Source organism: Aphelocoma coerulescens, chromosome 3 (assembly GCF_041296385.1).
Source record: "Aphelocoma coerulescens isolate FSJ_1873_10779 chromosome 3, UR_Acoe_1.0, whole genome shotgun sequence".
NCBI classification, from domain to species: domain Eukaryota; kingdom Metazoa; phylum Chordata; class Aves; order Passeriformes; family Corvidae; genus Aphelocoma; species Aphelocoma coerulescens.
In genome coordinates this window covers 41,408,047-42,454,861 of record NC_091016.1, presented here as the reverse complement: position 1 = coordinate 42,454,861, position 1,046,815 = coordinate 41,408,047, and the positions used below count along the sequence as shown (strand labels likewise).

At 39.8% G+C, this 1,046,815-nt stretch overlaps 10 protein-coding genes and 2 long non-coding RNA genes across 26 annotated transcripts; 7 read left to right on the top strand and 5 right to left on the bottom strand.

The window, feature by feature from the left end:
- Positions 1 to 7,551: 7,551 nt before the first annotated feature.
- Positions 7,552 to 36,690, top strand: MEMO1 (mediator of cell motility 1). Its single transcript, XM_069009951.1, has 9 exons — positions 7,552 to 7,691; positions 19,593 to 19,674; positions 21,764 to 21,832; positions 23,730 to 23,842; positions 25,163 to 25,274; positions 26,231 to 26,373; positions 27,512 to 27,588; positions 33,045 to 33,149; positions 34,443 to 36,690. Exons 1-9 carry the CDS (start codon positions 7,631 to 7,633, stop codon positions 34,572 to 34,574), a joined length of 894 nt encoding a protein of 297 aa, XP_068866052.1. The 5' UTR covers positions 7,552 to 7,630; the 3' UTR covers positions 34,575 to 36,690.
- A 41,098-nt stretch (positions 36,691 to 77,788) lies between these two features.
- SRD5A2 (steroid 5 alpha-reductase 2) lies at positions 77,789 to 103,073 on the top strand. Its single transcript, XM_069009950.1, has 5 exons — positions 77,789 to 78,072; positions 98,400 to 98,563; positions 100,329 to 100,430; positions 101,410 to 101,560; positions 102,115 to 103,073. The coding sequence occupies exons 1-5, from the start codon at positions 77,789 to 77,791 to the stop codon at positions 102,179 to 102,181; spliced, it is 768 nt and encodes a 255-aa protein (XP_068866051.1). The 3' UTR covers positions 102,182 to 103,073.
- A 23,308-nt stretch (positions 103,074 to 126,381) lies between these two features.
- LOC138107982 (protein ELYS-like) lies at positions 126,382 to 170,267 on the top strand. Its single transcript, XM_069009946.1, has 36 exons — positions 126,382 to 126,467; positions 131,482 to 131,608; positions 132,743 to 132,996; positions 136,592 to 136,772; positions 137,554 to 137,761; positions 138,602 to 138,718; positions 139,435 to 139,519; positions 143,867 to 144,017; positions 144,736 to 144,868; positions 144,956 to 145,137; positions 145,602 to 145,663; positions 146,417 to 146,545; positions 148,567 to 148,657; positions 148,744 to 148,833; positions 149,020 to 149,160; positions 149,932 to 150,036; positions 150,498 to 150,591; positions 150,880 to 151,003; positions 151,106 to 151,162; positions 152,164 to 152,310; positions 153,030 to 153,217; positions 153,394 to 153,538; positions 153,634 to 153,765; positions 154,295 to 154,442; positions 154,528 to 154,678; positions 155,236 to 155,343; positions 155,806 to 156,001; positions 156,877 to 157,071; positions 158,275 to 158,704; positions 159,234 to 159,336; positions 160,258 to 160,364; positions 161,539 to 161,699; positions 162,740 to 164,540; positions 165,317 to 165,450; positions 165,879 to 165,985; positions 166,491 to 170,267. Exons 2-36 carry the CDS (start codon positions 131,488 to 131,490, stop codon positions 166,678 to 166,680), a joined length of 6,768 nt encoding a protein of 2,255 aa, XP_068866047.1. The 5' UTR covers positions 126,382 to 126,467; positions 131,482 to 131,487; the 3' UTR covers positions 166,681 to 170,267.
- A 3,664-nt stretch (positions 170,268 to 173,931) lies between these two features.
- On the top strand, positions 173,932 to 194,771 carry LOC138107983 (protein ELYS-like). Its single transcript, XM_069009947.1, has 24 exons — positions 173,932 to 174,052; positions 175,121 to 175,374; positions 177,255 to 177,435; positions 178,217 to 178,424; positions 179,583 to 179,699; positions 180,336 to 180,420; positions 181,866 to 182,016; positions 184,309 to 184,441; positions 184,529 to 184,710; positions 185,176 to 185,237; positions 185,986 to 186,114; positions 187,428 to 187,518; positions 187,605 to 187,694; positions 187,881 to 188,021; positions 188,793 to 188,897; positions 189,359 to 189,452; positions 189,741 to 189,864; positions 189,967 to 190,023; positions 191,065 to 191,211; positions 191,931 to 192,118; positions 192,295 to 192,439; positions 192,535 to 192,666; positions 193,794 to 193,941; positions 194,027 to 194,771. Exons 1-24 carry the CDS (start codon positions 173,932 to 173,934, stop codon positions 194,176 to 194,178), a joined length of 3,237 nt encoding a protein of 1,078 aa, XP_068866048.1. The 3' UTR covers positions 194,179 to 194,771.
- Positions 194,772 to 196,488: 1,717 nt separating this feature from the next.
- SCCPDH (saccharopine dehydrogenase (putative)) lies at positions 196,489 to 207,003 on the bottom strand. Its single transcript, XM_069009949.1, has 12 exons — positions 206,718 to 207,003; positions 206,430 to 206,542; positions 205,512 to 205,592; positions 204,934 to 205,063; positions 203,360 to 203,409; positions 201,771 to 201,901; positions 201,076 to 201,193; positions 200,013 to 200,132; positions 199,840 to 199,896; positions 198,774 to 198,885; positions 197,853 to 197,934; positions 196,489 to 197,406 (listed from the first exon to the last, which is right to left on the bottom strand). The coding sequence occupies exons 1-12, from the start codon at positions 206,986 to 206,988 to the stop codon at positions 197,301 to 197,303; spliced, it is 1,371 nt and encodes a 456-aa protein (XP_068866050.1). The 5' UTR covers positions 206,989 to 207,003; the 3' UTR covers positions 196,489 to 197,300.
- Positions 207,004 to 212,397: 5,394 nt separating this feature from the next.
- On the bottom strand, positions 212,398 to 222,528 carry LOC138107212 (uncharacterized). 2 transcript variants are annotated; one of them, XR_011149320.1, is made up of 4 exons: positions 222,406 to 222,528; positions 217,862 to 217,933; positions 215,006 to 215,674; positions 212,398 to 212,653 (listed from the first exon to the last, which is right to left on the bottom strand). It is a non-coding gene; the product is annotated as an uncharacterized lncRNA (long non-coding RNA). The 2 variants fall into 2 exon arrangements; XR_011149321.1 differs by having other exon boundaries at positions 215,044 to 215,674.
- A 12,991-nt stretch (positions 222,529 to 235,519) lies between these two features.
- Positions 235,520 to 280,698, bottom strand: CNST (consortin, connexin sorting protein). Of its 3 annotated transcripts, none has more exons than XM_069009944.1 (13): positions 280,509 to 280,698; positions 278,759 to 278,855; positions 276,467 to 276,488; positions 266,345 to 266,782; positions 260,206 to 260,411; positions 257,247 to 257,277; positions 254,637 to 254,723; positions 254,053 to 254,167; positions 251,538 to 251,559; positions 251,268 to 251,364; positions 245,401 to 246,272; positions 237,761 to 237,896; positions 235,520 to 236,115 (listed from the first exon to the last, which is right to left on the bottom strand). In XM_069009944.1, exons 2-13 carry the CDS (start codon positions 278,759 to 278,761, stop codon positions 235,910 to 235,912), a joined length of 2,235 nt encoding a protein of 744 aa, XP_068866045.1. In that variant the 5' UTR covers positions 278,762 to 278,855; positions 280,509 to 280,698; the 3' UTR covers positions 235,520 to 235,909. The 3 variants fall into 3 exon arrangements, with proteins under 3 accessions (XP_068866045.1, XP_068866044.1, XP_068866046.1); XM_069009943.1 differs by having other exon boundaries at positions 280,553 to 280,698; XM_069009945.1 differs by lacking the exon at positions 276,467 to 276,488 and having other exon boundaries at positions 280,553 to 280,698.
- A 74-nt stretch (positions 280,699 to 280,772) lies between these two features.
- TFB2M (transcription factor B2, mitochondrial) lies at positions 280,773 to 291,290 on the top strand. The gene is made up of 8 exons (XM_069009942.1): positions 280,773 to 281,102; positions 281,953 to 282,041; positions 282,982 to 283,135; positions 283,538 to 283,686; positions 285,284 to 285,373; positions 287,613 to 287,675; positions 288,879 to 289,030; positions 290,363 to 291,290. The coding sequence occupies exons 1-8, from the start codon at positions 280,802 to 280,804 to the stop codon at positions 290,547 to 290,549; spliced, it is 1,185 nt and encodes a 394-aa protein (XP_068866043.1). The 5' UTR covers positions 280,773 to 280,801; the 3' UTR covers positions 290,550 to 291,290.
- Positions 291,291 to 296,847: 5,557 nt separating this feature from the next.
- SMYD3 (SET and MYND domain containing 3) lies at positions 296,848 to 696,034 on the top strand. Of its 11 annotated transcripts, none has more exons than XM_069009930.1 (12): positions 296,848 to 297,056; positions 343,226 to 343,292; positions 350,318 to 350,425; positions 351,517 to 351,574; positions 355,877 to 356,013; positions 615,621 to 615,688; positions 618,125 to 618,227; positions 625,031 to 625,141; positions 645,989 to 646,076; positions 649,398 to 649,572; positions 690,049 to 690,157; positions 695,861 to 696,034. In XM_069009930.1, the coding sequence occupies exons 1-12, from the start codon at positions 296,893 to 296,895 to the stop codon at positions 695,960 to 695,962; spliced, it is 1,290 nt and encodes a 429-aa protein (XP_068866031.1). In that variant the 5' UTR covers positions 296,848 to 296,892; the 3' UTR covers positions 695,963 to 696,034. The 11 variants fall into 11 exon arrangements, with proteins under 11 accessions (XP_068866031.1, XP_068866041.1, XP_068866038.1 ...); XM_069009940.1 differs by having other exon boundaries at positions 296,858 to 297,056; positions 343,229 to 343,292; XM_069009932.1 differs by lacking the exon at positions 296,848 to 297,056 and adding an exon at positions 324,787 to 325,048 and having other exon boundaries at positions 343,229 to 343,292.
- Positions 696,035 to 708,536: 12,502 nt separating this feature from the next.
- KIF26B (kinesin family member 26B) lies at positions 708,537 to 993,737 on the bottom strand. 2 transcript variants are annotated; one of them, XM_069009928.1, is made up of 15 exons: positions 993,422 to 993,737; positions 992,765 to 993,166; positions 906,305 to 906,838; positions 878,824 to 878,990; positions 816,606 to 816,789; positions 775,561 to 775,767; positions 773,950 to 774,043; positions 771,570 to 771,832; positions 768,697 to 768,880; positions 764,739 to 764,898; positions 735,968 to 736,130; positions 731,361 to 734,793; positions 717,660 to 717,862; positions 716,524 to 716,674; positions 708,537 to 714,971 (listed from the first exon to the last, which is right to left on the bottom strand). In XM_069009928.1, the coding sequence occupies exons 1-15, from the start codon at positions 993,482 to 993,484 to the stop codon at positions 714,823 to 714,825; spliced, it is 6,357 nt and encodes a 2,118-aa protein (XP_068866029.1). In that variant the 5' UTR covers positions 993,485 to 993,737; the 3' UTR covers positions 708,537 to 714,822. The 2 variants fall into 2 exon arrangements, with proteins under 2 accessions (XP_068866029.1, XP_068866030.1); XM_069009929.1 differs by lacking the exons at positions 992,765 to 993,166; positions 993,422 to 993,737 and adding an exon at positions 951,102 to 951,151.
- LOC138107977 (uncharacterized) lies at positions 993,048 to 994,472 on the top strand. Its single transcript, XR_011149806.1, has 2 exons — positions 993,048 to 993,106; positions 993,731 to 994,472. It is a non-coding gene; the product is annotated as an uncharacterized lncRNA (long non-coding RNA).
- Positions 994,473 to 1,013,069: 18,597 nt separating this feature from the next.
- On the bottom strand, positions 1,013,070 to 1,043,836 carry EFCAB2 (EF-hand calcium binding domain 2). The gene is made up of 7 exons (XM_069008488.1): positions 1,043,738 to 1,043,836; positions 1,025,855 to 1,025,939; positions 1,020,592 to 1,020,664; positions 1,016,505 to 1,016,584; positions 1,014,818 to 1,014,860; positions 1,014,651 to 1,014,717; positions 1,013,070 to 1,013,640 (listed from the first exon to the last, which is right to left on the bottom strand). Exons 1-7 carry the CDS (start codon positions 1,043,760 to 1,043,762, stop codon positions 1,013,504 to 1,013,506), a joined length of 510 nt encoding a protein of 169 aa, XP_068864589.1. The 5' UTR covers positions 1,043,763 to 1,043,836; the 3' UTR covers positions 1,013,070 to 1,013,503.
- Between the last annotated feature and the right edge of the window lie 2,979 nt (positions 1,043,837 to 1,046,815).

The following is a 1,046,815-nucleotide window of genomic DNA, read 5'->3' as shown; positions in this document are numbered from 1 at the left end:
TCACCTACAGACAGTGTCCAGTGTTTCACACAGGTACATTAATGAGGTGTGCTGCTCAGCATTTGTCATTGATCTCCTATGACTGGTGTACTGGATTCAGATGAAACACAGAATAAATTCAGAAGTGATGTACAAAGGTTCTGTAATTCAGTGCTCTGTACTGCTACCCTTAGTTGGAATGTTCTTCTCTATCAGAGATAGAATCATCAGGTTGGAGTGAATCCATAAGGAATATCAGGTCCAACTCCCTGCTCCTCACAGGACTACCTGAATCTAAGCCATATGACCAAGAGCAGCAGCCAGATGCTCCTTCCTGGAATTCTCACAGGCTTGGGACCGTGACCACTTTCATGGGAAGCTTGTTCAGTGACCAACCACCCTTTTGGTGAAAAGTTTTTTCTGATGTCGAAGATAGCCCTAATCTCCACGGTAAAATACCAAGTACTCTGATTTTTTTTTTTTCCCATAGGGTTTACTAGCATGTCTTCTGTCTTGTTATTCCCATGCTTAACATCTTTTTTTGACCCCTTGTTTATTTCTCCTGTAATCTCAGTAGAGGTAAGGACCACAAACCTCTGGGTGCAATATAAGAAGTTGCAACAGAAGATGAGATCAGAAGAAAAATAATTAAGATAGAAAACAACATATTGTGAAATGATAGTACAAAAGCTCTGAAACTATGAATATTGGGGACTCACTACATATTGGCAATAGGTACAGGCACTAGACACAGCCCTCAGAATTCCCATTTTTGTTTTCTGATACTTGTAATAAGGAGCATAATCAATGTTCACTTGATACTTGAATCCAGATTATGCATGGCCCCATTTCTCACAGACTGGGAGAATAACTAGAATTTGTGTGACAGTCACAGAAATGGTAAAATTGGCCTCCAAGAGTTGCTAAATTAATCAAAATCCTAAATTCTTTTTTAAAAAACCCACTTTACTACTGCTGTCTTACCATTCCCATCTCCATTCTGTGTTTCTTAGCTAATTGCTTTAACATAGCAAGCAATTAAAACCTTTAAATTAAATTCTCTGCTGAAAGGATTGGGGTCTTTTCTGTGTGATGTGAAAAGACTGCATATTTTTTGGTAATTATGCATAAATTCACAAAGAGACTTGGATCTGTCATTTGATTTGTTCTTTAATAACTTAAAGATACACACTGTATTTGCTGTATATCAAGTGTCCCACTGCACAAATAGTATTTTCCCTTAGTTTGCTGACATTTAGTTTACTTTCCTATGGTAATCTGAAGATTTTTTTTTTTAACAGTAATAGCTTACATAGGGCTAAGAGTAGTCAGAAGACAGATCCTTCAGAGGAAAAAAAATTAACTTTCTAATTTTCTACAAACTTGCAGGGACTGAGGTCTTGCTGTTACTCTTGGTAGGAAGGTTCTCACTATTTTACATATATCTTAGTATCTTAAAACAGAAATATTGAATTAATACAGTCTAAGAGCAGTAAGAGTAGGGAACAAAAATTGAAAGAAACCTGCAAACCCAAAATCAAGCCTAAAAGCTGCCTTTTGGAAAATGTACCAAAATTTGGAAGAAGATTACTGATTCTATTGCATTGTGGTGAACAGAGTCTCCATCAAACACTGACACTGAAAGGATACTGAAAGGATTTTAACAACAGTGTTTTGACTTTCTGGAATGAGTAATAACATTTAAGTGAAGAGAAGGAGACACCATAAATCTTGGTACTGCTATTTTTGTTGCTAAAATGGCATTCCAAAGTTTCATAAGTAACAACTTCGCAAGACTGTAAGAACTGCTAAATGCAAGAGGAATCTATGCTGCTCCCCAGCTTCTATGTTAAGAATTTGTGCAAGACCATACAAAAATAAGGAGTTCATTATTAATCTTCCCCAGACAGAGCAATTTTCTTAGATTGTTGTACCTGAATTCAGAATACAATCAGATTTCTTACACAGTAACACCTGTCAAGCAGCTGCACAAAACTTGACACACTCTGGCTTTCTGCACAGCTCTTGCATCAACCTGGAATCTCAAAACACCAGTCCCAGTCCTAATGGAAGCTGTCCCTGCCAGCATTGTGCCATTTATTCAGCTGCTGGTGTCACTGGTTTGTGGTGTCATCTGTTGTTGTTTTCCCATCTAGGCTAGAGATTTAATTCAAGAGAATGAAGAAGCCATGTTCACACAGTGCTGATGTTAGAAGATTTACTACAGCAGCTTTTCTGGGCAGTCTCTTTTGAGAAATAAATTGAAATGTGACTAGCAGCAGTGAACTCACCAGCTCTAAGAATTAAATCTTAGTGATTCCTGCAAAGGTATGATAAGTCAACAGGACAAGCACAACCATTTTCCTTTTCTTGCTAAATTGGCTTCAGCAATTGAGATCTTCTGCATAGAAGATACTCTGTAACAGGAATAAGGAGCAAGTTACTATTGAATTATCTAGTCTGCTATCTACTACTACTGAATTATCTAGTTCTCAGTTACAAAAGTAATGATAAAGTCCAAATTTTCAAAGCATTTACTTGTTTTAAACTCTCCACTACAAAACAATGAAAATTCTGTGAAGAGACTTGACAGATGCTTGCTATCCCAATTTAATCTAGAAAGAAAGTGGTACTGTTTTTCCACAGGAAGTAACAGGTCTGAAAGCTTCAAGATAAATTGTATTTAATTTTGAAGTACAAATACATTTAGAGTAAAAGCTTGAAGAAATACTTGAAAATGGCAACTTTAGATGAATGACAAGCCACTGCTAAGTAGCTGAAAGCCATTATGTCTTGGTTTTTAAAAATTTTTTTTAGTGTTCACTACCCCAGGTAACTGAGTCAGTATATGCTCCAAATGGCAGTAAAATTGCGTAGAAAATAAAATGGAATACCTAGTTTAGTTGACAACGTGCTTTTCAAGATGACTATTTTAGATCTCCAATATCCAGAAGTCACCATTCAGTAACTGTGAAAGAATTATATATGAGTCATATGCAGTATTTTGAAGTGTGCCTTTTTCTTTGCTTCCACCGAGAACATTATGTTTTACCTGGAAGGGAACAATGACAGATGAACGGATTTCCCACTGAAAGCAGTTCTGATCAAAGGACTCTACATCCTTGCGTCCTTGTATTCTGAGGCCTGTTACCAGCTAAAATTACAGTTTGACTTGCCAAATCCCTTTTTTTTTTTCTTCTTTTTCTCCTCTGATTTATCAAGGACTTTCTCCAAAATCAGTACATGTCTTTGAGCAATCTATTTTATTTTTTGAAGCGCTGTCACCATTGTAAATGTGGTCTGATCAAAAGAACTTCTCTCTCCCCATCAGACTTTCTAGAAATAAAACAGCTGCTTTCAAACAAATGAAAAATCTGAAAAATTCTAAAAGATACAAGCAGTTGAAACCCGTAGGTTGGAAAGGAAACATGAGAAGAATTCCTATGCCTACCACGCTTCATGGAGTGGAGGTTTTGATACATTCTTACCATTGTACTAATTACATAACAAATTATTCTTAGCCAAGCCTTAGCTTGTGTTCCCTATTCCATTTCATAGTCAGGATTCATTTTAAGAGTGACTACATGGCCTAGATCAAAGAAGTACAGAATGCCAGCTATTACAGAAAGAGGCATTTTACCATGATGAAAAGTCTTTATCAGCACCATTTCTGCCAATGTTCCCATTCAAATACAGTTTTAAGCAAGGACTTCAAATGTAAATGCGCCATGAATAATTATGGAGCAGTTTACATCGGTGCTAGTGCAACATGGCTAGGAATGTGTCATATTCCTATTCCAAATGTGCTTTTAGCTCTCTTCTCGAAGTCTGCTTTGCAATTGTGTGTAAGAGATCCATTTTCCAAGAGGAGCCTACATTGATAAAAGACTGCTAGGTGGTTGAGAAGTATTTACAAGATGGATAATTATCCACTGATACTATCTCAGATGCTCTTAGGTTACACAAGAAGTGAAGATATTTCCCTTGTAAGGACTGTGAAGCTGAGGGGGAGGCAGGGGTGTCTGCTTTTAACAGTAGAAGGAAGGACTGGTGGGAACAGCAGGTTCCTCAGATGCAGAAAAACAGTTTGTAAATAGAAACACCTAAAGTAACAGTGAATCGCTTCCTGAGAAGGGAGGGGACAGGAAGCAGGCATTGTGAAAAACACCATAGGAAAGAACCAGGTGCCAGAGGACAATGAGAGCAAAAACCAAGAAAGCAACAGACCTTTAAAGCTGGGCCAGCTGAAAATGTCCCATCCTAGCTGGTCACAGGGTGTTACTCAAAGGAAATCCTGCATGCTAAGGACACTTTTGCCAGTGCCTTCATGCTTTTCTTCCAGGTAAGGGATAAACTGTCAACAGACATACAGGTGCAGCAGAAGTCTGTGCTTTAAGGGTATGCAGACTTGGGAATTGTCCATGTATTGTGTCAGCTCTCTCCTGCATATCAGAGAAAAATGACTGGAATAACAGCTCTGAACTGTTAAGTGCTCCTGTTACTGCTCCCCATACAAACAGCGCTTGGAAGAATTGTAGACAAAGCAGGAGCATCTCCCAACCTAACCCAAGCTTCACAGCATTCCACTGAAAGATCAGCCTAGTTTCTCAGTCTGTGGCTAGAACATTTCCATACTCTGTGTCCTGAGCATCAGGAAGCCCAGCACTGCCATCGGTGGGATCCTGCCCTGTGGGAAGAGACCCACAAGGATCATCAAGTCCAACTCCTGGCCCTGCGCAGGACACCCCAAGATTAACACTGTGTGCCTTAGGGCATTTTCCAAACACTTCTTGAAGAGCTGGCTGCTTTTTTGTTTCTGCCTCTTCCATTTACATGTGGTACTGAGGGAGCACATCACCAGCCCTTACACAAACAGTTCATGATCAGGAGAGGATACTTAAAAGTTTAACAACAGGAACCCACAAATCACTAAACACTCCTCAATGGTATTTTGTCCACCTGTGATAGGATACAAATTAAAATCCTACTGTCACCCTTACCAGTGAAAATGGCAGAAATGCCTTTTGTAGTGTTACAGCTGACAAGCTTTGTCAGGAGCAAGCAAAAACTGGGGAGGACATTCTCCAGCTTCCACGAGCTCTGAATTGAGAGTGCTAATTGATAGCAGAGAAGGGCAGAGATTCACCTGGCTGTCATAGTGTTTGTGGCATATACCACAATTTAAGGATTAGCAAAAAGAAAGCCTGTACTTTCTGTGACCTGCTAACACCGAGCTGTAGTGTTTCTCTGCATCTACATGGATGCTGTGTTCATGTTACACCCAGTAAAAACTTCATCCTAATCTGCACCTAGTCTAGAAGAGATAAAACTACACACATGGAAAGAAAGGTTAATGAGGAAAGCAAGGGAGAAGGAAGCTTCAAAAAAAGAAGCACAAGGAGAAAAGGAATCCAGCCTGTTATACTGCAACAAAAAGAAGAAATATATTTAAGAAATTTTAAAAGGCAAGATGAAGAGGCAAAAAACACTACTAAAGAAAGGTAGTACACCCAGAAGAAAATACTTATGTTTTTACTTACTAAACCATCTGGATTACCACTCAGAAGTTCTTATATTTTAATTTAATTGAAAGAGAAATGCTTAGAGAAAATGAAAGCTGTTCTTCTAAATGATAGGAAATAATACCAGATAATTAAAAATTATTTTAATTTCCATTTCCTCTAAAATGTGCCTCCTAGCAGCCTCCTCTAACTGTTGGTGATGGACTGTGGGACAATGGTGTATCAAAAACTTGAATATACCCTGATGTGACCCATTTTTAAAGTATATAAACACAACATTTATTCTTCTCCATGCAGTAAAATTTATCCTCTGCTACATTTAGTTAACTTTATTGAAGGATTAGTTTATTGAAGGATCACTTCAGGAACTATTCTTACTACTGAAGTTTATGTAAACTATTTGAGACATGTAAATGGGTATCACAACTACCAATGTAGTTTTATCTTAAAGCAGTCAGGTAGGGTAGTTCTTCCAGTCTAGGCAGCAGTTATAATCTGCATTAACCTTTTTCAAGACACTGTAAAATAATAGAATACTGTAAGGATATGTAGAGCAGTGAAGGCTTTGTAAAACATTAGACATTTCCTGGGACAGTCGGGCCCCGTTTCCTCATGACCTCCTATTGGAAATATTAATTGAAGGCCCCAGTCCATACTGCCCCTCAGCTGCATTGGTAGGCCAGTGGCATGGGTGCAGAGGAGGATCCTCACTGGTAAGAAGGACAGCAGCCATATCCGCACCATGAGCCTTTCTGATCTCCAAGACATACTGCAAATAATGCCTTTGTCCCCTGCTTCCTTTGTTTTACTGTAAAAAAAACATCAAATCCAAAACAAAACCAAGCAAACAAAAACAAAACAACCCCCAAACCTCTGTATTTTGCACGCATTTATAACGGCCTGGAGGACTTTTCGAAGAATAAGGTGACAAAGAGAGAGGAGGAGAATGTGTTTCCTGAGCTGGCCATACGTGCTCCACCTCACAAAGCCCCAGCCTGCCTGTAAGGCCTTAATGTCTGCATCCCCTTATCTCTCCTGTTGTGGTTTCCTCTCCACTACTTGCATCTCTCACGTCATCGGCTGAAATTGCTTTTTCCCTTCCCCCTTCTGTACCGGCCATACTCCCCTTTCCAGTTCTGCCTCGTTAGCTATTTTGAGCCACGCTTGATGTCTCCATGGCAGCAGTCCATTCACCCAGATAATAAAAAAATTAAATAAAAATTAAAGGGGTGGGGAAGTATTAAGCAGAGAAGAACCGGAGACTTTCATACAGCTGTACACCCACGGCCCTCGCTCCCTGCCACGGTGCCATGGACGTCACGGCACGGGCAGGGAGGCGTAGGGAAGGATCCTAGTTCGGAAACACGAAGCCCCAGCGTGGCAAAATCCCTGTTCCCAAAGACGCCTTTGGGAAACAGTGCTCCGTCCCTGAGTCCTCAGTATCCCAGCTGCTCGCACTGCCCGTGCCGGGCGCGGGGAAGCCGCAGAGGCAGCGGATAGCGGGGCTCTCCCGGCCCGTCACCCCCGGGGGTCTCCCCGGCCCCCCCACCCCGTTCCCCTCGGCTGACCCGCGCCCGGAATCTGCCCCGCCACCACGGAGACACGGCCCGGCCAATCAGCGCGCACAGCACCCATCGCCACGGCAACGCGCTGGCCAATCCGCGGCGGGCTGCCCCGCCTGGCCCCGCCCCCTACTCACCTCCCCCGCGGGGCGGTGCCGCAATTGTCAAAGCGGTGGGCGGGGCCGGCGGAGGGCGAGCGGCCAATCAAGGCGAGGCTTTTGCTTTGGTGCCCAATGGGGGCGCGGCGCCCGCGCGGCCCTTAGTCCACGGGAGCCGAGCGGGGCCAAACCCAGCTGCGGCCGCGGCCTCCTTCTCTCCGCGCCCCCCCCACCCGCCGGCGCGGAGTTGGCGGCGGCGGCTTCGGGCTCTGTCCCCGCGTCCCCCCTCCGCGACCCCGCCCGGCCCCGCGCCCCCGGCCCCCGCCGCCCCGGCAGCGCCGCCTCTGCCCGCGGGGCCCGGGCCGTGCCGGGGGAGGAGGGGGAGCAGCGCCGCCGCCGCCGCCGCCGCCGCGGGCGGGCCCGTCCCCCACCGCCCCCCCCGAACACCATAGGCGGCTCCGGCTCCAAGATGTCCAACCGGGTGCTCTGCCGCGAGGCCAGCCACGCCGGCAGCTGGTACACGGCCTCAGGTACCGCCGCCGGGAGCGGGGAGCGGGCGGCGGGGCTGAATCAGCACTTTGGGGCCGCCGGGGCCGGTACCGGGCGCGGGGAGGGGCTGCCGGCTCCGCCCCCGCCGGCACATGGCGGGCGGGGGGGTCTGGGGGCCGCCGGGCCCGGCCGCCGGCGGGGAGCGGGCAGAGCCGGGGAGGGGGTACCGCGGAGCCCCCCGAACACGCCCGCCGCTGTCCTCCTCCGGCCCGGGTACGTGCAGCGGGGCAGCGGCGCCTCTCGGCGGAAAGCGGCGTTTGATCGTGCCTGGGGATGGATCGGGCCCTCCTCTGCGCCTCGTGTGCCTGCCCTGCCCGGCAGACGCTCCTCGCCGCAGCTCCGGCAATGGGGCTAGAGTCAAGCCGTGGCGGCTCTTCGTACCGAGCGCTGCGCTTCGTCAGAGCACGCGAACGGATTTCAGTATTTTCAGCTGCTCCTGGGCGCTTTTTGTTTTGTTAGTTCCATGAGTAAATACTGCCTGTCTGGGGTTAGAAGGCAGGTGAAACGAGGGATGTTTATTTTATTTCTTGTCGAGGTGTGAAAAGAGGGAGATTTATTTCTTTTTTTGTAGTCTAAGAAGACCTTCTATTCTTCCTTCCCAAGCGCTTTCTTTAGTGGGCGTGAAAAGTTACTAAGCAGTAGTGCAGACTGGTTCTGTCCATATAAAGATGTGGTACTTGCAGAAGAATAGAAGAAAAACGTGGTGCACTGAAGGGAGATCTACTGCTCCCCTTGCCCACGCCAAAAAGACGGCAGAAACCTGTAATAATGGCTTGGTAGCACACATGCTTGGAAATAAGTTTTGTTCGGTTTTGGGGCAGAACAGCTTTTATGAAAGGGATGCACATTTGTATTTTCAGAGCTGGTAATGAGATTTGTAAGGGATGTGCTTTTACTGGCCTCGAGAGTAAAGATGATTACAAAACTGCAGGTGAACGAGCTTAGATGAACAAGTGGCTGTCATAATGAGCAGTTCAGAGGAATAGAAGGATGCAGTTGAAAAAAACCCAAACATTAAAGTGTTGCATTCAGGATCCTAAATTAACGTCTAAGAATTAGATGTGAAAAGTCATACACTTCTCTCCTCCATAAATTGATGAACGAGGTATGAGGCAAAAAATGAAAGGGAAGAAAAGAAATACAGGGGGGAGGGTAACACAGGAAGAGGTGGATTGTGTGATAAGTAGCTGGGCTTCAAATGGTGGGTAGGCAGTTTCGAGATAACAATAGAGGACAATTGTTTTCCTTCTGAGCTTAATATTCTAAACATAATTCTTGTATCCATTACAAAACTGGCCTCAAATCTTCATGCAGCTTGCAATTACATTTATTTCCAGTGATCTAGAAAGGTAGGTAGTTCTCTGTTTAGAGAAAATATACAAAATTATGTCAAGGGTATCGATTTAAACATGTGCAAAGATATCAAAACACTGAAGCTTTGTGGTAACCACGTTGGTTGTTCTATTTATATTTTCATTTATGAGTAAGGCAGAAAACTGATCTATGATATGGAATGGCTACGTGACCTTACACACAAATTTTGTAGTTTGCTTGGTATTGGACTTAATATCGAGTTATTACTGGATACTTGCAAATAAGAATTTTAATTTTTAAAAAAATAATTCAAGAGGCATGGATACTGTCTTTGATTGTTTTCTTTTCTAGAAAAATTCAGTACATAATTTAGTTAAGACTACAGCTTGGTAAGTGTGTGTGACTAGTTTGGCCAGTACTAGCTGTTTGTAGTAGGACATCCAAAAGCATGTTATTGCCATTGCTTTTGGGCAGCCGTCTGGCAATTGCTTATTGAGGAGATGTGGGATGGTTGCCCAGACACACTGCATGAAAAAAAAAACCCCGAAACTGAATCATGTTGTAATAATGAATTATGACAGCTGTACTTGTGACAAGTTAAATTGTTACAGTGTTATGGTGGGGGTAAGTGGTTGATGTTGCATAAGCTGGGGATTTTGGAAATATGTCTTTCCTTAAATGAGCAAAGAGTATTATGTGTCTTGCTATAGAACTCTCTTCTGCTGTTTACACTGGGTATGTGAGAGTGGGAATTCTGCCTGTTCAGCAAGGACTACCTATAATTTGTTGCTTGAAAGCTAATTTTTGTGTTCCATTTAGGAAGGTCCATCAAAACTCGAGGGAAAACAAACAAGGACTACAAGGCTATGTGTTTGTCATAGACTTAACTTAAAATCTTCCTGTATTTCAGGCCAGACTCACATGTCAGCTGCTACATCAAACTTGTAACACAGGCTCCTCAATTGTACTGCTTGAAGAAAGTGGGTTTTACCATGTGTTTTCAGCCTACATAGCTCCAAGGCTGGAACTGAGGCAGGGATTAGTTTGAATTGTGATAGTTCTTCGGTGTGTTCCCATGGTTCTCCGGGGATTGTCTTTTCAAGTCCTCCTACCTCCTCTGTTCTTGGCGCTCCTGTCTCGGCCCAGAAGCGATTTGCTGTGTTATATATAAACTGGTTAGCATTTAAGCTTCCCATTTCCTCCCAGCTGCTCTCTTTCTACAGAGCTGAGTTTGATTACACAGGGTGAGTGGATGTCCTGGCTACCCTCATCCTACTCTGTAGTTAGATTACCCATCTGAAAGGGCAATGAGGAATGTGATTTTTGACAGATATGTTCAAAATCATTACATCTGAAAACATTTTTGAAGGGGCTGAGTGAGGATAAGGTTTTTAAGCGGCAGTTTATCCTGAGGTGCCTGGTACCTAGGGCTAAAACATCAACACACCATCCAGGATGATGCATGGCATCGTGGACTTGGGAGGGTGTGTACTGCAAATGTGAAGCACCCGTTGCTATTTTTTTTAAAAAAAGTCTCTGAAATCTGGCTGTGGAAGACAGCTCTGGGAAAGAAGGACCAAAGCCAGCTGAGGGGGAAGAAGACAAAGGGTGGATCCGTAATACTGTCTAGCTTTTGTGGTCAGAGGATATTCTTAAACTGGATTAGCAGTCTCCTCTGCACTCCAGGAGTGGAAGTAATATCAGAGGTGAAGCCACAACCAAGAGGGAGGTGTTATCCTTCATGGATGATCAATGCAACACATATTAGAGGGTTTAGAAGAAATACCACTTTTTGTCTTTAGAGGCTGCTCATTCCTATGGGACAGCAATTGCTTCAGCTGAAAGTAGACCATTGCTCCATTATTTTCTCCAGCCATTGGATATGCACTCCTTAGGTTCTGCCCTGGAAAATGTAAACATGCGCTACATTCTAGTATGAATAGGCCACCTACTTGCATGATGCTAATGAATGCTGTAGAGCAGGTGAGACTGGCTGTTCAATTATGCATATCTAGGCACCTTCACATGTTAGAATGTTGCATCTAAGTAAACAACTTGGTATTAGAGGGTAAGTTAGGTCCCAGGGAGAAAGCTCACTGCTTCTTACTCAGTAGAGGTGAAAAGGGGGCAAGAAGTGGAAGAAGGACTTCACTGTGATGTGAGCATTTAACTTCCCATGTGTTCTTCATTGTGCACTGTTGTAACAAAAAAAAAAAATCTAAAAATTAAGTTCTTCAAGAAGTTTGGCAGGTGAGTTCAGTATGAAAATTTTAATCAATGCAGTTGTCATCTCTTTTCTCTAGAATTCTCGGCGTGGGTAAGTTAATGTTCCTTCCACACCAGTCAATGCAGCACCTTAATGACCTTCAGATGTGTACCTCTGGAACATTTGATTGGCAGCAAACAGAATAGTGAAGTCTGGTCAGTTGTTCCTCCTCCTACTTAGCAGCACCACTGAGTATGGGAAGCTTTACAGCCAAGCTTCCAAACTGAAATGGTGCGATGCCCATTGCTGATAGTAGGCCACTGGTCTAAAAAAACCTCATTCTTTACTTGTAGACCTTGATCTACATGTCTGCTTTTAAAAAAAAAGTTAATGGTATATGACATGCCATTGCTTTTGTGGACTAGCAGCCTGGTGCATGCTGGCCACTGAAAACACTTGCAACATTTAGATAAGAGCATACACTGTAAATAAAAATATCACCCTGTTGCACTGCTGTCATATAGATTGTTTAAAAAAAAAAGAAAATATCACTGTTACGTGGTGAAGAATAGTACACTCATATTTATTTTTGGAAGAAAGTCCCAGTCCTGCTGTGTTAATTCAACCACCTAGTATCCAGACCTCTTGAGAAATTGATTTTTAACCAGCAGGGGGAAGAGGAAGATTAAGGACAGCTTGAAACAAAAACGGCATAATTTTGAGTGTCTTTGAATGCAGGCAGATGCATTCCTAGATACAAAAGGAGCAGATGCAATAGAATGGAAATGACATGCTATCCTGAGCATGGACAGTATGCAGGATAGGATGTTTATTCTTTGATGTGAGTAGATTCAGTAAATGCTGGGCAGTTAGTGCTGTGGGAAATTAATCCATATGCTCCTGAAATGGAAATAAGCATTAGATTTGTGCATCATTTTTCCCTCTGTAGCATGCCATGACAAGTGGGATGTCACACATTAGGGTGCTGAACATGGCTTATTGGCTGGCAGCTGGCCTCCCTCATCTGGCCCCTGGAAGTGCTAACTGAATACTGCACTGCTCTTTATTAAAGTGTGTGATAAGAGTTCTTGTTTCAGCTCTTCCCCAGTTAGTGGCATGGTGATACATGTAAAGAACGAAGGTTTTTAGTCAGCTCTTCCAGGTCACAGGAGTAAAATCAAATTGAGAATGTCTGTGAATAACAATACTACATGTGAAACTTGCCCTGCAAAACAAGTTTGTTGTTCTGTTAATTAGGGCTTATTTCTCTGCTTTCTCTGACCAAAATCATAGTGGCCAGAGGTGTGCTATTAGCCTGTGCCAGCTTGTTTGAACTAGGAGAACTTTAATTTCCATAAGCTTATTAATGCAAATGTGAGTTGGCGGAGTAATTGCTGTGTCGACTTGAAACACCATTGCACTTACTGTCTTCAAAGCTCTTTTTTTCAATGATGAGCCAAGTAAATGGTCAGTAAATATCTGAAGAGGCTTTAAACTTAATGGTGCACTTGTGTTCAGAGTTTTCTGCTGCCATAGCTGCCATACCCCAAAGGAGGTGGGCACTGACATCTTGTTGCTACCATTTGTAAGGATTACACTTCTAAGTTGTTTGGACAAGAAATGCCAGAGCTGTCGTATAGCTGGCTGTCTTACGGCCAGGGATGTTTCAGCCTTATGTTTTGGGGGGAAGTCTTCATGATGGTGTGTAGATCAACTGGAAAGTATAATGTTTTGAAGAACTTGAGCAGATCAGAAAATAAATGAAAAGGCAACTGTGTGCTATGAATGATCAGTTTAGAAGTTGCACTTCCCTCAAAGTTGGCCACTGTTTTCACACGTTTGCAGCCTCTTCTATTCCTTTGTAATCCCCAGTAAGATCAGCATGAATTCTTTTTTACTGCCTTTGTACCAAATACTGTTTTTTCTGATGCCAAAACCCAATAACTCTGTTAGTAGCTCTGCGAGGTAGGCAGCTTCAAGATGCAGTAGCAGTGTGATTCTAAGATAGTAGAACTGCTCTCATTTGTGCCTTCTGGGGCTTGGGGGCCCTGAAGAGTGATGTGAGAATGACTGTTCATTTTAATGAATAGTGCTGTAATCCCAGCATTTATGTGCTTCTTGGCATGAGCTGGAACTTCTCATCAGCATTAGCAAAAGAGTGTACATCAGTTACAGCTGTTTCTGCTCTGCTGTGATGTTGCTGAATATGTGTAATCCATTCACCAGGCCTGCTGCCCACAGTTTCTGAGTGCTGCTATGTTCACTGACCTGCATGGCTGTATCCCACCTTAACTTAGGGCAGAAACTCTTCTCTGTAGTGTGTTGGATATGGGTTTCTGCAGCAGCTGAAGAGGTCAGAAGGGAATCACATGTGACTCTGTGTGTGGTGTAGACTAGGAATGCAGACGAGGGGTTGAGAAAGATGTTCTCTGTCACTAGAGTCTATGAAAGTGGTTTACTGTGGTGTGCCAGGAATCCTGGCATACTCCTGAAAATTGGAATAACTCATCACAGCTTGTTCATAAATGTAATGGAAAGTAATGAATCATTGTGTTGTTTGTAGATGGTCATAGACGAATAGATCCAGGAAAACATGGAAAAAGCATGGGGGGGGGAATCACTGAAATGAGGCATGGTTTAGTGGTAGACTTGGCAGTGTTAGGCTTATGGTTGGACTCTATGATCTTAAAGGTCTTTTCCTGTTTGAATAATTCTAAGATCTCTTGTAGTGAACAGAGCTTTCTGCAATAGCAGGATAATTAATGTACTGATCATGAAATCTTAATGTTGTGACATTAGCTGAAGTATTGCAAATACAGCTGTTAACTTAAGTTCTTACCTTGCAATCTGTGAACAACTAATCATAGTGTCTTACAAATTCATCAAGTATTTGCTTTGCAGTGTTAAATACCAAATGTAATATCTCTCTGCCTTTGGTAGTTTATCTTTTTTTAGGCTTTTTATGGAGAAACTGGATGTGTCATTACTGACTCTTTTATGAATTAAACATGGAAAACAGCAATAATATGCAGACTGTATTATTTAGCATTGTATACTGAAAAAGTGTACTGGAATAATTTGAAATACAATTTCTAGGCTATTATTTCTAGCTGAATCACTTAAATACAGTCAAAATCAAAATACTTCAAGAAAAGAATGTAGATTCAACTTCCACTGTACAATTGGAATTGAAAAAGAGCTTTACATTTGGTGCAGTTCTGGTATCATTAAAACAGGCCTGCAAGTATCATTTAATGAATACTTTCACAAATTTAATTTACATTTAGTGTCTATTAGAGCCAAAATCATTCTCAGAGGTATGGAGCAGAAGGTAATTTGTTTGGATCTCTAAATGACCTGAGTACTAAGGTTTTTTTATTAAGCTAGGTAGCTACATGTTGGTTGATATTCTTAATGAGTAATGTTATAATTTGATTTTTTTTTTTTTTTTAATTCGTACCAACTTTCAGTAAAGGAAAATCAAGAACTAGTGGAATACTGGAGAACTGAGGCATGCAAGTAAGAACTGCCACCAAAGCAGATTTCAATATCTGTTTTAATGTTTCTGTTGTGGCTTCAGTTTTATTTTTCCTCATTCAAGCATTACTTGCAGTGTATAAATAGGAATTTATGTGGCATTGGTGTAATCTCTATTTGTGTCTTAATTTTTCCCCTGGTTCTTGTTTGCATAGGTAAATTTCTGCATCGCTTGTAATCTGATTTCACCATTTAACCAATGTTGGAGGAGCGTATATGCTAGCAGTGGAGAATGTGCCCATCAACATGAGTTGTTGGAAATCACCTTTTATTCCTGACAAATCCTAGTCTTTGCATAGCTAAAACTTATCTATTCAAGGATTTGGCTTTTGTTGCATTGAGAAACAGATTTTTTTTTTTTTTAAGTGGTGTTTGTGTTTTTTGAAAAATCCTTACACTTTCTGCAATTTTAACTGTTAGTTAGTCCTCTGTCATGTTTCAGATTGGAGTTTGCCTAACAATTTGTTTCAGAGTCACCTTCAAAATTGTGGAGAAAGGAGTTCCCTTAGTTGCAGTTACTAAACTAATTGTATGCCAGCCCCCAGGGTTTCACTATTACTTCGATTTTTCTAACACTCTACAAGACTTATTCACTTCTTACCACACATGTTGTAATATTTTAGAAGCATTTTTAAGGTGTAGACCTTTTTCATCAATAGGAAAAGTTAGTTAAAAGGAGGAAGACTCAAAGGCTCCTATAGGCAGGAGACATGCTTGGATGAGTAAAAGCTGTCAAGTAGAGCTGTGAATGCTGGGGACTGCAGTGTTGCTGTTGTGCTCCAGCATTACTTGACTTGCTGCAAGTGCTGTACACAACTGGCCAAGGGAGACCAGAGCAGTTTTCCCTGGTGCTGCTCTAAATTTTGGTTGAGGTTTATGCTCTTCCAGTAAAAAAAGCATTCACCAAGACTGAGGATTCACTGAGCCTTCCCTACCAATCTGAAAAAGTACATTTTGTATGTGTAATGGTGGCTGCAGGAAAAGGAGCAAAATGCCATTACATTGTGTAGACACTTGACATATAAGCACTTCAGCCTCACCAACAAGGTGAGGTTGGCTGTGGAAAGAATGGCTTAACCCACAAAGTCTGGACCATGACAGCTGTAAACTGGGGTGATTATCTTAGCTGAGTCACTACCAGATGTTGTTCTGTTATTACTCCCTGGGTAACAATGACATGCAAGTAATGTGGAAGGATTCTTTCTTGCTCTACTCTAGAGCTTTCTGGTGGGGATAATGTTGATTGTTAAAATAAGTTATCCTTTTAGGCAACATAATTGAATAAATGCTGCCTGTATTTGTATCCATAAATTTGTCTGGTGGAGACTTGGTCTGTGCTTGCAATTGTTTTAAACTTTGGCATAACTTCTACTGGATTTCAAAACAAAACAGGATGTGAAATATCCACAGATAATGTCAGGAATCTTTAGTTAAACACCTGTATTTATACTTGACTTCATAGGATTAAAATGCAGATCTTAATGTTACATACTTCAGTGAAGCTCATATTTTGCTGCTTAACCTTCTTTTGATCAATAAAAGGTCTGATCTTACAGTATTAATGCTAAAGTATATTGATTGTTGCATCCAGAAATTGTATCCATAAGGTTTTCTGCCCTTCTGTCTGGGTTAGCCTTAAAACCTGTCTTGCTCTCATCCTGCCATCTTTCTCAAGATGAGCTTTGCACCTGAGGCTCAAGGAGCTGGGACCTGTTGTACTTCCCACCACAACAGCAAGAGGATACATGGGTGGCAGTGCTGTTCACTGCCCATGCTGGTCATGTAAGGAGATGCATATTTATTGCAGCTGTCTTGATGACTGTTTTTCCAGTTAAGCTTCATTTAAATATGAACAAAATGTACTTATAGAACACTTTATGAAGAAGTTACTCATCTACTATAATACAATTCCATATGGCAGAGCATAGCTACTGTGATAGTGTGGGTTTATTTATATTTTGTGTAACCAATTCAAATATTTTGACTTTAGCCTTAAGCATCCTCATGTTTGAGAAATTGGGAGAAAAACTTCTCTGATCACTTCAAGAAAAAGTTGGTGCTAATTTGGTAACAAGAAAATTACAGTTCTAAAGTATCCCCCTTGAAGTATTTGTAAGCATAGGAAGCTGCAGGTAGGCTCTACTTATCTCAATTCATGTGGGTACTGAGTGATTTTTTTTTTTTTTTCCCCTTTGACTAAAAGGTCATGGATATGTTGTACTCTCCATTCTCTCTCTCTCTCTCTCTATTAGTCCTCTGGAGAGAGAAATTTGATTGCATGTTTTATTAAAATAGTGCAGTTAAGTTGAAATGAAAGTTTACATTAGGTCAAAATTAATTATTTGAATGGGCACCTCATACTTGGCATTAAAGGGAAAAAAATCTCAAAGCAGATGTGTTACTTGGTCCTTAAGTAAACACTGACAGAAGTTTTATCCCTTGGGTTGTACAGATCTGTTATTTTACTGCCTCTAGGAAGAAAATGTTACTTTGTTAGTGTGTGTGTCTGTAATAGCAGACTAAGCAAACCTGGCCATCTTACCCTGCTACTACACTGTGAGATCAGGAAGTTCTGGTCAGATTTGACCAATCATGAAATTTTAGGATCTTACCAGGTGTTCTGACTTTTTTTAAACCATTCAGCAGGTTACCTGATTTATCTCAACCAAAGACAAATCGCCTTAACCACCACCTTAGTGAAAAATCCTTGCTAAAGAAGGGGTGGAGGAAGGCTAAGCACAGTGCTTTGCTGGGGAAGAGTTTCCCTTTGCTTAACGAATGTTGGCCCTTTTGCAATTGTGCTGCTTATGGATCCACTTCTTTGAGGAGAAGGGGTCAGGTGGGGCAAAGTAATGTTTAAATCTGGGTAGTCAGTGTTGGGGGAAAAAAAGTGTCCTCCTAAAGAGCTTCATTCAGAAAGTATTTTGTCTTTCTACATATTTTGGGAGAATTAGGGAGTAGAAATTTTTTTAGGTGATTTGCTTCTTCACTCAAGTATATAACAAATAAAAGTGGTAATAGTGTAAAAGAGTACTGTTTTGTTGGTCTTCTAGCAGCTTAGAAGGAGGATGGAAATAGAGACCCATTTATTTTTGCTTAGCTTTCCCAACAGCCTCCATTTTCTAAGATATCATTATCCTTATCTCTACTGCGGCTATGTTGGCTGCTTGTAATTTCCCAAAGCAACAGAAGCAGCAGAACAAAATTGGTATGTGGTGGTATTTTTATAACAATTTCATCATTTCACAAAGTCAGTATATTACATGAGTGACAGCAGCTAATCTGTGTCACTCGAAATTTCACCTTGTTAGAGTTGTAGACAGTAACTAAGGCTTTCAAGGTGTATTTGAAGGCTTAGGAAAATGGTGCTGCTTAGGAAAATGGTTTACTTTCTTCATGTAAGAAGGTAGGGTTCTTCACAACTATGGAAGCTGTCCTTTTTTCAAAAAACAGATGGATTTAATTTTGTATAAAAACCAGTGGCTTCAACACCTCCCCTTCACCCCTGGGTTTTCTAGGGAAAGCTTTTTGACTATCCCTGGTCAGGAGTTGATTGGATTCTGCAAAAGTTGACATCTTTTCTTTCGTTCTCTGTGGTTCTTGTCAGCCTTTTGGAGAGCTGTCAGCCCTTGTTAGGGCTGTTTGGAATCTATCTGTGAAATGGCTTCAGATACTTAATTTGGTTTTGACTTACACTGGCAGTTGGTAGTTCAGCACCTGCAGGGGGAAGATGCAAAAATCTACAAGGTGCATGGAAGAGGAAAAGCAGCTTGCTGCATCATACTTTACAGATAAACTCTGCTGCCATAGAGTACTGCCAAAAGCATAGTATCAGCTGAAAATAGTGCATCTATTTTCTTTGTTATTGGTATGTTACTTGTAACAATAGCAACTGAATGAGTTTTACTTGAAAGCTTGTTTAGTATTCATTAATATGAAAGAATGTTGTGCTGTATTTGCCAGACTTGCAACATCAGAAAGTTTTCTTGTGATGGGAAATAATCTAAGTATGGTTTGTTTGGTTTTGGTTTTTTTAATGTTGTATTTCTAGAAGGCTTTTTTATCATCTGTCAGGTGATTGAATTAAGAATATTTGCTACTTGTTGAGGTACAGACCTTAGTTTAAAAAAAATTTAATTCTGGATTGGCCAGTTATCAAGGTTGACAAAGTGTTCATGTACTTGTAGTATATGTTGATTGATCAGAAGTTAAGGTGTTAGGATAAGCATAATGTCTTCTTACTTTTGGCTTTTTCCTGTGGATTTACAGATTTTCCAGGTTACAGTGTGTTTTGTATTATGCTCTTGTACTTGCTTAATAAATTATTTATTACCATAACTGTTGGCTATCATGCAAATCTCAGGCCTTTGTCTTATGTCATCTTCTCATTTTGGTCTCTCTTGATAAAGATCATAACTTTTTACTTCTGAATTCTGCAAATATGGTAACAAGGGGAAACAATCATCTGTTAGTGATTCTTTTGAAATCAGCAGCCATCCTTTCTAATGGTGAAGTGGTGTGTTCATTAGTCCCCACAGAGAAAGAAACAATAAGTGTGTGTTTAGATGTGCAGTAAATGAACTTCCTGGACCAGGTTGAAACTTCCCTGCTGTAACCTTCAACATTACGTGGTTGGGGTTTCTTTTTGTTGTTGCATGGGGTTCTTTGGGGGGGGTATGTTTTCTTCTGTTTGTTTTTAGATTTAAAGCCAGCCTTTAATGTTTAAGATGACTTTTAAATCAGCTGGACTTTTGAACTTTATTTGTAAGTTCTTGAGATGTATTAGGTTCTTTCATGGCTTCAGTATTTCTGTGTCTCTTCACAGGACCCCAGCTGAATGCACAGCTAGAAGGTTGGCTTTCTCAAGTACAGTCCACAAAAAGACCTGCAAGAGCCATTATTGCACCGTAAGTCTGAAATAGAAGTTCAGTATATCTAATATTTGATTGGTTACATGCTTGTTTTCTTTTTTTGAGTGATTTTGATAACTGGTAAAAGCTGGTATTTAGCTGAAAGAAGTGTTGTGTGGTTTCTAAATAACTATTTTGGATATAGCATAGAATGGCAGAAATCTATGCACATTTGGATGTGTGATTAGCTTCCTTTTGCTGATGGACTGCACACATAATATTTGTTTGTGATCCAGTAAGATGGGTAAGAGTTGTATTAATGAAGAAAACAACAAAACCTTTCCAATAACAGGAAAAAACCCAACCGCAAAACAAAGTAAGCAACTCTCCTGCATCTCTCCCACCTCCTAAATAAAATTTAGCAAAGCTTAAAAACAAAAAGTAATTAAACACTATTCAGCTATCCAAAATGGTTTACTTTTGTTATATTAGTTGGGTTTTATTTGTCCACAGCTGAAATAGGGATCATCTGAATATTTAGGGAGAATTCAATTTCTGGAAGATAGCTGAGACATATCATGACAAAAATATGTTGGTCATTCCAAGTAATTATGATTTGGAAGGAAACACTAGGAAAACCACCTTAAGTATATTGTTTTTCCTGTGGTAACATAGCATTGTCATAATGTTTGAAGTATTGCATAATAGTATTGCGTGTGCAGAAGAAATTGTCCCACATCTGCCTTAGTCTTTCTTGCAGGAATGTCAGGAAAGAGACCTTTCAGCTGCAGATTATGGAGTCTAGTTCTTTTTCCAGGATTGCTGGAGGTCTTCCTGTGATCTCACCACATTTTTTTGTTAACTGTGCCCTTTTTTTGCCACTGGTGAAGTGAGATATGTCTAATATTTTTATGGACAATGGAAGAAGCCTGTAGCAGTGGGAACATTTCAGCAGGCTCTCCTGACATTGTCTAATAACATACCTTGCCCGTTCGTGAGGTCTCGGTCTGCTGTTTCTCTCCTTAGTATGTATGTTAGTACCTTTTTGAGCTCTTCAGAATGAGTGGGGTAAGTGATGTTGAAGTAGAATCCCAGGGTCATTTTGAAGATGACTTGCTCCAGGTATCAGTCTGTGGATGAATACAGATGTGTGTGAGCATACATAAATATAAGCACATATAAAATCCTTCAGTGCTGTCAGTGGGAACTTGTACCTTCAAACATCCTGTGAATCTCAAGGCTTGCAGCATGCATCGTTCTCAGTGTCATTGTGTAAAGCTGTGGTGTGGGCATACTGCTAAGTGACCAGGAGCCATTTTCTACCTCTTGACCTGGGACTCTGGGAACAAATGGTCTCTGAAATTAATGCTTTTAGTGGTGTAAAGTGAATTTTCACCCATTTTAATGGTCTTGAAGAGAATGGGCCTTCAGATTTGAAGGCAGTATTTGAAACAACTAGTCAAAATGATTATAAATTGTTTTGGAGCACACACATAGGAACAGAGGTCGAGAAAGGACCAGGCCAGAGTGATAGGAAAGGAAGGTGAAGCATGTAGCTCATTCTCTGCAGTAAAAGCTAGCATGATGCCACCTTCTCCTTTCCATGTGCACATTCATTCTGTCACTGGGATATTCTTAAATGACAGAGCAGTTTTATTCTCTCTTTATCTGCTGTAACATGTACTTCTCTTTTTGCCAAGGCCTCTCTACTGTTGTTATATTCAGTTACTGGAGTGTGGTTAGAAGAGCTTTCTCCAGTAGTTTGCCACTCCCTTGTTCCCTGGCTGCTCTGTTGGCATTATCATGAGCTTCTCCTAACAGGTGGCTGTGCAGTCTGCATGCATCCTTTACAAATAAGGGAAGGTCCTTTGATCTGGAGCTTTCCTAACTCTTCAGTGGTCATTGATAGTTTTTTAATCACTCAGTAAATGGTTACTGCCAGTTCTTCAACAAATATGTGTCTTGTGTGATCAGTACTGCAGCAGTGCTTTCCTGCTCTTTCAGGAGTTGATTTTTGGATCACTCTTACAATTTCTAGCTCACTGGGCACAAATAATAAATTTAAGAGATTAACATTTAATATCAACATATTTAAGATGTTAAGTAGTATTTAACATCTTAACATTTTGTACACTTTGATTTGCAGCCATGCAGGATATACCTATTGTGGATCTTGTGCAGCCCATGCTTACAAACAAGTGGATCCTAATATCACGTGAGTGTTACAGCTTTCTTTACAAAGCTTAGGGCCCTTGCAATTAGCTGATAGTGGAATGTTCTTGTTACATTCTTACAGCTTGAAGTACTGAAATTTTAACTTAGTATTCTTTTTGGCCTTCTATGCATCACTTCTGTTTGAACATTGTAAATGTTCAAATTGGATGTTACAAAAGGGGGGAAAACAGTAATATTGTTAAAATTATTGCTAACTAATTTTTTACAAGGGAGGGATTAAAGATGTTCTTTCTACAGTTTATTACTGATGTTCCACTGCTTTTGTAAAAGCCCAAGCTGTTTTTGTTGGGGTTTTTTTGGATTTTGTTTGGGTTTTTTTTGTTATTGTTGTGAGGTTTTGTTTGGTTTTTTTTAAGTCTATTGAAATACTTCACCATGATTCTGCATTGGTTTTTCAGTGTAGGATTATGGGCTGAATACTGCCAGGATTCTCTTCTGCTGTGGAGAAAGTGACCAGTGTGTTTATATAATATGTGAAGTCAGTGAAAGTTAATCATTCCAATAATTTTAAATGAACTTTTGTTTCTAACAAGTTTAAAAAAAGAAATATTAAAAAAAACCCCAACATGCTGTTGTAGTCTGTGCCTTCCCCTAAAAATATGAATCTAGTTATTTTTGAGTAAAGGAATATAATTCTTGTTATATTCTGCTGACAGCAGTGTTGTTTTTTTTAAATGACAAAAATTCAAAACCTCTCCAGTGTATACTCAAAGTATGTATTTTGCAATGATAAATAAAAACTGGCTAGGCTTATCAGTTGTTCATAAGATAACATGCTGTAACACTTTTCAAAGGCAATGGTTTTAGTTCTTTCTAAACTATTGCAAATGATCTGAAAATAGCTCATGGTATGACAGACACCTAGTTTCTCTAAAATTTCCTGAACAAGCTGCATTCCCTAGGTTCTCTGATATGGAGTTGGTTGAACTTGCTGGATCATTTGCTATTTTACTGCATGGGATGTTTAGAATTCAGCTTTGAGCTAAACTGTTGCATGTTTGGATATTTATTTTTATTAGCTTTGCAGAAAGTTTGTGTTTTAGTATACCTTGTTATGGCATTCCCTGTGTAAGGGGTTAAAAAAAACCCCTCAAAACTTTACATGTCTCTCTCACCCCTTTAATTCAGTGCCAGAAACAAGATGATGTGATCCTGAATCTGAAAAGCTGAATTGCCTATATTTTTTTTTTCTTTTTTCTTGTAAGTCCTGTGGCAGGAGACCCTTAACATCTAATCAAGAGCCAGGAACTGAGGACTTGATGAAATAACATCATGATGACCTGTAAAAGGTTGCAGTATCAGCTAAAGCTGTGAATGTGCAGGTCCAAGTCCCTGTTGTTGATGCAACAACAAAAAAACCTTAACATATAACAACATAAACCCAGCATTTGAGAAGGATTTAAATTTTAATTTAGTGAAACCTAAGTAAGGCTAATGAAGTAAATAAGTGAAAAACTCTGAATAGATGACAAACCCATAATCATTATTTGATCATGTATTTATTGAAGGTGGTGCATAGCCAAAGGTTGTGTTGATTCAAGGAGAGAATTCAAAAATCTGTTCTAAGTGACTGTAACACATCATTTGGTCTCCAAATGAGTGCAAATTTCTAGCTGATGAGTACCCTCTGATAAATAACCTGCTTAAGAGATTTAAGGCTAGAGGAAGTGTTATTGAACTGAACTCATGATAATTTCTGGGATACCGAGCAAGGCTGGGCCACGGATTGATCTGTGATCTTACTGACAGCAGAGTAAAACTATTGTAGCCATGAGAAAGTATCACTTTGTACATTTTTATTTAACTTGTTGCTCTAAGCCAAGTTGCTGTACAATTGCAGTTGTCTGAATTGTGGCCTTCTGTGTTAATTGTTGTAGCCGAAAAATTTTCATTCTTGGGCCTTCCCATCACGTGCCCCTCTCCCGATGTGCACTTTCCAGTGTGGACATTTACAGAACACCTCTGTATGATCTTCGAATTGACCAAAAGAGTAAGTGTGTGATAAAGCTTGGACTTAACTGAGGCTTGAGTATTGACTGTGGTACTACAGTGATGAGGATTTTCTTCTTGTTGGGCACTTCCTTGCTGTAAGTGGCATACAAGTGCAAATCTGGTTTTAGTGCAGCAAAAACTAAGTTCTGAAAGGTCCTGGTTGTTTCAGACATGGTCACATTATAACTGTAACATCTCTTTTCCTTCTGGCAAGTAAAGAATTCTACGTTTTTGCTTATCTTTTCTATTTTGAGTGTGTGCCACAGGGTTTTAAAACTAAAAACGCTTTACATCAAATAATAGCTCACTAAACACCTTCTCCATTTTCCTGTGAAGTATTCTTGCTGGAAAGAAAGGTTCCTTAGTTAGTTTGAATTTGATTTCTGATAGAGGAATAACAGAGAAACAAAATATTGCTTTTATTTGGATGCATTATTGCATGTGACTTTTTAACTTGTAGATTTAAATACTGTTAGTCCATGAAATACCAGTCTTTTGAACTAAGTGCAGTGAAGATAAATTTGATATTTTGAAGTATACCTAAGTGATACAGCATCTTTTTCAAAAGTGCTAATTAGCACAGATGTGTTGTGTTTCACTGTAACTGTGATTAAGCAAGCAAATTCAGGCTTTCTACATAGTGCCTGCAGGAATTTCCATAGGTAGGAAATGTTTTGCTTTCTGTAGAACTCCTTTATGGAGCTGAGAAGGGGGCACAGCCCTATGTCAAATTCTTCATCCAGTGGAGAATTTTCAAAATGTAGAGATGACTCTGCATGCTCTCAAGTACACTTGAGAATAAAGATAACTGACAAATGTTGATTACTTAATCAGTTGTGGCTGTCTCTAGATTTCATGATTCAGTCAGTAATAAATTCTATTAAATAGTAACACATCCAGCAATGGCTCAGCTGATGAATTTTTATTAAAAAAAAAGGTCAGTTTATGAAGATAAAAGTTCATTGACTGGGGAAATGGTTGTATATTTTCAAATGTATTTTATCTGTGTAATTAAATTTTGTATCATAACTGAAAATCTTATTCAATATACTGATAAGGTCACTGATTTAATACACTTATTTTGTAAACTGAATAAATTATGTTTATTTTTAATGGCTTCAACATAATTTTAATCCTGAATTTATTTAGAAACAAATTATTTATGATGATAGCCCTTGGAGTCCTTGGCAAATAATTTTTTATAGTGGTTATGTTCTGATAAAGGTACACTGTAGCTTGCTTTTTGCACCTTTTGTAGTGGTTTTCAAAAATAAGCAAAAAAAAAAAGTAGTAAAAACTGATCTTTCATTCATTTCAGTTTATGGAGAATTGTGGAAGACTGGAATGTTTGAGCGTATGTCCCTACAAACAGACGAAGATGAACACAGTATTGAAATGCATTTGCCTTATACTGCTAAAGCCATGGAAAGGTACTAGGGCTAATTACTTCTACAAGAATGAACATTATGTGCATTAAATGTTTGAGCTACTGTGAAGTCCAGTAGGAAATAATACATTTTATGGCATAGAAGGCCTGATAGTGTATATAATGCTCATAGTCCCCCATCCCCCAATAAAAATTTTTGTAAGGAGAGGGTCAGAGACTAGGATAAGCTGCTGTAATTGAAACTGTGAGCAGAGCAAACATATGAATGATGAAGTTATAACACCTCTTATAACAGGTTGCCTTAACAGAGTTAATATTAGACATGTTTTCATGAACTTTTCTCAACAGCTGATTTTTTTTCCCCACTTTTGTAAGACAGCTCTGAAAGAAGTTCAGGTGGTTTTCTGTGGGATTTTAAGTTTCTTCGGAGCCTTAATACTAATTTTGAAATTAAGGGTGTGTTTATAGCTACTGTTTCAGATGTTTACTTTAAGTAAAAATTGTCATCTTTAAGGAAAAAATGTCAGTCTGTGTTGGGGTTTCTTCCCTAACACATGCCCCATCCCCCCTCCCCCCCCCTTTTTTTTTTTTCTTACTTCCATTGTGTTTTGAATTTTCCCTAGAGTATCGGTATATACTTGGGTACTATGTTGAGCATTTTCATATACGTTTTATATACTTTGGTGAATTACCCAACACACAGCATCTGTACAGGGAGAATTTAATTCTTACTTCATTCCTGATTTCACTGTGTCTTTTCTTTTTGTTTGCCTGGTGTTTTCACTTTGCAGCAGGGAGAAATACTGATTTTGGGGGTGTGTGTTTTCTGAAGTTGAAGTACTTTGAGGTTCTAAAACCACATCCTACTATGACCCTACCAAATTACTATCGTCAGATAAACATTTTTAACTTTTAAACATTCTGCTGTTTCAGTTAGCAAGCCCTAAAAAAATCTTCAGATGTTACTTGAATTACAACCTTTTTTCTTTTGCTTATAAGCCATAAGGATGAGTTTACTATTATTCCTGTGTTGGTCGGAGCACTGAGTGAGTCAAAAGAGCAGGAATTTGGAAAACTCTTCAGTAAATACCTAGCTGATCCTAGTAACCTCTTTGTGGTTTCTTCTGACTTTTGCCATTGGGGTAAGTTTCATGTCTCATTATATATTGAATATTTGTAGATATTTTAAAATAACGTGTTTTATTAAACATTGAACATTTAAACTTCTGGTAAATGTATTTTTGCAACTTAAATGCCTTTGTAAAGTTAAAAAAGACTTTAAAGTCTGGAATAATAGGTGAAAAATATTGATGTGGTAATGTGTTTTCAGTATAGTGGAGGAAAAAAATGGTGAAGGTGTGTGGGTTTATATACATCTCTTTACTGTTGCAATGAAATAATTGTCTGAAGTTACTTGCTCTTTTTACTCTTCTTTTAAGCACCTCAAAACAACTTTCAAAACAAATTAGCTAAAAATTCACAGGGCATGGCCACATTCCTCTGCTAGAAATAAGTTTTGTATGTTTTACTGCTGGGTAAGATAGCAGATGGATTATTTATGCCAATTCACCCTAGTTCATCTTGGTGGCAGAGCTATAAAGACTCCAGAAGCCTTGACTTCTGTCCTGCTTTATAATTTTATTTTTCTTTTAAATGTGATAGTAGCTGAAAAAGGGACTGCTTCAGAAAGATACGTTACACAACAGACCTTCTTCCTTTTTTTTCCATTGTCATCTTTGGTCAACTTAATTAAGTGCAAGTTTTACTTGTCTTTGAATTGTGGAGTAGGTGGAAGTATATATAAAAATGACCTGGTCCTGTTGTGGCTAATGATCCATCTAGAACTGCTCATTGAATTATCATGAATTTTTTCTTTTAACCTTCATTTACTGTGGGTATTGTTGTGCAAGCAGAAGTAGCCTGACTCCATGGTTGACTTTGTCAAGAGAGATAGCAAAATGAAATGTTGCTTTATTTCTTAATTGGTAGAATTGGATTCCAAGGCAATAACAGGCAATTAGTGAGTGATACTTCAGTGTCAGTTCTACATAGTAGATTTCTCTTTAGGAATATAGCCACCCATCGTGTATTTTTTTTACTTTGCTTCTGGGCTGCTACTTCATGATTGCCCTAGAATTTCCTCAATGGAGCTAAAAAGTATAAAATAAATGAAGATTACTACTTTGCAAGTATTATACTTTCAAATATTTAGTAAGTATTAGGGAGTGTTTTAGCTACAATTTTTCCCTTTTTTATTTTATACATGATTTTTGTTTCAAGGTCAGAGGTTCCGTTACAGTTACTATGATGAATCCCAAGGAGAAATTTATAGATCCATTGAGCACCTAGATAAAATGGTAAGTTTTCAGATTTGGTGGAACTAACTAACAAATTTCTCCTGTACATTCCATTTCTTTGAACACTTCAGAAATTTCTCTAACAAGATATTATAGATCAGCTATTTTATTGAATGTATAATTTTCCTTTGTTTACCACAATAAGAATTTAGCTGTTGGTTTTAGCTAGCATCTTCCCTTCTACTGACTGCGCACAATTATATTGCAGGTATAAACTAGTAAGCATAATTAATGAGAATAAATGCATGTTCACCTACCTAAAAAGCTCTAATGTAACGTAATTTCTGTCCATGTACCCTCTTGTGTATTTGGAAAGCAATAAAAATTATGCATGGAGAATTGTGGTAGTTCCAGCTTGCTAGCTGTGATACCTGCATATAGAAACAGCATTGTGATTATGCAAAGGGTTTCAGCAACATCCATTTGGAGGAAGAAAGGCTGTAGGGCATTGCACTGGTCAGGAAAATGAAAGCCACCGTTTCCTTGGCAGTAGCCTTCCCCATGCCCCTTGCTGTGTAGTAGATGGTGGGGAAAAAGCAGTAGACTATACTTCATTTTGGGTTTGGCCAAAGGCTGAAAGGAATGCTACATACAGAAAGGTCCTATGCCAATTATGTTGCATTTTCTTTGCAGTCACAGGAGCCAAGGATTTCTTTTTAAATTAAAAAGAACCCCAATAACTTAATGTTCAAGACTATACTTAAGGCACAGAATAGCAGTAATTTTTCTGGAAATATGTAACCTTAAAATTTGTTTTACAGCTGTTTGCATCATTTATGTAAATTCTGTAGAATCTGTTAGAAGAGAGAACTGTTCTTATTCATGGCATGTTAATTTTTTCCTTGTCTTGAAGGAATAAATCCTATCTGTTGGAGAGATCTCTAGACTTTTTTGCTTTGGGTATCCATATTAACCTCTTTGTTTTTCTTCTATTCATCACTGGAATAGTAAGAGTAAATAATTTGCCTTCATTCTGTTTCTCCCACCTTTAATAAGGCTTTTAGTCAGTTGAGAGGCTTCTCTGTCAAGACAAGTGTTTTTCTACAGAATCCCAGAATCAGCAGCAGTATTTTTGCAGGAGAGCAGATTATGGTGCATTAGCAAACATTAGTTTCCCCTTGTTAACTTCTGTGGTGAAAGCTTGAAGGAAGACTGGACTTTGGCATTTAATTACTTTTAGGGAATATGTTGCTGCACCAACTCTTTCTTTTGTTATTCAGCCAAATGGAAGTGACATTTTTTGTAACATGGAAAATCATATCTACTGTTTAATAACTATAAAAATACTTTTTTGATCTTCAGTTTAACTGGAAAACTAAACATGCTGTATAGCAGTGTACTGTGGTTATTTTTTGCTTGTTTATATAATGCCATATCTAAACACATGACTCCAGACACTGTATGGAGGAGGTTTTGCTTTGGGTGATTTTTTTTTTTTTTTTTTTTGGGTGAAACAAGATGTCTTCACAAAGACACAAAGATCTCTCTGTTTTCCAGTTCTTGGAAGTTTGTTCAATTTTATGTCCCACTTGGGTAGTTCTTGTTTCCTTAGATAATTATTGAATTTTTTCATATGATTTGATGTGCTAAACAAACTTGTACTGTTGTAACCAGTAGGCCTCTACACAGACAAAATAGCATTAAGATAGAGACAAAACTGTACTAAAACTGGCTTAATTTTATTGGACCTAACAAGGAAAGCAGTCAGCTGAGCACATTGTTAGCAGGAAGGTATTCTGGGGTAAGATAAAATCATATTTCCTTAGAAATGCCTTTGGGGAGGATGATGGCCTCTTCCTTAATTGGACTGGACTTTACATATAGATGCATGATGATTTTCTCATCTAGTGAATAAAAACTGCTGAACGCTTTGGGCATTGAAGTTTTACTTGCTGTGGTTCTAAGTTAGAGCCATTAGACTCCAGCATAAAACAAATAGAGTAGTAAATATTGCTGGGCAGGCATCAGTTTCTCCATGGTAATTGTTGATCTGACCGCTGTCACCACAGCGCACTTTGTGATGTAATGGCAAAAGGAGGAAATAGCCTCATGGTGAGAAGGGGTGTCTTAGGGGAGAATCCTCAAATGAAGAGTTATAACTCAGCAGCTGATGTGCAGTAGTTTGTGTATCATAACCTGAAACACGCTATCTTTTTAAGTAAAAGTGGGGGAAGTATTTTCTAAGACATTGTTGAAGTGTAATTATTTTTGACTGACTAGCCTGAAAATGCAGGCTGTCCACTTCAATCTTCACTGCCGGATTGCTCATTTTATACGAGTGTATATTTGGTATGGGATACTTTCCTCCTCACTTGAGTCAACGGGAGGACTGTGTTACCCTGAATGCTGATGAGGGAAAATGCAGGCACTGAGGAGTGCTGTGCAGGAACAGCCAGTAGTTGTTGTCCAGGAAAAATGCTCAGCACCGATGGCTTCTCAGGTACTTCTAATGACCTGCTGAATTCTGGTGGCTTTTGCAGTGCTGCTGCACTGTTGCAGGACCTTCCGCAGTGCTCCAGCCTGGGAAAGCTTCTTAGGTTGGGCATCATGTAAGACCATGGCTCTCTGCCTGGGTACCCAGGTCCCTGTTCTCTTCTCTGTGCCCAGACAGTAATTTTCCTGGTGGTTACTTGTCATCTAGTCTGAGTGACTCACACATGCAAAGATAGTTGGGCTGGATAGTAATAAGACCAAATTTGTTTCCACTTCTATTGGAGTGCTATTAGTTTAGATCTTTAAGTGTGAAGAAATAGCTGGAATAACTGATAAAAAACTTTAGCTCGACCAGCCAAAGCATTCTTGGCATATAGTATAATATGAGCCTATAGGTTGTTGGAGGGGATGTTTGTTTGTTTGGGGTATATGTGTATAGGGTTATTATTTTTTAAAGTTTTTTTGCAGGCTTGTACATGATTCTATTAAGGGATGGTATTTAAAAATGTAAAGTTTTTAATCATACTGAGTGCACTGTGCTAGGATACTGTAGATGCCATTAGCAGTATCTGGCTAACTGAAGGATGCAGTTTTTATGTGATGGCATAATTACCATGTGATAAACCATGGAACTGTGGTTACACTTTTATCATGTGGGTTTTGTTACGTGCTTTAACTGTTCTAAGCCATGCCTGGCTGAGTTGTTTTGAATACTGAAAATTATTAGCTTCATACTTCTGCTTTTTAGAAAAATAAAGCAACCTGGCAAAAATGTTTCCTTTGTTCCTCAACACTGTTTTAGACTGAGAAACAAACTTGGTAGTCTTTGCTCCTCTGCCACAATGATTTCTGAATCCAAAAGATTGAAAAATTGAGTACAACGTAATGCTTATAGGATATCTGTTCATACCAATTCCCTATGGATTTTCTCCAGTCTGTGATGTATGGCACTCTGTTAGCATTTTCTGGGATGAACTGCGTAGCTGTAAGTGTTTTGCAGTGCTGAATTGTGCATTGAAATAAGCTTACTAGGCATTCTCATAAATCCATCTCCATTCATTTGAGACAAATGCTCAAATGCCTTTGCCCAGTATGTTCCAGTGACTTAAAACTGTAAAACGAGTCTCTCAGTTGAGCAGCCATTTTCATTTTTTTAAAAGTTCATGAAAGGGTTTTACAAACAGATAAAATGTGTTCTCGTGAACTGTTCAGTATCTGAGTAAGTGCTTTATGCATCTTCAGTTTCACTTGAGTATGTAGTCAAATTTAGTTCTGCTTTCTTTAGCTGTGTATTGACATGTACAATCTACAGGTAAATGGATGGTTCAAAGATATGCTTTGGAAACTTTGGAAATGGTTTCTATGTAATCACTGCTAGTTAGAGAATAGCTACAATTTTTTTTTTTTTTGGCACTCATTTAGGCTCTGTAGATCTGGAGTGATTAACAGCTGTAATTACTGGCCAGGGGTCCAAACACCCTCTCCATGACTCCAAAAGAACTGAGCTCTTACCAGCAATTAGCTAGCTTAGCTTGGTTTTGTTTTTCCATAAAATGTATTTCTTTATGAATTCATCTTATGTCTGTTTCTATTTAAAAGTACACAAGGGTAGTGATTATCATTGCTGTTTTATAATCCTCCCAGCTCTCCTGGGAATCTTCTGCTCCTCCATTGTAAGCTGTGATCCAGTCTGAATAATTAGCTGATATCTGCCAGTTCAGCCAACACCCTTGCAGAGTGTTCTGGAGATTTCACTCTTGACATGGAGACTTCAGACTGACTGCTTCCTGCATTGTGGCTTTTCCTTTTATCACCCAAAAGCAGGGGAAAGAGCTGAGACAAATGCAGAAATCTTAGAAGAAATTATCTCCTTTCCTGGTATCAACCTCCAGTTGTTTCCATGCGAAGTATATGTTGTTTTTCTCGTCTCTAAGGAAGAACTTACTGTTTCACCAATAGAAGCAACATAACTATGTATTTTATTGAGTTAGTGAGTGTCTGGAGCTCATTTCCCTGGTGAAGGGAATTAATAATTTTCAGAGGAAGGAAAAAAAGAGAGTGGAGTCTAATACAGGTGAAAGAGCAAAGCCATGATGAAACTAAGACAATAATTGATTTAGACTCGTTTTTAAACTACTTTCATGCTGTTTGATCTGCTCTATGGGATGGGGTAAGAGTAGGCTATATCTGGAGTTGTAGGAATTTTTTTGCCTTCAATAATGCAAACGTTTGTATATGTGGGAGGTTTTGTTTTCCACACATGTACTGTATTCTTAGCATGACTCCATGGGCCCATGGGTCCTGCTCTGAATGGAGGAAAGGATGCATACATGTGACTGTCTCATGTAAAGTGGAAGCACCATTTCCTGGTTCTTACATTTTTGTTGTGCACCAACTTTATAGTGCTTTAGACGTTTTCTGGGTCTGTTTTTTATGCTCTGAGCAAATGGCCAGCCCATGCCCAGATCAACTGCCTTGCATGCCTGATGTATCCAGGATACATCATGCTTGTTACACATGTGAATTGCATATGTGTAGTAATGGTTTTATCTAGGGTTTTTGGACATCCAGAAGTCCCAGACAAGTGCTTGGCCCTGAACTCTGTTACCACAGAGAGCAGGTGGCGGCACAACTTCTTCCTGCTTTGCCCTTTTAGTAAATTTGTCTGGTTATAGCTGTACCAAATCTTACAGAAGTAGGGCACTCTTGGATGGCACTCTTGGATGGTGGGGATCAACTAGTCTGCTGGAGGAGCTTTTTTAACATGAGCTTCACTGGTGTTTGCAAAGATAACTTCACAGATCTGTGGGTTATTGACAGCTTTGGAAGAGCTCCTGCACTTTTAGTTTGGCAAGGAATGGAAACAAGATGACTACAAGGTAGAGCTCACATGCTGAGATTCCCTTGATACCCTTGGTACAAAGTAGAGGGGTTTTCCTCCTGCTCTGTGGTAACATATAGGTGATGTATAAACACCTGCTTGTGAATGTGTAATGTAATTATTGCTATTGATTATTTTTCAGGGTATGAGCATTATAGAGCAGCTAGATCCTGTATCTTTTAGCAATTACTTGAAGAAATACCATAATACAATATGTGGAAGACATCCGATTGGAGTGCTATTAAATGTAAGTAACTTTTGATTTGTTGAAGAATGTAACTTTTAGAAAAATGTTTGCATTTATTAAAACACAATATTGCTGCAGTATTACTTGGTTCTGAAGTATCAAGCCTTGAATGAACACTTATTTCTAAGTGTTCTCAATTTGGTCTCTGATTTTTGTGTCTTGCATATAGGCAAATGTAAGCTCTTAAAAGGGCTGAGGGTTTTCAGTTCCCTAAGGGAGATGAGGGACCACATTCCATTTGAATTTCAGTGAAATGCAATCATTCACTTTCTCTTGGCCCTAAATAAACAAATAAATCCATGTCCCTGAAGAAGTATGTAGTTACTCTTTTGAATCAGTACTTACAAACATGTATATATTTTCTCTATGTTGCTATTAGCTAGCTATTGTGAGTGCCTTGTGATGTCTGGCAGTGTTTTTGAGTTTTGCAAATATGAGAAAGGGCCTCTGTAAGTATTAGAGCAGTGCACCATTAACTCATAGATTAACAGCAATTAGAATTCAGATTGCTTTCTGGTTAATATATTCTGCTTTGGTGATGCAGTGCGGACATAAACCTGGCTTAACTTAGTTGTCTAAATTTGGTTGCAGCTGCTTTACAGCACTGCTGGAGTGCTGCAGATTTGTCATATTGCTTGAGTGAATCTCACTGTATTTTTATTGTAATCCAAATCTGAAACAGGAAGCATGTTAACTTTTTTAAAAGGGAAAACTAAATTCACTGGGAATGTAGTCTGAATGGAGAACATACAGAGAAACCTTTTAAAGTGGAGTCTGTAAAAGTTTGTATGAGCAATATCAATACTGGAGATGCATGTAGCGAAGTTCAGTACTATGACAACTCTGCAAGTGTACCCAACTCTTACTCTCAGATAGTTAGTTAGTTTTGCAGTGAATCTCAGCTAAATTTTGTTCATTTGCTTTTGCCAGTTGTCACACTTTAATAAATTATCCTTGTACCTTCTTTTTCCTTAATGGAAGAAATAGAATGTGAAAAGTGTTAATGGTGTAGGGTTTTTACCTGCTGTATCTGTGTTTCTGTATAAATTCCCCATGGAACTGGGGAAGCATTGTTTCTAAAAGATTGTAATGAAAAGCTTAGTGTTGCTTTAGAGAAGTGCATGGATAGTGCATCAGTGAATGAAACAGCACAGAAGTGGCCTGGGTCCACTCAAAACTGGGAGGTGCTTATATAATGAGCTTGTGAGAGACGGTGCAAGGACCTTTGAGAACTAGGAAATGCAATTTCACTGATATTCACCTTATTTTGAACAGCTCTTTTTCTCTCTTCAGGCTATCAACGAGCTCCAGAAGAATGGAATGAATATGAGCTTCTCATTTTTGAATTACGCTCAGTCAAGCCAGTGTCGAAACTGGCAAGACAGCTCAGTGAGTTATGCAGCTGGAGCACTTATGGTCCACTGAACTGCTGAATGCTCAGGGATGGCACCTGCACACACTCTGTATACGGGGTCCCAGCCTAGCCCTTACAAAGATACAGTCCCTGGTCTTTGGGTATACTGAAACCTCAAACTAATAGAACTCTGTTCTTTTCTAGTAGGTGTAGTCCTTCCTTAGTTTCAACTCATTTAAAAATGCTTTCTTGTTTAGGACAATGGAAGAAAGGCTGGTATCAGAATTTTTGTGAGATTTTTTTTTCTTTGGAAAAGATAATGGCTATGAAGGCATGGTGGTAGACTGTCCTTAAAAATACAACATGTAAAGCATTTACCATATCCTAAATTTGCACTCTTTGCAGACCTGTGCACATATACTCAGCTTTCAGAATAGTTTTGCAAGTTGTAAACGGAAAAAGGGGGAAAAAGGGGGTGGAAGCTTTTTAATAAAAGAAAAAAAAAAGGAAAACAACGCATTTATAAATGATTCTGTATTAGAATATAATAAAACTCCAGTATAGTCAGTTACTACCCGTGATGTACAACAGATATCTTCTATTTTAGTTGCTAATAAAGGGCTACACAAACCAAAATAGTCTGATTTAAACTTATTGCTTTGTGTTCTGTATGTGGCTGCTTGTCATTAACATCCTTTATCCTCAGTTCTTATGCTTGATAATTCAGCCATTCTGTAAAATACTTTAAAATGTATTTTGTATTCAACATTTGTTGACTATTTCATTTACAGATTTTTTTATCTTAAACCTGCACTGAGTTCAGCTGTGCAAAAGAATTCGAAAAACTTTTTGTATAATCTTTTTTGTTTCACAGTTAATCTATGAAGTAGTGTCTTTTAGTATGTGATACAAATTTGTATCAGCAATACACTTTGAATGATTTTTATGCTCAGTTTGATTATTCAAGAGAAATAGATGAAGTATTTTTGTTTCAAATGACTAAAATTTGAAAACAAGCAGTAGCTTGAAAATGATAATTCTTAGAGTATCTGGCATTCATAGGCCACAGAAGCCATACAATCTCAAGCAATTATTCCTCAAAGATTATTTGGGAGGGGAAGGTAAGGCTTCTCTCTTTTTTTCATTTTTATTTTTTTACTCTTTGGCCGCGGGTAGAATTGTGTCATGTTTTTTAAACATCCCATGTTAAGAGTTCTTGAACTTTCTTCCAGGCAAAATAATGATGTAATTATTTCAGTTGTCATTCCTGAAGACTTCCTTTTGTTCTAATAAATGCAAAGTAGGATGCAGTATTGGCTCATTATCTAAATGGAGATCTTATTCCTTGATATTTCACCTGCTTTCAAGAACCCTCCTGGTACATTCAGCTTTTCTAAGTGGCAGAGGGGAATTTGAGAATTCAATTTAGATTATCTCTGAAAGTTGTGGGAATTGCTGCATGCAAAGTCTTAGCTGAAAGCATACCAGACATCTTGTTTATTCCTATTAAAATACCCTCTGCTTGCATCACTTCTATTTTCCTTATCACAGTTGGCCACCATTTAAGTAATAGCAGGTGAATGCTCCATTTATAAAATGAACTACTTTGCAGATGTTCAGAATCCATCCCAAATGCCAAACTCCTGTGCATGCCTGTTCTTTTAGTTGCCTTACTGCTCTGCCTTGTTCTTGGAATGTCTCAGCAGCAGACAGGGAAAACAACTTTCAGATTACTGTTGACAGACCAGCAAGAAGGCTGTGCAGGTAAAACTGAATTGGTAGCCAGTCTTTGTAAATACGTGTCTGACTGTGCCTTATTAACAAAGTAGTTTGATCATGAAGTTTTTAAAAAAAATCTTTGGTGAATACAAGTTTAATTAGGACTTGGGTTTCTTTCAGTCTTATGCCAAATGTTTAACATCATTATTGAAACATACAGTTAATTGGAGCAGTTAAGTATATACTTTATCCCTAAGGTAAACATAGTAATTAGCTCCTGAATACAAATGCCTAAGTTGCATCTTAGCTCTGTAAGCTAGTTTTAATGAAAAAAAGCCCATAACTGGAAGAGCTTTGAGGAAATTGGTCAGCCATTTTGCTCAGCATAATGTTATTAAATATCTTACATTGAAAGCACTTCACATGTAAACTGTATAATGTATTTCAAAATAAAGTTTCTAATTAAAATGGGAGTTTGTGCCTACTAGTAATAACCAGCAATGACAGTTCAGAAACCCACTCAGAAATTTAAAGCTTTGTGAAACCTGCTCTAACTTTAAAAGCCCCCCCCCTTTTTTTTTTAGCAGAAAATACCGGATTTCAAAGAACTCAGATTTTTTTTTTTTTTTTGGCCTTTGGTGGGCTTGGAAGGAGTTGACTTCAGTGCTCTGTTTCGTGGTGTGTTTGTTTAAGATGCATCAGGAGGAAAAGCAGAATCTCCTGAAAAATCGTCACTCAAGGCTATTAATTCATTATTTTAGCTTTACCACACATTTTATTCTTGTTTAAATACACATTTGATTATAGCCTATTGGGACAAAGTGTCTGGTTTAGACAATACTGAATATTCAGTCCTGTTCACTTTTCTGGAGGCTTCTTCTATGCATAAAATGACTGAGCTTTGACTGCTCTTTCGGTGCAGGAAATCCAGCCAGGGACATGATTCCCATTTTTAAATTTTGGCATTTTAGAGAAATGTTCAATGTGTGAAAATGTTGATTAAAACATTCCTCTGTTTTTCTGTTCTCATGTTGTTCACAAAGGAGCTTTGTGTATTTTGTTTCCCTTAAATACTGCCTAAAAAGTTCTTTCCAAGTATTATCTACTGAGTTCTTAGTTCTTCAGTTTAATGATTTTGACATGGAAATGTCACAATAGGTCTTTCACTGCTTTGTGTTTAGGTCAGCAGAAGGAAGCAGAGGCAGAAACAGCATTGCTCTGTGGGGCAGTGAATGCCTCTGTGGACATTGGGAGCCACCTTCTGCTTTGAAACCCTCGTGGCATGGAGCGAGTTGGGTGTAGCTGCTCCAGCTCTCAGCCTTTGTCAAGAGATAATGACAGTTTGGCTGTATTTGTTTATTTTAAAGATCACTTCTTGAGTGGCTTTGATCCAGTGTTATTATTTAAACTGGACTTCTACTCCAGTGCAGTTCTCCTTTCTCAGTGCCTTCAGAAATGTTGAGTTTGCCCTTGCTTTTTTAGACAGCTCTTGCTCTCACTGGTTCCCAGTCAGGGGCTTGTTGCTGTGTCTGAGGAGTCTTGCATATTGCTTTAGGCTTCACTTGGAAATTTTGGATTGATATGTCAAGTAGTGAAATGGGGGGAGAGGAAGGAGGGTGTCTGATACCTGCACACAGTCTGACAACTTCAGCATGTTGTTTCTGTAGTTGTAGGGTTTTTCCATTTCCTGTTTGTAGTGTTCCCTTAATTCCCTCAGAAGAAAACATGCTCTTCTCTGCATCAAAAGAAGCTTGGCTCTGAAATGGTATCAGTCACCATCATTTGCAGTTGCTATTTCCTCAGGCTGAGTTGTGCTAACTAACATCTGATCCACTCTCAAAAAATTCCCAGAACTATTGTGTTTCTGAAGAAATGTTTAAAGTCCCTTTGCCTTCCTACATCAGTGGTAAAACTTCCTTTAGTGTGATCAAGTAATGAATTTTGGGGTCCAGTGTAGTGCACATCAAAGCTGTGGGATGTTTTGGGTTGGGACCCACTGCAGCCAGATGGCCTTTTCAATAGATGGTTGCAAAACATGACTTGGAATTAGTCTGTAGGGGTGAAATTACTTTATTCTCTCAGTAATGCACAATCTATTGTCTCCAAAGCTTTTTTTTTTATTATTATTATTTTCTTATTTGATTTTGCCTAATTCTGAAAACAGTTTGTCCCTACAGACAACTTCCAGATACCTGATGTCATTTGGGGATTATTTTAGGCCAGGATTAGCTGAAAACTCAACATTTGTTTCTTCATGTCTTTTCTGGTGCCTGTTTAGTATGTGCATTCCCTACTGCTGGGATCTGAGGCGTCTCTCCCCTTGCTTATGCCCCAGGGATGAAAATGCTGTGGTACTGATATATGCAAATTAAGAAAGCAATTATGTCAGTTTGTTTGTTTTCTTGCAGGTTGCAGGAGGGTGTGTTGGTAGAGGCTTGGATCTTTTTGGAAAGGGCAGAGAAATGAGGAGAATAATCATAGATGGGGAAGAAAATGGTTGCTTTTCAAGTTTGATGTCAGCAACTGTTGTGCTATCCTGTTTAGGAGCTGACATGCTGCCAAGTACTGCCCAGTGCAGCTGCCAGCCAGGTGCACTGGTGGGCAACCTGTTACTGCTACTTCAAAGGGAAGAAATACTGGAGGTATCTTGTCAAGAGGAGCTCCGTTTGTTGAAATTCAGGGGTGAGAATCCTATGCTGAAATCTTTAAGTTATAAAGGGAAATAAAGGTGTCTTGGCCTTTCTGCAAAGGTGACAGATGGACCTCCATACCCCACAGTTTTCTACGGTGATGTGTTTGGTTCTTGGTGGAGTTAAGAGAAGATAATTTAAATAATTTTCTCAACCCTGTCATCTCAATTGATATAAAAATGTAGTCCCTATAAACACTTCTAGATATCTTTTTCAAGCTTGTGGAGCCCAAGTTATTAATTTCAAACAAAAATATATTCTAATTCTAGTAGTTGTGCTTAAATCTCTTTAAAAGAATTACCCAGGGCCTCAAATTCTGCAGTGAGTGAAGCCAGTAATGAAACTTTAGACTTCAGTGATCTAATACCTGCTCTGTATATGGCAAAGACCTAAATGACAAAAAGAATAAAACATTGTGTTAAGCATCAAACTAGAAACTCTATGAACCTAAACTTCTCTGATTTCTTTTTTTCTCTAGTGAGTTTTAAAAAAGTGAGAAATTACTTTCCTGAGCCTGTTGACTGTAGCTTCACAAGACTGAAAAGAGCAGTGCTCTTGGATGATGTCCCTTTTTTTGGTAAAAGATGTTTATTTTCTGCTGAGCTCTTGCAGCAGGAAGTGAAGTGTTGGTATGTTAGTGCCTGGGCTGCATAGGCTTGTCTGAGCTGCTGATCTGTGTGGGCAGATAGAGAAAACCATCCCCTGGGATTTGTCGGCTAAGACTTAAATTACTTTTCATTTATCTCCAGAATTGTTATAAAGATTTTGAAGTGTGAGCCTTTAAGCTCAGCTGTGATGAGTAAGTGTTGAACTCCTGCATACTTTTTACTGATAAAAATTTATTTTTCTTTATAATCACAGTCCAAAGAGCTGGTGTTACAAATAATCTGTCAGTAAGATACCTGCTGTGAATGGGTGGTCTGGAAGTGTGGACTGGCCTCACAACTGCTTTCAGAGAGTAAAGCAGATTTCTGCATTGTAAGGAATGATTTTCTGTTTGCAGAGCTGCGATGTAACCAGATGCTGCTTTCAAGCTGTTCTGAGATAAACTAACTTGATTGTTGTATGTAAGCACGTAGCTCTGGTATGGGCTCAGCCTTGCATCCATCAGATGGGCGGCAGAGCAGCGGGATGCATTGCTGACGAGTAAGGCCCCACGTATCTCCAAGCCGACTGAAAAACACTGGGCTGATGGGGGGAAATAATTCCAGTTAAGTGGAAAACAGGTGTGTTGTGGCAGGTGTAAATCTCTACTTTATAAAGACTACGCGAGTAGTGTCATGTTCATTTAAAGAAAAAAAAAAGCAAACAAACAAACCACACCCCCGGAAACCAACCAACTCCCACGCCTTAAGAAAAGGAGAAGCCCGGGCGCTGTGTGTCAGTGCGAGGGGCAGGGCGCAGCGGGCCGGGCCGGGCCGGCCGGCGCTAGGTGTCAGTGTCGGAGCGCGGCCGCTCGGCTCCCGCCGCAGCCCCGGCGGCAGCGCCGCTGGCCTGGGGCACGAGCAGCTGCCGTGAGGTCTGATACTGCACCCGCAGCCTGGCCTTTTCTACTTTGTCCTGAGCTTCTTGGCCATATCCAAAAGCTCCTTTTGTGTTTTAAATGCGAATCCTTGTTTATAAGTTAGTTTGGAGACCATCACCTGCTGAGTTACCTCTGTCACAAACTACAGGAAAAATGGTAACAGCATCTATTATGTACAAATATTTTCGCTGACAAAGCTCATAACCAAACACGCCAAGAGAAGCGATGGCACAGCTCCCACTGTGCCTCTGGGCCCAGGCCTTCCTGCTCTGCTGTAACCAGTCCGTGTTTTTTGAGTCCTGCGCAAATTACTGCCTTTGATCTGTGTGGTGTTTCAGGAAGGGTGTTCTGCAGTCCAGGACAGGGTGGCAGCCTGGGTTACTGTGTGAGGGAAGGGTTTCTCCCAAGCTTTGCTGCAAGTGGCACTGCAGTTGGAAAGTTTTCAACACATGTTCCTGCTGCTGTAAAAGGTGGTGGTGAAGGTCCCGGGGGTTTTGGCACCATGGGCTCACAGGGGCAGATGGAGCTGTTGCCCTGCCCGAGCTGGGGACAGCAGCAGGGGTGCAAGTATCCTCTGTGGCATCTCCCACCCTTACACCCCAAGGCCTTGGTCCCTGTGTTTGGTGTAGCCTGGCAAGTGGGGGGTTCCCACCCGTGGAGAGGGGAGACACCCATTGAGCCGCATTTCTTTGAGCATCCTACCTCTGCACAGATATTTATTTTTTCAAAGCTTGAAAAAATACGTCTGCGTCTGACCGAGCTCTCACTGAAGTCAGTGGGAGATATAGCAAACCTCACATTCCTAAGGAGATTTGGAACTGCTTGAGAAAGTGATGAGGGAGCCAGGCCTCAGCTGTCGTAACCTGGGGAGGGGCTGTGGGAGGAGGGATCTGGCAGTTCATGCAGTGGAACAAAAGCAGAGATTAAGAAGATGCCCTCAAATTGTACCTGGACATAAATGTCCATGCTTTCTAGCCCTAAGCAGAAGTTTTGTTTATCTGATCTTCTGTTAATTTTACAGGATTATTCTGTTCATTATAAAAGGAATAGGAGTCAAGCTGCTGGGGTTTTAAAATTTTTTTAAAACACTGCTAGCTTTTCTTGACATATGAGCTTTTCCATGACTGGAGTTTCTTTTAACTAACCTTGGCTTTATCTGAGACAGAAATCTCAGGCCAGATCCAGCTTAATTTATACTTAAGCAGCATTCCAGAATGAAGTCAGAAGGTGAGGGCCTAAAAAGTCATGCTGCAGAAGACAAAAATAGGAAAGAAAAAAGAGAACATCAATTTCTTTTTCCTCCAACTGTCTCTAGCTGGAACAGGGTTGGGCCAGTGAAGAAATTTTTAAATTCATATTTTTCCCTTTCCATGCTGTGTTGCTTTTATCACTGGAGAGCATCTGGGCCCTGGCACCTCCTGATGTGCTGGAGTGTGCTATCACTAGTCCTTACCAAGAAATGCCAGTGAAGGCCTAGCACTGGTATTGCTCTCCATCCAGGAGCAGGAAGCTGTGTGCTGAAATGGGCACTGTAGCTACTGTGTCTGTGTTTATATATTTTCTTGCATGGGTGTAGCTGACAGGATGCTAAAGATGCCCTTGTCCTGCTGGCTGTTGCTAGTGCAGAGCTGTACCCTCATAGGAGGACAGGTAAAACAGAGGTAAGAGACAGTGTCTCTTGGACTCTCCAGCATCTTGCTGTACTGAGAGAAACAAAAACTGAGGGGGGAAAGCCCAGCTTGACCAGAACCAGAAAGGGTGGCTGGCCCTGCATATGTTGGAAGCAAGGCCTTAAGTGATCCGGGGCATTGCCTGCGTGTTTCATCTAGGGAAATTTCACCACACCTCCTGGCAGCCTGTCCCAGCCTTTAGTTGGTCTCACTGGAGAAGGTTTTTTTTGTGTCTGGAGACAAAATTTGCCCTGAAGTGATTTAACTGTCCATCACAGTGAATCCTCATGAAGAGAGTGCCTTCATCATCTCTCAATATCTAACATGGGAAGGCAGGAATGGAATCCCCCTGAGCCCTCACTTCACTAGGCTGAATGAACCCAATCCCTTCAGCCTTTCTTCATGTGCCAAGGTCTCCATTCCTATAACCATCCTGGGGCATTTCACCCCCCATCCCCACCCCCAAAACTGCTGGATGGTCCTCAGTTTTTTAATGTCCTTCTTGACCATGGGGGCAATACTGGGTACAGTGCCCAGATCTAATATGGGATAGCTGCAACCCTTGACCTGCTGGGTTCAGTCTCGCTGGTACAGCACAGGTACTGGTACAGTCACTGCCGTGGGGTATTTTTCATCATGAGCTTTCAAAATGCTTTGTAAGGATGTTTTAGGAGTAGCTCTCAGTTTTGGTCCTCCTGAGATTTTTCAGAGTATGTTAAAACTGCTTAGCCCTCCCATCTACAGATCAGAAGAATGAAGTCTTATTTTAGCTGCCCTCTTCCTTTTGGCACAGCAGACAAATACCTTCTGCAATGTGTAACTCTAGGATGAAATTTACCAGGGGAAAAAGACCCCCTTAAAGAGTAAGAAGAGTACATCAATTTTACGTGTAAATGAAAGACAATGAAATCTTCCAAGTTTCTCTTACGTATGCATCTCATGGAAGGGATTAAACTTTTTCTAAACTGTTCTATAAAAAATCACCATGTTTTTCTTAAATATTTCCCTGAGTAACATAACATTGACACAAAAATAAACCTTGATTCTAATACTGATCATTTTATCCAGAGGTATATTCCAGCTGGGCAATTGCTCCACCAGATCCCTGGTGCTGGGGTTGCATGCTCTGGGTGAGACCTCCCTGGCCTTCTTGCCCAGCTCTGTCCTTGACCAAATGTTGAACTTTCATCCAAGCGAGGATATATGCCTGAGGTTCCTCATCTTTATAGCAGAAACCATGGTACTCGACTTCCTTTTGATAGCAGCAGGACATTAGTGACCTCCACTCTATCTGTCAGGGTCTTTACACAGAATCACAGAATTAACTAGGTTGGAAAAGACCTTTGAGATCATCAAGTCCAACCTATGACCTAACACCACCTTGCCAACTAAACCATGGCACTGAGTGCCACATCCAGTCTTTTTTTAAACACCTCCAGGGACAGGGACTCCACTACCTCCCTGAGCAGCCCATTCCAGTGGCCAATCACTCTTTCAGTGAAGAATTTTTTCCTAATGTCCAGCCTAAACTTCCCCTGGCGCAGCTTAAGATGTGTTGTCTTGTGCTGTCGCTGGTTGCCCATGAGAAGAGACTGAGCCCCACCTGACTACAGCCTCTTTTCAGGCAGGTGTAGAGAGTGATTAGGTCTCCCCTGAGCCTCCTTTTTTCCAGGCTAAACCACCCCAGCTCCCTCAGCTGTTCTTCACAGGGCTTGTGTTCCAGACCCTTCACCAGCCTTGTTGCCCTTGCAGGCATTTGGAGAGATAGCAGTGTTGCATCATGTGACATTTGGGAGGTCCACCACCCATCTCTCATTCAGGATACCCAAGCTTAAATTGCCCGTGGCAGATGTTTCTCCACTGTGTTTGTGGAAAACCATTGGTGTGGTGATCCCCAGGCCCCCCAGCATGGTCTTGCCAGGGCTTTGCTGCTGTTCCTGGGAGGCAGAGTTCAGCTCTCTTCTCTGCAATTTAATCCCATTTGCTTTCCTCTCCCAGCAGACTTGTTAAACTCTTCCATCTCATTTGCAGCTGCTGGTTTTGATCGTGAAAACCTTATTGTATCTCTTCTCATTTCTCTCTTCCCTGTCAGGAATAGCCTTAATTCTCTCCATTCTTTTGTACACCATGACTAGTTGCTCTTGATGCTTTCCTCCGGGCTGCTGGTCAACACTTCCTCAGACTGGAGCATCCAAAATGACTCATTTATGCAGAGACCAGAGCGGTGCCAAATGTGGGGGAGTGTAACTTCATGTTTTCACATATGTCACCACTGCATGATGTGACCCAGGATGATGCTCCCCCTTCCTTAGCAGCAAGTCACTGTGACACACTCTAACACCTAAATTGAGCAGAACAACTGTATAGCCAAGTGTTGCCTTGTTAAAATGTCTGCTCTTCTGGAAACCCAGGTCAGGTTTGCACTTGTCCTTATCAAACCACCTGTTTTTCAGATACTTTCTCCTGTTTGGCTAGATCATTTTGAATTCCTAGGCTGTCTCCTGTATACCAGAAGTCCTACCCCAGCCATCATCTTCAAATTTATCAGTAGTATTTCAGGAACTCGGTACCCATTAATGAAGATACAGGGTAGCACCATAGACTGGCTTCAGTGAAATCCATACTTAATGCACCCTTCCAGTTTGACAAGAAGTTTACTGACAGCGACTCTTAGAAGCAAGTTTTCTAACCAACTCTGAACTGTCCTCGTAATGGTGTCACATTGACTCAAGTCACCTCCCCCTATAACACACCATGTAAGAAAATGCTAAAGCTTTGCTGTAGTCAAAGCACATCTGTTGCTTATGTAGAATGACAGTTTCCATTTCTGTCCTCTCACAGAAGGAACCTGAAAAGGTTTGAAGTGTTAGTTCCTCATTAAACTCTTTGCCATCACTCATCTGCTTGGCACCTTTCATGTATTTGCAAGTAGCCTGGTTTGTTCTTACAGTGTTTTTCTGGGTACTAAAGGTCAGCCAACTGGTCTGCAGTTGTCTCAGTTTTCTTGCTCCTCTGTCCATGCTTTATTAAGCTCATCACTCCACTTGCCCTTGATCAGTTTTGTGGGACCTTGGTCACCCACCCCAGATTCTCAGGAAACCCCAGCCAGCTCTCAGATAGTTTCTGCCAGAGGTGGAAATACCTATGGGGAATTTCATGAGGTGCAACCAGTTTGAAAATGTTTAATTTATTGAAATGGTCATTTTAAATAAGTTTAGGTAGCTTACTTGTTTTTTAGTACCCTGAAATCTCAGTCTTTTGGTGACAGTTCTGTCAGCTGTCCAGTCACAGCTTGACCCTTCCAGTGGAAACAGAAAAAAATTTAGACACAATTGACATTGATAGATTTAAGTGATAGAAACGTGGGAAGGAAAGGACAACCTGCTTCAGTAAGTCTTGTCTCCAGTGCTCATAAAGTGTAACATCACGCAGAGACTACACAAATCTCTGCACCTAACAAGCCAAAGCTGCTTTAGCATGTTCCTGCCAGGAAGCCCTTACCCTGGGCTGCTAACACTGCAAAAGCAGGCTGAGCCTACCAGGGGTAAACCTGGGGGTTTACCTCTTGCCTTCCCCTTTAAAGAGGATAACGTTCCTACTCCTGGCTGCAGCACCAGCACGCCCGTGCCGCCTTGCTGGGTGGGCAGTTTCTGCAAGCAAGACCCCAGGCACACTGCTGAGGTGGCAAAATGGGCTGAGGCTGGAAAGGGAGGCCTGGGGGAACAGTCCCCAAGGCAGGAGGGGGCTGCAGTGGCCCAAGGAGTGTGGCCCCAGAGTGGGCTGTGACAGCCAAAGGGCCTCTCCCTCAGCCCTTGGTGCCAAGGGGGAGAGATGCAAGGCTTGGACCTGTGATCCCTTGGTGCAAAGCTTTGGCTGATGGTGGAACAGCGAGGAGAAAAAACACAAACAAGAACTCCAGGAGAGAGCCTGGGAATGGCAACGCTCATCATTTAAACAATATTTTTGCTAAGTTTTATACAGGTTCTTCTTCTCGTTTCAAAGGGAAAGAGACTTTATTCAGGGCTTCACTCTTTCCTGCAGCAATCCACGACTTGCTTATGACTTGCCTATGGCTTTATGCTGGCTGTACAGTTTCCAGTTCTCCAAATTTTAATGCATCATCATCCCAGATCAGATACCCTCAGAAATGTCCCCAAGCTGTAAAAATGGGTTAATCATCCAACAGCCTCTTGTTTCAAATTCAGTAAAGTATTATACAAGCATTCATAAATGATGATCTTTGAAAATAAGAGCAGCTTTACATGCAATTGTTTGTTCAGGCAATGTACAAAGCAAAGATTTTTTGGAATGCTACATTATTGTTATTTTTTTAAAATACTAGTGGTCCTTTAGTGAGCGTTAATCTCTGACAGATGGCTATGTCCATCTGGCACTACTGAAGAGTGTAAAAGTCTAATTTATGTGGAAAATTTATTTAAAATTGTATATTAATTAGAAACAACTAAAACAATTGATCTTTTCATCCTGGGAGAGCATGATGGTGCCAAAGCACCACTAATAAATTCCACTGCCAAGAAGTGGGAGAGAGTTTGTAGACAGAACTCATGGCATAAATACTTTTTCTTCTTTCTTAGATGTGAAATATTTCTAAGGAAAAAAAATCCTATGAACAAAGTGCAATGTCCCTCACAGACAAATTCACACAGGCTCTGGCTCATGTTGAAGGAAGGTGTGATATCAGCCTGTTCCTCATTCTCGGGTATGAGGGAGGGCATCCATGGGGAAAAGGCAGACTTGGATATTCTGGATCCGGATGTGCTTGGCTCAGTACAACACCTGAAGGGATGTTGATTAACCACTATTGCTGCTTCTAGCACCAGACAACAACTTTATCCTCATCCTGCTTGCTGAAAAGCCTGCAGCTCTTGCTGGCTGCCCCAGCAGTTTGGGGTGCTGAGGATGTTGCCAGGAGAAGGCAGTGGGGGAAAGCTGAGCACAATGTCTGCAGTGTGGGAGAAGAGGAAGGAGGAAGAGATGAGGGTCCTCTAGAAAGTCTGCAGCATGGCTCAAGTAAGGAGGTGGATCCACATGAAACCAGGCTTTATCAGTCCAGCTGATCATGGAGCAGTGTTAACTGTGCAGGCATCAGCTTCAGAGAAGTTAAAAAGGCAGGAGAGGCCCTGCAACTACCAGTTGCACAGAAACTTATAATAAAACATAGATTTTACTGTCTTCACAGCATAATCCCACTACTATGGTGAACTGTCTGCTGAATACACTTGAACTGTTTTGGACCTTGACTGGCTTGCTGCATTGCTCAGGGAATCTGAAAAGTTATTTTGATGTGATGTCATACTCAGAGAATAAAATGCACTTTGACCATGACAAGATAAATGTTTATCTGTTATATTTTCTTCTTTTAGCATCATCAAGAACTCAGTTTGAAGAGAAACACCATTCTTAAATTTGTCCTGAAATGAAAATAACATTCTTCTAATGTTGGTTCAGAAAAGTTCTTTCTGTCTGCAATTGTCAAGATGATTGTCTTACCTTGGACTGTGAAAGGGTTGAGTATTGTTTCATGCTGAAGTAAAAATATTATTTTGTCCTGAAGATCAGAACAGATTACTCAGTATTCTTCCAGCAAGCAGATTTATATTTAGAATGACAATACATAAGGTTGTCTTAGCAATGGTAATTTTTTTTCCCTACAAAAACAGTGTTCTGAAAGTAAATCCTTAGACAAGACTGCTTTGCGTTAAAAACATGTTTTGTCTTTCGTGACTGCCAGGTCAGGTTAGCCTCTTCAATCTGTGTGGAAAATTCTTAGGTGATTTATTAAAAAGGAAACAAATCGGAATTTTGCTATGCAATAGCAATCTACTAAAATGCATAATTTCAGTAAACATGTATTTTTTTCTGGTGGTGTTACAATCATGAAGTATCTACACCAGAAGCATCATTTCTATCAAATTTCAATTGCATCGTTTTGAAGGCTCTAAACCACTGCTTATTTCCTTTTAAATGCTCTATTATTGTTTCCTAGCAGCAAGAGGTAATACCTCCAAAGTTCAAAGCCAAGCTTCAGTCTGCTTTGGGTGCTGGGGGAAAGCCTTCAGGTGCTGGTCTGTGAACCTGAGGAGCTGAAAGTGGATCCATGGTCCACCACACTTTGCCTGCACAGCTATCTCTCAGCTCCTGAGTGTGTCATGGAACTGCAGGGCTGCAGCAGTCCATCAGGGCCACTGACATGGAAACCAGAACCTGAAGCTCATACTTGTGATACAGGAGACAGAGGAAGTTTGGCATCCTTTAAAGAGGATTAGAAACCAGGCATACTGTGGGTTAGGGTGCCTCTACAGTCTGCCATCAAGAGACATATTGAGAAAGGTCAAGATCCAGTCCCTTTCTCCAGACTGTGGTCACCCAAACTTGGGTTCTCTTTTGAGGGTTAGTTATAACAGGTTGCCTTTCAGAACCAAACAAGTTCTTCGCATCTTCAAAATAAGGAAAAAAAAAAAAGGCATTGGTGGTAATGCTTAAATTTTTATATTAGTGGTTTGAACACGTGCTCAGGAAATGTGACACATGCTTTTTAAACTTTTCTCAGCTGGAGGATGTTCAAACCCACATCAGAGAAAATCAGCAAGAAAGAGCCTGTAGCTGAGACAGGAGAGAGTGCTCTTGGGGCAGAGGGCAGGTCTGCTTACACATTGCACTCTAGTCTTTGGACAAAAAACAAGAATAATTCTGGGAACACAGACTGGAGCTTTGCTGGTCTTCTGAGTTGTAATTCCTCTATCCTGGTCTCTTCTTCTGTGCTCTGGAGAGCTGCACTTGTACTGCCTCTGTCCAAGGGTCCTGGCCCTGTGACAGATACTTAAAATTATTACCTTGGAATAAAACTGCCCTGATAGAAACCTCACAGAGGCAGGGCACAGGTGCTTTGTAACTGAGTGCTGGTTTTTGAGGTGATCACATGCTCCCAGCCTACATGTTACCTTTATCAACTTTATGATAAAAATTACCAGCACTTCACCTCCAGTGAAACACAGGTCCTGAGCTCAGTGTCTCGATCGAAAAACACAAGTGGTGGTCACAGCATTGGCAGGCTTTCATTCCCCACACACTGAATTCAAGGCTGACTTGCAGTTCTTCTCTCTAGAAATACCAGCTCGAAAGGGTTGCAAAGTACCCAGATATTTTAAAAGACAGTGGCCCTGTTGGAAAAAGGTCCTGTGTGAAAGCTGCACTGTCAGCTTTCTGCACCTTCCCAAGTGCAAAGACAACAGAAATGTAGTGGGTACAAAGCCCTCTCAGGGTTTCCCATGGCCCTTGCTGGTCAGGCTGAAAGCCAGACTATCTGTGCTGGTGGGAGAGGCCTGAGCCCATCCCTGGAGAGGCACACATTGCCTGAATGTAAATAACTGAAGCAGAAGAGAATTAAATCCAAAAGCTATTTAGAATGAAATTCACAAACAGATCTGCCCTTCCAGTGCCAAGGGTGTGCTCTGTGGAACAGAGGCATTTTATTGTAATTATCATGCTACCAGAGGGTCTCTTAGAGCCCCAACTCCCACAGCCCAGGGAACACAGGACAATCCCAGAATTGATTTCAAGTAGTAATTCAGATTCTAGCTGTCATGAGCTAGAGAGAAGCTTGAAATTGTTACTTGTTTTTTATTAAAGGGTTCAAAGAAGCAAAAAGTCATGGGTATTTTTTTTCTAATGTATTCATTTTCAAACTAACCCCTTTATACAAAGAAAGAGCCTGATGTGCAATTTTTGGACATGTGTAGCTGGCAATTTGGTGAGTGGGACTACCGTGCATTTGCTAGGTCACTTCACATGTGCTCTGCCATATGCACATATTAGAAATTAGGACCCTGAGGTTCATCTGCCAGCTACCTGGCTGTTTGTGTCTGTTCTGGAGGTGCTGCCCAACATTACTTAGTGTTTGCACTGCAGCATCTGATGCTCTCTGTGGTGCCCCAATAGCAAGAAACACTTTTCCAGAGGTAGCATTCACAGTCAGGTTTGTCACCAGGGACTTGACAACCACAGCACCACAAGGTAGTTTTAAGTTCTGTTCTTTCCTGTAGATGAAGCCCTTTGGAATCTGTGGAAGAACTGCCCAGAATAAAGTACAGGTAAAGAAGGGCTGCCCAAGAAACAGCTGAACTTCTGCTTTAATTGTTCTGCCATGACAGGAACTATTTCAGATAGATTAAGATAAGTAGCAGGTAAGTGGCACTGCATGGAAATAATGCTTCTCCCACAACAGCAGGATTTTTGTGCTAGCTTTGCAAGACTTGACATGCAGACATGGGAAAGCAGTGGGAAAGTTCACAGAGCAACTAGAGCTCCATATATAACACACTTGTTCCTCTTACCCCTAATCATAAAAGGAGGAGGCAAGACTTGTTTTCTTCTTCCTGCCCTTTTCTTCCTTTTTGCAGAGAAAGCAAGTTGACTGAGCCAGTCTGATCAGGGAGCAGTTGGAAAAAAAAAAAAAGAAAACAAAAATGGGAAAGTTTATAAAAACTGAAAGCAGGCTTCTTTCCCAGAAGAAAAGAAATGGATTTTGAGAAGATAACCAGTTCTTGACACGGGAAGCTCATTCCCCAAAGCCAGTACTCAAGCCAAGAGGTCAGGTCTTGTACCTTGCTGTTTGCTATTATGTTTGCATGTTACTAAGCTGGAAGGTTTGTGGTTTATGCTGTGTCTATGAGGGAGTGCAAGCTTTCAGCCACACAAACAAACCCTGAGGCTTTAACACAAGCTCAGCTTGTCAGTACAAAGTAACTTTAATTAACCTAGAAACTGTTACCCAGGAGTTTGTCTGAGCAACAAATGATCAAAGAAGATGTCTCTCCCCCGTTTCGTTGGTCTGGTTTGACTCCCTACAAAGGGATGTTTTGCACTCTGAGCGTGGAGGGGGGATGTTCTTCTTTGAAGTTGTTTTCAAGTGCTTTTGGCAAAGGTGGTAAGAAGCGTGATGTTTTCAATCTCCTTCTCTTTGCAAAAAATTTACCATCTGCAGAGGCCAAAACCTTTCCCCTAGAACTGAAGAAGAGTGCAAAAGGCTGCTCCTCCAACAGGTGGTGAACGTCTTCCTGATAAACCTCCTGTACTTTCATACTGGCTTTTTTAGAAGCCAAGTAAAGGCCCTCTTGCTCAAGCACGGCAAGTGACGGATCAAAGGACACGTTGCCTGATGGGTCTGCAGTAAGCTGGGACAAAAAACTGGATGAGAGCTGAGCCTAAGACAAATTGTTGAAGTTTTGCTCTTGGCAGCACTTTCAGCCCCAGCCAAACCTGAAAGGAAGCTGAGCTGGAGCTTTATGCAGCTCAACCCCCTGCTTAACACGCTGTTCCCAAAGTGAAAGGCAGCAGGCTTCAAACGGATCTTTTAAGTGTCACATAGTTTTATTGAATTCTGTTTCCTGATCCAGAGGGGAAGGAGCAGCAGCAGGGAGAAAAGGGGAGACCATCCTCTTCAGTGGTGTCACAAACTAATTAAAGTGATTAAAGTCATGCTGTATCCATGACCTTAGAGGACCTGCAGCAAAGACACAGCAGGGCATGTGGCTCAGTGGGTAACTATTTACATAGAGCCCCGTACAAGGGCTCATAATGTATTAAATCCAGCCTTCTGTCAGGAACAAAAAAGGCAAACACACACACAGACCCCCACAAAATTGACTTATTTTGTATTTTTAGAAGAGATTTATGAAGAAAATGAAGATGCTGTTTGATAAGGAATTAAAAAGGAACTGAGGACAATATGCTTATTGGAATCCCAGAGGTTCTTTAAGGACACTATTTTAGAAATTGAGAATAAATGCATCTCTCAAGTGAATAAAAACTCTGAAAGACCCCTGACAAGGCAAAGAAGTCAGTGTGGTTAACCAGCAGAAGCTAACAGAAGTTTACAAAAAAAAAAAGAAAAAGGTTGTTTCAAGCAAGGAATAAAGATGGTGTCTGTCAAGTTAAATGTGAAAACATAAAAAGGTTGGACCAGCTAAAAGACTTTCAAGAGCAAGTCACCAGAGGCAGAAGCTAATATTAAATGTTTTTAAACACATCAGAAGCAGGATGTGTTTGTAAACGCATCAGAAGCAGGAAATTGTTAGGTTATGTAATGAAAGCTCATTTGCACACCCAGAGAGGAGCACAGAGTGGGGGGGGGGGGGCATGTAACACCCTGCCCAGGTCCTCCCAGACCCATCACAGGGACTATCAGACCACCAAAGGTCCATCTCCAGAAGCCAGAGGAGCACAGAGGCCCAAGGACAAGTGGGAATCCAAATCAAGGATCCTCGAAGAATGAAGGAGGAACTTCTCCAGGCTCCTCCCTGGGCTGTCCCTAGAGGACTTCAGCCCCAGTGTCCAGACTTGAAAGCCATCGTGAGGTGTCATCGTGAGGTGTCATCGGGAGTAGCTCTCCAGATCTCCTTTTGATCTGTGGGCTCTTGAGCTCTAAGACTCATTATGGGAAAAGCAGTTTGGAATTATTCATGCCTTATGGCAAGATGCTTAGAGGAGGAACCAATGGAGGGTAAAGGCAGGGATTTCAGTGACTTGGAGTGCTTTGTGTGCCTGGACCTACTGGGAATGCACTTCCAGTCTCACTACTGGCTTGAACTGGGGTATGGAGCTGTGGCAGACTTGCTTCTCTTGAGCTGTCAGGTCCAGCATGACGTATTTTACCCTAACAGAAACCAGCCAAAAGTCTGTGGGAGTAATATGATATTGAGGTGTAAAATGAGCAAGACAGTTAATGGGCCCAGGCAAAAATGTTAGCAGGAAAGTTTTGGTGCTCATTGTGTTGGACTTTAGCCTTCCTTTATGGAAAAAAAAAAACTTCCTAAAACTAAAGAATGAGTAAATGAGACTTCAGAGGTGCTGATATGAATAATGTCTGGTTATCAGGGCCAGAAGCTATTCAGACCACGTTTCTCAATATAGCTGTAACTCAGATATTGAGTCATGAAGCTACTGTTGGATATATAATCCATCTAAGCATAGTACCTCAGCTGTGGTGCCATAGGAAGGGAAGATGATAGATGTGACACTAATTTTTAATCCAGGAAACAGATGAGCAATCCTGACTTCCACTCAGGGTCATGGCACAGACTAAGACTAGTAGTCACAGAGATAAATGTGGTATGTTGGGAAATGTTTCATACTGTGTAGGGAAAAGTCACAATGTGTGTTGGATTCCTTTGAAGCTTTTCAAAAAGAATTAAATTGCCAGGGGGCTGGAAGGAAGATAATTTGTGTATCAATAACTGGTTGAGTAATAGAAAACAAGTTTTCCCAGTGGAGAAAGGGCTTCAGTGGAATCCCTAAGGAATCAGTGTGGAGTCTGTGCTCTTCAACATGTACATAAAAAAATCAGACACATATGAACAGTGAGGCAACAAAGTTTGTTGACTAAAAAACCTGCTCAGATGTATTATGCCTATTTGAGTTCAGCCAAGGTTTTCAAGTCACATAGTAATTTACAAGCAGATCAGTAGCAGTAAAAATGGACAAAGCCACAAAAAGTCTTAAGACATGACTGAAATTTAACCCAGGTGTAAATGTTTTATATTTAATACTGGGCCACCAGGGGCTACTCTGTAGCCGTAGGTGCAACCAGTTTTGTGCTGGGGCTATGGTAGTTTTGTGTAAACCAGTGATTGGGAAAGCATTGTCTTTAGTCTTTGTGATGTGCTGCCTTTAAGGGGTTTCTGAAATGTAGCAAAGAGAAGTAGGTGTATTTTCAGTAATCAGAATTTACTGTGGAGCACTGTGAGCTTCCTCATGGTTCTACATTAGAAAAGACAGAAAACCAACCATCCAAACTGTGCTCCCTAAACTGTAATATCAAATGAAATAGTGCTAGGGAAGGCCTGGCTAGAATCATGGGATGTGGAAACTCCTGCTTTTACCCTGTCCACAAGATGTATTATCCCTGTTGCAGAAGAAAAGCAAACCAGTTTCGCATTATTTATACTTGACAAACCTATCTTAGCCAATACTCATCTTCTTTGTCTTCCATATATAGTTTGTTCATTTTTTTCCATCAATATTTTTTCAATGGAAATTTCCTTTCATCAGCTGATAATTTCCATCTCCATTCTACACTTTTTAAAGTTATCCCCTGTGATTTGGTTTTGCCATCTTCAGGCCACCTTGTTTGCCCTCTGTGGGTTTGCTGAGGTTGCATCACTCTGAGGTTATTTCCACCCAGCCTTCAGGATGTCAGGCTGAAGTTTATTTGTTGTAGTCCCCTTGAAAACTTCTAAATTATCTGAATAATTTCCATGTCAGGCTTTGCATATTTTCAAGTGAAAACTTTCATTTGCATCTGATTCCAATTTTTTCAGATACCTGCTTCAAATATTTTTGCTCACTCAGATGCAGCCAAGAACAAGCAAAATGGAAAGGCCAGAAAGACAATTTCACAATATTCTTAACTAAGCCTTAGTTAAAAAGAGACTCAGGGAGGGCCAAGCCCTGTCTCATTTTCTAGGCATTTTATAATAACTGAACACAGGAGACAAATGCAGATGTTACTCCAAAAGCACCTGGAGTACAGACGGAGAACCCTTAATCCTAATATTCAAAAGACATCCACTATCAACAGAAATCAAACTGGTGGAAGAACCTCATGTATTTTGGGCAAAAGTTGAATGCTCCAGAGACAAAACCCCACTGAGAACAAAAGAGGAATGATGAGGATTCACAGCCAAACCACAGAGTTTGCAGTCTATTTGTCAGATTCTTGGCCTAAAGTTGACAGCCAAAGAAGGGACAAAACCCTGCACTGCCTCATTCCCTAGAGGTTTGCCCATCTGTCCTCAAGCCTCAGGGTAAAGGCCTGGTGATAACTAAGTAGCAAAAGTTTTCCCCAAGTGTCTTTCACATGGCCTGAAAAAAGAGACTAACAGAGCTTGTGAATCTCAAGTGGCAAACCTTTAGCACTGGTTGCCATCCCCAGGAACACAGGTGCTCGAGACAAGGGTCACTGTGGAGAGAATCAGCTCCTGACAACCATGCAGATCCAAAGGTGAGATACTGTCAGGATCTTGATGAGATCTGATGAGGCACCACTGAACACTTGTTCTGCAAAATGTAATTGTTGGGAGGATAGGGTTAAAACTGGAAGATTTGATGAGGAGGGAATGGTTTTTGCTCAGTGACCTTGCAGATGGGAATGCTAAGAAAGTCAGTGTGGGGAAACTCCATGTATTATGCCTAGTGTTGTTCATCCTCCGCCTGCTTCAAGAAGTAGAATTCCTGTGTAGAGATGACACTCTAACAGACATACTTCAGCCTCCTGCTGGGAGAGAGTGAGATCATAAAACCACAGCCCTGTGATAAACTGCGTGTGCACAAAGCCTTTTGGGATGAACTGAGCCTGACAGAGCCTGACAGAGCCTGTGTCCCTGTGTGCCTTTGGTCTCTAGGATGAACTGAGCCTGACAGAGCCTGTGTCCCTGTGTGCTTCTGGTCTCTAGGATGAACTGAGCCTAACAGAGCCTGTGTCCCTGTGTGCCTTTGGTCTCTAGGATGAACTGAGCCTAACAGAGCCTGTGTCCCTGTGTGTCTCAGCTGCCTGGCACTGTTAATGAGGTAATGCAGTCTGTATGCGTCGATTCACATGGTAGGTCAAAGAAGATCTCCCCAGGCTCCTGACACTGCCACTTGCTTTCTGTGTCCCACACTCCAGCCCAAAGCAAAGCAGAAGGGAGCTGGTGCAAAAATTTGGCAGCTTAGGAGCCAAGTCCACACCACTTACCCCAAACTTGGTCATACCACACCTCCTATAAGACTGTTTTTTGCTATTTACTCTTGGTAGTGCCTAAGGCTCATCAAAAGACTGATTTTGACAGTTCTGTGGATCCAAGAACTTCCATGTGCTGCTTACAGAAAGTCAATATTCACTTTCCTACTTCCCAATACTGCTCAAATGGAGAAGCCATGCCTCAAATCCATCTCTTTAGGAGAAATTCCAACTGTAGCACAATTACATGCTTTATATAGGGTGAGTCATAGAAAGTCATGGGAGGAAAATGTTTGAAATAAAACATGTGCTATGAAGCATCAGTTCAAATTCTTATCTACAGCTTTGTTAGAGACAATAAAGATGGAAAATAAATTATCTACAATAGTAATAAAACCTGTCAAATGGGCCACAAAGAGCATGGCACCAAAATGCCGTGAGTTATAGTCTCTTCCCTTGAAATGGAAATGTTACCAAACATCAGCCAAGGCTAAATTACTGATGAGAAAGGATGCAATTCCAAATGTTTTCCATGTAGCATCTAGCTAAGAGTGCTTCAAATGACTCCCCCAGAGTAAAAGGTCAGCCATTAAACAAATTGCCAAAAGAACAGATAATGTCTGTGGAAGAAACATAAACATTAATTAAAGAAGGGATTATATTGATCAAAAGAGGCACTCAAAACACCAATAAACAACATGGAATAACTTCCTAAACAGAAATAAAATCAAAACAGAGCTGCAAGCTCTACAACACGACCCAGGAAAACTTCTCTTTCCTGCTTAGTAAAACAGTCAGTGTAACTGTGTGTACCCAAGAGCACCTCTGGCACAAAACATAAACCTATCAGCTCTTGGAACATGCACTGTATAAAGAAGAGACCCACACTTTAAATAGTTCACAAAACACTTTACAGAAACTGAAAAAAGCCAACTGTTGTGCCTCAGACAAACTACTGAAACTAAAATGGTTGATAGTCACTGATCCCCAGCACCATCACTGGTCCAACCTGCACAGCAGTTTTCATTCTCTTTAGCCTGTATAATTTCCACTTGCCAGGCTTTAGGTATAGAGATGTGCACCTCAATACATTGATCAGGCATGTAAAACAAGGCAAAATCCAGAAAAAAGATCACCCCTATCCCTTCTTCAGATCCATCTGTAAAACCAACTGAGCATATCCTTCTCAGGGCATGGTGAGAGCAAAACCATCCCTGATTCTCTGCTCCCAAGCTTGGAACTGTAATTCTCTGCCAAGATGGTTGTCACTCAGGCCAAAACCCCACAACTCATACACAAACTAGACACTGAATAGACACATATGAAGAACACTTCATTAACATAAATCACAAGAGAAGTTAAAGCAACATCCTTAGGTTTTGCCATTAAAATCAGACTTCTCACAACTCGTGTCTAGAGAAGCCCTATGTAGGTGCCAAGAGTGCCAATAGCAGGTTCTCTGATGCACCCAGAACCAGATGCTGTTGAGGGACTCTGGACATTCGTTTATGTAGCAATTCCTTCACTCCTAAATAATGTGCTGGAAATTTGCCTTGGAGATCAAGGTAAGACATGGCACCAGCTTTTGGCTAAAACATAATGCTGGCACCTCGGTACAAGAATGTGCTCGAGCAAATTAATTTTAAATCTCATCATTTCAGCATCAAGTAAATGCATAGCTCTTAAACCCATGCTTAATGCAACTTTTTTTTTTCTGAAATAGGCTTGAGAATAACCCACATACATTGAGGTGGGCAATCAGAAACACTGAGGTGAGTTGGAAAGAGAGAAATGCAAGTGGTGTCACCAAATGCCATGCTTTGTTTCAGCCATGACCTCTGTTTGTCTTTTGGATGATGACCCTTGGCAGACAAGCCATGAAGTGGAAAGGCAGGGAGAATATTGATGAGCACCTGAGCTGGTGCATGAGGAGGCCATTTTCACTGACTGGGAACTCATGCTGTGAAAGTGTGACAGATGGCATGTGGCTGGAGTTTGGTGCAGAAGGATTAAAGCCACGTGGGATAGACAGGCACATTAGAGGGGGAGAGGCATCCAGTGTGTAAAATGGCAGCAGACACCTGTGTTTAGGGACTTGCCTCCTGCCCTTCCTGTACTTCCTGGGTTCCTCTAACTGCAATGGTATCCTAACTTGAAGAGAAGGCAAAGGGCTATGAAATGTTGACACTCATGTTACTCCACCTCTGGGCATGGGCGGCCCTCCAAACAACCCAGTGTCACTGTGGCTGCATGCTGTGGCAGCCCCTACTGTATTCTCATTAGTATTTATGGCAGCTGCTGTATCTAAGGCTGCAGCTGTCAGGACAGCTAACAAGGTACGTCTCACAGTGTTGCTTTCATGAGACTTTACAAGGTGTTGTTAAGAGTTGTTTGCTCTCACAGAGCACAGAGTTTGAACAAGATGTAAACTCTTCTGTGGAAACCCAGCACAAACTATTGAGATACTGAGATGCCAGTAAAAGAAGATTTGCAGGACACAATCAGACCCTGAGGTTCTAGGGAGGCACTGCAGAACTGTGTTTATTTTCCAGTGAGTTTGTGCATATCCAGAGGGCATATCAGTGGGGATTACAGTGCAGCAAGGTCTCCATCACAGCTCTTGCTGTGTCTGCTGTCTCAGACTCACAGACAGGAATGAGACTGGCTGTGTGCACATCACAGCTCAGGGTACTTTTGTGTATAATTTCCTAGGAAATTGAAGTGGCCTTGCATTCTTTTTTACTCTTTTACCCTGGAGAAAGTAAGTGATGAGATGAGAGTTCCCAAGCTTAGGTGGACCTCCAAGAAGTGAGACTGGCCAAGAAGGGCACTGGGTGACCTGTGCCACTAGTTTCAGTACCTGGAAGAGCTTGAATATGGGGGTTTGCATCCTAATGAAAGGCTGGCAGCAGGCGCCCTAGAGCTGAAATCCCTGAGGAGCTACAGCTGCACTTCATCTGCCTAGAGGCATGTGAGCCCCCAGTAAAATTGGGTACTTACCCAGGTTCAGACAGCCTGGGATGAAGATAGTGCATCTGTCTGCAGATGGAGATAAACTGCAGTCAGTTCTTTGGGATCTGATGTGAGATACGGGACCTGTTACTGAAATGATTCAGCTGTGATCAAATTCTGAGCTGGTGAAAAACATAAATAAATCCCAAGGCAAATTCTTACATTTTGAATCTTGTAGACACAGAAACAGCAACACAGACATAGACAGGCATAGACAGCAACATTTCTGACATTAAAAATTGCAATGTAACAGTGAAAGGGAAATGGGAAGGCTGAAAATAAACTGAAGGAGTTGGATTGCAATCTCCCATTTTCGTTTTGAGTAATTCAAATGTTATTATTTTGAAATTTTGTTTTAGAATTGATACAAATGAATGAAATTTTAGGGAAATTGATTTTCCATCTGTTTTTAAAATAGTGGAGGAAATCAACCTTTAGTTGGTAATAAGTGATAACACAGAGTTCTTACTGATTTTCAAACTTGCATTAAAAATATTGCATGGATGAAACAAACTCTTTAGAAGGAATGGATTTTCATTGAGCAAATTCCTGTTCACGCCAGCTGAAGCCATAATTTGGGTCAGATGTCTCAGCAATTCACAGCTTGTAATAGATGAAGAATTGTCGTGATTTGCTTTGAAACACATGATGGGGTGAATTTCAATTGTCAAAATTCTTGTAAAATTGAAGCAGGGTAGGTTCCTGCTGACCAGAGATATTAATGAAAAATAGCTAGCAGCAAAAGAATGGAAAAAACAAGTGGCAAAATGCAAACCAGGGAAAATAGCAAAAGCTTGAACAGGAAGCCCAGTCCTTGGGAAACATTTTGACACCCAGAGCATGAACCTATCTTCAGTGGCATCTGTTGTCCCCATATTTCAGGCCACGGGTGCTTTCAGAGCAGCAAGGGTTTCACACTGTAACGCACCAGGAATGCGTCGTCGCTCCTTGAAGCAGCAGTGTTCCCAAGTTAAAAAGAGAGACAGTCTGGAGCCTGCAAATGAGAGACATACAGCTTTTGCTGGAACGTGGAATGACAGCTGGAAGTTGCTTGGTTTCATAAGTGTCTGGGATTTTCCAAGGCACCTCGGGTGCTTAGGTACCCACTTCTCACTGGCATCCATGGAGACTACGGCGTGTGGCTTTCCTGCATTCCTTACAACGTCTTTAGCAGTGATGGCTGGAAAGAGGCCATTCATTTTTGGGGGTAACCTGCTTGCTTCTGGCATGGAAAGAAAGATAAACGTAAAAATATTCTCATCAAAGGAGGACAAAGCTACATGGGCCTGGGAGAGCTCAGCTGCCAGGAAGCCCCAGATCCATGAGTACCCAGTGTCCATTAGTCATCATGAGGGGCTGTGGCATTATCCCACGTTTCTCCCTGTACCTCAGGTCTGAGCATCCCCTTGGCAAGGCCATCCACTGAGATGCTCGCAGGGAGGGAGCCAGCAGGAACCAGCATGTTGTAGGTACATGTATTTCATGAGCCACTGCTCCAGGCAGCAGGAATACAAAGCTGGAGTACGCCAAAGCCTCCTCCCACACAGGTATCCCTGCTGGACACAGGTCAGAGTTTCTTAGACTTCTCTAAGAATCCAAAAAGAAAATACTTTTAAAAGCATTGTAATTTCAGAAACAGACTAAAGATGCAAAGTCATCCTATGCTTAACATCTGCTAGAACTAGGAAATCTTCTCCAGCCTTACCTCAGCATCCTACCACACACACCAATTAGAAAAATTAAGCTTCTCTGTGGCAGTGAAGTTTGCTTAACATTTGACTTGTAACAGTGACTGCTAAGGTGCCAGTCTCTCAAGAAATGACAATTTCTTTGGCACATTTCAACTGAGTGAAGAGGATGGAAAAATACAAAAGGAAACCCTATTCAGTCCAAACTGACAGTGCTATGGTAAGGAAAAAGCCTTCACAAACCCAAAGAAAACTCGAGTTGATGTCCCCAAAGTAAAACTCACTATTACTAGCCACTGTCGCATAAAGCAAAGAAACTCTGTCTTGAAATTGCAGTTAAATTTAAAACACATTTTAAATTTAAAATAAAACCAAGTTAGATTACTTTTTTGGTACAATGATAGTCTTGGTTTTCATCCAGCTCTTATCTTGTGAACATTTCTGCTGCAACATTCCTTCACTGCCAAATCTGCTTTACTCTCTTCCACAAAGACAAAATGCAAGAATGTGGTGATGTTTCAATTGATTGTACAGACAGAAGTGGAAATTCAGTGACACCATGGCTGAACATCTGTACAGTCTGGCCTTTAGGAAATGAGGACAAGTCTTTGAATGTAATTGTGCTAACAAAGAAATGTTAAGCAAGTGCTTAGGTCTAACACAATTTGTTCTTACTAAGTTTTGCATAGAGAAAGATAAAAAGGTAATTGGCCAACTGATCCACATTTCTAAATTAATAGATCAGTGGTAATATATTTGTCTCTAATATGTTTTGTGTACTTTTGTCACCTTCAAAAGCTTGTGCCATAAAATGAAAAGCCCATGCTGGCTGAAGTTATTCACCACAATAACTTATTATAGAATAGGCTGTTGTGCTTTTAAAACTTGGTTTTGGAAATGTAGAATTAATTTTCAATACCAACTTTTATGTTGCTTTTTTACACCAATTCTTGATTGGGAGCTGTTGTTAAAGAACAGAGCTGAGAATGTGATCTCTGCTGTTCAAGCAAACAAACAAGCACATTTATATGAAATATCTTCGTCTTATCATGTTTCACTGCTAGATTCAGAGTACCTAAAAAAAATTGTGTTCTTTTAACCTAAAAGGAAAGGTGCAGAATGAGATAGAGATAGTAAGATAGAGTGTAAATACAAAAAAGAAATTAAAACTAAAGAAAGAGAACAAGAAATGCCATACAGCAGCCAGCCTCAGGCAGAGATAAAGAAATAACTGATTAGTGACTTTTCTTTTTCAACAAAACAAAAACTAGGTAAGATAGGATATTTTTACAATTTTGAATGATATATTGTTTTACAGATCTAAACGGCTTCAGCATTTTTTTTACATTTTAAATTAAAGCATCCTTTTAAAATGCATTATTGACTTATACTAATTTAATTTTTTCTCTTTATTTGCTTCTCTTCTGTTGAAATGTTGAACTGAACTTGAAAACACATTTCCATATTTCTGTCCCTGAATTGCTTTAGGTTACATGGTCTACAGAGTACTGGAACAGCTTCTCATGCCAAGATGATTCAAAACCCATTTGGTTGCATATATATTGCATCTCCCTCACTTTCCACAGCCTCACATTGCAGACATTAAATGGTCTGCTAGTACTACTGTTATTTTGATTTTATCTGCTCTCACGGTGATAGGCTTCTCAGTAAGTGGAAATTTGAGAAAGATATCTTCTGAGCTACAGACAATTTTTCGAATAAGAAGCATGAACTCTGGAAGGGGGAAAGGAAAATGGAAACATGTCAGGACATGGCTTGAAGCATTTGAGAAATTTCTGCCTTGTATTACCAACACACATTGTGTTATAGAATTTTCTAGAGGCAAATGCCTACTTGGTGGGTGGCAGGATAGCAGAAAGTTCCTCTTAGCAGAGTGCAGAGGAGAGAAGGGGAGGTGACTGCTCAGCACCTCTGTCAGCTGGACAAGTGTGTGGAGGCACTTCTATCTTCAAAAGCAGGGTGCAGGGGCACTAGGTGTGACCCAGTACTTCTTCATGCACCGATTCACAAAAAGCCCCCAACCCTTTTGATGAACTTTAATAGCTCGTTATGGCACACTATCAACGTTGGAGCTGCTCTACATGTGTTGTCAATATGCTATGGTATTTGTAATTGAATACAACCTTCTGTGACATTGAAAATTTGCTTGTCCATCCCAAAAGACATCCACATGTTTTAGGAAGGACAAGTGTGCTTCAATAAACCTTTTAATCAAGAACACATGCTCAATTAAACAAAAAAGCTTTTATTGATTTCATAAATAGCAAGACAATGTCAACCCTGTGCCAAGCAAACTATTGCACAGCTTGCTAAAGTCTGCAGTACGTGTGTAATGGAGAATGGTAGTTGTGTGCCAGAGGGACCATTAGTGGTCTCCTTGTCTTGGGGTTGGGACCAGTGAGACAACTGCCTTTTCCCTCAGCTCTCTGTGGGATTGCAATGGACTCCTTGCACACGAGCAGCAGCTTTGGAGGACAACAGGAGCAAAGGGTACTGTGATCCTGTTCTGCATCTTTCCTTCATGTCCATTTCCTTGCACAGCCTCTGTATAGTTAATCTCTTGACCGCTTTTTAAAAACCCTCCAGCCCTTTTGGTTTTCATCCTGCAACATGTGTCTTGTATTCCAGTCTTTTAGTCATGTTTGCCATCTCCTGGGAATGACTCATGAGATCAACACACATTTCTATGCAGGCCATGCTCAGGCAGGGGTTACCAGAACAGAGAAACCACACAGCTACATGGCACAAAAATGTTAGCCAACTGCCAGCAGAACTGCCAGATAAAATGTTTTTTTCCCATAATTTTTTTCAGTTTTTGAATTTAATTTCTTTTTGCTCTTGCCATTGTGGGGAGTGCCTGAAAACGGAAAGGCATTTTTCCAGTTAAATCTCCTGGCAAATTTCTGGTACCATTGTTATGTGTCCTAACGTAACACTCCTTTGTCAGATGAGTTCTACTGGAGATGTTTTGATGATTATGAATAGATGATATTATCCTTTTTTTATTTTTTTGTACAGTCCTAATGCAGTTCACTGTTTTTGTCACAATACCAGGTACATTTCAGGAGTGGATGTTTTCCCACCACTCTTGATATATTTTAACATTCTGTGATTGCTGGGGAGAAATCAGTGGGGAGGCATGGCTCCATGGCAAGACCCCTCAAGGTCGTTAGGATAGAGTTTGATTCTCCACCAGGCTTTCCACGAGCTCTTTGGCATATGTTAATAACTTTCAGAGAGATGTGGGACATTCAGCCCAGGCTGTGATAGGACAACGTATGTACATCAGCAGGACATTTTTACATATTTTGCTTTCAACTCCTGACAGAGCAGCAAAATTCTTTCCAATTATTTTGAGGAAAAAAAAAGTGTTAAATTGAAAAAAAATTACAGTATCAGTAGAAGTCTCTTTTTTTCCTATTAAAAATAAATCCTCAGTTACTACAGTGTTCTGTTGTAGTTGCCTGTAACATTTCAACAGCATAAACTTTTTTGTTCAAATGATCATATTATAACATAGATGAAGAAAATTAAATTGCCTAAGTAAAATTAAAAAAGCATAACAAAAAAGGGCATAAATAGACCCCGCCTAGTTTTATTATTCCAGAAGATATTGTAAGCACTGACAATAATCATGCCTCTCCTTAATGTTACTGGCACTTGCCTATTTTCTTTCTTGCTGTATTTTCCTGATTGGTATCTGCCTAAGTCATATTAAAAGAATAGGTAAAATGTTCAGCACTTTTGGTGACATCAACCATATGGGCAAAATATTGTATTTCCCTTCATTTTTAAGAAAACAAAAAAAAATTCATTAAAATACAGTAATTTAAAGTCATTCAAAAATTAATTCTGAGAAAGATACCAGCCTTTCTGAGGATGAGGTAAAAGGAGAACGAATGTCTTTTCCCTCATAAAAATTTTTTAAAAATTGTTTGTAAATTAGAGGAAAACCCTCCATGCTCTAGAGCTGGCAGTTTTCCCTTGGCTGTGATTTATCCTGGTGCTCCCTGGCAGGCAGAGCAACCTGATACTTGTAAAACTGGTTCCATCGACTCAACTCTCAAAGGCACATTCAGTTACTGACAGACCCTGACTGTGCCCATGGCCTTTGAGGCAGCTCAGTTACTTTCAGAGGAAAATGTTTGTCTTTTTCAGTGCTCAGGTTAGAATGTGATGGTTAAATTAGACTTTTTTCCCATAGGCTTCCAATCCTAGTCTTTTCATTCCAAGAAAAGTAAATGTTTCTGTATGCAGGTCTGTCTTGCAGCAAGGAAAAGGCATGGCTTTGTACTGAATCAATACAGCAAGTCAACAGGTCAGTCAGCCACTCACTCACTTGATAACAGAAATCAAATAGATAAATTCCATTTGACTGATGGAATTTATATTTAAAGCATCATGTAGAAACACATATTTACAATTTCATTTATGTTGAATTGCCTAGGTATTTGTAAAAACACATGGCACTTTGATATATAATACATCAATTTAGAATGTTTCCCTAAGAGGCCCCAAAATTTATTTTGAGTTGTTCCTAGGTATGCATTAATTTAAATACTCATTCTAGTTTTAGAAATTTAGTTTTAGCTCATTTCAATTAATATTCCACTTGTTATCACAATTAGACATTTTTAGAAATTCTATAAAGTTTAAAGTAGACATTTGCTAAGTTTTAAAAGTGTAAGAGTTCTGTCTGCTTGCCAATATGTAGAACTTCTTAAGTTATGGGATTTGGCGTACGGCTAAATGCAGGCAAAGTTGTTTCTCTGCTGTCGTTGATGCCAAGTGAAAATGTTCACAGTTTGTTCTTTTTCTTTATGTAGGTCAGCATTTAGCAAGACTTGTCCTCTAATTCTGCCAAAACCATGTTGATCTTATTCTAATTCTCTTAATAAAAGCCATAAATTTTAATTTTAGCTCTAGATAATGATAACAATACTTCTAACTTGAACAAATTTACGTGGGTCTTCAAGAGACTGGCAAATGCCACATTTCTGAAACAGAGCCTAGATTCCAGTACTCCCAAACAGCAAGTCCCTGTCTCCAACCATGCAGGAGGCAAAACTTAGAGGAAATGTCAGCATATCCCCACGAAGAGGTTATTCCCCTACTCTTCCTCCAGTCCATGCCAAGTCTCAGTGTGCTGTTGAGCTGTGTTGGCTTCGGACCAGGCCTGTAAGCTCACTGTGAGAGGACAGCGTAGCTGATAGTGAGATGATGGAGGAAAGCCACACATTCTGCCACTGTGACCCAGGAGGAGACTTGGCAGGAAGGGCCTCTCTGCTCTGCTCAAGTGCTCAAGCTGAGCCAAGCCTCTGGAAAGGGCTGTTGGCAACCCTGCTTTACGTGGGAGGACATCTGCTTACAGGGGACGATATGGCTTTAGAGCTACTACTCCAGAGATGCAGTTTTTGGTTCACATGCTTACCCTCTCCTGCTCCCTTCCACTCACTCCATCTTTGCTCCAGGTCCTCAGATGTTCCCAAATGGACAGCAGGATGTATGGTGCCACTGGAGACCCTCATGAGACACAAAAGAAGCACAGTTAACAAAACAGCAATCCAAACCAGTCAGTGTAAGCTTCATATATCTCTTAGTACAGCCAGTCCTTTAGGAAGCCATGCTCAGCAGTCTAGAAAGGAAGTAGTCAAAAGCCTGAAGTATTGAAGATAGAGATTTGACTTCTGATATGATGGTCAGAGCAGCATGGCAAAACAGAAATAAAGAGAATTATGGCCCCTCCCTTATCACTACTGGTATACCAGGCTTGCCAGTACACAAAAAGGAAATAGAAGAATAACCAAAGATGCTTGTAACTTAAGCAAGAAAAATTACAAACTATTCCTAAAAGAATACTGCCATGAGTAAAATAAAAGAAGCACATTTCAATAGCAGAGTCATGAAGCCAGTGTGGCCTATGCTGTTTAAGGTTGTGCCAGGAATGTGTCAGCCTCGCAGGCTGGGAAGTCAGCAGTGCTCCGTCGCAAGTGCAGCTCGCTTTGTGCTCCAAGCACACTCACGGGCTCCGTGAGGAGCACTGCTGCCAGCAACGAGGTCTTGCAGGGCTCGTGATGCACACTCCCCTCACTTCAGTTCCTTGAGGTCTATTTTAAGCAGGCAGCTTGCAGCACTGAAGTGTTGAAGAAAGTGATAGTCCTGAACATGCTAGCCTTCTCACCAGCCAGGGAACTGTGACTTAACGCAGTGCTATAATTGCCATTCCACTGAACAGGCACAGAGGGGAAAACTGACTGAAGAGCTTGCTCAAAACTACCTGGGGAGTTTCTGGAAGATCTGAGTAGTGACCATAGATCTCCTGAGTGCTGGGTAAAACATTGAAACACTCTTTCTCCTGTAAACTTCTGTTCTCTCCTCAGGCGTTCACTTTAGAGCAGCAAAATCTGAAGAAACAATATAAGAAAATACACATCCCCAGGATCTCCTCTTGCATGATACTGATGAAATCTGACACAAAACAGTAGCCAATTACTAGCAAAATATTCTCTTGAAATCTAAGAAAAGCTCACGTCCAACCTTTCTGAAGTCAAGAGGAGTCTTGTCAAGTAATCTCAATGCATTTACGATGAATTTAGGGGGGCAGGGAGGAGGCATGTAGCAAACAGAAAATAAGTGTATGTTAATCAGATGCTATGCTGGTTAAACTATGAAAACCACAGGTGTGTACATAAAAAAACCACCAAGCCATAGCTTTTGGTGTTAGCTTACAGTTCAGAGAACAATCCTTTTTTCTACATCTTGTCACCTGAAAACTCTGCACTGAGCAGTTCATACTTGAGGTACTTCAAACATTCTGCTTGAATCCACAAACATATTTAATCATATGTTCAGTACACGTGCCCTGCCCCACATCACACACCTGTCCTTCCTCACATTTACCCCTTGCAGATTTAGCAGCCACCACACTCTGCTCAATCCACGACCAACCCTCCTTGTGTCTCCCCTCCAGCTCCTGCTGGCACTTCAGGCGCTGGACTTGAGATCTTTAGCTGTAATGACAAATATAAATGCTGCGTGCCTTTCATTATCCAGATGGCATTAGCCTGATTCTTACTGTAACTGCCAGACACGACTGATTCTCCTTCTGCACAATACTTTCATAAGGGTGTATCCACTATTTATTATATTGTTAGAAGTGGAAGTTAGTAGACATTGACAAATAGTGATTCTGCAGCCAGGCTTTCAGAAGTTACAACACAGAGACGTGGTTTCCTGTTGCCAGATCAGTGCCAAAGAATAACTGAGCCAAAAATTAAAACAAACTGTGAAGATAAAAAAATACACTAAGAAACAATTGGAGATATGATCAAGAATACGAACTTCTAGCAGACCAAGCCTAAGGAGACTGATTTTCCAGCTTCTACGTTGCACGATCTTTACTGTCATCCCTTCCCTATTTAAGCTAAACACATTGAATGATTTACAAGAAGGTATATAAACATAAGCAACATATGCAACAATCCACCTGACTACTCAATCACATAAAATTTGTTCCTTAATCTAATATCATATTAGTTTTACTATTGCTGCAAATCTAATTGAACCATTTAATGCAGTACATGAAAAGCTGAACTCTAAAGGCTGAGCTGGTAAGTCTGTGTGTTGGTAGCTGTGTTGGTGGCTTTGTGATTCTGTTTATTTTCTCTGGCTTCTGTTAGAGAAACTCACCCATGCTCCATATGACAGGTGGAAGTGGCTGGGTTACTGTGTCACACTGTTCTGGAGAGCTCTTTACTGCTAGGCTCTTTGCTGACTTCTTGAATGGTCAAAGAAGTGAAGAATATTTCTGGTATGAGCAGCACAGCTTCATAATCTCATGCTTATAACCTGAACAGAAGTGGATTTAATAGACCCAGTAATGATTTCTTCTTGTTTCTCATAGACTCGCACATTTCGGGGCCAGAAAGAACGTAATTCATCTTCCCTAAGTACCTAACAGAGGCCACTTCATTTTATCCAGCTACTCATGTATTGCATTCAGTAATTATACTCACCTGAAGTACACCCCCTGGAAATGCAGCCAGTCTTAACTGGAAATCACATTAAGCAACAGAGAACCAACTACTTCTCTTTGAAAGTTTATTCTGTGATAGTCATCTCCAGCTTTAAAAATCATGATTTTTTGATTGACATTGTCTGGTTTTTAATTCCAGATATTGGCTTTTGTTACACATTTTTCTGATAAGCTGGACAGTCAGCATCAAGTATTTTACCTCTATGAAGGTACTTTCACATGTATAAAGTCGACTTTCAATCTTCATAAGCAAGTAATCTTAAAACATTGATTAATTGGATTTTTTTCAGTCGTGGAGTATTTTATAGTTCATTCCAGAGCTTTTGGAAACATTCTTTATAACAATATTAATGGCAAATCTGGAAACAGAATTCCTCTCTTAACTGGCACCATAACTTGTAAAAAACATATGGATTTAAAAGTACCTGAAGTAACGGCAGAAAGTGGAGACAGTTGAGAAGGTGAAAACACAACTCTGCTCTGTTTCATGTGAGGTCAGGAAATAAAGGTCCTCATCTTACAAGACATCCCATTAGGACCCACCTAAGTATATTTATTTAAGACAGTTGTTTATATTTTCTTTAGAGAAATAAATGAAGTGCTGATCTCTTGCAGTTTGTGAAGACCAAACTTCCACAAGATTATAAGCAAAAAATCAGCAAGGAGCTGTCCTGCCAGATAGGAGGGTGGATATCCAGGCTCCAGGAGTCAGCTTAACAGATGGGGCCTCAATGGCTATGCAGATACTGAGACTGGAATGACAAACACCCATAATTACTCTTCTTACTCAGATGTATGGCTCAAGGAAAAACTTCTCTTTCATTATTTGCACTCTGCTGATTGCCTTACAAAATTGCCAATTGTCCCGCCTCTTGAAAAACATAACAAAAAAAAGTGTCGAGTTGTGACTATGAAATTTATTTTAGAAGCTGCTAATGGCTTCAGACAGATGTAGAGGAATCTAGTCTTCCATTAAAAATAAATACATTCTGACAAACTTTGGCTGCATCTACTCTGCTGACTTGGATGATGGCATGAATGGCACTAGAGGGCAACTGCTAAATTGCTGGAATGATGCTTGGCACAGTTTTGGCCTAAACCAAATAGCTCTCTGTTGGGATTATAATGCGTGTTTTGGCACTTACTGTTGGCAAGGATTTGTTCCCTGTAAACAGCTTACATGAAAAATAGGTCCATGAGTCTATGGACTGCCTGGAGTATTGTCAGTGACCTGTTCCGTTCCTCTCACTGGGATAGGTCACAGTCCAAGACACGCTTGCAATTCGCATGCCAGTTATTCTCAGCTGTGCTGGTCCTGGCTTGGATGAGGCTTATGCACTTGCCCAAACTAAAGTTGTACCCATGATCCAGCATCATCATTTTAGTATTATTGCTACTTTAAGGTCTACTGAATTTTGCCATAAAGCCCTAAACACAAGGATCAAACGATCACATGAAGATGTTAGATCCATTCACTTCTTGTAATTCTGGCAGAGTAAACAATTGGAAATGGAAAACAAAATATTACAAAGGACTAGCAATATTAAATACAGATGTGATTATATATATGTGATGATAATCACAAAATCTGTGATAAAATGAAAATGCACTGAAAGCACAAACAAACACATCCAGTTACTGAAAGAAATGTGTTACCATCATTCAAATGGTAAATGGTCCACTCGGTAACTTCCCTACCTCAATTTAAAAGAAGCTGCCAAAGAATCTAACAGAATCACAGAACAGCTGAGGTCAGACGGAGGTCATCTGGTTCAACACACATGCTCAAGCAGGGTCACCTAGATCAGGCTGCCAAGGATCGTGTCCAGACAGCTTTTGGATATCTATCTCCAAGGATAAATATCTCCACAACCTTTCTGGACAGGCTGTGCCTCTGCTCAGTCAACATAACAGTGAAAAAGTGTTTCCTCATGTTCAGTGGGAGCCTCCTGTGTTTCAGTGTGTGCCAGTTCCCCCTGTTCCTGTCACTGGGCACCACTGGAATGTTCCTGGCTCCATTTTCTGTACACCCTCCCTTCAGGTGTTTTTGTGCATTGATGAGATCTGCCCTAAGCCTTCTCTTCTCGGGGCTGAGCAGTGCCAGCCCTCTTGGCCTTTACCCACATAGGACAGGTGCTCCAGGCTCTTAATCATCTGAGTGACCCTTTGCTGGACTCTCTCCAGTAGTGCCATCTCTCTGTGGCAGCTGGAGTGCACAGCCTGCACTTCAGCTGTGGCCTCACCACTGTCTGAGCAGAGGGGCAGGATCACCTCCCTCTTCCTGCTGGCAATGCTCCTCCTAGTGCAGGTATCACAGTTCTGACAGTTCAAGGCAGTATATAACACAAACAGATGATCATATAGAAATGTTCATGACAATGGATAGCACTGTGACACTGTTCGTGCTGTAATTATGCCTCTCCTGATGGGAGAGATCCTTAAAGTCCTTGCTAGGAGTTTGAGAGACAAACGGGACTCTCAGCCTTCACTGCTTCTAGATAGTTGTTTAAGTCTTATCAGAGAAAAAGAGTCACTAGTGTGATCCAGACATAGCACAAAGCAGAGAATGCAGGAGAAAGCCCAATTATCAAGATTACATGGCCTTTCTAAAGGTGAATCAACCAATGATTACTAAAAATGTACAGTGTTTTTACTTTTCTACCAATTACTCAGTAACACAGCCAGGAACTGCGGAATTCTTTGTCCAATCATCCCAAATGACTTTTACTGCAGAATATGGAGTAGTAGAAGAAGAAGAAGAAGAAGGTTTGGAGAACAACAACAATCCTCCATTTTCATGTTTTTTGCTTTTATCTGTTTACTACCTTAACAAACCCAAAACCTCTAAATTTTTCACCCTGTGACAATCTTACATAGTAGCCTATCACCTAATTTACACCAGTGTAGTTTCTAGTTCTTCTCTAAGAGTAGGCAATTTTTTCCAAGGATGGAGGTCAAAAACAATGTTGTTCAGGGGGGTAAAATTCTTCAAAACAGGCAGAGAAATATTTTCTGCACTCTGGGTTCCCACACACTGAATTATCCCAAACATCCCATTCTGTCTTTTTTTTTTTTTTTTTTTAAGTAAGGGCTTGGGCTACCCTGGTTTGTTGCAGGACACTTAGAGTTTTCTAGCATCTGAGGATTGCTGCAGGTCAGCAATCTGTAGGTCTACCATCTGTAGAGTCTCCCTTCAGGAGATAATTTGGGTACTGGAGTGCTCAGAGGAGCCCAAGTGGGACCAGTGCCTCAGGGCAGAGCAAACAGGCAGAACAAAGCAGCACAGCCAGCTAGGAAGGTGCATGCTTGTTGTTGGGAAAACTTTCCATGCCTCCCTGTTACAGAAAACAATTGCTAGAAGTTTAGCAAACCACAGACCTAAAGTATTCATCAAATTTCCTGTTTCTGAACTCGCTAACCACCACGAGAGCTCAGAACCAATAGACGATCTAATTTACATGGTTGGAAACAGATTCTACACCGGCAAATGAAGTATAAAAATGTGTCTGCAGAACCTGGATACTCCGAAGTTATGACCCAGTCAACTCTATATAAGGACACCAGACCTAACCTGTCCACATCCTGCCCCCTTCCTGGACTCGCCATTTCCATGGAGGAGAAACCCAGGAGCATCAGCTGGAAGCTGTGGCGCAGCTCCAGGAGGGTCCCTGATTCTATCTGGAAAGAGCTGAGGTTCTCCAGGGAAGGCATCTGGCCTGCAACCCGGCACAGCCAGAGCTTCCACAGGGCACCTGCAACTGCTGGCTCACTCTACCCGTGCCACCAGTCACAGGCTGGGCAGGCAACAGCAGTGCTACAGTGGCAAACCCTGCTGCTGCAGCTCAGGCAAGGAAATGTGGCAGCATAGGGGCTGCCCTACCTCATTTGCTACTTCCATACATGGCAGGTAAGGGAAAAAATACCAAAAATCATTAAGGATGCCTGGCATTTCCCATAGTTAGGCTCTGTCTTATGTTTATAACTTTTCCAGCTCTAACCATACAGTCTGTCATTTTCCAAGCTTGGTGCCTGCTCAAAGTTTTGGAAAAGGTCAGCCAACAATTCAACTGTTTCTGAAAAGAAAATACTAATCAAGCTAAAAAAAATAGTGACATTTTCTTTGAGCTGCTCTAGCACCCCCCAGCTTTGGAGCATTCACATGAAATCTGCCAGGAGGTGGTCTCCCCATCTGGGACATGCCAAGAAAGAAGTCTTTGAAAATATGTGGTTTACAATGATCGGGAGAAACATATTAGAGTTTATAACTAATTTCCCCAGAGAAACTGTCTGCAATGACAATGTCCCAGCTTCTGGCGAGCACAGAAACTGCAGTTCTGTGCTGTGCGGGCTCAGTGCTTTACACCAGCCATGAGATGAGGAAGATTCTCTTGTGCTCCTCAAGCTCCCCCTGCTTTTCATTCTGTGATTCTCTGGCTCAGCTTCAGTGAGCTCAGACAGTTAACCCGAGTGTGTTTCCTCATCTTCTTGTACTATTGAGTGGGTGGGATGTTTTAGTGCTAACAAACTGGAATAGGTGGGGCAGTGTGGGTGTAAAGGTACTGTCCTCTGCTGAAAGAGCTGTGCAGAGATCAGAATGTGAAAACCATAAAGTGTCACCAGATAAAAGACAATTAATTAAAGGAGAGAACTGGGCATCAGATTCTGATCTCATGGCTTTTCTATATAGATATAGTTCAAGAAAATCTGAAGTAAAAGGAAAGCCTTTAAAAGTTTTAAAATATTAAGCCTCTACCTATAGTTTGTGGGCTTTTTTTTTGTCATAGGTTTTATATTTTTATATTCATTCCAGTAAGGATGTTGAACACACTAATAAAAATAACTTGCTGTAAAACTCTGTGTGCACTAGGTTAAAGTTAATCCTGTAAAAGATTTATTCCTCCTTCTTCACACACACTGAACTAATCTGTCCTGTCTTACTCAAAACCTATTCTCACACTTTCGTCAGTGTTAGGTGGACAAGTAACAGTTGCTTATTAAATTTCACAGAGTTAATGCCCACTTGTACTGTTTTAAATGCTTGCACAACTCGAAGGAGAGGCCCTTACAAAGACAGTTTTTCTAACCACATGTTGTTTGGTTCCCGCTCTTCCTATGCATGAACGTCTTTGAAGGAAAATGAAAATAATTTCCTCTTTTTAAAAAATGTTCCAAATTTCACCTGCTGAATCTAACATGCAATGCAAAGTGACAGTCATGCAGCTTCTAATGCCAGTGGATGAAAATTCCTGCTAAGTAGTTAAAGACTACTTGTGACTGAGAGGGAAATATCTATATTGGATTATAAACTCTGTGCTCTTACGGAATTAAAAATTTTATGAGAGCAGCACAATAGCAAATTAAGCAAGAGGAAATGGAGAGTACCTTATCCAGCACAGGATATGTATGATGCAAACCAAACAGTGAATGGCAGTTGATGGTTCCCAGTGTTTCCTAACTTCAGTCCAGCTACATTCATGTCAGCACTGGAAAGAGATTTGTTCAAAATTGCACCAGTGCACAGGGAGATCTGAGGAACTGCCTTATGCAACTGTTCACCTTATTGAGTGTTCTCATTCAAAAATTAATCATGAGCCCTTCCTAAAGATTATAGCTATGCAACTGTGTTGTGGTTTAACCCCAACCAAGGATTCTTGGCTACTTCCTGAACTTAGGGAAAGAGACCCGCAGTAGTACAAAATTACCTTGATTTTCATCTATAATTTTCTTCTGAAAAACCTCCACAGGCCTCTAGATTTATAAATGACCCACAGTTTTTCTCCAGATGACTCCTATGTATAAATATATACCTATGACATATATAATTTTGTACCTCCCATACATTTTGTACAATTCAATTCTTCAGAAGAGTTGGATTTGTCTTTTTAAAGATAAAATAAGCCAGGAGTTCTGAAGACCTATCAGATATGCAAACAGGGCTTAGCCTGTACATTTTTCCCTTCTCCCTTCAAATTCAGCAGGCCTGCAAACACTTTATTGGTGGAGTATTTTTTTCAGCAAATACTCCCACTGAATTATTCACTGTTGAGACATAAAAAGTATTCAGAATATCTTTAATTTACTGGAGGGGAAAAAGTCTGAATTAAATGGTCTGTGTTCTGTAGCTTGATCACGCTGACTCGAGATAATTTCAGGGCAGGATTTATTACTATCTGGTGCTCCTTTGGGCTGGTGAAACAAATATCCATAAATGCTTCCATGGAAAAAATAAAGCTTGGTTTAAAAGAAAGTATTTGGTGATCCTATACAAACCACTTTCTTTCAACACTGGACCTTGCCACCTTCTCAAAACCCCTGATGAATACAAAGAATGCTTTTTCAGCATTGCTTTCACCTTTCTCATCACTATCCATCATGTGGTGCTTAGGCAAGAAGAAGGAATTCTTGGGGGAAGATTTGTGCACTAAGATGAAACATCATGCAGCGTTTGTTTCCAACAATGAACATGATGCCACGGTACTTAACTTAGAGGAGTGTTAGTCCATAGAAATTGCTTCTGAACTGTAACTCACAGAGCAAGAGTGGGATTCAGTTCTCCTGACACTGTTCTCTAGACATCTTTTAGAGCCAGTGGAGAGAAACAAGCTTTTCTACATTGTGATTCATTGATCTGTTTCATTACCTCTTTGGATGAGATGAATCTCACCTTCAAAGTGCCTCCTTTTCTCCATGGACTGGAAACGGTTTCTATGTGAGTAGCTCACTGCTTCACCACTAGAAGCATTTCTGTTCATTAGTCTTTCCCTGTAAATAAGTACAGCGAGCCCCCTTCAGCTTGAATCCAACCAACTAGGATGATGAACAGGGGACTGCCTGGAGCTACCAGTGCTGTTTGAGATCACACCCCTCTCTAGTTCTTACGATGTGCCTCTTTTACGGCTTTACTTTGAATACAAAGCATTCTTTTGAAGTCATCTCGCAGTCATCCCCAACTAACTACTGAGCTTTGATATGCTTTGTGAAAGTCTGAGTCCATCACTGGTTCTCCTTCAGAAGGTACTACGGCAGAAGATGCACACCATAAATGCCCCTAATATGCTTCTATTGCTAATGTGTCTTCAATTCACAGGATCAGGGTAGATGCAGTTTGAAGTAATTCCCCATGAAACTTGCATATTATGGTTGACAAGTTCTCATATTCAACTGTTTTACTGCACAACCATTTCTTTTCGATTCCACTTCTTCGTAATTAAGATACAGATGCAGATTTCCAAAATCTTGCAGGCACCTTCCTCTGCTGATGGTTCACAGCCAGGAACTACTGCTTGAACTGAGGTACCAATGCTGCTAGCCTGTGATCATCTCTACTGCTTTATGGCTGGCAGAGCTGGCACAGTTCTGGTCCTGCCCTCTTTCATACACAGCTGGGAGATGCCATGTACCAGAGACTGCAAGCAGCAGGCAGCTTGCAAGCAGACAGGCATCTTCTGTGGGGGAAGAGTGCTCTGGCATGTGGCTGACAGCCATAACATGTCACACACCTTGGAGGCCAAAAAACCTTGACCTGTTTTACTCACTGCAACAAACATGACCTTAGCGACGACAGCACTCTATGAGGACCAGGGAGAAAGTGTCTATGACTGAAAGAGTTCTGCTCCCCTAAGTAGCTGCCCCAAAGAATAGGCAGCATAACAGAACAAGTGCCTTCCCTAAACTACAGGATAGACTACAGACAGTGGTTTGGTTTCCCTCTGCAAAAAGAGAATCCCCTTAAGCAGGAGACGCAATTGAACCCAAGTCTCCCACATCCTAAATCGGTGCACGCACCACTCAGACCCTGAATAAAAATCAATTACCACCTCTGCTCCAGAAGAGTAGTTTTGTGTGGCATCCAATCCTTTGTGGAGCTGCATCCAATTGCTTTCTCAATGAAACTGCAAAGTGACATGGATGACACTGTAATTTATGGCCTTGAGGTGATATGCTGTAATGGCCAGAAAAAAATACAGTCTAATATTCTGCTAGTCCTCCTGCTATAATTCAGCATCCCATTAATTCTTACCAAATGAAGGTCCCTGAGGAAACAGGCAAACAAAACGACTGTCGTTTTAGGCAAACTGTTATCAAAACTACTTCATGTGGTTCAGACCGAAGGGTTTCTCAGCACACCCCAAATCTAGCACTTACATTAGGACCACCTTCACTAAAACTTGGGTCACTTAAAAAGTTTCAGCATGCCCTGGTTATGCCAAACATGACCTGGCCTCGTCAGACTCGTAGGTCTTGGACTGTGTTTTCCTAGTCCTACCACGACCATCTACATTTGCTCATTTCCATCTGACCTTTGGCATCTCTCTGCCTTTACTCTTCACCCGGCAGTGGAACGGCACTGCCTGGCACCAGGCGGTGCTCAGCCCTGGCAGCACAGATGGCCGGGCAAGCCGCGGGCACGGTGACACGCTGGGGCAGCGGAAGGGAACTCCGGCACTCGCTCCCACCTGGCCGGCAGCGATCGCCTCCTGCGGGAGTCACCCCCGCTCACCTCCGGGCCGCGCCCCGCTCGGTGCCGACCGTGCTGCCTCGCCGCCCCCGGCCCTCCCTCCCTCCCTCCCTCCCTCCCTTCGCCTACCGCCGCTGCCCTCACCCCCGGGAGGGACCGAACCGGACCGGCGGCGGGAGGGGCCGGCGCGGACCCCGACAGTGTGGGGGACGGGAGGGAGGGAGGGGGACGGGAGAGAGAGGGCAAGAGAGAGAGGGCAGGACAGGGAGCTGCTACCCTCCGGGCGGGATGTATGGTAGGGATGGAAGGGGACAGCTCCCCTGCGGGCGGGACGGATGGCGGGGATGGAAGGGGACAGCTTCCCTCCGGGCGGGGCAGGAGAGAGGGATAGAGGGGAACAGTTCCCCTCTAGATGGGACGGGAGAGAAGGGTGGAGTGGGACAAGCTCTCCTGAGGACGGGCCGGGCCGGGCCGGGCCGGGAGGGAGGGAGGGAGGGAGGGATTGAGGGGGCCAGCTCCCCTCTAGATGGAACGGGAGGGAGGGCTGGAGTGGGACAGCTCCCCTCTGGACGGGTCGGGGCGCCTCGCCCGCTCCGGCACGAGGGGCTGCGCCCTGTGACGAGCCCGGGCGCGGGGAGGCAGCGCGGCGGGGCGGGGTGACGGCCGCGGCTCTAATAAGGCCGGGGCTGGCGCTGGCCAAGGGCCGTTCGCCCCCGCCCGCCCCCCAGCATGCAGTGCCTCCCCGGGCTGGTGCTGGCGCTGAGCTCGCTGCTGGGCGCCCTGGCGCTGCTGCAGCTCTCGCTGTACCTGCGGGTGCCGTCCCGCTACGGGAAGCACGAGGAGCGGCTGTGCCGGCCGCGGGGCCGGCTGCCGGCGCGCTGCGCCTGGTTCCTGCAGGAGCTGCCCTCCTTCCTGGTGCCCGCGCTGCTGCTGGCGCTGCGCAGCCCGCCGCGCCTCGAGCCGCTCGGCTGCCGCCTCCTCTGCTGCCTCTTCTGCTGGCACTACTTCTACAGGTACCGCCGCCGGGCCGGCTCCCTGCCGCCTCGCCTCGGGAAACTAAACCAAGGGGAGCCGCGGGAGCGGGCGCAGCCGGAGCCGGGCGGGCGGCGGGGCCGGGGCAAGTCCTGGCTGCAGCATCGCTCCCTCCCGCGTCCGCGGGCCATCCGCGCCCCTGGACTCCGCTCGAAGCGCAGGGACCGGCCCGGTGGGCATCTCTGCCTCGGCGCGGCCGCCGGGGGAAGGAGCAGGTGGTGCTCGGGTGCTTGAAGCAGGGAAAAGGATGGATGCTTTGAATTGTTCTCTTAGGGGGAGAAAAAAAAAAAAAAAAAGAAAGAAAAGAAAAAAAAAAAGGTGTCTCTAAGGTGGAGCAAATGTTTGGATTAAGCTCATCCAAATATTATGTAAAGGTACATAGGAAGAGCTTGTTGCGGGCAGGAGAAGCGCCGCATGTGCAGCGCCGGGAGCAGCGCCGGCCGCCAAATCCAGCCGTGGGAATATGCGAGAGGATGGCCGAGAGCAAAGCCACAGCAGCGCGGCAGCGCACGGCTCTGCCCTCAGCGCGGGGCAGACAGAGGCGCTGCCGGCTTGCTGAGCCACGGCACCAAAGTTGGTTCTTTAGGCTCAATTCGTCATTGTCGCTTCACTATCGAACCTACCAATTTATGTAGGGTTTTGGTTTTTTTTGTTTTTCCTTTTAATATCTTTTCTTTTAAGAAATCTGGTCTTAACAGAGTCAACGAATGCTGTAACTCTAATTAATTCCGTATTTACTAATCAGGAGCTCAAAAAAAATAGTAGAGTTTTCATGCTGTGTAATAATTTTGAAGAGACATAGCTCTACAATTGTCACCTGGTTCTGCAGTCAATGGGACTTGTTTCTGGAGAATATCACCAGAAACCATCTTCTGCTCCACTTCCATTTTCTGTGGAGCTCTTTTATGAGGAATTTGAGTTTTGGTTATCTGTTTATGGAAACAAATGGCTTTTATTCACATGTGGCAAGTGCAGGTGAAAATGCTATGCCATTATGTAGGAAAGAGGTATGTAATTTCTGAGGCAAAACCTTGACTTGATTTGCCATTTTTCACCACAATTCCTATTTCTGTTTTCTTAGTTTGCTTCATAGGAATAGAAAACATTCTTGTAATATTTGATCAGAAATTATGATTTGCTACTCAACCAAAATCAATATATTGAAAATCCAGTTGCAGTATCTCTACAGAGAGTTTAGGGATAGAAACTCTAGGCTGTTGTTGAGAAATTTAAAACAGAGAATGGTTTACTCTACTAAAACACTAGTTTAGACATGTATTTGTTATCACTACCATTGTGTTTGCTGGAGGAGTCAGCTGGAGGACACACCCCTGACATATTTGGCTTCCAGAAAGCTAGATGTACTGATTATATGTCATTATACAAAATTTAGTTTCATGCATTCTGTTATTCTCAAGAATTTTGATTGTTTGAGAAACACAGCTATCAATGAACACCACTAGACAACTGAAAGAAATGTTACCCTACCAGTATGCATACATCTATTGAGCCTCTGGCTTCTTTTCCAAATTTACTGCTGGACTTAGGCAAAAGCACTCTGTTTGCATATGTTTTCTTTCCCAGACAGTTTGGGAATCTTCTCATCTGTCACTGGAGTATACTTTTTTAAACTCACTTTTTGAAGTGAGTAAAAGCCCTCACTTCAACCAAATCTGTATAAAACCTTTCTTTCTAATACAGCATGTTACTTGAATATTATTCTCACAGTCTGCAGCCCCTTCTCACACAAGCCATTCTGACATTCTACTGAATCAATTAATATTTGAAATGTTGTATTAACTATTACTACTCTACTGTTATCTAAAAGAGCAGCAAAATCACAAAATAGAAGTTTTTCTGGGTTTCACCTGACAATACTATGGTATAGGCAGGTTCTTTGAGGGATCCTTGGCAGAATCACCTGTGGGCACACAGTTGTGGTTATGATTAGAACTTTATTGATAACATTAAAGTTTTAACAAGCAGCACAGATAGTTGTTATCTACAATTTCTAGCAGGTAGGATAATTTATTGTTACAGACAATTTTTTAGCCATTAGCATAGCTTACAGTTAAACAGAATTTGTGCAGCTTTCTTCTTTTCTAGACTTTTTAGCTACCTAGACTTTTTAGATACTTGGACCCTCTGAAGGTTGGGTCAAATTCTTAGCAATCAGTAAGTGACAAAACAACTGTAATCTGGATTAAGTCTTTGGGACTTATTCAGTTCTTGGAGGAAGAAGACAACAGTGGAGGAGACATCCCTGACCACCAGGGATTCACAGGTTTTGCCATCCAGCATCAGCTCCAGTCTAAGCCCACTTGCAGCTCCTGGATTTTGTAGGCAGTATCTCATGGGATAAATAGACTTCCCTGTTCCATACTGAGTGCTACCACATCCTGGTGACAAGGCTGGTGGGCAAGCAGTCTTATTGCAGTGCTGAAAATGGGGTAGAAAGAAGTGCACTTATGTATTTTGTGCGCTTGTGTATTACAGCTGTTTGCCGATAAAATGATGTTGGATAAATCATATTACCAAGGGGCACTGATCACACTGGATTAGAACACTTCATTGCCATATAGTGTTTGAAAAGAGGTTTGGTAGTTTAACATAACAGTCAGGATCTAGCTTGATTTTTTTGGTTTTGTTTTGTTTGTTTGTTTGTTTCAATTTATTACCTTTACTTGGAATAAACTAACAACAGTTTTAAATACTTTTGTTATTAAGCTTGCCTGCAAGGATAATGAGTAAAGCATTAAAATTGCATTTACCTAATGGATGTAGCCTACTGCATTTTCTAACTTTAAAATTTTGAAATGAATAAAGGTGTTCCACCCTTAACTATGAATGTATTTTGTTAATCCACTCCTACTTTTACTACTGATCATCTGATATCTGTACTTAAGCATTCCTCTCTGTTTGTATGAAACAGTTTCTTTGTATATTGTTGCAAAATTTCATGAATTCTTTCTCTCCATGGGGAAGATTTTATAATTCCTACTTTTGTCTCATCTACTATAGCAACCATACATGAGGAAGTTTTCATTAGAGGTATGCTCAGAAGGACATTATACTCCATAAGGGAGAAACACAGATTTCCAGAAGACTACAGTGCTTAGCTATTCTACCTTCCTTTGTGTTCTAGCCAGCTGTGTTGCCCCAGTAGCTTCTTTTAGACTGAAGCACATATTTCAGAGTAACTTCAAGTCTTCTTCTCAAGATGCCAGAAAACGAAAAATCCATCATTTTTTTAAGTGGAGAAATCCAGCGTTTTCTTTGGTAGTGTTATCTTCTGAATCATTTTACCCTTACTTAAACATGTTTAAAATATCTTGCTTAAATTTGACTGGTCTTGTTTTTCTCCCAGTGGGCCTTGCTCCTTCTTTCCACCCTGTGCTAATTTAAAGCACTCTGTAGTATCCTTCAGTATTTTCTTACCATGATATCACTTACACGGTACTGGATCATGTTTTAATTTGCTTGTTACAGAGCTGTCAAGTCCTCTGTCAGCATCAGTTTGATCTGGATAATATAGGGGCACATGATCGTGTTTCTGGTGCATTAATTACTCCACATGATATGGTATATATGCTGAATTTATGGGTTTGTAGTGGATTTATGCCAGATATAGGGGAACAGACATTACTCTAATTCTGACACAGAATTAGAGTAGTGCAGACACATGATACTTCATCCAATGTGAAGGTGGTCAGGATAAAATTACCTTTTCATAAATTTAGGAACAGGTTTAAGCCAGCATAATTAACTTGTCCTGCTTTTGGACATGGTGTCAAATAGCTACAATATTTTTTATTTGAACCGAGATATCCTAAACTAGATTTATAACGTCACTCAACCACAGCAGGCAGCCCTCAATGCAAGACTTTTTTCCCCCCTCTAAGTCCTCAGATAATTTCTGCGGCTTTTTTTCCCCTCTCCTCTTTTTTCTATATCCATTTTAAAATGAAGACATCAGTGTGTGATGTATAATACAGTACCAGAGTTGTAGTAGCATGTCTGGAGAGAGCATTGCTTTCCTGTTCCCCCATGCTACTCCGATGTTTACAGACTGGGAAAGCGCTTTTCTGTTTAGAGTCATAGAGGGACATCCTGTGTTTCCACACTACTTAGAACACTCCGGAGCTAGTGTAACCATGATTGTAACCAAGGTTACAATCTATCACTCCTTAGGAGTGGTTTTTGTTTGTCACTGTATTTCTTTGATTTTAAAGTAACTTTTTTATATGGGCACACTGCTCAGAAATGCTGTCCTGCCCACATTAATATGCACAGCTGTCTAGAATTTGTGCTGTGGGCCAGCTTAATCAGTGGTAATTTTGCATTTATTGTCAGGTTCTTGAGGAATATGCTGGAGTGTTGAAAGGACCACCCTAATCCTGTTCTGGAAACTGGTTAATGCCGATGGTGCCTCATTGACAAGGACTTTAGAGGACCTCTCTGCTTGCCTACAGGAGCCTTGTGAGCCAGTTCTGGCAGGTGCCATGTCCCATCTAGCCCACTGCTGGCAGAGAAAGGAGAGGGTCACCTGGGTACTGACTGCTGGCCACAGAGCCAGCCCTCCCCTAGTGCTGCCCAGAACGGAGATTTGCTGCCCGAGAGGATTCAAGAGGGAGGTGGCTGGAGCCAGGAGACCTTCCCTCCATCCTGCTTGTCCAGTGCCCCGTGGTGAGCCGTGACAGCAGGATGCTTTCTGCCTTTCTCTGCCACCGCTAGGCAGCAGCCTCTCTCTTCGTGGCTTTCAGGAAGGGCTGAAGGCAGGCTGCTGCTGCTACTGCTGAGGGGAGGAGGAGGAAGGGAGGAATCCCACCCCCAGCCGGTTTGGCTGCTCTCCTTAGCCAGCTCTTTTTGTCTCAATGTGCACTTTATTAGCACAGCATGGTGTGAATTTCATCAAATTCAAATGTTCTCTGGTGCTAAAGATAACATTCTTAAAATCTGAATTATTTGGAATCTGAACAAAATCTAAATCGGAGTTTTCACGTCTGTGTTAAATAGCCTCATAGCTTCTTCACTTTCACAAGGTAGGTTCTGTGATGGTAGGGGCCTCCAAAAGTGATGGGGTGGGAAGGCAGAGAAAAGGAAGAAGAAAGTGAGAAAAGAAAGGATTGCCAAGTCTGCCATCTGTATATGCAATCTCTGTGGAAAGCTGGTTAGGAGCTGAAAATGATGAGTGGTGTAAGATGTACGTACAGGAACACTTCTTGTGATAAATGACTTACAAAGTATTTTACTTTGAAAAGTGGTTTGTATTACAGCCTTTCCTGCTAGAGGGGCTGTGCTGGGAATGCCAGCGGAAGCCCTCAGGTGGCGGGGAGAAACCCGTTTGCTGCCTTTCCATTTCGCAGTGCAACTTCAAAAACCAAAGGTGGGAAACATAACACGAGGCGATGAGAGGAAGCCTTTGCAATCCAATTCCATGTAAATCTTAATGCTGCATTTCCCTTGCCAGTGAGGAAGGCAGGGTGGTGAGGCAGCAGAGGAGATGCCACCATGTGCAATGGCAGCAGGGAAGGCCTTGTTCCTCTGACTTACAAAGCCAATCCTGAAGACAGAGGTGTAAAAGACAGGGTGCTGCATTTGCCCCTTCTGTGCTGCCCTTAACAGCTGGGGCACAAGCAATTTAAAGAGGCATTTCAGTTTAAAAGACCACCTAGAATTACATTTACTTATTTATTTTCTTCTCTTGCAACTTTGTTTTCAATCAAATCAAATCTTTGTTTTCTATTTTACTCTGTTGATATATTAACAAACCAAACTGCTGTTTTCATTTCTGAAGTGCACTGAGGTGAATCTGAAAGACATTAAGTAAGGCTGCTCTTTGAGATGTAGCTTTGATTGGAGGTGACCCATTTGGTGTACTTACTTTTCTACAAATTGAGATATTTATAAAAAGATCAGGGAATGCATAATTTTGTGGCAAGAGAATGAGAAATGAGGAGCATTTGAAAAGTGCATCCTTGCATAAGTTTTTAACACTTCTTTTGGCCAGTTCCCCTCTCTCTGAAACTAAGCTGGGTGGAGAAAGAAAAAGGCACTCCCTCTCCCCTGGTGCTGCAGAATGCGGTGCCTGCCGGTACTGCCTGGTTGGTCAGGCAGGTGCTGTGTTTACCTGTACATACCTGGACTGGCCTTTTTTTCAAAGAGGAGTACCTACTTGTGATCAATAAGAAAAGCAGCTCAAGCCTCCAGAGAAATGCAGATGGATGGAGGCTCCAAATGAGTAAGTCATTTATAAATTAATTTTCTCATAATTTTAGAGGTATTGTGTATTGGTACATATAGAGCTTTAGTTATGTTTTTTGAAACATGAAGTGGATAAACAGAAATTAGAGTAAGTTTGAAGGATATTTATGTAGTTAAGTGGTACTCTCCTTGCTAGTAGTGAATATAACCAGACCAGATAATAACCCCCAGATCCAATAGATCCAATCCAGAGATTATTTTTTCCCCCCATAGAAATAGCTATTTTATCCTTTGGTCTTAGAAAGTCACCATTATTAAGGGTCAATAACTAAAAGCATTTTTACTGTTGGCCTCTTGAGACCTCTGTCATTAATCTCCCAATAAAAAATATGCAGGTATTTGGCAAGTAACAAATCCTGTTCTCTTTTCCTTCACCTTGATGCTTTGGAATAGACCCTGACTAGATTCCTTTTGGCCTTCACCAGTAACACATTTGCATCCTCTCTCCTGCTGTTTGGACTTGGCAGTAATTCTAGATCTGTCAGCAATATCCCTAACAGAGGCTGGCCATTTGCTCTGCCTCTTCTACGTATTCCTTGCTCCCCAGTCATCCCAGTGCATTTCAGTAATGCTAGTATACAATTTCTTCTCTTCCATGAAAATACTAGATTCACTGCTATTTTTATCCAGTTTCCTCAAATAATTGTATTAAAAGCCAACAAAAGTGTCTCTTTATATGCTTTGCCTCAGAATTGTAAAATGCTCATGTACCCAGTGCTGGTGAGGAGTTTGCTTCCTTGCAGTCCTCTCTAGCATTATGAAATACCTTCCTAATTCTGCTCTCAAAGTAGAACACTATCTGATTGCCTTCCTAACAATTAGCACAAATAATCCCATCTATACTCTCCTTTCCCATTGGAAAGTGGCTAACATTACAGAAACCTGTCATTTTGCCCAGACCAAATTGTACCCATGTGATTTTTCCTTTTGTCTCTTGGTCTGGAAGCTTTTCTAAGTTACGACTTTTATCTTTCTTCACGTCTTTTCAAGACAACATGCCTTTCAGGAGTATCTTTATATCGGATACTAATTTGTTTGTGCCATTTTGTTAGTAGAAAGCAGCTTTAAATGCACTAAAGGAGTATTCATGCCTTCTTTGAGACTTCACTGTCGATGTCAAATACAAAATGCTTTGGTGGGTGTCAGTCCACCATCAGTCTGCTCTGCAGAAAACTGTCCAAACTTCAGTCCCAGGGCAGAGATCCAAGTCCCAGCCACCAGGACATCACCAAGGCAGAAGAGGGCTTCTCTGATCTCACCCGTGTGAGGCTTGAGCCCACTGAGGAAGTTAAAACACTCGCTATCGTGTGAGCTTAAATCCTTACAAGATGGTAACATTCTGAGCTCCAAACTCCACTGGGCCTCGGTAAGACTGGCGTGGATGTAAAGATCTGGATGTGCATTACCACATTCCTCCTGTTGATATCAGAAAAACAGAGTTGTAAAGGGTTATACTGAGACAGAGAGAGAAAAAAATTAAATTATATACAAGCATTTCAATAAATGTTTTTACATGAAAATAGTAATATTTTTACCAAACAAGAAAATGACTTGTTTTAATTAAGAGATGTCTGTAGTATTCCCTTATTGGGGCTACTCTTAAGTAGGACATAAAAAGCAAGAGAGAAGTGTTAAGGTTCACTGTATAAGGCCAGTAGGAAATTTGTGATGGATCTTGCTCCTTCAAGATCCACAAATCTGGGGTTTTTTTTATTTCTTATCATAATAGAGGCAGCCATTATGGAGGAGGTAGGACTTTTTTACCAAGCCAATAAATATTGTTTGACAAAAGGACACACTTTAATAAGCCCCTTTGAGTACTCAAAACCTTATTTAATTAGGTTATTTGCCAGTTTTATGGTGTTCAGTTAAGAAAAATAAAATAGTGAAATAACCTCCTAGTAGTACGATTACAAATCAGTGCCCATCCCAGACATTGCATATTTCCCTTGATGTAAGCTATATTCTTGGTATCTCCTTCAAAATGAAAGTCATTTTGGTCAGGATGGATTATGATAAAGAAATACTTTCAAACTTAAATCAAGAGACTATTCTTAAGTTATACACCTCAAAATGTCCTTCTATGTCTAGAAATTGATTTAAATGTGGCAGGTGAATTGGTCAGTAAGGTGATCCTTACTGAATTTGGTCAAATAATTAAATACACGTATACCTACACCCATTTGAATGTAAAAGCTGTGTTACTCTTTGCTGACCACTCAGCTGACATTCTAATTATTTTTGCAACATCTCATTGTTACAACAATAGCAATGAGATTATTTTGTTAAAAAACTCAACAAAACAAAACCAATTAAAACTGAGTTAAAGTATTTCATGCAGGAAAATGGGAAAAGTCAACTCATAAGAAGAAAAAACAGTATCTTTTCCTACAGATCCAAATTTAGTTTAAGAGCCAGCTAAGTTCTACCTAGCTGTGAACTTTTGAAGCACCGGTTGCTACCGTATTAATACCTAAGGATGGGCAGAAAGTTTCACCATTCCTAGAAAGGTGTAGCCACATGTGACCTTCAACAACAATGAAAAAAAGCTCCTGTTTGAAGGAAGCTGGGTTTGACTTCCTCCTTCTTAATGACTCTTTATAAACATGTAGTAGAGTAGCAACACCCACAGTCAGCTTTAGCCAGACATAAGATACCATTTTGCTTACAACAGTGCTAGACCAACTCAATCCAACACCTGCCATGCTTGGAGAGTGCCTCACAGAAATGGCTCTGGAAAATGTCACCTTAGCAAGGCTGTCTGCTAGAGAAAGAGGGTTAGCCTAGGTGAGATGCTAAGGAGCAGATCAGTTCCCAAGCAGGGAAGCAGATCGTGAGTCAGAGTGACAGCCTGCAGCACCTTGACGTACTGTAAAGATGGGCTGGGTGACTTTCCTACAAAGCCAAGTCTCCTTGGTCTAGGTTGTCATGCCATCCTTCAGGGTGGGCAGGAAGGCTACAGAGAGCTCTGAACAAGTTAGCTGGGCTACCCAAAGAAGTATAGTCACGTTAGCAGGGTCTCCTGCTAGAGATGCACATGGAAATACCTCTAGACAGTGTGGTCCTAAGAAAACCTTCCAGTGACTCCTGTCACATGTCTGGGGTAGGACAATGTGTGGACCTCTAAATAACTTCTGTTGCTCCTGAGAACAGGAGAGGAAGAAATGTTGAGAAATGACAGAGAGGAAGAAAAGTACTTACATTATGCTATTGAGGTGTTTTTTGCCTGTTTGCTTCTCTTTAGGACCTTTTTTTAAAAAAAAAATTATTAAAGCTTTCACATTTTAAAACTTGGCCCAGATTAAGGTTACTAAAGTGAGACACGTCTCTGGCTCTTCCTAGGGAAAGCATTTAAACTTGGCAGAGTTGTCTGAGAAATGCATTTGTATCTGTTCAAACATAAAGGTTGTCAGCTAACATTTTTAGAGTCTGTTCCTCTGGTTCATCTGAGGCTGTAAGCAGGACCACAGCGTACAAACCTGCAATCCAGACAAGTATGGTCCAGGCTGGCACCCTAGGGACAGAACAAGGCTTTTCTGGCTGCTAGGATAATCAACAGGGAAGAAGTGGTCTCCTAGCTGGAGTTCTGGCAACATGGATTAGGAAAAATAAAACCTGTCTTGAATGCAGGGAAATAAAAACCACTATGAGGTTTACAGTCAGGGCTACAAGGTGGGAAGAGATAGAAAGGTCAGGTGAAAGAGCACAGGAGGGGACAAGTAGGAGAGTTGTTAAAAACAGCTAGGGCAGTAGTGGGGCAGGAGTGAAAAGAAATGGAAAGGAAGAGGTCATGATGTGAGAGGACAGTATCCAGGTATCAAGAGATGATACTCGCACTGTGCTGAGTGATTCACTCAGCAGCTTTCAGTGTTAGGAAATCTTTTGAGATATTTTGCGAGGAAACAGAGATGATTGTGACTCAGAGTCAGCCCATGGCAGTTCTTCCTTAGGAAAAAAACTGGCTTCTAAGTCCTCTGATCATTTTAATGCAAGCAGAAACTTGGGACTTGACCTGATCACTTCAAAATTTTCCTTTCATGAGTGCCATGAGATCATAGAGGTACAGACATTGGCTGGATATAATCTGACCAAGACTTAATGTTGAATAAAGACAGATTACCAATTGTCTGTCTTCCTTTGGTCATTTCTCAGGCCCACATGGACAATATATGGAAAATAATGACACTTTATCTGGTAAATGCAGTTGTAAGAGCACAGATACGTGCATCCTTGGATCTTGTGCCAGTTTTCATGTAGATACATCCTTCTGTTCTGCTCACGGTCTCAACCACTGTGAACTCTTAGAACTCTCTGCTCCAGTGGAGCAGGGAACTTTTTGAAGTGTGCAGTGTAGTGTCTGATTAAGTTACTCTGGCATGTATTTCACACTTTTGGCAGACTCCCACAGTTTAACAACAGGAACAAAGTGATCTGTTTTCATAAATATCAAGTGATTATTTCTGAAGAAGAAAAGAGGGAGATGCCTTTGCTGGCTAAGGCTTTGACACACTATTGCTTAGATAAAAACAAATATTCTCATAATCTCTAAGTACTGTTGCCCTTTAGATACTATCAAGTAGTAGAGGTAATCATGAAGCACTATGAGATCTGCACATTTGTCATCACCACAGCCCATCTAGTCAAGTTGATCTTTGATTCCCGTACAAGTAATCCTGTCCTCTAATCCCCACGAAAGTACAAATGTGGACCAAGTTTAATTAGGGTTTCAACTGTGATAGCAGGCCTGGTGCTGAGTCCATCAGAGCCTCTCTCTGACCAAAATAACACTAAGTTCCCATTCCCAGGCAGTTCCTGGCCACATACAGTCCTCAAATTTTCTTCTCATTCCTGATGGACATTTGCCTGGTCTGTCCTTAACAATTGCTGCTTATTGAGACTCCTGGTATGTTCCAATGCTTCAGTGTCTTTCCCTAACATCTAAGCTGCATTTTCTATACACCTCTTCAGGCCTATCGCTTCTTATTGTATTCCCAGTAGACAAGGAGAATGTTTCACTCCTTTCTTCTTTGCAGAAGCTTTTTATACAGTTGCAGATCATTATAAAGTCTTCCAGTGGTTTTCTCTCAGTTATTTTAAAAAGCCCTGAGTCCTTCAGTCTTTCTCCATGTCACACTTCCTAGACCACTGTTGTTTTTCTTTGGGCTGCTTCCATTTTGTCTTTTATAGAGTGCTGAGTTCAGCTGGACAGAGCATCATTTAAGTTCCTACTAATGCCATGAGAAGGGGAAAGATTACCTCAGGTGTCTCCAACAACACGCCCATTCCCACAACAAATTTTAGCCTTTGCCTTTATCACAATAGCCTGACATTATTGGCTCATGCTCAGTTTGCCACCTACCAGCACGCCCTCTCCTATCCAGCCCATTTTTCAGCTTGTTGTTTATGTTTGGTCTTAGTTAACTAAGTGTAGTATTTTGCCATTGTATTTATTGAATTAAATCAACTGTTTTAAAACTATCAAACGAGTATTTCAAGACTATTCTAAACTCTGGCCTTCATTCTTGGTGTGCTCAGCATCTCTCAGAGCTGTGTCAGCCACGAACATTGCAAATATTTTTTCCCCCAGGGCCATAATATTAATGAAAAACCTCCTGAGTAGTACCAGAGAAGTCTTTTGCAAAACCTCCCTCAAAAGATCTTTCTAGTTTGATAGTAAACAATTGTTAACTATTCCTTGATACAATTTTTCAATCAGTTTGACACCACTTAACATCCTCTAACCCAGGAAGCCCCAAGTTACTTATAAAGTTGACATGTGAGACAGTGCAAAAATATAAAGTCAAGACATCGTCTGCTCCTACCATCCCTCTCCTATAACATACCCAATTTATGTCAATTCCTTCGCTCAACAAACCTTTTTCAAGAAAACAGGGTTACCTGAGTTACATACAGAAATGAGTCCTGTCTCCTGCTGTTACAGATACAGACGACTTGGAGTCAAAGAGGCTGCTACAAGTATCACTGTTTAGACAAGAAGTCTATCAGGCTGCACATTCTGCATCCACTAACTTGGCTGTGTAGTGTCTGAGGGCAAACTGTGAGTTTGTAGGGGATGGTACTGATTTCAGCAGGGATCTGTACAGGGGATATATTTCCTTTGCACTATTAGCTCCACTTTACCTTCTTTGGTGATGAAAGAGAAAAGTACTTTAAAAACAAATCCCCATCTTCCCAACAAATATGCCAAATTCGACAAGGGATGGTGAGAAGGTATTAACTTCTGTTTCCTCTGGCTCTTGTTTCAGTTGCCTTTGGTTATGGTCAGTCAATCAAGTCTTCCCTTTGTTTAGTTCAGTGCTCATTCTGATCTCCTTTCCACAATACAAATGAAAAGGAAAAAAAATAAGTGGCTAGCTAATAGCAAATTTAAAAAAAAGAGAATATTTAAAATTAAAAATATTTCAAACCTATTTGGTGTTTATACCAAAATGGAAACATTTGAGAAACGAATATGCTGGTACAAATGTATACTGAGTGTAATTTGCTGATGGATTGGGACTTGCTGAGGCAGCTTGTTAGTGCACCAAACCCAACAATTCTGTTCTTGGTGTCCTTTTACAAAATGCATAATAATTGAAGTACAGTGTTTTGTTCCTATATCTGCAAAACCAGGAGAAAAGATCGATGCTTTTCATGATTCAATGCCTTTTTACCAGAAGAATTCTCCTTTGTTGGTTCTGTCTGGATGCTGGTAGTCACTGTGAGATTCCAGATTTTCTAGTGACATTTTCAGAAATAATGGAAGAAAACCAAGAGGGGTAATGAAGTAATTTATAAACAAAACTGCAAAACACTTTTGAAACCTGGCTGCTACTGCAGTGAATTTAGAAGAGCAAAAATTTTTGCCTTGCAGTCAAGCCTACACAAGTCTTCTCTACTAATTAAAACCAAATACACTTTTTAAGGTCCTATTCCTTTCCTTTTTCTTCCTTTGCTTTCCAATCACTTTTATGAAATATAGCATGTCTAATAATATCTGTATGCAATGTGAAGAGGACTAAGCTTTATTCCTAAACTGTATTTATCCTTCTTATTTTGCTAACTGCATAGCATGCTTAAGATTTATATCAATCAATGAGGCATTACTGACTAGTTCTAGATGGTCAGAATGACTAGTTCAGGTGTTTATAATGTTGGAACTGAGTGTTAAACAGCTCAGATTCCTTAAATTTATCCAAAGTTAAATGCATCATGGTTTTGGGTTTTTTTTTTCAGCAATGATTGACAGTGATGTAGAAGCAGCACTTTATTTTTAGCTTTTCCCATCAGATATACATACTTCTGAAAATATTTTTTCCTATAACCCCCCTATATTCAAATGCAGTTGCAAGCAATTGAGCTATTTTGACCTGTCACCAAGGTTTCAATCTGAAATCTGTATTTAGCTCTGTGGCTGCAAGTCAAGTGCAGTTGCTGATTCCTTTGACTGCTCTGCAAGTGCTGTCATCCATGGTGTCAGCCTTCCTGGCACAGCAAGTACCACTCTGGAGCTTTACTCATAAATGCTGGTGTTAAGCAACTGCTAATCTATTCTAGGGAGTTTATCATCTTTGAGATGTTCAGTTTGTATAAAATGTTAGATGAGTCATGAGACATTATGAAACCCTGAAGGCATCACGCTGGATTAGAGCAGAGGTCCTTCACAGTCAGCAGTCTGTCTTGGCAGAAGCCAGTGTCAGATCATTCAAAACAAAATGCAATAAATGATGGTCAATTGTCCTCAGCAGCTGCTACTTTCTGCCTCTCTTCAATGGAATATAATTTATCCCCTGAAATATAAAAATTAATATTAATTCCAAACCTTTGTCTTCTCTTTATTAAAGAACCTGCCTTTGTCTGTAATTTCTGATTATCTGCCTTCTCTCAGTCCTACCAAGCTCTGTACTTGAGTGTTTTTTTTTCTATATTACCTTTAACAGAAATGTCATTGCATTCACACTAACTCCTCTCAGTGTTATGACAACTGTTGATCACAGCTATTCAGCTCTCCCAAATAAATTATTTTCTAGTATTGTGAGTTATTTTTTACCTCAAATAAGCTTATTCTTATTAATCTTCAGAATAAATTCAGCAGCCCCCATGGTATAGTATGGCAGTCTCTTACAAGTCTCTTCTCATTTTGCCACTGAATCCTACTGCATTTCTGATGCTTTTGGCATTAAATCACTAAATCTGGCTGCCCAGACATTCTCTTTCCCATTGACCTTCTTCTCAGGAACTCCTTGAAACCCAATTATGGTGCCCTCTGTCTCAGGGTTTCCTCAGTCCTTCTCCCATCCCCTGATTAGATGTGTGCCTCTATCTCTTGCCCAAGAAAGATGAGTTTGCTCCTGCCAGAAGTCTTCATCCCGCCCTGGACCTCATACTAAGAGACCACATGGAAAGACTGTCCCTACAAACAGGCTTCAGGTTGGATGAATCTTGGAAGCGAAACACAAACATCCCAAGGGTTGTAGATTGAGCCAATTTTTTTAGACAGTACCCTCAGAAATGAACCTGATATGGCAGGTTTAGTATCATTTTATACAGCTGAATCATAAGATTTTAAATAATATATCTTTCTTGTTCCTTGAATTAGAGCCATCAAAAGTTTGTCCAAAGATCTTTATAGGAACATGGAAGCAGGGTATTTTGCATGTAGAAAAATATTGCTCTCTTGGAAAGGAGACCTCATTCCAACTTTGTTTTTGTCATCACTAGATAAATAAACCTTCATGATTAAAATAAAAAGGTAGTTCTCTTGCTCCCCTCACTGACTCTGTTCAATGATTTAAGATGAGCTTACAAACTGGGCCACGGTCCAGGAAGTGATTACAGTTATCTGATGGTTTCACATTGTCCCAGTGATGCAGGAATGAGGACCATTCCTGCCCCCACCAGGAAGATGTGCCCTGCAGCTGGGGTCACCCAGTGGCAAACACAGCCACTACACACCCCTTGCACTGGCGGCTCCTCAGGCAGCTGTAGCTGGACATCAGCTCCAGAAAAAGAGCTCAGCTCCTGAGCTTGTGGCTTCCTTACATCAGGAGATGGAATACAACAGCAATACAGGAGATGAGACCTGCTGTCTGTCCTACAGCTGCAGTGGGTGTTGCCAGAGGCTTAATGGGCAGTCCGTGATTGCTGCCTGCCGGCACTGCTGGTGTGTCACCTGCGTGTAGCCCACATTCTGTTCCCGAGTCTGTGACAGAGCATGTCTCACTGTGCAGACCCTAATAAAAGGGACACGGTCCACCCTGCACAGTACAAATAGCTGCTAATAACTTACTTTTTTCCGAATATTCATGGCTGATGACCTTCTCAGGCTGTTGCAGAGTAAGTGGGGAAGGGAAGGGCAAAGCATCTCAGGGTAGGATGTTTGAGGAAGGAATATGATAGGTGAGGAGGTTCTACCTGCATTGTGATGCTGGGGCATCTGTAGATATCATAATGAAGGAAGGTTAAAATGCTTCATTTCACTTTTGAAAGTATTTTGTAGTCTTTTGTTTTACGTTCCCTTTAAACTGATAGCAAATTAACCTGCTGCCTGGAACTGAACATTTACCCATTACATTTGTTTAAACCCAGTCTGGGGTAACTGAAAATTTTTAATTTGCCACAGAAAAATTAGGTGCCAGATTGTGTACTGGTGTGGACTTGACAGTTTTCTCCTATAAATGTTCAATGAGAATTCGTGTAACACAACTCAAAAATTGTAAAAGTTTAAAATTACCTCAGAGTGCAATTCACAAATAACATACAGGATGGGGCTCAGAAAATACGTGCAGACTTCAGCAGCAGATGTCTTTGGGACATGTAATTTGACATCCATAACTCTCCAGAATAATTAGAGGCTTTGTGTAAGGCATCACAGCCACCCCAAATAAAAGTCCATCATGTCTGTGAACAACTTGAGCCTTTGTCCAAGTGGTCAGGTATGCCAAGGGTGCCAGCAGCCCCCTGGTGATGTGATTCCAGTGACAACCTATGGCAAAGACTCCTATGATGTTAATTGTTGGCGCAAATAGAACTGGTCTGTGTAATCTCCCCAGGTTTGGACATCAATCTTTTCAATCTGTGCACAAGGCAGATTGAAAGTAAATCCATGGTTTGATAGCAGGCAAATCCTTTCATGTCTGACTGGTCAGTAGTTAGTGTAACACAAATCACATAGTTTCTCTTATCACCTGAGATACATGTATTTGTACAAATAAGAAAATGAAAACACCCCCATAAGGAAGGAGGGGCAGCAGTCTAGAGAGCTGTCCTCTGACTTAGAGAGGTCTTTGTTTGAGAAGGTACCAATAATGGGGTGAGAACTGCAGACAGCACCTCAGCAAGGAGTTTTCAGGGAGTGAGAAAAGGGAATGCAACATGGGCCCTCGATGGAGCAGGGTGTCTCACCTACTGCATGACCTCTGCAGCAACTGCACAACACCCACCAGTCTGTGGAGTGTTTTCAGTGAGCTGGGAGGCCCCTGAGGGCATTACCCTCACAGGAGGGCCTGGCTGCCTGCCCTGACCTGAGCCACCGGCCCTCCTCACCTTTTGTATGTCTGGGTGGGACAAGAGGAACCAGAGCATGTGGAGCCCAGACTGTGGGGAAGTGGTTCTCGGGCACTGTTTGGCATGTTGGTTCATCCTCACCAGGGATTCAGGGCAAGCCCTGCCCCACATTGTCCAAGGAGAACAAAATATCCCTGCAGGGACTCAAAGCATTCCTGGTCAGGAGAAGTCCATAGCTCTCTTCTGGAGGCTGGCCAGGATCACAGGGGATGGGCCAGGGCATTCAGACCATGCCCCAGCATGAGTAGGACAAAGGTGGGTTATGGCCAGCACCTGCCTTCAAGGAGAAAAGCACCACATCAGGCCTGCCCACCTTGCAATCTTTCTGATTCCCAGTCCTTTGTTCATCCTGGTTAAACCCAGAAGAAGGCCTGGGGGCAGAGGCATAGATGGGCAGACACAGCAGGAGGCTGGTGACCCACAGTCTTGGAGGGAGCCAGGTGTGCCCCATCCTTGGCACCCTTGACTCAGTTGCCCCAGGTGTAAAACACCCTGAGTTTCCAGAGTGAAAAATGAGCTGCTACTGTCTGACCTACTGCATCTAGACCCTGGAGAGGAGAAGACACAGCAGGAGCATAAACATCTCTGACTGACAAGCTGTTGGAGGACTAACAACCTACTCTTAGTGTATTATAATAACATTTGTGAAAAGATTTCCACCTTCTTTGGAAAGAAGAGCAAACCCATAGTACTTTCCCTTGGTTTAGGTGAGAGTCTCCAGAGTTTTCAAGAAGCTGGACTAATACCTTTAAGATGAAAATTGATGCAATGACAAATGATTTTCTCTTCAAAACCTGCTCTTTTGGAAAATAAATGATGGGGAAGAAAATGAATAATTCATTATTCATTCATTTAAAAAGAAGCTGTTGGCAATGGTTTAGTCAGATGCAGTGCCTTTGGCTGGTAAAGATAATAAAGGAGTAATGAATTAGTCATCAATACTGCACTGAAAGTAAAAGGTCAAATTTGTCATTGGACTAAAACTAAAAGGCCAGATTTGTTCTGTTATTCTAAAATGGTGGTCTTCAGGCCCTCTTTGATTTTCACACTGCAAAATAGTTCCAGCAGAGTTGCAGACTCTTCCATTGAATATTTAAACCTATTAAATGCCCCTGCTTTATGTCTGTTGATTTTTCAAATCTCATCAGGAATAGTTTGTGCACCCTCAACTAGCCATGTAGCACAACCTGACAAGTGCTGTAGTAAAATAAATACTCAGGGCATTGTTCTGATACAGAGAACTGAATCTGGCCTCTGGTTTTACAGACCCACGGAGATATCCTTTGGGAACATGTTCCACAACAAAGATTCTTGGATGAAATCCTGACTTGGATTGTCCAAACTGCTATGAAGCAGGACCACAGTGATACCAGGATTTTACTGCCTCAACAACTAAACAAAGCTGATGCCTCCTGGCTCCCCTGCCACTGTACTTTTACTTTGCATGCAGATTCTTTCTGTCCTGCATCCACTCCATGCTAGAGAGGTCTGTGACCTCCTGTTACTGCAGGATAAGCCACCTTTCAAGGGCCTATAACCTCTATCCTGCAACAGCAGCATCAGGAAGCAGCATGGAAACAATCAGCTTTTCTGGGACCTGAGAAACTTCTGTTTGCATCAGCTGTAAAAACTCAGAGTCTCTTAAACCTAACTGGTTTTGACCAAGGACAAAGCAGCGCCAGTCCTACTCAAACCTGCTGTATAAATTCACCTCCTAAACCCACTTTGTGTGGTTTGCATCATTCCCTCTTCTATACAAGTTGCTGTCTCTGAGCCTGTGTTTGCAAGTTTCACACTTTTTCTCGTAACTGTTCAGGTCCAATTCGTCAATATGACTTCCACAGCCGATCAGAATGCTAAAGCTGGCCTTGCCTACTCACAACTGCAGCATCACATTCCCAAAGGGCAAACCCAGTGATTATTGGTAACATTACTCCAAAGAGCATTCCTTTCTATTCTGTAATAAATATGACAAATGTGATACCACTATCTGAAGAATATTTTCCATACCTCTCATGTTTCTCTATATTTAGAAATACTGAGCACTTTTGCATCACAGCTGCCTTAATTGCTGGAAATCTATCTTACTTTGCTTTGGAAAGCAGTGAATACATTAACATGTTGCTGCTTGTACTCTGCTTACTCACTTGCAGACATAGTATGATTTAATCTAGATTTATAATATTATGACATTTTATGCCTCAGCTTGCTTAAATTGACACTGGCAACATGGGATGTGAATTACTTATTAGCAATGCTTATATACTGGTATGATGAGCAACATCCAAAGGCCAAGAGGGCAAAAGAAAGAAATTGAGAGTGTAGATTTTACCATTTACAGAACCTAATTACCAATTACAGAACAGTAATGAGTATTTTAGCCCAAACCACTACAGCCAGGTAAGAAAGCACTTACTAAATACGAATATAATGTCTTTGTTTTACTCTCCCAGGGATGATGTAGATTGTCCAAAGTGTCAAGAGGGATACTCCCACCTGAAGCAAACATATATAAAAATTAAAATTGTACAAGCACCAATTATTTGCTCCCACAGATGTTAATGCTACTGTTAGCACAGCTTTTGTCTAAGAAAGACCTAGGTGCTGTAGCTGCATGGAAATCTTGGTGTTTAGCATATTAAACTTAGGGCTTTAGCTCTTCTTATTTTAAAGAAAAGTTTGAAAGCATGGAAGGGAGGCAGGGACTGGAGGCAAAGCAGCTCCCCAAGCAGGCAAAAGCATTGCTCTGCCTCTGCATCAAAGTGTCCGAGCAGAGCAGGGCAGAGCTTCTATGAGTTAGAAATCCATAGGGTTCTCTTTCTGAGTGAAGTGGGAGAGGCTGGGAAAGGGAATTGCATCTTAAGCTGTATACTGCAGGGGGTCTCAACACTACCTTCTACTCTATCTGCCACCATAGGTTCAAGCCCTCAGAGATTGGTCTTGTAGTGGGATCAGGAATGTCTTCTCCATAACAAAGCTCCTCCTTGATGCTCATGGCATAGTATTGCTTGTTTGGAGAATCAATATTGCAATTGGTACTGCCCCTCACAAACATCAGTGATGTCTGAACATCATTGTGCCCCTGTCCCTCCACAGCAACCAATCTTCACTTGGCCCACCGGAGCATTAAATCACGTCTTAAAATGAAAATGTTTGTGGGCACAAATTCCTCATTTTCACCAACAAGCGTGGAGGAAGATACAGAGACATTCTCAAAGCATCAGTGAATCTGGATGAGCTTACTAATTTCCCACCTTGTGTGCAGTCCTGAAGGACCAGAAAAAGACACATATCTGTAGTACTTCATGTTCCCATTAATAACTGATCTTATATTGCTGCAGTTCTTTTCAATTTTTTTGTCTTTATTGACCTATTTTCTACTTTGCGCTTTGTTCAAGTTTTCTCCCTACAGCAGAGAAATTGCAAATACAATGTTATCATGAGCAATGTGCTGACTCTGTTTTCTTATCTACCTTAGGACATTTATTTACCCTTTCTTCACTAGAGGCAGACCTTTCCCACTGCAATTGCTTTTCTTTGGCATGTTATTCTGTATCTATAATGGCTTCCTCCAGGGGTACTACCTGATTTACTGCGCTGAATATCCAAACGATTGGTGCACCGACATCAGATTTACATCAGGTAATTACAGCTGCAGAATTCTCAAGATCTAATCTCCAAGCAATTTGTAAGCATTTTGAATTATGTCTTAATCTTCAGTGAACATGTGAGTCAAATCTGTTGTGATGGAAATCAGCATAATACCTGCCTGCTGGCCCAGATAAAACAAGTAAATGTGCAGCAACCTTTTTTTTTTTCTGCTAGGCATCCACCTTTGAAGGTATATGATGTGTTAGTCTCAAATCACAAGCCTTGTTTTACTGACACCACTCCAGAGCCTGCTGCTGCTAGGGGCCATGGAGATGCAATCTCAGGCCCCAGGTGCATGGGGCCGTGCCCTTGCTCAGCCAGAAGCGTGCACCCAGCAGTGGCTGTGTGCAAGAGCAAGCTGTGGCTTTCTCTTCCCTGCCAGGGAGCTTTGCACTTGATGCAGCTATTCTGAGTGGGAGAGAAAAGGAGGGCAAAATCCCAGCATGAATGAGGCTTTAGGGACAAAGAGCTCTTTTTTCTCGTGTAAGGCACAGGGGAAGATTAGAGATCACGCACAGTCTGGTTGTATGTTAATACAATTCCTTTATATTCCGTAACTTAATAGCCTAGCTGAATTTCACCCTGTAAAATCCCTCAGAGAATAACTGAACAAGAGCAGTTGGATGGCATTACAGATTTGGTACTGTAGAGACAGTGTTTTTTAAATGTAAACATAGAAATGAGGATTAATGTGGTGGTCGGAGGAAATGTTTTGGATAAGACAAGTACAAACTAACCATGTCTGTACCCTGTTTCAGACCATGGATGAAAGTTCAGTCTTTTCAGACAGCATCACATATTAAAATTCTGGACATTGTTTAGAAAGACCTCCCATACCCAACAAAGAAAACACCACATCACTTAAATTGCATGATAAATAAAATATATATTTAATGTGGAGAAAAAAAGAAAAAAGAAAATCAGCATTAGCAGTGCTTGAAATATTAAAGAAAAAACAAACAGTATATTCTTCCTCTACAGATTCTTACCAACTTTCTGTTGCTACTGGAAGTGTTGAGGTTTTATTAGTACTTAGTCTTTTATCTATACATTGTAGTGCACATACTATTTCTTTTCTTGCTTTCCAGTCATTGTCAGAGGTGGTTTTCTCAGTGTCCAACATGGCATGAAATGTAGGGCAAGTCACCTGCAGAGTTTCTCAATCCAATGGCCCTAGTTTTTCAGTTAAATGGAATCTGGTCAATGGATCAGTCTGGCCAGATAACGTCAGCATCCTTCAGCAAGTGCCTGCTTTCCATCCACGCCCATAGCTCTGTCCAAGCAGCCTCACTGGCAGTGGACTGAGAGGTGCTGAGATGTAGGTCCCTTTCCCGGCCACAGAGAGGTGCTGGATAAGTTTGTGTCTCTGCGCTCCTCTTTCCCCAGCAGTAAAATGTGACTATTGGTACTTGCCCACAGCTCAGTGGTAACTCTGCAGTAATGTCCACAGCTGCGGCTGGTAGTCATCAGACAGCAGTGTCCACGGGTACTTTGTGTCCCCCCTGAGAGTTCAATAAATGGTGACTATGGCCACCTGGGAAGTACAGATGAAAGCGCTCTGGTGTCACCAGTCACCTCTGCTGCCCCCGTTCAGAAGCTTTCTTGGTAGCAATGGGTCATCTGACTTCAAAAAGAATCCACCCACCTCACATTATGACCCTATCTGTCTGTTGCGAAGACAAACCTCACTCATGAGCTTGAGTAGGCATGTCTAGGCAGGGCTGTCTTTCTAATCAATTTCTTGTTGGTTTCTCAGGCCTCCTCTTATTTCTGCTGGGAATGGGAATCAACATTCACAGTGATCTCCTGCTGCGTCAGCTGAGGAAACCCGGGGAAGTCACTTACAAGATTCCTCAAGGTATATTCTTATCCCCCACTTCCTTGAAGGAAGTAGAACAGCAAAATAAATAATGTTTTCTGACTGAATTCACAGGAAAGTGACAATAATAGCAAAGAAGCTGGTCTTGCACAGGTACTTGGTCCAGGTGCCCCTCTCAGCTGCAGGGACTGGTGTGAGCTGGCTGCAGACAGTCCAAGGGAAGAAGCAAGAGTATCTGGAAAACATGAAGTGTCAGGAGAGGTTTTAGGAAATGGGCTGGTAGTTCAGAGAAGATTGAAGTGGGACACAGGAAGAGGATTTTTACTTTGTAAAAGGCAGCTGCAAAGAAGGAAACAGTCTTCTCCTTGCCCAGAAAGAAGTAGTAGTGGACTTCTTACTGTGCAAAAGGTGAATTCAAAGTGTAAACTTTAGGGGGAAATAGTAACACCAAGGGTGCAAGGTGCTGAATTGTCTTTCCAGGAAATGTCTAGCTCTGTAGAGCAATATGGATGGGGATCCAAGAATTTCTTGGGCTTGGTGTTGACTCCTTGTGCTGGCTTGTTATGGATGGTGATATGTCTCTTCCAGAGTTTCTCACCTTCAATACTTACCTGCCTCTTGTAAATGTTGTGAAAATCTGAGATCCAGATTTTGCATTCCCCAAAGGTAGTAAAGTTGAAAAATATTTTTAGGGCATACAAAGAATTTAGTAATGTTAATTATTGTAAGTTAAATCTAAAAATGGTCTTTCTTCAGTATTTTCCAAATGAAAATAAATGATTGTGAAAGTGCTGGAAGCCTCTGAGTCAGAACCATCCTTGATTCTTGAATTCATATGAGAATTTTGAGCAAGATCCCCCTTTGGCATGGCTCCACTGGCTTCAGGGAAGTGAGTTTAGGTTGCTGCTATGGGCTCTGAATAATAAAGGGAATGCATTCTGCTGCTGACTTTATGTGAAAAAACCTTCCATGTGCAGGAGATGACTGTAAAAATTAAATATTTTGTCTGTTGCTGCAGGGGGACTGTTCACCTATGTTTCTGGAGCCAACTACTTTGGAGAAATTGTGGAATGGTTTGGTTTTGCCATTGCAACCTGGTCCCTACCAGCCTTCGCCTTTGCCTTTTTCACTCTTTGCTGCATTGGTCCACGTGCTTATCATCATCACAGGTATCAAACTGTTCCTTGCCATATGCTGCTACTTCCTCTTGGAAGGCAGTTTGCAAAATGCCAGGGGAGAGCAGAGCCAGGCTTTGGGATAAAACTGACATGTAATACTATGTAAAGGAGGTGTGCTGGCTTATTTGTGTAAGGCAGGCAGTCAGCTGGAGCCCCTGTCAAGTGGGCCTGGCCTGTCATTTAATCCGACGTGAGCTGCGTCACTGCTTCCGCCGTGTTAAAGCCTCTTTTTACTGAGCCTCATAAATGTGAGCCTTTCCTAGGGTTTTCCTTGCAACCTCTGCAGTCCTTTGGAGTAGATATAGTCCCCTGCTCTGAATTCCTAAAATTTCTACTTTAGGCCTGTTAGAACCCTAACAGTATTATCAGTTAATTAAATAACTAGGTGTAAATCGTTTCTGAACTGCTCTTTTGCAGAGTAACACACTGAGATAACAAAGCAGGGCAGTTTGGAACAGTTTTAAGGTTCCCCAGCAGAGCTGTATTGAAACTGTGCAGTTTCCCTCTATGTATGCAGGTTCACTGTCTTGCTTATTTTCTTTCAGGTACTATCTCAAGACATTTACGGACTATCCAAAATCAAGGAAAGCCTTGATTCCTTTTATTTTTTAATGACTGAAATATGGACTCTTTGTTTTGTTTTTATAGGATTTTTTTTTTCAATTCCCAGTTTTAATGCTAGGTCTGACTATAATTAATTGTATAGATGATAACCCAGGATTGTAACAGACAAGATGGTAATTTGGAATGGAAGTTCTTGTTTTTATTTAGAGGGGAAATTGCAGATAGCTGTGGGCAAAAGGACTCCCCAAGAAACATATCTGCTTCTCAGTTCAGCTCTATCTATGAAAAATAAATATGTAAGTGCATTGACATCAGAGAGAAAACATTGGCTAAATGTTGTTGCAGAAAAGTAGAAAGTAAGCCCATTACTCTGGAGAAAGTTTTCAGCAGCCACTCCAATTTATAGCACTTCTGCTACTGCTTCTTCCTGCCTCCATGCTGTAGCCCGTGCCCTCGCTCTGCTGGCAGTACCCTACGTGTTGCCACACTTTAAACCAGAGAGGGGGGTCTCATTTGCCCCGAAAAATTACTCAGCCCATTATTTTTCATCTAAAAGCCATCTTAACTCCCAGAAACACCATGTAACGAGGGAATTTGTGCTGGCACAAGGCTGGGAGCAGTGTGCCATGGCACAGAGGTGAGGTGAGGTACATGAAGATGGAAGCTGGCACTCACAAGCACAATGTCTGTGTTCCTTCCTTGAGCAATACTTTCCTCACTGTCAGATGATTAATCTTCAGCCATCAGGGTTTGTTTTTTAAATGTACTTTGTTATAGCAATTGCAGCTCCATTAGCATTTCTTTTCTCTTGCAAATCCAGATCTGTTTTTCAGAATAAAAATTTTACCACTCAAAACCACTCAGTTGTTGTTCATAAAAAGATTTGAGATGGTGATGTATGACAAAAATTAAAACAAATAAAAAGCTCTGTGTTGAAGAACACATTCTCTGACACTGGAAGTACATTTTGTCTATGGAGAATATTTTCAGATACTCTTATTAGGAAATGATGCAGAGATATTATTGAATTTTTACAGAAAAACAGAATACCCCTTCCTAATTTCAGGGTAGTTAGGAATTTTCCAAAAAGTGTCATTAACCTCAATAGGAAGAGATGTCCCCTTGGATGCTGATAGTTTTAGTTACCCTTTAGAGCATAAAATCCTGCTAAGAATTATGCTGAGCAGCTGAAAAGAAAAAGACCAGACTACACACATGAAGCATACTACTGCTGCTGGAGTAACCTGATTGATTGTATGCAATTTCCTCCAAAACACAATAAAATTTATATGAAACATGGAGCAATGTTAGCCTATAATTTACTGTTTGCAGAAACAAGTCTCTGTGACATTGCTTACCAAGTTCTGCTCACACTGGCTTCCTCCCTGTGGACAAACCCTCCCTTCTTTTCTGATATTATTAATCGTCTTTACCACAGAGCAGAACAGCCAGCTGAGGCTGGGTCCCACCATACCGTCCCTCTACAGCCCACAGGGGAGCCAGACCTTTGCCATGTGTAGGCAAAAGTGAGGGAGAGAGAAAATGAGATGCAAGTAGAATTGTTGCTGCATGGGATGAGAGTTTCTACATTAGCGCCACAAACTTGTTTTCCTTTGGTTACCTCATTTAAAGCAAGGTTGGAGGAAATGAGCATACCAGTCTGGAGGGTATGGCCTCTTCCCCAGGGAGTGGATGCTGACTGTGAGCAGCAGCCATGCTCCCCAGAGCTCCTTCCCTCAGCATATCCTCCTTGATGATTCCTCCTTGCAATTTTTCCCTCCAAAGCCTCACAAGTGATGAGAGAGCAAATGGTCCATGAGTGCCAGTGTTCCTAGCTGCTGTCTTCTCCATCTATTTCTGAGCTGGGGGAGAGCAGGGACCATGCTCTGCCTCACCCTTTTGACCAGAACAGGACTTGTGCAGACTTCTCTGTCCCCCTCATCTACCCCTCAAATCTGAACAGGACTGTTTCCTGCATTTATTTTGTCTTGCTTAATATGTGCACCTGAGAGACTATTACTGGCACTGTCAGTCCCAGATACCACTGCACAGAGCTGGGGGTCACAGTGGGAGAACTGGTGCTGGTCCAAGGTAGGAGACACCTGCCTGCAGGCTGGAGGCCCCCACAGCCTGGCACCCGTGCACTCGCTGAGCTCAGGGTGCCTCCAGGTGCTGGATGCCTTGCAGAAGTGACTCCATCCTCTCTGTCATGGGCCTTGGACATGTTGCATGGAAAAAGGTTGGTTGCAGGAAGGAAAGGAGCACAGTTTCCTTCTGCCCAGTCCTGTGCCATTTTTGGACAGCAGGAGCAAGATATATGTGCTTTAAACTCCCTATAAGCAATGATTGCAGTTAATTGTCATGGAGAGGAGACACAGGGTCTCCCCATGTGGAGATCCCCTGTGGAAGTGCACCAGGGCAGCATACCTCCTGAGAAATTTCTTTCATAATCCCTCACTTTTATAAGGAAAAATATATTCCCCTTGTCTGTGGGAGAAAATGCAGCAGACATTTTCATATCCTTCTGCTCAAGCCTCTGGAAGTTATGTACACATACCATTTCAGAACTGACTGTAGAATATTTTGCGAAGCAGCACTTCTCTGACTTTCTTTGCAGTGCCCTTTTGTTCTGCCAAAACCCAACAGATGTGGCCTCTGCTGGTAAGCATTTTAAATAATAGCTCATTTGTTCCCCCCTCCCCTTTTGCAATGCTGTTTTTCTGTTTGGTTTCCTTCCATCATTCACATCACAGTCTTCATTAATCTTTGAGGAACATTTATGTTTGGGTGCTGTTCGCCTGGAGAGAGCCTCCCTCAGAACAGCTCTTAATGCTGCTGCTCTGCCAGAAAGACCTTTCTTACGGAGGGCTGGTAGCCCAGCCTTCATCCCTGCTGGCAGTCTGCTGGGAAAATGAATCCTTTATCCCCAGGAGTCTTGTTAATTTAATTATTTTTGTACCGTTTGAGTGGTTTTTTCAAAAGCTGACTTCCTGCAAACATGAGCTATATTGCTGTGGTAACACACAAATGGTTTAATCATGCCACTGACAGTTTCTGCTGCAGAACGTGTTTTCTGCACCTAAGAGATCAGACAGACCACTCATGGACTCCAGAATTTAGATATCTAATCTCTTCTGACAACCAAACCCAGAATTAAATGCTGTTCACTGGGAGGCAAAGTGGAGAACAATAGCACTTGCCAGCCCTCATTCCCATCTCAGTGTGCCACACACACTTCAGCCTTCGCCTGGCTTTAGTCCATGCTTCAGATGAGAGGTCACTCAAGACAATAGAAACTGGTTCCAGGCAATGCAGGGCATTGATAGTTGTTGTTTTAAAGTATGTATTTTATGTAACATATTTACACAAAAGGACACCTCCCCCCCCCCCCCCCCCCCCCCCCCATTTTGGCCCTTGAGTGATGTCTTTGGGACAAGCACTCATCTGAGAGCTGCACTCCTGCTCCCATTGTTCTCCTGGAATAGAACATCTTATGCTTGGACAGAAGCTCTGAATAATTCTGCAGAAATATCAAAGCATGGTGTAACCTGAAACAACTACTGAGGAACTCTCCCTAGGTAGACAGAGTGCTCTAATGGCTTAGGCTCAAAAATATCTGTTTTGTACTGTTGACTGTGTCACTGACTGACGAACTCCACCCAGTTCCTCACCACTTTCGGGGCCCTTCCCTTCCCTTCCCTTCCCTTCCCTTCCCTTCCCTTCCCTTCCCTTCCCTTCCCTTCCCTTCCCTTCCCTTCCCTTCCCTTCCCTTCCCTTCCCTTCCCTTCCCTTCCCTTCCCTTCCCTTCATGAACCCATTGGACCTTATGATCACCTGCTGACAGCAGAGGTTTTGTCTGCTTATATTTGATTTGCTTGTCCAATTAACAAAATCCTTTTTAATGCATATCATCACAGGGTCTCATTTAAATCCAAGCATAGTTCTGGAAGCCTCATATCCTCTCTTCTGCCACCTCTGGGTCCTCCTGAACTGGTTTAATTTCTCAGAGCAGGCATTAGAGATGGCTCCTGTCAGACTCAAACACCACTGTCCCCGTGTGAGTAATGTGATCTAGGAAACTCAAACATCCGATACGGATTCAGAGCCAGGGTCTGCCAGCTCCTCACGAGTAGTAGCATGCTCTGTGAGTAAAGCCATTGACAGCCACTGAGCTGCTCGGGAATGTGCCATTATTCACCTCAAAAAGAGTTAGCAAGTTTGATCTCTGCAGGAGCAGAGTTGGGAGGCAGACATCAAGAAGTGCCTAATAGCAACACCTGGAAATGTAAAGGAAGATACTTGGATCTAGTTCTGGTCTATGTTATCACAAGTTACAGCTGCCTTTCCAACAAACCTACCTTTAGTATGCTAAGTGTAAAAGGTTAAAGACAGTTTTCAGAAGTTCATTATCACAGAATCACAGAATCACAGAATCACAGAATCACAGAATCACAGAATCACAGAATAGTTTTGGTTGGAAGGGACCTTAAAGATCATACAGTTCCAGCCCCCTGGCTGTGGGCAGGGACACCCTCCAGTAGATGAGGATGCTTAAGTTAGTTCCTTTGCATATTAAGAGAGGAGACTGATCTTAACTGATTCAGTGTTTGGAATAATCCCGCCAGCATGCTTTTCAGGTAGGTGTCGAGGCCTCCCCCCTCCCGATATTAGCTCCTCCAGGCAGTCATTTACAACACCCAGGCTGGAAGGATACAATCTCACAGAGGAGACAAGAATGCTAGAAGTACATCCCAGTAAGCCCACATCCATTCATTTAATGGCATATGCATTGCCTATGATCAGCTGGGAAACGGCTATGTCTGGCTCCTCTGACCAGCAGTGTCATTCCCAGAACCTGAATTATCCTATTTGAACAATTCTCACACCAGCTCCAGCATCACAGGCACCTGACAGGCTGCTTTCCAGTTTACTTTTGCCAAGTTTGCCATGTAAGATTACACATAATATTGTCCCAGCCACACTTCCCTACCATACCAAATACACTATGTCTGTTCAGGCTGAATATCCCCCTGCCTGGCAGTGTTGCTGCTGTAAGTGGATATGTTGCATTTTTATGCTACATGGTAAAAGAGGAGGTGGCTGCTGAGGGGTTCACTTCAGGGAGTTCACAGCAGTCTTGCCTGGGCCTGAACTAAAATCTGTGTGGGGTGAGTTTGTTCTGCCTGAATGGTGAGAGGGGAAACAGCTCCATGAGCCCCCTGTGCCCCTATTCTGTGCCCACCAGACCTTGGGAGCTGGCCATGGGCTCCTTGTGCCCACAGGGCACTGGGTATCACACCTGTGAAGGGGAACTCAGCTTTCTGGCAACCTTGGGAGAGTCCTGCTCTGCATCCCCATCTTCAACTTTCTCATCCTCAATCCTGCCTAATAGGGGGCTGCCACACCTGGGGATGTTACACCACAGCAAAGCCCTCCTTGCCCAGCGCAGTCAGGTACATATGTGCAGACCTGAGTGAATCTGTTTTCTGTCATGGAAACTCTCAACTGACTCACATCTCCCCGGCAAGAGAGCAGCTCACAGATGATTTGGAAATCAGTCTCTGCCAAAATAGTATCTCTGCCATTTGACCAGAAAATCTGTGTTTCAGATCTCTGCAGGAAAAGAAACCCTGTCCTTTCACCAATTAGAAACTTGGAAGGCATTCAAGTAAAGGAAACCAAGAAAATTATGTTCACAGGGGATGTTCTGGAGATGGGGGAAGCTGGCTCTGGCAGGCCTACAGGCAATTTTAAAATACCAGCAAATATCACTCTTGGGATAAAAAGCTGGAATTAAAGTACATTTGCATCAATGGAGTCCCCTGATCTAAATCCTTTCTTCCCTCTGCTGGTAATTTATATCTGGTAGTAAATAGGAAAATGTGTTTTTCAGCACTGAATGTATTAATCCTGCCTTCTGCACAGTGGGGTGAAACTTTACCCTTGCACGTCCTGGCAGGTTTGTACACTGAGAAATAATTCTGGGGATGGTAACTGAGCTATGCCAGGCAGTCCTCTTACATGTGATACAACTTTTGCTTCACAGCCAGCAAGCCAGAGCCTGATCCCAAAGGGCTACAAGCATATCTGCAGATAAAGTCATAAACAGAAAAATGAGGACTCACAAAACTCAGCTGGACACCCTAGAGCTGTGCTGATGACATTGGGCTGAACTCAGGCTTGGCAACTGGCACTTTGCAGCATGTCAAATGGTGAAAATCTCCCTGACTTCAGCAAGGATCTGGTTTCACGTGTGTTTTCTCTGTTCAGATGTACTAATGGCCTGTAGCCAGTGATTTTCAGCTCTGTTTCTGCCCAGCATGTGTTAACCCTGGCAACCCAGGCAAGCTTTTTTTCATAATAACAATATTGCGGTTTTCCCTCATTTTCGCTGAGATGCTTTTTCATAGGCATTTCAGAATTTCTTCTCTCCCTAGGTCTTGGGCTCTTAAACATCATCTACAAGGAGGAGTAGGATAAACTGAGTTTGTATACCTATGCCTTCCCTTTCTTTTCCAGGCTGGTTTAGCCACCAGCTCAAGCAGAGACTGCCATTCCTGCAGCCCAGCTGAGAGCATCTGTCCTTCTGGCAGGATAGAGGCCAGCCCAAAGAGCTCTGCCTCAGCATCCCACAACGGCAAAACCTTGCACCATTTGATTCACTTATGGTTTGCCTTGGTTTTTGGCTTTTTTTGTTGTTTGTGGGGGTTTTTTGTTCGTTTGCCAAGAAGAATATCTTTGAAGAGTTTCCTCTCCTACAGTCCCCTCCAAGGTTTCTGAAGCCTTCTGAATTGTGTAGCATGCTCTTTGGGTCTGTGTGAGCAAGTTCAGTGTTGCCCTTCAGACTCCACTTGAACTGGCAGTACCTGAGCCATGTCTTGGCTCTGTGGGGTTGATGCCCTTCCATATCTTACTTTTCCTCTTGTCCATCTCCTAGGCTTTTCCTCTGCTCTTTTTAAACTGGATCTGAGCATTTGAGGCTCTGGGCTCTATGTGCACTTGGGATTTTGCCAGCCTGGGAGATGCAAGCCTGTACCCTGCATACTGTCACTATGCACCTACCCAGCATGAAGCCTAAACTCTCAGGTGGCAAAGAGAAGCTAGTAGAGGCAACAAAATGGAGTTTCCTGCCCTGAAAACAAATGAAGTTGGAATAGACTAGAAGACTGCTGAATTTCCACTCTTCAGCAGGTCCTGGAGGAGGTGAACACAGAGGCCTTGTACTCCCTGTGAGGGACAGAAGGGTCAGTTCCTGGACTAAGGCAGGGAGCCCTTGGCAGGACTGGCTTGTTTGGGAGGTCAGCCCAGATCAGATGAGGAGCTCTATAGAAGGCTCAGTGACAGTAAGAAATGGGAAAGCTGTTGGCTGGGAAGACCACTGGGAACTTTGTGGATGAAGTTCAGCATGGCATGAAGGCATCAGTGGGGCCAACGTTCTCTGCCCAGACAAGTCATTCCCAGTCTTAGCACTTCAGGCTAAGGATGAAGGAGCATCTCTAACATCAGCTCTGATGAGTGTCAGTGGACAGGCCTGCAGGTTCAGGGTGCCATCCTTGCTCTGAGCATGGTGTTATGTTCTCTGAAGCGGGGTCGTGCTAGTTGTTGATGCTGGGCTGTGAGTCCCCTGGGACTCTCTGTTGACCAGGGCTCTGTTTAGAGCCCGTCTATCTCTGGCTTATCCCAGACTGGATGAATGGGTCCTGGCTAGAAAGGCTACTAATAAGTTTATTAATTGGGCTTCCTTTATTAGAAAGATAGATTCTAATGCTGCCTCAAATGTACCCATTTGTGCAATGTTGTCTGGATGATGTCTAGATATCCTTGTAATCCAGACATCACCTGGTTATATCCAAGTAATTGTCACCACTAATTTGAAACCAATATACAGTGAAACTGACCCACAATTTCTGGTTGAGCCCTTGCTTTGCAGGGCAGCTGGTGTCATAACACCATCTCCTCAGCTTTTCTTGCTGTGAGCACATCTCATTAGAGGTCTACTGACAGTGTTGCTTTTGCTTCTTAGAGGACATGATGAGCTCTTGCCAGCCTCAGCCATCCCTGCTCCCCTGGTTGAAGCAGTGACTGGGAACTGAGTGAACTGGAATTTGAGTAAATCAAAGGAATGGGCTTGATTACACCAGATGTCCTGGGCAATTAGAGTGTTACAGAGAGGAAAATATCTTAACCACAGCAGTGGGTCTGCCTTGGCATCCCCCAGGAGGGCAGGGAGTGCGTGACGGTTTCTGACAAGAACACCATGCTTCCTTCACCCAACACAATTTTGTTTGGGGTTTTCTATTGTGCTTTAACTGTGAGAGGAGGAACAGCCAAGGAGGGATGATTCACAGCTGTGCTGGAGGCACGGCAATGACTCAGAGGTGGACCTGGCCTGCAGTCCAGGGCTGTGGCGGGGCTGGAGAGGCTCCCAGCATGCTGTCCTTACTAGCAACCCTGACAAAAGATGCAGTGACTTCTTCTTGGCATTTTTTAGCACATTATCCGCCAAAAATTACCCTATATGTTCACCTGTTTCCACCTGACTTAATCTTCTCTGAACACAAGTGACCAGACTTAGTCCCGGGATTGCAGGCAAGGCCTCAACCTCTACCTTAATGCAATAGCAATAAAGCCTACTGCAAATGCCTGGCCTGACACATCTGACAACTGTCTTTACCTTGGTTTACATCGGCATCACACTGGGGACTCATCATCCCGGGGTTGATTAACCCACAGTGCTCACCCATGACACCTCCTCAAGTGATGTCTGTGTAACTTGGAAGGTCTCCTATGGAGGCTTCATCCAGCCTGGAGAACTTCTCAGCTTTAGCAGGTGATCCTTTCAAGAAGCAGCTTGTTAGCACTGCCCAGCCAGATCTGTTGTAAGAGGCAGGTGCATGCTCACTCTCATCAGGTGGATGCTATGCTCTCCCATCCTGTTGTCTGAGAAAGTCCTTCAGTATGACAACATGTTGCCCAGCTGCTATCATGGGAAATGGCAGAAAGGGCTAAGAAAGGTATGCAAAAGAGCTCAAGGAGTAAAGCAGATTCCTTCCCCAGAAAAAAAACAAAGTATGCACCCAAGACGGGACATGGATTTATTCCCCCACTTCCTTGAGTTGACAAAGGTAACAGAAGCAATGATGCATTATCTTATGTGGAAGTGGTGAAAACAAAGGTGTTCCGGGCCTGCTCATCTCTGAGGAGCAAGGAGTGAAGAAGGCAGGTGGCTGGAGGAGCAGCTCATCTGTAACACTGCCTGAGCTGGGCTGGGCACTGCACGTCACCTGCTCGTGGTGTCAGGCTCAAACCCCTTTGGTTTATTGTCTTTTATTTCTCTTCACTGGAAGGATTTCTCAATCACAGCAAAGTGTGTTGTGGTGGTATTTTTGTCCCTTGGTCCGAGGACATGTTGACAGTCTCACTTCCTACCAACTGCAACACTGCAATTGCTTAATGCAGAGTGTTGTCACATTACTAGTTCCTCAGACAGTGCATTTCAAGTTTCTAACCTCTCATTCAAATGATTTGATGAAAATTTCATGAGAATTTTATTGCTATAGCCATAAACATCAGATGCTGTGCAAGTTTCAGTCCAAACAGCCTAAAAACCCATTTATTTCAATAAAATTACTATTGGTAATTTGTATCTTTTCATTTAAGAATGTGTTCACACATGTAGGAAATTAACTATTTTCAGATAAAATTACTTACTGCCAGTAAATGACTACTATTTTGACTTGCACTAACAGTTGCTAATAATGCAAGATGGGGAGGGAGAGGAACATGTGTCTGTACCAGCTGTTGTCTCACTCTTACCAAAAAGCATGAAGAAGTTGCTGGCAGTAATCACAAAAAGATTTTCTTTCTTCCTCCTCAAGCACAAGTATAACAGCTGTTGCCTCTAGCACACATAATGTTTGCCCTATTGATGCTCATCCCATGCAGAGTTTTGTAACAGACTAAAGAAAAATAACTCCCAAAAATGGTAACAGTTGTGCAAGGAATCAAACTTGTTTCCTATGGTTGGCACTCAAACAAGAAAAAAAAAAATCTGGCCACATGAAGATGTAGTGACCATAAGCCCAGACTTGTCCAGAAGAAGGGCAGTAGCAGCAGAAGTTATCACCCTGGTCTCCTGGTGGGGCACTGCCTCAGATTTCCCACAAGTCCTTTTCTGTAGCTCTATCAACAACTGCATTCCTTCTCCCTCTGGGCAGCAAGTCTCTTTCTTGATAGAAACTTTATTTTCTTGTTCAGCCTTGGGCCACGAGAAAGTGCTGGCCTTGTGACAATGAAGCAGCACTGCCGGGCTCCCCCGGTGAGGCTGCTCCCTGCTCCGCTCTGCTGCCAGCGGACACTTGCAAGCTGTGGCTGCTCCAGTAGCACAACAACCCCTTACCTGAGCTGATGAAGTAGATGGAAACATATCATTTTGGGGGTGTACACTGCTTTTTCTTCTAATTATGCAGTGTCATGGCCACCAGAACAGTTTTCCCAGGCGAATCTCTGTAAAGGCAGCCTGGGTACTACAACAACCAGCAACCCATATAGTGTTAGCTCTGCAGGGCAGCTAAACCTTTGCTGGGCAAACCCAATCCCTACTAATATGCATCACAGAAAGAAAAAATCACCTTCTCAGTACAGGCAACTCCTGGGTTCTGAGGGTTCTGAATTTTCTTTCTTTTTTTTTTTTTTTTTTTGGCAGAAGCTGCTTACTTACTGTCATCAGCATCACCCCTGCTTTCCCTCCACTGGCTGTGGGGTTTTAACACTGTACATAGCCTGCACAGTTGCTTGTTTGTCTCCCTTTCATTCTGAGGACCTCCCCTTTGCCCCTCTGTCAGTCTCACCAGTACATTGCACTGTATTCTGGTACTGTCCAAAAAAGTTTCAGGCCGAGGTGAAATAACTTGGGTCAACTCACTGCAAAATATTCTTAAAAGAGATGGACTAGTATTGAGAACTTGTAATCCCCTCTTTAAAATCCAGCAGGTTAACCACAGGAGAACTTACATAACTCTAAGTGCATGCTCAGGGATCCAGTGTCAATCTCCAGGGTCATGTTTCTTCAGTTACAGCACTACTTTTTTTTTGGCAGACCTCATGGGCAACACAGTCAAAAGCAAATTCTAATTACCTAATACTCCTTCACAGGCAGCTGCTTTTGATTAATAAATCAAAAAGCGCAGAGCAGCTAAAATCTGTAACATATGCAAGGAGCTAAAATAATTTGTGATACTTTGGGACAAACCTCATTCATTCAGGGCAGTGGGCTGGAGAGGAGGATACTTATCCTACGATTTAATTTCAGCTGAAGTGAGAGGCGCTCAGCTAGCATACAAACTGCAGCAGCATAATTTGTCATTCGACCAGAAGTCATGATTTGGATGTGGAAATAACTAGGTAAAATCCAGTGATTTGTTCTTATGCAGAAAGAGATTAGAATACTGAACCAGCTTCTTAACTCTTGAAAAAATCTGTGCATTTTTATTCTCCAAAGCCAGGGCCAAGTCACAGCAATTATTTTTGGGTAAAATTATCTGATGTGATCATGGGCACATGTGGACTAGAAGTCAATGGTGCCATTTGGCTCTTCAATAGGTCCTTGTCTGCTGTTAGCTCTACAAAATTCAGGGAAGGTAATGTTCATCATTCAGCACGAGCAGCTGCTGCTGGAGCTGTTCCTTGGCTAAAGTGCTGGTCAGCCAGGGGCCAGCAATTCCTCAAAACGATATTTAATTTTGCAGTGTAAGTTTCTGAGCATATTTCTTAGGAGGCGGCAGCCACTGGTATGAATAAATACACAGATCCACCTGCTAGCCAGTTTGAAGCAGGTCTACTCAGATGCCAGGAACTGGGGTAGCTGGTTAACGTTTCTGGCTCAACTTTTGATCTGTTGCACAAATTTTGGCAAGGCATTTCTCACTGTAGCTGCTTCCCATCCAGTTTGTCAAGGTGCAAGCACTTTGTGTGACAGGATAAATTGTCTTTATATGAAGCCTAATGAGATGGGACTCTGACCTCAGCCAGTGCCCCTAGACGAAAGTTGCTGAATTCAGATTTTTTAGTTGGGTACATCTGAAAAAAACCCCAAAAGACTCAGGAGCCTGTTTGCCAGCAGTAGCAGATCCAGGGACCACAGTGAGACTGCAAGGAAATCTGAACTCTCCTCTTAAAGGATGAGTCACATAGCAAAACCAGGCAAAAGTTGCTCTCTGCTTCTCAACTGTACTCCTGTCACTGACTGGTGTTGTAATATCAATGATATTAAGTGAATTCAGCTTGCTCACAACTAGTTTTGGATCAGCTGGTGAGGTGTCTGACAGGACACACACACTGGCTTCTTTGCTCTGGAGATCCCTGGCAGCTTTTAAGTGTTCAACCCTTTTCCAAATCTTATGAAATTCTAGATGAAAATAATCCTTCCTGGGAAGAACCTAGACACCACGTAGTTTCCTGGCACCAGTGTGCCAGCCACGCAGCGTGCAGCTGTGGCACCCAGGAGGAGGAGCTGGCTCTGCGGCTGGCACTGGTGGCAGGGAGGTGGTACCTTGCCCTGTGTCCTTATTGAGCTATTGAAATCATTCCTACATCCATCCATTGTTTGAGGCTCAGCATCAAGAAAATATATTGCTTCTTTGTCAGCATTTTTTCAGGGAACTCCATGTTTTTCCCACTGGCTGATGTTGGACGCCATACAATCTGCAGCACAAATGTTTGCTAGCAGAAGGGAGAAGATAGCAAATATACCTCCCGCATTAAAAGGAAATCTTTTCCTACAATTATCAAGCAACACAAGTTGGCAAACAAACTCACCTTAAATGCTTGTTGTAGGGAATCACCATCCATTTATTTTCTGAAAGCCCCACTGTGTTGTATAATTAACATGGTACAAGCTGCTGGTGTAGTTTCTAGTGGAGATGGGGAAACAATCCAGCTGATCCCTGCCTAGGGTGATGTGTTTCAACAGAGTTGGTGTTACACAGAAGCCGGGTCTCTCTGGCAGGAAAAAGACCTCTGCCCAGAAAGCCTCTTGGAGCCCCAGGCAAAGAAGTGAAGTCTCATACAGGTCAGGTAGTACCAATTCTGGGAGCTGTCCCAGCCATGCCAGGGACATGATCCCAACACAAACCAACCCAGGCACTGCAGGCACGGGCAGTTGGGCAGGAGGGAAAATCATGGGGACTACCCTCCACAGGCTCCCTTGAAGCCTGGCTGGGCATTGTCCCATGCCTGAGGCTGCCAGGGAGAGCCTCAAGCTGGTGCCACTCAGCTAATTTCCATTATGCCACTTCCAGAAAAATATTTTTTAGCTTTCAAATGGTGGAGTAGCGGAATCTAAAAGGACTATTTATTCACAGTAATTCTTTGTTCCAGCAGCTAATGAGCAGATACAGCAGACTGAGTGATGTCTCCTCTAAATTGCTCAAACCAGAGGTCACAGTGGCTCTTTCAAGGGCACTGGCTTTATGTTAGCTGTCTCTGTTTGCAGAGGATGGATCACCTTAACTTTTCAGGACTGGTGGGTCACAAACCCAACAAGGCTCTGATCCCTTTCAGCAACACACCAAGCACACCCTGACAAATGAGATGTCTTAGCACTTCTCAGGAGGTGATCAGCATCTGGAAAAATAAAAGGCTGCAGGGCTGAGCTATCCAGACAGCCTACACGACAATAAATTACACATCGAAGTTGCTGTGCTGGCAAATGTATTAGTCACTCACACTCAGCAGCGCTTCTCACACAGCTGGGCACATCGACATTAAACCTCACCTGTGCTGGGAAATGACTCTTTCTCTCAAATATTTTCAAGAGCCAGTCTGTTGCAGATTGTTTGAGGAAACACAGATATCCTGAGCTCTCCTCCACAAGGCCATGAACAAGTTCTGTAATTCGCATTCTCTGCTTATAAAGGAACTGCTGGGTACTGTGCGCTTTGCAAAAATCTGTCCTCGATGGTCATTTCAACATATACAGACACATTCCTTACGAAAAGAAGCCAGTCTAAACTTTTTTTTCCAGGTTGCATTTTCTGGCATTTGGGGTTTTGCTACCTAAGTTTAGATTTGATTGCCTCCAAGTTTTCTAGTTAACACCTACTGTTACTTTGCCCTGAGGTCACACATGTAGAGTTTAATCACCAAAGAAAATGTCTAATACCAATAATCTCAGTGATACCCAGCTCAGCTTGTGTTGAATTAGGGCATTCCAAATTTGAACATGATATAAACCACCTTACACATGCAGTATTTGCACAGTGATAATGAACTGTAGTCAGCAGAGTTGTTTCGGTGCAAGTGGAACTGGAGTGTTTTTATTTTAGACCTCAGAAAGCATCTTGAAGGCTAGTTTGCAGCACCTCAGCATAGCAACCCACTTCTTCAGTTCAGTGCAGTCTGTTGCTATTGCACTGCATCTACTGAGTTCAAAATCCCCCTGCACCTGAAATCACAGGGAAACTATATTTCCAAGTCAGATTTTAAGATCTTATTCTTTAGGATTAATTTGTTATTTTCCAAATGTGCAAGCTCATTATTCCTTTATTAAGGGTGATGGGGATTTGTCAGAGCTGGAAGAGAGGCCAGAAAAGCAACCTCAGGTCTGCATAAATTATCAGTTTTTATTTCAAGGGAAAATCTTGGTATTGGACTACTGATCATTGGGATTTATCAAAAAAACCATAGGCATAAAAACCATTGCGCTCAAATAGTACAATTAATTCAGCCAGATTGCACATGTGCTGTGCAGGGAATTCTAATCCTTTCCTGTGTAAAGGAGTGTTGTTTGTTTAGGCCACTGAGCATAAACCCCACGTTTCTCAAGATGTGCAATGCAGCCCAGGTGCTCCAGAACATGAAGGTCTTTCTTTGTTGCCTGGTGGATACCCTCATTGTATGACCTTCATGCTGCAGAAGAAGGAATATCAGTTACCAAAAAGGCTGGGCAAGTGAAACACTGCTGGTGAACTCGGGAATTTCTTGTGTGGTCAGCTAACAAAACGACAGAGAAGAAAGAAACTTCCTGCTCTGCATGTCCACATCAGCTCTGCTTACCCTTGGTTTGCTTTGATACGTTGGTTTTTTTAGACACATTGAAGCAACCATGTACCTTTACCTGCACCAACGTAAAAATAAACATAAAAAGAGGGAAAAGCAAATGCAAGCCATGGACTTCCCTATAAAGAACTGTGCTATAGAGATTCCTGCATCTGGGGAGTTATTTGCCTTTCATTTCATGATCAGCATGGATAATTGGAAGGTTTTAGAGCAGTCTGATGAGCACAACACATGGGAGAAGCTTGCTTTACGGGAATTTAATTGGCTATGCACTAAACAAGGTATAACCACAGCTGCTTCCCAGCTCTTGGTGAACAGAGTGATTCCTCCCAGCCATAGGTAGCTATCTAGAACTGAAGCAACCTTTCCTTGCCATTTTTCTAGGCTCTCCCTAATGTTAGAGGGAGAACCAGGCACCCCAGAGGGTCTGACTTATCCAGGTGTCTCTCCTACAAAGGGACAAACAAGGTCTGCTAAAGTGCATACTCTTTCCTCCAGCTGAAAAGGGAGCCAGGATGGCTTCCTTAATTTATTGGCAGTGGTGCTGCAGGTGAGATAGGGTAAGGTACAGGGCACTTGCAGGGCTGTAAGCAAGGGAAATCTGATTTAGGCATCAGTCAGCACAGTTGCATAAAAACAGTCTAAGGGCACACTTAAAGTAGATACACTCGTCTTTCATACAGCCGAAGGCAGATGAGATAAATCCTATCATAATGACCAGTTTGTGTCCAGAAGAAATCATCTCCCTTGAAGATACATCTGCATTCCTTCTCAGCCTTGCTATTGACAGAACCATATTAATTTTGGGTTAACATGAAGGTTATTGCACTGTGAAGAAATGCATCGACTTTAGGGGGAAAACGCTTATGTGAGCAATGTGAAATATTTGAAATCCCTCATTTCTTCACTTCTGACTGCTTTGTGCAGATTTCAATAAATGACATGATGCCCATAAATTATGAAATTAAAAGCCTGAATGGCATTAGTCAAGCTACTAATACTACTCAGAGGTTCCCTGATGCGGTTTGACGCTGGCTAAGCACCAGGCACCCACGAAAAAACCATCTACTTATTTCCCTCTGCTACAGCTGAGCAGAGGAGGGGGAATTAGAAATTTCATTTTTATGAGTTAAGGATTATTGAAAAAAAAACTTTAAGTCAAAACAGGTTCAAAACTTAAACAGTATTGAGAAGATTTATTATTAACAGAATTAAAAGTAAAAAGGGTAATGAGAACCAAAACAAACCTTCAGAACACCTTCCTTTCCCAGTCCCTCCCTCTTTCCACTGACTGTACAAGGAAACAAAACATGGGGTTTTGGTCAGTATTTCACTTCCTAAAAATCTTTCTTCAGTATGCTTAAGGAAAAGAGTTTCTTCTGCTGTGCCATGGGATCCTTCCCATGGGAGATAGTTCTCTGCGAACTTTTCTAGCGTGGTTTAACTTCCACAAGCAGCAGTCCTGCCCAAACCTGCTGCAACATGAGTTCCTCCCACGGGCCAAGCAGTCTTCCCACAACTGCCCAGCGTGAGTCATTTTAGTTCATGGGTTTAGTCTTTTAAGGATGAGCTGTTCTAGTTTGGAAGTGCAGGCTCTCTTCCTCTACTGCTAAAAGCAAGGGTCACCTCTTTCTGTTCGAGTTCGTCACGGGATTACAGCTTTTCAGCATCCATGTGCTCCAGTGTGAGTACTCTTCCTCACGGGCTGTGCTTGGATCTCTGCAACCCCCCATGTATCTCATGAATCACAGGGAAACCGTTTGTTGTATTACAGTCCTCACCATGGCTTGCAGGAGAATCTCAACTCCAGCGCTTGGAGCACCTCCTCTCTCTCCTTTCTTTCACTGACCTTGGTGCCACCATGTTGGTTTTCCTCACGTGTCCCCACTTTTCCCTTTCCTCTGGCTTGGAAGAAAGTTGGTGTCTGTAAGTTGCAATGAAGAGGTTGATCTCGTCCGGGCTCTGGATCGGGGCATTGCTCGCCACGTCTCTCGCTGCTGGCCACCCGGTCCCTGCGGGCACCGCACAGCCGGCCCCGGCCTCAGGAGGGCTCCAGCCGCGTGGTCCCTGGCGGCCACCTCACACCCCTCGGGAGAAAAAAGAGAGGACTTCCCGTGGTTTTTCCTGTCTTAAATATGCAATCACAGAGGTGTTACCAACTTGTCTAATTGGGCTAGCAACCTGCCCATCGTCAGAGCCTTCAGCAACTGACTCTGTGCCGGACATAGAAGTTTTGAGCAGCTTTTCTCCCGCCCCCACCAAAAACCAGGCTGTGTTAAACCAACACATTCCCACCAGCCTGAAGGCAGACCTTGCAGTGTTTGTCTTCTCTCTTCTGCTCGTTTAGGAACACAAGTGTGCAAACTATGTGTTGGTGCAAGGACAGGTCTTCCCAGTGTCACAGCTCACACCAAACCCACTAACCACAGTACTTACCCAATGGCTACACACAGCGGAAGGGTGACAGAGGACCAGACCAAGAAAACACCTTCCTGTCCTAACATGATTTAAGGGAAGAAAAGCCATGTTTTCAGTCTGCAAGAGAAAGATGTCTAGGCTTCAGATTACCACAATGGAAAGAAATCCAACAATAACAACGAAACGTAAGAAAAAGCAATTCCCAAACTTAGTAGTATATAATGCTGTAATGCATAAAACACAGCTGGGAGTAGCTCTGACAATCAAGCTGTAACATTTTCTGCAGGAGAAACGGAGATGTGATAATACTCAGTATGCTGCTCAAGAATGCAGTTTTCAAGGTCTCCTAAGGTCCCTCTTTTTCTGTTAAAACTGAAATGCAGACACTTCTGTCCCTCCTTTTTTTTGTGACTGCATGACTCTTAAGCAACCACAGTTCCAACCCAACCACCACTTAATTTTCTCTTTCTCTGGGAAATTCTGGAGTGCCTCTCTTCATATTAAATTATTGCTGCTCTAGTGGAGAATAGAAGAGATCCCGTTGTATTATTTTCGGCTCATTACGTTTCTAATTACTTTGATTTTGATGTTGAAAAGCACTAATTAATGCTTTTAATGTGTAATATTATTAAAGCCCTACAATTGAATTTATACAATTTTAAAGGAAAAATTGTAAATATTTATTCCCAATGAAATATATAGTAGACTTAAAGGCTGAGAATACTTAAAAATTACTTAAGAGTAAAAAATGTATAGAACTAATTGCTAGTATCGCACAACCAGACATTCTGAGTCCAGAAAATTAAATTAAGATCATACTTTTAAACCTTACAAAAAATCTCAGCTGAAACAATTCCTCAGTTGAAACAATTCACAGGGAAAACCTCTCAAAAAGCCCCAACACCTGTCTGTTGTGTCTGAGTCTTTTTAATATTTGGGTTTAAAAACACCACATACCTTTTCCAAATCAGTTCCTTCTATGTAATTACTGAAAGGCAGTAATTAATCCTTGTTTTTAAACTTGTACCCTTGTAATTTGGATAAGTATAGCCACATTGCTGAGTAGCCTGTCCCTATAAACAATCCTGTTCTTGACAGGATTATTATTACCCCACTGCAGCATTTTCTTCTTTGTTTCACCTTTACATCTCTGATACATCCTGACAGAATGAACTTCATTAACAGTAACATTAACATTCATAAACAGTAATGAGTATTTTAGACCAAACCACTACACACAGGGCTTTCTTCATCTGAAGATTTGCTTACTTTTGGTACAGCTTAGTGAAAATGTCAGACCATGAGGACCAAGAAGTGCTTGTAGAGGATGCTACTGTGTGCTCTTCACAATTATTTGAAAAAAATATTATCAAGCAAGGCAACACTTTCCATTTTAACTTTTTGAGGCAGAATCACAGATACTCAAATGCAACACAAAGGCAAAAGTGGATGCCAACTGGATGCCAAGCGGAGCAACAGCTGCACAGCAGTGCCGCACAGCACAAAGCAGCAGAGAGCTCGTGAGTCTCACTCGTAATTAGATATTGACTTATCGACCTGGAAGAAAGGTTGTGCTGCCCAGAACGACACTGGGGACCCTGAACACCACCTCCAGCTCCCTGTAATGCAAAAACTGCATTTGGGGTCTTCTCCCAGCTTTCCCAAAGCAGAGGGTCTGACTCAGTAGAGCCCTTCCCTGCACCCAGCGCTGTGTTCCAAGCTTCCCAATCCTCTGGGGAGGGATATTGCAGGGCCAGGTACCCTCATAGGTGCATCAGGATCTGGTGTCCAGGCACCTGCAGCTGTACAGCAGCTGAACTGGTGCATGAGTCTCGGGAGCTCCATTTCCAAGCTGCTGTGCTGCTGCAGCTGTGACTTCACTGGTTCCCTACCCAGCCTTAACAATTAGACTTGGCAATCATTAACTTAGCTGAGTAAGAATATTAGCTTTGTAATACAGCTTGTCCATCAGGTTTTCAGCAATCTTAACTGCATGAAACCTGACGACATCTGGTACACCAAGCAGCCTAATTTTTCCAGCTCAGCTGAGCATTTTCTATTTGCATACACTTGGCATACAATTTCAGCTGCAGCATCTTCCCTCTTCACTGCATCTTCCTTCCTCCTTCCTTCTCTATTTGCACAAGATCTCACTGCTTTCTTCCTGTGTTTTGACTTTGTAATCCCTTCATCTCAAACCCACTTCCACTTATCTTTCTCCCAGTCTTCGGGGGTGCCACAGGCACAGAGCTCTCTCCTTTGGTTTTGTCTTCCTGATCCTTTTCTTGCTGTTCGTTCCACTTTCTCTCATCTCCTTAATTGCCTTACTCTCATTTTACCTCTTTAATTGCTCACTCTTCTCTGGCTCTTTACCATTTCAATAAATGCATATATTAATACTCTTATTGTTTACAAACCACCAACTGCTCCATCATTCCCCTTCTCAGCTGGACAGGGGAGAGAAAATACAATGAAAGCTCATGAGTCGAGATAAGGACAGGGAGATATCACTCACCAGTGACTGTCAAGGGCAAAATTGATTCGGGGAAAAGGAATTTAATTTCTTAAAAATTACATCAGAGTGAGACAATGAGAAACGAAAGCTAAATATTAAAACACCTTCCCCGCCACCCCTCCCATCTTCCAGGGTTCGACTTCACTCCTGATTTTCTCTACTTTCTCCCTTTCCTGCAGCACAAAGGGATGGGGAATGGGGGTTGCAGCCAGTTAATCACATATTGTCTCTGCTGCTCCTTCCTCCTCAAGGGAAGGACACTTCACTGTTCCCCTGTTCCACTGTGGAGTCCCTCCCAGAGGAGACAGTCTTCCAAAAGCTTCTCCAGTGTGAATTCTTCCCATGGGCTGCAGTGCTTCATTAATTGCTCCAGCGTGGATCCCTTTCCAAGGGATGCAGTCCTGCAGGAACAGGGTGCTCCAGCATGGGTTCCCTGCAGGATCACAAGTCCTGCCAGCAAACCTGCTCCAGTGTGGGCTCTTCTCTCCATGGTCCTGCCAGGAGCCTACTCCAGTGTGGGTTTCCCACGGGGTCACAGCCTGCTTTTGGACAATCACCTGCTCTGGCATGGACCTCAGGGGACTGCAGGGGAACAGCTGCCTCATCATGGTTTTCACCATCGGCTGCAGGGGAATCTCTGCTCCAGTGCCAGAAGCACCTCCTCCCCCTCCTTCTGCACTGACCATGGTGTCTGCAGGGATGTTCCTCTCACATGTTCTCACTGCTCTCTCTGGCTGGAATTGCACCTTTTTTAACTTCTTAAATCTGTTATGCCATAGGAGCTACCACCATTGCTAATGAACCTGGCCTTAGCAGGCAGCAGGCTGGCTTGGAGCTTCCTGGCATTGGCTCTGTCAGACACGGGAAGCTTTTGGCAGCTTCTCACAGAAGCCACCCTTGAGGCTCCTCCACTACCAAAACCTGGCCACACAAACCCAGTACAAACATGCACCTCAATTCTCTTTGCTTTGTAAGCTCAGTGAAAAACTGGACTCCTCCTCATGAAACTCCTCCTCCCTCATCTGGCCTCTGCCCCCACATTCAGTCAGCACTGTTTTTGTGGGAGCCTCGAAATGACCTCCTCTTAGGCAGCTCCAGCTCTCCCTTACGTCTCCATTCACCTGTCAGGCACTTGCCACGAGTCAGCTTGCACTTCTCTCCCTGAGAGATTATTCTCTCCGTCTTTCAAAGCTCTACCCTCCCCTTTCCCTTCCCTCACTCAACCACCACGTCTTCTGGAGGTTCCTCTTTATCTCACTCCCCTGACTCCAGCATGGGTGGTGTAAAATTCTGTTCTTGTCCTCTTTCTCTTCTGTGACTTATCTCTGTGTCATCCCTACCACAAACATAAATTTGCTGGCCGAGCAACTTAAAAATCCAGTGCTCTATTCAGATGAATCTCTAAAAGAGTGATCAATCTAACCAAAAGTAAAAGGGTACAGCACGGCTGTCTCTACCTACAATGCCATCTAGGTTTCCATTACAGCTAATCTTATAGGAGGAATCTAAAGCTAGCCAGATGAATGGCACTCAGGAAAAAGCGGTTTCCTTTCCCTACCTAAAAAGGGAGTCTAGCTGAATGGACTGATGACTGCACTGTAGACACTTAAAACTGGGCAGGATGAGTCATAGGCCTTTTTTCCAAATACATCCTTGCCCAGCTCCCTGATGTCTGCTCAGATTAAGCTTTGCTGTCAGTCGAAGCTCAAGCTCAGCTGAACCAGCCCACTTCATTCCACTGCCCCTTGGCTGCTGTTTAGGCCAACGTTCACATATGCCTATGATGGGGGGGGGACACCTTTGATCCAGACTTCTCCTCCTGTCCTTATTCAGACCATGCCCAAGCCTTTCAAGCACTGTTCTACAAATAATTCCTGACATGAAGCCCTTCCTTCTCCAAGCATGGAGCTAAGCCTCTCATCCATGCTGAATTGCCACTTTGAATTGTTCTTACTGCCAAAGCACTTGTCCTTCCCTTAATAAATGTAGCCCTGTCCTGCACATAATCACTCTAAATGTCTTTGCAAAGGATATGTGTCTAGCTGGTCCTTTGGTGCTGTCGTGCCTATCTTTGCATTCTTCTCTTAGCTCCTTACTGTCACATTAGATGAGAGCTGCTTGTTCTCACTTTCAAAACCTTCCATAGTCCACCCCAGATCTGTCTCTCTCCAAGCACTGCCAGGTTTTTGCCTGCTAGCTCAAAGAGAGCCCAGAGGTGTAGCCGCAACCTGACTGCACTATGGCAGGCACAGCCACACACAAAGGCGCAGGCGGACGGGGGTGTGCTCCTCACCCGAGGGAGCCGTCCCTGAACTGATGGGAAGGCACGCAGGCAGAGGCAAATAAGTTGAGAGAGGGGACTCTCTGTATAAATTTCACACAGAAGGTTTACGGAGGCAAAACAATGGCAGGAAGAAACAGAACCGAGGGGCTGAGGTGTTCAGGGACTTTATAGTGGGGATAGGAAAGGCGGGGATAAGGGATACAGCAAATGGGATACTTGACAGGAGCCAGGGTTGAGGACAAGGGAACCAATGGAAATAACACAAAGGAAGGATTTAGGGAAGGAACCAATGGGATGTCGAGTACTACAGAACTTTCTAGAATTAATACATATTAACTCAGGGGAAATGAATATTAACAAACTTTTACATAAAACAGGAAGGGGAAAACATGAACCTATCACATAAAAATATGTAAACTGGGAACCAGAGGATTATGGTCTCTCACCCTAACCACGAGTGAGGTATTAAGCTTTTGTACCTGACCACCACAGTTTGGTGTTTGTTGGCTTTTCAGGGGCCAGAGTGGCTGCAGCCACTTGCACCTACTATAAAGCACAACCACTCATCTGTAACAGAGACAGTCCTGCCATCACATATCAGCTGATGACGAGGGCCAGGCTTCCTTCTTTGCAGGCAAATACTGTCTCACTGACACCCTGTGACTTGGGCACAACCTCCCCTTAAGCTCAGCAGCTGGGCAGCCCCCTGCAATCTTCTTGCCTGGTGTGGTGGGTTCCTTTTCCATGACCATGCTCTTGTATGATACAAATTAATAGATCTAAAATGGAAACAGCAGCCACCAAGTCACAATAAAGATTTGCATAATAATATAAAGAATGGCAGATTCAACATTAAGAGGCATAGCTCTAATTTAGAAATAATGTATGCTGGGAGAAATTAAATTTCTTTGTCACCCCTTTGATGGTGCTGCCACTTCTTAGAAGTATTGCAAACTTCATAGAATCATAGAATGGCTTTGGTTGGAAAGGACTTTAAAGATCATCTAGTCCCAAACCCCCTACCATGGGCAGGGATGCCTTCTACTAGACTATATGTTTATTAATACCTGAATTTTTTTTTTAAAGTCAAAGAATGTTTTGACTACATTACAATATATATAGTGAAAGGAGTAGCATCTAGCACTTTTGACTTAATACTCACTTTTTCTCCTTTCAGTGACTAACATAAATTTTGTATTAATTTGTTGGGATTTTACATATACTTTCTTATTAGAAATAACAGAAAAACTGCAGCTAAATAGCCTACCCCTTTAAAATCCTTTTAAATGGGTGACCTATTGACTGGGCTTCCAGTACCTGAAGCGAACCTACAAGAAAGATGGACAGGGACTTTTTACAAGAGCATGTAGTGGCAGGAGAAGGGGGAATGGATTCAAACTAAAAAAGTGTAGGTTTAGGTTAGATAGTAGGAGGAAGTCCTTTATTGTGAGGGTGATGAGGCCCTGAAACTGGTGGCCCAGAGAGGTTGCGGATGCCCCACCCTGGAAGCGTTCGAGGCCAGGTTGAAAGGGGCTTTGAGCAACCTGGTCCAGTGGAAGCTGTCCCTGCCCATGGCAGAGGGGATGGAACTAGATGATCTTTAAGGTCCCTTCCAACCCAAACCATTCTGGATTCAGTTAAATCCAGATAGACTGGGAGGAAAGGGGAGAAGGGGGTGAGCGGCTCCTGCGGTGAGATGGACACAGGTAGGCAGGGCTAGCTTTCTCCCTGCCAGGGGGTTCCCCCTTGGCGGTGCAGGGGAGCAGAGCCGTGCCCACGAGGTGCGGGGCGGGGGCAGGAACGGGCTCTGCAGGGCGCTGGTTCTGCCCGGGAACTACAGCTCCCGGCGTACCCCGCGAGAGACAGCAGTCGACGGGGCGGGACCGGAAGCGGGTAGCGCGCGGCTCGCCGGGATTCGTAGTTGGAGGCGGCCGCCGCCATCGCCCGGGGCCGCGTCCCGCGCATTTGAAAATTCCCGCGGAGGCTACGGCGGGTCTCGCGAGAACTCCGCCTGCCCCCCCATCCCGTCCCGCCCCCCGCGCGGCGGGTGAGCGAGCGAGGTGGGTACGCGGGCGCGCGGGGCCGGGCCGGGCCGGGCCGGGCCGTGTCGTGTCGTTGTCGCCGCTGCGGGAGGGAGATGCCGCCGGTACCGGCACGTACCAGGAGCGCGGGCTCGGCTGGGCTGGGCTGGGGGCAGCGGCGCAGACAGGAGGAGGCGGCGGAGGTGGCGGCGGCGACCCCCGCCCGCCCGTCTGCCTTCGTTCCTCCCTTTCTTCCTTCTCCCCCGTACCAGCGGGTACCGGGCGCTCCCGAGCCGCAGAGGCCGGCACCGCTGCTGGCGCAGCGCGGGCCCGCGGGGGCCTCGGGCGGGCCCGGCCGCCCGTCCCTTATGTAAGTGACCCCCGGGCTGCGGCGCCGTGTCCGCCGCACGTGCCCCGGCCCCCGGCGGCGGGGGAGGCCCCGGCGGTGCGGCCTGGGCAGCGCACATGGGAGGCTCCGCAGCCGGGAGGCTCCGTCAGCCTGGGGGGCGTGGGAGATGCGGCGGCTGCCGCCGGGAGCTCTCGCTACTGCCCGGCCACCCGCGCACGCCCTCTGTTCTCGCCCCTTCGGTCGTGTTTTTGGAGGGGTTTTCATTACTTTCTTCTAATTCCGCCTCCCCCTCCCCCGCCGGGCTTCGGGGTTGTATTCCATGAGGAGGCGGGAAATGCGCTCTGTGCGTAGAGCGGCGATTGCGGGACGAGGGATGGGTGCAGTTGGGAGGCCACAGCTTTAGAATAATCCAGTGCGATTTGTGGGGGTCTTTGGGTCTTTGCATGAAGCAAAACATCGCGAAGCAAAGTTGCTGCTGGCTTAAACAAAAGTGCTCCGTGTTTTCCGTAATAAACTGTGAGTCCGGGTGTGGAGCTTCTGCTGCTAGAATGCTTGGTGTCAGTCTTTCAGGTCTAGCGATTGCTTCCTGATCGTGTGTAGGGGAGTTAAAGGAAATTGAGGGACTTGATTGTGTCGGGATGGCTACACCCCGTTCGGGGTACAGGGCTGAGCGTGGCCGTGCTGGTGCCTTTGGAGGGCCCGTCAGTCTGGGTGGTTGTGTCAGCCTTGGCTGGCAGCTGTCCCATGCGTTTGGGCACATAGCTTTGGATCCTGGGGAGGACAGCTCCTCATTCACGTGCTGCCTCAGCTCTCCTTCCTCGATTTGCCTAGTGTTGGCTTTTACAAGCGTGATTAAGCTTCTATTAATTTTGTGTCTTAGGCCTAGTAAGGTGTTGGATATAGTTTTGGAGAAACAGTGGTGACAGGCCTTTCCTGCTGTGACACCCTTTTACTGGTGTGGTGGGGAGAATAGAATCCTTAAGTTGTTAGGAGAGAGTCACCGACCACCAGGGCCTGTTGCATGGGTTGCAGGTGTTTCTGCAGTTGATCTTGTCAGCTTGCTGGCTGTAAAAGCCTGTTGGAGAATAACGTGTTCCAAACCCATCTGGATACAGGCTTGGGCATCCTGCTGTAGAGGGTGGCTTGAGCAGGGGGTTTGGAAGAGGTTGTGATTCTCGCAGGTCTTTCTCTTCGATGTGATTCTGGAATTTGTGCTGGAAGGGGCAAGTGGTGTGATGGCATACCAGTGTGGTATGCTGGAAGTGTCTTCCAAAATGCAGTAGTAGAACAAAGGAGCAAATACAGAGATGAGAGATGGCAGCAAGGTCTCTCTTTGACGTCAGTGAAGTCAACGTGTCCTATGAAATCTTGTCTTCAGCTGTGACTGACCATATTTCTAGCGTTTTCTTCAGTGAGCCCATAACATTGTTGAGCTTTTAAACTGATTTTCATGTAACACCATCAGTCAAAACTGACATCTCAGAACTCTGACTTGGCTGTATGTAATTCTGCTTGAACATGCAATTTCTCTTTCTTTCTCTTTTCCCTCCTCCCAAGCTTTCTAATCCAAAACCTATGATATTCCTGTCTTTGGAAATAGTTCATGATGTTTGGAAGTTATAAGTACCTAGGGTGAAGAAGAATGGTCATTTTGGCAGGTTGCCCACAGACTGCATTGCTGTAGGATACAGCGGGGAGGTTGAATTCTGGTTTATTCCTGAAAATGGAGTAAGCATGTGACATTTTACCCTAATCTGATTTCTAACAGGCAGAAATAGGAATGTGATTGTAGTTATTGTTTCAAAGAGAGCAGAAATGCAGTTGCTGTTGGATATATCTCTTAAAGGAAAGGCTTCATGCCTTTAATCTAGATCTAATTATTCCCCCCCCCCCCCCCCCCAGTTTTGATTTCCTAGTAATTCTTGGTTTAACTTAGCAAAGTGATGCAAGGAAACCATCCTGATAGACAGGTCACTATATATTGTTCATGATTTGTTACGAAGTTTATCAGTCTTCTTCTGTGTCCTATTAAAAAAAGTATTTAAAATGATCATTGCCTTACTGGAGGAAACCTGAGCATGCCTGATGCTCTGGTATTTTTATTTTTTACAAAAATGGTTCAAGTCTTTGAGTTCTACTTATTTGATGGTTCTTACTGGGGTTCGTGCACTGATAAGCACAATTTTTTAATATTGAGGGCAGGAGTATACTGTGTCAATGTATGAGCTTTACCTCAGGGAAGAATTCTTTTTGAGATGGTGGGGAGTTTGGGATGGTGAGCAGTTTGTTTTTTAAACTCAGATCTCCCCAGTAGAGGATGTTTTAATTTGATTTCCAATTTGGGCACACAAGTTTCTGTGCTCTTGGCACAGCAGGTAGGCAGTGACCCAGGCAGGGTCACTCAGGGTGACTCGTGGAGAGCACAGAGCTGAGAAGTTTCCTTGCATGCTCTTACCTGCCCTACTGGAAGATACTTGTTCACTCTTTTCTTAAAGCTATCTTGCTGTTATTGTGGTATATTTTATTAACAATCATATACTTACCACACAGATGTTCTCCATGCTTATTTACAAAAAAAAAAAAAAAATTATCCACTACAATAATTCTGGAATTTTGTGCACTTTTCTAAAATTCCTTAATATATGTTGTCAGAGTCAGTGCTTTGTCAGGTTGGAGAAATGGGCTGACAGGGACCTTAAGCAGTTTAATAAGGGGAAGTGCAAAGTCCTGCACTGGGGGAGGAACGACCCCAGGCATCAGTATGTGCGGGGGCCTGCCTGGCTGGAAAGCAGCTTGACTGAAGGGAGTCCTGGTGGACACCCAGTTGACCATGAGCCAGCACTGTGCTCCTGCAGCAAAGAAGGCTGGTGGTATCCTGCCTGGGCTGCATGAGGAGGAACCTTTGCTAGCAGGTGGAGGGAGGTGATCCTTCCTCTAGTACAGCACTGGTGAGGCCTCATCTGGAGTGCTGTGTCCAGGTCCAGGCTCGCCAGTCTCTCAGGAGAGATGAAGGTACTGGAGAGACTGCAGCAAAGGGCTGCAAAGATGGTTAGAGGAGATTGGAACAGCTCTTCTCTGAGGAAAGGCTGGGAGACTGGGACCGTTCAGCCCATCAGAGAAGGGAAGGCTCAGGGGTCCTCATCAGTGCACATAAATACCTGAAGGGAGGGTGTAAAGCAGATGGAACCAAGAACATTCCAGTGGTGCCCAGTGACAGGAACACAAGCACACACTGAAACGTTTCAAAGGTGCTATTCACCAACCAGATGTGTCTGAATTGGTAGTTGGTGTTATGGGTTACTCCTAAAATATATCCACTAAATTGCAATTAAACTAAGCAAGAATGCTGGTCAAATTGTGAGGCCTTTTTCTCTCTGGAGCCCCTGGATACAGTGCAGAAGTTGTCACTTGAAACTGATGGCAAGTACCAAAAAAGAAACTCAGCAGAACTACTGCAAATAAGTTGTCCCACTTGGAACCTGATCTGTGCTAGTAGTGAATGCTGGCAGAGTGGTCAGGCTGGCTGGCTGCAGCAGCATCCTGCAGTACTGGCTTTGCCATCAGCAACATTTTTGTCAAAATGTTGACCTGTGCTTAGTGCAGGCCCCTGACTTATCCTTCCTGTGCTTCACGTGCTCGTTGTTGTCCTGCTGGCAGCAGATCCAGGGATGCAACCCAGCACTAGTGACCTGTGTATAATACCTTGAGATACCATGAAGAAAGCAGTACTGTTTGAACAAGACAATTGAATTTGTCTTGTCTTTCAGAGGCCTTTTCTATAAGCCAGATGACTTGCAAAACATAGATACTTAAAGTAATTTGTATTCCATGCATATGGATTATCTCATATTTAGCCACCTATTTAATCCTGTAAATCAATTCAGCTCTTCAGTTTTTCCACAAGAAAAAAGTCTGTCTTGACACACTGAAATGTGAACTCTTGTGGAGTACCTGTATGGGTGTGAAACTGTCTGAGAGGCCTAGAAATTTTTTGTCTAATACTGCAGAGATGTGATAAGGAAAGGCAGTAGGAAGGAAGGGACTGGAATAAAGAATATGATGATTTCAGTAGAGAAAAAACAAGTAGTTTGAAGTGCTGTGTTACATTTACCTCTTAAGTGTATGGAAAAGTACTTCTAATTGATGTGCTATGAAAGTCAGTATTGCTTGAAATTAACAGCAGTATGTTTTCTGGAAGAATTTGAGGATGAATTTAGTAAAGAACTTTGTATTCCTGAATGTCAAAACTAAAGCATGCAAAAAGTAAACAAGACATGGCTGATCTGTGACATCTATTAGAAGACAATTGACAGCAAGTAATAAAGTATTACATCAAGGGAAAGGGCAGGGAGTTATACCTCTTACTGAGAAGCTTTTTAAAATGCGATTTTTCTGAGATCACAGCTTGCTAACCTGGATGAGTAAGCTTGAACTCGGTGTGTTGTTCTCTTTCCTATTATTTATCTTGTCCATCCTTCTATGTCACTTTTTGTTGATCTCATAGGCATCAGAAAAGCACAAGATTCTCCTTTTGCTCTGCTGTGAGATGAAAAACTGTCCTGAGTTCCATTTTTTTTAAGCAGAAAGAGCTACAGATGATGTATAGGAGATTTGTCACTGCATACTGATGAAGCTTGGGTCACTCTCAAAGATATTTGTGGCTGACATGAGTCTTTCTTTTTGCCTTTTTTTCTTTATTTACAGTGAAGAATGCGAGACCTAACGGCTCAGGTAACGAGCAGTCTGCTGCAGTTTCCAGAGGTGACTGTTCAGGCACTTGGGGAAGATGAGATCACCCTAGACTCTGTGTTGTGTGGGAAGTTTTCTGGAGGTGAGCATTTTCCTTTAAATTTTGTTGTGGTATAAAGGGTCATAACATCAGGTTGATTCTGTTAAATAAAATGCATCAGATTCTGATAGCGCTAAAAGGATATTTGAGCAGTTAGAAATGGTAAGCATTGAAATTGCAACAGCCTGCTCCAATCTATTGAAGTAGATTAGTGTGCAATTAAAATAATTTGGCTGACCATGCCCTCCTCAGTTGTGAATGAAATAGAAGGCAGTTTTCAAAGAAGAGATTTTGGGATGGATTTCTTTCTTCCAGGTCAAGCGTCCATCATAACATCCCATGCAGAAATAGTTACAGAGATGCAATATGCTCCTTTTTCTTCTCTAGTCTAAATAAAAGATGGGAAGAAGAGGACAGCTCTGTTAAGCGCTACCCATGTATTTCCAAGGTATTTAGTAGAATGCAGATGAGGACCCAGTGAGAGTTGCTGAAAGCAGCTAAGCAGATTAGCTAGTTGACTTTCTAGGTGATCTGAAGGTAGAGCTGGATGCCTGTCTGGATGTCTGGGCTTGTGTTAAGACCAGATAGAATCTTACCTACCTGACTGTAAGTGCAGTAATGGAGCTGATCCTTCTTTTGAGCTTGACGTTCTCCAGTGAAGGAGCAAGTGTTAAATTCTTCAGTCAAACAACACTTGTTAAAGTGTGAAAGTTGAAATGCAGTGCCCATTTGAAGATAATTTCCTGTCCAAATCCCTGCCCAGAGTAGTCATGTGTCAAGCAAAATTCTTAAACTGGAAATGAATTGGTTTAGATGGGCTGTATTTGAAGTGTGCTTTGAGACTTGTGTTCCTGTACATATGTAGGTGTTTTCTAGCAAAAGCAAGGCAAGTATGATGTGCACACTAGAGATCAGTCTATTGTAATCTTTATCCCAAACAGTCAACGTTCTTGAGTGCAGGAATGACAAGTACAAATGCAAAGGAACGGGGTTATTAATTTTAGGATGTACTGGTTGAGGGCTGCACTGGGTGATTTAAAAGCATTGTCCAGAAGTGGGCAGTTCGGTCTTCTTCCCTTTGGCGCGTTTGAGGGAAAGGCGCAGTGACAGCGGCCTGGCTGTTGTTGCAGTTCCTCTGCTGGGGATTTGCTCAGTCGTGTTTCTTTTCCCTTGCAGGCAGAAGTGGCCTGGCGTGGCTGGCGTGTGGCCCTCAGCTGGAGGTGGTGAACTCTGTGACGGGAGAGCGGCTCTCTGCGTATCGCTTCAGCGGAGTGAACGAGCAGCCTCCCGCTGTTCGCGTGGTGACGGAGTTTTCTTGGCAGAAGAGGACTGGACTCCTGGTTGGGTTGGAGGAAGCAGAGGGAAGTGTTCTCTGTCTCTATGACCTTGGGATCTCAAGAGTGGTTAAAGCAGTTGTTCTTCCAGGAAGGGTATGTATCTTTTTGAGGAAACGAAGATTTTGTGTTGTTTGGTGCTGCATAATCCTGTTTGAGGAAAAGGTCTTGTGCATCGCTTTGTAGGACTTACACTTTTATATTGCATTAACATATTGTCAGTTCGGTGTATCCAGTCAAGAGAGCCTTGATGTAGAATCTTGGACTTAGCAATAGCATTATCTTTTGAGTTTACTGATAGTAAAAAAAATGCTGTAGAGCCCATAGTGACTTAATTCTCTACTTTTACAAAAAAAGGCATTGCAAGCTTCTTTTTTTGTCAGAGCAAAAAAGAAAACCCCAGTTAGGGTGTCTGTAATATACCTTTTCTAAATGGCTAATTTCTGTCAGAAATACTGTCTTTAAACTATCTCAGACTCCCATCTTTGTGCTGTTAATGAGTTTGACACGTTCCCCTCAATCTCAGACTAGGAAGCAGAACAGATTTTTCTGTTAATTTAGGATTGGAAGAAAGAGATTTTAGTGAGTTATCTGTCAGATTGTTGGCAGATATACTTTGTCTGCAGTCCTTGAATCTCTGATTATTGAGTAAAGTGTTTGTGTAGATGAGCCTTCTGTAACCCTTGAACTCAAATGATGTAGTATCCCTGTGTCTCGTTATTGTAATGGAAACAAGTATCAGATTAAGTTATCAGAACATTAACATTCACTGTGTTTTCATCACCTTAATCTGCTACAAATAAATACTTATTTACTGCTCAGCTTTCCCGAACATTATTTGGTTTGACTTGCTAGAATACAGGTGGAAGTGTGCTTACTAGTAGTAAGCATTTATGGTGTGGTAAGTTTAAAGATACAAGTCGGGTCAGTGTTTCAGTGTGTTGTTTTGCTATCTGCACGGGTTTTAGATGGAGAGGCAGGCTGTGTGGTAGCATAAACATATAATCAGTAAGTAAATTATGTTCTGATAAGTGATGTTGGTGTGTTAGATTTTATTTCTTCTATCTAAGTAAGCTAGGAAAGGTTAAGAAGTAAGGATTATGTCACGTGTCAAATCTGTATCTACAGAAGTGTTTTGAAATAGAAGCTATTTCCAACAATCAGTTGTATTAGAGTTCTGTACCACAAAAACTGGTTCAGGAGCAAAGATGATGAAGCCCTGCAGGAAAGAGTTGGCTGTTGTGTGATGAAGGGTATGAATTTTGAAATAAAGCCAAAGCTGCTCTGAAAGTTTTGCTCTTATGCCCTGAAAGCTCTTGATTACAAGTGTGCTTGGTCTGTTGCTTTTGTTTTGCTTCCTATGTCTTTGATATTGCATTAGTTAAGTCAGCATAGTCAGGTCACAGGTATTGCTAATTGGACTGTCAACTCTCAGACTGTGAGTGGGAGTAAGGGTAAGCAAAAACAAGTAGATAAAACTTCCACTTGGCTGCTGTCCATATGTTTTGAATTCTTTCAGAAACTCATATTTGCATATTATGTAATTTATAGTTTGGGTGGGTTGATCTGCCTGAATGTTTCTCTGCTTTTGAGAATGATTATTTTTAAAGGTAAAATGTGGATCTTAACGTCACTTTCTGCAGTTTTGTCATTACTCTTTTAAACCTTTAATGAGCAGCATGTTTTCAGGACTGTTTTCTCAATGGGTATAACTGTGGACAGCTAAGTTGTACAGTTTAACACTAACTTAGGGCAATTCTGCTCCTAGGTGTCAGGTTGTTAGTATACTAATACAGGGTGCTTTTTGTGACGGTGTGACTGCCTTTTAGTGTAACAGTGGATGTTGAATCATTCAGAGAATAAAGAAGTGAGTTAAAAAACCCAAACTCAGGAGCTTAGAAAGAATTTTAGCATAATGGCTGTGAGTGTCTCTCAGTGCCCTCTGGATATATAAAATGCAGCAGAAAACTGAAAATGTTGATGAGTATGATTTGAACTGGATTCTGAATTAAAAACATGAATTACATTGTACTGGTTTATAACAGTTGCATGTTTAAGAACTGTTGCGTGGTATTTTCCCAATTTTTCCTGGTTTCTATGAGGCAGAAGGGCAGCATTCAGATTCAGTGAGCTGAGAAAAGTTTTCTTTGTTCTTTCCCAGAATGAGCTGGCAGTACACTAGGAGAACAGGAAAAAGCAGTGCATAGCATAGTGGAAAAATATGTCATTTCAGGAGCTTCTACATGGAAAATAGAAGTAACCGGGGAACATTTTTGGAAGACTCTATGCAAAACTAGTAAAGATTCATTTGGAGGCCAGTTGTACAATGAAAAAAATATCCTAAACAGAAAAGTTAGAAGCAGCAGCACTTGAACCTTGGCTAATTGTGCAGCAAGATATGTTCTGTATTTTCTCATCACAGTCACCAGGACTTGGAGCTCAAGAATCCAAGTAATCAAAATACTTTTGCTAGTCCTCTGAGCAGCAGAGAAGACTGGAGATGTCATTTGAATCATAAAAATTCTGAAAGAAAACCGAGTTTCCTAAATAACTATAGGTACTTCTAAGATTGGAATTCTTGTGTCCAAGGTAAAAGGTGGATTGTGTAGCAGATGTCCAGGCAGCGCAGTCATAAGCAAAAGCTTGATAGGGGAGAGGAGAAAACTTCAGGGGGCTTAAGGGTTTGGATATTTTCCCCCACTTCTGGGGGGTAAATAACCTCCCTAAAAAGATGGACCACCTTGTGATGCTCACTTCTTTGCTTTGTTTTCAGACAAACCTTTGTTGTTGCTGTAAAGGTGCCTGTTTTCACGGTGCTGCATTTGTAAGAGGCCAATCGATAGCCCCTGTTCTTCTGTTGTCCAGCTTTAGTGCAGGAGCCTTGGTGTGCTTGGGTCTCTGCTGGAGCAGTCAGTATTGTGCTGGGTGTGCTGTGGGTGCTGAAGGGTCTGTCTTCCCGTTGTCCTGAGGTTGTAGGGACTGCTTGTCCTGTCAGGGAGCAGAGAGAGCTCGTGCCTCAGGCTGAGCAAGTTCCTGTTTGGTCTGTTGCTGTTGGTTTAGGCTGCCTTCTACAGCTTTCCTTACCATCTGTAACAGTGCTGGCACGCATTTAAAATTTTTGTTGGATATTATGAGTCCAAGTGAGGACCAGCATAGATTTTACTAAGCCAGCATCTCCCTCCAAGCCTTTCTAGGAATGTTTCATTCCCATGGAAATGGTGTGTCTGCTGTGCCCCACTGCCTTGTTTGCCTTGCAGCCCTGATTTATCCTATGAAATGTTTGGTAAAGAGGACCTGGACTGTATCACAGTGCTGATGGGCTGTGAGCAGTGGAAGGACTAGATTTAGCTTTGTCTTTCTTACTTAAGTCCCGTGCTAAAGCTTCTAGCATGTAATTGATTTCATGTGTCTTCTCAGCTGTAATTATTTCCAAGTAGGAAATGGAAATTGGTAAGCTGTAAAGACAGAATGGGCCATTTAAGTGGAGAGAGCTTTCCTTCTACAAATTTCCTTTTTGCTTGGTATAATTGGGAACAATGCTTTGTTTTTAAGTCTTATGAACCTGTGTTTACTTTCTTATTTCTGATGTGCTAATGCTGGCTTCACTTCTGAGTGAATTGAGCTTCCCTTCTGAGTGATTACTCTTGAGCTTGTCAAAAGAGCTTTGCTGTTGACCTGCAGTTTCCCGCAGGTGACTGCCATCGAACCCATCAGCAGTGACGGCGGAGCCAGCGTGAGCACCCGGCACCTGCACCAGAGCCTGCGATGGCTCTTTGGAGTGGCAGCGGTGGCTACAGATGTTGGCCATGTCCTTCTGGTTGACCTTTGTTTGGATGATTTATCTTGCAGTCAGAATGAAGTAGAAGCATCGGGTAAGCTGCAGTTTTTAAACTTGAATTTAGAAGTAAGAAAATTTGTTTCTTTTCAAAAGCCAGCATGTATCCCAGTGAAGATCCCAGCGTGTTGACTGACTGTTGACATTTCTGACGCTGCTGATTGCAGATGGCAGTTTGGCATTGTGTGGTCCTGAACTGATCAAAAATTGGGAGTGGCTCAATACTCCTCCTGCTGCTAAGAACACCTCTTGCTGCCCAGATGTCTTTGTCCCTATGATTCTTACCAGTGGGATGTAGGAATTTTTCCATCTGAGTCCATGCAGCTGCCTGATAGGAAGCTGTGTCGGAGGTACCATATTTCTTGGGAGCGTTCTCCTGTTTCCATTAATGACTTTGGGCAAACTTTAGGCTTGTGTTCTGAAATAAATCTGGTTTATCAAAACCCCTGCATTTGGGTGAATGAATACTGCAATTTGTGTTTTCAGATTGCACCCACTGTTTTGGGTGTTGTAAGAGTGGCTTCAGGAGTTCATGTCCCTTCAGATAGCTTCATCATGAAGCCCAAAAAAAGAATTTGTCTAGAAAGGTTACAGTTGTACCCAGTTTTGAAATAGGAGTGAGAATACCTGTCCCATTGGAGAGTCCTTCTTTTCTCTGAATAGGTGCAGAAACAGAAATAGCAAAAAAGGTGTTGCAGAAATGGGTGTTTTGCCTGGGACAGTAGAATTAGATTATACACACTCTATAATCACATCAGTTTCAAATGCAACTGAAGGGGCATAATACATTCATTTCTTGCCTGCTTTTATGTGTGTAGATCTAGAAGTTGTCACTAGAATTCCTGCTGAAGTTCCACAGAGAAGAGAAGCTGTGACCAGAGAAGGGAGGCATCTCTGTTTTCAATTACGAAGTCCTTCAGGAACAGCAGTATCAACCCTGTGCTACATAAGCAGAAGCAACCAGCTCGTTGTGGGTCTTTCTGATGGCTACTTGTCACTATGGAATATGAAAACTTTGAAGAGGGAGTAAGTAATACTTTCCACTAGGTCACACTTGGAGGTGCAGTGGTCTCAGTTTTTTGTTTCAGGAAGTGCTGCAGTAGGGCTGTGATAAAACTGGTTTTTGTAAGTCAGTGTGTTCTGTCCAGGAGTATTCAGTAAAACCTGGCACTGTGTGTATTTCCACATATTAGAAAGGATTTTTCAGAACCAGGTACTGCAGTTAGGCTGAAGTTACTGAAAGCCTTCATTATGTAAATAATGTGATTTTGGTGATGATATTTTTTGAAGTGTCCGTGATGAAACTAGTGCAACATGGTAATTCAATAGCTGATCTGTGTCTGAAAGCATGTTCTTTCCTACATTTCAGTCTTAATGGAAATTGGTGGTGGATTCATTCCAAGGCAAGGGTACATGCAAATGAAAAATTGTTTGGAAGCCTTTGAGTCAGTATAAGGGACATGTAATTTTATAAGCAAAAGTAAAATTTAGAGGTGATTTTAAATCTGCCACTTGAAACATCTGACCACATTCAGATAGGGGTTTACGTAAGGAAATTACGGCGCTTCACCGGAAACTACATATGTGTTATGGATGAATTATGGATGCATAAATAGACAGTGGACCATAATTAGATGCCAAGAAAAGATTGTGAAGGTACAGCTGAAGTTCAGAAGTTGGGAAGACAAATACTTAAGAAGTAGTGTCTTGTCAGTCATCAGTTATTTAAGATGGAAGTACAACCTTCTGCATTTTGAGGATAAACATGCAAGGTGCTTTTTTCCCCAGAAGATGCCTCTACCCTTCTACAAACAGCTAGAGCCAGCAGGCTTTTTTCTTTATTATTTTTTTCTTTTAAACGTGTAGGCACCACTCTCAGCTTGAAGGAGGAAGGATTCCTGTCTATGCAGTTACTTTTCAAGAGCCTGAGAATGATCCTCGCAATTGTTGCTACTTGTGGGCTGTTCAGTCTACACAGCAAAGGTGAATAAAATCTTGCCATAAGTCACAGATCTTTTTTTATAATACTTGTTCACATTCAGTTGATATCTGTGTATTCATTTTGTTCATTTAACTGTACAGGAGATGAAAAGTATTAAGCTTACAGTGCAGTTTTTTCAGGATTTTTCACTTGTAGAGAGGGGTCGACTCACTCCTACCTTGTGAAAGAAGGCAAAGGAACAGTGCCTATATTTTTGTGCTTTCAGTCTTAAATGGTTTCCCTTGTTTCTTGATGACTGCTTCAAGATTTGTTTGGTATTCCCATCATGATATTCAATACCATTTAAAGTGGTTTAGGCTGCAGATGCAGAACAGTAAACATCATCAGCAAGCTACTTAATCAGCCCAGCTGTTCATAGAGTGGTAGTCTTCTTAAGTTTGACTTTAAAGCAGTTTTCATGGAGAATGCTTTACTGTTGTGAGCTATTTCCAGCAATTCAGCAGTTTTTTTCTCCATACTGCATATTAAAGCTTTCCAATGATGTAGTTAGCATTGGCCCCTGAAGCTGTTAGTATCAAAATTTCCTGCTTTCTGTTTTACTGGCTAAATGTGACCAATTATCATGTTTTGGGAAGCAGTGTTTTTCTTTTCAGCAAGAGCATGCTCTTAAGTAAGTTTCAGCCTAGATCTAATAAACTGATAATGAGGATTGTAAAGCCGCTTTATAATCAAATCTCCTCATTCATACCTTTTTCAGTGAAGGTGATGTTGTGAGTTTACATCTGTTGCAGTTAGCATTTGGTGACAGAAAACGTCTGGCATCAGGACAAGTCATGTACGAGGTAAGACAGGCCTGTATGTGAGAAGATGAAAATAGTAGTTTTGTCTAAGTGAATATCAGTTAAGTTGACCAGGTTAATATTTACGATGACAGATCAGTGAGACTAAAGAAAAAAGCCTTTTGGTGAGTTTCTGTAGGCATTGTTTGGTCCATACTTTTCAAAGCAAGTCATAGAATCATAGAGTAGTTTTGGTTGGAAGACCTTAAATATCATCTAATTCCAATCCCCTGCTATGGGTATGGATGCCACCCACTAGATCAGTTCACTCAGGGCCCCATCCATCCTGGCCTTGAACACTTCCAGGGATGGGACATCTGTAGCATCTCTGGGCAGCCAGATCTCCAAATCCTCACCACCCTTACAGTAAAAAATTTCTTCCTAACATCTAATCTAAATCTCTCTCCTATTTTAGTTGAAAACCCCTTCTCCTTTGTCCTATCACTATCTGCCCTTGTAAAATGTCAGTCTCCCTCTTTTTTACAAGCTCTCTTTAAGTGCTGAAAGGCTGCACTGAAGTCTCCCAGCATGAGGTTGGACTTCTGGGCTGTGAGTGCATACTGCTTCTTGTCCACTAGCACCCCCAAGTCCTTGGCAGGGCTGCTCTCAGTCATTTCTCCTGGTCTGTAGTCATGTCTGGGATTGCCCTGTTCCAGGTGCAGCACCTTGCACTTGGACTTGGAGACCTTCATGTCACGAGATTCTCATGGGCCCACCTCTTAGGCTTGTTGAGGTCCCTCTGGATGACATCCTGGCTTTCTGTTTAGTCAGCTGCACTTTTCAGCCCTGTGTAATCTGCAAACTTGCTTACGGTGCACTTGCTCTCACTGTGTCATTGATGAAGACACTGCAGCGCACCGGTCCCCACACAGGTTTCTGAGGGACACCACCCAACATTGCCATATGCCTGGAGACAGAGCTGTTTCCTACAACTCTTTGGCTTGTTCCATCCAACCAATTCCTTATCCACTGAATAGTCCACCCTTCAAATCTGTCTCTTCAATTTAGAGATGGTGATGTTGTCTGGGATTGTGTCAAAGACCTTTTAGAAGTCTAGGTAGGTGACATCAGTCAGTCTTCCCTTGTCAACTCTTGCAGTCACTCCATCACAGATGATGACCAGATTGGTCAGACACAATCTGTCTTTACTGAAGCCATACACTTTTATACTGCAGTGTCGTGTGTTCCAACTAGATTCATCTGCAGAGAGCCCCTATACATTCAATTCCTGAAGAGGAAATGGCTGTTACAAATGAAATTACTCAATTTAAACATCACATGAATGGCATCTAGGAAGAGAAGACAGGGCTTTGTTGAATAGCTTTGTGTTACCAAACTGTAGATTTGAGGAAGCATCTGTCTGTCTCCCTTTCTTAAAATATGGTCATGTATACGTCTTTATAAATTTCTGATCTTTGTTTTATAATCTTGTTTTTCTTTTAAGCTCTGTCAGCCTGACTTCAAATACACCTACAAAAATACCTACAATGTCTCTTCAGTCTTGATTCTGAAACTCAGTAGTTTTAAGGATGATTCTTTTTTACTTTTTGGCTGGGTTGTCTCTGAAATCTACTCTTAAAGCCAGCAAAATATATAAATGCAATGTAAGGTGGTGTGATTTGGTCAGAAGAGTCTCTGTAAATTTTTAGAACTGGTTCCAGAGATGCTGTGGTATAGAATAGATAAAATATAGAAGAGGTGTTACTAGGTCTCAGATATCTAGCAGAGATGGGAGGCACCTGTAGAATTCTAATTCCATTCAGCAGTATGCACGAAACTCTTCCAAGATCTCTTTACTGGGAAAGTAATCTTAATTCAGAGTAAATTCTTTCCTCCTATTTGGCACTTGCTCTTGTATGTTCTCAGTAGTACAAAATGAAATTGAGGTAATCCTTGGACTGTGGTTCAAAGACTTTTTTATGGGGACTTTGAGTTTTGAATTTTTTGGAATGAGTTTAAATTTTGTTATTTTTTTTCCTTTTATCTATAGGAAAGCGCCTTCCTCATTTGGAAGTGTTGCTTTTGAACAGATAGCGGTTAGGCGTTTGGAGAACGTAGTGTTTCTTTAAAATCTGTCCTCTGTCATGGTGATGAAATAGAAATACCTTCAAGTGGTTCAACATGTCTGAATATGCATGTCATATCTTCGTGTGCAGTTTTTTAATGACAAAAATATGCAGTGCTCTAGAGGAACAGAGCACCCTGTTCGGGGGTTTTTTTGTGTGTGTGGTGGTTTTTTTTTAAAACAGCTTTCATTGCAGTTCATTCCTGCATCTTGTGCTCTAAGCACTTTGGCAGGTTGATAGGAGAAAGTTTCTTTAATCTCAAGATTCATTTTTGAATTTCTGTTTTGTTTTATCCTCTTTAAAAGTTATTTTTAGCTACAGTCTTAGCAGTGACAAAGACAATACCTTTTCCTGTGTGCTGCATTGGGAAAAAAGCAATTGTCTATTTCTCTTGTGGCTACTACTTTTTCCATCTGAACAATTTGATGTTAAAATGTGGGACCTTTAACTATTTGGTGGTTATTCATCTTGGTTGTCTTACTTTTCTGAACAAGATGTGACAAATGTCAGTTTGTACCTCAGAGGGTTGAAATATTTCATCAGCCTTTAAAAATGGATCTACTAGAAATTCCAGTTGATACTCTTTAAAAAAAAACCACACAAGGCAATTAAAAAATGTTACTGTGTTTGTGACTTGGAAAACCTGTGGTGTAGTTGAAGTAAGACTTGGAACCCTCTACAGGCTATACAACCAGTAGTACATTCACAGGCTCATCAGTGGTGTCAGGCACCATTCCCTGGATCTGAGATGTTTTGCTTCCCTGTGATGAGTGTGTTGAAAGATTGCAAGAGGAGCCAATCTTAGAAGGCTGTTGAGGAGAGCTGAACATCTGCACCCTCTGAGGAGGAAAGACAGGTTCTTCAGCTGGCTTCCAGATAAAGCACTTGCATGTATAGTTTCATGCTGAGATCTGATAGCATCTACTGCCAATAGTCTCTCCCCAAAGGATGCATCAGGACAGGATCTGTGCTCTCCAGTAGACACTTAAGTCTTGGATTACTTCTTGTGGTCACAGATTGGTCAGTATGACATGATGGCTCTCTGCCTACATGACTGAATCAAGCTTCTTGTTGGTCTTCAGTGACAGCAAATTTCAGAGTTGTCCCATTCACCAGGCCAAGCCTGAGTAAATGAGGAGAAATTAATCTACTGCTGCTCCTTGTTCACTGAGTAGAAGTCACAGTATCTTGAAACACTTGTCCCCTTACATCAGTGCTTTACATCCCAGGAATCAGACTCGAGGCCATGAAAGCTTGCACTTCGTATTACGGTAAAAGTCACAAATGGAACTTCTGAAACATGTGGCACTGTGTTTTTATAAACGTGTCCAACTTGTGTCTCCATTGTCTTCAAGGCTTGTTTAAATCTGCCCAAGTAAGAAAACTGAAAGATACGCTGAAATTAGGCTTTCAAAGGCCTTTTTTTATATCATCTCAGCAGCTGCTGTATCTTGTGGATCAGTTCATGGTCATGGAGCATATCCTTAACTCTGTCCTGCACAAGGCTTGTGTATAGTCTCTACGTTGATACCAGAGTGTGACCAGTTCAACTCCTTTGAAAACTGTCCCATTTAACTGGTCTGGAACATCATAACTTAGTATCTTCTGTGCACTAGAGTTCCTTAACTTAGATTTGCTTGCCCCAGTGTGGAAAATTTAAAATATGCGGCTTTGGTTAGGAAATTGTCTTCAGCAGGAACTATTTGGTATTATTTTCTCCTTCCTCTCTGCACCAACTTTGTGTGGGTGTGCCTCTTGTATGAACGAAAGCTGAAATTTCTAGTCATTAAAATTAATGCTGGACATGTTTATGGAATTTTCATTCTTTATCTTGTGGAACTGTCCTTTGGAATGGTGAATTTCTTGTTCAGGACATGATCTCTTTTAAAATGGGTTTTAGTGATTAGTTATCCTACAGTGAAGGTGAGGTTCTTTGCTTAGGCTTCATGTTAGTTTTTCAAGGAGATAGTTTGGATTTTTCTTGTCTACCCTGCATATATGTGTTACTTCCAAAGTTCCTGAATAAGATAGCGTGGACTGTGCATGCAAAGTTTTGCTAAGGAATTGATAGTTTTTGAAAATGTGCAAAAGCTTTTTCAGCCAAACTTACCTGTTCCAGTTTGACACTTAATTCTCTTGAATGTCAGAAGTAGTATTTATTTGCTATCAGAAATAAGTTCATTGGAAATAAACAGTACCATATACATGTTAGATATATACTTTCTTTCATAGTAGATCTAATGAAAATTACCTTCTTTTTTTTTTTTTTTTTTTCCCCACCCAGGGTTTGGAATATTGTGATGAAAGGTACAGTTTAGACCTCACTGGTGGAATCTTTCCCTTGAGAGGGCAGACCAGCAATACTAAATTACTCAGCTGTCAGACCATAGAAAAATTTCGCAACCATGCTGACAGAGAGGATAGTGTTAATGAAGGTTTGTTCTGATGTCCCTGTTTGGTTATTCTAAACTGCATGATTTGGGAATCTAAGCAATGAATGCTGTTCTATACTCAGTCTTAAAGTCTTAAATATTTGTCTAGCTGACCATGTTGGGTTTATTTAAAAAGAATTGCTTGCTTAAGTTATGTGGGACTTTTTTATCCCTCTGGACATCATTCTTTAAGGGAAAAAATAAGTTTTAATTTATGTTTGCTGGGATGCTAGAGCAGTGTATGGGGTCATCTGCATAATGCTGGTCAGTCAGTTTGTTCTGGCAGTTGTCTTCATTGCACAGTAAGATCAATCTGTCTATTGCTTAGGAATGTTACCTGATTTTTTTATTTTCTCCCTGATCAAACATATGGCTTGGCTGCATCCATTTAGCACCTGGTCACTAGTGGTGTTCCCCAGGGCTCAGTACTGGAGCCAGGTCTATTTGATATCTTTTTTTGATGATCTGGATGAAAACCTTGATTAGCTAATAATTGTATGTTTGGTTTAGAAAGGATACAATTTGAACAAGAAAAAGAGGCAGTATGACTAAAACCTATCACATGGATGTTTGCTATTCTGTATATTGTTTTTATCATTGTTAATAAAGTATTATGTTTCATGGGTGAAATAACAGAATTAAGCCAAAACAGAAAGTTATATTTTAAAAACCCCAGATCTCATATTTTCTATAGTAAGAAACAATGTCTTCTCTTTGACAGTAATCTCTCCTGACACCAGTGTATCAATCTTCAGTTGGCAAGTGAATACCTATGGTCAGGGAAAACCATCTACTTACTTGGGTGTGTTTGACATCAATCGCTGGTATCATGCTCAAATGCCAGACTCACTGAGGTAGGTTTTAGTTAAGTTGCTTTCAATATCCCTACAAAGGATTAATTTGAAAGTCTCTGTTGAGCTTATGCACTTGTTTTCTTTAAGGCCAGAAGAATTCCTTCATGATTGCCCCTATTTTGCACTGTGGTCACTGGATCCTGTAATAAGCATGACTTCTCCAAACCTCATTTTGGATATTCTGGTACACGAGCGTAGTCTAAGTCGGGGGGTTCCTCCTTCTTACCCACCACCTGAACAGTTTTTCAATCCAAGCACCTATAATTTTGGTAGGTATTTCAATGCTTTTCATTTGAATAGTGACAAGCTTCAGTTGAGGTCAAATGCCACTTAGGGGTTCTCTTTCTTGTTCATTGTTTGTCACACAAAACCCAAACCAAACAACCCCCACAAACCTTCTCCAACCTGGTTACCTGTCCTGACAAGGTATTTAGCTTGTGCAACATACCTGACAGGCTGCTGACTTTTGGGTTTTGGGGCTTCTGTAACACAGCCTGGGAAGGGGTGATGGTCATAAAATGAAATAACTTGAGCTGAGGCCCAAAGCACAGCACCTGGGTAGCACTGGAGCCTAAGATTCTACAGACAGACAGTAACTACTTTTTAAAGAAAGTTTGTAGGTGATGTGCTGAAGGCAAGGGCTGCTCGAGGTTTGTCTTTCCAGATGGCACTATTGGAAAAGCACAAACTGGTGATAAGGTAACAATGTCTGCAAACGTTCTTGTTTCTGCAGATGTTACGTGCTTGCTCAGCTCGGGAGTTGTTCACATGACTTGCACCGGCTTCCAGAAGGAGGTGACTTTTTTTGCTGTATCTCTGTTGAGACTGTCAAGAGATGAACTTTTCAAGCTTCTCTCTTGCAGTGCTTTGAGTGTCAGAGGCCACTTTATGCTCACACTGCCCATCCACATGCATAACTGCAGTCACATCCTGCCAGTTTCATGCAAACAGTGCTGTTCTAGGGAGGCAGAGCAGGGGTTGAATGGCTGGAAAGGAATGCAGCATTGCTGTAGTAGGAAGAAGGGGTGTGGTGGAAGTTGGGGAAAGCGTTTACTTCTTTGTACTGTCTGCACAGTGTGGAGTTAGGGTTTTGACCCCGATGAACTTGAGAAAGGAGGACAGCATGGAGAAAGGGAGAAGTTATTTAACTGTTTCAGAATTATTAAGGAAATGCATGTTTTTTCTCCCAACCTTGGCCAAATTATAACTTCTGAGCCACTGCACAGCTTGTGACAAATCCTTTCAAATTAAGTTGCAGCTCACTAAATATACCCATGTAAATCATCTTTGGCACAAACAAGCACAGAAGTGTGATTTAAAGTTGTGTGTTAGTTTTAATTTCTACAGAATATAATTTGTGTCAGGGAAAGTACCAGGGCTCAGGTATTGACAGGCTGGAAAATACTTCCTTTAGCACTGAAAGGGTTAGTATTTTCTTTTACAGGATATTGTCTATAAACTGAAACTGTTAGTTTGGCTGTTGTTTTTAAGACAGAACCCTAGTGATTGAATGCTGTCTTAATCTGTGTGTTTTGATTGATGTTTCAGACCTTGAAGTTCTTGAAGAAATCTGGTCCTTTAATAAGTGAAGCCATCCATGACAGCTACACTCGGTGTCTTGTAGCTGGCTTGCTGTCTCCAAGACTGGTTGATGTCCAGCCATCCAGTTTGAGTCAGGTGAGTGTACACTGGGGAATCCAGGGGGAATACATCCATCTTATCTGAAGGCTCTAGAGGCTATAAGACCATGATTTTTGATTACAAGTTGCTCTGACAGGCAGGTTTTGACATTAGTTAGCAGAAGTAATAATATTCTTAGATCCAACCTTCTGACTGGGATCAGCCCTAAGAGGTCTGTCTTTAGTGACCCGTGTGTTAATTCCGTGCCCCACGTACTCACGCGGAAGCACGCAGTCAGTGCTGGGCATGTGCATCAGAGAGCAGCTTTCCCTGGGAACAACCTTCATCCTCTTCATGTCTCAGAGCCTTGGTTGCAGTGTACTAGGTGGCAGTGTGGCCTCCCTCAGATGTGCACTATTGCAAACACCAGCTTGCTGCTCTAGACATCATTTGCTTCCAAGGAGGTGCTGACCAATTACAATTGTCATCTTACCAGACAATATCATTGCCAGTTCCCCTCATTTTTTCTTCATCAGTAGGTTTTTCTGCACCCTCTCAAAACTGATCTTCATCTCTGTAGCCTTTGTCTTCAGCTGTGGTGGCTTGATTTCCTCCTCTTAGAGTGCCCTCTTGCTGCAACACCTGCATCACCTGTATCTTTCAACACTGCTGCATTCTGTCTGCCACCACAGCGGTTTCACACCCCTCTCTCATGGGTTTTCCATTTGTGGTGCAACGAACTTTGTCTCATCTGAAGAGTTTCCTGAAAGAAGGAGCCTTTGTGATGAACAACCCATCTTTCTCCAGGCAAGGGCAAAGCTAAAGGGTTGGATGGTCATCATGGAGTGGAGCAGTAAGCATTAGGAAGGGGAGAGCAGTCTTCCCCCTGCCTTCATCTTCCTGTCTGTGGGCTTCTTCACCAAATGTGGAAATGTGTTAGGGAAAATAACGTTTCTGCATAGTGTGGTGGCCAAAACAAATTTGGCAAGCTGACACAGCCCATAGAATGTTTATTTTGCATGCCTGATGTAGGCTCTTACATTCTGATTAGATGTTCTGATGTCAACTCTGGTGTGAAATGACTAGGGAAAACAAGACATTTTATGATGACCTTTGCTGAACTGTGATTATATTGTTCAGCGACTACATTAAGCAGGGATTGCTTTTGTATTCTAGAAACAGAAATTTCAGAATTAGGGTCAAGAAGCTTGGAATTTTGTTTGGTACCCTAAGAGGTATTTGGCATGTTTTCTTGCCTGAAATGCATTTTCAGAAAACAATGGAAATATCTCTGTCTTTTAATATGTAGAAATTGCTCTTAAACATAATGTTTTTACCTAGAACACAAACTTTTTGATTTGTTTAAAAAAAATAGAGGGAAGAAAAAATGAAAAATTGTACGCAGGATCATTTCACCTGAAAGAAATGTCTGAACATCAGCTGAAATAAGCTACTACATTATTTGCCATGTTTGTGCATGCCTGTGCATTATCCTTCTCGAGGATTGCCATGGCATTAGAATACAGAATTTGAACAGAAATTTCTGCCTATTAGAACTGAAATGTTTCACTTCTTTATGGTACTTGAACAAATTGTAGCTTAATGTTTTGGCTGTCAAAGCTGCTTCATGTCTTGCTGGTCTTGGGAGCTGCTTGGCCTCAGCTCCACTGTTTCCATGCAAACACAGTCGTGTTTGCCCTGTCCCCTTCACGTGTTCCTGATGGCAAAGGGGGGTGCCCAAAGTGCATAATGGGTATGAGCAGAGAATGTTACTGCAAATAGTTAACTGAGACTCAGTAAATGGAGACTGAAACCCCAAGGCACAGAAATAGAGGTTAACATTAGCCTGTGTGAGGTTGAAATGTCAGAGGAAAACTTTCCTGTGTTCCTCAAACCAGCAATCAGTCCAGCCTGTGGCTAGAATTAAGAAAGAATCAAGAATTGGGAATTAGTTGCGTTTGCACCAGTGGAGTTTGTGATGTGTGAATGAGTATCCAGTTAGAAACAAACACTTCTGTCGATGGCTTGGGAATGCAAAGTAGGTGAGGTTGTGATTTGCTTTTGTCTGTTGTGCTTAGGAGGAGCAGTTAGAAGCGGTGTTGTCAGCTGCTGTGCAGACAGGTTCTTTAGAACTTCTGACGGGATGCATTAAACACTGGACTTCTGAAGGTAATGCTGCTTCCAGTGTTTTTATGTTCTGTCTGTTTTGGTGAGAAATTGTGGCTTCACATCTTTTTTGTTTTCTCTTTCTAAAGAGCAGCCAAGTTCTGCTGTAAATTTACGGTTTGTTCTTGAGTGGACGTGGAGCAAAGTGATCTGTACAAAAGATGAACTGGACCAAATATGTGAGTACTGCTGTGGTCGTTTTTGAAAGCTCCGGTCATTCTTTGTAGAGGATTCTATTCAGTAATCTGCTGGTATATGGTACTGGTTCTTTAAGTGTTCTCTAAGTGTTGTGTGGTTGTTGAAGTGTCCTCTGGAAGTCTGCAGTTGCTCTGCTGACTGATGATTTGATATTCATCCTTGACAAGGTGTTCCGCTGTTTGACGGCTCCTGCAACTTCATTGACCCCCAGACACTACAGTCCCTTCAGCACTGCCAGCTGCTTCTGAGCAACCTCAGCACAGTCCTGAACTGTTTTCTAACAGAAGCCCGAGAGCTTACTGAGAAAGGTTGGTGAAAGCCCTGCTAAGCCTTGGGTCTGTTTGTTAAGGTTTGGAAGGATGCTTGGGTTGTAACTGTGGAGACAGGAGCTGCTGTTGTTTGGGATGGTTGGGAGAGTGTCAGATTGAGCTGGGAGGAGGGGCTTAAGTCTGAGAAGCTGGGACTGTGATTTAAGATGCTTTGAGTTCAGGGCAGCAGCTTGTTGTGGAGGTCATGATGCTGGGTAGGGGAGGCTACATTGCTTCAGCAGTGAGCTGAGTAAGCACCTGGCTGGCACTTAGAGCAACTGAGAGTGGCAATGCTGAGAAGTGTTCCTAATTCTTAGCTGGTGATCGATAGCTGTGTGCAAATTGCTAGAAAATATAAAGGAAGCTGAAATGAGTAATGTGTAAAGCAAGTTCCTTGAGTTATTTTGGCTTCTGATTTTATTAATTGTTGTTGGCATATTGTGGGCAAAAGGAGACGCTCCCTTTGCTAAAGTAATAATCTCTGCTACACGAGAAACAAATGCCTTTTTCCTGAGTAAATCTAATTGATAAGGTTTGGTTTTTTTTAAATTTTAATTTTTAGTGAGTCTGTTTCTTTGTAGTGCTTGGTTTCTTTTGGGGGTGGGTGAATGGTGTTTTGTTTTTTCAAATTCAGAAGTGGTCTGGGGGGACAAATACAAGTAAAAAGAGTTCCACCATGTTTTTTTATGCTTTCTATTTGTTCTGCTGAAGGGAGTTTTGTAAAAAGGAGAGGAATCGCAATATCCAAATAATCTTTTGCCCTTTTTTCAGGTTTTACAGACTTGACAAATAAGCAGGTGGTAACCAGCCTCATTTCTTTGTATGCACAAGTGGTGATCTGGTTCTGTCGATCCAGTCTCCTGCCTGAGGGTTTAGGTAAGCAGAACCTGTATTGCCAGAACACTTGTTTTGAGAGTAAAAGCAGTACCTGCATGTTTTGAACCTTTTGTGTATTGCTGGAGGTGAAAATACACCTTGGAAATGCTCTGAAATTAGACACCTTATTAATTCCATTGTCAGCCTTAATTGTCTGACAGATGCTCACATGACGCATTCAAAAACCATTCCAAACTCACAAAAGAGTTGTTTATTTAGGAGTGACCTGAGCTTATCTTGTGTGCTCTGAATGCTGCATCAACTGCAAACTTGAAACTGATCTTGAGACAAGAAGTAGTTGAGCCTTTTATCTCAGTTCTCTTTTAGCAAAGGCAGAAACATGGATTCTTTGAGAGTTGGAGGTTTCTTGAGGTTGTGTGGTTTCTGTCTGTCTAGTCCAAAGTTGTAGTTGAAAAAGGTGGTCTTACTTCTTTAACTTGCTTTTACTTTATCACCTGTAGATGACCATATGCATTTGTCCAGACCTTTCTACAATTACCCTCTGATTCAGAGCTACTATACGGGTCACCGACAGAAACTCCAGCGCTTATCAAGGTAAGACTTACAGGAAATCTCTAGGAAGCCTGCACTGTTAGTTAGGCTGTGTGAGCGTGGTTACTTTTGCAGTTAAAACCCTTTGTCTGCGCTTCTTGGCATTCCACGTAACCGAGCAGGAAAGCAAACCTGGAACCCAAACAGTCACTGCAGCTCTTCTCTTTTGGACTGCCTCATTAATTCCTTGTGACCTAAGGAGCATCTTTGCTCCGAGTCAGAAATCTGTGACACTGAGAGGCTGGAATGAGTGTTTTCCTCTGCCCAAACCCTTGCTCTCTTTTGTTGCAGAGGAAAGTGGGATTCTGACTGCTTGATGATTGATGGAATGGTTTCCCAGCTGGGAGAGCAAGTTGAGAAGTTGTGGCAGAGAGATGAAGGCGGCACTGGGAAATACCCACCTGTCAGTTTACACGTGAGTGCTCTGTTCACTGAAAAGCCCAGCAGCAGCAGTCCCCTAAAGCCAGTGATTCTGAAAGACAGGAGCATTAGAAAACCTTTTCATCTTTCATTTCAGGCGCTGCTGGATCTCTATTTGCTAGAAAGCATTGAAGAAAGTGACAAACATGCAATTGTATCCTTTGCAGATTTTGTTGGTACTTCTTCAGTGTGTGCACATGAATGTTCTTCCATGTTTGTCACCTATGTGTTTTTTGCAAAGTCTTTTCTGATACAAGAAAATATGTTCCCTAAAATATTCAAGATAAAATCCTCCCTTAGTTTTTCTCAAAATTCATCACAGTTCATAATTTTTTAAAGCACTCCTATGTGTAGCAAAGGACTGTGAGTTAGAATCATGCCCTGAAATGTGCTGCTTCAGAGCAAAAGGATTTGTAACAGTGGTTTTCCAATAGCTGATTTTTGCCAAAATCATTTGTTTGCCAGCCCAGCTAACAATGTTTGCTTTTTTGTGTGTGTTAGAAGTGCAGGCACACAGAATATTCATTGGGCAGAAGCCTAATTTTTGAGCTGCTGGAACATGCAGGCTTGCCTTTGTTGTTTGTTGGCTAAACCATGAGGGGAGCCTGGAGAGCAAGGGGGTTAAAAATGGTTGTAGTATTACAGGGCTGCTTTACTAGAATACATCCTTAACAAAGGATGTCAGAAAGGGAAAATGAGACTTTGAGTGATAAGTCCACATACAGTTTTAAACAGAATTTCAATCACTCGGTGCTAAGTTGTATTGTAAGGGCACTAAAATTTCTGTTTTATTAAGAATGAGGAAAACAAAACAGCTGTAGAATTTGGGTTTTTTTTAATAATTAAGCATTGGACATTGATTGCTTTGAATGTTCAACAGGAGGAGCCTGAGTTTATAACAGCAGTATTTAAATATCCAATATATGATTTTTGATTTCCTTACAGAAATCCACAAGTGTTTCTCTGGCTGTTTATTCAGAATGTTGATTTGTGGTTAGGACGTGACTATCGATACAACAGGCTGCAATACCTTAAAATGGCGAGATCAATACATTAGGGTGTTCTGCTTCCTACCATTTTCATATTAGTATGTTTTGCTAAATGTGATAAATTTTTGGCCTTAGCAATTTATTCACCTTAATTAGATACTCTCAGACAATTTACTTGCTGCTGGACATCATGCATTCCTTTCCAAATAAAACAGAAACTTCGATCGACTCCTTTCCAACTGCCTTTGCTATCCCTTGGGGTCTTGTTAAGCTTATTCAAGGGTTTTGGCTTCTAGATCACAATGATTATGAAGTAAGTATGAAACAGTTGAGTTGGACATTGCAGTGCAGAGCTGTAATCAATAAAAGTATTTTTAAAGATTGGTACTTAGGAGCTGTTGAAGCATTAGAAACTTTTTTGTAACACTGCTCTGACATCTTGGGCAATAAGTTATGATTTGAAATTTTGCTTGAACTACTTTGACAGGAAATTGATTAAAACAAAGGCATAATCAACTTTATTGATTTTAATATTTAAATTTTCAAAGCCATCTCTGGTTAGGTTTTCAGCAGACTGGTTGGGCACTGTTTCTAAAAGAGTGTTTTGGGTACTTTTAACCGTGGAAACTGTGCTGCAAGTAGCAGCAAGATTTGAGACAGAAGACTGCAGAAGTGACTTTTCAAACCGTTCTTCTGATGCTGAAGGTTGTTCTTTACTTGTCACCATGTCAATAGAATCAATTTGTTGGTCGAGTAACTTATTATTTAATATATTTATAAAAAGCAATGTTTGTACACAGACTTTTGTTAACTTAGAAAAATCTGAATGTTCCTCTTAAATCATTCACTATGGCTGACTCCTTTTTTCCTGCAAATACTGAAGAACTTCTATTGATGTGTCCTGGATCAAGCATTTTGTTAGACATCTAAGTTTGTTTAACCCCCCTCCAGCCTTGCTGAAGAAAGCTTTGACTGTGTTTGTTGCATGGGTTTGTGTGTCTGTGGTAGTGAAGCTGCTCTCAACTTCTCCAGAATTCCCTGGCCCTGCTCTTCCATCCAGCTACAATCAAGACTGTGTCGTGGCAACACATGAGGATAATTCAATCCCTCATGTGCCAGGGAGAGCACAGGCGAGCCCTCAGGTACATCCAGATGATGAAGCCGTCGATGTCCAGCAGCAGTGAAGTGCGGCTGCTCCTCACCGTGTTGTTGTCCAACAGGTAAGGAAATCTCTCCTGCCATTTTGGCATTCACATGTTGGGAACTGTGGAGAAGTGATGCTACAAATGGGGCTTCCCTCCATTTCCTTTGATCTTTGAATGAATAGCATCACTGTGGGGCATCTTGGTGGCTCTAGTGTTCCTATTCCTTTCCATGTCCAAAAACTTACCTCCAGGTGCATGGTGGAGGCTTGGGGTCTGTTGCAGCAGCACACCACGAAGTTAAACATAGAAGAGCTGCTCAAGCACATGTATGAAATCTGTCAGGAGATGGGGCTCATGGAGGATTTGCTGAAGCTGCCCTTCACAGACACGGAAAAAGTGAGTTTGGAGAAGAAACAAAAAAATGTTAATCATCTCTGGCAAGAGAAGAGGCAGAATTGTAGTAGATGTTTGAAACGTGTTATTTTTCACAGGAGTGTTTGGAGAAGTTTTTACAGACCAATGCTGGTGTTCAGAATCGTGAATTCCTTTTAGTTCACCATCTGCAGCGTGCCAACTACATCCCAGCACTCCAGCTGAATCAGTCCATGAAGGCCAATCTGATGGTAAGGGTAGACATCCTGCTTTGTGAAATTACGAATTAAATGTTACAGACCATGGTTGACTCCAGCTAAAAAAGTTTGTTTGCATCTAAGGAATAAATATGTATCTTGTCTTTCATTCAGTTCCTCAGATCCCTCTGTTATGTATGGTTTAGACTATGGGAGTTGTGTTACTTGTTTGTGTGTAATGAAGAGTATGTTGTATGTCATGTCCTGTATCTTGCTTTTACCTGAGAGCAGTCTAGATGCTCCACAGGTAAAATTTGCCTTTTGGATTTTAGCTGTGAGTTTCAGAGTTGTTTGGGATTTTTACATTTTGTTTTTTTTAAACTAGTCTTTCTTGGCACTTTGCCAAAACTGAAATTGGTGAACTTGATGTGTGCTCCTGGGTGGAACTTGCTGTGTGCAGCAGAGGTGTTCTCCTGTAGCTGTAGAGCAAATGTAGGCCCTAGTTAGAACGAGCAGAGATAGTTCTGTGCAATGAACTTCTTGTAAATTGTTAACGTCGTGCTTTACACGTTTCCTTTGTCAGAATGATCGTGATCCTCACCTGAGAGAGAGAGCAGTTGCCAGAAATTCTCTATTAGACCAATATGGCAAAGTGCTTCCCACAGTTCAAAGGAAGCTGGCAGTAGAGAGAGCCAAGCCGTACCGTTTGCCTTCATCAGTCTTAAGAGAAGGTAATTTTAGAGAAGGGAAATACGATGTACAGCCAGCCATCACTTTGATTACACAAGGCTGATATTTTTCCCTCTTGCTTTACAGTGCCAAGGCCAAAGCCTTTATCAACAGTAACAAGGCAGGGTAATGCAGGAAATGTGCATACAAGAGCAACTTTCATCAGTAAAGTGTTGTCCAAAATTGGGGAAGTATGGTTAGGAAATGAGCAGAAAACAAATATCTCACAATATGATAGGTAAGCAGCTTTTTTACAAAGTTAGTCTTTAGCTACGTGTTTGGAGGGGGAGGGAGGAGGAGGTGGAGAGAGAGAGTGAGTGGGAGGGGGTGAGAAAGAGAATTCTATTTGAATTGTGTTAGTATTTTGGTGGGAAGATGCATGTGAATAAAGCTTTGTTTTGCTTTTTTGCACATATAGTATATAACATTTAAGAATCAATCGTATGTAGTGTTTGGAGAGTTTTTCTGCTATGGTAATCTCTGTACAAATACATGTATTTACATTATGGCACATGTGTTTACAGTGTTTAAGACAGCTGAAACTTGAGCTGTTTGTCACTACCATGAAGCTGTTGGTGTACTGACTTTTACAGACTTTTGTGTGATCACGTAGTAGTCTTCTACCACTTCCTGCTTGGTTATTTAAAAATAAGCAGAATCTTTACAAAGAGTGGAAAAGAGGCTTGTAATTGTCAGGTGATTGTCTTACATGGGATATGGACAAATAAAGTTGAATTCTGGTATAGCTGGACTTGGAGGGAATGAAAATCAGTTACGTTTTCATTTTCCTTCTAGTCCTAGAACTACAGAGCCAGCAGTCAGTACCCATCCTCTCCCTGCTGCAGAGTTGCCTGATGCGTTTCTTGGGACACCTATTACAAAACTTTCTCAAAAATGTTCAAGGTATAGTAGAGCTACAGACTTTATATTTCAGAAAGGTGTTATCATGTAAATACATGTGCATGAGTGTATACTTCTTTGGTTTACCAAGGATTCTGTTGCTTTTAGTTTTGTATCTCAAAAGTCAACTTAGGGTCAGAATTAAGTGGAGAATTTGAAATGGTCCCTGCATTGAAATGTAGATTAGTTTTCTCCACTGCTGAGAATTAGGTCACTTGTGCAGCTTAGAAGTGGGGTATTCTTATGTCAGAGGCAGGGATTTAGGAAATTAGATATGAAATGTAACGATATAATGAAAAAATGCCCCAATGTGCCTGTCACTTGTTTGTGGGACTGATAGATCACCCCCAGCGGTGAGGTTGTATTTCTTGTTCATCCAGTGTTTTTGTTCTGCATCATCTGAGATGATCAGAGCATGGTAGTTTTCATTTATTTGTGCTCCTAGTTTAACTTGTGTTTTAACAGGTTACTGGATTTGGTGGTTCGTCCTGTTCCTTCCCACTCTGTGGCACAGGATGAGAGCCAGCAGTCCCCATGCAGAGCTTCTACTTCTTCCGTGGCATCCAGCCCCCTGAGATCAACTACACATCGCTCCAGCTCCCAAAAGAATCCTCCCAGAGCATCAGAGCTGAATTTACTGGAAACTCCTCTTGTGGTCAAGGTTTGTATTTTAAGAAGTGACTAGCAACCAACCAAACCAAAAAACTTCTTAGGTTTGTTTTAAGTGAAATTACAAAAGTATTTAGCAGAAGCACTTCTGCATGGAAATTTTCAGTATGCATGTGGTTATTGTATACACAGTCCTTTTGGAAGCAGTAAGCTGGGAATGGTTTTTAAGCAGGAAACTTTAGTTCTCAGTTGATCACAGTGGACAGCCTGTCCTATAGCTTTGTGAAATAAATTTATTGTATGGAGCAATTCCATTTTCCACCTTTTTCTTATTAAGTACCATCCATACCAATGAACTAGCTTCATCCTCTTTTGAAACCCTTTCAATACTGTAAAGTAATCTGAGTTAAGAACACCTGAATGCTTCTACATGAAGATACGTAGATATTTTTAAAGCAGTGTTACTTCCTCTTGTGTGCAGCTGATAAATTAGTAAAAAAAAAGCTGTGACTGTTGCTTTGCAGAATTGCTGTCAAATGCAGCAACTGAAAACGCTGCAGTACAGAGGAAAGTTGAAGTTGTGTGGCTTTTATAAGAGCAGCATAGAAATTGCAAAAATTACTGGGATAAGAGATAACCTTGCAGAAAACAAGATGTCATATCCTTATTTCTTGAAGAAGTAATTTTGAAAAATAACTTCTATTTGGTTGGCATTACAAAGACAAACCAAGAGAAATATAAAAAGGATACTTTTTTTGTCTTTAAAATGTTGGTATTTTTGGAAAAAACAGTGCAGAGGCAAAACTTTCTGCTGCTATAAACCCAGTTCATAATTTAAGGTAATTTAATTTTTGTAATGTAAGCACAGTCTTCCCGTTTTGAAGGTATAACTGGTTTTAAATTAAATGTTTTTATTTCTTTTCCTAGAGAGCTAAAGTTTTGGCCACATCTTCTGGTTTTCCTGGGTTTACTCCTCAGTCTATTCTCAGGTCCAGCCTTCGCACTACACCCCTAGCAACTCCCTCTGCATCCCCAGGACGATCAGTTACTCCTCCTCTACGAGCAAAGGAACCTAGAATATCTTTCAGGGAAGAGAGCTCGAATGCAAAGTGGGCTGTTGGGGTAAGCTGGGCTGCAGTTAGTGAGTTTTGCAGATAACGCTGTGATATTTTGACTTTAAAGTTTGCCAAAACTCCTATACTGAGAATCTGGATTGTGAATTTGGTCAATAAAAGACTGTGTTATGCTAGACCTTCTGTAGTATCATGTTCCTGCAGGAACATATTCTTAACAAACATCAGGGACCTTGGTGGCTTTTATTCAGATGTTCTTAGGACCTCTGGTTGTTCAGAATGTTAGTTCAGCTTTCAGCTGTAACTTTTCAAATGGTAGTGTTGCAGGAAGGTAAGGAATATAGATGGAGCCTCTTGTTCGGGTTTGTTAAATTTTGCAAATTGAATATCTGGGAAAGCAACAAGTCATAAAGCTGCATTGACTTTCAGCCTGTCTTTTTGCAATGTTGGGTTTACTTAAATGATTTTAAAAAGAGACTCCTGAAGAAGAGAACTATAGTGTTTTCTGTTCTCTGAGCCCTAAAGTTCTCGGGTTTGCTTCTTGCCTTGCACCCCAGGTAGCATCCATGTAGTTTCCAAATGCAGTGGGTCCATCTGACTAGCTGTGGTCCCTTCTGCTCCTGCAGTTGTGTAGCTGGATTCTGTGGTTCAGCTCATCAGGCAGTTGCCAGCATAATGTACTGAAATCAGGGGCACATCAGGGGCACAACAGGGGCATGTGCTGCTATCCCATGTGTGAGTAGCTCATGTATGTTACAAGGAGCTACTCAATTGTAAAAAGAGGTGCTCTCTCCTGTATGAAATTCTTACTAATAGTGGCACTATGGCCAGATGAATTTACTTGTTCCATGTCACAGCCAAAGTTGAACACCAGCATATTTTAGTAGTGCATATGTGTTGAAAGGGCAAGCATAAAATAGAGAAATCTGGAGTTAAGATTTTATTAGGCAAAGCTTTGTCTTCCTGAAAACACACTAGTAAGTAAGCCCAGTGAAGAGCCTTGAGATGGCATTATGAGCAAGACTGACTTCATATTAATTCTTCAATGTCGTGGAAACTCAATAAGCAATCTAAAGTGTGATTAATTCTTACACCTAGCCTTAAATCTAAGATAGTGCTAGAATGAGAATTAATTTTTTATTGCCTCTCTAAGGGGACATCTGTAACTTAGAAATACCAGTATTTGTTCGGGCTTTTTGTTTTGCTTTGACAAAAAGCAGACTCCTGTTGCTGATCTGAACTTGTGTTTTAGGTGACAGAAGATGATAAAGCACTATTTGGAGCTTCATCTGAGCATCATCATGGCTTGATGGAGGATTCTTGGTCTGAAAGTAGAGAGAAACCAACTCTGTTTACTCTGAGCAGTCCTGGGGGTGATCGTGCTGAATTGCTGGAGTCTTTGGAAAGCTTACCTGGGGATGATTTGGAGAAGATGGATGTCAGCAAAGAAAATAGTAACTTCTCTGTCAGATCAGACCAGACTACTTTGGAGTATCATGATGCAAAATCACCTGGTGATTTTGAAGATGATGTCATCTTTATAGCTGCTAAACCAGCTAATTCTTCCACTGAACAAACTGGTGATGATCACGAATGGGAGAAGGAGGAAGAAACTGAAATGGTCGAAGATAAACCTTTGCAGATGAAACAACCAGATCCTTCAGAACGAAGAAAAGAAGCAGGTCTGTTTCATCCTGTGATAACCTAAGTTTCTGAATTTTTCAAATGTCTTCAAAAGATTAAATTACTGATGAGTGCAGCAGTTTAATGATGAGTTTTCACAAGTGCCCTATGCTTTTAAAATTACCTCTTATGTTTTAAGTCCTTTTTTAAGTATCCTAGACCTATGAATGTATACTTCCTTGGCTGGCATTTTTTTTGTGTGCAGTGGCAGTTGAAAGGCAGCAGTGATTTGTGGGAATTTTAAGAGGGATACATGTTTAAAGCTTGGGCTTCTGGTTATGTTTTAGGGGTACTTCTGTAGTTTGCAGGTTTTTTTACGTTGGTTGACTGAAATTGTGCATCAGGCTTCTTGTTCTGCTGCAAAGAAGAACTCAGACCTTCTGTGCATTTGAAGTCTCAGTAGCATTATTTTGCTAAATGCCTGTCCTAGATGAAATGCATAAAGGATCACTTTGAACTCATATGAGCAGTTTAAAAGAAGTGATGTTGAGTGGAACGGGGAAGTCATCCATCTCTTTGTTTTTGTAGGATTTGTGGAAGAACCAAATGCTACATGTCATACCCTTCCTGAGGGTGATAAATCAGTGTTTAAAGCTGCTGAGGCTGCTACTTCAAGGGCTGGAAAAGAAGGGTGAGCTTATGAAGTAGATACATCTTTGGGTTCACACAACATTCAGCTGCTGGCTTTTCTGTGTTTGAAAACTGATTTTGACCTGGGATTAGTTCCTTCCTGTGTTCTTATATAAGGGCCTGTCTATTCCATTCTGTCTCTGAGCAAAAGTAATCTGGCATGAATGTAATGCACATTGACTAGCTGTCAATTTGAGCCTTTTTTCTCAAATCATTGCAGATCCCAAAGTATGATGATAAAGACTCCATTCAAGAGTCTATACAGACCTTGTTACAGTTTGAGAGTTACTAAGCAGATACTGTGAACATAAGCCCTGTTTTTTTATGAAAATTGTATAGTTAAAAATTAATCCTGAGATTCCTGTAACTTCCGTGGGTTTATTTTGGAATTTGAATGCTTTCTGACAGTATTTTTTACACTTAACTTCTGTTTTCTGTATGTGCTCAATTAGCATCTATTTGTTTATGGAAAAGGAAGCCTTTTCTCACCAGGTACTTTAAAAGCTGCAACTGCTTATTCATAAAGACAGGATGTCAGCAATGAGAGAACCCTTAATTTCAAGTGGTAACTTTCACCTGTACAGACTTCTGTTCGGTTGGTTCTGAACCTTTGTTATTGTAGTTGTCCTCTTTCTACAGAAGACAAATAATACATTATTCTGTAACACATATCTGTTATGTTACTAACTAGTGTTAGATAGCTGGAAAGAATGTCAAGTACGTGGTTCGTTGCATAAAGTGAGTTAGAAAGTGAATTACAAATTGAGTCACAAATTGAATATGTTGAAAGAAGAATTTCTAATTTTCTTGTATTTTTTCTGGTTTGAAACTTGAAGATTTTACAGTGAACAAGTAACTTGTAAAGCTCTTAAAGGTTTGTTTTCAAGCTTTATGATGAATTTCTCTCTTTCTGTTCATGAAGTGAAACAACCTACCAGGAGTCTGAAATGACCTCTTCATCAGAAGAAAAAGCCATACTGGTTGCAACAAATCCACAGCTCTCTGAATCCCCAGAGGCAGACAGTGAACGTATGTTGGAAATGTTCTGTGTGTTAAAGTAGCAGAGCTCCTCAAGTGAAGTGTGTAGTTTGCCATACCACTGTAGGTGTCTCAGATTGAAATAGTAGTAGCATGTTACTGCTAACTTTCATTAAACTATGGAGAAAATACACTCCTTCAAGAAAGTCCTTGTAAAAAGTGCATAGTGAATCTTCTTGTTCTTGATCAAAATATTTAGATGCTGGTAGAACTCAAATTATTCTAAGGAAAGACCAGTATTTATTTCAATGTTGTACACCACTACACCATGGGATCTGCTGTTTGATTTACTATTTTAAAGGTGATACATCCTCAGTATTCAGACTGAAGAAATTATCTACCATGCTTTTCCAGCCACATTTTCTTCTTTTATTTTCCCTCTATGGACTTGACAGCTGATTTTCTCCTCCTTCTTTCTTGCTGTGGGGCTGCATCCTTTAGCAGATCTGTAGTTGTTGCAGTTTAAACCCAGTCAACAACTAAGCCCCACACAGCCGCTCACTCATTTCCCATGGGTGAATGGGGGAGGGAATGGAAGAGCTAAAGGTGAGAAAACTCACGGGTTGAGATAAAGACAGCTTAATAGGGAAAGCAAAAGTCTTGCATGCAAGTCAGGCAAAACAAAGAATTCATTCACCACTTCCCATTGTCAGGCAGGTGGTTCAGCCATCTCCAGGAGAGCAGGAAGATGAGTCATGGGAAGACAAACACCATAACCCGAATGCCTCCTGCTTCTTCCTTCTTTGCCCTGCCTTTTATGCTGAACATGATGCCATATTTTATGGGATGTCAGCTGGGGTCAGCTGTCCTGGCTGTGTCCCTTCCCATCTTCTTGTGCAGCCCCAGCCCACTCACTGCTGGCATGGTGTGAGAAGCAGAAAAGGCCTTGGCTCTGTGTAGGCTCTGCTTAGCAGTAACTAAAACTTCCCTGTTACCAACACTGCCTTCAGCACAAATCCAGAATACAGCAGTACCAGTTCCTATGAAGAAAATTAACTATCCCAGCCAAAATCAGCTCAATAGTCTTAGCTTTTGGGGAAAGCCCAATATATGTGGCAGGATAGAGAACCATATTGTTGGCTCTTGCTACCTCTTTTACTTCTTTTTGCTTAAACTTGTGTCATTTATGTAACAGTTAATGTAAAATTATGTAAATCTCTTCTAGCTGTGATAAGTATCCTTGACAGTGAGGACATTGTCAGTACTCCATCTGAAAATCGCCTTGAGGGCAAGTGTGTGGATTTACCTGAAGAATGTAACCCTAAAGCAGCTGAAGTTGAAGAAGACCATGTTTCTAACAATCCTCCTAAAACTGAGGAAATTAATGTAAGTAAACTATTTTCCCATTTTCTACAAAATGGAAAACAGTTTGCAAATTGAGGACAGACCTGTTCTACTGACAATTAGGAGACACTAAAAAATGTGTCCATTTCTTGAGCTGCTTAACACAAGTTAAAACCTTGATGTCGTAAGGGCAGATATGTTTTTCTCTCCTGCATTTTATGTTCCTATAACATGAATAGGATCTGTCTAAACTTAGGCATTTGACAGCAAACAAAACCAAAATAAATGCCTAAACTATTTTTTTAAATAGCTAGGCATTAATTTGATTTACTTGAATTCAAACTTTTTTATTTGACTTTAAAAAATAGTTTTAATGTTAATAAGAAAGTTACAGGAGTGCAGCTTCTTTGTACTGGGAATCATTTACCAAATGACAAAAAGATGTGGGAACCAAACTCAGAATTATTTAGGTGCTTAAGGTCCTTTATTGTTTGTTCCTTCTTAACACAAACAGAATTTCCAGTAATGAGCTCATTTTGGTGTCAAGATATTTCTTCAAGAGATGGAGGTATTTAGAAAGTATGTGTTATCTCATGCAATCCAAGTGACTCCTTAAAGTGCAGTGTTGAGTTGTTGGATGTGATCCCTGGCCAGTCTGACTAAGTGCTGCAGTCACAACTATCATGACTGAGGCTTTAAGCATTGGGGAGCCAATTGTATTTTACCCTGGCCGAGGCAGAGTGGGGCACTCTGGCTGTGGAGCAGTGCAGAGGGCACTGCACTGTGATGGTCACTGCTGGTTGCATACAGACCTTGTGCTGGAGAACTGCTGCCTGGTCATGGGCAGTGGGAAATGGTCAGTTCTGAACAGAAATACCAGAACCAGAGCCTGTGAACTGCACAAAGGGACTGCTCTGATCTCTGTGCCTTAAACACACAAACTCTCATCTGTTGTACAAAATCACATTGTTTCACATTTGGGGTGATCTTAAGGGAAATGTCCTCAGTTTCATCTAGCTCAGTGTGAAATTAGTCTGTTTGGTAATGAGTAAAGTATTAACAGACTTTTTTTTTAACTTTAGGTTATAGAAGATACCTCAGAACCAGCACCTGAAACATCTCCATATAGTGAACTAGATCCATCAAGTGATCTTCATTATAGCTATGAAAATATAGAGCAACAGTTTGCATGTGATTTTCCTGATAATAAAGATAGTGAATGCGATGCAGCTGAGGGAGATGGAGACCTTTTTCTATCTCAGAGTAATTTTACCTTAGTTTTGGAAGGAGAAGAAGGGGAAGCAGAAATGGGAGACCCTACATCAGTAGATGCTTCTAAACCAGATGAGACAACAACAGAAGAGCAGGTCAACCCTGTGACCAATTTAGGAAATAATGAAAGCCAGGAACATGTTACAAACTCAGTGTCCACTGTAACTGGTGATCAGGAATCTCAAAATATTGCAGAGTCACTCCCATATGTGCCTGAACCTATTAAGGTTGCCATTGCTGAGAACTTACTGGATGTAATTAAAGACACGAGAAGTAAAGAATTTACATCTGAAGTTGTAGAACAATCTATTCATGAAACCATAGGGAAAAAGGTAACTAGATTCCAGAAGGCAAAAGCTCCCTTAACGCCTGTGCTGGAAGCAGTGGGAGAGGAAACCAGCAGACATCATTATGGCATTGCTCCAAGAACACGCACAAGGGGACAGCTGAGTAGAAGTCCAGGTGTTCTGTCAGCAGGCACTCAGCAGCTGCTGAAGACAGACAGCCCAGCTCTGCTTGGACTGTCTCCTCGGAGAAGTACCAGGCGAACAAAAGAAGCGCCTGAGATTCCCAGTCTCCAATCAGAGGAAAATGCTCAAGAGGAGCAAACCCCTGTGACACCTGTTACTCCTAGGAGAGGCAGGAAACCTAAAGTGTCAAATTCAGAAAAAACAGAAAGCAGCCATTCTGATGGACAAAACGTGTCTGACAGTATGCGGCCTGTTACTCCCAGAAGAGGACTAAGGAGAGCAAAGGAAGCTGCGCCTGAACTCCAGGAAGAGGCTACTAATGAGGAAATGCCTCTTGCTGAAAGTAGCATTATTACTTCTTCCGCTTCCAAAAGGACTAAAGGAGGAAAAAGTTCAGCTGGAAATCCAGAAACTAACAAGAGTGATACTGATCATAAGGTAAAAACAGCAGTCAGTCCCAGTAGAAGTGCAAGAAAATTGAAAAGCTTTAATTTACAGTTTACTGAAGATACTGTTAAGGATCAACAGGTGCAGCTTAGTGACCAACTCCTTTCACCTGTGCCAAGTAAAAGAGGCAGAAGAAGAAAGATTAGTTCATCAGAAGTTTCAGAAAATTCTGATCTTGATCTGTCTAAATCGTTGCTTCCTCAAACAGAATTTAAACTTCCTGTCACACCTAGAAGAAGTGCTAGGAAGGCAGCACAAAACCTCTTGGCAGACCCAGAGTCTACCTCTGCTCAGGAAGACATACATTCAGGTGGGAAAGTAGAAGTCCTTGATACTCCTAAGAGAAGAACTAGAAGAGTGCCACATGAGAATCCAGAAAAAGTGGATACTCAGGAGCAAACACCTGCAGAGCCAAGCGAGGAGCCAACCACACCTAGGACTACAGTAAGGACAGGGCGTCGGGGCAGGAAGAGGCGATCAATGTCCGAGGAGACCTCCCAGGGACCTGGTGGCAGTCCTTTGCTGCTTGAAGACATAAACCCCTCAGGACATGATCAGACATCAAGAGCTCTGACAGATCGTGTTACAAGAACCAGATCCCGCAGAACTGCCATCCATCAGAAACTGTCTGCTGAGGAAAATGAGGCTTTCCTTTTCTCTCCTCCTCTCACAAAGCTGACTAAGAAATTTGAAGGTAGGTGCATTATGTTTATATGCAAAATAGGGCATATTTCCTCTTTTTTAAACCACAGAAAACAAACCACAAGGATGGCTTTAAGAATTGTAAAGAATGGAAGCATGCAAAAGAAAAAATTTGCCAAGAGGCAATTAATCTTTTGGCTGAACTCTGCGTGACTGCCTGCTTAGTTCTGGTAGAAACAGATTATGAAGCCAGTCTAAGCAGTGAAATTAAACTTAGCTATATTTTTGTGAGGAACCTAATTTCTATCACATTTTGAAAACCAGAGATTATTTGTGAATATGCCATCCCTTCCCCCCCCCCCCCCCCAACAGAGAAATAAAGGATGTGTGCTTCCAAATTCTGTTCAGTTTTCAAGTTCAGATGAGCTGCATCTTGCAACAAACTATACATCTGTTTAATTATGTGATTATTTTTCATGGGTGTATACTTCGTCAGTGAAATCGGTGTACACGGGAGTCTTTTAATTAGAGTACATGATAAATTTTTTTGAGATGTTTAAGGACTGTTGATGCCTCTGGAGTATAATATCTTTGATTCGGTAAGTGCAGGTAAAACCACTACACTGGCTTAGTTTTGTTTCACTATTTATGGTAAAAGAAAAGAAGAGGCAGTTACTAGGGGAAAAATGCTTTTGCATGAGGTGTTTATGAAGCTGATTGGACCTTTATTTCAGGAAGCTATTGTGCTCTTATTTGTCAGCTGTAATTTAATATTATTGTCCCTCATGTGTAACGTGTGTGCATGCTAACACTGCATTGTCATTACAGGTGGAAAAACAGACCATCCTGTACAGTTTAACGATTTAGACCCGGATTTGTCTTCTCAATTTGTCTTTTCACCCCCTCTTTTGAGGTCAAGGAGAAAAACTGTAGCTAGCATTTCCCGAATTGTGAAAGAAGCAGTAAGTAAAAACTCCAGTTGTCCCATGTTCTTGATTTTAATTCTGTACCATTTTTTGAGATCATGCTTTTCCTTTTTCGTTGGAAACATATCTAAAAAGAGCTTCAAATGAATCAGCTAGAATTTTTTTTTTCTTCATGAAAACTAGCTACAAAAGTCAGTTTTGAAGCTCTGTAATTCAAGAATTGATAAATACTGTTTTGCCTTTAACAAAAGGCACAGTGGCTTTCTTTAAACTTACTTGGTATGTCATCTGTTAATTTCAGAATTTGAACTTTTGGAATGGTAAAAAAAATTGATGTGGAAGATTTGTTTTTGCACATGCTTTGGGATGTAACTTTGGCATGATTTCTTAATGAAAAAAACATTATTATTCTGTGGAAGTGTAAGAACTTGTTCATGGGTAACATTTTTGTTGCCTTAACGTAGGAGGTTCCAGCTAAAGAGGAAGAGGATACCAAATCCATAGAGTCTGGGGGAAAGCAAAAATTGAAGAGAGGTAGAACTCCAAAATCAAAAATGAAGAAAGCAAGCAAGTATGAAATAAGTTTTGAACAGTTATTTGCATTTCTTAATGTGATGGTGATTCAGCTGTTAAGCACCTAACTACTTCTTCCTCACTTGGCTGTGCAGGTCTTCTCTCATTCTATCAGCCTGTCCAGCTTGCTGGTCTAATAGGCACCTTTTCCCCATTTAAGGGTTTGGTTTTCTAATGGAAACAGAAGAGGGAGGGGATAGAAGAGGGCAGGTGGATACTTACTGCCATGGTGACATTGCAATGCTCTTAACATTATCTTACTACACCTTGTGAAACCCCACTCTTCCAGTTTAGTTTCTCATACAAGGCCGGGAAGTGGCCAGACAATGAGTAAAGGGAATAAAAACAAAGCAAATCTTATTTATGTGCCTTTTCTGCCTTAATTCTGTCTACAAAGAAGCCCATGTGTTTTTCTTGGGAACTGATTTTGTAATGCCAGTTTTTTCTTTGATTAAATACTGTTAGTAATGAATAATTGATTTGATGCCTATCCTTCTTTTCAGAACCACAAAAGAAAGTTCCTGGTCACCTCCACCAGTGGAAATAAAATTCATCTCTCCTTTTGGAAGTCCGGTGGATGGAACAAAAACAAAACAGAAGGAAACTCCAGATGCAGCAGGGAAGACCCTAAGAAAGAACAAAAAGAGACTGTCTAATTTTCCAAAGCCAGTTGTGCGCCGGAAGATGCTGTAACTGTTTTTTTAAGTTTATAATGTACACCACTGTTTGTAAAGTCATCAAAATTGTGTGAATTAGTAAAAAGAAGAAAAATCATCTAATTTGGAAGAGATAATTTATATAAATTATTGTAAAATTTCATAAAAAATGGTCTTCAGTAAGTAACTCCATATGGAGTGTGATTTCCTCAGTCAATGCAGTTTTCTATTTTATATTAAGACTTCATACATTTATATAATATGTAAATACAGGTTATTTTAGGAATGTTAAATAAAAATGTATACTTCCCAATGTGCTTACTGTCTGATAGCTTTTTGAGGGAATATTGGGTTGAATGACCTGTATTGCTCAGAACTTTTAATGTTGGTTTGCGGGAGTTACAGACTCTCAAAAGTGATTCCAAAAGCTTTTTAAAAGTTTGTTTAGAATTCCTATAGCAAGTAAACATTTTAAATATACTAGTTTTAATTTTAAAATTATGTTTTACCTTCTGGGACAAATAATTGGACTTAAAATACAAACTGATAATTCCTTACATTCACAGTTAAGTTGTACTGTATTGAAGTCAGAATGTAAACAATTGTGTTTTAAGCTGTGCAATATTTTTTTTTGTATTTTCTTAAACTTTGGGAAAGCTGCTCTTTAGTTCATAAAACCAGATCACACCTCAGATGTGTCATTTTTTCTTAAAATTTGTTGTCAGCAAAAAGTTAACTGTACAGATGGTGTGATGCTTACAATAGCATATCAGATTTAAAAGGATACTACCCAGATACTTTGAAATTTGAGCCAAAATTATTTTCTTAATATGACTGCTACTATAATTGCAATACTTACTGTCTGTAAACATGCTTTGCAGTATTTGAAGCCTGCATATCACAGCACTGAAAACCTGATGGTGAAGCTAATGTAATAGACTGAAAAAGGTACAAAAATGTACAGAAATCTTAGTTACAAACCGTATTTTTGAATAATTATTTCATTAACAGTCTTGGGTTAAGGAGTATATGTCCCTATAAAGTTTCAATTTGTATAAATAAAGTCACAAACCTATTCTTTTAAAAGCAGACATGGAAGTACTATTTTGATGTGCAGTCTTTTAGACAACGGATTATTTTTCTGTATGTTAATTTATATATGGATGCAACTTTGAAGACTACAGAATGGTGGAACCTGATATTAAACTTTTCCATTAGTAAAAACTACTACAGTTATTTTAAGACATAATTTATTTATTAACTAACAGTTTGTACATAGTGAATGAATGTATTCATAACAGACTAAGCTTGTGAAAGAAGATTGTTCTGGGGCTGTGATTTTTCTATCTCAGAACAGATCATTCTAGAGAAGCAATTGCATGTACTTGGATATTTTTCTCCTTGGGGAAGTATTCATTACTGAAAGAAAGCCTAAAAAAAAGTCAGATGTTTAAAATGTGAAAGTGGCAGTTTGACTGAGACCTTTGAGTCAAGTTAGTAATCATTTTCTCTGTATATTTTGTACTTGAATAACTATAAATACGGTCAAAGAGGAAAGGGGAGGGAAGTTCTAGCAATATTATTTTATATTCACATTGCACAGAAGTGCAGTGAATAGCTCAGAAAATGGAGTAAAAGGTCAAATTTTCAAAATTGAAATAGAATACAGATGGCACATCTGATTGTTTTTTGTAGTGTGCAAGAATATTTGTAAAATACTTTGATTATTGTCAAATGGAACTGACTGATGAAATGCTAGTAAGGATTGCTTAATAGGGTTTTAACACATTTCTGTCATTTATACTTATATGTGTATATTTTTTGGTATGAAAATTAATTGGAACAAATGAAAATACAGCATTAGCTGATTTTATTAATTTTTAGTGTCTATTTTATTTACACCTCAGCTAAAATATCCTCATTTGGCTGTGCTTAAGAAGAAAGCAAGCACTAGCAATAAAAGACAATTGGCATTAGATTCAATAACTTCCTAAAGGTTTGCAGTTTTCTAGTAATTTTTTACTTAAAAGGAGTTTTGATTACATGTTAAAATGTTTTACTCTTTTCTTCCCCTTTTTTGTAACTTGGATTCAGTGCATAGTTCTCCAGTCTGACCAGTTTCCCCGAGGAGCAGTTTAAAAAGGAATGTGAGCATAATGTGTAACCAGGAGTGGGAGCTGAGAAATTTAAAGGACATAGAAGGAAATGGAAGCAAAACCAGACACTGTGACTTTCTGTTTAGAGCCTGAGAAAAGTAAGAAGCTGGAGAACAGTGTTAAGGCATGAACTCCGTCATCCTCAGTCAAGGATGGGTTTATAATGAAGTGAAGAAAACAGATTTTATGTGGGTGCTTTCTGTGTAGGCTTGCTACACGTGTGAAGGATGAGTGGAAAAGATGACTTGCAGCTGTTTGCACATGTATCTGAGAGGGAGAGAATTGCAGTGGCAGGGAAGGACAGGAGGGGCCTGTGAGAGGAGGTGGGATGCATCATGGATGGATGCAGGAGGCTGTAAGGGCATAGAGCTGCAATTTTCTTGAAAACAAGATGGGAATTTCACAGGAACTACAGCTCATCACTAAATAGAACATCCTGAAGCTCTTCTATAGGAAAGTAATTGCTTGAAGGGTGTATGTTTTTATCCCCTAAAGAAAGGCTAGAATTTCTCAGGAGTGTAGTAACATATCTGCTTTAATCCACTGTTGGATGGCCAAAAGCTGAAGCTGGATTGTGCATCTGTACCTCTGGGGTGTAAGCCCAGAGAAAACTCCACTGGAAGGTTGAATGCCTTGGGACAGCAGAATCTTACCTTTCAGAAAGAGTAACATGGGGTGTAATGGAAGGTTTTATTTCCAGGAAACACACAGGAGGAGATATTAGTGATGGGAGTATGAATAACATTAAGGACTGTTGTTAGAAGGTATTTTGTAAAGAAAAGAAACGTCACAGTGGAAATGGTTCTCTTGAGTTACCTCAGAGGGTTAACATAAATATTCCTAAGACTATTTTTCTTCAATTGTTAGCTAAGGCTGATGAAAGTATTCATTCCAGGTTATAACACAAAGGAGATTTAAACCTATTTTACCTTCAATAGCCAGTCAGTGCTTGAAGTGCTAATTGATTCACATTGACTTTGTTTATTTGCCTTAATATTTGTACATGCCCAGTGTGCAAGTAAGGGCACAGATAACTATTTTAATCCCCCACCAGAACTTCCTCTCATGGAAGACTACTCTCAGGGTTGTCAGTGCAATGAATTTATTTGCTGCAATTTCATTACTTCCCATGTAACTAATATATAGCAAAGTTGTTGATTTCTGGTGAAAAAAGCTACAGGCAGAAACCAATCTATAGGTTCTCATGAATAGTTAGACAATGCTTGCCCCCAATTAGTCTAGGCCATTCTGAAAAGACTGAAATAATAGAATTTTAGGCAATAGGACAGTGTTTGTTTCTTTTGTTCATACTTTTGTCTTCTGTGCAAGCTTCTGGGTTTCTGTTCCAGGAATGCTTTTTTCACCAAAGTAGTCATGATAATGAGTCTCTTTGATATGCTTGAAGATAAACGTTCTGTGGTTCCTGTTGAATTAAAGCTGTTGCCAAAATAAAATGCATTTTCCAGCACTGGGCTGTGTGCATGACCAATATGTGAGGTAGAGGGAAAACTGCAAATTATGGTTACTGATAATGTCCGTTTGTTCAGGTCAGTTTCTCCTTGGCTGTGTCATGACTCAAGAGCAGGCTCATCCCACGGCAGTCATTGATGTGCTGTGCAGAACTTGGTTTAAATCTGAACTAAATTGAAACATCAGTTAGTAGTGAATGACTGCTTGCCTGTATTTTGATACTACAGCTGGGATTGTAGTAACAATAAGAGAAGGATGCAGGAGATGGGTGTGTGATTTCTGTGAAAACCAACAGCACCAGCATCTATGACCGCAGGCTTCCATCGCACAGGAAAACCTTTGCTTTTGATCTGACCTGTTGCAGCTTCCGACCACGGTGTCTTCCTTAAAGGACAAGAACAGTGTGCTCATCTCAGCAGGACCCAACAGTTACACAGGCCAGGTAAGATTTTATTCAAAGAAGCAACTAAAATCAGTTTTTGCTAATACACTGTTGTAGAACGGTCAGGTTTTTTTTATCTACCTAGTAACATTCACTTCAGTGTAAGGCACATGTCTGGTGGTGGTTTGAAGTGTTATGTAGTGTCACCTACACTTCTGTCATCCTGGAACTCTGCTGCTTTCAAGCATGTTTACAAATCTTGCTTCCTAATATGAACTGTTAGTGGGGGCACTCCTACTGGACAGCAGAGCTTGCACACCTATGAAGAGGATGCACTTGGTTGTTCTTTTAGAGAGGGATCTTGTGTGGTCTTGGGCAAGGAGTGCTGGAGGACACCTGGCCAGGCTGCAATGCAGCTCTGCTGGCATAGAGTCAGAGCAGCCCAGGGAAGAGCTACTTGACAATGATCAGTTATGGTGCAAGCAGAGGCCTGGCACCTCTTGTGTGCAAAGAGCTCTTCAAAACTGCACAACTCTGGAAAAAGAACAAGTAATATAGGATTTGCACAAAGTGTCATTTATTTCCAAGACCTTTCCAGGTTGTACTGTAAAGGACACGGTTGCTTTCAAATTGGCAAAAACAGTTGCTCCATATACTCAGTTTCTAAGAGTACAAGACATAGTGAATCCTATAAACTAGTACTGAACAAAATGTTGATGTATTAGAGCTAGATTTACAGATAAACCTTAAAATAATTTTAAGTTAGTGAATTTATTATAGCCAAGCTTAACATTTGATGTCAGTGCCTGCCTAAGTAGTGGCAGGATGTTACAAATCTGCTAACCCAGGGCATCTTCCTTCCTGTCCCAGGAGCCTGTCCTGGTGCAGTCCATACCTTGGGGTGTTTCTGTGCCAGACCCATGGATGTGGGTGCTGCTTTCCCCATGGCAGGTTCAGTGGGTAGCAAGGCTGAACATGCACCATGCACAGGCATGACAAGAGCATGCGTGGCTCTACAGGCTGCTGGAGACAGGGCTGTGCCTCTAACACCTGCCTTCGAGCAGTATGGCAACTCACCATAATTCCCCTCCCTCGCCTGTAGGTTCCCACCCCACCATGTCTACAGAGCTCCAGAAGATCAGCACAGCTTCAAGCCTGGCAATTTTCTGTGCCCCCACCCTGGGCTGCCTCCCTGCCTTCTGGCTGAGACACTGAATCATCCCAGAGACAGGTTTTCCTCCTGTTCACTGGCTAGCCCACCTGAAGTCTGCTAGCAATTTATGTATGCACATCTGGCTAGGGAAAAATGCAACCACCTGTAACTGTGGTCTCCAGCCCAGCTTCTGGCACTGAGACCATCACTGCCCCACTTCCTGACACTGCAGACCTGGACCTGAGGTCACCTGGGACCTGACTTTGGTTGCTGGCACTCACACAATGACCTGTGGTCCCACCAGTTGCTGGCACTGGGACCCTTGTATGATCTGAGCACTATAATGTAGCACATGTTCTCACACAGACTCACAGGATCATCGAAGTCCAGCTCCTGGCCCTGCACAGCACCATCCCCAAGAGTCACACCATGTGCCCAACTGCATTGTCCATTTCTTGAGCTCTGTCAGGGTGGTGCTGTGACTGCTTCCCTGGGGCACCTGTTCCAGTGCCCAGCGACCCTCTGGCTGAAGAGCCTGTTCCTAATATCCACCCTAAGCCTCCCCTGACACAGCTTGAGGCCTTTCCCTCTGTGCCCTGTCACTGGTCACCACAGAGAAGAGCTCAGTGCCTGCCCCTCCTCTTCCCCTCATGAGGAAGTTGTAACTGCCATGAGGTCTCCCCCTCAGTCTCTTCTTCTCCAGGCTGAACAGACCAAGTGCCCTCAGCCACTCCTCCATACAGCTTCCCCCCTAGACCCTTCACCATCTTCGCTGCCCTCCTTTGGATGGTCTCTAACAGTTTAATGTCTTTCTTACAGCGTGTCTCCCAAACCCGCAGGGTACCCTGCTGCAGGTGATGGATACGTTGTTTCTGGAAGCAGCCAACACGACCTCTCCTCAGGGCAGGCCCGGCCGGTAGAGGCTGAACTGCGCCCTGCAGTGCCTGGCAACAGCATGGCTGCTGCTTAGCCAGGCAGGGGCGTGTCTGCGGGAGGCCTGGGGGATGACAGACAAGGACTGCGTGGCTTGCTGCTCTGGGAATTAAGGTGTCACATACAGTTTTGGAGAAACAGTGGTGACAGGCCTTTCCTGCTGTGACACCCTTTTACTGGTGTGGTGGGGAGAATAGAATCCTTAAGTTGTTAGGAGAGAGTCACCGACCACCAGGGCCTGTTGCATGGGTTGCAGGTGTTTCTGCAGTTGATCTTGTCAGCTTGCTGGCTGTAAAAGCCTGTTGGAGAATAACGTGTTGAAAAACCCATCTGGATACAGGCTTGGGCATCCTGCTGTAGGTGGTGGCTTGAGCAGCAGGGCAGTCAGACAAGGTGACTGCCAGTGGTTCCAGAAGGCCTTTCTAGAATTTCGTTATGAAGCCAAGATTCGAGAACTCGCGCTGGGAGGGACAAGCAGTGAAATACCGCTCTGCAGAGTTCTGTACTGAGACCCTTGGCACCTATGTCTCTCTGTCCGGGTAAAGCAAACAATGTAGAGACAAGATTGGCACAGCACAGGCTTCAGGAACTTTTGCTTACTTAGCTATCTTAGACAGACTGCAGCTCTTGGATGAAAGTAGAGTTATGTCAGACATGAACCACAGCAGATAGCTGGGTAAATTTGCTCTAATGTCCAATTCTGATCTGTGTTAGTTTTGTTTGTTTTCTCACTTAATAGGAAGTCAAACCTTTGGTCTGCGTCTGATACAGAATCTTAGCTGTTGGGGCTATTGGGATGGAGTGCTGAAATCCCTTCTACTTCTCATTTTCTGCTATAGGTTTGTGCTTCCTGGAGAGCACAAACTTTTTGAAATACAATTTTTCTGAGATCACAGCTTGCTAACCTATATCAGTAGACCTGAACTCAGTGTGTTGTTCTCTTTCCTATTATTTATCTTGTCCATCCTTCTATGTCACTTTTTGTTGATCTCAGAGGCATCAGAAAAGCATTAGATTCTCCTTTTGCTCTGGTGTGAGATGAAAAACTGTGCTGAGTTCCATTTTTTTAAAAGCAGAAAGAGCTACAGATGATGTATAGGAGATTTGTCACTGCATACTGATGAAGCTTGGGTCCCTCTCAAAAATATTTATGGCCGAGTCTTTCTTTTTCCCTTTTTTTATTTACAGTGAAGAATGCGAGACCTAACGGCTCAGGTAACGAGCAGTCTGCTGCAGTTTCCAGAGGTGACTGTTCAGGCACTTGGGGAAGATGAAACCACGCTAGACTCTGTGTTGTGTGGGAAGTTTTCTGGAGGTGAGCATTTTCCTTTAAATTTGATTCTGGTAGAAAGTTGTTACTGCCTGAAGCACAGGGTCATAGAATCAGGTTTGTTTTGTCAAGATGCATCAGGTTCTGATAGCACAAACAGGATGTTTTAACAATTAGAAATACTAATATTAAACCATTCATAGAATTAAACACAGAAATTGCAACAGCCTGCTCCAATCTTATGCTATTAAAATAATTTATCTGACCATGCTGAGTCAATGAGCCTTCCTCAGCTTTGAATGAAATAGAAGGCAGTTTTCAAAGAAGAAATTGTGTTGTTTTGGGATGTATTTCTTTGTACCAGCTCAAGCACTGCCCATGTATTTCCAAGGTATTTAATAGGATGCAGATGAGGACCCAGTGAGAGTTGCTGAAAGCAGCTAAGCAGATTAGCTAGTTGACTTTCTAGGTGATCTGAAGGTAGAGCTGGATGCCTGTCTGGATGTCTGGGCTTGTGTTAAGACCAGATAGAATCTTACCTACCTGACTGTAAGTGCAGTAATGGAGCTGATCCTTCTTTTGAGCTTGATGTTCTCCAGTGAAGGAGCAAGTGTTAAATTCTTCAGTCAAACAACACTTGTTAAAGTGTGAAAGTTGAAATGCAGTGCCCATTTGAAGATAATTTCCTATCCAAATCCCTGCCCAGAGTAGTCATGTGTCAAGCAAAATTCTTAAACTGGAAATGAATTGGTTTAGATGGGCTGTATTTGAAGTGTGCTTTGAGACTTGTGTTCCTGTACATATGTAGGTGTGCAAAAGCAAGGCAAGTATGATGTGCACACTAGAGATCAGTCTATTGTAATCTTTATCCCAAACAGTCAACGTTCTTGAGTGCAGGAATGACAAGTACAAATGCAAAGGAACGGGGTTATTAATTTTAGGATGTACTGGTTGAGGGCTGCACTCAAAGCATTAAAAGCATTGTCCAGAAGTGGGCAGTTCGGTCTTCCTCCCTTTGGCGCGTTTGAGGGAAAGGCGCAGTGACAGCGGCCTGGCTGTTGTTGCAGTTCCTCTGCTGGGGATTTGCTCAGTCGTGTTTCTTTTCCCTTGCAGGCAGAAGTGGCCTGGCGTGGCTGGCGTGTGGCCCTCAGCTGGAGGTGGTGAACTCTGTGACGGGAGAGCGGCTCTCTGCGTATCGCTTCAGCGGGGTGAACGAGCAGCCTCCCGCTGTTCGCGTGGTGACGGAGTTTTCTTGGCAGAAGAGGACTGGACTCCTGGTTGGGTTGGAGGAAGCAGAGGGAAGTGTTCTCTGTCTCTATGACCTTGGGATCTCAAGAGTGGTTAAAGCAGTTGTTCTTCCAGGAAGGGTATGTATCTTTTTGAGGAAACGAAGATTTTGTGTTGTTTGGTGCTGCATAATCCTGTTTGAGGAAAAGCTTTGGAATGTCTCTTTGTAGGACGTATGTTTTCTGTATTATATTAACACATTGTCAATCAAGAATACCCAGCCAAGAGAGCCATTTTCTCCACACCCTTTTCTGCATTTTCTGTTTTAAGGCTATAAGGAGCACCATGTTTCTGGTATTATTTTCCATGTGGATATATAACGACTGCATATTTCAGAACTGTCGCATGGTATTTTCTGAATTTTTCCCAGTTTCTATGAGGCAGAAGGGCAGCATTCAGATTCAGTGAGCTGAGAAAAGTTTTCTTTGTTCTTTCCCAGAATGAGCTGGCAGTACACTAGGAGAACAGGAAAAAGCAGTGCATAGCACAGTGGAAAAATATGTCATTTCAGGAGCTTCTACATGGAAAATAGAAGTAACCGGGGAACATTTTTGGAAGACTCTATGCAAAACTAGTAAAGATTCATTTAGATCTAGTTGTACAATGAAAAAAATCCTAAACAGAAAAGTTAGAAGCAGCAGCACTTGAACCTTGGCTAATTGTGCAGCAAGATGTGTTCTGTATTTTCTCATCACAGTCACCAGGACTTGGAGCTCAAGAATCCAAGTAATCAAAATACTTTTGCTAGTCCTCTGAGCAGCAGAGAAGACTGGAGATGTCATTTGAATCATAAAAATTCTGAAAGAAAACCGAGTTTCCTAAATAACTATAGGTACTTCTAAGATTGGAATTCTTGTGTCCAAGGTAAAAGGTGGATTGTGTAGCAGATGTCCAGGCAGCGCAGTCATAAGCAAAAGCTTGATAGGGGAGAGGAGAAAACTTCAGGGGGCTTAAGGGTTTGGATATTTTCCCCCACTTCTGGGGGGTAAATAACCTCCCTAAAAAGATGGACCACCTTGTGATGCTCACTTCTTTGCTTTGTTTTCAGACAAACCTTTGTTGTTGCTGTAAAGGTGCCTGTTTTCACGGTGCTGCATTTGTAAGAGGCCAATCGATAGCCCCTGTTCTTCTGTTGTCCAGCTTTAGTGCAGGAGCCTTGGTGTGCTTGGGTCTCTGCTGGAGCAGTCAGTATTGTGCTGGGTGTGCTGTGGGTGCTGAGGGGTCTGTCTTCCCGTTGTCCTGAGGTTGTAGGGACTGCTTGTCCTGTCAGGGAGCAGAGAGAGCTCGTGCCTCAGGCTGAGCAAGTTCCTGTTTGGTCTGTTGCTGTTGGTTTAGGCTGCCTTCTACAGCTTTCCTTACCATCTGTAACAGTGCTGGCACGCATTTAAAATTTTTGTTGGATATTATGAGTCCAAGTGAGGACCAGCATAGATTTTACTAAGCCAGCATCTCCCTCCAAGCCTTTCTAGGAATGTTTCATTCCCATGGAAATGGTGTGTCTGCTGTGCCCCACTGCCTTGTTTGCCTTGCAGCCCTGATTTATCCTATGAAATGTTTGGTAAAGAGGACCTGGACTGTATCACAGTGCTGATGGGCTGTGAGCAGTGGAAGGACTAGATTTAGCTTTGTCTTTCTTACTTAAGTCCCGTGCTAAAGCTTCTAGCATGTAATTGATTTCATGTGTCTTCTCAGCTGTAATTATTTCTAAGTAGGAAATGGAAATTGGTAAGCTGTAAAGACAGAATGGGCCATTTAAGTGGACAGAGCTTTCCTTCTACAAATTTCCTTTTTGCTTGGTATAATTGGGAACAATGCTTTAAGTCTTACGAACCTGTGTTTACTTTCTTATTTCTGATGTGCTAATGCTGGCTTCACTTCTGAGTGCATTGAGCTTCCCTTCTGAGTGATTACTCTTGAGCTTGTCAAAAGAGCTTTGCTGTTGACCTGCAGTTTCCCGCAGGTGACTGCCATCGAACCCATCAGCAGTGACGGCGGAGCCAGCGTGAGCACCCGGCACCTGCACCAGAGCCTGCGATGGCTCTTTGGAGTGGCAGCGGTGGCTACAGATGTTGGCCATGTCCTTCTGGTTGACCTTTGTTTGGATGATTTATCTTGCAGTCAGAATGAAGTAGAAGCATCGGGTAAGCTGCAGTTTTTAAACTTGAATTTAGAAGTAAGAAAATTTGTTTTTTTTCAAAAGCCAGCATGTATCCCAGTGAAGATCCCAGCGTGTTGACTGACTGTTGACATTTCTGACGCTGCTGATTGCAGATGGCAGTTTGGCATTGTGTGGTCCTGAACTGATCAAAAATTGGGAGTGGCTCAATACTCCTCCTGCTGCTAAGAACACCTCTTGCTGCCCAGATGTCTTTGTCCCTATGATTCTTACCAGTGGGATGTAGGAATTTTTCCATCTGAGTCCATGCAGCTGCCTGATAGGAAGCTGTGTCGGAGGTACCATATTTCTTGGGAGCCTTCTCCTGTTTCCATTAATGACTTTGGGCAAACTTTAGGCTTGTGTTCTGAAATAAATCTGGTTTATCAAAACCCCTGCATTTGGGTGAATGAATACGGCAATTTGTGTTTTCAGATTGCACCCACTGTTTTGGGTGTTGTAAGAGTGGCTTCAGGAGTTCATGTCCCTTCAGATAGCTTCATCATGAGGCCCAAAAAAAGAATTTGTCTAGAAAGGTTACAGTTGTACCCAGTTTTGAAATAGGAGTGAGAATACCTGTCCCATTGGAGAGTCCTTCTTTTCTCTGAATGGGTGCAGAAACAGAAATAGCAAAAAAGGTGTTGCAGAAATGGGTGTTTTGCCTGGGACAGTAGAATTAGATTATACACACTGTATAATCACATCCGTTTCAAATGCAACTGAAGGGGCATAATACATTCATTTCTTGCCTGCTTTTATGTGTGTAGATCTAGAAGTTGTCACTAGAATTCCTGCTGAAGTTCCACAGAGAAGAGAAGCTGTGACCAGAGAAGGGAGGCATCTCTGTTTTCAATTACGAAGTCCTTCAGGAACAGCAGTATCAACCCTGTGCTACATAAGCAGAAGCAACCAGCTCGTTGTGGGTTTTTCTGATGGCTACTTGTCACTGGGGAATATGAAAACTTTGAAGAGGGCGTAAGTAGTCGTTTCCACTAGGTCACACTTGGAGGTGCAGTGGTCTCAATTTTTCTGCTTCTGAAATATATTAATTTCAGGAGACCTTTTTTCTGTGAGTAGGATGTTGGCTATAACCTTGGAGTGTTCAGAAATCCTATTCTGAAATAACTCACCCATGGATTAAGTGCAGCGCCTTCTCCGCAGGGGACTGGGATTGTTTTCTTACTGTGCCTGTGGATTGAGGACTTGTGGAAAGCATTGGGACATGTCAGACAGTAGGGATGTGATAGATCTGATTTTTGTAAGTCAGTTTGTTCTGTCCAGTAGTATTCAGTAAAACCAGGCACTGTGTGTATTTCAATGAGACAGGTTTTAGAAATTATTATTCAGAACCAGTTACTGCAATTAGGGCATCCACTGAAAGGCGTCAGTATGGGAATAATGTTATTTTGGTGATTACATTTTTTTAAGTGACCAGGATGAAACTAGTGAGACATAATTCAGTAGCTGATCAGTGCCTGAAAGCATACTTCTTCCTACATTTCACCCTTGATGGAAGTAGGGGGTTGACCTATTCCAAGGCACGGACGTACATGAACCAAAGTTTCTTTGGAAGCCTTGGAGATGAGAGTAAGAAGCATGTAAATTTATAAACAATAGAAAAATTAAGAGATTATTTAAAATCTCTGAAGAGCAATCTCACCTTTAATACTTGGCCAGATTCAGATAGGGGTTTACTTCAGCAAATCTACAGTGACTCACCAAAAATTACTGATACATAAATGGAGAGTGGAGGCATAATTAGGTGTCAGGAAAAGATTGTGAAGGTACAACTGAAGTTCAGAAGTCTGGAAGAAAAAATTTGTTACAATGTCCAAGTAAAGAAAGGAGAAGCTCCTTCTGTTTGGTGCTGTTTTAAATATGTTCAGATTTACTGCATTTTAAGTTCAATATTATAGTAGGCTTCAACAATAGGAACAGTCTTTTCCCCAACAGCTGAACTGAATAATATCTGTTCCTCCTCCAGGGGCAGAGGAGGACATAAACAGAGGTTATTGCTTTGATGGACAGAAATCTCCTCACCTTGACTGCTGCATAAAAAATAGTCACTTGCTTGACTCAATTATTTGTCTTTTCTTGTCTTTTCTTTTTTTTTCCTTTTTTGCAACTCTGTAGGCACTACACTCAGCTTGGAGGAGGAAGGATTCCTGTCTGTGCTCTTACTTTCCAAGAGCCTGAGAGTGATCTTCAAAATTGTTGCTACTTGTGGGCTGTTCAGTCTACACAACAAAGGTAAATAAAAATTACCATAAGCCACTGATTTTGCTAATTTATTTTTTTTATATTTGATCACATACAGCTGTCCCTAAAGGAGGATAATGACAGTATTACTGGTTGCTTCCTAAGAGCTTCAGAAGTCTTTGGAGTCCTTGTGTGCCAGTTCAGCTTCCCTGGCAGAAAATGAACAGTGTTCAGCAAGCAAATCAATGGTTTCCAGCTGGGATAAGGAATAAGTCAGAGTGTGGAAGGGTGCAGTGCATGCAAGAGAGGGACTGGAACTTTGGTGGGAAGGGGACAAATATACCTTCCTCTCTCAGCATCAGCAAGCTGCTTAGCCCAGCTGCTCAGAGAGTGGCAGTCTTCTTAAGTTTGATTTTAAAGCAGTTTTTCTGGAGAATGGGTCCATACAGCATATTAAAGCTTTCCAATGATGTAGTTAGCATTGGCCCCTGAAGCTGTTAGTATCAAAATTTCCTGCTTTCTGTTTTACTGGCTAAATGTGACCAATTATCATGTTTTGGGAAGCAGTGTTTTTCTTTTCAGCAAGAGCATGCTCTTAAGTAAGTTTCAGCCTAGATCTAATAAAATGATAATGAGGATTGTAAAGCCGTTTTGTAATCAAATCTCCTCATTTATACTTTTTTTCAGGGAAGGGAATGCTGTGAGTTTACATCTGTTGCAGTTAGCATTTGGTGACAGGAAACACCTGTCATCAGGACAAGTCACATATGAGGTAAGACAGGCCTGTATGTGAGAGATGAAAAGATAAAGTTTCCCTGAGTATCAGTTAAGTTGGCTCTTTGTATATGAATGAAAGCTGAAATTTCTAGTTATTAAAATGAAAGCCTGATGGGTTTATGGAATTATAGTGCTTTATCTTATGGAACTGTCTTTGGTATGGTGGACATCTTGTTCAGGACAGCATCTGTTACTAAAATTTATTTTAGTCATTTTAGAAGAAAGATGAGATTCTTTGCTTAGGCTTCATGTTAGTTTTTCAAAGAGATGGTTTTGATTTTTCTTAGCTGCTGTGCATGTGTATCTGTTATTTCCAAAATTCCTGAACAAAACAGAATGGAATGTGCATGCTTCAGGGCAAATTTTACCATTTTTTCTTTTCAGTAATGAAAGACTTTTTAATCTGTTTATTTATTTTAGACACCTTTGGTTTTTATTTGTAGCATTTCCTGGAACCATTAAGAGAAAGTTTGTCTCATCTCAGATTAGATGAATTAAATGTATAGATTGAGAATGTGTGCTTTCATGCCAGTTCATTTTAGATCTCTGAAAGTTTAGGAAGCTTGTTTTTTGTTTGGTAGTGATTTTGCTGAATTTTTAGTTTGGTGTTTTGTTGGGCTTTTTTAATTGTAGAGCTGCTATTCGTCCACAATGCACACACATTCACATGTTGTATGGTAGACAGGTTGAATGAAGGCTGTACTGAAAGACAGTATTTGGGTTAATGCTTACTTAGAAAGTGGTGGTGGCAGAGGTTCAGGGCCATCCTTTCTGCATATGTGTTTCTGTATATCTCAAAGCAGTTTGCTTACTCTGTAGTAGTTTGGAATCTTTAACGCATTGTCCATGTTCATCCCACGTCCTCTCGATAAGGAATTGAGGGATATTTCACCCATGGTTGCCTACAAGATTAGAGGAGGAGTTGATAAGAGCTTCTGTGGTTTGAAAGAAGATTGTTAATCTCTAGGAAGTTCTCATCATTACTAAAGAGATGGGTGTTCACTCTATTGATGTGCCTATCGATAACGTCTCATGACAGACCTTTAGCTGCTGTAATGTCAGGTTCTGTGATCAAAACATGGAGCAAAGACTTTGTGTGTTGATGTGTTGCATTGTTTCAGATGTCTCTCTAACTATATATTCAGGTAAAGACACATGGATGATGCAAGGAATTCTGCAACACATTTTAGATCTAGACTAATGTTAGGGAAATGCTAGATTTTGAAAATGTGCAAAAGCTTTTACAGCCAAACTTGCCCATTATGACTTGACAATTAATTCTCTTGCATGTCAGATGTAGTTCCTATTGACAGGAAACATGCAGTATAGAAAGCATGTCAGAATTGCATTGTTTCATATTTATGAATTTATGTTTCATATTCATATGTATGTTGTTATTTCAAACTGACCTTTCCTCTCTTCTTCATTTTTTTCCCCCAGGGTTTTAAATACTGTGTCAAACTCTTCAGTTTAGATCTCAGTGGTGGCATCTTTCCCTGGAGAGGGCAGACCAGCAATACTAAATTCCTCAGCTGTCAGACCATAGAAAAACTTCACAACCATGCTGACAGAGAGGATAGCATTAATGAAGGTTTGTTCTGATGTCCCTGTTTAGTTATTCTAAACTACATGATTTGGGAATCTAAGCAATGAATGCTGTTCTATACTCACAGTCTTGAAGTCTTAAATACTCGTCTAGCTGACCATGTTGGGCTTATTTAAAAAAACCTGGGTGCTTAAGTTATGTGAGAATTCTTATCCCTCTGAACATCATTCTTTAAGGGAAAAAGTAGGTTTTATGTTTGCTGGGATGCTAGAGCAGTGTATGGGGTCATCTGCATAATGCTGGTCAGTCAGCTTGTTCTGGCAGTTGTCTTCATTGCACAGTAAGATCAATCTGTCTATTGCTTAGGAGTGTTGCCTGATTTTTTTTTTTATCCTGCTTAAATCTCTGGCTGCATCCAGTGTGCATCTAGTGAATCTAGTTCCCCAGGGCTCAGAACTGGGGCCAGTCCTGTGAGATGTCTTTATCAATGATCTGAATGAGGGAATCGAGTGCACCCTCAGTAAGTTTGGGATGACACCACCCTGGACAAGAGTGTTGATCTGCTGGAGGGTAGGAAGGCGCTGCAGAGGGATCTGCACAGGCTGGATTGATGGACTGAGGCAAATTGTATGAGGTTCAGACTCCTCTTGCAATGCTACAAGCTTGGGAAAAAGTGGCTGGAAATGTGCCTGGTGGAAAGTACCTAGGAGTTCTACATGACAGCTGGCTGAACATGAGCCACCCCACCACATTAAAAAACCCCAAATCCCCAAAATAACAACAAGAAGAAAAACCTTTTCTGTCTCATTTTTATCAAATATGAGGCAGGGTGAAAAACTGTTAGTTTTCTGATGGTTTCTAATTAGATTTTATTCAGAACCTGCTCAAGTTAATTTCTAGGCACACATGAGCTTCTGTTGGATGTGTGTTGAGGCTAGCAGTGAAGGTGTCTTCTGAATTGTGAAGGTAATCATTCTACGCAAAGGCAGTTTCAGCAGCTGACAAAATTGAAATGGCACAGAAGTTCACAATGAGACATAGCAAAGTGTGTGAGGATTCCTAAATGGTAGTGATGAACTGAAGAGAGAACAGAGAAACATTTTGCCCAACATACTGTCTTCTTTTTGTTCCTTGCTCTATTAGAGTAAATGATATTCACATACTTTGTTTTGCATCTAGAGAATGAGTCACGTTGCGCACCAGCTCAAAGAGAGCCCAGAGGTCTAGCCGCAACCTGACTGGTCCTAGGCGGTCCACACAAAAAGAGAGGACGCAGGAGAGAATGAGCTCCTCACCCCAGGGAGCTGTCTCCAAGCAGGGTGTGAGGGCACACAGGTGGAGGCAAAGAAGTAGAGAGAAGGGACTGCTCGTGTAGGTTCCATGCAGAAGTTTATTCACATGACAGGGTAGGGAGAAAGACCCAAAGGATCTGAGGGTGTCCAGGAATTTTATAGTGGGGATAGGAAAGGCAGGGATAAGGGATACAGCCAATGGGATATGGGATAGGAGGCGGGGTTGAGAGCAAGAGAACCAATGGGATTAACACATAGGCGGGACTAAGGGAAGGAACCAATGGGATGTCGAGTATAATAGAACTTTCTTGAACTTATATTAACTTAAGGGAAATAAATATACATAGACTTAAACATAAAATGGGGTGGGGAAAACATGGACCAATCATACAAAAATATGTAAACTGTGGAACTGGGGGGATTATGGGCTCTCACCCTAACTATAGTGAGGCATTAAGCTTTGGTCCCTGACCACCACAGCTTGGTGTCAGTTGTATTCTCAGGGGTTAGAGTGGCTGCAGCCACCTGTACTGCCACAAGAATGCATTGTCCCCAGACAACACAGAACATTCCACTTATTGGGAGGACTAGAATAGAACATTGGGAATGTTTTATGTTAAATTTTTATTCCAGTTTCCTGTTTGTATTTTAAGTATTATTTATTTAGTCTGATAATTTTGTTCTTTTACTGTGACTCGTTAGACTTTTTATTTATCAATCATGCTAGCTGAGTGATACAACTGTATAAGATAATTTATAAGTGTGCTTTCTAAAAACAGCAATCTGTGTTCCTAGCATGTTTTTACCCCAAATTAGTCACGCAGCATGTAAAAACCTAAGTAATTAATAACTGTGTATTTGATTTTGTTAGGAACAAGTATAATTTGAACAAGAAAAAGATGCAGTATGACTGAAACATTGCAGAGATGGTTGCTATTCCATATTTTTTTTTATTATTCCTGGTAAAGTGTTGTGCTTTGTGAGTTTCATGAGAGCAAATATCTCATATTTTCTATAGTAAGAAACAATGTCTTCTCTTTGACAGTAATCTCTCCTGACACCAGTGTATCAATCTTCAGTTGGCAAGTGAATACCTATGGTCAGGGAAAACCATCTACTTACTTGGGTGTGTTTGACATCAATCGCTGGTATCATGCTCAAATGCCAGACTCACTGAGGTAGGTTTTAGTTAAGTTGCTTTCAATATCCCTACAAAGGATTAATTTGAAAGTCTCTGTTGAGCTTATGCACTTGTTTTCTTTAAGGCCAGAAGAATTCCTTCATGATTGCCCCTATTTTGCACTGTGGTCACTGGATCCTGTAATAAGCATGACTTCTCCAAACCTCATTTTGGATATTCTGGTACACGAGCGTAGTCTAAGTCGGGGGGTTCCTCCTTCTTACCCACCACCTGAACAGTTTTTCAATCCAAGCACCTATAATTTTGGTAGGTATTTCAATGCTTTTCATTTGAATAGTGACAAGCTTCAGTTGAGGTCAAATGCCACTTAGGGGTTCTCTTTCTTGTTCATTGTTTGTCACACAAAACCCAAACCAAACAACCCCCCCAAACCTTCTCCAACCTGGTTACCTGTCCTGACAAGGTATTTAGCTTGTGCAACATACCTGACAGGCTGCTGACTTCTGGGTTTTGGGGCTTCTGTAACACAGCCTGGGAAGGGGTGATGGTCATAAAATGAAATAACTTGAGCTGAGGCCCAAAGCACAGCACCTGGGTAGCACTGGAGCCTAAGATTCTACAGACAGACAGTAACTACTTTTTAAAGAAAGTTTGTAGGTGATGTGCTGAAGGCAAGGGCTGCTTGAGGTTTGTCTTTCCAGATGGCACTATTGGAAAAGCACAAACTGGTGATAAGGTAACAATGTCTGTCAAACGTTCTTGTTTCTGCAGATGTTACGTGCTTGCTCAGCTCGGGAGTTGTTCACATGACTTGCACCGGCTTCCAGAAGGAGGTGACTTTTTTTGCTGTATCTCTGTTGAGACTGTCAAGAGATGAACTTTTCAAGCTTCTCTCTTGCAGTGCTTTGAGTGTCAGAGGCCACTTTATGCTCACACTGCCCATCCACATGCATAACTGCAGTCACATCCTGCCAGTTTCATGCAAACAGTGCTGTTCTAGGGAGGCAGAGCAGGGGTTGAATGGCTGGAAAGGAATGCAGCATTGCTGTAGTAGGAAGAAGGGGTGTGGTGGAAGTTGGGGAAAGCGTTCTTTGTACTGTCTGCACAGTGTGGAGTTAGGGTTTTGACCCCGATGAACTTGAGAAAGGAGGACAGCATGGAGAAAGGGAGAAGTTATTTAACTGTTTCAGAATTATTAAGGAAATGCATGTTTTTTCTCCCAACCTTGGCCAAATTATAACTTCTGAGCCACTGCACAGCTTGTGACAAATCCTTTCAAATTAAGTTGCAGCTCACTAAATATACCCATGTAAATCATCTTTGGCACAAACAAGCACAGAAGTGTGATTTAAAGTTGTGTGTTAGTTTTAATTTCTACAGAATATAATTTGTGTCAGGGAAAGTACCAGGGCTCAGGTATTGACAGGCTGGAAAATACTTCCTTTAGCACTGAAAGGGTTAGTATTTTCTTTTACAGAATATTGTCTATAAACTGAAACTGTTAGTTTGGCTGTTGTTTTTAAGACAGAACCCTAGTGATTGAATGCTGTCTTAATCTGTGTGTTTTGATTGATGTTTCAGACCTTGAAGTTCTTGAAGAAATCTGGTCCTTTAATAAGTGAAGCCATCCATGACAGCTACACTCGGTGTCTTGTAGCTGGCTTGCTGTCTCCAAGACTGGTTGATGTCCAGCCATCCAGTTTGAGTCAGGTGAGTGTACACTGGGGAATCCAGGGGGAATACATCCATCTTATCTGAAGGCTCCAGAGGCTATAAGACATTGCCATCTGAGTTTTATGTGACTTGCAAGCTGCTCTGACAGGCAGGTTTTGACATTAGTTAGCAGAAGTAATAATATGCAAACTCCAAGTTTGACTGGGAACAGCCCTCTTGGCAAGCTGACTCAGCCCGTAGAATGTTTGTTTTTCAAGCCTGATGTAGGCTCTTACATTCTGATTAGATGTTCTGATGTCATCTCTGGTTTGGAAATTACTTGGGAAAGCAAGACATTTTATGATGACCTTTGCTGAACTGTGATTATATTGTTTAAAGACTGCATTAAGCAGGGATTGCTTTTGTATTCTAGAAACAGAAATTTCAGAATTAGGGTAAAGAAGCTTGGTTTGAAATTTTGTTTGGCAACCCGAGTAGTATTTGGCATGTTTTCTTGTCTGAAACCAGATTTCAGAAAAAGATGGGAATACCGCACATGCTTTCAAATCACAGAATATGTAGAAATCTCTCTGAATGTAATGATTTTGCCTAGAAGGTAAAAATATTTTTGAAACTGTTAATTAAAAAAAAAAAAAAGAGGGGGGAAAAAAAAAAGAAACATGAAAAATTGTATGCAGGATCATTTCGCCTGAAAGAAATGTCTGAACATCAGCTGAAATAAGCTACTACATTATTTGCCATGTTTGTGCATGCCTGTGCATTATCCTTCTCGAGGATTGCCATGGCATTAGAATACAGAATTTGAACAGAAATTTCTGCCTATTAGAACTGAAATGTTTCACTTCTTTATGGTACTTGAACAAATTGTAGCTTAATGTTTGGCTGTCAAAGCTGCTTCATGTCTTGCTGGTCTTGGGAGCTGCTTGGCCTCAGCTCCACTGTTTCCATGCAAACACAGTCGTGTTTGCTCTGTCCCCTTCACGTGTTCCTGATGGCAAAGGGGGGTGCCCAAAGTGCATAATGGGTATGAGCAGAGGATGTTACTGCAAATAGTTAACTGAGACTCAGTAAATGGAGACTGAAACCCCAAGGCACAGAAATAGAGGTTAACATTAGCCTGGGTGAGGTTGAAATGTCAGAGGAAAACTTTCCTGTGTTCCTCAAACCAGCAATCAGTCCAGCCTGTGGCTAGAATTAAGAAAGAATCAAGAATTGGGAATTAGTTGCGTTTGCACCAGTGGAGTTTGTGATGTCTGAATGAGTATCCAGTTAGAAACAAACACTTCTGTCGATGGCTTGGGAATGCAAAGTAGGTGAGGTTGTGATTTGCTTTTGTCTGTTGTGCTTAGGAGGAGCAGTTAGAAGCGGTGTTGTCAGCTGCTGTGCAGACAGGTTCTTTAGAACTTCTGACGGGATGCATTAAACACTGGACTTCTGAAGGTAATGCTGCTTCCAGTGTTTTTATGTTCTGTCTGTTTTGGTGAGAAATTGTGACTTCACATCTTTTTTGTTTTCTCTTTCTAAAGAGCAGCCAAGTTCTGCTGTAAATTTACGGTTTGTTCTTGAGTGGACGTGGAGCAAAGTGATCTGTACAAAAGATGAACTGGACCAAATATGTGAGTACTGCTGTGGTCGTTTTTGAAAGCTCCGGTCATTCTTTGTAGAGGATCCTATTCAGTAATCTGCTGGTATATGGTACTGGTTCTTTAAGTGTTCTCTAAGTGTTGTGTGGTTGTTGAAGTGTCCTCTGGAAGTCTGCAGTTGCTCTGCTGACTGATGATTTGATATTCATCCTTGACAAGGTGTTCCGCTGTTTGACGGCTCCTGCAACTTCATTGACCCCCAGACACTACAGTCCCTTCAGCACTGCCAGCTGCTTCTGAGCAACCTCAGCACAGTCCTGAACTGTTTTCTAACAGAAGCCCGAGAGCTTACTGAGAAAGGTTGGTGAAAGCCCTGCTAAGCCTTGGGTCTGTTTGTTAAGGTTTGGAAGGATGCTTGGGTTGTAACTGTGGAGACAGGAGCTGCTGTTGTTTGGGATGGTTGGGAGAGTGTCAGATTGAGCTGGGAGGAGGGGCTTAAGTCTGAGAAGCTGAGACTGTGATTTAAGATGCTTTGAGTTCAGGGCAGCAGCTCGTTGTGGAGGTCATGAGGCTGGGTAGGGGAGGCTACATTGCTTCAGCAGTGAGCTGAGTAAGCACCTGGCTGGCACTTAGAGCAACTGAGGGTGGCAATGCTGAGAAGTGTTCCTAATTCTTAGCTGGTGATCGATAGCTGTGTGCAAAGTGCTAGAAAATATAAAGGAAGCTGAAATGAGTAATGTGTAAAGCAAGTTCCTTGAGTTATTTTGGCTTCTGATTTTATTAATTGTTGTTGGCATATTGTGGGCAAAAGGAGACGCTCCCTTTGCTAAAGTAATAATCTCTGCTACACGAGAAACAAATGTCTTTTTCCTGAGTAAATCTAATTGATAAGGTTTGGGTTTTTTTAAATTTTAATTTTTAGTGAGTCTGTTGCTTTGTAATGCTTGGTTTCTTTTGGGGGTGGGTGAATGGTGTTTTGTTTTTTCAAATTCAGAAGTGGTCTGGGGGGACAAATACAAGTAAAAAGAGTTCCACCATGTTTTTTTATGCTTTCTATTTGTTCTGCTGAAGGGAGTTTTGTAAAAAGGAGAGGAATCGCAATATCCAAATAATCTTTTGCCCTTTTTTCAGGTTTTACAGACTTGACAAATAAGCAGGTGGTAACCAGCCTCATTTCTTTGTATGCACAAGTGGTGATCTGGTTCTGTCGATCCAGTCTCCTGCCTGAGGGTTTAGGTAAGCAGAACCTGTATTGCCAGAACACTTGTTTTGAGAGTAAAAGCAGTACCTGCATGTTTTGAACCTTTTGTGTATTGCTGGAGGTGAAAATACACCTTGGAAATGCTCTGAAATTAGACACCTTATTAATTCCATTGTCAGCCTTAATTGTCTGACAGATGCTCACATGACGCATTCAAAAACCATTCCAAACCCACAAAAGAGTTGTTTATTTAGGAGTGACCTGAGCTTATCTTGTGTGCTCTGAATGCTGCATCAACTGCAAACTTGAAACTGATCTTGAGACAAGAAGTAGTTGAGCCTTTTATCTCAGTTCTCTTTTAGCAAAGGCAGAAACATGGATTCTTTGAGAGTTGGAGGTTTCTTGAGGTTGTGTGGTTTCTGTCTGTCTAGTCCAAAGTTGTAGTTGAAAAAGGTGGTCTTACTTCTTTAACTTGCTTTTACTTTATCACCTGTAGATGACCATATGCATTTGTCCAGACCTTTCTACAATTACCCTCTGATTCAGAGCTACTATACGGGTCACCGACAGAAACTCCAGCGCTTATCAAGGTAAGACTTACAGGAAATCTCTAGGAAGCCTGCACTGTTAGTTAGGCTGTGTGAGCGTGGTTACTTTTGCAGTTAAAACCCTTTGTCTGCACTTCTTGGCATTCCACGTAACCGAGCAGGAAAGCAAACCTGGAACCCAAACAGTCACTGCAGCTCTTCTCTTTTGGACTGCCTCATTAATTCCTTGTGACCTAAGGAGCATCTTTGCTCCGAGTCAGAAATCTGTGACACTGAGAGGCTGGAATGAGTGTTTTCCTCTGCCCAAACCCCTGCTCTCTTTTGTTGCAGAGGAAAGTGGGATTCTGACTGCTTGATGATTGATGGAATGGTTTCCCAGCTGGGAGAGCAAGTTGAGAAGTTGTGGCAGAGAGATGAAGGCGGCACTGGGAAATACCCACCTGTCAGTTTACACGTGAGTGCTCTGTTCACTGAAAAGCCCAGCAGCAGCAGTCCCCTAAAGCCAGTGATTCTCAAAGACAGGAGCATTAGAAAACCTTTTCATCTTTCATTTCAGGCGCTGCTGGATCTCTATTTGCTAGAAAGCATTGAAGAAAGTGACAAACATGCAATTGTATCCTTTGCAGATTTTGTTGGTACTTCTTCAGTGTGTGCACATGAATGTTCTTCCATGTTTGTCACCTACGTGTTTTTTGCAGTCTTTTCTGATACAAGAAAATATGTTCCCTAAAATATTCAAGATAAAATCCTCCCTTAGTTTTTCTCAAAATTCAACACAGTTCATAATTTTTTAAAGCACTCCTATGTGTAGCAAAGGACTGTGAGTTAGAATCATGCCCTGAAATGTGCTGCTTCAGAGCAAAAGGATTTGTTAACAGTGGTTTTCCAGTAGCTGATTTTTGCCAAAATCATTTGTTTCCCAGCCCAGCTAACAATGTTTGCTTTTTTGTGTGTGTTAGAAGTGCAGGCACACAGAATAATAAAGAGGGAGGAGAGAACAGTCATTGGGTAGAAACCTAATTTTTGAGCTGCTGGAACATGCAGGCTTGCCTTTGTTGGCTAAACCATGAGGGGAGCCTGGAGAGCAAGGGGGTTAAAAATGGTTGTAGTATTACAGGGCTGCTTTACTAGAACACATCCTTAACAAAGGATGTCAGAAAGGGAAGATGATACATTGAGTGAGGGATCCACATACAGTTTTAAACACAGTTTGAATCAGACAGTGCGAAGTTGCATTGTGAGGATACCATAATTTGTGGTTTTTTGTGAAGTCAGGAAGTGAGGAAAACAAAACAGCTGTAGAACTTGTTTTTTTAATAATTAAGCATTGGATATTCAAGTGTTTTGGATGTCCAACTGGTAGATTAACTGACTGAAGCAGGAGCCTGAGTTTATAACAGCAGTATTTAAATACCTAATATCTGCCTTTTTGATTTCCTTACAGAAATCCACAAGTGTTTCTCTGGCTGTTTATTCAGAATGTTGATTTGTGGTTAGGACGTGACTATCGATACAACAGGCTGCAATACCTTAAAATGGCGAGATCAATACATTAGGGTGTTCTGCTTCCTACCATTTTCATATTAGTATGTTTTGCTAAATGTGATAAATTTTTGGCCTTAGCAATTTATTCACCTTAATTAGATACTCTCAGACAATTTACTTGCTGCTGGACATCATGCATTCCTTTCCAAATAAAACAGAAACTTCGATCGACTCCTTTCCAACTGCCTTTGCTATCCCTTGGGGTCTTGTTAAGCTTATTCAAGGGTTTTGGCTTCTAGATCACAATGATTATGAAGTAAGTATGAAACAGTTGAGTTGGACATTGCAGTGCAGAGCTGTAATCAATAAAAGTATTTTTAAAGATTGGTACTTAGGAGCTGTTGAAGCATTAGAAACTTTTTTGTAACACTGCTCTGACATCTTGGGCAATAAGTTATGATTTGAAATTTTGCTTGAACTACTTTGACAGGAAATTGATTAAAACAAAGGCATAATCAACTTTATTGATTTTAATATTTAAATTTTCAAAGCCATCTCTGGTTAGGTTTTCAGCAGACTGGTTGGGCACTGTTTCTAAAAGAGTGTTTTGGGTACTTTTAACCGTGGAAACTGTGCTGCAAGTAGCAGCAAGATTTGAGACAGAAGACTGCAGAAGTGACTTTTCAACCCGTTCTTCTGATGCTGAAGGTTGTTCTTTACTTGTCACCATGTCAATAGAATCAATTTGTTGGTCGAGTAACTTATTATTTAATATATTTATAAAAAGCAATGTTTGTACACAGACTTTTGTTAACTTAGAAAAATCTGAATGTTCCTCTTAAATCATTCACTATGGCTGACTCCTTTTTTCCTGCAAATACTGAAGAACTTTTATTGATGTGTCCTGGATCAAGCATTTTGTTAGACATCTAAGTTTGTTTAACCCCCCTCCAGCCTTGCTGAAGAAAGCTTTGACTGTGTTTGTTGCATGGGTTTGTGTGTCTGTGGTAGTGAAGCTGCTCTCAACTTCTCCAGAATTCCCTGGCCCTGCTCTTCCATCCAGCTACAATCAAGACTGTGTCGTGGCAACACATGAGGATAATTCAATCCCTCATGTGCCAGGGAGAGCACAGGCGAGCCCTCAGGTACATCCAGATGATGAAGCCGTCGATGTCCAGCAGCAGTGAAGTGCGGCTGCTCCTCACCGTGTTGTTGTCCAACAGGTAAGGAAATCTCTCCTGCCATTTTGGCATTCACGTGTTGGGAACTGTGGAGAAGTGATGCTACAAATGGGGCTTCCCTCCATTTCCTTTGATCTTTGAATGAATAGCATCACTGTGGGGCATCTTGGTGGCTCTAGTGTTCCTATTCCTTTCCATGTCCAAAAACTTACCTCCAGGTGCATGGTGGAGGCTTGGGGTCTGTTGCAGCAGCACACCACGAAGTTAAACATAGAAGAGCTGCTCAAGCACATGTATGAAATCTGTCAGGAGATGGGGCTCATGGAGGATTTGCTGAAGCTGCCCTTCACAGACACGGAAAAAGTGAGTTTGGAGAAGAAACAAAAAAATGTTAATCATCTCTGGCAAGAGAAGAGGCAGAATTGTAGTAGATGTTTGAAACGTGTTATTTTTCACAGGAGTGTTTGGAGAAGTTTTTACAGACCAATGCTGGTGTTCAGAATCGTGAATTCCTTTTAGTTCACCATCTGCAGCGTGCCAACTACATCCCAGCACTCCAGCTGAATCAGTCCATGAAGGCCAATCTGACGGTAAGGGTAGACATCCTGCTGAGTGTGCAGGTTTCAGTTGGTGTGACTAGCCACTTTTGATAGTCCTCAATTAAAATCCTGCTTTGGCTTTTATACCATTCTTTGAAAGACTAGGAATAAGTTCCCATATGTAAAGTTACAGCTGAACCTAAAAGCTGTCTGAAATAATTTTACTACTTCAAACTGCTGTGTAAATTTATAAAATGTTGCAGACCATGGTTGACTCCACTTAAAGTTTGTTTGCATCTTAGGAATAAATGTGTATCTTTTCTACCATCCCATCTTTTCATTCAGTTCCTCAGATCCCTCTGTTATGTATGGCTTAGACTACAGAAGTTATTTGTGTCACTTTTTTCTGTGGAATAAAGAAAATGTTGTATGTCACTTCTTGTATCTTGCTTTTCTAGCTGAGAACAGTCTGGATGCTTGACAGGTAAAATACGTGTAGTGGGGTTTAGTTGTGGTTTTGGGTTTTTTATTTTCTCAAACCACTAGTTTCATGGTACCAATTTTATGACATAAATTCTAACCTATGTTTCTCAAAATATCCAGATTAAATTTTGTTATGTGAACTTCTCTTAGGGCTCTCTGATACATGTGTTGTTTTTTTAAAAGTGTATTTTTCCAGTAAATCCAACTTACAAGGTAGTCTTGGAAGGTTTAAGTCCTGTATGTGAAAACTGTGTTCCAGACAGAAGGTGTGTGTAGGTAGATTTTCTTAACTCATTTTAATTTTCTCATCATTTTGTCCAACATAATTTGCAGTTGCCCTGTGTATTCAGTCATCTCAGACATCCGTATTTCAGGATAACCAGGGGAAAGCCTGCTCTTCCATAAGCCATTTGAAAATTGCAGGTGTTAACAAGTGTATGAGGCTCTGCAGAGTGCCAGAGTTATTTTAACTAGGAGTTTTATGTTCTACTTTTATTCTAGTCTTCTTGCACTTATCTAAAACTACCAGGTGAACTTGATGTGTGCTCCTGGGTGGAACTTGCTGTGTGCAGCAGAGGTGTTCTCCTGTAGCTGTAGAGCAAATGTAGGCCCTAGTTAGAACGAGCAGAGATAGTTCTGTGCAATGAACTTCTTGTAAATTGTTAACGTCGTGCTTTACACGTTTCCTTTGTCAGAATGATCGTGATCCTCACCTGAGAGAGAGAGCAGTTGCCAGAAATTCTCTATTAGACCAATATGGCAAAGTGCTTCCCACAGTTCAAAGGAAGCTGGCAGTAGAGAGAGCCAAGCCGTACCGTTTGCCTTCATCAGTCTTAAGAGAAGGTAATTTTAGAGAAGGGAAATACGATGTACAGCCAGCCATCACTTTGATTACACAAGGCTGATATTTTTCCCTCTTGCTTTACAGTGCCAAGGCCAAAGCCTTTATCAACAGTAACAAGGCAGGGTAATGCAGGAAATGTGCACCCAAGAACAAGTTTCATCATTAAAGTACTGTCCAGATTTAAAGAAGCTTGGCTAGGAAACAAGAAAACCAATTTCTCAGAATATAATAAGTGAGCAGGCTTTTCACAAAGTTTAGCCTTGTGCTATGTGTTTGAGGGGACAGAGAGAGAAAAAGGAGAGAAATCTGTCTGAATTATGTTAGAGTCTTGGTGGGAAGGTACACGTGAATACAGCTTTGTTTTGCTTTTTTGTACATGAAATATATAACATTTGAGACACAATTCCTCGTAAGTACTATATGGAGAGACTTATTTGTCTCATATTATAATCTTAGTTATGCAAATACATGTATTTACATTATGGTAAATGTGCTTACAGAGTTTAAGACAGCTGAAACTAAAGCTTTGACTACCACCAAGCTGTTGGTGTATAGACTTTAAAAGACAAACAAAAAGAAGTGCCTGTCACTTCCATGTGGGCCTAATATATCACTCCAGCAGTGAGGATTCACCTGTATTTCTTGTTCACTGAATGTTTCCGTTCTGCATCATCTGAGATGATCAGAGCATGGTAGTTTTCATTTATTTGTGCTCCTAGTTTAACTTGTGTGTTTTAACAGGTTACTGGATTTGGTGGTTCGTCCTGTTCCTTCCCGCTCTGTGGCACAGGATGAGAGCCAGCAGTCCCCATGCAGAGCTTCTACTTCTTCCGTGGCATCCAGCCCCCTGAGATCAACTACACATCGCTCCAGCTCCCAAAAGAATCCTCCCAGAGCATCAGAGCTGAATTTACTGGAAACTCCTCTTGTGGTCAAGGTTTGTATTTTAAGAAGTGACTAGCAACCAACCAAACCAAGAGCTGGTGAGCTTTGTTTAAAATGAAGCCCCCCTGGATTCAAATTGTGAGATATTTTTAGTATGCATGTGGTTATTGTATACACAGTCCTTTTGGAAGCAGTAAAATGAGAACAGAGGGAAAGTTTAATTTTCAGTTATTTGCAGTGGTCACCTTGTCCCATAGCTTTGAGAAATACGCTTGTTTTTTATTGCATGGAACAAAGTAAGTTGAACGTGGACTTTCTGATCTATACTTAGCTACTTAAAGATGCAATTTGTGGCTTAACCGTGTCAGTATTTAAGTGCTGAGTAGCTTTGGATAGTTTGATGTGGACTTCTACAAGCAAGAAGTGCATGCATCACTCTTAATCCAGTCACGTGAATGGCAGCTAAGCAATGTCAGTGATCTCAGTCTCTGTCAGATTCAGTGCTGACTCTCTGTAGTTTTACTACTTTTGTGTTAAACTGTTACCATGCAAGGTGGTAACACCTGGTTCTGACCTTTTTCCCCTTGCCTACCTAAATGAAATCATTGCCATCTCCCTAAATTAAAACCTTTTTCTTGTTATGAAATATCGTCTATACTATTGAACTTCTCCTTTTTAACTCTTTCAATACTGTAAGATATTTCTGAGCTAGGAAGATCTGAACACTGCTAGATGAAGATGTGTAGGTATTTTTACAGCACTGTCCCTTCATCTTAGGTGCAGATTGATTAATTAGTGCAGAACTAAGTTGTGGCTGTTGCTTTGTTGACAGGCATCTGGAATACAGTAACTGAAAGTGCTGCCATATGGAGTAATGGTTGTGTGCCTTTTAAAAGAGTACCACAGAAATTCCAAATTACTGGGATAGGAGATAACAGTGCAGATAACAAGATGCTAGATTTTTGTTTCTTCAGGAAATTAATTTGAAAAATAACCTGTTGTCATGACTGAGGCTTTAAGCATTGGGGAGCCAATTGTATTTTACCCTGTCCGAGGCAGAGTGGGGCACTCTGGCTGTGGAGCAGTGCAGAGGGCACTGCACTGTGATGGTCACTGCTGGTTGCATACAGACCTTGTGCTGGAGAACTGCTGCCTGGTCATGGGCAGTGGGAAATGGTCAGTTCTGAACAGAAATACCAGAGCCTGTGAACTGCACAAAGGGACTGCTCTGATCTCTGTGCCTCAAATACAAAAACTCTCACGTGTAGTACAGAGCATGTACATATGTTTCACATTCAGGGGTGATGTGACCAGAAAAGCAGTGTTTCAGTGTCCTCAGTTTCATCTAGCTCAGTGTGAAATTAGTCTGTTTGGTAATGAATAAAGTAATAACAGATGTTTTTTAACTTTAGGTTACAGAAGACAGTGCAGTGACAGCATAAACTTAAGAAGCAACACCTAAACCACCACCATATAGTGAACTACATCCATAAAGCAATTTTCAATACAGCTATAACACTATAAAGCATCAAGTTGTATGTGATTTCCCTCCTAATACAAAAGGTGAATGTGATACAGCTGAGGAAGACTTTTACAACCTTTATATATATTAAGAGTAATTTTCAGAGTTTTTACAAGTTCTACTGAAACAACAACAAAAAAAAAGCACAGAAACAGAATTTAATGTATTCACACTCCTGAAAATCATGAAGGCTACCTTTCAAATATTCCTGTAACTCAAGGCTTCCATGGCCCACAAATACAAACCCAGAAATCAGACAACAGGACAAGACACTCTCATAATTCTTACGTTAACAGCAAAAAGCAGGCTCATCAACCACAGTGTCAAGTAGTGTGAAACAGGCCAGTGCAGCCAGAACCCAGATTACTTCAGGTCATATTCCAAAAACAATCAGCAGAACAAGCCTCCTTCTTTACAGAAGCAAAAGCACAATACTACTACTTACCTAACTACAGAAACTACACATAGATCTGCACTAAGAACAGTTATTAAATAAAGATTCATTGAAGATGTTAATGAAGACATATGCCAAACACGTGAGGAATAACTAGTAGTTTCATCTGCTAAGGCACTTGTGTTCCCAGGCTGCCTGCTTCACAGAGTTGCAGAATGGGGCAAAGCAAGGCAGCTATGGTTACTTGTGAAGCAGATACACTATAGTGAGTCCATTAAGCAGGAACTTGAACTTAGATGAATAAGATTAAAATTCCCAAATTAGTACCCAAGAAGTTACCAATTTAATATGTCTGTGAATTAACACTCAGTACCCACCCTTTAGGGGGTTGCTCACTATAGCAAATAGTATTATAGCTTTTAACTCAAATTTTCTTCTGTTTCTGCTGCAAACAATAGCACAGTGAAACTGTTTTATGATTAGGCTTTTGCAGCCAAATGAGTTTTATTAGAGTTAGACCCAGGAAAGGTATTAGTTCATACAGTTATGTTTTGACTTCAGACTTCAGGCTTACTAATAACAGAGAACTCAACACCACGGTTGTTGAGGCGATCAATCAGTTTTGTTTTGGAGAAGGCAGCTCCTGGAGAATATACGCCACCCCTGTTGGTGAAAATCAAAAAAGAAAAACATTAGTGGCACAGTGAGTGAGGGACACCTTTCTGTGAAGTTAAAGATGTGCTTCCCTGACTAAGAAAGAAAAAGCCACTTTGTCCCAGAAAAGAGTGGGTGATTAATGTGGCAGGGTGGTTATAATCATAGGTTCATTTCTGCATCCAGCAAACTCTACAGAAACCATTCCATTAACTGACGATAAAGACATTGATGCAAAAGCCTGACTAAAAGCCTGTGCGTACATCCTTTCATACTGATTGGCTGGTGAAGAGCAAGTGGCTTTAAATCAGCTCATGGTGAAATATCTCCCTTGCAGAGCCAGTTGGATGAGGTAACACAAATCCACAGGGCTCTTAAATGGATTTTCAAAGAGAAACATTCGCACACAGTAGCTTTAAGGGAGAGCAAGCTGCTCAGCCTGGAAAGGTACTTACCGTTTAGGCAGAGAAGCTGCATCTTCCAGAAGAGATACAGCTGCTTGAACCATTGCAATTGGTGTAGCAATATATCCAGGCTCTGACAAAAAAAACAAAACAAAACAAAACCCCCCCCAATGAAATACAGTGTGGTGAAATGTAGAATGTAATCTTGCTCTCCCCTACAGCATTCTGAAGAATAGTGTCTTTGGCAATGAAAGCCTTCTCCACGTAAGAACAGCTTTTCTTACACCTAGTAATCAGACCAGGTAGCTGGTGAAGTCCTTAAGATCTAATCCAGACAAATAACTGCTTCACATAACTGCCTCTAACCACACAACCGTGACCATATCATGGTGAAAGAGGGCTCTGTGACACAGCAAGAGCTTTTCCCATCCTGTGCCTAAATTCAGAGTTTTGCTGTGAGACACTTGCATTATGCCGCATCTCTAGTTATTTAAAGAAGCTATACTTTAGTAACTCCTTCCTGAATGTACATTCTTGCTCCCTCCAAACTTCAGGTATCATCTCCTCTAAAGGAATGACCTGATCAGAAGTATGTGATAGTTAGAAATTATACCACACCAGACCTGTTTAAGTTCACTCTCAGGGAACTGGGAATAAACAAAGTACTAAGTCCAGGCTATAACAACTAAAAACTATCCTTTAAAGCCCCCTTCCTTCAGTAGGTCTGCTCTGCAAAAATGAAAATTAGAACTGGGAAAGTCAGAGGAAAGAGAATGACAAGAATGCAAGTGAACTGGCTATTTCAAAAACCAGGTCTCAAATTCTAGTATCCAAGTTAATACACTGTAAAGGCTGTTGACTGTTCATGTTGCAAGTGCTTCTCAAGGGTGAAAAGGGACAGCAGTACAATCATAAACCTATTTTAGAGCAGGGAATGCTAGGCAAAAGCAGTCAACTGCTACTAACACATACCTGGTCCTTTCACTTCAGTGCAGATCTTCACATTTGGTTTGCCATTCTGGGGATCCTGTCCCTCACTGTAACCCTCACCAAAAAAAGTCATTGTAAAAGAGGTTCCATCCATCTGTAGCGGACAAGACAAGCATGGTCACCAAAACAGAAACTGATTGCTACCAGGAAAGCACAAGTATCCCAATTCTATATATAGAATCCTGCCAAATACTATAATCCATTTAAACACAAGAAGAGTTATTTTGGATTACTGCTTAAAAGATATAATCTAAATTTTTAATTCCTTCCGCTTTGTTGGAATTGTCCTTGTACTAAACTCTGTTTGTTCTCTCAGTGCTTTCAGTCCTGAGTTTTTTCTAATCAGTCTCCCTTGGTCATCACCTTTGAGAAGAGTGCTCTGAGCCATCCACAGAAATACATCAGGCCCAGCAACATTACCCATTTATTTCTCATAGGAGTTACACATACTTTGATGTCTAAGAGCAAAAGGCACGATTATTTAAATATCCAGTAACTATCTGAACAGGCACACACAATGTGAATTTTGGCCTAGAGGGGTAGTTGTGTGAGGAGTGGCTGAAGTTACTTGGTCTGTTCAGTCTGGAGGAGACTGAGGGGAGATGTCACTGCAGTTACAACTTCCTCACGAGGGGAAGAGGAGGGGCAGACACTGATCTCTGCTCTCTGCTTACCAGTGACAGGACCAGAGAAAATGGCCTGAGGTTGTGCCAGGGGAAGTTTAGGGTGGATATTAGCAAGAGGTTCGTCACCCAGAGGGTGGTTGGGCACTGGAACAGGCACCCCAGGGAAGTGGTCACAGCACCAAGCCTGACAGAGTACAGGAAGTACTTGGACAATGCACTTGGGCACTTGTGACTCTTGGGGATGGTGCTGTGCAGGGCCAGAAGCTGGACTTTGATGATCCTAGTGGGTTCCTTCTAACCCAGAATATTCTGTGATTCATTTAGAAATTATTTCTTTGAGTCTAAGCAGTTGACTCTAAATTACTATTCCACCATTACCACAACAATGTATTCAATAACTGTGGTATAAAACTGTCAGTTACCTGTTTCTGGGTTGGCCCTTCCTTTGTGAAGCGTCCAGCAGAGAAAAATTCCGGGTACTATATGAATAGAGGAGAGGAAAAAAAGAAAGACAACAAAAAAAAGACCAACAGTAAATTAGAGGGGAAAAAAGGTATCTCCAAACACTAAATTATTCTGTGTTTTGAAAACTTACTTTTGTCAGAAGTTTTCTTCCAAAGTTAAACTTCACCAGAAGAAGAAATAACATGCCCGCAAACATCAGCTTGATAACAGAGCCGAGACCACCTACATTCACATAGCCACCATACTGGACCTGAAGCAAGAATATATTTTCAGTGATAAGATTTACATCAATCTTTCCCATCAATTAATTTTTATAAATCAATTTACCCCCAAATTAAGATGCAGTTGTTTCATACAGCAGATATCAGTTTAAATAGGGCCTTAAACAATTATCTTAGTCCTAAGGAACTGTTTGAAGAATGCTTCACTTTATCATTCATTCTGGAAAGACAATGTAATTACAGAGTGACGAGGGAGCAAACATGGTAAACAAGAACAGAAAACCTTACAGAAGATGTGTTTTGGTAACCAATTTCAGCCTTTTTTCCTAGATCTTCATTTTCTCCTCCTTGTGCTTTTCTTTAAGAGAAACTGAAATAGCAATGGCAAGCCTTTCTCATTTGTAGCTTCCAAGTATATTTTTAAAGCACCATCTCACCCTCATCTCTTAACTGATGCCTGTGACCCTGCACAGCAGTTATACAGATTGTTGGTGCTTGTCTCCTCTCAGGAAGCCATGGAAAACAAAAATTAAGCATCCTTTCCACCATTATGTCACACTGCCTTTACTCTGCACACTGGAGACCCAAGCATCAAAGAAATCTAAAGATAAAAATTAGCAGCCTATGAATTCTTTATCAGACTATTTACTACACTATACTGAACTGGCTGTAGCTACACAGACAACAGTTATGATCCTTTTAGAAGCTCTGTTGACACAACAAGAAAAGGCTCTGCACAGAAACAGAATTTTATATATTTATCATGAAAGCTACCTTTCAAATATTTCTGTGACTCACGATTTCCATTCTCTACAAATACATACCCAGAAATCAGCAGCAGGAGAACCCTACAAGACACTCTCATAACTATCATGCTAACAGCCAAAGGCAGGCTCATCAGCCACAGTCTCAAGTAGCATGAAACAGGCCAGTGCACCCAGAAGACACAATGTACAAATAACAGTAACGTACAGGTGTTTCCTGCAACTCGGTGTGCAAATAACGCTGAGTCCTTTTCACAACAGAACCATCAGATCCCATGAATGGAATGCAGTACTCCTTGAATTCCTGATTGTAAAACAAAAACCCTCTGCAAATGAAACAAAAATTAAGTCAGAAAAAAAAAAGTTCCAATCTTCACACAAACTGAAAGAAACTGACCATAATGGCCTTACCATTACCACTTTTCTCTCAAGCATTTCTATGACATTATCACTTTTCACTGAAAGCAAGCAATTCCAAATACCTCCCTGCCTCACTCAAAATTCACTACATATATGTATCACTATATATACTTTGCTATATGCACTATATCAAAGCTGTATTTGATAATCAATATAACAGTCTTTTCATTTTTTTACCTCCATTCTACTAATCACTTCTGAAAGCAAAAGTTTGCCATGTCACTAGAAGTCCTTTAGAACATGTTAACTTTGAAACTCAGTAAATGCTGGGACGTGTTCTCTTTTCAGTAAGATATATATAAAAAAAAAAAAATCAGTAAAACTGAACTTATCTTCAATTCTACTACATGAGCATCTACGTGTTCATACTCTACTAAAGGCCTAAATGCATCTTTTTAGTATTTAATGCTGTGTTCGTAATCTGTATCATAAATACTGAAACTATTAGGAGACTGCATATTTTGCATCTTATGCTTCTTATACCTTTTCTTAAGCTTTGCACCAACTACTGGAACAGGGGCGTATCCTATCTTTTTTCGAAGCTTCTTCAGGTTGCCTTCATCTGCAAGGCCATAGACAGCTGACTTCCAGGTCCCATCATGTACACAAACACCCTTGTGACACACCATGAAACAGTAATTAGTTCAGTATTTAAAGGTTTCATGTATTATTTTAATAATGACATTAGAATCACTACATGTATTACAATTATTACATATAAGTGTTATGGTGACAGTATACTGAAATGGTGTGGATTGACTTTGGCCAGGTGTTCACCAAGACACTCTTATCACTCTCCTCCTAGCTAAGATAGGGAGAGGAGAAAATAAGATAGAAAAATCCCTCATGTGTCAAGATAAAGGCAATTTAATAAAGCAAAAGCTGCACATGGAAACAAAGGTGTCATAGTAACAAATGCCTCCCCACTCTCCTACCTCCACCCTTTTTCCTCCTTTCCCTTAGTCTTTATTGCTGAGCAGAACTCACACAGTTTATGGAATATCCCTTTGACATCAGTTTGGGGCAGCTGTCCTGGCTATGTTCCCTGCCAGGACCTTGCCCACCCCAGCCTACCAGGTGAAGGGGGAATGTTGCAGAGACAGCCTTAGTGCTGTGCCAGCACTGCTCAGCAGTAGCCAGAACATGGGTGTGTTACTGACACCATACAAAGCACAGCACTGAGAGGGCTGCTGTGGGGAATTAACTCCAGCTCAGCCAGACCCTATGCAATCTCCATGCCTCATTCCATGTGATCTGCAACATACTCAGGGCCCACAGAATTGAATACATATCTGTATCTCTTCTAACCATCTCAGTGTAGTTAACTGTCATTATTGAAATCCCTTCTTACCAATACTTTGAACTTATGCTATTTATTTAAACATCTTCATACCCAACATACAGATTTATATATTCCCATTAACTACTCTGTCCCCTTCCTTAATGGACAGATATTACTCTCCCATTCCATGGGCTTCCTCCACTCCTCCAGATGTTTGTAAGAACAAAGATGGTTTGTAAGGCAAGATGTGTGCTCATGCCAGGGGCAGCAGTGTTTGGTTGTTGGGGATCAAGACTGGCTTGGATCGTTGCTGCATTGTTTTAACAATGACATTAGAATTATTACATATATAACACATTATTACAACTCCTACCTACAGGTATTACGATTACATGCATTAAAGTACATTGAAACAACTCTTCCCCCCACCAACAAACAAAAAACCCAAACAGCAAAACACTAAGCTTACTGGCAACACACTATGGACCTGTTACAGTTTCACTTGTGTAGGAATCCTTCCCACATCTCTGCAAAATAATTCTTAAAACAGCTTACCTGAGCAAAGTGTAGGTAGACAGCTCTGCAAACAGACCTTACAAAAGGGTGTTTGCTTGGGATACTTTTAGTAGCTCTTAAAGAATAAAGTTCTTAGACATCGTCAAAGAACTGCCAGCTTGCTCCTTGGTCTGACTTAATGTAGCAACAGTTATTCTGATGGGCTATGGTGATGTTATCATAAGATTTTAAGAAGGTCGAATACCTGAGTTTAAGAAGGTAGAAACCAACTAACCTCAGGCCCAGACTTCACTGACAGGAAACTCTCAACAGCAGTTAAGGTACCTGTAAGAAAGGAGAAAACATTACTTGGCATATGCAGTCATTAGTCTGCAAAGCCAGAGAATGCTCCAGTAGACTCAAACAGCAGGCCACTGACACTATCAGCTGAAAAAGCAGAGTTATGTCTTTATCTCAAAACAAAGTAATATAACATTAAGATGCACAGCTATTTGAGTTAGCAAGTATTACAGGTCACTAGTATTACCTCTATTCATTAATTTTTTATTTATCTAATTAATGAGATAATATAAAAAAATCATTGAAAAAAGGAAAGTTATATTAAGAGCTACATTTAGTTTTCCTCCAAGTTTCAAAATAAAGGATGATGTAGGCTCTGAAAGCAAATATGGACTTAAAATTTTGGTACGCCTGAACTACAAAAAACCCGCCACCAAAACAAAGCAACCCACAAATTCCCCCAAAAAACCAAAACATACAAAATATCCCAAAACATTTAGTTTTAGCACAGCTTGTGTTTTGCAAAGAATGCTTAGTTTGATGAACAGCAGAACAACATAACACCTCCAAATTCTGATTTGTTTTGCTTAGTTTCTTCTGAGATTGGAAAACTGTGTATGGATAAGTTTTGGTACAGCAAGCAACTGGATAGACAGGTGGTAATGCCATAAAGTCAAAATAGGAAGAGATAAAAGACATCTTTATTCAAAACAGGTATCAAACATCAAATTACAACCTCACAAATATCCAGATACTCATTTCCATGCCCTGTTTCTCCCTCTAGTCAGATCTGAATTGAGGTTTTTTCAACTGAATGCTCACTCCAATTTAAACCACTCCCATTTAGCAGCCTTTTTAATAGTCCATAAAAGCAAAACATTTGGATACTCTTTATGGGCCCTCCCAACTGAAAGTCAGACCTGATGAACAGAGTATTCTTATTTGAGATCAGGATCAAGTACTATTTATACAGAATTAAATCCTCTCAGATCTTTTCTCAAATATATTTCTCATCTTTCAGTTACCCTCTAGCTGCCATTAAAGTAAAAGGCACTGTAGGGCACTGTCCTGCTACTTACACTCACACAACAGCTTCTTGGAGCTTGCAGTTGAAAATAAAACTTGGGAAACCTGATTACCCACCAATCTGTGGGCCCTTTCCCACAGTCTCTTCCCTACAACATTCTCACTGTACAAGAGGCAGTGTGCTGAGGCTGCCCAGGGACATCCACACACTGGCTGAGCAGCCTGCGCCTCGCAGCTGAACATTCTGTCCTCTCAGATTCACAGAATATTCCGAGTTGGAAGGGACCCACGAGCATCATCGAGTCCAACCCTTAAGTGAATGGCCCACATGGGGATCAAACCCACAACCTCAGTGTTATTAGCACCATGCTCTGAACAACTGAGCTAACCATAACCGCATTTGGTTGAAACTGGTCACCTGGTAAAGGCAGGCCAAGAGAGACACTGAAAGAGTTTCCATGGGAGCACGGCTGCTTTAGGAAACCAGATAACAGCATCATCTGCATTTCTTTTTCACCATAAAAATACACTTATTCTAGTCACCTTTCAACTTGTCTCTGGTGTATATTACTCCCATATCCGCTGGTATGGAGTCAAAGCCACAGCTTCCAACAATATACACTCCCTTTTCCGCAGCTTTTTCATTGTATTTCAGGTACATTCCTTCCAGAAACTGAAACACAGTCAGAACAAATATTTTAAGCTGAAATTCATTCTTAGCCATACCCAGTATTAGCCATCAGCACTTCACAGTCACATCATAGCACCCTCCATGCTTCAAACCACGTACAAGTATCTTTTTATAGATCTATATATAATTCCTGGTCTATAGTACGAAAGTTTCACAGCAGTCAAAAGAAATGTACAAAATTCCTATGTAGAATCACAACAGAGGCTTGAAGCAGAATTCAGCAATTTGGGACTTCCAGAGAGAACCAAAGAGGCTCTTGTCATAAAAGCAAAAAAAGTAAGTATAGTGTACTTTAAAATAATTACTGCACCTTAGAATTACAGATCAGGAGGCAGAGTTTGTCTTCATGTTAAGAAACATGAAACATACTAAACAAACACTCCTTTTGCATAGCCTTGATATGAGGTAGCAGTTTTTTACTATCACATACCTGGGGTTCTCCACTAATGTCAATGCAGCTTGCACCATTTTCAACACAAGCTTGTACCACAGGTTCTCCCAAGAATCTATACTATAGAAGGAAAGAACACCAGATGTAACAGAAGAAAACCCACACACCACAACTCACCCAATGTGCTTTACCTAAAGTACATCCCTACAATGAAAAGGAACTTGGTGGCTATTGATTTTTTTAAGTGGGGCTAAAATGCAATAGCATTTCTATTTCTTGGGAGTATGGGGAGAAGAAAGCATAACAAACTTCATTGCTGATAACGGAGTTTGCTGCAGACTGCTGCATCTGATTCCTCTCATAGATCAGATCACCAAGACCATCTGAATAGTGCCACTAATTTCACTTTACAATTTCTGCACTCTTATTATCAGCATATTCTCTACTTAAACACTCTTAATTTCAAAGACATGGTCACGACCCAACCTTCAGCTTGCACACTTTGATGCTCTCTGAATGCAGTGGAAATACTGCCACTGTAAGTTTTAAAAGGGCCAAGTGCTTATGGCAGCAAGCCTGTGGGCCCCTCTTCCAGTTCCTTATTTAACCCTAGCACCACTGACTTTTTGGACCAACCCAAAACGCCGGGCCAAACTTTACCATCAGTATCTTAGGCTGCCTGTGAAAGACTGAAAACAAACCCCGATGTATTTCAGTGCGGAGACCTGTCCGTGAACCGCACCGCCTGCGACGGCGGTGGGAAACCCTTCGGCCACTGCACTACACGGCTGCACCTGGAACTCCGGGGTCGAGTTCCAAGAGCTGTGCTGTCCCTGTGCGGCCGCGGCAGCTCTCCGTGCCCCGCTGAGGCGCAGGCAGCCCGGCCGCCCGCAGCCGAGGCGCGGCCCCGGGGAGGAGGCCGCGGGGGCACCGCCCTGCCCGCATCCCCGCACTCACCGGGCCCACGCAGCTGAGCACCAGCCGGGTCTGCCTCGCCATGGTGGCCAGCGAGCCCGCGTCGCCCACATCGCAGAGCAGCACACCGACCTCCTCCCCGAACGCCGCCTTCCCTGCGCAGCGGAGACCGCCGTCACCGACATCGCCCTGCCCAGGACGAGCCCCTTCCTCCCCGGCGCAGCGCCGGAGCTCGCCCCGCTTCGCCCCTCAGCCCTTCCCCGCACACCTGACCCGCTGGGCCTCCCCAGGCCGCGGCGCTGCGCCCCCCGCCCCGGCCGTGGCCCGTACCCAGCCGCTCGGCCGCCCGCTCCAGCACCGCCCGCAGCTTCTCGCGGCTCCGCCCGGCCACGGCCCAGCGCAGGCGGCCGCCGCACAGCTGCCCCTCGCCGGCGGCCGCCGCCGCCCGCGCCACCTCCTCCACCACGAACTGGCCGGTGAAGCCCGAGGCGCCGAACACCACAATGTCGTAGAGCCGCCCGGCCGTCTTGCTGCCGTTACCAGCCGCCATGGCGAGAGCACCAATCGCACTGACGGCAGCACCGGGCACCGCCGGGATCATGGGCCCGGCCCGGCCCGCCCCGCCGGCCCCCGTGGGCACGGCCCCGCCCCCCGCTCCGCCCGGGCTGCGCCGGTGCCCGCCCGGCCCGTGAGGGGCCGGGGTGGCCTTTGCTCGCCTTGCGACAGCTGGGAAGGGGGAGAGGTGCTGCTTCCCGGGGGTTTGTCAGACCGTGAGGAAGTAGAAGTGTGCCATGGTACGGCCGAGGGGCCTTGGAGCCCAGCGGCGTAAGCGACGTTTATAGCGAGAGGCCACCGTAGAATCATAGAATGGTTTGGGTTTGAAGGATTTGGGTTAAAGATCATCTCATTTCAAGCCCCCTGCCATGGCACTTTTTACTTGATCAGGTTGCTCAAAGCCTCATCCAACCTGGCCTTGAACCCCGTCAGGGATGTGGCATCTACAACCCCTCTGAGCAACCTGTTCCAGAGCCTCACCTCTTTTACAGTAAAGGGGTTTTCTCTAATATCTAATCTAAACCTACTTTCTTTCCATTTGCACCAATTCCCTCTTTTCCTGTCACTACATGCTCTGGTAAATAGTCTTGCCCCATCTTTCCTGTAAATTCCCTTCAGATACTGGAAGGCTGCAATTAGGTCATGCTGAAGTTGTCTCTTTTTCAGGCTAAACAGTCCCAGTCCTCTCAGCCTTTCCTCATAGGAGAGGTGCTCCATCCCTCTGATCAACTTGTTGGTCCACCTCTGGGTCATCATTGTTTGGTCCCACAGTAGACATCCTCTCTCATGATGAGCATGGCTCTTTGCTACAAGCTGCTTTTGTAGGCATTTCAGCACAGGTAACACAGGTGGTCAGAGGACTGTTACTAATAAAAGAGAAAAATTTAATGACCTAGAAGTAAAATGAAACACTGTTCCCCCACAACTGCAGCAAACATTTATGTTCCACTCACTGACAAAAGCAGAACAGCACAAAATGTGAAATTCCTGTTGTGGCAGGGGCAAGCAGTGGCCCTGCAGAGATGCTTCGGTATGGAGCGTCCCTGATTGCATGGAGTGGTGAGGCCATGTTTTCTGTGCTTTTCATGGCCAGGCTGCTCACCTGAATTCCAGAGGCTTACATGGGAAGCAGCCTCGTTAATCCTGCTCACTGTCCCTTTTTCCCAGAGAACACCTACCACATCTGGATTGTTCCCAACAGAGGCCCGTCTAACCTGTTTTAAAACCTCCAGTGATAGATGCTTGCACACTGTTCCTCAGGCAGTCTCCTCCTGCATTTGTTATACATATGGCAGGAGACAAGAAGCTAAATCTTCTAGATCTTCTACAGCTAGAAGCTGTAGTTTTAGGTCCATACTATTTCTTCTGTTTCTTGAGGACATTGACAAAAGAATTAATCCTTGAAGAGTGTATAAAAAGATGGTGCAGAGCTGGAAACTGTCATGCATCTCCTCAGTCCTTCCTATAATAAAAAGATTCCTTGGATTTTTCCCTTACAGGCCACTTCGAACATATATTTCTCCTGTTCTCTTCTGAACTATCTCCAGCTAATTTACTTTTTTCTGTAACTTAATGTTTGTTCACTACTAGACCTCACATTCAGACTGTCAGTGCTAAATCGATTGAGAAGGTTATGTGATATGTTGGATTTGCATCTGTTTCTACATGACTCAAACATTTGCCTTCTTTTTTTTCTTTTGCAAGTGTCACATTGTTGCTGCACCTGCAGGTCATGATCTGTTTCACCTCAGAGGCTTTTTCAAATTACTCCTACCTAGCCAGTCTTTTCCCCTCTCAGATTTGTACTGAAGAGTAGTGACCTTTCTGAATACATGCTAAACATCTCATCTCCAAGGCAGCAGATCCTCTCCTCTAAGCATCAGTATCAACTCCTTGAGTAGTGCTGAAGCAGTTGTTTGTAGGCCTACACCATCAGCTGTGTCAGTGAAACAACTCAGTCTAACAAAAAACAAAGAGTGGGGGAGGGAAGGACAAAGACTTTTTTGTTCTCCTTTTTAATTCAGATAATTTTGTTGATCTGATTTACAGAGCAACCCTGCAAAACCAGTTTCTTGTGCTTGAGGTCACTGACATCTCTTAGTCAAGCTGTCTCTACTACCTTCCTCCCCTTCCTACACACCAGGATAATTTCCACCTGCACTCACAATGATGTGGAACTCTGAGCTACTTTGCTCTTACACTCAATTTTTCTCTTCTGTCACGAATTGCCAAAGCAAAGTCTTCTTTGAGGCCACTGATTTTGGTCTTCATTCTCCTTTCTCTTTTGCAAAAGCTTTGAAAAAACACTGCAACAATAAACATTAGATACTTTCCCCCCATTTTGAAGTTAACAAAAATAATTATTTTTTAAGACTTTTAAAATTATGCTGTGATAAATTATATAAATAAAATTATACAGGAGGCTGTAATAATTCTGCACACTTGCAGAGGGATTCTGACATAGCTTGCAGGGCTGGCTGGAATCCTCAGCCTGCTTTCTTCACCCCTTTGCTTCAGATGTTTCTCTCTCTTGCCCACTCTCCCTCTCCACATTATCTCCCAGAAAGCAATGCAGTTTATAAACCTATGATTCTGACTCAACCATTTGTTAAGCATTGGGACTGCACAAGCCTCCTCGGACCATATGTGTTTGATAAGACTTTCATTGTGTAGTTAGGCAGTGGCTTGGCAAGCACAAGCTTGCATGCAGTGCTGAGTGCCCTGTCTCCTCTTGATGACTGAAACATTTCACTGGATTGGGCAGAGCTACCCTGTTTATCAATCTACAGCTCTCAAGATTTCACCTGCTCTTTCAATGTCAGCTCTGTCAATGTTTCTTTAAAACACACTGCTGGAGCAAGAAAATTCATGTAAATTGCAGCTTACACAAGCAAGAAATCAAGCTTTAAGAATTGCAGAAGGACACCTGAGAAACTAGCAGAGGGCTATCAAAACATGTGGCAAACCTAGGGTTTTTTTCCTTTTTGCTTACATAAATATCACTATGGTAGCTCCAAGTAATTTTTTCTTGGGACACCTCTGTTTGGCAGGTTGAAAATTCTGTATGCAGTTTCACTCCAGCTCTCTGGATAAAAATAGAACAAAATTCAAAGTCTCTAAGCCAGTTTACATTCCTGCCTGTGTAACTAATAAGTAGGCAGGTAGGTTTCAAAATAGCAAACATCAAGGTGATGTCAAGGCTCTGATTTTAAATGGGAGACTTAGAGCAGGCTTGACTAAAGGCAAAGGTTAACCTGTTTTCCTAGTTAGTGCTACCAATGCAGGAGTGTAAAAAATATTCTGTGGGAAAGCAGTGGGATGATTTACAGTTTTTCCTTGTCCAGTAGGAAGACAAGAAATGTCAGATCTGCTGCCAAGTGCAGTTCTGCAAAGGAGGTTCCAACCTGAATCAGCTTTAGAAACTCACCAAATAAAGAGATACTGCTGTTTCTTTTAAAATCTTGTTTCTCAGATTTGAAGGTAGGGGTTTTTTCCACATGTATCTGCATACAGATAATTCAGGATTTCAGTACTTTAAATCCTCCTTTAGCTAGACTGATTCTGTCTAAAATAACTTTGACTACTGTAGGTCCCTGCTGAGTTCTTTGGGATAGAAAAGCACACAAGTGAAGATGCACACACAACACTCCCGTGCTGCATCTTTTCAAATTCCTGAAATTAAATGGGCTTGCCTCCCTTTGCTAGCTTCTCCTGTTCCATCTGAAGCATCTGGCAGGGTCCGAGGAATCTGTGCAACCATTTACAAAAGCACCCATATGCCCCTTCATTTCATGCAGCAGTTAATAAAGGAGTTGATAAACTCCTTTATATTAATATTTATATATTTATTGGACAACAATATTTGTGGTAAAGTTTTTTATACTCATAACTTTAGGGCACTTTTTATTTATTAAAGTGGAAATGCTGGTGTTCTATTACTACAATTTTAAATTAAAATAATAACAAGGTAGCAGAAAGAGTGCTATATGATGTCAATTACACAATGCTCTGTGAAGGCAATTTTTTTAAACCCAACATAGTAATTGTCGTGTACCTCCAAGGATGAAATAAGATCGTTGACTTGCATAATTGCAAAAGTTACTATGGAACACAAGAAAAATAGACCGTAAGAGTAGGCAGAGGTGTTGGGAAATAAGGTTGATTAACAATGCATGGGTAAATCACTGCAGGGTATGAAGAGTTATATGGGTGAGTATAAAAGGGATTTAGAAAAAGAAAAAGCAAAAAGGCAGGCATCTCTGTACCTGCTACACTTGCTAGAGTTACTCAGTACTCTAAGACCGTGAGAACAAAAGATTCTGGAAAAAAGCCCACAGTTTTTAGTGCTGTCTTATCCTTAATTTGTGCAGAATATTACTTTATAATCAAGAGGCAATTGGCTCCAAAATGCCAACCCATACAGAAGTTAAAAATTTGTAATAAACCGAGCCATTTAGACTGGGACAAAAAAGAGGAGCTTGAACTAAAAAACTGTGGGCAACCTAACAGGCAGCTGCTTGCTACATGTGGCAGTTCAGTAATGCTTTCTTTATTTTACTTTAATTTTATTTTAAAATTAAAATGTCATCTAACCTTAAAAAAAACCCCATCCCAATCTTGAATCATAAAATCATTTAGGTTGGAGAAGACTCTTAAGTTCACTGAGTTCAAATATAAGTCTAACATTGCCAAGTCCATCACTAAACCATGTCCCTAAGCACCACATCTACACATTTTTTTAAGTATCTCCAGGGATGGTGAGTCCACCACTTCCCTTTGCAGCCCGTTCTGATGCTTGGCCACTATTTCCATGAAGAAATTTTTCCTAATATCCAGTGTAAACCTCCCCTCATGCAACTTGAAGCTCTCATCCTGTCACTTGTTCCCTGGGAGAGGAAGCCAATCCCCACCTGGCTGCAGCCTCCTTTCAGGCAGTTGCAGGGAGTGACAAGAGCCTGAGCCTTCTTTTCTTCAGGCTAAACACCCCCAGCTCCCTCAGCCATTCCTCACAGGACTTGTGCCTCAGACCCTTCACCAGCTCCGTTGCCCTTCTCTGAACTCATTCCCATACCCCAACGTCCTCCTTGCAGTGAGGGGCCCAGAACTGGACACAGCACTCAAGGTGTGTCCTTGCCAGTGTCCAGTACAGGAGACAATCCCTGCCCTGGTCCTGCTGGCCACACTATCCCTGATACAGGCCAGGTGCCATTGGCCTCCTTGGCCCTCTGGGCACACGCTGGCTCATGTTCAGGTCCTTTTCCACTGGGCAGCTCTCCAGACACTGGGCCCCCAGCCTGTAGTGCTGGATGGGGTTGTTGGGCCCCAAGTACAGGACCATCTTTATCTGTATGTATGTATACATATATGTAATACATATATCATATACATATAGATATTCAGCCAAATATATATCTAGACAGGTAATAATAATACATTAACAAAGTTTCATCTACCTATTTTGCTTATTTCTAAATTGGGAGATTACAAAACAACAGATGACAACCTATAACACTTGCAGATCCCATCCTTTTATTTTTTAGTAAGCTCTGTGCACATTTCCATTCATACAGAGCTCTAAACAATCTCTTGAGAAAAAGAAATGAAGGCACAATTGATGCATAGAAGTACAGCAGAGATTAAAACTTTTGATTTTCACTGGAGTTCAGGCTCTTCCTTCCATATTTACTGCAGTTGCCACTTCTCACACTGAACTGGGAACACAGATATGAAAAAACTGATTAATGTATAATTTTTCAGTTTAGGGAGACCAAATAGGACAATGTAGAGGAAGAGCACATTTTCTCTGGTGACATTAAGTAATAACCAGTGCTGCATTAGAATGCTCTACAATAAAAGTGGCCACACAGTAAATTAAGACATAAGGAGTTAAATGTCAGAGTTTTCTTGCTGAGGGCTCTGCAGTACCTCCCAGCTCAGTATTCATTTTGATGACAACAATTAAAAATTTGGAACTTTCTCCCATAGTTGCAGAGAAATAATTTAAAGACTGGTAAGAAATGAAAAGTGAAAATATTCAGAAAATGCAAGCTAATCTATACTAGAGAAGTTAAAACCAGGAATGCAGCTATGCTAAAAGAAACAAAGATAAATATTTTGCCCAGAGGATGATAAATGTGGAAGACATTAGCAATGCAGAGCATCAGATTGCATAGAAAGAAATAAAAACCTGTCTCTATTTGAAAGTGTCATTTAAAACACTGCATTCCAGTTCAGCCACTTTGTTACAAATTGAAGACAGTTGCATGAAAATCACCCAGGAAAGAATGAATTATCCTGGAATAGGAATGGAGACACCTTCCAGGAAAAAAATCCTAAGTTCAAGGTATATATTGTTAAGCTAAAAATAGCTACAGAGGCATGATAACACTTTGGAAATATCTGAGGATGTAACTTTTAGGGATGGAAGGTGAAGGACTTGGAGTACAAGAAAAGGTGCCACCTGAGCAAACGTGGCTGACAGAGGGATCAGCACAACCCACTCCTCACAGCAAGGGAGGTGTCGATAGGAGGACAAGTCCTGTGATTCCACGGGTGCCAATGGACAGGACATCTGAAACTGACACTGTAATTTTGTGGCAAGGCACCAGAATGTTAACTGTGAGGAAGCCTTATGCTGCAGCAAGAGGAAGTAGATGGCTGGATAGATCTCCTGTTATTTACTGTCTGCACTCTTTGGTGTTAGACTGAATTGTAAAATTCTCTAGCCACTTTTCCCCCAAGTATGTTGTGAATATAAAACCAGAGTCTAATAGTCCTTGAAATGCTCCTTGCATCTTACTTGAGCAAGGTCATTATAAAGGGAAAATGTCCGTATGCTCTAATTAGCTAAAACTGCTCACAGGCAAAAACCTAGAGTTCCTTGATGTTATTCTCTGTACTCCACTGACTTTAACTGCCTACAGAACTCCTTGGGGGCCCGTTCAGTGCCTGGTCCCACACCCAGTTGCTTCTGTTCAGTGCATTTGAATGATCTGTCAGTGTTCATGCAGGGTATCCACAGGTACTTTTCTTCTCTCAGGTTAAATACTGTCTGTTCACAGACAAAGAAGGACTATCAGATTATCCAGTTTACACACTGGCAAAACCACAACTGCTCATTTTTTGTTACATTTAAAAATCAAAGCTGAACTACACATGTATAACTGTTCTCAAAAACCTTGTAGCTGCCTTTAAAGTGGTAATACATTCCATCTTTTGACCTCCAAAGACTTTGTTTTTTCTCACTGCTATCTTGAACAGCTCTGGTGGGATGCCCCCTATCCACAACACCTGTTTCCTTTTGGTTAAGGGTTGGGAAAGATGGTCCTTCACAAAACTCTGCTCTTCATCCCAGAAACTACAGCAACTCAGTGCAAATCTCTCTCTCTCTCATTCTTCAAGCAGAGCACATAGTTAATTCTTCTCTTCCTATAGTGGTTTTAAAACCTTTGTGCCATCATGACTTCCCTGGAAGCCACCCTCTCCCACTGAAGTTTGTTGCAAATGAGTGGTCTGAGCTGCTTACAGAATTACTGGCAAAGGTATCAGCAAAAGCAAGATAAATATGTATCTTTTAAATTTATAAATTTATATGTATCACATAAATTTGCAAAAGCACAGTAAAGTTCGATGGCAAGGTTCACTCTACCACTGTTACTCAGATAAAGCACACAAAGGAAAATCAGAGTAGAACCAATCTAGAATGATTTATGCATAGACTGGGGATCCAAAAGTGTAAGGATGGAGAAAGGCAAGGGTGCCAAAGGGAAAAGGGGCCTCTTTTGTTGAGTCATGAGGTTCAGAGTCGATCCCCTTGCTAAACTTAGTATCAGACTTGATCAATGGTTTATGTCCCAGGAATGTAGCACAACCTAATCACTGATTAATTTAACATTTACAAAATGATCCTATAGGATTTTCTGTAAGCACAACAAGAACTTAATTATGAATCTAATTTTACTCTGAATGTGGAATGGCAACACTCATAGTATGTTTGCTGTACCGCATTAAAATCAATTCACATGTGCACGCACACATACAAAGAAACATGTACAAAGGTATACCTGTGAAAAATTCCCCTTGAGTTCAGTGGAGTACTCACATCAGATGCCTTCACATCTCTCAACAGCTGAGGAGTTGAGCCTTGAGGAGTGGGGGTATCAGCCCAGGCCCTGTCATCAGTGGTCCTCTGAGTATTGCAAACTTGCAAGTTGTTGAGCTCTAGAGATGTCCCACTCAGAGCAAGATGTGCTGCAGCCCAGGGGATCCCAGAGAGTTTCACTTAGGGCCACTCTTTATAGGATTGCAAGATGATTGAGTCTGGTCATTTGTAAATTTCCACTGTGGCTACAATCCAATCTGGTAGTTGCTGGAATTTTCCTTGAAAATCTAATAGTAATATTATTCCACTTAGGCTGTTATTCAGACAAAAATAAGTTTTCAAGGCTGTTTGTTAGAAAGCAGGAGCTTGTTAGGCAACAGAAGTTCCTGGGGACAGACAGTGTTTCTGATAATCTCAAGGGAAGCTGACTGCCCATGAGCCAATAATCAAGGCTGAGGCCTAAGGAGTGTCCCTGAGATCCTAAAGAAGCCAGAGAGGGGTAAGGGGGCAGATATTGCATCACCACAATGCTACTGCCTCATGAATTGTCAGAGATTGAAGGGCAGGGAGTTCCTGATAAGGGGAGAAGAACTGGTGCAGTGGTGGAGATTTTCTTTTCTCCCTCCTGTTCCTGTGAAAGAAAGTGGGAGAAGAGAGCACACCATTCAGTTTTGTGCAGCTGGCTTTGTTCTGTGTGGATGTTTTGTGCAGCAGAATTGCTGCAGAGTTTTGGGGTGAGAGCAGAGCTTCAAATGGTGCTCTCAGGCAGCGTATCCTGACTTAAGTATTCCTATGCTGAAATAAGGGCCAGGAGCAACACGTCAAAGCTGCTCCGTCTGTGTCTCCCATGTAGTTAATATTCAACAGCCCCTAACTGACCTTGGCACAGCACAGCTGTAATTGAATTTAGGTCTGTCTGTAGTATGGACAAAGGCAAGGTGTCTTCCATCTCCTCTTAGCAAAGGTCCTAACAGATACCTATTGTCTGTAATGTTGGAATGGGACACATTTTTCAAAATCTTCTGCTCACAAATACATTTCATAAGGAGGTTTTCTGAGAATTGCCACAAGTTTAACCAACTGTATAATTTTGTTCATTCTGTAGAAAGCAGAAGTTCAACTTTCAGACCACTGCCTTGCCTCACAACTGAGTTTAGTCCTAACATGAGCAACCAGTGCATGGAGCATTTACTGTGAGGATGGAAAGAACAAAACCACAGAATGTAATTCAGAGACAGCAAATTCCCCTCATTTTGTAGAACTGGCTGCTCAGCAGCATGAAGGACCGGTAACTGAAATCTGAGAATTCCTAAAGAACTAAATAGTCTTACAACATGAGGAATATCTGCTGTGCAGCATGTTTTGCCACGTTCTTGAGAGACCTGCAACACACCAGATAACTCTGCAAGGCCTGTGAAGAGCCCTGCATTGGTTTGTGCCAATGAGAGTCTCAGTGACCAACACAGAGACAGTTCTCTCCCACTTTTACGAATTTCTGGGATATCATCAAGGTGTTTAACCTGGACTGAGAATCAGTTATTTAACACTTTACTTGAATAATAACTTCTTATTTGTCATCTACTGAAGCTGGCTCAACGCATACAAAATAAGGAATTGACCTTATTAACAATTTTCACTATGACCTGAACATGTGTGGGGTGATAAGGCTAAAAGTCCCCTGTAGCACCTCCCCTCTAGCAGAGTGCCCAAGACTGTCCTAAATGTTTCAGATGATTTTTCTAACTCTTATCAGTATTTTAGTCTTCTCCAGCAAAAAAGGCTCCCAAGGTGTGGCAGACAAACTTTTTTACAAGTGTTTTTTAAAGAAAAAATCAGCTAGCATGGCTCAGCAGTGGATCCCAAGCCTGCCGCGTGCTGACTCTTTCCTGAATGAGAGCAAAGGCTTCCACGTGAGCAGCGACTGCATGACATGGGGAGGACTGCCTGATGGCAGATAATACCTGACCACATTGTTAAAGGTCTTTACTCCTTAATCACTTCTGCAAGAGCAGATAAACACTTTCCCAACAGCAGTTACCGCGAGCCAACAGAACCTCGATGCTGTACAGAGTGCAGTCGACTGCTCCTCTCAGAGCGCCTCCAGCAGCAACACAAGTGGTGCCCAAACCTGCACTTGCAGCTCACAGTGGTGGGGCAAGGAAAGATAAGCATAAGATAAAGACCTAATGTGAAACCTAATGTGCTGTACATGGGTGAATGGGTTAGGTCGGGGGCAGAGGCCAAAGGTTGGGCTCTGGCTGAGGTGTGTTACACTGCCAGGAGAGGTAGGTACACTGGTTTGTAGGAGCAGGAGGTGCAGCAGAAGGATGTCGGTACATGGATCTGACATTCTAGTGAAGGGGAAGGAAAGCACTAGGAGGAATAGGCAGGCAGGAAGTGAAACAAAACTCTTCTGACACATTTTTATGGTTTCCAAAAAGGTATTCTGGTAGTATCTACCAGTGCTCACAAACAAATTAAAATCTGAGACTTCCCTGCCCACTTCAGTATTGATTTGCAAATTATCTGCAATTGAAATCTCAGGGTACTTTTCATAATGCAGGCTATGTAGTTGCCACTCGGGAACTGTAAGTTAATCAGCTGGAGAGATTTACTAACAAAACACATGGCAAGTAACACGGTGAGTTGTAATAGCTCCTTGCTAAGCTCAGAAATTGTGTCTGGGCTCCCTCTAGTGAATTGTGTTGGTTTTCTATGCTCAGAGGTCACCACTGGCTATAATATACCTATTGATTGAGAAGCTAAATTCAAACACAAATTCTTTCAAAACAAATAAACAGGCAAAGGATCTTTGTACCTGTATGGTAACAGTTCACACCACTTCTGCTTCACAGAGCTAAGTTCTTCTTTTCAGAAGTTTCTAGAAAAGCTAAAAAGATCAAATGCAGTTTTAATGGTGCTAGAGACAGATTGGAACAAAACTGTTTCCAAACCACTTGCGAAATGAAAGCAGCAGGATTGTATGAATTCCTGCTGTGGGTAAGATAAATGTTCTCTAAAACATGGAAGGGAGAGTAATAGAGGGTTTTGCCACAATGAATGAATTCAAAGCAGTTGTCAGAAATAAGGCTGGCGTACAAATCAGCTCACTTGATAGCTTATGGAATAAGCAAATGGGTGCATCCCTAAATTTTTTAAAATTCAGACTGCTCAATTTTCTACATGACATATGAAATCTAAGACATAGCCACTGTTAGCCTAAAGAGGAGATTTTGTAATTCATTAAATCCCCCCAGGATTTTGGGTCCTCCCACAAAAACATCCCATTTGCCATGTTTGGAAAAGATTTAAATTTGTTCAAAATTTACAGTAACTTTTAAAAAAATCTGAAATAGAAAAAAAAAATTCTCATGGAACATGCAGCTTAAGACATGTTTGTTTTTCCTAATGTAATTTCTCTACCTGCCAGTTTAATTATTTCCTCCTGGAATGAAGAAAGGAAGGGACCTTTTTGTATACAATGAGCTTAAGCTACAGAGGAATGTGGAACCCCTTGTCTTAGTTATACTCTCTTGTCTAGGCACTACTGGCTGCTACAGCAAACTGTGAGCACCAGCAATACTGTTCCCAGCTGCTGATATCTCTGTCTTGTTATCATTTTTTCTATGATCATGAGACTGCATTTTACTACATTACTCAGCCACAACCACAGATTAGCTTCTGTTAAATAAATTCTTACTTTTTCAAGATTCTTGTTTCACCAAAAAAACTCTTGTCTCCTAGATATATGCCACTAACAACTTTTTACAGTCCTACCCTCTTCTGGGTGCAGCAGAAGTAGTTCCCACATAGCTCCTGTGTTCACACTGCCTTGCCTCACTGAGAGCTCATTTCTGGAGTTCTCAAATCCAGATATGCGTTTAGGAGTGGGCAAGAGAGCAGCCATGAAGTTAATCAGAGCAGCATGAGAAGTATTATCCCACCAGCCAAGCATGAGTGAAAGCTGTAAAGTTAATTTGCCCAAATGAGGAAGAGGATGAAGAACTGGAGCTTTGCATTTGACATTACCAGGCATTTCCCTGCTCATCACATCAGGCTTATCACAGGCCCATCAACAGGAGTTTTGCTTGCTTTTTTTTGCAAAAGATCCTAAAAGAAGGGGAAACACCTAAAGGCTGTGGTAGTAGAAACCACTGCACTGTCTCCACACACCTCCCAGGCTAGTTTACCATTTAATCATGCACTAAACATTGAAATGGAATTTTTCAAATCAATTGCTCTACCCTGTCCTACAAGTCCAGTGGCAGTTGAGGCTTCCCAAGAGAGTAAAACTCCCATTGACAGCTGTGCTCATTCACCAGCTCTACCTGCTGCCTAATTCCAAAATGCAAAATTTCCTAGGTTTGGCTTATGCTGAAATGACTAATGCTGAACACACAGTGATACACAACAAAATATATATAGCATGTGGAATTAAGGTAATTTGGAGCACTGTGATCAGCTTTCACATTAGAGGAAGAATGTAATGCTGAAACCATCTGGCCTGTGGCTATGAACACACCAAAGAGACATAAAACCAAGTTAATGGCAGCATGCCAGGGCCTTGTTAAAAAACAGCACATCACTAAAACAAAGCAAGTGCTGATGTAGCACCACCAAAAGCTCATTAATGGGCCTGGAGACAGAGTGCTCTTGTATTTCATTATGTGCTTAACAGCAGTACCTGCCTCTGCAGAAGAAAGGTAATTTCTAATGAACACTTTCTCATGTCCTATAATGATTCTATACCAGAGGTAAATACTAAGAGCTCTGGTTGTCCTGCTTGCTCTGTATTTTTTTTACACAACAATTTTAATTTCTATTTTTTTTTAATTACTAATCTTCTTTAGAGGAATAAATAACAAGATGCATCAGGTGAAGCTGAAACTGAAACTAGAACATTTTAGCTTAAAAATCACTCATTAGGATCTAGACAGGCCATGGATGCTCAAGTACTGTGTTCTGGGTGCTGGTATATAAGATATAAAGTTATTAGAGAGCATCTAAAGGAGGGCTGTGAAGATGGTGAGGGGCCTAGAGGGGAAGCCATGCAAGGAGTGGCTTTTTCAGCTGGGAGACTGAGGGGAGACCTCATCGCAGTTATAACTTCCCCCTCAGGGGAAGAGGAGGGGCAGGATCTCTTCTCTCCAATGACAGTGACAGGACCAGAGGGAATGGCCTGAAGCTGTGTCAGGGTTGGGTTAGGGTGGATATTAGCAAGAGGTTCTTCACCCAGAGGGTGGCTGGACCCTGGAACAGGCTCCCCAGGGAAGTGGTCACAGCACCAGCCTGACAGAGCTCAAGAAGCGCTTGGACAATGCACTTGGGCACATGGTGTGACTCTTGGGGATGGTGCTGTGCAGGGCCAGGAGCTGGACTCGATGGCGCTTGTGAGTCTCTTCCAGTTGAGGATATTCCACGGCTCTGTGCTCACCCGGCCCGAGGCAGGAGGCGGGAGGATCCCACCGGCACCAGCAGGTGGCACCGCCCCGCTCTGCTCCCCGTCTCCAGGGCTGGGACCTCACAGAGGGGGGATTCGATTTGATGTCGGCAAGGAGGGGATAGGAAAAACCCAAAGAAGGGCTAAGTGTGTAAAAGGTTCTATTTTGTAAAAGGTTCTATTTTTGAAGCAGCAGCCTGCAAAGTACTTGCTGCACAGAGGTCAGCATTTGTTTTGAAATAAAAATCTGGATGCTTGTTTGGGTTTGCAAACAAGCTTACCAGCATTCCCAGAGACTGACTAATTTTCTTTTTGTGGGAATTCTCAATAATCTCTTCTCTCAAATCATCAGGCCACACACTCCTTGTTTTCTCTCGCTTGCAGGGACCGTGGAGAAGAGTGAAGGGGTGAAAGTGAAAATAATAATTTCTGCCAAAAATAAGACTGGGGATGTACACACAACTTAGACTACACACAACGAGGGGCACTGTAATATCTGGCCTCTGACATGAACCTAGATTTCCATGTCCTTCCTTCCAGTGTTTGGAAGCCATCAAGCTGTGCCCAGAGCTCGCTCCCTCTGTCTCCATCCTCCACTTGTGTTCTCTTCTAATTTACGTCCTCTTTGCACTGTCTCTGATGCATCTGAAAGTGCCAAATGCATGCAGAACACAGGCCACATGACCTCACACTTACCTGCATTTCACTGACAGACAAGAAGGGGGAGGACACCTCCTCTGTTTGATGAGGCAACATGTTACCAAGAACTCATTTTGATTCTGCACAGATGTCTATCAAAAATTAGAACAACTTCTTGCATATAAGTAACTAAGAAGTCCTCCTTTGTACATGGCATTTATCTCCCTCAGATCCTCCAGGTGGAGGATCTTTCAAGGACTTTGGGGTTAGAGTTGGTTGCAAAACATCTTAATAACCTCTTAATTTTTGCAGTATCTGTTTTTCTGGGTAAGAGATTGACACTGGTCTATGGATATAAACAAGTAGTATCTGTGTACACTGTGATGGACAATAAATACTGACCTTGAAACATTTGAATACAATGAATAGGTAGTAAAAACAGTCTGGTGAAGATAAAGCTTTTTATATGTAAGTTGTTGCTTGTAAGGTTTCAATCTTCTTAAAATATTTGTTTCTCCATAGCCACAAGGGAGAAAAGTTTTAAATTTAAAAATTCAGATTCTAGTAAGGATACACACTAATTAGCTGAGACTACAAAAACACTGTTGGACCTGGGATAAAACACAAAGGTTTGAAAATACAACACGCAGAGGAAGCCTTTGCCTCTGATTATTAGTCTCCTAGAAACCACTGATTGCATAAAATGTCTGAAATCTCAGTTAACACATTGTGTAATCACTTAGCAGCAGGTAAGGATTCTGGACAGCATAGAGGATACCCCTAAAGGACCCTTACAAATAAGGCTCATGAGGAGTTTCTCTCTCAGTCAAATCCAAAAACTGTGGCTATAATGTTTTCAGTTTTATTCCCTCCCATTCCCCTGGGCCCTTTTACTTTCTCCCAGGCTGAGCTAGCATCACTATTAAATGCAGCTGCATCTCTCCTTCACTCACATAATTCCCTATGGCAGCTGGAAACAGAAGGGCAGAGGACTCTGGTGGGTATGGAGGGCACAAAAGTCTCCATGGACTATTTCTACTTCCATACTTAGAAGGGAAAACAGCAGAAACATTAATAGTGAACATGTTGTTAGAGACTTCCGCTTTAATCATGGAGCACTTCCAGGAATGTTGCTCTGCAGATCCTACCACCCTAGAAACCTCCTGGAGGCAGTTGGGGAATTTGCCCAAGATTCCACCAAACTCCTGGCCAAGCAGCAATACCTTGGACCTGCCTCCAAATCTAAAGCATAGTCAAAACAAGAAAAAGAAAGCTGAGCTTACCTTAACTCCACTGGAAGTTATAATTACTAACAACTGCATTTTCCTTACGTACACCAGAGATTTATGTTGACTTAGATGTCCAGGAAATGAGTCATTCATTGATGGAACTGGGACAAATTCCCATTCTAGGTGGAACCAAAAAAAGTCATAGCCATTACCCTCACAGCTGCAACCTCTTGTCCAAGGTCAGTTTGATCCAGCTCCTCCCCAAAACCTGTTAGAAGTGAGACAAATTGCCAAAAAGCTTTGAGAGAAGTGATTGCTCCTCGCAGAACTGCCAAAGTGAGAGCAAGCAAGCAAGAATGAGTCACCTAGAGGGGATGGCAAGTATCAGTCAGATAACCTGCTTTTTAACCTGCTTTTCTGCCTTCTTCCACTTTTAAACAGGGTCACTCATTCTGCCCAGTGTAGCAGAACCAATTACACAACGCGGGTTTCAAACCTCTAATTACAGTGGCTGCTTCTGCCTCAGTATTGCTGGAGGGAAACATCCGTGCAGTGAAACTGTGGTGTCCGTGGCAACTATGTCATGTGCCATGCTGGTCAAATACTAGTCCGTGACTAAATTTGAGTGTCACCCTTCCTGGCAGTAATTACACCTCTCAATTGAAAAGGAATCATCATCAAGGCTGTGTACAAAGAAAATGTTTTCATATGAAACAAGGGACTCAATAAGAAAAATATTGTAACATAAAATAGTTGATAGCATATATTTTTTAAAAGTCTCATTAATTTAAGGACCAAAGGATGAAGCTTTTGTGATAATGAATAGTCTAATTTTTCATAACCGGAACTAGGTCAACAACAAATTAAATTACCAAGCCAGCATGAAAAAGATGAATTACAGGAAAATAAAAACCTGCCATTAAAATAGATTTCCAGTCTCTCTTGTTAACCTGGAAGGAAAAAACAGTAATTTCAAGATGTCAGTGTCATGAAAAGGAATTAGGCAGTGTCATGCTACTTTCCAGTTTATGAAGTGCAATGTTACAAAAACCAAAGAGGTAAAATTTATACCAGGGTAGTAACATATAGAAAACAGAAAAGTGATAGCAGTCAGTTATGGGGTTCTTTCAGTATATCATTTATTGAAAAAATAGGAGATCAATAGCTTCAAATTAAATCACGGTGTCAAATCGTAACAATGAGATATTTTTCTCTTTTTTAGCATTAAAACAAAAAAACTCAAGAGTGTCTCAAAGCATTTTCACGTGTCAAATGTACATGAAATCAAATTCCTCTGTGGGGCTCACTGCAGTGGTGGGAGGGAAATTAAGCACTGGTGTGGCAAAGTATGGGGCAGGAGTGCTGCTGGGGCCTGGGGAGCTGGGCTGCTCTTGCACTGGTGTTCCCGTGGGTCAGTACCACATTCTGAGGAGACAGAAGGAGGCAGAGCGAGGTCTGCCTGTGCTCTCAGTGGCTCTTGTCTGGGGAGATGCAGGCCTGTCCTAGAAGTGAAGTGTATGCAGAACCCTCATGATATCAGGACCTGTGCACTGCCAAGCAGTATGACACATAATATGCTTTAAACACTACTTATAATAGCAATAAAAGTTATCTCCAAGACTGAAAGGTCAATGACAAATATCTACAAGAATATCTGTGTAAGAACAGTTGTGAGCATATAAAAATCTGGCTTTGCTCTAGCTAGAGATGATGTTGTAAGACTATCAAATGGCTTTTTCCATTTTGCTGTGATCTGGTTTTGGAAGAAAATAGCCTAACACTCAGAAGTGTTCTGATTTTCATTGAGCTGAATATTTTAAAGCAATGCAGCTCTGTTGCTGCTTCTCCAAAGAGCACTATTTATTAAGATTGTAAAGCCAATGCCTCAAATCCCGGAAATAAGACTGCTTGAACTTTGTTATTTGGGCTTTTGGTACCAATGTATTACGATGTTGTCTTTAATTACATTAGCATATCCTGTTGTTTCAAGGATTCCTGTTCTGTAGTCACTAGGAAGCTATTCAGTATTCTTTTTCCATCCTTACTCAATGAGTGGTTTCAGGTCTTAGTTAAGATGCCTCCCCCACATCAGGTTCTGCTTATGGAACTTCACTTAAGGTGATGGATTAGCGCTAATTTAACTACGGTGTTTGAAGGCTTTCTTGTAAATACTGAGGCGTTGCCTTAAAAAGATAGAAGGCTTGATCTCTGCCAACAATTTTGCATAATTTGAGAGAAGGCTGCTCCACAATGCACATTAAGCTGGTGCACGCTGGGCCAAGTATAGAGACCATGCATGGGCCGTGTGCTGGTTTGAAGTGAATTTGAAATTCAAAGGTAGTTACAATGGAAATTTGCAGTATACCTAAATTAAATTCTTCTTCTAAGGGAGGAGAACTCAAAAGGAAGCAAGTAACTTATCTTTATGATACTATGCATTTCTGGTGACAATCAGTAATTTACTTTAAGAAAGCAGTGCTCCTCACAGTAACAGAAGCAGCAGCAGCAGTAGGAGTCTGAATTTTTTTTTGAGAAGGAGATACTTGAGGTCAAGAGACAACGAGAAACAAGAAACAGCCTGAAGAAAGGACAATACAGTTGTATCCCATGCTCCCCTGTCTCTCTCCAATTTGAATAGATTGGCAGCAATGAGTATTTCATCACAAGGAAAATCCCAGTCATATGGCCTACTTTCATCTAATTACATGACCTACCCTTCCCCTCCCCCTCCTAAACCTAAAGGGTTTTTTACCATTTACTCAAACGTGCCCTGGAAATCATGAGGTGCTGAAAAGCAGCACCTCGGTGAGATGTGCTGAGATAAGTACCTCAGCTCACAAAGATCTAACAATGAATTTTAATATGGGCTGGTAAGATTATTCATCTAACATCCATTTCTGGTTTTCCTGTGTGACACAGGAATAGACAGCAATAAATGGTGGCTTCTCTGTATTTAGTACTCCCAGCATCAGCTGAAAAGAATCGGATATGCAAGGTTCTGAAAAATGGGCCCACAGAAATGTTAACAATAGCACCAAAAAATGGGTGCTACCTGCTGTGACCATAATCTTTTTCTATTTCAGTAAGAGATTATGATAGCATCACTCTTCTCTGCCACCACCTGGGTACATATTTGGAAGAAAATGGGCAAAACCTCTACCTTCTGCACAAAAACCTACAAGGAAGTCACTTACACAAAGGGAAAAAACCCCACAGAACCAACAAGATGCCCAAATTTCTCTGCAGTCAAGGGCAGTTTCCACAGCTAGTATCTGTGACAGAAGGGTGCTTCTGGAGGCAGCTGCACCAGGGAATTTCTAGGTTGTGTTTGAACTGGAGGTGTAACTTAATTTGGCTCATTTCTTCCTTTATATCAGCCTCCCACATTATTTTCAAGAGTTGCAGTGAATAGCTTATGATGGGCAATTTCTCGGTGAACTTGAGAATTTAAATCACTAAATATATCTAAATCACTAAATCCCAACTAATCCTGTCACTACAGTGAGTTACACATAGCAAAAAGCTTAATTGGTATAAATGTGAAAAGGATGGGGGACAGACTTCCTCATTCTCTTTCAAAGCTTTTAGTATTAATACTTTAAAAAACAACCTGTTTGTATTTTCCACAGTTTGTTTCTGCCCACAGCCCCCCTCCTTTCCCCACTCTTTGCAGAGACCACCAGCAACATTAAGCCCATTAAAAGCTCTGTTCCACTGCAGATGCTATAAAGTGGGAAGGACCAACAAGTCTGTGCACTGCAGATACCAGACTGAAATCCATCAAGTAACTGGCTTTACCCCTCACTCCCACAGGGCAATGCAGGGAGGCAAAAGCAGTTTTTATTTCTACAGGTAGCTTAAAATAACTGTAAAATCTCACAGTATAGTAATTATGATGCTAAAACAACTCACAAAACCCCCCCTAAAACCGAATTCAATTTATTCACCTGATGGCACAGCACAAAAGCTGGCAGAAATACTAAAGTGTATCTCCCTATTTTTCAGTACTTCTTTCCTACAGCCCCTCTGAAACAGCTTTCATATTCATAGAAAGCTCAAAAAGTGAATAACAAGAAGGGTTTTCTTCCCTTCTTTTCTCAGATGCAGGGTTCATTGCAATTACTTGTGACAATGCAGGGTAACCATTTCAGTCAAAGCGTGACTAGCAAGTTGCTGATATTGCTTAAAACGTTTTACTTCTGAAATTACCATGACTCCACTCGCTCTAAGGATCATTAGAATGAGTACTGCCACAGGGAGCTTCAGAGAATTGTCCCTGTTACATATGCAGTGTACTGAAACACAGTGATGTGCTTAAGACCACATAGGAAATTCATGGAAGAGCAGACAATTAAAGTAAACCCTCCCAAGTTCCAGTTTTGTGTTCTTACCACCTCATCAACTCTTCCTCCCAACTACTTCAAACCTTGTCACAGAACAGCCTTTTTCAGCCACAGCCATTTTCTTCTCTGGCCATATAAAAAAAATTACTGAGCCAATTAGTGAAAAAGGATTTTGTTCAGAGGCAGGAATGAAGATTTGAGGAAAATAAAATGGAAAAGAATATAAGGAGTATAAAAAAGCCAAACCTGGAAAGAAAGTGGTTTTCTGTTTAACAGTGTGGTTCAGAACAACAGCCAGAAAAAAAAAAATTAAACTTGCCCTGTCTCTGTCCTGCTGAACCATATTTAAATTAATGATTGTGATGGTAAGTGTTCTGTGATGGTTAATGCCACAGCGTGCAGCCTTTTTACCTTAAGAAACTTGTTCATATTTGAATGATATTGAAATCACAAGGCAGTCTCAGCAGCGCTGCTTCTACTCAAAACTTTCTACAAGTGTCTTTAGGGTTTCCATGATGCTTTTGTTCAGGGATCCCAAAGTTTTCAATCCCTCATACTGCATATATCTATCTACTTAATGAATATCAGCAAGTTTAGATCCTTACAACTTTTTTGGGAGTTCTCAGGATAGCAATTACTTTGAACTACTTCTGAAGGTACCATAGGACACCCTGTGAAGTCTCTTCTATGCTGGACTGTAGGCAAAACAATTTCAGGCTCAGTCCTAAAGGACACTGCTTGATCTCCTGGGAGCAGAACATTTGATTCACAGTTTTGGGGTTTCATTACTGAAACTGTAGGTGTCTTTACAGACGACTATTGGCTGTTCTGTTCAGCTTTGAGAGATCTGGTCATGTTTGTGGTCAAAGGACCAAAAGGGAGAATATTTGCCTCCCTGGCTGCTCTGTACTGGGAAATTGTAGCCATGAAAGATCCCAGCACAAATTTGAACAAAGTGTCAGACTGAGCTGGCAGTGTGGGTGGGCTGTGCAAGGCTTGCTGTGCATTGCAAAATTCAGCTTATTCACTGAAAATATTGTTTCATCATCCTACTGCATGACTTGATAGGAATGGTTCCTTTTAATGGGGCTGTTTTATAATACATGAGTCATTATTGCTAATGGCCATCTACTTTGCTTTTGTAGGTAAATCACAGGCTATTACCCAGTGAATTGACTCAGAAAAGTAATGCTCTGTTTTTAGAAAAATACAAGAGACAGTACACACCAAAAAACCCCCCAAAAAACATTGTGTAATTTTCTGTGCCTTCAACTAAGGGAAAGCTTTCAGTAACACAAAAATTGAAATGAAAATAGGGTTATTAAAGTCATTTTGAGGGATGCCAAGAACATTCGAAATTATTTTCATCTTTCACATTTGCAGACAGTGATGACAACATCCACTCCATGGTCAAAAACATTTCTGTGCCTCACAAGAACTTCATTTCTGCCGGGAGGCAGAATCTGGTGACTGTGGCTTCTTTCCACATCGCTTTGTTTCCTCCCTCTTGGCACAGTGATAGACATTGTGTGAAGCCCAGCAGAGCTGCGAGATTGTGGCTTGATTAGGATTCTCAGCAGGGCCCCCCTCTTCTGCTCAGAATCGTTATTTTCCTGGTACTTAACAGAGCAAGAGCAGTAAGGGTTAGATGGTGAAACACAAAGTAACTACAGACAGCCTGAGCCTCTTTTTTTGATGATGGAAATTGCCATTATATTTTGTGTTCCCACAAGTTTGTGGTCTGTTGATACCATTTGTTTTAATACATGTAAATAGCAACCAGCTACCATGGCTATGATGATATCAAGTACTAAAAATACGCTAAAAGGGCATTTGCAGTTTGTCTTGCATACTAGAAAGGAAATTCATCCATTGAATAAAATTGATTCCTTAAGATCACCACAAAATTTATAAGAATATAAAAATATCTTTAAAGAAAGTCTTCAAAGCTGTGTGAAATCAAAGAGACTATGAACAAGAGAGTACTCATTTATCTTCCCTAATCTGTGTTGTCCTAGTGGAGACTGGGAACAGACAAAAGATCATAAAATAGGATTTTTAAGCTCTGATCCTGCTCCTGTTCCTGCTATGTGACCTTGTACAAACCACTTAAATTGCTCCTAAGAAGTCCTACAAAGAATTTAACAGTATTTCAATCCTTAGTCTCTTTTCCTCCCTGATGTCATTAAACTATTGCACATCTTTTATCTGTTTCTGTAAAATCTGATGAAAAAAACCCCATCACTGATATCTTTATCAGAAATTTTTTTCTTTTCCAGTAAAAAATTACCATAGTTGATCTAAGATCTTTGCTACATTATTTCTGCAGCCCTTTTGCCCATAAGATACTTCATCTTTACCTTTGTGTAACACTGAGAAGTTCTTCCCCCTTATTTAATTTACCAACTTCTACATAAATCTTCAGATCTTTGAAAAAGTTACTAGAAACCTCAGTATGTATTTTTTCTTTATAACTGTTTTCAAACATACTCTTTTCTATTATTTATGGTGGGTTTTTTTAAGCAACCTTGATGGTAGATACTGATATTTTGTCTTGCAGAAACTGACTGTGTGGATCCTTAGTGATTCAAGTGTTCCACTCCCTTTTTTCTGCAAGTCCCTTCTAGAGTGCATTGAATTCAGCTGCCTCAGGAAAAGTAGTGTGAAAATATTCTCGCTGCTCTCATAGCCTCAGAGCCTATCTATCGATTTCATTACAAATTCTGGCAGAAGAGCTGCACAAGCACGAAGATTCTCAGCATCATGTGGCAAGATGCATGTTCTCTCTGGCAAAAAGCATCAATTCCTATTTCAGGAAAAGAAACAGAGGAATTTGCTTAATGCTGCATTTCTCTAATAAAAAGACAAGAAAGAAAACCGATGAATAGTTCCTAGATAAAGTTAAAAAAACCCAATACCAGCACCTCTATTTTTAGGTGTAAGGTTCATGTGGAAGGAACATCTCACCTTGCTCAACTTCTACCGCTTCTGGTTCTTCACCACTTCTGATGAAACCACCACCTTCTTGTGCAAGGCTGCCAGCTCAGGAGAACAGAATGAATCCTGGCCAGCTTAAGGGGTGCACTGTTGGAAACACAGCATGGGCACTGCTTCCATGCATTGCAAACAGCAACTGTGGAATCTGGATGTGTTATGGCAAAACCAGTCAGGTTTTCTCATTGTAGTACTTGGCACATGGCACCTTCTTAAAGAACATTTAGCTCTCACTCTGAAAGTTGTTTTTGGTAACAGCTTTGAAGTTGATCAGTCTATGAAAGCACAATAGTGTGGCTTAAACTCATTTTCAGTGCCAGGCAATGAAATGGGACACGATCATTAACTGGCACTTGACAGAAGTGTTACTGGAAACTTCCCAGCAGCCTAACAAATGAGTGTTACATCAGGGGCCCAACTTGGCTAAAGATGACACATTGCTAGACAGTTCCTTGGCAAAAAGCAGAGGGAGAGAGCTGATGGATCTGATGTCATGTGAAGATGGATTCAAACTTGTTTTCAAGAAAGAGCAGCTTAACAATTTTAGATTAATGGAGGACTTTGGACTATTGGACATGTCTTAGAAATTTTGGGTGTGCTTCAGTGCTGTCTCTATATTTTCCATTTTAGCCTGTTTGCCATATTAAAAAAAAAACAGGATGAACCCAAGTGTACACCTTTGGCTGAAATTCACTGGTATCAATTCAGTAACAGCTGACACAAAGCAACTGTGAAACAGCATGCATCTACTCCCCACCATCATTTTCTTCAGGAGATGACCACAACTTTTGGACATCACTGAAATCAGTAAACCCTAGGCTCATGTTATGACAAACAAGAATTACTGTGACACTTAATTCAAAGTAATACAAATCACAAATGATAAAAAGGAGCCTTAAAACACCAAAGTTTAGAAAATTCATTTTTAAAAAACGACTTCTTCATTAAATATTTTATGACACTGGTGACCCAGCAAGTCACCCAGAGTTTTTATTGCAATAGTAGTTGTAATTGCTATTTCAGCTTTGCCTGTGGCCTCATTGCTGATTTCTAAATCTTAATATTGAATTTCAGAGTCTAAGGTGGAAGAGGAAAGGGATGCAGGATCCCTATTCTAATAGAAGAATTCTGGACCACTGTCAGGAAAGATACTGTGGACAAGAAAGTGAGAAGAATCAGAGGGACAGTGGTAGAAAATACTGTATAGCCTGGAGAAGAGATGATTTCTCTGAGGAGGTTACTAAGATGCTCCCTCATAGCATTGTGTGTCAGGAGGATGAGAGACAACAAATTGAAAGAGAGATGATACAGGGTATAAAGAAGAACTTTTTCACCCTGAGGACAGCCAGGCAGAAGAATATGCCCAGGGAGTTTGTGCAGTCTCCATCCTTGGAGGGTTTCAAGACCCGACTGGATAAAGCCCTGAGCAAGTGGTCTGATCTCAGTTGACCTTGCCTTGAGCAGAAGTTTGGACTAGAGACTTTCTGAGGCCCCTTCCTAACTCAATTCCTAACACTTATGGTCCTGTGAATGATAGAACATGTGCTATTAAATACTGGGAAAGAAATGGTAAAGTGGGAAGGAGACAGAAGGAATAAAAATGGGTGGAGAAGTGTCGCAGTGTGAAGCTACTGGCATACTCCTGGATCAAGAGGCTTCTGGGTTGGATTGACTTGCAACTGTGGGTTTTTATTTATTTAACGGAGTTCAGAGAGCAGAATGTCTTGTGATCACTATGCAGGTCACCCACCAATTACTAGGAATTCTGAAACTCACCCTCTGTCAATTTGCTTTCACAATGATGCAGTAAGGCAACATTTTAGTACTTGAAACCCACCTGTCCGGTGGCACCAGGCTCTGTGAGGAAGCTGGGTTTTTGTTTAACTATTGAAACAAAGACAAATCAGCCAGGAAAACTACACCAACCACCAGACCAAACCTTACATGTTTTATCCTCATTTTCCATTCTGGTTTGGGCTTGACCATGAAATTCTTATTGGAAGTACTGCTCATTTACTTGAATTTCACAGAAAATCATCACAGTCTTCTCTGACATTTAGAAATCACAGTACCCAAAAAAGGTCATGTATTTTCTTTGGGACAGTTTTTATTTTTTTTTTTTTTTGCTACAGTATGTAAATTACAAGCTTGGGTGACTTTCAAAGACAGTTATTTACTCCTTGTCCTAAAGGAAGCTTAAGATAAATTTGTTACAAATAACTTTGATTCCTTTCATATGTTCTTGGTTTTACATTACAGTACAAAGTAGGCAAAGAGGTCTCCTTAGGAGGGTAACATCCCTTTAGGTTACTGAATGGAACAGTACCCAGTCACACAAGAATTTGGACTTCCAATGTTTACTTGATAGTTCAAACTTGCCCTTTACTACCAAGAACCCTAAACAAGAGTTTCCCTTTGTGTTACAATACTTCCTACTGCTTGTCACCAGGGCTACTATGCATTTTCCATGTATGAAAGCAAAGATAATGGAAAAGAAAATTAAATCACAGGCTGTGTCTAGATCACAAACTTCTGCTGGCATATCTGGGCTGTGGAATATCCGCTTCCTTCCGCTGTCTTGAGAAGAAGCCTGTGGTATAGGGTGGCTATGCTACAGCACACTGCCTTTCTTGGTGTAGTGTGGGCTGTTTGGGGTGAGGGTGTTAATTATGTGGCCAGATTTTTTGTCAGCATAATGCTGAATCTACATAAAAAGCCTTGTTGGCTTTTTCTTTATCACAAGAATCTCTTTGCAAGAATTATGCTCAAAGAATAAACAGGAAGGTGGGGGTTTCTAGGAGAGTGCTGCAGGTGATTAAGTGGCCCAACTTCTCTGAAGGTACACTAGCAGCCTGAAATCCAGTCCTATTTTATGAAAATATTTTTAACTACTGTCAAGTATGGAACCATTCCCTGAATTTTTGTACCAATTACAAATGTTTTTAAGTCAGCACAGTATGTTTCCCCTACTGCCAAGCAGAATAGCCATAAGGACAGTGGCAGGGAAGGAAACAGAATAAATAAGTTATACACAAAAGGCTTTAAAATGCACCAAGTGCGTGTGTGAAGGGGAAGCCTTTTTCCACTGTTTTCTTCCTCCTGAAACAATCTTAGCTGTTGCTTGGTATTATTTTACCTCAAACACTCAGACAAGAGTAGTAACTGTTCAAATCCACTACTTCTTCTCACTTTGATTTACCTCTCTGTAAATCCTAGCCCCTCAGGTCACCCAGGTGGAAGCAACGTCACCAGTTCTCCGAAGAGAACAGAACACACAGGAAGGCCAACATCAGGCCTACCCACACACTCTTTGGAGTTCCAAGGCAAAGCAAATTTTGTTCTGTTGGTAGCTGCAAGTTTGATAATGTACCATACACCATGCAAATGATTTGCACTGACAGATTTGTCACACGAAGCAAGAATCTGCACCATCAGCTTTTTGTAAAGGAATGCCAACAGAAATTGGATCCAGATTCGAGCCCTCACTTGCAACTGAGGAGTGAGCAGCTCAGAGCGGGAGCTGGGCAGCCTGTGCACGTGTGCCCTTTCTGCTCCCTCAAATCCTGAGAGACTTTGCAGGTGTGGTACCTTGGCATAGCTTGGGAAGGCTGAAGAGATCCTCCAAGTTACAAGTGTTGGGTATCTGAGTTACACAGAATGGCTGGCTGCTCATTCTTCAGTGGGTACGTGTTGGTGAAGTGCTGCCCAACCTCCTCATGACCTGTAGGCAGTTCTGCTGATGCTAGTGAGTCTTTGCACCAGGAATATAGCACAAAGAGAACATACCAGGATTTGGGCCACTGCTTTGAAACTGAAATACTTATTAAAAACTGCTTTGACTTTAAATAGCTTTATTGTTTAAAATAAAATAATTATTTTAAAATAGTTTTAATTAAATGAACCTAGAAGGTGTGGATCTTTGATCTCCATGTCTGATATACTTTTGAATAAATAGATCTATAAATACCTCTCAATCTTTTTGGTGATGAAGTGCACAAAAGTTAAAAATATATTTTTTAAGCTGAAATCAACAGTTGTCTCTTTAGGAATAAACTTAATATTCTGAAACATTCAATGCAAAGTTACAGAAACCCAAAATATATTCTAACTACATAGTCACTATAAATACATACTTTAACTGAATGCATGCTTTTTAATTATTCTGCGAGTAAATTGCCAAAAAAGAAAATTAAGCTTCTCTTTAAAAGAAAAACTAAATAAATAAACAAACAAACAAACCCAGAATTCAAATAATAAACTGAACCAGCCAGTAACACTTTAAAATACAAAAGTGTCTTTCCCTTTCTCCTTTAGAGTAGCCCAGCATTATGATACTCTGAGGACAACAAACAAACAAAAAAAACCCCAAACTACTGTTCTCAAGTTTCATTCTAAAAGCAAAAGTTTTCATTAATTTGGGCATTTAAAATTTGCTAGTTTAATATAAAGCTGCACATGAGGCTCCCTAGGGTATAAATGAACTAAGCCTCCACAGTGAAAACCAAAAGAGAAATCATACATGCAGTTTATTCCAGAAAAAACATGATTTTAACTTTCGCTTTAAAAACCCGTTAAGTGTAACAGTGCATTAGGAACAATCAAGCTCACTAGAGGGACAATTTGCTTGCAAATGTCAGAAAGCATGATCTTTAATGTTATAATTCTGAGCAGTATCTCAAAGATTTCACTTCATAGCATTTTACAAAATAATATCCTAAACCTGAACACACTGCATCATACAAGGTTAGTAAGCAGGAAATCACAGAGTGGAGTGAAGTGGACCCCTCGAAAATGCTGTTTCCTGAGGTGTAAAGGAATTGTTTCACACTCACACCATCAGCAGGGCTGGACCATTGTGCTCTGTACAAGAACAGCTGCCACATCTTGACCAGAGTGTGGCCCAAAGGCCTGTGTATCTAATTCTCACCTTCACTGTCCTGTCAGTGTCCCTCTCACCACCACACAGGGAGGGCTGAGCACCAAGTGATAGAAATACCCATTTAAAATGACTCTTTGTACTGATCTAAATTTGTAAAGCTGATAGAGAAAGAACAGGTTTTACAATACAGGTCTCAGAACTGCAGGGCAAATAGATGCAAATGTGCTTTATCAGCTGGAACAAGTGCCCTGGACTACTAAGGTGCTGTGGATCTGCAGTGAACCTCTGAATCTCTTCTGTTGGATCAGTCCCACTTTACATAACTTTCACTCATTGTCAGAGGCTGCAGCCACACAGTTCTGTGATCCTGTGCACTCATTTGGGATCAATCAGACATGAGCCCTAATTCCAATAAATATTCATAGCTAAAGGCAAGGATCATTATTCCCCATTTATGGAGGAGAAATTGAGGCACAAAGTGATTACTCCAAGTCAGTCACATAGCTGGAGAAAAACCCAGTTAGCCCCACACCTTCTACCAGGTGCTTTAAGATTGGCCAAAGCCACTTGATTATTTAATATGAGTAATTTACTAAACATCTTTTGTTTCTGTGTTTAGTGAGACCAGTGATTTCTTTTTTAACCTTCCATTTCTAGAACAACCCACATGATACCGAGAGTAAAGGTCCAAGAAATTTAGTGAAATCTGCCAGCAGATTTATCCCATTCATGATATTCACTGTAAGCTATAAGATACAAGGTCAGCCTGGTAATCACCAAATGAGGGCTCCTTGAATGCCACTGCACTCTTCTCACTCCACCCCAATAATTACATGGCTCACCAGGAGAAATAAAATGGATAAAACCAGTAAGACTTAGAAAAAAAAAAAAGTTTCCATAAAACAGAGACTTATTGCATGATAGCTGGAGGCAACACCTTTGCACAAACAGCTGTAAATTAAAGCTGTCCTTTTACTAAGCTTCCAGAGATTGCTTACACGATGTGTGGCAATGGGAGAGAATATAGAAGACAGTTAATTTTCTTCCTTCTTCTTCGCTTGCTCAAGTGGATAAAAAGCTACTTGCCTACTCTCAAAAGGATGAAGATAATAACTTTTTATGCTCCCATACCACGCTGCTACAGTTGTGAACAGATGTGAACATTTTGCCACCTGATTGCTAAACTAAAATTTTCTTGATTTCTAAGTAAATGTGAAAGTATATTGTCAAATACACATCACCTGCAGGTGGCAAGTGTTAGAGAACTTGAAATCACAATTTTGTTCTACCCTCTCCAGTAACCACTGGTGAGCTGTCAACGTGCTGTGTCCACTCCTTCCAGCTATGAGAAGGCTATCCAGTGTTTAAGTTCTTCCACACGCTGCAGTATCTGTGTATAATAGAAATCCATGTTGGCTGCAAAATCAGTACACACAGGGGATTCCATGTCACCAAAGGTGCAGTACAGTGCAGTTCCTCCAATGCTAAGGAAAACAGTTGCTATGCACAGCAGGATCAGCAAAATACAGGAGCCACCAGCCACTTCATCTGTAAATAAGAGCAGAAAAGGTGAAAAAGAATGCTATACAAAGCAATACAAATGCATGTGAGAAAACCTGAGATGGGTTTTTATCATGAATGGGTCAGGAGGTAAACACACTTAATAATGCTCACCATATCAAGGTGACCACAATGCATACGAGGAATTTTGTTTCTCAGTCTTGTCAGAAACCTAAATAATTATATTGCTTCATTTCTGCAGTCTGTGTACCTGTCCTTGCCGAGATCCCTTGTGGAGTCATTCCACACTGAAGCAAAATAAGCTTACCTGTGAGAATGCCCCACAGCCAAAGCCTTCCTTCATAGAATAGTTGAAATGAAACAAAGGCTTTGAAACTAAACCAAATGGAAACATTCTTGCTTCATTTGTAATGACACTACAACGAACTGCTTGTGTTTACTCTCACATTTTAAGTACAGAGACAAAACCTTCAGAGTAGGCTAATGTGAGGGGTTATTATACATTTCAGTTATTCTCTACTAATTCTTTGCAGGATTGTTTATTCGAAAGTAGGAATAATACAGAGGTTGCAGAGGTGCTGCTACGTCCTCATAACCTCACCTGTCCTTGCTAATCTGTATGCACGAACAACATCTGCATCTTGTGTCAGACTGGTGTGGCTCTAAGAAAATTTCTATACTCCCTTCACTCTACACCAGGGAGAAGAAATGGGTTAAAAAGAAACATTCAAGTGATTTTTTTATGTGTGTTTGAAATCAGATTTAAAGTAGTAATGATAACATCATTATTATTATTATTATTATTATTATTATTATTATTATTAAACCACTTTCCTTTTGGATCACTAAATCCTTGGGGAAAATCATAGAAAAAACTCTAACTGGAATTTTAAATAAAACATGAATACTTTTAACGTAATTTTAAGAAAAAGATGGGATAGGGTCTCTTTTAGGCTGCTAATGCACTTTTCAGCACTAATTTATACCATTTAGTGGCTGGCATACACAGTAGATAGCACTTTCTGTATCATTAACAACTAAAAGTATTTTTCTTAATATCTCTTCAGTTTGAATAATAGAGATCTTAAACTCCAAAATAAAAGCATAACAAAATAACATTGTACTTCTCATGAGGCTATTTAGCCCATCAAAAAGACAGTAAGGTGTAAAGCTGGATTTAATGACAGCTAGCAAATATGTATGGATCTTAAATTATAAAGCAAGGTTAAAATCTGACATCTCCACTCCCATGGGCTCCAAGAAAGGGTTGGAAATGTACCCATGGACAAAGCACAACAGACTTGTTTCTTTTGCATCCCTCTACCTAAATGGATTTAGGGAGAAAGCCTACACCACCCACCTCTAAGCAATGAACATTAATGAAAGGCCTTCAATTACCTGTCACTTGTATATCATTCATCTAGAGGAAAAAAGCAGTGACTTCATTTTCAACCAACCTTTAAAAGAGAAGTGTGCTTATTGTATCTTTCTGTACTCTTGTTACGCAAACCTGGTACAGATTAACAATCTTTGTTCAATCACCTTTACTTATTAAGTTTTAAAAAACCAAGAGAGTATATTCAATAAATGCCTGCTTTGCTGCTATGAACAAAAAGATTGACAATATTTGCACCCCAAGAGGGCAACCTATGAATTAACAGCTTTAAACTACCTTGATCCAATGTGTCTTCCATTTCTTGGAATCTTACTCTTCTCTTTGTTTGCTTTTGCTGGACTTGAGCAATTGTTTTTCCATCCCTGTCATCTCTCTTCTTTAGTATAGACACCAATCCTTCCACTGGGGCAATCTATCAGGAAAGTCAGTGAGTGGCACAAGAGATGTTAAATACAGCTCATGCTTCGATTTCTCACAATGACTCAGGGAGGACACAAGCTAAACAGTTAATAAATGGTTTCCAGTCTACTTTTCTTAAACATTGCAGCACTTGTGAAACCTCCTTCTTGAAGACATGAAGTCCTGAACACACAGGACAGCTGCAGGGTCATTCTGCTGCTTATTGACACTGCTTGTCCTTAACTGTTATCAAAGTTAAATACACACACATTTACTGCTTGGATTGTACTTTGTGTTCCTTTGTAAGCTCCCATGGGCTGGGGCAGTGGTGAGGCAGATTTGTGTCAAAATCACTATGATCAGAGGGCAATAAAAAGTCAATGACACACTGCTGCTGCTTCTCCAAAGATATAATCCTGGAGAGACCATCAAATACTTACTGTGAGATTAATTTTCCAGCACTGCAATTGGTTCCCCAGGGGGGACAAGCAGCTACAGCAGGGCTACAAAACTAAAGAGAGGGAACACTAGGGAAAAAGAAAGCTTCAGTGCTCTGGATAGATTCCAGCTCCACATTTTAATAAGCTCTCTGGACACAGCAGCAGCTCAAAAATCCTTCCCTACAGGCTGGTCACCCAAACAGCTTGCACAAACAGAAATATGGTCAACAAGTCAATAAAGTACACCTTCTCTTTTCTTTGCTATAGCATTTGGATTAGTTGCAAGAATATACGCTAAGCCATACTGGGATGGCTGAGCAGTCTGTAACTTCCTAGTTATTAATGAAATGAAAGTAGGTGAAGTATCAGGAGAAAAAATGCTTTCCTAAGCAAGTAGTTTCTGGTGTGCTAGAAATAAACAGAAATTAAAATAGAAAGTATGTTTAGACATGCCCTTTTTTTTTACCTTGTGAGCATCCTTGCCTCAAAAAAAGTCATAATTATTTCTCCCTAGATCTTAGTAGGACTTTTAAAAACTAACTCTATAGATCAGCAGTAGCATTTGTTAAATTGAAAAGTAATATGTACACATTTGTGCTACAGATAAAACATATCACATTTACAACTGAGTTTGTAACTCATCTATTAGACAACCCCACATGCCTCTAATTTTCACAAAAGCTCAAAAACCCCCAGCTTTCCAAGTAACACTGTAGTTGCAGACAAGTGACTGCTTAAGTCTACTGATAACATAAGTTAGAGACCACCCATAAAAACGTGTTTGCATTGCAGTTCCAAGAGCTGTAGATAACCAAAAAACAAACAACTTCGTAACTTATGTCCTTAAGCTTGCCTCATGCTACGAGCTTATATAATGCATCGATGCATGCTGTAGTCAGAGAGACAGTGCATTGCACACAGCCAGAGACAGGCACAATCCAATAGGCACTGCAGCAGCCTTGGCCTTTGCAACATTTAACTGAGAAATGTGGCAATTACACTTGCAGGTCTCTGGTCTGGCAGTATTTTATAGCTCTCGAATGGACAAATAACGTTCCCCTGCACAGCTCAGAGCTGGGCACTGTGGGTGTATGCCTACAGTCTAATAACTTCTCCAAAATCACAGCTGAGAGGATAAAGTTGATCTCTGCCACGTTACCACTTTTCATACTCACTTTTCCTTCTGATTAGCTGCTCAAGAACTCGAATGGATTATTTAATGAAACAATGCAAGGAATTGCTTGGAAAATAGCGAAAGGGTGGAGGCGATGGAAATGAATTAAGTCAACATCCACAGGACCAGTAGCTGGCACAAATGACCCAGAAATAATAGTCTGCAAGTGTCTCATCACAACAGACGAGTGCACTGAGGTGAAGTTTCTACTGGTAATGTTAAATTGGCCTTGCAAAACTGCCACGAAAATTTAACAGGTCAGCAGAAAAATTAACACTTATGTTTCCTTGTTGTGACAAGGAAGGGGGATTATGCAGGAGCGCTTTAATTTGACTTATTTATTTGAAAGGGTGGAGATGAAATGATATCCTTTAGAAGAGTAGATTATTTTAAGCTTCTGCTTACAGCATTGCTTTCATAAAAGAGGATCAATGGCTCCTCCCACACCACCCACACAGCAGGCTGGCTGCTGCCTGGAATGCTTATTCCCAAGTGGCTTGGACTGCACAAGGTGGCAATGTCACCCGGAGATGGCAGGGCATTCCTACCAGTCTGCCCTAAGATTAGATGTGGTGGTCTGTTCTGCAAGTTGTCATTCCAACCTGAGGCACTTAATTGTCTCTGTTGGCTCTTGGTTGTTTCTGAATGACTGTGTCACAAACTCAGGTCTTCTCCAAGCTTAAAACCAGAGGGCTATCCTTGACAGGATTATGTGGAAATGTGTTTCAGTAATTACAGTTACATAAAAGGCTTTGTGGAGGAAAGTCTTGCTACAATGAGGCTCATTTACTTTCCCTGTCAGCCTACATGGCTACATTTCAGGATTTATTTTAAATGTATAAAGGACTAATTTGACACAGCACAGGTTCCTCTATTCTGAGCATCCTCTTTTGCTTAAAAAGCAAGTGCTTTTGATTTTGCAATAAAATCAGTGTGGCTAGTGTTACTTCCCTACCCCAACAAAAGCCACAAACTGTACTTTGAAAAATGGCCCCTTTACATGACATGTAACTCATACCTAGAATAGAATCATAGACTATGCTGAGTTGGAAGGGACCCACAAGGATCATTGAAGTTCAGCTCAGTCCTGCACAAGACACCCCAAGAGTCACACCGTGTGCCCGAAAGCATTGTCCAAATGCTTCTTGAACTCTGTCAGGCTGGTGCTGTGACCACTTCCCTGGGGAGCCTGTTCCAGGGTCCAACCACCCTCTGGGTGAAGAGCCTTTTCCTGATATCCAACCTAAACTTCTCCTGATTCAGCTCCATGCCATGACTATACTTCATCTTCCATACTTCATCTGCCCTTGAATTTCATGAGTTATGCAGTTAAGGTTTTTTGTCTTTGTCTGCAATATACACAGTGATGAGATCCACCTTCCACTAATTAAACATCCAAGGAGAAGGACTTAGCTGCCATACAAGACAAAGTTTTACATGCCAGTCTTCAGGAGGCAGGAGGAATTAAAAAAGGCAGAATATATTATTTAAATTGGAAGTTAACGAGGGAACTGTGGTTAATACAGTTGACCACAAGTCAAGCAGAGGGTTGAGTTGAACCACTGAAAAATACAGGCTTGCACCATACTGCTCTGCAAATGGCTCTTACATGAAAGAGGACCCTATTGAAACATCAGATATTTTTTTAATTCTAAGATGGATAATTAAAAAAAGATGGTCTTGGAGCATCTATGTAACTGAGCTTAGTCTCTGCTGGCCTTCACAAAATCTTTTGACTGGAGCCTTTATAATCACTGTACAGGAACTGAAAGTGGCATGCAGATGTGTGGTGGCATTTTCAAACAGTCAAAAAAGAAAGCAGCAATGACTGTTGGTTAATTGAAACTCTGTTAAATAAAGTTTTTCTCTTTTCCCCACCATTAGCCAAAAGCAAATCTGCTTCAATGAAAGCTTTTACACTTTTCAGATAAATTTTAATAACCAGGTGGCAAAATCAGAAAAAATAAACTTAAACTCAAATTACCTGCCTCTTCTATGTTTAAAACAGTATTTGCTAATAAAATATCAAAAAGCTTCTTACACTGTGCTTATTTTCAACAAATATTATGTGTGTGTGTATATATGTATATAAAAACATACTGGACAAAACTATGTAAATAAGGCCTTGTACTTCAAGTTCTTAGAGAAAACAGATTGAACTTGACAATTAGAATTAATTGTACCATAGAGACATAAATAACAACCCCAAGATGGAGGCACTACAAACTGGGAACTAGGGAAAAAAGCTCATTATATGAAGTATTTTGGTCTGAATGCAAAGAACCACTCAAGAAGTTTAATTTGTGTCTTCTTCTGTGGGCTGTATTCCTTATTCAGTTACTTGGCAAAGAACTATAATTTTATTACAAGCAATACCAGATTTTTTTAAAGCAGTAATCCACAAAATGATAAAACACAAGACTGCCCTGTGTTGCAATAAAAGCAGCAGACAAACCCCTTTGCTAATAAAATACATAAGATATGTGAGTAATTTGAGTTTGAAAAGGAGCTAGCTTAGCAGATTCAGTATTCATACCACAGCTACAGACAGTAACTATTTTTCCTGCTGGTAACACTTCCCATGCAAGTACCTGAGCTCCTTGATACAGCAACAAATCCCTCAGATACAGTGTAAGCACTTCACATGGAAGCACAGTTCTTGCAAACTCAAAGCTACAGGACCCAAGCCACAAAAGAGAACAGGGGATCCAAAACTCCCTCCAAACCTAGTACAGATAAGTGGAGACTTCATTTCTTGGTATACAAACTGCCATCCAAAAACTTTGGTTTTGGTAGACAGTCTCACTATCTTTGCTTTCTAAAAAGAATTTTCCAATTATAATTTTCTAATAAGGAGGAACTTTAAGATTTTACTCACTTCCCCGGCATTCACATAAAAAGTTGATGCTATAACCTTTTATTTTATATGGCAAAATAGAACTTTACTGAGGTTAAAATTTGTTTTGCCAGTGGTGTGTCATTTCATTCTCATAGAAATGATAGCAAAGATATTTAGGAAGAGCTATATACTTCTGATATCTGTTGCTGCCAACTGCTGACTGTGCTTCAAAGCTCTTTGTTAGCTGTATGAATCTTGTTTCTATAAAATGACTGTGGTTTTCCATCATTTGCATGATGTTGTACATGGTTTGTAGTAGTGAAGAAATACCCAGTATAAGGGCCTGTACAATATGGAAACTACTATTTCAGTTTTGCAATTACTTAAATCCAGAGTCAGAATTTGGTGAATTTTCACTCCTGTAATTAGTTATTGTAAATTATAAACTAAAAGAAAGTGACAAAGTATCTAAATTAGAAAACTACATTAGATGATTCTTGGATCTCAATACGGAGCCAAGCAAAACTTCCTAACTGTAAATACATACACAGGTATCCACCCTTCCCCATTTTCAATAAATTATTATTACATGTCAAATGAAAAACATTAATGAAATTTTGTCCTACCATATGGGTTTTGTCCCCATGTTATTTCAAAATTATCTTTACTTCCACCTTCCATTCTAATTTGTTTGTGGTAGTTTTGTAAATACTCACTCCATGACAAGTTTTATCGCAGTCAAATTGATTATTCTTTTCTTTTTTACTGCCATGTTGGTACATTTCATGCGATTAATTTCATTTCAGTCATGTGGTTACCAATGTATTTTCTAGATAACTCACTAACAACCACTGTATGAAAACACTGTTATCTTCTTAGGTTGCCATAGCCTGAACAATGCAATTTCAAAGCCTTCAAGAGGACAAGAAAGGAAGAAGTGTTACAGTTGGGTGCAAAGATCAGCCTGCTTGTCCAAACTTCAGTGCAATCTTATTTTAGCACTAAAACAGAATCAAGGAACGCAAGTTAACAATGCTGCTTTCTCAGGGGTGCCAAACTCTTTCAAATACGTCTTCCAAGAAAGCTGTAGGTGTTCACCACTTCTGAAAACCAACCCCTAGGCTACTGATGGGTGGTAAGATTAACTGGAAAAACATAGGTATATAGTGAAACATTATAAACTGGTGTGCTTAACTCACCCTGCTGCACCTAGAAATTTCATGTATTGCGAAACAACCCCAGATGCTGCATATTACAAATTTTAATCGGTACTGACGTTAATCCTTCTTCTCTTCTCCCATTTAAGCCCCTTGACTCACACAAAACTCAGGCCTCTTGCTAAGAATGATTTAAGTGGCCTCTCACCAACGCAGCCAACATTATGCCTTATATGGCCAGAAGAAGTTCTACGGAAAAATTCAAGGTACTTTTTCCGCTGCAGAGACTCAACTCTGCCATCAGAGTACTGGCAGTCCCAGCATCAGGAGAGCAAACTAGAATTGAAATTAGATGCCCTGTAAAGCATCATCATCAGTCACAGGGACAATCAATACAAGCATAATTTTTCTAACAGTATCAATACGCTGCTTCCTATCCCATCCTCTGAAACACAAATGGCACAAACATAGCTTTTTAAAAATAGATGCTATTGGATTAATTTAGGCTTTTTCTATGTGAAACAGAACAGTACTCCTCTGCTAAAATGCTGAACTTTCAGTGGGCTCAAAATAAATTTAATGCTGAGGGATGTCACTTAAATTTCTCTTTTGTTATACGTGTATACGGGCTTAGCACAGACTGTCAGCAAAATACTCTTTTTCAAAACCACCCTCTAAGTGAACACAAGCCAATGGATTTAGCTGAAAATTTGGGATACATATATGTCACCCCAAGACAATATATTAACATGTATGTGCATTTCCACATCTGCTTGTGTACAGCTTTGTGCACATGGCTGTCAGTCCTGGTATGTGGCATGCTTCCTGAGAGCCCACAAAAAGACAAGAAGCATGACCTTGGAAAGGACGTAAGGAACTGTTTAGGTGGGGAGAAAACCCAAAACGCTCTATTTTGGGCTCTGGAGACTTTACCAAACATGTAATAACATCAGCATCGATCTCCAGTATTTAGCTCCCTGCTTGGCCACTGCCCCTGAGCAACTGTGGGGGTTCTTGGTCTCTGTGCATTAGCTTGATCTGTAGAGAAGTACTGTAACTTTATCGCCAAGGGAAAGTCTATTGTTAAATATCTTAAAACTGGAGAAGAACTAAGAAGATATCTTTATACAAGTCTTCCCCCTCCAGCATCTGAAATAACATCATTTCACAATAAACTCATTTTTTCATTTAAAAAAAAGCTCTTAAGGTCCCATGGATGTAAATACAGCAAAACCAGAAGACAAATAAAACAAAGATGTCATCATTACACTCTCCAAAAAAGTCCCAAAGCAATAAATCTTCTCTATTTTCAGAAGAGCAATTTAGCTTATGAAGCACTCACCCTTGTTACAGGCCTATCAGCAGTGCTTAAAACAAAGGTGGGTTCAGGGTTAGAAGCTCTTTACCTTGGGTTGAACAACAAATCTGCTTAAACTTGACAAAATTAGAAGCCCATTCATTCATATACAGAATTTATACATATGTAGTTCTCACTTATATGGAATAGGCACAAAAAAGCAAACTTTGTTCTATGCATAGAAATGAACGACGGTGCATCACAGGCATTATGTAGATCTCTGACACAAAATTTGATTTAACAGGAGTTGTGAGAACATCTCTTAACAGTCTCTGTCAGAATAAAAGAAAATTAATACCTCCAGGTATCACACTTAGATATAAGATCAAGCTAATTTTTAGAAACACAGTGCACTGCTAGTCAAGAAGGAGAGAGAGGCAAAATAAAATTTTTTTATGAGTAACTCAGAACAACAAAATAAGTATAGATTTCAGATTTGAAAAAGTGATACATAAAGGAATATTTAACGCATTTTGAAGTTGGCATTATCTAAAATACTTTAACTGAGATAAACATGAAAGATTTTATAGGATTCACAACATTTATTTACCTCAGTAATCTCTATCCTTCTTGTAAGTTCATCAAGAGAAGAAAAGCTGTCATCTAGTGATAAAGCTTCCAGAGAGTTGTGAGACGCTCGTTCGGGTGAAATATCTGGAACAGTGTCAAAGTCCTCTTGGTTTGCTAAGTTTGCAGATTCTTCAGTGTCTATTATGTTACCATTCAAAAATCTGAGAAATAAATCTTCTTGTTCTTCATTACTGACCCTCTCCTCCTGTCCTGCTGCTCTCTGTATTTCCTCACACACTCGTGAATGGGCAGTACTCTCATGCTCAGACACTTTATTACACCCAGAGCATTCATCTGATGCAGTTCTGTGCCATGAAGACTTTTCATCATCGTCATCAGGCTCTATCTGTTGCTGCTTTACATCACTGTTTCCAAGCTGGTCACTAGCAATTTCTGAAGACCCAGCAGCATGTTTTGATCTGAGCAGACTTCTATCAGCTGGCACATCTTTATCAGAAGGAACCAAATCAGTTGGTATATAATCAGCATCTGTTAAATCCAAAGCATCTACCATTGGCTCAAGAGGGAGTTTCACTCCAGGCTCCCCAGCCCCTTCTATTTTCACTGCATCCTTGGAGAGCTGTTTTTCCCTCAGCTGCAGACTGTTATCTTTACTGGCATCCCCAGATGATAAACAGCCCGAAGAAGGCCTGCCCACTGTCCCTGTGGACTGGGTGTGTGGCTTCAATGTTGATTCAGCACTGCAGTGCTGCTCCTCCATGTGGTCCTTTCCTGTAGCTACCCGAAGACTCGCTGCCTCTGTCTGTCCCTCAGTTTTGTTTTCACCTGGGCAAACAGTGCTCAGCTGTTTATCTTCTTTCTTTGGTCCAGCGCCAGGATAAGTTTCAGTACCTAAGTGCAATAGGAAAAGCAGTTCCAGAGTTTTTAAATGATTCAAAGCATCAGCCCAGGGGGGAAAGAGTATACTGTGATTTGATAACATTGTAACCTAATGCTTCAAAATGCACTCCCATAAAGGGCAGGTATTTTATGCTCCAGTGAGGATAACTTTTGTTAGTAGTCTCTGACTCCTAATTCAGGAAAAAAAAAGTATTTGCACACATTTTTGCAGGCAAAGCACATGATTTAGTGTCCTGAAAAAAGTTGCTCCCAATATGTGAGTATTTTTCTGAACAGTCACTTTTCTTCTAATGGATATTTTACGTGAGTCATCTCATAGAGGCCTGGAGTTCAGGCAAATGCATTTAATTACAGAAAGCTGTATCTTGATGCCAGGGTATCTATCACATAGGGAGATATTTGCATTTCCTTTAAAGAAGCTGAAATCATACTAATTTAATAAATTTAAAATTCACAGATCACTAGCTCCTTTGGTTAACACTAAATTAAATAGAAATTACATTTCCCATAAATGGACAGCATAAAAAGATGTTGCTTTTTGGATCAGTACGTTAGTTTACATATTAAAAATGTAATTTGATGCAGCTTATTTCTGTATTCATATTTACAATATATATGAAAATTATATTTTCTTATCTGAAATTTCAGAGATGCACAAGGAGTTCTACATAGGCTGTGAATTCACCTACTATTGGCATGATCTGCTGATGAAGGAGTAGATGGTTAGCCCAAGTTGTCTATAAAATTATTAGCTATTAACCATTGCAAGAAACTCAAAGTCAAGACTCTTGTTTTTAAGCTTATGAAGAGAGAAAAGGGCTGTTAATTTAATATCAAAGTAAGCTAGCAATGACAGAAACTGCCTTTTATTCCATACTTAAATAAAAACTAAGTTAAGACTATGTTATAATAGGACTACTGTTGCAGTAACAGTAATAACCTCAAACAACAAATTAATAACTTTAAATACTAATGTGCATTTTTTGGTCATAGTGAAGAGCAGAAAGGTCTTATGAACAGATTAGTTAAGATATCAAACAATACCCTTCTTAACTGAGCTCTCACAAGAATGACTGAAGATGTCTATGCCAATTTCATCCTTCCTCACCAGTTAAAACCCCACTTAATATGTGAGCAATTTCCCAAACTTATTACATGAAATAGTCACATTCCTTAAAATAAACGTTTGCATTAATTCGCTGTACTGGACAATTTTATTAAATTCCAAACTATCCCCCTTTTAATGGATAATGAAATTCAAGGTAGCACAGAAAAGACAGACTTGAAAATTGAAAAAAAAGTCCAAGCAAATCAAAATACGGAAAAAGTATCAGAATGACATTAAGAGAAGGAAAGAGTACAAGGAACCTAACTTCTGTAAAACACTGAAAGAAGAAATAGGTGTGAGACAGGGACTTTTTAAAAATTAGACACAGATGAGTAGATAGCTCAAGGGATTTGTAACAAGATACTGAGCCCTTCACATACAGGTCATGAGTTCAAACACAGCCTGGATTATTGGTACAAGATTTTGTTACCATCTGTCAATTTTTCCTAGTGGATACATCCACATTACAACAGGCATCTTTGTTGGCAGCTCCAACTGCAACAAAGATGAAATGGAATTGGAAATTAAATCAGATTCTTTACGGTGAAAGGTGTCCCCTGAGTTCAGGACATTGTTGCTCAGAAAGTAATAAATGATCCTAGCACTGTTATCTAACCACAGATGTACAAGAACTGGGATGCAGTGATCATACACATCAAGTTTTCAGCAGTGTTCAATACTTACAACTACTTCAGACAACCCATGCCCACTAAAGACTGAAGGCAAGTGAAGACAAATACTTCAAGACTTAATTAGAAAAGATGCCTTTGCCTATACTAAATTAAATAAAGACATATCCACCAGGGGCAGTAATTTTTACGTGACTGACAGGTACAACAAAGTGTCTACCGAAAATTTTTTAGCAGCAAAAGCATTTAAGGTAATTAAAAAAATGTTTCTTTTCTTTTTTTTTTTCCCCCTAACAGAGTTGCACTAGAATCGACACGTGCTTTGTTCATCACAGAAACTGTAGGCACCACTTGGTCCTGTTAATCCAAGACAGCCTAGCAGAGTACTGATCTACAGTAATCTACCAATGGAGAATTCACACTTCTCTATCCTTTTCCTTTTTCCCAATTAAAAACAAATCCCATAAGACCTAAAAGAAAACAGGGCATAAAGAATTCCTCCCCACCCTGGAAACAGGTCTGTATGTACACACTGCAAATTTATGCTAAGGGTTTTGTTTTGAAATTCAGTATTTCACTAGAAAAGTCTTCATGAAATACATTAATTTATCTTTAGTTAACGCTAAGGCTGTTAAGGCTTTCAGTCAGAAACTGAAGAAATTCATGGGTATAGGATGTAACAAATCTCATCTTTTAATATACACACACACATAGCTTTAAGGGCCAAATTCTCTGTTGGTAGATTCAGAGTGAAAATCTGCCAGAAAGTAAAATGTAATAGAACAGATCATTCACAGTGCTTGCTCAGAAGGGCAGAAAACTAATTTAGGTACTGTCCCAGGAATCCTGACTGGATGACTTCTTATGAAGCTGTTTCTTGTTGCTGTATCCCCAGGAGAGAGGAATTGTGAATTCTTAGGATCAATTGCCTATAGAGGCTCAAACAATGTTCCCATATACCTTCAGCAGATCAATGGAGTAATTTTTGCTTTAGATTAGCACAGAAGTTTGAGTTCACTTCAAAGATGCTACTATAGTGCAGTGCAACAACCTCTCCAATGTAATATAGAGGTTGCTACAATTCATTTTATAAATTCTTATTGATAATTGCTACATACATTCTTATTTAATGTGAATCCATATGAAGGCCAGTTCTCAAAACTCTTGAGAGTTTCCTTTTCCTGTCTTACTGTAAGTCAGACTTCTACTACAAGCAGCTAAATGAGTTAAGTAGCTCTTCCTGTGGTTTGGCAGATACATATATAAGAAAAGTAATAGTTTACACATTTACTTCTCATTTTTCATTTCATTTTTCTTTTTTTTTTAATAGACAAAAAACCCACCCAAAAAGCAGAAGTCAAGCATTGTAAGTTTTCAGTGAGAAGGCCCATGCATTTAGGCTACTGTTGAAAAGGTTAAATATTAGGAACTGTAAGTTTATTATAATATAGGAGGCAAAATCAAGAGGCAGCCCCAAATGATCATATTGCTTCTAGTCCTGAGCTGGATCACTAGGGCACAGCTTGTTACCTGAATGTTATTTCAGATAATGAATCACCTTTGTCAAATTTCTGTACTGGTTGATATTAATGCCTTCCCTACCCAAATCCTTCTAACTGCAACAAAACCCATTCATCCCCACGCTACTGATGCATTGACACTGAGGGGCAGCAGTAGCTAATGACCACATGCTGCCTGAACAGCTGCTCATGCTTGTCAAGGAGAGAATTCATTGCTTCCTCAACAATGCACAAATCTTGTGAAAAGCAACTTTTGCAAATCTCAACCATTTAAACTTGGGTTAGGGTGGAAATATTCCTATCTTTGTATTGAAAGTACTTAGCACTACTGAAAAATACTCAGCAGAACTGCTTTTTATTGGATGACATAGCTTTATTAATTTACCAACATTTCACAGGAACCCAAAGATTTTGATGAAACTTTGACAAGATTTGCATTAAGAGAAAGGCATGAAAAAATCCATTTACACCATTAATTCCTTCCACATTAAGTCAAGATGTTGTACTATAGTATTTCGACATTGAAACAGAATGCTCCTGAATTTAGAACATTCAAATATTCAGAAATTCTGCTCCAGAAAGCTTTTGTTCCCATTTGGAATAAAATCAGAGGAAAAATTGTAATCATCTAATTTTTTCCCATGGGAAATTCCAACCATCCAAGAATAAAAAGCACTGTGTTCTTTTGATCTGCTTTCTGAGCTGTAGAACATGTTTCATGTTTCTAATGTTTTATATTTAGTTAGGTTACAAGAATAAAGGTAGACAAAAGGCAGTATAGGGGTCATGGCGAAAGAGGATGGCTATAAGGAGGATCCACACATGTAGAGAACTGTGACTCTGTATCTTCATTAATTTCTGATTCTCCTGAAGATCCTGGCTGATACACACTTGTAGGATAGTTTAGGTTGAAAGGGACCTCCTAGGATCACTCAGGCCACTTCTCATCTTATGAGGAATTCTAGCTGTTTTTGAGGAAAGGTACTCAGCTTAGGCCAATTTTGGCAACTGGAATATGGCAAAAAACCTGAAACTTTTTGCTCAGCGAGAGAAAAGATAAAGCACAGCCTGGTTGTCTACCAATATTCTCTCCCACTGTCTCCATTTTAACAATTCATTAATTTTTAAATGTTTCATAAGAACCCAAAGATTCTAACAAATTACTCTAACGAAACGGCCACTGCCCCAAGGCAGAAAAAGGAAAATGAGACTGACATAAAAGGATGCACTGAAAACAATTAACTGAATTATTTTCTCTTCAAGACCCCCCAAAGGTTTCAAAGCTTTCTGTGTTGTTTCAGAAAAATGCATCTCAAAATCAGCACACTGCATGTAACTTAAAATAGTTCCTAATACTCAATTGCCACACCTCGGAACGTTTGTCATCAGGTCGATTACCTCATATGTATTTGTATACATACAAATTCTGCATCTTATCTCTAGTTTTATACAATTTTGTAGCTTATGTAAGCTGCTATAAATGCATGCACATTTAAGACTTTTTTGATGGAGGCTACAATTACTTCACAATTCTGAATATCAGTGACTAATTAAAACTGCATTATTTACCCATTGTGCTGAGAAAAAAAAATTTAATCCATTTGTGCATCTGCAGAAATCCAACAAATGCTGTAGCTTCAAATGGAATAACTTCATTGTATATATAGGAATGTGTCGTTACAGTGTAATATTTAAAACAAATTATGCACATATACATACATACACATACCTGATTTAAAAGCAGTAGCTTCTCTTTCCTTTAAGTTTCTGGATTCCATTAACTGAGATAAACAACTGCTTTCCCATGTATTTTCTGCGGCTACTAGCTGTAAAATATGATAGTATTGCCTGTAATTTTTGGAATTAAACAGGAATGCTGTGACTTTTTGAGATATTCAAACTTCAAAAAGCTTCTAAACTTGAAAAATTTTATCTAATATTTAAAATATATTTATTGCCAATTTTTGACAAAGCAGAATTCAATTAAACGGCTGCTTACCTTACGTTTGGATGCCTGTGGCCTGCAGCAATAAAGGAAAAAAGAATAAATTAAACAACCTAGTGGCAACATTCTTCATAATAAATGTAATTGAAATCTTAGAAACCTTTGCTCTGCTCTAAAATTAGCATAGAACTTTTCTTCCATTGAAAGTGTCATCCTGATAGCATACTTTCAAGCACAAATCTGTACTTGCATGAATATCATCAGAAGACCACTTAGCCCTAACATTGTTCCACCCAATTGAGAAAGCAGCTGGAAGAAAATTTACTGCAACATATCAAGCAATGTAAATTCCTGTAAAAGGTTATGCTCAGAAGAAACTCTATCAACTTTAAAAATCATGTAAGGACTTGATACCTACTACTATTTAAAATACTGATCACTATAAGAGAGATTGAGGAATGATACACCCCCCACAAAAATCTATTTCACTCTCCACAGACTGGGACATTTTCTGGGTTCTGTAAGGTACAGCAGCTCTCACTGACTCCATTCAGATTCACAGGTGAATCAACACTGCTCACAGTCAGTGTAGACTCTGCCAGCTGGATAGAGATTCATGCACAATGTGATTTATCACACACAATCTGTCTTGCAGTTTTTCATACAGCAATGAAGATAATATGTGGAGCATTTTATTTAAAGCTACTGAAAAAAAACTGGAGAGACAAGGGAAAGGTACTGATGTTTATATTCTCTAACAAAAACTTCAAAAAGTTACATTGACTTTTAAATTTTGCCATTTAAACTTCAAATAAAGGACACTCAAAACTATCTCTAAAGAGCAAACATGTCTGTTATGTAGCTGTAAACCTTGAGTATAAGAAAACGTTACATTACTTTCAATTACAAAAGCAAGATGCTCACATTTTCCAAGACCTGCATGTGATTCATTAAAAAATAAAATGTAATTTTAATTAAAAAGTAAATTGAGTTTAAAGCTTAGGGAAAAATCCCTATATGAAACAATAAATGCAAATAGGCTTTTGCCCAGGGAGTTCGAAAGGGTAATAATATTAAATACAGAGCACTAATCATGGCAAATAAACACAAGCCTCAATTTTTATCAAATTGCAGGGTTTCTCAGAACAGGGAATGGTACTTTGTAACTGAAATGAAGGAGTAAGCAGAGTTATTCTCAACAAGGTGACAATCCAGGTGACAACAGGGAGGTGCTGCTCGTTGCAGCATACAAATCACAACAGACTTGAGTGTCAGTCTTTCTGTGAGCTGGCAAGGTCATGTGCAGGCAAATGTAGGCTGAGGCAGCCCTCAGGCACTCAGTGCAATCTCGGAGCAGCAGCACACTGCAGGTGCAAACCTGCAGCCACGGTGCTGGACCTGCCCCCTCTTCCTGTGGGAATGCTGGAATACCTTTCCAGGGGCTCCCTCCCAAAGGCATTCAGAATACAAATAAACAATTCCCACCTGGATTGTGGCAGTCAGCAGGGGTGTTTTCAAACTTTGGTACTATCACCCAGAAGAAAAAAATCTGATAGCCACATCATACTCGTTATGAACAACAGGAGTATTTTGGCTTTTGTGACATGTAGGTTGACTAAGCCAATGCAAATGTACTACAAAAAGTTCTCTCTCCCCATCTCATTGAGAGCATCTCTCCTGTCACAGTCAGGCCTTTTTTCAGCCTTTCAACGCGGTTAGTTTCCTTTTAGCTGTTGGCTGATCATTTTTCAGTGGCAGCTCGTATAATTTTTTCCATCTGTCCCTTAAAATCAATGTCTGGACAGCAGGACATTCACCCATGAAAGAACAGATCTCCTCCTCCTCCTTCCTGATGGCTACAATCCCATATGTGTTACTACCCAGAAAAGCACCCTAGGCACTGCCCACAAGTTTGTTATACTGTGATATACTGATTCGGGAGGCTGATGGATCAGGCAAAGCAGCTATGAACTGAGATTTCATTGTTCAGAATACTGTCCTGCCAGGGAAGTACAGAATCACTGCTTCATGTTAATGCAACCCATAAGAAATTAATAGAAGATAACAAGAACTACATAAAGCATTAAGGAATTGTCCTAAAATGTGGAAGTTTGGGAATAAAATCCTATAGGGTAGGTATGGGTGCTGAAGTTTGAGATGCTGGGCACTTGCATTTCGAAAGAATGATTAAACCAGTAAGTATTAGACATGAACACCATCATAAGTTCTACACTCTCTCTCTTCCTAAATTAACACTATTCAGTTTTTCCTTTGGTTGAAATAACAAAACTCAAAACTCCAGTTCTGGAAAACTGGTGATTTGCTAAAACCAGTTCAGATCTAGTCTTCATACATTCCTCAAACAATATTAAAACAATGGGAAAACTGATGGCAACGAAAATATTTTAGTTACATGTGAGAAAGAACCACCACTTTATAACCAAATTCAAGTCAGTGGGATGCAACTTTTATTTTGACAGTGACTATTTTAAAACACCCATACTGGCAAGGAGACAACAGCTGCAGTAACATATTAGTTTGAAAAGTAATAATACTTTCTTATACTCACTGTTGATGTGAAGAGCAAACTCTAGTAAGCTTTTCCAGTTCTTGGCCACTCAGTTCTTTATCTGAATTCCTCAGTGTTGTCACTGGACTGGGAACTGCTGTTTTCCATTTTCTTTCTAAATAAATCAAAATAATTTTTATTCAAATATTATAAAAGTAGCATTTGCTTCATATAAAACAACTAGGTGAAACTAATTAATGGAGAAATATTGACAACTTTTTTGTGTATGTTCTACAGTTTTGTTTCAGACTATGTAGAACAGCATCCTATTCTTTTGGAACATACTTTATTTTCATCACATCAGACTCACCAATCCTAACCCAAAAATCAGCTCGAAACAACTGTGGATCAAAGTCTTGGTGAGCAGAATAAAGAATTACAAACAATTTGCACCTTTATAATTAAAAATGTGCAAACAAATCCAAAGCAGGAATACTCTTCTTGTAACAAGCTCAGAGAAATTCTGATATAAATGCTGCTTTTGCTATATAAATTTTTTAGCCTGGCAATATGCATAACTATTATTTAGAAATGCAAACTAAAATAAGTTTTTCTTCTACCATATTAGTTTAGCTGGTACTCACCCCACTGTTCCTGTATGGAAGAAAGATTTGCAAGCAGCTGCTCATGATACAGTCGTTCAAGCTGAATGAACTTCATCGCCTTCTCATCTGAAGAGAAGGTTAAAGGCAAATGCACACATATGTGGACATGGTATGACATTTATAATTGGCACCATGTTTGAAAGGGAAGTAATTATACACTTGAAATTTGAAATAAGTGAATCAAAACGAATAATGGCTAGCATCCAGATTTCTGTGCAAGAAAGAAAAAAAATAGCAGACATGAAAACGGCAGGCAAGAAGTCAAGTAAGTTGAGAAACATTCAAAAAAATGAAAATCCTGTTCTTTTCAGCAGCTACCTCTTCCCACATGCCTTGAGCACAACAAAAGATTTTTCTAGAAAAGAAATGACCGAAATATTATTAGGCTGATAACTTTACCAAAAAAATGAAATCTCTGGGAAATGAAAAGCAAAACAATGACACAAATACCAGCAGTATCTCTCAAGAAATACAAATATGTGCCAATAACCACGACTAACTGAAAATATGGCTCCTTTCTACTGACTGGCTGGAGACAGCATTGAAACAAGTTATCCAACTTAAACTTTTGAAAAATACCTGCCCCCCTTTCAACCATTGTATACAACACTGTTGGAATGCTGAGTTTACCTTTTGTCTTCTTGAAGATTCTGCTCACTTTTCTTCTACATGAAGAACTCTTTCCCCTTGCTTAGGGTTATCAGTATATGTATAAAGGTACACTGATGGTCACGTATTTTATAACAGTCAGGATAATTCTAGTTCCACCAAGCCTGAGTTGTTAGTTGTGCTGTTTAAAGCTGTTTTACCAGCTATTTGACATGTAATTCTACAATACAATGAGGATAAAAGTACAGTGAATGAGGTTCTTAGTAAAACAGAAAAACCACTTTCCATTATTCATACTAATTAAAACACTGGAGTAATTATTACAAAAACACAACCAGTACTTGTTATTCTTGTTAGCCTCATGCAACAGCATGGCTTATGAATAACAATATTAACGGAAAGAATATTCCCTGTCTTCAGGAAATCTGTTATTAGAAACAGAATTACAGATCACAGAGAGAGCCTTAGAGGATCACAGCAACAAACCCTGAATTATTGTTAATATGAGGTTCCCCACTGGATGAATTAAAATGTCTGTCATGGATAATTAATACAGTGCAACATGATCAAGTAAGTTCTTTATTAACCTCAGGAAACTGATGGCTGGAGGTACAGTGGAGATATCCTTCATAAATATGTATTATATAGTGGTGTTGAATTCCACACATCAGGTATACATTGCATTAAAAAAATATTTCCTTTGATCACCTTTAAATACAGTGCCTTTCAATTAAAGCAACTTCAATGAAAGAGGAACTGTTTGTACCATGCTGCTTGAATTTTAAATTTACTGTATTTCCCCCTGCACCATAATTTACTACAGAATTTTTCCATGCCTTTCATTTGCACTGTGCATTTTAGATTTTCTGATAGACACTTTTGAATTAGGATGACCAAAGCAAAATGAAGTATTCTAAGATAGTGATGGATATTTTATTTTATAGATTGCTTTTATAATGTTGAAACAGTTAGTTCTCTGGTTTTATCTACAGGCTAATATAATTTTTCTATGTTTCTTATGCCTTGTTATTTAGCCTACTAAACAATAACAATTGCCTATTTGCTATGTTTTGTTTGTAACAAATTACATAATAAAGACATAATCTGTATGCACAAATTCTGTAATACATGGTGCATCTTAGTGAATCACATATACCTTAAGGGCTTACCACTGGCCTCTTCTTTTTATAATCTGATCATTTTCCCTTTAAAGCAAAGAGGAAATCCCAGTCCACCTTTTCTAAAATTGTAACTTAACTTTAAGGTTTAATATTATTATTCTCTCACACAATTACTGAAATATATCAGAGTAATTATCAGCACTTCAACTGTTACAAGTTTTTGACCAAACTTACTTGCATTATCTAGGAACAAATCAAAATAAACTGGACTATTAAACTGTTCCCAGAAGCAATTACCCATATTTTCCTAAAACAATTTCTCAGATTACCTTGATATGATTTTGACTAATTAGCATTCATCAAATACCCTTTTGCTATTGTTTGCAGGTTGCTGATCTCAGCTCTGTGTGTTTGGTATTTTTATTCCAATCTAGACATTTGTAGTACATATTCTAATCAACTGTTGTGACAATTCTATCATTACTAGTACCCTTTTTGATATAATACATGCCCTAATCTCTAAATTGGACATATTCCCAGTTACTAATACTTAGAATAGAAGTTATCCTATAAAAACAAAAATTCTTCGAAAATATTTTCTTCCTTGTTTACGCTCAGCTAGTAATGATTGCATCAGTACAGCTGTTGGAAATGAATTTATCACTTAACTCACATTCCAGTTGCTTGATTAAGGAGGATTTCCTAGCATATTGTGTATTCACTCATGGGTAAATTATGGTTGTTCACTTCTTTCTAACCCTGAGCCACAACATGTTAACAGTAAAGCATTTGCCTTTTATATTTTATAATGCCACAATATTTTAATAATGTGCAACAATTTCTGCAAGTAAAAGGATACATTCCTCCTCTTGAAAATAGGTCTCAGCTATCTGCAAAAGTGAAAAAAAAAATTAAGAATCTATAATTTTAATGACATGTAATGTAATGTAAACTTTTTATCATAGCTTTAAACATCTGGTTTGCAGGTTCCTATTTAGTTTGGGTAAAATAGGTATGTCCAAACAAAATACATGTATTCCCATTCTAGGAAAAATATTTTAAAAGAATATCAAACACCAAAGAAATATTAAGTCCTCTCACACAAAATGGATTTACCCAAATCTTAGTTGGGTTTTATGTTGCTACAACAATAAAAATTATTTCAGAAACATTTTTAGTTATACTAATAGAAAGCTTTAAAATGACCTAGAACAGAAGTACTATTTTTACTGGTACAAGTTCAAGAGTTTGAATTCTATGCCTGACCAATGTTTCCTTATGTTTGATCAAATTAAGATCATTGCTGTGCTCTCCTGAGTATTACATTGCAATGCATTAAAACAGACATGGAGGTTTCCTGACTGATGAGAAAAGAACAGTCTTTTGTCTCCCTGTAGACAAAAAATATTTGAGAATTGCAACAATAACTTACTTGTGCTTGTTACAAAACTGTGCAGGCTTTCCTAGAAAGCTGAGGAATAATGACATCTTTGTTTGTAAATGCAATGAAATACAAAAAATATCAACCTCAGAATTATTCCACAGAGCTCTACACTATCATTGACCTTTACAAGCAGCAACTAATCAGTCCTCAGGGACAGCGAATTTTGGCAGCCTTCCTATTTGCCATGCATGGTGAAGCAAGGGCAGAGCTTGCAAAATGTGTCCAGGAACTGCAGGTACCCTGATACCAGAACATTCAGGTTGAGGCACCTCATAGATGATACCCCAGTGACTTTTGTGGGAGCACACAAAAATTCAGTCTCAAAATCTTTGGGACATATCAATTTAAGTAGTCATAATATGGAGGGCTTAAATAAGCACTTCTGTAAAAGTCTAAAGATGATTGCTCAAAAAAGACAGCAACTTGATACAGGAGTCTAGATTACAAACTGTATTTCCTGGCTCTCAGCCTTACTACTAACCACTAGACCATTCTGAGCCCAGTACCTTCGAAAGACAATGAGTAAGTGACTTTTAAGGTTCTTTATCTGCATATTTTGTCTGCTGTCCACAATAGCATCCTGAGGATTTCCGGTGCTGTCAAAGCTCTACCTATGTTTTATATAAAAATACTTCTTAAATTCTGTAACAAGTCCTAAACAAACCAAATTAATCCCATTCAAGACAGGAAAAAAAATTGCATCCTATTTTAATTAAAAGTTGACTCTTAGAACAGCCCCTATTATCCCACAGGCTCTATTATCAATACGGACTTCCCACAAACACCACGGATTGTTAATACTCCAGAACATCTAACAGAGCTCTTGATTTTACATTGAATTTTGTCATAGAGAATAGAAAGAGAATGTGATAGAAGACTTTTATTTACTAGACTTGGTTTAATGTTACTGTCAGGCTGTATTAGTGATCTGAAATAAAAAAGACTGAAGGTGACAGATTAATTCATTCAAAAGGGAAAAAAGTTATTAATAGACTATGGGAATGCTAAACTTAAAATCTTTCCCTTTCCCTTCACCAATTAAAAAAAAGGTTAGGATCCTCATAAGTTCCATTAGCTTTCTTTCAAACACTCCATTCAAAATGCTTGATAATTTTTAGGAAAAACGAGATAGTGTTTGAACACGTTTCATTCTGAATATGCAGATTCTGTTCTCAGTTCTGCCACAGTTTCTGTATGACTTTCAAAAGGTTCTTCCCCTTAGGGCTTGGCTTCCTCATCTGAAAAGCAATAAATTTCACCTCCATCATGTGCAATGGATCTCCCTGATGTTTGTAAAGAATTTTAAGTTTTTGCCCTACCCTTGTTTTCCAAAAATGACCTTTGCACTGGCTCATGAACAACCACCGAATTTGATGTGGCTAAAAGTACAAATTGTTAACCCTAAAGCTAAGCTTCTCGCAAGTTAAGGGAAAGTACCAAAAAGTAAGTTAAGGAAAAGTATCTTCGCTTGAGCATAGACTAGAAAAGATAATTTAAAATTCTCTGTTAAATGTAGATTATCTATAATATGCAATCCTAAAGAGAAACGTCTTTCTCCCATAAAACCACTTATTTGTGTCAAAGAGAAGAATGCAGGACTGTCATTGCAGTTTAGAAGTTTAAAATATTAAAACCATCCAGTTTTCCAAAATAAAGACAATGCAGCTAAGTCAAATCAGACAGGTATAGTTTCTACATATGGCCCACATTAGGTATCAGAGCCAAGCAAAAGGTCTTCTAGTCTGCTGTTACTCTGATACAACTGAACTATAAATTATTACTATCAAGTTCTATCTACATATTTGTTCTGCATCATCACCTCCAGAAAAAAAAGCAACATACTGGCCAGTTTGTAAGAAAGATTGCTTTTCAAACCACCGTTTTTCCTTTGGTCTTGCAGGTGTGGCAACTGTGCTTATATAAAAGTATAAACTAAGAAACCTTGAATGCTAACATTAATGCATAAAATTTATGCTAGAAAGATGTCTGTAACAGTAAAAACAATTCCAGATTTAAAATGTTATTTAGATATCTGCTGTCCTGTAAATATACCAGTGTCTTACAAACCTTATTCAAAGTATATTAAAGAGTGATTTCCCAAAATCTTCCTGCCAAACTAATTTCCCATTTGGGGAATTAGAAACCCATCCTTAAGAGTTTCCTTTAACTACAGAATGTACAAGGCAATTTATAATTTAACAAATATTAGAAGATCTTAGAGGAGATATTTGCCTTGACCATCTGTTGTGCATCAAAATATCCTGTCCAGATATGAGTATTGGCACAAACTGCATTTATGCATATTTTTCCTAATGAATAAAGGTCTCAAATAAAAATAAAATTGGGTGCAGCACCCCAAAATCATAGAAAGTACCTGATGGAGACACAGGGGCAGTATCTTTGAATCCATCTGCTCAACCTCTTCACGGAGCAAAGAGAAAAGAGACTGCAATGTTTGCTTTTGTTCTTTTGGATGAAAGTTTTCCTTTACTTCAACAGCACCTTCAGCCTGCACAAAATCTGCATCTGTAATAAAAGTATTTTCCTCCTGGATTGCTGCGGTTCCCACTGTAGAAACTCCTTTAAAAAGGACAAATACTAACGTTAGGATTCAAAAATAATACATCAAGTTGCTTTTTTTAGGAAATTTCAATATGAACGTTATGAATAAAATCCTAGTGTAATAGTGGCCTTGTCAAAATTAGTTGTGACAGGTCTGTCTCACTGTCAGCTCACCTACCTGACAGAACACATTAACATACATCAGATATATGTCTATACTTCTAACTGGGACCTTGCTTTCACTTATGGGGGGGAAAAGAAAATCAAAACACTTAAGACTGAAAGTGTTCCACAAAGCTATTAGTAAGAGACCAGGATGACCTAAAAGTTGTTGAGAATGCAGTTTTGCTCAAAAAGGGCAAACAGTAGGTAGGTGAGGACAGTGTGAATGAGATTCTCAGTTTCTCTTTGCTCCTGCCAAAGACCTCATATTAGGAGGTGTCCTGGGGATGGAGAGACACAAGGAAGGAAGGACAATTTGACCAGTTCTTGTTCTTCAGATGATAACACAGTGACTCCTCACAGTAACAACAGGATCTTAAAGGACAGAAAGAAGCAGATGATGACAGTGTGGGATTTGATTGTAGGAGAGAGATGTCTAAGGGGGCTGTCCTGCTGAGTGAAAAGGAAGACCCCTCTAGATAGCCGGATAGTTTGTTTGAGAGTCCAGGGAATGAGCCAGTAGTGCTGATCTATGTTGGTAACAATGACACAAGGATGTGTAAACTGAATTTAAATTTCAGAACTTGCTAAACAGAAAACTAGGTTCTCAATTCTACAATCTCAATCTACATTTCCTGGCAGTTTCCTGTTGTCTCCAGTTTTATAGAAGTCAAAAAAAGTCAGGCATTCAATAATGTAAAGCATAACAGTGTAAGAACATTACATGAAAAAAACTTCCTGGGTGCAAATCCCACATCTTATTGTTAGAAATTCAAAACCTGTTGTGTATTTTGATCATGAATATGATAGTTATGAGAAAATGTTAAATGAGATTAAGGAAGAAGTGTAGAGTAGAGTAGTGACAGCAGCAGTGGGAGAAATCAACTACCCATATACTGACTGGATCAGTTTCTAACAAAGATCACAGAATAAAAGCAATAAATTACAGCTTCCTACAAAACACAGTCTTAGGAGCAACCAGAAAACTACTGCTGATTCCAACAGTTAATAAACTTCTTTTTTTTTCTCCATAAAACATTGAATTTGACACACTTGCATAAGACTGAACTTTAAAAAAATCTCATAATTATTTAAAACGATTTAGAGAATTAGGCCATAGAAATGTGCACAATAAACTCCAATAAACTCAAGTTATGATGAGTATTGTTCCCCAGCTATACCCATTTCCTGAAGACCATGTTATCATTTGAAAGACAGACAGGTGAGGGCACTGTTTCAAGTACCTTTGTGTCCTCAGCTTGGGCACTTGGTTTCAGACCCCCCCCTGTGTTCATGGCCCCTGAAACTCAGTAGTGATGATTCAGGTTTAGGATTTAGGGCCCAAGAAAGGTTTAAGATTTAGGGGCTAAGAAAATAGATTGTCCATGGAAGTCTCCACCATTTTACTAATGATTATTTTAAACTCTTTATTAAATAAACTATCCAGTTCAGGAGTACTAAATCTCTGTGGGTGGCTATTTTCACAGGGCTTACTGCCAGAAAAAACATGGGTGTAACTTAACATTGCTTTTTCAATATTAATGCACATCTCTGATTTTCCGGTATTTATTAGGGCTTCCTGTGGGCCAAAAGCAACAGCAGACATAACCAGATGCAAGATAGAAAGCAGGAAATACTTCTAGAGATGGAATTAAGGCCGTCTTTAAAAATACAGCTTCCTGTTTAGCACATTATCATGAAACCAGAAAAGAGGGTCCTCATGTTCTGGCAAACCTTTTCTCTCAGAAAAACAACCACAGAATCCAAATGTCACTTCCAACTGCACTTTATTAAGCAGTTAATAATCACCTGTCATATCAAAACATGAACACTGACTGCAACATGCTCAACAGCAACTATCATGAAAAACCTTAATTTTAATGTTATCATGATATTGTCGCTAACATGTCCTTTATAAATTGCATTCTTATTCCTACATATAGTTGAGCTGTCACTCAGAATCAAATTCTGCCCTCAAATTTCTTCTCTGATTCCAAAAGAAAGGCCTTATAGTTATTTGGATTAATTCAACCTTGTTTGATTTTCAACACAAGATAATATTTGTATTTTAGTAGCACTACTACAAAGAGCTTTTATTGTAACACTTAGTAATGCTATTTCATCATAAAGATGTGATGGGCTAGGATCCCTATTTTTTTCCCCCCCATTCTTGAAAACAGCACACAATACTACTTTTTCCAGGAATCAATCAATCTTACTGTCCAAAGCAGATAATTTTTTTTAACTAGGTACTGGTATCTCACATGTATTTCTGACTTTTTAATAAGGAAGGAATAAGTTTTTTCACTTTATAAAGCACTGATACTTACTCCACCCTAGAATGGGACCAAAGCCTTTATGAAAATGTATGTGGAAAGACACAGAAGACATCAGTGGCCAGGGCACTCAGTAAGCCCATGGCAAAGAGCCAGATTCAAGTTTTTGCTCTGCCAGGCTCACAAATGTTTCAGCTGACACCTTCTATGCCCAGCTGGGTGTGCCAATGTTTCCTAAGACATGGGGAGAAGCAAACTTTCTCTCAATTTCCACAACAGTTCACAGAAGCAGCCCCAAGTTTGCCTAAAAACCATCAAATTTTGACACACTTTGTGAATAAAACCCCACATTTTTCAGTATGTCTCAGGTTTTTTTTCTTTGTCTGTACTGCAAGTATATGAAATGAAGATGATCTTGCTACCTGCCTGAGAACGAATCAGAGATGCAAGTATGAGGGATTTGCTATCAAAATAAAATTATGGATGTTGCCCTCAGTTTTTTATGTGAATTTGAATTTTCATACTCAGTAGCACTAGCTTAAGCCATCAGGAACAGAAGTTTCTAGTACAGAAAACATATGGCAATATCTTTTTTTAAACATCCTTTGGTACTCAATACAGAAAGCTGTTTCAGACGGATTCATTCAGGAACTATTGAGGAAAAAAGAAAAAAGACCAGCAAGTATTTAAAAACCATTCATTTTTAAAAGAGCTCTTGAGACAAAAGTGTTGGTGGTAAAGATATAACTTTAACTGAGCAAGCCCAAAATCTTGTTTTGTTTGGCACAGAACCCTAAGTAACATTACTTGAATTTTCATATAATCTATCTTATATTCATATATTTTATTTGCTTCAACACCAAATCCATCCCAAACACTCCACTTTCTTCCTTCTTCCACTTTCAAGCTGCTTTAAGAAATAAGTGGAATAAATTACAGAAAAAAGCATTTGTTGCAGAATTACCTTGGCAGAAAAGATTGACTGCAGCTTACCATGCTATACCACATTAAGGAATCCTATAATGATTTTACAGCATGAAGTTACCAGTTATGCCAGGACTGACCTTTTGAAAAAAGATGAACTCATTTTCAGAGAACGTGGATAATCTGAAGTCCATATTTACAAAAATATATTGAAACAGATTAAATATAATGAATCACTACCTCTACAACACTTAAAGTTAGTACAATTAATTACAAGGAATAACATTATGAATAATCACCAAAGTTTAAATTCTTCAGTTGAAATGTACATCAGTTCTTTGGTCAACAGTCCTCTCTAACCAGACATAATCATAGTACATTAAAAACTACAATGAGTATACAAAAAGAATGTGAGAAAAAATTGGGCTCTAGAAGCTATAGACTTGTCAATCCACTCTAATAAGTCTCCTCCAGCATCAAGAGGGCTAAAAGGAGGTGCTTTTTCAAACAGTAAATATATGAAATCCTGGGACTACTTACTCCAGGACACCAAAATGGATGCAAAAAGCAACTGTAAGTCAGGTGACAAATTCACTCTAAAGTATTACAGTCTATCAGTTTCCACTTGGGAAAGTCCTGAGATTACTGCAGACGGCAAGCAGAACATGGAAGCAAATGACCACGTTTGCCTTGTCCTTATACTCTCACCTACAAATACTCTGCTGGCCTCTGTCAGGGGAAGCATTTGGACCTGACAGATCTTCAACTAGATACAGTGATTCTTAATCTTGCATTCCAGTCTACTGATAGCAGAAGCTAGGATCATTTTAGCTTCAACACCTTCCAAGTATATACAGACAGATAATAATCAAACTTACAACTGTTTATTCTTTACAAACAACTATTTAGAGGGTTTCAAACACATTGCAAGTGTGAGTACTTGCTGCTTCTTCTAAAGTAAAAACATGTTGAGAGTGAAAGACTGGCGTCTCTAATGATCCCCAATATTCTGCCGAGTCACAAGTAAACAAAAATGACTAAAATGTAATTTTCCATATTCCTCACAAATTGCTTTAGTCACTAGCAAGAAGAGGAATATGAACAATAAGCTTTTTCAGTCAAATGTCATCTTTTCTAGAATGGCAACATTTAACAGTAATCCTAACAGGTGTGCTTATAGGGAAAAAGATTCATAAATCTCTTCCTCAGTTATGAATCAAAGTAACTCATCCATGATTTCTCAACAGTTTAAAATAATTTTTTAAAAAAATCACAACATACATGCCATGCAAGTATTTAGTTTGATATTCCAGCTTATTTGTGTGGTGCTCTGCTGTCACCCACTCAGGAATCTTCCACTCTAGTTTGATTATTCTCTCCTTCAACTCTGAGTTGGTATAAAGACAAGAAAGCTAGTTTGGATTTTTAACGTAGAGGGTGTAATGAGATATTCAGGAATCATTTAAAATAGCTAGTGCTGGAAATTAAATTGAAGATTGCCACTAAAATAATGACATTTGCATCATCAAGATATTGTGACACAGTCAGCTGCATTTTGTGAAAACAGAAGAATCATCACGTGAGAGTATTGAAAAAGCTAAGTGTATATTTTTCTTTTCTAGATTTTGCCTATTTGTACAAGATATGGAATGCAAGGCTTCCTTCCTTTCCTGTCTTCACCTATTCTATAATCCCTTAAAATCATAATCAGTTTTCAGATTAGGTCACAAAAGACTTGCCATTTATGAGGAAAACTGTATTTTAAAATTATTTATTTTAAAATGCATGGAATAAAAGCACACGTGAATCAGCTGTGCTTTCAAAGAAACCTATGCATGAAACATACTGATTTTAATTAATATATACAGCACTATGACACATAAGCTTTAGAATGTATGGCAAAAACCTAATATAACCCATCATGTTACAGTAAATCCTACTCCTTCAAAAAGGGATGAAGGATCTCAAAAAAGAACATGCAATAAACATTAACATTTTTCTTATCCCACTCATATCCAAAAGATCTAAAGAAAAAGTAACATTGAAAATTGGTAAGAACATATTTTTAAAGTTTGTCACCCAAAACACACAACCTAGGACGAGCTGGTAAACTTTGAAAAATATAAGTAAATTTTACAACAGCAGGCCAAGATCAAACTCTGTTGTACTCATAACAAGATTTCAAATCTTGACATGAGATCAAGACACCAAAATCTTGCACTCAACCATGATGTTCAAATGAACAAAACCATAATGCCAGAATTTCTGTCTATTTTGATTTGGAAGCCAGCCCAATTTCCATATGACACTGTGTACCTCCCCCTACTTGTGTTTATTTGATGTGTTACATTTGCTACATAGCCACTGTTTAAATACAGAAGGTGAAAACATTTAGAGTTGAATCTCATTGAAGACTACTAGGAGTTCTGGAAAAAAAAAAGTAAAACAAACCAAAAAGCTGCCAAACCTTTAGTGAAATGCTAAAAACAATTAGTACAACAACTAAATTATATTTCTTATTAATTCACAGACTTAAACTACAGTGTTACTTCTGAAGTAAACAGAACAAAAAATTTTTAAATGAAGTACCTTTAGATTTTTTACTGGAGCTTCTTTTGCTTCTTGGACTTCTTTTTCCACCTGGCTGTTTTTCTGTAATGGGCTTTTCTTCCAGCTGAGGGTCCATATGGACATTTACAGATCTTCTCTCAGTCTCACTTTCCTTACAGCTTGGGATCCAGTCTCCACTGTCCATATTCTCATTATTATTGATGTTATCCTGTTCACCTTTATCCTGTCGTCCCATAGCAATGCTACTACTGGTCAGAACTTCATTCCCATCACTGTCAAGTTGATTTTCATTTTCATCAGCTGAAGGAATCAAATGAGATACCAAACTTTCTACCCTATAGTTAGCAGGAACACTGTCCTTTGAGTCTATTTGCAGATCATTTGGTGGAAAGTCTCTGTCATCCATTAGAGCGTTACTTGTTGAACCACTTAATCTCCCTCCAGATATTTTTAGACCTAAAATATCAAATGGAACAAAGCATTTATAATATGCATATTATAATAGATAAATAGTGCCAATGCCAGCCAATAAAGATTCACATTAGCCAGGTGATACAGCTTTTCTGTATGGGGAATTTCTTTCATTCATTGACCCACTTAAAGTCTTAAAGCCAGGGATATTTACATACAAAAAAAATCTAGAAAGTTATTTTTTTATCCAATTATAATTGTTCCAGTTACCTGAGCAAAAGCACAGCTGATCTTTACAGCAGTGCTCCCCATGTTACAGCTGAGGAAATGAGAAAAACAAAAAGATAAACAGAAGCCACCCCATGTCCCCCTCCCCCCCCTTTAAATCCATGGCTAAAACAAAAGCATTGTTGTCACATAAGATCATAGTTTGCCTGAAATAAAAATAAACCAGGGAGGAATAAAAGTAGAACAACCTTTAATTCTGTCAGTGATAGTATCAGATCAAACCTGCAAATAGATTAACTGTGTTACAAGAATTAGCTGGAAGTAAAACCTGCTTACTGACTCAATTGTCACATTATTTTCAAGAAAACATTCAACATGTCTTCAGTATACACAGAAGCAGATGGTTTGTTGATAAAAACCTAATCCCCCACCTACCCCCAGCAGGAGTCAATTTTCCCTTTTTGTGAAGATGCAACTCCAATCAATGCTGCAATTAGACACATTCATGGGAACAAAGAGTAACTTAACAGAAGACCTACATGTTACAGGATCATTATTGTATCTGCTCCTATCTTTAGCCTTTAGAAGCACGGCAATACTGCTGTTTAATTTAGCAACAATATACCTGAAATACAGCTCCACTATGTACATCTCACTAGATTTAGTTCACATTTTAAATAGTGCAGCCAAGAATCAGCAAGCACTCTTGTATTACAGGAGAGCTTAGGTAAGCCTCTACAGCAGCTACTTATACTTTCCTTCAAATGAAAATACGTTTTAGGCTACCTGTTTTCAACAGGCTTTCTTAACTCTTGGCAGACACAAGTTGAGTAAATTAAATACACACTTGCTAAATATGCAAGATCATCTTTCATTTTAGTTGCTAGAAGAATTAAAATTGCAGACAAATGGAAAAAAAAATCAAAAGAATATGTAGGCTTTCCTTCATACATAGAAACGTATTTCTAGTAAAGATTACTGAAAAGATTTTCCCCAAATTATTCCTTCATAAACTTTGTAGCTGGAAAAAGGACTGAGGAAAAAAAAAGAAAAGAAAAGATCACTCCTGTTTTAGGGATAAGAAGGAGGATTTAGGGAGCTACAGGCTGCTCTGCCTCACCTCAATCCTTGGAAGGTAATACAGCAAGTTAGCCCAGAAAGCATTTTCAAATACATGAAGGATAAGAAGGTCATCAGGAGCAATCAGCATGGATTTATGATGGGTAAGTGGTGCTTCTACAAAGAGCTGACTTGCTCAGCAGAGGAAAGGGGAGTAATGGATGCGATTCCCTGTGACTGTGGTGAGGCTTTTCACACTGTCTCCAATAACATGCTCACAGACAACCATACAAAGCACAGGCCTGATTAAATAGACAGTGAGGAATTCCAGAGAAGCACACAGAGGGCAACAAGCCACCACTAGCTGGGCAACACAAAAACAAAAGCCAGCACCACCCAGGACAACTCCATCTCTGCTTCCAACCTGAAGAACTTGCTAACCACTTCCAGCCATACCAGTCTAACAAAAATTACAGCCTACCCTAAAACATACAAGCAGCACCAGGGAAGGGTTAGACTGGACATTAGGAAGCATTTCTTTACTAAGGGTGTGGTCAAACACTGGAACAGGCTTCCTAGAGAGGTGGTCAATGCCCCAAGCCTGTCTATGAGGCACTTGGACAATGCTCTTTACAACATACTTGAACTTTAGGTCAGTCCTGAGTTGCTCAGGTATTTGGACTAGGTGATAACTGTAGGTCCCTTCCAATGGAAATATTCTATCCCAGACTAGAAGAAGAATGTATTATACATTAGAGATGTAAGTTGCATTTTCCTTTGGCAGCCACATTAGATGATAATTGGTTTTCCTTGAACACCAGAAAGACAAAGGGAACTCTAGAGGAGATACTGAGAAGTTACCTGGAGAATGCATCTGTTCACTAGAAGGATGCTGCTTAATCAAGCCATTTTCTCTCAAAGAAAGTTAAACACAAAATGAAAGGTTAAGAGGAGGACAAAACTTTAATCAGACCAGAAAGAATCAGAACTAGAAGATATTGTGACAGACACCCACACTACAGTTATGTTGATTTATTGATAACTGTTCTAAAGCACTAAAAAAATAATCCCAAATATGATGTTATATTTGAAAGGTTCAGATTTTACTCTTTCTGCCATATGAAATAATAACTACTGCTGCTTTCCCTAGCTCATCAATCAAATGATGCATCAAAAGAGGTTGAAATAAATTGCCCAAACCCAATAAAGAATTAGTTTTAACAGCAATAATTAAAAATCAGGATGTCCTACCACCACTGTCTTGCTTCTATCCGTAGAAAACAGTTTATCCTTTCAACAGCCAGCAAAGGGAAAGAGAAATATGAATGCATTTGAACAAGGCATTTCCTATTTGATTATGAAAAATGAGAAAAGATGCTTTTGACAAGTGATATTTTCTGTAGAGGAAGCTAACATTCTGATGGAAAATGTTAACTCACTTCCTCTGAACATTTGGCTAAAATGATAGTCTGTCTCTAGCTGAGAAGCTGGAGAGCACAACATTTCTTGGTTTATTGCCTGAAACTCAGTATTTCTCCAAATAAAAGTAGCCCTGAAAATCTATTCCTTTCTACAACCCTTAGGACTCCTTAGAGAATGAAAATCCAAAAAGAGCTAGTTCAAAGAATTTAGAACAGTCCTGCCCTTGATCTTTTAAATGTATTTCCCCTCCCACTCAGATGAAACTTTTTACCTTCTTCATTTTTCAATGCTGCTATTTGCAGTTCCTTTTGAGTTCACCAAGGCACTAGGCAGGTATCAAAGTGAATCTAAATCCTGTGAGAATGAACTTTAGCTCTGTCTAAAAACACACGGAGAAACACTTATTTATAAACAAAAATGGAATTAAAATCCCTCATGATTTAAACTATATTTAAAAGGCCATTAACCTGCAGTTCCTGTATTTACTGTTTTGCCACTGAATTGAATCGTAAACATAAACATGTTTAAAAATAATGTTTGTTTCTTCATAGGCCCATCTTTTCTCCCTTCACTGGTTGCCCAAAATTGAAATAAAAGCTAACACTGAATAGAACTGTGCTGACCTTTGTTAAAAGGTACCAATGAATAAATGTGCTTCAGTTGCCACACAGATTCATACAGTTGGCACATATTATCATGGTGATTATAGCCCAAATGAAAAATAAAATGGAAAATATTTGCCAAGTGGCTAAAAGACAAAGTCTGTATTGAAGAAATTATTTGTATGCTTGTTTGCTTTAGGACAAACAGTATGTACATTAGAGAAATGACCCTCACTTGTATTTTAGGTCTAATTCAGTTTTAAAAGGTCCATGCTCATCAGTGTTCTCTATCATGTACTTCATACAACTTAATAGAATTTTGACAACTTTTTCAGTTGCTCACTTTTTTCCATCTATCCTTACTATGGAAATATAACCTTAAATACAGATGTTTGGATTGTGCTTTGAATTAAAAAAAAAAAAAAGTAGTAAGAAAGTAGGTAAAAAAGTTTCATCTGACCTGGCACAGATGAAATTTGAAGAGGACATTAAAACAAAACCAAACCACAAACACCACCAGCCCCCCTAAACCTTCATACTAACACAGCTCCTCTATCCTGGACAGCTGGGGGTGGTTTGTGAATGTTTCCTGAACATATAGTGTAGTATTTAATTTACTGATCTTGGACATATATTACAGAACAATCAAGATCATAACATTGTTTCTTCTAACATTCAAAAAGTTACATCAAATTGGTTTTTTATTCCATTTGATTACCTTCATATAGCTCCTATGCCAAAGACACTATTTTCCCTCTCTCATTCTCATGCCATTTAATTATTCGGTGTTAATTAAACAGATTTAAGTCTTTTAATTCTTTGAAAGTCAGCTTCCCCACTCTATTACCCACACTGCTCTATTCAAAGTGAATGGGCATTTCAGATGGTTCCCAGTGTTGCTTCTATGCAATATTTTCATTAGCTTTGATGATAAACCATAATAGCTGTATAAAGTCTGCATTTAAAAGCAGTTATAAGCATTTTTGACGATTTAATTAAAAATTAATTATAGCAATAAGTGCTCCAAAAGGAATAACATAAAATTCACTGAGATAAACAGAATATCCCCAACCTTTTGGAATGAATAAAGCATATCTATATGCAATAGGAATTAACCAGTCAGTTTGTTATGATGAAAACCATCTCAAAGAGATACCAAATAGAAAACTGACCATGAGTCCAAGCTTTCTTCTTCTCCCAAGATATAATACAGCAAGTGTTACATGCACAAGAGAATTCATTATGTCCTGCCAGGCACTAATCAATTACAATCGGGGGTGGGGTGGGGGGGGTGGGGGTGGCATGCACAATATACACAGAACAAAATGTACAAAAGAGAACCTGGATCCCAGCAAGGTAAAAAGGTAAGAGTTTTAGAAAGGAAGGGACAGCACTACATTTGGCAACAGCAATTCAGTCTAGAAAAGGTTGCTATGTAAACAACCAAACAGGCTGTCTAGAGATGTTGTGGAATCCCCATCGTTTTAAAGAAGAAATTCAGCACGTCTCAGGTTTAAGGACAGGTAAAAAATAGACACTACCTAGTAACAAAGGAATTTAATTTTCTTTATTGTTGCTGGGGTTTTTTAATCTTCTTCCCTCCCCCCCCCTTTTTTTACTTAAATACAAGCAGCTTTACAAGTTCTAGAGGAAAAAAAAGATCAAACTGATTCCATGAAAATGAAACAAGTATTTTGAAAAACCGGTATGTTTACAGAGTTGGTGTTTCTACCATTAGAACAAAAAAAGGAAAACTGTAGAAACACTAAAATTTAAAGAATGACTAAACCTAACCCACATATTTCTTAAGAAGAATAAATCTGTTGATCTTTCTGATAGCTGGTGTGAAGATACTATAATTTAAATATTGTCTTGCAATGTCTCTCTTCATACTGATAAATAATCTTCCACAAATTAATAAAAACCAATGTGAAAACTGTCATGGCCATACACAATCAAAACATATACTGCAAATTCTTCTTACTGCCCATTAACATCCACATAGAAAGAAAAAAACTGATCTCATTTTATGAACATTTATATTTAATACCAAAATGAAGATTCAGTGATGGGGGGAAACTCAAAATGACACAGTATCTATATGTCACTATGTAAAAACTACATACAACATGGCATTACGAGTCCATTAGCTCGCAAGAAAAAGGACAATGTCTACTGTGCTGTTACAGGAGATAGTAAACAAAAAAGCCCATATGTTCTTTAGAGAAGTTCAAATGCAACTTCTCTGCAACAGTTTGCTTCTTCATCTAATGTGGAAGCCAAGATATTTTATCACCAGAGTGCCCTTGCCTTGCCACAACCAAGAAAAGTTGCTGAAGTTACCATCACAGAATTTGCTATAGAAAGAAAGAGACAGCAGACGAAGGTGGTAGGCAATTCATGTAGCTGTAATCTCACAAAGCCAGACCAATTCCAGCTAGCAGAATTATGCACTGCATTGTGTTTTATATGAAATACAACGGTTGGAATGCTGCTGATTCTAAAGAAAGGGGAATAAAGATATTTGTATGTATGCTTTCATTACCTAACCTGACACCACTGCAGAAAAAAAATCCATGCTCGTGTGCTGTCTTATAGCATGGACCCACTAGTAGTTTATCACTTCAAAAGATAGACTTATATCCCTTTACTGGACAGCCTCACCATGAGAGAATCTCATTAACATCCTCCTGACTGTTCAGTTTGCCCTGTTTGGCTTTGAAAAAAATGTTCTAGGGGTAAAAATATCTTTCTATGTGCTTTCTGCTTCTGTGTCAGATACACAGATTAAGAGGTGTATTTATTCAAATGTGTTAAGTCTGCTGTCCTTCAAGAAGTATTCAGACACAGGAGTGGTTTATCTAATTTCATTGAATTTACAAAAATGTCTGAGCATGAACACTTTGGTGCTTTGGCACTTTCTGACACTGAAGTGACACTTCTCAAGTGGCAGCGGCATTTAAAGGCGCAACGATCTTCACATCTATAAACAGCAGGAATAGTGAGGTTTAAAGAGGAAGCTCCACATGCTATTTTCAACTTCTACGCTTCCTAGTCATACTGCTGATTCACAGTTTTAATAAACAATGATAAACATACTGCCAGGCATAATCTACTATTCCACATTTAACATTACTTTAAAAATATGTTTCAGTCAGCAGCCAAATACAAGAAGTTGGTCTGGGAACAAATTGTAGCTTTTAGTAGAACACATGACAGTTCTGTCAAAAACTTCACACAAACAACTTCTTTATCAGCACTCAAAATACACAATGATGAGTCCCCCAAGTGTCTGAAAAGTTTTGGGTTTCAAGCTTTACTAGAACAAATCTGACTGAATGTTACAAGAACAAAAAGCAACCTCACCATTCTATGCGTTCCTTTTTTTTTTTCTTGTCTGCACCAAAACACCAGAATGTATATTGGGTGTATATATACATATATGGTAGAAAGGCAGTAGACCAGACTGCTTCAGGAGAATGGAGAACTCTCATCATTGCAGCTCTTTTATAAACAGTCTAGACAAATGCTGGTCAGGAATAACCTATGAGTAACTGGTCTTGCCTTGGGATGCATGAACCTCCTTTTAAGTCTTATGAGAAGTAGTAATTTGCCTTTTTTGATTTTTTAATTTTCCTTCTAATTGAAGAACTCCCAGATCTTTGTTACACTTCAGAACATGTGCACAAGTTTGATTACAAAGCATAACAAAATGAAAAGCTTCCTACTAGACAAATTTATGCATCTTTTCAAGGATAGGTACATTTTCCTTACAGGAAAAAAAAAAGTCCTGCAAATCCACAGACTGTATTTATGAGAATTAATCAGCTCAACTCACTTTTATCCAAATCTTTATTTTCCAAGGACCTGATAAAGCTGTCAGACCCTACCATCTCATAAGAGAAGTTGCTAAAAGACATACAATAATATAAAATCTCTCACGATCTCAGGTAACAGTTTTCAACATATATGAAAAAGCAGAGATGACAGAACAGATCCCTTGAAATGGAGATGCAAGAAGAATGAGGCAATTATCTAAAAGTTGCCCAACTGAAGAAAGAAGAGCGTTCAAGATTTTCTGAGAATTAGATTTCATAGTGAGACTGAATTTCATAATTTTTACATACTGATGAGGGACAAGCAAGTTTTATAGCCCTCATCAACACACAGAAAATTAGTATTGTAAAAATATTTATTGAGGTCCTAAATCATATCAAGGCCAGAAGTAACCACAAATAGAATGGAAAGCTGTCCATAAAAGTTATGAAACAATTCTCCATAAGTATTACATACTTGAGGTCCCTCTGTTATCAAGCCTGCAGGTCCAACCAGAAGGTTAATTAAGAACAGAGCTAATTGTTAGAGCTTCAATAATTGCCATCATTAGAAAATCAGAATATCCAGCAGCTCTACTAAATTCTTGCATCAATTTGCTTTATATTTCCTAAAGGAAGGATGGTCTAGTTTCTACATTATTCAGTGTCAGATACAAATGAATGAGATCAAATCCCTTCTTTGCTCTGAACCTCCTCTACGAAGTCAGTCACACTGTTACATCATCTGTATTGCATTTCTTAACCACAAAGTACTGCTATATTTCACAGGGATGTATCAAAGATGAATACAATAAAAGACTGTGAAATAAATATTTTGGTAAAGGGGACCATACAAGGACTGTAAGGAGGTACAATACATTAGATTTGGTCTTTTTTTTGGCCCTTAAATGCCTGAGCAAGAACTCAATCATATATGAACTATAAGAGACCTATGTTAAGCAAATTACAACCCCAAAAAATTAATCACTGGTGTAACTTGGCTGAAGTTAATGAAGCTGCAACCACTTAAGCCCAGTGGTGAATTTAGCCTTGAGTGCTGTTTCAACTCTGCCCCTTCCAACAGGAAGTTATCACAGTAAATTCATTTCTGCTCTAATTGTGTAAATAGATATTGGCTATATGAGCTGTCTCTAACAATTTACATGTATTTTTGACTAATAGATCTTTGAGAGGTTTTCTGAAGCACACAGTTACCAGTTTCTCCATGTAGAATTTGAATGCTTGCAATACCTGAGCCTGTAAACAGAGATCTAATTTGTTTCAGATCATCTTTTTAAAAAACTATTATCAAGGCCACTTTAAGAGGTTTCCATTAAAAAAGGATCTTTCCATTACAAAGTCGCAACTATCACAAACATTAACAAAAACTCATTACTCTAAGGTGGTAAAAACTAACTTAACTTAAAACCCAGAGTGAGATTGTTTCAATGATACCATGACAGAAGAAATTTAACAGCTCACAGAGACACTGAATGACTATTATTTCTCCTGGTGTTAATGATGTCATATTTCAGTATTAAAATAGTAGACTTCAACAGTCTCCCAGGAGAAAAAGAGAAGTCCAGGTAAGAAACTAAGCAGCTCCCAAAACAACATGGAATAAAGAGTAATTTTATATGCCAACTCTTCCTAGGATCAAATCCTCCTAGGATCAAATGTGTAAGCTCTGCACTGTGTATGTCACTTTATAAAATAAACACGAGTCAGTGAAAATGCCAACATATTACTGAACAAGTGACAAATGTATAATTTCAGGACAAGATGCACCCCAATTTGTTTATTTTACCAAACTGGGTCAACTGTAACACCGTAACAACAGAATGAACAACTCCTGAACTGTGATGCAGGTCCAGATGTAATGTTGGTCTAAAGTGATAAGATCATCATGCCCTCACTTAGAGGCTAAAAGCACACAAAATTCCAGGTTATAACCATTAAGAAAAAAACCTCTAAAGTGCACATTATGAATTTCCATATTATTTCAGTAACATATTCACCAAGTGAACTTAAAAATCTTCCTCATATCATGCTCATATTATTAAGATAAAATGAATACCAGGATTAGTTTTAGGTTCTTTCTTTTCTTAACCTAAATTTATTCTGAATTAATCTGAATTTGCCCTGCAGTGTAATATTAATGTTCCAAACAAAAATCCCAAGAAAATTAATTGCATGGACACAGAAAAGCAGTGCTAAAGCTCACATTCTAAGGCCATGCATTAGCAATTCACTTGGGACAGGTGGAGCAGCGCATTGGAACAACAGTGGAAAAAACTTCATGCTCCTAAGCAACTCGGTTCCTAAAAAGCAAGCATGCAACACAGTAGATTTGTCTACAGAAATCTCTGGCACTAACAGCATTTCACCTGTACACTTTCCTTATCAGTTAACCACACAGTTTCAAAGACATCACAGTTATATTGTAAGTAGATTAATAAGAAAAAAACAAGTAAAAAACCAAATCTTAGTGCGACAGGCTCTTGAGCAAGGCAACATTTCAAAAGCCTTCTGAATAAAGACTTATAATGAGACCAACACACAAACACATGCTGAGTGAATTTAAGTCAGCAGAACACGCTCACCAGAATTCAGTGAAGAGAAGTTCTGAGAGAAATAAACAGAAAAAGTGTCTATTAGAATGTTTTCACTCCTGCCCACAAAGTCTTAATAGTGCTTTTCTTTGCATGCACACAAAAAATATTTGCAGTAAATTTAGTGCTGATGAAAGATGCCAGATTGATAGCCCTAGGGACTGAGTTTCTCTGTACACACAGAGTGAGAAAGTTTGTAACCCTGCCAAAATGCCTCATAATACACAGCTTATGCAACCATCTTCACACTACAAAACCCTTCCCCTTTCCACTGAAAATGTTAAAAATATTGCTTAGTGTTCTTTAGAAGGGAAAAAAAACATGGGCACTGTAGTTAGCATCAGTAGGGACAGATTCAAGGCATCATATCATTTAAAAAATGTTTATTTTTCTGAATGGCTCTTTTGTCAGCTGTGAACTTTGCTGCAGTGTTCCTAAGGCTGCAAAGTCAATCTGCACCTGGTATGAAAAAGTTTTCCTATTAAACAGCATGGTATTGCATAACAAAAATAGTGAAGGAGTGGTTTAACTTTTTTATTCAAATAAGCTTATTCTAGCATACCTGACCATACACCTAGTGCTCAGAAACTATCTCAGAGGAGAACTGACTTCACAGTTTCACTTAATTGGTACCTACACAGTCACTCTCCAGTGATCTGCACAATTGATCTACCAGATTTTTAATGGACAGGAACTCCCTATTAATCAGGTTTTCAGTGCTAGGCTGGAATCTGCACTGTCACATGGAGCAGGCGAGCATCCAAGGAACCTTGGATTCTAGTTTCCCTTGCTACTAATAGCTTGGCCAAACAGCAGAACTCCCCCACTCCCTAACCACTGTCCCCCATCCAAATGTCAAGCCATTTTTAATTGTCAACAGAGGACACATAGGAAAGCAGTAAGCTAAGGTTTATAGACCATAACAGCTCTAAATACAAAATCGCTGACCTCTTTGTAAAGGCTGCCTTTCACTTCAAAGGAAGATGTCCAACACAACCCACAGGTTGCAAACTCACTGGCCTCAAACCAGATTGTGGCATAGGATTAAATGCTACTTCAGTTCTTGGGAGATTTCCTTTGTGCCATGTATGGGCTTGAGTGGGGGACAGCGATGGCTAGAAAATATGACAAAGGAATGAGACTACTCTCTGAAAGATTTTAAAATAGAATTCTTCCTAGAGACTCTTTTCCTGAGCGTGCAGTGCTTCGAGCACTTTTGAACAAATCTCTTACTACTCCTTCTACTATTTCCCTTGGTCACCAACCAAAGCATTACAATAAAATTGTTCAAGTATGCTTAATGAAATAAGTGAAAACAATAATTCTGTGGAATCCTGCATCTCAGCAAACCAGAGATGTTTCTGCCAACTCAAGCATGTAGCAGGTTATTTTATTTTCACATTACTGAAGCAAATAAGCTTAAGTGATTCTTTCAGCTCTATTTTAAGAGCTTCTTTCATTTCTGTTGAAAGCTTTTTCTAAAATTCACATTAGAGGAGGTATTTGGTAACATGTAAACTTTTCAAACTTAATCTGTATTCTGGGTCTTTAGAGGAAACTCTAATGATAAGTATCCACTAGGAGGACAAGGAAAAAATATGATCATACAAATTTCCATTCACATACTCATCAGATTATTTTTGTGCAAGATGGAAATTCTGTCAAATTTGTACATAAAATGAAGTACAGGCATAAGAGTTTGAAAAACTGAGATCAAGATCTAGGTACTTCTGCAATTTTCACCCTTACTTAGAAACGACTGTCAATATTTACTATGGCTAAGTGGTTAATACATAGAAAAATAATATTAAAAGGCTAATGCTTTAATATTAACTTGAAAAATAAGCTTTAAATTGGGCCAAATAAAGGTAAATGCAAAAGGTCTTTGGAACCATTGAAAAAAAACCCCATCCAGTCTCTTTACTGTCTTTTTGACCCCCACAACTAATGAGCTCTTTTGGTTCAAGCGTAGCCTGGAATCCAATCAAGCAGGTAACCCTTTTGATTCTCTCTGATTTATTTCAGGAAACAATAATTAGGAGGAAACAATTTCAGAGCACTCAACAATGCACATAAATTACAAAGACATAAGACATAATCTATGAGGTAAGACTGTAAATTCAAATATTTGCATGTGGTGATAGCTGGATTAAACTAGAAAACACACGCCACAATCAGCCATTGATGTAAAAATAATTGTTCAAATGTCCTGCAATACACTTCAATATAATAAACAATTTTCTACGTTGTCATTTCAAAAGCAAAAATATGTACAAAACTTACCATTTTCCTAAGGTTTCAACAGTTTGTCAAAGGTAATGACCAGGTCAGAAAGAGGTAGTCCTTTAAGCATGAAAGATTCAGCATATATCTGGCAGTTCTAGTGGGGGGGAAAAAAAACAAACCATGAGTTTAGCCCATAGAGGCCTGTTGCTCCATCCAGGCAAGCACTGAACTAAAATAAATAAACACATGAAGAAAAGTGTATCATTTCTAGTATATGAAGACTTGTCAGGGCATTTTGTCATTTGGCTTTTATTAGCAAACACTCCTTTGAATAATCTCAGTTGCTCTGAGCAGCCCATTCAAAGATGACCCTAGCACTCCTGAGTCCTCCAACTGACAACAAGAATTTCCAAAAGTCATTAATTAAGCTTAAAACTATACCTAACCTTTCTGTGGCCATAGCTGTCAATAAACTTTGATAAGGAATGCTGAATTAGGATGTTACTAAATACTTGCTCTAAGAAAATAAAGTTCTGCTTGATGTTCTAAAAGTCCTATAAATTACTGAATTATCAGACTAATTAGTAAGAGAGGGGAAAAGCTATTACAACATGAAGTCGAGTTTAAAAATGGATTGAGGTCTATCCCATCATCCAGCTGAACAATCTGTCCATTTCCCTTAAGGCACAGGGAAAATTATTATAGCACTCAGTGTGAAAAAGCAGAATATTTAAAAATAAATTGCAGATACGAAGAACTTCTGCATTTGCTAAGGCACTTTTCTAAATTCAGCCCAGCCCCTCTTCATGCCCCGTGCAGGTCTCCCAAGAAGAGAATAACAAAGCCACAATTTTCTATCCCAATTTCTGTTTTAGAGAGATATACCAAACAGAATGACTTTGTTTAGTAAGTAGGCAAGTATTAATTTCTCACTTCACAAGGAGAGAAACAAGATACAAGAAATAAAGCAATTTGCAGAAAATCATACAGAAAGTCTACTTCTGAACCATTAATTTGAAGACCACTTGTACCCTGTGGTTGCCAGATCTCCCTTGCCTTCTGCACAAACTAGACACGGAGCAAGAAACACGTTTGGGAGGATTCTCTCTCCCTTCCCCATCACACTGCGGCCACTCACCTGCCACTGACAGGCATCCCTAAAGGATGAACTCCAGTTTGGCAGAACTTGAAAATGTTTTGAAGATGGTCTTAAAGTTATTTCTCGTTCAGGCACTGGGGACGTTGCCGGAAGAACAACGTCACTGCTATCGAAAATTACGGCTTAACCTAAACCGTAATTGCAATAAGGTATGGAGCAGAGAGAAGCCGGCAAGCACCGATGCCGGAGATCCGCCGGAGCAAGATCCTGCACCTGCCGAGGGCGGCAGGGCGATACAAACAACCGAGTCCCGAAGTGACTATTTAGCTGCAGACGCGGAGATCAAAGACGCCCGTGAAACACCCAGGCAAACCTCAAACTAAATACGTAGCTCCTGGGACTTTACCGACACACGGAGCGCACATCGCTGCCCGGGCGCCCGGCAGAGCGCTTCCCGCCGGCCCGAGCCCCGCCGCCCGAGCCGCCGCTCGCCTCAGCCCTCCCCGTACCCCGCTCCGGGGGCGCCGCGCCGGGGGCAGGAGCCGCAGCGCCGGCACTTGCTCACCCCGGCCGAGGCGCGCAGCCCGCCCGGCACCGGCACCTTCCCGCCGCCCGCCCGGCGGCCCTAGCCCGCCCCTGGAGCGCCCAGTGGCGGCCGACACAAGCAGAAGGCGGCGGCGGTGTGCGGCACCGGGAAAAGCATCTCACCTTCCCCTCCTCCTCCCCCTGAGGATAAGCCGCCGTCAGCTCACCTCAGCTCCGCGGCGGCTCGGGCGGCCGGGACCCGCCAGCCGGCATGGCGCGGAGGCGCGGGGGCCGGTGCTGCCGCAGGCTGCCGGCGGTGCGGGGCGGGCACCATAGAGAGGGCGGGCGGCGGGAGGAGAGCCCTCCGACGGCGGAGCGGAAGCGCGCTGAGAGGCCGGGCAGAGCAGGAAGTGACGCCCCGGTTGCCGCGGCGATCACGCTGCCGGAGCTGGAAGCGCGGCGCGGGCGGCGCGGCGATGCTGGCGGGCCGGGCCCCGCTGGGCGCCGCCGGCTGCGGCCGCCTCCTGGCAGCGGGGCTGCGGGCGCTGCTCTGCGGGCTGCCGCCGTGCTGGGTGACGGCAGGGCGGCAGTACCCGGCCCTGCGGGTAGCGGAGCCGGCGAAGGAGAAGCGGCTGGTGCGTAAGGAGCAGCGGAGCAGCCTCGTGGTCCGCCGCTTCATCGCCTGCCCGCAGCTGGCGCGCACCGTGTGGCGCTGCCTGCAGCGCGGAGCCAGCCCCGGCCTCGGCCCCCAGCCCCTCCTGCTCGAGTTCGCGCCTGGTGAGCTGCCCCGAGGCTCCAGCGCGACCCAGTGACCTTGGGCGGTCAGTCCGAGCTGTCGCCCTCGCCACCGGCGGTGCTGGCACCCCGGCCCCGCGAAGGGCTGGTGCTGCTGCGGGGAGGGGCCGGGGCCCTGCCTCTCCCGGGATTTCGGGCGGGGGTGGCAGCTGCGTTGCGTTCCGGCGCTGCCCCGGCCGGAATCCCGGCTTGGGGCTGTCCCGGACCCGCTCCCCGGCACCTTCCCAGGAAATCTGGGTGTGGGGAGCGGGGTGTGCCTGGGGGGTCCATTTATGCAGAGCTTGGGGAATGAATGAGGGTGCAGCCTGGAGGCTCGAGTCACTCGTGATAAAACTTTGCTGTAGAGTGACCAGAGATGTAATTTTCTGTCAGGTAATACTGTAGTTTTGTAGGCGAATTTTATCAGTGAAAACACACCCAGGATTATGGGCTATAGTAAGTCCTCTTCAGTTACCTAATGGTTTGGAGGTTTTATGTGTTTATGTTATATGCAGAATGTATTTTAAAGATAATATGGGTAAGGTTTCACGGTATGTTTCAGTTGGCAAAAGAAAAAGTAGTAGAAATATTTGACATGTTATCTCCAGTGCTGCTCAGTATCTAATTGTAATGCTATGCTTAGTGTAATTCAGTGAGCAATCTCAGGCAGGCTGCCTGTAAATCATTTCTCTAACTCTTGTTTTGAAGTGTATTTAAACAAACACAAGCTGTCTCCTGCTGAAGGTGATATGTCCAAAGTGTTGTGTTGGGAAAATCACTAAAGGAAATCACTTAGAAACAAAAATGGCACTTTAATTTTTTTTTTCTTTTTTTAAAAATTTTTCTACTTCAGGTCCTGGGATTTTGACTCGAACTCTGCTTGATGCAGGTTTTAGAGTGGTAGCTCTGGAAAGTAACTCAGATTTTCTTACAGACTTACAGGTACACTTTTGATTCAGTTGCACATTTCTAAAACGTAGTTAAAGGGAAAATGAGAAATTAACTTAAATTGTTGTGTAATTATTACATCAAAAAGGAATTAGGCAGTGATTGTTACTTGCAGCATGTGAAATAATGCCTACTAACAGTAAGTAGGTTGGTATTGTACATTGCAAATGCAGAGTATTTTTTAATTAATTGATTTGGCATTTTGTGTATGTAGGAATTCAAGTTCATACATAGTCTTCCTATGCATAAATAAAATTTCATGCATAAATTTGAAACTAATCTGAGCCATTGTTGATGTTTATGTTTAAGCAAGAGTTCTGTATGAAGCTTTAAGAAATCTGTAAAAATAGTCTTAGTTGTTCTGATTATCTCACAGTGTTGTTTAATCTGTTTTCCTGCAATTGACACTTACATGTGTTGTCCTCTCCTGCTCTCCTGGGCTTTGCATGGGTTCAAAGGGGGTCAGACACAGAGCTGCAGAAGTTGCTGTAGAAGGTTTGCATTACATTGCTGGTTTGGAACCAATGACTCTCACCTGACTTAAAATATGTATAAAAGGCATTCTCTCCACAGATAGGAAGAATTCTAGTTTTAAACTGTTAAAATAAGTGGTTTGCTTAGTGGAGTATAGTTGTTTGTTTGTTTTAAAACGTTGTAGAACATCGTACTCTTTCAAGAATGTGGTTTAAAGCTCAAGTTGAGTAGCACAAAAAAATGTCAAAATGCCCTGTACAGTGAAGGGGCAGTTATTTTATCAGCTGAAAGAAAGAAGCTATTCTTTTTATCAGCTGTAAGAAGCAGCTCTGAGTTTTGACTTCTGTTGACTGGGTAACAATTTTAGGTAGTGCTTGAATGCATTTTTTGTTTGGGTCGGGTGTTTTGCAAAACCAGTTACTATATCCAGATTTGTTCAACTAAAGTTATTTTTATTCAGTCCCTAGAGAATAGCCTGGATGGGCAGTTAAAGGTGATTCATGGTGACTTCTTCAGAATGGATCCTTTGACAAAGGGAACATTGAAACCACCTGCTGTGTCTTCTGACAAACTTTTTGAAACCATGGGTGTAGTAGCAGTTCCTTGGAGGGCAGGTAAATGTTTATGATCCCACATGTTTCAAACGTGTGTTTGAAGGGTGCATAGACAGTTTGGCAACATCTTTGGGATTTGCTTGAGGTGTATGTTCTGTTTAATACACGTGCTGGATTAATGGATACTGTTTTCTACATTTCAGCTTTACTTAAGACTCGTGATAGCTTCAGGAGAACCCCCTGTGGCAATATCAGATAATTATTTGCTTGTCTATTAAAGGTTTAGTCTAATGCAAGCTGGGCTTAGCTTTGACTAAGGCTCGAATTGTCTTTAATTCTTGAACAACATGAGGTCACAGACTTTCTTCTCTTAATTGTTTGTAGTTTAGACATTAGAATTAATGAGAATGTCTAATAAGTAGTGCAGAATTTTAAAGATACTTTTACACACTGTTGAAACAGATGTTCCTTTGAAAATTTTTGGAATTGTACCACAACAGTTGGAAAGAAACAGACTTTGGAGACTTCTTTTCGCCATGTATGAATGCAGTTCCATATACAGATATGGAAGAATAGAACTCAACCTCTTTATAAGTGAAAAAGAGTATACGGTACGTGCAAGGCATTTTACAGGTAATGAAGGTGTAGTGCTTCACAGAACACAAAACCATTTATATTGTGTACTTAATGTTTTTGCTAATGAATTGTTTTTCTACCAGAATTTTAAAGTATTGTCAGTTTCGTACTTGTTCACTTTATGCAGTGATAGCATTGTTAAGAAACATTCTGTTGTCATATAACCACGGATTTTATAAATGTGAAGGCTGGTCCTTGAGAAGCGTATGCAGCAGCAGACAGCTGCTTTCCCTTGTAAATTGTGAGGTGATTAAATTCTGTACCATGCTTTTGCAACAAGTTTGTTTACTAGTTGCAGGTAATAGTTAACGAAGAGTGAATTCAAAACTCAAAAACACAAGTGAAGAGGATACCAAGTCACTAAATACCAATACAGTGAGATGCACTTGTCCTCTTGAGTTGTTTTGTATGCAGTACTGAAAAGAACTGAGGAAAAATATAATGATTTACACTCCTTTTTATTAATGCTCTGTACACTAAGGTGCAGAGCCCTTTCTGGATTACATGTTCCTAATTTATGCTGTCCCAAAACTCTAGAACTGTACTTATACTTCAAGGATGCCTTTTTTCCTCCACTGTGAAACTGGGAGGTTTCTTACAGAGCCGTAAACCATAAACCTTTAATTACTTGAAGTAGACAAGGACTTCCAGGTCTCCTTACACAACCTGTGTTGTGTCTAACACCCCACTGTAAAAATAAACATCTTAAGTATATTCTTCTGTGAAATGACAGGTTTGACACCACTGAAATACCCACTTGTATGGTATGTATTCAATGGTCAGATTTTTTACTAAATACAGGGCAGCCTATTCATTTAATGAAGTCCCTGTTTCGTGTCTGGTTTTTTAGCTTTTCTAGTTATAATAACTATAATGTGAACCCTGTTAAATGAGAGTTGTGTAGTAAAAGCTATTGGAACCTTCTTTTACTGGGCATTGTTGGCTCCTTTTTGTTGGTTGTTTTGGCTTTTTATCATATGACAAGGCTGTGTAAATCTATTACAAGAAGTTAAAGCTCCCTGCTACAATTTACTTCTTTCCTTGCTGTTTTTGGGAATGATCACAAGCTTTTTCTTGCCCTAAGAGTTGTTTGATTTGTAGTATTGATCAGGATGATGCAAGTTGCTTAATGCTCAGCAAGGTCACCTGATGTTTTACTTACTCTGCTTGTGTGTCTTCTTGGGAATATTATTTTATCAGTGCAAGCTGGTAACTCTCCCAGAGCTACAGTTTTTATATGAAATCTGATCCTTATTCCTCTTCTGTGTGAAACTTCTCTGCCTTAAAAGGGACCAGAAAGTATGTGCTGGAGATTCATGCATAGTTCAGTTATCCAAATAACTGCTGTGAAGAAATACATCAAATATTACAATGTCTTCTAGTCCTGTCTTCTGACAAGATATACTAACATAGCACAAAGCATGTATTTGAGGCATTGTGTAACTTTACCTTGGAATTTTAGACTTAACTGAATTTATTACTGTATATATATATATATGTGGATTTTGCTTAGATAAAGACACAGTCTTGGTTTTGTGCAACAAAAATACTTAGTCTTTGCCATTTTTTTAGGTATTAACAGCAAAGCCTGGGGAGTCAAAGATTTATCAAGCACTTACTGTACTTGCACAACTAGGTTATGAAATTGAACTGCTGCATAAGGTAAGAGTTTTGTACCAGCTGGTATGGCCTAATGCTATGGACATGCATTTAGAAAAGGGTTTATAGTGGTTTACCATTGTAAACTAATTGGAAGCTTGTCTTATGTTTAAATCATTTGGAGAACTGTTGAAAACTTTTGTAAAAAGCCAAAACAGTCAGGTTTTGTGTAAAACTTTTTCAATTAAGCAACATTGATATTCACTATGATGTCAGTGTTTTCTCTGCAAGCCACTGTACTCAAAAACATTTATTCTCAGAACCTGGTAGATAAAAAAGAGATATTTAGACACCAGATATATCTTTTCCATTCTGCTAGCGGTTGTGTGAAACTAGAAGTTTGCCTTTCCAATCTGTCATAGTCTGCTCTTTGTTATATCATGTAGATTTTGCCATCATGTATGCTTTGGATTTCCTAAGATGTGTTCAGTAGAAATTTTTTTGAGTCTTGGTGCTTTAATGCATACCTGCTTCTCCTACTAGTCAGTACATTCTTACCTTGTGAAACATGCTATGGGTTTAGTTTTAATTTAGTTTTAATTTTTTTTTTTATGTTGTTCCCCCCACTTCCCCATGAGCACATGGCCATCAGCGTTCAGTTAGTTTATGCTTTTCAGATTTATCTTTGTGCTCTGTTTTTCTAGGAACCTACCTTCATAGTTTAGATGCTTTGCTGATCTAAAATTAGGTTTCACTGTCTTTTGTCTTCCAAATACCTTATGCTACAAGGTATATATTAAGGTAAATATTAAGAAGTTGAAGAAGAGTACTTTTTGAAGGTGGTCATCTGACTAACCGGGATGAAGTAAAAGTGGAGGCATTTGATGTCTCTTTTGCCTCAGTCTTTAATAATACTGATAGACCTTGGGCTGCCTGGTCCCCTGAGCCAAGGACCATGAGTATGGGAACAGTGGCTTTCCATTTATGGAGGCTGAAACTGTAAGGGACCAGCTGTATCAGCTGAATGTTGTCAGGACCATGGGGCCTGATGGAATTCATCCCAGAGTACCTGAGGAGCTAGTGAAGTTATGGCAGGACCTCTCTCAATCAGGTACCAAAGGTCTTGGGAGTCTGGGGAGGACCCTGCTGACTGAAGCTGGCCAATGTTATTCCACATGCCCCACAAAGAAGGATGTGAGGGAAGATCCTGTGAACTACAGACTTTTTAGTCTAATCTCAGTACCTGCAAACATTATGGAGTACCAAATTCTACTGGGTACTATTAAAGTAATTTGAAGAACAATGTAAAATCAGGCACAATTAACATGGGTTCACAAAGGAAAGTCTCATTTAACTCATCTGACACCTTCCTATGATAAGGTCACCTGCTCAGTGGATTAAGGGAAGATGGTGGATGCAATTTTTCTGCATTCTGGGGAGGCTTTTGATACTGCCCCTCACAGCATCTCTCTGGAGAAGCTGTCCAGCTGTGGGGTGAGTGGGTTCAGGGTGTGCTGGGTGAAGAACTGGCTGAAGGCAGAGCTCAGAGGGCTGTACTGACTGGGGCTACACCTGGCTGGCCACTGGTCACCTGGGGCTGCTGGCTGGCAGCAGCTCAGTCTGAGTCAGCAGGGTGTGCCCTGGCAGCCAGGAGGGCAAACTGCATCCTGGGGTGCTTCAAAAAGGGCATCATCAGCCAGTCAGAAAAGGTGATTGTCCCACTGAATTCAGCATTGGTGCAGCCTCACCTTGAATACTTGGGCAGTTCTGGGCCCCACAATTTTAAGAAGGATGTGGAGGTCCTTGAATGCACCCAGAGGGCAGCAAAGCCAGTGAAAGGACCAGAAGGAATGTTCCATGAGGAGCAGCTGAGGGCTTTGGGCTTGTCTAGTTTGGAGCAAAGGAGGCTGAGGGGTGACCTCACTGCTCTCCACAGCTTCCTGAGGAGGGGAGAGGGAGGTGCTGAGCTCTTCTGCTTGGTATCCAGTGATAGGACACGTGGGAATGGTTCAAAGCTGTGCCAGGGGAGATTTAGACTGGACATTTGCAAGCATTTCTTTGCTGAGAGGGTGGTGGAACACTGGAACAGGCTTCCTAGAGAGGTCGTCGATGCCCCAAGCCTGTGAGCATTTAAGAGGCCATTTGGACAATGCCCTTTATAACATGCTTTAACTTGCCCAGCCCTGACGTACTCAGGCAGTTGGACTAGATAGTCACTGTAGGTACCTTCCAACTGAAATAGTCTATCCATTCTAACAAAACACTTTATTTAATTCCGTAATATATTTGCTTCCTTCCATAGGAACCTTGGTCATCATTTGCAACTAATTTGAAAAATGGGGGACTGGCAGTACCAAAAACTGTGGTAAGATTGTTGTGTACAGTTCTCTTCTTCTGAAGATGCAGCTAAATTACTTTTAATTAAAGGATAAAGTAACTTTATAGCAGCATTTACAGATTTTTTTTAGCAACTTTTCTAATTAAAATTTAAGGCAGCATGTAGATTCATCAGAAGTGAAGAATTGCTATTAGCTTAGAAACTGAAATAAACTAGTATCTTTATTGTCTGTGATGGAAAAATTATAGTGAATATATAGCATAAAGGAATATGAATAGGTATTTTTCAGAGAAAGTTACTGATGGTCACATCTACCTGCTTGAACAAAACACAGTTAATAGCACAATCAGTATGCTGCTGGTTTTGATTAAAATAGTTATTCACATGTCTATTGTAGATTTTGTGTGCAAGTTAATTGTGCAAAAGCATGAGTCTCAAAACTTAAATCTGAGAAGTGCAAAAATACATTGTGTAAAGTTATTTACTTCTCTCTTTTGGAGAAGTAATGATGTTCCTTTGTATAATAAAAGAACATCCCTATTTAATTCTGATAATATAAAAGCATGTTTACTTAATATTTTTAAGTTTCATGCTCCCCAGTAAACTGTTGTGGTACTGTATTGAGTGTAGTTTGCAATGTTTCTGTAATAGATGACTGTGTGTGCCTTACATGCTTAAATTGTGTTACTGAAAAGCCATGTAGAGAGGCACATCAGGTGGGTTATGTAAGATGTACTAGGACAGCTTTAGAAGTACAAATATCAGATCTATTGGACAATATATCTATTGCTGCCAAAACAGAAGTACATTTGTTTCAGTTGAAGACTCCACTTTGTCCCAGGTTAATAAAATCATCATGTTGTAATAGTGTCTTTAGTGTTACACTCACATAATTCCATCTTATATATAACGGCAGGTAGTAATACCTTGCATAGGAATACTATAGGCCATATAATATCTTGAAAACTCACATCAAGCCAATATTGTCTACTTCAACTAAGAAAGTCCAGTTTAAAACATAGAAATAAACCTCAAGTGATAGTATGTTTCTTTTGTTTTCTATTTCCTTTTCTGTTGGAGGCACAGGGAGGTGAAGCCTCATCTTCCAATGAAATCATCTTGTTAAGACTTTTAATAAGAAATGTTGCTGGTGGCAAACATAACTTTTAGCTTAAGATAGATACTGTCTTAAAAAGTGATTTTTTTTCAGTGACTTTGTTTTTCTTGCAGCAGGTGCCAAATGACCATTTATGTTTGGTACGACTGACTCCTCAACAAAATCTATTTACAGGAGGCTTGAAGCCCTCAAATGCATCGACCTTTATTTTCATGGTGAAACAATCTTTTGCTAAACCTAAGTCTAAACTTACTGATAGATTAAAGTAAGTAAGAAAGAATTACAGTTTTTATACTTTGGGGAAATACATGAAAATATTAAAATATGCTCCCAAAGCAGTATTTATTTGCAGATGAAATACAGCCTTTTAAAAAACTAATTAATTAATTCTTAATTAATCATGAACATGTAGAATAGAAGATTTAATTTGTGCAACCCAAAATACAGTATTTTGGGGACTGTTCCTGGCAGGAAGGTTGACAAGTATTTAGAATGTATATGTGCAGTAATTCCTGTACTTCCAATGGAGCTTAGGTCATGTATCTGCAAGAAGTTTTCACTTATTTTACAGATACAAGAATAAAGCCACCAAGCATTTTGCAGTAACAGGAATTAAAAGCTGATTAAATTAAAAGAGATTCAGCTTATAGCAGACATCAAAGTCACACTAATGAAAAGAAGCTGAAGGTTATAGAAGGTAGAATGGGGATGTCCTCAAATGGCTGTTATCTAATTAAAAAGTAAGGCTTTAGACTTTACCAATTATGCAACTTTCTTTCATACTGGTTTTGGTATTACACTGGAGCTATTTGCTTTCCTTTATGATCAGTAGATTTCTGTTTTCCAGAAATGGAAGGTGTTCACAGTCTGGAAAGCATTGGCTTCTTGCTGATGAAAATAATGAATATGAAAGTTAATTTCCAGAAAGGGGGAAAAAATAAGCTACTATATTCCAGTAACTCTTAGCAAAGAGAAGTGCAAAGAGCCTTAATGGATTTCTTTCTTAAAGCTCAGTGGTGTACCTCATCTCCACTTGATCCTTCAGCCAGGAAGTTGAAGGCTTCTAATATGCATCTTCTGTGTATTTATTCAGTCTTTTCCTGTCTGGGAAATAGTTAATGTATGTGCACATTTATAAAAGTATAGCTTTCATAGCTAAGATGTAGATGAGAGGAGGGCAGATACATCTGTTTATATATGGAAGAAAATACCTGGGAGGTGTAAGTCACTAGTTCGTGCTATACTGAGTTATCTTCTTGACGACTGCCTTGGCTTTAATTTCTCCAGCACTGAAACACCCTTTTTACATTGTAATGCCTGTTACTGACTTATGCATTTGGGATGGATGAGGGAGGGAGAACACCTATCCTGTAATGAAGAGGTTTGTGTGGTTTGGTATTATTTGCTATTTATGTGTTTTAATAGCAGAGGTTTCTTCCTGCTTGCAGTATGGATTGAAAATAACTTGTATTGCAAGAAGAGGTTAGCTTCTTCTAGAAGCTTTGAAAGAGTGAAGTGGACCTTCAGATAATGTTTCCTGCTTTTTAATTTTTCACAGAAAGAAATGCTCCATTATGATTTTGTTTGTTTGTTTCAGTTCATGGAGCTTGGACAATAGTGACACGTTACTGAAAGCACTAGAAATTCCCAAAAATGCTGCAATGTGTCACTTGTATCCAGAAGACTATAAGCGTCTTTTCGAGGCTCTGCAAAACTCTGATATGTTCGCTGAAACCTTGTTCCATGATGAAGTCTTGGCAAGTACAAGGATCATGAACTTATAAATTTAAAGCTTTTGGAAGATCACCTTTGCTTCTGGAAGATTACTTTGATAAAAAAATGATTTAAATAAAATCGGAGATACCATTAGCTAGATGACTTCCTGTCCAAACAGGAAAAATTTAGCAAGTAACAAGAGCCCTTCTACATAGGATGAAAGTAATGAATTCACGGTTATTTGTTCACAATCCTATTTGGAATGGACAAGCTTTGCAACTTTTGCAGGAGCTTAGTAGCTTGTGTTACTTTTGGATGTACACTTCAATGCAACTTTTTGTTACACTGTTGCTCTATATATACAACATTCGAAAAAAAAATAACAGACCAAATAACAATTACTTGTCTGGTTTGTATTTTAGTGCTTAATGATTTGAATGCCCTTTTGACAGATTCACAAAAATACAAAGGTCTGTACAACCAGTGTCTGCTACATTGTCCGCTTTTCTGAATTTGCAGCATAAAGTCAACATAATGCTAATAAATTAATAGTGGTTTGTTAATAGAAGAGAAGGTAATGACAGGGTGATAAAGCATTAACCGAGAGTTGCTTAAAATAAAGATTGTGTTATCCCTGAGGAAAACTTGTAGCAGTTATTTCTTTTGAAAATAATGGGGCAACCTCTACTAGTTGATAACACAGTACACAGACACCCACATCTGTATAGGGATTATTTTAGGTCTGAAAGTCACCAGATATTCAGTGCTGTATAAATGGTTTTGAAAAAATAAAATCATCTTACTTGAAACCTTTGCCAGTATCTTTCTTTAATGTGTAATACATGTACAAAAAATTACTCAAAACCATATGCTATTAAAATTCTGGTTTTAGCCATAATACTCCATAAGGCAACCTGTTCCTAATTTCTCTTTCTGTCGTGCCATGTAACTGTTTTGTTGTTGTTCAACAATGCTGAGAGATTGTACTGTTTTTGTGTTCTGTATTGTACCCGCTGGGAAGAGCTGTGGCAAAAAATACACTTCTTTAGCAAAGCACCAGTTTATAAAACACCATTTTGGTGAAGGCTGAGCTATTTTCAGGCTGTGGATAACAGTAGTGTCCAAAACAATGCAAACAGAGACTTGTATTTCTTAAGCTTAGTGTGAGGTACAGATGTGATAAGCATTCATCTCTGTGTTCCTCCTGCAGTTCTGGCTACAGATGAAAAATTGACTTTGAGCAGCCTCAGCTCACTCTGCTAGCTGGACTGCTGCTCTCTCTTGAAGCTGCTGCTAAGCTTTTCTAATGTTATGATGAAACTCCTGGAAAGGCTGAGGCTTAATTTGCAGTCTGTCTCAGAGCCTTGCTGGTGTTCTGGTGTAGGTTGTCAAGATTTGAGGCTTCATTCCTGTTTACATCTGACTACTCCAAAGCCAGTCATTGTAAATTGACAATGAATGGCAAACTTGCATTAATGGAAGCAATTCCACCTTTTTCAGTCTCATTGATGATAACTGTTTTATCTACTGGTCTACAAGACTGCTGTGTCTCTGGGACTCTGTGTCCCCTCACACCCTGAATCAAAACACCTTGCTCTTGTAGCATGACGTCTGATACATCCAACATACCAGGAGAATTATTCAATACATGAAATGTAAGAGCACCATGCCTAAATAAATTTCTTCAACTGTGTGCTGATAACATTTCAAACATGAACTGAAAAAAAAAAAAAATTGTTTTCTTTTGATGCTGTTGGAAAGCAGCATTTAATGAGCCAATGCAGAGACTTAACAGCAGGAGTCTGTAAGTGGAAGGAATATTGCATAACAGGAGACTTGAAATGAGATTTAATGCTCACCAGAAATGCACTGTTAAGGCTAAGTGTACGCAATGTTTAGCCCTGATCACAAATGTGAAATGGAAAGAGAAATGCCTGCCATTATAAAAATGAGTTTATTATTCATGGAAAAGATGGAAAAAATGAAAATTACTGCTGTATGTGAATAAATACTCAGGGAGTGAAAATTAAGTAGGTTTATGTATTTGATTAATTGGTGCTATCCACTCCGAAATTCCTACTGTTGCAGGATTATAGCTTTTGTAAGATAATGTTGAATGTAAACTTTCACTTCACTTTCAAATTTTAAATTGTATATAAAGGCTTCTCCTACATTTCTTATGATTTTTAACCAATGCTGCACTACTTGTCTTCCTTTCCTTTGCATAACTGTGGTTTTTTTTACTTCAAGACTGATTTAATACATGAACCTCTGAAATATGAACCACATGTGACGCACCATCCAGTAGAACACTTCTGGGTGTTGCTCCCACTCTTCCAATTTCTTTGAGGAGCTGCCCAAAAATGGCTTTTGGCATTCCATATTAAAGCACCAGTACATCATACTTCGTATATTGATTGTAACTTTAGAGATGTTAAATCTTTTCCCATGTGCCTCATGATTTGTGCCATCTGTCTGGGAACGAAAATTATGACTGTGCTAGCAATTGCCTAAGCTTTTCCTACTTACCTATATTAAAATCATAACAAACAAACAGAAACAGAAACTTGATCCAGTTACTGAGAACTTTTGCCACTGGGAATTACTGGGTCAGTTCAGTTGAATTCTATAGTCAGTTCACTTTAGATCTAGAAGAAGGGTTTGTGACCTTGCAGTAATTAACCCAGTAGGTGCTGTGATAAGGGGTTGTTAAGGTGGAATGTGTCTGTACCGGCTACTAAACCTGTTCAGCACTGGACATTTTAATAATTAGAGTTCAGCCTTGCAGGCTAATGATAATGTTGATGAAAATACCAGCATAAAACTTGAGAGAAACAGATTATGTTGTTAGTTTAAGATGTGCAAATGTGATAGGAAGAAACAGAGGCTTCCTGAGAAGCATGTTGAATTAATTGTTTTGTCAGCCTGAACACAATCTGTGGGGCTGCAGATTGAAAACTCCAACCTGAGCTTTGTATGACTTTAATTAGCAAAGCCATACCTTTCTTCTGTAAACATTGAGAAAACGGAAATAACAAGTAACTTTTCCAGAAAGGACAAGTCAGTGGGAGATGTTTATTCACTCACATTATATCCTTGTTTAACAGCTATTCCATCTTTCCTTGTGTAGGCTGTTTAACTTGTCACTGCTGAAAATAGGCACACTGACTGTCCCCAGCTGATAGAACACAACATGCAGCAAGCACATGAAGCCCAAGGGAAATTAGGGGTAGTTAAGATACACCAAATGAAACAGTTGATTACTCATAATGTAAGTCTTTTAACCACTGATGTAGTTGATCCTATTGATATGACCCCAAATAGACAAACATAAGCTTGCTTCTGCCGTTTGAAGGAAATGTGTTTGAGGCAGGGAAGATACAAATAAAAGTAGAAAGGTTTTGTAAATTTCCCAGTAAAAAAATCAACAGATAAAATCTATGTTACTGTGTGTGAAATTCATTATGAATTTGTGCTTAAAATGCTTCTGCAGTGATTTTTAATTTAACATTCTAGAATCAGTTTTTCACTAGCACATTGAAAGTGAAGAGACATCCTCAAAAGATATGGGTTCATAGAAGATTGGTCTCTACTTGCAAGCTTTCAACTAACTATTTAATAGCTATTCTTGCTGTTAGTGACACAGGTTTTGTACAATCCAAAATTTAACATTTTTTATTTTGAGCCATATTTTGAATCCACAAAAAATCCATTTTGTGCTGTGTTGTTTGGAATGGTTATTGCACATTTATGAGTAAGGAGCAGAATTTGAATTATTTTATTACTGCAGTTGTTTCTCTAAATTCACGTTGTAAAACATGCTGTCTTGAGATAGAAGAGCTAAAGCTCCACTACGGTGTCTCCCGGCAGTGAGGACATATGACTAATTCAGCAGCATCAGCCACAATTAAGTGATACTTCCTACAAAACTACCCTCATTACACTCCTTGACAGCTGCTTCTGTCCAGAATGTCATGCATTTCAAACAGCTGTTGAGAAGTCTGACCTGTTTAGTTTAGTGGGTGACTTGGTCATATAAAAACACCACACAGATAACAGGGATTAAATTCAACTAAATATAGTCATGGGCTAAATAATCACTTACTGGAATATATAGCCCTAGCATCATTATGCTTTTGAGAAAATTCAGACTGATGATTCCAAAAACATCCAAGTTGAGCATTCCATTGATCACCATTGCTCAGACTGTTGAATGGCCCTCCTAAACAGATTCATCCCTAACCTGTAGGTGTATATATCCAGAATCAGTTCTCTAGGCCCTTCATACAGATGTCCAAATATCTAACACTGCATGCATTAAAATGTTTAATACTGTGTTTGAAAGCTTATTTATACAGAAAATCTCCATTACTGCAATTACATTTTCCTATCACTTGACATACAATGTCAAGCTAAAAGCCAGTTTTGGGCTTCTGTGTCTTATTTTACTGTACAGCTTATGCCAAGCTGATGGAAGTCCCTTTTTTCATGCTTCAGTTTTTCCTAGAGTAGCTGGGTTCTTCAAGGTCGTGATTTTTGTGTGTCAGTGAGACAGAAGACTGTCATTCCCTCAGATGTGTTTTTGTACTTTGCAAGGTGGTTGTGTTACTGGACATATAAGTGAAAAATCCTGACAAGAAAAACTGAGAAAATAATGAAAATTACATCTGGTATTGTTTATTTATATTAGCTCTTCCCCAAATGCACTTTTTGCAGTTCATGGGTAGGCCTTTAGGTTCATGTTTTTTGTTTGATCATTAATTTCTTAAATTTAGCCACTCATAGAGATAGATGTTAACTTCTCTTATTACTGGGCTTGTTTCTGGTACAGGTTTTGGGTGATGCCTGCTTAGAAACTCAATAAAACAGCATAGACAGGGAAATGCAGAATATTTAATAGGTGAAGAAGTAAAGCTACAGGCCAAATACAGAGGTAATTGCCTAATATTTTAATAACTGTTAAGGTTAATTCTTGAGAATCTCACAGTATCACAGTAATTTAACACATTTTAAAAATTTGCTAGAAGAGCTAAAGATAAGCATAGTAACATGCATAATGATTTCACTAACAGCTAGATTGCTGTCAGTTCTTTTAGTAATGAATTACATCATTGCAGCATTTAAGCAAATGTCAAAATATATTTTTCTGTGAGAATCCTCTGGCTTGAGGTACCTTGGTTCTTCCTAATAGCAGTATTTTAGATATGCATATTGCCATTCCTGATTACCTTGTTGTAACTTGGATGAAACAATTCCAGACTGAAATAATCAGCACTGAGAACAAAACTGAGTGGTTTTTTTGCAATGCAAAGCAGCTTGGCAGAACTCGTAGGTCTCAGTGTTCTTTGACAGCACGAGTCAACACTCCTTTCCAAAACACAAGCCCTACCTCCCTCTACAGATGGGATAAGGAAAACCAGATACAGTCTGCAGTTCAGCACATTTAGCCTGCATCACGTGTATAATCTCATAAATGAATGGAAGTTATGCAGACCCGTACAGAATGCACTTATCTCATGGGCTTTGAGCACCACAGTTTCAGATTAATGCTTAATCCTGCAAGTGTTTTGCTTTTTCCATTGTCACTTATCTGGACCCTCTAACTCGAGATTCTGACAAAAAGTAATCTGGTGTATGGGGTGCATTCTCAGTGAAAAACACTGTCAGGTCTTAGGTGCCCAGCAGCTACTGGCCCAGTCATACTTTTTTGTATTCAGATCACAGTGAGACTCAGAAATACATCCAGATGCCAGCTCATAATGTCGTACTTTGGGATGTTTTTTGACAGAATCATTACCATAGCTCTTCCTTTGTAAACCAAACTGTTTAATATTTTGTGTATAAATACCCAAAGTGAGGGTGGAGGATGGAGCCAGGCTGTGCTCACTGGTGCCCAGCAATAGGACAGGAGGCAATGGGCAGAAACTGATGCACAGGAAGTTCCACCTGAACATGAACTTCTTTACTGTTCAGTGACTGAGCACTGGAACAGATTGTCCGGAAAGGCTGTGGAGTCTCCCTGACTGGAGATATTCAAGATCCCTCTGGATGCAGTCCGGTGCAATGTGCTCTGGGATGCCCCTGCTTGAGCAGGGAGGTTCCACCAGATGACCCACTGTGGTTCCTTCTCATTAACCCGACTTATTCTGGGATCCTGTGATATACATTATTAACTGTCTCTTCAGGCAAAGGGTCACCCTGTGCCCCACGCCGCTCAGCGCGGCTGTGCTGTGCTCGCCCAGGACACGCGTGTGCCCCAAGCCCGGGCTCCATCCCTGCGGGCCCAGCTCCCGCCCGCCGCGGGGACCCCCGGCCCGTGCCCTGAGTTAGGATGGCGGCGGCAGCGCCCGGTCACGTGGCGGCGGGGGGCGGCCCGCGCTCTCCTCTCCCGGTGGCGGCGCGCGCGGCAGGATGGAGCCGGCGGCGCTGGAGCGGTTCCACAGCCCGGGCAAGGGCAAGGGCCTCCGCTCCCGCCGGAGGGTGCGGCCCGGAGAGCTGCTCTACCGCGACGTGCCCTTCGCCTACGTGCTCACCAAGGAGCAGCTGGGCAGCGTGTGCGAGCGCTGCCTGCGCAGGTACCGGCCGGAACGCCGCCGCACGGCCGCCGCCAGCGCCGCCCCTTCCGCCGGGGCGGGGCCGCGCTCTGCCTGCGGGCTGGGGGTCTGTGCCCGGAGAGGAGCCGGCGGCGGCGGGGGTCTGGATTGGAGAGGAGCTGGCTGTGCCGGCCGGGGTGGGGTCGGGTTGGGTTCGGGTTCCGGAGAAGAGCCGGCTGTGCCTGGTCGGCTTTTTTTTTTTTAATGGCTGTTTTGAAGATGTCGCCTTTTCCCGGGCGCGGGGAGTTCCTGGGGAGGTTTCCCGGGCAGGCAGCAGAGCCGGCGTGGCTCGGTGCGGTGCCGCTGCTCCGCGGCGTTTTCCCGCCGGGCTGGCGATGGCGGGAGGCTCCCAAGTCCGGCGGGGGCAAAAGGGAGCCGTGCCCTGGGCATTCGCAGAGCTGAGGAGGCACCAGCCTTCATGAAATAGGCAGCGGGCCGTGTTTGAGTTTCCTGTCGCCGGCCCGGGTTTATCCCGTGTAAGGAGCACGTGGTTTTGAGTCATGCCTTAGATGAATGGCTACCTTCCTCCCGCAGATCCTTACAAGTGGAAACCGACAAACACATAGTAACTTTCTGTGTTTGTTTAAAAGGAAACAAACAAAACTGTTTTCTGACCTTGAGCAGTTTGCCAGCAAGCTGGATTGTGATGGAGCTGTTTGAAGAACATCTGTATATTTATATCTGAAATATACTGCTAGATAAGCCAAACCCCTGTATAATTGCCAAGACATGAAGAAGAGAGTCAGGACAAAGTTCGATACTGCCAACTTCTCTTTTTTTGGTTTTTGCTTTGGTTTGATTTTTGTTTGGGTTGGTTTTTTTGGGGGGAGTGGGCAAAGGAGTTATTTTGAAAATATTTGAAGTTTCATTTGTTGAAATAATCCAGGTGATTTGCTTCAGTAGTTTACAGGGCATCTCAGCTTCTGTGTAAAGATACGAGAATGTGATCCTCATTTAATCAAAGAAAAATTTATCAATGTATCTGAGGCGATGCTTGCATCTTACTTCAGCATATTGAAAAAAAATCCCAACCAAAGCAAAAACCCAACAAAAACTCCTCCAACACCCCCCCCCCCCCCCCCAATAAACACCAAACTCAAAAGATTTCTGGCTGTTATATCTGTGAAGTCTGACTCGTGACATCAGAATCCTTTGGGGTGGTGACTGAACCTTTTCCACTTGAAGTTGTGAGAGGCTGCAGACTTCAGAAGACAGGCTGAGTGCAGCAACACGTGGAATAAAAGTGAATCTGAGGTGTTTGGATGTAGATGTGTAACCAGGGCATGTTTTGTTGGAAAAAATAATGGTGTTACCAACTTGTTTATCATGAGAGGTTATTGATTTGTGTTGGTTTTTTTTTTTCCTAAATAGTGATAGCAGTTTAATTAAGTAAATAAGGAAGTAAAAAATATTTTTCCACCAGTCTGTCTTCCTTTGCAAAATATGCTGTGGCTAGACAGAGTTTATAGATCAAGACTGTCCAAGCTGACATTCATCTAATTAAAGGAGATATATACATCCATACAGAGAGCTCAAGTTCTTTTTTTTTTTTTCTTTGGTAATGTATAGAAATTAATCAAATGGTGAAGTACTGCTAAACTATGATGTGAAATAGAACTGTTTCATCAGTCTGTTTTGATCTGGTTGAATCTGGTGTGGTCATTGTTCAAAGTGAGGTATCAGAAAAACATTACTGCTCATTTCCAGGACTACAGATAAAAGTCACGTTGTCCACTGGTTTTCCTGTTTTTCACTCTGATCTTTAGGTGGCAGTACAGGAACACAAATTTAAAAGAAGTCTAGTTCTTAACATTGATTTAGTGTTTTAGCAATCCTTTTATATATCTAATTAATGTTTGAGGCTTTACACTGTGATGTGTAATTCTATACTTTTTTTTGTCTCTTGGCTTGTAGTAGTGAATGTTGTTTGATGCAGTTTCAGGCTGTATGAGAAGTGCTGGGTGAGCCAGAAGATGGGTAATGAAGTGCAGAGTATCTTCCTTATGGACTGCCTGCTGAGAGGCAGCATGGTCTTGCCAGGATTTGGGGTCACAGGCTTGTGATGGTGCTGACTTACTCTATGACCTTGGCCAAGTTCCTACAGCAATGGTCTGATGTACCAAAGCAGGGGAAGGCTGGCTGTTGTCAGTTTGCTGCTCTGTTTCAGAGAGGAAAGCTCAGATAGTGCAGTAGTTCTGCTTAGTCTTACCTCAATTAAAGTGACTGTTATTGTGGATTTAAAGTGCTGAATTATTTATATACAAAGACAAATATATATATAAATATATATATATATTTATTTATATACACATAGTGCATCTAATGGTAGAAAGATTAACAACCCATCCTTATCTTATTGGGCTGTTGGTACTGTTTTTATAATGACAATAATTTTTTTGTCAGTGTTGTTAGGTCTACACTGTAGACCAGATGGCAGATTTTTGTAACTGTCTCCCCTTTTGTGATTTCTTCTTACTCAAATAGAACCCTGTATTTTCTAATGAAGAGGTTCATGTTTTTTATATGAGGCTGGGCTAAAATACTCTGCTCTAGATGGTTTAATGTGATAGTGTAGCTGTTTGAATGGTGTTCTGTTAGCAATTATAAAAAATACTGTCCTGAAATAGGATACATAATAAAGATTTGCTCTGAAGTACAAATTTTGATAAAGAAGAGTGCTGACAGTGTGTATTTCTATGGAAGCAGTGTCTTGGGAGAACATGATGTGTTGCATGATGGTATGTTTTTTGTGGGAGTATCTGTAGTGTTCAGGTCAGTCATCTGGAAACATGCTGGTTTTACTTTTATGGAATTCTGACAAAATTTGAATGGCCAGCATCTTTTGCCAACAATTTCCTGGGGAAAGCCACAGAAAAGATTATTCTTCTCTTACTAATTAAAGGTTTTCTGTATGGCTTTCTTCATGCTTTAATACCTCTTTAATGTTCATCTGACTTTCAGATTTTGAATTGAAAACATACCCAGCCTGTTACAGATTGGGAATCAAAATGAAGTGAAGGTCATTTATTGTGGGGTATGCCCAGCCCCTGCCCTGAAGGGAGGCCTGCTGAGATAAGGAGATTGCTTAACCTCCCAGCAGAACTCCCCCTGGAAAGGCAACCACCTTCAGTTATGGCAAGACAGACCCAGAATCCTCTGGGAGACCCTATGCAGATCCTTTGTAACCCACTGGCCTTTACCCTCTGACGCCCTATACAGCTAGATCTGTATCCCTATAAGATCTAGCCCTCTGCAGAGAGGCAGAGGGATCAGAGAGAGCTCGTCCCTGGCTTCCCTTCGCCAGGTATGGACTAATAAAGCTGCCCCATGCCAAACTGCTGTACGGGTCTCTCATCTCTCTCCTCCTGGTCTGGCCTGGAGATTGCCCTGCAGAGCAAAGAGCTGAAATTACGAGCTGGCAATCACCAAAGAGCTGACAGCTTCTCTGCAAGGGCACTCTGGGTACAGCTGAGGGAAGACACCGGGCCCCAGGAAGACATTCCTGGGACCAATTACTCATGGGACCATTCCTGGGACCAATTCCTCATGGGACCATCTCTCTGGACCTGTCACAGCTTCCTGGGTCAGAGCTACAGACCCCACACCAGCCGCATCAAGTTATACCTTTGATGTTTGCTTTTTGCAAAACATTTCTGTGATGCCTTGTAGTTACAAGAACCCACTGCAAGAAAGTTTAAGTCCTGGTTGATACTTAGCAGCAAGCAAACAAAGTTTCTAGAATCTGAGTCTCAGAAAAAGTAGAAAAAAGAGGTAACACCATCCTACTTCAAAATGCTATACCACATCTGCCTTTAAGGGAAATGAATATATGAGAATAAGTAATGAACAATATTATGTATGAACTATGGAATAAAAGGCATTAGCGTTTCTTGTTTGGGTAAGGTCAGAGGTTCAGACTCTGGAAGTGGATTAACAGGAAGTATGAATGTATTTTTGAATGACTACAAGTTTTCGAAACATGTTTAGAAAGAGGAAAAGCATTAAAGAGCATTAAAACTAGGAGTGGTGATAGACAACATTAGAAGTGACAGCAAACATTATTGGAGTATGGGAAATATAACCAAAAATTGCCTGAATAGTTGGGTAATTACAAGATACTAAACACAGGCCAGCAATTGTGTGCTCCTTGCTCTATTTCAGCTGATTTAAAAATAGCCAAGTGGAAACACCTTTACATTCAGGACTGTGCATTCAGTCCTGTGTCTTCAGCATTGAGACACTCTTAAATTGGCTGCTCTGTTATTGTTATTACTACTATTATGACTACTGCTACTAATACAACATTGTGTCACTGTTATCATCATCATCATCACCATGCAAGTTGGCATACCACCGTTAAAGTATGGAATGCCTAAGATAATGACAGCCTGAAGGTACGTTAAGTTTTAACCATGGTGTGGAATTTTTTAAGTAGAGAGAAGCAGGGTTTGACTCAGAAAGAGAGGGACAAGGGAGGTGGTTGTGATTTCGTGATCCTTCCTACCACTTTGACCCTGGCTTGAAGCTGTGTGGTTCTGCCTGAGGACAGCTAGTTGTTAACTGTTCAAGTGTACCCCTTTCACACTGCAGCAGGGAGGCCAAGAGAGGAGAGGAGCTCATTATTTTGGCTCTGTAGGAATGGGAGTTTCTCCACGAAGGTTCCATCATTCACCAGTAAAGCTAAGATGCTTCCTTAAGCACCAAAGAGAGCATCTCTCTTAGCACAGCATCCAAGTTCTGCTGCTTCCAGCTTTGCTGGGTGATTAGGTGCAAGCTAATGGACACTCTTTCATTACGTGATGTTTAGCATGTATGAGACTTCCAGTGATGCACAAGGCTATAAAATCTACACTGCCTCCTCATTTATATCTGAAAAATACTTCTGTTGCTGGTTATTACAGAAATAGCTTTAAATTTATGCTAGTTTCTTGAAAACATCCTGTTTTGTCGCTCTAGGTGTTCCTAGTATACTTATATTTTGTTCTACAGGGGTTCTAAAGTGTGGAAAACTAATATTTGATGATGCATTCTTTGAGTTTTAACTTTTCATCAATTCTCAAATGAAGATAGTTAAGTATTATAGTTCTTTAGATGTGAAACAATATCCATGTTTTATGGTTTGCTTGTATGAAAAGGTGTTTTGGGTTTTTCCCCTCCTGTGGAATACTGCATTTCCATGGTTGTTTATAGAATGGAACAACAACATTTAAAAAATTCCTTAAATGTATGTAAGAACATAATTCTTAGACTTACCAGACAAGTGAATAAAGTTGGTCAACATGACTTGGTGCCATGTCAATAAGTCAACAAGGTTTTTTAGATGTGAGAAGTATAGTGTGTTTCATGTCCCTTCAGTGACAGGCAAAATTCTAGAAAGAGTTCCAGTAGTTTTTGAGATGCAGAACCTCTTATGGAGTAGAGGAATATAAAAAAAACTTATTAGTGTTAATTACAGTGTGAGTATTAGGAGCAGGTATGTTTTTGTACTTTGGGGATAGGATGATCCTGGGAATGTTATGCTCTAACTTGATGGAGCATTCTGACAGTTAGGAGTGAAATTGCAGCGCTGTTTCTTGATGTACCTGACGTGTGAAGTAAGAGCAATGCATGTGAAATAAAATTGTATGTGAGACAGGAGCTATACAAAGTATAATTTGAGGTTCCATGTACATTTCTGAGAGTGTTTCCCAAGACCTGAGAAAGCAAACACCACCACCACCAGCAGCAGTAATGTTTCTCTCTGAAGCTGAATGAGAGCCTGAAGAAAGGCAGCTTTTTCCTAAGAAGAGACTCTTCCCCCCCATCTCAATTTACTCCCATAGTGTTGAAGCAACTTTATGAAAAGCAGTAGAGAAATGCTTTTTTCTGCCCTCATGCCACTGGGACCCATAGAAATGGCTTTCAGGCTGCTGTCCCATGCTGCCAGGAAAATCCTCTGTGAGAGAGAGTGAAAACATAGACTGTGCTTTCCTGCAGCATCTCATCCAGAGAAGGTCTGTACCAGAAATTACAGTCTCCATCTCCCATCCCTTCTGTTTGGAGTCAGGTTGAAGGTGGGGAAGAGGGAAGCTCTGGCATTCAGGATAGCATTCATAAGAAGTTGTCCTGGCCTGCCTGTCTATTTGGTTTACTTTGCTCTCAGGCAGCCTTTTTTTGTGTGGTCAGGAGATTCATGTGTTGCTGTTAGGAATATCCCTTGGTAGGTGTTTTTGACTGACTGTTTATTCATCTTGGAGGCTTGTTTTGAGAGTGTAATTCAGGTTCTATTAGCTGGAAACCCTTCTTTTCATCACATAGTAGTTTGGTCTTCAGTTTGTGCCCCCTCACTGCTTTGGATACTTTGGGCTTGCTTTAGGTAATATATGGTCACTGCTAATCTTCTTCTTCCCTTCCTCCCCTGCCTTGTGGCCTCGAGACTGTTTTCTTGTCTGCTGCTGCCAACCTGGCTCTGCTCCTGTTAATAACAGGAGAAACAGAAAAGGGAGAGGCATTGTTAAAAAGAAATTCTCCCAGGTCAAGAGTTTTTATTGTCATGCCTGTCATTTATGGAAAATGAAAATTTTAGACATGCTTTAAAGGGCCCTAAAGCTATTACTGTGTTGGGATTTTGTGTATACAATTTTCATGCTTATACTGCTCTGTAATTTGAAAGTTATTATATCAAAATTGTTGTCCTGTCAAGCTGTAACTGACCATTTAAGTTGTCGTCATCTTGTCGATTTTACTCAATTTAGGTTTTACTGTGTATCTGCAATCCACACCTGATACTGTATTTCTGTTCTGCATGGTGCAGTACCTAATATTACCATTTAAAAATATTAATATACTCTGCATAAATACTCTTTGCTTGCAGTTATTGATAAAATAATGAAAATAAGTTTGTGGATTGGATTGTCTTTAATATGCATTCCCTTAGGTTGAACTGTAATTGTGCAAGTACAAAATTATAATCAGCACTATGAGGGAAAACATCAGTGATTAAAATATGGTAACTTCTAGCTAATGTAATGACACAATTAGTTCCAGATATTTCCAAAGAAAGTTTTTAATTATGAGTAAGTTGCTCAAAGTTTTGTAATGCACTAGGAATTTATTGTTTAAATTCTTTAAGAACTGTTACTGATATCTTGTCGATAGGTACATGGATTTCTTGGATTGTTAGTGGTTGCTTCCATTGTGGCTATACTCCAAAGCCACTCTGTGCTTTTGCCTGTATGGTGCATGGAATGATGCAGTTTACCATTGAAGAATCTTCTTGTCTTCAGAGCCAGTTGCTACAGCTGGTTTGAATTACCCAAAATTACGGTGGTGAGGCTGATAGAATTTTCTGCATGTCTCTCTGCCCCAGCCATTCATATTTTGAAGTGGGTTATGGATCTGCATGACAACTTACCTGATGTGCTGGCTAGGAGCTGCTGAAAGGGCAGGCATTCTTCTCTCCCGAGTCCTTTCTCTCCTTCTTGCATGCACCTTCTGCTTCTCATTTGGCACTTTGCTGCTTATGTGACCTATGATACACTGGTGCAGAGAAATAAACTGGCAGAAAACATGCTTTACCAAAATAGAAAAGTCTTAGTGCCCTTGAATCAGCTTAATGCTGGGGGAAGAGAGCTGAAGTGGCCATTGAACAGGGGTCAAGGTCTGATGGTCAGGGCTGTGCTGTCTGGTAGTAGCTGGCCTTTAGTCTGCTGCAGCTAAAAATGAAATTGTATGAAGGACAGGGGAATTTCTGAGCTCTTACGGATATCTTTAGGACAAGTAGGGCTTTCAGGTGTGCAGGATTGACTGGGTTGTTAGTGTTGAGGACAATTTTTTCTGCCTTGTAGTCCAGTCTAGTTCTGGTCTGTGAGACCCCACCCTCATTTCTTTACCAAGTCATATTTCAGTCATATTTTAATTCCTCAGAAGCATTTCCTAGCTTCAGTTTAGCAGAAGAGACATTGCAGACATTTGCAGTTGTTTCTTACCACAAGGAAAATATTTTCTCTTTGACTGAAGTCTTGGTAACATGGGAGTGTCTCAACTTTTCTGATTTCATTTTTGAAACGGATTTTACTTACTTTGGGATCTGTGCTTAATTCCAGCAATCACAATTCTCACAGCGCCTCTGTGGCTGAATGGGAGATTTTATTTAGAGGCCAAGTTGAAGTTTTGAATCATTTCCAAGGGTGTCCTATGACTCTAGGGTCAGTGTCAAGCGACACAGTTTGTTGTAATCTTGTGCTAACTCAAGCTGCAATCCCCTATTCATGCAATATTTAGCTTTCCTGTTTATCATCATAACTGCTAGCTGCCTTCACCTCAGGGCTTGCTTTGCTATTAATTTCATTGGTTAAGCTTAAGTGAAATTACAGACTGATTTTTTTTAAAGTATCTTCTTGGCCTCTGAGTACCTGATCCTGCTGTCAGTAGGTAGGAAATACAATTTTGGCTTGACTCAGGGTGGGCTTGCCCTTGGGTGTTCGTTTAGTGCTTGTGTGCTGCCTGTGTCATCAGGTTTAAGCATTCAAAGGAAAAAAGCCAGCAAGTGTGTTGAGCACTACTTATGAGGGTGTGATTAGGAGTGGGTATGATCTCAGAATCACAGAAGATGTAGAAGTGCAGAAAATGAGTAAAAGATCATCACTGAGTTAAAAGAGGAAATGAAAACGGTCTTATCAACTGTAAACCCCATCTTACAATTCACCCAAATATGGCTCATTCATACAACCTAACTGAAATGTCTCATTCAACTGCTCAGAGTGTGCACTGGTGACCTGAAAAGACGACTTCTGTGGTGATGGCATCCTTGGTAGTGGGAAGGAGCATGGTAGAATAGGGAGAAAGAAGTGGAGATGTTTGGTGAAGCATGGTCCTCAGGGAGGAGGGGTTTGTCTCAGGAAATACTGAGCATGAAATAAACTGTCTGTGTTTCCTAGGGTAAAATACTTGTTCAGTGTATTTTGTACTTCTTGGGCAGAAACTTTTTTTATTTATTAGTCAAGAAGAGCTTGAAAGCAGCTCACTTTAACATAAAGGTTCAAACTGGAGTGCTGTCTTGGTGTTTATTTATTTTTTTTTTTCCTGTTGTGTTGTTTTAAGTACTACTCCTCCCTGGTAAGATAAACTATGACACCTCTTCTTCCAGCTACGGCCTGACTGCTGTTTTCTATCACAGAAATAGAGCCTGCTACTCCTTCTGAGATAAGTGGTGTACCAAGGAAGACTTGCTGTGTATAAAAGTATATCTCATAAATTTTATCTCCTCCATTTCTATGCACCTTGTGTGTGAGAAATAATTTCCACTTTGCAGATCATTGTGTTTGAAACCTTTACTGAATATTGTATAGGATGAGAAAGTTTATGCCAGGCTAGTACACTATGGTTTAATTTCCTCTGGAAAAAAAAGTTAAGATTTTTTTTTGATCAAACTCTGGATACATATATTTAAGCATTGAGTGAATGTTGGTGTGGGTTTGTACTTCGTGTAGCTGGCTTTGATTTCTGTGGTGTATTGACTCCAAGTCCTTCAGCTGTTGAAAGTATCTTAGTCCAGATTTCTGAAAAAGCAAAAACAGATTGAAAGATTTAAAAGAAAAATTGAAGTGGGACTGAAAACCACTTCAGATTTATGGTCATAAGCATCTATGTTGTTTTAACAAATGAGACTGGCTACTCAGCTATTTATGAATTTTATCCACTTGTCATATTAAAAGAGTCATAGTAGTTGATATTCCTGCACAACAGATGGAATAGCAATGGAAACAATTTCTTGAAATACTGTATGAAACTCAACATGTGGTGATTGATTTATCTGAAGTCTTTGCCCCAGGAAAAAGAGGCTTTGCAGCAGTCCACACAAGATATGTATGATATCAGGTATAAAACAGATACAGCGATGAAATGTATTTTATCATCAGTAAGATCTTCTACAGTATTATGTTGGGTCTTTTTTTGTTTGTTTGTTTTAGTTTTGGTTTTGTTCCACAAAATAAGCACATCATACTTATGTAAGTAAGTATCTCTTATTCTAAAAATGTCGCTTTCTGTGGCTAAGTAAGTAGATGACTGTGCTGATGAGCACTAAAAAGAGTGACAGGAATAAAAATAGCAGTTATAGAGGCTCTTAGTTAGCAACCCAGTTGCTGAAAGAAGTTAATCTTGCCACTCCTAATGGATACCTAGTATTTTATTAGACATGTAGTCAGCCTATGTATTGCTTATTATGTGGGTTTTGCTGCCAATTAATAGCCTTTGCTGCTTTGGCAGTCATTTTGATTGAATTGCACTGACTGTTTTATGTGATTATTGCTTTATTCTGTGTTCTGGTAAGTTAAAACTACTTAAATTCAGTTTTTAATGAAACTCCATAAGGAGTGCAGGCTTGCTGAGCATTGTATGCAAAAGATTTATGCAAAAAGACCCCTCTAAAGACTCTGAACATTTGTTGTGGGGTTGTTTTACTGGATTCACCTTTCTACTGGAAAGTGTACTGACAGGAGAATCCTGTTGCATGTATATAAAATATGACACAGGTTGGATTCATTCGTGCTGAGTTAATGCCCCCTATGGAATTTAGGATAAAAAATAAATGAATGTGTGGAATGTGGTATGTGTGAATTACATATTCAACTAATTTTTCATTGTTTGGGGAGTTACTGGATTTTTCAAGATTTTATTTTGATGGTGTTTGTTTTATTCAGTATTTCGGGCAGCATTTACCTTTCTGCTGCTGTTGGCTGCATTTCTAGAAATACCCTTTGCAATAATACACATCACATTACTTGTGTTTGCAACCCACTTGTAAGGACTGGTTATCATTTTTCTCCTTTCTCCTTCATGGACAGTCTTTGAACACAATTTGGGAGAAGGGAGTCAATAGAATCAAAGAATCACCTCTTTTTTTGATGTCTTGCTCATGTATAAAACTGAAGATATTGTCAGCTGATGTGTATATTTTAATGCACGTATGAGGAGTGTGGCAGATGAAGGATAACCTTGTAGTTCAGATACATAATTGGAGGATTACAGCTCTTCTTTTGTCTGTTAAATTTAATGAGGTCTTTCCTTGATTATCTATTTGAGAGGGGTTTGAGGTTTATTGCACTCACCCATATATTTAGAAGTTGTTGATAGCATGTCAAATAAAAATATTTTAATTATATGTTTGTATATCACCTTAAGGGCAATATTTGACCTTAACTCACTTGAAAATCCTAAAAAGTGCTTATAGGCACCAGAAAGCCTATCTGCTGTAAATTTAACAGTACCGCTAGGAAACTGTCCAACACCAACAAGTTTATGTGCATACTTGGAATTAACACGGCTTTTTAAAATTGGTAAAATACATCCTAATTCTGCCAGAGCTGAAAGCTCTGCCATGCAAAACTTTGTGGTCCTTGCAATTTGCTGGATGATATGATTGTTCCTTTCAGTTTCAAAAGCTGTGAAAATTGCTTGTCCTTGGCAAAAAAAAAAAAAAAAAAGTTTGTGTGGAAAAAACCCGCAGCTTAACTGATATCATAGAAGGAACAGTAAAGAGGCCAGTGGAATGGGAAATACAACAGACTAAAGAAAATGTCAGTGGGAAAAATTCTTTACTTGAAATGGACTCAGGAGACATAACCTGGAGAGCTGCTCTTAGCAGAAGGGATATTAAATATTTCTGGGAAAAACTGATCATAAGGGAAGAGCACGGCAGTTTTTTAAAGTACTGGTCAGATATGGGTGATATTGTGGTATAAATCAATTACCAAAGCAAAGAAAGAATTTAGCAGATGGAAGCTAAACTTAACAATGTATTTATGGTTTAAAAAGCAATGAAAAATGCTTTCCAATTTTTGTGTAAAAATTTCAGAGATACTTGGAAAGGCAAGACCTGAAGTCCTATTTTTCCCTGGAAAGTTACATGGCTATGGCCCTCTGTGTGACTCATGGGAACAAAATACAGGACTGGGAAGGGATTCGTAATTTCTGTACAAGATTTGAATTTCCAGAAGTTGCAAAGCATCCTACAGAGAGGGTAGAAATGGTTCAAATAGACAAGATTTTTTTAAAATTTAAAAGATCTCTATGAACTTGTAGGCAAACTGGTGTGGCGGAAACTGGATTTTGAGTAGAAATTTGTGTCTTTGGTCAGGAGGGCTGTGAGATGAAAGCACCAATTCGAGGCATGTAACTGGAGGGCCTGGGGCTGTTTGCAACACGGCATCAGGCTGGTTATGCTTCCTGGTGGCAGAAAATCACATAAGGTATCACAGTCTGTGCCAATGAACATGGATGTTACCTGCAATTCTGAATATCCTGTTTCAAAGTTGGTTTTAGCTTCTTATCTTGTTTCTGAGTCTCAGGAGGAGTTGAACTATTAAAGGACATATTTTGTCTTTGAACACGTAGCTCTCAACAATGTCAGTGCTTGGTGTGCACAGAATACAGTGATGTTTGGCTTTCTGTTGTGGGGAGCTGATGTAGGGCTCTGGTCACTTCTGCAGTTTTCCTTCCCTTAATCTGCTTTGAAGCAGATGAAATTTACATTACAGATAATTTACAGAACTCCCAAGTGCTTCAGAAATTATTATGGAGCCAAAGATCCTGTCCTTAGAGATTGCCTTGGAAGCTGTGACTTTGGGAATATGTCTGTTCAGAACTACAGTACTGTAGACTTATTAATTTTTAATTTTCATATCTTCTTCTTAACCTCCCCCTATGGAGTCTTATAAGCTATATCTGTCAGTACACATACTATTTTATGACCCTTGTAGTTAGGGTTGCTTGTGAAGTACATATTTGGTACTTGTTCATATGGGCCTTGATAATAAAATTAATTTTCACTAAAAAGTACTTTACTAATAGCTGTTTGTTATTAATTGCAAGGCTATGCTTAATTTTCTGCTTATAACACATAAGGATTCAGAATCAGCTTTAAAAACTGCATTTGTTGGAACATCTCAATGTCGATCCATTTTATAGCTGGAAGGGAATGGCATTTTTAAATATTCATTTTATTTTCCTGATATAAAGTCACCTGCACTGTGTGTTTGGCTCCCTTTTGCTGTAAATTCTTTGAGGCATGAAATAGCTTGCCAGTTGTCTCTTATGCTCAGAAGTTAATGAATGGTTATCAGTTTATTGCAGATAATAACTTGGGTACAAACCGCAATGCATGCTTAAGCTCATTGTGTAGAATTTTTGCCTTAAGACAATGTTTCATCAGTGGTTGTAGGTTTAAGAATGTCATTCCAGGCTGTGCTTTCTCCCAGGACTCCACAACAGAAACCTTCTCCTATCCTGCCATCCTGGCCCATTCTGTGAGCAGAACTTTTCTTGGCTTTGAAATGCTTCCAGTTTTGTCACAAACTTACAGTAGCTTTTAATAGAGCAGATGTATTGTCTCTATCTTGTGGTGAGTCCTTAGTATTCATTCTGACTGGTGAAAATGAGTGACCTCCAGTTTTTCCTAGGCTTGTACCTATGAAATAAAGTCTGTCCTTGACATGTGTATCTCTTGTTTACTGATGCTGGGGATGTGAGTTCACAATAAGGAAGAATAAAATCTCCGTGGACTCACCCCTGCAGTTATCTCCTATTAGAATAAAGGCAGGAAAAGGTTTTAATTTTGTCCAGCTTGTATGATTCCTAGAATTGGTAATTTCCATAAATGCATTTTTTCTTTTTTGTTCAGGTGTGTTTTCTTTTTATGCATGTGGGTGCTTCTTATGCAATAAAAAAATCTGGATTAATTTTAATTGGAAGAATTATGTTCTCTTAAACTTACCTCATAGCTGAAATAAAAAATTATGTTTTAACAGTCTTTAAAAAAATTAGTTCTTAATTTTGCAAAGTTATTTCCCAATCAATTTTAGATTAAATTAATTACAAAAACCCATTCATTCCTTCTTCTTGATTTTTATTTTAAAGTTACTAAGGTTATATTTCACAAATAAATATGGTGTACATTTGAGGAAGCAAGTTTTTACTAAGGCAGTCCAGTTACTGCTGGCACTCTGTGCAAGGTAGTGTCGTGGTGGTAGGCCATTGAATAGACCTCTTAATGAGACTTACCACAAAGCTTTGTACAGTATTGGCTTCAATATCAGGCTTTTGGAGCAACCTTTCAAATAGAAGTAATATCTTTTCCTATTTTAAAAATGTCATAGCAGTTATTGGAAAAACATTAAAGACATTAAAAACATTTGGACTCGCTTCCTCTTGTGTCGTACTAGTTTTTCATCTTTTGCATGATTGTGTGTTGACAAAGTCTCATTGACAGAAAGTTGACTCTGAAATGTGTACAGTCAGCATAAACATTGTATGTTGATGTGACTGTAGTTCCTATAGAACTGTCCACGAGGAGCGATGTTTTCCAACTGCTCAGTCTAGTTCCTGAGCCTGTTTCAGCAGTGGACTTTACTTGGAAGCGAATGCCCCTTCTCCTCGTGCTCAAAGAGTGTAAACTGCTTAATTATACTGTGGGGTTGGGGGATATCAGTGCAGCTGCTGCTCTTGTGCTTTGCATTAAACCCCTCAAAGTGGTATTTAGGTGGTGCTGTGGTAGGTGCTGCTGGGTGCTCCGTGTGGAGGTCAGGTACTCCATGTTGTTTTTGGATTACCTGCTTCAAGCAGAGCCTGGCCCTGTCTTCAGGAACTGTGGTGTCCTTTCACCACTTGAATTCAGCTGTTGGGGTTTCACCAGTGACCAATGCCCTCTGTGGCTTGTTTTTTGGGGGCCTCCACAGTAAAAATGTTTTGGTAGGGAGGGCTGATGTGTCCTGGTTTGTCGTGTAAACAAAGTTGTTTCCCAATAAGATGAAGATTTTTTTCCAGGATGTTGTTGTGAAGAGAAGCTGTATCTGGTGAACACAGGTAGTAGCAGCCCAGGGAATGAACATTCAAGAGGATTAATGTAGTTTGAAGAAGTGAATGGACATGATTGGGACTTAAAAATATGCCTGGAGTAAGCCTCACTTACAATAACCTTAATTCTAGGAAAAAAGCAACAATTATCCAGAAATAAAATTGCTTTTCTATGTCATGCAGAAGCACTATTCTGTTTGCACTTTCTTTTTTAACCTAATTGACAATTTTAAGTTGCATTTGACTAACATGCTTCCTAAACTCACTTAAAATACTCAACATTTAAAAAGCTAATTTGTCTCAAAAGTCTTAAAAGTGTGATCAGGTTTTTTAATTGCATGCTCAGTTTCACTGAAAAGGTGATCATTGAAAAGATCAGTGCCAGATACAGAAATAGTGTTTAGTTAGGCTGGAAGACTTAGACAACTTCATCTTTCTTGACAGATGTTGAATTTCTCTATGTAGATAAGTTTAAAATTAAAAAAGGAAAAATTACAAGTGAAGCTTGTCTACCCACTTCCAAAATGGCCAGCAATGAGAAAAGCAAGTTAAACCCATCAAAATGAAATTAACTGTGGCTTCATGATACTTTGGTTTTGTTTTCTAGGTGGCCAAAGTACACTTGTGTACCTCTTTCCAAGAGAATAGGAGCTGGTGCTCTTCAACACTAATTTTGGTTGATGTCTTCCACATGCTTCAGCTAATGTGAAATTTGAAATTATGCTCTATTTTAAAGATATTTTGCAGTTGCAATCAGATTTCTCAGCGAGAGTTAAGTTTGTAGCTTTCTAGTCTCTGTGGACACAAGGTCTGACCTTAGGAGGTTTTTAGGTGTATCCACTCGGGTTTGAAGGGATTAGACATTGGACATAAGGTACAGGAGATGGGTCATCTTGTAGCATTGAGCTGTTTCATTTCATTTCTGACCTAATCAGTGTTTGAACTCAAGTTTCAGGAAATGAATGCTTACTCTTGCCATTTCATTTCTATAAGATGCTGTGATGAATTAGAAAATTATACTTCAAGAGTACATGAGAACTTGGAACATCTGTTACAGTACTAGTGCAATGTGCATTTCACATGCCTGGCACAAGAAAAATAAATCCTTTAGATCTCCATATATTTTGGAGTTCCTTTTTTGTTTAACCCCTTCAACATTTTTCTTTTCCCTCTTAAATTCTTCCTCTCTTATTTGCAGAAGACCTAAAAGTAAGCCTGCAGGATTTTTCAGGACTGTAGGATTTTTAAACAATTAATTTGCTAAAGTTACTTCTGATTAAAAATTGAACTGTGGATTTTGATTTTACTTAGAAAATCAAGTTTGAATTTTGAAGCCTGATTTAGGTACAGGAAGATCTCTTTGTTAGGGTTGTTTTTTCTTCCTGATTTTGTGAACTACTCTATATAACATTTTTGATACAAAATGTTGGTCACTTTTGGTACCAAAAGATACCAGACTGTTTCTCTGAATGTTGGTATATTAAATATCCTAATGCTGAGAAATTTTCAGTAATAGAAGAGATGATTTTTATCTTCAGATGTGCCCCCATTTTTTTTCATTACCAGTAGCAAGTGAAGATTTTGATGAATTGTCTTTGTTACTATTGATGCAGTTGTACTTAAGTATCTTTGTTCCTTCCTCATGGTTGATCCCATCTTATGACAGTGGATGGCTGACATTTTTCTGGAGGTTAGCTCTGCAGGATTACTCAAAAAACCCAACCCCACTGGGAAAGGAGAAGAAATTTCAAAACAGTAAGTTGAGAAGGGGTCCAATCACACTGATTATATAAGATGGGGTCAGTTCCTTGTGTTTAGACACACTGGCTTTTATCTGCAGATTCTCTCCCAGATGTAAACATAACCTCAATGCTCATGGTTATTTTTCTGGCAGATGAGGAAGCATGGTCAACACTGAAATGCAAAATTGTCTTCTAATGATAGATCTGTTTTATTGGGAATATTTTAGCAGAATGTGAGCAATGAATATGGGCCACTCTGTGACTGGAAAATACTCAGTTACTGAGGTCTTAAATCGGGAACCAGTCATTTATAGTGCTGAAATGTTTAAAACTAATGTAAATACTAGCTATCATCTAAAGCTCTGTACCTATCTGAGAAAGAATTATTTCCTTGGTCTGGCTATTGATGCTTGATGCATTTGTTGATTACTCTGCCAGCTAAGAAATGAATTTACCAATGAGAAACAAACCGACTACAAAGAACTGAAATTATGAAGGATGAGTTAGGCTCTGGAAAAGCAGTGCAGATTCTACTTACCCCCTCCAACCCACCCCAATCTGGAATATATGATATAGGATATAAAATTTACGTACTCTGTTGCTATATGAAATAATTAACAAGTAACCTGTGGCTAGAAAAAAAAGAAATTGTGGATTCTATTAAGTAAAAATTAGGTAATAGTCTTGCATGTTCAGTTGTAATTGGCTGTGTACAAAATCTATGTGAGCTGTGGTTGCTATGAATAACTGAGTATGTTTCACATAATTCGTCTCTATGTGATCCCTTTGGTGATTGTAGAATTTTCTGTGAAATGCTTTTGGTTGCTCAGAATTAATTTAAAGCATACAGAGTAGAGCAGAACAGTTGTATGATCATGTGACACACTTGTGTGAGGAAAGATTGATTTGATAAAAAAAGACTTTGCCAGCTGTTTTTCTTTCTGCTCACAGATCTCTTATATGTGTATGGATTTTAAGGGAGTTGAATGTTGCAGGAGTTCTGTCTTAACTTATGCCAGAGTCAATTCAGTGCCAGTTCCAGTTAAAAGATGTTCTTTCTTCATGATTGTCATACATACCAGATGAAAAAAAAAAAGTTGTTCATATGCCATAGAGAAGGACAGAGCTTTTATTTAGCTTCAGCTTTGCAATTCAGGACTATTTTCCTTAGACTAATTTGCATCATATATTCTTCAGCTGTTCTGTGGTAACAAGTAGCACCCTACTCTGTGAAAAAACAAATGATAAAAAAAAAAGGGTAACAATTCTGGCGAGGGACATCTGTTGCTAACTAGTAAAATATAAGGGGGAGAGTGATATCAGCTGCAATTAGTTACATTCTGTAAGTGTAGGGGAACCTAGGTTAAAATAATGCAAGAGCAATTGCTTTGGTGAGCAAAATGAAATATGTTTTTAAACGAGAATGTGCCTGGCATCTTAATGTAATGTTTGTTTGGGGTGGGGCAGGAGTCCCTAGAAGGGTGAGCTCAAGAACTGAAAGCTGAGGGGAACCACATGATACTGTTGCTGTTGCCTCTGCAGAGGATAGTTGAACTTGTTTTCTGATTATTGGGAGAATGGACCAATTTTAGTAACCAATGGGATGTTACCCCGTGTGGAGCTGTCATAATGTCCCCTCTAACATGATACCTAGGTCACATGCTGTTTAAAAAAAACCCCAAAACTTAATACAAAATAGAACCAAAAATACAGATTACATTACTTACCTCCTGCTGCACTAAGCATCCTTCTACTTCCTGCGTCCTTTAAAGGTGTTCCTTAAAGATGCACAAATCTCCCTCCCCACCCCACTAATATCTTGATTGGAAGTTGCAGGACTGCAGTGTGTCCTTCAGCCATGTGCCATTCCACTGTGCCGTGTTATTTCAGGATTGACAGGGGAAAGCTAATTCTGCTGCTTGTCTTTCAGAACAGTGTGAACATTGCATCTGTCTTGGCTCACTGCGCCAATTTCCAGTTGCTTGTAATTGCATCCGGAAATGTTTGTGAATTAGAACAGTTGATGAAGTAAAGGTAGACTCTGCATACCAAGCCTTCCCCTCTGCAGCCTGGCTGGAGTATCCTGAAATAATAGGAAGTTTCAGCTGGCCTTCAAGAGTAACACTGGGAAAAAATGCATTGCAGCAGATTGTTGCAGAAATGACACAAAGGAAATGGATGCAGGGAGGTCTAAGGAGCCCTTTTTTGTTGGCTGGTAACTAACTGGAGCTAAAGAACTGGGTACATGTGTTGTGGCTGGGACTTTGTAGCCTGGCAGTAACTGGTGGCCCAAGGGTAGGGTAAGATTGACAGCTCACTCATTCTGTTGCCTGTTCCCATCAGGTGCAATGTGGTTAAAAGCCTCAAGTTTTCCTCTTTTATCCAGAAACGTTGTCTTGCTAATACTAAAAAAGAAACAGAGCAAACTGTGCTTTTTTTTTTTCTTAATTAGTATATGAGCCTTGGAGGTTACTTTTCCATTAGATGTTGGATGTGGGCTCCATCATATGCAAATCGTCCTGGGTCTGTTTGTTAAATTGTGTTTATTTTACAACTTCCTTAGCTGTTTGTGATGTTGCATGGATCCCATTTTCCCAAGAGTCAGTTATGAATTTTAATGGTAATTTTTTACATGACTTTTTGTGGTAGTTCATGCATGTCTTGTTTTAGACACAGTAGAATTATTATCTAAGCTGATGCCATGGTTGTCCTTTCCTACAGAACAATCCAAATCAATGACAATAAATGCAAATTTATTCAAAGATTATGGGGAGTCCTCCAAGATGTGTTTATAGCTGCAAGTCATCTGTATTAGTAGTCCATCACATGCAGTGTTTCTACTGATCTCAACAATGGGAACTGCCCCATTAGAGGAGACAATTTTTATTTCTTCAAAACCCTGTGAGAAGTGAACTCTTAGTTTCTTGTGTACCTGTTATGAATGAGTAAGTGGGCTGCCTCAGGAGAAACCTGTAGGGTATTGTTTTGGTGAGAGGTCAGCAGTGGGGCTGTGCTGTTCTTTGGGTGCCAGCAGTACAGCACTTAAACCAGCTTTCGGGTGCTCTGCAGGGCACAGAGTAGTGACAAATACCTGGACTATGGCTTCCAATTATTCTTTGGTATTGGGTTTCTGTAACAAACAATAAAAAATAAAGGTTGGTATTGGAACCCGGTCTTTTGGGGATCCATCCTGTCGGATTATTTAGTGAAGAGAGATGGGACTATCGCAGTCAGACACGATTTATTACTTCAAATAACAAACAAGGCATCAGTCTCAGAGGCGTGAGATTTAGTAACAAGTTGCCATAACAAAGAATAGTCACAAGTTTCAAAGTTACATGGCAATTTGTAACTCTCTAATCCAATAGGCACTTAAAATGAACCTTTGTTTTGACTTTACGGCCTCCCACCTGTGCTACTTCTCACTGCAGTGCAGCTGTGTCTTGACCAGCGGCTGGTTAAGTCACGTCCACCCAGAGGTTTCCTTTACAACATCTAAATTCTTAACCTGTAAAATCACATTATTATACTTAAAACCCTTCACCATAACACCCATTTACTTATAACTATAGAAACATAGGTTTGTGATTCTCTTGCTTAAGGTCTATAAACCTCTGTCAATTATGCCAGGCCTAGTTTGTTCCAGGGTTGTAAATCAAACCCACCACTAACTGCAGAAGTTTTTACTCCTCTGTTTCCCACAGGTTGGGTTTCAAACTTTGTTGTCAACTTTGTTGAGTTAGGTATTTGTTAGAAGTCTACTTCTGAGCAAAGCCAATAACTTTTAAATGCATACAGATATATGTGTGCATTTTCAGATTTGTTCAAAATTCGGAATGTTTTGGAAACCAAAGAAAAGAATAACTGGTAGAAATAAACTTTAGATCTATGCCTAAGGTATGTATCTTGAGCCTGAAAACTGGAATGGTTTGGTTCCAAAAGACAAAGGGGGAAGTAGTTTTGGTAGAATAAAACTCAGATTTTAACTAGTGTGGACTGACTGAAGTTGTGTACTATGCCAAGAATAACATTTCTTTTAAAGTTGTTTGTCAGGTGTTCATGCAGTGATGCAGCCTCTATGGTGGTAAGCACCAGGCTGGGTATCTGTGGCCCTTATAGCACTGTCTGGTGGCTGACAAGGTTTGGAATCTCATGAGTATTTCCTGATTTAGAAAGGGTGGCTTTAGTGTGCCAGAGCAAATGTTGTATCCAAACATTAGAATTTCTTTTCTTGTGCAACTGATACTTTAAATATAGTACTTCATTTTAAAAAAACTAGACTTGAGACTGTTTGTCTGTGAAAAGTCATCTGTGATTACAAATGAAGACATTTTCAAGAGTGTACTTACAATAGTAGGGAAAAAAAAGATAATTCTGTTTCAAGTTAAGTACATTATTCCTGGGTAATATATTTAGTCTTGGGCAATAAATTTATTCAGATTAAGTATTCTTAATTCTTTCATTAAGAAAAATGTCTTTGTGAGAACATAATGATTGACTTCGATGTGGTCATTCTTCCTCTGAAGCAGGATTTTTTTCCTTAAAAAGCAGATTTAAACTTGTAATCAGTCTTTAGAGTATGGAAAGTACAATAATGACTGTAAGTGAGATATTTGGACAGACTCTTTCCAGGCATCCCACAGCTGCTACCATCATTGTGTAAGCTCTTCCAAACAAGTGGATAAAATTCCAAGACTCATAGGCAGTCTGAATTATTTATATATTCTTTTAAAGATTGTAATGTTTGTCATATGCAAACACTGTGTAGTTTTTCTGCCGTATGGCTTTAGTGTATTTTTAGGGGGTGTATTTTATTTTTTATTTTGATAAAAGTAGTAAGTTTTGCATGGATATTAAATATTTTCTGTGACAGAGGCTTGTATTTCATAAGTGGAATTAATAAATATTCTCTGCGGGGCAAATTTGAAGTGAGAATCCAAGTTGTATTTTTGTTTCCTTGTTTTTTAATATATGGCAGATATCTGATGCAGGCATTTTTTTAAGATTGGTCTATTAATGATACTTAAAACGATTTGAAGATATGCAAATATGCAAGTTTTTTTCTACTGTTACTGTTTTGATCTTACTCCCAATTGGTCTCAGTAACTGTACACTACATGAATTTGAATTCATGCCAGCATAGGGGCTTTAATAAATACTTCCTTACTTAGGGCCTTCATACTTTTATTTAGACTTTGAAAGTTGTTTTTTTTTCCTAGATATTTTTCTTGTTAGGCTACGGCTTGCTTGTTGGTTAAGTTTGTAGAAGGAAATACAATGACATTATGTGAAGGTGGATTCTGCCAGGCTCAGGGTGGGCTAAGCCCCTCTGCTCAGGGTTCTGCAGAGCTGTTAGGTACACAATTTGAAATTGCTGAGATGGAGCATTATGTGGAGAAATTTGCCTGGAGGGACGTGTTTGCTTTAGTTTGAGTGGGGTGGCACAGCACGCCAGCCAACAGTGTAATGGACCATGTGTGCTGCAGTTTGCTGGGATGGATGGGGCGTGGAGCTCACGGGGGTGACATCTGAGTGCCTGTACAGATCAGTTTTCCTGAGAGAGAGCAAGAGTAGAGGAGTTTGTTGTGCAAAAACATATTACAAGAAGAGGACTTTCTGTGTATGTAGCTGAAGAATGGTAACCAGCTGATCTGGTCACATCCAAGACATTTTCTTGGCATTTAAACAGCTGCATGCCACTGGAGGAAGACTAAATGTTGAATTCTTTGGTTGGGTAGGCTTATGGTCATATAGGTGCCGCACATTTTGGCTGCAAAGCTGTAAGGTTTGTTCTTAAAGAAAAACTTGCTGTAAATGTGTGGCTTTCTGACAACCAGTATGTATTTATCTGAATTTAACTTTTGCTGTCTTTAGTCCAAGTTTTAGATCAATTTGATTTAGACAGATATGTTCTGGATTCATGAAACTACAGTGAAACAAGCTTGATTGAGAGATGCATCTTGACTTTAGTGGTCAGGATAATGGCAGTAAAGATAGTTACATGGTTAATGAGCTGTGTGGATTTTTATATAATCTCCGGGAGATATTGGTTGCTCTCTGATTAAAATTAGGATGTAGCTAACATATCTAATGGAAGGATTTATCCATTTAAAACAAACCATCAGAGGGGTTCTGCTGTTATAGTGAAGTCGGCCTATGCAAGGCTCTGTTCTCAGTATCAGTTCTGCCGTATTTGCAAGTTTTCTAATCTCTGCATTGTAGGTACATCATTCCTGTGGTTGGGACTGTTCAAATTGTTCCCTTCAGTTTCTACATTGGCAGCTTAACTTTTCCAGAGCTTCTGTGTTGGTATCTAGTTCAAGTGTTTAAAGTATCTTGCTCCTTGAAATCTGGCTGTCTTTGCATAGCTTCAAATTGCTTCCAAAGTGCATTTAAACTAGCAGTGGTTAAATGTTTTTGGTTTTGATGGAGTCTGCTTATCTCTTGCATTTTGTGTTATATTGCCCTTCTGTTTTCCATATGTGTAAACATTCCTGGGAACGGTCCCTTCCTAACTTCTATGACCTTCATCAGAACCTCCTGAACTTTTAGTATGGCTATGTTCAATCATTCTCTTATTTCCACGAAACTGGTAGCTGAGGTGTTTCTTCCTTTCATTGTCCTGTGTATTAGAGTATGACGTTTGTCTAATTAAATTTATCTGCTTTTCTTCTGTACGTATGTACTTCTCATCATTTGATAATTATTTTCAGAAGATTTTATTAGAACTTTCATAATTATGAGAGCAACTTCTATACATAAAGCTACTTGGATTGTTCTTTTTAGGAATATTTAAACTGTAGAAATTCAGGAGTAAAATGAAAAAGAAATAACTAAAGTTCTGTTAGTGCCTTTGTTGTACCAGTGTTCCATGTTAGGAAGATTTTAGGTTGTTGGTCAGTTTTAATGTCTTAAAAATATAAGCTGAGCTGAGGAGTTGAACAGTGCTAAATATTTATAGCAGAGGAAAGTCAATAACTTTTCCTAATGAAGGATTATGGGCTCTTTGAGGTTTCCAAGTCTATGAAAAAGGGTTAACACAGATATTTAAACTTGCTAATAAATAGCATATGCTTTCTCAATAAATCAATCAGTTTTGCTCCTACTAGGAACTTTTAAAATCTGTAAGAGTAATGCTTCTTGCTGTGAGTAAATTTTGGAGCTATTACATTTGCATGCTATATTAGTTGTTTATGATTTTTTTTGGTGAATTATGATGCTTTTTGAAAGACCAATATTTAGACAAAGTTCTTTTGCCTTTCCCCTCCCCTTTGTTCCTGAAGCTTTTCCAGTTTTTAAACTAACGATTTAAAATATATATATATAATTTTTTAAAAAAAATTGTAGTATAGAATGGGATGCAGTTGACTTTTTTTTTAATAAGAGCCATCTCGTAGCCTCATCTATTTTATATTCTATTGACTAAAACAAAATGCTTATACATAAATCAGTATCTCTGCTCTTGATTATTGTGGGCAGTGATGCAGGGACCAATTCTAATAGAATTTGCAGGGAAGAAGTCAATTGCATTTCGACAGGGGTCATGTAGGATCCATAAACTCCCACGGGGCAGTTATCAAAGATGTAACTGTGTGCAATGGAGCAGAACAGAGCTGATGCCTTTTACTTACTGATCCTTGATTGAACAATTAGTTTGACAGTGGTCACCATGCACTTTGCCCTTATTAGATAGGTCTGATAGTACAAACAATCTTATAAGACATTGATAAGCTTCAAGGTGATTTTAAGTTCACAGGTAATTCTCCCAAAGCGGTGCTTAGGTATCAATTACCAGAGATTTTACTTTTGCCTTCCTTGGGTTTAACTCATACTCAATGTGTTTGTTCTTGATACTATCATTGCTTTATAAAATCCAACATTTATTGGTTTGCCAACTCCCATTTTAAATCTTTGTTTTCATTGGTTAGTTGGGCTGCTGCCACATGGCCCCTAGAAAAAGGAGAAAGAAGAAACTTACTATTCATATTGATGCCTGTGAGTGTGTTTATTTTTGAACAAAAATTACCCTATGATTGACTCACTTTTGGTAAGCAGAGGAAAAAAGAAATTCAGGTTGTAATTAACAGGCATATCGCTTAAAGTAATATCTCTTGTATTTTTTTTAATGGTTAAAAATAATTGGTAATTTATTTTGGGGGCATTTGCCTTAGCTATTTATGACTGCAATTAATATTTACTAATTATAATACTTTCATGATGAGAACATTACTGTAGTAATAATCCTTATGGCAAAAATAGCATACAACACACAGCTTTTATTCTGTACTGCATAAACCTCATTGAACTCATTCACTCTAAATTTACAAGTGGTATAATAATAATGTGTCATCTCATTCAGTGTCTGTGTTTTGAACCAATATTGTATTGTCTGTTTCGTGTTTAGATAGGGAAACAGGCAGGAAAACTAGAAGTTGTGTACCATTTTCAATGGGCACTTTAACAGATTGCCTTATAAATTGGTTTATAGCTTTTATGTATGTGAAGTATTTCTGGCCAAGTGTGGTTAGACAGTATATATTTGAGAGATTCCAGTACGCACATATGTTTAAATATTGAATATTAAAAGGTATTCAGTGAAACAAAGTAACTTTAGTCAGATCCACATCTGGATATATGTTCAAATAATAATTTTCCTTCTTTTTGGAGTAGGAATGTAATTATTTTGATACAGTTCTTACATTGCAGCTGAGTGCTTAATTTAGTTGCATTCAAAACTCACTTTAGTTGCAAATCATTCCTGTCCTCTACAAAATAGTCAAATTATCAACATTTTTTCTTCTGACAGAAGTATGGGCTTTATCACCTGCAGTTGTTGACTCGTCATCAGCTTCTGTGAAATCCAAATCTACATATACATTTGAAGAAAGCTGTACTTTAAAAAAAATTTTAAAAACCCCAGAAGATTATCAAAGTGAAACCAAACCTCTGCAGAACAAAAATAGGCTGTCAGGACAACCTGTTTCATAGTTAAGGCATCTGAACCGTGATTTCCCACCTGGGAGGAGCACTTCTGAATCCTGGCCGTGAGGAGGACATTGCTTGCAAACACTGAGGTGTGTGTGAGCACACAGACAGAGGGAAAAGATGTTGGAATTGTGGGCACAATAAAAAGCCAAACACCCTTTCAAAACCACAGGAGTGAAGGTCAGTGCTTCTGCCTGAGACCAGTTTCTGTTCACTGAGCAGCCACAGAAGGGCTGGCAGTATTTTGCTGCACAAGGATGGTGCTGCTCCTCTCCCTTTCTCTTTCCTTTGTGTGTGCCCACCCCCTTTATATGGAGGTGCCCTTAGGTCTCATCTGTGACCTCTGTGCAAGCTGGTGCCCCTTCACACTGGTCTCCTTTGCACTGTGGAACATCCCATTTCGTGGCACCTTTTGGAAAGCTTTTAGATACCCAGTGCTACTTAGAGGATGTTTTCAGACATGGTGACAAACACACCCTTGAAATGAGCAGTGTAGGAAGCAGTAGAAGTTATTTTTATATATACCAGGGTTTTTGAAGACATGATTTTTTTTCCCCCCAAATTTTAAGGTAAGAATGGCAGAGTATCTGAAAAATTAGAGAAGATGTAGTGTAACAGTGTGTGAAATGAATTCTTCTCTATTACTACAGCTTTGTCTGTTGTAGGGGACATTTTTGGTTCCTGGGTCATTGTAAATCATTGGATACAAATGGAATAATGTGGAAATGGCAGTGATATGTATAACAATTTTCTGTCCCTGTGATCTTAAATTTCAATTGTTTATATATTTTGTTTTATTATTAGTCATTTTGCTGCTAGATTAAGGTTATCTTTGAGAACTCTTGCATTCAACCCTCCATGCATAAGCAGTAAATACCAAGTTTTCTACTTGACAAGAGCAAAGAAATTTTACTGTGGATTAATTCTTGTTATCATTCATAGCAAATGGTTGAATGCAGACCCAGAATCTATGATAATAAGGTAATCTGTTTCCATTTGCAATAGGCTTTTATTATTCATTCCTTGTAAACCATTTAGGAAGGAGTATGGGCTAACATTGATTAGTCTGTAATTAGTGCTCGCAGGCAGTATGGTTGGAGCCATGTTGGAGGGGAAAATTAATCAGTTATTAAAAACTTCATGACTTGTGTAGAGGAACTAAAGTGCAGACTCCAAAGTGTATTAAATTGCCATGTTCATCATCTACCTAAATGCTACTGTGAGTTCTCCAACTGCTTTATGTGCAACTGTTCCTCCAAGTGAGGCAGGAGTATCGTGCATTTTATTCATAACAGATTGAACATGAGGCAATTATCAGTAAGCCATTTGATGGTGAAGCTTATTCCCCAAGTCAGGAAGCTAGAAACAGGTATTCTGTAACAGATTGGGAAAAGGCTTTTCAAAATGACCACATCATCTGTGCAGATGCGCAGTGCAGCATCTGTGCAACCTTCAGGCAGTCATTTATATACATTAGTGAGAGCATCAGTCTTTGTGTGACTCCTGTGGGGCATGCAAACACAGCTCAACTGTTATTTTGCTGGAAGATTTTCTTGCCAAATTTTATTAAAGTACATCGTGGGGTAACATACAAATGGAGATGAGATGAAATGCCTAAAAAGCCTCTCTGCAAGTCTGCTTTACTATTGTGAGTTGTGTTTATTCTAGAGTTTGTCTTCCATTAAGTATCAAACCTTCACAGGCTAGCTACAGTTATCTTTCTTCAGAGCAGTTCCCTGTGTAGCACTAAATTTAGTCAAGCTGCCTAATGTGTAATGCCAGTGCCACTGCCAAAAGTATCACTTGGTGATACTTTCGGTGTTTGAGCTCGTTGAAGCCTCCAGCTCATAAAAGAATTTTGTGGCAGCAGTGACTGGTTGCAAGAGAAATTTGGGGTGCTCCAAATAGCGCCTATGGAAGAGGGAGAGGCAGCATGTCCTTGGCAAGCAGGGTGCCTGTGTCCACCTGTGCAGTTGTGTGCATTTCTTGTGGTATTTGCTCACTACAGAGTGGTGGAAAGGCAGAGGGCTGAAGGTGGTGTTGCTCTGAGTCTGGCCACAGTGCCTTTCTCTGCAAATGCTGGTCTGCTGCCAGTGTGGGTGATCAACAGCTGTGGCTCTTCCTCTAAATTACTGCCCTGGGCTTTTTTGAACTTGGGTTTTTTAAAGTTGCATGGTTTTCTTGTTTGCCTCCTTATTCCTTGCATTCTGCTTGACGCTTTTACCTTGTTTCCTATTTCATTCTCTGTTTTGTTGCTCTCCAAACAAATAAAAGTTAAATTCCTCCTGTAATGAAAGTTCAGAATTGATATTGATGCCACAGTACTTAAAAATTTTCAAGGATTTATGACAGCGATCCAATAGCTCTTCCTGTTTTGTGGAAAATAGCCAGTTGCATGGAACTCAAAACAATGAGGTGAGTGAAATTCATTGATACCTGTTCGTTTAGAGGTTCAGCTGAACCTGCAAGTGATCAGCTGCAGGGGAGAAAATAAAGAATTCCCCCTCAGCCCCTGCAAAGTGAGGGATGGAGGAGGCTTTGGGCAGAAAACTGTCCTTCATAATTGCAAGTATTGCATCAGAAAATATAATCTTTAATGTGAAAATGTAGGTTTTCAGGTTGCATCTTGTATTTGAGCCGTCACTGAGATTTGAGCATCTATAGTTAAGGATATGTTTGTCCTCTTGTTACTGTAAATAGATACTGTCTTACAGTTATGTATTGTAAGAAAGATTTGTATAATTATAGTTTGTCTTCATAGTTTTGTATCTTGACTGTGGAAAAAACATTGATTCAGACAAATTTTCCAACAGGTCAGTGATCATTGGAAGGTATTGTGTGTAGTGGATTATCAAAGTCAATTATGGATATTCTGTATCTATTAACCTGTATAACCTTTCCTTTCCTTTTTTGGTATGATGAGTGGAGGAATCTCTGTCATAAACTCACAAAGTTATTGCATATGGATGTCCCATTCTCTTTCAGATGGATTTGCTAAATTGTTTCACCAGATGAAGAACTGCTTTATTTTTTTAACAGTATTTGTGTAGTTATTGAATGAATAGGTAATTGCAAGCACTTTGAGTTTGTATCCTAAATGTAGTAAGCTTCCTGGTGTGCAAAAAATGATGTAATTTCTGGCATTTATAGATACTGATTCAGTTTGATTAAATATGTATATTGATTTTTTTTTTATAGTGAGGATTAGTTGTACTTTTAGTTACTACTTTTTCTATCCATTTGCCCCCAACAATACAATTCTTGAATGTGTGGATATACAGAAGGAATATTTTTCTTCTGCTTCTTCTTTTGATTTTTTTGGTGGTAGTTTGTGTGTGCTTTTTTTTTCCCCTCCTTTTTTTGTGGTTTATTTTTTTGTTCGTTTGTTTGTGTTTTTTTTTTTTCTTTTATTGTATGGAAACAGATTGTGAAAATGTGTCATGTATACTTGGTAATGTTCCTTTAGAGTCTTCAGACAGTTTGAAAGAACTGGATTTTCAGGTGGTGCATGTATGACCTATGCCTATTGATGCTATATAATGACCTCTTCCAGTAGCTCTCCCAAAGAGGGATCTGCTCTGTCCCTCTGTACTCATTCTTGATTCTCTATATTTGCTCCTGGATCCCAGGAGTTGGAGTGTGTCTCCTAGATGTCACCAAAAGGAATTGGTGACCCAACTCATGTTGGTAGCTGCTCACCAGTACAAATAAATGGCTCGGACTCATCATAGAGAGATGAATACATGGATGTATAGCAAGACCAGTGAAGTTGATGATTGTGGGATTTTCATTGGCACTTAACCTTATCAGCCTCTGAAGTCAGCCCTGCTTCAGGCAGGAGGTGGGACATAGTGGCTTTTAGAGGTTTCACAAAACCTAACTGATTTTATGATTCTGTGATTTCTAGGCTGAGTTGTGGTGTAAGCATCTCTCCACAGCTGCATGCTGCTTTTTCCTTGGAGGTATGAGAGGTCCTGAGAATGGTCCCCAGAAAACTTTGTTTGAATTGAAAATCGTTAGAAATCTCCCCTTAGACTGGTCTAATCTATACTTGCATTTCCCTCATTCCCTTTGTTTTCCTAGTCCCTGAACCAGACATGCCTGTAGCTTTGCTGTTTATTGACAAATATGTCAGTGAGTCTTACATTTGGAGAATGGACTAATTTCTGGCTATCATTATGTAGGTGGTTTACTTATGAATAATGATCGCTTAAACAGCTTTCCATTAGTGCTGAAATTTTTGTAAAAGACTTTTTTTCCCCAAGGTCAGGTTTTGGGGTGTTTTTGTTACAAAATATACAACTGAATGTGTGTCTGTGCTGCAGAGTGACTGACTGGAGAGTACTGCAGGTGCCTGAAGGTTTAGATGTGCTGGGTTGACTGCTGGTTTCAGCTGGGTCATAGCACAAGGGCTGCAACTCATAATTACCCCATTTTCCCCAGCTAACACCATCAGAAAGTGGGGATTTTTTGCATTGTATTAGTGCACAGTTGATCTACTCTGGTCTGAACTGAAACCTAGAGGTTATGCTCCCAGTGTCAGTGCTAATTTACTTTTTCACTGGTCAGAGGAAAGCAGTCTTTGCTGGAAGAAACTGACCCTGCTGTGTAACTTGTTTTTCTCCTACTGCATTCATCCAGCAGTAGTGTAGTTGGTGAAAACTTTGTCAAAGACTTCAATGGTTCAATAGCAATCCATTGCTGAGCAAAGTGATGGCATTCTACTCTGTAGGTCAGGGCTTTTGGACTCAGAAATCAGCCCTGGAGAAAACACCAGTTCCAATTCCCAGAGTAGGTAGTTTTCCTCCTTTCATTTACGTAGTTGCCTTTAATCCAGTATTTTTATCTGCAGCTTTCCACTCATCCAACAAATGTGTTTTCCACTAGAAAATGCTAATGTGTAAATGTTTTTGATATATACATCCTAAGTATGCTTTCATAAGCAAAATTTTTCTTATCTTAGAAAATGTGCTTGAACAGTTTAAATCCAATAAGTATTTGGGAAATTAATTGGTTTCTTCAAGTTATAACTAGGAGAGTTGTTGTATTTTTTTGGTAATCATACAGAATGAGAAAATTTTAAGAGTAGGAGAGATCCTAGAACAAGTAATTCCTTTTTCAAACCACATGACATGAATTCAATACAAAAACGGTCATAAACTGATTTTTGGTTTATGTTTTTATAAGAATTCCAGTTACACATTATAGGGATTATAGGATGGTAGGATGCCTTATTCTGCCAGTTTCTCTGTTTGCAATTAGTTTAGGCTATACTGAATATGTTATTTTAATACTCCAGAAATTAAATATAATGAGGTACTTAATTGAGGATTTCATTTTTCTTGCCAGCATTCTCAGCACTTTGAAAAAAAAAATCTAATTTTCTTTTCAAAGTCAATGTCCCTGTGAAAATAAAAGCACCTTCTAAGGCCATGTACAAGTGTTAATAAATTGATAGTCTGTTTTTATCCTTAGCTAACAGAGTCTAGATATCAACGACGTTTTTGTCCTCAGATGTATTTTTTTGTATGTGGTGGAACTATTAAGAATATAATAATTTCACTCTAAAAGAGTTGTAGCATGTTCTTCTGGTGTCCTAAAACAACTGTTTTGGCACTGCCTAGTTTATATGAATCCATCTGATATTTTCATAGGATTTATACTTTGGTTTGGGGTTATGTGTTTATATATATTTAGTTTTAGCAGATGACTGCATATTTATTTTTTTTGGCAATATCGTTAATCGTTCAGAAGACTTTTATCCCCAAATCCCTTAGTTTTCCAGACAGACTTAGAACATCTGTTTGTAATTCTGTCTTGGAGATTGCCAACGCAAATTAGTCTTGGAAGCTCACTTCACATTTTAGCTTAAAATGTTCACAGACATTTTCAAGGTTCTTGAGTTTTACAAGAACAATTAATATCAAATATACTCTAATCCAGGTTTCCACCCAAGTTTCTTAAAAGTCATTATGAGTATGAACCTGGCAGTTCCCCTTTCCAGTCAGGTAGGTTAATGAATTTCTGCTGTCTCTTGTTGGTTGAGTCACTGCTGCTGCTCACCTTACCCATAGTTTAGGATGAAGAATGTAGAAAACTAGTGTAAGGTGGTTGTGTGTGTGATTCATCCATTAGTCCTTGCCTTATCATGTTTGGTTTTTGCCTTTTGTTTTTGGGGTTTTTTTGGCCAAAAAACGGAACTTCTGGATTTTTTTTTGTTTGTTTTAAAATGAAGGGCGTGCTCAGAGCCTTAGGGATTTTTTTTAATCTCTTGAAGAAGGGCTCATCTTCAACAGTGCAAAGACCTGGTATCATGCTGGGAACTTTTCATCCAATTAGTTGAAAAAGTAGCACTATATTAAGTACAAAATCATGGCCCTGGTTCAAGAAATTATTCTTTGCCAGTGTCTTCCATAATATGCTCCCAATTGAAAGTGGCTTAGTTGGGAAACACCTGACACACATGTATCTATATGTTTGTATACAATAACATAAATGAAATATTTTCAGTTTTGTGAACATTTCTGTTGTAAAGAAATTCTACAAAATCTGGGGGTTACTGATGTGAAGATAACCACATTTTATTAATTGCCATGTAAACAGCATGCACTTAGCCTGTCTTCAGTAACACTGGTGCACAGCAGAGGGGATGCCACAACTCAACCCTGCTGATTGAGGGTGTTCCAGGACAGCAGAAATACCTACATAGCAGCAGACTGAAAATTCAATCTGCTTTAAGGAAGAAAACAAGAATTATTTTGAAGTAAGAATACAGCTTAATTAAAACATGTAATTTCTCTAATTGGCTGTCCTGAACAAACATATATTCTTTAATCATAACCTGTTCAATGTGAAAGCCATCACACCAGTAGAATATGCACTACATGCCATTTTCAAAATACAGTTTACTTTTAAGTTAAATTACCCAAATCAGTGTGGATCACCTGTGGGTTAGGTTTTGGACTCGAAATGTGGATCACCTGTGGGTTAGGTTTTGGACTCGAAATCTGAGTGGTTCCTTGACTGAATGGAATTTTTTCCCATGGTTTGGAGCTGTGGAGAAATCTCATCGTCCTCAAAGCTGAATTTTGCCATGGTAACAGGAACTGCATTGTGCTGGATTAAAGGTATTCTTCACCTTTTTGTCATTAGTTTTATCATTCCTGTATTGGAATGTTTTTATCCTTTAAATTTTGTATTAGCAGAGTACTGCATATACAAGCAGCACTTATAAATGCATAAGCGCTGGTATTCGTCAGACAAATATTTTTGTGGTGGAACTTGTTTTTGTGTTTGACTGAGCTGTGTTCCCTTTGCTGCTTCTTTGTGATCTCTTTTTCAAATGGTGTATTCAGGTTTTGAGAATTCCACCAAAAGGAGAAGTCAAGGGATTTCATGTGGAATTCTTACATTCAGCTAAAATTGTAGGTGTAATTTGGGTTCTTTTAGCTGTTTAATAATCTATGTGAAATGAATCAGAGGCTTTAATCTAGCCAGCTGAGAAATACTCCCAGTTATTAACAGCCAGTGTCTTGATTAAAATGAAGCAAACCAAAAATCCCTAAACCCAAAACTACACCTGCATCTCCTACTGTTTATGCTGACAATTCAACTTTCCTTTTTTGGTGAGACTTTAAAAAATTACCTTCTTGAGCAAATATTTCCTGCACAGCCTTAGGAAGCAGAGTGGCAGAGATTGGGTGTTTTCCTGTCAGTTTGCAAGTTGCTTGGTCTTGCACCTGTCCTGTGGAGGAACATTTTCTCTGCATCTCTCACGTATAGCTAACACATACTGATGCTTTCATAAGAAATACTCAAATCACTTTTAACTTAAGTACCTGTTGCAGTCATGTAACAACAGTGTGGACTGAGCATAAGCTACTTAAAGCTGTTGGCACACTGCAATGTGTTCTAGAAGAACATCTGTCTCTCCCTCCATTTATAATGACAAAGTAACCAATTTGGATGTAAAGTTTGACTGGAGACCAGAATTCAAACAGTAAAATAAGCTAAATGTGGGGTTTATGTAGATCCTTCTGATACTGTACTTGCCTTCTAATGTGCACAAATCACTTGTGTGTACCAACAGAGCTATTGAAGGGGGCAGGTGCCCAAGGTGGTGAGGAACCTCTTCTGAGTTTCACTGTGTTACTGCAGGAGTGGTGGTGGATGTTCAGAAAAGGTGATGAATTAGAGTGTAACATTTTCAGGACATACAGGAGGAAATAACACATATGAGATGAAAAATCAGAATAGGAATAAAATGCCAATAGAGGTAGTATATGTATAGATGAAAACCTATTCATGTATATGCATGCACTTAAAAAACTTTTTATTTTACAATCATGATGTAGGTGAAATTTTTATAAAACAGTGTGGCTGCAATGGATCATTTCTTCCCACAAGCTTTTTCAGCTCATTGATTTGAGGCATGGTTGGCTTTAGAAATTACCAAAGGCTCATTTTTCTCAAACATGTACTGCAGGCATTTCTTTTATTCCACTGAGCAGAGCATTGCTTTTGATTATTTAGCTTTTACTGATACCTATAAGCCATATCAGCACTGACATACATTAACAAAATTTCCAGCTCTCTCCCAGCAATTGCCTATCACAATAAACCTTCCCTTTCTTCCTTTGCAAATAAGGAATAACATATTCCTCATTTTCTTGTGCTGTGTTCTGCAGAGTCTCATCCATGCTTGTTGAACTGGAACAAATAATCTGATTTCACTCATGACCCATTGCTAAAGCTATGGTATAATGATTAAAAGCTCATATTTCTTGGCCATGGAGAAAATGCAATCTAATTGAAGACTTATAAGGATGTAAAAGTAGTACCTTCTGGAACATAAGCCCCAATTTTAACTGGATAATTTGTGCAAAACCCATGGCCAATCCATATCAATTTGTGATTTTCCTTATTAGTTTAAACCTCCTTGCTGGGTCTGTGCCTATTTGAAGCTTCTTCAATACCGGTGGCAATTTTTGAAATGAAAATGTGTGCACTGATGTATTGTCATTGGGACAGATTGGCAGAAAGGTAAACAGCAATCTCTTCTCTTGTGACAGATATTATGGCTTGGCAGCTCCTCTTCTTCTAACATTTGCTATGGAATGTTGTACAAGAAACATGAGAACCAGTAGCTAAGTGTGGGGAAGCAATACTGTGTGTTAAAATTCCCATGACTTAGTTAAGAAATAGGTTTTTAAATTAAAATAATAGCTTCAGATTTTAAAAGAGCACTTGGTTGTTTCTTATGTTGATACAACATCGTTATTATATTGCCTGATAAAATGAGCTTGAAATGGAGAAGGTTTCACTTAACAATACATGGGAATTTTTATTAAAAATGCAAGATGGAACAAAAGTAGTTCAAGTTTTTTCTTAGTTTCTACAGTTCCACAAGAATTTATTAAAACTTTTTTGCAAGTATTATCTGTGCTTCCTCTCAAAAATAGTTTCTGGGAGACACTAAATTATTTTGACACTTCCGTAGTTTGAATAGGTCTCTTTTGTGAAGGTATTGACTGTAGTTAGAAATGTTGCAATATTAATTACAGAACCAGTTTGTGAGAGAGGGCTGTCATTTACAGGCATGCCTGAGCATGTGTGTGCATATCTTCAAGTATGTCAGTTAGTGAGATGGAAATTTTCAGGATTACTCCAGGGATTTGATGCCTTTCTGGTCAAACTGTTAATTCTTTGGCAGGAAAAATTGTACTGAAGCTAGCGATGACATGGGGCTCTAAAATACATTATGGAATTGGGTCAGTTTCTTTAAAAAGACCTTTTTGCTGGAAATGGGCAAATTTTAAAACTTTGAAGAATGTATAGGTTTTGTGTACTGAAAAATTATGTAGAATGGGTAGGAAGTAGACTTAAGCAAATTAACACTACTGCTCACAGCTGTTGAATTATAGCTAATTTTTTTCTTCTGAAAATATATAGGTGTCACTATAGTTAGAGGCATCTCTTTTGACACTTTTTTTGCTTCTCTACTGAAAAAAAGGGAAAAGAGAAACTTGGGTAACTCCTCTTTGAAACTGAAGAAACATCTATTACGCTTCTAGCCATCGGGTGTCACCAGAGTACAGAGAGTAAGCATTAGATGATGTGGAACTGATTTATGGCTTCCCTTGGCTGTTTATTTTGGACTGGGAAGGCTCCAGCCCTCCAGAGGCTTTCTGAGATCAGTAGTCTCAGCATCTTGGCCAGTTTCATCATGTCTGTAACTCTCTTAAACTCAGAATATTGAGCACAAAATGGGTTCAGCACCTTGTCCTGCATCTGTGGGGGCATTGACACCACTGAAGCAGGGGAGGAAGCAAACAAAAGGTGAATGAATATCACCACACACTTCAACCTTGGTATTTCTCTGCCTGTTAGAGGGGTGTACTTGGCAGAGGCCTTGAAGACAGCTTGTGCCCCACTGCACGCATTGTGCTGGGAATTACTAATTACTTCACTGTACCTCATTTGGTCCCTGCTGTTGGCTGGTGGTGCCCTGCCAGGTGTGTGGGGCGTGGCCTCTGCTCTGTCAGGTGCTTTTGGGCAGCCCTGGGCACTGCCTGGGCTTTGCTGCAAACCCTGCACCTGCAGTGGCTCAGCTGAGTTTGAGGGTGTTTGCAGGAGTTTCAGTACAAACAAGTTAATTGAAGTGCAGGAGAACCTTAGAAACACCTTTGAGAACAAGATGAGGCTCCTGTGAGTCTTTCAGGACTTTATGCTTTGAGATGTGAAAAGTTTAGTAAGTACATTTTTTAATAGTAAGATTTCTTCCAGGCAATGTGGCATTATAAATGTGCTTTAGGGCAGTTGTAAACCTTGACTTTAAGTTTTAGCTATGTATAGTCCTGCTTGAAGGTCTTGCTTTCCATCAGTAATGGTGCAATGCAGCTGCATAAAAATAACAATTTGGTTTTAACTGCCTTATAGGAGTCAATAGTAAATGTGTGTGTGTGTATACATATATATATTCTGCATTTTCTGAATAATTTCTATGTAGCGTTGCTGTTCCTATGCTAATATGAAATATCTTCATTCTTACTGGTGAACATTTCCAAAATTAAGCTTTAGTGTGGGACCTATGGAATCCACCTTTCAGTGATGCATGAAGGAAGCACACAGAAGGGAAGACATCCCTTCTGTATTGACATCCAGAATCTGTTGGAAAAAGAAGTGAGAGGTGTGACATAAGATATTTTATTTAAGCACTTGATAGGAAGAAACTTTGTAAAATGTTTTCAGATCAATGCTTGGAAGTGCCACTCTGATGTGAAATGAAAATTGCTGGAAGGAGTGTAAAGTGAAAAATGGTTTGGGCCTGATGGGGAAAAAAATAAGACTTCTTGGAGATAAAAAACAATGCCTTTGTAATCTAGAAAAGGGGAAAGAGATTCTTAAATGGAAAAGATGCTGAAATAGAGTAAATTAGAGAAAAAATAAGAACAGTGACAAACCAAAATGCCTGCAAAGATGGAGATAATGAAATGACAGGAAAAGAACTGATAAAATCCAGAAGAATTGAAGAAAAATGTGATGGAGTATGTCAGTTAATGGTAATTTAAAAGACTGTCCATCCAACTAGACTGAGAGAGAACTGGTTAGGCAGCTATTTGTGAATTTATTACAGGTGTTTATAGATTTGCTAGAGGTGATCCTTCTTCAAGTTTCCCCAGTGTCTCACAGTTGTGTAGAGTAGGTTTGGAGATCAAACAGTGGTACTCTCAGGAAGAGTCTACATTTCTGAGAGGTGAAGATGGACTTGATATCAGAAATGCTTTTGTCTGAGGGGAACTTATTTGCATTTAAAGTGCATCCTAAGTGAAACAGGTATAGCAGAAAACCGTCCTGCTCTGGAGGGCTGGATCGAAGTGGGTAGCAGAATTACTGATGTCAAGAAAATTTTCACATTCTTCTAATGCAAAAGTCTTCAGTGGGATTTTATGAGTTCATGACAAGACCACTTCAGATGCTTGCGATACCTCACAGTATCAGATTACACCTGAGCAGGGGGGAAACAAGCTGTTTCTCTGCCCTTTCTGCTGTTTGATAGAAACACATTTTTCCTGAGTTTTACTCCTGTTTTCTATCTTTGTAGGTTCTTCAGCTTGTGAGTAAGCAGAACTAACTATTCTGTTCCAGTCACCTGCATTTGAATCTTGTGTGTGATCTGACCATAAGGGCTAAGCAGGTTGAAAATGAACAGTTCACTTATGTAAACCTTTCCCAATTCTAAATCTACAGGGCAAAAAGCACTGGAATTTATTTTGAGCCTACCCATATTACTGTGTCTGTCAAAGTTTTTTGCCTGAAATATTTTATTTTTTGTTCATCACTTTCAAAATGTATTCCATAGGGAATGAAAGGACTTTTGGGCATAGACGTTCATATCTGGAAAAAGAAATGCAAGTAAATAGGCATTGCATGACCTCTAAGAAATGCTTATGCTGAAAATATAAATGTGGTCAAGAAAGGAAAGGAGCTAAGAAAGAAAAAAGCTCATGAAGATATTCTTCTCTGAGAAGGTCAGAGGGGTTTGTATTTCATTGAAAATGATACATCCATATGATCCCGGAGGTAATACTAGCAGGATGTAAATATTTACATCAGTATGATATTTTAGAGTAACAGCTTTGTTTTGGTGGAACATTGACCTGTGGGTTGAAGAAAAAACTACTTAGATATACAGTAGATTAATGAACAAATTAATCATTTTTATAGGGAAAAGTGAAAGATGGGATGTTTTATTATACTTGGCTTCATTGGATTTTAACCACATGTTCCAGAAATGAGCATTTAAAAATATTGCCTGTAGCTTTTATTTCCAGGTTTCTAAGTTATAGATATGAATGACCTTTTCATATTTTGAAATGTAATCTTGGTCTTCCACAGCATTTGGCTTTCTTCTTTGATTGAAATCCAAAGGTGGAATGAATGTGCTGTGTGACTGAAAATAACCTGTTTAAGCCTGAAATTGCTGGAGGCGTGTTGGCATGCCCACTGCAGGGAAACCCTGGGGATGGCCTTGATTTGAGGGCAGTTGTGTCAAAGTAGCTTTGCAGGGCAAGGAGATGTCAGAGGCAGTTTGTGGTGGTTACCTAGTGCTCTTGCAGCCAACTTCTGCTGTGGTTCTGTTTCAGTGCTCTCAGTGGGGGACAGCTGTGAGTTTTGCTGAGGGGATAATTGCAGTATTTTCACACTGGTGGTGTTTTGTTTATTGTGCACATTGATGAAGTGTGTGTGTCTGTACATATACCATATATGTGCTTACAACATGTAAAAGGTATTTTATTCCAAAGCCAGTCTGTCTTCTAGAACAAAAAACCACCATTTTGGGATATGCTGAGTGCTTCTCCTGAACAAGTTAAAGGGCCTTGTACTACCAAAATTCCTTCTAAGGTAAATCTTTTAGTTTTCAGTGGAGAGATTTTCTTGTGTTTTCTTGTGTAGGTTAGGATGAGAGGTAAATGTTGAATGAAGAAGTAGAATTCAAAGGTAAGATTAAATTTCATGCCTACTTGTGGGCCGTATTTTTTTGGTATTTCTTCTTATATGTTCCTTCACTAATTTTACTGGAAAGCACAGCATCTGAAGCTTTTCATCATTTGCCAGCTTGGTGGAGAGGGGTATAATTCTTTCTTGGTTGTATCAGAGTAAATACTACACTTCTAGTGTCTCTATTTTCAAAAAGTCAACATAGTTTTTTATTTTTTTCAGTTTAATCATGGGAACATCCTCTCTTTGTGGCTCTAGATAACTTTTCAGTTACAGTAAGGGATCTCTCACCATTCTGAGTGTTGGATGTTTAAAAAAAAAATCAATCTTTTCCAAACTAGTGCAAAGAAGTTTTGAAAAATAAACACTTTCTTATCCAAATTTGGCAATACTTCAATCACTGCGTGTACACAAAGACCAGTTTCTACATAGAAGTAAATGAAAATCTAGTTTTTGGATGTCTTTTTATTGTTTTTCTCCACCCTTGACTTTGGCTCATGCAACCTCCAAAAGAAGAAAAAGCTAAAATTCCAATTTAAATTGTCAGAAAAGGTTATATTGCAATGAAGAAATGACTGTAGGCCCTTACAAGTTTTACTTAGAATATGTTTTTCACAGTTTGCAGACCAGGTATTCTTCAGAAGAAAAAGTAAGGGGCAGAAAAGAATGATGAGTATTTTAACACACAAAACCAGAGAAAAAATAAGATCCAGAATGTCTTGTCAGCTAAAGTTGTATGACCCATACATCCGTTGAGTGTATAATTTAAAACCAAATACAGACAGTATATATGTACAAAATATTTTTAAGATCTGAACAGAACTGATGCCAATTCTAAGCAGAAGGATAATCTTTCTCTTCATCCATTTGAATTCTAATTTTTTCTTGTAGAATGCATGCAGAAATGTTTCAGGGTGTTAAGTAGATGTCTGGGTATAAGAAGAATTACAGACAATAACATGCAAGTATGACTTCAGAAGTCAAGATTTAAGTTACGGGGAATCATCCTGAGTGCTGAATTTTTGTTTCTGCTAGTAAGTGGTGTCCTTTAGAGTGCAAATTGTCTTAACTAACCCTTCATCACAGAGTAGGTGCTTTGGTTGTCCATGTATTCTTTTTTTTTTTTTTTTTTTTTTTAATCTGGACAATGCAATACTGCTTCTATAGAATGTTCAGGTATGAAGTAGATGATAATTTTATTTGGAAAGAAAGTAGGTGTGCTTTCCTTATATAAAAGGTCTTAGTTCTCACTTGAGTAAGTGACTGATCATTGATGGTTAGCTGTAGTTGCTATCTTTTAACACTAATTCTACCTGCCAGAAAGCTACTTCCCAGTGCTGCTCTTAGGTTAAAAAATTTTAATTCATGTACTTAACAAAATGAAGCATGTAAGTGGAGAATATGTGAGATTTTTTCACATGGAATTCAAAGGCTTCTTACCTGGTGTACTCCGGCTTGCCCAGATCCATTGTGGGACCTGAGAGCAGGGTACAGAATAACCTTAGGGCAGAAAAGCCTGGCAGCCTTATTTCAGATGAGGCCCATTGGGGTTCTGGAAGATGTCTTCTCCTCCACCAGCTCATTGGAGAACACAGAGCAGATCCAGGGTCTTGGCAAAGGAGAAGGGGAAGCCATGAGCCTGCCAAGCTGTCCCAAGTTGGCACCCAGGGCACCAGAGGGGCTGGGAACCCCTGCTGTGGGCATGGCTCACTGGCTGCAGAGTTGTTGCTGGCTTGGATTTGGGATGTTGCAGGTGCGTATGCCCCAGGGTTGTGCTGCCTGGCCCTCAGCACTGTTCATCCTTGTCCCCAGAGCCATCTTCCCCACAGTGCCTGGTGCCCACATGAGTCAGCAGTGGGGTAACAGCTGGGAACCAACTGTGTTGCTACACCTCATTATTGGGAGGGAGGTGTGGAGAGAAAGCTATAATTGCATTTAACATAACCCCTGTGCTCTCAAATCTCCCAAATATAAGATGGCTGTTTGCTATTCACAACTTTATTTTTATTATTAGAAGACAGAGGCATATTAGTTAAAATGATGAATGACTTGCTGGCTTATTGCAGGTATTGATTGCTTTCACTTTGTGACAAGTCTGAAATGCACATACTTGAGAAAATCCAAGCAGACTTTACACACTTGACAGTTTGACTGAATTGCAAAGGTCTAAGAATTTGTTCAGGAAATTAGTTCAACTTGACATACATTGGAAAGAGCTGCTCTTTTCATTCATGTATACAGGGCAGGATTATTACCTGAAAAATAATATCAACAACAAAAATGCAGTAAGAGATTTGTGTGAGATAGTCCTGTTTTCCTGCAAGATGTGGCAGAAGCTGAGGTGTGAATAAACTACATAGAAAGGCACGTTGTACACAGTCTGGTAATCAAGTGTTCTGTTATATATGACACCTTGTGAGTAGGGCTGAAAGTCAAGTGCCTGCAATCAGCAGAGAAGTGTAGATGCATTTCCATTATAAATTAAGTAGTCTAATTGTATTTGGTTGACTTTTGTTGTGGTATTTGAAATTGTATTAGGCCATTTCCTGGCAAGCAGAAGTATTATGTGTTGTTTTTAAAAGGACAAGTATTTTTTAAGTTATGAGAGTGCAGGTGCGGCTCTGATAGGACCTGATAGTCCGGGCAAACCCTTGTCAATCTCTTCACCTTCTTCTTAAGATTTTAAACATATTAAAAAAAAAAAAAACAAAATTTGCTGGGGAGGGTGTGCCCACTGGAGCAATTCCAGTTGAGCTGTCTTACTAGTTTTTTCCCTGTCTCATAGGTTTTCTTTTGTTTTCTGTCCATATCAATCTCTTGGAAATTCCTCTGCCAACCTCTGCATTTGAGGTTGGTTTTTTGCCTTCTCAGTATACATTGGGAGAGCTAGTTCTATGAATGGTGTTTGTAGACTATAATGATGAAAAGATTTAGCAATAACCAAATTCCTCAGAGGAAAGATTCTTAATCTGACTGTAATACCATGCTAGAGGTCAACTGACAACCCCTGCTTACTTTACTCATGTGGGTTTTGGTTTTGATTTTTGTTGTTGTTTTTGTACAGGCTAAGATGCTCACTTGTGCTTGTTTTATAAGGGGTTCTGGTCATTTGCAAAATCTTGTTTACACTGTGTTGGAAAATTAAGAATTTATTTTTAATTACTGAATATTTCCTTTTTTGTTGCAGCAGAAACTTTTTTAGAGATTAAAATATTACTGAACCCATTAGATCAAATTTTGTGCATTTTCTCATCCATGAAATTGGTCACATTAGGTGAAATGCAGTAGGTACCTTGTAAGGAACTTGATACTATCTCCAGGTGAAGTTTACAGGTAATAAGAAATGCATGGGAGTATCTCACAGTGACTTTAAAATTCCTTTAATAAAACCTATGACATCAATAAAATATTGAGAAGGACAGAAATAAACCAGGGAAATTGCCTTCTTAAAATGTTCTAAAACACTGAAGTCCTCTGTATACGAATACATGAATCTGAGTATAAAGGATTTAAGAGTTAGTGTTTTAGATAATGCTGTGTTACACTTAGTATGCCATGTTGCAAGATCCAGAGATGCTATAAATAAAAAGGAATTTTTTTAGTCCAGGAGGGCGAAGAAGGATTGGAAGAGAAAGCAATGACTTAATTAGCAGCTTTACTATTCAGCTCTCTGACAGGCATTCTACATCTATTTGTCATTCAAAGAAACATCAAAGATGAATGGATAATTCATTCATTAAATGGCACCAGGAAGGAGTCACCTTATTCAAATAACCTGACTGATAGTGTCAGCTTGACCAAAATTCCAATTTTGAGTGGTGATCCTTAGATTTATGTGTGTGTATGAGTGTGTTACTGCAGTGTTAACCCTTAGAGACAGAGGATACAAAGGAAATAGCCCTGTAAAGTATTGAAACTTCCTGGGATGCTGGGGGAGTTTGCTGCTTTATGGAGACACCTCTACTAGTTGTGTTACAAAAGAGAGATCGAATATGTGTCGGTGACTTGACACTAATGATTCCAGTAAATCCTGGCGTCTCTTGGAAAATTACCAAGAGGTCTACCAAGGCAAGGCATGCTTGCAGTGTGTTAGGGTTAGTGGATCTAGCCTTCTCATGGAAGAATGTGAAAACTGTAGGAAAAACTTTTCCAATTGTTGTGGGTATTCATTCATTTAAATTCAGGTTCCAAAACGTTTTAATGACTCTGCTTTGGAAATCGGCACCTTACCTGTTGCTGCTGGGACTATGTGGTACTTCAGTGTGTTTGGGACTAAAATCGCACGTGCTCCATTATCAAACTGTGAGCTCGTTGGTGTGTTTTGATGAATAACATGTAGAACAAACAAAGTCTGCCTTCAAAATGTTTTTGCTCAGTTGTTCTGTATAGGGTGAGCACTTAGACATTCAACTAATACTATGTAACAATAAAGAGGAGTTTCATAGAGGCTGCTGGCAAGAGTGTAGAATATTGAATACAAAGCAGGTATCTAGAGAAAGAGAGGCCAAAAGGACCTTAGTGACCATCTCGAGGTCTGTGGCTGTGCATATGGGGAGCTGAAGAGCAAACCAAAGTTCTACCTGCTTGGCTGTCTTTTGTTTTCTAGGTTACTCTGACATGAGCTTCTAACCTAAATTGAGAAATATATCTTCCTCTATCAGAATGTGGTTAAGGTTGTGTCTTTGCTCAACCTTGAAGATGAAGCAGCTCTCCCCAGCTGGGAAAATGAAGATTTCACACTTGTTTCTGAGTCATCCTCAGGCATTGCACCTTAAAATCAAAAACCTATTGTGCATGTATAAGATTTTAGATTCTGTTTATAGAAATCCAACAGTTGCTAGTATTTTCTGTCTCCAGGACTGGCTTTTCAGATAGGAATATAAAGAATGCTGTAGGAGAACAGGTACTTATATCTGAAATGTTTATAAATTATTTTTTCCTCCTGGTAGTTAGCATGAATACCTACGAAATATTGTGTGACAAAATAGGGATTTTTATGCAGTACAAATGAAAATATTTTTACTTGATTGTAACAATCTGTTCATAATGCTCTTCTCAGTCTTTGACCAATTCAGCTGTCTAAGTGTCCCAAATGCCTAAAAGAGTCCAAAGATAATGTATCAGCTCTTATTTTTAATAATTCAAACATAGTAGAACTTTGATATATCAGCAAAATATATCACTTTCAGGACTTGAGGGAAAGGAGAAGTTGGTTTGTGCTAGAGGATGCTCCGTGGTATTTCTGATGTTGTGCCCCCCTGCTCTTCAGTTTTGATGTCACAGCTGAAATAAGTGGGCAAGGATGTTTATCCAGAAGTTCTAGATCGAAGTTTGTGTGCATGTTGGTTCTGTCTGGTTTGCATGTGGCCTTTGGGTATTGTTCTACCTTTTTGAAGTCACCCATAGAAATTAAAATTTGGGAAGAACTGAGCGGTGTAAGTAAAAGAAATACAGGTCATGTTGCAAAGCAGTTGGTCTGGGAATCTGACTATATGGTATGCAGCCTCCAGACTGCTGACAACAGCAGTGGAGTTTTCTTTTGTGACAGCAGAGACAACAAATTACATCTTTTAATCGCATCAGTTGGGAGTGCAAGTGAAAAGAGCACACCTGGTACTGATGTGCAGACACTGGGGATCCTGCAAAGTAAAGCCCTTCATCTGATCATTTAAACTTGCCCCTTCAGTTTGAAATGGGCTGGTTTAGACACTTAGTTATCTCCCAATTAAATTGGAAAGCTGAATTAATCTGTATAATGAGATTTGAGGCAGCTAAATGTAAAACGCAAAGCAACACAAAGACACCATTACTAAAATTACCTTTAGAGGGTGTCAGTGGCATGACTGACCCTTCTTTCCTTGCCTTGTAGAAGGATGGAGAAGGGGCTTTGGAGGAATGGAGGAATAACTCCTGCTGACAGTTTGTTGGGTGTGAGCCGTGTTCAGCCGTGTGCAGCTCACAAGGGAATAGTGTCACCCAGTGAGCTGCCTGTGCTTCACTGAGGTCACAGGGGTGGCCAGGGGGAAGTCTGAGGGCAAGTAGTGAGGGCTGTGCTGTCCACAGAACCCAGATAATTGTTGTCAGAGCCCAGATAATTGTTGTGTCTCTAATGGAAATCACCTGCCTTCAGTTTTAACAACAAAAACCATATATTGTTTTCCCAGCCCAATGAATGACCATAACTCACATAAGCAGCCTTGCATATTAAGAAATGAAAGTGAACACTTTGCAGTGTTACCAGAACAATGTATCATGTTCAGTATCTTCTACAGGAAAATAAGAGGGAAGGGAAGCCTCAAAATCTGTCTCATTTCTACTCACCTGAAGTAAATATCTTTACTTATATATTTGGGGTGCAAGATTTGCTCTGTGTGTGCTTTCACATTTAATGCTTACTTACTGTCTAAAAATGTACAGAACTTCAGTGACTTTTTTTTAAGTCATATAACTAAATTAAGACAGTATCAGAAAACAGTACTACAGTCAGGAGGTGCTTTTAACCTTTGGCTTGTGATGTGTAGGTGTGAGTTCTCCTTTTAGTTTTCATTGGATTTTTATACTTCCCCCATGAATTTTTGTTTTGTTCTCATTGTCCACTGATCAGAAGTGTTTTCTTAGAATAGGAATTTTTGCTGACATGTCAACTTTGGACTCTGTTATAAAGATAAAATTTGATGTCACAGCCACAGGTTCACAGCAAGGTCTTATTTAAGACAGATAGTCATGCTTGCTTGCTTAAGACAAGACTCAGATAGTAAATATATTACCTAGCTGTATTGCACAGCTCTAATTATGATGTTATCTACAAAATCAATCTCCTCAGAGTTACAGCTACATGACAAAAACACATTTGATAACTTTCCTGTTGATCCAAAGTGGCCCCAGAGGTGCTGAGTGACACAAGTAAAGAGTTGTGACTATAGCTTTGAACATAACTATGCACAATTTCTTCTTGCATTACAGTGCATTTTAGACTGTTCTTGTTTTTAAGATATTTTTTGAGACTTGGAATATTTGGAAATTGTTAGGTAAGAAGGATAAATACGAAACTTCATCTGTATTTATAACCCTTTCTTTTTTTTTTTTTCTAAGCAGGAATGAAAATCTGCACAGGTGCTCTCAGTGCAAGGTTGCTAAATACTGTGGTAGATCTTGTCAGGTAAGATGAAAAATAACAGCTATAAAGGGTTTAAGAAAATAGGTATTTGAATACTTTTTTTACAGGATCTCCATGCATTTTGCATGTTGTCATATCTCCATACTGCAATTCATTTGTAGTTTTTGGACAGGGTGGGTAAACATGCTGCCTTGTTTTATTTGAGTGTTTTTATAACTACAAATGTAAGATTCTGACTAGTACAAAAGACAAAATGAAGTTGAAATGTGTGGTGTTTGACTGTGCTTGGTGGGAGGGGGATGAATAATTCTTAAGCTTCATTGTCTGTAGACTGAAAGCTCAAAGTCATAAAAATAATTTTGCAGTAAAAGAATTTGTATTTCAAGCATACTTTTTATAATGGTAAATTCTACATTCCAGTTTTTTAAGAGGAAATAAGGGTCAAGAGTGTGTTGAGAAGAGGAGGCCTTAAGGAAAACTGCATCTCTGAGGAAGTTTTCAAGAAGAAAACTGGTGCATGGCAGGAGGACAAGGGACAACAGGCTTAGGTTGAAAGACCAGAGGTTCACGTGGGATACAAGGAAAAGCTCTTGACAGCCAAGAGGTGGAACAGGCTGGACAGGGTGTTTGTGTGATCTGTGTGTTTGAGGGTTTGGAGACCCAACTGGATAAATCTCTGAGCTGGGTCTGACCCCAGAGCTGACCCTGCTTTGCAGCTAGAGATCTCCATAGATCCATTCAACGTGACTTATCCTGTGATTCTATCCTACGAAATAGTTCTCAAAGGTGTTCAGGCCTAAAATCTTAACTTTTATATTTGACTTGTTTTGTCACTTAGGCATGTGTGCAGCAATTGGCAGGACTTTGTAAGGTATAACAAATATGCAAGGCATAAATGACTGGGCTGAACAGAGCAGAGAAGCAGGCACCTGAGGTTTCAACCTTGGCACCTGCGGTTTGAACCTTGAAGATTGCCTTATAGAACACTTGAAGTTTGAAATCGTTCCTCATAGTTTTGCATTATGACTTCTTTTTTTGGTGGGAGGGTGAGGGTTGGTAGTGGTTGTTTTTTTGGGGTGGGGGTGTTTTTGAATTTTTTTTTTCTTTTCCTACATAGAGAAAAATGAAGAAAATAAACTAGAAAAAAATACACTAGTAGTGATAGTCTATAAAATGGAAATGAATGTAACTTTTTAAGTTAAGTCTTTGACATTCCAATGATCATGGAATGAAAGCATCATAGAATGGTTTGGATTGGAAGGGACCTTAGAAATCATCTTGTTCTATGGGCAGACATCTTCCACTAGATCAGATTGCTCAAAGCATTGCTCAAAGCATGCCATTCGACCTGGCATTGCACACTTCCAGGGATGGGGCATCCACAGCTTCTCTGGACAACCTATTCTAGTGCCTCACTACCCTCACAGTAAAGAAGTTCTTCCTAATGTCTAAGCCAAGTATACTCTCAGTTTGAAGCCATTATCCCTTGTCCTATCACTACATGCCCTTGTAAACAGTCCCTCACCAGCTCTTTTGTAGGCCCCCCCTTAGGTACTGGAAGGCTGCTGCAAGGTCTCTCAGCCTGTCTCCATAGGAGAGGTGCTGCAGCTCTCTGGTCATCTTTGTGCCCCCCTCTGGACTCGCCCCAACAGGCCCCATGGTCTTATGTTGGGGGACCCAGTGCTGGATGTAGTGCTCCAGGTGGGGTCTCACCAGAGCAGAGCACAGGGGCAGAATCCTGCTGGACACACTGCTTTGGATGCAGCTCAGGATACAATTGGCTTTCTGGGCTATGACTGCATGTTGCTGGGTCATGTTGAGCTTCTTGTCAACCAACACCCCCAAGTGTTTCTCCTCAGGGCTGAGCTTGTCACATATCATGCGCTTCTATAAATAATTCTGCTTTAGAATAATCTGTAGTGTTCTCAAGATGCCACAAATCCCTCCTTTTGGGGATTAAAACATATGGAGAGGGAAATGAGGAAGATATGTCATTTTGATTCATTGAATGGCAAATGTGTGCAACGTGCATTAGGTGCTTACTGTAGCATCAATAATAATGCCTCAGGTAGATTTATTATGGGAGATCATAAGGAAAACATGGCCGTAAAGGCTACGAAAGACCAGAGTATTTGCAAGGTAAGTTTGAAACAAATCTCTTCTAGGAGAGTCATTGGTAAAGCTTCTGTTGGCAGATCTCTAATGAGAAATGAGACTGTGCTGGCACTGACCTGCATGATCAAATCTGCAAGGTGTAGTGCAATAACTTGTTCCAATTTAGATGTAGAGGCAATGGAGGTAGAAACTGGAGCTTCCCCTTTGAGAAGCACAACTGTGTGAACATTCTTCAAGGACTCGTAAGGGATAGCCTGAAGCCATCTTGAGTATCTTTGCTTTGTGCTTCCAGCTCTGGGGTTCACATGCTTGAAGCCATCTGTAGTTGTAGGTGTGAATTTCAGTGACACAGGCTACTGCTGCTGAAAGTAATCTGCACTTAACATGCTGAGTATTTGCAGTTACATAATTTCTTGAACTGTTAATATAAATAAATTAATATTGAATTAATGTCTGTAATATCCTGTGATATTAGGTAGCGATAGAGAATAACAGGAAAAAAAAAGTTATTTTGTAGTCAATGCAGGGAATTCATTGGGGTTGATGACTGGAAACAGATGATCCAGATAAAACTGAGACCAGCCAGATGTCTTTCCTCTTGAGGACTGTCCTCTGATTCCTATTTATTCTAATAAGCCAGCTAAACTGTTGTGCTGCTCTGGTTTTATAGCAGCTGTTAGGAAAGCTAAACCAAATGCTTTGTGCCCTACTTAGCCTCTGTAGCTTAAGTGCAATTCGTTAATATGTGCACTTCTAATTGAACTAATTGATCAACAAATAAACAGCAGGGTATTGTTGAAACAGCAGTTTGCACATTAAAAAAAGTGAATATTGGCAAAGCAGGACTATTTTGGTTTTATAAATTCAGATAACTTTGAAATGCAAATTATGCAGTTGAATTTGCAGTTTACACTTAGCTGCAGAATGATTTGATTATTTTTAGATGTATGATACTGCAACTCAAAACACTTAGGCTTAAAACCTGTTACTTTTCTGGAGTTTTGTAATAAATACATTAAATGAAATCAGAATTAATATCAGAATCTGATTTTAAAAAAAAATTAATCTCAGTAGGTGTACTGGGTTTAGAATAAAGGTGGATTTTGTGAAAGAAACTTCAAAGCAAATGCAGCAGGGGATTTCTATTTCGGAGTGTACCAAAAAGAGCTATTTTTAAAGCTGCAAATATCTTGTTAACATCTTCATTTGTTTTAAAATGTCAAGTGGTACAAAAAGCTATCTTCAGGCTAACATTAAAGAGAAGAAATAGTCTTTGGAAATGTCTCTCTTTTTGGGAATTGAAGTGAGAATAGTTATCCTTTAAGGGAAAATATTTTTGCAGAGGCAGTAGTCCTGAAAAAATTCTATATACAAGTCAGAATATCCAGTTTTTACAAATCTCCATAATGTCTATATTGAAGATTATGAGTGAGTTGTTCCAAATTTCAAAAATTCCCATTATTTTTCTTTTTCAGGCCAGTTGAAGCAAGCTGTTTGCACTTTTACCACTTTAATTTCATTTAAAAAATATTAGAAATGTGGAACTGGAACTTATGACAAGAGATCCTTTGGAGTGACCTTTTTCAACTGAATTCTAATTTCAGGATCAAGTACATATAGGCTTTTTGCTTGTAATTTTTTTTCCTTTCAGTCAGACCTCATTGGTTTTTGACCCTATTTGGCATTCCCCTGTTGAAGCCCTGTTGTAGCCCCTTTCCCACTTGTTGATGCCTAATTTCATGGGCTACCTGCCTTCTAGCAATGTTATGTTGGTTGGGTGTCTCTCCAAAGGTAGTTATCACATCTGCTGCTCCTCACAATCACTTTTGTGATGTTTATTGATTATGGTGCATCCCACAGATTGGGGAACAATGATATATATGAGAATCCCTGAAAAATGGAAGAGTAATTTCAAGAGTGGCATTATCAAACGTTATTGAAATAATGTAATGAAAGTAAAATGTCATAATTTAAAAAAAAAGACATTCAGTAAAAATTCAAACAATCTTTTGGAAATTACAGATTATTTACTTTTAACAGATCAAAACATTCCAATGGAAAAATACCTGCTTTGATTTTTTTTTTTTTTTTAATCAGCTCTGGTCTTTAACAGCTTTTTATTAGCACATTAATCTGCAGGAAGCATTCTTTTTTTTTGATCTTGCATAGAAGACAAGGGAAACCTTTGTTTCATCAACACTGGTTTAGGATCTTTTGTAGATTCAGGCTCTGTGGGGAGACAGCAATAGCATACAGATATGAAAGAATGGATGTGCACTGGCAAAATCGCTCAGCTAAAAATGTGCAAGACATTGCAGGCATTTGTGAGGGGTCTTTGCCTGTGACCTGAGCCAGCAGGAGGTGATCCTGGGCCTGGGCTCTCCAGGGAGTCATTGGAGCTGGTGTGGTGCTGGAGCAGCGGGCAGACTCTCAATCTGCCGCCAGTAAAGGGCTCTGTGCTGCGCCGTCTCTGAGGCCATAAGGGTGCTGACCATTTTCACTTGGGTAAAGCCTTGGGTTTGCACTTGGGATGCACTGAGATTGAATGAGATACAATGCTTTGGGAGGAGATAAATGGAAGGATATTCTTTCCAAGTTTCTAAGTGTAGTGAAGCCTGGAGGAGGAGGGTTTTGTATTGCCCGGCACTGTTCACTTGCCATTCTTTGCCTCCTTCTATCAGTGTTCATTTCTAACAGGGGGAAAAAGAAATAGTTGCAAAATTGGAGGACCTTCCTTGGCATGGAGGAGAAGGGTCATACCAGGTGGCCATGTCTCTGCACTGCAGTGTTTATACTTCTGCTGGATATAGGATATAAAACCTTGACTGAAAGCCAGGATACACAGAATTAAGAAAACCCTCCCACGAAGAAATGTGGGACTAACATAAACCCAACCAATAAGTATTGTTAGAGACTGACTTTAAAATTAGATCTCTCCAGGGTCACTAATCTTTGTTCTCACATTATCCTGTAATTTGTATCCATGCTGTATTGGTAGTAAGAAAAAATATTGTTGAATTTCATTTTATTTAATGCATTTGGAGCTTTCCTCTCTCTCCCTAACCAGCTGGGAATAAGTGACTGGCAGTCCCCATTCCAGCTCCTTCTGCAGAGGAATCAGAGTGATTCCTTTTTGGCATCGGTTTTGGCCAAAGTGCTGTTTCATGGAAGCCACGTGTTTGAACTATTCTTATCACATGGGAATGCTCTCAAAGAAACATGGCATATGATGCTATGTGGTACAGCATATTTCATCTCATTAGGGCTTTATTGGTTGGGTAAGTTATTAATCATTTTGATATCACCTCTAACATGCTTAAAATTCTCTGCAACATTTATGTAGAGGAAAAAATTTGACAGATAAAGGCTTACTGCTAGGAACATTTTTAGTTTAAGTTGGATAAAAATGCCAATAGAACTATATTACACAGAATGATGTCTGGACATTTACAAGCATGACCTTGTTTTTCCTAGGCAAGGATAATTCTATTCAGCACTAAATACTTAACTTTTATTTGTCAGACAGCATGTGACACTAACTGTATTTGGATTAATGCCTTCTTGGTGTCATTTTTTCCCCTTGCAGAGTTATGGGTAAAAGAAATGAAATCACAAATCTCTCATGCATCTGAAAGAAATAAAAAATTCAGTTTATTTATTATGTGCATGCCACAGTAGGAAAAAAATCCTAAATTAAATAGAATAAATGCTACTGGCGCTGAAACCTAGTTACCTGAAACAATTCCTTCACTTAAATTCAGGGTAAGAATAAATCGTGTGATTGCCTTTGGAATGTTTCTAACTTGCATGTCAGCATCTCCAGGTCTGATGTGCCCTTACACATTGCTCTGCCATTTTCTGTTTTTTTTTAATTGCTGAACATGTACTTAACATTAGACAATCATTTTCTCTGTGGCACTCACCTCACAGGAGCCGTTTTTCTGAGTTCATGGTTTTTTTCCCTTACTGCATATTTGCGACAAAATGTCACCCTTCAGAAGCCCTTGGTTCTGAGTACTTGTCATTGTAGGAAATTTTTGTTGTGCCCTTTTCTTTTAATTTGCTTTTAAAACTATTTGAAACAGCTGTGTGGCTTCAAACATAAACTGTGAATATGCAAATAAAATGGATAAATATGTAGTACGTTAATGAGATGGACTTGGAGTTTTTGTAAATTATAAACAGAATTTTGTGCTTGTAGAGACAGAAGACAAGAAAAAAAGTGATCAGAAATTGTTTCTTCCAACATGTTTCTTTAGCTGAAGACTCGTTCTTGCGCCTCTCCTGCACTGATCTTGGGGTAGCAATGAATGGTAGCGAAAAAAAGAGACATAATTCAATGTATAGCAGCTTTCCTTTATCTTGTCATCCTGACTCTCCTCAGCAGTCTCTGTCTGCTATTCTAATCAAAATTGCCCCTGAAAGAAAAATGGCAGGTTTGGGTAATAGATGCAACTAAAATACTGTTGGTTCTGTCTTCTATTTTGGCTTCAGCGACCACTCCTGGTCTGAACTGTGAAAAATATCACCACCAGTCCTCCCAGCTGTGGGCATTGACCCCTCATCAGCTCAGGGATGTTTGGGGACAGTTTTTGCAGCACTGAAAACTTGACCATTGCATTAGAGCAGCTGCATTTAGTGAAATGAATGGACTCTGAAGGCCTCTGCAGTCTTGATTGCTGAGTGAACACACGCCTAGAGTTTTGTGTATGTTAGCATCCTTTCTGGTCCTCTCCAATCTCGTGAAGTAAGCAGCTGCATACTCTTGCTGCTTCATGCCACAACAAATGAGAATCAGTGCACGTTGCTTTGAGCATATCTGTGTGCATATATAGCTATAGATAACTATATGTATCAAATATGTGTGTACTTACATAAAAAAATAGGATACAGGTTATGTAAAATAAAATGCTCTTTATTTTCTTTTTCTTCCTTTTTAAAAATCCTGATAGAAAGAAGCTTGGCTGGACCACAAGCAGGAATGCAGGTGTCTTAAGAGCGTTGAGCCCAATTTTCCTCCAGACTCTGTCAGACTTGCTGGCAGGATTGTTTTTAAACTAGTAAGTGACATTCTTTTAAATTGATTCAGTGCAGCAGATTCTGATAAATGCTTTCTCACTCTACATTTTTAATGTAATTATGAGCTACAAGGCTGAAGTGACTGAGAATGCTGAAAAAAATTGGACTGCAAATTACATTACAAGTTAACTGATTATTTTGCAGAAGTGCTGAAAGGATCAAGAGATACCAAAATGGACATAATTAAGCTCAAGGGACACGTTTATTGACTTTCTTTACTTATGTCTATGTGGTAGCATTCTGAGCTTATTCCTGCCTGGAAGGAAAATGCAGGGAGACACTGCTTTCCCTTTAATACTCCTGAAGTTATTGGTGCTTTTCTATTAACTTAATGGAAGCCTCATTCAGTGTTGTTTGAATGAGTGGTAAGGACAGAAGCACTGGTAGCTAGACTTTTCTTCAGAGGGCATAATGCCATGCTGTCCATGTTGGGTTCTCTTAATCTCAGTTACTTTAAAAAATATTTTTCTAAACTCTGTTGGAAGTCCTGGGTGTTTGACATTCCCATGGTTGGATTACTTTATATGGACTAAATTTTCTGTTAGTTTAAGCAGCTTATGAATGCGTGGGATTGTAAATCAAAAGGGATTTGCTCATTTTTTTGCTGAACCTGCTGTGATACTGTCTGTGTTGGATAAAAGTGTGGACATTTGTTGTGGACTGAGGTGATAAAATATGATTTCACATTTATTTTATACATTGTTGGGAAGAGTTTGTGCATGATAGTTTTTAAAGGGCAAATATGTACCTAGTAATAATGTGCATTAATTATAGTCACATGAACTCTGAAACTACAAACCCTCATAAACTGATTTCAATTATACTCTGAAAGGCCAAAGTTACTAAATGTAAGCTGCCCAAGTGTTAAAAAAATTAAAATTAGTAGAAAGTGTTATAGCAACAAAAAAATTTAGGTTTTTAGGATAGTTTATGGAAAGTCCTGGACTTACGTTGATGATGTTGGCCTTACTTAATTGTCTTATGGGTTTGTCACATGGAATAATCAATCTTGTAGGGTGTTTTCAAGACAAAACATGCTATGTAAGTGTCAATTATCTGTTTTTCTCTACAGCTCAGACAATCAGTATGCCCTTCTGAGAGACTCTACTCTTTTTCTGATCTTCACTCGAGTAAGTAATTGCCAGCCAGATTTCAGGAAATACTTCCAAGGTCTGCTTTACGAAAGGGCCATCTGATTTTCTTGCAGCTTGCCTTCTGAAGGTTTGCTCTGTAGAGTAACAGAATCAAAGACAAAAAAGCCTCTGTGGGAAAGAACAGTTATTTCAAAGATAAAAGGAAAAACATGTCTGTTGTCTTGAAGCAAAACTTTCACCTGACGTTTTGCTTTAATATTTTTATTTTCTCATTGTACAATGCACATCTTGCCTGCTCATTTTTTAATTTACCCAGTGTCTGCCATACTACATACAGTGACAATATTTTTACATACATATACAAAAATGCATATATTTTTATGCTGAGGTTTTACTTTTTTGGTACTTATGTGCTATTGCATAAAGGTTCAAAATAACTTCCAGAAATAGGAACAAAAATTAAATTTAAAAAGATTATGTTTATATTTTTCTTACATGACTTTTCAATAGAGAAAAAAGGTGAAACTGTGCAGTTATTACTTTTGTGGCTTCACAAGTTTCAACTGCTTGGTTAGAAAAAGATGCTTATTACAATCTCTTAGTAGAGCAAATATTGAAATAGAAAATATTTTTTCCATGTTTTGTGGCATCTTGAAGACTTAGAAAGGAAGAAATACATCCTTGGTTCATTTTTGCATCTTGTTTAGAGGGATTTTCTGGAGAGTAATGTGAATATTTTGGTTACCTCAATGTTTTTTTAGTATTATTGAGAGTTTTGGCTAAAAACCAACTTGATCTATTGGTATAGTTAGTTAGAAATGAAACCCACATAAACATAAAAAATGCAATACATAGTATTAATCTTACTTCTGAATACCCTGACATTCTGCTGCCTTCTCCCAAGCTGCAAGGGCAAAGACCTTAATAAGGCAGCAGATTAAAGTAGATAGAAGGAATACATTTCAATTATTTAAAACATAATGATTTTCTGCAATGGATGTTCTCAAATCGTGTAACAAATATTTATGGAGAACATATGCTTCAAATTAAGCTAAAATGATGAAGACTATGGACTTTTATGCTTCATGACACTGCTGGGATACAAGGAAAAAAAAAATATTTATTGTACCAATGGCTGATTGCAGAGTGGCACAGGAGGAACTGGAGGGAAGAGTCTCCCTTTACAAATTAAATACTGATTACTTGTACAGCAGTTGTCTCTAGTGCAGGCAAAGATTTTTTTGTAACTGATCATTCTGTACAAACTGGGGCTCCTCAGTACCCTTCAGGAGATGATCTCAGCTTTCCTAGACTTGACTGAATACAAGGGGAATAGTGTGATAAGTTGTCTGGAGAGAAGCTTGGTGCTGAGCATATGGATAAATGGTACAAAAAGTCTGTAGAGTGGCCAGAAGCTTCTGCTAAAATTCTCATTCTGAAGGAAATGGTGATATGGCCTGTGATCCAGATGGGATCACCATCCTCTCATGATACAGAAACAACTGGTAGCTTAGGAGAAGGCAAATGACAGATCCACATTTAGTGTTTCATCTGTATTTACTCTGAGTTTTAATAACAATTCCTGTAGAATCTTCTTAACTCCCCAGCACCAAGTGTTTAGGACATTAGCACATTAACTGAAGCTGATGCTTAACAGACTACAGTACAAATGGTCTATGCATAATCTTATGGAAAGGCTTTTACTTGTGTTATTTTCCTGGCTTCCTTGTTATAGAGTGAATAGATAGTCTCTGTGGTTTTGGGGTTAAAATAATCCAAAAGTGTTTTGGTGTGAGAACTTGTAGTAGCTGTGATGCTTTTTGCTGCTTCTGTATGCTTCAAAAGCTCCTGTTATTTCATAACACTTTCCTCATTTGCTGCACAATTTTATGAATGGTGTTGATGAAGTTTTTGGTTTTTTCTGAACTTAGTGGAATCTATACAAAAGTCAGAAATGCATTTTTATTAGAGGCCTAAATATATAGGAGAAAAGATTTCTTTGAAGGGAATCACATGAACAGAATTCAAGCTGTAATCTGAAGCAAAAACATTCTCAGGAAGCTTCTTTGTAATAGAAGATAATGTTTCAACACTAATCAGAAACGTGACAGAATTCTACTTGATACTCCTTTCATCTTTTTTTGGTTTTGGTGGTTTTTTCCCCTGCTTGGAATTTCAAAATATTTTATTTGAAAATTGTTAATGTCACTATGCTCTCCTAGTTTGCTTTGCACAATTAGTTTTCAACCTTACTTTATACTGTTGGTTGATTTTTAGTGTGGGAGATATATAAACTGAATAGAAGCATATAAAGTTTTATACACTTACTGAATAATTATCTGCTTAAATACGTGATACATGAAAAACCCACAAAGCATGTGGAGGCATCCAGCCCTTTATAAAGTTATTTTCCAATCTCCATAGTTCCTTGAAATTCCTTTATATACCCTGAATTATTCCTTTATGTACCTCAGATTAAGTAGGAGGGGTATCTCTCTGAGCATTGTTACTTTTGGTAGTTCTCATTTATCTTAAGACAATTTCTTCCTTCCTTAGTTCTCTGGGTTCTCTGTACGTTACAGTAATTCAGAAGTAGTCTTTGTTTTTACCTACCAAGACTCAGTATTCAGAAAATAGTTTGTTTGCTGTACTATGGGACAGATATTTTGCTACTTTACTTGTACAAGTATCAATGTTGCATCATTAAATCCCCATGTCTTATTTAGAAAATTTTCCATAGGCCTTTTATAGAATTTTTTCTCCCACACCAGGTTTCTTAAACAATTGAAAAAATTTTCTTAAAAAGAGAAAATGAAGACATTCACAAATTTAATTTCATTTTTCTTTTGGCCTTGTTTTCTTATGTGCTTTGGAAACGAGGTCTCGATCATTTTCTATTAAGGTTCCTATGGGACTTTTTTCTGGATCACTAGCTCTGATGTCCTGGACAGATTCCAGTGTGGATAATTGCATTCTGCTCCCATCTCTGTCAGTTCTCCTTGAAGTTCCAGTTGGTTTTGGTATTCATGTTCACATCTGTCCTAAGCTTCAGTGTCCATTTATAACGTGCTTCTTATATAATTTCTCTTCTTTAGTCTAGGGTTGTTTTATTTGCCAATAGTGAAACAAGCCATGCCTTCCTCTCTTTGTTATAATACATTTTGCCATATATTATAGATAGTTTAAGGTAAATCACATGTTGTCTTGAAAAATTACATTTGAAGGAAAAAGCTTTTTTGGTTTCAAAGGAATATTATATAAGAAATGCAAGTGTGTGTTTATGGTTTTTCTTTTATATTTTTTAAACTTGATTCAGTCACCTAAAAGTTTGCTGCTTCTCTTGAAGACACCATCCTCATAGATATTATACGTTTCTATAGCAGAGATTTTCAATACATTGTGAAAAGCATGCATGTCTGGACTTCTAATGTTTATATTCATTCATGCTTGCAAAATCACCTGCAAACATCCACATTGTTAATTTCACATGGGTAGTGCTGTGGGCAGCTATAGATGTTTATAATAAAATAACAAATCACCATTATGCAGAGATAAAATTGATTCACAGTGCATAATAAATCTCTGCCTTTTGTTATAGACTGGCGCTTGAATATGTTCAGCTTCACATTCTTCATTTTGTACTAACTGGTAGGAAAAAGCAAATGTGAAGCAGGTAATCAGGCAGTGAACTTACTAGGGCACCAGCAGTTTTACTTTCCCTGTTATCAGAGACCTGATGCATGCATAATCACATAATGAGAAAATCAGGCGTGGTGATTCTATCTGCTTCAGGATTTTTATCTGTAAAACATGAATAGTTGTGCTTTATAAGAAAGTGATATTTACTTCATGTTCTTTCATATTCATTGTTTACCAGTTGCTCTGTATGAAACTCCTTTTGTTTATAAATACTTTTCTGTTTCATCTGCTAGCATAAAGTGTTTCTGACACATCTGTACAGTATGAAAGTATGTACTGCTGCTTAAAGTTCCAAGCATATTTCTAATGTGGTTAATGTTACAAACCCAGATGCCTAATTTTTGTATGTAATGTCTTACATCTGCTTACACATCTGCTTTATCTATTGGCTTTTGATCTTTAACTTGCTATCGTATTCATATGATTTGGCAGTAGCAACCTGATAAACTCTGCTGTGTGTTGATAGGTAACTGTCACAAAAAATGAGAAATGTCTGCCCTCTGTCAAAATTGCCCTCTGTCAAGATTAATTTTGGGACTGGAAATGTCTAGACTGTATGGCTGCCATTGGACATTTTCAAAATGTTGGTGAAATGTTGTGTTTATGACATGGTCTACTTTTTTTCCCTTTCCCCATAAGACACTGAACGGTTAAGTGAAGAAATGAAAGATGGCCTCAGGCACCTTGCGCAGACTTTGCAACTGTATTTGAAAACTGAGATCCAGGATGAGTCTCAATTGCCACCTGCAATTGACTTTTTTCAGATCTTCACAAAAGTAAGTGTTAAAATCTGGTTGCTTGACAACTCATAAATTATCCTTTCCTCATGTTTGCAATTTATTTCTGCGTGGGAGTTCAGTAGATACATTCAGAGTGTGATATATGACAAAGTGAATTCAAACTATTTTTTTTTTAAATTCAGTCAGTATTTAAGCAGAAGTATAACTTTTATATAATTGCAACACTTCAGAATTAAAGCAGTAGCCAGAGGATATTATTTCTTTTCTTTTTTTACAATTATCATGTTAAAGCTGTTGGGTGAAAAAAAAAGCAAGGAAGTTCAAATATAATTGAGTTAATCCACTTAAAATTTTTTTACAATAATAAAGGGCACGTAACATCACTCTTCAGTCTAGAATTTTTCTGCAAAGTGAGATATATTTGCAGATATGCTCCTGTCCTATTTTGTCATTTAGTAGTATATGCTAATGTTTGTGGTAGTACTGTATCCCACAAGCTGCTTTTTCCAGAGGCATTGCAGATTATTTATTCTGAAAGACTACATAGAAAGTATTTAAAGTTAGTTTCCACAGTATGTAAAATGTTTATTGTGTTACTAACTAAATATTGTTGGCTTTTAGTGCAGATATTTTATTCCATTTAATTCAGGAAGCTAAATTCAAACAATGCTAGCAGAAATATTTTATATGAAGAGTACTCATAGTTTTAACTCCATTTAATTTCTTTGATTCCTAATTGATTGATAAATTCTACCATAAGATTTGTCTTAAGTTATTTATGTTTTGGTTGTTTTAGTAAGTGTATTCTTATGAAGTAAGCCAAACGATAAGATTTCTTTTTCTTCTGATATAAATAAAAGAGCGAGCCTCTTTGAGAGAAATGACATAAAAATGCTATAATTTTTTTTTTTTTTAACATTTTTAAAAAATCTGTTTGCAAAGTTATGGAACCTTATTTTTTGCTGTGGACAGGAGTAGGAACAATTTTATCAACTGTGTTGTTTTTCTGTATTTTTTTTTTTAGTGGTGATTAGACTGCTGTGATGTAAAGCTGTAATTTTACCTGAGAAACCATTCAGTCTGAAATAGACCCAGTCAAAAGGTTGTATAGATAAAACCCCTTATGTAGTACCTCATCTCCACTGAAGCTGTTTTACTGTCTTTGTTGGCATGCTGGTTTGGCCTGAACTTTGTCAGATGCATTTCACTTGAAACATGCACCTTGTGTTATTGGGTGTAGAGACTTTGTGCAGCTGAAGATAAAACTGATTTTCAGAAGATGATCACTGCCTACTCAGTTTGAACTGAGTTGCAGCTTGTAAGAAATTCTTTCCGAATGTTGTTGCCTTCTATGTAATAAACAAGCTTAAGATGGAGACTGGCTGTGGTGGCTTTACAGAAACAGTGTGATGATTACTAAACACATTGGAACACTGGTGAAGAAAATACAGAAGGCTTTTAAATTTTTTATGTACACACATGCACAAGAATGTGCACATATGTGCACCTCCTCTTCCCTCCCATGTATTTTACCAAGGTGATCTAAGTGGCAATCAAAGGCAGAGTGAAAGCCAAGACTTCCCAGCTCCATATCTTGTTAACTGGAGAACTGGGAATGCTCCTGTTAATGACAACATTTGCTCCACTATAGCTTTGATATCACACAGATATTTTAAACTTGATATATTCTGTATGTTGACTGTGAATTTTCCCCCAGCCTATTGAAAAGGACTGAGTTTTTAAGTTATTGTTCTTTGGTTTGGGGTTTTTTTGTCCATTAAAGCAGGGCTCATTTCCTTCTTTTGCTCATTCTATTTAGTCTGTGTGATAGTCTGCCCTGGGAAAATGGAGAGCAAATGACATATACCTGTCATGTGTACACATACTTGATATCATTAATACTAAAAAGAGCTGGCAGAAGGGATAGGAGAATCTGACTGGACAGGTGAGTGGTTGGGAAAAAGAGCTGTCAACAGCCATGTGCTTTACATGAGTAAGATGAGTATCTCATTCAGAGTTCAATCAAGCACAACTGTCAAGCTTTTTGTAAGACCTTGTTGTCACTGTCTAATTTTCCATGTGGCATTTTACAGCCTTCCCAATTTGGTTGTCAAACGAGTGTGTTATGAAGTGTGATATTGTATTAAAATATTAATTTAGTATGCCCCCATCCATAGTGAGGTAGCAGCAGACATTTTCTGCCATTCCCACAGAATGTTTTTTGGAAGATAAACTGGATGTCCATGCAATTTTTTTTTTTTTTTTGTTTAAGCTGAATAGAGGTGCTTATTCTCAGCAGGTAAAATTTAAGACTTTGGAACTGTAAAGTCTCTGATAAGACTTTTGCAGTCTCTTCTCTGTAGTACAACTCTAAAGAAGACCAGCTGTGATGACTTCCCTGTGTGGTCATAGAATAAAGAAATACTACAGATACATGACTTCAAGATGTAATCTTGTTTTCCCAACCGCTTCCAACATTCCTTTCAAGTTCAGTAGGTGCTTATTCGAACATTGAACTTTTTTGGATCAGTTCTTTCATTGTGTGTCAAAAAAAGATCCAGTCAGAGGTCATTTTTTATTCTGTTTGATGCTGGATCCTCAAGAAGGAAAATAAACAGACTGTCAGACAAAAGAGAAAAATTATCCTGCAGTGAGGTGACTAAATTCCAGATGGTTCTTGGAAAATCTCCAACCTAATTTAGGTCAAAAGAGCTTCTCGGAAGCTCTTTTAAACAGTCCTCCTTCTCTGTTGTCCACTGCTCTTGTCTTTGTGAAAATTAATTACAGTTTTATTCACTTGCCTGTGATGATTAATAGGCAGAGAATGCCCCCGAATGCACATTTGTAGAAACTGCCCATTGAAAATCAAGACAATTTTGCCATTTCTTTCCTGGGAGCAGAATTTCACCCCAATGTATTTTTAGTTTGCATGAGACCTGTGGAAAATTCCAGCTGGGGAATGGGGAGGCGTTTCAGAAGGGTTATGTACCTTTCTTTCTGACAGTGTTGCCCTGTCCTTACTGACAATTTGCTTTTGTATCAACTGTCCTTTGAGTCGGAGTTGAGTTTTCTCATTTTTGTTATCTGATCACTTTTTGGAAGCTTCAGTTTATTTAACATGCCATTTATCAAGGTTGTGACTGTTTTAAAATTCTGATCCTCAGTATTAAACAGAATTATCTGCAGCTAATTACGTGGTAAGGCTTTAACTCCACTGAGACATTTTCTAATGTCAAGATAAATTTTTGACAGCGTGGTTTTATGGTTTAATGATGTTTCCATAACCTTGAGATAAAATCAGTCCTTGCTTTTTATTCTTCAGCTTTTACTTACATGTGTGAGGAGGTGGCCTGGAGTCCTTTGAGACATTTAATGGATGTGGGATAAAGAATTAAATTTTTTGTATACATTTATGGTTCTTTTTATACCAGCAGACAGAACCATGTGAACCACTTTAAGACATTGAATAAACTCTGTACCTGCTATGTTGACTGTGAAACTGTGACTCTACTGACAGAAATCAGGCCTAAGATGACTTCTGTTAGACAAAATGTAGGCTTGGCATTTTACATAGAATTGCAACTACTCCTACTGTGTCAGAATTGACTTTCTGAGCATTTTGAAATAGTTTGGAAATTTCTTTTCCAATTTATGAGAAATAAGAGATTCTGATGTTTCATAGAATGATAACCATTTAAAAGATCTCCTAATTTCAGGTCCTCACATTTATAAGAATAGTAAGATATATGCCACCTCTGTCATTAACTATCAGTAAGGTAAAATTCAGTGATAGTTAATGAACTGTTATAAGTAGACTTCTACTGATGCCATGATGATTTTTTGCCTTTTCTTTTATACCCCTTTATACCTTTTTATAACTTCTGTATTCTTAGTGCTTTTTGCCTACATTCTTAGACTTATTTGTCAAGCTAGGAGACCAAACATTTTAGAAGCCTCATAGTTAGAGGTCAGTGTGCCCCAGACTCCAAGGTCCTCTCCAGAACACATTCTGTAAACTGAGATAGAACCATCCAGGGGAAGGCTCCTTGGGGAGCGGGGCTCACTTGAGCCTCTCATTAGGGAATCTTTGATAGATATGCTAATTAGTAAGTCCTATAATGATATACCAGATCTTTGGTGGGTGTGCATTGCGGTGTGCATTGAAGTGCATTTGACCTGGACGTGTGCACCTAAGGATCCTTAAAATAAATACCAGTGTAAAATCCCTTTTTCCCCTCTAACTGTGTTTAACTCTTGATTTTAAGACCAGGAAAAGGCATCACTACAGCTGTTTAGTAATCTTAAAACAGAATTTTATTGGAAACAAGTTTTCTGAAGGACATTTTGATGAAACTGTTGATAAACTTTTTGGGAAAGGATGCTGGATTTAAGATTTTAGGGAACCCCATGGAGCAGAGATGATACATAACTCCTGAAGTAAGAGTCTTTCTAATTTTTCTGTTGTGCAGAATTTCTCTTTCTGGACAGTATTTTAACCACACATGGGGTGATAGGGACTAGACAAAGGATTTTTAGCTTTCTGAATTTTTCAATCTTTCCTGCAGTTCCAATCTTGACAGCTTTTTGTTATGAACAGATTCTGCTTTGAAAATAGATGTGCTGCTTTCTTTCAGTTCACTGGAGAGGTCACACACCTGTATTTGTGGGAGGTGAGTAGTCCTCTTTATGCAGGTGGTGGATGTGCTGCTCACCACCTTCCTCTCAGGTGCTGTTCTATTCTTTCCTTTTCAGATCAGTTTAGAATTGACACAGATTGAGGAGCAAAAACAGGTCTGAATGACTGTAGAGCTGTAAGTCTAGGATAGTACAAATAGAAGTATCTGTATGTATTAGAAATGTGTGCAACTTTTATATGTCAGATTAACTTCCTTTTCGTCTCACTGTTTTGAGGTTTGTGAAATTGACATTAAAGTGAAGAAGAGATGCAAGTTTGATGCTGTAGGCCAGTCTCTGTGCCCACAAAAAGTTTTAACCAAAAGACCAGTTGTCCATTTAGGCTGTTGTTGTAGTTGATTTTTTTTTTTTTACTTCAGAAGTAAGGAGGTTCTATAAAGTGCAGAGGTACATCCCTCAAGAGCCAGTGTCCTAGTCTCTTTAAAATCCTTTGTTCATTTCTCCTATCAAAACTTAGATATATTTTACTTGTTCTTCTAACTTTTCTGTACTTACTTTTTATTTCACTCAATGCTTTGAAAGAATTTCTTTTCAACATAAAAGGTATTAGTACCAATTAAAAAGAAATCTCACTGTTAAAAGGGTTTTAGTATGTATCTGCATAGGCAGAAGAGAACTAGGAGCTGAGCAGTGTCACTTGGCCTTTGTAAAGTCTGAATACTAAATTATGGTAATTTATTTATGTGTTGTTTTAGGTGCAAGTTGAAGGAGATACTAAATGATATGACTGATATAGTAAGTTTGATCTTCATGTTGCTCCTTCAGATCTTATAGGCATCAGAGAGCATGTGTTCTCTGAGAAGACCTTGGAATACAAGATACAGCTGCCTGGTCAAGATATTCTTCAGTAATGCCTTCAGTAGGTTACTCTTATTTAGGATTCACTGCTTAACATAGTAATTAATGTAATTAGGGAAATCAAAATTGATTTGTATCAAGAAAGTCAAAAGAAATACTAAGATAAAGTTATGAGCAGGTTAAGAGTTGCTAGACATACAGGTGAAGATTGCTTTCTGATGCTAGGCTTGCTAAACTAATTAACTCTGGGTGCACTTGTTCAGTTTCCCAATGATTGGGAGGCTGTGAGGTTTTTTTCCTGGAGACAGGAAAAAAAAAAAAACAACCAAGTGCATGTTTAATCCATCAGTGTTCTTTGTGTAATTCAAAGGTAATGTACCTTGCTGCCTTGTCTAATGGTAATTTGAAGACCAATACTGACAAGTTTATTTTTAGTCATGGCCCAGGAAACTATTTTGCAAAAACCTTTTTATTTTGATTGTTCTTTTTTATTATTATAACTTCCAGGAATTATTATACCTGAAACAACACTGGTTAGTCTTAGGTGCTCAACATACATTTATGTTCGTTAATCTTAACTCTTTTTGTTTTAGAGTAGTAGGAATATGTTCTTTCTCATCAAACTATATCTGAACTTTCTTCTCCAACTATTGCCATCTGTAAGTCTACTGCATGGCATTTGTGATTATCTTTTTACCTACAGTGCTATTGATTTAGTATTTCTGTTGATAAAGTTTTGTTCAGTAGGAATTTGGACATGGTGTGTCCTCTCTCCTGTACTCTTGTGTGTGGTTTTAACCTATTGAAAGCTTCACACTTACAGCTGTGAAGAACTGAGTTGCAATCATCAGAAATATTGTGTCACTGCCACTATAATTTCAGGAGAATTTTTCAGTACTCTCTTTCTGGTGTATTCTACAGGAACATAACAGAAGTCATTCTGATGGACCTTCATATTTGTCTTGAGAAAACATGAATGATCACTTGCCTAACATGTATTGTTGATTCTGGGTTGCTGTCTTACCTAGTAAGAGGGTTTTTTTTGTTCTGTGGTGGTTTTTTTTGTTTGTTTTCTTTTTTTTTTTTTTTTAATTTTTTAGTGTAGAACTGAAAAGGACCCAGGTGGCCACTAGCTTAATTACCATTGCTTTTCCTAATTCTGCTCAGAGCATATCCCCAAAAGACACTGTTTAAAAAGCCAATGGTGTCTGACATGTGATATACATCAGTCTGTTTACTGACACCCTTATGGAAGTGAACTGGAAGCAGTAATAATAAAAAGCTTTAGTGGTTGTATCAATTGGAATACACGCAAAAAAATGTGTGGGGTGGGGTACCTTTTACATTTAGGAAAAGCCAGCATGAAGCAAGGTCATGGAGATGTTTTGTAAAGATCTGAGTAGTAAATAAAAACCATTTACGTCCTCTATCAGCAATTTTAAAAGCTTCTAATTGAGGAGGATAACTGCTTGTAGTGCTGTTGGCAGCAAAGTGTTCTATCCTTGTCTTTAGGATGACCTGCAGTGGGGTTGCTTAAAGCATTTTTTGTTTGTTTTGGCTGGAGCAGAGCTAGAATTTTGTGTGGAAGGATTATTAATCAGCTCTGAGACTTGTTCAACATGTTTTATAGATGAAAAGGCAAAAAGCTCTTTTTCCTTCCAGAATGACATTGCAGTAGATTGATAGTTGAAAAATACCATGCTCTTGGAATATAGGATGGGGAGCCATGTATTTGTGGTGCTGTTGACTTGCTATATTCTGAGCTGCTTCAGAATCTCTCTGAAAATGAGTATAACATCCGTCTAAGGTATGCTGTAGAGCTAAATAGCTGTTACAGTTTAAGTATCAATTGAGGGTGCAACAAGAGCTGTCTCATGTAGGCATTTCACTGGGTGTCAATTAAATTATACCTACCTACATAAAATTCAGTCCTCAAAAGTGTGTTCTCTCCCTGTTCCTCAATATATATCTTTTTGCCTTAACTGTAATTGTGGTGTGCTGCTTTTATCCGCATGTTCCGTGTACAGTGTGCCATGTTCTATTTCATTAAAACTACTCCTAAGTTTGTTGTAGAAATAAGATGGAGAAAGAAACAATTAGCCATGATACTGGTTCAATATCATAATCGAATTGATCCTGTGTTTCAGTATGGATGAGCAGCTGTCACAACGTGGTTGTACCACTGATGCGCTGCAGGCTGGCGTGAGATCGCTTAGTTTGTGCCATAGCAACCTGAAGCTGACAAGGGCTGTCTTAAATAGTACACGTACTATTTAAGTCATGGTAGTACATGACAGTGCTTATGGATATTCTGCAATAGTGGCTGGCAGCAGATCCTGCAAGCAAGGTGCAAGAGCTCTGCCATTGACAGCCAGGATGATTTGTCACAGCTTTCTTGCTTGCCTCTCCCTATATGCCTACACTGGAAGTTCCCATGCTGTCCCCAGGTAACTTAGATGTAGATTGACTGGCAGAGTCAGATCTGGGAATATTTCTTTTAGGAGATCATCTAATTTGCCTTAGTGATTTAATTTTTTCTCCCCCTTTCCTCCTGATTATGTAAATATTGGCTAGACTTTTTTCATGCCTATAATTACAAATAAATTGTATTTCTTCTTACAGATTCTTTGAAACTTTCTGTGCTTTCTGGTTTTCTGAAATTTTAAATGTGTTCATTCAAATATGCCCCTAATGTCATAGATACTGCAGATAATGGATTTGAACTTATCTCCCTTCTGAATTTAAAGTAATTGTGGGGTGTTATTCAAGTTTTTATAATCACTTTTGGAAATCTGGAAGTATTTTTCTAGTTTAAAATAGAAATTTGCAGTAATAAAGCTTTCTTCTTTCTCCCATTCCACAAGAATATTCTTCATTCTATCAACAAACCTTGTGCTTTGCTTGTACTCACAAATACAAAATTCATCTTCTTTCTTCTTCCATTAACATCAAGGCCAAGGTTTCATTCAGCTTTCAGAGGAAAGTGGTTTGGACACCCACTCTTTGATGGGTATTTTTATGCGTCACAAGGTCATGGAAGTCAAAGTTATCTGCACTCATCATGTAAATAGATGGGATGTGGTGATATGTGGCTACTAGTCAAGACTGAAATGGTGAAGTGCTTACCTACTGCTTTATCAACATTCATTCAGTGTTGTGCGTGAAAATTACTTTGCCTGTTTGGCCCTCTTCCTCTTCTTGGAAGATAGTGAAGAAGGGTGAGTACATTGTTGTCTGTGACATCAGTGCTTTCTGCTATGCAGAAATTATGTAAACTAAGTAATGCTGACATGTTTCTCACTTTGTAGTAATTGCAGCCTTTAAGCTCATTCTCAAAAAAATCTGTATTTGAAACAGCAACTTGCACAGTGTGCATTTGTGTTCTCTAATCTTCTGAAAGAGTCACGTTTACTTTTATGAATACTTTATGAATATGAGGTAAAATTGTATGGTCTGGCTGATAGTGAGAAGCTGTTGCAACAGCACAGAATTGCTTGTTTTGCTCTTAAGCTTCCAACTTTTTCTTTGTGTTTTTATACGTTTGGGGTTTTTTTAACCTGCGTCAATATCCATCATCCTGGTGATAAATTAAATGGCAAAAATTTGAATCAAGCATCTCTCTAAATGAGAGATTTCATTTGCCTAGGTTTTATAATTAATGTTGCATGTATTGACTATTTTTTTGTGTATTAAAAAGTGAAGTACAGTCTATAGTTTTATAAAAAATTATATAGTAGCTGAAGAAGCAGCTTGTGGGAATATGATAATGTTGGAATTTTCCTAGTGGATTTGGACCAATGACAGATATGAGTCCAACATAATTTGCTGCCTTAGTTATACAAGATCATTATGTTTGTCATTCCACAGCAATTCTTTCTTCATTAAATTATCCTTTCAGGCATATCAGTTGGATTGTAATTTTTAATTTAAGTTCCAGTTTATTTGATTGGAAAGCCACAGTTCTGAAAAGCTCCGGTGATAAAGCTTAGTGGTGAAGCAGTACTTCACCAGTTTGCCCCCATTCTGTCAGTTTACTCAGGCCCAAAATTTCTACAGTTGCCTGGATGATATACCTAGGCTGACTCCAGAGCTGAGTGATGGCAGGAGTGACCAAGAGAAGGATTCAGCTGCTTGTCTTAACGTCCTTGTACCTGTTAGTTAAATCAGGAATAAGTGCATTTAACCATCTCCTATAAAAGGAATATGCTTGAGATGAATTAACAGTGGCTGCTGAGAACCGCAGCAAGATTTGTACCATCATCTTCAGCATGAGTGGACCACAAGGTATAAAAAATAAAAGCAATTTGGGTTAATTGTCTCAACCGTGGTTTTGAAAAATATCTTTTTCTGGTTAACTTTAACTTTACACAATTACCTAAAAACTTCTTGGCATAATGAAGATGTTAATGGATGTGCTTCCTATATGTTATTGAACTGTCTTTGTAATATCTTGTCATGGCTGAAATTAGAGAATATAAGAACCTGTAAACAAAAAGTACTCAGTAACAGCAGGATGTTGTACAACATTAATGGTTCTTATTTGCAAGCTTGCATCTTCTTGGAAGCAGCTGAATTTCGGTAGAGTTCTGACATCTCACAGTGGCCCTGGCTGTTGCTGGTGGTATCAGTAGAAAATACATCATAGTGCATGCTCTTGAGTCAGGGCTAAAAGTGAATCTGTGTCTGGCTACAAGACCTGAGAGATCACAAATCTCCATAACCACACAAATTGTGTAAATACAGGAAAACACTGCCAAATAAATAGAGATGTTTCTAGTAGCTTTGTATTCTGGAAGAAACTACCATCCATTGGTACAGATCTGCTGGGAAAGCAAACTGAAAGAGCTGGAGTATCCACAGCAGCAAGAGATTTTTGACCATGAAATAGCCTATTGTTGGGAGAAGAGTAGGCATCTGCTTTCCAGGCATGGTGCTGCCAGCTATAATTCTTTGAGGGCTTTTTCTTCAAATCTAGGAATTGCACTAGAGAAAAGAGAATAAATAAATTTTATGCTGGCAAACCTGTCCATGATATAAGCAAACCAAGCAGCCCAGTTTAGTAGCTCCAAAATGGTATGATTTCTAGTAACTCTTTTACTACTAAGTATTGTCGATTCACAAGAAATTAAATTTGAAATTTAATTTTCTGATAATTCAATTTCTAGATGAGATGTGTGAGAGAAATGTGAAGACTCATAACAAAGGCACAGAAAGAGAAAAACAAGCCTGCTTAGTAGGCATGGTGTTTTCTAGTTAAGCCTGAGACAACATTTGAGCACCACTGTTTGTTGCCAGAGCATGTCTTGTTTTTTTGGAATGAGCATACAGGTATTTGTAGAAATTTAAGTGAACGTGCCTAAGTGTGAGAAATGGAGGTGATGAGAGGCTGGTGAGTTCCTACTCATTTGTGTAGTTCATTGTATTCTATATTAATTGTTTTGCTAGCATTAACCTGAACACATAAGGGGAAGTGAGAAGCTGTGAATATATGTCACTATATGCTTTTAATTGTGCTGTCTTGCTGATACCCCCTTGACTGGAGTTCTGTTGTCAGTGTGCAGTTTGAGGAGGTTTCTCTGGACCCCATTTTTGCATTGCTGTGGCAGAGGGGAGAAATGGTGCATAGGCAGAAATAAGATGAAGCTTGTTGCATCCAGCTTGTTGGATCAAACAAGCATATAATAACAGTAATATGTATTTATCTGCTGCCTTCTCCTGAACTGTTTGACTCCAGACTTCTCACAGTCAGCTTTCCAAGATGGGAAGGTAGGAGTGTGTTACATGCTGTCATTCAGTGGCAATTGATATTTAGTTGAGATAGGATTAAGTGGGGAATGCTTGATTGTCTGATGATAATTCTGTAATTAGTATTCTTAGTGATTAGAAATCGCCTTGGGTCTCATGAAATTATTTTCATGTAGCAATAAGAATTAAGGTGTGTATCTGCAGCTTGGCAAGTTTTCTCCTGGTGTCTCATCTTTCCAGTTGGTAGCTGTTGTATGTCTTCTGCTGTTTCAGTGGAGATATGTTAGTTGTCTTAGTTCTTAAGGGCAGAAAAAGAAACAACTCTTTTAGATCAACAAAATTTGCTTACTTGTTATGGTGCTACTAATAAAAGCACTCAGCAAATGAGAAGCTCTGAGTCCCACTTTTTAGAATCAAAATTGCACAGAGAATTTGGAGGACCTTCAAGAGGTAGGGCAGGTGGCTATTCTAGCTCATGAAAGCAAATGATGTTGATTAAATACAGGTAATGATCAATTGTGGAATTTAGAATAGTGAGGCAAAGTGACTGTGATTTATTGTTCCAAGTAAAGCTGAGTTCTCAGAAAAAAATGATACAGTAAAAGATCTGGCCATGGGATCCTACAATGTTCACTTGATCTTTTTGGAAACTAACTAGCTTTGTTTAAATAGTCAATTTTGCTCTTCTCTCAGTAACACTGATTTTATAACTGGGTCTAAATGGAAAGAAAACCAACAGATTTTTATATCCAGAATGCCTGAAAGATTTTTAAGGCTGAAAGATAATTTTGCATTGTGATGGTGATCTACTGTTCTGGTTGAGGTTGCAGATCTGTACTGGGATCATGTGCCCAGGCATGTATGTGCTGTTTGACTTGGGTATCCATTCTAACCCTGTGACCTTGTGTTCAATCTTGTGTGTAAAGGTTCTAGTAAATTGAGAGTCCCATCCTTGATTTAATGGGATTTGGGACAAGATGTGAATATATTCATTGCTTCTTAAGAGCAAACAGGGAACAAAACTTGAATTCTTCCCATACTGATTTGTTGCCAGAAGCTGCCTGCATTCACTCACATGTCATTCTGTCTTGGTAAGTCAATCTGCCTCCACTTATCTGCCTTAGCTCTTCTGTGTTCTGGGAGATGTTGAATTATGTTCAGCACAGTGTATGTGAAATGTACACCATGGAATGATTGTTAGCACTAGCAGCATTGCACATGCTGTTTTGCTATAGGTTAGGAAGAATTAATTAGCACTGCTATTATTAAAGTGTCACTAATTAATGTTACACTGTAGTCATATGCTGTAAAAAGTTTTCAATAATCTGTTCAATAAGCTGTTTCACATATGTAACAGACATATGTTGTTATGCAAAAAAAAGGTAACTGAAATCAGGGTTGCCTGGGGTTTTACTTGATGTAGATGCATTTTCTAGAGAAAATGAAACTGAAGTCTTAGAGATCACACAAGACTTGTGTACGTGTAGGTTCTACAGAACGGAATATGTGAATCTGTGATCTTTGAATCCCTAAGAGAAGACCTTTAATGAAGCTTGACTTTATGCCAAAACACTCTGAAATGAGTTTGAAAATATTATTGATGTATTTGTTATATGTTAAGGCACTCAGCTTCGTAAAGGAATGCTAGAGAACTTTGGAAGTTAGGATGAAAACTACTTTAGAAGTATTTCCCATGAAAACACCCTTGCTCTCTGATGCTTCCATATGGCTGTGACAAATGTTTCTGCTCCTTTATTCAAACTGGCAGGGAATCTGTAATTAAAGTATAGAAAGATGCACTAGAAAAAAAAAGCAAACCACCATGTCTTCCTTTTGAGAATTCAACTGGATTTCCTAGCTATAGGGATATTTTTATTTGTAGAAAAGTAAGACATGCCTGGAAATGCAGAAGGCTGCTTTGATGCTCTCGAGACATCTGTCCTTGATTAGCTGCTTGAATCAGTGTTGTTGTGTGTTTGTGCCTCGTTGCCAGGGAAGCCATCACTGATAACTTCTTTTGAGAAAGGAAAAGCAGCAGATGAAAATGTACTCATTTGCTGCTTCATTCTGAGTTTGAAATGTTCCCCAAATTAACTCTTACACATTTCATTTTTTGAGGGCTTTGTGGTTTTGTGACTGAATAATTGGGAAATAAATTTGAAGGCTTATATGCAAAAGCATAAGGGATGGAAAAGACACTTAAAAAGATGTTGAGCTAGGGTTCATCCATTCACAACTATCATGTGATATAAAAGATACCCTGTAAACAGCTTTTGATTATGCAGTTATTTGTATTAATGGGCTTAACCCAGAAAGACTTTTTTCGGGTGTATTCCTAGTAGTTGGTAGGTTAAAAGACGCAATTACCTTTTATATCTTCGAATGTGAGACAAACTCTTTGTCTGATGTCGAGTAGTTTAAATTTCAACAGCTGTTGCCAACAGTGTACCTGTCTAAGCTAAATAGCTTTTGGATTGCACCAAAATACTGCGAATAAAATTCTTTTAAGAATGAGTGCTTTTGGGAATTTCTGAAACTCCCTTAATTGTAAGGAAATGTCAGTGCCTAGACTGAAAAAGATTGTTAGATTCAAATACAAAAAAAACAACCCAAGCCATTTTATTTTTTACTTATTTCCAAGCAAATGGAGAATTGAAATTTAATAAGTCAGTGACAGGGAAATAAATAATTACATTTTTTGAAGTAATTTTTATAGTTTTCCAGTGGTTGTGTCTTATACACATGTAGAGACAATACTAGGATAACAATACGGAGATTCTTTGAGTGGTGCATTTATTACAGAGGAATTCCTAAGGACTTTAAATCAATGTTGGTTTTCTTCCTAACCAGAATGCACCATCTTCCCAGAAAAGGGGGAGAGCCATTGCAATACTTAAAACTTCATAAACAGCTTTAGTATTGCTGTTCTTTTAGGAAAGGTGTGTCTTTCTCTTTGGATCTCAATGACTTTCTCATTGATCTGTCCAAATGAGTCTGGTAATGCCACGCTTGCAGAACTGCATCCTGTGAAAATTGCTGGCTGCAGGAAAGCATTGTTGCAAGCAGAACAGGTCTGTAGGCCTGGGTATTTTCTACAGGCTGGGAAGGTTTGAAGAGAGCAGAAGAGGCAATCCAAAGGTTATTTGAACATGGATTTTTTTTATATGATGCCAAAAAAAAAAAAAAAAAAAAAAGAGAAGGCATTTCACCACAGTGTTTATTTTCTCTTCTTGCAGTGTAACTGGATTAACAGATAATCCATACTGTAAATAATATTAGTGTTATTTGTAACTGCTTTCTGCATTTTTGGGTAATGCTACTCTATGTGTGTCATGAAACCAGTACATGGAGATAAAACAAGAATATAAGAAGTAATCAGTTTATTTTAACCATGATTTTCTATCAGCCTGCTGCTTTTGTGAAGACAGTAGCTATATTTGGACATGACATGATGTAGAAATTTTCAGCAAAATCCCTCATGAATTTTATGGTTGCAGTGGAGTTATTTCTGCCCTTTAAAAAGTATGTTGTTGCAGAAGTGACATCAGACTTAATGGGACTCTTCTTTCTTATAATTTAAAATGTATCATTGCCTTTGGTGGAAGCTGAGCTAGAAAACAGGAATGCTGATCATGTGTGACATGATCTAGGATTGAATTTCTCACGTTTTTATTCCTTTTGGCATTCAGTATTTATCTGAAATTTCTTTTTTTTAGTATTAGAAAACACAGGGAAGAATAATCTCAATGCTTCTTTATTATGATTGGTATTTCTGTGTAGGCTCAGCTTTGTTAGGAAAACCAGTTGTGACTGCTGGGTAATTATAGGGTTGGGATTGCCCTTGGAAAGCCAGATGCAGTAGGTTACTGTGCATGAATTAAAAGCTGGCAGACTTTTTGGCTTTCTTTAAAGGGATGTTGTTGTTGACAGTGACTTTTTTATTTTGATAGATTAGTTTCCAGACTCATTTATCTTTATTAAAAAGGGGCTATATCAAGCTTTTGCAGGCCAATTTGGACTGTTTTGAATAACATGCCTGGTGTTTAAAAGTGGTCTTCAGAAACTGCTTTGTTAATGGAGGTTCTATTTGTTCCTGTTCTCTTATTAAACGGTTTGAAAAGGGTGGAACTAGTTCACATCAAAGCTCCGGTTTCTCTAACAGCCTGTTAGCATCAAATAAATTAATCTGAACTAGGTTAGTATATTGTGATCTAATCATATTAAGGCAATGATTTTCTTCTTTTAAAAATACTGTTATAATTTAAAAGATTGGCATTTCCTGAACCTTGAACCTGAAAAAATAAGCTCTCGTATGTTTGAATCAACCCCTTTTATTTTCCTTTCTGTTTAAATACAGAAAATAGTAACTATTCTTATTCTTCTTAACTATTCCCAAGAAACTGCTTGACATGCCTGGAGAAAATAAGCAAGAAAGGCTGAAGTAAGGGCTTGGGTAGCCTTTTCCTATTCTCCCAATTAGCTTCAGATAGGGAGATACCAGATGAATGAGAAAAGGGCCAGAGTTTCAGTTACAGTGGCATTTTATGTAGCATATCACAGTAAACAAGCTTTGGATCTTATGGCAAATGGTTTTAATGAAGCCCTTAATAAAAGGAGTAAAACACCTAGTGTTTTAAATTTGGAGATTTTCCCTGGTTTTGTTGCTATACCAAACAGACCAAGAGATTTATGAGATTCTGAAATGCTATAGAATATTTTTAATAACTTAAAAATATTCTTGATTGGCATGATATAGAATAAATGGCAACTCATCCTTGTGGCTGAACCCTGATCCTCAATTTCCATGTTGTGGACAAAAGGATGCAGGAAAAGGGGAGGAGGAGGAGGAGTATAACAGGACAAGTAAAAGTTTTCATCTGGTGACTTTTATTTATTTTTGGTCCATATGCATTGGATCAAATATGCTGGGTAGCTACAGACAAGTTACGAGTTGGCAGGTTTGCCTTGACAGCTGTTACCTTGGACTTGGGAATATTCTCCCTCATCAGTGGTACCATCTGGCTGCTCTGACATGATATTTCTACTTCATCAGTCTTTGGTAAGTGGGGTGGAGCTGTGGGAGCCGTTTCATCCTGTGTTTCTAATACTGTGTTGCTGTAGTGCTGTTATGTGTTGGAAGTCAGAGATCAAAATGTAAGGCCTGAGGGGAGAAGAAAACATCAGATTTGTCATGTCTTAGACTTGTGTGACTGCTGGTCTGCTGATTTGAAAAGAAAGTCACTGTCAGTTTTAAAATGAATACAGCCCTTGGCTCAGGAAATTCCTAAGGCAGAGGTTGGTGGGTACTGAGATGGATATATTGGTGGAAAGATCCCCCTCTCTCTGTGTATTTACTACCCCTTTTCACAAAGAATCTGGTGTGGGGTGGTCAGAAACATGTCACTGTGCTTGCGCATCCACATTTGTGTAGACCTGGAATAGCTGTCCTTAAACGATGATTTGTTAATCCTGTTGATCAAAAGTAACCTGGTGATCTGTGACCCTACCTCTAGAATTCCTCATGTCAACTCGCCTTCATAAGAGTAAGAATTAAAAGTCCCCAACAGAGTAAAATTAAATCTTATGTGTTTCAAATGCATAGAAATCTTTTACCTAGATGACATTATTAAACTGGATGGATATTAAATTTTGTACAAAATTGTAGCAATCACTGTAAATCTTTATCCTTATAATGCACACTGCTCATTTTTGTACGTTCATATGCTCTCTCCATACCATGTGAAAATCATTTAACTGGTGTAAATTCAGATAGCTTTGCTGATGCCAGTGGAGAACATTGGGCAGTGCAGCTCTATGCTTCTTTCCAGAACCAAAGTATAATGGTCGCTAGCAAGGGGGCAGCTGATTTATAACATAGATTTTATGGTCAATAGGTGGAAATTATCTGTATTTGATTTTTATGTGGGAAAGTGAACAAATAAATTACTTTTGTCCTTTCATAGGGAAGATGTACATGCCTGCTACATTAAGAAGGTCTTTAGATGAGAATACAGAGCTGTTGGCTAAAATATTAGCAGTTATTGTTATATTTCTAAACAAAGGAATGAAACACAACACCAGTCTGTCTTTTTGCTGTTCTTTTTTAGTATATTTAATACAAAAAAAAGTGTTGTGGGAGTTTGTTTGTTTGGGTTTTTTTTGTTATTTTTATTATTTGCTTTATTTTAATGCCACAGTATCTTTTTCTCACCATAAAGATGACATTCAATCAGTATTTAAAAAGAAAAGATTCAGCATGCACCAGTTATTTTCCATTTTGTCCTGATGATAATGTTACTGTCAAATACAAAATATTCTCAATAAAGATAATATATGGGCAAAAATCAAATGTTACCAAATCAGTCTTAACTGGTTTAGTGTGTAGAAAAGGTGGCACAGGGGAGACCTGAGCAGCATGTCAGTCTCTTCCGAGTAACAGGAGGTAGGACAAGAGGAAATGGCCTCAAGTTGTGTAAAGGGAGGGTTAGGTTGGATATTAAGAATTTTTTTTCATGGAAAGAGTTGTCAAGCATTAGAACAGGCTGCCCGGGGAAGTGCTGGAGTCACCATGCCTGGAGGTGTTTACACAATGTGTAAATGTGGCACTTAGTAACCTGCTTTATTGGTGGACTTGGCAGTGTCAGGTTTATGGTTGGACTTGATTTTAAACGTCTTTTCCAGCCTAAATGATCCTGTGATTCTATGACCTTGTAGAAAATAGATCCTTCCTAAACTAATTATAGAATTTTATTGATGGGTTTACATGTTTGGTGGAGAAAGATAATACTGCTGTTAAACCAAGTTTTATCTTTCTGCTCATATAAATTAAGAAGAAAGTAGATCACATGCGAACTAAAAGCCTTGCAGAATTTTACGGTTATCATAGCATTCATTGAAAATGAGAATATTCCCTGTACGTGCTTTTTTGATGTCTGACTCACAGGAGTAGATTCTTGACCTTGTGCTATTTAACACTTTAGTCAGAGTCTTTGCAGGCGATGATGACTTTATACATTTCCCCGAGCACTAACAAAAGACTAGGCTAAACTAAAGCTGCTTGGTAAGACATTGGGATGAACCCAGACTTTTTATTTCAATACAGACAATATTTATTCCATTGTATTGTTACCCTGTGAATTGTAACGCTGTCCACGTTATTAATTGTTGTCTTCCCTGATGGGGGAGACATGTAGATTTTTGCCAGGAGGAAAAGAGGCGAAGGGGACTTCACACTTCTCAGTCTCCAGATGGGTGTTTATTAATTCTTATCTAAGGAGTACAAGCCACTGGCATGGCTTAGACATAGCACAGAGCAGAGAATGCAGCAAGACGACAACTTACCAAGATCTCACAGCCTTTTTAAAGGTAAATTACCCAATGAAAGCTTTAAAATGCAAGATATTTTCACTTTTTTACCAGTGTCCAACAAGTTCCTAAATCACGTAGACAGGAACCGCAGAATTCTGTATCCAATCATCCCAAACCATTATTGCTGCAAAATATAGAGTTAGTGAAGAAGGAGAAAGAAGCTTTTAACTACAACTTATCCTCCATTTTGAGGTTTTCTAGTTCTATCTATTTACTATGCAAATAAACCTAAAAACTCTAAATTTCTGACCCTGTGTTAATCTCACATGGTATTCTATTACCTAATTCACACCATTGTAGATTCAAATTCTTCCCAGAGGCTAGGCAAATTTTCCCATGGACAAAGGGCAAAACCAGTACTGTCCAGGGGGATAAAACCTTGCAAAACAGGCAGAGAAACATCCTCTGCATTCTAGGTTCCCACAGAATTGCATCTTCATTTGGCCAAAACCACGTATTCTTGCTGTAAGAGAAATTGTTTATGGGCTTAGAGTGACAAATTTACAGGGATTTTTAAAACATCAGGACTAAAGTCTTTATTATTCGGTTTCTGTGGTGAAAGAGAGCTGATATATTTTCATTTATTTAAAAGTTGAAGAAAACAAAAGGAATTATTTAAACCTATCAGTGTGTAGAAAACATTGTCTTCTGTTTTAAAAGCTAGTATGGCAGACAGTATTTTTCTCCCTCCATCCCACAGATTGCCACAGTAGTGTACCTTACTACAGTTGAATGTTTTCATTATGCTTGGATGACCTCTCATGTGTCTGTCTTTATTTGAGTTTGACAATGCTTTGGTTACTTTTCTCTATAAAAAGGTCATAGAGGTCAGAAGCTGTATGCTACTCACTCCGAAGATGAAATTTTAACTTAAGAGTTTCTTCAGAAAGATTTGGGAGCATTGTACTCTCTTGACAATTCTTTACCAAAATGTCACATATGCCATAGCAGAAGTAGCTGAGACACACTCCTTCTTAAGCTGTTGTCTAGGATTTAAAGATTTTAGTTTAGGTACTGGTGAGAGGAGCGGCTACTGATGAGAAGCAAAGGTGTGGGGTGTGTGTGTGTACTTTTATCCAGCTTTGTCCCCATCATGGCATGTATTCCTGATGGAAGAGCAGGAGATGGTGGTTTCATACAGTGGAGAATTGCAAACAAACATTTCTGTGGGGTTTATAGTCATAGAAATACTATGGATGGTCTTGATCTAGACATGGGTTTTACAATGACATCAAAATTTTATTAAAAAGATTTTTCCCCATGCACAATTTCATTGTACCCTTTCAGATAGGACTAGCTTGTTACTTACTTGCATGACTAGAGAAAGATGTTTTAGACTAGAGAACGATGTTTTATTTGGAATGAAGTCATATGTTCACTTCCAGTAAGTAAAAACAGCTAAAATGCTTCAAAATATTTAAGTAACTTATTTTCCAGTTATCATGGTAGCAAATCTTGGATTTATGCAAATGTAAGCCTTTTGTATTAGGAAGTCACAAAACTGATTGATAAAAAGATATTCAGTAATTATACAAAAGCTTACTTAAAACTTGCAAATCTTGGCCTCATAGAAGGAAGTAAATATGCAGAATTTTTTGGTAGACTCAAGACTTTCAGAGGGAGATACAGCATGTTAAAAAATACAGTATCCTCATTTTTTTGTGGCTTACTGACAGAATTTATGCTGAGGTCATATTTGGACATAAGTAATCTTTTGATGTTCTTCCTGATAATCAAATTGTCTGAGAAAATTCTTTGTGTTATCATAAATCTATGTCTGTGCAGTCATTTTATACAGGTGATTTTAAAAAGTAGATTTTTGGCCTGATAGAAATGGAAATGTTTCTTAGAAGTGAGAAGGAAACTTCAGTGAGGAATATATGAGATTATTATCTTTAAAATCTAACAGGCAACAATTGTGGCCACTTCTTGAAAAATAAGCTACATCTTCATGTCACATCCCAAGGAAAATCTTGACGTTCTCACTCAGTGATGCTTAACCAATTTTCATAATAAGCCCTGCAGCCTGCATTCCCTCCCATGTGAGGAGAAAAAATGCAAGCTTGATCTGGTAAAGCTGGCAGGCTCTGCCTTCTGCTCGGGAGTGAGCTCTGGAATCAAGGATTTTTTAATAGAAAACACCTGATCATTTATGCTTTTTCTTTAAAGATTATTAAGTAGAGTGTTAGCTGGATGTTTGCTGGTAAACAAATGGTACCTTGTGTAGAGCTTTAAACAGTAACTACCATCTGAAAAACAATGTATAGCTGGAGGCCAATCTGCAGGCAAGCTCTATTATTTTGCCAGCATATAGCAAAGTTAAACAAGCAGCTGTTTTCTCCACTGCCTTCAGCTTTTAGCTGGCCCTGTGTGGTCTGGCTGGATTATGTTACAGTAATCTGTTCCTGATGTGACAGTCTTTGGTAAACATGGCAATGAACATAACTTGAACTGTCTTTTCTTACATATTTCTTTAGAGGAACAGAAGAGACAAAAAAGTAGTGCTTACAACTTGTGACTCTCCATTTGAATAGGAGGATCTCAAGAATTAATGAGACCCTTGGGTGTGATCTTGTATAAAAAGAAATGCAGTTTAGCTCTTCCCTGGAACAGTTGTGTACACTTCTATCACTTGATTGAACCTTAGGCTTTTTCTGGGGATTTCTCTTTAAATTTTACTTATGAGTTTTTGTAAAAGACTCCCGGGAGGTTCTGTCCTGTTAGATTCTGTCCATTTCACCAGCTCAGTAACAGGGCCAATATTCTCTGCATTGATTTCAGCTGGCCACTGCTCCTACTAAGTTTGCCTTCATAGAAGCTGTGGCATTGTGTCTTGATTGCTCTACCTCAGAGCAAGGCTCCATACTCTTACTGCAATAATTCTGTTAGTACTGGCAAGCGAAAGTATTGAAGTAATCCCCTACTGTTCTGATTGATTTCCACAATTTTCTGGCATTAGCTCAGTTTTGCCTCAGCAGCCTTGGCCATCTGCATCTGGTCCAGCTTCTGGCTGCATTCATGCAGGGGGTCAGTAGCTCCAGTGAAAGATGTAGGTCTGATTCGTGTGCTTCGAGACTGAAGAAATGATTGCAACCCTCAGTTCTTCCACAAGTCAGTCTGACAGGACAAAGGATTATATATCAGTGTAATTAAACTATGCCTGACCAAAATTCCTTTCAAACGTACTAGTTATGTCTTTTTATTGAACTGAAGAGTGGCTATAAAATCTTTGCACTGTCCTCTTGGGGAGAAGGAATCCAATTTTCTGTAGCTAGCTCATGGGAATTTCCAAGAACAAATTCATTCACCCTCTGCTGGAAACTGTTTATATATCAACAGTTTTTTCTTTTATGGTTTCTACTATTTAATGTTTATTTTAGAATGTTGGTGCATTGTATGGATGCAGGTCAATTCAGCCTGTCCTTCTGAATCAGTGACTGCAAATGCTCTCATATTGGTATTCTTCCTGAAGTTCCTCAAATCCCCATAAGACACGACTGGTTTTGTGTGTATTATGAATGTATGTTTTGTGCATTTTTGTGACATATTATGGAGTTTTGCTTTTGTTGCCTAAACTACAGAGGGTAACTTCTCCCTGCCTCAGATTTTCTGGTGAAAGAGTGCTCTAATAAATTATGGTTTAGGAGGTAGGGTGTGAAGAATTGTGAGTATATAAAATGTGGTCAGAAGTCACAAAAAAAGAGCTGAAGGACAAAAATGATTAATATGCCAGTTTATACTTGCTGTGAGAGTTAGCCAAGTATTTCAAGTTTTGAGTTACGACAAGGTTCTACTGTGCTGATCACATGCTTACTAATGGGTTTTCATGCACTGCTTGATTACAGATTATAGAGATGAAACTTGATGCTGAAAATGGGAAATACTGAGCTAGCCTTACTTCTCCAGGATACTATTCCTTTAGATCAAGGCAGAGTAGAGTGCTGGCTGTACATGTAATATTGTAGCTGTTGGAAGTACAGTCCTTACAGTTATGGATTTACAACTTGTCTAAACCATAACATTTCTGCTTAGTAGATCTGGTCACATAGGAATGCTGCTTAATTTTTTTTTTATTGTATTTGAGGGAAGTCCTGTCTAACAACTTTATATAAAACATATGATGTAATAACTTCATAACCTTATCCTAACCCCTGTACATCTGTAAAGGTACTGCCTGTAAAGGAGGCACAGTTTGTGCCCAAATGCTCTGTGTATACATAGTATATGTAGCTCCCTCCTCAAATACTTGCAAATGGGAAACAATAAACAAAAGGAGGCAGTTAGTGTGAGCACTATAAATGATAAAATGACATTTCTTAACTTTTCTAGAAGAGAGTATTTACCATTGAGAACTTTCACTTGAGTATAAACAATTTCCCCCTCCACTAGGAAATCTGAAAATGGTACAAATGTGACCACAAAAAGAAGATAAAAAAGACCCAAAGATAAAAAACCCCTCAAAAATACCTTTCTCCCAACAATGTTTGTAATTCTCATGAAACATTTGTGGATTAAATAATTTCCATTTTATTCATTTATTCCTCTGTGTATATTTGTTTATGAAGGAAGACAATATGTATTTAACCACAGATCACATATTGTATCAAATATCTGATGTTTATAGTCATAAATAAAAATGCAGGACTGGCTTTTTATACTTTTGTGTACTATCCATCAACATCACTTAGTAACATTTAAATGATTTTTTAAATGTATGAGTCAATGTAAATGCATTTGATGGGAAGGCACATGGGAAAATATGGTATAATTGAGAAGCAGCTTATGATGGATATCAAGAAAATAATTAGAATGATAATAGCTTGAATTTTTGCTACCTCAGCAAAATAAATTGGTTCTGTAACTTTCTGAGTTCCTTGGGTGGTATATTTAAATTAAACAATGGAAGAAAGAAAAGCAAACTTTGAAAGTGAAGTAGATGCCACACTGATGCTGTATTTGAATATCTTACAGGTTTCTTAAAGGAAATTATATTTGTGATCAGGATGAGTGAGCTTTTTTGGTTAAAAAAGGAGAAACTGAAGGTTCTATACATTTTCCAAACTATTCAAAACTCACTTAAAATGCTGAAATAATTCCCTTATCTTTACCATCTCCTCCCTTTGGCAGAGACCTCTTTCATCAACATTTGACTCCTTAAAGAGAGAAACAGGTAAAATAAGACCCTTTCCCCCCAGGCTGTTGCTTCAGTCTTCCTTACCTTTTAGCATTTTTGTTCCATTCTCCATAAGAAGCTCCAGACCCATGCCAGCTTCTTTACAGATGTTATTATTTTATTTCTAATTGTTTATTTTCCCATATTCTCATTTCTTTTCTTGTTGGTGCTTCAGAAAATGTGTTGTTGCCAAAATTTGGTATTCTGAAGCATGAAATAGAGCCTGTTGTGTAAGAACAGCAGAAAAGTGACATTTCTATGGGAAAAATAGTCTATTGAAGTCAGTCCTTGGTAAACAATTGAAAGAATGTGTTCTCTCTGCCATTAAAAGTATTTCTATTACAAGAAAAGTAATCCTTGAGCTATCTGAATTTGCTTATTTCCTCTCATGAATTAAATGTATACTTCTATATTTCTAGTCTATTACAATCTATACTTGCTGTATTGATTTGTGTGTTTCTAGCAAACAAGATCAATGATTTTGATATAGCAGAGACAGCACATCACAGTCCACAATCATATTTCTAAATCTCAAACAATGTAGTGAAACTCTGTTAAAAAACACATTTTCAATTAGATTTCTAATGCATTCACATAAGAAAAGAATATGAAGAGGTTTCAGGTGAAAGCAGATATTGTAAAAAGTGCCAGTCAGCTACTAAATGAATATAATTAAACATTAGATCACTATCCAAAAATAATATCAGAGCAGAATTGACAATTATCTTGTTATAGGACTAAACCAGCTTTTGCTCACAAGGGATTAATTATCACTGTATGTTTCCATATGAACCTGTACTCAAATCACCATTGTGGCTGTCACTTCAACTTCGGTTTTAAGTCTTTTTTTAATAGGTGACTGTACAGTCATGAAGTACTGAAAGTTTGTTGAAGTTTGTCATGGAAAAATTACTTAATGTTTCTTCTGCTGGTAAATTTGACTCTTAAGGACCCTACCACGTATTGGACTGTTGCCCTGTACTGTGTGCTGTTAAACAAACATCTGGCCTGACTGTTGGCTTGGCTGTTGAGGTTGTGTACCTGATTAGCAGTACAGTATATTTGTATCTGAGTTCTTATTACACTGTGAATTTTTGAATTATAGGTTTAGTAAGGCCAGGTTGATGAGAGAGACAAGGTGTTAACTGGTGGATTTTCTGTGCCTGAAGCCCAGCTACCTATGCCACAAATGGAAATGAGTAGAAGAGTGGTGGTGCTGTACTAAACTGAGCTAGCTGTGAAATACTGCTGATAGGGAAACCTAATTCTCCAAAGGTTGGGGGGTATGTATGTTTGTGTGGGTGTTGCTAGTATCAGCCAGTGGGAATGTCTCATCTTCCACTTGCAGGGCTGCAAGAGCCTAGAGAGAGTAAAGGGGGAGATGGGACACAGCCAAGACTGGCCTACAGGACTGAGCTGGAATCATTCACCTCTTCTGACCATAAAGCTGTAGGGGCAAACTGTGTCTGAATACATGAGTCCATGACTGTGTGAGTTAGACTGAACTGTGGAGACTGTTGATTTCCCTGTCTTGCCATCCTTAACCACATAGTAGCATCTTTTTTGCCACAGGATGAGTCAGGGTCTAAAGCCAATCCAGAGAAAGTGAGTCTCATCTGTGTGAGATGGAAAAGCAGGTCATAGAATTTAGAAGTCTCAAAGTCTGTGAAAGCAATACATAAAAAAGTAGGCTTGAAGGTGGCATCATAATTATAAGTCCAGGCATAGCTGTATCTTGGTGATTCAGAATTCCTGTTGTGTTTATTTTTAGCATGTATGTTTTTCAGTGCTTTCTGCCATAATTAATTTGTGAGTGATCTTTCAGTAAATTAACTGATCTCACACATTTTGCTTTGATATAATAGAGGGTTCTTTGTGGTTTTAAAATCATTCATCAGGTATCCTACAGTATGAAAAACAAAGGATTTCAAGATCTGATTCTAAATATCTCTTGGTAAAAGTCTTATTGACCATACTGATATTTCTGGATGAAGTATAGTGGCCCAGTTGTTGAGAATTCATTCTTCCTACATCAGATTCCTTTAAATGAAATGCACTTATCAGCAATTCTGAAGTGGTATGAAAAAGGTGATACTTGCTATAGGGTAACTAGTATTTGAGTTGCTTTTTGGCTGGAGAAAGCCAAGGGAATTTTTTGAAAGTTAGGGAAAATATGTTAAGCTTTATTGTGCTTTATTGCATGGAATATTCATGGAGCAATTTAAGGTAAGACTGATGAAGTAGAAGGTTGTTTAAGCAAGACTTTTTGGTCCTATCCTGAATGTGCGTTATGGAGCCTTTGAACTGCAGATACTTCCACTTATAACAAAAAATTAAATTTAGATTTAGACATAATAAAATTATTAGTAAAAATTATTTAGGCCAGTTTTTTTCATCAGGTGGCAAGAGGTAAGTTTCTTTTTCTCTTCCCCATCCTCCTTTTTTTCAGTAACCAAAAATTGTAAGGAAACAAAATCTTGTAAGCAAATTCATGTGTGGTAATGATTATGAAGAATAATACATGTGGAGACCGTATAGTTTGTGTGTTTGCCTAGGGCCTTTGTTGTCAGAGCACCATCATATGCCAACTATAGTAATGAGTGCTGGCAAACATTTATGTTGATGGTTTGTTCTGATTTTTTTAAAATTTTATTTCAGTATGATGTAGGTAAAAGAAAATGAAAATGCTGGCTACCTTCCTTCTTGAGTAGAGCAGTTTGTCAGCTGAATACATCTGGCCTTTGACAGGCATGCTTGTATTTGATTACCTACTGAAGATGTAGTGCAGGCACACACAAGTTGGGTAAACATGCTGAGGGGCAGTTTCCTTACCTCCCATGAAGAATATTCATCTTAACTTGTTTTATGTAGAATTAAACTCATGTAGTTTCTGTTAGAAGGAACTTTTACTAAGTCATTAAGTATTTATGTGAATTTACATGCTATACTTTTGGCAAAAAAATATTTTATGATTTAATATGTTGTGTTAATGAATATACACAATAAAGCAGTGTTTTCTAAGATGCTGGATCTTAAAAGAAATAGGAGGCTTATTCTTTTGTGTTTTACCTGCACATGATGCAATTGCTCTGTGTAAGTCTACTCAGAGAGGAGAGCTAGAGAGCATGAAGTGTTTAGTGAAATATTCACTGACCTTCACCCTCAGACTGCTTACATGAACAATGTCTACAATGGGACACAAGAAAGTCTTTGCTTAACCAATACACTTCAGCAAAATATATCTGCAATATTTTTCTTTAACATTCCTCATTATGGCAGCCATGAGAGGTTTATATTGCTGCATCAGCTGTTTATCTGTTCTTCTTTTAGTTGCCATGATTTGGGTTGTTTTTTCTTTTTAAATGCAAGAAGATGCATAGCTAAAACACAATGATTTACCTGCTGAATATTTTAAATGTAGCAAAGAAATTTAAATAAGTTTTGACAATTTGACTTATGATGTATAGTAGAGAGAAGGGAAAAATGTTTTAAGGGGACTGGACTGCTCAGAAACATTCAGAGAGCTCTGCAAATCAATGCTGAGAGTGATGGACTCATATATCAACCATGACTCTGCACCAGCTAGAAAGTAATGAGAACTTCAGTAATTTGGCTCTGCTATGGTCGAATGCTGCTTCTGGGTGAAATTTCATGAGCATGTTAGAAGTGAGACCAGGTCACTTCTGCCTTAGCAGACAGAGGTAATTTTAAAAATAGTAGTACTTGCCCTGGAAATAAAACCTGGGTGAACAGTAAACTATAGGTGTACAAGTATATGAGTGTCAGTGTATGCATTACACTTCAGCCATTTATTTTCCCCCTTTCTATAGTGTTTTTGAGTTGTCATTTCCTTATCAGGTAGATTTGAGGGAAAATCTGTAAATAAAGAGGTTAAAAAATGTATTCACAGGTAAATTATGAGAGACCACTGTGGTTTATATTACAGGATATTGGAATAATTCACTCAGTGGGAGATGTTAAAAAAGAAGAAAGAAAACAAAAGGGAAAACCAACCCCTTAGTATCTTTACTTTTTCTGGTACTACTTTCTTCATACCCCCCTTGCATTAAAAAGTGGCAGTACTTGCTCTTCTTTTAGCTGGAATGGGAAACTCTGCTATAGCCTGATATATTTTAATGTAAAGAAGGGCTGTTCTTTTGATATCAAAAGGGGAAAACTTCAGGTGTGGACTAGGAAGCTTTCTTTCTGAGAATAGTTTTAGATTTCCTTCGATCTAAGAAATCTTCTAGCGTAGTAGTACACTATCATGGTATTCTGATAACGTTAGAGTGACTTTCAAGAAAGTATTTTTATTGTTTACCAAAACAGATCAGAATCAAATGAAATTTTTATGGTGATGACAGTTCATCAGGGAGCCTCTGGAAGCCTTATGGAAGAAGAGGATTGACTGCTGTTAATACACGAACAATGTTTAACTCATAATTTCCTAGCTTTTATGTTGCTTTCCAAGTTGTGCTGTTATTTACAGAAGTCAGAGGTTTGTCCAAAGACAAGCTCTATTTTTGAAAATTGTCAGAAAGTTCCATTGAGATGGAGAATCACTTGGTTGAATAATAGGAGGTATGTTGTTGTTCCCCTCTGCCCCATATTTAAAGCATCTTTCTCTGGTTTCCAAGCTATATCTTGTTCTTTTGGATTACAATTACTGCTATCAGATATCCAGATGGCTGTAAGAAGTCACAGAGTGGGTTTTTCCACTTTTTCCTGAGCTAAAAAGTAATATGGCTTCTTTCCATACCTCCATACGTGTATTTATTTAAAGTTCTGCTAGAGTAATCCATGTCTGTCCCCTCCATGGATTGCTACTGCAGTCTGGGATCATCTCAAGCACAGTAGGAAGATGAGTTTTGTCTGTGAAGTTTAGAAATAGTCAAATTTCTGAATTAAAAAACCCCCAATCCAACAAGGTTTTTCAATCCAGTTAAAAAGTAGTTTACGTTTTTCTATAAAACTGCACCTTACAATTATTTTTGAAACATTCTCTCAGCATTTAAAAATTATATTTTCAACTGTAATTCATGTATTTATTGTTTTTCCCATGATAACATTAAATTTTAAATATGCAATGATAAAAAAAAGTTTCAATACAGCATGAACAGATGGCACTTCAGTATTGAAATGACCTTTGGATTAAAAAATAAATTTTTGTACAAGAACTTTCTGACTTCTTCTTAGCTTTGAAAATAGTCCAGGCAAAAGAGTCTGTTACAGCAGAGTTTGCACTGGTCCATGAAAAGATCTGATTTAAGGCAGTAATCCTCAACTAAAAATGTGTAGCAGGGTGAAATCACATTTCTTGAAGTCTTATCTTCCTTGCTGCCTCTCTGTGTGATACACATGGTGAATATGGGCAGGATCTAGTCTGAACACGGCCCAGTACCAGGAGGGTAAGTAGGGGAGTCCTTGAGCATTGAGCTCCAGAATGACTGAAGTTCTGTTGTTTCCAGGAACATCGCAGTCTCTTGTCTAACTGATAAGCTCTTCCAGTAAAAGAATTGCAGAATAGTGATTGTAATCCTGGAAAATGCCTGATTAGATGCTCTGTCCTGTAGAGTAGAACAAGTAGAGGGGGAGGGAGGAGATGTTTTGCCTTTGTTGCTCAGTCATTTTGATTTTCAGTATGCAGGTGGCATCTTCATGCTGGAGTGATAGACATGTTAGAAAAATGCACCAGTGGGACTTTGCCCCATTTTGGTCAAAATACAGAGGGAATTAATGGTGTAAGGAGTAAATGCCACTCTGTTAGACAACTGTTCAGCACACTAAATTAAAACATTAGTCGCTTCTTTGGACACAAATAGCCATTGCAGAGGAAGCTGTTGGGCTTTGACAGCTTGGATGAAGAAGATTGTTAAAAGTCCTGAACAAGAATTTGAAATGAGGAATATGGAATATATTACCAGAATTATTCTTTCCAGGAAGCGATACTTTACATTCCGTCTTAAAATTGATATAAAGTTAAGATGTCTTAGGTATAAGAAATTTACTTTACCTTTTACTTTTCAGAATCAATCCTCTTAAATTCATTAGTTTTCCATATGTTGTTTGTAGGGCATCATTTTGTGATAACTGTATGCTCTATTTGTAATATTTGTTAGTTGTTCTTGAGGGGCACATGGGCTTGTTAGTGCCCAAAACAGTAAATGCAGTTACCTGAATGGGGCGGATTGTCTAGAGAGGTTTGGGTTTCATGTGTCAGGGTTTTCTGCCTTGAAGGTTTTTTTTCTTTCTAATTAGATATTGTTCTACAGTTTTTTCAGCTGAGAAGTATATGAAGAGCTATTTGGACCAGGCCTTCTATAATAAATCAGAATCATTAAGGCTGAAAGAGACTTTTAGGCATTAAGTCCAGCTGTCCACCTAGCACTGCCACTGTACCTCTTATACCACTAAACCATCACCCAGTGCCACATCCAGCTGCCTCTTGCACACCTCCAGGGACGGTGACTCCACCATAGCCCTGGGCAATCTATTCCAATGCCTCACCACCCTAACAGTGAAAAATATATTTTTAGTATGTAATCTGAATCTCCCCTATCTCAGCTGAAGGCCATTTCCTCTGGTCCTCTCACTGCAGGCACTGTAGAAGAAATTGGCCCCCACCTCAGTACAGCCTCTTTTCAGGAAGTTGTAGAGAGCGATGAGATCCCACCTGAGCTTCCTCTTCTCGAGACTAAACAAACCCAGCTCCCTCAGGTGTTCTTCATAAGACATGTTTTCTAGTCCTTTCACAAGCCTTCTTCCTCTTTGCTGGACATGCTCCAGCACCTCAAAGACTTTTTTAAATTGAAGGGCCCGGAACTGAACACAGCACTCAAGGTATGGTGTCCCCAGTGCCTAGTCCTGGTGGCCTCACCAGTGCCATTTTCCTAATGCTGCTGCCACACTATTCCTGATACAGGTCAGGATTCCATTGGCCTTGGCCACCTGGGCTGCAAAACTGAGCCCTGGGGAGCATCACTAATGACTGGCCCCAAACTGGATTTGGCTCCATTCACCACAACTCTCTGGACCTGGCTATCCAGCCAGTTTTTTACTCCTCTAATAGTCTTCCCAAGCCATGAGCAGCCAGTTGATCTAGTAGGATGCTGTGGGAAATGTTGTCAAATGCTTAACTGAAGTCTAGATAGACCACTTCCACAGCCTTCCCCTCATTTACTAAGTGTGTCACTTTTTCATAGAAGGAGGTCAGGTTGATCAAACAGGACCTTCCATTTGTAAATCCATATTGGCTGGGCTTGATCCCCTGTTTGTCCTGCATATGTAATGGCACTCAGGGATGATCTCTTCCATAACCTTGCCTGGAAGTGAGGTTAGGTTGATGAGCCTGTAGTGCCATGGATCATCCTTCTGATGCTAACAATGCTTCATTAATAATTTGCTTGACCTTACTACTATGACACTCCTGTTACCAACAGAAAATGCCTGGATAAGTTAAAAACTGGTGAGGGATTTCATCCATCTTGGTGTCAAGCTTATTTTTTACCAATAAGTGCCCAACCTTGAAAATTAAATTAAAGGGTCATATTGCATGCCTCTTCACTGCTATCTGTGGAAGAAGCTGTACCATCCAACTGTTGTTCATTGCACATGGAAGCCTGTGTTGGTGCTGCTGGTGGTGCTGGACTGCAGATTTTCTGTGGGTGTGGGTGGCCTCCAGAAAGGGAGGTGATATCCAGTCCAGAGGAGCACTCCTTGTCCTTGATACTGTTAGTACACTTCCCAGCGGTTAATTTATCATGAGCCAGTGCCTTGCTGACCTCTACAGAGGGCTAATATGATGTGCTTTTTAGGTTTTAGTGACAGATGGATGCCACTTTCCACAATCCTGTTCAGTCACCTGTGGTAAAACTAAGTGTGTCAAGCCAAAACTAAATGTGAGTGAGGCTGCGCTAAGGCACATGGGGGAAAGAGCTGACCTATTCCCATTTGTTTTCTTTTAAGGAACACTGGTAAGGTCTGAAAGATTGCTACTTGTCAGGAATCTATCTTCTGTTTCATCAGTTTGCAGTGGTTTGATTTCCAGTCCCTCATGTTTTGTGACAGGCTTGTAAGAAACTAATGCTGCTGCTGCGACTGCTCAGAAAGAAAAACGGAAAGGGATGTTATCTAGAATTGTATTACCAACCTGCTTTCCTGTAAGGACCCCATTCCATTGCTTACAGCTTTTATATTTCACCATATGCTTTGCTTTTTTAATCAGACCATACCTAATTCAGTTTTGGGGGTTTGTTTATTTTATTCTGCCTTACTGCAGAAGATGATTAATGAACAATATTTTTTTCTTTTAACCTGCTGTGTATGCAGTGCTGCATGCCACTGCAGTTTGTCTCTTTTGTATCCACTGGATGCCTGCTTTATATTTTTTTTTAATTTTTGGTTTTATTTTCCCCCTAGTATAAACCTATTTGGCTTGCTGATACCTCCCAGGAATATTTAACCTCTCAAAAAGTTTGTGCATAAAATACATATGCAGATGTTTGTGTATGTTTTAAATTAGATGTCTAGAGTATTTAGTATTCAGAAACAATAGTTTGTTTTGGGCATATGAAATTTAATTATAAGGCAGATTGTACTTGTCTTCAAAAATAGGGTACAAGACAAAAATCTAATGCGTTTCTTTTCTTCTACAATAACTGTTGCAGTAAAAATTCAAATTCACAGAATATTTGTCACACAAACAACTGAAGTTATAATTCATAAACTAGGACAAGAATAAATTCCAAACAGCCTCTTGGCAAATGCAACAAAAGGCAAAATGATCTAGCTCTGTAATGGGGAGTCTGTTGCCCTCTGAGACAAGCCTGAGAAGAGATAACGTGCATATGGGACTGATATGGAGGTCATGTAAGGAGGAATCTTTTAATTTAATTAAAAGCATAATTAATCCTAGAGACATTGTATAACCCTCTATGGTTGGATTTTATGTGCTTGCAGTGTTTGCAAGCCAAAAAGTAAATATATTTTTGACATTTAAAGATGAGAAAGTATCACCTTTTTTTTTTTGCCAAGAAACTTATCTGATGGTGAAAGAATTAGTGAAATATTAAATGTCAATTTGCTGGCAAACATAAAATAGGCAATGCAAACCTTTGCCTCTCACAGAAAAGATAATGATAAAACTAGCTTTTTTCCACACTGACTTGTTCTGATAAGTTCTGCCTCTAGGATTTTTCATAGTAGACTGTTACATGCCATTGTACTTGTATATGTTGCTGTTCAGTGGCCAGAAAAGCTAAGGCATTAAGCATGCATTTTAAAACAAAGCGATACATTAAGAATTTAACAAAATAGTGTTTGCATTATGATACTGCCTTCCATTTTCTGAGAACCAGCTGAACAATATAATACATTTAACTCAATTTTAACAAAAACAGTTGCCTATTGTGAAGTGAGATTCCTTTTGCTTGATGAATCTTCATTTTATCAACAGCTAATGAGCCTCGGCTGCACCTCTCCAGCTGAGAAGAGAGAAGGGATTTGTTGTTTCACATGGCTGGAACACCTTAGCTCCTGTTGTACCACTGGTTCAGCATTTCTCGTAATTGATCTGATAGCAAAGGGTCATCTGTTATGAAGCTGCTGTTCATCACCTCTGTCTTCCTAGAATGACATCAATTTATCTATCTGTCATAAAGTTACTGGACCAGCAGTCTGAGACATTGATGGCTTATTTCAATATATAGTCATCCTGAGATGTAATGCATTTTACTTCCTGAATTTTTCAGATTCAGGAATTCTGAAATAATTATTAGCAAAATTGGGATGGTGCACACATGTTTTGTAGTCTGTAACTTTTTAGAGGTGGCATCTACATACTTTGCTGTAATGAATGGCATAAAGTGTTTTTTTGAAATTCTAGCATTGCACTCTGATTTCTCAGAAAAACATAAATTTTCTTGAAATTCTCAATGGAAATTGCTAGTTATCAAGACTGTTCAGAGTAATTTACCAGGATTATAAGAAAGGCTGGATTCCTGAGTCTTTCTAGCACAGCATCTTTAACTTGTTAGTGTGACTCCACAGTAGCATTAGCCTTTTGGCAAGTCATGAATGTTAAGCCTGATTTCCTGGTATGGGGTGAATGTACTAAAGGAAGGAAAAAGTTCCTCTTGGGTCCTGAACTGATAGAACTGGGTGGCCTCTTCTCTTCCCCCACATCATGTCATGTGCTTTTCTAACTCAAGGAAATTATTCTAAGGTTCTTAGGTCAACGTAAATACAAGTTTCTCTTCTGCATCGCCTGTTTTCAGGATTTCCTGATAGCTTGTTCTGAGTTTTTGCATTTAAAACTTTTGTTCTGTGTCCAAGTATAATCTGGTATTGAAAATCATGGACATTCTCCATGGGTTACAGTAATCAGGGCTATTGCAGGCTCCTCAATTGCTATATACACCATGTAACAAATTACAAGAAATGGAGCTATAGTGTAGTTAAGTCAGTTCATCGTTCTTCTATTTTGGGCAATGTTGAAAGTGTATGTAAGAGGTTGCAAAGCCTGGATAGCTAAAGCAGACCATTGGATTTATAAAAATTGACATGTACACTTGCATAATCCTCTGTATAAAATACGTCGCAAGGAGAAAAATAGAACACAGCAGAACAAGAAGCATAATGATTTCCATCTAAGTACCAAAAAGTCTGTAGCTAAAGAAGGGCTGCTTGGTGATTCTTCTCTTTCCTCTGTCTCTGTAGGTTCAGTTGACATTTGCTCCTGCATTGCCTACTAGTTATATCTCAATCACTCTTTTCTTCACTAATTAAGCAGGAAGAGGAGGAGCTCCCTCAGGTGTAGGAAAGAGAAAGCAATCAGGAGCTGTGATTTGCTTTTAAGAGAGGTAGGAGCCTCTTCTGGTAGCTGTTGATTTCACAATTATTTTCACACGGAAGAAATACAGATTAGTTACACCAACATAACTATAATTTCTTTTCATTCAAAGGAGTCCACAGTGACACAGAACTAGATGCTCCCCTGTATATTTTGCCAAACCCAAGTATAAAGTATTATGGTACAGGCTTGGAAGTGAGCTAATTTCAACTTGGGAAAGAATTGCAAAAATAAATTGTTTTATTTTTTAACTTGCCTTTTGCTCTTCTGGTTTTTTTTTTTGGAATCTGCCTATAGTGGACTTTAGCTGGCCTTCCTCAGGTCCCTTTTCCCACTTTTTCATTCTCACCCCATATCTTGGGAATTGAAAATGAGTCTGTGTATTCAACATGCCACAAAGCTAGTATACACATTTCTGTGTCAGAGAAGAGTTTGGAAGAAAATAAGGAATGACTGTTGTGTTATAAAATGGAACTGGGAATTTTGCAGAGCAAAGCAATTTCAGTACAAAGGAAGATTGCAGGTGTCACGTTTACTGAGGTGCTGCAGCCCTGTCTGCTCTTTGAACAGACTGTATGAGCTACAATATTTTTAAACATTTAGTGTATTGCTGCAAGAATTATTATTTTAAGGTCAGGCAGCAAAGCAGGAGGAGAGCACACTGAAGTGAAGACCAGTAACAGAGAGCCAGACAAAGAGAGAAGGTTTTGAGTAAGTATTTGAAGAGGTTGCTTCCCAAGTAGAAAGGAGACCATTTAAAATATAAGTGACAGTTGTAGGGGAAACACAAACTAGCAAGTGGGCTAAGGAGAGCAAATGAAAAGCAGAGCATAGAGTGCAAAAAATGGGTAGTAAGAGGAGCTACTCATGTTGTGATTGAAGGTGTTAGAAAATAAAAGACAGGAAATAAGAAAAGATACTAGATGAAGTGGGAAAACTGGGAAGGTGGCAAGAACTGAGGTGATATATGATGTAGCTCCAACAAGAGAGGTAGTAAATATAGGAGAGATGTTCCTTGCTGGTTTCACATGGAAGTGGTAGGATTGCTTAGTAGATTTCTGTTAGGCCATCCTTCTCCAAAACACTTACTCAATTTCCTTCCTATGTAGTGTGTGTTCAGTCAGCATGGTTTGAATTATAAAATCTCAATGCCTTAATGTGTTTAGAAATGTCATTTCAAATCTTAAAAAAATCTATTTGAAAGCTGAGAAAAGTTTAAAGCTAAAAAGCACATTTTTGAGTGCAAAAATTAACTTTGCGTGTAAAATACATTAGGAGAGCTATTTTTTAAATCTCTGTGCTTTCTTTGAGCTTCATCTTTGTTCTGCCTTTATGAATTCAGATCCCTTGTGTCCGTTCCTCCTTCCTCTGTTTGGCATGCCTCTTGATTGTTTCACAATTTATCTTTGCTGCCCAGGGAGTCCAACTGTCTGGGCTAGTGGCTTTATCCCGCCTTCGTGTCAAGGTCAAAATCTTTTAATTTTACAGGTAGAGTGAGTATCGTGACCCCAGGGACTGCTGCTGTATATTTAAATGCTGTCAGTGGTCTCAGAATGACAGTGTCTGAGGTTTTATGTATGTCAGCTGCTTTATTGGGCTCTTTGGTGATATTTTGTCTAATTTCTCTTGGCAAGCATATAGGTATTTTCTTGTTAACACTAAAAGCCCGTGGCAATAAAAATTCTTAGATAAAAAAAGAGGCTTAACAACATTCTTATTGCAATTAAATTGCAGAGTATATTTACAGAAGGTAAAAACAATTTTGGCAACATAATAGAGATAAGTTTGCCTTACTACAGTTTCTGCATCATATCTTTAGTCGATAGTTATGATAAGGATGTCTTTCATATATTTCCATTCTTGGAAAAGCCATTGCAATAGGGAAGAATTTGAATTACATTTTGCATCTACAGGCTTTGGAATTTTTAACAAGAGATTGAGTTTCCTTTTGTCCATTTTTTGCTGGTATAGAGTACTTAGACTTTCTGATTGTATCTGCCTGTCTTTCAGCAATGAGGTGTAGTAGGAATATAAACTGAAACATGTGATCTCTTGTGTGTTTTCAGTATTGCTTGGATCTTAACAATGGTCCTGATCAGTATGGATTCACTGAAACAATTGCAGTAGCTTCTTTGCACAAATATATCAACACATTTCTAGATGTTAAAAAATTACAAGGTAAGTAAATTAAGGAAGGTGATATGAAAATCCAATTTACTGCAAAAGTGACAAATACAATTTCAGTTGCACATAGGAGTTGAGAGGCTAATGTGTATTTGTAGCAAAACTAGAAGATGGTTCAGCTCTAAAAAATTGGTACTGAAATCTTTTATTCTGATATTTCTTCCAAGTCTTTTAAGTTTGGTTTCTGGTGAATAAGTTTTAGACACATCAAACATTTTATTGTTGATTTAAGGTGTAGAAGTGTTACAGTAACCCAACAAAATAATTACAAGATTTCTTTTCCCTTATGGGCAAAAGAAAATATTTCTTTCAGCCCCCAACATTTTTGAGATATTATTGCCTAAATGTTTCACTTCTTCTCTCTTCCAATCTCCTGATTCTTTAAAAAAGAAAAAGAAACAAAAAAACCAACCAACCAACAACAGCAACAACAACGCCTAAATCTGACAACCTGCTTTGAAAATGTTAGCTAAAACAGATGATGGATATGGAAGAATAATGAGCCTCTGAGAACAGCTCTAACTTCAAGGGCCTCAGATCTATAGTTGCTGAGAACCTTTTCCTTTATCCATTACCAAACTATTCTTTTTCTATTAAGCAGAAGAAAAGAAAACCTACAGATTTCTTAAAGTTTTGTCATCTTGTTGATATGCTTGTTTGAACTGCAAGAAAGCACTTACTTATCCATTACATGCAGTTTAAAAATCTACATTAGTGATTTATATGTGCAGTTGACTGAATATTTTGAAAGGCTGCCCTCAAATTTGCATTCTTTCTTCTGATAGTCTTGTGACTAACAAGCTGATGTACTTGTGAAAGCTAAACAAACTTCCACAGGCAGAAATTATGAATTCACAGATCAGCCTTTTCCATTAGAAAGAAAACAAGAGAAGCCCCACCCAAAACCTGATTCTCTTATTAGATTTGATCTGTTAAAGACTTAATTTTTGGTATTGAAATGAGATGTGGCAGTCAACGTGCCAGATCAACACTGGAAACTGTAATTCTGAGAAAGGTGAAAAAGACTTTTTGAAACAGAATCTGTCGACATCCGTAAAACCCCCAAATCCGGATACCTTGTTCAGTTGAGTAGCTGTGTTGACTTTTTTAAAGAGTGTGGCATATTGTTTCTAGTCAAAAATGTTTTTGTCTGCTCATTTTGCAGTAAGATAGATTACCCATGCTGTATGTGCAAATTGTGGTTGTACTCAGTGGTCCAGGCATATGGACATTTGTGTTGACCAAGCTATTTTAACAACTCTTTTCAACTCTGTCAGCAAAGCGGTTACACATTTTAATGTGGTAGTATTCCAAGTTTCTCAGCATTCATCTACCTCTCTTATCATCTCTAAAGAAGGCTGCTGCAGTTTTTGAAGAATCATTATTTATTTATCTTAATTTAGGAAACTGCCTTATCTGAAACTGAGCTGAAGTCCACATACAAATAAGCAGGACCCAGACCGTAAAGAAAACCAGATGCAGTGGGCCTCCTACACTTCTACTGGCCTCCAAACATGTGGCCTAGTACTTCTGGCTAAATGCACATCACAGATTAGGCTTTCACCTCTGCTGTGAACAAGTAAATACCATTTCTAGAACAAAACATTGAATTTCAGTTACCAATTCTGTATGATTGCTGTATTTTATATGTATTCAGAAGTAGAGACAGAGGCATAGTTTATTAAGAAACTGTGTTTAGGATACACAGTTTGCAAGTAGTGCTCTTCTAAATGTATAGTGAAGAGTGCTCTACTTCCTTTGTCTTTGTTTAAAACAACCTTATTTGACTAAAGTTTCCTTGACACCCTAAGCAAAATACCCCTTCTGAAGAGATGAGCATTTTGGTACAGTGTTTTGCAGGCAGCTTTGAATGTACTCCTGTAAAGCTGTCAGGAGCTGCATGGGAGGCTCTGAGACCAGCGCTGTTAGCATGGAAGTGAACCCGAGCTGTTCCCTGGGTAAGCTTGGTTACCTGGGACTCAGTGCCAAGGCAGCCCTGGCTTCTGAGTCAGAATATGGGCAACCTAAGCTCGAGTTTGCTTTCAGGACAGTTTATCCTTTTGAGGAATAAGGCTGATCTATTCCAGCCAGGTGCTTAAGCTCTGATACAACTGAGTGAATAGGCAAGAGGACTTGCCTTCTCAGCTAACCAGCTGAAATACCATTTCCTCATCATAAGCAGAATTATTGTGCTTATCAAATTCATCTCAATGCCTTTTTATATGTGCCTATGATCCTATGTATGTATTTAGTCTTGAACGTTTTTTAAAATTTGTGAGTGATTAATAGAAGATGCAGGATGACAAAGCAGAGATGAAACATATGGCACTTTTTACTGTTGAATTATTTGAGATGTTTTTTGTGTCTTTAAAATGTTCCTGTTTAATTTATTATTATTGACTCCTTCAGTATTTTGCATATATTGCTCAGTTGAAAAAACGGAGGCAGAAATTTATCTGCTGAGTATATTGAAAAATCAATAATACATGCTAGAATTCTTGCTGACTCATCTCTTACTTGTTGGGTTACTCTGTTTTTAATTGTTTTCTTGTTCAAGATTTTAACCTGGAATTGAGTTTTGGTGGAGGAGATTTTTTTTTAACCATGTCATTATGCATTCCCTCTACTTTTGTTTTTTTTTTTTTTTCTTCAGCTGGAGTAGTTTACTTTAGAGTGTTCCTAACTCGTTTTCTTGTAGCATACTACATACAGTTCCACTCGAATGCTTAGAAATATATTATATTTGCCTTCTTGAAATGAGGTTGATACATGGCTGGGAGAAATTTACAGCTGGTAAGTGACAGCAGCAAGTTTGTATTACACAATTTAAAAAGGTCATAGGTTTTGTCACTATTCTCCATTAGTTTGGATTATAATATTGCAAAAACCCCAAACCCCTAGCATATGCATGAAAGGCATGTGCTTCTTCATATAATCCCTAAAAGAATTTTTTTATATAGCCTAGTCTAGTCAAGGGGCAGTTCTTGGATCGTGTCCCTTCATCAAAACAGAATGTAAATCTGAACCTCTTTGATGTTCTCAGTACTTCTGCACACTTTGCAAACAAATGACAAATTTTGTCTGGAGCAATTTGCAAAGTGGGGGATGGGAATAGATGTTTAGCCAGAAAAAATTATTAGGGTTTTTTTCCCTTGTCTTTAAATAGTTATATTTGAAGCTTTGTTTTGATTTCAGTTTGGTAGGAAGGGAGGGAATAGGTGTACATAATCATTGCCAGCTATGGGGGACATATGTCCTGTGGACATAGGGAGCACCTCAATTCCATACCTGAAGTAATGTTTTTGCCACTTTTTAGGATGTTTCTCTTCTGACTAAAAAACATAGGCTTTTTTTTCCTGTGTGTACACTGATACATAGCCTTGATAGCATTTGTATCCATCTTAAAAATAAAAAATTAAAATAATAAAAAAAATTCCTCATTTACAGTAAGATTTTTAGATCATCCTGATAATTACATCCTATTATTCCCTTATATGAAGATGTACTAACTCACTGTTGTCAATCTTAATATTTTTAAATGCTAAATAAAAGGTAATATTTCAGAATGTCCAAACCCATGTCATTACCTAAAGATAGCAACAAAAGTATGAAGAGTTGTTTTAAAACTAATTTACAGTGTTGTGACCGTATTTTGTAGTCTCTGTCTGGGAGTGCTGTAAATGCCTGGGCAATTGTTGCATTTCAGGACTGCTGATCTTGCTTTACCTAAAATACATGCATGTTCACAAATGCCACTTCATCAATCCCAGCTCTCCAGATGTTTCAGATAGGTTCTTGAAGTTTTTATAATTATATTTTCCACACATGTACATGTGACACTCAAACATGTGAAGAACAGTTTGCTTATCATTACTGGGGAGATGTGTGCATGTGTCTAGAATAATGTACTCTGAGTCTGGTGGGATAAATCTTCTCCTGTTTCTAGTTTTCCCAAAAACATCTTTGGAGAATTTTAGTTTGTACTGTCTATTAAATTAAACTTCATCCTCCATCTTGCTGTTCTCAATATTTTCTTTCCAAGCATATACAGCTTTGCATGCTACAACTTTAATTGTTTGAGAGGACTGAACTATTGAATGAGGGAAATAGATGGAATTCTTTTTGAAAGGATCAAGAAAAAACAGGTACTCTAAAAAGTAGGGTGGATTTTGACCCTATTTTCCCAATGCAGTTAATTCAATGTTTTCAGTTTCATTTTGCTGTTAGGCCACTCTCTAGTTATTCTGTCCCAAAAAAACCCCCCAAAAACCACATTACTTTCTAGCGCTTCTCTTCTGTAACTTACTTCCTTTTTCTTTTTTTGTGATCTTTATTTTCAAGTCACATTTGATTTTGGCTTGGTTTCCTCAGGGAATAGGATATGCAGGTGAGAAGGAAAGAGACCCCTTAGTGTCTTCACTAAGGAAATGGCCACCACAATATAGTAATGGACACAAGATAATAGAAGCAGGTAGATGTGAATGACAACCAAGGAGACCAGGCTTTGTGAGTTCTGCTGTTTGTGAATTCAGTCTATGTCAAGAATTTTCAGTGCAAAAACAGATATGAAGCACACACAAAATTTGTCCTGTTTGTTTCATCATGGTGACAATGTTAATTATGGACATATAGAATGAATTAGCTGCCATTTATTTTCATTTATTTTAGAAAAGGACAAACCTATATACACATACATGTGTGCATGTGAGAAGAGACCTTCTGTTAGCTGGGACTCCCTTTTCTGTCCGTCCCAGGACAGGGATATAGCAATAAAGGAAATTTGGCAGAATTAGAAATGGAGGAGAAGTGCAATCAGATCATATAACAGAAGCACTTTCAAGATCTGTAGGAAAATATGACAGTGCTTTTTCAACTTTTGCATGACCTTTCTCCTGATGAATGGTTTCATTTGCATGAGATGCTGAAGCTTGGGCCAAGCCCAGAAAATCTACTTTCCCTTCAAATTTATATTTCTGAGAAAATTCAGCCACGGGATCCATGTTGGGGGGATTTTATTGCTCCAAATAATCTTCATATTTGCATTCTCTGGGAAAAAATAACCTTATAGAGAGAAAAAAGTCTCCAAGAAAACCATCAGTTTCAACACTCGCTGTTAACAGTATAGTAAACCCCAAAAAAGTCAAGTATTTTAACCCTCAATTAATGCAACTTCAAAAATGTGTGACTATATTAATATTTTAAATTATTTTTTTGTGACATAATTTTGTTAAGAAGAGTTTTTATGTTTTTAAGGTGGGGGAGAAAATGTTATTTCGTGCACAGACTTGCTGACTAGCCACATAATCTGTCTTCTTTCATTTTTCCTCCCCATACTCTCATTGCTTCTTTCTGGGTCATTTTAGAAACTAATTTTTTGAGTTCCTTGCGTTACAGAGATTTGTAAAAGAAAATGTATTAGCACACTTTTGGGTACCATTAAAAAACTGTTTCCATCTTTAGAAATCTTTTTAAATATCCAGGTGTTTTCGACAACTACAAATCCTGCCAGCAGGGGTCAGTTTAGTACCAATGGAAATTGAAATGGCAGTCCTGCACACTTGAGGAGCCAGAACAAATGTGAAGCTTGTATAATCAGACTACGCATAAACTGTGTGTATAACTTGGTAGGGAGTGACTAAAACAATTTTTGCTATTCCTACTGGATTTGAGTCCTTTCTTAAAAGTCAATGAATGAATAGCCATTTCTGGAGTTTTGCTGATTTCCCACAATATTTTCAGTATTTTGTCCTTTAAGGGTATGTGAATGGTGTATTTGACACTTTGCAAAAAAAGTGAATCTTCTTTACAAAAATAAAAGCATAGAAACAATAGGATATGAAAAAAAGACTGATTTCTGTGATGTCTCACATTTAAACTGAAAAATTTGAACCTTAGGTAGGTACCTGAAAGTCTTCAGGTCAAGTTCTTCAAAGGCAGGAGTACTGGTATATGCATAGAGCTTGCACATCACCTGAACCTTCACATCCCTCCCACCTTCCTTCCTCCCATAAAGAAGCCTGCGTTGACTTCTTTAGGACCACTGGTGAGCTTTTGAATTTCTAGTGTTTGCCTGAGATCACGTAGGGCATTCATTAAGGTAAATGTGTCTAACATACAAAATAGAAAGCAGGAGGAGGATAAAATAGGGGGTAAAAAAAAGTGTCTGATATAGAGAGTTACTGTGAACTTTATATTTTTTGTGCAGTTGCTTTTTTCTGCAGGTATCTGGCCTTGTCCTCTGTTTGCAGTCTTTGCCACTTTGATGTGTGTAGCATTTATAGAAGAACTACCTAGGTACATCCAGTTTCAGATTCTTGCATTCCAGGAAAAGGTAAATGACAGCATATATCTTTTAGAAAGGTTTAACTCTCTTGTTAGTTCAATAGTGACACCTGTAGAAATTCTTAGTTTGCATTTGATCACTCACAAGTAGAGTTCAAATTAAGTCAAATGCCTACTTCTAATGATATAATTGATGTAATGTAATGAGGTACATGAGGCTAGGGTTACAAAGAGCTGTTTTTTAAATGAGGTATAAATATAAACTATAATAGGAAACATACCATTGAGAACATTCAAAAAATGAGTTTTTTATTCAAATTTGTTACCCAGTCAAGACTGAAATAACATATTTCAAGATTGAAAGACTGGAATGACATCATGTTATTGGAAAATTTTATGACTGTTTGTAGCAGCAGCAGCAAATATAACAGTTTTTAATTTGTCTTGATTTATTTTTAATCTCCTTTTCTTTGAAAACTGTATCCTCCTCCGGCTTTTTTCTGTTCTTCCAATTCCACTCTACCACATTCTGCATATTAGGTAACTGAAGTGGGTATGACTTTATGGATTATTAAAATTAAAGTTCAGGGCAAGGACCCATCTTCTGTTTTTATTTGTCCTCATTTCTTACAGATTTTCTGCGATGATTTTGACTTTGGTATCTAAAGCTGCGTCAAGATTCCCCAAAATATTGGGGCTTCAGGTACAAACATTAGACACTTCTGTCCATGTTTACCTTTCTCAAAGGTCTTAGTGACTTGGCCATGTTTTCTCTGGAGAGAGGTCATGACTTAGAATACAGTTTTATTCACTGTGCTTTTAAATACATAAAAGGGAAACATTTTCCCATTAGAATATAATAGTCTTTTAAATGATCTTGTGTAAAGTTTGATACAGCAAGGAATAATTAATTATGAACATCTGGGGACAAACTGTATTTCCTTTTAAAACCTACTCTGTCAATTATGCACCTGTTGGCTGACTTTCTGTTACAAAGTTATCTTTGGCCAACTGGTGAAAAATTGCTGGTTGCAAGATTGCTAATGCTTGCAGAATGTTACAAGTGTTGGGTCCCATTTTCCTTCCTCAATTAGAGAGTAGGTGCGGTGATAAATCTTAGTTCAAAAAGCAGCTGGGAGCTGTCTTTCTCAGTTGTCCCTTTTGAGCTGCCACAATTCAAAGTTGTTTGCCTCTTTTATGTGATCCCATGTGTTTACCTGTCTGCGTTGCCACCTGTGATTTTTTCCCCAGATGGACAACAAAACAATACTTTTCTTACCAGTCTAATTCCCCTGAGATGGATATACGAGTCTTGGACACAGATTATAAGTCATTCTTTCTAGTCAGTTGAACCCTTGAACACAAAAAATTGAGCTGACTTCTGCTCTTCCTTAGTATTTTATCACTTCCTTCTTCAGTTATGCTCTTGCACTCTCTAAATACACTGGGCACCAGCCTTTCAATGTCTGTCCTCACATACTGTGTCCTCATCTTTGCTTAAGTCTTAGAAACAGGATTGCTTGCTCAGAACTATTTGTGGTTCTCCATTTCATCCTCCACAAAAGACAAAATCTTTCTTTTCTCAACTGCTAGTCTTCCTTTGAAAAAGTAGGAGTTTCTTCCCATGAAGACTATTTAGATTCTCTTTACTTAGAGAACATTATGAGACTCTTGAACTAGTATGTCTTTGATTTTAAAAGTCCCAACAACAACATTTCTGGAGAAATGTCTCTTGTACTTCTGTTCATGGACCCAAAATGGGCCTGGGTCTCCCAGTATTGTGTGCTAGGGTGTTAGAGGAGGACTGCTATGTTTTCTGCAGAGGGGAAGTGGGAAGGAGCACCAAAACTGAAAATTCTTCAATTCCTGCTCCAAACCTTGCTATTACCTTCAATGTCTTGTCAATTAGTACAAAACCTAAGATGCCTCAATCAGTACTCTATTGCAGAGCTTTTATCTTTACAGAACGTGTATCAGGCTTATAGTGTCGTGCTTGCAGGATGTGGAAAATGGCTCACGAGGATAATATTGGCAAAACTCTCCATGATATGGAAGTAATTTGCTATAATCATCAGGTTTTCAGATGCAATCACTTGATAATTGCATACTTTGAGGCTAATGAAATATAGTAACAAAGAACCACTACGTCTGTAACTGGAAATGTTGCTTTAAAATGTATACAAGCCCCCAGTGCATAAATGCCCCAGAGGATGAGAGGTGGTAGGTGGGAATTTCTCCTGTTTGTTTTGAAATCAGCTCTAATAAAGTAGGTAGTCTGAGAAACCAGACACCTGCAAAGGACTCTGATGGTCAGAGGATTCTCTGAAGTTTGGTGTTTCAGTGCAAACCTTGACAAGGAAACATTTCTATGTGAAGGTACCTAGGATAGTGACAGTGTCCCCAAATTTATACTGATGGGTAAAAGAAGTGTTGCACAAGAAAACAGAATACACTATTATGCAATATTAAAAAGCCCCATGTCCCCAACAACCATTACACACCCTGACACCTTTGCAACTGAAAGATGGCTTATTTGAGGTGACTGATTCCAGCATCTGCCAATGACTGAGGCAGAAGCTGGTCTGTGCTTTTGTAAATCAGAGGACCCACAAAGCAGCAATAACAATGTATGAATTTTGTGGCTATTGAAGTTTCATTTCTCAATCTTCATCAGTTGTATTTTGGCCAGAAGCCAGGGAATTCATCTTAATAGGGAGCTGAGAAAGCAATGATCTAGTGTGGGTAAGATTCTTAGTACAGAGAGAATGTTTGTTTTGTTGAAATTATGCAGCATGAGCTTCCCTCAAAAATGCAAGGAATCTATATGCTGATGAAAACATTGAATGAAATGGACTAGAGGAAAACTAGCAAGCAAGAATGATGACAGTATTTTCCATCTCATTGCTCAATATTGTCAAATAGTCGTTCATACAAGAATAGGACAAAATATGTGCGAAATGACTCCCTACATGTGGGTAGAGCAATGGTGTTGAATGTTGACATTCAATTATGTCCATAGCCTGTCCCATGAAATAAACTTCAGCAATTCCTGCTCAAGGGGAGGACAACACAAAGATTAGAAGACATGCTGGGTAGGAGAGCATCTAGAAACAATGCAGATGGATGCTTGGAAACGGTGGGTTTCAGATATGATTTTCAGCAGTTCTGATCTGTGATTGGCAGGTTTTGTTAAGAAAGCATCCTGACTTTTGTATTCATCTTCTCTAAAACAAAGCAACATATATGGACCCTCAGAATTCAGAAGTAATCTTGATTAACTCTATTGACATAGCTTCCAGAGAGCAGTTCACTCTTCATTTCAGAGCAGGTATGGTCTCAAGAGGAGCCAGGAATTCAGTGTGGTCCTGAGGCTTTCAGCTGTGATTTCAGTCAAGAAAGAGGGAGGACAGACCCTGATTTCTCCTCTGTCAAGACCAGTGGTAGGACCCAAGGGAATGGCCTGAGGTTGTGCCAGGGGAGGTTTAGGGTGGATATTAGAAAAAGTTTCTTCACCCAGAGGGTGGTTGGGCACTGGAACAGGCTCCCCAGGGAAACAGTCACAGCACCAAGCCTGACAGAGCTCAAGAAGTGTTTGGACAATGCTCTTGAGCATATGGGGTGACTCTTGGGGATGGTGCTGTGCAGGGCCAGGACCTGGACTCGATCTATGTGGGTCCCTTCCAACTCAGCTTATTCTGTGATTCCATGGGTCAGAGAAGCTCGTTTTTTCACTAAGGTCAAGCTAAAAGTGGGCAAAAATAGGTTCTCAGGAAGTTTATCTAATGGCTGAAGACATTCAGCATGCATTTTTGACATTATATTAAGAATATTTTTGGACCTAATGGTTTAAGCAGCTATATTTTCTCCCTTGCTCTGCAGAACCAAATCTATCTGTATCATCTGTAGTACAATCTTTTGTTATGACTTCTGATGCTCTTTAAGCAACCTTAGTGAAATACGTAGAAGTAAAATGATTAGACTTGGCTTTCCTCTCCAGTTTAAGATGATGTCTAAACTAGTGATTTAAATTTGGTGCTTTTAAAATGAAAGAAAATTCACTATCTGTGCATTCTGCATGCCAGGCCATATAATTCAGAAGTGTAGCTGGAAGTGAGACAGAAGTGATAGCATCTTGTGCAGCAAACTATCTTGTGCAGAAGTGACAAAAGGGATCCTGACACACTGTACAACCTTTGGGGTAAAGTCCTTATTGAAAGAAAAAGCCTTTATAGAAATCTGTGCTTTGAATAGCTTTTTGCCCTCTGAAGAGTATATTTCCCTCCCTGCTAAACTGCTAAGAAAAAAGACTTCATTAATATGAAGCTGTACATGTGATGTGTTCTTCTTGGCTTTAGTTTTTCATTTTGCCCTTAATGTTATTAAACAATTAGTTTTATAGTAGTTTTATTTCTAAGGCAAGAACAAGGTGTTCTCAGTTTTTCTTTGTGTATGTAAAACATGTAATGGTGAAAAAGTATAGACACTATGGGAAAGGATGACATTTCTTTGTGCTGGAGGAATATTCTAAATTGCATTAGAGGAGGTCTTCAGAAGAAAATCAATAGGACACTGTTTTCTTGCTAGAGATAATTTGGATTACCTTATGTTTTTCAGCATTTGCCCATATTTCCTACAAAGATAAACAAAGAAAAGTCAAATCTGTCTTAGGCCAGTGTCACTATGCTGATTATATAAATTTGTTATTTCTAGTATTAGATTAAATTAATAGGAAAAATCCACTGGCTTGTTCTGTTCTCAGAACAAGCTATACCCAGCTATATGAATATGTGAGGAGAGAAGAGATACAAGCTCATAAAAATGAATATAAATATAACTTATATATAATAAATAGTAATAATAATAACAATATAATCTACTATTCTCTATGCAGCAGCATTTGCAGACTAGAGACACATCAAAGGGGTTGCTAGAAAAAATGACCTGTATGCTGGTTAATAAGAAAACAGACTAAAGCATTATTGATCCAGTAAACTGAAGGCTTTTTAGTTCATTCTTATCTCTCTCTGCTCTATGCCTGTTCATAGGTTTTCCAAGTATAAGCACTAGAGAATACTGAATTTCTTTTCCTTTTGAATTCTTTCTGAACTATTACATTAAGATCATCATTGTCATTCGGCAAAATCTGAAGGTGCCAGCTTTTCCTTCTCTAGTAATTTTATTAAAAAAAGAAAAAGCACAGAATTTGTTCAATTTGGCTAAAAATTGGTTTAGGTAAACTAGTAAAAAATCTTACTTGAACACATCTGGACTTGTTTAAGGTTGACATGAGCTAAATCAGTATGAACTACATTGTACTGCTTTTATTCAGATCAAGTTATTTTTCCTTCAGTTTAGCAAATAATTTTAATACTAATTTCAAACTGGTGTATTTGGATGCTGATGATGTACAGAAGCCTGGATTCAACTCTTCTATTGAAGTTTAATTCACTAGATAGGTATGTCAAGTAATGAAGCTGTCTTCATTTTCTCATGGTGTTTTTGAAGCTGAAATATCAAATTGAGTTTCATCTTAAAAAGGAAGGAAAAGAAAAAAACTCTACCAACAACGAACGTCAAACCTCACAGAGTTGTTTCAAGCTGTGAGGGTGTAAGGGTTTAGACATGTGAACAAAGTAGGTGATGTTAACTGCTCTGTGGTAGCTGTCCATAAACATACTCCAGCACTTCAAGGTAAAACACTGTTAATGAGCTCCTATGCCTAAACTGCATAGTAGTGAGGGTGTGCAGACTATTTTTTCCAGAACAAACTGATGCCCTTTCAACTTCATCTCTGGTCACTTAGCTTTGTAATGCCATCTCTAATAAACATTTTTAAAAGTGTTTGTGCTTTGAAAGAATGAAACAGATAAAGTAACTAGCTGTTCTGAAATTTGTGAAGGCATTTTGAAGAAACTGTTACTTCTGCTAAAGGTAGGAAATTGGATTTTTTGGCATCTCTTCCTTTGCTTTCTACCTGTAAGCTGTTGGAGGTCCTGCAGAGGCATGGAAATGGGTGTCTGAATCATAGCAAGAGCCAATTAATTTAGATATGGGAACCATCTACAGCAGTCACCAAATTTCAAAGGTAATCCACTCTAGCCACATTGTTAGAAGAATAGATAAGGGCTTAATAGGCAGATTTCTGGACTTATTTTCACAAGCAGTTGATTTGAGGAAGATTAACCTGTCTCCTATAAATTAACTTGGAATCATAATGGTATTACTGACAAATGCCAGAGTATCCATTCCTGCTTTGAAATATGTTAAAATTTTTTCACTTACTTTTTTGTTGAAGTGAGTTTTAAACACATAACTTGGGAAGAATATTTGATTTATCCATTTTGAATTTACTGTCTTTTGAGTGTTTGCTTCAATTTCTTAGTTCTTACATTATGAGCAGTTCATGGCTGGTTTCTAGACTATTCACAATGTCATGTGCTTTTAGGTTTTCTTTCCAAAGGTAAAAGTCATGATTTGTTTTTCATACATATGACTTAATATGATTTTCTTCACTCTCCTCTTTAATCTAATAATTCAGTATATTACTGAATATTTTAATATTTAAACCACATGGTTTCCCATACTGTTCCTTATTCATCTTTGTTGTTTTTTAAATACAGCTGCTGATTAGCTGATTTTTTTTTTCTCTACCATTACTCTCTGTGTTGCTAGCTTTCTTGAGTTGATAATTTGGATAGTCATTTTTCTCACTTATTTTGCTTTTTTATTACTCACTTATCAAATTGGAGTATATTTTGTTTTTGCTTTAGTAGTTCATTTAGTATGCTCTGAAGTGCCTTATTGTATTCTCTGGTCCTGCACAATGTAATAACTTTTATCTTCAAGTATTATTGCCATTTTTATTTTATCAATTTCCACTTCCCCCCCCGCCCCGTTCTAGGTTGCTAGTAGAAGGAAATACAAAGCATGTACTGTGTGAGCTGAAAAGGTACTGCTGTGCATCTTTCTATGGCAAATCAAAATTCAAAAACCAACAGAATTCACTGTGCTCCAAATCTGTTGGCTAGTTTCAGTGGTGAAAGGTGTGGGAGGCCTAAAAATATGAAAGAGAATAAAGCTGCCACCTTCTTGCTTCTCACTTCCAAAGTTTGAAGTAGGTAAATAAAATGGAAAAATTAGCCTAAAGATTATAGTTCCCCACATATAATTACTATATTGCATAAAAAATTTTTAAAACTTAGAAAACAGGAGAGAATTGCTTTAAACAATGTCAGTCTATGAGTTTGGACTTGAGGAACTGGTGTTTCCCATGCTTAATTTCCTGCATCCATTCAAAACCACCTACTTTTTAACATTTCATGGTCTCTGAAGCAAATAACAGTGATACCCCAATCCAGAGTAGTGAATTTAGATGAAGAATAAGCTGCAGGGACAGAAGAACTGTGAAAAAGCAGAAAAAGATTCTGCTTTGTTGTTGACATTTCTGGTAGTTGAAAAAGACAGACTAAGAAAATGATCTCTGAGCGCAACTGTCTGAAAGTAAAATATTTTTCTGAATTTTTTGAGTGGCATTAGTAGCCCTATTATAGTTTCATTTTCATGTTTCACATCCTTTTTCTACTATTTAGTGAACCCAGAAAACATTGTTTGCAAATCATAGATCAGTTTAATTCCAAGGAAAAAGCAGATAAGCATAAATGCACAGGTATATTTGCAGTGATTCAAAGCACATCTCAATGCTATAAATGTGCAGTGCCCCATTAACCTTTTAGATTGGAGGCATGTATCCACATCCAGTAAGTTTCCTTTTAAGCAACAGCTGCAAAAAATATTGCTGCTGTTTGTGTCAATAATTAGGTTCTTTTATAGATTTAATCTCTGCTGCAGTTTCCAGAAAAGAAAACTGATATATAACCTGTGAAGAGGAAAAGGGATCACTTACTTATATTTCCAAAGGTCAACTCATATGTTACTAACTCATTTTTTACTATTGTTTCTCCTCAGTATTATGAAGTTTTCCTGTTTGGTTTTTTTTGGTAATTTTCATAGCTTCTTAGATTGATAACATTTATTAAAATGCAGATTGATGACCTTCCTCAATTTAGTGAATGTCTTTCTTTGAAGATTATATAGCTTGGATGGGAGAAAATAGAAACTCTTTCTGTAAGCAGATTTATTTGCTATATCAAGATGAAATGATGGATTACTAACAGAATGTGTTTTAAAACATTTATTATATTTGAGATACTGCTTTAGTCCATGCATTTTAGAATCAGTTATAAATTAAAACATTGATGCTAAGATGCACAGAAGACGAAAGTATTATCCATTTGCTCCAAAGAGTGCAATGATTTTCAGTATTAAAAAAAAAATTTTTTTAACTGTTGAATTGATTTAGTATTTTTAAATTATATTGGTTATGAATTTTGCTAATTTTTACTATGATATTGTTGACTGTGTGTTAGCTATTTCAGGGTAGTTATCAAATAATTGCTTTTTCACTGACTTTTTGACTGATTGAAATTTCATTGGTACATCACTTCAGACCCTTTTTCTAAAGATTGTCAAGTATAGCAGTTTTCCAACTCCAGTTGTAATCAGTGATGTAGTTCTACTGAAGTTTTTATTGATAATGTTAAGGGACCTTTATCCTAAGCCTTTTGTTAGTCCTAGTGCTTTCCCTGATGCCCTTGCTAGGCTCCTGTTCTTTCTTTGCCATCCCACTGACTACAGTGAATCATGCTGTGATATGGAAAGGCAGCCACCTTCTAGAGGGTGATACAAATACATGGCTTCCCTTGATATCACCATGCCCTGTAGAGTTTTTGTAAGTTATTATGTAAATATTACATGGGTACTATAAAACTACTTTTAAGAAATTTGGTTTCTATGTTTTATGTGGGACTAAAGTTTTTTAAAAGTTGTGTCAGTGATAACTTGTGTATGTAATCTGAAGGATACCTTGAAAGGTGGGTATGCTTGGACTATGCATTTGTGTAATGAGAAGAATGACAGCATTGTCCAGAGTGGCACCGAGGTAAACTTGGTTAGGAACAAGAGGCAAAGGGCTAGACAGAGATAGACAGAGCCATAAGATATCAAAAAGAGCTTTTCTGCTCTCACATCTGCTTCTGTCACATTGCCCCTTGCTTGTACTTCAGTAGATGGTATTGTGAAGTAACTACTTTCCTCACACATAAAAAATTATAGAAAATGCAGGCAAATATGAGCAGAGTTTCTTCTTGTTTGTATTTTATAGCCTTTCTTTTACATTTTTTACTTTGTATCTGTGTGCCAGGTCTGCAATGGAAATGCTATCTATATATGCTATTGATAATGGTGGGACTGGAATAATTCTCAAGTGTCCTGTCATTTTACAGCTACTTTACCTTTTTCAAAGAGGAGTTGGTATCCAACGATTTGACTGTCTGAAGATTTTTCAAACACGCTGAAACATAAAAACGAGATGAGAGAGGGGCTGCTTTCATTGTGAGAATCAATCCTCCAATGTCCTAAGTGGCCAGCATACTTGTGTCTCTGAGCTCTTGATGTTTGGAGAGAGATGAGCACAGTTTTCTGAACTTGTTCATGGAGACTGTCATTTGTGGCCATGAATTGTGGGTCCTGTCTGCAAGTGTCGGCAAAGGTGGTAGTTAATGCCAGTAATGACAGCAGTTGCATTATAAAGTAAACTGAGATCAGCAGCTTAGAGATACATGAAACAGGTCAGAGGGTAGTGTGGGGATTTATTCTTCTTCCTTAGGGTTAATCTCTGTGATTTACACAGGGATTTTCCTGTGCCCTTTTGGAAACCACTGGTGAGATGAAAGAGCAGAAGTCAAGACAAGAAAGCTGATAAGCTCTCTTTTTCTCTGCCCTGAAGGATGTCAGCAGGGTGGGATTGGCTAGGACGAGGATGGGGCAATCAGAACAAAACAACAGCTGTACTAGGTCAAGCCAAAATCCACCTAGCTCACTCCTCTTTCTGATTGTGACCAGAAGTAAATACTTAGGTATGAATAGAAAATTGTCTTCCTTCTAAGGTAGCTTTCTAAGATGCAGTATGCTGTAGTTTAAGTCTTTCCAAGCAGAGTTGAATCTGGATTTGCTTGAGGCCTAAATTTACTTTTTTCCACTTAAAAATTTGATTCCATTCTTCTTTTCTACAGCATCCTACAGAAATACAGTCTGTAATGTGATTATACTGTATCTGGAGTTTAATTTATTGTCAAAATTCTGTTGTTGTCAAGTATAGAGTAGAATAGAATATGCTGAGTTGGACAGGACCCACAAGGATCATCGAGTCCAACTCCTGGCCTTGCACAGGACACCACAAAGATCACACCATGTACTTCAGAACATTGTCCAAATGCTTCTTGTTGGGCTTGGTGCTGTGACCACTTCCCTTGGGAGCCTGTTCCAGTGCCCAACCACCCTGTGGGTGAAAAACATTTTCCTGATAGCCAACGTAAACCTCTCCTAACTCAGTTTCATGCTGTTTCCTTGAGACTTGTCACTGATCACAGGAGTGAAGAGATCTGTACCTGTACCGCCACTTCCCCTCAGGAGGAAGTTGTAACTGCAATGAGACCTCCCCTCAGTCTCCTCTTCTCCAGGCTGAGCAGACCAAGTGACCTCATCCGCTCCTCATACAGCTTCCCCTCAAGGACCTTCACCATCTTTGTTGCCCTGCTTTGGATATTCTCTAATGCCTTAATATCTTTCTTATATTGTGGCATCCAAAACTGCCCCCAGGACTCTAGATGGGGCTGCTCCACTGCAGAGCAGAGGTGGCCAATTCCCTCTCTCACCCAGCTGGCGATGCTGTGCCTGATGCACCCCAGGACACAAATGCCAGGGCACACTGTTGTCTCATAGTCACCTGGCCATCAACCAGGACCCCTAGGTCCCTTTCCTGAGTGCTGCTCTCCAGCCTCTCGTTCCTTAGTCTATCTATACACACAACCAGGGTTGCCCCATCCCAGGTACAGAATCCAGCATTTGCTCCTGTTAAACATACAGTTTGTGATTGCCCATCTCTCTAATTTGTCAAGGTCTCTCTGCAGGACCTCTTTGCTCTTGAGGAAGTCGACAGCTCCTCCCAATTTAGTGTCATCATTAAACTTTACTCTGAAGTACCTTTAGAGTCCTGCACCCAAATTGTTAATGAAGACGTTGAAGAGTACAGGGCTGAGGATGGAGCCCTGTGGAACCCCACTAGTGACAGGTCCCCAGTCTGATGTCACCCCATTCACTGTAACCCTTTGCACCCGACCCATGAGCCAGTCTCTCACCCACTGCATGATGTGTTTATCCAGCTGTGTGCTGGACATTTTGTCCAGAAGGATTCTGTGAGAGACAATGTCTCAAGTTTTGCTGAAGTCCAAAAACATTACATCTACTGGCTTTCCTTGATAACTGGGTGGGTTGCCCTGTCGTAGAAGGAAATCAGGTTCAACAAGCAGGACTTTCCTCTCATGAAGCCATGCTGGCTGGGACCAATGACTGTGTTGTCTTTCAGGTGTTTTTCAGTACCTCCCAGAATAATCTCCACAACTTTACCAGGCACTGAAGTGAGACTGACAGGCTTATTTCTATTCTGCTTCATATTTCTCATATGTGAGAAAATGAGTGTTTGTTCATGATCGCCGTTCCATGTGTAATTTTTCTCATACTTAAGTTGGCTTTTCCAATGTGAGTCTGTTGAGCTTCTCTCAATACAGACATAGCTGCGTGACTTCCATTCACGACATTGCTCTTCTCTGTAATGTTTTCAGTTCTGTTACATTCCCTTTGAAATCAGGTGGCCACAGCTGCATGCTGTGCTAGAGAACTGGATGCTCTATGAAGTTACTTGTCACATTGACATTTTTCTGGTTTTCTTTGTTCTATTTCTAATAGCACCTACCATTTAATTTGCCATTTTCACTGCTGCTTGGCTTTCAACTAATGATATTTTCAGAGAACTTTATATAAAGTTTTTTATATAAAAAACCTCTGTTCTGATTAGTGTCATGATTTGGACTCTAAAGCACTGTATGGTGTTTGTGTTGTTGAGGTTGTTTTTTATAAATGTGTTGCTCTGTGTTTATCAAAGTAGAATGTCATCTGCTAGTTTATTTTTCAGTTGCTCATTATAGAACTTCCACAGGTCTTTGTGGTCAGTGTAGGACTTAATTATTCTGACTAATTTTATATTGTCATTAGACTTTGTGAGATCACCTTCATTTGCACAGTGTAGTTTTAAGCACAGATGCATGGGAGACTCCACAGGACCTTTCCCCATTATGAAACACAACCACTTTTACAGTAATTTTGTTTCTTTCAACTACTTAGTAGTTTGAAATAGGGTTTTGCCTCTTACTTGATGAAGTCTCAGGTTCTTGAAGGGAGAGGTTTTGGTCAAGAGTTTTGTAAAAGCCTTTCTTGGAAATTCAGGTAGGCTGAAAGCTAAATTATAGTCATCTAGTCCATAGGTTAAATGATTTCTTTGAAGAAGTCTGGTAGATTTGTGAGGTGTCATTTCTTCTAAGAAAACTGTATAGACATACTAATCTCTATATTAATTCTGTTCTCTGTTTTCTTTTTTCTTATTTCTACCATTTTGCATAATGTAGCAGTTGAAACTGGAGGTTTTAGTTTCATAGGTACCCTGTGAAAATGGTTTGAAAAACTGGTTTCATGTTTTTCACCATCAATTGAATTTTTCAGTTTTCTGATGTTAAAAATGGGTTTGTTGCTTTGATGCATTTGAGACATTTGCATTTGATGCCACAGATCACTCTTATTCCAGGATGATGTGCTGATTGTAGCTGTGTGATACAATGTTTTTTCCAACACAAAGCTTTCTGCTCCTTTTTTCTTCTGTCCATACCTGTGTTTTGTTGGAAAAGGAGTTAGTTTATGATAGAGCATAGTGATAAACAATGCTTTTTACACCTAACCAAAATACACTATTAAAAGCCACAGTGACTAATAAATGATAGTTACCAATCAACTGGATATCTTATAATTTATTAGATGTTTTGCTGTAGCAATAGCTTGAATATGCAGTTACCAGCATTATCAAAAATGAGTGTCTCAGAATGCCATAAAATACTCTGCTGAGCTCTACTATCTGGCAAACCCCAGAAAATAATTTTGCTGTTAAGATCTCTAGGTCAAATTCTAAGGCAGTTTTGGGCATGGTGACTGTCTGCTTTGTTTTCAGTGAGAGCTTCCCAATGGATGTTCTCATTCAAGAGCTGAGCCCTAAGTTGACTAAGGATCGATGTTGCTTACTTTCATATTCCCTGGGGGGTGATAGATTTCCCGTAGCTACAGTGTGGCATTTGTGCAAAGATAGATGCAATAAAGCCGGTTGTTATTGTTCTGGACAGGGCCTGAAGCTCAGGCTGCATACCAGCCACACGCACAACGCACAGCCCGCTGTAAAGCGCGGAGCAGTTTCTAGGAGAGTTAACAGGTGTGATTGACAGCTAAAAGGTAAACACTCCCCAAATATATCAACTCCTTCCATGGTGGTATTTGATTAGACTTGAGAATAGCTGTTCCTAGAAACTGCATTAGCTGACTAAAAAGTCTGCAGGTTTGCTGTTGAGCAGCACACTTCCTAAAGCACGTGGTCTGCTCTGCCTGCAGAGGCTAGCTTGGCTTTGGTACATCCGCAGTGGTTGTAGTAATTCTTAATAAATCTCCTTAAATCCGTTTCTAAGTGTATACTGGGGTTTCAGCTCCATGTGTGTGTTCTTGTGTGTGGTACTCTTTCTGCCTGCTGCTACTTATTCAGAGTAGGAAACTGTCTTGGGGTGACTTTATGATGTTGTATCTGCTATCACCTGCTCTATCCCCAGCCATGAATCCTGTGCCTTTCTGGAGAGGGGGAGAGGGGGAGAGGGGGAGAGAGAGAGACCACACCCTCAGAAAGGACTGAAATCTTCCCAGGTTTCTCTCCACAGTGGGAGGTTTTATTATTTAACATTATTATTTTGCTTGCACTGTGTTTGTTAAACAAATAGTTTTTCTTCAGTTTTCCTCCAAGGAGTTTTTCCCGAACCTGGTGGGGGAGGGGTGGTTGAAACCTGCCTCCTCTCAGAGGACTTTTTCCTCTAAATTTGTCTCAAACTGGGACAGAAATGAGTTGAAGGAACATGGGTTTGGGGTTTAGCTTCTGGTTGGATTACAGTTTGGCTGTGAAATGAAGGGAAGGATCTGCTTTCAGGTATGAAAGGAATGCTTGGATTAGATGTGTAATGTTTTGCATCACCCTCTTTCATTTATTTATTTATTTATTTTTTATTAATGTCACTGGGTGATGTGGCTCATTTGGGAGAGGTCCCCCAAGAATGGCTTTAGTCCACAGGGCTGGCTGGAGGGCTGTGGCTGGGGGCTCACAGCCACCTTGGAGATGGGAAATTGCACCTGCTGTCAGGAGGTAGGAGCTGTGAAGGACTGATTTAGAGAGAAGTAAAGGCTCCATCCAAGTTTTGAAAGCAGACCCTTCTCCTTCTTCATATTCTGGTAGGGTGCTGACTTATGAGTTGCTGTGCTCAGTTCATTCAAGAGCTCTTGTGCATGGTAATTTCTCTGCTTTTACATGCATATTCAGAACAGAAGATAGGTGGAGGAGACATTAGGGTCACATTTAGCTTCAGAAGGTGCTAAGGAGCCTTAGACCTGAAAAGATACTTTTCTTGACAAGCAGAGGCTCCCCACACTGCAGCTTATTGGGGCTCTCTGTCACTCTGCAACAGCAGCAAAAATCCATTGATCACCTGGTCAATGGAGTTCTGTCTCTGCGTGAGTTAAGTCAGAAGCAGTATTCAATTTTCTTCTTTCCATTCAATGTCCACCTTTTCATGCACTTGTACCAATGTGTTAAGATCTTGTATCCCACACCAGGAAATTTGGTCTTAGGCTATAGGGTTTAGAGCAGGTGAGCAATTCTTATGAGACTCCTGTTCTTCAGAGCAAGCACAAGAGCGTGAGAGAGAGAGAATCAAAATGAGACATTTCATGTTTTATGACAGAGTATATTCACTAATACCTTGTACTGGTATGCTGTTAGAGTCCTGTGTATTCTTTGCTGTGTTGTAACAAGATCTCTGTCCCTGGTTATTTGTTCTAGGCTGTTGACAAGGTAGCATTGCTAATGTGTAAGAATGACATTTGAAATTTTAATCATCTAATTGACAGTACTGAGATTTGATTGCTACTGGATTATGCTATGGATCCTACCAAAATTGACAAGGTTTGAGTGCAGTATTTTATAGCATCTCTTGTAGGTGGTGCTCCGTGAGAGGTCAAGGAGCAATGGCCATAAACTAGAACACAAGAGGTTTCACCTCAACATGAGGAATAACTTTACAGTGAGGGTGGCAGAGCACTGGAACTGCTCAGGGATGTTGTGGAATCTCCCTGTCTGGAGACATTCAAAACTCACCTGGACAAGTGTAACCTGCTCTAGGTAACCCTGCCTTGGCAGAGGGGCTGGACTGGATGATCTCCAGAGGTCCCTTCCAATTCTTAACTATTCTGTGATTCTGTGATCTGACAAGCTTTGTCTTTCATATAATAAAAGTGTAGTGACATAGACATGAGCACCATGATAGAGGCGTGTCATCTTGAATTGATTAGGGAGGACTCTCTTTGCTTGAAAAAGAAAATGTAACCATACCAGTATATTCCAATCATTCTATGTAGATGATTTTGTTATTCACTTCTAGTTATTTGTTTTTGGAAAGTTTTTTTCTTCTGAACCGCTGTACAGTTGTGCAAATTCAGGGACAGTTGTTCATAAACAAATACAAGTCTTTATATAGAAACCTTTTGGTTTTGTCAGTGAAGAATTGGCTTAAGGAAATATTCTGCTTTTATAATAGAAAACCTCATTTGTTCATTAACAACAAATGTCATACCATCATCCTAGATAAATTAGAAAAGATAAAACAGCATCACAGGGTAACTTGTGCTCACCAGAGTGCTGAAAGCTCTAAGGTCACACCAGGAAGCCCAGGCCCTCTCAGAATGGTGAGACTGTGCAGTCCTGCTGAGCAGCCTGAGCTGTATTCTGTAATCCTGAGTGGGGCTGCCATTGCAAACATTTCAGCTACTCTTTTATTTCCTCTTTTACTGCAGGACTGCTGTTTCCATACAGACAGTGTTACGCTGTTATGCTGCAACAGTTGCTGTGTGAGTTCGTATATGTTTTAATAAAGCTCTATTAACATCATCCTTACTTATGGCTGGGCAATACAAGTCAGAAGTGAAGAAAGCTTAACATCAAGAGACATTCATCAGCCATTGTGAGATGTGTTTCTAGCCCTTACTATATTTATGGCAAAGAGATACTATCTTGTGTAATTCTATTACAAGCTTGAACTCTACTCCTTTAAAAAGTTAAATTGAAATGAAGGATTGATCCACTGTAGAGTAGCTGAACAAGATTAATGTTAATTGATGGTTTCAGACAAACGTCAGTGCTAAATAATAGAGCTACGTTTAATGTTTAATGTGAGTTAATTTTACAGATATGGATGAGTCAAAAAAAGGAACCTGAGTAGTTTTTAACCTTGCCTGTTAAAAGCTCCTAGTTTTACTTAAATTTTAAATTTAAGAGGAAGTGCTTTATTTATGTGGGTTGTTTATTTAAAGCAAAAAAAAATCTTTAAAGTCTCCTAGAAAAAAAATTCACTTTAGAATGCCATTGAAGGGAAGGGTAAATACCAAGAACAAAAAATGGTGTTAGTGCAGTTGCTCTGTGAGAATTATAACTGGGAATTAGGAAATGAGGAATTTCGGAGTCAGTTGCAGAAAACATTAAATTAGAAAAACTAGGAAAATATAAATCATCTGAGTATCTTCAATTTCATTTCCAATGGATCTTATGCAATAAAAAAATTACTGTGAGAAAGTAAGTTTTTGTTGAATGTAGGTTAGATTACAATGACTTTTTAAACAATATTATAAATATTTTTTTATTCTGTTTGTCTCCTTATAGCCTCACTTCCAGTCAGAGTCTGTGGTTCTTAAATACCATATATATATGTTTAAAATATAATAATTGTAACCATAAGTCTGACTATCCAGCAGTTGCAATTCTCTGAGCTTTTAATAGTTATAATTTCTTATATTAGTTAACACTGCTAAGATTTGATTTATAAATATGGCTTTTGCATGTAGCATAATTTATTATTGAAATTTACACAGTCACCCTAAGCCAGAAACTGTAAAGCATGCTGCTTTGTGGTCTGTTTAATGACTAGAAGGTATTCTAAAAGTACTTGTTGCAGTGTGGCAGAAATTATGCTTAATGCTGCACTGTCCTAGTGCAGTATTAACCCCTGGCCCCATGCACAGCAGAGTCAGAGGTAGGATGGATCAGCCCAGCCACATTAAGAAAGCTCATTCTCTGCACATAAACATGCTGTCTGCAAAGTGTGAAATGCCAGAGCAAAACTGCAGCCCACCCTGAGTTCCCCTTACCTGATTTATAGCTGGCCAGTCCTTCAGATTCTTTTCTGGTTTCAGACACTGGGTTCCTTCATTCCTACCCAACTGCTAGAATCTTGGAATGAAAAGATTGATTTATATTTTCTGTATTAAGCAAATACTTCTTTCCATGAGAAAAAGCAGTGGAGGAAAGGAAAATTAAAAAAAAAAAAAAAGGTAAAAAAGATTTATTCTAAGGTAGTTACAGAGAACTACTTTTCTACAACTCTGAACATGAATATACCCAGTATCAAGACTTTAGGATGAAATACATGTATTTTGGTTTTAATAGTGACAACTTTCTGCTAATCAGAAGTGTAGTGTCCAAGGTGTTGGAGCACAAACATCAGCTACTGCTGCTTGCTAGTGCCCCAGAATATTTGCCACACTGCCATCCCTCCCAGTTCCTCTGCTTACAGAAGTCAGCTTCTGGGTTTCTTTAGCTTTTCTAATTGACTTGTTGTTTGTGGGAGTGCTAGGTCCACGCTTACAGAAACTTGTGCTTCCTGGCTTCCAGGTGCCAGTTGGAGCTCTGCAGGACCAGGGAGCTGATTTAGAAATCTGGGACAAAAATGTTTTTATTCTCTGGTTTCAGGAAGGAAACTACTGAACCTGCCTCTCACTTTTAATGCTACCAGGCATGCTACAAACATCTGTGAGACTTATCCAAGCCTAATTTCTATTAACACATACGTGCCTTTAAGAATCAAACTCAAGTTCAGAAAGGCTCTTGTGTGATACTGTAACATTTTTATGAACTGGTAGTTTTAAACCGTGTTACTGCCAAACTGCTTTCAGCATGCAAAGCAAAAAGGTCTTGGTGCCTCAGTATTTTCTTTAAAGGAGGGAATTTCTAATCCTTGCTACCTGTGACCATTATAAACTGTTGCTTTTGGTTTTTTCTCACTGCTGCTGTGCTTTTTCCTCTGCTCCATTGTTCTTTTGCTCTGCATCTTCATATGTCTCATATTTTGTGCTCTCCCATTTGCCTTTTCACATGCAAATGCAATGTTAAAATATTGAAGGTTATGTGTTCTTTCCCTTCTCATTCTCTTTTTCCAGTCTTCTGATAATTTTTCGTTCCTCTAATTCTGTCTTTGGGATTTTAATAATTTTTTTCTGCTTGTAGAGTTCTGTTTCTCCCATATTTTCTGTCATTTATGTCCTGTCAAATCTCATCCCATAATGCTGGCTGTCCTTGTTATCCTTGTTATCCCATCCCTCACAACTGCACCATGCTTTTCTAGCTGTGTTCTGATGTGCCACTTCTATGTGAGCTGAACTGTGTTGGGGCTGTGCTCCTTTAGCCCTTGTGGTTTTACCTTCTGGTTGTTGGGGTAGAGAGATGTGGTGGCCAGTTAGCCTGTGGTACAAGGGACAAAGAGAAAAGCCTTCAGCAGTGCCTGGGTCTAGTGAAGTTGGACAAATCTTGCATTTAATTGTGGTATGTGACATGTGGGCAAGAGAAAAAGATAGTCATCTGCCCCTTATCTCTAAAGAGAGGATGTTGCAGGAATTTGGGTGTAACAAACCTGAGTGGAGGATTCACTTTATAATTTACTTACTGGAGTATCAAAACCTACTGCTTTTTGTTGTTGCTGTTGTTGTTTCTGTGGGGATTTTTTTGTGTTTTTTTGTTTTTTGTTTTTTTTTTTTTTTTGTGGGGCTTTTTGTTTGCGTGTGTGTGTTTGGTTTTTGTTTTGTTTGAAGAACTATAGCTGGGAGTTGATTAGACAAAATAAGAATGCGAATTTAGGATTAATCTCTCTGATTATGCAAATGCTTGCCACGTGTTAATGGGAAGACTAAACCCTTCATTTATGCTTGAATACCAGCTCTGTTTTTTTATCCCTCAAGTTTCAGAGGTATTACAATCAAATTTTAAATGAGAATGGAAGGGATCCTTAAAGATCATCTAGCTCCAACCCCCCTGCTATAGTCAGGGACAACTAGATCAGGTTGCTCAAAGTCCCATCCAGCCTGGCCTTGAACACTTCAAAGGATGGGGCATCTACAGCTTCTCTGGGAAACCTATACCACTCTCTCACATCTCTCAGAGTGAAGAATTTCTTCCTAATATCTAATCGAAACCGACCCTCTTTCTGTGTAAAGCCATTACTCCCTTTTCTGTCACTACATGCCCATGCAAGAAGTCCCTCTTCAGCTTTCCGTAGGCCCCCTTTAGGTACTGGAAGGTGCTGCAAGATCTCTCTAGAGCCTTCTCCAGGCTGAAAAACCCCAACTCTCTCAGACTGTCTTCATAGGAGAGGTGCTTCAGCCCTCTGACATCATGGTGTCCCTCCTCTGGACTTGCCCCAACAGGTCCATGTCCTTCTTGTGCTGGGGACCCTAGAGCTGGATGCCTCATTCCAGGTGGGATGCATCACACCAGAGCAGAGTAGAAGGCCAGAATCCTCTCCCTCACCCTGTTGGCCACACTGCCTTGGATGCAGCCCAGGCTGCTGTTTCTGTCTGGGCTGCAATTGCACACTGCCATGTTGAGCTTCTTGGCAACCAGTGTTCCCAAGTCTTTCTCCTCAGGGCTGCTCTCAATCCATTCTCGGCCCACCCTAAAATAGAAATGCTGGGGAACAATTTTTTTTTTTTTTTGTAGTACAGAAAAACTTTGCCAACTCTTTAACAGTGTCTTTTATAGTGTCTCAGACACAAAATGCTTCTCGGCTGCTGTATATTCTCAGATAAGTGAAAACTGAATGTCAAACTGTCAGTAGTCCGATCAATAAACAAAAGTATCAATGATGTTATGATGCTAGTTAATTTTGCACTTTTTTATGGAACCAGGAGTAAGTGCTTACAAGTGTATGCATAAATCCTATCTAAGAATATTTACGAAGATAAATACGATACGAGGATTTATGCATGCACTTGTAATAAAGCGTTGCAGGTAATGAAGGATTATGGCTGGAATATGAATGTTCAGCACAATGAATATGGGATAAACGCACCAGTTTTGGGAAGATTTTGCCTTGATTTGCCTTGCAAGACCAAGGAGAGTGATGAATACATAGAAAGGGATGGACTGGGATTTGTTCCTCCCTCTTTGGTCTCTTCCCTGGGAGAGGATTTCAAACTCAAATGGTCTGAAGCAAAGCAGACAGAAAATACTATTAATAGTAGTCACAATAAAAGTGATTTACAACAAATAAGAGTTGTTTACAAGGGAAGAAGCTTAAAGGGGTTAAGTTTATTTAGCCTTTGTTGACAGCTACAGCTTGCTGTCCATGGGATAGGTGCAGGCTGCGGAGGGGAGCGTGGCACTTTCACCCTCGAACTGGGGTGTGTCCCAGGAAGGCACAGACTCTCATGCAGCTGTGGGTAGCTCTTCAGAAGGCTCTCCTACAAATTCCCTCGCTTCAGGCAGCTCATGGTCAGCGTGCTCTGCTGTCCTCAGGCACTTTCATGCATCCCCAAGGGAAGCCTGCCCTAGCTGCTCTTCTGTCTGTGAGCCTCTCTGGTGCATGCCGTAAAATATGTAGTAAACAAAACTTAAAAATTAAATTGCTTCTGAGATCTTAAGTAGTTTTATTATTTTGCAAAGTAAGAGAGAAAATCTGAATTATTTACAAATGCTATCATGGAATCCAGAGGAAGAATGTGATTGTGAGGCATACAGGCTAAGTGCCTGATTTTTTTTCCTCCCTCCTCATGTGTGCTGTAAGTGCACCTTGAAATGCCATTACCTGCTGTAGCTGAAAACAAGATAATTTGTAATGTGGAACAGCTAATTTTTCATTGTGGTTCCACTGGGGCATAATGCAAAACAGTCCAGTGTAGCTACATTGGTAATGCAATAACCTGCATTCAGAGCAGGGCTGCTGTATCCTGTCACCTTTGGCCAATAATGAAGCTCTTTGCAAAATTGCTGCAGGCTTTTAAATACATTTGACATATTCTACTTTTTTCAAATCATAGAAAGCCTATATAGGAGGACAAAATTGAGTTTGGGTCATTATTAAAGAATAAATAAAAAATGCAAATTATATTTAGCTGAAGTCTTCCCCAAATCTAAGAGCCTTACTTATGTTAGGGAGCTAATTTGGTGAACTTTCTATTTAGAGAGAAAAAGAAGCATTCTCAGAACCTGCTTAGACAATTTTCGGAGGGGTTTTTTTTTGGTTGGTTGGTTGGTTTTTTTTGGTTTTGTTGTTTCTCTCTTTTTTTTCTTTTTCGTAAATGTTAGGGCACATGAAGGATTTGGGAAATGCCAACTGGTTTAGGCTGGCACCACCCTGTGATGTATTGGCTTTGAGAATAATGCAGTTTAGAACAACTTTCAGTAGGACAGTGAGCTGCTGTATTTCAGAAGTGTCAGTGCACAGCTGCAGAATTAAGCTGTCCCATAAATTTTGCTATGTTGTTTAGAAGCTCAGCTTTCATCTACAAAAAAAGCTTAAAAGTTTAAAAAAAATTTTTTTTTGAAGTGTAGGTCCTAAACTGCTTTTTGTTTTATTTATTGCATTCTGTGTCTCTTCCAGATAATCTAAGAGGCAACATGCCCTGTGTTCAGCCAGAGCACGGGATCAATGTGCTGAGGTTCCCTCAGAGGGACAATGTTTATATCCCCCTTGTTTTACACAGCCCCTAATTTTCCTGTAACTTGCTAAAATGTGATGTCTTCCAGACCACTGTTCTGTTGGCACATACAACTAAAAGAGACCAGAAAATTTGGGAGTAACTGTAGATGATCTGATAGGATTGTGCAAGCCTGCTTTTTGTGTATCCTGTGACTAAAAACTCATCCCAGCCTTTGAAAAAGAACGCCTTAATTTTGCTACAGAGGCAGTATCCAAATGTCCCTGTGTGTTTGAGCTGTGTGTTTGGATTCAGCAACGAAGCATTACTGTATGTATATCATTAATACACTGCTATTCCACAGTGGATTTTTCTTCTCAGCAGAGCAAATTTTCCTGTATTTTATTGAGTTTTTGGAGAAACCCTGAAAGGTGACTGAAATTTAAAATCTTCAATTGCATCATAATTCCTTCCTTATGAGACAGTCAGAAAACCCATTCTGCAAAGCTAGATTCCATCTCCTTGCTGTAGATAACAGAAAAAAATAATTTTTTACTCTGTAATTGCAATCTTCTTACAAGGCTGCCTGAATTAGGAATTCTGATAATCATAAGTAGAATGCTTTCTCAACCCCTGTATTTACAAATTATTTACTTACTCAAGGCTTATCTACTTGAGTCAAAACCAACTCATGTGTTGTCAAAGAGAAAAGGATTACAGATGCATAAATATAAATTCTGATATTCTGATTACTGTTTTCCTGGCTTTAATCAAGGTTGAATTATTTCTGACATTATTTGAGATGAGAAAGAACCTGAAAACTCTTAAAAAATAATAGTAATAAAGGTAAATTCTCACTATAATTTGCACTCAAAAATTAAAGTCATGTAAGTTAGTGTGCCTCCAGTGAGAATCTGTCTCATTAATATTAATCTCCAGACTCTAATGAGAACACTAGGCTACTGTGTAATGCTAAAAGGGCACAGGTGTGACAGTTTTAGAGAAGGTGGAAGCCCTAAATCCCACAAGCTATTAAACATAAATCGTGCTACCTAATTATTAGGCACTTTCTTGCCAGGTTATTGAAAGGGATACATTTTTTAGTGCTTATCTGTGAAAACTAAATGCCCACAGAAGACAATTTATCATACCTGGAACAACATATCCTTGAATTTCCCTGTAACAGAAAAATATGATGGAGAGGAATCTGTGACCTGACTGCTTTATCAATATGCTAATTTATACTCTATGCAGAAGAATTCTATGGAAAGTCATCTTTTCTTCTTTTTTCTCCATGGATTCATGATCTCCTGGGCTGCTTTGTTTGTGTCCCAGCGAAGCTGGGTTGGCAACATTGAAACTCCACTGTTGAATCTCAGACCATTAAAATGAAATGCATCAATTACAAGTGCTTTGGTAGAGAGCACCCATGTGAAGGAAATTACAGGAGAAAGCAGATTTTTCTATTTGGGAAAAACCCCAGCTATATATTTGCAGTTTACAAACAAGAAATTGTTTTTAGCTAAAATTTTCTTTTCCAAGCAGCTTTTTGGGGGTTTTCTGTCTTTCCAGCTCTGTGTATCAAGGTGTTAAGAAAATGAAGGTTTGAAGCTTTGCTGTGTTCTCCACAGCTTAAGCATCCACCAGTTGGTCTGTGATCGATGCTGAGTAAATAGTGTGGTTTAGTCTCAGGAAGGAAATCTCAGTTCACACTTTCCATGCTGTGCTCAGGTTTGAGGGTATAAAAAAACCCCAATCTAGAGTTTCTTTCTTGGGCAATGTCAACGACAGCAGCCTTGGTGCACACAGGGAGTGTATTTAATCTGTTTGTGCTCCTAGGCTTTGCAGTGATGGATTCCATATAAATAAATAAAGACTCAGGAGATTTCCTGAGGTGCCATTGGAAGGTGATCACAATTTGTCTTTATGAGAAACCTTGTGGTAGAAACATCCATAAACTGTATACAAGTATGTTGTCCACTCCTCCCTGAAACTGGCTAAAGGAGGAACAAACTTTTAAGGTGTAAATGTCCTTTCATTATTCTGCCTGCTAGTGTAGCTTTTGTGTTAATTGGTAATTCTTAATGAGTCCTCTGATGGTGGAACATAATAGAGGAGGAACTGTGCTATGTAAGTTAAACCCACAAGTAGAATATGATTTTGTTTTCTTGAGCAGAGAATTATTTACATGGTGAACTGTACAGATGGCTTGTAAAGAACAATTACTCTTCCTTCTTGAAAAACCACTTGATAAATCACAGGCTTCTCTTTCTCTTTTCTTCTCTTTTAATGTCTAGAAAATCCAAAAGTTATGCAAATATGTAGTACTCCAATCACACTAAACACCTGGAAAAATATGAGTACTCTTAACAGATTACCTTCATATGCACTTTTTTTTATTTTTAGTATTTGTTGAAAAACTCCCAAAGTCCTTGGCAATGTTTTTTAATTGGAAATGACATGTTTTCTGTGTTAAATGCAGTAAATGAATGTTGCATCTTTTGTAATTGACAGAACCAACCTTTGTGTGTGGTTTGCTAAATGCGATATATTAATCTATTGCTTATTACTTTTTTTTTCTGTAATAGGCAATGATAACACACAAAAAAGTCAATTAATAGATTTGTTGCTGCTTAAGAGCAGGCTTGAGTTTGAATTACAAATGGTAATTGATTGGACTTTCTGGTGGGACAAATATAGAAAACCTGGCTCCTGATTGTTCATGATCACAAATAGTGTTGTGGACTGCCTTGGTGTGTGGAGGTGTTGCCGTTGAGGACATATTGCACAACTGGTACCTGTGTTACTGTGATGTTGGCCTCGGCTGGACAGTGGGTGTCCACCAGAGTTGGTCTGTCACTCTCCTCCTCAGCCATCAGGGGAGAGAAAATATAACAGAAGGCTGGTGGGCTGAGGTAAGGGCAGGGGGAGATCACTCACTGATTACTGCAACTGGCAAAAGAGACACCACTTGGAGAAACTACTTTATTATCAAGTAAATCACAGAAGGGTAATTTAAAATAAAACCAATTCTTAAAAACATCTTACCCCCACCCCTCCCTTCTTCCCAGGCTCAACTTCACTCCTAATGTTCTGTACCTACCCCCTGCCCTGCAGCAGCACAGGGGTCAGGGAATGAGGATTGCAATCAATTTGTCACAAGTCATCTCTGCTGCTCCTTCATCCTTCTGCTCTTCCCCTGCTCCAGCATGGGGTCCCTCCCATGGGAGACATTCTGCCACAAACTTCTCCAACATGAGTCTTTCCCATGGGGTGCAGTTCTTCACAGAAGTGCTTCAGCGTTGGTCCCCACGGTGGGGTCACAGCCTCCTACTTGCATGGAGTTCTTTATGGGATGTAGGTGGATATGTGCTCCAGCATAGACCTCCATGGGCTGCAGGGGGACAGCCAGCCTCCCCACGGTCTGCACCATGAGATGCCGGGGAATCTTTACTCCAGTGCGTGGAGTGCCCTCTCTTCTTTCACTGACCTTGGCGTCTGCAGGGCTGTTTCTCTCATTCTTGTGCCTTTGTCTGGCTGCAATTGTGCAGGCTTTTTTACCCTTCTTAAATCTGTTATCCCAGAGGCACTACTACCATTGCTGATGGGCTCAGCCTTGGCCAGTGGCAGATTGGTTTTGGAGCTGTCTGGCATTGGCAGTGTTCTACATAGGGGAAGCTTCTGGCAGCTTCTCACAGAGGCTGCCTTTGTCCTGGCCACACAAACCCCATAGAGTTACAAAATCCTGCTGTGATTCTCTGTGAGAATGAAGCATGTTGAATGCTTGTCCTGAAAAATTCAGGGTGGCTCTGCTCCTCTGACATACCTTGTTCCAGGACAGCAAAACTTGTAAACATGCATTTGAAACATGACAGTTGTAGCACTGTGGTGTTTCTACCCTGCAGTCTTCAGGTGTTTCAAGGCAAAAGTGATGCTTTCTTAGCCTGTTTGCTGGAGTTTGGTGGTACCAAGACACTGCCTTGCTTCTGTGCAGAGAGTTCTAGGGTAAGGTCTTAAAATTGTTTCTCTGAGGTGTGGAGAGCAACTGACGTTAAAATACAGTGCATGGCCAGTTCTTCAGGATTGCTTTCTTATGTTTGCTGGATATCTGTATTCTCAAAGAGAATTTTTATTAGCATGTCAGCTGTGGCTACCTCCTCTGTCCTTATTTTGTTGTAGTTCTGCTGATTTTATCCAGATCTGTTAGGAAAACAAAGGTTTTCATTCTCTCCCTATTGCTGTCTCCTTATTCAGGAGTGTTTTGAACCAATCACTGACTTTGGCAAGAAGATAAAGGTCTCACAGTTACCTTATTTGCCTGAGCTTCCTCAACAGTGATAGGTTGGCTGGGGAGTGGCCAGTGCAGGAAAAGGTTGGGTGTGGGCTGCCTTTAGCACCAGAGATGCCAGTGAATCCAGGCGAGTGAAGGCCAGGCTTTGTACTGTCAGCTGACCAGGGAGTGCCTTGGGCTTTCCAGCGTCTGGCATGTGTGACAGACCTCCCAGATGGGGCATGTCCTCCTTGTTCAGCCCAGACAATCGGCATAGGAGCAACTGCTTCACTCACATGAATCTTCCTCATGAAATAAAGATCTGCTGTAGTAAACCCAGTGATTGAGCTGTATCAGATCTTTATTTCATAATGTGGTGAATCTTTATTGATGTGATAATTTTTACATCATGATTTGAAGCCACCATTGATTTAACTGGTGGCCTTCTCCTTTGCTATCCTGTAAGGGGATTAAATTGTATCATGTATAACATGATAGATCATGTGGTGTCTCTTCCTTGCCTCACCCATATTTGCTTGTCCCTCGTTCAGAGGGGCTGCATGACTTTGGTTATACCTCTGAAAATACAACAAATTGCAAATTGCATTCCCAACCTTTCATTGCCACTGAAGTCCAACAAAATTTTGGCGTCTAAAGGTATGTGCTCTGAAACAGAAAACAGCACCAAATCTGATTATTACTTGTTGAAATTTATTTATTTTTCTTCAGTAAATATTTAATCTTAATGACTTTGTAAACAGCTTGCTGTTTGCATTTGGGGGGTAAAAAGAAGAAAGAATCCTCAAGAGAAAAATATCAGATTATTTGTTAAGGGAAAAAAAGCTTTAATACTTGTTAATTGCATGATTTAGAGTCTTCTGTTATTAGCATAATTGTTTAAAGACAAGTCTTTCCCTTTAAGGAGTGAAAAAAAACCCCATATTTAAAAAATCCATTCCTTAAAAAGCAAACAAAAAACCACCTCACTTCTCCTGAGGTTGAGGCAGTGCCACATCAGAAGAAGGTGGATAATGAGGCAACATAGGACATAATGTTAAAATCTGAAAATAACAATCCAAAAAATGTGCTGACCAAGCTGATCATGTTGAGCCTGGAGACGGGAAGGCTCAGGGGCAATTTTATCACTGTTTATAAATACCTAATTAGAGAGAATGAGGATGGTGGAGCTGTGCCCACTGAAGGTACAAGAGGTGATGAGCAGAAATAAAAGCCCCACAAAGTTCTATCTGAACAAAAGAAAAAGCTTTTTCTCTCTTAGAGTGATCAGATACTGGAAAAGGTTATGTAAAGTCTCAGTCTGTGGAGATACTCAAAACCTGATGGGACATGGTCCTGGGCAGGCTGCTGTCTGAGCAGGGGCAGAAGATCTCTCTAGCAGTCTTCAATGTTTTTGTGAATTACACTGAAATTCACTGCGTGTAAAAGCTGTGAAATGTCCATATTGTGTAGGATGGGTAATTGTTTAGGAGGTAAGCAGCTGGTGTTCAGCACTTTTTCAGGCTTTCTGCAATGTAGGGACTTGAATGAAGTTAGGCTCTGAGAAAGGTTACTTGCTACAAACTTCTACATGTGGTATGTCACTGGATTCATACCAGAGTCCTCCCGGTGGAGGAGCATATTGTGATATAGAGCATATTGCAGGCTCTGTACCATTTTTCCTAGGCTGGTTGGGTTCTTAAGAATGAGAAGGTCTTGTTTTCCAGTGGTTGTGCAGGTTGGTCTGAGCTTGGTCTTCTAGATAATATAATGGAGCTGAAAACAGAGATACATGCTCAGCAAATGGTCAGAGAGCACATCTTCTTTGGGGTTTTTTTGACCCATACCTATAGAGTCCCCAAAGAAGTATTTGGAAGGTTTAAGCTAAGGCTTGAACCAGCTCAAATCTTCCTTTAAATACAGATCATATGCTTAATTCTTAAAGAGCTATATAAGCAGTGATTTCAGAGAAATTAGTAGTTCTCTGCACATAAGCTTGTTTGCCTCTTTTCCAAGATAATTGGTGGTATTTTAATATTGTAATGGTTTGGACTGGGCCAGGGTTAAACCACATCAAATACATGCTCTATTTGCCCAAATGAGTTTGTTCCTGGAGCTTTTTTTGGTTGTTTTTTATTTTTTTTCCTTTTTTATTTCTTTTTTCTTCTGATGAATAGCTAACTACTAACAAAACAACATTCTGTAGTAGAAGCCTGTATCAACCTCAATTTTTGTGCACTTTTGGCTTTTAGTCATCTTATTGTTAACTTCTGCAGTTGTTTTAATGAAAACACAGCCCATCCCATCCAGTCTTAAAAAAGCATCTTCTCAGTGAAAGATTTGGTGCAGAATACTCTTTCTACAGATTCATATCACTGTTTATACTTCTAAAAAAATATTTACCTTACAATGGGATTCATTTTGAGAGCTTCTAAACACATACTGTTTTTCAGGCTATATGCAGAATCCAGTAATGGAGAGAAATATAATTTCTAAGTGCTAAAATGCATACCATCATATACGAACCAATAACCAGCACAGTATGATCTGAAGAAATGACTTCCCCCTATACAGTGTATGTTCTTTAAAGAGAGCAACCACTGCTTTCTTGCTCATTGTAATTCACACTGCGTCCAGCACTACTGGAAAACTAATGAAAATGCTGGGAGTATGAGGCTTTATTTTACTGTTGAGAATTCTCAGTGGTTACAATATTATGTTGTGCCTAATTCTCCTGGTACCACATTTTTTTTAACAGTGATTTCTATTTTCAACCCAGTGATCCATTTCATGCATTAACCCCCTAAGTACTGAATGCACTGTGTAGCACAAAGGAGCTTTCAGAGCAAAATGCTTTTACTAGGTTAATTGTAAATAGGAAAAATCTGCTCAATCAGTTAGAAATCTTATAAGCACAGGCTCAGTGGCATGGAAATCTGGGAAGCAGTGCTTTTTAAGTCCACCTCAAGAAGATCTATGTGCAGGAATAAAAGGAGGAGGTGCTGGTTTAATTTTTTCGTCTGAAACTGCATGATATGAAGTGATGCAACTGTTGCCATAGTAAAGTTATATTGAATTGACTACAAGCCAGTCAACACCACTATGTAATATCTCCCCCACCCCCACAAGCAAAGCAGAAGGATAAACACTTCTTGATTGATTTTGTTTTCCCCCTTATAATAAGGAATTATAGGAACTGGTTATAGAACTCTCTTTAAAAAAATATAATTGCCAGCAGTGAAAAGTCAGCTAATATTTTTTGGATTTGGGGCATACTGTGTTTCTGACATAATTAATGTTTTTTCTCAGAATTGTCATTCATGAAGCACTTTCAATTGCTAACTGTGAGATAAAGGAGTCATCTGCTCAGTTAACTGGGGGAGTATTAAAATGTGGAAGATAATACCACTAGAATATTTTAAATGGTATCTTTACACATTTGTTTAGGTTTTGGCAGAATTTACTTTCATCCTTGCCTTGTTACTAAAGTGTAATTTATCATGCATCTGAAGAATTCCCTTATTTCCCTCTTTACTTCACCCAACATACACGTACATGCAGGGATTGAGAGACCAGGAAATATCACATGTCATGGTCTCTGTTTCTTAGTGTCTAATTTTAGGAGACATCTAGGAGCAATAAAACATGGTGGTCATAAAATAAAAAATAACTTCTGGTTGTGTTAATGTTCATATTTGCATGGTTCAGGAGTTCTGTTAAGATGGGGTCAGTATCTGAAGTATTGCTACATTCTTAAAGCCATTAAAACATCAAACAAATCTGAATTCCTGTGACCAGAGCAGCCAGACGTGGAATACAGAGGCTCATCGATATTAGGATCTGTTTCTAACAGTGCCCTCCTGCTGTGTAGGAGGTGAGGGATGACAGCCTTATTCAGAGGCCTTCTTTTGCTTCATAGGTTCTTAATTTCTTCTTGTTGCAGCACTTGAAAACTTTGAGTAACACCTTAGGGACCAGATGCTGCAGTGTGAGCCTAAATTTTCACCTCCACTTGAAAGAGTCTCAAGTGCCCCACCTGACCTCCAGGTGCTGGTTTCTGTCAGGTCCTGTGTCTGTGTCATGTCTGCTGGTCTCCAGGGTTGTTTAAGATGCACAGCGCATCTCGCATGGATCTCAATTTTGTTAAGTAATCTTGCTCCAGGCAACTGATACCCTCACTAATGTGATTTGCTCTTTCAACTTTTCCAGAGAAACAGGTGTACTTTAAGGGACTTTATTTAATTTGAAAGGCCTTCATGTGCTTATTTTGTGCTGTTGCTTTAGTGGGGGGAAGGCAAATTGGATGAGTGTTTCTTGCCCACTGAAGGCAGAGACACTGATGTTGCTCATAAACTTGTGAAAGAACGATCTCCCTCACAGCTGTATTGCACAGATAGGCTTCTCCATCAGTACTGAAGGCTTGGCCATGTCAGGAGGGTTGACTATGGCCATTATTGTGGAGGATAAGTGGTGCCTTCTATGTCTACAACCTGTGTCCTTGTGTGTCCTGAATATCCAGGGTGAAAATAGATGAGTGATTAACTTTTTTTAAATGAACGCCCCACAAAACCCCTTCCTTACTTATTAGGTATCTGAAAAATCTGATTTTCTCCATTTTTGCAGGGAAGTTATGCAGCTGTTAAAACTTGCCTGATTTTGTGATAGAACTAAGTATCTTAAATCAGCAACAAGCTGAAATCCCTGCCTGCAGCTGGTCCCAAGGCCTTGAATTTGATTGGATACTTTAAAGGGAGCAGGCTTTAAAAACAGCTTTCTTGGGTTAGACGCTTAGAATCCACCTAAAAGACGAGAAACAAGAAATGAAAGTATTATTTGAAGTGAGCCTGGGAGAAGGGGAGCAGCTGTAGATACTTGTGGCCCTTCCTGTCATTCAGAGTGCAGTGTGACACAGCACTGCTCAGCACATTACACAGCGATAGCAAAGCCCTAGAAGAGAATTGTGGCTCCTTGATGTGCACAGGAAAGTGCAGATTTGAAAATTTAACAAATAAGCAGTGGACCTCACTATCCTTGGCAAACTGGGAAACAAAATTTCAGGGATATAGAGAGGAATGAGTAGGCCAGAGAGCACTTTGGTGGTGAAAGAGTGTGTGAGTGGAGAGCCCAAAGAGACAGGTGGCCTGGCCACAGGGATAGGGCTAGGATCTCCTACAGCACCACGTGGAAATGGATAGGAGTAAGGAACAACTACATTTGTCAAAGGTAAGACTTATTCTTGTAGCCTGTCTAAAAATGTTTTTTTAAGAAGTTGCACAGACACAGATAAGGTTTCTGCTGTGAAAGTATATGAATACAGTTGAAAAAATGGTCAACCTGAGTGTGTGCCATTTCAGTTCAATTCATTTGAAGCAAAATGACTTTTCCTTATTTTTTCCTCTACCTCTTTATTAGAGACATCAAAGCTGTGGCCACTCAGGTGTACCCTTTCTCCACTAGCTGGTGTTTTCCTGCATTCTCTGAAAGCATGTCAGAGTGCTGCAGCATTCAGTTGCTTTTGACAAGGAATGTTGATTCTCCTTTTGTCCTCCCCCCTCATGTAAAAATAAGGCTTTGGTAGTCAGCAGTGTCCCTGGGGAAGCCTTGTTCTGCAAAATATAGAACAGATTGAGGTGATTGGTACTGCTCATCCTGCTGCCCTGTTATCTACTGGAGCGCTTTCTTATTAAAGCATTGGCCTGATATGTTTATGCTAGTGAGTTATTAGAAAAACAGTTGTTGAAGAAGCATCTGTCAGCTAAGTTGCACTGATTTATCACTATTGATTAGCAAGTGCTTATCATTATGTCTATTGACTACTTTTGTGGACTGACATTTTTAAGAGATTATTTTATTTTATGGCATCCTCTGGCTATTACCAGTAAGACAAAGCCTCCTGTATTTCAAATGAGCTCATTCATTATTTTTCATTGTCTTTTCTATTACAGCCATTATCTTCGATCATGTAGATGTAGAAGAAACAATATTTATAGGACACAGTTCAATCTCTATTAAAAGGAAACCTTTCCAGATTCTACCCTGTGAGAAAGAAAGATTGCTGTTCTTTTAAGGAGATAAAAAGGGAAAAAAAATAGCATGGCAAAACCAAACCATATGTGTTGCAGAAACAGCATGTTATCTAGTACTTCTTTAAGGCAAAATTTGCACCCTTCATTTACATAATAAAAATGCAATCAGAGTAGCACCATCAACATCAATGTTATATTGGGCTGACTGTGGATCAGATCTGCATATGAAACTTTAGCCCTCATGTGAGTAAGTGGTGAAGGTGGTGATGTGGAATATATATATTATTGCTGGTCTCTATTTGTCTTCATGGTTGAGATTATATTTTAAAGATCATGGAGGGGCCTGTGTGTAAAGAGCCTACTCCCCCATCCCTGCCAAGCATTTTCTCAGCTCTTTTTCCTAGTATTTCACTAACTTTTATCAAGAGGGAATGCATGATGTTGCCATTTTCAACATTAAACCTTAATGAATTCAATCCTCATATTCTAGCCTTGTGTTTGGAGGAAAACCCAAACACTAAAAAAACAAATTTAGATGTCTGTTTCCTGTGATTATTGCTGAGAGCTGTATTTTGGGTGATAAAAAACAGAGGAGATGCAAAGGGTTGCTTCATCAGAAGAAAACAGCAGGAGCAAGTCTCTTGAGGATTGCCCCCATCTGTAGCTGTTGCAGAGAAAGTAGACCTTGATAAACCCTGTGCACAGGTCAGAGCTTTCTCCAAGCCTGAGAATTACTAATGGGAATCCATTTTGCCCTCTAGAGATAGCCAAAGGTGGGGTGGGCTGACTCACTCTTAAATGAACATAGCTATAAATGTACACAGGCATTTAAAGCCTTCTGCTGTATAGATTAGAATTTCAGCTTCCAGGATCACATTTTCATGGAATATTTTTCATATAAAAAATGCAAGTAGCCTAAACCCTCCCCTTTTAGATAGTGTTTAGAAAGAAGTGCTATGCTCCTAGAAAGGAAAAGAAATGCTGTTCTTTTCATGTATGCACTTTAGCTTTCCAATGTATGCATTCACTCTTTCATTCATTATTGCAGGTGAGTCTGACTGGTATTTTTGAGCCAGCTGGCCTGGAGAAGGAGCATGCATTGGTGGGAACTTCAGACAATAGTGATAAATGTTAAGATGTCTGTGTCTGATCTGTCTGCAGGAAACTTAGCTGATGGCAATGTAGTCCCTGATCATTGAATGAAGGACTTTGAAATTAGAAAAGAACTTTTTTCAGGAAAGATGGAAAATAAAATTAATCTCCTTTATAAAATGTTGTAGTGTCATTAATTCAAAACTTTTATGCGATGGATGAGCCCGAATAATGTTATATAGGAAAAACTTGCCATAAACTTACTCTAAAGTCTTATAAACTCTCCATATGGAGAAATGATACAGTGCAAGCTTTCTCAGACCAAAGAGTTTAGAATTATATGCCATTTGTGTCTAAGACCACTGACAATCAGTACAGATATAGAAGTTTTCTCTTTGATTTTACAGATGCAGGGATTTGGGAGAAAAATTTTTTCCAGTCAAATCTCAGCATGTAGGCTAAAAGCTTCTTGCAACCAAAAGAGGTGAAATAGGGGCAGCAAAATGTTGGTAAGCAAGTAGTTCTTTGCCTTGTCTTTCAGGTTTCATTGTCCTGTGATTATTTTAGATGTTTCAGGCTGCATGGCAATAATAATACTGAATATATCCAAATAAAATGAGTTTTTTCTTCTTATTTCATTTTTTTTCTGAGAATTTTTTTTCCTTCTTTCCATTTGTATTTTCTTTTATTAATATTCATTTTTCTTTAGTGCTAGTAGTGTAACAACTCCTGGAATATACTTTAGAGATTGTGAAGTCTCAGAAGATTTCTGAGGTTTGAATAACACCAAAATGTCCAGTAGACCAGAGATAGAAGCAGATGATAATCCTCTATTGTAGGTCCTTGAGAGGAATGTAGTTTTGGAGGGAGAGCACAGTTGCTGTGGGACTGGTGTTTTGGGCTTTCTATAGGGGTAGACAGACCTATGTGAGATGGGAAAAACTCCTGGTGGAGACATGGAGGGTTCAGCTCTGGTGAATAAGAGAAGCTGAAGCAGCATAACAAGAGAGGGAGAAAGAACTTTGCACTGAGTTCATGTTTAAAAAACTGAAGTATTTCCAAAACCTGCTGTAAAATGGAGCTAAAATAATATGTAAGATTTAATTTAAGAAAATATTTTTCTTTCTTCTACACCAAATTAATTTTGACTTTCACTCAATTTTTAGATTATTAGTGGCATGGCAGTATTAGTATTTAATGACATCCTTGATGCTTTTGTACAGCCTAGATACTCAATTGTAATACTAAATCAAGTGATTGTGGTATCTTGCCATTCTGGGCTATGAGTGGAAATCTGCTATCAGTGATGGTATGAATGAATATGGGGAAAACTCATGAGTGAATGAAGTAAAATATGTTTTACAACAGATGTTGCTGTGAAAGAAAATATTTTGATTTAAGAAAAAACATTCCAGGTGTTATTTTAAATTAGTTAATAATACTTAGGAAAAATACAGTGCCTTCAAAGACATACTGTCATTGAAAACTGTTTAATGATAATTTTTTGGTCAGCTGTAGTAGCAGTTTTCTTCTAAAGGAAAGCTGTAATGGCAATTTATATATGTATTTAAATACAGTGAATCTCTCTGACAGAAATGTGAATGTCAACAAGATAGGATAGGTTAACATAAGAAAAACAGTGCTAATGAATAATAATATGCATTATGCTATTAATGATAACTTGTCCCCCACAGTGCAGGAAAATAAAGGGGAGGTCACAGGAGAGAAAAGAATGAATAAAAATGTATCTGTATGTACTGGGGTCTCTTCTCTCCCTCCTCCTCAGGCATCCTACAGCTGCAATCCTTTCTCTTGTTAGGGAACTAATTATACAGAGGTTGCCAACCCAGTTCTCTTTCAAGTATTAAAACAATGGAGCATCTTTCTCAGTACAGGTAGTAATTAGCAGTCACCTAGTTGCAAGGCCAGCACAATTGTGTAGGTATTGTGCTCAGAGAGCATTGATTTGAACGAGAGCAGTAGAACAGTTCACATTCATTCCTGATGAATTTTTTTAGTTCATCATGTGGCTGATTTCCCCTGTAGTACATTGCTTTTTCTCACGCCCCCTGTCTCTATGCTTATTTTGCTATCTGCTGTGTAAAGTCATTCACTGAGCTCATGGTTCTGTGAGATGTGCAGTCTTCTCTCCCTTTGGCTGATGGATTACCACCTCCACTCACGTCTGAGGACTGTTTTGGGTGAAGTAGCCATGAGCTAGAGGAACAGTCAGTCCTTCCTCTATAAAGAGCTGAACGTGGATTTGGTAGTCCATGTGGTGGTTAATAGATAAGATGCTTTAGTAAATCAGTTCTGGCCAAATCACCACAGTCTAGAAGGCTGCTTCTTGTTTTTAATGCTTTTGGAAAGCCAGAGGTTAATTAACTTCACTCCTCTTGAAAACAGAAAATCTCTGCAGCAGCTACTGACTATATTTTTAATTGTTGCATGCTCTGGAATCAAAACGGTGTGTGGTTTATGAAGTCAGCTCTGCTTCAATGGCATAATTAATTTATTGAAATGAAATTTTAAAACTTAGCACTGGAGTGTATTGTTGGCCTTGCTAATCATAAATGACTGACGTGTTCTGGTGTGTTCCCTTCACTTTCTCAATCCTTATTTACTCATGGACTGTAATTGGTTAGTAAGATACTCATTTCAAGAAGAATCTTAATCACTCTCAAGGCCTGGTTCTGTGTTCAGGTATGAACACACAATTTCATGTGCCTGAAATCAATGTCAGGCTTTCCTCAAAATTCTGTAGCAGATATTCTACAAACATGACCATTCTCTCAATTTGTAGAAAAGAAATGGAGAAAAGGAAAGAGAATCATATGAAGAAAAAAACCCTCTTGAAAAGAAATTATTATAAAATCAGGGAAATATTCAAATAATAGTAGGGTTTGTTCTTACAGTTTGCCTGAACTCTCTTTCCCTTCTATTCTAATGGTATATATTGTATGGAGATGGCACTTGCTGTTATTGTCTACTAGAGTACTGAACAAAGTCCTGGTAAAATGAGCACTGTCCTAGAAGTTTGTGGTTCTGCACCCAGCCTTTTCTGAGTCTGCTTATGAACCATCACATATTCCATTTTTCACTGTTGAGAGAAGTCTGTACTATGCTTAAAAAAGTCGATGTCATTGAAGAAGTGCTTGCAAGAGTTTCTGAATTTTCTTTTCAGACAAGACTGGCTCCTGTATTTAATTATTAACTTCTTTAATTATTTATAGGTTTGGAACCAAATATTCATGTCTCTCTGTAAATGATTCTTCAAGATATCAAAGATTTCTCCCTGTGCACCTTGAAGCATGGGCTGCGTTGTGGCAACACTTTCTGTTGAAAGCCTGCTTTAGATGGCTGTCTTATTTAATCCTTATTATCCGTGTTTTGTTTCATCCTGTGCAAAACAAGAAGTCGTGATTCTCAATGTACATTTTTCAGAGCCTCTGGTGGTTTTTTTCAGAGTTTTGGAAAATTGATAAAAATATTGGAGGGCTTTTAGGAGGAGAGAGGGGAAGGCAGCAGGTGATCTAGATGAATGCCAGACTTGGCTGGGCACTATATGACTTTGTATACTTTTCTGTGTATTGTTATGTGTATGTCGTTGTTAATGGTGGATGTAGAAGTAAGTTTGGTGATTTCTTTTGATCTCAGTTCTGCCCTGGGCTATTCTGTAAGTGGGACAACATTGCAGCAGTAGCAGTGTCAGGATGTGGAATCCATGTATGCTAGCAGCAGGGGACAGCTACAATGCAGGGATAGTTTTCCAGGAGCTTTTTTGAGGGACTCCATATTTCTTGTCCCAGTTTCAGTGGATGAATAACACACAGTTAAAAGAGGATTTATTAGTCACTGGCCATTCTGCTGTCAGGCTAGAAGACATGGAAAGTGACCCACTTCCCACTTCTCTAGGTGACATTTCTTCTTCAAGAGTGGTGCTTATATTTTATTTATTTGTACAGATAAGTACATGGAGTTTAAAGGATGGTTACCCTACTTCTCCCCTGAGTAGTGTTCTTGTTTTAAAATACCTAAATAAATGAAACATTGTTATTCTATAAGTTGGTTTGGTTTTCTCTAGTTGTTCTTTGGGATTTAAAATGTGCTGTGCGTGTTCAGATATACAAAAGTACATGCTTGTAGTGGTTGAAGGCTTTTCTAATGGCGTGGAAAATTTTTGTTTAAACTTTGCCACCCATAAAAATTAGTATAGTTTACATTCAGAGTTGTCTTATGTTTTTTGGTGTTCTCTGTGGTTGTGTGGGCTTTGGAGATCAGCTTCATGCCACTACAATTGTTGGCAGGTATTCAAGCCTTAAAATAATTGCCCATCTGTGTAACTCTCAGTGAAAAATTAACCATTCAGAAAGAGTAGCTGTGACATAATTTGAAGTCTGATTTGACAACATGTAAGATAACAGAGCAAAGTGAGAGGTAACATAATACACAGTCTATCAAGTAAGATTGTTCATGCATCTCTGAATTAATGATTCACAGAAATGGCAACTTCAATAATCAAGAGCCAAAAAAATACAAGCAGAATTTAAAGAAAACTCTGAACATGCAAGAAGATGTAATCAAATGTTTCCTAGCAGAAAGAACTGTACAGAGAGGAATGCAAAATTTGTGTATGCTGGGGGGTGGGTGGGAGGTTGGAAAAGGCTGGAGGGGAAAAGAAAAAGTAATATTTGAGAGAAATAGGAAGATAAAAAAATGTTCTTGCTATCTGTGGGTAGCCAAAGTTTGTGAGAATCAGCTTTCTGATAAACTGCTGGTTTTGATCAACGATTAAGGGATGATAATATCAGGAAATGTCTTTCTCTGAGCCCTTAACTCTCGTAACTCATTACTTTGATGAATGTCAAAATGCTGATATGGGTTTCTTCTGCAGCTGTGTGTCTGAATGGTACCTGTTTGCTCTAGTCCTTTCAGGGTGAACTGAAAAAAAAAAATAACCTCTGGTGGGGTGGTCGGTGCTGCATGTGGCATCCTCCTGTGCCTGAAGAGTATAGACTAGAGAGGAATTTCTGTCTCTTCAGATACTGAAACTCTTTACTGTTGGAGGAGACCCCAACACTTTACCATTAATGATTCCACCCCTGTTCCTGTATTACAACCTAATGTTTCTTCAGGGTCTGAGGTTGGGCCTACCACTGAAGAAACTAGGATGGTTAAAGACAGAGAAGTAGGGTTAGATGTGACTGGTTGCATGTCCCTGAATCAAGCACAGCACAGGTGTATGATCTAGTCTTTGAAGTCCCAAGTACTGGAGTACTTTGAGGCATTTGAAAGACCTTTGGCTGCACCAGAAACTCCAGTTATGTCAAAATTGAATACTGTTGTTTTCTCTGTGTTTGAAAAATAGATCTTCCCAGTCAGCTCTGCTGTTTAGCCCCAGCCAGCAGCCAAGCCCCAGGCAGCCACTCACTCACTCCCCTACCAGTGGGATCAGGGAGAGAATTGGAAAAGAAAAAATGAGAAAACTCATAGGTTGAGACAAAAATAGTTTAATAGGGAAAGCAGAAACAGTGCACAGAAGCAAAGCAAAACAAGGAATACGTTCATTGCTTCCAATGGGCAGGCAGGTGTTCAGTGACTTGGGAAGACTAATGTCATCACTCTGAACATCCCCCTTCCTCCTTCTTCCCCTAGCTTTATATAGTCAGCATGAACTGTATGGTATGGAATATCCCTTGGGTCAGCTGTGTCATCTCCCCACTTCTTGTTCACCCCCAGCCCACTTACTGGTAGGGTGGGGTGAGAAGCTGAAAAGGCCTTAGCTCCATGTAAACAGTGCTCAGTATTAACTAAAACATCCCTGTGTTATCAGCACTGTCTTCAGCTCAAATCCAACACACAGCCCCATACCAGTTACTATGATAAAAATTAATTCTATCCCATCCAAAACCAGCACAGCTATGCATCTCTAAAGTGGAAGGTGGGACTTGATCTGCTGGGGAAAATCCATGTCTTTAGCCATCTGAGATCACTCTATAACCACAGCCTGACTGTTTGTCCTTCTCACTTCTTGGTCTTGACAGGAAATTCATTTGAGACATGAGCAATATTTTTCTGTCCATTTAGCAAATAACCCAAGATAATTTAAGAAAGTATCTTGGGAAAGGCATCTTCTAGTCTGTTAAATTGTCTCTGCAATGAACTTTCCTGTAGTACTAAAGGCTTGGATTCAGTCATGTTCCAGGAATGCTTAGATGTGAAATGTCTGTAATTTGTAAATGACGTGTTATTTTATATGTGTGTGTGAGATATAGTCTGACATATGACTCACATCTAAGAGCATATGTTCACAAACTGCCAGAGAAAAAGCATTTCCTTGCCAGGCCAGTGGCTGATCTTCAGATCTACCAATTCATATACTGTCTGTTTCCTCTTGTGCTTTGCTTAAATGCTCTAGTGCATTTGGGTCTCTGAGAGGTTATTTGTGTATATAGGAATGTGTGCCTACGTGTGTGTGAATAAGCATATATATGTATCTTATATGTATAGGAGTATAAATGTATTTATGCATGCTAGTTCCAATATGCAACCTTCTTGTGTTGAACCATTGCTAGTAAAATCTGTCATCTAGAAAGCATGAAATGGATGAGGAAAATAAAAAACCCCAAGGAACGACTCTGTTAACTAAAAAGTAAATTTATCCATTTACTGACTTATGGATTTACATATTTTTGTTAAACACCAAATTTGTGAATTTTGAAGCGGGTTTTACTTGTTTTCTTCATTAGACTTTTTGTGAAGGTTAACCTATTGCATTAAGTAAAGAGAGTAAATTGTTGAAAAGACTAAGTGATGGAGAAATGCATGAATAGTTTTACAGATTAGTCATCAGAGCTCCTGTAAGGCAGAAGGAGGAAGCACAGCTCTACTTCAAAACATTGCTGCTTTCCAGGTGCTTTGATCAGTGTGTCAGTTCCAATGACAGCTTAAATAGCTTGGCTGTGTGCAGGATTTTGTAAGAGCAGCACATAGTGAATATGTGTATTAATTTTATATATATATATATATAAAATTATAGTATATTAATTTAAATATTGCCACCTTATTTTTTATTTCTGTGTCCAGGAAGTTATGTTGTGGACAGCAGAGATTACAGTGGAACGGTAGTGATTGGTTACTGGTTCATGTTTTTTAGGATTGTAGATTCTTAAATTATTTTTTTCCTTTAATACATTGTGCATGCTAAACTATTTGAGATGTTGCACAAGGTGGAGAGTATAGGCCAAGCAAACTTTTATGTTTTGTGTATGAGTTGTTCTGTCATTAAGCAGAAATGATATTTGATGCAACTTGCACATGCCCTGTGTGGCTAAAATAGGCATCCACAGAGTGATTATAACCAAATAAGAGGCTTAGCTTAATATAAAATTTGCTTGCAGTCAGCAAAATGATTTTGAGAGTATCTGGCTATGTTTTTTTCATTACTTTTCTCTGGGGAACAAGAGTGATGCTTATCAGAAATCGTGTTTTGTTTCAGCATCTACGCAAACTACAAAAAATGGGCAACTTTTGGAGGTCTGCAGTAGCAAAGGTGTCACAGCAATACTGTAACTGCTGGGTTAATTGTGTGAACTTGGTCCAGTGCTATTTGAGGTATACTGAATGTATGTGCATAGTAAGCAATGAATTTTTGAACTTCTAGAATATGCAAATACTTTAGCAAACTAAGCCACATTCCAATTTAAATTAATTAGAACTGTAATGTGCCACCACCAAAAATTACTCATGAGCTTCCTTCCACTTGTACAAACAAAATTAATAAATCAGTGAGAAATCTTCATTTGAGAACAAAGGGGGGATAATGTCAATCTTTGGTTGTTGGATTATGTAATGCCACTGACAAGCCCTAAGGCCAAATAAAACCTATTTGTAACAGTGAGTTATGCTCTGAGCTATGTAACCTGCTAATTTAACTGTAAACCTGTTTCTTTTCTTGATATACTCAATTTAGAACCATAGAATTATGGCTGGTTGAGCCCAGATCAGGTGAGGAAAATGTTGTTTCATCTCTAAAATAGTCCACATCAGCATATTTCTCTCTGCCTTGTGACCTTTTGCTGGAGACTTCTGCAGGTGATGCCTCTAATTCAGAAAGGTTAAGTTGGTGCCTGCATCACTCATAGGTCATTAACCCCGTTGGTGCCAGGTTTCTCATGTGACTGCAGGCAAACACGAACCATCTCTGGTCTCTCATTGTTAATGCCTCCTCTTCAGCCCCTGGCCACCAGCACACCAGATGGCTTGGGCAGTGTGTACAGTGAAAGCAGAGTGGATCTGCCACCATATCCCATCTCTGCAGCAGGAAAGGCTTCTCCCAGGGCTGGCACTTGGTGCTAATATCCAACAAGTCCAGGGTCGCCTCCTGAACCCATGCTTTAGGCCACAGAGTTGCTCTCACCATACAGCAGAAATGCAGTTGTCTTTCTAGGGTTTGTGCAGCTCTCCTATCACCTAGGTGTCAACATAGATAAATTTTTACTTTTCATTGTCCTTCAGAGCAGCCCATGAAAAAACATGGCAAGTCATAGTTTGGTTATTAAAGATATCAGGTACAGGGAAAATGAACGTTGTGAAAGGTATTGGATAAAATAAAATTTAAAAAGCCAACTTGTAAAGAGCTTAATCTAAATATTATAATGAAAGAATAAAAAGTAAGAATGCCATAGGAGAATCTCAGTAGCATAATTCCTGCATATAATATTCCATGATAGCAAAATAAAATAATGCCATACAGAAAAGATATGGGAGACTCCACAGGGAGCAGGAATAGAGACTGTGGAAATATTTAGATGACTTTTCAGAGGAAATTGCAAGAGAAACTGTTGAGAGAGTAGACTCATTTTGTGAAATTATAATCCAATACACCATCTGGGAATGTGCACAGTTCCAGCTGAGCAAGACGTCTTAGTGGTTTGGTGTGATAAATGCTAACTCATTGTAAAATCCCACTTTCCTGATGCTGTTAATTTATTTCTTCTGTTGAGGGCAAAAAATAGACATAAATATACATAGCTTTATGTCTGAAAAAGAGAGTAGTAAGAGTAGAAAGTAAATGAAAATATTTTCAGTACCTTGAATTGCTGAAAATTCACCATTTGTCAGGAAAGCTAATTAGTGTCTTAACTACATTGCACTTCATGAACTACATTGATTTAAATGTTGGACATAGAATGCGTATTTTCATTTATGTATTTTAAAAGAAGTTGATGTAATTTGCTATGATATGGAATGTCTATAAAATGCCCTTTGCAAAATTGTAATTTTTAATATATTTCTAGTCCACTGTGTATCAGAGGGCCTAAATCAAGTCTTTAAAAACAAATAGGTTAGGTTTAAATTACCAGTAAATGAGAAGTAAGAGGTTTGCAGATCCTGGTTTTTGGATGCACTTCAACCCCAAGTAAGTTACCATTGCCAAGGCAATTCCTTTTTCTCAGGGGTTAGCAAAATGGGAAAAGCTCTGACTTTTTGGATAATAAAAGCTTTAGCAAGCTAATATGACTATGTTAGTATGCACTAATAGTTATGCAGCATGCAATTTATTTTTCATTAGTACACTGTGCACATAATTTCAAATTGTATTGTTTATAATAAAAGAAAATGCTTAGTGATGGTTACAGGTGCTTTGCATTTGGAGCCTCTAAAGAGTGTTGTTAATCTAGATATTTATGTCTTTTTAAACTTGGTTTGTTACATCAACAAATAATTTTGGGGAAGAACAGCTGTTGGTTTGTCTCCTCGTGCATACCTGAAGCCATCTCAGAACTTATCTTGAGGCTTGGTCTGTCCCTTGCCAAGAGGTTGTGGGGACTGGGTGTTCTCTCAGTCAGCCCCTGCTGCCCCAGGGCTGTGAGCACCCATGCAGCACGTGGGGAGACTTTGTAATCATCTTCTCCATAAAAAAATACCCTGGTAATACACAAATTCCTTTTAGTGGATGCTTTTATTCATCAATGATATTTTTAGCAGAAGTCTAAACAGAAGGGATCCCCTCTCAGTTCTGCCTGTTTTCCTTGTTCCCATGCCCATTGGGCTCTGTCTCTTACCCATTCTTTCCATGTTTGTCCCACCCCACTGAGCGCTCCCCAGGGCTCTGAGCTCTGGTGTCCTTCCTGCTGGAGAAGTGCTAGAAGGTTTCCTGATCCTTGGCTTCCGAGCTCACAAAGGTGCAGGCAGTCCCTCTTGGCCCCAGTGCTCTTTGGGGGAGGAGGGGAGGGATATGGGGGGTGTTAACTGTGGCCTGCAGGAGATCATGGGAAATATGGAGCAAGATGCAAAAAGGGAAGCTGACTGGCTTAAGGTTGTTAAGTGAGGCAAGCTAGGACTGTAATTGTTTTTAATTACCAGCTCTGAAGCAAGCACACTGAGTTGAGTCTGTGAGTGAATACCTTTATCTCCTGGCCAAATTCTGAGTTAGTACCAAGCCACAGTGATTTTCAAGGGTTGCACTGAATGTTGCTATGGTAGTATTGGTATAGATGAGAATATGGAGAAGAGGAGTAAGGAAAAAAACCCCAACCCTGAAATTTTGGAAGAATCATACAAACAGTTAGGCTTGAATATCTGAAATATGGCATTCCTCTTTTGTTTGATCTTGATTTTCCTTCTAGTGCAACAGATCCTACTTATCTTCGAAGTTGGTTTTGGAAGGAAAGATGTGGCTTATTTTGTTTGGTTGGGTTTTTTTTAAGAGCGAAAAATTAATAAAAAAGTAAAATAAAATTATATCTATTCTTCTCTTTTTTCTTTGCTTCACTCTTTGGTAGTTTTGTAACAGTCAAATGAGATTAGTTATCCATTTCACTCATCATTGTTTTTGTGATATTTCCTCCTTGACTGCTTAAGATCTTTGTGAACAAAGACTACAAGGTGCTAGATAATGCACAAATTAAAAAACCCAGTAACAAAAAACCCCCCACCGCTTATTCCTTGCAGTCAGGCAGTCCAGCCCTGTGTCTCGCATCAAACAAGCTCTTAGGATATTACTATTGTTTATAATAGTTTTTGAATTGCCTGATAATATGTGGAGATGTATAAACACTGGGAGAGCTGAAGGTGACAAATAATAAATAATGTGCCGTCAGAAAATATTTAATTACAGTACAAAATTGAGATAGCAAGCCTTGTGTGCAGGAAGGAGTGGATCAGTAGCAACAGCTATAATTCATGATAGGTCAAGCCAAATGTGAAGAAAAAGCTTCCATTTGTAAGCATTGTCAAGCCCAGGGGGAAGCAATTACTGATGAAAAACAAGTTTCTTTCGTGTCAATCTCATAATGAGAGGGTTTTTTGTTTGTTTTTAAATAAGGGCTGGTGTGGCTTTTTTTCCCCCAGAAATCAACAAAAGGAACATGCAATATAATGTAGATTGAAGAGGAAATTCACCTGTCAGCTTCATGAACAAATTAGTACTCATTAAACAGACTTAGGTCTCTGAATATGTTTCATGCAAAGGGAAGGCTGGATTTAGTGCATTCTGGGTGCAGCTCTGAGTCAGTACAGCTGCTAGGTGCTATTAAGTGTTACCAGACCACTAAAAGCCTTTAGGAGCTGTGTTGCCACCAAGGCACCCTCTGAGGTATGACTTTGTCCCATTTTCTTTTGCTGTGCACGTGCAGCAGTTTGCCCTTGGCCTGTCCCAGTCTCACATTTTGATCTCTCTGACCATCCCAGCTGCTATGGGTGACTCTTTGAATGTAATAAAACCCAGCATCTCTCTGTCCTTACACCTGCTCACAGAGTGAAACCTTGGTGCCTGGTCACTCCTTCCTTGTGCCCCCAAGGGGCTTACTCCATATCACAGTCCTGCCTCAGGGAGGGAAGGAGATAGAGTCTGCTAGGCCTGGCTACAGAGACAAGTAAATATTTGCTAAGTTTTTTGGGGAAAAAATACCTGTAGAATTCTGGTTTTTTGGTGTGAAAGTGTTTCTGATAGACTTTTATATGAGATCAAAGAACAAAAAGCAATATTTTTTCAAGATATTAGTACTACCTTCTGTCTTTGCCATAATTAGTTATTAGTTTTTATCTCAGTAAAAGACTCTCCACCAGTTCTGCACTTTTATGAACCTCATGTTTATGTATATGTCTTTGTAAAAGAACTACATAAACAAGATAAATTTTGCTGCTGTGGGGCTGTTCTGTGCAGAATTTTCTTTATAATTTTTAACAACATTCTAGAAGGCATTAGGCCCAACTCATGCTCCTTTATGGGAAAGATCAGTTTCAATTTGAACAGCTGATAGGGGAAGGTGTGGATCCAATAAGAAAAATTAACAGGGCATTATTACTAGGAATATGAAGAAGTAGCCAAACAATTTAGTGTGCAATCAGCTGTTTAAAGCCACTTTGTTACCTTGTGACTTCAAGAGACTAATAACATGCTAGTTAAAATAATAATTAAAAAAGTAGCTCCAAGGTAAATCACAAACCAGTATTTCAGAGGAATTGAATAGGAAATGTTGTAAAGATTGAAAATTATGGGCATGTGGCCCTTAATTTATGTGAATTTAAAGGCCATACGGAGAAGAGCCAACACAGAGAAGTCATGCTTCAGAAATCAGTGTAATTCCCTGATGGTCTCTGCGAGTGTATGGAGGGGAAGTCTCTCATTAAAGGCTCTCAAAGATATTAAATTCCTATGAAATAAGAGGATGATCCATTGATTGAAAGATAAAACAGAAAAGGTGTATTATTAGTTAGCTCATCTGGAGGAGAAAGGGCATCAGTGAAGTCCAGTATGGGTGCAAGCAGCACAACATACTCATACATGATACAGGAAAGAGCTTACATACTGTGGTGATTAATGTTGGATCCAATTCAGTGTAGAGAAATCTTAAATGATGCACAAGAGAGGGGAACACATAAAAGCCTTAGAAGTAGAAATAGAAATTATTGCAAAAGGAATTGGAAAGCAGAGCAGGGAATATCAGCACCAGTTTGTAGGTCAGTGGTGCTCTCACGCCGGACCCTTCTTCCCTCTCCATTCATAAAGGTGTGGTAGATCTGAATTAGGTATCTAGAAGAAGGACTGAGGTTATGGAGCAGTTTATATTCTAGAGAATCCCCACCTTAGGACTCTCCAGGCTGGGTAAATGAAATGTGAAGAAATGTATTTTTAAGCTGAGTTTTGTCAGCATTTACCACAGATACTTTTTCTGTATTGAAAATACAATAATTTAACATGCTTCTTTAAATGAACAAACAAGCCCCCATCTCTAAAGAGTTTAAATATGATTTTAAAGTAAATTTTCAAGAGAGTTGTGCAACTATTAAGCAATCTTGCATCAGACTTCTGGATCTTTAGCTGCCATTCTCACAGGATATGCTGCAGTTCTGCTGAGGAACTGCACAAATATAGTGCATATTTTAAGAGTATGAAAACTGATACAAGCACAGATGGTGCTAAATTGTAGTCACTGCATGTGTGGTTTGAGCCTCCAGTAGTGTCTGGAAGTATCAAAAGTCCACCTTGCATCCTACCATTTTGGTAAGATGCCCTGTTTTGTGTGAATTCCTGGCCTTGGATAAAGGGCTGTTTACATTAAAGTTTGCCCTTTAATCAGAGACGAGCACAGCAGAAAAATAAAGGAGCTGTTTTTGCTAGAGTTGCTTTTGATGTTGGATTGTGTGGAGCACGGGGCACTGATAGTGAGGGAGAAGGGGAAGCATGGAGGGTTCTTCTAAGCAAAGCACTTTCAATTTCCTCACCTTTATTATAGTTGTGGACAAAACAAATGAAAGCTTGCTCATTTTGTTGTTTCCTGGCTTTGCCTGGACTCTTATAGGAGACTGATGTTTGAGTAGAAGTATATTCTTCTCTTAGTTGCTGTTTCATGTTTGATTTTGTTCCATCAGGATGTTGGTTTAACAACCTGCTCCACTGGCTGCTATCCAGGTAAATGCTTGCATCTAGTAAATAGCAAAGCCATTTTCCCTTTAAGAATTAATATATGGAAGGTTGTGGGGAGACAGATGGAGGAATTTAAATAATTTCATACCATTTAAAGACACATGGACAACGGGTGTGGTGTGGAAGATGGAGAGCAAAGGGCAGCTGCATCCAATGGAGGACATTTTGAGGGCTGTCTGTAGACCAGGACATTCTCAGGCTCAGATGCAGACATGGTGAAAGTATATCTGGACATAGCGGAAGGAGTTATATAGGCACATCTGGGTTCTACCAGCCTTTTTGATCATTCCTGTTACCAAAGATAGCTATTTTGTGATGAGGAGACTATGAGACCTTTAATATTCACCAGTAAGTCCCAGGCATTTTTGCTTCAGTATCTGCAGTAAAAGCCTTTTAAATCAAAATTCTGCTCCTATTTCAGCATGGTTGGAAATGCAACTTGCTAAAACCTGATGAATAGGCTCTACCAGCTTTCTTTGCTCCATGTTTGATTGATTTGTTTCCTTGCTTGCATAGCCTCTTTAATATCTTGGATACTAATTTCTTTTCTGTGTGTTGACATGCACTCTGCAGCACATCTTCTGGTATTCAGCTATTACACATATGATAAATGAACACCGTAATGTCAGGTATACTGAAAATCAATGCTGTTAATATGCAAACAAATAGCAGACCTGTAACCTCTCTAAAGGGAAAGCATCTCAGTAAATACAGGAATCAAAACCTTCATGATTTGGTGTTACCTTGTGAAATTTGCATTCAGAATGATAATTCAGGCTAATGGCTTCATGCTCCCGTGGGGCAGCTGAAATAGATTGTGAAATGGCAGAAGAAAAGGGTATAGTAAATAAATGCAATGAGCTGTCAAAGAATATTTCTACATCAAACAAGTCTCTGAACCTTTTTTTGCTTCATAATCTAACCTTTTCTAGCTGCTCTGTTTTTTGCCTGAATCAGATCATGAAATGAAACACATTAGCTACAAAATAAAAGAAATAATAATAAAACCCCCCATTTATATCGCCACTAAAAGTGTTAGAATATTGTGGAGAAAATTCTATTAATTTACAGTAGATTGGTAAGGGTAAAACACCCTTTGATTGCAGTTGCTAGGCAACCCTTTTCTGAGCAGATGTAGGTACCATTCCTGTTTGTTTAACACCACCCGTACTGGAGTCTGGCCACAAAATATGTTACAGCAGCAGCAGGGAACAGCAAAGGAGAACAATTTTAGCACTGTGGTGCTGAAGCATCTTTCTCTTGCATCCTTCATGCATGAATAATACCAATGAGATTGCATGGAGAAGGCTTGACAGATTGGATAAAATAAGCTTGTATTACTATGTTTTTACCTGTTGATCATAGAATGCCTTTTTTTTTTTTTTTTTTTTTAAATCATTATTCCCATTCTACATGTGTGGAAATGGGACACAGAAATGTTAGACTTCCCTATGGAAAGCTGCTGTAACTGCACATTAGGCAGCAACAGGGCTGAAAGCAGACCCCAGGTCTTCTCAGTCCCATACTCAGTGGTCTGTGTAGAATTCACATGATATATTTGCCTTCAGAGTAATACACTCCAGCCAGCTATGTAGATTTTGTGGTATTTCTTTTACAGGAAGCATCATTCGTATTCAAGGGATTGTAGCAGTGCTTAGAAGGACAATAAGCAGAGTGTTTCAAGAAATGTGATCTATGCTTCTGTATAAACACTGGTGTAACATATGTTTTTGTCATTTATACTTAACTCCCAGAATGGGCTTACTTATGTTATTTACTTTTACAATTCAAAATTAAGTATATTTTATTCCAGACAAAGAGTGAGAGAGCAGTCTGTTTGGATGTCAATTGAAAATTCATGCTCAGGGTGTTAAAGTGTGGTGATTTCCTTCCAGAAGACCTCAGACATAGAAGGCCAAATGTATGCAAAGACACTTGTTTCAGAAGATCTTTGCCATTGGGAGTGGTGAAAATGACAGTCTTTTGCTACTCTGTTGTGTACCATATGTTGTGATGGCTTTTGGTGTGGGCATGTGAATGAGACAAAGACATAAAAGATGAAAAGGGTTCATCATCCCATCTGATTTTTAAACTACAAATAATGAAACTGTAACTTAGAGAATATGAGGTTAAATAACTGCAGTTGGTATTGAGTAAAGGTAATATCTGTGATAGTGTTCAGTTTGTCTTTTTTTAGTTTCACAGGTTGTGAGCAGGCTTTTTGTTCTCACCTCCTGAACGTAGGAGGGAGGATCTGCCTTTTCTTTTGGGGAAGCGACTTTGAAGACAGGAGGATTCCCTTAGCTTAAAAGAAATAATGATCTCTTCAGAAGAAACTAATCTGGGTCTGCTGGTTTGAGCTTAAAGTCTGTACCACATCGTGTATGCAGCTCTGGCTGCTTCTAGAAAAGCTGGGGTGTCCCAGGAGTGTCATAGGCAGGGCAACCTTAGTTATTCTGAGCAGTGCCTGTTTCCACAGCCTGGAAGGGAACAGAGGACTGAGTGCTGGGGGAGAGCTAGAGGCAGGAGAACTCCCCAAAGAGTTTTAGCCCCAGGTATTCCAGTTTTGTGTTCTTAATTAATCAGTGCATGGCAAACTTTCTTCCCAACTTTGCTGTCATTTGAGTAATTATATGTACTATAGCTGAGGGTCCTCGAGGTGATAAATTTTTTCAGACATGCAGACAAGCTATATGGTGATAGCTCTGGGGCTGTGGACAGCCCCATAAACAGGTCTGGGCTGCTGCATTGTGAAAGAATGGGAGAATGCTCAGGACTGAAGTCCAATAGGCAGAGAAAACACAGATGCCCAGAATTATTATTTGAGTTTCATAATGTTTATTATAATGCTAGCAGTTTTGTTTGTTTGCTTAGTTTTTTAAAAAAGGTAAACTCTAAAAAAAATTCAGATATTTTGAAGCAGAAATTTTTTGTTGTGATAGGTATTTTTAATGCTTATACAGGTCCAGAGGAATGGATTTGACCTCTTAAGTAAGTTTGCACAATAATACCATCTATATGCTCAGAAGTTAAATGCATGTTCTAAGAAGGAATGAGGTTTCAGTACAGCTGCAGCTTTGACAAAAGAAAATGTAATTTTATAAGGGCCCGCATAAGGGTGAAAGAATGCTGATTATTAGCCTGCCCATCAAGTCGTAATTATGCTTTCCTCAGAACTAACAGTGCAGATGTGTTATAAACATAAATACACAAATATTTATGAAACAGGACGTGCAATGTATTTCTGTTCATAACAATCTTGGCCTCACTGTTTAACCCTTGCAAGAGTTCTTCTAGTTTTTGTTGTGTAGCGTAATATCTGTTGTTTGTTTTTTTCCAGTTAATCAGTTCATCAGGTGGGGTTTAAATGTTGTACTAATCACAAACAATGTTAATGAAGATGACTTACATTTCTTTTGCATGTTGTAAATTCTTTCTTCTTCCTCCCCAGAAGAAAGGTAAGAAGGAGCCTCTGAGGCTGGAGAAATTAATGTATATTTGAAAAAATTATTAAAATACACATTTATATTTATGAGCAATCTTTTCTTAAAATTGTCTTTGAATACATTTCAGTCATGAAGCTTAAGGGAATAAGTCCATTATTTCCAAGAGGTCCTTTTAGACCTCAGTTTCTCTCATCCCAACTCTTAAAACCTCATGAAATGAAGAGGTGTAGTGCCATCAAGAAAACCATCACCTGTGGAGCGCACTTTGATACAGTTTTGGTATGGTGTAAAAGAAATGTTTGTATTTCAGTTGCTTGGTCTGAATGGCAGTAACTTTCTTTTCAGTTTCATGGAGCAGTGCAGTACTTGGTCTCAAGGTGTATAGTCTCCCTTCCTTTATGCGTGTCCTTTACATTAATAATAATGAGTATTACACGTGTGGGTTACGATTAGGCTACTTTGAAACAACTTTCAGTAATTTCTTAGATGAATTCTTACTTAGTGTTCTAAGTGTGTTGAAAGGTACAGATGACTTCAACCATGAGAAAAGGAAAGGAATTCTGCAGAAATTGGCTGTTTTCAGTACTTTATTCCAGTTGAGAATTAGATAATATATTAAAAAGACAAATGCTAATATTTCCCAGTCTGTAAAAGTCATTACCATTTGACAACTGTTGGAAGACTTGTATGAAATACGTTAGAGGTCTCAATTCAGTTTCTAAAGCATAGATGTCTTTAAAGTACCACAAAAATCCTAGAAAAAATGGTATTTTAGCTCCTTTTTTGTGTTTTGAGCAGATGATTGACTTGTTATGGATGTGGAGAGGGAAGCTGAATAATTTTGCTAAACCAGGCATGTCTTTTGTCCAATAAGCAGCTAACCTTGTATTCTGGGATTTCATAGAGAAGTGAAGAAGTGCTGAAGCAGCAGTTGCAATCATCCAGTTTCATACAGAGCAGAGGGAGTGCGACTGTGGTTTAGGAATAAAAGAAGGTGATAAGTAAGTTTTGGACATCAGCTGCTCTGCTAATGTACTATTTTATGTGACAGGAGTGGGTACATATATCTCTGTCCCTGAAATTGTTCATTTTTTGTTTCACTGAATGAAAGTTGTTGAAATCATAACTTTTGTCACTGTCAGCTTATCTTCACTAGCCTTATTCATAATGTAAAATCTCCTCAGTCTGTGATATTTTATGTTTAAAAGATCTGTGGGCATTTTCAAATTGCTTTTCTTCAGTTTTCCGTCTATTAAAATAAGTTTTTTTGCAGCATCCTGTTTTTTTTCACTTGTGGCTGTAATTTTCATATGCTTTGTTTTAAAGTTCTGCTTGTCCTTTTTGTTTTCCTGGCTCCTGAATTTGTGACTAGAAAGCATCTCCTAAATAACTTCCTTCTGGTTTTAACTTTTCACTGATTCTGATGCATGATCCTCCTTTTTGTTGGTTGTTCTCATTTGAATCTGTGTATGAAAACACAGTAGGCAGATGCTACAGTCCATCTAGTCATGTGTTTCAACTTGCTATTTATTTCCAGTACCAGGCAATTTGCGTGTTAGCTCTTACTGTTCAATGGGGATTCCTTCTCCTGGAGCTGTGACTCATCTTCTTTTCACTGTGCTGCAATTTCAGGAGATTATGAAAAACAGACAGTAATACATGAATTTCATACACATCCTACTGAATACTGAAAACAGAGGAGGACATGCATAAAAAATCAGAGTCCTTGATACAGGCAAAAGGTGAATGTTGGTTATTTGAATATAACATGGGCAATTGGTGTGGTAGACATTGTTCAAAAGATAGAAGGGAAACACATATTAAAGTGAACAAAATTTTAAAAATCTTTGTTAGGAAAAAATACTCTTAGTTGACCTAGAGCCTGGTCAGATAATTAGAATACAATTTTATAATTTTAAAATTAGATGGTATACTTGACTGCAGCCAAATTTCAGCATCCAAACTGTCTCATCCTGTGAGGTTACCAGCACATTTTGGTGTACTTTGTGGTTAAAAATAATTATCATTTCTCTTCTGTAGACCAGCATCAAACTCTGTTTCTTTCTTGTTTCTATAGCTTTAGTCTGCAAACCAGTCAACATCACTGTGAGAGAATGATGGTCTCCACACAGTGTGGTCTTGGGCACACAGCTAATATTCAAAGTTGTGGAACAGTCAGCTAATCATGACACCAGCCTTTTTTCCTCATTTTCTAGTGGCAACATTTTAGAAAGCCCCTGGACTCCTGGAATACAAGTGGTTTTGGTCATGGGTAAAAATGGCTGGTGCTTTTTCTGACTGTTGCTTCTCCTAGCATCAGAAACTAAATGTGGTTTTTTTTGAAAAGCTTTTTGTTTTGCTTAAATTAAAAAAATGTACTAAATATAAAACTATCTTGATTTTCCACCTGTTATCTATTGTTTGTCAGAAGGAATGACAAATATACTCATCTAATAAATGCTGAAGTAAGGATCCAGTGCAGCCAGGACCTAAATTGCTTTTGTATACTACAGTGGATAAAAATCTAGAAAAGGAATTGAGTATTGATTTTCCTAATCGGTTTTGGTTTAGCATCAACAGACAATGCATACACATGCAGTACCCATACCAGAAAAGCTTCTTTTTAGGTATGAACGTTCTTACATAATTACATATATGTGCATGAAATATGCAAAGATCTCAATTCTCTCATTTGCAAATATTTTACATTGAGTCTACATTTATTTTGATATAGAAAACCCTAAAGCATTCCCTTAAAGTCATTACCACTCCTGTTACCATCACCAGGCTAGAAAATCGTACCTTAGATTTTGCTAAGCCCCTTACTTAAGTAATATTCTTTTGGTTTAAAGCCTGAATCTCAAGTTCTGCTTTTATTTATGTTTGGTTTGCTTTCCTCATGCTGAGTCTGGAGTGGTGTATGCATCTGCAAATGATCTGAGTTTGCTAATGCAGAGATTTATAGGTATCTTTTTTCCCCTCAACAAAATACCAGAAATTAATGTAAAATGTCTGTTTACCTGCACTTAAAAGTACTTTCTAAACACCTGTGAAGAAACTAACCAGAAAGCATGTGTTCTGATCAGCAGTTAATGTTTCTATATTCCCATAGTATATGGACTTGCTATAACCCAAGCTGTAGTCATGAGTAACCGTGCCTTTTGGGTAAATTCATTTGGAAACCCCTTATTTTGATTTTTTTATTACAATGGGACCTGTCAGCTCCGGTCAGGTTAGATGCTTTGCTGTGCCTAACTGCTGATGGTGGCAACTTAGGCTTTAAACAATTTCAAAACTGCTTCTGCTTGATCTGGAACTTAATGAAAGCTGATGGAAAGTCTGCAAGATGAAAATGGCGTGTTGAGAACAGTCGGTCAGCAGGTCTTTGCAGAGATAGGCTGGCAGTAGGGCCGTGTGGGGAAAGTTAAAGACAAAGAGAGTCCAGGGACTTCTCTGCCTGAAATCTTCTAAAGATCCCAAGCTAAGAACAAGCTTCAAGTTCGAGGAACTTGGGATTTGCCTTTAAGTTTTGCAACACAAGCTTATCTTTAATTTTTTATAGCACTTCATTGTACTAAGCACATGAGATAAAGCGAGATACTTGCAGCTGGGTATGATTAGCATATATTTATGCTGCTAATTTAACATTATGCAAATTGTATTCTCTCCTGGTTAGCTCACTGAGCACTGGATGTGAGGTGTCTCTCACCAGAGTGAGTCTTCCTTCTGTAATTGTTTCGTACTTTTTCACTTGTAGAAGTTAAATTGCTCTATCTTGTCACACTTTTTACCCCATTCCTTTTAATATTGCAATTACATGGAAAGAAAATTTCTAAATGAGAAACACAAGCCAGACTGGTAATTATTTGAAAAAAAAAAAAAAATCTGTGAAGGGTTCAGATTTATTGCCTCCCCGCAAAGGCTCAGGGGCTTTGATTTTTGGGCCAGAAAAACTTGCAAGAAATTTTTTTGTTTACAATGGGCTGAGGATGGTGGGGGGCTTATTTTGATCCCATATGTGTGTAAATCAAGAAAACTTTGAAGTTTGTCTGGGGTTAAAACCAGTGTGACTCTGAAGAGATTCAAACTCCTGTTGTTTCTGTAAGAGATGTGTGAGGAGCATATGCTTGTGCTGCTGGACCTGTGACCTGAGTGGCCATGGCTGGTGCCAGAACCACTTCCCACAGATCGCTGCCTCTCCCTTGCCTTTTCCTTTTCAGCATGTGATTATGTACACATCCACTTACCAAATGTCTGAAAGGAGCTGAAGCAGCTGCTGAAGCACTGCTGACATTTTCCTTTCCTTTCCTTCTATTCTAAATGGACAAACAGTGGCCTTAGTGGAGTGGCTTGTTATGAATTAATGGGGCCATGAGAGCTCCCATTATAGCCCTGCTCACAACTCAACCAGCACAATGGACAAAATCATAGGTTTCCCTGATGGATTGTGCAGCTCTGCACTCACAAAAAAGTCTGTGAAGTCTCAGGGATGGCAGTGCTTTGCGGGGGTAAAAAAAGCACTTTGCAGTTGTTAGCACAAAACAAAATAACAATCCCTTCTATTTAATAGAAAAAAGCCTGGGAGAAAATGGCCCCATGCTGAGCCCAGCTGTGATTTTGGTGGGGGGAGGTTAGTGCGGGAGAGCAGGCACTGTTTTTCTGCCAAGACCTTGACTGTGGGAGTTGCTCCATCTTCCCAGCTTTTTTTGGTCAGAAATGAAGACCAGCAGGGGATTCTGTGAAGTCTGCATGGCTATGTTGCAGGGGCTTTCTCAGCTAGAGATGTTTTTGTTGGGAGTGGTTAATGTAGTTGAGCTGACCTTTTACTGCTGTTTTGTCAACAGATGGTACCCAGACATAGGCTATCCATGGTTTTCTTGGTTGGGAGAGCTGTTTTTTACCCTTCAGTGACAGCATGGCGATAGTGGTTCACTTTGTGTGATCAGCTTGTGGGGAGAGGAGGGCCACGACCATAAGGAATACTGGCATGTGGCCTTTGGTTTTGAGTACCATCCTCATGGTCAAAGGTAGCTGTAATAAACTATGCAGTGTGAGTGTCTTCACCTGTGGCAGGGATTTTAATGTGTAACTGTAAACACCGGGAACATCACTGCTCTCAGGAGGAATTTAGGAGATGTATCTTAGCTGCTGTCATTGCTTTTAAGGTACTGTAGGTTTGCCTGGTCATAACATTTTACTTTTTCAACCAGATTTCCTTGGATCAGGCCAGTTTCCTTGACCTGAATGTATTATTCCTATGCTTTCTATGTTAATGAAATTAATTGAGTATAGTGTCAACAGTGGCATTTTTGTCTGTGTGTGTAAGGCAGACACCTGTGAAGTCAGTCAGACTTTGCACGTCCTGTGAGCAAGTGTGACATGACAGGGAGGCAACAGTTGTGGACAGAGCCCACTGTTTGGTTAAGCACTCTGGAACCCTGGGAGATGAAAGGCAGTGCATAAATGTAAAATATTATAATGAGTGAGCAGGATCATTGCCAAAAACCTCTTATTGTTCTCGTTTGCAGGAATGTGTGCTGCTCTCTTAATTTAAAAAGTCATTCAGATAGCTTAATGAAGGCTCACTGGCTCAGTGAGGGAGAACCTGAGCTAAGGGGGATGTTAGAAGCACCTTTCTTTTCATTCTTATAAAAACCCAAATGTGGGGGAAACATTGTCTTGTAATAGACAGGTGGCCTTGCAAGGTTTTTTCCTAAATTTACTGTGCCCACTTTGCTAAATTCACTTCTGTGGTGTGGTGTGCCATCATGCAAAGATCCCCCAACTAACTTGAAATGCTCAAATGTTTTAAAGATCATTGTTTTTATGTTTGTAAACCATAAGACTGGAGTCTGTGCAACTAGCTGACAATCTAAAATGGAAGTAGTTCAACCCTTGCAGAGAAGCAGGAGTGAGCTGTGCATGCTAAAGACAACCTGAAGTATGAAAGTGTCATGAGATGTGCATAAGAAATGCTGACTGAAATAACTTCCCCCAAATCTTGGGTTAATTTAATTCTTAGTTTTGGCTTATTTTGTAATTTTGTAGTGGTTTTTGATCTGTTAATGCTGATGAACCTTTGTTGTTTCTGAATTTTACTTTGTTTTACTCTGTAGAAGCTCAGGTATTAGGAAAAATGCACGTCTTTTGGGACAAAGACAAAATCAAGTGCCTTATATTGGTACAGGAGTATTTTTAACTTCCCTATTTTTGTATATCATCATGTTCAATGTAGGTTTGGCTGGAAAAACTGGCCCAAGGACTCTGTCTGCTCCTGGCCTCTCCTTTCTGTCCAGCAAGAAATGCTTACTGGTGACAAAGCACTTATCTTATCAATCCTTATTCAGGGGCTACACTTCTTTGGCTTTAAAGGTGGCATTCAAGGAAGGTGATGTTGATATCCCTCTTTTCCTACCACTCCAGCACCCACAGTTCATCTGAGGAGGAGCACTTTTGCTAATCTTTTGGTAGCTTCACCTGATATAATTACCTGTAGCCAAATTCTGGTCATAATTAATGTACTATACAGATATTTGGCCATAGACGTGGGAAGGATAATAAGGCTGTGGAGACAGCACTTTTACAGGTGGCATTATTTTTCTATCTTTAGTACTAAATGGGCAAGGTAAAATGTGTCGAATTCTTCTTGCATTTAAAGCATCTAAGTCCAACTTCCTAGTTTTAGCTTCTCTTTTGTGGACGTGAGACCAAAAGAGGACTCAGGAGGGAAAAAAGAGAATAAAATGGCATTGCACCTTTCTTTCAATGTTACCTAAACTACACCAAGGTCAGCAGGCCAGAACAGCTGGTATTACTATACCTTTCCTGGCATTATGAAATGTTTTGCATGCTGTTCATGTACCATCTGTTTAGTTGTTCAGCGATACAATGACCAAAATGAAAAGTAAAGACATTTGCCAGCATTGCACGTAATAGACTGCTGGAAATTCAGAGCAATTCCTAGTTGCCTGCTTTGAGTAAATCCCTTGTTTATTCTGGTATATGAGTCACTTGGACAGTTACTGCCAGCCTTTTGGAAGATTGCATGCCCAGGTTTTTTAGGTGCTGAATGCTCAGCACATGTATATAAAACATGTTGTATATCTGGCACTGGCTTGCATGAGGGCCAGGTTTTTAAAGGTCCTTGGATTTCACACAAGTATTGTGCTAAGGCTGCATTCCCAAAAAACTGAATATCAACAAGAACTCATATTTTGAGAAACCTGACTGCTTGGAAGGAATTATTTTGTTATCTAAAATAAAAGGAAGCAACAATTTGCTTCCTGGCAGTGGCTGCAGAGGATGGGAAAACTCTGGCCAGGGAGGGTAGTGACAGATAACTGTGTTTCTCTTGGTTGCTCCTTTAAAGTGTGAGCACTCAGAGAAAGCCTAAATCTTTTCAGGAGCAATGACCTCCTGAAGTGAACTCTTATATGTAGACCAAAGCATTAGTGGAAGATGTCTCTGCTCATGTCAGGGTGGTTGGAATTAGATGATCTATAAGGTCCCTTCCAACCAACCATTCTAGGATTCTGTGATTTAAGATAATAAATGGTAATATTTCTGTGATGAATAAAATATTTCCTTTCTGATAACAGCAATTTCATGAAGTCTAGCAACAAAAATTGTAATGTATTTAAAGTGGTTTTGTGTTTGTTTGGACAAGTCAAGGGTAACCTTTTAATGACTTGTAATAAAGGTAAGTGTATGCTGGAGGTACTATAAAAGTCCCGGTTTGCTAATGAAACTCATAAACTTTGATAATTGATGCCAATAATTTATTTTTCTGTTTTATACTGAGATTAGCACTTGCAGACAGAGAGTTAAAGTTCATCATTTATGAGTGCCAGAGGCACTGGTGGGCTGTGTTTACAAGCCTTTTAATGACTCTGGTAGGTGATGCCACATGAATATTCATTTTAACGGCATATATTGGTAGGTGAAAAATTGCAACTTGCACAATATAGCTGTCTCTTAAAAATTAAATGAACATATGGTAAATGATAGGCATTTTAAAGAAGCTTCAAATAGTTTCATTACAGTTAGCTGGCAGTGATGGAATTGAAGAGTAATAAGGAGGAAAAGAAAAGCTTTCCTTCTGTGGGCAACTGAAACGGTGAATGCATTGGTATCACACGTATAGAATAAGTGGGAAGGGAGGGCTCATACCATCTCAAATTGCTGACAAATGTTAAAATCAGTCCTGTATCATGTGCAAAGGCTTTAATCATGTTGCTGACTACATCTCTTTTTGTGCAAGGGGACACATCTTGCCTTTGAGGACATATACCTGGCTAGAAAAGGCTTGTTTCCAATTGTTATGCAGAGCCAGGTGCCATCCCATTGCCACAGACTGTGAGCTCGTGATAAGAGCTAATTGACTCACAATTCCTTATTTGCATCGCATTTTTGGTTCCTGGAAATCAATGAGTAACCTGAACGTCATGACATTGTAGAGGTCAGTGTGTGCACACACGCCAGCAACCACAGAATTTGATTAGCTGAAATGGTGACAGGGTTTTTGTAAATTTTTTAGCTTTGATATGAAACAGAGTCGGACAAGGTAGGTCTGGCTGAGAAGTGTTTGCTTATAATCTTTTTTTCTCTCTCATAAAACTGCCGGCAGTCTACTCGGGTGCCTTTAAAGCTTGTATTGCTGACATCAGTTGGAGTTTCTGCAAAAGTGATATGATGCTGAGGAAGCAAGTTTAATTATTTCTGACATTGGTCCTATGCTGGTTGAAGAATGTAGGATTTTCAGGGCAAGCCTGGGGAAAGAAGATGGCCACTGAGGAAGATGCTCTTATACCAAAAACATGTTGGCTAAAAGCCTGAGGAATAACTTTTTATTCCTCCAGAAAACAGCTTTGTTTCATACTAAGCAGGATTTCTAATGGCAATTAATCTAGCTTTTCACATTCTGCAAAGCAATGTGAGGTATTCTGTATAAATAATGACCACTCTGAAAGGACAGCCATTCTGCATAAGCTTAAAATCTAGAAGTGTGTGTCGCTGTTGTACCAGGGACAGCGAGAATAACGACGCAGAGTTCGGGTCCAAGGAGAATGGAATTATTTAATTAATCACAAACTCATTTATATAACTTGGTTCGCTAGAATGGTATGAGATTATTGGTCCCTTGACCATCCACCTCCCAGAGTGATTGGCTAGTCCTTACAACACCTATTTCAAAATATTTTCTTCAGTCAATACCATAACGAGACTGCATGTGTGAGCCTAGGAATTGGTTTACAAAAACTTCAAACTGTTTTCAGCTAGCCTGGGTGAGAAAGCCAGACTTTCACAAAATGCTGCAGAAAGCTGGAAAATTTCTCTGCTTCTAGTTTTTCAGCATCCACAAGTGTGAATTAAATATAATGCACTGTACATACATCATCATAAATGGTCTTGATACCCCAGAAAAGGTTTCTCTACACAGTCATTTTCGTTAACACGTTGCATGTGAAAAGGGTCAGTAATCCTTGCTCCCACAGTCTTTAAATTGTCCATTAAAATGCGTGTTAACAGGGACATGTTTTTTGAGAGGGAAAGGCCACTTGTTTATGAAATATCAAATTGAATGGAATGAGGTGGTGTCAGGAGGCAATGATGAGAGACAAAGAAAAAAGAATTGACAGAAGAGAATGAAGCAATACAGAGAATATGGAAATAAGTAGAAGTCAAAAGTCTGTGTGGAAATGGAAAGTGATCAAGATGTCTACAATTAATTCAGACTAGGTGACACTGGGAAAAGGAGGCTTCAGAAATCTGCTCCTGGCTTTTTGTTTCTGATTTCTTTAACCATGTGCAGTAGAAGAAAAATATTGCCAAATATAAGAAAGACTGAGGAAAAAGTAAATCAAGGGGAAGGAAGGAAGGACAGACGGACGGACAGATGGACCACTCTGGAAGTGGGTACATCTGTGTCTTAAACAACAAAAATCCCGCTCTTCCTGACTCCACTTCCCTGCCACCTGCAAGCAAATGAAATATATACTAATATGTCTAGTTATATGAAATTGGTTCAGAAAGAGCAGCTAGAGTAAAATCTAAAATGACGGCAGGAAAATAACAAGAATCATAAATAACAGGAAGTCATGACAGAGGCATAGTCTTTTCCAACCTTAACGACTCTATTATTTTATGAGATATGGTAATGGTATGTAAAAATAAAGGTCTCTGTAGAGTTGCCAAAAACCCCAGCTACTAATTATCTGAGACATCCTGTGTGGGATGGGTTGGTAAGTTCCAGGTCTTACAGCAGTGGAGTGCTGGACTTCAGGTCAAATAAGCTCACGCAAAGCACACTGCATGCCTGGGGGCAGTAGATAGAGGTCACAAAGCTCACCAAGAATCAGTAACTCTGTAGATACCCATGTGCATGGTGAGTGTTTAGCACGTGCCAAGATATCCTTTGTAATAGAACACTGATAACATCATACTGTTTGTTTTTGTTTTGTTTTGCAAGAAGGTTAGATTTAGACGTATACTTGAATGTCTTAGGACCTGGAAGATTCCTTAGCCTGTGAAGCCACATCATGAAAAGCTGTTTTCCCTTCCAGGCAGGGCAGGTCTGGCTTCAGACATCTCAGAACCCCATCTTGGTTTGGTCTTTTTGCTACTTCTGTCTCCTTCTACTCTGGCTCCTACAATGCGTGTGTTACGCTAGATCCTGTTGGGCAGTTAAACCACGTACATTAAACATTCACTGTTGCCTGTCTGACAGATGTTTTAATCTGTGAACCAAATCCGTGGACTTACAGTTAGTTTGCAAGAGTAGGTGGTCATAGGGGTTTCTTTCCATGGGCTGATTGGGTGGGGTTTTTTTCCTTAGTTTTGCAGATGCTGTTGTATCATATAATGCTGCTTGTTTTTCAAAATGAAGCAGTATTTTAAGAAAAGAAAGGAAAAGAAGTTTCCAGAAGATTTTGATTTAAAAATACTTCAAGAACCCCAAACTATTTGCCATTTCATATGGAGCAATGCTTATGTTGAGCAAAATTCAAGAAAAGGGGAGGGGAAGAATAAAATGTTTTCAAACAAATGACTAATGTGCACAGTAGGACAAGTCTTTATACACTTGTTACATTAATATGACTAGGAGTTACACATTTATTTACCACTTAAAACTTTCCTCTTTAGGGAATGAAAAATGTCCATATTAGCACAGCAGAAATTTTCTCAAAACTGTTATGATTTTACTTACTAATTAAGAAAGTCTTTTTGATCCTATGTACTGAAGAGAGACTAGGAGGTTTTCCATCTAGCTAACTAGCTGTTATGCAACATGTGTGTTGACAAAATATAAATAGTCTTTATATCTTTCTTGTAATTTATGGTTTTGATACACAAATAGGAGTGTTTTTACGTTCTGATCTATTACCTTATGTGCATCTAGCAAAGAAGGTCTCATGTTTTCTTGAATTCTGCATGTGCATGAAGTTGAGTTGCCTTTTTAGTAGAGCTACTGATTTTCATCAGTTCTTCATAACAAAAAATACAAAATACTCTTCCAATTCTGATTTTCTTTTTAATAAGGAATACTGATCTTTCCAATTATTTTTAAAATTTTTTAAAAATTAATTTTGAACAAGCAGGGTTTTCCCTATTCTGAACAGTAAAAAACCAAAATCTGAAAATTCATATAATAGGAGGTATTCTCACATTGGTAGGAATGTATGATAAAATGATGTTACAAAAGTGTTTGTAAGAAGATGTAAAATTATATCGATAAATAGAATATCATGGCAACTAAGAGTAACAATTTATTTTATAGTTTCTACTTTGTTGAAACAGTAGCATAAGTTATTTTTATTCACTGCGTAATGAAAAGCCCAGTCCCTAAGACAGAAATTCTTTTGAAGTTGCTACATGTGTTAAAGAAGATGTTGCAGCAGTGAACCTCCGCAGAGCTGAGACTGTTAATGCCACATGGATCATCCTGAACTCTCCCAGGGGATGCCCAGCTCCAGCATGAAAACAGGGTCCCTGCCCTTGCATGTGTTCAGCTGAAGAGTTTCATCACAAAACCAAAGCTCTTCAGAGTCAGTTCTGGTTGCTTTGAAGGCACATGGAGAATCCTTCAGTCCCTGTTACCCTGTGGCCCTGGTGAGAAAGAGAGGGAAGGTGGAGTCTTGGGACTACTCCCTTGCCCTTCGCTTCTTCCAGGCCTCTGCTGCTCAGCACTTTCCCGTGGTACCTCCAGAGGTCCTACTTTACTGGTGAAGAGGGTCAGCAGTGTTATTTTCTGTAAGCTTTGCAGTATTTAGGGTTTTTTTTTAATGAGTAAATAATGTATAGCATCACTACCAGTGTTGTTCTAGCTTTTGTTATCTCTGTATCTGATCTTCACAAGGCTCTGGGACATTTTGTGGGGAGGCAGAGAATGACACAAAAATTTTCTAGCAGTAGAGGGTAAGGGGGTGAGCAAACTGTAGCATGAAGCCATCTGTAGCTTCTCTCTTGTGGTGGAACGATAGATTTGTTAAGGAGATTTTTGGAAGACTAGGAAGCTAGAATGGATTTAAATTATTTATTTTCTTTGAAGTGAGGTACGTAGTTTTTGATGGTTTATGCAATAATGAACAAAATTTTAGTATGTTGCAGGTTGTTGTCTGACACTTTCCCAGGATAGAGTGCATTTTTATACCATAAGCATTTAGGAATAGCAGTGTTTGAAAATAGACCTGTCTATCCTTCTACCTTCACAGAAGTATTTCCTGCTTAAAGGAAGCATATCAAAGGATAGTTAGTGCAACAGAAAAGAGAGCAAGTACTTCAGTGTTACCTGGACAAGTACTATGGTTTTGTGTTGGTCTTCTTTGAAAAAGCTTCATTTGGTGAAATTTGGAGGAGAAAGTGCAGTGGGCAGTGAGTTGAGTGCTTTGCAGGGTGCATCACTCAGCAGAGGGAAGAGGGCACCTGGGCTGCCTCACAAAGCTGGAGGAGACAGGTGCTGACCTAACCTTTGGTGTTCCTTCTCAGTGTTCTGGGTTTATTTCTGATTTTCCTGGTGTGCTGCTAGGAAGACTTGAGAATGCACTTTGGATTGTCTCCATAAGAGAAACCCTGTGCCTCTCTCCCCTCTCAGCGATATTATGCTACCTCATTTTTAGCAGCTTTCTAAAGCAAAGATTTAGCCTCATCCTGAGGTGCCAAAGATCCCTTCTGCTCTGTGACTTCTGTAAGACACAGAGTTGGTCAAACATTTTGAGTGACTGAAACAATGTTCTTGTGCTGCAACAACACACTGAGTCAAACTCTGTGTGTGGAAACTCTAATTCTCTCCCTTCCACTGGAGAGTTCATGTGGTTTTGAAAGTGCCTGCTCAGAGACCAACATGACAGGTCCAAATCTCTTAAACCAGTGATGGTCTTTTTCACAAGATATTTGTCATTTTGTGGTAATTTTTCATTACATATTTTTTCTAATCAGGTTTTAGAAACAAAAGAATTTGAATCTGCAAGCCTTTGCTCATTTATTCAATCCTGTTAATTTAAGCTGATTTTCCCCTATTCCAACTCTATTAAAGATAAAATTGAAAATATGTTTTTGGCTGCTGTTCATAAATGTACAACAATCTACAGTGTTTCTTACTGAATAGAATTTGAATTCAAAATGCCTAAAAGATTAGTATTGGAGTCATGTAATCTCATCTCAAATATCCCTTTCTTTAATACAGCAGCTGGTTTCAACTTTTCTAATACTTAACCCTTTTGCCTTGTAAATAATGCATATGTGCTATGCCACTATTAAGTATTCAGTCCGTTGTCTTCTGTTTTTCTAATTTATATGGTCTTCCTGATGTGAAATGAAGAAGATTCTGGACATATTCCCCCAGGACAGGAAAACTGTTAGTAGAATTCAATAATGTCTCCTACAGAAATTTGAATATAATTTGAATGCATTAAAATTAATCTTAAAAGGCAGCTTTCTTTGTGGCAAGGTATCAATAGGCATTTGCAACAAGTTAAGGAAGTAGTTTTATGTCCTAGCAGTTTGCTGTAAGCTTTCAACAGTCATGAAAAAACCTCAGAAAATTACTTTCAGGAGTCATTTTGCAGTGTATTAGAATATCAATATAGCTCAAGTTTTACTTGGTGAAAATACAATTCTTGGTACCACTTTGCAAGCAAATGCACTGTGTCCAGTGCTACAGCATATACTGAAAAATGCCTTCCTGGAGACTACGAGGAGACAGCTTCAGCTTGGGCTGATTTCCAATGTGCTACTGTGGCTGAAAGTTCACCACATCACCTCTGCCGGCTCCTGTTTTCCAAAGGGATGAACTGAGGGGCACTGTGCATCCCACCGTTGTGTATGGTGTTCCAGAGGTAGTTTTCTCAAAACTGTAAAATTTTTGAAGTAAGGAAATCCTCCCTTGAGGCTCAGGCTGGCATACCATATATGTACAAGTAAATCTTATGCAGCCTTTTCAAAGGCAATGCAAATTGTGAGTAAAAATTACCTATCTGTGTGAAGATTGATGGAGCAGGCATCAAAGTTTGATCTGTAAAAATGCCAATAAAAATGGAAGGTGAGTCAAGCTGCTTTATACACTAACAAAAAAAAAAAAAAGGGGAAATAGACCTGTATGAATCCCTAAACTGCTCTAGATGTAGTGATACAAAATGGTAAAGCCATGGAAAGGGAGCAACATATCTGAGACAAGGCTGTGTATAATAGTAGTTTCCTGAATAAAACAGCAATAATGCCAGATTCTTATGGGCCATTATTCACAACCTGGAAGATAACCTTCTAAATATTTTTAGTTTACAGCATACAAATAAATCATAGAGTAAAATAATTCTATGTCAGACCATATGCTATCAAAATATTTTACTGTGTAAGGGGCCTCAGAGATCCTGTATCACTCAATCATTTTGTAAATACGGGTTTTCACTGAATATGAAACTTGCACACAGTAAAGGCAAGTAATATGAATAGTATCAAAGTGACACATCCTGCAGTAGTAAATAATCCAGATAACTGAATTTATATACTCAGGGATACTTAGTGGGCACATTTCGAGTTGTATCAAGCAGTTACATTCATAGCAGTATGGTATATCTCTTATTAGAGGTGGACTTTGACTCAGTTTCTACCAGTTACAATTTATTAAGTTGAACAGTGACTACTTTTAAACTCAGCTAATTAATTATTAGCTTAATACTTGGCAGTCTTGTTGCTTTGCAACAGGGTCTAAATCCAAATTATTTATGATGGTAGTTCAGGCACTACCAGGGATCAGTTTTCATGAGCTCTGAGTTACTCGGGTTTGTGGATCAGCACACACTCAGTCATCTACTCAGTAATAAGAAAGGAAAGCAGAGGAGTGACAAGGAAATAACTGTATGCAGGAATGCAGCTCCCACCATGGTGCAGCAGCAGCAGGGACTGTATCAGACACAACCCCCCCCTCCCCCAGCATCCATATTTTTTAGAGGCAAAATCCTATTTTACAATCACAATTACTTTCAGTAGGGGCGTGAATGTGTATGAATGCATGTGTTGGACCAGGAGTCCCACATGCTATGCAATCTCAGTCTCAGGATCTTTAATTGGGACTTCCACACAGAAGTCAGAGCCTCTGTGTTAGATACCTTCTCATTTTACTGACTTATGGTATCAGGAAACCCAAACATCTAATTTAGTGCCATAACATTAGGTACTAAACCCCTCCATCCTATATATAGCCAAAGACCCAAGCAGATAATCTACACATACAGTGCCATGTCTTGATTCTGCCATAATTTAATGAAATAGGTGTATTTAGAATTAAGTGATGGCAGAGTTTGGCCCATCATTTATACAGTATTGTTATGAGTAACGTAAGTTGGGAATTAACAAAAGCCTGTCCTTTAGGGGAACGCTGGTTTTTGTGTTAAAGATGCTGGGAGGAGGCAGCTAGTGGGCTGTGGGAGGGCACACAGGCTGCTTGCAGCTGGTGTGAGGGGGTGATCTGGTGTGCATTCATTGCCCCTTGGTTTTGTCACAACCAGTATCTTGTTCAAATAGGTTTTCAAAGAAAACCAGAAAATGGTCTATCTTAAGCTCCAGTGTTTCTAACCTCTGAAACTCTCCGTTCTTTTTCATCACCTTCCTTCAGAGGTGAGCTATAATTAAGCTAAAAATAACAAAGCTGCTTCAGGTTTTATCTTTGCTGGTGTCTCACTGCACCTGAGAGGTTAAAGCATTGCTTTTACAAAGGAAACGCACATATGGAAAATTTGGGTTTTCTTTTGACATATATTTACTTAGATCCTGGATGAACATATCTTGTCAGTATTTAACACTGCAGTCTAGGTCCAGCCATAGTAATTGGTAAGTTTTCTGGAATTGCATGAATATATAATGAATTTTTATTAGACTTAATGAAAAAAATTGAGGGAAATTTTATGTATAGCTATGTATCCAGAATTTTATTAAAAATCTAAATGCATTATAAAGTAGTGAAAAATAAAAATGTCTACCAAAAAACACATTACAATATTTTGTTTTGCTTAATTAGTGTCACATTCATGCAATTGTAATTCTGGCTTTTTCTTTTTTTTATTGAGCTGTTTGTGGGTGGGCTAAGTTACTCTTCAGACATGAGTACCTGTCCAGGAGAGCTCTGGGGGACATTTCTATATCAAGTCTCTCAGCTGCATTCTTAAATTCAGGTGAAGATGCATCTGTCTCTTGTCTTGTCTTTCCTTTTAGGCTTGTACAAGCCTTGCTGCAAGTAAATGTGTTAAAATACAGTGAAAGAGGAGGAATGAAACTGATTTTTATCCACAGGCTGTAGTCACATGTCACAGACCAAGGTTATAAGAGATTATAGGCTGCAATAAGGCAGGGAGCATATGCTGCTGACTGCTCTGGCTCCTGTAGGTGCTGTTCCTTTGGGGAAAACAATCAGGCTTGGTCCTTCAGTCTGCCTCAAAGATGAATTCTGTATGTCATTGTGCTCACATGTGCTTTTTAGATCAGGGACATCATTTTAACATAAACCCTTAGATTTCTTAAACAGAAAACTTAGGCGTGGTGCAATTGATATTTACATGATCTAGGTTTTAAATTTCAATTTAAAAAATATAAGATGGATGTGACCAAAGAGCAGCTTTAGGCAGTCTTGCCATCTGAGCACCCCTCAGCCCTATGTCTGTTTGGCTGCAAAGTAGTTGTCACAGATGATGGTTGTGTCCAGTGAGCCCCTGCTCTGGGCTCCCCCTGGACTGGAGAATGAAAATAGATTCCTGTTTGGGCCAGGCACAGTTTGGTTTCTGCACCCAACCAGGTATGTAGCAGACACAAAACATTCCTGTCATATATCCTGTTCCTTCTGTCCCCCTCCAGGTATCCTTTCCCAAGACCAAGGAGAGGAATAGAAAATATATTGATTTCTTATTCTTGCTCTGTAAAAGCAGTAAAGCCCAGCAGCTTAACAGGCCTCAGCTGTCTGAAGCTACTGCACACATCTTCACATTTTATTTTTGCAAACAAAAAAAAGTCTAAAAGTAAAAATCCATGTTATTTTGAAGCATTAAAAAAGCTTATTCCTTCACCTTTTTAAATCAAGCATAAAATAAAACAAAAAGAGTCTCCAAATTGAAATGCCCTGCTGCTTTTAGAGAATTCATATCAAAATCTCTTTGAGCATAATGAGTTAGTAGAGCATGGAGCTGTTTAAACTTAAGGTGTGGATACAGATGCCTTAAATCACAGAAACTAAAGACAGAACAGACTTTACAGTATTTAAACTTCTGCATGTAAAATTATGCCATTGCTGCTTGTAAATATGCTAAAAGCCTCCTGTAGTGTCTTGTAAATATGCTAAGAATCCCCTGTAGTTAATTCTCCCACTATTGTTATAAATGAGAGCAAAGAAAATATATTTCTTACTTTATAGCCTCATTTTCCAGGTGTAAATCTGCTGTTTTGTTTGGCATTAGCAGCTCTGTTCCTTGACTGACATGTTTCAAAGTTTGCCATAATTGTGTGCCGTGCTCACATTCACTGTGCTTTAGAGTCAGCAGGGAATGGTACTATGTGCTATTTTTCTCAAAGAAAGGGCATTACAGTGGCAACATCTAACAAATCCTCAAAGCACCCCACCTTCTCTTGGTATCTTTCAAATTCCTGTAATAGCACAGTTTCCTTTCCATTACAACATCATAGTCTGAGCTGCTATAGTTATAATTGTCTTAGAACTCCCATTATAAACCTGAGCTTCTAGGTGTTATGGAAAGAAGTGGTGTAAGTAGGCCTGACAGACTGTCTATCAAATGCTATTCTGTGCTTGCTTCCAAATATTCATTCCAGGAGCAAGACAGTATAGGTAGAAAAAAATTCCAGGAGAACCTAGTTAGCAACAGTGAAAGAGGGGCTGACATACAAGTGCTGCACTGGAAAAAAGATGCCAGGGCTATCCATGGCCAGCCAAAGCATCAGTCATCAGCAAAAGTCATGTGAAGTGTTTGCATGGTACAAAGTCCAAGCAGTGCCATGAGGGGCTGCTCATAGCACAAGGTGCTTTTCTTCAGGGTCTGCTTTTCTGCAGGGGTCCGCTCTGGTCCTGCCAAGAGTCCTCTCCTGGGTGCAGCAGCCTCGTCGACCTGGGCAGGCCCTGCTCAGGATATCCTGATGTTACATGGGCTCTTCTGGGGAAGGGTCAGAACAAACATCATGAGCCCTGAGCCACTCCTCAGTTTGCAAGGTGAGATCTGTGCCCCAGCAGCACAGACCACAGACCTCTCTGGTCTCTCCCAGCAGGGGCCGGTTCACAGAAGGGCAGGTCCACAGCGATGAAATCGGTTTTGAACTTCGTATTTCACTGAGATTTGGGAGGGAGGCAGAAGTGTTTAGGGTCAGTTTGGGGATCAGGGAAAATGAGAAAATATTGTATTTTCATTGAACAAATCTGATTTTCCCATTGATTGCAGAGGCCAGCTGTAAGGTACATCATTCAAATACTAATTCAAAAGTCATTGATGATGTACTAAAACTGGAATACCCCTATTGAGTAATGTACTGTGGTCAGTAGAATTTATCTGAAATGGTGCCACCTTAATGAAGAAGGACATTGTTTGATCATATCTCTGTTTAGTCTTTAGTCATCCTGCTTTTCCTCTTTAAAGAACTGCTGCAACTGTTGAAATGCAGTTTCTGATATTTTCCTGACTGCCATCTGTTTCACTGTATGGCAGAAAATTTATTATTTTGGTTGGCCAAAATTTATTATTTTGTTGTGTTGTTTGATCAGTGTAAGATTCTAAGTCTTTGGACAGACCATAGTACTACCATCCTGTAGGTTCTTCTAAAATGGGATCATATTTATCTTATTATGTTCTTTAATGTAAATAGCATACTTTGCATGCCTATTTAAATACCCTCTTTCTGCTATTTATTATTTTATGAGCTGTTTTTCTGCTTTCAGCACAACCCAATATAATTGCCATTAGGTACTTTCAGGTGAAGAATGATTTACTCACCAGACAAAAAAAAACTGTATTGGGCATAAATAACTTCTGAGTGTGTCCCAACATTCTTGTATTTATTACATGTTCAAGGGAAAGTTCTACCTAGTTTGAGAGCAATTATTTGCTGAAAATAGATTGCAAGAAGTGCAGCATGTGTCTAGAGAGTTTTCAAAAACACAGTTCTATTTGTGGTGCAAGGAACAAAGCACTGTGAAATACGTGGTAAAACATAATGCCCAGTGATTTTTACATACCAAAGGTGCTGACACATACTAAAAGACATATGTGCTAACAAAGATCTGAATGTTAAAGGTCTGTTTAAAAGCTGAATTCAATTCTGAATAGACTGGAAATACTCAGAAAGATGTTTTAAGGGTGGAACACATAAGACATTATGTCTTTCTGCTTCCTTTTTATGTCAGAAAGGGCTTTTTTTTCACTGTATTGGATGTACTGCTATAATGAGGTGTCCACAGAAATGTGCTAAGTTTATTTAAGTTCTGTAACTGATTACCCATAACTTATTGCATTATTTCACCATGGGTTAAGCTGGTTATTGTCTAGCATTCTCCACTCATACTTTTTCCTGCTTCTATATAACACTTCTGCCAAATATTCTGTTTAATGTTTAGTGCAGTACTTTGGATGGCTTTGTAGTGTTTTCTCTCTAGAGCCTTAAACTTACCACTAGGTATTAGTGTTGCAAAAATGAAATTTTGAATAGTTCATCTCATTTGGTCTGGAGTTTTGTTACAGCTTTAATTCAGTCTGGTCTGCATGGGAAATCCCAACTAATTTTCTTGGTGTTGTTTCCTTAGTTGATAAAAGAAAAGAACCAAAAGGTAAAATTTTCAAAAATTATTAATTTTTTGTTAAAGAATGGCTGGTTTTGAGGTTCTGTTTTTCAGGACTAGTTAGAGAAGGTCCTTGAACTCCACTAACTTTATTCATATGTCACTGTACTCATTTCTGAACAGATTCTTCTTCAGTTCTTCCTATTTATTGTCTTCTTGTCCCACCAGACGTTATTTGAATAGCAAAACCTTAGACTACCCTTTTTCAGCCGAATTGTGCCTCCCAAAAGAGGTGGAGTCTTGAGTTTGAACAGTGCTAGCTTGTAAAAATATTGTTGGGTTTAGAATCCAAACTCTTTGAAACTTGAGATATTTGAGTTTAGGTGCTTTTCCATGTATAAATACTGATTCTTAGTACACATTGAACAGTCAGAAGCAAAGGTTGAAGTTAAGAAAATTAATGAAGAATATTCCTTCCTTTTTACCATATCATTTCTGTTCATCTTATTGTGATTTTCAAGGTTATCACTGATGCTTCTTTAAACCTTTGCAGTTGCATGATGGTCTAAAAGGTGTGAATTATAAGGTAAAAATTGGGAAGACATCAGTCTCACCTTGGCCCCTCCAGTAGATAAAGATATTTTTTGGTATCCTCAAAAAATTAACTTAATAATTGCTTACAATAATGTGTTATGTTTCAATGAATCTCCATCTTTCTGCTGGGATATTTTTACTGATTGTTAATTTCAATGCTGGATATTTTGTTTTGGTAGCATCTAACTTGCTAATCTGTGCAATTGTGTATTGTAAAACTGCTTCCTCCCGAACTCTGCTATTTCCACTCATTCTTCTGAATCCATCCATGTATTTTTTTCCTTCCTTTCTTCTGAAAATCTCCATACTGATGTCAATCCCTATTGCAAAACCTTCCAATACCACTCTGAAACCACCCATAAACATGCTATCATACTAATAGCTTTTCCTGGTATCTTGGCACAGATCATTTCAGCTGATAGTGCTGGTGAAAAGCAATTTAAACCAGCCCAGTGAGTGCTGGCAGTCACTCTGCCATTTCTCCCCTCCACTAACTAAATGTAAACGTTCAACACCATTCATTTTCTAGCTTCAGAAAGCTCATAGCTTCTGTACCCTGCAATACTGCTACATATACCTGGGGGGATAAGGACCCAGGAGAGATATTTTGGACAATGATTTTATCTTCTCCACTTGTATCCTCTTCTCTCTCATTCCTTGCATGTATCATACTAGTGCTTGTACCCTTCTTGAGTCCAATGAGGAGTTAAGAATCACAGCCCACCCTTAATTACACAAAGCTGTTTTTGAAAGTTTCCTGTCATACTTGGGGGAAAAATGCCTTTGCCTTCGCCTGCTCAGGTTTAGTCCTGGCCACATACAGGGACCAGGACTGGTGGCTCCTTGTTGCTTTGGCCTTGGGACTCTTGTCTGTGCTTGCTGAGCCTGATCTTGCTGGTATTGCTGCTTTTGGGAACATCCTTTTCAGAGTAGTCTTATATTTAGGAACTGCCTTTTTTTTTGTCAGGCACTAGGTCCTGGGGTCATGCCTAGTGCTCCTGTACCTGGGGAACTGGGCAGCAGGCTTGGAGGTCTGAGCCAGGGATGATGAGTATAGAGTTCAAAGTCTCAGCCCATCCAGTATCTAAGGACACTTAGTGCTCCTCAAAGGGAACTACTACTACTAATTGTTTACATTAAACAGCTCCCAAAATGTCTTACATATAGTATCAGCATACAAGAACAGCTCGCTGAGATATTTTTGTATAATGATGTTACATGATACATATTTCCAAATCCAGAAAAAGTAGGGAACAGGTTAAAGTTGAGTAGTGCTTTTCCCAACCCTTTTTCTCCCCCCAGTTTTCTGTTCGAAGGTTTTTAATAAATCTTTTATAAACAATATCTCTCTGTTAATTCAGAATAATTAAAACCATTCTTTCACTCTAAATGTTGGATATCAATTCTGGCCTGCTGCTGTGATGATAGAAAATGTGATACAAAAATTTTAATTGACAGTCTGTGCTGAATCACTATGCCTGCTAACTGTCAGGGACAACCTGTCCTGGTGATATTCCTGCTGGTTTGCCAGGTCCCTCAGCAATCCTGAGGAAACCATAGTAGCTCTGTCTGCCAGGTTTTTTCTATGTATATCAATGTGAAAGCTGTCAGAGTACTGAAGTCTGATTCTATTTTTGGTTTGGTTTTTTTTCTCCCCTCTCACAAATCTATTAGCCTTATTTTTAATATAGATTTCTTTGCTTTATGTGTCTCTGCCACAGAAGAAGAAAAAGTAGTAAATAATTTTTCTTTCATTGCATTATTTGATTTTCCATTTTTGATGCTATGCCCAGGCCCTGACACTTTCAAAGGTGGCTACATGAACTGCTTCAGGTCTTGCTTGTGCTGACACTTTGGGCTCTTGACTTAATATCTCTCCATCATTTCCCCATGTTTTCTCCCTTCTCTGGGAATCCCACCAAAAGACTATTTAGATGTGAAGTGGATCATTTATTACCTTCCATTCATTCACTGTTAGAATAACAGAATCATTAAGGTTGGAAGAGATCTCCAAGATTATTGAGTCCAACCTTGATTAAACACCACCATATCAACTAAACCATAGCACAACAGAGTGCATCTCATGAGTCAAGTGCAGATTGGTGGCTATCTTGGCCACAGCGACCGTGAAGCAATTGAGTTTAAAATCTCTGTTGACAGGAGGAAAAGTGACAGCAAAACCTATACTCTGGACATGAGGAGAGCAGACTTCAGGATGTTCAGGGAAATACTGAGTAAGGTCACCTGGGAAAATGTTTCTGCAGGTGCTGGGGTCCATCAGTGCTGACCATTTTTTAAACATCACCTTTTGAGGGCACAGGAATAGGCAATTCCCAAATTTCAGAAGTCAAACAGGGAAGGAAGAAGTCTGGCTTGGCTGAACAGGAAGGAATCTTCTCTTGGAAATAAGGCAAAAGAGGAAGGTGTATGGCCTGAAGCTGTCCCAGGGGAGGTTTAGGTTGGATATTAGGAGAAGGTTCTTCACCCAGAGGGTGGTTGGACCCTGGAACAGGCTCCCCAGGGAAGTGGTCACAGCACCAAGCCTGACAGAGTTCAAGAAGCATTTGGACAATACCCTCAGGCACATGGTGTGACTCTTGGGGGTGTCCATGCAAAACTAAGAGTTGGACTCGGTGATTCTTGTGGGTTCCTTCCAACTCAGCATGATCTACGGCTCTGTGAAGTTCCACGTCAATGCTTAACTACCCTTTCTATGAAAAAATCCTTCCTGATTTCCAGCCTGGACATCCCTGGCACATCTTGACGTTCTGTCCTCTTCTCCTGTCACTTGTTGCCTGGGAGAAGAGGCCAATCCCCACCTGGCTACAGATCCCTTTCAGGTAGTTGTAAGAGAGCAATAAGGTCCTGCCTTTTCTTCAGGCTAAACAACCCCAGCTTCCTCAGCTGCTCCTCATATGACTTATTTCCTTCACCAGCTCTGTTGCCCTTCTCTGGACACTCTCCAGCACCTCAATGTCATTCTTGAATTGAGGGGCCCAGAACTGAGCACAGCATTCAAGTTGTGTCCTCACCAGTGCTGAGTACAGGGGGCAATCCCTGCCCTGGTCCTGCTGGCCACACTATTCCTGATACAGGCCAGGTGCCATTGGCCCTCTTGGCCCCCTGGGCACACGCTGGCTCATGTTCAGCTGCTGTCACCAGCACCCCCAGGGCCTTTTCTGCTGGGCAGCTTTCCAGCCACTCTGGCCCCAGCCTGTGGCACTGCAGGGGTTGTTGTGACCCAAGTGCAGGACCTGGCAGTTTGCTTACTGAACCTCACACCACTGTCCTTGGCCCATTGGTCCTTCTGCAGAGCCCTCCTACCCTCCAGCAGATCAACACTCCTGCCCAACTTAGTGTCATCTGCAGAGTTATTGAGGGTACACCCGATCCCCTTCTCCAGATCATTTGATAAAGATACTGCACAGGACTGGCCCTTGCTACTTACTTGTGCAGTTTGTCTATTGATTAAACAGATGCTTCTTTCTTTTACAAAAAATATTTATTGGTCTGTGTGTAGTTTCAGGATTTGTATGTGCCAGCCTTCTCTGTACCAATGTGCAGAGTGGATGCCGTCCCACGGTCCCTGAGCTGGCCAGGCACAGGCAGAGCCAGAAGCGGCTGTGGCTGTGCATTGCAGGCAGGCTCTGGGCAGTGCCTGTGTAAAAGGCAAACAAGTAATCATTTTCTTGAGTTGTGGGATCACACAAAATGCTAGTTCTACACTCTTCTCATTTGTAAAATGGGAATAATAAGCTTCCCCACATGAATTGTGTTTGAGAAACTTTGATGAAAACAGCCATAGGAATTGTTCATCTAATACAAGAGAACAATAAATGGAGACTGATATAAAAGTAGGTGTTGTGCTGTGTACTTTTCATTTTGAAAGCAATGATAGTACAGGCAGGCCATATAGAATGAGAAACTGTGTCTTGGTGGAAGTGTTCTTTTATTTCTTTAATTTTGTAAATATCTTGTCACTTGTTCAGGGCAAAACCAGCTTTAAATTTCTATCCTACTTGACAAATGAAAACATCTCTGCCAGTCCCTGGATCTCTGAATTTATATGATGTCTCAGTAACTAATTCTGTTTCACAAAAAGATATACAGAGACTGTAGTGTTTGGCTCATAGGGCAAAATTTTGGAATCTGTTCCTGCTTGTAGATTTATAGGAGTATGTTAGACTGCCGTGTTACCATCAGTCACAGAGATTGGAACTGTAAGAGTTCTGCTGAGTTAATGTCCTAAAAAATCAGACCAAGGTTTCACCTGATGGATTCAATAATATCTTTATTAAAATAATTAGATTTTCCTATTACATAAGCAGAAATAAGTTCTTCAATATCACTGTCAGATAATTAATAATGTGGGATTATGATCTCTCTGTGGCAAAGTAGATAAAGAAATGAACCACAGGCAGAAAATGAAAGTTTGATGATAATATTAGAGATAAAAAAACAAATGAGTGAAAGAACTAGCAGATTTAAAGATGTATCATGCAAATAGAAATGTGATAGAAGTGTATATAGAACTGGTAATGGAGAAAAAGGAAAAGTGACATAAGTAATGCAAATCTGTCTCATATTTCAAGGAAGTATTTCAAAGAAATATCCTGAAATAAAAAGAAAAATTTAACAAAACAGTCTTTAAAAGACACAAGCACTTCTGTTTTGCAGAACAGACAATTTCTACATGGGTATTTACTGCTGCCCATTTATTCTGTTTCAATTAACCTATATATATACACTTACAAATCTGCATTATAGGACATATGCCCATGTGGTCCTCACACATCAAGCTTCATGTAAACACACTGTGAGATCAGTGAGATCCTGTGGGATGACAGAACAAATACTGTCAGTGCACAGAAAAATAGCAAAAGGAGGTGCCTTTGTGGCATATAACAAAGAAAATTTTGAGTTAAGGAAAAAATTCTGCCCTTTTGACTTCAGAGTTGTTGGACCTTTGTAGCGTGGATCTGATTCTGGTCTATAAAGCAGAAGAGTTCAGTGTGAAGCAGGGTTGATGGGCTTGGATGGGCTGGAGTCATTCCAGGCCTTCATGCATTGCCTGATCATTTCTTGTGAAATGCATTACTCTGTGTTTCAACTTAGGAGAAATATTTTGTTTGCGAAACACGTAGCTGTATATTCACTTATGCTTCCCAAGCATGTGAATGCATGGGGTGAGATGGATGGCAGTAATTTTCGCAGCTTAAGTTGCCACTTTATCATGGGGAAGCAAATAGGATCCATACGAGGTACATGCTATTGCAGAATATGTTCCTTGTGTATCATTTGGCTGCAGTTAAAGCCCATCAAATCTCCTTTATGACTCCTTATATCTCAAGATTCTATTTGTGTCAGATTTCATGTGTGTGTTTCACTCAAGGCTGCGTTCACAGCAACATATTCCAGACAGGAGAGCAGCTGCTGGCTGCTGCCATGCTAGGATGGAAATGCAGGAAAAAAACATCTGTGTAATCAGGGAAAAATAGAATTCCTTGTGCTAAAGGAGATGTCAGATTCAAGAAAGGGTTTTTCTTTAATAATTCTTACTTAGTATACTGGCGTTTGCTGTCCATTAATCTCATTAGGTGACACAAAATGCTTTGTCTTAGGATGATACATACTAGGAAAAAAACCACATGTTTAGATACAAAAGTCAAAGCAAAATGCATACAACTGACTAATAAATACAATTCTTTATCAGTTGAGGGAGCTATTGCATCCTGGTACTCTTTATACCCTGTTTCTCATAATGAAACAGATAGGGATGCTAATGCAGTGTTTTAAATACACCAAAAATTATTAAAGGTTGCCTAAAACACTGACTTGAAATTTCAGTACTGAAAGCATTTGGTAGTGGCTGCCATTTTCATGCATTAAGAAAGCAGGGATATTAATTTTTGGGAAAATACGTTATCATAGCTGTCTTTTGGAAGTCTGCTGTCCATTTCTTACTCTGTATTATTCAGCTGAAGGTTCTGCTGGAAAGATCTATCTTTTTAAGAAATGATAATCGTGATAGTAAGCTTTCTTGGGCCTTTACAGTTCTGCTTTGGTTCTCATACTCTGTTCATCTGTGCCATGGTTTGAGTGATGAAGCTATTGGATGTGCGAGTGGGTGTTATCTGTTTGGTGTGTCCTGCATCGCCCCTGGGCCTGAGGGATATACGTTTGCTGCAGCTGCCCTCTCAGAACCTCTGCCAGGGCTCTGTAATTAATTAGGTGGAATTATTGTATATTAAAATATGCTTATATGTTTGAAAAGATGTTACTGTAGCAATGGGACTTTTAGAAATGAAAACTCTCTTCTGTGTTTCAAGTCTGACATGGCCAAAAGCTAGCCTAGTAGGAAACACAGCCAGCAATGACAGGATTTTTTTGAAGATTTAGTAACCTGAATATCTGCTACAAAAAGATTTTACAGCTCTTATATATATTGATGAGGATAATCTAAAGAGAGTTTATCTCTGTAATCTAATTTGGAAGATTAAATACTGAGCTGTTTTTATGTATTTTATCCTTACATGCACAGTATGTACAGTTATCCCAATGTACAATAATATTTTTTTTTTATCAATATGGAAATTGTACTTTTGTGCTTTTGAATGCCATGCTAACCCCTGGCTTAGGCAACAAAATGGCATGGTCCCTTCAGATGAGACACTGTCCACTGCTTTTCTCCTGTAGTGCCTGAGAACAACAGCCCTAGAACTGCAGTCATTACATTAGTGCTATCCCGAAAATGCACGTCAGGAGACATTGCTTGTGTGGCATGGCACCGTGCTCTGCTTGCTATATATAGCAATACATGGCAATAGCTATCATTGGTCGGTGGTATTTTTGTAACTTACATTATTTTCTCCCTAGCAGAGGTTTTCTCTTCTGCTACCACTGGAGAACATTTCAACTGGTTAATAGAAAATCCAGTCCCTTATCTGTGAGCTTGTTATATGTGCCTGTCATTTGCTCATATTATCACAACAGCTTGTAGAATATTGTCATCCATTTCCAAAGTATCAAAAAAAGGCAGCAATCTACCTCAATTCCTCTCCCTCTGCCTCCACAGACACATGCTCCACACAGCCTTGCAGCTGCACAGTGTGGGAGTTGTGTGGTTTTGGACTGCCCATGCAGTGCTGACAGGTCAGGAATGTGAGATAGAGAACTGGCACTGATTTCTGAGAAATCATGGAACAGTAATTTTTAGCTGAAAAGAGAGTATAGGCGAGGTGTTGTGATAGTCTCCATTTGAAAGATGATTGCTCAGGAAGTGTATGGGGAGGAAAGTGAAAGGGAGTGGCAGAAGGGTAGAGGGACCTTTGGATATACTTAGGATCTCAGATTTAGACAGCTTTGTGAAAAAAAAATTATGAACTACTCAAGGAAGCAGTAATACGGTAAAGAAATGTAATAAAACATTTCTGCATGAGAAGAAAGCATCTTTTCTGCCCACTTGTTCTTACTTTTGTTTTGAATACTGAAGGAAATTATGCATCAACCAACAACAGGGCTTTTCAGATGCCTCTGGCAGTTTGCACGCTACATCACACCCTAATCAGTGATAATTCATTCAGAAAATCTTGTAGACGTGGGACTCGTGTAATGAGATCACATAGTCTTTTGGGGAGCATAGTCCTCATCTAGGAAAAGATAACAGTGAGCTAATTTTGCATCATTCTGATTTGACATTTCAGTGGAAGTCATGCTGTAGTTCTGAATTGTGTGGGAAATCTTTCTGCACAAGAGAAACTACAGCTTTTAGCATTGAAATTTTAATTCTCATGGAAAACAAGCAAAGCTATAACTGGGAACTTGCTCAAACATCCAAATGAAGAAAATACAGATTTAGAGCTCAGCTAGACTCCTCTCTAATTAGTGTTCTTACAGTGTGGCAATGACCATGGTAGATGCTCTTGGAGATTGTCACCTTCTGAGACTAGAGATGAACCATTCGCTGAAGCAGTCAATGTTTCCTTTTGTGTGTGCATATTCTTGGCAGCTGAAAAAGTGTTGCTCTCTTAAATGAGTATGCTCCTATCAGGTAATGTCTGATCATAAGATGAGCAGTTGCAGTATGTTATATTTCACTGTCAATCTCTTAACTTAATTGCTTTTTTCTTTTTCCTTTTTTTTTTTTTTTTTTTAAAGCAAAGGCTATGATAGAAAGTTCAGTCTGAACTCAGTTCCTTTTTCTAACACACACTGTTCAATGTACTGAAAATCTGTGGGTAACTAAGGAATTAATTTAGAGTAGAAGTACTACTGTGGATCCATTAATTTTGTGGCAGGCATATGTAATACAGTCTTGTAATTTTTAGGAATTAAACTAGTGGATAGCCTTCTGCTTTTTTAGGCTCTCTATTAAGCTAATATTTGAAATACCTTAGAAGCAAAGGTTTCTGTAAGGAATTTTTGCAATGTAGAACTGCTTTAAAATATGTATGTCACACATAGGAACTCATGGCATTCTAAGCTGCTTGTTTCTTTGAGGACCAGCCAAAATTTCAACACAAAGTTTTGATATCTGTGCTTGCCAGAGTTGATTTATGACTTATCCAGAACAAAATTTGGCACACATGATTGCTGAACTCCAGCCAAGCTTAAAGCACATGTGCAGCAAGTGGAGCCAGGTGTGTGTCCAACAGGGAAGGGGAGGTGGTGGCTACTGGATGTGGGCATCCCTGTGCCATGTCTCTTCTACTGTACCAGCTCATGGCAAGCAGAATGGCTCTTCTGGTGTGACCTCAAGTCCAGCAAGTGGACTCAGCCAGCACTTAGTTAAAAAGTTATTATGAAAAGTGGGAGAAAGACTTCATCCATGGGTTAAGAGAGCTGGTTCAGCTTTGCTGATAGAAGGAAAAAGTTTGGTTTGCTCTTCAGCCAGCAGATCTGACTGCGTACAGGCAGCAAGCAGATTTGCAGCAAGATTTTATTATTTTACTCCATTTTATATAAAAATTTTCACAATTGATTCTTGTTCTAGCACTATATTTAAATAGAATTTAGGGCATTGTTTTTAGTGAATATAACCCAGGAAATGTCATGGGTTCACTAATATCATGGTGAATATTTTATTACAGCAGCTGAAATCTTGTATTTTGATGAGGGAGAGGGTACTGTTTTTTCAGTTCTGTGAAACCTCTCTGAGGATCATTAGCTTAGTTGCTTATTTAGTGTTTGAGACAGGCAGAGCTTAATGAATGTCAGGAAGAAAACATGATCTGATACCATTTTAAGCACTTTGCCAAAACAGTAAACAAACTTATCCAATATGCCTGATGATTTCTGTGATTATGCAATAAAGCTAGCCTTGGTTTTGGACTGGTTCAGGGCCAAGGGGTAACTTGTCATCAAGGGGAGATCTTTTCATTTATCAGTTTATTTTTTTGCCCTTCCACAGAGACTGGCCAAATAAAATGTTTTCTTTGTGCCCTGTTCTCCACTGTGGTGTTTTCATCAATTTCACTCAGTCTCTGGGGCTACAAGTGTCAGTCAGCTGCAATAAAGTGTCACTTTTGCCACTTCGGTGTTTATTGAGAGCTCTCAGATATTTAGTGCCCAGTTTCCTGGACCTGTGCCTGGGGTGAGCCATGTGGGATGTGCTCAAGAGCTGTGGTAAAAATGTGTGTGGCTGATTTGGGCATAGTAGTAATAAAATACAGAGCTAAGAGTTGTCTCCTGCCCACTGATAGCCAAGTTCAGCAAACTCATTTATGTTTCTTGCTTGATGTAAATTTTTGACATTTATGATTCAGAGGACAGCTTGAAAATGTCCAAGTGAACTGATAAGAATCAGTAGCCAAAACACCAGGAATCTTGGCTTTGTTACTGATCGAAAAATAGCTTTCTTCACTTCCTTTACACAGAAAATGGCAAAAATTGGATTTTTTTTAAGTGCTTAAGCATGATGTTACTACATCTGCTGCTTCTCCAGAACCTTTTGTGAAGCAGGAAAATTAGATCCTGTTCTGGCATGACAAGTGCAGACACAGACATTCAACAGCAGAGAGTCCTGCAGTGGGGCAGTCCTGCCAAATGCTGTCTGCCCAGGTGAAACTGTATTGCCCCAGTCCTCCTTTGGGTTTTGAATGAGGCAGTGTGTTGCAGGCTGGGCAGTTAGGCAGCTAATAAACAATAAGAAGTTTAAATAGAAATGGGGTGCAGAGGATTGAGACTGTGTTCTTCACCTTAACTATTTTGCCATGTTAGGAATTAAGGAATGTGTTACCACTCTTCAGTGAGCCTCAGGTAATAACCCTGTGAGCTTAGATACCCTCAAGGTAGTTTTTTCCTTCCTTTTAAATCACGCCAATTTTGTAAATGTCAAGCAGTCTGGACTAAGAAATGACTAATTTTGTGTCATTTTAAATCTTTTGGTAACTATGATTATATCTTTCCTGAGTGTGGTCAGTTAGAAAACTTGAAAAATGGTGCTCTCTTCAATCTGGGCAAGGTAGTACCTCAGCAGTGTTTAGCAATCCTTTAAGACTTCTGAAGCCAGAATGTTGTTAGAATCCCATAAAGTTTAAAGATTCATGGTGTAGTGAAAATTCTGCAATAGCACAAAATTAAACAGCATACTTCATTTGCAGATTGGAAATTAGAGATGCACCTGGCCTTTTTCCCTTGCTGCAATGCAGTTCTGGTTTGGGCACCCTGCGGGCACTGCCTGCGATTGACTGCCTTTGCAGGATACACGTGCAAATCTCATCTGAAACTGCAGAGTCACCTGTGAAGTACCATGGGGCATTAAGTTCTGAAAAAGCAAGACCAGGAAACAACTAGAGTAGCTAAAACATTGCCTGTGGTAGAGAGAATATGATGTGCAATTTAAACATCAATAGTAGTTGATGTAAAGTAAAGAAAATACCTACAACTGTTTCAGACTCCTGTCTGTAGCTTGGATGAGGGAACAGATGAAATGTTTGCAAACAAGTTTTGTGGGGCACACTGGACAGTCTGGCTTTAGTTTTACAAATGGCTTAAAAGTTCAGTTATCAAAATTAGTTCTCATAGCACTGTTTGGACCTTTTGTGTGTGAAAGGGAAGATGTGAAAGCAGGGAAAGGCCAGGCAGGTGTGCAGCACTGTTTCAGACTGCTGGGCAAAGGGAGATTTATGGAATAGGTCTACCTGGTTAGAAGACATTCTTCCTGCCCCGTAGACTCCAAAATGGCCATCACTGTAGGGAGGATTTAAAGAATTACACTGAAATTGTGCTACCTGAAAAGAAGGTCAGGGGAGTTGAAATTTACTGTTACTACCTGTAGCAAAAAAGCTAATATCTGCAGATGAAAGCTGATGGGGTGGGAGTGAAATACCTACAAAGAGCAAGCTGAAGTGGACTCCCACAGTAATTCTACCACTCTGAGTTATAGCTGATTCTTTCAGAATCCCAAAATATTCACTCTGCAGCATCCCCAAAGTGGGAACAGAGCAGTTCCCATACAAATTATGTCCTAATCTCACCCTGATCTTATGGCAGAAGAGAAAGGATCAGTAAAAAAGACAAGTGGAGCTCAACCAAAACCAGCTAACAGACATTGCTAACTAACATTTTAACATTAGAGAAGTTGTGAGGCACCAAAATCATCTCTCTTTGAGATTCTTGCTGTTCAAATAATTTTCTCAAATGAGTGATAAGGTCTTTGTCATGCTTCTCATCCATTCTTAGACTACACTCTAGTTTTAGGTTGACTAAATAACTGATGAACCATGCCCATGGTCAGAGTTTGACACTGCTGATGTTCTTTGCAGCATAGAAGAGGTTTTTCAGCAGCTTCAGGGCATGGGACACCTGCTGCCATCCTTTAAAGCAATAAACTGAAGGTTTGTAAGAGATGCTTTATAAGGCATTTTCATAATGTGTTGTTCTATGTTTCCTTTTACTCTTCCTATTAAATGAAGATTTTTAAGCTGTTTTCTTTTAAGACAAGTGACAAGTGAATCAGTAAGTAAAGGTACAGAGACAGACAGTTTGACAGCCCATGAAAACAACAATCCAGGGTATGAATGGCAAAGCTGATTTGTAATTCTGACTAACATGTTGCAAAATAGTGAAAATTTCTAGGAACAGTTGGATAGTTTTGGAAATTTCTTCTTTAAGAATAATCTTCCCCTGTGTTGCAAGTGAGCATCAGCAGCTATGGCTCAAATATGGCCAAGTATGAGGACAGGAATTAGAATTTTGTTTTTCACTTCGAGTTCTCATTATCCTTCAGCACTGTGATTCTCATGGCTTTCTGTCTTCCCTTTCCTGTGATTTCTAGATGGCTCCTGTTCCTTCAGTGGCTTCCTGCTCTTGTAATTCCTGCCCCTGCTTTGAAAGTAACACTTTGGTGAAGGCTTGCTCGAATTGTTTGTGGCTTTGCCACAATAAGTGGTTATTACATCCATGATGCTCTAGTATGGGGATTCTTTCCCTGTTCTTTCTCAATGTTTGTGCACCCATTGACACAGCTGGTCCTGGACACCCACTATAAATTTCTCTGCAGTCCCTGCAAGGAGTCTTGGTGGTTTGGCTTGGTGGTGACAAAGCAGGTGCTGCCTGGTGTGCCTGAGTCCCTCCCTGGGTGGCACGTTGGTGCTGGGGCTCCCTTTGAGCTCACTGCTGGGTGTGCTCTCTACGGTGCAGAACTGACATCATCATCACCCCAACTGTTGTTGTCAAATAGGCTGATTAATCAATATGTCTGTATTAATTTCTGTATCTCCTTACTGTGTGCTAGCACAGTAAAAGCTCTTTAGGAGTTCAACAGAGTATAAGATTTGTTGTAGCTGTTCCCACAAAAGTGCATTACTTCAAAACTACTTTTGCTTGTTTAGGCTCCTTTGAAGTTTTGAGTGTCCTAAAGAAGTTATTATTAAAATGCCATCTGTTTAGAATCAGGTAAGAGCTCAAGGACATTCAATAAATTCTCTTAATGTGATCAGGAGGATTGGATTAGACAGCTTTCCCAGCTGCATGCTGGTAAAACTTCTACTGAAAGGACAGATGATCTCAAACTAGATGATACTCTGAAATCCAGAAGTGCAAAAAAATCTTGCAGAGGTTTTCATTCTGAATACCTTAACATTTTTGTCTTGCACTTTACAGTCCAGTTACCTTTTTTTTTTTTTTTTGGTCTTTCTGTGAAAATCTGTTTCTTCTTCAAAGCTTTTTGCAGTTTGCCATAATGGCTGTGGCTTGATGCCAGCTGGGTACACAACCTGACTTACTGTGAGACAAGACTGGGGACTCTTCCAAATAGCTGGCAACTACAAATATCTGCAAAACAGAGACAGGCAACTTTGCTGCCAGCTGCCTCTGTCTGACAAAAATGCCATCTTGGGTTATATGCACAGAAGAGAATTAATAATAATAAAAAAAAGTGGTGTTTTTTTGTTTGTTTGTTTTAGTGGGGTTTTTGTTAGGTCAGCTGAACTAAAGAATCAAAGTTTTCACAGCTTATATAGGACTTAAGAGAAATACAAGTTTAGGACTTAAGAGAAATACAAGTTATGGCTTTAGCTTCAGTTTTCAACAGATTCGAGATATTGTAGTGGTCTTTACAAAACCAAGGTTATTGTTATTATTTAGGTTTTGCAAAAAAAAAAGATTTATGTGTAAATGCTCCATAATATAGAATATGTTCACATAAAGAAAACTTACTCATTGGAAGGGAGGGAGGAATTTAAGATAAATATACAAATATTTATATATGCACAAATATAAATCAACACTAATATAAGACAAATTTTGCTTATCACTGTTTGATGGAGTGTATTAAGACAAAGAAATGTTTTCTAAGCACTGGAATGAATGAAATTCAGTTACATTTAAAGTTAAGTAGATTGTTTTAAAAACTGAAACCCAAATCTGTTTATCATTTAATTATGTTTAAAAAAAAATTTGAAACCCTTCAAACAGTCTTTCCAGAGTGGGAGATGTTGTCTCATCATCTAATTGTCTGCTTCCTACTCCACTGAAATCTAATCAGAGGGGAATCTCCCTCCCTCAGGGAGGAATGAATTTAACCTATTGTCTAAGCTGTTTGTATTAACAGAAAATATTTCACTGCTACTTTTTCTATTTCTTGTTGTTGTTGTTGTTTTGTTTTGTTTTGTCTACAAGGATTATTATACAAAGGAACTAGGAAAGTTCCTACATCTACAATAGGAACCAGGGAGATACACAAAGGCAAATAGCCATATAGAGTAATATGAAAATTATCAGGAGATTCAGGGTAATAAACAAACTCTATGGACAGGAATATTTAGTGCTGGTTATTGTACAAGACTGATGCAGTTCTGGAACATTAGCCCCACTTTATATGTGGGTAAAAAGATTTAAAAGAAATATTGACTGAAATGGAGAGGAGAAAATCTCCAGTTGCTGTTGGACTGCATTGAATGAAGAGATTACATTTTCTGAGGCTTATGTGTTCGTCAGCAACAGTACCACAACTAGAATGTTTTAGGATGTCTTGAACACTGAACTCCAAGGACCCCAGAGGTTTTTTGCATCTTTACTCTGGGCTTGGATTTTGGATTCAGGTCTGTTTCTTGAACTGGCCAACCCAAAGTTTTCTGAAGACTGAAATGCAGAATGGAAGAGGCATTAGGAGGGCTTAATTTCAGCTGTTACCTGATGGTTGCTGTAGGTTTCTCTCAAAGGACTGTAGGAGGTGATCTTCCCTGTAGATAAAAGTACAGGAATTGACATAAGGCTATCCCATCCATTTCAGTCAAGTGAAGTAACTTTCTGTTTAAAAATCTTCTCTTTCACCCTGAAGTATTACATTTCTGCTTACCCAGAAACTCACTATTATTGCTTGAATGAGCAGAAGTATAATCCTCTGAGAAGTATAATCCTGGTGTCCGAGGGGCCAGGGGCAGTGAAAACTCCAATCAGTCAGTGTATTATGAAAGCTCCCAGGTAGAGCTGCCTGGGGACTTTGCAACAGTGTGAGCAGCACTTATTTTTATTGCACCATAGATTAAGTGATTGCAGTGCACTGCTCACGCTGCAGGATTGGGATGAGAATGAAAACTGGAGCTGGAGAGGAGAGCCCTATTGAGCTGAGTGAGGAATATGAGCATCCAAGGGGATGGTAGTCTTTGCCAGACTGGCTCACCTGTGCTGTCCCCTCTGTGGGGAAGTGTGGCAGACCTCAGTCAGCAGCAGCAGTGAAATATCACAAGCCAGAAGAGAGAGGGAAGTGTACAGTCAAAATAAAAATATTAACAAGTACTGTTTCTTATCTCTGACTTCCTTTCTCCGGGGAGGAAAAAGTAAAATAACCCCCCAAAATCCTTTGCTGTTCTGCTGTGGGATTTCTGTTCCACTGCAGAGATCCGAGGAGCCATGGTGGTGCAGCTGGGTGAGGAGTGGGAGTTACAGAGAGTCCTATTTGCACTCACTCTCCAGAGGATTTAACTTTCCAGGTTGGTCTGAGGTCTGTGATTTAAAAGTAATCCTGCAGGACAGTAACACTGAAAGGAATGGTGCAGTAGTCTGAGGGGTGCTGAGCTGTGGTGAGCCACCCCCGTGCAGTGGCACTAAGACACACAGAGACCCAGGAAGCTGCTGTCCTCTCTGGCACTGGGGTGTACAGCCCACTGTGTGGTGCAACCCCCTTCAGGGACCCCAGCATCCAAGCCATATCCTGGTGGCTTTTCCATGCCCTCAGTGTGTCCTTGTTTGATGTCTGTTGAGGATCCTTCAAATGGTGCTTCTCCCAGACTTCTGCATTGTTGTCAAAGCAGGTGATGTGTGGTATAGTGGCATGTCTTCTCAAGAAAAATGCAGCCTGTTGTTAATGAAAGGACACATCTGGCTTTTCTCAGCCAAACCATTCTTGTCAGTCCTATGAAGAATATCAGAAGCAGGCTCTAGAAATGTGGAATCTACTGTATGATGTATTTTTATTTGGTTACTTACTTCTGAATTCACTTTGAAACTAGAGAAGGCCATTTTCTGACATTTTCAGTAAAACTGAAGGTCCCTGTTAATTGTTTCTCTGGAAGGGTGCATAGAAACTCTGTTCCCCTTGCTGCTAGAAGCCATGAATGATTCCTTCTCAGGAGCAGAGCATCTCTTCCCTCAGCACAGTTGGTGCAGCTCTATAGTGACTCCATGAGTTACATGGTTTAATTTGTTTCTTTTTTTCAGAAAAACCCACTTTATTTTACACCAGGCATGAAGAAGATGCGGAGGGATAATCTCTCTCTGCTCCCTTTTCACCTCTGAAAAGAAGCATCATTCAGTATGAGATTGTCCACTTGGGAATCCTTCTTACAGAGTTGCTTATGGATTCTGGCTTTTCTAATTCATCCAAGGACTATACACACTTTGTCAGTTTTCACTGAGCTCTTTTTGATCGGTATAAATATACAATTCCTATTCATAAGGAAAAAACCAAGTACCTTTAGCTGTGCCTATCCACAGCAAAACCTAATATGATTATGTGGCATAATTTAACCTTTTAAAGGCATAACTTGACCTTTCATCAGGGGGACCTGCTTTAATTAAGCTAAACCAGAGACGACTGTGTCTTCTGTGCTGTTTAAAAGACACAAGATTTTGGTAATGCTTTACACTGCTTGCAAGACAGGAGACAGCCAAGAGTCTGTACTAACAGATCTTGCTGAAAGAGACATTTGTAGGAGCAAGTGAGGTTTGGATACCTTCAGCCCCACCACAGCCTTAAATATGCCAGCAGTGGTGGCATGGAAGCACTTTTCCACATTGCTCTTGTGAGGGAGAAGATGATGCTTTTTAACCATTCTACACTTAACATGCTTTAATGTAGCCATGAGGTTTTTTTTCTAAGCCTCCTCTAGTTCTCAAAGCACAGGGACTTGTCCAGCTACATCATAGCAACTTATTTGCAGCTTAATCAGAAATCTATATGCAAAAATCTTATTCTTGGTAGTTATTCAGAAGATCTTGACAGGTCCTGTGGGAGCAAAAGAGGTTTCTGTAAGCCTTCATAGATTTCTTCTTTTAATATTACTGTTGGAGACAGTTCCGCAGATAAAATCTTTTATGTACATTTTTCACTAATCTGTATATGAGAGATAAATCAAGGTAGAATCAAGACTGTATGGAATGTTTCAGTAACACTAGTTACACATATTTCATTGCTAAACTTTGTGTGTAGAAAGTGATTAGAAGTTTTAGAGTTAAGGTAAAAGAATAAAACAGGCATTGTTTTGCATTAATGATTTACATCAAATAAGTGATCTGGTAGGTAAGGCTGAAGTGGTGCTTGAATTTAAATCTTAAATTCTGGCATAGATAAATTTTCTTTATATTTCATAGGGTCAACGTTTCACTTATATAGTCTCAGCCTTTGATTTTATTTAAAGTAGTGATTGAAAAATAACTTTTCATCCATCATTTCTTCTAAATTTGGAATAAGCTATTTAGGAATTACCTGTAGTCTTTTGAAAATTCTGGCCACTTTAAAACACAATTTCCAGTAGAATTTTCTGAGCATGTGAAAAATGCTGCAGAATTTGTACCTTTGATCCATCTGAATGCTTTGTTGTTGTTGGATAGACAACATACTAATTGCAAAATGGATGTCAGAGCCTGCTATCTGCTTCTGATACATGTATGCCTCTTCTCAACTTTTCTCAGTCAAAAATTAATAGTTTGATGCTCTGCCTGTAAATGTCAAGGTGTCATTTGCATAGTTTCAAAATTTTAATATGTCTAAACTTAAACTTGCACAGGACCTAACAGGTTTTCAGCCTGAAACTCCAAATCCAATTTCTTGGCCCATTTTTGTTTAACAAGGAAGTTGACCATGATACGTATGTCAGCATCAGCTCCTCTTAGTTTAGCCTGTAGGTCCTTTGCTAAATATTTCTACAGAATTATGTATTGCATTATGGCACAGTCCTGACCCAATGCAACAGAAAAATTCCTAGAAAATTCAGTGGAACCTGATTTTTGTACAGTGTTCTTTGAGAGCTAAGTAAGAAAGAGCCTGAAAACATTGTAGCTGATGCAAGATTAGAGAAATAGCCTTGCATTTATTTTCCTGATTAAGTTTTCACCAATTGAGTTGACATTTTTCAGTCTCCTAAATTGCCAAGAGTATATTGGTAACTCCTTTTGATAAGACATGAGCAGAGGAGAAGTCTGGGTTTGCTTCACTAAATATTTTTTCATTTCTGGTTTTGAACTTGAATAAGGCAAACTCGGTATTTTTCTCTTTGTTGTCTTCAGTGCAGCAAACGTGAAAGAGCTGAGATTAGGAAACTTATTATGTGATAAGAACTCCAGCAATTATCATTGGGTTTTCACTTCTTAACGCTCCCTTCTATTTCCTATGAACATTAACATGCTCAATAATTTGTGCCCTGTTGAAAGTCTAGTATTTGATAGTTTAGACAGACTTTCTTTTTCTGCAGTGTGCAGTTTCTCTTCCTATACTAGCATCTTTAAATACTCAGTTGGCAATTCCTGTTATAGTTGATTATTTGGACCAGGCAAATTGCCGAATAAAAGGTTTGTAAATTATCTGCTTTATATTTGTGCAGTCCTCAAAGGACTGAGATTTGCTTTGGGGAAAAGCGAAGGACCAAGTAATAACATTTTCTTTTTTTTAAAGCAGTGCCAGAAACTTAATTTCAGAGAGCTTTTTATTATTAAATTTCCCAGTCTTCCTTTCAAGCATTTTATTAGGAACACGGCTCATTTATTTGGGAGGAGGAGCAGGAAAGCATTGAAGAACGGGGAGATAAAGGTGAAAAGCAAGCTCATTAATTCATATTGTGATCTAAGGGTAGTGTTCATGTTGGCAACAGTTTCAGTTTTCTAATGTGCAGTCATTGTGAAAGACTGATTCTAACATGGAAACCTCAAAGAAGTGAGAAAATTGTTTCTCTTGAACTTTTTTTGGAGCTCATTTATATTGAAATTTTTAAGGCTTTTGAAATTTTTAAGTGGTTCTCCTAGAGCAGGTGAAAAAGACCTTTGCTCTTTAACAGAAGGAGCCAGAGAAATCAAGCTTTTGCTAGATGCAAAACTAGATGCAGCTTTGAGCACTGGGCTTGAGTCTGAGGCTGTTGGAAAAGCAAAGTCTAGGTTATAGATGTAGTGTCAGGAGGAACTGATCATGCTTCTGGGTTGTGGTCTGTAAAAGTATTTTTGTTTATTTAAATTCATGGCTTAGCAGTTGGCACCTAACTTTTAAGAAGGGACCATTTGTCTCCAGCCTACAAAATAAAGCTGTTGCTGGAAAGGTGCAACAGAAGAGGTCAGTGCTGCTATTAGTTACATAATAAATTCTTTTTTTTTGCCCCAGTGAAGGCAGAAATACTGTGAGCCACTTTAAGCAAACTTAAAGCATGGGAACAATCCAAATCCTAATTTTGTCAGTGACAACTGACAAAGCTGACTGGAAACTGGAATTTTCATTCCCCAGGAGAGCTGAGCATTTTTGAATTTTCTGTCATTCTACCTGGAAAAATTAGCATTCTGTAATATTCTGGTTTAGGGGCATAGAAATATTTCAAGTTCAGTATTGTTCAAATTGACAAGAATGTTCTTGTTTTTTCTGTTTAAATGTTTACCAAACCTAATCTGATTAAATTAATATTTTCAACAGCAAACAGCTCTTTCAAGAAATGTCTTTGCTGTTTATTATCAGGGGATTGTGGACACATCCCTCTGAGGGAAGGCTTTCATTTTCTGCCCATTCAATTTAACAACTTCTCTGCTCTTTCTGTGAACCATCCAAGCTGGAGCTCTGAGCTGTTGGCTGTCCTTCTCCAGTAGCTGTTTCTGTAGTGCATGTAGTGAAGGAAAACACAGAATACATTTCCACTTTTCCTAGCACCATTGATGAGATGTTTCTGGCTTCTGGAAATCACTCTCAGGCACAGGGAGAGCTCTGAGGAGCTGTGTGTGTCTCTGGTGCTTTTAGAATTTGAGATCAGGAAAACTCTTCTATTCCACTTTACTTCCTTTAACTCATTCCTCAAAATACTTGCTGCTGCCTTATTTATACAAATTTTTTGGGCCTCCTTGTTGCAGATTTTGTCTTTCACAAAGTTTAGTCTTTCTGGCAGCCTGATTTGCATTTCGCATGCTTTTTCTCTCTGGGAATAATCCATGGGCAGTTACTGTGGTGCAAGGCTGAGGACAGGGCTGCTCAACAACAAGTGGTCTTGTTTAATGGGAAGGGATGGATCTGCAATGGCACTTGGGTGGTGGAAGCAGTGCAGATGATGTATTTCTTACAGGAAGACTAGGGAAGTGTGACAGCACAGGTTTGAAGGAATGCATCATACTCTTTCAAAAATCACAAAAATAATAACAATCAGCTCAGGGGAGGGAGCTGGAGCAAGGCAGAATGGGCACATTTTACTTTCCTGTGTTGCAAAGAGGTTCTGTGGGGTACAGCAGGTACAAGCTGTCAGGTGTACCTTCAGGTGTTTGAGAGATGCAGTGTTACAGCGTTAGTGTGAAAAGTAAAAGAGCTATTAACACATTTGAAATAAATGGAGGGGAAAAACATTGCCACTGCTATTCAGCAATGCTAAAAAAAGTAAACAATTTTTGTGAAAGTTAGCTGCAAAGAAACACAGAGGAAAATCTAGGAAAACAATCTGGTGCCAATATGTAGCATATAGGAAGTAGTTTTTCTACTGTAAATCAGGTCCTGTTTCATCATTTGTTCCTCTGACCTTCACTTTGCCGAGAACTTTTCAAACCCCATCTAAGATGATGGGACTGATGGGGAGGCACTTCTAAAAATCTTCTGCTAGACTAATTTTTTCTTATTTTCTTCTAAAACCTATACCTGTGTGTCTTTTAGCTTAATGTCCCTTTTGGACTGTTTAATTTGCCTGGTAAATGACCAGACAGGAATACTATCCTTCCTGTCCTGGTTTTGCTAGAGTAAAAAACAAGGTTGCTTAGTCCTGTTGCATCAGAACATTATCTTGCTGGTTTTGAAGCCTGTTTCTGGGGCTGTTCTGGTTGGAAGGACTCTTTCTGGAACATGGTTGGCATCGCCGTAGTATTTCAAAGGAGCAGCTCTCAAAGGGGCATTTACCATGAAAATTAATCTTCTTTCACTCTTCTGAGCATACATCACCTGATGTGTTTACTCTTTTCATGGCTGATGATTTTCAGACATTCTGTATTCCACAAATATGCTTCTCCCTACATAGCTTCTCCATCTGACAACCTCACAGTTTATAGCACAAATTCTTGTTGCTAGTCCCAAAGCTTCTGACCTTGAACACTCCTATTAAATTTCATCCCATTTCTACTACCCTTCCAGATAATCCAGCCCCTGCTATGTGAACCCCAATCCTTCCTCCAGGCATTTAGGTCTCAGGGAATTTATTTGTTTGTTTTTTATATTTTTGTGGCAGTCATTAATACTAGCATTAAGTGAGATTGGCTTCAGGCACAGTCTTTGAGGGTTTTTGATTATTAACCTGCTTGAAGTTTAACAGTTCCCTTCCTGCCACATGCTCCTCTAACAGGCTGTAGCTGAGGAGAGGGGAAGCCTGCCCTGGCCCCTGTGACCCCTTTCAGCACATGCCTTTGGGGCACAGGGCTGCCCTTCCCCTGATGGTCACTGGGGAAGCCAGTGGAGGAGAGGCTGCTGGAGCAGAGCCAAGTTCACATGGTGAGTTCTGCCTCTGCGGCCAGGAGAGGCAGAGAGACACAGACAGCCTCTGGGGATGGCAGGGAGATATAGGAAAGGGCACCAAGAAAGCCCTTGTAGGATTTGCTTTGATCCAGAAAATGAGCAGGTATTGCTCAGCTGAAACCCTGGCTGGAGGAAAGGGCCTGCCCTGCAAGGGCACAGAGGTTGGGGAAGAGATTTATTTGCAGTCCCCCTTGCTTTCACTCTTTTACCCAGCAGAGAGGATAGGTTTTTCTTCTGTTAATAGCGTTTACTGCTCCAGCTGGCATCCTAACAAAACTGACTTTCTGAGCTGCTGGGGTACTCAACTCAGGCAATAGATCTCCGCACTTAATCCTAAAACCTCCTGTTGACTTGAGGTCTGCTAGAGTTACAAAAGAATTAAAAAATAAAGAAAAATTAGAAAGCTGAGAAATAACCTCCCTTTCACCAGACAGTACAACATCAGGCACTGTACTAAATCTGACTAAACGTGTTTTAACAACACAGAACTTACATAGCCTTGCAGTGCCAAATGTGTAAGTTTAGTGGGTTGAATTTGTTAATTTACTGATTGCACACATTTTGTCCTTTGGAAGAATAAGTTACTCAGTCTAACAATACACACTGATGATACCCTTTTCTGACTTTGTGTGGTCAGAAATGATATGGAGAGACAATATGCTAAGCACCATGTTTCATGGGCAATAATTGTTATGAGTAAAGTGTGTTTTCTTTTGTTACAACACTCATGAACATGTCAAAGTTTTGTTTAGTCATGGAACAGTACTCTGAGTTGGAATGCAAAGGGACCCAGCGTACACAGTGAGTACGCTGTGCTGATACTCACCACTTTGCATGTTCACAGCCCTGTACAAACATTAATGAACCCGTGTAAACAGTCATTTTCATAATGTGGCTTAATATAATAAGGCATTGTGAACCTTGCTTTGCCTCTGTATGCACAAGGGATTGTAATTTACACCCCTTTCCTTGCACAATGAAGGCTATACCCGTCATCTACCCTCTCACAATCATCCTTTTCCTGTGCAGTTCCCACTGAAGGGGGGAACAGGGCTCCAAAGAGCCTGGGCCATAATTTGTTTGGCTCTCTTCCAGCTTTCTAGATGGTGCCAGTTTGCTCCAGGCTTTCTCTGTGCTACATCATTGCAAATCCCTTTTTGAGGGGTGTTCCCCACATCTGGAATTACCTCTCTCATTGCACTGACAGGAATAAAAGCCCACCTGCATTTCAAAAGTGCATGTCTACTGCATTGTCTTACACATTTGTCAGCAGGGAAGCACTGCCTCCCTTGTGCTATTTTGGGTTTTTTTTTAATTTTAGGATGTTAGTTACCCTTTTGCTTCAAGCTAGAAGTATGTGCATCTCTTTTGGCAGCATGATTTCAAAGAGCTGTATTTCAGATATTAAGAAGTGTGCACTCTCAGGATTTGCAAGAGCTGGAGCAAGTAAATTAGCAGACTAGAAAAGTGAAGTACTGAAGTGCTCGAGATAGTTTAAGATTACAGCAGAAATCATAATATGAGGGCTGGCTCTCCCAGTTGTTGAAAGTGTACTTGGAGGGAGCTGAGAAGATACCAGCCTCTACCAGCTGGTGCTAACTCCCACAGCATGGACTACAAGCTGAAATAATCTTTATTGATGGCCTCTCTGTATGATACCCAGCTGTGAGCAGGGAATTACCTTTGTATTCAAACTGGCCATGTCCTGTGAAGCCAGAGGGTTTATTGACTCCATAGCAAGACCAGGCTCTTTTGCCTCCAGGAATAGTTAGCTTCCTGGCCTGAAAGGTTAAGGTGAAAGGTGTGTGGGTGTTAATGGTATTATGCTCTCAGTGGACTACAGAGTTCCATGCTGGCTAAAATGTGATTAATTGAGCAGAAATAATTCAAGTCCCTATCCTGCAGATTGTTGAGGGGAGACATGCACCTGACAGCTGATATAGTCAAGCATTTGCAGCTTAAAGGTGCATATCCTCTGTGCTTCTTGAGGAGCAAACAGGAGTTATTCACATTACTCAGAGCAGATGTCTGGCTTTTAGTCTCATCATTCATTACTGCTCAGCGAACACCTGTGTTCATACATTGCATCATAAATACTGCAAAATGAATTGTGATTTTTATATTCCTTGAATATGACACTGACTCACAGCCACACAATAAGATGCATAACAGCCATGCTGTATTACTTGTTATATATATATTGGAGAATGATGGTTGAACCAAGTTATTTCAGGATATAAAAGAGATTTCTTTACTTAATAGCCCCTGTGCTAGCAGGGGATTGTGCTCTGTTGGGCTAGACTTAGGCATGCCAAAATGATGTCTGTGAAGAGACTCCCTGTAATGCTACTTAAATTTATTGATTGAATGGACAAAAGGTCTGTAATTTGTTTTATCTTCTAACTTTGAAAGCATCAACTTTAAGGAGTCGCGTTCATATTGTTCTTGAGCTCAAGAGCTAAATATAGGGCCAGACTAGGATTCCATAGGTCAGAGGTACAAGCCCTGTAAAAACCCCTGAATTATTCTGGCCTTTCTTGGGAAAAAAATGTAAAGACTCCATATCTACTTGGACAAATAACCACTTTCAAAACAGACCTTAAGAAGTGGACAAAAAGCCTACAATAAATGAAAAACACAGCTTTATTGCTGGAGTTAGGAAAAATGAGGATAAAATTAAATTGCTGCACTGGCTTAAATCTTGCAAAATAGGTGAAAAGAGTAGTACCTTAGAGTTGCAGTTAAGCAATCTTAAGAAACTGGCTAGTCAAGTCACTAGAATAAAAGGACTCTAGAATAACTTAAGTTGAAAGAGACCTCCAGGAGGTCGTCTAGTACAGCCCCTTGTTCAAAGCAGGTCTGATTAGATCAGCTTTCTGTGTCAGGGCTGTGTCTACTCAAATCTTGAATACCTCCAAGGAGGGAGATCTGCAACTCCTCTGGGCAAGCTGTTTCAATATTTGACCACTTTGTCTTAAAAATACTCGGTCAACAGAACTGTATTGCACTGTCTGGGGACAGATAACAAGAACTGTTTATGGAGTGTGAGCCACCATTCCCAGAGATTTCCACCAGTCTGGAAATGACTGACCAGTATGTACTGGTGTGTTCTGCTAAGCCATACCATGAACCACCGCCACCAGCCACTAGTACCATGCTGAAATAAAAAAGGCAAATGCACTCTTGAAAGTTATTGGCTCAGGAATTTCCAGAGATGGTTTTTAAATGCAGCTCAAGTCACACTAGAGATGAAATTCAAGTGGAGCAGGTACAAAGCAGGGCTATGAAAATGATTGATTATGGGGAATAGGGATGAATAAAAGAGTTTGGTTGTTCAGAGAAGTCAAATGAAGACTTTGAAAGGCATCTTACTGCTTTCTGTTAAGTTCATTACCACTAATAGGGGTAATGGGAAGGAATAGATGAAGACTGTTAATTAGAAAAATGTTTTAAACAAGAACATGGTGAGGCCTTGCAGCAGCGTTCAGAAGGAGCAGTTGTAAAAATACATGAAACAGAAACAAAACCAGACTGACTTTGACATGGAGGTCTGCAGGGGCAGCCTTTTGCTCAGTATGCCATTTGTGTTTTTCAGGGTAGACATTGTGTTCAGGAGTAATTTGCCTGGCATTTCAGTACATATGGTAGCATTTTGGTTGATCCTGTTGTGCCCTGTTATTTCCTGAGTGCATGGACAGGAGTAACAGCGTGTCTGCAATTTGCTTGGCAAATCCCAGATGGTCCCCAGGGCCTGCACCTTGTATGCTTGTCGAAGGCTTGACACATCATGGAAAGGCCCACATTAGGCCAGGGACTTTGCTGATGTTTCAGTAGACTGGGCATGATCCCTGTATGTGCATTTCTGCTGAGGAAGTCCAAGGTAAAGATATGTCAGCCCATAAGGAGAGACATTTGTGAGAGACTGAATGATGTGTACTCAGTGTGTCCACTGGATCCCTGTGCATTCCAATTCAGAGTATTTTTCCATGACTGAACAAAAAATAGATATTTCCTTAGAATAGTGACTGAATTTTTTTCAATTGTGTGCTTTATTTGGCATAATTTTATGCTCTTACAAGCAATTAAAGCCAATTCATGCAACTGAACGTTTAGCTAGTGTTTTTTAATCCACTTAAGAGTTTTGTTTTGGATAGCCTGTTGGTGAAGCAAACTAAATTAAAGTGAATTCCATCCAAAAGCTGGTTCTAGTATTTGTGATTATGAAGTCATTATTTGAAATTCTCCATAGTGGCAGAATTTCTGTATTTTCTACTTAATTGAAAAATTGTTACGTATTTAGTGATCATATATGGAGTAGAGTAATATGAGAGAATATATGAAACAGATATTTAACTGGAAAATAACAAGTTAGTGTTAAATGTATCTGTAACAGTGAGAGGGCTTAGGCAGAATGCAGAAATATCAATAAACAAATAGTAAGAGGCATGTGATGAATGAATGACGTGTGAGTTCAAAACAAGGAAAAGAATGGAAATTAAAGGATATTGAAGAGGCTTATTTTGGACCAGGAAAGTATTGAGGAAGTAATCAAAAGAATAGTTTATATTCCAGTATTTAAAATTCAAAGAGAGAGAGTAGAAAATAGCCGTGCTGATGAGAGATGGAACGATCAATGGTTTGGAAAGGCTAATGCAGCTAAAAAAGAAACAGAAGCTGCCTGTCAGAAATGGGATGTCTGCCAGACAATCAGCTGATGTTTGCATCAAGGTCAGTCACTGACAGTGACTGCAGTGTCTCTAAGTTTTTAGGCAAAAAAAGTCTTTGAACTAGATTGATCCATAGGAGTATTTACCCTGAATTCTGGAACTGCAGACTAAGTTGTATGAACCCCTGTTGTGTTGATTTAGATCAGGTTTTGCCTAGCAAAGCTCAGCATTATTGTATTTTGTGTCACTGGGAGCTTTTAGGCATGTGCAAAGCTAAAAATAACAGCATATCTACTGCATTTCAAATGTCACCTTTTAGCACAAGCACAGACTTTTAACCCTGCTGACCACTGAGCTTCTGAGATTTTTTCTTGGGATGAGTGACTATCCCAAAGTACCAATTGGATAAATCCATGCAAATTTGCCAGCTTCTGGAACAAAACTTTCATCAATTTCTTGTAGTGCATAATTGCATGTATGATCACAGCTATTATTGTGGCTGTTTCTAAGTAGTTTTTGTGCTGGTAACATGAATGAGTGTTTGATGTTTGGAGAAAGGAGTGTTTTTGAAAATGAAATCTGGAGCTTTTGCATCGCCATACTGGGAAAAGCTGAAAGCGAGGTGATCAACCATGCTGCAGCTTTCATGTACCAGCTTTCATCCTGACACAAATGCCTTTCAACATGAGGGAGATAACTTGTTTATAGAGAAGAGATGCAGGTTTTTTTTAAAGCTAATCAACTGTGTTTGTATATTCAGTAATAATTGTTGCAATCCACCTGAGAACTTACCCAGATTAAGCCAGACCTGTAACAGAAATCAAGGTATTACATAAAGATCTATTGGCAGGAGAAATTTTCCTGTCCAGGTTCTCTTTTAAGCTCAAAATCTACAGTCCTTGGTCCAGCAAAACTTAATGACTGTTTGAGTAAGAATTCCAGGATTTTGCCCCATAACTTCAAGAGATGTTAGGGTTTTTAGAAAAGAAATGAAGTGCATTGTTATGGTAAGTGTTGGGGTAGAATGAGAATACACCAAGATCTACACTTAATTTAAAAACAATTTTTTATTTTTAACACTATTAATTCCAAAAGGCAATAAGTTTGATATAAGCCTTTTTTTTACCCATTACCAATACTTGAATAACAGTTGCTGTTCACATTTCATGGGTGGAGAGAATGATGTGATTGTTGTTCTTTGATAAGAAATAAAGTTCTGATTCATACCTGAACACTAACTTTGTGGGTGCATGTTCATTAAAATTTCTTTTTAGGAACTACTTAATTCCTGATTTTTTAAATATTATTTCTAAAAAATTATGTTTAAGATATAGTTCCAAAACTGCATTCGGTGACTTTGAGTTCAAAGAAATATACTAAAAAAATTCTTTTTTTGAGCACCAAAACCTTGATCCAAATTTTGGGTTCAACTTGCTTTTGATTAGGTCAGTGTGTAAGGTCTTTGAAGTTACGCCTTAAATACCTTTGAAAGCTGGAGTACTATTTTTAAGAAGGGAATAAAACTTTTTAGGCAGTAGATTTTATTAATGTGTATTAAAGTAGATCAGTTATAGCACATACAGACTGGGGGGACAGGGTGTGCTTGGTAAGCAGAAATACAGTCCTATCAGAGAAATAACATATACATTACAGAAATATATACTAAAACAGAATTTAACATTAAAGTATTTTTATTTGTTGTCCAAAGAAATAAATCCTTTTATCTGAGCATAGGTGGAAGAAACCAGGTCATAGGATCTCTTCTGGGCTCAAAGGAGAGTGTTAGTTTTAATAAGAAATTTTTGGTGAAGCCTAGATATTGCAGCTTTCTATTGGGATTACAGTAGGAATTTTGAAGGAGAGCTATAGGAATGTTCCTTATCCTTTATAGGGAAAGTTTTTCTACAGATATAGGTTATTGTGCAAACAGAAACAACTCTTCCTTTTTGCCCCAGTGGACATTGGCACTGTTAGTGTGAATAACATGTAGAAACCTGGAAGCTGGAGACCTTCCTTTGTGACTTTAGAAATCTGTAGCCATGCAGCTTTGCCATGCCTGTGCAAAATGGGAGTAATTTCTTATGAGTAACAAATGAATCACAGCCTGTTCACTGAAAGCACATCCTTATATCTTGTAGCTTCACTCAGCTATGCCAGATATTTCTATGATGAGTAAGCCATTTGATCAATTAATGGCTTCAAAAAGCAAACCAAGAAGAACACCTACAGTTTTTGTGTTGTTCTCCCCTCTTTCCAAACCCAGTAAAAGCAACTTTTCCTGAGGTTGGCAAAGGCTTTTCAACAGCTCTCTATAAATCTTTGAGAGTATTATATTTCTCCTTCCTGGAGGAAAATGTCCATGGTAGCATTCAAGCCAGTAGTTTTAAGTGATCCCCAGGGGCATGGCATCAGATTGCACTGTTGATGCAATTTTATTGTCATCACATGAAGGCAGGAACTGTTGCATCACTGAAATTTTTGGACTGAGAAATTCTTGAGGCCAAATGCTGGCTTTGTTTCTGTGGCCAGCTTGAAGCAGAACTTGTCCAGTGTGCAGGAGTGAAGAACAGGGCATGAAGTGCTATGAAAAAGATGGTCTGGGAAGGTTGTGAAGACAAACACATGTACTTGATTGCTTGTGCTGAGTAGGAGCAGGTGAAAAAGTGCCAGTCAGCTTTTTGTTGGAGAAGATGAGTAACATTTGAATAGTCCTGGTTCTTCCTTAAAGCAGTGTACCCTACACCAGATTTATTATTACAAGCAGCATGTAAGTAACAGACCTGTGCAAACACTGGAGCTGGATCTCCTGAGAAATGACATTTGTTCCCAGAGTTCACTTTAGTTGGAGAAGCTTTTCTTAGCAGCTTTTCTTTCCCTCCAACTGGTTTACAAGTTCAGATTTTTTCCAGATTCTTAAAGACTCAAGCAGCACGTATCACTCTGTGTCACCAGGATGGCAGACCTGTGTGTCTGTGCTCCCCAGAGCCTCCACTGTCACTTGCTGGCACTTTTCTTGGGCTTTCCCAGGATTCACTCATGCAGGAGCGGGCACTGGTGTCATGTTGTGCCTCTGGAGCCATGGCAGTGCTAGGCCTTGGGAAGTTGTTTGCCCAGGCTTGGTGCTGGGGACAGAGTTGTCCCAGGGCAGCAAAGGCTGAGCTCCTCAGGGCACATTTCTATTTCTCATGCTAAAATGTGTTTCTGAATACTAATTACCATTTACAAATATTTTAATGTCTGCTTAGGAACTTAGCTCAAGGGGAGAAAAAAATTTATGGTAATAGTTTCAAAAGACCACAAAGGCCACATTTTTTAGCAAAGCATTTGGCTTGCTTTACACTAAACATACCCTCAAGTTCCATATTTATTTTTAATATATTACTTCTACATCTTCTCTTCCTCCACAGTGATTTTCCCTGGCTGAATAACATCCACTCAGCTTTCCTTATCCCAAACAGAGCTGTCAATCTTAAAGTTTAAATCGGCATCATCCTTTCCCAGCCCCAGCTGCCCTTGGCTTTCTTCAAGTTTTTATCAGTGTGATCAAAGTATAGTGCACTTGTACCCATATATTTTAAAATAAATACTGGGTTTGTTTCTTTTGGATAGCAACCAATCTATCACAATGGTCAAAATTGTTTCTAGCATCCATGGAGATAATTATAGCATGTCATAATGTTGTGAGTAGTGTATTATATTAATGTCCTTACATCCCATGGGGAATTCAAGATAGGAAAAGTAACTGTTCCTGATAGTCAGGAATCTAAAGATTGTTTTTCTATACTCTCTAGCATGATTGATTAACAAACTTGGCTTAAAAGAAGAATATACCTATGAACCTTTTCTGGATTTATTTTGACTGCACATGAGACCTGTTTTAAATTTTGAGCTGAGATGAAATGCATTTAACAAAGGTTATGGTATGATCAGTGGCAAAGCTATTAGAGAGAATTTCTTGCCATTTTTAAGGCTGCACTCTTTCTACTGCCTTCATCCCTGGTTTTATTTATTTATTTTTCTCCCAAAATAAATATTTTGGTTTTGACAAGTTTTATTTTTCAAATTTTTATTTTATTTTAAATCTTCAAAGCAAAAGAAATCATTGCCATGGTGGATTATAATATATGATACTTCTAAATGAACTTGTCAGAATTCTCTCTTATGGAGGCTGCCAGGATCCCAATATGAATGCAGGATGGGTCTGTGAATTTAGAATTTGGACATCATGTATATGCCATAAAAGCATGAATTTGATATGTTATGGATTATGTATTTTAAAAAAGTTGTCATATTCATATACATTTTATGATTTAGGGGATAAATAACATGTATTTGGTATAATAGTGTCAAAGATGCTGCATACCTAAGAGTATTCAGACAATTTCCTGCAAAACAGGGATTTGAATGAGCAAGCTGTTAACTCTATTAACTTCAAACCTTTGTATCTCCAAGCACCACAGTAATAGTGTTTCTGCTATAAAAATATGCAGTGTCTGATTGTAATACATACTGAGAACTGTTTAATTATAATATTTTGTCAGTGAAACATGGGTTGTCCCTTTATTTAACTTCTTGTTTGAAATTTCTATTTCAAAGAACACTAAAATCAAGAATTGATCTAATTTTATGCACTCCAAATAAAGGAAGTTGGAGTAGATGGTGTCCAGAGGCTCCTTCCAACCAACATTTCTATCATTGTTTGATTAAAGGTACTGCTATTAATTACTCACAACCTTGCAATTTTGTCACCTTTGATAGACAGATGGTAACAGCTGCTTATAGTTTAACAGCTGTTTATAGTTTTCAGAGGAAGAAAAGTTTTTTAGAAGAAAAATGAGGCCAAGACAGAGCAATGTCAAATGCAGTAATAGGCCTATTCTTACTCAACTCTTAGTAGAGTTTGCTAATGAATTCATTTAAATTGTGAAATTCAGTGTAAGATAAACAATATTGGGTCGTGGTTCCTGTGAAGTTAGGCTGGAAAACAAATACACTAGAGACTGTACCTCATAAAGAGCTTGTATCCCATGTTACAGATGCTTGTCTCAGGTGGGACAGAAGCAATTCTGAGAGTCAGAGCAAACAAGTTCTAGTTTTGGCAGTTTTCCCTTCACCTGGGGGACAGTGAAGTTCAAGTCATAAAGCGCTTTTGCCGAAACTGAGCTTTCCACTTACGTCATCAGTATTCCAGCTGGAGTTCTTAAGGGTTTTTTTTTTCCTGAATCCTTGGGTTCACTCTGTTCTTTCATTTAATTCTGCTATTCAGAAAAGGAATGATCATCAAGCCACCTAAATTATATCCACCCTTCTATGTAGTTCATTGTGCTGTTAAGTAACTCTCTGTGTGTTTGATTTGTTTTGCAGGTAAGTAGCACTTATCACCCGACAGTCAACAATTTATGGTAAGTATATTGTGTAATCAGCAAAACTAAAATTGAACTCCTGTTTTGTTCTTTAAAGGGAATAAACAAAGAAGGGGGTTAGTCATATAATAACATTTGTTTTAGATGCTAGTCAGAATGTTTGCAGATGTCATTGGGTTTACATTTTTCTCCTCAAAGTGTTATTCATCTGTTGCAGGAAGAAATAAATATAAATACTCAAGGCAATATTTCAAGGAAGTTGAGCAAACAATATTTGCTTTAAACACAATAAACAAATGAGAGTTTACTTTTTGTTCTCAACTTCTTTCAGCTACAATAATCTTGGAAATTCTTTTAACTAAATGAAAATCTCACACAAATGCAGTGTAATTGTTGGTGTCCCCATAACTTTTTTACTAAAGGATAACTAAGACTCTTCTGCTCATCCAGTCTTTGACTTGATGAAAATGCTATTAACACTGAGTTATTATCTGTATAGTGTAATGAATAGATCTGAGTGTGCTTCCTAAAATATGCCACTGTCATCTTCCTTCCCCTTCAGCTGGGGAAATAATCACAGAATGGTTGCAAGGGACCTCTGGAGATCATCTAGTCCAAGCCAACACTGGTGAAGAGACCACTAGAAGCATATAGTGAAAAGCTATATCCTGGGTTCCTATCAGGGCTCTGACAGGGATTGCCATCCTGTCAGTGCACAGTTGTTATAAAATAAATCCAGTTTTTCTAGTATACATCACTGCTCTCATTAAAGTCTTAATGTGGTACTCAGTTGCTGCCCAAGCAACTTTAAAAATCAAATGCTCATTTTTAGCTTTTTTAACTTCCCAGCCTCTCCAGAGGCAGTTGTTATACTGTTAGTATACTGTGAAAGGTGTTACAGCTTTGCACTGCAGTGTTGGGAATTTAATAAGTGTACATGGCACATTTTTTCTTGTGGCAAGACTGATAGACTCTCAGCACTTGACACTGATGCTGTTTGAGCATTTGATCCTCTTAGAAAGTGACTGTGTTTTCCTCCCTGTAGTTTTAACTTTGTAGAACATTTTTTTCATTATTGCTCAACTCCATAGGATTCTTACTTGGTGGGGGGTTTTTTTTGTTTGTTTGGTTTGGTTTGGTTTTTTAATAACATTTTTTCCTTTCTTCCCTTCACAGGTGCCATTTTTTGTCTTGGGGACATTTTTATTTTGAATTCAGATTGTTCTCTTTAACTGATCACACGACTCACTCATCCTTAGTCACGGAGGATTTTTCTTTCAAGTTTGCTGTACACTGACAACACCTGTAAGTTTATGATCTAGTCTATGTTTATTTTAACTTCTAGTAATTCAGTTGTGTTTGTTATACCAGTGCCCTAATTATCTGATCTTCTCTGACTATGCTTTCTCATTTTCCCATGGCATCTTCTCCAGAGGTTTACTTGTGCTGCCTGCTTTCTGTCATCTTTTGTAAACCGTTCTGCCAGAGGATAATTGCTCTACATCAACTATCACTTTTTTCCCTGACAATTTTTTTTAATGCACATTTGTGTGTGCACATACGAAAGTGTGGTAGATGTGAATTCGCATTTAAGCACCGGCTGACAGAGAAATAAAATATGTCCACTAAAACTGTCTAAACCCAAGTCTGAACAGAGGGTTACATATTCTTTGCAGAGGTCAACTCTGAATTTCTTCTGCCCTTTGAGACACCATTATCACCTTGCATCACCATTTTATCTCCTGCATGCTAAGTTGGTTATATTGTTGTGTTTCCATAAACCTAATTTTTTGAAGGTGGGTCACAGGGCTGGTATAGAGAAATAGGAAGGATGAATGGATGCTTTTCATTATTGTTTTCATTTGTTCTGTCTGCTCAGAAGTGAGGAGGTGAGTCTTACAGTTCTTCCTGGCAGACTCAGCTCATGGTTCCACTTCAGGAAAGGATTTCAAGAGGTGATTTCCTAGCTTTAGTGCCTCATGTTAGGCCTGGAATTAAGAAAATCTAAAAGGACCTGCTGATTAGGACTTGGCTATCCCAATTCAAATCACTATGTAGTTTTTTTTGCTGAAAAAGTTACCTCTGAAGAGCAGAAGTAAAAAAAAAAAAACAAACCTACCCAGTGGTGCTAATTGAAAATTTATATTTCGGAGTTTTTTAACATACTTTTTACATATCTTTCAATATGTTCTCCTAAGATTGTACATATGTCCTAGCACATTTTTCACCTTCCAGCAGAAATGGAGTATATCATGTGTACTGCTCATACTGCAAAAACAGTGAGTCTTTTGGGTAAAGTGAGGACTGAAATGAATAACAAGACTATCTGAAAAAATATGACACATCTCTTCAAAATAATATCCCTTATTCTTGAAGTGTCAAATACATTTTGTGCAATTTTTCCACAGACTGGTTATTTAGACTGAAATAAAATCAGTCTTTTAAAATTTTCTCATATGTGAGAAATTTCTTGTACCTTCAGCTGTGTTTAATTTTTTTGTGGAAAATGGCCTCAAAGGCAATGCCTTACATGCATGAAACTTCCTAGAAAAGTGACTAGTGATTACACCTATGCAGTTTATGACAATATTTCTAGAAGTAGTTTTTCTTATTCGCTTTTACCTGGGAACTGCTATGCTGAAGCAGTTGAAAATAAGTTATTTCCTCAAATAAACTGGTGAAGATTTGTGGTCTAAAAAAATTTTTTTACCTCCTATTCTGGATGAGCCTGTTTATTAGAAAGAGCCTTAACAGAAAGATCATCTTACAATAATCTGTTTACTGTGGTTTGGGCTGGGCACTGTAGGGCATCTTCCCCAGACAAGCTTTCTGACAGTATTGGAAAGGGAAGTCTGTCCTCATTTCCCCTGGCAGCAAGCTGCAGCCATGATCATTTTCTGTTTCACCATAACATTTCAGGCACTGTTTCTTTGCTGTTTTTTCTTTGGTACCTCTTTTGCTTTTGTACTCTTAATTTTGAAACAACACAAAATTCTGGTCAGAAAATTTTCCTTATATTTTCCTAAGAGTATCATGAGCATTGTAACAAGATTTGTAATATAGCAAACATCAGCTGAAATGATGGTACTGTTCCCTTTGTCTCAGGAGTTGTACAGTACTTTCCTTTTATAGGCAGCCAAGATTAGCTCTCCTGTTGGCTTTAGATGGTAGGGATTTACTCTCATATAGCACCAAAAACCATGAGCAATAGAAAGAATTACACTGGAACCAATGCATCTATCTAAGTAAAGCAGTTAGATTACGTATTTATTAAAATAATAATAAAATATCAGTTCATCTCTGTTTGATGCCATCTTACCCTGCACCTGTCATATTCCCCATTTTATAACCCTTTCCTTACTGTAATTCCATCAGTGAAGGAAAGAATAAGAACAGTGGCTGTCTAAGAGATGTATCTGAGACTTTCAGTTCTCAATGAGTTACCCTGATACATTTGTGTCTTGTGGTGCTTCTAAATGTTTTATACTAACTGCCTTATTGGAATGCAAGATGAAAATTTATGATGAAAATTTAGGTGCTATCTTGAAAATGTGAAAGGTATGCTCCCACTTTCATTAGGCTTTATAAAAGCTTTGGAAAAGGGATGATAGCAAAAAGGATGTTTTAAATAGCAAGAAGACAAGGCACTAATTTTTTCCATCCAAAGATGTAAAATCTTTGTTTTTTGTCAGAGGATAACAACCTGAGTGTTTGACTTACAAAAAAAACGGAAGGAAGTGCTTGAAGATTGTGTAGTTCACTAGTTGTTGAAATGTAACAGGTAGCTAACCTATTTTGGTTGTTTCCTTCTATTTCTTTAACATGCTTTAAAACAAATACTTTTCTAACTTTTTTAAATGTTAAAACTTGCATCAAGCAGAAAATATGTTGATTGGTTTCATGAGAGTGAAAAGGTCTCAATCTGATACTGTTTAAATTTCCCAATTTCTGGGGTGAAGGAGTGTTTATAAACCATCAATTTCACTGCTCTGTTTTCTTAGTGTGCCTCAGGAGGAAGATCTGAGGGACCACATCTGGGTTTACGAGAGAATGTTCTTTTTGTGATTTTCATCCTTTTACCCGTCTGCATGCCCTTTCCACAGTGGTGCAAATTAACTTCTGTGGTAGCTTTGATTATATTGGGTGCTTGCCTGCAGTCTGGGTTGACCCAAGATAATGTCCCTGAGCAATCAGGTGCTGCTAGATCGCAGTGATGATCAAAATGGTTTGTTGGGATGAATTCACAATAGTAGCTTATGGAGGAATTTCTGTTCCCTGTTACAATTTTTTTCTAAGCTTTTATTGTTTTCTTTGTAATGCTTTCAGAACAACAGCCATTTTGCTAAGCTGATTTTGAAGTTGAAAAGCTACAAACTAGAAACAACTGAAGTGATGTTTATGCCCCGCTTAGAGCAAGAGGGTTGCCTGGGCCCTGTCACTGCTACTGTGTGGGCCCTCTCCTTTACATGCAGATCATCCTGAGTGTGGGCAAGAGCAGGATTTCCTCCTTAAGCTAAGCAGGGTAATCTGGTCGTGAGCAGGGATGCTGGTATCCCTGGTATGCTGGCTGTGCCCAGGATCCCATGCCCTGTAATTCAGTGAGTGACTAATATGGAAATTAGGCATATTTTTTGACAATAAAAATCACAGGATCTTGTAAAGAGGGCAACAAGCCAGTTTCAGTGGAGGTGTGCCTGCTGAGATGGTAAGATGTGATTAAGCTCATTCTGGAATAATTTAGCTCTTTTTGGAAGGAAACAATTCAGCATATATAAGCTTAGAGTCCTTGGCGGGGGTTAGTCATTGTCTAATGTAACTACAGCAAAAATTCAAATCCTATTCCTGTGATGAGCTTCCATGTGGTTATCTGAGATACGGTCATTTGTCAAAACTTAATGGACCACAAAAAGTGGTCTCAACAAGTGCATCTATATTCATGTTTTCATTCAGCTCAGGGTGTTCCTCTAAAGTGAATTTTCCAATCAGTCCCCTTTGGTTGGTTTTGGTTGAACAGCAGAACATGTAAGAACATGAAATTGATGCTTTTTTTTATGAGACTAAACTAGAGGATGTTCTCAGGGAGTCTTGAATGCACACCAAGTGCAAGTGACCTTCAGGACAAGGCATCAAAGCAGAGCTAGTCTGAAGTTTAAACAAAAAACCAGAAAAATCTGAAATACATACAGTAGGGATGACAGATCCTCAGCACCAAAGTTTGGTCTATAGACCCGTTCCTGTTTGTCTACAATACCTGCTAACATATACATAAGCCAGTGCTACTGTAAACCTTTTGGATGCTTACTGCTTCATGGAGTTAAACCATCTCCATTTTGGACAAAGATACTGTGTCCACTTTTGTAATTTATACTCCTATTGTTCCTGCATAAAATTTTACCCTGCAGTGCTTAGTACTGGTAAAATACCACAGAAATGTGTGTCATTCTGCAGGTTGGGAAGCAAGTGTTAGTATGTGAGGAGTGTCAAAACTGAGAATTATGGAAGGGGTGTTCTGCCCAGTTTTTAAATCCATTTATGTGTATTTAGCATTTCTTCATCTGCAAAACCAATTCTCAGTTGTATCCACAAAGAAGAGAAAGTATCCTTGCTTTGATGTTAGAGATGCAAGAACCTCTTCCTTCAGTTGCAGAGTGAGTGCAACTCACTCTGGAGAGCTGTGTACTGATGTGCTGTGCCTTTTCCACATACCCTGAAGAATGAGTCCAAAGCAAAAATGACTCTTTGGGGTCAATGGCAAATAAACCTTCCCTCCTGTTCTTACAGGTGGTCCTTAATCCTTAGAAAAACCAGAGCAGCTAGGTGTGTTGGGGTATTGTTTCTGTGTCACAATCCTACATATACTTTGGAGAATTAAGATTGCTGTGAGATTTAGCAATATTCCAGGCACTGTGCAAAGCTTCAGCACCTCTCCATGTACCAGCTGAGCATGTTTGAGTAACAACACAATGATTGAGCTCATGAAGTTGCTGAATGAAGTTCAGTGTTACTGAAGGCTGAGGTGAAAGGTCATGAAATGGCCAGTGTGACAAGTATAAACCAGTGTGGCAGTGTTAGGGGGACTGTGGTGAATAAGAAAGAAAAACTGACTGAAAAAGGCAAGGGTAAAGAAGAGATGAGTGCCCTCTAAAAGACATTCATAGTCCATAACAGAGTCCAACAAAGTTTTTTTAATTTGTAACACTGAAGATGGATTAGAAAATTGCTCCTGGACCACTATTATTCACATATGTGGTGAAGTTCATAAAGATTTAATTTCAGCAGTAATAGTTTCCTCTTATAAATAACAATCTCAAGCTGCTACACAGAGGGGGTTGTTGTTATTATCCTGTTTCTGTGTGTGGTGAGGTGAGATGCTGGAGGGGTGGGGGGAAATTACTTGTTTGAAGTCACTCAGCTGATCCAAACAGATTGAGCAGCAATTCCCAGTCTCCCTAAAGTATCAGAGCAGTGCTCAGTGTGTGCAGTATATATAAATCAACAAACACCAGTCTGTGGCTCTGCGGCACAGGATGGGGGTGCTCACCCAGCCTTTGGGAGCTGCCTCCTCAGCCTGAATAGTGGCTGCACCTGGGATGGGGGAAAGAAGACTGGGGATGGACTTGTCTTTCTCCCAGAAGTGACCAAGGTTATCCAGTTTCTACCAAAAGCTATGTGCAGTCATGCAAAATTCCAATATAATCTAAGTCTGTGGGTTGAATGGTTTATATGAGCTACTGTGGTGGCCAAATTTTGTTGAGTGGCAATACTGTCAGCAAGTTGTCCCTCATCATTTTGTAGGTATTAGTAAGTTCATTTTGTGTTCTTTGGTAGTGCTTATTATCTAAATTATTTTAAATGGTTTGTGTCAGTTCAGTAAATACTGGTTATGATTTAAAAAGCATTTTCACAGGTGCTTTACTACATTTGTATTCAAGAGGCATATGCTCCTTTTGCATACATCATATGGAGATGCAGCCACTTTCAGAAGCAGATGTTTCACCCACATACGGGTGAATGTCTGTAAGATGAAGTAGAGGCTTCACTGTCAGAGAAAACCACTGTCAGTCCCAAGTCTTTGGTCTTGTCGTTTGGTTCCAAAGTGTGCAGATGACTTCCAGGCATAAAACATCTCCAGAAAGCATTTGCAACTTTGCATGATTAACCTGATCCACGGGTTTCCTTCTGTCAAAGCTGCTGGAAACTGGATAGTGTGTGTCATTTGCCAGAGAAGCGTCAGGCTCTAGTTCACCGTGCTCGCGGCAGGGCTCAGACTCGGGCTGTGTTCATGGCATGGTGCTGGGTTATGCATTAGTTACCAGATCCACTTTCACACCTTCGGACTGCTGGTCTTCCAGACTTCCGAGGGAGGTCCGACCTCGTCAGGGTGGGTGTGGGAAGGGTGAAAGTGAAGCAAGGATGGGGAGGAGGCGGGTCTACAGGATTTCCGGAGAGCCACGGCAGCCCTTTGGCCGCCGGGCTGTCCTTTCGCTGGGGCTCGCTGCCGAGCTGCATTCTGCCTCCTGTCCAGCAGATGGCAATGATGTGCCAGGAACGCTGCCTCATCCCGGTTCGGATCGGAGGCATTGCCGCTGCCCCAATCCCGATGGATGTGCCAGGTTCCCCAGGATACTACCTTTTTTTTTTTTCTTTTTTTTTTCTTTTTTTTTTTTTTTTTTTTTTTCCCTCAGGTTATTTTCTCCTCATTCCCTCTAAGCTATCTATGCTGCCGTGATAACATGGTTTTGGTCTGCGTTGCCGACTCATGATATTTTGGCTTTGATTTAGTTAACCGCTTGCACAGATGTCACTGATTCTGTGTGATCTGTAGACCTCTTATGAAATGCCATGATAAAGGAGGACAGGCTACATGATTTAATGGCCCCCTTTCAGACCTTAAATATTATGAACCTCGCTTCTATAGTGGAGTGTAAAGATGATTAAGACTTCCTACACTACGAAGGAAGAAAGGAAGGAGATGTTTAAACTGAAACTTCCAAATGTATTTCTCCTAATTCCACACCCTCAGGGTGGTCAACTGCTTTAGATAACAGGAATTTTAATTACCTTTAATAACTTTCCAGGGACAAACACTATTTATGTGCCATATCTATTACCTTAGTGGTATGATTAACAAGCTGCTCTTGGGAATGGTTTCTAATGCCTGGTTTCTAATGCCTGGTTTCGATTGCCTAGTTTCTATGTAAATATCCAAAAATACTCGAATTTTGGATATGCTGGGGGTTTTTAGCTACCACTTAACTATATGAAAACTGGACTACATTTGGTAAGAATTGCCTATAAACCAAAGTGTCCAATCTTTGGATAGACTAACCAGTAAAAAACCCATAATAAAATAATAAAAAAAATAACAATAATAGTAGATAGTTAACATTGCATACAGTGACAGGAACTTTTGAAGATGCATTGCTGTCCATCCGTTTTTTAAGCTTTTCTATACATTCTATCAGCATAATGCCTAAGTGAGTAATTTGATATAAAATCAGCATTAGAGATTTTCTGGATTCTGATACCTGATTTAAAAGTTATGTGCTTATCCTGTAAAAGATATCTATGAATACAATGTATGCATGCAAAGCTGCACATAGAATATTTTTTACTCCGTCGACTGTTAGGATATTTTTCAAGGCTGTTGGGTTTTTTTGTAATGCAGCCCTTTTAAAGCTATTCTGAAAGGAGGTGCAGTCACCACTAATTCCTGTGTAAATTAAGCATAATCACTCAGAGAAGAGACCCTTTATTTAGTGAGTTTAAAGCTCATTATACAATTTTGTAGGGGGAAAATTACCATGCCTGTAAATTAGCTGCATTTCCTAATGAAATAACTTGGCAATTTTTTCAGCCTCCTTTGATAGGAATAAGAATTATAGTGGCATTGGAAAGTAAAATCATGCTATTCCTACTAGCAGTTTCTCCAATTGTAGAAGAAATTATAACTGTGAACACATTTTGATTCAGATTAATCTCAACAAGTAACAAAAGCATTTTTGTCATGGTGTTTTTTCATCTTGTTTCCACCGCTTTTATTAGAGCCTAAAGCCAGCCCCATCAGCCTTACTCCTGGTGTATGATGACACAAATTCTCTAGGGGCATGTGGCTTTCTCAAGCAATAAAGCATCATTATGCTGCTCATTTCTGAGGATGCACTATTTCACGTGTGAGTTGTATGTTCAAGGGACAAACCAGCAGAACTCATCCTGTTAATTTTCCCCAAAAACGAGGCTTTCATCCTCCCATCAGGCTTGCAAAGGCAAGCGCATTTACCATAGGTGTCTGTACTTGTCTAATTCTATCCTGACACTTGTAGGTGGCAGCAAATAGATGGCATTTTAAGTGCTTTGACTGCAGCTACCAGCAGCAGGAGTGGTAAAAGACAAAATAATTGTTCTGGAGCTGGCTGTCCTCTTCCGAGCAGCAGCCTCGGTGCCCATTAACAAGCCAAGCCGGTGCCTGTGGCTCTGCAGTGCGTGCACAGCCGTCTGCTGAGCCAGGTGTTGTGACTCCACTTCAGCAGCTAAAAGCAGAGGTACATGGACCTGCTGTGAAATTGAAAATCATTTTAAGAATGCCTGAAATAATTGCTTTTTCCTGAAATTGGTTGTGTTTTATAATATAGATATTAATCATATGTACTTATAGGGTGAGGTTGGTTTTCTTTCATTTGGGAAAGGTACAAATTTAGGGCCATATGGATTAGCAGCCTCAGGGTTTCTTTTTTCTCTTCCTGCTTTGGCCAGTTTTCAGCTGTATAAAAGAAAGGTTTAAGAATAGTTTGGCTTTGAAAAATAACATTCAGACTGGCCATAAAAAAGTATCCAGAAAGGTCCTCTCAGTGTGTGGGTGCTTTCTTCATTTCTTCACACAATAACTCTGTTTGTTCTATGATAACAGGAAGCAGTGAGTTCTTTGAAGTCTTTTTCAGTGTATTAGAATTAGTGAAAGATTAAATGGGGGTTTGTTACATTTGATCAATATGAAACTTCATATCAGCATGAACAATATTCCTGCAGCAGTTAGGACCTGGTACTGAAAGTCCTGTGCTGGACAATGGTTTTGGGTCAGGCTACTGAAGAAAAAGGTCAATAACTGGTTTCAGAGTTGCTTGTGGTCCAGCACAGAAAAGCAAAGCCATTTCCCAAATACAGGTTCCTTTGATTTTTGTGTAGATTCCTGTTTAAAACATAGGGCTGTCGATACTTGTCAAACAGGTCAGCATGTTGAAAAATCATATTTCTACTTTGGATGGAATCAGAATGTAGCTTCCTGAAGTTAGTGTACATAGGTCTGAATTGTCAATACTTCTGGTTTTGCACACTTGTAGTGGTTTGGTCCAAGATACTCATTACTGTTTATCTTCTGTGAGATAAGAATTAGGAGAAACGCAAAGCAGGCACCAAACTTGAAAGAATATAAAGAAGTTTATTAACAGACCTAAAAGAAGGAAAAAAAATTATACCACACCTTCAGAACTCTCCTCCTCCCCCCACCTTCCTCCCTTCTCCCACTGACAATGTAAAGACAACCCTTAAGATGTTCAGTTTGTTTATAACTTCCATAATAACCTTGTTCAGTCCATTTAGAAAGAGAAGTCTCTTCTTGCTCGTGCTATGAAAACAGTATCACAACGAGACAGCCGCCCACTTCCAAATATTGTTCAGTCCATTTAGGAAGAGGAGTCTCTGCTCGCATGTGAGTCCCTTCCCCCAATTTGCAGCTTTTCCCACAACTGCTTTCGAGGGTCCACTCTTGAAGTTTTTGGGGTACAATTTTAAGGCTGAGCTGTTCAGAAACAAAAGTTCTCTTCACCCATCTCTGGGAGCATTTCATCTTTAAGAACAGAGGCCCTTCTCCTTCCCTGGGAGCAAAAGGTCCTCCTCATCTTCATCTTTAGGACTGTCTCTGGGAGCATCTCTAGGAACTGAGGTTTTCTCCTTTTCCATTTGGAGCAAAAGTCCTCATCGCTTCCATCTCTCCCTGTCCAAACTTCTCCTGAAATTACAGCTGCGTCAGCATCTGCCTATCTCAGCGCAGGTGCTTTTGCTTACGAGTTGAACACTCCACCTCCCAGATCTTCATGAAATTACAACAGGATACTCTGATATATCATAGCTTCACAACAGAATTTCAGCTTTAAGCATCTCCTCTTTCTCTTCCCTCAGGTTTTCAGCTCTTCACAGCACTAAAAGGGTTAATCTCACCTAGGCCTTGCAGCTGGAATGTTGCTTATCACAGTGGAGAGGGGGGGGAGCTGAGCTGCTCCGGCTGCCCACAGCAGGACTGTGGGGGGGAGGGGGGGTTCCGCGGGTGGATCAGGGCCCATCGGCTCCAGGATGGCCGTGGCCTGGCCCGAGCAGGGCCTGGGCCGGGCCCACTGGGCCCCACACGGGGCCCGCAGCCACCTGTCCCAGCACCGGAAACAAGACAGAGAGTCTGCCTCAGGGTTTCTATTCTTAAGTGTGCATCACAGAGGCAGTCACAACTTTAAGTGGCTTAGAGAATTGTCCATATTCAAACTGGACACTGATAGGTTCAGTCAGGTCATAAAGGAAGCTGTAAGCACCCCTTGGCAAGAACATCACTTCCAGGACTATGCTTGCTAACCCATGACAACACTACTACGGATTTTCAATGCTCAACAATAGATGCTCATCACTTCTTAAAGGTGATGCATTTCTGCTTAGCATTTTCAGCATCTGAAGACAGATCCCTGAGAGAGTCACAATACTAAAATTCATTCTCTTTGGAAATGTGAAAACAAAACAGTGTGACTTTCCTAGGGCAAACATTTCTGTGAAAAAAATACTTCTGATGAAATTAAAGTTTTTTGTTTGATTCCATCCTTGATGTATTTTATATTTACAAATTGAAAAGAGAAGTAAGATTGGTTGTTGCAGATAACCAATAGCTAGCATATGCAAAGCTATAGGATGAAGGAAATGAAAAATAAGCAAATCTGAGGTGAAAGGTGAATTACTCCATTGCTCTTCTGATAATTAGAGAGAAAAAATTAATAGTTGCCATAAAGTATTTTAAACATGAGAGCCTCTTATTAGATTCATTCATGTAATGAATCACTTGCAGCCACATACTGCACTACAATGCACATTGTGTAGTGGTGTACAGTGCTAGCGTTTCATTAAAACCCAATTCAATAATAATGGGTCACTCAAGATGTCATTTTCTCTGGAGAAGGTTGGGAAGCCGAATGCCTGCTGCTTCATCCCTCGTGCTGTGCCAACACACTGGGCTGAGTAGGAGGAGAGTGCAAGCTGAGTCACGTTCCAGAAACCCCCTTGGTCTGGGTGAAAATGCTCATATGAGTCCTGGGAGCAGAGGGATGGGCATAGGGCAGAGGGCCAGCAAACACATAATGGGGCAGCAGATGAACAGTGTGCCAGAGAGCACAGGCACAGAGTTCTGAGAAAGACATTGGAAGTCACAGTCAAATTCCTACCAAAAGGAAGTCCCACGGTTAAGAAGAAAAAATTCATAGTAATATTAACTAAATGCAAGTTGTATATTGTCCTAGTGACAGAGCTTTTTGACTTTAACAATTTTTTTTTTTTTTTTAGCAACAGTCATGGGTTAAATACTCACAGCTCCTGTGCTGCCCTAGTGCCTTAGCTAGTTTGCACTGGTAGTAAAGTTAAGAGAAAGATGGGTAGACAAGTGGTTGGAGATGCTCTGATTGTCACCTGTTTTGTTAATCTCTTAAGGAACAAGATATCAGAGGGCCAGATTTTGTCTAGTATGTTCCATGTTACTTTTGTGGGACAGGATGAAACATAGGCAAGAGTAAGAAGGTGCACCTTGGTGCCCAGTGGGATTTGGGAATTGAGAAACATTTTGATAACAGATGGTTCTCTGGAGGTATCACTGGTTTCCTGAGTCCTTACAGACTGTTGGGAACCACGTTACTAGTTAATCATTCCATCCTCACAGGGTGAAGTATGCAGTAAATATAAAACATTTTCCCATGCAGCTGAAGGAACCTGAAGCCCTGTCCTGCGCCATTTTCTGCTTGTGACTTAACCTTCCTTTTGATTTACATCTCACTGGCATTACAAGAAAACACATTAGGCTCCTGGAATTGTGCTTGGTGTAAATGAAGAGCATCATAAGTTCTGTAATTGCATGCTGTGGTTTTGTATTTTACTTTGAGAAGATTTTTTTTGCAATTAGATTGTTGACAAAGTCAATGAAGTACAAACACAGGGAGCAGAGTCGTTTTGATAGAGAGCGGACCTGTCAGTAGCTGCTCAAGGATTCTTTCTAATCTTAAATATGATTTAATGCTCTGTGAAAAGAATTAAGAATCCTATTTTACACTGAAGCATGCTGTTAATGTGCATATAAAAACCTCAGCAGTTTTATTGACAGTTATGAATTTACAGCTGCTGGTGGTGAATTTTTTAAAAGACTGCTTCCCTTTCCCCAATTCTTTGCAGACCATTGTCATAGTTTGCTACTAGCTAAAGCAGAACCTCATTTAGCAGAAATGCATAGGTCTTCAATTTCACTGTATACATCAGGAAAAAAGAAAATCAATGTGAAGCCAGACTTAGTCTGCTGATGCCAGAGATGACTATCTGTAGCATATAGAAAGAAACCCTGGCTCAGATTAGGTTTTTTTTACCCTTTGGATGTTAAAAATGACAGAAAGAGGCTACAGCTGGTGAGAGTTCTTACGGCTATTGTCCTCTGCTCAAATTTGGTGTTAAGCCTAGAGACTGTCAGTGTGTGTACCAAATATTTCAAGTACTCAGTATTAATTTAGCATTAATTTATATTTATTATTATCAGTTATATTAATTGATGGGAGGATGAGTATTAAGAAACAGTTTGTACATTTGAAGTTTCATGTTTACATTGGATATCCATTGTGTGCTTGTGTGCAGATGATTGCCACTCACCCAGGACTATATGGGTATGTGTATATATGTGTATATATACATATACACACATATATACACATAGGTGTTTCTTTATGCCTGTGTACATGTACCTGACGTTCTAGCCTATTTATATATAAGAACATGGGTCTGAATGATGCTTCAAATCATATGTTCACAATTATTTTTATGATATTTATAAAGTATCTAATCATCAAGTATATAAAGGGGTGAAGATAATTTTTATTTCCAAAGAAGAATTTCAAAAAAATCAGCCAATGCCCAGCTTGCAAAGTCCAAGCTTCACAGGAGGGGTCTCTCTGTGGCTCATTGCAAACACAACTATAACTAGAAGTGACCTGAAGCTGGTTAAGGGTGCTGTCTGGCCAAGGAAACCCAGTGAAAGAAATGGACATAAAAATAAAAGGTTTGTGTGATGATATTAATTTTTGGTCTAGGTGGAGCTTCTGTTAAATTGACTGTCACTGAGACGATTCCTTATAAATTATGCTCTTTAAACTTGCTAAAAACCCCTCAAGGAATAGATTTCCGTGCATTTTTTTAAAATTTGAAACTTGTTGTTCTGTCGGATCTAACGTAGACCTGTTTTCTCCTTTTTTATTACAGTTCCCATGATGTCTTTTACAGAAATGGCTTTGAAAAAATGTCTCAGAAGTGCATGTTGGCCAAAAAATATATTTCTTAGTAAAAAATTATGCTTGATGGTGAATGAGAATTTTTAGTAAAACATTAAGAAAAAATAAGAAACATTTGAGAAAATGGGAAGGTATGATTGTAGCAATTCTGCTTTTGAAACTGAAAAAGCTTCCTTAATTAATTTTTTTCTAGCCCTGCTGAAGCTGCCATTCTGGCCTGTGGAAAATGACATTGATTGGTCTTGACAGGATAGTATGGAGATATTCTTTATGACTCTACACCAAGAAGAAGCTGGAGCTTCTCAATTATTTCTATCAACTCTTATACTTTTAACATTATTTCCAACAGTTCTATTTGATGGTGTGTTTGTGGGATCAGGGTCTGCAAATCTCATATACTATTCCTTTGTGAGTTATTTTATTTATAATTGTTACTTTTTAATTCTGAAACATTGCCAGCATCTGCCAGTAGACTCTGCAAAGTACCTGAATTCAGTAACTAATTCCAAGGGAATGTTGAGCTATTCCTTGCCCAAACTCGTTCTGTGATTCTGGGTTTCCAGAGACATGAATTCAGCATATTTGAGCTTTACAATTTGCCTTAATTTCCAGACATGAGTAAAGGTGCCTAGCTTGGGAACCCAGCTCTGACTTGGAGCTTGGGTGATGCTGGTTCTGGACTTTTTCCTGGCAGCTGACCCTGATTCATTCATCTGACCTCTTTGAAGTGATGCCTTTTCCTGGTCTTAAAATCAAGAGCCAAACACGGTTAGAAGGGAAAAAGGGATTTTACACTGGTATTTATTTTAAGGATCCTTAGGTGCACACATCCAGGTCGAATGCACCTCAATGCACACTGCAAATCACACCTAAAAGATCTGGTATATCATTATAGGTTTTACTAATTAGCATATCTATCAAAGATTCCCCAATGAGAGGCTCAAGTGAGCCCCCCTCCCCAAGGAGCCTTCCCCTGGATGGTTCTCTCTTGGTTTACAGAATGTGTTCTGGAGAGGACCTTGGGGTCTGGGGCACACTGATCCCTAACTATGAGGCTTCTAAGATGTTTAGTGTCCTAGCTGAACAAACAAGTCTAAGAATGTAGGCTAAAAACCACTAAGAATACAGAAGTTATAAAAAGGTATAAAAGGGGCATAAAAGAAAAGGCAAAAAATCATCATGGCATCAGAAGGACCTTAGGATGCCTGGAAAATGTGTGTACATTGTTGTTTGCTTCCTATGTAAAATTAGCCTGTGAAGATGCTATAGTTGGACATAGTGGTTTAGATTTTAATATGTTTGAGATAGGTTTCCCATTTTAACTTACTTCATTGCTCACATTTCTTTTGGAAAAGGAAAAATTTGATTTTTGAAGGCAATCAACTTTCACACTTCTTTTAGAAAGGTTATTTTCTTCTCTTTTTTAAAATTATTTTTTCTTAAAGGTAATTTTTCTAAGGAGTGTCTTAGAGGTGCTCAGACATTTTCTCATTCTTTCAAAAATACAGGATCTGTATGAAATGAACCCCATGATAAGTCAGAGTATTACTTCATATTAGGTATACAGGGTATGTATGATGAAGAAAACAAATGGAAAGACCTGTGGTATATGCTGTGTCAGGTGTTTTTCTGCACTTAATAATCTATGGTCCCTTCCCAAAGATGACTATTAAACCTTATCTGGATGAGCTATTTCTGAATTCTAAATTTAATCTAATTCTACTCTTGATTTAAATATAGTGGTTTACATTTACATAGTAAATATTTTTCTAATTTTAATTAATTAATCAGCCTTAGATTTGGAGGAGATGCCTCTTTTTTTTGTGAGCTAATTAGATATAGTCTCACTTTCTCTATCTCCATTGCTTTTAATCAGCTTTCTCTGGCCAGATAGCACTCTTAATTCAGTTCTTTAATTTCCATACTGTAATTGTGTTTATATATTGTAGGCATTTATAGTAATGCTTGGTCTTGCTTGTTTGCATGAGCCTCAGCATTTCCCCATAACCCTCCAAATGGATCTTGATTCCTGTGGTGATCATAAACTAGTTGGGGAAACTGCTGCAGTAATGTGAACAGCAGTTTTATAATACTGTACATGAGAACAAAATGTGTCATGGAATAGGCTGCTGCTGCTGGGGTCTTGATCTGTTGGAAAGATTTGTTTCATGCACATGTTTTCATTCTCTCCTTCTGAGCTGACAGTTTGGGGTGACATTTATAGGATTCATGTCTCACCTCTCTACCTGTTTGGTAGAAGCAACTCCAAACCTGCAGGATGAGCTATACCTGTATCAGCTAGGAAATGAATTAAGCCTTGGTCTAACCTGCTCCCTCTGCACTCCTAACAAATCTTCCATATCAACTTTAATGAACAAAAAAATGTATGTTTTGGAAAACTAATGCCTCAGTGTGTTTCTGTCCCCTGCCCAAGCCACAGGGGCTCTCTGGGGTGCTGTGGAGATGAACCTCTCCATTTTCCTCTGTTCTGTGCTGGCAACATTTTGCCCCAGAATATTAAAGTTTCTCTTCCTGAGCCGGCATGTGCTCCATGATGCATCTGAACACAAGTGTTGGGGGCCTAGAAATTAGTGAGTGCTGTTCTGGGTATTTAAAGTGCTGTGAATCATGCTAACCCTAAGTAATATTTCACATAGAAATTTTGCATAGAAAAATGTTAAACAATTTTTGAATATTTTCCATTAATAATTTTAAGTAGGCAGTAGCAATATAATTTAAATTACCCATTATGCCTATATTATATAAAAAGTAATTATAGCATGTCTTGCATGTGAAATCAAATGTTTATTATGATCTCAGTTTATTTAGGTTACATCATGCTAAGAGTTCAAAATGAAAAAGAACTATTGAAAGTGGCTAACGGATATGTATTTGTGTAAGACATACTTGTGATCTGCTGAAGAGAGATTCTCTTTGCTGCTGTAAGGCACTTTTTCCTTTCACTAACTAAAGACCAGAGCAAACTATTTGCATCAAAGCTTCTTATTTAAAACAGTTTATTGATGGCAACACACTTGCTGAATTTGCAAGCAAGCACCTTTATGTAGCTACAGCAGCACGAGCATGAAGTGTGCCTGCCTGTTATTGGAAGGCATCCAAGGACATCCTCAATCTTTAGGCTTTCCTCTGTGAGGTGGGGTTTTTGTTGCTGTCGCTGCTTTTCTTAATTTCCCTGTACTGCAGCGATTTCTAAATAAGTGCTGGTTGATTTCTCCATCTGTTATATTTCACTTCAAAGTTAGGCTGCTTAGTGACCCACTGAACAGATACAGACTTTCTTTCCTGGACAACTTAAAGTAGGATCTCTTCCCTTTTCCTGGTGGTACTACCTGCCAGCAGGCTTGGGTGGCCCCCTGATAGCCCGCATGATATGTGATGGCCAGGGTACCAAAGGCTGCGTCTTTAAACAATACCTTGCACTTATTTGCAAATGAAACCAGGCTGTTAATCAGAAATGGGCTAACAAGGCAGCAGTGATTCCTGCCTCCAGAGAAATGCATGAGGAGTTGTGTGGGGAGGAAAGGGCAAGGCTGGGCCCCATCGGGCTTGGGGAGTGAGCACTGCTGGAGCAGGGCAAGGGGCACCAGCAGAGGAGAGCTGGTGGCCAATGACTCGGCAATGAGGGGTGAGTGCTCATTCCCCTCCCAGCTCCAAGTCCATGAGGATTTCAGGAAGTCATTATGCCTTAAGGTTACTCAGTGATGGGCTTTATGCTGCTTTTTCCCAAGCTCCTCTGTTTCATCATTACAAAGCCATTAAAAATTTCCTGTAACTGGCACATAGGCTCTCTTTTAGAGATGAAGGATGCCATTTGTGTCTAGTTTGAATACTGACATAATCATTACCTGGTTAGAGATTTAAGGAAGAAGCTACCTTGTAAGAAAGAAACTTTGTCATTGATTAAAACATTTGAATTTCATTGAACAAAGTGGTTTTTAGTGACCTCTGTTTCCCAGATGATATGCCCCCTTTTTATAAGCAGCACTTTGGTGCAAATTCATCAGTGCATTCTAAGTACAGAGATTACGATGAGGATTATGACATTATTTTAGGAGATGATGCTGCCTGGCTGATGCATTTTCAGCACTCTTTCAAATCTCCCTCAGTCTTGCTTAATGTCCAGTTTGTGATGCCAGTGAATGTATAACAATATAGCTCTTTTATAAAATCAAAATCTTTGTGCAGGGATAGAAACACTACTTAATTAAGCAAGAAATAAAAGAATTAATATTATATTAATATTGTGACATAGGTCTTGTAAATGATCTCCAGATTAGGCAGATGCATGTGGTCATGTTTAAGAACAGCTTTTTGTAATAGTGTAAAGAAGCACTGAGATGTTAGGTTCTGTGAATACATGTACAGCATTGAAATACCTAGTAGAAATAAAGGGGGAAAAAATCAACATTTACAATACCTGGTCAGTAAAATAGTAGATTAAGAATGAATGGAGGCATAGTTTTTAACTCTACTGTTTTGGGCAATGATAAAAACATCATCTTGAAGGCCCTTCAAGGGCTAATTAGGTCTAGTCCTCCAATAATCCAAGGTTCTACTACTTGGAGGAGGGCTGCTGCAACAAAGGACCAGATCAGGCATTGCTTTGTCTGGATGAACCTTTCTAAGGACAGAATCTCTCAACCTGTTTGACAACCTATTCCAGTGCTTCTAGGAAAAATATTTTTCCAGCTGTCCAACTTTAATCTCTGAAACTGCTTTGTGTGGTTGTTTTCTTTGTTAGGCTGTGTGACACTACCAAGAGGAGTTTGATGGTGGTGTCCAAAGAACTGCCCTTCAAATAGTTATAAGTAGATATTAAATACCTCTGTTGTTTCTTCTTTACCAAAATTATCAGGCCCAGCTCCTTCAGCCTCTCTACACAGGGTATGTGTGTTAGGCAACTTTGTTGGACCTTTGCCATTTTCTCTGCATCCCTCTTGAACTGAGGGTGTCCCTGGGCTGCCTCAGAACTAGCTTCCCTTAGTCTGCTGCCATGCTCCTCCAGATGCAGTTCAGCATGCAATTTGTTTTGTTCACAGTGAGGGCTCCCTTTTGCAGCATGGTGTCCACTGTAAAATCACAGCATATTAAGGGCGGCTGCTTGGTGCGGTTTCAGTCAATCCATGGGGTTCTGCATTCCGGTTGCAGAATTTTGTTTTTCCCTATTCAAGGTCATGACATTTCTGTTAGTTAACCCCCAAATTTATTGAAGTCTTCTGGACTGGGGCTCTGGCACTTATCCTGTCAGCCACTCTGCCTAGCTCAGAGCTGCCTGAAAGTTTGCTGAGTCTGTTGACTTCCTATCTGAGTGGAGGTTCGTCTATAAAAGCCTACTGATAAAGTCCATCCTGTTATTTTTATTTTGACAGCCTCCTAAGATACTGAGCAATGCCTTCAGGAAAAACCCCTCCATTTTAAGTTAACATTTTATTCCTACTCTTCTAAGGAGAAGGAAAACTCAATAGTAAAGCAGAAGTTGGTATTTTATTCTTATGCAGAGATGGTGGAGATATATTTAGGTTGATGTAGAAAATTTTGTAATACTGTTTTTTTCTTCTGAGTACACCATTTTCTGTTCTCTTTATTTCACTGACTAACATGAACACTCTATCTACAGTTTTAGATACAGTTTATTGCGCTTTTGAACAAGAAATGTTTGGTTTGTGACAAAGCAGTGTGATGTGTGTTAAGAAGATATTTTCAGGTTAGACTCTAAGTCTCTTCTGTGGGGAGAAATCATCATAACTGGTCTTCCAAAATCTTTATTAGACATCTTAAATAGTTTCCACATATTTGTGAAATTTTTATTATTTCAGGTACTATTTGACAATTTTAGTGCAAATAAGGGACACTTGCTGAATTTCTGTTCCACAATAAAAATGTGCTCTAGTAGGATTTGGTACTGGGAAAAGAAGGAACACATCTTCTTTTTTTTTTTTTTTTTTTTGAATGCTAGCCCCAAGCCAGACTCTTTGTATTTGCAAATGTTAATTTAAGTTAGGGAAGAAAACTCAGGCAAAACATGAAAAGTTACTTTAATCTAATGTATTTGTTGTTTTGGTGTGGTTTTTTTGTTGTTTAACTCTCATTATTTGAACCCATTAACTAAATGACCAAGTGACTTCAGCTCTCAGTTTATGGGCTAGATGATGGATGCTGCAATTATTCTGAAATAAAGTGTTATTTTTATAAGTTAAGAACTGGTGCTTTGTAAGCAAAAAAAAAAAAAAATAGTTGCTGAACATCAGGAGCATGTTAATGGAACCAGAGGGAAGGGGAATCCACAGAAATTCACAGGGCTTTTGAGGCTTTCTGAAATACCTTATGAACGGAGCTCATTGAAAGTCCCATGTTTACTCCCCCTAGTGATCACTGGGTCCATCGGAACATTTAAGGCAGCTTTTAGTCTTGTGGGAAAGACATGATTTGACTCAGGTTAATATCTCAGTCCAGTAAACTTAGCTGAAGAAAAGCTTCTATGCAGGGCTGGATTTTGTAGTGTGAGTCTACTTTTATTTCATTTAAAGGTCATGGTCTTCCCTTGACCTCATAAGAATAATGAAAAAATCTGGTTCACTTCCCCCTTAAATTTCTCTGGATTTCTTCATGTGTTATCTTCAAATTAACATGAATACAGACTAAGCAAGGAAAGCACTTTTAGAAGACTCTCCAAGAAATACAGCGTACTGCATAAGCACTTGTTTGCTGCTGATAGATCAAGACACAGTAATGGAGACTATGTATAAGGCTCTAGAATAATGTTAAAGAATGTGAAGAAAATTACAACCCAGGTTTCTTCACAAAAGTAAAAATTCAGGACTAGTCCTACAGGATCATGTTAAAAATTGAATTATAATTTATACCTACATAATTTGAATACTCAGTGTGGTTGCCATCCAGTACTTTATTAATTTTGTTTGTGTGGTTTTTTTAAAAGAAAAGCCCAATGCTACAATTTTGTCATGGTGAACGACCACAAGGTGAATGAGATGGCAGGAATTATCCTTCAGAGAATCTGGTTTCATTGTACATGGCAAACTTGTGAAACCCAAAGGACATATTGTGCCTTGCCTGGCTCTCGAAATCAACAGAATTGTGTTAGTTTAGATTGTAGATTGTTGTGGGGGTTTTTTTAAAGAAGATGTAACCTCCCACCTTGCTTTTGCGAAGGAAGTAGAATGGAGCATTATTTATTCAAGAAAGCAGCATTCAGTTTAAACAATTTCTTGCAGTGATACCTTTGCCTACAGCTCCTTAGAGCTACACAACTCCATTGAGGAAAACAAGTGGCAAGTGGGCTCTGATGATGACAGGTTCTTGACAGCAAAACTTCAAATGAAGAGAAGGGGAGCAAGCGGGAGGAGCAATAAAAACAGGAAGATATTTGCTCTGTTAACCTTTGCATGGGCAAGAGATAGACTCAGCCCTCCTTCACCTGAAAGTTTGTGGTCACAGCTGCTGCCTTGAGTGCTAGGGTGAAAATACAGGTGAATTCCCTTGGCATGTGCAGGTAGCTGAAGAGTTGATGGGCTGTTTTCATACCCAAAGCCTTGTGACACTGCTGTCAGTGTCACAGCAGTTTCTTTTTATTTTAGGCTGCTGAAAGGGCTTACTTTATGGATTGGCTAGTTTGACTGATATCCTAAAATTGAAACCATATATAGTTACGTCACGTTATTATTTGGTTTGGTAATTTCTGTTTTGCTTTATACACTTCTAATTCAATACAGGAATACTACATTCAGCTAAAAGTTTGTTGACTCCCTATGAGCCAAAAAATGCAAAACAAACTAGCTTCTTTTGAATATTGCTCTCTTGTGTTCCAAATACCAGTATTTGTCATCACTAACTAATTGTGGTAAGCCTCTGAAAATAGATGCATATAATGGAAGTCATGTTTTTTAAGTAAAAAGCAGATCTGTGATCTCTGTTACAGACTCTCCACAAAATATCAGGGACTAGTTTAGCTAGTGGGGCAAGACCTTGGCCTTAAAAAGAGACCAACTTGATACCTCATTAGAGTGAACCATTTTTTTTTTGATAAATCACACAGAAGCACAGAATATGCCAAGTTGGAAGGAACCCACAAAGATCATCGAGTTCAACTTCTGGCCCTACACAGGACACCTCACACCATGTGCCAAAGTGCATTGCCCATACGCTTCTTGAACTCTGTCGGGATTGGTGCTGTGACCACTTCCCTGGGGAGCCTGTTCCAGTGCCCAGCCACCCTCTGGGTGAAGAACCTTTTCCTAATATCCAATTTATACCTTCTCTCACACAGCTTCAGGCCATTATCTCAGATCCTATCACTGGTCACCACAGAGAAGAGATCAGTGCCTGCCCCTCCTCTTCTCACAAGGAAGCTGTAGACTGTGATGAGGTCTCCCCTCAGTCTCCTCCAGGCTGAACAGACCCAGTGACCTTGGCTGGTCCTCATATGCCTTCCTCTCTAGGCCCTTCATCATCTTTGTTGGCCTGCTTTGGGATGCTCTCTAATAGCTCAATATCTTTCATCTCATTCCCCAGTCTGTCCGTACATCCAGAACTTTCCCATTCCAGGTGCAGAATCCGCCACTTTCCCTTGTGGAACTTTGTATGGTTGGTGATTGCCCAGCCCTCTGGTTTGTCGATGTCTCTCTGCAGGGCCTCCCTGCCTTCACAGGAGTCAACAGCTCCTCCCAGTTTTGTATCGTCTGTCAGCTTGTTCTGTGTCCCTTCCAGTTGTGCATCCAAGTCATTTATGAAGATGCTGAAGAGCACAGGGCTGAGGATGGAGCCCTGTGGAACCCCACTAGTGGCAGGTCCCCAGTCTGATGTCACCCCATTCACTGTAACCCTCTGCACCCGACCCATGAGCCAGTCTCTCACCCACTGCATGATGTGTTTATCCAGCTGTGTGCTGGACATTTTGTCCAGAAGGATTCTGTGAGAGACAATGTCCAAAGTTTTGCTGAAGTCCAAAAACATTACATCTACTGGCTTTCCTTGATAACTGGGTGGGTTGCCCTGTCGTAGAAGGAAATCAGGTTCAACAAGCAGGACTTTCCTCTCATGAAGCCATGCTGGCTGGGACCAATGACTGTGTTGTCTTTCAGGTGTTTTTCAGTACCTCCCAGAATGATCTCCACAACTTTACCAGGCACTGAAGTGAGACTGACAGACCTGTAGGTTCCAGGGTCCTCCTCCTTGCCTTTCTTGAAAACTGGGACAACATTTGTCAGCTTCCAGTCAGCTGGACCTCTCTGGATTCCTAAGACCACTCACTCAAAAATCATCGAGACAGGTTTTGTGATGATATCAACTGCTTTTTGAGAATTCTTGGATGAATCCCATCAGGCTGCATAGATTTGTAGGGATCCAGCTGGAGCAGCAGCAAATTTGTCTGCTGGTGGACTTGGTCAATGACAATAGCCCTAGACCCATGTTGACCTCATGGAAACAAGCCCTCCTGAAATTAAACAATAAATCTTGTTGTCCTTCTTCTACCAGAACAACTTTAACCTCGTTAATGTTTTTACTTTGGCAATCCAAGCATGGCGGGGTTGTAACTCAACTTAGAGGAGTTAGCTGCTGGACCTCAAAGGGAAATCCCTGATCCTCTGAGTCTTCTAGATTTGCTAGAAAACCTCCTTCTGGGTAGATGTGTGTGTCATAGGGATTATAGAGCAAGTGTCGCTGAGCTTCACTGTGGATTCTGCCAGCATCCCTGCAGCAGGACACCGCAGTGATCTTTGTCACAGCTGCAGGGATTCTTGTCACAGCCACAATAGCGATCCTTGTCACATCCAGCACCTTTGTCACAGCACTGTGAAATAACCGTGGCAGCTGCAGCCTCAGCCAGCTCCATCAAGGCCAAGCCTACATGTGGGCAGGGAGCAAAAGCTCTGCCTCCTGCTGGTAACCCAGATATAGTGTGAGGTCTGAAGTCACCACCTGCTACATCAGTGTGTTGTGAATGTAACACCAGGTACTGAGACCGAGATCAACCCATTTGGCAGGAGAGAGGGCAGCTCTGCCTCCATGAGCACTGTGAGTCTGACCTGTGAGGAAATGTTTAATGACCTAGAGATTCAAAACTTGCCACTAGGGAACATGATAGCAGCCTAATGGATTTGAAACATGGAAACAATTTGCCCTGCTGCTTTGTTCCCTCATGTATATATACTACTTTTCAATCCAGAGCTTGCCCTAGTTTACCTGTGGCATTACTGGAGCGCCTTTGTGCTTCTTCTTAATATTTCTACAACCTCTGTGCTTCATACTTCCCAACCTCCTTTTGGCTCTGGCGAGGTAAAGGGATATGAAGGGACAGCTATGAGGCTTCCTAATATTATACAGGTACAGTGTTTTTTATTCTGAGTCCAACTCTTGATTTATTTCAATCTTGAGAAATTGGAGAATGCAAAATTGGGTAAAACACATTTATGAATGCACATGCCCAATGCTGCGTGCCCTTTACAATTTGAATCTTTTCTGCTCCCACAGGACTGATTATAAAGGCTATTAAAAAGGCACTTGATGGTCTGTTAAAATCTTAGGGCTTTAGGTCGTGACTTAAACTGTGAAAAGTATTACTAAGTACAAAAGGCACTCCATTTCCAATGTCATTGGTAATAATTTCCTTTACTGACTATGGTGTACTGTAAAACAAGTTTTATTAACCTCAAAAGTAAATGTCCTTAATGTGTGCCTGCACTGGATAGTTTATAGGGGTTGTGCAGGTGTGTTTGCCTGGCAGTGTCCTGCTTTTACCTGTACTTCTCTCAGTATTGCAATGCAGTGCTGGAAACCAGAATATCAAACAGTGTCTCTAGACCATTAGCAGCTGTTGTGGGGCAGCCACATTAGCCACAGATTTCACTGCCTGGAAATGAACAATAGAAAGCAATCCTCTTGATAACAGTCACTCCAGTGGCTTTTTTATCTAACTGGAAAAGATCTTTCTGCTTGATTCTGAGCAAGTATTTCTATATTTCTTTACCAAGAAAGATTCAAAGTACTTCTGTTTTGCCCTTGAAAGTGTTGTTTTGGTTTTTTTTTTTTTTAATTATATAAATACAAGCAAGGGTCATATGTATATTACTGTAATTACTATGGGGAACTGAATCAATTTTTTACCTGCATATGTTAAAATCTTATTTACTGGGGAATTTTTCTGATTCTTCTTCCAAAGGATATTTTCAGGTTGAACCTTCTCTTTTTCCTTATGTGAGAGGCAGCCAGTACTGCTGTGTAAGTGTATGTTCAAGCTGCTCTGAATTAATCCTGTGTTCCCTGGCAACAATTTCCCATTTCTTTCCTTATCTTTTTGAGGTGCTATGAGGGTTCGATCTGAGGCATCATTAGTAGAATAGACATAACGATTGTATCAGTTGATTAGAGGCATCTAACGTAGTTTCTGGACATCAGTTACTGCTCTGTAATGGAAACAGTTCAAGGGAATACTTCATGAGGTTTACAGTTGATGAAGAAGCTAGAAGTCTGTCATTTTGCCTATGGCATGTAGGCAGTTTTTCCATGCCCTCATTGCAGTCTGAAGGGTCCCTAGTGGAAGGTAGCTTGTCTTCTGGGTTAGGTTTAGCCACGTCTTGGGTGCACCTTACACCACTTCCAAGGTATGGTCACCCTTCGGGTACTCTGTGGGCAGTTACATTGCCCCAGGCTCAAACTGGGAATGTCCCTGCTCAGATTACACTTGTCTTCCTTCGCCACAGCTGAGCTGGTGCCGGCTGCCATGACTTAAGGCTAACATAGTCTGTGGGTGTGGTAACTGTGGGTGTGGTAACTGGATCCGTGTGTCAGCGTGGCAAGTTCAGTACATGGTAGTTTCAAACTTCTTCTCAGCTACACTGGGATATTCCCCCACTTTTGTTTGCGTTTTTCTCTTTCTGTGGAGCTTTATTAATTACCAAGTTTTTTTATTATTATTCCTATTGTTTTTAAATTTGATGATGCTACGTTATTTTGTTGCATCTATTTGACTCTTGTCAGAACCACTTATGAATAACAACAACATAATTTAGTACAGGATATCAGCTCAGCTGCTGTATAAAAGCTTTATTCAAAGGGCCGCTCTTTGCATGCAGTGAATATTTAATCATTGCCTTTATTTTCTGCTCTCATTTTCAATTCTGTTTTCAATTTATAGGTTCTAATTATGTAAAAAAGACAAATATATGCTTTTCTTCTTTCTATTTAGTTTTCCTAAGAGATTCTAATTTGAATTTGTCACTGAAAACTGCCTTTTACTATAGTCAAGTTGGTTTTAGAGTCCTTCCAGAGTCTCAGAATTTATATTATATTTAGCATTTCTGGATCTAGAAAAGTACTGGGTCAAACCTTGATGATGTTAAATTAATAGACCTTTTGCCATTAACATCCATACTGCTAGGATTTGCACTTTTTAAAAATAGGTTAGTAAGTTCACGATAATGCAGGATTTTTATTGCAAATGATGTCATGTTAGTACTTGTGATTACCTAAGGCAGACTTTTAAAGCCATGGTTAATTTATGGATTACTAGCAAATAAAATTACATGTTTTAACAACTTAGGAATTTCAAATTCTGTCGGACACAATGTAGGCTTAAAATGTATTTTTAATACCTGTCATTTCCTGCAAGTAGTTGGCCCACCATATATATAACATTAGTAGTAAAGGGATACTTAAGAGTTTTTCTATTTTAAGAGCTGTCTTTTCTCTCTTTTGTTTCATTTAAGTATCAAAATTTAGTTCCAATTATGATTTTACTGAGAACTCTGTAAGTTGTTAAATCAATAATATACATGGGGTTGGGGCGGGTTTCAGAAGTTAGATGATTAAACTAAATTCCTCTAGACGGAGATAAGATGTCTAAATTCAACTAACCTTTTGTTCTGCAGTATGCTAGATCCTAACATCATCAGGTTCACAGTGGCCTTTAGCCTTGTCATGATCTAGTTAAATGTACAGGTAACAAATCAATAGCCTGAGATTACATATACTATCTAATTCCTTGTATTTCAACAGTGGAATTCCACAGTTATGTCAATTATGTTTTGGAAATATCATTCAGCTTTGTTTATTTGAACCTATTAATGTGCTGAGACAAGGTTGGGTTTCCTTCACTAACATTGTTGCAGAATGATTTGATGATTCCAACACCTTTGTCTTACCAGAAAAAAAAAAAAAAGAATGATTGTTCAAAGAGTTGTATGAAACCAGTGTCATTGTACAGCCTGTAACACACTCCCTGGTTCTTGTTAACTCCTGTTGTGGTCTGATGGGAACAGTTTAGTTCCTATCACACAGCTGCCATTAAGCCCTTGCTCTCAAGAAAGTTTTCTCCCAAACTTTTTTGTTATGCAGAAACCCAGGAGAGGTATTGGGGCGTCCTTTCTAAGACTCTGAAGTAAACACAGGTGTGCAGCCTCGAGTGAATAAAGTCCCAAAGAATTGGGGCGGTACCTCTACAGTCCAATTAATTTAATTTTACATGCTCTAGCAAGGTTTAACATGGTGAATACTCCAGTTCGTGATTGGGCTGTATGAAAAGTAACATTTTCATCTGTTTGACTACAGCTTGAACTTTGGAAGAGGGACATTTGTCTTGTCTCATGTGGGCTTTTCTTTTTTTGTGGACTCTAGTGTGGTTTTGCCTGGCCCTTTGAGTTAATTCATAGTACACCACTCTGCCTGTTCCTGTGTATAGGTGTGAAGCCATGACTTTATGCTACCCTCACATCCAAGGGACTAATGAAGCAGAGCACTGCTTACAATTTTTCTGGCATAATAGGAGACCTTAGAATGAGCAGAAATCATAATTTAACTTGTATTAGGTTTCTACATGCATTTTTCATCACCTGAAAAAAATTGTCTTCGCAAACTAACTTTTTAATGAGAAAGCTTCTAGTGTTGCTGGTAGCAATGATTAAGTGTCTAACTACCTATAGCACTTCTTGTTAGTTCATTAAAAGACTAGCCCTCCTAATTACATTTGCATGTCTTTCCATAATTTGTACAGACCTCAATAATTAAATGGGTGATAATCCGTCAGCAGAATTGCAAAAGGCCTCGATCCTTGCATACGCAAACCCTCAGGCAGTATTTACAGTTATCTAAGAGTATCTTGCTTTTCTTGCTTGGTTTTTAACTGAATGGCACTGTTGATGATCCTAGCTTTGCATATAGTCTATTGTGGAATGGATGAAGACACTTTGGGATGGATATAGGCAATCTGTCCCCTTGCTCCCTAGTCATTGCAAAGACAGATCTCATTTCTGGTTTAGTTATTTTAAACTGTCTCTGTCTTTATTTCACTGATAAGTCATTTTAAAATCCGAAGTGAATGTTATTTTTTCACTCTTTGAAGGCCAGATCTCTCTGTGATGCTTGGATGGCCTAAAACACATATTAGGTATCTGCAATGTAATTTCTAATGGTGCAGAGGTGAGGCTGGGGAATTGGTGCTCACCCTCTGAAGGTCAGAGCACAGATTGAGTTGCATGACTGGAAGTACTCAGAACTTACCGTGCTGCTTTAAGTATATTTATCTGTTTTCTCTTTCATTTGTTCTTCTCTTCAGACAGCTGAAAAAATAAGCCATCTTAATTTATTTTCTTTCTTCTTTTTCTTTTTTTTTTTTAACCTGGTCTTCAGGTTTAGTGTAATTTTACCTCTGCCATACTTATGTGAATTAAATGCTTTATGTCTCTATTTCATCTGGGAAATGCCTCCAAAGGCATCCATTTAAATATAGCAATTTTGGTGCATTGCTCTCCAAATAATTTAGAGAGAAACTATCCATCCTTAGATGAAATTCTGCACTCTTATCAGTACACTGCTCACTTTCTGATCATCTGAAAAGCTTTCAGACTCTCACCCATGAGTTATGCAGTCATCACTGCTCATTTTCTACCAGAATCCCTGTGTCTATACGTGCTCCTGAATCACCAGCTCCCCTCTTAGTCTTCCCTCAGAGCAACACAGGGGGATTGTCTTTCTAACTCATTTGGCTTATCACATTTAAGACTGTACTTGAAGAGCAAGGTCTCAGCTTTACAACTGCATCATTATCTTCTGAAATGTTTTTAAAATGTGCCATTCTAGCCCTATGTTATACATTCTGTCCTCAGAACAAGGGAGCAAAACTGGAACAGGGAGAAAGGAAAGTGCCTGCTGTGTTTAAAGTTAGTGTTCCTATTGGGACATGTCTTTGGTGCAGGGTCAGGTGAAGGTAGTGCAAATGGTGCAGGAAGGCACTTTGCTGAGTTGGAATGAAATATCACAAGCTGAAAGAGTAGTTTCTGACCACCTGCCTGGACAAAGTGATTTCATCTGGGTTGCTGTTGGAATTGTCCCTGCGTGGTTTGGCAACTGTTTGCAGCATCCTCTGTATATTATTTCAGTTTGTGCACATGTTGTGAATAAAAAGAAACTAGGGGAAAATAAGAAGAATTATTTTCTCTTCCAAAAAAGCTTGTTACCTATGGCAAATTCCTCCAAATCATTGCTCTTTTGCAAAGGGGCAATCATATGTTGTAAATTACAAACAGTAGATAAAAAACCTGAGAAAACTTAGATAAGAACGTGTATTGAAAAAATACAATTATTATGGTCTGATAGTTTTCATAGTGGGCAAAACCATGTACCTTATAAGTTCTACTATTTAACTTTTTAAATCACATTTCTTTAAAAATTAATTTATTCTGATGAAGGGGGATATCTGTTGCTTATTTCCCATATCCCTCTATTTTGCGAGCTTTAGTGTTGCCCTGAGTTTCATGTTAATTATGTAGGACCATCACTATATTTAAAAAACAGTCTTGATTAAAAAAACCCAAACCATGAATATATTAGCTGTTAACTGACTTAACAGAGGTCTTCTGCATCTCTCACAGGCTTTAAGAATTCTTAGGCTTGCAGTCCTTTCTGCTATTTATATATGTGTATTAAAGCAACCATACAATTTATCTGGTTTGGAGCTCCTTTCTTCCAGCATATTCTGAGTTTACCAGTATCACTAATAGAAAAGCAGAAAGAGATTCATCCCTTAATTCCTAAGCATCTTGACAAATGAGCAACAGAACCTTCCAACCAGCTAATATAGCATGGTATACTGACCGTGATATTAGGTGTAAGAGATTGGTTTGGCAGGATTTTTGAGTATAAGTCAAGTGACTTGGAAGGAGATGATACATGAAATGTATAGCCTGCCTCAGTATTTTCCCCAGTACTCACATGGACATGACAACAGAGCTCTTGCTCTTTAGTTCAAGTGTTACATAAATTTGCCTATCTTGATATCAAAACTTGGTGTGAAGAATTAAGATTGCGTGCCTGGCTGATGAGAGAATGAATAGTATTGCTCTTCAAATGATGCCGAGATTATATTCAATGGAGCAGAACCCTTGTTAAATGATTGGTTCACAGCAAAACACAAGCTCAAAACCATTAGCTTTTAAAAACCTGTTTTGCTGCTTATGACTCCTCACTGTGCTCCAGATATAATTCACATTGAGGTTTTAGGATTTATCATTACCTAGACTACCCTGGCTTCCATAGTGTTGTGCCTACAATATTGATAGTCTTTGTATAAAATACCTTCATCCCCTAAAAGTTATACTTCCAGAAATTGCAGTAATATTAAGTAAATAATATTAGAGGCAAAAATTTCTGGGATTACCTAACATTTTCCCCTATGACTATCAAGAGGAAGAAACGCATGTTTCGGCTTCCTTAATGCAGTATGTGTTGGCTACGACTGATTTAGCTACTTGACTGTGCCATGATAGATAAAGATTATTATATAAATGAATACTAGGCACATGGTTAATATCTTTCTACTAGAAGGAACAGCTAAAAAGTTGGGGTTTGTACATCAAGTTGACTTAATACTGGATTTTGAAAATTGCCTTGTTTTCAATTATTTTTTCTTGTTCTTTTCTCTTTATTTGGTGAGGCTTGCTTTATTTTTCCCAGGGTCAGCTGAGTAACACTGGTGCAGTATTCCTCCCTGGCACTGGTGTCCCTTGTTCAGTGACACTGTTTGTCCCATGTGGTCAGTCCCACCAAGGGTGTTATTGTAACAATTACTCTAAGTGTATATTAGAATATTTTTCCTTCCTAAAATTAGTCGAAGGCATTTCAAATACTTGGTCTTAAGGGCACAGCTGATTCATGTGGGAGCTTTTCAAGGGAAAAATGGTAGTAATGTGCCCAAATTCTGTTTTCCTGGTGTGGGAAAAGGGTACTGAAAGGACTCTATGCCTTTGAAAATGCTTTTTCTTTTGGTCCCAATTTATTTTGGTTTTTATTGTTTAAATATTGCCCATGAAATATTATCCAGTTGTAGTGCTCGACTGAATTATGAGTAAGATGATCTAAAAAAACATTGTTCTTTCATGTTTCTTTGTGTCATTCAATAGCTCAGATCTGACTTCTAAATTATATTTACACATTTTTCTCGTAGTTTCATGACATCATCACATCTGTAGATTTAGGGGCCTGATGCAAATGATGGTCTGATTCTGTTAAAATGATTAGTCTGCCAAAACATGAACAACATTTTGTATTCTCTCCATTTCTCATATGGCTGAATAGATTCCAATATTTTATTTATGTTATGTACTTTGTTTTGAATTACATTCTTTTGTTGCATGCATGAAGGTTTTATGAAACTTCCTTTCAGTATATCAGTATTGGGAACAACTGGTCCTCCCTTCCTTAAGCACCTGATACTTTTCACAAACTTTTTGACTACTTAAAAGAGTAGTATTTCTGGGCTTTGGCATCATTTTAGCATCATGTTATTTATAGTTAATTGCCTGCACAAATAGAAATGAAAGGAATCTTGGGATGAGATAAAGTTATTTGTATTAATTAATCCCCATCAAAACTTCATTGAGTTATTTCTATATATATTATAGGTCAAAATCGACTTTCATTTTAATTCACGCCTTTATGTAACAACTTATTTACAGCCTGGATATTTACTTCCATGTGCTTTGCCTGTGAGCTCTAATAAATATGATGCAGAGGTGTTGCTTGGACTTTCAATTTCATTTTAAGCTTAAAGACTATTGTAGTCCCTACAGATTATTGCCTAACAGTTGCTTTCAAAACACGAAACAGATAAAAATATAAGAAAACTCCTTTATCGTGCAGGCTAATATTTCATGAAATATGTATAGTTTTTACTCCTACTTCGGCACAGAATGTAAGAAATCCTCTTAATTTGTAACCAGCATGCTGTGTCTCACAACAGGTGTGCTTTGTGGTCTGATCAGAAATCTTAGCTGAAATGGTGAGGATGAGGGGTTTTATGGATTGCTATGAGGACAGCAGAGATTTTTTGTTCTTTAGGATAAAAGAAGTCATCCTGTGATTGATCCATCCATTGAAAATATTTAGTTTGAACACTGATACAGAGATATTGCACTGAAATATAAACGGATGATGTCAGAATGACTGTAGTAAATAAAAGTATGCTTCAACCCACAATAATTTTAAATGAGATGTTTTATTAAATGTTAATAACTTTGGGGACTAGACTGTTTTCTTTTTAGGTCTGTCAAGTAACAGTTACTCTGTGCAACAAGATGCCTGCAATATAAAGAATGTAGAATGTGTACCAAGGGATGTTTCCGAGGGCTTAAAACCATTTGAGATTTATTAATTTTCTGGAGTTGGGTTAACATGGTTCCATGAATAGGCACAAGGCCTGGAGAGTGGGATTAGGAAGGTTTCCAGAGGCTCTGAACTCATGTCAAGCAAAACTGTCATGCCAAACAGCTAAGTCAACTGAATAGGGAAAAGTCTCGGAAGTGCTTTATCAGTGCATAATATTTGTAAATTTTATTCAATTAATTTACAGCTGCAGGGCTCATGAGGCTGAAATTAAAGTTTTGTAAAGTTTTGATAAGGAAGCAGCCAAAACCAAACAAAAACATTTGATTAGCTCTGGATGGTTTTTAGCAAGTTGGCAGGGGAACAAAATTGCAAGCAAGTATTGCAGAGGAAGGTGCACCTAGTCTTGGGAGGTATTGTAGTCAGCTGGATTGGTAGCAGAATGCCTGCCAGCACCCTGCATTAAGTGCCTGCAGGTATACTTGACATTGCCTTCTGCCAGCAAGTGCCTCAAGGAAAAGCCATGTTCCAGAGAAAAGCCTCTGGAATTTAGTGCTATCAAAAGTACTTAAAAACAAACATTAGGCTTTAAATTCCTGTTATCTCTATGAAAAGATTAAATAGAATTTATTTCAGACAAAACATGAGTGAAAAACAAGTTATGCCAGAAGATGCCCAAGGTGCTAACATATGAGTGTAACATAAAATATTCGTGCCTCTGTTGCAGGCTTGAAAGTTATTATGTCTTGAGTTGATGTCACCTATGCCACTTCTTATTTGTTTTTTGGGTTTTTTTTTTTTTTGTTTTTTTTTTTTGTTTGACTTTTTTTTTGTTTGTTTGTTTGTTTTGTTTTTTTTACTGGGAGGATCAGGGAAACCCTCAACGTCCCCAAGAGGCCTTTTGATGTATCTTGGCAAGATCATAGTCAGGGCTGCCACTCCATTTCTCTGTTTCTTGTGGTTGAGTTTGGAGAAATGGTGTTGCCTATTGATATATTACTTTTGTCCCTTATGTAGGCTCATGATAGGCCAGAATTTTGGAACCAAGCTTAACCTAAGCCCTCTGTCTCATATGCAGTATGTGTTGCTGAAGTAGCAGTTTCTATTCCTTTTAGTTGCATGTATTCATTACCTCATATTTGCATTATTGAAAAGAGCAGTATTTTTGTTGTTTTCTTACATGCATTGTTAATTTTTAGACTTGAGTTCCCATTTCTCAGTATTGTTTCTTAAAATAAGAATAACCAAGCCAATTATCCAGGCAGCTTTTACACTTCCAGTGATTGTGAAATTTATATTTTATTTGCAACCTTCTGCCAGTTTATCTACAATGAAAAAGGAAATGCCATTAAAATCAAATTGTCACGTGGGAACCCCTCTGCTTATGCTGAAATATTTTGATTTATTTGGAGAAAATCTAAACAAAATGCTTCAATTTCAGTCAATTTCAGGTCACTCTGAAAGCAAATAACTCAGTTTGTTAAGAACATCTTTTAGGGGAGTGAGTGGTGTAGGTTTGATGCTTTCCAGTCATGGCAAAGTTGTGGCAGATGTACTTAGAAAATGCTGATCTGTCTGCAAACGGGAGCTGGACAAAATGTAAACTACCTTTTCTGGGAACAGAGCAGCGTCTTGAGAGGACAAAAGCAGCATCACCTTTGGTTGAGTTTCTGCTGTCTGTCATTGAAGCCCTGTGATTTTGAGGGAGACCTAAGGGCAGCAGGGGACTACTGAAGGTGGTGTTTGCTGTGGTGCCTTTTCTGCTGAGGGCACAGCTCCCTGTGTGCCCCGGGGAAGCTGCTGTCCCACCACAAGGCCTTTCACCAGGTGCCCACTGGGATAAGTAGAAGTTCACGCCAAAGTAACTCAGATCGGATCCAAACGCCTGTGAATTATTTTGAATTAGTTCCTGAAGTTCCATATGAGGGTCTTTCCTGCAATGCTACTGATCTGGAAGAACTTGAAGGCTTTGTAAGTGTAAATTCTGCTGCACACTACGGTTATTTGACTTTGAACTCATTGTTCATGGCTGGATGCTAGACGTGTTTTGCAATGCCATTTCCATAAAAGTTTGAAAAGAAGCAAGTCTTTCTTTATTAAGTAATGTTTCCTTCATAAATTCTGCTGACATTTCAGGATTGGAGAACAAAAAGGAGGCAAGTAGGTTTCAGACTTCCTTCTATCTTAGAACGACACTGTGACCAAGGGCCCAGACTTTCTGGTGAGGTTTGCATGCCTTCCACTGAGTTTTTTACACTGGGGCAGCAGGTGAAAGGCATCTGGGTGTGTACTGGGGGAGTTTATAGAAGGTCTTAAAGGATGTTTTATAAGGTTTTACTGAAACTTTCTTAATTTTTTTTGAATGTCCCCTACCCAATTCATGATTGTGAAACTTAATGTAAGGATGAACATTCACTCCAGGCTACCTCTGCAGTACAGAGGAGATACCAGAAGTTCATTGTCTTAATGATTTGGCATGACCGTTTTTGGTTCTATTTGCCATATGCCCAGTTTCATTCTGGTTTTCCTTATTTCCTTCTTCAAATACCTCTGTGGATTGTTCTAATGTAATTTAGAAATTGGCAGAGCACTGTCTTAAAACTGAAACCTGAGAGTTTTGGTACAGTGTGACATTTATCCATTGTTTTCCACTGTCACTAAGAGCAAAGCAATCTTGCTGAGCTATGAAGCTGCACACTTAGAATTGAGTGCTGTATTTATATGAAGTTCAGCACATTCAGAATCAAACTTTGCACAAGATTCAGATTGTTCTATCCTAACTTAGCATTAAAAAAATCATATTTTTCTATCTTAACTTTGCATGAAAGAAATGAAGCAGAAATTTTCTCTTAAGTCTCTGAAAATATTTGGGTTTGTACTCATTAATGTATGTGTCAATATATAGATAGCTTCTGCACTTTAAAAACAGGCTCAAAACCCCCACATTTCTTTTGGGTGTTTAGAATGATCATGGTTTGTATCTCACTCAACTGACAATAAGTTTCTTAAAAGGTAGCCATGACATATTGACTCCTTAATCACAGCCTAATTACAGATGGTTTTTCAATGTATTGAGATCAGCCTGTTTATATCTGTGTCAGAAAAATAAATTCTGTTTCTATATAGGACTCTTGAATGATGGTAGAAGAAAAAAGCAAAACTCTGCTGGGAGTTACATCTATTATTGACAATCTCAGAGCATTAAAAGCATCAGAATAATAACCTGTTACAATAAAGCTATGATATACCTAAGCCCTCTCTTCTTAAAGGGAACTTGATTCATCACTCAGGTGTAAAATGTCACAGAAGTCAGTTATTTGGCATGATATACAGTGATTCTGTGAAATTAATAAAGCTTTAAAACAAAGATATTTAAAGAAGCAAATCAAGCACTGCTTGAAGTGCCAAGAGTCATAGGAAAGATGGACTTGATCTCCTAAATAGTTGGTCTGGACTTAAATGAAACCACTTTATAGCAGAAGCAAAGGAATATTCTACTCCTTAGGCTAATGATATTATGAGATGAAAAATTTTCTGTGCCTACACAGCATGCTTGCTTTCTGCCAGCAGCTGTAATTTGTGTGGGTTCTATTCAGTCAGTCCATTTTTAAGTCTGTTTCATTATATTCCCTATATTACAAAATACCCATATGCTGTCAGCTTCTATTTTGAGGGAATAAAGTAAAAGCTGTTTCTGTAAAGTCTAGCCTAGAGACTTGGAAGGCATTTCTGGGCATTTAAATTGATTGTATTTGTCCATAGCATTCAGCATGGCCTAAAAAATAAAAGTTGGGAGGAGAGGGAGTGGGTTTCTTCACAACTTATCCTGAGCTGTGTCCTGGAGAATTTTAATTCAGTTGGAAGAAACTGCTCACATGACTGAGGGCTCCGAAGCTCTCTGATATGCAGTTCCTCTTAGTCTTAGGAGCAGCAAGTATTTGAGAAATACTCTCCATTTAAATGTTAAAAGTCTGAGGGATGCAGATATGTTCAAGCAGGTACTATCTTTGTACGGCTGCACTTACCCTTTGGTGTATTCCTAGTTCCCTGTAGCCTCTGCACTGCTCTTAGGCACTGCTTTTTCCCTGGCTCTGACTGTCCAACCATCCAAATACCCGGGGGTGTGAAAAAAGCCACCATTAGTTCCAGTCCACTGTTTGTGTCCGTGGTGTGTTTCTTGTCAGTGCAGCCAGTGCCACTTCCACTGACAGCCATGCTTGGAAGGGTTACTGACTGTCAGGGGTGTGGTGTGGCAGTGGTTTATTTATAAGAAGATAATGGGGGTGGACACTGGACACAGACACTGTTGACATCTTCATTTAGGCATAAAAGCTGCAAGAACATTATTTGATAGAGGCTGATTTTGAAAGCAAACTTGCTTGGTGAGGAGGGGCTCAGTGAGGCTTCCCATATAAGAAATGTCCATCTTAGGGGTAAACAAGAACATCACAAAATAAGCAGTTAGGCTGCTGTTTCAGGAAACTGGTTTATTGATTAATTATGGCAATTAATACCCTAAATGCAGTAAAACTCTGGTGGGCCAAAAGCAATATTTGAGAAAGCTGATCTTCCCAGGATTGACTGACACATGGTGTTGAAGCCTGAAGCTTGTTTCTGGTTGACTTACAGCTTAGACTTCACCCTGTTTTGTAGCTTGTTTAAAACACATTGAGTTTTTAAATGAGATTTCAGGAAATTACTGGTTTTCAGCCTTCTTTTTTGCTTTCTTTAGTTTGGTAACCTACTAATAATATGCTCTTACAAAAAAACAGCTGTCCACAAATGGTAGATAATGTGAGGGAGATCTAGTGGCCTGTAAACTTTCTTCTAGAGAAATTTAACTCTGAGCTCAAGGAAGTCTGAATGAGAAGAAGATAAGCTATGGTCAGAGGTATGTTTATGAGTACAGAGATCTTCCTGGTATAGGAGCACTTGACAAGAAACAGAGAAGGCATGTGAAGAGCTAAACATGCGGCAAGATTGTTTATTTCTCCCTGACTACTTCTCTCCTCTGCCTGTGCAGAGATTTCTGAATTTTCAGTCTTTATTCTTCTCCTTGATTTTATGTAGCTTAATCCAGGATTGCTTATGGGAATTTGCTCTTTATAGTGCAAATGTTTTAGTCTCTGTCTGTTATGAGACAAGTTTCCTTTAGTAAATTATTTTCTTATGTCTGTGCAATCTTTACCCTGCCTCAAGTGGGGACTAAAGGAACAGATATACTGCACATAATTTTCATGTCTGCTGCAATATTTCTGTGTTATATTGCAGAGAAAGGTAGTGTTGTGGAGTAGTAGTTTAAACTTCCAGTAGTTTATCTTGCAAAGAAGAAAACAAATATTAACAAATGCTTTATCCTTGTTATTCTGTAAGTGATCCAGATTTGTTGACTTTCACTTCAGCATTACTAGCTGTATCCTAACTACCATAAAATCTTTGGCTTCTTTTTAAAATACATCTTGTCTCACCACTATGGAATAATTTGCACTACTTCCTCAGAAATATTAGTCAAAATCGCTGAAAGACAGCTTGGAATAAGGGTCATTTTTTGTAGTGGCAAGAGGCTGCAGAAATTATCAGCAGTCAGTCAATCAAAAAGGACTTTCAGTTCATTACGGGGAAAAGTGCACAATCTTTGGTGAATCTTCCTGTTACTAACTGATTCCTAAAATATGTTAATTAATATGATGAATTGTTACTCTTTCCATTTAATAGTTCAATTACAGAAGTCTGCTAAGACCAGAGAGCAGAGCACATGGCTGTTCTCAAAGCAGTGTGTGCATGTGGTAGCTCAGCAGACAGGAGGCTGGCGCGTGCAGGTGCCCGCACGGTGCCATCTGTGGGGTGCTCATCAGAGGGATCACACACAGCGTGGAGGATGTGTGCTGTAACTCCTGCTATTGCTGTGAGCAACTCGGTCACACTTAAAAGGGACAGTAATGGGCATGCCAGAAAGAAAGCTAGATTGGCATTCAAGAGGTTAATTAGAATGGGAAAGAGCAATTAAAGGGACGTGAGGAAGTCTTCATAAAACTGTAATTGAGCGCTCTTCATTAAACGATCTCATTAAATGAGGCAGAGGATTTTTTGTTGTTGTTGAAATTCTGAACTTCCTATTAAGATTGTCTAATCAGCTTTCTGAAAGGGGAGTCATTACAAAACCATAACTTTTGAAACCTTTTGTTGTTCTCAAGATACTGCAAGGTATGTTTTATGTGGATGTATTTTCCTTGGCATCAAAATGGAGAAATGGAAGTAATAATATTGCTTGTGTATGAATGTCACAAGTCCATTATTTTTATTTGCCCCACCTATGAGACAAATGAAGGTTTAGCTCCTAGTTTCAGTAATTGCCTCCTTGTATTATGTATATTGTGTGGTAATGTGGCTACACATGCAGAATACAAATCAATACCTTAACAGCAAGGAACAGATGGATGGCTCCTGCGAAAGAACTTTGTTGTCCATTTATTGATCACAGTTATGTTAACAGAGGCATACCGTAACTACCAGTGCCAAAATAAACATCAGTTTTAATAGTGGTCCAGTGAGAACAGGGTTCTTGCTGGTTTACTTGGTGAGTGCAGTCTTGTTAACTGCTAGACTGATTCTTAAATTCTCTGAATTTAAACAAAGAGCAGGGACTCAGAGAGACATTTGTGTTGTATAAAATACCTTAAATATTATAAAGAATTAAATCATTTAGATCACAATGAATAAAACCTGTTATGGAAAAATATTAATTAAAAAGAGGCACAGTGAAATGCTACTGATGAAAAATCAACCAAAAAAGAAGTAATAGCTTTGAAGAAGTGATGCTGTTCATATCCCTGCTCTATATAATTGTCTCAATGATTTCTGTTGGTTTTCTTTTCTACCTCTGGATATAAGACCCACAGAACTGCAGGGGCTCGTGGAGAGAGGACAGCATATCTCAGCATGCACCAAATATTGCTGTTGTAGAAAGTAAGCAAAATGAAAGCAGTTGGAAAAGCTTCGTGTCTCTCTAATTCCCTTACCATGGCCCTGGGTACTGTGTGCTGTAGTGGTAAATGCCCACGGAGGGATTAGGTTACAAATTATTTTTGAAGTTATTGATGTCCTTCCAAAATCTTCTAAAGTGATTTACACGTGTGGGTGTGTGACACACATTTTGTGGATGTGTTTGTGCTCTCATTTTAGCTTGGTCTCTGTTTTGCACTGTGGCTCCAGCTCTGTGACTGTCCAGTGTCAGTTGTCTTCTGGCCTCCTCTTGGCACAAAAACAACTTGTTCTCTTTTGGAGGAAACCCTGGCTGCTGAACACAGATATATTGACATATTTTCCACATATCCACTGGGGTCTGCTTTCTACAGAGCAGTGTAAATATAACCAACCTGGAACAGCATGGATGCAACCCAATATATGCCTTTTGCTGCCAGTTTTTCTTCTATATTGCAGAAGCAGTTTGGAGGCATCCTCAATATACCCTTACTGTAAACAGCATTGCTCTGATTAGTCACAGTAATAAAAGTCCATTTTTCTAAATGGTGCTTCAGTGAAGTACTAATTAATTCCAAGGATTTGGGAATCCCCATTGCATAGCCTGTGTTTTCTATTTCTAACATATGTAATTTATTGAAAAGTAAAAAAAAAATAATACATGACTGGAAGAAGAGGAAGACACAACATTTTTAAAGTGGCAGGGAAGGTAGTAGTCTTTAGTCTCAGACAACCTCCTAGACATAAACAAGGAAGGACCCTGTGGCTTTTTTCCTCCTGTTGGTAGGAGAGTTTGAGACTGCACTGCCTGTGTTTGCTCTTGCCTTTTGCTCTTGAAGTTCAGCAGATACCATTAACCCTCAGCTGTGTCCTGGCTGCCACACTGGCTGCATTTGTATCCTCAGAGTTTTGGGAATAGGGGGAAAGAAGGGCCCAGAAATAGAACAAGAGTTTTCTTTCCTCTTTTAGCATTTATACCAATTATCTATTTTATTTAAGTAAACTACTGAAAAACTATCCATATATTTGCCCAGTTCATCCATATGTACTGCAAAGCAGCTGTGGAAAAGTCAAACAAAAGGCATGGCACATCAGTTCATACCCCTTTCCCTGAACTTGGCTGCTTTTTTTTTATGGTTGAATCCTGTAGTTCCTTTAAGGATTAGAAAAGTCTGAAAAACCTTTGAACCCGTGTCTTGTTTTTGTTCCCTTCCTTGTAGGGAGAGCACAGAACATCCCCTTGCCATGTTGGTTGCTGTCCCTTAGATCATACATAGAAATAATGAGACCCACTGCTCCTGACAGCCTGCCTTTTTTTTTCGGGGGGGGGGGGGGGGGGTGGGAGCAGCATTTTCTTTCTGTAGATGTAGAGGTGTGTCAGGAAGCTCAAAGAAAATGCAATAGTTTGCATAATTTAGCATATGGAGAAGATACCCAGAATTCAGCCTGACGTATAGGTCATACCTGTGAGAGGAAAAGGAAACAAAACCCAGACTATGATTTGCATTGTCACTACTTTCCACTGTGAATTATGCTCATAGCTGGCTGAATTTGACTTATAAATGAGACTGACATTGCACGTACACTTTGGCCCTTCTTTATCTTCTGCCAAGGAGGAGAGAAACATCCACTCTGTCCTGAAACAGAGATCTTGACTAGGGGAGCCAGAAGCACGCAGCACATAAAAATTGGATGATTGTATAATGAAAAGAACTTGGTACTTCTTTTTCTGAATGTCCTTGTCAGACAGTCTTTCCTTATACTTGCCAGCTAATTAGCATCTAGTGATAGTTATTTCGTTTCAGGGAGATAGCAAAACTTAATTTGTGCCTGTTAATTACTTTTCATCAATTTTCCCATCTTTGAATGGACAGTATATGTATCTATACTATTACTGAACTGAAAAAAAACCCTCCTAGATTAAGAAAAAAAAAAGAGTAGCTTATCTTTCCTCAATAATTTTAATGTTTTTTAAGAGAATGAGATTGGATTAGACATTATACATTACATTTTAAGTGTAAATGCTAATTAAATTTGACTGTAAATTCTAGCAAAATCATAAAGGCAGCATGCAACTCAGAGAATTGTTTTCAAATTAATTTCTAGAATCTTTCTAGAAGCAATCAAAATGTTTTTAAAAATTAGTATGCTTGGTTACATAAATAATTTTTACTTAGTCATTAGCCAGAAAACAAATGGGATCTTTATAATATGACCTATTAATGCTATCTAACAAAGTAATTGAAGAGAGAGCATAATGTTAACTATACAATGAATTCACTGAAATATATGTTCTGAAAGCTGATGAGGTGACAAGCTGGATAAAATTTCTGTGTAAACACGAATTGGCTATGGAGTGCAGACAACGGTTTCTTTAATTATAGATCTTGATTTAGTGGGACTCATACCTTATCTGTGTTTTTACTTTCTGATGGATGGAAATGTAGCACTTTGTGAACATTTCTGTTTTGTTGAGGTCTGTCTCACTTCTTTGCTGACAGAAAGTGGGGAGTTTGGTTTAACTGGGGAATGGAGGAAGACTGCCAAAGTGACTTTTGTTAGTGGAATTGTTAAAAAAACTTATGGAGTCTTCTGCTGAGGTGTTACCAGGACAGTTACTTAAGTCTATTTATTTTGGGCTATGTTGCTGTGGGAGTTTGTCAATGTCACTCAGAAGCTGGGGAGCCACCTCCTGTGCTTTCTTCTCACTGTATTTGCAGAATTGTTCTCCAGCTCCACACCGGCAGGGATGTGGATTTCTGTGAAGGGTGAAGAGTCCTGTCTATAGTTTACACTTGCATGACTCATGATCACACTCCCTCCTGAGGAACACAGCCCCCTCACTGACCAGAGGTGCACAGGTGTGGGTGTGTCCCGTCTTCCTGCCTGCCATTAGTGCAAGTACACAGGGCACGTCACGCAGGAGGGCGCTTGCTGTGTGTGCTAAGGGGAGCACCAGGCCCTTCACCCCCATGGCTGTATGCTTTGGACACTATCCCCAAGAACTCACAGCATGGTGTGGTACCCCTTCAGACTCCTGGTGAAAGCTCCTCCCTCAATTTCAGATAATTCTGAACCAGACCCTTACAACAGAGTGCTTGTTTTTTACAGGGACACTTAGTATTGCTACCATCTGCTTCTAATTTTCCCTAACCCAGTAACAGATACATGTAACCAGAATTGTCTGTCTGTTTACATTGCAAGGACCAAAGTTAAATAAATAACAGCACAGCATTCAAACTTGGCAAAAGGCAAAGCAGGATCTGTCAGTGGGTACAGATTTTGTCTTCCTGATCTATGTGGCAACAGAGTAAAAGGGGCCACCACTCTTTAATGTACTTATGGTATAACTGTTTTATTAGAGCAAGGCAAGCTATTCCTGACACTCATGCTCTGGATTTGTCTCTGAGAAAGAGATTATGATTATCACAGGAAGGGTGCCTCTGCCTTGATTGGTGACAGAATTGTCCCTGAAAGAGCTGTCTGCGTCCCAGTGGGCTCCCAGTGGCTGGAGGAGTTCATGACACCTGTTCTAGAGGAAGGTGGGAAACCCTAGGCAAGGGAATGATGCCTCAGGGATCCTTCAGGAAGCATTTTGGATGAGAGATTTGGATTGTTTTGCCATTAGTTGTCTAATTCGGCCAAAACTAGTTGAGTAGAGAGCAGAACATTAGACTTCAGTGTTACTTATCCTTCCTAAGAGTGTTCCAACTATTGCATATTGGTAAAGGATTCATGCTTAAAGTTGCAGGTGATAAATGCAGAGCAAAACGGAGCAGCCAGTTCTCTACGTCATGTGTTGTTAATCAGTGGAAATCCTTGCCACGGGCCATTGTGCGCATTAAAACATAACGCAAATTCCTGACAGTGCTCTCTGGAGAATGAATAAATGAGTAAAAGCACACTTGGCTTAAGAAAAGCTGTAGCTGTAAATATTTGGAGTACAGGAGAGTCCTTGAAGGAAGTCTAGTTCCTTCTCTTCATATGCCCATTCCTGAGGCTTTCACTTAGCCAGTGTCATGGTTCAAACCCAGCCAGCAGCCAAGCCCCAGGCAGCCGCTCGCTCCCTCCCCCACCAGTGGGATCGGGGAGAGAATGGGATGGGTAAAGGTGAGAAAACTCATGGTTGAGATAAAAACAGTTTAATAGGGAAAGCAAAAGCCATGCACACAAGCAAACAAAACAAGGAATTAATTCAATGCTTCCTGTGGACAAGCAGGTGTTCAGCCATCTCCAGGAGAGCAGGGCCCCATCATACATTATGATTGCTTGGGGATGCAAAAGCCATCACTGAGATGTTCCCCTTCCTTCTTCATCCCTGCCTCCCCTTTATATACTGAGCATGATGCCATTTGGTATGAAATATCCCTTTGGTCAGTTTGGGTCACCTGTCCCAGCTGTGTCCCCTCCCAGCCTCCATGCACCCCCAGCCTCCTCACTAGTGTGGCTGTAGGAGAAGAAGCAAGGGCCTTGTCTCTGTGTATGCCCTGCTCAGCAATAACAAAAACATCTCCATGTTATCATCACCATGTTCAGCACAAATCCAAAACACAGCTCCATACAAGCCACTGTGAAGAAAACCAACTGTAGTCCAGCCAAAGCCAGCACAGTAACATTCCTCATGGCTCTATTCTTGTGGTTTCATTGAATGCTTTGCCTGATGGATTGCTTGCAGTCTTTTTCCTGTGTATCTTTGCTTACAGTTTCACATGTCTGTGTATTCAATGATTTCTAGTCCTGAGAAGATGGCTGTTTTTTATTTGTTTAAGTAGGATAATTTCAGAAAGTCATTTCCAGAAAAACTGTTGGAGAGACTAAAGAGTTTGGGAGACTGCTATCAGCAAATGCTCTAGACAAGAAACGTATTATTAGGAGAACATGAAAGCACCAATTTTGTCTTTCAGGTTGGAAGAGGGAAGCTGGGACAGAGAGCACTCAAGAGCTCTCTCATGACACTCCTTTCCTTCTACAAATGCTCTTATGCAATTCTTGCTTTTACTCTTGCCATGATCTTGCCCTCAATATAAAACCGAACAAAGAGAATTTTCAAATGAATCAAACTAGAAAGCCTTTTTGAAGTATTTTCCAAGATATCTTGGCAGTCCCCTATCAATAAAATTGGCCTTAATTTCACCCTGTATTATAGTAGAACTATGTTAGAAACACTTGCAGGAAGGAAACAGAAATTGTTACCACCTGGAGCCAGGTAACTATTATTTCACATTCCTCAAGTCTATGGGGAATTATTTTTTATCTAATTTATCTATAGTTTCCATCAATTTCACTTATGTTTGTTAGTCTATACTAAATATTTTTGAGGAGGAAGATCTCTTTGCTTTCTATGCACATCTTGTGAATGGAGCCATTCAAAAGGATACAGCCATTTTCCTCTTAAAAAAACCAACCGAACAAAACAATGCGCTCACATTGTAAAATAGACTTAAAATTGTCCTAGGAAAATCTCTTAAAATGAACAGTTTCTATCTTTTTAGCCCTTCTTATATTTTTAGTCTGGTGACTTAAGTTCACATCCAGACTGATTTGTTTTACCTTTTCTTCTGATACAGTGAAGGTAAAATGAATAGCACCATAGATTTAAGTGCTCTATGGCCAGAGGTAGAGCCAAGATCTTCAGTGATAACCTTTACAGTATTGGACAACAAACCACAATAGTTGCTGTGTCAGGCCCATGAATACATGTCTGAGTTCTAACGCATCCTTAATAGTTGGCTAGCTTTGGTTTCAAGGCGTCAGGCAATGGTAAAGCCTCTGCATTTCAGTGTGGTGTTGCAGTGATTAAACTTCTAGCCTGAATTTGGTTAGCTTCAGCTTCCACTGATGTGAATTGTTGTGAGTTTGTCTGAGGAAAAAGCAAAGAATGTTTTCTACACTGAGACTATGCACTAACTGCCTCCTTATCACATCTTAAATAAACTAAACAGATCGTTTAATGTAGATGCTTCCAACATGAGTAGTCAGGTTAAGATAATTGAAGATTTCTGAGGGAAGAAGATACACACCTTGCTTGTGCGTAAGTCAGTGCTTGCCTGCTGCTGACTGGAAAACGCATAGAACACGTGTCCCATTTTGTTAGACATTTCCATGGATGAAGAATGCTCTCAAAGTTGCAAGTGTGACTTAATGGTCTCCAAGACCTGTAGAGATGAAAGGAGCTTCTCAAGAAAACATTTTTCCTCTAGATTTGCTGGTGCTGGAGGTATTAGCAGCTGTTTTCATCAAAGTAGGAGATTGTCATACTGCAGGACTCAGTCTTTTGTCACTGTGAAGGTGTGAGACTGAAAGATGTGTGAAAATTTTCTCCCTGGATGCTGGCCACAGTCAATATGTTGATCTCCTTTGTGATCTGCCTAATTTTCCATTTCTTATCTGTTTTCTTAGCAGTTTCCTAATTACTTTTGCAATATTCATCCAGACCTTATTGACTGTGCTCATAGTTGGTCCTGTCACAATACAGCTGAGCAGAAAAGGTAAAAAAATACACTTTTGCTATTCATATCCTTCATCCTTATAACCATCTTGTCCTAGAAACAAACTGGAAAAGTTGTCTATTAGGTTTTCTTCAAGTCAGGTGCAATTTCTGCAGCAAATGTGATTTTTCGTCATGCAATCCTTATCCTATTCCTTCACTACTGTGTGTTTCTAAAGCAAAATGGGCAATGCCCCCTCTGCTGTCCTAGCTCCCATCCTAGTGAGTTGCACTTGCTCCCCTAAGCAGCTCTACCGATGTCAGTGAGAATAGGTTGCAAAAAGCAAATGTCTATTTAGCTATTGTTGTCTACTTGTTTACAGTCATTATCTAATGCATCTAACTTTGAGGGATGGCTCCTGACATCAGCTTTGGGGATGTTACATTTGATCTGTGTCTAAGAAGCGGTTCAGACAGTTTTGGTTTGGCCTTGGTCTTGATGTAAGGAAAGAGATTCTTAGATTTCCATTTGTTATTTGGAAGAACAGTGCCAATTTGTCAGTAAATACTATGGTTCATATTGAAATGACAGTAAGTCACAGTCAGATTTTTGAATCTGTTAAAGTATGCTGCTTTTGAACTTTCAGAGTGTAACTGATTTGGGGGTCACAGTGATTCGATCTCAATCATCTTTCATGGGTACCATGGAATCTCTGATAAATTTGTTGAGTCTATACTGGCTTGAGAAAGAAGAGAAAATGATCTGCTGAAGCTGATACGAGGGGTGCAAATGTTGGGAGTGAATGATGTTCCCTCTCACTAACCAGTCAGCTTGAGGGAAGACAAGTAGCTGTCCCTGTTTGTTGCAGGTCTTTTTAGTGACCCAAGTGCCTCTCTTTGGGTGGGTGTTACCTGTGCTTTAGGGCTGTATCTCTTCCCTGCTGTCAATGGTCTGGAAGGGAAGAAGTGGTTCTCCAGTGTTGTTTCACCCAGGTAGACTGTCCCTGCCCACCACTTCAGCAAAAATCAGCGTCGACCTGTGCCTACATCTATGCTTTCACTCAGTTCACTGTACAACATGTAGCATAATGTATGTGGCATGGAAACTGGGACACATCTGCTGCAATCGGGTGTCTGCAGACACTGCTGCAGTGTCAGGAGGTTCTGTAACCTTATAAGATTTTACTCAGCTTGATCTGCACTTACTCAGATCAGCTCTAAGTTTGTGAAAAATTTTTGTTTATTGTTTTGCCAAATGATATATTTAATTTATATATACTCAGTGGAGTCTTGACTTGTATGAATGTTTATCCCACAGGCGGTGTTAAGTATCTTGCAAGCAGATCTATCTGTGCTTTTCATGGTGTTCATTTATCTACATAGCCCACTCAAGGCTGAGTTTCAGCACAGGAAATGCTGAAAATGCACAGTGATTCAACAGTGTATGAGCTGTTTATCTTCAGATGTACTTTTCAGGGTCTGGTTTGTGTGGTGCACTGAAGAGAACAGATCAAAGTGACATATCCTGTAATTTCATTACCTTTGTCTTACAAATTTTGTTTGGGCCTGTTCTCAATAGAATAGCACTGGGACCAAAACAGATATTTGGAAAATCTTTGAAGTTTGGAACATATGGGAGGGAGAACAGACTTGTGACAGTAGACTCTGCTTGAAAGCTAAACTGGTAATTTAATGTACTGAATGCATTATGGAAACTGTTCATGTTTAAAAGCGTTGACAAAGAATCACTTCCTAAAGAAAACCAAACTCTGTCTTAGATTTGCACAATCACTCAGTTCTGGTGTTGGCAGTGAAACATATTTATCCCAGAACTACTTTTTGATGTTCCTTAGTGCTTGACATTCTATCTAGTTATTAGCAGCAAACTTCATATAAAGCAGCTGAGAAATGTTGCCAGGCCAGGAACTAAACTCTGTGTTATATCCTTTTGAATATGTTTAAATAATGTACAAATAAGATTGCTTCCAGCTAAGCTACGTAGTGCCTTGTCTTTCTAAGCTGAAAATTATTAATTTTACTGAGTTCTCACAAAGCACAACCTAGTACACAATTTAATAAGGAATCCTATAAAGAAGTTTTCTATGCTTTTAATTCTCCTTGAAATCAGGAATGGGCATTAATGATCAAGTTTTCAGCTGAGTCTGGGTTTTCTTGGAAGATCAGATCCTTAAATTTTTGGTGGGATTGTTACTCCCAGATTTTTGAATATTTTACTTTGGTTTCTCTGAAAAACAAGTTAAATATAAATCATAAAATAGCTTATTATTTTATTTGTAAGTATTGAAATGGGTATTTGTTGTTTAAAAGTGCAGATTTATACTTTAACATTCCTAAAGACATGGTAATTTTTGTGTGAGTCTCCTGAATATTTTTTTAGAGTAAGAGTAGACCAAACTGTAAAAATCATGAAAGTTCAATTTGTATGGGAATAGATGAATGAGTTACAAAAAAGAACACATGGCAGTTTTCCATTCCTAATAATCTTCAGAAGTAACTCTTCATGGATCAATATTTGGTCTGAGGCAAAATGTGTGATGCTGTGATCCAGCCAGTATTGCTTAAACTGAATAGCCTACATTCATTCTTAAAGCTCAGAGAAAATGTGACTGAAGATGAGAAATGAGTTAAAAGAAGAATTTGAAAGTAATCCTTCACTAGCAAGGACTAAGTCCTCTGTTTGGTTCAAGGTAAAAATTTATGTTCAGCTCTGCCTGAGTCATTGCAGTGAAAGCTCTTTATGTCCAAGAAAATCCTGAAATGTTTGATTGATGAGCAGTGTTGGCCAGAATATAATTTGCCATGCATGTTGCTTTTAAATTTAGAAAAAGTAAACATTTTAGTTTTGAATATTTTAAAATTGAAAATAGATGTAACATGGGAAATGTGATCCTTATTCTGATCCTATTTCAGATTATGTTAAAATTAACCATAATACCATGCTTTAGCTGGTGTTTTGAAAAGAACAGTTTATGACGAGAATGTTTTCCCATTTTGGTGTTTCTGAACATAGTTATATGACATATGGCAATCAGGAAATTAGATGATACATACTTTCAAATAAGGAAACTAAATTTTATGTAGTCTTTCTAATTGCGGGGAATTCCTTCCATGTACCATAGGAAAATCTAGTTCAGTTGATAATTATGGCTGTGGAAAGAAATATTCATGGAAATATTCATAAAAAATGTGGAAAGGTGGTGCTGCACTTAGGATTTAGAGTGATCTACAGTCCTTTCCCTTGATGCTTACAGGCCTTAACTTGCAAATCTTACTTCACTGAGTCCCTGGTTCTGTCTTCAGGAGCCAAATGAAGATGTGCTCAGGCTCCTCAGTTCTCATCTCAGGTTGGTCAGCTGGCCAGATTTCTCAGTGCCATCTCTCAGACTCCCTCCTCCCTATTCTTGTCCTCTCTTACCTCCTGTCCGTGCTGTGTAGGGAGGGGAGTACTTCTCACCCATGTGGGGTTGCTGTGAAGGTCGATGTTTTGCAGACCGGTGCCCTTGAATATCAGAGGAATCAGGGAAGTAACAAAGTGTAGAGAGTAATCTTTTATTACACAGGTGTTGGTGTCCATTCCTCATGAATTTTTGTTTGTTTGTTCTCTACAAATCTTGCCTGTATTCTTGATACATTTGCTGTGCCTGCTCCCAAAGATTGTGTGCTGGAAAGAAGTGCCACCGCTGCTTGTTGTCAGGGGCCTGCCTCTTCCAGCACAACAGTGCAAGCACCCGGGGTGATATTGTGATCAACACCACAGCACCAGCTTCCTTTCTCAACTCTTTAGTTGCTTCAGAAATTTATAAAATGCAGGAACCCACCCTAAAGTCATAAATACATATGCACTGACACTGTTTTCATGGCACTGAATGTGTTTTTGAGCACACTCACATGGGTGAATATGGTCAATATGCTAATGCACATCTTAATTTTTAGTGACATGCATACACATAATGTCCAACAGCATGGACCTCTGTTAATATTCCATAAAGTTCTGTGCTTGTCACCTGCACAGCAAAAAATGTGTATATAATTTTTTCCCAGATGCTCAGATTTTAGTTGACTTTGTAAATTCTGTCTTTATATCTAAGCTTTTAGTTATAGCTTGATTTTGATCTCCTAGGCCACTCCACTGCAGTGAGATTTTGATGTCTGGAATGTGACGTTTCCATGCATCTCAGTTTCAGAAAGAAATGTGCAAAGTGTATGCACTCTGGAGGTATGGAGACTACTTCAATTCCTTAAGTCCTCTGGGGTCTGAGTTTTGGCAGCAGTTTTGTCCTCTGACAGTAAAGCCTGCAAAAAGGAAAATAGAGATGAGCAGATAAGCCTGAAGGAGCTCTTTGTGAATGCTGACTAGCTCAGTCAGGATGATCTCCATCAGCTCCATCTATACTCAGTGGAGGAGAGGGCATTTTTCCTCCACAGAGGGACTCAAAGCAGTCAGATTAGGCTTCACTGGTGAATGTTTTTCTCTCCATTGACTGGAGACTGTTTAGACACATTAGCTACACCTGATTAAATTAGCCTTGATGAGTATTTCTGATGGACTAATCTAAGAACTGAGTTCCAGTCATTAGGAAAGCTGATATGCGAATGGTATCTCTGTATCTTGGGCAACTTACCCTAAAGATGGGCAAATTAAGCAGCATTATGAAGTTCTTTGTAGGTCATTTTGCATTAGGATTGTGTAATTCTGAGTGGACTTTGATCCATATTACCGTAGACAAGACAGTTTAATGAACACAGGGGAAAAGAGAAGTAATGATTAATAGTAGGGAGATGGAAGGAAAACAGTCTTATTTGAACCACTGGATTTGTGACATGAGATCTTCAATTTGTATTTTTTCCTCATTAAAAGAGAGATGCATGTAATTTTCATTTGCTGAGTGAAAATGGAAACATGGAAAAAGTAATCCGATAACTGAAGGAGATGCTCATGGTGGGAAAACTAGCTAACCCTCACAGCTGGAAAATCTTCAGATGGCAGTGGTTCAAGATCTGAAAGTACTGACCTTGTGTGGCCTTGTGGATTACAAGAGAGATTTTAGGAAATAACCTGAGCTAGAGTGCTGGGTACTAAGGGAACATTATATACAAAAAGTTGGCCCAGGCAGTGTTGTGATTGCCTGAGTAGAAAAACAAATTAGAAAACGCAGTACAAACTCATTCACAGTATACCTATTACACTTTATTTACACAAATACTGCTGGTGATGTTTGTTTTTTTCTAATCATTTGAGTGGATGGCTCCATGCAGAAGAAATATTTATATCTATCTGTATTTTCTTCTTGTGAAGATTTATCAGGTGCATGTAGCATTTTAGGAAAATGAAAGTGTGACGACTGACTCGCTGTCCTTCATTTTTATATAAAGAAACTGAATTTTTGTTCTTTTACTTGGTATGGTGTTGTAACATTCTTTTATGTGGAGAACAACTTCTGTTATGCAAGATGGCATACCTTTCTGAGGGTGTTATGGGAACCACATTCCTAGGGTATTCCCTAGAGGCACTCTGTTGTTGAAAATACATAGTCTTGTTGGGGAGCCCATCCCTTTTGGAAAAATGAGAGCACCACATTCTCAGACTGTCACTTCTGTGAAGCTGGTGCATCTTGCATCACAATGGGAAAGAGCAGTTTGATGCTTGTGCAGTAACAAAATTTGAGGCAGGTCCTGTAATATAATACATAAACTGGTATATTTGGTTTGTGTGGCCAGGTTATAGTAGCAGATGGCCTACAGTGGTGGCTTCTATGAGAAGTTGCCAGAAGCTTCTCTCATGTCCAACAGAGTCAGTGCCAGCCGGCTCCAAGATGGAGCCACCACTGGCCAGGGCTGAGGCCATCAGTGACAGTGGTAGCGCCTCTGGGATAACAGAGTCAAAAAGCAGGGAATAAAAATCTGTGCAACGTTAACCAGAGAGAGGTATAAGAATAGCCCCATTTCTCATTGTCCTAGTCTGATGTGACTGGTAATACACTGATTTCCCTATGTCCCACCTGTTTTGCCTATGACAGTAACTGGTCAGTGATCTCTCCCTGTCCCTATCTCAACTCATGAGTCTTTCATCATATTTTCTCTCCCCTGCCCAACTAAGGAGGCAGATGGCAGAGTGGTGGGCAGCAGGTGTACAGCCAATGTCACCCACCACAACTGACAACCCGAGATCTTGTGAAAGCAAGACAGGTTGAAAGAGCACTGCCAGTCTTCCCTGGGCATGCTTATGCAGGGCTGTCTCCTACAACAGGTAAAACTGTGTCTGCCTCATGAGGATGATATTTCTTTCCTACCCTCAAGGAGGCAGGGTAACAGGGAACATTAAAGCTGACTTAATAAAATATTTAGATTGATTAAAGAAATAAATATTAACTGTTGTCTGTTTGGGACTTGAAATTAATCAGTTTTAATTAGGAGTGTTCACATTTAAAAGTGCTTTGGAGTTTGAATGATACAAAAATATCACAAATGCCTTTAATCAAAAGAGGGAAATCTTTTTCTTGCTCTTTGAGTGTGTGTGTATGTATTTATAGGAGGATGTTTGCAATTTGGTGTCCTTAAGACTTAGTGAGGCACATGCAGAGCACTCTAACGCTGTTTCAGCTGCACCCTGAACTATGTGCTTGTGTTTCTGCTGAGATTGTAGTATAAGGATTCAACACATTACAGAGTAAAGAGTTATTTTTTTAGAAGTAGGATAGCCAATTTGTACTGCTGGGGAGGCTATAGGGTGTATGTGGTTCATAGTCTTTAAGTGAGATCCCTTGAAGATCATCTGAATATGATCCATTTGCTCTGATAAGGAATGAGATCAGTGGGATTTAACCTGTCATGCTTCTACTGCTAAACATCTATATTCTACCAGTTCCACAATATTCATGTGACTGAATACCCATTTTAAGCAAGGACTTCATCTATTTTGATTAAAAACCAGAAAGACAGGAAATGAGATGAGAGACACAGATTTCAGCTCTCACTTTGAGGAGAATGTTTCTTGTTTAAGAAAGGACTGCTTTCTGGTTTAAAATATTATGCCAAGACAACTGATTCAGAACGGACAACTATATTGCCAGATTTATGTAAGCAAATTCAGTTCTCTCCCCCCTTCCCTCAAAGAAGTCACTGATGCTGATGAAAACATTTAAAAAAAAAAGCTTAAAGAATCAGAAATGCTTTCAAACTTATTTTAATGTCAGTTCAGCTCACACCATTAATCTCTCATAATGGTTCATAAGATCATGGTAAGTAAACAAGTAAATATTAGGTAAGTATTTAAAATTACTTCCTGTGTAAATTTCATGTTAATAAATTGAAAAAATATTTTGATTAAGGGATTAACAATATTTAGTCTTTGCAACAATGACTTACTGGGTAGTACTAGTCAAAGTGCAAGGCACTTCAGGATGGAAAAAGTGACATTCAGGAAATATCTTAAGCTTTTATTTTCACATTCTGATTAATTCTACAGTAGCATCTAAAGGCTTGAATTTGGCATAATGCCACCCTGTAGAACTGCCCAAACACATTACATGAAATGGTCTCTGCCTCGAATATATAATGGTAACAGCTAAAGCAACTGGGACAAAACACAGTGAGGTGCAGGAAGGTGAAGAAACTTGCTAAAGGTAATCCAAGAACAACTGGGAAGTGAATCCAGGTTTTATAACACAGATTCAATGCTCAGTCTATTACCATATTCCAGCCACTCTGATTCCTATTTCTTATGGGAATACAGTCTTTATGACAAGAAACTTGATGTCAGCTCAAAATAAAATTAAGAACTTGAGACCTAATTGTAGAAAAGCTTTAAAATAATCTGATTGTTTCAGGTGCTAACATTTCAGTTTAGCCCATGGTAATTTTCTCAAACATCTATCACCTCTATATATATTAGGTTCTGTCAGAGACAGCTGCATATAAACAGCATTATTTAAGTAAAATTTCCTGAAATTATACAACTGTATAAGTGTGTGAAGCCAAGACACAGCATTTGTATTATTTTGGTGAGTGTGTGTAAGTTCTTACTAATCAGACCACTGACTTTATTTCAACCATGTCCAGTGCACCATGAAAGGAATACATGCATTTATTCCTTTTATGATCTGTGTGAATAGTATCTGAAAAGTTTCTAGTTTTCATTTATCTCACTCTGATTTGATGTAAATGTAATTGGATGAATGATTTGAAAGCATTTATATTGCCCATGCCCTACTTCCAACAGTTCCCATTCAAAATCGGGTCTGTGTTTCTTCCCAGCACACATTACATGGAGCTATGCAGATTCTTCTGAATCAGAATGTTAATAGGAATGTGTGTATTTCATTTTTTTCTTCTATTGAGAGCTTTTCCATCTGAATTTTGTATTATAATTTATGTAATGTAAAACCAAAATTATACTGTTTTCATAGCATAATAGACCAATTAAAAGTTGAAATGAAAATGTTGATAGTGCTAAAAATGAATCCATGAAAAAGTGTTGAGATCTCCAACCTGTCTTAATTACTTGATAAAAAACAGAAAGAAAAGATAGAAAAAGCAATATTTCGCAATATTCTGTGCTTAGAACAGTTCAGTTTTCACATGCCAGCACTTGAAGTGATGAATTCAGAATTTGTCTACAGTACATTAAACCCTTAATAACACCTTAAAAATTCAAATGCATGTTGCATTTCCTAGAATATTTGCAGATATAGATATATGATAATTGCAATTAGGATATATGAATAAAAATGTAACTGCATATTTAGCACTAGATTTATTCTTCATTTACTCTTCTGAATTTTAGGAAAAAAATGTTGCAAGCCTTTAACCAATTTTTTCAATAAGGAGCACGTAAAGGAAGCTAGAATGTGAATAATTACGCTATTTACCTTAGAATTTCTTACTTCTAGAATATGGCTTCTTCAATAATGGCTAAAATAACCCCTTAATTCTATATTTTTTAGACATTTAGACAGTTCTGCTTATTATATGAGGCTACTGAGTACCCATTGCTGTGGCCCCTGCCATCACTGTTAGAAATCAGGTTATGTGAGGGCTACTGACAATCACGAGGCTTGCAAGCTGCTGGTCAGTTCCATGCCACATGTGCAAGAAGAGGTTAAAAAATTATTCATTACCTGAATCTGCCCACTTTCCCAAACCAATTTGTTGCAGCCAGTGGGAAGCCTCTTTGGGATGTAAAGTGACTTGTACATTGCAAAAGTTTTCCAGGACATAGCAGGAAGGAATTGGGTTGTAGATGGTGATGGACTCGCAGAGAGTGGGTCTGGCTCCTGACCTCTGCACTGAAAAGGCAGAACCATAGCAATGCTCATTTTCTCTTCTGCTGTACTTCATCATCCACTCAAAGCCTATTACTGGGTGCTCACAAGTCTTCATCAATTTTGGATGCCAATCAAAGCTGAGGAAAAGTAGAGTTCCAACACACAGCTATAGGTCCAGCACTATACCTAAATTATCTTTGTTTAATACCTTATTTTTAAATGAAGTTGTATTTCTTCTGGCTATTGCAAATATTTGAAATATTTTTCTTAACATAACTTTGCAGTCTATGGTTCACTATGAAAAATATTGAAACTGCCTGCAATCTTAATTATCTGTCAAAATAACAACCTAAAACCAGTCTGAGCTTATTTTCTCAAACCTAAATAATGGAACTCCTAAAACCCTCCAGAACTATGTATGCACTATTTCAGAATCAGCTTATAAAGTGACTCCTGTCTCTGTACTATTATAGTTGCTAGCATGCTGCTCTTGAAGATGCAGCATAAAATTACATGTTAAGTACTGATTTAGATTTTCTTGTTGTTATTCATGAATATGTGAGCCTATAGTTAAAAGACATTATGGCTAATCTCAGAATTTAATCCTTTGCAGGAATAAAAAGTAGAAGGGACTCAGCATTATTTGGCTTGCTTATGCCAGATGACAAGTACTTGAGTGTTCCCACACAGAAACAGGCTGCCAGATAGATATGCTTTTAGATCTTCCTTTTCTAAAAAATTGAGGGGACAGTGAATAAATATTTGAAGCAGTTCCTCTTTTTTTGTTTCAAAACATTCAACAGAATAAAAGCATAGTACTGGAAAATCTTTAGCCTCTTTAAATTCTTGATCAGATGCAACATTAGTAAAACTTTTTACTTAAACAGAGAAAGCCAGCTCCTGTGTTATCTGCCAAGCAAGTTGCATAGGGCCTTCTCTTATAGTATTTTTTACAATAAAGTATGGGTGTGGAATTACCCTGCTGGTCCCTCCCTTGTTCCTCAGGTCTCCTCCCTCCCCCCACAGTAAGGCAATAACATGTACTACTAAGGTTAAAGTCTCCCAGATCCTGATCTTTAGTACTGGAAAAGGTAGGCTTATAATACATCAAGTGCAAGGCTGTCTTCAGGTACTGTGCACTGTATTTACCCAAGCTCACTTGAGATGTTATTTGTATTTATTTTAAATACTTTTCTAATTTTTCTGCATTTTGGAATCTTATGCTTTTCTCTGGCAACTTAGAATTTGGAAGAAATCTTTTAGTTTCAGTATGTTGTGTTATTTTTAATAACAGTTGTTCTTTCAGCTAGGATCTCAAACTGTCTCTCACACTATCCTAGCCTTTAGACATAGGTTATTGCTCCAAATAAATCTTCTCTTCTCTTAGCTTCAGCTGGGAAAAGGAAGCATGTTGTATAGATGGGGAATTAACAATTTCAGAACTGAACTCCTTCTTGAGCTCCTCCAGAGTGTGAGGCAGAGGCTGGAACATCATCTGGTCAAAAGGTGTTCTCTTCTAGGGACAGTAAATCTTTGTTACATGCAAGACATAGTCAATGCTGTTTGGGCAGTGTTTCATGGCATATCTTCCTCCAAATTTTGCTTTCTGAAACCTCATCTTAATTATGGCACATGTTTGGAGACTGCTGAATTACAGTCACAAATTCACACTGAACTCACAGATCTGCTCTCATATCAGTTGGAATTTAACCCCATTTTGTCACCCAAAGAGCATTTAGAGGAATAGAGAGATTTTGAGGCTGCTGGTACGACACAGGTAGCAAATACACTGCACTACATGTGACGTTTTTTGGAAAGACAGGTGAAGAATTTGGTGTAACATTTTGATAGGACTAATTTTCACATTCTGAAGTTGAGCTTCCTTATTATTGGCATTGCTAATTGTATCTGTAGGCATACAGACTTCAAAACTCTTCACTTGAATTTAGAATTATTAATTTAATAAACTTAGGATCCAAATATATTGTTTGGATATGCAGTCAAACATTTTGTTCACATTTCAGCCAGACCTTTCTGAGTATTACGTGCGATGAGAAGTAACTGCAGGTTAAAAAAAGATAAATTTCCAAATTTTGGGCATGCTGGGATCTCTGCTAGAAGAGAGTACGTAATGAGAGATTAGAGGGGAAAATATTTACCCACGATGCACATCATAAATTCTACCACCTCAAATCATTGGGTATGCATGATGGATTTCTCGTAAGATGTGGTGGATCTGCCTGTATTAGGCTAAGCTGTGCCACAATACCCAGAGCCTAGTAGAGAAAAAAAGATCTCCAAAAGATCACATTTTAATGACTTCATGGTCCTTATTTTTCAAGGAATAAAGTCAAAAGCTTTGTTACATAACTGTTATAGAGCTTTTTTCCAGAACTGAGCTTTTCTGGGTTAAAAGACACTTCATTAAAGTCTGCCAAAGACTAGGATGAGCTGAGCTTCCATGAAATAGCTAAAGCTGTCAAATGTGTTGATATTTAGAGTAAACTTCTGCACACCATAATGGGCCTTGCCTTACAGGTAGAATCTATCCTGTGAAATTTTAGATTTTTTAAAGATAGGTATCTATTTCAAAGCAGGTTGGTTGGGCTGTTTTTGCAGTCAGAAGTTAAAAAGTAGGATGGGATGAAATTCATCAAATCTAAACCAGACAGCATCTTTAAAATAAGATGAGTCATGATCTAGAAAAGGCTATTTAGTGGTTCTAAAGCAAAACTGAACAGCTGTCTGGGATGTATGTCTAGAATTTGGTTGACTAATCCTAGCCTGCATTATTAATTACTCATGTTAATTCCATGTGTGCATGTGACTTGGATGAAAAAAATTCCCCAGTTAGAGGTTTTCGTGTGTTTCATCTGTAACTCCAGCTTTGATCTCCTCGTGTCTCATAGTCAGACAGTGAATACTATGAAACCACCTACTCCTCTGTGAAACTTCTGATGTTTCATTTTTTGTCAGTCTCATGATCTGTAACTTGCAAACAAGCAATGAGAAGTAGGAAGTGGGACAATGTTACCAAACAAAGTGTTCAGAAGTCCTGAATTATCTGCCAGTGATTGAATCACTGATCCAGTTGGTTCATATGTGATCTTGTGTTCACATCTTGGGCATATACATTCAAGGGTTGCTGTCCAGATAATTATTTTTTTAGTTTTGTAGTACCTGTAGCATATAATCTGGGTTCTCCACACTATGTTGTTCACATGAGAGTAAGAACACTGGAGCTAATTTCTCAGTTTACTTCCATTTGTTGTTTGTGTTACACTTTCTGTTTTCTCCCCATTGTTTAGATGCATCACAACCCTTTAAATTTTTAATTTTCATTTGCTTTACCTACTTTTTCAATGCTTTAGAGTATTTTTACTATTTTATTTTTTTATTTTATAACTTTGGTCCTGGGTTTCCCCATCTTGTTCCTAAATCTCACACTGTAGTGTCTGACTTTGGCCCATAAAGTGCGTTATTATGTGCCCTGGCATCAAGGGCTGTGGTAGAGAATTTTTGGTCTCTAATGGGCCTACCCAGGTGTCTTTCCTCTCTGGAAGAAGAAAACACCACAGTTAAATATCCTGCATGGTGCTTAAATAAAGAGCTAAAAAGAAATGAAGTGGGATATCCCCAGCTGCTTGATACATTAACATACAAAGGCCTGCACATTTTCCTTCTTCAGCAGTACTAGAATCAGCTAGAAATGAAAAAAATACCTAATTAAAACCACCCTTGGTGCCAGGGCCGCTCCCTGGCACAGGTTCCTTGAGGCACACAGGAAGTTATGCTCTTGGAGCTGGGCTCCAAAACCAGACAAAATGGGTCTTTAGGTCTTCTGGAGAACCTTGTCAGCACGAGAACTGCTGACAGTTTCTGGTTTACTGTGTTAGTAGAACACAACCTTTTGTGTGACTGCAACAGAAATGTCAAACAGGCTCCTATTCTCCTCAAAAAAAAAAAAAAAAATCGGCCACAGTGGAATTCTTACAAGGTAAAGGAACATTCTCAAATCTCAGATTGTGATTACCCACTTCCCTGAAGGCCAGACAGGCAAACTCAAGGTTTCTTCATTGCTCCATGTCTTGAGTAGCTGGCAGGGCAGCTGCCTGGAGCAGCAGTTGGAGTTGTGCTATGTGTCACTGTTGGTGTTTTAGGAGCAATGCTGCACTTGGCAAGGGGCTGTGCTTCAGTTTTTGTTCATGCCATGGCTTTGCACACTACTGTGCCTCCCCTGTCTGTAGTCACAGGGTCCCAGCTGGAGCTATTCACAGAATGACTGTACATACACACATCCAGAGGAGAAGGGCATACTCACTTGGATATCACAAGGATACTCACTTGTGTCTGACTTTGAAATGTGCCACTAGTGTGTACATTCCCAACCTTTTCTCCTGTTACAGTTCCCTTGTTGAAGGGTTTGATCTCATCTCTGAACTCTTTGGCTTAGAGAAAGGACCCCTCTCTGCCCCTTTTCTGACTGCATGAAGGGAAGGTGGCTGGCAGCATGCCCTCTGCATTTACTGCTAGGATAGAAACTCCCCTGGTGCCAGCACACACCCGGCCTGTGAGTTCCATATGGCACCACATCTCAAAGGAACAGTTAAAGGTCAGCAGCATGTCCTTTACCTTGGAACTTACCTTTACACCTTCTGGGCAGGAGCCTTTGTGTGGGTATGAACTCAGCAGTCTGAGTTGTCAGTCCGCTGTAAAATCCCTTAACTATAGGAAGGGTGAGAGGGAATATGTTTAGAGAAGAAATTTGCATGATATTAGTAACCCAAACAGCTGCCCAGGATTCATTCTACTTAATTTCAGAAAACAAAATCGCCATCCTGTGTGTCACTAAATATTTCACAGAAATGGATAAAGAATAATTTAACTAAGAAGTACTGTCAACCTAGCTGAAATTTGAAGCTCTGAACTTGTGAGATGTGGAGGTTAATTTGCTCTCACAAATGTGCCCAGGCACATACACACAAATACACACACACACACACACATATATACACATGTCCACATGGACTTGCAGTTTCCCAGAATAGTACATACTTACAGAAAATGCTTGCCTGTAGGACTACTGTGGTAGGATTCACACCCCATACTTTATACCTGAGAGTGGGTGGTTTACAACCTTTGCTAAACATAACAGCATTTTAAGGGAGGAATATGGAGGAACATTTGGCTTTCCATCCAACAATATACTTTGACCCTTTTTTGAACACTTTTCATATATAGCACAATTGCTAAAATCCCAGTTGTTTCCTATTTACTTTGTTGTAGAAGTTTGTTATGTACATATGTTTTTTAATTCAGATGGCATGATAAGGGCTGGTTTAAATCATGTTGGGTTTTTTTATTTTCTTGTTAATGGAAATTATCTCCTTTAAGGAGTTTCATGGCCAACAGCAATGTCACCTTTGTTTAGTGTATTTGGGGGCTCATTCCTTGTTCAGATTCCTAGAAGGCCTCAGCACAGAAAAATGTTACCTAATCTGTAACAGAACTCAGAAATCTTGCTGAGAAGTTGAAACAGGATTAGAAAACTCAGTATCTGATCCTCTGAGGACAGCTGCTTCAAAGGAGCTATACAAAGCTGGAGAAAAAAAAAAGAGTGAATGAACAAGCTTGAACCCTTTGAAATATTTACTGTTCAATTACTTTGGAGAGGAGAGGGGAACATGATGAGGCATTCCCAGTCCTGAAGGGTGATAGTATCTTCTTGTTTTATTAATGGGAAAAGTATGATATTACTACTTTGACATTATTTTGGTTGACAGAAGCTGGAGACACTGATTTAAATATTATACCATATATATATATAGACACACACCCATGCATATGTGAAAGTGGTGGAAAAAAGCTTAAAAATTTCCATTTATTTCTCAATATTGTCTTTTTTTTTTTTTCGGGGATACTTCGATTCCTTGTTAAACACATTCAATAACTGGACCAATAGCCATCATATATTGAACACTAATCATTAAGAGTCATTCTTTTACCTGGTTTACACTATCACTCAAGGTCCTGGTAGCAATTCCTCTCAATTTCAAAGCAGTTGTGGAGCTTGAGTTCTAGTTTTGGCTCTCTGCATCAGATGGAGGTCTGTATGTCCTGATAAAAATTCAGACTTGGCAGGGAACTGTTTCCTTGTCACACAGTGTGTACCTATCCTGTGCCTGAATTTATTTACCCAGCCACTATTTGCAAACACCTGTGAAGTTCTCAAGTTTGCTTCAGTTTCTTCTCTCCGTTTGTTTTTGGTTTTTTAAAAATAAAACAGGCTTCATGTTTTTGTTGATAAATTGGAATGTTTTCATTATATATTTCCTTATACTCATCTTCTGAAAGCATCTTAAAGGATCCCCTCATCTGTAGACTAAACTATAGTTTCATAAGAGTGGGTGGGCTTGGATCGCTCCAGGTGACCATTTTGTCATGGAGACAATATGATCCAAAGGACACAGCGTAGTGCACCTTAGATGCCAAGGGACTCAGCCAGTGTTATCCATGCAGTGTTGTGTTTATATGAGCTCCTAAATGCCAGGGAAACTTTTTAAACATAAACCAAACATAGCTGTTAATATTTTGTTTGGCAACTTCATTGAGTTGCTGTATGGAGCCAGTAAAACTCAATGTGGGAACAGCTCTTGCCAGCCCAGCCTGAAAATGAGTATCCCAGTAACCAGGCATGTGCCCTTCCTGTGTGCATGGTATTGGGTTTTTAATTGCATTTAGTGAAAAGGTAATAAGACCGTGCTAATAGATTTAGGAAAAATAATTGTTGAAAACAAAACCCAGTCTTGAGTCAAAAGTTCATTGGTTTTGAGAGGATTGTAAAAATATTTCAGGGGAAGCCTTAAATTCTTCAGTGGATTTCTATTTATCTATGGTCATGCACATGCTAAATAATGATATTAAATAAATTACTCTCCTGTTGTGTTTTATAATAGAGCAAAGCCTTCCAGCTATATAAACAACACTTTATTTTTCCAGCATTATGGAATAAAATGGACAGATGGCCTTGTGGGTTGACTATTTGAGTTCATGACTGAACAGCAATTTCCAAAGTTGAGCCTAACTGTGAGGATAAGTTATGCCTTTTGTAATGCTCACTCATGCAAATTAAGGCATCTTTTGAACAACCTGTGCACATTAAATTTCATATTTGGTAAATCTTATGTATTTCCCATCATGTTGAAAGGAACTGCCAGTGTCTTAAAAAAGCAATTCATTTTGTTGTCTTTGAAGTAGCTGATGCATTAGTAACCCTGCCACCTTTGAAATTAAACAGGATTTTGTCTGCAGTTTGAACACTCTGAAGTGTTCTTCTATTTTTAAATCTCATCTGCGTATTTGAAATGCCTTCAGCTCTCCTGCAAATGGGTTTTGTTTAATGATTGCTGTTGTCTCTAAATGGGTCTTGGCATTTTTATTCAGTTTGTGATGAAGCAATTATTTTTGCTAATTGAATGTAAAGGGAATGACTTGAGACAGGGAGCAAACAACATCACATAGTCATGGGCACTTTAGGATTGAGAAGGTCATCCAAAATATGGCATAGCAGCCTTTGTATTTAATCTTATAACTCTCCCAATATATGAGTAATTTTAATGTCTATGACCAAAAGGCTTTATTACTTCCTCAAAGTAGAATTGAAATATTCACTTTACATGTGTGCAGCTTGCCAAAGAAGTGTCCTGAGTGATGTTTGCCAAAGCACGCTGGGTTTGGTGCGCTGCTTGTTATCATTAACTGCTCAAGTACTGCACGGGTGAGTACAAATAATAGAAAGATAGATGTGCTGTAAGATCTTTCTGGATACCTGAGATATTTCACCACAGAATCAGAGCAATGGAAGGAAAGACAGCTTTGAGCCGGACCTGCAGGTCTCAGGTGCTTGCAACAACAGTGGATGTTTGTGCATGCTGGGAAGGTAGAAATGTCCCAGTCTTTTCTCTCCCAGTCCTTTGCTGACTATAGCTTAGAGCACTGCAAAAAGTACCTTACTGTCACTCCTTCAGTATTGATCATCACCCACCATGACAATAAATAAGTTTCAGGCTAAATCAACCATTTAATTCCTTCAGAGTCTTAAAAACATACTGATTTCTTCTGAACTGTATTGATTAAAAAAACTAAAGAAAGAAGGGAGCTTACTAATTTCATAGCAATTGAGCAGTGAGATAGGAAAGCTTTGGAAGAGGATGAAGTTAACAAGAGAAAACTGAGCTACGTTTTAGAGAGTTCTCACTCACTGAGAGCCCTGTTCAATGCACATCTGTTGCTAAGAAAGGAAACCAAACTAGGTTTACTGAGACTAGCAAAATAAGTACTATTTGAAAATACCATATGGATAACATTAGTCACTTTGTACTGGACAAGGTGAACTATGAGGTTAATCTAGTATGGAAAATTTCAGCGATAATGTTGGCATGTGCTCCACAAAATTGGCTGCAAGGGAACAAGGGAAACTTTTTTTTTTTTCCTATGTGACACAAGACACCCAAAGCAGTCAAAAATCCAGTGATTGAAAGATAGTACACACCAGATAGGAGGTATTTGCTAAAATTGCATGTGCTGGACATTGCTGCCCTAATTTCCCTGTATAATTGCTGGATTTGTATGGTAGTGTGTGCATCACTAAATTTCCTAAAACTGCAAAGCAATTTGATCAGCTCTGTTGAAGAGGTTTTTTGTGTGAAATCTTGTAAAGTACTGATTGTGAAAGAACCATGAAAGAGAAAGCCACAGAATCCCTTTAAAATATGTCAAGCAAACCAAGCAAGGACAACAATTAGGTGACAAAAATTGCATTTATTTTTGTGAACAGGCAAAAATGGAATTATGCTGTAAGCTTAGCCATGCTTTGCCATCACTTAGCACCATTATTGCTGCACTAACATAGCATAACTCTTTTTGTCAATGTATTTCTGTTAATTTGACAGCCTTTGGTAACATTAAGATCTCTCTTGGGATGTTAATATGTCCTGGGCTGAAATGAATAGAGTGTGCAATCGTGGTTTATAGCTCATTTTAAAATTATTTTTTTCTTCAGAAGATTAAAGAAACCCATATGCATGGTTTGAACTCTCCCTTACCCACGTGATGGGGAATGGAATAAACACAAGTAAAAACTGGTCAGCATCCTTGCAGTGTGCTGTTGCACTATGTCTGGTTCTGGGGGGCTGTATGAATTTGACTGCAGTGCCCTGTCAGAGGAGTAATCCTCCACTCAGAGTCAGGTGAAGTGTCCCTAGAGCTGTGGCACAGTGTATCTGCCACCTACCTGTGGATGCTGGGGAACCCCCAAATTCTTGGAGGTTCAGTGTGTGTATCTAACAGCCACTTTGAAAAACATCAGGGTTAAGGGGTGGACAAGTCATTGTACTCTTAAGTAAGACATTATGGTCAGTGGTTTGTTTTGTCTTCTATGTGATAATCACTGTCTTGTTAGATTTCCACATTCCCATGGAAATGAAGTTAGGATGTGCACAGAAACACTGTGGTTCGTTTTGTATTCTTTTCAGTGCACTTTTCATCTACACATCATGGAGCAGAAAATGAGAGGCTTGCACTCCCCTAATTCTCACAGGGGATCATTAGGATTCCCCACTGTTGTCTAATCATGTGCTGTCCCATTGATGTGTAGTCAATTGATGGGTAATTGTGTTTAATGCAGTAGATCTTGCTTGAGTAAAGCAGTGTGTTGGCTTTAGTTACGAGAAACTGGTATGGATTTTAAGCTCTGAAATGAACAACATATCATTCTGTGCTTCACAAAGTATAAGCACTAAGAATGGAGGGAATAAGTAATGGGGAAAGGAACATTTAAAATTTACATTTGCACACGGACTTTTTTGTATGGAAGAAGTATATCAGATGCATGGCAAATCAGCTTATATTTCTACTTTTTGAAATGCTGGAAGGAGTTTATGAATAAGACTGCCAGTGCATTTGAGGGGCTGCCTTAGCCACTGGAGTGTGCCACACTGGATTGAAGTTCCTACTGTGAGCTGGGGAGCTGTGAGGCCTGAGCAACACCAGAGAGTAAATAAGTGGTGTGAAGGAAAAAAGTTGCGTTCAGACTTTCTTTATTGTGTGTGCCTCATGCTCTGAGCTGCAGTGATTAGTCTGTTAGAGTAGGGCTCTGGCTGAAGCTGTGCTGGGTACCCAGGCCTCTGGATAATACTGCTGAGTGCTTTCTGCAGTTTGAAGGAGTGCAGGACCCTGCAGTCTAATTTTCAGATATATATGTTAGGAAAAGAATCCCTCAGCATCAGGGCAGTTACGGTGAGCCCCACAATGTCTTGTGGGCATAGGCCATTATTTATGAAACAAAACCTTACTTATAAAACAAAACCTTTTCCCCACAAAGCTACAGACAGGCTGGGTGGAGGGCAGGCTGACTTCTTTCATGGAAGTAGCAAATTCGCTGACCCCATCAGCTTAGTTTTGGTCTAGCTGGTTGGCCCTGAAAGTGCTTCTGTCTTCGAGGGTTCTTGCAGGAGGGAGTCATGCCTGTCCCAGGCAGCCAGTGTGGTCATCCACTGGGGGAGGCACTTTGGGCTGTCTGGCTTGGCTTTTGCTTTGTTGCCACACCTCTATGGGGTATGCTGGGCTATTTTGAAGCTAGTGGTATTATTAGGCTGAATGACATTAAACCAGGAACCTTCATGAGCATATGGGAATGCCTCTCTGGTGCTGCAGGGCAATATTGATTAGCTTCAGTGTGAATCTGAGAGTGGCAGCACGGGAAAGGTTACTTAATATTATTTTGTGGCAGCACATATGTTTTGCAAAGGCTGTTTTGAAGGTCAGCCATTTGCACGTACCGCTTTTCCCAGTTCCCTGTCTGCCTTCAGCTCACAGCCAGGCTAGTTATTACTTAGTCATTTCTGAGGTTGTGTTTGAGATGAAAAAAGAGGTAGGGCAGATTATCAGAGGTAGCTGACAAGGTTGTTATGATGAGACATTAGCCAGGGACAGGAGAAAAGGGAGAATATAATGCATTCGCTTGCCTGTCTGATAATGGTGTGGCAGTTTCTGTTTGTGCACATACAACACTGGTAATTCGGTGTGTGGAGAACCACTAACAGAAGGTTATAAAGCCTGCAGAGTTGTTCCAGCTGCTGTTTTATACAGATGCACCACAGTATGAAATGATGGCATTTGCTTGTAGCAAGTTTTGCTTCCTCTTATTTTAATACACCTTGTATACTAATGTGTTCTATTATAAAACTCCATTTTCAGTGACTCACAGATTTTTTTAATATGCACCAGCTCTCTCAGACAAAGCAGGCACAATTTTTTTAACATATTTTTCAGCAAAATCAAGGAAAAAGGGTGTATTATGATGAATTTTGTGTACAAAGGTACATCAGAAAATAATCAGAATTAAGACTTAATCCTTTGCTTTATAATTTTTGGTTTTTTTCTTTCTTATATAACTTCTATATCTTTTTTTCCTAGTCCTTGTCTAAAGATTGGAAAATTCATAGTAAAAGATATATATGATCACAATCTGATCTTTACTGTGTAGGCAAAATCTCCTGACCTTCAAATGTAGAATTCCTCCAGTTTACTGACTCCACTGATTAAAAAACTCCTAAGAAAGATGGGGTGGAAGTGTAAATGTTCAGTAAGATTAAGAGGTTCGAAAAGGTTGAACTGAAACCAAATCCTTAATTTGGCCACTAAAGTTGAATTAATAATTCCTCAGTGAAGTTATTTTTACTGCTGTATGGTAAAGAAGTACTAAATATTACTGTAGCATCACTGATTATTAAAATGGAAGTAAAAGCTGAGTATTCATCCTTTATGAGAAGGCAGAGGAGCAGTACAAGGGATTTTAAGTATTATGTCGTATTTTTATTCCTTGACAGACAGCTGCTAACACCTGGTATTAGAAAATTTGGGCATATATGCCAAATAAAAGTAGTTCCACATTGTTCATTGTGTCATTTTCAAGACATCCACTAAATATCTGTTCCACTCACCACTCTCTTATTGCCTGCTTTGCCAATACTTGATGAGTCATCATCTGATGTGTGCATTTAAGGAAAGTAAATGCTTGTTTGATGTGAACAGGGCTCTTGACACAAAGAGAACTCTGGGGTTTGCAGGTTTGTCACAAGCTGCACATGTGTTACCTTCACAATATGGCTTTAGATGTTAGAAGGATGAAGAATGTAGTATATTCCTACCTCTTAACAGATATCAGGACTATCCCACAGGGATGGATGTGTTTTTGAGGCAGCTACCATGCTAATTACTGCTTCCTCAATTTGGGATTCCAGCTTGCTCATTAAACCAGAAATACCAAAGTCAACAACAGTCTGGCATTTAGTATTTTCATATTACCATATTCACTGTTACTGGTATGTTTTTTAAGTCGTATTTTACATGACCAGTTGCAAGCAAGAGTTGGTTTTTGGTGTAGGAACAGCTGGTAACAGCAGATTGGGAATGCTGGAAAGGAGAGATGAATTGCCCAGGCCTATCAGTTGCACACCAGAGGGATGTAGGAATTGAAATGCCAGTGTTTTGGAGAGGGGGTGATCAATGTGAATTTGAAGCTTGTCTCTGCCTCACTTCAAGTGACAAAATATTCCTGACACCAGCTTTAGGAGAGACACTTATGTTACCTGTGAATTGGTTAGGGACTGCCTTGCAAGGAGAACCTTTTGATATATTATCAACTGAAATTTTCATCTGTTTCGTAGGAGAATTGCAGTATTTTTGAACAAACACAACCAAGACTCATCATTTCACAGCAAGGACAAGAAAATAGAAATCTCAATGGTAGACTCACACTGAAGGAAAATAATTAAAAGGTACCAAGCCTACCTCACTCCAAAGATAAAGGTTATAAGAGCATTTCCTTTACACCTCAGTGCAGAAGCTTGGTGGCTCTCTGCTTATTAGAAGAAATAAATGGAAGTGTGAAGTGTTTTGCTTGGCATACTGTAATGTCAGCTACCCTTATCTGCAATTTAAGATTATACTACACTGGGAAATAAAGCAAAAATAATCCCAAAATATCTCTAGCCTTTTCAAACTAACTGTTGCCTAGGCTAATTATATTACATACTATATATGTAGAATTAAGTATTTAAAAGTTACTAATTACTAATTACGAATTTTTGATTACTCTAATTAAAAAGCAGCAATTCTTTTATTTCCCTGCTAAATGTTATAGTCAAGATTTTATCCTTCTGTAAGTAAAATCAGAAATATGTAAACTTGAGCCTAGATGTGTCTCCTCTTGGACCTATATATTCCCTAGAAGCACAAGGGTCAGCTAGGGTAGGAATCACCGACCTATTCCATGCGTATCATTGAATATTCCTTGTAGAGGATAGCTGTGAGTCTTTTGTGAGTTACGGTGTCCATCAGTACAACTGACTCTTGTAGGGGTGCACTCAGGCTGGAGAGATGTCCTGAAACACCTCGTGCACAACTGAGGATAAATGACCGAATGTAGATTTGCACATATAATGCAAATCTGAAAATAAAAGCAGGGCAGAAACACAAACGTATAAAGATTTGGTTTTATCAGGAGCCTGGTAAGCAGAGTCTAGAAAAAGAAAGAGGCTTTTGTTCAGCATATTGCCAGCTTTTCTGTTGTGTCTTAAATTATTTGTACCAGAAACATTTCTCAAGGTGTTGGTAGGAATTTCTGCATGAGCAAGGCTGCAAAATATGGTCCTACTAATGTCAATACCTTTTGAGGTGTATGGCTGCTTCACTCTTAGGAAATTTATACTGATGGGTAGCTCTCTAGAAGCCAGCTGAAATATGTACCCATATGAATTTATGTTGATTGTAAAATTACATAACAGAAATGCAGTATTTCCTGTGAATTGTTACTGTAAGCCTTCCTAAGTCTCTTGTCTTACAGTACATTTCCTAAACTCATGGCAAAAATGCTGTACTTTTTAGGCAAGGTCAGCATGGAGTTATATCTCAATACATATACAAGAAAGAAAAATAATAATTGCAAGAAAGTGTTGCTATTCATTGGCTTTTCAATAAATCTTCTTCTTGTTTTTACTTCATTTGCTGCATATGATTTCAGGGAATGAAGCCAAAGTGGACTTTAGCACCGGCTAGTCTCAGTTGCATATAGCAACTTCTTAATTATCACTTACCTTCTCCTTTATTATGCTCTGTGCTCCTTAGTTTATAAGGATTGCTTTCAGTAAGACAGTTAAAGTCAATATAAATGTGCTTGGAGATTAATACCTTGCCTGTTAATTTGTTTCCAGCTTCTCATCTTTACTGTTAAAATGTACATCAGGTAGGAATTTGAACACACTTAGTTCTGGCTTTTAGCTGACGGTTCTTGCTGTCTACCAAGAGTGCGAAGCCATAAAAGAAATCTGACAATAGGGAGGAAAAAACTGTAAATATGATTTGAATGCTAATTGTACTTCAGGTTTTTTAAGACATCTCGCTAGAAGCCTTATTAGTCTTTTATGTTCTTGCATTTCTGTGCTGGTATGACCTGAACAGAGAGAATGAGATTGTAATTTCCCTTCTGCTGGGGGTGAATATGATTTATTTTTCTTATTATTATTGGACTCTCTTAACAGGAATTAAGACTCATTGCTTTAAAGACACATGCGTTTAATAACAGGGATTTGATGTCTGCTGATCTCAGTGCCCATATGTAGGCTCCTACAGATCAGAAGCAGTGCACAGCTGCAGATATTTGTGCACATGAAGTGCCTTACAGGACCACTGCCTAACTGCATGCATTTTACATGCTTTTCTTCTGATATGGATCTAAAGCTGCCAACAACAGCGTGGGAGCAGCAAAAATTAAAAGGAAAGGGAAGGAATGTTTCCAATAAAAGTTTGCCTCCCCTGCATAGTCTAAGTGACAGCAAGCATTCCAGCTTTGAGGGCTTTCAGTTGGCATTGTATGAAAATATATTTCAAAGTGGGGACAAAAAGATGACTATAAAGAGGGGGAGGAAAGGACTGCGGCACCACTGGGCTTCATTCAAATTTGCAGCCAAGGCTGTGGAGAGGAAGCGATGACAACTGTGGAGTTATATATGCGTAAGAGCAAAGTTTCCCACACGTGTTCTCATCAGTATCACAGTTTGGGGTGCTTGGTAATGGAGGTTTGGGCTTCAGCCAGTAGGGAGGAAAGGCCAACCACAAAGTTCAGATCTGGATCCAAATGCCTGTGTGTTTGGGAGTAGTTATCCCTCTGGTTTGAGATTTTACTCATCTTAGCCATGCACAGAAATAAGTAAGAAACATGAACAAAGATGATTTTCAAGTTGCAGCTGTAATACTTTAAGCCCTTTAGCAGTTTTGATTAACCAGGGGATTACATGAGATTTTCTGTGCCATTTACTTTATTTTAGCAAATTTACATATGACAAGTACTTTGTCATTTGTACTGCAGATCAATCTTAAATGAGCCTGAAATCAGGTTTGGAGTAAATACCACTTGTGCCTCCATATTAGGTCTTGTGCTTTAGGGAGCGCCTGGTTATCTGCAGGAGAGAGAGTGAGCTCCTACCCTACTGTAAAACCAGCTCTTCAACCATACTAAGGGAGAAGAGATGGAAGCCACTGTGCTGGCAGTGATGTGGCAGCCACTGGCCAATGTCACAAAACCATTGTGGGCATAAACGGCCACAATGAGTTGCATTTGCTGTAGGACATGACTGCATTTTGCTAAACAGCCCCATTTTCTGCTTGGAAGATCTGGTCTCTACCCTGTTTCTGGGGACTCTGCTGCTACAATCATAAAAATGGACATCCTGTGCTCATCTTCCTGACCTAATTTAATGGGTTAGAATATAGAGAAGATGCTGGAGATTGCTTAATTTATTTGAACTTGAGAAGAAGGCCTTGGTTGCTGGAGTTGGTGTGGCAGCGGCCTACAGCCTTCTCCTTTTTCTCTTGCACTTCTGTTGTGGCAGGAGCTCCTTAATTCTTGAAGGTGCTATAGAATCCCTGCTTCCTGTAAGAAGAAGTCTTTGCTAGAGTTTCATCACATGAAATCCTGAAAGGCACTTCCTCTGCACACAGGAGTTCTGCCTGAGCTGGGGTCCAAAGCAGGTCCAGAAGCTCCTTTGGAATAAGAGAGACTGGAATTGTTTCAATCATTTTTTCATCTTATTCCATTTCAACCACAGATAAAACCAACAAACACCAATCTAATTAAACAATCTTGCATATATTGATCAGGTTCTGAAATTTGCATTTAATACCATAGCTACAGTGGCTCATGACATATTATGTAGAATAGACAGGTTTTGAAGAGCATATTTGCTTTGTTGGTGGTGGTTTTGTAAAAAAAGAAGCTGGTGGCTTTTGTAAAAGCACAATAACTCAGGGTCTCCTAAATAATAAATGTCTGTCTTGAAAATAGGGCTGTCCCATGGTCCCTTATGTCCTGGTGGCTAGGTCACATGAAGTAGACGATTGAGCAAGCACACTGCATAAGTCTGATAATAGATAGGTCCTTGGAAGCAGCTGTCCATGCTTTAGCAGTTCTTTTAAAAGGGCATAATAATTCTCATGTAAACCAAAGGTATATTTTTTTTTCCCTTGGTCATACAAAAAATAACACATCTAAGCAGTCCTCATGCCCCTTCTAATTATATGAGCTACTGATTCTGGATTAATGTAGTTCATTCCAATTCACACTGTTCCTGTTAAGATGCAGTTGGCATTAAAATGATCCTATCTTATGACTACTACTGTATATGATATAATTAAGGAGTAATCCCTTTCAAAACTGGTCATTAGCATTATCTAGCAATTTGCCAAATTTGCTTCAAAAGGTTAATGCCACAAATATGGTAAACAATAACTAATTTCATGGGGATTTATTGCTGTTAAAAAATATAATCAGTTTCTAATAGCAATAATTTTTTAAAAAACGGTAGATTGGTTGAATGCACTCAGATTGCTTTACAATGGATATTTTCCTGGCAGAGGAGTAATCCTCTACTAGTAATTTCAGTTTTGAGTTCTCAGATTTAGCACTTCAATTATGCATTCTTCGTTTGTTTTATTAATTGTTTGGTTATATTTGACAATGCTGAACTATACATGCATGCATAATGTATGACATATTATTCATGAAATTTTGCAATGTGACAGGCTCTGGTTACTCATGAGTAATACAGCAACTTTCACATAATAAATAGAGTAAAGTGACTTTTATGTAATCTTGTTCTAAGTTCTTAAACATAATTATCTGAATTGTTGAAAGGAAATAAGTGTTGAAATTACTGTGATGCATGATGTAGTAATTCAAGGAAATAAATTCTTATGCAGTAGGTAGAATTCTTCTGAAGATGTTTATGACAGGAACAAACGAAATAAATGGAGATATTCTGTACTTAATACCAAGGTTGAAGGTGGCTGAGATTGTCATGCTAACCCTTGCTGTTAATTTCTGCTGCTTTATTGACTGTAGAAGAACTGGATATAATTACATAGGCATAGAATTTAGCTGTGAAGAAGTACTGCTGTTCTGTGGAGCTGAAGTTCTTGCAGAATTGGCCCTGCATGGTAGGAAACACACAACTGATGCATTCTGTGAATTGCAGTATGCTGAAAAGCCTGGTTTCATGTCTCTTCTGGTCATAAAACACAATAACCTCAGCTCCCTCCCAGTGCCTTCAGATGAAAATATTCTGCCATGGAAATCTAAGGAAACCTACTGTCTTTGGTTTGAATCAAACAAAATGAGAACAGTTTGCTGAATTGCAAAGTCTCATTTCAGCTGACTTTGAGGAAGGTCTGTGTGGCAGGTGTGTGCTGCCCTGGTGCCTCGTGGGAGCAGTGTGGGGGTGTGTTCTTCCCTCATCCTTCACTCCTCCTGTACTGCCTACTCCCCAGATCTCCTTGTGCACAGAGATATTCCTGAATTTGGAAAAAGGCTGAGAGTCTGACCACAGACTTTGTAGGTGATGGAGAAGGTGAAGTGACAGCCACTGGAACTACAGCTCCCACAGTTCTCCAGAGCTTGAGGATTGCAGATTTTGTACTGAAGCTGACTGACTTGAAAAGTAACATTAAAGAAGGACTCAGGGAAATATATAGTACTTGCATTAAATGTTTTGAGGCTTTCATTTCAAAGTACTTTTGTTTGTATTGAAAGTACCAGGAGAAACCACTGAAATTTTCAAAATAAAAAAAAACAACCCACAGAACATTTCATTCTGTAAAGCATTTTGAATTTTTCCTTAGGCTGCGTGATGTTACGCTGGTCTTGTTTTTAGACAATAAAATATTTTTCAGTGATTTCTCACAGTATAGGGGTTTTGTATGCAAAGAAGGAGAAATAATGATTACAGATAAATGTTGTCACTTACTGAATTCCATAAAATGCATACTTACCTTCTTTGAACTTGCAGAGTGAAACCATTTTTTAAATTTCCAAATATTTTGTTAAATCCTCCTCCTTGTTGCTCCCCCCCCCCCCTCAAAAGCATGTGTTAGCATTGCTGCTTTAGGACTTTCACCAGTTGTTTAAATTACAAAAGAATTTTGAGATAATTTTACCTCTCAATAGAAGAAATTGGTAAAAAATTATGACTTAAAGTGAAATCACAGAGACCATTGGTACAGTAATCCATTACACTTTTGCTATCAGTTCCTTGTTGATTGTTATTCACCTACAGTGCAGTAAGTAACTTCACAGGAGACAATCAGACCTGAGTAGAAAGAACATCGACCAACCTATCAAGAGTAACACCTCCAAATTCACCATTTTTATTATATTTTTATATTTTTATTTTATTTGTATGCTCTGGACAGTATCTCCAGCTTCATTAAGACAGGGCTAATTCAACATATCTGTTCTTTCCTGGGTTTCTAGAGAGAACTAGGAAATAGTATATGTTCATTTCCTTGCAAATCTCAGCATCTGATCAAGAGAGGAATGCACGACTGCAAAGAGTTCATTTGTGGAGTAGGTTCTACAGATTAGATTTAAAGATGTAAATAGGTATTCTTTTAGTGATCATAATTTTGTTTCCCCTTTTGAATTGTTGTGTTTAAAGAGAAACTGACAGCCTTGTAAATTAAATAGAAATTGTTACAGCTGAAGTTCATGTGCATTCATTAATATTGGAAGTTGGCTTTAAAAAAACTTCAGCCATATTATAATCTCTTGAAGTGCTACTAATATATACTTATGCTTTTCTTATGTTGTCTTCTGTTAGTAAGAATTAGATTCTGCTTTCATTTACTGCAGCTGCAAACTACTGACCCTGTAGTTCATTTCCTAGTATGTAAAACTGAAATTAAGATTGTGGCATCTAGTTTTGCCTCCCTGGTGCAACACAAACAGAAAAATGGCTTTCCCCAAAATTTCTTATATGCAAAAGGAATTTTGGGACACTAGGAGAGTGAATTCAGTGACTTTTTATAATCTTTATTTCACACTCCATTACAGAATTACATGGAATAATAGTACTATTTTTTTAAGCAGAACTTAAGTTAAGCTTGAGAGCAGTGAACCACAATTCAGTAGAAAAAGTTCTACATGAAAATTCATTAGAAACATAAACAGGAATATCTCCGTTGACTCCACTGGCCTTGTGCATTGCAGGAGACAGAGCAGTCTAAGGAGTCAGTACCTCACTCAGCCCAGATGTATGTATTTTACCCTCTTTTTGTCTCATTCTATTAGCCGTGTCATTCAGCTGGCATCTGTGCTTTGGTTTTCATGCTACAGATCCTGTTATATCAGTTCCAGTGACACATAAATACTAATTCATCTGTATGCTGACTTTTCTGACACAGGTGTGTTTGAGATCATGGAATTGTTATTTTAAAGAGCACATTGTTACATTGGTCATGAAGTCACACAGCAGTGTCTGTTTTACAGAGAAATATATATGAATGAAATGCACTGTTAGTATTGAGTAAGTAAGCTTCACTGTGGCAATTTTTATGTATGAAGAGTATGAGAGGAGATCTGTCAGTAACATCTGAATAATAAGCCTGAGATGTACCAAATGCCTAGTGGAAATGTGGTTCCTAGAGCTGTGCTCTCATACTGAATGCTAAATAAAAGCTTCTGAGATGAGAGAATAAAATCAGCATTCAAACCATATTTGTGTTAGGACTGTTAAAGGATTTACTTTCCATTCACTACCAGCATTTTTGCTCTCACATTTCTCATCTGTTTACCTACAGACTTACCATAGGCCTTCACTGTGTGCCCTCTTCTGTCACACAAATGTGCTGGCTAGCAGAAAACCAACAAGAACATTACAGTATTGATTTTCTCTCATTCCTGCAGGTCATGAAGGTTTTGTGATTAATATAAATCAATATTTGTGGTAGAGCAGAAGGTGATTTGCGTAACTGCTAATGAAAGAGAGAACACTGAAACTTTCATTCAACGCCGTTTGTTATTTGTAAATACTTGCCTTAAGAGGATGTCCACTGTACCAGGCTTCAATACTGTGAAGCTTGAAGATTTTGGTGTGATATTGGCAGAGTTTCCTCAGTTGTGACCCCCTAAAATTTTAGCACGAGTTAATTTTAAAAAGAGCTAGAATCTAAGCTAAATCCCCTGCTTTCTTACTTGTTAGAGGAGAGATGTGATAGAATGAGATAGAATAGAATAGATTATTTCAGTTGAAATGTAATGACCACCTAGTCCACCTGGCTGACCAAGGACCAACCAAGTCAAAGCTTGTAGCTGAGGGCATTGTCCAAATGCCCCTTAAACCCTGACAGGTTTGGGGCATCACCCACCTCTCAAGGAAGCCTGTTTAAGTATTTGACCACTCTCTCAGTTAGTTAAAAAATGCTTCCTACAGTCTGGTCTAAACCTCCAGATGAAGGGCATTAAATTGTTCCGTGAAAACTGAAAGAGTTGTACATAGTGTATAGGTCCAAGGTCAAAGAGTGTACATAGTGATAATGCTGGGCTTTTTGCAGGCTAGAAAATTGCAATCCTAGCTATACAGCTTATCTGCTCTCCTCTGTAATAACAGGAGGTCCCATTCACCAATATTTCCTTTTGGCTTTCCTCATGATTCTTTTCAGTCTCTTTTTTACCAACCCTCTATAAAGAGATCGAAAAACAACTATAAACTTTGAAATCGGAATTAATAAATTAATCTGTTAAAGGTATGCTTTATATAATATATGCATGTAACATATATGTTACATGCATACAAGTATAAGAGTGTTATGCAAGCAATGATTTTCACATGAAGTCTTTATAGATACTATAGATGTGATTCATAGTTCAGGTTTTAGCTAGAAATTGTATTCTTCCTGTGCTCTCTTTTTCAGGAAAAAAGGAAGCTATTGCAGTGAACTTGGTATATAATCATTTTAAGGCATAAAAGGATGTGTATGGATTTTTAAAACTTAGTTGCTGGTTTTCAAAATGGAAGAACTCCAGAGCATGATCCTCTTTCACAGTTTTTTCAACTGCTTGTACAAATTCCGCATAGAAAACTGGCCTGCCACACATGTTACATAATTTACAATAGAAAACAGCTTTGCAATACTTCACTTTGCTCACTGTTATATCTGGATTTCTATCAATAAGTCCACCTTTTAAAAGCTTCACGTGGTAAGCATGTAAGTAGCTCAGTGAAAACAGGCCTATGTTATGGGCTAGTAACTGAGTGTACTCAAAATAACTGGTGGTCCTGTAGCTCTTTAAAGTTTTACATTGCTTGAAGAAAAGTGTACTACAGCTAAAGTAGCTACTCTTTTGGGGATACATATGTTTTCTATATGTCCATAGAACACGGCATAGCAAATGGTCTAATCTGGCTATCACAGCCTGTCTTTGGACCTAGGTGTGTGAAATGCTGATGACCACAATGATAGTCTTTGGCAGTTTGTCTGTGAAAAACGTCCACCCCTAAACAGACACCAGCAATGTAGAGAATCTCCACTGCACTTTTAGATATATAATTTTCAAAGTAAAGAAATCAAAAGGGGAAATGCTTCCATCCAGCCTGTCTACAGCATGAACTGAGAGAGGAAAAAAAAAAGTGATTATATATTCATCAATGTTATGGAGATGTTTGTATAAAAGGACTCTTTTGGTTCTTTATTTCATGGTGTTAGAAATGAATGTTTGGCACAAGTAAAGACAGACTGCTTGTATTTTTTAATTGAATTAAGGATGAGAAATGCAGGTGAATCCTTGGAAGTTAACATTGCATTCACTGCTGAGAATTGTAGAATGTGCAAATTGTGTGTTACGCTAGATAGTGATTTCCTTTTAATGCTGAAGATTTTTCTCTGGTAGTTCTTGTATTTATGTCATTTGTGTGAGTGTTGTAACAGCTGGTGTGGCAACAATTTTGATTGTGCATGACTGCTGTAAAACTCAGTGTCCCAGAAATAAGGAATTTGCCTGATACTGGTAAGAGTCACTGGTTATCTGATGCAGAAATAAGGTTTGCATAAGTCCCAGCAGTTTACGTCACTAGTTTGACCAGTAAATCATGTGCATTTTCACTGCTCTTGTTCTGTACTTGTCTTTTGGTACACTGGTATTCATCCCTGCCAAATGCTTGCCAGTCCAGTACTTTCTGAATGACTACCATGTCTTCTACTTTTGAATAACAGCAGGGGCAGGTGGCTGAGTAGTTTCCAATCAAGAAAGAATGCTAATGAATTATAAAGGACTTCTGACTTGCATTTAATAGTGCCGTGACATGTTATAGCAGCCTGCCAAACACAGCATTTCTTATAAATCACACTTCAAAGGGCAAAAATATCCACCTGTCATATCTGAGGCCTCTGCAAAAGATTTGCATTTGAAGATGACGTGATTTGTTTCACCTTGTAAAGTACTCTCTTGTGAGAAATGTTTTTTTTTTAATGGACAAAATAAGATAATTTAATATTTTTTCCCTTCTGTCCACCACGACAGTATTTGCACTTTGTTGCATTTTTGTAAATACTCTATTGTTCTTTTGAAAGAAGAAAATCCATTTCAGGGATGGTGTTTGAATAGTAATTGGCAGCCTGCCTGAAGTATTGACATTGTCTCATCAGAACTTTGTACACATGCATGTCCATGCAATGCCTAATCTTTCTTAGAAAGAAATTGATTTTATATGTTTCTTAAATACTGACAGTTTTTACGTACTTATTTTTGTGGTCATACAGATGACCTGGAGCCATGACATACCATTATCTGAAACACAATAAAGACCGATGATTTATATCCTAACAAATGGTGGCACAATTTATAGATGTAACATAAGGAAACACATACTACTTCTTCACTAGACAGTGATACGTAAATCAAAAGGGGAAGGTGATTTTCTGAGCTAAAATGGGGAGTGTTTGTTTCAGAATTTATCCTCAGGCCTTTGGGCAAGGAATTATTAATCATTTTCCGTTTTCAGAGGATAGTAAATAAAATAAATTTGCTTCTGCAATTTGACCTGATTAGCAGATATCAGTACAGAATTTTTTCTTTTTCAAGAGGTCAAGTCATCAGAGAGTTATTTCTGTCTTACAAGTGGAATGAGCAGGAAGGAAGTCTCAGTACTCTGAGGAAATGTGCAGCCATCTCAGAGCTTTCTACATTTTCTGTTACATACTTGTGTAAGAGGTCTGCACAGCTCTCTGAGATACTGTTTGAATTCATGGAAACAAGAAAGGCTTAATCCCCAGCTGGTATAAATCAGCCTTGTTTTACTGAAACAGTAGAGCTGTGCACTTGCTTTATACCAGCAGACAAGCTGGGTGAAAGTAGACAATAGAAAAAGGAAGCTTAGGGCATACAGGTATTATTTGCTATATATATTAGTGCTAATTACCAGTAATATAATCCCAGTGGCTCTAGGAGGTACATTAATATATGTTAAAAAGAAATCAATTTTTTTTGAAATTAAAAAGAAATTTTAAAATAGAGAATTAAAATAAAAATTAATGTCATAATTCTGAACAGCTGTCACTGGAAGCACAAACCTGGTCTTCTATGTGGTTTTGTATATGACTTATTCCATAATTTAATTCAAACTTTGGTGTATGTTTATTTTGGGATTAATATATTTAAAGGTAAAATTGTACCACTTTTCTTGATTGAATCATACTCCTGCTTTATGTGATCAAAAATCCTCTCTGGTCGTATTGCCTAGTTTTTGTCATATTTCCTAGTATTATTTAAGCATAAATGCATAAATTCTCCTGCATTTGCACAAAAACAACAGCAACAACAACCACCACCAAACCAAACCAAACCAACCAAAAAAAAAAACTTAGAGAAAGAGCTAAAACCAAAAGGAAGGAGAAAAGGAACTGTTGACACTTTCACTTGTTTTTCAATGAGCTCTTCAGGATTAGTCTCAATTCAGTCTTCATTCTTCCTAGCTCACGTGCGGAATCTTGAGGGTTTAGTCAGGGAATGTTGTTGTGTGCAGGCAAAAGAAGGTCATGCCTGCCTCTTCTCTAAGATCTCATTACTCTGACCACTTCCGAGAAACATCCCTTCTCAACAAAGGATTATCCAGCACAAAAAGATATCATTGACTGTGAAAGCCAGTTACACCTAGCAAACTGTTTCCTGCTGCCCTCATCATTGCCCTACCTTTTGGACTGATGCACGTGTTGGCTGAGTGGGGATTTGATGTGGAGAAAAGGGAGGTGGCTGACACAGATACAATAAGAAACAACAGGACACAAAAATAAAATAATGTGTGAGTGCACACATCCTGAGTTAATAGTAATAAATCTATGCAATGAACTCCATGTGTTCAAAGATGATGAAAAAATACTTTAAATATTTTTCAGCTTCCCTATAGAGTTATGCTTTTCTTATGTCAAACCTTGATCTATAGTTCTATGGAGGAAAGAAGCATTTGCAATGTTAAAACAACCCCTTTTACTTTAGATTTAAAACAGGATGACAGAAATATAAACATTGTATTAACCCATATTGATTTCTCTTTTCTTTTGGAGGGAGAGGAACAAAAGTAATAAGAAATCTTGAATTTAGTTTCAAAGCCAGTCCCTTCATGCTTATTCTGAAAGTTTAGTCTTTTAAGTGACAAAGTGCCTGCTGACATTATTGAGTACGTAAGTCAATGACAAATTTTCCACTGAATTAAATGGAGCCACAATTTCATCTCAAGATACCAAACCAGATTTTTATGTATGTGATCATTTGCTTTTTGTTTAAATATAAATTGAAAGCTTAAGAACGGCATGGTAAACTATATATTTTCTAGATTATGCTGAGGAGCAGATTAGTGATTACAATTTGGCTTTAGAATTAGACAGGAAGAAACCAAGCTGTTTAGCCCCTTCCTGGAATATTTTGGATCTTCCTTTGAAATTTATTTCCTCTATGAGAGTTCAGTTACTCTGCTCTGGATTTTGCCCTAGGTCTATTCTTCATCATTTCTCAGTAAATTTACAGATAACGATTGTTTTTGTAACGACGCCACATAAGATACAGATGGGACTGAATTAGTGTGATGGCTGTTGTTTGCAGCATTCTTAGCAGAGGGCTGTGTTGGTGGAAAGTCAAAGCACTGCAATTTGTTCACACCCAGTCTGGCAAAAAATGAGCATAATTTGTCATTTGGGAACTAGTACAAAAGCAAAAGAATGCTTTTATGTGACAGACAGGTCTGCACAGGTGTTTGGATCCAACCAACCGCTACAAGATTGGCTAGGCAGGTACTTCTTTTAGGGAAAGAGAAACATAAACATTTTACCTGATCACATCTGTATTCTGTCGGGGAGTCCTCCTGCCTTGAGAGAGTCCTACCTGCCCCTCCCTGGCATCTGAGGTGGCTGAGTCAGCAGCCTTCACCCACCCTGCACATGTGTAACATAAAGCTGTCTCAGCACTTAGCAGAGACCTGCATTGTGCCTGTAAACTTGTCCAAGTGGACTCCAGCAGCATAGCTGTCACAGCATACACCCTGATACAGGCTGTGCCAGCTCACCTGCACACAGCCAGCTGGCCAATATCACAGTTCAGCCGCTTTGGCTGATATTTGGATTGAATTGAAAATTAGTTGTTGAAATACATTTGATTTGCTTAGAAGCACCTGTGTGAGTTGCAATCCAATGGCTTTGTAGGTGTACCGTGAAAGAACCTCAAGTAGCCTATGTTAGGCAACTGTTAGAAAGAATCTGCCTCCTTACTTGCTTAGAGCATTCTTGGGAGACATTTCAATAAGAATCTTGGTCCAGAAGCACCATGATAGTCACAGGTACAGATGAATACTAAAGATTCACTAAAGCGTGTTAGTGTTGTTGCAATGATGCATTCTGTTATTGAAATTTAGATTCTGGTCCAGTTTTCCGTCTTAGCCACAAACATTGCAACTCACTGTTAAATGGTAATAATACAGTCATTATAATTGCTAAGCTGGCTATGTGTGTTAGAGGATGATAAGTGGTATGATAAAATAATGAGAAAATTCTACAAATTCAGGATTATGGAGATTGCATTATTGCTGTAAATGCAGAGATAGCTATTGTGAAAGATAAGGATGAATCTCTGAGGGTATATTCCATCTAATCAAAACATTTCCCACATGGAAAAGTAACAAAAGCAATAAAGTGATAAAAGCAACATTAAGCTATACAAAGATGTGATATGCAGACAAAGAATCTCTTTGCATGGAAGGTTTCCAGTTCTGAAAGAGGATTATGACTGTTTGGTCCCCTCAGAGTTCATTAACAAACACTTGGGAGCACTGATTAGGGCCTGAATCTTTGTTTTCCCACTGGCATAACAGAAATAATTAATGGCAAAAGTGTGAAAAGATGGACTAAGAACTTGGTGGTAGTTTATGGGACATATTCTTAGCTTTAAGCTAGTTAAACTGAAGCTCTGAAAAAACCCTTCTGATCCTCAACAGTTGAACATTTTCTCTTTTATGTTTTTTGGAGACTATTTAAGAATATAGATACCAGAGGGGAATGGAAGAATGGTAGGTTAATTTGTTTACTCCCTTTGCAGAAAAACTGGCTTTTAAGACCTTCAGAATTTAGATTTTTTACAGAGCTCTAAGAAGCCAAAATAATTATTTATTTATATTTTTTTCTTCTGTCATTCTATTAATGCTTCAGAGTTTGGACAAAATCAGGAAAAAACTCTGATTTAGATTTTTAAAATAAATCAAACCAAAAAACTCCTTAAGGTTCTGCGGTTTTAAAGCACTCTTCTTTTGCCTGTTCCGTCCATTATCAGTAGTTTTTTTACCATGGTTCATAAATTTCCAGTAAACCTCAGAGAAATATTCCAAGACCACAGATAATGCTTGTTAAACTAAACCCAGCCCATAATGATTATTAATTATTTTAAGTGCTTCCTCCTTAGGTTTCTTTTCCACTATTGGCAGGCTGGGTTTGAGAAAAGCCAGCTAGCTGAATACCAAGGAACATTTGCAACTTAAAACCAGTGAAATCATTAGAGTTATTTCAGATATAAACTGCAATGTCAGTCTGTTTTGCTTCATGGATTTGTCTGTGGCTTCCCACATGATATCCAATTTAAGGACCTGATGCAAAGTCACCTAATTCAGCAGGTTCACCATGCACTTTGGGAGACTTTGGACTATGCCATCAACTTCTACACCTGTTCTTACATCTGTGGATATTACAGTGGGTGGAGGCCATCTTCCCAGAACCTGTTGCTCATGGAAAGCACATAAAGTTTTGCTAAAGCCTTCTTTCCATACCCACATGTATACCTGTGGTTTAAGTCTGTGTCTGTTTCTGGATGTCTCACTCAAGTCCCAGAGCTGAAGGCACTGTCCTTACTCACATACTGCACCTAAGTGTCACACCTCAGCACCTCACTTGATGAGAGCTTGTATAGCCAAAACTTGCCTTTTTCTTCCCCCTCAGCACTGTAATCACTTGTTCTGATGAAAGGCATTAGCTTTACTTACAAACATTGCCTTGCCTAAATACTTAACTCATCAGGAATACAGCCACTACTCTTCCTCTGAACTTGCCCTCTTCCTTAGTCACTGTGTCTTAGTTTTGACTGGAATGACTTTGGCCGTCCTTGGATTGTATCTGCAGAGTGAGCTGCTGAGAAACCGCCCTTCCCTAGGAGCAGCTTCTGCTCTGAGCTCCATTCCATCGCTTTCTCTTTTGTTCCTTTTGCTGTCCTTTTTAACTTCCTTCCCAGATCTTTTTCAATAGGAAAGCTGCCTGGGGACTTGCACTAAATAGAGATGTGAAGGATCAGTGTTTCCCTCCCCTACTAGCTGCGGCTGGGCCTTGGGATATGATATGCAAATCTAGCAAGGGGTATGCTCTCCCTCCTTCCTTCCTTTTTGTTTGGGGACAGGATTTTCCCTTCTCCTTATCTGGCTGCTTTTAAATTGCATTTCACTTGTATCCTTTAATTAGCACATTCCTTCTAGCTTGGCTGGCTTTTTCCTGTTTACAACATCTCCACAATTGCTACCCAGCTCTACAAATCATACACTTCATGAGAAGTACTCATTGTAAATATGCGTGTTTCTAGACTCATCAATTCTAGTTCACTGGGAGCTTGGAGTATGAATTCTGTATTACATATTAATAATGCAAAGAGTAATGTAGTACTGAAAGTGACTTCCTAAATGGCCTTCCTTTTTTCTGTGTTTCCTGGTACTGCCATACCTGAGTAGGTATTTCCAAGAAAGAGAGTAAAGTCCAAATATATCAGAATGAAAAGAGATACAAATGCACTGTACATAGAAAATAAAATTAATTATTTTGTGAAGAAGACTAAGTGGTAGAGTGTGAAAACACAGCTTCTTAAAAGCATAATTTGGCTCATATCACTTCTCATGAGCAAGTGGAGAGGGGTTTTGATGTAATCCATTAGCAGTCTGTAGATAAGAGCATAACAGGGAGATGGAAGTAAGGAAAAAGAATTAGGGTAACGCTTTCTTTCCCCTTGAGAGCAGTGTGTCCACCTAGCCAGGCCAGATGTGCAGTGGGACAGTTCTTTTTGATAAAGGAGCCTCTGCAACATTAGTTGATGTGGGGCTCAAAACGTTCTCATTTAAAGTTACAATGTCAAGCAAGGTGAAATACCTTGTGTACTGAGTTTTAAAATACTTTTCAGTGGAAGTTTATGTACAAATGGTAGATGGTTTTATACTTCTTAAATGATACATCAAGATTTTGGAGAGGTCCTGATAAAGTCTCTGTACTCTTTATGGATAAGATAACAAATCGGAAAACTAAATTATGCCTCAGAAAGGCAGAATTCTTTTGAAAGTAAATTTGATCTGTGATTATATAAGCTGATAAATACTTTGCTGACATAAAATTTCCAGAAATACATTCAAAATGTGTCATGCCTTTCCACTCTGTAATACTATTACACAGATCATAGTAAAATGAATACAAGCTCGGTGTATGTCCTAAGGAAGACACAGAATTTAGCTCATGGTACTTCTACAACTCAGTGTGAGTTGTATCTGTCAATATCAGTGGCAGAATACAAAACTGTCACTGCAGTGTTGAGCTGTGGCTTCCATACAGTGCTGTCATGGCTTAGGAATGGTATTCTCCAATTCAGTGCTCCCACTAAAACCACCCCACTGCTTGCTCCCCCCTCCAATGGAAAGCACAAAAGGCAAAGACCAAGGGTTGAGATAAGAACAATTTGCTGGAAACAGCAATGAGATTAAAAAATTAACAGTAACAGCAACGATACTAAGAACAAAAGGTATAAGACAAAGAAACCATTTGCATGTAAAATAAAACAATATCAGACCATTTTGCCCACCGTGCTTTCTCCCACTGGAAGGAATGCCCTTCATCTTGGAAGCCAGAGAGAGTCCTTTCCCCCAGCCCTGGCAATGATGTGAGGTGGTATTGAATGACATTAAGGTCCTGGCAAAACTAGGACAAGTGTTATGAGAGATCCTGGGTTTAGGAACTGTGTTGTAGCCATGAATGTCAAAAGAAAGAATTAAGGTTTATAGACTGAGGTCGGCTTTTGTTATACCATCTGACACAATTGGAAGAAAGATCAAAAGCTTACCTGTTATCTCCTCTGACATCAACCCCTCTTATGAAAGATAACTTTTATCATACAAACCTCTTCTTTTATATTTATCTTTCTAAGTGTAATGGACATATCTTCTTATGTCAAATGTGCACTTTTTAATATTGATTACTTGAGACATTGTATGTGACAAAGGTAAAGAAAATAAAGAAAGGAGGCTTTGATGAATGTAAAGCAGAGTTTAACCCAGGCAGACTTTCCAGGCAGTGCCTATTAGAAAGCACAGATTTCTGATGGGCAGAGATTGCAGTGGAGTGGCTAGAATTGTACTTGTCAGTGACATGAAGAAGCACACTGAAAGGTTTAAACTGAAGTATGCAGATTTAATTTTGAGGCAATAATCAAAGATGGAAAAGAGGTTAAGGTGTTTTTTTTTTTTTTCTCATTCTGAAAACCATAATACTTAGTGTGATAATCCTGTCTTTGTGAAACACAGATTGCAACATTTCAATTTCTTTCATTGAGGCAAATGATTTACGGCTGAATTAAAACATTATCTTTTGGAAAGGTACATGCTCTGGATTTAAGAGTGCAAATAGAGGAGAGCTTATCCATGTTCCTCAAAACTTTTTCAGAACTGCCTCTGCTGACTTGATTATCCACTCATTAGATCCTTCTGTGTCTTTTTCCCAAAGACAGATTTTTGGCAAAATAGATTGTGACCAGTTGCTTTAAACTTTCTGTTCTTCATGAGCTTAGAATTTCTTAGCACAATGATTTTTAATTGTTTCAACCTGTACTTGCAATTCCATCTCTAAACTCTGATATACTGTAACTCCAGATGTTAGTCTTGCTGTGCTGCACGTGCCTTGAGCAGCCCAGATCTTCATGCAGTGCCAACTAAATGTGAGACAGAAAAATGGGAAGATGTTGGATTTCAGGCGTGCTGTGTGTACTGTGGCTTGACACAGATCACCACTGGACTTCTGTTAATTTTGGTACTTTCTTCTGAATGAAATGTTAACTGAAAAATGTTATTATATGAGTTTTTGGCCTTTTATGGACAGAATGAAGGACTTGAAATCTGAAGCCCTCACAGTTCAGCAGAATGTCATATTTGCTTGCTGAACGAATGAGGGTCAGATTCACCTCCTATTTCCTAGCAAAATTAATTTGAGACCTTAAATTTAACCATAATAAACAAATTAAAAGTTCTAATAGATAAGAATAACTAGATCATCAGTGAAAGCTTTGAGAAAGAAATGTGTCAATGAGGCAATTGAAATAAGGAATGATCATGTGGCTCCTGATGACTGAGAACAATGACAGGAAAATATAACAGAACCAGAAAAATCTGAACAGAAGCTTTGCTCTGAATTTTGAAATTTGAAGACACGTTTTCAGTCTGCCAGGAGGAAAGATAGGAAGCAGTGGTGCAAAAATGAAAAAGCATCATTTCAATTATATACTGTTAGTGTATCTCACCTCTCACAGATGTGGAAGATTATCTAGAGCAGCATAGGTGTGAGCTGCATCTGATATGGGAGGGGAAAATAACAATGGTTGTGTCCTTGCTTTACTGAGCAGTCAGGAATGACATGGGAGAGCAAGAGAGATGTCAGGTTTGTAGAATTTAGCTGTGATCCGTTTTAGTTTGAGTAAATGTAACTGGGCAAGAGAAGAGCAGTGAGCACTAGAGAGCATAGAGGGCAGTGATTTTTCTTAGTTTTTCAACACACAGAATAGTTACAGATGTACTGGACTGTACTTTGTTTGGCCAAGGTGGAGTTCATTTTCTTCATAGCAGCCCCTGTGGCACTGTGTCTTGGAATTGTGACTAAAACAGTGTAGGAAACACACTCATGTTTTGGCTGTTGCTAAACATTGCTGGAAAAGCCCCAAGGTTATCTCTTTTTCACACTCTGCCCTTTCCTAGTGAGTAGACTGGGAAGAGGACATAGCTGGGACATCTGACCCAAATCAGCCAAAGGCTATTCTGTGCTGTATAACATCTTTCTCAATGAAAGAAGACCCTGGCATGGGGTAGGGCTGAGGGTTGGTTATTAAACTGTCTTTATCTTAACAGACAAGTTTTCTTGCTTCTTGCCTTCCCTTACTGCTGAGGCAGTGGTGGGGAGGGAGTACTGGGTGCGTGCTTTGTTGCTGGCCGGGGTGAGCCCACGGCACAGCGGTTACTGCACAGGTTAATGGAGCATTGGGTTCTATGGCCCCTGCTGCCTGCGATCTGATTGCCTTAATAAGGATACAGCCAACTGACAGTTCTGTGTCCTTAAACTCTGAGGCGTTGAGGAACATTTTCGGGAACCAGAACACCAGGAAAAGTACCATGCAGTTAAATGTCAGTGCCTAATGCTTCAGGATATACGTTTGCATATGTGAGTCATCCAGTTAACATCCTTAATTCTTCTGAAAGAGTTGAATGAAACATAGACATAATTTTTTTCCAGAAAAGGTGCTTTTTTTAGATAGACTGAGTTAATAATCATTCAATAAATAAGTACATTCTTCATTTTAACTGCCTGCAGCACTTTGAATTTCCTGTCAAGGTGATGCCACAACTGGATACCTGTCCCTCACATTTTATCTCTCACTGTATCCATGCCACCAAAAAATGCAGTTTAGTCTATGAGGATCGGTTCTTCACAAGAGGAGATGGTCATAAATGTGTGACCTGAGGAAGAACAGGAATAGCAAGGGCATTTTGTGCTACAGCCACTTAGCTGAGGTGAACGGTGAAAGACAGTCCACTATCTGTAAGGGTTATTCCTAGTATAAGGATGAGGATGGGAAGTCCTAGCACAGTAGATGATCACTTAAATTTCAGATGGCAAGTAAAGAGTGAAAGACTAAGAAAACTTTGCAGCACCATTCAGAATATGAGCATAATTTCTTCTCCAGTTTGCAAATTTTAAACTTTTCTTTATTGATTGGGTTATCTTGTCATTCCTTGGAGACTATCTTGTCATGTCCAGTCAACTAAAAGATGTCTAAAACCTGGAATTAGAACTGTGATATAGAAACGTAGGTTTGAACTTCAACAGTCATGAACATTTTTAAAATTAGTGTTTTCCTGTGATGCTTAACAGGTAGCATCACCTGGCACTCTGCTTGAAACTTTTGTGGAGAGCAAAGCCATGGAATGCATGGTTATGCTGTTTTCAGTAGCTGATACTGTGGTGAGTAGAAAGTGATGGCAGAGGTGGGCCTGTTACATTACGACTATAGAAATTTGCATTCCAGCTGGTCCTCAGAGATCAGAGGGGTTGGCTGTGACTAGTCTTGATTTCTGATCATAAAAAATTAGGCAGCCTGGGTGCCTGTATAGATTTTATATCATTCCTGTCAAAGCATAGACAGTTATCTTGGAAACACTTGTGATCAGCCTACTATTGCTTTTTTGGGTGAATGCTTTTGAATGCCTTACTGGACTAGCACAAAACAGTCTGCAATAAGTTTGGTAATGATGAATATGTGGACAAAGGAATACATTTTTTTGCTTAGTTCTGCAGGAAATTTTAATACTGCCCAAGAGTACTGCTGAAGATAATTTCAACCCAGAATTCTTTGTTCCCAGTGATTTTTTGGTGTATAAATTAATGTTCTACCAGCAGTAGTAGAAATGCTCTTTAGTACCAGAGCAAATATTGCACAGATTATAATGTATTTTTTTTTTACAAAAGTGGTTGCTATTTAAATATAATGATTATAAATAAAAATTTGATGAAAATTCCTTAGGGGTGGAAGAGAAAAAATCCTTCTCTATAGGGCAGATGTTATTATGCCAAAGGACCGACTAAATAATATTGTGAAAATATGTTGTATTTTTTTATTTTCTGCATATCATTTGCTCTCAGGTTTGTATAGAAAAGCACTGGATCAAAACACTTGGAAGTCAGTGGGAGTTTTCCCATTGAGTGCCATGAGCTCTGTGCTAGATGCTTATAACTTGTGCTAACATGCTGGACATCGGGAATCTGTTTCTCCAGTGCTCATTCTCGGCTGAAAATGGAGAATGCAGTGTTGTTTTTCTGCATCACAGTTAGCTGGACAGCCAATAGGTTTTACCTCATCCTGTGCTGATGAGGAAACTAACATCTTTTGATGACCTCTTTCAGCCTGTGCAGAGACCAAGTATAATGTTTGCCCTTCTATTGCCAACACATGATGGTTTTGAGTGTTATTGGACATATGCTAAAGACAGAATTAACTTAGTCTTGACAGTACTGATGCTGCTGTCTTCTTGCTAACTTCTTCTGGTGGCCTTAAAGACCAAAGACAAAATGATCATTAAAGAGATAATTTACTTCTCAATAAATGAAATTATTTTGTTGGGGGATGTCTGAGGCACATTAATAAGCAATTCCTTGAAAAAATATTAATCACTTCTTACCCACTCATTACCACCTGCAGAAAAAAAATATTTAGATCTGTTTGCTCAGTGATGACAACGTTTCATGATTACATTTCTGTGATGTTATTAAGGTCAAGGGAATTCCTTAGTTCAGCTGGTTTTGAGGAATTAAAATTACAAGTATTCAGGGCCTCTTTCGAGAAAACTTTATCCCCATGAACCCCTGAGAGTTTCTTTAAGCACTGAGTATTTGTTATTTATACTTTTTCTTTTCCTCTTGGATGAAAGTACAATTGAGTTAAAACAATCTTTCACTGAGAAGTACTTCATTTACAATAAGCATAACTGTAGTAATTTTATCTGTCACTCAAGATGCTGCTATCTTGTAAAGCTACATTTTAAAAAAATTGCTGTTTTATTCCCTGGAATAATTGGAAATCACAGTTGATTAAGGAACATTACAGAAGGTCATAATTTTTAAAAATAAAAAAAAAAATAGAAGCTAGAATTATCCAAAATAGTTGAAGAAAGACCTTTGGATATTTTTTTCACGTAGAAGCACTTTTTTACGTAACAGTGTTTGGGAAATTGGCATCTGTCTGTCAAATATATGAGACAGTCTAATCAAAGTCAGTTAACTCTGGTTAACAGTTCAGATATGTTTGAAACACTGATGTTTAGCTTGTTTGGATTTATGTCACATGAACAGATTTTACATTCCAAGGGGTTTCGCTGTAGCTTGACTCTGGGCTTATTCACTGAAAAAAACAGGGTGTGACATTAGGGCAAGTTGTAGGAAACAAGAACAAAGGGCCTGAGCTTTTTGTTGTTGTTGCATCACATTCTTATGAAATGGTATTGTAAGCCTCACAGGACAGGGAGAAGACAAAGAAAACTGGGATACAGAGCTGTAGAGTTGGATAAAACAATTTCTATTAAATGCAGAGCTCTGGGTCACAGAGAGGGTAAGCTATTTGACCAAAGCCACAGAGGAAGTATGTTGCAAGTCAAAGGCTGGAAAATTGGTGCTCATGTTCTCAGTTATTTTTCTGCAAGAATTAGTGGACATTGCAGACAAATAACACCTTTTTTCTCATTCACTGTCCTTATCACTCTCTTCCTATACTTGCTACATTTTGTTTTATCTTCTTATGTGAAACTGCAAAAAAAAAGTCCAGGAAGGCAGTAGCTGCTATATTTTTACTGATGTGCCATATCATATCTCAAAGATAATTTAAACAAATTTCTGGTTCTCTGAAGAATTCTCACGCAATTTCTGGAAACCCTATTAGTATGTTAGGTATTCTACATTTGGCACCACTAGAATAATGATTTTTGACTGAGTGTATAGCCAGGGGACTGTCCTAATTTGCATTGTTACAATTTTAACTAATACAATAATATCCCTGCAGGTCATTTGCAACCTGTGTATTCTATTTGCTGAAGCAGTGTCATCTAAATTACCATTGTGAGAAGATGATTGTAAATTATTAAGTTAGCATGTCTTAAGAAGTTACTGCCCCTGAGCTGAGATGCAGTAACTGATTGTTGCATGCCTCTCTTTTGTGACAGGCAAACTGTAGCTAATTTAATGCTAATTTAAGTCACTACGCAGTGCCTGATTGTCTGACCATGCCTTAAAATCTATTCTTTTAAATACTTAGTTTTATTTTTTTTTCATGGTAAAGTCTGAGGTTGCTCACAAGCTATCTAAAGCTTATTTATCTGACAGAATCGATACAAGGTCACACACTTTACTCAGATGTTTCAGAAAATTAATTTTGTTCAGGGATGTGTGTGTGGCACGGGAGGCTGCTGCTGGGTTTAGATTCTGTTTCAGTGCAGGTGCATGGCAGCCCACCAGCCAGAATGGTTGCTCTGGCACAGGAATTGAACACTCTGTCCTTGGGTACAGTGCAGCCTCTGTATCCTCTTTTTGAGTATCCTGCCTTTGAGTTTGCCACTGTGTTTACTGAAGTAAACAGTGTTAGATGTTGACATCTTTGTATTCAGTAACCAAAGTGGACTTTTCTTGGAAGTCTCTTTAAGTGTTGCCATTCCCTACTAAATGTCTCTATATAGATACAATTTTGGCACATTTTGGAAGGAAGGGCAAGGCATGAGCCAGAATGATCACTTAGGATTCCTTTATTCAGTCCAGTTTTACATAAGGCACAGTGTTTTTGTGGCTGTCAGTGAGGTTCTTCATAGCCATAGAGTGATCTTCAGGAGAAGGAGATTTTCAGAATGAGACAATAAACAGATACGTGCTGTTGGGAGAGCTTTTGGGACAAGACAGGCTTCCGGAATAGAGTGCAGACTGATAGTCGGGAAGTGCTCAGATCCTAAAATGAGTGCTGCCAAAGTAGGGCTCCAGCTAGACAGTTTAAAAACCTAGACAGAGATTGTATCAGGCGTATTTTTAGAAAATAATTATGCACATTCTTTTGAATATATAGAATGATGGTGAAAATTGTATCATTCATCAGGCATGTTGGTTTAAAAAACCAAGAGATGCTGTTAGAGCCTGAGAACAGAGACATCGTATCTTTGTGAGAGATTCACAGACGCTTGATTTCATTCATCCACCCACACAGTCTGAGATAAGCATAAGAAAATTGTTCTACTTCAAGAAGGGAAATTAACTGACTTGAAAAGCTGTCTTGGAGGTCAAGGACTTCTATGATAAATCTTCTACATTTTTATTTGATCAATTTTCTGATGTTTCCACATAAGAGTTGGTTGGTTTTATGTTTTCATGTTCTCAGAGCAGAGAATCCATATTTTGAAAAATATACCTCTGTACAGTAAAAAAGAGTGCTACCAATGAAACTGCTGTCAGTACCAATTAATGTACTTATTGCCATTTTCTTTCCTGTGATAATATTTAATTCATTCGAACCTTAACAGAGATTGCTGTTAAAAAGAAACGAGAGTGAATGTCAGACAAAAAGAATTCAGCAAATGAGTTTGGCCTAGGTAGAATATTTAACATTACAAAGAAAGCAACCAAATTCCTCCCTAATTATATTACATTTTTGTCACTGTCTGATGTATCAGTACCATGTGAAATTGTATCAGTACCATGTGAAATCTGTTTGAACTGTGCTGATATGCACAGCTGAGGAACTTGTCCAGTATTACAAGCACCTATTGGGTCTCAGAAGTTGCATGGTCCTAATAGTAACAAGCATGGTCACATTAGCACAGGCATCTTCTAGTTGTTTGTTGACTTGAGAAATCAAATTAGCTCAATAGTATGATATGCAGACTGTTTAGCATCACTATTAAAAACATTTATCACAGTTTTAGAATAATGTCTGTATTTGTGATGTTGGGTGTGCTTTGTAGGGATGTGGCTGGTTGAGCTCCAAGTGCCTGACTCATGCCAAATTAGAATGGGACTTCATTCAAAAACAAAATGTTACAAATAGGAAATTCCTGGAAAATAATTCAGAAAACTCCCCAAATCTCATAAAGATTATTGCTTAAGTTAAATGTGCTTGAATTGTATGGGACTGGCGTTTCTATAAAATACTCAGATTTTGCAAGACAGCATTTACTGACAAACCATCAGTAAAATCTAGTTTACAGATTATCCTTACTGTTCCTGGGAAGGATCTTCTCCTCTCATTTGGCTGAGTCACAGCTGCTTTTGATTATAATCTCCATAAGAGATATTGTCTGGGTAAAACATAGTTCAGGTACCCTGTCCTATCTAACACCAACCACCATATTTTGGTTAAAATCTTGCTTGAGAACAAAGTGTCTGGTCTGCTAATCTATATGTTTTTGCATTCCTATATTCATGGCATATACAGAGTTGCTTTCAACTGTCTTGGAGTAAAACTGAAAAGTTCTTGAAAGCAGCATGAATCACGCAAGAATTTGCATTTTTCTTTTACTTGGTGTTGTTTTTTAGGCTTATGGACTGATCCTAGAAGGGAAAACTGATATTTCCAGTGAGACTATGATTTTTATGACAAAAATTGCCTTTTTTTTTCCTGAAAAAGCCTTGTATTTTGACGTTATTCACATAAGGCTATATGCAGTGTGCATACCTGTAAAAACATATATGAAGGCTTCAGAAAACCAGAAATTTGTTTAAATTGTTTTTGAAATGAGCAAATGGGTGTATGGCCTAAAACCAAAATTTTTCTCATACTTTTTAAAAAAGTTTCATACAGATTTGAATTAAGATTCTCTAGCTGGGGCCTTCTGTGAAAACAGAAGGAAATAAGTTGCCATTCATCCCAACCTGTTCCTCCTAAAGTGGAAAATAGCACAGATTTCATTGTGCACTTTCAATGACTCCAACAAAAACAATTCATAATATTTGTCCACTGAAAATGAATAGCAGTGACTGTTTTCCTAGATATGTACATTATTTTCCCACATGCATTATTTTCCTACATACATTTATATATGCCATTTATATGTGTTTTGGTTCTCTCAGAAAAAAAAACCCCTCTTTTTTTCTTTCCTAAAATTCATTATAGATGACTTGAATTGGGGCCAGAAACTGCACATGCTTTCAATGTACAGAAAAGAGTATAATTTTGGAAAATACACTGTTGATGACACTATTTTTCTTGTGTCATAGCAAGTTTGTCTATTGAGAGCTATTTCCTCATGAAAGAAGGGGAAGGGGGAAGATAACCTTTTAGATCTTTTCACATTTTCTTCTTTCATTGAAAGAAAATAATTTAAATTCTTCCAGAATCTGGTTTTCTTGTCACACGTGTTTTGCAGGCATCTGTTTACTTACTAGTTTTACACTAAAGCTGCTTTCTGCAGTTTTTTGTTTGGAGTTTCCTCTGTCATGGAATGGGGGGAGGAGGAACAGAAAGTATTTGCTGTCAGGCTGGAATAATTATGTTTCTGCTGAGATTACGTCTTAAGTACTGTAATCTTTTTCATAGCAGTATATTGCCATGACCTGGTTCACTGAAGAAAGCAACTCGTGTAAACTGGCCCTGTGCACAGTCAGTGTGGGGGGCTCAGGGCAGGGACAGGGCAGGGACAGGGCAGAGCCCGGTGGTGCCTGCTGGGCACTGACAAGAAGTTCTATCACGTTTGTGCTCCGACAGCCTCAGGGCTTCCTGGTGCCTGTCCTGGCAAGGGCCCTTCCTGAGGAGTCCCCACTCTGGGGGACAAGTGAGTTTCTCAGCTCACTAGGAGACAGGAGCCAACTCAGACCTTCTTAGACCCCAGGTCATAAGTGTTTGGAAAGTATGAGTGCTAACAGGGCACACAAAAAGCACACCAGCTGTGTTTGGTTTTGTATTGAAGTTGGAGCCTGACAACTTTAGTGCTGGGTGTACTTTCTGGGTGCCTTCCTGGCCTGAAACAGTCACGCACGCTTGAGGGTGTAGACATGGCAGCCCCCGCTGCTGCCACTTGCTCCCCTTGCCTGTCAGGGCCCAGGAAAGCTGCTCCCCACGGCAGCCGCTCCCTCGCTGTCAGTGCTGTGCGTGTTGAGAGGCAGCATCGCGCCATCGAGGCAGCTGCAGCGTAGTGGTGGCGAAGGCCCGGCACCAAGGGGACAAGCTGGGCCGTGTGGCCTCTCATGCCCTGGCAAATCACAGAATCACCAGACAGCTAATGCTGGAAGGCACCTCCGGAGATCAGCCAGTCCAACCCCCCTGCCAAGGCAGTGTCAGCTAGAGCGGGTTGTGCAGGAACACGTGGGTGGGTTTTGAATGTCTCCAGGGAGGGAGATTCCACAGCCTCCCTGAACAGCTTGTTCCAGTGCTCTGCCACCCTCAGTGTAAAGTCCTTCCTCATGTTGAGGTGAAACTTCTTGTGTTTTAGATAATGTTGCTCCTCATCCTCTCACTGGTCACCACTGAATGCAGAGTGTGGCACCATCCACTTGGCACCCACTGCTGAGATATTTATATGTATTAATGAGATCCCCTCTCAGACTTTTCTTATCTAGATTAAACAGGCCCAGCTCCTGCAGTTGCTCCAGACCCCTCATCATCTTTGTGGCCCTCCTCTGGACCCTCTCCAGTAGCTTATTGTCTTCCTTGTGCTGTTTGGTTGCTCTTGTCCCCAGTACTTCAGGGGTCTCCCTTCCTGGTTTGTGGTTGAGGTTTTAAAAGCACTCTGCAGCTTTATAGGTTTTGGCTGCTGAGGGGATTTATTTCCCTTCCTCTTTGTCTTGCTCCCTTTTGTGTTTTCTGTTGGATGAGTTTGCTGTGTAATGGCAGGTAATGGCCATGCAGTGATCTGCATAAGTGGAGAAAGGCAAATGCAGGCTGAAAATGTACCAGAGGAGTGTGTTGGAGCTACTGCCTGATTTCACAGCATCATGCAGCCAAGACAGAAGACATGAAATAATACATGGCCCTTAACTGGCGTAACATCGAACAACGCTGTGCCTGCAGCTGTATTACAGCACTGCACCATCAACATGTGCCACAGAGAAGTACAGAGCCAGGAATCCTATTCCAGTTGTGGATTTTATGCTTCTGTTATTTTTCAAATAACATTAAGATTATTTTTCTTTCTAACTGTAAACCTTTTGGATACAGTCAAAGACTTAAAATTCCTTTGTATGCCAAACTGCTGCTGAGGTGCTTTGTGTCCTTGGTGTTACATTCAACATCTTTATTCAGTTCTGCATTTCCATTCTTCACAGTGCTGTTGTAACACTTAACTAATTAATGTCTACACATTGTTTGATGTCCTTGAGCAAATAGAAATATAAAGCTACACATATATAGGAAAAAACCTAGTATTTCAGGCCTTCTGAACTCTGGTTTCAACCTGTAGTCACAAAACTGAATTGCCAAAGTGAGAAGCAGGAAAGAAGCTTTATGAGAAGCTGCAATGGGGAAAGGATATCCAAAAGCATTACTTTTTTCTTTTCTCCCTATTAATTAACTGCTCCCAAATTATTTTACTTCCCAAATTTGAGACAAGAAAAATAACAACAATAGTTATTCCAATAACTAAATGATACCAGGAGAAGAAAAGAAAATTTTATGCCCAAAATAATAATTCTCATCATGGTCTAGGTGACAATTTCTGTGTGGGGTAAAAAATAAAGAATCAATATTTTCTGAGGTTCATTGTTCCATTAATTGCTACTGTATTAGGGCAGGGCTTCTTCCATCTTGTCATTGGGATTGTGATTTACATTTAACATCTATGTTGCAATGTATGTAATAAACTACAATAAGCTAAAAACATTAATTTTTAAGTCAGCATACATGTCTGCAGACTCAGCAACTGTCACAATTTTAGTATTTGAGTGTGAATTTTTACTACCTAGTTCATGGTTGGCTTATGAAGTTCAAAAATAGCAACAACAAAAATGAAAGGCTTGAGCTGATTTTAAATGAATTTTGACAGATTTATAATCTGCTATCAGGGATTCCAAAAGTAAAGACAAAAGCTGCTTTTGGAGGGTAAATGATTTCTTGAAAATTATTTGCTTGTTGAAATGAAGGCAATGAACAGGCTCAGATGTTTATTGATTTAAATATGTAGCATTTTTATTTGTGAATGATTTTGAAATTGGTAATATCTAAGCTCAGTTATTGTGCAGTTAATTACTATGGACACTTGGTTTGCAAAATGTGTGGCTTTACAACTAAGTTCTGCCAAAGACCATATTTTTAAATAACATCTCATTTTTTAGACATACACATGAAGTGGCATGGGAGTATGTTCATAGTCATGCACACAGATCTCCAGAGAGAAGTCTGAATAAGTAAATATCAGTGAGGTTTATTTTGCAATTGTCATTTTATATGTCTTGGAATAGATGTGTCAGATTTGTATAAATAAAGCTTTTTAAATAATGGCTTTTATGTAAAAGTTCAGTCATTATTTTTTGTTTAGACTAAAACATCCCTGCTTCTGTCTTCCCACATACTGGTAGTGATGCAGCTCTCCTAAAGCCTGATCATCTTTCCTGACCTTGGCTGTTGTTATCCAGTCTTAGGGAAGTATTGTGGAACAGATCCTCTTTTAGTTATCAAGACAAAGTGTTCTTCGCTTGATTTCTCACTTTAACATGTTACCACTGGTAAAAGATTTCTGCATTCATTTCATTAAGTATTGTCAAGTACTACTCAGTGACATATTTATTAATAAGCAGCATGTGAAAAAGTCACCCAGCACATCTGTAATTGTCTTCTTCCCATCTCATGCACAGATCCTGGGATTGGTGTTGGCTATTCTGCCTCAGGAATGCTCCCAATGGCCAGATTCTGCATGAAAATCATAAGTGTATTCAATAAAAAATAAATTTAAGGTTAACATTTCCTTTCTTACGGTAGTCCCACTGATGGGACTTAAGAACAGTAAGCCATGTAACACAACTGAAACAGCAATATTTAAGTGAATGGATGAGCCTTTCATGGGGCTAGGTTTGCAGGGTGACTTACTGAGGCAGATAACAAATGGCAGCAGTAACATGTGAGCCACCCTTTTGAGGTTATTGAGAAAGCTCAGCTGAAAACAAAACTTCTCTGTAAGTGCTTGCATGAGCATGGTCTCTTTCTAAAACAAGAGCAAAGCATGGAGATTTGTTTCTCCATCATCAAATGACTGAGTAGTTCATACAAAGGTAGGTGACAATCTCAACCTTTTTACTTGTAAAGCAGCAGAAGAGAATAATTATGTGGTCAACGTGTCAGTACTCGTTTGTTCAGTCATTCCTATGTTAGACAACTGACAGTGCAATATCCAAGTGATAGATGCTGACCAGGTACTATGGTGTCAGTCGATGGACTCCAGTATTTCTGCAGCCCCCTTTCCAAGGCAAGGCATATGATTTATGTAGCCCCAGTTGTCCCACTGATATTAACTCCTTAGTTAATAAGAGACAGATTTTATGAATTGATGAGTGTGCCTTGGAGCCAGGGACCTTGAGAACCATGGGCAGGTGAAGCTTCAGCTTCAGAGAGTTGAATTCAGCCCTGCATCTACGTGCAGAGGCAAAAACTACTGCTGGCCATTGTCTGCCACACTGACACCTTTGAGAGCACACCAGCAGGCACTTCCAGGTAAGTACTGTGTCTGAGCTGGATTGCTGCTTAGAACTACTGAGTGAATTAAGTTGTGCCAAAATTTTAAAAACAAAACTCTACCTATATTCTGTTGCAGTCTGCATATTGTAATACATTTGATCTGCTGGTGGAGGAAACTAAGCACTATTAGCCTTGACTGGTATTTTGCCAGATTCTCTCCTTTACATTGTATCCACAGACTGTTAATAAGTGCTAATTAAGAAGCAAGTTAGCTGTTTGATCTTGGTTTTGAATACATCACCTCATGTAGTTTTGGGCTCTATTTTATTTCTCTTTATTAATTCAGTCATTTTATAGTGTTTGTTACTTTTTCTTCTCCTGCTTCTTACCTTCTTTGTTAAAAATCATGGACATGTAACTCAAGGTTTGGAGATGTAGTTTTGAGAAACAGATGTAGAAGTCTAAATTTCATCCTAAAGGATAATTTTCACATATTTGGTTTCAATATCTTACACAATCTGAAAAACAGATTTAGATGATCCATCAAACAGTAATAGCTCAATAGATTCTTCAATGTGGTGCTATCACAGTAAGAATAAAATGTCAAAAAAGTAATAACAGTGAAGTTTAAGGTAAGTACTTTGTTCATGTCTAGTAAGGGCTTTGCCAATGAAAAGGGGCACCTGTTTAAGCTTTACTGAGGAGGTCATGTTACTGACTGTCCATCGAAAAACAGTTGGACTCAGTCTGGAAAGACTGGCTACAAAGGCTAGAGCATGATTCAAACTTTTTTTTTTTTTTTTCTATTAGGATTAAAAACAAACAAACAAACCAAACAAAAACAACACAAAAACCACAAAAACCAAAACCAAACCAAAACCAGGGAAGTGTTTGGTATTTGAAGGCTTGATATTATGGAGTCTTGTTATAAGACCTAAAGGTTACAATTTTACAATTTCACACAGCTGATTTATATTTTAGATGAATGGCCAAAAGTAGCAAAGCATGTAAAATACTTAAAAAACACATTTTAACTGTAACTAAACAGGAATTGATGGAATACCTTACTCTTTTCTGTCACAACATGTAAACAAGAGAATTATTTCCACATTGGCGGAAAAAGGAATGAATGCACTTTGTTCTCATATGGCTCTCATAACAAAAACTAACAATGAAAACTTACCTAGTGTGATTTTGTAATTTTTGTTTTAAATTATTATTGTATCATGAAAGATTCCTTAGGGTGAAATGTCTTGGGTTTTGGAATTACTTTGTAGTTTTACCTCATTCTATGCATGAAAGTATAACAATTTAAAGGTAAAATTTTCATATGCAGCCAAATCAGATGAGAGACAAGTCATAAATGAAAGGAAAATATATTCTTAAATAATCATAGCCGAATACTCAATTTTAAAGATCCTAATTCATCACATTTTGGCATGTAGGTTTTTGGCATGATGTTTGTGTAAAAAACAGTATGAACATAAGGAGGGGAGTCGGTATCATAATGTGCAGGAGAAATGCAGCAGATTTGAATAACCTTGTGCCTTGTAGTTCATATTTCTGATCCAATTTTGCACTTTCTTTAGTTCTGTGGTGATTACAAGAGAGCTTTGTGGTGTAAATTTGGAGTTTTCATTTGGAGGTGGGGTGAGGAATTTGCTAGGATCTACTAGTGTTGTTGTGACCAAAAATGATTATGTTCTTTGCTGTCACCCTGCATTTTGTCAGGTGTAATAGAAATGCCAGCTGCTCCTCATTGCTTGCTGAAATCACTGTTTTCTTGTCTTGGGTACATGTAAAGATCAAGTTTGCACAAAATGGAGGAAAAAGCTCAAATTAGGGAGTATGAAAACTGCAGATAAGGATTTGCTGAGAGTGAATCTGCATATCAGAAAAAAATATCATGAAACACTAGGAGAGTGTTGTGATTCAAAGGGGTATTTTGTAAATATTTTGTTAGTTTTGTAAATGCATCACAGCCCTCTCAGCCTTGGCATGTATAAAATACTACCATTGTAATTTTCTGAGTGAACAGAGTGTATGTTGGGACTTTGAAATATAGAGGTCATGTTCTTAAAATTTCTGATATCATGAATCTAGGTTATGAAAACTATTGACTTAACTTAAAAAATTGTAACATAAAGAAAATTGAATGAAAGCATCAGCTTTCCAGGGTACACACTGGTAATTACTTTCCTGGTCTTGCATATATAAAGGAGATTATACAACTTTTCTTGTAAAGAAACTTTGATACTTGTTCATAGGCAAAAGTGTCACTTTCCCATGAAAAAATGTATTGTTATGGCAGTAAATGGCACTTTGTAAACGGCAATATATCATTTGGGTGCTGGGAAAACACAAGAATTTTTGATAAATGCAAAGTTTCAGTGCCTTTCAAGGTATCTCAAGGTCGGGGAAAAAAATGAAAAAAAAATAGCATGTTATTTTTAAAAATGTTTGCTCAACTTCCATGTTTCACTATTCATACTATCTAATGATATCACATCTACTGTCTTGGTTTTAAAAAAGAAGTTTTGGATTTTTATTTTATTATTTCATGTTAACATGAAATGTTAATATTCCTAACATGTTGTGTTAGGAATTAAGCAAATCAAAGTTTGTAGACTTTTGATATCGAGGATTTGTTTTGTCTTAAATGTGCGGAATTTTAACCACATGGAATTAGATCACCCAATTTCAGTGCTCAGAGAAATTTTATTTCAGGTTCACCTTATGAACTTCCTTCCTACCTGATTGTTGTTTTGTGTAACTCATCTGGTGCCACTGAAGTCACTGCCAATTTACATTAAAATAAGTGCAAATTTTGTGCTCTTACTTGTGTTGCAAGCTTCGAAAAAAACCATGTGGAGTTTAGACAAAGATAAATGAACAGGGAGTGGATTATTTTGTTTCAAGCTTATTTGTACAAAGGTATATTCTTTATCAATGAATAGTTGCTAAAAGCATATTTCTGAGAAGTTGACAGATTCTGACTGTTACATTTAGTTCATCTTGTAGAGGTGGGGAAAGCCCTGTTCATCACAGAAATGCTCTTAGGAGGTTTCTTTGCTGCTGAGTTTGTGAAAGGGCAAAGGTGAAGGAGCGGGGAGAAAATTCTTTTGCTAACACAAGTATTTCCTGTAGACAGCAATTACATACAGGTCTGTGAACTTTAGTTATCTACCCACAAGCATTTGAACTGTGAGCTCAGTGTAGTGTTTGTATAACCTTCCTTTATATCCAAGATATCTGGTAGAGACTTTTTAAAAATTAAATACTTTTTTTTTCTCCCGTTACAAGTGAAAGATCAAATAATGCAATTATTTGACCATTTTCTCACCAATTTACAGTCTGTGTATCCTAAGAGACTTCATTAAGTAGGAAGCATACATAGAAGTTCAGCTTTTTCCTGACTTTTTCTGCAAGCTATGATTCTAACTGTGCTACTCTATATCTAGCTATTTTACAGTGCTTTTGTCAACTCATTGCTAGATGTTCCTTGACTGGGAGTTCTGTGTTTGAGCTTAATTTGGATTAGATTGCACATTTCCTTTTCTCTGTGGCTCTTACTCAAGGAGGTGTTGCTTAATGCTGCCTCTCAGTCTTGTGTATTTAGTCCTAAATAGTAATAGTGTGTAGTAACAATGAGGAAAATCTGTATAATGGCTACATCTAATCTAGTACAATAAAGAAAAATACTATTTCAAAGGAAAATGTATTCTAGTCAGTTGTAGGTAGAACAGTATGCTGTGAATTTTCTGTTTGGTTGAAATAATGGCCTTCTGCTAAGGAATTCTGATGGATGGGATGGTGTTTCTGGATACTAGTTTATGGAGTACAGGCATTGTGGGTTCTGAAAGCCTTGTTCCCATGTAACCACCCAATATATGTACATGGTCCCTTCTCTTGCCATAAAAAGAAGTTATTTTCTACTAATGCTTTCAAAAGTCACAAAGGAATCCAAGCAAATTGTGAAAGGGGTTTCCTGTAACTTAGTACCAACTATTCAGTCATTTCTGATTGGACCAGGTTGTAGCATCCCGAGCCTTTCAATCAAACTCCCTCTACCTGGCCTGAGAAATGCAGCTCTGCAATGTTCTGATTTAGGTCCTGGGTGCCACATGCACCCTGCAGTCCAAAGGAGACCAGGACCACAGAGCAGGATTGGGTTTTTTTTTTATTTAACTCCGGTCAAATATAGCAGAGAATGCTTGTAAATTGTCTTTGGTATTGTTAGACATCATTGACTGACCGTGGTTTGTCATCAAATAGGATCATCCAAGAATGCTGGACTAACATAACACTGGGGGAATGAGAAAAGGAGCAGCATCAGCACAAAAGCTGTATCTCACTGTAACTGGACATGTATGAGCTGTGTTGAGATGTGTCCAAGTGTTATGAAATTCCAAAAACGGAATTATTTCAACTGTTTCCTGATCATAGCATTCTTTGAAAAAATAGCCCCAAAATAGAGAGATACAAAAGAAATGCTGACTGGAAACCCCTGGGGAGTTGATTTTTCAGAGATACTAAGAATGCACACATCCTGTAGAAATCCAAGAACTCATTGAATACAGAGTGCTTGAGTTATACAGGCCTTAAATTTACTGCTTTACCTTTAATTTGTTCTATGCCTCACATCACATCTTTAAGTTAAATACTGTTCTATTTTGTACTTACATTGAGTTTGAGTTATATATTGTGTCTTATCATACTGTTATTTTCTGATATGGGTGTATTCACCTTTTTGTGTCAGTGCACATGCTTAGAGCAGTTTTCCCTTTCCATCAGGAAGATGTCTACACTGTGCTCTGGATTTAGCAATCTCTTCAGTGCCTCCAATAGGCCACTACCCTATTTCCCCAGAAGACCTCTCATTAAGGCAATCAGCTGGGTATTTCAGTGTTTCAGAATTGAATACAGAGTGAGCTTTTTGTTTCACAGTTTTATTTTGTCCTGTTAAACTTCTAACTGCCACCTGGACTTGATATATTTGATTAATACCAGGTGGTACTGCACTCCTTTTTGCTGTCCCTGGACAGGCCTAGCCTGCGTCACACACATCACCTGCTATGGAACAATAGCATCAGTCATTTTATCTGACAGTGCTGTTCATACACTGCCTGTGGAAGGAAGGTCTAAGAGTGAGCAAAAAACATTCTGCAGGCATATGCTAACCAAGTGTATAAAAACTTTAAAAGGAGAGTATTTTATTTAAGATATTCTGCATTGGCATTTTGCAAACAGCTCATATAATTGGCAAATTATACTTTTACACTCAATTTAAATGACCTGCTCTCAGAAGATATTTGACTGTCAGCTATCTGGAAGAACATAATACATGATTCCTATTGTCTTACTTGGAAATTCTTGATTTCCAAATACCTTTAATGGATAGAATGGGGTTTATACCACAAAAGGTGATACATTTACAAAAGGATATGTCTGGCGTTCTGATTTTAGTAGTAATGTCACCCAGGAATACACTGGAAAATAAACAACAGCTAAGTAACTTAAAACCTTTTTAAATATATAAACTTTTTTTGCTTTATCGATATGATGAAAAGAACAATACTTATTCCTTTTGATAAAGCTGTATGTCAAAAGAAAAGCAATATTAGTTTACCTGTAGAGAAAAAGCATAAGGAAAATGGAAGGAACTGGCAGCAGTATCAGTGTTCTTTCGGGCTTCAATGCACTAACATTATAAGAGCCTGAAATTTTGTTTGGTTAATACAAAGCAAAGCAGGTTTTGGTTAGCCTTGCTTGTCAGTAATCAACAGGCAGGTTGTTGGTGTCATATGCTTCCACATGGGGTTTCTGTGTATTTCTTATAACCATACTGAAAGGGAAAAACACTCTTATGTTCAGTTCTAAAACTCCCCAGTCATCTCTGTTTTAGGTTGTAAGTCAAGCAGCAAAGTGAGATTAGTGCTGGTTCAAAAACCATATGCTGCATATAAAAAAGAAATTGAAAAAAAGTGGAATTTTTTCCTAAAAAATGGTTTCCATGTTTTTAAATTAATCAAGTTTAATGGTTTTTGTTGCTCATTTTAGAAGAAGTTTCAAACTCAGGCCACTTATCTACACTTGTTTAAATTTTTAGGATTTAAAAGTACTCATTTCATGCCATTACATTTTGGAAGAGATGTTTCTTTTTTTTCCTATCCTTTTTGAAATTTTCTTCTCTTCGAACATTCTCAGCTTTTGTGCTTTTAGAAACTTCCTGGTGGAAACAATTCTAAAGTGAGGGTGTGAAAAAAGTTTGTTATATTACCCCTCATTCCCTATCCGCTCCCCCCAGTAGAAAAGATACTGTTGTGCAATAGCTGAAGAGTGAGGAAGAGGAGAGGAGAGGAGAGGAGAGGAGAGGAGAGGAGAGGAGAGGAGAGGAGAGGAGAGGAGAGGAGAGGAGAGGAGAGGAGAGGAGAGGAGAGGAGAGGAGAGGAGAGGAGAGGAGAGGAGAGGAGAGGAGAGGAGAGGAGAGGAGAGGAGAGGAGAGGAGAGGAGAGGAGAGGAGAGGAGAGGAGAGGAGAGGAGAGGAGAGGAGAGGAGAGGAGAGGAGAGGAGAGGAGAGGAGAGGAGAGGAGAGGAGAGGAGAGGAGAGGAGAGGAGAGGAGAGGAGAGGAGAGGAGAGGAGAGGAGAGGAGAGGAGAGGAGAGGAGAGGAGAGGAGAGGAGAGGAGAGGAGAGGAGAGGAGAGGAGAGGAGAGGAGAGGAGAGGAGAGGAGAGGAGAGGAGAGGAGAGGAGAGGAGAGGAGAGGAGAGGAGAGGAGAGGAGAGGAGAGGAGAGGAGAGGAGAGGAGAGGAGAGGAGAGGAGAGGAGAGGAGAGGAGAGGAGAGGAGAGGAGAGGAGAGGAGAGGAGAGGAGAGGAGAGGAGAGGAGAGGAGAGGAGAGGAGAGGAGAGGAGAGGAGAGGAGAGGAGAGGAGAGGAGAGGAGAGGAGAGGAGAGGAGAGGAGAGGAGAGGAGAGGAGAGGAGAGGAGAGGAGAGGAGAGGAGAGGAGAGGAGAGGAGAGGAGAGGAGAGGAGAGGAGAGGAGAGGAGAGGAGAGGAGAGGAGAGGAGAGGAGAGGAGAGGAGAGGAGAGGAGAGGAGAGGAGAGGAGAGGAGAGGAGAGGAGAGGAGAGGAGAGGAGAGGAGAGGAGAGGAGAGGAGAGGAGAGGAGAGGAGAGGAGAGGAGAGGAGAGGAGAGGAGAGGAGAGGAGAGGAGAGGAGAGGAGAGGAGAGGCAAAAATTCCATTAAGCCAAGCAGACCAAATCCAAAGACTTACGGTTGATGAACTTCAAGAGGTAAATATACTTGAAGGTCTAGCTCGGCAAGCACCTCCAAAAGTAGTAACAAGTATATTGCCTCTGAAATAATAAAGTCACCAAACAGCGAAATATTTAAGTTAGAATTCCTCTCACCTATCTTGAACTGCTTAGCAATAAGTGGGCATGCAGTGGCTGTTGAAATCAAGTTAATAACTCTGCCCCATTTCACAGGAGTGGAGTTACCAGTAGGAAAATGAAGATGAAGAGAAGGACGTCGTGCTCCTACTCCACTCCAATTAATAATGCCAAATGCTGCAAGCGTACTATAATGTGATCCATTAGTGACTTTGCAGCTCCCACTCTCCAGTTCTGCTCCAGAAATAGATGCATTTCAGTTCTGTTCCAAAAAGCAGGAATGATAATAACATTTACAGAGCTGGGTAAAAGCTAGAATTTCACCAAGGGGAACATGAGACTTGCTGACTGTTGTCAGAGGAAAACTTGTGAAAAGGTTGCACAAAACTTTTAATGGGAGTCCTACAAAACTTCAAGATATTTTGTTTTATGCTAAGAGTGCAATAATTTTGCATGTTTCAAGCTTTACCTTTTCAAGTCCAGGTTCATAACTACATGTTGCACATGTGTTTAAAAAAAAAAAGGCGCCCATAGCAAACATAACATTTGTCCTAGTAATGATGGCTTTGAAATTCTTAGTAATCAAATATATTTAGCTGCATAGATAAATATTTTTATTTGAAAGACTGTGGTATGTAGAAGTATGTGTGGGATTAAGGAGAGAGGAGGTAATTTGCCATGACCTATTTTCATTCCATTTCAATCAAAATTGCACCACTTAGCTGAGTACTGTAAAGGGATTGCCTGAAGCACACTTGCACTAAATTATCTGTTAATGTCAGGCCAAATTTCTGGTCTCCTGTCTTGTAGGTGGTGACAGGCTATCTGCAAGGGATACCTGTGTTCTGCACACTCATCAGAAAACTTCATGTGCTAGGATAGCAAAAAAGGCCTGAAATACTGTTAGTTGATGTGAAGAAAGATGTCCAAAGGCTTAAGATGAAGAACTAAGAAAGCAGTTGGAAATGCATATCTTTGTTGCAACTAGCTCCACAGTAAGAGTAGTCTTTCACTCAGCCAAAATGTTGATGCTTTGGTACAAGAGATTAATAGGAAGTCTTTGAAGTAAAGTTAAATACTTGTGAATTCAAGTCAAGGTGTGAAACAAATTCTTCAATTGTCATGGTTTTGCAGCATACTTTCGCTTCTGAGCAAATATCATAAACAGTTAACTACTTGTGCCCTTTACTTAGTCTGGATATCTAAATACTTTCCCTAAATTCTTGTAATATGTTTTGATTTCTGTCTGGATGCATTTGGACAATACTCTTGGGCCCATGGTGCGATTCATGGGGATGGTCTTGTGCAGGGCCAGGAGTTGGACTCAATGATCCTTGTGGGTTGCTTTCAGCTCAGCATATTCTGTGATTCTGTCAAAACACTGAAGAATCTTCTTTTTTTACCCCTTCACCAATTTTCTTTTTTCTGATATTTCTTTCATCTCATTTTGTTTCTGTGGCTCCCATGGAAGCCAGTAAGTAAGTCCTGAGTTGACTGCAATGTAGAATTGGATTCTAAGCTCCTGATATAGTGAAAACATGTAAGCATGTATGTATATATAAGGCACAAAGGTCTAATTTTCAAATGTGCCTTGTTACAGGGCTCCTTTCAGCGCAGTGTTCAGGTAGCAGATGCCTTCCCACCATGGACAGAGCTGAGATTTCAGAGTGAGAAGCTCGTCTGAATGGAAAGCCTGTATGTCCTGGGCTGTTTGCACAAGCAGTTGAGTGAAGTACACTCAAAACAGGGCCTTGACAGGTCTGTCACTGCTGTGGCACACTGAGCATTACAGTTTAGCACTGTTGCTCTAGTGCTCTGTGTGCCAAATGAAGTCATTAGCGGATTTGAGATCTATCAACCATCTGTGCCTGTTATCTGTTCATCCTCAAGTGGGAAAGAGCTATCAGTGCAGAGCTGTAGTGGGATGTGGTGGTTCTAGAAGGTCTCTGGGTTATGCCTCGGTCATTTGAGGTAATGTGCCTCCCACATAGCATTTACTGCTTGCCCCTTCCTCCTGGAACAATGTTTGAGTCTCTTGACGAGCCTATTAACAAGAGAATTTGTTGCAGTATCTTTTGTTAAATATTTGGCTATGACCAGTGATACCCAGGCAGCTTTGGTTTGAATGAGAAACTTAATAATCTGTGAAAGGGCTTTTTTTATATATATTTTAAATTTACATTACATTGGGTTAATAAATTAGAGCGAAAAAGGATTCGTTATGGCTTTCTTCCTGGTGGTGGATGAGAATACACCAGCTGTAACACACCGTTTACAGAGATGACTGGAGCCATTGTATATCAGGGCTGAAAATTATATTGACCCTCTCAGTGCAATATACCCTTTGGAAGTCCTTGGGAGGGTTTCTTACATGTGTTATAAGAGCTGCCTCCCTGTGTTGCAGTAATAGGAACACGTGGAGACACAATGATTGATTATTAGCCTTGTTGTTTGTAATTTGATGAGTGCAGCAAGTGTTAGCCAATAATGATTTGTTTTCTTTCCCTTACTCCCTTATTGATGTGTTCATTGTCTGAGTGTCTGAAATTCCAAATCTGGAATGTTCTGCCATCAAGTCTAACTCTGCTTTGTTTAACCCGAAGGCAAATCCTCAGTATAAAGCTATATGCATGAGGTCTGAACTAAAAGCAAATTCAGTTACTGAACTGAAGCCTCTGTACTCTGTCAAATGCAAACACTGAAATAAATCATGGCTGTCCACTAGACTGTGAGTCTGACAGAGATTGCTCAGACAGTAGCTTTAGACATCTTGAGAAGAGTGACCACTTTACGGGGTAAATTTACAGAGTTTTCATTAGTCACTCAGAGAGAAAATCATATTTAACAGGTTGCGATAATTTTGGTTTGGTGACAAGGTATGCCTGAGAGTATTGGCCAGTCAGTAAAGCTGGTTTACTCATTGTTAACTCAATGTCTTCTGCTTGTGTTACCTTCCTGAGTACAGCATACTTCTCTAAAATATGTGCAGCCTCAAAAGATCAAATCTTTTTATTTAATTCAGTCAGTTTATATATGATTGTTGGTTGTTTCAAAAAGCAGCTTCTTTTAAATAAACTTGCCGGATTTATTGCCACGGAGCCAGCTCAAACACTATGAAGTGATTCTATAAACTGTTAGGTTATAGACTAGAGCTCTCTGGCCAATCGGGCTGTGATGATAAACCTTGAGAGATCTAGAATATACGGAAGTTTTGCATTTTGGAGGCTTGAAAAGTTTGTGACTCCCCCCTGAGAATTTTCCCTCGGTTGTCATGCTGGGAGATGTGTTTTTTTCAGAAATATTAGAAATAGCAAGGAATTTGTCTTTGCACTTTGAAGTTCTGAAATATATGGCAATTTTCTTTCTTTGCAGATATAACAAACTCTACAAGTACTCGGTTGTGTTTCTATATGTGGATATGCTGTCTTAGTGCTTTGTAGCTGGACAGAGAGGAATTTTTAGAGGAATCAGAAGGGACAAGCACAAATTAAATTACTGAGATAAATGATTCTGCAGGAGTTAAGATGACAAGGGAGATGCCTTTGTATGGAGTAATACAGTTATTGAAGCATTCAATTGCTGAGAATTGTTTATTTTTCTTATTTTAAAATCTGTGATCACATAGAATCAGAACCTGGTTGTAGCATGAGGAATAATGTGGGTCAGTTAAGGCAGAAAAAAATAGCATAAGGTAACCATGAAACTTGAAAGAAATACTGTGATGCATGAGAAAAACATTTGTTTTGCCTTGGCTTTATGTGTTTGGGTTTTCTTTCCCCTGGAAACAGAGTTAGTTAACTTCCAGTCCCAGTAGGCTTTGATCTGTGAACAGTTACCTCAGGAACAAGTAGCATACCCATGCTCTCCTGCAGCAACACTGGATACTCCAGATTTTGCTGTTATTTGAGCTACATCTGTGAATTTTGGGAAGCTAAGAAAACTTATTTTTCTTTGGGTGTTCTCTAAAAAAAATGCCATCTTTTGTTCCTTGGGAGTTGTGGTCTACAACATCAACTCTTGTTTCAAAATCTCATAACTCCCCATGACAGAACAGATACTTAACTCATATTTAAAACATCCTAAAAGTTTGTGTAAATAGAAATGTGATTTCTATTTACACAATAGAGGTGATTTGGTAGATTTTTAGAAACTTTGTAACAAATCTGAAAGAGAACAAAAAACCAACCATATAGTGACAGACTATGAATATTTCATATTTTATACTCGTTGTAGGCTGCTAACTGTCTACAAAGGATTGTCATTGCATCATAGTTTCTCACACTGTGAATGGTGAGATCTCCCTCCTCTCACCACTCTATCTCAGTTCCTCTCTCTCCACTTGCTGAGCACAGAAAGCAGCCATTACTAAGGTTACTATTTGTAGTACACACGGGTGTCACTGTTGGATTTTTTCCATTCCTGAGTTTAAAAGGGGGGAAAGATTGTCTTCTAGGAGGTTAAAAAATCCTCATAGCACCTAACACTTCTTATGCCTCTGGTAGGATTGTGCACTGAATCATATAGCTCAGAATTCATGGGACCAGTTAGGCTTCTGCCTGTGTTTATGTATTTAAATACTTTTTTAGATCTGTATACTTCGGATTCCCATTATTGTATTTGAAACTGCAAATAATTATAAACTAGATGGCATTTCACTGCCTCACTGGGATATTGAGATGCACGTGTATACCATGAAAATATCTAAGAGAGGTTAAAAAGTGCCTTACAGTGAACTACTATTGAAAGTAGCTCTTCATGTCTGAATCTCAGCATATTCATTCATTTCAAATTTTTCTTTGCATTTATCCTGGTATAAAAAAAAACTAATGCATGTTTCAAAAAGAAAGACGTAAAACTATTGTGACTTCTGTGTGTAAAACTTTTCACATAATAGAATACATAACTTTAATAGAAAATGATGAAACAGTCTCAATAACTCTATGATGATCAAAATTCAATATATTAATATAAATATGTTATGGTAATAATAAGAGATTTGCAAGAAAGAGGAGTTAATTTGTTTCTAAGAGATGTTTGACCTCTGCTACTTTATGATCTTTTAGAGAGAGCTAAGGCTCACAAAAGCTGACTTTCAGCTTTATTTTACCTGGAAGGCATTATTTTTTCAATAACTACCAAAATCAAGTCAATATTTTTAGAACCAGGATAATTGCCACTTGAAATGGACTAATCTTTGCTCAGAAGTTGTCTGACACTTTATATCCAATGTCAGCAGGAAAGAAATAATTAAGATGTATGATTTTGGTAATTGATAGGGAACATTTGAATGGGTTACATAAATAATAGACTAATCAAAGTATTGTTTAACAGTTTACAAAAAACACATGCCCTACTGCATGTACATTTATTTAAATTAATGTTGCTGTCAGAATTTATGAGAAATTTTTAAAGAGGATTTCATTTTCACCTTATGGTTAATGCTCTCATAAATAATAATTTGTCAATTTATAAGATAAGTTACATTATTATATATAAAAAACATAGGTGTGCATTTACTGTTCTGGACAATTACTCTGTGGATAAAACTGCAACTTTCAAATCTCATTTCCATGTCTGCCAAATCCTACTCTTACTCATTTTCTGTTCTAATGAGAATTAATGGTATTAATAATCCAGTGCTATGCAGAAGAGACCTGGGACTTTTCTTTCATATGCAGTATCATGCAGTATTTTTCTTAATAAGATATTAGTATGTCATTGACTAACATATCTAAAAAATAAATTAGAAAAACCTCAAAACCAGCTCTTTCCCAAAAATCAAATATTTTAAAAATACACTCACAATTGAGTTCTGTTGGGTGTTTTTAAGGACATGAAAGTTATACTTGTTAATCATTTGCTAAGTGGTAATATATCTTGAACACCAAAAAAGCTCAGTCTCATAGTTTGGGGTAGGACTATATCTGCTTACAGGAATCTTCCATTCTTCCCCATTCTTTTCTAAAACCACTTTAATTGTGTATGACTGTATGAAGGAACAATACACTTACAATCTGAATATTTGAAATTAAAGAAAAGGTTGTATTTCTCTTGAATTGCAATTTGAACATGTTTTGTTATTGGATCTTCTACATGCAAACTAAAATACCCATAATGTGAAAGATACACTATTGCACAGTCTTTGCATTTATTTGTGCCTGTGTCAAGTTGCCAAAACTGAGGCTGCTATTTACTTCGAAACTGTCCCATATATATTCTTTGGGTTCCATTGCTACTTATTAAAAGGTGCTGTGACAGCCTGGCATCAGCAGAGACCCCTCATGGAAACAGCCACTCTTCATCAGTAGTCATCTGTTAGGTTGTTTCTGGGCTGAGCTTCTCAGGCTCTGTGTAGGGTGGCTTTTTTTTCTTCTCTGGACAGGAAAGTAGGGCCCCTGCATGTGTTTAACCCCACATTTTTGCAGGATACTAATATTTCTGCTTTTAATTGACAGCAGTTTTACAGGAGAGTGTGTCCCAGATGTGATTGCTCTAAAATGAAAGAGTACCAGTGTTGGTCTTGAATGTTTCCCATCCAGTTACCATTTGCCCCTTCATTTTATTTTGGTAGGTTTTTTTCACTTGAGTATGGGGTTTCCAAATAATTCTGGTAATCCTGGATTTTTTCCCCTGTTTTTACAGGTGACCTGTAACTGTTTCACCATCAGTAATGGAGAGATGCAGGATGTTGGTGTTGGCCTGTATCCCAGGTACTGTGGACACTCTTTCATTCACAGGCAAAATCTATGTCAGTTTTTTCCTCCTTTTTTCCAAGGTAGCTGTAAGGGGCATCAAAGCAGCAGGTAACGTGCCTAAATGAGAAACTGGGAAATGGAAATAAATTAAAGGAGAGTAAAAAAAAATTATCTAGTTGAAAACATTCTTAATAGTCCTGATTACAGCATTAAAACAGTTTAAATAGTATACATCTTTATATTTTATTTTTATGGAGGTGGTAGTCTTTTCTAAGTAAGAATAAATGCTGACACCAAGAATGCGCGACTGGGACTAGTTAAGGGAAACCTGTTCAGCGATGCTTTAGAATAAAGATATTTTGCACCTGAGAGCCTTCAGAATTAGTAATTTAAAAAAAAAGATTGATCTATTTATAAGTAAATTAGCATAACAAAGAAACCAGTAAGGTGAAAAAATAAGTCCCTTAAGAGATAGATGTTAATATTTGAATTTCTTATTATTGTTTCTTATTTGTACTAGGTAAGAAGTATGTACCAATGAAGGTTTTATCATCATAGAATTATTAACCTGTAATCATAAATATGGAAAATTAGTATGTATAGTTTAAAATTACATTTTACCATCTAATTTTTTTTAATGCATGCTTGAATTATGTTTGTCAATACCTCAGTGGGCCTGTCACTGTTGTTTCTTTTCCTACTAATGTCATATGTAAGATATGACTACGGACACTTAATATCTTGAGACCTGCCTTGTAGTAAAGATGAGGAAAAGCTGGTTAGGAGGATGTGGGAATTAGTGTCATGAAAAGTGCGAAACAGTAATTTGATTTCATAATGGAATGAAAACAATACTTGAGAAAAATGAAATATGATTTTGGAGCATTATTATTAGGGAAATGTTTGCTTTTGGTTGAAAAAAAGCCCTTAGCTGTGAAGAAAGTGTCTGTCTATGTTCAATGATAATGCACTGCCAAGGAATACAAGAGACTCTTTCCCAAGTCACTTCAGAGCAGTTTGAGTTTTGCTATAGCAAAAAAGCTGGGAAAATTGTGAACTTAAATCTGTGGTTTACAAGTCCTAGGCAAATGTCCTTCCAGATGAATTCATATGCTTCCAGACAGAATTGTCATCAAACCCACTAGTGTCTCCATGAGATGAAATTTAATTAGAAGTTCTTTATTTAGCCTTATTAAGAGATTGTATATTGTTGTATGGCTTGATAGCTTCAGCATCACAATATATTTCAAAATAGGTAAAATCCTGTGGTCCTGCTCTGCATCACCTTGCCAGCAGCTTTGGGAGTGTGCCCAGTGATCTCACAATAAGCGTAATGGATACTCTCCCAGTGGGTTCTTGAGGAGATTAGCCACAGATATTTTATTAGGCCAGAAGGGATATCAGAAGAGTCAGGCCCTTGTTGATACCTGCTCTAAGAGTCAAAAAGCTAAATAAACATGGTTTGGTGCAGGGGTCTGATCCTTGGCAACATCCTCTATTTTGCCAACAACGTTTGGGATTTTTAGTTGCTGAATAAGGCAGATAAGATTATAAATGCATCCAGGACCTGAATTAGCCAAAAATTCTTCTTCCAGGCTGATAATGCCAGAATTACTCTTTCAATGGGTCATTCCCATAAGGAAAGTACCATCAACCCCATTTCTGCTACAGCAGAAATGTTTGCCTGGAAAAGCCAGTTGTTTCTCAGCTAAGGAAACACATGACTCAAAAGTATATAGCAGATGTTGTTAACAGCCTCCTTCAGAGAGACAGAAGCTTGTATTTGGGCAGCGTGTGCGTCTTGAGAGTGCCAGCAGCTCCCTAATGAGCTGTGCTGCCCCAGCTGTCACATGCCACAAGAACAGAGGCTGTGGCCATGTGTAAAACAGAGGCAATGGCCATGTTTCTTCTTTAAACTCTGTACACCGAGTTCTTTGGCTTTGGGACATAGTATACTCCATTTTCTCCTGATCTGAAATAATGGGTTGATTGTTGGTCCCTTTGAGCTGTGCTTGCAATGACAGTCGGGTAATTGATCAGATTAGTGCCCTGACACTGAGAAGAAGCAATAGAAATATAACTCAGTCCCTCCTGCTCTGAACTGTCACAGTTACCTTGTTCCCCACTTGCCCTGTTCCCTGAATCAGGGTTCTTGGAGAGTCACTGGGAGGCCATTGCCTTCCTCCTGCCCTGAATACACAAAAAGCAGAAACACATGAAGAGATCTTGGTATGGCTCCTATTACCAATGAATATAAATCTCCTAAGCATTAATTTCCCTCCCCTAACCAAGAGCAGCTGATTTAACAGGGAATTTATTTGTTTCGTAACTTAATTGCTTGATACTTCAGATGTAATCATGTTAGCTACTTTCAAATGATTAAAAGGAAATGGCAGTAGAGACTCCTCTGTTAAGTTTTTTCTTTCTTTCCTCCTCTACCACCCCTCACAGCATGTCTTTACTGAACCACAGCTGTGACCCAAACTGCGTGATCGTTTTTGAAGGATACCAGCTTTTACTTCACTCTGTCCGAGAGATCCAGATTGGTGAAGAGGTAATTAACTTGTCCTCCCTTCCATCACAGACACCTGCAACAATGACATCTCCCTAAATAAATTCCAGACTGCTGGGCCACCAGCTTAATATTTTGATGATATATTGATGCCACTTTCTAGCACATAGCTATCAGGGGGAAAATGATAAATAGAATCATCTCTTCACACTGCCTGGGACCCATAATCATTACTTCTCATAAATCACTAGCAGTCTTGATAAATTCCTGTTCCTCCTTTCCTCCTCCAGGCACTTCATTTTGTTTGTATTTGAGTGTCTTTACCCTGACGGGAACACTTACAATATTTCTGAGTGGAATGCAGTGTTCACTAAGTCACTGCAACAAGAAGCATTTGTCAGGCAGCAACTATGCAGTTGTGGTAAACCTTTCATTGACAGTGAAAGCAACAAAACAAGGTTTGTTTCCTTGTCCATTTCACTAGGAAAGACTTCAAAATATCCTTTTTAAGAGATTTCTGATTTGATATAAGGTATTATCTACTTTATAACAGCACTAGTATTAATTTGAAAATAAGCGTTTGTGGCTAGAAATCAAAGTGAATGTGTTTTGAGCACTGCAGTACTGAATTTGCCTAGTAAGACCTGAAAAGAGATGTGTGCATATATGTAACTTTACATGCACCAATGACCTACACAGTCCTAGCTGTTAGTCACTTCAGAATCATCATCCAATATGGTTCATGCCTGTTCTTAAAACTGTGAGTATGAAGACCATACATATTTTAATTTAGACATAGTATTTATTTTCCTCCCTATGAAGTTTCTTCTTATTCAATGTATCTTTTCTTAAAGATAGTAGGCTATCAAAGTAAGTAAATGGTAGAATATCTTTTTCAGCAAAACATTGTTGAGAACCAACAGAAATGTTTTTGCATACTGACCTTTTTGCCAAGAGAAATCTTTCAGGATACAATATATATTTGTGGAGCTATTAACTGTAGCCATCTTTCAGTCCAGCATTCTTGTTTAAGTGTAATTATAGACACTTTTCTTCTATTTTATCCGTAAACCATAACTTTCCTCTTGGCTTCCCAGTTCACTAAGATGGGATGCTTATTTAAAAATACAGTCGATTTTAATGTCTTACCGGGAAGAAAATGGGCTTTAGGCTTAAAAGACAAAATAAAACTGCAAAGTCAGTATTAGTTTAGATCTGTTATGGGAAGAGAAGGAAAATAAAATTTTTATGAGGGTGTTTACAAGTCAGCAGTTCAATATTATTTTCTACACCTATTTAATTTTAATTTTCATAACTCCAGCATTTTTGTGTTCTGCATAATGACTTTGGTGCAACTTTCCACACTGCCTTACTGCTTGCCTGCAGCAGGGTGAGTTCAGTTTTAGTAATAGCCATGTATTGAATTTACAAACTTATGTATGTGAAACGACATTATCTGTTGTGAGCTGAGTTTTAGCTTATACTGCTGATGTCATGACCTGAGCTAATGGGAGAGAAGATACATGTTAGGGAGGAAACTGATTGGGTTTTCTGAATAAATTGGGTGCTCTGAGATGGTAGGATGAACACTATTTCAAGTCACAAGGCAACAAGAAAAACTTAATTATAATAACTAGAAAATTCCTCTTATCCTGTCAAACTTACACTAGCTTCAGAATGAGATCCCCTGTAAAATAATTAATAGAAAATAAGCACTAACATGTATTAGAAATAAACGCTAAGTAGCGAGTCAGGCTCAGATTAGTAGAAGAGGACTGTGGCTTTTCCATCCATTCAGGAACATGTTTTTGCACATTTGTAGTGCTTTCTGCCAGAGCACACTACAGAAATTTATTCATGCTAGGACTTGCTGACCACCTATAATTGCAGGGAAAACAGAGACGGGGGAGCTGAGACGACTGGCCATTGAGGTCATCTCAGCATTCTGAACCTTGCTTCCAGAAGCTCAGAACTAATTGTAGCAACTTTTTTGCTCTTCAAGATAATTATAGAATCACAGAATGTTTAGAGTCGGAAGGGACCTCAGAGATGATCTCATTCCAGCCCCCCTGCTGTAGGCAGAGACACCTTTCACTAGACCAGGCTGCTCAGAGCTCTATCCAACCCAGCCTTGAACTCTTCTAGGAATGGGGCCTCCATAACTTCTCTGTAATGCTGACCATCACAGTTTTTATAACTTTAGGTGATGTTAATTTCACAGCACACAAAGGTTTCCTTTACCTGAAGTTCTTTGCAAAAATGAAATTTAAGTGTTGCAAAGAAAGGTGGGATGTGGGGAAGGATTATAAAAAAGCAAAAATTATTCATCTAGAGATCACAAGGGCTCCTTTAGTGATAAAGTAGCCTATCAGCTAGTTTTGTCAAAAAGACAAGCAGCCTACTCTGAAGAGGTCTTCATCATTTTCCTGCCCTTAAGTAACCACTTCAAACAGCATCAAGACGTGCTATAATTTCAACTGACGTTTTGTTAGTTGCTGAGTCTACCTGGTGTTTTGCAGGCAGACACGAGATGATTTTGCCTCTTCTCCAATCAGAAGTCATACGGCTTCAAATCAATTAGTCTTGCTGGCAGACAGAATGGATTATCTGAGGTGCAGTTCTGCTCCAAAATGGGTACTTTGCTTTTCACCAGCTTCAGAGTTCAGTTAGAAAAAGTTTGTATCTTTCTTCAGAATATTGGATAACTGATCATTCCCTTACTGTGGTAGCCAGTCACCCCATGACTCTGTGATGCCATGTTGCCCCTGTTCCCTGCCCTAGCCCTGGCCACCCCCTCGGTTTCTTTCTATTGGCTCCTGTACCCCAACCCCACCCAGGGACCACCCCCAGGCCCTTACAAAACCACCCCACACCCAGACCACGAGGTCTTTCTGTCTCTGCCTCCGAGGGTGGTGGGACAGGATGTGAATAAAGCCATCTTACCACCCTCATGGGAGACCCTTCTCTATCTCCTTCATCACCACTGCGTTGTAACGCTGCTGGCTGCTGGAGCCACATCGAGGGGCTGTCCCAAATGGACTCCGGGATGTGACCGGTCACACGGCCCTAGGGAACTGCAGCCTGCTAGGCAGAGTCAAGCAGTTACCACACCTTACAGAGCAACACTTTTTTAAAATTAATACTGGAAAATAATTTCAGATGATGAGCAAGTAAATCTATTTTCATGATAGATTTCAACCAAGTTATGTAAAGTTTCTTTACTGTAATTCTGTGAGAAGTTTTATATCTATGTATGCTTGACACATTACATTTTGTCCCATTACAGTTTTTAAAACCAAATTTTTCCTTGAGTTACAAGGCATTTTGATCTTCCATGCCAAAACAGAAAGTACAGACTGTTAACCACTGTCTCAGGAACAGATTTCTGTACACAATCCTCCCTAAGACTCTGAGACCCATGACTGCAAAACCAAGAAGATTCCCTTTTTTCTCCCTGCCATTTGCATTAAAATACTTGATTTTAAATTTTTACTGAATTTTCTGTCTCGAAATTTAGAGTTCTATTCTGTTACAAAAAAAAATCCCCATAAATTAAGTCCACTGCATCGTGGCAGTACTGGAAAATTGTGTCCACCTCATTTGGTAGATGAGGAACATGAGAAACTAACTACCATATCTAAGATTAAAGCATTTCTGTGTCAGAGCAAGAAGCAGGGCTCAAACAGTGCTGTATTTCTAAGAAGGAAGTCTTAAGAGTCAGTAAGTCTCATGGCTGTTAAATAATTCCTTGCCTTCATAAATGTTTTTAATATATATTCTCCAGTTAGGGGAGGAAAGATTTACTGCATTCTTTATAAACGATGCAATAAAGAGGCAAGCTTTGGTCAGTTGAAGTAATATTTTAATTAGTAGCATACATCCCTCATGCAAATACCATTAGGACAACCTTTGATAAATGGGCATATTTCCTAAATATGTACAAGTTAAATGAGCCTTTCATCTAATGAAGTGATCCAAAATTAAAGCAAGTGGAGGAGAGAGACTTGAATACAGAAATTTTGTGTTTAAACAATTAAATGATTAGTATAGACTCAGTCACTGTTAGGTTGGTCATGTTTCTAAATATTCTAATTATATTTTACCACTCAGTCTGCCAGCTACAAACATTTTTTCACTTATGGATTTCTGCTGGCAGGGCTGGGAATTTGAACTTGGGCCTCTAACAGCAAGAGAAACTCTTAAGTTGTTAAAATGCTAAAAGGAGATACCACTGTGATGAAGCCTCTTGTCTTTCTGTCCAGTCATATGCTTTAATCCAGAGCAGGTTGTTATGTGACTGTTCATATCCACAACTGGTAACCTCTGAAAAAGAAATGTCTTTTTTGAAACTTCTTCCTACTCCCAAGGGTTTTGCAACATAAATGAAAAAAAAGGAGGGGGGGGGGGGAAGCTAAAAATATAAAAAGAGAAAGGGATGAAGCCTATAGGCTGGATAGGTAAGGGATATTTGATATTGCCTCTGTGTTTGTTTCGCAGTATTATAACTGAACCCTGCCTAATGATGGTTTCAACAGCAATGACAGGGTTTAAACCATTGTCTTAAATATTTTGGCAAAGAATAGACTAATATCATATGAATTACTTTTCCCAGAAGATTCCTGCTGTCTTGCACTGTGCCTGAAGTTGATTAAATCCCTTTTACGGCTGGATGCCACCTGAACCTAAAGCCCAGCAGGACACGAGTCAAAACCAGAGATGTTTATGCAGAGGGCAAGAGACAGGGAACAGCCAGTATGTGGAATGAGTTTGACAGAAAGCACTTGTGAGTTGCAAGGAGACATGAAGATCAGGAGGCTTGTGATGGGAGAGGGGAATTGGGTTTGGAATGTCTGAAGGATGAGGTTAGAACTGCAGCTTGGCTGGAAAATGCTTTGTGGGAAGGGAGACAGATCTTTCTTACCACACCAAGGAGGATGCAGATTAGGACCAGCTGTGGAAAGAAGTGAGGACAAAGTTGTTGGGGTCACTGAAGATGTTTGAGCTATCAGAGTAGGGCTGCAAGGACTGTTTACTTGGGAAAGTAAGAGAACACAGCTGGGGGAAAAGGTGTAAGATAAGGCTGAAGGACAGACCTGAGACTGGCACAAGATGAAATTGTCCCATTGTACCAAATGTGGTTATGTAAGGAGCTAGAATTGATGGCTGGAGAACAGATTTAGATAATCAGGTGTTGAGAATAAGACAGGAAAATGATACTTATATTGAGGGGTAGAGAAAGAATAAGAGCAACATTGGAGATAATGGGGCAGAAGAGACAAAGCTTGGGAGCAAAGGATGGAAAATAAATAAGCAGCACAATTTCCATCCATTCACTGCAGAAAGATCAGAGGGAAGCCTATGGCTCCTGTGTAGAATATTAGTACAGACTGTTCTGCTGTAAGCCAGCAGTGGTGAAACTAATCCTCTCTTGGCTCAGACATGCACAAGCTGGGACAGAACAACATTATATAGAACGCTAAACCTAACAAAGTTCTCACACTAACTTTTGATTAATTGTGGAATTTTAATTTGTCTCTTTCATTAATAATACTATTAATCTTCAATTATGAGGCCATATTTATTTTAAGTGCTTGACTTTGCCATCTCAGTAGACTTCTTTTAACACAGTCCTCCTTCAATATGTAATCAAATTACACTGTAATAATAAATGAAAATAATGCAGGCATTGTTTTAGTTGCTTGTTAATTGCTCATTCAATTAGAATGCTCAGTAATTTGCAAAATGCAGGTTCTGACAATGGATTTCATGGTCATTAGTAAAATTGGTCAGGTTTTCCTATAATTTCTTTGAATGGACTCTCATGATTTAACCGAAAACCATGTGAAAATTCTCCCAATTAGTTGAAGTGTCTAGGCTTAGCATGAAATAATGTGACCTGATTTTTTTCAGCTCTGACCTCTCTGGAGTGTTTCAAAGTATGTTGGGTGTATAGTGTAATCACTCAATAGCATGTGTGACTGTATGCTGGTCTGAGCTGAGCTGCTTTTTTGTTATATTCTTTTCCTTATCATTAGCTTGTGCCTGTGCAGCACTTTAAACATTTCAAGAACTCTACAAATGGTTAGTCCTGTAAAATTCTTTCTGGCAGACGTCAAAGTGAACAAACTACAGACTTCTCTGTAGTTCATTGGAATTCACTCTGTGCAGTGTAAGAAGCTGAAAATGGCACAAATGTAGGCACAAATTTTCTTTTATCGTTTTAATAAATCTTCTTGTCAATAGTTCCAACAACTTAGACTGCAATGTTTTCATGCTTCCTTGGTCACAAGGGAAACACCACAGACGTACTGAAAATGGGTATGGCATAAGAGGGATTATCCTCAGGCTCAAACATATATTTTCAAGAAACTAAGGGCTTCTCTGAGAAAAAAATTTTGGAGATAGTTGGATACTATGTAACAGCACTGATAAATACACACCTAAACTCTGGAGCTACACAGAGCTTACGTGTGAGATTTCATACACAAGGAATTCAGACACTGACTTTTTTTGCTCTCTTTTCTTACTCTCCTTTCTTTTTTTCATTTTTCTTCCAAATAAGGATTAAAAGTTGATATAGTGATAATTTTGGGGGGCAATAATAATTTCATACGATATTGATCTTGAAATGTGGAAAAGTATTCTTCCATGGAAATTATTTTTCCCTTTTTTTCACCTTCTGTAGAAGTAGTCAATTTCTTCTAGAAAATAATCTGTTAACATTTTATTTTATTCCAGGAAAAATGTTGAATCAAAAAAATGTTGCTTCTGCTAACACATACACTGAATATGGATTTTTTTGTAAAATGTACCAACTCTTTTTTTTTTTTATGTACTGCGTGCAGCTCACCATCAGCTACGTTGAATCACTGATGCCTACCAGGGAACGCCAAAAGCAACTGGTGCGCCAGTATTGCTTTGAATGTGATTGTCTTCTCTGCCAGAATCAAGAGAAGGTAGGTTGAGAGAAAAAATTCCTTGCCAATGAAAAAGAATTTTCCAAGGCCCGTCAGCAGCTTCCCTTCCATAATGTAATACTTCTCTTTTGCTACTAACTGAATGGCCAGAATAGGGGAGAAAATTACCTCTGCCATTATTGTGGTTTTTTGTTGCTATGAAGGACAACTCTGAAGGAAAGAAAAGCAGGAAATGTTGGCATTTTTCTATTCAGAAGAATAATCTTGGAACTTCAACTGAAGCCAGTGGTCTCATACTACAGGAAGGTTGTGCTTATCCTCAAAATAATGTTGAATTAATTCTGCCAGACACCTGCATCAGTAATTTTCAAGAACTACCAGGCTTGTTCAGCAGTTGTTAGAACAGTGAACCTCCTTGGGTGACTGTAGTTTTTATGCTCACTTACGTGACAAGCTCTTGGAGTAGCAGGTCAGTAGTTGTAGTAGATAAACTTTTGTTCAGTGTGATCTCTTACTAGGGTTCAGCCTAGCCTGATGTGATTATGTTCTGGCTTGCTTCATATTTATACAACCTTGGCACAATAAATTTGTCTCAGAGCCTGATGAGAGATCAAATGGAATAGGCAAAATGAGGCTGGCTTCATAGCAGCTTATGCACTTAGTCTCTTTTGTTATATGTACAGCTCTTATTTTCACAACTGCCTGTTTGGAGTGAGTCACCTGCCACAGCTAAATGTGTTCCTGCAAGATTACAAATAGTAAGAAAGGTATTGATGAAAATGTAATTCTAAGGAACATAATATGATTCATGAAATAATTGCTGCAAAGAAAAAGAAACCCCCAAAGTTTAAACTGTAACATATGCTTTGATTCATCAGTAGGCAGCTCAAAAAAGAGAACACAGAAAATTTCAGGCTTATGACATAATGCTAAATTAGTTCCTGTCGGTGTTGGCGTTCTGTGCCTGATAAAGGCTGCTGCAATTCTACTCAGAGGCAGTGAAGTGAAGACCTCTTTTGTCTTTCTTTTGAAGATGGTCACTCAAGTGCCATGAAATCTTGGATTAGTTTTGGGTAAATGGCATCTTCACAGATGCAATGATGATTAAGAAAAATAAGCAGGCTAAAGAGTCTTCAAGGATCACCTAACAGTTTGTGAAAGGGTAGACAAGTGGTGTAAAGGCCATTCAGCATGTGGAATGTTTTAAGAAAAAATATCCCCAGGCTGGTGTATATGTCATTGTAAGAATCAACATATAACAGCAAAAAATACTGTAGTGAAATTATATGTGCATATATTCATGAAAGCAATACTCTCATACATCGGTTAAAATTAATTCATGATTTTTTTTCTTTTTGAAAATATAATTGCCATTTGTGTTCATATTCTACAGATCTATTTTTTGCCTTTCCACAAAATTTCCTTGGGAATGATATTGTGAAATGTTTGGAAAGCATTTTGTGACCGCATTCTGAAATTCTGTGATTGTCTGATCGTTACCATGTAGAGAGGTCTGTGAAGGTCTAGAAGCCTCATGGCAACTTTGTCTGTGGATGTCTATGAAGAAGACATCTTTATCCTCAGCTTCAGTTTAGGGTGATCAAATATTATCTGCAGCAGTCCTCATAGTATTGTGTTTCATTTCTCTGTGACACCTGGATTTGTAAAATCTCTACATGACTAGCTTGGAAACTTGGATTTTTTTTTTTTTCCCCCGTTTATCTCAGTCACTGTTAGTAAGCTGAGAGTTGTGTAACACTGCAGGTACAGCAGCAGATAATATTTTTGGAAATTCTGGGGTTTTAAACTACAGAATGTCTAGATGCTTAAAAGTCATGAGTTGATAAAATTATTCAATAACGTCCCTGCTGAAATACCCCTGATACTGAGATAGATTTCCAAGTCATCTTGGAAAATTTTTAAAAAGCAAAATCTTTGTCAATAGAATAGGCAAGAGCTGTAACTTTGGGGCATCAAGAGTGGCAGAGTCAATATTGTGAATCAATAAATATAGTCAGCTAATAGTAAATTCCCATATTACAACATCTCTTTGCCAAAAAAAAAAATGGTTTAGTCAACAGCAATTCATCTTGTATATTTTTCTTATAGGTAAAAATGCAAATTCCAGAAATGCTTTATGCATTCAAGTAAGTTCTTGTGTGTTGGGGATTTTTTTCTGTTGCAGTCAGCTCATCAAAAAAGCTAGAATCCTTTTTGAAATCACATTTATGGGCACTTACACAAACACTTAAAGAGTTTACATTACTCCAGTCTGAGTGTGCTTGCAAGCTACTGAACACATACTAGGGACCAGTGAAAGCTCTCGAGATGCACACATCAATTTACAATAAAGCTTTAAGTCAAGTGATTTCCACTGTAGCTTTTATGCTACACCTTTTGTAATGTTTTAAAAGTGATCCTGCAAATCCTGTGGGAAATATACGTTACAGTTTATATGAAGAGCACATAAACTTTATGTCTATTTGTACTTAGTTACATGCATCTTTATTTATTAATTTTTAGAAAAATACTTGGCAAGATAATTATCAATGAAATTTATGTTTCCTGCTGTAGTATTTTAAAGGCTTGTTCATTTAGTGTTACATGCCTGAGTGAAAAAGGATGGTGTCAAGTTTCTGTTCTCAAGTCAGTTACTGACTGCAAGTGACCCTGGATAATTCATTTTATTCAAGAGCAACCTTTGTGTTTTCTAAGATCCAACCCTTATTTTTCATAATTGGTGGGAAGCTACCATTTCAGCTGGAGCTGAACAGGTTTTGGACTAGAAAACAGATCTAACAGGTCTATATTGGGGACCATTTTTGTGAATGTTCTGTGAATCTTTGGTTTGTTCAGTTTCTACAAATGCAGTGAGAAGATAATTTGTAGGTAGTTTATACTTCTGCTGAGTATTCTGATGCCCAAAGGATAATAAAGAGAGATGCTGTATTTTCGAAGGTATTTTAGCTTCACGTGATGGATTTGTTTAAATGAGAATAATTCCTTGAAGCAGAATGGTTTGAGGTTTATTTGTGCCTTCCTCATACCGAGAGAGAATACAAGCAGCTCATTCATACTGTCTTCAGTGGAAATCCATGAAAACTGGAATGGATAAAAGAGGTTAACGGAATGCCTTCAAGCAAATGCCCACTCTTTAGATAGATAAAGTGTGGTGAGATAAATTATGCTGCTCCATGAAGTATATATAAACACAAAATCAAGACTGACATGATTACATTTCTGTGCTAGCTGACATGGATAACCAGAGTGCAATTGCAACACTGCCTAAATATACACAGTTCCCTTGCACAATTGTCAGGATCTGAGACTCTAATATGGCAAAGGCTACATTTTCAAGTATCATGAAGTGGGCTGCAGCCCAACTACAGGGACCCTTGCTGAAGCCAAAGTTACTGAAGTTTAGCATCAACTTCAGCTGATACACGCTGGCGCTCAGTGTGAGCAGACACAGCCCCAGACCAAGTGGAGAGTTCCATGGCTGAGCAGTCACAATTGCAGTGCCTGCAAAATTAGAAGAAATGTTCCTCACTGGTCACTGCTGGTGAAAGGACTTCAAAGTGAATCTTTATTTGCTATACAGTAGTAGTTCTTTATCTTCCTCGCCATCTGTGAGCACAACCAAGGAATAATCTAGGTGCATAGCTGTTATTAAGGATAAGAAAACATAGATGCAAACAGTGGCAATAGCTGGACTGGGGATCTTAAATAATTTTTGGTGCCTGAGCCTCAATGTGAGCTGCATTTTAATTCTAAGGATGTACTATAATGCTGGCCAGCATCTTTTAGCAGCTGGTCAAGCAGCCTGGCAAGTACAAATACATTGCTGTAAACTGGCTAAGATAAGACTGAGGTGAACCTTCTAGTGGTTCAGTTCCTGACAAATTAAATGGCACTAACTACAAATCTAAACAAGACTTTTGTCCAAAGTTAGGAAAAAAAAAATCAGGAACTAAAAGAGGGGAAGAAAACATATCTTCCTAAAAATCATTCATAGAATACTTCCCGTCTGTCAATACTTTAAGTTACAGCTACTGTATTGTCTTCAGTTCATTGTATCTCTGACAGCTTTATACATTAATCTTTGCTCCATTTTAAGGTCAATCTCCACTGTAATTCAGGAACGTGTGCCAAGCTGAACTCTTGGCAACATATACTATTCCAGCACATAAAAGCCCCTTACATTAATTAAAGATGGGATTACATTGATGACAAACATTTTAAATGAAGAACGTTTTTTTCCACAGTCATGAGCCAGAGTATTGTTCATGTTGTACATCTTCAGCCAAGGATTTCAGGGACATTTGTGCTTATAGAATTGCTTTGTTATGAGTTGTCTTTCTCTTTTGGAGCCAGCATTTAATATTTTAGTCTAGCTTGGTTTTTGGAAAGCTTTATTTATTACAAGGTCAAAAGCAATGGACTTGACTCTGAATCATTTTTATATTTGGCCAGTGTTTGACAGTTGCCAAAGTTAATGACAACAGTAAGCACGTTATTCCTTTAATCAGTTTATTGCTTTGCTTAGTAGTTACTTATATTGCAGCCAGAATTTTGGTAGAAAACATCACAAGTCCAGTTTCCAACTCAAGGATTTTCAAAATCAGGTCATGTGAACAGCAGCCAAGCTATCAACCTCTACATAAAAATATCCCTGCAATTCTTTACCTCTTACTGCATACATCCACCAGCTCTGTTATAAGAAACTCCCCACAGAATAAGTTCCTGAATGTGAAGTTTTGACATTATTTTTCTAGCTGAGGAAACAACACAACTGTAATTTAGGACTTCATCAAATGTAAGTAAATTGATCAAATTAGTTGCTACAGCATATGTCCGTGGTTGGTTTGCCTCACCAGGTTTCCTGAAAGACACTTGAATATGGCCAAAGATAGACTATACAACACTTGCACCTTCGATCTTCACGTTTGCTCTCAGCAGTACCTTTGAAGAATATGTGCTTAAATTACAGAGACATTGTTACATGAAGAATATTATTATTGACTGTTGGTTTTAATTAGCATGTAAAGGCTTCATGCAAGATCACTGTACTGGTGTTAGTACAAAAATGTCACCCCTCCCTCAGGGATCGTATATTTAGGACACAGGAAACACAGAATTATATGTTAAGAAATGTCTTTTAAAATTGCTGAATTGTCAAGTTCCATAAGTTTGTGTCCCAGTTTTCCTAATATTTATTTATTTTTAGATACTTACATTCTCACTAAGTTTCCTAAGTACAATATGAAAGATGAGACCTCCAAATTAATTCAAAAGATGAAGCCTGGGAAGCAAGGATTCAATAGGATGGTTGAAAACAAGTCCCTTTATGCAGCTAACTGAACATAAAACCCTTTGATCAAAGCAAATAAAAAACTTGGGGCATCTGTTTCTCTAGTCATGATTCTAAGAAACTTGCTAAGTAACAATTTACCAAAGGGTGTGTTTAAAAAAAAAAAAAAATCAGGACTGTTTTCCAACAGAATCCTCATTTAATTAATTTCCTATCAAAATACAGAGTTTGCAATAGTTAATTGTAGAACTTGTTCATTCCTCATCTTCTTTTACTGTTTTGCAACTAGAAGTGCCTTTGAAGCAAACTACAGAATGACATCAAGCCAGAGATCAGTCTACCCATCTACTCTTCCAGCCCAACGTCAGTATAACCAGTGCCTACAAAAGTCAGTGGCAGTAATTAGAGCCCACTGGGACACAATGCTGTTTCTTTCCATAGGTGGCTGGCTGTTTCTTCCCTCTGGCAAGGCATTTGCTAGTGACATAAACCCTGGATTCATTTCTGAAATCCAACAGTTATACTAACAATCTTCTGTTTCTTTCAGAGGATCTTACCCTCTTGGGATGAATTTCCAGAGAGCCAAGGACAGAGGGCTATTTTTCTGGTGCCAAAATGACAGTAAAAAACAAGGCAGCCACTTCTAATTTCTGGGATCTCTTGTTCATTAACAAAGGCATCATCTCTTCAGCTTCTTTAGCATTTCTTACATGACTTCTGAGGCTCCTTCCATCTTTCAACATTGTAATTTTTTTCCACTAAAGTGCAGTTCCAAAGACAGTGACAAATGCAGTGTGATCATTTTTCCATGACAACTTGCCTATCCCAGTTGCTTTGGGACTGCCTCAGTGTGCTCTGGTCACCACTTGGCAGCATCCAGCTGGAGCTCACTTGGGTTGTCAAGGTCCTGAAAAAGATCTGGCTGTTCTTATAAATAGATGTGAGTTGAAAGACGTATGTAAACTCTTTGCCTTTTCAGGAGATCCTTAATAGGGCAATCTGTATCAGTTTGGCCCATCAAGCTCACATTGAAAGCAAACATAGAAGTTGGGGGCGTGGCACCCTCCTGGGAGTCTGCCTTTCTGCTCATCTGAGGGGAGCAGAATCTCATTCCGTTTAGACCCAGCCATCTAAGAAGAAACCTAAATCTTCTGGCAGATGTTTTAAGCAGAAACACTTTTTTGCCACGGGAAGAGAGGGCATTCTCATCACTTTTGTAGGCTGTTGCAGCAACATTTAAGTGCCTGGATCCTTCTGGATCCTTCCTTTTAGACGTCCAGCTTCCTTAGGAGTGTTAGAACTAGCTATTACTGTTATGATTTCTTTTTTCAGATGTTGTCATTCCTGTAGCAGTCACTATTTGGTCTCTGCTGAATGACAAGCAGAAATAAGAGAAGTCTCACTCTGGATTATCAATCTAAAATAAACATAGAAGATAGAATATTCAGAGAGAAACAGCAGTAATTTAAATATAAAGCTAGATCAGAAAAATCGCTTTCCAAACACCTTTTCCTGCAGTGATTTTGGAGACACATTTTTTTCCTAAATATTTTTAGAAACCAGTCATTGCATTATCTGAGCTTGAATTTCTGAATTCTCTTGCACTGAGGTTCCTATAAGGTCTTGTATGTTTCAGCCTGTCAGGGTGGTTTCTAATAACAATAACAGCTTAGGGAACAATCTTGATTTTGGATGCCTTTTCTTGATCTGTTTATCAGTAATTTTTTTCTATTTTGCAGCATGTTCTATCTTTTAAAATGCCATTAATTAGGTAATTTGATTGAAATATGATAGGTTTCAATTCAGATCCCATAAGTCATTTAAAAAAAAAAAAGCATGTTGCAACTTTAAACTGCACTTTTCTGGACTGACTGGATTTCAATTTTCTGTATACAAAAATCTCTCTGGTTGAAGGTTGTCCACTTTGGACAATATAATATCTGCATCAAAGTCAGAATGATATTTTTTCTTAGATGTTAGAGCAGACCCTATGGGGTATGGGGACCCCACAACTCTCTTAGTGCTTCAGGCAATGGGTGAGGTTCAGGTGAGTCCAGGATGTGCACTGTATCTTTCTTCTAGATTCCTGTTCCAAATCAAGTAGAAATAGGAGCTTGGATCTTTTTCTTTCTAAGTGTATATTTTAGTGGGCTAATTTTAAAGAAAAAGTAGAAGAAAGTGAGTGGAAATAGCTTTTGCTCATTGGTTCTCTGGATGTAGTCTAAATCCCTTCCTGACAGTAAAGAATTTTATCATTTACCTTTAAAGACCCAAACCAGGACAGCAACGTTATATGGGCTGACCCTAACATCAGCCTTTGCAGGCATGCTGTATATGTTGATCCCTCCATTTTACTGTTTTATCTGCTCTTAGACTCTCAGCTTTTAGAATAAATACTCTTTTTACTCTGTACAGTCTAAAAACCTGCAAAACAGCGTAGCTGTGATTTTGATACTGCCAGGTTTATAAATAATAGCAACAGTAAAGTCAGCAAATAATCTGAATCCCACCAACACGGAGGAAGAAAAGAAGATAGAAAAGTACTCAACTGTTTATCAGCAAATTTGTCAGTTACTTGAAATAGGACACAATTTTATTAGCTCACTGAAATTTTTAGCAATATGCCATCTTCAAGTAATTTCTGCTAAAGTTTCTGTCATCTTTCAGCTCATTCCTTCTTGAAGGCTTTGTCTTGAAGACATCGCCTAAAACTAGTCCAGAGGAACATTCTTCATTCTGAATAAATGTTTTCAACTATGGTTCTTATGTTTCTCTTTCCTTCAGATTCTGAATATGCTTTCTGCATACTCCAAATTTCTGGTTCTTAATGCCATCCTGATTGTAGACTATATGCTTTATGATGCTGAACAATTTGTCTTTTCATTTTATTTCTCTTAGCCAAAAAAATTTGTCCTAATAAATCTTACATTTCTTACAGTGTATTTTTTTCTGAGATCAATTATTGTCCATACAATGCCCAGAAATCACTAGAATTAAATACTGCAAATACAGTAGGTGTAAATGCTTGGTAAAGATTAGCTTTATTGAAGTGCCTGTTGTCCCAGTTTTCTGAAAATTCCAATCAGAGGAGAGGAGTAATGACTGGTTGTGTTAAGCAGGTTTATGCACATAGAGCCCATAAGTATGATCATGGTTTTACCTTATATGGGTCAATAATGGGTTTAAAAAGTCAGGGAAAAATTTAATCTAGTAGTCCTGATTTTAATCTGGTAATCTGCCCATCATCAAATCCATGAACTAAACCATTCCCATAGCCTCTCTCAGAAGAACAGTATTCTGTGAAGCACTTCACTGTGATTGCTTTTTGTGGTGAAGTGGACATGTACCTACAGTGGACAAACACAGGTCTGAATGGGAAAAGCAATACTGTATGCATATGTATGTGCATAGGTGCGTGCATGGAACCTGCAAGGACAATTTTAAAGATTTTCCTATTTCATGAACAATATGTTCCACAACCATGGTGGTGGTTGTTTCTTTTGCTGTTATTTGTTTTGTGACCTTTGTTAAGTAATGTGAAGCCCTATTTCATATCTCCCTCCATAAACTAGGTACTCAAATGCCCATTATATAAATAACAGTTAAAAGATGAGTTATTCTTTAGTATATCTTAGTATGACACTTACTAGAAAGACTCACATTTGCTATTTCCCATATCACATTGTGGAAGTGCATCTTTCACTCTAGGCTTATTTAAATTAAGAGAGATGGCTTTCCTGCCAGCTGCCTCTAAACTTTTGGACACTTTTTGCAAGCCAAATTTTATTTTTCAGAGATTGAGTGACTGATTTAGGACCCTGTGGCATCAGGTATCATGACTTCATTCTAATTGCTTTTTGACAGTGTAATAACTCAAAGTTTAAGATCCTGGCTGAATTTGTAGGAAGCACCATAGGTGGAGAAAGACAGAATCACGCTCTTCAGTGCTTAAATCAGTTCCAGTCCTTAACTAATATCCTCTGAGGTGTATTAAAGCAAGAATGAGCTCATTTCAATAACAAGGAAGCCTATAAGGGTTTGAGAGTGTAAAACTGCAGACTAAATGCTTTGGCTTGAAATATTGCTATGATAAGCAATGTGCCATATCAGCTTCTTGCCATTAATTTAATTAATCTCACAACAATGCAATAACTAAAGCCGTAGTTGTAAATTTTGTATTTGTGAGCTCTATTCTAAGACATGAAGAGAAACTTTTTTGTGTGTAAAAGACAGCAGGCTTTAAAAGGCTGTATGTATTCCAGCTGCAAGAGTTACAGCAGAGGATTGTGTAATTTTTTTGACCCACTGCAGGATGTCCTGCTGCTTTCCATGGGATTGCTCAGTGAACTGGATGAAAGCTGTTGATTATACCATAAGCAGTGATTTGAATTGGGGACTGTAGTCAAACAGCATATCACAATTCTGCCCAAGATTTATCCGAACACCATCATTAAGAAAAATATGTTGCTGCATCATATTGATTATGGTATGAATCTTTGTCTTAGTGTGGGATATAAACTAAAGCTCCTGCACTTCCTTTGACAATATCTAGACAACAAAATTTTTGCTCTCAAAGTATTTCTAGTGTATAACTTTATGTTAAGCTTGCATCATTCCCATGCACAAAAGAAATACTTCTGAGCTTGGAGAGCTTTAGGTGTGATTCCTGCTACTGTCTAATAATACAGTACTTTGAATCTATAGGCATTTTGTATAGTGGATAAAGATACTGTGAAGTTCTGTTGCTACTACACTGTATTTGGTTAATGAAGGTGGGGGTCCATATGAAGTGAACAGTTTCTCCCCTGTCCCACACCCTGACCTGCAAAAGAAATGTTAAAATAAAGGGTTGAGGTAGCTTTTTGGAAGGGCAGCACTCATTCTTCTGACTGGGAAAAATATTTTAGAACAGTTTGTCTGTTTTCAAGCAATAATGAAGTACTTAAAGGAGAGTACTTATCAGAACATAGACAAATAGTTTACTGGTACTGTGAACTGCTTTGGAAAATTGGAAATCCAATGTAGATTATATATCACCACATTATGTTGTTGCATCAGGTTCCGTAAGCAGTTGCTTTGAGGTAATTCAAGATGTCTAAATTTCAGTACTTGTTTTGTGATGTAGGCTACCTCTCCTTGCTTTGAGTCACCTTGGCCCATCACCATTGAACGCTGAGGCATGTAAGGACTTCTAGCACTGGCAGCCAACAGGCACCAGCTGCATGGTAGCAATCCAAACAGTAAATAAAAGCCCTGAGAAATATTCAAGGGTCTTTTAATAGTTTCCATGACATTATGACGTTTTAGAGAATGTCCTTTTCACTATCTTTCCTATTTTTTTCTGAAAATGACTAAAATGTTTGTATTATTGAATCAGAACAACAGAGTAGTAGAAAGGTATTGGAAACTGTTTCAAGCACTCACTTGCCTTATGGAGTGTTTCTAGCTGCTTCCCTTAAACCCTGGAAGAACCTTTACTGGTTTAAATTCGTGTTAGTTAGGAGGTAGTCAATAGTAATTCTCCAAAGAAGAAGTTCTTGAAATTACTAAAATACCATACAGCACCTTTTTAAAATATATGCAAACCTCTTCTTTGATTATATTAAACTAATATTCATCTAGTTGGCAGTCAAATGTGTTGGCAAAATTCTAAAGGAGGAAACTCCAGGTATTGTACTCTCTTAAGGAGCTGCAGCTGTAAAAAATGAATTCAACCTCTTTTATTCATAACTTTAAAAACCTTGGAGACTCAAGAGTGTGGATTTGAGTAGTGATGCTGAATAGTCAAGAAACATACTAGTGAGTTAGGCAACCAGTTTTTATCAGCGCTCTAGGAATTGCCACTTTAACTTTTGAGATCCAGCAAATATTTTAAGGTGTAGAGTAGGTGGATCAACTATGTAATGATCTTAATCATGTTGCATGTTCTTCTCTAAGCAATCAACTTCCTGTATTTCACACCCATTCATTCAGAAAGCATATGCTGAAGTAGATACTATTTTTTTGCGTTGCAATACACATTAAAAAAACAGAATTACTATAGCTACAATTTTATCATGAGATATAGCATGCATTAAGATATTAAATTGTTTTGATATTAGTGTTCAAAAATAGTTTCTAAATTAATGTCAGTATGTCTTCAGTGAGAGCCTATAATTCAATGGGCACCAGTTCTTCAGATCACTGAAGCATAAATTGAACTTCAATACACAAGTAACTACACTTAATGAAGTATTTAGTCATTTGCATAGATATTAACTTTAATGGGATTTATATATACTTTTGAACTTAAGTACATTTTTCAATGAACTGATGAATGTGGATTGGAGTATACGTTGTGAATAACTGAAAATTCTGAGGATTTTGGACCTACAGATCTCTTCTGAGCCACTAAATGCACTCAGTGGCACTCTATATCTCCAAAGGTTGCAGAATTAAAGAATAAAGAAGATTTGCCCTTATAGCTGTCAGTTTGTGTGGTAAGAAAGACCTAGAGATTGCCTTAACAAATGTGTAATGTCTAAGACAGTCTGTGAAATACCAGTTTCACTGTTGCTAGGGATTAGGCTATCAGTATCCTTGCTCAGGTAAATGAACTACACACAGGGTTTATTTTTGTACTGATGATGGAAATTACAATGACATTAAAAACGTGACGGGAATTTTTGGGTGATCTGGCATAAGGCTCTATTTCATTCATGCTAAACTGTAAGTAATTTTCTTTGTTTTTCCTCACTTCTGGCTTTTATGACTTGATAAATAGTGAACTTTTATTTATTGCTCTTCCCACTGTCCAATCAATTTTTATTTCTGTCTGTAACCTATGCAGCTTGGATGGGAATTGTGCAGTCAGCCCTAAGCTCCTGACACAGGGAGGTTTATAAAGGCAGGGCTGTTACAGCCACAAAGCTCTGTCCTGTTTGCTCATACAACTCCCATCATCCTGACTGGGAGTAGGCATTGAGATCTTGGGCCTGCAAAGTGTCAGTCATCCCCAGGGGCCTGAGCTGTGTGTGACACAAGGATAGCCCCTGGGCAGTTATGACTCCTAAAAGACTAGCAGTATGCAAGGGACCTAGTTTAAAAATATATATGGGAAATTTTTTGGTCAGCAACCAGAATGACCAACACTTAACTGAAATGACTTCAGAATGCATTAAATACATGTGCCTCTCATTGGAGGAGTCTCCAGGCAGCAAGATGCTATGATGTAGTTTACCTCCTTAGCCCTGTGTATTGATTATATTTTGACAGATCTGTCTTTAGATACTATCTTGCTTTCTTGCAAGCATCCTTGCATAGCATCCTTTTATACTCTTTTTTCAGAGAGAAAATCCTGTCTGTAGTACTATTTGTTGAGATTTTTATCACAAAGAATGGATGTAAAACAGAAAAGCTCTAATAACAACAGTAGGTTTGTGAGCATTATTGGTATTAAAGAAGTGCCGTAGGGCTCTGATGTTTGAGACTAATGAAAACTTTGAACTTTTTTTGATGTATTTCTCTTACTACAGGAATTTATATATATGCACACTCTAAATAAGTATACACTCTAAAGATTGTTCTGACAACGCACTTAAATATTGTCACCATAGGAATCAGTTATATATAATGCTTACCAAATAATTCCAAAGTGTGTCTGTAATAACCCTGTTTTTACAGTACACAGCATTTTCATGAATGGAGTGGAAGTAATTGCAGAAGCATTGCCAGAAAAATTAATGGATGACAAAGACTGAGAGAATAATAAGCCTTTATGAGGACAGGTAAATAATACAGAGTAACTGGAATTACAGGTAAATTAGACCTATTGAAATATAATGCACCACCACTGCAAGGGTGGAGCACATGCTCTACACCTGAAAGGGGGATCTATAGCTACAATTTATTTCACCAAATCTCAGACAGCTACAGGATAAATGTCATCATCTGAGCTAGTTGCCCTAGACTTTATGGATAAAATGGAGAAGAATGAACACACTTTGACTGTTATTCACCTGACATATTTTGGAAGCCTGCTTTAGGGTAATACAAATTGTACCCTGAGGGTGTATTTTTGTCATATAGAAGGGTGGCCCAAATATCTACATTTGATCAAATAAATCTCAGCTTGGGTGTCTGAACATCAATGGAAAACATTGTGTTCTCCTCTGGCAAAGAAGGTTAATGTGACCCTTGAATCCATATAACAGGGGAGTCAATAGAAAGAATGATGTCAATTTTCTTCACTATAAAAAACATTTATGAGATTGCCTGTGTATCATACGAAATACAGAGATCTTTGAAAAGGCTGTTTAAAAATACGTGTGTCTAAAAAAAAAAATCACAGAAATGAATAGCTGAAATGGGATTACAGTGAAGAAGAATGGAGTATGACTGACAAAAATGCAATTACTATTTTGTGCTGTGCAGAATTATCAACCTGACAGATATCAGACTTGCAGCTGTAGCGATTAAGAATTGTTTGTCTGTTTGCACCTCTTACCTTATAGTTTGTCTTAATTAAATCTCAGATAGATTTATCTTAGTTCCATTTAATTTTATTAAATTAAACTGAATTCTTAAAATAGAGTTGCTGATCTTAATTTTCTCTTTATTAAAAGCATCTAAGTTTAATAAATATCCCCCAGCTGGTTTTGATGTCACTTTTAAATTTCTGAGTAAATATAGTAATGTTGTAACTAAGCTGGATAATGTTAAGCGAAGGTTATTCGTACTGCCCTGTGAAGGTGCTTATCTTTTAGCACTACTTGTATGCAGGGTCTGGGGAAACCTTCATCTTGATTTTAATGCCTAAATAGAGCACTTAAACATGAATGGTGAGAAAAAACTCCTAAATTTTCCAATATCTATATGATTTAAGAGTGTTACTAGCCTGTGCAGTTCTTACGCACTTCCAGACACTGGAGTCAGTAATCCATGAAGAGCTGGTATTGATTGTGGGAGGGAATGCAGCCTGCCTAATACTGAGCAAGGTACTGCACAGATTCAATATGGCATCCAGCTCCAATGTGTCTTATTTTACTCTGAAAATTCAAAAATAAAAAGTACAAATTCAATTTGTTCAGAATTTGAAGTTCAACCCCTCGCAAAAGCCTTACAGGGACCACAGAGTTGTTTTTGTCTGCAAATAGAGTACCTTTGGAATTGGCATGTGGCCCATCCACCCTGTTCAGAGCTGTGTGACAGAAAACACAAGGCTTCTGGTGAGGACAACCTTATGTGGGTTGCAAAGGATAGCTAAACTGGCATTTGTGGACCTGGGATTATTTTTCATGGAGCAGGGCAAGGGAGCTTTTAAAAATTCAGAAATCACATGTAAATCTTGAATCATGACAGGGCTGTGTGCACTGATAATTTCACATTCTTGTAGTTCTTAATGAAATAATTGACAAGACTGAAGGTGAGTGAATCTTCAGCTGAAGCTGTAGGCTTCTGTAAACCACAGCCTTCACAATAAGAGATGAAAATTCTTCAGTTCTGAGTTTAAACTTTATCCAGAAAATGTTTCATAGAAGATGACCTCAGATATTTTGGGAAAGCACTCAAGTGTGCTTTCTTTTGCTGTGTCTGTAGCTGCCTGCACCTGTGATTGCCCGGCAGGCCCTCGTGCCCTCTTTGCTCTGAAGCACTCCTGTCAGAAATTTGGCATAGCTGCAATATCACAGCTTGCATATCACATTTTCTCACTGACACTTTTCTTCACCTTTCTGAAAGGGAAACTTCAGAAGATCTGCAATGTCTTTACTCATTTAATGCTTTTCTATGCTGTCCAGCATAAAACAATGGGTTACTGAGTTTACTGGAAACATATATTCGGTAGCTCCTGCACTTTCAAATAGAATCAGAAATAGAAAATCATTATTTATGCTTTCAGAGCACAGTGTATCAGAGATCTGTTCTAAAATGTCATGCCCTAATTTAAATGTGTCTGAGCTCCTCTGTTCTGTTCAGATGCGCATCTGTAGTTGCTTAAATTTTTAGAAATTTTTAAAAATTAAGAAAATCGTAAGCAATGGATAACAATTTCTATGAAATGTTTAGGTACAGCTTTTAAAATGTTAAAATAATACAGTTCAGAAAGCTTAAAAGTTAAAGCTTCCACAAAAGAGAGAGAACAGATTTATCTGCTGCTATCACACAGGATTATTATTATGATGTAATAAATTTTGTGTTCAAAAGAAAGTGTTATTATTATTGTGATTTTCCTGTCTTTCAAAAATATCATACCCAATAATATTTCATATTAGACCCCTAATTTCTGTTTGAACTATGGTTTATAGGTTTTTACCCTTTGAAAAACTGACATTTGCTGGTGGTTATATTGCACTCTTTTAATCCATTTGTGTATTTAGAAGAGAAGATACTGGTCAGGGAAAACTAGTCCTTATTTTTCACCTGTCTCAGGGCAGGCCGGAAGTCCAATACCTCCTACAAAGCTTTGCTTATTTCTGCCTTTGTGGGACTGGATACTTGAATACTGAAAATAGGCATATAATGAAGATGCCCTTGGACATACTTCAAATAGGAGGAATGCTGGGAAGGAGAAAAAGAGGTATAGGGGTTACTCACCATTTGGAGTTTCCAGTCACCGCTTCTCCCTTCTCTGAAGGGAGGTGAGGAGGGCTTCATGGTTTCCTCTCTGTGGACAGTGTTGGTCTTGTTTCTCTACCTCCATCTCTGAGAAGGAGAAAGATGAGTTTTGTAGAGAGAACAAAAAATCCATGTCTTATTTCTATACTGCAAGGTAAACGTGAAAGGAGAACTAGTCCTTAATCAATCTTTCCAATATTCAGGAGAGTTTTGTAGCTACAGTGCATAACAGAAGAGCAGTGTTGGGGCTGTGGGAGACTTTTGGGGAGAGGGCAGTGGTGTTTACTGGTTAGCATGTTCTTGCTTTGGTAAGAGAAATATCTTCTCTCAGAGGACATGCTGTCCATGTGGGAATCTTTTAGATGTCAGGATTTTAAATACTGGGATGACAAAGAACAGGAAGTATAAAAAACAGAAGACTAACCAGGGGAAGAGGCGTGGTGTGAAGGAACAGGAAGGAAGGAGAAGCATTCTTCAGTACTTTGAAGATTACACTCCTTTCTAAGGAGAGTTCCATTAAGGATGGAATGTGTTCAGGACACTCAAACAGCAGAAGAGATAGGAAGAGAATGAATTCTTAGAAAGAAATACTAGAGAATGGAACAGGTGATTATTTTCAAATGCTTATTTCTGTGGTGTTTAATGTCTGTATTGTTTCAGGAGATTATGCTTTTACAATAAAACTTCCTATCGCTTAAAGCCAGAACTGCAGATCATTTTATATTTGACCAATCTTCAAACAAATTACAGTCCTCATCAGATATCCCCCAGTTTTCTTATCTCTCTCTCTTTTGTTAATGCTTTGTTACAAGTGGTTATAACTTAATTTTTACAAGTGTCACCAAAATAGAACCAAAACTGTGACTGTAATATTTAAAGCAAATATTGACATTTAGTGCTATATTGTGTTTGACAGATGATTTTTATGAACATTTACAGGATGCACTGGGCACAGCTGATCATGTTGGCTCTCCATGTTTCTCCTGAAACATAGGTTGCAATGAGCATCTACAAATTTAAAAGTCTGAAGAATCACTGGACATAAAAGCCGAAAGTATTCTGAAAGAAAAAAAAACAAACTAACGTTCTGATCTAGAAGCTATAGAAATTATGATGTTCAAGAAAGTATTTTTAAAAATTAATGTTGTTATTGAATCCTTTGTAGAGCAAAATTTCAAAATAGTGAAATTTAGGGAAAGAAAGGTAATTCTTTATAGCAGGAAAATTTTGCTTTACAGAATATTTTGCATTTGCACACTTTGAAGAGGCAAACAGATTTCCAGGGTAGAATTTTGTCTAAATTGCTTAGATGGGCCTTCATGCTTTATGTGCTCTAACCAAATTCAAGAAGATGTGAAGCTGAGAGGTTTCAGGTGTGACAAGTTTAGCTCATAGCTTGTTTTAGAAGAAGAACTGAATATTACTGGAAATTTTCATTTAGAGGACTAGAAGCAGAGATCTGATCAGTCAGGGATAAGTAGTCCAAGGGATAGGTAGTCCACAGAGATTTTCAGAAAGCTCCAGTGTAAAAATGATGAATCTCCAGGTCTGTTTTATCAAGAATGTTATAGCAGCACCTGCCATAGTATTGGAAGGAAAGAGAATTGGAATTGAAATGTTATTGCATCTCAACTCATTTTTAATGAACAATTTCTCCCTGCACATGCTTGGAGTAAGGAGAAAGCAGGTACTAGAACCCTCTCCCATCTGGAATAATTGCTCAAAATAAGTCATGCGATCAATTTTGTCTTTCCTTGTTCCCTAGATTGTCAGTTCAGCTAGCACATCTAGTGACACTTCTGCCTCCAATGGCTTGTACCTGTCTTAAGAGTATTGCAAAGTTGTGTTCTTGTCATAGAAAAGTGTGTGGTGCAGGTGTCTTTTCTGTCTTTTCTGCCTTTTCTGCTTTCCCCAAGAGCCTTCAACACTTCTGCTCTGTTTTCTGCAGCACACCTCTATGTGCAAAAGCTGAATTGTAAAGCATGCCAGTTTCAACCATCATAAAGTTGTCATGCCTTCATGTGACTAGATTATCTGGTCTGATTATTTTTTGGACCAAGACAAAAATATTTTGTTGTTCTGAGAAGAACATTGTGTTAATGTCAGTGTTAGAAATAAGGAAAATAATTAGGCAGAAGTTGCTAGCTTTTGCTTTTTTTTTCCAAAGCCTCTTCTTTTTCTTCAGCTGGTGTTCTTTCCTATAAATTAAAAAGGCCTGTCTATTGCTGGCAGCTCTGCAGACCTGGAGGTTTGACTGGGAACATGTTCTGAAAAAAGATGCTTTGAAAGGGTATTACTCCCTGGAAAGCTGTATCTCCTGTAGCTGTTAGATTGCTGCCATGCTCTTAGATTGAATTGAACCATTCAGTGTAACTTTTAATCATGTCAATTATTTTCATAATTCCAACTCCAAGGCGGCTTTGTATTTTTAGCTGGCTTAATAGTACCACTTGGCCATAACTTTCAAGGTGTTTTCCAAAGGAGAGAAACAGCTTACTTGGGAAAAGGCTATTAGGCTAGAAGGCAGTGTTCCCAGTGGCAACCTCTCCTGATTATTTTGCAGCCCCTGCTTGGCTGCCTGTTTGGAAGCAGCTTCCATGCCTTGAACTAGAGCGTTTAGTAAAGGACACAACTTCTTTCATGTGTGGAAATCTGATGAAGAACAGTAGAAGTGTAAAATGCCAAGCTAGCCATGTCTTTGCTTATTCTTGCATCAGCCAATCCCTAAAATTCCTCATCTTGGGAACACAGAAAACATCTCATTGAAACCTGTGACTTAAATGCTTCCCAGAGCCGGGCATCCTGCCCAGCTCCCTCCATCCTAAACTCTCATACAAAAGGGATAAAGACCATGAACCCAGAGAGGGCTGGGAGATTACTGGTCCAACAGACACTCTCTATTCTCTACCTGGGTATGAAGCCAGCGTTGACTTAACCCTGTGCACTAGTTTGAAGGCTGGAAACCCCAACCTTGCCCTGCTTTGTGTTGTTAATGAAATGCTAGAAGACAACAGTAAGCAAATCAAAAAGCTTCACTAGACAGCGAAAAATTAATCCCATCATAGTGAACACTTTAGTCATTCATCCATCAGTCTTGCTGTGTGCAAATTGAGCCCTAATGATGCATCAGTCTTTGGCCTTGCTGCTTAGTTGTTTTCCTTCTTTCACTTGTAAATCTCTCTCAATTCCCATATTTCTGAGGTTTTGGTTGCTAGGCTTACAGCATGTTAGAGAAACACTCTGAATGATACTTGGGCCAGTGAGAAAAGATAACTTAAAACAATTTTTCTGGTTTGGTAGCTCCTTAAATGGAAAATTTCACGTCATTATTAATATCTTATAGGCTGGATTTATTTTTTAGATCAGTCAATGAGCAGCACTTGGTCCACAAAGGCATTTTAGAGAGATTTGCAGGTTAACCGGCTGCGTTCAGGAGTAGATGTAGTCCCCTAAAAATCAGTAGAGGTTACGTTGGCACTAAGACATTCAGTATCTATCTACTGCAAAGCTGGAAGAGGGCTGGGCAGGTTCAGTGTGCTGATAAAATTTCTGTGATATGAGCGGGTTTGTCCTAACATTCCCCTTGTGCCTTTTGGTGGCAAATTCATCTCTGCACAAAATTATTTCCAGGTGATCATTTTGATCAGAGAACTGATTGTAAGGGAAGTTCATGTTCAAAATGCAGTGGGGTCAGGCCGCCCTCCTTGTAAGGCCCTACAGAGGGGTAGGGCAGCTGAGAACAACCTTGATTTAATCTTGATTTAATCATCCCAAGAATCCACAGAGGTCTGCTGCTTCATGAAGCAGATGGAAAGACAAAACTGCAAATTAAATGTGAAACTGCTGATTCTTACTGTAAATATTTCTGAATTTATGGCAAATGTGCAGCAGTGGAATAAGAAAATGGTGCAATTCTAGGCATTTATAGATTATGGGCTTCAGTGGAGGTACTTCTGTGATTCCTGGTGAGCACCTGTTGGTTACAAAGTGCTTGGTTAGATTTTAGCATACTTTCTCTGTTCCTCTGCAGGCCTCTACCCCTGCTGAAGGCTGATCTTTTTAGAACTGTATTTAAAACACTCCTGAAAGACTTTGCACTTAAAAAACCTCTTCTGCAAAGTAGTAGGGCCTTTTATAAGGGGAGAGAGGTAATGAACTGTAGTGTAATACAGGCCAGATTTTTAAAGGTATTTAAGTGCTGTAGCAATGGAAATTGAAGAACTAGATGCTTTTGGAAATCCCTCAAGATGCTTAACTGTGTCTGTAGATGCTTTAATAAATTTGTTCCAAGTGGTTTGCCTAAGGTTCAGTTAGTCACTGCTAGAGAGTTGAAATGGGAAACTTTCTCTTTACTGCTGTAGCCATTAATCATTTTTGCTTTTTTTATGACAAAGCGATGGGAAAATGTAGCTGTTCGTAGAATCTGATGGAATAGGGAAGAAATACTAAGGAGTTATAAAATGAAAGTTCAGCTTTTTTCTGAGTTGTAGACTTCTCCTGTAACCTTATGTTTATAACTGTAATGGATGAATGTAGACTCCCACTGTTTGTCTTTATAATCACCATGCAGTTAATCAAAATTATTTGCTAAATTCTTCCTACAGTGTGCTTAAGAGAAGTCTTAGGGAGCAGGTCTCTGAAAGAATTTGATCTCCTCAATGCATTTTGATAGTAAAAATTACATGCTATTATTTCTTTTTTTCTGTTTGATCATAGTCCTTGTTGCAAACTTAATATCTGATTTGAGTGTTTAATGTTTCCAACTTTGCATTCATTTTTCTTTATATCATCTCATTTACTTACGAAGACAGAGTGAGTATGAATTCCAGGTGAAATGGGGTTTTTTGTGTTTACAAAAAATTGCAATACAGTCTCCACAAGTAGGTTTTAACAGTGAAATCCTTTTACCCTATTTTTCATCATTACTTCATATTCTCATTTTACTGTTTTTCTCATTAAATGCATTTGTTTCCATTAACCAGGATGCTGAGAAATTGGCCGGTGAAGACCATGCCTGGAAAGCAGTCAAAGATGCTGTAAATGAAGTGAGATATCCAAAATCAAAAGAAGGTATCCTTTCAGTGACAGGCTACAGTCTGTCATTCAGCTGTGAAAAGAGCCCCTTAGTACACAGTTTCTCTTGAGATTAATTTCCTTACATTTACATTCTTTTTATTGTAATGTTTTTTAATTCATTCGATGTTTAAAATGTGTAATATTCTTAATTGTATTAATAGTAGAGTCTCTGATTACTTGGAATGGAACTGCTTCATGGCAGGAATAGTAACTACCAAGCACATAAAGGGATATTTTGGCTCTTCTTTATATTTGTGCTATCACAGCCCACCATTTCATATAAATCCACTTCTAAATGAAAGAAAGCTTAATCTGGAATGTTGTTAAATTCTTTGTTCTGTTACTCTCAGTGTGAACATTTACAGGTTCTCATTCTTTGCACATCAATGACAATAACAAGGAAATAATCACAGTCAGGTTCACAGCAGACATTATAGCATCATTAAAATAAGATTTAATAATATATAATAATAATTGGTAATTAAGCAAATTGAATGAAATTATCTTGCACTAATAAACAGAACTGGAGTCTAATGGCTGTCATGTAGATATTCAGTCCAATTAAAGAAATTAGTGAACAGCAGCAACCAAGAAAAGATGAACAGAAGAGAGGTTGAGACTTTTACTAGGATAGTATGGGTTTATTGAGCTCTTTCTTGTCTTGGTCTATTTGGTGGAATTTCCCTGACTGGGAATTTGGCCCATTGTGGCAAGATGCCTTGCCTTTTTGAGAAACATGGGTTTTCTCTCAAGCTGGAAAGAATTTAATCTTCCAGTACTCCTTTTCGGCAGCATGAAAAACAAGTTTGCATAATTATATTCCAGGCTGGAAACAAGTGATCACAATTTACACAGTAACAAAAAACCCAACCCATTACACTGAGTTTGTTTCTTTCTAATCCAGAGAGATTAATTTTTTAACAAAGGGGAAACACTCATCTCACCTTGCTTTAATTTCACATAGTTTCTAGTCTGTTTTAAGTTCCTCTGTAGTCACTGGATTGAAACAGACAGTACTGAAATAGATCTTCAGGGCCCATGATTCAACCTGCATGTTAAATTATAGATATGCAGCCTGAAGTTGCAATAGTTCTTATACTGAAACTATGCAGTCAGAATACTGGTCCTATTTAATGCTCCTGTATTTAATTGCAGGAAAAATTGCATTAATGTATTTTGCAAGTGTCTTTAATTAAGATTACTGATTTAACTGATAATTAAAAATTAATCAAATGCATGGTAATATAATATATCAGGACTGGTTGGAAAAATCTATTCTTGTTGTCTGTTCAGCTTCTGTTCTCAGTCATGGGCTATTTGAAATGTGTCATCTTTACTTCCACATTTACTGCACCACAATACCAGTGCTAACTGACATGTGGTGATGAGTTCAGTACTTGAAGAGGGAACTTGACTTTTTTCCACTTGCCAATAATGAGTAGAAAACCTTCCTGGCAGACTGAGGCACACAGTTATTAGTTCCTGCATATATATATTTTTTTTAACAAATTAAACCAACAGTTTCTACAGTAGAGAACGTTGGTGACTACCACAGTCTGACCTACTGATTGTAACTGATGCAGTGTTGTAGTGCTAAATCCACTGTTAGATCTGCTTGAGGCAGTCCTCCTCTACTCCTGGGCAGATGCAGGACAGGCAGGTCTTTGGTACTTTTGCAGCTGATGGCAGGTTTTCTAGCTTGCAGTTTTATATACCTGCAAATTTGGTCCAAACAGGTTTTGTTTTATAGCGCATCTGCTATTAGATGATAGTGAGTGAACAAAGCAGAATAATAAGAAGTAAAAGCAGACATACTGTGCATCAGCTAAAATGGTAATCTTTCAAGAAAGTCAGTGGTTTGTACTTTCTACAAAAATTGTATCAAGTGGAAATAACATCCCTCATTCTTCTGTTTTTCTGTCCTTAATCAGTTGTAAAGAATACATGGATGTTTGCCAAAGATATAAAGGTTAAGGTGCAATTTTATAATAACACATTCCTTCCCTTATATGGCTCTTTCAATCCAAGGGCATGAGAGCAATTCACAAATAATTAGTTTAGCCTTGTAACAGCCATGCTATAAATCCTGGCCCATGGCGGTCACATTCTTAAATTTAAGTATGTAAATATTCCCATGTTCAAGACGGACTAATTACTTCATCACAGGTTTGTCATTGTACACTTTAAATTCATTGCTGGATTAATGTGAATAGTACTTGGAGTAATTAGTGAAGATAACTAACTGCTGAACTTCCTTGAGCTGATTGTGTGGAAAGGGCTATAATACAATCAATGTTATTACTTCTCTTACTGTAAGTCTAATTTTTTCTTTATTTCATTTTTTCTTACTTATGTGAGTGGTATCTTTTTGGTGTTTAGAGTGCTTGCGTTCTGGGACTCCCAGGGGTGCAATCAGAGGTGGTAATACTCATTTGAAAAATGCAGATATTGGGGTTCAGATTAGGTGTGGTCAGAGAGAGAAGAATCTGGTCCACAGAGAAGTCAAATCAGTGTAGAATGTAATGAGAAAAGTGATGTGTGCTAAGTAATATCCAAAAAAAGTGAAAGCAAGGTTATCTTTCCTCCATTCCGAGCTCACAAAAAAATCTTCTTGTAGCATTGAAGGTGAAAATCTCATTTACTGCCAAGATCATTAGTCCTGAATTACAGTTAGACATCAAAACTGTGATGCTTTTCTTTCTCATGTATGAAACATGCAGCTGTACATGAAAAAAAATCACAGTGCTCTTTATGACTGGTTCAAGGAGAAAGAAAATGAATTAATTTTAAGAAAAGGTTCTAATTTCATGAGAATTCTAAACAAAATTTTGAGCAACTTAAAAGAATGAGTCATTATATATGTATATATATATATACACACACACACACACACACACACACACATATAAAATCTTTTTTTAGTGCTGGGACTTTTTTAAAGACACATTTCCATGGACTCTTGCCCCTGGCTTTAAGAACTATAGTATCTTAAGTGAATAATGTTTCAGTACCTAAATAAAAGTTATATGAATTTCTGTTATGTATTAAAATATCCTTGCAATTTGCCCTCTTTCTTTTACCATTTATTGCTAAAATACTGCCTTCTTTAGAAAATGTTTTGCTACATATAAATGAAGCACAGTTACCTAAACTACCACTTCTCTATTTAAGTATTTTCAAGAATTGTAGCAGAGTCTGGAATGATGGTAACTTTTCTGTTTTAATGCTTTGTAGCTCTTACTCCTTGCTAAATAGCATTTAGAAGTTGTATTTTTATTTGATTGAATATATTTCTTTAACTAAGGCCAATAACAGAATGGAAGCATGTTCTGGCAAGATGCCAGAATCTCTTGAGCAGCAACGAGGGTCATCTACCAGATACAAATATCTATCAGCTGAAAATGCTTGACTGTGCCATGGATGCCTGTATCAACCTTGAATCTTGGGAAGAAGCATTGTATTATGGCAGCAGGACTCTGGAACCATACAGGTAAGGGGTGTAATTGGTTCAGCTGCTTTCAAAGATGGGGGAGAGCTGGCTGTCTCATTAAAAGCGAAGACTGCACTTCATCTTGATGCTTCTTGCTGTTTTTATTTCTTGTGTATATCTTGCATTGATTTCTAGGTTAATGAATGAGGCAGAACTCTCATTCTGCTTTCACAGTCAGGCTGAAAGCAAATAAAAGGATAACAGGAACTATAATAATAAAAGCTGGTTATTATCTCCTTGCTTTTTCACATGTTCAGATGCTGCCACATCCCTGGTCAGAAGCCAAATTTCAGGCTCCATTGGCACGAGGTTACCAGTGTTTAGGGTGAAAGTGAGGGACAGGTCGCTGGTTTAAATAATGTGTATTCTCCATATACTCTATGCATAGAATTTACAGGAAGAATAAAAAAATCTTGCAAAATGCAATTTCAACTGGAAATTAAAAAGCTCCTGGTCCTTATCTTAGGAAGAGGTCAAGGTGGTGAAATACTTGTTTCTCTTCTCACCTGGTCAGTACTTTCTCCTGTGCTATGTGCTGGGAGAGTTTCTGAGTCTGATGGTCATTTGTTGATAAGGAAGGATAGCCTAGGAGATCATACATCATGTGGTAAGGCTTGAAATTGATTGGAACCTGGGCTGTAATGCAACTTTGGTCATCTAGTAGAGAAAGGGCAGGTGCTTCTGCTTCTCTAAAAGCTTTAAGACTCACATCTTTGGGTTCTGAATAGTTCCATTGTTTGTAACTAAGTGTAAATCTGTGCTGAGTGTCCAGAGATAATGCCATTCACACACGAATATTCATTCTTGGTGAGGTATTTCTTAGAGCATCTGTTTCTTCTCTTGGTGCGCACCACATGATGTTTCAGTGCAACATGTGATGTTGAGAAGTGTGAGGGGTGTGCTAGAGCTGAACAATATGCTCTGCTGTCAATATGAACATTTCAGATGTTACATATTTTCCTTAATCAAATGGAGATGCCATCAGCATTCAGCATTTCACCTGAGGAAATTCCACATGGCAGCCTGTTTCTGAATAAAACTCAGGGCTTCACTTGAAGAACATAGTGTTCCAGAGCTTTCACTAAAAAGTGATTGTTGATAAAACCTGCATAGGCTATGGTACATCACAGCTGTGGAGTAGCTCTGGGTTCATAATGACTATTCCTTTTCATAGAAGAGGACATGAGTGCCTACAAATTTTCACATTTCTTCAGGCTGAAATTCACGTTGTGCATGTCCCACTTAACCTTTTAAACAGGGCTTGTGTAGTACTGCAGCAGTACATGCTTCCTGCAAGTGTTCTACCTTGTGGCACACTTCAGATGAACAGAGTAGTCTGCCTGTTTAAATATTCCCTTATTAAGTAAAAAACCCAAAGCTCACTTGTTTTAGGTTGGCTTGGTTTTTTTATAACTTGTTAACTCAGTTCTTCACAACTGAAAATGGAGCATTTTTTTCTGCAGACATTTCTGAGAGCAGAGATTACAGTGAGACCAAGTGCAAATTTACCAGATAATTTAATAAAGCTTTCTCTGTTTTGCTTGCTGAAGTGTACCATAGTTTTCAAGCTGTTTAATGCAGCAGTTTGGAGATGAAGAAAAGGATTCGACTGTGCATCCAGTTAGTATCTCTTAAGGTAGTAATTATTTACATTAGATATTTGACTTTTTTTGCACCTTGTAGAGCTTGTCCTTATTCTCTCCTCACCCGAAAGCATTATTTAAGAGAGATTTTCAGTTTTTTCTTTTTCGTTATACCTTCAAGTCATCACTACAAGCTTTGACACACCTGAAACAAAATCTTCAGTTTCTCATTACAGCAAATTGTGCCCTAAGCAGCAGGAGAGAAAATCCTAGGAAATCCTTTGGGATACATTGAATTTCTCCTGTTGAATCAATCTACTGCTTGGCTGCTCCTGCAGTTCCATTATAGCTACCTATTTTCCTTTCCTCAGCTCTGGAAAAAGTATTCATACAGATCTCCACAGGGAATCACCTGAGAATTCGTGCAGTCCATATAAATAGGAAATCATTGTTACAACTTTAAAGGCTCTGGAGATTTGGTCAGAACCGGTTTTAATTTCGGGTAATGTGTTTATTGTGCATTTTTCATTTCTTTAGCAGCAAGATTAATTTTCAGTGCTGTGTGACACATTGTATCATAATGTATGTTTTCATTATGATGGTTGCTGTCTTTTTCGGAATCATCCACTTCATGTAAGTGGCAGAGATAGATGTTTGAACTACATAGAACTGATTTGTCATGCTGAATATCAGCCCCTGTGTTTTAGGTAGCGATAGTTACCTATAAGGAGCGTTGTTCAGGACCTCTGAAATGGTTTTAGCAAAAAGAAAGGGAGTGTCTGCCAAGACGAAAAGCTGCCTTCTCCTTTTGTGCCGAGCCATAGCCATCCATTTTTTGTTAAAACCTTCGACATGTACTTTCACTGAATAGTCTAAGCCAAGCGTATCTGCATGGCTTTCCTTGTAAATGCCACAGTAATAGCCTGTCTGTCCAAGAGCCTTAACAAAAGTTAAGACATTTGCCTAAGTGAAAGCTGCCCCACGTCATAGTCAGCACTCAGCAGCTTGCAAAAATAAACTTCCTTTCAAAACCCTCATGAGCCTTAACCACAGAATAACAGAGTATCAGCAAGAGGTGTTACACGGGTTTGTCATGTCTCAGTTAGCACATTCACACACTGGGCTGACTGCTGCTCATGAAGGATCAGATTCAGAGATACTGAGAAAGACAGATTTGCCTTTGGTTACCTCAAAGGAAGGACCCAGCATTTAGCCCTTAAATTACTGACAAGGCACATATGTTCTGGGGATTAGGTTTGGGGTATTTTTTCCCCTTGTCTCAAGTATTCAGTGCTTTACACTGCTGCCAGAAAGTGGAAGGATGCATCTGTTATAAAACTCTGCTAGATGTCCTCAGCTATTGTGAAAAGAGTAAGAGGAGGAAAAGAACTATGTGACACCACAGGCCTGCTGGACTGACCTGCTGGATAACACCATGTCACCTCTTTGGGGTCATGTGATGTCTGGTCTGGTGAGATTCTGATACAGAGACAACAAAAACGTTCATCGATTTCTGCTCTGCACTGCTCATAATCCCCTGCTGAATTTCAAGCTAGTGTAGAAATCCCACTGATTTTCAGATGGGTTGTTTTAATTAACAACCCTTCATTTCCAGTGCTGCAGCATTAGAAGTAACTGGAGGGTTCCAATATTAACAAGGGAAAATTCCTTTTTTTCATCCCATACAGAAGTGTTTTGCAGAAGTGCTGCTCTGGCTCTTCACCCAGCAGCCTTGCACGTCTTTCCCCCTCCATCCCCTCTCCACTGAGTCAGCACAAATCCAGGGCTGGTGCAATGTGACTGCTGTGCTTCTGGAGTGGGAGGGAGCTGGGTAGGTGCAAGCACCCCATATTTGTGTTATCTGTGCATCATTTCTCTGCCCTTCTGCCTCCTCCTATTCTCTGTCCCTTCCAGTGACGTTTTGCAGTACTCCATTACTACACCTTTTGCCAGTGACTGAGTTCATTTAGGACACAGGGAAAGCAGTCCCAGTGAGTGCAATTTTGGCTTGTTTTGCAAAGGGCTGGGTTTAAGAACAGTGGCTGGTATGTTCTTGGTTTTTTTTCTGAGAACATGGTTGAATTTTCATTGGGTTAATGAAATATCAGGCAGGAATTTTTGATTTAGAATTCTAAGTCAATGTACATGATGGTCTGTATTTTCTAAGTATGTGAACTTCAATCAAAAGGCAGATTAAAAATTGATGGTTGCTATAGTATCCTTTTCTTGAGTCCTGACCTTGTAAAAAAGCCAAAAATAGCTGTAGAACATAATATTCTTGGAACAAACTCTGAACCTATTTTGTCTTCTTCAAGAAGGCTTTCCAATAAAGAGTTTGACTTTTCTTTTGGTCTGACTTTTCCCCCTTTTTGAATGTGTTAAAAAAAAAAAAAAATCCTGCTTTTACAACTATGTGTTTTACAATACACATGTGATATATTCAATGACTGGAAATAAATTGTTTCATCAAATATATATGGTTCTTCACTGAGCTCAACAGACTTCTGAGTACTGGCTAGTTCTGAGGGACTTGAATTGAATTTACATTTACATTAATAGTTAGAGCGCCTAAAAATACCCCCAAAAGTTCACTGCAGTGATAACTAGGGCCACTGGGGGATGCTACTGCTTAAGGGTTACAGCCTGCATTCGTCGCCAGTCGTCACCCTGGTTATGGGGGGTCCCCTGGGGATTCGTGCGTGGCCGGCAGATTTCTGAACCTACAGACAGTACTAATTCAGTGACCAAAGTTCAATGTCTTAATCATAAACCATCAGTTGTAAACATAAATCTTACCTCTGGGATCACCCGAGAGGGAGAGAAAAATGTCAAGGTGGAGAAAGCAATTTAAAGAAAGAATGAAACAAAGAACAGAAGGAATTAAATCTTCCTTATTCACTTTCCTGGGGTTTTAGGAAATGCCCGTGGCATTTAATGTTTAGAGGAAAATGTGTCACAAGAAGAGGAAAACCCAGTATAAATAAGAAAGTATATTGCCTCTGGTTAATTATAGGTAATTCTTCCAAAAGACAGATGTTTGTAGCAATATTTGCACCATTTTTGGCTTCAGTGTACCTGTTTTGTCGATACGCAGGGAGAATGCTTGTCACTGGGCTGATATGTTTAGGAATCCATTAAAACACTTCAGCAGCCCACTTCTGTCTTCCATTCCTCCCTACTTCCTCCCCTCCAATCTCAACGGCCTTTTCCAAAAGAATAAAAAGAAAGGTTTTACATCTGAAGTCTGGTGCCTAAGTTATCCATGACCTGATCAATCCCTTTCCCATGTAGGAAATGGATTTTCTGTTTTGCTGGTTGCTTTCTGCATACGTCTGCATAGCACCATCACCTTCAATTCTTTGGTTCTTTCCTAGTTGTTTTTCTTGTATCTTTCCATCACATCTATGAGTTGTCCCCCAAAGTGATACTGACCTGCATAGTCCTCAATGACTTCCATAAACTCACACTCCCATAAGTGCTCCACCTTCTATCTGTCGTCATTTTCATGTATTGTGTGTATGGGTAGAAATTCTTACTATTCTCTCCAGTCGTGCCAGCTGTTTTGTGGGTATAATTTTGATGTTACTGGCTTGTCCAATATACTCTATCACACATGAGTAGAAGTTCAGCAACAGCAGTGTTAATTTGCAGTACCTTCTTCAGTGTATACCACATTTCTTAAATAGGCTACATGTTCTTGACTAGCTTCATTGCTGCAAGATTTTTTTTTGTCAGTGTATGTGCAGTAGCTCTGTATTTATATTCTGGTGCTTACTATCTTCAGTTTGAGCTTCTAGTTTCAGATTCAGTTTCTAGTTTCACCTTACACTTATGCCAAGAGCTATTTCAATTTGAATTTTACAGATAGTGATCTTCTAGTGATGTTAGTGAACTAAATCACTACATTTCCCAGAGCAGCATTTTTCTCTGACACAAGAAGTGTTGATTTCTCGGTCTCTCACATAGCATTTCCAGGTGGTTTTAGATGATTTTTGAAAGATCTGTGTTCTTTGCAATGATAACTTCATCTGCAGTGATTCTTTTTCTTTTTTCTTTTTTTTTTTTTTCACAGTGGGGATCTCTTTTGGATTAAGATGTTAGACCATTCAGGGGTTCATGCTTTATCTCAGTTAAGGATTTCAGTCCTAGTCATCTGCCTACCAGAAACAAAAGACTCAGTTTGGTTCTGATGTTCTTGGTTTATTTGTTTTTCTTTTTTACTCAAGCAGTAATAGTTGGTATCCTTGTCTTGTAACCAGGGCATCCTTTCTTCTTTTTTTTGTACGTTCATGCTTGGAATTTACAAAGTAAGGACTTATGCAGCCCTTACCTGAGCTCTTTTCATTAGTCTGCCTGCTATTACACACTAATTAAAGGACACACATGAAAAAATAGAAGCGAGTATATGCACGAGCAGACATTACAAAAACTTGCGTGCTGTGAAAAAAATGTGCCATAGTTACTCAGTTGGAATGGTTTTGAGAACAGTTTTGGGGAATTCACAGTGTCTGTATGAATTTTGCTGAGAAGAAAAGGGTGGAAGAATTGATGGCATACAGATTCTAAACAAGGGTTTGGTTAGAACCTAAACATAAATGGGGCTGGGAAGTGATTTCAAGTGAGTAATTACCTGTTAAAAAATAGAGACATGTGAAACATCTATGGAGTTTTGGATTCCTTTGACAGAAACTGAACATTGCTTTGCAAAAGCTATTTTAGTGGCAGAAATCATGGTGAAAGGGAAAAAAGGGGAGGAGAATCATTTAAAAAGACAGATAAATTACAATTTTACCTCTGATGAAAGAGAAAAAAGAGGGGGCATGAAGGAAATAGGTGCAGAGAAGCTATAAGCAACAATGCATTCTCTGAGGGGAGAATTGGGAAGAGTCTGATTTTAGTCAGAAGATACCTATTTCTTTGTTTGAGTAAATTGTCAATTTGACTTGAGGAAGCAGAGAGAGGAGACTTGGTGTTACTTCCCAGGAGGAGATCAATTAAAGAGTTTCTCGTGATAGAGATGCAAACAGTGTTGAAAAAGTAAAATTGTGATATTTAAGTTAGAAAACAGTCTAAGAGATGTTAGAGATAAAGGCTGAAGAAGACGAAGAGGCAGTATTTTTTTTCTACTGAAAAATCAGAAAAGTTACTGGAAAGGAAAACCATAATCATGGGGAAGAGAAGAAGAAAGGAGCAGCAGATAAGGGGAGCAAAGAAATTTCAGAATGTAGTTTGTTTAAAGGATGAATCAATGCAAATGGCCAGGGAGAGTGAGTGATGGTGCTTTGAAGAGGAGTGTGCAGAGCCTGAAAATCGAAGGAGGTATTGTCAAACAAGAACCATGCCAATGAATTACTAAGTTCCTAGTGAGGTGATCCATCCAGCACGGAATCCAAAGAATGAAGATCACAGAGGTTCTGTAGTAAAATAGGTGATTCTAAGTGAAGCTGAAATTTCACAGACTGATATTTACAGGAAAAGGCAGAGAAAGAAAAGAGCATGAAGATGAGGGGAAAATGTAAGTTACTGCAGTGAGAAAATCCTAGAGACCACATATTTACTGATATGATGGTAGACTACAAGCTCACCAGCACTTGAATTTGCCAGTTATTGAGTAAAAGGGCTAAAATGTAGTGGATGGTGTAATTAGGAATGCTTTACTTGGATATACCTGAAAACCAGGAATATCCTATTTTTGGGTGCTGTGTTACTAAGCTTGTGCATAACCTTACCTTGGTTAACAGGTTCATGCATACTCCTGTCCACCATATCCAATCTCTGTGAATGATATTTCACTTGACCTGGTCAAGGTTTGTTAATCAGTTTTCCTTAACCATATAAAACCAGAAAATCCAGTCCTTCTATACAAGGAACATTGGAGATATCAAAATTTATTCTAAATTATCTAATCCTGGTATGAGAAACAGCACAGCCACATTAGGATAGCACTGTGCTTGATATAATTCACAGTAGAATTGTGCCACAAGGAAATGCTGAGCATACTGACTGCTTTGCAAACCCTAGTTGTGCTACCTCATAAATACAACAGTTTCTGGCCTTCAGTAATTTAGTCAATGCCTAATCTTTTTCTTACTTATCTGGACAACATCTAATACTGGATTATGCAATTTCAAGTGAAAGAGTTGATGTTGTGTTGACCTTCTGGTCAACTGTAAAACCTTCCTGCCTGTATTCCCTTTGCTGCCACAAAAGATACTGCTTCCTTTCTTTCCACTCTGGTTTTCTATTAGAAATTCTATCTGCTTTAAACCAGAATCCCAACTACTGTCTATTGGTATCTAACCCTGAGATGTTTTTCAGCCTTCAGGTAGACCAGTTCCATTGTTAAGGAGGTGATTCAGTGCTTCTCCTCTCTTCTTCTGTTCCCCTGAGTATACTGGAACCTCTTTTCTCAGGTTTGGTTTGTCATTTTATCATCAGGCAAGACACAGAAGTCTGAATCAGCTTTAGCGATGTGACTTTGAAGATGAAAGTAGGAAGGAAGAAACAAAAAGCAAATGATTTTGGGTAGAAAGCAGAACAAAGCTGGTAACTGATTACAAATGCTGTAAGGCTAAAAAAAGGCAGGCTGTAGTGCTGCTAAGGAAAAAGGTTCACAGAAACAGCAAGAGGCTGCCCAAAGGGCCATGAAAACTGATGAAAGTGAGAGCAAGATAAATAAATCAAAGAGGAAAAAAACACCCTCAGAAAATAGTACATGTCCACTGATTAATAATAAAAATTATGTATTTTGCAACCAAAATAAAGTCATCTTTGAGGAATGCAATGCACACATGTCCAGTAAAGGAACACTATGGGTATAGGATATAGGCAACCGAAGAACAGTTACAAGAAGCCTAGAAATATCAAAATTAGGGCAAAAAAGCCTTTCTTTTAACTCCTCCTCATCATCACAATAGATAAAAAAGGGAGAGTGCAAGAAAAATGGATGCTGCCACAGTTGCAAACACTCTCCTAAGAGGAAAATCAGCATTCTCTAGCTATGCAGTGTGCTCTTGGAGGATACGGTTCATGGGCTGCCAGAAGTGAAGATAAAGTTCTGGAATGAAAGTGTTTTCATTATAGCCACATCATGAATTCATTTCCATATTAATTCAGGTATGTTGAGTGATGCACACCAAGGATTTATTATACTTTTAAGACTGGCCAGCCTTTCAGAAGCCTTCTGAAAACTGGCAAAAGTGACAGCCAACAAGTAGAAGCATCCTGAACCAGGTCTTTCTACTTGAATCACTGTTGGCGAAATAGAAAAGAAAAAGAGAAAGGAAAATACTTTCATGCAATAGTGTGCTTGGCAGACTTTGAAAAATGGAATTAGATCCTACATTGCTACAAAACAAAAGTCTCAGTATATACAGTCATAAAAAGGAAAAATATTTAGGAGATTAATTTCCTCAACATAAGGGGAATTTGCAAGATTTACCAAAGCATTTTGTGAAGTACTTCACTTTAGACAGTGGCACAAATTATATGTTGTAGAAAAGTTTGTATAAATACGACTATCAACCTTGCTTAAGAAGAATGGGAAATTGCTGCATGTTGTAGTTTGAGATGTTCTGAAACACAGATATTGTGTCCTATGAAATACAACACAACTTCTCAATTCTTACCAAAATTCACAGAGTAACTTATTACCAGGGGAATGCCCTACTAATTAGTTGCTTGCTCTCATGACAATAGCTAAAGATAAGTTATCTTGGATATTTGTCTCCATACCACACCAGCATAATGTCTTTAATTTTTCAAGGGATTTCAAAATGCCTCACCAAGTTGGGTAATATTATCTCTACCAATTCAACATCTCAGAATTCTGAGATGAAAAACAGGCTTACATGCTTACAGTAAGATAACATCCTGAATGCATACTCAATCTTTATCTGTTGCTACCTGTCTGGATTTAGTTCATCTGTGTATTGTCTTGCTTTGCAGTTCGAATGAGCTCCACCAATGCTGGACGTTTATCAAGAGATGCTATCAAATTGTGTTGGGTTTCTTGTGCCAGTAGAGAAAAAACAGAAGTGGAGGGGGTGGGAAGTGTGGGTAACAGGTCTTTTCCATGTGACAGAGGATCAATATTAATCAGTGACACAAAAGTATATTGACTTCAACTAAAATTGTTAATTTTATTAAGAACCCCATGCTTTCAACCCCGTGTCTTGCTCTGAGAGCAGCACAGTCCCAGGGAAGTACTCCTGACACCTTGAGGGGAACAGAAAACTACAGTGGTTAATCTATGATGTGTTAAACTGTGTCCATCAAAGAACAAGCAACTCCAGATATTGCAGGGGCACAGGACTTCTCCCATCTTGTTTGCAGTGGTGAGGACTGTCGCTGTTCTTGATCTTTGCATTTGAAAAACACCAGGGGAGAGCATTGACTGCATCCAGTGACCCTAAAAAAAAAGCCCACAGCAAGTTGCACTCAGACCCTTCTAAGATAAACAAGAGAAGAGTGACAACAGTTTTTCATAAATTAAAAGGACACATCTCCATGGAAATCCGTCATGTCTTGTGGATCCCAATTTCACTGTGGCACTCAGCAACATACAATTCAGTGGGGGTCAGTCTCTTCTGAAAAGCACTTCACTGGGGGTCAGTCTCTTCTCCCAGGTAACAAGTGGCAGGATGAGAGGAACTGGCCACAAGGTGAACCAGGGGAGGTTTAGATTGGATATTGGGAAAAATTTCTTGACTGAAAGGGTGGTCAGGCATTGGAATAGGCTGCCCAGGGAAGTAGTGGAATCACCATCCCTGGAAGTATTCAAAAGGTGTATGGGTGTGGCACTTGTAGATATGGTTTATTGAACAACACCATAGTGCTGAGTTAACAGTTGGACTCAATGAATGATCTTAGAGGTCTTTTCCAACTTTTATGGTTCTCAGATTCATTGTTGATGATAATGGTGTGATGTACATAATGGGGGATCAGTCTGCCTAGAGAGTGAATTACTAAGTTTTCTTCTATAAAATCTATTTCAAAGGTCAGAACTGGATAAATATTTACCAGGTTGAATGAGGAAAAAATTTACTTACAATTTTTCTGCTGTTCACCCCAAAAAGCTATCCCTTCCTTTTTATGTCCTGTATTTAATCATCAAACAAGATAAAGTTCTTGACTGTTCTGAGCTAATAGAACTTAGGTTACATCAAGTAAGGATGCAAAGGATTTTCCATGAAACTTCACCTTTCTCCCAAGCACAAATGCAGATATTCATAAGGTATGTTCACACTTGCATATACTGATACGAGTTCCTCTTGCTGTCACTGCTTCTTAACCAGGTAAATTCACAATTAATTGGGTGCTGATATCTTTAGAAAGTTGTGTTGTATTTTACTTCAGTTTTTCAGTTAATACTGGTTTTTATATATTAGTTCCTGTCTTTGCAGTCATTTTACCAACATGTCTTTGTAATGGGTTCAAGCATATATATGCATGCTTAAGCCATCCAAGTTACATTCCAGTAAACAGCACACTCCTTTGGCCCTTTCTGCACACTCCTCAGGTGGCTCATCCCTGGCTCTCAGGGCTACCCTTTGGCAAATTTCTGCTTACTTTTGTTTAAGTGAGGTTGACAAAGGTAATTTGATTTCCAGGGTCTTTGGCAGTGCTAGTGACAGCGATGGCTTATACAGAGATACCTTAGCCTGTTCCTGAAACAGAGTTAGTGTGTTGTATTCAAGGCCATAACACTACCCCAACTTGTGATTAAGTGCTTAGTGAGTTCCATTTCCTTATAAGAACATGTGTAAGAACCCAAGAATGTATGCCACAATTGAACTGAGCATTAATCTGTCAGCAGCTTAAGTGTGTTTGGGATAGTGCAATGGAAATATGTGGTATAGTGACACAGTGTTTGTTCTCTGGGAAGCACTTAAGAGCAGATGGAACCTGTAACACAGATTGATTTGTGAAAGTGTGCAGCTTCTATCAGATTTGCTTGATGCTTACTTGTTTTAACCCAAATAAACACAGGCCACATCTGCTTGAATTTTCAGTAAGGTGGTGGTAGCTACATGTGGGGAGCCCAACATTAATAAGTGCACAGAAAACTCATCAGGAAGGGACTTCTGTTTAAGAGGTGTGCTTCTTCTCTAAAATAATGAGATGGGTAAAAATTACCATATCATTGAGGATATATCCTAAGGAACTGAAAAAAAAAGATTAAGGATTCTACAACAACATAAAGAATACGATGCTGGAGTCTCATTACAGTTAAATGGAAAATTAAGTCCATAGCAGGCATGTCTTAAAATTCTAGTATAAATCAATAGCATCTATAAAAATGAGGTAGGGTTGTATGGAAATTACATAAAAATCTGTAACATTTTTTATTTAAATGTTAAGCATCCTACAGAGCTGTTGAAGCACACTGTAAAACTCTGCAGACAATGGTTGTGGTTGCAATCTGAATTCCACTAAGGTACGTATGTAAGGAAAGCATTACATTTGCATCCTTAAAAGTGGCTTTTTGGTCTCTTCCACTTGTTAATCTGAAGAAATAATAAATCCTACATCTAGATCTGGATAACTCTTATTTGTGTAAAGCTTCACCACTACTTTAAGGATAATGAGTTGTGTGCCGTTGCAGCAGTGACAATTTAGCTTTTATCTTTCAGAATCTGGACCAAGTTGAACCTTGGCGTGGAATTTGCAGATAGCCTACATTGACATTTATCCTTTTGTTTTATACTGAATTAAATCAGTTTAATGAGTGAATCAAAAGAAAGGCTAGATTTTCAGAAGCTTGAGTTTTTTTCATTTTTTGAAAGCAAGCATATCAATGAGTCTCCCAAAATTAAAAAGAGTATGTGGATTTCTGCCATCTTGCCTTCTGTATAGTGCAGAATTTCTGTACCTGTAGCACAGATCTTATTTCAGCTGATTGCGAGAAATTTGCCTGGGGTGAACAGAGTCAGAAATAATATTAAAAATGTGTCTCTGGAAATATAATTCTACTCTTGTGAATTGTGTGTGCTGCAGTCTTCAGTTAACTTTAAAACTACATTTTATATGTTCTTCAGGGTACAGTATATAATATTCTATTAAGCTATTTTGCATGTGGTTGTTGCTAAGACACATCCTTAGCACGATTATGAAAGGCTCAATAAATGTCATACCTCTTCAAACCTAAGGGAATCTTGACTATGCAAAATATGGCAAAATGTGTATAGCTGCACAAAAACCACAGACCCCAACCCTCAGCTGTTGCCACAGCAATTGTGTGTCATGCATATTCTTTCTACCCAGAGCACTGGAGAGCAGAACAGCAAGGTTCAGGGACATGCCATAAAAGAAAGATTGTCCCAGTAAGAGCTCCGTTTTTCAGCAACCACTTAGAAATTAAAGGCATTTCGGTGTCAGTGAGGCTTCTATGATTGTGTTATCTGTGTGAGTACCTTTGCTTGTTAGTGCTACCTAGCAACTTGCATAAAGACAGACATGTCAAGCATATGAGGTTCCTACAAGTCAGTAGAAAATAGGAGGTCACATATAGAGTGCCTGTAAAGAGAGAAGATGTTTAAGCTCATGTTTGAATATATTAGTAGACACCAAAATGTCCACATAGCAAAAAAAAGTTTTAATATCCTGGTGGAGGGGAAAAGGCTCCACACCTGTCTTATTATTGTAGCATAAAACAACCATGAGTCACAATGAGTTTGGTAAATTTAGGTGTTCCTACAACTAGTTGAAAGCCATCATTCTGCTGCTCACCTCAGTGGCACAGCTATAGGCAGAAGCTAAACCTGTCTCACCCTTATTGAGGAAAGGGAGAAGGTACAAAGGACATGAAAGAAAGCCATAAACAGCAGCCTATATATTTCTTTATTCCGAGGCTCATATTTTCTCTTAGAAATGATGTCATCAGAGCTCAACATCTGCATTTTACAAACATAGTGCTCCATGATATTGCATCTCAATGAATGCTTTAAATTAACAGAATTTACACAGAATCAGTGAAAACACTTGCTTTCCTGTCTGCTTTTTGTGCTATGGAATTGTGGATTTGGTATGTTTTAATTATTTTTGCTTTATTTTTAATGTATGGAGAAAAAAATACCATTATAAAATGGGTAAAAATTTTAAAAACAAGGAAAATCTTAAATTGTGTCTGCAGTTTCAGTATTACTTGAAGATCATGTGGAAAAAAAAGTCATTGCATAAACAGCAGTTCTTCCATTATGTGGAAGAAAAAGTCATTGCATACACAGCAGTTCTTAGTACACTGCCTGGATGAGGTTGAGAGGTTTTGTTGAGTCTGCATTCTTTCATATGTCAAAGTCAACACAGTCTTTGGCTAATGTTTTTGGAAAAAGTTCAAAGCCATCAGGTGGAATACTTGGCACTGTTGTAGTTATTGGCAAAGTTCTCTTGGCTTCCTTAAGGCTTGAATTTCATCTCTTGTGCTGGTTCTAGATCAGTCAGCTATAGGTGGCTTATGGATGAGTCATACAGAAGTGTCCCCAGTATTTTCAGAGCTGTCAAAACTCACATGCCGGGTAGGAAACTTGGTCTTCTGACCTCTCCTTTTACTCCCCACCCCTGGTAGGGTGGCTGTTGTTTATCTTCTCTGTATCTGTCACATCTGACAAAAAGGATCTCTGGGAAAAGTTAGCTGGAATAATTTATCTCTAGGTAATTGGTTATCCAGAAGCAATGCTGCAACAGGTCCTCCTCTTTTGTGTGCCTGGAAGTGCCGTCAGTCACACGCTCATGCACTTGTCATCCAGGGCATGAATCTCGTGTGTGTGGTTCCCACAGTGTGTTACTCTTCCTCAGATCTCTATGGAAAAGTGCACTTTCATAAATTCAAGACCTAACTCCTTTCACATACATAATTTTTAAATTAGAAAACTTCTCTGTAAGTAAGAGAGCTGCACTTGCGACTTTTGTTCACTGCAGGAGTTTTTGTTACAATATGTTGACAGATGTTTCTATTTCTCCCTGAGTTCAATGAACCTGCTCTTTAATTTTAGCATAGCCATGTTTTGCAATTTTACCCTATTCTCAATAGTTGAAGATACCTGCTTTTCACAGCTTGATGGAGGTTACAAATTTAATCATTCGATTCATCATGTAACCCAGAAAAGCAGTTACTTAGAAAGCAGAGAAGATTTTGTGAGCCATCATTATAACACTCTTCGGTGTGTAATGCACCTTCTTATGCTAAGCAAAAGGGGTTTGGATAATGAAAAAAAAGAACCCAACATCATCAAGCTTTTCTTTTTATTTATGAACCTGTAACTTAACATCAGTGACAAAAAGCACTGAATGAGTTAATGGAAATAAAAGTGAATTTACAATTAAAAATTTTGAAACTATCCAACTACAATGCTTTCCTTTTGAAAAGCACACTGTGCAGTGTAAGTTTGCCACACACTATGACAGTCCTTAATAAGCTGGTATTTATGCACTTAACATTTCTCAGAAATTTTTTTTACGTAGGGATTAAATTGGGCCAGAAGCATCCTAAGACTGTGTATCTATTGTTGGGAAGATTGATACTTGCATGACTGCCAACTTCTTCTTTACTCTTTCACAGCTTTTGGGTTTCAGTGGCTTCAGTACAGTGACTTTATTTCAAAATATTTTTTAAAAGCAGACAGAGAGAGGTCGGTAGATCAGAGGGACCAGAGGTAACGATATTATTTAACTTGGAGTAGTAGAAAAATGAAGCCAGTGTGTCCTTAGTGAGAATAAATCCAGCCTCTGACTGATGTTCTGGTAATATGTTGTTTGTGGTGATGCCTGAGGTGGCCACCTAAAACACAGAGACTAGACAAGAATAAGAGAATAAAAGTAGGTATTTATTTGAAGGGCCTTCAAAGGTACACCCTGGGCAGTCTAAAGGCTACAGCCAAGATGGACCCTGGGTCACGGGTTCTTCACACTTTTATAGGTTTGGTGCATTTGCATATCAGGGTTAATTCTCCAGTTATAACCTCAATTAATGATGCAATTACCCCAAGTTGGCCCCCCCTTCAGAGGCTTTTAGTTTACACATTTTGGGGCCTGGTGTCCTTGGAGAGCAAACTTAGAGAGGTTTGTTGTGTCTAACCAGCGTGAGAGAACAGCAGGTAACAGACCACATGAAACTTCAGAGTTACACACTAGGCAGTGCAGGATTTGAAAAACATTAAAGTTAAAACCTAAGGCATCAGTGGAAGTGTTGGGGATGGCTCATCACAGTCTGAAGGAGCAAGCACTGATTTATGTACTGCTTTGTTTGTAATAGCTGCCACCATTGTTCCTTCTCTGGTGTAAAAATATCTCCAGTTTTGTACACTGTCTGCCTTGTGTCACTGCATGACAGTTTCATCCCCAATGCCAATCTCTGTGTGCCCTTTGTCCAAGCTATCACTGACCTTTACATTTCTGCTGATACAAATCATACCAGACCAGAGTCAAGTGATACTTGTGTAAGATATATCCTGCCTTCTGTGTCTAATAAGAATACTACACTATTTCAGAAAAAAAAAATTAAATAGACATACTTTAAAGAATGTTGTGTGGTTTTTTCCTCCTCCTGAAGACAGCTTGGTAACAACAGTCACTCAGGAGATCTGTTTTTCTTCTTTACATTTAAATGTTCGCCTTTTGTAAGGCACAGATTTTCCTGAAGTGCTATCCATAAATGTACGAGCATACGGAAAAGTTGGCTGCAGACACGTGCAATGAGCATATTGGAAATTTGCATTTTGTGGACTTCTCACATCACAGGATTTCAGAGACCAACTCAGTATGCTTCTTGTAACCTTTCACTGCTTGTTAATGCACAGGTACTTCATGATAGCTGTGATCAACACTGGAGTAACTCTGGCTGTAAAATGCTCCAGGCATGTTAGCTCTAAAGGAAAAAATACTACCATGCCAGTGCCCAACAACTGAGTTGTTCACTGGCCTCCAGAGCTAAGGGAGCTATTTTTCCATTAGATTTTTGCCTCTGAATGACTGACTTTTTGTGCAGGTTCACTTAATGATAGCTATACTGCAGTGTTCATGCAGTGCCTGTTACACATCACAGAATTCACTGGAATTCTCTAGAATTTTAGAAGGGCATAATGGATTTTATAGTGCAGGAACGAAAGTTTCCCAGGAGCGGAGAATTTATAACATTTCTCCTGCATGCATTCCATCATATCTGTCTCAGGGCAAAGCTCACACTGTGTTCCTTACCTTGGGGAACATACTAGTGGTATCTTTATCTTCTGTTATCTTGGTGTTTTGGATTACCATAACATCTTTGAGATTTCTACTTCAGTGCCATATTTAACTAAAATTGACCAATGGATTCAGAAATTAGTTGAGAAGAACAGGCAGACAGATGTTGGTCCCATAAATCTTGTTAACAGGCTAAAAAGGGGATTTTTTTTCCTTAGCTGTCACAGAAGATACAGCCAGCAGGTCAGGGAAGGACAGTAAGATAGAGTGTGACCAGCCTTAGTCTGAGTCTGACTGCTGGTGTGCATGGGTGACAGGTCACCGATTCCTACACGATCTAGGCATTATCCAGGAACTGTGACAAGGAGGAGCTTTAATGAGGGATTTGTTGAAATCTAACAAAGTTTTATGGATGCATATAGGCAGCTTCTTCCAGGTATGAAGGGCAGGTTGAGCTGCAGCAGGGTAAAATTGAAAGTTTGAAATTGGTGGAGGGCTTTCCTGAGGACTGAGCAATGACAACTGAACACCTCAGTTTGTTAGGCACCCTAGCACTGATTAGGTAGCTTTAGCTAATCAGTCTATTGACTGCAATGGAGCATCAACTTCTTTTTGCAAAGGCAATTTTGGCACCTGCCAAATCTCTGTGAGTTACTCTCTTTCCCATATGGCATTGAACTCACATTACCCTATGTCACATGGCACCAAGTACTGTCTTCCTATTTCCCCACATTCCTGCCCATCTCAGGACACCTCCCCACCTATAGGCATGTATTTTCTTTTCCAAATGCCATACTTTTTCTCTTAGAAGACAAGCTACAAATGACAAGCAGCAGCACAGGATTTTCCTGCCTGCCTGTGTTTGCCCACAAATACCACTACCCGGATGGTGTCCTGCTCTAGAAAATATTCACCTTTGGATGCTTTCCCAACATTTAAAATTGAGATATTTAAATCAAGGGGAGATCCTTGCATAACCCAAAGCAATCCTCGAGAGACTATATCCTGGGAATTGCTACATTAGGATAAACCACCATCTTGCATTTTGTAGTTCCCAGTAATGATTTTTCAGGAGCTGAATGTGCCACTTTCACACCACATGATTCAACTCAGCCAGAGGTCACTGGCCTCCATCAGTGTTATTAAAATTGGGCCTGAACAGATCAAATTATTAACAGAGCTGAGAAAGGAATGAATAACAACAAATTTATTTCCCAAAATTATTTCCTCCTTTGCCTTCAGAACAGCCATGAGCATATGTGCAGCTTTCTCAGATTTATTTTTAATGGAGTTCTCTAAATGAGTGTTATTTTAGAATATTTTAGAATATTTTACTATGTGACTGTATTGGGAACCTTTAAAACTCAAAGCTCAGTTTTTATCCCTCAGGTAAAAATGCTTGCTGCCATATTAGCTGAGCACTGAGGCACTTCCAGCCAAATGCTGGTGTTAAAAAATGGAGATAATTCTGTTGCAAGTTTCTGCACAAGCACAAAGTCATCTTGGAATCCTTACTAATGGCTTTAATTAGGAGAACCAAGCTTTGACTTTACTAATTCACACATATGACTGGAATACACATGCTATGAATATTTATTATAGTAGAATTCCAGTTGTCATTGACTATGAAACAAAATCAAGGACCTGATAAATTCAGTTAAAATGCAGACAAGTATGTTCCACTTCATTGCAAAGTACAGGATATCTTGTGCTGCTTCTAGCACTCTTCTGAAATGAGGAGAAAAAAAAGAAGCAACATACACATTTCCAGATGCTATTTATATAGTCAAATGCTTTAAAATATTTGCAAAGGGTTCTTTTTTCTTTATGTAGGGTTTTTTTTGACCATATGGTCTAACTTGCTGTATGGTCTAGTTTTCAGATCTAGTTTACCTCTCTTCTGTGTTCCCAGCCGTGGTACTTCACACTTTCTGAGTGGTTCCTGACTTCCCTGGGGTACCCAAAATATTCCATCTAAGCCATTCATTCTGAAACAGAGAAAAGAAATGGAAAGTGCAATGCAGTGTGTTTGTGCTGGATCCAGTGGTACCACTAGCAACAGAGATTAAAGTAGCAATCCAGATGTTCAAAATCTCTAACTTCAGGACAGTAAACAAGTTTTCTGTTGAGGGTGAAAAACCTGGTGTTAGAGATGAGAAAGTTGATTCAGTGGCTGCACACACTGCCATGCAAGATCACTGATTCAGGTGTATTTTCTTAGGCTGTCTGCCCAAGAAGAGGGAAGTGGACCTGTGCAAGTGAATTCATGACCCTGCCAGGGAGAGCTGACAATGGCCACTGTCTGCTCAGTGAAAAAGGCAGGGGGACATAGTAAATGTTTCAGGAAAGACTATGCTGCATTTTTATTCTGGGGATTAAATATCTGTGCATGTTTGGTGTTAGAGGCAGTATGGGTCTTCTAGAATCCCTCAGTTTGGCTTCTTCTTTTTCTCTTTGTCTTGGTACCTAACTGAGATATACAGACGCATTTTGGATCATGTTCTTTTCTCTCCCAACCCCTTTTTGTACTCCTTACGGCTTCTTTGACTCCAGACTATTTATCTTCATTTCTTTGACTCCTCTCTCTGTTCCTTGGTGAAGAATGAGTTAAGGGGGGTGTGGGTGGGTGCATGGGGGGTGTATTTCTGTAATTTCTTCTCCTTTATCCCTCATTTCCTGTGCAACTTCAGAGTACAATGTGTGTCATCACCAATGGCCTCTCCTTTTACCACAGGAGACAGAAAACCAGTCCTCCTTCCAGTAGCTGCTGTGGGAAAAGGATGAAGACCCCAGAACTTAACTTTTCCTTTGTCTAATGAAAAGATTGCCCCATCACCAAAGTCCTCCCTCCATAAACTGTCATTCCTCCAACCAAGGTGTCAGAGGATCCTTTTCATCTTCCACGCATGGAGAGGGGAACTATGTCCTGGGCTCAGGCAGTGCAGGAAAGAGAAAAATAATAAGCTCACAGAGCTTGGCTGCTCTATTCCAAATGGACAGATGAGCACCTTGGCACCTGGTTAGAGGGAAATAAAACTGCAAGGGCATCCTCCAAATGTCATTAATTTCTATGGAACTGCACTCTCTGGTTACCATTTACGTTACTGGGCCAACTCACCATGTGGATGGTGCAACAAATGCTCCCCCAGTGCTGCTGTTGAGTTGCTGCAATTGTGTGGTCGATTGAGGGTTAAACACATTCCCTTGCAGTACGTGCTTTCTTGTGAGTTTTCAGAGGTTTTTCATAGAGCTATTTTCTTTTCACCTCTTTCATCTATTTGTTGTGGATGCCCACATGACCTCCTGAAAATACAAACACACTCTTTTATTTGCAGAGCCTATTATCAGCCTTGTCTTTAGCCTCATGATAAAGGTCAAGTAGATTAGTTAGGGAGGCTCTTGCCTTTCTAAATCCACATTGGTTATCTCCTTTTAGATAATTACTATCCATGTATTTCTCTAATGTGCCCCAGGGTATAGTTTCCTTTCCTTGAATACTGGAAGGTTAAATTCATCTACTTTTGACACATTTTGCTGGGTTTCAGCTCTGCTAACTGGTTTAACACCAGTGCTTTTGTGATTAGTCATCCTGGAGAGTGGAAATAGAGCAAGTGCTCCAGATGAATATTATTTTCCAGTGCAAATCCTCTAAGAAACACTCATGTTCTAAGAAACACCAGCTAATGTTTCTGACTTTTCATGTAACAGTTTTTTAGCTATCCATACTCTAATCTCTTCCTTAAATGCTGTATTGCCTATGCAAATTCATGCTGTTCATGGAAAACCTGTGGGAATAAAGGAGCACAACAGTAAGAAAGGTTACCTCCCTGTAACCTCTAGTCAGATTTTAAAATGCCACTGAAACATCAAGGCATTCCAGGTGCTTATTTTAAAAATTATTATTCTGATATTACACTTGTCAGAAAAAAAAAATCATAGCAGATTTCTTTTATTTTGTACTCTTTCATCATGATAGTATTTGCAAGAGAAACTAGAGGGCTTTAAACATATATATGCAAGGTGTCACTTAAAATTACTTATTTCCATTGCATATTCCTTATCTATGCATTATCAATTTGGATAGCTCTATTTTAATGGGTGCTTTATCCATAGTTAGCATGTGCTATTTTCCTGGGTTTCATACTGCTCTTCATCAAAACAGATGTTTAAAATGCTGCATAGTATAATGTAGAATAAGGAATATGGAGAAAAAATTTCAAGATCCTTTCCTCTGAAAGGATCCTTTCAAGATCTTTCCTCTGAAATTTGCTAATGAAAATACCTGGTTCTGCCTCATTTCAGTTTAATGTTAATTCCTAATGTGACAAGTGAGAGCATTTTGATATTTCAGTTTTGACAGTACTGTATCTTTAGAGGCCAAATCTTTTATTGTCACATACCTTTCCAGCAAAGCAGCAGTAAGGATTTATCACAGGGAGTTACACTGGTTCTTCCAATAATTTCTATCACTATTTAATCCTTTAAAAATAGAAATAATAATAATAATGATAATAAACAATAATAATAATGTCCACATTGCTATGCCTGATGCACATTTACCAAAGATGAAATTTCCTCATTCACAGAGGTGTATTTACATTTGTAATGTTCATTTGTAACTAACGTGTGTGTCCTGTCATCGAAGGTGTTACCATGCTAAGGAGCACAGAGCTTTGCACATACATTTTCCTCCCATTCTCTTTCTGGGAGCATGGGTAGACAGAACAATTTCTCCCTGTCACACACTTCCTGTTCTTGCTAATTCCTCGGTGCTATGTATTAAATATAACAGTATATATTCAATTAAATAATTCAGCTTTACTTTGATACTTAGGAAGCTCTCCTGTGCTGGAGGTCAGCATGAACAAAAGCCATTGAGACCCAAACCAAGACATACTGGTTTGCCCATTTCCCCATAACTCCAAACAGAAACTCTTTTTTAATGTAAGTTAGTTTTCAGTTATAAGAAGATTTAAGAATTACAGAGACTTTGCCAGTATAATGTCAATTTTTCTGCTGTTCAGATGCCACTCTATGTATGTGGGGTGTGGTATAAAACCCAGCCTAGACAGCACTGTACCCAGCTTAATATTTTCATTAGCTATATACCCATTTAATGAAATCCTTCAAAATGCTGAAATGTTTTTATTCGTAAGGGATTCTCTTTTACATGCAATATGCTTTGCTATTCCTGAATGATTACAACATCTCTGTAGAAGGAAATGAGGTAAATATTGCAAAATACAAAATATTTTACAAATGCTAGAGCTCTGACCTTATAAAACAAAGGTGCAACCTTGAGTCAGACAGTCAAGATCTTTTTAGCAGTTTAATGTAGCAGAACTCGACCAAAGAGGCAAATTTTTGCATTACTTTGCTATTGATGTGAATGCTGCAGCTGCGTTTGTGTATCCATATTCATTATTGCTAGTGTTCCTCCTGGATTATGACTGATCCAAAAGAATTTGAATCTTCATTTTGAGGTTTTTTTCTGTTTTTTTTTGCTTTGGTAGAAATAGACAGGAAGAATACTCAAGGCATCCATTATTTCTTCCCACAGTTTGCTGGAAATGGCAGAAAGTATTAAAAAATGAAGGCAAGCATATCTCATGGTGTTCAACTGACTGATAATTAAAGTACCATTAAATTTTTCATGGTAGATTGTGTTTGTTTTCCAAAGAAATTAGAAACTGTGGCCCTTTGAGAATTGTGCTTTTAGTCTCTAGACATTTATTACTACAGCATTTAGTAAATGTGATCATTGATGAAGTTTGCTCATCCAGTGTACTTATATGAGGAGGTTTATAGTGTGGGTGGCTTTTCTCTTTGGAAGTGTGTTTCTCCTGTAGAAATGCACTGTACTGAAGCTTTCCATATTTATCAAAGATTAGTAAATGACAAGCAAAATCAATCACTCTGTATCCTCATTTCAATTTGAAGAACCAAAGTGTGGCACAATTTATGCCACAGTTAGGAGTCTGAGCCAATGTGACAGAAAACTGAGCTCATAAGGTGATCTTGAATTATTAATGCTGAGGAATATTCAGCAGAGGGAGTTGGATATTCTGAATTTCCTTCTCAAGGAGTCCTTGACTGTGCACTGCCTGTACTGGGAAACTGGGAAGATTAAGCTTCCCATCCTGGCATCTAAAGTTAGATGCCTGTGAGCTGTCAGCATGAATACACTGTTGAGATAAATCCTACACTTGCTGTCGTGTAAGAGTTTTCTGAAGTCGTGTTCAAGTATAGTTATTGATCTGATTATTTATTAACTCTAGAACAAACTGCAGGAAGCTCTGGAAAGGATTTGGACATATGATTAAAGGGTGGGAAAAGGTACAAATTCTGCTTTCTTCAGGCACTGCAAAATGTGTTGTTTCTCAAGAGAGTTTTAAACAAGGCAGTGGTGATATTTTGGCAATTTGGCATGAAGTGAAAAATCAGGAGATACAGAGAAAAATGACCAGAAATGAAATGGGAAAAAAATAAAAAGTTTTCTCAAATCTGGTATCATTGATAGATCAGATAGGATCTCATAGGAGAAAATCCAACAGAATGCAAAGCCTGAATCCTGTATGCTTTCAGAGCAAATTTCACACATGAAATATCTGACTTTTCTCCAGGAATTATGAACACAATTATTCCAGTAGTTTTTCCTCTATTTCATAATTCAGCATGGATCCAAGCAGTTGATTACTTGTCAAAATGTTTCCTGTCTCAAATAAAAAATACTAGAATTCTGGAGGTAAGTAGATTTTCCATATTTCAGGATTCTGCCTTCCTTAGAAATGATGACTAATGCAGAAATGTAAAGGAATGGAGAAACATGTCATTACTAAGAATCCATGAATCCTGAATAATTGCTCATCAGGGATTAAATTACAAGTCCACATATAATGAAATTTAATCATGCATCTTAAGTCTTATATTTATGTGAGCAAAACAAGTAATCGAAGGCTTGTGGATCTTGTGAGCTTAGTGCAGTATCTGTTGTTCCCTGCATTTCCTGACACAGAGATTCATTTTATGGAGTACAACTAAAAGCTCTTCCTTTAAAAGAGTAAGACAGAGAAGCAATCTTTTTCTTCAGAGAGTACCATCCATCTTCCTCTTAAGGGCAGCTTAAATGAGAAAATTTCGTACTGTGGCCACTGTTTCTTGCACTTGCTTTGTGCTTGTAACCACTTTGTTTTGCTGTGAGAAAGAGAAGAGACAAATAAAATTGAGGTTACAGTGTCTGCAAATTTAGATTTTTATTTGCTAACAACCTCCTTAATGTTCAGATTTCAGCTATCTTGACAGGTATATTCATAGGGGATGAAATTCACATGCAGACAGCCCCAGGCTTATGCACCGTATAAATCCTCTCTAAGCCTTTAAAATGTGCTTTAAGTGGGCCTAATTGATATACAGGACCTGTACTGGCCCTTATACACAAGGGAGAATTGCTTCCAGTTTTTAGGCTTGAAATAATTAACTACTGTACTTTCCCTTTATTCTTTTTGATCTGATTCCATTTTCCTAGTAAACTGCTTTCATGCTGCCTTCAGTTTAAAAACAAGCAGAGTGGAATATTTGAGATCACTGTATATATATATTAGATGTAAACACAAATTAAATGCATATTGGAAAGGTCAGTGTTCAATAAAAATTCAAATCAGATATTTGGATCTGATAAGTCACTGTGTGATCTGTACAGTATGCACATGGGGATTGTGCAGAAAATCCACTAAACACGATTATAGGAAAGTACACATTTCGTAAAGGACAGAATTCATCACTTCCCTTAACAATTCTTGAGGCATAGGTGGAGATTAGAATTACTATAGCAACTGATTATATGTTTGCTGGTGGGTTAGTATTTGCTAGTACATTAAGCACAATGTGCCATTTCTAACGAATACTTCATAATTTATAGTTATTGCACCATCAATTTTGGATCAAAATGTAGCACAACCAGTTTATTAACCTAATAATGCAAAATACAGTCCTGTATCTAGTTTGACTCTTGCCCCATTTTGTCTAGTATCTTATAAAATAAATCTTTTTTTTTTTCCCCTCCAGATTAGCCAGTTTCCTAGCTACCTCCTGTTTGTTTGGAACAAGTCATATAAAAACCATCCAATTTTCTTTTGAAGAGAGGACAATTACATGATCTTCATCACAGGATTTTATCTTTGCATATGTTTTGGACCAATGTTCACAAGAGAGAAGGGCTTTTGTTTTTTAAGCATACCATTTTTGTTTGACCAAAGCTTCTGCCTCAAGGGAAAATAACCCAAATAGATTTTAGAGTGCTTTAATTAATCTTTTCAAATACCTATGTTTTTCTCAATTTACTGCAGTCTGGTCCAGTTTTCTTTGGAAATGAATCAACCTAAATATGAAATAACTCTGTATTAGTTTTCAGTGACAGAATCTACAACATGGCTGAAGTGATTATTTTAAATTCACACCATTAATGAATTCAAATTAACCTTGAAAGTCTATAGGTAGACAAGCTGTCTAACTCTGCTATTATGCAGAAGAATTATGTCTACCAAGAATTGCAGTTATTTCCAAACTCCTCCTGCAAATCAGTGTGCTTGCCCCCATATTATAAATGCTGAAAATTTGAAATTGTAATTTGAGAACTGTTTCATATTGCAGTCAAAATTTTTAATCAAGTGTGATAGTCTCATGTACACTGGCAAGTATAGAGCTGAGCTTTGTCCAAGCACTCTTTCTTCAAAGTATGTATAAATTGTCTTTAACCTATTTGGAGTTGTTGAATCTCTGTCTGTAAGGTAGAGAGAAAAAGAAGAGGTGAGTGTATGTGCTCTGGCATGGAGACAAAACAAGGCATTCCTGTACTCTCTAACCCAATAATCTCTAAATTTATGGATTCTCTGTTGAGGGGAAGATAGCCTCATTCAGTGGTTGTTTTCTGATATTTCTCCACATGAAACTGGCTTGAACTGTTATGTCTTGTGTGTTGTGTAATATTGTATGACATACTGTGTGGCTTGATCTGCACTCTTATCATGTAGGAATCAAAAAAAATTGTGGCATGGGTATATTTAATCTGTGTGGGCTCATCTTTTAGGCAATCGGCATATCTGCACACATTCATTTTAAATCTACTTACGTCATGATGGAAATACTTGTACTACACAGTAGTATTCATGCTGTCAGTGTACATCCATGCCCAGCAAAATTTCCCTCTTGGCTCATCTCTATTCATAAACAAATGTCAAAAAGAAGTTAATACTTGCAGTTTTATAGAAACTACTGTATCGTAGCTCAAACCAGCATTGGCATGTATGTATTTTGCAAAACTCATTTGCATGGTTAGCATTATTTGTACTTTATAGTAACTTATGAAAACTTGTCAGAACTTTTTGTATGAAGGTACAACTCCTGTCAGCTGTCCTTGATAATGGACAATGTAAATAACTAAATGTCAAGGACTCTGATAAGGTATATCATTGGTTTTGCTCAAAAAAGGCTGCTGAAAGCCAGTAAGAAGTTAGTAGAGCCCTTTCAAAGAAGTGTCTTTCAAGAAAAAGCGGAGAACGTGGACCAAGAACATTACTTGATGTCCCAGCATAGCAGAGAAAGGAAGAAAATACAGATCAGAGGGGCAGCATAAAATCCTTTTTGTTACAAAAGTTTCAGTGCCTTGATGTGCTTTTGCAGGGTAATTCCATGAAAGATCTCCATTTTTCTGGGAGAGAAGCTGCCACCTAGCAGAGGCCTTTTTCTGTACTCTATTAAGATACATCTGGTCCGGCATGAAATATAAACTGAAGGTGATACAAAAATCCTCAGAATGGGTTCCATGGAAGCCAAGAGATACCTAAGCCATGTTTCGGATAAATCACACAAAAATTGACAATCAAACTGTGGTACTTTGCAAAATCAGAAGGAGCCATGACATTTTATTTTTGCTTGAGGCAAGTAAATGCCATTTTAGATTTTGATGACTGCCTCATTCTATGGATTCACATTTAATAGCAAAGACTCAGTATGTGGTTTTTCCTGTGCCTCACAAAAGGGTATTGATAGATTTCTTCTCATGCTTGGCTCCTGTACCAATTTAGAAAGATGCCCTTTAGGCTGCAGAGATTAATGGACATATCATAGATCAATGGGTGGTTTCCTGAGGCTTTATGCACAGTACACCATTGCATGTCTTAACATGTAATTTGCAGTGCATAAAGGGAGTTTACTTTGAAACAGCTGCTTGTGCTCTAGCAGTTCCTCCAAAGATGGGTATCTTGCATGTTGCACATCCAAATGAGCAATCAGCCTACACAGGACTTACCACTTTGGTTATATGTCAGTAGAAAGGACCCTATAGTGAAAAAAAATATTAAAATTATGACTGAAAATACAATAAGAGTTGGTTAGAGTGGAAAAAAGGCAGCCTGCTAGGATAGAGAATACTGAAAGAAGAAAATATAAGGGTAAGGCCAGAGAAACTATGAAAGGAAGATGCAAAGACTAGGAGAGGAAAACAGAGAAGTAAACAGAAGTATCTGGTAAGAGGGAGAAAAGGGAATTTCTTCTTACTGTTTGAAATAATGAGTTGTGAGACAGACTGGAGTTCTGCCTCAAACACAGCTGGTATATGTAATGGGAAAGCAAAAGTAAATGTTATGCCAGAGAGCTTTCGCCAACAAAGGGGTCTAACCTGAGACACAAGATGCATTAGTAGTCCAAGACCCACAGATTGATTACCCTGACAGCTCTGCTGCACTTGCACAGCAGCTTGCTGGACCTCTCCCCCATGTGCTGGCTAGTATTTGGGCTAGAACTGTGAACCTGGTCTCATTGCACAGAGATCCACTACTGGGAACTGTGGGCCAAGTTACAGAGTCTTTCTTTAGCTCAGTGGGACCCAACTAACATTTGATATAAAAAAATAGTACTTGACAGAGTCCACATATGGGGTTTTTTTGCTCATTTCCCCTCCTCCATCACCACTCATCCATAAATCAATGTGGTAATTGCCTCCATACAATCAGATGAGAGAGAATGTGGCTGCTCACTGTTTCATAATTTTAGACTGCTACAAGCCATTTACTAATGTGCTTTAGGCATGATAGTGCAGTTGTAGCTCTTCTTTTGTGCCTGTGCTGCCTCAGTGAATGGGGTGCAGGGTAAACATTTACCAGATTGTCTCAGAGGATTCTTGTGTGCTCCCCGACAGGAAACCTACCCATGGCCTCTAGGGAAAGGAGGTTGGACACAAAATGTCTGTGCCTCCACCAGTGCCTGGGCAAGTGTCATTTTAAGGGCTTGATTAATCAGGTCTTTGTCAAGTAACTCTAAAGGATTTCCTGTGCAGCTTCCAGGATTTTTTTTTTTTTTTTTTTTTTTTTTTTTTTTTTTTTTTTTTGGTTCGTTGGGGTTTTTTTTTGGTTTTGGCTTGTTCATTTGCTTGGGTTTTGGTTTGGTTTTGTCTTTCTGGCAGGCTCAAGGCCATAAGCTTTAGTGTCATGTTCAGCCACTGCACTTGTGGTCTGGCCCAGAGAGGTGGCTGCCCTTCCATTGCTCTCCTTACAAAGGGCTGGAGCTCTCATGATTGGAGAAAACATCCTTCCAACAGACCCATTATGTATTTTTATGTAGTTGATACTAAGTGGAAGAAAAAACAGCTAATTCTTTGGGAACTGGGCTCCTGTGTATTGTGCCCTTTGTTTTCAGTCTGGGAACTCTTTGTTTCTGTTTTTATACAAGAGATTTATTCAGTAGTTCCCTGAATGCATTGCACTTTCACTTAAATGAACTGTTTATCCCTTATCTTGCCTATGGAAATACATCCTCATCATGTCAAAACATGGACCTCTAATGACCTAATCTAGAAATGCTATCCAAAACCTCTTACTGAGGAAATTTGGTGCAAAGTGCCTATTGGAGAGTATCTTTCATACTCTCACATGTCTCTAAACAAGCTCTGAGTGGCTGAGCCACATAACTATAGCTAGGTATAATTTTGAAAATCCTCAGAATCTTTTGGGACAATAACATAAAATTATGAAATGGTGGCTTGAGATCTTCCCTTTAAAAATTTTTACCTCATGCCCATACTGCCAAGGTACAAACATGCCCATTAATCAAGGTGTACCACAAACCTGTCTTTCCTTGAAAAACGCTTGCTCAGTGAACATGCTACTTTCAATTACAGAGTTCAAGCATGCCTTGGTCATTTCAAGTATTGCACAGTGTTTTCCATGCTGTGAAGAGGCACTGTGGTGTGTTATCTGAAAAAAAAAAAAATTCTCCTTTGTATTCAGCTAGCATTTCAGGTAGTGCTTTGGAGCCTGGGAGAGATTATTGCTCATGATTGCTGTTCATAAAGTTCATAGCTGGTCTCCTTTTTTCTGTAAAGAACACTATTTTCCCCCTCCCATTTTTTACAGATTGTTTTATCTCCTAGGAAGTTCTGGAGCAATTTACATGCCTTTTGCGTCATGCAAGAAGTTTTCTAGCCAGCTGAGCAACTGGATGGAAGTTATGTGTTCTCCATCTCAGACAGATGGTCTTGTTTAGCTGTCACATTTTAACTTTGTAGCCTACAAAAGATTTGGCATTCTTTTCAGAGCTATTGCTAATATATTTGAATTCCTACAGAATCTTCCTATTAAACTCTCGAAGCTCTTCACAAACATGACAGAATTTAGCCCTCATATTAGTACACTCAATAAAGAGATCAGTATTCTCATTTTACAGATGGGAAAGCTGAGACATGAGGAGGAGTAAGGCTAGTTGTCTAAATGAGATATCTGACATCAGGTAATAGAGTTCTTGTTCAGACACGCTGGTAACAAGCTGTGCATGAGCATGTCACTAAATTTTGCAAATGCTAATTCAGCTGTTATTGTTGCTATTATTTTTGACAACAAGAGTTGTATCCAGCACAATAGACAAATAAATGGCAGCTGGTAAAGCACAAGCCTGACAAATCTTGAAAGGTGACAACATGGTGGGAGAAAGAAAAAAAAAAAAGCATTAGAGGTGAGCCTGTAAGGCACCTGTGTGGTCAAAAATGAACCATCCAGACATTTGATTAGTATCACTAGGTTTAACAGCTATCCAGTCAAATCAGAAGCCTGTACACATTGAACTCTATCAGATATCTGGTGTTGGAACGACAGAGAAGCAACATCTTGCTGGTGTGAAGATTGTGGGGCAAAAGAAAGTTCCCTGGTCTCACTTTTTTCCATAACCCTATATTGGTACTAACATGAAATTCTGTTGGAAAACATGATGCCACCGTGGTAGTTAGTGCAGACAAGGAGATGTTTATTCAGGGAACAACAATGGCACAAAGATATCACAAAGCAAAAAGAACCATCTTGTTAATTGTATGAACAGTACATTCATTTCTTCATTCCAATAACTTCACTATTAGCTATAGACATGATACACTGCGCTTCTAAAGCAAAAGTGATGCTCAAAGAACATCCTCACATCAGAGGTGACAGTAAACAACTGAAGGAAAATATCCATAGTACCTTAGAAGAGGGAACTAGAGGGCCATCACCTCAAAGATTTAGAGCAAATTATGAAGGGAGAAAAAAATGGAAGGAATATAAGGTGCTATAAAAAACCCAAAACTCTGTAGATTTGCTAAAAATGGATCATGCAAGACTATTTTTGGTAAGACAATATAATCTAAATGCAGGAAAATAACAGAGCTAAGCTTTAATGAAGAATGAAATGGAGCATTACAGAGTTACCATCATTCTGGTAGGTCATTTGCACAAAAATTATAAGGTGCATAAGAAACTGGGTAAGAAAGAGGCAGGTTTGGGGGGATATCAAAACAAAAGGGATATTCCTAGATCCTTTCACAATTCCAAGCTGGAAGCTTGTCTTCTTGAAATAGAAGACAGGGAAGATTTGATGATCACAGCATGACTGTAACATGCCAAGTGATGAAGTAGTAAGAATATGAACCTGACTTGGTTATCCATTTTTGGTCAGAAATCAACTGCACCTTGATGTACTGGGTTGGTAATTCAACCAGTCTCTGAATGAGACAGAACACCTTCTTATTTGTTCTGAATGTGCCGGTTGTTGGTTTTGTCTGATATTTTTGGGGTATTATGAGAGACATTTGCCTTTTCCATGCTAACTGTGATTTTTGTAGATCCATCAAGCCCTTCCACAATAATTTATTTTGCAGATTTGTCTTGGACTCGTTATTTACTCTTCAAATCCACTGCCTCTGTCACCTCTGTCTATCCCTTTCATCTGAACTCTTTTGAGAAGACAGGATCAGAACTGCATGCAACAGCCAAGATGTAGGAGCAGGATGTATTTTTATAGCACTTCTCTCTTGTCTTTTCCTAAAAAGATCCTAATATTTGTTTTGCTTTTCTGAGCATAATGTTCACAGAACTAATATGTTCACAGAAGTAATATTTTTACATAAATACCCATTCTATAGCCAAGATCCATTTCCCAAATTATACAGGGTACTCCAGAAACCATCATTGTTGCTTAAATCAGTGATCTAACTTGCGTGTTATCACTTTTGTGTTACAACAGACTTCTAGGGTGATCTGAGATACTGGTGAGTGGAGAGAAGACATTTTGCACGGAAGATGTCAGTGCTACCAGCTCTGTCCTTCCTTCTGCAGTTTGTGCACACCCATACTCACACTGACCTGACTTCTCCAAGCTTTGCTGACACCAGTAGTATTTAGATGTGTGGGGCTCAAATGGTGGGGGACTTGTGTCACAGCAGAGGGAATCAATTAGAGGAAAGTCATATGTGACTTGTATAGAGATCCATCAGTGCTTTACATTTTCCTGTCACTCTCTGGGTTTTTGGATGAAGGAGAGAGATCGTGCAAACCTGTAGGTCTGCGATTAAGACCAGAGTCTAAACTTGCATTTCTTGTACCTGCAGTCTTGTATCCTCAGCTGCATGAGACAGGGAAAGTGAGTCATTTTTCATACCATCAACAGCTGGCCAGAGGTTCATTGCTGGAGGAGAAAGTGATGCCAAGATCTTTGTCACAAATTACAGTGTCTCTAGTGTACATTTTTCTTCAGTTTTTTGCTTCTCTTCCCATGCATGTTCTCTTTAATTAGCTTTCCTTTTGTTCCTTTGCTGCATTTCTTAGCCTTCTTGTTTTTTCTGGCGTTCTCCCAAAGTAATCTGTATGGCTTTTAAAATCTTTTTATAAATCCTTTGAACTAAACTGTTGATCTTAATCTCTTACTCTCCTGGTTATGCAAGGGCAGAGGCAGTGTGTTCATATCTGCAGTGACAGCCCATACTGCCATCTTTATCTGTAAAGGTGGTGAACTTGCAACAAAAAAACCTAAGAGCTACAAGATGTTTTGAAGCTCAGCCAGGACACAGAGACAATATATATAAAATCTTTTCCTACTTCCATTCCAGATTGAGAACCCTTTATTTCCTTAGCATCTCATAATAACAGAAGAGGAGAGAACACTGAAGCGGACAGTTCAAGCTGACAGAGTTAGCATTTGAAGTGGATGAGTTAGACAGATCAAGAGCCAAGATGAAAATTGCAGTTTATCACATTTTTTCATTTTATTGAAGTTATCATTCAAACCTTGGCAGAGACAACATCTGGAACAATATTCATTTTAATGTGACATAAATTATCATCATAAGAAATATGGCAGAATGATCAGCAGCCAGGGAGAAATAATTTCTGAGATGGATAGCTAACATTTCTTGAGAATTCAGTCAATTAAGAAGTATGATTGCTTATTTGATCACATCAGCTCAATTACTGAAACAAATAGTAATGGAACAGTATGAGATGCAGATGTGATGAAAAATATTTTGAGGCATTATTTCACAGATCTAAATCCTGAACTGTTTCCAGAGGCAGTTGTTCCACAGAAACAACAGGATGTTTCTTGAGTGACAGCAGAATAGAAAAAAAAAAAAAAAGAGAAAAATAAATTATCAGTCTGGCACAAAAGTTTCTTAACTAAGGTCACTGTCTCTACATTTTGTTTACAAAATCCAGCAAGCCTGTTAAGCCTGTAAAACTGCGTTTACTTTCATTTGGATTGTTTGATCCAGACAGGTAGGCAAGACAGCAGAGACACAAGAACCAGACTCGGCATGAACCAAAAGCCATCCTAGAGCTACAATGAGATCTATGTTTAACTTTCCCAGAGATTTTATCTTGTAACATTGGACAAACCACTTCATTTGCCTGAGCTTCCATATCTTATCCGGGCAGAACAAACGCTGCCTTTCCATGCACTTTGCTGCTTAGTACGGTGAGGCTCGTACATGAGTTGTGGGCATTGGTGAAAATCTCAATACTTGGGGATAACCAAGAGTTTTGCCAATACAAAACAATCCAGAGAGAGAGAGAGAGAGAGCACATGTGAATTAGACTGCAAAAATGTTCAGCCAGGATATAAGAATATGGAGACTTCCAAATGAACTCTGATCAGAGGTGTTAGGTCTGCACATCTGTATTGATATCGCCCCAGCTGGCTCAGAAAATGATGCCAATTTTCTGCTGTTATTTGGTTAAACCAGAAGAAGTCTCTTAGGGATAATTAGTAGTTTTGCATAGTAATCACAGAAAGTAATTTCTCCTGCTTTAGTTTGTAAGAGACTTTCCAGCATAAAATTTCTTCTAATAACGTTTTCTCATTGCTGGCAAAGCATTTTTATAATGCTTTAGGGATGTGCACTCGTGGTTTCCTCCAGGAAAACCTCCCTGCTAGTGCTGAGGAGCTGATCCCAAAATCCAAGTGAGAGAGGTCAAATCTGGGAAAAAATAGAAAAGACTGATGCCAGAATTAAACTGTTCACTGATGCTTTGATTGTCTCCATGAGAGACTGTGATGGGGAGATAAAATGGACAATAAACATTCCAGGGCAGCTGGAGTACATCAGGTCTGCCACAGGTAAAGGATTTAGTCTTCTACTCAAAAAGTGGCATGGCTGCAGAAGGGATACGGGGAGTTGCGAAGTACTGAACTGATTTAAACTTACCTGATTATCCATGATAGATAGGAAGTTGTTAAGAAAAGAAAGAGAGGGGGAAAGAGAGAGAAGGAAAAAGCAGAAATAATAACAGGTTAACATAATTATTATTTCAATTAAAAAGGTAATATTAACATGAAAGCAAGGCCAGGCCAGTATTTTTTTAAAGGCTTTCACAGGGACCTCTAAATATTTTACACAGATACAGATATATTGCTCTTAAAAATTTCTAAGTTCCAACCAGACTTCTAATACTTAGCATTCAAAATAGTCACCTAGTCCAGTATCAATGTCACATTCCTACTTTCTCCAAAAATAACCCCTCAGCCTTGTTCATTCCAGGCAAAACTCTTGCACAGGGCTCGTGCCCATTAAAAAATAAAATACTGACCAAATAATGTATAAAGCTGCTTAAGATTATTTTCTATAAATACAGAATTTCTTCTTAAGTACTACTTTAGCCTCAAATTTCTGGGTTTGGAGCAGGAATTGTTAGGTGAAATTCTGTGCAGGAGATCAGACTGAACAGCACCTGTGACTTTAAGATCTGTAAATTCCTAAATGAGTATAGTTAGTTCACCTATCTTATGTTCCTGATGCATGTGATTTCTTCAATTATTTCATACTTTTTAATATAAATAAAAATTTGTCATTGAATTTTTCCCAAAAATATTTGTCATAATTGCCATGTTTAGAACCCATTGACCATCCCAGCCAAGGAGTAGAAATAATACGTGAATTGGTTGACCAGTTTCACATCACTGACTAAAAAAAAAAAAAAAAAAAAAAAAAAGTAACTGGACAACATAAAACCAATTGCTAGGCTTCAGTTCAGTGAACAGCTTTAATGAATGCACCCAAATACTGAGGAGTTCAGAAAACAAGAACAAGTCAGAGAAAGAAGAGAAGGTTGAACTTACTGGGTGCTGTATTTGTGGTGTACATTTCTGTTGTGAGGCTTATGCTGTCCTGTTTGCATTCTTCTCACCACTTTTGCTGAAGCCCTGGAGCCTCTTAATCCCTTCTGTGTTGGTGGGGCTCCTGAAACTGCTTTATGTTTTTTATGCTGTCATATTTACTTGCACTAAAAGGCACTGCAAACAAATTTACAGTTATGTATAGCATCACCTTTTACATGTCACCTTAGTAAAGAGACTTGTAACATTTCCATTTCAAACCTTTATTTCAGGTTTTATAAATCCTCCCGCTTCTATTTACATGAGGCTGAAAACAGTAGTGTAAATGTTAGCCCCGCAGACTGATATGCAAGGAACAGTAGACATCTATTTTAAAATATGAGTCATCAGAAAAGGCAGTGATTTTGCATTGTCTCCTTTTTTTAATACTAGGCTTTAATTCACAAGAGAACACAAAAGCTCTGACTCTTTACCCTGTAATTGGAGATAAGTTGAGTGGAATTAATGGAACTACATTATTAAGAAATAGAAGGAATTGGCTAAATTTTGTCAAGGGTTGTGGTTTTTACACTGTTCCTTACATGAAAACACAAGAGATTGCTTGGAGAGATTCAGGGCTAATACACAGAATGAAGAAAAAAATACTTTTCTTTATAAAGTTTATGATTAGTGACTGCTCTGGGGGTTAATCAAGGCAAACCTTGAGGCTGAATTACATAGAGGAGCAACCGATTTCATTAGAAACAGCTACTGTTATACATGGTATGGACCATTTCTTTGCCTAGTGAAAATTGTTATCCTTGTATTTCGTGAATGAAATGCAGGAACTGCTGGTGCTTGGAACAGTGAAGCACTGATGCAAGCTGCCTGAAGACTGGGAAATAGCTTTCCTTTGTGGTTTTGAACAGTAAGGTAGGCGGTGCCTTCTTTGCCTCATTGGTCACCTATGAGGTCTCCCAGGCACATCCCAGAATAAGGGTTGAGCCAGGGATTATCTGAGAGCGTGTGAGCCCTACAATTCCATCAGACCCAATGGCTGCCACCACAACAGACACTGAGAGAGCTGGCCAGCGTGCTCACTATAGTCTTTGCAAGGCTGAGACAATCGGGGAGCTAGCATGCAGGTTAGAGTGTTATGGCCCAGGTGAGCAGAGAGCTGGACAGGTAAAATCTGGCTGAGTGGTGGGGTGAGAGGACGTGGTGGTTGTGTTGGCCCCTGTTTGGATGCCAGTAACAGCGGGGGTACCACGGGGGTCTGTGCTGGGACTCGTCCTGTTTAACACCATTTTCAATGACCCGGAGGAGGCAACGGAAGGCACTTCTGTGGGGTTTGCAGATGACACCATACAGGGGGGGACCAATTGATAGGCAGGAGGGCAGGCTGGAGGAGCAGGCCAGCATGGGTGCTGTTGGGCATAGATGGGAACAAAGCTGTGCTGCCTCATAAAAGCAGAGGATTTGATACAAAATGTACAGCTCTTTTTCAGCCTCCTCCAGCTGTCTTGTTTACAGTGCAGCTCTATTTGTTAGTTGTATTTTGTTTAATCTCTCTTTGCAAGTGGTCTACTGGGCATTGACCAGTGCCAAGGGCAAGGAAGCATCACTCCACAGAACTATCCTTACTTCAGCTTTCAGTATGTAACTATTTCTCTTCTTGTCCCTCAGGCCTCCGTAAATCTCATAAAACCCTTTTCAGATTGAAATCCTACTCTTCCCAAGCTGTAATGTGTTTTACAGCATGTATTTCTCTATAGTTATCTTGGTCTCTTGTTGACAGTCTTTAGGTATCAGTTCCTTGGCTGGTAAATATCTTCCTTATTCTTAAATCTATCCACTTGGTTGTGTTCAGAGCAATGCGTGGGGATAATAAATTGGGTCACAAGTTCTTTCTGTCACGCCAGTGTTTCATAGTACCAAATCCTGGGGATGTCTGGAAGAAGCCAGCAGCCTTTTCCCCACTTGCACATCTCCCAGAAGAGCTGCAAGCTGCCTGGATTTCTCTAGTAAACTCACTTAATGGATGTCCGTCCATAAACGGTGTTCCAATAGTTTAATAGATTTATTCCAGAATATGAAAATAAACAGTTGTTTCAAATGCCAATTTTAGGACTTGCAGAATGGAACTATGTACATGCATAAGATGAGAGCGTAAATCAGCTCAGTAAAACAGCTTTGTAAATATTTATGAGCACAGGGCTCTTCATTTCACACATTTTACTGCTCCTCTGTCCTCATCTTAAGTTTTCACTTGCTTTAGCTAATGGCTGGTAGTTTGGGCCGAGTACCTGACATTGCTAAATTGCTGCCTGTTTTCTCTGGTATTGCATATACCACAATCTTAGACCTTTAGTGACTGCAGGTGAATGTATGATCTATAGAAAGAAACATGTTTTTATGGAGGGACATATTCTGAATTCTGATGGACCCACATTGTGTGGCGTGAATTTTAGCAGGCAGTACATTGATGAACTGAAGCACAGCCTGGATTTTCCTGCTTAAGCTGCCACCCATCATTTGGCTGCAGGTGAGGCAGGACCCACATTTCCTCTTTGTTTTGGTATTAGAATGGGGTTGGTTGTTCAGAAGGGTGAGGAAAGGGAAATTAAAAAGATGGTTGATAGGATGAAAGAGAAAGGTGTGGGATGAAAGAGATGTGAAGCAGCTGTGAAAGAACAGTGGCAAAAGAATCAGAGCTGTCAGGATACAGCAGAAACAGTCTAATGGGGCCTACAAAGATGGGTTATCATCTCATGCAAAAGACTGTGTCTCCCTGGCACCTTCTCCTGTGGCCATGATCCTTCCCCAAGCATTCCAGCATTTTGGTGGCCCAGAGGAGAGGAAATGACATTTTTACTCCTCCCTTTGCAGCAGTCACAGAGGAGGACAGAAGGATGCAATCATGTGAACATTTTCTTTTCAGTTTTTACAAAGTTGTGCATGTTCTCATTATTTCCATTTGTGTCCACGTTGGTGCTGGAATTTCTATTAGTCTTCACTAATTCACACCAAAATCTCTGCATTTCCTCCGTATTTCACTAGCAGCAGATAGCACCATGTTGATATAATAACCAGAAACAAAATCTAAAAATAAACCTGCTGATAATTTCCTAGTGTTTGTTTGACCAGACCCTTGAAGCTCCTGAGTGGTCAGTTTGGACTGAGATAAGTGCTATCATTTTTCTTCTCTCTTGTCTGCTGGCTCTTCAGCCTTTTTGAACTGCAACCCACAAGGGGGCTGAGCAGGAGGTGCTTGTGGCAATTCCGGATGGATTATTCTCATTGAGGAATTGGCTTCTGCTGCTTCATGAGAGGCTTTGGCAGATCAAAAGCTGTTGCTGCTGAGATCCTGCCAGGCATGCTTTCCATGTATTTCTTTATGACTTCACTGAAACTGTGTGGGATCAGTGGAATAGGGGAATTTGGGTATGAAAACATTTTTCATTATGTTTACACATCTTAATTAGAGATTTATAAGGACAGCCAGATATGCTGCCATTTAAACAATTACTTGTATTTAATTGTGTTTGCATTTTCATTAGTGAAATATAACAGAGAAAGGTAACTTATTAATTTGCATGCAGATTTATCAGAAGATTTCTGTACATTGTACAAATTTATATCATTTAATGTCTTAGCATGCATTTAATCATACTCATGCAGATTTAAGTGTCTTCCTGACTGCAGTGGTATCATTCATTAACAGTTACCCTGAACTCTGATGATCATAGGTTTGGCATAAACACAAAAAAATATATTCTTCAGAAAGTAGATTTTGGAAAGCTTATTGGCTCTTCTTCCTGAGGCTGTTACACATTTTGTATTTTTAGACACTACTCAAGCCCACTGCTGGTGTACTTGAGCAAATCAAATGCTCTTTGATCGAGTAGGATGTTTGTCTTCAGTGAGCTGTGCTTAAGGCTTTTATTCTTTCTTTTGCTAGTCTGTAGTCACTGGCATTCCCCAGGGACCAATACTGGGTCCAGTCTTATTCAACTTGTTTATTAATGGGATAGGAGGCACCTCAATCAGTTTGCTGATGACACTAAAATGAGGGAGTGGCTGAGAGACCTGAAGGCTTTGCTGCCACTCAGCAGGACCTCAATAGGCTGGAGAATTGGGCAGAAAAAAACCTAATGTGGTTCAACAAGGGCAAGTGCAGGGTCCTGCACCTGGGGAGGAATAACCCCAAGTGCCAGCACGGACTGGGGACTGACCTACAGGAGAGCAGCTCTGCGGAAAAGGATCTGGGGTTCCTGATGGATGACAAGTTGTCCATGAGCCAGCAGTGCCCTCATGGCCAGGAGGGACAATGGTGTCCTGGGGTTCATCAGGAAGAGTGTGGCTAGAAGATTGAGGGAGGTGATCCTGCTCCTCTACTCAGCCCTGCTGAGGCCACCTCTGGAATGCTGTGTCCAGTTCTGGGCTCCTCAGCACAAGAAAGAAAAGGAGATACTGGAGAGGGTCCAATGAAAGCCACAAAGATGATGAGGGGTCTGGAGCATTTGTCTTACGAGGAGAGACTGCGGGAGCTGGGCCTGTTCAGTCTGGAGAAGAGAAGACTGAGAAGGATCTCATTAATGCACATAAATATCTCAAAGGATGCCAAGAGGATGGTGCCAGACTCTTTTCAGTGGTTCCCAGTGACAGAACAAGGAGCACTGGACAGAAACTAAAACATGAAGAGGAACTTCTTTCCATTAAAGGTGGCAGAGCACTGGAACAGGCCGCCCAGGGAAGTCATGGATTCTCTGTCTGGAGACATTAAAAAACCACATGGATGAGTTCCTCTAACCTGCTCTAGGTGACCCTGCCTTGACAGGAGGGTTGGACTTGATGATCTCCAGAGGTGTCTTCCAACCCTAAGGATTCTGTGATCTGGAATAGTTAGTCAAAAAATATATAAGGTCTTTTGCAAGTGACTTAACTTCTAAGTGTGTCCCTTCACCTCATGTTTCCTGATGGCAAGTTCCAGGCAAGCTACATCCATGGCTTTCTGAAGCCTCCAGGTTGCTTTTTCAAGATACCATGATCTCCACATTCAGAACATGGGGCTGGGGTGCAATCCATATATGATGAGCCAAGGGCCAGTGGAATTTGAAAATGTGGAGTAGTCACCATGAAAGCATGAACATTTCAAGAGCATCTTGAGAGCAATTAATGATGATACCACTGTCTATCTACTTCCTAGAAAAAAAAGGGACCATCGTTCTGGTTTTTTTACCAGAACCTCTGCTTCTGTGAAATTAATTAAGAACAGGAATGTATCCTCATGCTAGCAGATACCTTGTCTAGATGAACAAGCCAAGTCTGAGATGCTTCCTTGAATGGACAGAACCAGTTCTTTTTATGCAACAGGGAGCAGCAAAAAAACCCTCAGAAGCAGTGGCCACAAAGTTACATACCTGCTTTCATTGCACTCCCACTCCTTCATCTTGGAGGATCCAGGACTGGGTTCCCTGTTGAAGCTTCCTCTTAAAATTATGCCTCTCCAGAGACCTGAGATTGTCAAGGACCTCTGTTTGCAACACTAAGTACAGTAAATGCTATTGTATTATCCAACAGATGCAAATTAAATAATCCCACTCCCGTCACTTTCTAACAGGATAATGTTAAAGGCATTCCTCTGGGATGGAGAGTAATAATTTGCTAATTCCCCTCAGTATTTTATGCTTCTCAGTATTGCAGCTAATTTTCTCTGAGTATATTAACATTCACAATGACTTTGCAGTCCCACCCTAATAGCTCTTCCCAGAGGCAGTGACTGTGAAGGTGAGAGCTGACAGTGACACATTTTCCTCCTTTTTCTCTACAGACTATATTATCCTGGTTTCCATCCACTGAGGGCTGTCCAGCTGATGCGAGTGGGCAAACTGCAGTACAGTCAAGGCATGTTTCCTCAGGCACTGGAAACCTTGAAACAGGTCAGTATGGTGAAACATTTTTTCTCTATCCTCCTTCCTTGCTTCCCCCAAAACTGCTGTGTGACCCTCCCTGCCTCATGCCTTTGGATACTTCTCACCACTTCTTCCATCAGTGGTGTTTCCCCAGGTTGCAGCTGGGTGTGGTGATGGGTCACTGTTGCTCAGCATTTCAGGCACTGACATTCTCCAGTGTCAGCCACAGCTAATTACAGTTTGATAGCTCAGAGGTGCCTGGATGAAAAATTACTATTAGATCTGAAGGGATAAAATTATCTCAGTGCTTCATATATTCCTTACTCCCATAGCAAAGTGATTCTGAGAGCACTGAAATTACAGGAACAGGAGCAGAGCTGCAGTTTCTACCCTCCTTATTCCCTATCGGTTTCAGATTGGAGAGCTTTGTCTTTAACGTGTATTTTATTATGAGCCATACTCAAATCAACAGTCACGTTTCTTGATCCCTCGTATTTCTTATCATTCATCATCTTTGATCTGGTTTTGCAGCTGTGCTTTGTTAGTTACATTTCAGCTTTAAGCCATCCCTCTTATACCTGAGCTGACTTTTATATTCATTTCCTTGTACCTCAGGTTCTTATTTGTCCTGCTGTTATATTGCTGTTAGTATCATCTTAAATATATTTACTAATCCCTTTCCATGTGCAACATGTCCTCAGGATGTAGGATCTTGCCTCCTGTCTAAAGTCCTCAATCACTGCTGGGGTGCTTTGCTCCCCCAGGGAGATGTGCTGCCTCTAGCTTCCCTTGAAAAGGTCTTATACTTATTTTCTGATGTTATTGATTGTCCTGTGGTCAGCTTTCCCTGAATACATTACATGCTCCATGTGGTTCCCTGTCCTGGCTCCCCACCCACCTCCAGTTCATGACACAGCTCCCCATTGCCTTTGCTGGGTGCTGCCGAAAACCATCGGGCCAAGCTACTTGCTTGTATCTGCAGGGCAGGAGCAGGCTCAGTGCTGGCACCAGTGTTGGAAAGAAGTGAAGAATTTGGCCCTACATTCCCTTTGATTAATGTCCGTGCTATATGAAGAGCTAGTCTTGTGGCAAAGAGTTAGGGCAACTGCTTGGGATACAAGGGGATGGGTGTCTGCACTGGAGGTGGGGGAGAGGTGCTTTCTCACTCCTGCCCAGGTCCCTTATAAAGATAATATCAGTCATGACTCTCCAGGTATTAGTATTTTGTACTTACCTTTTCTTCAAGCCCCGTATCTCTTTGGTTTTAACATCTGATTAATGATGCAAGCTGAATAACTGTTAATTTTCACATGTTGAAGTAATAAATTAGTATTTAATATGATGCCACTCTTGCTAAGTCTTGGTATAACTTACATCTTCACTTGATATATTTTACTTAAATTATAGCTAGTTCTATCATTATAAAGCAGATGGAAGAGTAATCAGTTCTATTTTTTATGCATTATTCAGAAATATGTCATATATCTGTCATGTGCCAGATAATCCATTCTGCTCTTTCCCCCAAAATATTTATAATTTCCAACCATCTAGAGTTTCCCTTTTAGCAGTGGAATGAGACCCCCATCAGAGAAGCTTCTGTTTTCATTGATACTTCTACAATATATTAACAGGCATTGTTCTAATTGCATTTCTGATGTGATACTGCATTAGATTAAACTGGAGCAAATTGCCCTAGAGACAACTGAATGCTGCTGGTCAGTGAAGGTGCAATGGGGATTTATATGGTTTTGGTGAAGAAGTTGCCTATTGCAAGCCAAATTGCTGCTCTATGATCCTTTGGAAACTGAGCAATGCCTTACACAGAAACCTTTTCTAGGCTGTGACTCCCTCTTTCTCTCCAAAGGGCCATTAAGGTCCTGCTTGCCCTCCTGTCTCGTACCCAGTGAGCCTCTAATGGAGGCTCCAAGCCATTGTTGCTCCACAAGGACACAGTGCTTTACGAATGGGGTGTAGAATCCTGTTGTGGCTTTGCCTATTCCCTATTCAGCCTCTCTTTTTACACACACGTGTGAGACAAAGACAGACTGAACTCCCTAGGAGCGCAGCTGAGAGGAGGAAAAGCTTCTTGTCATCCTGTTTCTCCATGTAGCTTCTTTGGATGAGCTCTGCAACTGATTCACTTCCTTGCTGTCTACACCAGAACAAATTAGAGGAAGATATAATTCCCAGTTTGTTGTGACTAAAGAATGTGATTCCTAATATTACTCAGATAATGTCCTAGAGTTATATGAGAATGCAATTTGCCCCTTTGTGATTAGATGTGTCAACAGAGCATGCCACATGCTCAGAGCAGAAACTCGATTACCTTCTCTGCTTCATTACTCTTCTTAATACACTCTGACACTGAATAGCAGCACCCTGTTGGAACCCTCGTCAGACTAATTTCACTGTGGCATTAAGAAGAAGGATATGGAAGGTGCAGAGGAATTGGGATCTGAGTGAAATTCACCTCACATATAAATCCTGTTTAAGCAGGCACAACCTCAGAGCTGCTAGGGATTGACAGCCTCTCTGCAGCAGATACACAGTCTGTTAAGACCAGTAGATCTTCACACACAGCTCTGCAGCCCAGCCCTCACTGCTGCTCTCTGTGCCACCCAAAAATGAGTCACTGTCACAACCACCTTGCTCTTAGGGCCCTGTGGGTTTAGCTCTCTGCCCTGCACCCCCAAAGAAAGCTTAAATAATATGGAGGGCTTCATGTTGTCCATTAGAAAGAAATCACCCCCTAAATGTATATTAGGCCCTGCAGAATCTTATTTACTAGATTTTGAAATAGAAGATTTACAGAGAGGAAATATTCCTCTGAAATAAAAAACTGAAGGTAGGTCTTGGTTTATTTTACAACCAGCATATTATTTTTAAATTTATATACATATATATGAAAGATGTAATAGAGGACAAATGGGATTATAGGTCTGGAAAGCTTTTGTCAGCAAAAGACAGGAATTGGAGCCCAGTCTGAAAACCAATTTGAAGATCCTGACATGTCATGGTCACAGGAGTGACCCTCATGAGGGTCCCTCATGAGCAGATGGGCACAGCTGTCTTGTCTCATGAACGTCTACAACAGGTACTGTACAATTTCTCTTCTTATGGAAATCCCTGTTGTGGAGGCAAAAAGCACAGGAACTGGGGTAAAATCCTTCCCAGGTCTCACAGCAACCCTGAAGAAATCCCTTCTCTAGGTGTTTGCTTCAAACACTGAATTGTTTACCAGCTGTCATTGATAGTAACTGTGATAGTTTTTGGTATTCCTATGCCTGCTTTAACAACTTGTCCCCTTCAATCAAGAGAAATGGAAAACCACAGATACCTCTGAAATACTAGCCTACACTTCCTGCCACTCTGGCCATTTGCTTCCTGCTTCCCCTGTGACAGAGCCGTGCCATCCTGCATCTGCCCACAGTTGCCCCCAGCCATGGCCATGGGCATCCTGTCCCATCCCCGTGCGGATCAGGCGCAAACACCTGCTCCTCTTTTACATTCTTGGAGCCACAGCTGTACCTCTGATCTAATGGGGTTTATATTCTCCAGGGAGACAGTGGGGGCTGATGGCACTGTGGCCTGTGTTGCTGCTGTAGCTTTTCATAATTAGATTTGCTCTTTTAGGTGAGAGGGAGACCACACAGATCACATGAATCTGCTCAGCCTCAACTCTGCTGGTTAGCTGTGGGATTGAGGGGAGCAGGGGAGTGGGCAGAGAGCCCACATGTTCCTGTTTCTGTCCAGTAAAACAATTCCTTGCACTGGAGCTGAAATCATCCCCAGTTTTGCACTGACCCTTGCCAAAACAGCTACATAACCTAATACCAGTTGAATTTAGGGATTACACGAGTCATTGCTGTTCTAACTTTGGTGCAGCTGGTTCTGACTTGTACTGCAGTGTGTGAGACGGTACATTGCATAAGAATGATTTCCTCCAAGGAAACAAAAGGATAAAGACTGAGTGCTTTTGTCTGCCATACTTGAGAAAGAAAAGAAGTAGAAAGGAAATGTTGGAGGTGAGAGAAAGTCAACAATGGTAGCATTGACTCAAGATTAGGTTTGATATTAAGGATTATTGTCTTTTAACTGAGGTATATCTATACGGACATCTCTGGCTGTGCATCAGGGTGTCAGGGTCCTAGTCCATCACTGCAAGCCCGACCTCTTTCCTATAGTGGGGCTGAAGATCCAGGTCAGCTGCCCCAAGACTGTCACTCAGATTTATCCAGATGCACAGCTCTTAGCATACATCATTCACAATAAATCCATCAACTTTCTGGGATAGGGCATGCAAGCACTGTGCACCAATATGTCAGGATCCAGGGCCAATTCTCCTGGCCACTTTGCTCTAGGGTGATCCTGTCCCCTCCTAATTAGCCTGGGAGCAGCTGCATGTTACAAAAATTGAGTATTTCTAATTTTGTTTCATATTTCTTTGCCATTTCTAAAAACGATGAAAATATTTCCACTGTTCTTTTTAACTGAGTATATTTTATCTTTTAGTAGTGGGGCACTGTGGTAACTTAAAACATATTTCACTCTTTTTAGAGCTCCTTGCTCACTATGATTTGTTTTGACTGCTATTTCAACTTGTTCTTTCAATCTTGTGCTGCTTCCCTCTTTTAAGAATTAGCTAATTTGAGGCAAAAATAAACTGTGCTGGAATTTCCATATGCTTGCCAGGCTCTAGAATTTGGAAGTAGGCTGTCATTCATTCCACCAAAAAATATATTTAATTTTATCTATCCAATTTAAATGAGGCCCCTTCCTCAACATTTCTTCCCCAAAACATACCTTTTCTGCAATCCAAAGCCAATCTAGCTGAATTTTGTCATCTGACTGAAAAAGGAACCCATTGAAACACAGGCTTCATTTAGTTTTTTGCAATTCCTCAGTTTGGGATGATGAAAAATCTGTGTCTTTTCTCCTGCCAGTATACTACTAGCTCCCTTGTTTTATCTTCAGAAGTGCTGAATCAACCTCCATCTGGGACTTGCCTCCTTGCTGGAGGAATTTAATAGAAGGAAGAGCAGAAATGCCATATGAGAAGTGATGATCTAAACATGAGCTGGGTAAAGAGCATTTCAGACATATCTGTGGCAGGAAATCAGCAGCACTACAGGCAATATCAGCAAGCATAAATTAGCCCAGCAGTAGAAGATGACAAACACACAGAGAAAAACCTGGGAAAAGCAGCAAAGACCCATTCCCTGCATGCTTTTTGACAGTGAAACTATTAATGTACTCATTTGTTTGATGCTATGAATAGTTCCTCCTGATAGAGTTAAGGTACTTTATTCCATGGGTTAAGTATTAATCCATTTCTATTTTTACAGGACTTTCAGGCTCCTAACACCATGAACATCACAGTCATCTTTTAAATAATGTATCAAAACCTTGGGTGCTGTAGTTGACCAATCTTGAAATGGCCTTCATGTCTCAGTGCAAAAGTATCTCTCTCTGCTATTCCAAACATCTACCTGTGCAATGTATTTGTGGGTTTTAATGCCTAAGAATAATGTCAGTGCCTCCTCCTTTGTCAGGGACAAATCACCATGCACTTTGGGATGCTTCATTCCTGTTCCTGCTGTGCCATGCATTCAAGCCTGCTGGTGCCAACCACTTGAGGAGCAGCACTTACATCCCACCCTGCTGCAGGATCCAGCCTCTTTGCATGGTCTGCACAATGACTAACGTGTCCCTTTCTGTTCTTTCCTAAAGGCCTATAATATTATGAAGGTGACCCATGGGACAGATCACAGCCTGATGAAAGTCTTGATGGAGATAAAGGAAGAGTGTGAGGCCATGATGAGAATACAGTGAAGATAATCTCTAGTCTAGAAAAGAAAATATTCAAGGACAAAGAAAATAAAATGTTTCTTATTTCATTGTGAAGCTTCTCAATGGTTTTAGTGCCTTTTCTTTAGGTCCTATTTGCTTTACAAAAAGGTTTAATACTGGTTTTGCTGTGTGATCTGAATTGAGTTGGTGTTTGGCAGAATTCCTGTAATTTTCAGAGGATTTTTTTTGTCATCAATCATCAGTCTTATTGACAACAACTAACAACACCTAATTATTTGATTGTAAGTATTGGGAAATGCATACAGTCTTCATCAGTTACAAAGTGATCTAATTCCATTGATATCAGCAGTCAATTTTTTACGTCAGTTCATGCCAGCAATTAGGAACCTCTTGTCAGACACATTATAAATGAAGAGAATATACTTTTTCCCTTTGTCTTGCCCTTTGGAATGGTTTCCAAAAGCCTGATCCAGTCCTCTTTGACATCAAGTAAGTTTCCCAATGTTTTAAATGAGATTTTCCTCCCTCCCAATATATCTGCAGGGCTTTGTCCATCTTTTTCTTGCATTTCATACATTATAATATTGAATACTAAAACGGATTGAATAAAAAATTTTATCAAAAGTGGAAATTGCTTACTCTGCTTTTTCCTCATTTTGCTGGCTTCAAGAGTTTCTCACTTCATGCTGGTTTTAAAAACAGATATTTGGAACTGTGAGCTCAGTGCTATGGCTTCTAGACCTTTCTGAGTCTGTGGGCTTTGAATGTCACATCCCAAATAGAGAAGCCCAGAGACCTACAGATGAACATTGGCATCCCTGGGGAAGACATCCCTAAGGATGTCTTAGAAAGCACAGGCACTCTATTTCTCCACGTTCATCAGCAAGAGACTTGTTCTTGCCAGAGCTGTTGACTTCCATTTTTAACACAGAAACAAATATTAACAAAAGCCAATATTTATGAGGGACATTGAAACTTAAGTAATTTAAAGCCTTTGGAAGTATTGCTTCAGGTGTGTCACTCCTCTAACAATTTATTGCTGCTACTCCAGCCATGACTGTTACTTCATTAATCCGTCGTTGTTGTAAAGTCAGGCTTTTTTCACACCAGTAACTTGACACCATTAATTATTACAAGATGAGAACACATTTAAAAAGAAAATGAACACTCTGGGTGTAATTTACAGCCATGGCACACGAATGCCAACGCTGAGGAAGATATCTCCTTTCAAGAGGTTTGAATTTGTTCCAGCACATGGAGAGTTCACTTGCCCGGCAGTAATGTGCAAGCAATAACCTCTGAAATGCAGTGCATTTCTGGAGTATGTAGCATGGCTTGCTGCCAGAGGCCAGGTCATATCAGCCACCCAAGAAGTGCAGTAATCCTCCCAGAAATTCACTGCTTGGTTGGGTCTTCCTGCTATTATAAAAAGGAAATTGTCTGGGGGAAAAGGTCAGACCTTTGCATTTATTGGGAGTTCTGACAAAGTACTGATGGACAACCAGTCTTCAAAAACTTATCTTCTGGTTTTAAATGGACACATGCATATTAGAATTTACGTGATTTTTGTGTAAAGATCATGGTTATGTTACCTCATGATGACAAATCTGGTACTAAGATTTGCAAATGGAGGGGACTGCAGAATGTAAGGTCAGGTGATGCATTAGTTTATGCAGCATATCCTGGGACACAGCCCAGCAGCTCTCATGCGTGCAGACACATCTGCAGGTGTGAACTGCAGCACTGTTTGCTGGGCTTCTGCTTCAAGGACACCTCAACAGTGGCCTGCTGTCATATGAGAACAGCCACTTTACAGCAAGGACAAGCACCTACCTGTGCTGAGGCCTTCTCTCCAGCCGTGTTCCTCTCAAAGGTCTAAGAAGACACTAAGAGAAAAGGTACAAAGGAAACAGTTCAATGACAGCCTGCTGGGAAACAGAGAAGGAGCATGCCCTTGGCTGTGGAGTGTCACAGCAGCAGCTGTGCTGCCGTGAGTGCAGAGCTGTTGGAAATCCATCTGCAGCCCAATGCTTAATGCCAGAAACCAAACTGGCACCTGGATGGTCTGTGGCTCACGGTCCTCAGGGCACTGCTGCATTGCCTGTCCTGCCTGGCCTTCTCTGGGCTGGTCTGAGGAGGATCCTTAGTGTGGGGGGCATAATCCATGCTTTGCATTCATTACTGTTGATGCAATTTCAGCTTGGTCAATGCAAGAGTCACATTTTCTGGTTGTTTCCAGTCACTTACTGAGCAATTTCCCTTGGAGATTCATATGCACTAACACCACCAGCAAGGGTTGACAGTGCTGCAGGGGAGGTTGTTGTGGGCAGATTTTCTCTCCTGGTGGTCCTACTCCAGGCTATTTTCTGCAAAGAATGCTGGTCTGTGACTGTGGAGGGATTTACCTGAATGCATCGTTTGAAACTGTGGCAGCAAGCAAGGGCACCAGGGAGGAGGCAACATTAGATAAGCACTCATTTCAAATCAAGTAATGTTATCTTTGCACAGACATCCTTTTTCAGTTTTCATGAATAATACCTGTCAAATTTTTCACTTGGTGGTATTAGTGGTAAGATAAAGATGCTAAAGTCAGAAAGAGGCAGACTGAAACATTATCTGTAATGCTGGCAGATTCGCTGCTTGCTTCCCACAGGTTGGAGGCTTTTCCAGTGCCTTTTGGAAAGCAATGGTCACTTGAGTTCACCTCAAGTTTTAGGAATGCATTTTGAATTACTTTTGTTTTGACACTCTCCCTTAAATTAGTCCAGGAAAAACAATGTTATATTGCACTCAGAGGGAGCAGAATTGCACTATGTGTTTGGAAGAGAAGCAGTAGCAGAACACAAGAAAAAACCACGGGGAATTATACAGTTTTTCTAAGAATAACTGATTACAGTTGAACAAAACGTTTGTCTTAAACAAAAAAAAAAGCTCCCTGAAGTCTATTTCTTTAAATACAGCATAATTCCCCGCATCCATGCCCCTTGAGAGTGCTGACCTGATGTTGGTAGTAAAAACTCTCCAGGCCCTTTCACAAACAGACTATTATGCAGTGCATAGTAAGGTAGTAGAAAGTAAAAGAAAAGCAGTGAGGGAAAAATGCAGTAAACCGTTTCTTTGAGCTTCGACCTCTTCGAGTGTCAGCCTGTGTGTGAAGTCTGTCATGCATGGGTTTATGTCAAGAAAACTCGCCCACTACTCAGCCTTTTTTCTGCTTCTAATTGTAACCCTGTTCTCTGATAGCTAGGTTTTTTAATGAGCTTTTCTTAGACTTGTTATTTTTTACAGAGCATGTTTATAAAATACAGAGGCTATTTCCCCATACAGTATATTCCAAATAGTCCCTGGCCACTGCAAAGCCCTTAATGAACAGAGTTCCATTTTTCACAGAGGTTGTGCCAATTATGAGGATTTTTTTTCCTGAATCAGAATTAAACCTCCCATAAGACGAGGAGAAGAAGGAACGTCTTACAATTATGGACACAGAGTTCTGGCGTGGCTTCTCAGCTGCACCAGAAATTGTGTCTGACCTTGGGCAAATCAGACAGGGTTAGACATCCATACTTGAGTTTTCTTATTGTTGATCCTTGGAAAATAATGAAAAGAAAAGAAAAAAAAGAAAAAGAAAAGAAAAAAGAAAAGAAAAGAAAAGAAAAGAAAAGAAAAGAAAAGAAAAGAAAAGAAAAGAAAAGAAAAGAAAAGAAAAGAAAAGAAAAGAAAAGAAAAGAAAAGAAAAGAAAAGAAAAGAAAAGAAAAGAAAAGAAAAGAAAAGAAAAGAAAAAAAGAGAAGAGAAGAGAAGAGAAGAGAAAAGAAAAGAAAAGAAAAGAAAAGAAAAGAAAAGAAAAGAAAAGAAAAGAAAAGAAAAGAAAAGAAAAGAAAAGAAAAGAAAAGAAAAGAAAAGAAAAGAGAAAAGGAGAAAAGAGAGACTGGCTATGACACACTCCATAGCTCACTGCATCCCTACCATAAAGGCTTAAAGAGCCTATATGTATTCACTTAGTGTATTATTGGTAAGACAGCATCAGAGAGAAATATTTGGCCAGCCTAGCTTTTGGGGAAGGGCAGCAAAAGAGCTGGTTGCCATGATAATTTACAAACATTAATCCTATCCCACAGGGATTGGTGAACATTGGTGTCAGAGCTGCAGCAACATGGCAATGTCTGTGTTACAGCCCTGCCTTCGCTGGCTGTGGATGGCATGGGTGGGAATGGCATCATCATTGTTGTCATAACTGCAGGTATTACCCTGTGAGACTTCCTCCACAACTGAGTGCCAAACATGGGCAGAGAGCTGTGAGCTGTACCTCCTCCAAACAGACAAAGCTTTGTTTCTGCCCATGGAGCTTCAACAACATCTAAAGAACCATCAAAAAAATCCGAAGCAAGTGCTTTTGTTCATTTCTAGACCAAAGCCATGTTAGAGTTCCTTTTTTCCTTTTCTCTTTTATTCTTTTTCAGATGAATATTTTCTCTTTCCTTTCAATGTACATTTTTCCAAACATATTTCCTTTCCTTTTTCATTTCTGATTTTACAAATTTAATTAGACTGAAAATACATTTGTTATGGCTGTTTTGTAAAGTGCACCCTACAAGAACACCCAAGTGTGAATTTTCCCTGCCCTAAGCATAAGGAGTGCACCTTACCTGAAAGTCTGTGGTCTGCAATTCTTGCCATTTAGCACAGTGGTTGCTCTTTATCCCCACAACAGTGATGTGTAAGCCAGGCCTATGTGATCCCCGTTAGTATTTCCTGAGGAAACCTCAATGTTTTTATTTGCTCTGCATTTGTGGTCAGCATGGACAAATCAATTCTAATTCCATCGTTTTTTAGACTTTTTGTAGGTTTTAATAAGAACCTTAGAGATTCCCTGCCCCCCAAATAAAAGAATAACTCAGGCTTTGTAATTAGGCTTCATACAGTCACTGCTCACACTGAGGGACCTAACAGGTTCTTTATAGTTCCCAGGAGACCAATTAACCTTCTTTATATCTCTATATAGCCACCGAGACAGGCACACACAGAAATGCATATACACACAAGCTTTTCAGCAGTCTCAGATGCTCCAGATCCTTGTTAACCAAATTCTGATGGGGCTTATGGCAGGAGGGCAGGGCTGGAGCATCCTGCCTGGGTCCATTTTAACTCTAAAGGTGACTAAAACAGGACAGGGCACAACCTCTTCTGATTTCCTTGGCCCCAGGACAGGAGGAAGAGAATAATCACACTGCCTCTTCTATGCCTTAAGTTCCCCTCCATCTCTTGGGGTCAGGCAGGCACCACTTGCTGGTCCCATTACCAGATAAAGAGCCTGCTCCCCCATCTCTGTTTCAGTTAAGGGCTGGTCTAGTAGGGCTGACAAGATGAGGAAAGAGCAGTGATTCCTTCCTCCTCCCCTCCAATTCAGCAGCTCTGATTCCCAGTCCCAGAGGCTCCGAATAGGAAGGTGGCAATTTTACATACGTCTTGAAGGAAAACTGCACTTTAAATCACAGGTGATGCCTCTTGACAATTCCACTTGACTTTCAGAGCAGGAGCCAGGAGACAGTACTAGAGAAGGGCGTCTGATGAGAAAATTAGCAGAGCGCCACTCTTCCCCTCCCCCAGGCCCTGTGCTCTGCTCTGAGCAGTTCTTGCCTATTTACTTTTAATGAAGCTCCTTTTAATGAAGTATTTCTTGTGCTGTCTTCCTGTTCCTGTCTCTCATTGTGGTGCTGAGAATCCCATGATAAAACAAGTAGAGAAGAGGTCTGGCCTGATCCTCCCTGTTCTGTCCCTTGGGGACATCCAGGTGATGTGTTATGAAGCCGTGGAGCTGCCATCCCTGCTGGCAGCAGCAGCACACTGAGGAGCCCACAGGGAGGATGGAAAGGCTGTTGTGGTCTTTAGATAGAATTTCAGGCATCACACAGCTGCCTGAGGAGGAGGAACTGCTCTCCATGCCTCTAGTGGTAGCCATACAGCTGAAGGACAGCTGGTAGTCTGGGAACTGGAGTAGCAAAGATCACAGAATCACAGAAAAAGCTGAGCTGGAAGGGGCCCTCAAGGATCACAGAGTCCAACTCCTGGCCCTGCACAGCACCATCCCCAAGAGTCACACCATGTGCCCAAGAGTATCACTGCTGGGGGTTTGCCTCTACTTGTCCCATTCCCCCTTGTTGTACTTCAGTCTCCTTGTGAAAGTCATGTCAAGCTTGGGGGAGAGTCTTCAGTGAGGTACTGGTGATGTCTGGATTTCTGTTCTCTCTAAGTCATTAACGTTGTGTACCTAGCTTACACCATGTATAGGACTGTGATCAGAATACAATTACTGGGGACTGATGTTCCCCACCATGCTAACAGAAATGATGATGGAGAGAAATTCTTATCATGACTTGGGAATGTTAATTTCTGAACATCTGTGGCTGAATGCACCAGTAAATAACAGTATTTTTAAAGGTCAGAGTAATGAGGATATACAAAGACTACTTATCATTACCAAATGTTTTCTGTGGGGACTGTTACATAATTTGTGAAAAATAAACAAAAATCTGATTTTGTGTTTTCTGCAAAGACCAGAGGAATGCTGATCCCAAGTCTGGGAAGGGGCAGCCTGCCAGCAGCCAGGCAAGGATGCTGCCTTATTTATAGCTGGCAAATGGGAAAATCAATAAAAATCCTTCAGATGGGCATTGTCCAAATTCATTTCATTGGGGCCCCAAAGCACTTTATGCAATCCATGTAATGCGACTGATGCACCCAGGCCACAAAACTGTTTGTTTTACCATTAAAATCTAAAGGCTTGGTAAAGCATGTCCTTCCAAGACAGTGGAGAAGCTCCTCAACAGACCAACATTTCTTCTGCTGTGAAAGAGCCCTTTGAAATCTGCTGCTAAGTCACATGAAATGATGGTTATTGGGTGGTGGGAGGGAGGATCTTGTCCTGCTCATGAATTGGAGAAAGACTGGTTTGCTTGGTTAGTGTTTGCAGAGCTGCAGAGTTAACACAGGTTTAGAGTTCTGCAGTCCTGCAGACTTGCTCAAATCGAGCCCATGGCTCAGACAGGCTTTAATCTGGGCGTCTTTACTCTTGATCGATGCCTGTCAGATAGGCACTGAGCTGGGCAGGTATCCCAGTTCAGACCAGAGCCAAATGAGGAGCTGAGAGAGGCAAAGGCAATGGTTTTATTCCTGCCTGATGTGATGCCTTCAGCAACACCTTCCCTCTACAGGTGGGGAATGCAACAATGCGCCAAAGCCAACTGCAGAGCTTATTGCATTTTCCTCTGTACAGGACAAAGGGGCCTTGGGGTGTTGTTTGGGGCCATCCACCTCACACTGCAATGTGAGCACTTCATGAGCCTCAGGGAGCTTCCCTTTTCCCTGCTCCTCACTGCAGAGAAACCAGCACCTTCCTCACTGCCCACTTTGTGTCCTGTTCTGCCACTGATGCAGCCTCTTATCAGGGGCCACTGCTCTTGAAGCTGTGGAGGTTTTACCCTTGTGAAAAGACATCAGGTGTCCAACTCCTGTTGCAGGAGGAGTAGGGAGGGAACAGGGAGCAAAAAGCTCTCTAAAAAATACCAACCACAACGTAATAATTTCTGAAAGGGCATGGAAATATTTATTGGCAAGCATCAGAGAACAGTAAAGCCAGACAAGTCCTCAACTCCTACATCGGCTTTGGACCACGGCAGCTGTTTTGTGCCTGCTGCTCTCCGGTACCGGCTGAGCCGCGCCTGTTCTGGCACCGCCCTGAGAGAGGGGTTACAGGGGTTCAGGCTCAGCTGCCACCACCAGTTTGTGGAGCAGGGCTTTGCCACCTTGGGAGAGGTGCAAAGAGGTTGCCACCCATGGAGGGGGTTTGCAAAAGGCAGCCAAGGAAAGACAACGTCATTATGATTAGGCTTGAATGCCCTCTGCAACTGACATCTGCAACCTGCAACTCCCACAAAAATGCTTGCAGAGTTTACCAGATGAAAATGGTGGAACTCTGAGGTGCCTCAGGCCAGCAGACAGTCCCAGGCAGAGGAAGCCAGGCTTGGCACCAGTGTCCCTGTGTCAGTCTTCACCTAGCCCTGCCGTACACCTCAGGCACTGTATGAATTTTCTCACAGTGAGCGGGCCAGCTCCTGGCCAGCCAGCATGGTCCTGCAGCCAAGAAAAGCTTCCAGGATGTGGCCAGATGTAGGATTCCTTAGTGAAATAGGTTTACAGTTTTCCCACCTGAAATACAGGTTTAATTACAAGCTACCTCACTATGCACTTAAAAAAAATAGAAAGTCCTTCTCCCTCTTGCCTAGGGAAGAATTTCTAGGGTCATAGAATTTAGAGCTCAAAGGTTTACAATCCCAACAAGATAAGGCAGTATAACAGCCTCCACACTTTATGGTGTGAGCTTATGAAGAGGTCAAAATGGCTTAGCATAAGGGTCAGTTTTACTCAAAGTCCCTGTTTGAGGAGGGGAAATAATATCCTAAATCTTCATAGCTGGCTTCAACATAACTATCAGCTTATACAGATTTGGACTGTTTGATTTTCTTTCCTAAGCTCAGTGCGTTTTCTGCTTCCAGTGAGACAACAAAAATGAATCCCAAAATGAAACGGTGCCTCTGAGCAGGCCTCTGGCCAGTTGGTGCCACTGCGTGTCCTGTGCTTTTGTAGGGACAAGTGAGGAACTATCATTGCTCTGGGACATGTCAAGGGGCTGTGCACAGGCAGCATCACTGTGCTGGTGTCTGTGCGATGTATAGTGGTGAAAATGGCCAGTTCAGAACAGCCTTAAAAGCACCTTAATAAGAAACTACAGATAGCTTTGCAGCAACTTTCTAGGAGGCTTGCATGCCTTGACTGATGACTACACAAATCTACCACAAAGAACTGGGAAACCTTCATCTCGAGCCATCGTGTGTTGCAAATATATGGAAAACTTGGGAAAGCAAGCTATTAACAGGACATAAAAGCAAGCAAGGAATTGTTCAGAGGAGCAATGAATAAATATTTAATAAAATGAGTCATGGGTGCCTAGCTGATTTTACTGGGTGGAGACATCAGTCCCAGAACAATTTTTTCACAGTGGAAGTATTTCAGTGTCCTGGTACTCTCACACTAACTGCAACCCCCACCACAGATTTCAGGTGCAAAGCCCTCTTGTTATGCTACAGGTTTATTGAGTGTGCACAGAGCGTTTGTGACTGACCTGCTCTGTGGATCACTTCCTGCCACCACAATGTTGACTGGCATGCCAACTGGAATGGGTACTCCCATTGTTTCAGCCTTGACAGCAGAAAGAAGAGTTCAATGGATGCAAAGTCTGCGATGCCCCAGCTCAGGGGCTGTCCAGAAGCTTTTCTGTGGATTTGACAGCATCTTAATGGCTTTACACATAACCTTCAGAAATGTTTTTTGAGCCTCTGGAAACTCAGGGCAGGCGTGAGCCTGAGCTACGCCAGCCCCGGGGTGCATGAGTCACCAGCCACAGGGCCAGGAGCCAGCTGTTATCTTGCGCATTATTCCAGTAATTGCCATGCCTTCCATTGTCCTCAGAAATTAGGAGAAAATGCTGTTTACAGTGTCTTGCTTGGCTCCCTCAGTGCTCCTTGCTGGGTACTGTAAGGTTTCCATCAAATATGATTTAGCAGCAGGCAGCTTGCTCTTAAATAAAACCAGGCAGCTGCCATGACTCTCCACAGTTGTGTCCCTGGGCATCCAGCTAAAGCACAGACAGGGAGCTAGCTGAGCCCCTCTGTACAGGTGGGCCCTGAAAGGCAGGGTGAGTGGGAGCACTGCTGCTCCTTTGGTGCCACCAGGAGCTCATTTCAATCGAGCTCCAAGGGGCAGTTTGCAAGAGGCTGGGCTGGATGGCACAAAGCATCCAAGGGCGCCGCTGTGGAGGAGTCTGCGGTGGCTTTGTGCTCCCCCTCCTTCTATACCATAACTACAGTGAGCAATTCACCTTCTGACAAACTAAATATAGGAAAATGTCAGGGTTTTCTCCTACCTCCCTGGTTTTCTGTTATTCAGGGAATGAAGATGAGCAGGGATGAGAAAGGGACAAGGACAGTCCCTGCTCCTTTTAAAGTGAGTGACAAAGGTCTCCCATTGCTGGAGGTGTGAGACTTCCTCACCACGGCAAGCCTCAAGTCCCACACACAGTCCCGACGTGTCTGGCAGCACTTAGGTTCCTAGGAAATAGAAATGGAAATATGGATATGTGCCAGACACACACAGCTGAATACATTTGGCTGTCGTTCTGTTGGCATGAAACTCGCAATCTGACACAAGGCATGGGTGCCAAACCTGTGCTATAAGGGTCCACAGAAGAGACTCATATAAACATATATGAAAATGAATGCAGGTCTTTTCCCCAGACAAGCACCCATTGAGATGGACTGGGGTTTGGCTGTCTAGAGGCTTTTCCCAAGTCAGCACTTGCCAGGATAGTTCTTGAGAGTGAACAGGACCTCCAAGCTACCTACTTGTTCCTGCAGGTTATGAAAGTGTCTTTGAGCAGTGTAGAGCATTTGTGCAGTCACAGGCAGCAAAGCTTTACTCAGTGGTTAAATAGCAGATGTCAGCCTCCAAAACTGCCAGATCAGCAACTGTCAAGACTACTATCATAAACCATAAAATTCACAGATGGCCTTTCCCAGAGCATTAATATTAACTAAATGTTGACTTTGTGCTCATCTCAGAAACTGGGAACTGAATTTTCTAGCCTTCATCCCTCTTCAGTGTCTTCCAGGCAGATACTGCTGTTAGCCAAAATGTGGGCAAGCTCTCGGGAGCCTGGTTTGCAGATGGATGTGGGAGAGGAACATGCTTTAGCAACAACCTGACCTCCTGGTTTTCCAATGTCTGGAGAGCTTATTTGGGACCTCAGAAGGAGATGGGGTTGGTCAGGTTTCCACGCTAAACCTGATTTTTAGTCTGGCAAGGTACTAGTTTTAAGGACAAAACTTGGTCAGTGCTAGGGCATTACTTTCCAAGAGGTTCAACAGTTTCAAGCAGGCCTCATAAGGACACCAGCCTTTTGCCAGGTGTGAGCCCCTGCTCCCACTCTGTGAATGAAATCCTTCCTTGCTGTCTTGCCCCAAACCAGAAGTGTGTGGCATGGAGGTCTGTAAGGCTCCAGATCACCAAAAGTGAATTGACTTTGTTTTCAGCACATCTAGAGCTCCTCACCATCAGTTCTGTCTTAGACAAAGTCTAGGACTTGCACTAACCCATTTTTCTGGTTTTGTCCCTGTAAGGCACTTCGGGCTCCTTAATACTGATGCCGCTGCATGATAACAGCAATGAAGATAAATTACCTCAAAAGTAGGCAATAAGCCTTTTAGCTCTTTAGAGCAAATCAGAGCTATTCTGAACAGCCCACAGACAAAAGAAATGGCTGTTTATCTTCATTTACAGCTACTGTGGAGAGGCACAGCATGCAAATTCACTAGCCTGGGGCAACAGCTAAGGTAGTACACGGCTTGCTGCTGTAAAAGGGGAAAGGAGACTGTCTCCTCCCCACCACCTTTGTCAGCCTTTGCCTCTGTAGTCACCTCAGTATTTCTCCTTTAAAAGAGCTGGTCACCAAAGTGACTACATTCCCTGCCACTGTGACTGCTAGATCTGCCACTCTGCTCTATAAGATAGAAAAAAAGGACCTTATTAAATTCTCATCAAACTGTTAACTAAATATTTAATGCCGAACACCCTTACATGTCCCTCCTAAAGTGAGGAATATGAGAAAATCTTCTGCCAGCACCTGATGTGTATTAAAGGACATTTTAAATTATTTTTTTTTTTAAATGTTCCCCACAAGAAATAAGATCTGCGGTTTTCTTCCAATGGGAATAGCCCATTGTCCTTATCAGGGCTTACCCAGGTGTTGGTGGGCATGTGAGATTTGCTCGGAGAGCTCACTCACATCTTTTCCTGCAAGGTACTCTCTTAATTATCAACAGGGAACACCACGAACGTGAGCTGAAGGTAAGCAGATCTTGTGCTCACCTCAGCAGCAGCTCAGGGGTCAGCTGAACCTGCCACCACTGCCTCTCTGAGACAGAAAAATGTCTTGAGTAATGGACACAAACTCTTTTTATCACTCCCATGTTGTGTTACTTATCTGCATGGTGGCCAAGGGTAATGTGACACAGTTACTAAAGATGACAAAAAATTATACCTATGAACACATCTTTTATATTTGTTTGGTTTCAGATTTTTCGCTTGCTCACAGATGCAAAAGAGCAATCCCTGTGTAGATGCATAACCAGCTTACGTAAAAGCCTGACCATTTCAGGTCTGTGACTGTGTTTGCTTTCTGTTTCTGGACAGCAGCAGAGAAGTTACTGGTGCTCTGCTTGCTTGTAATGTTTCTATCATTGCTATCAAACCCTGGAATTCCTCATTGTTTTCTGGTGAATTTGCTTCTTAGTAACACTTGCTTGATAGAACCCCTTTGGTCATTTTAGTTTTTGGTTTGATCTTGCTCTCTTGCTCACTTTCACTGTTATGATACCGCATCCTCTTGTGGGCCAAAAGCATTTTCTGGTATGAAATGCCATGTAATGCTCTCATCTAAAGTGAAAGAGTCAGGAGGAGGAGGCAGATATATTGGTAAGATAAAAGTAAACATTTAATGCCACTATAGTTTGATTTTTTTTCAGACATCATATTTTTGACAATGTTTCACACCTCAGATACCACAAAAGGGATATTTTTTTTTAGCCAGCAAACAATAAACTTTACAATTTTAATGGCAAAAGGTTCAATGCATTTGTTGACAAACTTGGAAATGGCTGTGACTTTCCACATTTTGAACTTGTCCTCATGCTGTTCTTTCTTCTTTTTTCCCCATAAAATTTAGTTGATAAAATATATATATATACTACTGATACATCCTCTTCTGGAATTGCCCACTGATGGGACCAGCAGAGGTTATCTATCAGTTTCTCTCCTCCTTAGCCCTATTTTATACCACTGTTATAATGAGAAAGAACATAGCCATGGACAGAGTGAAATGGATTTAGCAAACATACACTTCAATGCATAGCACTTAGATAAGCATTTCCAACCATGATGTGTAAATAAATTATAAAATACGAGCAACTCTATAAAACAAGAACATCCTGAGTTTACAAATAAATTATATCCTTCATACATAGAATGTGATGTGGATGTGGATGTTAGTAACCAGCAGTTTCAGCTATGGGAGGGAAAGACGTAAAATGCAGAAAAGTTAGTATCTATGCATACATGAAACATATATGTATGTGTGCTACATGTAAATACTCACACACATACATATACAATATAGAGGGTGAATACATCCATATCTATAGTATATAGAGAATATGTAATATAGCTGAAACTGCCTCAAGCACCAATTTATTACCATTATTATAAAGTTTGCTCAATACTTAAGTAGGACCACTCAAAGTAAGATAGTTTCGGTTGTGTTTTATTGCCTGTCCAGAAGGGTTTGAAGGTAGTTTGAAATATTATAGCTGAATGATACTGAATGCTACTATTTCACTTTCAGCACCTCCATTCTTTGCAGAATCATCATGCCCTTTGTGAGCTTCAAAATGTTGCATAAGTGAGCACGAGACTGCTGTTCATGAATTTGGTGGCAAAAGGGTGCTACATTTCCAAGGAAAATTTTTGTTGTTGTTGTTTTGAAAGGTTGCTTGAGAAGGAGAAAGAAGAAAAGATAAAGACAACAATAAAATGGTTTATTATTTCCAGGAGTAGGTATGGAAGCTCAGATAACCCTGGGATGAGTGCACAATAAATGCAAGAGAGAGAGAGATTATTAACTTTGTATTGACAAATCATTCACAGTTTTGTTTGCTATAGTTACTTGGAAACCTCTTTCAAATCTTAGGATAGCTAGCAACAGCCAGCCTCATGTCTTCAAAAACTGCTGTGTGTTGCCAATGCAAAAGCCTGTGGAGTTACAAAACAGAGACCATGAGGATTAAGCAAGGTATGCCACCATCCATGGATTTAAGGAAAAATGCCTCTCTGTATGGTCATCATCCACTCCTATCAGTATTTAATGGTATCAATGCTTTGATCTCTGCAGCGAGCTGGTGCATCCCTGATGCTGTGCAACCATCCCTCCCATCATATGAACTGGCATCAGTCAGCCTCTGGCTTAGGAGAATTGAATTTGCTTCTGCAATGCAGAAGCTTCAATTTACAATTTGAAATCTGTTAGGACTAGACAGAAAGCTTCATAGACCACCAAGAGTCCAGGCTCTCAGTTGATGTAACTATGCTGTATGCCTCAAGCATATGCAGAAATTGTTGTGTTAAACAGCTCAGATTGTAAAATATCTTGCCTTAAATTCATGACACTGAAATAGAGAGTAGTTCATCTGGAATACTTTTACAGGATTTAACAGCCTCTATGTGGAAACTGCAGCAATTTGGCTACATAGGCTGAAGAACCTGGGTAAGAAAGAACCTTTTAAAGAAGCCCTTGAAAGAACTTCAACCATGAGTTTTCCCTATAGTGTGGCATAAGCTGACTTCATCCAGGTGAGTGCAAGGGGAATGGTTTTGTAGGCACTCCTTGGAGGAGGAAAGGGGAGTGGTGGTGTTGCCATCTGTGAACAGCCACACCACCTCCCCACAACAATGTGCCAGGGGGCTGTCTCAGGCTGTGTGCATTTATCTGTGTGGGTACACTTTCTGTTTCCACAATGATTTTTAGCTTATTAGAGACACAACAACATCACAAATGTTTGTGAAAGGTGATTTTTTGTAAAAGAGTCTATATTCTTCAGCTGTCATCACATTTGAATTCCATGCCACAGGTAACAGTCCCTATTTTAAGACAAGCCATATTATTGCAATAAATGAAAAAAGTTAAAAAATAAAACCCACACTTCAAGATAGACTGAGCCTGTCCTGTGAGCAAACATGGGATTTCGTGTCTATTACTCCGAGCATCACTCCCAGGTTTCAGCCTCTATAATTGCCACATTTAGAGATAAAAGAAAAAAATGCCAGTGTGTATCTTTGATCCTTTTTTGCACATTTTCTGCAGCTCTCACTAAGAATCATGTCAGAGGATCATGGCATTGCTTGTTACGAGTTACTATTTGATGGACCCGCAAGTTTCAGAAGCTAGGATTTATGGCAGTGGGTCTTCCAAGACTGGATGGAAAACAGAAAATGTTCAGCAACAGCCCTATATGCAGCCTTTACACAAAATGAGGGGGTGTCAAATTGGGAAGAGAAGCATGCTCTTCCACTATATAACTAACAGCAGATACCCCAAAAATGGCAGGCGGATGAATTTTCCTTACAACTGGTTTTACTCTTCTATAACTTTCCTGATTCTTAATGCAGACATGCCTCAGTTTTATCAGAGCAGGCAAGATGAGAAGAGGACCAGTAAAGACCTAAGAAAGGAGAGTATTAGTTTCCTTCCTTGCCTTTCTGTAAAGTAATACTTTGGGTTACTTAGATCTGAATGAATTGTCAAGGAATCATTTTGAGGCAACTGCAAGGCATGCATGGTGAAAGAAAAGACATGTGACAAATGTACCAGGAATTAGGGCTCTCCCACAACCCTTAGAGCACAAATTGACCCAGCACCCAGAGTCAGCACAGCTTCTGCCTGCTATGAGAGCTCACACAGACCAGAAGGACATCTGAATCCGGAGCACAGCCAAAGTCTCCAGCCTAAGGTTACACTTGAATTTATGGCTATAAAGCAACTCCTGTCCCTTGTATGAATAAGGTTCATGTATGCCAAGAGGAGCAGTTCTCAGAAAGAGCCCGCAGGTGCTGGTGGGGATGTGGAGCAGTGCTGGTGTTCCACAGCCATCACACAGCCTGACAATGAAGAGCTGTGATCCCCTGTCACATGTGCAAACAAAGAATTAACCTTCAAACCTAATTACATTAACACTGCTGTTTCCTGCCTAAGATGTCCCAGGGAAATAAGATTGATTTCTGAATGTGCAAATGATTAAGCGTTACATTCACGTTGCTCTAGTGTATTTTGGGCAACATGATGCCTTTTAAAAAATCAGCATAAAAACAGCATTATGCTGGCAATGCCTTAAAGAATGGGACTTCCTGGATGACTTGCAGAAGTGTATGGGTCTTCTCTAAAATGCTGGCTACTGCAAACTAAGATCAATTTCATAATAAGGTCCTGAATGTTTTATCTGTTTTGCAAATATTTGAATTATAATAATATAAATTCTGAAGTAAAAAGCTGTTTTCAAGAAGAAAACATTTTAAAGTTGTCAAACTGCCAAGAATTTTTCATTCCTTTTTTTTATTAAGCCATCACAACTCTTAAAAACATAGTGGCAAATTCTGAAATGAAATGACAGAAAGTCAAGAAATAGAAGATGCATATGGATTTTAGGATATGAATACTAGTATATTATGGGAGTTAATGGCTACTGTAATTAGGTCTTCAGAAATAAAATAGTTGTAAGTACTGTGATTCTGCTCAATTAGTACATAATTTTTAGTAGGCAAAATTCATCCTTGGCATAATCAATTTGGTTTCAGGAATCAATTTTTATCCATCATGATAAACAGGGTGAACATATGGTCTTACTCTTTAAAACAATGGTCAGGTACATGTGCTTTTTGCTATGCCTCCTAAGCTACAGAAGTACCAAATTGAGAGTCAATGAATAATTGAGTTAATGCTGGGGAGGAATATTACATGCAATAGGTATTGTACAATAGCTCTGAAATGTGTCCGCTTGATTTACAGAAACATCACCACTCCTGTGTAAGTCCCAGACTGTGTGCAGGGACAATTTCCTTGGCTCTCTGCAGCTATACTCAATCCATGGGGCTCTGCAGAGAAGAGATGGCCTCCAATGAAGCAATACATAATAACTGCTACTGACATTGCTATAAAGAGAATAAAGCCAGTTAAATTGCATTGTTTGGGGGGGATTTTCAGAGTTGGTTGATTTTTTTTTTCATTGAGAGGGAAAGGGATATGTCTTTAATACTTGCTTAGAATATAAGTTTCATGATAGGAAATTGCTGTGGAACAGACTAGGAAGTGACTTTCACATAGGACCTTTTTTCCTCTTCCATATAATCCTATGGATTGTAAGTAGAATTTTCTACAAAATCCAGAGGCAAGAGTAATAGAATGAGTAAGATTTGTTATTACAAGTTGCAGAGCACTGAAAGAAAACAAAACTATACAAATGTTATTTCTACTTTTTAAAAAAGCTTTTCTGTTCACCTAACCACTAGAAAATCTACCAGTATTATTTTTCCATTGGAACTTGCTGCTTGGGGTATTGTAAGACAGCATTGATACAAGGTAAAAGAAGAGTTGCACTTAACTACAGCAGTTAATTGATGCATTTTGAGTATATTATATAAGAGTCTTATTTCCTCATAAGCAACAGGGAGGTAGCACAAATGTATGTGAGAGAGGAATTTTTGTGAATCTGATTATTTCAATATAGAGGAATAAGAAACCTAATTCAACAAAATAATCCTTCATGCTCATATGTAATTAAAATGCAGATTTTGCACATTTGTTTATGAAATACAAAGGATGTTCGTTCCTACATACTGTTTCGTAGATAAAGAGGCAAACTAGTAGAATATTTGGATGTGCATGGAGGTGCAGACCCTTGTCCTTTTGATGTCAGTGTGAATGTTGCCATGGCTTCAGCTACTGGGGATTAGTAAAGATGCCATAGCCAACAAGCCTGAAGTGCTGTATCTACTCATTTGCTTTATTTCCAGATGTGCTGAGCTGGGCAGAGACTGCACTTCCCAGGTACATCTGTGACTATGGACGCACTGGGCCAGGGATCAGAAGCTGACAAAACATGTTTTGCAGTGGTATATATTGTAAAGAGGCAAAGCTAAATTTTACCAGTCATAGTCTGAAGAAAGAAAGAGTAAATCACTCATTTTTGGACTGATAAACATGGGAACCCTTGGACTAAAGGGTAATTTTCCAGCAAGTTATTAGCGCCAGAAAAAGGGGTTAGGATCAAAGTACCTCCTCATTCATAACTCCAGGCAGTACAAAGCAAAACATATATGAACAAGAAAACAAGTTATGGGAGTTGGATCAAATTGAAAAGGTATTTACTTCACAGTAATGTCACTTCTCTCTCATACACTGCAAAACCTATAGGCTGGGAAAATGACTGTGTTCTCCAGCATATAAGAGAGCACAGAAGAGCATTTAAACAACCCTTACTCTCTGCTAGAAATATTTTTGTGTCATCTGGGAAAGTTGAATTTCTCTTTGAGCGGCCTTACTCTGGTAACAAGAAAAGACAGTTAACATTTATTCATATGCTGTACTGATTAAGAAATATCTCTACAAACACAAGTTACTTAGAAACAGCAAGTCTGAAATAGGAGAAAACACCAAGAGAAAAACAAGCTGTAAATACATTTCAAAAGTGTATTTGTTTTTTTTTTCCTTTTTCTTTTCTTGACTAGCACCATCTGTACACAATAAAGTATGAACATAAATGTTTGGATAACAAAGATTTGCAAGGCACTTGAACAGTTTTTCTGGATAGGTTTTCTTTTAATGAACCTCTCAATGGAAGTCCCACAGCCACCTTTCCTCCTTCCTCAGCTAATGCAGGGAAAGAAGTGTCTTCTGCCAGTAGTTCTTATTTACAGACATGTCCTTAAAAGGTTCTGCAAAGTGCTCTTTTAGGCTAAGAGTATCAACAACCTTCTATCTCCATTTTCCATGCTTGTTCTGTTTGTTTTTTTAATACTACTCCTCTGTATAGTATAGCAAATCTCTCATACACACAGCTGAGACTTGACTCCAACCTTCATCCTCATTCTTTTGTCTTTGGGATGCTGTTTGGAAGGGAAAAGGAGGATGGCAGAGATGCGCATTGAAATTCTCTTGAGGTTCATACTTTATCGGCGTCTAGAGGTGATGTCAAAACAGGTGATCATCATGAGATGGGCCTTGCAGAAGTTGACACGGTTTTCTAAACGCTCAGTCACACATTCCAGGGCCTCTAGGTATTCCAGAGAATCCAGCTCAAATACCTGCTCCAGATCAACTGTGAGAAAGAAAATACAGAGATAGGGAAAGTAGACAAAACTTAGTGATGGCTGGTGGGAGAGTCAGAGCTAATTCAAGTCTTCAAACCCGCCATACATTATACAACATCATTATACAACATTATCTGGGGCTTGCCACTGTCATTAAAAGTTGCCTTTTCTGTTTAACCACTATCAAGATGGCACAGTAGCTTGTCCATAGTGAAAAATACTTTAAAGTTGCATTGGATGCTTTCCGGAGTGATCTGCTCTGCCATCCTCACCAGAACTGCAGGTGCCTTTGCTGTGCTCCATCATCCTCCCAACAAATGTTGAATGCTAAGTATGCTGACTTTCTCACACATTCTGCTGACCAGAAAGAGCTTTAAATAGCTGCTCTCTCCTGGGAGGGCAATTCCTTCGTTGAATTCAGAACTTGGAATAAAAAACAAACCTCTAGGCTCCCTGTTCCTCACACCTCTCCCTATTCCATGTGATTCTCTCTAGACCACTCAAGCAAGGCAAGGGAAGGTACACACATCAATCACTCCAACACAGGTGCCCAGCAGCTTCCATGGAAGCCAAGTGTGAGATACATTGTCTGAGCCTGTACTTCCCATCTTGTCTGGTCCCTGAGGCCTGTGCAATCCTTCAGGCTTTCTGCATTTACCACACTGGAATCAGAAGCAAAGGCATCATACAGTAAGTGGACAGCAATGCATAGCAAATTCTCTCTCTTTAAAACCGTCCTTTTTAACTCTCTTCCTTTATAGTGTTCCTGAAACCTGTACTGTGGTTGTTTTGCAGGATGTACCAGTCTGGTGTCTACTTAAGGCAACTGTCAAAGGAAGAGGTAGGATGTTGTAAGGGAACACACCAGCCAGCCTCCTTTCACCACCTGCAATTATCCTAAGTAAACTTTTGCACATTGTGGGTTACTTCTAGAACTCTTTGATATTAACTTATCTGCTTGCTAATACTAAAAACTGTTGTATAACTACTGCAGTACTCTTCATGGTTTTTTCCTTAGAAGTGCTGAGGTCCTTCTTCATTTGAATGTGAATGCCCTTTAAGTCTCTGAACTTTACACATCTATAGTTATAAAAAATGGGCCAAATTCATTTTTCATGTAAGCCCACTGCTGCCAAGGGACAAGTTTGCTCCACAGCGTTATTTTGTTGTAGGAGAGCAGATTTATAATATTACTCATATGTTTGAGTGATCTGAGGCCAAAAAAAAAATCTCATTTTCAGGAGCTGTGGACTGAAACGCATGAACGTTAATCTACCAATGGCAATATCCACCACTAGAATGCTGTCCCATTTCAACATTCGGCTCTCGGGCAAAAAGGATTGTTCAGTTCTACTGTCAACATTTAATAAGAATTATAGGAACTAGTTCTAGAAAGACAGTCAATCTAAAGCTTACCCTTAGGTCATATATTGGTTCATTTTAGTTTACAAACAGTAGCTTACATCTCACTCTTACCAGACACTTCTGCTTCCCTCCATCCCCCCTATTAAACAAACCAAAGGAAACCTATGAGTTCAGGCAATAAAACAGTGTCCTTACATTCACTGAGCCACTTATTAGGATCCAGCATCAGGTACTGTTTGGTCACCTCCAGTTCTCTCATTAACCACTCATACTTGGCCTTGACCTCAGCGATTCTCTGCTGGCGATGCTCCAGGATTTTCAGCTTGGCATTGAAACATATCACCTCCTGCCAGCCAGGAAAAAGCAGCAGGGAAGGAATAGGTGAAGAGGAGAAGAAATACCCAGGTCCATTCAGTGAAATGATCTTCCAACCAATAATACTGACAATGAGCCATTTATTTTGGAAGGATATGAATCACTGCATGAAATCATCCATCATCTGCTTTATTTTTATTGCTTTTGTTTGGTTTTCATGTTTTCCATCAGTGAGCTTTGGAGACTTTGCAATGGTAGTTAATAATAAAACATAATAATTAATAACAGGCAGCATCTTGAAATTAGATTAACTGTAGGAAAACATTTCTGTTTTTTCACCACGGGTTGGCTAAGAAAATCTGAGCTCTTGGGAGTAGGAAATCCATTGGTTGCTGCATTGAAAGCCTAAATACACCCCTGTGCTTGGTGCATAAGTAATGCATTAGTCATATTTTAAAATAAGAGAACTGGTAGCAATATCAAATTTGAAACATCCTTAAACAAAGGGAGTATGTTATGAAAAGCTCTAGCAATTCACAGTCATTAATAAAGAAGATATATTTTCTGTAGAGATCTGGGGCACAGTAACAGCATGAGGTGCAGTGCTGGAGACAGCCAGCCTGGCCTCGCATGACTTCTGAGGGGTGGCAGCCACCAGGACGTGCAGCAAATGAAACCATGCTGACAACTGTGCTAGCATGGAAGCAATTCCAGTAACAGAACTATCCTCATCCAAGCCTGTGTGAAGGTCTCAACGCTATTCCACACTCTCCTCTGTAAACAAATCTGCTGCGTGGGTGAATTGCAGTGGAAACCCCACAAGTTTCTCCAAACATCGCAAATAGCCTCAACAAGTGACAGGGGCTAGGAAGAAAGAGTGCCTTAGAATAATAAGAAAGTCTATAATCCACCGTTACTCTAAAATACTCAACTTCAGATACTCCTCCCAATCTTGTGCTTTAAGTGCTGACCTTTGCAATTTACGCCACCCAGGAGATTACATGGATTGCACTCACCTTGCTGTCCCCACCTCGCCGTCGCTGGAGCCTCTCCACATCATCTATCTCATAGACTTTGATCTCAAAGGGCTCCCCCAGCCCCCGCTGCCCACTCCTCAGTGGCCCATCCACCCAGCGGACCCCGGGGCTGTTGGCAGGCTTCCTTGCTGGGGAGGTGGTGTCAAGGGATAAAGCGGGAATAAGCCTCCTCCTCTGTGAACCTGCAGGTGGAGAAAGTGCCATTGCATGTTAGCACAGTTATTGCTTCTCCTTTCTATTGCAGAGAAGTCTACAAATGATATATATTTGGCCTTCTCAGACATAGAAGAAAACAGAGGGAAAACCCAGGGAGGCCATGGGAGCTGTAGCTGCAACGTGCAGTACCCACTCACTATGAGTGAGACCCTCAGTGTTCTTTGGTGCCTGACTCCAGGATTTGACACTCAGAGGGCACAAGTACCCTGAAGTTCACAGAGCCTGTGCCTGCTCCCCATTGATTAGGTCTCAGCATGTACAGGTAAGCTGATGAAGGACCCATCCAGCAGGATGGAACTGGTCTAGCTTAGCTTTCCTATCTCTTTACTGGTACTGGCTCTTACAGTTAAAGGACAAGCATTAGCCAGTCTCTGCAAAGATCATCTCCAGGAGAGGTGTGGGTTTAGCTTTTTTTAATCACAGCACAAAAAGTGCTTTGACAGTCAAGTTCTGTTACTGTGCTGGAGTTGGGTGCCAGCATAGCACCACCTAGGCCTTTGCACAACACCTCTGTAGGCTGGCTGCAGCAGTAAAGCCAGCAGAGAGGACAAAATGCCTGCAGTAAGTACATCCAAGCTTTGTTACATTTGCCTTGTCTCTACTCAGTAGAATATTCCTCTAAAACATTTCCCATTTACGGACTTACTGATGGGCAAGACAGGAGCAAGACCCAGAGGCTGGAGGAAGGGTCACTGTGCCCGCTTCCATACCAGGGCTCGTGCACACCCATCCTGCTTTGCAGCACCAGCACAGCCAGTGGGAGCACTGCAATAGCTGAAGATGTACATGGTTGATAAAGCCTATGCTGCATGGAAAGCACCTGGCACGTGAGATGCCAAGTCAGGGCCTACGGTAGAGCAAGGAGGAAAATGTGTGTCACTGGCCTAATGACAGTGGTTTGGTGCAGGAAAGAGCAAAAACACACACAAAAAAAGAAAAACAACTGGTTGCATTTCCTTGTTTGGTTTAGTACAATCAGAGCAATGGCATGGTTTAAAAAAAAACAAAAACCAAAAAACTAAAACAAAAAGTTTTGCAGCTGACACAGGGTCTTCCCTAGGACACAGCAGGGATAAAAAGGATGGGGGAAGCCAAAAACAAAAGCTGGAGCCAGCAAGTTTGAATGAAACTATTAACTCTCTTGGCTGCAAGTACAAAAGTGATGCCAGCCAGCAGGGAAGCGATGCCGAATGATCGTGCAGATTTTATTTTAAACACAAGATAAAATCATTCATAGGAATTTCCCACATTACATTTATTGAGACTTGAATGTAAATAGTTTCAACATGTCTGCCAATTTGGTGCTTCAATAAAAGCTAAAAAAACCCCAAAATGTCTATTGATTGCCTGATTTTTGGATTTGCAAGTAACAAAGTATTGCCTAGTTTCATTCATGGGAGTCTGCTTCTGTGCTGATTTTGAGAACTATCACATCTTATCCCATGACTTCAGAGTACAACAGTCTGGGCTAGAAACCAGTAGGTCTGTGTTAGGGACCAGTAATTAACCTTTAAATTCTAGCTTTAAAATGGATGAGAATGGTCTATTGGAAAGCCTAGTCTACAGAGTTTTTATTTGGATGCATCTGAGATAACTAAATGCAGGAAAAAGAGAGCACAGCCAGAGCTGATTGACAGAAGCTCTGGGTAGACAGGGAGCCCTACAAGGCCCTTTTATACCTAACAACCTGAGATCTGGATTGCCCATCCTATGACACTTACCATAGTTGTGTTTATTGCTCAAACTGCAGCCCAGCAAAAAAACTCATGCCAGAACAAATGAAGCCTTACAAATACCAGCAAGCAGGAGTTATTTTAGTTCTGTGGTACCAGTCACTGGAAGACAACGTCAGCATTCCCCTACCTTGAATGCATTTCAGTTAATCTCTAGATTAAACTGCCTGATCAAGAGAAGAGTCAGATCCTGATAAAAGGAAAAGCAAGACCTAACATATTACCATAGCCAAAACTGACAACAAGAAGAGAGACAGTTTGGGAAGACCACAAAAAGCTGCAATGCTAAGGGTGGCTCTTGTCAGCAGTGCTAGAGAAAGGTAACCAAATGCTGTGAGCAGCTGCATACTTGAAGGGGGGTGAGAAACCATGGTGCACTATTCAATTTTGTTACATGCAGGGATAGATCCTGAAATAGGTTCAGCCCTTCCTGGGAAACAAGACCTCCGCTTGCTTAGATGGGAAGGGCCCTGAGTATCATCTTAGTGCCACTCAAGATCGAAAGGATTCAGGCATTAAATATGTTTTTAAATATTTTTGAGGCTTTTGGCCATGGTGTCTCACAGGAGCAGTCTCTCAAATTTTGTCGAGTGTAAATACAATCTCTCTGCTGTTTGACAAGTTTTAGAGACAGCGATATCTACAAGCATCAGATCTGACCTTCTGTTTAATGCACCCAGTGCTGTTAATTATTTTTACTTTCTGCCCTACAATAATGGTCACATCTCCTTTCCTGACATGCCTTCAGATTAGCTCTAGCACTTCAAGAAAGCAGCTGAGCAGACTGGAAATTCCTTCTGCCCAGCTCTCCATGCATGGCCGGATTACGATTAAGGTAGTGCCTTTTTCTGTGATGCTTGATTCTCTTCCTCTTTTCCCCACTGTGGCTGTTAAAACCACCTTCTTGTGCAAGGAGGCACTTCTAAGCCAGCCCACTGGAAAAAGTGACTCCAGCCAAAGTTGAAGTCCAGGTCCAAGACTCTCTGGGAATGCAAGTAGATGGCTCCAATGCACCTTGCCACATGAACAGCATCAGGCTCCTACTTGGGAGCAAAACAAAACAGATTGCTGGGGTATGAAGTCGAGGGATGATGGTAAATTTTTCTGCATTTTGTTCCCATTCATATCCATTTGGCTCAATGGGAAGCAGAAGCCTGCGGTCTAGAAGGAGGGCTCCAACCTGAGGCTTCGTTTAATAGCGCTTAGCCCTTGGTAGAGAAGCAGCTGAGACTGCAGCAGTGGCAGGAGACATTAACTCATTATGTTTTTCTAGCCAGAGCTCGTGTCTGGATTGCCTGTGGGTTATGACAACAGGCCAGGCTGCAGCTCTGGGTGCACTGAGATCTGTGAGATCTGTGGATCTCTTGGGCAATGCAGCAGGGCAGAGCTGCCTCACACAGCAGCCTCACACAGCAGCCTCACCACCCTCTGCCAAGGGGCTCCTTTAGCACATGGGCAACCTGCACAGGGCTTCCACTGGCTACCTCTGTGTGAGACACAAAGGAGAAAGAGAGATGTCTGTTTATCTGAGCCCTGAATGCTGACTCAGGATGATTTCTGTGAGGCTTAGAGTGCTTTGAGGAGAAATTAAAATGAAAGACCTTCTTCCTCTTTCCAGTAAGGCAAAACTGGATCTAGTTTGTTCTAAACATGCACTGTTTAATAGGCTGTTTATTAGCCCAGTGTCACAGTTTGGCGCTGGTTAGGTGCCAACACCATGAAACCTATTTGCCTCTGCTATAGTTGAGCAGAAAAGGGCAAGCAGGAAAAGGAACTTCTCAAGGTCTCTTCTTCCTTAAATATGTACATCACAGAGGCATTACCAGCTTGTTTAATTGGTCTAGCAACCTGCCCATCAAACCAAGTTTCCCTAAACTGCTAAACTACCACACCCAGGTACAGAAAATAATGGTGTCTTTTGATAGGAGACTACTGTCACTGACCTGTCCATTCAGTCCCTGGGTTTTTTTCTTATTTTACCTTAACTGGGATCAGTAAGGAGATACAGCCTAAGCAGAGCTTTGGGTAAGTGTCACAAAGCAGCTGACAGCTTGCTCATCCATAACACACAACAATTAAATTGTTAAAATTAATGCAGCTTTCCATTCATATAGAAAATATCCATCTGAAGTCCCACATTTATTGGGTGCACTTGATGGAGTTAGGGTCTCATCAATTTCGACTGTATAATAAATAACATGCTTTGTGGGAATTACAGCACACCACTCCTCACACTATTCCCCACATATGACTCATGAAGAAAGTGGGCAGCCAGGCAGCTCAACAGGAGCAGCTCTCGGCACCCTCTCACCTGTGCCCCACCTCTGCAAACTGCCTGACCCTCCCACCATGTAAATAGAATTCATTCCTCCATTAAAAAAAGAAATTTATACCAAAAATCAATCTGAAAGAAATCCAGTAAAATGAACCCAGGGCAGAATAACCACACATTCATTTATGACCATGCAGTATGTAAAGCAACATGCCATTTGCTGAATGCCCTGAAGGATATGTTTTTCACTTAGTTTGATTTTATCCACTCTCAGAATAACCCCTCTTGAACCTAGCTTGAGAATGAATAATCAGGCTGTGAAACAGCCATGAAAATACACAGGATACAAGATTTGCTTTTGCTCTACTTTAAGCTATAGGTTAAGGTTTGGCCAGGTTAAATTTAAGATAAAGAGAGTAGCACAGCAGTGAAGGTGTGCAGTGTGAAAGTAGATCTGAATGAAGAGTGGCACTGAAGCCACAACATTTCAGGAAAGGTAAGCCCAGAGGAGCCTTAAGGTATAAGAAATACAGACCAAGGAATGTGAGGGTAACTTTAAGGATAAGAAGACACACTGACCTCAGCAAAATTGCCAAACTGCATAAGGATGTGTGCTCATAAAAGTATGTGTTGACCAGGGCAAAAGCTCTAAAAAGTCTGGTTTTGCTTAAGTACTGTATATTTTGGAGTGTTCCCCTTAGGCTGCTTTCCAATCACACATTCCAGAATGAGCATCTTTTTTGTGAAAAAGGTAAAGGCAAAAACTGCAAATAAAAAATATTAATGAAAAACAGTGTGATGCATATCTCTTCAAAGCAGGATACATCCAAATGGGATACAAAACAACTGCTGTCCTAGAAATTTCAAGGTGCTTCAAACAGAAAATTAAACTGTAACTTGATATATCATAGTTTCAGAAGTTTATAGTGTGTGCTCAAAGGCGGGATGTGGAGCCAAAGCTATTCCCAACAGCACTTAATGTTATGGGATGTAAAATTGCCTTTCTGTACAGAACCTGTTCTTCAGCATTTTGGTTTTTCTCACCAGACAGTCCAGGGAAATTACAAAAACCAGACCTGGCTAACTAGAGCAGTACCCCTAAGCTCACACTCTTCCTTCTGTGGCTTTATTTCCGAGAAGTATTGTGCCTCCAATAGCAGTAGCACCAATGTCAATTGTGGCATCAAACTTTGCTTACTAGCAAAGATTATTTATCCTGTTTCCCCTGCTGCTCCTTGTTGTCTGACAACACGGCTCCTGCTCTGTTTGAGTTGAAAATGTGACGCTGACTTTGCCTCTCATTCTTATTTCCTAGTGGGATCTGCCCTTATGGTCAATTGTCCATGACTGAACCAACTCCTCCCCTTTCCTTTGACCTCCTTTCTCCTAGTTTATTTTATAGTGCACTTTGCCCAGTGCAGAGCACACAGCTATTCACGCATTTTCATCCAGTTTGCACAGTTCCGCTCCTGAAGGGGAAGTCATTGCCAATGTTTTCAAGTGGAAGGCCCCCCTGATGATGTGGGGACTTCACCAGAAGTATTTAGGGTGGCCATCTTGAGGTCAGTATTCCAAACACCAAAGAACCAAGGCATATATTGCCAGAAAAATCTAAACAGCATTCGCTCATCCTCACAACTCAGATTACACAGATTGCACAGAAAGGACCACGTTGCACCCAAACACCTGGAATAGGATACACTGAGAGGATCCATCATTCAGAAGAAAATTTTCTATGTCCATCTCATAATTCAGGCCATATTCTGTATTGACTGTTATGCAAGCCCACTGTTGTGAATTGATAAGAAGTACAAGGACACTTGAGACAAACCACTATTTCCTGTATAGGGGAATAAAGCAATGCTTGTTTATAATATTCCATCCACACCTATACTAGATATGTTGTTTCTGTACCAGTATGAGGAATACGCTGACATACAGCCAACTTCTAATTTTTTTCTATCTGTGCAGTTCATTTCTATCTACCCAGTTCATTTCTTAACCTTGCTTTCTGAATTACTGTCTTATTTTAAAAGGAGCTTTTCAGGGCAGTTTAGAGCTGGTGAATGAGCACTGTTGAAACCAGATCAGAAAGCAGGCCTCCTGCGGTGTGGCAGGTTGACAAGTAATCTGGGAGATGCTCCAGGGAAGATGCACATCGCCCACAATTCCTAGCAAAAAAAACCAACCAGAGTCTCTTCGAAACATTTCTCTTTCTTCAGGCTGGATTTTGGTTTAACAGGTATTTGTCAGCATTGTGGCATTATTTAAGAAGCTGGTTATTATTATTACAGTACTGCATTGAAGAGCTGCTCCAGTCACTTGGACAGCAAAGGCAGAGGCTGCAGGGGGAAGGGCTCTAAAGCCAGACCATTAGCTCCCAACAGGACAGTGCTGGAGGCATTCCAGTGAGCTAATTCTGTGGCAGTGTCAGGAGCAGGTTTTATTTACACCCAGCCTAATGGTGTGCGACTCAGTCATGCATGTTACATGGAGCCTTCACCGTGCACAATAGCCTGCTGCCACTTCCTCTATTAAATCATTCCTATGTTCATGTGGCTGAAAGCTCAGTGCTGGCATGCAGTAGTCAAGCGTGTAAAAAATGATTACTCTGATCCCTTTCAACACAGATTTGCTGCATGAAATGGCCTGGCTTTGACCTGGGAAAATCAATGCTGTTGTTTTAATGAACAAAAAAAAAAAAAAAACAAAAAAAACCCAAACTGGAGCTGAAGCCTGCACTTCCCCTCCCTCTACTCACCCCAGGGCTGTCCAGTCAGCAAGTCACATATATAAAGTGGTAACCTGCATGCAAACAGCATTTTTGTGTATAATTCTAAACATCCTTTGTCATGGTAAAGGTATAATACAGGATATCAATTAGCTACCATCACTTGTAAGCAAGTTAAAGTAGAAATGTTGGAGGTGCCCTACAGCTGTCTGATACAAAGGGCAATTTTTGGCTCCCCACACTGTGCCTTAGGCAGTCTAAACATGAACCAAATTCCTTTTCACTTGGATTCAACAAGAAAAGCTCAGACTCTCTTTGTTGGTGTTTTGTTTCGTCATTATCATTTTGGCCATGTTTCAAAATGTGAGGCTTTGCAATATTGGTTGGAGACAGACTTTTGTAATTTACAGTCCATAGATTCAGCCTCTGGCTTTTTCTGCTGCTTTCATAGACAGGGTAAGTGCTTCCAGAGAGTAAATATGTTCGAGTGTAGAGTTTTCAGGTTCCAGGAACCTCTAAATCTCCATCTTTAAAACCATCCCACTAGTGAAACCCAGAACACACTAGCATGAGAAAAAAGGAGGCCAATTTTAGATAATTAGTCATGTGTTAACAGTCTGTCTTTTTATTAAAGTGTTTAAAATCATGTAGCAATTTGCTCTTCTTTGGTGTTGAAAGTTAGTACTGAGAAAGAGCTGCAAGGAGTCATGAAACTTCACTACCAGTGTCATCAAATGCTGCAGCAGGAATCTTTAATTACCTATAGTCAGACAGTTCCCCATGCAAAGAAGATGAAAGCACGTGCACAAACACACACACCCATACACACACACACACAAATCCTGTCCTGGACTGACAAAAGCAGGATCCTCCAAATGCTGAGATATGCAACTCCAACTCAGGGCATAGGTTTAAACTTCAGGAATTCAACCTTTGGAAACCTTAATATTCCCCGTCTCGTTTCTACTTGGCCTGACTTTCAATAACGTCTCTTAGGTTTTTGTTTTCTGAGGTTCACTGATATTTAACATTCAGGAAAATGTTAAGTATCAGTGGCCTTGACTGACCCAACTGGAAAGTGCTTTTCTGGGAAGGAATTTATGCCCAAAGTCTCACGTCTTTGAGCTGCCTACTTCTGTCTCACATCTTTTTCTCATGCCCCAGTCCCAGGTCTGTTCCCATGAGAGGGCCTGTACACACCCACTGCAAGGCAGTGGTTCCCACTGGTACCTAATGGTTGCTGCTCACTTGCTGCTCCCCCAGGCCTGCTTGGCCCACAGATCACTGCCCTCCGTGTTTCACCGTTGCTGCCAGCACCAGCAAAGCTCCAAGCCCAGACTCAGCTTCAAAAAGCCTCAACTAGAGGAATCAAAGGAAATACACTCCTCAGCAGAGGTCTGTCCCATCTCAGCAGAGGGCTGCAAGCAGTGACAGACTGCAGCCCCTAGGTTTAACTCAATGTTACAAGGATGGGGACTTTCTTAGGTACCCAACCTTATCTCATAGGGAACAGCAAAGAAAACAGCTTCAGGAAGATCTGTGTGATCTCCATAAAATGCCTTGTTTATGATGAATGATCTCAGAACCCCTCCTGTTCTGTTGTTCCCATGGAAGGAGGTTTCCTTACAGAGAGTACTGAACCACTGTAAGGGACAGGAACCTGTAAATAACATCTGTAGGAGAGGGCAGAAAAAACTAGAAACAACTTATTTATGGAAGTAACATGAAAATGCAAACAGGACTTGGCTTTACTGGGTAAACCTCATTAGAGCCTGGACTCTTCCTTTGCTATTAGCTCACAGTGAGTGAGACCCAGAGCTAACACGAAAAGCTGCATCTCTGAAATCATCTGGTCATGTTTTGCATTGAGAATAACTTTAAAGCAATGCCCACATACATCCAAACTAAGCTCAGGAAAAGATGCTAAAAATCAAACCAGAGGAACAAAAGGCAGGTAGATATCACTTCTGATCTAAGGACCCTGCTATTACTCTTTTTTTGTACCAGCATTATCTACTTTTATGAGCTGGTAACAACAGAACACAGAAACTACACAAGTTGCCCAAGGTGATACAGTGAACCAGCAGCACACCAGAGAATACGACACAGATCTTGCAAGTCCTAATTTGCTGCCCTGTCTGCCTCCCTCTCGTATCTGTTGCACCCCCGGGATACAAATACAGCTTTGGTAAAACTAAAGTTCAACCAGAATGCACTTCCTGAACACATACAGGAGTATGTATTACAAAAGCACCCTTATCATTGCCTTTCCATGGAGTGGCACTGGGCCATTGCACTTGGAATTTCTGAGGAGTTAAAAAATAATATATAATTGCTGCAGCTTAAAACTGTACAAACTATGCCCTAACACTTCAGTGCCCTGCTCAATACAGCACTACCTACCCAAGAGAGAGGAGGCTGGAGCCAGAGACAGAAATAAGGCTGAGATGCCAATTGTTTCTTACAGGGAAAGGCTAATGGAGTGAGCAAAGAAATCAAAGTAGAATGTAGTTGTACAGATGATTGCAGGCAGAGAGGGAAAAAGGGCCTGCCACAAAAAGAAAATAACAAATGAAACTCTGTTTTCCATTGCTCAGCAAGGGCAGGGGAGGATGCATGGCAAAGTCAGTCATTGTTGAGGTTAGGAGTCGAGGGTGCCTGTAATTTAACCCTGGCTCTGGCTCTCACTTGGCTGGGGCATTAGGCAAGTCAGTAACAGTCTCTACCTTCATTTCTCCATCTGTAAAATGGGGTCTGGAATAATACTTACACCACAGGGTGGATTAAAGAGCAGCCATACAAAACTTTGAAACGTACAGCCATAGATCAGGGCTAAATAGCTTTGTTTCTGCCACAAACAGTCACTTTGGGCCAATATATGCTGACATGATGTTACAGAACCAATGTAAGATGTTAGAAAAATGGGAATGTTTATTAAATGCATACGTTAGCTTCAGGGGAAAGGCTTATGTGCTTCATGAGGCAAATACATGATTTTTCAATAGGTACCAGAATATAAAAGGAATTTTTTTATTATTATTATTTTCTTCTAATTTTGTACACACGGAGCTTTGTACCACGCTGTCCGTGAACTGTACAGGTAACCAGGCAGAGTCCAAAAATTAACCTAAGGCTAACAGTGAATATGAACTAGCTTTATCCTTCAAAAGCTGTCAGTGCAGGCCTGATACGTCATGTATGACATTCAGGGCAGAAGCACCTACACATACAAATAATGCACTTAAGAGCACTGCAAGACAAGATCTTAATCTCAAGAAAAAATGATGTCTCTCCAATGTGTCAGAACTTCAAAAGTAATTGTGAGATCTGCTGGTGATTCTCTTAAAGACTCTTTATAGCTCCTTTTAGAGGGGCCTTGGGCTGATTCATGTTGATCGTGTCTGACAGCTAGCATTTCTGTTAATGATAATCATAAATAAAGTGGACAAGGTTGCCTGACCTGAAATGAGCATATCTATAGTGCCATATCCATTACAGCACAGTGGATCTGTGACCGCAAATCAGGAAAGGTCCAATGCTCTTGACATTTTGTATTAAAATAATATCTGTCTTTTAAGATCTCAGAACCTTTGTGTGCTATCTTTTTTCATTAAAAAGTGTTCTTTAAGAGATAACACTCACACTATAAGAAAGAAGATGTTACAGAGGATGAAAGATTGCAAAACTTTGCATTTTTTCATTATACAATAAAAATACATCTATGAACAGCTCTATTCTCCCTTATATCTTAACTCCTCCTTCATGTTCTCCTGCATTGAAGTAATAATCCTGGTTTTATGCCATCATAAATCTGCTGACATGTGAAAAATTATACTATTATCAAACACATCAAAACAGAATTATTATTTCACTGCTGCAGGACCAAATGCAAACAGGAGCTGGGGTATATGAAAGTGAAGCCTGATTAATTTCTGGGCAGTGGTTTTCTGCTAGAAATAGGGATGGTGGTAAAATTTGAGTTTTTAAAATTTCCATAAAACCCCTGGATGCACTTATACACAAGTCATTCCAAACAATACAGGAATTATTTGCTGATATAGGAGATCACTCTCAAAAGTAAAGTATCAGAGATGATACACTGAGAATCTCTCCCCATCAGGTGACATGCTGAATTAAGAGAGAAGCTTTGTAAATTACTGTAAGGGAGGTCAATGTGCCAGGCTATGCTGAATCCACTGGGGCAGGCAATTTCCAAGGACACAGACAGGCCCTTCACTGAAAACTCTCCACCCCAGAGATTCATGTCCAGCATCAGGCAGATAATTGCAGCATTGCTGACAAAGGAGAGAGGAACTGACTCACACAAGCAATTAGAATAAAGAGGTTAATCTCTTGGCCAGCCAAAAAAAAGGTGTAGTTGGGGAAAAAGACAGGTCAAATGTTACACAGCAGTAAAAAAGCAGCAAAGCTAGGACTCCTCATGTTCCCTGCCAAAGAAAGGTTTGTACTTACATCCTCACTTGCTAATTTTGCATACCTCCACTGCATGACAAAACAGTGTCACTGTTCTGCCAGGTAGGCTCAAGGGCTCTTCTTTCCTAGTGTGTCCTCTAGACTGGTACAAGAACAGTCTTAAACCTGAGTCTCAAACAGATCTCTCCTTCACAACTCCCTTTTCATGACCACTGACACAATATTTAGTCCTGCACAGGGGTTATCAAAAGCCAAAGCTGTGAGCCAAAATACAGCCCTGGTATAACATACAACACACACATCTGCAGCTTGTCTGTAATTAGAGCACCACAAAGACAATGCTTTTGTCACTCATATCTCCAGCGTTGTCCAGGCTCCAATGTGCTATCAAAGCAGAGAAAAGTAAAATGAAACAAGGAGTTTTGTGAGCATCAGAGTAAACAAATCCTGGTCCTCTAGTGATTTAGTTTGGAGATGAACTCTGGTGTCTAAAGAATCCAGAGGCTCTGCCTGAAGGTTTCTTAGAGTATTTTTGTAAAATATGTCCCTTGGGGGAGTAAGGGGGGGGCGGGGGTGTTCTCTAGTATCTAGCTTGGTCCCTCATCTGCACAGCTGCCTATTTTCACAGAACGTGATAAATTTTTCCATCTAAATGACCTGTGGAAAAAGTCCATATTAGATTGGCAGTTTCTCCACAAGACACAATCCAGTTGTCAGTTTACACCCACAAATGCTGTCTCTGTGGACAGCTTTGTTTTCCTTTACCACAAGATGCAAGTCATCTTTCTCTTCCTTTCAAGTTATTATTAACAAGTGTATATTTGAAAGGGGCTTTTAGAGGCAGAGCTCCTCAGAAAGAGGAAAATCAATATAGTACCATTTAACTGAAGGGCTAGGAAAAGAGATTTTCTCAGAGGATGCAAAGTTAACTTCAGAAATATTATTTGGTCATTTGGTCTGGTCTTGCATCATGTAGAGTGATCACTTTCAGATGCATCCTTTGAACAGGTACAATCAGCTTTGCATTTATGGATGTTGCTTTAATAGCAGTATCTATTCCATTCACATCTGTGCTGCACATGTTCTTTCTGCTACCACAGTCAAGAGCATAAAGAAAGGGAGAGTTATGCATTACTCTGTTCACTGGAAATTAATTCCAGAGGTGAGTATCCCAGCAAGTGGAATGGCTGGTGAATTAGGAACACTATGAGAAAAGACAGACAGAGCTACTGTAGAAGGAGTAGCTACTGATATTCCACATACCTGTGCCACCAGATCCAATGTCAACATGAATTTTTTTCAGAAGTAAGTTAGGCAGGACTTGCACTACAGGTTAGGAAAACAGCACTCAGGAAAAATGTGAGGTGACCAGCTCATGAATGGTCCCCATCCCTGTTCTGCAACTTTATGAAACTTGCTCTAGTGGAAAGATGTACCAGTTGCAACTGCACAGACTCCTGCTATGACCCAGGAGGCTCTTGCTGTCTAATTAAAAAGTCCTGATGTAGTGTGAAGCTACTGGGGATTATGTCTGAACAAAGATGAGGCTTCCCAATCCATTCCATGATCACTAAAAGAGTTTCAGATTTGCAAGTGCTTCAGTGCAGTAGTTCCTATATATTGTTCTTAATATTATCTATTATTTGTTATCAATAAATTTCTGGGAAAAGGAGCCACAACTCAAATGGCAAGAGTCTCAGGTACAGGATAACATCTTTCAAGGGGCACAGGCACATTTTTGTTCCATCTTCTGTGTGGGAAGAAGAAACTCAAAAGTGGTTTCAGATGTAGGGTATCTTGCACCTTTGGGCATCCAGAGCACACAAGGAGCAAAAGCGGGCTCACAAAAGTTACACCTATTCAGCAAGACTCTGGTCTTGGGCTGGTGAAACCTGTGCATATTAAGAGGGAAGTCTGTGTCCAAAATGCTTAAGAATAACAGTTACATTTCCTAGCCTCATAAAGGCATCTTTCTGGAATCAAATCAGAATATTTGTATAAATAAATACTTGAATGTGGCGGCCATTGGCAACATTAACCAGTTTTTGTTCATCTGAAGTAAACCTAAGTGAAAGAGGTCAGGGGGAGACTCCACTGCAAAGGCAATGCAACCACCCAGGATTTGTGAATGTTCCAAAATGAAAAAAGGCAGAGCCTAAGATACTTACCATGTCCTTTCTTCTCAGCTAAGAGATGGAACTGGTGTTAAACTAGCTCACCCTTAGGGCCAGCCTACCCACTGCCTACTAATCTGCTTCGGTCTGCATCCCTCTTTCCCACCACCACAAGCTTACCTGCATTTAATCGTTTCTTTGGGGTTTTGAGGCTCCGGCACCTGCCACTGGCAGAGCTGCTGTTCTCGCTCATGGAGTCCTGTGCTGAGGAGGCGCTCCCCGTCGCCTCGCTGTCCCTCATCATGCTCTCGTAGCCGCTGCTGCCCCCGCTGTGGTAGAAGAGGGTTGTTTTCCCCATGGCGGGGGGCAGCTCCCCGCTCAGGACACTGCTGTTGTCACTCCCATGGCCGCTGCTGCAGCGGTGAGGTTTCCGAGGAGGAGTGATCTTGCTGTAAGGTGAAGGCAGCATGTGAACAGCTGGCTTCTCATCTGCGGGAAGGCCCCCGCGCTCATCTGTCTCCGAGCCTCCCCGCAGCTGTACGCCTCTGGCACTGGTGCTCCCTTGGAGCAGCTCTGAAATCCGCCCATTGACAGCTCGAAGGGGCAATTTGGAAGCAAGGCTGGAGCCCCGGCTTCTGCTGAGGGACTGCATTGACCAGGACATGTTCTTCCCACTTGGGGGCAAACTGGAGCTCTGCCCTACAGACTGAGGCAGAGACTTGGTAGAGAAGCTGAGCGTTTTGGTGGCAGAGGCAGAGAGGCTGCGGGCCTTGGGACTTGCCAGCAGGAGCTTGCTGACTGCAGAGATCTTTGACTGGCTGGCTTTTGGGGAGGCACCTGCTGACTGAGAGAGGCCTGAGTTGGTGGGTGAGGACATGGCACTGCGGCTGAGGCTCCTTCCAGCCCTAGGCATGGTAGTATCTCTGCCAGGGCTCATTTTGGAGCTCACAGAGGACAGACTTTCTGCTCTTTCCAGTGACAAACACTCATAGTGGCTTCCCGTGGACCTCCCTAGGGAGTTGGTCCTGCTGGCGAGCTGCTCCAGCTTGGCACTGAAGAGCTTGCTGCTGCTGTTGTTGATGCTGCTGTCAATGCCAGGGCCTTTTTGTTTGGCATTGTGCTCCTCAGGGAAGCTGGCCAGGAAGGACATAGGCTGGCTGGAGGGACTGCTCGTGGTGCTGCTGGCTGCACTGTGCTGGGGGCTGGCTCTGTTCTTCTGATCCAAGCTTGACTTTCTCACAGGTGGCAGAGGAGGGGTCCCTTTGGGACGCGTGAGGATGCAGTGTTTGGGAGAGGCCATTTTCTTGTCAAGACTAGCCTTAGAAAACTGGGGGAGAGCAGGAGAACTGACTCCGCTGCTGTCAGTAGAAGTAGGATGGGGATGACTATCAGACTCCTCCACCTTGCTTGCCTTTGGGAACCCTCGAGGCAGGCTACAATTCTTGAAGCCATCACTGGAATGAACAGGGCTTTGAGTTGCAGAGCCGGATGCTGCCACCTCACACCCATCCACAATCCTTTTTAGACTGTCAGATCCTGGGGAGATAGAGGTGTCCCCACTGCTGGTGCTAAACCTGTCTGCCGAGGACTGCTTTGTGCTGTGCTCAGGTTTGGCTGAAACTGCGACTGTATCAGGCCTTGGCCCATCACTGCTCCCAGAGCTGTCCTTTGTAACATCTTCTTCTCTCTTCAGCCAAGGGTCTTCAAATTTGATAACCTTCTTAGCAATGGATTCTTTCCCATCATGGGGATGAACAGCTTTTGGGTCTGCCGTTACTGCCAGTACAGCACCATCAGTCTCTTGAGCTTTGAAGGAATTAACAGCAATACATGGATACACGGTAATGTTTGTCTTCATTGGGATGTAGCCTTCACAGCTGCTAAGGCTTGCGGTGTTTTTGATGGTGACAGTAGTTTTGCCTAGAGCTGATATTTTACAGCCTTTGATGGGTGGCACTTTGCCGAAGGCTTCCTCCCCCATTTCTGACAGTATAAGCATGTTGTCAGTCACTGACTTCTGTTTGTCACTTACACAAATCATGCTGGCACTTTGTATGGTGCTTGCAAACTCGGAGACGGGGGGTTCTGCCATAGCTTCCCCATGCCCATAGCATGCCTGGGCTATGAAGCTGTGGCACGACTGGTCCCCGTCACTCCCTGTGCTCATTTCACTCAACCATGAGCTGATGGATGAGCGCCTGCTGCCATCATCTTGGGGTTTGTCATCCAGACTCAACTTTGGAAGAGGAAGAAACTGTGTGATGCTGACTTCAGACACAGGAGCTGAACTGGAGTAACATTCAAGATCTTCAGAGATACTGCTGATAATACTGACTGGCCTAGAGCCAGAGGCCAAAGCCTGCACAGAGCAGTCACTGTTAAAACTGATGATACTGGTCGGGCGCCCATTGTCAAGGACACCACTAATGGTCAGCTCTTCCACAAGAGTGAACACCAGCTCGTCCTCTCCATTCAGCTCCAGTGGCTGCTGAACAGTCACCATGGTGGTGCTCAGAATCTCCTTCTTGGATTCTGGAGAAATGCTGTGTTGCCGATCTTCATTGAGAACAGTCTCTTCAAAATCCCCATTGCTGGATGACACAGACTTTTTAATAATCTGAGGGCTCATGCCTACAGGTGGGGTCCGGATTTCTGGCTGTAATAATGATTCACTAGATGTCATTGCAGCATCCCTACTCAGGGGAGCTGGTGGGGGAGTGGAGCTGGGCAGGACTCCTTTCTGCGTATAGACCTTGCACCTCTGGGAAGGAGAAGTTGGTGGCTTATACTCAGACGTCTTCGAGAGGCTTGCAATGCCAAGCCGGGGTGAACCCATTGGCCGCGGTTTGCCTTCCACAAATCCACAGGTGTTGAGCCCTTCTCTGCTGCTCTGCAAGCTGGTGCTGTGTGCTAGCGGACAAGAGTTAAGCTCTTTACTAGAGCTGCCTGTTACACTCCTGGGAGAAGAAGGAGTTGAAAGATTGGTAAGAGCTCCAGAAGGAACAGGGGAGTGATTTCTCCTAGTTTTGCTGGGTGTTGTATTTGTATTTTCCTTGGCTTCTCTATCAGGATGCTGACATTCTGGCATCGCATCTTCCTTATCTGACTCTGGTAAGTGGCTAAGCTCTGCCAGCTGGCTTGAGACAGCGCACTTAGACATCTGGTCTGAGCTAAATTGAGCAGGAATCTCTTCAAAGGGAAATTTGTCGGTCTCTTCACTGCCATCTATGCAATCCAGCCTCTCCTGGAGCTCTGCAAAGGTGTTGCACTTCAGGCAGTCTCTTTCAGACGTGCTGGGCCCTGATTCACTAACTTCCTCCAACCTGCCCTCATTTTTGGTCTTTTGCAGAGCAGGAACTATGGGAACAAAGTCAGGGGGACCCTCATTATCTGTTAGTTCCTTGTCAGAAAGGGCAGTGCCATTGGGGCCAACGTAAATCACCGTGTCACAGGACTGCTCACTGCTGGATGAATAATCAGGATCACTTGACAAATGCAAAATAGGGAAGTCTGGGTCCACGGTGTTTCTAGAATGGAAAGGCCTCAGCTGGGTTGGCCTCCGCATCCTGCCCTCCTCACAAGAGCTCTCTCCTCCAGAAGAGCTTGATGTGTACTGCAATATGAGAGAGAGAGAGTCTATGACATTTCAGCATTGCAAGCTGCTCCTTGCACAAACTGCATAGACAAAAAGGTCACGGCCACATCTGAACTGGGAGAACTCTAAACTAAGGCACAGAACTCTGAGGCTACTCATCCACAGCCCTAGGGCAAACACACAGCTATGTTCAATGGAGAACCCAAAGCCCCAGCTCTGAGTCCCACTCCAAATCATAAGACTTCCCAAAAAAAGTACTAAAAATATGAGTTAGGATACCTCCCTTACCTGAGCCTGGCCAAAGAAATCAGATATTTGGCAAAGGTTTTGCTGATTGTGCGTGTGTGAATGTTTGTGTATTTGAAGAGGAACAAGAAAACTCATTACATATGACCCCACACTACCAGTGTGTGGAATTGTGTAACGTGCACTGAGAGGTCTCTGGAGACACAGTGCTCTGACGGCATGTGGACTGAACCCATGTGGACTGAGAGGTCTCTGGAGACACAGTGCTCTGACGGCATGTGGACTGAACCCTTCACTTGTGTCTCTTCAATTGACAAAAAAAGCTTTTGTCAATCTGTAGGTGGCCAATTTAAATTAAATGCATAAAATTCACTCATTCTGCCCAGTTTACATCGTAAGTTGCACAGAAGCAACCAGAACTCTAAAACATGAAAATGGATATAGTCCATCTTCACTCTACTTCTTGGAAAAATCTATCACCCATATTTAGAAGCAGTAGGAATAAAAGTGTCATCAATGCTGACATTGGATACAATTGTTCTGCATTTATTTTGCTCCTGCTCTGTCTGAGAAGCATAGAGAATCTAATTCTTAATTAATCCAAATTTTCTTTAAATCTACAGCACTTTAACTCCTTATTATGTCATTAGCACTAAGAGCATAAGGGAAAATAAATGCTCTCTGACAGCTGTATTATTAAACAAGGTCAGCTTACATCAGCTACAGCAGATGTGTCTGAACTCACTCCTCTGTCTCTGAAGCTGAAGCAATTTACCCCTCTGATACTGCTCTCTGACACTTGCCTAGGACTGGGTACAAACAACCCATACACTTTGGAATTGATTACTGATTTTGTTACACGCTGCTCTACCCAGTTAAGAATCCTTCATGATCCTTCTTCCTCCCTCCTACTTCATTATAAGAAGGGAGTTACACACTGTCTTACCTTAGTTTTCTTTTTCTTCATCCTGAGGACCCTTGAGGCAATCTGGATGGTGGAGAGTGTCTCGGCGTAGTTCCCCGCAGCCGCTGAAATGTGAGCGATCATCGTGGTGCGGCAGTTCATATTCCCCAAGGACTCTCGGAGCAGCATGGTCAGCTTGCTGTCTCTGCAAAATAAAATGAATTAAGGCTACATTAGCCAGCAAGGCTTCGCTTTGGCCATCATGATGTAACTTGGCTCTTGGCAAGATATTTTCTCCTCTTTTTAATGGAATCCTAATTAGTTTCCTTCCTCAGGTTTGCACTATGTTGTGCAGCTGAGCATGCTGAAAGACCCTGGACTACAATTCAAACTTCTCTTCCCCTTTTTCATCTCCTTTTGGTCTTAGTCCTTCTCCATTGTTACCATTGCCAACAGAGAGGTGCAGACCAGCAGTGGAGACAGCAGCAAACACCAAACTGCTGCTCTTTTGAAGTGCACAGTGTGCAGACAAACCCCGGCCCAGCTCTGGAGGACAAGAGGGTACTGGATTAGATTAGAGAGCACAATTTTTTTGTTGCCTTCTAGGGCATTGGGTAACTCGATATTAATAACAGTTAAATCACTGAAGTCAATTTTGGAAGATGCTGGTAAAATACAAACCAATCAAGCCTTCAAACTTCACACAATTGTTCTTTCATATTAGATCTTTTCTTTCACTAAGGCAGAAATCAAATTTTCTGTTCTAGCCATTTACTGTATTGTTCAGCACCAGCCAGCTTTTAAAATGCAGATGCCTTATTGTGGGGCTGTCTGTGACTGGACTGAGAATATGAATCTTAACAGAATAGTGATGCATATATAGTATTTTTGAGGTGGTCATCTAATCCTGTAGTCAGAAATGCATAATGTATTATTTTTAAAGTGACCTTTAGCTCCATGGTGTACAGGTCAGCTGGATGGTTAGCTGGGAAATGGCATTCTCTTGAAGAGAGTCTCCCCTATGCTAAAGATTGTGGATGATGATTACATACAGCTGGAAACAAAGAGAGCAGCAGCCTGATATTTATCTATCTATCTATCTATCTATCTATCTATCTATCTATCTATCTATCTATCTATCTATCTATCTCTAAAGGAATTGCTTCCCCTATTGTAATGATGGTGATACCTTCAGTGGCTACAGATCAGAGTTTTGGGGCTCACTGTTAAATATCAGTAAATGACCCATGGTGCATGTGTTTCCTTGTTCATTCACCTGAAATTTCCAGCTCACAGGAACTCTGCATAAAGCTACAACTGCTGGGAACTGAAGCTATGCCTGCTGGATGGGACTGATGAGCAAACACTCTTGGACCTCTCTTTTTGATTTAATAAACAACAACATTTTGCTGCATATTTTGATGCAATAGCTCTGGAGAGTTCTCATCTCCTGAGGCTTCTCGTACTTCTAGTACTGCAGTTTCAGCTTGACTAGAAATACTGAAAGTAAAACCTTTTTTTGTTTCAGGATTTCTGCTTCCATGTGCTCCAGACACATTGAAGACAGTCTAGTGTCTTTGAGAAGCAAACATCCATAAAGACTATACTGAGACAGCCTCACTCATTTCACTTGTGACCTAAGGCTGCTTTGAATCTACAGTTAATAGGCTGCTGTGTCTCAGGTTAGTGTCCCTCCTTTCCATCATGGAATAATTAAGATGTCAAATTTTGTACATCATTTACTGCCACTCCAATGCAGAGTAACATGGAAATTATTAAACATCTGCACAGAAATCAATAACAAGCCTTTCATTTCCCAGTGCTTCTACCATAGCAAAACATGAGACAACAGGAGAAAGCACAAAAGAATACATTCTAAACATGTTGGTCTCCTGACAATGCATAACCCATGCAGCCAGCATCAGCATTGAGGTGTGGCTTTCCTAGAGATACATGCATTAGGAATGTAAAATAATCTGTGCCATCTGCCTTGTACTGAAATACCCGCTTGCAAGAAGAATAACGATACTGAGGAAATACCTATTTATAATTCAAATGATCCTCTGACATGGATAGGAACTAAAGGGCAGATTTGTTAAGGATTAAAGCATGAACCTAGCAGTAAAAAGTCCAGCTAGCACTGATTTCTAATTTCAGAGTTCGTTCATTCAGCACAGTCTATATCTTGACGCTCAACTTCACCTTGTACCCAGAGAAAATAACTAGCCTCATGTCACTGCTGTACTCTGAAAAATAACATAAAGAGGAAGAAAGTTACTAAATACAGATTCTTGTCAATTCTGGACGTTGTCGTAAGACAAGGTCAGCTGTTCAAGGTTGACTGACCTCTCACAACAGCACCTACTAAGTTCTGAAGGAAAGAAAGAAAGAAAATAAAAGAGAATATAAGGCATTAAAAAGTGTGGTATAATTTTTAACTCACTCTATCCTCTTCAATTACAGTATTGGTAAAACATTTTAGATGTCTCACTGAAATTTGCTTGACAGACAGTATGAGACACAAAGTAGATGCTTTGTTCTTCTGACTGCTGGCATTTCTAGTATTTCTGCCTGAAAAAATGGAAGGCTACGAATTATTTCATTAGGTCATTCATGAGCTGTTATTTGAAAATGCAAAATCTCCTGTGAAAGCAGAAGTTTTACAAAGAGGAGGTCTGCACTTCTGCACTGGAAGGGCTTTGAGAAGCAAGACCTTTGTTCATCCTCTGGCTCTGCAAATTAAACTAAGACAGGAAATTTTGAAGAAAGTCACAGAAGGTCTGCTGCTCCTGGGTGTATGTTGCTCATCATGTTAAACAGAGGCTGGCTAGCTGAAGGTCCCAGATTTCTCATAGCAGCAGGGTGAAATGCATCAATGTCTTCATGGCAAATAAGAGAACTTCAGGAGTGCTCATGGTCTATTTCTATTCTGCTCCAAAAGCAATAAATATTATAGGCCAGAGCAGCACCATTTTATAAACCTGTCTTCATTTAAAATGTATTTCTATCCCATCCACTAATGTTTCTATAGTTTAGGAAATTTACCCTAAACCATCATGATTATGGGGATATAAAACACACAAGAAAATGAAGGTGGGGTCAGGATACCACACTTCAAACTCCAAAGCCTGTACATCAGTAAGTCAATTCTGCAGTCTTTTCAGTACTTAAAAGTCACCTCATTTTTTCCTAACTACATCACTTAGTCTAATAAAATACATTACCTTTAGTTGTAAACTTTTTCTTGCCTAGCTTCTTAGACAATCATGGCTACAGAAAAAAAGCTAATAAATATTATCCACACAGGTAAAAACCAAAAATAAAGTATGCAAAGCTGTAGCTCTGGAAAAGTCCAGAGGAAGGAGCCAAAAAAAAAAACAGGTAAAAACCAAAAATAAAGTATGCAAAGCTGTAGCTCTGGAAAAGTCCAGAGGAAGGAGCCCTGCATGCAGGAAACTAAACTTGGATATCTCTACGAAGTATGTCAGCAGGTACAGTACAGAGGTGCAGACTGCCAGGCAGAAAGCTTCAGTTCCTTCCACAGATTACCGGCCCTCCGTATGGAGAGGACCTCTCTCTTCTTCACTGTACTCCCTTTCCTCCTCTGTTGTTTCCACCCTCTAACATTACAATAGCTGCTGAAGGACTTAGCTGTTTCCCTGATGTTTTTCTGAATCTCTCAATAGGCACCCTAGCAGGTATTGAACCTCCCCAAAAGGGAGATATGGCAGTGCTGCAGTGAGAAGTGTTCTCCTCTTCTGAGACCACCATGCAAACTGGGATCAGTGTAAATTAGTCCTTTCACTTGCTCAGTAAGAAGGAAAGATGTACATCCTCATGCTCCTCTTATACCTATCTGTATTTCCCTTCCTCATGAATGATTAATTATACTCAACTTCAAACAACACACAATCTTACATTGAAGAACGAAGCACAAAGTATCATGATACATTTCCTTGGACGCTGCATAAATCCCAGTTGCCTGTGTACATTTAGTCAAAGTCTTTAATTTCATGACTGGATACTACTTTTGCACTAGAGCCCTGCCTCAAACCCTGCACAGAATAAACAGTGCTCACTGAACCATAAGTTATTTAATCTTTCATTTAATCCTTGCCTTGCAATGTATGGACTTATGCCTTATTTACTGTCAGGACTATACAAACTCTGTTCTGAATCCCAAATGACATTTCTTCAAAGGCTCTCTATCATTTTTCCTTCTCCCTGTGGAGCTCATCAATGCAGTCTATGAACGCCTCTGAGGTGAGGCATATATTCCTCTGATAATACCTGAAACATTGAAGACTTCATTAAGTATTGGTGTTTGGTATGACACACAGATCTTTCAGAGTATTGATCATTGCATAGTCTTCATATCCAAAGCACAGCTAACTTTGACTTACCTTGAACAGAAAATGGGGCAGCTGGTTCTCAATCTGGATACCCAAAAAACCAGGAATGTACAACTAGTAGCCTATCTAAAAATTTTAAGAAAACATTGGCAGAACTAGTCAAGGTGGTACCAGGTCCTTTCAGAATACCTCCCTTCTCTTCCACAGTCCTCCATCCCATCCCCCATATGTTTATTGACAATGACTGCATCACTGTACAGTCCTGATTCATGTCTAAAGCAGGTCCTTTATCTGCCTTGAAAACAGATTATATTTGGGGATGGAGGTAGAACGCTGAAAAGACAACACAATATATAGCCCATTAATTCTGAGATTTCGTGACCCTGTAGCAATTGATTTCATGATCCAAATGCTCTTATTATATGTATTTTATGTAATTTCATGTAGATTTGTGGTTACACTTCAATGAGACATCAGCAAGCCTGGAACACTCTGGTGTATCAAATAGCCTCAGTTGCTGAACTAGCTGGCAGCAGCAGCTGGCTGCCATCTTTTGTTTGGACAAGCAGTAGAGAAGGAGAACATGACTTACAATTTACCATGGGGTTTTGCTAGCATTTGCTACCTATAGAAAAACACTAAGACTCAGGAGTAATGCACTCCTTTCCTGTGCTGTAGGAAAGTTGTGATCTCATGTGTTCATGTCCTTTTTGACATGCTCTTCTCTCATCAGACAATCCTGCACTCTTCTATCAGTGTCTATCCTAGGCTTTCCTCATCTAACCTTTGTGCTTGTTCTAATTCCCATACCATGACACTCATCCCCAGTTCCTCCCCAAAACAGCCTGGCAGAGCTCAGTTTCATCTTGCAGTGGTCAAAGCAGCTACACCAGACTTTGCCATTCTCCTTTGCCATCACTGCTAGACACTCTTCCAGTATTAAACTTCTCTTTCCTCCCCCTGTTCCTCCCACAAACATCCCCCACTCTAACTGCCTGTCCTCCAAGGCCCCTCTCCCCACTCAAGTTCCCCCCAGCTGTTCACTGAGACCCAGCAGAGGTATCCCAAAACGTGGCCATTTTTTGGCATGGCTGCTGTATCATGCTGCCAGGTGAGGGGCAGGCCAGGGTGAGGGGGCAGAGAATGGTCAGTGCCTTCCTGGATCTTCCTCTGCCAGGTCCTCCAGCTTTAAGAAAATCTGTGTAAGCAATGCGTTCAAAGTGAGCTACACAGAAAAGAGGGAAATGGTAATTGCTTTTGTTTGGGGCTGCAAAATAGAATTCATGAATAGAAAATGAAGCAGTAAGAATAAATACTGTGCTCAGGAAATTCACAGGAATTTTTGTTGCCCAGCATTTCATTCTGTGTCTGGGAGACACAAACACAGAATTGTTTCACAAAAAGGAGGCAATACTGGAGAGGAAGATCCAACTGAAGTGTTGGAATAATGATTTTTCTGTGGATTATTTACCCAATTGTATTCTATGCTTTGTTTTTTTTCCCCCCACCCCACACCTTAACAACAAATATATTCTTTGTCTTCCCTTTCCTCTCACCCCACTGCTACGTGGATTTTGGCTATTCAATGACAACAGCAACACCATCAGAAATAGGAATAATAACATTCCACAAGGGAGACAATACAATAGTACAGCTAAGCTTTAGGAAGTGCAAGACTGTGTGTTTGTGCTCTCTATTAATCATATACTTTAATGTCTTCCTAGGCACTTGGCCAAAAGGAGAAAGTTGTCAACTCCCTCAAGGTGTTACTGTTACAGCATCAGATGATGTATGCCCTCAGGTGTCTTGTAATCTAATTATTTATAGAGGAATGTCAAAGGAAAAATCTCAGTAACTATGGCAGTCATTTCTGATCATGAAGTTCTTAACTCTGCTCCTTTGAGTTGATGCACTGCTTTATTCACAGTAATAAATGTTTACATAACAAAGGAACCACGTAAAGACTGTATTTGGTTTTGGCTCTTACTGCATGGGAATAATCTCTACAAAGGACAGTTTATAGCTCAAAAAGCACAAGCTCAACAGCAGATGTTACAGGTGTGTAACAGCTGAGTTCACTATGAACCAGTACAGTTTGCTTAGTTATGTCTTTCCTTTCTGTTAATAATTTTGATAGAGGGAGAGAGGAAATGGGAGCAATGTGTGTAGGCACAGGCAAAATGAGGCCAGGTGGGGAGATAAAGCCCTTGATGGTTCAGCCATGTAAGCCTGGCTTTGTTAGCAGAACAAAATGAGGCAGTTGAAGAAAGATGGGTAACGTGTCAGCCCTTTAACCTGGGGAATTCTTCACCTGGTGAAAAGAGGCATTGGGGAGACAATGAACTTGTTCCAGGTGGAAGCTGGCTAGCCTTACAGGGAAGATGAAGCATAGTGGAAATTTCCACTGCCACTGCAGTTAGTTATCTTGCATGAGGTGCACTAGCACAACCCAGAACACTGTGCTCACTGCAGAGGCGAAGGGGGAGCCAGCTGAAAGGACTACACTGAGGGGACACTGTGCTTAGGATCATGTACTGGGAAAATTCCACATCTGGAAAGGATGTGACACTACAGCAGTCAAAAGGTCAAGAGCAGGAGAAAGGTGTTGCTGCAGCCAACTATGGGACTTACACTTAAATTGTGCTATTACAAAATGCATAGGTAATATAGGGGGATTCCCCCTACAATTGTTTTCTTTTAACAGAAAATTTCATATTGCTGAACAATCCTTGTGCCTGTGACAACACAGGAGCATGTGGCAGATGCACAAAATAGCATCTTTTGTTTCTTTTCACCAAAGGCAGAAAATAAAAACAATGACAGAAGGACAGAGTCCCAGTGGTAAGGCGGCACCTCAAATGAGTTCAGTTTTGGGCCCCTCACTGCAAGAAAGACATTGAGGTGCTGGGGCATGTCCAGAGAAGGGAAATGGAGCTGGGGAAGGGTCTGGAGAACAAATCTCATGAGGAGTGGCTGAGGTAGGTGGTGTTGTTCAGTCTGGAGAAAAGGAGGCTGAGGGGAGACCTCACTGCTCTCTACAACCTCCTGAAAGGAGATTGTAGCAAGATGGGGTTCGGCCTCTTCTCCCAAGTGTCAAGCAACTATCCCTCTCACCATAAAAGGGGCTTATTCAAGAGCTCTAACTTTTGTATAAAAGTTGCTCCAAAACTGATGAAACTTAAACAGTCCACAAAACAGACAAGGAGTGCCCTGTTATTCATAAATAACATAAAAGTTTTCTGCTTTTTTGAGGTCTTGCTGACTGATCTGACAGTAGAACTCTCTCCCAAAAAAGCCATTGCTATCACACAACTCCACTTTTGCCTTTACATATTAAAGAGTGTTTTAAGCTGGGCACCACCATGGTAGACCTGAAGATGCACAGTGAAAGATGTCTCCTCCTTCTCATTTCTGCCTTGTGCCAGCAGTGGAGCAAAAGTCACACAAGCTTCATTTAAATAATTCAACCATCAAAAGAAAGAAGTTCCTCTCAGTCTTTGCCCCAGCTCTGTGTTTTATGTAGTTTGGTTCAGGGGTAATTTGCACTTTGGCAATACCAAACTGAAGACATATACCCTTACTTACAGCTCAGTTTGTTACTCTAATGACAGCTCAGAGATCCAGATGTAGCTTAAAGTCACAGCAAGTGCAGGTTTTGGGGTGGGAGAGAGGAGGTGGTTAGGAGCAGAACTCTGCTGAGAGCCAGTGATTACTTCAGAGAGAAGACTACACTGAAAGTGGAAAAAATTATCCCTCTCCCCTCTGTACTTCAAATCTCAGCACAGAACCAAACACCATTCACAAGCAGCCATTAAAAACATCCAAACAAAGCTCAAAGATAATCAAAAAGGAAAGGATTCTAGTGGTCTGTCTCATTACAGTGCCAGCTCCTAATAAATTCTAGCTGAAAAACAGGAACTCCATTAATCCAGGGAGCTAATTAGGCTCAGCAACTCTATGTCAGAGCTAAAGCCAGATTCCTCAAAATCAGCAATGCCACTTGTTAAGAAAACATGCTCAATAAGTAGACTGTGATTTACTGGAGAAAAAAAAAACCCTCCAGTTAAAACCAATAATGATCCAGATTTTAAATAATTTAGGGACTCTGCACTTGGCTAGGCTAACTTCTAACAAGATACACTCATAAAGGGAAGGAAAATGTCTTCTCTCTCCCCATGTCCCTCCTTCCCCGGCTCCCTTACTTGGAAGCATTATGGCAACCACAAGTTTGGCTCATCTTATCTGTATGGTTTAGTTGCTTTATATGAGAAGACAACATAGCTGCTATGGAAAAGCAACTGGAGCAGCTTAGTAGCCTGCCTGCCTCTCCTCTGGGCTGCCTGTGCCCTGACAGCGCAGCAGGAGTGCTGGGATGGGAAGGGCTGGAATGCAGCTGAACAGTGCCTGTGCCTATAGGGCAGTCATAGTGGAAACCACATGGCAAGAAAAGGTATGCAGAAACATTCCCTGACAATCTGCTGAGCACGCGTTCTGGAAAGCACCTTCACACCAGCCCCTCTGGAGGCTAATATTAGCAGGAGCAGAGCAGACACCCAGTGAGGGCATTTCCAGCACCCCTGCACGAGCATGAAGAGAGGGCACACTCCCTTTGTTCCGCGTTTTTCCTTCCCCCGCTGCTGCCCCCAGCTCCCGCTGCTGCCCTCCGAGGGCCAAGCAGCGGGCAGACTAAAGCAAGGCTTTCCACGCTATTCCAGAGGCCAAGCAAAGGGCTCGTTTGTCAGGAGGCCTCAGCTCCCTGCAGCCGAGCTGCTGCCAGTCTCATGGCTGGGGTCACACATGCTGAGCACCCACTCCAGGTGACAGGCGCTGCAGAGGGGCAGGGCAGCCGCCACCTCAGCTCCCCGCTCGGTGCGGAGCAGCACCTGCCTGCCGGGCTGGCCTGACTCCTGTGTTACCCTCACCCCAGGCGGCTCGGTGACCATTTCGGCTGCCGCCCGGTGAACATCCCCTTTTGGCGATTTGGAGCGGGGACAGAACGGGGACAGCTGGCTGGCACACGGAGCACCGCCCCGCTGCCCGGCCGGAGCTGCCCACCGCCGCGCCTGGGAGCCCCGGCCGCGAGAAACAGCGCCCTGCTCTTCGCTGCAAGAAGGGCTAGGATTCAGATGTACCCAGGGTTATTTCCTCAAACGAAAATTAACTTCAAATGTTTGTAACTGATACATGAATATTCATGATCTTTTGGGAGGATTTCATAATTACTTCATTCTGCTTAGGCTCATTTGATCTGCAGTAGTGACAGCAGTAGTTTACACTCCTTCATCAAGATGCCAACAATTTGGCAGCATGACCTTCCCAGTTTCCTGTGCTGGAGAGCAGCTCTAGTTATTCTAATTGCAATCCCAAATGGAGTGGTACCTGAAAATAAATTGACTGCTGTTCAGTTTTAGAAACCACTCCACTTGGCACTGCTCCTCATGTAAACAGATAACATCTCCAGGAAACTGGGAAGGTCACTCAGCAAAACACTTCGCATTTTGATAAGTAAGATTTTATATGTCAACCTCCTAGAGCCTTCGGCCCATGGCATTATAGCGGAGGGCGGTAAAAGTGCACATAGTCCCATGTGGAAAGGGGAAAAAGAGAAAAAAGAAGGCAGACTTTGGTTGTCATTAATGATATGCAAATTATACAATTCATCTATGCCACTCATTAGATATATTCCCCAAAGAAAGTTAGACTCAAGAGTTCATACTGCCTCTGCACCTGCACACAACCTTATCGCCTTCAGCAATAAACTTTTAGGCTGTTGGCAAATTTGAAGAAAGTTTGAGAAAATAATATGCAGAGCTCAAAGATAGTAAGCCTCTGTAAATGCTGTAAGGATTAGCAGCTGGCTGGATGGAGAGAAATCTTATTTGAGATCCCACAGAAATGAGACAGATGCCTTCAACTTCATTCTTGAACACATCAGAGAAAGCACACACATGAGAGAAATTCCCAAACACAGGAAAACTTTAGGCCAGTATTTACACCCTTTTGGATGTCAGACTGAGAGACAAGTTGTTGGAAACATTATGTTCTTGATGCTGGTGCTCATAAAACTGTTCATTTAGATTAACAGCCAAAAAAATACTCACTTACATGATAGTGGGTCCTGACTATAAACTGTCAAAACCCAAAGTAAAGCAGTGAAAATATTAAAAGTCAGAAGCCCCAAGTCATGCTTCCAGTTCTGGTAATCAATTTAATACCTTTTAAATTTCCTTTTCACATACGGCTCCAAATTGCTTCACAGAGATGTATGAAACTGCTAAAACCTGATAAAAGAAGCAATCCCTGCCCGTTGTCAAGGAAGATGAACTTTGCAGCAGCCAAGCAATCTGCATACTAGGATGGGAATTAAGCAGGTGAAGCAAGTTCCAAAAAGGAGGAATTTTTTATGTGTCGTCTCCCATCTAACACCGGAGACACACTGGCCTCAGTTGCTCAGCTCCAAACCATCCACAAATTAGAACCCCATGACTTCCATTTAGGAATAATGTGTTGGCATGTACAGGGAATATGTACAGATCCTAGATGACATGCATAACTGTCTTTCTAAGAATCAGGATAAGTAATAGGGGTAAGGATGGATTTAGCTGTCTAACTTTACACATTCTTAAACTTTAGAGTAAGAAAGCTGACTTTCTACATAACACCTATTTCTTTAAAAACCTTGGACTAGGAAGCCAATTGCACTTCAAGGTCTCAATTTACTTTACTACTCAATATATAATTTTAGGGTCAAAGTAAGTTTCTTAGACACCTGCAATGATGCTTGCAGAATCTAATGAACAGAGCACTCTCTGGCCTGCAAATCCTTGGCCTCTATATTTGTACTGCCAACAGTCAATATGGGTCGGGTGACCTTGTCAGGAAGTGGAGAGACACCAAGAACTCCATTCACATAAAAATGAATGGCTATCAGACAGCCAAAACTTTCATCCACAGATGGGCTGAACTACTCACACAACTGGCTGATTTAGAGAAGTGATGAGACAGGCTGAGCAATAGCAATGATGATGGTGACTTGCATGGCAAATAAAGATCATAGATGAAGTCCACAAACCAGCCCCAAATATTAGGATTTTATTAACTGAAATCCACTGGCACTGTGGTCCGAACCCAGCTGTCACTGAAATCTCCAGAAAAGCTCCCATAAGCATCATCAGCATCTGAACTGGGTTTTTACAGATTTAGTGACAGGATACATGAGACAAAGACTAAACTGGTCCCTTCTGACGTCAAATACATGGCATTGAAATTAAACTGTGGAACCACAGGCAGCTTTATGATGACAGTTCTGGCAGCACAGGACCAAATCTAGCAGCTGGTGCAGGGCAGTGGGAATTCTGTCATCTATAAACACAGGCATAAGGAAACTAAACGTTTGATTCTTTTATATCTCTCATGCTCTATTATACTTCATTCACAGAGGAGCCTAAATAAAACCTGAGGGACTCCAGGCTATGCAAGTGCTATGTGTTGTAAGTAAAAGTAGCAAACTTGATATATAAGTATTTTTAATGTATATATTTCCTATTTAAATCAACTGGAGATAGGCTGTATCAATACATTTATCTTCATCCATGCAGCAATTTAAAATATTAATGATGCACATACATTTTTTATGTTACCTGAAGTTTCACTCCCCCCTTAAATGGATTCCTCTATTTATTTTGCCCACTATAGTAACATTGATTAGACAAGATTCTCAATAGGCTCTCGTATTTCTGACACTTCAGAGATCTTACAGCCTGCAACAGCAAAGGAAAGGAACTCTTTTAAACTTGCTGGTTAGGAATTGTGACATTTGTACTAACGAATGTTACTATAATTGCTTGCAGTTTTACCTGAGGAAACCAGAACATGCTTTAGAGCTCAATATTATATCTATTTGGCTCAGAAAAACAACTATAAATTTGAATATTTCCATGTTAACAGCTGCCTCTCCACAAGATCCATAATCAAAACAGAGTTGGAAGTGGCAGAAAGCAATATACAATACTAAAGCTTGTATGTATTTAGTTTTAAATCACAAAAAGACCTCTCTTAAAGGTAGCTGTTCAAAATCCAAGAAGCACTAAAACAAAATTTCAAAGGTAAGCTGAACCAGTCTTTCATAAAAAGATCCTTTCAAACTTTAACTGTCTTTAAAAAGCCTCAGACTGGAATCATTTACAATGTGCCTGGAAGGTCCTACTTCTGTTTACAAAGCCGCTGCTGATACTCAGGAATTCCCACAGCTGAAAATAGTTGAGGCTTGAGCACTTTTTGGCAAAGTACTTATTTCAGCCTTACACTCGATCCTTGGCATTTGCTGTTGAATTTAGCCAGACAGGATGCTATAAGGACATTTGGCCTCAATCAGTACAGCCATTCTTACATTCTTAGAATTGGCTTATAAAGGTTTACAGCCTGACTCTGCAGCCTCCTTCCTGCATCCCCTCTGCATGCCTGCTGTGAGCTCCTGAGGACACAGCAGAGTTCCTCAGCATTCAGTCAACCCAGTCCTGTCCAATGTGTCTGGAGACACAGAGAGGCCAAGAGGAAAGACAGTCATTCTGTAAAGACGGCACATGGACAACCACCACAGGGGGAGAAGGAAGAAAGAGAAATGCATTGCTTGGTCCTGCGAGCCTAAGCCCCATGGGGCAGCATCAAAGCACAGGTGATGCCCTGGGGTGAGAAGAAACGGAATTATTAGCTCCTGCCCCTACCCAGTACAGAGAACCATATAATCCTCCTTAAGCATTTCGAAAACCCATCTTTAAAACATTATGGCTTTCTAACACTGCCCCCACACACTTCCACTTAGTAGCTGCATGCCAATTACTTTTCTATTTGCTCATGCTCTTTGGTTTCCACTGGTCTGCCTCCCCAGGGATGGGAATGCTCCTGCCACATGTAGAGACACATGCTCTCTATTCCTTAACTCTCTTTGGGTATGCAAGCCAAATTCATTTCATCTTTTCTCATGTGAAAAACTCCCCTTGCCAGACTTTCTTGTACTCATTTCAGCCTGAATTCATCCTTCATCTATATGGGAGACCAGAGCTGCACCCAGGAGAGGAACTGCTACCCCCTTGCATAACTATTACTATTTTTCTGCTGTCATTCCTAATGCCACCTCAGATTTCATTACCTTGTCACTGTTAGTTTAGCTGTGGACACCTGTGATCATTAACCAACATGCCTAAATCAGCACACATCCCCATTCCCTTTCTAGCTGATGAGCTCCCAGATTCCATCAGAAATAATTAGCAGTCCATCAGGGCACACCCTTGTATCAGTGCCATTTGTATTGTGGAAGCCCTCGAGGTCCCACAGCTGCTCCCATCTGATGTTCTGATCTGTCTTTGTACAGATGATGGCTCTCAGCTTTGTGTAAGCAGTCACTATGATTAGCATGGCCCTGCTTTGTGTGCCACGGCTGCTGGTAATACCAAATAAAACCTCTCCCAAAACTGGTCCTTGAAGAACTTTCCTGGTGGCCTTCCCTCTAGTTTGATAGCTCCCACTTCAATGCTAGCTACTGTTGTCTCTGCAATCTTCACTACTTCATGCATTTTACTGCTCCTTGTTGTCTTCAGCTTAACTACTAAATTCTCAGGGGACACCAATTCAGGCATTTACTCAGATCTAGACATTGAATTTCTTTCACCTAGACATTAGGTACCACATCTGCATAGAACAGAGGGTGAGGGCTGTATTCAGAAGGTTGTATCCAAATGTATGCCCATCTTGAAAGGAGGGTTGAATTTAAATGCACAGACATCTGTTCCAGATTTCCTGGTCTTGGGAACAGGCAAGCTATTTCAAGGCTCACCATCTGAGAAGGCAATACTTGGTGTCTGGATTTACTTTAAAGTGAGTTTCAACTCAGGGTTTCAGGATTTGTTCCTCTCACATCTGAGTGCTAGTACCAAATTATTGTTGCAGCAGGACTTTCTTAACATCTCAGTATTAACTTTTGCAACTACTGCATGAACAAAAATCGATCATTTAATGCAGATGATTTAGCAGTGAACTCATTTAGCAGTGAACTCCTCTCTTTTCTCTATTCTTCCCCCTACTCCTCCACACTGATGAGCAAATCATTTAGAGAGGTTTGTCTGCTGACTGTATGAATTTTACTCAGTAGAAAAATACATTCATGTAATTGCATTTCAAATGGTGAGGATCTGAATAAATGAACAAGTTGTTCTATGAATAGAGGAAGTAATGAAGGCTAGTTTCCCTGAGTTTGTGTCCTGTGTTACCCCATTTTCCATACTTTGGCTGTCCCCTCTTCTGCATAGTTCCTACAACCCCACCTTGCCACATGCCACCTCACTCACCTCCTTCAGCTGCAGCTCCGTCCTCTCTCCTTGTTAACTCATGGATGCTTGCTGGCATTTGGCTCAGCTGGCTGGCAAGCCAGCATGCAGCAGAGCAGTATCATCACACCTTCACCGCCCAGCCTGCTTCTGTCCCACCCCTCTCTCAGTCTCAAGAGTCTTGCACAGATCTCAGATATCTAAAGGCCTGTGCCTGCATTAAATCTGTTTGGAAATGGTCAATTTAACAGCCAATTAAAAAATGTATTTGGATGACTAGCAATGAGATTGTGTGACCAGGTATACTTCAGCCTCTCATGAGGTAGCTAAAGTTCTCTTAGAGCACCCATGTCAGAGAAAGTTCTGCTCGCAGAGTTTGTCTGGGTTCAGAATTTGGAAGCACAACACTGTGCATAGCAGTCATTCCCACCAGCAGCTACTGAGGACAGACAGGACATTTCCCATATTAGCACTATGAGAGTGATTAGAGCAACTCACTTATGTGCAGTGAAAAAAATCTCAGCTCACAGATGTCAAGTTAGCCAGGCTTTTAAGTCTTTCCTATCCAGTGGCTTAGATTATTCCTGCCTTATAATTTTTCAGATCCATGTTATGACTTTATATCCAATTAATTCTGTGAGAGGACAGCAGTTCTGAAATGCACACAGAGTAAACAAAACCATTAAGAAATGGACTGCTATGAGAGTTGAAGTTGTCATTGCATGGTTAATACTCTTCAGTAGTTCAGGTTTAAGGGGTTTTTTTGTGTTGTACGACATATTAAATACATAGCAAATGGCTTAAATGCCCTGTTCTGTTTTCAAAGCCACTACTGTACCAATTTTAAAAAAATAATAATTACCCAAAAGGGACCAGAGAAGTTTTGACAACCCATGAACCTTCCCTCAGCACAGCTGATTTGCATACAGTATAGCTAAGAGGTGTATTTGACCCAAGCATTTACAATTAACCCTTAACTTGTCATATATAAAGAAGAGCTTTATTTTCATTTCAGTGATTTTGTTGCACTGTAATTTCAAGAAACACCAATTAGCTATCATATGCTGACAACTTGCACTTAGCACTGATTAGGGCTAGATATGAACTATAAACCTATCACATTACTATAGTGCAACAGCTCATTACCAGTCTAGCTTTCCTAGCTAATCTTTTCTACTAATTTTTATTTAGGGACCTACTGGCCAGCTCATCTGAAAATTATACGCTAATGATCCGCAAAGAATTGAGAGCTCTAAATGGTAACATGGGAGAAAAAACAATTCCGTTTGATCTCTTTATGTTATGATAGATGCCATTTAATCAATTAGGACAGCAGAACATATCACTCCATTCCAGACCTGGCAAGTATAAAAGAAAACAGGAAAGGGTGAAAGCTTCACACATCTTGACCTCCTCTATGATGTAAAAGAGCATCATATATAGTACAAGAGAATGCTTAGGAGCACAGCCACTGAGACAGCAGTCAAGACACTATTTCCTGTGGTTCTCCTGCAACAGGGACTTGCCAAGGATGTGGCTGCTACTAGTAGAGGGGACCTGTCAGAGACAGGGTCACAGCATTGTGCACTGTGTCCTCTGGACATGTCAGGCACCCTGGGGTGCCTGCTGCCAGTTAAGCCTCCAGATTTAACACGGGGGGCTGTGCCCCTGGAATGTCCCAGAATCAGAAATGCAGCTCACAATTATGCCTGCCTCCTCCTCCCCCACCTGCTTGACATTATGAAAGTATTTGAGAAACTAAAGGTACTGCAGCAGTGACAGTGAGTGCTTCACAGTTATTTGCCAGAACTCTATGATAAATCAAAGTTATTTCTGAGATACACTGGAGATGCAGAAGGAAAAGAACTCTGTGTTTCATAATGTTACCACTTGCTAATGAGTAGAATAGGTTATAGATGGAAAGACGTAGGATCAGGTAGGAAAATGTGTCTGATCCATATTCTGTTAAAATTGTGTAAATTAAGGGCATCATGGGATATAAAAGCCCTATATTTAATAACTAATATAAACAAATTGAGAGCAATGACAAATATTTGAAAAGCAGAACATGATCACATTTAGGGGCTATCTCATCTCCTGCCATCTCACTGGGCTGGAGATTCTTTTCTGAAGACTGTGATACTCACCCAACAATACCAATATTGTTTCCTGTGTTTACTGATTCCAAGGCTGAATGAGTCAAAAATAGACCACACATTAATGCCTAAAAACCCCCAAATTATGTCTCTAAAACAACCACTCAAACACATCTATTGCTGGTTGATACTTGTGCAATTCAAAACTTGGATAACAGCAGAGCACATTATGCTGAGCATGTTCTCAATACTCATCTAGCCCTGACCTCAAGACAGTAAGCCTTTAATATGCCAAAAACTGGACCTTTTTTCCATAAATATGGCAGTAGAAATTTTTTCTTCCTGTTGAGGAAGGAGCAAGAATCCCTCATGACTGCCCTTCTTGGAACCTGCACAGCAAGAGGAGTGAAGATCTGCCACTCTGCCCAGATTTTTAAATCTCCCAAAAGAATATTCTCTACATAAATATGCAAAGGTTTTCAGATTTAAGTGCCAGAAATGTTTCAATATGAGCATAATCAGACCACAGGGTTGGGAGATGTTCCTTCACTATAATAAAGGAGCCAGAAGGAAAGAGCACTGTACAGATAGTCCTATTGCATACTATGAGGTTAACCAAGGAAAGTTTACTCACGCATTCAGGCACTACAAAATGCATTGAAAGATAATATGAGCAGCATATAACTTACAATGTCATCATAGAATACTTAACTCTTTGTTAGATAAGTCCCTTTGTATTTATGGCAAAAATCATTGGTAAGATTTTTTGGTTGGCTTATGGCGAAATGAAAAAGTACTTTCAAATTATGCAGTCTTAAAAAGGAGCTTATATGAAGCTCCAGTTAGTGGCACAAGTAATGGATAATACACAAGGAAGAATACAGAATTCATTAACTAATATGGATTACAGATTAGATACTAGTAGGAAACATCTGGTATTTTACATTTCTGAGAGATGAATTAAGGTGAAACAATACACTGTTAACACTTATCATGAAGCACACAGTTATTGGTTTTATATCTATATGAATATGAACACAAAATTATTAAGAAAGTCATTTGTATTCCCAACTTTAGTTCCAATAGAGAGATAACATAGCTGTTTAATCTATAAGATAGATGTGTAATCGCTAGCCAAAATGACTCTCACATACCCACACTACTACTGTTGGAGTTGAATATTAACTTACTGTAAATTCATACACAGCCTGCAACATTCTTTATTCATAGCCCACAGCAAAATGCTGCCTGTTGAAAAGATGTGGTGTTTTGTTGTTACTCTCTTCAGTTAGCTGTTGTTCTCTGCTCTTCCATGGGAGGAATACGTTTAGAAACAGCAGGGTTTTCCCTATGATTATGTACCAGAACAGCTACTAGTGTGATGCTCAGATTCCTTAAAAGAATCAGGTATTGTTCCACAGAGGAGGACCATTGATGGATGGAACCTGGCCAATGGAATTAAAAGTTTATTTATACTATCTTTTGCATGGGTGTGATATAATAGTGTTTTCAGAGAAACTATGAATTTTCTTGGGAGGACGAAAAAATCCATTCCAATTTTCAGAGTACACCTAACATACGTGGTTGTGATACCACTAGAGACCAGGTGAGTTCTGCTACAGTGCCACAGAAGCATTATGTCCCTGACCCTGCTGGGGAGAAAGTGACAGTCCCTGGGAGCATGTACATTCAGATTCACAGCAGCCAGAGACTTTCTGCAAACAACATCCTCATCACCATGAGGCTCCCTGCACTGAGTGTGAGGAGAATGGACACAGCACCTGCAAATGGACACAAAAGACTTTACCACTTGTGTAACCTACTTGATTTTTACATCTGACACACACATAAACGATTCCAAGCAAAGGAGCTCACAAAGGACTGTGTCCTGGTTTCAGCCATGACAGACTGAAATCAAGAGTAGCTCAAAACCAATAAAAGCCACTGAATCTAATGCCATTGCACAGAACATACCCATCCAGCAGCAGCAGTCCCTAACAGGAGAACAGAAAATCTGTTACCAGCTTAACAGGCTTATTTTGTATTCTGTATGATGCAAAGATTCTAAAAGTTACCAAAGCACACCCTCACTTTTTCTGTAAAACCCACTCCACAGTAAGCAGCCCCAACATTAACTGAGAAAAACAGGAGTGTTTCACAAATCTCACTGGAGCACAGTGTGCTAGGGTGCCAACAGGTTCTCTTTCACATGTGTTTTCAGAGTCAAATCTTATTCAGCTTTGATCCTCCATCAGCCCCTCACTCTCCCAATAGTTTATACATCAGTGTAAACTACTACAACTACAGCAGTTACTCTCAGTTTCCTCTGACATGAGAAGAACTGTCCTCCATCACACCAGTAATGTCCCCACATGAGAGAGAAGAACAGGATTCAGGAGGTGCTTGTTGGCATGATCTGACTGAGAACACAGAGCTCCTAGAACACTCTCTCCCTCTTGGAAAAAGTGCAGTTATTTCTCCAACACCATACCTTTGAAACCATTTTTGTTTGTTATGTATACATGCTAGCTGGGTAGCAGATCTGGATACTGCATCTAATTCCTGTCCTCCTGCACAGGCGTGTAACTTCAAAACACTTCACTCGGAGCCTGTGAAAATTGTTGTTTGCAAGAGAGAGGGAACATAGTCTAGGAGCATAAAAGATTCTGCTACTCTATTTATAGCTGGAGGCAGACATGAAAATTGTGTTCAATCCTTAGAAGACTGCTCCAAGGAGATTCAAGTCCCATTTGCAGAGATGATGAGATGCTTTTAACAGCTCACCTTGTAAGGGGCTCCCCTCCTGTGTTCTCTGCTGTCCCTGAGCTGAGCCGTATCTGTCTGTAACAACACTCAAAACAGCTGCCACCACCATTCTGCTGCACAGCTCTCTGCTCTCTGGAACCAGCTGTACCACAGGGAGCCACAAGGGCTGATATTTCTGACAGTGTGGGCATACATTTTGTCATTGATTTTCAAGGAGAGTGAGGTTTTGTTTCTGACCAAGAGCATGAACTAAAGAATAGGGAGAAAACAACTTAGTAAATTCCACCATCTCTCAAAAATAACCCATTGAAAAAAAAATTTAAATTGTAGTACTTTTAAATACAGCAGGTAGAACATTTTTTCTGATGGGATGATAAGGCAAAACAAAGCTAAAAGAAAATACAGCTAAAACAGTTAAGTCTTCTGTCTGATAGCAATTTTACTGAGTCTTGTCAGATATTGCTGGAAAACATGTCACCTGGATGGCACTTATAAACAAAATACTTTAAAATTTAAAATAATCTAGCAGGTTCATCCTGCAGCACGAGAGAGGTAATTTTCATATTTCAGAAGACAGTTCTAACCAGCCTGCTTAAATCTAAAAAGTCAATGCATATTTTAAAAAATCCACTTCACATCTGCTCATTGTGTACAGACCTGGAGGCAACCACCAGTCAAAAACTTTGATCATCCAGCAGAATCTGGTATCTGAAGAGCACAAGAGGATTATCTTCCTTGCTTTACTCTCAAATGTGTTATGAAAATAACAACTTCAATGAAAAAACATCTTGCAGTTGTAATGCCATTCAAATACTCTTGAAACAATAAGGCAAACTGGCTGAAGTGTCCTCCACTTACAAACACACAATTCTCTTTAAAGCTTCTAGGGCCTGTCACTCTATTGAGAGGGTGATGTCAAATAGAGCCCAAGAAAAGAAGGAGTTTGAAGAAAAAATGTTCAACTATTTGCCCAGAAAAGGTAAGCACAGGTTATGTTTATTTTTAAGTTAAGGTCCCAAATATTATTTATATATACTGAAGAGGAAAATAAAATAGTCCTTCTTGTGCCACTTCAGTAATCTCAAATCCCCATTTATGTGGCAAGTTTCTGTATAAACTTCTTGAGCTCCAAATTCATGGTCACAGACCCATCTGCAACCAATCAATAGATGATTGTACTTGTGCAGTTTTCACATTCACCAATTCCATCAATTATGTCCCTTGCAATTCCAAACAAACTCAACATTATGTAACACTGAACCACATACCGGCTCTTTCAACAAATAAGCTGTTAATCATCAAATACGGAACATGAAATATCCCTTAGCAAGGATTTGAGGATTATCTCATCTAATTAGATATAAGCATGTTTTCTAATCTGTGGGTTTAAGCCAAATCCCAATAAAAAGATTTCCATTGATTTCCACTGAGTTTTGGATCAAGCACTGGGAGAACTTGATTTTGCAATTCAAAGAGAAAGAGACCTTAAAAAGAAGTGTAACTAGATGATGAAGGAAAAAAAGTGGTTAACTGAGTTAAATCATCTGGCACAGAAATGGACTGGACAGTCCATATCCCTGCTAGGGTAGGGTCTTGAGAAAGACACCACTGAGACTTTCTGGAATTCTTTGATGTCATGCAAGTGTAACAATAAATCCAACCACTGGTTTCCAGGTTCCTAAAAGCAGAGATGATTCTAGCAGACACACTAGAACACATTTTATTGTTTATTTGCATAACTGCCAGCCATGTGCAGACACTTTACAATCATGGACAAAGATAAATTATCAAAAGGAAGTACAGCTATTGAAAATTGTCAAAGATTTGGACCCAGAACTCTGCATTGAAATTGCATAAGCCCAGCCCTTAATAACCCATCTTAAACAGTTTCTTATGTAACTGGTAATGGATATTTGTTAGTTACAAGTTTATTTTTCTTTTAAATGATTCTACCAACCAAGTCTCTTCACTTCAGCTCTTGGGTAGTTATTCCATTAATAGGAACCCCTGTTAGCATGCTTTAAAGTTTATATTCCTCCATGTCATTACTTAAAAATAAGAAATCATTCTGCCACTTTGTCTCACCAGAAGCAATTTTCTCCTCCTGTGTGTATTCACATCCTTGAAACACTACAGAGTAGTTGTCATCTCTTCTCTCAGAAGCCTCCTTTTCCCCTTTTCCCTGCAAGCTATGAAGTTTTATTTCTGTCACAGTGTCCTTCCAGGTGAGAAACCCTTTCATTTCAGACCATTCATAATTCTTCTTGCTTCTCTTTTAAATTCTCTGCAGTCTGTAACCTTTTCTCAGCAATGAGATGCACAACTCCAAACAAGCAGCTATATACTGGCAGATAAATAGAAAAGCTATTTTCTTTGGTCTACTGCAGTGGAATGTCTTTTGCTCTGAGTCACACTGGTTTTGTAAAGCAAAGAAGGATCAATAGGGAAATGAAATTTAATTTAACACATCATATCTGTATGCAACTATTCATGAAACTGGAGATAAGCAAAAATGTGAAATAAGTCTAATAAAAATTATTACATGCTTTTTGATAATTTGCTGCGTTGTACAAGGAGTAGTTATTCCAAGGATATGACTATTTAAAAATTGTTCAATTATACATGAAATGAATTATAACCACATTTCTATGAGAGAAAATGTATTAATGTTCAATTGAGCCTGAACCAGTGGTGGAACAGGTGAAAATAAACTGCTGGATACCCCGACTGAAGGTTCAAAATTGTATTTTAATGAATTAAGTACAGATTAATTTTTGTATGAAATTACCACAATGGCCTATTTGGGTTCCACTCAAGCTATATTTCAGGAATAACTGCACACTACTTGATTGCTAGTTCATTACCATTCACATCTGTGCTGGCCTGAGACCAAAGTAGTGTCCTTCCGTGATGCAGCTATCTGCTGGGCATAGGAATGGCTATTTAAATGCAATTAGTAATTGCTGTTAAGTCTGACTATAAACCACAGCACTTCCCTTCTCATTTCATTTTGCAGTCCATCATTATTTGCTTGTTACAGTATCCATAAAGTACTAATTTGCTGAGTGGTTCAAAGAGCATTCAGAGAGATACTTCATGAGGCCTGATTCTTCTCACTTGAATGCTTGTGCAGACCAGAGTTTGTCAGCCGAGGTCTGTTGTAAAACTGGTGCACCAAGAGTTCAGGCTCAGTGAATGCAACATAGCCACTTACACCCACTACACAAGTTTGCAGACACCACTGCTCCAATTACTGTCACACTGCCACACTGGCAGGATTGAGTTGAAAACTCAAAGCTGGGGAATGGCAGCTCCACTGCAGCTTTTCTTTTGAGGATTTTGTCTACTATCTCTCATTAACTTGATGATGAAACACAATGCTGTAAGGCGTGTGCAGACAAAGCTCAAATCTGCACTATCAGCTGTACAAAGTATCCTACAATAAAGTGCATCTTTGATGAACACTACAACAGCAATTGCTGGAGCATGCAAACCCATCATCTGCATGCTCCTGAGCTGCTGATTAAATTACTCTAATCAAATGCAAGAAGTTTTCCTACATTCACGGACTGTGCATACCTGATACTTTGATGCAGTTCCCTGGAATAAAGAAGGAAATTGCCAGAAATTCAACCTAGTAAACTATCAGATACAGAAAAACCCCAAAGGTGAACGTAATTTCCAGATGCTCCAAGTCCTCATTATACACGTGCTGACAAGAGTTTCAGTGCTTTTGCAGGCAACTGCATTGCACTTGCCCAGTGTCAAAGAGCATGCACCTAAGGCAGGTCCTCTGCTGGTATAAGGTGGCATTGCTCCAGTGGCTTGTGTCTGTTAGCCAAGGTTCTAGTCCACATGACCTGGCTGAAAACGTCAAGGAAAAATTATTTTGTTCCTGAGCAGACCATGTTTTTGGTAGCTAATTAGGAACTATTTCACATTCAACCAAATGTCCATTGACCACTCTCTTACGCTCTCCTACAATCGGATCATTCAGGGGTATTTCTTAGGCTTATTTCTCTTTCTGAATAGGCTCATTTCTTCTTCCTTGTTTGCTTCCCAGTTCCTCTCTGTGGACTGTTGTCTCCTCTACACATAATTTCAGTGCCTCTTTGAGCTTTCCCATTCATTTCGGGCCATTTCCCAGCCCCGTGATTCTGTTTCAGCTGTCTCTCATGTCCTCATTTCCCCTCCTTCTTCTGTTCTCACATTTCCTCAAGTAAAACATCAAAACAGTTTTTTGTCCACTTCTAGTATGTACAACATTAAATTAACACAGAGAGATTAGAGATTCTGAAGGGCACACCAGATTTTTTTTCTGAGGCTCTCTGTGGTCTTTGTACCATATTCTCATTGAGGAGGTGCAAAACTAAGGAATAGAAGACAAAGATGAAGCAGTGGAGACTAAAAGGGATTGAAATTTCTTAATGAAAAACAAAACAAAAAAATTCTAGTTTCAGGTGCTGATGAACTAACCATTAAATAGATTGCTCATTTGCCATGTAGTTCAAATGTGTCATTAAATTCTTATACCTAGTAAGCAGACATGGTTGTGTGAATCCAACAAAGCTAGGACTTAGTACAAGCTCATAAATAAGGATAAAAACTCCAGTACTAATACTAATTATAGTTCAAGAACCGTATTGTGAACTGATTTTTAGCTGGCCTTATCTCCTCCTGAAAATTTTCCGCTAATGTATTTTCTGAGAAAAATAATATAACTCCAGTTAAAAATTCAAAGGCCAGGCATATAAACAAAAGATAGCTGGCTTTTCAGTTCTTCTCACACACAGCTTTTACAAAGAGGAAACAACTGCAGATAGATACACCCATCTAACTAAGAAACGAAACTGAGGTACTGGATCCATCCAAACCCCATTTTCATTTTTTTTCCCAATAATTAACTAACGATTTAAAGAAAACATCTGATATACAACTCATTCTTTAGACTAGTATACCACAACAACCATAATCCAACACTTTCCTTTTTCTCTTTACTTAAAAGCAATAATATTCTACCTTTGACCAAAAAACCCCTCAGATTCTGCATGCCATTAGGACTATTTATGTGAGTCTTAACTCTAAAGAAAGGGCAAAACTAGGGTAACAGAGTCCTAGCAATAGTGAAAAAGTATGTAGTGCTTTTTGCCAACTCTGAATACCCTTAAAAAATCCTATTTGAACTTTTTCTACTTCAGTTTTATAAATGTGAATAAAGAAATAAACACCTAAATAAATTATTTTCCAAAGGTCATGCAGAAAGAAAGAATAGATTAACCCATACTTTAAGCATTAGATTAGATCTTAAAACATGGTGGCTCTGCCATGAAGCCTCTTGTACAACCTTGCACCAGTCACTTAATATAATTTGATTTTCTGCAGAGAGGATTGAAAAAAGCAATACCAGCATGTAAGATCTGGGAGGAAAAACAAACATATGACAGAGAAGCAGAAGTGCCAAGAATAAAATTCATGCTTTTAGCTCACACCCATCTATTTTACAGACAAGACTCCCTCCTTGGATAAGCATAAGCATGTAGTTCAAAATATAGGATGCCTCTACAAATACTAGCACATTGGGATACCACATTAAAAGAGAAGCTTATTAAATAAAACAAGCAACAATTTCTGGAAGAGAAATTCATACAGCCTTGCACTTTTCTAAACAGTTTTCTTACATTCTCACAGTCATTAAAATGCATAAAAATGATTATTTCCAAAACAGCATTACCATGAATTATCACCACCCATGTTGCCTAGCAACTGGAGTAATTTTTGAATAGTGAGCTGTATAAACCAGTATTGGAGTTTGTGCAAATGGGTGTTCATTTGAGGGTTTAAAACACATTCATCTTGGAAATCAGAGGCAGATAATGCAGCACTAATATAAAACTGAAATTCTCTTAAAAACATAAAATGGCACTAACAATTACTGCATTTTAGCAAAACCCTTTTGTAGCAGATCTAATCCCAACCATATTTGGTCAGGCCAGAACTAACTCCCTTGCTCTTCCTTGAGCTTGAGAGTGCCCCTTTCCAATTTCTTTGAAGATATTTGACATTCCCATGGAGAAAATAATTCTTTCCCAGTCTTCTGAAGGATTTGCTCATACCTCAAGAGCAAAAGAAACTGGTGACATAAAATGGCAATGTATTTAAGTCAAATAAAAATTCTATTTTTATATAACACACTGAGCTGGAAGAACTCAGTGGTTCATACCATGACAGAGCAATGTGCTTATTAAGATTCAAAATAGGTCTGGAAACAGTGACAACAGCAGTGACAAAGACACTGAGATATTAGAGAGAGATTAAAAGTACGTATATGAAAGATACAAACTCCCAGAAGTCATGGTCTGGTAACTCATTAGTTGCATGTATTTCCCCAGTATAGGGATTCTTGTCCATTCTTCAGACCTCTGTGAAATTTGACTTGAAAACAAGACAAGATCCCCCAAACCACATCATTTGATGTCTGAGAATTTCTACATTACTTTCTTACAACTTCAGTAGACAAGTTCCTGCTAAAGCTAGTATCTATTTTGTTACTACTCCCAAAGTGGGAGTATGTGGGGGGCTCTTCCCAAGAGAGTAAGATTCCAGTTGAATGGTTTCCAAAGCTTAGCCTTATGGGTAAAAATTAAGGAAAAGCAACATGTGCTGAAAAACAGCATGTGTTTTTCATACAGACTGCAGGTGGAGAGGCAAATTCATCCCTGGCACAAACACAGAGACCACTGAAGGCAATGCAGTGACATCTGCTTACACCAGCTATGAATCTGAACAAGCTTTTCCCTCCAACTACTACCTGCAGAGATAAAGCTGGATACAAAACTGAAGCGAATTTAAGAGCCTGCAGCCTCTCCAAGTTTAGAGAATCAAATTTCTGCAGTAAGAGAAAACCTATGCATTGTGAGTTTCCAGGCTCCCAGGAAGCCATGCAGTGCCTACTGACAGGCTGCCGTAAACTACTTAATGGCTGTTTAATAGCTCAGATATAGAAAAGATGTTCCATTTTGTCTGCTGCTCTGTGGAAATTTACTGAGGCCACACACAATGTGCAGAGCTGTCACATAAGAAAACACTTCCATTGTTTTCCTTTGGTCCCACTCAAAAAAGGCAGTTAACAAAAATAAAAATTTATACTTAGCAGTGAAAGAGAACACCCCTAGAGAAAGGGGAATTATCCCAGCTAGACAGGCTAGTCACTGCTCTAAACAAGAGGTGCCACTGAACACATATCACCTCTATCTGTGGGGTACTCAGCCTCTTCTACAGTGCAGCACAGGCACACCCACATCCCCCATACTCTCATCTCCACCAAGGAGCAGGACACACCTGTACTGCCAGATCACTGAGCTAATGGCATCTGTGCTCATCCAGCCTCCAAAACTCTTACTTCCATCACTCACAGGAAAAAATGCTTTCTGGATTCTTCTCAGCAAGAAGAAAAAGTTTTCTCCAAAATATGCCAGTATATTTTTCAAATTTTATTTTAAAAGTCCTCTTATAAACAGGACATTGCCTATGATTTACAGATGACCAACCAATTCTTTATACTCTCTGATACCTTCTTATAGGAAGAATTCTTATTAGGAGTGAATTCAAGAGGGGATTGTGGCCTGAAGAGAGCTTTGATCTTCTTTCAGCAGTACAGACATTGATGAGAAAACATGCAGACATCTCTGGCTGTGTAGGCTTAGAAGTGCAACAGCTGGGAGTCACAGCAAAAAGAAACTGAACACACAGCAAGTAGAAGGTGTGTTTGGTAATGCTTTTCTGCTGGTCAGTCATTGCCAGGAAAGACAATTGTTGTATTTGGTAACTATCCCCTGTGTGCTTAGTTCTCACCCAGCGAGCATCACTAACGCCAGCTTTTGTATTCCTACAGGTGACCTTCTCTTCAACCCATAAAATCCAACAAGAAGGAATACAGGTTTTCGATAAGCATTGCTTGAGTTACACTTTGTGAAGGGCAGAATTCAAGCTGTTTTCACACTATGCCTAGGTGCATGATGCATGAAACATTTAATGAATGTTTATATATGGAAATTTGGTTAGTCATTAAGTGAATTCCTATCTGATTGAGCTCCAGGAATGGGAATATTTCCAGAAAGTGTGTTTTAAGTCCAGACTGCCAAATAATTTTTTTTAAATAAAGGTTGGAAGAGAAATAGAATTATAACCAATCTCAATTAATTTTTATTTTCCAAAATGAAGACAAAACCAAAGAAGCAATCTTGAATGAACATGTGAAAATAATCATATTTGCAGCCTTTTAAATGCTAAAAAGGGTAAAATGCATGGACTGAAACATTGCTGTGTGGATGACCTGATTCATTCTCCATGTCATCCTGTTGTTCCTAACTCCTGATGTCATACACCTGTCCATCATGAATGGTGACATTAATTGGCAGTTTGATTACAAGATGCTACTGGAAGCCATTCCTATGATGCTAGTTGCTACTCCCTAGGTTCTAAGCTAGAGAAATGCAATACAGGCCACAAAATCAGAAACTTCTCAATAGGAAGGCAGTGTGACTGCCTGGGCTGGATAATGAATCCAAGCTTCCTCTCAGACCTGCACCTCCAGGACACATGGGGCGAGGCAGTGATGAAGAGAAATGAGCTCAAGGCATACCCACTAGGTGAGCAATTCCTCTCATTTCCCAGAAGCCACCTGCAGCAGCAAAGGCCACTGGTCTATTCTGGCAAATAGGGACTACTTCTTTTTTGCAAATGAGAGGCTGAGATTCAAACCATGCAAAAATAAAATGCAAAGTAACCCTATACCACAGAAGGAATCTCATGACAAACATGCATGCTCATTGTGACATGTATTTCCAAGAAAGTAAATTCCATACAATGGACAGCAAGATAATTTTCTCTACAGTGCTGCATTATGGCAGCAATGTTCCTCTCCTTGGAACAAATATGAAATGCTCTCACATGCTTTGAAACATTAAAAAAATCTTTGAACAGTGACAGAAAACAAAACCCTCATATGTTGAGCTTCAAACCTTAAGCTCTTTCAGCCAACTGGGTCCTATTTCAGCAGGCTTCTTCCTTTGAAACCTATTTGTCAAACACAGTGTAGCTACCAGGTGTAAGGTCAGATCAGGTGTCACTGAACCTCAGGCAGCTATTGCTGTAGCTCAAGAGGGCTGCACTGACCCCAGCAGACTCTTTTCCTCCTTACCCCAATCTGCCTCAGGCCCAGACAGACAAACTGCTTTCAAGCATCTTCTCATTAGGCACAACCCAGACCACCACTTACTTGTACGGGATGTGTTTGCTTCCATTGACAAGGGCAAGGATGACATTGCCCAGTGCTGGCAGGGAGAGACAGAGGCCAGAGCTCCCCTCGCGGCTTTTGCTGAGCACTTTCACGCAGCTGCCCAGGTCAATAAGGTGCAAGCGGCTGCGACCTCCAGACACTGCCATAAACAAAGAAAGCAGACAGTTAGTGCGGGCCTCCAAAAGCAGCTTCCCAGGAAAGCAAAAGACTCACCATGACTTGTGAAGAGGAAACAACCCAGGAGCCTTCCCTAATTCCTGTTAGCAGACAGCTGTAGGGGTCCTGCTAACACCCTGTCATCCTTTATGGCTGTACATTGCTGGACATTGCTGCCTACTCCGGACTTGTTTAAGAATTGCTGAGTACTCACCCACTCCTGCAGGCTTAGCTCTGTGAGAGTCACCAGTGTGACTATATTTTTTTAAATAAAGCTCTATTAGCCTGTACCTGAGTTCGCTCTGCTTCTCTCTCTCTGTCACTACTGTTTATCTGTCTGGGAAATACAGGCTGGGAATTCCTGCTTAGAGAGTAAGGATACTTCTCTTATTTTTCCCATCCTGAATACTGTATCTTAAGAAGATACAGTGTGGGATGTTCAATTTTTCTTCAAGCCTATACTCTTTCACAGCATCATTTCAGCTAAGAAAAGGTTTGCCATGCCACAGGTGATGGATTTTGAAGTAGCACCTCTGTTCTAAAAGCAGTTTCTGTAAAACTGGCAATAGATCTTTATGGTTTTTTTCTTGTTTACTCTGTATCAACACACTACTTTCAGAGTGAAAATATGCTACCATTGAAACACCAAGATAATAGATATTTGCTCTCTTTAAAAGTCTATGGTTCCTGATGAATCCAGGATGGGAACTACGTAGAGTTTACAGAAGTGCTTCTAGCTCTCTACTATCTCAAGACAATTTCCTAGCTGAGTTTTTTGCATCTGATCTTGGACCATTCCTCCCCATTCTCAAGAGCTAGTTCAGAAGCAGTCTGCAGGAAAAGGCAGTTTTATTACTAGGCTCTTAATTCAAAAGGTAATAGTAATATATGAGGACACAAACACACCTGAAAGAAAAGCAGAAATACTTTCACATTTGAGTTTACCTCTATGCAAGTTAATTCACAGCCATTTTGACACAGGATCTCAACTTGCACACTTGGTAAGAAAAAAGAGAGAAGATGAAAGAAGACAGAAGACCTCCTGTGAGAGTGATTTGTACTGTGGGATTTGAGAATAACATTCCAAAAATGTATCCAGTATCTGTAAACAATTGTTAAAATACAGTGACTTCTGCTGCTTTAAAGTCCTGTTAGTTCTTCAGCTATATCAGGTGTTAGGCAACACTGAACTTCTATGTATTCCCCTCACAAGAAAGAAAAAAAAGTTAGGCTGCCTTGAGGAACTGGTAAGGCATCCGCACCTCTGAACTGATCATGGAGGACCTTTGTCTCCCATCTAAGAGTCCTTAAAACCCTTAAAGAGTCCCTGAGTCCTCTAAGATCACTATCCTCAGAAGGCTGAAATTACCTTACTTGAGTGACTCCCAATCATTTATTCAGAAAAACAAAGAAATGCATTTGGTTGCTACTGCAAATGACCATAGGTGACTTTACTGAATCATATATAATAAATATTGCTGTTGCTAAGATTACCAGATGTCAGGGAAACAAAAGAAAATGGAAGAAATCACTACCTTTCAAAAGCTCAGTCATATTGTCTCCACATATACTCCTATTATACAGCTTGAGGAAATCCTGAATAAGGTAACATCCTGGTTGTTTCTTTCTTACTTAATTTACACACTGAAGTAACATTTCTAAGATTGTAGATCCACTTGATTGATCTGAAAATGAAGTTATTTGTTAGGCAAATTCTCCACTAATGTGCCTGGCTACTACAGAGGAAAGAAGTGGAACATCCTAACACGTGGGTTTTTTGTCTATGGTCACAGAGATATTGCAGAGCTGACAGCTGAAAAATGACAGTGAGCCAGTTCTGCCACAATGTCATTTATTTCAATGGTGCTAAGCCTGCTTCATGACATTCCTGGTAATGAATCTAACAAGGAGGTAAGTACAGTACCAATGCCTTATTCTAACAGTCATTTTTTACCAAAATCACACATTATCCAGCCCTTTAACCTCTTATCATTTAGAAGCTGTGTTTCTTTTTTTTCCCCCTTCTTCCTGTCCTTTTTTAATCCTGTTACTGGAATCTATATATCTCCACTTCTTCTATATATCTATATATCTTCATGGTTTTTTTTTTTTTCCAAGAAGTCCTTCATTATAGCAGGAGACAGTGATAATCACTAGGCACCCTTTCTGAGCAGTTGGAATTCCCCCTCATTCAATTATCAGTGGGATCTGACACTGCCTAGCTTGTAAGGCCACTCAGATAGGGGAACTTGAAGACAGGAGTATGGTATGGCCACGAGACAAAGATATAACTAGAGGCTGTGGGCAAAGCATACCATATTCTAATCCAACAGGATCATGTCTTCTTTTTCTAAAATTATAGCCACAAGAAAATAATATTTTCCCTTTTATTAATGGTATTTGAAAGTAGTAGAGAAGGACTGTGTGTACATGTACTTTTGTATAGTAAAAAGTATGGAGCATTAAATAATTGCAATAATTATTCCCTCAAAATCAGCCATTTTATTCCTATAAACCAGTCTGTTTGAGTATTCACTGTCTTCCTTTCCGCCGCAGGGTGGTTAATTAATAAACCTTTAGTTAATTGAGATTTCTGCCTGCCAATTCCACAGGGGTTATTACTTAAACACATGCAAGCCGCATTTCCATTTAGAGCAACTTTCTGGTTTTCTCTCTTGTTAAGTACAGTCAATGCAAATTTTCTTCATTTAAACATTAGACATTAATACTGCAGTGGTGATCACCCACTATACATCATGCCTTGCAATCTATTCCTTATTACTAATAACCTATGCAGGGCCAGGAGCTGAAACATATGCTGTTTCTGCAGAATTACTTAAGCCCATGAATTTAAAGAAGCAGATGTCTCTGGTGTCTTTCAAACAAACATTTTTCCCTGTAAAAAAGTGATTATTTAAAAAAAAAAGAATTTTAATGTCAGAGTTTTCTTTTTCAGCAGGGGCACTTCTTATATTATACAAATCTTTTATCATTGGAATTTACTAAAAAAAATCCCTCTCTGTATATCTGCAGTCATAAACAATTTGGGATACTTGAAACAGAAGACAAATATAATAAAAAATATAAATGGTGTGAGAAAAACGAAAGCTTTGAAAATTACAAAAATATATATGTAGATATGGAAGCACCTTTTCCTCATTTAAAAGTGGGATATGGAAATAAAGACAAAAGCCAGTGAAAATATACATGGCAAAGAGAGGGAGCAAGCCTGTCTGAAAAATCCAGACCCTTTACAAAGAACCGTAAGAGTCCTTTGCACACACACACAGTTGGGCCAGCAACTAAAATACCACGTATCTCCAAGAAAGGGTATAGTTTATGGGTTGTCAGCGTCAGCTTCCACACACACTGCCCTATTTAGGTGCCAAAGAGGAACAGTTAACATAAGGGTGGCAAGGAATTCCAGTCACCACAGTATTTTAATCCATGACCTCAACGCTATCTATAAAGATAATAACAAAAGCCAATTTGAAAAGCACCTTTCTTTTTTTTTTTTTTTCAGATACAGAGGCCCACACAGAGCTGAGAACTGCCAGTATCTCCACAAGAGCAACTAAACTGACAAATGATGGTAATAATCCCCAGTGGCCTTTAACGGCCTTTGGAAGGTCTTCACCAGGCACGTGGACAGTCTGTTGGGATGAGTGGCCCCACTCCATGCTGAATGGAGAACTAATTTTCACCACTAAAGAACATTGTTTGAAGGCCCAGTTTGCAGGCAGGCTTGAAGGAGGCAGAGAGGAGCAAGAGGACAGCTTACTTCCGCCTTTGCCGCTCTTCTCCATGCGGTACTGGTAGATGTGCAGGGTGAAGAGCATGTGGGAGTTGCGGTGATCCTCCTCATCGCAGTCCCGCTGGCTGCTGCGGCGGGAGGCGATGGCAGCGTCCAGGAAGAAGGCGGCCTTCTCTGCTGTAGGGGCGCGGAGCTCGCTCTGGTTCTGAAGCTGCAGTCAACACCAGGGAGAAATGGCTGAGAAACTCCCGCACAGGTAAACACCGCCAGACAACTGCCCGCAATCAACACACGGTGTGGGTACCCTGGCTTCTACTGGGACCAAAAAGGAGGAGGCACCCAATGGAATGAGACCCTCTTGACACTGGCTGTGGCAGTAATATGCCCTCCAGGAGCCCTCGCGGTTAAAAGGGGGAAAAAAATTGTGGAAGACATGTCAATCTGAAACTCATCAGCTGGTGGAAAACAGTGGAGGCAGGGCTCTGTGTTATCCTTCAGAAAGTGTTAGAAGGAAGCAGTCCACAGATGAATCTCAAAAATAGCAGGACTGAAGTTTGTGTTCTGCCCCATGGCATATGAGGAATGGCACAGAAGAGAAGCCTTTTCCTTGCCCCTTCATACCACAGGTTTATTATGCACCTGTTCGCAAGCCAGGGCAATCCATTAAATGGAACAAGGCAGGTAGTGTACATACATTCACATTTGCTGGACCTCAATCCCTGTCAGCAGCCTGCTCTTAACTCTTCAAAGTGACAGACAGCATAGGAGGGCAGATATTATTAACCCCTCCTAATGTTAGGAATGCCTGCATGTTTCATGGCACCTAGGATTAGTTTGTCTGTGGAAGGGACATGTGGCTGTGTAATCTGATGGCATTAGTTTTGGCAGCACACAGAACTGGCCCACGGCCCATAGGATAAACTTGTTTTGTCTGGCATAAAAACAACAAGGAACTCCCCGTTCACGGGGTTTGTTCCCCTGCTATACAATATAGCTGACAGTTAAGTTCTCCAAAAGACTGTACTTCTGTTTTCTCTTTATGACCATTAATCAGCCTAAGGAGGGATAAAGCTGAGGCTGTGCATGGAATTCGGTGACACAGCTGAAGGCTAAGCTCTCTCAGGAAAGAGGGAAGGGGACAGGAAGTAGTTAACAAGGCCAGCAGAAGGCAGGCCAGTCTGTGGGCTGATCTCACTAATGTAAGCAACAAGAAAATGTGCATATGTGGAAAGGTCCAGTGACAGACAGTATGACATATGGTAATCATTCATTTGCTATACACACTGCTGATTCTGCATATTTGTATGGCTATAATATAATATCCTCCCTTCATCTGAGGATTTGGAGAATTCAGGTGTAGGACACATGACTCCAGAATGTCTTGTAAGCACACATAAAAAGGCTTCTTTCCTTGCAATTTAATTCAGCCTTTCACACTGCAGAGATGTACAGGCGTCTCATGGAGCTACCTCTTCTTCACTGATCTAAAATAAGTCATTTCGTATATAGCTGTACTGTCTGTACCTATATGAAAATAAGCTACCATAATGCAATATTTATTATTATTGCTAGTGTGCTAAAATACCTTAGTAAAGAATTAAGCTGCAAGGAGATGCTGGTTGTGACACAGTTATGTAATACATGCAACGTACATATGCGAATTCAGATCTTCACTGAGCCATCCATCACCCCAATGGGAACTGTGCAGACTCAAGTCTCTCATATTTACTAGACTGCACCAGTTACTGCATACCAGAGGGTGAGATCGCTTGCGATACAGTAAGTATTTCATAAAACATTAAAGTCAGGAGTTAAGTGAAAATGAGAACCCCAATTGTTATTTAAAATCAAAACACAACTTTATAGTCCTTAGGTAGAATGCAAGAGAATGGAAAATATGACCTAAGTATGCCTAAAAAGCTTAAACCACAAAGAGATAAGAAAATTTATTACTTGCTGTTCTAAATCTCACAGTTCATGACTTGTGTGGATGTGAGTCATGATCTCTAGATGTTTGGAGCTGGATATAGGGTACATGACCCTGTAGGTCTGTTCCCTTCTCCCTCCATTCCCCACCCTGGAACAGGCAGGGCTCTGCAGGTTCTCAACAGAAGCAGCCTTTGCCTTTCAACCTGGAAGAATGTTTTCAAGCTCCATCACCTTTGTTTGCTCCCTCTTCATCTACTTGTACAAAAAGCAGATTTACTCCCTCACAAGCAGCAAAATTAAAGAATAGGTCCTTTTTCCCCTCAAACCAAGAAGGGGGGAGAGGGGAGGGCAGGGGGAGGAAATAGGGCTGCTGAGAATTTCTCATGGTTACCCAGAAAATACATGAGCCAGTTACTCATTCCTGCTAAAACTCCAAACCTAAGAGTTTGAGCTTTTCTTGACTTACCCAGCTCAGGAATTTACTTCTTGGCAGCAATTAATAAGTAGCAATTAATGCTCCCTACAACATTGCTAATGGAAATGCTATAAATAATGTAGTTTATAAAGAAACAAACAGCCATATTAATGGCCTGCAGCTATTTTTGCAGTACTGTAAATATTTTAGCTTGTTGTTTTACAAAAGAGAGTGTAAAAAAAGTGTTTTACACTTTTTTCTTTTCTTTTTTTTTAAGAATGAGGTAGATTTTTGTTTGCACTGAATGTTTTCACATTTTATTGCAAACACAAGCCCCTGCTCAATATCAGTTATACCAGAGGTACAAATATTTAGGCCAGGAGAGCAGATGGCCCTGCAGCTGCAGGTCATAAAGTTCTTGCATGTTTTAAAGTAAACACTTTCAAGTCTATAAACTTTATGCTCTGGGTAGTTCTTGAATTTGAACCATCTCAATAACTCAAAAAAAAAAAAGGTCACGTTACTTGTTTCAGTGTAAAATGAGTCTTGAATTCACCTGCATGCCACAAATGGGGTCTTCACAAAGGTAGACACCTGGGGACTGGCCATCTTGCAGGCTGCCTGTAGCCACTTCTGACAACAGGTCTCTCAGATTTTCTTCTTTCCCCCACACTTCCACTGCAGAAATCCGGACTGAGAAACGTGCTCCTGTCTTCTCTTTGCGTTCATTGATCAACTTGAAAAGCCACGAGATGGCACAAGGAATTATACCAAGGTTTTGCATGGAATCATCCTTCCCAATCATGGTGTATGACTTCCCTGTCAGGAATGGAGAGATGAAGAAAATATAATATCATTCCCAGGACCTTCACAGCCTTCTGCCAAGGGAGATTATCCTGCACAGCTTCATGAAAACAACTTCATTACGACAAGGACAGTCAGCAATGGGAAAATACAGGCAGGTAGACAAAGAGGACATGGAAAATGCAGATGAAATCTTGAGCTGCTTTCAAAAATCATTACCTCATGCATTCCCCTGACATCTCCTGTTCCCAAGGCAGGGTGCTGCAGGCCCTCACCTTGCAACGCTGCAGTGTCTGATGTGGGTGAATCGTGGAGGAAATTGAGCAGAGCAGGAATGCCATGGTCTCTAAAAACCTCTACTTTAAATACTGTAAGTGTGGTATTCTTTCAATACCATTTTACTTCAAAGCGCTAGATTATATTTCAAATGCTGAGTTGGGATTGACATAAACCTGGTCCCAGAATGATACAGATGTAACTTCATTCAGAAAAAAAACCCCCACAAAACCAACCAGGTATATGCAATCACTTGGTGCAGAAGTGGGTCCACAACAATTAATATTTCATCTGGGTCAAAACCATCCTCTGGTTTGGTATTTTTTAACTCTGCAATTATAGCTCTGGCTTTTCTTTGCTGTAAAATTTTGCTGATTCAGAACAGACACATCTTACACTGCTTTAGATGTCACTACATATAATGTTTTTAGAGAAGTTTGCTAAAGCTCCTAAATTTATAAGCGAAAAGATAAAGGTATACATCCTTTCAGGCAAGTACTTGTGGCTTCTTTACCTTGTTTCATTTCTTATGTTTCATTTCTTATGTTGAGTCTATGTGGAAAAAGATCAGTGAGAAAAATATTTCTATGCACATGTCTGTGTCAAGGTCTGGGTATGTCCATGGTTTGTGGAATGGTGGTGGTGCAGTTAACAAAGCAACTGCAGAGACTCAACTCATGCTTCAGGAAAACCCTAGCTAAGATACCTCTCTAAAGGACATGTAGCACTTGTGAGATGCTGTTAACTGGTGGCTTCTTTTTCCATTTCATTTGCAGTCTTGTGTTTGGCAGCTCACAGCAGGGTTAAACATCTAAGAGCTCATCCTAGTGTTACCCCTTCCTGGTCCAGAGGGGCTTTCTGGTGTAACTGGACTGGCAACCTGCTCCACTGATTGTACCAGACCTGGCTGCATTGCAGCATTCAGTGCTCTCCAGGTTTTGTTGCCTATAATTTGGGATAATCATGGCCTAATACAGCTTGATCTTCTTTACCACCTGCAAAACTGAATTATCCTTTTAAATTATATGTGTACATCTGTGTTTCTTTGAGACAGTAAAGAATGGAGATCATTGCACACATGCAATAAACCCCTCTTCCTTCAAGAGACAGTACTTTCAAAATACAATTAGATAAGCATGAACAAAACATATGATTACTCTCAAAATCCAGTTATTTCAGAAGAATAGTGTGTTAATGATGATGATTCTCCATTTTACTGTCCTTCCATGAATACCTGGAATGCTACTGAAGCATGTCCAAAGTGTGAGTTTTGATCCAACAGTAACATTCAGTTAACCATTAGAATGAGATTTGTTGCAGACATGGTAGGAAGAAGTTGGTAATGAGTGAATTGTCTTATCAGGGAATAGAATATAAATCAAACTATTTGGGTTCCCAGTCACAGCACTTGAAGAGAGTCATCACAAACATCAAATACTTGAGTGAATACTCACAGCCTTTACACAACTTGATAAAAGTGGCATTTGGGCAAACCCTCACCAACACCAAGCACATATCTGTAAAACTGTAGAGCACTGCTGGACCATTCATTAACGGCTGAAGACAACACAAGACAAAATTGCTATAGTATTTAAGGGATGAAATGAAGCAATAATTCAAAGGTAACTTCTGTTTCAAAGAGCATGCTGTCCAACATTTACACAATAAGCAAAGTGAATAGATCTGTAAGCAAGAGGTGAAGATTTAGTACAAGATCATGCACAGTGTACTACTTTCACATACAATTAATATATACAGACAAATGAAAGTTTGTTTTACTTAATCTAATAGACTAACAATCCTGGGTTTAAAATAGTCATTTTGCTGCTTGAGTAGGGAAATTTAGCAATACCAACCAAGCTTGGCATGACCAAAGCAGAACACGCAGCCATCTGCCCCATTGACCACTGACTGGATCACCTCAGCCACAGTCCCAGCACATACTTCAGCCTGTCACAGGTATTGGGGAAAAAAAAATAAAAACAAAGGAAAGAAAGAAAATAGAAGCATTAACAATAAAAAGGAAAATGATTATTTTCACTAGAAAGTGGTAGTAATAACATCCATGCTGCAGATACCATGTTGAAGTATCAAAAAATCTAATCCCGCTTGTCTCATTCATGTGACCTGTGCTGTTGATGGGAGTGACATTACTTGTGTAAGCACGTGAAGCAGGACTTTTGTTCTGTGGCAAGTAAGTTTCATTTGCTGATGCATGAGCATCCTTTGTGGGGTTAAAAAAATACACATATTGTAAGGGGCTGTAGTTGGTTTGTTAGAACTAGGGCATTTTAAAATATAAATTTGATTAAAAAACAATCCAACACTGAGGAATTTTTGCAGGCTCTATTATTTGCTCAATAATGGACTGAGTTCAATTCCACTAGCATGTGGGTAAGGAATGTAAAGGGAGCAGCCTCCTTGGTATTAGCTAGGTGACCTGGCATTATTATGAGTCTTCTCAGCTTTTTGCAGCAGTAGACTCCATTCTGAAGACTGTAGCAGTATTTTAGGAAGTACAACACAAAATTTACCCCAGGTATTTGTGGATTTAAGATTCAAGCAGGCTGAATGGTCTACAGTGCTTCTGCAGCAACTGCTTAACAACAGTGGACGAAACTCAATCAGAATTCACAGTTTAGGCCTTGATGGGAAGCACTTTGCTTCTGACAACACATCATGTAAATTCACCCTGGTTCATGGCTATTTCTAGACTATGTCTACAACAGAAACTAAAATGGGCCAAGAAAGGGAGTGTTCACAGGCCAGCCCCTTGAACTGCATCCAGGCGTTAGTCTGCGAGGTGCTAGGTGCTTGCACCAGGACTAAGTGAGGGACTGACCTAATGATACAATCATGTGACAGTACTTTAGATGGCCCTGTGTCCTAGCTCTGTCTAGTCTGTGAATACAGAGACAGCCTTGCAGCACTGTTTTCTAATTATACTTTGCAATATTATTTTACTCTTTTACTGTCCTCATGCCATTTGGATAGCATAGTTCATCAGACCAGAGTCTAATAAAGATAAGAAATCTGAATATATACACATGAATGAAGACTTGTGGATTAAAATCCCCATCTTCCTATTCCAAACTGTACAATTGAACACTGTAAAAATAATCCTTGATCCCTTAGTTAATAGAGAACTGCAGTTCTGATCAGATCTCTGTAAGCCCCAAATAATAATAATTTATCATATACAGTAACTTGTTGATATTGAGGATTTTCCTACTAGGCACCATTTAGCACATTTATTGAATGTATAATCTTAGGAGAAATTATTTACAGTAAAGAATAAAGAAAGCACACCATTATTGAGCTAAAATTTGATAAACTGATTTCATTATTGATGAACATGGCAGACCAAATTCAGCCCTGGTAGAAGTCCCCTGAAAGTACTACTGCTGCAGCAGAAATCAATTTGGCTCTGGTGCACACTGCTGCTTCGATAACTCTTCTGATCATACCTGTGATGCATCTTGGGGGAAAACTGCATCAAAAGCAAACATCTTGGGTGGAACCTGGCTGCCCCTTTTCTGGAAAGCATTCTGACCTCCGCAGGCCAACGGGTCATACAGTGTGATTTGCTTCTTACGGGGGTCAACTTTTAAGAAAGAGCTGGACTCAGACGTGTCTCTGGCAAGCGTGGAAGAAATGCGCACCATGACCTTGACCTGTCAGCAAACACACAAAAAGATGAGCACATTTCATTAGTCTGTTTGTTGCTCTACAACTGCTATGTTGAATGAATTTTCCAACTACATTTGACCAATCATATGTACTTGTCAAAGCTAGTGTCTCAGTGGAAGTCAGTGAACACACAGGAAATATTAAGCAGAATTTGTCCTAAACTACAAAGTGAATGAAGCCAGAACTCTCAATCTACTTCAACAAGTAACTTGTGTATTGAGAATTACAATGCACATCATGGTGTTTTAGTGTTGATGCTACTCAAGTACAATGAGGAAGTATTACATCACCTTGTCTTACTTGCAATATAAATTGAAAATTAACCATACCCTGGTGGCCCAATTAAGAAAGCTGAAACATATTCTAGACTGCTAAGTTTTCAGAGCTGCTGCAGTTCCTATGAAAGCGCCTGATCAATCAGAGCCCATAAAAGCCAGATCTATAATTTACACCTTTACAATTCTAATCCAAACGCAAAGATGAAGTGCACAGTTCTGAGTGCCATCATCAAAGAGTTGTGAAAAGAGTCCCATTTTAATGGTCAGATTTTGAAATTACCATCAAGGGAGTGAATGTAATAAGCGATAAAAGATTTGTTAAAACATGCTAGCTCACAACTCATTAAATAGCTACATAATAAGATGTTATTCCTGAGACAAAAATAAATCTTCATAGATTTAACGAGGTTGTGCTGTATCCTTAGCTGAGTTGGTAAGCAATTTAGATGTAAGTAAAACGGATGACAATCAGTCTGGCTTTGGTTTTCCCCATAAATGCACCACCCACAGACATGTGAGCTCCTGACTTTAGAGGGCAAACATCACCTCTCTGCCAGTTCTAGTCACACCTGCACACTTTCTCCTAGAGCAGATTGGCTTTCACACCAACTAGCCAGAACTTTTATGTTAATGCTCCTTAATCGTATGTCACTTGTATCAAACCCACCCATGCTTGGCATGCATGTGACCACAAAGGGTCATGTCAGCATATGGTGGGAGCACATCTGCTGCTGGAATTGCAGACACATTCTGGGAGGAGGTTGTAGCCCCAGAAGTTGGGCTGCAGTTCCTGTTGGTCTCATTGAGACTGGTGCTCTTTGTACGTACATCTCATTTCATGCTGGCCCCCAAGCTCATCCTGCATGCAAATAAATCAGCTGCTTTGAGAAGTAAAATCTAGAAAAATTCATTTTTGACACAATTCCTTTGAAGACAACAGAATGAGACCAGAGATTAACTGGCATTATTCAGTACTTCTGTGATGTCTTCTCTGTATGTTGGTGAGTCAAACTGGTAATTTGACTCCAGTATTTTAACCTGGCAAAACAAACTGTCATTAAATGGTGAAATGGTCCCAAATCTGCTCACACAATTTCAGTTTTACACAATTATATGAGGAAAAAAGGAAAAATACTGCTTGGGTGGGAATGGATTCTCTTCTTGCTTAGCTAAGCTGCTTATGAAACCTAACCTTTAACTGGAAAAAGCCACCTCTAATGTCTTGCCAACGGCATTCTTCTGGACCCAACCCTAAGTAGAGCTGACTTCTACTGAGGACAACAGCAGCCAACACACCCGGCCAGTCCACATGAACTGAGCAAGTCTGTTTATTCCTAGGTCTTCTGGAAGAGCAGAAGGGAAGCACTGGTCAAGTTAGAAGGGAAAGAAGGGAGTACAACTGTAAATCCTAGAGGAGCAAGAAAACAAAGGGCAGTATCAATCTTGTGCTGTTTTCCTATTTTCAACTTCATATGCCTCTAGCTTTCTTTTACTGTGCCCCACATTTTAAAGTAGATACCAATATCAAGAGTATTAGACTGATCTGCTGGAAAACAAAATAAATGCTATTCTTCAACTACTTTAAATAAAATGCTTGCTTTAGAAAACTCTTTCCCTATAAGCTTATGCATATTTTTGGCTGCTATGAAACTATAACCTTCAGATCCTTGATCTTTGTGTGCAAAGGAGAGTTAACCAATTACCCTGGGGTAAGTTTTTTAGGGTTTTGGAGAATGGACAGTGAGTGAAATTTAACTATCTTTCATATACGGGCAGTCTAAGAATTCTTTCTGGCCTCAAACTGTATGGGCATTCTGTTTTAACCTCAGCTACACCAGCTTTGTTATGATGTAATATCACTGGCATGGGTCCGGATTTAAACCTGTTCACACAAAATCAGATTAATACCTGCTACTTCTTACTGAAGTAATACTGCAAATCCTCCTAACTTCCAACAGCCGTAGTGATAGAAACTAAGGCATCAGGTTCCTCTTTCCCAAGAGTAAAATACCAATTTAACTGAAATCCTAAAAATTTACTAGCATCAGATAAAGTGAATGAACCTCTAGCAAAAAAAACCCAAAAAACCCTCAACTCAGAAGCCCCAGGTACTGTCTAACAGCATATATTGCTCCTCAACACTGCTGAATATAGACGTTTCTCAAGAAAAATACTTCTATTGCCATGAACCTTTGTATTTCCTGTGCATTTGGGATTTTTGTTTTGAGAAATAATGGTTCACAGAATCACAGAATTGCATGAGTTGGGAAAAAAACCCATACGATCTTGAGTTCAACTGTTAACCTATAACTGCCAAGTCCAGCACTAAGCCATGCCCCTAAGCCCCATGTCTATGCAGAATCCTAGAATAATTTAGGCTGGAAAAGAGCACATTCCTATGTGTTAGGGTAGAGGAATATTATATTAATTACATGTGGGTATCCTCACGGCTGGACCACTTCTTACTCATCAGGAAGATGTCTGTGTGCCTTGGGACACCATATCATAGGTAATTCTGCTCACCTCCATTTAGATCAGCCTGCAGGAGCTGGCTCTGAGTCAGTTGTCTGACCCCTTTGCAGGCAACAGAGAGGAACAGGCATTTCTAGCATTTAATTTGCATGTTCTGTTTTATAACAGATGAACTCCACAAATACCTCTTGCCTTCTCTATAGCACCACAGGCATCTTAAATGTTCACCTGAGATATAGGTGCCTACATTGTAGGCTGCCTAACATTATTCTTTTTGCTCTAAGCATAATAAAAATGCCCTTTCTGGGCAGCACAGTGCCTGGCCCAAAGTCCATAGCATGCACACACACAAACACAAATCTGCATGACAGTCTCCAGCAAAAATCAAATGCCAGCAAAAATAAAGCTAGGCACATGAGCATGATGGACACAGAATACAAGTAGTAACAATAGATTATTTGAACTCATCTGGTAATTTGTAGGCACTTAAATATTCTTCCAGGCCAGTTTCACACTAGTGCAATCCTTTTCAAATTACTCCTGATTTACATTACATTAATGAGAAAACAATTAGATCCCATCTGTGCAGGCTGTATGTCCCCTATATGCCATGGGAGCTGTGACTATAACAAAAATCCAACGGGCAGGCAAAATACAGGCAAACTTCAGTCCTGAGAAACACATTCAGAACTACATATGTAACTGTGGCGCAGTAAACTAGGCAGACCAAAACAGATTTTAAAACATCTGATCCAGATATATCTTCTGAGAAGCCAGGCAAGCTTGTGGTCTGGGAATCAGCCTGAGACTGGGGATCTAGGACCCTCCTGATGTCTGTGTCCAGGTGCAGTATGACTGTGAGCTGTGAGTGCAGTCTGTTTCACACTGCCCACCTGTACAGGAGGCAGAGTCACAACTTACTTCACTGCCAGGCACACTGAGACATTCAGTCACTGACTGCCCTCAAAGGACTGGCAGTAGCCATTAGATTCATACTCCATTATAAAACATTATTATGCTTGTAACCTAAACCCAAGGATTCAGGCAAAGCATTTCCCAACAGTGGTTATGACAAGAGTAAATCAACTAAGCTACAGCAGTAGAAATTATGGGAGACCACAGCCTCCTGCCCTGCTGTTTCACAGTCCTTCATGCAATTTATAGCTGGGGGTTAAGCAGGGGAGGCTCAGAGTCTGTGCTGGCCCCTGAAAATCCACACCACAGGGGAGGCAGCACAGGGGTGGGCAAATGTAACTCAACCAGCTATAGGGGTAGCATAGGAACTTACTGGACTCAAAAGACTTCAGCTCAATTTAAGGAACAGACAGGCTGAAGATCACAGTGCTGCTCTAGGGAACTCAGAAATACGGTATGGTTAATTTGAAACTAACTGAAGAGTGAAGTTTAAGAACTCTAATACTTTATGCTTGCACTTTATATTTAAATAGAGTATAAATTGAACTTCTTTTTAAAAAGAAGAAAGCATGTTTTCTGCTTCACTTCCCGTGTGTCATTACTCCTTCAGTCCACTGCTACAGTTTCCCACTAATCTTTTGTAATTGAAGCGTCTCAGAGATACCACTTGCGATTACTGGGACCACTCAGTCTGCCAGAAATTCTTGTTTGAATTCCAGTGACCAGATCTTGGCTGTGCCCAGCCTTAGATGTACCTCTGACTGTTTCCGTGGGGAAACATGAAAGCAATCTCCTGAGACATGCGCTCTGGGTAAAACAAACAACCTGAGCTTAATTTTGATATCATTTTACACCCATGCAAATCTGGCTGAACTCAGCAAGAATTACTCCAGCTTAGGAGTGGAGAGACAGAATAAAAGAAAAGGTCACTTGCTCTGCATCACTACTGTGCCTTTTATAGGATATAACTTCACTTCGTAATTCTGCTCATGCTGTTAGCATTTTTTAATGTGCTTTCTCCTATGAGTTTACAGGATTTCACTGGACAACTATTTAATCCAACAGCACCCCCATTTACTTCTCTGAACTTCAGTTTCTGCCTTCAAAGACATGATTTGCTCTTACATGAGTTCTACAGTCATTGAATTCACAATATTACTCCAGATGTGAAATGCCACAAATAAGAGCAGAATCAGAGCTGTACTGTTCAGGCTTCCTCAAAAGGGTTTATTTTGGATATTTGTCTATGTACTTATTTTACACATGTGTGTGTATTTCAATTATATACACTGTTTTTTAAAGCATTTTATGAATATATATAATTTTTTTTCATAAATTTCTCTCTAAATGACAATTATTGGCACTGGTGGGTTCCTTCATGGATACCATTCAGTAGCTCCAAGGGAAGACCTAGAGGAATTGCTGTATTATCACTATGCTACTGTATTGTAGAAATAACCATAAGCCTTTTAATCAACTCTGAAAATTTCAGTTGCCTGAACCATTTTTCTTTCTCCTGTTTTATCTTATGCATCCCTATAAACACAACTACTACTATTTCTCAAAGAAGGAATTTGCTAATTGCAGGATTTTCCTCAGATAAACTCAATCTGTGACCTGTCACGGACCTTTTGTTATGTTCATACTCTGTGGAGAAGGACAAAGGTTCAGCGCACTCTGCAAAGTAGATCTGGTGCCAAAGATATAAAAAAAAAGAAAGCAGAGTCCAGCCAGTAACACTGCCATGTCTCCTGTGCCCACAGGGGTCTGTCTGCAGAACCAGCAGCAAAATGAGCAGGGAAGGTGGGAGAGGTAAGCGGTGTCAAATGGGTATCACACACGAATAGCTACAAACACAGACTGGAATGTGGCAACACAAGCAGAGATCAACACTGGGGATATTATCACTTCCTTCTACTCCTGCCTGTAAGATTTCATTTGGGGTTCATTTATCTAATTACTGCAGGGACAAGGCTAGACAGCTGTTGCTTCAGGCACTGTGCTTGCCTTTATGAGCTGCTTTTCTCATCAATCATTTGAGCAGCTTCTGCTGGACGTGTTCTGGGTAGTGGTGAGAGGCAGGAGCTGCAGTGCAGTCACAGGCGAGACAGGCCAGCCAGGACTATTGAGCTGTTTCAGCACTCCATCAATGTAATGGCAATCACTGGCTGCAGGAACAGCCTTATTGGAGGTTAATGAAGAGTAGGTTTTGTAATTTCTCACTGCTACAGTTGTAATTAATGGTGGGAGACATGCATTTCTGCTGTAGCCAGCCACAAAGTACTACAGCACAAGACAATCTAGGCCATCCCATACACTTGTGCACTTACATGCTTTTGCATGATGGATGTAAAGCTTGAATCACAGAGGATATGAAACTACCTGTAAGTATGTTAAAAGATTTTTCTTACAGATCATGAGACAAGTAGTTGATCATGCTAACATGAAATCTAGGAGGTCAAGATAAACAGACTGACGCAGAATGCAACAAATGCAGGATTGTATGAGTGGACATGGCTTTAATGGAAATATGGTCACATTTGGAAAAAAAACCCACAAACAAACTCAGGTGAATTATACCAGTGTGAGCTGGTCGGGAAGCATGTGCAAACAGGCCTCATTGTCCTCTCTTTCTATTTGCACAAAGGTAACTCTCCTAGGCTTCGGTGCTTTTCTTTAGCACAAATTAGAAAACACACAGGCCTGAACACTCTTGCTGTTGGTGGAAATGGCTGTTACTGATACTGATGCTTTGGAAAAGCAGTGAAAACAACTGAAAAAGCAATAGCATTAGAGCATGCAGGTCTCCTCTTTTTTTTACAACAGTTCCTCTGCTTCTATCTTGTGTAATTGCTAAAATTTTACCGGCTCATCAACCCCATCCTGTACAGCAGTTAAACTAATTTGGACTTGTAGCAATAATGGGAAGCACTTATCATGATTGCACACTTTTTCAGCTGGACGATGCAACTTTAATAATGAATTCAATAAAATCTGGTGTGTAATACACTCAGGTCAGAGGGCACAGCTCAGTGACTTCCAGTACTGTTCATGGCAGCAGGAGCTGTGAGTTTGTCACTGTGGTTTGGTACAGCTGAAAGGCAGTGCTGAGCACCAACACTGTCTGAAAGCAGCACATACATCAGCCCAGCCATTCAGCTATAACATTGCTACTTCAGCATTTACTAGATTCTAATTTAACAGAGACCACTGCAACTTTCTTCCACTCTTAACAAAATTAAATTAAAAAAAAAAACAAACCAAAGAAGACATGAGGATCATCCTGTCATGGAAAACAGTCTTTTCTTAAGGCTCCCCACATGCAGACTGGGTTCATGGCTTTCCTTTTGCTTCCCTATGATCTCTTTAAGGCAAGTCTGCATTTCAGAACTGCATAACTGGGCAGTCTGTGTGTTGCCTCAAGCAGAAGGAGGATTTTTCCCAGCTTCTGACATTCTCCACATACCTGCACCTACAATGGGACCAATAGGGTAATTCAGCCCATGTGCTGGGATGAAATTATTTTTCTTTTTCTTTTATTGAGGGTATCTTTAAACATCACTGAGAGTGGTATTTTCTTAAGAACTGAACAAGCCAAAACAGCCTTCAACAATCCCAGCATGAACAACATGGGATCAGCTGGCAAATCTTGTCTTCCCTGCAGTGGATCTGCAGGTATGCAAGCATGCACCCACTGCCTATTGGTACAGTGAGCAGATGCTTACTTAAGGCTCCAACACACTACTGCAAAAATTTACTCTGCTTCCCCCACTATGACAAGAACTTATTTCTCTGTGCATAGTACAAGTACAATTGACTGCCATGAATTCTAGAGCTCATCTTTTCCTTGGTACCTTTCAAAATCAAGCATATATACTGCTCCACTTCAGTGAGTAGAGCATTTCACCCATTCCTTTTTTTCTACTTAATATAACTTTTTCAAAAGGGTCTTTAGACACAAAGTGTTTATGTAGTAAATTAAACAAGATAAAAACTGTTACCTGGCACAAAATGGAGAACTGGCAACTTTCCTTGTAATTCTCATCCTCTGCTATGGTGTGGCCATATCCAACAGCCTGCAAGATGCTCCCTTGCCCATGCTAATTTGAGAGCCATGCCTGGAGTTGTTTGTGAGAGATGAGTGCCCAACACCATGCCAGGGACCTTGTTAACAATGCAGGACTACGATGATTGAGTGCCAGTGTCCAGGAATATTTCCCGTTCCTGTTTAATTTATTTTATAGTCTGTACTGGGTTTAGTTCCTTCACAGTAGCTGGTATGGGACTGTGTTGTAGATTTATGATGAAAACAGTGTTGACAACACAGGGACATTTTAGTTACTGCTGAGCAGAGCTTACACAGAGCCAAGGCCTTTACAGCATCTTGTATCACCTTGCCAAGCAGCCTGGGGGTGCACAAGAAGCGGGGAAGGAACACAGTCAGGATGGATGACCCCAAGTGCCTGAAAGGATAACCCCCACTATATGGCAGCTCAGCATATAAAACCAGGGGAAGGAGAAAGAGGGAGATGAGCTGTGGCCATTACACGTGAGGAAGCCCTGGTTTCCTGGAGATGGCTGAGCACCTCCTGCCCATGGGAAGTAGTGAATGAATTCCTTTTTTTGCTCTGTCTGTGCATGAAGCTTTTGCTCTTTCCAGTAAACTGTCTTTATCTCAACACACAGATTTTTACTTTCACCCTTCTGATTCCCTTGGCACATCCCACTGGGAGAGACTGAGCAAGAGGCTGTGTGGGACTGAGCTGCCTGCCATGGTTAAGCCACAGAATTGTCCCAGTCACAGATCATTGCACAGCTTAGCCATGTTTAGCATTCTCTATGTTAAATACAAGAAACTCAGTCTGTGCAGTGGTGATCTCCCAAGCATGTGATGTGCCATATGTTGCTCTGTTCTATTCCAACCTGGCTTGATATCTACAGATCCTACAGACAAATCAGCCAAACCCATGAAACACATTTGCGGCATCAGCAAGGCAGGCTCCCTAAAGGAACTTCTCTGCTCTCGTGATTGATGACAAGGCCGTTGTCCTTCCTGCTGCCTGCATAAGGCTGCCATCAGCCCCCTGGGGAGCAGGGAGACAGCAGTGGTGAGTCACTTGGCTCCTTCTCATAGGCCATGCTCTTCTCTGGCTGCTGTGCAGAAAGACTGAAGAGAACTTTGCTTTGCTTATTTAAGCTTTCTCTTAGAAACCTGCCCTTCCAGCAAAACATGACTGAACTGCCTCAGCTGTCACAAGGACTGGTGTTGATAGAAAGCAGAAGCAGTATCAACAGTAGCAATATCTCAAGCACGTGCCTTGATAATTATGTCTGCTATACTATTTCCTAAAGCTCCAGTTTCCCTTTTTGTGAAGCTGTGAAAGAGGTGCACAGGATGCAGCTTGGTAAGTAGGAGCAGCAGGTCATCTTATCATTAATGCAAGAAAGTGTGGCACTGAGGGCTTCACCTTATATATTCTCAGGAGATGAGGAATTCCAAGATGAACAAGGCTCTCTGTTTTTTAGTCTAAGGAAACAAGAATTTCTATGGAAAGAATGCAGATAAAAGACAAAATTTCCCTTACACGTGTCTTTGAGACATCTTTTCAGTGCTAGAGAAACAAAGGATATACAGGTATTGCAAAGAGATGTATAATCACAACTGTAAGCTTTTCCATTATTTATGAAGATGATCTCCATGGCTGCATACAAAAGAAGATTCCCCGGTCCGCACGTAAAAATGTACACCATCCACCATAAATAACAAATAGCAATACAATCAGACAAGAAGGATTTACATTATTTAAACCAAGCCAGAAGTGAAAAATTGCAGTTTAATGCAGATTAGCGTGGAAAAAAATGTGTAAAACTTCGGAGTGGCAGCTTGTAATGACAGACAGTAAATAAAAGGGATGGTTCTGACTAGGAATTTGGGAATTCGTGGTGAGGAAAAAAATCCCGAAGAAAGCACAGGGCCACATTGTGAAAGAGAGTCTATATAAAACAAAGGGGGCACAATTATCGTATTAGGCAATAGAGGGGAGATATCTAATAAGTGCTTGGGTATTCAGAGGAGAAATCCAGTCTCCAAGAGGAGTACAAGCAGCCTCCAGTACCATATGTTGCCTGAAACAATCAGTAGAAACTTCAAGTAGAGCCAGATGCTTTAGTGAGGAATGTAATACATTATAGTGTCACTGAATTCACCAATAATTCCTTATTTACCTGCAACTATATGAGATGAGGATTTGACCTTAGTTAGGAACAAGCCCCAATAAAATTAAATTTGGAAAACGAGGAAATGATAAAGCCTGGATCCAAGCAATGATATGATCTACATTGCTAGTGAACATTTCATCTGGAAGATCCCTTGGGGCTTTTCAGTCTTCTGACAGGATCAAGACATATTTACAATTATTCTTAATTTTCAGTGGCAGAAATGAAGCTTAAGAGTAAATGAATTGTCTAAGATCCCAGGAAAAGTGTGCTTTACCTAAATAGACTACCTGAACTCTGATTCTTCCCTTTCTTATCCCTTAATTGTAGACTATAATGTTTACAAGGGCATAAACATAATATTAAATTTACTTTTTCTTTCATGTTGCATCCTATTTAATAGTACCCTCATGCTTCTATCTTTAGCAGTGATACAGGGAGGTACAATAATTTCAGAGCCAAGCACCCACTCAGAATGAATGAGATCCATTTGTAACTATACATTATCTCAATTTAAAAGTGCGTTTTCTTGATCCTTAACAGAAATCCCCACAACAGACTTTTATTTTGGGCTTGATTCTGCATTCCCTTGAAATAATTATTTATTGTGCCCAGAACAAGAGAAGACAAGGTCATACAAGATGCATCTGAAGGTTCACACAACTCCATAATCTTCCATCTCCAACAGTGATCCAGCATTCTACCCCGTAAGCCTCCCACTGTGGTGGCTTGCACTGCCATCCCTCTGCTCCCTCCCAAACCGTGCTTTGCCAATACCTGTATGGCTCACGTGACCCAAGATGCAAACTGGAACACATCATGTCAGAGGGAGCCATGGGCTCCAAAGAGTCAGCCTGTAGTCTAAACCAAATCTGCAGCCCACTGGGGACACTGTTTAGGTAGGGTATGTTTATAGTGCCATTTGTGGGGTGTTGGCATTCCTTTTGGAGGTGGGTGAGAACTGTCCCACAGAAGTCTCCGCTGGGTACACACAGTACACAAAGTTACCTCTCCCAACTCTTCCAGAACCAGCTGCCGAGGCTCTGATTGCTTGTGCTTCTCAGACTCTGGGCTGTTTATGCTTTCCCCAGTCCTAACATTCATTTGTTTTCTGACCAGTAGTATCATGTTGGGATTTTCAGTAGCCTCTAGAAGGCACTACAGCCTGACTCTTACTCCTGAAGGAAATAAAATCCAAGGAAGTCATATGTCTGAGCAAATTTGTTCCCAAAAGCAAACATAGCCTCTGCTGGTACAAGGATGCTCTTACTTGCTTGGAAAAACCCAGAGACGTATTAGCCAAGTCTGCACAGCTGGTTCTAAGGATCTCTGTGCAGTACTCTGTGATGCTGACTCCTGGGCATGCATCTGACTCCAGGTACAGTACAGCTCATCTCCGCCGCATCCTGTGTTCCCATGGGAAGAAATCCAGGTATGCAGGCAATGAGGATGCTACTGTTTGCTTAGCACTGATCCTGGCCTGACTGATCACAGAACCAAGATACCAGGAGTGTACTGCTTTCCTGTGCTTTTTTATTTTGTACTAAACATAAACAGAACTGAACAAAAATGATACCAAATCAGAGAGGTACATAAACAAAAATGACAGAAAGGAAACTAAATGGAAGCCCCTGATGGGAACTAAATGCAAACAGTACTTTGACAAATGGAACTTGTCTCATGTGACAGAGACCTACTAACTTCTTTTACCCTGAGCTGCAGTATAACAGTGTAAAATTGCCACTGACCTTCCTCCTTGATGAATGCAGCTCTATAGCAATGAGAAAGAGCCAGTGAAGAGCCATCTGCCTTGTGACCCCTACCACTAATGATTTCATCCACTGTTTGCTGCTTTGTTAAATGTTGCAATAAATACCAGCAATATTGGTGAATACACTGGTAACCAATCACTTGCCCCAGAACGAATATCCAGTGCCTGTTAGTAGTCTTTCTACATGCCCTCAGCTGTAATTCTGCAATCTTAATTTGGGCAAAATTTCCATCATCTTCAACCTCGACTGCCATTTTCTGACTTCTGAGTGCTTAACCATGCAACCTTAACATTCCTTTAATACTGCTATTTGTCAACAGAATAATTCATTACACTGTGTGTAACTTAGGAACTGTGTAATTCTTCTAGCAAGTAGCAGCCTTAATGAATGGCACCTGATCAATAATGCAGAATTCAACATTTGAGAATAAATAAAAAGCCTTTTTCATGAGGAGTGTCTGCAGGAAATGTCAAAATCATTTATCAAGGGTCCAGACTGATAGCCTGCAGCTGCTATCCATAAGAATTATAAAAACATACATTGTTGAGTCTTGAAAATATGGTTTTTTATACTGAGTATAACTAGATTTTTCCATGTACAAAACACAAAACAAGGACTTATTGAGTATGAATGCAATGGTCATTACCAGAGTTTTGTTAAAGTAAAACTTTGCCACAATAGTACTTTGTCCCTAAGCTGCTAGTTATACAGGATTATTTTAACTTGGTTTCCAGGTGCACCTTTAAAACAATCCTCATTGTAACTCTAGACAGGCTGAGCTGCTTAATACAAATGCAAAAATGCATTTGTATTTGGGTTTCAAAACCTCAGATTAACGAGGTAATCAGACAAACATTACAAACCAAGACAAGGGTAAGCACTTTATCTCTTCCTGATATCTAGGAGCAGCATGCATCAAAGGAACAAGTAGTTTTTACTGTCCTGGAAAGCTTTTACATTTCTTAATAAATGGTCTAACAAAGAAGCACAAGGTAACTCCAGATACTTTGCTGATAATTCTCATCCAGCAGTATATACAGTAGCAATTACTAGCTAAGGGCTATAATTATAATCCACAAACATGAGCAAGATTATGAAAATAGAGGTTTAATGAAGTTTGCTTTAGTCCTATGTGGCTTAAAAACCTTAATTTTAAGTGCCAAAGCTGTCAGATGCTAAGTCCACTGTGATCAGTCTTCATGGTATGTTATTTAATTAGCTAAGAATAATCTCATCCTGGACTGTACATATCCAAGCAAGGCTCCTTTCATTGTACATGGGATGCAGCAGGATGGGGACTGCAATAGCTTTGTAAGCTTAGTTTCTAAAGATGAGGCCCTTGATCAGTTAGGAACTGCTTAAGAAGGCTTTACTTTCAGCTAGCTTGAACTACACTGGCCATTTGATTTCTCTTTTCTGATGCAGATAAAAAGAGTGATCTGGAGGTGGATAAGAACAAGTGGAGAACCTTGATGGGGTGGGCAGGACACAGTTCCACAGCCCCATCTCTCTCTCTGAGTCAGGTGACAGAGCTGGCTGCTTCATCTCTAAAATCTGAAGATTTCCACTTTGGTTGCCTTGGTGCCTTTGATGGGTAACAATTCCTGCAGAAAGCCACTCTTGATACTTCTGGAGATATGCTAGCTATTACACCAATTAACCTGTTTCTAAATCCACCTCTTTAAACAGTGCTTTTCTACCTACTATGACAATTTCTTTGGTGACACTGCTATTTATCCTTGGTGGCACTGCATGCCAGACAATGGTTATAAAAGTAGCAGTCAGTGCACAGGTTTCACAAATGATTGAAGCAACTAGCCTTTTCGTGAGCAAGAAAGGGATCTTTCATGTTAAGATAATTCATCCTCCATGCTTGTCACCACTGCAGCTTAGTATCAGGAAAGAAACGTTCTTTGATGCCTGTAAGGTTTTGTTGCTCATCACAAAACAGAGAGATTAATGAAGGGGGGAAAAAGTGGGGTGAAGATGACGGGGGGTTTTTTTATTAAAAAGCATCTTTCCACAACAGATTAGAGCATAGGCAGAACAAATAAGCAAGGTAAAATATATCAGAGTGATAAAAGGGAGAAGGTACCACAACAAATTACACTTACAGAGTCATTTTTAATGTGCAGCATAGAAGGAACTTTGATGAAATATTCAAACTTCAAATCTAACATGATCCTAAATCAGCGCTATGTGTTAGAGAAGGAGACAGATCTACTGCCTGCCTGTCTGGTGAAGGATGGTTTTATACCACTAAACCTGAAAAGGGTATGTCTTGAAATGACTTGAGCCAGACTGATCATATACATCAGTATGAAATGTGAGAAGCACAGAAAGCCAGTGTAGCCAGAGCTGGGCCAGAATCCAAATCAGTCACGCCAACCACAACAATATTCAGATTTTCACTGGTGGAGCCAAAGCCCAAACTTGGATCAACTTGGTTTTTCCTCACTTCTTTCAGTACATAAAACCTTCTAAATAGTTCCTGGAATTGACAGTACTACATTTAGACAGAATGGAGCATAAATCTGTCCAGCTGGGAAGCTTCAGGTACAGTAACAGGCATTATTACAACTCTTAAGGTGAAAAAATAGCAACTCAAGTTTCTAATTGCATGTCTAAAGCCACCTTTATCACCTGTTGCCCATTACTAAAGCTCTACTTTAGTAGAGCTTCATTGTTTTTAAGGACTGCCCTCACAGCAACACTCATCTGCAAGTGCTGCAAACCACGCAGTCCTGTGTTTACCTCTTTAATAGTCAAGTGTCTTTCATTCTTACATAGTATTTTTGCTATACAAATAAAAAATTGGAATATAGATCTTTGGACAGTGTGCATCTCAACTTTGGGTATATTTACATCTAGATTTTGATTCAGATTATTCCCTAAGATAAAGCTAATAATTGGTAATATGTCGTGGTTCACACACTATATCATTTGTCTATATCATTGCTCTTCCTGTATTTCTGTTAAATGCTGCACATCTCACCTGACTGCAGGTGAAAGTACATATTAGCAAATATCCAATACAAGTTTTGGTAAGGTTAACATTGCATATGAAAAGGAAATTCATGCAACATATGGCATGTAATATAAAGGAAATTCATTCTGTCATTAATTTCTACCAATTTATATAGATGTTTCAAGAAATGTAGTCTCTATCAAGGTGCTTCAGGATTTATGTGTGTAATAAGATAAAACAAGGCACATTTTTAGTGGAGTGACTATCTTGGGATGTCCTCAGATACTGTGCAATTCAGTAAACCTCTTAATATTATTTTAATTAAGCTGTTACAATTTATCATGTCAAAACATAAACATACAGATTATATAAAACTGCATTAGGAGACCTTACATAGTCCTGATTAATGGCCTCATAGGTTGTAAAATGAATCCAAACTGTAAAATTATACTGTGGGCTTTTCTAAAATGTGAATTATTGACTTGACACATTATAATAACTCTTTCCAAACTATTGTGGTCTATGGTTCAAATCTCTTCTGTATAGCTCACTGACATGCACAGTAAGCCTGATTTACTACGTCTCTTACTGCATGAACATCCACAGACAGCAACATCCTCCAAAATGTATTCCAAAACACTGCAAGTAACCAGAGGGACAAAGGCACAAGGAAGAAAATGCCTTTAATCAACAGTGACTTCCAGATAAGAATAACTCAGAATCCCTCCTACTATCTTCACCTGGCAGAAAAGTTTCTACCATTGACAAGGTACACCAATGCCTGAATATGTTACAAGGAATCTGCTCTGTGAATCTGCTGCCTTGGCTCTTCAGTGATTTCCTTTAGAAAGAGGCAGTTTATTTGCTGGCTCAGTATGCTATGATTTTCTATAGGCCTAACACAGGAGAGAAATTTCTAAGACCTGGCAGATTACATCTTGATTGCTGTATTAACATGAGCCTCAAAAAAAAAAAAAGCCACTTGAACCCAAAACTTTTAATCACCTTTAAATACTTCTGAGGACCAAAACAAACCTCAGCCCATTCAAGAAGCTGCAGACTCTGTAAGCAAAGAAGCCACTCTGGATCCTATGGAGCTCAAACCCTGCAGACCATATAGATACAGCTGGACCAAGCCACTCACTTGTGGCAACTGTCCCTCACTGCTGCAAACACCTACAAAAGGCATGGAAACATTGTCCCTTCCCCCTCAAAGGCCAGGGATGAACTCAAAGCCTGTCTTGCTCAACATATGCAGCATAGCTTTCATTTCCCTGATATTAAACTTCCAAATTCAGATCAGGCAGCATATTTTGCAAAATGTTTTTTGTTTTTTTTTTTTTTCCTGGGGTAACAGAAGGACTCTCACACATACCCAAATTGGAAATGTGTATCTTGTTGAATTATACAATGGAAGCTCTTTTGGTTACAGGAAATAAGTTACACTTTAACTTGACAACTTTCAATTACATATTTAAAGACCGAAAACTCATAATTTCTATTTTTTCAGGATAGAATTTTTGTTTTGTTTGAATAGAAATAAAAATATTTTACAACTAAAATTTTCTGAGAAATATTGAAATTATTTTGGATTCATTTAAAAAGTCTGTGTTGGTAAAACAGTGTTTTCCTCTCTGACTTAAAAAATACTTTGAAAATGTAGCTTATATGATGCATTACATAAACAAAAATAATTATGAAATTAAAATACTCCATACCTAAAGAGTAGTGTCAACACAGTTTTTTGGGGGGAGACAAAAAAAACCAAAACAAACAATAAACCAACCAAACAACAGCTGACTGAAAAAAAATTTCAGCTATTTTTTAGCTCAATCAATAGTTCAACTTTCAGTCATCAGTTTTTAAAAAACCCAATTACACAGATATTGGCAACTAGCATAACCTGACAGGGAGCAGCTATCTTTAAAAAGACGTTGAAACAAAAAATGACATTAAAAACTAAATTGTTGCTTTAGTAGAACCAGACCTACTTACTGGGCACGTATTAAACATTTAAGTGCTGAAAGAGTTAAGAAAATCCAAGTTGAACAAAAAAACCATCTATTTTTAAAATTTTTACACTAGATTTCATAAAATGGAGGAAAGTAAAATTGAGCAAATTGATATCTATAAAGAGTTCTAATCACACAATTATATTATCTTTTTGAAGTAGTGTATCATGTATTTTGCAGAGTTAATCTATACTTCATTACTCTCTCTAGAAATGCATACTGAGGGCAAAGTCTACACACACACACTACATTTCCCCATTAAAAAAGAAATTATCTTAATATGAAGCAAAATAAGTTTCATTTCTAAAAAAAAGCTACCCCCAAAATCCAGCCTAAAATTCAACACATTTTTGTGCAGAAAACTTTCAAGTTTCTGTAGACATACATGGCATACTCTTCTGAATCTACATTTTCCAAGGAAAAAGTAGGAATGTTTTTCACATATAAACCTAGAGAAGCACGTGGAAATCTTTATTATTAACCCTTTTCAAATAGTTCCTGCATAAGAATAAAAATGTAGAGGAGAAGTATACAGACTCTCTAAAAAAAAAAAAAAAAAGGTAGATCTTTTTTTTTTTAATATACGTCAATATTTGTGGGGAAAAAAATCCAAAGCAGGCCCACTGACTTTATCCACACACCAACTTTCAGAAAGATTAGATAATCATAGGACCTTGACTTGTTTAAGTCAACTGAACTCTTGAAGATTAATGGAATCTTTTCAGGCTGCAAAGCTTTCACTATTAGGAATGACCAAAAGTAAGAAAAGAAGATCGTTGTCACAGAAACCCCAAAAATTCGGGGTCTCGCAAGAGGAAACTATTAAGAACAGCAGTCAAACTCTTTTGAAAGAGGGGCATATCTTGGGCTGGGAATCAGGGGCTGGACTTCTTCCTCAGCAAAGAAAGAAGCAGGCTGGCTGGAGACCACCATTGCCCGAAGGGCTGAATAGCTGTCCCAGGATGTGAACACGGACGATTACTTTAACTGGGCTGATGCCCTCGGTGAAGAGGAGGAGGAAAGTCTACAGGTGGCCAAACACTTACATTTTCTCCATCAGTACAGCTGGCAATATAATTCCCCCAAATATGACATCATCTCTGTGTTGAATTCAGCTACCCTCTGTACATTGGGAACTTGAAATACTGGGAACTTTAGTATGGCAAAGGTGAGTGAATGACAGGAAGACGAAGCTGGCTTTTCTATTTCTAACATCCCATGTTCCCTTTGAATTCTCAAGCATGGGAAGTAACTCTAAGAATGATAATACAAACCATTTCCGTTTAATTAACAACACTCACTACTGCATAAACAACCAAATCTCCTCCTACACCATGTCACCTAATTGTCCACAACCATCATGAAAGAATCCTCCCTCTCATCTTCCCAGCCAGTGCTGCTTCACAGTCTACAACTGAGTTCAAGATGTCCTTTAAACCACCAGGCAATGGCCTTTGATAGAGGCATGAGGAGACTGGACTGGATAGACCACTGACCTAATCTTTGCCAGTTACAGACAGGCATGTACTAGTTTGTATGGATCTACTTGATGTCCTTGCAGCTCCACCTGTGCTCAATGCCTTCAAGAGTAGGATTCCCTCCATGCCATTATACATTTCTACATAACTGAAGTTGCTGCGACTCATTAGCTACATACTATTATTACTTTGCAAGGAACTCAAATATCTTGAAAAGTTAATCTCTTTGCCCTCAGCATCTGACAATCGATAAATCCAAGACATTAATTGAGGCTAAATATGTCTCTCTCCTGATAAATTCACTTTTTTTTTTTTTTTTTGAGTAATGCATTACTCAACGTAATAATTCTATTCATACTCAATTTTCGAAATTACTCTTTAAATTACTGAAAGAGTAAGTGTTAAGTAATCCCAGGACTTGCAGGATCTCACCTTCCTTACAGTATCATGCAGGCACACAGGTGTGGTGGTCTGACCTAGACTGGATGCCACGTGCCAACCAAAGCTGCTCTACCACTCCCCTCTGCAACTGGACAAGGTCAACCTGCTGCCACAGGGAAGGCATAAAAGTGCTGAACTGTGTCTGCCTAGAACAAATGGCACTGTGGAAGTGTCCAAACAAGCACCAAAAATGCTGCATGGTATTGGTGGTATTTCTATTAATCTACCACAAGCAGAGCCTGAGCAATTTTCTTGCAGTTCTCTATCAGCATTCTTCATTTCTCACCTGGAAAAGCTCTGCTGCTATTCCAGTCCTAAGCCTTTTTTGGACAGAGATGGAAACCTGCGAAAACATGCAGGAGTACTGTGAATACTGTGAATGAGGTGTGCTAAGGAGTCCTCTGGGACTACAGACTCATTTTTACACAAGGTCTGAGCAAGGGTGTGAACCCAGATGTCTAGAGGTAGACTACTGCATTAACCTACTGTGCCGTTTGTCTGCATTTGTAACAAACTCATGCTGTATTTAATGGACAAGGATGTACTTTCTTCAGCCACATGGTGACAAAAGAAGTGCTATAATATTAATTTGCAGGGGAAAGAAGTTCTATGTGGAGCCATCTTTTGCACTGACAAAAGATGCATATTTTTCCACTGACAGCACAGGGAACAGTAATTGGAAATGAAGGGGGATTTTTTTCAAAAGCCTTCAAAGACCCAATAAGACTGCCACTGAAGCCAGTGAAAAAATTCCTATTTGCCTTTAGAGGAACAGGAATAGAAGTGGGTCCTTGCTGTGCACTGCCAACACTTCTGCCCTCTTAACCATGAGTTCTGCCACAGCTCAGACTGTTTTCCCCAGGTCGTAGGACCATAACCTACTCCTGTATGTTATCTTCTTTTCTAAAGCAGATGAACAACACTGAACAAACAGATGGGAAACTTTAAAAACAACAACTGCCCCTAGCAATCAGTTTTTCAGTGCATGATGGAAGGGAGATGTCTCATCTGAGAGCTGTAAAGATTTTTAAAATACTGCTCTAAAAAATATGGGGATTGTTGATTGAGCATTCCTAGTTTAACACCCTTATCGTGACCAACCAATAAGCATATTTATCCAGTGGATTCACTGCCATGAAATTAAAAAAGAATAGTCTTGTTTTGGTTTTCTTCCCATTTCAGCCCACGATAAATTTCTCTTTATTTTACTAGCTCTCTCACGCTGTATTAACGGAACTTTATGAAGTGTTTGCCAGGCCAAAGGCTAATCTAATTACATAGACTTTTCTGGACCAGATCCATTTGTCACAGACTATTTCAGTGACTTGGCTTCTGTCTGTGCATGTATATTTCTATAAAAAATGATAAAATCAATGTTCTCTCCCCCAAGCTGTGAGTTTCCACACTTTTACACACAGTCTTCTGAAATGTTCCAAGTGTATTTGAAAAAGAAAAAAAGAAAAGCAAAAGAAGAAAAGTAAAAAATTGAGAGGTCATTTTTAGCATGAATTCATCTGAGATTATTGTTTACACTGCAAAATTATTGTGTATCAAATAAATATTTCTCTGCCTGTCATAGTATTTAAAAATGTTCATTAAGACAAAGATGTAACTTCCTTTTCTCTTCTCACTCTTCCTCCTTTCTATGATTCCCAGCTACTTAAATCAATACTTTTCTGCAGCAAAGCCAAATGCACAACAATGTAGAAGACTGGTTTATGTGGTGAAGGAATCTAAGTGTGTTCTCAGATGGTCAAGAGAAAATCCACATAGGTATGATGTACTTCTTGAGAGTGTAAAATGTCTGTTGAGGGAGTCAAAAACAGATGTCAGGTTAGATTCATCCTTTTCCTGTTCTGGCAGATGAAACTCCATGTGCTGAGTCACATAACAGCCTGTTGTGTGCATGGGACAGCTGCACATCCACTCACATGGTGCAAGACCCCAGAGCTAGTTTGGGGAACGTACTGCTCCAGATGCACCTCTCCTCCTCCTTGGCCCAAGACACCAGGCACAGCTAGTTAGCACATCAGTCAGCAGGGCAGAAGACAAGGAAGACAAGTCACCAGGCTTCGAAACTGGGAAATGTAGTTTTGCTGTAGGGGAGCTTGAGATGAGGTGTAGCCGCAGTCAGTCCTACATGCATCATAGAAGACTTGACAACCCTGTTTAAATCTCAAACCCTGTTAAAACTGTGACTGTGTGCCACATCTGTGGCACTGCAACCCTGCTGAGGTGCTTCCTCACCAACTGTTGATTCCCACAAAGTGTGGAGAGTCTATAGAATTCCTAAATAGAAGAAAATCTGGTTTACTGGGAACACCAACCTTTGAAGGGCTCAGCTAATTGCACACACCAAAAACCCTAAAAACCCCAAACACAAGTCATGTAAGAGTTGCCTTCTCAGGTTCTTGAGAATATTTTAGCTCTAAGGCACTAAGTATTTCCCTATCCTCAGCAAGCGAGGTATTTCAGGCATTCATGTTGATGGAAAGATGGAAAGTTTTCTGCTTTATTACACAAAAACTTCAGTTAAGCTATTCAGTCACCAGCCCACCTGTATTCTAATAAAGTAACTTACTACTGCTTCTCCTGCTCAGCCTCTTTTTTGTCTCCCCATCTCTTTCCCTCCAACCCCTAATAATTTTGCTATAAATTTGATGGCCAAAAGGGACAGAAGACAGCAAATGTGACAGTACCAGAGAGTAAACTGATAACAGGTTGAAGAACATAATGACATCTAGAAAGGGTGAAAGTGCAGATACTGCCAAAGAACCTGGCTTCTAGTACTGTCACCTTTAATAACTTTCATCTTGGTTTTTGCTAAAACTTGAAAATGAAACCATTCAACTCAGATGGCTGCTGCTGTCTGTCTGCCTGTCAGCCTCAGAGACCAGTTTGGTTTCTGTATGACAACAAAGTCATTGAGCTGCTGAATCCAATATTCACACAGTACCCACAATACAAGGGGCTCCCAAGGTAGAGCAGCATACCTGGGAAATCTGTATTCCCACTGAACAAACCCAGATGGGATCACTGTGATAAAGGCATGCGAAGACCAAAGGAAATGCTGCAGGAGCGTGCCCCACTCCAAAAACTCTCAGGCAAAAGCAGTGGCTGCCAGCAGGATGACAGAAAGCATACAAGAGCAACCCTGAAGCTCTTGCAACCAAGAACAAAAGACAGTGCTAAAACACATGGAAGGTTGCCTAGAGCCCCCATTATCCCTCATGTCATTCCCATGTGAAATGAAGCACGTGGGGAACTGAGAATATGGTGCAGTACCACCCATCTGCAGACTTTCCACTCTGCAGACTTCCAGGAAAGGGAAGGAGCAATCTTGTACATCTTGTTTCTGGTAATGTTCAACTTAATTTTGAGGCACATGCATCCAGCCCCAAGATCCCAGGAAAATCCCTGCATAGAGGTCCCCCAGGCATTATTCAGGTAATAGATTTTTAAAGTTTACTTGACTAAAGCTAAAGAGTGTTTTCTGAGAAGCCACAGCATACACAGATGAGAAACAAAAGTGTTCTAATTAAAGGCCTTCTCCTCTTATCAGAGGATATTGGATTAGTGTAAACCACATCAGAGGAAACTAGTTAATCCGTGTTTGGTTGATTTGTACACTGGGGAAGCCAAGAGATTTTAGCAGTCACTATTATTTACAGCAGTAAATGTCAGTTTAATGACAGAAAATCCAGCGTTACTATTTTGGCTGAATGATGAGGATTTTCTTGTTTCAATATGTACACTTTCTAACTCTCTGACTTCTAAAACAGTAGTATAAATATACTTTGATTTGTGATGTTAACTTCTAGAATATCCATGGCACGTTAATTAACGGTGCTGATAACCTCCAGAGACTTGCTAATAGGAGCATGATGTAACAGACATAGTAAGTCATTTCAGGAGTACTTGAATTTCACATGACACCCTCTTAGTGGAGGGATGGGTTAGGAGAGGCCAAGATTTCCCTGAGATTGCTCTAGGATTACTGGGATGCATCCTGACACAACACATACAGTTATGTTCAACAGGAAAGCATGAGAACTCTGTCATGTCCCACTGTATGCATAAGCCAGAACAGCCTATTCAGCTTTTTCTGGGTGAGCATACTAAAAAATAATGAGCACACCTCTAGCCACACTCTTTGTTAAAATGAAAATGGGGTTCTTCATTTATGGTCCCAAAGTTTCCACATTCCAGGTGGGTTGTTCCTGACCTTTTCTCCTTGGAACACTGTTTAGACAAAGAAGCCCTTGTATGTTTCAGTAACCCTTACTTCGTACTAACTAGACTTGAGCTTTCAGGCTAGATGATATTTTTCCTCTTTTCTAAATGAATGCCTTGTTCAACACATTGTTGATAGAGACTGAAGAGAGGTATATTATACCATAAGGGACCAGTTTACATGCAGCAATACACATGTTTTATTAATGCAATCCATCATTTACCTTATCCTCCCTCTGAAGAAAACAAAAGGATCAAATTTATATGTAACTGCCCAACACAGAGATTTTTGTAAGACTTGTTTATGAAATAAGAAACCAGTGTGGGAGCAAAATATAATTCATAACATACAAATACTTCCTAAAGGTACAATAAAGCTCATGGAATCAGCAGAAATAAAAAGCATTATGGGAGAAATAGTAGCAGATCCTCACATTAGAAGGCAGCAGAGAAAGGTCAGGAAGGGAGGGTAACGGGGAGCTGGTAGCATCACCCTGGCCCACACTGCGAGTAGCAGCATTACCTGAGCAGGGGGGAGGAGAATGTGAAGATTCTGTCTATGGTAATTCTGTTAAAATGCTGTTTCTAACAAGCAGCATCTCAAATACCAGCCAATACAGACATTTGATATTGCAGTAATGGCACTTGCACCAATTACAGTTCTTTTGTATGCCTCTTTGCATAACTAAACTAAGTTCTACTTCTTCCACCCATAAAGAAAATTAGACAGGATACATCAGGTGCAAGCTACTATGATTTTAGGCACTAGATCTCTAGCAGACGTTAAGTGAGCACATATCAGCAGAGCTGATCTCACAGAACTTTGCCCTGATCTACTCAATCTCGTCTTCAGCTGTGTCTTAGGCATCTTCCTCCATTTTTATTAGAGTAAGGTTGGTAGGACTGCAGGGCGAAGCTCATGGGAGTGAAGACACAGACTGGTGTAAAACGAAAAGTCAGAGTCCAAAAAAAGGAGACAACATGGAAGGCAGTCCTGAGATGAATGTGGGAGGATGAAAAAGTGGCAGTAAGTAAAACAACATGAATAGGTCATATTTTGGAAGCAAAGGCATAAGGCAATGAGGGAGAAGCTGTAGTGAGGGGCTGAATTCCACAGTGTAAGAGTGGTATTGCAGTGCAGAAAACTAGAGACACTTAGTAAAAAGGGCAGACTGGAAGAGTTAAATATCGAAGTCCCTAATGAACTAAAATTAGACTATAAATCCTTTCAGATCTCTCACCCATCGTGGTAATGATGTCCTGCCTCTTCATTTCACTGCAGAGACTATTTCTGCTTATTAGACTGTAAGCAATTAGAATGAGATCCCTTTCACTGTGAAATACCTCAGAAGATACACAGATCAGAAAAGCAGCACACCTCAAAATACACACTTGTGCAACCATTGTAAAGTGTGTAAGAAATGCAGTGGGATAGAATTTGGCAGCTGATGTCAGTTAACAGCAGAAATAGAAAAGATAAAAAGCAAAAAAACTATGAGGCAAGAGGATGCAGTCAAAATTTGTATATCAGAAATGGAATGGAAAGAAGATAGTGATCTATTTCACTTCATCAGGAGGTGATCACTTCTCTCGTTATTGGTGTAAGGACAAGCAATCCATACTTGATCCTGTTCTGAGTTTTTGTACTCTGGGCCTCCCAAACCTGTTGGGCCTGTGAAAACAAGTATTCTGAGAAAATAAGCAAAAATTTTAGGATAAAGTGACACTTTTTACAGCAGCATAAACAGGTACTGAATTCCAGCTTCGTAGCACTGCTGTACTGTGGGCTGGCAGCTTTCAGAATGAGAAGCCTTTAAGTCTGGGGTTTGTAAGCAATTTGCCACACTTGCTGTATAAAAGCCTTTCCCAGAGGACATTGTTCTAACAAAATTATCCATTGCAAAGGCCAGCAGCATGCTCATCGTGTCTCAATCAAGGCTGCATAAAGAGGAAACCATGCATGTCTATCATCTGGACAATTAGTCTTTCTGACTGCAGACTATTCTAAAAGGCTAGTCCTTAGAAGCACCTAATTTCTCAGTTGGAAATTATTTCTCTTTGTCTGGCAGAAGCATATAGCAATGAACATCCTCTGAGAACAATATTCTGAGGCTTAAAGCAGAATCCATGTAAATACATCAGAAGCATCCTTGTAACATCTCTGTGACCAAACAAAAGAAAAAAAATACAAAAATTGTGTATTTGTGTTTTGAAGTAGCTGAAAACAACAACAAAAGAACAACAAAAGAAAGAAGATGAGCACAGCACACTGGTCCCTGTGCACCTCCATTTACACTTTTGATACTGCTCCTGTCAGTCTCCTTTGTTTAGCCTATCTTCCCTCTGCACATCATCATCCACTGTATTAAATACAGAGGAAAAAAGCTCACATGGTCAAGGAAAAGGAAGAATGATTTCCAAGGAACTCTTCATAATCACAATACTAGCTTAATCTCTAAACTGCATTCTGTATCTGATTTACATGAAATTACACTACCTTCCCATTATCAGTTAAGTTCTTTCAGCATTGTCCCAACTGCTTGTACTGGCAATTCAAAGGAAAGAAAACCAATGAATTACAAGTAACATCCTCAGAGATCCACAAGTATAAGGGTCAGATGAGTATAAATGACAAAATACAGCAATTTGCACAACAATGACAAAGTTATTGCTTCATCTATGCTAATGATTTATCTACCACGTTGTGTACTTTCTGCAAAGGTAAAGCTCTCATTCAGGCAAGCTCAAAGAATTTCCAGTTCATTCTTACTTTTCTTCCTTCATTCTTTTATGACATTTTTAACATCTGCTCAAAAGAAATCCTTCAAAGGGACCAGACCTGAACCATGACAAAGGCATGTATAGATGGAAGTAGGAGTGAAGCTGGGGATTTTTTCAGTCTGAATTGACAGGAAGATTCACTTTTCCTTATCTGTCTTATCTCTAAGATCAGTAACACAGAGACTAATTGGCTTCCTTATTGGAGGAAAGAAGCACAGGGAAAAGCATTTTTATACTATGGGGTTGCAACAGTCTTTATTTTCAAGTTCAGTATCATCAAATGCAAATTAACATCTCACTTTATATGAAGCTCTTGCCAGTCTACAATCCTCCTCACCCTTCCACCTCCTCCTGCATACTCTTGGAAGTGATGTGGTCTCTGGCAGCTATTTGGTTTGTGAAAATTAAAAGGTATCACTGCATGACAGAGGTGTTTTTGTTTGACTTCTGCATGCACAGGCTGGGAAGGTCTGATTGCTGGGTCAGCCTGCCCAATGTGCATAAATGAAGATTTATTTCTGGGGGTTTTTTGTCTGTTGTGTTTTTTTTTTTTTTAATGAAGTGCCTTAAAAACTAGGAAGTTGCCATGTTGACAATTTTGTTCTCTAAACAGACCAGGTACTGCATAAACTGTATCCAGATCAGTTTACCTATTAACATACCTCAGCTGTATTTGACTAGGGCCATTTAAAGGGGCCAAAGGATTGTTTATTGTGACTGCCTGTTTAATCTTGGGCTCTCAGTCAAGACTGCTAACTCACACACTGGTTTTCCTGATCTATTTGTCTATTCATTGAGAGACCACCAACAGCCTTCCCTCCATGGCTCTGAATCTCTAGCTGTATGAATTTAGAAAATATCAGGACTTAAAACTCTCCTTTTAATAAACTAGCTCTCCATTCTGCTTCCATTTTGGGATACAATAAAAAGCATTAAAATGAAACAGGCTCCCATGGCCTCTTTCAAAATTTGATTTCTCCAGCATGGCATCCCTCTGGGAAGGGAAAGAACAGAATTCCTGTATATTCCCACACAGTAACAAGAAGTTGCCAGAGGGACTTCTGCCCACTGTGTGGCAACTGCTGTCCTAAATAATCCTTAAACTCCAGTCACCACATGTTGCTCTCATGAGTGGTCTTCTTGGGTAGGAACAAGGACAGCAGATCTAGGTTTGCAGAGTGAGACAAAAGCAAGGTGCAGTTTATACTTCCATTCTTGAAATCCCAGCAGCAGAAATGAGGCGTTCATGAAACTATTTGCCTCCTGCTTGTGAGAGTCATAGCTGAATTTGGTTCAGGGAGTTTCTCAAAGCAGTCAATCTTACAGAGCTCTACATCCTTCTGCCTTTTATTCAAAATCTGTATTGATATCTAGTTCTAAAGAAATTCATTTCAGATGGTAACATTTATATGACAAATACTCAATTCAGCTTCTAATTCAGATCTTAGCTATTTGTTGCATTTCCACAATTTACTAAAACATAGCTCATTATGAAGTATGACAGGTCAAGTCTCCAGAAAGTATCAAAATAAAATCGATTCCTGGTCCTTAACTGTTCATGGTTGGAGTTTTTTATCAGCTGGACTTTTGAACAACCATTACAAATTTGGACTAGAATAATTTACATCAAAACAAGTAAGCATGTTGCAATGTAATGTAAGGCTGTGTGCATTTGTCTCAGCCAGTAAGGAGGAAGATGCAAACACTCCTCCAAGGAGATGATCAAAAGGCATGGATGGGCAGCAGTGCTATAAGGATTAAGGTGTTGAGAGCAAGGGAGGGAGACAGCATGTTACTACAGTGTGGGAGCAGCTGGACTGGAAGCACAGGTCTGCTGGATGTTAAAAGAACAATGGCTAGTTAATTATAATTGTATCTTTTGTACAGATCACGACCAGCTGAATAATTTCAGCATCCGAAAGTTTGTAGCAAGAAGCATGCAAAATCCATTGCAAAATAGGTAAGTAAAGCTCATGTTCTTGTGAGGCAGACTGCCCCATATCACTGCTCTAACCCCACAACTCACCCATTCAACATGGCTGGGCGGCCTTCTGATCGAAGGCTGGGGCCATTTAGTTTCACCGTTGGATTAGAGAGTCACCACCGGATTCCAAGCAGTCCTCACACAGAGCACCATTTGTGGTGACTGAGAAAGCACGAGTCAGTACTGGATGCCACACTGCCTTTATTTTCTTGATTAGCTCTTTTATAAGGTTACACAGGCGGATCCAACTTTGCAGCCAAATAAGTTATCATACATTTGTGCCTATTCAAAAGCCGACTGCTCTTCCAAGCCAGCACGTACATACGTTCCTTAGTGGAGCTCTTCCAGCCCAAGGACACACACTCCCTTCTGAACATCTTATTCAGCTGGTCATGATCCATACAAAAGATACAACTGTAATTAATTAAATCATTGTTCTTTAATCATCAAGCAGACCCGTGCTTCCAGTCCAGCTGCTCCCATGCTACAGCTCTGCTTTATCCATCTGGTCAGGTCATTTGATCCTGGACTAAGTAACAGACATGTTTACTTCGTAGTGTACTTTTAAAAGATTTTCAAGGGGGGCAGAGTATTTGGTGAATAGTTTTCTATTTCACGGGAATAAAAGAACCTCAACAATAAAGGGAAAAAAAAATTGTTCTATGAGGGTGCAAGCTAAACTGAAGTGAAAGGGTGATTGAGAGAGGTAAAGTGTAACTTGCAGAGAAAGGAAAGCTAAGTGCTGTCCAGAGTCTGGTACCTAAGCTTCCCTTGCTAGCTAGAACATATCCTCTCTATCTGTGTTTCCATACTCTCTAGGACTACCCTCTAGAAGAGACAGGTTGATATAAATAATTGTGTAACATACACTAAACCCAGAAAATTACAAAAAACCTCACTGAGATACAAAAGGCTTCTTATGAAAACTCTTAGAGCCTCAAAAGTGTTTTCAGTTCTTACAAAGCTTCCTTGAAAAAGTGAGGAGGAAAAAATAAGCACTGGGCATGTGCCTACCTTAAATATTTTCTGTCTAGACACTAACTGGGAAATCTGTAAGAAAATGTTAATTGCCTGCCTCTATGGTACTCTTTGTAGATCTGCTTAGTCCCCTAGCCAAGTCTCCAGGATCCTGCTCTGTGAGATGGGGGACACCAACAGCGCCTTAAAACAAGGACTGTCTCATAAACCTCTGTTTTGTGGTTATTGCATGAGAATTTTGTGAAGGCAGACCAGACATATGAGAAAAGCAGTTTCAATTTTTATACCTCACCTCCTCCTACCCCACCCCGAGTTTTGACTCATGCCATCCCCTCCAAAGGGCTTTCTTTTTCTCCTGTTACTGAAGAAACCAATATTTAAGTCTTTACTCTGACAATACATGCAGGATATTCCCGTGGCAACCAACTGTGATGAACTATTCTGTACAGTAGATTGAATTCTTCAGTAATAACAGTATTCCAAGGAGACAGTTTTTAGATTACTAAAACCATGTTAAAAGCAGGATTAAATATGATTTACCATCTTTGACACCAAGCTCTAATATTGCTAGTTTCACAAATTATGTTGCTTTCCAGAAAAACAGTGAAGTAATAGTTGTGCTGCAGTTCTTTGCTAAGCTGCTGCTCCATCAATGTATTGGATGTTCAATCAAATGGTCTTCCCTTGATAGGTTTATCTCTCAGTGGGCCAGTACTGCTCAGATGCAGCTGTGTGAAATGACTGTGCATTGCACTAGCTTCAGTACTATTTCACTGAGAGCAGGATTTGAGTGTCCTGAAAATTGCTTAGCAAATAGGACTTGAAATCAAAGTGACAGCAGCCTCATGCCCTAAGTAAGGCACATTTTAGTACCCAGCAAGGGACCGAAATATAGTTCTGAGTCATTACTTTAATTCTATGGGAAAGAATCATAGAGAGGCCTCAAAATCTGACACAGCCCTGACAGGTCAGTGACTGACAGACATAAGTAGTGCAAAAAATGACTAGGGGGTAGCACAATCATCCAGTACCATAGAACCATGTACTCACATTTCTCTTTGCCCAACCCACCTATTACACCTCAAGAGATTCAGAGACTCGGGGGATTTCATGCCACTGCAATCCAGAAGGAGCTTACAAACCTCTGGGGAACAATCTGCATCCATTTGTCCTGAAGCCTGAATATCTGACACTTGTAGTGTCTTGTCTGCTTTTATGCTGTGGGATGGGAGTGGGAGGAGAAAATGATAAGAGATTTTTGTAGAGGAAGGCTAATAATCAGAATAGTTTTCTTATTCAGCATTATTAATCCCTACTGAATTAGATGCATTAGCAAAAGGTACTTCATTTCTTTGGAGATAAAAAAGAACAGTCTGAATTCTTGAGGAAATATTCTGCCTATTAGTGTCTATGTAAAACCCTAGAAATAATGCTCTCAGAGATAAAATAAAGAATAAGGAAATAATAAAGGCAAATCTCCCTCTATGTGCTGCTCTGCAATTAACTGTTTGAAGCAATTCCAAATACCCTTAATCTCAAGAACTCTGCTTATCTGCCCATCCAGTTATTTTTAACTTGTACTTCTATTATTACTACTGCATTATTAATATACCCTGATAAGATAGGAAACAGCCTGGTGGAGTTCTGTTTCAGCAATGCCTTGCACAGCATAATAGTCTTTATGATGAGTAACTCCCTCCCATCTGAGGAGATTCATGATTCCCTCTGCTCACAGACTACGAGGCCCTGGGGGAATCCCGTTTCCTCCCCTATGTTGGTATTCCATTTCCCAAAAGCAGCCTGGGCCTCCTTGTGCTTAGCACACACTATTATCAGTCAGGGTGATGCCTTCTCCTTCTGTGTGGCCAGGAGAGATGTGCCCCCGGTGCCTCTGTTGGAGCTCAGGCCAGCACAACCTCACCGCTGCTCCTCAGAGCTGACAGTGGGCAATACTTAAGGGATTTTATTAGGGGTGGGTGGGGAAGGGAGGGCAGCTTTTCTAGTCACACTGCTACCAGAATCTGGGCTCAGGTGCTGCAGCCAAGCTAGTCAAGAATAGATTTTTACTGCAAATCACGATTTGTATTTGGAGGAAACTCCAGCAATACTGAATGGTGGAAAGAAGGGGTAAGGCATTTAAGATAATTACTCTCATACCATATCGTTTGAAGTACGCCATATTTTTTCATGGGAAAAAAGGAGCAGGGAAGAAAGGATCAACAGTTTTTAAAGTTTCCCGCATCTATGTTTCTGTAATGGGGTATGTGATGCTGCAAAAGTTATTGTACAGCTTTCCTCCTGACATTTTAATACACACCCCATTTTGCCAACACATCTTTTTCTGTCTCTCCTTCAGTATAAGCACTGTAAATTGAACAGGTCAGTGGAAAAATCCAGCAGCAATTAATAGGGGTGAAAGCTGTTGGGATCAACGGAGTCTCACACACACCTAGAGAATTTTATGTAAAATGCTGCTATTTGTATAAGCATTTTCAATCACCACATAGGAGAAAAAAGATAATGCATTGTATTGGAAGATTGGAGTAAGCAAGAAAACGTATATTAGTCTGGATTAAAATCTGTGGCAGTATCTTAAGGGAATGTTGAGCTCTCCTTAAAAAAAACTGCTCATTTATAAAAAAAAAAAGCAAGTCTATAGACAGTTAGCCTTACAATTTTTTCAGAAAACTTGCTTAAAACTCCACATATAGCTTTTTCCTGTATATTTCCACTGTACTGGCGGGGAGGAAGAGATGAATACACACACACACACACACATTCACCTACATGTTTCTAGATGCAAATGGACAAACCATATGTACAGTGAGAATTACATATACACCTGTCCATCCACACCCATCACAGGTGCACCCACTCCTTTCTTACTTCTGAGTGCTATAGGAGAGGTTTTGAGCCTCACAGGCCTTAAAAATGTATTGACATACCTCCTCATTTTTCATATCAAACAGGTCAATGATTTCATCAAACTTTGTTTTTTATCTTTACTATATAGAAAGAGTCTATAACGAGAAATAGGAACGTTGAAGTATTACTTTTCATACCTGGTATTTCATATCTCACTTTCCAATGAAAGATAATTTAACTGCTAATCACTTTGGCAACAATATAGAAAAGAAAGTCTATTTACATTTGGAAAACAAAACGGGATCTGGCTATCAGGAATCCAGATCCACTAATGAAATGTTTCCAAACCCAAAGCCACACTGCCTACACTTCTGGGAAGGATTCCTCCCTGGAAGTGATTTACTGGTCACATTACAGAGCAATGGAAATCTGGCCATCTGAGGGCCAGAGCCTCTAATCTAACAGGTGTGCACATTATGACCATCTTTACAGATCCACCCTGACAGAAGTACAACTGAACACCTCTGGTCCCTTACTCAATAAAGAGCAGTTTAACTTTGCTTCGATTGGCCTAAGGCCAAACGTGAAAAAGTCCGCTTGGTCCTTTTCCACGAAAGCCTGTCTGCTTTATGCAACCTGCTCAGTTGCATGCAGGTCTGCTCAACCAGACCTGGGTGCTGTATAGCAGAAAGCAGAGGGTGCAGACTTCCATCTGGGGAGAGATGAAAGTACCTAGAACTTTCTGCAAGCACCTCGTTACTTGTATCTCACAGTAGCTGGTTTTCTATTAAAGGTTCAGAGCAGAACACAAGAAGGAGCCTGTGTTCCTACTCAGGGAGAGATTCATTTCACCTCACTTGAGCCAGCCAAAACACAGATATCTCATTCTAAGGCAGCTGTCTGTGTTGCCTTTGTAAGCAACTGAAAAAGAAAGGTACATCTAGTAGGCAAATCAGCCCAATTCTCTCCATTCCTCCACAAGAGGAATACATATGACCAGCCTAGATCAGAAAGGTAGTGATCACCTAAGCTAGCAGCATGAATCACATCCTAAGGTGGCAATAATGGTGGCACTGAAGAGTGAAGAAAAACATAGGAATATAATGACTCAAAACATGGGGATATATGCTTGTCATAACAGCACAAAATATGGATCAATGTCAGTAAAGAGACAGTCCCCAAAATGGGTTTGAATCCTAAAGGAAAAGGCAAAAAATGGTGAGACTGAATCAGAGGAGATATATTCCAATGGTATTCTCAGTATTAAAATGCAGTTCATTTTGGCTCTTCCCCAGCTGAGCTAGTTATCTATTGAAGTCAGCGTTGTACCAGAGAAATGAGGTAAGGCCCAGACCTTTAGAAAAAGAGAAAGCAGAATAACCTTGCAGTTGAACCAGGAGGTTCAGACAAATCATTATCCCACGATGTTACAGCAGTGCTACAGCAGAGCCTCCTGCAGTGTCACCATCCCACCTGCACCGCTGCTCTCCAACACGTGCTGAGAGGAGTCAAACACAAAAGGAAAAGGCTAGGAGGAGAAGAGCTTTAGGAAATTTTAAAGAAAAAGGAATTGTAATAAGGTCTACAACTGACTGCTCAAAGTACAGTGCCTGCCACTTGCCTAAGATCTAAGAAAACTCACCACGGTCCTGGGTTTAGCACACTGTCCAGTATTTAAACTCCTTCTTCAGCATTGGCTGAGAAATACTCTTGAAATTTTCAGTTTCTGTCATCTTGACTTTCCTGATTTATATTAATCTCTTCCTTGTGAATTTAAAAATTAATTTAATGGGGTAAGGCATGTAGAGGAGAGGGCAGGGAAGAAGGGGACATTTCAGGAAGTACTACCGAAAGTCTTAAAAAGGAAATGGAAGTTATTAAGCAGAACTATCAAAGTACCCCAAAATATCAACCAGCAGTACCACCTAAATTGAAAAGCAAAGTAAATAAAAATACAGTAGCTCAGAAAAACTTGGAGGAGAGATCAGTATTAAAAACAATGTTTTTATATCCTAGAAAAATCCAGTAATTTTCATTCAAATTGCATGTCCTTCAGAGATTAAGAAACTTTAAAATAGGTGGCCACTGTATTGTCATACTATTTCAACAACACAGGAATATGTTAAAAGCGTACTTACTAGGTGAGCAAGAATAAAGGTTTCTGTGGCTTCATTAGGTGACCAACATTAAAACAGTCAAACTAATTGACCAATGTGAGCCTTGTGTATAAGGCCCGTAGCCAAGTAGGAGCCTACAAATTACGGTCATTCCAGCCACTAAGCAACTTGAATCAAGAAAAGAGTCAACTAGCATAAAATTTATAGATTGCTGGGCATAAAATCATATAATAATGCAGAGGGTGCTGGATAAATAAAGTCAGTTAGCAACATACAAAACCTAGTACCACCACTCAAGTGATTTGAGCAAGCTAATTTTCCTTTTGTTCACAGAAAAAAATCATCAAAACAGACCAAGGTAAACAATAAAAAACTAGACTTTGTAGCTCTTTCCCTAGGTGAAATGTACTATAAAAGAAACACAGAAAAAGATTGATTCTTCTAACACAGAAATAAAAAGTCATCAAAGTGAGTTGAGGTGCAGCTTTTTTAATATTTTTTCTGTCCAGTCCAATTCCACCTGGAAATCTCCTCCAGCCACCTCTTGTGCTCACAAGTTCATCAGTACAATTTCTGAATACACCTAGGAAGATGTCATTACAGGGAGAAACACCATTTTCATTATTTCTTTGAGAAAAAAAAGTAATTTAATGAGCAACAGTCTCTTGTCCATATTTGCTATCACCAATAGCTGGTACTCAGCTTAGGATACAAGTTTTTCTCTGTGATATATGGAAAGAGATCTTTTTTTCCCAAAGCAAAGAGTTTCACTTAAGGACTGTAAGTTACTCTCTAGAAAACCTCATTTTCTCTGCTGTGGTTTTCACACCACCCTCCCCACCAGTGAAGAGGAAGATATCTGATAGTTTGAAAGATGGCTTTATTTTATGGAAAATCAGCAGAGAAAAAGGAATTAACAGAAGAGAAAGATAGGTGCCTACACTGGTGGAGCACTTCTAATGCTCCTAGTTCCCATGAAGTAGCAGCTTCTCGAAGCTTCACAAAGAGATGAAACAGCAGTTAGAGCTGTTCTTTAAATCATGGAAAATATGTCTGCATATAAATTTCTTTAAAATACACGTTACTTTAAACCTCAAAGTCAACTAAAATGCAATCTGACAGGCTTCTGGCATGCCTGGGTTGGTACTTCCACATCCAGAATAAGCTTTACTTTACAGAAAGGCAAACTAAGTGTTCATAGAAAACATGATTGACAAAGGTAAGAGATTTTTGCTAACAACAATTCTTCCAGATTCTAAAAACTTTGCCTTTTACTTAAAGCAGCTTGAGCTTAAAACTCCTCCTAGAAAATCTCATCTAGCAGGAATCTAGGCAAAGTGCAAGAAAGCCTCCACCAGGTCCAAAGAGTACATTTCATGAAGAAAAACACAGTTCTGAGCAATTCTGACTGGAGGGCAAAAGGCCACCTGGATTTCATTCCAAGTGGAACTAACTAATTTGTACAACAATCATGTTGACAACAAAGATGAACACATATGTCTTCTTTAAATGCCTCAAGGGGTCATCCTCCCACCTTTCAGTAGCCATGGTAACTTTGGGGGAAAAAACAGCTCTCACACAGAAATTGTTTTCTGTGATAAAGGGTTTAAAATCACTTTTGTCATCTATCCGTTAACTTTTGCCCCTGTACACCTGAAGGATGAAGAGAGAATCTCTGCTTTACAAAGGAAAGAGAACCCCTTCTCATTCTTTCTGGAAAAACCTTAAAGATGGTTGGCAGTGAAGTGAAATACAGAACATATTTTGCAAGTTGTGCTGGGTGTTTTGCTGACCGTAGCAAAGGTTTTCATAAATGCCCGCTTAATATATATCCTAATGTTGACAAAAAATCCTAACATCCATCAATCAGCAGGTCAAAATGCAAACTCTAATAGTAGTAAAGGAGGTTTCCTTTACCTTTTGGACTTAAACAAGACGTGAATCAATTTCATTCCCTTCAAATCAACTTTGCAAATCACGTAAGTGTAAGAACATCTCTTTACTTCCCTGCACTGATACAAAGAGTTGACATGGCCACTGAAAACATCTTTTGACAAAGACTATTCACATAATGATTCATACAGACTGTAGCCAATATAATGGTTACTCATTACTAACACCCTTATTGCAGTTATATAGCTTGGATTAAAGCATGCCAAAGACAGTGCAATAATTGTTGCCGGATTTAATGAAAAGTAAACAAAAACTATTTTAAGGCAGTGGACAGCTGAAATACTAGCAGTTTGTGAACCCAAAGCATTGGCATATGTTTCTGTCCCAGGCAAAAGACAGTTGTGAATCTACTCACAAACCTGAACTGCTCGGGCATGAGAGCTTTCTTCACTGTTAGTTTTGGCAAATACTGTGTTGGTTTGGTAGACACACTTTCAGATCAGACAAAAATGTTCTGATGCTTCCATATGCAGTTTTATGTAAATGAATGTGAAAAAAAAGATAAGCTGTAGACTTCTGTAAAGTGAATAGTAGATTTTGGGCTTAATGCAATCAAATACTGTGCTGTGATGAAACATTAGATTTATTCAACCAGGCACCAAAAAATTATTTTTAACTGAATTTTCTTTACTACAGATCCTTGGCAGAAAGGTGCATGACTCAGGAGCATCTATCACACTGCCAGCCTCCTGCTGCCACTCCTGCCATTTGGCTATGTTTTGGTTCCTATTCATGGCCCCTCCCAGCCAGTCTCCATGCTCAGCCCTGTACTGGATGCCAGAAGACCAGCTACCACATCTCTCATTCATACCACGTCACCACTAGATTCTCAAAAACCCCCTCTGTGCCACTTCCTACCCTGTCCTACACACTTGGAAACGGCCCTTCAGGAGCACCTGCAGCATAACCTATTACTCTTTAATAATCTCCTCTTCTACAACAGCTTGAGAAGGGGTATCTAATATTAGACTGCTGATGTGTTGAGGACTGACTACCAAGACAACCAATAGTACCTCATTGTTTCTTCTTGCTTCCCATCTCTCTGCTCTTCTTTCCTAAAGTGAGATCGTAAATGCTCTGGACAGATACAGGGGTTTTTTAATCTGAATTTACATATAATTTAGCAAAACCAGTCTAGGCCCTGCAAACAGGAGTGCTGGTGCTCCAGAAAAATAAAAAGTAAATAGAATCACAAATTACAGTTGCTTTTTTAATAGATTGAAAAGACTACTTGAAGAAAGTTCAATGGTGACTTGCTTCTCCATGGTAGAAACCTTTTGCATAGGAATTATTTTAGAGCCCAAGCATTGCTATTTTATTTTGAGATTAACAAGTACCAAATAACAAAAATACACACACACACACAAAAAATATATATAAGGAAAAGTAAACTAATCTCTGCCCAAACATAACAAATACCTCTCAGTGACAGAGGTTTTTAAGACTACACACAGAAAAATAATAGATGAAAGAAAGAACAGAGACCACATCCATTTATCCTCACCCCCTGCCACCTGAAAACAACCTATTTATTCAGGCCGGCAGAAAATTTTTCATTCCAGCTGGTTTTCATGTCAAATGTGGGATTCAGCAAAACAACGTCTTTCACAGAAAGAACATCTCAGATTTTCATCAAAAGTATTGGTTTACTTTTGATTTTGTTTGACAGAAAATGGAAGAGGAGGTGTAGAGGGGAGGACGGAGGAAAGCAGACTGGGGAGCAAATCTAAGCAAACCTTACTAGAATGGCCTTACAGTAGTTAATGTTAGTGCAGGCATGGAATAACTCACTATTTCTGCACAGAAAGCCTTTTTGCTCTCTTTTTGGTTTATTGTTAGGAAGGAAACAACAGACTTAAGAAAACTATGAGATTTGAGGAAAAATCATGTACAACCATCCAGAACAGTAGCACTTTCTCTCTGGGTAAACTCAGTAAAAGCAATCTGTTACTCAGAATATGATGATTCAAGGACAGCAGAGAGAGAAGAAATTATCCTTAAGATGTAGCAGTTTATGGAGCAGGATTGTCACTCAGCCCAAAAGAAAACTCTCAAGAACTGACTGTGGGGATACCCCACTACCACTCAAGATCATCTCCCTCTACCAGCAAATGCAAATCCCTGGATAAATTATGACTCATAAAAGCACCCCTGTTAATATATTTACAACAGAGTCACACCTTTTTATTTAGCATCAGGAAGAGCTATTTGGAAATGAGTGCAACAAAGAATCTGATCCTTTACTTTTTTCACTTTGACAATGCAGTACTTCTGCCAGGCTCAGTGGTGTATCTAACATCAAAGTAAAATGCTGACTATGCAGTCCCACCATTTCATTATTAATATCATCTTCCTGCTTCTGTGAAGCTGAACTTCAGATTTCAAATAATACTTCTTCCAAAGTCCAGGCTGGCACAGTTTTGATTTGCAAGGCATTCTATAATAAAAGGCATGAAGCATACAACCTGAATATATACTCTCTAATACTATACCCTTTTCATCAATTTAGACACGTCAGCAGAGAGTTGTTGCCATTATCCATCCTAAATGCACTGCTAATTAACTTTTAAATATATTGATGATAGGCAGATCTTCCTATTTTAACTTTAAAAAAATGTATATGCCTACACATTACAGATGAGAAATTCTATAAATAAATCATTGTCATTAATTTTGCAATGAAAAGTAGAATCTTTGAAATTTCTAGCAGGAGTGAAAATATAAAATAGCAACTGTTTGCTTGCAAATTCATTTTAGAAAACTGTGAAATTAAATTTACCCTCAAAGTCTAAGATTTGATTTAACCAACTTCCTATCTTTCACATCTTGGATATCCCATCTCCCCTTGAAAACTGACAGCTCTCAAGCTGACACTGAGCCAGTAACACCCAGTGTCTGTGCCAGGGCTCCCAGCCCTGCAGGAGTGAGCCTGCCTTCCAGGGAGCCCATGCGCAGCTGTCCCCCAGAGTCTCAGAAATCCACAATCCTTGGCAACAGCCATCCTTCCACTTCTGCTGAACCAGACTTTCCAGTAACAAACTGTCACTTTAGAAATTGCCCAGCCCACTCAAACCCAAAGGGAAATAGAGTTTTATCACACTGAGATTGCTGGTAAAATGCTATTTAAATACAAAGCAGGAAAAAACCCTAAATTATTGAAAACAACATTTAGCTTCCCTGAACCCACTTCCTCCACATGGATTCATATTTAATAAATTTATACCCATACAGAAAACACTATATGAGAAAAAATGCTGAGAAAAGTAACTGTTTTTTAGCACACTTCTATCAAAACATACCCAACCACACTTTACAGAACACATATAAACAATGAAAATTTAAAGTAAATAAGCTGGAAATTCCATTACCTCATCTAAAGTTTTTCCAGTCTGACAGATAAATTACATTGTTATCCTGAAGTTATTTACTTATTGTGCCTTACATCTATTTTTGACATATTAAAATTAAAATTGTGCTACAGAGGTAAACTGATGGGAAACTTTGATGAAAGTATACAAGCTTCAGGTCATAATTATAAGGTGCCTCCTAAAAGAAACCAAAAAGGTGAAAAATGAAACTGGCTTCCAGAAACTGCAGGTTTTGCTAATGGAAATGTGGAAAAAATTTAATTTTCTCTAGTTTGACTATATGAAATAACCTAATTTGGTTTTCTGCTTTGAAGAAGCATGTGTGTCAATGTGTTAAAACCTCTTAGCTACTTATATACTCTGATGGCTTTGGGACAGTAAGTCTGAAGTGAAAAGAAATATCCTCCTTCATCATGTAGGCTGCAAAATTTCAGTTTTACTTGCATAGCTGTAAAGCCTGGAGCTTGTTCTCATACGTGGTTTTGAAGAAGCCAATCACAGGTCTGTTTGGGAGTATTGCAAAACTGCTTCCCAAGCCCTCTGCACTGGAAACCAGTGGTGAGAGGAATAAGAAAGGCTCAAGTCAGCTTGGAAAGTTCAGACAGAGCTATGTGTAGACCCTTTCCTTGGGACATATGAAAATAATAATCTGGAAAAAGTGCTGACGCAGTCCAAGATGGGAGGTGAGCCCCAGTTTCCAAGAACACACTCTTGATTATTCCTCAATGGATTTTTTATTCAGAGGTAACCCGTCCCAAGCACAGAAAAGTAAGACTCCTGAGAGAATGGCTTCTATTGTAAATCTATTCTGTAGCAACTTCTTATAACAATGAACAGGTTCCAGTTTACTCCTCTTTCCCCCATTAAAATCAGAATATGCATCCCTATTAAACTTTCATAAGATCATGACAGATTTCTACATTTTTTTCCCACCTACCAGGCCAGAGGAAAGGAAGGGAGCCCCATGTGGAGGGAATCTCTTTTTAAACAGGCATCAAACCAGCCATGAAAGTAATACCATTGTTCTTTGAAAGGAAACCCTGGAACTGCACAATATAAGAAAGCGAGTATCCAAAATCAGCAGTGAAAATTCTGAAGCCCATCCTATGCTCAGCAATCCTAGATCATACATTACAGTTTCTCCTCTAAACAAAAAGTTTCACCAAATTCATTGTCACTGCTTAGTATTCAAGGAATATGGAAAAGCCATGCAAACAGATGCTTGCATAAGAAACAACCTTGATTAAAGCAAACTGCTTTTCTCAACAACTGCATGTGCATATTCCCAGATGTATTATGCCAGGCTCTCCACTTGTAACAGGGAAAAAGGAAGGGCCACTCAGACAAACTACAAAGCAACAGCAAACTGTATACCCACCTCCTCCATCGCCTCAACATACATATGCACCTAAACAGTATTTGAAGAGGGAATGATTATGCAGAATGGGAGGAAATAACACGACAGAAGGAAAAAGGAGCAATTTATCATTATCAGCATAGGTTTTGTTCAGGTAGATATACTGGAAGAGAGCCAGCAAACATGAGCCAGAAAGAAATTACAGCCAAGACACCAGTCTGGAAAGCAAGGGATCAGGAACACAAAATATGCCATAGCAAGCAACTGCTATCCAGTTTATACAGCCACAGTGACAAACTACTCCTGAAACCCAGAATGGATATTACCTCCTGGCAGAATGGACATTAACTCCACCTGGTAGTACTGTGGTCCCAATGCAGGTGCATTAGTGTAGCTGGGCTTTGAAGTGTATAACTGCTGCACAGTTAGGTCTGTCTGTGTTAAGTCAACTTTAGCTTTATTAGAAATTCACTTGCATTAGTTAACTCGAGTTGTTAGGCCTTTTTACATGTGTTCAGGTATCAGCTACAGTAAAGCCAACTGAGAGAGGACATGGTTTTCCTTAGTGTTTTGTACAAGGATAAAATCTTCTGCCAAAGAAAATAAGTGTTTCAGTGATATTTGCAAGGCCTACCTTGCCCAAACCAGGAGTGTCTTTCACTTTGCTGACTGCCCTCAACAAACATGGTGGTGCAGGGGGTGGGGAAGTCTGAAGGATACTGCTGAAGCAGGTAGAGAAGAGAGGAGATTCAGGAACAGATGATGCAGAAGGCCTGTGCTTCTTCTTTTTGGAAGAAAGGTTCAATTTCTGAGCAGCTCTGTGGGAAAAATGACAATAGTAAGCTAAAACAACCTCAAACATCAACAAGAATAAATGAAAGTATTTATCAGGTTACTGTTTATGTAGGCTCTCAGTTTTGCCCTCATTGATCCCAATAGTTTCATAATTCTTGTTCTTCCCTCATTAGTACTATTTTAATGCCATTGACCACAAAGTTGCTCCAAATTTAAAGTCTGCACTAAGTAGGGTCACAATCAGGCCTCTGTCACTATCTTACCTGTTGAAACAATTCAGCCTGCAAGAAAGCTCCAAACCCAAACCAATGAGCTATATGACAATTTCTGTTTTAGAATTACAAAAGGTTCACACAGAATTGTGTCTCATGCATAAGTCTGATTAGAAAATGAACACTCATGCAGAGTTAATTGGTAATAAATGCTCAGGTGACTCTGCTGAGGTGTAAGAAGCCTTGCATTAGCTGTTCAAAATTTTTATCACCTCTTAAAACATAAGCCAGTCTAAAAACTGAACAAATGGTGACCAGTGAAAATATTGCTGTTTGTGATGAGATGGAGACAATCATACAAACTCCAGCTGCATTAACCACAGTGAAGACTGTTTTTAATAGTACAGTATTCTCAGATAAGAATGCTGAAGTTTGTATAGACTTTGATTGAAAAGCTAAGCTTTTCTGGAACTGAAACATTCAGTAGTTTTGTATTGCAAAACGTTTTATTTTGAGAGATAATGCAACATTCAAAGTCTGTTGCAGCTGGTTTGTTCCAACACTTGTGCATCCTGCACTGCCCAGGTGTGACATCAATATTAATCATGCTGTGCCATGGTTTCCCTTTTGCAAAACAGAGCACTTTAAACGGAGCAGGTCAGGGGGAGAACCAACTCAAAGCAGAGATGGACAGAACAATTTTGTTTGCTTTGGCAGACAAATTGGGACTTAATATATGTACAAAAGCAGTCTGTGCTGACAGTAGCTCTCCTTACTTTGTTGAAGTGTGTCACTCAAGACCAATAATTCAAAATCCTCCTAAGTTTTAAGAAGCTTTAGCTCCATTACACTGGTATCAGTTTATATTATCCGAGTCAAAACTTACAAAAGTAATTACATCATTTTACCCAAAGGAGTCAGGGAAGACTGAATATATACACATTTCAGTATGCAAGTAACTGGTGTTTGTATCAGGTGTCTCAGACACATGGACAAATGACTGCTTGGCATGATGTTGCCATATTGCAGCTGGTCACAAGCACACTGTGTGCACCACCAGTGTGTGTTCTTTTAGCCTATGGCAAGTGCAAAGCGCTTCCAGATAAATTCATTTCTAATAAAAGAAAAATACTAGGAGATTTTAACTGACCTGACACAGAATTAGAACTCAGAAGTTTCTGTACCACCTCCCTGTCCTTTCTCTTCATGCTGACCTGAAGACTGCAGTTCATAACCAGTCCCTCTCATTTAAGGATACACTTTCTTTTTCATAGAAAATGTACCCAAAATGTGTTGGTCAAAACCATTTTTCCTTTTCCTTGCAACATCTCCATGGTTTGAGAGGATTCAATTATTTCAGCTTCCACACTGTCCATCGCTAATACTTCTATGAAGTTGTCCATGCTGAATCAAGATATTCTGTACATCTTATTTTCACTATAAAATTATTTTAAGAGAAATCTTGCACTCTACTTGAAGCAACTGAAAGTGTAAATGTTGGTCAAACATACTAAAAGCTTTACCCCTGTGGTCAAGTGCATTAGTCCGGTCTGAAACATAAGCACTGGCTCCATCCACTATGGTCATCCATCTGGTCTCACCGACTCATGCCCCGGTGAAAGTATATTTCCTAAAAGCTGTTTCCTGAATTGACTGACAGAGCCATTATCCCTCTTGCCATTAAATGCTCCTCCAGAATTTGCTGTTCTTTTTACAAAGCTGACAGCGTAATACAAACCACTTCTTGACCCAACCAAGCACATATCCAACATTTTCTTAAAAAAAAAACAAACATTGTTGGAGGTACCTGGCCTTTTCAAAATCTTGGAACTACATTCTAGTTTGACAGTTATAACCTTTGAGATTGCATTCAAATTGAATAACCTGCATTTTCCTTATATTTTTGGCCTGTGACTGGCAAAATGCATGAAAAACAATGAACTATTTCTCACAACTTCATGGGCTTCTCTTTTTTTCCCCAATGAGAGGAAATCAATGCATGGCAGGCTAGAAAATAATTTACAAGCCCTATCAGACTTGACTGAATTTTGAAGGGGATCAAAAAGGCAGTAGGCTTCAGGTAATTCCCAGAGCATTTAACTGGGAAGAGAAGCCTAGTTTAACCACATGTAGGCTGCAATATGGTACAAATACACAGAGTGTGGATTTCTTGTGAGCACATTTGCATGAGCAAAATCCTTCAGCCTGAGTGGCTAGCATTGCTCCAAACACAGCTGGTCATGCCAGCTGGTACTGATTTGGCCCTGTGATCTAGCACAGGAGGTTACAAATTCTCATATTTTACTTTTCCAGGCAAGTCAGACGCCTGGCTCTCCCATGCAGACTCTCTGGACCACCAGGTTTCTCAGGCAAAGCACAAGGCTGGACCCTGGGAGACCTGAGGACGGTGCAGCTCACAGCCTGCACAGCTCCGCCAGCAGCTGTTTAGGCTCTGCTCTTTGTACAGGAGCCAGCTATTTTATTTTTTTCATTTAATATCTGGTATAATAGGGCTCTGATTTCCACTTGAGACTCTGCATACTGCTGCAGTAATGGTGATGGCAGTGATGGCAGCATGGCTTTTTGTGCTGACAATAAGCTGATCATACTCCAGGTTGTATTAGCTCCCACTTGAGCCAAGTGATATCAGCTATGGAATATGCAGGGGTGTGCAGGGGGCTCCAGTGCATTGCAAACCACTTCCCCACTGTGTGTGGTATGGCTGTGGTAGGGATTGCATCCACAGAGACTCACAAGGAATTTGATCCAAATTCAATTTTCGAAGGGTATAATTTAAATTGCATTAGACCTCTGTGTGAACATACTCATTCACAACAGAACTGTCTTTAATGTCATTTTACTGAATTACCTTCCAAAATAATGCATATTTAATCCAGTTTAGCTAATATACTTTGGATTAACGCCTTCAGATAATTTGGACTATTTCTTTCCTGAGAGTCCCGATGCAAACAAGCAGCTGGAGACTTTTTGAAGGCTTACAAGATTTCTGGCAGAGCAAATAATCACAAGATCAAGAGCTGAAATTGCAGGGGGGACATTAGAAAGCTGATTAAAGTTCAATCCAAATAAAACTAATACATTGCCCTGGCAGGAAAGGGAAACTGCTTTGAAAGTCCACCTGATCCATAGCAAAGACTAAGATCATTTCTTGAAAGGACATTCTCTGCTTTTTGTTTTTTAAAATACAAGTTTAATAATTTATATCTTTGGGCAGTCAGAACAGTTTTCACATCCCACCTATGCAGAAATGGTGATATATTTTTTCACCTTAAAACTTCCCCAGCAGGCTGGGATTTTCAAACACATTGAATGTAGAAGTAACTTCCCTACCCTGGAAGAGAATTCATGACTGATAGGAACTTTCTGAAAGCTGAAGATGCTCCATGTGACTTTTGGAAGAAATGGAAGTAAACCAGCTTAGAGCTAATTCTGAGATGCAAGGGGGAAAGCATGCTCTTTGGAAACGTGGTTAGAGAGATGAATGAACATAAATGGATTAAATAATTCATTTTTAGCACAGAACAAAGGCACATCTAGGAGTGGTGCAAAGAACTCCGCTAAGTTATTCATACTACTTATAAGCAATACAAGAATGAAGTTGCTTAAACTCTAGGCAAAATAAAAGGCATTGTGGAAAGCTCTGTAATATCTTGCTTAGAGAAGTCATTGGGGTGATTTCTTACAGTACAACATATGTAAGGAAACTCTGTGGAAAGAATAGTTTGAAAATTCATGGCTTCTAAATTAATGCTAATAAAATTCAAGGGACACTTGTTTAGCTTGATAAAAGAAAACGTTTTTTTCAGCAACACATCATCCAAGTCAAAGTTAAAACTTTAGGACTGTCAAAGTAGAGGTCAGTAAGCCCACTAAGTTCATTAGATTCAGAAGCAGGTGGAGCATTAAGCAGATACTTAAAATACTATTCACATTTGTGTCAGCAAAGTTCATTGATAAGTAACACTGACTGACTCCTCCATCAGTGACATCTGAAGAGATTTCCTTAGGTGTGTATCTCTGTATAATTATTCCTTACTGGATGTTCATACTACTCTAAGATGCATCCAGTACTTATCACCCTTGGAAACAGAATTCCAGATCATAGAGGATATTGAGCTGGCAGATCAGTTTCTGTGTCAAAATAGGAAGTGAAATTTCATTTTCCTATCATATTTTCCACAGAGAAATTACTCACAAGCTGTGGATACTAAACAGTCATGTATTAACTAACTTTATTGTAAATATTTACAATTTTAATTCAAACTAAAAAACTATTTTTCTTCCGTATTTGGAGGCACAATTCCATTTTATAGTAAAACTATTCTTGGCTGGGTGCACCATTCAAGGAGTAAGGTATGAACTTTATCTCTGCAAGGGATGGCTTACCAGAGGATGTGATGGTTAGACAAGCCCAAAGTATGTTAATGACCTTCCATGGCAATTAAAACACTACCTTTATTTACCCAAAACTGTCTTGCCTGCTGTATTTTAATGTATGCTGGAAAATAGATGGAAGCTTAGTTTGGAAATCAGTCTTCTGAGCAAACTCTCTAAGCATATTTGTGCAGGTATATCACCAGCCATAAAATAGACCTGTGTATCTGTGATCAGCAGTGTTTGTTACCCAGCATGAAATATTTGTATCCTATGGTCTCAGGCTGAGCACATATAAGTGAAAGACACCATTATCCAGCCACACCCTCAAAACAAGAGCTGTACTGATGTTCTTCTTTTTTTCTAACTCCAGACATAATTTCTCCCATAGAGCAAAGCAGAAGTTTTAGACTGTCACCTACAAAGTAAAATGTAATCTGTGTAGTATTTTAGTTAACTGACTGTGCTGGTTTCAGCTGGAGTAGAGTTCATTTTCTTTCCAGTGGCTAGTGTGGAGCTGTGTTTTGGGTTTGTACTGAACACAGTGAAGATAATATAGAGATGTTTTTGTTATTGCTGAGCATACACAGAGCCAAGACCTTTGCTGCTTCTCCTACAGCCAGACTGGTGAGGAGGCTGGGAGGGGACACAGCTGGGACAGGTGACCCAAACTGACCAAAAGGATATTCCAGACCAAATGGCATCATGCTCAGAATATAAAGTGGGGGGAAGAAGGAGGAAGGGGTGGAATGTTTGGAATGTTAGTGTTTGTCTTCCCAAGTCACCATTATGTGTGATGGGGCCCTGCTTTCCTGGAGACAGCCAAATACCTGCCTGCTCATGGGAAGTACTGAATTAACACCTTGTTTTGCTTTGCTGGTGTGCATGGCTTTTGCTTTCCCTGCTAAACTGTCTTTATCTCAACCCACGAGTTTTCTCATTTTCACCCTTCCCATTCTCTTCCCACTCCCACTGGTGGGGGAGAGAGCGAGCGGCTGCCTGGGGCTTGGCTGCTGGTGGGGGTTGAACCACGACACTGGCAGAATGTCAAACAAAGGAATACTGGAATCCTGCCACTAGTTTTGATTATTTCCAACTCAAATGTTTGCCAACATGGTTTCCAAGTGTATTTTCTGCTTTGAGTAAACATGTTTATATGAAATATCCTAGAAAAGTCCTCATGGTAGCTGGAAGTTAAAAACCAATGGGATACTGCAAATTTACAACCATGCAGATTCTTTTTCTGTGAGTAAAGCCAGTCTCGATCTTCTGTCACACAAGGTCACTCAATAGTGTTTCGTCCAGGATCTTTCATTACTAAATTATGTCACTTACATGCTGCCCATACAAACTGGACAGAGTGCACTAAATGGGATGTTCACATTTCTGACTGTAGGGCTCTAACCTACCTTCTCCGAATTTTCAGCAAAATTGATTCTATTTCTTCCATCCATCCGCATAGGTGATGCATGCTCAGTAAGGCCACATCACAGCCAGGCTGACCTGAGTGCTACCACCAAAAAGGGAGACACCACACCTGCCACTGCCCTGTCTACATACTTCCTTTCCCTCTCTTGCTTCTTTCCTCACATTTATTTTGGCTTGCCTGCTACTGCTTTAACCTCCTAAATAGGCTTGTGCCAAGGGTGTTCTAAATCATACTTGTTTGACATGGCTAATACGCCTGAATTACTATGGCGAGGTCCTTCCCAGCCTTAAAATCTGAGGCATGTGGTATGAACTGTGGTTTCATATAAATCTCACATTTCTATCTGGAGGGCAACAAATTGGCCAGGAGCCATGGCTTCCTCTGTGCCATGCCTTCCCTTGCATCTTCTAAAGCAAAGAGAAGAAAGATGTTTTAGAGGATGTTTAACCCACAAGCTAACAGCTTGCTCTGCCACCCCTCCACCATCTGCTGCAAACCAGGGGTACCACCTGGGAAGCTTGTTCAAGAAGCAAGAACAGCCTCCAAGAGCTTTTCCTCATACCTCTACATGGAACAGTTTTTCTCACCCAGAATGAAAGCAAAAAGACAAAGTGATAAATCTTGCAGCTGTCTTGCCATGTCCCTTCTCAGTCCTCATTCCCTGCCTTCCAACAGGAAGCTACAAACTATAAACAAGAATCAGGACAAACTGTATTCCACTTTAATTCTCGGGGTGGCCAAACCCAGGGCTGTGGTGTTGCAGCCTAGTAAGATATGTAAGGAATGAAATAAAAATCCTCAGAGGAACATTTTCAGGATTTGTAGTTCCAGTAAGATTCTTAGTATTTGTGTTTAATTATTTTACAATGCCTTTAAAATCTGGAGATAATTTGAGCTTTCTGCTTATTCTGTAGAAGGTATAATAAACATCTCTCCAAAGCCCAGTAAACACTTGCCCCTTATTGTTTTCTTTATTTTTATGCATGCATTCAATTTCATAGCAACAATAAAGCTGTCCCAGGCTCTAATCTTTCATATCTTGGGTGGCAGTTCAGACATTTTGGCCACAGTGCCTTAGTGACTGTCCTCTCCCCAGGAACTGTACTGTAACTGTCAAGAAACTCCTTATTTTTAATTTATTTAATTCTAAAAAGTCAAAATAGATCTTCAAAATTTATTCTGGATAGGTCTTATAAAAGCTGAGGCACACAGGCAAACTCAGTGAAATTAACATCACAGACATGCTCTTATACTAGCTTCAAAGTTGAGTAAATTCTCTGGCAACAGAGCTGCTCCTAGATTGCAGCAAAACGAAGATGAGGAGTATGCTTTCAGACCAAGAGCTTAAGGAGAAGCTCAAAGTTCTACACAACTATACTGTGGGACAGAGGACTCATATTCTAACAGCTGTTATTTGAGGGGAAACTCCCAGTTTTAGAGAAGGATAGGACAAGATCTGAAACAAACCCCTTCTCATGTCATCACTGTTTGATTCACAAAGTTCTCTTCCGCAGGCAGCACTGTATTCCAGCAGAGATCTTTTTATCTAACCTGTAAGTCCCTGGAAAACTCTGATTTGGTGACAGATGTCTTTCTGCCTGGCAACAGGATTATTCATTAGCACGCATGCATAAAGGTAATGTTGGCAAAAAAAGAAACAACTCAAACAAACCACCACATTTGAAATTTCTATAAGAGATCATATCCTTGTCCTTCAATGGTACCCATCAAGAAAACTACATATTGACTCAATATCTTGATACATTTAGCTAAAGAAATATAATTTCTGATTTCTTTCTTTTTCTCCTCATTCTCTTCTTAATATGGTTCTTAAATTTCAGGCATTACTGACCAAGGAAGTGGTCACACACACTACAAAAATGACCAGATTCACCTTTTCTGCTGTTATTGACTGCAGACACACATAATCAACCTGCATTTTTAGAGAAAAAGAGTGATTTTGGTAACAAGCAGAAGAACCCAACCATGTGGAAAATGTTCAGCAATCAAACAAAGAAGAGAAATCACTAGTCAATTTTTTAAAGAGTGGGTAAAGGTTGTTTCTACTATTAATCTAGCTTGTTTTTCTCACAAAAAATGGTTTTATAAAAAATGGTAGTCAGACAGATGACAGTGCTCACAACATTATCCCTTCCTTGGAAAGCTCTGAGGATCAATTGGATATGTGTCACTGCGTGCTTAATACATGAAGCAAGCTGACCAATTATACTTGGATAAAATAAAATGTTTATCACTAGTTGAATATAGGAAGAAAAACAGATATATTTACTATAACTCAAATTAATTTAAATGTAAGAACTTATCAGTTACCACCATGGTTACTTGACAACCCATTTTCAAACCAGAGTAGACTTTAATTCAGTCACACAGAGCTGAGGGCAAGGACTCTAGTATCTTCCAAGGAAAGGACAGAAACAGGCTCCATCCAGCTCAGCCTTTGGGTGTTAAGACGTATTGCCTATTTATACTGAGGATTTATTTTGCAAGGCACCAGCATTTCCACGAAGTGGAAGGAGATGTGCACTGTTTTGTCTTTGTAGTGTTATTGTGTAAAACAAGAAATATACACAGACGTTACACTTGTTAACTGTAAAATAATAAAGGTATAGATCTACAGTTACACTGCCTTCTTGTGAAAGTTCCCCAAGGAATAGCTGGCAGATTTTCCCTATGTCTGAGATAACACAGGAAATGCCAAACCATTGGACTGGACTCCTGGTTAGTCAGCCCCTTGCTGACTCTCGTCATGAGCAGTCGTGACAGCTCAAAAACGTGACTAACAGAAGCTTTGCACTGAGGGGCCCACAAACCACTGGCCATTTAATAACAGTCCCTAAAATCACATAAAGAAAATTCTTTAGCTGTAAGTTTTATGGAGCTTATACGATTACAGTTATTCTATTACCTTGAATGCTAAAGCCTGACCACATACTGTGCAGAAAGCTATTCTGCTTCATATCTGTCCCATTCAGCAAAAACCTCTCATAACACCAGGAGAAAATGCAGCCAGCACACAGATTCACAGTCCATTTTGTCATTGTTTAACTTTCCGGTTGGCAGAACCATAAAAAGGTTAAAAGGCAGGTATGTTTTACAGGGGGTTTTGCCTCATCAATATTTTTGAGGTCAGCACATTTAAAATAACACCAGCATACAAATGGTAAACTATTCTGACAACACAGATGCACTGAAATTCAATGCACTTAAGCCCAGCTCTGACAAGCCATCTCCTGTCATAGTAAAAAATATTTCCTCTGAGAGTTCCTGTTAGTTTTGCCTTGTACTTATTTAAGTCACCACCAGGAGATGGTGATAATTCTTTGATACACATTGTTTTCAGCTACTGGAGACTACAGCTGTTACTATAAATAACATGCCAAGGTCCAAGTCTGAGGTCTTCCTCTTAGCAGACTGCACACACCCTAAAATCAGTCCAGTCCCAACAGCTGATAAGCAAAGCATACAAAACAAAGGAAGAAATTTTATGATCCCACCTTCCTAGAGACAGGCTGAAGCACCAAGAAATTTATGAATGGTGGGAACTAATAAATTCATCTATATTTTCTCAGCAGATTCACACAAATAGTTATGGTGATTTTGGAGATGCCTAACAGCATCCCCTCCAGTACCTACAAGAAGGGTACCAAGATGACAGACTTGTGCTCCATGCCAGGGTACGGAAGGAGAACAAGAGCTAGTGGGCATATGTTGAAGCAAGAGGAGTTTGGACAGGGTATAAGGAAAAGCTTTTTCACCCTGAAGGCATCCAAGCAATGCTGTGCAGTTTTTGTGCTCGGGCAAGTTAGCCCCAAATGGATAAAAGTCTGGGCAATGTGTCCGACCTCAGAGCTGAGCCTGCTTTGAGCACAAAGTTGGATTAGAAACATCTTGATGTCCCTTCCAGCATCTATAATCCAATGATGCTGTGAAAGAAATGTCAATGTAAATATGAAAGCAATAAAATATCATGCTGTATTTTTTCTTTCAAAATGTACTTTCTCTGAAAATTTTCAACAGAATCACTTGGTGTCAGTCTCAGAAATTTATGAAATTCAAAATTAAAGCTTTAATTTTCAGGATATTAATTTAAATATAACTGGAGGAATGTCAAACTACAGTTTCAAACTGAAAATAGTAACAGCTACTTCTTTTTTGCAAGATTTTTATGAAAACACATTAAATTTTTTTTAATTGTTTACTTTCTGGTAGCATATTAGCTAATCAGCAGATGCTGATGAATTTAGTTTCATTTGAATGAAATTATTTGAATAAAATCCACATTTCTTGCTGAGAAAAAAAATTGACACAAATTTCACCCAGGTCACCTTCGATGTTTATGATAAAACCTCTCTCTATCTACTGAAGTCTCAGGCAGTAATTCTACACAACCCTAAATGTCCTCATATCCTACCACTTTCAGGGGAAGTCCCATGTGCCCAGCCTCTTGCAGGAATGCTCAGCATTCTGCTGGCTTGGACCCCACCTCCTTTGGGAGCTGACCTTAATATTTAACCTACTTTAATCATGCTGCAGAATGATTATGAAAAATTATGAAACTGGAAAACACTATTAGTGTTGGCAATTTCTGATATTTTTAAAACAAAGCTTTTGTTCTTTTTTTTTTTCTATTTCCAGTAAAGTGAAATTAAAAAAAAAAAAAACATGAAATTAAATACACCACACAGAGTAGTAAGGCGTTGCCAGAAAGAATTGAACTGTACAGATGTGCTGCACAGGCACCAAAAAGCAGAATTTATGACACGTAAAGTCTTTAATCTGCAGCTTTTTGCTCATTACCTGTTCAGATTTCAGTGAAAGCCAATTAATTTTCATTTCTGAGGGCACTTCTCAGACAGTTGCACAAACCACTATACTGAACAAGTTTGTTTCTTAGCAAATTTTTGAAAACACCTCCAGAAGTGGAAAAATAAGTTATTTGCAATGGCTCAAAATTTTATGCAAAAACGTTTCTCTAAACTCAACCTGTCTCATATAAAGAGGGCAGGAAAACACATTTGCTATTTGATTTTACTTGGATCTCAATCTCTTTGGTGATTTGCTGATAGAACCTGTATTTGCAGGGCTGTTCCACATGAATAAAGTGCCAGTAACTCCTGTTCAATATCACTGAAATACAGTTGAAAGTCAGGGGTGCAGGGGGGAGGGATATCAGAGGAATTAGCAAGGGTCTTGTCTGCTCTTCCGTAACACCAAAGGCACTGCAGTCTCTGAGTCTCCTGGGTCCACAGTAGATATTACAAATACAAGGGGTAATACTACCCAGAAAAACCTTTTGCCTCTTAAAATGCACATGGTCCCCGCTAAGAATAAGACAAAAACTGTATTTCTTACTATATTTCTTTTATGCCAGACAGAGGACAGGAGAAGGAGAGCACTTTCTGCGTACAGTCAGTATACTTTGCTTTCCAGAGCAGATGACAACAAAGAGATTCATCTGTTCCTTTTGCCCTACTACAGCCACCTGCAGCAAGGCACAAGCAGGTCAGATGCTGCCTCACCCTATGCTTGCAGAAAGAGAAGTCATTATTTTCCATTCTGGAAATTTGATCACACTCACACATTCAGTATATTGGTCATTTTAAATAACCTAAACTGGCCAGAAAATAGAACTCAGAATTTAGTTTCCAACATCACAAGATTCTGCTCTCACTTGAAATGCTTTTATCAGATTTAAACAACAGAGGATGGAAACCTTATTGACAGGGTAATATAGTTAAAATTAAGCTGACCAGCTGATCTGCTGTGTCTGAGGTTGCCTCTTTGTATTAAAGAACTCCTCAGCTCCTTCACAATAAAACATATTCCTGTTGAAGCTTCTGAACAAAATGAAAGTTTCATTCTATCTGGAAGATATCGATCCATTTGGGACTAATCCAAGCTTCCTAGCTTGATCAGCTTAGGCCTCCTGGGCTCATAACAAACCTGTGCAGTACTCTCTGAGGAGCCTCAAGCAGACTCTCCCTTCATGCTCCCATCCCAATTCTTCTGTGACCTAGTACCCAGCAAATGTAGCTTGCAATCAGCCCTCTCTAAAAAGCTTTTTGCAGATATCCATATATCATAGCCCTTTGATTTCTGACAACCAAAAAATTCCCCCTGCACCCTCTCACTAAGCCACAGAGTTTACACCAGTCCTTTGGCTCTAACAGGACCCATTAGACTCACAGTAATGAGTGGGGCTCTCCACAGCTTTGTACAAAGCCATATGGGAGGCTATGCTCTCTAAAATTAGGTTATTTTTTGTAAATCTTCTGTTATCACCAAAAACTGTGGGCATCACTGAAGTAGCCTCAGTCAAGTAGTCATTCAAGAATGAATGTTACAACTGGGAAGACTGACAAATATTGGAGGGCAAGAGGGGTTTAAAGCACTTTAGCTTGAAGTAGCTGATAACACAACCTTTTTACACCACAAGGCATATTAAATTTCTATTCTTTATTTATTAATTTCTATTATTATTATTATTTCTATTATTCTTCTCCCTGATATGGTGCTTCAGTAATAAAGCCACAGGCACACACTGTGTGTCCTCAATGCAAAAGCACTGCAAAGCTGATATAGACAGACAAGCCACATAAATATACATTTTTTTACCCCTGTTTAAACATAAATTATCCCACTGTCATTTCAACAGTATGGTTACAGCACATAGCCTTCTTAGTGTGACAGTCTTTATTCTGGTCAGTTTATTCCTAAACAGCATGGAGAATAAGGAAATACAACATGAAGTACTACCTAATGACAAATTTGCAATTACTCAAGAACGGCTCTACTGATACAATGATTTTGGCAAGAAGAAATATGCCCCATACAAAAATTGTGGCTTTGTATATAGATGAACACACACACACAATACAGTCAAGTTCACTTTCCCCTGCACATATCAACATCCACACCAGTCCTGCATGCACAAACCAAAGAAGAAAAGAAAAAGAAGAAAAGCACAGGACAGGGAATCAATTTGGGGCCTTGTTAGTGTAAGCAAACACCATCACACCGCTTCACACCTGAGCTGGGACAGCACAACTCTGCATCAGACAAAGCAACTGGCCACAGATCTCTCCCTTTCAGTCATCAAGATCACTGACTTCCTTTTTCCCTCATTTTATTATGTTCACTGGTAGCTATTTTCCATCTGTCATGTTACCTTTCTTTTTGCCTGGTTACTGCCACATCAATTCATTTAAACAGGTACTATCAAAAACACAGCAGGCAGATGAAGTGCATTCAGCTCTTCACCAACAGTCCAATGCTCCCCCAGGGGTGATGTTACAGGTCTTTATTCTATGATTAGCTCCTGCCCACTGCTCCAACTTACACTTTCATTTGCTATTCTGTTCCCCCAGCTAGAGAGCATTTATCCTCCTCCTCTTTGGATTTATTTTCTGTTCTAAATACCTCTCTCTGAAAATGCAGATACGGAAGGAAGACCCATGGACTATGTGACACAATAAGTACCAGGAGAAACAGTGTATCTGTGGGCCTTTTTGCATGGTTATATTTCACACATATAACACTGCAAGGAGGCACACTCTGATCATTAAATTCAAATCAATAATGTAAGGGGCAGTTTCAACCACCCTCCGGAGATATGACTGTGCTCCAAAGCTCACTGAGGCCAATCTTGGGTCACTTGTTTCTGAATGTATGATAAATTTTCTCTGGAAGTTCAATTTTGCAAGGACCCAGGCATCTCCTGCGGTATGTGGTGCACGCCTTTACCTCCTACTGAGACTAATGGGACCTTAAGGGGCTGGACAAATTTCAGGAACAGGCATTTTCTGAATTATAAAAGCAATTCCTGTCTGTGGACCTAATCCAATACCATCATGTATGCCCTGTATTGCTGTTGAAAGAAAAAGAAGCACAAAATATTCATTCTCTTGAAGAAGGAGATTACAGAAAGCCCTAAAGTTAGAACACAAGGCAACCAGCTCATGTGTAGAGCTCATCAATACAACTGTTAGGAGGCTCCCAGGAAAGCTGGCTGGTGGGGCAGCCAGCCAAACTGGGGTTACCACGATGTGTGTTAGGAGGGCAAGGCATGATTACACTATCATTATTTACCAAGCAAGATAGAGAATTTTTTCAAGCATGACTGAATTGCATCTGCCCTTGAACACCTGGCAGGGAGTAAAACTGGCTCGCAAGCAGAGAGAGGTTTGCTGCCTTTGCTGCAGATAAACTCACTATCATGGGAACTCCAAAGAGCAAGGCATTTAGTAATTAAAGGAGTATAAATATAGGGCATGTGACCATGCCATTTTCCCTTCTCTATCTGATGCCACAGGAAAGCATGGAATGACAAAAACAAAGCTTGTTTTCGTGTTCTTTTCTGCCAAGACTAAATAAGATTATAGCAGAAGCAGACAGACAGTCACAATCACAGCAATGTGATATTGTGAAGCTGGTTGGGGGGAAGAAAAGAAAAAAGTACCAACTCAAAAAGTCTTTCAGCAGTCTATTTTAAGGAGGCACCTTATATAACAGGAAGCAAGCACAGTTATTCTGGATTCTTGAACACCGTCTGTCACATCGCCACGAGCAAAGGAAGTATAAAGAAGTATGTGAGACCATTTGAAGACTGTTAGTTTTAATTAGTCTGCAATAATGCTGGTTATATAAATCCTTGCAGGTTGAATTAGAGAAAGAAAGTACCATGGAGATAAAGCCTAGATAATATCTAAATCATTCCAAAGCTAAGGGGAAAATAGATTTCCACTAACAGTGGTCTGAATTCTTCGGGGCAGGAATACACACTCTCAAGGAGGCAAGGCACAGGTGGCTCCTTGGCAAAGGAGCACTTTTCTGTCCAAAAGCTACCAAGTGAAGCATCACCTGTCCACATATAATTTAGCAAGGACACTAGAAGGGTCCCTCAAGGTTGTGGTAAACCAGCTGGCTCATTAGCCACTACTCCAGCCTAGTCTTCAAGTGCTACTATGGTGCCCAGAGCTACTGGTGCTGAGAGCTAACACACCTCCTCTACCTTTTCTCCCTACAAGAACAGCCACATAACACAGGGCAGGACAGAATACTCCATTTCTTAGGTTTCTAGTTTAGGGATTAGAATTTGGCTAATAGCTTTGGTCACAGACAGTGTTTAGGATGAAAGGATGTACTAGAATTTTAAGACCAGTGAAACATTTCAGTGTCTTAAAACCACACATACATATTTTTTTTTAAGCTTTAGCATAGATGGAAAGAGAAATAAAATTGTCTGTATGCAGTTGAAAAGAATGCTGTGCTTAATTCAAACCAGAATTTTGATAGTTTCATTTCTAAACCAAAAAACAATGGTTCACATAGCTTTTTCTTTACTAACCTGGTAAGAGTTAAAGGAGAAATTGTGTGGACACTACCCAGACTTGTGGAGCTTTACCCCATCCAACCACTGTCTGCTCCTCCCAAGGCTGTGCAGGTGTACAGATCAGAAATAGCCCATATCCAGAAAAGCAATGCCACATACACACTTTGCAAACCTCAAGAAAAGAAAACATAATTTAGGCATTAAGATGTAACTGTGCATAAAACATCTGGGGAAAACGTTCAGGAAATCTAAGTTAGCTTTGCTCCAAATACTTCTGACTGATTTCACAGCAGCTGGTTTATGGAGAAATTTGTCCCACTCTCTATCCCAATTAGATACAAAATGAAAAGCTTCCTAATCCACAAATGACTGCTAAAATAGCAGAAGAAAAGAGGAAAGGATGAAAATTAGGTCAGCTAATAAAAATACAAGTAATATTGAAACTTGCAATAACTGAATATTACTAAATGTTGATATAATGCTCTACTGGTTTTTAGCCATTTAGTTCTTGGTATGCTGACTCAAAAAGAGGAAGACCCATTTAGGCATGTCTTATGCATGTAATATCAAGCCCTCCCTTCGTGAAACAGCATCTGTGTATCTCAATGTTAGGAACTTTTCATAGTGACTGATGTCTAAACCAAGGAAACATATTGTTTTGATTATACTTTTCAAAATATTGAAACTTATAAAAGAAGCAAAGAAGGTAATAAAACTCCTCCAGTTCCCCATCCAAATAACTATAATCACATTAATTATATAGCCTTCCATTCCGTCATTACCTTTACCACATTATGGTTAGAAAAACAAAAGCAAGAAACTTTTCTTTGTGTCTGACAATAAAACATTTTGCTCAGATGTTTCTAGTTAGAGCTGTAGTTTCCCTCACAGAAGTACAACAGTAGGGAGGTGAAGCCAGAAAGCCATGAAGTTCCCCAAATCCACAGAGATGGTACAAAGCCAGAAGGAATGGCAGAATTACAGTTCCCTGGGCAAACACTACTACTGCTTAGCAGACTGCATCTGAGAAGGTGTCTTGACTGAATTTCACAGTAACTTCCCACCCCACAGGGTACCCACTCTAGCAATACTTTTCTCATTTATAGGAGGTTTTGAAGAGCACGTTTCAAACTTCTCCCTGCAGCTTTCTGAAAGAGGCTGCATCTGTTTCTTTCGTCTGCACTATCCAGTGTGCAGGAATGGCTACGAAAGAGCAAAACACACAGCATGTGTGTAACTGGGAGAGGCAGAGAGAGATGCAAACACCTGCTGGGACTCCATTTAACCAGTAACCCAAGAATTCCCTTGCAGAGGGCTGAAGAGGTTAAGCCTTTACCCCTGTTTCTCCATACACACATGCACAGAATGTCATTTTTACCTCTGTAATGCAATGAGTTGAATATAATTTACTTAGCAGAGTACACACAAACATAAATAGACATAGCACATATCTCTCTTGTATAGATGCAAACCTTGTCTGTTGGAACAGCTGAAGGAAAAGGCACGTTCAATTACTTCAGTGCAAAAGCCAAGGCTCACATGTAACAGCCAAGATGAACTGTAGTTCCCTCTGCTGCCCTGCTGGTCATGGTTTGTCATATTGGGAGAACAAGCACACCCCCAAGGGTTGTCTTTTTATCCTACCAGTGATCCAATTTACAACACTGACCCACGAAGAGTTGCATTGGCAAAACACCCAGAAGGAAAGGGAAGGGAGGTCAGTAAACTGTGGCATGAAATCAAGATGTAGCCAGAAGCATAGAGAGGAGTGATTCCCTTTGCCTCTCTTTTTCTGTGCCACCATGGTCCTTTCTTTGATCTTCCTTCCAGCTGTTGCCATAACATGGCTTTCAATTTTATTTCTCTAACTGCAGTTTGATTTAAGCATGTTTGCAAAAACTCTCCTGAGATTTTAGAATCACTGTTGCATGTCTCCTTACTCAAATAACAATGGAGCCTGTTCCTGAGGTCCTGAGGCCTGATTTTTCATTACCTTGCAAACTCATTACTTGTTTACACCTGCATAAAGTTCAGATGTTTGAGCATTATAAACTCAGGTGGCCTCAGTATAAATGTTTGCACAAGAGGCAGAATGTCAGAGCAAGCGAAGCATGCCCTCCTGGCAGCAAAGAGACATCCCGAGCAACACTGCACCATCTCCCTACAGCTGGAAGAAGCTCCAGTGATGGCATTTACATAAGCTCCCAGTAGTACCATGTTCATACAGCACACACAGCAAGCACACAGCAGTCTGCTCCAAAGAAAAGCATTGCCAGAGGCAGCACCGGCACAAAGGGGATGTGACTGAAAGCAGTGTCAGGAATTTGTCACTACGGGACAGTGGGGAAGCCACAGGCTCCTCAGACACAGCTGCTGTACCTTAGACAGGCAGAACTGTCTCAAGGACTTGATGCTGTTTACAATTTCTCTGAGGCTCCCTTCTTTTCCAGGTTAAAACAAAAGTTTATCAATACAGCAGGGTCTGTTCAAAGCAAAAATGTGAAGACCTAATCAACAATAAAGATATTATCATATATATTATTAGGTGTGCAAGGTGCTGGTGGTGCTGAAGACTCCTACTATGTTATTTTAAGATCAGATAAGCTTAATATTTTAAAAATTAAATTAAAAATAAAAATAAACCCACCACTAAAATATTCCTCAGCTTTTCCCTATACTTTTACATAATCTCATACCTTTCTGTGGAACAAACTGATATAAAATGTTTTTATAAAAACTTCTAAAGGTTATCACTGTCTTCAGCAAAACCAGACTGATACTACATAGGATAATTCATGTTGGAAGGCTAGTCTCTAGTACATCCCCCTGCTCAAACCAGGGCCTTGTGGCTTCATCTTGTTCTCTCTCCCACACTGGAGACCATCTGAGCTGGACACAGTGCCTAGACAGAGCATAACAAGTGCTGAGCCAAGACGGAGTGTCACATCCCTTGACCCGTAGCTCTGCTCCTGCTGGTCCAGCCCAGGATGCTGCTGCTGTCCCTCACTACCAGGCACACTGCAGGCAGGGGCCACTTGTTGCCCAGCAGGGCCCCAGGTCCTCCCCAGCACCGCTGCTCCGCAGGCACAAGGGCAGCTGCATCTATACAGGTATATATGCCAATATACCTTGGAATTTAAAATTATTCCTCAGAGAAAAATACTCCTAAACATCAGGGAAGAAAAACAGGTCCACAGATGTGTTATTCCTTCAGAGAGCATAAGGGTGGTAGACCCCTAGACCTTCTCTATTCCCTCACACTAAGATTAAGATTGCTCCAGTTGTGTGTGTGGTATTTTTACAGCCAAGTGTTTAATACAGGGAAAAGTCAGGCTCCCACATTTCTTGAGGATGATTATTCCAGGGGGTAATAACTGAACTCTCGTTCAGGAAATTGTTCCCAATATTGAGATTAAATTCTTCTTTGTCTAATTTCCTCCATTTACTTATAGCTACAACTCATCCTTTATGCTAAATAATTCTTCTCTCTCTCTTTGTGGGAGTTCCCTCCCTCAGATATTTGTGGGCTGTTCTATCCCTTAGGCCATATTAGTCACCACTTAGCCAAACTATACTCATTTAGTCCTTTTTATTAGGACTTGTTAATTATTCTTAATCCCCTCCTCTGAACTCCCTCGTTTCCCAATCTCTCTCACAACACTGTAGCCAGTATTCCCCATGCTCCTGCATGGTAACACTGTAGAGAGGAACTCTCCTCTCCTCATCCCAGCATTCCCAGAAATACAGAATACAGTTTAGCTCTTGCTTACTGCATCTCTTCATCCCTGTCTTCTTCAGTGTTATTGCTTCCCAAAGCCAAATCTGCCTTCCCTTACCCACACAGCTAGCCCAGCTGGAACAAAGCCCACAAATAGGATTAAGAGTTGGCTTTCGCTTCCATCTCAAACTGTGTTCACTTCTCTTAAATACTTTTTTTTTAATTCATTGCTCTCTCAAGGTTTAGTACAACGTTCACTGCTGCAGTAATGAAAGGGCCCAGTTTTGAATGGTTGTTTGCATAGTTTTAGTAGTATCTAAAGCTACTGGAGGTTAAGCATCTAAACACCTAAAATCTGGCTTAAATACTACTAACAACATATTGTGCTCAAGCAAATATGCTTGAGAATTCAGAGACTGATATTTAGGGATGAATTTTCTTTCCAAGAATGGTATTTTTAGTGCTGCATAGTTGAATTCCAATAACAAGGTAGGTATAATTATGTCTCATTACTGCCCTAATTATTTTTAGAATTTCAATGATTCTGTCACCATGGGTTCTTTCCAGTAAGTTTTGGGCTGAAAAAAACTCCTGACTTTTAAAAAATATCAGCAGTGCCCCGATGCAACTAATGCCCTTAATAATTGGCTAGTATTTAATAAAAATACTGATTCTGAGTTTTCAGTGAGGCACTGCCTCACCAAATTAATGGGAATTTACTGCTGGTATCAGTGGCTTTGGCTTACACCACTAAAGGCTCAGAAATGCTAAGGAGATGACACTGAATCACACTGACACAAAAGATGGGTATAGAGGCAAGGATTGGGGAGTAGATACAGCAAGTATTTATAGGGTACATCTTTCCTCCCACAGAATTAATCCTTCTCAGTGGCTACAGCATACATTGAGAGTAAGAACAAATTCTTATCCCTTTCTCCACCCATTGCGAATGGGATGTTTTGTAGCTTTGGAGAGGTAGAGGAGGCAGGGAATGTGAACTGACTTCTTCCCTTTACCTTTGTGTGAAGGCAAAGGCTCATCCTACCCCATTTCTCCCACAGCCTCAGCACACACCTACATAAATGAAGCTCAGTCAGAAACCTCTGCAACATAAGCAGCAAGAGAAGGCAAACCACAAGCATGACAACATGAGAGATGATGACATAAATACTCATCTGCTGAGCAGCCCTGGTGGTTAATAGAAAACATTTATCAGAAAAACAACTTCCACTCTTAGAGAGCAGCTTTGGCTCAGTATATGAACTGTATCTTGTGCACAGGTGTCCATAGCTACTAAAATAACAGTCCCTGACTAGGATGAAATGATGAAACACTACCTAAAGATATTTACTGGATCCAAATTTAACTGACAGGTCAATATATCTTTTACCAGGTGCTACGCTTCTGAATGGTGATAAAGCTCAGAGGAGCCTTGATTACATCAGTGAAGAACTTTGTTTTCCAATGACACTCTAAACGTTCTCATCAGTATTTAAATAGTGGGTCAAAAGATCAACAAAATAACATTGGCCAACATAACACTCTTTCTCTAGCAGGAACCTGACTGTCCTGACCATTTATATTACGAAGTCCAAATGTCAGTGACATATCCTAAGCCTGTGCTCACTGTCACTAACCTCTGACTTCCCTTCAGATTCTTGTCACATTTTATCTTTCGTGTACTAGTGTCTGTCTCTAAACAAATACCCTAGGGCTTTTTTAGAGCCTACCTTCCATGTCTACAAAGTTTATATCCAATTTGATTTGAGTTGTCTTATAAGTATGATGTGGCAAACTTTAATACAGAACTGATTTATCCAGCATTTGTTCTATTGCAATTCACTAAGTTGCAGAAGTCCTTTTAAAAAAGGGTCTGGGCTTTGTTGTCATAAAAAAAAAAAAAAAAAAAGGGCTTTTTCCAAAAGATTTCCGTTAAGATTTTTGTACTCTCTGGAGTTCAGAGCTCTTTTTTTTCACCATTTCTATCAAAATTTTGGTAAATTTGTTTGCTGAAAATCTATTGACTATTGAACTAGATTATTAAATAAAGATGGTTAGACCTTAAGAAACAGGAAGAAAGGTAGTTTGATGCTGCTTACAGCTTAACACGTTCTCTGCAGTTGAAGTACTATCATGACTAAGGTACTAAACTTGACACTAAATCCAGACTGATGAAGAAATGCCATTCCAACCCAGATGAGGACTTGCATGACAATATTTCCTTCATTTCTGCAGGGTATTTCTTCCCCTGCCCTTGTCTTTTAGGGAACCAACAGTGTGCAGCTGATCTTGGCCAGGAAGACACAGTACCCCACATGACTGGCCAAGCTGATGATGCACAGATTGCTGCTTGAACCAGATTCAAATGAGCGATGCAGTGCTCTGCTAGAAGTCAGAAGATGTGTTTATGCCTGGCCCCCACAGAATTTGTTGCATTTCCTCAGAAGCTACAAGCTGCTCATTATAAAGAGGACACTGAACTAAACAAGTGTGAACTTGATCCAGAAGTTATTTCTGTTCTGCAACAACTGCTGCTTAACTCACCAACTCTCTGCCACTCGATGACATGCCAGCATACATCCTGTCTTGGGGGAACTCTTGACCTTTTGATTCCACTTGGCTCTGCCTACTGCAGTGATGTGTCCTTTGCTTCCTTAGCTGAACCAGTTTTTGCTTCACACGAGCCTAGCTCTGATTTGGCAGGCATGACCACAGCGTATCTAGCGAGTCATGGCAGTGCTGTAACAGTGTGACCACCCCAGGGCTCCTCAGACATGCTGTCCTAAATCACAGTCCACAGCAGACATAGGACATTTTGCATTGTGTGTGGGTATGGACAGCATCTCATGTTCACCAGCCAAGCCACTTAAAAGCTAACACTTATGGATCTTGAAGACCTTTAGTGAAAGAGGCTGCTTTATTATTTCTGCGCAATAATATGACCAGGATGCAAACAGGAAAAGTACAGGGCTAGGAAGATATCAGCCAGAACTATCATGGGGAGCCTATAAAAGCCTTTGTGGCAAGAAAGGCATTCAATGGCATGAACATGATCCATGAATAATTAGATTAAAACTTTCTGCTGACAGCCCCCATGGAAAATAAAAGAAGGGAAAAGAAAGAAAAACACAGAACTGTATTCAAAGGAAATTAGGAAAACAAACAAAAATGCAACCTAAGGCAGTGCAAGATATCTAATTGTCACTCAAAAAACAATGCCTCTATTCCATCTTTCTTCTTTCTTAATTGGCAGGATCTGAGGAAAATTATTATAATAATCTAAACTCATTTGCATTCTGAAAACACTCTAGGAAAAGAAAGCAATCTTACAATGAGTAATGTAGTAGCAATCAGTGGAGACACTGTTTCGAGGCAACTATTCTAACTACAATCTGTGGAGAACAGGATTTAAGAGTTCTTCATTAAAATTGATATAATTTTCATTCAGGAATGCCTTTCATTTAACACAGCTGATACACTGGATGACTAGACTGAGTCTAGCTTCTGTGTGGGTTGATCTATTAGAAAATTCACCAGACCTACACAATTCATTATACTGTCTGAGTTTCAAAGTATAAAAGTACTTTTTGGGAAAGGACTTTATATGTAACTAGAGGAGGGCCCTGGGGCACCCCTCAGGCAGCACAGACATGCTCTAACTCAGAAAGAAGCCCAAGAGCAAAAGTCACAGTTAGGTTTCTTCTAGAAAGGTAGTTCTGACAGCAGCAACAAATAATTAGACAGCCAAATGCTGAATCAGTAACTTTGTTTTGTCTTCCCAGATCTGCACAGAAATTCATATTTATGTCAACTCCAGTGAGGGGAAGTGCACAGAAAACAATTAGTGTATACTTAATGCTGAATCACATGAACCTGATTTAGCTGTCCAGACAGCACCTCTAGCCTCTATATAGTTTGTGGAGAAACTACTCTAAAAGACATTGAGAGCATCTCTATTAGATTCCTGTTTTAAGCTGAGCCCTGTAGGAGTTTAGCTTCCCTGTAGATCAAGAATTACAGTAGGTGGTTTAGTAAGAACATCCTTCATTACAAACTGTGCTGGTTTCAGCTGGAGTAGAGATAATTTTCTTCCCAGTGGCTAGTACAGAGCTATGTTTTGGATTTGTGCTGAACTCAACACAGGGTTGATAATACAAAGCTGTTTTTATTATTGGAGATGTTTTTGTTATTGCTGAGCAGGGCATACAGAGAGCCAAAACCTTTGCTGCTTCTCCTGTGGCCACCCACACTGGTGAGGAGGCTGGGAGGGGACACAGCTGGGACAGGTGACCCAAACTGACCAAAAGGACATTCCAGACCAAATGGCATCATGCTCAGAATATAAAGTGGGGGGAAGAAGGAAGAAGGGGGAGATATTTGGAGTGATGGCATTTGTCTTGCCAAGTCACTGTTAGATGTGATGGGGCCCTACTCTCCTGGGGATGGCTGAACACCTGCCTGTGGGAAGTGGTGAATTAATTCCTTGTTTTGCTTTGCTTGCATGCACAGTTTTTGCTTTTCCTACTAAACTGTCTTTATCTCAACCCACGAGTTTTCTCACTTTCACCCTTCCCATTCTCTTCCCACTCCCACTGGTGGGGGAGAGAGCGAGCAGCTGCCTGGGGCTTGGCTGCTGGCTGGGGCTAAACCACAATCCATAAAAATTAGCTACAACTGATATGGCCTCCTCCAGAGACTTGCAGAAAATCACAAGGCTGTAACTTCTGTTCTTAGTTGCACATGCGGGTTTCTCTACATCTTCATATTTAGAAGCAGCTCTAAGTATCTGCTGCCCTTTATAATCATTTTTCCAAAACGTGTTTTCCAAAAAAACTGTTTTAATTTTCTGACTCAAAACTATTTTCTTTCATATTGGCTCCTTAATCAAATGTATGCCCACATCTCAAGAAGCAAAATATTTAGTTTTCATTAGACAATCAAATATTTATTCATAAGCACACTCACCAGGAATAGGAACATTCATAATCATTGATTTTTACCCTAGTTAGTACTTCCACTCACAGGCCACTGACAACTCACCATGGAACTTTCAAGGGAGCCCTGTAACTCCAAAATGTCAGAACTAGCTATAGAGGATAAGCTTTTCCACAGTCTGGTCCAGTCCCCCTGAGGTTTGGACTGCAAGCGCTAGCATGGGAATCAAGAAGCATTCAGAGGAAATGTAGGGAGAGGGGGACATCATAGCGCATGGGATGGCAGCAACACACAGCCTACCACACTGGGGACATGCAAAAGGCAAGGAGACAAACAGAACACGCCAAGAGAGTGAGGGTAAGAAGTGTAGTGATGTGAATGACAAATCACAGTAGAGGCAAATAGAAGCAACTGACTGAAAATGAAATCATGTAGGAGCACCGAAAGTGTCAAAATGCAATTCATCATTGAGCATTCTGCTGCCCACTGGAGCTGCCATTATCTGCCTGATCCAGAACAATTTATCTGCTGAAGTTATAATGCATACTGCATCCACAGACAGAAAACACTTGCTCTGCAGAGCTTTCCCAAGACAGGAAACCAGAGCAGCCCCTCTGCAGAAACTCCTTCACACAGAAATCTTTCATCATGAACTCCTTTTGCACATGGAAAAGCCTTTCAACAGCAAAATCCACTCACAGTGAATGAAGAGATTTGCCAAAAGTTTTCCAAAAAATTCCATTTGCAATTATCTGCATCATCAAAATCATTCTTTGTAGACAGGCAAAGTATAAAACCACTCAAAGTCAAATAAAATCTGCAATAATGTTATTCTTAAACACAAGTTTCCCTCAGTTATATCTTCATATTTTGGTCACTTCTTTACATGAATAACAGTTTTGGCAGATAGAACCTATTTATTTATTTTGTATTCTGGAAACCTGCCTCAAAAAGTTTTGATCTTCTATGTACTGAAAGATTCAAGTTTTCCAACCACAGCTGACTGTGCACTTATCCCACATTTGAGTAACACCCTGACAATCTTTCGGAATTAAAAAAGAAAAACAACAACAACAACAACAACAACAACAACCACCAACAAAAACCAACAAAAAACCAACAAAAACCCAAACACACCAACTTCTAGTAACAAACACAGCAGACAAGGGTGCTATTTTGTTTTAAGCTTTTGATTGTGGTACAACTTTGCTTCCACAGAAAAAATAAAAAGTAATTTCTCCAAAGACTTCATACAGAGCCAAATCAGGCCAGGACCAAAACAAAATTTCTCTCCTGCAGCTCATGCAAAGGTGTGTCTGCAGAAGTCACAGTGCCATCTGCCACTTAGACAACTGAAATCCACCACTGCACCCTGTATTTGTACAAAAATTGGCAAACAATTGTATTTTGGCCGGAGCACTCAGCTAAACACTCTCAGCCCTTAAAGAGGGTGCCTGTACCCAAACACAGTCACTGGGGGTGGTCACTGGTCTATGCCAAGCTGTGAACCAGGCCTCCTCTGAAAGAGGCCAAGCACCCACGCTAATTCTGGACAGCACCAGCAATTGCCCGTCAGTGCTTGGGCCCATTCCTGTCCATGGTAAAGTCAGGAGGTCCATAAGGAAAGAGCAGGCTGTGGGAGATAAGGATGACAGGAGGTTTTAAGCATTTGTATACCTAAAACCAGAGAGAATGACAAAGTTTATACGCATGTGAAAATATCACTTTTTTCCTATTCCAATCAATTCCATATGACCCCAGCTGGTTGCCCAGAGAGATAATTCAGCTTGGTGGATAGGGAACACGTACCTCACCTCTGAACACTGCCTCTTTTTGCCCAAATATTAGGAAGAAAGTAGGTCCCGCTGGAAGGCATAGGAAAGGAGGAAGGGGCAGGGGCAGCTGCCCTGCAAAGTCACTCACCACCAGCACTGACCAGTTCCCTGTCTCCAGGCAAAAACAGAGCTCATCAAAAAGCACTGACCACCAGGAGACCTTCCATGGAAGGAAGAGGGAGTCTTTAAACCTATAATTGGACCTTATACTTCATGGGAAACCAAGCAAAAGGACACAGTATTTTCTCGTCACTAATGTTTATTTTCTTTTCTCCCACTTCTGGAGTGTTATCTTATTCTTTCAAGCCAACTGTTTTAACTTTGAAAATACTATCTGCACTGTTCAAGAGCTTCAAGATGGTAAATCTTAGAAGAAGAAAACAGTTGCTGCTTTTAAGATTAAAAACATCTCTGCATCTTTTCCATTGACAATTTACCTACCAAGCAAGCACAGTGAGCTCAGACTGCAGCATAACCTACTGTGGTAAAACCCCAGTTGCCTTGATGGATTATATACCATTGAATGTCTCAAATATATCATGACACTACATTTTCAGCTTTTCTTTTTTTTTTTTTTTTTTTCCTAAATGGGCAGCCTCAGCACAGCCAAATGCAGTTCATAAACAGAAAACTCATTCCTGCTTATGGCCTGCAAGTAGACATACAGCAGCCCTGGAGTAAGCTGTGAGCCAAGTCAGAAAGTCTTTACATTAAATTAGTAGCTTTACTTTTCCTCTTGGATTCGTGACTGCAGAAACCAATTTATGATGAGAATAAGCAGAATCCTTGGAGCTGTCAGGAGTATGGCAGGGCACTAAGCAGAATTCTGCTTGACAGAAACCACAAAGAAAATTCAGAATGCACTTTCCTGCCCTTGGCTCTCTCAGTCACCTTTGCATCCACTGCTCCCAGGTCCCCTCTTCTTATGTTGTGCTTGATGTACAGCACAAATACATGTACTGTTGAAAGGGAACTAGGGAAACTAATTGGAGGAATGCACTTCATATCTGTTTGCTTGCTTCTCTTATATATGTTTTTTTGTGAAATAGTAATCTATTTTGTAAACTTCAGATGGAATCTGAAGCAGGATTGACAACTTCTGTTACTTATGCTAACTACATGGGGATCTATTCGAGTGGACACTGAGAGCTCACAGACTTCAAGCCATGATAAGAAAAGAAAGAGTGGAAAACCCCACAGCATTGATTTCGGTCCTTGTATTACTCTTCATTTTTCAAATTTTAAAATACTGTTTGATTTCTGTTTAAATGATTGGTGAAGAAGTAATACCAGTATTCTGGTTTATCTTTAAGCATAAGTTTGAGAGGATCTTTCCTGCCTCAGACCAAAATAATAAGAAGAAAGGCCTTCCTCAGTATTAATTGTTCTCAAGCACCCAATCTAGCCACTTACAGAATCTATCATATTAGGCCTCAATGTTTTAATCTTACAAATATTTGAAATCACAATAGATCTAAATGGAACAACCAATAAAATATGTCACTTAGCTCTGGTTCTTTCTGAGGATGACACTAATTGTAATTCCAATTACATCGCTAGACCCCAATTAACCAATGCAGTGGAACAATCCATAACATGCACATGGAGAAATGCCCTGAAATTTCATTTCAGATCAATTTCTACCCTTGAAACAACAGTGCTAGGACCCTCAGCACCCTCCAAGGGCATGTTCTCCAGAACAACCTGTGTGCACCAGCAGCAACTAAAGTATCAAGGACGGAACATCTACAAGCCCCTGAAGTCTTTGAGAGAGACTAAAAACAGGGCACTTTACCCCTTCACTGAAATTGTGCACTGTTTGGTACAAAGTCCTCCAGTTTCCTTGCAGTCAGGGAATGCCAAGGAAATTCTTCCTGGGAAGACCTTTTTTTTTTTAATGTCTTTTGTAAGAATGGTTGGTCAAAAACAGTTCTTGTGGAAAAGATCTACACAAAATTTTACTTTAAAGAAATGTAAGTGGTTGTGATCTTCTACCAGAAATTTTTCCTTCATGGAAGGCACACACACCTTTCTACCATCAATAATGCTTAGACCAGGTAGAGAATTTAGCCCACATGAAAGATTAAGGAAAAAAAATCACTGTTCTGATGAGGCAAAGTTCCAACTAGTTTCCAGCATCAATTTTGTGTTGCAAATCTTTCTTTTTATAGGTTATGGGGGAGTTGGGGTTTTTTCAGTGTTTTGCTTTCTTTTTTTTAAGGCAGAGGTAGGAAGTTTTTTCCTTAAAAAAAACTTAGCAAAATATAAAATCTAATATAAATTTTAGACAGCAATAAAATGTTCTAAATTTTCATCAAAGACATCCACATGCATTGCTTTTCACACAAGTCCTGTTCATAGCTGCTCTGAAAATAAAGGCATGTTACTACACTTGCTTTAAAGCACAAGATCACATCTCTCCTTCCAGTGGCTGAATTTAAAATCTACATCTTCTACACAGTCAATGGATCAATTCCTTTAGCCTCAAGCAACAAAATGGGCTTTTAAGTCCAAACCTTCTAGTGCTTAGTCACCACTCTGTAAATTCAGTCAATCTTTCAGTATTTCAGGACAATTTAACCATCACAAATCAACAGTAGCACTGATACAGAGACTCTCACAGTGACTTTCTGCCCTGACCCCAGGCCTGCCTAAGATATAAGCTCTTACCTGGAGCTCCACTGAACTCATCCTCATCAACCACAAGTGCTCTTGAACCACATTTCAGGTATCAGCTGCTGCTGGAAGCAGTCACAGAAGGACAGCTGGAGCTAACAAGCCAGATTCAAGTTGACATGCCTCCCCATGAGCCTCTCAGGCAATGCTTCCTAGATCTGTAGGCTTTTGGAAACAGTCTTAGCTGCAATGAAGAGCAGCACAGATGGATACTCTGGCAGAGCAAATAACCCTAGCCTCCTCTCTGCTCCACAGAAGTCAGCATTCGATTACTAGCTCTAGCACAAAGCTATCCAAATTGTGCATGACTTGGTTGTGCATATTGGCCACTCAGCTGTCTCCCCTCAGTGTTATCTGGGTTTTCCAGGGTGTTTCAGTTCCCCTCTTATCTTGTGTAATGGGGAAACAATGATAACACATTATATGTTTGATTAGATTTATGATAATTTATTAGAATTATGTCAAATGCTGGTAGAAGCACTCAGAAGCTACACAATACCTCTCTCTTACTGTAAGATAGTTTCCAAAACAGCAAACAATGGTATTCCTTCCAGAACACACATGCATAAAGTAATAGGCTGGTACCACTAAACTGGATGTTTGGGTCAGGAGCATGTAAACAGAGTAAATGGCTGTGTGCTGGGATATGCTTGTGCACGTGCATAAGCTCATATGCACCAACTCATGCTCTGTAGCTAAAGAATTTTCTCAAAAATAGCTCATTATATTGTAAACTGTGTTGTGGTGATGCTAACTAACCATGGCAACTGCCAAATGTATAAAAAGCCTACAAACACTCCTTTCAAAGCACAGTCTGTGCTTGAATCTGTCTTTTAAAAGCTTGTATGAAAACAGTGGGATGCAATAATACGAGCCTAATTTGTGAAATTCTGCAAAGTAGAAGGGAAGAGTTCAGTAAATTTCTGAAGAAGCTAGTTTTTTGTATTTAAGTCAAAAGCATCATCCTACCACTCTTTCTGACCTCTTGCATAACACAAGCCAGAGAACCTCACTCAGCAAGTACTGCTACGAGCCCACACCTTCTGTTGAGATACAATGTATTGTTAAATACATTAGAGAAAAAAAATTCATTCACTGCAGAAGTCCCTTCCAGTCTTCGAAGGCTGACAGCACTAAGCCTCATTTTGAAACTCTGTGCATCTACTTAGAACATTGATGGGACACATATGTTACCTGGTAGCTAATTAACATGCATGTAAACCAAATCAAAGATGACATTACCAACAAGCACAAGTAGTGTCTGCTGTAATACAGAAGAGGACTGTAAACTGAATGTTACTGGGCTTGAACCATAAAATGTACTATACATGCATTTAAACATATTCGAGTACTTGCCTAAGATATTTTATTGATAAAAACCTCATAATTTTAACAAGAAATTATCTATGTCCAAAAAAATGTTGAGTCTTCTATATATGATCCGTAACAAAACAGACTGAACACATTAGTATGGAGAATGTTACCCCTTCTATACATGGGATCTTTTTTAATTAAATGGAAAAACTGAAAAACTTGCCAATGGAAAGGGAAGAATTCAATTTCAAGTTTCATTAAAGGGCTTCCTTTCATAGCAAAGACTTTTGGAAAATGGCTAGTAGTCCCAGCTGTGTGCACACTACACAGCAGCAAAAAAAATGTAAAAATTAAACAAACAAATAAATGACGGGGTATGCCAGCAAAGCTAACATCCTAGACATCCACTTGCCATGCTTACAAAGCGTGAAGCAATTACCCACTCTGTCACTTGGGGCTAGAGCATCTTTTTGCACCTTCATGAGCTCACAGATGCTGCAGAATGTAATAACTTAGCTTTTCTAATTCAGCACTATCCCAGAGCTGGGTAGGAGCCTGTCTCTGCTGTGATGGAATTTGAGGATGACATAAGCCACAAGGTACTCCTAATATTTTTCTGAGGGTTCTAAAACAAAGTCAGTTGGCAATAATGAAGCTGCTGGCAGTAACACCAAAAGCACTGCCAACATACACAGGGCATTCAATATGTGAACAGGTAGTAGACCAGATGTATTCACCTTACTTCTGTTGAACTTACCTTTGACAGTACTACACATTTAGCAAAAAACAGTCCTTCTCTCATCACCATCATCAGCACTATCAACATCACACCACTGCCACCAATCCAGAAACTTCAAAAAGCCTAAGAATGATCCCCAGGGTATCAGCACGTACCACGCCTACAGGCTGCAGGCAAGGACCAAGCCATCAAGATACTTCATCCACCTGTAGATGATTTCCTACCATCTGTGTTTTCTTGCAGGGCCTTCAGCCAGGAGCAGGGATTGGGCTGTAGGAAAATGAATTGTTCTGGCATCATCAGCCAACACCTATCAACTCTTCCCTCCAAGGGCTCTGCTGCCTCTCTCTGTCACATGGCCTGCTGCACATCCATTACATAACCAAGGCACAGGTCAGCATTATGAAATGATGGGTGACATCTACAGACTGATCTTGGGATAGAAACATGTTCAGTCAAAAAAGAATGGGCATTGCTGCTATCCAGGCAGCAGAAAGACATGATAAAACTTTTGGATGCAGATTTTTGACTGCTTCATGTGTTGTCATCTCCTCAGACTTCTTCACATTGGTGCAAGCCAAGGGAACAAGCAAATCTCTCTGCAAGTTAAAAGGCTTCAGTTACTGCTACATTTGTAGGCACAGCCTTCTCTGAGAACACAAGCATACAGAGAAGGACTTCATGAATCTAGTAAGTTCTCTTGCTCATATCAATTAATGGGGGAAAAACATAGTAAGTTTAGACCTCCGAAGCTCCAAGGATAATTCACTTTATATGGGTGAAAGACTGATTTTTTAAGAACAAGCAGCAATGACAGTAAGTAAGGCCATTACTTCTCACACTGCCTAACACAATTACACATCTAATCACAGAACACCAGCACAGGAATTTCATCTATCTGCACTGCTCTATTCAGAAGAAGAAACACCTTTTCTTCTCTATATACTTCTATAATGAAATGCTCCCATTAAGCTAGCAGCAGTGTTTGCATTAGGAGCAGAATTGAAATCCAAATCAAAAACCCAACTCTTGCCACTCACTATTTTGAAAAAGCATTTCCTGTTGTTCAGAATCGCTTCACTAGCACAGTCTGTGCTAAGAGAAAATGGGAATCTCCTGCTGTTGCTAATACACAACAGAGATCTATCACAGATAGAAGAGACACTAAAAAACCGTGATGAAGATTGTCTGGCAGTATACCTCTTATGAATTCAGTGCTTAATGATTTTAACTAAAATCTGCCTTCCTTAAATATCTTAAAATCTCCCTTTGCCCATCTAAGCCGCTACAGCTTTCTTAGTGACTGCTCTCCACCTGTCTGTTAGCATTATTTAAATAAGTTATCTGATGAAAAAGCACTGGAGTGAATCGGCAGCTGAGGGTGGAAAAGCAAATGCTGTGGCTATCAGAGCTAACAGAGCCAGCCTGCCTGCAAGCCTCTGCATGCACAGTGGGATGACTTGCTCACCGAGGTTTGGGAAGGGTCCACCACAGACTGTACATCCCAACAGATTGTACTCCTTCATTCTCACCATTAACATTCAGGGTGGTTTGGATTTTGTTGGTTTTTTGGTTGGTTGGTTTTGGGGCTGTTTTCTTGTTTGTTTTTGAGGTGGTAACATACCTGAACAGGTAAGATGAAGCTCACTAGATGCCAGCTATAAATATGGTACTGGGGGGTCTGGGGAACTGTTTTTTAAAACACGGGCTCCAAAGAGACATAGCATCCCTATAGTGAGGAAAATCACATAATCCCATCCACAGTCAGAGTGATTGACCTTGATCCCAGTGTTTGCATGTGGACACTGGCTCTGCAATGGACTCCTGTTGTTTTTGTCCAGTCTTTAAATTCTTTGTTTTAAGGAAAAAGTAAATGCCAGCAACTGAAAAGCATAAATTCTTGAAAACCATTTCCTTCCCTTTACCCCCACCTCCTCACAGACTCATTTCTACAGCTCCACAGAAGTACGAACCCAAATTCATTCACAAAGCATAACGCCAGCCAAAGAATTCTTTCTTATTCTCTCCAGTGGTTGCCCCAGATAAACAGGCCTTAGTTAAGGTTCACAGACTGTTTGCCACACTCTCATCTTCAACACAGTTTCATTTCTAATGAAGGTTTTGACACTGCTAAAGTAAAAGATAATCTGCTACTGAACTTCGAATTAAACAGACAGAGCTAACAGTGTTAACCTTAGCATCTCCGCCTGACTTTTCACTTTAGAGGCTCTTGAGGTTTCCAATTCAATTTCTGGCTTCTCCGATCATGCAAGAATAATGAAGTTGAAAATGCAAGTAGTGCAATATGGCACACATCCTCAGTGGTACCACAGTACTGGGGTTAACATGTAGGGCACAGAAACAAAACCCTGTGAAAAGAGAAAGACCAAGACAAAAGAACTTCAACCAACAGAGATACGGGCATATTTTCATTTTAGTCTCCCATTTGACTCACATTAAAATATTGATTGTCTTGCAGTCATTGCATTTCTCTTTGTTCAAAAGCCACCTCTTCCATTAGAAAAGGTGTGTAAAATGAACTGCTGATCTGTCTGTGCCTGGCTGTTCCATATAGGATGCATACAAAACTGCCATTTTTACTGCATTAGTATCTTCTATGTTCTTAAATTTAAATGTTCTCTTATACCTGTAGATTTGGTAAGGTTTTATGGTGTTAAGTGTTCTGTAAATTCCTTCATTTCCCTTCCAGATTAATTGGCCTTGAAGTGCAATTTTATTACTTAAAGGGACTGGAAATTAAGTGAAAACACCACCTATGTGTTGTGTAAGTGTGTTGGGAAGCACAAAGTTTGGAGTCTCGACATAATCAGAAAACAAAGATAGACAGAAGAAGTTTATGTGTTTTCCTCTACTAGATATCTTCCTCTAAGGGATCAAAAACTGTTGAATGCCCTGACACCTTTAAGGAGTCTTGAATCATAGGAATTGATACTGTGGTTTGCCTTGCAAATTTAAACCTGACATGGGAAAGCCGTGCTTACAGTTCAAACCTCTTCTTCAGCTCACATGCACAGTCTAATGGCTGGCTTTGCACAATGGCCAAGACATAAAAGAAGTTACAACAGCCTTAGATTAGGTCTCTTAAAAAAAAAGCAAAGCCAAACAAATGATATTTTTATATTGGTGCTATCTAAAATATTATCATCTCTTAGCTCAGTGAAAAGCACTACTGCATTGCAGATACCACTGTCTGGAATGGACAAATATATGTAAAATATTTCAACAGAAAAGACTGCATTTGCAGCTCCAGAGCCATAGCTTGGTCATGTATTACTTGAATGTACAACAGAGATGCAATATAAACCACCAGTGCAGGAGACAGAGTGCATTGTATCAAGGGATGGAGGGACCACATGACAACCCTTTCTTTTGTGCTCCCATCCACAATCCAAAGCACTGACTAAATTTTAAAAGTCAGTAATATCTTCAAGCTTGATAGGACACTGTTGCCATGCTTTCAGAATTTCAGAAGAAAGTACAACAGACAACAAAAGTCACCACGTTTAGAAAAGGTACTCACTGCATTTATATTTATGTTGAAATGTACAGAAAAGAGTAAGTCATACCAATGATACGGTGCTATGATCTGTATTGTTATCTTGTCTTTCACTTACTCTGACATAAAGTTTTATCTTACTGAGTACATATTATTTATAATATGGCATATTTAATACCATGCAAATCTGAAGCTTGGAAAGTAAAGTAGAGAAAAATGGTGCAGACATCTCAATGTTACAATAATGAATGTTTTTAAAGAAAAGTTTTTACTCAATCTTTTAGTAAGCTTTTTATATTTTGAAAAACATTTGTAATTTCACATTTTTTCCCAAATACAGTATAAGCCTAAGAGAATGCAGGCATATGCATCAATTTATTATGTTACCAATTAAGGACACAGTTCTATGTCTCTTCTACAAAGAATGTATACAACTACAAGGTATTTTTTTCAAGTCATACTTCATTGGGGTTTTTTCCTCTTCTCATGGGAAATTCCCATCAAATATAATAAGGATAAAACCAATAAAGTTTGAAAGAAATTAAACAAACTCTATAGAAATTATTCTAAACATCATATGGGTCATAAGAGAGTTCAAAAAATATTTATGTAAGTAACTGAATTCTATAGCAGAGAGGCATTACCCTAATAAATCCCATGAGCTACTTTAAGAAGGTTATGAATAGGAGACAGCCCTTCATCAATTTTTTCAGGACTTTTTAATGAATGAAACAAATACCCCAGCTCTCCCCAGGAGCAATCTAAGAGGAGAATGTGCACAAGAGCACTGGAAAGTTTGCAGAAAAATAACTCATTTAAGCTTCATATTTTAGTTGGATTTTACAAAGAGAAGGCAGGAGGGAAGCAGGCGGAAAAGCCAATCTTGTGACTGTGACTGAAAGCTCACTCTGTGCACCTTAGTACCTGATAGGAAACGTTGAAGTACAAACTAAGTGAATGAAGAATTTTAAATGTTATGGATGGAAAGGTACCAGTGAAAAAAAGAGCACAATGAGATATGAGGTATATTAGCATAAGAAAATACAGAGTAGGCAAGACTATGGAGGCATTCATGCTGACCCTTATTCTATGGGTCTCAATCAGAAAAAACTCTTAAGGAAGAATGAAAATTTTTGGTCAGTGGTTTTTATTTGGTGGAGAGTTGAAGAGAACAGGGAAGGGGATTTTTAGTTTCGTTTTTCAGTTGGAAAAGTAGGTTTGACCAGCAGTGAGTCAATGCAACCAAAGGATATTTTAAAGGAATTCAAATACACTATGAAAATTACAAATGCTGAAATGGAGCTGTTGAAAGAACGTTTCTGAAGGCTTTTTACCTTTCCTGCTTCATTTCAAATGCAAGGTGCTTGTCTTGGAAATGATAAATTGAGACAACACTTTCAGGCTCCCTTGGTGCCATTACACCCAATCATATAGGGTGACATTTCTTTGATTTCCACTCCAAGACTTCATTACATCTTGTATAATTTCCCACCAAAAAGAACTCAGAAGGGAATAATTCAGTTAGTGTACAAGTATATTTTTCTATGTCTACATCTTTGTTCCGTGTATATTAATAATTGACGTGTTCATGTAATTTGACAAAATGATCAAGCATTCTCATTTTAGTTTCTGACTTAACAAATCAAACTGAAGTCTTTAACTTATGTTTTAAATAAATTGTGAATAAAATTACTATATAGCCTTGTAATAGGAAGAAATTGGATCTGACAATTTTGGTTCTGGTGTTTGAAATTGCCAACCCAACCTTCAGCAACCTCTCTGAGTTTCTGTCCTAGCCCACACAGGCTCTCTGCTGAACACTCAAGGCTGAGTACCATAAAATTTATGTGGCAGTGCAGGCACTTTCTCATAGTCTCATTCAGAACCAATTGGCCTACTATGAGGCTTCTGAGCGAAACAGCCACTGCAAACAACCAGAACTAGAGGGCCCTGTAGGGTATTGATACAGTCTTGGTACTATGGCATTATCAAGCTCCTTCTTCTGGACAGCTCTCAGAAATACACTTGAACAGATCTCTTGATCATTTATCCACTTAACGTGTTTCCTGCTAGAATACGTCATTGCCTCTTCCATTCACAATGCAGGCTTGTGGTGTTGTGGAAAAGAAACTGTGTTATCCATCTTCAAAGCTTTTGAAACATTTTTTCAAAATCCAGTGAAGCATATATTACAAAGGAAAAAATGTAAAGCAAGAGTGCTGTGCTAACCACAAACACAGTAGGACTGCAATTCAGACAGGATTACCAGTTTCTTAGCACTGACTTTGCAGACAGTGTCTTACAGTGTATTACAGAGATTGTTCTGAAGCCTTTATAGTCAAAAGCAGACATCCTGGGAGTAAAAGGAAAGGCATTTAACAGATGAGCTTGCCAGTAAAAAGATTCACACTGTATCAGAAAGAAAAATTACATTTATCTTCACTTTGGTTTTGCCTAATGCTATGTCTCAACAAATTGATTTTTCTGCCTCTCCATCCTAACATCCTACCAAATGTGCACAGCAGCTTCCACAAACACAGTTCTCTTTTTCTAGGACTTGTTAAATACCCCTACTGGGATAGCAGCAGACCATGACTCACAATAAAGAGAAAACAAAATGGTGTGAAAGTTCATAATGTCAGTAAATATCCAAGGTGGTATTGGTTTTCTCACCTTTTTTTTTTCCAGAAAAGCTTCACAGATGTTTCCTCATTCCACAAGAATCATGTTGCTGATTCATCAGCATCCTTTTACCCCTGTATCCCTCCTGCTGCCTCCTGTGGTGTCACTGGAGAGCCCATGCCAATAAGCTCAGCAGATGTACTATCCTGGGCTTTGCTACATATCCAGCTTCTTGTGTGGTTGTGTACCACCAGGACAGCCTGCAGTCCTGACTGGGAATAGGTGAGCAATGCAAAAGTTTGAGTCAGCTCATCAAGTTCTTTTGTTCTACGATGTACTTTGCAATTGAGCCTCCGTATTTACTTCTTTCTCTAATTCTCAAAGATTACAGTCATGGTTCTACAATGTCTGCATATTTCCCCTTTACTCAGCAGTACAATTTTCTCTAACTGGGAGAAAAGCATTTTCTGGCATTTCTGTGAATGCTGGGAGCACAGATTATACTCAATCTAATTAGTCTATAAAGCCAAACTAGCTCTTCACATACTTTAAACAAACATGAAATGACAGAATGGCTTGACACCGTTTCAAAGATTTGCACCATCTACCTGCTGTTTTTCACCTAGTTCTGGGTGGGCTTAAAACAAGTTTACCAAAACAAAAACAAATATTTGTGAATACATTGCTTGACGTGCTTTTTTACTGGGTGCTCCCCTCCCTACCCAAAAGAAACACTTTTCATATTGAAAGATCCAGGTCCAAAAATCACTGAGGTACACATTCAATATTTTAAAGTCCAACTACAAGCTCTAACAAGTGGTTGATTTAAAGTCCATGCCTGAGTAGACTGAAGTATATGATATACATAGCGCCTGATTCATGCAGAGTCTGAGTCACCGAAAAAATATAATAAAACCAACTGATTTTTATTCATCTACCTCTGATACATGCTTATGCCACATCACGAGTGGGAACACCATGAACACAGATACTCCAGTGCAAAACGTAAGAGCCACAAGATATGATACACACAGAGGCAGTGAATACATATCCCCATCTGTTTAACGGAAACTAAAGACGTGAGCTCACACAAAAATTGAAGTACTTTAGCTCGTGTACAATTCCAGCAACACAGATCTAATGGCACCACCTTGCAGCAGGCTGATAGAATGATTTGTTGTCACTGTTGAATTACCTTAAGAACGGGACAGCTGTCATTGAGAGAGGTAGTAAATATGTAGCACAGCAGATTTCATTTATTTTTAAAACTACATTAATTGGGCTATCTGGTTAAAGCACCCAAAAATAGGGCAATACAGGAGTTCAAACTCTTCAAGCTACCAAAAGCCCTCTGCTCAGTCTTTAAAGTCACTTTCTCTTTTGAACCGAGTGCACTATTACAGGAAACATATCTCTCCATAGCTGTCCTGCAAAGAACAAGGGTGACAGATCACTGTTCTATTTATGCACATCAGTTTTACACTAGAGGTAGATCAACACAGCAACTAGTTTGACACTACAGAATTAAATTAGGGAAAGCAGTAAGGTGCAAGAAGCAGGGAAGAAAACCACCAAAGATAAGGTACTATCAGAAAGGACATCATGCTCTTTAGTAAAACAAGAGAAAAGAAGAGCTACCTACTGAAGAAATGCCAGTCTCCTCATAGGCAGGTTCCCTTCTTCAGAAAATCCAGACCATAGGATGCAGTGGAAGTCAATGTATGAAAGACTTGGACCTACAGAGAAAGCTAGAGAGAAATGGCAGTAGGTGCCTAAGCAAGACCCTAACATCATCACAAGAACAGTGCAGCAGCTTGGACTGTGTCTTATGAGTAGGAGGATAAGCTGCTAACTTTAAAAGATTTGCAAGGAAAGGAGATCTCAGGAAGAACACAGTTAGAGACCTTTAAATGTTTTATCTCCTTTCTTACTATTCATCTTTGAGTGAATGAATAATATAGTTGTCCTTAATGGCTACTTCTGGATCACAGTCAACCTATGCTCCTGGAGAGAAGATGCTCCTCCAATGCCTAATACAACCAAGGTGTAGCTGTGACTGGCAGCAGTAGCTGGGCCTCAATCCAAGGAGCCCCCCTAGCAAAATTAACCCACAGCAATCAACCTGACACTGGGCATTTCACGACAGACAACTGCCCTCAGCACCTCTCACCGCAGATTTTAAGCATTCCTTTTTTTCCTTCCCCTGACTCCAGCTTTGCACTTCCTCCTGTTTTCTAGCACTGCCTTTGGTACTTGATCAACTTCTGCTCACCACTAGACCTAACTAAACCCAGTCAATAGTTTTCTGCTAACACAGCTCAGTCCTAAGACAGCAACTATTACAAAGAGAAACAAACACAGAACTTTGTACTTACAACCCACTGTTCTGCAATTACTTTCTGTCTTTAAAAGACTCATTACTCTGAAAAAAACCACAGTTTTTATTATTTATGGCTTGGCCCTCCATATATTTGTGGGTTTTCTGTAGGCATTTAAAACCAATCTTTAGACACCCTGTGGATAAAGAGAAGATTTTTTCCCAAACCATCACTTGACAAGGAGTCAAATGCTTCTTTTGATTATTTTGATGGTGGTTGGAATAGGCTGGTGTGCCAACACTGGCACATTGTGGAAGTATTCCATCACCATCTATGGACAGAAAACAGCACAAAATAGCAGCACATTGGATTTTTTTTCCATTTTGTGCCTATTCTTTAAAACTCAGATCACTACTTCAGACATTCCATTCCACACACTGTCCATCCTCAGAAATACGACATGTTTTACATAGTTGTTTGTTTAGGTTTTTTTAACAGACATTATGCATACATTGAAACATGTCCCTCTCTTTGTCAAGGGTATTAGGCATTTTTCCACAGCAACTTCACAAACCAGTCAAGTTTCATTCTCTTGTACACAGTCTGTTTAGCTATAAAGTGCAACATCCCTGACTAAACATCACAATGAATGCACACAGCATACACACCACCATGAGACATGCAAAGAAGCATGAATCAGTTTCTGCTGTTAATTAAATAGAAAATTTGGGGGATTTATGGTACAATTGCAGCTTTCCCTTCAGATGCAGTAAAAACAAGTGTTAACATTACCCTGCGTTTGTCTTTCTCTTTGCTCCAGAAACACAATTTCTACTTCTCACAAAGTAGTGACAACTGAGCCTGATTGCTTCATGTTACTGCAGGTTTAAGGATATGAAATATTTAACCTGTAACCAGTTCCTCAGTGCTGCTTTCTCCAGCTGATGTGTAATTTGTGACAGAATTATTAATTTAGTTATGACCCTGTGTAACGAGCCGGTTTAAACCCAGAAAAGCAAAGCAAGCTAAATCTCTGTGCATAAACTGGAAAGAACTTAGATGGTTAAAAATATTCCCAGAAATGAGATTAAAACCAAACGAGGTTAGATGTTGCTGCCAAAAAATGGATGTATTTTATTTAATAGTAGAGAGGCAAAGGGAAGGCCGGAAGGAAGGACAGAAGGTAGGAGGTGTGCGTGGAGATTGGGGGACAGGGAGAGGTGACAGGGGTTAGGTGGAAGTGTATCACACATCTGAGGGTCCCAACGACATCTCCTTGCTCCCCTCCATCTGGTCTGCTGGTGGTGAGGGTCCCCTGTCGCCGCCATGGCAACGCTGTCACACGGCGCCACATGCCAAAGAGTGCAGAATCCCATGGATTAATACACGATTTGGGCCAGGTGGGAACACCCACGTGTCTCTCTTGCAGGGGCTGGCTTGACACCGTCCCTTGCAACCCTGAGGGGCTGTTGCATCATCTCTGGTGCCGGTGAGGACCCCTCAGCTGGGCTCCTCTGCACAGTGGAGGATGGGCAGTCACTGCACCTCTGACCAGAGGCTTTTCCCAGATACCCAAAGCCTCTCCTCCCTCCACCCTTTGGTTCAGGGGGTCTGTTTGAGCCTGGCAGCTGATAGCCCTGGGGCTGTGGTCTCCACCTTGGAGGTGTTAAGCCTGTGCCTTGTGAATGTCCCCAGTCCTGAGTTGTTACTTTATCTTATCTCCATCATGGAGCGGTGTAAGGCCTCAGTCAGGGCCCCATTCAGGGTGTGGTTGTCTTCTCTGAAGCTTTTGTAATATGTTTTAAAAGTCCTTCAAGAAAATGTTTAAGTTATAAACTATAATATTTCAGTCTCTGACACCCTGTCATAACTAGAGGATTCAGCAAGTCTCACCCAACTACTTGCAATACTGTTTAGGAACTGAATTTCCAAAAGTGGTCTCGTATTCCCTTTAAATGGCTACATAAGTAATTTTTGAGTTGGCACTGAAGCGACTGGAGAAGGAAGCCCAGTAAATAACTTTCAAACAAATATCCTATACAACAAATGGACAAGTTAGCAAGGAGTGGCAAACACCATTTAATCCTTTGCATATCATCCAGACTGGTAAACCCTGAACCCTCCAGCAGTTTCCACTCTGAAATGCTGGTAAAAGAGGCAGTTTTTTTACTGTCTTCCAATTATCATGAGCAAATTACCTCTGCTTTCAAATTCACAAGATTATTATTCTCCCATTGCTAACCTACCCTGTGACTCATTTTTGCAGTGCCAAAGGGAGCTCTGGTGCAGGTGAGCAGCCTTGTGCCTCCTGCTTTCGTGCAACAGGTGCTCTGTGCTTCCTGAGGGAAAAAAACTGGAATGTTTGGGCCAAAGAAACTCTCTCTCACGTGGCTTTAAGGGTTCCATAATGCTAATGGGCCTTAAAATGGAACTTAATATTTTCAGTCTTAATTCCAAGATAGCACATTTCTAACAAGCAAACAGTATTCAACTATTCAGCAGTTCTGGCCATGGTTTCTTGCTGCTCAGTCAGTCCTCTTGCCACTGCAGGGGAGGCTCTGTGAAAGCCAGGCTGGTACAGACAGGGCTGAAGCCAGATAGGGCTCTGTCAGCCAGCAGAACAATGACACACAATTAATGTGTTAACAACAAGGGTAGAACTATATAATGATATGCAAATAACACTCCAGCCACCAGCCCACAGGCAGAGAGACAGCAATAAATCCATGGCTTTTTAAGATCTTGAATGAAAGAACTAGAATGTATACAGGAAGGACCCAGACATGTAGTGCAGAGCCACAAATTGGTAAAATTTAATATTTCAACAATTACAGGATGAATAAATAAATAACAAACTGGCAAGATGACACATCAGCTAAATGCTAAACAAAGTACTATTTATATTTAAATATGTATATATTCAATTTTTTTTCTCCCAGACAAAAAAAAAAAATCACCCTAGGGATGTTAGTGCTGAGATTCTTCAATGCTGAGCTGGCATTAAAACCAGAAGGAAATTAAGAATGACCTTGTACAAATGAACCAGCAAACGATGCTCATTAGCAACCAGCCCTAGGAAGGCAGTGCTGGAGGCTACTGAATGTGTAGCGAGTAAGAGTTACCATGGCCACTGGTTCAGGGACACTTAGAAGGAGCAGAAGAACGCAAAGAGAAGTCTGTCAACAGCATTAAATATATGTGATGAAAACCTTAGAAAACACTGAGCTAACATTTATCTTACAGAGAAAGGAGCTCCCCTAATGCTATTCAGAATGCCTTTGTGCATAAAAGTATTGATTTGATATTACTGATTTGGTTAACGCCTTCCCTCCAGCTGTCAATCAAGATCATAACACAAAGGCTTTGAGTACAAATGGTGCCAGAACTTTCTGTGGCAGATAGATTTTTTTCTCTTTCTTACTGACAGATTTTGCCAACTGAAATACCTCTTAATAATTTTAATTAGTTCCTTTCCTGGTTTTTAGTTCAAACAAAATTTAAATTAAAAATTATCTCTGTAAAGGAACAAGGCTTGCCTAATGCTGTTCAGCATCATTTATTCAGAGCAAGCTGCACTCAGATGACTGTCCAGTGGCCCATGACATTGTGTACAATTTATAATCCAAATGCCAAAAAGAAAAAGAGAGAGAGAAAATAAATTTGATTTTAATAGGAATATAGAGTTAATGAGTATGAGTTCTTCTTATTTCATTATCTAAACTACCTTGTCTGACATGCAGTTAATTTTCAACTATGCCTCACAGAGTGTTCTTTTAAAAAATTTCTGTAGAACTAAAGGTTACTTTCTCCACGAGTAAACTTGTTCCAGAAAGAAGATGAAGACCTGAGCTAAGGTTATCTTTTCCAAAGCAGTGCAATATCTGTTGATGTTACTTTAAAGTGATAAATATCACCCAACAGTTATCAGGCACCTTACAAAGAACCCAACCCAGCTTCCATTATATTAAACACTTATATTGGTCTCAGTGGGAACTGGATTACTCTCCAATATCTATCCGTGTACTGTCAAAAATAATCTGTGATGACTGGCTAATGCAGGTATGGACCAGAGGGAGACAAAGTAGGGGACAACAGGTGGAAACATGAGAGGAGCAGAAGAGCCTTGTTAAATATAGGCTTGATACTTCTGAGATGCCTCAGTCTGTCAGATTTACTAAAAACAGAAATAACAGATTTATTAAAAACAGAAATAAAGAAAGGCTTTGCATTATTTCTACCTTCAAACACTGACAAAATGTTTGACAGGCAAATACATTTTTCCTCTGTGAACTTTTGAATGAGGTTGCTCATATTATACATGAGTAGAAGGCATACATATTATCACAGTGGGGGGGAAAAACCACAAACACCCACCATTCTGAGTGGAGTGGCACTGAGGTGCTGAGCTTGCCAAAAGACTGAAAGCACAGCCAAGAGCATACCTGGCTTATTCCTTTTCCTCAGAAACCTTTAGTAGAAGACAATCACACAGAATAAAACAACACAGCAAGCTTATCACTAGGTATATTTAAACATTACAGCTTGTGTTTCAGGTTCCTCTTGCCACACTAAGTCTGCAATTTGTGCCGACCAATTATCCTGTTTGTTCTTGGCAGGTCTTCTAACTGGCTTCACACTAATGCAAAGACCGATGCAGGATTCTGTACAGGACACTACTTCTGCTGAGAAAGGGGTTTAAGTTTAAAAAAAAATTCATCAGAACTGACCCTTTTGCAGCACACTAGGTAGGCAAGGACTGGATAAGAAGGTGGAAGAATGGGATTATTTCAATAGCTGCTTTTCCCCTTGGTGCAACTGGGATGATTAAGGGATACTAAAATATGATGTAGGAAGCTAATCAGAAGCAAATTACAAACCCTAAAATCTGATCTAGAATAAGGGCATAGAAAGGAAGGAACTGTGTCCTAAAGGAACCTCCATGACTCTCCCAGCTCAATTTCACTCGAGTTTAAACTAAGGCAAAACATTTCTTGTACCTGTTCTCAAAGAGGTGAAGCTTGAACACCATGTCATACTCTGACCAATGTCTTTCCACAGACTTAAATAGTGCATTAGTAGTAGAAGGTACTATTTCATGTAAATAAAAAGTAACTAAATATGTAGCTATATGATTTTTTTCTCTTCTTTTTTTGTGCAATTGGTCACCACAGTTGCTCTCTCATATAACAGGCCATAGATTGGCACTGCACATTTATAGAATCGCCTTTAATAGGCTTTTACGACTCTTCAATCTAATGGTTCACTCTCTTCAGAGTAAAGACCTTATTTCAGCTCTGAGACTTTATTTCCTAGCCTTTGCCTGTCTTTACACACCCAGTAGACTTAAGAGTCATCAACTACCAAATTTCACATCAGTGAAATTATATTTAATCAACTCTACTTGATATTTCTTTTTGATGCGATTACAAGTCATTTTGACAAGTGCTATTTTCCACAGGTTCATGTTGATTGGCATTAATTACGTTGCCTTCTTTTAATTCTTTATTAATTAATCTTTATTAATTTCAATATGCTGCTGTTTTGTAGAGCGCATAACTGGATCACCATGAGCAACAGAGTGCTTTCAAAATGGTAGAGAAGTTTGAAAAACACAGCAAAGAACTTCATTGTAGAAGCTGCAGGTCAAAAACCAAACACCATCCACCTTTTAAGCTCCCTGCCCAGTCCTGACACAGCAATTCAGACCCACTTGGCAGAACAGAGAGCTCCTTGCAGGAGTGGGGAGATGGAAAACAAGAGTGTGAAGCCTCACACCTTCAAGAGAGCTTCAAGTCAAGAGAGACTGACCAAGCAAGTTAAACTCTTATTCTCATAACCATACTAAGGAGGAAAGTCTGAAGACAATTTATAGACAAGTATGTATTTGCATGCTCCAGTACCATCTTTGTGTATTCAACCAGATGGGTGTAAAGGAAATTTTCTGTTTGCAAACAGATACATGAACAGTTAGAGCTCAACTTAAAAAACATAATTAGCACTTGCTGCTGTTTTTCTGTGGCTTGTATGCAAAACAAATTGTGCCTGGGCTGAATTTCCTGACTCTTCTCTACTCCCCCTTTCACTAGCAGCTGAAGCAGTAGGAAAAACAAAGAAGTGGTAGTTAGCTGTCAATGCAATAAGGTTCAGGGAGATGAGTGTCACTCCTGTATTGATCTCTGATGACCCTCCACAATGGGAGTCAAAAAGAGTTTGAAAATATACTAGTTCCAGTGTAAAAATAAAGAGTGCTGAACAAACTGAGCAGTCCAGCAAAAAATTACAGTTGAGATACAGCTATTTACTGGTGTGTTTCCCATGAGCTACAAACACAAGATTGCTTGGAGAATCTAGTAGACGCTTACAGTACAGTGAGTTTTGCAGGCAATGCAGCAATTCCTCCCATCCTCTGTATTAATGGATGCTCAGCCAAATTTCTCTGCAAAACACTGAGGGAAAAATCTTTGTGCAGACTGCTCTATGGTTTTGCAGCCTCGTTGCAGCCCCATGACAGATGCAGCTCTAGGCTTACATCTTCTAATCCTAATCCTAGGCTTTGCTAAACTTTAGCTCCGCCAGTGCCGTGACCCACATGAACCAGCTCATACAGGAGAAGCCTTTTCACAGTTTGCACTGGTGTTTTGCAGCCCTTTCCAGCCTCACACCCACGGCAGGTCTGGGCTCCAGCTCACCACAGCCCTGCCCAGCCATGGGTCCCACTGAGCCGAGCGTTCCCGTGGGCGTCAGCCTGTGCCCAGGGAGGAGCCCAATGCCCAGGGCTGCTTCTGCCTGTGCTGTGGGATGGGCCCTGGCCACCTGGTCCTGTCAGCACCCCTGTCAGCACTTGACAAGATGTGGTATTAGCTGAGCATTCATCCCCCATAGCCCACAGCAGCAGCCTACATGGAAAAGCTCTCCAGGGAAAAATCCTTTTGCGGCCTACACAATCATGTGGTGCCCAAATCGGCTCAATCTGCAATGACGGCTTTTTCCAAGAAACATCAATATTTAATACTTCCTGAGCATGTGAAACAGAGGCTCAGCTGTCAGGGCTGTTTGACTTCCAGCCAAGGACTTTGCAAAGCAAATATGAATGATCTGCCATGGGTGTTCCACAGTATTGCCCCTATTCACTATTAAAAGAGCAAATAAAACACTAGCTATAGAAATTACTACATCTGAAATCACACATCTTCTTACCAAATATTTAATAAGTTCAGTCTCTCCTGTTGCTCAGGTAAAAGCAATGGAAAATAAAGCCAGGGTCAGAGATTAAACCCTGAATCTCAAAATTCAATCTGGAGCATGATTTCTAAGCCCAGTCCCAGCACCAGATAAACTGCACAGCAGCCAGAGCTCCCATATAAGCTGTTTATATATCTAGAACTGTACCTTGCCAAAGGCACACCTCCATGATCTTCTCTCCAATAAGACAATGATCTCTTTGTGCATTAAGATAAACACCCAGGATGGTCAGGGGCTGGAGCACGCAACGTGGGAAGAGATGTCGCAACAACAGGACTTACGCAATCTTGAGCAGATGAAGGGGAGCTCTTCATGTTGTCTACAACTGAGGAGAGGGTTTAGAGAAGATAGGGCCAGACTCCATCTTGGAGGTGCAGAAGGACAGAACGGAAGGCAAAAGACACAAACTGCAACATGGGAAAGCCAAATTATACACAAAGAGCATCTTTTTCCAGCATGAGCATAGCCAGCCACTGGAACCTGGCCTCAGAATTTTAAAAAGTCCATCCAGAGATAGAAAGCTCCATGGAACACAGCCCTGAGTAACCTGATGTAACTGGATCTGCTCTGAGCAGGGAATTACACAAGATGACCTCCAGTTATTTCTTCCAATCAGAATTACTCTGAGATTTTACAAACCCTAGCTTTTAAGAAGCATGCAAAATACTGCTATAGGTATTTTAGTATAAGGCTTTAGACATTTGTTTGTTTGGCAAATAAAAACCCAGGAAGAGATAAAACCAGATTCTGCTGTAAATTAAAGAGGAATTTTGTTTCCATGAACATCTGGAATATGTATGTGCAATTGCCATACCGCTAAACAAAGAGCTGGCATGAAGAAAAAGAAAAGGACCTGTTTTCATTTAGGATATTGTCCCTTGGAGCTAACATAATGCATAATGTGTTTGGGGTTTAAGTGTAGTGATTTGTTTGGAATTAAATATAAACATAATTTCCAAAATTCAAGAATAGTGCTTTATGGCAAGACCAGAGATAAATCTGAGTCAGAACACAGCTATAAGAGCTGTCTCCTGAAAGTACTGAAAAAGTTGTAATTGCTTCACAGGTAGCATTTCAGAAGTTACCTAGGTCTGCAGGTATCCAGGTTCCAGTGGTAGTCACTGTAATTTAAGCTCATCAGCACTTCAGTAGTTTTTGAAAATGGGACTGAATTATTTGAAAATGGCTTCTAAATTATTCCCATCTCACTGCTCTTGGAAACGTGACCTCTTCAGCAATTCTGAGTTCTTTATTTTAGGAATGCATTGTTTTGCATACACAATGTACTTGTCATTTTTAGCACAAGCTAAACCTGGGACTTTCAGTCTGTGCATACTCTTCATATCCAGGTGTAAACTTCACCCTAGGTCATGCCATCCTTATGCATGGCAATTTCTTAGTAACTCCATTACTGGGAGAGTTGAAACCTCAGTTAGGTATCTAACTTCTATACACAGAGTATAGAAAGATTGAGGCAGTTGGCTTAATCCCACCCCAGCTTCATGTGCTGCAAACATAAACTGACCCAAAGGGAGCACTGAAGACAGACATTTCTGAAACCGTGTCTTTTTCCTAGACCACAGCTCTTTTGTAGCACAAAACTAGGCATCTCTGTGGAAAGGGAGTCACAGCCCCAAATTTCTTGCTGGATGTAGTCAAAAAGTCACAAATAAGAACTCTTTTCTTTTAGATGTGGCTGCTGGAGGAAGGGAAGGGAAGCTACAGCACCTGCTGAACCCTGCTCTCCACATCTAAGGGCTTGTTCCCTCTCGCTCAGCGCCAGTGGCCCTGTGGATCCTGCACTCCTCCCTCCACAGTGAAGTATCCTCAGCTGGCGTTATTGTCAAGACAAGAGAAAGCACCTATTCCACCCTTGCGTATTATTTAAAAACATGCTTTTAGGTTGCATGAGCTGTTGTTTTTTACTCTTTTCAGGTTCAGGGATGTCTAGAACTCAGTTCTTCAGTTTCCTGAAGAAGTGCACAAACCTCCTGGCCACTATATAGGTCCAGCACATTCATACAGCACAGTGTGGTGACCTGAGGCACAAGCGATATCTGCTAGCACCTCTTCCACATATATATATAAATGCACGTGTGTGTGTGTATAAGCTGTGTCCTGGCATGAAGGCAAGCTTCATTCAAGCACAGAATTGTACTCAAAGGCATATTGAGTTTGACTCTTCTTGAGGTTGAGTCCATCACCAGCCATAAAAGAAGCAAAATTTTTTACATGTTCTTTCTATTTTCTCATTCCTACTACTCATTAAGTGAAAACAATGTGCTGAGCACAATATAAATCAAAAAATCGGTGCTGTGTCTGTGCCCATGTTCAAGACATCCTGAAGATTTTGCTTTCTGTGATATTAGATGTCAACAATGTGTAACAAACTCTTATTTATTTAATTACTTATTCTCACAATTTCATATAATGTAATAGTGTGACTACTGTTTACACACAGGTCCTTTATGTTTTTAGAAAGAAGGCAGCATTAGAAAGACAAATGTGATGAGCCAGAAATACCTGAGACAAATTCTGATTTCCTTTCTCATTGATATTAAATTCAATGAGATTATTCCTAAAAGGTCCCTTGTACTTCCTGCTCATATTTGTGGACAACAAGTTTACTGGTTCCCTTGTTTGAACCCTCTGTGAAGGACACAACCTCTGAGAAAACTCTCTGACCCTTCTTGCCTTAGGTATGCCTAGCTTACCTTCTCTGACTGAGTAATCTTATTGACTCAGGTGTTACCAGATTATCAGTCCACTCTTCACAAGTGAACAAAGGAAATTTTATGCAAGGACTGCTCCTGTGGCTTATGTCAATCAAAATTTACTGATTCAGGTTTTGCCTCCTCCCCAGCATCTTTCCAGCTTGCAGACAATTACATTACATTACATACTGCACACTTGTCTGAAGCATTTATCTGTGTTGTGGAGCTTCTCTGCAGCAGACAGCAAGTTGGTGCCTGTGGAGTCTCTGAATTCCCAAAGATAGGAACCAGATGCTGCCATAACTATGCATACAAAAGATACTATCTCCCTATAAAAACCTCCTTGAAGGACTTTTTTCAGATTTTATGAGCCATCAAGTGGAACAGCTGGGATTTTTTTTGTGACTTTTTTTGTTTGCTTTTTTTTTTTCAATTCAATAATTTTCAAGCATAGACATTCACCCCAAAGCATTTGACTTCAGATACAATATGTTTTTATTTCAGCTTTTGCTGCTAAATTCTACTCTTCATTTATATGTCAAAATATTAGGATGTCTTTCCCCACACTTATGATTTTTACACATATACTTGTGTCAGGAGTGAAACAACCATCACCTTTTTTGACTGACATCCTCAACCCAAGAGGCAAAGGAAGAAACAAAGCCTTTATAACTGTAGGAAGGCTTTTTCTTTTTTTTCCCCCTAATGATATGTACACTGATGTACTTTCAGTAACTGACAAGAAACTGATAGAATTTCAAAGCAGCAGGGGGAAATGCACCACTACAGATGTGTGCCCAGAGAAGCTATGAAAAAAACAAAGATTCCCACATCTTGTTGCACAAAAGGGCAAAAATGAAAATCACAGATTATGGTGGTTTAACAGAAACAAGCAAGCAAAACCCTCTGAAGTTCATCTACAAAAAAAATTACTTTTACATCACTCCTAGACAAATTAAGAAAAATAATAGTTTATTCCTTTCTTCATGGCAATTTTTTCTCATGCTTTGTCACAGTATTGCTGTCTGAAAGAGCATAAGAAATGCATTTCCTTGTTGCTGCACCTTCACACAAAAGTATGTCTTCCCAGATTGTTAAGTGAGACTATTATGACTCTCTAATGCAGCTTCCCACATAGCAAAAGCAATGGATCTTCCCTACACTAAACCTCTTAGAGCCCACACAAAGTGTCATTAACTTCAGCTTTGTTTGGGTTTTTTTTTCAAATATCAATTCTAATTTAAAAAACAGACTCTGAAAGACAGCTATTTGTTGTTTGCTACCCTTGTTCATTTCAGCAGGTCATTGCCCTTTCCTAAATGTACTTCCTAAACATGCACATTTCATTACCATTCAGAACTTGTCTAGATTCAACTTCCTGCCATTACATCCTGACATACTTTTGTCTGCTAGACTGAAGTCCTCCAGTATCACGTTTCTGTTCCCTGCAGAGGTTCCCTGCACACTGTCAACACATCTCTCTGTAAATCTGTTTGATAAACTAAAGTCAAGCTGTTGGAAGGCATGGTTTCCAAACTGTTAATCATCTGAGTGCCTCTTCTCAGAGCCTTCTCCATTTTTTTAACATCTTTCTTGACTGTGGACAGCAGAATTAGTGTTCTATCAGTGGCCATATCTACTTCTAATGCAGAGCTAATTCTTCACAGCCTCTCTCCCTGTGTTCTTCTTCCAGATATTTGGAGTTGCATTAGCCCTCCTGGCCACAGCGTCTCACTGTGAGCTCATATGCAACTAATTAATCATGACACACAGATATTTTCCAATAGCCACTTCTCAGTCCACTGGTCCCTTTTCCAGAAGCATGGTCTACATTCTTTACTGTTGGTTTTACGACATTACATTTGACACCTGTGGCTGGCACTGTTACCAGCCATCTTCCCAACACCACCTGAAAGGTTTAACAATGTTTTCCCAGTTAGTGCTCTATGGGATTCTGTATCTCTACCAAATCCCAACAGGAGCAGAGCATTATTATTTAACATAATACAGAATTTAATCTAGTTTAGTCTATTTAATGAGTTCTATTTAATTGTTTCACATTGCTGTAATATATTAATCAAGAACTCACAGGGTGTTAACCCAAACAGCTCAGTGACATATACATAGATTGTATTGTATCAGTTGTACTTTATTAACTGAACATGGAATCACCTCAGGAGTAACATTTCAAGCCAGTATTACCAACACATGTTTTCCATAATCCTAAACTCATTGGCAATATTATTTTTTATTGTATCCCATCATAGGAATTTTCCTCTCTGCATGCATCAATGTCATGTCCAGTATGGTTTATGGGGACCTGGACAGTTCTACTAAACTCTTAAATAGGTAATAAAGGTAGTATGCCTTAAATAGTGGGGTATTACCTCACTGGTGTCCCCAGAATTTCATGGTTTAGTGAAATACTTCTACTTCCTCTTCAGAGTTCTGTTTTTCTTCCTTCTGGTCCCATTCCCATGCACAGCTTGGGGGAGAAGATAGGTGCATTCTTACTCCTATCCGCCCTCAACATTATTTCATTACTTCTGTAATATAAAATGTTTCTCTTCAACTTGTGGAATCATAAGAATACTTTTTTCATTATGCAAGTCCACTTCTGACCTTCATGCATACAGGGAGAGATGGGGAAAAAAGAAAAAAACAAAAAAACAAAAAACAAAACAAAACAAACAAACAAACAAAAAACCACCACAATCTCAATATGTGATATCTAAAGACTCAAAACTCAAAGATCCAAATTTTTTTGTTTGTTTTTTTGTCTCCTGATTTGCATCTCACTCATGACAGGTAATAGTTGAGGCTGACAGAAATGCTAGCTTTGGAGCATAAACCCTATCGAGAACCAAAATAAATCAGAATAAGCAAGTTTCAAACAGAAAGCCTAAGGCTAATTAAATGACCTGAACTAAAGGCCATGAGGCCCTTGGGAATCTCGGAACAGTGCTATCTTGCAGATTTTAGAAATAAATAGTTGGACGTAACTCAAATGTCTCTCACCTTGCACAACTAATCAGATATTTCCACAACATAACATACTCATAACACAACATAGCTCATTGAAGTAGTTCTGTCTTAGTAAAAGGTTGATGGTGCTGTAGGGAAGGACACACAAAGAGGTATTCAGAAAAGAAACAACTACAATTTCTGCTTATGTTGTATTTTCTGTCTTTGTCTAGATTTCCACAGTTTTCACTTATTCAGCATTCTTGCTTAGATTCAAAGAGATTTTTGCTGTAATTCTCACAACAGAGTAACCATCTTGGTTCCTTCCTCTCAGGACCATTGGGATGATAAAACCAAAGATCATATCACTAGTTAGCAGCAGTAGTTTTTTAGCCTGGTTATTCAAAAAAATGTACTAATATACAATCTACATGAATGTCTGACTATACCCTAAGAGGAGATTTGAATCCATTGCCCAACTTTAACTAGAGAAACAGAGATATTAAATAAATTAAGTCTCTATTGATTTCCTGAAAATAGACAGCTGAAGAGGCAGACCCTGTCAAAACTTAGATTGAAAAGATCATTAAAAAATCTTTATAAAACAACAAAATATACATTCGAGGGTAAAACCTCTAGAATTCCCCAATCATAAGAAAATCCCTAAAGCTACATCCCCAACTCACAAAGTCTCAAGAAATGTGTTCACAGGGAAAATTGTGACTATTAGTTGCAATATTCCTGTAATTACTTATGAATGTGTACATTCATTTCTTGTTTTCTCCTTTAACAGGTCTGTCTCTTGAAAGGCAACCAATATCGTCAAATCAAGATGTGCAGTAGAAAGCTCTGGAGTCCCTGTCCTGCATGCAATGCACTTGTGTACTCCTGAACATAAGTAACTGAGAAGAGACCAAGAGTCTGACTGAAATATGCCAATGGACAGCAGTTGAAAGATGGGCATCATGTTCAATTTACAGCTGAGCAAAGAGGTGAGATTCTAAATCTCTATTTGCTACAAACCACCTAGTCATGTACACAGGTTTACTGTGGTCTTACATTTTATAAGCACATCACAGGGGTGAATATATGCAAGCCCAACAGGCAGTTGTCTACCTAATATTAAATCATTTGGCAATAAACAAATGCTTAAGTGTTTCAGCACATTTTCTTGTTGAGTTTTTATTCCATGAGCAATGAAAACTAAAATGGTCTGTATTCCTTGGTAACTGTAAGGAAAAGCCAGTCATTCAGCAGTTGAACAGATTGTTCTCAAGGTTAAGAAAGCACTGACTGAGCAGGTGATGGTGAATGCTACAGACAAGGTAAAGCACAGCTGAATTTCAAGGCTGTTGGGGTAGCACTACAACAGTACTTCTTGTAACAGGAAAGCAGCAAGCAAAATAAAAGTTTGCCACTCTGAATTTCCAGGTGTTTAGGAAAAAGTCTCATTCCTATGGATTTATGATCTCTTTATTTTGATGTTTTTAAAAACAGAGAGAAAAAAACAACTGGTGGTGCATATAATTTTCTGCTCTAGACAGAGCAACTGCATCAATTCATCTTTTTCTCCCCACAAATCAAGATAGAGACACTGTAAATCAGAACTCTCACGTCAAGGTTTAAGGGAAGCAAGAAATATGCAGAACAGTAAATCAACATGAGGTTTCCTATACTGTAGTTGGCAGTCACAACTATACTAACAGTCAAAAGATTAATGTTGACCATTTTCATTTCCACTGCCCTAAGAGTAAAAAGCAAGATTGAACACCAGGAATCTTTGGTAACAGGTGCTGAGGGATTACTGCATATGCTGCTAGCAATTTTTCTCAATGCATATGTCAGGTTTCAGGGAAAGGCAAAGTTGAGGGAAGGAAATAGCCTTAGTTCCTTGTAAGTTTTTCTAAATCAGTGCAGGGAGCAGATGTTCCAGTAGCAATCTGACACTCCAGAAGCCCTGTTAGAAATTAGAAGACAAAACCTATGCCTAATTAGCCTCCACCTTTTCAATCTGTTGAAATCAGCCTGAAATCACAAGATGTGACAAGAAGAAGAAAAGAAGTTACCTCTGTTTTAGCACAGTGTATGGAGAGCAGCAGGAATTCAGCTTCCATACACCTAGGTACCTTTGTAGTGAATGCTTGAAATGACCTAGAAGAATTAGGAACACAAATCCATGAAAAACTGCCTCCTTCTTCAACAAACCACTAAAGTAATCAGGGCCTCAGTGCCGGATCATCAGCATCCCATACTCTTCCCTGCATGCAAAGCATTTATTGGTACACAGCATCTAAGACACGAGAGTCAAAGCAAGAATGGGCCAGCACAGTCGTTTACAGGTCTAAAGCTTCTTATCTGTAACAGCAGCAATCAGGGGGGTACAGATAGACAAGGCAAACTTTAAGCTTAGGGAACATCTCAGAACATCGGACAAAGGGCATTGCTAACTACTGAGGACAGGAAGTGTCTTGATTGCCTCCTCCTGCCTTGATAGAGGCTACATAACACTTAGAGCTTCCACAAAGCATTTACATTGCATGAAGTAGATTAAGTAGGTGTTTGCATTACTGGCCCTTTTCATTGGAATATAATCAGCTGTTGACTCTAGGATCTCAGAGAGGAGAAGGGTGTTTGCTTACTAGGTAAAAGGTCTTCGGTTATCATGCATTTTCATGGATTTGTACTTGAGAAAACAAGCAGACAGAAAAAAAGGAGGGGAAAGTACACATAAATGCATTGTATCCACAGATGCAATTTTTTAATTCAAAAACTGAACACTGATCATATAAAAATTAATAGGGCAAATGAATTGCAGACACAAGTTTGTATTTGTGTATGTAAGACAGTAAAAATTGAAATGATGCAAAATACATATTTACAGAAACAAAAGTTTATAACTAAACACCAGTGATTCCCACAGGAATCAGAAAAAATCTGGAATTCTGGTTTTTAGGCAATATATACCAGAAAAAAAGAATACAATGAATTATACTTAGGAGACAAGACATCCATTTTAAGATAATCTCTTAAGCAGAAAAATTTCCATAGTATGTGTCCTTTGCTTTACAGAACCAGATATTCATTGCATTACAGAGAAACATTGTATCTCAAAACTTTCCAAAGAAAAAGGGAAGAAAGGGGAAAATTTTCTCAAAACTGTGAAAGGCTAGTTACACAAGAAACTGCCAATCTTGATGACTATTTCAATAACAACATTAGTTAGTGATTACCATTACCATTGATACAAAATAAACCATATGTGGGGCAAATGCAGGTCAGAAAACACTCGCCTTGTGCAGCACATAGAAGCAGGTGTAGCATATTTCAATAAAGACATAACATAAAAGTAACATACCTTTCACAGGCTGGAATTTTAATTTCTCTGTTCAGTGGTAAATAATTTGTCCGTGGATAGTAATCATTTCCTTTAGATTCTTCTAAATAATGATATTTTTAAAACATGCTTAGACCAGAAAACTACATTTGTTAACTTCAGAGTTGTTTACCTTAAGTGGATTACTTTGATACTAGGAACATGAGGAGGATTTACATGCTTTTCATCAGTTACATGCTTTGAGACTAAGCAGATGGCACACCCCTGCAAGTATAGTATTCTACAATAATCTAGGGTAGTTTAGCTTATTTCTTTTTATAGCTCCATGGGTCACTCCCCAAACCCTATTTAAAAATCAAGGTCCATTATCTGTATTTTAAACTGTGAATGCAAGCTAATAATCTGCAACCAACACACAGTGGATGTAACTGGCATAAAGATTCAAATTACATTTGTTCACAGCCCAGTGGCAACTTAAACATACCCCAACTAGGCTTCCAACCCAGGTGTAAAGAGTATACATTTTCTTAAGCTTTTGTTTAAACAATGGCAGCATGCAATATCCAAAGATTCAAACACCATTGTTTCAGACACGTACCCTACACAATTCTTGTTAGAAATTAACCTACTCTGGAATCTTGCTGTTAAGCTTTTTTGGGGTTTTTTTAAATCAAACTACATGTACTGATTCAAACAAAAGGGTCACAGGAAATGTGTTAGCTTTGAAAAAAAAAAATCACTGGAAATTGTTTCAGGCCCAAGATAGAACTACCATGCAAAATGAGAGATCAGTGACATACCTTTGCTTTCCCTCTTCCAGATGTGGCAGAAGTTCTAATTTTTTCCTTGCATTTCAGATCATTGTCTCCACTACTACACACTGGCTATTCTTGCATGTAACTCTCATAGTCTTTCTCACCAAGATATTTTCATTTTGTTTACACTGAACCATAGAAAAAGAGTATTCCTTAAGCCTCAACTAACTGCCTCCTTTCTTTCGCTTCAGGAGAGTCACAATTCCCTTTTGACTAGCATTACATTTATATACATGAAATAACACCAATAACAGAAAGCAGAAACAGCCTGTTAGTTAGGGCTCTCACACCAACAGGAAGCACAGAAAAGCAGCGACTATGAACATTGGTCTCCTACATTACTGAGGAATGTTGAGCAAGCATGAAAAATCAGCCCCTGAAGTTGAGCACTCAAACCTAGGTGCCAATTTTAAACATTTCATGGTCTTTCAGGAAGACTGATATCATTGTGATTAAAATTTCCCCCACTAGCCAGCCCAAGACAGGCTTTGAAGGTAGAAATATTTGTGAAAATGATTTACAGATGTTTCCAAACTTGCTGCCAGCATTCCTACTGAAAGATAGTCTGTGGATCTTTTATCTAAACATTCTTTTTATGTATTTCTTATGCAGTATATGATAAGGATGAAGGAAAAGAGTAGGAATTTTGATTAGAGCTATTAATTTATAGTTCTTCAAAATGTCTAAGAATTTGACCACAATTTAACTGTTAAATTTAGTTTGTTCAGCTAATAAAAGAATTCTGTTAGATTCTGCATAGGTTAGACAGCAAGAAACCAAAACATGTTTTCACCCAAGTCCCAGAAAATCATTTTCTCTTAAGGATGTTGAGGTGACAACTATTTAATATCAAGAACTTCCAAGTAGTGCCCAAATTACAGAACCACTGCATCGCTTGAAAAGCAACTGGGTCCACAACTCTTCAGCATGAAGAAACACTGTCATATCTGAGCCATCTGCTGTTCAGACAACAATATTCTTTTTTTAGATAGGCACAGATGAGCAGCTTTCACTATCAGACAATGTTCACAGGCTCTTTCCTGAGAGGTCTCTGAGGCCACTGCAGCTCCAATGCCCTGGGTGTGCCTGCACAGCCTGATGTACACCTGCAGCTGTCACAGGGATATTGACAGCAGATTCCTGACCTGGCTCTCACAGCTGCCAGTGGCACATTCGTGCTACATCAGTTACAGCCAGACTACCCACATAAACCCAGTGTTTCTCCTGTGGACCTTCCTCCCCAAGCCAAAGCTGGGCTCTGTGGTACAAGAATATCCTCTAACCCATTTTCTCCTCTGCTAGCTGTTGCCTCTGTTTCTTACCTGTTTTTCCTGTGCATGGTCTGACAAATTCATTTTTTGTAAACTTGCCCCAGACCTCCAAAAAATTCAAGCCAGGACGTTAAAATGGTGTGTGCCTACAATACACAGTAGTCTTTAAGGGAAAGAGTTTCTGGATTCCTTTGAGCTTTAAAACAGACATATACTCAAAGATTGTAGAGAATAACTACAAGGAAAAAGAGCAAACATCAAAAGTTGTGTGATAAACTGAAGTTTTCCACATGTATGCAAAAAAAAGGGACGCATGAGATTCCAGGGTTTCTGGACTGCTAAGTCATCAAAACAGCAGAGCAGCTTTAACAAGAGGGCCCCACAAATACTGTCTTCATATCAGCTTTACAGTTCATGCAAGATGCATGAGAATTTAAAAAAAAAATATTCAAAAAGGATTCTCAGGAATGGAAGGGAAATCTGTGGAACATTCAGCAGCATTTTGAACACACTGTACCCCTTGGCAGTAGAGCACTGCCTCACCTCCTCTTCCCCCACTGCCATATCACACAGGGATGGGGAATAAGTGGGGAAAAGGTCACCAGCAGTTTTTCCAAGAATTCAGGTAACTGTAGGTAGAGCTTATCCCACACTGAGTAGCTGTGTACCCATTAAACATGCAACTAAGTTTTTCTATTCTTATTTTGCCCTAATGTAAGAGCTTTTAAAAAATTTGGACATTCTGTTTGAAAAATGTACCTTGCAACATCTACAACAGTAGTATTGTGTGGCCCTCTTTAGTGTTTAGTTGCATAAAGACATAGAAAACGATCCCTAAAAAAGATTTTTCTGGCTACTTTCAAGATTATCTATATTCCCATTAGGCTCAATTAATCCAAACATGACTGCATCTGATTTCAGACTGAGGCAGGCTTTTGTTCAAAATACACTATTACACTCCCTGACTAGCAACAGGAAACAACTTTAAAGACTAACATTCAAAAATATCACCTCCTCAAAAAATTTTTACCTTTTTATACCTCCTAAGTGAAATGAGCTTTTATGTCTCTCCTTTGTCCTGATGCAAAATTAGTCCTCTCCAGTAAAGCAAGCTTACTGTGATGGGGCAAACAAGGAGCAGCACCAAGATCCCAAAAACTTTAACGTATCGTATCGGACAACAGACAGGCTCTGGCCTGGTTTTGACTTCTAGTTCCTGCATCGTGCTCTCACCCTCTGAGAGACTATTGAAACTCTACAGCCCAGTCACAAGAGAGAAGTTTTATTCAGAAGGGCAGGTTTATTTGCAGAGTAGCCAGGCCAAAGCTGAAGTCAGGGTGCCCGAAGTTTTCTCCACGTAGAAACCAGCATAGATAGGAATAAAGTTAGTCTTCGCCTGATAAAGCTGCACAGAGACACCAGGGAAAAGTGACAGAAGGCCTTTCCCTCAGTTCTTTGGCAGCATCAACACAGGCATCTACTAATCCCTTAACTGGGGTGGCACACTCCTTCATCGTGCTTGGAGGACACAAGGCAAGAGGCTGGACACAAGCACCTTAGGCTGCAATGGCCCAAAGATGCAGTGCTTCTTAGGACAAAGACCCAAACTGGAGGCAAAAGTGAAGTCATGCAAAAAAATTCTAAAATACTCTGCAAATGATTCATTATGTGTAAAGAATCTTAACATTATTTCACATTCACTAAATGAATTATTCTCATCATGAATGTGTACTAGTAAGAAGCAAGATGATGCTAAATTAGCATGATTGAAGCAAATCTGAGACAAAAATGAGTGATAGCCTTGAACAGAAAGGCAAATTTGGTGCTTGTCACTAAAAGCACAATTGATTGAATTCAGTTTCTGTGTCAGAATCACCATTAGAAATTCATTATTCATACCTGTGTCATCTAATATTCATAAGCCTACCAGCTGAGCACTTGGCCAGTTTTCAGTGTTTACTCCTCTAAAGCATTCGCATACTGTCCCACGGGAATCCTGATGTGTCATAAGTCCCCTTGCAGCAATATCCCAACAAATGACAATTCACAGAAGTTGCAGCCCTTTTAGCTGGCTTGGAAATCTGTCAGCTACAGATCATGAAATGTAACAGTCAATTATTGAGACATCTGATAAGTCTCCTGGTTTTTAAAAACACTGAGAGTCACTGTGGCCTTAGGATACTTCTCCATGGCTCCAGGCCAGTCAAGTGACTGTCACTGTTGAACTAGTAGTGCCTGAGAACAGAAAAATTATGAGCTCCCAGTATTCCACTCGATATTTCTGAAGTAATTACAACCAAAAGTTCCACGGATGCCTTGACATTTTGTCCGTAATATGGTATTTTAGTTAATTGGGTTTTTTCCTGATGATGGATGATTTATATCTGAGCCTCATCTGAGGTTTGCTTTGCTTGTTAGGGAAGTTAGAGTGAAATACTGTGGGTCATTATTCAAATTTCAAAAGAAGAATAGGTTCTGCTCTTCAACTCTGAGCTTCAGCTTCACACTGGAAAATTTCTCTGGCTTTGTAATAACTTCTTACTTACTCACTGTGAAAACATTGCATGTGACACACATTCAAAAAAAACCAGGTATCGATGGTAGTCACTACTTCATGTGCCACTGACAATCATAAAAAGCAAAAGTTGAGAATTCATAGGCCTGATACACAGCACTGTTTCACATTGTAAACAATGCACCATCTTAATGAGTTAGACAACAACTGCCTTCTACTTCACATTTTATAGTACATGTATGCATAGGTCCCTACCCTACGCTTCTTACCCCAACTTGACAGAAATGCAAATAGACACATAAGATGCAAAACAAAAATTAGTGATTCACATTTGGAAAGCAACTAGTGGATTTTTTTGTTAAAAGGTCAGTTGTTCACTGACTTGAATTTGCTGCTTAAATTGCCAGCAGATGATGTAACTTGAAATCCAGGACAAAATAATATCACATAAGTGATATTAATCTAATTGTGCAATACCCCAAACTAAACCAGGCGCTTTTGTCTTGCTAAGTACAGTTTAAAAATAAACAGTCTAAACATGAGAGCTCTGCTGGACCAAGCACACCCAAGAATTCACAACATCAGCTAGAAGCTAACAGAGTTCTACTTAAAATGCTATGGTTTACACTAGGGATTTTGAGTAAATTTAATTAGTTTCCTACATTTCAGCAGAGTATATTAAGAGCAAATGAATTCTCTCAGCATAAACAATGAAACAATGAAGAACAAATGAGTCAAGTCATCTTCATAAATCAATTCATGCTAAAATATGTGCTAATCCCAATCTGCACTCCAGTAAGATACTACCATGTGTGTACATTCAGCAATTTTAATTTAAATTGTCTGCAGTTAAATAGAAAAGGGCAGCAAACCAAGACCACTGTCATCATTCACATTTGCTATTGTAGCATTACATCTGCAAAGGAAAAATGGCAGAGTTGCCCCAAACAACTGGATCTTCTAAAATGCTACACTTAACCCTTTTACACGACTCGCTGTATGACACTGACATCAAACATATGCAGCCCTCATGTTGGTGAGGAAAAATGGGAGAGGAAAATCTTTTTTCCAGATTTACGGAGTCCAAAAACTTTATAATTTTTCCATTTATCTTTAAAATAAGACAGAATCATGTGGAATTAGTAATTTGGCTCTCTCAAGGGAAGGAAGCTGACTGGAAAGTTTTTGAGGCACTCGCTCAAAGTTCACTCTATGTTTTGAAATCAAGATCTCTCACTGGATTGGATTGGATTGGATTGGAAGTGCTAAAATAATGGCTTTTCTCCTCTTATTTCATTACTTTCATAACTCTTCCCAAGTCAATCTTCTAATTAATAAAAAACATTAAAAGACAAGGATTATTTCAATGTCTTTTGTTACATAAGGGTTCAACTGGAGAGATTATGTTCTGCAAAGAGCATATTTCTGCACAAAAAGATATTTTTATTTGTGATAATTGATATTTCACTTATGAGCTGATATGCCCATTTAACAAAACATTTTACTAACAAATTAATCAAGAGAGCCATTCGATTTTTTAAATGAAACTTTATCTCATCGAGACTTTTTAACTTTGTCTGAATATTCAACATAAAGAATGTTCCAAGGATGAATTCAGACCCTCAGGTCACATAAGTGGCATGACAGGGAGAGAAGGTGAAATCAGAAACCTTAACTTTTTAGTCTGAAAGTGGAATCTTGATAATTTCCCTGGAAGGAAGTAAAATTCAGTAAAGAAGTCTGAAGATTGCCACCAAACTGAACTAGCCACCTCCAGTTAGCTCTATAGTTAATTGCCCATCTCAGGAAATTACTTGGATGGGCCCTTCTTATTCAGGGATACACTCCTCTAAAAATGTCACAAAGTCAAGTGCTATTCTGGGAGCACAATCACATTTTAATCCAAATCAAGCATTAAAGAGATATTTTACAGAAGAGGGTAGAAGTATCATCCCTATTGTATGGATAAATGCACACAGGTGGATTAAACAATATTTTCATGGAAATTCCTGCAAGTTTGTGATAGATCTGTATCCACAGCCATGTTTTGACATCTCAACCCCACTTCTTCACTACAGACTTGTCTCCTTTGAAAGAAATTATGTGTCCAGCAAAGGAAAATCTGAGAAATCTCTCTTACCTGGCAAAAAATGATGCTGCCACCGAGGTGCCTGTGGATACTTCACTGGCAACATACGTGCTCTGAGAAGCAGGGAGGCTGTACAGGGAGGGTTTATCTGCATTGTAGCGGTTCAATGCTGCTTCAGTCAGGCCCTCTCGACTAGTCTCTGTCATAAGCTGAGATATCTGAAGACAGAATAAAAACAGAAGTGTCATCAGCTAAAGCTCACTGGCTGACCCCTCCTAATCCAGCAATGCCTCTGGATTGCAGATGGAGTAAGAGAGTGGCATTTCATTCACTCCCTCTTTGCTGCTCTGTGAACAATCTTGTTGCTGCCTTCATGCTAATCTACAGTACTTAAGCTCAGCTCTAACCTTGTCTGCATTAAAACTAATGGGATAAATTTATCCCATCATTAAAAATGTCAATAATGTATATGGTTTTCCATCCATACAGAAAAAAAAAGAGTAAACCATAAACCTTGCTTGGTCTTACCTCAGGATACAAGAAAGCTTAGATTTGTGCAAAATATTTCAATTTTACTTCAGGGGGGAAAAAATTTTAGAAACAACATTTTTTTGTCTTTGTAAAATAACACTCCACTAGTGTATTAAGCATTTTTGTTGACCTTTCTCCAGCAAACTCAACATGCAGCATAGAAAGGAGTCCCTTGGAAAAATCTTAGACAATTTATCATCACTCTGCAAAATTGGGATCATTACTATTGACTTTCATTGCCTATCTTAAAAGATTGTAAACATCATGTGATTTCATTCTTCTGATGGCCCATCTAACATTTTTCCCCCTGTTAGGAAGTCTCACCTCAGCCTTTCATTGTCTGAAAAGAATCAGAGTTTCATCAGGCTTGACCCAGCTCTCCCCAAATCAACTGAAAGATCTTTGACTTCGGAGAAAGCTGGGTCAGCTCTATTGGAGTAACTCCTCAATACTTTGAATTCAGTTTCTTGACATCTTCTGCATGAATTTACACTTATGTAATGTCATCTCCTGTACTTCATGCAATTCTAACAAATTTCCTTTCCTCCTTCCCTCATTTCTACCACAAATAGCTTCTGTTCACCAATGCATGTCACAAAATTGCAACATATGCCTAAAAAGAACCCTCTTGGAGTATTGCTAGCAATCATCCACAGCATAGTTTCCTTCCCCCTGCAAAAAGTTTTCAAGGGATAGTCTCTCACCTGTTCAATTTCATACCTCTACTTATCACCACAAAAACAACAGACCATGTTTGTGAGGTGCATGATTTCATGTTTGAAATCATCCTGAAGTTCTTATTACACTTAGGCTTGCTTTATTTCACCTAAACATTTCAGTTATTGAAAGCAAAGTTGAAGAACTGATTTGTATTTGTGAGGGAAACAGATGTGATATGACAACATTTTTTAGGCCATCACACAACCTCTGTTTCTCTTATAGAGAACTGCTATCCATTCTGCTATGGCTAAGAAGTGTTTATCATTTTACATACTTTTAGACAATCAACTGTAATACTTCAAGAACAGGAATGCTAAACTAGCCTCTCTATTTTTATGAGGAACCAGTAGAATCGCTGAAAGTGCCCCCATCATGTTACTCCCATGCTGAGCCATTCCATTTTACAGGATTCACTACACTGAATGTGCAGTGCTCTCGGAAGGCTATAGCTGAAATCCTGGACTTAAATCATCTCATAGCACTGGCAGAATGCAGGAATTTAGGCTGTCTGCCAGAATACCTCCTTATATTTGCAGCATGGAGGCAGACAGTTCTTCAGTGTCCTGCTACCCTATGTATGTCCACCTGGGACATCCAACACACTTGAATTCACTAAACAATATTTCCTTAAATATTACATCACATTTGATAACTCAGATATTTATGTTTGCAATGAACTAGCACAAGATTCTGCTCCATCCCCTTAAATTACCCTGAAACCAAATTCCTCACCTTCTATGTTGGGAACCACTAAACAGACAGCTCTCCCTTCAGAGAAGAGTGCACACATAAACCCAACCTCATCTTCGTTCATCCAATTCATATATCTGAAATCAGTATGGACCATCATCATTAATTAATTACCATTGCTGACCATGTCACTAGGAAGTGCTACTCTCATGGCAAATGGACAGCAGCTAAGAACTTGATGAGTTGACTTATCAACTTCAATCATAACCTCCCCATCTTCTGCCAAATAAAGATTTCCAGCCCCAAATATGAATTTCCAAAGCCAGTACAATACACTTCTATTGGTGTCAGCAGATCCCCTGAAGTTCTGAGATGGTGAGGCTTGAGAGAGGCATTTGAGACAACTGCAAAACAGGAAACTACATGTACGTCCTGGTGGTTGGGACAACATAAAAGAAAGCCATGTCCCATTGGTGACATGGTTTCTGCAGTTGTAGACACTTTCTGATGATCCTTGTCCACATTCACAAATCTAACATGAACTGCACAGAGCAATAAAATGCCTCAAAATGATTGTGCACATTCCCTGAAAAGTATTACTCTCAAGCTTCACAGAAATTGTCTAGATGCTTGGTTTCTGAGTTTTTTGGGTAACTAGTTCTTAAATACAAGCACTCCAAAATAATCACTTACCAAAAAGACATGAGACTCCTTTAGAAAGATATAAATATAAGCCACTCACCTATGTACTCAGAGAGAAGTAGATATTAGTCAGCAAATAGAATGTTTACACTTTTTAATAAATGGGGATGAAGATCTTATAAAGCCTGTTATTTAGGTCACATTTTCTTATTGTAAACTACAAAGGAACTGAAGAAGAAGGTGGAAATAATCTAACACATTTACAAATTCTGTATTTGTGGAGTACAAATAGAACAGAGAGAAGTGAGAAAAATAATACTTATTTTAGTAATCGCATACCCTATGGGCAGATGCAGAACGGGGTTGTTTCAACATAAGTGTAGGGATTTCAGTAGCATTGCTGTTTTGTCACATGTCCTACACAACAGTTCAAGTACTACAGGGATGGTCAGCTGCTCAAACTGCAAACATCTGTAACATGTTCTGAAACATCTGTATGGTACTGTCCACCAGTGCCTGCTGGGCAGGCAGCAGCTCTCCTTCCTGTTCAATCACACCACTTGTTTTGTCGCAGAAAACAGGGAGCTGTGGTTTACATTGACATATCATCTGCAAAAAGCAGCATTCCTGAGTGCCCTCCTAGAGGTGCCCTGGATGGACATTCATAAAACAGCATGTTGGGCTTGTTAAGTATCCTCTTGATCCTGAGGGTCCAGCAACACTGCCTGGTTTCCTTACTGATGCTGGCACACTTTGTAAGCAAAAATTCTGCTTATTAGCAGGAACCTTGCTCAGAACTAAATTCCAAATGTACATAATATCTATCTTTGCACTACATCAATTTACTCTTTTCCTCAGCAGGGACATGTTTTAGTCAACAGTGTATTACAGGGATACCAAAATGGGAACATACCTAAGACATAGAAAAATCAAGATAAAATAAGAACTGGCCTAGCCACAGTCCAGGATCTCCTAATCGAGAAATTATCTCTGCTTTTAGTGCTTTTTACTTTCTGCCATTGTGGGATTTTTTTCTACAGTTAAATGTCTCCAGAAGCAATGAAAGCTGAAATATTAACTTGAATTTCAAACATTCTGTAATTCCTAATCTGGAAAGCCTGCAACACTACTTTGCCTTACACAGGTAAAAGCTCACAGAAGTATCCTGTGATACTGCAACATTTCTAACCTCTAACAGAATAACAGGTTTTGCCTGAATGTGTTCAAGTCACTCTGTTGCTATCTTTTCCTTACATCCCTTTGGTCATGCAGCCAATGGAAATGAAAGGGAAAGATGGTGCTATGCCTAAATCTGTGCCAGACTGTGAACCTTTTATGCATCCAGTACTTCCCACAGTATTGTTTATACTGCACAAATTTGTACGTGTAGGTCAATATGCAGGCTGAGTACCTCACTAGACATCAAGATGTGTGCCCATAATATTTGACTAATAAATCCTCATTTATTCCCAGAGTCCCATACATATACATAAAGCAGGGGGTAGAAAGGATCCCAGAATATTCACATATCTAAAGATTACTGACTTCAAGTCAGTTATTCTGCATTTCTTTCTTTTGCCTCACTGATTAAGAGTGTAGAAACCATTCAAACTATTAAACCAAACTGAAGAGTGGGATTTGGACGCAATCTTACTATCTTGTTTACTCTGTGCTCCAGTCACAGTACCAAAATAGCCCCTTCTCTCTGGCCTTGCTTTCTAAGTTCACACATACACAAACTCGGGTGAATCACCCAGGATATATCATGCATTTAAGGAAAAATACTCATAGAAAAAACATTTCCAAAGCTCTTGGAGAATTTCTTTTTTCCCTCATCTCAGTTCAAAAGACATAGTCGAAAATGACACTTTGAGCATTAACAAACTCAGGCAATTTTCTTTTTTTCACCTTTCTCTTTTTCCACACTAATTATACCTGGCAAGCACAGTTCACGTAAATCTGCCTCTTTAGTGTCACCTTCTCTCTTAGTAGATGCTGTTTCTGTACTTAAGGGGTAAAAGACTTGATTCCTAAATTCTCTTTCTTTTCTTTTCTGCGAGTACCCACGTAGCATATACATGAGCTTTAAGATCAGTTAATAGGACATATTTTGAGAAATTCCTTCATAGAATTGTTGGCAGTATATCACTGCCTGGATAAGCAACAAAAAGACAAAGCATGAAACAACACAACCTTTCATGCCTCAATAAAAACCTTTCAAGTGCACATGAAACAAGACAGATGTCCCTCCCAAGGCTCCATTTTTTTCTTCTGTCTCATAAATGCAAGGCAACCATTAACCTCCTCTTTCACTGCTTTCTGACACTATACAGTGAGAGCTGGAGATAAATCATGATTTAAAATTCTGTGCTTCATAGGAAAAAGATGGCTCTGCAGTTAAACCACAGGTGTTAGCCAGGCTAGATTCTCTTCTCATTCCAGTTATCGAGTCTCTCCGTGCATAAGATTTGCCACCATGCAGTATGAGGTTAATTATATTTACATAAGGGTGTTTTACAGCCAAGCTCATTAATGTTTCCAAAGCTCCTAACTGAGGACTCCCAACTGATATTACCTTACTTACAAATGAAAGTTAGCATTTATGAAAGATGAGAAATATCCATTGCTCTGGAGTTAGTGAACACTCAAGAACATCCCCACAATCTAGTTAACATCAGTAACTGATGAATGAAATGCATGCACAGAAATGTGTGAAATATATCCATATCTGAAGCTAAATTCAAAATACAAATCTGTGTTCAAGTTCACTATAAAGCAATTCTCAGTGTCCAGAATTCCTAACCTCAGGAGAGAAGCTTACCAGCAAGAAGAAACAGAAGGTAGAAAGCTCTCTTTCATAAACACACGTACACTCATGAATTACTTCTTTGGCAAGCCACTCTTTATTCAGTGCAGCACTGAATTTTCTGCCCAATAAATACTAAATTACTTCCTGAGTTATTTTAGACAATAAATGTCCACATTAACCAAGAAAAATTTTTTTCTTAAGACTCCCTTTTTAAGGATGAGTTTAGGGAAGCACTAAAGGATACATCTCTCAAAGCTCTATATACCAAAAGCATCATAAATTCATATAAACCTGTTTATAACACAAGCTTAACAGCTTAATACCAAGTTTTCCATTACACACAATCAGGTATTCTGGCTGTTCTACAATATTAATCTTCTACCTTCCAACCAACTCCTTTTGGCTCATCAGTGTCTTCTCAGTCATAACAAGATAAAGTTATTTTTCCTGTTTGGCTCAAAGAGGCTGGTTTCTGGTGTATGGGAGTGATGAAACAAGCAGTGGGGGATGCAATTCATAGCACATCCTGCATGTGGTCTTTCTTCTGACATATGCATAGAAAACCAAATCTTTCCTGAGAACTAAGCAGCCCTGTTTTTCCTGGGCTTGACCTACTAATTCTTAAAGGTTGAGGCAAGACTATAATTTACAAACTAATTTTGAAAACTGAAAGAATTTATCCACTTTCTTTAGTGCATAAGAGTTCACTGTCTGATGTAATAGTGCAGTAGATTGCAGAATGAGACAAAAACCTGAAGTCAGCCACCAGCTTCCCAGCCACTAAAACTGTCAGTGGAATTACAGTAACTTGCCTTACAGGAAGCAGCATCAGAAAACAAACTGAGCAGGAGCTGACACTTCTTGAGTCTCTTCAGAAGGGAGATTAATGAAGAAAATATTGGAATTCTACCTCACCTAGAAAAGGCATTCCTCACCAAGGGAATTGATCAATAAGTAGTAGGTCCTCTTCCCACAAGTTAGAAATTGTCTCTGAGCCCTTCTGGTAACACTGACTTCATCCCTTTTGCCTAACATGGAACTTCTGCATTAAGTTCTGTGCAGTAACAAAAAAGTGCAGCATAAACCTCATGTTTGGTAGCATTCAAAGGACAAGGCAACAGCTGGGATTCATTGTAGTCAGTATAAAAAAAAAAGACAAACGTGGATAATTTGACATTTATGATATTTCATTTTCATATTTTTACCATGTTGTGGGGAAAGGTTAACCTGTGAAAATAGGAAAGATAAATAGTAATGGGTCAGTTTCAAATATCATTATATATACACAGCTTCAAATGTTTTGAGGTTAATCCGGTAGAAGTCGGAAACTGAAGTCGGATTTTAGGGGCAGGGGGGTAGAGAAAAAGAGGAATCTTGTGCTGCCCACACAACTATCAAATTATTGACACCTCCTTCACAAAGCAAAAAGGAACAATTACACCATTCAATCAGAGCAACTTGAAAGTGGTGGAGATTTCTGAAGTCATTCATCTTTTAATACACCACAGAGTACCAAGGATGTACTCTGCATCTCTCACAAATCACTCGCTACAACAGAAGACACATTTAAGGAATTATTCAGTACAAGGTTCACCTTTAGAAAACATAACTTGGAATCAGTAAGCAAGTTCCTGTAGCTAAGGGCACTGACATAATCCTACAGCATTCTGCCATTTGATTATGACCTTTTTCTCTCACAGTAAAATACTAAGCTGCTCTATTAGCCAGAGACCACGGCAACTACTGATACAGACTCTGTTTGAACAAGAGCAAGACAGCAGATCCTGGTAGTCCTTTCCTTGTCAAAAGAATGTGTTCTATGAGAAAGAGGCTGACAAAGGACATGCATAATGTCTGCTGCATTCAAACTCTTTCTTGGATGTAGACATACTGAAGCTGCTTAGCAAAGGCAACATTCATTGTGAATACTGAAACTCCAGGGACTATCATAGGGCACGTTTTGCTCCTAGTTTACGCAAATTTGCACACAAAATCTGATATATGGATCTAGCAGAAGGGGCTACTGTAAGAGCACAGATTGTGTGCAAAAACAAAACAAGACACCTTACAAAGAGGGAGGTTTTTTAAAGGGGGAATCACTGGCATGGCAAGAATGCTGATTATGCTTTGTATTTAATCAGAGTCAAAATTTAGCATAAACTACTTTTATTTAAACATAACTTAGTTACCATGACAGCATGTAGAGTTTAATTGCAACCTCCAGCTTCCTGCTGTCCAAAAGAAAGATGACCTTTGACTGGGGCAGCTACCTCCCCTGTTCCTCCATAAAGCAGATGATAATGATGACAATGATTATCATCATTTTCACTATTAACACAGTTCCAGTGCATTCCTCAGCACAGATGAAATCCAAATTTTTGCAGGCATGAGCACATCTTCCCATCAAAGCTGCTATATTTAGTTCCATGCCACGCTCAAGAGCTCGTTCAATGAAATATTTTGCCACAAATCACTGAATGTCTAAGATCAGCTACTTACAGGCTGAGCAGACATCCAAATAATGGTGGGTTCCTCTTCCATAAGATATTTTCTGCAATTCTTACATTTAAGAGTTCTCTCTTACAAAACAGGGATTTTTTTCCAGTTGGATCCCTCTAAGAGGCCTGGTAGGATTTATCCAAGAGTACTATTCAAGGGGATGGCAGATGTCATCTTGATACATCTCACAATGATTTCTGAACAGTCTTGGAAGTCCATAGAGGTCCTGATTGACTGAAAGCTTGCAAACACTGTCCCAGTTTTCAAGGGTAAGAGAAACGACTCTGGTGACTACAAGCCCAGTCGTCAGTCTTGTCAGTGCCTGGTAAAATCATGAGGAATATTATACTGGGAGTTATTGCAAAACACCTGAAGGACAACACAGTCATTGCTCACAGCCATCATGGCTCTGTGAGGGGAAAGTCCTGCTTGTCAAACCAGATTTCTTTTTCTGACAAGGTAACCTGCCTAGCTGATCAAGGGAAGCCAGTTTATGTAACCTTTTTGGATTTCAGTAAACATTTTGATACTATCTTTCACAGGATCCTTCTGGACAAAATGTCCAACACACAGCTGGATAAACACATCATGCAGTGGGCAAACAACTGACTCATGCGTTGGGTGCAAAGGCTTATAGGGAATGGGGTGACATCAGACTGGGGACCTATCATTAGAGGGGTTCCCCAATATGTTCATAACTAACTTGGACACAGGACTCAAAGGAATACTAAGTATGTTTGCTGATAATAGTAAATTGGGAGGAGCTGTTGACTTCCTTGAAGAAAGAGAGGCCCTGCAGAGACACTTTGGCCTGAACAAAAGAGGCCTGGAAAATCACCAACCATACGAAGTTCAACAAGGGAAAGTGCCAGATGCTGCAACTGGGACAGGGTAACCCTGGATGTACAGACAGACTGGGGAAGGAGATGCTGGAAAGCAGTGCCACAAAAAGGACCTGGGTATCCTGATCAGTGTCAGGTTGAACATGAGTCAGCAGTGCCCTGGCAGCCAGGAGGGCCAAGCATGTCCTGGGGGGCATAGCATCGCCAGCCAAGAGAGGGAGGTGATTGTCCCTCTGTACTCTCTGCTGGTGCAGCCTCACTTCGAGTCCTGTGTGCAGTTTTGGGTGCCACAAAATAAGAAAGACATAAAGCTGCTAGAGAGTCCAAAGAAGGGCTACAAAGAAGGTAAAGGATCTTCAGAGAGGCAGACTCCACAATCTCCCTGGGAAGTCTATTCCAGCATTCTGCCACCCTCAACGTGAAGTAGATCTTCTTTATGTCAAGGTGGAACATCTTGTGTTCTGGTTTGTGGCCATTGCTTCTCATCCTCTCACTGGGAACCACTGAAAAGAATCTGGCACCAACTTCCTGGCACCCTCCTTTGAGATATTTATGTGCATTAATGAGATCTCCTCTCAGTCTTCTCTTCTCCAGACTGAACAGGCCCAGCTCCCACAGTCTCTCCTCGTAAGACAAATGCTCCAGACCCCTCATCATCTTTGTGGCTTTCATTGGACCCTCTCCAGTATCTCCTTTTCTTTCTTGTGCTGAGGAGCCCAGAACTGGACACAGCATTCCAGAGGTGGCCTCAGCAGGGCTGAGTAGAGGAGCAGGATCACCTCCCTCAATCTCCTAGCCACACTCTTCCTGATGCACCCCAGGACACCATTGTCCCTCCTGGCCATGAGGGCACTGCTGGCTCATGGACAACTTGTCATCCACCAGGAACCCCAGATCCTTCTCCGCAGAGCTGCTCTCCTGTAGGTCAGTCCCCAGTCTGTGCTGGCACTTGGGGTTATTCCTCCCCAGGTGCAGGACTCTGCACTTGCCCTCATTGAACCCCATTATGTTTTTCTCTGCCCAATTCTCCAGCCTATTGAGGTCCTGCTGAGTGGCAGCAAAGCCTTCAGGTCTCTCAGCCACTCCCTCATTTTAGTGTCATCAGCAAACTGGCTGAGGTGCCTCCTATCCCACTGATAAACAAGTTGAATAAGACTGGACCCAGTATTGGTCCCTGGGGAATGCCAGTGACTACAGGCCTCCAGCTGGATTCTACCCCACTGATCACAACACTCTGAGCTCTGCCATTCAGCCAGTTCTTGGTCCACCTCACTGTCCATTCATCTAACCCAGATTTCCTGGCTTACCTACAAGGATTTTATGGGATAGGGTCAAAAGCCTTGCTGAAGTCACAGTAGACAACATCCACTGCTCTCCCTTCATTGACCCATCCTGTATCTACATCACAGTACTGTATATACATCAAAAGAAATCAGTACAGAGTCTGAAACAGTACTGATCAAGCCACCTTCTTGCTCCCTCACTTTATTTTGATATATTTATTAAACAGAAAAGTAAACAGAGGAAAACAATGTTAGATGAGGGGAAATTTCATTATCTGAAGCATTCAGGACAGCAAGTATCTACCTCAGGTGAACTCAACCCCTTTACAGAAGTAGATTCTAGTCTGCAGTGCTCCTTTAGTCAGAGTGACACAGCATGCAAATTTTATTTATTAGCTACTTCTTGATGATCAAACTATTTTCTGAAAGGTAAGGCCTCTACCTTGTTACAAAACCACAATAGCTATCAGAACTACCTTTTTCAATACCCTCAAAGTTTTCTGATGTCTGTTCAGGACCATGCCAGCCTTTCCTATTCCTCTCCAAGGAAGCTACAGGCTGGATAGCCATCCTGGGGTGTAAATATGCACACTCTCCTTGCCCCAGAGAGCCCTCAGTGAAGCAGACTTGCCACAGGCAGACCCCTGCAGGGCTGTGAGCCATCCCTTCTGAGTAAAGCACCATCAGCCAGGCCCACACAGGCCTCTCATTCACAAAGTTCCACCAGCCAAGCCTCTGCTGACAGAACAGCAATGTAAGGTTTCCCAGTTGGCATATTCCCATACCGACTCTGCAAGTGAAAAATAGGAACATCACCTAGCAAGGAGAGGTTCTGATCTCGATTTTGTGTCTCTAAGCATTTTAGTAATGCAAAAAGGCACTGTGGAACAACACAATAAAACTGCTTCCCTTCTCATCAAGAAGACAGCAATAACATGGTAAAGCTGAGGCTGCCTATAGCTTTCAGAAGTTTTTTCAGATCTACTTTTACAAAGTTGTTAATTCTCTTAATTACCTGTATATCTTGCTTCATTATAAAGCTGTGCAGCTGGAAATTAATTGGATCTTTTTCCACTACAACTTATTCCCTATCAGATTAGTAACATTTTACAAAAGAAAATGCCTTTCTTTTGTGACTCAGTTAAAGTTGATTTCATACATCCAGATTCAGCACTCGCACTGTAATCCCTTGTTGCATCAGCTACCTTTTGAGTCCTCAGCAGCCAGGCTAATTGTGCTAAAATAACTAGTGCAGCAATCAAAATATGAGTATGTCTGACTCCTCTCTGTACACATGTACACAGGGGGGCAGCAGTTAAATGAAGTGACTGCATTTTTGAAGCCAAAGCACAACTCTATTTCACTGCGTGCAGGAGTAATGCATTTGCTATGAAAACAAGCTTTCATTTTTCTGATCAGTTGCTAACAGCCAGCAATGTCAAGGCATCATAAGAAGTTCAAATCTTACTGTAGCTGTTTCCTTATCACAAACAACAATCTGTGAGACACTGACCTTTCACTTGTCAGTTGACAAGAACAGCTCTAGAAGCCACCAGAGTGTGACAGCATGTGGGCTTAACTTAAACAGCATTAGTGACCCAGAAAGGAGCCTCTTTCTGTAGCTAAAAAGAGAATAAGGAATAAAAACCATGACTAGTTTATCCACACATAGGTGGAATCATTAGTCTTTATTTAAATAAATAAAGACATGGTTAAATTCTACCACAAATAGAAGAGAGAACTACTTCGTTTCCAGTATGGAAAAAAGCATCTGACAGGCTTAGAAATTCCTGCAATGATTACGGCGTAAGAATAGGGCATAACGTAAATTCAGTCCACACATACAATCACCTCAAGATCAGACCTTTTTGGGGGATAAGATCAGTATACATCTGATGAGTCTCTCACCAACTTGCTCATGGAAAGGTGCATGGGTTTGACCCCCAGGGATCTAGAAAGGTTCTATTTGGAAACTAGTACCATTCCAGTTACTTCCCCATCAGAAGGAAATCACAAGTATCAGCTTTTTTATAAACTGCTGCCAAAGGTTTAATTAAATTAGTGCTGGCAGATACCACAACAATCCAAATTGCCCTTTTCTGCCCATTCTGTAAATAGCCCCTTGAGGATGTTCCTTCCTTCATTGTACCAACATAAAGATGGGGCAACAGCTGATATCCAGTTATCAGTGTTCATGGGAGCAGCCATGAAACTGTCTTGTTTCCAGAGGAGTCTTTAGATTTTTTTGCTAGAGAAAAAAACCCTGGCTGTTCTGCAGAAGTGACCTCTATAAATTTAACAAGGTTGGTCTTTCTAATCTCTGTCACAATACATGAACACATCTTTCTTTCATGTTAATAATAAAAACGTTTTTAAATTATTTTATTATGGCAAAAATCATAATTTTTAACAGGAATACATGAAAAGAATTCAAAAGGTTCCAGAAGAGCCTTCAAATGAGACCAGTTGCTGGACAGAAACAGTTGCTTCCTGCTCTGAAGGTGAATGCCTTAAGTCATACATTTGGTTGCCCTATTACCTTAGTTTGCATAGCTACAGCTGTTATTAGCAGTCATAAAAATCACCCGACTGTCATACATAAAATCCCTATTAGTGCTTGGTCTTTGCATATTAAGTGCTTTAATTAATTTTGAGTTAAATATTTTTAAATTGAATGTTAAAATTAACCCATCAGACCAGGTACACAAATCAAGTTTTATTATTTTGGTTTTCACTCGTTCCAAGCTGTTCATTTGTGCCCTTCCCAGTAAAAAATCCCCAGTTAAAAGTTCCCCAGTTAAAATCCCTTTTCAAACATTAATCACTTGTACACCATAAGAGTTATCCTTCCTATGTTTACTGTATACTTTTACAAGTGTTTTAAGATGTGTTGGATGTATTTTTTTATGTTTTTACTCGTACTTTGGTTCCAAAGAAGATTTCAAAACCCCAGTTCCAACAAACAGCACAGCCCCCACAGCCATTACCCTGTAAGCTCCATAGCAACCTGAATTTTAATGACCCTTATCTCAACTAATACCACCCCTCTGACAAGGGTGAGCCATTGGTGGACAGAGATAATCTGTCAAAGGGAAAACACCAATCACCTTAAACCAAAGGGGCGGACTGTGGGCGGGCTGTGGGCGGACTGTGGGTGGAGCAAAAGCTATAAAGGTGCAAGATAAAGACACGCCCCTTCTCATTTTCCCTTCCTCTCCAGCTTGCTAAGTTCAGTGCTGGAGAAACCTACCCCTTTTCAGGGGCCTTTAGAAATATATTTCTTTTTGACCAGCCTAGCACTGCAAGCCCTTTTTTCTCTACCTGAGGTCCAGTGCTGTCTAAGCCTGAAGATCTCGAATCCCTCCGCTCCTGGGGCATACCTCCTGAGCCACTAGGATCGCAAATTTTTATATTTTGCTAATTTTTGCAATTTTTCAATTTTTCTGTTTTAATAAACTGTTTTAATTTCTACTAAGAGTTGTCTCATTCCTCACACGACCATAAGCATTTGACTTGGAGGCCACTTCTTGGGGTGAATTCCATAGGCTGACAACGTGCTCAGTTATGCTATGCTGTCTTCTGTTTGCTCTAGATTTACTGCCCTCTCAGCTAATGAAAGCAAAAAAAAAGAGGAGAAGCACATCCTGAATGGAACATCAGATTAAATTTGGTTGGTGCATACTGTAAATCCTTAGTAAGTGGGCCTCTCACCGTTCTGGTTCCCTTTCAGTGGCACAAGGAGCTCAGCTTGTGACCATCAGGACACACATTTGGTATGGCACTCTACTTGGAATGGGATGGATCTTTCATACACAGCAATGAACATCCTCAGCTTTTTACATATGCTCCTAGCCTACTTCTATTTTCCAAGCTAATCATGTTTTTGTCTCCTCTCATTTGCTGCAACTTCTACCGTGTTTTCCATTCAAATTGTTTGTTTCAGCTTTGATTTGCAAGCCTTGAAGGGATCCAAGCTAAGCACAGTTTTCCAGGCTCCAGCTCAACACTACATTATCCAAAGCTGACCTAGCATTTAATTCAAGTGCACACAATGATCTTTCCCCAGTATATGCAATTTGCATTTTGGTTTGCAGGAACCATCATAATCCGTCTTCACTATGACAACTTTACAGTACAAAGATGACATTCCCATGTGTCCCCTTAGGGCCTTTGTACACTAAGAACTTTAAACATGCTAACTGTCCATTCTCAGCTAGAATTTTGTGCACATTCACTTGCAGACTCAGTAATTAATACCAATCCCCATCTCCAGTGACCAGCTAAGTAAGGTCAAATGAAGAAAAATATTTGGCTCTCATCACTGTTTTTAAATGAGTCTATTTTAGAAAAGGCTGAGACCTAACTCCTTTACTTTTCTCAGATGGGATTAAAAAAATCAGTGATCAGTTTGGAAGATATAAACTACAGACATGCATATTCTCGAAATTGCACCGTTCTGAAAAATCAGTTAGAGAGAGGAAGGGGCACAGGCTTTAGTCTGGGTGTGCTCTACAGCTATTTCTGGAAAGGCAGGAGAGAGAACAACTGAATATCCATTCAGCACTATACAGCACTAACAAAAGGCAATCATTCCTCAAGAGATGATATTATTTCAAATTCCATCAGTATAACCTATCATGGGAATTTTGCATGAACGAATAACAACCTGATTCATCAGGAATTATCTTCCACTAAAACAGAACTCAGATCAAACCAAGGGTAGGCTCCATACAGCTTTAACGATTTTGTATGATTTCCTGTCTAGGAGAAGTGCTGTAAAAGACAAATACAAGGCAGTCATATGCAAAGTCTTACACATCTTACTACCTAATGCATTTAACTCTGGAATGCAGCACCCACAGTAAATACTACCAATTCTTTACTCTTTACTCACAGCTACACTTTGTGTATACTTTCACAGCACAACTTGTTCGCAGTACATATCCACAGCACGCTCTTCCAGCTTCTGTTATAAATGATTGCCTGTCTCTGAACTACACTAATTTCAGGTAGATTCATGCTTTGTAAATTGTCTAAGACTCTTGTCATTTTTTTAAATTTTTGCCTCCTTGTTGGCTTATTATTTCCTAATTTTTACTAGTAAAATTTGCTAATTTTTATTACCGTCTGAAAGTATACTATCAAGTCTTACAACTACATTAATATCTTTCTCTTTAAAGTCAGCCTAAATGAACTTCAAATGGCACTGTTCTACTTAGTTTTCTTCTTTTTATCTTTTTTTTTTTAAACACTCTGGCAATGAATATAAAGTTTCTTCTACACAGGACACAAACAACAACAAAAATTCATTGCCCAAGGACTTTGCACAAGAAACTAAACTGACAAAATGTACTTCACTATTGTTTAAAAATGAACAGTGATTAAAATTAGTGCAGGAACAATTGGTTGATATTTTTTATAAGCAAACAGAAGGATTATACTAACTGGCCCCTTGGGGATAACCCAGATTTACAATAGATTTAATTAAATGTATTTAATGAAATTCAAATATAACAACAACAAACTGGCACACCATCTGAAGTTATGCCTGAACTCTAGTAAACTATTCTGAACTGTAATAAATGTCTCTTTGTTATCTTCAGTTTTAATTTTGGCTTACTGCAAAGAGAATTTTTCTTTGCACAACTGTTTTGAATGTTTCCCCTTCAACTTATTTAGTGGGTTTGCAATGTAAAATTTTCAGAAGTTACTTTTAAATTAATTTTTGAAAGGAACTCTTTATTCTATCTTAATTACTTTTTAATAGAGCATCATAGACTGATTTGCTGCTACGTATAACATGTCAAAAGAAGGATCACTAACTACAGTGGAAATATAGTGCTGTAACCTGTATAACTGAAGTAAAATGTTCCACTGTCTCTTCACAAGGTTTACTACAGGCACTTCACAGGTCGTCTTGCACAGACATTTACTCTAGGACAAAGGGAATACAAGACAGGCATGAAGCAGCTCCAAAATGTAGAGCACTACTACACATGCAGGATAACAAAGAACCAAGCCTTCTAGAACTGCTTGCAGATGCTTACTGCAGTGTCCCCGGTGGACAGTGGGGTTCATTCACACAGGGTTCAGTCTTATCCACCATGAATAGATGATTATAAAACTCCCTCCTCCCCCCCCCCCCCCCCAAAAAAAAAGAAAAGCATTACTGTAAGGTTCCCTAGGAAAAAACAGACCATTGTAGGAGAATGAGAGGATTTTAATATTTCCTGGAATTACTTTTATTAAGTCAGAAATCAAGGCAGAGTAAACAAGAAAGATATATCCCAGACTCAGGAGCTTTTTGAAAATGTATGTTTGAATGATGCTAAACCTAAAAATTCAGGTCAATTTAGAACTTCTGCATTCTTTTTCTTTCCCAAGGGCATGCTTTCAAGTGAATCCCGCTAAAACAAAGTCCTTATTTGCAAGTTTCTTTTCTTCTCAGAAAGCACAGTAGCAGCTTGTTGTAAAAGGCAGAGTGTATGAACTCTGTGCAGTTGATAAAAATTCCAGCTCAAGCTGTATTTGAAGATAAAAAAACAATCAACCAGCAAATTATTTTTAGTCAGTTCCTTCTGCTACCAAAGTTTTTTTCAAATTGTTCTGAGCCCTCATAATTTCTGTTTCATAATCCACTCTAATATTGATCCTTTCAGGCAGGCTCAGAAAAATCTAACCTCAACATATGTGAAATGCCAAGATGGCCCTTTTTGTCCTGGCTGTAACAGGAGAAAGGTTATTCTCTCAACTCTTCACAGACTGCACAGCAGCCACCTAAAGCATATCCCTCAACTTTCCTGTACATCCATTTCTTAACACATAAAGCATAGCACAATAAAATTTCTTTCCTCCCTCCAAGTATTTTTGATCATTTTACAGATATGGACTTTAAAGTCTGCAAAACATTACAGTTACCAATTCATTATTGGTTTCCCAGTAAAATTTCATTTTTCTCCACTCCATGTCCATGCAACGTTTAAAAAGTCTTGGGAGCAAATTCTCTAATGGCATAAGCACAAACCATTCTCTTGCTGTAGTAGAGTTGTGGCCACCTACAGGTCCTCTGGCTTTCTGCAGCATCTAAAGGATCTTCAAGAAATTCTGAAGAGGCATTTCTACTTGATGTACTCAAATTGGCCACAAGAATACTAGCAGCAATAGCATTACCAAAGAATTTTTTTTATTATGAATCATATAAAATTTTCCAGCAGATAGAATGGGATACTGAGGAGAAAAAAGTTGTTTTTCAGCATTTCTGTTAAGCATTTATAACTAATAGGTGCCCTCCCACTCTCTCACTCTCAAAAGGAAACCAAGCCGTAATAATCCTGCACTGCCACACTTGAAATCACCTTCCCTGGAGAACAGAGGAGGAATAAGGTGCTTTATTATTCATATTCACTGAATCATAAAATGCCTAGAGGCCACAGAAGTAATGGCCCGTTGCACCAGTGCCAATTGTCCCTGCTTCAGAGACAAAGCATTGAGATGGCAGGGAGAAGTAGCAAATATTCATAATACATGAGTAAGGTGATTGAGCAGTGAATGGAAAAGGAAGCAGAGAAATCCACATCACCAGGATTGGAAAAATCTCATAATCTGCACATACATACCACCCCTATTTTGAGCCCCTTTCCAGGAATCTTGATCTAAAGCAAGTCGGGTATTGGCATTTCACCTACTTTTACATAAATAGAAATAAATCTTGATAAGTTGGGCTCTGGAAATGTTTAAAAGGATCTTTACCAAGGTTCTGAAGTGCAAGACAACAGTCAGGAGATCATAAGCATCACTACTAAATCCTGGCTGCAAATGGCATATCCCAGCATTTAGGATTACAGAGGCAAAGACCCTTGTGATGACTGACTAAGGACAGAAAACAATGAAAAGCCAGTAACATGAGCACTAGATTTTGCCCTCCAAAGCACTTAGCTGCATGAAAACAACTTGATCCCTCATTTAGCCTTTACATCTAAAAGTAAAATAAAGTAGATAAGCTTTAGGACACCCTCTGATGCTCTTGTAAGTTGTCAAGAAAGCATGGTGGCCAGGAACCTTTTGCTGCGTTGTTCTCATAAGTCACTTGAATAGTATCTTGCTGAATCATTTACTGAACAGGACAAATGATATTACTTTTTGTTTACATTACTTCAAAGCCAAAAAAATCAGAAATCCTCACAAGCTTTCAAACTAAGCCTCAGCTAAACCTACCTAGCATTGCAAGACTTCAAAATTACTTTTGTAGAAACTGGTCCAAGTGTAGACAAAGCTTTTTGAGTACATTCTCCCTGTCAGTCCTGTCTCTGATTGCTGCCATGATATATCAGTATCATACAATCATGTCGCATCCTTTTTTACCTCCTGCACACTGGCAACAAACTTCACACAAAGTCTTTAGGGATCAGAGAGACTGATCAATTAAGCACTGATAGTATCTCATTACTATACATTTTCTTGTGATGTGCTCTGTATAATTTTGTTAATAGCACTTGAATTAATTTTCCATTTTCTATGTTGCACTGCAGTAACTGAGAAAACATACAAGAAAAAAACAAAGAGATGATTGTGCTTACAATTTGTGTTTAAATCCAGCTACACTGCCTAGCTCCAACAGCCTAAAACCTTTCATGAAGGAAAGCAATAATAAACCATATCTGTCAGCTGCCTTTTGCAGGAAAGAATATATCATTAAATGCTTAAAAAACATGGGGTTTTTTTTACAAAACTAGGCCTAAACTCTGCTTTTATTAGTAGCCTTGATGTAAATAAATGGCAGGATTCACATTACAGGTGTTGTATAATTATCCAGTGACACTGAGCATGCAGCCATAGCAAAGTCAGGGAAGCAGAAATTATTTCATCAAGCAGAGCTCCAACCTTTAATTCTTTTCCTGTCCTTCCCACTAGCCAAAAACCTTTACATAAATTTAGGCAGATATTTGATAGACACATATACATGCCACTTTCCCAAGTTAAAACAAGTATTAATTTGAAGTAAAGCTTGACAGATGCATGTATTTGATTCAAAGAGCTCTCACAATAGAAACATTTCACTCACTTACTAATCCACACAACTGTGACCTTGCACTGGTTGCAGCTTAGTCACTTGACACTCACATCTACCAGTTAGACATGCAACTTTCCTGGTATATACAACCCAGGTGCTCAGACACCTGAATGACAGATGTGATGGTGACTTCAGTGCTCTCATACAAGGAGGAGCTACAGATGCTTCTGCTGAGATTTGCTAGCAACATTAACAGTGAGCACCAACCAACCTCTTGGAAGATGAAAGCTCATTACCATCCCTTCAAACTTTGGAGCAGTTCTGAATTCTACTTGAGAGTTTGTGTGGGAGTGAAAGGTGAAGAACAATTTCATTTCTTCTTGGAGCAGTTTGCAGATTTAAGAGATGTTTTCATTAGCTGAGAAGGGCTTTTTCTCACCCTTGTACAGATGCAATTCTTCCTTTTTCTTCATAAAACACATTCTGGCACATTCAAAGTTCAAAAGAAGCTGGACCATCAGGTTTCTGCTTTCATTTGCCAAGAGCAATTTCAACAGACTCTTCAGTGCAGGGTGAGACCAGAAGAGTATGGAAAAAAAAGCTTCCCCATTCACCAACCCAAAAGGGAACCAGAGGCCCCTATGAGTGCAAGAGGCTATATTTGCACACCACAGCTGTTCTCATACTCTGGCTGATCAGATCTTACAGGGCTGATGTTGCTCTCACTTTTATCTGTACTACACCAATGGAGCCATGTCAGCTGCAAAGCCATTATCCTGAAGTGAGACAGAAGACGGTCTGGTCCCAAATGAATTCTATCTGACAACACCCATCTCTCAAGTCCTCAATGCCCTGGAATATAAGTGGAGAACCAACCACTTTAACTAAAATCCACTGAATTAAAGACAGCTTTCCCAACAGAGAAGTTGATGCTCCTCTCTGATGCCATTTCAGAAGCACTTTAGAGAAAACAAAACAATGGGTTTATGTGATAGCTGTGTGGTATCACATTTCAGAGTTGCATGAGTCTCTCGGCATGCATTCCTTACTTCCCATAAGCACAGCATACTATCAAAGCAAAAGGTTTTGTAAGTTTATTTTCTGCATAGTAATATACTTCATATTTAAAGTCTCAAATACTTTTCGAAGCAGAAGTCAAAGGTTAGAACAGGATTCTACAAAAGGCACAAAAATATGGTGTTTCTAAATCTAATCTTATTTCTATGTCCCATTTATGCAAAGCAATGGGAGAAACAAATGTCTTAGTCAATGAGACATTTGAGTACATTGATTTGTGTCTTCTTTGAGTGATATCCCTTAGGAATTTAAAGGGAAGCTCCTAAAAATTGCTTTCCAATTCCTTTGTGATCCCCTCCTTCTGATCTCAATTAGTATGAGTTGCCTTTGGTTTAGTACATTTCTTTTTCCTCTCTTTTTGCAACAATTAGTAAAATACAGGCATATCAGCCACAAGAGTGAATCTTTATGCAAAAGTAAAGACAAACATGTTGCTCAGATGATTGATTCAGCCCAAGATATCTTTTAGAATCTTTTAGAATCTTCATAAACTTCAGTAAGAAATAATAAAAATAAAGTTAAAATAATTCTGAAATGTACAACACTCAGATTGAAGTCTGGAAATGTAGAAACTATTGGAAAAGCACTTTTCACCGATCTGTTTATCACAGGCCTCCCTCCAAAACACAGCACCTGTCACCCATTTTCAGAACAGAGGGACACAGAGTTCATCTAAGTACTGAGTATCCTCCTCCCCGGGAACCCAGTTACACCTGTGCCAGCAAGATTCGGTGGCAGTTTCAGAAATTCTAGTCCTTACCCATATATTGGATGTACTTACAGGTGCCTTCTCCACAGATTATAAGATACCAAATGCCTTATTCTACATGGAAATTCATATCCTACTTTTTTTTATCCTCATATCAGAAAGAAGGGACCCTTTTATTGCCCACATACACACATAATCCTTTGATGAATTTTCCTAAGCTTTTGGCCTCAATACCTATTCTAATAAGTTCCAAAAAACTGTACACTGCATAAAGAGTGTATTTCCTCTTACTTCCAAACTGGCTGTATTAGCTCTCCATGTTCTCAAACAATGAAATAAAGCAGGAGCTCACCATTTTTCTCTCTAGTTCTGTGCTACCTTGTTTACATCATAGAAAATAAAAGGACAATTTTGTGTTGATGTATCAGTTTGTCTTCCCTCTTTTCTATCCCATCTCTATGTCAGTTTTCTCACTGTTAAAAGACCTCCTCTCAGTTTATTTTTTTTTTAATTAATGCAAGCAATCAGCACAGCTATTATCTAAGAAATGAAACTAGTCTCACATGTGGACAAAATCCTTAAGCTACAAGCAGGGAAGGAAACCAAGACTCCAAATCCTCACTAATTGTGATCTTCTGGCTTTTGCTAATTTACAGGATTAACTCACTCCTATAATAGTCCAGATTTCTTCCTCACATCACAATTGAGTCACGGGGTTTTCATATTCACAGGATAAGCCTATTTAGCTCTTTTCAGTCCATGGGATATCCTTTACCTCTTTCTTCCCTTGGTCACCGCAGTATCATGAAGGGGAAAAGTAATGATTCTAAGGTCATTAAGCCATGCATAAAAATGCCTTAAGAGATCAAATCATGCCAGAGTAATGCAAAAAAATTAACCTCTCCTACAGTTCACAAAGACTCTAGTTTCCCCTCTTGATGATATTAGAAAATCAGTATACAACTGGGCTGTTAGTTGAAGGGGTAGACAGGAGGAATGAAATACCAATAGCCAGTCCTGTAATATACAAATTGGATGATCAAACAATCATGGCAAAATGTCAGCTGATGACATACTCTGACTTTAGTGGGGTCATATCTAATTATTAGTGACTTGGTTTAAAAAGGCTTTTAGTCAGAGGAAAGCTACTTCAGAGATAACAACTAATGCATGGGGGAAGAGGGCAACAGAGATAATCAAGCAAGGATGTAATTTCAGTGCCAATGAATTTGTTTGACAATCTGTTTCTTGGCTCAGTCAAACAATCCTTGTAAATAAAATTCTTGCACTTTCAGTGTATAGTCTGACTCTGGAGTCACTTTGTTAAGAGTCCAGGTCACAGAATGGGGAAAAAAAAAAAAAAATCCGTGCAAGAATTTGCACACATCTGCTCAGCATCATCATTCATCAGCTCACAGCAATAGGAACAAAAAGGTTTTTACTACATTCAGGGAGCCACCATATTCAGATGTGGTTCTCATACATAAGGTGACTGGGCCGCTTTTGAAACACAAGCCATCCAAAAAATTCTGGACCAAAGCCGAACTGCACAAAGGCAAAATACCTCCAGCATTTGGTATCTCAGAGAATTGTGTGTGGTTGCATAAGAACACAATACTAGAAAGGTCAGTATACAAATCTCCTTTTTTTGTTGCTAAGATGCTTTGGTAAAATAGGTCTGGCTCTGGGAAGCATGGAATAATTGCGGAAGACACCTGTTAGTCTGCAGATGGAGCAAGTAACTTGATTTCTGTATCTTGCATTATATGCTTTAAAAGCTACCTAAATTACCCTGGCACCAATGTAGCAATCATTAACGTTTTATCTTTATCCTGCTGAACACTAAGAAGCAACAGAAGCAGCAGCAAACAGAAGAGAAATAAATTATACAGCAAAGACTTAGAAAAAAAACTTGGAATCAAAATCCTGGACGGCAATACCTCCCACACAGGCATTGGCTCTCCATCTTGCACCCAACTCTAATCATTACCAGATTCTTTTTAAAAGCCTGGGCCTGAATGAACTGATGTTTTATAAGACAGCCACGACCTAAGTAAACTCCAAACAAATCATTCATCACAGCAAAGCTCCAGAACAAGCTGGTACTTTCTCAGAGAACTGTTCTTCTAAACACACGTTATACATAAAGAGGAAACAGAAAGCACATACTGTAGGCTTTCATCAGTTGTACACAAACAAAGCCTTTTATAATTCTCAATATGCTTGAGATCATTATGCCTGGGGCCAAGAGGCTCTCAGTAGTTTAAGATCTCATTTTCCAAACTTTTGGTCAAAAGAGTCTTTTCAAGAGCATGGGAGAAAGGAACACTTTTTTTTCTGTGAGTATGTTATGTTCACAATGCCCCTACTCAAATCCTTACATGCACTGTCTTGTTGGTTACCAAAATCAAACTTCACAGCCTCAAGGTCAGGAGCAGGAGGTGCTCACCCACATCAGCCTCCACATTTTCTGTTAACCATCATTCCCTTTTACGGCTTAAATTGTTCCTGGAACTGCTGACCTTCTCCAGTTCTTGGGCTTGTTCTGACCTTCCTGTCACTCAAATCTACCAAACACACCGTGCTAAATTTCCTTTTGTTTGCCTTTTGAAATTATCTACTTCAAGACATGAAAGATTCTCATGCAGATCCAGGACAGTAACTAGAAGACCAAGGAAATGCCTACTGTTTTATGTTCTGGAGCTTATATTGCAATGAAGTTAATGCCATGCTTTTGGTTTAAAGGCACACCAATATGAGAACCAAGCAGGTAATTCAATATTTTAGTAAAAACTGGAATGCTTTGGCTCTAGAAAAAGTGCAACCAGCTTAATCTAGTCACTATTATCAACTCCTTTCTCTTTTAAAGCAAATCCTGAATCAGTCTGAACTCCTAAGGACTCAAGTCTTACTCTTTAATGTGATGTTTTTGTTTTGGCTACTTTATCAGCTTGGGATAATAAAGTAATAAAAATGTTATGCATTGAATTTAATATAGCATTTTCTACAAAAATTACAAGAAGCAATAATTTCATCAAGGAATTTGCACTTTTCACTCCTACATTAGTACCCCAGGACCAAAGGGGTTTTTTTTCTTTGGAAGTGTTCAGTAATCATTGGTAACTATCAAAAGTGTACTTAACACTGTGGTATCCTGTAATTCACACCAGCAGCTGCACAAATAATTACAGCCCTTCTCAGGTAAAACCTCAACAATTTAAATGAGTTTCCTCTGAGCAGGGAAGGACTGAAATCCCTTTGAAGGATTGGGAGATCCACAGAAGCCTTTAAAAGACTTAAAGCAGTCTGATCCACGGGGCATACCAATGCTAACTGCTGACGAGCATGGAAAGAGCACTATTTTCAGACTGAATCAAATTCTACTGAATTTTTGCTGATATTTTTCTACATGTATTACACAGAAACAGGTCAGTTTTGCCCTATTTCAGCGTTCCCATTTCCATAGAAGGGTTGTAATGAGCCATGCTCTTTGTTTAAGATAATCAATTCCATTTCCCTGCCTCAGATTCCCTGTTTTTCAAAAGGACCACTTACCACCAAAATTTGATTCAACCCCTTTTGAGTCAGGCCTAGGGGACATCACAGATCTTTAGAACCAAATCTTTTTTTCTGTTTCAAGGAGTGCCTAAATATGGAATCACATAAAACAGGGACTGGAGACTGATGGGGTCATCTACACCATCTCCTTATCTCCAGGTAGGATCAGTTTTGCCTAAAAAATTCTTAGCAGCCACTCCTCTGATGTTCTTAGGACACTCCATTGACTAGTTCCACTAATGCATCCATTAAATTACTAGAAACTTCTTACATCTGACATGCATTGCCAGTTGAAGATGGTATCACTTCCATTTTTTCAGATTTTAAACATATAAAATACATTACTAAATCTGGTGATGTATAAATGCCCATTTGTTTAACTTATTCCTGATAGCAAGTGCTCTTTCTGCAAAATTAATTTAATAGTGGCATTTCATTTAAGACTTGTCCTAAACTACTGAAGCAGTTGAGCCTTACAATATCACAACACTCCCTTTTATTTATATATATTTTTTTATTTATTTATTTTTATTGTTTTACTACTGGAACTGAAACAAAGTATTAATTAAGTGCCCCAAAAAAGGCTCTAATTTTAGGCAGTCTGGAAGGGAAGATGCTAGGAAAGGAGTAACATCCTACAACTTACAACTGTAGGAATACTTTTTGGTGCTTAAAATTGCAGTGAGTCAATTCTGAGTCACAGAATGTCACTTTCAAACTAATGTTTTCTCTTTTTTTGATGATACTTTAAGGAATAAATCACAGTCAGTTTTCAAGGTACTCAACCATTTCTTTCAAGTTATCTAGACTGTCTAACAAAAGCTGATTTACAGTGGGAGGTGTCTACCACAGGTGCCATTAAGTCTAGAGCCATGAGACTGCCTTCTCCCTGGACATCTATTTAACAAGATAATGATGTGGAAGGGTACTGCTCTTCTCTGTGCAAAGTGCAAGGTTTTTTATCCCAAGAAATTATTTTCTACTCCTCTTAGATAATGCACAATGAGGTTTTTCTAATCACTATTCTTAAGGGAAGGCAAGAAAACTTAATTAATATATAGACATTCACAAGTAAGTAGGTTAGCACCACCTTTTTTAATTCACCTCCAAATCAAGAAGGGTTCTAATTAAGATGAGATAACAGATTCATCCTCCTCATGCTCTTCCCCAGCAGAGTTTTGCAACTGTGGGTGCATAACAAAAATGTACTTATACGGGACAGAGATCTAAAATGTTCTGAAAATGATTAGCAAGTAAGATTGGTTTCTGCACACAAAAGCAGAAAAAAAGCAAAGCTTGCATCTTACCAATATTTGAAATTACATATAAATTACTTTTCAAACTTTTTCGACTTACTTGACTGATTCCCACTGATACAGATACTATGTAAACAAACACTAAAATCCTTTTGGTGTGCTAAAAACAAAAAGTATCATTATTATTCCTCAGCTGGAGAATTAAATGTGACAACTTCAGTACAGTGAGAATTTTAACATTTGAGAGCAGAACCTTAAAGGAAAAAGATGAAACTTACGATCAACATATTCTAACACAGACCAGCATTGCTAGGCTCGTTTGGGCTTTTTTTTTTTTTGTCACTTTTTGTTTGTTTTGCTGTTGGTTGGGGTGTTTCGTTGGGTTTTGTTTGGTTGACTTTGGGGATTTTTTTGGCTGACAGGTGTCTGGAGAGCAGGCAATCTTTTCTGTTTCAAGGTTATTGAAAGTCAAGAAGTCGGGAAGAGTCCTGAATTTAACTGGAGCCAAATTACAGAATCAGTCTGGACAATTCTGAATATAAGACTCTTTTTAGTAAATGTTTTTAAGACAAAACTAATCATCAAGGAAATGCAAACACTATAAAAAAGTAAACAAAACCCATGTTTTCACAGAAGATGAACCTAAAAGATTGTGAATGCAATAAAACGGAACTAATTTTCCCAATACAAATAACAGTCAGTCAGATTTGTTAAGGTGCATTCTTTGTTTAGTTTTTTTTCTTAGCTGAAACATAAATCAGATTTTTTTTCTTAGATCAAAACTATGATCACATACTGACCTACCCACATGTGATTCAGGTTCATTAGAGCATAAATCCACAAAAGCATAAAGTCACATATTTTCCAGATAAAATAACTGTACTTCATTTCTGGTTTTACCTAGTTTGCTTTGGTGCATGACTATATCTTAATGCATATGAATAACATCACTTTTTTTCTGGCTGTAATATCAGTTAGTCATACTAATAAAAGTTAAATATTAATTTAGGGATCTATCTTAAAATATGTTCATAATTTAGTAGAAAGACCAACTTCTAAAGTTATTTATGTGCCTAAGGAAGCCAACAGGGACATTTGTGAGAACATGTGAAGAACAGGCTTATGTCACAATCTTCAAGTGCTTGGGTACTCTGAAAATCCCACCACCTGCAGTTAAGTGTGTCAGAAAGCCCACCTCCTGTCACACAAAAGCTTCTTCTGGGCTCTCTGCTGTGGATGGGTTCTACAGGTACTTACAGGTGTGGTGTACTAGAAAACAGCAGACCAAAGAGGAGGAAAAGAACATGCTGAGAAGTACATGAAAATCTCCCAGAACTGCTAGGATCCAGAGATTCCTGGACCCATTGAATCCACTGGCATCAAGAATGTAGGCGGCTTAGACCGTGTCAAGGAAGTTAGTACCTGCTATATGTACTCAAATGATCATACACACACAAAATGGAATAAAAGATCATCTTGATCCCTCCTGAATACCAGCTCAGAAATCACTGGTGCACTAGTGCCACTTTCCACTTGGGAGTAAACAAGCATGGCTGGCTCCCAGCTGTTGCTCCGAGTATGCTAAGCGAAAGGAAGTGAGGACTGTGTGAGCAAATAACTGCAAATACTGTATGATTACTTATCTGCCATTAAAAACAACAGCTTGGTTCTGCTATTAATAACAGCTGAATTGATAGAAGGCATTCTTGTTAATACCACTTTTGATCTGTGTCTCCCCCAACTCAATCCCCTATCAGGCAAAGAGTGATTTATAGCCCTCCATGTTTTAGTGCTCACATACCCAAGTGGCTCCACTTCTAGCCCACAGGAGCTAACAGTGCCAGTGACTCCATGCAAGCTTCAATGGGAAGGAAACAAGTACATTCTGTTATCTGAAAAGACTTACTTGGTAGGGGTAGAGAGTGACTCCATTTGTTCTTGACAAAGACCAGGTGCCGTCAAGGTACTGGTGGGCCTGGATAGCCACAGAGTTGAGAACATTACCATTGCTGGGGCTGGTGGCCATCTGAAAGCTGACCTTGGCTTGGTGTCCAGGAGAGCCATTTTTTTTCTCTGCCCCATTTCCAATTCCTAGACTGTTGGGTTTTCCACTGTGTTTGTTGGCAACAAAGCCTGTATAATTAGATGGAGCATAAGGAGCAGGCATATATGCCCAGTCCCTGGGCTGCAGGCTGCCCATGTGCCGGGGACTCACCAATGTGGGGACATTGGAGAGAGGTGGGGGAGAGCCTGGTGAGGCATCATATTGTTCTGAGTTGGCAGCTTGCTCCAAGGTCAGCACCATCTGAATGGCCTCTTGCTTCAGCTGGTTCAGGTGTGTGGCACAAACATCACATCTGTTGTCCTTCTCATTCCACGCCTTACGAATGGTATTGGGAACTTGGAGCTTCTCATGAATCACCGAAGAGAAGCCTGGGTCCTACAAATCAAACAGAGGAGGGTAAGGGGGGGACAGGAGAGAAATGTTTAACCATGGTCATCACAGTGAAACACTATTACTGCATTTCAAAAGCAAATTTATGAGATAAGCTTAAATGCAAACAAAAGCTATTAGACATAGTCAACATATGCCAGCAGCAGAGTTGAACAAAACTGAGAAACTAGATTGTGTTGGAAAGGAAAAATTCTTTTACTTTTACTGATAAGTGGCAAATATTATAATTCCACTGCAAGCTTCAATGCATGGCAGAGAAAAGGAATTAACCTGCTTCACACCACTGCACCTAATTTCTGGCTTGAATGAAATCTACTCTTAGTTACACAGGTGAGATTAAGAGCAACTCCACTATAGCCAGTGGACTTGTAGCAAGGTTCATAAATCCATCTATTCATCAATACCAGCTTTTGGTATTCAAAAAACCCAGGAAATACTCTGCAACAAAAATTTAACACTTCAAAGACAGCAGTAAAAAAAAAAAAATTAAAAAGTACCACCACTCTCTCAAATATCCTGGTAAATTAATTGATCAACTATCTACTTTTCAGCCAAAAAAGAAAAAAACAAATTAAATCAAGCCACCTTTTTGTTAATGAAATGATCTACCACTATTCTGGGTATCTGCTGATATCATAAAACAAAGTAACAATTTTCTTCAAAAAATACAACATTTATAGAGTTAATAATCTGTAAATAATTATTTTCTTCTCTGAAAGCATAGTTCTGGTGCAAAACCACCCAATCAGGTTTAAAGCCTCTTGTCTTACAGCCTTACCTCATGGGTAGATATTTGAACATCAGTGGTGCTCCCCACAGGGCAATATGCCCCCTGATCTGACTACCATCACTGCCTGCTGGCCCAAATTGCAAAGTGCAAATTGTGAAGCCAAACAGCAATCTTAAAGCAGGCTTGTCACCCGACTTGCCTGGTTCTTACAGTATCACACAGTTTTAGAAACTCACAGCAATGATGTGTGCACTGCACAGAGCAAAAAGTGACAGGTTTTTGATGGAAATATTTCTTGGAATTTTCACACCACATTTCTACAGTTTTACAGATCAGGCAGGACAGACTTCACCTGCCCCTCCCTAATTTTTGGAGACTTACTGGTGGATTTTCTTATGCGTAGTCAAAAAGATTAATAATCAATAGTATCAGAATCTTTTTTCTCTTCATCTTTTTGGCTTTAACAGCTTTACCAGCAAACTGAAATCAGAGAGTGTATGCGTGTGTGAGGGAGAAAAAATCCCACAAATAGACAGCACTCTTATCAAGTAATTAAGTAATTTGATGAACCCCATGCATCGAGATAGACAAATTTCATGTCTTGATAGTTTGGTTGTGCTGGGAAAGTGGGTAGGGGGTATGATATAGGGAGGGAGAGAATTCATTGGTAGAGGGTCATATTCATTATGATCTGTCTTTATTATAGACTCAAGCATTTTATTTTCACTGTTTAACTACCGTGAACAGCTCCTCAGCATGCAGTGATTAATTGATTCATAAATCATGGTGCCTCTTTATGCACAGCAGCAAAAGAGCAGTTCCAGCCACAGAAGCCCAGGAGAGTCATATAAGCTGATGGGAAACAACAGGAGGCTGAGGTCTGATCAAGCCTCAAGCTGGTCATTTCTATTCTACACACAAAGGGGGTCAGAGCATCAAAGTGTGTCAGGAAGGCAGGAACTGGATTCTGCATCAACCCTTCCCCCTTAACCTTCGGGAAGGGGACTGGTGGAAATCAAGGGGAAAAAACAGGATACAAAATATGTCAAATCACATTTTCCATCCCAGACCATAACTAGGTCAACAGATCACATCAGATATAGGCATCCACTCCATGATGCCAGGTGTGCAGGGAAATGATTCTCTATTTCCCCATAATGAGCTAGACAAGCTACCTATACAGCTGAAGTGAGGTATGAGTCTTCTTTCCAGGCTGCTCCACGTCACTACAGGAGAAATCCTTGCCAGCTCTTCCTACAGCTAGCAAGTGCCACAGAGGTGGTTGCTGTTCTTTGAAAGTTAACTTCCCTCAGGCAACTGGGCTTGGACCCAGGTAATTATATACAACATTCAGATCCAGCAGCAGTTCAACATGGAAATTCCTGCATAGTATGATAAATATTCCAAGGAAATAAAGCCTTCTCTAATGTAAGCAAATGTCAGCATGATATAAATATTCAAGTAGCACACCAGCTTTAAAGAGTGCTGGACAGCAGTGAATTCAGCTTCATCTCAGTGTTAAAACAAACATCAGATCATTCTCTGATACAACAATAAACAGAGAAAGAGAAAGAGGGAGAGAACACAGACTGTTCTTCCTCAGGAACAGAAAGAAGAAACAGGCACAACCTGAATTTATTACTCCCAAGATTGGTCCTACTAATCTATCAGAATCTACTAGATGGATGGTTCAATACTGGATCCAAGTCCGGGATATGAAACAGAAAAGTCTATGGGACAGCAAATAAATTTGGAAAAACTCTGCTTCCAGAAAGACATTAGTCACATTTTGTTCTCAAAACAAAACTGATAGAGCCTAGAGAGTTTACTTCCTTATTCTGCACTAGGCAGCTCTACTATAATTTCATAGAAATGGCTGATAGCCTTACAACATATTTAGCAGGGAAGAGGCCAAAGCTGAACTATCTCTATACCCTTGCTCAAAGAGCAGCTACACTGCACTTGCTGCTTCAGTATTTCATCTGCAAGCAATCATCTGCATTCCCCCCAGAATGCTTATCAGTTCAATAACCAGTATCTTGTCCCATACAAAAGTGACAGGCAAGCCTTGCTGGATAAGTGCTTTGAGCCACCTGCACTGAGCAGCAGGAGTTGAAAAAGGTTATAGTCTCTACTGAAACATGTGAGGTCTAAGAAACTCCACACTCCCTGGCACAGGAGCAGATTTGCTTGTGAAATCTGAGGTTGACACTGGAAATACCATTTATATTTTGGCACTCATTTCCAGTCCTGATGGAACAAAGCATAGTCACACTGAAAACTGCAAGAGGAATTTAAAAAGCACAGAAGAGTTTGCTTTGAGTGCAGGGCAAAGGTTCATGATGGTTTCTCTTCTTGCTGCAATGGTTCACCCAACTTTAGTATAAACAGCATTACTGTAAACTCCTATTCCTATAATAAACAAATGAAAGCATGTAAGAGGTCTGAAAGCTCCAGGAGATCAGCCACAACACAGACCATTGAATAACTGCACAAGGCAAGGAGCAAACTAAACAGAGTGCACACTGAGCGATGCTGCAAGAAGCCTTTTCACATTACCTTTGAGTTCTCAAGGTCAAAGTAAACACCAAGACAGTAACTAATCCCTGATCTTTGTTCCTGAACTAAAAACCCATATGGGAAAGACAGAAGATGGAAGGAAATTTTGTGTGTTAGAGACCTATCACAGGTGACCTGAGGAATTCTTGTTTTACCCAGAGAACGGGTACAGAGAACAGGCACAGAGAACAGGCACAGAGAACAGAGAGAACAGGTGCTAGCTAATAAATACTGAAGTACACAAACAGCTCTACCAGGGTAAAAACAGTCCTGACTTCATGGGGGAGGAGAAACTGCACGATTACTGTACAATAACTTAAGGTAATGCAGGAGCATCCTCCACCTCTTTCATATGCCTTCATAAACCTATACCTTGCTGTATAGTGTTCACGGTGTTCTAACTCCATCACTAGAAAAGCAGATGACAAAGAGAATAATCCTGTCCTTCCTGCCACCCAGATTAGAGCCCATCCATCTTCCTCAAGAGAGAAGGCAAACAACCACTTCTAGCATGAAGCACCCTGTTTCACACATATATTTACACAAAGCTCACAAAAGCTCTGTGATGAAAGCAGGATGATTTCAGCTGGTGGACACAGAGACAGGCAAGAAATAAGATGGACAATTTGCACTTTTACATATTACATGGAACTTAGTTGATCATAGATTCATATACAAATACCTCATGCACATTCTACTCTTTTGCAAGCATACAGCAGGCAGATACTAATATAGGTAATACTAAGATTTCATACATAACTGTATTTTATTTGGTCAATGACAGCCTATGCAAGTTAGACATGATAACCTTATGTCATCACCTCAGAGAAAACTCAGATATACAATGGATCTCAAGATCTTCTTGAACAAATTTTGTTCTTCAACACCAGTATTACTCATTGCTCTTTACAGAAAGACAAAGAAGTCAATACTAACTAAATCACAGAGGAGTTCCTTTTGTTTCTGAAAGGGTCCATGCAGCAATGGCAGGGTGAGGGGAGTAGAGGAAAGCAATGATCAAAGTTCTTCCCAGGAAGGAGTGTGTTTTCCAAATTCTCCCACTCCACAGGCAGGGTGTAGAAGAACTAATTAAGGAACTTTAGCAGGAGGGAAGCCTTACCCTTATAAAAAACCCCATGTTATTCCATGACTCTGGGGAAGGGGAGAAAAAAAGAAAAAATCTCCTCCATTCTCCTTTCTCTCTTGAGGGTGTACTTTCCAGCTCAATAAAGAGATTATACTTGTAATTTACTTTTCAGAGGCACTCAGGCTATTTTCCAAGTGACTCTGCATCCTAACTTAAACATATCCTATCAGCTTATAGGCTACATTTGAGACATTTGCTGTTTTCAGCATTCCAGAGCCCCAACAGTTGAAAAACAGCTCCTCGCTGTTACAATGGCACCACTTCTGTTAAAGCAAAAGTCCAAATATACTGAAGTCAATGGGAGTTTTTCTTCAAATAAGCACAATGAGATATACACTCAGACTCTAAATGAGCAGTGCTGCACCATCAAACTGAGCTGGAAACCCTTGGATAAAAATCAGTTCACTTTGGTCAGTAAATGGATGGGTTATTTGAAGAAGATGTGTTGGGTGTGAGGAATGACTTCTGTGGCAGGGAGCAAATGAAGCTATCTTCTTTGCTAGAAAAGAACATATTTCACTCTCTTCCTTCTGAAACTCTCTCCTTTTCCCAGCAGGAACATCCCCCGCTATTACTCCATGTTGGGGACAATAGAGAGCAATGAAACTGGAGAGCTGTAAGTGGGGAACTTGGGCAAAAGAAGAGACAGTGATCAGGAGGAAAGCAAAGTGGAATAAGAAAGAGCCTTTTTACATTAGCCTGTTTCCAGAAAGCCCTTGTAAAAGCACTGTCTTACCAACTACAGCAAAAAGTTCAGCAGTATTATTATACCCCACTTCTTTAACTATCACCATTCTTGTCTGTCAAACTATAACATTCTACTGCTGACTTGAGCCTTTCCTTTCAAAAGGGCAATGAGAGTACACCCTGTCCTACAGTCAGTATCTCCAAAACACATCTGGGAGACCAGCTCTTTTCAGAAAGCAGGGGAATTCAAAAATTAAGTCTTAATCCTGTCTGGTGTAGCCCTCATAACATTAGTATTTCAAGGTGTTTCTCTTGAGCTGGCACATACAACTGACATTTGAACTTCTAAAATTTAACACTTGTCAGTATAAACCAGCCACTCTGCAGCCAGAAAAATGTGTTCCTTTGGTTTAGGCTGTTTTCTTATCTGAAAGAGACAGAAAGTCTGAGCAGGGTTCACCTTACAAACTCACAGCAGCAGGAAGCAGAAGACAGAAAACCCTGAGAAAATAGAAGGATTAAAAATGGAACAGAAAAAAAACAGGAGAAAAAAAAACCTGAAAAGTGTTTTTTAATTGCTCCATGGATTGGCTTATGGCTCATGGCTCTGCTGATGGATCAGCACTGACGGACTTACAGCTGTACACATCTGGCCCACAGGTGTTTGTGTTAGCATTCGATAGCTAGACAGCAGCCAGATTTTTAATTGGGTTGGGAAGAAGAGATGAAACAGCAGCAAGAAAATCTAAATACACATTCAGTGGTGCAAAATCCAAGTCTTGGCCAATGAGCTCTGCTATGCAGTTGTCTAGAGCTCTGCCCACAGCAGGCACAGGGTCTCCTGGAGGGAAAATTCTTCTACAGTTATGTGGCAGACAAAGGCAGCTGTTGCTGAAAGAGCAGCATTTGTCAACACCTTTTTGACAGAACAAAGAATAGAAACAAACTCAGAATTGCAGAAACCTCAACCCTTATGCTGCAAAAAGCAGCAGCTCTATTCTCCCTTATTTGCATTCTAATTTCCTGACTGGATATGGAAAGATTGCATTTGCTTTCTTAGCCACCAGAGCACACTCTGAGCTTGTGTTCAACAGATTGTTCACCTTGATCCCCTGGTACTTTCCTGCATCATTGCTATAAACAATTTTGTGTCATGCATGGAGCCCAGATGTACTTCAGATGCATTTTTGATCAAGTTTCCAGTCACCTCACAGAAGTCAGTGGCGATTGCTGCCTCTTCACTCAGCTGAGGTCCAGCTACAGATTTGACCCAGCTATTGTTAGGATCAGATGCTTTCACGAGCTTACAAACTGTTAGCCTTATCAACCAAGTGTTACTCCTCACCGTAGTGGCAGTCATGATACCTTTTTGCCATAAAATCCCTCTGATGCCATTGACAAAGACGTTGTCCTGTATAACTGATATCCTTTTACCTACCCTTTCAAGCCCATCTGGGATGAGCATGAAGCATGACTGACCTATGATTACATGGGCCAGACATGTTAAAATACTGGAATAACATTAGTTTTTCTTTGATCCTTTCAAACCTCCCCATTATTAGAAGCTTTGATAAACATCTAATCAACAGATCACTTGAACCTCTTTGAGTAACCAGGATGCAATAGCAATTCTTGTTCTGACATATCTCCAAATTTTCAAAGTTTAGCTTGCTTCTCCTGAAAGGAAAGCATTAGAGTTCTTTGACAAATGCCAGCACTGAACTACTATTGACACAAAAACCAGTGATTTCTCAAAAAGCTGTCATACCTGAAATGAGGTAACTAAATATCACAAATGAGAAGGTCAGAACAGTATTTGTGACACCTATATGCTTACTGTTTCCCTGATTAAAGAGGTTTGTGGCAAGCTAAAACCACTTGTAACTACTTTTCAAACATGAGAATCTCTTATTTTAAGCAAACAACTGTTAGAAAGATTATTGTAGGGTTTATTTAATAATTTAGCAATCTCAAAAGAACTATTCGACTTGTAACATTTTTTTATCAAATCTGTTCTTCTTCAGCACATTTACAATTGACAGGCATCAGAGAACCAAAAACTTTTGGTCCTCTTAGCTAACTTTTGTATCCTGCTTTTTTAAACTACTTCTGCAGCTCTTATGCATTTCTCTCCTCTCTGAGAAGCATTATTATCCTTTAATTGTATGCAAGACCACTGTTTTGGAAGGGAAGAAATTTCAAAAAAAAAGGAAAAAAGTCAGTAGATTGATACAGGTTATTGGTGGCTTTTACAATGGGTAAAGAACTTTGCCTCTGCATGTCCAAAGTTCCTTTTCATTTTGGGTTACTATGTTCTTCTGTTTTAATTCACTTGACTTTTGGAAAGAATTTTACCATTTTTTGTCCACTTCACACTGAGGTCCCAATGAGGTGCAGCAAAGCTACCTTTCATTCATCTTGAATATGCTCTCCTCAAGCAACATTCATTCAGGTTCTCTTTTCCAGTTTCTTTTCTGCTGCTATCAGATTTCCACCTGTCTCAGCTTGACTGGAGAGGAGTTGGGAACTTCAAGGATATAGATTGATTAGAATTGGAGCATTGCAAGTCTTAGTACAGAACTAATCACGGACAGCTAAAACCTGAAGAGTTGCAGTTTAACAGGGTCATTTGAAATTCACACTTTAAACTGACCTTCTTTCATGTCCTTGAACATGAAAACACCAAGCAACTCAAGAAGTCTTAATCTTAGCAAACAGAAGTAAATTTCTATCCACTTTATTCAAATCAGATGGAGCTAATCTGCATGCCATCTAGGAAACAAGAGAATTTGTATTGTTCCTAAACACTGAGAAAGGAGACCACGAAGACAACAGCCACTTCACAGGAATGATGAAGTCTCTCTCCCATGCACATTCACAGTCAGAAGCACATGAAAAACTGAAATGTATTTGCCTCTTCTTTATGTTTCAATTTTTCATTAGATGGATAGCATTGGTAAGAATATGTAACTTGGAAATAAGAATGAGTCTCCTCTCTGCACTGGTTCTCAAATCCTTCTACATGCAGAGCATTCCAAGCTGCACACAAGCCTGCTCCTACCACTCAGTGGCAGTCACATCTCACACTAGTATTGACTGGGGATTTCCATCAGCTTTTTATCTCAACTGAACTAAGCATGCATCTCAGTACTCACAGGGCTGCTATGTGCCTTCTTTAGAAGATATTTCCTTCATGGGAATGCACCCAGGATCACGCAAGTAGGCATTGAGAAAGCTGAATGGTTGCTAAAGAGATCTTGAGATGCTGAGAACTGTCCTAAGAGCACTGCACAATCCTTTAGACTACAGAAGAAAAAAGCCCAAAATACCTACTTGAAGCTGATGATGAGACTGGAAGGGGATGAAGGAGGGAGAGAAGAGACATCAAGATAATAACGTTTGAAAGAATTTTTTTTCCCCTAATTTCTGACATAAGCAATTTGAAGGTCTATTGATGGGGTAAACAATTGCTGACCTAGAAGGAAGATCACAACTTTGCTTAGTAATTATTAATGAGTTGTATGCCACCCTGCTTTCCCAAAAGACTTTATGCTGTATTTTGGATGGACAGGAGTCGCATAAGAGCATCCTGTAAGCAACACTGAGGCTTGACAGCATTTGTCTGAAACATCCTCCTGGACCAGGAGGAGCACCTGGCCTGCATATCACCAGGCCTACAGCGGGCTGCTGCTTGAAATAGTGGCCACATACCAGGTGCTGACAGTCACTTGCTGCACAGGCAGCCAAAGTCCCCTGCTGTCTATCCATACAGGCTCTCACAGTCTCACTGCCATCTGGTAAATCTTTCCCCCTCAGTAACATTTGGCCTGTTATCATTATCACCTCCTTCTCACCCCAAGCAATTCACCCACAGAAGGGCTGCTCTGCTTCATTCTGCATCACGATTGTGCAAACTCCCATCATGTCCAAGATCAAACTACATTTCAGTGACTCAGCATCATGGAGATTCCATTTTTACCTCAGAGAGGGAAAAGCACCACCGTCCTGTTCCTTTCCTGCCAGCAATGCAATGGCCATGCTCCCTTCCCGGTTTGCACAGCCTTTTGGAGTCCAGCCTCAGGCTCACCAGGCTTGTCAGGTGCACAGCTCCCAAACACAGGAGACACCCTTCAACCCTTCTCCTGCCCCTCGGCTGCGACACCCCACCTCACTCTGCACGCTAATCCCAGCTCAGGTTAATTGATAACATACTTACCACTTTGGGTGTGCATAACATTACTCGTTATTTTTTATTAGCACTTGGGTTTGTTTTTATTAATACTGTGAACTGAGAAAAGAAAAATCCCAGTGCAACCCAGTGAAATTTAATTCTAACCGTTTTACATTATCTCAGCGTGAGTTATGTTTACTTGTGAAAGCTCCTCAGCTTTGATGCAATACCAGACAGTAACCAGATATAGTTTTGTATTTATAGCTGTTTCCATTAACACAGTTATATTAAGAGCTTGCTAATGATCTAGTTATCAAATTGTCTAATTATGGTTTTGCTTAATTTCTTTTGTGCACATGAAATCACTTATAACTATTGCCTGTGATCCCTGTAACACCTAAAATGAGGTGTAACACATCAAAGACTGCTCTTTGGAAGTGAAATTTGCATATGCAGGTACACTTCTTTTATCACTTCTGATCTCATCATATTCTACAGATTTCTCATGTACAATAGTTTAGATATATTGATACCATTTGTATGCTTGCAGAAAAACATTGCAGACATATGAAAACAAACAAAAATACACCAGAAAAGTTAAAATCTGTCTTTGAGGGTGCTATGTGCCCCCAACCTCCATGCAGCCAAATCTAAAAGCATTACAGCAGCCATGAAAGAACACTTATTCCACCTAGGATACAGGACAAGAAGCAGGAGCACACCTCAGCTTTTCAGCTGGGAATAATTTCATGAACAAAGTTGTTTGCAGATTTCCACTCCAGTTGCAAGATCAGCTTATGTTTTATTAGCACAGTATAAACATTTGTGATATGCAAAGGAGAACAAAGAGAAAAAAACAAAATCCTGAAGAAACTAATGAAAGTAACAGGAACCTGAACTGCTGTCAGTGCAAACTGAGTTATTCTGTCACAACTCCCTCACATACAGCATGCGGTCAAACTGCCGTGCACAGGACACCTTTTCTCCAGGCAAAGCTCTTTTCTCCAGCCTTGGGGTAGTTGCACTGTTTAGCCATGCCAACACACGTGGCAGAAAGCGTGTAATGACACACAGCCTTTTTTTCTTAAGTGTGCTGCAAACATACCTGCTAAATTTCCTTGCACTAAATCAGTGTGTGACTTTCTACCCAAACTATAAACTAATATGTATAATTCAGCATATGCTTCAGCTCCAATTCAACAGACTCTGCCTGCATCTGCTGAGGCAGGAATTGCACAGGTTTCGGTGTTTTGTGCCAAGAGTAGGTGATAGAGTCTGGCTTTGAGGGGCTGGTGAGTGCAGGAAGAAGTGTGGGGAGGATAAGAAGCTGTGGTCAGGATGGAAGCTGTCGGGCTGCTGAGTGTGGCTTTACATGACAAGAGGAGCGCTCCAACTCCACTCACCATGGCTTTTGCAGAACCTGCATTTGGCTGCTTCCATGCCAGGCAATCCAGAAGGCACCTACTACAGCAGCACTGACTCAAGCTGATGCAGCTGAATGGTATAAGGCTGCCCTGGGGGAAGGTACTGGCTTGGGTCCAGAGGCTGATGGGCTACTTGGCTGCCAGGCATCTGGTGATGTGGGTATAGAAGAAACCTTCATGAATCTGAAGCCAACTGAGTTGGTATAGAGTACAATATGATTCTGTGGGCCATGGTCAGGCCCCTGAGATTGCTGCTGCTTCTCAACACTCACAGCCAGGAGCAAGCAACATGGTCTAACATTTACCACTGTGCCTCTCCAGGCTGGTAAATGCTCTGTTTCAATACATATCTTTACAGACAGATTAGGGGAGCTTTGGAGTACAGCTAATAACCTCTTGTTGCTGTCACCTATTAAACAAAGAATATCACAACTCAAAAAGTAGGCATTGTTTCAGTACAATTGGGTTCAGAGCTATTGGGTTTGTTCAAAATTACTCACACTGTGAAACCCCAGGCTGTCACAGCCTGTATCCCATCCTCTGCACCCTCACAAATCCCAAGCAATTCAAATGGTGAAGGATGCAACAGGGCTCAGCAGGAAAGAGTTCTCACCAAGGTCTCAATGAAAGCATTCAGAACTGAAGGAGGCCAAGCACTCCCCTCCCCACATCCATTCACTGTGAACAGAAGCCTCAAGCCCTTGCTAAGGGACCACAGGGGACAGGCACATAATGAGCCCTCACTGCCAAACAGCTCAGCATTGCTGGCCCCTCATGACACCGATCTACAAGTGTGGGCTAAAAACATGTCTAACCCATTCTCACCACAGTTCACGTTCTGTCCTGATTAAGCTAACTGCTGACAAGCCCAAGAGGGGATCAGCCTCTTGACTTGTGTGGTCTGATGAAGGCTAAGATTACAAATCTTTTTCCAAATAGTCCCCAGGTGAGCCACACACACACCAAAACAAAAAAAAAAAGAAGAAAAAAAGAGAAGGTGGGGGGAAACTTCCAGTGGAGGCTGGTAACATTAGCCAGCAAACAAAAATACAATGTACCTCAAGTTACAGTTCCAGATTAAAAGCTCTCTAACCAGTGGGGAGGAGTATGGATTTCCAACTTTTGTAAAGATTAAATGATACTGATCATGACTTCAGACTAATGCAGGACTTCTTGTGCACCCAGTCACAGCATAATCCATAGGGAAACAGGAATCACATCTGAAGAAACAAAGCTAATAGTTCTTGAAACAGTCACTGCCACTATGACACTGCTCTTGAAATACACTAAGGCTAATCGCCCTCTCCCCTCTACCCAAGGGCGCCTCCTGCAATTAATCTACAGAGTAATCCTCTAAATCAAGCTCCAGGTTTCTCCACTACTAATTCAGGTCTTAGATTCAGAAATCAAACCCAATTTAAGAAAATCTAGACGTACCTTCTTAAATAAAAATAATTTACAATCAGCAGAGTAACCCAATGGCCTCTTAAAGTACTTTCTAAGAATTTCAGCAACCACTGATTAAGTAAACACATTATAAAATCTACATACATGCATAATTCATGCAACATTAAAAAAAAATCTAATTTTTGTTATTTATTGACAGACAAGCTGACATCTGGATTTAGATTTTAAAAAGCCAACTAAGCAAACAAACAAACAAACATGATAGTGTTAACATCATCCGAGAAAGATGCTTCAAGGAAAACAGTGCAAGGAAGGGGGAAACAAGGAGTTGTTATTTTACTGGTTTAAATTTTTTTTTGTCTGAATAGCTGAAAGCTACGTATCCAGAAAGAAAACAATTGTGAGAAAACTCTCCTACCACTGCATTACCTTATTTCCTCAGTTTCATCTCCAGAGCTTGGGTCTCATTTTATTAATAGTCTCTATCTACCTCTCATACACATCTTTACTCCTTATCCAGACAGACCCAGACAGTTCCCATCAGAGATTGTTCTTCTCTGAAGGAGATGAGGCACAAGCTAAGGAGCATAATGTCCTGGAATTAGCATCAAATCTCACTATTTCTACTTCTGGTGCTGAAGCAGAAGAGTTGCACTGAGATGGAGATAAGCTTGAGAGTCAGATGGCTGAAGGAGCCTGAGCAGGTCAGCAGTGATTAAAGGTGCCACTGTGGTTTTAGGCCATATTCCCAAAGCATGGCCACATGAAACATTTTGCAGCCAGCTCCCACAGCAGGATCTGTATCCCAGACCTTGGTGCCTACAGCCCTTAGATAAGCCATGAGGAGCAATAGGGACTCTTAAGCAGTGACATCTGGCAGGGAACCACATAACCTTGCAAAGAAAAGCTGCCAAGCATGAGATTGTTTATTGCAGTTCTAAACCTCCAGAGCTGTTCTACCGGGATCACTTGATCTTCCCAGACTGCTACAGCAACTGCACCATTCTCTCCACACAGCTGCACCCCTTTAGACCACACCACTCAGCACAGCAACCTTTTGGGGTTTAAAACCTCCATCTCCTCAGAAACTGCACTGTCCACCTTCATGCATGGCAAGACAAGACACACTATCTGTTGTTCTTGCAGAACGTGTGCTGCTGAGCAGTCATCTCGTGTGGCCCCAAACTCCAGCTCACCACAGCAGATGGGAAAAGAGAAAAAGAGAAAGAAGCAGCCACCAAGTAATTAATATACTACAAAAATGAAACAGATTGCCCATTGTCAGCCCTTCTACTCAGGACCTGAGCAAAGGTTAGAGACTGCCCTATAATAATAATAATAATAATGCACTCTTAGTTTGTATTTGCTTTTTCTTATGAGCAAAGTAACACAGTCAGAAGAGCCCTAGAATACTGCACTATTCAAGCTAGCAAGATCATGAGCTGTGTCTCACAGGAAAAACAAACTGCATTTGCAAGCTGGAAGCTTGCAAGGACCCGATTCCTGTATGCCAACAGACCACTTTGGAAGCATACAGTGGCTCCACCTAGTACGTTATAAAGTGGGGAAGATTTTTTTGTCAGCCATGCTTCAGCTTTGCAGATGGACATATAGTTGCACTGCACAATCAAATTATTTGACTTTTTTTCATTACAAGCATTTTTGCTATTTTTGCAACCATTTGTACAGTTTGATATTGATAGCCAGAACTGTGGCTATCAGCTCACAGTACTTGTCTGAAATTATTTTATCATCAACACTACATAAGCTATGTGTAAGGTCTTCTAGGGTTTTCCAGATGTGATACTAGAACATGGGGATCTTTTTGTTTTATTAATGCTTAGAGAGTCCCTATTGAGGACTCCACTGATTACCAAAGGGACTGGCAGTCTGGAGTTACAGGGAAGTTCAACTCCTCGTCCCTCCCCTAATTTTAAATGCTTTTCGTGTTCTCAACTAAACCCTGCATTTATTATTGTAATTTAACTTACTCTCCCAAGTTACCATCCACAGAACGTTTTCTGGCATGCTCAAAGAATTCCACCAGAGACCTTTTCTGGCATCTACTTCTGTAGCATTTTCTGAATTTATTAAGCAAAACTTAAGTAACATGGAAAGGGAAGGATTACAGAGACATCAGTTGGTATCCAGTGCAAATATAACTAATGAAATATGACATGTGCAAATACATTCAGAGTTTTTCTGGCTTTTTTTAAAAAAATAAACATTGAATACACCACTACTTATTAAGTTCATTTGATTTCTAGGGAGAATTATACCTGCACAGCTAGAACATTCTACACCATCTTCCACAACAGATGTGAACCTCTCACTCCCCACCCAACCTTCTGCCCCTTTTCCAGCCAGGCTTTGTACCAAATTGCTTTCACACTTATACTTGGCAGCAATGTCAGACATGTCAGATGCATAAGGTGTTTGCAGCCCTCTTACACAAAAATAAGCACTGAAATGTCTCTGTCCTGAACTTTGTTATGGCTAGTTTTCTCATGTCCATGTTGGTATTTTTAAAAAATCTACACAGAAAAGCACTTTTGCTATTCAATAGCATATAAAGTCAGCTCTCAGAGGGCAATACAAAAAAAAATCTCAAAGGTTTGAAGACAGCACAAGTTATTCCTCTCAATCCCATTTAGAAGCGTTTTTAACTTCAAGAAGGGACACTGCAGTGCAATGAATAAATAATTCTGACCCCATCTTGCAAAATCAGTCCCAAACAGAAATTGCAAAGCCATGCACTTCCTATACTCTCCTTGCCCAGGTTCCCAGTTCTGGCTGATCCAAGAGTACTTGTAGATGCTTGAGTAAGAGAAGCAAAGCAACGGTATCATGGAAGAGCTGAGTTTGGAAGGGACCCCTGGAGATGATCTCAATACAACCTCCGTGTTCAAGTAGGACCACATAAAACAGACTGCCTAGGACCAGGTCCGGTCCGACAGCTTTTGAACATCTCCAGTGGACTCCACAACCTCTTTGGACAACTTGAGTCAGAACTCAGTCACTTGCATGGGGACAATGTTTCCTGATGTTCAGATGGAAGCTCCTGACACTTTTCCTCATTTCTTTCGGAGCAATCCAGATCTGCGTGGGCTATGGTACCTGGCAGAATGGATGTTCGAGTCACCATCTGGAACATGATTGCTAGAGATTCCCATCTTTGTACATACTACACATCACAGCAACCACCACTATTGAAAGTCGTTCTCCCTTTACTTCCTCAGGCGAGGGAATCCTCAGGCTTCCTTTACAGTGACAGAGCAGAAATCACCCACTGCACATGTCCAAACTGGGCTCAGAACTCATACGATCAAGTCTACTATCAAATACATTGCGGCACGCTCCAAAGCAGCAGCAAATGTGCCAAACAGTGCCGTGCAGCCCTGTGGGACATGCACTGCCTGGGTGGGGAGCAACTATGGTCCTGCTGACAGATTTGGGACACTGCCTTAAGCCTATTCTTGATTCAATGCATTAAAATGCCTTTAAGTCTCATCTCAGGAAAGTGATTTCTATGTCACGTTTCACTTGCATCTTTAGTACATCACTCACGAGATAAATCCATGAAACAGGTTGCCTAAGTCACTATGAGCAATGTCTAAAACAGAAAGAATTTTTTAAGTCAGCAGTCTGCAACCCAGTGATTCTTCATGTAGCCAAACAAGGCTGTAAAGGGACTTCCACAGGGAGGGACATATTTGAGCCCTAATGGCTCATCATGTGCAGTAACTTACGGAAATGTTGTCCCTTTGTCTTCTAAAAAGTTCATTTCATTTTAAAACAAGTCTGAAAAGAAGAAGTAAATAGTATAAGAAACAGCCAAGATGATAATTTCACATGGTATCACAGCAGTCCTATGCACAGAAAAACCCCATGTGAGGGAAATGTGTGCCATGGCTGCCTCAGAGCAGTAAAAAGGCTTGGCCAACAAACATGGTGCCTGGATAGCCATGCAGACCCACCGCACCCTGCTCACAGCTGGGAAGCTCCCTGGCTTGGATCACCAGGATTTGATGCCAGTACAAAATTCAGTTTCCAGAAGATGTTTGCGATATCACCCTCTCAATTCTGCCCTTGGAGAGCACAGAGGTACCACGCAGATGAAGAGCTGTGGGTGCTGAACTGGTCCCCTCTCCCTTCCCTGCCAACCTCCAACACTATCCTGCCCCTTTGAGCTCCCCAGGGTTTCCAGCTACCAGAAACTTTGCAGAAGTCAAGATACCCCTGTGATATGTAAGTGACTAGAAAAAATAAAATAGAAAGCTTATAAAGCTAAAAATAAATGTAAGCTATTCTGGTATTGCTTGGGTGGGGGAGATGGGGAAGTAAAACACAGTAACAAATCCAGATATAATGAGACTTACTCCATGGAACATCTTTTCTTGATTCTGTTTATTAGAGACCTCCTATCCAAAACCTCAAATTACCCTAATTTGAAACACATTAGATTTTTTAATGTAAAATACTAACCAAAAGAAACTAAATCTTGCAAGAGCAAGAAGGAATCCAATTTTTTGCCTCTAATGATAAACAACTTTCACTGCAGTCAGAAAACATGAGCAGGTCTTTAGCTCTTTAAAGAGCTCTTTAAATATCCTTTAAAACAATCAGGGCCTGGTCTTGCTCACACTAATTCCATTAGTACTGAATTTCAGGACTGCATCTTTCCATTTTCCCTCCACACACAGTCCCGAAGTTTTCTTTTACTCTTCACTCTTCTATAAGTACTGCAGAGACATGCAACAACTTTACTTTCTTTCCAGCCTTTTGTGAATTAAAAAAAAGCCTTCCATAAAGCATTGGATTTTTTTTGTATATGGCACTTTAAACAACTATCAGGCAACATAGCACACAATAGTTACCAGGGAGGAAATGCTAGAAGATCACTGCATGCTGAGAATTAACTCCCTTTTCCACTGTCTCTGAAAAATTGAGAAAATAGTGTTCTCATTTGAAATTAGAGAAGCTTAAATAAGGAAAAAATTGCTACTTGGAACATTTTATTTTCCCCTTTAAAAAAGAACAAACAGAAAAGCAAGTTTCTGGGACCTTGTCTTTGACCAGGCTCTCTGTACATAGCAATCTTTGATCAAATAGCTGAGCAAATTAATACCATCGAGTTAGTTGTTTGTTTCCTCAGCATCCACTTCTTCAAAAGAGCTCATGAATATCAACCTCTCAACTGAGGCACAGCTTGAAAAGGTCTAACTTCGATAGAGCTACTGCTCAAGATTTTAACTTTTATTAACAGAGCTTCTAACCAACATCCTGCCAGCTTAGCTGTGCATGTAAAGAAGACTTAACAGATAATTTATTTTTTAGGTATGGTGGAGAAACATTAATAGGTGGAGCGCGTTGACTGAAGTGAAACACAAACATAGCAAGCAGACATTATGAAAGTGGATATTTGGACATTTTGCTCTGCCTAAATTCTACTACACTCACCACTACAGTATGCAATCATCTTTCAGCTCTAAAATTAAACTGTTAGTTTTCATCTTCTCTCCAGATGGAGAAGCAAATAAAATAGAGTATGAACATTTCTTTTGACATACCAGGTGCTTAGATCAACAGATGTCAACCACACAAATCACAATATACTCACTAGAGAAAACCAAGTGAAAGAAATTACTTTGTATGTGAAACAGGCTACAGGGAGATTTGCAATGAATTTTACTGAGACTCACCCTCAAAGTAGGTGCACAAGAACTATATTTCAATCAGAAATACGCACTTTTGTAGTTTCACTCTGACTAACCTTGGATATTCAGTTTCTACTCCAAAATTTTAATTAATAGTTCAGTTGTGCTAAGCCCACTCACTGAGCACTCCAAGGTTGACACTGTGTTTCCCTGGAAGTCATTGCACAGAGGGGAGGGAAGGTTGCATTGCCAAGGAGCTATGCGTGAGCAGTGGCAGAAATGCTTCTGCAATAGTAGAAATGCATCAGACTGAAGGCTCTGTGCATTGCACACTTCTTTATGCATATCCATTTCACCTTTTAAGCCTAATTTAAATCGTTAAGGTATACACAAAAGCTCAAAGTTACAGATTTATGCTCCCTGTGCTATGTGACATGCAGTACAGACTAGCAAACAGATACCACTCAAATTCTGCTACTTCCTCTACTGGATTAGCACCCATAATTAAGAAGAAATAAATCTGTTCTCTGCTTTAACCTCCCTAAAAGTCAACTGTCTCACAAACCCACAGACTGGCAAGGGTACACTGCAAGTCCTTCTCCTATGTATTACCATACTGTGTTACCATCACTGTGTTTGAAAAGTGACCAAAGCCCAGCCATCAGGGAACAGAGGGAGACCATACTAAACACAAAACTAGAAGAATTACACCCCATCTGAAAGCCAGATCCTGCCCAGGTGGCAGATCAACTAGCACTTGTGTGAGTGGAGGGAGTGTATTAACTTTTTCCCCCTGCAAAAACTCCCTTAGTGAGCTGATGAGATATCCACTTTTCTCCATCCAACATAAGATTTAGAGCATTTTACAAAGCAGGCTGTTAATCTAAGACCAGAAACTCAACATGATGAGGGGGATACAGTAAGCCAGTGGAAATGGAATTCATGCAGGAAGTTGAAGCAAATGGAAAAGAAAATCAAAACAGTCAGCAAGGTGAAACTTTATTGACCAAGGAAGGGCTCATTCATCACATAAAAAGTTCAGCACAGAAAACATTAGCCTTCCTGACCTGGAATCTGTGATAAGGTCAGGATCCCTCATTTAGGGATCTCTCAATGACAAGTCCAGTTATTTCAGAGATAAGATTTTATTAGTGCTACTAAAAGACAAATTTCTGGGACTGGTTTTTGCTGGTGCAAGCACACTTTTTGTCTTAGGAATCCATGTGGAGTCTGAGAACCAGACCTTTAAATGGTAGCAGTCCATACACTTGGCAGACTTTGGGGCACAGTTACAAGTGAAGTTGAATTATTTTGTGACTTTCATAGTTCTGTTACCACAACTTTAACCTATTCTGAAAAGCTGATGATTACACATATCTCAAAAAGACAAAAACAGGGGCATTAACAGTTCCTCACTGACACAGCAATATATCCAAAGACAACATCAGGCATGAAAACAGAATATGATGCAAACAATTTCCATTCAGTTCATAGCTGAACAGCATTTGGACAGCATCATAAAGCCATATACAAACTTGAGCCTAAGTTAGAGGAGGAAAACAGGTCCCCTTTAAGAGTGTCTGAGTTGGAAATGTCACCTTTGAAGGACTGTGCCTTCCTTCACTGACTATAAAAATACCCTAAATACATCAAATGGTTTGACTAAGCATAATACTGCATGTAATTTCACACAGCTAAAATACTGAAAAACATTCCAAGTCATTTTCTCCACTGAAAAAGCAAAATTGTTGTTGGTGATTTATTTACATGGATTCCTTAATACAAACACCCATCCTGAAATTCCCTAAACACAAGGGCAATGTCTTTGCTTTGACCAGCTTTGCTTACATTCTCCCAGAAGTATGGACACTCCATATGAACACTCCACATGGTATCTATGCAGAGGGAAGGTCACAGGTAATACAAGAAAAGAAAAGTACTTTATTTCACAAATTGTGAGAAAATTTCACAAAATAATACAGGGCAAAAGAAATACTACACTTCTTTCTTCCACTGAGAGTTTGAAAAGGAGCATGGATTAAACTTGATGAATCAGACTAGCACCAGATGAAGTCCACAGACCACACCACTGTTTCAGTTTAGATTCTTACCTTACAATTGTCAGACCATTTTTTCTCTTTGAAGAACACCACCAAGATAAAGGGGCTCTTGAGATCACCACACAAAGCACATGTTTATGTTCTGAAGAATCATACAGTACTGTCAAATACAAATCACAATCAGGCAACTTACTCTTACCTTAAGTACCAAAGAAATGTGATTTCTGCTAGCTCTCATCCTTTAAATCAGCTGAGGCACTAAAGAATTATTCCACCTACTACTCAGAAGAACAAAGGCTAATGGGGTGGTTTATGGCTTGGCTCACTAAGTTCCTAAATGACCAGCAGGCTATTCCAAAAAACATACCCATTGAAAAGTTTGGAATAACCAACATGAATAACAGAAATGTTGCAGCACCCCTGAGGTGACAGAAGAACACCAAACCTGTAAATTTTTTTTCCATTAGCCCACAGATTGAATATCAACCTTGGACTTCCCTTTGGTAAAATATTGGTAAATAAAGCACAGTCAGGCATTCCTGCCCCTCTGGTCCAAGTAATGACAGGTACAGGAAAAGGAGCACCATCTCTTTCATGAGAGGACATATCTGTCACTGCTGTGGCAGTTGTATTTATACCCAAGAAACATCCAGAGAACACAACCAGGTAAACTGAGAGCCTCTGCAGAGTCAGGAACCAAATCCATATATTCCAAATCCTGTAAAAAGTCATCAGTTGTCTTCAGCTAAGTTAGGAGGATGCTTTCAAGATTATTCTATTAATACTGAACAATCAGGGAATTGAATGTTTGTCCTTGCTTAATTTGCTGTTCATTAACACTAAAGCTGTTTAATTTATGAAAGAAATACAGAAAAACTATAAATATGTTAAAATTAAGATATAGATTTCTGAAATCTGAAATGAACAATAGTCTCACACAAACCTGCTATATGAAATTATGATGGCTCTTTGGGATGTGAAAGCACAATACCAAGCAATATAGATGCTATATAAGAGCATAAAAGAAGAAAAGAAAGCAAACAACCCCCATTAAACACCTTCCCATTAAACAAAAAACCTCACAATAATCAAAAAACAGTAAAGCAAACAACACTAGTGTATATAAAAACAAAAAAAAAACCACTGTAAAATTGAAAATTTACAGCAATTTCCAGACCAGTGTGGCTAAAATTTCTTCAATAAACAGAGTTCCAACAAACATGGAAGTGGCCTTTTCTGCTGGTTGTAGATTGATTTTCTTTGGGCTTATCCTTGAAAGTAATATATCTTCCTGAATGGATCTCTTTCACTCCTGTTCTCAGGAGCAGCAGATTAACAATTTATCAAGGTTCTTCAGCAAAATGAAACTGCTTCAACTTTAGCATCATTCACAGGATAGGCCCTTACAATTGTTGGGACTTCAGCACCTACTCACAAAAAGAAGAAAGACTAGTGAATTTCTGATCTGAAATACACTAATGACCTGCTTGCCCTCACAAACATGTTTCTGACAGCTACAGGGCTGATACAGATTAGCAGAGAATTTAGAATCATAGAATCATTTAGGTTGGAAAACACCATTAAGATCATCGAGTCCAATCATCAACCCAGCACTGCCAAGTCCACCACTAAACCATATCCCCAGGTGCCATGTTTACATGGTTTTTAAATTCCTCCAGGTTTGGTGACTCAACTACTTCCCTGGGCAGCCTGTTCCTATACTTGGCAACCCTTTTGTAAATAAGCTTTTTCTGATGTCCTACCTAGACCTCCACTGGCACAGCTTGAGGCCAACTCTTCTTGTCCTGTCACTTTTTACTAGGAAAGAGAGACCACCATCCCCTCACTACAATCGCCTTTCAAGCAGTCGTGAAGAGTGACAAGATCACTCATGAGGCTCCTTTTCTCCAGACTAAACACCCCCAGCTCCCTCAGCCATTCCTCATAAGACTTGTGCTCCAGACCCTTCGCCAGCTCCGTTGCCCTTCTCTGGACTCGCTCCAGCCCCTCAGTGTCCTTGCAGTGAGGGGCCCAGAACTGAACACAGCACTCAAGGTGAGGCCTTGCCAGTGCCGAGTACAGGGGGCAATCCCTGCCCTGGTCCTGCTGGCCACACTATCCCTGATACAGGCCAGGTGCCATCGGCCTCCTTGGCCCCCTGGGCACGTGCTGTACAACTGAAGTTTGGCCTACATCTCTTACATATTTTGTTTCTACAGTTCAGGTGTAATTTCTCAGAATATATGCAGCTCTTCAATAACTCAACTTCACAGTGGAATACATTTAGAAACAGGAAAAAAAACTGCATTTACTAAGCATCTTTATACAGAGCCTACAACCCAGTGCTGCCTACATCTGGACAAAGAACAGCAACTGATTTTAGAAACAGCAGGTCTAGTAATACTCAGATGGGAAATAACATGGGAATCCTATCTACTGGGGGGAAAAAAAAACCCACAAATGCTATTGAATATTGGGTCACCACTGAATACCTGATGAAAAGGAATTAAAACTGAAACTGTCTATATGCAATGGCACATTTAGCTACTGGGATATGAGCACAGCACTTTTAGATACGTTACAGCCTAAGCCTGAAAAAAAAAAACCACAGAGGATGGAGGTCAAGAGACAACAAATGGACCCTCCAGCACTTAGCTTGACAAGTTAGGTGAGTTTGGCCATAATGGTAGCTCTGCTACTTGAGCACTTAATACACTGCCCTACTCACTTAAAAACAAAAAGTTAAATAATAAAAATACAATCTTTCAACCAGCCAACACATCCATCTTGTCTGAGGACTTATCCAGAGTCTTGCCACACTGCCCCACTGCCCTGCTTTTTTTGCAGCACCACAGAGTTATCTCTAGCTAAAATGCCACATCCAGGAGTACACAAGGGTATACAACGTGCCTGTTTTACAAGATTAACAGGGTTAGGTTGCAGGCTAAATAAAACACAGCAAAGTTTAATGAGGGTAGACTGGCTCTGGTATATTAAAGGATGTCAAGTAGGCCACAACCTCTACACTCAGCTGCAGCTCAACTGAAATTCTGACATGGAAATGAAATATTGAGGAGGTTTATCCAGTGAATTGTAAAAAGCACCGTGAAGAGGGCTTTGACAAGTTGTCACTGGAATAGAGTGGTCATCCATATGGCTTTAAAGACACAAGTTTTTAGCTGACAAAAATAAGAGGGAGGTATGGAAGAGGGCACAAGAAAGAAGCAGAGAAATAGTTCCCACTGGAAAAATACCAGTCCGTTCTCTTACTGCAGCTCTTCTCAAGTCATTCCTCTTGGCTTCAGCAATACCTACCACAGTGGGTTGAGAGTCAACCAAATTGCTTACAAATTCCAGCTCAATGTAGTGACAACAATAGCAAAAATTTGGGGAAAAGGTCATAGGGAAGTAGTGATAAAAACGGATACCCATCAGCCCAGTCTTTTTTACCCAATACCGAAGCTTATTTGTTTCTAGGTTGTCTTCTCCAGCAGCGGTGGAGATTTAGCACCTGACTTTGCAAGCAATTTCTGCAGAGTGCTCAGACTCCAGGGAGTCCCTTCACAGGAAGTCACAAGAAATGTCTCAGGAATTAGACCTGAAAAGGTTGCTTGCTGCCTGGTAGATGTTTTTTAGTTTGTCCTCCATGGGCCAGGAGAGAAGCAGGCTAAAAAGAGTGTTTTCAAGCCTAAAAAGGAAGCATTCTTGCTCCTTGCAATCATGTTAAAAGGAGTCTTTGTGTCAATTTTCCTTTTTGTTTTGTTTCTGTTTCAACTAAGTTGAAATCTTACAGAGCACAGAAGACATTACAGGAAAGAAACCTCAAAATTTACAGGTTGGATAGAGACTAAAAATCCAACAGTCCTTGGTGCCAAGCTGTTTTCCTTGTTGGCCATTCTGCCTGGCACATGGCCAAAAAAAGGAGCTTCTCGGTGGTGGTGTTTTTCAGAGAGTTGGAATTTTTTCTTTTTTTCTATGAAGACTGAGCAAGCAGCACAGCTAAACATTGTCTCCTGCAGTTCAGCAGGCTTCCATTTACACTGAATATCATATACCTGGGCAGAAAAATTCAGAGCTGTAAATCCCACCCAGGTGCATTATTCGTGACAGGTCACATCTCTGAAGTTGCCCCATCCCATCTCCCAGCTGCAAGGCTGCAATGCTCTCAAAGTCCCCTGCCAGCCCTCAGGTGGGGTTTATCTTCTCCCCTCCTCTCTTCCAGCTACATTAAACCATCTGTGCTAGAGTGAAATGGCTCCCTGCTTCTGATAGATTGCATTTATGGCTGCCCCTGGAATACCAAATAGTTGTACCAAAGGGATGCCATTTCAGCATCTCCATCCCTTACAATTTTATTAGCATCTGGCAGCTACTGACTGACTGTGAAGTGCAAGAATAAAAAAGCGGGTACAAAAACATGTCTCAGAAACAAAAAGATTAGCTGTAAAATTGTGGAGGGTATTTTTGTTTTAACTAAAAGCAAGTCTCTGAGGTTTCTTCCCATAAACTTAACCAGCAAAAGACTTTCACTTTAGAAACAGACGTGAATTACCATCAACTTTGAGGTAAGTAGGTACTTTGCAAGCAGCACCGAGAGAGAGTTCACAGAATCTTCTCTGCCACATGCAGAGCACAGCCCAGCCACCTGTGGATATGCCTCAGCCTCCAGAGGCAGGGGGCCCTGCCCCAGTTCCTGGGCAACAGGCAGCTGTCAAATCACTGAGAAAAGTCAACAAGACTCCCACAGTTAAACTGCAATTTCATCCCACCACCACCACCATTCTGCATACATACATCTCAGTACTCAGCAATAGCTCCTTTAAAATTATGTCTACATTTCTGCTTTACACATTCTGTTCCAGCCCTTTCACTTCTCTCAAAACCACAAGAACAGTACAAGAACGACCAGAGCCAGAGCCAAAGCTGTGCTTCTCTGGAATGGGACTTCCAAGAGGACACAGCAACTGCAAGTCAGTGATAAAATTCACACTGCTGCCAAAAACCAAAGAGTTCAGTCAATGGTGAAAAAGTCACCTTACTTGTCTGCTGATGCAGTACAGCCCCTTTTTGGAAACCTCCCACAACTTCCTGCTGAGAGATTCTGCAATCAGTATCTATAAGATGCCCACCAAAAAGGCCTGTCCAAAACTTTTCCATGCCAGACATGCTTGGAGGACAAATGCAGAAGAGCAGAGCTCACAACCCCATTTACAGAGCAACAGGTTCCACAGGGAATGCCATTGCCAAAACTACAAAGTTTCAGACACAAAAATCTGGCCTGATATTGTAGAGAATGTCTTTGTGCCGCTGCTAATCAGATGGAATGAGAATATCTCTCCAGAGTTTGAAGAGTCAGAATACTTTAACTGTTGTTTTACATGCCTATGAAATACGGTATTTTGCTTCTATCTTCTGTGTCCTCACCCCACAAAAGTCTGGATGTTTCTTTAAGGCATAAGCTGTTTCCTACCATCAGACTCTTACACAGAATACCACCACCTCAACCACCAAGCAATATACTCAGTTGTCCAGGGAGAAGTTTAATCTCCTCATACAAAATGGTTCTAAAATGGCAAACTTTCTCCTAAGTCCTGTGATGGCCACTCTGCCTCACTCAGGCAACATGATTCAAACCTATGACTTACGAATACGCTTAACCAAATACTCTGACAACACCTTCTGTTCTCAAGAATCTCTTATTTTGCCCAGACGCTACACCTCAGATTCCAGAAAAACATTTTCCCCATGGAGGTTGTGTAAACACTTTCCACATCAAGTTTGCACTGACAATGGCACTATCTCACAAAATTTTGTTCAAAATAAAAATCACTTAATATTTCTGACTCTGTAGGGAAGGGGGAAGGGAAATCAGCAGTCCCCAGGTAGTCACGGGTCAGAGGGGTTGTGCATGGCCAGTTTGACCTCCAATGACTACAGAAACAATATAATTTCTTCTATAATGGACAGCTTAGGACTAGAGTCAGGACCTACACACTATTGCACAGGCAAGGTTCTCTGCCTGAACCCGCTAATGGTAACGCTCAACTGGAGCACATTTACGTGCACATAATATTTGTGGGATGCCTCTCATATCTCATCTTCTCTAAGGTTTCTCTTATTTCGTCTTTGCAGGATGAAATTTTATTTTGAATATATAAGATCCAAACAACTGCTGATAGGATATTACTTTTTTTGCCCATCCCCCCATAAGTTCATACTAAAATGAGAAAACTCAGTTAACCTGATGGAAAAGAACACCATAACAGGATTTGATCTCACTTCCTTTGATATGTGAAACAAATACAGTTGCTCCAGGAGACTTTGAGAAACATTTATGGAAAATTACAGGTGATGAATAACCCACAGGAAGACTCATTTTGTTCCCTGAATGCAATACTGAGAATTAAAATAATAGAAAAGAAAGGCTACTAAATCAAATCACATTTTGGTTTCTACCAAAAGCTGTATTCATTCCAGTTCCCATGATATTTTCCATCTGTTTCTCCAAGCTTTGCTTCATCAAGTATGAAAAAAAAATCTGATGAATCCATAAGCAGGTCAGAGATGTATTAAACAAAAACAGTTACGGTATTTCTGTTGCAAATCCAAAGAATAAACCAAATTTGCCTGGCTCACAAACACTGTCCTGCTGTTTTCTCTCGGACTAGCCACACAAACAAAGAAAACAACAGTTTCCCAAGACGAATACAAAATTATTATTTCATTCTTGTTTCATTATATTTATATGCAACTAAGAACCAAAGCAGTGCCCATTTCAAGTCCAATACAGAACAGCCACTACTGATAAACAGAGAGCAAGGACCCCCATCCTTGTCCTGTTCTTTGGAAGAAATGGATCAATCAGCCTAAAGGAACTGCAGGGCTTTACAAAAAGCAGCATCAAATACATGGCAAGTCTTCTCCTGTCTGACAGTTAAGAACTCCTTTGTCAATAGATTTAAATTAAAATCTTGATTTAAATTAGAAAAAGTTAGGTCTTTAATGTTTGTTGCACACTAGTGCCTGTGTTGGACATACTTCTGCTGTATCTGTCTTTATTAAATAATCACATGAAGGACTGTGCAACAGAATTTCCACTGCAAGAGAACAGAAATCTAAGACAAACGTGATCTGACCAAGTCATATATCATTTGCTTGTAACAGATCCAATATACCGCCCTGACAAAGTCATCTGTTACCAAGCTTGTGCTGAAGACTTCAGGGATCACCTTCATCACAGCAGTTAACGGCGCAAATAAATCTTGTGATGAAACTCATGAGATTTTTTTTTTTTATTATCTTTTTTTTTAAGAAACATAAAATACAGCAATTCAAGGCTTCCAAAAGGCTTTAACAGAACAGTGCATGACTACTGGAAAGAACTTGAAGACACAGTCCCTACCACCTCCTATTGCACAAAGTCTACATCTCTCCAAGCCATTATTTTGTGGTAGTCCAGAGACAATAGGAACCATAGACTGACACTAGGCAAGGCATCATGTGTGTGGCTTTCTCTTAATGTGAGTGGCAGCTGGAGACAGTCATTGCCACAGAACCCTACTGCTCCCCTCTAACTACTAACAAGTATGCTGTGAGCCACAGCTCAGGAACCACTGTCAAATTTAAACTTGGCAAAAGCAAAAAAAAAGAATTTAGTATGCTCCATATGTTTAAGATCTCCTGTGATCTTAAGACAGTGAACTAATACATTACATATACCTGTATAAAAATAATAAACTCAGCTTAGCAGAACCACTTTGTGTGTGTGCATGTATATATTTGACAGAAGTCTAGTCACAGATACCTATCAATATAAAAATCAGGCAACCAGTTCAGTCTAAGGAAGCCAAAGAAATGCTATGTAATGTTGTACCTACATCTCCTGACACTACTGATGCCTCTATTCCCAGTTCAGATTTTAACTAGCATTGTGCAAAACTATCATAACAAACCCCAAAACTAAAAGAAACCATAAGTTACAGACATAAGGTTAAATTATGGACCACAATTACCTTTGCTCAAGCCATTGCAGTTCCACTAAGAGTCCAAAGCAAAAGGTATCCTCTTTAAGTAAGTGTATTTTTAGAATTTTTTTATCACAAACCCAAACAAACTGTGTTTTGGAGCACCAGACCAGATGGTTTTACCATCTCTCCCTGCTTGAGATTCTGGCCACAGTAAACACAGCACAGAATCATTTTCTTAAAGCAAAACAAAAGCAGGCTGCTATTAAAAGAACAAAGGAGTAGGAGCCCTAGATCTACTTTCCCCTCAGAGAAAAAATTTACTCCCCAATTTCAAAGGCTCTCCTGCCTGACACCCTCTTGCCAAGTCAGAAAAGCAGAGCATACACTATAAAGTCCAGTTTCCATTTCAGAGGAAACCACACAACCTCACATACATGGACACAAGGGCTATCTATTTTCATATGAATCTTGGTTTTGTTATGTGGGTTTATACACAATAAGTAAAATCCCACAAAAAATAAAGAAAAGGCACACTATCCACTACTATGCAGTCTTACAGTAATAGGCAGCAGCCTGAAGAAAACAAGAGACACATCCCTTTAAGCAAAGTTATTTACAAGGTTCGCCATAAAAATAATTTTTGTAACAAGCCATTTCAATATTAAAAGCTGAAAACACTGAAAACTAATTTTCAAATTAAAGTGGGCAAATTCTCCAACAACAAATAAAATGGTAAGTCTCCAGACTGGCATTATTTAGCAAAGCACATTTTAATCTCATTCTTCTTATTAATAATTTAAGATCTAAACTGGGAACATCCATCTTGTTTCCTAGCCCTAATCAGAGCTAAAATGGGGGTCAATAGGGCACTTCAAGGGTATCCCAACAGCGTCTCTCACTTTAGAACTTAACACTCTCAAAAAAGGAGTACTGAAGTGAGAGAGATTATTCCTAAATTGCAATGCTAATATAAGTTTGTCTGTGATTACATTCACTACCCTTGGAGAACCCACAGTTTATAGAAAACTTCTGCAGAAAGATGCTATGAGCCAGAAACCATGATGCAGGAAGTTGCATGGTTGTCTGCATGATTTACTCTCAGATTAAACTTTTTCATTCCACCTCTAACCAACCTGAAGTTTCACTGAAGGATTTTCAAGCAAATGGGAATGCTGGGTGCCTGAGTACCAGCCACACAGCCACTGGGTTCTCCAACCAGTTCAGCAGAGACTTAATCAGAGAAAGATGATCTACCTCACATGGTTGACAACTTTTAAGCCTTTTATCTTTCAAATCAATGCTAGTCCAAACAGCTGCAGGATACACTGAATGGCATCTTCTCCAGCTGGCACACCAACAATGCCCAGGACAAACTGAAGTGATGTGTGACTAAGGCTATGATGCCTTTGTTTTGTGAGAAGTAAGGGCAATTAATATAACCAAGCATTTGAGACAAAATTTTTAAGAAAAATGGAAATGTAGACTTAGTCATAACTCTGTTTAATTTACTGCAAAATAGTTATCTTGATTTGTCCATATACACACACACTTGTCCATTGTAGACTCAGGATTCATCACATGCTGACATCTTTCCAAAGACTAGTGCTCTTATTCAGATGCAGTTTCCAGTTAAGCAAAATCTGATACCCAACCACAACAATATATGTAGATTTACTCTCTCACTTATGCAACATTTTAGTACAGGGAGAAACAAAGTTTAACCTTTGGAGTTTCAGAGGAATTTTTAAGGCTACAAAAATAAGAAACATCTAACAAGTGCTGACTAGAATAGGTATGGTATTAAGATATTTAATAGATCAAATATGACATTGCATCAACAAGTTTGATCCAGAAAACAGTCTGTAGATAATTTTCTCATATTAATTCAAGTCAAGACACTAATTCACAACAGATATAATTTGATAAATCGACTTCACTTTTTCTTTAGTGTATATCAACTATGACTCTTTTAGAATTTATTCCATAGTGCTTTGTCAAGATTCCTGCTCCACAGAATAATCAGTGTGTTGACTATATTTGATGTGCAGAGACTAATTCTGACCCGTGCTGTGTGACAAAGATTGGCTAGAAAAGTAATTTGAAATAGTTTCTGGTATCTGACTGGACTGAACTTTTAAAGCACTTCCAGCATGAGCAATCATGCTTAGTAAATCCAAATAGGATTTCCGGGAACTGCTGTGGATGTGATTTTCAAATCAAAGTTGCACTTAAGCAGAGAGCACATTTACTGGATTATTTCACTGTCCAGAGACAATGCAACATCAATATCATGAGAACAATTAAGAGTAAGTTCAGTTTGAGTTTTGTTTGCACATGTAGAAAGAAATACAAGGAAGAGGAAAGCTTTCTGTATATTCAGCTGCCGCTATTTTTAATTGATAGCTATTTTTTGCAGAGCTTTGGTGAAAAGAGCTATTTCCTATTGAGAGAAAATCTAAATTTCTTCAGTTTTCTTTCAAACTGTTTACATATAGATCTATCCAGTGATAAACTCTTACCACTGTGCTGAAGCTGGACTGTTAAAGAAGGAGAATTGCTAATATTGCCTACTGAAACATCACATTTCAGAGTTGAATATTAAGTGAGCTGAAGTGGCAAAACACTGTTAGAAGTTTTGCTAACAGCCCACTCCTTCCCAGCAGGACCTACACTTCAGGCCCCTTAGTAGCACATAATTTCAGCAGAGCATTCATGTAGGAGTGGCTCAGAAGCTTGGATAGCTGTCACGCTTTCTGTTGTCCTCTGAGGTAAAATCCTCAATGGAGTTTTCCCAGCAGTACTCTGGTTCTTGTTTCAGTTTCCCTCCCAAACACTGACCACTACCTCTGCTAGTAATACAGAGAACAAGTACTGTAAACTCCAGCTGCTTAGTTATAACTCTAGATCTAAAGGGACTTGAGTCCAGTTCAGCAATCAGACCAATTGCTACTTTGGATGGTTGCTTGCTTACTTGTAAGCAAGAACCTAAAAGGAATGAAGGAGTAAATCCAGAGAAGGTCATCTTTACCTAACAAAGCTGCTTTGCTCTCCAAGATAGGTACAACTGGAGACAACAGCAGGAGGAAGCTTATTCCAACAGAAAATAGTAGGAACCCCATTAAAAGTTTAACAGCAAAATACATCACAGCAAAGACACACTCTGGAGACTATCTTTAATTCTAGAGAGAATAGTTCATGGAAGCCCTCTCCCTGTTGAAAACTCCAACACTGAAAACTGAATTTATCAAACTAGCAGAAACTGTTCATTGCTGAAATTTTAATTATAGTAAGTAGAACAACATAAGCCTTGTGGGAAGGTACCCAACAGAGAAAAAATAGTGAAATAAAATGGAAATGAACAGTTCACTAAATATTTTGAAATGGTAAAAATTTGCCAATAAAGTGAATGAAAGGAGAATTCTGGCAACTGAGTCATAATTTTAATCCAACTTGCTGGGGGGAAAAAAAGGAATGATCCCCTCATTCAAAGACATCTACCAGCCACAACATCTCTAGGAGTGGAGAAACACTGTTCAAGTTTAAAACCGCAGAGCTTGGATCTGCCACTGCCAGATTTAAAAAAAAAAAAAAAAAAAAATCTGAACCACTGTGTTAAATGGTTACTAAGAAATCCAGTCAGAGCTGGGAATCTCTCACAAAAGGCTACTTGAAATAACTGGGTTACACTGCTCTTCCCAAAACAGAAGTCCTCTTTGCTATTTATTTCCTCATTACTTTCCTACCTTCTCAAGCTGACACTACCTTGCTCCCTTTCAGAGGAACTGCCAGGCACAGTTGTCTGTCAGTGCTGGAGAACAAAGCCAAAGGAAAAGGTACAAAGCAGTAACAGCAGTTCCACACCCTGACCCCTCCCCTCCCACTGAAGTCACTCCAAAAAACAGCCATTTGCTTCCCTGAGGGCACATTTGACCACAAAAACTTGCTTATATTTTTCCAAGTTTCCAGAACCTCCATTTGGGCACCATTCACACCGATGTCAAAAGTACAGCATAGTCCCACTCCCTGTGATCCATCAAACCATAGGATTTTTTAGCAGGACCATTGCAATCACAATCCAACACAAGGGTTGCCCTCTGTGCTGCACAGCAGCTGTACTACACCAATAATTCTTGGGTGTTTCTACAGAAATAGCTGAATGCAGCAGACACACACCGAGAACCATCCCAGGCAGATGATGCATTACTCTGCAAGAAGCCCCAAAAGACACAAAGTAGAAGGAATAAAATAAACAAGATTTTCTGTGACCCTAAGGATGGGATTATAACTTTTTTTTTTTTAAGCTTGAGCAGGAAGCCTTTCTAAATTACATTTCTTGGATTTTATTGTATTATCTTCATGGCACAGTTATTACACATTAAAGGTAATGACTCTCTTCTGCAAGTAACCTAATATTGAACATGATTGATAACCCCTATCTGGGCTTTAGAGAATGCTGAATTTCCTAAATGGAAGGAGGGAACTGAGTTGGATGAGGTGAATAGGGAATAGCTTGAGTGGATTATGTGCATGCATATGAAAAACCAACTGCAAGGTTTTCACTGGAACACAGTATTTTCTTGAAAATACCCTCTAATGGCAAACAAATGGGAAAAAAAAATCCCCAGATCTTCCATTTGTGGGTAATTCTGCTCAGACTACAAATATACATATTATCGTTGTTCTTATCTATTTGATAATTTTGTAAACACACATATACACAAAGACACACACGCAGTACCTGCACGTGCACACACCAATGCTCACAAGTTGATGGGAAATTCAGGTTCAGAATTTATATTCCAAGGGAAATGTGGTCATTTTGATTTCTCTTGTTCCTTTAACTTATCTTTGTGGGCTGGAATCACTGAACAGACTACTGATGTCCAATTATCTTGAGACACTCTAAAGCACCAGGTTTGTTCAGGCACTAAAGAAGACATGAGGCATAATGGGGGATGGCCCAACAGGGGAAGGCATGCAGACACTTCCACTGGTTCCCAGGCAAGACAGAACACAAAGTGTCCACACTCACACAAACACCATTTCTCTGCTAGATCTGATGACTTCTGTCCTTTTAAGACTGGGTTAACCATCATCTCCAGTGAATAAGAGGCAAAAACAAACCTAGAGCCTAAGGTGGAACTGCTTCTTCAGAAACTGTCTTCTCTCTCTCTCACCTGATACTAATAAGCAAAGATTTGCCTTGGTATTCATCAGGTCCTTGCCCAATCCCATAGTATCTTTCTGAATCTCTAGCCCACCTACTTATTAATGAATCATCTCACTGCTCCAGCAAACCTGGTTAAACTATCTTGACTACATTCATTACATTGGTTTTCAACTAGGGAAGAGAAGAAAAAAAGCCACAAAAAGTATTTTTTAAAGTAGCAGTTAAATTAAATGGTTCAATTATAGAACAGAATTGTTTCTTTGTGAAACAAAAAGTATTACTTGAAGGCGTGGCAGGGCTTTTTTGTTTGGGAGTATGTTTTGGTTTTTTAATGGAAGTTAGACCAAAGATCTAGTAATCCTTAAAAAGCAGTATACAATCAGTTAATAGCCTCCTAATCACAAAACCAGAGCAAGCCACTGACAAGGAACAGTCTGTGATGTAACTGCAAAATACATCGGTGTTTCTAGCTGCTGTCACATCTCTTTGGCAATGTTGTACTATGATTCTTAAGCTATTTTAATAATTTGATCACTCACATTGTTAACTCTACCCTCAAAAAAACACCCCAAAATATAGTACATGAAGCACACCAAGCCAATAGAGAAGCTTTGATCCAGTAGAACCCACTTGTTTGTCAAGGCTTTGGGAAGTGCATTTTTTCCGTTCTTGCAGAAGGGGAGAATGTTCTTCTTTTCTGCCCAGCAGAGCAGGAATGGAGGAAGAGGACAGGGAAGATTACCTGGAAATTATTCCCTTCAGCCCTGTCATTTGCCAGAGAAGGAACCACCAGCTGCTACTCACTCTTCCAAAGATCTCAGCAAGCTCTGGGAGGGCAGCAGGGTGGCTGCAGGGGAGAACAGCATTTGTTAGAGCATGTGTGCAGTCAACACAGTGGCACCACCAGGAGGTGGTAAAGGCTATTTTAGAGACACTGTACCAAAATTCCAGAAAATCTGAACACTATCTCCACTGGTCCTCACACAGACACTGGTAAACAGCAACATTTTCAAGGTATTTTTTTAAATTAAAGCGCTATATTATGGAATTTGGTATTTATCATGACAGTGTTTTGATTTTTGAAGGCTTGATGATTCTTTTACTTCTCATTACAACAGTCAAGTTATGGAAAGATTTTTTTTTTTTTCTACTTTAAAACTTCTTGCAGTAACAGTTTCCTGAGATAAGTTTCCATCAATAATAGCCCAGAATATTTCTCCTTTATTCTTAAGCTTGTGTCAGGTACAAGTTGGGGCCTCTATGACATAGGGTATTTTCCGGATAAACAGAACAAGTTCATGTATTCAAATATTAAATAAGGGAAACAATGAAAAATAAAAACAAACCCAAAAGCAACTGCTTGAAACTATGGAGAAGGAAATAAGTCATCAGTTCAGCACCTCTTGACATTATTGATTCTCTCATTCATGTTACAGGGGAAGACACTGCACAAAAGTGGTTGAACAACAACCTATGACCTTCAATAACAGAGCTGGGGAAGAAGTTTTGTCCCATGCAGACATTTTTGCAGACATTTTTGCCTGTCAATCTTTCAACACAGTAGTTTTGCATCTTTACTGTGCCAATTGTCTCTTAGAACACATCATGCCCTCTAAAATAGAGGGGTTCAGGATTTTTTCTAAAATGTTCTCAAACTTAAGAGCAGGAATTCTCACTTTTTCTTCTTTAAACTATGTCCAGAATGCTTACTGACTTCAAAACTTCACGTCCCAATAAGTACATCAGAGGAAGGTTGAGGTCTGAAGCCTGAAACACCAAATACTCTGGCTGTAGCTACAGCAGCCCCTAAGCAGCCAAGCACTTATCTGTGCAAGCAGATCTGAAGAAATCAATATAGCATGAAGCGTGCAAGAGATACCATGAAACATACAGTTTGCAGTTTACCTGTAAGTCTAAGTGGAACTTTAAAATGGAATATTTGGAAGTGAATGGAACAAACAGAGAATGTTATCCCACAATAATGAAATTCACTCAGGTGACTAAAAAGCTATCTACATAAATGATGTGCAGACTGCTGGACTATAATTTTTGCACAAAGACTGAAATGCACCTGTGGCATAGGTTAAAAATTACAGCATTATAATTCTGCAAATATTTCATCCTTTGGGTTTTCGTTTTTTCCTTGAATTGCTCTTAGAATAATTTTTCTTGACAGAACCTTTCCTTTTAAACTTGAACAACCTCACCCTTCTTCTAAACTGTCTTTCTGAGCTTCTATTCTGATGCATCAAAAGAGCAATGCAAGTCATAGCAAGTAATTTGCTCAAACCACTCTGTCACTACTCAACACTGAAACAAATATACTCAGGAGCAAGTTTCTGAGACTTTGTTTTCTTTCTACACTGGTTTTAACGTGGTAAACTCTCTACATAAACTTTGCTGCTTCCAGCTTCCCTCTCTATTAGCACAGAATCAGCCTTACACTACAGTAAGTAGCAACTCCCAGCACATCTCCTTACCAAGGAGAAGCAAGGAAGTAAAACCATGCCTTCACACACACGACTAAAATGTACAAAGAAGCAGCGCATGATAACAGGGAGGTCTAAACTAGCCTCAAATATGCTGCTAGAAATTAATCTGAAAATGTACATTTTTGCAGTACTAAAAAAGTCAACATTCAAAAACAAAAAAAAAAAACCAGAACAACAAAACAAAACACCCACCTCCACCCACTTCTGCTCCTTGAGAAACCTAAGCAGTACTCAGCCCCAAAATAAGAATGATTCTTGAATGCAGCTCTTTCCCAATGAGAAAAACAGAGGAAGTAGGAAAAGTTACATACAATAGAATTATTTTTCCCCACTTCAGATGCAAATAACTAACCTACAAGAGCCTGTAGTGACCAGTGCAGGACATTCAATTAGCTATGGACTTTACAAGTTATTTCTACTCCTAGATCTATTATTAGACTTAGTTTCTGAAGGAATAGGTATTTGGCTTGCAATATCCAAAGAGTACATCTAATGTAGTTTGACATGTATTTCATTCATGCTAGGAACTACTGTAACTTTTGAAGTAAGCCAGTATATTGTAAATTACTTGTAATTTGGGAATAAGGGAAGAAAACTCACCAAAAGGTTACCAAAATTAGCTTACCTCTCTAAGCTTTCATTTCCCAAAATGATTTAGCAAATGCCTCCTTATCATACACAAGCAGCGTGTTTGTGGGCAACTGAAAGTGAGTAGTTGAGCTCTCAGACTAAAACAGAAGTGATAAATGGTAAGAAAGATCTTGGAAAGGGGTTAATCTGTCTTTTTGACAGCTGAGTTAAGATAGGGGTCATTGAAGTCTCTCTCAATCCTACAAATTAGCCTTACATTCTCAGACACAAAATTTCAAGGTTAAATCTACCAAAGCCATTATAATAGCAACTCAGCAGAATCCTTGACTGAGGTTTAAGTCGTTTTCCTACCATGCACACAGAGCCCATCTACAGGCAGCTTCTGCTAAGAATTATTTTGAGTCATGGTACCATCCCCTCTCTCCAGCTTGCTATCCCAGCCAGGGGAGTTCAGACATATCCCAAACAGCTCAGTGTATTTCCACTCCCACAAATCAGTTTTGAGGCCCAGTCAAGCTGCCCACATGAATATTAAATGAAAGGTAAAGAAAGACTCAAGCAAAATAACTGGAACTTGTCTGGTATGCACAAAAGAGGGATTCAGAGCTTGGAAGGAGGAGTCAAAGCAACCTGGAAACACACAAGCCAGGGGACCTGCAATATACGGTCATTTGTGGACCATCCTGCTTGGACAGGAAAACACCAACCGTAAGTAGGTTCAAAGACTTTGAGGCACTAAAGCAGGAATGACTGAAATCAAATATTGAGAAGCATTTCCAGCTATGATCTGAAAACTGCAAAAGAAACCCTGAAAATACCAGTTAAGCAACTTTTTTCAAGTTTAGTATTTCTTAACACACTTAAGTACATCTCTTGCTTGTTACACTTTTCTCAAGAATGCTCTGAACTCTTGAACTTTATAGGAGGAAACAACGTAATTTCAAATAACTGACTTGAAATCAACTTTTTATTATCCTGTTTCTCATATCCCAGTAGTTACATTGAGAACAGTCAGTACTGACAAGAACAAAACTGTATTTCATTATCAAACAGAAAGCTCCATGCAGGGTATTTGTATAGTCTGTAAACATGGTACCTTCAGCGTGCTCTCTGATTTTAAAAAAATACACCTAAAACTCACAGGTTCAACTCAGACAAAACCCCAGACCTTAATATTTTCTTCTACTTTATTCTTGTGTTCCCTACTTTGAGAGGTTACAAACAGCAATTTTCCTAAATAAATAGGAATATCTTATGGAATGCAATGAGTCACATTTTTAATTAGCTTGATCTTTTCCATACAAGGCACTGACACCATCTCACAGATATCCCTGAGCAACTGTGAGTACACTTAAACCACACAAACTCAAGTATTTTATGGCTGCCCTGTCAATCAGCTCTCAGATCCCTACACTTCCCTTCAGGAAGTCAAACTTATCTTCAGGACTTGTTCCAAGTATAGAGTAGGTGTATGGGTACTTACAATTGACTTACAGCATTCCTCTTCTTTTTTCTGAAAACCTATCTAGAACTGTAGCAGTGGAAGAAAATGCATTAAAAACCATCTCTATCTCTTCAATTATGACCTCTTCCTGTATCTAATAATGAAAGCTGAGCCACCTACTTTACTTTAGAAAAAGGGAATAGATCCATGATAACTGTTCCAGAGTGATTTGCTTTTCCAAATGCCTACAGGCATTTTGAGCTAGTAACTAGTTCCTGAGGCTCCCCAGTGCTACATCTAGTAGCAGAGGATGACTTAGGAACAAAGATTGGTTTTGTTTGTTTGTTTGCTTGTTTGGGGTTTTGTTTTGGGGTTTTTTGTTTGGTTTGGGATTTTGTTTGTTCTGTTGTTTTGGGGTATTTTAAATAAAAACATCACATCAAAATAATATTTGTGCTTAGTAGTCAATACCCATGTTCCTAACACAGGAGGAGCTTAATCTTTTCCTGTATAATCAACAGCCAACTGATCATTTAGATCTACATATACTACCAACAGTTTATAATACCACGGTAGATCTTGCTGACAAGAAAATATAACCTAGACTTCTGCAGAACATGTAGGTTTCTCAAAGGTAGAAGGCATGACAGATTTGCTTCAGAAAAAAAGGCAAAACCCAGCTGTGGTTAGCTTTAATTTGTTTGGCATAGTTTGGTTTTCCCTAAAAAAGGAAAAGCCGACAGGGGAGGTGGGAGAGGAGAAGAAAAGAAAAAAGCAAAACCACCATATATGTGAATTGGTGCTGTGGTGGTCCTGGGAGAAACACTCTCTCTTAAGGAGAAGCCAATACCAGAATGAGTTTGGTAATAAACAGTCCAGATTAATCCAATATTTAATATGGACTGAACTTTACAATGGAGATGCTGTGTGCAGTTTAACCTACCACGTGTCCGATTTCCATTCCTTACTAATAAGGAAACAGTTTGTTGCACAAACCCTTCCATCAGGGGCTACTGCAGGTTTCACACATTACACCAGCTCTTAGTCCCAGTTCTAATCCTGACTCTGCATGGCATTGTCCATGCCAATTCAGAATATTCTCTGTGTGTGATAGGAGTGCCACAGGCACTATGTGACTTTCACAGCATCCATTCTACCAACAGTGAATGAATTGCTAATAATTTCTCATCTGTTTCTGAAAAATACTGTCAGGAAAGTTTTCTAGTAAAGGCTGTAAAGAAACTAAATCACTAGTAAAGTATCTTGGGTCAGCAATGAACCCAAAAGAAGCCAATTATTCAGTACAGCAAAAGATCAGCTGTAAAGTTTGAGGTACACTGGATTATTTTAAAGTATAATTGCCTGTAAGTGGATGTCCAGAATCATATTTGCTGAACACTGTCTCTTGCCACTCTGAAAACTCAGTTGCAGAACCTGCATATCCTGCAGTTTGGTAGCCCAGTATGGAAAAAAGTGAAGCCCAGAAAGAAGCCTGCTGCTAATCAAGGAGACCTGAAATTACTAAAATTAATTTTAATCTCTAGTCACTAACATGTTTATTCTTTAGCTATTTAAAACTGAAGAAAAGAGAGTTGTGATCCAGCTCCAAGAAAAATACTGTTGTTTACATACAGTGTTCAATATGTTCAGCCCTGATCTGGAATTATTTCAGAGATTGGCTGCGTATTTCACAACTCTTGTTATTAACACTCAAGACTCTTCTGGCTCAGAAATGCTGGACTGACTTTCTTGCAGGTAAATATTCACTTACCTGTAAGGAAAACAAACTTTAACAGCTGCTGCCATATCTTCTGAAAAGACTTTTAATAATAACCTCTCCAGAGGCAAGAGTGTCAAGACACAACTGGTACCAATGACTTTTAGAAGGTATTTGAGTACCACAGATAAAAGAAGGTGGACTGGGCTTGGTAACTGTTGTTTGGAAAGCTGTATTGAGACAAGGGTCAGGTTGGTTTTTTTCCTTCTTTTTAATTCTATGAAACATTCAATTCAATATGATGAAAACAGACTCTTCATTTAAAAACACAGCTGGAAGGTTGTTAAGTATTTCACTGTATGGCTGGTGCTTGGTGTGGCAGCCTTGAACACACCTTCACATTGTACAAGAAGCAGCGGAAGGCTTGACACCTGTCTTTTATCAGCAGCTCTTGGCATTTAGTAGAAACACAAAACATTTGGTGCATGGGGAATAAAATGAAGGACTGCAAGAGAAAGCCATTCCCTTATATATGTGATCTCAATCAAAGCAGATTTCACACATAATTCACTGAAGCAGGAGTAGAGCTTTCCAAAGATTTGGGAAAAATGCAGTTCTCACCTGCCCCAGATGACAGATTCTGGTGCAGCCATGGTCTCAGAAATGAGGGTGCCCCTCTGGGCAGGGCCTTGCACGTTTTCAGGACTTGCCATCCAGTTCCCACAGCAAAACTTAAATTTGCCCTCTTGGACCAGGAGACATCAGGCTCTATTTCCTCCCTCACCACACACACAAGTCCTGGCAGCTGTACAGCTGCAAGGCCAGCTTGCACTGGGGCCACTCCTCTGCAGAAACAGATCTTTCTTATTCCCCAGGAACTCTGCCCCTTTCCTCTCCACAGTCCTTAAACACCAGTCTTAAAGCTAAAGAATTGCTGTGTGCCTACAGCCAACTGATGGAAAGCCTAGAAAAATATTTTTACACTCCCCATCTGAGCACAGGAGATGCATGATGGGTTGACTATTCTTTGCTTTTTACAGTTTGTTTATAGCAGGAAGGAGTTCACAAGATTTAGCCAGACAAAATAAACAAACCAGAAAAAATATACACACTATTTTCCACCTCTTTTATCACATCTAGTGCTGTAGCTTTTAAGTTCTTAGGTGGAGAACTCTTCCTGTTAATCTGTCTTTCTAAAGTTTTATATCAACCATCTTTGGGGATGTGCAGTTACACAGCATTTCATATACTCACTTTGACACTGAAATGCATCATAAAGCACATTACAACTCCCCTGTATCCCAAACATACCTTGCCACCATGTCACCCCAAGACACAGCCATAGACAACAGCCAAGAAGAGATTATGGTTTAGGTCAGACTACTTCAGAAGTATTTTATTTACATTTAGTTAACACAACCATACAATTAAAATTTTAGATAAAACACCTTTGGCTAAGATTTAATACCTTTGGTTAATGCATCCTCTTGCCATCCCAGATCATACATTTCAAGCTTGGCTTTGATAAGGCAGCTCATAAACTCAATATTCCTGACACAAATGAAGAGTACAGACACAGAAGAGAATAAGGCAAACTTAAAAGTTTGTACTTAAAACCAGAAATAAATAAATTAAAAACAGAAATAAATAAATCAAAAGCACAAGTCCCAATTGGTTAAAAACCACTTAAAAAAAAAAATCATAGAACCACAGAATGGTTGGGTTGTAAGGGACCATAAAAATCATCCTGCTCCAACCCTTCTGCCATGGACTGGAACACCTTCTACCACACCGAGTTGCTCAGAGCCCCATCCAACCTGGCTTTGAACAACTCCAAGGATGGGGCATCCACAGCTTCCCTGGGCAACCTCCAGTGCCTTACTAACCTCACAATAAAGACTTTTTCCCCAATATCTAGTTTAACCTACGTTGAAAGCCATTACTTCTTGTCCTGTCACTACGTGCCCTTGTAAATAAGACTCTCTTCCCATCTTTCTTGTAGATGCCCTTCAAATACTGGGTCACCCCTAAGCCTTCTCTTCTCTAGACTGAACAATCCCAACTCTCTCGGCTGGAGATCCCAGAGCTGGATGCATCACTCCAGGTGGGGTCTCACCAGAGCAGAGCAGAGGGGCAGAATCCCCTCCCTCACCCTGCTGGCCACCCTCTGTTTGTTGCAGCTCAGGATACAATTGGGTTTCTGGGCTGTGAGTGCACATTGCTGGCTCATGTCCAGCCTCTCATCCTCCAGCACCCCCAAGTCCTTCTCCCCAGGGCTGCTCTCCCTCTGTTCATCCCCAGCCTGTGTTGACACCAGGGGTTCCCTCAACCCACCTTGTACTTGGTCTTGTTAAACCACATGAAATTCCCATGGGTCAGCTCCTCGAGCTTGTCCAGATCCCTCTGGATGGCATTCCATCCTTCAGGAGTGTCAACCACACCACTCAGCTTGGTGTCATCTGCAAACTTGCTGGGGGTGGACTTGATCCCTTTGTGTATGTCATCTATTCCTTCTAAACACTTGCTCAGGCAAGAACCTGTGCACACTGCCTTGGTAAGGAGACACTGATGCCATCTTCCCCAGTGTCTGTGCCAGTGAACCACTTAAAGTTTTAAGAAAAGCTGCTGAATTTGTGGATTTGACTTTTCAGTTATTCCCTAAGAAGATGGAGGTCAACAAGAATTTAAACAACATAATTGAAAAAAAAGAAAAAGGCCATGCTGACCTCTTATACTTCTCCAGCCAAACACGGGATGTCTGTTAGATTAGCCAAGGGGCATGCTGCTTGTTAAGGACCCAGTGTTTTAACACAACATGCTTTCATTTTGCTATAAACACTTAATAGCGAGCACACATCACAAGACACAGTGGAAGAGCTCCCCTACAGGGCTGATTGCTCACCATTCAAAAGCTTACAAGCCACTTGAATTAACTGCTAAATAAATCTCTATACCTACCCCTTTTCTCCTCCGACAGCACTGTAACCCCTAGTGGCTGGCAGCAATCCAAGCCAGAGCTTGAATTACTGCAGAGCCCAAGAACCTCTTCAGTTCATACCCATTCACTCTCTCCCCTCCCTTCCCTTACCCCAACTTACAGCTGGTCTTTTTGACTGAGAATATGAAATGTTGTTAATAAGTGGATAACTTTTGCTTCTCCAGGCAAGAAAGTGAAAGAGGGGGAGTATCTAGAACTGGAAAGCAATAAACACAAAGTGTATTTGGAAAACCACAGTTGGTGAAAAACACTTGCCCTCTTTGTACTTCAACTACCAGGTGTTCTCTGATTTTCAGTTAAAACACAAAGGGGTCAGCATAGAGTGATGCAAGAAGATGGAGAGCATTTTTGCAAAGTAAATGCCATTTAGTGGATTAAAATCATACTGCAGATTGAAGCTATGTAACATCTCTCCCTTGCACTGCATCAGGGTCATTGGAGTCCCACTGCTTTTTGTACAGTTAGTCGTGGTGTATAAAATAAAGTAGGTAGCTAAGTGCTTCCAGGACTGAAGGCTAAAATTTCAGAATTATTTTGTCATTATCTGAGGCTTTCTCAGATCTTTCTATAGCCTTCCTTCTGCATTTACACTAATCTTTGGTACCTTCACCTAAGGCATGTCTAGTAGAAATGGAGGCCAAGCCACAGTACTACTTGTAGAGGAACCCAGAGGAAAGAAAATCTTCCAGGTGTGTCACTAAGTTTCCAGATGCTTTGCTGGGAAGCTGTGGTGTGTAAAAAGACAGGAAAAGCATCAAGGAATATCTCAAGTCTTGGCTTCAACTGTCACACGACAGTTACTAGCAATAATTTAAAGAATAACATGGCAGTCAAACAGACAAAACATGGGAATTCAAGACTAAAGGTATCCCTTGCTAAGCAGCTCTCATGGATGGATTCCTTAACAAGCATGTTCTTTAGGTACAGTTTGTTATTAAAATATCACACACCCGGCATTTATTTTAAATCCTTCTCACACCCTACTTGCCTAGCATGCCCAAGATTTAAAAACTTCAGTGATCATTTCTATGCTAACTGTTTCATATTCACTAAAGAGAAGTTAAAACATAGCATTAGAAGTACCATGTAAAAAATGCTACACCAGAAACACAGCCCAGCTAGAGCTTCTGCTCTAATCAACTAACTGTATCTTGTTGAGGAAGATGCAAAACTCTTCAAATTCAGTCTGATGTGCAATATATCAGAAACCACTTTCCCCTTCCTCCAGTGACCAGCCTGTCCTCAAAAATGAGGACCAACGTCACACAGCGGATTTGAGAGCATTTGCATCCTGCCTACTGCAGCCACAGCAATAGCTTCTCTTACAGGAAAAATTAATATAAAAATAAATAAAGGAGGAATATCTTCAGAGATAGTTTCAGTATTATATCTTCACAACATGTTCTGTAAGTTATCTGCTGCAAGCTCGGTGTAAGTTTGCCTCATTTTTGTTGCCTTTGCGGTTCAATGGTTAGGAAGAGACTGGCCCAAGACGTAGCTTTTGATGCTGGGATACATTCAACAAAGCACTGAGGACCCTGAGCAAGGCAAGTACTAGGAGTGCAAATACAAATCAACAACTGGATACAGTTCTACTCTGTTCTTCCAGTTTTGCCCACAAAACCACAAACACTGTGAGATACCCTGTTTCTGGAAGCCCCCTCACCAAATCATCTGCAGACAATTAATACATCACTGAAATTTATTTGTATCCAAATTATAATAGAAGCAAGCTTGGTATGTCCCAATACAAACACAGGCAAGGTTTAACTCCCCTACAACACGTGAAATCCCCTCTCACTGCCTGTATTTTCCAGCAACTGAGGACATTCAAATTCAAAACACTGGTTAGCTTCCACTTTTTGCAATCAGCAGTAATTAAGATATTAATGTGACATAGTTAATAAAGCTGTAAACAGAAGCTCAGTTCTTGCCTGTGAATGCTGATTTAGAACATGAAGAATAATACTAGTAGCACAAAAATAATGGTTTTATCAAAAGCCAGGCCACATTTTGCCTCTCTTTACCTATAGCATGGGCCGAATCCTACTACGTCCCCAGCTAATTTGGATTTAGCCACACATTACAAGCATGCTGGCAAGCAGCCAGAAGAGATCATCAGCAGATGGCAGAATTGGCTACAATCTATTTTGTAGTTAGACCACACGGCTGTGTCTGCATCAAGTGGGGAAACAAGACTTTCAAAAGGGGAGGAGAAAAAATAAATTGGATTCAGGAGGCTCTGTAGATTATTGCTCTCCCCCTCTCCTTCCCTCCCAAAAGGAGCAAATGAGAAAGATAAAACACACATGTGCTACAGAGAAACATCTTGAATGGAAAGCTAAGCTGTAACCTAACAGTAGTCTCTAATGAATGTGTTCCTGATTTCCACACAATTGCTGTAGATATATTCCTGGTCAGTCAGATGATTCAGGTGTCTAGGGGGATTACATAGCAAGAGACCCACCCAGCACATACAGGTCAGAATTAACAGACTCCAACCCATAGCACAAAGCACAGCTACAGTGTCAACTTTGGTTCAAGTTTCAGAAAGATCCTACAACAATCTTTGAGGTGGCTGTATTAGCTGTCAGAAAACAGGGACTTCTAAATATCATCTCTCCACAGAAAATCCTTGTTCCTATTCTAGAACCAAGAGATACAAACCACCATCATCAGTTGTATCATGGTTTAGAGAAATCAGTTAAAGTCAGAGGCAGGTGTGCTACACGCTTGTTCAAGTGCCCAGCTAAAGATCATGCCTTCCTTGGACAGCTTGCAATTCCTGTGAAACAAGGCAGGTAATATTTCATTCCACCATTTTTTTCAGTTTTTCACAGATGGAGGAAATGAGGCTCAGCATCACTGTGGCTTTCTCAGTTTAACAGCCTGTCAGAGAAGGTTTTACTACTAAATCATCACGAAGCTCTGCCCAAAACAAATTCAAAGAGTCTAGAGGACAGAGACCAAGCCCACAGATGGAACAAAAACCCATAAGTAGTTCCAGCATGCCAAGAGCTACAGTATGTGCAACAGTGAGTAAATCTCCTCTCTCAAGAAAAAGAGAGAATGGGAAGATTGGAGGCATCTGGGAGTAGGGAGGAGATATTGTTAGCAATGTTACCACTGGCTTTCCTTAAAACCTTTCCCAAAAGCTTTAGACATGATTGTCTGAGCTGATGTTTTTCGGATGAGGTAACAAAATCTTGCTAAGCTAGGGATCATAAACAGCCTACAACCAGCCAGTTAATTTATACCATTATTTGCAGTTTTGAGCTTAATCAGCACCATGTGTCCCCACAAGATGACTGAGTAGCACTGCACAAGGTTAGACCATCTGGAGCTGGGATTTTACTTTCTTTTGATTCTGAACTGTTACCACTAATTCTGGTGTGCCCACTGTCTCCCTGAGCTTTAGTCCCTCCTGCCAGATCAAGATCCTATATATAGATACAAATGCTGACACGGAGAACATTTTTGCCTCCCACCTCCGCAATAACTCACAAGCACATAATTTCTCAAACACTTCCATGCCTTACAGAATTCCTTTCTTTGCCTTCTTCAGTTTACTCTTTCCCCCCCGCCCACACCATCTCTTCTGACGATTTAGGGAAACAAATGTCAGACCAAGATACTTCATGTCATGTCTTCCAATGACAGTCCATGTTGACCAGATGACCCTTTCTAAGATTACATCAGCAGAATTCAGTATGACCACATCTCTTTTCATTCCCCAAAAGAAGATCCAGTGCCTAAGAATGCCAAATTTTTTCCCTACTCAGTATAAGAGCTCCAATAAAGACAAGTGTGCACATGCTGCTCATGCGTCTTGCTCGCTCTTGCAAGCATTCACTGTCAGTCATCACCACAACTTCTAGAGTGAGTGAGTTTATAAACAACAAATGGCATATTCTGGAGCAGGACTTGATACTTCAAAATATCCTCCTCAGTCTAAAACTAAAGACAATTCCACTAAAAACATAAAGGGCGCAATAACAAAGAGCTGTGATAAATCAATTTTCCTTGCCTGCAGTACAATCTGGATTTAGCTACTTAGTACATCTTAATAAACAAGATACTCATTCAAAGCATAATAAATGAAATGCTTTGCCTTGAGGGACAGTTTTACTTAATAGTTTGGTGTTACAATGACAGAACATGTGATCTGTCAGTATGAACATCTTTTGTTCTCTGGAACGTTTTGAAAATTGGTGGTCTGTCTGCTTCACAGTAGATCATGCTTAAGACACATAGCACCCTTCACACTCACAGCAATATGCTTAATATAGGAAAAGCATTTTGCTTTGATAAGGAAATCAAACAGAAATCACAAAACAAAACAGAAAAAAGTGCTTCTGTGGAAAGCGACTCCCTAGTTTCCAAAGTCTGTGATGTACTTTATACCGAGTCACAGAAAACCCACACACAGGAAAACCTACTTGGGAACATGATTTAAACAGTTAAAAAAACCTCCATACACCACAGAAGCACAAACCAATAAGCAGCTGAAAGACAGTTGGTACTTTTTCTCAGCATTAGAAAGTTTGATAAAATAAGGAACTTCAGAGCAACGTTAGAAGCTGCCATCCCTACTTGGCATACACTTAACAAACACAGACATGGAAACAACTAAGGAAGCTCAGTTTCTCTGTGCTCAAGTAGTCGTGTGCCTACAAGTATCTGCAACACAAATATCAAGGAATGGACAATAAGCATGAAGCCAATCCTGCTGGCAAATGGAGAACAACTGGAAAACGAAAACTACTGCATCTTCAGTTATCTGTCCCCACACACATGCATTTTCTAAGTATGTATTTCATTTATATACCATACACAATGTTACAAGGGTAGATTTAAAATAATTCCATGAACCTTGAATAAATTCCTCTCCATGGACACCACCATTAGAGATACTGGCATCTGATCCCATACACAGCTCACATACATAAATAATTCCCTATCAAGGCCAGTTGCAATGCTGATGTTTATTATGATTATTTAATCCTTATCCCCAAAATACACACATGTTGACAGACAGTGGAAGCAGAAATTATTTTCTTCCCTCTTTCTGACAGACCATACACCAATCTGCCACCTTTCAGGTTATCAGCCAAGCACAGAAACAGCTGTATCTGATCACAGTAATGGTCCACCTATCGCTTCTGTACCAATTCATTTAGGGGCTCGTTTGTCCCTGATGCATGAGAGTTTCTCTCCTTCTAGATATTTAATCTGATTTTGAGTAACATAAACCCTTCTGGGCTCAAGTTTCCTTCAGAGTCTAGTCACCCAAGTTTGTCAATTATATCAAAATTAGTGATCACATTTGCAACCCCCCTTGCAACAAATGCTTCTAGTTGCCAGACTAAGCATAAAAGGCATTTTAGACTGAAGTGATTCTGCAACAATGAGTATGAAGGGGGGGGGGGGGGGGGGGAAGTGGTGAGGGAGTTTGTGATCCCACAGGAAACAACTCAGAAAGGAAAAATGAAAAGCTGCTCTTTTTTATAGGAGAGTAGCATTAAAAGATCCAACAGCAAAATGTTCTGCTGAGGATGAAAGTCAAGATACATAACAGCAGCTCAATAAGGCTTCATCAAGAGCTCTTTCAGGATCATAAAAGTCAAAAAAGGAGAGGTACAAAGATACACTGCTACAGGTGAGTATAAAGAGATATACAAGCAGGAGAGATGCAAAAGTCAGAAAGGCTAAAGCACAGGCACACTATGAGTCAAAACTGCCAAGGGAAATAAAAAGTTACCATAAGGAAGTTACATTAATAACTAGAAGTGGATGGATGCAGAATAGACAAATCCATTACTGTAGGAAAGTCTTCCACTAACCAACAGAGAATGTGGAGATACCTGATGGCACAGCTCAGACAATTACCTTGGGCTTCACATTATTTTTAATAAGAATTAAGAACTAGGATGTTAAAATAGGGAAAAATAGAAAAAAAACAGAAATTAATATAAGTAGGTTCAGACTATATATTCAGGCTGGCACAGTTTAATGAAATGTACCAAAAACACTTAAAGAATAAACTAGTTTTTGAGAATCCATACAGAACTGATGTCCCAAAAGGGCAAACTGAATTACTAGCAGTAGAAAGGGAGCTATTAAAAGGCATGGTCAGTATAGCTTTGATATCCACAGCAATGCTGAAGTGAAAGAAGAAAACTTAACTTAGAATCATGTAGGGAATAACAATAGTCAACAAAAGCAAATACTGTCAAATCAATATATGACTTAAATTATGGCAGAAAAGGATGAGATGCACAACTAGATGGAACTGAGTTGTACCACATATTTCATTCATGGACTATGGAAACATGGTTTATATCAAATTGCAGCTAAAGAATCACACAGCTGGCTGAAAAAAACCAAAACACATTTTTGATCCATAGTTCTTGGTAATTCATTATCAAGCTAGGAAAGCGTGAAGCATGGCAAGGTTTTACTCACAGTCCACTACTGATACTACATGATACTATGAAAGAAAGTACATGATAGTACATGATAGTATGAAAGAAAGACTGTCCTCACTTGCAGATTTAGTGGAACTTATCAGCCCAGGAAAAGCATTATAGGCACCTTAAAGGCCAGGGCTAACATGCAACACCATTTCTCCGTTTCCAAATAAAGACATTTCATTATTTCTCCAACTAAAAGTGATTGATCCAGTAAACAGAAAAAGAAAGCCCTCAGATTCAAGAAGAGTTACAAGTGTTTGAGCAGTAGCTGATCAGCATTTCAAGAAGAAAGAGTCTAACACTTTCTAGCACTCTCATCCTGTTGTTTTGATGTTGCTCTTCAAGCTGCCGCCTGAGAAGCACAATGTTTGATAGGCTCAGGTTTGGAAATCATTCTGCCAGGCAATGGCAACAATGACCTGATTTAAGTTCTGAGTCACAGTTTATTATAAAAGCTTGAGTATATAGTTTCAGAAAGTTAATAATAGCTGATCCTTGTATTGACAACTAGATTGATAGCCTAGACCCAAACACATGTTGAGAGAGCTGCTATCAGGCAGAACAGAAATACTCAGACATAAATAGTTCCATCACATTTTTAAAACCTTGAGGGTTTCAAGTCTCCAGAGACACCCAGACGTTAAGTGTCATCATGTGGTTTAAATTGGCATCAGAACAGCTCTGAAGGGCACATAAAAGTATGCCTGTAAAACCATGTTTCATGTGCTCATTTTCACATGAGCAATAGTGACCTGAGGGAAAGAGGATTACCGCCCAGATATTAATGACTACTTGGAGCTGACATCACAAAGCTTCATTTCAAGCATCATCTATGTCTAGGTAGCAGCTAGCACCCCAGAAATGTCTCACTTCTCAGCCATGAGCAGCAGCTGTGAGCACCCCTGTACCTCACAAAACATGTGACTGGCTAGAGGAGATAAGGTAGATTAAAAGGATGGGTTTTGGAAACAAGGTGGTTGCTGTGACACCCAGAGCTCAGGAGTGCAAGCCGGCAAGCCAGCTGCTATCAGACAAAAAAAAATCCCAGAATGAAATGTCAGCTCTAGAAAGCTTTTGTAAGGATTTCTTTCCTATTACTTTGTCTGCCACATCAGTTACTGCTCCTGAATGAAAACAGCAGGGACAAAACCATCAAGCTTCTTTCAGATAAAATAGTAATTGAGCACAAGAGTTTTGCCTGCCTAAGTAAGATTTGCACATCTCTCTTCCCTCAAGTATCTGCTTAAACTATTACCTCAGTTGTGGAGGGTGAACCATCTGAAGGTCAGGTTCGCCTTCACTCATGTTATCAAATCCCTTTTTCAAGGTCCCATGTCTCCCTTGGGGCAGCAAATCAGAGGCACAGGCAGGAAAATGTACTCTGCATGTAACCTCAAGGTTATAAGAAAAACGGGTAATACTGCATCAAAAAATAAGGGGGGAATGAATTTACAAACTATCAACTCCACTCTACAGATTCAGACTCTTGAAGGCTTGTGATTCAAGATTTTAGAAAAGGGACACATTACCTCATGATAGTAATCCCAAGCCTTCAAAGAACCTGCAGACTGAGGAAAAACCACACACAAAACCTCAACAGTTTATAAAATAAAGAAAAAAATTCACTGTATAGTAAAAAAGTGTGACACAAGCTTTTGGAAATTTAACTCTTCTGTACTGCTCAGATACAGTATCTGCAGGCCGTGATTGACATAGTAGATGTCTTATCACTCATCCTACCACTTCCTCAGTTCTTAGGACCAGCCTGGTTTCGGAATGGGAGATGTTGATGGGGCCTCTATCCAGGGCTGGCTTTTTGTTTTCAGATGCTGTATCTCCTACTCAGTGCCAACCTTTTTAAACTTTATATTTTTTCATGTTGCAATAGTTACAGGCTCTATAATCAGTACACTAATACCAGTAAACAAGCTGTCAATTTTGCTCCCAAACAAAACTGTACAGCAGGATTATCTGGGAGAAAATCTTATTTGCCAGAAATATATGTGTGAGACAGTACAAAGACTAAGAACAATATATTCCCCTGAATCCCAATTCCCTTATTCACCTTCCTACTTCACTACAAATTCATACCGTCACTGGGACTGGCTTAATTTACAAATCAGAGTCCCCAAGGAACTGTTTTAAACACTACACACAGAGACACAAAAAAAGTAATCCATGTACCACAGAACGAGTAGTACATACCTGCCCAAACAGAACTTAATCCTTCTGTATTTATGATTCATCTCACATTCACATCCAGCCACAAGCACAGCTGAAATTATCTTGCAAATAAGATGTTTCTACCTTTAATAGTGAAATACTTTTCAAGTTTGGCAAGAAGACATTACATACTATGACTAAATGTTATTCTTGGAAACAGAAAAACTAAACTTTTCTGTAAGAAAGCATAGACTCGTGTTTTACAGATCAGTTATGTGTAAAAACAGTTAACTTCTATGTGACACAAGCCATTCTGGCCCTGCAGACCTCCTGAGGATACTCATAATTAAGATTTTGGGGGTGAAAAAAGCAGGGGCAAGAGCAGGGAATTTAAGAGAAGCATAGATATCTCTGTTTAGGAGCCAAAACTAAATTGAAAGGCTTCAACCCAGTTCACACCAAGGTAAGTGCATTACAGAGGTGCCTTGTGCACAAGACTACTGTATTCCCCTGCAAGTACAGCAACTGCATGCTTACTATGTATGGCCTTTAATGGCTATTAATAAAAACAATCCAAGGCTTGCTTGATGGACAGATATTTAATGCTGTGAATGTTAGCATCTGGCCCTTATTCTCTTCTCAAAAACTGATACAGACCTTTACAAAAGAAAACTGAGTAAGAATAATATAGTGAACTTGGGGGAAAAAAAGAAGTACTATGGCTTGTATTTTGTTTGGGGTGGTCTCTGAATTTTCCGGGGTTCGCTTTGTTTTTTTAATAAAGGATTAATCCCCCTGCTCTCTTGTCCATGACACCTTAGGTGTCATCTTCAAAACATCTCAGCAGGTTCTAGCCCACCCATAGCTTCAGGGATTAAATAGATACTCCCTGTGTCTGAAAGACACCATAATTTCTTACCCATTGATTACTATTTGCAGGCCTCTTTGATTACAGGCCTCTTTAATAGCATTTTCTTCAAAACTGACCGAAGCAGCCAAAGTATTTCCAGTGTTGCTATCTGCAAAGTTAAAAGAAATCCTTCTTTTTTATGGTTACTGCAGCCTTCTGAGAAAGATGAAGGAAACTATGATTAAATTAATAAGTTTAATGTTTGATTAACTAATCCTTGTAATCAGACTAGCAAGCTTTTTGTGCTTCACTCCAATCTTTCCACCAGTTCAGCCCCCTACAAGAGCAGCATTTTTTTCTCGTTTAAGATCTACTTGCTCTTGAGATCATGTTTGAAGGAGAAGGTAAGCAACAAGAGCTGTTAAAGTCATTGTTGGGACACCTCCCTAATGAGAAAATCATGAGCAAATTTATTCATACATTCACAAGCAAAAAAAAAAAAAAAAATCACAATCAATCTCTTATCATCAGCTTCAAAAATGCAACGACTACATTGAACACCTTTATTCTGAGCAGTGCATTTCTGAACCCCATACTTCTGCTCCTCCTGAGCAAGTCAGCCCAAAGGCAAAGCTAGCAGCAGCAAATGAAGAGTGAAAAGAAGGTGGGGGGAGAGATGTACCTTCAATTCTTAATAGCACCGGGTAGCATCTGTGGAAACATTCCTGTAATTTATCAGATAAGCAAGAAAATCAACTGCCTACTAGACTGCGCTGTTCACAACAGCTGCACAGTGACACATTTGTGCACCACTGAAGGAAGTGAGAAAGACTGTATTCAGTTCTTTTTCCTCAGCCTATACTACCCTTCACATGAATTCCACCGCAAATAAGGTATCTGTTCCTGCAGAGGTTAGGGAATGAGAAGATTAATTTCAGAGCATTTCCCTCTGAAAAAGTATCTTTGAATATAATCACTTATTTTATTAAGCAAATAGTTGCATCTTTTCATATACTACTCCTTACGGTAATATTTAGACACGTATGTTTTGTAAAAATATACACAACTTTAGTTACCAAGAGACAAAAATCTGCAGAAGGCTCAGCAATCAAGATAGACCCTTGTCAGAAGTTTCCTGCATGCTCTTTCACTATAGATGGTAATATCAAGTCTGTGGATGGAGTTCCACTAGCCCTAGGTAGGTATTTGTTAGCATTAGAATTTCACAACAGAAAAATTAATTGTTTAATTGAAATAGCTCTTCCTCCTCTCCTGCAGTGAGACAAAACATTCTGCAACACCTAACACCACCTGCAGGAAACTGGCAGTAATACCTCCCCAGGTACGGCAGCAACTGATGGAAGGGATGCCAAGCCAAACTAGAAATCACTCAATCAAATGCATTTCTATTAAACCTGTCACAACTGGGGGGAAAGTCAACTCAAAACAGTAAGTTTGCCTCAGCATTTCCTCTATCCCAAAACACAGAACATTGATAAACAAAGCAAAAAAGAATGGAATTGTTCATTTTCCCCCTCAGTTTCCTTCAATAGACTTTATTTCCTCAAACCTATAATATTTGAAAATATTTATGGGAAGATATGATGCACATAAAATCCTCCTCTATTGATCTGTTGGAGGGGAACTGCTTTTCCTACTGTTTTGATCCCAGATGACTACTAGAGCTTCAACCTAAAATAAACTTGCTAAAGCAATGCTACAAAAGAAGGGAAGCATTACACATAACCTAGCACAATAATTCCTGTTCCTCAGACTGGATTCAGCACCACTGGAACATGGGAGTAAAGCATGCATTAATCACAGAATAGGATCACAGCATCCCTCAGACTGAAAGCGACCTCAAGAAGCCTCAGATCCCATTTCCTTCCCAGAACAGGGCCAGCTGATAGGAGTACACTCAGGTGAGCTGATTTCAGTATCACTGAGGAGCTCTCATACTAAGATGGACCAAGCTCACTAAGGAGAGTACATCCACAACTTCACTGCAAGAGAAGGGAACAAAGAGTGGGGGGGAGTGCTGATGAGCCCTACTACCCAAAATCAGGACATGTGAAGAATCAGCAGCACTTATCCCTCCACCTGACCCTGAAAGTAAACAGTAACATCCAAGTTTGGAGAGAAGTTGTTCATTATATGCAGGACACACAAGGAAATCTTTTGTTCCTCAACAGATACATGGAAGTTACATGTTCTTGACTTTGCTTCATATGCAAGTTACCAGATCAAGAATTCCCACAACCACCTCATGGGGATCTGTCACTCCTACTTGCTTGTTCCACCCTGGAGTAAAGCCAAACCACACCATAAATTGACATGACAATTTAGAATTTTTCTCTCTGGTAAGATTTGTTTCCTCCATTTCTTTACTGCACGTTCATTATTCATTTTTCTTTAAATAGTCCTAATGATAGCACAATATAGAAAGTTGCATATGTAAATCTTTGCTGAATCAGGACCAGAAAGAATCCTACCATTTCACACTACTTAAGAAACCACTTCCCTGTGACCAGCCTTACCACTTTAATTTTTATTAGAATTATTCTTGATGCCTGCAGCTAGCCCTCCCAAAACGTAGAGAAACAGATGCATAATAAAAACTCTACTTATACCCTGGATGAGACTAATCAATATGACTTTAAATTGTGTGTTTATTTCCACTTTTTTTAAGGGAAACAGCAACTGAAAAGCAACAACTTGTATCTGGAAGATGGGTAATTATGGACAGCAAGTGTCATTTCAATATAAATAGCGGAAATAAATGTAAATTACACAACACTTAACTCCTACGAATTGGCTGTTAACGGAGACAATAGTCTACAATATGTTGTTTGGAGTATCTCATTAATAAAATTCAAAACTGTTTTCAGTAATTATGTGCAATCATTATCATTTTATCACTGGCCAAAAGTAGTCTCTCACTGTATGCTTCAACATGTATCACAGATTGTCAAGAAAACCATCCTGTCCACAGGGGAGATCTGGAGCTACACCACACCAACACAGAAGTGTCACACCCTAGCAAAAGTAAATGTTAGTTCAGAGAAGAGCCTGATGCTAGAGAAGACCAGTAAATGTTCTCAAAAGACCAAGAACAGCATTTTCAAACAGCGATGGGTCATTCCCCTAAACTAATTTTAGCTGCTCTAGAAATGCATCTTTCAGGCCTTGCTTTGGCTTAAGATGTTTTTTATAGCTGGCTTTTCCTCTCAAGATTAATCTTCTGGTGTGGTTTATAACACTAGGCATTGCACAGTCATTTGTGAATTACCTTGACAACCTGCTCTGCAGAAGGCAAGTAAGACACTGGTTCTGCAGCAGCACGAGTAGTCCCACCTCACTCAGTCCCTGTAATGGCATTTTTGGAGGGACATAGGCAACAAACAGCTCTCCTGCAGCCTTGCACAGCCAGTTACCCAACGAGACCAAATACCATTTCCTTGATTATTATGGGGGCCGTGCCACAAGCAGTGCTTGTCTGCTTTTACCTGCAGAAAACAGAGCCAGAGCTCACTCTGGGACACAGCAGTCTGAGCAGGGACCAACACAGAACCTGCAGCTGAAAACACCCTATAGCACCTGGATGTACCCTGTTCCTCTCCCCATACCCTGCATCCAAACCCAGTGTTTATCCCACACATCCTAGCTCTATGCTTCACCCTTCCAGGCAACCTGCATCAGTCCCTTCATCCTGCCTAAAGATTCCCATAGCTTATCCTTCCCCTTGACCTTACACACACCTTCACATCCTACCAGGTCCTTGTGTGTTGCTGGCACACATCAGCCTTACAGGCACAAAGTTAGTGACAGACCAATTATTTCTGTGATTTTAATACACTGCGATGTCAGAATCTCCTCATTTGGAGCACAATTCCAGCCCTTTTTTTGCAGGGACTTATGCCCACTTAGGCAGAAATAGCAACAACAGAAATAAGCATAAGCTCAAATGAGAGCAGCTGGCTACTTCACCATCTCCTGCATACATATGGGACTCACAGGGGCATCACTGACGGGAGCTGTTCTCGAATGCCTGTGACATTTGTAGGCTACCTGAAACCTGTCAGAGTGGAAAGCTGGAGGTAACTAGGCCTGGAAAATTTGGTGGACTTATATTTGGGAGCTAAATTTGCCGACAATTTTTATGTGTTTGTGTGTCTTGCTGTATCTTTCATTCTTTACAACACATTTGTTAGCAAGGTCCTAGAACACTCAGAAAACATTACCAGAGAACTCACCTCCTGAGTCCAGCTTTCATGAGCAGTGAAACTTCCTAGCTTTTGCCACCCATTCCCTCCTCACAGATACAACTTGACACATCAAAGAATGTAGGGAGTCTTCCTCCACTGTCACTTGCTAATGTTCTGGGACAAAAATCTGTTCTTATAAATATTAACAGGGATGAAAAATTGTTTTTATAAGCATGAGTTTAAATACTTTTAAAATCCCTGCACATTCAACAGGATTTCTTCAGACTACCAAAAGCAGAAAATATACATGTTTCTAAGAAAAGGCATACAGCGCTTTTATAAGAGAACCGAGAAAAGTTAAAGATAGAAAAATAAACAACAAAATTAAAAGGAATGTATAAAATTGAGGAAGAGATTTACTTCTCCTGTCAGCATTCAATTAACTCAATGAAGTTAAAAGTCATTCAAGTGAAGAAGGAAACATGACCGGCCTTCTCTTGGCTGGTCCAAAAGCACCTAAGCTTACCAATAGATCTATCTCCAGCTCTGCAATCAATGTTCCCACCAAAAGTCAACCAATGCCTTTCAGAAGGGGCAATTTTAAAAAACTGAAAATCAGTTTAAACTTTAAACTGAAATCCAAGTCATCTGTGCTGTACGTCCCAAGGGGAGGGGGATAGACCAAAGTAGGAGGAGACAGAAAAACTACCTCACAAGGGGAATAATGACAGGTAGCTTGACAAGTACCATACTGACTTTACAAAATGTTTCACACACACAGTTTATGCAATGCAGCTAATGACTCGACGGGGGAGGAAGGAGGCTGGGAAAGCAGAACACTGCTCATTCATTCTGATGTCATGTTGTTCATACATTACAGAAGCATCCGTCTGTGTTTTGACAACCTGTCAGTCCATCACTACCTAAAGCACACGACTTGCTGTAGGCAATTTGACCCTTTTCTTCCTTTCCTACGCCCTCTTGCTTATTCTGAAGAATACAGGCTCTCCAGTAATAGCATTTGATGTTTTTAAGGGCAGGCCACAGTTTAGGATTATTTTGCATGCTGAGAAAGCCCACAGGCACTCCCAGCATTTTCTGTGTAATTGCAGCTAGCTCTGTCATGAGGAAGAATGGAAATTTTAATTTTGTTATTCAGATCTTTTCAGAGTCAGAACTAAAGTAAGAGTGGGTCCAGAACTTCACCCAAAAAGCAGCTTTCAGCAGCTTGGGATAATTAGGTTAACTTAGCGTGGACTTTGGCCTTGTTTCTTTACTTCTGCTTGTTCACATAGTTCTGGTGATAGAAATAAAATTGTGCCTCCAAATATAGATGTTCACAAATATAAGGTTCACATGCCTTATTTTTTCCACAAGTAGTGCTACCTGAATAGATGGACAGATCAAGATATCCGGCTGTACCAAGTTCTTTGGCTGCCATTCAATAGCAGGGTTAGAAATGGGATGAGAGCCACTTGAAATACGAGACTTAAAATAAGGAAAAAATAAAGGGTAAGTTGCAACCTAGTATTTGAAAGGGTAGATAAAGTGATGGGCAATATGCTTTCTACCTTTACTTTCTCTACAAGTCAGGTATCTTCAAGTCCGTACCCACAAGCACCCTCAAATAAAAAACATTACCAAAAAAGAGCCCAGTACAACAACATTTTGCATGGCTTCTTGTTTTTCAGTGTGGAAGTGAGGGGAGATCCTTTTTTTTTTCTTCTTAAACTGTCTTTATCTCATCCCACAAGCGTTTCCCCCTTGCTTTTGCCCTTCAATTCTCATCACCATCCTGCTGGAGGCAAGTCGATCCTTAGGTGCTGACCTTCCAGCTAGGATCAGCCCACCGAGGGGCTTGCTAGGTGGCAGTTCTACTGGTCAGGGAAGATTGGAAGTGGAGTACACATGCAATTTAATCAGCTACTCCTTTCAAGTATCCAGAAAACAGCATTTGTTCAGTTTTACTCACATACAGCTGCATTTGAACTAGAAATTTAGCTCATCATTGCACCTGATTAGGCACTGCCTCTCAAATCAACAAACCCTTTTCAAATGCATGCCTACCCTGATAGCAAATTGCTTCTGCCTTCTCCATGCCAAGTACCCTTACAGGAATTTAAGGCAGAATTTATAAGTGCTTAGTGTCCTGAAAGGTGTTAATATTTAGTCCCTCACTCAACACCTGATTAGGGATTCACAGCAATTCAAGTCAAAACTCCCTTTTACCCCTTCCTGTAATTCCCCCCTACTACTGCTCGCACGATAACAGCAGTAAAGCACCTAATGCTGTTTTACACACAGATGAAGCATTGAACGTGAAATAATCTTTTCAAAAGCACAGGCAAAGGCAACTCATCCCCGGCTCATGGGACCTCTCCTCCAAAGTATTTCTTTTATACCTATATCCACCAGACTAAGTGCTCATATCCTCATCCAAGCAAAACTAACTTCAAAGCCTTAAGAATTTCTCCAGACACTACCCGAACAGCAAACTAGGTGTTAAGGTCAGCACAGTACTGATTTCAGGCCAAAAAAAAGGTCTCTATTTTATAGACATTTGAAAGAAAACAACAGAAAATCCAGCAGGTCCGAGTTTAAAACCTGATGTGATTACACAACAGCACTGATGACAGAATCTACTCAAGTTGAGAGTACCTTGTGCTCCCTGCTGCCTTGCACATTACACATTTTCACTAGGACCCAGCTTTGTCAAACAAATTATGGAATAATAATTTCCACCCTTTTGCACGCATTTTGCTCTAGCCCAAGTGACCACAGAGAATTAAGAACCAAGCTGTGCCCAAGTCTAGACAAAGTGCTCTTATTCACAAATCAAGGATTTCCTCACACAGTCATCCTACCATGGATTTTAAAAGACTGGAGAGAGTCATGCTCCTATGACCACAGACTACAGAATTTAGCTGATATGCCATGCACTGGTGCACACAAAAGTGAGAAGCAGCAGAGGGGGCTTGTGCATTGGCATCATAGGAGTAACACACCCACCACGTACCTTCCTGACACACCAAACGACAAAACAGATGCCAGAACATTGTGTTGCCTCTGAACACAGGGTACCAAGCTGACATACCTATGTGGACACAGATCAGCCCCCCCCAGTGCTTAACAGAAAGCCAATACATTAGAGCTAGCCCACAGCCAGCAGAACTGGCAAAAACTGTGGAATGCTACAAGAGAAGCACACCTCGCTAACTGTGCGCATTCTGGGCACCACAGCAAGGAAGGAGGAAGGCCAGATAAAAGTGCTTGCTGGCAGGTCAAGTTGGCACTTGCACTGGCAGCACAAAAATCACTTACCTACATCCAGGAATCATTACCAGCCTTTACAGACACCCTGGCACAGAATTACCCTGCCAGTTCAATTGCTTGCAGGATAAGAGCTGTAGCTACACACACTCACTACTGAAAAACAATCCCCAGAAAAGGGCTGTCAGCACACAAACACAAGGTTGTGTTGACAGTTTTAGCTAATCTGAAAGCAAGGTAATAACCTTTGAGAGCATTTCATGACTTTTTATTTCTCAGCCCAACAGCTTGTCCCCACCTGTATCTACAGAGGAGAGCACTAAGCACAGGATAGGGTGAAAGATGCAAGACCCAGAATTACAAGCCATTTACCAAAGTTACCTCCTCTTGCCTTTGGGTAGAAACATCCTAGAAGTTATAGTGGTATAATGATCCAGGTGGTAAATAACCCTTGCAGGGTAAAACTTCCCTATAGTCATGAAAACAGCTGCCTGGAGGAAAAGAAAAAGAAGTAGAGATGTTTGAAGAAACATTTTCTTTCTGTCCAATGCTTTACTTGTTGAAAGTTCAGAGACTTGGAGAAGTTTATATCCATATAACAACATTTTATCCCTCGTTTGCTTCTACAATAAAAACAGAATAAGCAGCTGTGTTTACAGTTTACAGCTTAGAATTAATTTTTATTACCATGTCAAATCATTCATGTTGACTTAATCATCAAATCCATTTATGCTCTTACAATTGTGGTGATAAATTAGAGTGATAATACAGTTTAACCACAGCACATCAAAGTTTTACGACTTTCACCTGAAGATTTCTGTAGAAAACTTAAACCAGATTAAGTTGCCTGGGGCCCTTATGTGATAGGTTCTTTGCTTGTGGTACTTCAGGCAGTGAAACTCAGGCATTGGAATTTGTAGAAAGTTCCATGGCAATTCATTTCCATCCCATTGCCTCAGTCCTAAAATCCTTCTAGAGGCTTTCTTGCACACTCTGGAAAGATAGGGAGACACCACATTCTAAGCTTGGCAACCCCTCTTTTGGGGATACACAGCATTTGGAGGTGTCAGAAATCTTTCAGAACAGAAAACTGTCTGGGTGAGTTAACTACTAGTGTAATTTGATTAAACAGCGCTCCCATGTCACAAGCAAGAGAATAAATTCTCAGAGCAACACCCTCAGACATTCTACTTTGTTTAAGTGTCATTGCTGTCATTATAGAGCAGAGAGCAGTCCTTGCTTTTGTGTACACAGTGCACACCATTATAGGACCCAGTTTTCCATAGACACTTAGAGTTAGCATAAAATGCAATAATGAAACAAAACAACCAACATGATGGAGTCTGCCCGAGATGCATGAAAAGGTAAAAAAAAGCAGGAGACAACTCAACCAATACTAATGAAGCAAGAAAGAACATGACACTGTGCACAAACTTTCATAACAATTTCAGTGAGCTGTATTTTTTCTTCCCCTAACCTGCCCTATTATGAATATGACAATCTCATGTAAGACACTAGATAACAATTAAGTTTGCCCTTCAAAATATAACAACATTGTTAAGGAGTCTGTCATTTCCCTTTAATTAATGCCCTGCTGCGTCTGACAGACTGCATGCGTACATAGCTCACACCAATGGATTTCAGCTTTCAATGTTGTGTAGGTGTCAGCAAATAACTGATTTTTAAGGGCAAGCACAACCAAAAGGAGAAACATTATTGTAATCAGATGAGCTTAGAAGCTCAGTGATGGCTACAGGTTAGGAGGCATGCAGTGGAAATCTGATTACACGTGAGAAAGAAGATACCAATTTTGTCAGTGATGCCAATTCAAAAGGAGTATTTCAGAAGAAGGTAGGCATAGGTTAATAATCCTGTGTGAATGTCATTCCAACATGTACACCCAGCACCAGGTCAAATGCTGGCATGGAAAGGTCTTAGTCCTCCCTCACTTGACACATTCTGCTACTGAAAACTTCTCATTTGCCCACTTCCACTCAGGGCCAAAATGGGGGTAAACAGCCACCAGCCCACAGAGGGCTCAGTCACAACACCAACTTTCACGTGAACAGTCAAAGTGCAATTTGAAGTGCAACTGGTGACTTGGCAACAGCAGAAAGCAAGCAGGGACTCTTTGCAATAGTCAGTCTTGCTAATGCCACAAAACAATAGCAGGCATCAAACAAATATTGTGCAGTGACTCTCAGATGCAGACTGATGATGAAAAATCATCACTTCATCAGCTTTCTGATTTAATTAATGTATAAAGATTGCAAGTAATAACAAGAACTAATTGTAATCCAGATGCCTTTGAACTACTGCACCAGAAAAATTCAGTTGCAACTGAAGTACTCAATCAGCTCCAAAGCCAGAAGAAATTCTCCATTTGAGGTTGACAAATCCTCTAAAGTTTATGCAAAAAACTACTCATCCTGTTTTACTCTGGTCAGCATTATTCTCTGCACCAAGTTTAGGAGAATTTACACAGACTTGTGCTGCATTCTATGCAATACTTCAGCCAACCTTGTGATTCAAATCCATCTGCTACACACGGCACAGAAGAAAAACAGAATGAGGCTGGGGAAAACTTATCTTGCCAGGTAGAAGCAGAGCTGTGTTATTGACCTGCCAGCTAGAAAGAGCTCTGAATTTAGCTGGTCCTTCTGCTCAAAGAAACTTGCTACTCCGATCTGTAGCTAAATAACACACATATGTTATATGTATATGTAATACACAAAATATGGAGACACACACACGCACATATGTAGCTACTAAGTCCCAGTACGTGGCAACCTGTTAGAGCACACAAAACCAGTAATAAACTCACCAGCCTGCTAAAATAAATAATGATGTACCAACCTTTGACAGCCTGGGATACAATATTATGATTTCATTATGGTTTGGTCTTGGCTTCCCTCCCCCTGCCAAATTTGTTTTTCTTTTTTTGAGAGGAGGTTCATGGATCTGACCAAGAATTTAGTTTATCAGAATATCATGTAGATGAAAAAAAAAAAACCTGCCCTCCAGCTCTTGGGAACTAGCTGGTTGGATAGATGTATTTATTACTTTTTTTTTTTTTAATTTGCAAAAAATTATAAAACTCTGCCATAGACAGAGTTAAACTGCAGATATTTAACAGGGAACAGTTGCTGTTCTTTTTTCAAAGTACTACTCACACTGAAATGTGGGTCCACCCCTCCCCCTCAACACACCTCTGATCCTTCTCATTAGGAGATAGGCAATATCAGAGTGCTGAAGGATTATAAACAGATTTGGACAGTACCACAGGCCATTCCACTGGAATTAATAATGCTTCCCTGCAAGGTATATAATTTGCAGGAGGCTGGGCTGCTTAGGAGACAGACAAGTCTGTGGAGAGTTTTCCACACCTCCTATAACAGGCAACTGAGACATTTCCAAGTTTTCAAAGCAGCATACAAAGAAACACTGTTCCTAATACATACACAGAAAGCCCACTCATTAGTTGTGTTTATTAGTTATTCTTCAAATGGTTTGAAGTTCAAACTTGGATTAACTTTCATTAATGTGATTAGGTACTAGGAAGCAACTCCACTCAAATTTGTTGGTACAGAAAAAAATTGCTCTATTGCTTTAAGACTTGCATAATTCAAAAGTGTTTAGAAGTGTCATCAGCACCAGTTTTTACCAGAGAACAAGGAAAAAAGTAACTCAGTGCTTCCTTCAATGCCTTTTCATCTAAAGAGTTTATTCTGCAGTCAGGTAACTGACTTCATGGTGGACATGGAGAAAACACCTGGGATCTTGCCTCTTTTGTGTCCAGAGGCTATCTAGTTCCCTCATGTTTCACCCATGTACAAAATTAAATTCTTCTTGAAACATTTACAAGGCTCTGGGGTGAAAAAAACACTATTAACACAAACAGCGTATCGTGCATTTCTCTGTGTTTTAAATACTGTTTTATAATGGTCTTTCCACTTGACAGTGAAGAATCTCTCTTACTCAGTGGCATCCAATACTCACTTAAAAAATACTCGGGAAATAAGAGTCATAGGGGTAGATCACTTAAATACGTCCATGAGCAGCTAGACAGATGTGGTTATAATTCCTGCAATTTGTCTGAAAAGAAAACAAAAATATCTCAAGTCATTTCATTTCCAGGGAACCATCCCTGTCTGCACTATACACAGCGTTCACACTCCTGAGCAAACCGAACGGGCACAAGTTCCTCCAGCTCTGATGGGCAGCTGGCTCATGGGAAGGCTCCTGTCTCATCACCTGCTACCAGGAGCACACCAATGCCACAGCCTAACCTGCAGCCTAGCCCTTCAGAAATATGCTGGCATATGGACAGGGACCCAGAGAGGACAGCTGCCCATCTCAAGCACTGTTAAGGCCACAGAAGGAGTTTGCCATGAGATAAGCATAGAAGGGAACTTGGGCTGTAGGATAACCCCCCACAGCAGGAACTTGGGATTAAAGGTGCTACTATTGTCTAGGTATTATCTCAGACCTAGGGGAAGGTTAACAAAGCTAGGGGAAAAGAATATGTCACTGAGAATGGACAGAAAAAAATGCAGAATTTATGGGCCACAAGGAAAACCAACTCGCAACTGTGCTGAATCAGCCCTGACTGGGTAAAATGTAATTCCATCAGGGGGAGATTGCAACCACCAACTCATGGCCCACTGACCCAAGAAACCCATCAACCCAAAAGAAGAGAAAGGCTGAGCATGTGGATTAATTAGCATTACAGAACTGTGTAGCCAATGAGCATTAATTCCCCTGTTAAAACGGATAAATAGCAGAAAACTTTGAAAAACCTCAGAATCCCTACCACCAAGAAGTCTAGGATGAAAGAAGATCAACAGGATGTCACTGGATCCACAGGTAGTGACTATCTTCTACTTGATCAATCTCTCTCTCCCCACCCACCCCCACATTTCTGTTTCTTTCTCTCTGCCTCACAGTCATTGTTAAATAAAATCTGTACTGTTGACTTCAGCTTATAGTCTCATTTGCACCTAATTCAGGCAGAGACATCTCTCAATAATTGTATCATAACAATGTTACATGTGCAACATTCCACTGAAGCTCATTAAATTATTTACTGTTGACTATCTTGTACTATGACATCTTATTATATAGCTGAGGAGAGATGTACAAGAGTGATACAACTGCAAAAATTCAGAATCAAAACAACTATATAGCATGGTGGTATCAACTATATAGCAACTCTGACATGCAGTAATTTACCACCCACTATCTCCTCCCTGTGCTCAGCTGTATATCTTCATGTCCAGAAAAAAGTGCTAGATCTTGACATTTTTTCCAGACTTTAATTCCACGACATTCCCAAGCAGGTTTTTCTCAACATGAAAGAAAGAATTCACTATTTCTCACTGTTGTTCAGAAATGTCCAATAGACAAGTGTTGGAGAAGAAATTTCTGCAGAAGTACAATTAGTCTGATCCTCAAAACATACTTCTCTGCAAAGCTGATGAAGATTCCATTGGGATTTCTTTTCTGACTTAGGATGCTCTGGAGGAGCATCTGCTTTTTAACTTTAGTTAAATATTATTTAACTAGAACATACTGCAGAACTCATGTTAACATGTATTTGTTGGATTTAAACTTATGGAGAACTCATAAAGGGTTTGTAAGATTTTTCCTCAGATTCCTGCAGCAGCTGCTACACTTTATCATCCAGTTACAGGATGAAGAAAGCAATTTTGTTTCTCAGTCACAAATATTGACTGGTTAAACTCCTCTTCTGGTCTCAAGTTCTTCAGAGGGAGTTTCTTTTAATCTTATCAAGTAGAAACTACTACACTTCAAATGAAATCATTAATGAACCAAAGTCATCTCCTCCATCCAAAGGTACCATTTCCCCTATTAGCTCTCTCGTTTAAAGAACCTGAGAACAGCAGCAGCCTTATCATATTTCTCTCTGAGTTACACCATCCCTTTTCACAAGCTAAACATCTATGGCAGGGTGTTGACTGGCTTATAACCATCATTCAGAAACTGAGCCTTTACCAAAAAGAGTGAAAGAATATAAACCTACAGCAATCCCTGCTAATGGATCCTCTATCCACCTCTGCCTTGAACTTGAGAGCAAAGCAAAACACTCAACACAGGGTGAGATGCTGCTATCATAGCTGGGGCAATATGGAGTGGGGCACAGGGCAGTTATAAAGAGCACTGGTCCAATTAGGGAAGTTTGAGTGTCAGGATGTTGAATTCCCTATCATTTCCTGGCACCATGGCCTTTAATTAGGGCTTGGATTGATTACTGCCTTTGTTCTCCATTGACCCACCACTGGCTCTGACAGGGGTTGTATTTTCCCCTGCTACAATTAGAAGACAAAATTCTGAGTGTCAGCAAGCATTACACAGGCAGCCATGCTACTTAAAACTACAGAGCCTTTAGAGAGAGGATGAGTTTGTGACATTAACACATTCTTCTTTCTTTACAGGATACAATAGGGTAGAGTGGATTCTGGTCCAACAGTAAATTACTGTTGAGGCTCATTTAAATTTGTCAGTGCATTTATATGCAGTGCATTGAAAAAAAAAAGAAAAAAAAAAGAAAAGAAAAACAGAGCAGGAGTAGCTAAATCAAACCGACCTGGTTCTTCCATAATTCAAAGTAAGAGGAAGGTAAGTGAGAGAGGGTGAAAGAGACCACTGTTTGAGCATTTAGTTTGTATAACAGCAGCAACTAGACTGGAGAAAGTAATATTCTTTGAAAGTATGTAGAATATAAAGCCTTATGGCAATCAAAAGCACTATAGACACCCACAGTGCTAATGCAACAATGCAAAAAAATCCATTAAAGATTGCAAAACTTGAAATAACATAACACAAAATATCTCTCTACATTTATTTCATGTTTCACATTTTGGTAGTACTTAGAGGCAACAGCTAAAAGCAGTAACTAAAAAATATCAAGATCCCTTATGCCACGCACTGTACAAGTCACAGTTTTTTCCCAAGGAGAATTTAGTCTTAGCAGAGTCACAAAGGAGTCAGGGCAAACAAAGGTAAAAATAACTTGTAGGTAACACAGTTTGTTCAAGGCCATAAGATTTGTCTATGCTACTGTAAGAAAGATTTTCAGCTTCCATACAGAACGTTAGGAAGTATTCACTGTGACACATTGCTTTTTGTCATTAAAACACAGGTCCTGGGAATCACACTGTCATGCTCTCTGTGACTGTGGCAAGTCATTTCACTCCTCCATGCCTTTGATCTCTAGTCATATATCCCCCAGGGCAGACGAAAGCCTGGAGGATAATTCATTAATACTTGTGAATTATTTGGGTGCACTTTGAAAACTGAACTAATGTATTTATCATTAGAAGTTGTCCTGATATTTGAAAAAGTCTTAATGCATTTTGAATAATTAAGCTGTCTGAACATGGACAGGTTCCTATTAAGTATGATTCTCATTGCTACAGGGAGGCAGCTCAAAAGACATTAGAAACTGACAGCAACGAATAAAACTTGGGGTGGATTTTTCTCCTTCTCTGGCCATTTCTTTTTCCATCACACATGCTTGCCAAGGTCTCACAGTGAAAGACAGCAGCCACTTGTGGAATCTAAACAACACCAGTCAATTTGGCCAGCAAACCCAGGCAACCAGCTTCTAGAGGGCTTGTCCAGGTGAAAAATGGGTATCTAGCATCCACATTCCTTTACCAAATGTGTGTTCTTTCAGTGGTGGGGGCACAAATCTCCACTCAGAGAGGGAAAGCCATTGTCAGGGCTCACTTCTACCTTGCCAGTCCCTAGTTACTCTTTTGGCCCAAGAAGACAATTGCAGTAAGTGAGCCCTGAATTTTTGAAGTATTTGTGCCTTAAAACAGACAAGGGTAGACCAAGTTCAGAATCATTTGAAGTTAAAAGTATACTTGCTCAGTGTCTGGCAGCCAGGTCTGAGGTTAGTCCCACTATCTCTTTAAAATTTGACCATTAGAGGTACAGTTTTATTTTTACCAAGAGGGTTATTCAAAGAAACTTTGAAACTAGCTAAATTTAAAAAAAAAAATTTAAAAAACAGTGGGGGGAAGCACTGAGACAGAGCTACTGGACGTATAGGACAGAAATGTTAACAAAAGGACAGTGGATGATGCAAAGGAAATATATCAATGTTTACTCTCTTCCTAGGTTTCCTTGAACTTGATGAAATACCTCTAACAGGCAGAAGCATCCCTGTATTGTACTAAACCCCAAAGTATGATCAGTAGTGACAGCCAAGGGACTGCATTTAGTTCTATTCTTCCACCACAGCTGAACAAAGAAAAAGAGAATCAACAGCACAGGCTGAAGCCCTGAACAGCTAAGGCACACGCTCTAGAGGAGCTTAATGGCTCACTGCCTGTGCTGACCAGAAACACAGAACCTGGACAAGCCCCACACACCTGTAATCCCACTCCTTCCCAAAGGCAGACACCTGCAGAAGGCTGTTTAGACACAGGAAAAGCAGATCAAGGTAAAGCTCTGCATGTTGTACAGCTACAGAAAAAGCTTTCTGTGTTGGACAGACTGTTAAGGAGACAGACACCAGTACAGCCCAGCACAAACACCTCAGTCTCAGCAGGGTTAAATCCCATCTTTTCAGCATGTGCAGGGGGAACTCAGATGTGTCTGTAAGACCCATTTATGGATTTCAAGCACCTTTTTCCTTCTTATAGGCTTTCTTTGATTAGATGATATATAATCCACTATTTGTCACTGCAAGTGGTCACCCATGACCACACATTAGTAGAGCACAAAACACCATATTTAAACTCTTACTGTCAATACTGCACTTGTCCATCTACTTGCATTGCCATACAAACTCACTGCCTTCGCACCAATTCTAAGGGTAGGCATTCTCATTTAAACTGACTGTCCTTCTATCACCTTAAAAAAAAAAAAGTAACCCAACAAAATACCATGAGGAATGCTAACAGAAGTATGATAAGTAAGAGTGCAGTTTGTGTAAAGGCTGGCTTTCCCCCCTCTAGTTACAACACATTTTTTCATCGTGCACCCATATACTAGGGGGGAAAAGAAAAAAAAATTGCTTGTCTGTGGCTATAAGTAGTATCACAGTGTTTACAAGTATAGTGATGTCAGATGAGCATTCATGTCTTGATCAGTCAGCTGGGTGTAGATTTGGCTCTAAAAAACACAAATATCTCCAGACTGAAAGAGATCATAAGTGAAACAAGGTCTGATTTACTGAGTAACATTTAATGCATTAAGCTCCCTTTTTGCCAGTACCATGAGGTACTGGGAGGGGCTGAGGAAGAGGTTAATTTTGCCACATGAGCTCCCTAACAAGTTCACCAGCAGATCAGAAAAGTACATGCTGGCATGAGACAGGACAAGAATGTGCACTTGAGAGGACAGGACTGCAAAAGCAAGGACAACAGGGATCCAAGAGGCTGTAAAATATTTGGCCTTGAAGATGCTCATCATTTCACTGCATGAGCCCCAGAACAAGCTGATTGCAGAGGAATTAGACTGTAAGTCCACCATGCTTTGAAGTGGAGGTTGGACTAAGTAACTGTGAGCTTGGTTCGAATTTTCCATCTGGGCAAAAGAATGATTACTGAGGGCTATGGAGGTACAAAAACAAGTTGTAGGTTTATTAGCCCTGTGTCTGTTTGTAGGCAGATCTACCTTGCCTCTCATGCAGCCAATTCAGCAGGCTGAGGTTAGCCCTACAAAGATTTAATTGTGCCATGCCACCCCAGCTCAGACAGCTTGTTCACATTATTGCCTCTGATGTTAGTTGAGAAGTGCTCTTTGATAACACCTGGTGCACAGAGTGAGGCTTGCTTTCAGATACCTACACACACACTGCTCAATTCCAACACTCAAAACTCTTGCTTACACATCTGGTGTTAGTTACTCATGTGTGAGCAAGCTTGCTAAAGACAACAATGTATTCCCAAGGCCCTAACTTCACTTAAAACTGGATTTTCATTATTCTATACCTCCAAGTGAAAGACACTACTAAGGCTTGGCTAAACACCACTGTAGAATCAAGTCTAACATGAATAAGAAAGTTATGACCATGTTTCCAGCTGTAGCTCTCAATTCCTTTAACCCTATTAAGAAGCCCTGTTTACAGAACAACAAAACCCATTGTGGTTTGCTGAAAGTTGTAAGAAATTTACAGCAACTCTGAAAAACAAGTCAAGTCAACAGATCCTGGAGTAACTTATCCAGCCTGAAAATGGACAAGATCCTTCACAGTAAGCTGCTTTCCTTGAAAAATCAATAACAAGATTAAAATGAAAGTAAAGTGAAGTATGATCTGTTCTTTTTTACCAGCTCCTGCAGACCCTGGCTGCCAGGCAACACAGCAAGCCATTTCCTTAGGGTTAGAGTTAATTGCTATAATCACAGAGCCAGCGGCAACCCTGTCCAGGTGAGCCATTATTTAGGGAAAATAAAATTATCAAAAGAGAGCAGAAAATGGGGTAAAGAGGTTAAAAAAGCATAGAAGTTTTTTAAAGGGAAGAGGTATACAGTATGTTTCCTGGTTACAGGAAGAGAAACAGCAGTATGTAAAGAAAGGAAGGGCTGTAAGCCAATTAGCAAGTCTATGTTTTGGGTGCTTTAACAAGTCTCCAACTGCGTGAAAGGATCCTTCAAGGATAAAGGGAAACACAATATCCAATACTGCTTCACCCAAGAGAAGGGAGGCCTTTAACAAACGCTGGAACAACTACAGATGCATTTCACCCTTGTTTTACACCCTGTCATTTCAGAGTCACTACAGCTGAGAGAACAAAAACAGTGATGGGGTCTGGTGCAGGATATACAGTTCACAATTAGCATAATTATTTTCCAGTTAACTGTACGTGCACTGCAATATGTTTCCCATGGATTTTCTACCTTAATTCCCATGCTGGTCTCCAGCTCTCTCACAGCATGCCACTGGAAGTCTGACATAAAAACAGTGTTCTAACAGAGCGTGCAGGTTGCCACAGATGGTTCAGATTAAGGGCAGCCTAACAAGCCATTCCACAGACAAAGAGGCAGCACACATCCAGCACTGCCTACACCGAGCTTGGTGTCTCCAAACACCTCCCTCGGGGGACACTGCAGCACTGACACCCAGCTCACCAGCACAGCCACTTGGCTGGCACCCGTGGGCCAGAGCTGCAGGGCTGGACTCCAAAGGCCAAGCAAAGCGAGCGCGTACCTGCTAAGCAGCTGTCCAGCAACACTGGGGTTTGTGCTTTGGGAAAGTTATTCCTCTGCATTCAATGCAGCCAGCATCAGAAGCACTTTAAAAGACCCTCTGCTGCCTAGAGGGATGTGCAACATTTTTGTGAATCCCAGCAACATGTAGTGGACTTTGGTAGGAACCACAAGAAATACGTGAAGACAACCAGTTTTGAGGAGCTCTGAAGAACTTGTGCAAAACAGCTACAAAAGTGAAGGCTGTTAGAGCAACAACATACATTCCAACACTCTTTAATAATGGATGATAAATTTCAATGTTACCCTAAGAAGTTACTATTAATGTGACAGCCAGCAGGAAAGCAGGCATTAAGCAATTTACCCATGATAGAAAATGTCTTTATTTCTTGTTCTTGGAGTGGGTTTTTTTTTCTGAGATGAAACTTTGTCAGAAAGAGACAGCGAGATAACTCTATAGAATTGCAACAAAGCATTAACCTGGTTTCCCAGTCACTTGGCAAACTGCAGACAACAGAGTATCTCAGTGTGCTTTCTGCCTACTGTTCTCAGGGTCTCAACCCGAGGCTCATGAGGGTTACTGACAGGATCTAATAAATACCTCATAAAGATGCTTATGTTTGGACCAGAAAGGATGAAAACAAAAAAATTATAGATGCTTTTTTTTTTTTTTGCTTAACAAGCAGCATGGCAACAGCAGTTAAAGCAATACAATCCTCAATGAAGACAAAGAGAATTAAAATCTGAAAACTAATATTTTTGCGGTTTAAAACTTGTGAATAATGACAGTATAAAAAAAGGTCAAGGGAAAGAAAACAGAAATGGAACACATTTGAGATATGTAAGCCAATACAAATTGTTACTTGTAAATTCTAGACATGTTCTCAAGACATATTTACAAAAAGTAGAAAAACACTTTCACAAACATTTACTTCTCCACTGGAAAGGAAGACACTGAACAATCTATTCCAATTAATGTTCTAACTAATTAAATGACAAAGGCCTCCTCTTCTGTTCTTTAAGACTCAGTTTAATAGCATTTATATGTTGTCAAGACTTACATCATCCATTTGATCTCTGGAAAGGCAGAGAGGCAGACAGAATACAAAACAAACATTAACAAACACTACATGAATACAGAATGCCTAACAGCATGCCATTTGCACCAGCAAACAGCCAAGGACAATTAAATTATTCATAGACATGAACTGTCCAAGGTAGGAAGAAAAAGAAAGAGAATTAATAAACACACTCTTGAAAAAAATCACATAAAACACACCTAACCCCATTAGAAATTTGTTGTTGTTCTTGTTAAACTAACAGCCAGTTTCTGGTACCAGACAAAGAATCAGAAGTCAAGGTCTTTCCAAATAAATTTTTGTTATACCTGGGTAATTAGTTACCATATATTCAACTGCTATATTCCAATTCCTTTAAGGCTGACAGCTTTGAAATGCAAACCACAACTCCCTTCTCCCTCTCTGTACAGAGCCAGGAAAGCCAACACCTAGGCAGCATAGAACTGCTGCAGAATAGGATGACCAACATTAGCAAGAAAGGGAAAAGTCTATTAGTCAAGATCACAAGCAGGTAAGAAACCCGGACACCATTTTATGCAACTAATTAGTTCACCACGTTGCTCTGTATCTCTTTGCAGCTGTAAAAATAGAAGAGCCAAATATTTCACTCAGATGACAGCTATGTACACACTTCAGTAACGGGCACATTGGTGTGAATATTTGCAGTTGTGTGAAATCCTGTGACTTCTGTGAGTATCTTAATGTTATAAACCACCTGACTACCTCTAAGAGCATCTATCCTTTTCCACCAAGTGATTAAAAAGGTCTTTTCCTATGGAAAATTAAGTGGGCAAAGTCCCACTCCACACCACCAGCAAATATTAAATATTTTTACAGAAAGCCAGCAGGACATACAGAATTAGCCCGAGGGCAAAGGCTAAGACAGCAAGAAGCTAAGGGCTCCAATAATGAAGCAACATTTTAAGAGAGCTGCAGCAGCAGGGTGGAGCAAATAGCTGGAGACAGCCATCAACACCACAGCAGGGTGGCGGGACAGGACATCCATCCTCACCTCAGCTGCACCCACTCCCTGTCGGATTTATCTGCATCACCATGAAGGCAAACTTCAGCTAAGGTGCTTTTTAGTGTAATCCAGTAGCTAAGTTTTGTGTACATGCTAAGTCCTTCTGGCCTAGCACAGTGTTACCTTTCTGCTGCTGCATCAGAGGTTATCATTTTATACTCCTGCAGGTAAATTCACAGCAGCTTAGAGCCCTGAAGTTTGACATATTGGCTGGAATTAAGAAGAGCAGAGAACTTATCGGGATCTTTATGTATTGGGAATATATGCTAACTACAAAAAATTGCCTATTTTTTTCTAGGTTGGTCAGAAATTCTACCCTGATCTTGAAAGACCTTTCCCTCAAAGCTTAAATTACCAGAGTTTCAGTTTCAATTACACATTATCCTAGAAAATCACCTCAAATATGGAAAAAATAAAAAAATATGTTGAAGAAAGGCAAGAAGCAAGTCTGATTCTTGTCATGAATCAGTGATGTCCTGTGATAACAAGGAAAAGATGAGGCCTTACTTCAGCGCAAGATAGATTTGAAGACCATCTCGCTGCCTTTTGAGGACAGTAATTATGACTTTTCAGAAAGGAAAATAATCCAAGAAAATTCCATTTTCCAGCCACTGGAACTTCTACTAAAACAGCCACAACAAAATAAAACAACAAAAACCAAACCATGCTTATTACTTACCTTTAATTATACATGTGTCCAGTTAAAAACCAGAATACATAAAACGCATTTCATTTTCATTTCCTAGAAGACCCATCCTTTACCCTGAAAGCCATCTTATCCCATTTCAGAAAGCTGTATGTCTAATCAGTGAGAAAACACCAGGAGTTCTGCAGCCATTGCTGCAGGAAGTGCAGGAAAAGAAATATATATATGCACATACATACATAAAGAGAGCAAACTCATATAAAAGCGGCACCAAAGCAATGAATCCTATCCTCTCATTTCATATGGAGGTGGGTAAATAATGGCACAACAGAGATCTCATTCATGCAGGGGTCTAGGGTATGCTGGGAAGTCTCAATGTGACAATTTGCTGCAGATGCCTGCTTAGAGGAGCCATTTATCAGTGTCACCCATGCGCATTACTACACACAGCTTCCTCAGCAGCATGATTCCACACCAGCTTTCCACATAGCACACTCTAGTTCTTGATATTTCAGGCACAGAAATAACCCTTATCTAGGCCTTAGCAGCATGTGCTTATTGAAACAATTTGTATTATCCAGAGCACATGCGTTTGGAGTAGGAAAGCTCCGAAATTTATTTCCTTTGCTGATAAAAAGAACAGCAAATTAAGAGAAGTCACAACAGTTTCCCTCCTGCTCCCTCTCCTCTTTATAGTCCTGTTTAGCTCATTGCTTATAAACAGCTAACACAAGTATTCCCATCAGTAGTGCTGACTCCTGGAGGATACAGGCATCTTGGATGTTTCATCTCTTGTTATACTTAAGTGGAATATTAAACAGGCAAGACAGTAGCAGACCGGGCTAGGAAGAACCAAGTAACTAGGACTGACAAAGAAGGATGGCAATTTAAAGCACTTCAGTCTGTAAAGTGCTTCATTTGGAGTCATCAGTGCCAGTGCATTCAGCCTTCATGTATACTCCCCCACCTTTAGCTGTCCTCTCACACCTTAAGTCTATTCTATTCTGCTTTTAAGGTATTAACAAGTACTGCTACTTAATAGCATGCCTTAGAGTGTCTAGTATAATAATACCCCAGAATTAGTAAGCTTAACACTATAAGAACTCAAATTAATCTGGAAATCTAACTTTTTTTTTTTCCTTCAGAGACAGGCAAAGGGAAAGGAAAAGCCAGACTGAATCAATTCCTATTGCTGATGCACTAAAACATGTGTCATTTATTTGTTATGCTGGGTAAAATTGCTAATGCAATGAATTGAATTCCTGTTTCATACCAAATCTCAAACTGACATTATGGAACATAGATGTCTTTGTGACTGGTAAAAAGAGAAACAAATCAATTAGGTGTAAGAAAGAAAACCCAGTCACATCTTTAGATCACAGGACACACCAGCATCTTAGCCTTTGGATAAAAAAATAAATTTCAGAATGAACAATACTGAAGTGCATTAACAGCTTTGAGTTAATGCTTTCTACTCTTCTGGCTGCTTGCTGGTTTCTGTTTTAGGAAAGAGGGACAGGCTGAGAGACCAAAAATGTTAGGGATATCTTTTTTAAGGAAAAACAAAACAACCTTCATAGGAATCATTTCTGCAAAACTTTAAAGTGAGGTCAGGCTTTTACAGAACCCTAGTTTACTTCCAATTTCTCCCTGTTTCCCCAGCATGCCACCTGTCCTATGGAAGCACTGTTGCCTAGACCAACTTCATTCCCATCTCCACACCTTGCATTCTTCCTCTCAAAGCCCCATATTTCTCCTTGGGCCTTTTCTATACTCACAGCTGCTTATGTCTTTTAGGACACCAAAATGTATTGGCCAGTCTGCCATAAGTACCTACCTCACTTGTTGCAACTTTCAAAATTATTAAAAATTATTGTAACATCAAACATGGAACAGTTCAACAGTCAAAAAAAAAAAAAAAAAGAAAAAAAAAAGAAAAAAAATTAATTAAAAAAAAACAGGACAAAGGAGAGATGTGATCAAATACCTGTAACAATTAAGCTCTTGTCAAGAGCTTACAAGAAGCAGAAAACTGTTCATTTAAAATGGGAAAGCATTTCAGTGAGTTGCCTGCCCCATCTCGTATTCCTCACCAAACAGCCTCTTTGCTAGAGCACTGAAATCCATGACTTTACAAAGACCAATTCTAAAATCTTGCAGAGCCTTATTCTCAAGGTGATGCTCCCAAAAGCCAGTTTCTTCATTTACCCACCATAACTTCTTTCACCCACCTCTAAATTTAACCCAAAATCCAGAGAATTTTTGTTAAATCTATTATTCAGAAATAGATTTGACACACAGGAGAAAAAAAAAAGGAAGTCTTATTAGGCATACTAAAAGTAGAGCTCTGGATTTAGGCTTACCGCCCATGCCGCAGAACTGCTTACAAAGCCATCATTAATGGCCTTCCAGCTGCCCATCTTTTCCCCACGTTCAGTCTGCCCAGACAGCTAGCTATTCCTTTCTAACAAATACCATTTTAATTGCATCTCCCACTTTGTTAGCCTTCTCGACCTCCAGTAAAAGCCATCTATGGTCTAACAATCTCTTAAATCTGACACTCACACCGACCAGCACACTTGTATGCCTTCCTGCTAGGTTCACACGTATGCAGGCTTATTGTCAAGAATTTCCATTAGAACTCTCATAGCAGATGAGATTAACTGACAGCTTTAGGGCTAATGGGGAGAAAAAAGCAAGGAGGGAGTGAAAAGGGAGAGGTAAATAGCAAAGAATATGTATGTATATTGTAAATGTCCCCTGTCACCAAAGCCTTGATTGTGCATTTCTGGTGCCAGGGCTTCTCCAGTCCCAACACCTCCCTCTGAGCAACAAATGCCAGCCACACAGCCTCAGCCTCTGTTAACTCTTCCTGTGGGAATGCTGCCAGCAATCTCAGCATATTAACCCTGGGAATACTAACATGATTTAGAGGACTTGTTAAATTTTAATGATACCATTAGAAAAGAGGAAAACACACACGTCACAACTCCCACTTTGGTGCATTTGGCTGCTGATTAGGATATTAATGTTTTCCTTTGCCCATCACTATTAAATGAGCAGTGAATCTAATAGAGACATGAAGAGTAATGACTTCTATTCTCACTGTTCAGCACCTGCTTAAAGCCAAGGCTGCCTTATTGCCCACTAGGCTTTCTGCTGGAGTCCATCAGGTGGATGGAGTAAACTGGTAATTCTTTTCAGCATTTGGCACTTAACAGGTCAGAGGTTCATTTAGCCAAGAGGCACAGAAAAATAAAAATGTCCAATTGACATAGTAGCATGTAATCATCCAGACAATCAGTTAGCAGGCAGAAGTCTGCTCTCCTGAATAACTTCAGCATAATAAAGTCTGAGTTTGGCTTTGGTAAGACAGGAGTTTGCCCAGGTGACTTAGGGGAGCCAGGAGAGAAACATGCAGAGGCCAGTTCTGCCCTGCTTTTAATAATGGACTCCAAGCAATCACCTTCTTCAGCACTGCAGGAATCTCCCTCACATCTTCAAGTACACCTGTGATAAAAGGAATGGGCAATTCCCACCAGAACAACAAAGAGGCCCACAGAAACTGAAGGTTTCTATTCCTGAATCCTTGCTCATCTTCAGCCAATTTTGAGGGTGGTAGAGAAAGAGTGAATGAAACATGCACAACTTGGGGAAAATTAACTCCATTCTGAGGCAGCTCTGCTCAGGCAGCTCTGAACAAAGTTGAAACCCTCAAACCACTGTGAAATTTCACTTTCTCTTCAGGAAAAAAAAATATTTACTGTGGTAGATATCAAAGTCTCCTTTCATTTGCTTTTCCCCAAACATTCATGTGAGTAGAATTTTGTTCCAGTGCAAGTCCATGGAATAGAGAAGCTGTTGTGAATACTCAGGTGCAAGTAAATGATCATGTCAAAGTATATATTATTTAGGGAGCATAGGGAAACATAAGTTAGAGTAGAGGCTTGCTATTAACAGATCATAGAAAACCCACAGGTCAAAACACATTTGTAAGAAACAATACATATAAAGCAAGTTCCTCTTGAAGGTAATTCAGAAGCCAAAACACAGACTGTATTCCCAATTTAAAGTTTTCCTACAGGAAAGGAAGCTAACTTTCCTAGAGCTAGATTGATGTTTTACATCAGTCATATTGCCCTGGATACAGATATCCTACATTCAGCAGACACAGTTCCTTTGACACACACCACCAGCAAGAAATTTAAAGCATTTCCCAGATGCACACTCAGTTTGGCTTAGAATATTCTTTTATGAGAATAAAGCAAATTTTCGAGGGCATTTGACACTTTTTACCTGAAACACCGAATCTATTGAATAAGATCATTCACCAGACACTAACAAAACAGATACCATGTGGCCTGTAAGTTAAGTGAGCAGACTCAGCCCTTCTTCGTTTAATACAAAGGTGTGACAACTTTAAACATGCAACACAAAAAATCTTATATTAACAAATGCTTTACCTAGAAGTGCCGAGTTCCTTCTGAGGAAAGTCTTTTGTTTTCAAGGTGAATTGCAAACAAAATCCAGTTTAATACCCCATTGGTTTCCTCAGGTCTCTTGAGCAGAATTTCCCTGGCAATTTATTATTTTTAAACCCACAAACACTACCAAATAGAGTTTCAGACAAAAGCTGAGAAGAGGAAACCAGTCTGAAATTTCTTCAGAATGAAGTCTTTTCTCTTTCCTCCCAGAAAATATAAAATATTTTATAATATATAAGAAATTCAAGATCAACCATATACTATGTGATTTAATAATACAGATTGAACATAAGATCCTAGTGACAATGTGCTGGTTTCAGCTGAGGTAGAGTTAATTTTCTTCCCAGTGGCTGATATAGGGATGTGTTTTGGACAGCATTTTGTGCTGAATACAAGTGGAGCGATGGTATTTGTCTTCCCAAGTCACTGTTACGTGTGATGGGGCCTCCTGGATGCTCTCCTGGACACAGCTGAACACCTGCCTGCCCATGGGAAGTAGTGAATTAATTCCTTGTTTTGCTCTGCTTGTGTGTGTGGCCTTTGCTCTGCCTATTAAACTGTCCTTACCTCCACCCATGAGTTTTCTCATTTTTACCCTTCCCATTCTCTCTCCAATACCTCTCATGGGGGAGAGAGCGAGAGGCTGCCTGGAGTTAAACCATGACAGACAATAAAAATAAACACAGTTGAAGACAAAAATAATTTTTAAGAAGTATACCAATGCTGGAACCATAAGTAGTTTTTAACAGCCTTACTACACTGTATTATTTTAAATAAAATAAATTGAATTCTCACACCATAACAATAAATTCAAGCTGAAATTGAACATATCAGTTCCTTAAGACTGATTCTTTTGTATAGCTGGTACCATATTTTCTTTTACTGTCTCTTTTGTAAAGTAATTAAAAAGTAATCCCTATGTTCTGTACTCCAGTTACAATGGAGGCTACAGTTGCATGCATCGTGCGGCTCTCACCAGTAGCTTTCTCAGAGATCACTGGCTCCTTGCATCTGCTGTTGTTGTATTAGCACATCTAGTCACTCCCTGATCAAAAGGATCTGAGTTTAGAAAGAAGCATTATTGAAAGTGTTTGAACTATCTATCATTTTTATAAGAACTAAGGCAGGGAGCAATCACTGTGTATTCACACAGGAGACCTGCGGTGATGCTAACGTGTGACCTTCATATGGAGAGGACAAAGGAAAGGCACATGGGAAGCCCACAAGGGGCCAGGACGTCTTAGACCTGCTCAGCCTGAACAGCATGCCTGCTGCTTTGAAGGCATGCAAGTATTCCCCAGTTAGAGGCATATCATACATAGAGCTGTGGCCTAAATTAAATCCTCCTGATTTTCCTGAAGTCCAAATGCCCTCACTAAGGTCAATTTCATGTAAGTCAATAGACTGACAAGGTTCAGATCCAGACTGAAGCAATAGTTCATGTGATACAGGGAAAGAATTTTCACTTCTGATATTTCTTGCAGTGTTTCAAACAGCCTTCATGAGAAGTTCAGAACAGTGCAGTCAACTTTTCCCTGCTCTATGAAGTGCCTTGTGTTGGTCTGATTTTACTTAAAGAAACTTCAAACACTGTCTCTTCAAAATATTACTAAGCTATACTGTAAAATTTTCTAAAGAGGAGAGTGGAGGGAAAAGAAGCATTAGCAAATACATATCCTTGTTGTAGATGGTAAAAGAGATTACAACTGTACAAAAAAGTCTGACTGTACCAAGTCTGATTATATATTTCAAGTTTCAAAGCCAGAGACAAACAATTCTTAGCAGCTTCACTATGCTCATAGTTATGAAAAAGAAAACAAAACAAAACCAAACATGGTTTAATGTAGGAAGACTGCATAGAAAGTAATTGAAAATAAAAATGGGCAACACAAGTCATTGGGGATTTGAGTTCCATAAACCTACAAATTAAGTGCAGCCATGGTAGGATTACCTAAAACAACCTAGCTTCAATAATCACCCCATGTTAACAGGAAGCATTGGATGAAACATTTCCATATCTTTCAAACGTGCAAGCTGAAGCTTCTGGAGCAAGGCAGCATCTCAACGTGTGACCGCAGCAGACTACTTGCTGTTATTGCTTTACCACTGCTTTCTAGAAGAGCAATACTTTAACTCGGACTTCCACCAGTGTCACAGGGCACCAAAAATTTGATCCAATACTGGGACAGACTGTGAAAGACACTTCTAAACTTTCTGCTCTCAGGATATGACTCTGTATGTTTAATTTGAATTAAGCAAGCTGTAATTTGTAAAAACACCCTGATAAACAATCTGCTTTTCTGCAATCAGGATACTTCTTCAATTGCAGCTTCAACAGTGAATATTGTGGGCTAGGGATTATTTATTCAGTGGCAAGAGGGGAAGGCATATGCTTGTGTTCCTCCATTTTAACAACATCAATGCCTCTCAAGCCACAGATGACACTAGTAAGATGTAAGCTAGAAATTTAACTTGGAACGTCTCTCGCGCTTTTGACACGTGGACCTCGCGTCACAAAATGCTGCAGTTCTGACTGCATCATTATGTAGAGCGTGACAGTCAAATTTATTGTGGTGGCGGGCTGCAGGTTCAGTGCTTGGAAGCACCCCAATTATACGATGTCAAAGGCTATGTGCTGCTGATGTGGCAAAACTGCCGTGTCTTTCAGCCCTGCAATGTTCTAATAATCTGCTGATGCCGGCGTGACTCCCATTGCATGCCCATGGCCAACACTGGTAATGTGTGACATTTTTTCAAACACTGTCTCAGGAACTCAGATGGACAATCTTTGTTCCTTCTCCCCTTCCAAAACTATACACCAAATTCCTATGCTTATTGAACAAGATTTCTGTGGATGTTGCAACATTTACTTCCAAGGAAATATAAGGCTATCTGAAGATACGAGGTGATTTTGGACATTAGTGCAGCATTCATGACATGCATAAAGCACCTTGAAGACATTTTGTCAATAACAGCCCAGCATGAGGAGGCCAGTTACAGACTCAGCACTGACTCTGTATTTCTGAACAAAATGTTTTTGGATGCACAGCCAAGTCTTTGTTAAAAGAAAAAAAAAAACACCTTTCTCCTCCCTAGAGATTTACTTCATCAATACTTCCCCCTTCACCCTGAACAGCTCTATGGTCTAAAAGTATTTTCTTCTCTCATAGGAAACACTATCGTTTCAATTCACTAAATATAACCATAGGCCAGTTTCTAATTTCCAAGGCACTTAGTAATGACAAGCCTTTTTCATCCCATAGAGAAAGCTGCAGAGCTAATGGTTTTGACAGCTTCCTAAAGAGCAGTCTTTACCACACAGCATCTTCACCCTCACCTCAAAGACATTTGCAAGCTCAGAAGAAATAGTTCTATTATTTCACATGTTGACACCGCGGATTGCAGCAGCAAGACTTCCAGCTGCTCCTAGAAAAGGGCTTGCATTAATTCATCAGCAGCAGAGGCATATCCGTTTGTCTCCTCTAGACCTCTGCAAGCAGCTGTAATTCCAGTGCAAGCGAAGTAGCTCGGTTTCCCAACTCTGCCAGGAAGCGTACAACTGTAAGGAGATTGGCAGATGAGTTATGCTAAATGTGACCTGTGATGCAACACAAAAGAATGGTTGCTGTTGCCTAAACTTTAATGGAGTTAATCCTCCCAAATGCTGACAAATTACCGCCTCTGGCCATTTAAAATCACATTTCTAATGCAATAATCCTATCTGCATTACAATGAGTTGGGATGAAATGATTAGGTGCCTGAGATTTTTTTGCACAGTGAATTAAGTCACTATACAGACTGGCCGTGCTTGTTCACAAATTAAAGGTCTGGACAGAAATGAAATTCCATTATTCTGCCACTTGCTAAGCTTTGAGGAAGGGTTCATTACTGTCCTGCCTGTACTGGGAATGTTTCTAAAGTAGCTACCAGCTAACAGAAACCTATTTTTCATTACATCAGCTTCAGGGTTTTCTTCCTTATTAGTAATTATGAGTAATTTGACCACTAAACAACCCTGAAAAAGAAGACTAATTCCACAATATGTAAGCAAAAGGAAAAAAAAAAAATCAAATAGTGCCAGTAAATTGGTGAAAAAAACCAAAACAACACTGAATGTAAGTCCTTTCCTTCCCTCTTGTGCTCAGAGGGAAGGAAAAGACTGCTGAGAATTTACCCAATTCTTATACTCAGAAGCACAGACTTTTTAGGTAAGGGAAAGTCCACAATATAAACCACCAAACAACATCAGTGCTATCCATCTATACTATTTATAGTAGGATCCTTACTTCCTGACCCAATCACAATATGCCCAAGCAGCAATTCATGTTTACACACACAAATTACCTCAGTTTAAAGGCTGAATTCAGGATTTTTGGAATCCCATACTAAGAAATTTATAACTGTCAGCTTGTGAGCATTCTTATTAGCATTCAATTGATTATTAACACACATTACAATATAATTTGTTACACATCCATGTAGCAACTCTTCAACTGTTAGATGCCTGTGAGGTTAATGCTCATTGAAGACAGGTGATATCACAGGTTTGAATTCAAAGCAAACAGATTTCACACAAATTTTGATATAGGGAGTATGGTGCCATAAATTTCTATGCTAGAACTTTGTCTGATGCCCTCCTAAAAATACAGCCTACGAAAAAGCTTAGCATAAAAAAAAAAAATCTGTATTAGTAATTTGAGACAATCATCATGCAACATAAACCCCACCAACAACAGGCACCAAAAGCTCCAAGATGCCCTCAGTCACAAACTGCAGTGTGCAACTATATCAACCACCTGTGCTAGTCAATTCCCACAGGCCTGCTTCGCTTGGGGGTTACAATAAGATTTAATTCTCATAAAATATAATCCCTTCTATGCACGTAATTGCTGAACATCATTAAGTCACATCTGTATCACAAGAAGAGGAAAAAGAAACAATAAGCTTTTAGCACTATTCTTCTTGCTGTTGGCAGGGAACCTGGCATTTTAAATGGCTAAAATAAAATAATGTAATTATAATTATATATTCTTCACCTCTGTGTCTCACCAAAAAAAAAAAAAAAAAAAAGAAAACCACCAAAGTTTCCATCCTTTTGATGTATTAGGAGAGAATGTTTCTATTGCAAACAGAAGGCTAAACACCTCAACACTAACAATGACCTAGTCAGAAGCAGTTTGCTCTAGGTTAAGTGTGGCTTTTTCTCAAATGAAAAGCTTCAGTACATAGCTTCATGCACGAAGCCTGCTCTGTTTATGAAGCAATTAAGTATACTACTACACTTGACAGCTATACACAAACCTTTACATGATTGCACACTGTCCAAAACATCAGTGTAGGTTCACATTTGGATAGGTTACTGCAGATTCCAGTATCTGCTACTAGATACACATTAAAACACAGATACTCTCATACTCTGCTTGTTCGGCAACACACACTATCCCAGATCGTAAGCATTTCTAAATACACCATAAATGGGAAATAGGTGCCACAGACTATACTTATAATACCATAGAAATTTCTAAGCTGTCTTCAACAGCAACAACACAAAATATATGTCAGACCTGGTTGACTAAAAGATGGCAGATACATTTTAAATGCTTCATTTAATAGTTCTAATAAAGGCATATCACCAATTAGCTGTGTCCTATGGGCACCACAGTCTTGAGTTGCAGGATGCTTTGCAAGTTCTGAGGGAATACCCAGACTCAGGAATATGATCTGCTCCTTCTTCTACTTAACTCAGTGGCAGGATCCATTCCACACTCAAAAAACCCCATATTTCCATAGCAGCAATCAAGAGCAGATCTCACAGGACCCTGAAAAAATGCCAGCTACATTAACACAGTGTTGTAGACTCAACCCAAACCAAAGCCAGTTTTTGGCAGACACAAACAGGTTTCCAGATACTTGAGAAATCCTGTACATCTCACCCTCAGAAGGGATCCCCAGAGTGTTACTATGGCACACACAGAGGCAGCTCACAGGCCTTGACTGAACTAGCAGAGCCCATGCCAACACTTTGCTTTCCTCAAAGTAGACACTGATAAGGCTACTCCATGACATCAGCAAGAGCAAATTTCCAAGACCACCACAGTACACCCAATCCAAAGAAGTCAGCAGCACCAGCCATGAAGTTTGTGTCCCACATCACCTAGCCCAGAACCTCACTCTGCTGGGCAGCACCTGCTGAAGGCAAAAATCACAAGCCCAGAAAGTTAACAGTCATAAGCCAGAAAGGATGAGAGAAAGATGCTTCTGCAAACAGTCACAGCCAGCAGCACCCACCACAGAAGGGAGTTGTGTGCCAAAGGCTGGGGTACCTCAACAGGATTGAGCCTGCAAGAGCTATCAAGCATAACAAACAGGGCAGAGGGTCACCAGTGCCCATGAACACCACCTAATTGTGCCTCCTCCCTTGCTCCTAAATGCACAGACTGGGTAGCACTTTGGTAAGTGGCACTCCTACAGAACTGGAAGGTTTGGAAAGGAGGTGTAAAAAGAAAATAAGAACATGGGTAAGGAGGACAAAAGGCTAAAGACTGGCCTGTCCAACACCATCAGCTAAACTAAGCAAACAGCAGAACAAATAACAGTAGAAACACAAGGGTAACCTCTCAGGAAGGCTAGGATGGGCAATGTCAATCACTAGTGCAGTAAGGGAACCCTGTGCAAACTTTCACACGACTAAAATCAGTCAATTTCTATTTAACACTGTGCCTTGATGCTAGTTTTATCCTCCCCTCCACCCCAAATCTCAGTTATTCTAATGGCTCCCATATCTGTATCAGTAATTTCCCACCTATACTCACAGCTGGTAATTCCTGTCAAATCACACAGCCTGAAATTTGACAAGATTTTGGTACAGGGCCACTTTACAGTGAATCAACCATGTATTAATGGTTAAATTCACTATTAATTTTGGTGGATCCACCTTTTCCCTTTCATGAATAATTCAGTTAAGTCAGCTCTTGAGACAAGGTAACAACCAGCCCTAGAGGCTTTTGTTCATGAGAGCACCAACTCCCTCTCAAAGAGCACATAAATAAATCATGGAGAGTACAACACAACAGCAATACCAGGGACTTTTTCTCAGAAGTCGGCTCTTTTCCATGATACCTCTTTATTGTAACCACTAATGAAAACTCTTTGAAGTGCAAGAGTAAATATTATCATTTGATAGTACCTGGACCCAACAAGGCAAACAAAATTACATCGTACTGCATTCCAGGAGCTGTAGACCCATTCACAACACCACGCTCAAAGGGTTGCTATGGAGGAACCCAACGCTTACTATTTTAGTAGCATGTGCTCAGCCAAGGGCTGCTGGTCACTCCTTTAGGGCTGTTAGCCTTAATCATATATGCACAACAAACAGGAAAAAAACAATACCAAACAAAACAAAACCAAGGAATTTCAGAGTATGCCTTTGGAAGTACAAATACCCCAAGAGAGGCAGAAAGCAGGTTTCCAACTGTATTCAGGATCGGTCAGCTCTTAAAACCTGAGACCAAATGTCAAAAATGCACACATCCTCTTTAGGCACAGATTATTCAACCCAACATTCAGGGTCCAGCAGCTTCAAGTATTTTCAAGCCTTATAGGGAATAAAAAAAAAACCAAACAACCAAACTGGCACTTCTCTGTAAGAGAAGCATCACCAAGTTATCCTTCTGCTAAAAGAGAAGGAGAATTGGGTTCAATGCCCTGGTCTGCCACAGCCTCACTGGGTGACCTTTGGGCTCACACAGCATTTCGATGCCTCATGTGAACCCAGAGCTACAGGAGGGTTTCTCCCTCAATGGAGGTAGAAACCACTGGCGTCAGACCGTACGTACACACCTTTATCACTAAGTTGGCTGCCAAGTGCCAAGTCTAAGGATGCTTAGCAAATCCATCCTGTAGGAATCAAAGACAGCAAAAGGGCAAGGGACCAGTGACGCCAATGTAATATTCCCACCCTTACTTATTCCCCCTCCCCGAAAGAAAAAAAAAAAAAAAAGCGCTTAGGAAATAGCACAGAACCGCTGTCAATACAATGAGAGACTGAGAAAAGCAGCGTGCTGGAAGGACTGTCACTGATGCCCCTGAAGCCAGGCAGCCCTCCGGAGACAGAGACACCCTGCTCCACATGAGGCAGGAGGAGGGGATAGAAAAAGGGAACAAGACCAAGAAGGGAAGACCACAAATAAACCCCACAGCGCTCCGCGGTGACACCGGCAGAGGGGAGCCCAGGTGGCCGACAGCCCCGGCGGCTGCTGGGGGCCGCTCCGGGCACAGGGACCCCCCGCCCCCCCCGGCCCCGCGCTCACCTTACTGCTTACGGGCCCGGGGATGAGGAGCTTCAGTGCCTGCCTCTTCAGCTCCGCCAGGCGGGCGTTGCAGTGCTCGCACCAGACGCCGCGGTCCGAGCCCGGCGAGGAGCCGCCGCCGCTGCCAGAGCCCGGCGAGCCGGTGCCGAAGCCCGGCGAGCCGCCCAGGGAGCCGGGGGAGCTGGTGCCGATGCCGGGCGAGGCGGGTCCCGGCGAGCCGGTGAAGGAGCCCGGCGAAGAGGTGCCGGAGCCGGGGGACGGGGTGCCGGAGGAGCCCAGGGCAGAGCCAGCTCCCTCCGGCGCCGGGCGCCCGCCCGCCCGGGACTCCTCGTACGCCTTCCGGTACCAGCTCTCGGGGGAGAAGGGGGCGGCGGGCTTGGTGGGGGAGCAGGGGTCCGTCACCTGGAGCGGGAGAAGGAGCAGCGGGTCAGGCAGGGAGGCCCGGCGGCGCCGGCAAGTTTCGCTCGGACGCTCCGCGCCCGCGGTGGCCCCCGCGCCGCGCCCGCCTCCGCGGGGCGCCCCGAGCCGCCGCCGCCCCGCACCGCGGAAGTTGCGCGGGGCCGGGGGACGATCGCCGGCAGCCGCCGGGAGGGAGGCGCAGGAGCCCCGGCACGGTGGCGTCCACCGCTCCGAGCCGCCCGGGCGCCGACAACTTACCCCGTATTTTCTGCTCCGCGCCGTGACCGCAATCCTCTCCTTATTTCCAGCCACTGAATTCATGGTGGCTTCGCAGGGCGGCGGGAGAATTTCCTAGAGGTTTCCCAGCCCGCATCCGAAGGGAATAGCCGGTCCCGGGAAGTCCCCCGTGGAGCGGGCAGGCTTGCTCCCTCCGCCGCCTCCGACGGGATCGCTCAGCCCCAAGACACCCGTCAGTTCTCGGGAAGACGCTTGGGGCTGGCGTTCTCTCCCGGTCGGTTTGCCTTCATTGTCTCCCCTCTCATTCCCTTACAACCCTTGTTTTCACAGAAACAGCAACATCCAAACCAGGAGCGATCCCCCCGATAGGCAGCACAGCTCTCATCCGCAAGTGAGGTGAAGCATCCAAGGTAGTCTGGGGAAGGCGAAAGACGGAGCGGGATCCGCGCTCTCCCAAGCAGAGGCGCTTTCTGCCTCCGCTACAGCGGCAACTTGTTCCCTTCACCACGGTTTGTAACTGAGTTAAAAGAAATCCTCCAAAAATATCGGGATCCAGGCTCTGGGAGGAGCCTCCTCGCCCCTTGCAGCCAATATCCTCCTGCCCATTTGTGCCTGACAGTTTTGCAAGGGAGGGAAGACCCGGGCTGCGGAGCCCCGTGCGCTCCCCGGTCAGCGGCGGAGCTGCAGGGCTGGCGGCGCCGGAGGCTGCCAGTAGACTGCCAGAGCCTCACCGCTGCTCTGCGCGATGCCTCGGCTGCCGGGAGGGTCCATTTTATTTTGCAGTATTTCTTGATTGACGTCTGTGATTTCCCCCCGTTCTTGAAAAGGGCGGGTGGGTGCGAGGCGGGGGGAGAACCTTGTTGCTTCCACCGCACTTATTGGTTAGTTGCCTCTATTCAGGCTTTAATGAACATTATTTCACAAGTGTTCCCAATCTTCCCTAAATAACTAGGAAAGAAAAGCAAGCTGTATTTATGACCGTCACTGGCATCTCTTTTTCATGTTGTAATTTTACGTGTATTAACTTAACTTGCAGTCAAGGGCATAATAAATTGATCTCTTAACAATGAAATTCTACATACTTGTGTCCCTGTTAATTTTTCCTTTCTAATTATGATTTCAATTTGCTGATCATGTGTACCTGTTACATATCCTTTTTTATTTCAAATCCTGTAGATAGAAAAATCATCTCTAATAAATCTTCCCCCTCAAAATGAGTTGCTAATTTTCCCAGAAATGGAGGCAATAAAGAGCTAAATGCCAGATCCCCTGATAGGATCATAACATTGATAGGTTCTGCAACTGAGAGGGCAGAATACACGGGGGACTTGCATCCACCTTTCCAACCTCCTATTGTTACTTCCATATAAATGCATCCTTCCAGCATCCCTAGTGTACCTGGGCCACAACAGCTGTGAGGAAACAAAACCAGCCTGCTGCATCGCTGAGCAAGGAATCTCCCAGTGCTTGTATGTCTTTACAGATACTCTACCAGTAGTAAAGATGTGTAAAATGCTCTGCTGTGTTTTAACTTCACTATGTCGTCACCCTGAGAGTGGAACAGCCATTCCTGATATGGTTAGGAAAGCTTTAATCTAAAGCTGACACAAGTGATGCCATCCAAGATAGCCAGGCTGCATCGGCAGTGCCTTGTACATTTACATAGTGACCCCAAAAAGATGCAGGAGCGGGCAAACAAAGGATGTGCACCCCAGCTGCTGTTGCATGTGAAAGGGTTTCACATAAATCCGCATGCGGAGATCCCGTGGTTTGTTCCGTAGGCAGACGTGAGAGGGATGACAAGGTAAGGCACGGAAATGCCGTGCTAGCCCACAGCAGCACAGAGCTGTACAGCCTCCCCTGGCCCCGCGGTGCTGACTGGGGACCGCTTACACTGCGGTGTAGAGCTGCTCGTTCTCTGGGCTCAGCCGTTCTGGTGCCGAGCTGGCAGATTTCCTTTGTTTTTCGGCAGACCTTGAATTCCCCAGCTGCCAGCTCTGCCTGCCTAACCCCGTCCGCTGCCGGGGACCGTGGCCCGGGGCCAGCGCCGCGGGCAGGGGCGCGCCGACCCCTCCCGACCCGCACGCCCGGGACGCCCAGCTCCGCCAGCGCCGCGCCCGCCGCCTCCCGCCACAGACCCAGGGGCCGGGGCGGCAGCGGCCGGCGGGGCAGGGGCGCACGGCGGCTCCGTGGTCCTCGGCAGCCGGGCGGGGGGAGCGCGGGGGGACGAGCACGGTCCCTCGGGAGGCGAGGCGGGCTGAGGGACCGCGCCGCTCCCCGGCTCCGGCGGCAGGACCCGGGCTCCGGACGGTGCCGCCCGCCGAGCGCCGGAGCCCCGGCTCGGGGCGGGCGCGGGGCTGAGGCGGCCGGGCGGGGGCGCGGCCCCGCGGCGTTGGCGGGCGGCGCGCGCCCTCTGCCGGCGGCGCGCGGGAGGAGCGCGGGAGGGGCGGGCGGCGCCGGCGGCACCGCGGCCGGGACGGAGCGCTGCCCCTGCTCCCGGGAACCCCGCCTGCTGCGGCTCCTCCGGGCACGGCCGCCAAGGGCCGCGCCGCTTCCCGGGCGGAACTCCTCCCAGGACTTTCAGAGGCCGACTGTGTGAGGGCTCCAGCGTCATCCCAGACGAGATGGTTTCGCACTCACGGCTTCGGGAGGGTGCCTGCCAGCAGCGCGGCTGAAGAGGTGCTGGAACAGATGGAGTAGCCCAGCAGAACAAAAACAGATGCCATCCACGTGGCGGCTTCTTGAGGAGGATGGCTTTCTTGGTCTTTAGCTCATGGCTAAGTTTGATTTGAGGTTGAGAAGTAAGGTCACGTCTGGTGAGAAGGCAGAACACCTCCAGCCAGGAAATGAGGACCTCAGGACACGGTGAAATTGAGCTTTGAGCCTGAAGAGTCTCAGTAGCACATCTGCATTTCCTCATGTCTCAGGTTTGCAGGAACTGTTAAGAAGGTGCATTTGGAGAGCACCTTTCACAGCTTGCAGGTTTGCAACTTTGTTGGTCAATAGCTCTGTTGCTGTTGGATCAGCTCTCCCTCCTGACCAGTGTCAGTATTTACTGGCATTTTGGTTACTCAAGAAAGACTTTATTGAATTGTGAACAATTTGGGGAGCTGAGAGATATTCCAAATTTTCTAGTTTGAGGTATTTTGTTGGTAAAATCTTTTCTGTTCCTGTTATTTTGTGCTGGACAAAGCATGGGACACAATAGTACCTCTGCTCTGCTAAGAACCCTTTCCCTGGGTTAACAATTTTCTCTCTGAGAAACATGGAGGTATGGCTTTCTCCCTCTCTTTAGGCTCTCTAATGTGGAATTTGGTTTGGTTTCCTCTTACAAAAACCTTACACTCCATATGTCACCAGTGAAAGATGATTAGCAGAATCACCAAATGCCAATGGTAGCAGCTCCACAGTTCTCAAGTTTACACATCTCTTCTGTCATTGTAGCCAGTAGTCATGGGAATCTGCCTTAACATTAGTCCTGGTAAATCATTTATGCTAGCAGTTCAGAAGTTGGACTGATTGTTGTTCTTAATTTGAGACAGAGCTGAAAAAATGGGGCTATTCAGACATTTATAAGTAAGTGGACAAGAGCCAAAGCCCTTGGATGCAGGTTTAAGCATCAGAGGTTCAAGCTAAAGCTGGTCTCAAAGCATTGTGGCTGGATTTTGATCTCAATCTAGGTATGACACATCTGTGGACTGTTACAACCTGTCTTTTAGCAAGTATAAAGCCTTCCAGTTTCTCCATTGCACTGCAGTGTGTTTGCCACGGTGTACTATCCCTCTGCTGCCTTCAGTGGATTTCTTCTGAGTATTTCTCAGTGTGAGTGCAATTAAATCTGACCTAGAAGTTCAACTTCATCACTCAAATCTGAGATGCTGGCACAAGCCCAGTTCTTATCCATAAACAGGAGTTTATAAGAGCTGGAAATGTTGGCTGCATCAAAGAAGTGCTTTGAGGTATTCACATTTATAATAAATTTCAGGATAAAAAAGGTGACAGCAACTGTAACTTGAAGAGTCATCGCTGCCTGCACAGAAGCTTTGTTTCCAGATTTGGTGCTAATAAGTCTCAGTATCAGGTTTTACTTACAATTTTAAAAAGCTTCCTTGGGGAGATTTGAAATGCATGACAGCTCCGATACTTGCTTAAAGCTGCATATTAATGAGCTGGAGTCCACTGGGGGACAGTGAGGAAATTGAAGGCATTTGTAGTAATACTGACAAAGAATTAATTGTAAAGGTAGAAATAGCTAATTATTAAGAGCTATAAATAAAATCACCAGAACTTTCTCAGTTTGACATATTTTTTCTCTAAAACCATTCCAGTTCTTGCTCTCTTCCCCTTAGAGGCCAAACTATAGGACCTTTTCAGTAAAAAGCTCTGGCACATCAAACACACTTAGTCCCTTATCCTTTCATGTAGCCCACTCATGAGTAGAAGCAGACATAGCCACAGTCCAAGTGTTCTGCCAGGCTTATGAATACATGCAGTACAGGAGGAAATCGGCTGTATGGACCGAATTTGTTCTTCTGGTGCTGTAGGTAATGTTCCTTCCATAGTATCTGGGCCATACTATGTGTCTGTAGGGTGTTTTCCTACTTGCTCTTGACAATTGTTGAGCATGACATCATGGAGAATAAGGCTGGGCATTTCCTCTGTATGAGCTGGCCGCTGGGGTGTTTGCTATACCACCATTTCTAAATCAGTCCCAAGATTTACCTTGTGTGCCAGGGTAAAAGTAGACTGACACTGGAAAATAAGTACTTCCTAGTGACTCCTACAATCTCTAGTTCCAGGTGGTGTATCATAGATGGGGAACCCTCCAGTTTGTCCTTGTTACAGCTTCTGCATCTTGCTGTTACCAGCAGACCCAAATCAGTCCACTCTGAGTATGCTTTTTCCTACTGCAAACAACACCAGGGTTTTCCTGTCCTCCTGGCAGGGCTACATCTCCCTGTTTGCTTAGTGTAGTCCTTTAGCCTCAGGGCCATTGCACAGATGTTTAGCTTGTAGTCTCCTAGCTCCACTGAGAGCCTCCTTGAATATCTCCATAAAATAAAAGGAAGCCACTTGTGTTCAAATTCGGACAAAGAGTCTCATTCTGTTGCAAACTAATTGTCTTTAAAATTCACCTGTGCTCAATACCAGAAGCAATCTGTTTTCCATGAAGGACTGTCTATTTGGATTCGTTTTGAATGGAATTTTTTTCTATATTTCAAAACTAAAATATTTCATAGATTTTTTAGAAACTGCTGTCATAGTTTCTGCCACACAGTCCTGCCTCCTTCCATAAATCTTTATGTTCTCAGTAAAAATCAATGTCTACTTATTAATAAAATATTGATGTGTTTTTCATAAGTAATAAAGGATACAGTTTCATGCACATACATATACTCATGGAGCAGGGTTGCATGGAGAAATTTACAGTCATTTTATGCAGTGGGATGCATTGCAATGACAGGTCTGCAGCCAATTTTGTTTAAGTTCATAAATTCAAATACTGAAATTTGACAGAATCCCATTTTCTCTTTCTCAGGCACAATAAGTGTTCATTGCAACTCCAGAACTAAAGATAAGCATGAAAAATTGGGAGTACCTGTGAATCCCAAAGCACCAAGTCCTAGCAATGCAGATATTACATAGAACAGCAACAGAGCAAAAACTCATTGGAGTAACGACAGCCAGTCACAGGCTCTAATGAAGAAAGATACAGGCTGCTTCTTGTCTAGAAACCTTGCTTGCCTCTGTGGGCCTCCTGAATTGCCAGGAATTGGCTCTGGAACACTGCTAGCAATTTTCCCTGAGCACAGAGACATGGATGAAGATATTAGAGGGCAAAGGATTTCTTTTAAATGTTCTTCAAAGAACCTCCTAGCTACTAAGGAGAAACGTGTCTTCCAAAAGAATTATTCTCAGTAAACATCTTTGGGTAGAAAAGGGGAGAAGATGGTATTAGTGGTATTAGCAAATAACAGCATTAATAGGAGGAATATAGGTCAGCATGTGCCAAAGTTAGAAAGCAGGCAAAGTGGCTGATGGAGGGTAGCAAGTGCCAAAGCAGCATGTGTGCCTGCTTTGCCCTGGGAGCCAGGGACACACTGCAGATGGTGTGGAAGGGGGTAAGCAGCCATAGCACAGCAAAGTGAACAGGCAGCCCTGAGAAACAAACAACAAAGCATTTATATCATCACACTTTTATGCTGCATCCTTTCTTGTTGCAGGACTAATTTATAGCAGGACAGATCAGCAACAGAGCTGGCATCACAGGCACTAGACATTGATTTTTACTGAGAACATAAAGATTTATGGAAGGAGGCAGGACTGTGTGGCAGAAACTACGACAGCAGTTTCTAAAATGTGCAAGTGCCTTAAATGAAAGATGATATAGAAGGCAGCAGGCATTTCTTTCCTGCCCCTCAGCTCACCTGAGGTGAACTAATTCATCTCAGTGCTCAAGCAAAAGAGAATTGCATTCATGATGAGCTGCATCAGAGGTCTCACGGCAGTATGTTCCTGAGATTTTTGTAACAGTAGGCACTCCAGACCTCAGAGCATCTGTTTCATCTGAAACTCTTTTTCGGCTCCTCTTCAAACATTTCATACACTTGTTTTATCCCCAGTTTAGGGTTAAAAGTGAACCCTAGAGCATGCAGATTTCCAAAAAAATTATTGTTCCATTTTTCTCTTTGCTGTAGATTATTCCACACTAATTATACTCTTTATGAAGCAACTGCAGAGGGCTGATGACTGGATTATCTGCCTGCCATTTCCCTCAAACCTCTTTGTTATCTGCCTCTAGTTTGCCTTGAAAGACACAGTTTGGTCCCTGTATCCCTCTCTTCATCAGCTCGCTTGCAGCTGAGGAGGCAGAGCCATGGCTAGACCTTTCATGTCCTGTGGATGCAGATCAGTGGCCGAGAAAGGTACAGAACTGCTCTCTTTGCCCTTCCCTGTCTACTGCTATGAGGTTTTCTCCAGTGTATTTCTCCTGCTCTGACTGCATGAGTAACCCAGAGGAGAAGTCCAGGAGGATTCATGACTGGACCCAGATTACTTCAGTTTCTGTGTCTGCTCATCAGGGGGTGTTCAGACTTGGCAGCACAGCTCTGGAGAGCAGGGCATGAGTAACACATACCTGTTCCTCAGAGGGTGGCCTTGAAGCCAGTGCTCCAGGTGAGCACAGTTTGCTGTGTACAGGAACTTCTTTCAGGTTTAAACAAAAGAGCAGGCTTATCACTGAATACAGACATCAGTGTGAGGGAGCTGACACCAACAGCCTGTCGGTGTGCCCAGGCAGGCTGGGGTAAAGTATTCCTGCCCAGATTCAGGGCAGGAATACTCACAGCTTTATGGATGTTTTTGTCTGTGGCCCCAAGCTGTGCTCCCTGGAAGTGACACAAGCACGGGGCAGCTGTGCTCAGCAGCATGTCCCCACCTGCTGCATTTTGATGTGGCTCTTTTCTGATCCATAACTATTCTGTCAAACACCATGACAGAGGGAAAACAATCCCATGCCTAGGCAGCTTGCAACACAAACACATCTTCAGAAGTGGACTGGCAGAAACTGATGGGCATTTCTTCCTACTGCTGGAAAGCTTTGGCAGAGTGGAATGCATTACCCCAAATGCTGAATTACCAAATTCAGCAGAACTAGTTCTTCTCTTCTTTAGAGAGAGTTTGTCTGCTTGTGAAAGTTTTACCAGTTTGACATAAATGGAAATTCAAATTCCCTTAATGAAGTCAGCATGACATTCTTGATGGTTATTTGTTTGAATTTAAATCTCCTTTTACTAGCTACACCCATTTAGTTTGTACCCATGTGAGCAGGTGCAAGTTGAACTAGAGAGCACCAGCTTTATGCTCAGACATAAAGCTGCATCCGTTTGAAAAAGCCAATTTAATCTTACATCCTGTCATTGTTTAACTCCAGCCAACAATCCACCACCCCACAGCCACTCACTCACTCCCCACCAGCAGGATAGGGAAGAGAACTGGAAAGGTAAATGTGAGAAAACCCATGGGTTGAGATAAGAACAGTTTAATAATTGAAATAAAATAAAACAATAATACAAAATTGTAATGAAAATAACAAAGCAAAAAACCTCTTAGTCTGCCTGCACTGCTCCTCACTGCCTTTTCCCCAGACCCACCAGGATGTCTCTTTATGAATAGACAAGGCTCCAGAGTATTTATAATCACCTATATTTTAATTTGGTTGTTTAGTCTTGTCCATATTAAAGAAATGTTCACCCATGCAATTAGCATTATTGAGCATTTTAACCACTGCTAGCCTCACCACTGTATCCATTGCATGATGCCTGATCTGCAATAATGCAACAACATCAATTTACAGTAATGAATTTGATCCAAATGTGCTAGCACAGGCTGGGGGTGAGGGCCTGGAAGTGGCCAGTGCTGTAGGAGACTCACAATGACATTCTGAGACCAAGGAGTTTCGGGAAGCTGTCAGGCATGCGATAGAAAAATGTGGTGGCCTGCAGTGACAGCTGAGGCTGGCCCTATCTGAAAGTATGAACCAATATTCTGGGATGAACATTGCTAAGTGAGGCCACTTGTTGATAATTTTAATGTTTACTGAGAAGCCTTGGGTGCCAGTATGTTCACACAGTTACATCTCTAATGAGACTGCAAACTGAAGCATGCCTTTGGCCCAAAAGAGCTGGAATCTGTGCCCTGGAACTGGCAAATCTCCATGTTTGTGAATGTGCTCAGGAGCCATTCTGTACTGATGGGAGAAGCCAGGGCTTTGTTGTTCACTAATGGGAACAGAGTGTGGATGGGGAGGCAGCCTGAGGACAGAGACTGGTGATTTTGTGTTATCTGTGTTCTTGTTGGCAGTGGGAGGCTGGTGTTTGCTCCCATGTTATTTACATTTTTGCCTGTGCAAGGATTGTCTTTTCTAGGTGGAACAGATATTACAAGCCTGGGACCTGTGTTCTTCTATGTCTACATACAAATAAATAAATGAACCAGTACCATTGAGTGGAAGATCTCAAGAGAAATGGAGCATTTCTGTAGCATGCTAGGCCTGCTTAAAGCAAAATGAAGTGGACCGATTCTGACTTTTTTCCTAGGAAAAGCTGCACTCTGCCTCAGGGTGGTGATGACAGTTGATGTAAGGATCACCTGCTAGAGAGGAATTTGTGTACGGTTGTATCATTGGGAGAATCTTTATTTTATTTTACTTGGGCTTCAAGATGATGTATTTATCATAGCGAAAACATTTTTGTAGCTAAAAAGTATGGAGAAAGCTCTAGAGGGACCTGTAAGAATATTGTCAAAATTTCTGAAGCTGAAATTCTCCTATTAGATGTCACACAGCACTCGGAGAACCTGTGTGGAGATAGATCCTATCCTGTCAGCCACCCTCAGTTTCACTTGTAAAGGTTGATGTCTCATGAAGATGGTTCTCAGACTTACCTGGAAAGCAAACAGCTTTTTCTAACAAGTGTAGATGACTGGCAAGTACAGACCATGCAGGAAAGTGGATCACGGAGCCCAAATTAATGAGTAATTGAAAGACTGTTCTGCAAAAATGGAAACCATTTCTAATCTCTGAATGTAGCAGTGCGTGGCTGATCTACAGATTTCTGTAAGTAGCAGGCATCCAAAGCATGCAGCTGATGCCACCAGAACCCCTGCAGAATGAGGCATTCTCTCCAGGAGGAGGAAGATGGCAGTCAAAGGTATGCTCTTGCATATGAACTTTTGACCCATCCAAGTACTGTTGAAGAAGGCACAGCTCACTCCCCAGACTTCCAATGTAGGAAATAATGATGTTCTTTGGATGCATCGGTGTGAGGACAGGTAGCGGAAGATGAGAAAGCAGTTTGGCACTGTTGGTTCCCGAGTGGCATGTGTCTGGCACATTCTAAGAATCAAGACAGGCAAAGAGAACTCAAAGGAAATACTATGAATTTCAGGTTTTAGAGCAATGAGAGAGAGATCTACACAATACCAGGTAAGTTAACCATGTTCCCCTGTTTGCCTTCAATAAAGTGCTCTAGCAAGGCACAGACTTTACAATGACCCATTAGCTTAGGCTCACAGCTAAACACCTTGTGGCTCCTGCAATTTGCACTTGTCACATTGATGTCGGTTAGACATACAGCAGCTGAAATGGTATAGGTACTTGTCCTCTATTCCAAAATATACAGGTCCCTTTAGCAACAGCCTAAATCTGCATTCAACAGCACAGGTATTAATGGGACAGAAAGTACTTAATTGTACAAACCAGACTCAGCACATGTAGCTCAGTTATACACGCTTTTCAAAGAGACCGATTTCTTCTCAACCTACAGTGACCCCAATATACGGGGATGTAACCAGCTGACTTCAGATCTGTATGAAAACAGAGTCTATTATGGGAACACAGAAGACAGAGCTTGCTAACTATAATCACATTAACTGTGAGTCCCTTTGATAAAGACCTGGGAGATGGGAATTTTGAGACCCCTTCCTGACATCTCCAGAGGCACCTCTGTACATCTTTATAAAGTAAATACCCTCAGTGTGATGGGTGAAGATGATGAAAATCTTACCATCTCTATGAGATGAACACTTAGTGGATGGTAAAGCTGGACCTTTATGGAGGGTTGTGGGAGATTAATGATGTTATTGGTAACATCATTGTAGTAACACAGTAATGAATGTGGAGAGTTTAGTTTATTTTTACAATCCTAAGTAAGAGGATTGTGACTTTCTGCAACCTGGATTGTTATTAATGTCATTTCTTTGACATGGGGCAGTAATGAGACAGTGCAATGTTTCCTCCCCAGGTGGGGAACAGCTGTTCAAAGGAACACTCACTGATCAGCAGGGACTGAAGACAGCCATTTCTGAACAAATTTATTTAATCCAGCTACTACCTGAAAAATTCCTGGCAAACAAAATCTTATCTGTTGTTCCTTAACAAATATTGTAAGGCTTAAAGATTTCATCAACAAAGCAGAAGTTTAGTGCAGAACTTAACCTTACAGTGTATATCTGGTTCAGATCATAACAAAAGGAAAGTGAACTTACTGGTCTCAGCTGGATGCACATGAGTGCTGAACAAACAGAAGGTAATGCCAATAGAGGAAGGGGAAGAATGTTCCTCTTTTGCCATTTTTATTGTCCTTGTTATGAATTTTTATTGAAAGGTAAGTTACAGAGTTAAATTTTAGCAGTGATGAATGCATTGTTTCTTCTGTTGCTCCCTGAACTTTATTCATTAACTGATGCAGAGAGCTGGTCTTTTCCCCACAATTATTTACTTGCAGTTTCTGTCCCTCAAAGACCTCACTGAGTATAGAAATAAGAGCCATATTTGAACAGCACTGATACAAATTTGGCTCCTAATAAGGGACAGTTCAATACATATTAAATGAGTCAGAAAGGCATGCTGTAGTCTTCCAGATCCACTTACGTTTAGATGGCTTTTATTGTTTTTGAAGCTATTGACAGAAGTGAGGAAGGCAGATCATTTCTTGTGTAAGTTAAAACTGAGAGTGGCTTTGTCCAAAAGCTTCTAAAACCATTTTCATAAATGCAAATATGTGACAACTGTAGAAAAGATATGACAAAGTCTTTGCATGAAATAGTTTCCCATAGATGCCAGTAAGATGCTAAATTGTAGTACCTCTTGGTATTACAAGCATCCCTGGGGAAGGAAGTACATGTAATTTTGCCTCTGAATGTTCTCCAGTCATCATTTCTTCTTCTCTTTTCTGAATTTTATTGGAGATGCATTCCTTTTACTGAGGTTTCCATAGTTATTGATCTCCTGAAGTTTTCATATTAGCCCAGGCAGCCACTCTTTCGCTGTGAGTCTCTGAATGCAGGTGTTGCTTCTTCTTGTTTCACAGGAACTTAATTTGGCAAACCCTCATCACCAAATTGGACTTTACTTCCCATCTTGATTTGTGTGTTTTTTTCTCTGAATTCAAATGTTTTTCCTGAGCTCACTTTTTTGTAAGCATGTAATAGCACAGGGCATGATTGACAATAGCTATCTTGGGGGTGAACATTGTATGTAAAAGGTGTATGGGTTCATACATCTACTTGTAGGTATGTACAATATGTACTTGTACGTTCACATCTACTTGTAGGTCACTTTTTCTAAGTTTATGTCCCAAATGTCTGCACTTTACTGTTCAGCATTTCCCCTTGTGACTGTATCACTGTAAAGCCTTTGCTTCCCTTGTGAGAACAGGCAGGCTGTGAGCAATGAAGTTCAACTTCTGTGTTATCATGAGAAAACAGAACAGACTTTCTCTTCATTTTATAGCTGTATGCTTCCGGCTGACATTGCCTCCTACGGGAGTGACAGTTTCTGGCTATTGCAGGCCAGCTAGCACAGCTTACATACAGAATGTGTTCTTCCACAACTAGGGACTAATTTCTCTGGGTATAAACATTCCTCAGAACATTTAAATGGTTCTTCCTCCCCAGCACCAAGTGCCCAGGTTCTGAAATAAGGATGCTACACAGAGAGTTTATGGAGCCTGGGGGATTCCCTTATTGAAATTCTGCCATCACACCCAATAGAAGACTTATCATTATTCCCTTTTGTCACTGGAACTCTGTTGCTGCCTGTTCCAAGCTTCCCTTCCCCCTCCCCAAGAAAAGCCAGGACTTGCCTGTGCCACGTGCTCTGAACTCCTTTGTTCCAAAGTGTGGGCAAAACCAAATGTAACTCAAACTCTTCAGCAGTGTCTGATTGGCCACTCACCCTGAGTCTTTCCCCTTCTCCGAATAAAAGAAGAGCCCAAGAGGGGGCCTGCCCTCTTTGGCTTTGCAATCCTTCTGCATCTTGTTCTGAGATGAGAACATCTTGTCTCTGTTTGAAAGCTTCTAATTGCAGGAATTGGGCTGAAGACTATATTTCTCCCTCTTTGCTTCTGCTGGTGGTATCAGCTTTGCAGCTACCATTTGCCGCTTTTAGAGCTACTGAAATGCTGGATTGCCTGTGCTACCTCTCTAGGCTGCCCGAGGCTTTCTAAGGCATTGAACTACAAGCCTAGCTGGTAAAAAGCTGTGAGTATTTCCACAGAACTCTTCTTCTTAGTGGATATTGCTACATCATCTCTGCCAGACAGAACACACCCTTGGCAATTAAAAAAGTCCCTAAAAAGAGATTCATCTCTTAGTTTGTTGGGGTTTTTTTAAGCTCTGCACTGTCTGCTACTGTCTCCAGTGTTCATTTAGCTGTTTTGAAGAGTAAGTTCTGGTCACAGATCCTCTACTCCAATTAATCCACTATGTTATGCCAGAGAGGTGGTACATTTTTGAAGAGGAAAACAGAGATATGACCAATAACCGCATCTCATGTTGTACTCCTTTGCCAGAAGATATCGCATCCCTTTGTGGTTTGAAAGATGGAAAATGAAGTTTCAGTCATTTAGATGAGAAAATCCAAATGACACATTTCAACGTGCCACTTTTCTTCATGGCTACTCAGTTCTACCCCACTGGAGCCACAAGAGTTTAGTGAGAACATCTTCCTGGAATCCCAACTGCTCACTGCCAATGGGAAATGAGGAAAAAGGATGAACCTCTTTCTTCACATTGGTGTAGTAAAGGCAATGCTTACATTCTTTCAGCAATTTCTTTTATCTCTGTTTCCAGTGCATTTTACAGATGTTTCCAGGATATGTACTCTGGTGTGACATCAAAAAGAAACCTGTCTTGGCATAAGAACAACAGGGAAAACTCACAGCTTGTTTACATAAATTGTAAAAATCTGCAATTAAATAGCTATAAAAAGAGTAACTGGGTTTACTCTGTGTGTCCCCTGCTTTTCGTGATAGATGTTCTTAGACTAAACTGTTGGGGGTTTTCCCCATTTGAGCCTCGGAGGACTACTGTAATAAAAAGGTGAATGAGAGCAGCACTGCATTGTGCCTCCAGATGAGACAAGCAATGAAAACAAACTGCATCCAAACAGCTAAATCTGGGGCTTAAGCCAGCCTCTGTACATCGAATAATAGCTATCCTCAGCAAATAGACACATTTTATAACATTTCCTGGACATCAACAAACTGTGGCTCTGGTAGAGATCTTGTATTTATTTTTTCTTTTCTTTTCTTTTCTTTTCTTTTCTTTTCTTTTCTTTTCTTTTCTTTTCTTTTTTCTTTTCTTTTCTTTTTTCTTTTCTTTTCTTTCCTTTTCTTTTCTCTTTTCAGTCAAGGGCCCTGTATTTATACTGGTCTTCTTCCCACTCCTAGTTACCCAACTTCCTCAGAAAGTTCTCCCCTACTGATCTCAGTGATAGTAAACCATTATATTTAGCATAACAATCTATCTCTGCAACTTTGACAAAGCACAAAGAACGAGAGACAGGTTCTCAGTTTTCCATTAAATTTGAGCTGAATTTCAGTGTACCTCTGTGTTTGCAGGAGCTCTGAAGAATGGCATTGCTTCTGAAGGCAACTTAAGACCACATGAAAACTGGCTATGGTGGTTTTTTTTAGTTTTGTCTCTGCAATATTGAGTGCAACTTCACTACACAGATAGGTGTTCCAACAAAGTTGTCCTTAAAGTTGCATTACTGAGTCTTTCCTGGCTGTGTTACTATGGATTAAAATTTCAGTCTTTGCTACCAGTTTCCAAATGTACCATAATACATCCCTAGCATTCCTTCATTGTAAAATCTATTGTAATGCATAAAACTTGAATAACTTGCAGATGTGGAAGATCTCAGAGAGCTTCAAATTCTTGTATTATCAGCTCTAAAATCACATCTCTAGAAAACTGTAGAACTCCACTCTGGTTATTTTAATCACTAGGGTGGTATCTAGGGTAAGACATGGCTACACACCATAAGGCAAATCTTGGGACCTATTCTGCACTAGGGGATGCTGTTATCTTGGCACAAAAAGAGACTGCTGTTGACAGCAAATATTCAAGGGCTTTCCTCTTCTTGAAACATCTTACTTTGAACTATTTTTTTTTAATGCTGTCATTTAAGTAGGTATTTGCAACAAGGAAGCCTCTTCTAAAAGGCTAGAAGAAATAGAGTCCAGAATAAAAAGAATCTATTTAGTATAAGAAAACACAGAAGCAACGCGTGTGTTTTTAACGCTGCAGTGTCTCCAGGGTAATAGCAGGAAAAGGTAATTTTACATCTCCATGCAGAATCATCACTAGTTTCCCTTTTTGTGCTCTGAATAATATGGAAAAGTTCTGACTGCTGACTCTCGCTAACTCTTGCTTGCATTACTATAGACAAGAATTAACTACTTACGCCCACGGTTTTACAGTTTTGGTCGTTTCAATTACATGACTTGCAGCTGGTTGGACACCTCTGTTGGATCTTCCACAGATGAGTCTTCTTTAAAGAGACTAAAAAGTTTTTACAGTGCCTTGTGAGCCAGTGCATCACTATTTCTGAAGCCCTTCTGTAGACAGAACTCCCTTTGAAGTCCATAGGAGTTCTCTCTGAATAAGAACTTTAGGATTTGGGCCTCAGGACACAAATGCTGTGATCAATCTTTTGAGCATAGTGAGTAACATTTTCTTGGCTTTCAGAACTACACTAAGCCAAACAGTAGCCCCAGGGATTCAAAATAGGTTAAACAGGAGAATCTGCTTTGTTTCGACCTATGTCTTTCTTTAGCTTTTAAATCAGCATAGTCCCCATGCCTAGTACTGATCTGCCAAAAACACCCTCCAACAGTAAGAGCAGATGTTTTAATAGTTTTTTTTACAGTCAAACCTATCATGGCATGAGACACTATGAAACAGAGTTGTGTTCAATGAAAAACAAACATACTTGATGTGGACTGACCTGTTTAAAAGCAGCAACCTGAACATACAGTCTGGAACAAAAGACTTGAAGGCTGAGAACTTTATTAATTATGTTACAGGGAGGTCTGTAGGCACTGATTTCAATCAGACCATCATAGTACCAGATACTGTGCAAACATCAGAATTAGTGACACAAAAAGTCGGCAGTACAAGTAGGCAAGACTGATATTCCCTGTCTCCTATTCTTTGTAATTCCTGTGACTTTATACATGGAAAGGTCAGCTAGCAAGAGACTGTATGACCTTCCAATACCTCTCACGAAGTCCAAAATGAAACCTGTCTGCCAACCTCCTGTCTTATTGTCAAGACTACTCTTCCCCTTTCACACAATTACAACAGTATATTACTGGACTTAAAAAATCCTAATTTCCCATGCCTAATTTCCCATGCCCATCCCAGTCTAGGCTAAATTCCAGCATCCCCAGCCACTTTCCCCATGAAACCGAAGGCCCAGGTTCTTCCTGTTACCTGTGATGAAGGATTTACCAGTGCTGATTTCAGTGGTAACAAGTTTAGATCCAGTGATAAACCCCACCCTGACATGGGCAGCTCTCTGACAGTGCAGCAGTGCATCAGCAGTGTGGGGCAGAGCAAAACTCTCTTGCATTTTCAACCCTCATAGGATATCACACAACTGTATTAATGAAACTAAGAGAACCAAGAGAAAAGACAGACTGAAACAAAAGGTAGCAAATTCTTATTGCCTGAACAGAGCTAAGAGCCTGAACATTTTACAGGCTCTTACCTGTGTGATAACATGGGTGGAGGTGCACAGGTGAACAGCCCAGTTCTTTTCCTGGAGTCCCAGGTCTGATGCTAGCCCATTAGCATTTTGGTGGAGGAAGTCCTGCAACTTCTGTTTCTGCCCACAGCCAGTGGAGAGTCTCAAGCAGCTGTAAATACCACGTTGGTATGCATTGCAGTGGGAAAACACCTAAGTCTGCAGGTGTGGATATACATGGCACTATCACACAAAAGTGTTTTGGAGAAGCCACTTCAAAGCTGGTGAAGGAAACATAAAAAGCAATGTATTACCTGGAATATGAGCAACTGGACTCCCAAGCACAAGCTCAGCAGCTAGAAGAAATACTCCACAGTATCAGTAAGACTGAGGGCTCCACTATACACCAGATATGCCCTGACACAGCTGAACCTACTTAAAGTCTTAAACAAGTAAAGTCTTGTCCAGCCTACAATTCACAGCAGTGATGTAAACACTCTGCTGATCCAGTTGTACTTGTAGATGGTAGATGTGGAAAGTCAGATGTACTTTCCAGTATTTGCTTCTTTGATTTCTTCTTCTTTTAATTTTGTTTTCTTTTTTACCTCTGGATAATGACTTCCCTTCCCTCTCCCTCCTTCAACTAGGTCAAAAACCCTCTGACTTGCCCAGTTTCTTCAATGCCTTGGCCCTACTTCCTTGTGTGAAATCCAGGTGCTACACTGGTTCCTCCCTAGATATTTCTCCTTTTGTTCCAATCCCTTACCTTCGTTCCTGATCTTGAGGGAAGAGGCAAAACAGCCAGCAAGGAGAGGCATGTAACAAGAGACAGCTCAAGACCACTCAGAAGTTCAATTTGTTCACCTTAAAGAAGAGGACAAAGTAACATATTTTTCCCTTCAAATTTAGAAACAAAGCAGGGTTTTAGTTTCAACAAAATGGTTCCCTAAGTCTCCTCTTCCTTTCCCTATGGTATGGGTCCCTGCTCATCCCCAGGGAGCACAGAGGAGCAGGGCACTCAGTCCCTCATGCAGCCTATCACCACCACAGGGAAATGGGTGGTCATGGGCTGGCAAATCATGAAAGACACAGGCAAAAGAACAGTCTTATGTGGCCACTGCTCAGCCTCTTCTGGGATGACCCTGGGATGACCAGCTGCTTCACGAGCTGGCCAGATCACTGCTATTTGATCCTAGCTGGCAGGGTGCACTCAGGTTTTGGGATCCTACAGAGTCTGAGATTGGTTCTTGACAATTCTTTCACCCCCAGTCTGGAAACTCTCTAAGCAATGAAATTTCCTTGCTTATGCCCAAAGAGAAGACTGCAACTTGCTTTTGTCTGTCCTATTTGCACATATCTTTCTTGGGGACGGGTATAAGAAGATGGAACTGGAAGAGCTGCTGTATGATAAATTCAGACACAATCACAATCACACCTTTTACTTGCCAGAATACCCTCTTTCCTTGCATTTGAGGACTGCAAAATAAAAAATTATATATATCATAAAAGAATGCATATTAAGATCCTATTTGCACTATGAATTGTAATAGTGCTGTACATGGATATCCTGATTTGACACAACAGCTGAGGCGGCCTCTGGGGAAGAATCACTAGAAACAAATTGTGCTCTCTTTGGAGCACTGGGAGCTGTGAAATGATTTCCTGAAATAAGCATCTTCCTACTGATATCCAAGGTGAGGCTGACAAGGACTCCAAGACAGCATATGAATGAAACTTGTTCACTCACACCAGCTGTGTCAGAAATCTAGTATAACACACTACATCAAATGGAAGAAGGATTCATCTAGGGAAAATAATTTCAGCTTCGAAAGAGAGACTGAAGAAGGCTAATAAAAATATATTTTCTGAATAGGCCTTTGTTGTTCTTGCTTTAATCTTCAGAAACATGTATTTTCCTCCAGTATAACACTAATGATAGCCTTTGTTTTTCCTTTTTACTGGCAATGAAGTGAAACACACAGTAAATGTGTTAACCAGAGTGCATTGCTGAGCAGTGCAACAGTGTTTCCCAGATGCAGCTTAGAACTGTGAAAATGTTGTCTACCTTCATTAACTCTTCATTGCCTTACTGTTTAAGCAAGTATCAGTGGCTTGGACAACTTGGATTAGAGAAGTAAAAAATGAATTAAAAAATGGTCTCTTCCAGACTGCTTCCATCACCCCATTTAGATGATGCTAATCTCTGCTTTGTGAAGCACAGCAGGTCACTTGTACCATGAAAACAGTTTGTCTGAGCTTCCAGCCCAAAGGAAACAAATGGGTAGGGCAAAAGACCTGACAGGAGGAGGCGGAGTCCTGTGCTCTGTTCTCAGCTCTGCCACTAGAAGGGCATAACAGCGGGTAAGGCACTCTATGTCAGTCTTCCCCGGATTTCATCAGCTGATGAAGGCTGTGGATGACACAGAGCTGGAATATGCAGTTGGGACAAAGGAGAGGTAGAACATAGTACAGGAGGAAAGCAAACTTGATAGAGAGTAGAAAAAGAGAAATGGGGTGGAAGGTGTGGGGTACAAAATGCAAGACACAACTCTTGAGGAGCAGACCACAGAGTCTCCTACAAGCTGAGACCTCATCAGTTGAGGGCAACTGCTGGTCACTTGTTAGCAGATAATATACAAGGCAGGAACTTGAGAAGAAAGAATTTGAACTCAAGTTCAAGAACAGCAGTACAGTAACACCAAATTATCAAACTGGAAGTGAGAAGAGCTGTGAGGTCTGTGGTGGTCTGCTAGCAAGAAAAGCTGAGACACCTATTCTACACTAACATCTTTCAAAAAATGGTGCTTCATCAGTTTATGAAAATCAAATTCCCATTCTGTGATCCTCATTTTTGAAGAGCTAAAATTACTGACTTTCAAACTGATTACAAAAGGGGAACTGTTCATTGCCTATAGTAACAGAAATGTTCTCAAGGATTAGGTTGACTATGGAAATGGTTGGAGTGTTCTCTGCATGTTTAAAATGAAAGCAAAATATTATGTCAGTGGATTAGTAATATAAACTGGAACTAACTGGTCCAGTTCAATTGCCTATGGTAAACAAAACACAAATACTTGCAAGACACTAGAAATTATAGGAAGTTTATTTGATCTATTATATTATTTCAAACCTACCTGGTTCCTTATTAGTTAAACACAAATAAGGATTACACTTAAATGTAAAGCTTTATCTTACTACTATTAGTCACCTTAAGATACTCACTTACCTACATATTACCTATTTTCACAAGTCTCATTTTCCATTAGTTTTGCAAAAGCAATTGTAAAGTTACTTCTTGACTTCATTAACATTATTTTTCCTGCTATTTTCCAACAAAATCCCATGATTTCTTTTCCAGACCTTACACAGTCTTTCTGTCAAGAGCTCTTTTTCCAGGTGTGACTATATTTTTATATGTATATATATACATGCACACAGAACCCAAGGAAATATAACTACACAGATTTTATTTTAATCATAAGCATCAAGTCACAAGCTGAGCTTTGTTATACTTTAAATTACATATTTCAACTATCTGTCAAGCTACAGTGTTGTTACAAAAAGGCATCTCAGACATTAAAGGGGAAGGTCTTCGTTTCATCTACTACCAGCTTTTTAAGGTAGTCTCTGTAGCGAAGAGTATTTGTTTCTGGATCTAGAGCAACGGCGAGCATGTCCTCCATTTCCTCCTGAGAAAAGGGCTCACCTGAAAGACAGCAGAGAATAACACTTTGTCTTGGTAAGTATCCTTTCAAGGACTGGCAAATTCCACTGCTTTTCCCTTGAAAGGATCTCCTTTTGATTCTCACAGAGAGGAGAAAAGGAACAAAACTAAGGATCTTACTCCTTCCCTTTTGCCAATGTAAGTCCTGCACACCAAGTGAGCCAGTCTAAAGGAAAGGAGACAGAGGATGTGGATCCATCTGATCTTCTAGTTCACAGACACCAAAACAGCCTGTTCCTTTCTGCCATGGATTTTGAAACAACCATTTTTGTCAGAGTTCTTCTCCTGTGTATATTAGAATTATTATCTCTCATTTGGCTATCCTTGCACTTGTATTCACATCATGAAAGACTTCTGGTTTTTCTCTTTTAGGAACTTCAAAGCTGTAGATGGCCTACTTCATCCCTCAGAGAACCAGGTTACCAACTGAGGCTAGGTCTTGCACAAAGGTGAACACCCTTTTGAACATGAGGCAGGTGGGCATGAGTCAGCCACACAAGAAAAGCAGGCTCTCCAGGAGATATTGAGGATTACAGAATGTACAACTTAAATCTTGTCTTTGAATCTCTTTGTTTGCATATGGCTCTAGAATTAAGATCAAGATAATGTAAGAATGAATGAGCACTGAAACTACTGAAACATCCGGAAATCTAAGCTGCAATTTTACAGGACAGCAAAAGAGTCACATACATAGTGAGCACGGAGGTGTGCACAGAATCACAAAATATCCAGACATGACTGAATTATGAATAAGGATAAGAATAAAAATCTCTATTCTATAATGTCTGCAAACAGGCAGATAAATGCTCTTTCCCTGCATCATTGACCAGTGAAATGTCCTAGTCTGCAGCCACTCATCACAGCAACAGCACTGTTTGAAGACAATGTTACCTACTCCCATAGGTTTTGGCATGCAGGGCAAGGACCTCAAGGTGACATTTATACATGTAATGTTTTTTACTTAAATATTGATATTACTGAAGTCATGTTACCTTCTTCAGTCAAATGTTTGACCAGGTCCTCTTTGGTAATATATCCACATTTATTCTCATCCAAAGCCTTTAAAGGAAAAGAATAAAACTTGTGGTTTTAAGCTTATTGTATCAAAATGCAGCAAATTCTTCCCAGCAATTAGGTACTTGAATATTTAGTTACAGACCTCAAATGCATGTAGAACAACATCTTCTGGAATAGGCCAGAATCTGAAACCATGGAATCAGAAAAGTTAAGTTACTGTTTGCTAGTGCTCTGAAAAAACTAAATACGAGTACTAGAGGAAAAGGAAAGCTTGTTTTCTATGAGAATTTACTGTTTTGTCTATCAAACATTTAATTGCAGCCTAGCCTTTTGGAACTGTCCATATATTTAACTCTTACATCTTTTGTTGTATAACTGTTTAATTTCTCTTGTGCTGAGGAGCCAGATGAATGGCTTCTGCATGTCTGGGCCGGCTAGGTGGGTTAGTAGGAATCAGCAACAGATGAATCATTCTACATAGCCAATGCACTGAACAGAAGTGGACAAACCAAGAAAACAAAGTTTTGTCCAGATAGGCTGGTAGCTAGGCAACAGATCACCTAGTGGGACTTGGGCAGTCTAATGAGCTGATGATGAGCAAAGGAGGCTGGTGGCTATAAAAGAAAAGGTCTGTCTAACAATTTCAGAGAGAGGGGAGAACTGGGCACTTGTGTGCATGCATATGCATGCTTGATTTTGGAGCTGGAAAGGAAGCTCAGTGCAGCAATGGAGAGCTTCCATATCCCAGCAGGCTCTCTCCAAACCCCCAGAATACTAAAGAGAGGGAGCTGAGTCCAGGGAGGTTCTAACTGCTTGATTGCTTTGTCTAGACCCGCCTCAGTCTTTAACAATCTAAAAATCAAATGTGCTAAGTTGCCTTGGATTTTGTGATCCAAATCTCAAGTGCCCTTGCATAAGTGAACTATGGACACAGTGCCCCAAAAGATAAAGTGGGTCTTGACAAGCCTGCGCTAGCCTGGGGAAAGTGTGGGGCGATTATTTTTGTGTGTGTATGTGTATATGCGTGTATGTTTGCGTGAAGGGGGTGTGGAGAAGGAGGAGGAGAGCCCAGAGCAGCATGGCATCATTGTGTGAAAGGGTGAACATCAGTGTGGAGCCACAGATACTCCATGTGTAGAACACCCTCCTACCAAAGGCCCTCTGTGTGCAAAATAATTTCTCAGGGTTGGACAAGACTGAGTTTCTCAAAAGCCTTGACTACCATCTTTAAAATGAAAGAAAAACTCCGTGTCAGTAACTTTGCTTTAGTGCAAAATGTCAAAATAGCACAAGTTCCTGTTTTCGTGCAAAGACTTCTATGCACCTTTGTGACCACTTTTAGATCAGCAGTCTTTTAGAGTTTTAATTGTATACGTTCAGCTGTACCTGCTACTCACTTTGAGACACAAATATGAAGCTGGTTTACACAACCTATTTAGAATACACTATAACACTCTGTGCTTCTCAGTAACTGTAAGTCATATGTTCAGAGAAAGCAATAGTTATGACCTTAATTTGCACACCAAATATTTCAGAGATATACAAAGCATGTTGAACAGCAATTCCAATTCCCATTAAAAATACAAAAGCTACATATTATCACAATTATGATTACAAGCTGGTATTATTTATATCATCAGTACAACATAATTTAATGTAGATGAACTAATTTTGTGACAAAATCTATCTAGTTAATGTAAACTGAGTTTAAATGGTAAAGAAGATTTGGACTCCTTCCAGGTACGTAAAATTTCTGTAGATATGTTTATTCAGAATCAACCCATCAATCTGGAATAAACCACAGACACATAAAATTCACTTTCCATTACCTTCTCTCAAGTAGCACTTTTGTCATCACTGGGAGAAATTGTTCCAGATGAACGAATCCACCCGGTTCTTCTACTTCTATCTAAAAATAAAACTTAAGTGTGGCAGGGTATATGACTCATTAGCAAACTAATCTGAAAAATAGAAAATTGGGGTGATCCCTGCATTAAAATTACAGCGTTAGGCTTTGAATATTTGTATCAGGTCTTTAATATCACATGGTACCATAAAATATCCCAGGGAAATACAGGCCTGCTATTATAGACAGTTCCAACAACTCAATATTGCCCTCTTGTGCTTCAAAATCATTCGTGCAAAGGAACCAGACACCGAGTAACTGATCTTACCTCCCACAATAACTCAGCAGAGGTTTAAACATTCAGGCTGAAGTCATACCAGTACAGTTTATCAGGGTCTGGAGCATTCCCAAGTAGTGTAATGTGAATACCCATTACAGCAAACCATGAGCATGTCCCCTTGGCATGATTTTGAACTGTGCCACCCAACACTCCCCCCAGCAGATGCTGGCTTGGACCATAAGGACTTTTCCCCAGCGGGATGCTTGGTGCAGCCACCCTGCGTAAAACAGTTACCAGGATGGGCATGAACTGCTCTGCACCAGCTGGCTTCAACACCTAAGGATGTTTCTGGGCATAATTCATTGGCTAGCTTGGATATAGCTCCAGTCAAGTACACCTTAATGATGGAATTTGTTGCTTTCATGTTTCATAGTCAAAGAGAGTTGTCAGGGGAAGGACCAGAGAGGCAGGCAGACTGAGTCAGGGCAGACCAAAACAGTCACAAGGCAGCCTATAAAATGCTACCCAAAAAAAGCTTCCTTTTGCCTCCCAAATGAATTAACAAATTAATCCCAAAACACTGGGGACTTCTAGCAGCATTCTCACTGCATTCCTACACTTCCATAGGAGATAAGCAACATGGTAAAAACTGCTCTCTCTCACTGGGGTGCATCTCTTCCCTGAAAATTTCAAGTTTTGCTCCCAAAAGGAGCCCTGTTAATGGAGCTAGCCTGTTCCTTTCTGTGTTGAAACTGGATGCATGCCTTGAGGTCTCACATGGCAGCAGTGACACCTTGCTAGGCCCCCTGAGACACAGCCCAGATTGAAAGAAAACTCAAACAGGCACTGATTTGAAATCTTCTAACTGAGTCAGGAAAAACTTAGTAAGGAATATTCCTCCTGGGAGCTGGGGCAGAGCTGGGCAGTTCCTGATACATCCAGTTGCTTAAATGGAAAGCTGCAACTGCTGCTGCATGCTCTTTTCCAGTGTTCTGGAAGGGGTTTGGGCACTAAGAGAAGACAGCCATCACGTCTTGCTCCTTTAGAGTGGAAACTGGCTTGAGAAAACACATTTTCCGTTCTGTTTGGTGAGCCTAGCAGAAGGGATCTTTAGCAAGGAAATGAAGATGTTGCATGCTTCATTCTAAACCAAATGGAACCTTTTACCATTACAGAATCACTTGTTTTAGTGCTTGCTTGATTGAAAAGATGTAACAAAATACCTGGCAAAACCTAGTCCTGGGAGGTGATCAGCAACCTCAGCTTCCTCTGATGTGGAACAAACAGCTTCCATTTCAGAGTCTCTATAGATCCAGCAACATCCTGAGCAGTTAAAATTAATCCTATTTCTGACACTTCTTACTCCTCCTCGTGCTCACTCCTGTTCTACACCTCATTTCTCACTGATGTTTTTCTTCTGTATTTCCTCCTCTTTTCACAATAACAGTATTTGCTTGTTCAAACTCTGTGAGTTTTGCTCTATTTCTTTCCTTTGGGTACATCAATAGCTCCCATAACAACTGTATTGTAGCACCTATTATGTTTTGTATCTCTGTTTTCCCAGCCATAACACCGGGGTACTTGAAACACAAAGAAACAACATCTTCCAGAGTTACCAGGCAGAGCACTGTACCGAACTCCAGGCATTGTAGCAACCCTTGAATTAGCTTTCACCATCTCTACATTTAGCTTTTAATCTTAACTTTGTAAGTAGGCCTAAAGATATGATATTAAGTAAAGAATTGAGTATAAGGCAGTATAAGAAACATTATATGATAATTTATAGAGATACCATAATTACATGAATGCTGATTTTGCAGATATGAATAATGTGATGGCAGCATATGCTAGTTTAGCAATAAGGCTAATAGGAAGATGATTATGAGAGAGAGAGACAAGTAGTGAGAAACAGAAATGAATCACAGCTCACAATGGGCAACAATACTGGGGAAATAGCTTGGTTACAACTGGCTAACAGATAGAATTTTTACCTTCTCTAGATCAAGATAAAATGGTATTACCACAGCCAATTATAGTGGCATCTTACATAAATTAAGATATGTTTGTGATTATCATAATATATGAAGGGTTCCACAAGAAGACAGTGTTCTTCTGGTACTAAACCTATGCCAACGTTTCATTTACAGGCACTATGAAACATTCTTTGCTATTTATTTTCCAGTGCAGTGCTCTTTAAAGTTAACCATTACTCTTTCTTCTTGCAGTATTTATACTTTAATATTCTTACAATCAACATTTTCATACATGTTACACCGTCGTATCTCAAGAATCTTCTGCCTCATGGCTATATTGCATTGTACTTTTTATGTATTACTTATCTCAAATTTTCAGTAATTTTGAAAATTAAAAAAAAAAAAAGGCCAATCTCTTCCAGAGGAAGAGGCAGGCCTTAAATTCTCCTGGTTCCCCTGAACTTGAAAGGGGTTTTCAAAGCATCCCCTTTTCACAAATCTGTATCTTCAGTGAGTTGCACTGTTCATTTGCTTTACAGAAAAGTCACTGTGGGACACTAAAAATATCCATATTAAGCACCATAATTTCTCTTTCCATTTTGTCTTGTTTGTCAGTGTGATCTGGGACAATCTGGTTCTGAAAGTACAGAACCAGAGCAGAGAGATTGCCGTATCATGTTAAAAGAGCTTTCTGTCCTGATGGTTCTTTGCACTTCTTCATCTGAAGCATCTGCATCACTTTCACAAGACTTAGTACAAGATTTCTCACACTAAATTCTGATCTACAAGAGACCAGACGAGCCTAGTGAGGGGAGACTACTACTGCAACTATCCAAATTTTTGGTGGTGCAAGAAGAAAACAGTAGGAGACATCAATTCCCAGTATCCCAACCTACATATGAAAAGGAGAAAAAACCTTATCCACCTCTCAGCTCCAGCACTGTCCAGTCCTTAAAGCAGCATGGACATTTGCAAAAAGAACATGAAGTCTTTTTCCTACTTCTTTGTCCCATTTATTAACCAACCATGCCAAGGCACCAGCACACCACTTTTCTATTACAAACATGATGTAAGGAGACAAAAATTAGTGTAGGGAAAGACTGTGGAGAAATGTGATTAATTTCCTTACCTTACCACTGCCTGTCACTGGGAGAATGGGAGGACCACTAGGTCTTGTGAGATTTTATGTCCTGAAGCCTGATTTAAAAGCTTAAGAAATCAAGTAAGAAAAGATTCTTACCTATAACTGAGAAATCGCAAGACTGAGAGAGACTTCATGAAGGACAGAACGTTGAAAGGTCTGGATATAAGATAGCAATAACAGGAGAGAGTTCAAAAAATGGCAGGCCTTCTCTCTGGGTATTTTTGGAATGTGATGTATAATTTTAGCACCTGCTCAAGAACTAATTCTTATTACCTAACCCTGCAATGTGTTTCCATGGCATGTCCAGAAGAGTGAGATGGTTAGAGTTTGGATATCCTAATCTGACTGAGGTTTAGGACATTCTTTTTCATCAGTCAAAACCAATTTTTCCTCCATTTTCTATAAATGCCCCTCCACCTTGGCAGAGTGTCACAGTGACCCTTCGGGGTAAAAGAAAGTCAAAGACTCCTCATTGTAACCCATCAATGTTGTTACCTCATCAGCATAAAGGTTTGCTCCAGGGCAACCTGCGAGACTGTCTGTCTGCCAGAAACACTTCCATGACACTTCCAACATCTGGGAAAAGAGCTTAGGTTTCCCACTCAGCAAGGCAGAAGGACCAAAACTGTGCAAGTTGAAGATGGAAAAAAATACAACAGATCTAAACATTTACCTGTGCAAGCAATTCCTGTACTTCTGCCTCATTTGGGAAGCAACCCAGTGACCTGACAATGCAACCAATCTCTCTGAAAGAAAAGAAAAAGAGAAGAGAGAAAAAAGGGAGGAGAGGGAGAGGGAAGGGGGGAGGGGGAGGGGGAGGGGGAGGGGGAGGGGGAGGGGGAGGGGGAGGGGGAGGGGGAGGGGGAGGGGGAGGGGGAGGGAAGGGAAGGGAAGGGAAGGGAAGGGAAGGGAAGGGAAGGGAAGGGAAGGGAAGGGAAGGGAAGGGAAGGGAAGGGAAGGGAAGGGAAGGGAAGGGAAGGGAAGGGAAGGGAAGGGAAGGGAAGGGAAGGGAAGGGAAGGGAAGGGAAGGGAAGGGAAGGGAAGGGAAGGGAAGGGAAGGGAAGGGAAGGGAAGGGAAGGGAAGGGAAGGGAAGGGAAGGGAAGGGAAGGGAAGGGAAGGGAAGGGAAGGGAAGGGAAGGGAAGGGAAGGGAAGGGAAGGGAAGGGAAGGGAAGGGAAGGGAAGGGAAGGGAAGGAAAGGAAAGGAAAGGAAAGGAAAGGAAAGGAAAGGAAAGGAAAGGAAAGGAAAGGAAAGGAAAGGAAAGGAAAGGAAAGGAAAGGAAAGGAAAGGAAAGGAAAGGAAAGGAAAGGAAAGGAAAGGAAAGGAAAGGAAAGGAAAGGAAAGGAAAACAACTTTGTTAATAAATCTGCAATACAAGACTTTCCATGGAGAATCCAGATACCAATTCAGAGCTTGCATATAGGAGTGCACATATACAAGCACACAAGCAAATCTATGTGGGCTTTTAAGATGATGTCTCAGTAAGCAATGTTTATTTTATCAGACATTAAATATTCCGAAGGTCCTTGAAATTGTTCTTGCAATTTTCCCCAAAAATTCTTTACTATTGTGTTGCAGTGTACTGTGTGCAAGTTACTTTTCCACTGCTGTTCTCTAATTGTTATGCTTATTTTCAGTAAAGTCTATATTTATAAAGTTAACAAATCACTTAGAAATCAACTGAGATGCAATGTAACAAATAAAATAAATGCTTATATTAAATGCTATAAAGATACAAATTCTAACTGCATTAAAGAACCATTACAAAAGGTCAGGAAGAAGGCAGCCCTGCTATGTCCATGCTGTGCTCTGAAAGAGTCAAACAGAGCAACAACGTGGCTTATCACCGCTGTTTATGCTGTAAATATATTCATAGCTTGCATTTACTGCTGAACCTGGTGCAGCTGTTCTGAGGCTCTAAATAAAATTCTGACCAAACTGGCAATGCCTCAAAATAGTCTAAGATGAATAACGTCACACACTAGAAACAAAAGTATCCTAAAGCTGTAATAAAGCTTTAATGAGACTTATGGTGTGATTAAAAACAAAATAACAGAAGCCTTAATATAGCTTGTGATTTACAATTCAATTCAACAACACAGAAATTTAAGCACATTTGAATATGAATTCACAGTGCTGGTGGTTACCATGATCCACACCCTGTAGCTCCTTCATCTTGACCAGTGGTGAATTTTTTCATTTGGCGCAAAAATCAGATTGCCTAATAAAAATGGTAGATACAAGGAGGAATGACCTTTGTAAAATCTTCGTATAACTGTAAGGCCCTGGATGTAGCACACCAAGCATATGCAAAATTTTATGTATAAGTCTACGACCTCCTCAGACAGGTCCCAAGGAGTTCCTATTCTCATTGAAAACATGTGAGAAGAACTACAACAGAGAGAAAAAGGCTGGCTGCACAAAACTAGTTACAAAGCAAAGCCCAATCCCACACATCCATGTGCTATGAAATGAAACCAGCTACTCAAATGACCCTGCCCCTGTGGGTGTGAATGGCCAATGGCCTCAGGGAGGTCAGTCACTTAGACATAATCCTTGTCCATGCATCCTACTTCTAGTATGGATAATACTGCATTTGTTGTTCTCACTCCTGCATTCCCTCATATTTTCCAGCTACTTGTAACTATCCTCTGCCTCCACCAGAGCAACATCCAACACAAATCCTGCCTCCTTGCTGTCCCACACTATTTCTGCTCTCACAGACTGCCAGGGATGGGAATGCGACCAGCACCCTCCTGCCTCACCTCACTCACACCCAGCAAAACTGTGACGTGACAGAGGTAAGCCACGCCCTAGAAGAGTCAGCAAGATCTGGCACTGCTGGATGCTGTATCTGGCAGTCTGCATGCGTGCCAGCACGAGGATGTTGCTTGAAGTGTTTGTGGTAAAAAAGTCAGGTCCCATTTGGTAATAACATGGAATTTAAAGGACCCGATAGGAAACTGTATTTTGCTCCCAGCCACTTCCTCTCACTTAATTCAGCAGATGCAGTTTCTGCTGTGTAGTTTCTAGAATACAAAAATGATGGTTAAAATCAAGTTTATGATCATACAAGTTTTGTAACACAGATGCAATGAAAATTTTGGGTCATGGTTTTCACCCTACATATAACACTTCCAAATTACAAGATTTGCAGTATCACAAAAGTCCTTGACTGAGGGATGTGAAACATGCATAAAACAATACCATCTTCCTCATGCTTAATTTCTTACTAATTTGTATTTGCGCTAGGAGTCTTGGAATACCAATGTTGGCCTGTCAAACCAGTGTAATTTTCCATTCTTCACGAGTATCTCATATTTCAGGCAGTAACACTGATACAGCTACAATTGTGGTTAAGAATTGTGCTGTGCTGCCACCTTCTGATACAAGATAACCGGCCATTAATAATCCCATTTGTGATACAGCCCTGCAATATGAACCTAGGAATAAATACACAGTTAGTTTTTGTTCACTGTCTGTATCTGTACTATGACAAAAATTAATGTAAAATTGTGCATTTACTATGTTAAATAGACTTTTGGATGTCCCGTGTCTGAATGAATACATTTTAAAAAGAGTCTATTTGTATCATTTCATTGTTGTAACATGCTCTCAAGTTGTATATCCATATATAACAGAGTGAGAAGTGGAGAAAACTCTACAGCTGTTTAGCCAAGACTGCAGATGTCAATGACAAACAAGCAATGAGTATGCCATGATGCAGTGAGGGCTGGGGGCCCCCAAGGCTGGAGGGTGGTAGTGGTGGAGACTCTGCCCCAGGCCAGGCAGCCAGGACCCATCTTACTGCCCAGCCAGGAGCAGGACACCAGGGGGCACCGGGACAGCCCCAGCCCCGGGCATCAAGCACCTCCCTGGGCATGGACCAAGAGATTTAAGTGATGACTCTCCCCTAAAGAGCCCTATGGACAAGGGAACAGCAACTATACTGAGCGTGGAGACATATCCTAAAACTCTCCCCATGGAGTATAGCTGAAAAACCATTGCTTCTACAAAATACCCGCAATATCTTAAATTTAGAGGCATTAGTAAGCATGCATTGCTACAACCATCACATAAATATGCTGCACCTTTCTTTCCTCTCTATAATGTAGAAAAGGTGTTTGGAATATTTGTTTTTCAATTTGTCTTCATGAGAATGTCTAATGGCAACAATTTCACCAGTTCTCACACTCCATTGTAGTGTTTATACTCAATAACTGATTTAGAATTAAAAGGATATTCTTTTGAAAATAGTAACTGCAAATATGAAAAATTACTCCAGTAAATTTTCATAACAACAGCTTATAACCTCAGAACCTGCTCCCTGAGACATAAACATGTGGTTTATGTATTTTATAACAAAAGCCGTATTGTTATGTGTATGAATGCTTATGTTAAAATTAAGTAGCACTGTCAAATATTCAAACTTTAAAAATGCCAGAATTAAGATTATCTAGGAATTTTTTAATTTGACATCCTTTAGCCCTGTATCTTGTAGCCAGTTATGCCCTGATCAGTCTAGCAGTCCATGTTTTTATCTTCCACTGAACTTCCACCTCCTTGCTCAGACATATATTTTGTCTGTTTTTCCATAACATTGCAAGCTAAAGGTACAGTGCACGCAGTTCTCCCTCCAGACTCCCATGTGTGCACCATTTCCCCAGTTCTGGTCATTCCATTTCAAAAAGGAGAAATCTGAACAAGAAGAAGCACCAAAAAGAACGGCCAGAACTATAGAATAGCATCTCCTAAGTGATTAAGCACATCCAGACTCTTCAGCCTTAAACTACTGTGATAGAAGATGAATGGGACAGCCAGGTATGAATTCATTAATGAGAAGATTAATAGAGAACAATTGTTCACTATTTATCATAACATAGAAAAAAAATAAACCAGGGGCTGCTCGAATCATGATGTAGCAAATGTAAAAAACCAATAAGAGTTTCTGTATATTTGTTCAATTTCTTGTGACCTTAGACCTCTTGTCTATTTGCAGCTTCCTCTTGCCCCTTTATTCCCCCAGTTCCAGCATCCCTCTCTCAGGCAAGTTTCAGTCTTCAACCACTGAACAATGCAAAATGTCTGTTAAACAAGCAAAGACACACTTCTCCAATCAGGGCCAAAAGGACAGGTTCAGTTACGCTTTCTGGTAAAGTAGATGCCAGTTTAGGGAGGCAGGACCTGTGAACCCATGGAGAGAGGAAACCACGCTAGAGCAGGTTTGCTGGTAGGACTTGTGGCTCTGCAGGGGACCCACGCTGGAACAGTCTGTTCCTGAAGGACTGCGTCCCGTGGAAGGGACCCAGGCTGTGGCAGTTTGTGATGAACTGCAGCCATGGGAAGAACCCATGCTGGAGAAGTTCATGGAGGACTGTCCCATGGGAGAGGCCCCACGCTGGGGAAGAGTGTGAGGAGTCCTTCCCCTAAGCAGGGAGGAGTGGCAGTGACTACCTGTGATGAACTGACTGTAACCCTTACTGCCCATCTCCCTGCGTTGCTGGTGGGAAGAAGATAGAGAATCATGAATAAAGTTTAGCCCAGGAAAGAAGGAGGCCAGGGGAAGGTGTTTTTAAAGATTTGGCTTTACTTTTCATTATTTCTACCCTGATTTGATTGGTAATAAATTAATTTTCCCAAAGTCAAGTCAGTTTTGCCCATGATGCTAATTGGTAAGTGATCTTTCCCTGCCCTTATCTCGATCCATGAGCATTTTGTCATATTTCCTCTCCCATGTTCCACTGAAGAGAGGAGTGATGGAGCAGCTTCAGTGGGCATCTGGCATCCATCAAAGGTCAACCCACCACAAACATACTTGTCAAAACAGGGCCAAAAGAACTGTTTCAATGACATTTTCTGGTAATGGGATGCCAGTTTAGGGAGCTATTTATCTCTATATTAGATTCTGTAATATTTTTGTGAATATATTTACAAACCTGACATCCACAGTTTTATTGGATTCACGGTCAAACACCTCAAAAGCTTCTGTAATCTTTTTCTCAATTTCAGCTACTATGCCATCTGCAAAAAGAAACATAAAAAAAGAAAGATTCACTGAGCTGTTGCAACTAATTTATTTCCAATGTGAGACTTACAACAGCAGAAGCACCAAAACTGATAAAGGGCAAACAGGAAAGGTACTTTGAAAAAGCAGAATTTATTAGGAAAAACCCCCACTCTAAATGCAGGATCTGTCATTTATATTACTAACATCGCCTTGCTATGGCTCTGCAGCTACATCAAGTCAATGTAGCTGCATGAACACACAGCTGCCCAGGTATGGACCCTGCCCAGAGTGTGCCACAGCTCACTCTGGACCACAAGCCTGAGCCCTTCCTGGATGCCATTGTGCCACTGGAAGTAGGAAGGCAAACATGGGCCCAGGCCTGCCCTGAGATGGGGCTAAGTCACTTCATGCAGGTTCCTGCATCCAGGGAAACAAAAGTGCTCTCATGTCTACTCAGTTAGTCATAATGTATGAAAAGCTGGGAACCAGGGATGAAGAGATGTATAAGATATGTGCACAGTGAATGTGGCTCATGGTAAATAATTAATAGTAAGAGTTTGGAAAGGAAGACAATCTCAGCAAAGGGGAAGGAGTAACTTGCTGCATTTGTTTTTTATAACTCAACATCAAAGAACAGGGAAAGAAGAACCACAGCTTATCACAGATGTATCTTGTATAAGCCAGAAACTGCATTCTTGGGGCAGGCTAAGAACCAGGAAATAAATTCTGAAGAAAAAAATACAAGGAGAGGAAAGGGTCTATCTCAAAAGAAAAACTCTCTGGCAAGAAAGCTGAGGTAAGAAAAATAGTGAACTGGTAGCCCATTTATTAGTCTGACTCCAAGTGACAGAATATAGGAAGCAAAGTGACATGGAGATGACTTTTTGGTCCCTGTGGCTAAATACAGCCCCAAAATCCGTTTTGCAAACCAGGTCCCAGGAGGCAGCATTTTTTAAGCTAGCCCCCAAGCCTCCACAGAGATTCCACAGGGAAAATCTGAATGACAGCCAAATTGAGATTGGTATGAGGGACACTTGTTTTCTCATTTTCATACTTGTCTTCTGTATTTTCAATACAAAAAGCAAAATGTAGCTCTCCTGTAGTAGACAACATATTTCCTTTTTTAGCTGATGTGGTGTTTGCTGCTGAGCACCTCTGGCCAACATTAAGCCACCAGATCGTTTTTCTGCAGGCATAACAAATTCATACCTAGTTTTCTACAATCCCAATTGTTTGGGAACCCCTGGGGCTGTAGTGTGCTCCTACAGTGTGCAATCATTTTTTCATTTGCTTTCTTGCCCTCATGACAGAAATGTCATTTTGCTGACAAAGGGTATCAGAACTAAACATAGCTGAATGATACATTGGCTTTGTGATCTCCCTCTCTTTATCTTGACCCATGAGCTTTTTTATTGTGGTTTCTCCCCCTGTGCAGTTGAGGAGGGCAGAGAGAGGCTGGGTGGGTGCCTGGCAGCTGGCCAAGGCCAGCCCATCAGGCTGCAAGTACTTCAATGCAGCAGTGGATTGACCCAGATATAAGGAACCTCTTCTGCAAGTAGAAGAGAGGTGCATCCCCTCATAAAGCTACAGCTGCCTGCTGCTTTCCATCTGTGTTTGGTACTGAACTCCCCAGAGGATACACAAAGAGAAGATAGGTAGGAACATATCCTATATTCCTCTCTGTTACTTTATTCCCCTAAAGCATGGGCAGGTATGTGTGCGATGGATTGGAGACTGGAGCTCACTGAGGAAGAGGAGCCCTGTACAGTCCCCAGGCACAGGACAAGCTGTATTCTTTCCACAGCCTTGAAACAGCCTCAAAAAAAAAAAAAAACACAGTTAAATCTAAGTGGACCTGATTCCTTGCAGAAAAGTTCCTAAAGACTCTCAAACTACTAAATTTGATGGGTTTTTTTCTGGTTACTTCAAAGAGTCTTGGATCTTGTCTCCCGTGTAGACTTGGAGTTTAGTTCTTGACATCAGGCACTTCAATTGTACACTACAACTTGCAATAGAGAAATGTTGAAGGAATATTTATAGCTGTATATTCTTGGCATGATGTGTGAGACTTCTGTAGAAATAAAAATTAGCCAAGAGAAGGCAGAGAGAGATTTTAAGTACTGGAACTCTGTAGGCATCCAGTGTTTCCAAGTTTTTTTCCATGAAAACAGTATACACTAATCTCACCTGTTTGAAGAGGCCTGACAAAGAAAGGTCCTGAAATTGAATGAACTTGATTTAATCTAGGTACAGATAATCTATATCTCTTCCAAGAACTGAGAGGAAATTGTGGCTAAGAGCCATATCCCTGGAAGAAAACATAATATATTGTTGGCCTCTCAAAGACTCTCTGTGAGATGAGTAAACACCTAAAAAGCTACTGGCTAAATCTGTCGTCTTCCCTCCAGGAATGAAAGCCAAAGATGTCCAAGACAGTTCAGGATGGCAAAGCTATTTATCTGAAAAATTCAATAATTCACTCTAAACCTCTCTTTGTGATGGAAAAGGACATGGATTCCAACTCTAGAATAAGAAATGGGTAAAGTTTTAAAATTATCCCTTCAAGAGGGGCATTAAGAGACAAGACACACAGTTAACTCAGAGGATGTGATGTTCCAATGTACTGAAATGGTTTTGTACAAGGAGACTCTCCACCACAGGTAGATCAAAGTTTCATGTTGCCTTGTGGGCAGTGTTCTAGCAGTTTTTGGGGACAGAAATACCTACACTCTGACAGAATAAGATTACACTCACTTATTCTACTAACTAGAAAAACAATACGCAGTATCAAGGATAAAATTATCTCACTACTTGTAATGGTATAAATAAATAAACATTGAAACATACCATGCCAAAAAGGACTCCAATACCTACGTCTACTTATTCCCTCAAAAGAATCCTGTTAGTATGATGTATTATTTCCATTTTTATGCCGTTAAAATGCTTGAGATACTCCTCAGTGTTGTCCCATCCTAATTTCTTTTCCTACCACAAATGCAATAAAAAGAAAAAAAGTCTTAAAATCTGTTTCTCAGATACATTAACTGAAAGTGTACTCATTATCAGTTTTCTTTCCTGTACTATCCTTTGCTATTTTCCCATTTTGTTTAGTGTGAAATAGATAAAAGCTCTAGATATGCCAGATAAGTACAACTGACAGAGAGCTGGGACTCCCAAGTCAATTCTGATGGTTCTTTCAAAATGAATTATTTCTCTTCAGCTTGTCCAGACTGTTCCCCAGCCCTCTGAAGCCCATTTGAAGCCAGCCCTTAAGCAGAACACCTGCCTCAGTTGTGACATTTCTTCTGCAAAGACCACACTTTCAGCCTTTGTAGGGAACAGAAACCATTAGATAGATGTGGCTGTACCAGACTCTTGAGTAATAAGAATTTTCAAAAGGGATTTCTAGTTGATGCAATCTGCTAGATTCTACCATTCACTTAATGTATGAGCTTGCTCTTTCTTTCCTTGGGGCCAGTTGCTCTGATGATTCAAAAAGCCAATCCTTTCTTTGACTAAAGACAAATTATGTGCAGAAAAAAAGAGTTATCATAAGAAGAGGTAGTCCAGCATTAAACAACCACCTAAAATGCTGGGGAGCAGCATCTGTCTGTTGGTCACAGGAAAAGATTTAGACCCAGTGCATCCTGATGAACCTATTTACACAATGAAATACTTTTAAACTCTGTTTATGCTTCTTAAAAGTAAAATTAAGGGCTGATTTGTAGAAGTTTCAGTGGACTTGACTTTATTACCTACTGTTACTGCTCACACACCTTCCACATTATTCTTTATAAACATAAATTTAGGTGTATTGTAATAAATATTGTCAATTTTATATTTAAGCTCCTATATGCATGTGGATATCTTATTAATTACTCCATCCTCTTTCCATGGTACTATGCTATGGCTACAAGCACATGTAAGGAAACCCCTGAGGTCTCTGCTGACTGGAACTCTTTCTCACATGGGGCTGCCTTGTCAGTCTGAAGGGACAAGGGACATAACCAGGTAACCCCAACTCAGCGACAATTTCAGAGTCATTTACATGTTCTTATTTCAGTTTTATTTAAAGTGCTGTTATCAACAGCTCTTTTGTAGATTTCCCCATGCGGTAACTGGGGCTTATCAGCTGGAAGTACAAAATGTTATCAGTGGCTTTATACTCCAGCACCATTGCTTTTCTTTTCCACTAGCCATTATTTCATCCAAAAAAGTAGGCAGCAACCTTGGTCCTGTCAGTGGAACTGGGAATGAGATACAAAGACTACCATGAAGAAGAAGGAACATTTTTAAGAAGGTAATGGACATGAGAGGGGATGTGTCTGTGCTAGCAGCCACATAAAAAATGTGCATCTTTTAAATCCCCTGCAATCTGCACTCAACTTCAGTCAACATTCTATTTCTGCTCACAGATCCAACTTACTGGTTTTAACCACCTTCTCCTCTCTACTCCAACACTTCCATAAAGCTCCTATGACCACTCTTGGCATACTTTCAGGATGAAAGAGATGAACTAAAAACCAAAAGATATTTGCTGACACTGTTTCACATGACCTCTCCCAGAACTGTTCACAAAACCACAAATGGAAATAAGGGCATAAGAACTGGAAAAAAAAAACAACAAAAAACTCAGAAACTGACAGTAGTTCTAATGAGAAGAAATGTACAATGTATATTTGCTTCAATACAAAGGAAAAGAAAACAATAAGAGACTTCACAATTCAAACTCTGAGGAGGTTATCAATGAGCTCTTATGAGATCTAATCAGGCTTTTAAGCAAGTTCTAACTGGACCATCAGCTACATCAAGATATTCAAAAGCTGTCACAATATTCAGCATCACCTGTACAGGTGAATTCTCAAACATTCTCAAATAAGTTCATCAGTTTTATCAAGGCATTGTGTTTCCAGAATAAAAATGGAAAGCCAGTATGGTCTCATATCATGAATTCTTGGTGATGATACCAGCATTCTGCCACAAACATTTGGGTTGCATTCATATGAAGTGTGGGAAGCTTGGCTGACATAAAAATAATTCAGAAATCTTGCCCCACCCCAAAGAAGAAAACCTTACAGCATTTAACTAATTCTATTTTAAGGAAATTACTGAGGAATGGGAACATGGAGAAAACCATCCTGAGGGCACTTGAATCTGACTTATTGGCAAGATCCTTCTGCCTGCAGAGGAAAAGGCATGAGCTAACTTTTTTCCTAGTGACCTTCTCAGTTCCAGAGGAATCTAAATGTACAGTCAGCCTAATATGCTGAACCAGCAATTGTATGCCAAGCTCTAAAAATATCAAGCTAAGAGAAATATTGTCTTCTCTACACTGTACCTCCAGAAGCATGTATGATATTAATATATTAGGTATCAGAAAAGAAAGGAATAATAGGATTAAGCTGTAAGCTTGCAGAATAGGCAGTGTTGTTCAGTTGTGTCTTGTGATACCTAATTAAATATTTAAAATATGTAATCATTGAATACTCTGCATTCTAGAAAGACAAGAAGATTTTGAAGCAAAACAAGAGGTGTATAGAGCTTGATTCCTCCAAAGAAGGGGTAAACCTCTTCCTGAACTGCAATCCAAAGAAAACAGATTGATGCAAAGTATGGATGGCACCAATGAGAAAAGTGTCACCTGAGTTTAGGCATTCAGATTAAGTGAAGAGATAAAATACACAGCTTTGTGAAATTTCCTATACGTCAGTTCCCAGGAACTGACCAGGCTGATGTCTTCACTGGCTGCAACACCTACTCCAGTTTGGGATGCAAGCTATGGCCTGCAGACTCAGGAGAGGGGTAATGCCTTCCCTCCTACAAAAGAAGCATCCTATGTTATCACAGATTATACTCAGGCAATCTGAATCTTAGTCTGTATTAAAAAAAAAAAAAATCTTAACAGGTTTATGTAGAGATCACTTTCAAGCATTCCCAAAGAAGCAAAAATGACAACTCAAGAACAGCAAAAGCTTTTTCCTTCACGTTTTTCAGAATTGTTGAGAAGTAGCCATGTCATTGCTCCCCATTGCTTGTTTGTCACAGCATACACCATGTGATATCCAGATAACAAGCAAAGCTCATCACCAGTGTGAACAAAACCAAAACCCCGCACTCATCATCATGAATGCAAGCAACCTTGGACCAAGAGCATCACCTCATGCTGCTGTCACACCTCTTCTCCTAATGGCAGTACAAGTGAGAGCTGAAAAGTTACCTGGCTGTTTCCACCATAGTAACTGCCTTATGGAAAACCAACAGAGAATAAAAGTAAAGGGACTACATTTAAAAATAGAGAGACAGAATGGAGCTTTCAGAGTGGAGCAATCAGAATGATCTTTGCACAAACCCATGGCACCTAATGTGAACAACCACAAGAACAAAACCACCAAGAGCAAATAGATTTTTTTAAAAATCAGGTAAATAATTTGATGTCTGATATTAAAATACAGGCTGTCAGTTTGATGAATGCTGTGGAAAAAGTTAACTGCAAAAGCTACTTCATATTCTGACAGAAAAATATTAAACACAATTTTTCCTTTTTGTCTTCTTTACATAAGACAATTGTAGCATGGGCAAAATAGTGATGTAAAAAGAAAGCACTATCTTGACTCCAGTTTTGGCTACAAAAATGAAATTATTCTATAGAATTCTGATAGCAATAAAAAATTAAGAGTTCAGATCAACTCTGGAAATATCTTGTTCACTTCCTTTAGAAGTAGACAAATTCATTAAAGACTTGTAAAAAATTATACAGCAACTGTTCATTTCAACCTCAAAGTTGAAAAATGTACTAATATACCAATTTGCAAAAGGTATCTAGGTTGTGGTAGTCAGTTGGCAGCAACTCCCAAAGTTACAAGTTGCCAGTAACTTTACCTAATGAAGCAAGATATCCTGAATATTATCCTGGGTTTTGACTGTTCAGTAGATGGCATTTTAAATGCCATGGCATTCTAATCTACCATAGATTCAGATGTTTCAATACATGTGGGAATCAAAACTAACTAAATTAATGGGGCGATTAACAACTCATTCAACTGCTGAGAAAAAAGTATAGAAGCTATTGCTGCCTTGATAAGCTGTCAAGCTTCTAGTTGCTCAAAAAATTCTTAAACTACTTGACAGTGTAACATAGAACAAAATAGGTGAGGGAGAATGCCACATCAAGCTGGGAAAGAAGTCATAAATAGTCAGTGTCTTCCATCACCTAGAATTTCCAAAGGTGTTTAAACCCATAGCTCACACTACCTCTTAACACAGCTCATATTAAAATGTCATTGATTTGAAAGGGAATATCCGCCACTGACAAAGTTCTTGTCCCAGCTATCTCTCCTCAAAGGGGATGGAGTCATGGAGTCACAATCCCATCTACTGTCCTCCCTCCTGGATCAGACATGATTCTTCATCAGCAGAAAAAGTATTTCTTTTCCTCATGGTACACATTCTTGTCAGTTATCAAGCCCACTTTAATGCTGTCACTTCTGGTTGCTCCTGCAAGATGCCATTATTTTCCCTGGTCTTTGCTGGGCAGACAGTGCCCACAGCAGCCCAGAGAGATCACTCTGTATCCTCAGTTCTTGATAACTCATACCTGTCTGCCCTGAGTCATTATGATATAACACCTTGAACAGCTGCTCTATTAAACTTGACCCCCACATCCTGACCAGCATCCTCTTTGCTTGCTCTGTCCAAAGCTTACATTTCTTAATTCTATGTTTCTTAAAGCCGGGGGATGCAGATGGCAAAGTATGTCAGCATGAAGGCCCAGTGGAACTACAACCACTTCCTGGGCTTTCTGCAGGTCATGGAGAAGGGCAAAATATGAGGGATACCCTTGCTACCTCTGCAAATTCCTTAAGAGATGCTTGCTCCAAAACAAAATTGTCCTTTTGTTGGAGGGGACCAACAAACGATTATTCTCTGCGTGTTCGGCTCTCTTCATGTGCCTGCCCTACAGGCAAGAAAATCCTTCCTTCCTGCTGCTCAAAAGAGTTCCTGAGCACCTTGTTGGTGAGGGCAAGCTCAGTCTACACAGTCCTGGGATATACTGAGGCAGAACACTACAGGGAAAAATCATTCCCTTGTAGGCAGCTAGTCTGAGTGATGCAACACAGGTATATATCAATCCACACACTTCACATATCCCAGGAAAAGCTCAGCAAAATATGCCCTGATGTTTTGACTATACACAATCTGTGCAGATATGCGATATCTGCATATATATCTACAGATGCTGAAGCATCAGTCTTCGTAAGTATCAGCAGAAAAGCCTGTAATCTTGGGAAGTGATCAAGGAATACTACCTGGCTATACTAAGATAGAGTTCAGTCTTGTCAAACCTGAAGCACTGAGGTTTGATGAGTGAGCAATTTCTCTTTTTTTGGTTTTTTTTTTGTCTGGTAGGATGATACAGAAGGACTCCTTCCTACTTTCACTGAATGAATTCACAGAATGAATTTGTGATTTGATCTGCATCAAAGAGGAGAGCTGGAGGTGCAGTGGCTGGTTTATTGGTATGACCATGCATCTGGGATGTAGAGTGCATCATGTTCCAGGTCAAAGCATTTAAGATGACAGAGACTCTGGCAGGGATTCCTGAGTGGCTCACAGCAGCAGCTAGCTGAGATAGGCTAGCCCAGGTCTTGGAAGTGTGTAGGCTAGGGCAAGAACTTGGGTACAGCTCCAAATTCTCCTGCTGATTAAGTGTTTTGGGCCTACCAGCATGTCCAGGAAAAAAATCAGAAAAGAAAAAAGTAAGTTGGCCCATTTGCAGTTAAAATTGCAAGACATTCTGACACATTTTCTAATGAGTAATTTTTAAGCCGTTCTAGAGCATTCCTTTTACATCTACAAGGAAAATATTCCAGTGGAGGTCATCATCCACTACCTTGCTGGTGATAGTGGGCAGAAACCCTTCCACCAGAAAATGCAATGCAAGTTGGATTCCCACATAGATAGCAGCACAGGCAGGTTTTCTGCTCTCTGTTTTGACCAGCCAGGATGACACTGGGCGGGGAGATTACTATGATTACCACCTTTAAGCAGCAGGGAAGTGCGCAAGCAAATACTTGGCACCCAACCCTTCTCCAGCTCCAACTTACTGTTGCTCTGCTCCTGCTCCACATCCTGGCACAGCCCTGAGCTCCTCCTGCCATCCCCCATGGTCCCTTGCTGGGGGTACCACAGCTTATGCTGTGATAAGCACCTCTCTGTGTGACTTCATAGCTCAGTCTTGCACCTTTCCCTGTAGCTACAGCCTAAAGACTTTCATCGCCACAAGTACAAAATCTTTCTGAGCTCTGAAATACTCAACAGTGAGAGCTAATGTCCTGACCTGACCTTCTTAAGCACCTTACTCCTTGTGTCCTGACCCACTGTCACCGACCCCCACTGTAAATAGTGCAGGGTCATGCTGTGAACTATAACACACATTTTATTGTCTATACACTCTGGAGAATACATAACACTGGGAAGCAGAAGGAATGCATGCAGTGGCTGCTCTGTGTATGCTCAAACCTCAGATAAAAATTAGGGATAATCTCTTAGAGCTTGAAGGAATCTGGAGTCACCCTTACTTACAGCAGAAACACTTGACACGCCTCCTGAGCATCTTTCACAAGACAACAGCACCTACCCTGGTTCTGGGGGTTTATCTCTTCCCAGATTTCACACAAGTCTGCTTGCCCAAACTTTCTGCATTTGTTATTGCAGAGTCCTTGAAGAAAAGCCAGTTTCTTCTTTTTTCTACCTAGTATTTGGTCAAATGTTGAAATGGATTTTTTTCCTCAAGCCCATTTTAGCCTTCTTGCACTTCTTGGAAGGAAGTTTGATGAGATGGGCCTCAAGACCCCAGGATTGGAAAGTTACAGTGGTATTACAGGACAGAAAAAGCTATTGACTCCTGCATCACAGCAACACACATTTTCATTTGATAAGCTGTCAAACATTTTATGCCAGAAGTAGCTGTAACATTTTAAAGCAACAATAGAGGCATAGCATGAAATGTTTCACTGCAGCTCTCAGGACCTGGCCCTGCCTGTCTTCCCAAGTAGTCAGCCATATAGCCACCCTGCTTTAGTTTCACAGGCCTCACAACTGCTGCAGTTGTGCAGTTACTTCAGAAGCAGTGTGCAATAAGGACTCTTAGGAAGAATAATGTATCTAAATTGGACTTAACTGGTCTCAATCATGACCCGAATTTCAGCCAGTGAAGCACATCATCATTTTTCAGCTAGTCAGCTAGTGGCTAAGTCTGCCTTCACAAAGCCTGGAGCTTCATGAGCCAAAGCAGCAAGCTCTGACTAATACCACTCACCTTAATCATTTGCACAGGTCCAGCTCTAACAGCAAAGCTCTCCTGCTACCTGGTTTCCACAGACAAGTTGCCAAACACTTGCTATTGCATGCAACCAACACTGAGGGCAGTGAAACAACAAGCTTTGTCACGTTAACTTGCAGAAATCCTTTCCTTTTGATACACAAGATCTTCTCTTCTGAGCAGATGATGTGGAGATGTGCCTCCAGTCATCCAAAGCAAGCAAGGAAGTCCAATCTATGCACAGATCTGGATTGCTTTCTGCACGCCTGTGATTCACAGGTAATATACAATGGTTATCTTTTACTTCATGATGTTATCCTTCCTTCAGTAGAGTGAAAGAAATGTCAGCACTTGACAACTGTTAGCCTGCAAGAAATAACTGTGATACATTTTTTAAAGTCAATACTAGCTACATGCAGTGTCCCTTTTCATAAGGCAGAGATAAACTCAGCATAAATCTCCATTAGGAATGTCTTGCACATCCCTGAAATCCCAACTCTGGCAGTTGCACCAGCCAGCACTCCTGTGGCAGCTCAGAGCTGGCAAAAACAGTAATCTCATTGCAATTTGTTCTATATCCCTCATCTCAGCCACACCTGGGATATAATGAAAGAGCTATGTCTAGCCCATACTTATATCCTCTTTCATCACCAACAGCAACCTGCTCTGCGAGGATATATAGCTCTCCTGGTGATGCTGAGTGTTGCTGTATCTCCAGCTGCTGCTGAAAAAGAACAGCTTACATAGGCTGTGACATGGGCAGAACGCAGCCCCGCTGCTGTGCTGTGGGGTCACAGAAGGCATCTGTCACCTGTCTCCTTTGCTCCGGGACTCTCCACAGTGCTGCCTCCACGAGTGGATCGCAGAGCCACAAAGGACAACTCCGGCACCCACGCAGGCACCACACCAAGTTTCACCAAAATGCAGGGATGCACATACTGCTGTGGGACCCACAAAAGCAGCTCACTCTGACAAGGATGTGGGACAGTCCCAACACAGCACTATGTCACTTGTCACTGACAATGTACACCTGACTGCATGTGTGGCAGCAGCAAACACTTCATAAATTGAGTATGAACTGCCTCTGCACACTGCTTGCTCAAGTGGTCCAGAACCAGGCACCAGAATCAACTGGATACGAATGCTCTGAGAAGTAATTTATTTTAAACATAAGATGCTATGAAGTTTAACTGCAGTACCACAGTACTGCTGCTAGAACAGAGCAGTATGTAAATGTTCTTCTTTTGAATCTACAACATAATGGGAGAATGAATGGTTTAAGTATGACTTAATACAGGCTGTTATTATGTAATATATCAGAAGCCCTTCAATTTGTCTGATGGTGTCTTAAATGAGTTAAAAAAATCAGTTTCTAGACTGATTGCAATTCTATCTGCGCTACTCTGTCTTTGCCCAAGCAAAGGAAGACTCTTAGAGTGAAACAAAATGGCAAGGGATTACAGGGGTTTGCTGCAGCTGCCTGGTTTTTAAAGCACTGCCTCGAAAGTATCGCTTACAGTGCTAAATCACTTTACATACCATGAATGGATACAAACCCCCAATTTTCTTTTTGTTTACCTAAGAGTAACATTCTGAATTTGAACAGCATTTCAGCTGACAACTGACATATACATTTAACATCAACGGGGAATATGACGTTTCTGGCATTCATCATTTCAGACAGACTAAGCTAAAGGAGAAAGTTAGCAAACTTGGGAAAAAAGGATACAATGTGTTCAAAAATGAACTTCAGAATTCATGTCTAATTTTCAGCCTGACGATCAGCAATAACGGTCCAGAACCTCCTGTGAGCTTACACCAGTGACACCATAATCCATACCATTTTTAAGATGGTGCTTGGAAAGCTTTTGAAGGTTATGATTCTACACAGCCCTAGGCCGGACTCAAGAAAATCCCCTCCAATCTCACATTCATGAGGCTGTCACATCCTACCTGCACCTATGCAATATTGAACAGTAAAGACAACACATTTCTAAAAAGTTGTGAGTCTGTATTTTCTTAAAGGCAGGCATTTACAATTTAAGGCCGTTTATAAAAATATTTCTGAGACCCATCAGGTAGCACATAGTCCTGAGGTTGGTTTGGGACCTCCAGCCCCTCCCCGTGCCAGTAGCTTTTACGCTCCCACTGGATATCTGCGAGCTCCGCTTCTCTGGCCACCCCTGCAGCACCCCAAACCCCACCACTGACTGTGCCATTCACTTCCCATGTTACTGCCATGCTGAAAACATGGCCCACCTCTCCACAGGCTGGGCTGGGACATCACTGCCGCAGCTCCTGTTTCCCTCAGGTTACCTCACAGGATGTGTAGGAGCTATTTTCAACTTCTTCCCCCACCTCAGCCATTATCCCAAGGCAGAAAACAGCAGCACAGCTGGACCCCATGGCAGGATTTGGCCAAGGCAGAGCAATGGTGTGATCAACACTCCTGTCTGCGCGGTCACCTCCCAGCTGGGGGCTAAACACTGCCGGTGACAACAGGTTCATGTCATATTTCTGTTACCCAAAAGACCATTTTCCTTCCACAATCTTTTGCCCAACACATTTTATTTCCAATAGCAACAAAGCAGTATCTGTTCACACAAAATACAGGTACTGCTAAACTGAAAAATCTCCCAACCCCTCAGATCCCAGAGTAATTAGCATGTAGACATGGAAATTCTTAATAACACGTTAACTATTGTTGGAAAGATAATTTGTGGGAGTTCTCGAGCTCACTGGTTGGCATTGTTGAAAAGACAAAAAAGTTTAAAGCTGTTCTTTGCACACCATCCAATTTTTCATGCGATAAATCAGCTAGAAGTAGAGCCAAACTGAAAAATTTCTGCCATTTTATGCACCATGGAAACAAGAAACCTGTCAATCTGCAATTACCTATTCTACATCCATTTGGGATCAATTTCTGCTGTGGGAGTATAGCCAACAGGATCAGATCTACAACCCCTGTTTGTCATGGGAGATGGACATGATTTATTTTTTGTTTCACTCTCAAATAAGTACAAATATTAAAACATAAATCAGATTGGTATCAGGGTGCATGTTAAACTGCATTACAGTCTAATAAAGGCTATAAACTTTTCTCCTCATGTAATTTCTTACAGCAGTGTCAACAAGAGGATATAAAAATATTCAAAGTGTTCATCTATAAATTCCACTCTGATAAAACTGCACACTGATTTCCTAAGTGATCTCATATATTCAGATTTTTGTCTAGAGCTGAAATATTGCTTGCTTGAGCCCTATGAAAGCTATTTAATTTTAACAGCTCATGTTAATTTTGGGGGTTTTCCCCATAAATTAAACACTGCCACTTTTTAAAGTACAGATAATTTGTCTGATGGACTACTTTAGTCTGAAGATTTATTGTGTTTAATTCATAGCCTTTTTACCTTTCAAATGCTGGTGCTCATTTGTGGAACTCTAAAAAATACATTTTAAAATCCTCAATATAGCAAGACCCCCAAAAGTACTCACATGCATCATGTTATCCCTTTCAGCAGGATTCCCCAAAGTCGTGCATGGCTGAAGTGCTTTTCTGTGTCAGGTTTGAAACTATCATGTTAATTAAGTGTGCTCCAAGCAGAAGTAATGGTTACGACTGCCTACAGTGCTCACGGCAGCTACAAGGCTCTCCCAGCTTCCACTCAAAACTTTGTTAAAACAGAATGAGCAGTGATAGCACATTTTTAGTATCTCTTGCAATACAAAAGGCAGGCAAAGCCAGGTGAGGTGATGTGGACAGTGAAGGTTTAGAACCTACTTCCAGGCATGAGAAGATTCAGCAGGGCAGGTGATACAGGTGTAAATCTGCTCTTTGCAAGGAGGTAGTAGCTGAATGTGTAACTAGTTCTCACTGAATGCTGTCACTGGTATCTCTGACTTCACTGGCATGCCAGGCAGCAAACTGGGGCAGGCAAAGAGCAGACATATATGTATGACTGAACACACTGTTACTGTACTTACATACTAAAATAGGAGTGAAAACTCTTTCCCAAGATCCACATGACGGTATGTCTTCATCCGTGGCGGGAAGAGGTTTTGTGAGGCCTGATCACAAATTGCTACCCAGAACAACTACAAATCATTTACCAGAGAAAACCATCACTGCAGAACAGTTACTCTCCATAGCTCTTCACAGCAGAATCAAGCAACTTTCTGGGGACACCTGTTATCCACAACCACTAATTTGGTTCCATTCAGGTGTAAGTCGGTGATGCAGGAGCTCAGACTACTCAATAATCCCTTTGGATTAAAATTCATGACTTATTAATTGGGTTTTAAATATGCACTATCTGGCACAAAGAATATGGTCTTTGAAAAACTGTAATACTGATCAATTACATAACATTTCCATAATGATACAGGAATGCTGAGCATTTTCTCCTTTATGTACTTTCATGCGATTTCTTAAATCCCAGATGGAGAAGAATATGTCTTCAGCCTAGTTCCACTTGAGGCACTACCAGTTTGACATTTTGCTTTCAGGTTCTAGCAACATCAGTATTGAGATCAGAGGTATTACAACTTCGAAAATCTGACATGTTGTGTCAAATTACAAAGACAGTATCTGAGAGCAAATGGAAGAACAGACAGACTGAATTAAGTAGCAGAAAAGGGGAAAGGAACAGAATGATAGGAGGGAAGATAGAGACAAATGCACAAAAGTGAAAGATTAAACAAATACTCTAGCATAATCAGATGGGTGTGAAGAAAAAACACTAAACATTGTTGAAAGCACAAATGTAGGGATATAAAGTCAGACATAAAACATGTAGCTACATATAGTATGGGCACGGTCCCCTTAACACTTACACACATACAAGATTTTATTCACAACATTTGCATAAGCTAGAGGGTAATACTCATGTGAGTAACATGTACAACAGGAAGCAGGATTTGGCCTTTCACTGTTTTTCCTTGTGTACATCATATATATCTGTAAAACATTCAAGCAGGCATTTCAACTTTGAAGAAGACAGAACTTGAAAATAATAGGACCTAAGGGAAACCTTTCCAGGAAAGCTGGTAGAACTACAGTTCTACAAAGCACCGAGAGGAACACCCTAAGGACTAATTATTTGACAATAAAACTAATGCTATTACTTTGAAGCATAATACAGTAAAACCTGCAGCTTTCATAGATGTGGAGTACTTGTTGGAGGAAAGGATAATCGATGCGTGAATCTGGCATCGGGGAATCCTAATTAACCCTCTAACTGCTATCAGCAGGAAGGCTAATAGCAGCTCTGAAGTGGTGTAAGCAACTTAATCCTAGGGGATTGCTTCTGTTAATGAGACACTGACTGTTAGCTCTCCTCAGCCGTGTTTACAGTAATGAGGCACCTTTATAGGGCAATAAGCAACCGGTTTGCCTAATAACAGGCTGGGATTCTCAAGTGACAGAAGTTACTGTCCATGTGACCCAAGTTATTGTCCTCATTCTACAGATAAGAAACCAAAGTCCGGCATGTCACTTTCCATGATCCACAGGTCGGGCCAGGGATGGAGTTTATGGGTCAAGGTCATTTAGGGTGATAGTACAATTCTCCTCTAGAAGGTGACATCTGATGCTCCACTGGGAATAGTGTTTTACAGGATGCTAAAAAACATGAAGTGCAGGAAAACCCAAGAGAGTCTGTCTTTAGTAATACAATAATTAAACTTCTTTAAAAGCATTCTCACTTTGGACCTACAAAAAAAAGATGTTAAAAGTCTTTAATCGAGCAATCAAAAACTGACGACCTTCCTTCTCCAAGAGTTTCTGGCTGTGGATTGACAAAATGGCACAAAATCTCAATATTATACATATGGGTGCCCAAAATATATGGAGCCAGGCTTCCCAATACTACTTCCCTCATCTCAGATCATTTGGCAGACTTCTAGGCTATTATCCTATAATTTCTATCCACCTTTGCCAGCACCGTGCCACAGCTTCATTTGCAACACTGGCAAGATGTAAAAGATATGCTTCCACAAGACTAAACAAAAATTAAAAACAGTATTAAAAAAAACACTTTAAGAACAGTCCTCAAGGAAGTTACCAGTCTTATTGTTTAATTTCTGCAAGATATCTATGCTGCAAAGTGCAGATAGAAATACTTGTACCAAAATCAAATCAGTCATTTAGCACCATCCACAGCAACTATTTATACAAGACTTTTCTGTGGCATACATTGTTTCCTAAAAAGTATTAGATAATCCATTGATTATATTATTTCAATTACAATGTTCAAACTTGGCAAACTATTGCAACACACACAAGGTTAGTTACAGAAAGGATGGATTTCAAGAAGTCACTATATGGTGGGCTTTACAGAAAATATATTTTCCTTGAAATGATACTTGAATATCCTTGAGGAAGGAATTACCTTTAGCCTATAAAATAGAATTTCTGGCAACACTCCCTAAATTAGAACACACTAGCCTCTAAAAATAAGCCATGGTGCTATCAGCAGCACAGATTACTTTTTTCTGGCAGAGAGAGCCCAGTGCATCCAGAAACGACTGGGAGGGGCCACAACCAACCAGCAGCAGGTTCAGCCATCCCAGCTGCCCTGGCAGCCACCCCATGCCAGGACGAGGGGGGCTAGCCTCGCCACCACCCAGCCTGGATGGACTCTGTGTGGTGGCAACACCACCATAAGGCTGCCAGCACCAACAGGCAGCTGGTGGCATCCCCTGTAGCAGGGAGTGCTGGAGAGCAGCCCCCTGCCCGTGGTGGAGGCAGCGGTGTGGCCACCCTGAATGGGATGGGAAGTCAGGGTTGTATTTCTGTGTGCGTAAATATGCACGTGTGTGTGCTTTCATATACACGTACCTTCATACACACATCCATGCACACATGTGCACGCACAGATATATGCACACACGTATCTCAAATCACAGAATGAGCCGAGTTGGAAGGGACGACAAGGCTCATCAAGTCCAGTTCCTGGCCCTGCACAGGATCCCACCAACGGCCTGAGAGCATCGCCCAAATGCTTCTTGAGCTCTGTCAGGCTGCTGCTGTGACCACTTCCCTGGGGAGCCTGTTCCAGGGTCCAACCACCCTCTGGGTGAAGAACCTTTTTCTAATATCCACCCTAACCTTCCCCTGGCACAACCTCAGGCCATTCCCTTGGGTCTTGTCACTGGGCACCAGAGGAGAGAGATACTGATACAGAGGCACTGGCCTGCCTCTCCTCTTCTCCTCGTGAAGATGTTGAAAACTGCAATACACACGCACACACACTGTGTTTATGTATATAAAATGTATGTATGTAAGTATGTACATGTGTATGTATCTGTGTCTGTGTCCCTCAGAGCGTGCCCCTGCGCCACCCTGGCACCAGCCCCGGCCAGGGCTGCCCGCACAGCCTCCCCGCCTCCCGCCGCCTGAGGCCCGAGGCGGGCGGGCCTCCCCCGGTGGCGCCCGGGCCCCGGCCCCGTCCGCACACCCCGCCGGGCGGGGAGCCCCGGCCCCGGCCTTACCCTCGCCCTTCTCCTTCTGCGCCATGGCCGCAGCCCCGCACTGTCGCCATGGCGACGCGGGCCTGCCCGGGCCCTCCCCGGGCCCTCCCCGCACACCCCCCGGGGGTGTCGGGCGTCGCTCCCCGCTTTGCCGAAGAGGCGGAAAACGTGTCCGAGCCCCTTGTACGCCCCCGCTGCACCGCGCCGCCCTTCCAGGCAGGAGTCGAGCGAACCCCGTGAACCTGCCACTTCAAAGCACTCCATTTCTCTTAAAAATACAGCTTTCCCAGCAATTGTGGAGATTTCCATGTGTCTGAGCTTTAGAAAGTGAAAGAACATTTTATTCTAAATGCCATCACGCCAAAACAGCTAAAATATTCTGTCTTAGTGATATTAAATAAAACTGTGCTGTTTAAATTTAGCTGTGTGTTTTAGCAGACAGGCTTGCAATGCCTGGTTCTTCTGACTCTAAAACAACTGTGAAAGTAGGAAAAAAATACAAATATTAATATTCTGGCAAGATGCAACCATATATTCCTAGCAAATAAATATTTATGAAATTCCTAGAACTAAACTAAACAAGAACTAAAACTTTATCCTCACCACAGCAGGTGCTTGTTTGTCAGATGTTAAGTTTTGCAAAGCCCACGTGGATGACTCCTTCTCACAAACTCATTTCCACCTCTCAAACAAACAGTTAATGATGTTCTCAGTATTCATGGAAGCCTGAAATTTCAAAAAACACATTGAGCCCAAACAGGGCTTCTTTGCTTAAAAAAAACCACAACTTTTTAATAACATTTTAACATTTGCTATTTGCCTTTCAGCCACTTATTTTTGCATTTTTTATTGAATGTGGCTCAGAGTAAAGAGGGTATAATAGATACCCAAGAGAATACATCTTCACTCTATTGGGAAAACAGCTGATTATGCTCTCTAACAAAGCTGATCCCTCTGAAAGGTTATCTACTGACCTGAACAGTTTATTAAAGTAACTAAATATTTCAAACTACATGTTTAACTGGAGGAGGAGTACAGATTTGTTTCCTCTCAAATTGCTGACAGAAACTTTGGTGAGAACAGCATGGCAGCCGAATTTAGAGGATGCAACAGCAGAAGGAAAGGCCTTTATCTTTCAGTCTTACAGGGGTCCTATTTCTTATTCCCTTAACCCCTCCACACAGAAAACTTGTCTTTCCTGACTGTAGGTCTATGGTGGTGGGTCAGCCACATGTTTGAAACTGGAGAAAAGTGCAAAATACATTGCTTTGAGAAGGATGGACCTCTCTTATCTCTTCCTTCCCCTACCCCAAATGTAGAATTTCATGTTCTTGAATATTGTGCCCAGCATTAGATTTCTTATAATATTCTCCCAATCATTCATCATAGAACACTTACAGCTCTTCTAAAAATGTTACACTAATTCAAAGTATTTGCTACATATCCCTAAAAAAAAGCTTAATAAAATCCTGTTCTAGTTATTCAGGCTTTCATGACAAATCCATGCCCAAAATATGAATAACTCTTAGTTTTAGAATAAGTAGAAATATTGCATATTGTGCAGATTTATTGAGATTTTTGTGTGTTTATAGTAGACTTTGAATTGAAGTGAATCACTGTAACTGTGACATGAGAAGACACTAACTCCACTCCAGTATCCACCTTTAACATCTTCCCAGCAATTTCTCCAGGGCTTGCCCTTCACTTTCCTCACAACCCCTTCCCATTTGACAGGCACGTATCTTTGTTTCCTCCAAGAGGGATGGTAACAAAAGCAGTGTGAAAATGCTGATGAGGAAAGGAGAAATTGTCAAGTATGCCACAGCTATGACTTGTCGTTTGCACCACAACATCTACGTTCTGTTGTAGTTGCTGACCCTGGCCCTTGTGAGCTGCTAGAATAGCTCCTTGGGGAAAGTGTTGTTCTGAGTATATAAAGGCCTTGCTCAAATCCTGGATGTTTGTATCAAACTTGTTAAGTTTGATACCTTCAAACTTAACAGAAGAATCTTCAATGACTTAGACCACATAAAAACCAGCAGTTTGCACTGTCCTGCCTGTGTTGTTGAGATTCCACTCAGGACAATTACTGTAAATCAAAGTGGTTCATTTGTATTGTCTGCTCCAGCTTAGAGTTTCCTTTTGCTTCTGGTAGCTTGCATCCTTATTCTTCCAATTCCTAACACATAGGGATTTGGTGTCTTGCCTGTCTCGAGGAGCAGAACAAAATACAGAATGAGAAAGCACTTCAAAATGAGAATTCACTGCTTTAAAATCTCCTGGCAATGTATCTTGAAAAATCTGTGTAGCGAAAAAAATGTTAACAATTATAATGCAGATCAAATATTGGACCTGAACCACATAGCTGTTTCCCTTTTAACTTAATGCACAGATATCTCAAACCAAGGGTATGAGTGGGCTGAAACAACTAATCACATTTTGGCACAGACAAGTACAAAAGGAAACCCAGAACTACAAATTCAACAGCTTGAAATATCAGCTGCTGCATGCGAGATCTTTACAGAACTCCTCTGAAGAGAACATACCCTTTTAAAAATGTGATTTTTCATTTTAAAAATGTCATAAAATATCTCAGGAAAATTATGGAAGAATCCAGCATTATTGATATAAAGCGTGAATCCACTGAAGTCTTATAGACATAAGGTTCCCTTACCTCCACTCCTAATTTCATCACATACATTCCCCTAAGCTATCAGGGTCCTGTCACACATTTTGCATATCTTCCATGCGTATGTTCAGAAATGTTATTCAGCAATAAAAAACAGGTCTAAAATGGGAGAAGTGATGTAAGAGAGAGCAGTTCAGCGAGGTATAATAATGTCCTACAAAGCTGTGTCCCCCCATGGCTTCAGGGCTGCAAGCATCTCAACACATCTTTGCTCCAAACATTTGCCAAAGACCTTCACTATAGGACTCCCTCTGTGAGTCCTTGGGGACCATGTAACTGATGGCACAAAGAAGCGTTTTCATTTGTCCTTCACAGAGAAAGTAGGTGGATAGCTACGATTCTGTGACAGGATTCTTACCCATAGCTCCTCTGCAGCTAAAGGGGTACAGCTGTGCTGTTCGGCAGGCATT

What these genes read in the sequence shown, in the direction of transcription:
- MEMO1 (XM_069009951.1), top strand. Translation starts at nt 7,631, where the DNA reads ATGTCCAACCGGGTGCTCTGCCGCGAGGCCAGCCACGCCGGCAGCTGG. An exon ending in GCAAGAGCCATTATTGCACC is followed by an intron (nt 19,675 to 21,763) that starts GTAAGTCTGAAA and finishes TTTGATTTGCAG; the next exon opens with CCATGCAGGATATACCTATT. An exon ending in ACTGCTAAAGCCATGGAAAG is followed by an intron (nt 25,275 to 26,230) that starts GTACTAGGGCTA and finishes TTTGCTTATAAG; the next exon opens with CCATAAGGATGAGTTTACTA.
- SRD5A2 (XM_069009950.1), top strand. Translation starts at nt 77,789, where the DNA reads ATGCAGTGCCTCCCCGGGCTGGTGCTGGCGCTGAGCTCGCTGCTGGGC. An exon ending in TGCTGGCACTACTTCTACAG is followed by an intron (nt 78,073 to 98,399) that starts GTACCGCCGCCG and finishes TATCTACCTTAG; the next exon opens with GACATTTATTTACCCTTTCT. An exon ending in CGACATCAGATTTACATCAG is followed by an intron (nt 98,564 to 100,328) that starts GTAATTACAGCT and finishes TTGGTTTCTCAG; the next exon opens with GCCTCCTCTTATTTCTGCTG.
- LOC138107982 (XM_069009946.1), top strand. Translation starts at nt 131,488, where the DNA reads ATGCGAGACCTAACGGCTCAGGTAACGAGCAGTCTGCTGCAGTTTCCA. An exon ending in CCATGAAGGCCAATCTGATG is followed by an intron (nt 153,766 to 154,294) that starts GTAAGGGTAGAC and finishes TTCCTTTGTCAG; the next exon opens with AATGATCGTGATCCTCACCT. An exon ending in AAACTCCTCTTGTGGTCAAG is followed by an intron (nt 156,002 to 156,876) that starts GTTTGTATTTTA and finishes TTCTTTTCCTAG; the next exon opens with AGAGCTAAAGTTTTGGCCAC.
- LOC138107983 (XM_069009947.1), top strand. Translation starts at nt 173,932, where the DNA reads ATGCGAGACCTAACGGCTCAGGTAACGAGCAGTCTGCTGCAGTTTCCA. An exon ending in GAATGAAGTAGAAGCATCGG is followed by an intron (nt 177,436 to 178,216) that starts GTAAGCTGCAGT and finishes TTATGTGTGTAG; the next exon opens with ATCTAGAAGTTGTCACTAGA. An exon ending in AAAGTGACAAACATGCAATT is followed by an intron (nt 190,024 to 191,064) that starts GTATCCTTTGCA and finishes AGATACTCTCAG; the next exon opens with ACAATTTACTTGCTGCTGGA.
- SCCPDH (XM_069009949.1), bottom strand. Translation starts at nt 206,988, where the DNA reads ATGATCCCGGCGGTGCCCGGTGCTGCCGTCAGTGCGATTGGTGCTCTC. An exon ending in CAGTGAAGTCTGGGCCTGAG is followed by an intron (nt 201,902 to 203,359) that starts GTTAGTTGGTTT and finishes GTGTGTCACAAG; the next exon opens with GGTGTTTGTGTACATGATGG. An exon ending in GAAGAAAACTTCTGACAAAA is followed by an intron (nt 199,897 to 200,012) that starts GTAAGTTTTCAA and finishes CTATTCATATAG; the next exon opens with TACCCGGAATTTTTCTCTGC.
- CNST (XM_069009944.1), bottom strand. An exon ending in CACAGGCATCCAAACGTAAG is followed by an intron (nt 251,365 to 251,537) that starts GTAAGCAGCCGT and finishes CATATTTTACAG; the next exon opens with CTAGTAGCCGCAGAAAATAC. An exon ending in AGCTACTGCTTTTAAATCAG is followed by an intron (nt 246,273 to 251,267) that starts GTATGTGTATGT and finishes TATTGCACTTAG; the next exon opens with GTACTGAAACTTATCCTGGC.
- TFB2M (XM_069009942.1), top strand. Translation starts at nt 280,802, where the DNA reads ATGCTGGCGGGCCGGGCCCCGCTGGGCGCCGCCGGCTGCGGCCGCCTC. An exon ending in AGCAGTTCCTTGGAGGGCAG is followed by an intron (nt 283,136 to 283,537) that starts GTAAATGTTTAT and finishes CTGTTGAAACAG; the next exon opens with ATGTTCCTTTGAAAATTTTT. An exon ending in AAATTGAACTGCTGCATAAG is followed by an intron (nt 285,374 to 287,612) that starts GTAAGAGTTTTG and finishes TTCCTTCCATAG; the next exon opens with GAACCTTGGTCATCATTTGC.
- SMYD3 (XM_069009930.1), top strand. Translation starts at nt 296,893, where the DNA reads ATGGAGCCGGCGGCGCTGGAGCGGTTCCACAGCCCGGGCAAGGGCAAG. An exon ending in AGATCCAGATTGGTGAAGAG is followed by an intron (nt 618,228 to 625,030) that starts GTAATTAACTTG and finishes TACTGCGTGCAG; the next exon opens with CTCACCATCAGCTACGTTGA. An exon ending in AGGACTCTGGAACCATACAG is followed by an intron (nt 649,573 to 690,048) that starts GTAAGGGGTGTA and finishes TTTTCTCTACAG; the next exon opens with ACTATATTATCCTGGTTTCC.
- KIF26B (XM_069009928.1), bottom strand. Translation starts at nt 993,484, where the DNA reads ATGAATTCAGTGGCTGGAAATAAGGAGAGGATTGCGGTCACGGCGCGG. An exon ending in TCCCCCAAGATGCATCACAG is followed by an intron (nt 774,044 to 775,560) that starts GTATGATCAGAA and finishes TACCTGTGACAG; the next exon opens with GCTGAAGTATGTGCTGGGAC. An exon ending in AGCAAACACATCCCGTACAA is followed by an intron (nt 736,131 to 764,738) that starts GTAAGTGGTGGT and finishes TTTATTTTGCAG; the next exon opens with AGACAGCAAGCTGACCATGC.
- EFCAB2 (XM_069008488.1), bottom strand. Translation starts at nt 1,043,762, where the DNA reads ATGGCGCAGAAGGAGAAGGGCGAGG. An exon ending in GCAGAAGGAGAAGGGCGAGG is followed by an intron (nt 1,025,940 to 1,043,737) that starts GTAAGGCCGGGG and finishes TTCTTTTTGCAG; the next exon opens with ATGGCATAGTAGCTGAAATT. An exon ending in AAAGTGCTACTTGAGAGAAG is followed by an intron (nt 1,014,861 to 1,016,504) that starts GTAATGGAAAGT and finishes CCATGGTTTCAG; the next exon opens with ATTCTGGCCTATTCCAGAAG.